The 1,047,996-nt window shown below is 40.4% G+C and overlaps 3 protein-coding genes, 1 long non-coding RNA gene, 4 other non-coding genes and 1 pseudogene across 9 annotated transcripts; 6 read left to right on the plus strand and 3 right to left on the minus strand.

Moving 5' to 3' along the window:
* Window positions 1–46,555: 46,555 nt before the first annotated feature.
* On the plus strand, window positions 46,556–46,627 carry TRNAC-GCA (transfer RNA cysteine (anticodon GCA)). The gene has a single exon. It is a non-coding gene; the product is annotated as a tRNA-Cys (tRNA).
* Window positions 46,628–48,979: 2,352 nt separating this feature from the next.
* TRNAC-GCA (transfer RNA cysteine (anticodon GCA)) lies at window positions 48,980–49,051 on the plus strand. Its single transcript has one exon. It is a non-coding gene; the product is annotated as a tRNA-Cys (tRNA).
* A 253,807-nt stretch (window positions 49,052–302,858) lies between these two features.
* CPNE4 (copine 4) lies at window positions 302,859–879,378 on the plus strand. Its single transcript, XM_060149187.1, has 16 exons — window positions 302,859–302,894; window positions 459,176–459,356; window positions 676,710–676,889; window positions 712,121–712,192; window positions 720,579–720,653; window positions 731,703–731,786; window positions 734,772–734,861; window positions 833,787–833,885; window positions 838,052–838,138; window positions 842,750–842,809; window positions 854,838–854,971; window positions 862,585–862,639; window positions 865,642–865,693; window positions 868,263–868,396; window positions 873,878–874,114; window positions 878,509–879,378. The coding sequence occupies exons 2-16, from the start codon at window positions 459,177–459,179 to the stop codon at window positions 878,641–878,643; spliced, it is 1,674 nt and encodes a 557-aa protein (XP_060005170.1). The 5' UTR covers window positions 302,859–302,894; window position 459,176; the 3' UTR covers window positions 878,644–879,378.
* Window positions 879,379–899,952: 20,574 nt separating this feature from the next.
* On the plus strand, window positions 899,953–944,493 carry MRPL3 (mitochondrial ribosomal protein L3). Of its 2 annotated transcripts, XR_009540661.1 has the most exons (11): window positions 899,953–900,204; window positions 901,217–901,401; window positions 902,440–902,531; window positions 904,410–904,508; window positions 914,671–914,770; window positions 916,318–916,378; window positions 930,060–930,168; window positions 931,566–931,643; window positions 933,183–933,260; window positions 934,743–934,832; window positions 944,009–944,146. XR_009540661.1 is itself a non-coding variant. In XM_060149865.1 (10 exons), exons 1-10 carry the CDS (start codon window positions 900,113–900,115, stop codon window positions 944,159–944,161), a joined length of 1,047 nt encoding a protein of 348 aa, XP_060005848.1. In that variant the 5' UTR covers window positions 899,960–900,112; the 3' UTR covers window positions 944,162–944,493. The 2 variants fall into 2 exon arrangements, 1 of the variants encoding a protein (XP_060005848.1); XM_060149865.1 differs by lacking the exon at window positions 934,743–934,832 and having other exon boundaries at window positions 899,960–900,204; window positions 944,009–944,493.
* Window positions 944,494–949,286: 4,793 nt separating this feature from the next.
* On the minus strand, window positions 949,287–954,920 carry LOC132520202 (elongation factor 1-alpha 1-like; annotated as a pseudogene).
* Window positions 954,921–959,724: 4,804 nt separating this feature from the next.
* Window positions 959,725–966,035, plus strand: LOC132520444 (uncharacterized). Its single transcript, XR_009540550.1, has 4 exons — window positions 959,725–959,879; window positions 960,879–960,967; window positions 962,817–962,863; window positions 965,193–966,035. It is a non-coding gene; the product is annotated as an uncharacterized LOC132520444 (long non-coding RNA).
* A 39,647-nt stretch (window positions 966,036–1,005,682) lies between these two features.
* TRNAA-UGC (transfer RNA alanine (anticodon UGC)) lies at window positions 1,005,683–1,005,754 on the minus strand. Its single transcript has one exon. It is a non-coding gene; the product is annotated as a tRNA-Ala (tRNA).
* A 716-nt stretch (window positions 1,005,755–1,006,470) lies between these two features.
* On the plus strand, window positions 1,006,471–1,006,543 carry TRNAF-GAA (transfer RNA phenylalanine (anticodon GAA)). The gene has a single exon. It is a non-coding gene; the product is annotated as a tRNA-Phe (tRNA).
* Window positions 1,006,544–1,028,970: 22,427 nt separating this feature from the next.
* On the minus strand, window positions 1,028,971–1,031,605 carry NUDT16 (nudix hydrolase 16). Its single transcript, XM_060149188.1, has 3 exons — window positions 1,031,455–1,031,605; window positions 1,031,091–1,031,360; window positions 1,028,971–1,030,348 (listed from the first exon to the last, which is right to left on the minus strand). Exons 1-3 carry the CDS (start codon window positions 1,031,590–1,031,592, stop codon window positions 1,030,169–1,030,171), a joined length of 588 nt encoding a protein of 195 aa, XP_060005171.1. The 5' UTR covers window positions 1,031,593–1,031,605; the 3' UTR covers window positions 1,028,971–1,030,168.
* Between the last annotated feature and the right edge of the window lie 16,391 nt (window positions 1,031,606–1,047,996).

The raw sequence follows: 1,047,996 nt of genomic DNA on the forward strand, positions 1-1,047,996 counted from the left end.
GGACCTTCCCTGATAAAACTTTGGCACACAGGGAGCTGAAAGGCGTGACCGACGGAATTCCTTAGGTGAGGCCAAAAAGTGTCCTTTTATCCTACCAGAGCTCAGGCAGTGTTGCAGGGGCAACAAGTCCGTTTGTCAGGCTGCGCCTAAAGTCGACGGTCTGCTTGGCAAGCGAGGGCAGCTTCGTGTTCCCAGTGCGAACGCTAAGCAGGGGGTGTTTGCATTGCCGTCCTGGTTCAGCAGCGGGGACCGCTTGCGGTCCACCTAAGACCTGCCAGACCCGTGTTCGGGAGGACTTTTGAAAGATGGGCAATCCAACGGTGCAACAAAGAGAGCAGTGTTTTGCCTTGAATTCACTCTTCGTTCCAAGAGACGATGCGAAGGGCCTAGGTGCCTGTACGTCGGTAGGTCGCCTAAGACGTGACAACCGGTACACACGGTGTTGCCGTGAGACGTGGTGAGGGCGCGGGAGTCCCAGGAGTCCTGAAAAGCCCACTAGCGTTTAGCCACTGCTTTGAGTAGGGCTCCCTGGGAAATGCTGCACGCCTGCCTGGCATTTGTGGATGCAATTCCTGGACCTTGCCTTCAGCTTGGCGCTCAGTGTCGTGTTCCTTCTGGGTAAAGGCGGCTCTGGGATGCCCCAGGAATGGAAGCGGAAACCCACCGCCGCGCTCAAGAAAAGTCCACTTTCCTTCCAAAGACGTTCCAGCATGCAAGAATGGACTGACAGAGCACTGTATTTCAGGCAGCTTTCACGCTGAACGATCCTTCTTTCCCGTTGGGAGGTACTACAGTTCTCTAAGGGTCCCGGTCTCAGAGTTGCACACAGCCCACGTGCGTGTAGTTTCTCAGGAACCAAAGGGGACCCAAGGAGGACGGTGGCACCTTCTCTGAATAATTTTGTAGCCAGGGAGTTGGTTGTGCGCTGTGCGAATGGCATGAACTCTTAAAGGTGCTAGGTATCAGATGTAGGTGCTCCCTGAACCTGCCAAAAGCCTAGCAGTGTTCGGGGGGGAAACTGTCCATTTTCCAGACTGCATCAAAGGTCGAGTTACAGCTTGCCAGGAAGAGCCGGTAGGTAAGTACACCCAGAATGAACACTACGCACCATGCCTCCCATGGCTCCTCAGCGTCAGCAGTGGGAGCCCCTGGCATGCCACCTAGGACCTTCTACACCTCTGTTCAGGGGCACTTTTGAATGTCGTGGCTATCTAGCTCTACAGCAAAGAGGAGACTTTGTCGCTTCTCAGTCTGCATTCAAAGAGGTCATCCGGAGGACTTTGACAGCGGAAAGGTGCTCAGGGGGCCAAGAAGAGTTTCGGTACACAGTGTTCTTCCAAGGGACGTGGTGAGGCAGCGGGGACCCTAGGAAAGGCATACTAACTTCAATGCACTACTCGCCTAAGGTTTCCTGGAAAACCTCTGCACGCGTCAATTCGTGGAGGGACTACCTGGACCTCACTTGGGTCGTTGTGGAACAGTAGAGTGTTCCGTTGATGGATAGAGGGTGACCGGAGGCCTCCTGCACGGCGTAGTAAACAGAGTGTTTCTCTAGGCAAACTCCCTTTCCCCGCACATAGCCATTCTACTTGTGAAGACAACACGAGGAACCGCACTGTTTCTCAGGACACTTTGAGGCCGCACTTTCAGCTCTCCCGCCGGGAAAATAATGCTCTTGGCTTTAGGTAACCAATATCAAAGTTGAACCCAGCACATGCACTTGTAGGTTCTGACCAACAAAAAGAGACTCAAGCAGCACCCTGGACCTTCGCTGATAAGACTTTGGCACCAGGGTAGTCCTGCGTGGGCTGAATGGCCTCAACGACGTAATTCCCGGGGATGGGCCAAACTGTCCTTGTGTCTTACAAAACCTGGGGTAGCGTTCAGGGGCACATTGTACGTTTGTCAGGCTGCCTCTGAAGTCGACCTTCTGCTTGGCAGAGACAGAGAGAGAGAGAGAGAGAGAGACAGAGAGACAGAGAGACAGAGAGACAGAGAGGTGGCAGGGAAGTGTTCCCAGCATGAACCGTAAACACAGTGTTTCTTCATAGCAGCAGTGGTTCAGCCGTGGGGATCATTGGCATAACACCGAAGACCTGCTAGGCCTGTGTTCGGGAGGACTTTTGAAAGCTCGGCAGTCTAGACGGGCAGCGAAGGGAGCAGAGTGTCGCCTTTCATTCTTCTTGCAGAGAAACGATCCGAAGGGCCCAGGTACCTGTATTTGGTTGGGTCCCCTGAGAATTGGGTACACGTTGGGTACACAGTGTTTCTCCATGCGAGGTGGTGAGGACCCAGGAGTCCTAGGAGTCCTGACCCAGCACCCTAGCGTCAAGCCACTGCTTTGACTAAGGCTTCTGGGCAAATGCTGCATGCCTGCAGGCCCTGTGGATGCCGTTCCCGGACCTTGTTTGGATCTTCGTGACCAGCGTGGTCTGCCCTTTATGCGAAGGGGGCTCTGGCACGCCTCAGGCAAGGAAGTGGAAAGAGCTTTCTTCTTTCTTGCATAGCACCCTTTCCTTTGAGACACGTTCCAGCATGCAAGGGAAGACTAGCGGAACGCTGTGTTTCGGCACCTTGGAGGCTACGAGGATTCTTCGTTCAACTAGGGACAATCCAACGTTTCTCCTAAGGTCCCGGCATCAAAGTTGAACGCAGCCCCACGTACGTGTAGTTTCTCAAGCACCAGAAGAGACACAAGAAGCACTGTGGTACCTTCTCAGAATAATATCTTGCGCAGGGAGATGAGCACTGTCCGAGTGACATAGGCGTTTTAAGGCGCCAGCTAGATCTGGGTGTCCTTGAACCTGCCAAAAGACTAGCAGGCTTCAGGAGGAAACCGTTCATTTTCCGGACGGCATCTAAAGTCGAGTTTCTGCTGGGCAGGGAGAGACGGCAGGTATGTAAGCGGAGAATGAACAGTCAGCACAGAGCTTGTTACATTGCAGCTCAGGGTCAGCCCTGAGAGCCCCTGGCATCACACCGAAGACTTTGCAGAACTCGGGTCGGGGCACAGTTGACAGACTTGCCAACCTCTCTATCCAACGAAGGCAACAGTTTGCTGCCTTTCACACTGCGTTCCAAGAGATGATCCGGAGGTACCTGGGTCGCCGAACGGTGCTCAGTCGGTCAACAGGAGTCATTGAGTGCACAGTGTTCCTCCAAAGGGACATGGTGGGGCAGAGGGAGTCCTGGGAGAAGCATTCCAGCGTTAATGCGCTGCTTTCCCTAAGGGTTCATGGAAATCGTTTGTACACGTCAAGTCGTGCGTTGGAAACGCTGACATTACGTTGAGCCTGGGGGACAGGTCTGGCTTTCCCGTTATGTGAACAAGGGCTGCTGGAGGCCTCCTGTAACGAGTAGGAAACTGTCTGTTAGCCTAGGAAACCTGCCCTTCAATCACTCGGCATTACCACTGTGAAGAGGGCTCGGGCAACAACGCTGTTTTTCACTTAAATCTGAGGCCGCAAGTGTCCTGCTTTCCCGTTGGGAAAATAATGCTTTTCTCATTAGGCCCCTCGGTCAGACTTGACGCAGCACACGTACGTGTAGCTTCTGACCGGCGAAAAGAGACTCAAGGAGCACCCTGGACCTTCCCTGATAAAACTTTGGCACACAGGGAGCTGAAAGGCGTGACCGACGGAATTCCTTAGGTGAGGCCAAAAAGTGTCCTTTTATCCTACCAGAGCTCAGGCAGTGTTGCAGGGGCAACAAGTCCGTTTGTCAGGCTGCGCCTAAAGTCGACGGTCTGCTTGGCAAGCGAGGGCAGCTTCGTGTTCCCAGTGCGAACGCTAAGCAGGGGGTGTTTGCATTGCCGTCCTGGTTCAGCAGCGGGGACCGCTTGCGGTCCACCTAAGACCTGCCAGACCCGTGTTCGGGAGGACTTTTGAAAGATGGGCAATCCAACGGTGCAACAAAGAGAGCAGTGTTTTGCCTTGAATTCACTCTTCGTTCCAAGAGACGATGCGAAGGGCCTAGGTGCCTGTACGTCGGTAGGTCGCCTAAGACGTGACAACCGGTACACACGGTGTTGCCGTGAGACGTGGTGAGGGCGCGGGAGTCCCAGGAGTCCTGAAAAGCCCACTAGCGTTTAGCCACTGCTTTGAGTAGGGCTCCCTGGGAAATGCTGCACGCCTGCCTGGCATTTGTGGATGCAATTCCTGGACCTTGCCTTCAGCTTGGCGCTCAGTGTCGTGTTCCTTCTGGGTAAAGGCGGCTCTGGGATGCCCCAGGAATGGAAGCGGAAACCCACCGCCGCGCTCAAGAAAAGTCCACTTTCCTTCCAAAGACGTTCCAGCATGCAAGAATGGACTGACAGAGCACTGTATTTCAGGCAGCTTTCACGCTGAACGATCCTTCTTTCCCGTTGGGAGGTACTACAGTTCTCTAAGGGTCCCGGTCTCAGAGTTGCACACAGCCCACGTGCGTGTAGTTTCTCAGGAACCAAAGGGGACCCAAGGAGGACGGTGGCACCTTCTCTGAATAATTTTGTAGCCAGGGAGTTGGTTGTGCGCTGTGCGAATGGCATGAACTCTTAAAGGTGCTAGGTATCAGATGTAGGTGCTCCCTGAACCTGCCAAAAGCCTAGCAGTGTTCGGGGGGGAAACTGTCCATTTTCCAGACTGCATCAAAGGTCGAGTTACAGCTTGCCAGGAAGAGCCGGTAGGTAAGTACACCCAGAATGAACACTACGCACCATGCCTCCCATGGCTCCTCAGCGTCAGCAGTGGGAGCCCCTGGCATGCCACCTAGGACCTTCTACACCTCTGTTCAGGGGCACTTTTGAATGTCGTGGCTATCTAGCTCTACAGCAAAGAGGAGACTTTGTCGCTTCTCAGTCTGCATTCAAAGAGGTCATCCGGAGGACTTTGACAGCGGAAAGGTGCTCAGGGGGCCAAGAAGAGTTTCGGTACACAGTGTTCTTCCAAGGGACGTGGTGAGGCAGCGGGGACCCTAGGAAAGGCATACTAACTTCAATGCACTACTCGCCTAAGGTTTCCTGGAAAACCTCTGCACGCGTCAATTCGTGGAGGGACTACCTGGACCTCACTTGGGTCGTTGTGGAACAGTAGAGTGTTCCGTTGATGGATAGAGGGTGACCGGAGGCCTCCTGCACGGCGTAGTAAACAGAGTGTTTCTCTAGGCAAACTCCCTTTCCCCGCACATAGCCATTCTACTTGTGAAGACAACACGAGGAACCGCACTGTTTCTCAGGACACTTTGAGGCCGCACTTTCAGCTCTCCCGCCGGGAAAATAATGCTCTTGGCTTTAGGTAACCAATATCAAAGTTGAACCCAGCACATGCACTTGTAGGTTCTGACCAACAAAAAGAGACTCAAGCAGCACCCTGGACCTTCGCTGATAAGACTTTGGCACCAGGGTAGTCCTGCGTGGGCTGAATGGCCTCAACGACGTAATTCCCGGGGATGGGCCAAACTGTCCTTGTGTCTTACAAAACCTGGGGTAGCGTTCAGGGGCACATTGTACGTTTGTCAGGCTGCCTCTGAAGTCGACCTTCTGCTTGGCAGAGACAGAGAGAGAGAGAGAGAGAGAGACAGAGAGACAGAGAGACAGAGAGACAGAGAGGCGGCAGGGAAGTGTTCCCAGCATGAACCGTAAACACAGTGTTTCTTCATAGCAGCAGTGGTTCAGCCGTGGGGATCATTGGCATAACACCGAAGACCTGCTAGGCCTGTGTTCGGGAGGACTTTTGAAAGCTCGGCAGTCTAGACGGGCAGCGAAGGGAGCAGAGTGTCGCCTTTCATTCTTCTTGCAGAGAAACGATCCGAAGGGCCCAGGTACCTGTATTTGGTTGGGTCCCCTGAGAATTGGGTACACGTTGGGTACACAGTGTTTCTCCATGCGAGGTGGTGAGGACCCAGGAGTCCTAGGAGTCCTGACCCAGCACCCTAGCGTCAAGCCACTGCTTTGACTAAGGCTTCTGGGCAAATGCTGCATGCCTGCAGGCCCTGTGGATGCCGTTCCCGGACCTTGTTTGGATCTTCGTGACCAGCGTGGTCTGCCCTTTATGCGAAGGGGGCTCTGGCACGCCTCAGGCAAGGAAGTGGAAAGAGCTTTCTTCTTTCTTGCATAGCACCCTTTCCTTTGAGACACGTTCCAGCATGCAAGGGAAGACTAGCGGAACGCTGTGTTTCGGCACCTTTGAGGCTACGAGGATTCTTCGTTCAACTAGGGACAATCCAACGTTTCTCCTAAGGTCCCGGCATGAAAGTTGAACGCAGCCCCACGTACGTGTAGTTTCTCAAGCACCAGAAGAGACACAAGAAGCACTGTGGTACCTTCTCAGAATAATATCTTGCGCAGGGAGATGAGCACTGTCCGAGTGACATAGGCGTTTTAAGGCGCCAGCTAGATCTGGGTGTCCTTGAACCTGCCAAAAGACTAGCAGGCTTCAGGAGGAAACCGTTCATTTTCCGGACGGCATCTAAAGTCGAGTTTCTGCTGGGCAGGGAGAGACGGCAGGTATGTAAGCGGAGAATGAACAGTCAGCACAGAGCTTGTTACATTGCAGCTCAGGGTCAGCCCTGAGAGCCCCTGGCATCACACCGAAGACTTTGCAGAACTCGGGTCGGGGCACAGTTGACAGACTTGCCAACCTCTCTATCCAACGAAGGCAACAGTTTGCTGCCTTTCACACTGCGTTCCAAGAGATGATCCGGAGGTACCTGGGTCGCCGAACGGTGCTCAGTCGGTCAACAGGAGTCATTGAGTGCACAGTGTTCCTCCAAAGGGACATGGTGGGGCAGAGGGAGTCCTGGGAGAAGCATTCCAGCGTTAATGCGCTGCTTTCCCTAAGGGTTCATGGAAATCGTTTGTACACGTCAAGTCGTGCGTTGGAAACGCTGACATTACGTTGAGCCTGGGGGACAGGTCTGGCTTTCCCGTTATGTGAACAAGGGCTGCTGGAGGCCTCCTGTAACGAGTAGGAAACTGTCTGTTAGCCTAGGAAACCTGCCCTTCAATCACTCGGCATTACCACTGTGAAGAGGGCTCGGGCAACAACGCTGTTTTTCACTTAAATCTGAGGCCGCAAGTGTCCTGCTTTCCCGTTGGGAAAATAATGCTTTTCTCATTAGGCCCCTCGGTCAGACTTGACGCAGCACACGTACGTGTAGCTTCTGACCGGCGAAAAGAGACTCAAGGAGCACCCTGGACCTTCCCTGATAAAACTTTGGCACACAGGGAGCTGAAAGGCGTGACCGACGGAATTCCTTAGGTGAGGCCAAAAAGTGTCCTTTTATCCTACCAGAGCTCAGGCAGTGTTGCAGGGGCAACAAGTCCGTTTGTCAGGCTGCGCCTAAAGTCGACGGTCTGCTTGGCAAGCGAGGGCAGCTTCGTGTTCCCAGTGCGAACGCTAAGCAGGGGGTGTTTGCATTGCCGTCCTGGTTCAGCAGCGGGGACCGCTTGCGGTCCACCTAAGACCTGCCAGACCCGTGTTCGGGAGGACTTTTGAAAGATGGGCAATCCAACGGTGCAACAAAGAGAGCAGTGTTTTGCCTTGAATTCACTCTTCGTTCCAAGAGACGATGCGAAGGGCCTAGGTGCCTGTACGTCGGTAGGTCGCCTAAGACGTGACAACCGGTACACACGGTGTTGCCGTGAGACGTGGTGAGGGCACGGGAGTCCCAGGAGTCCTGAAAAGCCCACTAGCGTTTAGCCACTGCTTTGAGTAGGGCTCCCTGGGAAATGCTGCACGCCTGCCTGGCATTTGTGGATGCAATTCCTGGACCTTGCCTTCAGCTTGGCGCTCAGTGTCGTGTTCCTTCTGGGTAAAGGCGGCTCTGGGATGCCCCAGGAATGGAAGCGGAAACCCACCGCCGTGCTCAAGAAAAGTCCACTTTCCTTCCAAAGACGTTCCAGCATGCAAGAATGGACTGACAGAGCACTGTATTTCAGGCAGCTTTCACGCTGAACGATCCTTCTTTCCCGTTGGGAGGTACTACAGTTCTCTAAGGGTCCCGGTCTCAGAGTTGCACACAGCCCACGTGCGTGTAGTTTCTCAGGAACCAAAGGGGACCCAAGGAGGACGGTGGCACCTTCTCTGAATAATTTTGTAGCCAGGGAGTTGGTTGTGCGCTGTGCGAATGGCATGAACTCTTAAAGGTGCTAGGTATCAGATGTAGGTGCTCCCTGAACCTGCCAAAAGCCTAGCAGTGTTCGGGGGGGAAACTGTCCATTTTCCAGACTGCATCAAAGGTCGAGTTACAGCTTGCCAGGAAGAGCCGGTAGGTAAGTACACCCAGAATGAACACTACGCACCATGCCTCCCATGGCTCCTCAGCGTCAGCAGTGGGAGCCCCTGGCATGCCACCTAGGACCTTCTACACCTCTGTTCAGGGGCACTTTTGAATGTCGTGGCTATCTAGCTCTACAGCAAAGAGGAGACTTTGTCGCTTCTCAGTCTGCATTCAAAGAGGTCATCCGGAGGACTTTGACAGCGGAAAGGTGCTCAGGGGGCCAAGAAGAGTTTCGGTACACAGTGTTCTTCCAAGGGACGTGGTGAGGCAGCGGGGACCCTAGGAAAGGCATACTAACTTCAATGCACTACTCGCCTAAGGTTTCCTGGAAAACCTCTGCACGCGTCAATTCGTGGAGGGACTACCTGGACCTCACTTGGGTCGTTGTGGAACAGTAGAGTGTTCCGTTGATGGATAGAGGGTGACCGGAGGCCTCCTGCACGGCGTAGTAAACAGAGTGTTTCTCTAGGCAAACTCCCTTTCCCCGCACATAGCCATTCTACTTGTGAAGACAACACGAGGAACCGCACTGTTTCTCAGGACACTTTGAGGCCGCACTTTCAGCTCTCCCGCCGGGAAAATAATGCTCTTGGCTTTAGGTAACCAATATCAAAGTTGAACCCAGCACATGCACTTGTAGGTTCTGACCAACAAAAAGAGACTCAAGCAGCACCCTGGACCTTCGCTGATAAGACTTTGGCACCAGGGTAGTCCTGCGTGGGCTGAATGGCCTCAACGACGTAATTCCCGGGGATGGGCCAAACTGTCCTTGTGTCTTACAAAACCTGGGGTAGCGTTCAGGGGCACATTGTACGTTTGTCAGGCTGCCTCTGAAGTCGACCTTCTGCTTGGCAGAGACAGAGAGAGAGAGAGAGAGAGAGACAGAGAGACAGAGAGACAGAGAGACAGAGAGGCGGCAGGGAAGTGTTCCCAGCATGAACCGTAAACACAGTGTTTCTTCATAGCAGCAGTGGTTCAGCCGTGGGGATCATTGGCATAACACCGAAGACCTGCTAGGCCTGTGTTCGGGAGGACTTTTGAAAGCTCGGCAGTCTAGACGGGCAGCGAAGGGAGCAGAGTGTCGCCTTTCATTCTTCTTGCAGAGAAACGATCCGAAGGGCCCAGGTACCTGTATTTGGTTGGGTCCCCTGAGAATTGGGTACACGTTGGGTACACAGTGTTTCTCCATGCGAGGTGGTGAGGACCCAGGAGTCCTAGGAGTCCTGACCCAGCACCCTAGCGTCAAGCCACTGCTTTGACTAAGGCTTCTGGGCAAATGCTGCATGCCTGCAGGCCCTGTGGATGCCGTTCCCGGACCTTGTTTGGATCTTCGTGACCAGCGTGGTCTGCCCTTTATGCGAAGGGGGCTCTGGCACGCCTCAGGCAAGGAAGTGGAAAGAGCTTTCTTCTTTCTTGCATAGCACCCTTTCCTTTGAGACACGTTCCAGCATGCAAGGGAAGACTAGCGGAACGCTGTGTTTCGGCACCTTTGAGGCTACGAGGATTCTTCGTTCAACTAGGGACAATCCAACGTTTCTCCTAAGGTCCCGGCATCAAAGTTGAATGCAGCCCCACGTACGTGTAGTTCCTCAAGCACCAGAAGAGACACAAGAAGCACTGTGGTACCTTCTCAGAATAATATCTTGCGCAGGGAGATGAGCACTGTCCGAGTGACATAGGCGTTTTAAGGCGCCAGCTAGATCTGGGTGTCCTTGAACCTGCCAAAAGACTAGCAGGCTTCAGGAGGAAACCGTTCATTTTCCGGACGGCATCTAAAGTCGAGTTTCTGCTGGGCAGGGAGAGACGGCAGGTATGTAAGCGGAGAATGAACAGTCAGCACAGAGCTTGTTACATTGCAGCTCAGGGTCAGCCCTGAGAGCCCCTGGCATCACACCGAAGACTTTGCAGAACTCGGGTCGGGGCACAGTTGACAGACTTGTCAACCTCTCTATCCAACGAAGGCAACAGTTTGCTGCCTTTCACACTGCATTCCAAGAGATGATCCGGAGGTACCTGGGTCGCCGAACGGTGCTCAGTCGGTCAACAGGAGTCATTGAGTGCACAGTGTTCCTCCAAAGGGACATGGTGGGGCAGAGGGAGTCCTGGGAGAAGCATTCCAGCGTTAATGCGCTGCTTTCCCTAAGGGTTCATGGAAATCGTTTGTACACGTCAAGTCGTGCGTTGGAAACGCTGACATTACGTTGAGCCTGGGGGACAGGTCTGGCTTTCCCGTTATGTGAACAAGGGCTGCTGGAGGCCTCCTGTAACGAGTAGGAAACTGTCTGTTAGCCTAGGAAACCTGCCCTTCAATCACTCGGCATTACCACTGTGAAGAGGGCTCGGGCAACAACGCTGTTTTTCACTTAAATCTGAGGCCGCAAGTGTCCTGCTTTCCCGTTGGGAAAATAATGCTTTTCTCATTAGGCCCCTCGGTCAGACTTGACGCAGCACACGTACGTGTAGCTTCTGACCGGCGAAAAGAGACTCAAGGAGCACCCTGGACCTTCCCTGATAAAACTTTGGCACACAGGGAGCTGAAAGGCGTGACCGACGGAATTCCTTAGGTGAGGCCAAAAAGTGTCCTTTTATCCTACCAGAGCTCAGGCAGTGTTGCAGGGGCAACAAGTCCGTTTGTCAGGCTGCGCCTAAAGTCGACGGTCTGCTTGGCAAGCGAGGGCAGCTTCGTGTTCCCAGTGCGAACGCTAAGCAGGGGGTGTTTGCATTGCCGTCCTGGTTCAGCAGCGGGGACCGCTTGCGGTCCACCTAAGACCTGCCAGACCCGTGTTCGGGAGGACTTTTGAAAGATGGGCAATCCAACGGTGCAACAAAGAGAGCAGTGTTTTGCCTTGAATTCACTCTTCGTTCCAAGAGACGATGCGAAGGGCCTAGGTGCCTGTACGTCGGTAGGTCGCCTAAGACGTGACAACCGGTACACACGGTGTTGCCGTGAGACGTGGTGAGGGCGCGGGAGTCCCAGGAGTCCTGAAAAGCCCACTAGCGTTTAGCCACTGCTTTGAGTAGGGCTCCCTGGGAAATGCTGCACGCCTGCCTGGCATTTGTGGATGCAATTCCTGGACCTTGCCTTCAGCTTGGCGCTCAGTGTCGTGTTCCTTCTGGGTAAAGGCGGCTCTGGGATGCCCCAGGAATGGAAGCGGAAACCCACCGCCGCGCTCAAGAAAAGTCCACTTTCCTTCCAAAGACGTTCCAGCATGCAAGAATGGACTGACAGAGCACTGTATTTCAGGCAGCTTTCACGCTGAACGATCCTTCTTTCCCGTTGGGAGGTACTACAGTTCTCTAAGGGTCCCGGTCTCAGAGTTGCACACAGCCCACGTGCGTGTAGTTTCTCAGGAACCAAAGGGGACCCAAGGAGGACGGTGGCACCTTCTCTGAATAATTTTGTAGCCAGGGAGTTGGTTGTGCGCTGTGCGAATGGCATGAACTCTTAAAGGTGCTAGGTATCAGATGTAGGTGCTCCCTGAACCTGCCAAAAGCCTAGCAGTGTTCGGGGGGGAAACTGTCCATTTTCCAGACTGCATCAAAGGTCGACTTACAGCTTGCCAGGAAGAGCCGGTAGGTAAGTACACCCAGAATGAACACTACGCACCATGCCTCCCATGGCTCCTCAGCGTCAGCAGTGGGAGCCCCTGGCATGCCACCTAGGACCTTCTACACCTCTGTTCAGGGGCACTTTTGAATGTCGTGGCTATCTAGCTCTACAGCAAAGAGGAGACTTTGTCGCTTCTCAGTCTGCATTCAAAGAGGTGATCCGGAGGACTTTGACAGCGGAAAGGTGCTCAGGGGGCCAAGAAGAGTTTCGGTACACAGTGTTCTTCCAAGGGACGTGGTGAGGCAGCGGGGACCCTAGGAAAGGCATACTAACTTCAATGCACTACTCGCCTAAGGTTTCCTGGAAAACCTCTGCACGCGTCAATTCGTGGAGGGACTACCTGGACCTCACTTGGGTCGTTGTGGAACAGTAGAGTGTTCCGTTGATGGATAGAGGGTGACCGGAGGCCTCCTGCACGGCGTAGTAAACAGAGTGTTTCTCTAGGCAAACTCCCTTTCCCCGCACATAGCCATTCTACTTGTGAAGACAACACGAGGAACCGCACTGTTTCTCAGGACACTTTGAGGCCGCACTTTCAGCTCTCCCGCCGGGAAAATAATGCTCTTGGCTTTAGGTAACCAATATCAAAGTTGAACCCAGCACATGCACTTGTAGGTTCTGACCAACAAAAAGAGACTCAAGCAGCACCCTGGACCTTCGCTGATAAGACTTTGGCACCAGGGTAGTCCTGCGTGGGCTGAATGGCCTCAACGACGTAATTCCCGGGGATGGGCCAAACTGTCCTTGTGTCTTACAAAACCTGGGGTAGCGTTCAGGGGCACATTGTACGTTTGTCAGGCTGCCTCTGAAGTCGACCTTCTGCTTGGCAGCGACAGAGAGAGAGAGAGAGAGAGAGACAGAGAGACAGAGAGACAGAGAGACAGAGAGGCGGCAGGGAAGTGTTCCCAGCATGAACCGTAAACACAGTGTTTCTTCATAGCAGCAGTGGTTCAGCCGTGGGGATCATTGGCATAACACCGAAGACCTGCTAGGCCTGTGTTCGGGAGGACTTTTGAAAGCTCGGCAGTCTAGACGGGCAGCGAAGGGAGCAGAGTGTCGCCTTTCATTCTTCTTGCAGAGAAACGATCCGAAGGGCCCAGGTACCTGTATTTGGTTGGGTCCCCTGAGAATTGGGTACACGTTGGGTACACAGTGTTTCTCCATGCGAGGTGGTGAGGACCCAGGAGTCCTAGGAGTCCTGACCCAGCACCCTAGCGTCAAGCCACTGCTTTGACTAAGGCTTCTGGGCAAATGCTGCATGCCTGCAGGCCCTGTGGATGCCGTTCCCGGACCTTGTTTGGATCTTCGTGACCAGCGTGGTCTGCCCTTTATGCGAAGGGGGCTCTGGCACGCCTCAGGCAAGGAAGTGGAAAGAGCTTTCTTCTTTCTTGCATAGCACCCTTTCCTTTGAGACACGTTCCAGCATGCAAGGGAAGACTAGCGGAACGCTGTGTTTCGGCACCTTGGAGGCTACGAGGATTCTTCGTTCAACTAGGGACAATCCAACGTTTCTCCTAAGGTCCCGGCATCAAAGTTGAACGCAGCCCCACGTACGTGTAGTTTCTCAAGCACCAGAAGAGACGCAAGAAGTACTGTGGTACCTTCTCAGAATAATATCTTGCGCAGGGAGATGAGCACTGTCCGAGTGACATAGGCGTTTTAAGGCGCCAGCTAGATCTGGTTGTCCTTGAACCTGCCAAAAGACTAGCAGGCTTCAACAAAATTTAACACCCATTTATGATAAATACTCTCCAGTAATTCGGCATAAAGTGAACCTACCTCAACATTATAAAGGCCGTATATTAGAAACCGTCAGCAAACATCATTCTCAATGGTGAACAACTGAATGCATTTCCTCTAAGATCAGGAACAAGATAAGGATGTCCACTCTCACCACTATTATTCAACATAGTTTTGGAAGTCTTAGCCACGGCAATCAGAAAACAAAAAGAAATAAAAGGAATACAAATTGGAAAGGAAGAAAGAAACAAAACTATCACTGTTTGCAGATGACATGATACTATACATAGAGTACCCTAAAGATGCCCCCAGAAAACTACTAGAGCTAATCATTGAATTTGGTAAAGTTGCAGGATACAAAGTTAATGCACAGAAATGCACAGAAATCTCTTGCATTCCTGTATACTAATGATGTAAAATATGAAAGAGAAATTAAGGAAACACTCCCATTTACCATAGCAAGAGAAAGAATAAAATACCTAGGAATAAACCTACCTAGGGAGGCAAAAGACCTATATGCAGAAAAGTATATGACATTGATGAAAGAAATTAAAGATGATACCGACAGATGGAGAGATATACCATGTTCTTGGATTGGAAGAATCAATATTGTGAAAATGAATATACTACCCAGAGCAATCTACAGATTCAATTCAGTCCCAATCAAATTACCAATGGCATTTTTTACAGAACTAGAAGAAAAAATTTTAAAATTTTTATGTAGACACAAAGACCCCAAATACCAAAAGTGTTCTTCAGGGAAAAAATCGGAGCTGTAAGAATCAGACTCCCTGAGTTTAGACTATACTACAAAGCTACAGTAATCAATACAATATGGTACAGGAACAAAAACAGAAATATAGATCAATGGAATACAATAGAAAGCCCAGAGATAAACCCACTCATCTATGGTCAACTAATCTATGACAAAGGAGACAAGGATATACAATGGAGATGACAGTCTCTTTGATATGTGGTGCTGGGAAAACTGGACAGCTACATGTAAAAGAATAAAATTAGAACATTCCCTAACACCATACACAAAAACAAACTCAAAATGTATTAAAAACCTAAATGTAAGACCGGACAGTATAAAACTCTCAGAGGAAAACATAGGCAGAACACTCTTTGACCTAAATCACACAAGATCTTTCTTTTGATCCACTTCCTAGAGTAATGGAAATAAAAACAAAAATAAACAAATGGGACCTAATGAAACTTAAAAGCTTTTGCACAGCAAAGGAAACAAGATGAAAAGACAACAGTCAAAATGGGAGAAAATATTTGCAGATGAATCAACGGACAAAGGATTAATCTCCAAAATATATAAACAGCTCATGCAGCTCAATATTAAAAAAACAAACAACGCAATCCAAAAATGGGCAGAAGACCTAAATAGACTTTTCTCCAAAGAAGATACACAGATTGCCAGCAAACACATGAAAGAATGCTCAACCTCATTAATCATTAGAGAAATACAAATTAAAACTACAGTGAGATATCATCTCACACCAGTTAGATTGGGCATCATCAGAAAATCTATGAACAACAAATGTTTGAGAGAGTGTGGAGAAAAGCGAACCCTCTTGCACTGTTGGTGAGAATGTAAATTGATACAGCCACTATGGAGAAGAGTATGGAGGTTCCTTAAAAAACTAAAAATAGAGGCTTCCCTGGTGGTGCAGTGGTTGAGAGTCCGCCTGCCGATGCAGGGGACATGGGTTTGTGCCCTGGTCCGGGAGGATCCCACATGCCTCTGAGTGGCTGGGCCTATGAGCCATGGCCACTGGGCCTGCGCCTCCAGAGCCTGTGCTCTGCAATGGGAGAGGCCACAACAGTGAGAATCCGTGTACCACACACACAAAAAAAACAACCTAAAAATAGAATTACCATATGACCCAGCAATCCCACTACTAAGCCTATACCCAGAGAAAACCATAATTCAAAAAGACACAAGCACCCCAATGTTCATTGCAGCACTATTTACAATAGCCAGATCACAGAAGCAACCTAAATGCCTATCAACAGATGAATGGATAAAGAAGAAGTGTTACATATATACAATGGAATATTGCTCAGCCATAAAAAGGAACAAAATTGGGTCTTTTGTAGAGACGTGGATGGATCTAGAGACTGCCATACTGAATGAAGTAAGTCAGAAAGAGAAAAACCAATATCATATATTAATGCATATATGTGGAACCTAGAAAAATGGTACAGATGAACTGGTTTGCAGGGCAGAAATTGAGACACAGATGTAGAGAACAAACATATGGACACCAAGGGGGGCAAGTGGTGGTGGATGGTGGTGGTGGTGTGATGAATTGGGAGATTGACCTATATACACTAATATATATAAAATGGATAACTAATGAGAACCTGCTGTATAAAAGAATAAATAAATTAAATTAAAAGACACATATAGATATATCTTTAGAGTCATCAATATTAAGTATAATACCTTTAATGTACCTAGGTTTAATAGAAGTCAAATAAGATCTTTATTAGCTTTGTCATCTGTTCTGTGTTTGCCTTTGAAATCTTTTACTGTATAGTTACCTTCACTAAGTGAATAACTGTTGTTTCACAGTGACTTATGATCCTCTTATAACTGTTGCATATTTGTCAGCAAATAAATGAATAAATAAATACCATGGTATGACAGTTTTTATAAGTAAATTAAATTAAATGTAAATGAGATGAGAGCTTTGGGTGAACACTTTAGGAATAATTCTTTTAGGAATATCTACTTAAAAATAATCTGTCTATATATTTGGCAACTTGAAATTTTAGAGTTTTGTTAAATGAAGTTACATGATGAAAGTTTATTGAATATCTAGGTCATTTCCAAATAAAATAAGATACTGAGACATTAATTACTGACATTGGCTTCCTTTTACAGAGAAAGTAAAGATTTAGAACTATTAGTAAATATGTTTGGTGCCACACTGAGATATTTTCTATAAAAATGCCCATTTTTAAAGAAATTATTACCGGTATTTATGTTCACCAATCTACAGAATGCTAATGTAAAAGACAGTTCATAATTGCTTACTTCTTAGTTTTCACTAGAAATTAAGGTTTTTAAGAAATGAGGATTCTAATTTAAATATGTAATTAAAGCTACTTGAAATAATAAGGGAAATATTTCAGTATACAGTAGGAAAGTAAGATGTATGTTTTCAGTAAAGAATGTATGAGGAATGGAATTGCATCTTATTAAGGGAAAAGAAAGTAAGTTGTCTTAGAGCTGGTTGTTTCTGGATGGAAAAAAAATAAGGGAGAAACTCACATGGATACAGAAAGTGACGGAAGCCTTGAGGGAAGTGGACCCTGAGAAAAGAGATTGTGCATGGTCAGGACTGACTAAGTTTAGAATAAATTTAATTGAGCAAATAACATTTAAAAGTTGGCTGGTGCAAAAATTGAATTGGACTTTTCTCTCTGTTAAAGAGGACAAGTTTTCTTAAAATGTTGAACTGCCTTTGTTAACAGATTTTACGTTTATTTACATTTTAAGTTATCTGTTCTGTATTTGTCTTTGAAATTTTTATTGTCACTTTGGCTAAGTGAATAACTACTGTTTCACAGTGACCTGTGATCCTATCTGACTGTTCTAAATTCTTTTTGATATTTTGTTGACAAAAGATCCCAAATCAAATTAAATTGTAATGATATTTCTTTGATCTCTAGCTAACTTTGGGATGCTTCAAAGGGCCCCTGAAACACCCCAAAGAGAGATATTAGACTAACTAGGTTCATTTGGTATGTTTAATTACATGGGAAGTATTGTCAAATGAGTAATAAATCTTCTTAGTTTATATTTTATGGTAAATGTTATTAATTACATATTCTAGAAATTATACGGAATTCCTAAAATTCTGATATGTCCTGGGAAAATGTTATCAGTCATAATTCTGGTTATTATCTTGAAGTGTTATATTTCACAGCAGTAATGAAGTTTCTTTGTCAATTGTGTTGTAATCAGGTTTTTTAAACCATGCCTTCTTTTTTTTTTTTTTAACATCTTTATTGGGGTATAATTGCTTTACAATGGTGTGGTAGTTTCTGCTTTATAACAAAGTGAATCAGTCATACATAAACATATGTTCCCATATGTCTTCCCTGTTGCGTCTCCCTCCCTCCCACCCTCCCTATCCCACCCCTCCAGGCTGTCACAAAGCACCGAGCCAATATCCCTGTGCCATGCGGCTGCTTCCCACTAGCTATCTACCTTACTACTAAACCATGCCTTCTTAAGTTTTTTTTGTCAAAATAGACAGTTATGGTTTTACTCTGATGCCTTTGCAAAGATCCTTCCTCTTCCAGAAGATTTATAGAAAGAACTTTTGGATAAATATGTTTCTGACTTTCAGATCATAATGCTGAAACTGCGTAAGAAATTAAAGAATTCTAACGGGAAATTTGATGGCTTCATAAACTGTTACCAAAATGGATTAGTTACATAGGACTGAGTGAACTGGTGAATATAATTATAATTTTCTGGTTTCTATCTGAAATATTACTGTCTTTTAATCTGTGTTTTCCAGGTATAAAGAAACCCTTCTTCTCAAGCTAATTATGACTTACAGTAATTTGGTAAATTATAAATACATTTGTAAAGAGAATTGAAACATTTATCTTTTTTCTTTATCTGATCCCTCCAGAGATTGGAAACTCTTAGGTTCCCAGAAAGTTTATCAGATAAATTAAGAAGGCCAACTCTTAATAGGTAGAAGAATCTCAAGGTACTTGGTGGACCTTGAAAAGGGAGGAATTCACCTAAATCTGTTAGGCAAAATCTGTGACAAGCCATCGGTGTGACTTTCATAGCCCTGAGCGGTCTTTTAAAAGTTCAGCCTGAGACTCATAAAAGTTTTAGCAAAACCAAAAAGAAAATCGTATATTATCAATTACACTTGTATGAATCATCAGGTCAAGTTTATTGAGACCAGACTTATTTTGCAAACAAATTAGTCTTAATTTGGCTATATTTGGTAGACATGAGGGTAAATTTAGAGAGAAAATGATTATGTTTAAATGAATATTAAATTTCAGTTTTGTTAGCTGAGTTCTGTATTTACTAAGACTCACTTCCCAGATAGTTCCTTGTTGTTATGTTATATTAATGTAAAGTTTAATTGAATTATTAAAAGAACACTTTAAGTTTGTTTCTTAAGCTTATCTCAGTAAGCTGTCTTTGGATGGAGATCAGCTGCCCCATGACCTGCAACCAGGGAATTATGTATACTGGAAAAGATGTAATTTAAAGGACTATCTCCAACCTAGGTGAAAGGACCCTTGTCATGTACTCTTAACTAGCTCGTGCACAGTGAAACTGAAGGGAATTGACTCTTGGATTAATCTTCACTTACAAAAGGCCCCTTCACCAGACTTGTTTATAGGGAGTACTGCTAACCTCAAACTCACCTTAAAACAACACTCAAACAAAGGAGAAACTACACTCATACCAGTGTCTCTTTGAATCCTGACAGTAATCCCAAGAGATAGGATTTATATCCTCATTTTACAAATGAGGAAAGAAGGCTCCGAGAGGTTAAGTAGTTTGTCCAGGATCACAAGGATAGTAAGCAGCAGAACCAGAACTTGAAACCCAGGTCATTGTTATTCCAAAGCCTATGAATTTCCACTCACAAATTGGCAGGGAGTTTCAGTCATATTAGCCAGGAGGACATTTTCCTCTGAAATTTAAATAAAGTTCTCCCAGAAGAGGTTCCTCAAATCTTCATATTGTGTTGTGGATTGAAGCAGAGGGAATTAAGAATGATAGGCATTGTAACACACCAACTTTTAAAATTTATTATCATTATTATTATTGAAAAATCATTTGTATATTTATTGCCAGAAGAACTTTATTCAGAATAAAGACTCAACTAAAAAGAAACATAAAATTCTGCCTTTAGAAAGGTATTCAGTTAAGTCATTTGGAAGGCACATCAACAGCAAATTACACTTTGAACTAAGGGCATAGGTTTCTCCTTCTCCCCCCTCCCCTCCCCTTCCCTCCTCTCCCCCCTCCCCTTCCCTCTGCTCCCCCCTCCCCTCCCTCCCTTCCTTCCTCAAATATTTATGGAACATTTACATTTTGACAGGTCCTGTTTTAGGCATAGGGGATACAAAGCCACAGCCCCTACACCCAGTGATTTTCTTTCTAGAAGAAATTTTGTAAAAATCATAATGTGTAATTTGTAAAATTCAATTGAGGGGAAGAGTTGGCAGCTGGTGATTAGTTTTGTGCCTGTTGAAAGGAAAGAATTTAGAATGGTGAAAGTTCCCCTCAGGTAGTAAAATTCATTATTTAATTGCCATAAATCCAGATTGTATTAATTCATCCTTACTATATTCATATTGTATCAAATGAATAGACAGTATTGAGATAGGCTGGGACCTGGGACCCTTTACTGTGGTGCTTGCACCTGGACAAATGTCTCCTTGAGCAACAGATACAAAGAAGCTATAAGGGATTAAAAATAACTGTGTGCATGCACAGGTGGGGGCAAAGTATGAACAGTAAGATACAAAAAGGCAAAAACCTAACTGCTACTTCTCAGGTGCCAGAGAAAATAAAAGAGGATACCACGTATGATCCCTGCACACAGCACCACCAAGAGTTGGGCAGATCACCTAAGCCACCTCAGGCCCAACCCACTGACCTGCCCACATTCACCCCATTTAAGGAACCAGCTTGCTCTCCACACTTGGGGAGCAAGCAAGGGCACCTGTTACTTGTTCTTGCTCGTTCATGTTGCAGCACAAGTCTTAATAAAGCTTTGCCTGAATTTCTGTTTGCCTCTTATCAACTTCTAATGATTAAAGAGTCCAAGAACCCAGATAGGTCAAAATTTCATGTGTGTTTCTTATTGCAGACACCTTATTTAATATACATTGTTGATTAACATTGAATTCGTGGACAATAACATTATAATTGTTTCCTGAAGGAAACTTATCTAACACAGCATTTTCTCTTTAAGGCACATCACTGCCTCTGCATTTAGGAGCCCTAGATAACACTTCAGCACTTGGGGCCATTTTAAAGAGTGGAGACACCAACAAAAAGCATTTAAAAATGCAAAAGATGTGCCACTAAATAAACTGTAAAAAGGACAGTTTATAGTATGAGAGCTGAAACAAGAAAAGGTAGAGCATGGTTTTGGTCAACATCAGCAGGTAATCCACATGCCCAGAAGGTTGTATTTCCACCACTCTGCACACATCCACAAATAACTGCTAAAGCACCATGAGTATTGATGTGGGATTAAAAATATATTTTAGCAAGTAAACATATTAACAAATGTAGACTCTTTGAACAGTGAGGTTTTAGTGTATCTAACAACTGGTAAAGTAGGAGCACTAAAAAATCAGAAGAGATTCAAATCACATCATTTAAGGCCCTGGGAGCTCCGGATGTGCCAGGAAGGAATACTTGGATTGTTGGGTGCTGGATCATGGAGTGTAGGGAGAGCCCAAAGGAAAGGCTAGGAGGCCAGGGATGACATGGGGACAACAGCCACTTACTAACCTTTTACAGAAGAATTCCAGTATCTTACTAATGTTTGGCTGTTCTGGCTCTTCCTGATACCAGGGTAATACCAAGCTGAGAAATCCCAAATTTTCCCTATTACTCACTATTTTGTAAGTCAGTTTGACCCACCTACACTGGAAATTTTATTACCCTTGCTTCAGACAAAAAAACTTAATTGTATTGATATTTAAAGAAGGGGGAAATCTCCTGCCAAACAATTTTAATAACAATCTGTTGGCTACTGGAAAAATAATTGTTTAAATTGGCACCACCCTCAATCTTTGTGGCCAGGAGCTGAGCCTGCTTTGTAAGAAATCTTAGTACTGTTCAAGTTTGCAAAATACCAGTTCGTAATAGTATCACACAAGTGCATAGGGCAGTGGAAAGGAGCAGCCCCTCAGGGTGCTTCAGAGATTTGATGTCAGAGGTGAAAGGAGTCATAGCCTGGCCCTGGCTCCAAGCCCTCCAAGGTACAATCTGTCTTGACAGTGCTTCACAAATGTTATTTGCATGCAGATCACCTGGGAATCTTGCTAAATTGCCAATCCAGATTCAGTAGGTCTTAAGTGGATCCCAACACTCTACATGTTGAATAAGTTCCCAAGGGACGCTGATGCTGCTGGTCCATGAAGCACACTGAATATCAAGGGTCTGTGCTGGAGCAGTGATTCTCAATCACACCTGAGCATACATCAGAATCACATAAAGAGTCTGTTAAAACTTGTATTGCTGCCCCACCCTCACCCTCAGAGTTTCAGACTCAGCAGCCTGGGGTGAGGACCTAAAATTTTGCCTTTTTAACAAGCTCCTAAATGACAATAATGTTGCTAATCTGGAGATCACACTTCGAGAATTACTGGTCTAGACTAAGCAAGTCAGACTCTTGAATTTTTTTTCCTCCAGCTTTTTTATAGACATAATATTACTAACCTTTCATCATGCTGGCAAAGAGCTTAAGATTCCCATGAAAGATATCACTCTAATGATAAAGTTCCTGGGGTCAGGGCCCATATTTTTACCAATCTGGGTTCTTGGACTCTTTAATCAATAGAAATTGATGAGGCCAAATTCAGGCAAGGCTTTATTGGGGCTAATGCTGCAGCATGAAGGAGCAAGAACGAGTAACAGGTACCCTGGCTTGCTCCCCAAGGGTGGGGAGAAAGCTGGTTCCTTAAATGGGGTGAAGGTGGGCAGATCAGTGGGTTGGGCCTGAGGTGGCTTAGGTGATCTGCCCAACTCTTGCTGGTGATGTGCAGGGATCATGCATGGTATCCTGCTTTTGCTCTGGCACCTGAGAAGTAGCAGTTAGGTTTTTGTCCTTTTTGTATCATACTTTGCCTTAACTGTGCATGCACACAATTATTTTTCGTCCCTTATAGCTTCTTTGTATCTGTTGCTCAAGAAGACATTTGTCCAGCTGCAATTACTGCAGCAAAGGGTCCCAGGTCCTAGGTCTCAGCCTGTCTCAAAACAAGGTTATGTATTGACCAGGTGATGAAAGTGTTGTGATCATAGGCTCCCAGGAACCTAACCCTATGTTTCTCCTAGAAGCAGTGGTTTAGGTTTCAGTAATTCAGTGTTTGTGGTAAATGTATACAACATAACTGCTGCGAGCATGGGAATCAACTGGATTTAGAATATCACCTCAGGAGTGTGGCTTATGTTTAATCTAACTCTTGACTCTTGCTAGCTTTTCTGAACATGTAAAGAGTGCCATAACTTTACCTTCTCTCTGGATTGTGAGTTTCAAAGTATTATACTAGCTGGGTAGGAATGGAGGATGGAATAGTAAGTGCTGCAGAGGGAAATTTTCTAAAAGGCTGTGTGTATGTCTGCAACTTTGTATATGATCCCTGTACACAGCACCACCAAGTGGTGGGCAGACAACCTAAGCCCTCCTTCTGGCCTGATCTAAGGCAGCATTTACTGTTTCCTTCATATGGTTAATTGATTGTGAGTCTTAAGGGGAAACCCCATGAGCCAGTGATGGAACTGTCAGGAGGGATAGAGAGACAGTTAGACTTTGGGCCAATGGTCCTTGCAAAACTCATAGTTCCTTTAGCAAAAGCATGGATGTGAGAAGCCATGGTCTCTGCCCTTGAGAGCACTAACCCATGAGCAAGACAGACAGGTAAACAATTCCCACCCTGTAATCATGGTAGACAAGGGGGGATAGAATGTTGGGAATCGGGAGGACTGGTGAGTGGACCCCTTGATCAGGGGTTTGGACCTTGCACTGTAGGCCATAGTGTAACAGGGAAGAGCCAATTTTGACTCCATGTTGGAGCTGTTTCTTTGACTTTAACACATTTAGGTTTTGTATGAATGGCAAACGCCCTGGCTGTGGTTCATAATTTCGGCTGCTGTCATGAGAGATGGTGTTTGTATTTATTGGTATAAGTTTGTTTACAAGGAACATTACAGGAAATTTGTAAAGAAAGCCTCCTTCACTCCACTTTTCTTAGAAACTGTGAGCCCAACACACAAGATCTTTTCTGGGGTCTTTATTTGTCACAGTGATGATGTGCATGGTAGTCATGCATCTGTTGCAGGCTTTTCTTTGTTAAGATCCCAATTTGAAGAGCATCAACAGTATAAAATTTTACTCCTGAGTGGGTGGTTGATTTTAAAATGACAGATGAGAGAATAAAATTTGATTGCTATTAATTCCCTTAAGGCTAATGTCACAGGTTTTGTGAGAAACGAGAGCAGACATTCTATAGCATCTGCTCCTTCCTACATTCCTGCCACTTAAGTGTAACGAGATGAATTGCTTGGGGAAACCCCCAGTCAGGCAGCTATAGTCTTCTTGGAGATGGAAGATCAACATTTTGGTGAGTACATTTAGGGAGCAAGGGAATCATTGCATACTGACATCAACTCATCACCACCTGTGACACACGAGAAATACTCACTCCCCTTAAGCAATACCTGGACATGACTGCTTGAGATGATCCATGGGATAAAAAGAAGGCTGAGGAAAAAATGTGAATTCCTGGGCCTTCAGCCTGGGAGCTCAGTTTTCCTTTGTTTTAGGTCCAGAATTACGGTTCTGACCATATATCCCTCTGAGGAGATGAGGCATGGTCTAAAGGACCCTGGGAAAGCCAGGATTCAAGGTGCCAGCTGAGAGGTTTAGGGAATCTCTGGGGTGAATTTGGTCCAGGAAAGAGATGTGAGCTTGTGTGGACACCCCTAAACGGTTCTCTTAGGAAGGATTCTCTGGAGACCACTTGGTTTCTGCAATTCTAGGGTCCTTCAGCTTAGAAATGAAGTGATAAGTGTAGGAAAACTTCCATAGATTGACTGCCTACTATGTGTCAAGCACCCAGCTAAGTGCTTTACACTCACTGCCTTTTAAGCTGTTAAATCACCTTATGATGTGGATTCTGTAATTATCTTTACTTTGTAGATATTGAAACTGAGGATCAGAAAGGTAAAGCCGCCTGCTTAGTCACACATAACTCGGACTCACACCCAGATCTGTCTGACACCAGAACCCCTGCTCTGAACCACTATGCATGCTGCCTAATTGTGCGTGCATACAGTGTTTTGTGAGTGGAAATAATTTTTCCCTTTCATCTCCTAATTGCTGCTTTGATGATGTGGGGCAGGGTATAAGGTCCTATGACTCTCCTGCTGCAGAGGAGGAAACTGAGGCACAGGGAGGCTGAATGACTTGCTCAAGGTCCCAAGGGCAAGTGACAAGATCAAGGCTGGGACCCAATTGTCTCCAAGTCTGGATTCTCTCCACCACTGCTTCTCAGAAATCTGTTTTCCAGCCTCTGCTCCTTCTCTAGGCTGAAGGTGTGGTCAGGGGGAGCATGAAATGGAGTCACAACCCAATTAATTAGGAAGAGTACATAGTAAGTCCCTTAGAATGGAAAACTTCCCATAAAAATAACCTAGAGTTTTAGTCTGAAATACAACTGCTCCTTAGTGCTCCTCCTTGTGTTAACAAAGGATGCGATAAAACTGTAACAAAACCGAAAGTTGCCTAACAGAATCAGTCAGTTTTTACTTTATGGTCAGAGAGTGAACACATATGTAGAAGTGAGAGAAACAAGGGAGATGGGGGGCAGGGGGCAGCGTTCAGTGAGGAAGAGAAAGCAAAGAGCTGCGAGCCTCTGAAATGAAGTAGTAGTCTGAATGACTGCATTAAAAAATAACTCTTTGTGAATTAAACTTTAGAGGTTTAAAAAACAAAAATAAAATCCTGATAGATTGCAGTCAAGGTGCTCATCTCGCCTTTACCTTTTATTGATACATACTAAAACATTTATAGATGAAATTATATGTCTGAGATTTCATTCTGCATCATCCAGAGGGTGGGGTAAATGGATGAGGTAGGTAAACAAGATTGGCCACTTGTTGATAATTGTTGACATTGGGTGATGGGTACATGCGAGTTCATTATATCATCTCTACTTTTGTGTGTGTTTAACAAATTCCATGGTAAAAAGTTTTATATTTTTAAGAAACTGTTTCATCATAGTCAGCTAGTGCCATCTGTGGGTGATCCATGGAAACTGTCTTATAGGGGAGGAAAACCGGAAAGTCTAAAATCTACAGAGTGACTTAAGAAATGAAACACTTGTCCACTCAGTTACTTCAAAGAACTAAGCACTGAGCAGCTGATGGGCCTGCTTTTAATTTTGGAATCACAAAGTTGGGAAGAGAATGATATATAGACTTTCCATGCCTAAATCACAGGTACAGAACTTAACACAAGAACTGGTCAGCTGTTAGTACTCACTGAATGTTCATGGATAAATGAATGTGTGATTCATTTATTGACAACAAAGCAATTTTTGCAGAAATGGAATGGGTCATATTGAAAAATTCATGGATTTGGGGGTCCAGAGTGTTGATTCAGACACACCAGTTAATTTGAAAGTTATGATTGCTTCATCTGCAGGAAAAAAATAACATACTTGCATATTTTCTTATCTTTCTTTCTTCCCTCCCTTCCTCCTTCCCTCCTTCCTTCTTTTCTTTTTTGACAGACCTTAGCAAATCAGCAGATTGGACATTCACACAAATTCTATTATAAATAATTTTGACATTAGAAAATAATTTTTCTGAAATCATCTCCACACTACTTTTTCTTAATCTTTCTTAGGTTATTCAAGACCTGTAACAGCAATATTTTTCCAGAGTTCAGTGGCTCAGGGTCAGTGTGTATACTTTCCTCTCATTGAACTTATTCTCTTCTGCCCAAATAGCCTACTTGCAGGTTATGCATCGTTTCTAATCAGGAAAGGAATGGGAAGACAACCATTTAGATATCTATTTTCTCCTGTCTCTTTACTTTTCTCACTCAGTCCTCACAAACACACTGTCATGTTGGTATTTGTATTAGTTTGCCAGACCAATACCACAGACTGGGTGGCTTAACAATCAGACATTTATTTCCTCACAGGCCTGGAGCCTGGAAGTCCAAGATCAACTTGTCTGCAGAGTTAGTTTCTTCTGCGGCCTCTCTCATTGGGGTGCAGATGGCTGCCTCCTTGCTGTGTCTCACAAAAGTAGTCAGATCAACTATAACTACAATAAGTAGTTAAGAGATACACAAAATTAAAAGTTTTAAAATATGATGTCAAAAAAGTGAAACAGGGAGTGAGGTGGTGTAGCAAAAATGTAGTGTTTTTAGAATGCATTCAAATTTAACTGACCATAAACAAAATAGAATGCTATATGAATAGGTTGTTATAAATGAACCTCATGGTAACCACAAATCAAAAACATATAATAGATACAAAAAAATAAAGAGAAAAGAACCTAAAAATAGCACTAAAGAAAATCATCAAACCACATGGAGAGAAACCAAGAGATGAAGAAAGGAACAGGAACAAAAGCATCCAGAAAATAATTAACAAGATGGCAATAAGTACATACTTATCTTGTAGTTCATACCCTACAAGATGTACCCAATACTTGAAGGCTAGGAATATGCTGACATTTAAAAACAATGATTTTTCTTATTTAGTGTGTGCTTTTTGTGGAAAATTTATTTGCTTTAAGTTCTTATAGAATTGGTGAATAACACTACCTGTGATTTTACATATGGACATAATCACTGCTACTTTCTTTTTTTTTTTTTGCAGTATGCAGGCCTCTCACTGTTGTGGCCTCTCCCATTGTGGAGCACAGGCTCTGGACGCACAGGCTCAGCGGCCATGGCTCACAGGCCCAGCCGCTCTGCGGCATATGGGATCTTCCCAGACCGGGGCACGAATCCGTGTCCCCTGAATCGGCAGGTGGACTCTCAACCACTGCGCCACCAGGGAAGCCCACTGCTACTTTTTAATCACTTTCTATACCATTCTTTTTCTCTTTTTTCAATGTGTATAGACATACACACACATGCATGTAAACACACTGTAGCTAGTGGCTGTGTCATTGAACTCAAGTTCATGTGCCCAAAGCACAGTGAAGTCAAAGAAACCAAAACATTGGAGTTTGGATCAGAGAAAGGTCTATTGAAGGACGAAGCAAAGCAAACAGGAGGCTTATGCTCAAAATACATGATGTCCCTGATGATTTTCAGGGAAGAATTTTTTTCTGAAATTTAGAATTTTATTTTATTTTATTTTTTTTATACAGCAGGTTCTTATTAGCAAAAGCAATCTTGAGAAAGAAAAATGGAGCTGGAGGAATCGGATTCCCTGACTTCAGACTATACTACAAAGCTACAGTAATCAAGACAGTATAGTACTTGTGCAAAAACAGAAATATAGATCAATGGAACAGGATAGAAAGCCCAGAGGTAAACCCACGCACATATGGTCACCTTAATTTTGATAAAGGAGGCAAGAATATACAATGGAAAAAAGTTTCTTCAATAAGTGGTGTTGGGAAAACTGGACAGCTACATGTAAAAGAATGAAATTAGAACACTCCCTAACACCATACACAAAAATAAACTCAAAATGGATTAGAGACCCAAATGTAAGTCTGGACATTATAAAACAGGGGAAAACATAGGAAGAACACTCGACATAAATCACAGCAAAATCTTTTTTGATCCACCTCCTAGAGTAATGGAAATAAAAACAAAAATAAACTAATGGGACCTAATGAAACTTAAAAGCTTTTGCACATCAAAGGAAACCATAAACAAGACGAAAAGACAACCATCAGAATGGGAGAAAATATTTGCAAACGAATCAATGGACAAAGGATTAATCTCCAAAATATATAAATAGCTCATGCAGCTCAATATTAAAAAAACAAACAACCCAGTCCAAAAATGGACAGAAGACCTAAATAGACATTTCACCAAAGAAGACATACAGATGGCCAAGAAGCACATGAAAAGCTGCTCAACATCACTAATTATTAGAGAAATGCAAGTCAAAACTACAATGAGGTATCACCTCACACCAGTTAGAATGGGCATCATCAGAAAATCTACAAACAACAAATGCAGGAGAGGGTGTGGAGAAAAGGGAACCCTCTTGCACTGTTGGTGAGAATGTAAATTGATACAGCCACTATGGAGAACTGTATGGAGGTTCCTTAAAAAACTAAAAATAGAACTACCATATGACCCAGCAATCCCACTACTGGGCATATACCCAGAGAAAACCATAATTCAAAAAGACACATGCATCCCAATGTTCATTGCAGCACTATTTACAATAGACAGGTCATGGAGGCAACCTACATGCTCATCGACAGATGACTGGATGAAGAAGGTGTGGTACAAATATACAATGGATTATTACTCAGCCATAAAAAGGAATGAAACTGGGTTATTTGTAGAGATGTGGATGGATCTAGAGACTGTCATACAGAGTGAAGTAAGTCAGAAAGAGAAAAACAAATATTGTATATTAACGCATATATGTGGAACCTAGAAAAATGGTACAGATGAACAGGTTTGCAGGGCAGAAATTGAGACACAGATGTAGAGAACAAACGTATGGACACCAATGGGGGAAGGTGATGGGGGGTGGGGGTGGGGTGTGGTGCATTGGGAGATTGGGACTCACATGTGTACACTAATCAGGGAAGAATTTTTAAAGGCAACTTTTACAGTGAGGGCTACAGGGTGTGTGACTTTCTTCTGATTGGTTGGTAGTGAGGTAACAGGGTGGTGTTCTAGGAATCTGGAATCCAGGACAATATAGACATAGAATATTTCCATCATTATAGAAACTCCTGTTAGACAGTGTTGCTCTAGACTCCAGCAGCTGTCTGACCAAATGCAAACAGAAATTAACTGCATACTATTCATACATATTATATATATATAATAATATTTCTGAAATGAACTGTGGCGTAACGAATCAGCATTTTATGGGGAAGCATTAAATGAGATACGTCTCTACCTATAAAAGTTTGAGACTAGTTGAGTTCCACGTAAACATTACTGAGTGCCCACTATGTGTCAGAAAGGTGTTAAGCACTAGAGATAGCAAAGTCATGGATCAGATTCCTGCCTAGGAGGAGTTCATCTTCTAAAAGGGGAAACATACAGGTAAACAAATATTATATTGCAGTATGATATGTGTTACCATTGAAGCGTGTTTGACGTATAGAGTCAGCACAAAGAAGGTTTAATAAACTATCTTTACCTTGAAGGTGGGAGAAAATTGGTATTTGAAGTACATGAGGGAACAGGCATTATGTTAGTCTAATTGGAGAAATAAAGATCTAGGATGATTTTCAGTTCATCCCAGGCCATTGTAAAAAGGAATAAACAAACTGGTTTCTGGTCTAAAGGGTAAATGGTGAGCTATGTCCCTAAATATCAATAATTCAAGCTTCGCTATTGCTAAATTGGAAGACGGGTTAGGTTGGTGGGATTAGGAACACCAGCTGAGTTATTGTCACAGACTCTGTGTATTAACTGGGAAGCAGTCGTTTGGAGATGTAAGTTTGGTAACAAGAAAATAGTAACATGACTACTGAATCAAAACATGAAAGAGAATAAGATGTTGAATGAATTGGGGATAATGGCACACTAAACTAGGGAAGTGGGGAAGAGGCAAGACAGGGTAAACTGTATTGGGAAAATACAAAAGGGTCTTCTCTGACCCTTCTTGAATCCAATCTAGATAAAGTTGTGCTTTTCACCATAATTACACCAGCAGAGGAAGTGGAGCCCCAGAGGTCAGGTAGTTTTGTCACACACCCCCTGCCCCCTAACTGCCTTCCAGGTAAATTGGTGCCTATTAAATACCTGCAGGATAAATATAATCTGTACCTATTGTGGTGGATCTCAAAATTCAGCAAGCAGAAGAATCTTCTAAGAAGCTTATTAGAAATAAAGATTCCCTGGGCAAGTCCCTTCCCCACCCCTGTAAGTTTGGCATGAGGTAAAGAGTTTGCATTTTTACTGAAAGTCCCAGTTATTATTTTTTTCATCCCAGTTATTTCTGATGCAGGTGATCCCATTGACCACAGTTTGAGAAATATGTACTAGTTTATCAGAACAGTGAAATAGAGGAAGAAGAGGTCAGCTCACAAAGTATTTCCCTTTCAAAAGGAGAAAAAGGATATGCAAAGATAATATTAGTTTTGATTTTCTATATCCAGAGAAAATTACATCTAAAGAAAATGGCAAAAGGATTCCAGAAATTAGTCACTACATGTGGAAATGGGCTGACCTCATGAAGAATACTGGCTGAGAGGAAAATAACTGCTTGCATTTTAAGATTCTTTTTTATTGCAACACATTTATTAGCAATAATTTTTTTAGTTCTATAATTGGGCACAAGTATAGGGTTTGTCTAGCCACAGCTTTGGGCAAAACACCAAGCAGAGACTGAGTGGAAACCAAGGCCTCTGTGGCAGCCAGTAAGCTCTTCTCCATGGCTCTCAAAGACCCCTTTCAGGTTCCCCTGAGGAATGTTCCCACTTGAGATAAGGAAGCAGCTCACTGTCACTGTAGTTCACCATTATTGGTCTGCCCTAGACTTCCTTTCTGATCAAAATGAAGGGCTCTGCATCAAGTGATTTTCATGGAAGACTGGCTCCTGTAGACAAGGGAAGGGCATGACATGGCTGGTGTGGTTTGATGTTCTGTATCCCTGGGGATTAAAAGATCAGAGAGGGTATCTTTGTTCCTTGGAACAGAATAGAAACAAAGGCTGGGAGAGTGTGGTCAGGTGTTTTGAACCTCTGTGGCTTCTTTTTGTTTGATCTGGAAATCCCTTATAACTCCATTTAATTTAGTTATTAAGTTCTTAAATGAAAAGTGTTTGTTCCTTTTGGGAGGAAGGGCAAGGGGGACCTGGGTAGACAGGACATCTTGGAGAGAGTTCTAAGGGGATGAAGTTGCTGGAGAAGAATGCAGAATAGGCTGGCCTCCCAGAAGCCTGCTGGGTGGATGTGGGTAAGCTGATGGAGAAAAAGGTGTAGCCTCAGGAGAGGTTAGAAAATGGAAATGCCTTTTTTCAGTGCTGAAAAATCTCACCGAGTCTTACTGTTATTGCCCTTATGCAGAGTTCCATCTTCCTCATTTTTCTGGGGCGGATATGAGTGATGCTCTCTCCTTCTGGACAGGAATGTAACTACTAAGCCCAGGGAACATAAGATATCACTACCAAGTGGGTCTCCCCACCACCATGCTCAGGAAAAGAGCATGAAAGGCTTCCTACATCTGAATGTGAATTTTTGGATGCCAAAAATTCCTAGAGGAAGGCTTCCTAGAGGAAGGCTAGGGAAAATACCCCTCTGTGACACAGACTAGGATTGGGTATAAGCTGAGGCAGAGGGACAGACTAGGGAATTTAAGGGCTCATTAGAAGGAAGCACAATGGATGATGGAGAGTGGAAGGGGCAGTATTGAAACAAGAAGTAACAAATGTCTAGCTCGGGATATCTGTTCCCATAGAATGACCTTTGAGACACTTCCTCCTCCAACCTCCAGAGCGCCAAATAAACTATCTGACTCATGATGTGAAAACCCACATCATTCAACTGTACCATTAACAGAGGCCACTGGCTCTGCAGGACCACTGCTGATGCAGTCTATATTCTCTGGGTTTCCAATTTGAGGAAACTGTAACTATAGAACAGAATAAAAAGTCTCAACAGGTGCTGTTTAAATCTCCATGGGAACTCTCTCATTGTCTAAGGCAGTGGTTCTCAAAGTGTGGTCTCTGGACCAGCAGTGTTAGCATCACCTGGGAAATGGTTAAAAATGCAGATTCTCAAGTCCTACCCTGACCTACTGTATCAGACACTCTGGATCTTACCTTTGAGGCTTACAGGTCTTCAACACCTAGCCAACTGAAAACACATCTCCCCAAAAGTTCTGTAATCCCCATGTCCCTTAGCTTTAACCAGGTTACTGCTTTGGAATTGTTAGGAATTTTAAAAACTGGGGGGCATGTTTCATCCTTCTCACTTTGAGCACACAAAGGAATATCTAATAAATTGAAAAAACTCAATGCTTCTCCCTCCTCACCGATTGCGAGTACTCTTAGCACATAAAATAAAAAGATAACTTTATTAGTAAAGGAAATCCATAGCGAATTGGAAAGCTGCAGATGCCACATTAAGATCAAGATCTTGCAAAATGCTTATTCTTATGGGATATACAGAAAGTTTGTAAAATTCATGGAAAGGGAAGAAGAGAAAACAGGGTGGAGAGGAGTGGGCTGCAGAGGCATCAGTGACCCCTGCTGCTCAGCCTGTGCACCTTCCTGCAGGTGCCCTCATTACTCATCCTTGAAAAGGGTGTTTCTCACCCTGAAAGCAATGCTCCCCCAGCAGGCTTGCTCAGACTACCTGGGACATCTTCACCTTCTGCTGCCCCAAGTACCAGCCATATTTTCTCCCTGTGCCTCCATTTCCTCCTTCTTTCTTTCGTGAGATTGCCAGTACCTTCCTGTCTATGCTGGGCCAAGGTAGAACACATCTTGGCCCTTCATACTTCTACTGGCCACCTGATGATATGTCCCCCCCCATTACCTTAATTGTGGCCTTGGTGGGAGAGAGCTATGTTTATTCAACACGTACATACTCCCTTTTAGCTAAAGAAGGACTCAATTCTAATAATGCTTTACAGGTTGCTAGATTTACCAAATTGAAATGCAAATAAGTATGTCCTATGCCCTGCTGTATAGCATGGGGAACTCTACTCTGTGGTACTCTGTGGTGACCTGGAATGGGAGGTCAATGCAAATGGGAGGGGATATGTGTATACATATGGCTGGTTCACTTCACTGTGAAGCAGGAGCTAGTACAACATTGTAAAGCAACTATACCACAATTTAAAAAAACAAGTATGTCGTATGCAATATTTGGGATGCAGTTATACTAAAAAATTAGTTGTTGTTTATCTGAAATTCAAATTTAACTAGGTGTCTTGTATTTTACATGGCAAGCTCACTTCCAGGGAACTTCCACTTTCAGTTCCCGTTTCAGCAGCCTAACCCAGGACAGGCAATTTCTCTTAGAAAGAAACATATTTAGTCATAAAAATAAGGACAAGCTTATCAGCATACCAGCCACGTGTTGCTACATACTGATTACATATTGAAATGATATTTTCATATATCAAATTAAAATGTATTATGAAAATTAATGTCACCTCTTTTTACTTTTTAAATGTGGTTACTAGAAATTAAAAATTTGCTTGCATTTGTGGCCTGCATTACATTTCCAATGGACAACTCTGGCCTAGAGTGGAAGCCAAGTCAGGGAGACCTGATGACCAACAGGTCAGCAGCCAGGTGCCAGCCTGCACAGAAGGAGTTATATACTCCTCATTAGAAGCTTGTGTGGCTGAAATGGTTGGGGGTGTACAGAATCCTTGAGTGTAGTGTGTGTTCACATAGTTTTCATTGTTTTTCTTTTCTATTCTGACCAAACCTCGGTGGTTTTTGAGTGATTACCGAACAAATAGGACTGGGACTGATGTTTCCTATTAAGTATAATTGCAGTTGAATTATGACATTAGCTTGAGACACAGTGGGAGGAGGCAGGATGGGGCTGATGCAAGACTGTCAGTTGGGAAAGGTTCTGGTTCCTGGAAGTTGTGCTGAGTTGTTCTTGTTTACTCCTTCTTTTTCTTTCTTTGGTTTTATGAGTGCACATTGTTGGTGGTAGGACAGCTCTGACTATATTTGCTAGAAGCAGATGTCCACATTAATTTAGAATTTTAGAGATTGAAAACCATAGAGGGTGGCACTATGAAATATGGAAGAGGCAAGTGAAACTTTGTCAGCCAAGTTCAGTCTCGGTGAGTCTCCTGACTTCTGAAAACTATTTACAGAACTGGGTTCTTGGAAGTGGGACATCTTTTTATAACGGACAATATTTTAGGGTTTCAAAGTTTAGATCTAGGACTTAAATTCTCCTTGATCTCCCACTCTCTTCCTCCCCCAACTGCTTAAGCTTCTTTTGAAGTTCTTGGGAAGTAAGGGAACATCAGTGAGGGCAAAGAAACAAAAACCCAAGACCTTGTGGATGCCAAGGGCTCAGACTATGGTCAAATAACCTGGCCTTTACCAAGTTTCATTTAAAATCTCTATGCCAACCATGTCAACCTGAAGAATCACCTCTCGGATGCAGGATCCACTGTCTCGCCATTTCCACTTTTCTTCCCTGGTCTCATTACTCTCTGCTGGGTTGCCACATTGCCCCCCACAGATGCCTTCTAGATTACGATGTCCAAGATGTCAGGACAGTGGGAAGGAGTTGCTGCCACATGCCTTATCAGCTGGCAATCTAGTGAATCTAGTGGTTATTTCATTAATCCACAGCCTTCCCCCAACCCTAGGTCTTCTTTTTTTTTTTTTTAACATCTTTATTGGGGTATAATTGCTTTACAATGGTGTGTTAGTTTCTGCTTTATAACAAAGTGAATCAGTCATACATAAACATATGTTCCCATATGTCTTCCCTGTTGCGTCTCCCTCCCTCCCACCCTCCCTATCCCACTCCTCCAGGCTGTCACAAAGCACCGAGCCAATATCCCTGTGCCATGCGGCTGCTTCCCACTAGCTATCTACCTTACTACGTTTGTTAGTGTGTATATGTCCATGACTCTCTCTCGCCCTGTCACAGCTCACCCTTCCCCCTCCCCATAACCTCAAGTCCGTTCTCTAGGAGGTCTGTGTCTTTATTCCTGCTTTACCCCTAGGTTCTTCATGACATTTTTTTTCTTAAATTCCATATATATGTGTTAGCATATGGTATTTGTCTTTTTCTTTCTGACTTACTTCACTCTGTATGACAGACTCTAGGTCTATCCACCTCATTACAAATAGCTCAATTTCGTTTCTTTTTATGGCTGAGTAATATTCCATTGTATATATGTGCCACATCTTCTTTATCCATTCATCCGATGACGGGCACTTAGGTTGTTTCCATCTCCGGGCTATTGTAAATAGAGCTGCAATGAACATTGTGGTGCATGACTCTTTTTGAATTTTGGTTTTCTCAGGGTATATGCCCAGTAGTGGGATTGCTGGGTCATATGACCCAGCAATCCTAGGTCTTCTTTTTGGCATTGTTATTAATTTGAGGACTACTGTAGTACATGTGTGACACATGGCTTTTCAGTAAAAAGAGCTGATTCAGTAATAGACTGGCATAATGAGACACAGGGCTGTGTGCCAGATCCCATTTTGGGAGGAGAACATCTCACTTTCCTTGAAGCCTTGATATCTCAGACCCAAAGGAGACTGAGACTGAATGTGTAGAAGGGGTGGTGGGTGCTGACCAGGAAATTTGAAAGTGTGAGAAAGTATTGCTCCTAGCTGCACTCTTTCCCTCATGGGAAATCCTGGCTTGTCTAGAGGAGTCTGAGGCAATGGTATCTGGCTTGGAGTTCTGCCAAGTGAAGCTGGAGATTTGCCAGAAGCTCACCATCTACTGGCCACTGGTCCTTGTCCTGGATGAAATGGAAACTGGAGATGTAGTGTAACTTTCTAGATATAGGTACCAGGGCAAGTAAAAACAAAACAAAAAATTCAGAGGTCTCAGGCTCAGCTCATAATACCATATTGCCAAGTGTCAACTATTAGACTCTGTCTCCCTTTGCCTTATTTACTGCCTACTCATAATCATGTTACTCACCACTGTGTTTGTGCTATCTTGGGTTTCATCCATAAGGCAGTGCAGTTTAACATGTCAAATCAGAGCCAGTAAGGGGAGGGACAGGGTCTGGATCTTAGCTTCATATATTGTGATGGTGGTTGGAGATAGCAAGACAGGAAAGGAACAGGACCCAAGGGCACTGCAAATTCCAGTCCTGCTTGAAGCACGAAGTGGTGGAATGCCCCAGCAGCTACAATAATAATGGCAAATATAGATAGGTGGTTCCACTTATGTACTGCAGAAAAATAAACCATCCCAAAGTTAATGGTGTAAAACAAAATTTATTATGCTCATGAATTCTGTGTGAGATGGCTTGTCTCTTATCCACATTGTCTGGGGCCTCAGCTGAGAGGATTTGAAGGCTGAAGATGACTTGACAGCTAGGGCTAGAATGACCTAAATATTTGTTCACTCACCTGTCTTGTTGGACTTTAGCTCGGGCTGCTGGCCTGAATACCTACACATGACCTTTCAGTATGGCAGCTTGGGCTTCCTCCTTGCATGGTGGCTGGGATTCAAGAGCAAGAATCCCAAGAGAAACAGGTGGAAGCTACATATCTCTTTCTGACCTAACCTTGGGTGTAACACAGCATTACTTCCACCATACTCTCCTAGTTGTAGAAGTGCAAGCCCCTTATTAGAATCCAGTGAAGGGGACATAGACACCACTTTTCAATGGGAGAAGTGATAAAGAAATTTGAGGTCATGTTTTGAAACAAAATCTATCCTCTGACCACAATTGTTTGCCTTCCTCCCATATGCAAAAAACATTTAATCCTTGCCAGCCCCTACAAAAGTCTCACTCCATTATGAAATCAGGTTCAGCCTCAATGTCTAGGTGCAAATGAGGCTCCCTGGTTTCCTCAAATCCAGGTCCTTGGGTACCATTTTTCTCAATCTGAAGACCTGTGAACAGAAGAGATTATCTGTCCCACTGTGGTGGGACAGGCATGGGGTAACTGCAACAGACAGTCCCATTAAAAAAGATGGAAAACAGGATGCACACAGCAGCCACTGAGCCTTTGCAATTCTGAAATCCATCAAGGCACATGTGACTAGTTTCTTATTAGAGCTCAGTGCTACTGTCTGGGAATATTAATTCCATGGCTCTTGACTCTGCTCTCCAGGATCTTAGGTTTTTGTTTATTTGTTTTTCAGGATCTTAGTTTTATCCTCAGAGTTACTCTTCTGTGTCCACAAGAAATAGACTCATAGGTAATGCAAGGAGTTTGGGGAAGGGAGGCAGCCAACACCTGGGCTACCTGTCCATAGGGAGCAGAGCTTTGACCCCTGGGTTTGGTTTTGGAGCAGGGATCTGGCCGTTCCTGGGCATAGAGACTGGTGATAAAGTGAGACATACGGCCCTGATCCTTGTTGAGGGGACCAGACAGAAATTAGTGTCCAATATCCCTCACACAAAGTGAGGTAGAGTGGAGGATCCAGATAGATGAGGGAATTTTATTATATACAAAGAGTGAAGCTATTTCACTCCCTGTGAAGTTGGTCAAATCAGCAAAAACTTCATGCTTGTTTTTTTCCCCAAGCTTAATTCACTTCCTAGAAATCAATCAGAGCCATTTGAGAGCTGTATTCTTCACAGCAATATTAAAATAATGTACTAACGTTCTGTTTCCAGGTGGCACAGTAAAGTAATTTAACCTGAATTAGTTTTTATTCAGAGCTACTAGGACATTTTAATTATCTCCTTACAGTTTATATATCACGTACTTCCAAATGGGATTGAGGCAGTATACGTTAAGAAAAAAACAAGACTATCAACATAAAAATAAATGATCAAAAACTGTGTAAATCGTATGCTAAAAATGAGAGTTACTTCAGTAACAGTAATTGGTATTCAATTTGCTCTGAGCTTCATTCCACAAAAAGCTTTCATGCAGCTTTATGTGTTCGATATATCTTTGACAGTGTACAAAAGTCTAAGTATTTGCTTCTGGAAATATTTACTTCCAGCTTCTTTAAAGATGAAGCTTCTCTTAGTGTATTTACAGCATTGTTTAGAAGTTTATTTTGAATGGAATGTTTGAAGTTGGAGGGGTCTTGAGAGGTCATTAATTCTAGTTCTTTTTTTCTGCAGATGAAGGTTGGAGGATTTAAAGAGATTCAGGGGTTTGCTCAAAGGTCAGATGGAATAAGCAGAGCTCTGGCTGACTGCTAGCCCCATATTCTGCTTATACCATAGAGGAGAGATTCTCAGGTCTTAAGTTTTCAGAGTTATTGCTAAATAAAGCTTAGTGAGAAATAAAAGACTATAAATATTTGAAGTAAGGAATTATGATTTGATATACATTGGTCTTATTTCAGATACAAAGGGACTCTAAAGAGATATGAACAAGCATGGCTGGACAGTGGTGAGTACCAGGGGACTGAGGAAGCAGAATAGAGAGAGAGAGATAAGGGTGAGATTGTAGACAGAGATGCCAATGAAGCCAGAAGTCATTCTTCCGGTCGCTGCCTTACAGGGAGGCTCCAGAGAAAATGAGAAATTGAGTCTGGATACCACTACCCTCCATTGAGGTGAAGGGCTTTACAAAGCAGGATTTGAGCAGATCAAAGAATTTCAGCCTCCACATGTTGTTTGCTGGCTTACTTCCTCCAGTAACTAGTTAAGATTCAAGCAGAAAAGTAGGACCATGTAAGCGTTATAAAGGATTTATTACAGGGATGAGACGTCATGCAATTGTGGGAGCTGGTTGAGTAGTGTATGTGAGTTTGCTACCCTGTGTCTGTGCTGGGCCTGAGGACACTTAGGTCAGCAGTCCAGAAGGGAAGATGAATGTGAAGCAGGGGCAAGACAGGACAAAGTAGAACCACAAGACAAACTGGAACCCACAACAGTCTCTCAATGCCTCCAAACTTCCAACCTCAACGATGTGTGTGACCTGCTGGCACACTTCACTCCAACGCTGCTCATGAACCTGGCCCAGGATTCAGAGAGCTAAGGAGGAGGTCCAGTGGGAAGTGGACAGAGCTGTGAGCCTGAGGCTGCCCAAAGCCAAGGTGGGCCATGAGACATGAGTGTGAATGGACTGCAGCCGCACCTTCCCTGAAACACATCACTTCCACACTCATGTCTCCTGCACACTTTCCTGTGGGTGCAGCCTTAACCCAGAACCATGCAGGGAAGGGAATTGTGGGAAATGTTGTTCCATTTTAGCTAAAGACACTTCATACCCACCACCACATCTATGAATTAAATTATCCTCCTTATCCTCCCAATAACCATATATTCAGTGTGCTAGCCAAGGGGTTGGCGGGTTAGCTGTTTTTTTGGAGATTTTTAGGAAAGCTTAGAAAGGAGTTGTGTATGTCAGGAGGGACAATATTTCATGAAGCAAATTAGCAGAGGCATTCATGGAAGGGCACACTGATGAGGGCGTTACACAGTAACTTTTAAGGAACAAACTTTTCCATAAATGAGGCACATCTTTACCTGAAATTATAACTTCTAAACTAGAACAGTGCAGTCAGATTAGCTTGAATGTACTTTGTAAAAGAGCTTTTGTTTCATTTAGAGAATAAATTGAACCCTGGGAGAACTTTGATTAATTTGAGAGACAGAGGAAAGAGAAGAGAGACAAAGAGAAAGAGAAAGTGAGTTTGAGAGTAAAAAACAGCAGTCATCATGACCTCGGGGCAACATAAAGCAGATGGTTTTCCCTTGAAATTTCTTTGTTTTGGAATGCAAGTTCATGTGCCCAATGCACAATGAGGCCAAACAGACCAAAACATTGGCGTTTGGAGCAGAGAAATGTTTATTGCAGGGCCATGCAAGGAGAACAGGTGGCTTGTGCCCCCCAAACCCCAAACTCCCTGAAGGGCTTCAGCAAAACATTTTTTTTATTGATGTATAATTTGTTTACAATGTTGTGTTAATTTCTGCTGTAAAGCAAAGTCATTCAGTTATACATTTTGAAAAATATTCTCTCCCATTTTGGTTTATCATAAGATATTGAATATAGTTCCCTGTGCTATAACATAGGACCTTGTTGTGTATCGATTCTATATATAAAAGCTTACATCTGCTAACACCAACCTCCCACTCCATGCCTCCCGGAATGCCCTCCCTCTTGGCAACCACCATCTATGTCCGTAATTCTTTTTCTGTTTCATAGATATGTTCATTTGTGTCCTAATTCAGATTCAGCATATAAGTGATATCATATGGTATTTGTCTTTCTCTTTCTGACTTCACTTAGTGTGATAATCTCTAGTTGCATTCATGTTGCTGCAAATGGCATTATTTCATTCCTTTTTATGGCTGAGTAGTATCCCATTGTATATTTGTACCACATCTTCTTTATCCATTCATCTGTCAATGGACATTTAGGTTTTTTCCATGTCTTGGCTATTGTGAATACTATTACTGTGAACATAGGGGTACATGTATCTTTTTTTAATTGGAGTATAATTGCTTTACAATGTTGTGTTAGTTTCTGCTGTACAATGAAGTGAATCAGCTATATGTATACCTATATCCCCAACCTCTTGTACCTCTCTCCCACCCTATCCCCCATCCCACCCATCTAGGTCATCACAGAGCACTGAGCTGAGCTTCCTGTGTTTTATAGCATGTTCCCGCTAGCCATCTATTTTATGCAAGTAGTATATATATGTCAATCCTAATCTCCCAATTTGTCCCACCCTCTCCTTCCCCCTCTGTGTCCACATGTTCATTTTCTATAGCTACCTCTCTATTCCTGTCCTGTTAATAGGTTTGTCTGTACCATTTTTCTAGATTCCACATATATGTGTTAATATATGATGTTCTTCTGGCTTACTTCACTGTGTATGACAGACACTAGGTCCATCCACATCTCTACAAATGACCAAATTTCGTTCCTTTTTATGGCTGAGTTACATTCCATTGTATATATGTACCTCATCTTGTTTGTCTATTCATCTGTCATTGGACATTTAGGTTGTTTCCATGTCCTGGCTATTGTAAATAGTGCTGCAATGAACATAGGGGTACATGTGTCCTTTTGAATTATGATTTTCTCTGGTATATGCCCAGTAGTGGGATTACTGGGTCATATGGTAGTTCTATTTTTAGTTTTTAAGGAACCTCCATACTGTTCTCCACAGTGGCTGTATCAATTTACATTCCCACCAACAGTGTAAGAGGGTTCCCTTTTCTCCACATCCACTCCAGCATTTATTGTTTGTAAATTTTTTGATGATGGCTATTCTTACCGGTGTGAGGTGATACCTCATTGTAGTTTTGATTTGCATTTCTCTAATAACTAGTGATGTTGAGCATCCTTTCATGTGCCCCTTGGCCATTTGTATGTCCTCTTTGGAGAAATGTCTATTTAGGTCTTCTGCCCATTTTTGATTGGCTTGTTTGCTTTTTTGTTATTGAGCTCCATGAGCTGTTCGTATATTTTGCAGATTAACCCTCTGTTGCTTCATTTGCAAATATTTTCTCCCATTCTGAGGGTTGTCTTTTACATTTGTTTATGGTTTCCTTTGATGTGCAAAAGCTTGTAAGTTTAATTAGGTCCCATTGGTTTATTTTTATTTTCATTACTCTAGGAGGTGGGCCAAAAAAGATCTTGCTGTGGTTTATGCCAAAGAGCGTTTTTCCTATGTTTTCCTCTAAGAGTTTTATAGTGTCCAGTCTTACATTTAGGTATTTAATCCATTTTGAATTTATTTTGTGTATGGTGTTAGGTAGTGTTATAATTTCATTGCATCTGGATATACGCCCAGGAGTGGGATTGCTGGATCATATGGTAATTCTATTTTTATTTTTTTGAGGAACCTCCATCCTGTTTTCCATAGTGGCTGCACCAACTTACATTCTCACCAACAGAGTAGGAGGATTCCCTTTTCTCCACACCCACCAGCATTTGTTAGTTGTAGACAGCAAAGCATTTTTAAAGGCAAGGTGAGGGAGGGATGTGGTTGGTTGTTGCAAACTTTTTCGTGTAGCAATCCTTTGTTTTTGCAGCTGTCCACGTAGGTCAGATCACCATGTTCCTGTAAATCTCCCATAAGACAAATGTTATTCTCTATTCTGCAACTTTTTACCTCTATATGAGTAGAAAAGTGTTATATCCTGCAATGTCAGCCTTGAGAATGGCCTATCCTGTATATTTCAGGCTATAGGCAACATTCTTAACTTGAAGCAAAAGTAATACCAAGGTTAAAGTAAAAGAAACACATCTAATATCAAGTCAGATTTGTTCTTCCTTATTACATCTTGAGATATAAACGTACCTTTGGGCCCATCTTCCCCTTGACAATTCATTTGGCTGCCCTTTGATTGAGACATTCTTTCTCCCTCCCTTTTAATAGAACTAACATGCACACTCCCCAACTTTCTTATCTGTCTGCAGGCTTAACAGAACTTGCAAGTCTTTCCTGGACCACATGCCAACAGAAGAGAAAACCTGGACACAGGACAGATGTATTTGCAGGTTTGCACATGGGACTCAATCCAGAGGCTGCATCTCCAAGAGCAAAAAAATAGAGGATAATATTAGCTTTACTTTGCTTTGTTGTTAAGTGAGTACAACAAAAAGGGGCTAAAATCAATGACACAGTGACCATCTAGAGAATGAAGAACGTCACGTTGTGCTGTGCCCTGTTGGGAACAGTGAGAGGCATTGGATTTGCTATAAATTTTGAGGAAGAGTTTGTCTTGGTCTGTGAATCGGTCAAAGTCTGTTCACAAACAGACTTTAGGAGCCATCCAGTGAGACAAGTGCTTACGTGTTCCTGCCATTTCTGCAGTGTGCATATGTTTGTTTTTTTGAGGTGGGGTGCTTTATTACTCAAGTTCTTTCTAATATTAGAGCATAGAATTTTTTTGGTAAAAAATACATAACATATTTATCATGGTAATCATTTTTAAGTGTACAGTTCATTAGTGTTAAGTATAATCATATTGTTGTGCAACGGATGTCTAGAACTTTTTTCTTGCAACATAAATCTTTGGAACTCAAGCCAGATTATTTGGCTCCTGTAACTTATAGCTTAAAAACATATGAACTTTTACTTTTGTTTATGTTTTGACAATGAGAGCAAATTCACATGTGTGTGAAAGGAGCAGGGAGTTAGGAATACAACAACAGGTCAGCTTACCCATTGTTACTGGACCCCCATCTTGTGGCAGGTGCTGTTCTGGGCCTCATGAAGTATGTGAAATCTCAACAATATGAACAGGAGCCTCAAGGCCAGTACAGGCCCAGCAATTCTTCCCAGAGCATGTCCTATGTATTAGGGGTCTCCTGAGAAAAAGAAGCAATAAAATGTATATATGTATATAAAAATACCTGTGATAAGTAATTGACTCACATGATTATGGAGGCTGAAAAGTCCCAAGGTCTGTAGTCAGCAAACTGGAGATCCAGATGAGCTGATGTTTCAGTTTGATTCTAAAGGCAGGAAAAGACTGATGTCTCAGCTCAAAGTAGTCAGGCAGGAGGAAGTCCCTCTTGTTCTTTTTTATTTATTATTATTGAAGTATAGTTGATTTACAATGTTACATTTTTTTCTGGTGTACAACATAGTGATTCAAAATTTTTATAGATTATATTCCATTTAAAGTTATTATAAAATATTAGCTATATTGTGCTGTACATTATACCTCTGTAGCTGTACATTATGCTGTACATTATACCTTTGTAGCTTATTTAGTAGTAGTAGTTTGTGCCTCTTTAACCTCTTCCCCTCTCTTGCCCCTCCCCCTTCCCTCTCCCCACTGGTAACCACTAGTTTGTTCTCTGTATCTGAGTCTGTTTCTGTTTTGTTATATTCCTTCATTTGTTTTCCTTTTTAGATTCCACTTATAAGTGATAACATATAGCTTGTGTCTTTATCTGACTTATTTTACCTAGCATAATACCTTCCAGGTCTATCCATGCTATTAAAAATGGCATAATTTCATTCTTTTTTATGGCTGAGTAGTATTCCATTGCGCACATGCACGTGTGTGTGTGTGTGTATATCACATCTTCTTTATCCATTCATCTGTTGATTGACACTTAGGTTGGTTCCATGTCTTGGCTATTGTGAATAGTGCTGCTATGAACATAGGGGTTCATGTATCTTTTTGAATTATAGTTTTGTCCAGATATATGCCCAGGAGTGGGATTGCAGGATCATATGGTAGTTCTATTTTTAGTTTTTTGAGGAACCTCCATACTCTTCCACAAATTTACATCACCACCAACAGTGCATAATGGTTCCCTTTTCTCCACATCATTTCTAACACTTGTTATTTGCAGTCTTTTTCATTTACTTGATCTTTCTATTTAGTTCTTCAGTGGATTGGAAGAGGCCCACTTAAAAAGAGAGGATCCATCTGCTTTACTCCTTTACCAATTCACATGTTGATCTCATCCAGAAACACCCACATAGACACATCCTGAATAATGACGCCAAATGTCTTGGCACCTTGTGGCTCATTCAGATGGACACATAAAATTAACTATCACACTGTGGTTATCACTGTTTCCAAGATGACTTTGGGGACCGTGGGCAAATTTAACAGCTGTGTGACCTTAGACAAGTTATTTAACCTCTCTGTGCCTCAGTTTCCTCATCATAAAGTAAAGATGGTAATTGTTCCTCTCTTATTGAGTTGTCTTAAGGATTAAATGAATCAGTATTTGTAAAACACTTAGAAGGGTGCATGGCAAGTTTTAAGTGTAACATGTGCTAAATGCAATTTTAACAAATACCCAAAGCTCTGTATTTGTTTTGATGTGCAGTACAAAGAAATATAATTGGCATGATTTCAGGGATATTTTTGCTTAGGATGAGGGTAAATAAAAAACATTAAGTTGATTTAAAGACAAATATTAAGTAAATACTAGTATAGGATGTACGCAAAATGGTTAAAAAAAATGAGAAAGTGGAAAGTGAATGATTAGGTTTTGGAAATACAGTGAATGAGAAAAAATAAGGTCATATCTACGGTGACCAAACAACCACAGCCTGCTTTTCTGAGAGATTTCCTGAGACGCAGGGCATTCAGTGCTAAAACCAGAAGAATTCCCAGCAAACCAGGACATTTGGTCTATCTATATAACTACAGTTTGGTATTTATCCCACAAACATTTATTGAGCACCTGCATCATTCCAGGCACTGGGGGCTTCCAAAGAGCCTCTAAGGAGTTGGCAGTGGAATGGACCCTTGGTTCTGCTCTTGCTACTGTTATGTCTGACTTTAAGCAGAGCTCTTCATTTTCACTCCATCTGTTTCTTAGTCTGCAAAGGAAGTGGTTGGAATAAATGATCTCTAAATCCCTTCCAACACTGGGGTTCTTCAATATGAAGCACACAGGACATCTGTTACTGCTAAAATCTCTACTCCCACTAATGTCCAGGGTGAGAAAAGAACAATGAGCAAAGAATGCATGTGATTCTTTTCTTAGCTCTCAATTCCAGCCTGAGGTAGGGGAGAAAATGAATGTAATTGAGACTCTCCCCTCTCCTGGGGTCCCAACCAACCACCACCATGACACACTAGGATCCTTTGAAAAGATCTCAATAATGCTTGTTGTCAGGAAATTGGTAGAAGAGAGCCTTCCTTACAGGTTTAAGCAAGTAAGTTTCCATGAGAAGCACCTGAAGAGTTCATCAGAGGGAGAAGAGATGTTTATGATGCTCAGAGATACAGGGTGCTCCAACAGTGGTTGTGTTTGGAAATGAAAAGGAATCTTTGGTGGTAAGAATAGGATAGGTGATTTAATCAGTTAAGAGGCTCTTGTTTGGAGCCTTATTTATCTTCATCAAATGACCTTTTGGAGTTGGCAGTTTCAGGCAAGTTATGTTTCATAAGAGTGTATCTCCTTGACCATCTGACTTTGTGTAAAATCATCTTACAGTTATGTCTTGGAAAAGCTATCTCACACAAATCATTATTTATACAAAATTTTTCCAGAATCAGTTTAATGTAACAAATGTCTATTGACTGCCAGTTATGAGCTCAGTTCTGTGAAGTCAGAAGAGCAATGAGGATCTCAGTTGCTGGGAGCCGTGGCTAAGGAAACATGACAGGAATCCAATCATCACATTATACTGATGATGCTATTTGTGGAAAACCTGAGGATTTTTATCTGGAACCAAGGTTCACTTTGTATGAGATATGGCAGACAGCAGAGGCTTTGGGTATGGAAAGTCTAAGTTTCTAGGCTCAGAGAACTTAATTCTCAGGAGTCAGGTCTTTTTTCATAATGAAATTCTAAGACTTGATATGCCCAGACTTCTTCCAGGCAGCATTCTCTCTAATTATAGTTTCCCTGAGTTACTGGTGTTTAGAATCATAACGTTGAGAGAGAGAGAGATTATGAAAACAAGTCCATGTCAGTGGGGGTATAGCTCAGGGGTAGAGCATTTGACTGCAGATCAAGAGGTCCCTGGTTCAAATCCAGGTGCCCCCTGCATATTCTTGATGCCTTAGAAAAATACGTATTGATTTTGACTTTTATCTTCTGTGGCTCATGGCTCTTTGAATAATCACTAATTTCCCTTTTGTATATGCCAGGTGGCAGACTATGTTCTTTATGTTAATTACCTCCTTCATTTCTCACCAAAATTTTACAAGACACATTATCTCCATTTTGCATGAGGAGTCTGAGACTTGGAGATGCTACAAAGCTCAGGTCCAGGATTTGAACTCAGAGCATGGTTCTCAATGACTTCATTATACTACTCATTCTGTTTTCCTTCTGTTAAAATCTTTGTCACAAAATTCCACTTAGCAATGCTCCCAAGGTGCTAGAACTGTCCATAGAGTTTTAGAACATTTGACTGCAGGGCAAACCCAGTAACTTAGTGATGGTGCCCACACTTTACAGTGTCCTGGGGGCAGTCAGGGAATAGAGTCCTTGTTCACAGAACACTGGATAAACATGAACTGGCCTAAAGTTTAGGGAACTGCACTCCTTCCCTAATCTAAAGCTTGAGGACTTTCTATTACCTTTCCATCCCCAGTTCATTGCCTGCAGCGAGCACCCCACCTAGGGTGCCTGCATTCCAGACCCAGGCTGGGGCCAGAGGTCAGGCCTTAGTCTAGGTTTAACTCCTGCCTGCAGCTCGGGCACTGATGCATTTTAAAATCAGCTTGAATGACATACACTGAGCCCCTACTACATGCCAGAATTGTGCAAAGTGTGAACCCAGAAGTGAATAAGACACAGCCCCTGGACTCATTGTGCTCTCAGCCAAGGAAGCAGGCCTGTAAAATAAGAAGTCAGACAGCTGTGAGCTGGACCGAGCTGGGCCAGCTTCAGGAATGCAGAGGAGGCAGCTATTACCTCTGTCCAGAGGAGGGAGGTTACAGGAGGCTTCCAAGAGGAGCTGATGGCAAGTCAGGGTCTCATAGAAGAACAGTATCGCACCAGAGGGAGGGTGGAGGAGAGGCAGGGGTGCGGTGAGTGAGGGTTGGGTCCCAGGCAGAGAAAACTGCATGGGCAGAGGCTGGAGCCAGATGGATGCAGTTGGAGGCAGCTGGAGCACAAAATGTGCTATGGGGAGTGTCAGCAGAGGAGGCTGAAGCTGAGGAGGCAGACAGGGATCAAAATGTAAGAACTCTTGTGCTGAGAGTCTTGCAGTTTATCATGAAGGCCTTTAAGAGGAGTGGCCTAGATGCACTTGGTTTTAAAACGACTGCTGTGGGAGCAGTAGGAGATGGATGTCAGGGGTGGAGGCTGGGAGGCCATTTAGGAGGTGGTGGCACTGTGGTGCCAGGATGGGAGTGGGATTAAGTGATGTCAAAGCTAAAATCAGCAGTACCCAGTGATTAACTTGCACTGGGAGGAGAGGTTGGAAGAAGTTGAGTTATGTTACATGCTTTGGCCAAATGACAGTACACAGTGGTGTCACCAACCAAGACAGGGAGGAGGTTGATCAGATGGTTACATAGGCAGGCCTGGCACCCAGCTCTGAGCCCACAATGAAATCCTGGCCCCACCACCTCCCAGCTGCATGGCCACTCTGTGCCTCAGTTTCCTTACTTGCAAAATCAGTATGCTAACAATAATACCTGTCCTGTGGGAGTTTTTGGTGAAGATTCAGCAGAAGTTATGGCTAGAACTTTTAGTACTGAGCCTGGCACATAGCAAATGTTTAGTAAATATAGACTATTATTATTACCACAAAGCAAAATAAGAGTAGATGCAGGTTTGAGCAGGAAGACAGCAAGTGTAGTTTGGGGCACACTGGGTTTGCAACTGAAGTTTCTGTAGAACATCAGAGTGGAGCAGCTGGGAAGGGTCGTCTACAGCCCTCAGAGAGCTGTGAGCTGGAGCTCTGGGGGCTGTGGGCTCCTTAGCTTCACAGCAGCTGCCAGGCTTCATCAGGGAGAACTTACTGCAGTGACAGAGATTTCCTTGACCTTTCTTCTCAATCTTGGAGATACACAGATTGAAAGTTCTCAGACTGGAACTCAAGGAACTAGGAGTCAGTGGTGTTCAAAGGTGAATTTTGGACTTCTTAACTGTTTTTTTTTCCAGCTGTAAATGAGACTGTTCACTTGGATGAGATCCCCTTGAAAATCTGATGAAATCATGTACAATATACAATCCATGCACACATACAATATTTGCCTGTAATTCAGAGTTGTACATATGAATGAACATACATGCTCTGGGAAAAGTAGGAGGTGATATGGCTAGAAGGGAATCAGGCATGAAATTAAATCTAGCAGGAATCTCAGCCACACAGATATTTATGAAGTATGATGAAACTCATACAAGTGGAATAAGGGCTTATAGGGGGCATTAATAGCATCAGGGGGTATAGCTCTGTGGTAGAGCATTTGACTGCAGATCAAGAAGTCCCTGGTTCAAATCCAGGTGCCCCCTGTTTTTTTCTTTTGTTCTTCCTGGCAGCTTCTTTAAAAGACTGGATCTAGGGTGAGTTAAGCAAGGTGCCTAGGGCTCAAAATTTAAGGAGGCACTCACTCTCAGGTTCATGGAGGCGCCTTGGCTTATTAATTCCCTCACAGTAGAACTATGTGCTCATGTAAACCCACCCTGCCTGCACTAGACACACACAAACACAGCCACACACCCAGAGACACCCAAAGACACCCCCACACCAGATGTCCCCCAATCACACACACACACAGTCACACACAGACACACCAATAGACAAAAATACACACACACATGCACTTTCTCATATGTACCTTTATTTCTCCGGTCCTGTATATTCAGGTCTTATCAAGCAGAAATTTCCAGCTTCCTTTGTACAAACTTTTTATCTTTTAGTAATTTTAGAGTTACAGAAGAGTTTTAATGATAGTACAGAGAGGTCCCCTATAACTTTCACTCAGCTTCCCCTAATGTTGACAAGCTTACATAACTGTGGCATATTTCTCAAAACTATGAAACATCAGTGCAGCACTATTAACCAAACCAAAGACTTCATTCAGATTTCACCAGTTTTTCCACCAGTGTCTTTTTCTGTTCCGGGATTCAATACAGGGCACCATGTTGCATTTAGTCGTAATGTCTTCTTAGCGTCCATCAACTTCTAACAGTTGCTCAGCCTTTCCTTGTGGGTTTTTAAAACTTGAAATGCAGTTGATTTACAATGTTGTGTTAATTTTTGATGTATATCAAAGTGATTCAGTTATACATATATGTATAATTCTTTTTCATATTCTTTTCTCTTATGGTTTATCTCAGGATATTGAATATAGTTCCCTGTGCTATACAGTAGGACCTTGTTGTTTATCCATTCTCTCTCTCTCTCTATATATATATATCTATTCTATATAACTATTTTATATAATAGTTTGCATTCTAACCCTAAACTCCCAGTGCATCATTCTCCTAACCCTTTCCCCCTTTGGCAACCACAAGTCTGTTTTCTATGTCTGTAAATCTGTTTCTGTTTTGTAGATAAGTTCATTTGTGTCATATTTTAGATTCCACATATAACTGATATCATACGATATTTGTCTTTGGCTTAGTTCACTTATGTCTAGTTCCAGCCATGTTGCTGCATTATTTTGTTCTTTCTATTCCCTTATATATATGTACTACATCTTCTTTATCCATTCATCTATCGATGGATATTTAGGTTGTTTCCATGTCTTGGCTATTGTGAATAGTGCTGCTGTGAACAGAGGGGTGCATGTACCTTTTTGAATTAGAGTTTTGTCTGAATATACGCCCAGGAGTGAGATTGCTGGATCATAGGTAAGTCTTTTTTTTTTTTTTTTTTTTTTTTTACTGCACATATGTTTTAATGCTCAATTTAAAAATTAAAAACATAAGAGATAAACTTTTGAAAACCTGTTTTTGGTAACTTTTAACAGATTGTACATCAATTAAATTCCCATAAAATTATATCTGAATTACAAATTTGTTCATAATTTGGTTTTTGATCACTTCAGACACATTAAAGAATAGCCACAACATCCAAATACAAATTTTTTTTTACAAAATTCACTGTTACCTGCCTACTTAACATACTCTGAAACTCATCATCATGAATTTAATTCCCTTTCTTGTTCTCTTGACATCTACTTAGATTTAGAGTTACCCCTGCTTTTTATATTCCCTAATGGTTTCCTAATGTTATTTTGATAACTTCCCAGGGTTTCAGTAGACTTACAAGAATGTAGGGCTCTAATTAATGGGTCTGGATTTCTACCTGACTAATTTTCAAAAAATTTTGAAGTATATATAATATGCATACATAGGCACAAACAAAACCTACCCATCTAATCAGTCCCCAGAGCAAGAATGATAACATTACTAATGAGCAGAGGGAGTTGATGAAGCAAATATGTTTTACTCAGTTCTTGTTTAAATCTATAGCCATCGTAATGACCCTTGGTCAACTCTGAGAACTAAACTACTGGAATGTTTACATAGTGGTTGGGTAAAGATATTAGTCTATATGCCCAAAGTAGTGAGTCAAGATGAGCAAGCATGTTAAAGTAAACATCAAGTTTCATGATGTGTACCCAGGGCCTGGTTTGGGGTTCACACCCATGGCTAGGAAGTGACCAATTCCATTTAGGAACTTTGGACCCCAAGATTCAAGCCAGCTTTCCTGAGCATGCTCATCTCACACATATTCTTGTACTTCCCAGCTGGAGAAGAGGATGCATTCCCTGCATAGGGAGGACAAGAAAGCCTGCTTTTGACCTCTCTAACCTTTGCCTGTATATGTCTTTTTTCTGTTATTTCTGCCCTGTATCCTTTGCAGTAATAAATCTTAGCCATGACTAAAACTACATTGGGTCATGTTAGACCTTCCAGTGAATCCCCAATCTAGCGGGTGATCATGGGATGGCTGAGACAACTAGCACCTCAGAAGATCCCTTCTTCCTCCTTTAAAATCAGTATGTCTCCCAAGAATAATTACCGTCTTGACTTCTAACAGCATAGAGTAGTTCTCGTTTTTGAACGATATATATTTGGAATCATACAGTCTGTGCTCTTTTGTACCTAGATTTTTCACTCAAAATTTTTTGTGAGTCATATATGTTATGTGTGTAGTTGTAGTTTATTCATTTTCATAGCTGAATTGAGTATTTTCATTGACTATATTACAATTTATGTTTCCATGCTTCTGTAGATGAACATCAGGATTGTTTCTAAGTTTTGGATGATTATCAGTGTTGTTGCTGTGTATATTTTGATTCATGTCTTTTGGTGAACATGTGTATACTGTTCACAATAATTGTATTTTTAGCTTTTTGAGGAACTTCTGTACTGTTTTCCATAGTGGCTGCACCAGCTTACATTCTCACCAACAATGTAAGAGTGTTCCCTTTTCTCTCTTTGTGGGTTTTTTTTTTTTGTATACTTAACACTTTTTAAAACTCTGGGTCAGATACTTTGTAGAACACTCCTCACTTTGGGTTTGTCTGGTGTTCTTTCATGATTAGCCTGGGGTTATGTACTTTGTGGAAGAAGATCACAAATGTGTTGTGTCCTTTTTAGTCACATCTTATTAGGGGCAGAAGAAAAACACAGTAGCAATTTACTGCTACATTGGTAAAATGTTTAGGTGTCCAGTGTCTGAGGCACATCAGGATATGCCTTCTACAGTGAGAGACACAACACAGAACAAGGCGCATCACTCAGTGAGCCTCTTTGGGTTTTGGTGGCAATGTGTTTCCCTGGTATGTTTACTAGATAACAATAACCCATAAGATTGTCAGTTTTTTTGTGTGTGGATCCCAAGGCAAGAAAAGGGTCTGCACACGGGCTGTGGTGAACAGTAAAGATTGGTATCCTTTTCCTGCAAGGTCTGATGCAGGTATGGTGGCCTTGTCCCTCTTGTAGCTATACCATCTAGCAAAATGTGGCCCTGAGGTCACCGTTCCAGTTCATAGCTGCCTTAGCCCAGGAGTGACATACATCAATTCTGCTTACAGTTTGCAGTACAGAACTAGTCATGTGGCCCCAACTTCATGCACTGGAGGTTAAGAAAGGTAAGAAAGCATTTGGGTACTTGGTGAGTATGAATTTTCTTTGCCATAACCCATATTATCCATTCCAATATGGACATTTAGTTGGTGACAATACTTTCTGATTCTTCTTGTCAAGTGACTGGCAAGGTCCTTGCACACAGTAGGGGCTCAGAAAGTATTTGGTGAATAACAGCTACTTGCTAATTCAGTGAATGAATAAATAAATGAAGCAAGATATACAAAGAAAGTATATTTCTAAATTATTTGGAAACTAATTTTATTATAAGGCAAGTTTATTATAAGGCAATACCTCTCACATTAGAAAACTACTTATTGCTGATTTTCTAAGCAATTTCTTAAAAGAGTCAACTTTTTATTGAAGAAGACAATGCTGTCTGTGCCCATCATGTAAAATACAGAATAATAATTGTTTTTACCAGTTTGTTTTACTCTGAGAAATGTTTCCTACTCTGCCTCCTTTTCCAAAAGTGTCCACATGACCTTCAGCCGTTGTAAAATCAAAGCACCTTTATTATATAAAATTTTAAACATATATCAAAGAATATAGGAGGGAATAAAAATTGGTTGGCTCTTCACCACTGTCTTTAAAACTGTTGTCTTTTTTATATGTGATGGTGTTTGTACATGTGTGTGTTTTTTTGTGTGAATGTATATAAATATTTATTAAGCAAAAATGCATCAGGCATATCTTAGGCAGCATCTCAGATCCTCTTGGCCTTGACCATTTCTGAGGCCCTTAACCACCTTTTCTGCCCTGGCTGCCACGTGGATAACTGACTATGTAAGGACCTGTCAGCTCCACCCAGGCATGCCCTGCAGCCTTCCCTCCTGTCCGATCTGGATGCCCCGGCCTCCCACTCTTGGCTTCCTTCATGCTTTTGAGGTGTGAGAGGTCACAGGCCCAATTGGTGCCCCCACATGCAGAACCTGGAAGTGTTAAGGAGCTCATGCACCATTGGGAAACCTTTCACCAATGAGATGTAGAAGCTGAGGCTAAAATCTTCTCCTCATTTCTTAGGACGGATTGTCTGGGGATGCAGCTGTTCACACATCCTCTCAAGAGACAGTTTTATGAGATCAAGCAACTAGTGCATTTGTTACCACGTGGAGGCCAGCTTGGAAATTCATCTTTGAACTTATTGAAGCTTCTTTCTCTACCTCCTTCCCTTTTCCCTCACTCCTGCTCCCTGGGATGGCACTTTCTGAAAAACTAAGAGCACACAAGCTTGTCTCAAGCTCAAGGTTCTGGGATACACAGGTACAGCAGACACTCTGGATGCTTTGCCAAATTTCCCTTCAGCCCTTCCCACACAGTTCAGCCTGGGCTGACTCCAACTGCCAGCATCTGCTTTTCTTCTCCTGAGGGTTTTTTTTTTTAAACCAAGAGCCTACTTTGCATATGTTCATGGTAAGATAGAAGTGCCAGAGAATTAATGGCCCTTGGGAACAGCCCTCAAACAATGACTGACAGAAGCTGTTGTTTAAATAACCCTGATTTCTTACACCTTCCACGGGATCACTCTGAGCCATGATGCCTTCCACCTGGGCTCCAGAGTTCCCAGTGGAATTGAGTTGGGTTGTCCACGGTGGTAACTTGCATGACGGTACAGTCTTTACTGGCTTTCCCTTTCCTGTCCCACTCCCCCTCTCCTCACCAGTGTGCCCTGCGGTCATCTCTCAAATAAGTTACTAGAACTTGAATTCTTGACTCAAGAGTCTACTGCTGTGGGAACCCAAACCAAAATATCAGCCTAAGATATATTTTTAAATTAATTAATTAATTTGGCTGCATCATCTCTTAGTTGCAGCATGTGAGATCTTTGTTGTGGTATGTGGAATCTTCCTCTTAGTTGTGGCATGCAGGCTTCTCTAGTTGCTGTGTGCAGGCTTCTCTCAAGTTGTGGCACATGGGCTTCAGAGCATATGGGTTCAGTAGTTGCAGCACGGCACACAGGCTTAGTTGTCCTGCAGCATGTGGGATCTTAGTTCCCCAACCAGGGATCGAACCCGCATCCCCTGCATTGGAAGGAGGATTCTTAACCACTGGACCACGAGGGAAGTCCCTAAGACATATTTTGTTAAGTTTATATAACTGATTTTTTCCATTTAATAATATATCCTGTACATGATGTTAGATAGTCTAAAACTTTTCTAAAATATATGAGTTTTAAGTGCCACATGGTGTTTAACATATGGATTACACAAATAATATGTTGGGTATTTCAGTTTTGCCCAAGTTTCCTATACAACTGTAATTAACCAGCACTAAATGGAGCTGGACAGGCTTTGTCTCTAGGGCAGAGTTACAAATACACAAGCCACAGACAGGTCATTTGTGCATGTGATGGGAAAGAAATAATCAATGTAGAGATTTCCCCTGACTTCTATTTGACGTTCTTTGAAGGTTGCCATATAACAGGTGTTCTTTAGAAAAAAATCAAAGGAATTTCAATTATATTCTATAATACTTTAAAAGGAAATGAGTTGCATTCAAGCTTTCATCAAACAAGGTACCATCTCTCATTTCTCTTTGAAAAGAAATGACAGCTAAAAGCTGATCATGTGGTACTTCGCTACCTGATGGATTTTGTTTTTCTGTGGGGAAACTTTGGTCTCCTTCTTCCAAAGGGACATATATCTCTGTCACTGTTTTACAGTTAGGATAACTTCTAATGGTTTATTCTGGTTTCCTGAATGATTTGGGGCCAGTTAACCACCCACTGTAAGCTCTGGGTTCTTTTCCTTTGTACATTGGGGATAATAATAATATTCCCCTTACTAAGTCTGATGTCAGAATTGTATAATATAATGTCAATAAAGTACATAGTAACTGCTCAATAAATGAGAGTAATTATTTTCCAGTTACTTCCTTTTCAATGGTGAAGGGAATAGTGTAGAACAGAGGTTGGGGCTTAAGAAATATGAAGGGGCATAAGGGTGGGACATGCAGATGTCTAATTAGATTCAGGGAACATGAACGGTTCTCTGCTCAAAGCGATCTTCTGTACAGATTCTTCCTGCTGTGACAGACCATGTCCCATAGCCCTGCATAATCCCAGCCTTCTTACCTTGCTCAGTGCTTCTCAAAGTGCCCCAGAAGCATCAGCAACACCTGGGAACTGATTAGAAATGCATATTGCCAGGCTCCCCTTTGAATTTTAGGCTCAGAATCTCTGGGTGAGGGCAGCAATCTCTGTTTAAAAACATCTGCTGATGAACATTAAGGGCTTGGGCCTTTGTATCTGGCCTGCCCTGGGGTTCCTACCTGATTCAGGTCACCCCTCTTACAGCTTTCATCCTGAGATGTTACTATTTGCTCTGTCTCAATTATGTATTCCTTTCCAGCTCTGATTTTGACTCCTCAACTTTTGAGTTGTACTAAGACCTTTGATCTGCCATAGGATGTGATTTCTACTTGTTTGTTGGTCCTGTATCTGGTGCCTCCAGACAATTCATCCTTGGGTCATTTAGCCACTGGAACCTCAGTCTGCCTGGAGCCAGACCAGGAAGACAATATTTCTACCAGGTTTTGGCCCCTGTAGGAGGACTGGCCCATTACTAGCCCAACTTCCAAGTTCAGTCCTGTCCCAGGCTCTGCAGCAATGGACACCACATCAGGGAAATAAAAGAACCTATGGATTCATAGCTCTGTCTCCAGGACTCAGTCCAACATGTGGTTCCTGTTGCTTTGACTGCCCCCAATTTCCACCTGAGTCCCTGTCTTCGTTCCCAGCTCAGTGTCCCCTTTCCTCTTGGGCTGGGGCCCTGCTTCCCTCTCATTAGTCTTAGTGGCTGGAGTCTTATTGTTCTCAGTATATTAGTTACTACTGCTGCATAAAAATTTACCCCATCACTTACTGACTTAAAACAATGACGAACATTTGTTACCTTACACAGTTTCCGAGGGGCAAGAATTCAGAGGCAGCTTTGCTAGGTGATTGTGTCGTTCATGAGGTTGCCACCAAGCTATTCATGAAGGAAGCCTTGGCTTGGCTGCTTTCTAAGGGGCTCACTCTAATGCTGGCTGTTGGCAAGAGGCCTGAGCTCTTTGCCATCCAGACTTCTCCACATGAGTGCCTGAATATCCTGAGGATGTGGCAGCTACCTTCCCCTGCATAAACCAACATTTCTGTCACATTTTATTTGTTAGAATCGAGTCATTAAGGGCACTTCACACTCAGGGGAGGAGAATGAGTCTGTACCTTCTGAAAAGAGAAGTGTCAAAGAATTTGTGGGCTTATTTTAAAACCACTGGAGTCAGTCTTTGGGGAAAAACTTCCTTCCACATACCACCCAATTTTTAAGATGCTCTGCTCTGCTGGCCTATTCTGGCAGATTCTAGATGCTGACTTTTATTTTGGGCCAGGTAACTGCACCTCCCACCAGACAGAGAGCCCCTCTTACCTATTTTCAGTGTTCAACCCAGGTTGGTATTGATATCCAAGGGGTCTTATCTCTTTATAATGATAAGATTCAGTCATAATTGATCACCTGCTGTGTGAACTGATAACTGGTTTATTGTTGCCTTTTTCTAACTTGGTGCATCAGACATGTCCTAACACAATCAGAGCCTTTGTCAATAAGAGATTGAGTTAATAATTATTTTGTATGTTAACCAGGCTCAGGGCTGCCACATAAATATATGCAGTTAGAACATCATGCAAAGCTGCCCATCTGAGCAGGGGAGTAGTAGCTGAAATTCAGGCCATACTCCATTAGCTGAGCTAGTCTGGGCTGCATGTGCCTACAGGGAAGGGAGAATTTGTTTCTATTTATTTATTTTTAAGTGTATTTTATTGAATTATAGTTGATTTACAATGTTGTGTTAATTTCTGCTGTACAGCAAAATGATTCGCTTATACATAAGTATAAATTTTTTTCATATTATTTTCCATTATGTTTTATCACAGGATTTTGAATATATTTCCCTGTGCTATACAGTAAGACTTTGTTGTTTATCCATTCTATATATAAAAGCTTACATCTGCTAACCCCAACCTCCCACTCCATCCCTCTCCCATCCCCCTTCCCCTTGGCAACCACAAGTTTGTTCTCTATGCCTGTGAGTCTGTTTCTGTTTTGTAGATAAGTTCATTCATGTCCTATTTTAGATTCCACATATAAGTGATATCATATGGTATTTGTGTTTTTCTGACTTACTTCACTTAGTGTGATCATATCTAGGTCCATCCATGTTTCTGCAAATAGCATTATTTTTTCTTTTTTATGGCTGAGCAATATTCCATCTATATATATCTATATCACATATTCTTTATCCATTCATCTGTCAATGGACATTTAGCTTGTTTCTATGTCTCGGCTATTGTAAATAGTGCCACTGTGAACATAGAGATGCATGTATTTTTTTGAATTATAGTTTCATCTGAATATATGCCCACAGGGGGATTGCTGGATCATATGGTAATTATATTTTTAGTTTTTTGAGGAACATCCATACTGTTTTCCACAGTAGCTGCACCAATTTACATTCCCACCAACAGTGTAGAACAGTTTGAAGGCAGCCTTTTTCTAATGTGCATGAATGTGCCAGTAATTTCCTGAGCATTAAACCCTCAGGACTGTGCCCATCCAGTGTGGATATCTTTTCTAATTCTCACAAAGGTGTGTATGAACTAGGAGTGGCCCTGGTTGGGTCTCTTTTTGTTGCACACAACAGAAGCCCAACTCAAATTGGTGTTTGCAAAACAGGAATTTAAGTGAAAAATCTAGGTTTCATATTTGGCTTCAAACATGACTGTACCCAAGTCATGTTACCAAGAATCTGTTTCTCTCCCTTTCTTGGATCTGCTTTTCTCTGTGTTTACATTATTCTCAGGAAGATTCTCTAAGTTGTGGCCAGTTGACCAAGTTGACCTCCTTTTCTCTTAGCCATCCAAGGAGAGAAGGAAGTTTGTCTTCTGGATACTTCCAGAACAAGTCCTGTGATTAAGTCTCACTCGCCTGTTTCTGAATCAGTCATGTAGCGATGGCCATGGAATTTTGTGATTTGACTGTGTCTTCATTCTTTGCCTATTTCTAGAGCTGGGGAGTTGGTTCTGCCCATTCAGACCACACTAAGATTGGGAGTGGGTGGTTATCTAAAGAAAAATTTAGATGCCTTTATCAGAAAAGGGAGGGTAGATTGAGAACAAGGCATTGCAGCTGCATCCATTCACCAAAGTGTCATCATGGGGTGCAGCAGCAGAAGGCGGCTGAGAAGGTGATGAAACCAAAGCTTGGGTTTTGCCCATTATCCTGTGGTGGCCACAGGTTCCCTGCAGGCTCCCTCTCACAGCTCAGTGTGGCCTCCTAATGCAAGCATTGTAAATGGCTCTCTCACACAGCTTCTGCAACTTACCTCATTCCATTTCATTTCCCATCCAGTTTTGCTCAGGATTCCTTGATGTCGCCAGGCTTTTCCTTTCTTGCTCTCATGCTGTCTCACTTCAGAGCTTGAATTCTGAGGAGCAGGAGCTGATATTCATAAACCCGCAGCTGCAAAAAGGAGACCCCAAACACAGTAAGTTAAGCAAAATGAGAAGACAGAGAAACTCACAGCAGATAAAGGAGCAGGTAAAAACCCACCAGACCAAACAAATGAAGAGGAAATAGGCAGTCTACCTGAAAAAAATTAAGAGTACTGTTAGTAAAGATGATCCAAGATCTTGGAAATAGAAAGGAGAAAATACAAGAAATATTTAACAAGGACCTAGAAGAAATACAAAGCAATCAAACAATGATGAACAACACAATAAATGAAATTAAAAATTCTCTAGAAGGAATCAATAGCAGAATAATTGAGGCAAAAGAACAGATAAGTGACCTGGAAGATTAAATAGTGGAAATAACTACTGCAGAGCAGAATAACAAAAAAGAATGTAAAAAATTAAGGACAGTCTCAGAGACCTCTGGGACAACATTAAATGCACCAACATTACAGTTATAGGGGTCCCAGAAGAAGAAGAGAAAAAGAAAGGGACTGAGAAAAAATTTGAAGAGATTATAGTTGAAAAATTCCCTCACATGGGAAAGGAAATAATCAAGTCCAGGAAATGCAGAGAGTCCCATACAGGATAAATCCAAGGAGAAACATGCCAAGACACATATTAATCAAACTATCAAAAATTAAATACAAAGAAAAAATATTAAAAGCAGCAAGGGAAAAACAACAAATAACACATAAGGGAATCCCCATAAGGTTAACAGCTGATCTTTCAGCAGAAACTCTGTAAGCCAGAAGGGATAGGCAGGACATATTTAAAGTGATGAAAGGGAAGAACTTACTATCAACATTACCCAGCAAGGATCTCATTCAGATCTGATGGAGAAATTAAAACCTTTACAGACAAGCAAAAGCTAAGAGAATTCAGCACCACCAAATCAGCTTTACAACAAATGCTAAAGGAACTTAGGCAGGAAACACAAGAGAAGGGGAAAAGACCTACAATAACAAACCCAAAACAATTAATAAAATGGTAATAGGAACATACATAAGGATAACTACCTTAAATGTAAATGGATTAAATGCTCCCACCAAAAGACATAGACTGACTGAATGGATAAAAAAACAAGACCCATATATATGCTGTCTACAAGAGACCCACTTCAGACTTAGGGACACATACCGACTGAAAGTGAGGGGATGGAGAAAGATATTCCATGCAAATGGAAATCAAAAGAAAGCTAGAGTAGCAATTATCATATCACACAAAATAAACTTTAAAATAAAGACTATTACAAGAGACAAAGAAGGACGCTACATAATGATCAAGGGATCAATCCAAGAATATATAACAATTGTAAACATTTTTGCACTCAACATAGGAGAACCTCAATACACAAGGCAATGCTAACAGTCATAAAAGGGAAACTCGACAGTAACACAATCATAGTAGGGGACTTTAACATCCCACTTTCACCCATGGACAGAGCATCCAAAATGCAAATAAATAAGGAAGTACAAGCTTTAAATGATACATTAAAAAAGGTGGACTTAATTGATATTTATAGGACATTCCATCCAAAAACAACAGAATACACGTTCTTCTCTAGTACTCATGGAACATTCTCCAGGACATATATCTTGGATAACAAATCAAGACTTGGTAAATTTACGAAAATTGAAATCATATCAACTATGATATGACCACAACGCTATGAGATTAGATATCAATTACAGGAAAAAATCTGTAAAAAATATAAACATATGGAGACTAAATAATACTACTAAATAAACAAAGAATCACTGAAGAAATAAAAAAATTCCTAGAAACAAATGACAATGAAAACATGACGACCCAAAACCTATGGGATGCAGCAAAAGCAGTTCTAAGTGGGAAGGTAATAGCAATACAATCCTACCTGAAGAAACAAGAAACATCTCAAATAAACAACGTAACCTTACACCTAAAGCAATTAGAGAAAGAAGAACAAAAACCCTCCAAAGTTAGCAGAAGGAAAGAAATCATAAAGATCAGATCAGAAAGAAATGAAGGAAATGATAGCAAAGATCAATAAAACTAAAAGCTGGTTCTTTGGGAAGATAAACAAAATTGGTAAACGATTAGACAGACTCATCAAGAAAAAAAGGGAGAAGACTCTAATCAACAGAATAAGAAATGAAAAAGGAAAAGTAACAACTGACACTGAAGAAATACAAAGGATCATGAGAGGTTACTACAAGCAACTATATGCCAATCAAATGGACAACCTGGAAGAAATGGACAAATTCTTAGAAAAGCACAATCTTTTGAGACTGAACCAGGATGAAATAGAAAATATAAACAGACCAATCACAAGCACTGAAATTAAGACTATGATTAAAAATCTTCCAACATACAAAAGCCCAGGACAAGATGGCTTCACAGGAGAATTCTATTAAACATTTAGAGAAGAGCTAACACCTATCCTTCTCAAACTCTTCCAAATCATAGCAGAGAGAGGGACACTCCCAAACTCATTCTATGAGGCCACCATCACCCTGATACCAAAACAGACAAAGATGTCACAAAGAAAGAAAACTACAGGCCAGTATCACTGATGAGAACAGATGCAAAAATCCTCAACAAAATACTAGCAAACAGAATGCAACAGCACATTAAAAGGATCATACACCATGATGAAGTGGGGTTTATCCCAGCAATACAAGCATTCTTCAATATATGCAAATCATTCAATTTGATAAACCATATTAACAAACTGAAGAAGAAAAACCATATGATCATCTCAATAGATGCAGAAAAACTTTCCACAAAGTTCAACACCTGTTTATGATAAAAACTCTCCAGAAATTAGGCATAGAGGGAACTTACCTCAACATAATAAAGGCCATATAATGACAAACCTACAGCCAACATCATTCTCAATGGTGAAAATGTGAATCCATCTCCACTAAGATGAGGAACAAGACAAGTTTTCCACTATTATTCAACATAGTTTTGGAAGTATTAGCCACAGAAATCAGAGAAGAAAAAGAAATAAAAGGAATCCAAATCAGAAAAGAAGTAAAGCTGTCACTGTTTGCAGATGACATGGTACTCTATATAGAGAGTCCTAAAGATGCTACCAGAAAACTACGAGAGCTAATCAGTGAATTTGGTAAAGTTGCAGGATACAAAATTAATACACAGAAATCTCTTTCATTCCTATACACTAATGATGAAAAATCTGAAAGAGAAATTAAGGAAACACTCCCTTTTACCATTGCAACAGAAAGAATAAAATACCTATGAATTAACCTACCCAAGGAGACAAAAGACCTGTATGCACAAAACTATAAGACACTGATGAAATAAATAAAAGATGATACAAACCAATGGAGAGATATACCATGTTCTTGGATTGGAAGAATGAACATTGTGAAAATGACTCTACTACCCAAAGCAATTTACAGATTCAATGCAATCCCTATTAACCTACCAATGTCATTTTTCACAGAACTAGAACAAAAGATTTCACAATTGGTATGGAAACACAAAGGCCCCGAATAACCAAAGTAATCTTGAGAAAGAAAAATGGGGCTGGAGGAATCAGGCTCCCTGATTTCAGACTATACTACAAAACTACAGTAATCAAGACAGCATGGTACTGGCAGAAAAACAGAAATAAAGGTCAATAGAACAGGATAGAAAGCCCAGAGATAAACCCACACACAGATGGACACCTTAGTTTTGACAAAGGAGGCAAGAATATACAATGGAGAAAAGACAGCCTGTTCAATAAGTGGTGCTCAGAGAACTGGACAGCTACGTATAAAAGAATGAAATTAGAACACTCCCTAACACCATACACAAAAATAAACTCAAAATGGATTAAAGACCTAAATGTAAGGCCAGACACTATCAAACTCTTAGAGGAAACATAGGCAGAATGCTCTATGATGTAAATCACAGCAAGATCCTTTTTGACCCATCTCCTAGAGAAATGGAAAAACAAACAAAATGTGACCTAATGAAACTTAAAAGCTTTTGCACAGCAAAGGAAACCATAAACAAGACAAAAAGGCAACCCTCAGAATGGGAGAAAATACTTGCAAACGAAGCAACTGACAAAGATTAATCTCCAAAATATACAAGCAGCTCATGCAGCTCAATATCAAAAAAACAAATAACCCAATCCAAAAATAGGCAGAAGACCTAAATAGACATTTCTCCAAAGAAGATATACAGATTGCCAAAACACATGAAAGCATGCTCAACATCACTAATCATTGGAGAAATGCAAATCAAAACTACAATGAAGTATCACCTCACACTGGTCAGAATGGCCATCATCAGAAATGTCAACATGGTTTCCCTGGTGGTACAGTGGTTAAGAATCTGCCTGCCAATGCAGGTGACACGGGTTTGAGCCCTGGTCCTGGAAGATACCACATGCCGTGGAGAAACAAAACCCATGCACCACAATTACTGAGTCTGCACTCCAGAGCTCACAAGCCACAGCTACTGAAGCCTTCTTGCCTAGAACCCATGCTCGGCACAAGAGAAGCCTCAGCAATGAGAGACCTGTGCATTGTAATGAAGAGTAGTTCCTGCTCGCTGCAACTAGAGAAAACTCGTGCACAGCAATAAATACCAAATGCAGCCAAAAATCAATCAATCAATCTACAAACTGTAAATGCTGCAGAGGGTGTGGAGAAACAGGAAGCCTGTTGCACTGTTGGTGGGAATGTAAATTGGTACAGCCACTATGGAGAACAGTATAGAGGTTCCTTGAAAAACTAAAAATAGAACTATCATATGACCCAGCAATCTCACTACTGGGCATATACTCTGAGAAAACCATAATTCAAAAAGAGTCATGTACCACAATGTTCATTGCAGCTCTACTGACAATAGCCAGGACATGGAAGCCACCTAAATGTCCATTGACAGATGAATGGATAAAGGTGTGGCAAATATATACAATGGAATATTAGCCATAAAAAGAAACAAAAATTGAGTTATTTGTAGTGAGGTGGATGGACCTAGATACTGTCATACAGAGTGAAGTAAGTCAGAAAGAGAAAAACAAATACCTTATGCTAACACAGATATATAGAACCAAAAAAAATAAATAAATAAGGTTCTGAAGAACCTAGGGGCAGGACAGGAATAAAGACTCAGACATAGAGAATGGACTTGAGGACACGGGGAAGGTGAAGGGTAAGCTGGGACGAAGTGAGAGAGGGGCATGGACATATATACACTACTAGATAACTAGATAACTAGTGGGAAGCAACCACATAGCACAGGAAGATCAGCTTCGTGCTTTGTGACCACCTAGAGGGGAGGGATAGAGAGGGTGGGAGGCAGACAAAAGAGGGAGGAGGTATGGGGATATATGTATATGTATAGCTGATTCACTTTGTTATAAAGCAGAAACTCACACACCATTGTAAAGCAATTATACTCCAATAAAGATGTTAAAAAAAAAGGCAGGAAATAGTCACTTGAGGAGGTTATCCTGTTTCAGGTCATATGTTTGGGGTGGCCCATTCTTGGTTTGGGGTCCTAAGCCTATCAGACAATTACATTTCTCTCTCTACAGTAACAGGTTAAGGAATGGAGTCACAACCCAGGCACAGCCAATGAGATTTTAACTTGACTTTGTTTTAAATCTAGGTTTATCATCAACTGGTCTCATTTTGCATTGATTTGTGTTAGTAAAATAGATTTAATAAGGAGGAAATTAACCACATGATACAGACTGGGAAAGAGAAGGCAGCTGAAAACTATTGAGAAGGAGGAGGAAAGACAGGATGAGCAGAAAGCAGAGGAAGGCAACATGGATTGAGGTAGAAAATATACTTGGATCAACCTTTGATCATGGTGTCAAATTTTGGTTAGATATTAGAATATTGGTAGGTTTGCCAGATTTAGCAAATAGAAATATAGGACACTTGGTTGAATTTGAATTTTAGATAAGTAAGATTTTTTAGTATAATTATGTCACATTTAAATATTACATGGCCATCCTTAAATGTAAGAATATGGAGATTTTTCTTTTCTAGGGTGAATGTGTTATCTTGCGGCATCTGGGTCCTACAGGTGACACTGACTCCAGCTCATACCTTGAGATGAAACTATGGAGGAGCTCTACTTTAAGTTCCTGGAACTTCTGGCCTCTTCCTTGTTTCAACAGATGCTTCAGCAGGCTGAAATATTCACATATTCTTTCATACCTCTCCTCTGAGCACTATGACAAAACCTTTTTATTTTGGAAATTCTTCCAATACAAACGTGGAGAGAATCCTCATGAACTTCCATGTCCCTATTTGAAGACTTATTGACGCTTTGTTAATCTTCTTTCATCTATACTCTTACACTCCTTTTATTTTGCCTGAGTAGTTTTTAAGACATCCCAAACTGGGACTTCCCTGGTGGTCCGGTGGCTAAGACTCTGCGCTCCCAATGAAGGGGGCCTGGGTTTGATCCATAGTCAGGGAACTAGATCCCCCATGCTGCAACTAAAGATCCCGCATGCCACAACTAAAAAAGGATCCCACAGCAACAATGGAGACAAATAAATAAATAAATATTAAATGTCATCCTTAAATGCTACGTTTTTAAAAAAATTTTGTTTCCTTTCCTGTCCTTACGTATATCTAATTGGTTTAATATGGCCAAGATCCCACTTTTCACCTGTCTCCCTTCATATAAAATAGTAAATATAAAATAATGTCTCTCCCTTCACAAGATGATATTCCTTTGTTTTCTCCCTCAAAGAACCCCTATAGTTCATGACTTTCCATTAACTCTGTAGCCTGTTCAGGACTCAAGGGATCTGTTCCACTCTGTGCTGAGGGGTCCTTGGACTGTGGGGGCTGGGAGGAGGGGTGGGGCGAGGGTGGGATTGGAATGATCATCTTTCTCTCAAACAACCTTCCTATGAGAAATACTAATCTTTTCTCTCTTTACTCCTAACTTTATGCACCATGCAAGTCTATACTTTTAAGCATAACTGTTGGATCCTCTGATTTAACATTTAAATATTCCTAGCAGTGGGTTTTTTAAAATGTGCCTAGGATAGGTGTGGGTTGGAAGATGCTGAGGGCAGCATGGCAGAGGACAATTGTTCTCAAACTTCCATGTGCACAGACCTACCCCCACCACGAGGGCTTGTTCAAACACAGGTCCTGGGCCCCACCTCAGAGTTTATGCTTCAGTAGGTCTGGGGTGGTGCCTGAGAATGTGCATTTCTTCAAGTTCTCAGAGAATGAGTTGCTGGTAGCCCTGCGAGCATGGTGAGAACCACTTGTATAGTAAAACCTGAAATTATACTATATCTGAAGTGTGGTTATATAAACTTGAAGAAGAATCCTTACCCTGTGACCTTGGGCAAGTTACTTAGCCTCTCAGGTTTACTTTCCTCATCTGTAATCAACAAATGTTCATTTCTTTTCTTTTTCCAATAGTGACTTGCTGCTTTTTAAGAGCAAGAGCTCACTTTTCTTCATGTTGTTTTGTCAGTTGCAAACTGGACGATGCTTGGCCTGTATTCACCTCTCAGAATCCAAGTGCATCTCAAATGGAGAGCTGTGGGTAAACAGGAATGACGCTGAGCTCAGGGGATTGTACCCAGGCTCCTGCAGAGAGACAGTGATGAGGAGATGGCTATAACAATTCATTCATTCAGCAAATATTTATTGAGCACCCACTCTGTGCCAGTCACTGTTCCAGCTGCTAGAGATACAGTTAGATGGGATCATGTCCTTAGGGAATGTGCATTCTAGTGGGATGAGTGAAAGGGAACAATCTTGGTGGGGCCCTAATGAAATAGGAAAAATACAGTGATGAGTCAACCCCAAACTAATTTGTATTATTCTCTCACATTTCTGAAGGCCAGAAGTTCAGATTCGGTTTCACTGGGCTAAAGGTAAGTTGCTGGCAGGGCCGTGCCCTCTCTGAAGGCTCTAGGGGAGAAATCTGCCTCCTTGGAATTTCCAACTTCTAGACCTGCTTTTGTTGGCTCATGGTCCCTTCCCAATTTCAAATCCAGCAGCGTAGTGTTTTCAAACCGCTCTGCTTCGACACATCACCTTCTTCTTTTCCTTGTGTATCAACTGAATATAGTATGATGTTGACAGGAAGACTGCAGGGTGAAGTATGATCCAGGAAGGATGGGAACAAGGTCTGAAAGCTGTGATTACAACCTGCCACAGGTGTTGCATGAAGTTGCCTAGTCCTATGGTGATGATGATAAACATTTCTTGGAAGGTTTCCATGTGCCAGGTGTTAACAGGTATTCCCGCTTTAATTCGTACTAAACCTTTGTCCTGTTTTACACATGAAAAAATTAGACTCCAAGTTCAACTTGCCCAGAGACTCACAGTGAGTGGTAACACCAGGATTACTAGGCAGGCAGCCTGCCTTCAGAAAAGAACCCTAACGAAAGCCTTGCTACTCTGTGTGGGCTGAGGACAAGTAGCATTAGAATAACCCAGGAACTTTTTAAAAATGCAGAATCTCGGGGCTTCCCTGGTGGCACAGTGGTTGAGAGTCCCCCTGCCGATGCCGGGGACACGGGTTCGTCCCCTGGTCCAGGAAGATCCCACATGCCGTGGAGCGGCTGGGCCCGTGAGCCATGGCCGCTGAGCCTGCGCGTCCGGAGCCTGTGCTCCGCAGCGGGACAGGCCACAACAGTGAGAGGCCCATGTACAGCAAAAAAAAAAAAAAAAAAAAAAAAAAAAAAAAAAAATGCAGACTCTCAGCCTCCACCCTAGACCTGCTGCATCAGAATCTGCATTTTAACAAGAGCCCAAGTGATTCCAATGCAGGGTATGGTCAGTGAGAAACTACTACCAAGCATGGAACTTAAAATGCAGTGAAACTACATTTTCAGCTACTGTGGAAGCTGGCAGAGATATCTTTCTCTTTGGTGTTTGTTTTCACAGTATGAGGAAGCCCAGTTAGTCTGATGAGCCTTCATCTGAGTAATCAAATAACAGCAATTTTAAAAAACTCTCTCAAGTTCATGTCTCCAAGCCTAAGGAAGGACACAACAATGCATTCTAAATAGCAGTCACTTGTGTGCTGGAGGCTAAAATATTTGCTGACTTAGTTATTTACCATCTCTGCATGCTCCAGGTCCAGGGTGATAAATTATGGAAGAGAGTTATTAAATTACAACACTTTTTAAAAACATCTTCATTGGAGTATAATTGCTTTACAATGGTGTGTTAGTTTCTGCTTTATAACAAAGTGAATCAGTTATACATATACATATATCCCCATATCTCTTCCCTCTTGCATCTCCCTTCCTCCCACCCTCCCTATCTCACCCCTCTAGGTGGTCATAAAACACCGAACTCTCCCTGTGCTATGCGGTTGCATATAGTATATATATGTCCATGCCACTCTCTCACTTCGTCCCAGCTTACACTTCCTCCTCCCCATATCTTCAAGTCCATTCTCTAGTAAGTCTGCATCTTTATTCCAGTCTTGCCCCTAGGTTCTTCATGACCATTTTTTGTTTGTTTGTTTTTTAGATTCCATGTATATGTGTTAACATACAGTATTTGTTTTGCTCTTTCTGACTTACTTCACTCTGTATGACAGACTCTAGGTCCATCCCCCTCACTACAAATAACTCAGTTTCATTTCTTTTTATGTCTGAGTAGTAGTCCATTGTGTATATTTGCCACATCTTATTTATCCATTCATCTGTTGATGAACACTTAGGTTGCTTTCATGTCCTGGCTATTGTAAATAGAGCTGCAATGAACATTGTGGTACATGATATTTTTTTTTTTTTGATACGTGGGTCTCTCACTGTTGTGGCCTCTCCCGCTGAGGAGCACAGGCTCCGGACGCACAGGCTCAGTGGCCATGGCTCACGGGCCCGGCTGCTCCGCGGCATATGGGATCCTCCCGGACTGGGGCAAGAACCCGTGTCCCCTGCATTGGCAGGCGGACTCTCAACCACTGTGCCACCAGGGAAGCCCCATGACTCTTTTTGAATTATGGTTTTCTCAGGGTATATGCCTAGTAGTGGGATTGCTGGGTTGTATGGTAGTTCTCTTTTTAGTTTTTTAAGGAACCTCCATACTGTTCTCCATAGTGGCTGTATCAATTTAAATTCTCACCAACAGTGCAAGAGGGTCCCTGTTTCTCCACACCTTCTCCAGCATTTATTGTTTGTAGATTTTTTGATGATGGCTTTTCTGACCAGTGTGAGATGATATCTCATTGTAGTTTTGATTTGCATTTCTCTAATGATTAATGATGTTGAGCATTCTTTCATGTGTTTGTTGGCAATCTGTATATCTTCTTTGGAAAAATGTCTGTTTAGGTCTTCTGCCCAATTTTGGATTGGGTTGTTTGTTTTTTTAATATTGAGCTGCATGAGCTGCTTGTATATTTTGGAGATTAATCCTTTGTCAGTTGCTTTATTTGCAAATATTTTCTCCCATCCTGAGGGTTGTCTTTTCATCTTGTTTACGGTTTCCTTTGCTGTGCAAAAGGTTTTAAATTTCATTAGGTCCCATTTGTTTATCTTTGTTTTCATTTCCATTTCTCTAGGAGATGGGTCAAAAAGGATCTTGCTGTGATTTATGTCATAGAGTGTTCTGCCTATGTTTTCCTCTAAGAGTTTGATAGTGTCTGGCCTTACATTTAGGTCTTTAATCGACTTTGAGTTTATTTTTGTGTATGGTGTTAGGGAGTGTTCTAATTTCATTCTTTTACATGTAGCTGTCCAGTTTTCCCAGCACCACTTATTGAAGAGGCTGTCTATTCTCCATTGTATATTCTTGCCTCCTTTATCAAAGATAAGGTAACCATATATGCGTGGGCTTATCTCTGGGCTTTCTATCCTGTTCCATTGATCTATATTTCTGTTTTAGTGCCAGTACCATACTGTGTTGATTACCGTAACTTTGTAGTATATTCTGAAGTCAGGAAGCCTGATTCCTCCAGCTCCATTTTTCTTTCTCAGGATTGCTTTGGCTATTCGGAGTCTTTTATGTTTCCATACAAATTGTGAAATGTTTTGTTCTAGTTCTATGAAAAATGCCAGTGGTAGTTTGATAGGGATTGCATTAAATCTCTAGAATGATTTGGGGAGAAGAGTACTTTTCACAATGTTGATTCTTCCAATCTAAGAACATGGTATATCTCTCCATCTGTTTGTATCATCTTTAATTTCTTTCATCAGTGTCTTATAATTTCCTGCATACAGGTCTTTGTCTCCTTAGGTAGGCTTATTCCTAGATATTTTATTCTTTTTTTTGCAATAGTAAAAGGGAGTGTTTTCTTAATAATGATTTCAGATTTTTTATCATTAGTGTATAACAATGCAAGCGAATTCTGTGCATTAATTGTGTATCCTGCTACTTTACCAAATTCATTGATTAGCTCTAGTAGTTTTCTGGTAGCATCTTTAGGATTCTGTATGTATGGTATCATGTCATCTGCAAACAGTGACAGCTTTACTTCTTCTTTTCCAATTTGGATTCCTTTTATTTATTTTTTTCTTTTCTGATTGCTGTGGCTAAAACTTCCAAATCCATTTTGAATAATAATGGTGAGAGTGGGCAACCTTGTCTTGTTCCTGATTTTAGTGGAAATGGTTTCAGTTTTTCACCATTGAGGATGATGTTGGCTGTGGGTTTGTCATATATGGCCTTAATTAAGTTGAGGTAAGTTCCCTCTATGCCTACTTTCTGGAGGGTTTTTATCATAAATCAGCGTTGAATTTTGTTGAAAGCTTTCTCTGAATCTATTTAGATAATCATATGGTTTTTATCATCCAGTTTGTTAATGTGGTGTATCACATTGATTGATTTGTGTATATTGAAGAAACCTTGCATTGCTGGGATAAACCCCACTGGATCATGGTGTGTGATCGTTTTAATGTGCTGCTGGATTCTGTTTGCTAGTATTTTGTTGAGGATTTTTGCATCTATGTTCATCAGTGGTATTGGCCTGTAGTTTTCTTTCTTTGTGACATCTTTGTCTGGTTTTGGTATCAGGGTGATGGTGGCCTCATAGAATGAGTTTGGGAGTGTCCCTCCCTCTGCTGTATTTTGGAAGAGTTTGAGAAGGATAGGTGTTAGCTCTTCTCTAAATGTTTGTTAGAATTTGCCTGTGAAGCCATCTGGTCCTGGGCTTTTGATTGTTGGAAGATTTGTAATCACTGTTTCAACATCATTGCTTGTGATTTGTCTGTTCATATTTTCTGTTTCTCCCTGCTTCAGTCTCGGAACGTTGTCCATTTCTAAGAATTTGTCCATTTCTTCCAGGTTGTTCAATTTATTGTTGTATAATTGCTTGTAGTAATCTCTCATGATCGTTTGTATTTCTGCTGTGTCAGTTGTTACTTCTTTTTCATTTCTAATTCTATTGATTTGAGTCTTCTCCCATTTTTCCTTGATGAGTCTGGCTAATGGTTTATCAATTTTGTTTATCTTCTCAAAGAACCATCTTTTAGTGTTATTGATCTTTACTATCGTTTCCTTCATTTGTTTTTCATTTATTTCTGATCTGATTTTTATGATTTCTTTCCTTCTGGTAACTTTGGGGATTTTTTGGTCTTCTTTCTCTAATTGCTTTAGGTGTAAGGTTAGGTTGTTTATTTGAGATGTTTCTTGTTTCTTAATGTAGTATTGTATTGCTATAGACTTCCCACTTACAACTGCTTTTGCTGCATCCCATAGGTTTTGGGTTGTCGTGTTTTGATTGTCATTTGTTTCTACGTATTTTTTAATTTCATCTTTAATTTCTTCAGTGAACTCTTGGTTGTTACGTAGTGTATTGTTTAGCCTCCATGTGTATGTATTTTTACAGATTTTTTCCTGTAATTGAAATATAGTCTCATAGTGTTATTGTTGGAAAAGATAATTGATAAGATCTCAATTTTCTTAAATTTACCAAGGCTTGATTTGTGACCCAAGATAGGATCTATCCTGGAGAATGTTCCATGAACAATTGAGAACAAAGTGTATTCTGTTGTTTTTGGAAAGAATGTCCTATAAATATCAATTAAGTCCATCTTGTTTAATGTATCATTTAAAGCTTGTGTTTCCTTATTTATTTTCATTTTGGATGATCTGTCTTTTGGGGAAGGTGGGGTGTTAAAGTCCCCTACTATGATTGTATTATTGTCAATTTCTCCTTTATGGTTGTTAGTATTTGCCTTATGTATTGAGGTGCTCCTATGTTGGATGCATAAATATTTACAGTTGTTATATCTTCTTCATGGATTGATCCCTTGATCATTATGTAATGTCCTTCTTTGTCTCGTCTAATAGTCTTTGTTTCAAAGTTTATTTTGTCTGATATGAGAATTACTACTCCAGATTTCTTTTGATTTACATTTGCATGGACTATCTTTTTCCATCCCCTCACTTTCAGTCTGTATGTGTCCCTAGGTCTGAAGCGGGTCTCTTGTAGACAACATATATACAGGTTTTGTTTTCGTATCCATTCAGCCAGTCTATGTCCTTTGGTTGGAGCATTTAATCCATTTACATTTAAAGTAGTTATCGATATGTATGTTTGTATTACCATTCTCTTAATTGTTTTGGGGTGTTATTGTAGGTCTTTTCTTTCCCTTGTGTTTCCTGCCTAGAGTAGTTCCTTTAGCATTTCTTGTAAAGCTGGTTTGGTGGTGCTGAATTCTCTTAGCTTTTCCTTGTCTCTAAAGGTTTTAATTTCTCCGTCAACTCTGAATGAGATCCATGCTGAGTAAAGTAGTCTTGGTTGTAGATTTTTCCACTTCATCATTTTAAATATGTCCTGCCCCTCCTTCTGGCTTGCAGAGTTTCTGCTGAAAGATCAGCTGTTAACCTTATGGGGATTCCCTTGTGTGTTATTTGTTATTTTTCCCTTGCTGCTTTTAATATTTTTTCTTTGTATTTAATTTTTGAAAGCTTGATTAGTATGTGTCTTGGTGTGTTTCTGCTTGGAGTTATCCTGTATGTGACTCTCTGCACTTCCTGGACTTGATTAATTATTTCCTTTCCCATGTTAGGGAAGTTTTCAACTGTAATCTCTTAAAATATTTTCTCAGTCTTTCTTTTTCTCTTCTTCTTCTGGGACCCTTATAATTCAAATATAGGTGCATTTAATGTTGTCCCAGAGGTCTCTGAGATTGTCCTCAATTCTTTTCATTCTTTTTTCTTTATTCTGCTCTGCAGTAGTTATTTCCACTATTTTATCTTCCAGATCACTTATCCATTCTTCTGCCTCGGTTATTCTGCTATTGATCCCTTGTAGAGAATTTTCAATTTCATTTATTGTGTTGTTCATCACTGTTTTGTTTGCTCTTTAGTTTTTCTAGGTCCCTGTTAAAGGTTTCTTGTATTTTCTCCATTGTATTTCCAAGATTTTGGATTATCCTACTATCATTATTCTGAATTCTTTTTCAGGTAGACTGCCTATTTCCTCTTTATTTTTTAGGCCTGGTGGGTTTTCCCCTTGCTCCTTCATCTTCTGTATGTTTCTCTGTCTTCTCATTTAGCTTAACTTACTGTGTTTGTGGTCTCCTTTTTGCAGGTTACAGGTTCATAGTTCCTGTTGTTTTTGTTGTCTACCCACAGTGACTAAGGTTAGTTTAGTGGGTTGTGTAGGCTTCCTGTTGGAGGGGACTAGTACCTGTGTTCTGGTGGATGAGGCTGGATCTTGTCTTTCTGGTGGGCAGGTCCATGTCTGGTGGTGTGTTTTGGGGTGTCTGTGGCCTTATTATGATTTTAGGCAGCCTCTCTGGTAATGGGTAGGTTTTTGTTCCTGTCTTGCTAGTTGTTGGCCATAGGGTATCCAGCACTGTAGCTTGCTGGTCATTGAGTGGAGCTGGGTATTGGTGTTGAGATGGAGATCTCTGGGAGATTTTCATCATTTGATATTACGTAGAGCTGGGAGGTCTCTTCCGGACCAATGTTCTGAACTTGGCTTTTCCACCTCAGAGGCACAGCCCTGATGCCTGCCTGGAGAACCAAGAGCCTTTCATCCACATGGCTCAGAATAAAAGGGAGAAAAAAGAAAGAAAAAAGAATTATTAAAATAAAAAATAATTATTATAAAATTTTTTAAGTAATAAAAAAGAGAAAGAAAGAAGAGAGCAGCTGAGCCAAAAAACAAATCCACCAAAATAACAAGCACCAAAAATTATACAAAAAAAAAAAAAAAAGAAAAACAACAAAAGAAAAACAGACAGAGAGAACCCTAGGACAAATGGTAAAAGCAAAGCTATACTGACAAAATCACACATAGAAGCATTCACATACACACTCACAAAAAGAGAAAAAAGGAAAAAATATATATATTGTTGCTCCCAAAGTCTACCTCCTCAATTTGGGATGATATGTTGTCTATTCAGGTATTCCACAGATGCAGCGTACATGATGGTGATTGTGGAAATTTGATCCACTGCTCCTGAGGCTGCTGGGAGAAATTTCCCTTTCTCTTCTTTGTTCACACAGCTCCTGGGGTTCAGCTTTGGATTTGACCCCACCTCTGCATGTAGGTCGCCTGAGGGCATCTGTTCTTTGCTCAGACAGGAAGGGGTCAAAGGAGCAGCTCATTCGGGGGTTCTGGCTCCCTCAGGCCCTGGGGAGGGAGGGGTATGGAGTGCGGGGGAAAGCCTGTGGTGGCAGAGGCCGGCGTGACGTTGCACCAGTCTGGAACGCACCATGTGTTCTCCCAGGGAAATTGTCCCTGGATCACAGGACCCTGGCAGTGATGGGCTGCACCAGCTCCTGGGAGGGCAGTGTGGATAGTGACCTGTGCTTGCACACAGGCTTCTTGGTGGCTGTTGCAGTAGCCTTAGCATCTCATGCCCTGCTCTCGGGTCCCTGTTGATAGCTGCGGCTCTCGCCCGTCTCTGGAGCTCCTTTAAGTGACATTCTTAATCCCCTCTCCTCACGCACCAAGAAACAAAGAGGCAAGAAAAATTCTCTTGCTTCTTCAGCAGTTCCAGTCTTTTTCCCGAACTCCCTCCTGGCTAGCTGTTGTGCACTAACCACTTCAGGCTGTGTTCATGCAGCCAACCCCAGTCCTCTCCCTGGGATCCAACCGAAGCCCAAGCCTCAGCTCCCAGCCCCGCCTGCCCCGGCAGGTGAGCAGACAAGCCTCTCGGGCTGGTGAGTGCTGCTCGGCACTGATACTCTGTGGGAATCTCTCTGCTTTGCCCTCCGCACCCCTGTTGCTGTGCTGTCCTCCACGGCTCTGAAGCTTTCCCCCTCCTCCACCCACAGTTTCTGCCCGTGAAGGGGCTTCCTAGTGTGTGGAAACCTCTTCTCCTTCACAGCTCCCTCCCACTGGTGTAGGTCCTCTCCCTATTCTTTTGTCTCAGATTTTTCTTTTGCCCTACCCAGGTACGTGGGGAGTTTCTTGCCTTTTGGGAGGTCTGAGGTCTTCTGCCAGTGTTCAGTAGGTGTTCTGTAGGAGTTGTTCCACATGTAGATATATTTCTGATGTATTTGTGAGGAGGAAGGTGATCTCCACGTTTTACTCTTCCGCCATCTTGAAGCTCCCCCTCCATACTGTCTTGATTACTGTTGCTCTGTAGTATAGTTTGAATCTAGGAACCTGATTCCTCCAGCTCCGTTTTTCTTTCTCAAGATTGCTCTGGCTATTTGGGGTCTTTTTTGTTTCCATACAAATTGTGAAATTTTTTGTTCTAGTTCTGTGAAAAATGCCAGTGATAGTTTGGTAGGGATTGCATTGAATCTGCAGATTGCTTTGGGTAGTATTGTCATTTTCACAATGTTGATTCTTCCAATCCAAGAACATGGTATATCTCTCCATCTGTTTGTGTCATCTTTAATTTCTTTCATCAGTGTCTTATATTTTTCTGAATACAGGTCTTTGGTTCCCTAAGGTAGGTTTATTCCTAGGTACTTTATTCTTTTTGTTGCAATGGTAAATGGGAGTGTTCCTAAGTTTCTCTTTCAGATTTTTCATCATTAGTGTATAGGAATGCAAGAGATTTCTGTGCATTAATTGTGTATCCTGCTACTTTACCAAATTCATTGATTAGCTCTAGTAGTTTTCTGGTAACATCTTTAGGATCCTCTATGTAGTATCATGTCATCTTCAAACAGTGACAGCTTTACTTCTTCTTTTCTGATTTGGATTCCTTTTATTTCCTTTTCTTCTCTGATTGCTATGGCTAAAACTTCCAAAACAATATTGAATAAGCATGGTGAGAGTGGGCAACCTTGTCTTGTTCCTAATCTTAGTGGAAATGGTTTCAGTTTTTCACCATTGAGGATGATGTTGGCTGTGGGTTTGTCGTATATGGTCTTCATTATGTTGAGGTAAGTTCCCTCTATGCCTACTTTCTGGAGGGTTTTTTTATCATAAATCAGTGTTGAATTTTGTCAAAAGCTCTTTCTGCATCTATTGAGATGATCATATGGGTTTTATTCTTCAATTTGTTAATATGGTGTATCACATTGATTGATTTGCATATATTGAAGAATCTTTGCATTCCTGGGATAAACCCCAGTTGATCATGTTGTATGATCCTTTTAGTATACTGTTGGATTCTGTTTGCTAGTATTTTGTTGAGGAGTTTTGCATCTATGTTCATCAGTGATATTGGCCTGTAGTTTTCTTTCTTTGTGACATCTTTGTCTGGTTTTGTTATCAGGGTGATGGTGGCCAAATTACAACACTCTTATATCAGATGCTGGTGTTAGGCATATTCTGGGCACTGCAATTGTCACACAGCAAGTAGAGAGTATCATGATTATTGTGTTTATAAAAATGCTTATCCACAGAAGCCTGTCTTTACCCTAGGTCCTTTTTCGGCTGGTACTCTATCTAAGCCTCAGAATGTGTAGTTTTGCCTAAATAAGGAATAAATAGAAAATAGAAATAGAAAATGACTTGTCAACTAGTGTTTCTCATGGACCACTTGCATTAAAATTATTGGGTGCTAGTTAAAAATATAGGTCTTCGGGCCCCACCTGGAAAATTAGAGTCTCTAGGGGTGATATTCAGATATTTAAATTTCTAATAAGCTTAACAGGCAATTCTTACATAAACTAATAGTTGAGAATTACCATTGTTTACCATCAGACTAACCCTGTTTTTGTATGGATAGGGAGTCAGAAAAAGAGAGCATTATAATAATTTGCCTAAAATTTCACTGTCCCACATAATAACATTTTTCATTTCCATGTATATATATGATTATTTTTATAATGGAAATGAATATATATGAATATATTTAAATATACCATATATATATTTATGAATACATATATATATATTTTTTTCAGAATAAAACCTGATAGCTGGCTTTTTAGGAGATACTTTTAGATCCATAGTATCTAATAAAGGCTGGGCTAGCTGATTTTGAGTAGCTGCATAGGAGGTAGGCAACTAAGTACTAAGGAAACAGTAGTTAAATTAAGAACATCTCTCATGTGATGTGACCGTTTGTCATCAGGCCTGCCCAATCCGTAGGATTTTACTAGAATTTAAAAAGTTAAGCACCTGGCTGAGTTCCTTGAAAGACCTGACATAATGCCACTAACTGCCGGAAGGGGGCAGCAGAGAGCTGCTGGAGGGCCTGTAAAGGCCAGGTGAACCAATGTTAACCACAGGATGTTGTTAGCGCAGCAGTCCAAAGGTGGCTCCTCCAGCAGAGTCTGCCGAGGATGCATCTAGTCTGGACAGGCTGAAGCTTCGCTCCTAACAAAGAGATCCGAGTCCAAGCGGAGCAGTTACCTCTTATGAAAAGAGACAATGCCCAGGCTACTGGGTAGAGGAGAGGAGATGAAGTCAGAAAGGCAAGTGGGCTGAGTCAGGAGTGGGGTGAGTGGTGACTGTGTCACAGTGAGACGGTCAGGAAGCCCCAGATTGTTGTGAGGTAGTTATCCTGATTCCCAGTATTTTAGGGGCCACTGCCCTAGTAAGATCAGGAAAAAAAGGGCTCCCAATGGAAAACATCTCCTAACCAGATCGCTAAAAAAACTTGGAACCTAATCCCTTCTTCAGGAAACTCTTTGGTAGTGAGATCATCAAATTCTATTTTGGAAAATGCCCTATATTTGAAAAGACTTAAGGAATGTAAGACAGTGCATGATTAAATACTGCAAGTATGGTACAATCAATTCTTGCTCAAGAAGCTTCAGTGAAAGGGGAGATCAGTGAAGGTTTGAGTGGCTAAGGAAGCTTCGTTAAGGAAGTAAAAGTTGACCTGAACCTTAATGGATTTAGAAGGTGAGCCAAAGGAGAAAACTTCAGTCTGTTTGCAGACCTGGGGGAGGCCACCCGTCTGTATCAGGGTCCCTGGAGCTCGCAATGTGCTGGGGCATAAAGACTCCTGTTTGATCTTTGTTAAACTTCGTTTTGTTTGATGGTCTCCAGTACGTTCCGAAGGAATAGGGTCCAGCTTCTTTAAGCAATGGGAGTGTATCATTTACCAAGAGGAAATAAACATTGCTGCCACGTGTATCTGAAAGAGGGAGCTCATGATGAGAGTTTGCTGAGGAGGAGCTGCTGCCTGATTTCTACCAGTTGGGGCTCCACGATCATGACTCTGTGAATAGGTAGGATATGCTCAGTACATGTCTGGATATAGAAGATTATGCCCAGAATTTTATAAAGACGATAAAAGGTTTTACTGAGAATTCCATATTCTGTGTTGAGAACCAGGTACAGTTAACTATACGCTTACACAGTAAAGGACACGAGGTCCATCGTTCACCCGCTAACAGGCTGGCAATTACGCCTTACAATCGTAGTCCAGACAGTAATTACAATGTAATTGGGTATGCATCCCACCACTGCCAGGGTCCCGTGATCCAGGGACAACTTCCCCGGGAGAACACATGGTGCGCTTCAGGCTGGTGCAACGTCACGCTGGCCTCTGCCACCGCAGGCTTGCCCCGCACTCCGTACCCCTCCCTCCCCAGGGCCTGAGGGAGCCAGAACCCCCGAATGAGCTGCTCCTTTAACCCCGTCCTGTCTGAGCAAAGAACAGACGCCCTCAGGTGACCTACACGCAGAGGCGGGGCCAAATTCAAAGCTGAACCCCAGGAGCTGTGTGAACAAAGAAGAGAAAGGGAAATTTCTCCCAGCAGCCTCAGGAGCAGCGGATTAAATCTCCACAATCAACTTGATGTACCCTGCATCTGTGGAATACCTGAATAGACAACGTATCATCCCAAATTCAGGAGGTGGACTTTGGGAGCAACGATATATACATATTTTTCCCTTTTTCTCTTTTTGTGAGTGTGTATGTGTATGCTTCTGTGTGTGATTTTGTCTGTATAGCTTTGCTTTTACCATTTGTCCTAGGGTTCTGTCTGTCCGTTTTTGTTTTTAGTATAGTGTTTAGCAGTTATCATTGGTAGATTTATTTTTTGGTTTGGTTGTTCTCTTCTTTCTTTTATTTTATTACTTAAAATTTTTTAATAATTATTTTTTATTTTAATAACTTTATTTTATTTTACTTTATTTTATTCTATCTTTGTTTTTCTTTCTTTCTTTTTTTTCTCCCTTTTATTCTGAGCTGTGTGGATGACAGGCTCTTGGTACTCCAGCCAGGCATCAGGGCTGTGCCTCTGAAATGCGAGAGCCAAGTTCAGGACACTGGTCCACGGGAGACCACCCAGCTCCACGTAATATCAAACAGTGAAAATCTCCCAGAGATCTCCATCTCAACGCCAAGATCCAGCTCCACTCACCGACCAGCAAGCTACAGTGCTGGACACCCTATGCCAAACAACTAGCAAGACAGGAACACAACCCCATCGATTAGCAGAGAGGGTGCCTAAAATCATAATAATGTCACAGACCCCCAAAACACACCACCAGACATGGACCTGCCCACCGGAAAGACAAGATCCAGCCTCCTCCACCAGAACTCAGGCACTAGTCCCCTACCAATGTAATTGGGTAGACTTTCTTTGTATGCCGCCTCTCTCCTGGGATGTTAGTGTCTTGCTTTTTATTACTAATCACTGACAGGTCTTTATGTCTTTGCTTATACACATTTAAAATACTCCCTCCTTTTCAATTAATTTTTCTAGAGGGCCTCTTGTCCCTCCAACACATTCTGGAAAGGACTACTCTGTATTTGGACTGTTGACACAGCAGCTCTTGTTTCTCTGATACAGATTGTTGTTTCTCAACTTCTTATTTATTTATTTATCTGAGCAAGTTGGAAGATAAAACACTTTCCCATCAGTTACAGTAAATCCCTTGGGCAGTGATTGCTATGGGAATGGAGATGGATTAGGAGTGAAATAGAAAACATGTCTTCCATCATCAAAAGGAACATCACAGAGATCCTGAGAAATCCTCTTCTTCACCCCCTGCAGGGCTTTTAACTAAGGGACATTGCTATAGCTTCAGGATCGGGACACTGTGGGTTGTGTGTGTATGTGTGCAGAAATCATTGTTCTCCATCTGCTGTTGGCTTGGGAGAGGCACTTAAGTTTTTTGGGTGAATCCCTTTGGTGGGTCAAATCACTCCCTACTCAGGATCCGAGGGAAAGCACATCCTCATTGGGCAGCACAAAGGATGCTGGGACAGTTCTTGGACAGCACCTCTGCATTTCTTCCTGGCAGTATAAGTTTAGAGGGAGCTCAGAGACAGTACTATTTAATCGTTTACTGCCCAATATCAAGATAAGCATTCTTTCAAGAAGGCATTTCCCTTTAGGACATCCCTCAAGGTGTCAAGCAATTCATAAAAAATTATTTGAGGAAAAGAGATAAAGTTGAGGTCATTTGTTTGAAGTTCCACATAACAAGAAGGATGCTTTATTTTTTTCAGATTCTTTATAGGTTATTACAGAATATTAAGTAGAATTCCCTGTGCTATACAGTAGGTCCTTGTCGGTTATCTATTTTATATATAGTTGTGTATACATGTTAATCCCAAACTCCTAATTTATCCCTCCTCCCCTTTCCCCTTTGGTAACAATAAGTTTGTTTTCTATGTCTGTGGGTCTATTTCTGTTTTGTATATAAGTTCATTTGTATCGTTTTATTTAGATTCTACATATAAGCAATATCATATGATATTTGTCATTTACTGCCTGGCTTACTTCTCTTAGGATGATAATCTCTAGGTCTATCCATGTTGCTGCAAATGGCATTTTTCATTCTTTTTTTATGGCTGAGCAATATTCCATTGTGTATATATGTACCATATCTTCTTTATCTATTCATCTGTCAATAGACACAAGTTGCTTCCATGCCTTGGCTATTGTGAATAGTGCTGCTATGAACAATGGAGTGCATGTGTCTTTTCGAATTATGGTTTTCTCCAGATATATGCCCAGGAGTGGGATTGCAGGATCATATGGTAGTTCTAGTTTTAGTTTCTTAAGGAGCCTCTATACTGTTCTCCATAGTGGCTACACAAATTTACATTCCCACCAACAGTGTAGAAGGGTTCCTTTTTAAGAAAGATGCTTTAGATGAGAAGAAATTAGCCACTTGGAGGTACTTAATACCTCTCAATGATTGAGAGTTTTTAGAAATAACTAACAAATCTGAAATCACAGTTGAACTCAGCTTTAGTGTGTCCAGGCCATATGAAAACAGACTAGAGTTGCCTATGTCTGTAGCTGGGACTATATGTGCAGAGAATGTGTACATTATTTCCTAATTCACTGATCTGATCCACCTTTCTGGATCCTAAAGTTTAGTCCAATGGAATTATTTTAGTCCAGCCCAGTAATGTAAGCCATCTCTATGAGTTTATGCTTATTTTCTTTGCATAAACATTCTCTTCCTATCTCTACTCTTTGTGCCTCTTCAAAGTCATAATGGGGACGTTAGGGTTGTGGCTTACGTGACTGGGTGGTGGGGTTGGCATGGGATTCTTTTTTTTTTCTTTTTTAAATTGAAGTATAGTTGATTTACAATGTTGTGTTAATTGTTGCTGTACAGAAAAGTGATTCAGTTATACATTCTTTTTTGTATTCTTTTCCATTATGGTTTATCTCAGGATATTGAATATTGTTCCCTGTGCTATACAGTAGGACCTTGTTTTTTATCCATTGTATATATAATAGTTTGCATTTGCTAATCCCAAACTCCCAATACATCCCTCCCCTTTGGCAACCACAAGTCTGTTCTCTTGGTCTGTGAGTCTGTTTCTGTTTTGAAGATAAGCTGATTTGTGTCCTATTTTAGATTCCACATGTAAGTGATGTTGTATGGTATTTGTGTTTCCCTTTCTGACTTACTTCACTTAGTATGATAATCTCTAGGTCCATCCATGTTGCTGCAAATGGCATTATTTCATTCTTTTTTATGGCTGAATAATATTCCATTGTGATATATATATATCACATTGTCTTTATCCGTTCTTGTGTGGACATTTAGGCTGTTTCCATGTCCTGCCTATTGTGAACATAGAGATGAATATATCTTTCTGAATTAGAGTTTTGTCCAGATTATAGGGCATGGGATTCTTGACCATATTTTTTTCTGGCTCTGCTCTGATCTCTGTGGTAAAGGCTGAATTGGGCTTCTCCCGGGCTGGGAAAACTCCAAGGTCAACCAGCATCATCAGAGGGGTATTCAGTTGATGTCTGCTGAGGAATCCCAATGGTCTGGCCTCTCTCATTGCACCTGGTTTCCCTGTTAACTTAGCCGTTGACCTGGCTTTTTCTGTGCTGTGGGTACCCCAGAAGTCTGGCTGGGACTCCCTATTGTGATTACCTCTGTGAAACACCCCAGACTAATTCTCAGGGGCTTTGGGGAGTTTAGGGTACCATCCATGGGACCAGAAGGCAGCTTTGAAGAGTTAACTGAGGTCTTTCCTCTGTTTAGTCATTTCTCATTATGAAATTTTGCTTGAGGCAGGGGGCCCACACTTGGGTATTTCATGTCAGAATTGGAAACTACAAGATGGACAGGAATCTTTTCCTTTCGGGAAATTACCTTAACCCCTTTCTAATATACCTCTGTTCTCTGGGCCTTGGGTCCAAATAGGGTAGATTAAGGTACATCTTACCTTCCTCTGCCTTCTGTGTTCCTTCCACCATCCCTCAGGTTGGAAAGGAGACCTTTGGGCTTCCTACTTCCTCTACACCTTGTCTTCTTTCTCCCTGAGGGCAGCAAGCCTCATGGTGGCCATCAGACATGCACAGAGTCTCCTCCCTGTGGTGGAGGGAGTGCTGTGGTCCATGGAACTGCAGCAGCATCAAAAGGAGCTTATTAAAATGCAGAATCTTATGCCCCACTTAGAAGTAATAGCTCAGATTCTGCATTTTTAACAAGATACCCTGGTGACTTATGTGCACATTAAGGTTTCAGAAGCACAGGTGTATACTAATTACTAACCTACTCAAGGGAAATAGATGTTTCTGATATGGGAATTTCAGTATGAGGAGATGCAGAAGAGAAAACTATTTACTTAAATTAAAATATTAGCCCTTATAGATTTTGAAAAAAGAAAAGAAAATCATGAGAGATGAGGTGAGTAAAGCAGTTAAGTTGGTGACAATATAATTTGTTATACTTAAGTTTTTCTCTTATAACCTTACTCTGGTAGTGTGCAGTTTATAAGTAGAACGCAAATTTAATTCATCTGTGTCACTATAGCCATGCTTCCTAAAGTGTGTTTTTGACAAAATGCTCTAAAAACGTGGGTTTCATAATCAATCAGTTTGCCAAATGCTATGAACTGTATATTATTCTTGGAGACTTCCGATAAACATTATAATTATAAAGGTGCTGCAAAGTCCTGCCAAGAAATCCCTCTGACTTTATCTAATGGAGATTTCTAAAACACAGTTGTTCACAGAACTCTGTTTCATGTAATATCCATTAACAAACCACAAAGCTTGTGTTCTCTGCACCACGTTTTAGACTCTTCTAATCTAAAACAAACCCTTTATATTAAATACGCAATGATTGCTAAATCTAATTTTTGGTGTCCCCAAGCTCCACCTGGTGACTCATAATGGGTCCAAACTGAGGCAGATTCTCTTCACTCACCAGCAAGGTCAAGGGTCCCAGAATCTACAGGATTCTCTCAGCAGTGCCCCTGTCCCGTTTTTCCTGGACCCAGCTGCTCTGCTCCAGATGCCTGTTTTTTTTTTCTAGTCCTTGTTTTCTGCCTTTCTAATCAGCCAATTCAGTTGGCACCACGGATTTTCTACTTGCCTCTCAATTCAGTTTTCCCTCAGATGTTATACCCCTTAGATCTTCCTGAAATTGAGAACCAAGCAGATGCTCAAGAAGCTGACATTGACCTCTCACATCCCAGCTCAGACTCCTGGGCCAGATTTCCAAGACTCTTGCTGATGTGGAGGAGAGCTAGACAATTACTGCAGCAATTACTGCAGTAAATCTACTCAAAGAGTCAGCACCGATCACCTGACAACAGCTGCAAGAGGCAAAGACATGGCTTTGCAAACCCAAAGGGAGGACACATAATTTGCAAAGGATTTTTGTGTCATTTCCTCTCATAGTCTTAGAAAATTTTCAAATTCTGTGTGAGGCTAGGCTTGCAGTTTCAGATTCTTTCTGGTAACTTTGTGTAGATACAGCACATGCGTGTTTATAAAGAATGGGGTTTACAAGAGCCTCTCCTGTTTTTCTCTCACTGGTGTGCACTGTGCTTGAAAATCAAGCCACGTTCTGTGGTCATGCATCTAGTCAACTGTGTATAGATTAGCATGAAATGTCTTCCATGGAACTAATTTTGGTAGCTATGAGTCTGAAGAGAGTCTTGTGCTCAAAACAAAGTTGGGAACTTCTGGGGTGGTAGCTGAAATGTTGGTGGGATGAGAACAGGATGGAAGGAACTCCAGAAAGCTAATGGAGTGTAGGAAGTAGTAGAATTACACACCCATGCTCAAGCTGTGGCCTTATAGCTGGCGCCCCTTGACTTGCGTTTAGCCATGTGTCTTGCTTTGGCCAATGGGATGTTTGCAGACCTGATATGAGCAGAAGCTTGAAGTATGCTTGTGCAAGAGTGTCCCCTAGGCAGCTATGGCTCCTTCAGTCTGGGTCTCAGAGGGAGCACTCCAGAGTCTGGCCTGAACCCAACAGTATAGCCCAGAGCCACACCAGCTAATCTTCAGCCTGAAGCAGATGTGCCCAACTGAGCCCAACATAGATCAGCCAAGTTATTGTCAACCTGCCAACTTGTGAGTGTCAGAATAATTGTTTGTTGTAAGCCAGAGTTTTGGGGGTTGTTTGTTATGCAGGACTATTGTGTCAGTATTGTGTCTTTAAGACAGCCATAGAATGAGTGGCATTTTCCACTGGACCTTTATTTTTCAGAACAATTTATGATACCAAGGCAGGTAGAGACCAGAGCTGACCTCTAGGGAGAGGGTAATTAACCTTCCTCTTCTCTACCCTCTGGCGCAACACACACACAGAAGTCCACACCCATAAGAAGTTTTGCTAATATGATGAATTAAAGACACATAGTTATTGGTTCATGGTTTATGAAGAACAGTTTTTGTTGTGCAGAGGGCAAAGGAGAAATTTTTGAGATTGCTCCATACCTTATCTTTAGGCACACAGCTGCTAATATATCTATAACAAATATTCATGCTTTGGGAGATGGATACCAAAGAGAATATGAAAAGGGGAAAATACATGCTCTGTTTGAGGGAGGGAAGATACCCAGCTATGAAGAAATAAGAAGGGAAATATGAGGTGTGACAGTAAAAGAATCCAACTAGTTACCTACACCCGCTAGTTCACTGGGAGTATGTTTCCTCCCCAAGTTTTTCTAGTGCATCCTTTTCTCTTGTGAGGGCTGATTGGAGCTGCGCCTTCATTGAATGGAGCCTTCTGCCTTGAGAAAGCCTAGGCTGGGAAAAAAACAACAGCAAAATAAATTGCAGCAAATTAAATTTTAAAACTTGATTATTTGCAAAAAGGCAAGTGCAATTTACAAGATAGCCATCATGAGACATAAGGCTCTTGTGTATTTCTGTGGGTTAGAAGGGTGGTTGGCACATTTAGCATTGTGGTAAGTCAGTAGAGATAACTGTGAATTCAACTCCACACTAATGAGGACCCGTACTATTTGCATGGTAGCTTTCCTGCATTTCTGTGTACTTGAAACTTTAGTGACACACATGGCCTAGATTTCTTCCCTTTTATGAATTGCCTAAGTTTTGTGCCATCACTATGTCTTACAGAATACCTGCAGGTAGCTCATTTAAGCAAGCTGGAATAGAGTTCCATAAGCAGTGTTTCCTGCTGTTTGTGATCCACTTAATTACTAGATCACCCATCATGTCACCCCAAAACTTTTCCAAAGAAACAGAGCCAAAATCAAGGAGGGAGATTTAATAGTTGCCAGCATGTAGCTGCATTTGGGGGCCAATGAATTCATCTTCAGGCTGCAAAGGCAAGTGGGTCTTACCTTCCCTTAGTTTCATAGAGGGCAGATTCTTTAGACACTCTAGGAGTACAGAGAATGCAAGCAGAGAATTCTAGCTGCTAATTTATAAATCTCTATCTTAAATTCTGTCCTATTGGCTGTCCTGAACTCTGTAAAATCAAATTAGACAATTTTCCATCTGATATTCTCCCCAAACCTTATGTGCCTTTGTATCTTCTTATTTTGATGCCTAATGAGTGGGATTGGGCTCATGCTTATCAGCTGGTATTCTTGAGGTCTACAAAGTCATCACCAGAGTGAAAAATCGCAGGTAACAGTTCCAGTTAGGAGAATGTGAGTAACTTTCTTCTAAAAGAACCAAAAACAGTACCTAAGGGCAGGACAGGAATAAAGATGCAGACGTAGAGAATGGACTTGAGGACACAGGGAGGGGGAAGGGTAAGCGGGGACGAAGTGAGAGAGTGGCATGGACTTATATATACTACCAAATGTAAAATAGATAGCTAGTGGGAAGCAGCCACACAGCACAGGGAGATCAGCTTTATGACCGAGGAAGGGTGAGAGGGAGACACAAGAGGGAGGAGATATGGGGATATATGTATATGTATCCATATACATATGTATATGTATAGCTGATTCAGTTTGTTATAAAGCAGAAACTAACACACCATTGTAAAGCAATTATACTCCAATAAAGATGTTTAAAAAACAAAAACAAAACAAAAAACAGTAGCCTGGGTTACATTTGCTTTGGACTAGTTCTTGCTTTCAGTACCTAAGCCAGGGATGCCTTCTGATAAACAACAACAAAAACAACAGCAATTTTTTTAAAATCTGAAAAACCAAGATGTAGTCTGTCTAGCATGCTAAAAGCTTTGGAAATGACCAAAACACCAGCACAAAGTAGATTATTATAATTACTTCTTTTGCATTTTTATGAGCATGACCTAATGAACCTATTAGAAGGGATGCATTTGAAAAGACAGTTTGAGTAATGCAGATGACATGTAATGAAATCACAAGGTCAGATTACGTTTGCCTTTGTTTTGGCAGCCATTGTCTGTCTATCTCAGTTTTACTACCGACTCCTTGGAGGGGGGCTCCACCTTCCTCGTTTCACTGGTAAAATTCTACTCTCCAACTCCAGTTACCCAACTCCATGTTACCTAAGCCAATCAAATCATTGCATGCCTTCTGGCAATGAAGATGAGTTTTACCTGGGTCAGAGGTTCATTATTAAGCCCATGAGACATCTTTAGATGCTTGCTGAGGCATAAAGGATAGGGGCAAATGTTCTTTCCACTGGATTAGAACAAAAAAACAATGTAGTTTGTGTGCTGTTGTAGCCATGTTGCTCTCATGTGAATGCTAAGCATGGATTCAACATCTAGACAAAGAGCCAAGAAATAAAGAGGAAGAAAGACTTCTGGGAACATCATTGGAGCCCTGATCAATTCACGCCTGATTTCCCTATGGATTTTTCAATTGTATAAGATAATAAATCTTTTCTTGCTTAAACCTTTTTGGGTTATGTTTTCTGTTACTTGTAAGCCAACAAGGCCTAAATATTTAGATTGAGATGACCACCATTTATGCTGAAAGGGACTGAGGGATGATGCTCTCCACACCTTATTTCTAGAACACATAAACCAGGGAGGTGGGGCACTGACTTGGCACCAAGTCCACTGGTGGTAGAAGTATGTCTAGCATCTGGGTCTCTTTCCTTTCCTGCCTTTGAATTAAGAACTATAACCAAGATAAGACATATTCAAGAAACTTGCTTAATCTTTTGAATTTATTCTCATTCAAATATGCCAGTTCTGATGTCAGTTCTTTTGTCTTCTAAAATAAAACCACAACTGGCTTTTCAACTAAAACAAGCAAACAAAGAAAAATGAGTTACTGTAACATGTTCTTGGCTTGTCAATCTGAGCTGAAACTATAACATCCCCTGTGGCTGTGTGGTGGGCCTCGGATAACCCTGGCCTCTGTTACCTGGTAAGTGGGTGTATCCTGCCCATCAGCATGAGATAACTTGAATTTGACCCCAATTCCTGCATGAGTTCTAACCTGCCCAACCTCTGTAATCTGGGGACAGAGCTCCATCCTGTCTCTCCTGGAGTCAGCCTCTGTTCAGGCACGCTTCTTCCCCACATGGCCGAGCCACTGCTCCTCCCCAAGGTTGATGCTAAGTGTATCTCCAGTCGCCCATCCCATCTGCCCCTCACTGAACTCTCTTCCTGGGACTTTTTACATGTGACCTGGACTCTGTGTATCTCGTAACCTCAACTTCTGGTCCCTTCTGCCTCATTAAAGAACATCTGTGGTGTTTTTCTACTCAGACGGTTCTGGGACTCCTCTGACTATGCTCCTTGGGAACATAGGAATATTTCTTTTTCAGAAATAGAGCAAATACCCTATTTGTTACTCTCAGAAGATTTCAGCTAGTACTGAGGTCCTGAGAGCATAACTGAATTTACAGACTTAAGAAAAAGTCATTATGAGCCAGTATTTAAAAACCTGTAGGCTTTATGTCAGCAGTATGCCGTTCTAGACTATTCTTAGAAAAATTAGATGATCTAGCAACAACATTTCCCCATTTTCACATTTCACAACTATTGGAGAGGGTATGCCACAGTCCCTAGCAACCCTATTACATTGCTTCCAGCTCTAACACGGCCTTAGCTTTCCTGCCTGTCCAGTATTCCTATTTGAGTTTGGAACCTCTTCCCAAGTTCAACCCTTCTAACTCTGCTCTCATCTCAATTATATATAATGAGTGTCTCTTATTCTCAAGGAAGATATGCTTTTTTATCAAAGTATAGTTGATTTACAATGTTGTGTTAGTTTCAGGTGTATAGCACAGTGAATCAGTTATACATATACACACACACACATATATATATAAATATATATTCTTTTTCAGATTCTTTTCCCTTATAAGGTTATTATAAAATATTAAGTATAATTCCTTGTACTATACAGTATAGGTCCTTGTTGTTTATCTATTTTATATATAATAGTGTGTATTTGTTAATACTAAACTCCTAATTTATCCCTCCCCCCCTTCCTCTTTGGTAACCATAAGTTTGTTTTCTATGTCTGTGGGTCTATTTCTGTTTTGTAAATAAATTCATTTGTATCTTTTTTGTTTGTTTTTGTTAGATTCCATATATAAGCAATATCATATGATATTTGTCTTTTTCTGTCTGGCTTATAAGGAAGATATGCTTTTGAAATTCTATGTGCAATTCTGATTGTGAATATATTCATTTGGTTGTTCTTAGCCTGTTGTTTGCATATCCTGTACATATGTAACAATATGTCTTGGATTATAACTCTCAGCACAGGAAGTGCTTAGAAATGTGTCTTGAATCAATATTTGTGAAGCAGCTACTATGCACAAGTATAGTGTAGTTTTAGTGAATGGTTCATAAACCACAAAGTTTAGAATCACCTGTGGTGCTTGTTTATGCTTGTTAAGTATATAGATTCCTAAACCCCACCTCAGATCTACTGTAACATTATCCAGGTGTGGGGATCTGGAATTTGCATTTTTACAAGGCACAGTTTGAGACTCACTTGTGAGCAGCTGTCCTGAGTGGGCGGCAGTGGTGGTGGCCTGAGCAGAGGGATCAGATGTGTTCCCAAAGTTCTCTTGGTCAATGGTGTGCACAGGAGCGCAGTCAGCATCATGGGGCCAGTCAGGAGGTAAGTAAGCCCACCAGTGTGGGCTAGGGATGGAGAGTAAGGACAGAAGGAGAGGCCCAGTGCTTGTCTCTAGTTGGGTTTTCTGGGAGGCTGACTCGGCTTTGGAGATTTGAGAGCATAAAGTTTATTGGGTGGTGCTCTCAGGACTGACTCCTGTTGGGAGTGAGGGAAACAAGATTGGGGAGAGACAGAAGCTGAACTGTGATGCATTCACACAAAGGGCCTCAGTCAATGCTACAGGGACTCTGGAGCTGGGAGGGCCTTTCAGAGCTGTGTCCTGGATTGGGCCACGTGGATGCCACCTCTGCATTCCCAATCACCAGCCATGGGATGTGGGCTGCTCCTGAGGAGACAGACTGTACCTTTTGTAAGGTGAGAACAGGTCCCATGCAGGGACTCAGCTGGGAACTTTCAGCTGCTACAATTCCCAGCATCTAGAACTGTGAGTACTTTAGTCCTGGAGGGGGCAATGCAGGCAGCACACGACAGAATCTACTACATCTGGGCTTGGCAATCTGTGGCCCATGGGTCAAATGCAGCCTGCCACGTGTTTTAGTAAATAAGCTTTTATAGGAACACAGCTGTGCTCATTCACCTACATATTGTCTATGGCTTGTTCCCTGCTGCAATGGCAGAGTTGAAGAGTTGTGCCTAAAATATTTTCTATCTGGCCCTTTCAGAAGGAGTTTGCTGCAAATACTGAGGTGGAAGCAGCCCAGTTCAAAGTGTCTTCTTCAACAGAAGGTCTTTGTGACACTTTCCAAGTACTGGGATAGTAGGGGGCAGGGTGGAAGGAGGGGAAGACAGCAGAGGGGGAACCTTCTGGCTTAGGCAGGAGGCCTCATTTAAAAATTTGCCTAAGGCCATTTAGGTACAAGGAGGTAACCTCCCTAGGATCCCAGTGAGCTGACCTGCAGCCTGGTTCAAGGTTTTCTCTTTCCTTTACACGATGGGGTCAAAGAAGGAGGTCCACAATTGTTTTCACCAAGGTGATGATGAAATTCACTAGAGAATTATATATTTTATATTTTAAAACTCATTTGCTACAGGAAAAGAGGGTGGTCAAATCAATCTCTCTTGCGTTTAAGTAGGGTCTGGGATTTAAAAGGATTTGGGGTATTCTGGAGCCCTATGGCCTTTGTTTGAAGGGAGGGGAGAACTCCAGAGGAGCCACGAACACATCTGAATGTCCGGTCAGTCAGCCAAGATGTGCATTTAGAACAAATAAGGCCTCCCAAGCTCTACTAAGAGCTTGTTCATTTCAATGGAGTGTGTTCTTTATCATTCACTTAAAATAGGTAGTTTCTATAACAATGGTCCTAATTTAAATAGATGCATGTTCATCTCTTTGTTATGGAGGAAAACAATGTTTCAAAGACTCTATTCTGCTTTGCTAATCACTTTCAAGACTGAAAAGGATGTTCTGACTCATAACTTCCTAGGGGACTGAGCCTGTCTAAGTAAGTCGTAGCCATGAGCTCTGAATTACTGTTTGGCAGAAGAACCCAGCCACCTGCGGAGGCCAGATACCCATTTCTCTCTGTGTGGCAGAGAGTTAGATGCATTTGAAGTCTTGGGTCTGAGCTGAGAGGGTTAAAAATGCAAGACCCTCAGTGTGTGGATGACGTCCTTCAGCAGGGCAGGTATGAGGGAAGATTCAGGATGAAACGTAAGCTTTTGAAGGGTGAGGGCAGTGTTTCTCAAATTGTGACAAAAGACCATTGGCATCAGGATCACTTGGAGAGCTTGATTTTTTTTTTTTTTTTTTTTTTTTTTTGTGGTACGCGGGCCTCTCACCGCTGTGGCCTCTCCCGTCGCGGAGCACAGGCTCCGCACGCGCAGGCCCAGCGGCCATGGCTCACAGGCCCAGCCTCTCCGCGGCACGCGGGATCCTCCCGGACCGGGGCACGAACCCCCGTCCCCTGCATCGGCAGGCGGACTCTCAACCACCACGCCACCAGGGAAGCCCGGAGAGCTTGATTTTTAAGAAAGTCTCCTAATAAAGAGATAGACATAGAGAATGGACTTGATGACATGAGGTGGGAGGGTAAAGCTGGGGCAAAGTGAGAGTAACATCGACATATACACACTACCGAATATAAAATACTTGGCTGGTGGGAAGCAACAACATAGCACAGGGAGATTGGCTTGGTGCTTTGTGATGACCTAGAGGGGTGAGAGAGAGAGGATGGGAGGGAGGGTCAAGAGGGCGGGGATATGGGGACATGTATATGCATATGGCTCATTCGCTTTGCTGTGCAACAGAAACTAACACGGTATTGTGAAGCAATTATATTCCAATAAAGATCTATCAAAAAAACGTCTCTTGGGCCCAACTAATATTTCCATATCAGATTCTATGAGCGTGGAACCCTGGAATATGGACTTTGAAAAATAAGCTTTTCAGGTGACTCTTACTTTGGTTCATTGTTTGCACCGTTGCTGTCTCCCCCATTCAGGGGGAAGTGTTTATGTGACCATCAAGAACAAATCTGTGAGAGGATAAGAGCACAATGGGGGACTTGTATGCTGGCAGTTTTGGCATTAAAGGATGTGGTGGTGATACCATTAGTGTTTATAATTTTATGTATATAAACTGCAGTTCTTTCATTCTTTCTTTCAAAATTCAGTCAGTAAACATTTAAACATGTATTGACCATCTACTATGTTGCAGGCATTGTGCTAGGCTCTGTGGGCACCAAGAAGTATAAAAAGAATCCTTACCCTCAAGGAGTGCACGATCTGATAATATAGATGCCATTCAAAGATATTAAGCAACTTACAAAGATGGACTTATGCTAAGTGCAGAACTGAGACTCATTTCGGAACCCCTGAATCCTAGTTTAGTGTTCTTTTGATTCTACCTTCTATCCTTTTAGATGTAATCATGCCCTTTAAAAAATTAGACTTGGCTTGAAACATGCTAAGAACATGAAGAATCACACAGCATGTCTTTACCACCCTTTAAATTATTTATTTTTAAAAAAAAATTTATTTTATGAAAGTATAGTTGATTTACAATGTTGCATTAATTTCTGCTGTACAGGAAAGTGATTCAGTTATACATATACATACTTTTTCATATTCTTTTCCATTATAGTTTATCACAGGATATTGACTATAGTTCCCCATGCTATATAATAGGAACTTGTTGTTTATCCATTCTACAAATAAGAGTTTGCATCTGCTAATCCCAAACTCCCAATCCATCCCTCCTCCAGCCCCCTCCCCCTTGGCAACTACAAGTCTGTTATTTATACCTGTACCACCTTTTTAATGTCACAGTCTTCCCTTTGGAGTCAGAAATACTGCTATCATTTGGAAAGGATTCTGACTAGGCAAGTCTCTCACTATAATCATGTTCAAGCCGTAAGCCTTTCTTGAATGAAAGGATTCTTTAACATAATGTTTTTGGAAACTATCCTAAGTCAGCTCTCTTGAAAGGAGGTCGCAGAGAACAAGGTCAAGTACTGCAGTGATGTTGAATAAGAGGGAAATGGAGACAAAGCTATTAGGAGGCCATTAATGACCTTGGGGTGAGTAGTTTCTGTCTAGTGGTGTGGACAGAAGCAAGAAATTGTGAATGAGGGAGGAGCAGAAGAATCATACTGAGCTCAATCAGGTTATCAGAATAAATGGGAGAAGGTGGGTAGTGGGGACTGAGGTAGGGAGAAAAATTTGGTCAAAGAAACAGGGAAATTGAGCACAAGGAGTGGTGGGTCACAGCTGGAGTTGGGCTACTTCGGGACATGCAGAGCAGCACCCAGAGGCTGGTGCTTACACTCACCCAGGTGGGCAGACCAAGCCTTGTGACAGAGGGTGGGGCTCCATAGATGGTTCAGATGTGGAATCTCGTTCTAGAACTGACACTTGACTAACATTTGCACCTGTCCCTCAGAAACCATCTGCTTTTGTTTCTCTGTCATCATCTTTCCCAGAGCGATTGCCACCAGGATGGGCTATGTATGGAATACATTTCACTATGCAGCTTTTGTTGTACAGCAAACTACCCTGAAATTTTGTGGTTTAAAAGAGCCACTATTTATTTAGCTTGCAATTCTATGGGTTGGATGGGTACAGTCAGGCTCATATGTGTGCCTGTGATCAGTTGCTAGTCAACTAGGATGCTCTGCTTCTGGGGTTTGCTGGCTGTTGGCTGGGCCATTGGTCTCTCATTATCCAGAAGGCTGGCCTGAGCTTGTTCACTTGGTGGCTTGGAGGGTTCCACAAAAACGTGTGTAAGGTCAACTGAGACGTAAGCTCGAAACTGGCACAATGTCAATTCTTCTGTGTATCTTTGGCCAAAACAAGTACAAGTCCAGCTCAGACTCAAAAGGTTATGAAATAGATATTTGATGGGAAGAACTGCAAAATCACCTTGCAAACAAATGTGGATGCAGGGAGGGGAATAATTGGGGACACATTTGCAAACAATCTACCCAATATCCTTCTGTGAGCAGGCAGAGCCTACCTTATTTGAATTTAAGTCACACTTTATAGTTTGCACAGAAAACCAGCTCCTCTTCTTGAGAGCAAGGTCTGTCCAGGCACCCACTGACTGAATCAGTGGCAGCACAGTGATGACACCCCCATGGCTTGGTGTTTGGTCTATGGAGCAGGTTTCTTGGTCCTGATTACCTTCAACATACTCTGTATTTCTTTGAATTTGAAATGCTTTTGGCTTCTCCTCAAGGGAACCAGTTCTGTGAGGAATGCATAACACTAGCAGAAATGAACAATACAAAAGTGGTAATCGAGACCCATGACTTCTGGGAATGTCCAACACAAAAATGTCATCTTAACACAATCCCTGATTGTACCACAAAGCTGATATAATTAAGCAGTAAACTCCCTAGGTGATGACCTTGGCCAACCTTACTCTGTAAAGAATCTTTCCTTCCTTCTCCACCCTCACTGTGCCAATGGGAGCTGCCTATAGGAGTTCTTTATAGCTGAACAAAGCTGGTGACAGTTCCAATGTACCCAGTGAACCGCTTCCATGGAATGGCTTTTGAATATCAAATATGCTGCACCATCTCCATACAGCACGCCCCCACCATTAACATTCCTCATGTGCCTTTTGTAAGAATTACAAACTGATTAAAGAATGCATAATTAAATGCTTCATCTTTCAAAGGCTGAAAAAAATTACCAAGCATTCCAGCCCTTTGAGTTTGATTTTACTATTCGTGATTAGTAACATGGTTCATTCTGAAATGGGAGGGGTATGCTTTGAAGCATACTTTTTGTTTTTGTTTTTTGCGGTACACGGGCCGCTCACTGTTGCGGCCTCTCCCGCTGCGGAGCACAGGCTCGGGACGCGCAGGCTCAGCGGCCATGGCTCACGGGCCCAGCCGCTCCGCGGCCTGTGGGATCCTCCTGGTTCGGGGCACGAACCCGTGTACCCTGCATTGGCAGGCGAACTCTCAACCACTGCGCCACCAGGGAAGCCCTGAAACATACTTTTTTAAAAACTTTTTTTGAATTTTATTTAATTAATTTATTTATACCGCAGGTTTTTATTAGCCATCAATTTTATACACATCAGTGTATACATGTCAATCCCAATCTCCCAATTCATCACACGACCATCCACACGCCCCCGGCGCTTTAACCCCTTGTTGTCCATACGTTTGTTCTCTACATCAGTGTCTCAACTTCTGCCCTGCAAACTGGTTCATCTGTACCATTTTTCTAGGTTCCACATACATGCGTTAATATACAATATTTGTTTTTCTCTTTCTGACTTACTTCACTCTGTATGACAGTCTCTAGATCCATCCATGTCTCAATAAATGACCCAATTTCGTTCCTTACTATGGCTGAGCAATATTCCATTGTATATATGTACCACAACTTCTTTATCCATTCGTCTGTCAAAGGGCATTTAGGTTGCTTCCATGACTGGGATATTCTAAATAGTTCTGAAATGAACATTGGGGTGCATGTGTCTTCTTGAATTATGGTTTTCTCTGGGTATGCCCAGTAGTGGGATTGCTGTATCATATGGTAATTCAATTTTTAGTTTTTTAACGAACCTCCATGCTGTTCTCCATAGTGGCTGTATCAATTTACATTCCCACCAATAGTGCAAGTGGGTTCTCTTTTCTCCACACCCTCTCCAACATTTGTTGTTTGTAGATTTTCTGATGATGCCCATTCTAACTGGTGTGAGGTGATACCTCATTGTAGTTTTGATTTGCATTTCTCTAATAATTAGTGATGTTGGGCAGCTTTTCATGTGCTTCTTGGCCATCTGTATGTCTTCTTTGGAGAAATGTCTATTTAGCTGTTCTGCCCATTTTTGGATTGGGTTGTTTGTTTTTTTAATATTGAGCTGCATGAGCTGTTTATATAAATATTATATATTTATATATAATTAAAAGATTAATCCTTTGTCCATTGATTTGTTTGCAAATATTTTCTTCCATTCTGAGGGTTGTCTTTTCATCTTGTTTATGGTTTCCTTTGCTGTGCAAAACCTTTTGAGTTTCATTAGGTCCCATTTGTTTATTTTTGTTTTTATTTCCATTACTCTAGAAGGTGGATCAAAAAGGATTTGCTGTGATTTATATCAAAGAGTGTTCTTCCTATGTTTTCCTCTAAGAGTTTTATAGTGTCTGGTCTTACATTTAGGTCTCTAATCCATTTTGAGTTTATTTTTGTGTATGGTGTTAGGGAGTGTTCTAATTTCATTCTTTTACATATAGCTGTCCAGTTTTCTCAGCACCACTTATTGAAGAGGCTGTCTTTTCTCCATTGTATATCCTTGCCTCCTTTGTCATAGATTAGTTGACCATAAGTGTGTGGGTCTTTTTCTGCGCTTTCTATCTTGTTCCATTTATCTATGTTTCTGTTTTTGTGCCAGTACCATACTGTCTTGATTACTGTAACTTTGTAGTATAGTCTGAAGTCAGGGAGTCTGATTCCTCCAGCTCCATTTTTTTCCCTCAAGACTGCTTTGGCTATTCGGGGTCTTTTGTGTCTCCATACAAATTTTAAGATTTTTTTCTAGTTATGTAAAAAAATGCCATTGGTAATTTGATAGGGATTGCATTGAATTTGTAGATTGCTTTGGGTAGTATAGTCATTTTCACAATATTCATTCTTCCAATCCAAGAACATGGTATATCTCTCCATCTGTTGGTATCATCTTTAATTTCTTTCATCAGTGTCTTATACTTTTCTGCATAGAGGTCTTTTGTCTCCCTAGGTAGGTTTATTCCTAGGTATTTTATTCTTTTTGTTGCAATGGTAAATGGGAGTGTTTCCTTAATTTCTCTTTCAGATTTTTCATCATTAGTGTATAGAAATGCAAGAGATTTCTGTGCATTAATTTTGTATCCTGCAACTTAACCAAATTCATTGATTAGCTCTAGTAGTTTTCTGGTGGCATCTTTAGGATTCTCTATGTATAGTATCATGTCATCTGCAAAGAGTGACAGTTTTACTTCTTCTTTTCCAATTTGTATTCCTCTTGTTTCTTTTTCTTCTCTGATTGCCATGGGTAGGACTTCCAAAACTATGTTGAATGATAGTGGTGAGAGTGGACATATTTGTCTTGTTCCTGATTTTAGAGGAAATGCTTTCAGTTTTTCACCATTGAGAATGATGTTTGCTGTGTGTTTGTGGTAAATGGCTTTTATGTTGTTGAGGTAGGTTCCCTCTATGCCCACTTTCTGGAGCGTTTTTTATCATAAATGGGTGTTGAATTTTGTCAAAAGTGTTTTCTGCATCTATTGAGATGCAATATGTTTTTTCTTCTTCAATTTGTTAATATGGTGTATTACATTGACTGATTTCCATATACTGAAGAATCCTTGCATTGCTGGGATAAATCCCACTTGATCATAGTGTATGATCCTTTTAATGTGTTGTTGGATTCTGTTTGTTAGTATTTTGTTGAGGATTTTTGCATCTATATAAATCAGTGATATTGGTCTGTAATTTTCTTATTTTGTAGTATCTTTGTCTGGTTTCAGTATCAGGGTGATGGTGGCCTCATAGAATGAGTTTGGGATTGTTCCTTCCTCTGCAATTTTTTTGGAAGAGTTTGAGACGGATGGGTGTTAGCTCTACTGTAAATGTTTGATAGAATTCACTTGTGAAGGCATCTGGTCCTGGACTTTTGTTTGTTGGAAGATTTTAAATCACAGTTTCAATTTCATTACTTGTGATTGGTCTGTTCATATTTCTATTTCCTCCAGGTTCAGTCTTGGAAGGTTATACCTTTCTAAGAATTTGTCCGTTTCTTCCAGGTTGTCCATTTTATTGGCATAGAGTTGCCTGTAGTAGTCTCTTAGGATGATTTGTATTTCTGTGTTGTCTGTTGTAACTTCTCGTTTTTCATTTCTGATTTTATTGATATGAGTCCTCTCCCTCTTTTGCTTGATGAGTCTGGCTAATTGTTTGTCAATTTTGTTTATCTTCTCAAAGAACCAACTTTTAGTTTTATTGATCTTTGTTATTGTTTTCTTTGTTTCTATTTCATTTATTTCTGCTCTGATCTTTATGATTTCTTTCCTTCTGCTAACTTTGGGTTTTGTTTGTTTTTATTTCTCTATTCCCTTTAGGTGTAAAGTTATATTGTTTATTTGAGATTTTTCTTGTTTCTTGAGGTAGGCTTGTATAGCTATAAACTTCCCTCTTACAACTGCTTTTGCTGCATCCCATATGTTTTGGATCATTGTGTTTCATTGTCATTTGTCTCTAGGTAATTTTTGATTTCCTCTTTTATTTCTTCCGTTATCTTTGTTTATTTAGTAACGTATTGTTTAGCCTCCATGTGTTTGTGTTTTTTACCCTTTTTCCCCTGTAATTCATTTCTAATCTCATAACATTGTGGTCAGGAAAGTTCCTTGATATGATTTCAATTGTCTTAAATTTAATGAGGCTTGATTTGTGACTCAAGATGTGATCTCTCCTGGAGACTGTTCTGTGCACACTTGAGAAGAAAGTGTAATCTGCTGTTTTGTGATGGAATGTCCTATAAATATCAATTAAATCTATCTGGTCTATTGTGTCATTTAAAGTTTGTTTTTCCTTATTAATTTTCTGTTTGGATTTTCTGTCCATTGGTGTAAGTGAGGTGTTAAAATCCCCCACTATTTTTGTGTTACTGTTGATTTCCTCTTTTGTAGCTGTTAGCAGTTGCCTTATGTATTCAGGTGCTCCTATGTCGGGTGCAGATATATTTATAATTGTTATATCTTCTTGGATTGATCCCTTGATCATTATGTAGTGTTCTTCCTTGTCTCTTGTAACATTCTTTATTTTAAAGTCTATTTTACCTGATATGAGTATTGTTACTCCAGCTTTCTTTTGATTTCCATTTTCATGGAATATCTTTTACCATCCCCTCACTTTCAGTCTGTATTTGTCCCCAGGTCTGAAGTGGGTCTCTTGTAGACAGCATATATATGGGTCTTGTTTTTGTATTCATTCAGCAAGGCTGTGTCTTTTGTTTGGAGCCTTTATTCCATTCACGTTTAAGGTAATTATCGATATGTATGTTCCTAACCATCTTCTTAATTGTTTTGGGGTGTTTTTGTAGGTCCTTTTCTTCCCTTGTGTTTTCCACTTAGAGAAGATCCTTTAGCATTTGTTGTAGAGCTGGTTTGGTAGTGTTGAATTCTCTTAGGTTTTGCTTGTCTGTAAAGCTTTTGATTTCTCCATTGAATCTGAATGAGATCCTTGCCAGGTAGGGTAATCTTGGCTGTAGGTTCTTCCGTTTTATCACTTTAAGTATATCATGCCACTCCCTTCTGGCTTGTAGAATTTCTTCTGAGAAATCAGCTCTTAACCTTATGGGAGTTCCCTTGTACATTATTTGTCATTTTTCCCTTGCTGCTTTAAATAATTTTTCTTTTTGTTTAATTTTGCCAATTTGATTACTTTATGTCTCAGCATGTTTCTCATTGGGTTTATCCTGTATGGGATTTGCTGCACTTCCTGGACTTGGGTGGCTATATCCTGTCCCATGTTAGGGAAGTTTTTACTATAATCTCTTCAAATATTTTCTCTGGTCTTTTCTCTCTCTCTTCTCCTTCTGGGACCACTATAATGTGAATGTTATTGTGTTTAATGTTGTCCCAGTTGTCTCTTAGGCTGTTTTCATTTCTTTTCATTTTTTTTTCTTTATTCTGTTCTGCAGCAGTGAATTCCACCATTCTGTCTTTCAGATCACTTATCTGTTCTTCTGCTTCAGTTATTCTGCTATTGATTCCTTCTAGTGTAGTTTTCATTTCAGTTATTGTATTGTTCATCTCTGTTTGTTTGTTCTTTAATTCTTCTAGGTCTTTGTTAAACATTTCTTGCATCTTCTCGGTCTTTACCTCCATTCTTTCTCCGAGGTCCTGGATCATCTTCACTATCATTATTCTGAATTCTTTTTCTGGAAGGTTACCATCTCCACTTCATTTAGTTGTTTTTCTGGGGTTTTATCTTGTTTTTTCATCTGGTACATAGCCCTCTGCCTTTTCATACTATCTATCTTTCTGTGAATGTGATTTTTGTTCCACAGGTTGCAGGATTGTAGTTCTTCTTGCTTCTGCTGTCTTCCCTCTGGTGGATGAGGCTATCTAAGAGGTTTCTGCAAGTTTCCTAATGGCAGGTACTGGTGGAGGGTAGAGTTGACTGTTGCTCTGGTGGGCAGAGCTCAGTAAAACTTTAATCTGCTTGACTGCTGATGGGTGGGGCTGGGTTCCCTCCCTGTTGGTTCTTTGGCCTGAGGCAACCCAACACTACAGCCTACCTGTGCTCTTTGGTGGAGCTAATGGCAGACTCTGTGAGGGCTCACGCCAAGGAGTACTTCCCAGAAGGTCTGCTGCCAGTGTCCTTGTCCCCACAGTGAGCCACAGCCAACCCCTGCCTCTGCAGGAGACCCTCTAACACTAGCACATACGTCTGGTTAAGTCTCCTTTGGGGTCACTGCTCCTTCCCATGGGTCCCGATGCACACACTACTTTGTGTGTGTCCTCCAAGGGTGGAGTCTCTGGTTCCCCCAGTCCTGTCAAAATCCTGCAATCAAATCTCGCTAGCCTTCATAGTCTGATTCTCTAGGAATTTCTCCTCCCATTGCCTGGTTCCCAGGTTGGGAAGCCTGATGTTAGGCTCAGAACTTTCACTCCAGTTGGTGGACTTCTGTGGTATAAGTGTTCTCCAGTTTGTGAGTCACCCTCCCAGTAGTTATGGGATTTGATTTTATTGTGATGATGCCCCTCCTACAGTCTCATTGTGGCTTCTCCTTTGTCTTTGGTTGTGTGGTATCTTTTTTGGTGAGTTCCAGTGTCTTTCTGTCAATGATTGTCCAGCAGCTAGTTGTGATTCTGGTGTTCTCACAAGGGAGAGTGAGAACATGATCTTCTACTCCGCCATCTTGGTTCGGGGCCTTCTGAAGCATACTTTTTACTTTTCGGGCATAATAAGAAGTTGGAAGCTTGGGACAGTTTTGATTTATTTTTTTCCCCCATAGAAGTAGAGTTGATTGGAAACCCTTTTCTTCTCACTCTTTGTGAATTATTGTTTAGTCTCAAGTAGAGTGTGGCCTCTCCTCACTGGCTGAGATCAAAGTAGGGGATCTGTGAGGCATAAGACAACAACTATTAATATTAACACATCACTCTACAGTTATCAAAGCTTGTTTGTACCCATATCTCATTTGGTGCTCACAACAAGCCTATAATGAAGGCGTTTTTATCTCCATTTTACAGTTGGGTATCATGAAATTCCAGGAGTTAATGTGGTTGAAAGTCATACTATCAATACAATTAAAGGATGATTGGGGTCTTTGGCCAGGGTCAGCAGGATTCTAGAATTCCATGTATTTCCTCCTATGATGTTATGAAAGGAATGGAGGTCAGCTGGATAAGTGCTGTTTAGAGTCTGCCTTGGGGTACCCCATTTCATCCCTAGAACTCCCTTGTGTCTGATATAACCCAGCACTGCTCTTGTGGTATTTGGTGGTGGTCATGTGGGCATGGAGTGGGAATAGTTATGGCAGCATAAAGTAAATAGACAAATTCATCCATTGAAGGATGTAGATGTAACACTATTACTGTAGATGTAACACTCGAGATTTGATTTGGGGGTTGAATCTTGTTATAACATGATTTCCTCTGAATGTATCTTAGAAAGTGTGGACATGAGGATGCTTCCAAGTAATTACATACATGAAGAGGGAAAAACTCTTCTGTTATTTTTCTACCCACACTCAGAACCCTTCTGATACCAGATGTGTGGGGTTTTCCCACACTGACCAATCCTCTGAGTGTCCTATAATTCAATTCAGTTATGACACTCTTCCTGGAGTTAGTATTAGATTTCACAGGTTAAGGGTGAAGTCCCACAAGATTGCCCCCACTTCAGATGCAAATCACAAGTCCCAAGTTGCCACCTGTTCTGACCAAGCAGCATAAATCAGTGTTCCCCCAACCCTTTGCTAGAACAGTTCCCAGGACTCAAGGAAACACTTACTTACATATCTTGGTTTATTATATAGTAAATGATATGATAAGGGATACAGATCAATAACCCAATGAGGAGATACACAGGTCAAGGTCTGGAAGGGTCCTGAGCACAAATATTTCTGTGGCAATAGGGTGAGTCACCCTCCTGGCATGTGAATGTGTTCTCCAAGCCAGAAGTTCTCCAAACCATATAGTCTAGAGATTTTTACAAAGACTTTATCATATGATAATCATGACTGATTATTAACTCAATTTCCAGTTCTTCTCTTCCTGGAAAATGTCAGTAGGACTGAAAGTTCCAAGCTGCTAATTATGGCTTTGTCTTTCTGGTGCCCAGCCCTACTCGGGAACCCATCAAGAGTTGCCTTATTAGAATGCAAGATGTTTCTACCACCCAGGAAAATACAAGGGATTCAGGAGCTCTGTGTCAGGAACTGGGGTCAAAGACTAAATAGCAGGAACCTGTATCTATCTATCTATCTATCTATCTATCTATCTATCTATCTATCATCATCTATCTATCTATCTATCTATCTATCTATCTATCTATATAATTTACAAAGGAAGACCTACATTGACACATCATAATCCCCCCAAATCCATAGATTACCTTAGGATTCACTCTTGGTGTTGTACATTCTGTGGGTTTGGACAAATATATAATGTACATAATGACCTGTATCCATCATTTTAGCATTGTGCAGACTATTTTCACTGTCCTAAAAATCCTCTGAACTTTGCCTATTCATCTGGATTTTGGCCATTCTAATAGGTATGTAGTGGTATCTCATTGTCATTTTAAGTTGCATTTCCCTGATGACATTTGAAGTGGAACATCTTTTCATATGCTTATTTGCCATCTGTATATCTTCTGTAGTGAGTTGTTTGTTATGGTCTTTGACCCCTTTTATAATTGGGTGGTTTGTTTTCTTATTGTTGAATTTTAAGTATTCTTTGTACATTTTGGATAATAGTCCTTTATCAGATATATCTCTTGCAAATATTTTATCCCAGTCTGTGGCTTTGTCTTACAATTCTCTTGATATTGTCTTTCACAGAGCAGAAGTTTTTAATTTTAATGAAGTCCAGATTAACAATCATTTCTTTCAGGGATTGTCTCTTTGGTATTGTATCTAAAAATGGTTTTCCCATACCCAAGAACATCTAGGTTTTCTCCTTATGTTATTTTCTAGGAATTTTATATTTTTGAATTTTACATTCAGGTTTGAGATCTAATTTTAATTGCTTTTAATGAAAGATCTAAGATCTTGTGTAAATTTATTTTTTTGTATGTGGATGTCTGTTTGTTTCAGCACCATTTATAAAGAGACTACCTTTACTCTATTGTATTGCTTTTGCTCCGTTGTCAAAGATCAGTTGACTGTATTTATGGGAGTCTATCTCTGGGCTCTTTATTCTGTTCATTAATCTATTTGTCTATTCTTTTGCCAATACCACCCTGACTTGATTGCTGTATCTTTATCGTAAGTCTTGATGTTGGATAGTGTCAGTCACCCAACTTTGTTCTCTCCTTCAATATTATGTTAGCTATTCTGAGTCTTTCCTCTCTATATAAACTTTGGAATTAGTTTGTTAATGTGCATAAAATAACTTGGTAGGATTTTGATCAAGATTGCATTGAATCTACAGATCAAGTTGGGAAAACTGACATCTTGATAATGTTATCTTTCTACTCATGAACATAGAATACATCCCCATTTATAGCTTTTCTTTGATTCTGTTCATCAGAGTTTTGTAGTTTTCTTCATACAGATCTTGTACATGTTAGATTTATACCTACTTCATTTTGGGGGTGCTAATGATATTGTGTTTTTAATTTCAAATTCCTCTTGTTCATTAATGATATATAGGAAAGCTGTTAACTTTTGTAAAATACAAAATTAAAATTAATTTTGTACAAAGTATGTTCTTGATCACAATGGAATTAAATTAGAAATAATAACAGAAAGAAGTATGGGAAACCCACAAACATGTGGAAATTGAGCAGTGTACCTAAGTAACCAATGAGTCAAAGAATAAGTCACAGGGAAAATTTTTTAAAAGTTTGAGATGAATGAAAATGAAGATGTAAATACCAAAAATTGAGATAGAGCTAAAGTTGTACTTAGAGGGAAATTTATAGCTGTAAAAATGTCTGTATTAGAAAAGAATAAAGATCTAAATTCAACAATTTAACTTTTCATTTTAAGACACTGAGAAAAAAAGAGCAAACTAAACCTAAACAAGCAGAAGAAAGGGAGTAATAATGATTAGAGTGGAAATTAATGAAATGAAAAACTGAAATACAGTAGAGAAAAATCGACAAAACCAAAGTTATTTTTTTGAAAATATCAACATAATTGACAACACATTAACTAGATTGACCAAGAAAAAAAGGGGAAGACTCAAATTAATACTAATATCAGAAATGAAAGAGGGGACATTATTACTGACTTTCTTAGTTTAGGCTGCTATAATAACAAAATACCATGCACTGGGTGGCTTATCAAAAATCAAAATTTATTTTTCACTGTACTAGAGGCTGGGAAATCTGAGGTTAGGGACCAGTGTAACCAGGTTCTGCTGAGAGCTCTCTTCTGGTCTGCAGACAGCTGACTTCTTATATCCTCTCATGATGGAAAGAGAGTGTGCTGGTTCTCTGCCCTTTCTTATAAGGACACTAATCCCATTCATGAGAGTGCTACCCTCCTCACCTAATTACCAAAGACCCTACTTCCAAATACCATCACACTGAGGATTGGATTTCAACATGAATTTTGGTGGGACACAACATTCATCTTTTACCACCAACCTTTCAGAAATTTTTTTAAAAAATGTTAATGGAATACTATGAAGAGTTGTATGCCAATAAGTTAGATAACTTAGATAAAATGCACAAATCTCTAGAAAGACACAAAACTAAGTCAAGAAGTAGAATGTCTGAATAGCCCTATAATAGGTAGAGAGATGGAATTAGTAGTTTAAAAAAATACAAAGAAAAATCTCAGGCCCACATGGCTTTACTGGTGAATTCTACTGAACATTTAAATTAATACTAATTTTTTGCAAACTATTCCTAGAAACAGAAGAGGAGGGAACATGACTAGTACAATCTGCATTTTCTGTTCCCAGCCCCACACTTCAGTCCCTGGTTTACAAGGCATCCCTTTCATCCTGGCTTGCTAACTCACCACTTCAGTTTTGCCTTGGAATCCTTGTGTGTGAACTGCCCCTGGAGAAGCCTAATGAGATGAAGCCCAAAATTCTAGAGCTACTCCTGTCTCTTCTTGGCTTGGGCCTCAGGGGACAGACCTGGTCAAACTTGGATGCTGTCTCTATTTATCACTTCTATGGGTTAAGAAATGATTTAGCCACCCAAGAGACATGGGGGCTAGGCTCTACTCCATCATGCCTCTGGTTATATTTAAGCCAATCAACAGCCATACAGACTCCATTAGAACATGTGACAACTGGTTCTGGGTCAGTTTTCAGGCAGGATCTGTCTAGTCGCACCAGGTCAAGGGATGGGGTACCACAGGTGTGTGTAACACATGGCTAAGTTTAGCCTTTTCCAGGAAAATGACCCATCTTTAAGAGTTTCTCAACCCAATAAGCAGGACATCTCAGTGGCTATGTCTGGCTTTACAGTATATATAGGAAATTTCTTCAAGTATTAACTCATAGAAAAGGCTTATAACAATGTCTGGGATGTAAAAACCCTCAGCAAATGTTAACCATTATTGTTCGTTGCTTTTATGATGCCTGACCCTTAATGGAGACTCAGTCAATGATAATTTACCACTACTACTAATTCATGTTACCCTGCAAAACCCCACAGAATTTGTATGAAATCAAAACAGATAATAATTCTGTCGGCTCTTGGTAATCTGCAAGGCATGAAACAAATGCAAGGGGAAATATTCCTGGCAATAGCTTCATGCATGATTTTCAAAGAAATATGAGAAAAAATAGAAGACATGCATGAAACTATTTTGACTAACTGATTGCTACAAAATGTTATGAAATTCTTAGCAGGGTTAGATAACACAATCCCGTTAGTGGAAGCTGATCTTAGCCCTGCTCTGGAATTAAGGATTTTTAATGACAAGGAAAACTAACATGTCTATATAAGCACCGATTTATCATATGTTGATAGACATTCTAGGATGTACATTTTGAGACAATTCACACTCATTATTCCTTACATTTTCTTTCTCATTATCTTGTTAGAATTTAGAAGACTATGTTTGAACTTGAAAGCCATATAAAAAGAGTGAGGTTCCCATTGTTTTTAATGTACCCTAATTATTCCAGGGAGAATCAGACAGGGGTGAAGAATATTTTATAAAAATAACCCCAAATCAGTTTGTTCTCTCTCACCTCTGCCCCCACCTGTCTGGTGGGATCTTGGTTTCCTCTCAAGTGTTCTTGAAATCTCTGGCTCAGGTCTCACACGTGATCTCAGGGCCCCCACCAAATCTGCCTTTAGCCCTTTCCTCTCATGCTCTGATCTGGTGTGGTGATTGCCTCCAAGCCCTGCCCTCCTCCCCAGGAGCTATTGCTGCCTCAGTGGTACCAATCCCCATCCAAAGCCACTGACACTAACTCAGTGTGTCCTGTCACCACAGAAACTGCTGCTACTCATGTCCTCTTAATGACTCAAGGAGACCACAAACAAAAAACTTTGCACTTACTCACTGTTTATTGCAGCCCTCACTCCCATTATTCAGATATGAGTCTACAGAGGTTCTGGAACAATCCCAGGAATGACTTGCTCTTCTCAGGAGCGGAACACCTCCACTGCTCACAGCCTGAGCCCTGCCCTTGAACAACACTACCCCTCCTTCTGGCCTCTCTCCCCTAGGTCATAGCACACTTCAGACACCCCAGCAGCCCAAATCCCATGGCAAACACATCTTGGGACAATTCTCATACTGGCTACCACTAATGAAATCCAATAATTTAAAAAATCAAGCAGATCTTTTTATTTGAAGTGAGAAGCACCTTACAAAGAAGGCAATGTAGTTCCTATTTCCAGAAGATCCTTACAGTTTGCTAACAGAAAGGCTCCCAAACTACTCCGTGGGTTACACCAGACATGGGTCCTGAAGTCACCTGTGGGTCTGAATCATACCTCTGACATTTGATTAGCTGTATGACCTGGGCAAGATGCTTAAGTTCTATGAAATTTGATTTATTCATCTTTAAAAATAAGTATAAAAATAACTTTCTTTAAGAGTCAATTTCCTTATTTAAAAAAATTGAAGTATAGTTGATCTACAATGTTTTGTTAGTTTCAGGTATAGAGCAAAGTGATTCAGTTACATACACACACACACACACACACACACACACATACACATATATATATATTTGTTTGTTTGTTTGTGTTTCAGATTCTTTCCCTTATAGGTTATTGCAAAATATTGAATATAGTTCCCTTGCTATATATTTTATATATAGTAGTGTGCTATGTTAATCCGAAACTCCTAATTTATCCATACACCCCTTTCCCCCTTGGTAAACATAAGTTTGTTTTCTAGGTCTGTGGGTCCATTTCTGTTTTGTAAATAAGTTCCTTTGTATCTTTTTTTTTTAAGATTCCACATATAAGTGATAGCATAAGACATTTGTCTTTCTTTGTCTGGCTTACTTCACTTACTCACTTACTATGATAATCTCTAGGTGTACCCATGTTGCTGGAAATAGCATTATTTCATTCTTTTTTATGGCTGAGTAATATTCCACCATATATATATATATATATATATATATATATATATATCTCACCTCTTGTTTATCCATTCCTCTGTCGATGGACATTTAGGTTGCTTCCATGTCTTGGCTATTGTAAATTGTGCTGCAATGAACATAGGAGTGCATGTATCTTTTAGAATTATGTTTTTTTCCAGATATATGCCCAGGAGTGGGGTTGCAGGATCATATGGTAGGTCTGCTTTTAGTTTTTTATGGAACCTCCATACCGTTCTCCATAGTGGCTGTACCAATTTACATTCCCACAAACAGTGTAAGAGGGTTCCTTTTTCTTCACATCCTCTCCAACACTTATTATTTTTTATGAGCTGTTTATGAGCATGAATTGGTATTTATAAGGTTTTTAATAGAGAATGTGGCCCATAGTGAACATTATAGTGCCAAGACCAATCTGTAGTCATCACGGCCCTTGGGTCTTGAAATAACTTGAAAGAAGACAAAGATTATTTTCACTTATAGTAACAAGGGAGAGTTTTAATATTTTTGTGAATTCAAAGGAAAGACAAAATGAGATACCTCAGGCCTGCCTCAAAGTGTAAAATTTTGTCCTGTAATTAACATTCAATAATAAGAATATTAATATTTATAACAAGAAATCTTTCTTCCTTGTGCAAAGGATGACTGAAGGGAGACATCACTAGTTGAGGTGGGACAAATTAGCTAATTTCTGCCCCTTTTCTCTGGGAGGTGCTCTTAGGGTTGCCAGATGTAGCAAAGAAGAATACAGGACACCAAGTGAAGTTTACATTTCAATTAAACAAATAATAATTTGTTAATGTAAGTAGTCCCCAAATGTTGCAGGGGAGTCCTGTATTTTGTCTGCCAATCCTAACCCTTCTACCTCTTCTCTTGAGATCCTGGCACCATAGGGCTTTCTGCCCTGGACATTTTATCAGACATCTTGGTAATGTGATTGTCTCCCATGTCTGTGTCAGAAGATCAGCAGTTACCCTGAATTACAGAGTTCATACATCAAGACAAGAAAGCAAAATCTCCTAATACTAAAATCTGGAGTGTGGGTTATAACAAGGCTGCTCTGTTTAATCAGTGAGGAGATGCTGGATGGAGGGTTTCTGCCTGGCTCAGACCTTGAGCATTATCCTAATCCATCGCCCTTAAATAGGCAGCTCAGGATATACCTGCCTTTGTTGCTGAAGCTAACCCCCCCAAATATTTGACAAATAATGGTGGTTATTGATATTTGTCCCCATATCACTGGATTTGCTGATCACCTGGAACCATCTGCTCTAGCTCCACTGTGTGAGGAGTCTTGATGGAAATGCTGTCAATAACAGCTGGGGCTTTGGGGAGTAGGATTGATGGCAATTTGTTGACAATATTTATTTGAGAAGCTGCAGTACTCTGTGATAATTACAGAACCATGAGTAAATCATGCTTCCTCCCCTCCTTTGCATTAGTAATTAGAGCCACAAGGACATGTAGAAATTGAAATGGTAATTTTTAATGATCTCTCTAGGAAGCTTCTTTTCCCAGGCAGCTGGAATGTGTTTGGGGATTCGGCAGGCTTAGCGATGGCAGCTGCTCCTCATTTTTCCAGAATGAACACAATAGTCTGGAGCTTCCTTAGGGCCTTTTAGTGGCCACCTGCCTTCCTTCCCTTAGTAACAGTCTCTCCTGACTTAGTGGGGAAGCTGGAATTATTAATAAAAACTCATTGAAGTTTGCAAAATCAATAATAAAACTTGACATTTGTAGGGATTCTTAAAAGATTCCTTCATGCATTTTATCCCTTTGTTCTTTCATAGCAATCGCTGTAATCCCCATTTCACAGATGAACAAGTACTAGGGCTTCCTTAAGGTAGTTAAATTTCTAGGATTAGAATCCAGGTCACCTGACCATTGACAAGGGCACATTCTATCTGACTTCCTTTTGTGGTCACCTTCTAGGAGAGGAAAGTTTATTTCATTAGCACTTGAAGAAAAAATTCATGGTCCCAGAAGAAGGTATCATTCCCATTTGGCACAAAATTTCATTTAAAGCACCATGGAACTCAGAAAATATTACAAATTGTCCACCTCTCCCTAATCAGTTATTAAACAATTACCAGTATACCATTGCTAACTCTACAAGACACGGCTTCTCTCCTCTGTCAGTTTATATAGTCATTATTTTCTAAAATAACTGTTTTCTCTACTACACCTGCATTGTCTAGCATGGAAGCACTAGGCATGTGTGTTTACTGAGCACTTGAAGTGTGGCTAGTTTTTTTTTTAATATTTTTATTTATTTATTTGGCTGTGCTGGGTCTTAGTTGCCGCACGCAGGATCTTCATTGCCGTGTGCAGGATCTTTAGTTGCAGCGTGCGGGATCTTTAGTTGTGGCATGCGATACTTTTTAGTTGTGGCATGTGAGCCTTTAGCTGTGGCATGCAGGATCTAGTTCCATGACCAGGGATCGAACACAGGCCCCCTGCATTGGGAGCATGGAGTCTTAACCCCTGGACCACGAGGGAAGTCCCGAAGTGTGACTAGTTTGAAGTTAGGTGTCCTGTAAGTGTAAAATATACACTAGACTTTCAAGATTTAATATGAAAAAATATATAAGATATCTCATAAATAATTTTAAAACTATTGACTACATGTTGAAATGATAATATCTTAGATATGTTTGGTTTAATAGAATATATTATCAACATGAAGTTCACCCTTTATTTTTTGCTTCTGCGGCTACTAGAAAATGTAACAGGACATGCATGGCTCAAAATATACATCTGCTGGGCAGCATTGCCAGACTGTAAGCTCCTTGAGGATGGAAGCCATGTTTCCTCATAAATAGTAGTGTCTGCTATACAGCAGGTGCTTAATAAATGTATGTTGATTGAATGTGTGGAAGAAGGTAAGCAAAGAGAATAGCTCTACAGGATGATCGAATGGGATCTTATCATCTATAGACCTGCACAACAGTTAGAGCTGGAAGGGATGAGAAGTCATATACATAGACCCAGTTCTCTTCTAGGGACAGAACACCCTCTTGGGATTCCTGATGGAGGGAGCCCGCATCTTTAGGAAAATGTTTGGTGACAGAGAACCTAGTGCCTCAGGAGGGTGTCTGCCCCTTGTGGGGCCTTTATTTGCTCCCAGGATCCCCACTGCATAGCCATGGACACACACACCCACAAGTTCCAGCAACTGCCTCGTTGGTGAGAGTGACTCCAGGTTCTAATTCTCTCCCTCTTCCTTGTTGGCTCCACTGTTGGCCTCTTTCTGGGGTCCTTCCTCTTTGTCAAGCTCTGGTTGGTTTGGTGATGTATTTGCATGTCTTCTGGGATTTTGAATGAATACTTTCCCAGGCAGCACTGCCTCCTTAGTTTCTCCCTCAGCTTCACACATCCCAGCTCTCAAACAAAGGAAAGGCTCAGCTTCACCCTCAAATGACTTTTGTGGGTAAAGACCACTGACTTAGGGCACCATCCAGATCTTGTGCTGCTTGGACAGGGGAACTAGGACAGTAGCAGTTCCATTGGAGGTGTTTTTCCAGGGGAAAGCGTCCCTCTTAGGGAACTGACTCTGTCTCCTAGAAGTTTCCACCCATAGTCCATCTTTCTCTTCCTCCTCCTCCACCTCTTCATCATTTAATAAAAATAGCTAATATTTATAGAAAAATTCCATAAGCCATTGGCTCTACTAAGTGTTTTACAGCCCTTATCTTTAATTCTCACAATTGCCCTATGAGAGAGGTAGTATTTTTTTTTTTTGCTGATTTACAATGTTGTGTTAATTTCTGCTGTACAGCAAAGTGATTCAGTTATGCATGCATATATATATATATATATATACATACATATATATATATATATATATATATATATATATATATATATATATATACAGTGCTATACAGTAGGACCTTGTTGTTCAGGTAGTATTATTAATTCCATCTATACTGATGAAAGAACTAAACCTTAGAGAAGTTAAATAACCTGTCAAAGGTCATCCATAGAGAATGGCAGGACTGGAATTTGACTCAAGTTTAGTCAAATTCCAAAGCCTAAACTACTAAGCACATTGCTATGGTGTTTTGCAATTAGTTAATTCTGCATTCTGAGCTTCACATTTTCTTCCTGCTTTCCTTCACAAATCTCTTCCTGCTTTCATAGGGTAGTCTTTCAAGAGTTTGAAGAAAGCAGTCGCCTCATCCATGGCCTAATTCAATTTTTTTCAGACTGGTCACTTTTATTTTCTTCTACTTTTCCTCCTCTGTTTTTGGTTGTCGAACTAGTCCTTAGCCAGGTGTTGCTCATGCTTACATTTTAGAATTAGAAGAAGGATATATGATAAAATAACAACATATAGCTCTTAAAAAAAGAATTTTTAATATACTCATCTTGAGTTTCACAACAACCTTGAGAGGTAGCCTTAATGTTTTCAGATGTTGCGACAATTGCAGACAAGAAATTAAGTGACTTATCCAAGGTTGTATGTATGATGGATAAAATAATTAGAAATTTAAACCTAGACCGTCCTGCAAAGTCCATCATTTCCCCACTTTGAGTGCACTAATACATGATGTTGGGGTCTTTATATTTATTGGCACATTAGCCCTGGGGGCTTGGTTTCATGAGTTTCTGTACCAGAGCTCCTTAGAAAGTCTGACACAACTTTGACAGCCAGATTCACTCTTTCAGAAATATTACAAAAGATTGCCATTTATTTATAAAGATGCAAAGTTTTGAGAGAGTAACTTCATCTTTCTAAAAAGCCTTAACTTTGATTGAGAAACTTACTTGGATAGCTGAGAAGAGAGACAAGAGACTGAAGGAAACCATTACAAACACCTTGGAGAACCAAAACTCATAGCCCTGTGGACCCCTGGTAGAGCATTTAGTAAAGTCCCTGGCATGTAGTAGGCCTTCAGTAAGTGTTAATTTCAATGAGTGAGCTCACATAGCCTTACAAAGGTGGAATAGAGCAGACTAACCTTCTTTCTCTGTGTGCAGAGCAATCAGAGCCTGAAAAACTGAGGTCACTTCTCAATATCGAATATCAAAATTTAGGAATATCGAAAATTTCATGACATAGCTGAGGCCAGAGCTCAGATTTATGTATCTGGGCCAGCCCTGGCTTTGGTCACCACCTCATACCCCAGCAGAGTCCTTAGAACTGGGGTCCCCAACCCCCAGGCTTCGGACCAGTACTGGTCCAGGGCCTGTTAGGAACCGGGCAGCACAGCAGGAGGTGAGCAGCAGGCGAGCGAGCGAATCTTCATTTGCCGCTCCCCATCATTCCCCATTGCTCGCATTACTGCCTAAACCATCCCCTCTCCTCCCGTCTGTGGAAAAATTGTCTTCCACGAAACTGGTCCCTGGTGCCAAAAAGGTTGGGGATCACTGCCTTAGAAGGGTCCTTCTGGAGGATGTGTGAACAGTTGCCATGGTAACTAGGTTCCATGGTAACCAGATAGAATTACGATGGTGGTGAAGCTGTAGCCAGTATATTTCATCATTGCTTCCAATAACAATTCTGCCCCGCTGTTCCCGGAGAGAGGACTAGGGCATGCCCAGCAGCAAACAGGTTTCCAATGGAAATGAAATAGCTTCATAAAGTTTCCTATAAGATCACCACTGAATTACATTGATTAGCCCACTAATAAGCGTTCAGTGCTCTAACAGCTCTCAGCCATATCGTCACAGTGCAGTTAAATGAAGTAGCATTGTTCTGGCTCTCAGGTGAGTTCTCACAACTTAAGCTAGTTTACTTCCCCTTTTGCCTCCACTCATTCGCTGGGAAACAGTAGCACCATTTTTTTTCTGGATGGCATATAAATGCAGGTTGCTCTGTGTTTATATCCAGCTTAATAATAATACATGTGTAATGGTAAAAATAATTATGGATGTCAGTGTACTGCTTTGCAGTTCACTGAGTACTTATTATAATCATTATATTCCTTCCACACATGAATCCTGGGATGTAATTTATTATCCCATTTTACAGATAAGGGAGAGAATGAGCCTCTGAATATGGAAACAACTTATTCAAATCAGGAAACTGGTAGTGAAGGGGCTGGGACAAAAGACAGGTCTTTTCAGCCTCAAAACTGTATGCTTGCTACTCCACTCCCAGCCTTTTTTCTTGCTACTCCTCCAGAGTCGTCCTAACCTGCTCTGTTACATTTGTGGGGAACTGTGTGCCTAGTCTCTGAACACCATTCTGCTTCTCCAATCGCTGCCTTTGTTTCTCCTTCAGGAATCTTCTTTAGCTTCTGACCCCCCTGGAAAGTGTCTACTTATCTTTAAAACTCAGATAAAGCATCCCCTCCTCTGTGAGGTACTTCTTGAACATCTCTCTTCTTTGTTGAAAAAGACCTGTTATTCTAAGGAACGGCCTTTATCACTTTTCAATTTGTCTCTCCACTAGGCTGTCAACTGACTGAAGGTAGAGCCTGGTGCTCTTTGTTTCTGTATTGCCAGGACTTACCTCAGTGTCCAAAACTGGATAGAAACGTAATAAATCCCTTTTGAAATGTTAGGCCCACATGTATTCCTTCTTTTTAAATTTTAAATTTTTTATTTTTTTATTTTACTGAAGTATAGTTGATTTATAATGTGTTAACCTCTGCTGTACAAAAAAGTGATTCACTTATACATATATATATATATTCTTTTTCATATCTCTTCGATTACAGTTTATCTTTGTCTTAACAGTTACTGAGGTCCAATTTACAACCCTCAATACTTGGAGAAATTTGAAAAATGACTTGTTCTAAGCTCAGGAAGGCTGGACACTTTGCAGTTTTCTCATCTCTTTAGAGCAGTGCTTAAAACAATTTATTTTCTCAGTAAACACAATTTCTCAGTTGTTGTGAAGCCCATACTTGTCCTTCTCACTGAAGATAATGGTCTGAGATGGCGTTACTTTTCCTAAATGAAAATAAGAGAATTGTAGGCAGGTTCTCATTGGGTTCCGACAGCTTTGTTTTGCCCGGAGCTTTCATAGCTCTATTCCCTCATATACGGTGATAAAAATTTCCTGTGTTTTCAATTAAAGGAGTATATTTTAGAAAATTAGCTGCTAAGAATTAGACTATGGGGTACTTACATATCATCAGACAAGTATCATTATTGGTATATGTGGGAGATACTATGAGTTACTTTCCCTTAGTCCCGGCTAACAGAACCCCAATTTTTAAAATATATACATTCTTTTTCATATTCTTTTCCATTATGGTTTATCACAGGATATTGAATATAGTTCCCTGTGCTATACAGTAGGACCTTGTTGTTTATCCATTCTGTATATAATACTTAGCATCTGCTAATCCCGAACTCACAATCCATACCTTCCCCAATCCCCCTCTCCCTTGGCAACCAGAAGTCTGTCCTCTATGTCTGTGAGTCTGTTTATGTTTTGTAGATAAGTTCATTTGTGTCCTATTTTAGATTCCACATATAAGTGATATCATATGGTATTTGTTTTTCTGACTTACTTCTCTTAGTATGATCATCTCTAGGACCATCCATGTTGCTGCAAATGGCATTATTTCTTTCCTTTTTTATGGCTGAGTAGTATTCCATAGTAGATATATACCACATCTTCTTTACTTATTCATTTGTTGGTGGACATTTAGGTTGTTTCCATGTCTTGGCTATTGTAAATAGTGTTGCCATGAACACAGGGGTGTATCTATCTTTTCCAATTATAGTTTTGCCCAGATATATGCCCAGGAGTGGGATTGCTGGATTATATGGTAGCTCTATTTTTAGTTTTTTGAGGAACTTCCATAATGTTTTCCATAGTGGCTGCACCAATTTACATTCCCACCAACAGTGTAGGAGGGTTAACAGAACGTCAATTTAATTTCTGGCCTTGACAGGACCCTTGTGATTAGTGTAAGTGTATCATGGCTTTCTGGCTCTCCTTTGCCAGATAATTCCTTTCTCTGCCTCCTTGGAATCTAAAGGTAAGATTTTGAGTGTCAGTAAGCTAAAGGGAAGGTTATTTAACGAGGCTGATTTCATTCCCATCACTTCTTGCCTTGAGACCTTGAGGTGACAAGCCTAAGGTTAAGAACAAAATCCCTAGGGGGATGGAGGGAAGCATAGCAGTTGCTGAATCCTTGAGGACACTTTTGAGCTTCTGAACAAGCCATGCGCTCCTCACCGCTGGGTGTGTTAAGTAAACTGCAAATATCTTGAAAGTTTAAGCCACTGTGAGACTTTTCATTACTTGCAATCTAATGCCAATGACAGATGGAGTACAGTGAGTATTGTATTTCCACATCTGTAGCAGTCAGGGACTCTACCCCCTTGCGGGGACCTTGTCTATGCCCAGATTATGAGGTGCTCCTCTTAAACATGTTGCTTTTTTTCCCTCTGGCTAAGTATGTGCCACGCATTTCTTTATAAATTCAGCTTGCATTAATTTGCATTTAATCTGTATTCTTTTCTCTGACATCTAGGATCTTCTCAGCATTTTGTCTTAATATTTCCAGGCAACGGCAGGTAGTAAGTAAACCTATCCCAGCAATATAATGAATACTTTGCTTTGCTTTTCTGATTGTATAACTATCTTTTTCATCTAGGCCAGTACTACCCAATAGAAATATAACAAGAGCCCCATGTGTAATTTAAAATTTTCTGAAAGGAGAAAGCACATGAAGATTACAGTACAATAATATCCTATAAAATGCAATGGTTAGAGTGAAATGTAATCCTACCAAAACAGTACAGTGTATTGAACAGAAAAAAATATTTTGCATTGCTTCAGTTTTAAAATTGAAATTAGTTAAAATTAGTTTATTGCACTGGCCACATTTCAAGTGCTCAAGTAGCCATGTGTGGTTACTCTATTGGATAGCTCAGGACCAGGCTTTAAACTTCTTGAAGGCAGGAACTGTGTTCTATGCAGATCACCTCTTAGTTGTTGCTTTTTCCTGGAACCCTTCTCAGGTCCCCCAAGACTGGGTGAAATGCCTCTCTTATGTGCTCCTACAGCCCTCTGCACTAACTTCTCAGGCAGTGCTTGCCTCCTGCATTGCAATTACTTATTTAACTGTCTGTAGGCTCCTTATAGGCAAGGACTATTTCTTTTTTTCTTTCCTTCCTCCTTTCTTTTTTCCTTTTTCCTTCTTTCTTTCTTTCTATCTTTCTTTTAATATTAAGACACCTTTTTAAAATTCTTTTCCATCATGGTTTACTACAGGATATTGAATACTGTGTTATACAATAGAACCTTGATGTTTATCCATTGTGTATATAATAGTTTGCATCTGCTAGTCCCAAACTCCCAATCTACCCCTCTCCCACCCCCTCTCCCTTTGCAACCACAAGTCTGTTCTCTTTGTCTGTGAGTCTGTTTATGTTTCATAGGTAAGTTCATTTGTGTCATACTTTAGATTCCATATATAGGTGATATCATACGGTATTTTTCTGACTTACTTCTCTTAGGATGATCATCTCTAGGCCCATGCAAGTTGCTGCAAATGGCATTATTTATTTTTTCTTTTAGACTAAGTAATATTCCATTGTATATTTGTACCACATCTTCTTTATCCATTCATCTGTTGGTGGACATTTAGGTTGCTTCCATGACCTGGCTATTGTAAATAGTGCTGCTATGAATATAAGGGTGCATGTATCTATCCGAATTATAGTTTCATCCAGATATATGCCCAGGAGTGGGATTGCTTGATCATATGGTAGCTCTATTTTTAGGTTTTTGAGGGACCTACACACTGTTCTCCATAGTGGCTGCACCAATTTACATTCCCACCAACAGTGTAGGAAGGTTCCCTTTTCTCCACACTCTCTAGGCAAGGACTGTTTCTAGGTTACAGTTATATGTCCTGTGCTTAGTACAGGGCCAGGTATATCATAGACACCCATCATATATTTACTGCTTTTATTGATGAATTGTTAAATTCACCAAAATTGTTGTTTTGGGAGCTTTTTTCAGAATAAGAGTTCCTTGAAGATAGAGATCATGACATTCATCTCTGTAGTTTCTTTACCTAGCATAAAGCTTAGCACATAGTAGGCACTCAATAAATGTTTGTTGAATGACTACTGAACCCTGCCACAACCCCAGGCTTTGCAGCCCTTCTGTCCTTACAGCTGTGGCTGGCTGGTTCTGACTGCAGCCTCAGCTTCTCCCTCAGGCTTTGAGACTTCGAATCACATTATGAAGACTTGTGTCTGACCCTCTGAGTTGGAGTCTGCCCTGCTTCCTCAGTCTGGTTAGTGCTGGGACCTGTCTTGGGCTTGTCAGGCTCCCTCTGCCTCCATCATCCTCTGCATGATTAAAGTTAATGGCCCTCCTGGCTTTCTGAGCCCAGTCTCCCTTTGGAGTGCTTTGTCTTGGATTATGCCTTCCTTTGATTTACATGCTGTGGTGTCTTGGTGTAGACTGATTTCTGGCCCATAACCATGCTTACATGTCTTGAGATTTCCTGTTCCACTACCAGACTAGATTTCCTCCAAAGTCCACCTCATTTTAGTTGTTTGGGTTGTGCAGTGGCAGGGCACACCTCCAGGGGGCAACATTCATTCACCCTAGATATAAACAGTTATTTTGACAACATTCCAGCAGATGGCAGTAAAGCATTTTGAGCAAAGGGGCGCCTTTTTTCTAGTTTGCACAGGCTCTCAAACAAGCCAGGATCTGGGCTGTCAGTGGGGTCTAGCAGGAGCTTCTAGTTGTGGTTTCCTGTCTGTCTCCTCTTCCTCTTATACTGGTAATTAATTGTACTTGGCCAGGTATAAAGAAGATGTAATAAATAGGAAAAGCCTCATGCTTGGAGAATGACACATATTTCCTTAGGATGATTTCCTGTTACCATGTGTCACAGGGTAGCACAGCATGGACCCTGCCTAGCCCTGCCTTCATCCTGGCACACTTGTCTCATTCCCTCACTTCCTATAATTCATCTGTAGACAACAGGTGTTCTATCACAAGTCTGATTAAGAGTCCTTATATGGAACATCAGTATAGGTACCAGTGGAACATGACCCTGGAGATGTTGGAACAGTCTATGCAGAATTGTTTTTAAGAGAAGTCTTTTTAAAACCATCAATAGGAAAGAATGCCATTTGCAGCAACATGGATGGACCTAGAGATTATCATACTAAGAAAGACAAATATTGTATGATATCACTTATATGTGGAAATATAATGATACAAATGAACTTATATATAAAACGGAAATAGACTTACAGACATAGAAAACAGACTTATAATTACCAAAGGGGAAAGGGGGGGTAGGGATAAATTAGGAGTTTGGGATTAACACACACACAAAACTATATATAAAATAGATAACAAAGAAGGACCTACTGTATAGCACAGGGAACTCTACTCAATATTTTGTAATAACCTATAATGGAAAAAAATCTGAAAAAGAATATAGATAGATGATAGATAGATAGATACACACATACATGTAACTGAATCCCTTCACTGTACACCTGAAACTAACATAACATTGTAAATCACCTATACTTCAATTTAAAAAAATAAATAAAACCATCAAAAGGAAAATACAAAGAAATGAAAGGGAACTATTTAATGGTTCCAAGAGAAGGAAGGTGTCCAAATGCTTGTGATGCTAATTTTCCTTTTAGGCCCAATCCTCGGGACTGTGGAGTCACATTTAACTGTGAGAGATCCATAAAGCTGTGAGCATCTCTCTGTGTGAGTCCATCAGGAGGAACTCAGCCCTCTGATTATTGACTCTCATGATGCATTTTAGAGTGCATTCAGGAAGGAGAATCTAGCCCCTGCAAGGGTAGACTCCATGCCTCCACCCAGTGGGCTCCAGGGAGGAGAACACGTCACAAAATGAAGCATGTGGTCAGTTCTGTCCTGTTTCAGGAACCAACTTCATCCCTGTGAATTCCCTTGTCCCCAGTTCTCCTGGGAATGTATTCCTGCTTAGGAGAGTAGAACCAGTCATTATCTGGTTTTGTTCTTCTAGGGTTGGACTATTCCTGATTATTTCTTTGTGGTTTGTAGGCCAATTTGATATTGGTGAAAAAAGGCCAACACCCACTGCTTGGGACAACTGCCCACTGACCTGACATAATGGAGATTTTCTCAGCTTTCTTTCTAGAAGCTATGTAACAGATATGGCTAAGATTAAAGATGTTTCATTGTGAAACATCACTGAGGGTAATAAAGAGAATTGGATGGGCAGAAAAGAAAACTGAGGTCTAACTTTGGTCCTGTCTCAAGTAGATATTTAGCTTCAGGAAATTCATCCTTTCTGAATACTGCTTCTCTCACATTAAATACAAATTTGAAAGAGGAGAAGTTTCCAGAATTCTCTGACTTTGGGTATTGTAAACGTGGCAGGCATTTCCAGTGGAAATACTGAATCATTAAGAGCAAGAATGGCAAGTGCCTGGCATGGCTGCCACATTGCCCCAAATCAATTGCACTATCCTTTCCTCTTGAGCCAGAGTGTGGTCTCAGAATCTCTCACAACACAGTGCCCAGGAGACCACTACCAATTAACTGAAGTTGGCTTTCAAGATAGAATCTTCTTGCCATCCCAGACTGTGAGAGTTCAAGGTTCTGCCTCTCTCATCACGCTGGAATTTCCATTTTCCTAACAGCTCCTAAAGCTGGTTAGTTGCTCATGACAACAAGGGTCTCAGCTGACTCACCAAGATAAACTCACATTCCCAGTCTTTGGCATACATCAAGGAAAGAATGTCTGAATGTGAAAATAAATGAAATGAACAGCAACAGTAAAGACAGAGGCTATATATATCAATATAAGTGAATAACATTTGATTTGTGCTATATTAAGTAGGAGCAATAGAGAATTTTAAAAAAGGATTCTAAATCTGGTTTGGCAAAGTATCCTCACGTCTCCAAATAGGGGGAAAATCCCTTTGGCTGATGATATTTAACAATTCTGTGCTGCTGACTTGAACACTGAAGGCTTTTTCTTTGCCTTAGTAGAGCCTATTGTGTATGTTCTCCAGGGACAAGAACCACAACATACAAGGCCTTACATCCTCTGTTCTTTAATGTTAATCCTTTGCATCTCATTTAGATGCAGTATTGTACAGCTGGAACAGAATTTATTTCATGATATCAGTTTTTACTAGTGGTTCTCAGACTTTATGGTTAACAGAATTTCATAGGGAGTTTGCACACAACGTAATTTCTTGGGCCCCATCTCCAGAGTCTGGCTTAACAGGTCTGAGGAATATGGTTTTTATCAAGTCCCAGATAGTCCTTAGATCACAGTTTGCTAAAAAGTTGTCTATTTTATAGTGAAGGAGTTCTTTCCTGAGTTTAAAACCGCATATTGATGTTTCCCATTTTTCATGTCAATGAGCCACATGGTACCATCATTTAAGTCTATGGTGCCCAGTTTGCATCATATCTTGAAGAATAAATTCCAGAAGCTATATGGAGAACAGAGTAGTTCTTGAATATGAAAACCCTGAATGACAAAAATACTCATATATCCATGTGATAATATCGTACTTTTAGTATCTACTGATGGAAAACATATGCAATAATAAGAAGATGCTATGAGCTCATTAACATTTTTAATGGCATTTATATTTCATCACCTGCATCTATGCACATCCAATGGCATGTTTTATGGACTAGAACAAAAAAATCTTAAAATTTGTATGGAGACACAAAAGACCCCGAATAGCCAAAGTGGTCTTCAGGGAAAAAAAAATGGAGCTGGAGGAATCAGGCTCCCTGACTTCAGACTATACTACAAAGCTACAGTAATCAAAACAATATGGTACTTGCACAGAAATTGAAACATAGATCAATGGAACAAGATAGAAAGCCCAGAGATAAACCCACACACCTATGATCAACTAATCTATGACAAAGGAGCCAAGGATATACAATGAAGGAAAGACAGCCTCTTCAATAAGTGGTGCTGGGAAAACTGGACAGGTACATGTAAAAGAATAAAATTAGAACACTCCCTAATACCATACACAAAAATAAACTCAAAATGGATTAGAGACCTAAATGTAAGACCAGACACTATAAAACTCTTAGAGGAAAACATAGGAAGAACACTCTTTGACACAAATCACAGCAAGATCTTTTTTGATCCACCTCATAGAGTAATGGAAATAAAAACAAAAATAAACAAATGGGACCTAATGAAACTTCAAAGCTTTTGCACAGCAAAGGAAACCATAAACAAGATGAAAAGACAACCATCAGAAGGAGAGAAAATATTTGCAAATGAATCAATGGACAAAGGATTAATCTCTAAAATATATAAACAGCTCATGCAGCTCAATATTAAAAAAACAACCCAATCCACAAATGGGCAGAAGACCTAAATAGACATCTCTCCAAAGAAGACATACAGATGGCCAAGAAGCACATGAAAATCTGCTCAAAATCACTGATTATTAGAGAAATGCAAATCAAAACTACAATGAGGTATCACCTCATACCAGTTAGAATGGGCCTCCTCAGAAAATCTACAAACAACAAATGCTGGAGAGGGTGTGGATAAAAGGGAACCCTCTTGCATTGTTGGTTGGAATGTAAATTGATACAGCCACTATGGAGAACAGTATGGAGGTTCGTTAAAAAACTAAAAATTGAATTACCATATGATCCAGCAATCCCACTACTGGGTATGTACCCAGAGAAAACCATAATTCAAAAAGACACATGCATCCCAATGTTCATTGCAGTACTATTTACAATAGCCAGGTCATGGAAGCAACCTACATGCCCATCAACAGATGAATGGATAAAGAAGTTGTGGTGCATATATACAATGGAATATTACTCAGCCATAAAAAGGAACAAAATTGGGTCATTTATTGAGACGTGGATGGATCTAGAGACTGTCATACAGAGTGAAGTAAGTCAGAAAGAGAAAAATATTGTATATTAATGCATATATGTGGAACCTAGAAAAATGGTACAGATGAACCAGTTTGCAGGGCAGAAATTGAGACACAGATGTAGAGAACAAACGTATTGACACCAAAGGGGAAAAGCCAGGGGTGGTGGTGGTGGTGGTGTGATGAATTGGGCGATTGGGATTGACATGTATACACTGATGTATATGAAATTGATGACTAATAAGAACCTGCTGTATATACATATAAAAAAAGAACCAAAACAGCCAAGACAATTTTGAAGAGGAAGAAGAAGATGTGGTAGTGATAAGGTGTGGAGACTTATTTATGCAATAACAAGACTTTAAAAATAAAACTAGTGTAATGTTGGCATGGGAGTGTGCAAGTACTGTATTTCAATGTAACAGTTCAGAGTGCTCAAGAAATGACCCACATATAATGAGAACTTGATGTTATTATAAATTGGCATTATATTGATTAATCAATATATTGTGCTAGATAATTTTGTACGAAAAAAGTCAACTTAATTCTATATCTGGGACTCTTCTTGGAGTTTCAGACTCATACTCAAACAATGTATCCCAAACTGAACTGATTGTAACTTGTCAAACTATTCCTTTTGTATTCTGTGTATCACTAACAAAGAAATTTGAGAGCCAGTATTTATTCTTCTGCCTCTTTAATTTATTTCACACACCCAAGCAATAAAATATTTTTTAGAGTTTATCTTCTAAAAAAAAAGTATCAGTTGCATATATGTGTGAAAGATATGGTTTATTTATTTTTTATTTTATTGAAGTATAGTTGCTTTATTGTGTTGTGATAATTTCTTCTGTACAGCAACGTGATTCAGTTATACATATATATATATATATATATATATACATATATATACTTTTTCATATTATTTTCCATTATGGTTTATCACAGGATATTGAATATAGTTCCCTGTGCTATACAGTAGGACCCTGTTGTTTATCCATTCTGTATATAGTAGTTTGCATTTGCTAATCCCAAACTCACAGTCCATCTCTCCCCACTCCCCTCCCCCTTGGCAACCACGTGTCTGTTCTCTGTGTCTGTGAATCTGTCTCTTTTGTGGACATGTTCATTTGTGTCATACTTTAGCTTCCACATATAAGTGATATCATATGGTATTTGTCTTTTTCTGTCTGCTTTACTTCACTTAGTATGATCATCTCTAGCTTTGCCCATATTTCTGCAAATGGCATTATTTCATTTTTTATGGCTGAGTAATATTCCACCATATATATATATATATATATATATATATATATATATATATACACACACACACACTAGATCTTCTTTATCCATTTCATCTGTAGATGGTTATTTAGGTTGCTTCCATGTCTTGGCTACTGTGAGTAGTGCTCCTATGAAAATTGGGGTGCATGAAGATACTGTTTATTTAATCTACATACAACAGATTAGGAAACCCTGTGAAAGAATTCCATCAAGCTAACCCATATGTTCCCCATTCTGTGTTCCTTGACATAGAAGCTTGCGTCATTTGGGATATGGAAAAGACCGGGGTACTTGAGTTTGAACTCCACAAAGGACACACACTGCCTTAGTTATGTAGAGACTTTACCCATAAGCCTTAGTTTCCTCATCTGTAAAATAATGATAGTTAACATATTCCTAATGCGTTTAATGTAAAGATTGAACTATGTAATGTATGTACACTTCTTGGCCTGAAATGGACAATTAACATTGGTTTTCTTTCTCTCTTCATAAGAATTAATGAAGTGACTCTTTAGGATACAGCCACAGGAGAATCTGAGGATTTATGCTTTTCCCGTAGATTCAGCTTGAATGACCCAGAAGCTGTCCTTCTCTACAGGAGATAGTTTAAGGGACTTTCCACTTGGTGCTATACTGATGCTGTATTGTCCTGTGCTTATTTTGTGCATGTCAGTTGACCACAAGTCTATAAACCACAGTAATCCTGGGAAAATAAGGAGCAGAATTGAAGTGGGCTCCTGTAAGTTACGCGTATCTCACACTATTGTTCTTCATTAAAAAGATTCTCGCCACTGGAGGAATGATACAGAACAAACAACTACCCCATCTCCTTTCATTTGGAGAGGAACACAGAAGCATCACCCATAATTAGTGTGTTTTTGTCTTAATGTTCCCAAGTCAAGCCTACAGATGGAGCCAAGGTAATTACATCCACTTGGAACCTCCTTTTCTGCCCCTCCTCAGGAGATAACAGGAAGAAGCTTGTGTTTCTCTATCTCTCTGTAACTATTCTACAATTTGACACTAAAAACACTCAGGCTCGAGGTTTAATTTGAATATCTATGGTATAAAATTACCAGTGTTCACATTCCCTTGCATTTTCCTGACAAATTAATTGCCAATACAATTTTCTACAGCGGGGGTGTGTGGAGGGTGATTGGGTTGCCAGTTCAGTTTATGGAGGTAATTATGGGTGCCCTTGGCCAGGAAAGAGCAGAGATGATACTAAGGGTCCAATGTTGAGGGTAACAGCAACTGCTCCTTTGTCTGCTCCATAGATCCATGGGAAACACGTGTAATGTGTAGAATTTAGTACCTTTGGTACATGTAATTCAATCTATTCAACATGTTATGATCTGTAGCTGCCATGAGCTCTCTGAAATTACACCCTGTGTCACCATTACCTGGTTCTTAGGTCTTTGCTCTATTTTCTCAGCATTCAGAGTCCTTAAAACTTCAGGTTAAGGGTGTAAACAGTGAAACCGGCTAAAGCACAGGGTAAATAAGGCTAAAAAGAAATTCTTCATTTTGCCTGGGTCTGAGGGAAGGAGCACTTTTGTTGACATATTTATAAGTAACTGGTCTCTGAAAGACATGGGAAAACATTCTGTTGGGATAAAGCATCTGACCTTTTAAGAAATAATCTCTGGGCTTCCCTGGTGGCACAGTGGTTGAGAGTTCACCAGCCAATGCAGGAGACACGGGTTCGTGCCCCGGTCTGGGAAGATCCCACATGCCGTGGAGCAGCTGGCCCCGTGAGCCATGGCCGCTGAGCCTGCACGTCCGGAGCCTGTGCTCCGCAACGGGAGAGGCCACAACAGTGAGAGCCCCACGTACCACAAAAAAAAGAAAAAAAAATAGAAATAATCTCTGCTCATTTCAAAGCCTGCGTTGAAAAACCATTTCCCTGAAAGATACACCTTTGGAGGAGATGCATACGTTCCTTTTTCAGCCTAAGTCTCTCACAGCAGTTGTAATTCTCTTGTGTCAGAGGGATTTCCTGCTGGAGTTTTAATTTTTATCATGCCTAATTGTAAAAACAAAAAAGAACAAGCAGAGAGATTTTAAAAGCCAATAAAAATATCAAACTCGGGTGAGGAAGTCGTGGAGGTAGTGAATACCACAATAGATAGAAATCTTTAAGCATCTTCCTTACACTTTTTCAAGTGTTTCAAATACTAGTACTTTTATAGATTTCTTTTCATCTCAAAGATATTTTTAGAAATAAAATGTTATAACATTACTGTGTGACAAGAAAAAACAACCCAAAAGCAGAGAAGTGCATACATATGACTTCATTAACTCTAGTTCTAGAGTTTTCCCTGTGATATCAGTTGCTTTCAAAAATACTAAAGATATAATGAAGATGAGATAACACTTCTGGCATTTTAGTTCCTGGAATAATGGGATTGGAGAAAAAGGAGTGAGGTTCTTTGTTGGCCAAGGCTAATGAACAAGGGTTTCACTTGTCTTTTTGATTAATTTGGATCTCATCACCCAAACATCTCAGCTCCAAGGCTTCGGCCAAACATGCCTTGGGAGGCAAGGTCACTCCCTCAGAACTTTCACCAGGGTAATTGGTCAGAATATGACAGAGTAGGGGGAACATCTACTTCAGTCTTTCATTTCAGAGAGGCCCACGGATGGTCAAGGGATTTCCCAAAGATCATCAGGTAAGTTAGTAATAGAATGAACACCTGATTCTCTTCAAAGCAGCAATAAGCAAATGTTATGGGACCATAATCAGTTACTTTACGTGGGTGTGGGCCTTGAGTACTAAATTTGTAAATCAGCTTTGCTCTACAAAATTTTCAGATTATGATGCTTTGATACAAATACCATGGTATTGACTTTCAAGTGGAGTTGGGGAAGGAGAAGAGAGTGAATGTGTATTGAGCATGTACTATCACAAGGCATTTCCAATTTACTATTGCTTGTAAATTTCATGTCTCCCCAGTGAAATGGATATTATTCCTAGTTTACAAATGAGAAAATCTAGGCTTAGAGAAGTTGAGCATTTTTCCCAAGATCTTTCAGCTGTTAGTGTAGGATTTGAACCCATAAATATACAATTCCAAGTCCATTTATAATTTTTCTATTCACTATCATTGTTTCACCCATTCCAACGTTATTTTTGTTACTCTTTCTAGCACCAGGTAAAAAGCCAGGTCAAGATAATCAGCCTTATCATTTAACACAGGCATTTTATAGGACATCTACCAAATACCAGATTTGTGTTGGGTGGGAGGAAAATACCAAGGGATATGAGACCTTTGTGTAACTTAGTGTTTCATCCCCAGCATCTGGAACATTGCCTGGCTCACGTTAGGTATTTGAGAAGTATTTTACAAATTAATAAGTGAAGGAACAATGGAAGGTATTTCATTGCTATTGTAATTTCAACATTTTGATATTAAAAGCTAAGATTACTGGCAAAAGTTTATCTAACCAAACTACCAATCTATATGACAACAGCACTTTTTGTGTATTTGCTGGTTTGAGATAAATTTCTTTGGGGCTGCAATTCATGAATCAAGGAAAGGAATGGTGTGGTAGGACAAAAATGTTTCTTTTAAACTTTTGTCAGTTTCATATAAATTGATTGAGTTATGGGGTCATTTGGGGATTTTTGACTTAACTGCATAGGTGAGTTTTTCTCTAAATAGTTCTTCAGCAATTCCCTAGAGAAATGCAGATATTTACCTTTGACACATGCAAAAATTTGATTAGAAAGCTTCCCTTTTAATTTATGGGCACCTATCATGAAGCAGTTTATTTCTTGGTTAAAAACACCCATTTGGAGAGAGTTCATGCATACTTTATGAGCTGACTCTGCAAGAATCCACTGCAGATCTTCTTGGAATGAAAAGGAAAGGTAGCTGCTCTGAATTCTGATGAGACATCCTGGAAAGAGCTCTCACATCTACAATCTACAAAGGCCCTATAAAAAGGAAAATAAGAAAGAAAAAACATTTGATAATATATGTCAGGTGACTTAGAAATCATGATCTCATTTTAATTCTCATTGCAGTTTTATGAAGCAGTATAGCCCTATTTTATAGCAAAGCCGAGATTGAGGTTGAGATTTAATCCAAGTCATCCAGCTGGTAAACAAGGAATTCAAATCCAAGTTCCTTCTACTGTATTACTGTACCATTATTCTTATTGAAACTCATCCTCCACCATCTACTGTCCTTGCTAGGGTGACTCTATTGCTGCCCTTTTATATGAAAACTTTTTTATTGGCGCCAAATTTTCTACTTACTACAGAAGAACACCTCAGGGATCAATCACATTATAAAGGTTTTATGAGGAAAACAGAAGTGATAGTACAAACCCTTAGGTACCACACAGACAGAAGATGCTCTTGCTCTGGAAACCCAGAGATGGAATTTTGTTTACTTCACAGGACTGTGGCATGTTTAGTCAGCAGATCCAAACAGAATGTCATTGATTAAGAATTTGAGAGTTCAGCCATTTGTGGTTTCCCATACACACGTGTGTATTATTTTATTAGCCAGACAGTGATAGTCATTGGAAAGTGGAGGACCTAATTCAGACTTCATATTCTGATCCTGTATTGTCAACAGAGAAGAAAAGAATTTCAAGGACAGTCTGATATTCAGAGGACTGAATCTTTCTTTCTAGACACCTGAAGGCAGTGAGAGGCAGGGGTGGGCTGCTTGGCCAGTTTCCCCTCCCCGTTAGATTCTAGCCCTAAGCCCTAGCCCTCTTATAGAGATGTTCTGGGGCCTTTATTTCCTAAGGGCTCATTTTGCATCTCCCCCTCTGGAAATTAACCCCTAACTCTATACCACAGCATAGACAAAGGTCCAAGACAAGATTTCCAAGTGAACCCAGAAGGCCGTCTGGGTTCCCAGGAGTTTTCTTTTATATGCCAAGAGGGTCTTGTGCAAAATGAGTCCTGAAAGTGCACTGAAATTTTTTCACAACAGTTTGGGAAATTCCCAGTAGATTTCGTTCATCAGCAACTTTCCAGCAAAGGCACACTGAACTTTTTACAAAGGTACTGCAAAGAGGTTTTATCTAAGTTTAGAATTTTTGCAGTACTAGAGCTTTGTAAAAGTTACATTTTTCCTCATTTCCTGATTCACAGTCCATTCTTTCAGATATCAAAATTCAAAGGGCAGTAGGGAATGTTGCCCTTAGTTTATTAAGTTAATTTCTTTAGTTTATAAAATTTTTGTTAACTTAAATATCTTCCATGGCTCAGAGGAAAAAATAAAAATAAAAACTATTAGAGAATGATACTTCTCCATCTATTCCCATTTTGTCTTCTTTCCCGCTTAGAGGATCTGAAAGTTCCTGCTCCCCTCTCTGAACACACTGTGCCCCAGAGATTGGGTTTTGTGTTTTTAAAATTTATTTTATTGAAGTATAGTTGATTTACAGTGTTGTGTTAATTTAGGCTGTACAGCAAAGCGACTCAATTTTATATATATATATACATATATATATGTATATATATATTCTTTTCCATTACGTTTTATCACAGGATGTTGAATATAGTTCCCTGTGCTACACAATAGGACCTTGTTGTTTATCTATCCTATATATACTAGTTTGCATCTGCTAACCCCAAACTCCCTATCTATCCCACCCCCACCCCTCCCCTCCCCCTTGGCAACCACAAGTTTGTTCTCTATGCCTCTGAATATGTTTCTATTTTGTAGATAAGTTCATTTGTGTCATACTTTAGGTTCCACATATAAGTGGTATCATATGGTATTTGTCTTTCTCTTTCTTAGTATGATAATCTCAAGATCCAGCCCCAGAGCATTTTTTGTTTGTTTTGTTTGTTTTTTGGTACCACCATGCAGTATGTGGGATCTTAGTTCCCCAACCAGGGGTTGAACCCCAGGCCACAGCAATGAAAGCACCAAGTCCTAATCACTGGACTGCCAGGGAACTCACCCCAGAGGTTTTTATTTAGAGATCATTTGCTTACAACTCAAAGTGCCCTTCTTGAAACAGGTATTTTTAGAAAAGGTGGTGAGGTGCTTATAAATGCCTTCTCAACTTTCTTGGGCCTGGAGGTCAGAGTCTCAGTATGATTTCAATAAAATCTAGTCAGTGTGTGCACCATTGTTTTTGAAAATGGATTCTGAAATACTTTCCATTCAGTGGAGCCTCAGGGGCTGAAAGAGTTCTTCTGGCACCAGTAGTTTGCTGATTCTTTATCTGGGATTACAGAGGGGAACCTCAGGAGCTCTTACATTGTTCTGTTAATCTTAAATGGGCAAAGATGGTCAGTTCCCCTTCTAGGGGCAGACCTGATCTTCCTCAGCATCCAGGGCTGTGGGAATCTATTATTCTTCCAACCAGAAGATGCTTTTCCCTCAAAATCAAGTCTCCAATTGTTTTCAGTAACTGAGTAATTCTGTCTTTGGCAGGTACTTCCCCACAATACATTAATCCATTATAAAGGATAGCTGAGGAAAAAATTGAAGTAGAAAATGCTTAAAATGCAGTTCAGGGTGTAGCAGAATCAAAGGAAAATTTTGATGGTGAGTAATTCACTAAAAACCTCCTTTTAGAAACTGTGGTCACTTTATCATTGCTAATGGGACACCACTTCCTTCTATATTCAGGCCCTGTCTGGTCTAAAAAGAGATGGGGTCCATAGGTTGAGTCTTAAGTGTTTCCCAAGATTTTACGGTCCAGCTGATCAGTCTGATCTTAATACAAAGTATATTCTCAGCTCTTTGCTAAGTCTCAGAGGGCCAGAAATATTAAATTTTAGTGTTAAGTACATGAGACAATAAGGCTCTGTTAATAATATGCTATTGTATGCTCAACATTGTTAATTATTAGAGAAATGCAAATCAAAACTACAATGAGGTATCATCTCACTCCGGTCAGAATGGCTGTCATCAAAAAGTCTACAAATAATAAATGCTAGAGAGGGTGTGGAGAAAAGGGAACACTCCTGCACTGTTGGTAGGAATGTAAATTGGTGCAGCCACTATGGAGAACAGTGTGAAGGTTCCTCAAAAAACTAAACATAGAGCCACCATATTATTCAACAATCCCACTCCTGGGACAAAACTATAATTCAAAAAGAGACATGCACCCCAGTGTTCATTGCAGCACTATTTACAATAGCCAAGACATGAAAGCAACCTAACTGTCCATCAACAGATGAATGGATAAGGAAGATATGGTACATATATACAGTGGAATATTAGCCATAAAAAAATGAAATAATGCTATTTGCAGTAACATGGATGGACCTAGAGATTATCATACTAAGTGAAGTAGGCCAGACAAAGACAAATATCACATGGTATGGCTTATAAAGTAAGTCCTCCACATACAAACCTTCAAGTTGCAAACTTTCAAAGATGTGAAGGTGTGTTCCATCAACATCAGGTGTGAGTGAAATTGCACCTTGCCCTCTGTCTCCTATTGCTGATGACCCTTCAGCTCTACCACCTCCCACCTCCTCTCCCTCCTCCAGTCAGTAACTATTCTTGCCTCTTCACTCAATGTCAGCCCCTGTATGCCAGCTGTTGTACTGTACTACTGTACTTTTCAAAGTACTGTACTGTAAGATTTAAAATGTTTTCTTCATTTTTTTGTGTTTTTTAATGTATTATTTGTGTGAAAAGTATTATAAACCTATTACAGTACAGTACTATATAGCCAATTCTGTTAGTTGGGTACCTAAGCTAATTTTCTTGGAGTTATGAACAAATCGGACTTATGAAGGTGCTCTTGGAACTGAACTCATTCGTATGTAGGAGACTTACTGTATGTGGAATCTAAAAGAAAAAAAAAAGTACAAATGAACGTATATACAAAACAGAAATAGACCCATAAGCATAGAAAACAAATTTATGTTTACCAAAGGGGAAGCAGGGGGGAATTAGAAGTTTGGGATTGACATATACACACTACTATATGTAAAAGAGATAATCAATAAGGACCTAATATATAACACAGGGAGATACACTCAATATGTTTATATATATATTTTTGTGGTACGCGGGCCTCCCACTGTTGTGGCCTCTCCCGCTGCAGAGCACAGGCTCAGGACGCGCAGGCCCAGCGGCCATGGCTCACGGGACCATCCGCTCCACGGCATGTGGGATCCTCCCGGACCGGGACACAAACCCATGTCCCCTGCATCGGCAGGCGGACCCTCAACCACTGCGCCACCAGGGAAGCCCCCACTCAATATTTTATAATAACCTATAAGGGAAAAAAAATCTGAAAAAGAACATATATGTATAACTAAATCACTGTGCTGTACACCTGAAACTAACACAACAGTGTAAATCAACTATACTTCAATAAAATTAAAAAAAAAATAGTACCTAATATGCTATTGCCAGATGTATACAGAATCATCCTGCTTAGTGTCATTTTCTCTTTGTTTAGCATTTCCTCCAAGAGAGTGTTCTGTTTAGATCTCTCATTCATTTATGTATCTGATAAATATTGACTGAGCATCATCTACATGCCAAGTGCTCATCTACTTAAGAAGTCGGCACACTATGGTCCTTGGGCGAATCCAGTCCACCACCAGTTTTTGTAAATGAAGTTTTACTGGAACACAGCCATGCTTGTCTGTTAACAGATAATCTCTGGCTGCTTTTACGCGACTGTGGCAGATCTGAGTAGTTGCAACAGAGACTCTTTGACCCGCAAAGCCTTTTGAAGGAAGAGGGCCTGTTCTCAATGATGATACAGGGCTCATGAACTTAAAGAGTTAACATTGTGGGGAGGAGCATGGTGCTGGAAAGAGACCCTAAGCAAGTGAAAAGATAAAAAAATATACTGCTGTTACCAAGCAGATAAAGTAGAGAGATGTGTTGGAGAACAGGCAGGGGAGGCCTTCCTGAGGGGGATCCACATGATCAGATCTGAGTGATGGAGAGGGAATAAGGAGATCTGGGGAAGAGTCCTGAGTGAGGGAAGGGCACAAGCAAAGGCCTCATCCGGAATTAGGTTGGCATGTTCAAGATGCAGTAAAAAGGAGTAATAGGAGATGACGTCAAATAGCAGTCAGGGGCTGGGTTAGTGGGGCCTCCTAGGCTGTGCTTAGTCTTGGATTTGTTCAAAAACCTGGGGTACCTTTGGACGCTTTGAATCAGTGTGGGGACGTGAACTGACATGTGTGTTCAGAGATCATTCTGGGTGTTAGGAAATGGATTGGAGGGGACAAGAGTAGAAGCCAGGAGACTGACTAGGAGAAATCTAAGTGAGAGAGGATGGAGGCAATAGTGATGAGAAGTGGATTGATCTGGGACACCTTCTGGAATTATGGCAAGTGGGACACGCTAATAGATGATTGGATGTGGGTATGAGGAAAAATGAGAATTTGAGGTAAGTTAAGTGTTTGGATAGACTAACTAAGGGAAGGGTGGTATTTTTATCTACCTGGAGAGGACTAAAAAGGTGGAACAAATTTGAGTAGAGATGTGGATGAAAAGTTTTGTTTTGGGAAAATTAAGATGCCTGTTAGGTATCCAAATGGAGATGTCAGATCAGCTATTGGATGTATACTCTTGACGTGCTATCAAAATTTCAGTGATATCAGAATTGGAAATAAGAATTTTAGAGTTGTGTCATATGGATACTTGCCATAGCCAAGGGAATGAAAGAGATCTCCTAGGGGTATAATACTGATAGAAAAGAGATGGCTACCAATTAGGTATAAACATTGCAAAGATATGCTCACAGAATGGGAAACATATGAATTAGATCCAGATTCTAATTCTTCTCAGCCCCTTACCAGCCATGTAGCCTTGGCCCTTTTACATCTTTGGTCCTCAGTTTTCTTGTGTTAAATTTTTAAAATCTATGACTTTTAGTTTCTGATTTAAATGATGATCACTTACCAAATCATGCTTCTTATCAAATCATGAGTCAGTTTTACTCAGAGGAACAAAGTTCCTTGATCTTCATGGGTTCTCACTTGAAATCTTTTCCCCGATTGGTGTATTAAGGAGCAAAAATGTTGGGGATCCAATGTTTGGAAACTCTTGCTTGATCAGATATGATCACAGAGCTCTGTTAGAGGCTCTAACTTCCTCACACCCTCCCCACCTTGTGCTGACCATGTTGAAACAGCAATAAAACTCACTTTGTATAGTCATCTGAGTTGATGTTGTGAGGGCAGCCATATCTCCATGCAGGGGAAAGCTATCTGCAGCCTTGAGTCCGGACTTTCAAGACCCCAGGACTCTGAACTTGGCTGAAGTCTGTCCAGGAGGCTTAGAACTTGGTAGTTCTCCAGTAACTCCTGCCAGTGTTTTTAAAGAGGTTCAGACAATGGACCTCTGTCCCAACACCATTATCCTAAACTGCAGAAATGGAGATTGTTGGTCTCACTGACTATTCCCCAACCGAGCCAGCCAAGGAGGGTTTGATCTCGGAAAGACAGCATTGAGCGGTGGCTTGAAGTGAGATCTTAGTTCCCTGCTCAGGAATTGAACCAGGTTAGCCTGAATAAAAACCAGGAATCCTAGCTGCTAGTCCACCAGGGGCTAGAGGTTAGAAGTGAAATTCCCCTGGCCCTTGCCCCTGTTGAAAAATGAATTTCTCAGGAGGCAAAAACTGTAAAAACAGGTACAAAGTTTATTATTAGAGACACAGCACAACAAGCGGGAGAGCACACAGAGAAACTAAGATAGAAGCAAGGCAGAAATACACACCCGGAGAGAGAAAGGTTGGGGGCATCCTCCCTAATAAGGAGGAGCACAGTAAAGAGGCAGTTGAATCATTTATATAAGGCTATTCTTCCAGGTCTTTGTTTACCTTTGGCCAATTATCTGTTTTCTTTTTCTGCAGGCGACCTGCCTTAGGACCCTACACAACATGCGTGGGCAACTTTTTTCCAAGATGGATTCCAGCCCAGAGGCCTGGGGGTGTTTGGCATCACCTATTCTGGGGTGGTGCCCCCTCCTTTTTGACCGCCATGGAGACTTTCTGCACATGTGCAGTGTCTCCCTATGTGACCTCTTGATCCTTTACTCCAAGAGGGTTTAGCCCCTCTCTGTTCCTGCTGTGACTATTATCTCAAAGTGCCCTCAGGAAACAAAGCCTTGTTATTTACCCTGTTTTGTTGTTATTTCTATTTCAAAGTGCAAACACGAGTTTGTAAATGCCTAACATGGAGCCCATCTATCTCCTGCCTCAGGTTGATCTCAGGCCACCTTAGACTCTGTGACCAAAGGTTCTGTGTTTATAGAGTCACTGAAGCAAGTTACTTACCTTCTTTGAGCTTAGTTTCCACTCTCTGTGAAATGCATGTAATATCAGCTTTACTGGGTAAAATTTAGGTTAATAGAGGTCACCTCTGTGAGAATTCTAGGAGAGTCAGTGTTGATTTTCTTCTCCTGTGGAGTACACTCCTGGGCTGTCCTTAGCATGCTCTGCCCTGATAATTTCATGCAGTGATGGTGAGGTGTGAGAACTAGGGCCAGACTTGGGATGGACATCTCGGAGGATGAAAGGGGACACTAAAGCTGGGAGAAAGGAAGATTCACCTGAACACTGCAGCCCTGCTTCCTGCATGCCACTCAATCTCCTCTGTTTTCTAAATTTTCTACAAGTGTAATGTACTACAGTTGACCTTGAGCAACGCAGGGGTTGGGATGCCAATCCCCGAACAGTTGAAAGTCTGCATATAACTTTACAGTCGGCCCTCAGTAAACATGGTTCCACACCCACAAATTCAACCAGCCAAGGATTGTATACTGTATTTAGTGAAAAGAATCCTTGTATAAGTGAAGCCATGTAGTTCAAACCCGTGCTGTTCAAGGGTCAACTGTGGTTGTATCATTTGTGATATATTGTGATTTATAATAAATATATATTTGGGTTTTGTCCATTCCTTTCACAGAACTCCTAAAACCCTTGCAATTTTTCCTGTGAGGAGGGCAATAAATGTGTCTTTTATTATGTTAATGAAGTTGCATTTGGAAGACATCTGAAGAGGGGGACTTGTTGCCTTGGGAACCAACCCCATATTAGAGGGTTGAAACTTTCAGTCCCTGCCCCTCCCCAACCTCCAGGAGGAGAGAGGCCTGGAGACTGAGTTCAGCCACCAATGGCCAATGATTTGATCAATCATGACTATGTAATGAAGCCCCTGCCTGTAAAAACTCAAGAGGGGGTGTGGAGAGATTCCAGGGAGGTGAACCAGAACTCATCCACGTGCTGCTGTGCTGGGCCCCAAACTCCATGGGTATAAAACTCCTTTGTTCAGGATCTTGCCCCATGTACCTTCATCTGGCTGTTGTTTGGTGTCCTTTAATATCCTTTGTAATTAACTGGCAATCTAGTGAGTAAACTAGTTTCCCAAGTACTATGAGCTGCTCTAGCAATTAACCAAACCCAAGGAGTGGGTCATGGGAACCTCTGATTTGTAACCAGTCAGTCAGAAGCACAGGTAACAACCTGGACTTGAGATTGGCATCTGAAGTGGGGGCAGTCTTGTGGGACTGAGACCTTACCTGTGATATCTGATGCATCTCTGGGTAGCTGCTTCCAGAATTGAGTTGGATTGTAGGACACCCAGCCAGCGTTGGAGAATTGCTTGGTGAGGGGGGAAAAAAATCCACATATTGGAACTGGTGTTAGAATCATATTATTAGGGGGTGGAGTCAAGATGGTTTTGTGGGAAGATACAGAGTTCGTGTCTCCCCACAACTAGGGTGCCTGCTGGACGCTGGTAGGGGACCTCAATGCCCAAGGAGACAAGAGGAACCCCCAAGTGATGGGGTAGGACATGGGGGTACTGAGGGAGGTGGAGAAGTGGAGGCCAGAAAGGACCTGAGGGGTGGCTGGGAGGGGAGAGGGAGAGGGGTTCCCAGGCTTGGAGGGACCCTCAGGGGCTCTGATCAGGGGGAGATCGAGCATGCCTAGTGTTTCCCCTGCCTAATCAGCTTGGAAAGCCTGCCCCACTCTAAGACCAGGTCCTACGCCCTCAGGGTCCCCCTCTGGGCTTTGTGGGTCCTAGGGGCATAGGAGGGAGGTTGGGGGAGAACAGGAGAGGCAGGAAGCAGGGTCCCTCCAGGACCAGAGGAGCAGGAGAGGAGCAGAGGGCATTTTCCCAACCCACTTGGGCCCAGAAAGCCTGCTGAGCTCCCAGGCCAGGTCCCCCACCCTCCGAGACCAGAGGCATGCCTGGGCCCTTTCTGTTATGTTGAACCCAAGTACCGCCCCCCAACCCCCCAGGGGTTTTTCCAGCCCTAAGCATAGGCCCCACTCACAGCCTAAGCCCTGCCTCTGCCTAAGTGCCACCCCCACAGCCAAGGCCTTTACCACCTTTTTTTTTTTCCACCTCTTTTTAGTAATTGTGGTTCTGTTTTACCTTCGGGTTGTAGTTTCATCTATATTTTTATTTTTATATTCTTTCTAACATATCTCTTAGTTTCCTAGTCTAATCTTAATTTTTAATCTTTGTTAATGTTCTCCTTTCTTTTCTTTTCTTTTCTTTTTTTTGCCAACCTGCATGGCTTGTGGGATTTTGGTTCACAAGCTGGGGGTCAGGCTGAAGCACCTGTGGTGGGAGCTCTGAGTCTGAACCACTGGACTAACAGAGAACCTCAGACCCCTGGGAATATTCATCAGAGTGAGGTCTCCCAGAGGTCTTCATCTTTGCACCAAAACACAGCTCTACCCCACAGCCTACAAACTCCAGTGCTGGAAGCCTCAGGCCAAACAACCAGTAAGACAAGAACACAATCCCATTCATCAAAAAAAAAAAAAAAAAAAAGCGATGGCAAAAAAATATGTCACAGACAAAGGAGCAAAGCAAAAAACCTACAAGACCAAATAAATGAAGAGGAAACAGGAAATCTACCTGAAAAGGAATTCAGAGTAATGATAGTAAATATGATCCAGACTCTTGGAAATAGAATGGAGGCATGGATTGAGAAAATACAAGAAATGCTTAACAAAGATCTAGAAGAACTAAAGAACAAACAGAGATAACAACACAACAAGTGAAATGAAAAATACACTAGAAGGAATCAATAACAGAATAACTGACACAGAAGAACAAATAAGTGAGCTGGAAGACAGAATCATGGAAATAACTGCTGAGGAGCAGAATAAAGAAAAAGAATGAAAAGAATTGAAGACAATCTCACAGACCTCTGGGACACTACATGCACCAACATTTGAATTATGGGGTCCCAGAAGAAGAAGAGGTTAAAAAAAAAGGGTCTGAGAAAATATTTGAAGAGATTATAGTGGAAAACTTCCCTAACATGGGAAAGGAAGTAGTCACCGAAGTCTAGGAAGAGCAGAGAGTCCTAAACAGGATAAACCCAAGGAGAAACACACCAAGACATATATTAATCAAACTATGAAAAATTAAATACAAAGAAAAAAAAATAAAAGCAGCAAGGTAAAAGCAAAAATTAACATACAAAGGAATCTCCATAAGGTTTTCAGCTGATTTTTTAGCAGAAACTCTGCAGGCCAGAAGGGAGTGGCAGGATATACTCAGGTGATGAAAGAGAAAAACCTACAACTAAGATTACTCTACCCATCAAGGATCTCATTCAGATTTGATGGAGAAATTAAAAACTTTACAGACAAGCAAAAGTTAAGAGAAATCAGCACCACCAAACCAGCTATACAACAAATGCTAAAGGAACTTCTCTAGGCAGGAAACACAAGAGAAGGAAAAGACCTACAATAACAAACCCAAAACAATTAAGAAAATGGTAATAGGAACATACATATCCATAATAATCTTGAATATAAACGGATTAAATGCTCCAAACAAAAGACACAGCCTTGCTGAATGGATACATAAACAAGACCCATATGTATGCTGTCTACAAGAGACCCACTTCAGACCTAGGGACACATACAGACAGAAAGTGAGGGGATGGAAAATGATATTCCATGCAAATGGAAATCAAAAGAAAGCTGGAGTAGCAATACTCATATCAGATAAAATAGACTTTAAAATAAAGACTGTTAGAAGAGATAAGGGATGACACTACATGATAATCAAAGGATCAATCCAAGAAGAAGATATAACAATTATAAATGTTTATGCACCTAACATAGGAGCACCTCAATACATAAGGCAAATTCTGACAACTGTGAAAGGGGAAATTGAAAATAATACAATAATAGTAGGGGACTTTAACACCCCACTTACACCAATGGACAGATCATCCAAACAGAAAATAAAAAAGGGAACACAAGCTTTAAATGACACAATAGACCAGATAGATTTAATTGATATTTATAGAACATTCCACACAAAAGTGGCAGAATACACTTTCTTCTCAAGTGCACATGGAACATTCTCCAGGATAGATCACATCTTGTGTCACAAATCAAGCCTCGGGAAATTTAAGAAAATTGAAATAGTATCAAGCATCTTTTCTGACCACAATGCTATGAGATTGGAAATCAATTACAGGGGAAAAAAAAACACGGAGGTTAAGCAGTGTGCTACTAAGTAACCAGGAGATCACTGAAGAAATCAAAGAAGAAATTAAAAAATACATAGAAACAAATGGCAATGAAAACACGATGACCCAAAACCTATGGGATATAACAAAAGCAGTTCTAAGAGGGAAGCTTATAGCAATTCAATCTCACCTCAAGAAACAAGAAAAATCTGAAACAATCTAACCTTACACCTAAAGCAACTAGAGAAAGAAGAACAAAGAAAACCCAAAGTCAGTAGAAGGAAAGAGATCATAAAAATCAGAGCAGAAATAAATGAAATAGAAATGAAGAAAACAATAGCAAAGATCAATAAAACTAAAAGTTGGCTCTTTGAGATGATAAACAAAATTTAAAAACTGTTAGCCAGACTCACCAAGAAAAAAAGGTAGAGGACACAAATCAATAAAATTAGAAATGAAAAAGGAGAAATCACAACTGACACTGCAGAAATACAAAGGATTAAAAGAGACTACTAAAAACAACTCTATGCCAATAAAATGGACAACCACGAAAAAATGGACAAGTTCTTGGAAAGGTACAATTTTCCAAGATTGAGCCAAGAAGAAATAGAAAGTATAAACAGACCAATCACAAGTAATGAAATTGAAACTGTAATTAAAAATCTTCCAACAGGGCTTCCCTGGTGGCTCAGTGGTTGAGAGTCTGCCTGCCAATGCAGGGCACACGGGTTCAAGCCCTGGTCTGGGAAGATCCCACATACCGTGGAGGAACTAGGCCCGTGAGCCACAACTACTGAGCCTGTGCGTCTGGAGCCTGTGCTCCACAACAAATCTAAAAAAAAAGATAGTTCTGAAGAACCTAGGGGCAGGACAGGAGTAAAGACACAGACATAGAAAATGGACTTGAGGACACAGGGAGTGGGGGTAGGGGGAAGGGTAAACTGGGACGAAGTGAGAGTAACACTTACATATGTAAAATAGATAGCCAGTGGGAAGCAGCTGCATAGCACAGGGAGATTATCTCAGTGCTTTGCAATGATCTAGAGGAGTGGGATAGGGAGGGAGGAAGGGAGTCTCAAGAGGGAGGGGATATATTTATGCATATGGCTGATTCACTTTGTTGTACAACAGAAACTAACACAGCACTGTGAAGCAATTATACTCCAATAAAGATGTATAAGAAAAAAAGAATCATATTATTAAAGATCACCTTACCTCCGCCAACCCCGCCTAGGCACTAAATGTATTGAATTTAAACAAACTCCGTTTATCGTGCTTTATTTTGAGAAGAGGGTATAGTGTAAAAAGCATCAAATCAGTGAGGTCAGAGGGGTGAGACTGTACTTCCAGCTTGGCTTATGCCTGAGGTATGGGAACCTGCAGAATTTCTCTATCTGAACAACAGAAATGCTTACTCAAGTCCAGTGCATTTGAGTTAACTCAAACTTTGTTTTTTTTTTTTTTTGTTTCAATTTATTTTATTGAAGTAGAGTTGATTGACCATGTTGTGTCAATTTCTGCTGTACAGCAAAATGATTTAGTTATACATATATATACATTGTTTTCCATATTCTTTCCCATTATGGCTTATCCCAGGATATTGAATATAGTTCCCTGTGCTTTACAGTAGGAGCTTGTTGTTTATCCATTCTATATATAATAGTTTGCATCTGCTAACCACAAACTCCCAAGCTTTCCCTCCCCCACCAGTCCTCCCACTTGGCAAGAACAAGTTTGAGTTAACTCAAACTTTAAACTATTTATGATTCATCTTGAGATCTTGTTAAAATGAAAGTTCTATTTCAGTACATCTGGAGTGGGGTCTCAGATTCCTTGTTTCTAACAAGTTCCAAGCATCCTGATGTTCCTGTTTCAGGGACTGCATTTGAGGAACCAGGGTCTAGATTTCTTCCAGGTTGAAAATGCTATGATTTTATGGTAGGGTATATAGAAGGTGTATATTTGTCACCATTCATTCATTCCTTCAATAAATATGTTGTCTGGTGCTCATCATGCATCAAGACCTGTGCCAGACATTGTGATTGTAGAGGTGGATGTGGCCCAATCCCATTTAGAAAGTCACACTCTAGTCAAGGAGATAGATGTGCAAGCAAAGATTTTTCAGAATCACTCTGACCCAGATTCCTGAAACAGCTATTTCTTTCATTTCCTTAAAATCCTTATTTATTCTCTGGCTAAGTTTCTTTATTCATCCATCCTGAGGCCATCTTAAAAGAGATGATGTAGGGCAGATGCTGATTGTCATGTCTCTAATGAAGCTCTGTGAGTTCATCCTTTCACTACAGCCATGAGACCTTGGTCAACCATGAGACCTTGGTCAACATTCTCGAGGCCTCAATTTTCCTCTTGGAAAATGAGGGGCATTGTACCTCACTCTCTTATCATGTGGGGTTTTCATGTAGATTAGACTGAGATAATGGATGTGAAATGTGTTTGAAACTGTAAAGTGATGTTTAAGTGGAAAGGAATTTTCAGCTTATCACATGCACATACAGGATGCTGTTATCTATCCATAATGATAAAAATAATATAAATTCAAATGTCTCAAAAGTGGGACTGCAGTAAGGTTAAGGCCATATGACTACTTCCAGCCAATGGAACTAGTTGTCAGTTCTAGGCCCTGGTGGTTAAGAGCCAATGTGCCTCCCTGCTCCCTCCCTTCCCCTGGTGCAGACACCCTGAAGGCCACATGTACAAGATTATGTAACTACATGATGGAAGCAGCCCTGATTTCCAAGTCACCATTTGGAGAACAACATAGGAGGGCCACCTTAATCTTGGAGTTATTTATTATCACAGAATAGCCTATCTTATCCTGACTAAGAGTACAGTTAACTCCTTCAGGCTTTCTATGCATTTTGATATATAGGCAATTACAAATATATAGTATTTACCTTGTGTGTTTTTGCCATAAATTTTGTCTTACTGAGTATATTGTAGTGCAACTTATTTTCACTCAACAATATTTTGGAGATATGTTTTAAGTTGTTTCATAATGTTCTACCTTATTCTTTCAGCAGATACAAAATATTTGTATTAGACATGTAGCCTTTCCTACATTGATGGATATTCCATTTTTCACTCATTTTTTTTCTCAAACAATATTGAAATAACTATATTTGTTCCTTGGTGTACATGTGGGTGATATTTTAGAATAGATCCTGAGTTATAGTGCCTGTGTTAATAAATACTGCCAAATGGCCCTCCAAATTAACTGTTTTTGTATAAAGTATTTGTGTACTTTTTTTGCTTTTGCATTCAGTATGAACTGAATTCATATTCCCACCAGCAGTTATGTGAGAGTGTCCATTCCCCATATCTTCCTATTACTTCTTAAGTAAGAATATCTAAAAGTCATTGTTTAATTTATCTATTGCTATGTAACAAACCACCCCCAAATTTAGTAGCTTGAAACAACAGCCATTTTATTATTTCTCATAACTCTGTAGCTTTACTGGATTCCTTTGGGCAATTCTGCTGCTGCCTATGTCACAGGCAGGGGTTGCAGTTATCTGGGGACTCAGCTGCCTTAGAATATCTGAGATGGCTCATTCGTATGGCTGCTGTTTTTTGTCTTCTCCATGTGGCTTGGACATCTCATAGAAAAGCAGCTGGATTTCTGGAAAGGAAGCAGAAGCTGCCAGTTCTCTTAAAGCCTGGGCTCTGAAGTCCCGAGCATCATTTCCCTCACATCGGTCAAAGCACTCATGGGCCAGCCCAGGTTCAAGGGCAAAAGAACTCAGAAATTTTTGGTGGCCATCTTTAGAGGCTATTTACATAGTTATTGTACTATCAAAACAATATTTCTTTCTTTGAGCTTGAACAAAGTTGAAGAAATGGTATCTGCAAAACTTCCAATAAACTAGTGGAACTTAAAATGTTGGATTCTTGCTTATGAAATGAATGTGTTTTGTGCTGATCAAGCTGGAGAAATATGTAGTTTTGCTAGGAATTCTCTCAGCTTGAAGGTCAGTCATCTGACCAGTGACTCTGTAAGTCAAAGTGTGAACAAGCCGTAATTTCTTCACCTTCTAACACTGTCTAAATATACCAGTAGAAAATAAAATGAAGACACAGGTTCAGGCTCTTTTCCAGCTATTTATCATGTATTTGGGAGCTTCAAGGTTAGATATGATGGAAAGAATTCAAAATAAATGATTCAGATGTGTGCAAGTCTACATCATTCAGAGTGACAGCTCATTAATTAATCTCCTGCTCCAGAGATGGGTTAGGAGGTGAGGCAGATGAAGGGGTTGTGGCGGTAGGGTGGCACAGAGGCTCAGAGGCAAGTCCACTGATGCCCCAAGTATAACACATGGATCAGGAAGGCTTTCCTGACTTGTGGTCTTGATTTAGCTCCACCATTGCAGTGTGGTCCCTGGAAGGATGGGAAGAAATAGGAACCAGAATCAAGGAATCAGAGTTTGGGCTAAAGGGAGAAGAAGGAGGTATTTATCATCTCCATCTGCTTATGGTTCTGAGAAAAGTCCCTTTCTTTCTGCCTATTATAGAGAAGATGTCTATGAAAATATTCATGTCTTGGTTGTATTACCTTAAATTTGCTGGAGGAAGGCCGTTAAGCACCAAATTGATGGCTTCCTAAAATGTTGGGACACTGAGTTTAGAAATACAGAGTTTATTAAGGAGTAACATCTTTGAAAGGGAAAAGGAGAATGTGGGATTAGGCAAAGAGAGTTTAGATTGTGATGCTGAATTGGCAAAGTGTCTGCTAGCCCAATGGGGAGTTCGGGGTGTGGTGGAAATTGTCCACTAGAGAAGTCCTGCATTGGTTGGAAATGGCTAGTTCTTACACCACGTGTCTTGCTTAGTTATTAGCTGGGGGCTACCCCCAGGATAGCAAGACCTCCACTACCATTGCTTTAGTCAGTCATTGGCTGGGGACTGTCCCCAGAATAGTATGCCCTTGGCTTGAAAGTGTAGGTAGCCCATGAGAGTGCTTACAGCTGGAAGGTGTCAGCCAATCATAATCCTTCCAGATGGGCCGTGAGTTCTATCTTGAAGGAGGATTTGAGTAGTGCTTCTCTGTGTCTGACACAAGTAACTTATCTTTCTCTATTAAAAAAAAAATTCTTCAAAGCGGTGTTGCAAAATCAAGATGTTCTCTGCTGTGGATTTTATCATCAGACTCTTGGTTGCAAGTGTTTAAGAGCAACTTGAACTTGCATAGGTGAAAAGGGGAGTTTATTGCTCATGTCATCAAACCATGGCAAAGCCAGAAACGCCTGAAACCAGAAACTCAGATGCTCCCAAGGTGGTCACTGCCTCTTATCTCAAATTCTCCTAGTATAGTGGATTTTTCTTTGAAAGTGCTAGAAAATATATCTGCCTGGCATTCTCCATTCTCATTCCTGTCAACAGAGAGGAAGGGTCTATTCCTCTTGGTTCTAGTTTTAAAAATCTCAAGAAAGGGGACTTCCCTGTGGTCCAGTGGGTAAGACTCCATGTTCCCAATGCAGGAGGCCCAGGTTTGATCCCTGGTCAGGGAACTAGATCCCGCATGCATGTCGCAGATGAGAGTCTGCATGCCACAACTAAGAGCCCACATGCCGCAACTAAGAAGTTTGCATGCCACAACTGAGAAGTCTGAATGCCGCAACTAAAGATCCCATAGGCCACAACTAAGACCACAACAGCCAAAATAAATAAATAAATAAACAAACAAATAAATAAACAAATAATTTTTAAAAATCTCAAGAAAGTATTCTATGGGGCCTGCTGGGGTTGTGTGCCTATTTCTGGGTCAACCAATGATGCCAAGGAGGCAAGGTAGAAAGCTGGCAACTACCTGATCCAAAGGAGCACATCCTAGAAGTAGGAATGGGGTTGGGAAGGTGATGCAAATTGTTGCCTACATTAACCCCGCCACACACTTTTCCTTAGTCCCAGCTTCATTTTCTAATTATTTCCAACAGACAGTCAGCTTAAAGGTGGATGAATGCTCAATGTTAATCAGGCTCTTTGAACAGCTTTTAGGCCGCTTAAGGCTTCATAACTTGAGATCAGTGCTTCTCAGCCTGTTTTAGTTGGTGTCCCCTTGGAAAGAAAATAGAATGTCAAAACCTCATTCTTCCAGCCAGAAGAGATGCAGACACTCTTACCTCATCCACTGCTTTGAGAAACTCCATATCTTAGATTTGTTCAGTTTTATTTTTCTGTAGTTTTTGTATCAGGGGCATTGTAGCAAAACAAACACCTCAAAACTCAGTGGCTTCAAGTAACAGCATTTATTTTTGCTCACAGGTCTATGCGCTGGTTGGTGTTTCAGCAGGACTGACACATGCATCTGTGTTCACCTATGGGGTGGGTGGCCACTTTGATCAAGACTGGGTTTGCTCACATATCTGGGTGGTGGCTGGTTATGGGCTGGTCTAAGTTGGCCTCATCTGAGACAGCTGAGCCCTGCTCCTCTGGGTGGGCTCTTGTCCTCCAGCAGGGTAGCCCAGGCTCATTCATATGGTGGTGACAGCATTCCAAGAGAATGGAAAGAAGTGTGCCTGGAACTGGAAAAACATCAAAACAGTCCAGATTCAAGGGGTGAGAAAATAAACTCCACCTCTTGATGGAAGGATCTTCAAAGCCACATTGCAAAAGATGCAGATGCAGGGAAACATGAAGAATTATGGCCAATTTTGCAAGAAATGTACCACAGGAATTTAAAAAAAAACAACTAAACACACCTTATATTTTTTTCCAAAATATGGTCTTTTATTATAAAATTTAAAAATTACACTATACCTGCATTCTCCCTTTATTTATAACTGCTTCACCTCCTACTACTCTCCCTCCCTTGACGCATCATCCACCTATACATCCCAGATGAGAAGGGCTCAGAAGTTGGAGAGATTCCAGAGAAGAGAAATTCTCCACTTGACTAAAAAAGCAACACAGATGCTGGATTTACTGTGAGTGGGAGGAGGACTCTCAGATATATCAATGAAATGGAAAAGGAGATGAAGTTATCTTTGCAAAATGAGGGGGTATGGCTGGATGACTCTTCACTCGCTGCTAGAATGGCCCATATTGATTCACTCTACCATTTTCCCTTTTCACAGATTCCCCCCAAATAAGAGAGGGGGGCACTCAGAGGAATGGGGTCTAAAAGGCACTCAAATTGTAAAACAAAATAGATTTGTGAAATAGTAGCATAGAGTTAGAGAGAGCAGAAGAGAAAAACAGCATTTATTAAGTTCTGATATGCTAGACTTTGAACTCTGCATCTGCTGATGTATTTCACCTTTCCCACAACCCGTGTACCATGTAGTATCACCCCTATTTTGCAGATGAAATGGAGACTCAGGATTATTAAGAAATATGCCCAGGTCTCACAGTTAGTTAGTGGCAACTCTGCTGTTGTTTATTTACTGAAGGGTGAGGAATAGCATGGGGTTGGCAACAGAGTTTTGCAGGCACTGGTCAGGGAGGAGTTGCCAAGCGCTGTGGTGATGATTGTGAGCTTCTTGAAGACCTGCCCTGCATCAACTTCACCTTCGTATCCCACTGCTCAACACAGTTCCTAGAGGTATAATCATGTATTGTTCTGCAAATAATAGCATGAGGACTCTGTTGATGTGTAATGGTCAGAGCACAATTGAAGTGCTGGGGAACAGACATGAATGTGAGACATGGTGAGGACCATGGGAAAATAGAAATGAAAGCCAGAGCCAGGAGTCCACGGCTGCAGCAGGGGGTCAGGCCTGAGTGAGGAGGGAATCTACTGGAGTCCAGCTCTCTCCACCCAATGGAATTGGACACTAAAGCCCCCTGGAGTTGTTAGAACCAGTACCGAAGCTTCTTTCATGGCCCAAGAGAAGGAAACATCAGCTTTGCCACAGCTGGGGGGGAACAGTCAGTAATAATGGAAAAGAAAATATTCTAAGAGTGGAATGAAGTACAGGAAATCAAGACTAACTTTGGACTGCTTCTGTGGGTCATGAGGGAATCCTGTCTTATCACAAACCGACAGGCACCTGGCACTAATCAGTTACTGCAGCAGGGGATGGAACAAGTGTCCACAGACTCTAGACACCAAACCTCTCACATTGGAGGGAACCGAGTGCAGAGAGGGGAAGTGACTTGCCCAAGGTTGTGGATTATTATCAGTGGAGGTGGCATGAAAAACCACATCTGATTGTTATTTCAGCACCTGACTTTAAATCAGCCAGAGCTACCTAGGAGAGAGACAGCCTCAGACTGAACAATCAAACACATATTCTGCATCGGTTTTCTCTGCTCCTCTGTTTCCTGGGAGTCAGGCTCTGTAGGGAAATCTTTACTGCTCGAAATGACAGATGTTTCGTTATTACCCTGATGCAGGGGGAGTGAGGGTAGGGAGGAATAAATGAGGCTCATCTAGGGGTCAAACTAAATTTGTGCAAGCCCATCATGTTTCTGAAAACTCTAGCCACATAACTGAGGCCATAACATGCATAAGCATTGAAAGTGCTTGTTGACCTCCCAGTGGGGGAGGGGAATCGATATGCTGTCATTTCAAGGCCACTTCTAGTTCTGTGACTCTCATTATGTTGTACCAAAAAGACAAAGGTGCTTCTTTTAAAATTTTTATTCTGGACTCTTTTAAACATATACAAATAGTGAAATGGATCTCCAGATAACAAAGATCTTTTTAAAAGCTTTATTGATGTAATTAGCATAAAATAACTTGCATATATTTTAGGTGTACAATTTGAAAAGTTTTGATATAATAGAGTTGTGAACCCATCAACACAATCCAAGGTAATGAACATATTTTTTACACTCCCCCCCAAATTTTCTCAAGTCTCTTTGTAATCTCTCCCTGTGGCAACTCTCTACGATTTCTTCCCTATCTCTCTTTTCCCTGTCCACAGGCAGCCACTATCTGCTTTCCATCACTATAAATTTGCTTACGTTTTCTAGAGGTTTATATAAATACATTCATTATGTACTCTTTTTAGCGTCTAATTTCTTTGACTTAGCATAATTATTTTGAGATTAATCTATGCTGTGTGTCTCAATGGTTCATTCCTTTTTTATTGATGAGTAGTACTCCCTGTATGACTATGTTGCTGGTGAATTTAAGGTTCTTTCTTCATCACGAAAGAATTCGGAGATGAAGCAGGGAAGCTAAGAAAGTAAAGTAAGAATTTAAGCAAGAATATGCTCTCAGAGGGAGAGCAGACAGACAGGTGAGGAGCTGCTGCCCTGGGTTTCTTTGGCAAGCCAAATATATGAGGGGCGTATAAATGAGGGGGCAGAATATTCACTGCGTAAGGAGGAGTTTGGGGGTCGTATTCTCTGATTTTCATCCCAGCTCCATCTTCCCAAGGGGAGGAGGTATTTTTGTCCTTATTTAGCTTAAATCAGAAGAGTCATGGCATCAGTGCATGATGGGAACTCTTTATCTGTAAGGCTAATTTTATTGTAATGAGAGCATAATGAGCAATAGGTTACATTTGGACGCAGGAGATTCCCACCTTTCCCCACATTTCTTTGTCTGCTTCCAGGACACATCACCCAAAATGTGTGGTTTCCTGTCAGTCTGGATGTTCCTGCTTTTCTTTGTCTGCCCACGGACCCCCACTGTTTAGAAGACGCATGATTTCTTGCCACCTGGCCCCTGCCCCATTTCTCTGCTTGTACCTAGCTACCTGCCTGCTGTAACAGATACACCAAAGTTGTTTATCTATTCACCTGTTGATGAACATTTGCATTATTTCTACCTTTTGGCTATTACAAATAATGGTGAACATTTGTGTACAAACCTCTGTGGGGACATATGTTTTCTTTTCTTTTGAGTAAATCCTGGAGAAAAATGATTAGATCATATCTTAGGTGCATGTTTAACCTGTTAAGAAATTGCCAAACTATCTTCCAAAATATTTGTAGCATTTTGCATTCCCACCTGCACTACAAAAGTATTCCTCTATGTCCTTTCCAACATTTGCTATGGTCAGTTTTAAAAGTTTCAGCCACTCTAATAGATATTAATGGTATCTGATTGAGATTTTATTTTTTAATTTTCTAATTGAAATTTAATTATGTTGAGCATATTTTTATGTGTTTATTTGACATCTACATATCTTCCTTGATGAGTTGTATATTCAAACCTCACCCTCAAGCTGGGTGGTTTGTCTTCTTGGTATTTAATTTTTGTAGGTCTTTATATACTTGGATTTATGTTCTTTATCACATATATACTTTGCAAATATTTCTCCCAATCTGTGGTTTGTCTTTTCATTCTCTTAACAGTGGTTTTAGAAGAGCAAATATTTTTAATTTTAGTAAAATCTAATTTATCATTGTTTCTTTTATGGATCATGCTTTCAGTATCCTAAGACATTTTTGCCTAATTCAAGATCACAAAGATTTTCTCCTATGTCTTCTTTTAGAATTTTTAGCTTCAAGTTTTATATTTAAGTCTGTGATCCATTTTAATTAATTTTTATGTATGATGCAAGATTGGATCAAAGTTTATTTTCTTTGCATATCCAATAATTCTGGTACCATTTTTTGGCAAGGCTATAATTTCTCCAGTAAATTGCCTTTGCACTTGTTAAAATGATCCTGGAAGAGTCAAGGAGGAGATGGCATTTGATCTGGATTTTAAAGGATAGATAGCTTTGAGGAAGACAGTCCTTTCAACTCCCACTCAGACCCATAAGAATGGGCCTTGGGCCTCTGCAAGAGTTAAAAGAGCCCACACAGCCTGTGCTGGGCTTATCCCCTTATCTTTCCTGGTTTCAGGTGCAATGAGTAGTCTTGTCTCTGCCTAAAATGTGAGTCACATGACACCTGGCCAGACCTACTGTTATATCTGCCCTCCATGAGGAAGGATAGGTTTCCTTCCACTGCAGCACAAGAGGGGCAAACTGTCCTGTACTGGCTGCTAGGAGAGACCCATTGGCCATGAAGGAATGACACCCACTACTGAGGATGATCTTGCTTTGTCTCTTATCTATGTAAGGAAGGTGTTGTTCCACCCAGTGCTTGACTGTGTTGTGTTTTCCTTGGCAACTCTGATACCAAAATGCCATAGCTTAGAGTCTTCCCCTGGGATTGGTAACTAGTGCCTGGCATTCTGCTCTCTTGGGATTGAGAACTGGTACATGGTACTCTGCTTGACAACTAGGACTGTAATATTTGGGTGAAACGAAAGTCAATGCCTGGAGGTTACACAGTGTGAAACTCACAGGGGAACAGCAGCACAGTGCTCTGTGTATCAGACCCTTAGAATCAAACGTGGCCCTAAAGATCTTTCTAAATGAATCTCCTCCTGTAATACTGTTTAAGAACCCTTCATTGGCTTCCCATCACCTACATACCAGCACCCTCATGATCTGGCCTGATTCATCTCTTGCCAGATCCTGCAACCCTACTGTCCCAACTTAAGATGCAGATAAAACAAATGGTTTCCAGTTTTCTGCAGAAGCCAAGCTCTCTCTAAACTATAGGACTTAGTACATCCTGTTCCTTCTGCCTGGAACCTCTTCCTCCTCGACTCTCTTTCCCCAACTATTTCCAATAGTCTTTGAGGATCCAGCTTTTGAGCTTTCCTCAAACCGCAACTCTATGCACCTATAAGTTATGTTGCCAATCAGTGCTGGTTACATGATTTGCAGAGCCTAGTAGAAAACAAAAATGTGGGGTCCCTTGTTAAAAAAGCAGAGGCCATTAAAAGGATGACAATATAAAGCCTTTTCTTTTCTTTCATAGTCTCTTTCTATTTGTTTGCTATTTGCTATTTATGTGCTATTTAATGTCATTCTAAGTAAAGGAAATTTAAATTTTACAGTGTTAATTAACATGAATTTTATCATTCATCTCTATAGTGTGCAATGCCAGTTTTATATAAGAACGTTTACCTCATATGTAGGATCACCAAAATCACAGAATACATGTTTCAGCATGTACATGCATACGTATTTTTTTCCTATCAGACAGTGGAAAATATGCACAAAACTAACTCAACACTTTAAATTTCATTTATTGATAAACACACATTTATCGAAAACACATTTATAAGCACTCTCTACTTTCAGCTACTGATGAATAAGAAAGGACTAGGGATAAATTTTTGGCTGATATACAGAAGTAATATGGATAAAAAAGAATATAATAGTGTTTCTTAGCCATACATGTTTGTTAGAATGCCATTGCCTTCTTTCTGTTGTTTGCTGTGACTTTTGGTTAGAAGTGTAAGTGTGGTCTCTTGGAGCTGTCAGCTGTCCTTCCTCACCTACTCATGTAATCAAAGATGTAATAACCTTATCCTACACTCACTCTGAGTCTCACTGAGCTCCCATGCATTATGAGTCCACTGGGATTAGTGGGTCAGAGTATATGCTGTATATGAATGAATATATATACAGAGTGGATGCTGTATGTGAATGAGGTGGCAAGGAGCAGTAAACATGCATATTACACATGTCTCCTTTTGCTTATACATGCTCTATTGTTCCATAAAATTTCACTTACAAAATACAAATTTGAAGATAAAGCTACCAAGAATTTCAAGATGGTGTTAGTAGAGCTTAGTTCTGAGCGTGAGGCCCTGTGTGGCTGTACAGGTCATCTGCCTGTGAAGACAGCTCTCGTGCTAATGATCATTAATCATTGTGTCATAAATGCCTGATATTGTAGTAGAGTTCCAGGAAGGGTTCTCCAGAGAAACAGAATTTATCTATCTATCTATCTATCTATATTTATCTATCTATATCTATCTATCTATCTATCTATCTATAATCTACCTACCTACCTATCTGTCTATCTATCTGCTAGGGACCCAGGAAGAGTTGATGTTGCAACTCAGTCTTAAGGCAGTCTGGAAGCAGAATTCCTTCTTCCTTGGGAGACGTCAGTCTTAAGGCCTTCAACTGATTAGATGAGGCCAACCCATATTATGGAAGACTCAAAGTCTAAGTAGATTTTTTAAAGCACATCTCAAAAATACCTTCATAGCAACATTTCATCTGTGTTTAAGCAAAAGTTGGTGCCATTAACCTAGTCAAGTTGACACAGACAACCAATTGCCACAGAAGTAGAGCCTGAGAAGGGTATCAATCAGAGTGCAGCAGGTTTTATTAAGGAACTCTCTGGGATCAATACTTGTAGAAAGGAAGGGAAGGAAGCAGGATTGGTCAGAGGAAGGAGGTGAGCTGTAATACAGTCCCAATGTCAGCCAACCCATGGGAAAATCCGAAGAGGAGGGACCCTTCGGAAGTGACATAGTTTGGAGCAAGGGGCCTGTGCCTTTAGATACTTAAGCTGATCATATTTGTTGCGAACTCTCAAGAAGAGGGCATGACATTGGGCGAGGGGATTCTCTTTGGTCTTGGCGTTCCCTCTAAGGGACTGCCCGTACTTCTGGCAGCTGGGGGATAAGTCTTTTGACACCAAAGGGGGATCTGGGTGCCACATCATAACATCTACTATGCTTAACCTCCTTTTCCTGTTGTCTCCTCACCCCCACGCTCCCCACCCCACCCCACAGACTATATAGTCTTTGAGAATCAGGATCTCCTTCTATTTCTTCTGTATTTCCAACACAGAGCCCATTGTCTGGCACATATCAGGCACTCAAAAAATATTTATTAAATGAATCAACAAAGATCTTGAGCAAAAAATAATTTCCTCTAATAAGGAGTATATAGCTAGGAGAGAAGGACTGAACATCTATACTGTGTTTCCCAATTTCCACAGCTCTTTCACATTTGTCTCATTTAAACTTCAGTTCAACTTGGTGAGGTAAGGAGTGATTGTTCTCATTTTCTAGATGAAGAAACTGAAGCTCAGAGAAACAAAATGGTTTGCCTATGATCACAGAGTTAATGAGTGGCTTTTGCAAGATTTCTTTTGCTGCAGCTTGTAGGGATTGTGTTATGTGAACTAAATGCATGCCAACTTTCTTATCTCCTGAGACCTGGCTCTCATAGTCCTGCTCTAAGAACTGAGTGAACAATCAATGCCCTACCTTCTTTTAGCTGCTCAAAAGATGCTACTGACATGTGTTTCCAGAAGCAGCAGGGGTGAAGAGAGCTCTACCTTTCTGGACTTTACTGTGACTACTGGTGTCAACAGTGGTTTAGGTGGCCTCCTCAGGGATGGAACTAGTACCTCGTCCTCTTTACATCACCACACTCTAACTACTAAGGTAACTGGCTACTGATAAGACAAGGTCAGGCTTGAGGCTATTAGGAGGAGAGAGATTTGTGAGAGCTCTTCCAAAACAGTTTCTCCTTTAACTTCCATAGTGCTGACCTTTAAAAATCCTGCACACCATCAGATGAAAATAAAAACAGCCTTTCTTGGCATTGAATAATCTGATTTCCCTTGACAAAGAGGTCATAGATTTCCCTCTTTGGTATCTTCTTTTTTATTGACTAGCCAAATCTGTTGAGGAAAAAGCATTCAACTCTTTGGAGGAAGAAAAATGGAAGTATTTAGGAAAGGACATCTTTTTTTAAAGCTCTTAAAAGGTGACTTCCATTTGATCTTATAGAACTCATAAAGTATAGATCTGTGGGTTGGAGTGATATCAACAGAACTAAACTTTATTTTTTGAAAGCAAATAACTTGTACCAAATATGTCTTCTAGGGCTTGCTAACAAGGAAATTAAAACCAAAAGTCAAGAGCCCATTACTCATGCTCTTAAAGCCATCTGTGATGTAATGGGAAGACAATAGATACAGATACAAGTGGATTTTAGTCCATTTACTAGCTCTGTGACTCAAACCTTAGTTCCTCAACTGTAAAAGATGAATTAAAATATATGCTTTATTGAACTATTGCTCAGGTCAGATAAAATGTAAGTGAAAGTTCTCTTCAAAGAGTAAAGTGATCTTAACTAAAATAATTTATTGGTTTTAGTATAAGGATGAAAACAGACTTCTAAAGGCCTGTACTAATTGGAATTATTGAGTACCAGGTCTTATGTTTAATTGTATACCATGTTTAATCTAATCATGAGTAGCATGACAGGCTCCGGGATTATTATACTAATCATTTGGATTCTAGAAAGTCTTTTCATATTATTTGAGTCTAAAAAATTTGAGTAATAAAGGTGTGATTTTCCAAAATTAACTTACTCATTTTAAATGTACAGTTCCATGAGTTTTTTTTTTTTAACATCTTTATTGGGGTATAATTGCTTTACAATGGTGTGTTAGTTTCTGCTTTATAACAAAGTGAATCAGTTATACATATACATATTTTCCCATATCTCTTCCCTCTTGCGTCTCCCTCCCTCCCACCCGCCCTATCCCACCCCTCCAGACGGTCACAAAGCACTGAGCCTATATCCCTGTGCCATGCGGCTGCTTCCCACTAGCTATCTACCTTACTGCGTTTGTTAGTGTGTATATGCCCATGACTCTCTCTCGCCCTGTCACAGCTCACCCTTCCCCTTCCCAATATCCTCAAGTCCATTCTCCAGTAGGTCTGTGTCTTTATTCCTGTCTTACCCCTAGGTTCTTCATGACAGTTTTAATTTTTTCTTAAATTCCATACATATGTGTTAGCATACGGTATTTATCTTTCTCTTTCTGACTTACTTCACTCTGTATGACAGACTCTAGGTCTATCCACCTCATTACAAATAGTTCAATTTCATTTCTTTTTATGGCTGAGTAATATTCCATTGTATATATGTACCACATCTTCTTTATCCATTCATCCGATGATGGGCACTTAGGTTGTTTCCATCTCTGGGCTATTGTAAATAGAGCTGCAATGAACATTTTGGTACATGACTCTTTTTGAATGTTGGTTTTCTCAGGGTATATGCCCAGTAGTGGGATTGCTGGGTCATATGTTAGTTCTATTTGTAGTTTCTTAAGGAACGTCCATACTGTTCTCCATAGTGGCTGAACCAATTCACATTCCCACCAGCAGTGCAAGAGTGTTCCCTTTTCTCCACACCCTCTCCAGCATTTATTGCTTCTAGATTTTTTGATGATGGCCATTCTGACTGGTGTGAGATGACATCTCATTGTAGTTTTGATTTGCATTTCTCTAATGATTAATGATGTTGAGCATTCTTTCATGTGTTTGTTTGCAGTCTGTATATCTTCTATGGAGAAATGTCTATTTAGGTCTTCTGCCCATTTTTGGATTGGGTTGTTTGTTCTTTTGTTATTGAGCTGCATGAGCTGCTTGTAAATCTTGGAAATTAATCTTTTGTCAGTTGCTTCATTTGTAAATATTTTCTCCCATTCTGAGGGTTGTCTTTTGGTCTTGTTTATGGTTTCCTCTGCTGTGCAAAAGCTTTGAAGTTTCATTAGGTCTCATTTGTTTATTTTTATTTCCATTTCTCTAGAAGGTGGGTCAAAAGGGATCTTGCTGTGATTTATGTCATAGAGTGTTCTTCCTATGTTTTCCTCTAAGACTTTGATAGTTTCTGGCCTTACATTTAGGTCTTTAATCAATTTGGAGCTTATTTCTGTGAATGGTGTTAGGGAGTGATTCAATCTCATACTTTTACATGTACCTGTCCAGTTTTCCCAGCACCACTTATTGAAGAGGCTGTCCTTTCTCCACTGTACATTCCTGCCTCCTTTACCAAAGATAAGGTGTCCATATGTGCATGGGTTTATCTCTGGGCTTTCTATCCTGTTCCATTGATCTATCTTTCTGTTTTTGTGCAAGTACCATACTCTCTTGATTACTGTAGCTTTGTACTATAGTCTGAAGTCAGGGAGCCTGATTCCTCCAGCTCCGTTTTTCGTTCTGAAGATTGCTTTGGCTATTCGGGGGCTATTGTGTTTCCATACAAATTGTGAAATTTTTTATTCTAGTTCTGTGCATAAATGCCAGTGGTAGTTTCATAGGGATTGCATTGAATCTATAGATTGCTTTGGGTAGTAGAGTCATTTTCAAAATGTTGATTCTTTAAATCCAAGAACATGGTATATCTCTCCATCTATTTGTATCATCTTTAATTTCATTCATCAGTGTCTTATAATTTTCTGCATACAGGTTTTTTATCTCCTTAGGTAGGTTTATTCCTAGATATTTTATTCTTTTTGTTGCAATGGTAAATGGGAGTGTTTTCTTGATTTCATTTTCAGATTTTTCATCATTAATGTATAGGAATGCCAGAGATTTCTGTGCATTAATTTTGTATCCTGCCACTTTACCAAATTCATTGATTAGCTCTAGTAGTTTTCTGGTAGCATCTTTAGGATTCTCTATGTATAGTATCATGTCATCTGCAAACAGTGACAGCTTTACTTCTTCTTTTCCGATTTGGATTCCTTTTATTTCCTATTCTTCTCTGATTGCTGTGGCTAAAACTTCCAAAACTATGTTGAATAAGAGTGGTGAAAGTGGGCAACCTTGTCTTGTTCCTGATCTTAGTGGAAATGCTTTCAGTTTTTCACCATTGAGGATGATGTTGGCTGTGGGATTGCCATATATGGCCTTTAATACGTTGAGGAAAGTGCCCTCTATGCCTACTTTCTGCAGGGTTTTTTATCATAAATGGGTGTTGAATTTTGTCAAAAGCTTTCTCTGCATCTATTGACATGATCATATGCTTTTTCTCCTTCAATTTGTTAATATGGTTTATCACATTGATAGATTTGCGTATATTGAAGAATCCTTGCATTCCTGGAATAAACCCCACTTGGCCATGGTGTATGATCCTTTTAATGTGCTGTTGGATTATGTTTGTTAGTATTTGGTTGAGGATTTTTACATCTATGTTCATCAGTGAAATTGGCCTGTAGTTTTCTTTCTTTGTGACATCCTTGTCTGTTTTTGGTATCAAGGTGATGGTGGCCTCCTAGAAGGAATTTGGGAGTGTTCCCCCCTCTGCTATACTTTGGAAGAGTTTCAGAAGGATAGGTGTTAGCTCTTCTCTAAATGTTTGATAGAATTCGCCTGTGAAGCCATCTGGTCCTGGGCTTTTGTTTGTTGGAAGATTTTTAATCACAGTTTCAATTTCAGTGCTTGTGATTGGTCTGTTCATATTTTCTATTTCTTCCTGATTCAGTCTTGGCAGGTTGTGCATTTCTAAGAATTTGTCCATTTCTTCCAGATTGTCCATTTTATTGGCATAGAGTTGCTTGTAGTAATCTCTCATGATCTCTTTTATTTCTGCAGTTTCTGCAGTTGTTACTTCTCCCTTTTCATTTCTAATTCTATTGATTTGAGTCTGCTCCCTTTTCTTCTTGATGAGTCTGGTAATGGTTTATCTATTTTGTTTATCTTCTCAAAGAGCCAGCTTTGAGTTTTACTGATCTTTGTTATTGTTTCCTTCATTTCTTTTTCATTTATCTGTGATCTGATTTTTATGATTTCTTTCCTTCTGCTAGCTTTGGGGTTTTTTTGTTCTTCTTTCTCTAATTGCTTGAGGTGCAAGGTTAGGTTGTTTATTCGAGATGTTTCCTGCTTCTTAAGGTGGGCTTGTATTGCTATAAACTTCCCCCTTAGAACTGCTTTTGCTGCATCCCATAGGTTTTGGGTCGCTGTGTCTCCATTGTCAATTGTTTCTAGTTATTTTTTTATTTCCTCTTTGATTTCTTCAGTGATCACTTCGTTATTAAGTAGTGTATTGTTTAGCCTCCACGTGTTTGTATTTTTTACAGATCTTTTCCTGTAATTGATATCTAATCTTATGGCATTGTGGTTGGAAAAGATACTTGATACAATTTCAAATTTCTTAAATTTCCCAAGGCTTGATTTGTGACCCAAGATATGATCTCTCCTGGAGAATGTTCCATGAGCACTTGAGAAAAATGTGTATTCTCTTGTTTTTGGATGGAGTGTCCTATAAATATCAATTAAGTCCACTTGTTTAATGTATCATTTAAAGCTTGTGTTTCCTTATGTACTTTCATTTTGGATGATCTGTCCATTGTTGAAAGTGGGGTGTTAAAGTCCCCTACTATGATTGTGTTACTGTCGATTTCCCCTTTTCTGGCTGTTAGTATTTGCCTTATGTATTGAGGTGCTCCTATGTAGGGTGCATAAATATTTACAATTGTTATATCTTCTTCTTGGATCGATCCCTTGATCATTATGTAGTGTCCTTCTTTGTCTCTTCTAATAGTCTTTATTTTAAAGTCTATTTTGTCTGATATGAGAATTGCTACTCCAGCTTTCTTTTGGTTTCCAATTGCATGAAATATCTTTTTCCATCCCCTCACTTTCAGTCTGTATGTGTCTCTAGGTCTGAAGTGGGTCTCTTGTAGACAGCATATTGGTCTTGTTTTTGTATCCATTCAGCCAATCTGTGTCTTTTGGTGGGAGCATTTAGTCCATTTACATTTAAGGTAATTATTGATATGTATGTTCCTATTCCCATTTTCTAAATTGTTTTGGGTTTGTTATTGTAGGTCCTTTCTTTCCCTTGTGTTTCCTGCCTAGAGAAGTTCCTTTAGCATTTGTTGTAAAGCCAGTTTGGTGGTACTGAACTCTCTCAGCTTTTGCTTGTCCGTAAATGTTTTAATTTCTCCATCATCTCTGAATGAGATCCTTGCTGGGTAGAGTAATCTTCGTTGCAGGTTTTTCTCCTTCATCACTTTCAGTATGTCCTGCCAATCCCTTCTGGCTTGCAGAGTTTCTGCTGAGAGATCAGCTGTTAACCTTATGGGGATTCCCTTGTGTGTTATTTGTTGTTTTTCCCTTGCTGCTTTTAATATGCTTTCTTTGTATTTAATTTTTGACAGTTTGATTAATATGTGTCTTGGCATATTTCTCCTTGTATTTATCCTGTATGGGACTCTGTGCTTCCTGGACTTGATTAACTATTTCCTTTCCCATATTAGGGAAGTTTTCAATGATAATCTCTTCAAATATTTTCTCAGTCCCTTTCTTTTTCTCTTCTTCTTCTGGAACCCCTATAATTCGAATGTTGGTGCATTTAATGTTGTCCCAGATGTCTCTGAGACAGTCCTCAGTTCTTTTCATTCTTTTTTCTTTATTCTGCTCTGCTGTAGTTATTTCCACTATTTTATCTTCCAGATCACTTATCTGTTCTTCTGCCTCAGTTATTCTGCTATTGATGCCATCTAGAGGCTTTTTCATTTCATTTATTGTGTTGTTCATCATTGTTTGTTTCATTTTTAGTTCTTCTATGTCCTTGTTAAATGTTTCTTGCATTTTTTCCCATTATATTTCCATGACTTTGGATCGCCTTTACTATCATTATTCTGAATTATTTTTCAGGTAGACTGCCTATTTCCTCTTCATTTGTTAGTTCTGGTGGGTTTTTATCTTGCTCCCTCATCTGCGGTGTGTTTTCCTGTCTTCTCATTTTGCTTATCTTACTGTGTTTGGGGTCTCCTTTTTGCAGGCTGCAGGTTCATAGTTCCCGTTGTTTTTGATGTCTGTCCCCAGTGGCTAACGTTGGTTCAGTGGGTTGTGTAGGCTTCCTGGTGGAGGGGACTAGTGCCTGTGTTCTGGTGGATGAGGCTGGATCTTGTCTGTCTAGTGGGCAGGTCCACGTCTGGTGGTGTGTTTTGAGGTGTCTGTGGACTTATTATGATTTTAGGCAGCCTCTCTGCTAACGGGTGGGGTTGTGTTCCTGTTTTGCTAGTTGTTTGGCATAGTTTGTCGAGCACTGTTGCTTGCTAGTCGTTGAGTGAAGCTGGGTGCTGGTGTTGAGATAGGGATCTCTGGGAGATTTTTGCCGTTTGATATTATGTGGAGCTGGAGGTCTCTTGTTGACCAGTGTCCTGAAGTTGGCTCTCCCACCTCAGAGGCACAGCACTGTCGCCTGACTGCAGCACCAACATCCTTTCATCCACAAGGCTCAGAATAAAAGGTAGAAAAAGTAGAGAGAAACAATTAGTAGATGTAGGAAGAAAGAAAGAAAGAAAGAAAGGAGGGAAGGAAGGAAGGAAGGAAGAAAGGAAGAAGAAGAGAAGGAAAGAAGGAAAGAAAGGAGGGAGGGAGGGAAGGAGGGAGGAAGGAAGGAAGGAAGGAGGGAAGGAAGAATAAAGAAAGAAAAAGAAGATACAGTAAAATAAAATAAAGTATAATAAAGTTATTAAATTAAAAAATAATTATTTAGAAAAAAAAATAGGGACGGATAGAACCTTAGGACAAATGGTGGAAGCAAAGCTATACAGACAAAATCTTACACAGAAGCATACACATACACCTTCACCAAAAGGGGTAAAGGGTAAAAAATCATAAATCTTGCTCTCAAAGTCCACCTCCTCAATTTGGGATGATTCGTTGTCTAAAGGAGGGAAGGAAGGAAGGAAGGAAGGAAGGAAGGAAAAGAAAGAAAGAAAGAAAGAAAGAAAGAAAGGGAAAGAAAGAAGGTAAAGTATAATAAAGTTATTAAAATTAAAATTAATTAAGAAAAAAATTTAAAAAACAAACAAAAAAAAAACTCGGACGGATAGAACCCTAGGACAAATGGTGGAAGCAAAGCTATACAGACAAAATCTCACACAGAAGCATACACATACACATTCACAAAAAGAGGAAAAGGGGAAAAAATTATAAATCTTGCTCTCGAAGTCCACCTCCTCAACTTGGGATGATTCGCCATCTATTCATGTATTCTACAGATGCAGGGTACATCAAGTTGATTGTGGAGCTTTAATCCGCTGCTTCTGAGGCTGCTGGGAGAGATTTCCCTTTCTTTTCTTTGTTCTCACAGCTCCCAGGGGCTCAGCTTTGGATTTGGCCCCGCCTCTGCGTGTAGGTCGCTGGAGGGCGTCTGTTTTTTGCTCAGACAGGACGGGGTTAAAGGAGCCGCTGATTCGGGGGCTCTGGCTCACTCAGGCCGGGGGTGTGGTGGGGGAGGGAGGGGCGCTGAGTGCGGGGCGTGCCTGCGGCGGCAGAGGCCAGCGTGACGTTGCAGCAGCCTGAGGCCCGCCGTGCGTTCTCCCGGGGAAGTTGTCCCTGGATCCCGGGAACCTGGCAGTGGCGGGCTGCACAGGCTCCCCGGAAGAGGGGTGTGGATAGTGACCTGTGCTCGCACACAGGCCCCTTGGTGGCGGCAGCAGCAGCCTTAGCGTCTCCCGCCCGTCCCTGGGGTCCGTGCTTTTAGCCGCGGCTCGCGCCCGTCTCTGGAGTTCCTTTAAGCAGCACTCTTAAACCCCTCTCCTCGCGCACCAGGAAACAGAGGGAAGAAAAAGTCTCTTGCCTCTTTGGCAGCTCAGACCTTTTCCCGGACTCCCTCCCGGCTAGCCGTGGTGCACTAACCACTTCAGGCTGTGTTCACGCAGCCAACCCCAGTCCTCTCCCTGCGCTCAGTCCGAAACCGAAACCCGAGGCTCAGCTCGCAGCCCCGCCCTCCCTGGCGGGTGAGCAGACAAGCCTCTCGGGCTGGTGAGTGCCGGTCAGCACCGATCCTCTGTGCGGGAATCTCTCCGCTTTGCCCTCCGCACCCCTGTTGCTGTGCTCTCCTCCGCGGCTCCGAAGCTCCCCCCTCTGCCTCCCGCAGTCTCCGCCTGCGAAGGGGCTTCCTAGTGTTTGGAAACCTTTCCTCCTTCACATTTCCCTCCCACTGGTGCAGGTCCTGTCCCTATTCTTTGGTCTCTGTTTTTTCTTTTGCCCTACCCAGGTACGTGGGGAGTTTCTCGCCTTTTGGGAGGTCTGAGGTCTTCTGCCAGCATTCAGTAGGTGTTCTGTAGGAGTTGTTCCACGTGTAGATGTATTTTTGTTGTATCTGTGGGGATGAAGGTGATCTCCGCATCTTACTCTTCTGCCATCTTCCCCTCCGCCCTGTTGGAAGATTTTTAATCACAGTTTCAATTTCAGTGCTTGTGATTGGTCTGTTCATAGTTTCTATTTCTTCCTGATTCAGTCTTGGCAGGTTGTGCATTTCTAAGAATTTGTCCATTTCTTCCAGGTTGTCCATTTTATTGGCAGTAACTTTGACGTGAGCATAGAGGGGAGCATGGGTTGATAGGATTCTTGTGAATAAGATGTTGTGTGCAGAACAGAGCTCAGTAAATTTTCATAGGTTAATAGATTAACCCTGCAAGAGCCATGTCCACAGTTTGCTGCCTTTAAAATGCCGTTATGTTTTTCTACTTATGTCAAAATGATGATGTATCAGTAAACCCCGGTCCCTGTGAGTCATCTCTCCAGAATTTCCTTATCATTCTTACTTGCCTTCATTATCTTCCCATTAAATGGCTCAGATGAACTGATGTGGCACATAGTCCCAATATCCCTTAGAAAGTTTCTCTTTTTAATTAGGAATATGTTCATCTGAAAATAAATGAAAGACCAGCTGAGAGAAGTTTAAACAAAGGATTTGTTTTTCTCACTTAATAAAAAGCACCAAGGCAGTGGTACAGCTGCCCAGTCCCAGAGATGGCCCTGGGGATTCAGGCTGTGTCTCCACCCTTCCTGGGTCAGCCTTCATCCTCCTGCTTGTCACCTTCTGGTTGAAGGTGGTGAGGCAGCTATGTCTCCAGGCCTTACGACTGAAGGAAGTAAAGTGAATGGTGGAGGGTTGTCTTTTTAGCAAGGCTTAGCTATTTTATCCAGGGATGTTTGCCTATATTTCATTGGTCAGACACATGCCATGGGACTACTATTATCTACAAAGAAAGCTGGAAAGTTACAAATTTTAGATGGCCACATTGCTACCCTGAACAAATCAGGTTAGTGAGGAGGAAGCATGTGTGTTAGTTGAGGGGGAAGATGTAAGGAGTGGGTGATGTGAGGGGGGAATGGCCATTGGATAGATAATTAGCAGTGTCTATGCCAATAATTCACCTGTCACATGGTTTTGGCGATAGGTTCTCTATTCTGGCTTACGCACACCCTGGAGACTGCCCTGCTTTATGCTCATACAGACATGGGTAAGGCAGTGGGTAGGTTCAGCAGAGGGTCCTGGAAGTAAGCTAGTCTCTCTGTTTTAATTTTATATTTTTTAAAGAATAACAGAGCCCCTGAGTATGAGAGAGTCGCTCATTTTGTAGTAAGTTTCAGAGACAGTAATTGGGGTGCACACTACATCTGGCAAGTGAAAAAACCAACCCTCCTGTTGTTGCAGTGGGAAACAATAAAGAGAAGCACTAGTCTAACAGCTGGGGGGTTTTAAAAAATGGGAGTATAAATCCCCACCAGATAAAGGAACTTCCACTGCACTGTTTGCTTGGACTTACCTTCTGTCTTAAGAGTATCATTCTCGAGTTTTTCTCCCTGCAGCCTAACAGCTCACAAACAGACCACCCCTCTCACTGAACCAAGAAGCCAGAGTCACATTAGAGAAATGATGACATAATTTGCATTTAAAGAGCCACTTGCATTTCATAGCCTTTTCTGTATACATCACTTTTAATTAGATTTTCACAATCCCTTGGTAGGAGTTGGGGTATGGTAGTAGGAAAGAAAAAACTCTCAATCATTCTCTTTGTAGATAAGCAGACTGAGGCTGAAAGAGAACTTAGTTAAATCCACCTAACTGGTACTTGCCCAACTTCTGACCCTCACCCCACTGAACCAGGAGCTCACTTATGGAACCAGCTCTTGCTTAATTTAAAAAGCCAAAAATGCTAGCTGACATTTTTGATGATTTGATGCTCACCTTCTGCTTTATTATCTTTTCTCCCTGAATCTCTATTTTTGACTCTGTACATCTTCCTAACTTGATTTCTGTACATCTTCAATTCTCTTCTTGATGTTGAACCTGGGTTCCAACAGAGTTGCTGGTTTGATGTGCCCCCAGTCCTTGTCTTAGTGAGTCAAGGCCTCCTTGGGCCACCACTTATGGGGGAGCAAACCATGCTGGGTCCTTTGTATCAACTTGCGTCCTCATCTTTATACCATCTTACAAGTCACAATGCAGTTGTGTGGAATAAAACCATAACCAGAATAATACTGCTCTTCAAACTTTTAATTATCTATAACAAACACTAGCTTTTCAGACTGGCATTGCATTGTTTTTTTTTATTAAAGTTTCTTTATTATTTACTTATTTATGGCTGCATTGGGTCTTCGTTGCTGTGCGAGGGCTTCTCACTGCAGTGGCTTCTCTTGTTGTGGAGCATGGGCTCTAGGTGTGCGGGCTTCAGTAGTTGTGTCTCACGGGGTCTATAGCACAGGCTCAGTAGTTGTGGTGCATGGGCTTAGTTGCTCCGTGGCATGTGGGATCCTCCTGGACCTGGGCTCGAACCTGTGTCCCCTGCATTGGCAGGCGGATTCTCAACCACTGCGCCACCAGGGAAGCCCCAGACTGGCATTGCATTTTACGTTCTGCTTATCACTGGTCCCCCTGCAGCACCTCTCCCAACCCCAGATCAGGAAGTCTAATCATTCTCTTGTTTTTTCTTGGCAGTGGCCCAAACAGTTTTCTCCCATTTTCACGTCCACCTTGTAGTTCTCAGGATTTGCATGGATTCTATTCCCTGTTCTCCATATCTTTCTTATCTGGAAAACCTGTGTAGCAATTTGAATTCTGTTCTCCCACCCTCCTCTGCCAGGGGCCTACCCAACCAGGGTTTTAGTAAATTCTTTCCTGCTACGTTGAACCTATTTTCTATCCCTGACCTCTATTTTCTTGTCACTGGCAACAATGTTCCTGGTGCTTCATATCTAATTTTCAATTTCCCCATCGTGCATCTTCCAACAAAGTGCACTTACAGTGCAGTGGGAAACCTAGGAAGGAAAAAAGTTCTAGATGACAGCAAGCATTTGCTCTGTCTTCATTCTTGATAACATATCTGCCTGCCAGCTGTCCCCACAATTTCCTTGCCAACTGCAGCTTCCTTAGCAGGGGGCCCTGTGCCCCATTTCTGGATGAAGTTACTGCTGGCATTTCTCCCTCAGTTATTCTCCAGCTGATAAAAATGGATTAAGAACTGGTGGCCAGCTTCCTTGGCCCAGAGCCAGGAAGTAGAAGGGTTGAATAAAAAATTGAAATTCTTTTCAGAATCTGGAAGTTAAAATCATCTCAGATTCCTCATCTTGGCTTGGAAGAGGAAAAGACAGCAGTTCTATATCTAATGGTTCATGTGAAGTGCAGCAAAGGAATTGGAGGCCAATAGAATGAGTACAAGTAGATATTGGTGAACCTGTTTATTGCAGCCCCTGTGCTAACCAACTAGTTGTGTGACTTGGAACAAATAGGTTCACCTTTCTGAGCCTTATAAATTGACTACTTATCAGTATGTTTACAGCTTTAAAATGCTAACAAAGGAAGAGTGAAATGAGCTTATCTCCCTTTATGGCATTAGCTATTTCTGCTTATTCCTCTAAGTTTCATGATCAAAATGTATATATCAATAGAAGTAGGAACCGGGGTCTGAGCTAGAGGCCATCCAGGATCTGCACTCTTTTTATGAAGAGTCTGCCCCACTCAACACCTTTTTCATTTTACACAGTAGGCCTGTGTCTTCCCTTGTTGTGAATCAGTCTGGCACAGGACAGGGGTTCTCAAATTTGAGTATGCATCAGATTTACCCAGAAACCTATTAAAATATAAATTGTATGTCCCACTCCCAGAGTTGCTTTACAGAAGGTCTGGGATGAGGCCTCCAAATTTGCATTTGTGACAAGTTCCCAGGTAATGCTGATACTGATGGTGTGAGGCTCACAATTCCAGAACTTGACAGTGGAGTGAGCCGAGGTTTTGCACACAGATAGGAGTTCAAATGTTGACTCTGTCATTTACTGTTTGTGTGACTTTGGCCAAGTTATTTCATTTGTCTAAGCCTTGGTTTCCTCACCCATAAGTAGGACAAAAAATATTTTCTAGGTTTCTGTAAGAGTTAACTGTTACTGTATACTAGTGTCTGGTATTTTTCCAAAATTCATTTCCTATTCCCGTGTTCTTTTTCCCCTCCATTTGAAATCTTCTAGGGAAATAATCAAATCATGGATTATTTTTGTAGTGACCATAATTTCACAAGCAGAATTAAGGGAAATAAACTTCTATTCTAAAAGCCTTCTGAAAGGACATAATTTTAGTGAGTTTAATAAAAAAACTTTTTGAACTCTCAAAGTATTTCACGGGAATCTTCTCATCTAAAACTCTGTAATATTTTTCAGTTACAGCATATACGACCAATACATTAACCTTTGTTATCCATCCAGAGTCTTAAGAGAACAAGACCAGGATTAAAATCTTGAGGAAATAGGTAATTGTCATTCATTTTCATTTTCTCTTAACCTAAACATGTGGGACTTATGTATCTGAGTGGAAGACTAAGAACGTTTGGTACTTATTAGATAAATTACCTGTTCTCTTACCCCAGTCATACAATGAGTCATAGTAGGGATGAGATAGGGATTTCTGGATTAGGCAAATACAGAAATCACTAGTAAAGAGAGTTGAAAACTATTATAGATATAATAATAAGGGAAAGTGTTCAAATATTCCTTTAATCCAGAGTCACAAACTCAAATATCTGAAGTTGTTCAGATATGAATCCTTGCTATGATTTGTTTCATTAGACCACCTTAACTTACATTTATTTAACTCAGATTCACTTTTATTATTTTTAAAATATTGAACCCAGAGGGAGAGAAATGACTCTAAGACAGAAATAAGTTTTCTCTTAATCTCTTAAAAGGCATGGCCTTCTAGATTTTTTTGTTTTGTTTTGTTTTTTTTCTCTTCCAACTTATTTTAGACATGTGAAGACAAATTTGATCTTACATTTAACTTCTTTAATAAAAGTAGCAGCACAAGTAAGGTGATAAATGGAAACCATTGCTCAGTCTCAAGGTAAAGGAGAAGAAAGGGAAGGGGCGGGATGGTGAGTAACTAAAACTTCATGCCCTGCCTTTAGGGGCAGCTGCTACATGCCCAGAGTAGATCTCTGCCAGGTGAGAAGGTAGGCCCGGTGTTGTCATATTTTGATATTTTTAAAGAGATGTAGGAAATGAAGGTTTTTATGTGAAGATGATTAATTTTTAATGTTAATAACAAATTAAGAGAAAAATACCATGCATGTTCTTACTGTTTATGAAACAGAATCTGCGGGCTGGCTCTGCTGCATGCTGCCAGGTATCACCCTCTGCTTAACCCACCTGACGGTCCTCTGAAAAGGCAAGTGATCCTCCAGAACCACCATAGTTCAGGAGGCTAGAAGCGGGCCTAGGCTGAGAGGATATGCGTTTCAGTCTTGGCTTTAGTAGTTAGACTTCCTGCAGCTACTCCCAGGCTGGGAAGTAATGTTGAAATATTTCCAATGAAAGGAAAACCATGTGGATGAAATGAATTGATGTCACCTTTTAACATCTTGAGTTCACACGATGTAACAAAGAGTCTTTTGTGGCAGGGGATGACGTGACATTCCCCTCCTTCCCTTTAAAAAAGTTAAATAAGAACATTAACATATAATTACAAAACTAAAAATAAAGTGGTACATAAAATTATTAAGGAGAGTTGACCTCCACCTGGTCCCACTCCCTAAACTTAGCTACTCTGAATACTAATAGCTTCAGAGTAATAGATCCTTAATAGATCCCTCCAAACTTCCTCTATGCCTTTCTCTGTTAACTATATAAATGTAAATATTTATTGTATATGTTAAATGTAGGACTATGCTATATGTAATTGTCTGTCCCTTGTTTTGCTTTTGTCAGCTACAAATTGGCACTTTCCATTGGCACTTGCCATCTACCTCTACAAGGATTAAATCATGTGCTGCTGCAGCTGCTGACTTTCAACACCCCCTGAAAGGAGTTCAGGGTGGAGAGCTGAAATGAGGTACTCTGTGCTCTGGGAAAAACTGGCAGAACAAGTCTTCAAATAGCTATATATTTTCAAGAACCAATTTTATGAGCCCAATTCTTAGATCTCCTCATATCTAGAAAAGCACTAAAATCCTTCATGGTGACGTCTGCTCCCCGTGACTAGCAGTAACCTGCACGAGACTAGCAGAAACCTTCTGTAAAATATATGTGCCTGATTGCATGTATTCCCCCATCACCAAAATCACATATATACTGTGATTAGGAAATAGGTAATTGTCATTCATTTTCATTTTCTCTTAACCTAAACATGTGGGACTTATGTATCTGAGTGGAAGACTAAGAACGTTTGGTACTTATTAGATAAATTACCTGTTCTCTTACCCCAGTCATACAATGAGTCCCCCCCTGCCTCTTTGGAGCAGTTTCTCAGAGCTATCTGAAATGCTGGGCTGCAGTCCTCATTTTGCCCCCAAATAAAATTTAACTTGCAACTCTCACATTGTGCATTTTTAAAAAGTCGACAGTTATGGCGACCACGAATAAGGGACCCAGAGTGGACTTCTGTCTTTCTTCCAAACTCCGTGAGGAACTGGGGCTTTGGTACCAGCAGAGGCCCCTTGCACCCATCCATCTCCTTGGAGAGTCCAGACGAATTTGGATAAGTCTCTCCTGGTCCTCAGATCTCCCATATTGGTTGATGATCCTGAGTTTTATTTCGTGGTGTAGCAGGTACCTGCCTCCTTCCAGTTGAAAGATACTGGGGGTGGGGGGGAGCACCTGGTTGAAAGATACCAGGGAAATACCCACCCAGTGGAAAGACACTGGATGGGGCTCGGTTGAAAGATACCAGGGTTTGCTCAGTTGAGGAGACTGAGTGGTCTGCATTGAGTGGTTAGGTAAGAGCCTGATCGGACGCTTTTCCTCAATTCAGCTGCATTAGTAGAATTTGTCAGCATAAAAGTGAAGATATTACATGAGAGCTTTGCCCTGAAGAAAAGGGACAAGACTGCTCCTGGCTGGTTAACAGCTTTCTCAGGCGACTGAGAAGTTTACAGGAGTGGTGGAGGCAGAGTCCTCATACTGTGCAGTGGTCCCATAGGGAAGCCCACTCATTAATTAAAACACTTCCTCATCCAGGGGTTGCGGATAAGAATTGGCCATTCAGAGATCCAAGCACCAGCGGTGGCCTTAGACCGCCGAAGGGAGAAAATGAGACAAGTAAGAGGGCTGAAAGTACTCCAGGGTGATGTCTAGAGGAGTTAAGCTCACAAGCAGCACACTGGCCACCATACAATTTCATTAGTGTTTTATATCCCTGACAAATTCAACTTTAAAATGGGAAATAGAGCCTCTCAAACACAGAAACAAGGGGCGTCAGAAAGCCAACCTCTGACTAATACTCCAGCCAGGTATATGTATGTACAAAAACTCATACTTGCAACTATCTACTTAATTGGGGAACTCATACTAAAGGAGATCTCAACCTAAAATGACCAAATTGGGTCCTTTTGATATTCCAAAATTAATATTTTTGCAAGTACAGTTAGAAAAAAGACAGACTGAATGGAAAGCTTACTTTGATTGGTATTTAGAAGCTTCTAAAAGAAGAAATGATAGAGTAACTTATTTGCAGGAAACCAACAATTAACTACTTGAAACTCTGTCAGACCAACTTTTCAAAACAATTAAAAAGAAAGAAAAGGGGGTATCTATGAAAATTATAAACCTTCAATTGCACCAATTAAGTACACAATGCCAGTGGAAGGTTAACCAACCGCCATGCAATTCCCAACCAGTAGAGAAAGCTAGCTTGAAGGAAAAAAAATTCTCTTCAGAATTCTGACCCTAAAGGAATAAGTCCTACTAGGAGAACCTGATTTTTCTCTCCTTGAGAAAAGAGCTTGAGATCAGAGCTCTCAGTAACACTTATCTTATCTAGACCACATCTAATTCCTGAGATTGAGAATTAAAAAAACTGGAAAAAGACTTTTAAAATTGTTTCTTATTCCAACTGTTATTTATAAACTAGTGAGTTTATATTATGATATCTGATTCATGACAAACTTTAGAAAATGCAGATAGATCTCTTGTTGTGTCTCTGGATATATGTATGTCTCAGTATGTGTCTTTGTCTTTGGATAATATTGCTGTGGTTAATTTATAAATGAGCTCTATGTAATTGGCTTAAAGAAAAGTAAGCACTTACAAATTAAACAATTCTAAATGCAAGAGAAATTAAGCTAAATAAATTTCAAGTTCATGTGAACTGGGAAATATTCAGTATTAAATTAATATCTGGTATTAATGTTTAAGTTTGTTGATCTTATTAATATAGACATGTCTTTAGAGTCATCAACATTAAGTATAATACTTTATTGTTCCTAGGTTTAATATAAGCTACATAAAATCTTTTTATATCTGCTACAAATTTGTCAACAAGGAAAGTAACTTGATGTGAAGAAACTTTTAAGGAGAGAAAATGTAAATGAGATAAGAGCTTTCAGATAAATTCTGTTAAGAAAAATTATGCTCTAGGAATGTCTATCTAAAATAGTCTCTCCAGATTCTGGTAACTTGAGATTCTAGAGCGGTGCTAAATTAAGTTAAGTAATGGAAGCTTGTTGAATAGCTAAGTCATTCCCAAATAAAATAAGATACTGAATCATTAATTACTGAACATCGGCTTCCTTTTACAGAGAAACAAAGGTATTTAGGCTACTAATGAATATGTTTGGTGCCACATACTCTAAACAAGGCAAATGTTTGTTTGTTTGTTTTAACATCTTTATTGGGGTATAATTGCTTTACAATGGTGTGTTAGTTTCTGCTTTATAACAAAGTGAATCAGTCATACATAAACATATGTTCCCATATGTCTTCCCTCTTGCGTCTCCCTCCCTCCCACCCTCCCTATCCCACGCCTCCAGGCTGTCACAAAGCACCAAGCCAATATCCCTGTGCCATGCGGCTGCTTCCCACTAGCTATCTACCTTACTACATTTGTTAGTGTGTATATGTCCATGACTCTCTCTCGCCCTGTCACAGCTCACCCTTCCCCCTCCCCATAACCTCAAGTCTGTTCTCTAGGAGGTCTGCGTCTTTATTCCTGCCTTACCCCTAGGTTCTTCATGACATTTTTTTCTTAAATTTCATACATATGTGTTAGCATACGGTATTTGTCTTTTTTTTTTTAAATTTCATTTATTTATTTATTTTTGGCTGTGCTGGGTCTTCTTTTCTGTGCGTGGGCTTTCTCTAGTTGCGGCGAGCGGGGGGCACTCTTCATCGCGGTGCGCAGGCCTCTCACTGCCACGGCCTCTCTTGTTGCGGAGCACAAGCTCCAGACGCGCAGGCTCAGTAGTTGTGGCTCACGGGCGCAGACGCTCCACAGCATGTGGGATCTTCCCGGACCGGGGCACGAACCCTGTCCCCTGCATTGGCAGGCAGACTCTCAACCACTGCGCCACCAGGGAAGCCCGGTATTTGTCTTTTTCTTTCTGACTTACTTCACTCTGTATGACAGACTCTAGGTCTATCCACCTCATTACAAATAGCTCAATTTCGTTTCTTTTTATGGCTGAGTAATATTCCATTGTATATATGTGCCACATCTTCTTTATCCATTCATCCGATGATGGGCACTTAGGTTGTTTCCATCTCTGGGCTATTGTAAATAGAGCTGCAATGAACATTTTGGTACATGACTCTTTTTGAATGTTGGTTTTCTCAGGGTATATGCCCAGTAGTGGGATTGCTGGGTCATATGGTAGTTCTATTTGTAGTTTTTAAAGGAACCTCCATACTGTTCTCCATAGTGGCTGAACCAATTCACATTCCCACCAGCAGTGCAAGAGTGTTCCCTTTTCTCCACACCCTCTCCAGCATTTATTGCTTCTAGATTTTTTGATGATGGCCATTCTGACTGGTGTGAGATGATATCTCATTGTAGTTTTGATTTGCATTTCTCTAATGATTAATGATGTTGAGCGTTCTTTCATGTGTTTGTTGGCAGTCTGTATATCTTCTTTGGAGAAATGTCTATTTAGGTCTTCTGCCCATTTTTGGATTGGGTTGTTTGTTTTTTTGTTATTGAGCTGCATGAGCTGCTTGTAAATTTTGGAGATTAATCCTTTGTCAGTTGCTTCATTGCAAATATATTCTCCCATTCTGAGGGTTGTCTTTTGGTCTTGTTTATGGTTTCCTTTGCTGTGCAAAAGCTTTGAAGTCTCATTAGGTCCCATTTGTTTATTTTTGTTTTTATTTCCATTACTCTAGGAGGTGGGTCAGAAAGGATCTTGCTGTGATTTATGTCATAGAGTGTTCTTCCTATGTTTTCCTCTAAGACTTTGATAGTTTCTGGCCTTACATTTAGGTCTTTAATCCATTTTGAGCTTATTTTTGTGTATGGTGATAGGGAGTGAGCTAATCTCATACTTTTACATGTACCTGTCCAGTTTTCCCAGCACCACTTATTGAAGAGGCTGTCCTTTCTCCACTGTACATTCCTGCCACCTTTATCAAAGATAAGGTGTCCATATGTGCGTGGGTTTATCTCTGGGCTTTCTATCCTGTTCCATTGATCTATCTTTCTGTTTTTGTGCCAGTACCATACCGTCTTGATAACTGTAGCTTTGTAGTATAGTCTGAAGTCAGGGAGCCTGATTCCTCCAGTTCCTTTTTTTGTTCTCAAGATTGCTTTGGCTATTCGGGGTCTTTTGTGTTTCCATACATATTGCAAAATTTTTTGTTCTAGTTCTGTGAAAAATGCCAGTGGTAGTTTCATAGGGATTGCATTGAATCTATAGATTGCTTTGGGTAGTAGAGTCATTTTCACAATGTTGATTCTTCCAATCCAAGAACATGGTATATCTCTCCATCTATTTGTATCATCTTTAATTTCTTTCATCAGTGTCTTATAATTTTCTGCATACAGGTCTTTTGTCTCCTTAGGTAGGTTTATTCCTAGATATTTTATTCTTTTTGTTGCAATGGTAAATGGGAGTGTTTTCTTGATTTCACTTTCAGATTTTTCATCATTAGTATATAGGAATGCCAGAGATTTCTGTGCATTAATTTTGTATCCTGCCACTTTACCAAATTCATTGATTAGCTCTAGTAGTTTTCTGGTAGCATCTTTAGGATTCTCTATGTATAGTATCATGTCATCTGCAAACAGTGACAGCTTTACTTCTTCTTTTCCGATTTGGATTCCTTTTATTTCCTATTCTTCTCTGATTGCTGTGGCTAAAACTTCCAAAACTATGTTGAATAAGAGTGGTGAAAGTGGGCAACCTTGTCTTTTTCCTGATCTTAGTGGAAATGCTTTCAGTTTTTCACCATTGAGGATGATGTTGGCTGTGGGCTTGCCATATATGGCCTTTATTATGTTGAGGAAAGTTCCCTCTATGCCTACTTTCTGGAGGGTTTTTATCATAAATGGGTGTTGAATTTGTCAAAAGCTTTCTCTGCATCTATTGAGATGATCATATGGTTTTTCTCCTTCAATTTGTTAATATGGTTTATCACATTGATAGATTTGCATATATTGAAGAATCCTTGCATTCCTGGAATAAACCCCCCTTGATCATGAGGTATGATCCTTTTAATGTGCTGTTGGATTCTGTTTGCTAGTATTTTGTTGAGGATTTTTGCATCTATGTTCATCAGTGAAATTGGCCTGTAGTTTTCTTTCTTTGTGACATCCTTGCCTGGTTTTGGTATCAAGGTGATGGTGGCCTCGTAGAAGGAGTTTGGGAGTGTTCCTCCCTCTGTTATATTTTGGAAGAGTTTGAGAAGGATAGGTGTTAGTTCTTCTCTAAATGTTTGATAGAATTCGCGTGTGAAGCCATCTGGTCCTGGGCTTTTGTTTGTTGGAAGATTTTTAATCACAGTTTCAATTTCAGTGCTTGTGATTGGTCTGTTCATATATTCTATTTCTTCCTGATTCAGTCTTGGCAAGTTGTGCATTTTAAGAATTTGTCCATTTCTTCCAGATTGTCCATTTTATTGGCATAGAGTTGCTTGTAGTAATCTCATGATCTTTTTTATTTCTGCAGTGTCAGTTGTTACCTCTCCTTTTTCATTTCTAATTCTATTGATTTGAGTCTTCTCCCTTTTTTTCTTGATGAGTCTGGCTAGTGGTTTATCTATTTTGTTTATCTTCTCAAAGAACCAGCTTTTAGTTTTATTGATCTTTGCTATTGTTTCCTTCATTTCTTTTTCATTTATTTCTGATCTGATTTTTATGATTTCTTTCCTTCAGCTAGCTTTGGGGTTTTTCTGTTCTTCTTTCTCTAATTGCTTGAGGTGCAAGGTTAGGTTGTTTATTCGAGATGTTTCCTGCTTCTTAAGGTGGGCTTGTATTGCTATAAACTTCCCCCTTAGAACTGCTTTTGCTGCATCTCATAGGTTTTGGGTCGTTGTGTCTCCATTGACATTTGTTTCTAGGTATTTTTTGATTTCCTCTTTGTTTTCTTCAGTGATCACTTCATTATTAAATAGTGTATTGTTTAGCCTCCATGTGTTTGTATTTTTTACAGATCTTTTCCTGTAATTGATATCTAGTCTCATGGCGTTGTGGTCAGAAAAGATACTTGATACAATTTCAATTTTCTTAAATTTACCAAGGCTTGATTTGTGACCCAAGATATGATCTCTCTGGAGAATGTTCCATGAGCACTTGAGAAAAGTGTGTATTCTGTTGTTTTTGGATGGAGTGTCCTGTAAATATCAATTAAGTCCATCTTGTTAAATGTATCATTTAAAGCTTGTGTTTCCTTATTTATTTTCATTTTGGATGATCTGTCCATGGGTGAAAGTGGGGTGTTTAATTCCCCTACTATGAATGTGTTACTGTCGATTTCCCCTTTTATGGCTGTTAGTATTTGCCTTATGTATTGAGGTGCTCCTATGTTGGGTGCATAAATATTTACAATTTTTATATCTTCTTCTTAGATCGATCCCTTGATCATTATGTAGTGTCCTTCTTTGTCTCTTTTAATAGTCCTTATTTTAAAGTCTATTTTGTCTGATATGAGAATTGCTACTCCAGCTTTCTTTTGGTTTCCATTTGCATGGAATATCTTTTTCCATCCTCTTACTTTCAGTCTGTATGTGTCTCTAGGTCTGAAGTGGGTCTCTTGTAGACAACATATATAAGGATCTTGTTTTTGTATCCATTCAGCTAATCTGTGTCTTTTGGTGGGAGCATTTAGTCCATTTACATTTAAGGTAATTATCGATATGTATGTTCCTATTCCCATTTTCTAAATTGTTTTGGGTTCGTTATTATAGGTCTTTTCCTTCTCTTGTGTTTCTTGCCTAGAGAAGATCCTTTAGCATTTGTTGTAAAGCTGGTTTGGTGGTGCTGAACTCTCTCAGCTTTTGCTTGTCTGTAAAGGTTTTAATTTCTCCATCAAATCTGAATGAGACCCTTGCTGGGTAGAGTAGTCTTGGCTGCAGGTTTTTCTCCTTCATCACTTTCAGTATGTCCTGCCACTCCCTTCTGGCTTGTAGGGTTTCTGCTGAGAGATCAGCTGTTAACCTTATGGGGATTCCCTTATGTGTTATTTGTTGTTTTTCCCTTGCTGCTTTTAATATGCTTTCTTTGTATTTAATTTATGACAGTTTGATTAATATGTGTCTTGGTGTATTTCTCCTTGTATTTATCCTGTATGGGACTCTCTGTGCTTCCTGGACTGATTAACTATATCTATTTCCTTTCCCATATTAGGGAAGTTTTCAATGATAATCTCTTCAAATATTTTCTCAGTCCCTTTCTTTTTCTCTTCTTCTTATGGAACCCCTATAATTAGAATGTTGGTGCATTTAATGTTGTCCCATAGGTCTCTGAGACTGTCCTCAGTTCTTTTCATTCTTTTTTCTTTATTCTGCTCTGCAGTAGTTATTTCCACTATTTTATCTTCCAGGTCACTCATCCGTTCTTCTGCCTCAGTTATTCTGCTATGGATTCCATCTAGAGTACTTTTAATTTCATTTATTGTGTTGTTCATCATTGCTTGTTTCATCTTTATTTCTTCTAGGTTCTTGTTAACTGTTTCTTGCATTTTGTCCATTCTATTTCCAAGATTTTGGATTATCCTTACTATCATTATTCTGAATTCTTTTTCAGGTAGACTGGCTATTTCCTCTTCATTTGTTAGGTCTGGTGCAGTTTTGTCTTGCTCCTTTATCTGCTGTGTGTTTTTCTGTCTTCTCATTTTGCTTATCTTACTGTGTTTGGAGTCTCCTTTTTGCAGACTGCAGGTTCGTAGTTCCCGCTGTTTTTGATGTCTGTCTCCAGTGGCTAAGGTTGGTTCAGTGGGTTGTGTAGGCTTCCTGGTGGAGGGGAGTAGTGCCTGTGTTCTGGTGGATGAGGCTGGATCTTGTCTCTCTAGTGGGCAGGTTCACGTCTGGTGGTGTGTTTTGGGCTGTCTGTGGCCTTATTATGATTTTAGGCAGCCTCTCTGCTAACGGGTGGGGTTGTGTTCCTGTTTTGCTAGTTGTTTGGCATAGGTTGTCCAGCACTGTGGCTTGCTGGTCGTTGAGTGAAGCTGGGTGCTGGTGTTAAGATGGAGGTCTCTAGGAGATTTTTGCCATTTGATATTATGTGGAGCTGGGAGTTCTCTTGTGGACCAGTGTCCTGAATTTGGCTCTCCTACCTCAGAGGCAGAGCCCTGACTCCTGGCTGGAGCACCAAGAGCCTTTCATCCACATGGCTCAGAATAAAAGGGAGAAAAAGTAGAGGGAATTAGTAGAAGTATGAGGAAAGAAAGAAGGAAAGGAGGGAAGGAAGGAAGGAAGAAAGAAAGAAAGAAAGAAGCAAAGAAGGAAAGAAGGCAAGAGGGAAAGAAAGGAGGGAGGGAGGGAGGAAGGAAGGAAGGAGGGAAAGAAGGAAAAAAGACAGAAAGAAAGAAGATACAGTAAAAATAAAATAAAGTATAATAAAGTTATTGAATTAAAAAATTCTTATTTAGAAAAAAAAAAGGGACAGATAGAACCTTAGGACAAATGTTGGAAGCAAAGTTATACAGACAAAATCTTACACAGAAGCATACACATACACCCTCACTAAAAGAGGTAAAGGGGGAAAAATCATAAATCTTGCTGTCAGAGACCACCTCCTCAATTTGGGATGATTCGTTGTCTAAAGGAGGGAAGGAAGGAAGGAAAGAAAGAAAGAAAGAAAGAACGAAGGTAAAGTATAATAACGTTATTAAAATTAAAATTGATTATTAAGAAAAAATTTTTAAAAAAACCATGGACGGATAGAACCCTAGGACAAATGGTGGAAGCAAGACTATACAGACAAGATCTCATACAGAAGCATACACATACACATTCACAAAAAGAGGAAAAGGGAAAAATCATAGATCTTGCTCCTAAAGTCCACTTCCTTAATTTGGGATGATTGGTTGTCTATTCAGGTATTCCACAGATGCAGGGTATATCAAGTTGACTGTGGAGCTTTAATCCGCTGCTTCTGAGGCTGCTGGGAGAGATTTCCCTTTCTTTTCTTTGTTCTCACAGCTCCCAGGGGCTCAGCTTTGGATTTGGCCCCGCCTCTGCGTGTAGGTCGCTGGAGGGCGTCTGTTTTTTGCTCAGACAGGACGGGGTTAAAGGAGCCGCTGATTCGGGGGCTCTGGCTCACTCAGGCCGGCGGGGAGGGAGGGGCACGGAGTGCGGGGCGGGCCTGCGGCGGCAAAGTCCGGCGTGACTTTGCACCAGCCTGAGGCCCGCCGTGAGTCCTCCCGGGGAAGTTGTCCCTGGATCCCGGGAACCTGGCAGTGGCGGGCTGCACAGGCTCCGCGGAAGAGGGGTGTGGATAGTGACCTGTGCTCGCACACAGGCCCCTTGGTGGCGGCAGCAGCAGCCTTAGCGTCTCCCGCCCGTCCCTGGGGTCCGTGCTTTTAGCCGCGGCTCGCGCCCGTCTCTGGGGTCCGCGCTTTTAGCCGCGGCTCGCGCCCGTCTCTGGGGTTCGTGCTTTTATCCGCGGCTCGCGCCCGTCTCTGGAGTTCCTTTAAGCAGCGTTCTTAAACCCCTCTCCTCACGCACCAGGAAACAAAGAGGGAAGAAAAAGTCTCTTGCCTCTTCGGCAGGTGCAGACTTTTCTCCGGACTCCCTCCCGGCTAGCCTTGGTGCACTAACCCCTTCAGGCTATGTTCATGCCGCCAACCCCAGTCCTCTCCCTGCGCTCCTTCTGAAACCGAAACCCGAGCCTCAGAGCCTCAGCTCGCAGCCCCGCCCGCCCCGGCGGGTGAGCAGACAAGCCTCTCGGGCTGGTGAGTGCTGGTCGGCACCGATCCTCTGCGCGGGAATCTCCCCGCTTTGCCCTCCGCACCCGTTGCTGTGCACTCCTCCGCGGCTTCGAAGCTCCCCCCTCCGCCTCCCGCCAAGGCAAATGTTTTTTAAAAAATATCTCTGGTATTTATGGTCACCAATCTACAGAATGCTAATGTGAAGGACAGTTCATAATTGCTTATTTCTTAGTTTTCACAAAAAAAATTAAGGTTTTAAGAGCTGAAGATTCTAACTTAAACAGGTAACTAAAGCTAATAGAAATAGTAAAGGAAACATTTCAGTATACAGTAGGAAAGTAGGATGTATGTTTTCAGTAAAGAAAGCATGAGGAATGGAATTACATTTTATTAAGAGAAAAGGAAATAGGTCTGACTTACAGCTGGCTGCTTCTGGATGGGAAATAAAGTAATGGATAAAGAAAGTGATAAAAAGCTTTGCGGAAAGTGGACCCTGAGAAAAGAGTTTTGTGCATGGTTAGGATTGACTATGTTTAGAATAAATTTAGTTGAGTAAATGAATTTCAAAAGTAAGCTGGTGCAAAATTTGAATTTGGCTTCTCTCTCTCAAGAGGACAAGATTTCTTAAAATGTTGAATTGCCTTTGATAGCAGATTTCAAGTTTCTTTACCTTTTTTTTTTTTTACGGTACGCGGGTCTCTCACTGCTGTGGCCTCTCCCATTGCGGAGCACAGGCTCCGGACGCGCAGGCTCAGCAGCCATGGCTCACGGGCCCAGCCGCTCCGCGGCATGTGGGAGCTTCCTAGACCGGGGCATGAACCTGTGTCCCCTGCATCGGCAGGCGGACTCTCAACCACTGCGCCACCAGGGAAGCCCCGTCAAGTTTCTTTACCTTTTAAGTGATCTGTTCTGTATTCATCTTTGAAATCTTTTATTGTTACTTTGGCTAAGTGAATAACTGTTGTTTCACAGTAACCTGTGATACTATCTGACTGACTGTTCTAAACTCTTTTGATATTTTTTGACAAAACTTCCTAAATCAAATTCTAATGAAGTCCTTTTGACCTCTAGCTAACTTTGGGATGTTTCATGTTTCAAAGGGCCCCTGAAATATCCCAAAGAGAGATATAAACTAGGTTCATTTGGTACATTAAGTTACATGGGAAGTATTGTCAAATGAGTAATAAATCTTCTTAGGTTTTAGTGTATGGTAAATGTTATTAGTATAAATATTCTAGAAATTATATGGAGTTCCTAAAATTCTGATATGTCCTGGTAAAATGTTATCAGTCATAATTCTAGTTATTATCTTAAAGTGTTGTATGTCACAGCAGTAACCAAACTTCTTTGTTGATTGCCCTGTAATCAGACTTTGAATGTGCCTTCTTAAGTTTTTGTCATTTATAGACACGGTTTCATTCTAATGCCTTTGCAAAAATGCTTCCTCTTCAAGAAGATTTATAAAAAGCATTTTTGGATAAATGCAAGTTTCTGACTTTCAGACCATAATGCTGAATTGGGTAAGAAATTAAAGAATCCTAATGAGAAACCTGATGGCTTCATAAACTGTTAACAAAAAGAGTTAGTTACATAAGACTGAGTGAACTGGTGAATATGGTTATACTTTTTATGGTTTCTACCTGAAAAATTACTGGTTTAAATCTGTGTTTTCCAGGTGTAAGGAAAACCTTCCCCTCAAACTAATTATGACTTACAGTAATTTGGTAAATTATACCTTTGTAAGCAGGATTGAAACATTTATCTTTTCTCTCTATCTGCTCCTCCCAGGTACTGGAAACTCTTTGGTTTGCAAAAGCTTTATCAGATAAATTAGGAAGGCCACTCACTAACAGGTACAGAAATCTCAAGGTATTTTGGGAACCTTGAAAAGGGAAGAATTCACCTAGTTCTGTTAGGTGAAATCTGTGATAAGCCCTTTGTGTGACTTTCCTAGTCCTGAGAGGTCTTTGAAAAGTCCAGTCTGAGGCTCCTTATAAAAGTTTCAGCAAGCAAGAAACTTATATGATCAATTATAGTTATATAAATAATCAGGCCAAGTTTATTGAGGCCAGACTTATTTTGCAAATAAATTAGTCTTAATTTGGTTATATTTGTTAGAAATTAGGGTAAATTTAGAGAGAAAAAGATGCTTCAATGAATGTTTTGTTAATGGAGGTCTGTATTTACTAATTTCCTTGGTAGTTCCTTGCTGTTACATTATATTAATGTAAAGTTAAATTGAATTATTAAAAGGACACTCTAAGTTTGTTCTCGAAGCTTATCTCAGTAATCTATCTTTGGATGAAGATCAGATGCCCCACGACCTGTAACCAGGGAACTATATATATTGGAAAAGACATCATTTAAAGGATTCACTACAATCCAGATGGGAAGGCCTGCAACAGGTTCTCCTAACTAGCAAAACTAAAGTGAATTCACCCTTGGATTCATATTTTCTAATTAAAAAGGGCCCCTGCACCATACTGGTCTATAGAGAGGACTGCTGAGCTCAAACTCACCTTAAAATGACACTCAAACAGAGGAAGCTACACTCACACCAGGATGAGAAGAAGATGACATCACAAGTAGACAGCTGACCCAAGATGCTGGACCTGACTCGCATGATCTTTTATAATGTTTTCTTGACTTCTTGGACCTTTGCATATCAGTCAAATGTTTTCCTATTATGGACAGGATCCTATGCTAGTTTTAGAAATCAATCCAGGAGGAGGGGGAAGATGGCAGAAGAGTAAGATGCAGAGATCACCTTCCTCCTCACAGACACATCAGAAATACATCTACACGTGGAACAACTCCTACAGAACACCTACTGAACGCTGGCAGAGGACCTCAGACCTCCCAAAAGGCAAGAAACTCCCCACGTACCTGGGTAGGGCAAAAGAAAAAAGAATAAACAGAGAAAAAGAATAGGGAAGGGACCTGAACCAGTGAGAGGGAGCCATGAAGGAGGAAAGGTTTCCACACACGAGAAGCCCCTTCGCGGGCGGAGACTGCGAGTGGCGGAGGGGGGGAGCTTCGGGGCTGCGGAGGAGAACGCAGCAACAGGGGTGCAGAGGGCAAAGTGGAGAGATTTCTGCACAGAGGATTGGTGCCGACCAGCACTCATCAGCACGAGAGGCTTGTCGGCTCACCCGCCAGGGCGGGCGGGGCTGGGAGCTAAGGCTCCGGCTTCAATTGGAGCGCAGGGAGAGGACTGGTGGAGTGAACACAGCCTGAAGGGGTTAGTGCACCACGGCTAGCTGGGAGGGAGTCCGGGAAAAAGTTTGGACCTGCCGAAGAGGCAAGAGACTTTTTCTTCCCTCTTTGTTTCCTGGCGCGCAAGGAGAGGGGATTAAGGGCGCTGCTTAAAGGAGCTCCAGAGACGGGCGCGACCGCCGCTAACAGCGTGGACCCCAGAGACGGGCATGAGACGCTAAGGCTGCTGCTGCCGCTACCAAAAAGCCTGTATGTGTGCACAGGTCACTCTCCACACCTCCTTTCTGGGGAGCCTGTGCAGCCTGCCACTGCCAGGTTCCTGGGATCCAGGGACAACTTCCCCGGGAGAACGCATGGCGGGCCTCAGGCTGGTGCAACGTCACGCCGGCCTCTGCTGCCGTATGCTCGCCCCGCACGCCGTACCCCTCCCTCCCCCTGGAATAAGTGAGCCAGAGCCCCCGAATCAGCGGCTCCTTTAACCCCATCCTGTCTGAGCAAAGAACAGACGCCCTCCAGCGACCTACACGCAGAGGCGGGACCAAATCCAAAGCCGAACCACGCAAAGTGTTCGAACAAAGAAGAGAAAGGGAAATCTCTCCCAGCAGCCTCAGGAGCAGCGGATTAAATCTCCACAATCAACTTGATGTACCTGCATCTGTGGAATAGCTGAATAAACAACGAATCACCCCAAATTGAGGAGGTGGACTTTGAGAGCAAGATTTATGATTTTTTCCCCCTTTTCCTCTTTTTGTGAGTGTGTATGTGTATGCTTCTGTGTGAGATTTTGTCTGTAGAGCTTTGCTTTCACCATTTGTCCTAGGGTTCTATTGGTCGGTTTTTTTTTTAACTTAAAATATTTTTTCTTAATAAAAATTTTTAATTTTAATAAATTTATTTTATCTTACCTTACTTTATTTTATTTTCTTTTATAATCTTTCTTTCTTTCCTTCTTTCTTTCTTTCCACTTTTTCTACCTTTTATTCTGAGCTGTGTGGATGAAAGGCTCTTGGTGCTCCAGCCAGGAGTCAGTGCTGTGCCTCTGAGGTGGGAGAGCCAACTTCAGGACACTGGTCCACAAGAGACCTCCCAGCTCCATGTAATATCAAACGGCAAAAATCTCCCAGAGATCTCCATCTCAACACCAACACCCAGCTTAACTCAACGACCAGCAAGCTACAATGATGGACTCCCTATGCCAAACAATTACCAAGACAGGAACACAGCCCCGCCCATTAGAAGAGAGGCTGCCTAAAATAATAATAAGGCCACAGACAACCCAAAACACACCACCAGACGTGGACCTGCCCACCAGAAAGGCAAAATCCAGACTCATCCACCAGAACACAGCCACTAGTCCCCTCCACCAGGAACCCTACACAACAAACGGAACCAACTTTAGCCACTGGGACCAGACACCAAAAACAACGGGAACTATGAACCTTCAGCCTTCAAAAAGGAGACTCCAAACACAGTAAGATAAGCAAAATGAGAAGACAGAAAAACACACAGCAGATGAAGGAGCAAGAAAAAACCCACCAGACCTAACAAATGAAGAGGAAATAGGCAGTCTACCTGAAAAAGAATTCAGAAAAATGATAGTAAAGATGATCCAAAATCTTGGAAATAGAATAGAGAAAATGGAAGAAACATTTAACACGGACCTAGAAGAACTAAAGATGAAACAAACAATGATGAACAACACAATAAATGAAATTAAAAATACTCTAGCAGATCAATAGCAGAATAACTGAGGCAGAAGAATGGATGAGTGACCTGGAAGATATAATAGTGGAAATAACTACAGCAGAGCAGAATAAAGAAAAAAGAATGAAAAGAACTGAGGACAGTCTCAGAGACCTATGGGACAACATTAAATGCACCAACATTCTAATTATAGGGGTTCCATAAGAAGAAGAGAAAAAGAAAGGGACTGAGAAAATATTTGAAGAGATTATAGTTGAAAACTTCCCTAATATGGGAAAGGAAATAGTTAATCAAGTCCAAGAAGCACAGAGAGTCCCATACAGCATAAATCCAAGGAGAAACACGCCAGGACACATATTAATCAAACTGTCAAAATTAAATACAAAGAGCATATTAAAAGCAGTAAGGGAAAACAACAAATAACACACAAGGGAATCCCCATAAGGTTAAAAGCTGATCTTTCAGCAGAAACTCTGCAAGCCAAAACGGACCAGCAGGACATATTTAAAGTGATGAAGGACAAAAACCTACAACAAAGATTACTCTATCCAGCAAGGATCTCATTCAGATTTGATGGAGAAATTAAAACCTTTACGGACAAGCAAAAGCTGATAGAGTTCAGCACCATCAAAGGAGCTTTAAAACAAATGTTAAGGATCTTCTCTAGGCAGGAAACACAAGAGAAGGAAAAGACCTATAATAATAAACCCAAAACAATTAAGAAAATGGGAATAGGTACATACATATTGATAATTACCTTAAATGTTAATGGACTAAATGCTCCCACCAAAAGACACAGACTGGCTGAATGGATGCAAAACAAGACCAATATATATGATGTCTACAAGAGACCCACTTCAGACCTAGAGACACATACAGACTGAAAGTGAGGGGATGGAAAAAGATATTCCATGCAAATGGAAACCAAAAGAAAGCTGGAGTAGCAATTCTCATATCAGACAAAATAGACTTTAAAATAAAGACTATTACAAGAGACAAAGAAGGACACTACATAATGATCAAGGGATTGATCCAAGAAGAAGATATAACAATTGTAAATATTTATGCACCCTACATAGGAGCACCTCAATACATAAGACAAATACTAACAGTCATAAAAGGGGAAATTGACAGTAACACATTCATACAAGGGACTTTAACACCCCACTTTCACCAATGGGCAGATCATCCAAAATGAAAATAAATAAGGAAAGAGAAGCTTTAAATGATACATTTAACACGATGGACTTAATTGATAGTTATAGGATATTCCATCCAAAAACAACAGAATACACATTTTTCTCAAGTGCTCATGGAATATTCTCCAGGATAGATCATATCTTGGGTCACAAATCAAGCCTTGGTAAATTTAAGAAAATTGAAAATTTATCAAGTTTCTTTCCGACCACAATGCTATGAGATTAGATATCAATTACAGGAAAAGATCTGTAAAAAATACAAACACATGGAGGCTAAGCAATACACTACTTAATAACGAAGTGATCAGTGAAGAAAACAAAGAGGAAATCAAAAAATACCTAGATACAAATTACAATGGAGATAAGACGACCCAAAACCTATGGGATGCAGCAAAATCAGTTCTAAGAGGGAAGTTTAGAGCAATACAATCCTACCTTAAGAAACAGGAAACATCTCGAATAAACAACCAAACCTTGCACCTAAAACAATTAGAGAAAGAAGGACCCAAATTTAGCAGAAGGAAAGAAATCATAAAAATCAGATCAGAAATACATGAAAAAGAAATGAAGGAAACGATAGGAAAGATCATTAAAACTCAAAGCTGGTTCTTTGAGAAGATAAACAAAATTGATAAACCATTAGCCAGACTCATCAAGAAAAAAAGTGAGAAGTCTCAATAGAATTAGAAATAAAAAAGGAGAAGTAACAACTGACACCGCAGAAATACAAAAGATCATGAGAGATTACTACAAGCAACTCTATGCCAATAAAGTGGACAACCTGGAAGAAAAGGACAAATTCTTAGAAATGCACAACGTGCCAAGGGTGAATCAGGGAGGTAGAAAATATGAACAGATCAATCACAAGCACTGAGATTGAAACTGTGATTACAAGCCTTCCAACAAAAAAAGCCCAGGACCAGATGGTTTCACAGGCAAATTCTAGCAAACATTTAGGGAAGAGCTAACACCTCTCCTTCTCAAACTCTTCCAAAATATAGCAGAGGGAGGAACACTCCCAAACTCATTCTACCAGGCCCCCATCACCCTGATACCAAAACCAGACAAGGATGTCACAAAGAAAGTAATCTACCGGCTAATATCTCTGATGAGCATAGATGCAAAAATTCTCAACAAAATACTAGCAAACAGAATCCAGCAGCACATCAAAAGGATCATACACCATGATCAAGTGGCATTTATCCCAGGAATGCAAGGATTCTTCAATACACGCAAATCAAACTAAGTGATACACCATATTAACAAATTGAAGAAGAAAACCATATGATCACTCAATAGATGCAGAGAAAGCTTTTGACAAAATTCAACACCCATTTATGATAAAAACCCTCCAGAAAGTAGGCATAGAGGGAACTTACCTCAACATAATGAAGGCCATATATGACAATCAGCCAACATAGTCCTCAATGGTAAAAAACTGAAAGCATTTCCACTAAGATCAGGAATAAGACAAGGTTGCCCACTCTCACCACTCTTATTCAACATAGTTTTGGAATTTTTAGCTGCAGAAATCAGAGAAGAAAAAGTAATAAAAAGAATCCAAATGGGAAAAGAAGAAGTAAAGCTGTCACTGTTTGCAGATGACATGATACTATACATAGAGAATCCTAAAGATGCTACCAGAAAACTACTAGAGCTAATCAATGAATTTGGAAAAGTAGCAGGATACAAAATTAATGCACAGAAATCTCTGGCATTCCTATACACTAACGATGAAAAATCTGAAAGTGAAATTAAGAAAACACTCCCATTTATCATTGCAACAAAAAGAATAAAATATCTAGGAATAACCTACCTAAGAAGACAAAAGACCTTTATGCAGAAAATTATGATACTGGTGAAAGAAATTAAAGATAATACAGATAGATGGAGAGATATACCATGTTCTTGGATTGGAAGAATCAACATTGTGAAAATGACTCTACTACCCAAAGCAATCTACAGATTCAATGCAATCCCTATCAAACGATCACTGGCATTTTTCACAGAAGTAGAACAAAAAATTTCACAATTTGTATGGAAACACAAAAGACCCTGAATAGCCAAAGCAATCTTGAGAACGGAAAATGGAGCTGGAGGAATCAGGCTCCCTAACTTCAGACTATATTACAAAGCTACAGTAATCAAGACAGTATGGTACTGATGCAAAAACAGGAAGATAGATCAATGGAACAGGATAGAAAGCCCAGAGATAAACCCACGCACATATGGACACCTTCCCTTCGATAAAGTTGGCAGGAATGTACAGCGGAGAAAGGACAGCCTATTCATTAAGTGGTGCTGGGAAAACTGGACAGATACATGTAAAAGTATGAGATTATATCACTCCCTAACACCATACACAAAAATAAGCTCAAAATGGATTAAAGACCTAAATGTAAGGCCAGAAACTATCAAACTCTTAGAGGAAAACATAGGCAGAACACTCTATGACATAAATCACAGCAAGATCTTTTCTGACCCACCTCCTAGAGAAATGGAAATAAAAACAAAAATAAACAAATGGGACCTAATGAAACTTTAAAGCTTTTGCACAGCAAAGGAAACCATAAACAAGACCAAAAGACAACCCTCAGAATGGGAGAAAGTATTTGCAAATGAAGCAACTGACAAAGGATTAATCTCTAAAATTTACAAGCAGCTCATGCAGCTCAATAACAAGAAAACAAACAACCCAATCCAAAAATGGGCAGAAGACCTAAATAGACATTTCTCCAAAGAAGATATACAGACTGCCAACAAACACATGAAAGAACGCTCAACATCATTAATCATTAGAGAAATGCAAATCAAAACTACAATGAGATATCATCTCACACTAGTCAGAATGGCCATCATCAAAAAATCTAGAAGCAATAAATGCTGGAGAGGGTGTGGAGAAAAGGGAACACTCTTGCACTGCTGGTGGGAATGTGAATTGGTTCAGCCACTATGGAGAACAGTATGGACGTTCCTTAAGAAACTACAAATAGAACTAACATATGACCCAGCAATCCCACTACTGGGCATATACCCTGAGAAAACCAACATTCAAAAAGAGTCATGTACCAAAATGTTCATTGCAGCTCTATTTACAATAGCCCAGAGATGGAAACAACCTAAGTGCCCATCATCGGATGAATGGATAAAGAAGATGTGGCACATATATACAATGGAATATTACTCAGCCATAAAAAGAAACGAAATTGAACTATTTGTAATGAGGTGGATAGACCTAGAGTCTGTCATACAGAGTGAAGTAAGTCAGAAAGAGAAAGATAAATACCGTATGCTAACACATATATATGGAATTTAAGAAAAACAAATGTCATGAAGAACCTAGGGGTAAGGCAGGAATAAAGATGCAGACCTCCTAGAGAACGGACTTGAGGTTATGGGGAGGGGGAAGGGTGAGCTGTGACATGGCGAGAGAGAGTCATGGACATATATACACTAACAAACGTAATGTAGATAGCTAGTGGGAAGCAGCCGCATGGCACAGGTATATCGGCTCAGTGCTTTGTGACAGCCTGGAGGGGTGGGATAGGGAGGGTGGGAGGGAGGGAGACGCAAGAGGGAAGGGATATGGGAACATATGTATATGTATAACTGATTCACTTTGTTATAAAGCAGAAACTAACACACCATTGTAAAGCAATTATACCCCATTAAAGACGTTAAAAAAAAAAGTGGACAGTTACAGGTTAATGTATGAGATTAGATCACTCCCTAACACCATACTTAAAAATAAGCTCAAAATGGATTAAAGACCTAAATGTAAGGCGAGAAATTATCAAACTCTTAGAGGAAAACAAGCAGAACACTCTATGACATAAATCACAGCAAGATCCTTTTTGACCCACCTCCTAGAGAAATGGAAATAATAGCAAAAATAAACAAATGGGACCTAATGAAATTTCAAAGCTTTTGCACAGCAAAGGAAACTGTAAAAAAGACCAAAAGACAACCCTCAGAATGGGAGAAAATATTTGCAAATGAAGCAAATGACAAAGGATTAATCTCCAAAATTTACAAGCAGATCATGCAGCTCAATAACAAAAAAATGAACAACCCAATCCATAAATGGGCAGAAGACCTAAATAGACACTTCTCCAAAGAAGATATGCAGACTGCCAACAAACACATGAAAGAATGCTCAATATCATTAATCATTAGAGAAATGCAAATCAAAACCACAATAAGATTTCATCTCACACTGGTCAGAATGGCCATCATGAAAAAATCTAGAGCTTCCATGGTGGCGCAGTGGTTGATACTCTGCCTGCTGATGCAGGGGACACGGGTTCATGCCCCAGTCCCTGAAGATCCCACATGCCGTGGAGAGGCTGGGCCCGTGAGTCATGGCTGCTGAGCCTGTGCGTCCCGAGCCTGTGTTCCACAATGGGTGAGGCCACAACAGTGAGTGGCCCGTGTACCACAAAAAAAAAATAATCTAGAAACAATAAATGCTGGAGAGGGTATGGAGAAAAAGGAACACTCTTGCACTGCTGGTGGGAATGTGAATTGGTTCAGCCACCATGGAGAACAGTATGGAGGTTTCTTAAAAAACTACAAATAGAACTACCATATGACCCAGCAATTCCTCTACTCAGCATATACCCTGAGAAAACCATAATTCAAAAAGAGTCATGTACCAAAGTGTTCATTGCAGCTCTATTTACAGTAGCCAGGAGATAGAAACAACCTAAGTGTCCATCATCGGATGAATGGATAAAGAAGATGTGGCACATATATACAATGGAATATTACTCAGCCATAAAAAGAAACAAAATTGAGCTACTTGTAATGAGGTGGATGGACTTAGAGTCTGTCATACAGAGTGAAGTAAGTCAGAAAGAGAAAGACAAATTCTGTATGCTAACATATATATATGGAATTTAAGGGGAAAAAATGTCATGTAGAACCTAGTGGTAAGGCAGGAATAAAGACACAGACCTACTACGGAATGGACTTGAGGATATGGGGATGGGGAAAGGTAAGCTGTGACAAAGTGAGAGAGTGGCATGGACATATATACACTACCAAATGTAAAATAGATATCTAGTGGGAAGCATCCGCATAGCACAAGGAGTTTGGTTCGGTGCTTTGTGACCACCTAGAGGGGTGGGATAGGGACGGTGGGAAGGAGGGAGACGCAAGAGGGAAGAGATATGGGAACATATGTATATGTATAACGGATTCACTTTGTTATAAAGCGGAAACTAACATACCATTGTAAAGCAATTATACTCCAATAAAGATTAAAAAGAAATCAATCCATTTGTTGGGTTTGTGGCCAATTACCTGTGTCTAGTACTTCTGGATTACCTTGGTGGATTTCTCCACTCCAAGGCTTTAGTTAGATGGCCCTTAAGAAATTTAGTTTAGAAGGAAGAAATTATAGTCCTGTTCAGGGTATTCCCTCACCTAGCCAATTATTAATACCTGCTCTGACCCTAGCCATAAAAAATGAATTTTCCTCTAAAGTGGAGCAGGCTCTTGGAAAGTCAGTTGAGGGTACACTGGAACAAACACAGAATCTAGGCAGAAGGTCTGTGTTCCAGTTCTGGTTCCCCCATTTTCTGTCCAAATGACCTTAAGCAAGGTACACAACCTCTCAGTTTCCTCATCTATTCAACGAAATGCTATTGCATAACTGTTACATAATAACTATCTCATGGAATATCTCATATCTCTGGCATAAGAATGAAATGACATATAAACATTAAAAAAGATAATAAAGTTATTCAAGCTTAATCAGAGCAACAAGCAAAATAGCAATAAAACCTCCCACACCAGGCTGTGGTCATTTAAGTTTTAAGGCACCCCTTTATCTTGGGAACAATTAAATTATACTAAGGATATATATATACCCTGAAAAAACCCTGAAAAAACCATAATTCAAAAAGAGTCATGTACCACAATGTTCATTGCAGCTCTATTTACAATAACCAGGACATGGAAGCAACCTAAGTGTCCAATAGATAAAGAAGATGTGGCACATATATACAATAGAATATTATTCAGCCATAAAAAGAAATGAAATTGAGTTATTTGTAGTGAGGTGGATGGACCTAGAGTCTGTCAACAGAGTGAAATAAATCAAAAAGAGAAAAAAACAAATATCATATGGTAACACATATATATGGAATCTAAAAAAAAAAAAAGGTTCTAAAGAATCTATGGGCAGGACAGGAATAAAGATGCAGACATAGAGAATGGACTTGAGGACACAGGGAGGGGGAAGGGTAAGCTGGGACCAAGTGAGAGAGTGGCATGGACTAATATATACTACCAAGTGTAAAATAGGTAGCTAGTGGGAAGCAGCCACATAGCACAGAGAGATCGGCTCGGTGCTTTGTGACCACCTAGGGGGGTGGGATAGGGAGGCTGGGAGGGAGACGCAGGAGGGAGGAGATATGGGGATATTTGTATATGTATAGCTAATTCACTTTGTTATAAAGCATAAACTAAAACACCATTGTAAGGCAATTATACTCTAATAAAGATGTTTTAAAAAAAAAGGGGGCAGAAGACCTAAATAGGCATTTCACAAAAGAAGACATGCAGATGGGTAACAAACAGATGAAAAGATGTTCAACATAGCTAATTATTAGAGAAATGCAAATCAAAACTACAATGAGATATCACCTCACACCAGTCAGAATGGCTATCTTTAAAAAAATCCACCAACAATAAATGCTGGAGGGGCTGTGGAGAAAAGGGAACTCTCTTACACTGTTAGTGGGAAGGTAAAATGGTATAGCCACTATGGAGAACAGTATGGAAGTTCCTTAAAAATACTAAAAATAAAACTACCATATGACCCAGCAATCCCACTCTGAGCATATACCCAGAGAAAACCATAATTCAAAAAGATATATGCATCATTATGTTTATTGCAGCACTATTTATAATATCCAGGATATGGAAGCAACTTAAATGTCCACCAACAGAGGAATGGATAAAGAAGATGTGGTACATATATACAATGGAATATTACTCAACCTTTAAAAAGAATGAAACTGTGTCATTTTCAGAGACGTGGATAAACCTAGAGACTGTCATACAGAGTGAAGTAAGTCAGAAAGAGAAAAACAAATATCATAGAATATCACTTATATGTAGAATCTAGAAAAATGATACAGATGAACTTATTTGCAAACCAGAAAGAGAGACACAGACATAGAGAAGAAATGTATGGATACCAAGGAGGGAAGGGAGAGTGGGATGAATTGGGAGATTGGGATTGACATATATATATATATGTATATATATACACTACTTATAATGGGAACCTACTGTATAGCAGAGGGAACTCTCCTCAATGCTCTGTGGTGACCTAAATGGAAAGGAAATCCAAAAAAAGGGGGATTATATGTACACATATAGTTGATTCACATTGCTATATAGCAGAAACTACCACAACATTGTAAAGCGACTAAACTCCAATAAAAACCAATTTAAAAAAATTTAAAATATTGATTGAACTACCAAAAAATAATGAAAAAATCATGTGACTAGACTAAGCTATAAAATAACTGATCAATTACTTAGAATAATTTATACTGTGCAATACACTGACCTTACTTTAAGCATAAAATTTACAAAATTACTTTGGCAATAAAATCATGAACTACTAAAAGGAAAAAAAAATACCTAGAGACAAATGAAAATGAAAGCACAATGATGAAAAAACCATGGAATGCAGTAAAAGCAGATCTAAGAGGGAAATTTATAGCAATACAATGCCACCTCAGGAAACAAGAAAAGTCCCAAATAAACAACCTAACCTTACACCTAAAGCAACTAGAGAAACAAGAACAAACAAAAGCTAAAGTTAGTAGAAGGAAAGAAATCATAAAGATCAGAGCAGAAATAAATGAAATAGAGCTGAAAAAAAAATAGCAAAGATCAATGACACTAAAAGCTGGTTCTTTGAAAAGATAAACAAAATTGATAAACATTTAGCCAGACTTATCAGGAAAAAAAGGGAGAGGACACAAATCAATAAAATTAGAAGTGAAAAAGGAGAAGTTACAACATACACCACAGAAATACAAAGGATCATAAGAGCAACTACAAGCAACTGTATGCCAATAAAATGGACAACCTGGAAGAAGTGGACAAATTCTTAGAAATGTACAATATCCCAAGACTGAACAAGGAAGAAATAGAAAATATGAACAAACCAATCATAAGTACTGAAATTGAAACTGTGATTATAAAACACCCAAGAAGCAAAAGTCCAGGACCAGAAGGTTTCACAGGAAAATTCTATCAAACATTTAGAGAAGAGCTAACACCTACCCTTCTGAAACTGTTCCAAGATATTGCAGAGGAAGGAAAACTCCTAATCTCATTCCATGAGGCCACAGTCACCCTAATACCAAAAACAGACAAAAATACCACAAAAAAGCAAATTATAGGCCAATATCACTGATAAACATAGACACAAAAATACTCAACAAAATACTAGCAATCCGAATCCAACAATACATCAAAAGGACCATACACGATGATCAAGTGGGATTTATCCCAGGGATGCAACGATATTTCAATATCTGCAAATCAGTCAGTGTGATACACCACATCAACAAACTGAAGAATAAAAACCATATGATCATTTCAATAGATGCAGAAATGCTTTTGACAAAATTCAGCACCCATTTATGATAAAAACTGTCCAGAAAGTGGGCATAGAGGGAACCTACCTCAACATAATAAAAGCCATATATGACAAACCTACAGCTAACACTATACTGAATGGTGAAAAGCTGAAAGCATTTCCCTTAAGATCAGGAAAAAGACAAGGTTGTCCAGTCTCACCACTTTTATTCAACATAGTTTTGGAAGTCCTAGCTACGGCAATCAGAGAAGAAAGAGAAACAAAAGCAATCCAAATTGGAAAAGAAGATAAACTGTCACTCTTTGCAGGTGACATGAGACTATACATAGAAAGCCTTAAAGACACTACCACAAAACTACTACAGCTCATCAATGAATTTGGTAAAGTTGCAGGTTACAAAATTAATACACAGAAATCTGTTTCATTCCTATACACTAACAATGGAAGATCAGAAAAAGAAATTCAAGAAACAATCCCATTTACCATCACATCAAAAAGAATAAAATATCTAGGAGTACACCTATGTAAGGAGAGAAAAACTTTTACTCTGCAAACTATAAGGCCCTGATGAAAAAAATCAAAGATGACACAAACAAATGGAAAGACATACCATGTTCTTGGATTGGAAGAATCAACATCTTCAAAATGACTATAGTGCCCAAGGCAAGCTACAGTTTCAGTGCAATCCCTATCAAATTACCAATAGCATTTTTCACAGAATTAGAAGAAAAAATTTTACAGTTTGAATGGAAACAACAAAAGACCCTGAATAAGCTGTGACAAAGTGAGAGAGTGTTATGGACATGTATACACTACCAAACGTAAAATAGGTAGCTAGTGGGAAGCAGACGCAGAGCACAGGGAGATCAGCTCGGTGCTTTGTGACCACCTAGTGGGGTGGGATAGGGAGGATGGGAGGGAAGGAGATGCAAGAGGGAAGGGATATGGGAACATATGTATATATATAACTGATTCAGTTTGTTATAAAGCAGAAACTAACACACCATTGTAAAGCAATTATACTCCAATAAGGATGTTAAAAAAAAGACCCTGAATAGCCAAAGCAATCTTGAGAAAGAAAAACGGAGCTGGAGGAATCAGGCTTCCTGACTTCAGTCTATAGTGCAAATCTACAGTAATCAAGACAGCATGGTACTGGCACAAAAATATTGATCAATGGAACAAGATAGAAAGCCCAGAAATAAACTCATGCACCATGGTCAATTAATTTATGACAAAGGAGGTAAGACTATACAATGGAGGGAAGACAGTGTCTTCAGTAAATGGTGCTGGGAAAACAGGACAGCTACATTTAAAAGAATGAAATTAGAACACTCCCTAACACCATAAACAAAAATAAACTCAAAATGGATTAAAGACCTGAATGTAAAGCCAGGCACTATAAAACTCTTAGAGGAAAACTTAGGCAGAACACTCTCTGATATAAATCGCAGCAATATCTTTTTCAATCTATCTCCCACAGTAATGGAAATAAAAACAAAAATAAACAATGGGGCCTAACTAAACTCAAAAGTTTTGCACAGCAAAGGAAACCATAAACAAAACGAAAAGACAACCCACAGAATGGGAGAAAATATTTGCAAATGATGTGACCAACAAGGGATTAGTCTCCAAAATTTACAAACAACTCACACAGCTTAATATCATTAAAACAAACAACTGAACCAAAAAATGGGCAGAAGACTAAATAGGCATTTTTCTAAAGAAGACATACGGATGGCCAAGAGACACATGAAAAGATGTTCAACATCACTAATTATTAGAGAAATGCAAATCAAAACTACAATGTGATATCACCTCACACCAGTCAGAATGACTATCTTTAAAAAAATCCACGAAAAATAAATGCTGGAGAGGCTGTGCGGAGAAGGGAACTCTCTTACACTGTTAGTGGGAAGGTAAAATGGTACAGCCACTATGGAGAACAGTTTGGAGGTTCATTAAAAAACTTTAAAAAAGAGCTACCATATGATCCAGCAGCCCCACTGCTATGCATATATCAGGAGAAAAACATGGTCTGAAAGCATACATGCACCCCAATGTTCATTGCAGCACTGTTTACAATAGCCAAGACATAGAAGCATTCCATCAACAGAGGAATGGATGAGGATGGTACATATATACAATGGAATATTACTCGGCCATTAAAAAGAATGAAATAATGTCATTTGCAGCAACATGGATGGACCTAGAAATTATCATACTGAGTGACCTAAGTCAGACAGAGAAAGATAAATATCGTATGTCATTGCTTATATGCAGAATCTTAAGAAAACATACAAATGAACTTATTTACAAAACAGAAACAGACTCACAGACTTACGGAATTAACTCATGGTTCCCAAGACAGGAGGTGGGGGAAGGGATAGTTAAAGAGTCTGGCATTGACTTGTACACACTGCTATATTTAAAATGGATAACCAACAAGGAACTACTGTATAGCACAGGGAACTCTGCTCAGTATTATGTAACAACCTAAATGGGAAAAGAATTTGTAAAAGAACAGATACATGTATATGTATAAGTGAATCACTTTTCTGTACACATGAAATTAACACAACTTTGTTAATCATCTATACTCTAATATAAAATTAAAAGATTTTTTTAAAGACAGATCAACATAAAGGATCAAATATGGACATCAGATAGAAATTGAATTGAAAAAAATTAAACAGAGCCTTGAGGACCTCTGAGACAATAACAGAAGATGCTCCATTTTTGTCATAGGTGTTCCAAAGGGAAAGGTGAAAGAGTTCAGAGCTGAAAAGTTATTTGAAGAAATAATGCTGAAATCTTCCAAAATTTTGCAGAAGATGTAAACCCAGAGATTAAAAAAGGTAAGCAACCTCCAAACAAAATGAACCTAAAGAAATCCATGTCCAGACACATCATAATCAAATTTCTCAAAACTAAATACAAGGAAAAAATTCTTAAAAGCAGTCGGAGAGAAAGACACAACAGTTATAAGGGATCAATGATTTAACTGATAATAGATTTCTCTTCAGAAACTGAGGCCAGTCAAAAGCGAACCAGCATTTTTCAAGAACTGAAAGAAAAGAAATGTAAACCCAGAATACTTTATCCAGTGTTAAGTATCCTCCAGGAATGAAGGTAATTGATGAGATTAAGGGAATCTGTCTGTAGCAGAACTGCTCTGAAAGAATTGCTAAAGGGAGTTCTTCAGGTAGAAAGTAGTGCTAACAGAAGGAAACCTGGAACATCAGGATGAAGTAAGAGCAATGTAAAGGGTGAATATAATGGATTATTCTTCTCTTCCTGACTTATAAAAACAATGTTTGATGGCTGAAAGTAAAATGAAAACATTTTCTGAAGCAGTTTTCAATGTATATAGAAGTAATACTTAAGGCAGCTGCATCATAATGGAAGGAGGATAAAGGGACATAAAGGTGTAAAGTTTCTAGATTCCACAGGGAGTGATAAAATGTTATTAGTAGACTGATAAATTAAGAATAGATATTGTATGGAGAAATGCAAATCTAATCATTCTGACCACCTAACACTGGTCAGAATGGCCATGATTAAAAAGTCTACAAATAATAAATGCTGGAGAGGATGCAGAAAAAAAGGAGCTGTCCTACACTGTTGGTAGGAATGTAAATTGGTGCAGCCACTATGAAGAACAGTATAGAAGTTTCTCAAAAAACTAAAAATAGAGCTGCCATATGATCCAGCAATCCCACTCCTGGGCATATATCTAGACAAAACTTTAATTCAAAAAGGTACATGCACCCTATGTTCATGGCAGCACTATATACAATAGCCAAGACATGGAAACAACCTAAATGTCCATTGACAGATGAATGAAAGAAGATATGGTACATATATACAATGGGATATTATTCAGCCATAAAAAAGAATGAAATAATGCCATTTGCAGCAACATGGATGGACCTAGAGATTATCATACTAAGTCAGAACATGAAAGACAAATACCATATGACATCACATGTATGTGGAATCTAAAGTATGACACAAATGAACTTATCTACCAAACAGAAACAGACTCACAGACATAGAGAACGGACTTGTAGTCGCCAAGAGGGAGGGAAGGACTGGGAGTTTGGGATTAGCAGATGCAAACTATTACATACAGAATGGATAAACAACAAGGTCCTACTATATAGCACAAGGAATTATATTCAATATCCTGTGATAAACCATAATGGTAAAGAATATGAAAAAGTACATATATATATACCCGAATCACTTTGTTGTACAGCAGAAATTAACACAACAATGTAAATCCACTATACTTGAATAAACTAAATTTTTAAAAAATGTAATGCAAATCTACCAGGAAAAAAAAAACGATATTGTAATCCCTATAGAAATCAGTAAATTTAATACACCAGACACACATACATACATCCAAAATTAATAAAATACATTAAAAGTGGAATATTAAAAATGTTCCTCCTGCCACAGGAAGACAGGAAAGGGGAAACATTAATGGTAAACAGAGACAAACAGAAAACAACAAAACGTCAGACAAATCCTAACATAACAATAATTACATTAAATGTAATTATAGCTTATGGGTCAAATCTGGCCCCCGGCCCATTTTTGTATGGCCCAGGAGTAAAAATGTTTTAAAATATATTTTAAAACCTTTTTCTTTTGAGATAACTGTAGATTTATATGCAGTTGTAAACAATAATACAGCAAGATCCCACCACATTCCCTTAGCGACATTCTCCCAATGGTGATCATGCAAAGGTAGAGTATATCACAGCAGGATATTGGCATTAATATAACCCGCTGACCTTAATTGTACGAATTTCACAAGCCCTCGTATGTATGTGTGTGTGTGTGTGTGTGTGTGTGTGTGTGTGTGTTGTGTATGTGTTGTGGGGGGGATATTTAGTTCATGTTACCACCACAATGAAGCTAAGATTCCATCAAAGCTACCCTTTTATGACCATAACTACCTTCCTTCTTGCCTTCCCCTCACCCCACCCCCAGTTACCACTAATCTGTTTCCTAGGTCTATAACTTTGTCATTTCAACAATGTTGTATACAAATGGTTTACAAATATCTTCTCCCAACCTAGAGCTTGTATTTTCATCTTCACAGTATTTCACAAAGCCAAAGTTTTTAATATTGATGAGTTACAGTTTATCAAATTTCCATTTCATGGACCATGCTTGTGATGTCATGTCTAAAACACTTCACTTAGCCCTTGGACCTGAATATTTTCCCCTATTTCTACAAAAGTTATATAGTTTTACATTTCACAGTTCAGTCCATGATCCATTTGAGTTAATTTTTTGTAGGAGGTGTGGTTTAGGTCAAGGTTCATTTTTCGCTTACGCATGTCCAATTGCTCCAGGACCATTAGTTTGAAAGCTATTCTTCCTCCATTGAATTGCTTCCCCACCATTGTTATTGAGATATAATTGACATATAATTGTATTAGTTTAAGGTGTACAGCATCATGATTTAATATTTGTATATATTGTGAAATGATTATCCCAATGTTTAGTTGACACCCATCACCTAAAATGTTTACAGTTTTTTGTGTCATAAGAACTATTAAGTTACTCTTTTAGCAACTTTCATATATATGATAAAATATTGTTAACTATAATCACCATGCTGTATACTACATCCTCACAACTTATAACTGAAAGTTTGTAACTTTTGAACAATTTACCCGTTTTTCCCATTCCCACTTGCTCCATCTCTGGTAATGACCAATTTGTTCTGTTTCTATGAGTTTAATATTTCACATACAATTGAGATCATACAACATTTGTCTTTGTCTGACTTATTTCACTTAGCATAATTCCCTCAAGTTTCATTCATGTTATTGCAGATGGTAGAATTTCCTTCTTTTTTATGGCTGAATAATAATTACATTATATATATATTCTTTATCCATTAATTGATGGACATTAGGTTGTTTCTATATCTTGGCAATAATAAACATGGCAGTGCAGATATCTCTTCAAGATCCTATTTCCGTTTCCTTTGAATAAATATCCAGAAGTGGGATTGCAGGATCATATGGTAACACTATTTTTAATTTTTTGAGGAACCTCCATACTGTTTTCCTTAGTGGCTGTACCAGTTTACATTCTCATCAACAGAGGATTCCTTTTTCTCCTCATCCCCACCAATACTTCTTGCCTCTTGCCTTTTTGACGATAGCCATTCTAATAGGTGTGAGGTGATATCTCATTGTGGTTTTGATTTTCATTTCCCTGATGATTAGTGATGTTGAGCTCCTTTTTATGTACCTGATGGCCATTTGTATGCCTTCTTTGTAAAACTGTCCATTCAGTTCCTCTGCTCATTTTTAAATTGGAATTGGTTTGCTTTTTTGCTGTTGGGTTCTATGTGTTCCTTGTATATTTTTTACATTAACTGTTTATCAATATATGATTTGCAAATACTTTCTCTGATTACATAGGTGGCCTTTTCATTTTGTTGATGATTTCCTTTGCTATGCAGATGCTTTTTAGTTTGGTGTAGTCCCACTTGTTTATTTTTGTCTTTGTTGCCTTTGCTTTTGGTGTTAAATCCAAAATATCATTCCCAAAACCAATTTCAAGTTGCTTACTCCCTGTTTTCTTCTGTGAATTTTACGGTTTCAGTTCTTACATTTAGGTCTTTAGTCATTTTGAGTTGATTTTTGTGTATGGTGTAAGACAGGGGTCCAGTTTCATTCTTTTACATGTGGCTATCCAATTTTCCCAACACCATTTATCAAAGAGACTATCCTTTCCCTACTGTGTATTCTTGTCTCTTTTGTGGTAAATTAATCTATATGCATTGATTTATTTCTAGGTTCTCTATTCTGTTTCTTTGATTTTTTGTGTTTTGCTGCCAATACCATATTGTTTTGATCACTATAGCTTTGATATATAATTTGAAATCAGGAAGTGTGTTGCCTCCAGCTTAGTTCTTCTTTCACAAGATTGATTTGGCTATTCAGGGTCTTTGTGATTCCATACAAATTTTAGGATTGTTTGTTCAGTTTCTGTGAAAGATGTCATTGGAATTTTGAAAGAGATTGCATTAAATCTGCAGATTGCTTTGGATTGTATGGTCATTTTAACTATTAATTCTTCCAATCCATGAGCATGGAATATCTTTCCATTTATCTGTGTCTTCTTCAACTGCTTTCATCAAAGTCTTAAAGTTTACAGTGTACATTCACCTTCTTGGTTAAATTTATTCCTAGATATTTTATTCTTTTTGATGTAATTGTAAATGTGATTATTTTCTTAATTGTTCTTTCTGATAGTTTGTTATTAATGTAGAGAAGTATAACTAATTTTTGTATATAGATTTTGTATCCTGCAACTTTACTGAATTTATTAGTTCTAATAATTTTTAGTGGAGTCTTTAGAGTTTTATATATATATATATATATATATATATATATATATATATATATATGTCATCTGCAAATAGAAGTTTTCTTCTTCTTTTCAGAAAATTTGTTTTTCTTGCTTAATAGCTCTGGCTAGAACTTCCAGTACTATGTTGAATAAAAGTTGTGAGAGTGGACATTCTTGTCTTTCCTGATGTTAGAGGAAAAGCTTTCAGCTTTTCACTGTTAAGTATGATATTACCTGTGGGTTTGTCATATGTGACCTTTATTATGTTGAGGTAAATTTCCTCTAGTTGCAGTTTGTGGAGAGATTTTATAATTAAAAGACATTGAATTCAGTCAAATGCTTTTTCTGCATCTAATGCCATGATTATATAACTTTTATTCTTCATTTTGTTAATGTGGTGTGTCACATTGATTGATTTGCAGATGTTGAACCACTCTTGCACCCCTGGAATAAATACCACTTGATCATGGTTTATGATTATTTCTATGTACTGTTGAATTTTTTGGCTAATATTTCATTGAGGATTTTTGCATCTATGTTCTTCAGTGATACTGGCCTGCAATTTTCTTTTTTGATAGTATCCTTGTTTGGTTTTGGTATCAGGATAGTGCTGGCCTCATAAAATGAATTTGGAAGTGCTCTGTCTGCTTCAGTGTTTTGGAAGGTTTGAGGATTTGTATTAATTCTTCTTTAAATGTTTGGTAGAATTCACCAGTGAAGCCATCTGGTCCCTGACTTTTGTGTTTTGGGAAGTTTTTGATTCAGTCTCCTTACTAGTAATTGGTCTATTGTTTATTTCTTCATGATTCAATCTTGGTATGTTGTGTTACTAGAAATTTATCAGTTTCTTTTAGGTTGTCCAATTTGTCAGTGTATAATTGTTCATAGAAGTCTCTTATGATCCTTTGTATTTGTGTGGTATCAGTTGTAATGTCTCTTCTTTCACTTGTAATTTTATTTGACTCCTCCCTCTCTCTCTCTCTCTCTCAGTAAGTCTAGCTAGAGGTTTGTCTTGTTTGTTTTCAAAAACACAGCTCTTAGTTTCATTGATCTTTACTATTATCTTTTTAGTCTCTATTTCATTTATTTCCCCTGTGATCTTTGTTATTTATTTCCTTCTGTTAACTTGGGCTTAGTTTGTTCTTGCTTTCTAGTTCCTTGAGGTGGAAAATTGGCTGTTTATTTGAGATCTTTCTTGTTTCTTAATGTAGGCATTTATCACATAAACTTCCACTTCAGAATTGCTTTTGTTGCAACCCATCAGTTTTGATATGTTGTATTTCCATTTTCTTTTGTCTCAAAAATGTTTCTTCTTTGACTCATTGGTTTTTCAGTAGCATGTTTGTTAATCTCCACATATTTGTGAATTTTCCATTTTTCTTCTTGTAATTCATTTCTAGTTTCATAGCATTGTGATCAGAAAAGATGCCTGATTTGATTTTAATCCTCTTAAATTTATTAAGGCTTGTTTTATGGCCCAACATATGACCTATCCTGGAGAATGTTCCATGTGTGCTTCAGAAAAATGTGTATTCTGATGCTGTTTGAAAGGGATGGTCTGTAAGTCTGCTAAAGTTCATCTGGTTTATCACGTAAAGTTTGACGTTTCCATATGGCTTTCTGTCTGGATGCTGGGCCAATTTATTTTTGACAAAGGTGTGAGAAAATTTCAATGGAGAAAGTATAGCCTTTTAAATAAATGGTGCATAATGCATTTGGAATCCATCCACACTGTTGTGTACTCACTAGCTCTTTCTTTTTTATTTTTGACTATTATTCCATTGACTGGATGTACCACATTTTGTTTATTCAGTTATCAGCTGAAGGACATCTGGGTTGTTTTTGATGGTAATGAATAGAGCTGTATAAGCAGTTATGTTTTGGTTTTTGTGTAAATGTAAATTTTCATTTCTTTAGGTAAATACATAGGAGTGGGGTTGTTGGATCATGTGGTAAGTGTATGTTTAGCTTTGTAAGAGACTGCTAAACAGTTTCCCAAAATGGTTGTATTGTGTTGAATTCCCATAAGCAATGTCTGATACTTCTAATTGCTCTGCATTATCACCCGCACCTGGTATTGCTAATATTTTTTATTTTATCCATTTTACTGTGTGTAAAGTAGTATTTCATTGTACGTTTGTCTATTTTCTAATGGCTAATAACTTAGACTAATGATTTCTAATGACTATCTATATCTTCTTTGGTGAAGTATGTTCAGGTCTTTTGTCCATTTTGGGGGGAGAAGGTTGTTTTTGTTCTTATTATTGTGTTTTGAGAATTATTTATGTATTTGGAATACAATTCTTACATCAGAAATGTAAATTGCAAATATTTTTTCCAAATGTATGGTTTATCTTTTCATTCTCTTAACAGAGTCTTTCAAAAGATAGAGCAGAAGCTATAAATTTTGATGAAGTCCAATTTGTCATTTTTTTCTCTTATCTTTTGGTGTTGTATTTAAGAAACCTTTGCCTAATTCAATGCCACAAATTTGTTTCTTTTATATTTTTTTCTAGAAGTTTTGTAAGGTTAGGTTTTACCTTTAGGTATTATCCATTTTGAGTTAATTTTTGTATGATATGTGAGATATGGGTCAAGGTTCTTTTTTTTTAATATGAATATCCAATTGTTCTAACATCATCTATTGTTCAGTTCACTAATATCTCTTCAGTTATAGTAAGCAATTTTCTCTTTAACATCTCCATTGAGTTTCCATTTTCAGCTATTATATTTTTCATTCCTAAAACTTCTATTTGCTTATTCTAAATTCCGCTAGGTCTTTTTGATATGCTCTTTTTTAAAAACTCATTTTTAGTTTTAACTTTCTTTTAAACATTTCATTCATGTTTTATATTCTACATCTGATAATGCAGTGTATTTTTCTGTAACTTTTATTCATGGTGATTTGTTTCCCTGTGTATTGATAATTTTGTTTGTGAGATCATATTTAATTGCTCTTATTCTATGAGATTACTAAGAGCCTAAGTTGTAGTTGCTGTCACCAAAGAAGATTTGTTTGTTTCTACTGAGAGCCTGTTGGGCTACTAGTCTGGGACCACTTTAACTTCCTCCAAAGGAATTTAAGCCACATACAGAGGATTTAGCTTAGGTCCCCACTTTGCCCTATGTCTAGTATCCCTTTTCTAATGCCAGTTTTAGTGTTTGCATTCAAGGAAGCTCTGGGTTTTGCATTTCCTCGTTGTTCATGTTTTTTTATTATAATTATTGTCTCTTTTCCCAACCTCCCTCCAGCTAACATGACTTATTTCTTACTTTCTTGCAAGCTCAGCACTACTTTGAAAAGATTGATTTTGTAATTCATGCAGAATCTAGTTATATGTTAATGAGTGTACTTTTCAGAATATTTATTATCCATATTCCAGGAGGCATGGATCTATTTATTCTATTATTTTTTAATACTGTGCCTGAAAATGGTCACATAAACCACTCTGAATATTTTTGTTATGGTTAAGACAAGAAACTCACTATTTCAGGATCACAATCCAAGTAGGTTCTAGAGCAGCCTTTCCCCCCTGCTTTTCAAAGCCATCTTGTTTTGACAACTGAGTGTAGACACACATTTAGCCATTCATCTTCAGAAAACCTGTAAGAGAAACATCTTAGAAAGCAAGACAATTCAGAGTATCACTGGTTCTTTAGACTCCCTTGGGATGGAGAACAATAATTTTTACTCAGTCATCTTGAGAAAAAGAAAAACATGCTGTAAAGCACCAACTTCACTGACACATCCTTTCCCATAGTTAGAAGCACTTATGAAGTCCGTGGTCATAGCTTCACTAAGAGATGAGCATGGGTGTCAGCCTGAAAATGGATGGGATATTTCATATGCCTCCCAGACTTTAATCTCATCCCTCTTATACTAAAATAACTCTGCCTCATCTTAAATAAGCCACAGAAGGCTATCAAGAACTGGATTCAAGTGTGGACTTAATGCAAAATTTCAAGGAAATTGCAATCAGGAGATATAGCTATATTTCCTTCCCTGAGGCTACTTTTCTAATAAGACTTTTTCTTCTCAGTTTACTTGTTCTTTTCCAAAATCCATTTTGTTTAACACAGAGTTGGCCTTTCCCTCCTCTTTCTGTATCTAAAACAAAGTTTCTGTTTCTGAGAAAAGAAATCAGTTAATTACATGCCCACTGCAAGACATGTTCTTATTTTTCCTAAACTGACACCATGAAGAGACAGAAGGTCACATGTTTTCAATAAAGATAATTTCTAGAATGTATTGCAAGTGTATGCTGTGCCAGATTAGACTTGCCAGATAAAATACAGATGGCCTCTATATTTATTTGCTAAATCTAGCAAGCCTAGTCAGAAACCATTTTAAAGACTTTACATAGTTATCTTGAATATTTATCACAATTCTACAAAGTAGGACAAAAAATGGCCAAGCTGGGCTTGAATTCATCTGTGTCTTTTTCCTGTGTCTGGACTTCTGCTTATTCCTGTTCCACATAATAAAGGCTGATGAGAATACACAGTGTGACTGATACCTATGCTTAGCTGATTTTCTCTCCTAGGAAGAAGGTGACTCATCTCACCTGGGAATTAAGTCTCTATTCAGAAGTCAAAGGGGACTTGTGAGTAAATTGTGTCAAAAGGCTTCACTATCAGAAGAGAAGTGAGAAAAATCTTACATTCTTTGCCCTTTTAATTTTTATTCTCTATAGTTTGAGATATATAATGTTCTGAAACACGATTTTCATAGGGGCTAAAAATATAAACAAAAAGCTATTCCTGTATCCCTACCCCATCCCCACAAATCCCTCAGTAGATTACATAATAATCTCTGATTTCCCTTTGAGCAAAGGTTCTTTTATTTAATAAAGTGAATATTTTTTTCTTTTCAAATTACAGAAAAGAATGAATGTCTATTTTTCTTTAACTTTAAAAACATCAAAAATTTATTCCAAAGAAAATTATAGGTATGGTCATATAATAGTTGAAAGACTTTAAGACAAACCATAATTCACTTCTGTGAACAAATCTGTGAGTAGTATTCATTTCCCAGAGGGGAAATCCAGTCCAGAAGTCTGAAGTGGCCTCTTCGGGGCCCTTCCATGGACCGATTATAATAATAATAGTGATCATACAGATGAAGTGAGATCATAGTGTCTCAGTGGGGAGGATGAAAGTGAAGCTTAAAGCAGTGTTTGAAGGCTTTGGCCATTCATAGATCACCTCCAAGATATTTTCAATTTCAATATCCTCCTTTTATTAATGTATTATTTTTTTAATTAACTTTTTTTTTGAGAAGCATAACATTTTAATAGATGAAATAAATCTTCCAGTACATGCAAGGTAAAAACTTTACATTGGAGGGTGGGGCAGAATCACTCTATAGTGTAAATTAAAAAATAAAACACACCCTCACAGTAGCTTTTCCCCCTATTTGCAAATCACATGGCAAAGTCATACTCTTTCCACACCAAGTATATACCTAAACTATCATGACTGCTTAAAAAAATGACAACATACAAAAAAGGTAGCTACATCTGATTTTGGGTGACCTAAGCCTGCAGTGGCTTGAAGCAGAATTTCGGTACCCAGCCAGAGACTGAGGTCAGGCCGCAGCAGTGAGAGTGCTGAATCCTAGCCACTAGACCATCAGGGACCAGTGGCCAGTGACAAGGCCTTGGCCCATCAGCTGTGTAGAAATGAATTTCCACATAGAGACAGAAAGTAGTGAAGCAAGTAAAGTGTTTATTAGGAGGGAAAAAGTACTTGTGGGTAGACACACAGGCCAGCTCAGAGAGAGAGAGAGTCGTGCCCTTTTGGTAGTTTGAATCACTTTTATGGGGCATTTCTTCCAGTTTTCTTTTGACCAATCATCTTGCTTTGCCTGGTTCTGAGTCCGTATTTGGTATATCTGGTATATCTAAGGGTCCTCCCCTGTGTGCGTGCGCATCTCTTAGCCAAGATGGATTCTAGCGAAGAGGCCTAGGGGTAGTTGACATCACTTTCTGTGGGGTGGTGCCCCCTCCATTTTTGACCTCCAAGGAGCCTTTCTATGTAGTCGGGAAGGTCTCCTTGACTTTGAGTGTGAGGAATATGTGGTTTTTTATCTCTTATGTGGGCAGGGCCCAGCCTCCTCTCTCCTGTTGTTATGGAGTTTCTGTCCACAGGGAAGAAACTTCAGCTGTTCAGCCTGGGTCCCATCTACCTTCTGCCTCACATCCATGTCTAAGGAGTGAAAAGTGAGGTAACCTTTCTTTTAATTAGGGAAAAATAAAGACCAAAATAGAAATGAACCCATGACCTCCTTCCTGCCCAAGTAATAATAAAATTCAGTTGAGGAATTCTGAAAAAGGAGCTGGGGTAGGGGGTGGGGGGTAATACCACAACCAGCAGATAACACATCTTCCATCTCCTGTCCCTACTGTGTATGGGCTGGTGGGCCCCGGGGGCCCTCTGAGTGTGTGTGTAAATGGTATGCATTGTCCTGCCTTCTGGAAGATTTCTCTCGAGCATTTAACATGGGTTGGGGGGGGAATTTCACCTTTGATTTCTTTGGTATAAATGGAGAGGGAAAGAGAATAAGTATCTTCCTTTAGCCTGGGAGTGGAAGAAGGAGATGGAGGGGGAGGTGGGGAATGCTAATTCACAGAATTGGAATTCAATGGTAGTAAGGTCCTAGGTGAGGACCTCTCCCTTAAGGTCTGATATAGCAGGGTGCAGGCTTCAGACATGGCACAGCCCGAGTTCCTCAGCCTCTCCCTGTGGTCCCACATCTTGGAGTCCTCAGCAGGGTGCTGAGCCAGATCCCTGAGGCACTGGGTTAGGAGTATGCAGGCCAATACCACACTCATGACACTGCCCAGGATGGCAGTCTGAACCTCCTTGCCCTTGGTGCTCACAGCCGCTGCACGACCCAGGAACTGCGGCTCAGTGACAAAACCCACCAGGATGCTGACCTCTTATACTAGGGGCCCACTGAAGAGTGCTCACTGGGCGCCTGCCACCTTCACCTCGAGCACGCAGGCCAGCAGCACCATGGTGCTTCTGCTTATGCACTTGACGTCCAGCTTGAACTGCTCCCATGAAAAGTGGTCCTGGGACTTGTCACTAATTAACTGGTTTTTTAAACTTAAAAATAAATTTAGCCTTATCCTAAGCAATAATATCCTTGAAATTGAGAGTTTGATAATTATGTATTTGTTTCTAGTAAACCTTAAATCACAAACATAATGTAAAATTTAAAATATCTCTTTGAGAACTACCTAAAATCACTCAGTATACCCATGTTCCACAGTGGTATGTATACAATACTTTGGGAAATACTGGCCTAGAGCAGGGGTCAAAAACCTTTGGCTAGTTGCCTGCTTGTGAAAATAAAGTTTTATTGGAACACAGTTTTGTATTTTCTATGGCAGCTGTTGTGCTACAATGGCAGAGTTGAGTACTTGCTACAGAGAACACATGTCTTGAAAAACTGAAAATATTTAGTATATGGCTCTTGCCAGAAGAGTTTGCTAGCCCTTGGCTGAGAAGAACACTCCCCAGTTGGGTTTTGCCCATTCCCATGGTTGCCCTGGGTCCCAATCATAATCCAATTCTCTTATCTGTAGATGTATCTTTCATGACAGTGTTACCAAAGTTGTGTGTCCAATGCACAATGAGGCCAAATAAATTGTAAGGTCAGAGTTTGGAGCAAAGAAAGATTTACTGAAGGGCCAAGAAAGGAGAATGGGTGGCTCATGCTAAAACACTCTGAACTCCCTGATGGTTTTGGGGAAAGCTTTTCATAGGCAAAATTTGGGGTGAAGGTTGCAGGGTGTCTCACTTTCTTCTGATTGGTTGGTGGTGAGGTAACAGGGTGGTTTTCCAGGGATCTTGTGTTCAGCCTGAAGTTGCCATCCTCCACCTGGGTGGGGATCTTATTTCCTGCAGAAGAATTCAAAGTTATTGTTATGTATATTCCTCGAGGGGAAACCAGGACCCTGACCCAAGGCTGCACTATTGTTTCTTGACTGCTCTTCCCTTGTTTCTGCATCCCTCTCCCTTCCCTGATTAGCAAGTGTTTGAATCTGCCCTTTGGAACTCAGAGAAGGTCAAGGAGGCTGAATGAAGCCTATGTCCTGCAAATGAGAAATGGGGGACACAGAAAGGATTTATACCCAGGAGCCCCAAAGGGTCCTGCTCAGTTTCAAGAGGAGCCTGTTCCACATTCTGTGAGGACCAGGCTAGAGAAAATTCACTTAATCATAGGCTGAACCCATAGTGTCTAATGAAGGTCTACTGATAGATCTCCACAAAATGTCAATTTGCTACAGGAACTAGCTGTCTCATTATCCGCCAACCAGCTGGGATGAATCTTCCTGCACTTTTCTTCTCTCCAGTCTTCAAAATGGCAGCGACATAAGATGGAATTGCAAGCTGGAAAACTGACTTTGAATAAGAATTCACCATTGATGGAACTGTCATCTCTAGCTCTGATATCTACATTCCTAGCAAGTGTGGGCAGCTTCTGTTTGAGGTTAAGCAGGAAAGTAATCATCATCAGGTAAAATAGAAAGAAGATTGTGAGGCTGTGTCACTTTACGTTACACTGGCATTTTTTTCTTGGTTGTTTCTTGTGGAAGGGACCAAAAATTCTTACATGAAAACAAAAGAGAATTGCTAATTTTGAGAATCAAAGAGAAATGGCCATGTGTATGTATATTAGCTATTGCTTGCTCTGAAATATGTTTTTATTACTCTTATTACTATAGTTCATCATTGGATAATAGCATTAAAATATATAATATATATCCAATTAATGAAATGAGAGGGTGTCACAATTAAGCATTTTTGGTATAGACCTATTTCTTCAAGGTGTTTGTGGATTGGCTAACCAAATTATAAACAACATGTTGAGATATTACAGAGAAGACAGTGGTTTATTTTGTGTGTGTGTGTGTGTGTGTGTGTGTGTGTGTGTGTGTGTTTGGGATGGGGAAGAATTGGCAAAGTTTTCAGGAGGACATATCATTTGCATCTGGAAGGATGAGTAGGCGTTTTCTAGGTGGAGAAGCAGGTGGAAGACATTTCAGGGAGAAGGATCAGCCCACCTCTTATAGGAGTTAGTGGTGGTGACTTTATAAGAAGATGCATTATCGCATCTTCATTGTCCACTGCAAGTTTGACCATTGACAAGCCTTTAGGAACAGGCCATTTTCTGGGTTGGCTTCATGGGTCTTTTTTGAATAAGCCACTTGTTCTCAGGAAAAAGATGCTTCCTTGTCTTTGGGTAGAGAATCCCTGAGTTCTTGATGCTCTGGCCTGGCTTGGCAAACCACATGGACTCTGGGGTTTCAGGTTTGAGAAGAGAGCTGAGACCCAACCCCCAGCCTTACTGTTGGTGAAAGATTTCTTTCTCAGGGTGACTCTGGAGTGACACTAAGAAGCCTCCTTAATCCATCCACCCCTCACACCATGACCCAGTATCTTGCTGACTTCTCCTTGGGGTGGGCTCTCCCTGCCAGTTCTCCACTGTCCCCTGCAGTGGGAATAGAATCAGACAGCAGTTGATGATCTTGTCTTTCTGAATCAGCCAGTGTCCCACAGGGTCAGGATCCCACGTTTCCTACAGCTCAGGCTTTACCCTTCTGTTAGGAAACAACATTTATCCTGTGGGTGAAAAGTAAGTGTGGCAGCTTCTATTCCAGGAGCTCTGTGCTCAGGAACAGGAGGATTCATAGGGCCCTTTGCTGATGGAGGCCCTGGAGCAGTCTATGGTCCATGGAGAGGGCAGGGGCTTTGCTCACAGCAACTCTGACGTGTTGCTGCAAACCAAGGGGTAACAGGGACCAGTCAAAGGCAGAAGTGTAGCTTTCACAATCTTGATGTCTAATCTAATATCAACCGATAATTTCTAGTGACTTAAATTTGACAGAGACATGTTGGGATCTCATGAAGAAGGCTTTGGTTGTGTAGCCTGCGGTAGCGTGGGTTAGACATCCCAGCTTCCCCATAATCAGTGTCATCTGGAGGAAGGCTGAAGTGACTCAGCTAGGGAAGCCTCGTGGCAGGCTGGAAATAAGAGGAAAGGAGGCTCAGCTTGTCCTGAGATTCTGCATCATAACAAGGTCTAAATGCTCTTTATATCTTTTGTGAAAACCCTTGGATTCACAGAGTTCCTAGAATTATTGGCTAGTTGGATATAGAAATGGAAGGTGTCTTATAGTTCACCTGCTTCAGCTCCTTTGTTTTATTTCAAGATGAAAACTGAAGCCTATAGAAGGCAGCTGAACTGAATTGTCCAAGAAAGGCCCAAATCCTGCTCTCTCCCTCCCTCCTTCCCTTCCTCCCTTTCTACCTTCCTTTCTTCCTCCCTTCCTTCCTTTCTTAAATACGTATTAAACACACACTATGTTTCCAGGTCCTCTTCTAGGCAGTTTTGACATGTCAGTGAACAAAACAGTAAAGAATCTCCATTTGCATAGGTCCTACTTGCTATTGAGGAGACAGACATTCAATAACATACGTAATAAGTAAGTTACACAATATGAAAAGAACAATGAAAAAAAAAACTATGGCAGGATTACTGGGGGTGGGAAGAGGGGAAATGCGTTTCAAATAGAGTGGTCAGAACAGAATTTGTTGAGAAGGTGACATTTGAGCAAAGGCTTAAAGGCAGTGAGAGTCTGCTGTGTGGATATTGGGGGGCGGGCGAGTATTCTAGAGTATCCCCTAGAATATTCTCTACCTGCAAATCCCCGATGCAGGACTATGTCTGGTGTGCTCAAGGAATGACACAGGGTCCAGAGAGACTGGAGTGGAGTAAATGAAGACTGGATAGTAGGAAATGAGATCAGAAGAGCTGGCAGGTTTATAATTATTTTGTAAATGATTATAAAGGACTTTGGCTTTTAATTCTGAATAGGAGAAGAAATCATTGGAAGAATTTAAAGCAGAGAAGTAACATGATTTGATTTCTATTTACAAAGGATAATTCTGTCTGTTGTTTAGTATAGACTGGAAGAAGGCCAGGGGAGAAGCAGGGAATCCAGTTAGGGCTCTTTGTTCAGACAAAGAGATGATGAGATATTATGGGTATATTTTTCAGGTAGAGCTAGCAGTGTTTGCTGTTGGATTGAATAGTGGTGTGAGAGAAAGAAAGTCATGGTTAACTCCAGAGTTTTGACCTGAATGATAAGAAAGATGCAGAAGCCATCAATTGAGATGATTAAGTCTCAGGTGGAGCAAGTTTGAGAGGGAAAATCAGGAGTTTAATTTTGGACACGTTGAATATGAAATGCCTGTTAGAATCCAAGCGTTGTTGTTAGATGGTGGCTAGACATTAGAATTTAGATGAAAGCTCTGGATTGAAGGTGAGCATTTGGAAGTAGCCATTGTATATGTGGTATTAAAAAATTAGATGAAATTGTCAGGATAGTGTGTATATATAGAGAAGAAGAGATGAACAAGGACTCAACCTCGAGGCACCTCAACATTAAGAAGCACAGAAAAGAGAAACCAGGAGACTAAGAAGGTGCAGCCAGGGAGGTAGAAGGAAAACCATGAGCATGTTGTGTCCTGGGATCCTAGTTAAGAAAATGTAATTAAGAAGGAGGGAGCGAGGAACCATGTTAAATGCTGCTGATAGATCAAGAAAGATGAGGACTGAACACTGCCAGTTGGACTTGGACACAGAGGACACCTCCATGAGAACAGTCCTGGTGGAGCAGCCATAGAAAAAGTGAAGTTGGAGTGGATTTAGGTGAAAATAGAAGAATTTTGGATACTGTGTATGAACAACACTTTCAAAGGGTTTTGGTACAAGGAAAGGCAGCTAGAGAGAAAATGGGAACTAGTGGACAGGATTTTTTTTATTGAAGTATAGTTGATTTACAGTGTTGTGTTAATTTCTTCTTTCTGCTGTACAGCAAAGTGATTCATATATATATATTCTTTTTCATATACTTTTCCATCATGTTTTATCACAGGATATTGAATATAGTTCTCAGTGCTATACAGTAGGATCTTGTTGTCTATCCATTCTATATATAATTGTTTGCACCTGCTAATTCCAAACTTCCAATCCATCCCCTACCCTTTGGCAACCACAAGTCTGTTCTCTGTGTCTGTGAGTCTGTTTCTCTTTTGTAGATAAGTTCATTTGTGTCATATTTTAGATTCCACATATAAGTGATATCATATGGTATTTGTCTTTCTCTTTCTGACTTACTTCACTTATGATAATCTCTAGGTCTATCCAGAGAGCATTTCGTAAGATGGAAGAAATAAAATGTTTGTAAACTGACATAGATGATTTCATAGAAGGTGAAAATTTGCTGATGTAGGAGAGACGATGGAGAATTGCTAGGAAAATATCTTTCAGTATAAGAGGGGTTGTGACCAAGTGCAGAGAGGACGGGTTTTTTTTAATATATAAATAAATAAATAAATAGCTTTATTTATTTATTTTTGGCTGTGTTGGGTCTTCGTCGCTGCTCAAAGGATTTCTCTAGTTGCGGAGAGCAGGAGCTACTCTTTGTTTTGGTGCATGGGCTTCTCATTGCGGTGGCTTCTCTTGTTGCGGAACATGGGCTCTAGGCACACGGGCATCAGTAGCTGTGGCATGCAGGCTCAGTAGTTGTGACATGTGGGCTCTAGAGTGCAGGCTCAGTAGTTGTGGTACACGGGCTTAGTTGTTCCGTGGCATGTGGCATCTTTCCGGACCAAGGATTGAACCTGCGTCCCCTGCACTGGCAGGTGGATTCCCAACCACTGCACCACCAGGGAAGTCCCGAGGAGGGTTTTTAGACAGGAGTGTGGTTAGTTCACATGTTAGCAGATGAGAAGATGGGTAATGTGGCCTTGGAGATGGTAGATGGGTAGAAGTGGTGGCAGAGTTTGCCCAACTTCTATTCTATTTTTTCAAATTTCTCCAGGAAGAAGCAAGTGAGAATTGGCTAAGAGTAAGAATGTGGGAGGGGTCTTGGGGGTTTGAGGAGAGGAGGTGTGAAAAAGTCCTTTCAAAGAGTAGGAAGTGAACGGACTAGAAAAGTAGAACACAATCTCTTTCTCCTTCCCTCCTTTCTCCCCCTTCCTGCTTTCTCTCCTTCCTCCTTCCCTTCCTTCCTTCCTTTAAGTCAGCTTTCTGTTTTGTGTCTATAACACACCAAACACTGGATATTTTGGATATTTGTAAGCGGAGGGACAAACATTTTCCTCAGTGAATTCTAGACGGAGAGGCAGCCCTGTTCCAAGTCAGTATCGTAAATGAAATAGCCAGGTGTCAGGCCCATCCTACAGTCTTCAGAGCTGTTCCTGGCAGGCAATAATGGATGGTTAGAAATGGGCCGTCAAAATGCCAGCTGAGTTTTACAAGAGAGTGGAAATCCAAACTCCAGCAGTGAAACTAAGTTTGCCTCCCTCCCACACACAGGTTTTCAAATTTCATTTTTGAAGGAGGCGGTTCTCATAAGTCAGTTGACTAGAAATTTGATTTGGGTTATTTCTCAGAGCTAGATGAAAAACATTTTGTTATAATGTAGTGTTTTCAGAATATATCCAAACCAAGGAAATCCATCATTTGATTCAGCTAAAGATTATTCGTCAATATTTCTTTTTCAAGGACCATCAGGATTCTCAACATCTGATGGGTGCTTGGAGCCTGTAAGGGATTGGACATTGTCTTTATTCATAAGGACCTATGACAGAACAATATAGTATTTATAGATTGTTTGTATTTCAAGTGAGAATTTAAAGCCTTCATAGGAAAACAGAATGGCTAGGCATTCCATTCTAAATATCTTTTCTCCTTTCTCAAAATTGTGAAAGTTATTTCCGACAATACGAGCTTGGTTGTTTTTAATCTTTCCCACATCATTTTGACTCTTATTTTCATTCTGTTGGCCTCTGCCTTGTATCTTCTGTTAGTGTGTTAACATACTTCCAATGACTGAGTGGCCTGAAGTTGGTCAGGATAGTTAAGTTTGACTGAAGCTACATCCATGGTTCTAACTAGAAATGCATTTTAGAGGTTCTATTAGGAAGTGATTGTATTTCTTTCTTTGTCCCCCCACATTTCAATTAAAATGTATTTTTAAAAATTGAAGTATAGTTGATTTACAATGTTGTGTTAATTTCAGGTGTACAGAAAAGTGATTCAGTTATATATATATATAATATATATATATTCTTATATAAGAATATATATAATTCTTTTTCAGATTATTTTCCCTTATAGGTTATTACAGAATATTGAGTATAGTAGGTCCTTGTTGGTAATCTATTTTATATATAGTAGTGTATATATGTTAATCCCCCAAATCCTAATTTATCTGTCCCTCCCTTTCCCCTTTGATAACCATAAGTTTGTTTACTATGTCTGTGGGTCTATTTCTGTTTTGTGTGTAAGTTCACTTGTATCATTTTTTTTTAGATTTCACTTGTAAGCAATATATGATATTGGTCTTTCTTTGTCTGGCTTACTTCACTTAGTAGGATCATCTCTAGGTCCATCCATTTTGCTGCAAATGGCATTATTTCATTCTTTTTTTATGGCTGAGTACTCTTCCATGTTATAGATTTACCACATCTTCTTTATCCATTCATCTGTCAATGGACATTTAGGTTGCTTCCATGTCTTGGCTATTGTGAATATTGCTGCTATGAACATTGAGGTGCATGTATATTTTGAATTAGAATTTTCTCCAGATGTATACCCAGAAGTGGGATTTTTGGATCATATGGTAGCTCTACTTTTAGTTTTTCAAGGAACCTCCATACTTTTCTCCATATTGTCTGGGAAGTACTTGTATTTCTAGGGGAGATAATTTTTTATTTTAATGAGCTAAGATCATATCTACAATAGAGATGATGCCATGGCATCATCATCCCATTTGACAGCAAATCATAGAGCAGCTTGTGGCTGTGTTCACTGTTAAATCTGTACTGATTTCAAGTCTGGGTTCCTCCACATACTAGCCACCCATCTGACACAGCATCGTGATTAACTGGTGGGTCCTCTCTTGCTTTGCTCTTGGTCACTTGTAGAACTCCCTGGGACAGTCCTCTTGGAGGGACAAGGATTCCTCACTGTGGGTCCATCCAAAGGGTGGATGTGGAACAGGCAACATATCATTCCTGCCCACCCGCAATTATGCTACCCACAACATATTCTACTCCAAGTGGCATGAGGATGCTGCTCTTTACTGAAGAGTTCAGAGAGGGAGATTTTTAAAATTTTATTTTATTGAAGTATAGTTGATTTACAAAGTTGTGTTAATTTCTGCTGTATAGCAAAGTGATTCAGTTATATATATATATATATATATATATATATACATATATATATGTATACTTTCTTTTTCATATTCTTTTCCATTATGGTTTATCATAGGATATTGAATATAGTTCCCTGTGCTATACAGTAGGACCTTGCTGTTTATCCATTCTGTATATAGTAGTTTGCATTTACTAATCCTAAACTTCCAATCCACCCCTCCCTCAGCCCCTCCCACTGGGCAACCACAAGTCTGTCCTCTATGTCTGTGAGTCTGTTTTTATTTTGTAGATAAGCTCATTTGTGTCCTATTTTAGATTCTACATATAAGTGATGTCATATGGTATTTGTCTTTCTCTTTCTGACTTACTTCACTTAGTATGATAATCTCTAGGTCCATCCATGTTGCTGCAAATGGCATTATTTCATTCTTTTTTACAGCTGAGTAATATTCTATTGTGTGTGTGTATGTGTGTGTGTGTATATATATATATATATATATATATATATATATATATATACCACATCTTTTTCATCTGTAGGTGAGCAACTAGAGTTTTGTCCAGATATATGCCCAGGATTAGAATTGCAGGGTCATATGGTAGCTCTTTTTTTGTTTTTTAAAGAAACTTCATACTATTTTCCATAGTGGCTGCACCAATTTACATTCCTACCCACAGTGTAGGAAGGTTCCCTTTTCAAAGAGGGAATGTTAAACTGTAGGTTAAATTTGACTTTTGGCAATGTTCAAGGGAAAAACACAGGAGAATCAGATCTTTCTAGGGGTTCTCTGGCAGAGCCACCTCTTGTTACTGATCCAACTCTGGCAGATGCTTGCCTCTCCCTGGCACAGCTGATCCCTCAAGGCCTTCCCTGAGAATAGTTCTAGTGTCCTGCATTTTGGGGTCTTGACAACCTCCATCCCCTTCTCAGCTGAGACAACCTCTTTCTTTCAGGGCCTTCAAGGGAATTCTCTCTCTTCTTTCTTCCTTCTCCTCTGAGACATATAACTTAACTTCAAGGAGTTTGGGCTTTCACAGTGACAGGAATATGGGTCATAATATGCATCACCAGAAACTTCAGCTTTCTGCCCTATAAACCCCCTTCCCCCCACAATTTATAAGGAATTACAAAGAGCTTGGCTACTTTCTTGAAATAGAAATAGGAGAGGAGGTAAAAATTCAGAGACAAAAGTAAAATAATGTGCCAATCATTGTGCCATGTGTATTTTTGTTAACATCTGTATGTGTAACTTCTCTTTACACTTGAAGAAAATAATGACCACTATTATGGTGTGAAATTTCCTTAAAGTCTTCTTTTGAAAAACCTCCAAAATATCTTAAGATGGAGTGGTATGTGTCTTAAGTAGGCTTTTCCTAGGGTCTTCCAAGAAGGAGATTCTGGGATGAGAATTTATGTGGAAGTATTTTGAGGAAGAGTCATTGGAGTAGTGGGGAAATGGGATTAGGTAAGAAGTGTCCAAGAAAGGTTTGTGTTGAGGAGAGTCCCCCAAAGAGATCTTTGGCTTTACTCATAGAGGAAATCCAGAGACAGTGGAGTTCAAAGTTCCCCCAATTGGGAGGCAAGCAAGGTGGAATATATGTGCCCCTGCACCTGTCAGTAATTGGTTAAGGGCTATGGGGGAATGTCAGTTTCCAGGCAGTGGGAGGTCTCTCCAGGAACATAGGCGAAATTTTTTCCTGCAGCCTGAGGGGAGCTCTCGGACAAGTGGACGAATGTATGAGATCTTGTGAGTGTGCCAGATTGAATTTTCCAGAAATGGCACAACACTCTCTTCCATTCCACACGCTCTCTTCACAATATAACTGTGACACTGTTCCCATTGAGAGATGGGACTACAGTTCTTTCCCTTGAACATGCACACATCTCTGCTACTGCCGCTGCAGGTAAAATGCAGCAAGAATAATGCTGGGAAGGCTAGCTGAGAAGGAAAGACCGTGCATATTCTGCCTTGTTCTCTTGTGAGATTGCCTTTGGAGTCTTGAATAGCCATGTAAAACCTCTGAGCCCAGTGTGCTGTGAGGAAGCCTATTTTCCCCATTAAGAGACCAATGTGGAGAGGAACTGGCAGCCAGTAGCCAACTGACAGCCATGTGAGTGAGCCGGCTTGGAAGTGGATCCTCCAGCCCAGCCTCGCCTCCCCATCTGATGCCATTCCTCTTGGAGTCAAGGTGTGTTGTTCCGTTGAACCCTGTTCACATTGTAGATGCATGTGCAAAATGATTATTTTTGTTTTAAATTAGTGAGGTTTGTGTGTGTGTTTACATATAGAAGGTGTGTCACCTTTACAACCTGGCTTTGGAAGTCATACAGAAACACTTTCACTAAAGTTACAGACCCACCTGAGAAGGGAACACAGACCCAAACTCCTATGGCAGGAATGTCAATGTGTTGTAAGAAGAGCTTGTAGGATGAGAGAGCTTCTTGTGGTCATCTTGGCAAAAATAATCTGCCCCACTTGGAAATTAAAAACCATGGGCAATGTGAGAAAGGGATGCTTCTGAATGCTGGTGTAGGTCATGACTAACCTCCACCAGAGCTGAACCTCTGAACATCATAGATCACGGCTATCTGTTTTTGGATGTTTTGCACAGAGAAGAGTGTTGGATTCATATTAGTTGCTCAATAAATATTTATTGTATAAAAGAATGGTGTCATTTAAATTCCATCTGACCCAACCCTCAAGAACAGTTGTTCCAAGTTCATGAAGAGAGGGGACCAAGAAAATGAAGGAGCATGTGACTTTACAAGAAGCATTATAAAGCTGCTGGTGACTGTGGTTATAGACCCTGACCGCAGCTGGCAGAAATGACATGCATAACCCTGATGGCCTCAGCAAGGTCAGAGTCCATGGAAAAGGAGCCAAAGGAAGCAGCAGCTGCTATGTAAAACCACTGTGCAGTGGATTGGATATAACACCATTGGCAACAGCAGCAGTAATAATAATGTTTATTATTGTTATAATTATAACAGTGACAATAATTATACATTAGCTAAATTTACTAGAGAACCATCTGTGTCAAGGGTTTTAGAAAAATAATCTCTGTGATCTTGAAAACCATCGAGCAAAGTAGGCACTATTATTCTTATATTTTTAGATGTCAAAGCTGTGATTAAGCAAGATGAAGTAATTGTACCAAGAACACACAATTATTAAGAGCAGAACTGGGATTCAAACCAAAGTAGAGCTGATCCAAAAGTCTGTGCTCACTCTGCTGCAACCTGTGTCCTTCTTAGGAAACTTTCAGTGGCCACTGGGGAATCTCAGACCCCTCCTTGAGAAAATAAAGGATTTCTGGGTTTGGAGTGTCAGTGATTCTCAGGGTTGAGCTAAATGAAATAATTACCAAGTTCTTGATGGTTCTCCTTCTGACTGGCCTGACCTAGAAAGCAAGGGTTATATTAAAATACAGAAAGTGAGTGAATATCTCACTGGGAAGAACTTTCTTCTCAAGCACTTTAATTTCCCTGTACTTCGGTGCTCTGGATCTTGAAGACACATCCCTTATAAAATATTTACTTAAATGGAATGACGAGTTGACTGCCATTTCATTTCATCCCTGGAGCATCTCAGAGCACTTATTACTTATTTGCAAGTGGTCATTCAGGAAAATTTGCATTCTATCTGGGTTTATGAACATGCCAATCTATTTCCTATTCATTTTCCTTCAAGCACTGCTTACAGATTCATCTCCATCATAAGTAACTCTTTTTAGATCAGTTTTTAAAGTATTCATTTTCATCAAAGGTTTACATGCACATGATTTAATGAGTCAAACTGGGTTATAAGATTTGGTATGAAAAACAGTAACATTTATCTACCCCCATTTCTCCCTCTTAAGAGGGAGCCATTTCATTTCTTTAGTGAATTCTTTTGATATTTACCGCCATATTTTAAAATAACATTTTTCTATTAGGTATTATCTATTGACTTCTGAACGAGGATTTAACTCTCTCTCAATCTCTGTAAACCCCACCTTTACACTTCCCATTCTCCTGTCATACTATAGTTATACCAAAATATAAATTAGATTAATACTCAGGGTTTACACTATGGCAGTATAAAGTGTTTACATATGAATAATGGTAGTGTACTAGAGTAACTATTTTGCATTGCTTTTTTTTTTCCAATGTGAAATTGTCCTTTGCTTGCTTGCTTTCTATGTACCTTTCCCTAAATTCAGTTCAAAGTTTTGCAGGCTATCCAATTCACCTCTCAATATATATTCATATACATCAGGCATTGTATTGATTTCATTTTCTTGAAGAAATTCATTCTGGAACAGTCTTACTTTCTCCAATATGGACCAATTGCTTTCTAACCTGGGCAGCAGCTGCTTTTCTGAGATTACCCTTCCCCATCACCTTGGGGATCCTGGTGTTGTTTTCCCTGTTTCCTGAACCTAAATCTTTTTCTTTTTGGTTTACTTTTTTTAAAAATAGCACATATCCGGGGCTTCCCTGGTGGCGCAGTGGTTGAGAGTCTGCCTGCCGATGCAGGGGACGCGGGTTCGTGCCCCGGTCCGGGAAGATCCCACATGCCACGGAGCGGCTGGGCCCGTGAGCCATGGCCGCTGGGCCTGCGCGTCCGGAGCCTGTGCTCTGCTGCAGGAGAGGCCACGGCAGTGAGAGGCCCGCGTACCGCAAAAAAAAAAAAAAGAAAAAAATAGCACATATCCACCAGAAAATACTGAGAAATGTTGCATAAAAACTCAACTATAACTTTAGAGATACATGTTTAGGTAGTAAAACTATAAAGTAGCACAAGAAAGTTTAGGATAATTGTTACCTTGGGGGGAAAGCCGTGGTTGAGATTGAGAAGAGGTCCAATGAAAGCTTCTAAATATGGTAATGTTCTTCTTTTTTTCCTAACCTGGCTGGATGTTTACTATTTGTTAAGCTATTAAACTATACATTTTTGTTTTGTGCACTACTATGTGTGGATAATATATTTGACCATAAAAAGTATGAAAATAAGAGTTTAAACCAATACTTAATCTGCAGTACACCTTCAGTAAATGTTAGCCATTAGTATTACTGTTAAATCAGCAGTTTTCAACTAGTGGAAACTTCCCTACTCAGGGGACATTTGGCAATGTCTAGAGACATTTTTGGTTGTTTCAGCTGGGAAAGAGGAATGGTGCTACTGCATCTATTGGGTCGAAGCCAGGGATCCTGTTAACATCCTACAGTGTACAGGACAGCTCCCTATAGCAAAGAATTATCTGGCCCAAAATGTCAATAAATAATGCTAAGATTCCATAAAAAGAAACAAAATTGAGTTATTTGTAATGAGGTGGGTGGACCTAGAGTCTGTCATACAGAGCGAAGTAAGGCAGAAAGAGAAAAACAAATACCGTATGCTAACATATATATATATATATATATATATATATATATATATATATATATGGAATCTAAAAAAAAAAAAAAAGGTTCTGAAGAACCTAGGGGCAGGACAAGAATAAAGATGCAGACATAGAGGATGGACTTGAGGACACCGGGAGGGGGAGGGTAAGCTGGGACCAAGTGAGAGAGTGGAATAGACATATATACACTACCAAATGTAAAATAGATAGCTAGTGGGAAGTAGCCACATAGCAAATGGAGATCAGTTCAGTGCTTTGTGTCCACCTTGAGGGGTGGGATAGGGAGGGTGGGAGGGAGACAGAAGAGGGAGGAGATATGGGGATATATGTATACGTATAGCTGATTCACTTTGTTTTACAGCAGAAACTAACAGACCATTGTAAAGCAATTATACTCCAATAAAGATGTTTTAAAAAAAATAATAATGATGCTGAGGTTGAGAAACTCTGTTGTAAAGCCTCTCATGTGATATGCATTATCCAGAAGGCCTCAATTAATGGTCATCCCCTCCCCCACCACAAATTATTTTCTTTACTTATATCTGTTTACAGCTTTCTTGTCAATTACATCACCGTTTCAATATGATAACAATGCATGGCTTCTGATTCCTTCAAGGTCAAACATTGGATAAACACTAAATAGATGAAAATAATGGAATGGTCAGGATTTCCTCTTACATCACTTAGCTAGGATAATGTCCTGTTTGCTAGCAATAAACTCTGCACTCCTGAGAGTCATCAGATTTACTAGGCATATGCTACATCTGTCTTTTCTTCTGAATGACAAGGGTCATCTTTTGTTTTGTTGAAGCCTTTTTCTTGTAAATTCAGTCTGAATCATTGCAGGCCTGACTTCTGAGGTAGTAGTGGCAGAGGGTCCGTGGATGTACTTACATAATCTTTGCTTAAGCCCCAGAGACTTGGGCCAATGGGTACAACTCAAAGGCCATTGGCACACTGAGCATTTCTTTCTCTGGACACCTTTCTTTCAATAGATCTAAAGATCTATTGGGCCACAGTAGCTGGCTTTTTCTAGCCACAATGATCAGATTATTAGATCAAGATAATCTTAAATTGTAATAATTTTTAAAAACTCACTTACAGAAGATTACAGATAATCCAAAATTAGCATGGCAATGTTCTTCCTGTTATAGGAAAAACCTCAAAAAGGGAAGAAAGAAGCTGAATTGATAATTATCTGTATTGATTTGATGGAACAATTGTAAGGCAATGATTAATTTGATTGTTCTCTAAGGTTTTATCTACCTTCATAATAAGTAAAATAGTACATTTGAGCCTTAGTAAGTCAAATACTTTCTTATAAATTATTTCATCCCTTCTCTAAACCACTCTGCCCCTCAAAAACTAATGCTTTGTAAGCTTAGGAATTCCACAAGCTGCACTAGATATGATTTAACAAGCCTCACCAACAGTTTGGGCCAGTTTCTGATATCACACCCGTGATTTTATATTTTCTCCTTGTGTACTTCAGGATCTGCAGTAATCCTGTCTGAAGCTATCCCTGTATACAAAGTTTAAACACCTATTAACAAGGGATTCTGGTTATTTTGGTTTGGCTCTTTTGTGCCAGGATAAATGAAATTTCTCTCTAATATTAGCCTTTCACCACAGTTCAAGACAATTTTTCATGGTACAATTAAAATAGCAAAGATCTTGGCTTAGTTGGATCCCACTTTTGCCACTTACTGACTGCATGGAAACATTCATCTAACCTCTCTGTGTCTAAATTTCCTCATCTGTAAAAGGAACAGATACTAATATTCTGAACAGCTATGAAAATGGGGAGGGGGATGTCATGGGCTTTTAGATGGGCAGTTTTAAAAAGTGGTGTGGAAGAAATTATACAGGCAATTATAAACATCACTAAATAGCTAGGGACTAGGAATTATGTTCTGAGGAAAATTTAAAGACTTAAAATTTAATTTGGCTGACTATAGAAATAAGAAAAGGGAATATATAGCATCTTTTTGAGTGTCTATATGCCCAACGTCTGTGTGTGTGTGTGTGTGTGTGTGTGTATATATATATATACATATATATATACATACATATATATATATATATGCTAGGTACATTTATTCATTTTCACCTTGTTTAAATCCTTTCAATTATCATATAAAGTAGATATTAGTTTGTTCATTTTTCAACTGAACCATAGGCTTGCCAGAGACCTGTATGTAATATGGCCTTGACTTCAAAGGTGAGCTGGACCCATCCTTGTTCCTAGGAATCAGGAAACAGAGAGGGAGAGGGAAAGTGAAATAGGGAGAGAAAGGGAGGGAGCAGAGAGAGAGGGAGAGAGAGAAAGTGAGAGGGGGAGAGGGAGGGAGGGAGAATACAGCTCATGAGAATTGGAGGGTACGTACCCAGTCTCCATAGCTGCCAAAGTTCTGTCAATCCTGCAGTTTCAAGTCAAATGTATCTTCACCTAAACCTCAACCTTGTGTACACTCATTCAAAGATGAATCATTTGGGCTGTTCTCCGAGTTCCTAGTTAACATCATAATATCATGAAAACACACAAAATCCCCAGCAAGCCTCTCCTGAGTGTTGCCTATGAGCCAGGCATTGTGCACACAGACCAAGGAAGCCATCGTGGCCACAGAGATAAACTTGGGTCTTTCTTCAGAGTTTCCATCTGCATATTTTCTCACTTCTTCACAGCTGGCTCTTCACTTCAGGGCTTTGCCTGGGCAATGAGAATGAGTGAATGAATGGGGTTCCTAATCACATGGAACTATACACTGTATCCAGGACCACAGCAGGGAGTCATTAGGACCTGATCAACTCCTCCCCCATTGTGTATGGTTCTCTCTGCCTCTTGCCTTTTACACCAGGCCAGTTTCCCCAAATATTTAAAAAGCAAAATAAAACAACTGTGTGTGCTTGTAGCCACCACCTGGAACTTCTTCTCACCCCTTCTCCTGACCATTTGCCTATTCCTGTTCTTGTCTAATCTCTGAGCCTCATCCTCTGATCTCCCAGTTCATCTCTAACCATGAACTTGTCCTCATTTCTGGTCTTCAGATCTAGGGCTCCATAGCAGGGCTATCTAGTGTTTAAACCTTAACTTTCCCCTTCAGAATTTGTTGTAATACCCCTACTGTTCATCATGCTGGCTGAAGGTCCCTGGCTAGCATCTGGGCCATTCATTGTCCCTCGCAAGACGAAGTGGGAGCATTCAGGCATCCTCCCAAAGTACATTTTTCAACATCTGCTCTGGTGGGATTTAGTCACCCACTGAGTAGTCTGTATGTTAGTCCATGACTGAAAGGGCTGGGATGGAAGGCAGGGGGCAGAAATGAGATGAAGTCAGGATCCTGAGGTTCTTGATGGCTGATGAATTCCTGTCTGTCACTGGAGACTTCAACAGGATACAGGAGAGGAATCTGGCAAGTGTGAGGTTTATCCTGAATAACTGAAGTATATGGCAATAATCCAGAATTGTTGATAAATTGATTGATAGCTTGGTTTGGCCATTCATTCTCTTGTTTATCACACATTTATTAAGTATCTGCTATGTACCCGGAACCCAGCCTAACAACAAATCTCTTCTGCTTCCATGAAATACTTTGGCCACTGGATTTCCAAAAATAGGCATTGTAAACTTGGCCAGATGTGAGACCAAGGGTGTGAACAGGAGGGCTCCATTTTCAAGCTGTGCTGTGACTAGGAAATTACCAGGACAATTGCATTTGCTTTCTTTTCACAACAGCCAGCTGCATGGTGCAATCTGAGCTCCTATGAAAGGAGCAAAAACCCTTTGCTGTAGAGTCCGTGTGGAAGGAGTGCCCTGCTGAATGGACAAGACAGTTACGGAGCATGGACTCTAATCCTGAACTTGGCCAGTGCATGAGTTGCTCTCTGGATACAGAAAACACAGAAAAGTCTACATAAGAATTTTTATTGTCTATAACCTTAACCTTCCAGACGCAATCTTGTGTACAAATAAGATTACAAGATATATGCTGCTTATATCAGGCTTTTCCCACTAACATTATGTCTTGAAAAATTTCCCACATCATTAAATATTTTTAGGATATAATTTTTAAAATTTATTTTATTGAAGTATTGTTGTATTGTAGTATTGAAGTATCGAACATATACAATGTTGTGTTAATTTCTACTGTACAAAAAAGTGCTTCAATTGCAAATATATATATACATTCTTCTTTATATTCTTTTTCATTATAGTTTATTACAGGATATTGAATATAGTTCCCTGTGCTATACATTAGGACCATGTTGTTTATCCATTCTATATGTAGTAGTTTTCATTTGCTAATCCCAAACTCCCAATTCACCACTCCCTCAGCCCCTCTCCCTGGGCAACCACAAGTCTGTTCTCTATGTCTGTGAGTCTGTTTTTGTTTTGTAGATAAGTTCATTTGTGTCCTATTTTAGATTCCACATATAAGTGATATCATATGGTATTTGTCTTTCTCTTTCTGACTAACTTCCCTTAGTATGATAATTTCTAGGTCCATCCATTTTGCTGCAAATGGCATTATTTCATTCTTTTTTATGGCTGAGTAATACTCACTTCCCTGAGTAATATTCCATTGTCTATATGTACCACATCTTCTTTATCCATTCATCTGTCTATGGACATTTAGGTTGCTTCCATGTCTTGGCTATTAAATAGTGCTGCTGTGAACATTGGAATGCACATATCTTTTTGAATTATGGTTTTGTCCAGGTATGTGCCTATGGGTGGGATTGCAGGATCATATGGTGGTTCTATTTTTAGTTTTTAAAGGAACCTCCATACTGTTCTCCATAGTGGCTGCCATAATTTACATTAGGATATAATGGCTATATACATCCATTATTTGAGTGTTTTAATTTATTTAACCATATTATTGATTTTTCTTTATTATAAATAGTGCTTTTATGAATGTTTTTTGTCTGCATCTCGGATTTTTCTTTTAGATAGATTCTTAGAAGTACTTAGTTTAGGGATTTTAACTTCTAAAGGTTTTTGAGCCATACTACCAAAAGTAAGGCTTTCTTTTCTTCAGACTGAAAGTCCCCATATGCATCCCATCAGCAATGTATGAGTGATTGAAACACTACACTCTCTCAAATATTGTGTATTATTTAAAAAATTCTTCTATGATTGAATTAGTTGTTGAATTATCTGTTGAAGGTTAAAAAGGGTCTGTTGCTATATTCAGTGTTTATTACCCTTTTCTGATTCTTTCCCTGAGAAGGATGAAGAAAGTGAACAGGTGTCCAGAAAGTCATCATTACTTTCTGCGTTCTCTGATGTGCCTTCATCCTGCTGTCAAGAGACATTGTAAATGGTTCATGTTCTTCTTCACTCCCTCCCACTCAGAAAACTTGTCTCAATGATATGATGATGTCTCTCCTCTCATTCTGGCTGATAAAGAAGCCAGAATGTACTTGGGGTATGATATAACTTGGAGCTGCTGATTGGGATCTCGGAAAGGAAAGGTTATTAAGACCTTTTCACCCACTCAGCATTTTGACCCTGACTTAAAATTTTACTTCGAGGACACAGTCCTAGTTTTGGTTTTGTAATACCTCCAGATGTTTTCAGTTTTACCCAGGATTGCCCCAAGATCTCTTTTTCCCAAAGGTAATTAAATATATTAAATTTGAAAATTAATTAAAAAAAAACTTTTTAGGAGGAAAAGAAAATATAGTCAAACCAAACCAATAACGTAGGGTTTCTCAGCTCCCTGAAGATCGGCAAACACTTCCCTAACAGCAAAGGACCTTCTTCTGTGTGATATATTTTTACACAGGAAGGCATGTGGTGTTTTTTGTTTGTTATTGGTTTTTTTTTTTTGTCATTGTTGTTTTTTTCCTGAAAACAGTGAGGTAAGGTTGACTGGGATGTGACCAGAGCTGTGATTACCAGCTTACTGGGATCAACTAACAGTTTAGGGAACAGAGCTAACTGTGGAAGCTGGAAAAAAAATGTAGCCTAGGTATATAAAATACTATCTAAATAATATGGTAACAAACACTAGATAATATGGTAATGGGTGATACAAGAGGTGGGTTTCAACAGGAAATAATGAGAATGTCCCAAGAGGTGGGTGCAGCACAGTGTGAAAATAGATGGCTGTTGATTCAGCCACTTTGGTCAACATTTCCAGGAAGACTTTCAGAAGATTGTCTGGTCTGGACATTATGAATATAGGGCCTGGACACTAGTTCCCATTTACCAGGAAGAGTAAGATGGTTGAAGGGCCTGCAGAGATTGGGACCCCAGGCAGAAGGCCAGGTAACCAGACTAGGGCATAATGTTATCAACTTGATTTAGAAAAAAGGAGTTCTAAACCCTGAACTGAGTTTAAGGCCAGAGCTACTTCACAATCCAGGTGCAAAGCTGGATGGTGGAGTGTTGGGCAAGAGCTTTCGATAACCTCTCAGCCTGAAACTGGCTTGGTCTTAGTACAGGCTGGCAATGGAGGATGATGGGGGCCCTGTTGCCAGGGTGAAGCAGTTGTGCTGGGATTGAGAGCCAGGCAGGCCTGACTCTAGACCAGGAAGACAGCACGGATAATGCATTTCATGCCAAACACCCCTGCTTGGCATCTGCACAGCGTCCTCTCTTTTGAATGTATAGATGGATTATGAAGACAATTTTACATCCATCCCTCTTATCTTCCCTTTTCTCATTTATCTGCCAGAATCCAATCATCAATGTCCTGTTGAAGAGGATGAAAAGAGAGGCCTGAGAAGAAAGTTCATCAAACGCCCCTTGCCAATGTTGCACCTGTCAGAAGGTAGATGAGGGCTGCGGGGATAGCACATCCATCTTCTCTCACTGGAGTGTTCTTAAAATAGTGATTCATGGGACCAGAGCAGTCCTCCATCATAGGACACTTAGTCCTTACCATGACCGTGACAAAGTTAAAAGTTTTGTGTAAGTAGAATTTGGGGGAAAATGCTCTGAATTTAAGGGGAACATGGATACTGTTATTTTTCTCCCCACCTTAGTCAAACCATCTGTCTACTCTTTAAAGCAGCTTCAGTGTCATGCGGTGGATAGAGCATGAACTTAGGGGTCAAATAAACCTTAAAGCACCACTTATTAGCTGAAACTGATCCTCAGTTTCCTCATTTATAAACCATTCTCTTCTTTGTCTGCCTTCTAGGATTATTTTGCATTTCAGTTGGAAGAAATGCTCTGCATAGTGAAAAGTGCTATACAAATAAAAATTACAGTTACTAAGTGAAAGAACAATTGAAATAATGAATCATCTGTCCTCCAAGTTCTCTTCACCTCCCATTCTAACCCTGGCCAGAACCTGGAGACAAGTAGGGCAATGTTTTCAGCTTCCAAATCAGCAGAGTTAAGGTCAGCCTGCAAGACCACACAGGGCCATCCTACACACAGTCCTATCCCAGGAAGGGAAGGGCAAGCAGGAGGAGGCCTGCTGTCCACTCTCTCTTTATTGGGGGTGATATTCTTGGAAAGGAAAGAAAGCAAGAGATGCAGTCAAATTTTCCAATCAACAAGCTAGTGACAGACTTCTTAGAAAATAATCTCAGTCCTTGTCTATAGAATGCTTTTGGAGGGATTCGAGGATCTTATCTTAAACCAACCTGAATCTATGGGTTTATAGGTCATGGCTCATGGGGAAATGGGAGGTAAGCTGTGTTCCTCACTGTTCTAAGTGATGTAAATTGTACACGTCGCTCAGAGACTCATAGGTTAGTCTGTGCCAAGAGTGAGGTGGATGGGAGGTGAGTGTTAGAAGTTCCCAGGCCTCTCCTTGCTTTGTCTGTGCCTTGTGGTTACCTGTATGTTTGAAATTATTAGAAAAGTTTGATTGTTTTCCACTGAAATGCCAAAAAATCCTAGAAGGCAGGAAAAGAAGAGAATGGTTTATAAATGAGGAAACTGAGGATCAGTTTCAGCTAATAACTGGTGATTTAAGGTCTATTTGACCCCTAAGTTCATGTTCTATCCACTGAATGACACTGAAGGTGCTTTTGTTGACAATCTGACCTTTTGTGTTATCCCAAATACCTTTCATAAAAATGAGCTGAAGCCCTCCAACAGGAATTATCTGCTTGTTATTCCATTCAGAGTGTTTGTTTTCATGGAGACAAAGATAGGTGTAACCTGTTCATGACTCAGTGATCCAATAGGGAATTTTGTGTCCAACAAAACTGATATCAATCAATTTGGTCATGCTGATTCCTTTTTCCCTTGGCCTTTCTCTGTCTTTGTCTCCTCCCCAACGTCTTCCTCCCAGAACCACAACTCTCAGGTCCTGATCTGTCACAGTTTATTATTACTTCTACGGGCCTCATTAGCATTGAGATTATTAGGGTCCTCTAGCTATTCCAAGAGAGACTTGAGGCACTGTCTAATCAACCATATTGGAGTTTCCATCTGGGTCTATTGAATATGTGACTCTCATGTAGATTCTTCATTCTCTTCCGGGAATGGCCGCTCAAAGGCCACAGGAATTCTGAGGTTCCTGTCTCTCCCTCCTTTCACTACATGGGTTGAGAACCATACAGTTGAAGTTCATTCACAGACACTATAGACCCAATAATACACTCTGCACATCCACACTGTTTCCCGAACTTCATTGCTCACATGCAAGCCTCAGAATGAAGTTTCAGCCAGCATCCTGCTCTAGCCTCGTGGGCTTCCTCCATGCACAACCTGTGAGCAACAGCACTTCCCTTGCACCTGACTAGGCCTCTAGGGTGAGGAGGTGCTGCACAAAAGTAAATCTGAGGCACAGAAAAGTTAACTACCTGGTCCAAGATCAGAGAACTACTGTGTGGCTGACAGGGTCTTGGTGATCCAGCCGGGTGTCAGACCGGAACATCTCAGATGGAGAGCCAAGTTCAGGACATTGGTCCACCAGAGACCTCCCGGCTCCACATAATATCAAATGGTGAAATGTCTCCCAGAGATCTCCATCTCAATGCTAATACCCAGCTCCACTCAATGACCAACAAGGTACAGTGCTGGACACCCAATGCCAAACAACTAGCAAGACAGGAACACAACCTGACCCATTAGCAGAGAGGCTGCCTAAAATCATATTAAGGCCACAGACACACTAAAACATATCACTGGACGTGGTCCTGCAGCCAGAAAGAAAAGATCCAAGCTCATCCACCATAACACAGGCAACAGTCCCCTCCACCATGAAACCTACACAACACACTGAACCAACCTTACCCAATGGAACTATGGGAAATAGGAACCTGCAGCCTGTGAAAAGGAGACCCCAAACACAGTAAGTTAACCAAAGTGACAAGACAGAGAAATACACAGCAGATGAAGGAGCAAAGTAAAAACCCACCAGACAAAACAAATAAAGAGGAAATAGGCAGTTGACTTGAAAAAGAATTCGACAAATGATAGTAAAGATGATCCAAAATCTCAGAAATAGAAAATACAAGAAATGTTTAACAAGGACATAGAAGAATTAAAGAGCAAACAAACAATGATGAACAAAACAATAAATTAAATTAAAAATTCTCTAGGAGGAATCAATAACAGAATAACTGAGGCAGAAGAACAGATAAGAGACATGGAAGATAAAATAAAGGAAATGACTACTGCAGAGCAGAATAAAGAAAAAAAAGATGAAAAGAATTGAAGACATTCTCAGAGACCTTTGGGACAACATTAAATGCACCAACATTCAAATTATAGGTGTTCCAGAAGAAGAAGAGGAAAAGAAAGGGACTGAGAAAATATTTGAAGAGATTATCATTGAAAACTTCCCTAATATGGGAAAGGAAATACTCAAGCAAGTCCAGGGAGAACAGAGAGTCCCATACAGGATAAATCCAAAGAGAAATGGGCCAGGACTCATATTAATCAAACTATCAAAAAATTAAATACAAAGAAAAAATATTAAAAGCAGCAAGGGAAAAGCAACAAATAACATATAAGGGAATCCCCATAAGGTTAACAGCTGATCTTTCAGCAGAAATTCTGCAAGCCAGAAGGGAGTGGCAAGACATATTTAAAGTGATGAAAAGCAAAAACTTACAACCAAGATTACTCTACCCAGCAAGGATATAATTCAGATTCACCAGAGAACTTAAAACCTTTACAGACAAGCAAAAGCTAAGAGAATCCAGCACCACCAAACCAGCTTTACAACGAATGCTAAAAGAACGCCTCTAGGCAGGAAACACAAGAGAAGGAAAAGACTTACAATAACAAACACAAAGCAATTAAGAAATGGTAATAGGAACATACAGATCGATTACTACCTTAAATGTAAATGTATTAAATGCTCCAACCAAAAACATAGATGACTGAATGGATACAAAAAAAGACCCGTATATATGTTGTCTACAAGAGACCCAATTCACACCTGAAAGTGAGGGGATATAAAAAGATATTCCATGCAAATGGAAATCAAAAGAAAGCTGGAGTAGCAATTCCCATATCAGAGAAAATAGACTTTAAAATAAAGACTATCACAAGAGGCAAAGAATGACACCACATAATGATCAAGGGATCAATCCAAGAAGAAGATATAACAATTGTAAATATTTATGCACCCAACAGATTAGCAACTCAGCCATAAGGCAAATCCTAACAGCTAAAAAAGGGGAATTCAACAGTAATAAAATAATAGTAGGGGACTTTAACATCCCACTTTCACCAATGGACAGATCATGCAAAAAGAAAATAAATAAGGAAATGCAAGCATTAAATGATACATAAAACAAGATGGACTTAATTGATATTTATAGGACATTCCATTCAAAAACAACAGAATACATTTTCTTCTCAAGTGCTAATGGAACATCCTCCAGGATAGATCCGATCATGGGTCACAAATCAAGCCTTGGTAAATTTAAGAAAATTGAAATCATATCAAGTATCTTTTCTGACCACAACACTATTTGACTAGATATCAATTACAGGAAAAAAGCTGTAGAAAACACAAACACATGGAGGCTAAACAACACACTACTAAATAACCAAGAGATCACTGAAGAAATCAAAGAGGAAATCAAAAAATACCTAGAAAAAAATGACAATGAAAACACATGACCCAAAACCTATGGAATGCAGCAAAAGCAGTTCTAAGAGGGAAGTTTATAGCAATATAATACTCCCTCAAACTCTAGAAAAATCTCAAACAAACAACCTAATCTTACACCTAAAGCAATTAGAGAAAGAAGAAAAACCCAAAGTTAGCAGGAGGAAAGAAATCATAAAGATAAGAAATAAATGAAAAAGAAATGAAGAAACAATAACAAGATCAATAAAACTAAAAGCTTTTTCTTTGAGAAGATAAACAAAATTGATAAATCATTAGCCAGACTCATCAAGAAAAAAAGGGAGAAGACTCAAATCAACAGAATTAGAAATGAAAGAGGAGAAGTAAGAACTGACACTGCAGAAATACAAAGGATTATGAGGGATTACTACACACAATTATATGCCAATAAAATGGACAACCTGGAAGAAATGGACAAATTCTTAGAAAAGCACAACCTTACGAGTCTGACCTGGAAAAACAGAAAATATAAACTAACCAATGACAAGCACTGAAATTAAGACTGTGATTAAAAATCTTGCAAAAAACAAAAGCCCAGGACCAGATGGCTTCACAGGTGAATTCTAACAAGTAATTAGAGAAGAGCTAACACCTATCCTTCTCAAGCTCTTCCAAAATATAGCAGAGGGAGGAACACTCCCAAACTCCTTCTACGAGGCCACCATCACCTTGATACCAAAACCAGGCAAGGATGTCACAAAAAAAGAAACTTCAGGCCAATATCACTGATGAACATAGATGCAAAAATCCTCAACATAATGCTAGCAAACAGAATCCAATAGCACATTAAAAGGACCATACACCATGATCAAGTGGGGTTTATCCCAGGAATGCAAAGGTTCTTCATTATACGCAAATCAATCCATGTGATACACCACATCAGCAAACTGAAGGATAAAAACCATATGATCATCTCAATAGTCGCAGAAAAAGCTTTTGACAAATTCAACACTGATTTATGATAAAAACTCTCCAGAAAGTAGGCATAGAGGAACCTACCTCAACATAATAAAGGTCATATATGGCAACCCACAGCCAACATCATTCTCAATGGTGAAAAACTGAAAACATTTCCTCTAAGATCAGGAAAAAGACAAGGTTGCCTACTCTCACCACTATTATTCAACATTGTTTTGGAAGTTTTAGCCAGAGCAATCAGAGAAGAAAAAGAAATAAAAGGAATGCAAATTGGAAAAGAAGTAAAACTGTCACTGTTTGCTGATTACAGGATACTATACATAGAGTTCCTAAAGATGTTGCCAGAAAACTACTAGACCTAATCAATGAATTTGGTAAAGTAGCAGGATACAAAATTAATGCACAGAAATCTTTTGTATACCTATACACTAATGATGAAAAATCTGAAAGAGAAATTAAGGAAACACTCCCATTACCATTGCAAGAAAAAAATTAAAATACCCAGGGATAAACCTACCTAAGTAGACAAAAACCTGTATGCAGAAAACAATAAGACACTGATAAAAGAAACTAAATAATACAAACAGATGGAGAGATATACGATGTTATTGGATTGGAAGAATCAATATTGTGAAAACGATTATACTACCCAAAGCAATCTACAGATTCAATGCAATCCATATCACAACTACCAATGGCATTTTTCACAGAACTAGAACAAAAAATTTTGCAATTTGTATGGAAACACAAAAGACCCCGAATAGCCAAAGCAATTTTGAGAAAGAAAAACGGAGCTGGAGGAATCAGACTCCCTAACTTCAGACTATATTACAAGCTACAGTAATCAAGACAGTATGGTACTGGCACAAAAACAGAAAGGTAGATCAATGGAACAGGATAGAAAACCCAGAGATAAACCCACGCACATATGGACACCTTATATTTGATAAAGGTGGCAGGAATGTACAGTGGAGAAAGGACAGCCTCTTCAATAAGTGGTGCTGGGAAACCTGGACAGGTACATGTAAAAGTATGAGATTAGATCACTCCCTAACACCATACACAAAAATAAGCTCCAAATGGATTAAAGACCTAAATGTAAGGCCAGAAACTATCAAACTCTTAGAGGAAAACATAGGCAGAACACTCTATGGCATAAATCACGGCAAGATCCTTTTTGACCCACCTCCTAGAGAAATGGAAATAAAAACAAAAATAAACAAATGGGACCTAATGAAACTTCAAAGCTTTTGCACAGCAAAGAAAACCATAAACAAGACCAAAAGACAACCCTCAGAATGGGAGAAAGTATTTGCAAATGAAGTAACTGACAAAGGATTAATTTCTAAAATTTATAAGCAGCTCATGCAGCTCAATAACAAAAAAACAAACAACCCAATTGAAAAATGGGCAGAAGACCTAAATAGACATTTCTCCAAAGAAGATATACAAAAAAAAAAAGAAGATATACAGACTGCCAACAAACACATGAAAGAATGCTTAACATCATTAATCATTAGAGAAATGCAAATCAAAACTACAATGAGATATCATCTCACACCAGTCAGAATGGCCATCATCAAAAAATCTAGAAACAATAAATGCTGGAGAGTGTGTGGAGAAAAGGAACACTCTTGCACTGTTGGTGGGAATGTGAATTGGTTCAGCCAGTATGGAGAACAATATGGAGGTTCCTTAAAAATCTACAAATAGAACTACCATATGACCCAGCAATCCCACTACTGGGCATATACCGTGAAAAAAACAAAATTCAAAAAGAGTCATGTACCAAAATGTTCATTGCAGCTCTATTTACAATAGCCCAGAGATGGAAACAACCTAAGTGCCCATCATCAGATGAATGGATAAAGAAGATGTGGGACATATATACAATGGAATATTACTCAGCCATAAAAAGAAACGAAATTGAGCTATTTGTAATGAGGTGGATAGACCTAGAGTCTGTCATACAGAGTGAAGTAAGTCAGAAAGAGAAAGATAAATACCATATGCTAACACATATATATGGAATTTAAGAAGAAAAAAAATGTCATGAAGAACCTAGGGGTAAGACAGGAATAAAGATGCAGACCTATTGGAGAATGGACTTGAGGATATTGGGAGGGGGAAGGGTGAGCTGTGACAGGGCGAGAGAGAGTCATGGACATATACACACTAACAAACGTAAGGTAGATAGCTAGTGGGAAGCAGCCTCGTGGCACAGGTATATCGGCTCGGTGCTTTGTGACCGCCCGGAGGGGTGGGATAGGGAGGGTGGGAGGGAGGGAGACTTAAGGTGGAAGAGATATGGGAACATATGTATATGTATAACTGATTCAATTTGTTATGGGGCAGAAACTAACACACCATTGTAAAGCAATTATACCCCAATAAAGATGTCCAAAAAAAAAAAAACTACATATAGAACTACCATATGACCCAGCAATCCCACTACTGGGCATATACCCTGAGAAAACCAAAATTCAAAGAGTCATGTACCAAAATTTTCATTGCGGCTCTATTTACCATAGCCCGGAGATGGAAACAACCTAAGTGCCCATCATCAGATGAATGGATAAAGAAGATGTGGGACATATATACAATGGAATATTACTCAGCCATAAAAAGAAACGAAATTGAGCTATTTGTAATGAGGTGGATAGACCTAGAGTCTGTCATACAGAGTGAAGTAAGTCAGAAAGAGAAAGACAAATACCGTATGCTAACACATATATATGGAATTTAAGGAAAAAAAAGTCTTGAAGAACCTAGGGGTAAGACAGGAATAAAGACACAGACCTACTGGAGAATGGACTTGAGGATATGGGGAGGGGGAAGGGTGAGCTGTGACAGGGCGAGAGAGAGGCATGGACATATATACACGAAAAAACGTAAGGCAGATAGCTAGTGGGAAGCAGCCGCATGGCACAGGGATATCGGCTCAGTGCTTTGTGACCGCCTGGAGGGGTAGGATAGGGAGGGTGGGAGGGAGGGAGATGCAAGAGGGTAGAGATATGGGAACATATATATATGTATAACTGATTCACTTTGTTATAAAGCAGGAACTAACACACCATTGTAAAGCAATTATACCCCAATAAAGATGTTAAAAAAAAAAAAAGACAGTATGGTATTGGCACAAAAACAGAAATACAGATCAATGGAACAGAATAGAAAGCCCAGAGATAAACCCACACACATATGGTCACCTTATCTTTGACAAAGGAGGCAAGAATATACAGTGGATAGAACACAGCTTCTTCAATAAATGGTGCTGGGAAAACTGGACAGCTACATGTAAAAGAATGAAATTAAAACACTCCCTAACACCATACACAAAAATAAACTCAAAATGGATTAAGGACCTAAATATAAGGCCAGACACTATAAAACTCTTAGAGGAGAACATAGGCAGAACACTCTATGACATAAATCACAGCAAGATCCTTTTTGACCCATTTCCTAAGGAAATGTAAATAAAAACAAAGATAAACAAATGGGGCAAAAAGAAACTTAAAAGCTTTTACACAACAAAGGAAAACAGAAACAAGACAAGAAGACAACCGTCAGAATGGGAGAAAATATTTGCAAATGAAGGAACTGACAAAGGATTAATCTTCAAAATTTATAAGCAGCTCATGCAGCTCAATATCAAAAAAACAAACAACCCAATCCAAAAATGGGCAGAACTAAAGAGACATTTCTCCAAAGAAGATATACAGATAGGCAGCAAAGACATGAAAGAATGCTGAACATCACTATTCATTAGAGAAATGCAAATCAAAACTACAAGGAGGTATCACATCACACCATTCAGAATGGCCATCATCTAAAAATCTACAAACAATAAATGTTGGAGAGAGTGAGGTGAAAAAGGAACCCTCTTGTACTGTTGGTGAGAATGTAAATTGATACAGTCACTATGGAGAACAGTATGGAGGTTCCTTAAGAAACAAAAATAGAATTACCATATGACTCCGCAACCCCACTGCTGGGCATATACCCTGAGAAAACTGTAATTCAAAAAGAGTCATGTATCACAATGTTCATTGCAGCTCTATTTACAATAGCCAGAACATAGAAACAACCTAAGTGTCCATTGACAGATGAATGGATAAAGAAGATGTGGCACATATATACAATGGAATATTACTCAGCCATAAAAAGAAACGAAATTTAATTATTTGTAGTGAGGTGGATGGACTTAGAGACTATCATACAGAGTGAAGTAAGGCAGAAAGAGAAAAATAAATACCGTATGCTAGCACATATATATAGAATCTAAAAAAAAGAAAATATGGTTCTGAAGAACCTAGGGGTAGGACAGGGATAAAGACACAGATGTAGAGAATGGACTTGAGGACACGGGAAGGGGAAAGGTAAGCTGGCACGAAGTGAGAGAGTGGCATGGACATATATACACTACGTAATGTAAAATAGTTAGCTAGTGGGAAGCAGCCACATAGTACAGCAAGAACAGCTTGGTGCTTTGTGTCCACCTAGAGGGGTGGGATAGGGAGGGTGGGAGGGAGAAGCAAGAGGGAAGAGATATGGGGTATATGTATATGTATAGCTGATTCACTTTGTTATACAGTAGAAAGTAACACACCATTGTAAAGCAATTATATTCCAATAAAAATGTTAAAAAATATAAAGTTTCATGCATTGGTAGAAGAACTGCCTTAGAGCTTCTCACCCACAAATAATTAACTTCCTGCTGTACCCTGATTGGGGAGAGATGGCTTTCCTAGAATCTTTGACAAATGTTCTGTACTTTTCTGCCTCTATGGATTCGTCCTATTAGACTAGGAGTCCTTTGTATTTAAAAAACAGTTTGAGAGGGGAAAAAAATGTTGCTACATGGGAAGAACACCATCTGATTCTAATTTTTTAAAGTGTGTATTGAAAGCTTTGGAGGATTAGGAGTCCTATCTGGGATGACTCTGTGTCCTTTTCGTCATTCTCCTTGTGCCTCTTGGAGGATGGGGCTAGTCAGTGTAGTGAGATGGTAAAAGGACAGGAAGCATAAAGCCACCAGGTTGTGAAGCGAACCTGTGAAGTTACTGTGTGGCCTTGGACCCATCCTTTCTCCTTTCTGAGCCTCATTTGCCTTATGTATAAAATTGAAATCAACATATACATCAAAGGGTGGTTGATAAGGTCAAATGTGATGGTGAGTGTGAAGGCATTTTGTAAGCTACAAAGAAATTTTCTGATTTGGTATTTTAAATAAAAGGGCTTGATTGTTTTCTGGGGCTTCCTGAGTTATCTTTATTACCCTTTCTCCCACCCCTGATCGGCAGTTCCATAAACATTTAACGTGGGATGTTAGGCTCTATCAGCCTCTTGGCAGACCATCTGCTAAATGAATCCAGAGATCTGTTCAAAAGGGAGCAGAAATTCAAGGGACTAAAGTACACATACACATAGATGAGCAGGCACACCCACCCACCCACACACACACATACACATACACATATAGCTCTGAGATTCCCCCCGAATCTCAGAGCTATAATTTCTTTAAATCATGTGATGAAAAAAAATCTGATTGTTTCTCCCACAGCTATGGGAATGCCAGCAGGGAAAGCAGCATCGGTGCGTTTTGAGCTGGAGCCTCCATGCCGGGTTGGGAATTCATGGTGACTGTGAGGTCTGAAGTGGGGGAGAAACAGGACACCCCCACAGGAAGGGTCACCTTGGCATCAGAAACCAGGGTTATAACTCAAAATGCCAAGGCTCTCTTGTCATCCTGGCATAGACTTTCTAGGGATTTGGCCCTTAGCTCCATCTGCACCTCTGGGACCTCCTGCTGTTATCTCATGGGGATGGTTGGGAAGAGAGTGAGGCTTGCCCCATCCACTGAGATCTAAGGATGGAACCAGAGAGCAGGACAGGCTCAGCATGACCTCTGGTGATCAAGGACATTGGAGTCAGTTTACTCTGAGTTACAAGGTCATGACTAGGATATTTATTCATTATCCTAGATCTTTGTGGTTTAAACCAGGTATGTGCATCTGGAGCAGCTGTATAATTCTTTCAATTTTCATCAGACAAATCTTCCTTCTTTGTCCAAAATAGGATTTTGAAAAGCTAGTTGTTGAATTATGGTTGCCCTTTGGCTTTTCCTAGTTATTTGGTACAATGGAATTAAACAGACTTGGGTTCAAATCCCACTAACTAGTTTTGAGACCATGGGAAGAAGGTTAAGCTCTCTGCAGGCAGTTTTGTAAAATGTGGATAATAATAAAATCACACAACTGTTGCCAGATTTGGAGTAGATACTCACTAAATGTTAGTCCTCCTCCAGGACCCCCTTCCTACTTCAGGACCCCTTGTTGGGTTTCCCGTGGACAACTCCCTCCAACCACAACAGCTCTTTAGATTTAGATTGTTGAAAACTCATTTGGTTATTTGGCCAATTGTTTTCAAGCTAATAGAGATAATAAAAGGACCTAAGGGTACCTATCTCATAGGTCCGTTTAAAGGATAAATGATATATTACAAATAAAAGCACTGAGCTTGGCAAATAGTAGGTGGATACAGATTAGCAAAATGTATTATCCTTCTGATGAGGGAGGAAGAGGGGAAAAGACAGTCCTTGAGCCCCCAGTCAACCCCATCTTTAATTATTCCCTTAGTGACATCTCCACACGTCAGTAATCCTGAGTTTGAACTGGGAAGTCCTCAAAATATTGTACCTATTCCCAGTGACCTGACAGTAAAGAAAATTCTCAAATTAACTAGAGCCTTGTCTCTGTTCTATTTTTCCTGTACACCTTCATTGTTTGGTTATTGCAATTGGAGTTGTTGATACCATTCCCAAAGAGTGGACAATGAAATGTTCCCAAAAATTCTGTGCAGGGCTTTTTTCTGTTTTGCCAGGCTTGCAGAATGAGGGTGAGATGGCAGGGTCTGGAAATCCTCCATTTTACAATGGAGGAAACACTTCTTAATTTTATCCTTTTCTGGTTCTAGCTTCAGATCACCATTCAAAGACAAATCCACCTCCCACAACATACCTACAACAATCTAGGGATGGCACCTAGTTCCAACTTATAGCTTCTGGATGCCAATTTCTCAAAAACCCTGCTTTCTTTAGATACTGACATTATTGGGACTCAGTTTTTTCTAATCTTAATAGAATACATAATAACACTGATAAAGAAAGGTATAAAAAGATTCCTACCTAGAAATGCATATTTGCAGCTATTTTCAGGTGTGTATAGAACTGGTCCATTGGACTACAGGATTTTAAAAAAATGCTTCTCTGAATCTCAATGTGTAGAGAATGGCAGGTACCCTATTAACCACGAAACAAAAAGAAAAATTACCATTTTAAACAGCAGAAAAATTGAAAGTAGCCACTTCTGCTGAGGAGGGTTTTATTTTACATCAAAAGAGATGGAGAATTAAGATGGAGAATTAAGAATCTACCTTGATTGTTTCTTTGAGGGCGACACTTGAGAGCACTTCCTCTCAAGGCATCAACTTAAGGGAGAGGGGGATAGCAGGATTTCTCTGCACAACAAACCTAATAAATCTGGAGTGGGGGATTTTGGATTTGTAAGGGCCACCCAGGAAGGGATAAGGTATGTGAGAGGCAAAGGAACTAGGGGAGGGGGGCAAGCAAAAGAACGTTCAGGCAGCCAGAGGTCCCTAAGTTGGCAGGAAGCCTAAAGGAAGAAACACAGCCAGGAAGAGATTGTGAGAGGGAAGGATGCATTTTGGAGTAAAATGCCGTACTTTTCAATTTTAAGACAATGTCTTAAATTATTGTAGTCCCCATTCCGTTACTTTAGATCTTGAGTGATGCTTGGTTATACCGACCTGCACTAGGTCTTCAGTGCTTTGTGTGGAATGAAGGACCAGCATGGATTCCCAAGAGGCTTATGATGTACAGGAAGGACAGAGCAGTTGCTGGAGGAGGAATGCAGAAGCAAGACACTGGTTATAAGATGAGATGACCAAGGGACAAGTTAAGCCCTATGGGAATCCACAGAAACTTTGAAGGGGATGGGGGCAGTGAGAAGGGAAGAGTGTGGGTGCTGGACTTTCTAAAGGTAGCAGAGGCACTCTAGCAGTTCTCTTGGAAAATTAAATGGCAGGTGATTCCCTGAAACCTTGAAGATGGGGGTCCCCCAGAGGCAGCTGATTTGTGTGTATGTGGTGGGGGTGGAGAAATTCTTGGGTGAGGCAATTAACAAATGCTGATACCTTTTACAGACATCACTTTGTACCTGAGAAAGCTACTTTGTGTAAATCATGGGGCTAAAAAAAGGGGCCTGAAAGCCTTGATATGTGGTGCTTGTTCTTGGCAGCAAACTATCCCACCTTGGCGCACGGCAGGCGACATAGGGGAGCTACACAGATAGGTCAGGTCAGGGGTAAACTCATTTTATAGATAAACTCAGTATCCTTTTATAAAAGAGGGCAAATTACATCATGCTTTTTCATCCTACAACTGTGCTATAGCTTCCTTGGCAGGGCTGCTGTGTAGACAGATGCTTTTTGTGTATGACAAAAAGGCATCTGGCCTAAGTGGGAGTGGGAAGCTAACACCAGCCTTCACTCAACTTGAGTTGTGTGTCTGTCAGCTAGTGGGGCCCAGAGGCTTGAAGGTAAGAAACATGAGCTCATTGTCATCATTCTTTTTATTTTTTGTGTTTTGTGTCTTTCTGTAATTCTTAGTTCAATAGTTCTTTATACAAAGTGCCTTAAGAATATTCTTATTGATGGGCCAAACTTTTAAACTCAATCATTTTGTCCTCTCTGAGGTGACATGTTTCAATCTTCTCAACTTCTAAAGAAAGAGACCATGAAATATTACACAATGTATCCACTTGGCAAATTCTTGTGTTTTCTTAAGAGAAATAAAACTATTATTTCATGGGAGACATAGAAAATGAAAATTTCCAATAAGGGCTCATCATATCTATGGCTTGTACAGCTTATCATAGTCAGACGTTAGAATTTTATACATTGCAACTTGAACTTTCCAGGTGGGGTATGAGTTTTGGTGGAAAGAAACCATGCTTGCACTCTAAGGTTGGGATAACAAGGAGATTGCATTTTGGTATGATTGGTAGTAACTGCCTTGAGCAGTGTGTTGAAAAGATGATGGGGCTGTATTCAAGATGGTTCAGGATGGGACAGCTACAAGCCATTAGTGGTGATGCTGTGGATATGAAAGAGTGAGGCTCTAGATCCTTTTTATAACATTGAACAGAATAGGTACTCAATAAAACTTTGCTTTGTTTCATAAATTAAAACAAGATGTATTACTATGAAAGGAATGCTGGAATTCTCACACTTCTCTCTGTATAAGACAAGAAGGTGTATACCCACAACCATATTGTTCATTATTCAAATGGGTACACTCATAAAAATTTTCTTTTAACATCTTTATTGAAGTATAATTGCTTTACAATGGAGTGTTAGTTTCTGCTTTATAACAAAGTGAATCAGCTATACATATACATATACATATATTCCCATATCTCCTCCCTCATGCATCTCCCTCCCACCCTCCCTGTCCCACACCTCTAGGTGGTCACAAAGCACCGAACTGATCTCCCTGTGTGGCTGCTTCCCACTAGTTATCTGTTTTACGTTTGGTAGTGTATATATGTCTATGCCACTCTCTCACTTCGACCCAGCTTACCTTTCCCCATCCCTGTGTCCTCAAGTCCATTTCTACATCTGCATTTTTATTCCTGTCCTGACCCTAGGTTCTTCAGAACCATTTTTTATTTTAATTTTATTTTTTTAGATTCCATATATACATGTTAGCATATGGTATTTGTTTTTATCTTTCTGACTTACTTCCCTCTGTAAGACAGACTCTAGGTCCATCCACCTCACTACAAATAACTCAATTTCGTTTCTTTTTATGGCTGAGTAATAGTCCATTGCATATATGTGCCACTTCTTCTTTACCCATTCATCTGTTGATGGACACGTAGGTTGCTTCCATGTCCTGGCTATTGTAAATAGTGCTGCAATTAACATTATGGCACATGACATTTTTTGAATTATAGTTTTCTCAGGGTATATGCCCAGTAGTAGGATTGTTTGGTCATATGGTAGTTCTATTTTTAGTTTTTTAAGGAACCATCATACTGTTCTCCATAATGGCGGTATCAATTTACATTCCCACCAGCAGTGCAAGAGGGTTCCCTTTTCTCCACACCCTCTGCAGCATTTACTGTTTGTAGATTTATTTGTTATTTTACTTTATTTATTAAAAAAATTTTTGGCTGCATTGGATCTTTGTTGCTATGTGCAGGTTTTCTCTAGTTGCAGCAAGCAGGAGCTACTCTTCATTGAAGTGTGTGGGCCTCTCATAGTGGTGGCTTCTCTTGTGCAAAGCATGGGCTCTAGGCAAGAGGGCTTCAGTAGTTGTGGCTCACGAGATCTAGAGCACAGGCTCAGTCGTTGTGGTGCACAGGTTTAGTTGGGATCTCCAGGACCAGGCTTGAACCCATGTCCCTGCATTGGCAGGAGGATTCTTAACCACTGCAGCACCAGGGAAAACTTGTAGATTTTTTGATGATGGCCATTTTCACTGCTGTGAGGTGATACCTCATTGTAGTTTTGTTTTGCATTTCTCTAATGATTAGTGATGTTGAGCATCCTCTCACGCGTTTGTTGGCAATCTGTATACCTTCTTCATAGAAATGTCTATTTAGGTGTTCTGCCCATTTTTGGATTGGGTTGTTTGCATTTTTTGATATTGAGCTGCATGAGCTGCATGTAAATTTTGGAGATTAATCCTTTGTCAGTTGCTCCATTTGCAAATATTTTCTCTCATTCTGAGGGCTGTTTTCTCATCTTGTTTATGGTTTCCTTTGCTGTGCAAAACTTTTTAAGTTTCATTAGGTCCTATTTGTTTATTTTTCTTTTAATTTCCATTTCTCTAGGAGGTGGGTCAAAAAGGATCTTGCTGTGATTTATGTCATAGAGTGTCCTGCCTATATTTTCCTCTAAGAGTTTGATAGTTTCTGGCCGTACATTTAGGTCTTTAATCCATTTTGAGCTTATTTTAGTGTATGGTGTTAGGGAGTGATCTAATCTCATACTTTTATATGTACCTGTCCAGTTTTCCTGGCACCACTTATTGAAGAGGCTGTCCTTTCTCCACTGTACATTCCTGCATCCTTTATCAAAGATAAGGTGACCATATTTGCGTGGGTTTATCTCTGGGCTTTCTATCCTGTTCCATTGATCGATCTTTCTGTTTTTGTGCCAGTACTATACTGTCTTGATTACCGTAGCTTTTTAGTATAGTCTGAAGTCAGGGAGCCTGATTCCTCCAGCTCCGTTTTTAGTTCTCAAGATTGATTTGGCTATTCAGGGTCTTTTGTGTTTCCATACAAATTGTGAAATTTTTTGTTCTAGTTCTGTGAAAAATGCAAGTGATAGTTTGATAGGGATTGCAAGGGATTTGTAGATTGCTTTGGGTAGTAGAGTCATTTTCACAATGTTGATTCTTCCAATCCAAGAACATGGTATATCTCTCCATCTATTTGTATCATCTTTAATTTCTTTCATTAGTGTCTTATAATTTTCTGCACACAGCTCTTTTGTCTCCTTAGGTAGGTTTATTCCTAGATATTTTATTACTTTTGTTGCAGTGGTAAATGGGAGTGTTTTCTTGATTTCACTTTCACATTTTTCATCATTAGTGTATAGGAATGCCAGAGATTTTGGTGCATTAATTTTGTATCCTGATATTTTACCAAATTCATTGATTAGCTCTAGTAGTTTTCTGGTAGCATCTTTAGGATTCTCTATGTATAGTATCATGCCATCTGCAAACAGTGACAGCTTTACTTCTTCTTTTCCGATTTGGATTCCTTTTATTTCCTTTTCTTCTCTGATTGCTGTGGCTAAAACTTCCAAAACTATGTTGAATAAGAGTGGTGAGGGGCTTCCCTGGTGGTGCAGTGGTTGAGAGTCCGCCTGCCGATGCAGGGGATGCGGGTTCGTGCCCCGGTCCGGGAAGATCCCACATGCCGTGGAGCGGCTGGGCCCGTGAGCCATAGCTGCTGAGCCTGTGTGTCCGGAGCCTGTGCTCCGCAACGGGAGAGGCCACAACAGTGAGAGGCCCGCGTACCACAAAAAAAAAAAAAAAAAAAAAATAAGAGTGGTGAGAGTGGGCAACCTTGTCTTGTTCCTGCTCTTAGTGGAAATGCTTTCAGTTTTTCACCATTGAGGATGATGTTGGCTGTGGGTTTGTCATATATAGCCTTTATTATGTTGAGGAAAGTTCCCTGTATGCCTACTTTCTGCAGAGTTTTTAATCATAAATGGGTGTTGAATTTTGTTGAAAGTTTTCTCTGCATCTATTGAGATGATCATATGCTTTTTCTCCTTCAATTTGTTAATATGGTGTATCACGTTGATTGATTTGCGTATATTGAAGAATCCTTGCATTCCTGGAATAAACCCCCCTTGATCATGAGGTATGATCCTTTTAATGTGCTGTTGGATTCTGTTTGCTAATATTTTGTTGAGGATTTTTGCATCTATGTTCATCAGCGATATTGGCCTATAGTTTTCTTTCTTTGTGACATCCTTGTCTGGTTTTGGTATCAGCGTGATGGTGGCCTTGTAGAATGAGTTTGGGAGTGTTCCTCCCTCTGCTATACTTTGGAAGAGTTTGAGAAGGATAGGTGTTAGCTCTTCTCTAAATGTGTGATAGAATTCGCCTGTGAAGCCATCTGGTCCTGGGCTTTTGTTTGTTGGAAGATTTTAAATCACAGTTTCAATTTCAGTGCTTGTGATTGGTCTGTTCATATTTTCTATTTCTTCCTGATTCAGTCTTGGCACGTTGTGCATTTCTAAGAATTTGTCCATTTCTTCCAGGTTGTCCATTTTATTGGCATAAAGTTGTTTGTAGTAATCTCTCATGATCTTTTGTATTTCTACAGTGTCAGTTGTTACTTCTCCTTTTTCATTTTTAATTCTATTGTTTGAGTCTTCTCTCTTTTTTTCTTGATGAGTCTGGCTAATGGTTTATCAATTTTGTTTATCCTCTCAAAGAACCAGCTTTTAGTTTTATTGATCTTTGCTATCGTTTCCTTCATTTCTTTTTCATTTATTTCTTTTTTTTTAACATCTTTATTGGGGTATAATTGCTTTACAATGGTGTGTTAGTTTCTGCTTTATAACAAAGTGAATCAGTCATACATAAACATATGTTCCCATATGTCTTCCCTGTTGCATCTCCCTCCCTCCCACCCTCCCCATCCCACCCCTCCAGGCTGTCACAAAGCACCGAGCCAATATCCCTGTGCCATGCAGCTGCTTCCCACTAGCTATCTACCTTACTGCGTTTGTTAGTGTGTATATGCCCATGACTCTCTCTCGCCCTGTCACAGCTCACCCTTCCCCCTCCCCATAACCTCAAGTCCGTTCTCTAAGAGGTCTGCATCTTTATTCCTGCTTTACCCCTAGGTTCTTCATGACATTTTTTTCTTAAATTCCATATATATGTGTTAGCATACGGTATTTGTCTTTCTCTTTCTGACTTACTTCACTCTGTATGACAGACTCTAGGTCTATCCACCTCATTACAAATAGCTCAATTTCGTTTCTTTTTATGGCTGTGTAATATTCCATTCTATATATGTGCCACATCTTCTTTATCCATTCATCCGATGACGGGCACTTAGGTTGTTTCCATCTCCGGGCTATTGTAAATAGAGCTGCAATGAACATTCTGGTACATGACTCTTTTTGAATTTTGGTTTTCTCAGGGTGTATGCCCAGTAGTGGGATTGCTGGGTCATATGGTAGTTCTATTTGTAGTTTTTTAAGGAACCTCCATACTGTTCTCCATAGTGGCTGAACCAATTCACATTCCCACCAGCAGTGCAAGAGTGTTCCCTTTTCTCCACACCCTCTCCAGCATTTATTGTTTCTAGATTTTTTGATGATGGCCATTCTGACTGGTGTGAGATGATATCTCATTGTAGTTTTGATTTGCATTTCTCTAATGATTAACGATGTTGAGCATTCTTTCATGTGTTTGTTGGCAGTCTGTATATCTTCTTTGGAGAAATGTCTATTTAGGTCTTCTGCCCATTTTTGGATTGGGTTGTTTGTTTTCTTGTTATTGAGCTGCATGAGCTGCTTGTAAATTTTGGAGATTAATCCTTTGTCAGTTGCTTCATTTGCAAATATTTTCTCCCATTCTGAGGGTTGTCTTTTGGTCTTGTTTATGGTTTCCTTTGCTGTGCAAAAGCTTTGAAGTTTCATTAGGTCCCATTTGTTTATTTTTGTTTTTATTTCCATTACTCTAGGAGGTGGGTCAGAAAGGATCTTGCTTTGATTTATGTCATAGAGTGTTCTGCCTATGTTTTCCTCTAAGAGTTTGATAATTTCTGGCCTTACATTTACGTCTTTAATCCATTTTGAGCTTATTTTTGTGTATGGTGTTAGGGAGTGATCTAATCTCATACTTTTACATATACCTGTCCAGTTTTCCCAGCACCACTTATTGAAGAGGCTGTCCTTTCTCCATTGTACATTACTGCCACCTTTATCAAAGATAAGGTGTCCATATGTGCATGGGTTTATCTCTGGGCTTTCTATCCTGTTCCATTGATCTATCTTTCTGTTTTTGTGCCAGTACCATACCGTCTTGATGACTGTAGCTTTGTAGTATAGTCTGAGGTCAGGGAGCCTGATTCCTCCAGTTCCTTCTTTCGTTCTCAAGATTGCTTTGGCTATTCAGGGTCTTTTGTGTTTCCATATAAATTGTGAAATTTTTTGTTCTAGTTCTGTGAAAAATGCCAGTGGTAGTTTGATAGGGATTGCATTGAATCTATAGATTGCTTTGGGTATTAGAGTCATTTTCACAATGTTGATTCTTCCAATCCAAGAACATGGTATATCTCTCCATCTATTTATATCATCTTTAATTTCTTTCATCAGTGTCTTATAATTTTCTGCATACAGGTCTTTTGTCTCCTTAGGTAGGTTTATTCCTAGATATTTTATTCTTTTTGTTGCAATGGTAAATGGGAGTGTTTTCTTGATTTCACTTTCAGATTTTTCATCATTAGTATATAGGAATGCCAGAGATTTCTGTGCATTAATTTTGTATCCTGCCACTTTACCAAATTCATTGATTAGCTCTAGTAGCTTTCTGGTAGCATCTTTAGGGTTCTCTATGTAAAAGATCATGTCATCTGCAAACAGTGACAGCTTTACTTCTTCTTTTCCAATTTGGATTCCTTTTATTTCCTTTTCTTCTCTGATTGCTGTGGCTAAAACTTCCAAAACAATGTTGAATAATAGTGGTGAGAGTGGACAACCTTGTCTTGTTCCTGATCTTAGTGGAAATGCTTTCAGTTTTTCACCATTGAGGATGATGTTTGCTGTGGGCTTGCCATATATGGCCTTTATTATGTTGAGGAAAGTTCCCTCTATGCCTACTTTCTGCAGGGTTTTTATCATAAATGGGTGTTGAATTTTGTCAAAAGCTTTCTCTGCATCTATTGAGATGATCATATGGTTTTTCTCCTTCAATTTGTTAATATGGTTTATCACATTGATAGATTTGCGTATATTGAAGAATCCTTGCATTCCTGGAATAAACCCCACTTGATCATGGTGTATGATCCTTTTAATGTGCTGTTGGATTCTGTTTGCTAGTATTTTGTTGAGGATTTTTGCATCTATGTTCATCAGTGATATTGGCCTGTAGTTTTCTTTCTTTGTGACATCCTTGTCTGGTTTTGGTATCAAGGTGATGGTGGCCTCGTAGAAGGAGTTAGGGAGTGGTCCTCCCTCTGCTATATTTTGGAAGAGTTTGAGAAGGATAGGTGTTAGCTCTTCTCTAAATGTTTGATAGAATTCGCGTGTGAAGCCATCTGGTCCTGGGCTTTTCTTTGTTGGAAGATTTTTAATCACAGTTTCAATTTCAGTGCTTGTGATTGGTCTGTTTATATTTTCTATTTCTTCCTGATTCAGTCTTGGCACGTTGTGCATTTCTAAGAATTTGTCCATTTCTTCCAGATTGTCCATTTTATTGTCATAGAGTTGCTTGTAGTAATCTCTCATGATCTCTTTTATCTCTGCAGTGTCAGTTGTTACCTCTCCTTTTTCATTTCTAATTCTATTGATTTGAGTCTTCTCCCTTTTTTTCTTGATGAGTCTGGCTAGTGGTTTATCTATTTTGTTTATCTTCTCAAAGAACCAGCTTTTAGTTTTATTGATCTTTGCTATTGTTTCCTTCATTTCTTTTTCATTTATTTCTGATCTGATTTTTATGATTTCTTTCCTTCTGCTAACTTTGGGGGTTTTTTGTCCTTCTTTCTCTAATTGCTTTAGGTGCAAGGTTAGGTTGTTTATTCGAGATGTTTCCTGTTTCTTAAGGTAGGATTGTATTTCTATATAATTCCCTCTTAGAACTGCTTTTACTGCATCCAATAGGTTTTGGGTCATTGTGTCTCCATTGTCATTTGTTTCTAGGTATTTTTTGATTTCCTCTTTGATTTCTTCAGTGATCACTTCGTTATTAAGTAGTGTATTGTTTAGCCTCCATGTGTTTGTATTGTTTTACAGATCTTTTCCTGTAATTGATATCTCATCTCACACTGTTGTGGTTGGAAAAGATACTTGATGCAATTTCAATTTTCTTAAATTTCCCAAGGCTTGATTTGTGACCCAAGATATGATCTCTCCTGGAGAATGTTCCCTGAGCACTTGAGAAAAATGTGTATTCTGTTGTTTTTGGATGGAATGTCCTGTAAATATCAATTAAGTCCATCTTGTTTAATGTATCATTTAAAACTTGTGTTTCCTTATTTATTTTCATTTTGGATGATCTGTCCATTGTTGAAAGTAGGGTGTTAAAGTCCCCTACTATGAATGTGTTACTGTCAATTTCCCCTTTTATGGCTGTTAGTATTTGCCTTATGTATTGAGGTGCTCTTATTTTGGGTGCATAAATATTTAAAATTGTTTTATCTTCTTCTTGCATTGATCCCTTGATCATTAAGTAGTGTCCTTCTTTGTCTCTTCTAATAGTCTTTATTTTAAAGTCTATTTTGTCTGATTTGAGAATTGCTACTTCAGCTTTCTTTTGGTTTCCATTTGCATGAAATATCTTTTTCTATCCCCTTACTTTCAGTCTGTATGTGTCTCTAGGTCTGAAGTGGGTCTCTTGTAGACAGCAAATATATGAGTCTTGTTTTTGTATCCATTCAGCCAATCTGTGTCTTTTGGTGGGAGCATTTAGTCCATTTACATTTAAGGTAATTATCGATATGTATGTTCCTATTCCCATTTTCTTAATTGTTTTGGGTTCGTTATTGCAGGTATTTTCCTTCTCTTGTGTTTCTTGCCTAGAGAAGTTCCTTTACCAGTTGTTGTAGAGCTACTTTCGTGGTGCTGAACTCTCTCAGCTTCTGCTTGTCTGTAAAGGTTTTAATTTCTCCATCAAATCTGAAAGATCTCCTTGCGAGGAAGAGTAATCTTGGTTGCAGGTTTTTCTCCTTCAGCACTTTAAATGTGTCCTGCCAGTCCCTTCTGGCTTGCAGAGTTTCTGCTGAAAGGTCAGCTGTTAACCTTGTGGGGATTCTCTTTTGTGTTATTTTTGTTGTTTTTCCCTTGCTGCTTTTAATATGTTTTCTTTGTATTTAATTTTTGACAGTTTGATTAATATATGTCTTGGCATATTTCTCCTTGGATTTATCCAAGGAGATATTTGTTGTTATTTGTTATTTTTCCCTTGCTGCTTTTAATATGTTTTCTTTGTATTTAATTTTTGACAGTTTGATTAATATATGTCTTGGCATATTTCTCCTTGGATTTATCCTTTATGGGACTCTCTGTGCTTCCTGGACTTGATTAACTATTTCCTTTCCCATATTAAGGAAATTTTCAACTATAATCTCTAAAAATATTTTCTCAGTCCCTTTCTTTTTCTCTTCTTCTTCTGGAACCCCTATAATTCGAATGTTGGTGCGTTTAGTGTTGTCCCAGAGGTCTCTGAGACTGTCCTCAGTTCTTTTCATTCTTTTTTCTTTATTCCGCTCTGCAGTAATTATTTCCACTATTTTAATCTTCCAGGTCACTTATCCGTTCTTCTGCCTCAGTTATTCTGCTATTGATCTCATCTAGAGTATTTTTCATTTCATTTACTTTGTTGTTCATTGTTGTTTTTTTCATCTTTAGTTCTTCTAGCTTCTTGTTAAATGTTTCTTGCATTTTGTCTATTCTATTTCCAAGATTTTGGATCATCTTTACTATCATTATTCTGAATTCTTTTTCAGGTAGACTGCCTATTTCCTCTTCATTTGTTAGGTCTGGTGGGTTTTTATCTTGCTCCTTCATCTGCTGTGTGTTTTTCTGTCTTCTCATTTTGCTTATCTTACTGTGTTTGGGGTCTCCTTTTTGCAGGCTGCAGGTTTGTAGTTCCCGTTATTTTTGGTGTCTGTCCCCAGTGGCTCAGGATGTATCAGTGGGTTGTGTAGGCTTCCTAGTGAAGCGAACTATTGCCTGTGTTCTGGTGGATGAGGCTGGATCTTGTCTTTCTGCCTGGTAGGTCCATATCTGGTGGTGTGTTTTGGGGTGTCTGTGGACTTACTATGAGTTTAGGCAGCCTGTCTGCTAATGGGTGGGGTTGTGTTCCTGTCTTGCTAGTTGTTTGGCATAGGATGTCCAGCACTGTAGCTTGCTCATCATTGAGTGAAGCTGGGTGCTGGTGTTGAGATGGAGATCGCTGGGAGATTTTCGCCATTTGATATTATGTGGAGATGGGAGGTCTCTTGTTGACCAGTGTCCTGAAGTTGGCTCTCCCACGTCAGAGGTACAGCACTGACTCCTGGCTGCAACACCAAGAGCCTTTCATCCACATGGCTCAGAATAAAAGGGAGAAAAAGTAGAAAGAAAGAATTAGTAGAAGTAGAAAGAAAGAAAGAAAGAAATGAGGGAGGCATGGAGGGAGGAAGGAAGGAAGGAAGGAGAGAAAGAAGGAAAAAAGAAAGAAAGAATACAAATTAATATAAAATAAAGTAAGATAAAATAAAGTTATTAAAATAAAAAAATAATTATTAAGAGAAAAAACCAAAAAACAAAAAAACGGACAGATAGAACCCTAGGACAAATGGTGGAATTTGCTATACAGACAAAATCTCTCACAGAAACATACACATACACACTCACAAAAAGAGGAAAAGGGGAAAAAATCATAAATCTTGCTCTCAAAGTCCACCTCCTCAATTTGGGATGATATGTTGTCTAAAGGAGGGAAGGAAGGACAGAAAGAATGAAGATAAAGTAAAATAAAATAAAATGTAATTATTAAGAAAAAAATTTTAAAAAAACAAAAGCAGATGGATAGAACCCTAGGACAAATGGTGGAATTCGCTATACAGACAAAATCTCTCACAGAAGCATACTCATACACACTAACAAAAAGAGGAAAAGGGGAAAAAATCATAAATCTTGCTCTCAAAATCCACCTCCTTAATTTGGGATGATTCGTTGTCTATTCATGTATTCCACAGATGCAGGGTATATCAAGTTGATTGTGGAGCTTTAATCCGCTGCTTCTGAGGCTGCTGGGAGAGATTTCCCTTTCTCTTCTTTGTTCTCACAGCTCCCAGGGGCTCAGCTTTGGATTCGGCACCGCCTCTGCGTGTAGGTCGCCTGAGGTCGTCTGTTCTTCGCTCAGACAGGACGGGGTTAAAGCAGCCGCTGATTCGGGGGCTCTGGCTCACTCAGGCCGGCGGGAGGGAGGGGCACGGAGTGCGGGGTGAGCTGCGGCGGCAGAGGCCGGTGTGATGTTGTACCAGCCTGAGGCACGCTGTGCGTTCTCCTGGGGAAGTTGTCCCTGGATCCCGGGACCCTGGCAGTGGCAGGCTAAACAGGTTCCCTGGAAGGGGGGTGTGGATAGTGACTTGTGCTCACACACAGGCTTCTTGGTGGCGGCAGCAGCAGCCTTAGCGTCTCTTGCCTGTCTCTTGGGTCTGTGATTTTAGCCGCGGCTCGCGCCCGTCTCTGGAGCTCCTTTAAGCAGCGTTCTTAATCCCCTCTCCTTGCGCACCAGGAAACAAAGAGGGAAGAAAAAGTCTCTTGCCTCTTCAGCAGGTCCAGAATTTTCCCCGGACTCCCTCCCGGCCAGCTGTGGCGCACTAACCCCCTGCAGGCTGTGTTCACGGCGCCAACCCCAGTCCTCTCCCTGTGCTCCATACGAGCCTCAGCTCCCAGCCCCACCCACCCCGGCGGGGGAGCAGACAAGTCTCTCGGTCTGGTGAGTGCCGGTCGGCACCGATCCTCTGTGCGGGAATCTCTCCGTTTTGCCCCCCATATCCCTGTTGGTGCACTCTCCTCCGCGGCTCCGAAGCTTTCCCCCTCCGCCACCCACAGTCTCTGCCTCCGAAGGGGCTTCCTAGTGCGTGGAAACCTTTCCTCCTTCGCAGCTCCTTCCCACTGTTGCAGGTCCCGTCCCTGTCCTTTTGTCTCTGTTTATTCTTTTTTCTTTTGCCCTACCCAGGTACGTGGGGGGGGTTTTCTAGCCTTTTGGGAGGTCTGAGGTCTTCTGCCAGCATTCAGTAGGTGTTCTGTAGGAGTTGTTCCACGTGTAGATGTATTTCTGGTGTATCTTATGCTTCCAGCCTTTAGCCCACAGCACCTCTGGGGTGTTTTTGTTCTTCTTTCTCTAATTGCTTTAGGTGTAAGATTAGGTTGTTTATTTGAGATTTTTCCTGTTTCTTGAAGTAGTATTCTATTGCTATAAACTTCCCTTTTATTTTTTTTTATTTTTTTATTTTTTATTTTCATGTAATATATTTTAAAATGTTGATTTATCCTTCTCTAGGGAACAGGTACAGTATCAAAAAGCATGAGACAGTTGAATTAATTCATGGTACATAGAAAGTCATTTCTGTAGATACTACCTTTAATTCTGATTACGTTATCACAAAGAGTTTTCTATATTTTAAAATAAATAACTGCAGAAAAGATATTATTCATATTAATGTGTCTTTTTCTTTACCAAAGAATTTAGATTTCTCTAAATTTTGGTTACTTTGCCTGTAAAAGAAAACCAAAACCAAAATCAAAAACGAAAAAAACAAAAATCCAAACCAGACTAGACTCTAGTGCTCAACTGATTATAAATGATAACTGTAAGAAGTGCATCCCATAGGTTTTGGGTCATCGTGTTTCCATTGCCTTTATTTTCTAGCTATTTTTTAATTTCCTCTTTGATGTATTCAGTGATCTCTTGGTTATTTAGTAGTGTATTTTTTAACCTCCATGTGCTTGTATCTTTTACATAATTTTTCCTCTAATTGATATCTAGTCTCATAGTGTTGTGGTCAGAAAAGATACTTGTTACTATTTCAATTTTCTTAAATTTACCAACGTTTGATTTGTGACCCAAGATATGATCCATCCTGGATAATGTTTCATAGCATTTGAGAAGAAATTGTATTCTATTGTTTTTGGATGGAATGACCTATATATATCAGTCCATCTTTTTTGAAGTGTCATTTGAAGCTTGTGGGTCCTCATTTATTTTCATCTTGGATGATTTGTCCATTGGTGAAAGTGGGGTGTTAAAGTCCCTACTATTTTTGTGTTACTGTCAGTTTCCCCTTTTTTTGGCTGTTAACATTTGCCTTATATATTGAGGTGCTCCTATGTTTGGTGCATAAATATTTACAATGATTATATCTTCTTCTTGGATTGATCCCTTGATCATTATGTAGTGTCCTTCTTTATATCTTGTAAGAGTCTTTATTTTAAAGTCTATTTTATCTGATATGATTATTGCTACTCCAGCTTTCTTTTGATTTCCATTTGCATGGAATATCTTTTTCCATCCCCTCACTTTCAGTCTGTATGTGTCCCTAGATCTGAAGTGGGTCTCTTGTATTCAGCATATATACGGGTCTCGTTTTTGTATCCTTTCAGCCAGTCTGTGTCTTTTGGTTGGAGCATTTAATCCATTTACATTTAAGGCAATTATTGATATTTATGTTCCTATTACCATTTTCTTAATTTTGTTTTTTTTTTTTATTGTAGGTTTTTTCGTTCTCTTGTGTTTCCTGCATAGAGAAGTTCCTTTAGCATTTGTTGTAAAGCTGGTTTGGTGGTGCTGAATTCTCTTAACTTTTTCTTTTAAGTTTTTATTTTCTCTGTAGAATCTGAATGAGATTCTTGCTGTGTAGAGTAACTTTGGTTGGTTGTAGGTTTTTCCTTTTCATCACTTTAAATATGTCCTGCCGCTCCCTTCTGGCTTGCAGAGTTCCTGATGAAAGATCAGCTGTTAACCTTATGGGGATTCCCTTGTACATTATTTGTTGCTTTTCCCTTGCTGCTTTTAATAATTTTTCTTTGTATTTAATTTTTATTAGTTTGATTAATATGTGTCTTGGCATATTTCTCCTTGGATTTATCCTGTATGGGACTCTGTGCAGTTCCTGGACTTGATTGACTATTTCCTTTCCCATATAGGGAAGTTTTCAACTATAATCATTTCAAATATTTTCTCAGTCCCTTTCTTTTTCTCTTCTTCTGGGACATCTAGAATTTGCATGTTGGTGCATTTAATGTTGTCCCAGACGTCCCTGAGACTGTCCTCAGTTGTTTTCATTTTTTTTTCTTTATTGTGTTCTGTGGTACTTATTTTCTCTATTTCATCTTCCAGGTCTCTTATCTATTCTTCTGCCTCAGTTATTCTGCTATTGATTCCTTCTAGAGAATTTTAAGGTTCATTTATTGTATTGTTCATCATTGTTTCTTTGCTCTTTAGTCCGTCTAGGCCTTTGTTGTCCCTGGATCATGGGACCTGACAATGGTTCCCAGGGCAGGGGTTTTGTGGATAGTGACCTGCACTTGCTCACAGTATTTTTGGTAGCTGCAGCCACAGCATTAGTGTTTCATGCCTGTCTCTGTGATCTGAGCTGATAGCCGTGCCTCGTTCCCATCTCTGGAGCTTGTTTCAGTAGCCCTCTGCCTTCTGTGGGCAGATAGGGAAGGAATCCTCTCTCCTCGCACACCACAAAACAATGGACTCTTGCCTCCTCGGCAGGTCTAGTTATTTTCCCAGACTCCCTCCTCGCTAGTTGTGGCACACTAGCCCCCTCAGGCTGTGTTCATGCAGCAAACCCCAGTCCTCTCCCTGGGGTCTGACCTCTGAAGCCCAAGCCTCAGGTCCCAGCCCCCACCCACCCCAGCATGTGAGAAGACAAGCCTCTCAGGCTGGTTAATGCTGGTCAGCACCAATCCTCTGTGTCTGAATCTCTCCACTTTGCCCTCTGCACCCCTGTTGTTGTGCTCTCCTCCATGCCTCTGAAACTACCCCCCCCAGCCCCCTGTCCCCGTCTGTGAGGGGCTTCCTAGTGTGTGGAAACTTTTCCTCCTTCACAGCTCCCTCCCAGAGGGACAGATCCCATCCCTATTCTTTTGTCTCTGTTTTTTCTTTTTTCTTTTGCCCTACCCAGGTACATGGGGATTTTCTTGCTTTTTGGGAAGTCTGAGGTCTTCTGCCAGCATTCATAGGTGTTCTGCAGGAGTTGTTCCACATGTAGATGTATTTTTGATGTGTTTGTGGGAAGGAAGTTGATCTCTACATCTTACTCCTCTGTCATCTTGAAAGTTGCCTTTAAAAAATTTTTTTTAAAAAATTCTTTTCCTTCATGGTTTATCACAGGATATTTACTGAATATAGTTCCCCATGCTATACAGTAGGATCTTGTTTATCCATTCTATGTATAATAGTTTGCATCTGCTAATCCCAAACTCCGAATCCATCTCTTCCCAACCCCCACCCCCTTGGCAATCAGAAGTATGTTCTGTATATCTGTGAGTCTGTCAAACTGGTGCACTCTTGACAGTGAAATAATTAGTATTAATAATTATGCTGGGACAGTGGATGTATATTGGGATTGCTGCTGATAAACAAGACATATGGGTCACCCTATATATATCTATAAATAACCCTGTAGGATAGACGAATATTTCCTCTAATCCAAGGATTAGCAACCTATGACCCACAGGCCAAATACAACCAGCCATATGTCTTTGTAAATAAAGTTTTATTGGAACATAGCAGTGCCTATGTCTTTATGTTTTGTGTCTCTGGCTGCTTTTGCTATGACAGAGTTTAGTAGTCATGACATAGACCATATGGCCTACAAAGCCAAAAATATTTACTACATATCTGGCTCTTTACAGGAGAAGTGCTGACCCTTGCTAGTCAATAGAGCCCTTGTTGCCAGAAGGGTCTATGCTCTGGCTTCTTGAAGAAGAAAATGAACGTATCAGGACCTACTATGTGCTGAGCCTCATGCTACACATTTCGTGTATGTGATCTCAGTTAATCTCAGACGGCGTTGCAATACAGGCATAATCTCCAATGAACCTAGAATTTTCCAGGTTGCCAAGGACAGAAGAAATGCTGCTAAGGACAGCAGTGCTCAGAATCTTTTCCTGTAAACCCTCTGACAACCTATGAGGGCTTCATATCATCCCACATCCAATTGGCAGCAAATCCCATGGGTTCCACCTTCAAATTATATCTAAAATTTGACCACTTCTCATCATCTCCACTACTGCCTACCCCCTTACCCCCTAATCTGAAGTCTCATGCAGAGTCCACTGTCACCTCTCACCTGGATTAAGTCAGCTTTCTCCAAGCCTACTCTTGACTCTATGTCTGTTTTCACTGGGTTATCTAGAGCAATCCTTTAAAACCCAAGTCACATCAAGTCACTAATCTGCTCTGACCCAGTTTCTTCCCCTCTTATTCAGAGTAAAAGCCAAAATCTTGACAAAGGCTCACCCTCACTGTCCAATATGGCAGCCACACGTGGCTCTTTAAATTTATGATAATTAAATAAAATTAAGAATTGAGTTTTTCAGTCACACTAGCCCCATTTCAAGTGCTCAGTAGCCACACATGACTGGTAGCTACCATACTGGACAGCACAGATATGGAACACTTTTATCATCACAGAAATTTCTGTTGAATGGCACTGGGATCTGCCCCCTTCTTGTCTCTCACTGCTTTCCCTGCTGCCTGCTCCATCCCAGACACAAGCTCTCCTAGTTGTCTCAAACATCTGTGCCTCAGGGCCCTCAAACACATTTTACCCTCTGCTGGGAATGGTCCAACCCTAGGCTATGACATGTCTGGATTGCATAAAAACTTCAGACATTTGTTCAAATGGCACCTTCTCTGACACCCTGTTTAATCTCCAACTCCCCCCCATCTCCCCTGCATATCATTCACCACCACCTGACATATATATGTGTGAGTATGTGTATATACATTCACCCTGTTTCCAATAACTAGAACATGACTTCCAATGAGGCAATTTTTAAGATTTTTGGTTTTGATTGTCTTTTACTTCATGATTTTCCCCAGTCACAGCAATGCCAGACCCAGTGAGCTGAAAGTATCTGATAAATGAATGAATGTTAATATCAACTTAGAAACTTACCTAACTTTCTCCACACTGTGCCACACTTTTTTTCACCCACTAGTCTATTGCTGTGTCCTGTAGTTAACTGTTGCCCTGTCTCCCTCCCGCCACAGGTGCTTATATTCAGGAGTCCACAGTCCCTGTCTGTAATTCTTCTGCCTCCTCTTCCAGTGCTCAGAGTGACTTCAGCTCTATGTTTGCTGACTCACTAGTGTCCATCAAACCAGGAACCTTTACATTCTCTCCTGACCCAAAGTTGTAGGAATATATTAAGTTGCCAATATTTCTTCTTCATTGCTGCTTCTAAAATTTATTTTCCCATTGCCTTGATAAAACTGATGTGCACTCGTGGCATCATGCAAATGATGGAGTGTTTTTATTATTTTAATTAATCAAATTTCCATATGTACAGAAAAGAAAATATCCAAAAAGAGATTATTTCCATTTCAATATGTAATTATAGTATGCCAGTGGAGGAAGCTTTGCTCATCAGAAGTTATGTCTTCCTGTCCTTCGACAGGAATTTGAGTCAAATGGAGTTGTGTCTCAACTACTGTTACTGTGGAAAATGGTGAGGAGTTTTAACCTGGTTTGATGACATGTTCTAGAGAATAAAGTATGACTGAGACTAGGGTAAAAAATAGCCCATGTAAGTAAATTCAGCATCTGGAAAGGTGTGGGCTGTTTCAAATACTGAGTTGGGCAATTTGGGGCCCTGTGAACTTTTGCATCTTCTAACCTTTGGAGAGACATAAAACAGCAGAGTGCAGCAAAATAAATACAGATATTTGGGGGAAGCGGAACCAATACTGAAATCTCTGACTACTGGCTCTGTGAGTCAAGGTAAATTAATTTCTCTGAGCTATGGATTCTCAGTTAGGATGGGATGACTTGTGGGAATCAGAAATGAGGAGTCTGACACAGACCAGACACTCAATAAAAATGGTGGCTTTATTTGTTGATGGTTCCAACTCTGCTATTAACTAAATGTGAGACTCTGGACAGGTCACTTCATATTTTTTTGTAAATTATTTCATTGAATTATAGTTGATCTCCAATGTTGTGTTAGTTTCTGCTGTACAGCAAAGTGATTCAGTTATACATATATATATTCTTTTTCCGTATTCTTTTCCATTATGGTTTATTACAGGATATTGAATATGGTTCCCTGCGCTATATAATAGGACCTTGTTGTTTATCCATTCTTTCTTTATTAAAATTTTTAATTGAAGTATAGTTGATTTACAATATTGTGTTAATTTCTGCTGTACAGCAAAGTGATTCAGTTATACATAAATATACATTTTTTTACATTCTTTTCCATTAGGGTTTATCATAGGATATATATATATATATATATATATATATATATTTCTTTAAAATTTATTTCTATTTTTTAAAAACATCTTTATTGGAGCATAGTTTCTTTACAATGTTGTGTTAGTTTCTGCTGTATAACAAAGTGAATCAGCTATATGTATACATATATCCCCATATCCCCTCTCTCTTGCATCTCTCTCCCACCCTCCCTATCCCACCCCTCTATGTGGTCACAAAGCACCGAGCAATAATAGGATACTGAATATCCTGTGCTATACAGTAGGACCTTGTTGTTTATTCATTCTATATATAATAGCTTAAACCTGCTAACCCCAAACTCTCATTCCATCCCTCCCCCAACCTCCTCTCCCTTGGCAACCATAAGTCTGTTCTCTATTGGACAGGTCACTTCAGATGTATATTTTGTTTTCTCATCTATAAAATACAGAGTTGGACAACATGAATGCATTTTTTACATCCCTTCTATCCTTAACATTTGATAATTTAACTGTACTTACACTCTATAATGCTGTGTCTTCAACTTAGGCTCCTGTGGGTTTTGTTCATCTTCCTCTGGGTATTCATGTTATCATCCATGCAAACAGACTTTATAAACAAACTTTTTCTTTCTGCTTCCTCAGGATCTGCTTCTTGACATCCCCAAGCATAGCCCTGAGCCATGTGGAGTCAGCCTGACAGTGAATGCTTCATTCTTGCTTCTCTCCCTCCACATCATAACATCCTTCAGACAAGCTTACATCCTTCAGAACCTTCCTTGTCTTTTCATCTTTATGCATTTGGAGTTTATGGCTTGCTCCTGGGCTGCCTACATTTTAGGTGACTCACTGGATGCTAATTTGGATGTCCACTGAGCATTGCTGCTAGTGTTTACCCACTTGGATGATGCTTTGCCAGCCTAGATTTAAGACACAGAGCCTAGTGCTCAGCTCAGGCTGTAACTAGGCTGTACCTGTATTCCTAAGGTTATACAACTAGTTAGAGATGGAAAACAGTACTGAGATCCAGGTCTTCCAGTTACAAACCCAGCGTGTATCTTGCCGCTTTGACTTAGAACATCTGGGTATACCATATAGAAACACTCTTTATACATCCTTTCATTCATCAAGCTTGGCAGATTTTGTAGAAAATGAACTTAGAAAGGAAAACTACAAAATGGTGACATTACCAAGATTTCAAAGAAGAGAGTTGGGAATTACAGGCTGCATTTACTCAGGCCTCCATTTGTAACTTGTCCTAGGATAGCAGACCGGACTTGACCCAGGTATCAGATAAACAGATCAGATAGGAAAAGCCATGGTGAAGCTTCCAGAATCAAACAAGAATAGGAGGAAGAGTCAATGGGTGAGGCTGAGATGCTGGAGGTACATGCAAAGACAGAGTCAACTCTTCCTGCTCAGAGTTGGAAAAGTTAAAGATGATTTTGGAAGATTGGCTGCCTTGTGAAGTTCAGAAAGTCCAGGGCTGGGAGAAAACTGAATATAAGAAACACCATATCACCCTTCAGTAAAACTTACTACAAAAGCATTCTTCATTCTCAGATATAGTTGTCTCCTCTTCCCGTTCCTTGGCTGGAACTTGTGCCCAGGAGAGAGAAGCTTGAAGTGAGGAGGCTGGGTGATGGATGTGGCCAAGCAGACTAGTTGCAGCTCCTGGTACAGAATGTTCTCTGTTTCCAGGGAGAGGGAGGGAGTGTTTGTAGAATCAAGCACTCAGAAAACATCGGAGTTGGGAAGATCCACAAAATATGGATTGGTATCATGGATATTGATGATGGGGTCACAGCCAATTCTGATTCACACCTGAGGGGTCAAACTGGAAACCATCTCATGATCAAAGTATAAGTCATTTTTTTAGCTTCTCTAATGGGGCATTGGCTTTATTAATCCTTACTTAAATACGCCAGTGGCTCATCCATTCACTTACCCATTTCTCTCTCTTTTTTTCCCTCACACATACTCAAAGGAGTTCCATCCAGGTCCTTAGACTCTATTGTAAGCTCTAACCACTGAGGCTGGACTCACTGCAGTAGGTGCTTTCCCTTACTCTCACTTCAGTGGTGGTTATACCACCTGTGTTTCCTTCACTGATGGGAAGTTGTCCTGAAGTTGAGATATAATTTGGCAGCTCATATTTGGTAATATTTTTGTTTCTTTCTCATTTCCAACTCTGGAACTCATCAACCAAGTGGGAAAAGACTTCTCTCAATTTAACAGCTACGTGTGCCTAACAATATAAGTTAGGTGTTTGTAAAACATATCTAGAGAAGGAGAGTTAAAATGGGTCAGGGAGAATTTGTGGTCTCAGGACAAGGAGTGAAAAAAACCATGAAACATCTTTTGTGACACTGGATCAGGATGAGAAGGGAGGTTGTAAAATATCAAAGGTTATGGAAAGTCTTAGTTTGTTCAACAAAATCCCTAAGAAATTGGAAGAGCCAGTTCTAGGATCCCTAAAGAAAGGCATGATTTCATGTCGCAGACATCAGACATATAAGATTTGTAACAAAACGTAGCAGAGCTGAAAATGCTGTTTCTCTGCAAGGATATAGATATATGCATGGGTGAAATCTCCATTCAAAGTAATTAGTGGAAATGAGAGGTGTGTGTTTGAGCTGATTCGCTAACCTCATACGGCTGATACCATTGGAGACCATCATGACCTTCAAAACACATTTCTTGGGGTCACTCTGAGAAACTGAATTCTAGATCAAATGAATTGTACTTCTAAACTGGAGGTTTATTGTCATTATTAATGACCTTACTATGTTGTAAAAATGTTTCATAGGCTTAACTGAAGAGATTGAAAGAATATAAAAAGTACAAATAACTACCATTAACATCAAGTGAACATTATTCTGAACATATCTCTCCCTCTTCTTCCCTCTTTCTCTCCAGATATATACAAAAATAGAAGAGTGAACAGGAATAAAGGCTCAGATGTAGAAAATGGACTTGAGGACACTAGGAGAGGGAAGGGTAAGCTGGGACAAAGTGAGAGAGTGACATGGACATATATACACTACCAAATGTAAAATAGCTAGCTAGTGGGAAGCAGCCGCATAGCACAGGGAGATCAGCTTGGTGATTTGTGACCATCTAGAGGGGTGGGATAGGAAGGATGGGAGGGAGACACAAGAGGGAGGAGATAAGGGAATCTATGTATATGTATAGCTGATTCACTTTTTTATAAAGCAGAAACTAACACATCATTGTAAAGCAATTATCCTCCAATAAAGATGTTAAAAAATAAAAATTAAAAAAAAGAAAAGTGGGTGGTTTAGATGGAAATAATGATTACATTAAGAGATCACACTATATATATGTCAGTTTAAATAAAATTATTAAATACCCTTAAATTTAAACTAAAATAATGACTTCCCAAGAGAATCTAGTTCCTAAAGTCTCCTACTGAAGGCAGTTGTGTCTGGACCAGCAGCATCAGCAATCCCCTGAGAACTTGCTAGAAATGTAGCTTCTTAGGCTTCAGCCGACACCTGCTGAACCGGAAAATCATGTGTGTGGGCCCAGCAAGCTGTATTGTAACAAATCCTCCAGGTGATTTTGTGCATGGTAAGATTTGAGACCCACTGTTCTACTGATGAGAAAACAGTTGGTAGAAACATTGACAGGCACAAGTCCTATATATATATTTAACATCTTTATTGGAGTATAATTGCTTTACAAGGGTGTGTTAGTTTCTGCTTTTTAACAAAGTGAATCAGCTATACATATACATATATCCCCATATCTCTTCCCTCTTGCATCTCCCTCCCTCCCACACTCTCCATCCCATTGCTCTAGGTGGTCACAAAGCACCAAGCTGATCTCCCTGTGCTATGCAGCTTCTTCCCACTAGCTAGCTATTTTACATTTCGTAGTGTATATATGTCCATGGCACTCTCTCACTTCATCCTAACTTACCCTTCCCCGTCCCCATATCCTCAAGTACATTCTCTAGTAGGTCTGCGTCTTTATTCCTGTCCTGCCCCTAGGTTCTTCATAACTTTTTTTTTTTAGATTCTATGTATATATGTGTTAGCATATGTATTTTCTTTCCACTTTCTGACTGATTTCCCTCTGTATGAAAGACTCTAGGTCCATCCACCGCATTACAAATAACTCAAATTCATTCCTTTTTATATTGAGTAATATTCCATTGTATGTGCCACATCTTCTTTATCCATTCATCTGTCGATGGACACTTAGGTTTCTATTGCAAACAGAGCTGCAGTGAACCTTGTGGTACATGACTCTTTTTAAATTATCGTTTTCTTAGGGTATATGCCCAGTAGTGGGATTGCTGGGTCGTATGGTAGTTCTATTTTTAGTTTTTTAAGGAACCTCCATACTGTTCTCCATAGTGGCTTTAGCAATTTACATTCCACCAACAGGCCAAGAGCGTTCTTTTTTCTCTACACCTGTCCAGTATTTACTGTTTGTAGATTTTTTGATGATGCCCATTCTGACCAGTGGGTTGTGATACCTCATTGTAGTTTTGATTTGCACTTCTCTAATGATTAGTGATGTTGAGCATCCTTTCATGTGTTTGTTGGCAATCTGTATATCTTCTTTGGAGAAATGTCTATTTAGGTCTTCTGCTCATTTTTGGATTGGGTTGTTTGATTTTTTAGATATTAAGTTGCATGTAAATTTTGGAGATTAATCCTTTGTCAGTTGCTTCATTTGCAAATATTTTCTCCCATTCTGAGTGTTGTATTTTCGTCTTGTTTATGGTTTCCTTTGCAAAAGCTTTTAAGTTTCATTAAGTCCCATTTGTTCATTTTTGTTTTTATTTCCATTCCTCTAGGAGGTGGGTCAAAAAGGATCTTGTTGTGATTTATGTCATAGTGTGTTCTGCCTATGTTTTCCTCTAAGATTTTTAGAGTGACTAACCTTATATTTAGATCCTTAATCCATTTTGAGTTTATTTTTGTGTGTGGTGTTAGGGAGTGTTCTAATTTCATTGTTTTTACATGTAGCTGTCCAGTTTTCCCAGCATCACTTATTGATGAGGTTGTCATTTCTCTATTGTATATTCTTGCTTCCTTTATCAAAAATAAGTTGACCATACGTGCGTGGGCTTATCTCTGGGCTTTCTAACCTCTTCCATTGATCTATATTTTTGTTTTTGTGCCAGTACTATACTGTCTTGATTACTGTAGCTTTGTAGTATAGTCTGAAGTCAGGGAGTCTGATTCTTCCAGCTCCGTTTTTCTTTCTCAAGATTGCTTTGGCTATTTGGGGTCCTTTGTGTTTCCATACAAATTATGAAATTTTTGTTGTAGTTCTGTAAAAAATGGCATTAGTAATTTCATAGGGATTGCACTGAATCTGTATATTGCTTTGGGTAGCAGAGTCATTTTCACAATGTTGATTCTTCCAATCCAAGAGCATGGTATATCTCTCCATCTGTTTGTATCATCGTTAATTTCTTGCATCAGTGTCTTAGAGTTTTCTGCATATAGGTCTTTGTCTCCTTAGGTAAGTTTATTCCTAGGTAGTTTATTCTTTTTGTTGCAGTGGTAAATGGGACTGTTTCCTTAAATTCTCTTTCAGATTTTTCATCATTAGTGTAGGGGAATGTAAGAGATTTCTGTGCGTTGATTTTGTGTCCTACTACTTTAGCAAATTAATTGATTAGCTCTAGTAGTTTTCTGGTAACATCTTTAGGACTCTCTATGTATAGTATCATGTCATCTGCAAACAGTGACAGCTTTAATTCTCCTTTCCCATTTGGATTCCTTTTATTTCTTTTTCTTTTCTAATTGATGTGGCTAAATTTCCAAAACTATGTTGAATAATAATGGTGAGAGTGGGCAACCTTGTCTTGTTCTTGATTTTAGTGGAAATGGTTTCAGTTTTTTACCATTGAGTATGATATTGGCTGTGGACTTGTCATTTATGGCCTTAATTATGTTGAAGTAAGTTCCCTCTGTGCCTACTTTCTGGAGGGTTTTTATCATAAATGGGTGTTGAATTTTGTTGAAAGATTTTTCTGCATCTTTTGAGATGATCATATGCTTTATCTCCTTCAAATTGTTAATATATGGTGTATCACATTGATTGATTTCCATATATTGAAGAATCCTTGCATTCCTGGGATAAACCCCACTTAATCATGGTGTATGATTCTTTCAATGTGCTGTTGCATTCTGTTTGCAAGTATTTTGTTGAGGATTTTTGAATCTATGTTCATCAGTGATATTGGCCTGTAGTTCTCTTTTTTTGTGACATCTTTGTCTGGTTTTGCTATCAGGGTGATGGGGGTCTCTTAGAATGAGTTTGGGAGTGTTCCTCTCTCTGCTACACTTTGGAAGAGTTTCAGAAGGATAGGTGTTAGCTCTTCTCTAAATGTTTGATAGAATTCACCTGTGAAGCCATCTGGTCCTGGGCTTTTGTTTGTTGGAAGAGTTGTAATCACAGTTTCAATTTCAGTGGTTGTGATCGGTCTGTTTATATTTTCTATTTCACTTGTTCACTCTCACAAGGTTGTGCCTTTCTAAGAATTTGTCCATTTCTTCCAGTTTGTCCATTTTATTGGCATACGGTTTCTTGTAGTAATCTCTCATGATCCTTGTTTTTCTGTAGTGTCAGTTGTTAATTCTCCTTTTTTATTTCTAATTCTATTGTTTGGAATCTTCTCCATTTTTTCTTGACAAGTCTGGCTAATGGTTTATCAGTTTTGTTTATCTGCTCAGAGAACCAGCTTTTAGTTTTATTGATCTTTGCTATTGTTTCCTTCATTTGTTTTTCATTTATTTCTGATCTGATGTATATGATTTCTTTCCTTCAGTGAACTTGGGGTTTTTGGTTCTTTCTCTAATTGCTTTAGGTGTGAGATTATGTTGATGTTTCAGATGTTTGTTGTTTCTTAAGGTAGGATTGTATTGCTATAAACTTCTCTCTTAGAACTGCTTTTGCTGCATGCCATAGGTTTTGGGTCATTGTGCTTTCATTTGTTTCTAGGTATTTTTTGACATCCTTTTTGATTTCTTCAGTGATCTCTTGGTTATTAAGTAGTGTATTGTTTAGCCTCTATGTCTTGTATTTTTTACAGATTTTTTTCCTGTAATTTACATCTAGTCTCACAGCATAGTGGTCAGAAAGGATACTTGATAAGATTTCAATTTTCTTAAATTTACCAAGGCTTGATTTGTGACCCAAGATAAGATCTATCATGGCAAATGCTCCATGAGCATTTTAGAAGAAAGTGTATTCTTTTGTTTTTGGATGGAATGTTCTATAAATGTCAGTTAAGTCCATCTTACTTACTGTATCATTTGAAGCTTGTGTTTCCTTATTTATTTTCATTTTGGATGATCTGTCCATTGGTGAAAGTGGAGTGTTAAAATCCGCTACTCTGTGTTACTGTCGATTTCCCCTTTTATGGCTGTTAGTATTTGTCTTATGTATTGAGGTGCTCCTATGTCGGGTGCATAAATATTTACAATTGCTATATGTTGTTCTTGGATTGATCCCTTGATCATTATGTAGTGTCCTTCTTTATCACTTGTAATAGTTTATTTTAAAGTCTATTTTGTCTGATATGATAATTGCTATTCCAACTTTCTTTTGATTTCCTTTTGCATGGACTATCTTTTTCCATCTCCTCACTTTCAGTCTGTAGGTGTCCCTAGGTCTGAAGTGCGTCTGTTGTAGACAGTGTATACATAGGTCTTGTTTCTGTATCCATTCAGCCTGTCTATGTCTTTTGGTTGAAGCATTTAATCCATTTACATTTAAGGTAATTATCGATATGTATGTTCCTATTACCATTTTCTTAATTGTTCTGAGTTTGTTATGGTAAGTCTGTTCCTTTTCTTGTGTTTTGTGCCTAGAGAAGTTCCTTTAGCTTTTGTTGTAATGCTGGTTTGGTGGTGCTGAATTCTCTTAGCTTTTGCTTTTCTGTAAAGGTTTTAATTTCTCTGTTGAATATGAATGTGATCCTTGGTGGGTAGAGTAATCTTGGTTGCAGGTTTTTCCCTTTCATCACTTTAAATATGTCCTGCCACTCCCTTCTGGCTTGCAGAGTTTCTGCTGAGAGATCAGCTGTTAACCTTATGGGGATTTGCTTGTATGTTATTTGTTGTTTTTTCCCTTTACCTGCTTTTAATATTTTTTCTTTGTATTTAATTTTGATAGTTTGATTATGTGTCTTGGTGTGTGTCTCTTTGGATTTATCCTGTATGGGACTCTCTGCACTTCCTGGACTTGATTGACTATTTTCTTTCCCATAGTAAGGAAGTTTTCAACTATAATCACCTCAAATATTTTCTCAGTCCCTTTCTTTTTCGCTTCCTCTTCTGGGACCCCTATAATTCGAATGTTGGTGCATTTAATGTTGTCCCAGATGTCTCTGAGGCTGTCCTCAATTCTCTTCATTCTTTTTTCCCTATTCTGCTCTGAAGTCATTATTTCCACTATTTTATTTTCCAGGTCACTTCTCCGTTTTTCAGTCTCAGTTATTCTGCTATTGATTCCTTCTACAGAATTTCTTTTTCTGTGCAAATGTTTTATTTGTAATTCTAGTTTCAAAACAGAAATCTACTTTTTTTATTAACGTCTTTATTGGAGTATAATTGCTTTACAATGGTGTGTTAGTTTCTGCTTTACAACAAAATGAATCAGTTATATGTATACAGAATTTTTAACTTCATTTATTCTGTTGCTCATCATTGTTTCTTTGCTCTTTAGTTCTTCTAGGTCCCTGTTAAACTTTTCTTGTATTTGCTCCATTCTATTTCCAAGGTTTTTGATCATCTTTACGATGCATGCCCCCTTGGCTAACGTTGGTTTATTTGGTTGTGTAGGCTTCCTGGTGGAGGGGAGTAGTGTCTGTTTTCTGGTGGATGAGGCTGTATCTTGTCTTTCTGGTGGGCAGGTCCACATCCAGTGGTGTGTTTTGGGGTGTCTGTGAACTTTTTATGATTTCAGGCAGCCCTTCTGCCAGTGGGTGGGCTTGTGTTCCTGTCTTGCTAGCTGTTTGGTTTGGGGTGTCCAGAAATGTAGCTTGCTGGTCGTTGAATGGAGCTACATCTTGGCATTGAGATGGAGATCTCTGGGAGATTTTTGTCATTTGATAATACTTGGAGATGGGAGGTCTCTGGTGGACCAATATCCTGAACTTGGCTCTCCCACATCAGAGGCACAGGCCTGACCCCTGGCCAGAGCACCAAGACCCTTTGGGGAAGTCTGGGGTCTTTAGTCATCATTCAGCAAGTGTTCTGTAGGAGTTGTTCCACATGTAGACATATTTCTGATGTATTTGTGGGGAGGAAGGTGATCTCAACGTCTTTCTCTTCTGTCATCTTGAAGGTCTCCCCTCCCCATGTGGTTTTTAACTTTGTTCCATGTTTGTGAAATACTGATTGTTTCTCTATTATGAAGAATGAAAAATTTGCACGTTTACATTTTATCCCATTTTCCTTTCCCTTATATCCTAATTTCCTTTAGCTATATTTTACTTTTAAGTTGTCAAGATCTATAACATTTATTTCTACTTTGTACAATTCCCATAATTGTTTAATCCTATTTTATTGAAAAAAATTAGTCCCTTTTACACAGTTTCTGTATTCTTGGATTTTGTATTTCAATTTAACTCTTTGTTGGCTTGATTTAACCATCTGGGAGTTTTCTTTTTTTCTCCAAGGTTTCTCAGGCATTTTAATCCCTTAACTCTTTCATGGTGAAAGAAATTTTTGTTTCCTGTATATTAGAAAGACATCTTGATTTTGCAAGATAGTGTTGGGTCATAATTTCTTGAACTCAGAACTTTGTAGCCATTGGTCATTGACTTCTGTCATTAAATTTTGCTGTGGAGATTCTAATGTCAGACTCTACTTTTTCTCCTTGTGACTTGCTTTTTTTTTGTCTACTAAACACCTGAAGAATTTTCTTTTAGACTTACTGTTCAATAACTTAATGATGATTTCAGTAGTCCTCTCACAATCATTAATTTTTCCTGGAACATTTTGTGTCCTTTCAGTCTGTAGATTATTTTAACCTAATTTCAAGGAAAATCTGTTCAATAATTTTTAAATACATTTTTGTCCCATTTATTTGAATTTTCTATTTCTGGAAAAGTAATATGTCTTTTGGGAGGCAAGGTTTTTTTTCTTCTGCTCTTTCTATATTCTGCATCTATTATCTTTTTTCTTATTGTCTTAGGTTCTTGGGTTTTCTGATTTATTTTATTTTATTTATTTTTTTATACAGCAGGTCCTTATTAGTCATCAATTTTATACACATCATTGTATGCATGTCAATCCCAATCGCCCAGTTCATCAACCCCCACACCCCACACTGCTTTCCTGCCTTGGTGTCCATACATTTGTTCTCTATATCTGTGTCTCAATTTCTGTCCTGCAAACAGGTTCATTGTACCATTTCTCTAGGTTCCACATATATGCGTTAATATACGATATTTATTTTTCTCTTTCCAACTTCACTCTGTATGACAGAGCCTGGATCCATCTACATCTCAAGAAATGACCCAATTCCATTCCTTTTTATGGCTGAGTTATATTCCATTGTATATATGTATATATGTATATATGAAGGGCATGTAGGTTGCTTCCATGACCTGGCTATTGTAAATAGTGCTGCAATGAACATTGGGGTACATGTGTCTTTTTGAATTGTGGCTTTCTCTGGGTAGATGCCCAGTAGTGGGATTGCTGGATCATATGGTAATTCAATTTTTAGTTTTTTAAGGAACCTCCATGCTGTTCTCCATAGTGGCTGTATCAGTTTACATTCCCACCAGTAGTGCAGGAGGGTTCCCTTTTCTCTACACCCTCTCCAGCATTTGTTGTTTGTAGATTTTCTGATGATGTTCACTCTAACTTGTGTGAGGTGATACCTCATAGTAGTTTTGATTTGCATTTCCCTAATGGTTAGTGATTTTGAGCATCCTTTCATGTTTTTGTTGGCAATCTGTATATCTTCTTTGGAGAAATGTCTATTTAGGTCTTCTGCCCATTTTTGGATTGGGTTTTATGTTTTTTGAATATTGAGCTGCATGAGCTGTTTCTTTATTTTGGAGATTAATCCTTTGTCAGTTGCTTCATTTGCAAATATTTTCTCCCATTCTGAGGGTTGTTTTTTCAACTTGTTTATGGTTTCCTTTGCTGTGCAAAAGCTTTTAAGTTCCATTAGGTCCCATTTGTTTATTTTCGTTTTTATTTCCATTACTCTAGGAGGTGGATCAAAAAAAAGGTCTTGCTGTGATTCATGTCAAAGAGTGTTCTTCCTATGTTTTCCTGTAAGAGATTCATAGCATTCGGTCTTACATTTAGGTCTCTAATCCATTTTGAGTTTATTTTTGTGTATGGTATTAGGGAGCATTCTAATTTCATTCTTGTACATGTAGCTCTCCATTTTTCCCAGCATCACTTATTGAAGAGACTATCTTTTCTCCATTGCATATCCTTGCCTCGTTTGTCATGGATTAGTTGACCATAGGTACATGGGTTTATATCTGGGCTTTTTATCTTGTTCCATTGATCTATTCTTCTGTTTTTGTGCCAGTACCATATTGTCTTGACTACTGTAGCTTTGTAATATAGTCTGAAGCCAGGGAGTCTGATTCCTCCAGCTCCGATTTTTTTCCCCTCAAGACTGCTTTGGCTATTCGGGGTCTTTTGTGTCTCCATACAAATTTTAAGAATTTTTATTCTAGCTCCTCAAAAAATGCCATGGTAATTTGATAAGGATTGCACTGAATCTGTAGATTGCTTTGGGTAGTATAGTCATTTTCACAATATTGATTCTTCCAATCCAAGAACATGGTATATCTCTCCATCTGTTGGTATCATCTTTAATTTCTTTCCTTAGTGTCTTATACTTTTGTGCATACAGGTCTTTTGTCTCCTTAATTAAGTTTATTCCTAGGTATTTTATTCTTTTTGTTGCAATGGTAAATGGGAGTGTTATCTTGATTTCTCTTTCAGATTTTTCATCATTAGTGTATAGGAACGCAAGAGATTTCTGTGCATTTATTTTGTATCCTGCAACTTTACCAAATTCATTGATTAGCCCTAGTAATTTTCTGGTTGCATCTTTAGGATTCTCTACGTATAGTATCATGTCATCTGCAAACAGTGACAGTTTTACTTCTTCTTTTCCAATTTGGATTCCTTTTATTTCTTTTTCTTCTCTGATTGCCATGGCTAAGACTTCCAAAACTATGTTGAATAATAGTGGTGAGAGTGGACATCCTTGTCTTGTTCCTGATTTAGCAGAAATGCTTTCAGATTTTCACCATTGAGAATGATGTTTGCTGTGGGTTTGTCATATATGACGTTTATTATTTTGCATTAGGTTCCCTCTATGCCCACTTTCTGGAGAGTTTTTATCATAAATCAGTGTTGAATTTTGTCAAAAGCTTTTTCTGCATCTATTGAGATGATCATATGGTTTTTATTCTTCAATTTGTTAATATGGTGTATCACATTGATTGATTTGCATATATTGAAGAATCCTTGCATCCCTAGGATAAATCCAACTTTATCATGGTGTATGATCCTTCTAATGTGTTGTTGGATTCTGTTTGCCAGTATTTTGTTGAGGATTTTTGCATTTATATTCATCAGTGGTATTGGCCTGTAATTTTCTTTTTTTGTAGTATCTTTGTCTGGTTTTGGTATCAGGGTGATGATGGCCTCATAGAATGAGTTTGTGAGTGTTCTTTCTTCTGCAATTGTTTGGAAGAGTTTGAGAAGGATGGGTGTTAGCTCTTCTCTAAATGTTTGATAGAATTCACCTGTGAAGCCATCAGGTCTTGGACTTTTGTTTGTTGGAAGATTTTTAATGACAGTTCCAATTTCATTACTTGTGATTGGTCTGTTCATACTTTTTATTTCTTCATGGTTCAGTCTTAGAAGGTTATACCTTTCTAGGAATTTGTCCATTTCTTCCAGGTAGTCCATTTTATTCGTATAGAGTTGTTTGTAGTAGTCTCTTAGGATGCATTGTTTTTCTGCAGTGTCTGTTGTAACTTATTTTTCATTTCTAATTTTATTGATTTGAGTCTTCTCCCTCATTTTCTTGATGAGTCTGGCTAATGGATTATCACTTTTGTTTATCTTCTCAAAGAACAAGCTTTTAGTTTTATTGATCCTTGCTATTGTTTTCCTTTTCTCTATTTCATTTATTTCTGCTCTGATCTTTATGATTTCTTTCCTTCTGCTAACTTTGGGTTCTGTTTATTCTCCTTTCTCTAGTTCCTTTAGGTGTAAGGTTAGATGGTTTACTTGTGACTTTTTTTGTTTCTTGTCGTAGGCTTGTATAGCTATAAACTTCCCTCTTAGAACTCCTTTTGCTGCATCCCAGAGGTTTTGGATCATCATGTTTTCATTGTCACTTGTCTCTAGGTATTGTTTGATTTCCTCTTTCATTTCTTCAGTGATCTCTTGGTCATTTAGTAGCGTATTGTATAGCCTTCATGGGTTTGTGTTTTTTACATTTTTTCCCTGTAATTCATTTCTAATCTCATAGCATTGTGGTCAGAAAAGACGCTTGATATGATTTCAATTTTCTTAAATTTACCAAGGCTTGATTTGTGACCCAAGGTATGATCTATCCTGGAGAATGTTCTGTGCGCACTTGAGAAAAAAGTGTAATCTGCTGTTTCTATATGGAATGTCCCATAAATGTCAGGTAAATCTGTCTGCTCTATTGTGTTATTTATAGCTTCTTTTTCCTTATTTATTTTCATTTTGGATTATCTGTCCATTGGTGTAAGTGAGGTGTTAATGTCCCCCACAATTTTTGTGTTACTGTCGATTTCCTATTTTATAGCTGTTAGCAGTTGCCTTATTTGTTGAGATGCTCCTATGTTGGGTGCATATATATTTATAATTGTTATATCTTCTTGGATTAATCCCTTGATCATTATGCAGTGTCTTTCCTTGTCTCTTGTAACATTCTTTATTTTAACATCTATTTTATCTTATATGAGTATTGCTTCTCCAGCTTTCTTTTGATTTCCATTGGCATGGAATATCTTTTTCCATCCCCCACTTTCAGTCTGTATGTGTCCCTAGGTCTGATGTGGGTCTCTTATAGACAGCATATAGATGGGTCTAGTTTTTGTATCCATTCAGCAAGCCTGTGTCTTTTGGTTGGAGCATTTAATCTATTCACGTTTAAAGTAATTATCAATACTTATGTTCCTATGACCATTTTCTTAATTGTTTTGGGTTTGTTTTTGTAGGTCCTTTTCTTCTCTTGTTTTTCCCACTTAAAGAAGTTCCTTTAGCATTTGTTGTAGAGCTGGTTTGGTGGTGCTGAATTGTTTTAGCTGTTGCTTGTCTGTAAAGCTTTTGATTTCTCCTTTGAATCTGAATGAGATCCTTGCTGGGTAGAGTAATCCTGGTTGTAGGATCTTCCCTTTCATCACTTTAGGTATATCATGCCACTCCCTTCTGCCTTGTAGAGTTTCTGCTGAGAAATCAGCTGTTTTCCTTATGAGAGTTCCCTTGTATGTTATTTGCCATTTTTCTTTTGCTGCTTTCAATAATTATTCTTTGTCTTTAACTTTTGCTAGTTTGATTACTATGTATCTTGGCTTGTTTCTCCTTGGGTTTATCCTGTATGGGACTCTCTGCACTTCCTGGACTTGGGTGGCTATTTCCTTTCCCATGTTAGGGAAGTTTTCGACTATAATCTCTTTAAATATTTTCTCAGGCCCTTTCTCTCTCTCTTCTCCTTCTGGGACCCCTATAATGCGAATGTTTTTGCGTTTAATGTTGTCCCAGAGTTCTCTTAGGCTATCTTCATTTCTTTTCATTCTTTTTTCTTTATTCTGTTCTGCAGCAGTGAATTCCACCATTCTGTCTTCCATGGCACTTATCCGTTCTTCTGCCTCATTTATTCTGCTATTGATTCATTCTAGTGTAGTTTTCATTTCAGTTATTTTATTGTTCATCTCTGTTTGTTTGTTCTTTAATTCTTCTAGGTCTTTGTTAAACATTTCTTGCATCTTCTTGATCTTTGCCTCCATTCTTTTTCTGAGGTCCTGGATCATGTTCACTATTATTATTCTGAATTCTTTTTCTGGAATGTTGCCTATCTCCATTTCCTTTAGTTGTTTTTCTGGGGTTTTATTTGTTCCTTCATCTGGTACACAGCCCTCTGCCTTTTCATCTTGTCTATCTTTCTGTGAATGTGGTTTTTATTCCACAGACTGCAGGATTGTAGTTCTTCTAGCTTCTGCTGTCTGCCCTCTGGTGGATGGGTCTATCTATGAGGCTTGCCACTTTGTTTTGTTTTCTGTTGTTATTGTTTTTTCCTCTCTATGTTCACTGTGATTAAATTTTCCTTACATGTTAATAATTGTTTTCAGCTGTGTCTATTATATTCCTTGTTCCATAACGTTTTGTTTTGGTTGCCTTGTTTCCTTGTCCTTACAGTCTTAATTTTCATCTCATCCTGTTGTTTTATTATCTTTGGTTTGTGGTCTTATTGTATTGATTTCATTGTCTATAAAACCCATAGAAAGAATGTAGTAGCACGAAGTACTGCTAGAGAATTTCTCCCATGTTAGCTTTGGGAACAGTTTTGGCATATTCTGTCTCCTCTCTCTCTCTCACTCTCTGTCTCCCTCCCCCCCACCCTGCCTTGCTCTCTCATTTGCCTGTAGTGCAGTCTCTTAAGGGCACACCATTTCTTTTCCCCTTCAGTCCTTGATGTTGACAACATTACCTTGACTTTCTATTGGTTCTAATAATGTGGATATATTCTCCTTGACCCTTTTCTCTCTCTATCAGTGACTTGTTTGCCTTCCTCTTCTGAGCTACTTTGAAGTCTGCACCTTGTGAGTGTTCCCCATTTTCAAAAATAACCTGGAGCAGTGAGAGGGATATTGGAGAGAGAAGCTTGTGTGCAGCCTTCAGAGGATTTGGGACTTTTCTTCCTTCCAAAACTTTGTCAATTGTCCTGTTTCAGGACTCTTTGCATCTGGTTGGGGCTAGTGTCTATTTGTGTGGAGGCGAGAGATGACAGGTATGACATTTTTCTTTGGTCTTTCCTCCAAGTCTATTTGGACCACTGCTTACATCAGAGAGATCATCCTGGTTGTTTCATATCCCTATTTCCACTCACCTTCTTTTCTCAATATTTATTTCCATTCCCGCCAATAGAAGAAGAAATATAAAACGTCAAGTCTCTTGATGAATACCAGATGATATCACTTCTATGTGGAATCTGAAATATGATACAAGTGAACTTATGTACAAAGCAGCAAGAGAATAACAGACATAAAGAACAGACCTGTGGTTGCCAAGGGACAGGAGGGGTGGGGAAGGAAAGGATTGGGAGTTTGAGATTGGCAGATGGAAACTAGTATATATAGGATGGATAAACAACAAGGTCCTACTACATATATAGCACAGGGAACTATATTCAATATCTTATGATAAACCATAATGGAAAGAATATGAAAAAGAATGTATGTATATATGTAACTGAATCACTTTGCTGTACAGCAGAAATTAACACAACATTGTAAATCAACTATACATCAATAAAATAAATTTAAAATAAAAAACAAATCTTCTTGAGATTTGGGTCCTCCTTCATAGTTCTGAGCAGAGAATTGAGTCTTCATCAGGGGCTCTCAGAGCACCCTTTCTGCATCCTAACAACACACTTTTTGTCTTGTTCTGCTAAGTCTCTGTTATTGGTGGAGACGGTTACATCTGGGTAGTCCTTACCATTTTCCCTTCCTTCTTATTTCTCTCAGCCAGGAGATGTCCAAATGGATTGCTAGGAATTCCTCCATCCCTGGGAATTCCTGTGGTGACAAGCATAAGGGTTGGGAGAGTTTTTACAACCTCCCCCAACTGCTGACTGTACCAATTTGTTAGTGATTATTCCCAGATCCACTGATTCATTTTCTTTATCCAGCTCTGGTTCTGCCAAGCTGCACCAGAATCTTCTCCCCAATACCCCTGGCTCAGCTGCCATTTTTATAAGTTCATATCATAATGTTTGTTGTGGTGGTTCTTTTTACTTTTTGAATAATGTGTCATTGTTGTTATAATTATTGTTATGTATTGGGGGGAGGGAGATTCTATTACCTGCTGTCTTTATCTGCCAGAACACTTTTTTTTATTCTGGAGTATTAGGTTTTTATTAAACTTAAAGGTGCCCCTAGCTGGCTGTTTACAGAAACAGTGATCATTTATTGATACGTTTCGTAAGTCTGAGGTTGGAGAAAGTCGAGGGGTTAACACTAGTACACTTGAAATAGTCCCATGTGGCATTGCCCAGATGTTAGGAAATACTCTTACTGAAGGTTCCACCAGGAAAACTTTCTCTGCCTTTGGGGAATATCCACATGAAACAGTAAAAATGGCTTGAAGTCAAATGGTGTAGTGAAGAAATATGAGCTCCGAAGCCAAACAGGCTTAGGTTAAACCCAGCCTTTACCACACACACGTATGTGGCACTTAACTACCTTAACTTCAGATTCCTCATTTTTAAATGGGAATAATGTCCCTTGTTGTATAGACTTATGGGGAGGATTCAATGGGACGGCACTTTCACAGCATTGGGTCTGCACCCAACACAACCCTGGTGCTGGGAAATGTGGTTCCTGCTTCTCCCCTGTCCTTGCTGCCCTCCTCTATTCTTTCTGATTTGCAGACATGGCCAACAGGAAATGAGGAAGGAAGACAGGGAGCCTGACAGGGAGATGATTTTCTTGCCTTATATCATGATCTCGTTTAACATAAAGAGTATGAGGTGAGACCAAGTTGTGGGCAGGTGGGAAGGTATTTGCCTTCTGATCTATCCCTAGATAGTGTGTATATTTTCCTTTAAAATTCAATTTGTGTAAAATCCAGAAAGCCATAAAAAAAGTGATTATATACTAAACTACTTGTTCTCCCAGCTCTTGACAAGGCTCCAACGATGTTTAATACATATTAATAAAACATAGGTGCAAAAGGCCGAGGTATTTGATTTTAGATGATTTGCAGTGGGCATAATCCTCTCTGCTTGCCCCTAGTCACTTGTTTAGAAAATGGAATCTCAGGCAGAGAACTGGCTGATAGAGGCCCTGGCAAGGAAGGCAGGAATGTGATTTTATTAGAATCTAATATTCTACTCATCTGCCCTCCAGAGGAATAGTCCTGAGTGGGATCTGGCCATTTTCCTCTGTTGAGTGAGAAGTATGATTTGAAAGGCTCGAAGAAGTATAGATGAGCTTTTTAAAAGTCTCTTTCTGTTAATAAATCTAACAGGAATGTAATGCTTAATTTGAGTTTCTCCAAGAGCTAGTCCTGAGACAAGGATTTTGGTGCAGGTAGTTTATTTGGGAAGTGATCCTAGGAAGCAGAATTGAGGGCAGTAGATTTAGAGGGTCAGAAAGCCAGTAAAGCTGCATTTATGAAGGGTCACCACTGTGGGCCACTGGGGTTCGGTTTCAGTGAGGGCCCCTAAGAGACTATGGAGAAGATACCAAGAATCATCTTACACAAAGACAAGAAAACTGGGATATATTTTTTAAATTTATTTTTTAACATCTTTATTGGGGTATAATTGCTTTACAATGGTGTGTTAGTTTCTGCTTTATAACAAAGTGAATCAGTTATACATATACATATGTTCCCATATGTCTTCCCCCTTGCGTCTCCCTCCCTCCCACCCTCCCTATCCCACCCCTCCAGGCTGTCACAAAGCACCGAGCCAATATGCCTGTGCGATGCGGCTGCTTCCCACTAGCTATCTACCTTACTATGTTTGTTAGTGTGTATATGTCCATGACTCTCTCTCACCGTCACAGCTCACCCTTCCCCCTCCCCGTATCTTCAAGTCTGTTCTCCAATAGGTCTGCATCTTTATTCCTGTCTTACCCCTAGGTTCTTCATGACATTTTTTTTTCTTAAATTCCATATATATGTGTTAGCATACGGTATTTGTCTTTTTCTTTCTGACTTACTTCACTCTGTATGACAGACTCTAGGTCTATCTACCTCATTACAAATAGCTCAATTTCGTTTCTTTTTATGGCTGAGTAATATTCCATTGTATATATGTGCCACATCTTCTTTATCCATTCATCTGATGATGGGCTATTGTAAATAGGTTGTTTCCATCTCCGGGCTATTGTAAATAGAGCTGCAATGAACATTTTGGTACATGACTCTTTTTGAATGTTGGTTTTCTCAGGGTATATGCCCAGTAGTGGGATTGCTGGGTCATATGTTAGTTCTATTTGTAGTTTCTTAAGGAACGTCCATACTGTTCTCCATAGTGGCTGAACCAATTCACATTCCCACCAGCAGTGCAAGAGTGTTCCCTTTGCATTTCTCTGATGATTAATGATGTTGAGCATTCTTTCATGTGTTTGTTGGCAGTCTGTATATCTTCTTTGGAGAAATGTCTATTTAGGTCTTCTGCCCATTTTTGGATTGGGTTGTTTGTTTTTTTGTTATTGAGCTGCATGAGCTGCTTGTAAATTTTGGAGATTAATCCTTTGTCGGTTGCTTCATTGCAAATATTTTCTCCCATTCTGAGGGTTGTCTTTTGGTCTTGTTTATGGTTTCCTTTGCTGTGCAAAAGCTTTGAAGTTTCATTAGGTCCCATTTGTTTATTTTTGTTTTTATTTCCATTACTCTAGGAGGTGGGTCAGAAAGGATCTTGCTGTGATTTATGTCATAGAGTGTTCTGCCTATGTTTTCCTCTAAGAGTTTGATAGTTTCTGGCCTTACATTCAGGTCTTTAATCCATTTTGAGCTTATTTTTGTGTATGGTGTTAGGGAGTGATCTAACCTCATACTTTTACATGTACCTGTCCAGTTTTCCCAGCACCACTTATTGAAGAGGCTGTCCTTTCTCCACTGTACATTCCTGCCACCTTTATCAAAGATAAGGTGTCCATATGTGCGTGGGTTTATCTCTGGGCTTTCTATCCTGTTCCATTGATCGATCTTTCTGTTTTTGTGCCAGTACCATACTGTCTTGATTACCGTAGCCTTGTAGTATTGTCTGAAGTCTGGGAGCCTGATTCCTCCAGCTCCGTTTTTCGTTCTCAAGATTGCTTTGGCTATTCGGGGTCTTTTGTGTTTCCATACAAATTGCAAAATTTTTTGTTCTAGTTCTGTGAAAAATGCCAGTGGTAGTTTCATAGGGATTGCATTGAATCTATAGATTGCTTTGGGTAGTAGAGTCATTTTCACAATGTTGATTCTTCCAATCCAAGAACATGGTATATCTCTCCATCTATTTATATCATCTTTAATTTCTTTCATCAGTGTCTTATAATTTTCTGCATACAGGTCTTTTGTCTCCTTAGGTAGGTTTATTCCTAGATATTTTTTTCTTTTTGTTGCAATGGTAAATGGGAGTGTTTTCTTGATTTCACTTTCAGATTTTTCATCATTAGTATATAGGAATGCCAGAGATTTCTGTGCATTAATTTTGTATCCTGCCACTTTACCAAATTCATTGATTAGCTCTAGTAGTTTTCTGGTAGCATCTTTAGGATTCTCTATGTATAGTATCATGTCATCTGCAAACAGTGACAGCTTTACTTCTTCTTTTCCGATTTGGATTCCTTTTATTTCCTTTTCTTCTCTGATTGCTGTGGCTAAAACTTCCAAGACTATGTTGAATAAGAGTGGTGAGAGTGGGCAACCTTGTCTTGTTCCTGATCTTAGTGGAAATGCTTTCAAAAACTGGGATATTTATCTACAAATTTCTATCTCTCTTTGGTAGAGAGTCACTCTTGAAACATTGACTTACTTATATTCTAGCCACCCCATGCCAGTGGTGGGAGTATCCCAGACACAAATGCAGGCAGCCCTCTGTGTGTATGAACTGTCTGCAGATTATCTCAGATGTGAGCAGAAGTATTGTGGCTCCACACTAAATGGACCCAAGTCACATGAATTTTTGTCTTATGGATATCTCTGGAATCACACAGCCCTTCCATCCTCACTGTCACCACCTGTGTTTAGACCACCATCATCTTTCAGCAAGATCACTGCCACCATCGTAAGTAAATATTCTCCCTACTTCCTGTCTCCTCACCTTTAATCAGTTCTCGACCCAACTCCTAGAAGGAGCTTTCTAAGATAGAAATAAAATCATGCTAGTCCCCTTTTAAAATTTTTTAAATTATTCCCTAAAGTCCACTCTTCAATGGCCTTATAAAATCTTCCATTATCAGCCCCTTCCCCCTCTTGATTCTCATTGAACCCTATGCCATCTTTTTTTTCCATCTCTTGCCCCTCCCTCACCCTGCCCTCTGTCTCTCTCTTCCAACTCTCTCCCCAGTCACTTTTATCTCCTGATACAACAATTTCTCTGCCTTTTCCTCCTCCCTCAATTCCATTTTCCTGGCCAACGTGTACTGACCCTTCAAGTCTGAGCCTAAATATTACCTCTTCAGGAAACTTTTCCATTTCTGTTTCTTTAGACCATGTTAACTCCCCCAGCCTGATGCTTCCATACAACACTGCAAATTCTCTATCATAATCACACCATGCTTTATTAGAGCAATCTGACCATGACCATCACACCCTTACAATATCAAGTCTATTTTCTTCTCCCCTTATCTCTCCAGTGAAAGGAAGAGTACCTGGCATATAGCAAGTGCTCAGCAAATATTGAATGAATGATTGACGATTAACACTTGCCTTTGATTATGTGCTTCTGTATTCCTTGAAGGAAGGATTCAGGAAAAAAAGTGAATCATGAATAGATCGCCATGCTCTTGTGGCGACTCTAATAAGAGGCTGTGAAACATAGTGTCTGTGCCATCCTTGTTCTCATTTCTGATGGATGGAAAAATATTTACAAAATAAAGGTGGGTTTGAAGTCTAGTTGAGTTGATATCTATAAAAAGCAGAGATATTATGATGTGTTGAATCACTTTCTACAAATTTGATGGCCTGAATCACCCCCTTAAATGATCTGACTGACATCTTTCTTTATCCTACTTGCACTGATTTTCATTGTAAAACTGGTTAATATTGGCAGGACAGAGCTGAATAGTAAAATCTCTGACATGCTAAATCCAGAAAGAATGTTTTGTTTCAGTACAGAAAGAATGATGTTTCTGCTTGAGGGTTTCAGTTTGGGCCTCATCTGAAAGCTACACTTTTTGTCCCCAAAGAGCAAAATGTCAAATGCTTTTCCACTGATGCAGAATAAGTGAAATACAGAGGCTTCCAGTGAGAATAATACAGAAATGAAAAACAAGATCAAAGAGAGAGAAGCCATTCCCAAGGCCAGGAGCAACCAGCAGCTGGAACTGGTAGAACACGTTTGAAGAACTGCTCTTTAGAAATAGTTGATGAAGGCTCTGCATTTAAAATGTTAACTTTCAGTGATAATTCATCAAAAGGCTGCAAAGTTTCTGTCAGTCATGTTAAAGTAGCCCTACTCTGAGGGCCGTTCCATCACAGAATGATGTTGAGAAGAGGCTCATCAGAATCTGTATAATGTGAGAAGACTACATATTGAGAGAAGACCACACAGAGAAAGTATGTCCTCCTGTGAATCATCATGAATTCAGTCATGGAAAATGATGTGGTGACAAATGCAGAGTCGTTGCTAGCTGTGGCTGGTACCCATGACTCTCTTTTTTTTAAGACTTGTTCTGAGGAAAGACTTTCTTTTTTAAAGAAATTATTTTATTGAGTATACTTGATTTACAGTTTTGTGTTAATTTCTGCTGTACAGCAAAGTGATTCAGTTATACATGTATATAAATTTATTTTCATATTCTTTTCCATCATGTTATCACAGGATATTGAATACAGTTCCTTGCGCTATACAGTAGGACCTTGTTATTTATCCATTCTATATATAATAGTTTGTATCTGCAGATCTCTGATTCCCAATCCATCTGTCCCCAACACCCCTCCCCCTTTTTACCACAAGTCTGTTCTCTATGTCTGTGAGCAGATGACTCTCTTCTCAATGGTACCCCGATGTTCATTTAATTGGCCACTACTTCCCTACACAACCCACTTATTTGGGGAGTGGGAAGCTTAAGCCATCATCACGTCACATTATCCTGGCCCCAGTATTGACTCTTTGATGGCCATATGGCCTAAGTGATCCAATCAGAACAAACCTTGTAAATTTTGCTTAGGGTTTCTGGACAAAAGTGTTTTCTCTCATCCTCCGGATCTGCGAATGTGTAGTCTGAGCAGTTACAACTACCTTACTCTGTCTTACAGCAGTAAGACATAGCCAGCATTTCTGGATAAAACCCACTTGATTATTATTCTGCTTCTGGAGTCTTCCAAATACATAAGTCAATCAATTCATGATTATTTACCTTAGTTTATGTTTATTTTTCTGTTACTTATTACCAAAAATATTACAACTTTGTTTCCTTGTATACTGAGTCTTAAAAACTATGAAAATTCTTTTGAGGCTAAACCATACATAAGAAAGAATAACAACATATGATTCGTGTATTCAATTAATGTTTACTGAGAGTCTACTACGTAAAAAGCTCCATGACAGTCTTGGGTATACAATGGCAGATGAAATAGACAGTATGTTAAGGGATACAGGTAGTTAAATGAGCAAATACAGTATTGAGTGGTAAATGTTATAGTAGGGTAAGTACAGGCTACTTGTGGGCCCATAATAAGACCATGTTATGTGGTTTAGGATATTCAGGGCAGGATTCTCAGGAGGAGGGAAATTTTTTTTCTAAAACTTGTGTGTGTGTGTGTGTGTGTGTGTGTGTGTGTGTGTGTGCTTGTGCATGCACGCATGCATATGTGCTCATGCGCTTCAAGGGAATTCCCAGCAGAGAAAATAGCATGTGGGTGGGCTCAGAAATAGAAGCAAAAAGTGAAAGAAATTCAGTTTGGCTAAAGCACAGATGTCAGGAGCTGGATAGGGTCATAGTGTGAGACAAGCCAGAAAAGTAGAAAAAACGCCCATGCAGGAACTACTTGTCCATGTTAAGGAGTTCAGACTCTCCTGAGAGCAATAGAAAAGGGCTGCAGGGTGTTAAACAGAGGAATGTCATGATCTAATTCACTGTCTTGTGGATCCAAAGAAAGAAATAATGAACTAGAGGAGGGACAAATTCAAGGCCAGACAAAGAAGTTGTCAAAAATGCAGGAGTTAGGGGAATGGGGCTATTAAGGATTAATTAAACCACTTTTATACAGGTTGTGACAAAGAAAGTTAGAGGATATGCATAGGAGACAAAAGGGGAAAGGTTTGGAGAGAGACATGGCACTGTTGCCAAAGTATTGGCCCTCTGTGCAATGATGTCAAAAAGAAATACGGAGACAGAGTTTTGGAGGAAAGAGAAAGAGTAACTTTATTTCTTTGCCAGACAAAGAGGGAACTCAGCAGGCTAGTAGTGCCTCAGAAACTGTGCCTACCCTTGAGGGGGTAGTGAGGAGTTTTATAGTGCTCAAGGAGCAGGGCATGATCAGCTCGTGGACAATTCTTGGATTGGTTGGCATTAAGGTGAAATTTTAAGCATAATTAACCTTCTGGTTTCAATCAGTCTAGGGTCTATGTTCTTGTGGTCAGCAGTTTTCATCTGGTGGGGGTCTGCTTCTTGAAAAAACAACTTAGAAATGTGTGTCAGGCATTTATCTGTATCTTTCAGGGAAAGTTCAGTGATTCTGTGATGTGGCAGAATTACAGTCTAAATTGTTACTAGTTTCCCAACCAAACAGCTATTCTGTTTCTCCATCTTCACGTTTCCCAATCATTAATTCTTGAGTCAGCATTTTACTTCAAAACACAAGGACAACTCCCCAAAACACACCACCAGACGTGAACCTGCCCACTAGAGAGACAAGATCCAGCCTCATCCACCACAACACAGGCACTAGTCCCCTCCACTAGGAAGCCTACACAACCCACTGAACCAACGTTAGCCACTGGAGACAGACATCAAAAACAGCGGGAACTACGAACCTGCAGTCTGCAAAAAGGAGACCCCAAACACAGTAAGATAAGCAAAATGAGAAGACAGAAAAACACACAGCAGATGAAGGAGTAAGATAAAAATGTGCCAGACCTAACAAATGAAGAGGAAATAGCCAGTCTACCTGAAAAAGAATTCAGAATAATGATGGTAAGGATGATTCGAAATCTTGGAAATAGAATGGACAAAATGCAAGAATCAGTTAACAAGGACCTAGAAGAAATAAAAATGAAACAAGCAACGATGAACAACACAATAAATGAAATTAAAAGTACTCTAGATGGGATCAATAGCAGAATAACTGAGGCAGAAGAACGGATAAGTGACCTGGAAGATAAAATAGTGGAAATAACTACTGCAGAGCAGAATAAAGAAAAAAGAATGAAAAGAACTGAGGACAGTCTCAGAGACCTCTGGGACAACATTAAACACACCAACATTCGAATTATAGGGGTTCCAGAAGAAGAAGAGAAAAAGAAAGGGACTGAGAAAATATTTGAAGAGATTATAGTTGAAAACTTCCCTAATATGGGAAAGGAAATAGTTAATCAAGTCCAGGAAGCACAGAGAGTCCCATACAGGATAAATACCAGGAGAAATATGCCAAGACACATATTAATCAAACTGTCAAAAATTAAATACAAAGAAAGCATATTAAAAGCAGCAAGGGAAAAACAACAAATAACACATAAGGGAATCCCCATAAGGTTAACAGCTGATCTCTCAGCAGAAACCCTACAAGCCAGAAGGGAGTGGCAGGACATACTGAAAGTGATGAAGGAGAAAAACCTGCAGCCAAGACTACTCTACCCAGCAAGGATCTCATACAGATTTGATGGAGAAATTAAAAGCTTTACAGACAAGCAAAAGCTGAGAGAGTTCAGCACCACCAAACCAGCTTTACAACAAATACTAAAGGATCTTCTCTAGGCAAGAAACACAAGAGAAGGAAAAGACCTATAATAACGAACCCAAAACAATTTAGAAAATGGGAATAGGAACATACATATCAATAATTACCTTAAATGTAAATGGACTAAATGCTCCCACCAAAAGACACAGATTAGCTGAATGGATACAAAAACAAGATCCTTATATATGCTGTCTACAAGAGACCCACTTCAGACCTAGAGACACATACAGACTGAAAGTAAGAGGATGGAAAAAGATATTCCATGCAAATGGAAACCAAAAGAAAGCTGGAGTAGCAATTCTCATATCAGACAAAATAGACTTTAAAATAAGGACTATTAAAAGAGACAAAGAAGGACACTACATAATGATCAACGGATCGATCCAAGAAGAAGATATAACAATTGTAAATATTTATGCACCCAACATAGGAGCACCTCAATACATAAGGCAAATACTAACAGCCATAAAAGGGGAAATCGACAGTAACACATTCATAGTAGGGGACTTAAACACCCCACTTTCACCCATGGACAGATCATCCAAAATGAAAATAAATAAGGAAACACAAGCTTTAAATGATACATTAAACAAGATGGACTTAATTGATATTTATAGGACACTCCATCCAAAAACAACAGAATACACATTTTTCTCAAGTGCTCATGGAACATTCTCCAGGATAGACCATATCTTGGGTCACAAATCAAGCCTTGGGAAATTTAAGAAAATTGAAATTGTATCAAGTATCTTTTCTGACCACAACGCCATGAGACTAGATATCAATTACAGGAAAAGATCTGTAAAAAATACAAACACATGGAGGCTAAACAATACACTACTTAATAATGAAGTGATCACTGAAGAAATCAAAGAGGAAATCAAAAAATACCTAGAAACAAATGACAATGGAGACACAATGACCCAAAACCTATTGGATGCAGTAAAAGCAGTTCTAAGGGGGAAGTTTATAGCAATACAAGCCCACCTTAAGAAGCAGGAAACATCTCGAATAAACAACCTAACCTTGCACCTCAAGCAATTAGAGAAAGAAGAACAAAAAAACCCCAAAGCTAGCAGAAGGAAAGAAATCATAAAAATCAGATCAGAAATAAATGAAAAAGAAATGAAGGAAACAATAGCAAAGATCAATAAAACTAAAAGCTGGTTCTTTGAGAAGATAAACAAAATAGGTAAACCACTAGCCAGACTCATCAAGAAAAAAAGGGAGAAGACTCAAATCAATAGAATTAGAAATGAAAAAGGAGAGGTAACAACTGACACTGCAGAAATAAAAGAGATCATGAGAGATTACTACAAGCAACTCTATGCCAATAAAATGGACAATTTGGAAGAAATGGACAAATTCTTAGAAATGCACAACCTGCCAAGACTGAATCAGGAAGAAATAGAAAATATAAACAGACCAATCACAAGCACTGAAATTGAAACTGTGATTAAAAATCTTCCAACAAAGAAAAGCCCAGGACCAGATGGCTTCACAGGCGAATTCTATCAAACATTTAGAGAAGAGCTAACACCTATCCTTCTCAAACTGTTCCAAAATATAGCAGAGGGAGGAACACTCCCAAACTCCTTCTACGAGGCCACCATCACCTTGATACCAAAACCAGACAAGGATGTCACAAAGAAAGAAAACTACAGGCCAATATCACTGATGAACATAGATGCAAAAATCCTCAACAAAATACTAGCAAACAGAATCCAACAGCACATTAAAAGGATCATACACCATGAACAAGTGGGGTTTATTCCAGGAATGCAAAGATTCTTCAATATGCGCAAATCTATCAATGTGATAAACCATATTAACAAATTGAAGGAAAAAAACCATATGATCATCTCAATAGATGCAGAGAAAACTTTTGACAAAATTCAACACCCATTTATGATAAAATCCCTGCAGAAAGTAGGCATAGAGGGAACTTTCCTCAACATAATAAAGGCCATATATGACAAGCCCACAGCCAACATCATCCTCAATGGTGAAAAACTGAAACCATTTCCACTAAGATCAGGAACAAGACAAGGTTGCCCACACTCACCACTCTTATTCAACATAGTCTTGGAAGTTTTAGCCACAGCAATCAGAGAAGAAAAGGAAATAAAAGGAATCCAAATCGGAAAAGAAGAAGTAAAGCTGTCACTGTTTGCAGATGACATGATACTATACATAGAGAATCCTAAAGATGCTACCAGAAAGCTACTAGAGCTAATCAATGAATTTGGTAAAGTGGCAGGATACAAAATTAATGCACAGAAATCTCTGGCATTCCTATATACTAATGATGAAAAATCTGAAAGTGAAATCAGAAAACACTCCCATTTACCATTGCAACAAAAAGAAAAAAAATATCTAGGAATAAACCTACCTAAGGAGACAAAAGACCTGTATGCAGAAAATTATAAGACACTGATGAAAGAAATTAAAGATGATATAAATAGATGGAGAGATATACCATGTTCTTGGATTGGAAGAATCAACATTGTGAAAATGACTCTACTACCCAAAGCAATCTATAGATTCAATGCAATCCCTATCAAACTACCACTGGCATTTTTCACAGAACTAGAACAAAAAATTTTGCAATTTGTATGGAAACACAAAAGACCCCGAATAGCCAAAGCAATCTTGAGAACGAAAGAAGGAACTGGAGGAATCAGGCTCCCAGACTTCAGACTATACTACAAAGCTACAGTTATCAAGACGGTATGGTACTGGCACAGAAACAGAAAGATCGATCAATGGAACAGGATAGAAAGCCCAGAGATAAACCCACGCATATATGGACACCTTATCTTTGGTAAAGGTGGCAGGAATGTACAGTGGAGAAAGGACAGCCTCTTCAATAAGTGGTGCTGGGAAAACTGGACAGGTACATGTAAAAGTATGAGGTTAGATCACTCCCTAACACCATACACAAAAATAAGCTCAAAATGGATTAAAGACCTGAATGTAAGGCCAGAAACTATCAAACTCTTAGAGGAAAACATAGGCAGAACACTCTATGACATAAATCAAAGCAAGATCCTTTCTGACCCACCTCCTAGAGTAATGGAAATAAAAACAAAAATAAACAAATGGGACCTAATGAAACTTCAAAGCTTTTGCACAGCAAAGGAAACCATAAACAAGACCAAAAGACAACCCTCAGAATGGGAGAAAATATTTGCAAATGAAGCAACCGACAAAGGATTAATCTCCAAAATTTGCAAGCAGCTCATGCAGCTCAATAACAAAAACCAAACAACCCAATCCAAAAATGGGCAGAAGACTTAAATAGACATTTCTCCAAAGAAGATATACAGACTGCCAACAAACACATGAAAGAATGCTCAACATCGTTAATCATTAGAGAAATGCAAATCAAAACTACAATGAGATATCATCTCACACCAGTCAGAATGGCCATCATCAAAAAATCTAGAAACAATAAATTCTGGAGAGGGTGTGGAGAAAAGGGAACACTCTTGCACTGCTGGTGGGAATGTGAATTAGTTCAGCCACTATGGAGAACAGTATGGACGTTCCTTAAGAAACTACAAATAGAACTACCATATGACCCAGCAATCCCACTACTGGGCATATACCCTGAGAAAACCAACATTCAAAAAGAGTCATGTACCAAAATGTTCATTGCAGCTCTATTTACAATAGCCCAGAGATGGAAACAACCTAAGTGCCCATCATCGGATGAATGGATAAAGAAGATGTGGCACATATATACAATGGAATATTACTCAGCCATAAAAAGAAACGAAATTGAGCTATTTGTAATGAGGTAGATAGACCTAGAGTCTGTCATACAGAGTGAAGTAAGTCAGAAAGAAAAAGACAAATACCGTATGCTAACACATATATATGGAATTTAAGAAAAAAAATGTCATGAAGAACCTAGGGGTAAGGCAGGAATAAAGATGCAGACCTCCTAGAGAACGGACTTGAGGTTATGGGGAGGGGGAAGGGTGAGCTGTGACAGGGCGAGAGAGAGTCATGGGCATATACACACTAACAAACGTAGTAAGGTAGATAGCTAGTAGGAAGCAGCCGCATGGCCCAGCTATATTGGCTCGGTGCTTTGTGACTGCCTGGAGGGGTGGGATAGGGAAGGTGGGAGGGAGGAAGATGCAAGAGGGAAGACATATGGGAACATATGTTTATGTATGACTGATTCACTTTGTTATAAAGCAGAAACTAACACACCATTGTAAAGCAAATATACCCCAATAAAGATGTTAAAAAAAAAAAAACACAAGGACACAGGGGCTTGTACATGGTTTCAGCACAAGGAGGGATGGAAGAGTGGGCAGAGCCCCACAGGGAGGGAGAAAAGGAGTGCTGATTGGTTATGCCAGAGTGGCCTTGCTTTTAAGGGAGAAACAAGTCAGTTTGTCAAAAGCAAGTCATTTGTCAACCTGAGGTGATTACACATTTACACCAAGGTGAATGCATTTGTTTTAGATTGTTATTGAAGTTAAAAAATAGCTGTCTCTCACCATTCTCTCCATTGAATAGATCATTTTCTACAAAGGTACATACGTGCACCCACACTGCTCACTACCTGGGAGACAGCTAGGAAAGGAACTCTAGTTTTACCACATTTAAGTAACTGTGACACTCAGTTGTGTTGGTTTTGTTCTTGTTTTCATTCTATGGGCAGGGGTTCAGTGGAAGCAGTAGAGGCCTTGGATTTATTTAATTTTTGGGTTGACTCCTGACTCTCTCCACTTACTGTGTGATCTTGGGACCTTATTCAATCTCTCTATGCCTCAGTTTTCTTATATCTTAAAAAGAAATATGACCATCTACTTGTATCAATTCACTTTTGATATATAACAAACCACCTCCAAAACTCAGTGGCTTAAAGTGTGAAGTATTTATGAGCTCATACTTTTGTGCAGGCTTGGCTGTTTTGGGCATAGCTCATTCACGTGTCTATGACCAATCGAGGGCTGGCTGGAGGCTGGTATGCTAATCTTGCCCAGGTTGTCTCACATATCTGGGTTTCAACTGTAGCAGCTCATCTCCTCTCATCTCTAACTCACCTTCCAACAGGATGGCCTGGACTTCTCCTGGTGACAGGGTGAAAATGTGCCAGTCCTCTTAGAAGTCTAGACTCAGAGCTGACACCAAACTTTTTCTGCTTTCTATTGGCCAAAGCAAGCCACAAGGCTGGCCTAGATTTAAGAGAGTGGACAAACAGATTCCTCTACTCCATGGGAGGAGTTGTAGAGGCACACGGCAAGGGATACATCCACATATATCCATATATATATATTTTCATATATATATGAAGGAGAAGAATAGCATCAATTTTTGGGAATCTCCCACACTCTTACCCTGCATTGTTGGGAAAAATCAATGACAACACACCTGAAGAGGCCTAGTACAGCGCCTGGTACACAGATGCTCAGTACCTGTTAATGTCTCCCTTCCTATAAATACCAACAGCAAGATCAGACACAATGGAGATCACCCCCTGCACAGTGCTGCAGGAGGAGGTGACAGAAGCAAAACAGATAAACTTTTTATACATGCCTCAGCATTACTTATGCCTTTGCCAATAGGCAAGTGTTTTTAAAAAAGATTTTCAAAAGAGCAAAATTACAGGGCTTACTTTTAGAAAAAGGAGGCAATGTGGTCTTTCTCTGGCTCATCTTTCCTTTTCTCCCCAAGAATACCCTCAGAATGATAGGACTTTACATTCTCTTCTCTGGAGGAACAATGTGTTATTTTGGTCTGCCTTTGATCACCGGTGATTCACTTTAAATGCGGTGCTGCTGGAAAAATGCAGAAAGCAGACTTGCAATCAGAAAAATGACTAAGTACAAACGGCATCCTCTGAATTTCTGTCCTTGTTTCCCAGGAGTTTTTTGGTTTTTTCTTAATTCCTTTGACCTATGAGAACCAACCAGTCTGGGAAATGTGGGCTGCGTCCTAATTCTTTGGCTGTTCACATCAATATTGTCTCTGAGTTCTGTGGAGTTAACTGGGGAATGTCTTCCTGTGGAATTTGCCCAGGAGACATTTGACTTAAAGATGTCAAGCACATAAAATGAGGCTTTTGCTGACAAAGTAGGCAAAAATGATGCGTTAAGTTAAATTACCATTAATTTCACAAAATGTACCCAGAGCCTGAAAATTTTGCAGAGGCTTCACTTCAACTAGTATAACTTTATCCTAAGGAAACAAGTGGAAAAGTTGTGTGTTATTTATTTATTTTATTATTTTTTTAAACATCTTTATTGGAGTATAATTGCTTTACAATGGTGTGTTAGTTTCTGCTTTACAACAAAGTGAATCAGTTATACATATACATATATCCCCATATCTCTTCCCTCTTGCATCTCCCTCCCTCCCACACTCTCCATCCCATTGCTCTAGGTGGTCACAAAGCACCGAGCTGATCTCCCTGTGCTATGCGGCTGCTTCCCACTAGCTCTTTTGCATTTGGTAGTGTATGTCCATGCCACTCTCTCACTTTGTGCCACCTTACCCTTCCCCCTCATATCCTCAAGTCCATTCTCTTGTAGGTCTGTGTCTTTATTCCCGTCTTGCCCCTAGGTTCTTAAAGATTTTTTGTTTTGTTTTGTTTTAGATTCCATATATATGTGTCAGCATACAGTATTTGTTTTACTCTTTCTGACTTACTTCACTCTGTATGACAGTCTCTAGGTCCATCTACCTCACTACAAATAACTCAATTTTGTTTCTTTATGGCTGAGTAATATTCCTTTGTATATATGTGCCACATCTTCTTTATCCATTCATCCGATGATGGACACTTAGGTTGCTTCCAGTCATGGCTATTATAAATAGAGCTGCAATGAACATTGTGGTGTATGACTCTTAAAATTATGGTTTTCACAGGGTATACGCCCAGTAGTGGGATTGCTGGGTCGTATGGTAGTTCTATTTTAGTTTTTAAAGGAAACTCCATACTGTTCTCCATAGTGGCTGTATCAACTTGCAACCCTGCCAACAGTACAAGAGGGTTCCATTTTCTCCACACCCCCTCCAGCATTTATTGTTTGTAGATTTTTTGATGATGGCCATTCTGACTGCTGTGAGATGATATCTCATTGTAGTTTTGATATGCATTTCTTTAATGATTAATGATGTTGAGCATTCTTTCATGTGTTTCTTGGCAATCTGTATATCTGCTTTGGAGAAATGTCTATTTAGGTCTTCTGCCCATTTTTGGATTGGGTTGTTTGTTTTTATGATATTGAGTTGCATGAGCTCCTTGTAAATTTTGGAGATTTATCCTTTGTCAGTTGCTTCATTTGCAAATATTTTCTCCCATTCTGAGGGTTGTCTTTTGGTCTTGTTTATGGTTTCCTTTGCTGTGCAAAAGCTGTGAAGTTTCATTAGGTCCCATTTGTTCATTTTTGTTTTTATTTCCATTTCTCTAGGAGGTGGGTCAAAAAGGATCTTGCTGTGATTTATGTCATAGAGTGTTCTTCCTATGTTTTCCTCTAAGAGTTTTATAGTGCCTGGCCTTACATTTAGGTCTTTAATCCATTTTGAGCTTATTTTTGTGTATGGTGTTAGGGAGTGTTCTAATTTCATTCTTATACAAGTAGCTGTCCAGTTTTCCTAGTACCACTTATTGATGAGGCTGTCATTTCTCTATTGTATATTCTTGCCTCCTTTATCAAAACTAAGTTGACCATATGTGCATGGGTTTATCTCTGGGCTTTCAATTCTGTTCCATTGATCTATATTTTTGTTTTTGTGCCAGTACCATACTGTCTTGATTTCTGTAGCTTTGTACTACAATCTGAAGTCTGGGAACCTGGTTCTTCCAGCTCCGTTTTTCTTTCTAAGATTGCTTTGGCTATTCGGGGTCTTTTGTGTTTCCATACAAATTGTGAAATATATTTTCTAGTTCTGTGAAAAATGCCAGTGGTAGTTTGATAGCGATTTCATTGAATCTGTAAATTGCTTTGGGTAGTAGAGCCATTTTCACAATGTTGATTCTTCCAATCCAAGAACATGGTATATCTCTCCATCTGTTTGTATCATCTTTAATTTCTTTCATCAGTATCTTATAATTTTCTGCATACAGGTCTGTTGTCTCCTTAGGTAGGTTTATTCCTAGATATTTTATTCTTTTTGTTGCAGTGGCAAATGGGAGTGTTTTCTTAATTTCACTTTCAGATTATTCATCATTAGTGTATAGGAATGCCAGAGACTTCTGTGCATTAATTTTGTATCCTACTACTTTACCAAATTCACTGATTAGCTCTAGTAGTTTTCTGGTAGCATCTTTAGGATACTGTATGTATAGCATCATGTCATCTGCAAACAGTGACAGCTTTATTTCTTCTTTTCCGATTTGGATTCCTTTTATTTCTTTTTCTTCTCTGATTGCTGTGGTTAAAACTTCCAAAACTTTGTTGAATAATACTGGTGAGAGTGGGTAACCTTGTCTTGTTCCTGGTCTTAGTGGAAATGGTTTCAATTTTTCACCATTGAGGATGATGTTGGCTGTGTGTTTGTCATATATGGCCTTTATTATGTTGAGGTAAGTTCCCTCTATGCCTACTCTGTGGAGGGTTTTTATCATGAATGGGTGTTGAATCTTGTGAAAAGCTTTCTCTGCATCTATTGAGATGATCATATGGTTTTTCTCCTTCAGTTGTTAATATGGTGCATCACACTGATTGATTTACGTATATTGAAGAATCCTTGTATTCCTGGGATAAACCCCACTTGATCATTGTGTATGGTCCTTTTAATGTGCTGTTGGATTCTGAGTTGTATGTTTTTTAAAAATAGACTTTAATGGGGTTTAATTTTAGATTTATGGAAAATTTATAAAGAGATTTCAGAGAATTTCCATATACTTCTCATCCGTTTTCCCCTAATGTTAAGAGATTATGTATATTCCCATGGGACTTTTGTCATAACTAAGCAATCAACATTGATGTATTACTATTAAGTAGACTCCAGGTTTATTTGGATTTCACCAGCTTTTCCATTAGTGTCATCTTTCTGTCCCAGGATCCAGTCTAGGAGGCCACATTGCACTTATTGTTGTCTCAATATCTTCTGGTCTGTGACAGTTTCTCAGTCTTTCCTTCTTTTTTCCTTTTTTAATGATATTGATAGTTTTGAGCTGTACTGGTGAAATATTTTATAGAACTTCCCTCCATTGTTTTGGTTTAATGTTTTTCTCATGATTAGACTGGGGTTATGAATTTTTGGAAAGAATACCACAGAGGTGACCATCTTGGTATTCCTGTCACATCATCTCAGGGGTACATGATATAAAAGCATGCTGTGGAAGCATAGTGTACAAGAGTGAGGAACTGGAAAAAAAATGCTCAAAACAGGGAATTCATTTATTATCTTTTGTCATGTCCATATATAAGGATATCTCATAGTCCTTATACATTATGATGTAGGTTAATATTTTTAGACATAAAAAGCAGGTTGCAAACCAGGAGATACAGTAAGATTTCATTTAGTAATTAAAAAATATCTTTATGTATATGTGTTTTAAAAACTCTGCACACTGCCTCACAACAACCCTACAGGGAAGACACTGTCAAACCAGAATATGCCCTTGAGGGCCCTGAGGTCTGCCCATGACTATAATAGCAGTGTACTTTCCTCCCCAGGAGCCAGTGTCCATGGCCACACAGCAGTTGATCCTGTGACCTGGGAAGCAGAAAGACACCTTCCACCAGAAGGAATAGGTGTTTTTCAAAGGTATGAACTACATGATGGGGCTAATGATGTCTCCTAGATTTATTGCAAAGAGTAAACAAGGTAACATGTATGAAAGTATTTGACCCAAAAGGTAATTATGGATGTTGGCCATGGGAAGAGTAGGTCATATGGGGGAGGGAATTCTGCCAAGGCAATTCCTGTTCTTCCTTTAAATGTGGACACATGGACTCATTTTTTCAGAAATAACCCTCTGCATGTTGGTTGCCTGAGCCCACAGCCCTGAGGCCTTCCTTTCCACGGTTGTCAATGGGGGCTGATGGTGTCATTAGTCTAGGAAGTGGAAGTAAACTCCCGACCAGGGGGTCCTGTGGATGACCCTTCTGGGGTTCCTTTTCTGTTCTATGCTTTGCACTTTACTATACAGTTCTGAAGAACAAGGGCAATGTTTTGTCAACCCCAGTGTCTAAGATGGTGTTTGGTACAGACTAGATGCTCAAAATGTGTTTAATTAGTAAAACTAGCAAGACAAGTCTTCTGTAATATTGAAGCCTCCTCACATCTTTTTCACCTTCTTTCTTCTTTTCCCCTTTAGGAACTTTAGTGTGATCTAACTGCCTCATCCTCTCTTGTTGAAACTCTTAAAACTGACCATTAGGAACTCAAAGAACTTTTCCCACCTCTGGGCCTTCATACTTGCTGTTCCCCATGCCTGGAATGTTCTTCCCCCTGGTCACTGCATGCCAGCTCCTTCTGACCTTCAGTCCTCAGCTCATAAGCTTCTTCCCTAGAGAGGCCTTGTTGGCCATGCCTGCTCTCGACTTGGAGCCTTTGTTCATGTTGTTTTCTTGTTTGGAAAGCTTTTTGCTCTAAACTGCCTGGTCAATTTCTACAGCTTATGAAGATGAAGATACATGTTATCGGTCTTTTCTATGGTAGAAAAGAATCAAGGCCATCAAAAAAGTGGTCCAGAGGATGGAATGAGAGTCTTGAAGTAAGCATGTATGGAGAAGAATCTGATGGCACTCACTCACTAGGGGAATTTCATTATGCAGTTGTGTCAAGCCAAGCAGACCTGGATTCAAAACTCATCTCTATAATTAACTGGCTATGTAGATTTTGACAAGATACTTAGTATCTCTCAGGCTCAATTTGTTATCTACGAAAAATGGAGAGCTGGGCTTCCCTGGTGGCGCAGTGGTTGAGAGTCTGCCTGCCGATGCAGGGGACATGGGTTTGTGCCCCGGTCCGGGAAGATCCCACATGCCGTGGAGCAGCTGGGCCCGTGAGCCATGGCCACTGGGCCTGTGTGTCCAGAGCCTGTGCTCTGCAACGGGAGAGGCCACAACAGTGAGAGGCCCGTGTACCGCAAAAAAAAAAAAAAAAAAAAAAAGGAGAGCCATACATATTACCTTATTGGATTGTCATGAGACTTAATTACGATTATGTTGTAAAATCATTCAGCCAAGTTTCTAGCAGATAGAATAGGCTCAAATATTATTTTCCTTTTCTCTCGCTACACACCAACGTTTCCTCTAGGATAGTGCAAAGGTACTCTTCAGCCAAATTATAAAATAAGGGATAATTATTTGGGGCACCATTAATGCCCCATCTCCCCCATTTTGGCCCATTTGGCATATTGAAAGGAATGATTAATAATTATCTCTTTGTGGGTATATACATTGTTTTGTTTCTTTTAGCCAGGATCTTGTTCTCAACTCTGACTGAAGTAAAGAAAACTGGAAAGAAGCTTACTTATCCAAAGCTATTAATAGAAAATTGTCCAGATAACTTTCTGAGGGTATATCAGTTAGAAATACTATTTGGTTGTTAGTAATAAAAAGCTGAAAATAGTGACTTGTATCAACTAGTGGTTTTATTTTTCTCATAATAAAATTGGTGACAATGTGGTTGTCTTCATGATATCAAAGACCCAGGTTCCTTTTATCTTTCTGCTGAGCCTGCCTTGGCAAATGCTTGCTTCTTTCTAGTCACATGATGGCTGATCCACCTTCAACTTCAGGTAGAAAAAAGGGATGGCTATAGGGGTTAGAAGATAAAGGTACAGGCCAGTACCCAAAGGTATCTCCCTCCTTTTTAAGACTATCTCAGAAACTGCTCTGTAACTTCCACTGACATCTCAACAGTTAGACCAGTGTTGCAAAGCAGAACTATCTGCAATGATGGAAATGTTCTGTATCTGAACTGCCCAAGATGGTAGCTACTAGCTACTTGTGACCTATTAGCATTTAAAATGTGGTTCCTGTAACTGAGGAAATGAATTTTTTTTTTTTTTTTTTTTTGCGGTAAGCAGGCCTCTCACTATTGCGGCCTCTCCCGTTGCGGAGCACAGGCTCTGGACGCGCAGGCTCAGCGGCCATGGCTTACCGGCCCAGCCGCTCCGCGGCATGTGGGATCTTCCCGGACCGGGGCACGAACCCGTGTCCCCTGCATCGGCAGGCGGACTCTCAACCACTGTGCCACCAGGGAAGCCCCTGAATTTTTAATTTTACTTAATTTTAATAAATTTGAATTTAAGCAGCTACATGTGCTACTGGCTATCATATTTGACAGTGCAGGGCTAGACCTTTGACACATGACTATTCCGTCTGTAAGAAAGGCTGGGAAATGTGAGTTTGGGGCTGACACATGGCCACCTCCATCAAATTGTGCTTTTCTTAATAAGGAAAAACAAACAAATAAAAACAATTACAGGCTAGGCAAATAGCTGTCTCTACAACAGAGTGATAGTTGCATGCTGACACTCCTTAAACCCAAAGGAATGGAATCTTGATTCGTTCATCACAAACATGAGGAATGTTGTAGCAGAGCAGACATGATGTACCTGAAAAGCAGAATCCCAGAGCTGAAGTTCAATTCAAATATCTTCTTTTCACAATGAGGAAACTGAGGGGTGACTGAGAGGCCTAATTAAGAGGTAAATGGCAAATGCAAAGTATCACATATAGAATGGATAAACAACAAGGTCCTACTGTATAGCACAGGGAACTAAAGTCAATATCCTGTGATAAACCATAATGGAAAATAATATGAAAAAGAACATATATATATATGAATCACTTTGCTGTACAGCAGAAACTAACACAACATTGTAAATCAACTAAATTTCAATAAAGTAATTTTTTAAAAAAGAGGTAAATGGGATAATCTGCTCTGAAATAATAGAGAGATGATCTAGTGTTTTTTAAAGCATCACCCATGGTAAAATACAAAATCTCAGAAAGAAAATGCTCTCTGCCAATGGTTTTTAAAATGCGATGAAGAGCTAAAGAGATTTTGATGCCACCTATTGGTAGACAAAAGAATAGGGCACTCCTTCATGGCTGGCTTGTGATGTTAGAGGTGCCAGAGGTCACACAGGGTCTTCACATAGAATGACAGACAGTAGAAGATGACATCCCTACATCAGGTTGGAATGTGTGTATCTGTTCTCTCTTGACTCTTAGCATCTTAGAAGGGCTTTCTCAGAGCATTCCTCTCTGCTTTCCAGTAATACAACTCATCTCAGGCATATATGGAAACAGCAGAGGAGACGTATCAGTCAATTCTCAAAATCACATGAAACAGAAAAAAAAAGAACACATTTTAATCTATAAATAAATGTGTTGGGGGGGAGGGAAATGCAAGGTTCTTTTTACATCCGAAGCCTCAAAAATAAGTTCTGTTATTTACAGCATTCCCCTTGAATAGTTGAGGATGTAACCATCCTGCAGCCCAAAAGGAAAAAAAAAAAACCCAAAGGAAAAAAAATAAGGTAAACAGAAATTGAATTTCAAAACAAAATGCTCACCCTGACTCATTCAGGGAAGGATCCAAGGTTTTCAATGCAGGGCACTGATTCTCTGCCTGTTTTTCCCCTTCATCATCTGTCACCCTTAAAAAATGGTATCAACTGCATTGGTAAGAATCCACATTTCTTCCCTTTCATTCCCTGGCTCCATTCCAGTATTGCACTTGTCACACTGATGGGAGGGGTGCCTTTCATATTGGCATAGGACAGTGAGCGGATGCCTCCCCTTATGTTATCAAACAGACACCCGGCAAGTGGATCTGCCCAGAGCTGGAGGCTCCTTTGTGGCTTGGGAATGCCAGTGGCGCTGTGACCCTGTAGCTTGACTTTAGATCATTTTGACCATGGCTGTAGAGCCCAGCGGCTCAGAATCCATGAAGAGGAGAGTTGGAAGGAGGTAAGTGATACAGATCAGGGGGTTCTGAGGTCACAGTTGTTAAAGGGACTCTGGCTGGTGAGCAACTTGCTGTGGGGGCAGCGTCTGCTACCCGAGTTCATGAGCTGGTTATAGATCTTCATTTGTAGAGGTGGGCTGTTGGTTCCATGGGAGAGGTGGGAGGAAATTCTTTCTGTGCCTGGCAGAGAGCATCTTTGAATTTACCTTCAGTGTCATACCTTGAGGAAAAAATTCCAAGTTTCTGGCATAAGGCTGCATGTGTGTTCTGCACACTGGCTTGCAGGCGACTGTTTGTTTCTAATTAGGGAGCGGAAGCCTGCTGGCAGAGGAAACCATATTTGTCACAAGTTGTGGTGCTGTCTTCAGTTTGTGTGTTTGTGTCTTTAACACAGGGAGCTAACGATGGTTGTATTGGACTCTCCCTGTGGTTCTGACTCCATTATCTGCTCTGTGGTTCCTGGTTATGTCATTTTAATTGTGCTTTCAGAGCCTGCTTCCATCAACATTCCTGTCCTCCCATTAACTATGTTCCCTGGTCTGGGTATTCTGACGACCCAAACCCTGGGCTTTTTGTAGAGATAATAAAACCTATGTTGGCAGTTGGTGGTGGTCAATAGAATAGCTTACAGATTGTCTGGAAATAGTACATGATCAGCACACCTTAATTCTTTTTCTCTTACCCATAAAATAAGAGGCTTGCGTTCAATAAGCTCTAAGGTATTTTTAAAAATTTAATAAATGTTTATTGACTACCTGCTAAGTGACACTGCAATGGCATAAGGGTTAAAATCACAAGAGAACAAAACAGACTACCACCTGCCTTCATGGGACCTACATTTCAGAAGACACAATCAACATGCAAAGAAATTCACGATCATTTTCCTTTTTTTTCCCTTCATCTTTGCAAGTTTAATCCAGCTCAAACTTCAGGTTCATCTCCAAGGCTACTTCTTAATTAAACTGGAAAGGAACATTTTCTGACTTAATATGTCCATATTCAGTAAACATATGCTGACTTTGCCTGCCCAGAATCTATCTCCTCTTTTCTTGTAGGAAGACACTGAATTTCCTTTGGGGGAACATCCTGTGTCTCATGCTCAGTTGCACTGGATCAGATGGGGCTCCACTTGGGCTCCAGAAGTGCTGCAGAGCACAGTGAACGCTCCCAAACTCTGTGGAAGGCCTGGAGCATTAGGGGAATCCTGTATCCTAAGGCCACAATGACTGGCTTGTGCTTAACCACGTGACCCAAATTTCTCCAATCAAAATGAATCAAAGGAGCTTCACGGCCTAAGCTGCCTAAGATTCTTTCTAGGGTCCACATTTCATGTTATCCTACTTCAGGTCTTGAGAGGAAAGCTGGGGGAAGAAAAGTGTTAGTAAGTATTTGTTTCTTTCTGAAGTCTCTTCCTCTGTCTCTCAAAGATCTTCCTAATTGCCTCTACAGAACCATTAGTGGTGTACCTGTTCGTCATCCTATTACTTCTTCTCTGGCCTTTGAAATTGAGAACTCTGGTTGGAGAAAAGCCCTTGGCTGATAACCTCTTTACATGAAGGAGGTCTTGTTAGATGTGCCTTAAGAAGATGGGGAGGAAGACCCGCCTATGTCCCTGTCTCCCTGTCCACACTGTAGGTAATATCCTCCATGTCATTCCAATGTCAGAGACTGCCTTTTTTGAACCTTATGGATTCTGAAGTCCAATTTGTGGTTCTGACAGATGTGTGGTTCTATGCTGAGAGAATGCAGCTGTCTAGTTTACTGCTGGAGAAACAATCAGGAGCAATTCACAGTATACACCTACAGCGCTCATTTGTTTGAATTCAACTTTTAATAAGTTTGGAAGAGTAAAGCCACACTTCCTTTCTAAAGTGCTTCATAACATGGGGCCGTGGTTACCCCTTACATAGGACAGTGTGTTTGTATTTATTTTTAAACATTGGTGCTCCCCAAGCATTTCTTTATCTTATATCTATTTGTGAAGTGGATGTATTCGGGAAGACATTATGGGATGAAAAAAGCCACAATGTCCATTCATTTATTCATGCACTTATTTACTAAAAAATAATTACCAGGCTCCTTATGACAGGCTCTTTTGTAGACACAGAAGATGCAAAGATGAGCAATCTCGTCACCGTTTTTGGTGGCAGTTGAGCATAGATCCAATAAGTTTTCTGGAATGTGTGCAAAAAGTAGCATCACTCCCACTCCTTTCCAGATATTCTCGCTTTCCCCTGAAGAGGAGGTCCCCAGGTGACGTATCCCCAGGAACCCGGGGTGAGCGACCGGGCCGGGCGGGGAGCCTGGGCTGCGGCCGCCGCCAGCGGGACCCCTCATCCGGGACTCACCCCTGTCCAGGACGCCCTCCCGGCGGGGCGGGGCGGCGCGCTCCGCTCCCCGCTGCCTCCTCCGCCGGGGTCCCCAGGGGGCGCTCGCGCCCAGGCCTCGGAGCCGGCAGCGCGCGGGCGGCGGGGCGCGCGGGTTTCGTCAGACGGTGGAGGCTCTCGGCGGAGCCGCGGTCCCCAGCTGCCCGGTCGCGCCCCGTTTCCTCCCTCCCGCTCCGCCCCTCTCTCCGGCGCCCCCACTCCTCTCCCTGAGTGACTGAGGGACGAACGGCCCCGTCCTCACCACCCGGCATGGAGTTTGGGTCCCCGCGCAGCCCTCACTTCCCGCTCGGCATCTCTTCCCTCCACGGTCGCTGAGCTGCCCCGGCGCCCGAGCGGAGGGCGGCACGACCCCCTAGGCCGACCGCGGCCCCGCCCACGGCCGCACCGCAGCTGCGCTCTGGTTGGACCCCGACAGCCGAAGCCCAGTCCGCCCTCGGGTCCCCGCGCCAGGTAAGTTGGTCGGGACCCTGCACCGCGTACCGAGGCTGCGGCCGAAGACCAACTTTTGAGGTGCAGGGTCTCGCTCCGACCCGGCGCTGCTGTTTAGGAAGAGCTGCGCGCAGCGTCTTAGTCCAGGGGAACTTTGGTCCCTCCTCTCGCCCCTGCCCTCCGCCCGGCTAGCTCGGCCTGGCGGGGGTGGAGAGGGGGCCGACCTGCCAGTCCTGAGCTGAATGAGGAGGGGAGAGGCAGAGTCCCGGCTGGGGTCGCAGCATCCCTCCTCCTGACGGGGAAGCGAGGAGGGAGCGGGGGCTGTGCGGGGTCCCGGGGCTGGACCGGCGCGGTGAGACTTAATCTCTCAGCTTCCTAACCTCCCTATCTCCCTCCCCACCCCATAGGTTCCAATACTATTGAACCGCATCTCGGGCTGTCTAGCTTAAAACTCATCCATAGGTTCGCAGGTTCCTTGATTCAGCCAACTCCCTCTGCGCTCCTTCCTCTATTTGATAAAGTACCACGGGGAGGGGACAGGGATGGGACTGGAGGGACCCCTGAAGCGCTGGCCACAGCCGACTAAAGTGGTCAGGACCGCGCTATCACAGATGCCCAAGGACCCTTAGGGTGGAATTGAGGGGGACAGTTAGGAGGTGGTCCTTGCGGCGTCAAGTGAGTATTGACCATCGTCGGGTGGGGAGCAAGCTGACCCCTGAGAGGTACTGTTAGGAAGATCCGTTTATCCTTCGCCTTGAAGGCCGTGGGTGGGCCTTAAGGCTCCGGTCCCTCCTGCCCCCCCTGCCCCCCCCCGCAGGTCCCACCGCGCCTCAGGCGGCCTTGCAATCCTGGCTTCCATTCCCAGAACTTGCCAGGCTCTGGGAAGAATCCTGGCTGCAGAGATGGTCCCTGGGGGCTCGAGCTTAAGAAGTGCTGCCCCTGGGGCTCCGGAGGTGGACGGAGGAAGGGTGAACGGAGTAGTGGGGTGGGGTAGGGAGATTTTGAGAGACAAACACCCTCCATCCCCACCCCCTGCCCCCTGCAACTGACCCACTGATGCCATAGGATTTCAATGCCTTTGGGAGGAGCTGCCTCTGCTTCTTTACTCCTGTGTTCAAAACTGTGCAAAACCAACTCTTCATCCTCTGGCTGCTTTGCCAGGATTTTAACAGCACTACTGTGGTTGTTCTTGGCTCACTTGGTTTTAGGTTCCCTCAACAGCAGTTTTGAGCTGTCCAAGTATTTTAAAGTGCTCTCCTTAAACTGATACTGAACGCTACTCTTTTGGAAAAGCTGCTTTCACTTAGAGGAGATATTCTTTTCTCCCCATTCCTTCCTTCTACTGCCCGCCTAACAATCCATGTTCTCAAAGACGTTTGTGTTTTATTTTTTACTTTATGTCAAAACGCATTCCCCTCCCCCAAAAAACTGCCCTAGTACACAGGTGTTTCAAATCCATGCCAATGTTTTGTAGTTAGTATACACTGGTTAAGCTGCATAGCAATCCCCCCAAAAGCCAGAGACAAGCAACAACTTCACTTACTTCATTTGATGCCCTTCAAGTTTAGGAAGGTCCCATTTTTATTACCCAGCAGATAAGACAGAGCTCTGGATGGCTGTGGCTGTGATTAGATAACTTCTGATGTTTTCATTTCCCTTACTGAGCTCCTGCTTCTAGGTTAAATTCATTTTATTGCCGGTCCATTTTTAAAGAAAGACTGACAAAGTCACTCTAATAGATCAGGGGTCTGAGCTCAGAGTAGGTCAAAAGTACTCACATGTAGGGAGGTGGATAAAAATAGAAGGGTTGGCGAGTACAGCCAGGACACCTGTGTTAATCCTGCATACTAATAAAGGCCAGAATCTTCTCATTTATCTCTGGTGGGAAGTTCTGATGGTTTCACAGGATCAAACTCAAACCACATCAAAACTAGGTGATTTCCCCTGAGTGTTACATAAAAGGAAGTATCCCTCCATAGTAGGAGTGGCTGTTGAATCCTGGGCTGTTTTTAATGGTTCAGTGAGAAGAGCTTGCCTATGATAGAACCAAAGGTCTCCTAACGTATTACCGTGTGAAAATGCTCATGGACATCAAACCTATACCATTCCTGTGAGTGCTCATCCCAGCATAATTTATTGGGAGCAGTGACCTTCCCAGCATGAGACAAGCACTTTGTTACAGCTTCTGAATATTTCTTTAAAAATAGTTGCTCTGAGATTTGTACGTTGTTTTTTTAATTGTACTTAAAAGACTTCTGTTTATCTTCAGGTCTCTGGTAGAAACATGGCGTTTTGCTTGAATCCATGGTTTGTCTTAAGGAGACCCTGCTTTTGGAGGTTTTGATTAAAAAGTGCCTTGTACTACAGGGTTTCTTGATCTGCACGTGGACTTCTGATTTTAAAATACTGCATTTCAGTTAGTAGGAAGCAAAGATGTTATCTGTTTCCAGAGAAGTTTTATGTAGTATTCCAAAAAATAGAGGCTTTGATTCTTCCCACCATCAGATGATTTGAGTCTACCATCATGACTGAAAACCTTTAGATTATACCAATCAGAAGGAATAATCACAGAGGGAAAAAATGGGTTAATGGTGGAATCTTTATTCTCATCTGCATTTGAATCTTTTGGAACCCAGCTGAATGTATTTATATGGTTTGTACCATGCATTTATCTGTCTTCTCTTTACAAATTTTCTGAAATATAATAAAGGCCTGGACCTTTATGGCCACCTTTATTCATGTAAAGAAAGGATTTTTCCATGGAGGTAAACATGTTGGAGATGAGTAGTTAGTATTGTGTATAATCAACGGCCCCCACTGTCAGAGAGGTCTCAACCCAGAACAAAGAAGGAGAAAAGGACTCTGATGGTACCAGACCCACTGATTGGGAGAAAGTCTCTATACCAGTTGGGAAAGTCACTTCATGAATCTTTGTATTTTTTCATCAGAGATGTGACCAGAGGATCTGTCTTTCATGCATTTTGAAGAAGAAAGGGGCTGAATTTATTCTCTGTATTTACTTTTTTTGGTCATGTTAATATTTTAAAAAACAAACAAAAGCCCCTTTGGATCCCTGCAGTAACTGAAAGTCATATTTCCTTGGCAACAGGAGCTAGTACCCTGGAATCACAAAATATCAAGCCAGAAAATTTTAAATGCACTTAAAATAAAATGTCAAATGGTTCAAGACCATCCTATAGTGTATTAGAAGTGACCTGCCAGCATATGATAATAAAGTTCCCTTTAACTTTGCCTTTCTCTTGATTGAATGTAGATGGTAAAGACAGATTACAGAACTTTAGTTTTAGGATGTCCTAAAAATTCTAGAATGGTTTTTCTTTTGAGGGAAGCATGTTATTAAAATTACGGGGGTTGGAGTGACACATCCTTTCTTTGAGTGAGGTGTTCTTGTGGAGGTTGGGATAAGTCCAAAATCAAGCTCAATCAATGCGTCAGGCAAGATGTGCTGGTTTTCTACGCTATTTGAAATGGACAATATAGAGTAGAACCTCAATCAGCATTAAATTCAGCCAATCTGCTAAAACTTGTGACTGCAGAGTAAAAACATAGCAATGCCTATGTATACTTTCAGTCTTTTCTGTACTAGAAATCTCATTTATGTGGGAGCTTTCTGTTTAGTCTATGAACTACTAAATATTCAATATATATGACATATAGTATATGTTTTCCCTAAGTTAGGAAATGCTGGGAAGTCCTTTCTTTGGCTGCTGTATTCTTGGGAAAGCATCTTGAGAACCAGTAGCTTTTAACTCAGTAAACATTGAAGGCCTGAAGGCAAGTCTTGGAAAGTGGAAGGTGATAAGGATGACTTATTTGGGAAAGTTTATCCTTGTCCTATGATTTTGGTGCACTCCTAGGTGTCGGGGGACCCATCTAAGCTAGCCTGTGGTGGGCTCATCTCTAAACTGTGAACAACAATTTTATCACTTTGACTCTTAGATGCTCAGAACCATAGCCCTCTTGATTACTCCTCTCACTAAGAAACTCAGGTTCCCTGGAGATAATTACTGTGGTGGCACCATGGGCACTGATGACCTTGACTGAGTTGGGGATGATGGTGGGGAGGGGGGCTCCCACCTTCACTGGGAGGAGCAGGCTTGAGTCTTATTATTTTGCTCTCTCGGAGCCAGTGCAATATTTACCCGATAGATGTGATTAAATTTGTACAGAGTCACTGTCTGCAGCCATCCCTGTTAATGTGAATGTTTTGTGAAGAACTTCTCATGCACAGTCCTAGCTTTCTATTTTAAATGTCACAATTGAGTCAATAAAGTAAACAGATTTTATGTGTATCCAGTTAAGGAATCCACAGGGGAATTCCTTTATTCTGTCTTAAATTAAAGGTCCATTCAAAAAGCACAAACTTTCTAAAATGTTTCTTTTCCATCTGGCTCAGAATATCATATTGATAACTTTCTTCTGACTTTGAAAACTAGAACTGCTTCCCCTTGGAAGCATCAGGAGAGAAATACAGTATTTCAGGTTAACTCTAGAAGCAACCTTATCAGGTTTAAGGTGTATTGACTAAAAGACGTTCCTTATGCCAGAGAACCTAAACCTCTGCAGGGCACTTAAAGGAGGAACGAAATCAGGCTGGCGGGTGCCCAAGGCAAGTGCAGCCCCCCGCCCCCCCCCAACTGGGTAGGGAGGCAGGCAGGAAAGGCTGAGAGTTGGCGTTAGAGAGGACAGCCGCTAGAGGGCGCCGGAGCACCAGCGGAGCCCTCGTGCAGCTCCCAGGCCAGACCTCCAGGCTTGGAGATGGGGTTGGCAGAACCCCAAGGAGGGTGCCCAGAGAGGAGGGGTTGGTTGCCGAGCGCCTCTGACTCAAATTGCCATGCTTCAGAGAGGGGACAGAGATCCGCCTTCAGCATCGGATGGGGCACTTCCAACCTGGTCGGGTGGCCCCGTGGCTGGACACCTGACATGCTGTCTGCAGTCTCACAGCCCTTTGTTTCTCCGGAGGCAGGACTCTGGACCCAGAAATACCTGGCTTGAATCTTGGGCTTTCAGTTTGAAAGGTGCAGGCCTGTGTGAGTGTTGGCCTCTGGAAGACGAGGCTTGTGGTGGTGAATGGGTGAAGTGTAAAAGTGGTATTTTGGTGGGCAGGCTGTGCTCATCCCTGTGCCCTTTCTCTCAAGAGTTCTACCTAAACTTCCTTCTTCCCTTTCCATTTGAGCCTCTTCCTCCTGGCCCCACACCCCTCCCCTCAGCAGAGGGGCCTCACTTATCCATTTGTTGAACAATCACTGATCACAGCCTTTATGCCCAAAGCTGAGTTAGGCACTGGGATCAATTAATGTGGAGTTCCCATGTTTTGAAGCTGCAGCTTGAGGGGCAGATGGAGAATATGAGAGAGAGATGAACAAACCATGTGGGCTGAGAGATACCGAGATACTGGCTTTGTCTCAGAGACCCTGGGAAATGGTCTCTCAAGTTCTTTACACTCATGTTTTTTCATCTCCCTGTATTTCAAGGAATCGGGTCTATGGAGGGAGGAAAAAGGGGAGGGGTCTCACTCAGCATGTACTTTGGTTTATATGTATATTTAACTGTGCTATTAGAGGTTCTCAAGTCCAATCAACTTGTACTACTGCCCTCTATGTGTTAATTTCATCAATATAATAAGATAAATGCCTATATAGGTGACTTAATTCCATTTTAATAGGAAAATGATTTTTAAAGGAAACATAATAGAAATATAACAACAAAACCCTTACCTCTAAAGGTTGGGTCTGGAAGAACCTAAATCAAGAGTCTGTTTTTAAAATATTGAAAGATGTAGTCAATACAAATATCAACAAAAATTAAAAATAATAAGGACAGCAGAATGGTTAAAAGAAATGCATTATCTTTATCATTAAAGTGGCAGAAAAGTGCTTAATTTATTAATAGGCACTGGGGGCAGAGGATGCCTAATTTGATGTCTTTGTTATATTTGTGCAGTTATTTCAACAAGTAACTTAAAGACAAAGTGGAAAAACGCGGTTTGTGCCTGAGATGGCCACCCTGGGCCAGGTGAGTTAAGTTTACCTGGCCAGGTAGACCGCAGAGCTCCTGAGAAGCCAGTGTTGTTATTCTTCTGCTGGGTACCCCCTTAGGTTCTGTGACTTGATTGATTGTGAATCATGTTGGGGAAAGGCCTGAACAGAGGAAAAGGGTGGAAACAGTTGATTTGGGGAGGAGCTAACAACATTCATCACAGCTCATGGCCTGATTGAATTTTAAAGAGACTGGAAAACAAATACTTCCTATGGAATCAGAGAATGTGAGGGCTGAACAATCTCATAGAATTAGGAACACCCCTTCCCATTTTCCAGATGAGGAAACAGAGGCCCAGCAAGCTGAAATCCCTCACCCAAGCTGCACCCATCTCCACTCCCCACTACGTGCTTTACAAGAGCAGGACTCTTCCTGTCTTTTTCACTGCTGAATCCCAAACAGGGCCAGGCATCTGGCATCTGCTCTAGAAATTTTGGTTGACTCCATGAACAAAGCTATTTCTTTCTTTCTCACTCTTATTTAGGATTGTGCCAATAAACCACTAGGCTGTAATATAATTTGATAAAGGTAAGTATTTATTGAGTTTTGTTATGATAAGGGCTTAGCCTTTGAAGGTAAACAGACTAGGATTACATCCTGATTCTGCCACTCAATAGCTGTTTGGGTTTGGGAAAATTACTGAAACTCTCTGAGTTTTATTTCCTCGTTTGTAAAAATGGGGATAAAACTGTATAAGGCAGAGACCTTCAAGAGGGTGGAGGAGTAAGACGTGGAGATTACCTTCCTCCCCTCAAATACATCAGAAATATATCTACATGTGGAACAACTCCTACAGAACACCTACTGAGCAGTGGCAGAAGACGACCTCAGACTTCCCAAAAGGAAAGAAACTCCCCATGTACCTGGGTAGGGAAAAAGAAAAAAGAAAAAACAGAGACTAAAGAATAGGGACAGGACCTGCACCTCTGGGAGGGAGCTGTGAAGGAGGAAAAGTTGCCACACTAGGAAGCCTCTTCACTAGCAGAGACTGGGGGTGGATGGGGTGAAAGCTTCGGAGCCACGGAGGAAAGTGCAGCAACAGGGGTGCAGAGGGAAAAGTGGAGAGATTCCCGCACAGAGGATCGGTGCTGACCAGCACTCACCAGCCCGAGAGGCTTGTCTGCCCACCCACTGGGGTTGGTGGGGGCTGTGAGCTGGGCTCTGGCTTCAGAGGTCAGATCCCAGGGAGAGGACTGGGGTTGGCTGCATGAACACAGCCTGAAGGGGGCTAGTGCACCACAGCTAACCAGGAGGGAGTCTGGGAAAAAGTTTGGAACTGCCTAAGAGGCAAGAGACCATTGTTTCGGGGTGCAGGAGGAGAATGGATTCAGAGCACCACCTAAACGAGCTCCAGAGATGGGTGTGAGCCGTGGCTATCAGCACAGACACCAGAGACATGCATGAAATGCTAAGGCTGCTGCTGAAGCCACCAAGAAGCCTGTTGTTAAGCACAGGTCACTATCCCCTCCAAGGAGCCTATGCAGCCCACCACTGCCAGGGTCCCGTGTTCCAGGGACAACTTCCCTGGGAGAACACACGGCATGCCTCAGGCTGTTGCAACATCACGCTGGCCTCTGCCGCCGAGGACTAACCTTGCATTCCGCACCCCTCCATACCCACTGCCTGAGTGAGCCAGAGCCCCCTAATCAGCTGCTTCTTTAACCCCGTCCTGTCTGAACAAAGGAGATGACCTCAGGTGACCTACACGCAGAGGCAAGGCCAAATCCAAAGCTGAACCCTAGGAGCTGTGCGAACAAAGAAGAGAAAGGGAAATTTCTTCCAGCAGCCTCAGGAGCAGTGGATTAAATCTCCACAACCAACTTGATGTACCCTGCATCTGTGGAATACCTGAATAGACAATGAATCATTGCAAAATTGAGGCGGTGGACTTTGGGAGCAAGTGCAGACTTGGGGTTTGCTTTCTGCATCTAATTTGTTTCTGGTTCTGTGTTTATCTTAGTTTAGTATTTAGAGTTTATTATCATTGGTAGATTTGTTTATTGATTTGATTACTCTCTTCCTTTTTTATATATATATAGATATATTATTTTTTCCTTTTTCACTTTTTGTGAGTGTGTATGTGTATGTTTCTTTGTGTGATTTTGTCTGTATAGCTTTGCTTTCACCATTTGTCCTGTGGTTCAGTCTGTCCTTTATTTTGTTTGTTTTTAGTATAGCTTTTAGCGTTTGTTATCATTGGTGGATTTGTTTTTTGGTTTGGTTGCTCTCTTCTTTCTTTCTTTTTAATTCTTTTTTATTTCTAATAATTATTTTTTATTTTAATAATTTTATCTTATTCTTTCTTTTTTTCCCTCTCGTTTCTTCTGAGCTGTGTGGCTGACAGGGTTTTGGTGCTCTGGCCGGGTGTCAGGCCTGTGCCTCTGAGGTGGGAGAGCCGAGTTCAGGACATTGGTCCACCAGAGACCTCCCAACTCCATGTAATATCAAACAGGGAAAGCTCTCACAGAGATCTCCATCTCAACGTGAATACCCAGCTCCACTCACTGACCAGCAAGGCGGAGTGCTGGACACCCTATGCCAAACAACTAGCAAGACAGGAACACAACCCCAGCCATTACCAGAGAGGCTGCCTAAAATCATACTGAGTTAAAAGACACTCCAAAACACACCACTGGACACAGTCCTGCCCACCAGAAAGACAAGATCCAGCCTCATCCACCAGGACACAGGCACCAGTCTCCTCCACCAGGAAGCCTTCACAACCTTAGCCTGTGGGCAGACACCAAAAACAACTGGTACTACAAACCTGCAGCTTGCAAAAAAGGAGGCCCAAACACAGTAAATTAAGCAAACTCAGAAGACAGAGAAACACACAGCAGGTGATGGAGCAAGGCAAAAACCCACAAGACCAAACAAATGAAGAGGAAATAGGCAGTCTACCTGAAAAACAATTCAGAGTAATGATTGTAAACATGATCCAAAATCTTGGAAATAGAATGGAGAAAATACAAGAAACACTTAACAAGGACCTAGAAGAACTAAAGAGTAAACAAACAATGATGAACAACACAATAAATGAAGTTAAAAATTCTCTAGAAGGAGTCAATAGCAGAATAACTGAGGCAGAAGAACGGATAAGTGACATGGAAGATAAAATAGTAGAAATAACTACTGCAGAGCAGAATAAAGAGAAAAGAATGAAAAGGATTGAGGACAGTCTCAGAGACCTCTGGGGCAACACCAAATGCAGCAATATTCCAATATAGGGGTCCCAGAAGAAGAAGAGTAAAAGAAAGAGACTGAGAAAATATTTGAAGAGATTATAGTTGAAAACTATAGTGGAAAATTTCCTTAATATGGGAAAGGAAAAAGTCAGTCAAGTCCAGGAAGTGCAGACAGTCCCATACAGGATAAATCAAAGGAGAAACACGCCAAGACACATATTAATCAAACTATCAAAAATTAAATACAAAGAAAATTATTAAAAGCAGCAAGGGCAAAACAACAAATAACATATAAGGGAATCCCATAAGGTTAACATCTGATCTTTTAGCAGAAACTCTGCAAGCCAGAAGGGAGTAGCAGGTTATATTTAAAGATATTTAAATATTAAAAGGGAAAAACCTACAACCAAGATTACTCTACCCAGCAAGGATCTCATTCAGATTTGATGGAGAAATTAAAATCTTTACAGACAGGCAGAAGCCAAAAGAATTCAGCACCACCAAACCAGCTTTACAACAAATGCTAAAGGAACTTCTCTAGGCAGGAAACACAAGAGAAGGAAAAGACCTACAATAACAAACCCCCCCAAATTAAGAAAATGGTAATAGGAACATGCATATCAATAACTACCTTGAGTGTAAATGGATTAAATGCTCCAACCAAAAGACATAGACTGGCTGAATGGATACAAAAACAAGCCCTGTATATACTGTCTACAAGAGATCCACTTCAGACCTAGGGACACATACAGACTGAAAGCGAGGGGATGGAAAAAGATATTCCATGCAAATGGAAATCAAAAGAAAGCTGAAGTAGCAATTCTCATATCATACAAAATAGACTTTAAAATGAAGACTATTACAAGAGACAAGGACAGTACATAATGATCATGGGATCAATCCAAGAAGATATAACAATTGTAAATATTTATGCACCCAACATAGGAACACCTCAATACATAAGGCAAATGCTAACAGCCATAAAAGGGGAAATCGACAGTAACACAATCATAGTAGGGGACTTTAACACCTAGCTTTCACCAATGGACAGATCATCCAAAATGAAAATAAATAAGGAAACACAGGCTTTAAATAATACATTAAACAAGATAGACTTAATTGATATTTATAGGACATTCCATCCAGAAACAACAGAATACACTTTCTTCTCAAGTGCTCATGGAACATTCTCCAGGATAGATCCTATCTTGGGCCACAAATCAAGCCTTGGTAAATTTAAGAAAATTGAAATCATATCAAGCATCTTTTCTGAACACAGTGCTATGAGACTAGATATCAATTACAGAAAAAAATCTGTAAAAAGTACAAACACATGGAGGCTAAACAATACACTACTAAATAACCAAGAGATCACTGAAGAAATCAAAGAGGAAATCACAAATACCTAAAAACAAATGACAATGAAAACATGACAACCCAAATCCCATGGGATGCAGCAAAAGCAGTTCTAAGAGGAAAGTTATAGCAATGCAATTCTACCTCAAGAAACAAGAAACATCTCAAATAAACAACCTAACCTTACACTTAAAACAGTTAGAGAAAGAAAAAAAAAACCCCAAAGTTAGCAGAAGGAAAGTAATCATAAAGATCAGACAAGAAATGAATGAAAAAGAAATGAAGGAAATGATAGCAAAGATCAATAAAACTAAAAACTGGTTCTTTAAGAAGATAAACAAAATTGATAAACCATTAGCCAGACTCATCAACAAAAAAAGAGAGAAGACTCAAATCAGTAGAATTAGAAATGAAAAACGAGAAGTAACAGCTGACACTGCAGAAATACAAAAGATCATGAGAGATTACTGCAAGCAACTCTATGCCAATAAAATGGACAACCTGGAAGAAATGGACAAATTCTTAGAAAAGCACAACTTTCTGAGACTGAACAAGGAAGAAATAGAAAATATAAGCAGACCAATCACAGGCACTGAAATTGAAACTGTGATTAAAACTCTTCCAACAAACAAAAGCCCAGGACCCGATGGCTTCACAGGTGAATTCTATCAAACATTTAGAGAAGAGCTAACATCTGTCCTTCTCAAACTCTTCCAAAATATAGCAGAGGGAGGCACACTCCCAAACTCATTCTATGAGGTCACAATCACCCTGATACCAAAACCAGACAAAAATGTCACAAAGAAAGAAAACTACCGGCCAATATCACTGATGAACATAAATGCAAAAATCCTCAACAAAATACTAGCAAACAGAATCCAACAGCACATTAAAAGGATCATACACCATGATCAAGTGGGGTTTATTCCAGGAATGCAAGGATTCTTCAATATATGCAAATCAATTAATGTGAGAAACCATATTAACAAATTGAAGGAGAAAAACCATATGATCATCTCAGTAGATAAATAGATGCAGAAAAAGCTTTCAACAAAATTCAACACAGATTTTTGATAAAAATCCTCCAGAAAGTAGGTATAGAGGAAACTTACCTCAACATAATAAAGGCCATATATGACAAGCCCACGGCCAACATCATTCTCAATGGTGAAAAACTGAAATCATTTCCTGTACAATCAGGAAGAAGGGAAGTTTGCCCAATCTCACCACTGTTATTCAACATAGTTTTGGAAGCTTTAGCCACAGCAATCAGAGAAGAAAAGGAAATAAAAGGAATCCAAATCGGAAAAGAAGAAGTAAAACTGTCACTGTTTGCAGATGACATGATACTATGCATAGAGAATCCTAAAGATGCTACCAGAAAGCTACTAGAGCTAATCAATGAATTTGGTAAAGTAGCAGGATAAAAATTTAATGCACAGATATCTCTTGCATTCTTATACACTAATTATGAAAAATCTGAAAGAGAAATTATGGAAACATTCCTATTTACCACTGCAACAAAAGGAATAAAACACCTAGATATAAACTACCTAAGTAGACAAAAGACCTGTATGCAGAAAACTATAAGACACTGATGAAAGAAATTGAAGATTATGCAAACAGATGGAGAGATAGACCATGTTCTTGGATTGGAAGAATCAACATTGTGAAAATGACTATACTACCCAAAGCAATCTACAGATTCAGTGCAGTCCCTATCAAACTACCACTGGCATTTTTCACAGAACTAGAACAAAAAATTTTTATTGAAACACAAAGGACCCCATATAGCCAAGCAATATTGAGAAAGAAAAACTGTGCTGGAGAAATCAGCCTCCCAGACTTCAGACTATACTACAAAGCTACAGTAAACAAGATGGTATGGTACTGGTACAAAAACAGAAATATAGGTCAATGGAACAGGATAGAAAGCCCAGAGAGAGATAAACCCATGCACCTATGGTCACCTTATTTTTGATAAAAGAGGCAAGAATATACAATGGAGAAAGGACAGCCTCTTCAATAAGTGGTGCTGGGAAAACTGGACAGCTACTTGTAAAAGAATGAAATTAGAACACTCCCTAGTGCCATACACAAAAATAAACTCAAAATGGATTAAAGACCTAAATGTAAGGCCAGGTACTATAAAATTCTTAGAGGAAAACATAGGCAGAACACTCTGTGACATAAATCACAGCAAGATCCTTTTTGACCCACTTCCTAGGGAAATGGAAATAAAAAGAAAAATAAACAAATGGGACTTAAGGAAACTTAGAAGTTTGCACAGCAAAGGAAAACATAAGAAGAAAAGACAACCCTCAGAATGGGATAAGGTATTTGCAAATGAAGCAACTGACAAAGGATTAATCTCCAAAATTTATAAGCAGCTCAATATCAAAAAAAAAAAAAAACCCAATCCCAAAATGGGCTGAAGAACTAAAGAGACACTTCTCCAAAAAAGATATACAGGTAGACAACAAACACATGAAAGAATGCTCAACATCACTAATCATTAGAGAAATGCAAATCAAATCTACAATGATGTATCACCTCACACCAGTCAGAATGGCTGTCATCAAAAAATCTACAAACAATAGATGGTGGAATGGGTGTGGAGAAAAGGGAACCCTCTTGCACTGTTAGTGGGAATGTAAATTGATACAGCCACTATGGAGAACAATATGGAGGTTCCTTAAAAAACTAAAAATAGAACTACCATACAACCCCGCAACCGCACTGCTCGGCATACCTGGAGAAAGCCGTAATTCAAAAAGAGTCATGTACCACAATGTCATTGCAGCTCTATTTACAACAGCCAGGACATGGAATCAACCTAAGTGCCCATTGACAGATGAATGAATAAAGAAGATGTGGCACATATATATGATGGAATATTACTCAGCTATAAAAAGAAACTAAATTGAATTATTTGTAGTGAGGTTGATGGACCTAGAATCTGTCATACAGAGTGAAGTAATTCAGAAAGAGAAAAACAAATACCATATGCTAACACATATATATGGAATCTAAAAAAAAAAAGTTCTGAAAAACCTAGGGGCAGGACAGGAATAAAGATGCAGACGTAGAGAATGGACTTGAGGACCCAAGGAGGAGGAAGGGTAAGCTGGGACGAAGTGAGAGAGTGGCATCTACATATATACACTACCAAATTTAAAATAGATAGCTATTGGGCAGCAGCCACATAGCACAGGGAGATCATCTCTGTGCTTTGTGACCACCTAGAAGGATGGGATAGGGAGGGTGGGAGGGAGATGCAAGAGGGAGGAGATATTGGGATATATGTGTATGTATAGCTGATTTGTTTTGTTTAAAGCAGAAACCAACACACCATTGTAAAGCAATTATACTCCAGTAAAGATGTTGGGGAAAAAAAAACTGTATAAGACCGCAGAGGACCTGTATTAAGTGTTGGTCTTTCTCACTCTTCCCCTTCTGCTCTCCATTCTTCCTAGAGAAGATGTTAAAGGGGGTATAGTACTTTTTAAATAGGGGGTTTAATTTATTTCGGATAATACACATCCTTCAGAAAAGATTATTCCACTATAGAAATGTAAGCACATGAAATCACTACAAATACGTATTTTATGGGTTAGATATTATTAGTTCTACTTTATAAATAATTGAGCATGCCAAAGTACTGGCAACTGGATAGGAAGAGGACTCAAACCTAGGGTGCCCCACCCCCCAGTTTCAAGACCACAGAATTTTTTTCTTTTGTTTATATTCTTTTTCATTATGGTTTAGGATATTCATAGGATATTGAATATATTACCCTGTGCTATACAGTAGGACCTTGTTTTCTATCCATCCTACATATAATCGTTTCCATCTGCTAATCCCAAACTCTCAATCTATCCCTCCACACCCCCTCACCCTTGGCAACCACAAGTCTGTTCTCTATGTTTGTGAGTCTGTTTCTGTCTCATAGATAAGTTCACTTGTATCGTATTTCAGATTCCACATATAAGTGATATCATATGATATTTGTCTTTCTTTGTCTTACTTCACTTCATGTGATAATCCCTAGGTCCATTCATGTTGCTGCAAATGGCATTATTTCCATCCTTTTCACATCTTCTTTATCCATTCATCTGTCGATGGACATTTAGGTTGTTTCCATGTCTTGACTATTGTGAATAGTGCTGCTATGAACATTGGGGTGCATGTATCTTTTCGAATTGGAGTTTTCTCTGGATATATACCCAGGAGTGGGATTGCTGGATCATATGTCAACTCTATTTTTAGTTTTTTCAGGAACCTCTATACTGCTCTCCGTAGAGGCTGCACCAATTTACATTCCCACCAACAGTGTAGGAGGGTTCAGCCTGGGCGTTTTTTTCAAATCCGTGTTTCATATGGTCTTTATTTCTCATCCATCCTTCCGTGTCTGCCTCTCTCAAGAAGGCTCAGATCCTCCATTTTCACACCCTCCTGGCTGACTGTGCTTTAGCTCCTGCTGTGTAACATTGGTGTGCATGGGTGTTCCTGATTCCCCAGTGGATCACAAGTTTTGCCAGGTAGTGGCTGTATCATACGCTGCTTGCTGTAACCCCAGAGTGATTAGAACTTTCTGGTACATAAGGTGCTCTCTCTGTCCCCCGTGTGTGTACCCGTCCCCTTATCTTACATCCTGCATCTGAGTCAGGTTTGTGGGTGACTACAGTGTACATTTAACTTCCTCAAAATCAACTCTACACCCTCGATCACTTGTTAAAAATACTCATATTACATTTGGATGGTTTGCTTTCTATAATATAATCTAAATGAATGTGTGACGTTATACAGATATATTACTGTATGATGTTGTATATGTAATGTAATATGTATTGTACTTGGCGAACAATTTATGGGATGTTTTTCAAAGATCATTTTGACTATGTGTGAGTTTTACTCTATGCATTAACTTTGAATCATAGCCCTTACCTACAATGTGTTACATTATAATTGTAAGGCCATGCTTTGTGTTCTGTGTGGTTAGGTAGCATTATCAGTGAGAGGCATACATTTTGAGTCAGGCGTCCCTGGGTCTGAATTTCAGCTCTGCTTAATCTCTTGAAGCTCAATTTCCACAGATGTAAAATGAAAATAACTTGAGAGCCTGTGCCCGGGGATGGCTGTGAGCCTCAGAATATACATGCACCCTAAGTACCCATCGTATTGTGGGCATATGGAAAGTCCTCAGGTTGTCACTGTTGTTGGCTGGTGGCATCCCTCAAAGGTTAGCACTTAGGAGTAATTACCCTAATGGTAGCAGTTTGCTGTGTTGCAAGCGAGTTGTGAAAACTAGAAGGAGTGTGTTTATGAAGGTATGATAAAGACTAGCAATAAATCATTTACCGTCCTTCCCTGTCTCCCCTGTTCCCACCCACAAATTTTATTCCTGGTTGTAAAGATAACTCAAGGGTTATGCTGGGGTTTCTCTAAGATAAAATTTCCTCTGTTCCTGCTGATTCCAGATTTATTTCAGATGCAAAGTATGTTTAGCACTGGCCCCCAGATACACAGCCAGAATACAAAATCAATCACTCTGCTCTGCAAGTGGAGCAACAGACATTTATTGTATTTATATATCTCCTATCTTTGTCCAAAAAAGATTCTGGTAGCCAGCAATAGACAACATATTGGATACATTCTACTGTCAAAGTCCAAAATGCTACTAGCACAAAATATTCTTATTTATTTATTTGTGGTACACGGGCCTCTCACTGCTGTGGCCTCTCCCGTTGCGGAGCACAGGCTCTGGACGCGCAGGCTCTGCGGCCATGGCTCACGGACCCAGCCATTCCGCGGCATGTGGGCTCTTCCCGGACCGGGGCACAAACCCATGTCCCCTGCATCGGCAGGTGGACTCTCAACCACTGTGCCACCAGGGAAGCCCCAAAATATTCTTTTTTTTTTCAGGGAGGCCCCCATTCGTATTGTAAAGCCATGGTTCTCACACTGGAACACGAATCAGAAATCTCCTGGAGGTTTTTTGTTACAACACAGTTCAATGGGCCTCACAACCAGAGTTTCTGATTCGGTGGGTCTAGTGTTAGAGTCAAATAATTTGTATCTCTGACAGCTTCCCAGGTGATGTTGATGCTGCTGGTTTGGGAACCACACTTTGAGAACTAATGCCTTAGATACTCACTTTATTTAGACAAATTGCACTTTCTCTACTGTGGGGTATGACTGAGAACAGCATTGGTGGTGAGGAAAGGGACCTGACATTTACTGAGCACCTGTGACATTTGCCGTGTGCCAGGTACCTCAGCAGCACTTTACACATATTATCCTATTTAATCCTCACAACTACCCCACCAATCAATTCATAATTATTTATGGAGACCCTGTCGTGTATCATGCCATGTGCTGCGCTAGGTTCTGGGGATGTGGGACCAACACCACAGACATAATCAGGGAAACATGCTTGAGAAGATAATTATAAGGGCGATTAGTGTGATCCATAGAAGATAGAAGACCAAAGAGGTTAAGTAACTGGGCTAAGGTTACACAGCTAGTGGGAGACAAAGGGGACAAAACAAACTTAAAAACCATTCTACTCCAAAATGTACCGTCTTCCACTAAAGCAGAGGTTCTTAGATTTTTGGGCTCAGGGTGTCTTTACACTCTCAAAAATTATTAAAGACCTCAAAGATCTTTTGTTTATTTGGGTTAAATCTATCAACATTTACTGTATTAGAAAATAAAACAAAGTGGTTCACAGTTTGAGAACCACTGCACTAAACCAGGCTGCAAATAGTACCATCTTTCTTAGGTTCTGAACCCTGACTTGTTTTTTTTTAATTAATTAATTTTTTATTTATTTCATTTTTGGCTGTGTTGGGTCTTCGTTGCTGCGAGCAGGCTTTCTCTAGTTGCAGCGAGCATGGCCTACTCTTAGTTGCGGTGCTTGGGCTTCTCATTGCGGTGGCTTCTCTTCTTGCAGAGCACAGGCTTTAGGCGCATGGGCTTCAGTAGTTGCGGCACGGAGGCTCAGTTGTTGTGGCATGTGGGCTCAGTAGTTGTGGCACGTAGGCTCAGTAGTTGTGGCATGCAAGCTTTAGAGCACAGGCAGTAGTTGTGGCACACGGGCTTGGTTGCTCCACAGCATATGGGATCTTTCCGGACCAGGGCTTGAACCTGTGTCCCCTGCATTGGCAAGCAGATTCTTAACCACTGCACCACCAGGGAAGCCCCCCTGACTTGTTTTAATGACTTCTGTAAGCCATCAAAGATGAGAAACTTCTCCTAAACTATATATTTTTTTAAACTTGAGGGCCTCTTTTGATCCTCAGCCTATATTTCTAGTGCTGATGGCTTCCTAAAGACAAGGCTGACCTGCTTTGGAATCACCCTTTTAAATATGTGTGTGTGTGTGTTTATGATAAGGAAAAGCCAATTAAACGGCCAATTGCAGAACAAAGTAAGATGTGGTAACTTCACTGAAGGGTCTCTATCCCAGCCGAAGGCATTTAAAAAGATACAGTTCACAAAAGTTAGTGATGTGCATTGTCTTCAGGGCTCCTCAGGGCAAACGCCATGGCTAGGGAAGCCGAGGTATCCCTCTTGCTGTCTCATTAACAGTAGGGAAGTAGATGGATGACAGGACTCAAGTCAGGCGGTTTTTATGTAATGTTGGCAGCTGAATCATGCTTAATCATGGGCTAACGACCGAAATACTGCCCTTTCCTATCATGTGTATTCATTACCTAATGAACATGAGACAGCCCAGTAGATACTTTCCTGGTGTGTAATGGTCCATTGTTGTTCAGACATGGACGCTCTGGCTGACTCTGAATGCTTTATGGCCTCGTTAAGTTTTACTGAGTAAAGTCACCAAATGGGAGTTGCCATAACTTAATGTGATTCTCAGTGGATGATCAATAGATCAGATCTCCTTTTATTTTTATAGAGACCAGTGAACTGGGGAGAGGGGGGGTGTGCTGCAGTAAGGTTTGAGCAGTTATTTAGATGTAGCAGACCTTTGGATGAGAAGTAGGAAAGAGAGAAGCCTCCAGTCATCTGACTGTGTGGTCTTCTTGACACCAAACATCTGGGTCACTGGTTCATGGGGAAACTTTTTTTTTAACATCTTTATTGGAGTATAATTGCTTTACAGTGTTGTGTTAGTTTCTGCTCTATAACAAAGTGAATCAGCTATACGTATACTTATATCCCATATCCCCTCCCTCGTGCGTCTCCCTCCCACCCTCCTTATCCCACTCCTCTAGGTGGTCACAAAGCACCGAGCTGATCTCCATGGGGAAACTTTTAAAATGTTTATCCAGATGTTTCATTCACATATGCATATCCCGTAGCCAAAACAAACAAATCAGAAATGTGTGATGAGAGATGATCATTTGTCATCTTCCTTAAAAGCTGAATTTTGAAACCAAGCTCTGTTGGTTGACCTGAGGCAGCATGGAGTCCTTCACACAGCATCTCTGCACAGGGCACATTTTGCCAGGTGATTATAACATTTTAGAGGAAATTTTTTTTCTGGAAATAAGCACTTGTATGAAGGTCTAAGGCATAAGGAATTATATTGGCAAGTTGAATCTCCTTATCACTGTCACATCAAACGGGAAACTGTGATACATGCCTTGAGGGGCCATCTCCTGGGAATCCTTTTAGCCAAGTTTCTTGTGCTGTTTGTACGTCATGTCGTGAGCTTCTTGCCCAGAATTCTCATTTTCTGATTCCATGGGCTCATATGAGCAACTCTTAGTGATGAATCCTGTTGGTTTTGTAGATTGCTACGGCTGCTTTCAAGAACCTGTTTTTCTAAAGCAGGCACAGGGAATGCCCTGGCAGTCCAGTGGTTAGGACTCCCCACTTTCACTGCTGAGGGCACGGGTTCGATCCCTGGTTGGGGAACTAAGATCCTGCAAGACATGCGACCAAAAAAAATATAAAAAATAAAAATAAAGCAGGTACAAACATGGAAGGTAGCTAGGCCCCTGCTCCTCACTCACCTTCCCTGCCCAGGGATGGGGCTCGGGGAAGACCAGACCTGCTCACTGACCCTTCGTGTCTGCCCTGTGTCTGCCTTGCCAACAGTCAACCTCAGCTTTAGCCCAGCTTAGACTTGCCTCTGGAAGAAAGGGATGGGAATTATTTTCCACAGGGATGGGATGATAGGAATCTGCATGACATCATGGGGACATCGTCTTCCTTAAGCTGGGGAGAAAAGACAACATTCAATTAGGGAGGTACAATGTGGTTACTTAGGTGGAAACCCTGTCCCTCTTTGCTTGGGTGGGCAGGAAATGTTCTATTTAAGATTCCCATTCCTTCCCTGTGTTTTATGAGTGCTTATATAAGTTTACTCTCTAAGCATCTTGTTCTGTGATTTTCCTTTTATAGGTATGTATTTTAACATTTAAGGGAGGTTTGAGGTGAAATAAGACATGATTAAGGCCAACTTGAGATCTGCAGGTTAAAAAGGTCCTGGTGAAATTGAGATACGCTAAGGCAGGGGTCAGCCAAATAGAGCCCATGGGCCAAATCCAGCATGCATATTTTTTGTAAATGAAGCTTAGTTGGAACCCAGTCACACCTGTTGTTATCTATGCTGTTCTCACATAACAATGGCAGGGATGGGTAGCTGTGGCCCTCAAAGTCTGCTGTCTTGCTCTTTGTGGAAGAAGTTTGCCGACTCCTACACTTGGGGACATATTTCTCTTTGGCCATCTCCTGATAGGAAACATACATAGATTTCAGAAAAATCCAAGGGAATATTATTCTGATATATGGACTCTGAGCCATAAATGATAGAATTTTGTTGCTATGCATTGTGAGGATCTTGTACATAGTAGGTGCTTGTGGGATGAATCATTGTGTATTTCTAGATGAGTGATTTATGGCCTGGGTTACATTCCCCCATGTATAAAATCAAAGTATCTGGTGTGATCTCTGAGAATCCTTCTTGCACGACTGAACGTTCATGCCTTATACCCCAGTCTGCCAAGCCTCTTGAGTTCCCATATTCATATTCATTTAGCATCAGCTGGAGTTATTAGGCAGGGTCAAAAAGCATGACTATCCACTGCTACTATGTATTGAGTGTCTTACATGGAGAGAAACAAGGAGGGTTAAGAGTTGAGAGCATCTAAATTATGCTTAATGCCTGTTCTTAGTTGCTTTGTGGGACGTTTGTTGTTCGTGGTGTTATCTTGGACACACCAAGGCTAGATGTGCCTGAGGTCCCAAATCACAGTCCATGGATGATGTGGTGGGGGACTGAGGGAAGGAGAGGTGATTGCATTACTGTCTTCCACCCAGGAAGAAATATGAACTGTGCCATTGTGAAGGAAGACTCGTGCTCTGTGGTGTGATTTGGTAGCCGACTACTGATTCATAGCTTATGCTGTACCTCCCTTTAGGACCTGGAGTTCCCATGGTCACTTTTCCCGAGGAGATAGCCAGGGTTTCCATCTGCTCAGCTCCACAGATTTGACATGGGGTTATCAGTTGTTCATTCATTTGGGAGGGTGATACACTGCCTCTGCTGAGATGTAAGCAGAGCCTCAGCCTCTGCATTTGCATCCCAGGCTGCACCCAGGCTTCCTTTCAGGAATTCCAGCCCCCAGAGTGCTGGGGTTCAGTTGAGCAGCCCTGCCTCCTCACATCCTGGTAAATGACTGACCGTGGCAGGTCGGAAGGCTAAGGCCAAGCAGGATGTGAGCAGCCCGGGACTAAGGAAGGGGAGGCCTGCTCACTAACTCTTGGCTTCTATGTGCAGGATTCAGACCACCCTCTCCCCTTTGGGAAGAGAAGGGTAGAAAGGACAGGACCAGGATGGGGCCGAGTGGCATGATGCAGTTTGTGCCACGTTCTGACTCTTGTACCTTTAAGCTCCATGGCTAGAAGGCATGTTGCGGGGACAGACTGCCTGTCCTGCTGGAGAAGCAGAATTTGTTCCTTTCTAGACATGTTGTTTCTGAGAGCTCCTAGTTCTTAGAACTTCTGAAGGCCTTAGTCTTAAGACTGGAGGTAGAGGGATGCTTTTTGATCTGCTGAAGCGTGGCTAATGTTGCAGTTCAGTAAAGTGCATCATTATGTCAAGTGAGGGCATTAAAGCACATTTTCCTGGACATCTTGTATTGGTTGCCTCTATCGTTCGTTTTTTAAAATAAGTGGGTAAATCATATGCATCTGATCACAAACTTTCCTGATTCCTTTATATGTGTATCTTCATATGTCCCGTTGAATGTATATTTACCTTTATTCATCAAACTTATTTTTTAGATGTATTGTATTACAGACTGATGCAATGCCATGCCTATTACTTTAAATCAAGTATTTATTTAAGTCCTTCATCTAAAACAGCAGCTATCTGAGTATTTCTGCTACTCACTACCTAGGGCTTAGAAGATTTCATGTGCAATCAAGGCAAAGTCTTACAGTAGAAGTTCCTTTCAGTAAGAGAGGGCACCCTTTCTGCAATCTTAGAAATGAAGATGCTAATACTTGGCTTCACAGAATTGGACATAATTTAAAACTGTAACACACTTTTCTGCTTGCTTTATTTGTAAATGTTGATCCTGACACTGAGAATCTCAGAGCTTTTCCTATTTTCTTATTTCACAACTCCTAAGGCATGTGCAAAAGGAAAGGTAATAAAGGACAATATTTTCAAGATAAAACATGATTCATAAAGGTGAAAGCTATGCCATATGTGAGCAGTGATTAAGAGCTGCAGAGTCTGCTAACGGCTTTTTAAAAACAACGTGATAAAGCAGATTTTCCTATTATTGATATTTTGTGTTTTGGTGCTTGCTCAAGTGCATGCCCTGATTTTTCTAGGCTTCATTTTATTCTGTAGAAATTGAATCACTGTTCATGCCCCAGCAGTGCTGTGTTAGGGCTTACTTAACTATTTCACATAGCTCCCTGGTTATTCTTCCAGTGACATTTTAAGTTTCAAGACAATGATATGGTGTATTAAAACCGTAACCTACACTTCTTATTTCTGGAGAGTGCAGTTGGATGGACAGAGGGCAGAGTATTTCCGAGGCTTGCTCATTTGGAATTGGTTTAATTTAGAGCAATGATGAGAGTGGGCATGCGCTTAATGAAGTATCACACGTTTCGATGGTCTTCCCCCGCCATCCCCAGCAGATCCCTGCAGGCCTGGTGGGGATGGACAGACAGACAGGCCCAAAGACCGATTGCCTCTGAGATGAGGGGATGGAAGGGGAAGAAAGCTCCTGTTTCAAAATTGAGTTGTCATCTTAGCAAGATCAGTTAATTCTAGGAAGTGCATGTTCATGAAATTCAGCTGTCTTTGACAAGTAACCAAGCCCATTTTCTCTGATTGAGAAGCCCCTGATCACTTGCCTTTTATACGTGGTAGTTTTCCTCTTGTTTGGATCACAGTTTCCTTGGAGAATGTACTGAAAGCTATGGATTCTCTCACCTGAAAATTGAACACACCAATTTGTACACAGAAGTCTGCAACCAGCTTCAGGGGTTTATGGACCTCCCTGAAGCAGAGACCTTTTCCTTTTCCCGTCAAGAACCCCTTCATTGTTTCTTCAATGGATGTGTTCTCGATGGTAAATTTCTTTTAAAAAATATGTACATTAAACTCATGACATGGTAGCATTTCTATTAGAGGGAAAGGGAGCAGTAGAGCTGGGGATATTTTGTTACCATAAGGAGCTGTGCATTGTGCTGTCTGGGGGATGCTCTGAATTGAGTGTCTGGCTCCTCGGGGGTGCTTGGAGGAAGGGAGTGCAGGAGGGGCGAGGGCAGTGCCTGGGGGTTGGCAGTGAGGGAGGCATGGCTGCATGCCAGTGATTGTCCTCAGGGGCACTTCCCACCCCCACCCTGTGGAGCCCAGGAGCCCCGAATCCCTGATGAGCTTCCTAGGAAGCTGCTGGGCGGGGTGTGTCATGTGATGCCTTGGCACAAATAAGAGGAGAAGGCCTCCTGTCGCACTCCTGGTGGAGGGCCAGTAGTGCCCAGGTTTTTGCCCAGAAGTCCTCCAGAGCTCCAAGCTCTGGGCCATGAGACACAGCCTTTCTGGGGTTGGCTTCTCTGAACTAGGGGTGCTGTGCTCACAGGAGATGGTGGGTGCTGACCAGTAAAGCAAATTGGCCTTGGAAGTGGTTCACACACACCTTTATGCAGGTGCATCAGGCAGCCTGGAACTCGGTGCTTGATGCTCTCTAAGGTCCCAAGAGATATTTTGGAAATAGAGAGGTAACAAGAATAAACATGGAAGACCGGAAGGTCAGGGGTTAGACTTGTCCTCTATCCCTTTCTTTCCCCCTTTTTTCACCCTCCCTCCCCTTCCTCCTGCTCCTTCCTCCATCCTTCCATCCATCTTTCTTTCCTTCCTTTCTTCCATTCTTCTCTCCTCCTTCCCTCCTTTTTTCCTTCATCCTTCCCTGTTTTTCTCTCCACTCCTCACTTTCTTCCCGTTATCATTTCCTTTAATCTTTTCTTCCTTTCCTTACCTCCTTCCTTCCATTCAACAGACGTATTCAAGTGTCTGCCGGGTGCTGTTGGTTCTTAGCTGGTGTGGGATTTTGGTGCCCTTTCTGTCATGACGGGTCCACCCTCGTGCTACCAGGGAACATTTTTGTACTTTGTTAACTTCCCCTGCTCCTTCCTTCCTTCATCAGCTAGCATATATCAAACAGCTGCCTTAGAGAAAAAGCTAAAATGATATGGACTTCACTTTCAGGAAGGAAGGTTAAAATCAAATTTAGGAATCAAGGTACAAGTATGTGAAAAGCCAAATAATAGTGGAATAATTACATGATGTCTTGAAACAAGAAAGTGAGATGCCAGAAGACAGCCTGAACATTACTGTTAGATGAGTGAACTGAGACATGTTTGAGTTTAGAGAATGGAGCAGTTTTTGTGGGGTGGATGGGTTTGGGAGAGTCTTACAGAGAAGGAGCATAAACTGGGGTTCCAAATAGGATTTTCATATTTGGAAAAGAGAGAACATTTCGGTACAGGAAAGGGGAATGATGTGGGTAAAAGCTCAGTAGTGTTGGTCTTTTTCTTTTGTCGCCTACATTTTCCAGGGGAAAGTTTCAGTCCAGGGAACCTCTCTTCCTCTCCTGGTCATGGCCATCTCGTCTCCAGTTCTTTATCTTTCCCCACATTTTAAATTCAGCTGTTGATGGGCTCAAGGGAAACACCCAGTTTCTCTCAGCCCCTGCCACGATCAGCAGACTGGTCACTTTCTGTTGCACATAAAGAACTCCTCAGAGGGGACGTTTAAACTGAAGAGAGGGCTTTGAAATGTCATTTCCAGCTTCGTGGCTGAAATTCCAACAGTAATTTTTGTCAGCCCTTGGGTGAGCCAGAGCATTGCTTTTAGGGCTCATGGTCTGAGATGCTGGAGGTCTCAGAGTGCCTGAAGTCAAGGTTTTGGGCTGGAATTCCTGGTGTGGCTGGTTCAGTGTGACTGAGTCCAATTCAGGAAACACTCCCATTTTTCTTGCACATTATATGTACATTTAGCTATTGTTCTTGGATGTTTTCATAGTAGATGGGTGTTATAAGCTGAAGCCAATCCATATTATTTGGTTCCAGTATCCTCAGTCCATGAAGAAATAGTTGATTTTCAGATACCTGATGAGCCTTGATCCTAGCCAGGTGTCTGGGTCTTTCCTGGCAGTGACTTGAGTCAAATATGACCAATATACTGTGGTGACAGCTGGGCTATGGAAGTTGAAGATTCTAACTTTTGTCCCTCTGAGGCTGGCATTTCTCTGCGATTGTTACATAGGATCCTTTCCAAGGCTTAGCCTCTTCGGCAACATTGCTAGGGAGATACAGGGTTGCTGGGGTCCCCCTAGGCTTGTGGACTTTTGATATTTGCCCTTAAGTAAAAGAAGTAATCTCTTTACTGAATACTTGCTGGTTGCTCAGAATAGAAATTTTCTCACTGGTACATTACACTTGATTATTGAAAAGTTCACATTCAGGCATTGTATATGTTGTGTGTGTGGTGTGTATGTATGTAAAAATAATTCCTTTTCCTTCCAAGGACATTGTGATGATTCTCAGGATCTAGTTGATCTTCCCTTCTTTCATCAGATGAAATCGGGTTAAAAAGGTTACCTTGGAGCAGAAAGGAAGGGGGATGATGGCCCTGGTGGTAAGTGTAAGCCTCACTGAAAGCTGTCCTAAAATGATATTGTCAAAGGACAATTTTGAAAGTTTTAATTCAGCTTCCCATGTTATAAAAAAGGGAAACCTAGGTCCAGAGATGTGAAGTGATTTGGGCTAAAGTGATGCAATAGATTAAAGATATACCAGGGGGCTTCCCTGGTGGCGCAGTGGTTGAGAGTCCGCCTGCCGATGCAGGGGACACGGGTTTGTGCCCCGGTCCGGGAAGATCCCACATGCCGTGGAGCGGCTGGGCCCGTGAGCCGTGGCCACTGGGCCTGTGCGTCCGGAGCCTGTGCTTCGCAATGGGAGAGGCCACAACGGTGAGAGGCCTGTGTACCGCAAAAAAAAAATACAAAAAATACCCAGGATCTGAGTACAGGTTCTCCGACTCTGGGAAATAATTACATGTATGGAATCTTTGCACCCTGTTATCAAAATATGTTAGACAAAGAAAGCAATGAAAAATAAATATTTGATCAACAGAATAAAGGAAACGGCTTTGTTCCACATTTCATTAGGAGTGGTTTGACAGAATTTTTAAGAAAAAATTTTAAATGGAGGATAAAATATATTTCAGGAATACAGAGATCTTTTACAAAGATATATAGGGCCTGTTCGAAAAATATTCTCAGTATCAAAAGCAGTCAGACTTATTGGCCACGACATTCTCATAACACAGTATAATGACTTTGGAGGTGTAGAATACTAAGCTAATTAAAAGCTACTCTGTTGCTTGAAAACCATTAAATAACTGTTTTGTGAAAGACAGAAGCCAAGTACACAATATATTAAAAGACAATGGAAGGGCAGTCTTCTCCATATACCATGGGATGCAATCAAAACTGTAATTAGACTACATTTCCTACTCCCAAATGCCAGTGTTAGACAAGAATAAAAAAGATTAAAATAGTTTCTGAATCAAAAACATTTTAAGAAAAATAAGAAAGGAAAAGGAAAGAAAAATCAAAATAATCTGGGTGTCATCGAGGAAGGAAAAACCAAGTGGTCTAATGAACAAAGTTAACATTTCTAGCCCCAGCTTTATAGTGCCTCCTCTTCCTCCTTCTTCTCAGGAGGATGCCGCTCGTCCTTACCCCAGTCACTGAGAAATTTGGAATGCCTGGCCCCTGCACTCCCCAGAGTCAGGATCTTGGGGAGATGTGGAGAGGGGTCAGGGGCTGCCCTGGGGCCACTTTCTCTACCCTGTCCCCTCAGGGAAGGCTCTGGGAGGATCAGAGAGAACATTGTTCCCAGCTGTAGGCACATTTCCAGAGCAGGGAGGCGGTTGGAGAAGGACCTTCTTTATGAGCTGCAGATGTGCCTTCTTGCAGCTCCTCCAGTAGCAGCCACCCTCTTACAGCTGAGCTCCAGTGCAGAGCCCTCAAGAAGGTCCTGTGTTCCCCACTCAGGAGAATGTGCAGAGTGAGCTCGCTGGCAGTCATACACAGTTTGGCTTAGCTTCAACCCAAATCTCCACCTTTGCCCTCCACCTCTCAGAGTCACTACTGTCATCCACCCCAAACATTTACTGATCACCTGTATTGGTTGCATTATTAGAAGGTATGGTATAAATAGAAGTGAAGAGAACTGGCTCTGGAGCTGGGATACCTGGGTCCAAATCAGGACTCCACACTTGTAGCTGCATGATTTTGGGCAAGTTATTCGATCTCTTTGTGCCCCAATTCCATTGTCTGTCAATGGAATAATAATGATAATGGGTCCCAAGGCATGGGTTGTGAGGTTGTTACATGAGAAGGGCCTTAAAACACTTTGATAGTTCCTGGCACAGAATAATGACTCCTCAAATGTTAGCAATGATTGTTACTTTAACCTGTAGGGACACTGGGTAAGGGTGTAAAATTACCGTACCTGTCCCAGAGGGATTATGCTGTAATCTGGGAAGCTGAACGTTTTTCAGTCATGAAGAAGGAAGTTGGTTTTGTAAAGCTGGTTTGGTGGTTCTGAATTCTCTGAGCTTTTGCTTGACTGTAAAACTTTTGATTTCTCCATCGAATCTGAATGAGACCCTTGCTAGGTAGAGTATTCTTGGTTGTAGGTTTTTCCCTTTCACCACTTTAAATATATCTTGACACTCCCTTCTGGCCTGCAGAGTTTCTGCTGAAAAATCAGCTGATAACCTTATGGGGATTCCCTTGTAGGGTATTTGTTGATTTTCTCTTGCTGCTTTTAATATTTTTTCTTTGTATTTAATTTCTGTTAGTCTGGTTAGTATGTGTCTCAGTGTGTTTCTCCTTGGGTTTTTCCTGTATGGAACTCTTTGTGCTTCCTGGATGTGGGTGATTATTTCCTTTCCCATGTTAGGGAATTTTTGGACTATAATCTCTTCAAATATTTTCTCAGTTGCTTTCTCTTTCTCTTCTTATTCTGGGACCCCTATAATTTGAATATTGGTGCGTTGGAAGTTGGTCTTGTGATCTTGTGCATCTAGCAAAGGATCAGTTGTTATGTCTGAAAATGGATCGCCATCCCTCCCCCTGCCATCTAGCGTGGATGGAGCAGAGCCTCCTTGTTTACCAAGAAGAGCTAAGCCCTCTAGTAATGTTAGTTTTTCCAGATCTTAGGCTTCTGAGAAGTCCTGTCTGGGTTTCATTCACTCTTTAAAAAAAAAAAAAGCTTCTGTTTACATAGGCATAACTACATGTAATTGTATAAAGAAATAGAATACACATGAATTCTTAAATATGCAACTACTCTTGAGGCTAACTTTTTGGTTGTGTCCATTTGGTATCCTGGGAAAATGCAGAGGAGAGACCAGTCTGATTTTCGGAATCTTATATGAATTTATCAATCTCATCATGCCCAGAAAGATGCATCTCTTAGAATGAAGCCTCCATGCTCTGAGTAAGTCCCTCCTCTTACTGTGTGATGCCAGTCTTCTCAGTTTAACCCTCTCCCCAACCTGATGACAATCAAGGGTAGGATGGAAGGAAGGATTTTGCACCATTGCCATCTTGGCTACTAACTTCTATTTGTCTAAAAGCGTCAACTCTTGTTGGCTTTCATGGCTCATGTCAATGAGCTGGGGCTCAGGTTCTGCCCACTTCATGCCCAGCACCACCTCAAGCAGAGGTCAGCAAACTGTAGACAAGGAGCCCAATCTAGCCTGCCACCAGTCTTTATAAATAAAACTTTATTGGGACACATCCACACCCATGAATTGACATATTGCCTATGGCTGCTTTTGTGCTGCAGATGCAGAGTTTAGTATTTGTGAGAGACCATATGGCCCACAAAACCTAGAAAATGCCCTGTCCAGCCCATAATAGAAAAAGTCTGCTGATCCTTGACCTAAAGATTAAACGTAGAGAGAGGGAGTCCTCCCAAGGCCACATAGGGAGCCAGAGATCACAACTGTTCTACAGGTAGGGAAATTCAGGACAAGAAAGGATAAGATGAGAGTAAGAAAGTTGCCTGTAGAACCAAGGGGATGAAGTAGTAGCTGAACTGTTTGGATACAGGCTCCTGCTGTTGCCTAGGCTGTAGTGTATAACAACTTGTCTAATTCCAATGGAAGTTGCCCCTAATCATATGCCATGTTTTCCTCATCACAGGAGTTATGTGAAATCCTCCAGTGATGGAAAATGTCATGGATTCTGTGAAATGATACACTGTCCTCCCACAGCTCTGCCGTGATGGCTTGTTATAGCTTCCAAACAAAACAATAAGTTTGATTGCTTTTTATACTTTGAGGTTTGACCTTACATTTCTGTGTTGACCCTGAGCTGGGTAACGAGGTTCCCATTTTTCAGCCACCATAGCCCCCTCACTCCTTTGAAATTATTGAGTTTTTCTGGGCCACTAGCTATGTGTGAAGTATCCCCGAGGTACCCACACCACTCCAGGTGTCTGCCTTTCCCCTTTCTGTCATTAAAGGGGACACAAGGAAGACAGAGTGTGAAATCCAACATATCTTGCTTTGCAAGGATAGCAAAGAGCTCAGGAGCCAGTATTTTCCATGTATAAATGACTCCGTCTCTAAGAGGTCGTCAGTCTGATCTCTGCTCTGTGACAACCCCTTCCCAGAGCTTCCGCACAGGGCTGTCTGCTGGCCTGAGATCTGGCTGCTTACTGGCTGTTCACCCTGGCCCAGCACTGCCTCCATCCAGAAGGACACCATTTCTAACTTGCACAAAGGTGCCCTGTGGGCTGGCAGCAGTCCCGTCCCTTCCTCTCTCTGAGCTTCAGTCTTGCCTGCTCGAGGAAACTGAGCTAGATGGTTTCCAAGGCATCTTTTAGCTCTTTGATTTGAAGGCCTTTTGAGGCAATCTGCGTGGCTGGCTAAGTCCCCTTCGTGCTCTGTGCTGCTTCCCTGCCTGGAGTGCCTTTGAAGCCAGCGGGGAAAGCTGTGTGCCAGGAAATCCAAGAGCTTGAGAAGAGAAGGGCTCCTGGGTTGCTCTGAGGACAGGGCTCTGAAGACTGGACTTGACAGTGTCGAGGCAAGTATCGATTCTGAGAGACCATGGTGGGGGAGCGGGGGTGTCAGACCAAAGGCAGGTGTCGCCAAGTCTGGCCTGATTTTCTCAGCATCAGAGCAGTGGAGAGAAGCCAGAGTCCCTCTGGCTCCATGCAAAGGGAGAACAGCGACATGCACCCATGTATCTTCTCTCCCTGACCAGACTATCGCTGGGGTCATGCTTGGCCTCTTACAGTAGGGACCTGGACACCATAGTGACCAGATGCCTGGGCTGAGCCAAGGGATAGTAATAGGGAGGACAATGAACACTGTGGGTGTGAGTACACAGAGGTGAGGCTTGCTGGGGCCATGGACCCTCTAGGGAAGAGACACCTTATGAGCTTCCTTGAGATCTTGTCAAACCCACACTCCAGTTCCCTCAGGTTACTAAAGTTCTTGGTGTATTTCTCTTAAAAACCCTGTTTTGTTCTGTTTTGCTCCCACTTTGTTGGGCATTGATAATGCTTGGTGTGGACATGGTGCTAAATGCTTTCGTATCACCTCATGTAATTTAAACGTCACAAGGCTAGCTGTGGTCAGTTCTCTCTACATTTGGCAGAAGAGAAAACCGAGGCTCGCTGGAGTTAGATCACCTGCTCAAAGACACAGAGCCAGAAAGTTCTTCAGCTAAAATTCTAACCCAGACCCTACACCCAGATGATACTGCCTTTACATGTTATGTCCCAGGGCCTGTCTACGATGCCTCAAACGTGGCTAATAGTGTTGCTAGTGCAATGAGGTTGCAGGGGCAGGGGGAGCTTTCTTACCTGTGCAGACAACACAACTCAGGGTTTCTCAGCCTTGGCACTACTGACATTGGAGCCAGAGTATTCTTTGTTGGGGGGAACTTCCTGTGCATTGTAGGATGTTTAGCAGCATCCCTGGTCTCTACCCACTCGGTGCCAGTAAGTTCTTTATCTGCCCAGTTGTGACAATCAAAATATCTCCAGACTTTGCTAAATATCCCCTGGGAGACAAAATTGACTTTGGTTGAGTGAGAATCACTGACATGAACTAGTGTTAATTTGCCAATAAAGAAAAAAAATCTATGCACATGTAATTTCTTTATTGTCTACTTTTCTTTCTTTTGCACCAAAATTCTGCTATTAAAGGCTTGAGCCCTTCTTTCTGCCTGGCTGACATCCTGAACTGTGTCACTGGGAACGCTTTACCTTGCTGGCATCTTCCCACACGTCCCAGACACTCTCTCTTTGAGCCTGGAGCCTCCTGGGGGAAGTATTAAGAACCAACCAGCTATGAAAACAATGTGTTCTTCCTTGTGCTAAGTGCCTCTGCTCTGGCAGTAAAATGCTTCAGTGGTGTGAGCATATGGCATCAACAGGGCCTCTAAAAACCACGCAGGGCATCCAGCAAGCATGGAGGGAAGGGGACAGGCTGTATGAGCTCCAGAAGTTTTTGGACGGGACCTCCCCTCCCCTGGGAGCAGCTGGGCTGGGGTTCCTCGGGGATCTTGAAACTCCACACAGGCCAAGGCTTTGCAGGCCTTGAAGCCATTGCATTTTTCTCCTTTAATTAAACACCCTGCAGACCTTGACATCTGCCACAGAGAAAGGCCTAGAGCAGCCCAGTGGCCCAGCGCCAGCCCTCACTTCTGGTTCCAGGGAGGCGTCTATTAGGTCTGGGCATCTCAGCAGGGACCCACTGCTTTCTGCCCACAGCCTCCCGAGGGCAGGACATCACTTGGAGACTTCTAGGCCAATAAACAGCCTGGAGTATTGGTCTCAGAGCAGGGGGTCTGAGCTACTCAGTCACCCAGTTTAATATCGCCAGGTGTAAAAGCTTAACGAGGTCAGGGGCTTAGTATGCTGGAAAATGATGCCTGTGAGTTTTCATCATCCTGCCTCCTGGGTGATGTCATTATGGGATCTGACAGTGGGTTTTAAAATAGTCTCCTTTTTTCAGAATGTACATTTTTGGAGCTAAATAAAATCATCAGGAAAAATCTTTAGAAGTTTAGTCCACAGGGTATATGGGTATATCCTGAACCATGGCTGACAGTGTAGGGTGTAGACATGCCTATACCATTATGCCCATGTGCACACATGCAGGCATACTCTTGTCTCCACGTGAAGGATGAGGGGCTTAAAGCCAGATGAGCCTGTTTCAAATTCCAGGTCAAGTCACTTCCTGCATGTACAGCATGGATGACTGTACAGCATGGATCTCTGAGCCTGTTTCCTTATCCTTAAAATAGGAATAATCATACTGACATCCATGGCATTGTTGTGAAGGTCAGAGATAATGTGTTTGAAGTTACAAAGAATAGAATACACTTGATAAGTGATGTTGTTGTTATTATCACAATGTTCTCTTGTGAATAGTTACAAAAAAGATACCAAATCTGAGATAGAGCTGATTTTCTTAGATTACTCTTCAATAATTATGTTGTTATACCTTATACTTCCTCCAGTTTACTCTTGGGACTGGATGTGGATGTTTTCCATTTTGAAATACTCTCTCTTAATCCTCATTCAATAAGGAATAATATGTGATCTTTCAGGAATCTAATTATTTTCACATAAGGGCTCCTGTTTTCCATTCACTCCTGTAAACATTTAGGAAGTATGTACTGTGTGCCAGACACAGATCCAAGGGCTGGGGATCCAGCAATGAAAACAGACGAAGCTGCTTGCTGATTGTCTACATGCCAAGTCTGCTGCAGCCTTGCCTCCGGGAAAGATGTTCCATCCTGTGGCAGAGATACCCACTGTGAACTGACTTCGTGTCACGCTCTGTGTTGGGTGATTAGGGGAGCAGCATGTAGTGATGAAAAGAAACAGTGAAATATGGCAACATGATGGGTTTGTTGGGTAACTGACACATGAGCAATTGACTGAGACAGAAAATACAAAACCATGACAAGTGTCATGGAAATCCAAGAATTGATTTAGAATAAATTTATGGATGAATAATTCATTAAGGCTTATTAAGGGAAGTTGAGAGCATAGTGCCTGGAACATACATAGTATATGAATGTTTGAATGGATGAATTGTTGCATGAATGGAGGGTCTGCCATGTACAGTTGTGCAGGTTTCATACTGCACTCCAAGGTATGCCATTCAAACTGTGGCACAGCCTCTGTGCTCATGTGCCAAGAATTTCACATGTAACCTCATTCAATCCTCCCAACACTCCACTATTTAAGTGGTGTTTTCTCCATTATGCAGACATGGACTTGGGGATTCAGTGAGGTTGTTACCTGCCCAGGTTCACAGGGAGTCAGTAGAAGTGGAGGGGACTCGCAATTGGAATGCAGAGCCCTCTGACTCCAGAGTTCCTGCTTGGAGAATAGAAGAAAACAGTAGCTAGAAATGAAACTTGATGGTTTAGGTCTTGTCTTTTCTTTGAACCAAATGCTTGAGTCTCTGGGGTCAAAAGGAGAAGTGGAGACGCTGAAATGATTGCTTTTCCAGATTTTGAGCTTCAAGTCACATGCTCGGTGAGACCCTTGCCCCGTCTCACATCTCACATCTTAGCTCTCCATTCTCCTCTCCTCAAGAGAAGCTTGGATCCAAGATACCAGAAAAACCCATCTGGTAGAGGTGGTGAATACACCATATGTATTATTTACAAAATTAATAACAAGAAAAGATAACGGCACTGGAGTGAGGAACTGTTATTGTAGCAGTCAGCCTCTTGGCCAGGAGATGACATCCAGCTCAGATGTGCTCTTTCTTAGTTATTAAATAACTAAGTTTAATCTCTCTCCATTCCTGACCCAGCAATTAGCTGGATAATGCAATGCCATGTTGGTGTCATGTCATGACTGTGAACTAACAGGGCCTTCCCCACACTGCCCCCTGAAGTCTTGGCACTTCACACTCCTGTGTGATCCAGGAAATCAGCAGGAGAGGGGGTCGACTGACTGCTCCTGATTGCTGGTTGCTCTTAAAGGCAGTTTATTTCTCAATCAAGTTTTTAATATAACAGTTCAATCTAGAGAACTACAAAAGGTGAAAGAAAACTTTATGTCAGGTTAAAAAGAATTGTGGCTAACAGTGAATACAATTTTAAAGTTTCAGGAAACGGAGCATTACGAATTGTATGCTTTGGAAGGATTACGAGTTGTATGGCTTTGGAAGGGGAATGCAGTCTTCCTGCTTTGGAAACATCCCGCTTCTTATGCTGTACTTCTCTCTGAATTCCAGAGCCTGTAGGAGTCTTAGAGATTATCTACTTACAGTTGTAAACAGGCTTTACATCTTTTGTTCTGGTTATCTTAAAGAAAGAAGGGGAGGGGTGAGGAAGAGAATTATATTTCTGAGTTATGTGCTTGTTTTCCTTAATTCCTTCCAAAGGTCCTGAAAATGAGATATTATTATCTTAATTTTATTGTTGATGAAACTGAGGTCTTCAGAAGTCCCAGGACCCAGGGTATTTGTTCAATCTTTTCATCTCTGGACTGTCTGCTGTGTAGCCCATACTCTTTGTTTAATAACATATATTTTGACACTCAGGGAGGGACTACTTTTCTTAAATAGAAGGAGGAACAATTCTGTGTTGAATAATATCCCCTACAGGTAAATAAAAACAACAATAAGTATTTAATGAGTGATTACTGTGTTGGGTGCTGTGCTAGGTGTTCTGTTCTCTTAGCGCTCTGGTGAGGAAGGCACTGTCTTCTGCCCATTTGACAGATGATGGAGCTGAGGCTTAGAGGCAAATGACTCTCCAGAGTCACACAGCTGTTAGAAGTGCTCTATCTTTGTACTCATGGCTTTCTTCTCTGTTAGGCTTTAAACTTCTAGAAGGCAAAGACTGTCCCTAATCAATTTCTTTCTTCCTAGAAGCCCCTGCAAAGTGGTTTCCCTTAGCAAGTGCCTACTAGATATTCGAATATCAGAGAATGTAACTGATCCTGGAGTCTGTCCTCTCTGATCTCATCACACATTCTGACTGTTTTATCAAGTGGGCAGATGGGGGAAAGGGTGTGTTAGCAGAGTGTTTCCTTCCTTCTGTGAAGCATAGAGGCCTAAAGCTCTTATGTACATATGATAGGAATGGAACATTCATTCATTTTATTGTTTTGTTTTGTTTTGGTGACTGTATTAGTCAGGATAATACAGGTTGTGCTAACTTGACAAATAACCCAATGGCTTTGAACATCCAAGCATCTGCCCCCCATCACCAGTGGTGCAAGAAATGCCTTGACCTTTGGCTCTGCCATTTCAATGCAAGATCCTTTAATAGTCACCACAGTGGGGGCATCTGGGTGCTGGGACTGTCCTGCCCTGGTCATTGAAGAGACACACATCGTACTGGTCACACCCTACCAGCTGGAATTAGTCATATGCTCCCAGACAGCAAAGAAGGTGGAGAAGAGGAATTCTGCCCTGTGCACAGAAGAGGAAATTTAGATGTAATTGATCTTGAAGACTCTAGTCCACTGGTGGTCCTTTGTTTTATTTCATCTACTGAGTTACAGAAAAGGTTAAAGGTAACAGTTATAATACTATGATATTTCTTCAGAACACTTTCATGGACTTGCAGTTCCATTTGGCAAATTATACTAACTTCAATTCCATATGTTTAACCACAGTGACTCATGTCCAACTCTGGCTATTTTAAGTTTCTATATGTTGGCTATACCAGTAACTGCAATTTTTTTTAAAGGATAAAGTATTTCTTCTAAACCATCAAGGATGTTTTAGCTCAGGAAATTGTTCTATTTTCTTGATACTGTCTCAAAGGATGCCTTAACTGGAGTTCTCAATTTTTTTAAACGTCAGTGTAAAAATATTTTCCAACAGATTGTTAAAATCCTTCACAAAACAATGCTAAGTGAACCTAACAAAATATAAAACTATATATATTATGATTCCAAATTTCTCTGTCTCTCTGATAATTGCTGTCTGTGTCACCCTGTCTCTGTTCTACACACATACACAGACACACACTCCATACTGCAAATCAAAATCTTGACAGCCATAGTCTCTGAGCCTAATGATTATTTTGTTTTCTTCTCTATACTTTTTTGAATTTTACAAACATTTTTTTACCAACATATCTTTTTAAAGATTAACATAATTTTTTGCTCAGATATATTATAATCAGAAAAAATACATTTTAGATATAGATATAAATATAGGATGGATATTTAAAAGTGCTTATGTGTTTCTTGTAATTCTGTCTCACAGCACAGAATTAAATGGTGCTTATTATAGATTATTCCCTGTTTCCTTTTTCAAGTCATTTAGAACTTGGAGGCAATGTTGAGAAAAGGGTATAGAGAGCAGGAAGGGAGAGAGATGCCATCCAGAGATGAGGGAACCATCATTTCCACCGTGAAATCCAGTTAAATTAGGGTCAGCTAGTCCCTGTATCACTGTCCCCGTCTGCTCTTCCTGGATAGTTAATTTGGTATCTTCTGATGAATGTCATCTTGCAGTTAAAATGCTGGTGCTGGCGAGTTTCAGCATCTCAGCTGCCATGGCCCCTAGCTGTCAGCAGGCTTGTCTTTTTAATCAGGACCTCTATGACTCTTTTTATTCAAGTAACTTTTTACTTTCCCAGATCCCAATGAATTTGGATAGAAAAGAGAGATATTAGTTGAATTTTAATTTAATCACTTGCCTCTTGGGAAATGTGCTAAAAAGGATGGTTCAAACAAGGACAGGATAACGCACCTGCTGGGGTCTGATTCCTACTGACGCATCACCTGGGTACAGAGTGCTGGGGGTGAGCAGAAGGTCTGCCACCTGGGAGCAGGAGGTGAGGATGGCTTCCCTTGGAAGCAGGAGAGAAAGGGAGCCCATGTCTGTCAAGGTCATCATAATCCCAGCTGTCTGAGTCATGAGAGGAAGGAGATCTGGGCTGCACTTGCTTGATCCCTAGGAACAAATGACCTAGGCAAGGTGCAGGGTCAGCAGAAGATGAGCTGACTGATGAGGGCTTACTGAAGAGGCTGATCAGACTGACAGCTCAAAGCCTTCCGACCAGAGACAGTCATCACAAGTAGACTGAGGAGTTGCTCTCTGTGACAGATGCCCCCACTCCCCTGTCCTCCTTTACTTATCTCCTTAACTGCATGGAGTCCCTCAAAGGGCACCTGTGATGTCATCTGCACAGCCTGTGTGGCTGTGTGGCTTACAGCGAGGTGTGCGTGTTTACCAGTGCTGGGCAGACCAGCAGGGCGAGTTCGTGATGATGAGTTCCATTCAAAATCCAAGAACTCTCTCATTGAACTCAGAGTTTCTTGAGCCCCAAAGTGCATACAGATCACCTGGGAATCTTGAAAAAATGCAGATTCTGTCTTGGTAGGTCTGGAGTGAGGCCTGAGAGTCTGCATTTCAGCAAGTTTTCAGTAGATGCTGAGACTGCTAATTGTAGGACCTCACTTTTGAGTTGTCTTCACTGGGGTCATCAGGCTATCGAAAGGATATTGAAAAAAAAAAAGAAGGATATTGACAAAGCTTGGCTTCTTGATACATTCTTCTATTGATATTTAAATTTTTATCTATTGCAAAGGATGATTTTTTTAATATAGCCTTTGATGTACAAATAACAAAGAGATTGATTCATGGTTGAGTTTCTTTCTGTTTCTTTGTTTAAGTCAGGGACAGAAGTGCCCAAATGGGCACTGTGGGCTCATTTTCTGCAGGCTTATCAGAAACACACATCCTCACCTAAATGCTACAGCCCTAATTTCCTAAGTTGTAAGCTTCTGCAGGACAAAGGCCAATACTTCATGTAGACTGGTGCTTAATAATGATTTTCTTGTCATAGTCTACATACAGTTTATGATGTGATCTAACTTGGCAAAAAATAAAAAGAATAAAAAAGGCTTAGGCATTTGAGTTAAATGTGGCAAGAAAAATTGAAGCAGTTTCTCTGGAATGTCATGCCTTATCTTCCTGCTTAAATCAGAGTCCAACTCCTTGCAAGACTCCCCCATGAAAGTGACAAGTCAGCTACCTATTAATGAGAGCTTTGGTCCCTGTCACTAACCTCTTCTTCCTGCAGCCCTCTGAGGTTTTCTGCTGAGGTATGGGTTTAATTTAATATCCCCATCTCTACAGCAATTGGTCTTTGGCCCGTTCAGATTCTGTTCTGAACGCCATGGTGTGTTATTGAGATGACGAATGGGGCAAATAAAGGAAGTTGAGAAAGCAGCTCTGGGAGGCTGTTGCCACGTGGGCGTGGCAGAGGTGATGATGAGATTGGCAGCCTAATGGGTTTTATTAGCTGGTGCTGCCATGTCTGCAGTGATATCATTCCTTTGGAAAGGAGCCCAGGACTCACTGGGAAAAACATAACCTGTTTAAGGAAAATAAAAGTGTTTGGAATGGATCACACATGGGAAAAACTATTCAGCAGAGGCTGACCTAGGGAAGTTAGAAAAATGAATTCAGTTGCACATGGGTTACCAGAGTTAACATACAATAATTTCTTGCACTGGGCAAGCCTTAAACAATGTCTGTGACTTGGAGGGCAGTGGTGTGACTGATGGATATGGGTTTTAGCCTTGATGTAGTCCCCAAGTCTCTGGATGTCTGCCTCATTTGTGGAGTGCATGGAAGGAGGAAGGTGTGAACTGGCCTTCCATCCACTTCATCCAGGTGTGGAACTGTTTTTAGGAATTGTTGCTTTGTGTCCATACTCAGTATGGATGGAATTTTTTCTAAATGCTGAGAACTACAGGGCACCAGGTATTTCATATGGTCCAGGCCAGCAGGCTTGGAATTTCTGTTTGTTAACAGTTGCTCCATTGTATTTGTGATGTATTTATAGTTTTTATTTGCAGACAGGTTCCCTTTATCATGTCATCTGTGGTCTGTTGATTAAAGCAACCAACCGCATTGCTGACATTATCTACTCACAGTACTTTGGTGCGATTCCCCCACTGCCCCTTCATGGAAGTGTCTTATGCTGCATTTTCTGAATCAAGATCAATCAAGATCTTCATCTGGTCAAATTGAGTCATCTTTTGGTCGACTTAGTTAACTGTCTTGTTCTCTAGCCAGAAAAACAAATCATTTGGTATCAGTATTTAGTTGAATTTGCTTTGCTTTCTTGATCAGGTTTTAATATTTGGAAGCTTAGACTTTTTTCTCCCTGTAACACTTGCATCTACAAAGTGAAGAACAGATACTATAATTGTACATGAAAGCAACTTTGTTCTTTTTTTCTTTAAACTTTTTATTTTATATTGGAGTATAGCTGATTAACAATGTTGTGCTAGTTTCAGGTGCACGGCAAAGGGACTCAGCCCTACATATACATATATCAATTCTCCCCCAAACTCCCATCCCATCCAGCCTGCCACATAACATTGAGCAGAGTTTTCTGTGCTTTATAGTAGGTCCTTTTTGGTTATCCATTTAACATATACCAGTGTGTACATGTCGATCCCAAACTCTCCCTTCCCCCCATCCTTCCCCCCCTGGTAACCATAGTTCCTTCTCTAAGTCTGTTTCTGTTTTGTAAATAAGATCATTTGTATCATTTCTTTTTAGAGTCGGCATATAAGGGATATCATATGAAATTTCTCTTTCTCTGCCTGACTGACTTCACTCAGTATGACAATCTCTAGGTCCATCCATGTTGCTGCAAATGACATTATTTCATTCTTTTAAATGGCTAATATTCCATTGTATATATGTACCACATCTTCTTTATCCATTTTTCTGTCAATGGACCTTTAGGTTGCTTCTATGTCTTGACTATTGTAAACAGTGCTGCAGTGAACATTGGGGTGCATGTATCCTTTCGGATCATGTTTTTCTCCAGATATATGCCCAGGAGTGAGACTGCAGGGTCCTAGTGTAGCTCTATTTTTAGTTTTTTAAAGGGACCTCCATACTGTTCTTCATAGTGGCTGCACTAATTTACATTCCCATCAACAGTGTTGGAGGGTTCCCTTCTCTCCACACCCACTCCAGCATTTATTGCTTGTGGATTTTTTGATGATGGCCATTCTGACTGGAGGTAATATCTCATTGTACTTTTGATTTGCATTTATCTAATAATTAGCGATGTTAAACATCTTTTCACGTGCCTCTTGGTCATCTGTATGTCTTCTTTGAGAAATGTCTACTTTGGTCTTCTGCCCTTTTTTGATTGGGTTGTTTGTTTTGATGATATTAAACCTCATGAGCTGTTTGTAAATTTTGGAGACTAATCCCTTGTTGATCACATCATTTGCAAATATTTTCTCCCAATCTGTGGGTTGTCTTTTTGTTTTGTTTATGGTTTCCTTTGCTGCACAAAAGCTTTTGAGTTTAATTAGGTCCCACTTGTTTATTTTTGTTTTTATTTCCATTTATTCTCGGAGATGCATTGAAAAAGATATTGCTGCAATTTATATCAGAGAGCGTTCTGCCTATGTTTTCCTCTAGGAGTTTTATAGTGTCCAGTCTTACATTTAGGTCTCTAATCCATTTTGAGCTTATTTTTGTGTATGGTGCTAAAGAATGATCTAATTTCATTTTCTCACATGTAGCTGTCCAGTTTTCCCAGCACTATTTGTTGAAGAGACTACCTCCACCATTATGTAGTCTTGCCTCTTTTGTTGTAGATTAATTGACCATAGGTGCCTGGTTTTATTTCTGGGCTTTCTATCCTGTTGCATTGATCTATATTTATTTTTTGTGCCAGTACCATACTGTTTTGATAACTGTAGCTTTGTAGTATAGTCTGAAGTCAGGGAGTCTGATTCCTCCAGCACCATTTTTCTTTCTCAAGATTGCTTTGGCTATTTGGGGTCTTTTGTGTCTCCATACAAATTTTAAGATTTTTTTGTTCCAGTTCTGTGAAAAATGCCATTGGTAATTTGATGGGGATTGCATTCAATCTGTAGATTGCCTTAGGTAGTATAGTCATTTTGAAAATATTCATTCTTCCAATCCATGAACATGGTATATCTTTCCTTCTGTTAATGTCTTCTTTGATTTCTTTCATCAGCATCTTATAGTTTTCAGAGTATAGGTCTTTTGTCTCCTTAGGTAGGTTTATTCCTAGGTATTTTATTCTTTTTGATGCAATGGTAAATGGAATTTTTCCTCAAATTTCTCTTTCTGATCTTTCATCATTAGTGTATAGAAATGCAACAGATTTCTGTGTATTAATTTTGTAACATGCGACATTACCAAATTCATTGATGAGCTCTAGTAGTTTTCTGGTAACATCTTTAGGATCTTCTATGTATAGTATCATGTCATCTACAAAGAGTGACAGTTTAACTTCTTCATTTCCAATTTGTATTCCTTTTATTTCTTTTTCTTCTCTGATTGCCATAGCTAGGACTTCCAAAACTATGTTGAATAAAACTGGTGAGAGTGGACATCCCTGTCTTGTTCCTGATCTTAGAAGAAATGCTTGCAGCTTTTCATCATTGAGTATGATGTTAGCCGTAGGTTTGTTGTATATGGCATTTATTATGTTGAGGTATGTTCCCTCAATGCCACTTTCTGGAGAGTTTTTACCATAAATGGATGCTGAATTTTGTCAAAAAAATTTTTGGCATCTATTGGATGATCATATTAGTTTTATCCTTCAATTTGTTGATGTGGTGTATCACACTGATTGATTTGCAGATACTGAAAAATCCTTGCATCCCTGGAATAAATCCCACTTGATCATGGTGTATGATCCTTTTAATGTATTGTTGGATTCGGATTCCTAGTATTTTGTTGAGGATTTTTGCATCTATGTTCGTCAGTGATATTGACCTATAATTTTCCTTTTTTGTGTGGTATCTTTGTCTGGTTTTTGTATCAGGGTGATAGTGACCTCATAAAATGAGTTTGGGAGTTTTCCTTCCTCTGCAATTTTTAGGAACAGTTTCAGAAGGACAGGTGTTAGCTCTTCTTTAAATGCTTGATGTGAATCAATCAACTGTGTGAATCACAATCAATGTGTGAATCCATCAGGTCCTGGACTTTTGTTTGTTGAGAGTTTTTTAATCACACTTTCAATTTCAGTGCTTGTGATTGGTCTGTTCATATTTTCTATTTCTTCCTGGTTCAGTCTTGGGAGACTGTACCTTTCTAAGGTACAGTACCTGTACCTTTGTCCATTTCTTCCAGTTTGTCCATTTTATTGGCATAGGGTTGCTTGTAGTAGTCTCTTATGATCCTTTGTATTTCTGTAGTGTCAGTTGTAACTTCTCCTTTTTCATTTCTAATTTTAGTGATATGAGACCTTCCCTCTTTTTCTTGATGATTCTGGATAAAGGTTTATCAATTTTGTTTACCTCTTCAAAGAACCAGCTTTTAGTTTCATTGACCTTTGCTATTGTTTTCTTTGCCTCTATTTAATTTATTTCTGCTCCAATCTTTATGATTTCTTTCCTTCTACTAACTTTAGGTTTTGTTTGTTCTTCTTTCTCTAGTTGATTTAGGTGTAAGGTTAGGTTGTTTATTTGAGATTTTTCTTTTGTCCTGAGGTAAGATTGTATTGCTATAAACTTCTCTCTTAGAACTGGTTTTACTGCTTCCCACAGGTTTGGGGTCATTTTGCTTTCATTTTCATTTGTCTCTAGGTATTTTTTGATTTCCTCTTTAATTTCTTCAGCGATCCATTGGATGTTTAGTAGCCTATCATTTAACCTCCACATGTTTGTGTTTTTTTCTTCTAGTTTATTTCCAGTATCATAGCATTATGATTGGAAAGTTCCTTGATATGATTTTAGTTTTCTTAAATTTACTGAGGCTTGCCTTGTGTCCCAGCATGTATCAATCCTGGAGAATATTCCGTGTGCCCCTGAGAAGAACGTGTATTCTCCTGCTTTTGGATGGAATGTTCTATAAATATCAATTAATTCTATCTGATCTAATGTGTTATTTAAGGCCTGTGTTTCCTTATTGATTTTCTGTCTGGATGATCTGTCCATTGATGAAAGTGAGGTGTTAAAATTCGCCGGTATTATTGCATTACTGTCAATTTCTCCCTTTATGGCTGATAGTACTTGCCTTATATATTGAGGTGATCCTGTGTTGGTGCATATATATTTACAATTGTTATATCTTCTTCTTGGATTGATCCCTTGCTCATTGTGTAGTGCCTTTCTTTGTATCTTGCAACAGTCTTTATTTTAAAGTCTATTTTCTCTGATGTGTGTATTGCTACTCCAGCTTTCTTTTGATTCCCATTTCCATGGAATACCTTCTTCCTTCCCCTCACTTTCAGTGTGTATGTGTCCCTAGGTCTGAGATGGGTATCTTGCAGATAGCATATATACCAGTCTCGTTTTTGTATCCACTCAGCCAGTCTGTGTATTTTGGTTGGCACATTTATTCCATTTACATTTAAGGTAATTATCAATATGTGTATTCCTATTGCCATTTTCTTAATTGTTTTGGGTTTGTTTTGTAGGTCTTTTTTCTTCCCTTCCTCTTTTGTTTTCTTCTCTTGTGGTTTGATGAACATCTTTAGTTTTGTGTTTGGGTTGCTTTTTCTTTTTGTGTGTGTATCTATTGTAGTTTTTGGGTTTGCTGTTCCCATGAGGTTTTTTTTTTTTTTTTTTAATTTTATTTATTTATTTATTTTTTTACATCTTTATTGGGGTATAATTGCTTTACCCCATGAGGTTTTGATATAACAGTCTATATATGTGCAAGTTCTGTTTGTGTGTGTGTGTGTGTGTGTGTGTGTGTGTGTGTGTGTGTTTAAGTTGCTAGTCTCTTTCCTGCCTAGAGGAGTTCCTTTATCATTTGGTGCAAAGCTGCACTGGTGGTGCTGAATTCTCCTAGCTTTTGCTTGTCTATAAAGCTTTTGATTTCTCCATCAAATCTGAATGAGATCTTTGCTGGTTAGAGTATTCTTGTTTGTAGGTTCTTCCCTTTCATCACTTTAAGTATATCGTGCCACTTCCTTCTGACTTGCAGAGTTACTGCTGAGAAATCAGCTGATAACCTTATTGGAGTTCCCTTGTGTGTTGTCATTTTTCTCTTGTTGCTTTTAATATTTTTTCTTTGTCTTTAATTTTTGTCAGCTTGATTACTATGTGTCTTGGTGTGTTCCTCCTTGGGTTTATCCTGCCTGGGACTCTCTGCATTTCCTGGACTCAGCTGACTGTTTCCTTTCCCATGTTAGGGAATTTTTCATCTATTGTCTCTTCAAATATTTTCCCAGGTCCTTTCACTTTCTCCTCTCTTTCTGGGACCCCTATAATGCAAATGTTGGTGCATTTAATGTTGTCCCAAAGGTCTCTTAGGCTGTCTTCATTTCTCTTCATTCTTTTTTCTTTATTCTGTTCCATGGCAGTGATTTCCACCATTCTGTCTTCCAGGTCACTTTTCCATTCTTCTGCCTCATTATTCTGTTATTGATTCCTTCTAGTGTATTTTTCATTTCAGTTATTGTATCATTCATCTCTGTTTGCTTGTTCTTTAGTTCTTCTGGGTCTTTGGTAACATTTCTTACATCTTCTCAATCTTTGCCTCTATTCTTTTTCTGAGGTCCTAGATCATCTTCATTATCATTATTCTGAATTCTTTTTCCAGAAGGTTGACTATCTCCACTTCATTTAGTTGTTTTACTGGGGTTTTATCTTGTTCCTTCATCTGGGACATAATCCTTTACCTTTTCATTTTATCTAACTTTATGTGATTGTGGTTTTCTTTCTGCAGGCTGTAGGATTTTAGTTCTTCTTGCTTCTGCTGTCCGCCCTCTGGTGGATGAGACTGTCCAAGAGGCTTGTGCAAGCTTCCTGATGGGAGGGACTGGTGGTGGGTAGAACTAGATATTGCTCTGATTGCAGGACTGTGCTCAGTAAAACTTTAATATGCCTGTCTGCTGATGGGTGGGGTTGTGTTCCCTCCCTGTTAGTTGTTTGGCCTGAGGTGACCCAGCACTGGAGTCTACAGTCTATATGGGTGGGGCTTAGTGGTGGCCTCCAGGAGGGCTCACTCCAATGGGTACTGCCCAGAACTGCTGCTGCCAGTGCCCTTGTCCCTGCAGTGAGCCACAGCCACTACCCCCCCACCTCTGCAGGAGACTCACTACACTAACAAGTAGGTTTGGTTCAGTCTTCTATGAGGTCACTGCTCCTTTCCTCCAGTCCTGGTGCAGACAATACTTTGTGTGTGCCCTCCAAGAATGGAATCTCTGTGTCCCCCAGTCCTGTGGAAGTCCTGCAATCAAACCCCACTGGCCTTCAAATTCAGATTCCCTGGGGATTCCTAGTCCTGTTGCCAGACCCCCAGGCTGGGAAGCCTGACGTGGGGCTCACAGCCTTTACTACAGTGAGAAAACTTCTGTGGTATAATTGTTCTCCAGTTTGTGGGTCACCCACCCAGTGGGTATGGGATTTGATTTTATTGTGATTGCATCCCTGTTACCATCTCATTGTGCCTTCTCCTTTGTCTTTGGATGTGGAGTATTTTTTTGGTGGGTTCCAGCACCTTCCTATCAATGGTTGTTCCTCAGTTAGTTGTGTAAAGCAACTTTGTTCTGACATGGTCATGACTAATTCTACTGAGGGTTTGTTTTGAGTGGATTGAGGCTATTTTAACATTTCTGTGCCTTAGTTTTCTCATCTATCAAATGTGGATGATTATAGAACACAACTAGCTCATAGGGTTAATGGCTGTGGGACTAAGTGAGATAATAATGTCTTCTCCTTTTTCTGACATTTGTATAAGATATTTGAAATGCTCCTACCTTAGGACTTTTGCCCTTGTGTGTTCTGTCTGCCTGGACTTGTTTTCCTCCCCAAACCCTAATCATCAGCTCTCTATTTCTTTTATGTTTTTACTTAAGAATTCCCTCCTCAATGAGTTTACCATATCTAAAATGTTACTGCTTCCCTTAACACTTTGCATCCTTTCTTCCCTGTTTATTCTTTGTCTTAGCTCTTATCACTGCCATTAAGCTGGACATTTATTTATCTTGTTTATTGACTGTCACTCCCTCTTTCCCAACCCATTAGAATGTAAGATCTATTAAGTAAAGAAAAAATTGTGCCCTGTTTTACTTCTGTCACTTGAGGATAAAGTAAATATTTGTTAAATTAATGTAATGTACTATGCTTACAGCATAGTGGGTACCTAATAAACATCACATTGTGACCGGGACACCTCATACTGCCTTCTCTCCACTGATTATCTAGATTCTACAGCTGAACCAAATTTCATCATCTTTCTTTCTGGGTCTACTCAGTTACCCACTCTTGTCAGCTGCCTTCTTCTTTAAATCCCATTTTTTTTATGGTAGCATTATCTTTTTATCTGCCCTATCTTGTTCTCTGATTATTTCATATGAGTTGGTCCAACCATCCCAACTACCTCTACAGATTTCTTGTTGGGAATAAGTAACTCATACTTCTGCCCTATTTCCTTCAGCATAGTGCCTAAGATGTAGTGAGTGTTCACTGTATATTGTTTCTGTATCAATCTGCAAATGATATATGACTACAGAATTTATTGTTTACTAACTAGAAACCATGAAACCAGTTGAATGGAGGGAGAGAAGTATCATTTTCAAGCAAAAATCACATTAGTGAAATACATTTATTTGTGTGAATTATTTGATCAATACTTGTCTCCATCACATTAGGGTACTCTAGCTGCACTGGCCTTCTTTTCTTTCCCAAGCTTTTATTATGAAAAATTTTAAATATCAGCAAAGTTGAAAGAATTTTACAGTAAATACCTGTGTACCCACCAATTTGGTTCTACTGTTAAAAATTTTAGTTTAATTGCATTATCACATAATCTATTCATTTGTTCACTCTTCTATTAATCCATCTTATATTTTGGTGCATTTAAAAGTAAAATGAAGGGACTTCCCTGGTGGTCCAGTGGTTAAGACTCCGTGCTTCCACTGCAGGGGCATGGGTTTGATCCCTGGTTGGGGAACTAAGATTCTGCATGTCACGCAGCATGGCTAAATAAATAAGTAAATAAATAAAACAGTGATAGGGAACTCCGTGGTTGTCCAATGGTTAGAACTCCATGCTTTCGCTGCCAAGGGCCCAGGGAACTAAGATCCCACAAGCTGTGCAGCAGCCAAAAAAAAAAAAAAAAAGTAAAATGAAGTCATCAGTACATTTCTACCTAATTATTCAAAATATATTGAACTAGAGTTCATCATATAAATGGAATGCTGCATGTACTGTCTTTTGCATAAGGCTTGCTCACTAAACACAGTGTTCCTAAGGTTTATCCATGTTCTTACAAACTCATTCCTTTTCATTGCTGAGTAGAATTCCACACTTTGTCTTGCCTTAGCTGCTGGATGTTGTGACATACGTTGCTGCTATCCACGTATGTTTGTGTACAAAGCTATCTTCTTCACCTTGGACAGACACCTCAGATGAGATTTCTGGGTCATAGAAATCCTTTTTCGTCCTCAGACATACCAAGCTTTTCCCTGCCTTATAGCCTGGCACCAGCTCTTTCCTGTGTTTGGAATGCTGTTCTCTGTGTATGAAATACTTTTGCCCCTTATTATATGTAACTGCTTCTTTTGTATCACTCAAATCATAGCCTTCCCTGACTGCCTGTTCTAAAGTAATCACCTAGTCCCTCTTCAGCACATGACTCTTTCGTAATAATCTGCATAGAATTTCTCGTCCTGATAATTTTGTTTTCGCCTAGTGTAAGCTAGAGATAGGGTCTCTCTGCTTTACTTTTCTCATTCTATAAAGTGCTTAATGACAGTTTAAGCTTTAATAGTTTTAGATAATTCTGCAGTCAAAAATGGCATTGTATGTAGTAGATAGTCAATAAACATTTGATGAAGAAGTGAATACAGGAATTAATACATTAAATTCCTAATTTCTAGGCCCATCCACCTTACTCATTGTTTTATCCTCAGTACTCAACATATAACAAGTGCACACTATCTATTTGAGGAATGAGCAGATGATAACAGTTCCTTGGTAGATCATCAACTCTTAAGAAAATGCCACTCTGGAAAATGTCTTCTTTTCTGCCTTGTCATATGAAGGCAGTTAATTCAATTCCTTAAACATGTTCAAAACCTGGGTAAAAATGTGTCACAGCTGCAGATGTGAGACATCTGCCCTCTGCCTTGATATCCAGGGGGAAGTTGCTGGTGGCAAAATGGAAAACACACTTGTAAGCTGTTGTGAAAAGATTGGCTCATTAACCTGGTGTTTAATGGTGCTAAAATGTATTTCTCCAAATTTAGTTACTAGCAGTTATCCTGATTCAGGGGGTAAGGGTGAAAGAGGAAGCACTTACTTTACAGGGCAGTTAGTCGGGTGGGGTTGGCAACTGGACATGGATTTCTTGTCTTGTTCAGGAATTGTCATCTTGGATACCTGCAGCCACAGAAATAGGAGATCTTTGAAGTTCAAGGGAAGGAAAAGTCAGCGTTTTATGCTCTTAGAGTCCTGGAGTGGTAGAGAGGGACAAGAAAGGAAGAATTCCTGGTGACATCTACCTCCAGGTTCTTCCTTTCTCAGGCCAGCTGACCTTGTACTATCTGGGAGCAAAGAACTGGACCTGCCCATCCTGTGAATTGAGAAGGGGTCCTCGTATCTTCCAATAGTCTACAAAAGAAATGGACAACCAGTGCGGACATTGGAGGAGAATCCTCCCAGGATCGGCTTCTCTCTGCCTTGGCCACTGGTGTGCTTGTGTCCTGAGTAGTATAGGCAGAGGTATGAAAAGAGGCGAGGCAGAAGTTATGGTTGAAGTTGTGCATAGTCCACACAACAATGCTACCCCCTCAGCCTTGGGCCTATCACAGTGCTCAGCAAAGAATCTGCTTATTTGGAGACCAAACTCAAGCAACCAGCTTCCACTGTGCCTTTCACTGTTTACTCGTCTCCGAAAGAACTGGATCCATGTATTAAGGCCTTGCTCAGTGCCCAAGTTGAACCTAACCATGTCTGGTAAATTCCTTGGTTTGAGGGAAAGGAAAATGATAGCATCAAGACAATCTAGAGCAGCTTGATGAAGGATGAGGGGAATCATATGTGGGCTTCTCTTTCTGCACTAGGCATAAGCACGAAAGACCAAGCATTCATCAGGTTATTTTTTTTAAAACATCAGGCTATTGTAATTCTAAGGAGGTGCTAGCTACTCTGTAATGTAACATTTTGCAAAACAGAGTTTTTCTGTAATATGAATAATCACCCTATGTTATATGCTTTAGAAACTTGGACTTTGATCTTTTTAGTTACACTTAAACAGCATTTGAGTTCAAGGGACACTTTGAGGTAAGGGATTCTGGGAAGATGCTGCCTGAAGGTGTATCCTTCATGTCAATCCCTCTTGAGTCCAAATTATCTACTTCTGCTGCACCAAGTTGCAGATGGGATTGACACTGGAGGTATTATTGAGGCCACTTTTCCTGGGATTTCTGGATAAGAGAGAAAGATCTGGACCTTATTCCCCTTTGGGCCAGATAGGTTCTAGGAAATACAGAGGCTGAGAGGCCAGGGGAAAAGAGTGGTTAGGGATGGACATAGGAGAGATGCAAGGATCTACTTAAGGAAGGAGTCCAAGTGTGGTCTTTGATGATGGGCCTGATGGATCTTCCTGGACCCTGAGTAACTGCTAGGGAGTTAATTGGTTGGGATGAAATCCTCAAATCCTCAAGTCGAGGAGACAACCAAGTCTTGCAACTCAGGAGGTCTGTATGCAGAGGCTTCCTCAGGGAGAAGGAATAGAAAATGGACCAGTGTTTCACTGGCCCCCAGTGACTGCTGCACTTCCCACTAGTTGCAAGTTTCTTACCACCTAGGGTGATGCTTACTTGATTGCTGGAAGGTGTGGAAAGATTGTAAGTCATGATTTGCCAGAGTAGTGCAACCATAGGGAGGAGGACAGCAGATGTTGCCTAGTGAAACTGAGCCACTAGAGATACAGGCTGACCAATGACAATGATAATAATAAGAGTAGTTAGGAAGATTTTCTTACTGCATAAAAAAGTTACTGGGTTTAAAATTATGTTTTTTAATTAAAAATGTAGTAGTTCAACTGAAAGAGTGAATAATTGCTGTTAAGAACTAAAAGAGTGGCTTGGAAGATGATTGAGAAGAAATATTTCAAAGTAGAGGGTAAGGATATACAATATGAAAAAAAGGAGGGATGCCAAAAGACCCAGAGGACAGTCTGAAATCCTCACTAGGTATTCCAGAAGGTCCACAAAAGAACAGGTGGTAGAGAGGCAGCTATTTTAAAAAATGATTAAAGAAAATTTCCTTACTTTGAAAAAAAACTTGAGTCTATAAATTGAAGGCCTTCACTGAGTTCTGAGCAGGATTAATTAAAAAAGAGACATATCTGGATTTCTAAAATCAAAACGTTCCAAACAGCAAGACTAGCGTCAGACTTGTCATCTGCAACTCTAGAATCTAGAACATGGTAGAAATAACATCTATGGAAAAATCTGGATTTTTATATCTGATGTTGAACTCTCTGAAAAGAGATTATTCCTAGCTTGAGACTACATGATATAGAAATGCTAACTGATCTATTGAGTCAGAACTTAGAAGACTAGTGGGCACCCCCACTGATATTCTCACTATAGAAAAAGTCTTTTGATTGCATTTTCTCCCAAACCTTACCATTCCTTCCTGGGAAATTCTTTCCCAGTATCACTGAAGACAATTCTTGAAAATAGAAATATTTGAGAATTCCATACTGAAAATGGCTCGTCTGTATCATCCGGTCCTACCTACTACTTTACAGAGACCAGGAAACTAAGGAGTATCAAGAAAGTTGACCAAGGCTTCATAGGGAATGAGTGCAAAAGTCAGGACAAGAACACAGGTCTTGTTTCCAGTCTAATCATCCTTCCAGTTTAGTTGAGGAGAGGAAGTCCTTTACTTCTGTGATCTATTTCATATCCTTCTAATACATTTCTTTCTTAAATAGCCTTGAATGGGTTCCTGTTGCTTGCAGCTGAAGTTCCCGAACTGATGAAAAGTCTAGCTATTCTCTCATTTTCAATAATGACATATACTCATGTGATTACTAAATTGATATTTCTAGGCATGACCTTTTCCTCTATTTTCAATATCTCAAATTTCTGAAAAGAAGTTTCCCTCTGTAGGACTTACTCATTTTTTAGATTCAAAAGGCAACAAATGAAACTCAAAATGTCATTTCAAAAATGGCTGTTTTCTTAATGTTCCTACTTCTGTCACTGATATCACCGTTACTCTAGAAATTTAAATTGCTTTTCATGAAACACATTCTCATTAAGTCACTCTCTTCCTCAGAAACTTCTGCCCTTCTCTGCTGCTTGCAAGATCATGTATGTTAACACCCTGGCTTAGCATTCAATTTCCTGTCAAATCTCACCACTTTATTGTCATTAACCTAATTTTTTAATATTCATACCTGTGACCATACTGGACATTCCACCTAGAAAGGACTTCCATACCTGTAGAAATGTTCTCCATACTGCATGTAATAAAAGAATCTCTGGCTAATATTGTACAGCAACTATACTTCAATTAAAAAACTAAGCTCTGGCTCTGTGCTTAAAATCAAAGATATTGGGCTGTATGTTAGTTCTACTAATCCTGGCTATGGGTCCTTCAAGCTTTGGTTATTTTTATCTATAAATATGCACATTTTCTCTCTTCTAGGCCAGATCTTTCATTTGTATTCATATAAATAAAGAAAAATACGGCCCAGAGAATTTTAGGGACTTTATCAAGGTCACATCGCTTCCAGATAAAGGAAAACTAAATGAATGTGAGACGCTACATCCTCAAGTGGACTGTTTCTCATGAGTCCCCTGCTGGCTTAACATTGCTTGTAGCCTTAAACATATTCAGATGTGAAGACCCCTCTGTGCATTGGGGACTGGGTCGGGGAGGGGAAATGTTTGGGCAGAATCTGATCTGTAAAATTTGTTTCAGTCTTTAGGCTAACAGTAGCTGTTAGAATGTCTGAAAATTTTATTCCTGAGTGTCCTGCCCTTTCCACTGTTGGTTAAAAACAGACTTAGTATCCAGGGAAATTTTTTTCAGGCAGGCAAATTAGATAGTTGGAGGCATGCTAGAATCCAGAGACCTTGATGTGAAAATAGGTTACATTGGAACCACAGTGGAGAGAGGGACTCTTAACCATACTTGAGTTGTAGGTGTTACCGGTCATAATGCCAGTGTCTACACTGATGATGACACTCCTTACCCCAGAGTTCTCCCTGTATTATTTCCATTTAAGAGTTCTTGGTGTAACCCAGTCAATCTCATCACCAACATGTAGGTCTCCATCATTCTTGAAGCAGGTGCTTTGTACATTTTAGAATAGTTCAAGAATGCTAGTGCACACTCTCCAGGTCTCCTGAAATTCAGGTTGTTCCATTTCTGGACAGGAAGATGCTTTTCCGAAGAGATGTGGCCTTGGCTTCATTATCCCACCTCCTAACTCAGAAACCAGATCATGCCTTGTACAGCTGTGAGAGTGCACTCCCAGGAGGCTGGGGATGCCCCAGTCATTATGAACTGATGAGATTTTCTTTCATACATAACCCACCTGACAGATCTGATCAGATCACACCTGGGCTCTGCAGGCAGATGCTGGCTGAGCTGAGAGGTGATGACTGAAGTGCAGGGGGCATTAAACACTCCCCTTGCTGGTATGAGGTCTGCTTGTGTGCCTTTTGTGGGGCTTGCTCCCCTCCTCTCCTTATTACCCTCCCCATTTCACAATGATGTCATTGGGCTTCTCCTTCTAGTTCATCTTCTTCTGCCTTCACCTCGTGCACCAATTCCTTTCCCTCCTGCTTGTTGACTTTCTCGTCTCGAGCTCTCCTGCCTTCCTGCCTGAGTTCACTTTATTTTTAATGGAATTTCTCCTCTGGTTCTCTTCTCTCTCCTCCTACTCTGTGTTCTTCCACAGTCGCCCAGCTATAAATAACCTGAGGCGTCCAACCTTTTGCTCTCATGGAGAAATGAATAATTAAAACTCCAGAGGAAGACATGTGGATTAAATCAGGCACTTAATTCCTTCAAAACACAGAGAGCATTTTGTGGTGTCCTGTACAAATGGATGAGTCACAGTCAATTTCTTTCAGAGGGGAGAAAGCTGTTTGATTTGGTCAACACTGTATTAAAAAATGGAGCATGCTAATGAATGTCAGATGTTGGACAGGAGCGACACTTCTCCCACATTCAGTGGCATGAGCCCTGGAGTCCCAACTATAACACATGTGGAAGTGACAGAGTTTACTGACCAGTGGTTCGTAGAATGTTTCTCTGTAATATTTCCTTTACATTATCAAATATCACAAATTTTGAGTCCTTGCTTATTAAATATGGTGAAGTGGGGAATTGCGATTCTCTTAGAGATATTGCTGAGGTGATGGCTTTTGGGACTATTTAATAGTAAGTGCTCAGAAAGCTCAGGTGATGTCTCAGGAATGGGTCCACAAAGGAGGTTGGCAGTCGCTGAGCTGAATGGTTCTCACTGACTCCCCTCACTGTACAAGTTCTTCTTCAGCTTTCCAGAGACTGGGTTCCTTCCAGAATGGTCTAATTTTATGGTACCTTCTCTTACCCTGAAACATCTTGCTGATGTCGTCAAGAAAGTGTGGGCATCAGGATCCATTATGCCACACCCTGCTCTGCTGCTTTGTAAATAGACTTTATGAAGGAAAGTCAAGGAGCATTTTCAACCTGGATGAAGTCTACAGAGCCTTTTATGGGAGGCCAAGGGCCTCTGCAGAACCTTGAAGGGAGAGGTATCGTTAAGAGACCCGTGAGGAGAAAAGGCCTGGGTACTGGATTTACAAATAAAACACACACACAAACCTAAGGAAGCTATTGGTAATTTTACAGAAATATCTCAGACCTGGCTCAACCCAGGAAATAGTCATGTGTTGGAACTCCCTCAAAAGAACAGCTGTGTGTGTGTGTGTGTGTGTGTGTGTGTGTGTGTGTGTGTGTGTAAATTCTGCTTTGAGAACAGATAAAATAAATTAAAAACTACCTTAGAGGAAATTACTCAGTGAGGTAGGAGGGAAGGGTGAGTGGCATCTTAAAAGCTTAACAGTAAGGAGGGCAGTAGACTTACATTTTTATTAAAAAAATCATTTGGCAGCATGTGTTTTGGTTAAATCCCTTCTTCTCTTTTAACATTGATTAGCTGCTTTTCTCTAAAATGAGTTTCATTATAGAAAAAATGTTTTCATCTGTTTATCTCCCCGCTCCCATATGCTACGCTCTCAAAGTTTAGGTCCTTTGGGAGGAGTAGGTGTTAATTAAGCTAATTACTTACTTTAGCTTATTCAGACCTTAGAGATGGCTTTAGGGCCCATTACACAGGGCTCTCCCAGAGAAATAAACACATCTTTGAAATAATTTAATTGTTTCCTTTGCATGCACTTTGCTGCTAAATAAGGGGAAAGACTTTGGATAAGGGTGATTTGTTTGGGGAAGCGCTGAAGGTGAAAGTCACACGAACGCAGTGCTTCTTAAACTTTAGTGTGTACATGGATTGAATTGCCAGCGCATGTTGTTAATGCAGGTTCTGGTTGGACAGGGCTACCGGATAGTGCCATTGCTGCTGGTCTGAAACCACACTTTGAGAAGCAAGGAGTTAGATTTAAATGTCATGTTTTTGGTGCCACTGTAAATAGTACTTTTAAAAAAATGTTAATTTTCCATTCCATGGCTAGTATATAGACATGCTATTGTTTTTTGTATATTGTCTTTGTATCGGCAATTTGCTAAGCTCACTATTAGTACCAATAGCTTTTTTGTAGAAATTTGGGATTTCCTGCGTAGATAGTCATTTTTTCCAAGGATAGAGACAGCATTATTTCTTTCTTTCTAATCTGTATGCCTTTTATTTCTCCTTTCTGGAATTTTTGCACTAGCAAGTATCGCTAGTATGATTGTTGAATAAGAGTGCCTTACTGGTTCTTTTAAAGCTAGGAATGTTATTTCAAGCAATAATTAAAGCAGATCTAAGAGTGGTGTCTTAAATTGAGGGCCCATTGCCTATTAACATATCTTCAGGTGATTTTTTTTCAGTTACTGCAAAAAGAGACTCTCCTCTGTGGATTAGAAACTTTCTAGGGCTCATCCTCTACCCAAGGGTTTTGTTTCTGCTTCTGAGGTACTTGAGATGTCAGCATTTACCCAGGCACCCCCACTTCAGACAAAGTCATGCCAGTGATGGCCAGACCTCTGGCTCACCACTCTCTGAACTATGCTGTCTCTTACCATTCCTGCCACAAAACAGGGGTGTCTTCTGCCCAGGCAACCCACGCTTGAATAGCTCTAATTAACAGCATTTCTTGTGACTGTCTTTTGCCTTTTCAAAAGGTTGCTGAACATGAAATAAAAATCACAGGTTTCCTGGGCCCTAATTTTAAAAAGGTGCTGAACCTGGGTGTCTTGTGTCAATCTACTTAGCTTCACATAACAAAGGAAACAGCAAATGTATCCCCCCTTCAGAACTGTAGCACCACCTGTGATACTTTCACATCACTGAGGTGGAAGAGAGCAGACATTTTTGTGTGGACCCACCACCTCTTAATACACGGCCATGCAGTCCCTTACAGCTCTGCAGAGCCATTGTCGGGAAATTCTTCCAGCCCTGCCATGTGCTTTATCCTCCATCAGGTTTTCAGCCTCCCATATACTCCTTTTCTATCTTTTATCAATGAATATCCCAGACAAATAAATTACACTGGGAGCAAAAGAGAAAGGGTCATTAATGATTTTTTGAATCCATTTTTGAAATATAAGTTTCCAAATCAGATATTTATTATAAGAGATCAAAGAAAATAAGAAGCTCAACTCTTTGCATATTTCATTCTGTGTTGGCATCATGTTATAAAGTCAAGTAACATTTCTGTTACATATTTCATTGGATATGTCCTTGAAAAGCTTTGAATAATTGTTATTGTAATTGCTGGGGGATTTTAAATGGAAAAAGAACTTAAAACAACATTTGCTGCACATGTATAACATTTATTCTCCCTCTGTTCAATAATGGCTATTTGGACTTAGTCACTAAAAAATTGGGTAAAACTCAAAACTCACCTCAGCCCTCAAACTGAGAAGTATTTAGGGAAAAAAAACAAAAACAAAAAAAAAGCCCTTTCTATGGCATGTACAATCACAATTTAGATATTGAAATTCTTCTTTTACAAAATAAAACCTATGGATGCTTGTCTTTTCTTTAAGAAACCTGAATATAGATAAAAATTTTCTCTTGGAGATGTAGTCATCTGTCTCTAGAGGCTTGTATGATAAGCAGAAAATGATAAATGAAGATGTGTGATTTTTAAATGTCTCTTTCGTATACAAAGTTATCAGTGAAACCATAAGCATCACAGTTCAACTGGAGAGAATATGGACTTTGGCTAAAAATTCACAATAACTCAATATTTATGTTGTTCCCATTATCCAACAGCCCTTGTACTCCAGAACCTTCAATGTCTTCCTAGAGCCCCATGCATTATATGTCAGCCTCTTTTGCCCAGGATTCTGCAACTTCCATGCTTAGTCTAATCCTACCCACTCCAGAGCAACCGAACTTCGCAACAGACTACCACCTGTTTCCCAAAATCTAAGTGCAGTTTTGCTTCCCGATGCTTTTGACATGGTATTATCTTAGGCTGGACAGACTTTCTCTGCCTGTTGAAGTTTTATTTCTCAGCCACCACTACATCAAATTTCATTGTCTTTTTTTTCTTTTTAAACATCTTTATTGGGGTATAATAGCTTTACAATGGTGTGTTAGTTTCTGCTTTATAACAAAGTGAATCAGTTATACATATACATATGTTCCCATATGTCTTCCCTCTTGCATCTCCCTCCCTCCCACCCTCCCTATCCCGCCCCTCCAGGCGGTCATCATTGTCTTTATAATACTTTTTCTATAAGAGAAAATGTATCATTCCTCTGCCTTTCACAAAAATTGCCTCCCTCTCTTCTTAGCACTAATTTCATTCTGTTTGGATTATCTGTTCTTCTTACCATGTCTGTCTACCTGGCAAATTGCATTTCCAATGAGGATAGGACTCTTGGTTTATGGGTCCCCAAATTTGCACTGTGTTTTGGTCATTGTTGGTGCTCAAGAAGTATTTTTAAGATAGGTGTATTTGTAGCCAAAGCCTCTGATGCTGCACCCACAATGATTGATGGAAACAACATTTTATATTCCAGAGCAGTGTTTTGTGCCTTAAACAAGCCTGTGTGCTTTTAGGGCCATTTAGTTGACCTGTAGAGACCCCAGTCAACTCTAAACTCCCATGTTTTTGTGTTGAATCTGATCTCAATAGCCACCAAAAGTGGATGCACAGTAATGTTCTCAGGTCTGTAGCTTGTCTCCTAGAAGTCATGGTCATTATCACCTTTGCAAGGTACCTGCTGTCATCCAGGAAGTGGGCTCCGAATGTACTTTAAAAATGCATGCTGGGGCTTCCCTGGTGGCGCAGTGGTTGAGAGTTCGCCTGCTGATGCAGGGGACACGGGTTTGTGCCCTGGTCCGGGAAGATCCCACATGCCGCGGAGCAGCTAGGCCTGTGAGCCATGGCTGCTGAGCCTGCACGTCCGGAGCCTGTGCTCCACAACGGGAGAGGACACAACAGTGAGAGGCCCGTGTACTGCAAAAAAAAAAAAAAAAAAAAAAAAGAAAGCATGTTGTATGCTTTAAATGTGTACAATTTTTATTTGTCAAGTGTACCTCAATGAAGCTGGAGAAAAACTGCACTGTTTTACATGTAAGAAAATACATTACTCTGGGAAGTAAATTCAACACATTGCAAGCCAGCAGAGCACACAATTATAAACAATTTCCTAAGCGTGTGTCTCCATATACAGTAGTCAGCTATTGGTTTATGAGTGCTAACGAGAAGAAGGAAGGGAGACACAAAGAGAAGGATCATTTTGATCCAGTTTTTGAGTTTGGGGGGCTTTATATTCACAATGAAACATAAGTGGACCTGACATTACAGTGATCCATGATTGTGTGAGGCCAGTCACATAGGGAAAGATCTATGCTGACCAATGGAAAAGAGATGCCATTGTTTTCAAGCTCTTTTTTAATTTTGTGGACTTATTTCTAGGAAAAGTCTTATATTGGTAAACTATGTTTACTGGAAAAGAATAAATTTGCATGAAATTGGGATTATCCTGGAAAGCCTTGAAAATATGAAAATAATAGGGACAGTTTTCCCCACCTTTTCAAATGACACCCCAATTTTTAGAGTTGTGCAAATGAGAAGACTCAGACTCATCTTTGACACCCTTGTAGCAATCTATCATGAAGACCTACTCATGTTCCAACATAAATATCTGTGAACCATCTCTGTTTCAACAGCTGTCACCCTTGTCCAAGTTAGAATCACCTCTCCTTTGGTCTACTAGACTAGCCTTCTCTCTGGCTCCCCTCTAATGGTTCTCCACACTGGAGTTAGAGTGATCTTTTTAAAAATGCAAATCTGATTATGCCATCCCCCAGCTTAAAACCTTTCAAAGGCTTGCCATTGCTCTTTAGATAAAGACCAGAATCCTTGTGGCTCACAAGCCCTTTTTTCTCTGGCCTCTGCTTGTGTCAGCAAACCCATTGCTTACTGCTGACCATCACTCCTCACTCTACAACCACACTGGCCTTCTTTCTGCAACTCAGTTTCACCCTGGTCTTATAACACTTTTGCCAGTTAGGATGAGTAAATATTTAGGATGAGCATTTTCTGGTCTAATATCTATAAACTCTGGGGAGGGGGAACAGGTACCTGCTTATAGCACATGGCAGAGACTCACTGAGATATTTTTTTCAGTGAGTGATTTTTTTGTATGAATTGTTGGACCTCAGTAGACTGTGACGTCTTCAAGGACAGCATATGCCGGAGACACATCCATGGGCCTGTCGTTCATACCAACTGGGCCCAGCCCTGTGCCTGGCACACATGGGCACTGGGTAAACATTTGTAGCACATTGACTTTAAATCACTCTGACTCTAGCTGAGAGCCTTGAGAGTCAGACAAGTAGCATCAACATTGCTTGGGAGCTTATTAGATCCAGAATCTCAAGACTCACCCAGACTTACTAAATCAGGTTCTGCATTTCCCCCCCCCCCGCCAGGCCCACTGTTTAATTGTTGAGGTATAGCATATATACAGTAAAATACATAAAGTGTACTAAACTTAACTGCACATCCTAATGTATTAACTGTGTTACCACTTCTGATCAGAGGTAGAACATTCCCAGCACCCAAGAGCGTTTCTTTCTTCCTGTTTTCAGTCAGTACTCTCAGAAGTAACCACTAGTCTTACTTCTTTCTATTAATTAGCTTATTAGCGTTTCACATTCTTGGACTTATAAAGTACCACTCTTTTTCACTGAACATTTTCAAATCTGCATTTTCACAAAACACCCACCCACAAAACTTGCATGTTCAAGTTTGAGAAGCATTTCTAGGGAGACTTTGTTCTCACCCCTGATGGCACATTGATGTCCACTGGTGCCTGGGTACCACCCCCACGGATGCTGATTTAATTGGCTTTGGGTGAGGCCTAGGCAGCAGAATTTTTTAAAAACCCTCAAGGGATTCTAACTTGCAGCCAAAATTGAACACCGCTCTGTATGTCCTTAAATCCTATATCAACCAGAGCTCCCTGCCTCTTTAATCCATGCTGGGAGAGAACAGTCATTACCTCTCAGAATGAAGCAGATCTCACCCAGAGCATATTTTGTCTGCTTTCTCAGTTAACTGCTTTTCTCATCTCCCACCTTCTCTAGAACCTAGAGAAGACACACTTAAGCCTTTGGCTTGTGTTTTCATCATCCCATGGGAGCAGTGGTATGCTGGAGCTGGCTCATACTGGCTTGTGAAGGCAGACTTTGTGCTTCTCTTTCCAATTATGCACTCAAGGACGACATGTTGGTAATTTGAAATTGGCCATGATGGGAGTCTTTACACCACAGAAATGGGCAAACACTACCAGTCAGGTTCTGTTTCCTCCCCAGTCTCCTCCTGGAGAGTTGGTTTGTAGAAAGCGGTTCCCATCATCCACTCAAGCTTTCACTTCTGCCAACACCTAACTTACCATTTGGCAATTAATCATATGTTTAAGTAATATTGGCAGCGCATCCACTGCTTTGGGAGTATAAGAAGATGGGCATGATTATCGTGTTTCTTCCATCCAGCTTAGTTTGAAATCCTTAGACGAATGCTTCCAGGGTCACTACTGTCTGGTCTTATTTAGGCCATCAGTACATGAATAACAGAGCAGAGGTCAGTGAGAACATTCACTACTGTACCTCACTTAAGGTTTTTCGTTGCATCTAGTATTCTCTTGGGGTTGTCCAGCATTTGACTTATCTGATTTCTATTGATCATTGAATGCCACTGATTACAAAGTGATTCAAGATATTTTGCAGACATTTTCTAAGTAAACATATGGGGTAACACTGATAAAGGATTTATGATTCTTAGTGGTTAAAAACAAGACTTTTTAAGTCAGATAGATATGTGCTTTAATCATGGCTCTTCTACTCCTAACTGGGTGACTATGGGCCAGTTATAACATCTCTAAGTTTCGTGTTCCTCATCTGTAAAATGAATGAAAAATCCTTTGTGGAATTGTTGTGAGGATTAATTAAGGAAAAACAGGCAATGCACTAGGCTTCAAACCTGACACATAGTCAAACTTTACTCATTGTCATAGGCTGGGTCCCCAGGAACAGACCCTGAGACAAGGATTTGGGTGGAAGTAGTTTGAGAGGTGATCTTAGGAAATATTGGTGGGTGAGGAGTGGGAAAGGGAGACAGGGAAGAGCTGGAAACCAATAAAGGGTGCAATTGTCAAGCAAATTTACATGTTAGCAATTGGAACTTAATTTTACTGGGGAATCTGAGAAACAATGTAGAAGATATAACTCAGGTTTGTCCCATTAGAAGGTAGGAAGCTGTGGTATTAATCCATCAACCCAATAGTAGTAGCCATGTATGGGAAAGCTTTCTATACCAGAAGGTTGTTTTTCTGATCCATTACTCTGAGAAAGGCAGGATAGTATAGTCAGAGAAGCATTATTTCATCTCCTAAGGTTTGTTTTAGCTGTATTAGTCACAAATAGTCTCATGGCTTAATTTCTTTTTGTAGGCACAAACACTACTGCTGGTGTGAATTAAAATCACACTCACATACACACACACACAGAAAAGTTTTACTTTTCATCCTGTAGTGATGGGAAACAGTACTATATAGCCGTTCAGCTCTAATATGCTGAAGCATAGATTTGTCTAGGGGCAGCGTGGCTCAGTAGAAAGACCATAGGATGAGGAGTTAGGAGACTTTTGTGGAGTCTTGACTCAGTCACTTAAACTATTTTTGTAGCCTTGAAAGGAGCAAAATTTCCCTGAATCCCTGCTGATGGGGAAGAATTACCTGCATAGTTAATTCTTTGTGGTGAGGAGCACAGGGAATAATGCTTTGAAAAGGGGTTGTCTCGGATGCTGAGGTCTGTATCGGAGGGGCCATGTTTCCATCAACCACCAGAGCAAGATGCTTCTGGTTTCTTTTGGCAGGATTCCTGAATTCCCTGTAGGGCTGTGGAGTTACCTTGTATTTTTCATGTATCCACAGCATTGTAGTAGTTTGTGACCTGAAGACATAGTGACTCTCTGGAGGCACGTTAGACACATTGATGTAAATCAGCTGGTTCCAAGGATTCTGTGCAGCTCTTGTCTTCAGTGAAAAATGTGGCTGCAACTGCTTTGTTCAGTTTCTCCTAGAAAACAGTGTTGATATCAGTTTCTTTGACATCCTGGAATATTTCCTTGGCTCCTCAAACATGAAGGAGAAGAAACCAGGGCAAATGCTTATATAAATTTATTCCCCCTTGTTCTCAAATCCAAGGAATGATCATTTTGGATTTGGATGGAATCTTCTTTGCCCTCAACATGTCCATCACTTTATGAATTAAGTTCTACAGGTATATAAGGTATTGGTTTTCAATTACAAATTTTAACCAGGTAAATATTTAGATGGAAGACTTTGGAATTACAAGAATTTACTACATGCTTTGAACTTTAAAGAGCTCCTTTTCTATAAATTGGGTTGTCCAATGTAAATTTTTTCTTGCAGCTCCACATGGGAGCAAGGAACTTATAAGTATATATAATAAGATGCAGTGTGGCATTCTAGCAATTAAACAATCTCAGTATGATACAAATGTACTCACATCAGATTCTGGGTTTTGAATTGCAGTGCAAAACTATATACATTTTAAGGATGGACTTACTTTTAGAGAAAAAAATACTATATCTCTTTATTTTTTAAAAAATAAATTTAGACAAATATGGAGTAAGCTAGAGTTAACTTGAGTTAATTCCCAAGACTCTAAACTTAAGTACCTGAAAATTTAGATATTTATAGGTTAGTGTTTTTTAATTAGAAAATCTAATGCTCACCAAAAATATTATTCAATATTAATGTGGTTACAATATTTTTAGTTTCAATTTAAAAAAAATTTGGTGAGATTCTTTAGAAAGCAAAAATGATGACACAAATTAAAGATACTAGGAAATAATTATATCATCTTTTTCTTTTTTAAGACAGTTTGCTCAAATCAGCATAATCTGTAACTTCAGCATAAGCATAAATTTCAGAGTATCCATAAAGATAATGTATGCAGAATATTTCTAGATAGTTTCATATATAGTACATATATAATAGTTTTATTATAAGCCAATTTGAAGCTTATTGAACATTGCATATATATATGAAAATAAATCTGGGTCTTTCCTCTTTTTTCTATCAATAGAATTTTTTATACATAAACAAAACAGACAACTCACATGAGCAAATACTAATAATAGACCACCAATGATCCTAGCAACAAAGTACACAAAGTGGAAGTTACAATCTTCCTTTAACCATAAAGTCTAATCATGGCAAAGGGGATAAAAAGTTATTTATAATAATTGTTTTTAATAATTATATTTGATAAACTAATTACTCCTTTTATGTGACTTCACTTTCTAAACCTGACACTTCATTTTTGTGAGTAGAAGGACCTGCGTATGTTTGCATCCAGTACATAGAATATGTGCAATGAATAACTGCAGATTGATTGGACTCCTTTGACTTTTTTAGCATTTTTAAAATATTGAAGTATAGCTGATTTACACTGTTGTGTTAGGTTTTGGTGTACAGCACGGTGATTTAGACATATATATTCTTTTTTTTTAACGTCTTTATTGGAGTATAATTGCTTTACATATATATATTCTTTTTCAGATAATTTTCCATTATGTTATTATAAGATATTAAATATAGTTCCCTGTGCTATACAGTAGGACCTTGTTGTTTATCTGTTTTATGTATAGTAGTTTGTATTTGCTAATCCCCAACTCCTAATTTATCCCTACCCCCGCTTTCCCCTTTGGTAACTATAAATTTGTTTTCTGTGTCTGTCAGTCTGTTTCTGTTTTGTATATAAGTTCATTTGTATCATTTTTTTCAGATTCCAGTTACAAGTGATATCATATGATATTTGTCTTACTCTGTCTGACTTCACTTAGTGTGATAATCTCTAGGTCCATCCATGTTGCTGCAAATGACATTATTTCATTCTTTTTTATGGCTGAGTAATATTCCAGGGTGTGTGTGTGTGTATGTATGTGTGTGTGTGTGTGTGTGTGTATGAAAATATATACCACATCTTCTTTATATATGGACGTTTAGGTTGCTTCCGTGTCTTGGCTATTGTAAATAGTGCTGCTATGAATATGAAGTGCATGTATCTTTTTGAATTAGAGTTTTCTCTGGGTACATGCCCAGGAGTGGGATTGTTGGACCATATGGCAATGGTATTTTTAGTTTTTTAAGGAACCTCCATAATATTTTCCATTGTGGCTGCACCAATTTACATTCCCACCAACAATGTAGGAAGGTTCCCTTTTCTGATTGGACCCTTTTGAATTCTGGTATTTTCACTCACTTATCTCTGTGACACTTTATTTATATCTTTGCAAGTGTTTTTATTAAATCACATTATATATGTAAGACTTTTCACTCATTTAAAATGGCTAATTGTTAAGAGATCTGAATGGATAAGTCTTAGTGATAAGAGAATTTATCTCATAGGTTCCATTGGTAAATGAAGCATAAGGATGTTTACGTAGAAAGTTTCTAGAGCTTTCAGTGATCAAACGATGGAAATTTTAAAGAACCACCTAGAGGAGATACCTGAAACTAAATGGCATCGCTGTGGTTTCTGTGTGGCAGATCAGGGAGGAGGTGTTTTCTTCCTTGGGTGATTTATTGTCAGATATGGATTGACTGGCTATTCAGCACAGGATGTCACCTTAATTGCAGGTCCTCACTGAGGTGTGAGCTTCTCTTGTGCTACTTTTCGCAGCCCTGAAAGGGGAAGGTGTTTTGGTAGCTAATTATTACCTCTGTCTAGTTATTGCTGTTACAACAAAATGGTATCTTGCTTGAATTAATCATCAGCCCATGTGGTGAAGATTACTTCCCAGGACTTATCAACTTATTAAACAATTAAACTGAAATTCTGGGGACAGTGGAGCTTATCAGTGGAGTCTCTGCTGCTGTCATGCTCTTGTAAGTAACAGAAGGCTGTTGTCTCTATACTCCTCTCACTGTGGTTCCTTCGCTTGAAGTCCAGGATCCTTGAATACTGGATAGAATTAGTTCATAGCTGATTTTTTTTTAACATCTTTATTGGTGTATAATTGCTTTACAATGGTATGTTAGTTTCTGCTTTATAACAAAGTGAATCAGTCATACATAAACATATGTTCTCATATGTCTTCCCTCTTGCATCTCCCTCCCTCCCACCCTCCCTATCCCACCCCTCCAGGCTGTCACAAAGCACCGAGCCAATATCCCTGTGCCATGCAGCTGCTTCCCACTAGCTATCTACCTTACTACATTTGTTAGTGTGTATATGTCCATGACTCTCTCTCGCCCTGTCACAGCTCACCCTTCCTCCTCCCCATCATAGCTGATTTTTAACTTTACAAACACTTTTGTGGAAAAGAACGAAGTAAGTTTCACCTAAAGTAGGTTTATCAGAAATTATAATGTTTTTCCTTTATTACCTATTAATTTTTTAGTGTTGGATGTTTATTCCTTTCAGACATTTGAAGCCAATTGCCAAATCCTTCACCAGCCATTACACAACCAGGTCATTTCCTTTGGCTCTAACTCAGAAGTAATTTCCTTGATCATTTATATGACCTTTTCCCCCCTTAAGCTTCCCTTAATTAATCTTCCTCTTGGATATTGTGCAGCCTGGGATGCTGGATACAACTGTGACATTCATTTCAGGAGACTACTTCAGGGGGACAGATTTCTTTTTTCTGTTTTCTTCTCCTACTCTCCTCCTGCACTTTCTTTAAAACAAAACAAAACAAAACAAAATAACAACCAAAAAAATTCTTTTTCTTAGAGTGTCTCAGACCCCAATGGCCACACATAGGCTGATCTCTAAAAGCGAAAATAGCTTAGGTGAACTTTATCAAAGTTTTTGTTGTCAATGTTGGGTTTTCATTTGTTTGATTGTTTTTATATGAACCATTTTTTAATTGGAAAAGTAAACCATAGTCATAGTATAAAAAAATTAAAACCCTATAACAGTAAATCTCCCTTCCAACCCAGACTCCTGACCCCAGATGCTTCTGTTAAAGTGATAGATATGCTGATTTCAACAAACAAGGACAGAAAGATGAGACAGTTATTTTGTAATACCTTTAACTGCCTCATTGGTTTTATCTTCCAAATCAGTGATTTTCCAAATTCAGTGATTTGTGTCCTGAATACATGGTTACTCTCAGGTGACACGTAAGACACGTTGATGTAAATCAGTTGGTTCCGATGATTCTGTGCAGCTCTTGGCTTCAGTGGAGAGTGTGGCTGCAACTACTTTGTTCAGTTTCCTCCTGGAAGACAGTGTTGATATCAGTCTCTCGGACGTACTGGAATATTTCCTTGGCCCATCAGACATGAAGGAGAAGAATCCAGGGCAAATACTTAAATAACTTTTTTCTTCCTTGTTTTCAAATCCGAGGAATGATCATGTTGGATTTGGATGGAAGCTTCTTTGCCCTCAACATGTCCACCACTTTATGAATTAAATTCTACACATATACAAGGTATTGTTTTTCACTTACTGAACAAATTGTAACTAGGTAAATATTTAGGTGGTAGACTTAGCAAGAATTTACTGCATATTTCGAACTTTTAAGAGCTTCCCCGCCCCCCCCATTAGGATTACTTGTGATCCTTCTACCAATACTTCAAAGATTGAATGTTACATAGTAAAGGGAAAGGGAAGAGTGAAAGGAAGAGAGAGAATTCTCTTTTTAAAAAAGACTAATAGTGACAGCTTATTAAGTTTTTTTTCACCCAACAATATATTTTAGAGGTCTTTCTATATCAACATCCATAAGTCTACTTTATCCTTTGTCACAGATGCATAGTATGGATAAGTTATAATCTATTTTTTATTTTTTTAATTAATTAATTAATTAATTAGTCTGCGTCGGGTCTTAGTTTTGGCATGCAGTATCTTTGTTGTCACCTGCGGGATCTTTTGGTTGTGGCCTGTAGGATCTAGTTCCCTGACCAGGGATCGAACCTGGGCCCCCTGCATTGGGAGCACAGAGTCTTAGCCACTGGACCACTAGGGAAGTCCCCGTAATTTATTTTGCCTGTCCTTTGTCAGTGGCCATTTCAGTTATTTCATTCATTCATTCATTTTGACTGTTAAAGTCATGCTGTAGTGATTGTCCCTATTTGTATGCCTCATAACCATGTATATACTTGTCAGATAAAATTCTATGCATGCTAGACATAAATGTCTTTGCATGCAGATATGTGTATTTGTATACTCAAACAGAATCATTAAGAAATACAGTTCTCTACCACCCTGATTTCCTCACTTTACAAAGTACTTTGGGATGGCGACAGGTACAGAGCCATCTCATTCTTCAGGTTTCCTTGCCTTTCCCTTCATAGATGTAAATGTCAGGGTGTTATTTCTACAGTGAAGACATTCAGGGCCCGGAGAAATAGTGTGAGTAGATGCCCCTGGATGTGAGACAAATGGGCTGAAGAGGTTGGAGCCAGTGGCAGGCAGCCTTGTTATAGTTCAGAAGCCTGGGCTCTTGGCCGTGGGAGAGACGATGGGGCAATGGAGCCCAAGCCCTCATTCTCTGTGTGGAGGGACTGGACATCCAGGCAAAGTCAGTCTCATGCCTGAGTCACTTAACCAGTGAGGGGCAGAACCTCCCAGCTCACCACCCAGGGCTTTTTCTACTACCCCATGGAAACACCCATGTTTGTCTCTCTGTTTCTTGTAGGCTGACTCTCCTACTGTTTATTATTTCTCTTCATGACCTTGACTGGGTTCTCTTGACCCAGTTGAAAGGGGCATTTAAACACCATCCCACTCAACCTCTGGAACCTAGTTAAAATTTGACAGGCAGTTCTGTCTTGCAGGAGAGATTTTTGCCAATTTCTCTGAGGCCCCCATCTCAGTTTGATGATGATTTCAAAATCATTGCTAAAAAATAATGATATAACTTTGGGGGAAAAACGATGGTTCTCTGTCTTTCTCTCTCTCCTGTATTGCTTTTGAAGATGCTTAGGTGATAGGGGAATAGTGGGCAGCCAGGCCTTGTCCTATTGACATAGTGTGGGGGAGGGGAAAAGCCAGTGGTGACCTTAATGAATCAGATCACATCCATGTGGTCCTTCTCTCATGGTGGTCAGGGAAGAGAAAATGCTGCTTGGTGTCCTTTCTCAGCTGAGTATGCCTCCAGGTGGACAGGCATCTGTCAGAATCATGAGCTGAGAGTGCTGTGGTGAAAGGAAGGTGGGAAGTCATGATATATGTGAATGTGCATGTTATGAATGTATATACATATGCATTTACTATATATGTATATGTACACCATGTACATATATGTATATGTGTGTACAAATGGGGGCATATACACACCTATATATGCACACGCATAGATTTTACAATGTATGGCTGTGAAGGGAAGCAGAAGATAAGGACTCTCTCAAACCTCTTCCATGCAGGAAAAAAAGAAACAACTATATTAAGAAGATTTGAGAACAGAAAGTTCTGACAAAAGCAAGGATGTTTTTCTTCCTAAAGTGAAGATCTCCCACAGGACAAATTATCTCCAACTACCCACTTTCTATCACAAGCAGTATTTATCCTTCTTCTGTCTGTTTACATGGGGGCATCTCCACTGACACTGGTTGCCATGGTAATTCAAAGCAACTGGTCTGGCCCTGTAGTTTAGGATAATATATTTCAAATAGGCAGGGTAAAGGGCCCAGAGAATGCACATTTGTGGCCTGGCACCTTGCTAATCTGTGCTGAATTCTTAGGGTAAAAAGAAAAAAATCAATGCTGTGCTCTGTGAACCAATTTCTTTTGACAAGATAAGTACTTGTGACATGTCTGCTCTTCCCAGGTAATTGTTAAATAGATCTGCAGATTAAATTGACCTTAGAAATAAACAGTCACACTCATTCCTCCACGGTGATAACTGTTCAAAACACACCTTCCAGATTTCTCTAGACTAGTTCCCATGTGGGGAGAAGTAGTTCGTTGGGTTGCAAGCATTGACTCTGGTGTCCAATTACTTGGGTTTGAATCCTAGCTCTGCCACTTACTGGCTGGGAGACCTTGAGAAAACTGCTTAAACTTTTTGATCCTCAGCTTTCTTATCTGCCATTCAGGATGATAATAGTCTCTACCATTTAGTGTTGTACTGAAGAAGAGATTTATTGATATATGTACAGCACTTAGAATTGTGCCTGGTCCATACTAAGGGCTACATAAATGTCAGATATCATCGCCACCACATCACCACCACCACCACCACCATCATCATCATCATCATCATATTTCTGTTATTACATTTAATTCTTATTGGGAAGAATTGACATTTTTTTCCATCCTACATTTATATGGGCTCTGGGGAGAAGAAAAAAGATAATAAAGTCCATAAAACAGAGTCTGAGTGGAAGCTTGAAGTCACAGGAATTCTTTGAGATAACCTGAAAATCTTTCTGAACACATTTGAGAACTTCCAGCCTTTCTTCCTTCTCCTAAATTCAGGTTTTGGTAGCTTTTGAAGTGGCCATCATACCACTAATCAGTTACATGAAGTGGCTTTTCTCCAAGCCACTGGATGTGCTGAGAGTTTGTGCTCAGCCACACTCTGCTACTACAACCAGCTGGAGTTTTGGAGCCAGGAGATGAGTCAGGGAGGGTATGTACATGTAAGAGAGAGAAGATGGGACCAAACATGAGTTGAGTTGTGGACATTTGTTATTTTCTAATTCCCTTTTTTTAAAAAGTATATGAGAAAAAAATAAAGTATATTAGAAAGCTGAGTTCAGGGAAAGATTAAGAGTACAATTCATTGTATTAGTACTTTTTGCCAGGCTTTCTTTGGAACCTGTGATCTAGTAATGGCAAAGCTGGAACGAGTCCATTGGGAATATTTGCTTCCACACTCCCCTTTATGGAGGAGGAAGTGGAACCCTAGAAATGATGGCCTGGGCAGGGAGGGACAAAGACAGGGCGAGAACCCAGAGCACCACTGGATGAATCCAGAGCTACCTTCAGAAGTAGGACTATTTATGGTTTGAGTCCTCAGTACCATCTGGACTCCTCCCCACTGTCGTCTCTTCTACGTCCTGGTCCTTTGACACTGTTAGAGGATTCTTCTCAGAGGCCTGGGACATCCTTTGTTCCATGACAGCAGCAGCCTCCTGTGGGGTGCAGTGCTTGTCTTGTGGAATTCCCACAGGGAAGGCTAGTCTTCTTTGTCCCCAGTAATGCCATCTATTTATTTAAAAGGGAATCAGATGTCACTGGGGACTGGTGTCTATTCTAGCTCTGTGCACTTACTTGACCTCAGACAAAGAAACTGTTGTTCTGAATGCCAGGTTCTGAGTGGACTAGCTGAACTTGGGGGATTCACCAGGCAGAGAGCTGTAGACTTTTCTGTCCTACTAGAGTGTGTACTTGTTAGTGGCAGCAAGACATTTGTTTGCCAAGGGAGCATTGATGTATGGCCCTTAGTCTTTTTATTGACTTCAGAGTCTCTGAGAACAGTGTTTACTGTCCTCTGATAGGATAGGCATTTCTTTTTGTACTTTCATTTTTTATTTCCCTAGGATAAAAAAATAAGAAATTTCATTACTCCCAATTCTGACTTTGGTTGTCATGTGCATTTTCTTCTCTTAAGTAAATGTGCTTTGCTGGCCTCTCATCCCTTTCACTCTACAAACGTCTGTCCATTCACTCCACAATATTCATTAAACATCTACAGAGTGGCAGGAATGGAGCTGAATGAAGGGGCAAACAAGAGCCCATCCTGGGCCATTAGGAGTCCACAGGCTAGTGGGAGACAGGCAAGTAAGTGATTCCATTGTGTGCTCAGCAAATACTGCTTCATAAATATTTGGTAAGTTAAATTGATTCCAACAGTCAAAACTGAAATTTGGGATTACTTGGCAAGATATTTCAGGTCTGTCATCTAAGGGAATATTTCATATCATCTAGTCCAAGTGAGAAAATATTTCCAATCTTCTAGTCTATTGTTCAACTTTCTGTTGCTGTTGCTTTGGGACATAGGGTCAATTCAAGAAGCAAATTCAACAGTAATTTTCTCATTGATATTTCATTAGAAATATTTTAACGTTCAATTAAAAAGATTAACCTAAGAATATACTTTTTACTCATACTACCCCAAAGAGACCTCAAATAGACTTAGTTTTGAGTTGCATTTATTTTTATTGATCTTGAAGCTGTTGTCACTCTGAGGCCTGAAGGAATGAGGAATTGGGGGGGGGTATAGGTATTGGGACTAGAGAAACCACCTGTCATTCTAGAGGGGACGCTTCTAGGAGCTATGACTTTAGCTCAGCTAGAGAACAGGACCAACCACAATGCTCCAGAAGGGAGGAAGCTGGGAATAACACCCTTGCTTCCTCTCCCCTGTCAGTCTCACCTGTTGACTGCATCTGATGTGAAACCAGAGGGCCAGGGAGCTGCTCATGTAGCCCACACAGGTCAGACTCCCAGGAAAAATGGCAGCGTGTAAAGTGTGGAGATACATCTTCAGGGGCAAGGACAAATCTAGCATAGTAGGACTTTTGTAAGTGAATCCAGATGACCCTCTGGGGCCAAAAGGAAAGCATTTAAACTCATATAAGGAAATTACTATTTGCTCATCAAAGCTTAATGTCGTTACTGGGGGTTTTGAATATAATGATATCTTAGGAAATCAGAGAAACAGTCAAGAGGTTGCTGTTTCATGGTATAATAAGTATAATTACAAATGCTTTGTCCTTCCACTGAGTCACAGAATCTAATTCCATATCAGCTGGGCATGGTCTTTTTTCACCAGTAAATCTCAGCAGAAGTGAAGTTCTGGGACTTCTAAGCCTAGGTCCTAAGAAGCCTTGCAGATTCTGCCTTGGAATGCTCTGAGAACTTTGATTCACCGCCTAAGAAGTCCAGCTACCTTGATATGACCATATTGAACTACGCCCTGCATTTAACATATCCAGATGAGCCTCCCTCTTCCAGCCATCCCCACCAAGGTGCCAGATATGTAAGGGAAGTCACCTTGGACTCTCTAGACCAGCCTCTTCACCAGATAAACACCAGTGAGTGGCCTCATCTATGCCACGTGGAACAGAAGAATCACCAAGCAGAGCTCTTCCCAAATTTCCAGCTCACAAAACCAGTGGTATACAATGAAATGGTTATTGTTTTAACCCACTGAGTTCTGAGGCAGTTTGTTAAGCTGGAATAGATATTTAGGAAATGGCCTTACCCTCTGTGTCCACATTAATAACGGAAGGTAGCAACAACCCTCCATCAAACCCCATACACACATATACTAACACATACCACTTTAACTTTACAGTTCTGTTCTCAGTGATCTAGCCAGATAATTGAGTCTAATGTGAAACTGTTGATTCTGGATGAATTTTGAATTCTGGAAATGGAGAAAGCAGTAAAGAGCAGCATCACCAGTTAACCTGTGCAGCCTGGGGAAAGATGCAGTCTGGGGAAAGGTGCAGCCTGGGGACAGTGTAGCCTGGGGAAAGATGCAGCCTAGAGAAGGTACAGCCTGAGGACTGTACAGCCTGGAAAGGTACAGCCTGGGGAAAGATGCAGCCTGGGGAAAGGTGCAGCCTGGGGAAGGTTCAGCCTGGGGAAACATGATCATCTTCATCACCTCAAGTTGTTTTTAAATAAAAGTTTAATTTTAAGAAACTATAATAAATTATATGCTCCTTGCCCAGATGTTCCATTAGGAAAACAAACATAAACATTTTATTCATGTCAGAGTGATTACACTAATTTCTAATGAAAAAAATGCAGCAAGGAAATGTGCAGGTAATGAGACAATCAAAAGGAACAAATATTAGTAAACATAGTACTGGTCAGAATACACTGGATTATGCTGCTGTAGCAAACCCCAAATCTCAGTGACTTCACATAGCAAAAGCTTTTTTTCCTGCTATTCTATGTGTGTGTGGGGTGTCTCCACTCACTGAAGTTACTCAGAGACACACAGTAGCTGGCGTTTTACACAGCTTGTGCTCCCACCATCTCCAGAGCTTCAGGAAAGAGAAATGGCAGCTCACATCTGGTTCTTAAAGCTTCATTCAGTGTGAAAGAGAGGCTTTCCATTCCCACTTCACTAGCCAAAGCAAGTTATATGGCCACACCCAGTTTGAAGAGGGCAGGGAGTTCTCCTGGGAGAAGGAAGAATCTAACAAAAATCCATTTTATAGGTTGAAAACAGGCATATGGAGGTGAAGCAAGTTGCCCATGGTCACAGCTGATACTTGTAGAGGAGGGCCTGGGACCCAGGTCCTTGGGTCAGATTCCAAAGGGCAGACTCTTTTTGACACAGTGCTTACCAAGCATATTCATATCATTGAGGAACAAGAACAGACAAAAGGGAGTGAGGAGAATTTGATAACTATTTGTATTTTGCAGCAACTTTCATCTTAATAAGGTACTTTGCTTCTCTTTTGACCTGTGCTCTGAAGTGCATTGATATGAATGGTAAGTTACGGAGGGCTCACCGTGTTCAGGGCACTGTTCTTGGTCTGTGGGAGAAAGAAAAAAATCAGAACACAGTATCTTTGTAGAGTTTATTATACACTAGTAAAAGGAAACATCTTTAAAAGAATAAGGTTCTTTTTACATACAAATAGCAAAGTCTTGGAATTTGTTCAGATATAAATATATATTGTTCCAAGCAGATTTTAGAACAGTGGTTCTTAAATTTTTTGAATCTACTGAAAGCTATTCTCTCTCCTAGGAAAATGTATTTACACACTAGAACTATACCTTCCCCATATTACATGCTCAATAAATATTGTTTTTTTAAATTGAAGTATAATTGATTTACAGTGTTTCAGGTATACAGCAAAGTGAATGAATGGAAAGAGAAGGAGGGACTATTTGGGATGTAGTGCTAATATATGTTCATCCTTATGTGGCTGTCATTCAGAAGAATGGTATTTTGCTCTGGGGCATCTTAGCACATTTTTGTTGTTGTTGTTCATAGCATGAGAATTGGGCCCCGAAGAACTGAGCGAAGATCAAATACTGAATGGAAAATAAAGCAATGGATTGATTGTAACCCTCACAGAGTTAGTTGGCTGTTAGAGTAGTTGTTGAAACATGTAACAAATTCTGAGGGAAAGGGAAATATATATCATCATCTACCCTTGACTGAGCATCTGTTAAGCACCAAGCACTTGTTGGGTGGGCACTGGGGAAATAAAATTAAAGGTCAGATTCTGATCTTGAGAGGCCCTTAGTCTAATGGATGAAACAGAAGGAAACAACTACCCACAATGCATTGTGAGAACAGTCATAGTGGAAGCGTGAACAACTTGCTATGGGAGCTAAGACTAAGGCAGGGCCTTGAGGAGTGACTTGAAGTAAATGGTGTTCCTGGGTCCAGTTCCCATGTGTGTGTGTGGAGGTGGGGGTGTGTGTGGTGGGGCAGGGGCCTTCCCCATACCCACAAGGACACCTGGCTGGTATCTGATAATTCAACTCAATTTTGACACTGTCTGCCTGGAGATGGCATCAAATCCCAGAGGTTGAGGGTTCAATTCCACAAGACTGCCCCCTCTCCCCACTTCAGATACCACTCGCAAGCCCAGGTTATCACCTGTGCTTCTCACCAACTAACTATAGACTGTAGGTTCCAACAACCCCCTCCTAGGACTTCAGATGCCAGGTACAAGTCCAGGTTGTTTACCTGTGCTTTTAATTGCCTGGCTGTAAATTAGAGGTTTCCATGACCCCCTCCTTCCTTGAGTTTCATTAATTTGCTAGAGCAGCTCACAGAACTCAGAGAAAAATGTTACTTACTGGATCGCCAGTTTATTATGAAAGGATATAACTTGGGAACAGCCACATGTAAGAGATGCATTGGGCAAGGTATAGCGAAAGTGCTCGAGGCCACTCTCCCATAGATATCCCCATGTTCGCCAGCCCAGAAACTCTCCAAACCCTGTCCTTTTGGGGTTTTATGGAGACTTCATTACATAGGCATGATTGATTAAACCATTGACCATTGGTGACTAAACTCCACTCCAGCCCCTCTCCCCTCCAGCCCCTCTCCCCTCCCTGGAAATCCCAGGTGGAACTGAGAATTCCAAACCTCTAATCACAGGGTTGACTCTACTAGCAACCAGCCCCCACCCTTAGGTGCTTTCCAAAATTCACCTCATTAACATAAAAAAACGATACCTTTATCACTCTTAACACTGAGGGTGTTCCAAGGGTTTGGGGAGCTGTGACACAGAAAACTTGGAGGAAGACCAAACATATATGAGAAATATACTTTGGTCATCTGAATGACCAAATCTATCTATCTATCTATTTTTTTAAATCTCAAGTTTTCCAGGTTAGAAGGGGAGTCTAATCAAGGGAGAACAGCAAAGGCATGGATATTTGCATATGCATGGATTCTGAGAACTTCAAGAAGTCCAGTGCTTTTTTGCATTATTATTTGAGTAGGAAGATAATAATCTTTCATAGAAGATGGTTTACAGTGGTGAGAAGGGAAGCCAGGAGACCTGTTAGGTGGTGGTGATCAAAGTGAGGTTGTCCCCAGGGGTTGAGGACATTCTTTAATGAACTATCTCCCCCCAGGTTAATACTCCCTACCATGCTTAGCATGTAAGAGGTGTATTTGCTGGGCAAATGAATGAATAACTAATGAATGAGAATCTAGATTTGGCCAGTTGGATGAGATAGGTTAATGGAGTAAGAAATATTTTGGAAGTAAAATGTGTAGCAGGACTTGGTGAGGTGTGTGCTTGGAGAGGTGTGTGCTATGGCAGACCTGGGTTTGGGAAGGGAAAAGGGAGAAGGGAGAGAGAGAAATGGAAAATTGTTTTGAGATATTTAGTTTGTGTGACTCTTGGTGATGCTACTCCTTCACCTCCTGGTTTTTCTTTCTTTCTTTTTTTTTTTAATTGAAGTATAGTTGATTTACAATGCTGTGTTAGTTTTGCTACTTAATGCAAGTTCGTATGCCGGAAGCACAGTGAGGCCAAACGCTACCAAAACGTCGGAGTTTGGAGCAGAGAAAGGTTTATTGCAGGGGCTAGCAAGTAGATAGAAGGCTCATGTCCCCCAAACTGAGCTCCCCAAATGGTTTCTGCAAAACATTTTTAAGGGCCAGGTGAGGGAGGGGTGCCCAGGGATATGGGATCAGCTCGTGCAAAATTCTCAGATTGGCTGATGGTGATCAATCCTTAAGACACCAGAAGTTCTGGGGGCTATGTGCTCATGATCATCTAGTAGTTAATTTCTTCCATTTGTTGGTAGTTTTCAGCATCTGAAAAACTCAGGAAATATGCATCAGATACCATTATCTAGGTACTTAAGAGAGGAGTTAAAGCAGAGGATATGAGGGAGAGGCCAATCCCAGGAAGACTCCATAGGGTCCTGCTCAGTTACAGTTTCTGGTGTACAGCAAAGTGATTCAGTTATACACACATACATATTCTTTTTCTTTTCTTTTTTTTTTGGTCTTTCTTTAAGGCCATGTTTTGTGGATTGTGATTAGGGACCATAAGCTCCCTTCATTATCTTCCTTCAGTCTACTAGGTTTGGATCTTGAGAGTCAGGAATAGACAACAGAGAAGGGAGAGGAGGATACTTTTGGAGAAGCATGACGTGCTTGCTTGTAATGGGGTAATGCAGTGAATGCATATTCTAATGACTGTTTCCTTTCAGCCAGAGGTCCTAGCTGACCACTCAGGTCATTGGAAAGGCTATAACTTAGCCCACTCAGTGTGTAAGTGGCCCAACTCCATTTCTTTTGGCCTTATGATAATGCATATTGACTGAGTGCTACTTTGGATGGATTCCTGGGTCAGGCAATATCACACATGTTTGTTCCTCACAGCAACGCTGGGAGTTAACCAGAATTACAGATTTTTCACCAGTGTTGAAACTAAGGCTCAGAGTGATGAAGTTACCTGCCTAGAGTCACAGAGGAGCTACTGAAACTCAATCCTTTAGGATATAAGTATGTTCAGATTATAATACAGTACTGTGAAATGATTCCTTAAGGAAAAAAAATCATTCTATGAGTCATAATTACTCTAAAGAGGGTTTTTTGTAGTTCTCTCTCTTTGCAAAATCATGTTCACATGGAACAAAGTGTCCCTGATGAAGATCCAGGTGATCAAGATATTAGTCCTAGCTCTGCTTCTAACCACCCACCCCTGTGGCCTTAGAGCAGCCATTGAACATTTCTGGGCCTCTGTGTCTTGTGAGATCCTGAGTTTGCCTTGTTCATCTCTAAAGTTTTGACCAGCTATAATCAACATTTCTTGTTCTGATAAAAGTTATGGTAATGGATATTTCCAATACACAGAGTTGATTTCAAGGTAAACCCAATATCACATGAAAACATTGTCAGAAGATATTATCAGCAGTTTTTTCTAAAAATTAAAATTATAATTTTAATTATAATTAAAAATTATCAGCATAGTTTTCTAAACGAATATGATTATATATTGTGGTATTCAGCATTGACAGTGAGTGTTGCAGTAAGGGGGACCCCTTCCAGGACCCGAGAGTAGGCTCTTGTCTAACACTCGGAAATGAATTGTCTGAGGAGACAAACGTGCAAACAAAGCAAGAGACATTATTGGGAAGGGGCACGTGGGTGGAGAGCAGCAGGGTAAGGGAACCCAGGAGAACTGCTCTGCCATGTGGCTCACAGTCTTGGGTTTTACGGTAGTGGGGTTAGTTTCCAGGTTGTCTCTGGCCAATCATTCTGACTCAGGGTCATTCCTGATGGCGCGAGCATCACTCAGCCGAGATGGATTCCAGCAAAAAAGATTCTGGGAGGCCGGTAGGACATATGGACTGGAGTCTCCTCTCTCCGTTTGACCTTTCCAGAATTCTCCCAGTTGGTGGTAGCTTATTAGTTCTGAGTTCTTTACCAGGACCTCCTGTTGTAAGATAACCCGTGCAAGTGGCTACTATCTTGCCTGGCCAGGGTGGGCGGTTTCAGTCAGTGTTTCCCCTAACAATAGTGTGTTCTCTCTCTCCATCTCTCTCTTTCTCTTCTCACATAGTATATTGTCAGACTCACAATTATTTTCTTTTCAAGGCTGAATCATATGAATGACCTGAATCTTTAGAAGCACCACATAGTTTGACATATTACTTGAATTTGCCATTGGGTTTTAGTATTCAGAAGATATATTTCTTAAAATAATGGGGTTAGTCGTTCAAAAGAAGAAGTTTCTTTTAGGCATTTGTATTCATAGCTCACTGTCACTGTAATTCAGGGCACTGTATGACATTTTAATTTAGGTGGTGTTATACGAGAGTAGGTGGGGCGATGAAGGGGTGCAAAAGGCTTTTGCCCTAAATTGCATCTGAGAGTGGAAAACATTCTTTGTGTCTTCTACTGTTTTTGAGAGGCGCCATCACACTTCGATGTTACACAAGCAAGTTAGACTGGGTGGAAGAGAGACTTTTTTTAATTGGGAATTTCACTTCCCCCTTTTATAGTGGTCCTTGGATGAGAATGTTGTCGACCGAAAAAAAAAGGCACAACATGAGAATTGTGAGTTAAGTTTTATCTGGGGCAAAATGAGGACTATAGCGTGGGAGACAGCATTTCAGATATCTCTGAGAAACTGCTCCAGAGAGATGGGGGGAAGATCAGTGTTATATATGATTTTAGTGAAGGGGGGACGTGCAGTGGAGCACACATTTTGGCAGAGCCTTGCTGCTAGTCACGAGGAGCAGGTGTCACTGTTAATTATTTCAGTGCTTTTCTAGATATGAGGAGATGCAAGAATTGGGCTCATAAAATCTTCTCCTGAAAATATCTAACTATCTGAAGACCAGTTCTGCCAGTTTTTCCTAGAGCACAGAGTGCCTCATTTCTGATCTCCACCTTGAACTCCTTTCAGGGGGTGTTGAAATAATGAGCTGCAGATGAGGTAGATGGCAAGTGCCAGTTTGTAGTTGGAAATGTTTAGGAAGCTGGTGGCTATGACTGGTAGTCTGTTCTGAAAGGGCAGTGTTTGAGTTTGTGATTTTTCTTTCATGGGTTTTGATTAGAAACAGCCTGCCTTTTCTCTCTCACCCTTCTGGTACCCCTGCTGCCTAGATGTTGAAATATTGCACTGAGTCATTTCCCTATTGTTTGATGTTTTTGATCTTTGGTGCCCAGGGATGACTGGCTCCTATGGACCTCTGGATGTGTTAACCCCAGTCTCTCCAGTCTTCTTTGCTAACTCATTGGTTTTGGTCAGAGAACTGTTGCCTGATTAACAGCTTATGGCCAGTTTGCATCCAGGTATCATTTATGGAGCCTCACTGCTCTAGATACTTGCATTTATTTCATTTCATTCATTATAAAACCCACCAGATTGGGGAATGCAGGAATACTTATTATTAACTCTATTTTTTATACAGAAGAATTGAAGCTTAGGAAGGTACGTCGATTGTCAAAGGTCACATAGCTGGCACATAGGAGAGCTAGAATTTCATTCCAAATATCTAACTTCAAAGAGTTTAGGATAGAGCAGTGGTTCTTAAGCATCACATGTGTCAGAACCCCTGAAGGGCTTGCTAAAAATAGCATTCTGGACTGTAGCCCCAGTTCTTAATCAGCGGGTCTGGGGAGGGGACACAGAATACGCAGTAGAATCACTTGATTTCAGAACTCTTCTGCTAGAATAAGCTCCTGGAGAACAGGGGTTGTGTGCAACAAATCTTTGATCCTCTGCAATGTCTCCCACCATTAGCAGGACCCTAACAAATATCTGGTGAGTGAATAACTAAGTGACGGAGTTGGAAGGCACGAAGTCAAAAAGAGCTTTGCTACCTGGGCTGGATTATTTTCCCATTATAGGTTTTGCTTTCCTCAATGAAAGTCTTTTTTTTTTTTTTAACATCTTTATTGGAGTATAATTGCTTTACATTGGTGTGTTAGTTTCTGCTTTATAACAAAGTGAATAAGCTATACATATACAAATATGCCCATATCTCCTCCCTCTTGCGTCTCCCTCCAACCTCCCTATCCTACCCCTCTAGGTGGTCACAAAGCACTGAGCTGATCTTCCTATGCTATGCAGCTGCTTCCCAGTAGCTATTTTTTTTTAACATCTTTATTGGGGTATAATTGCTTTACAATGGTGTGTTAGTTTCTGCTTTATAACAAAGTGAATCAGTCATACATAAACATATGTTCCCATATGTCTTCCCTCTTGCGTCTCCCTCCCTCCCACCCTCCCTATCCCACCCCTCCAGGCTGTCACAAAGCACCGAGCCAATATCCCTGTGCCATGCGGCTGCTTCCCACTAGCTATCTACCTTACTACGTTTGTTAGTGTGTATATGCCCATGACTCTCTCTCGCCCTATCACAGCTCACCCTTCCCCCCCCCCATAACCTCAAGTCCGTTCTCTAGGAGGTCTGCGACTTTATTCCTGCTTTACCCCTAGGTTCTTCATGACATTTTTTTTCTTAAATTCCATATATATGTGTTAGCATACAGTATTTGTCTTTTTCTTTCTGACTTACTTCACTCTGTATGACAGACTCTAGGTCTATCCACCTCATTACAAATAGCTCAATTTCGTTACTTTTTATGGCTGGGTAATATTCCATTGTATATATGTGCCACATCTTCTTTATCCATTCATCCGATGATGGGCACTTAGGTTGCTTCCATCTCCGGGCTATTGTAAATAGAGCTGCAATGAACATTTTGGTACATGACTCTTTTTGAATTTTGGTTTTCTCAGGGTATATGCCCAGTAGTGGGATTGCTGGGTCGTATGTTAGTTCTATTTGTAGTTTTTTAAGGAACCTCCATACTGTTCTCCATAGTGGCTGAACCAATTCACATTCCCACCAGCAGTGCAAGAGTGTTCCCTTTTCTCCACACCCTCTCTAGCATTTATTGTTTCTAGATTTTTTGATGATGGCCATTCTGACTGGTGTGAGATGATATCTCATTGTAGTTTTGATTTGCATTTCTCTAATGATTAATGATGTTGAGCATTCTTTCATGTGTTTGTTGGCAGTCTGTATATCTTCTTTGGAGAAATGTCTATTTAGATCTTCTGCCCATTTTTGGATTGGGTTGTTTGTTTTCTTGTTATTGAGCTGCATGAGCTGCTTGTAAATTTTGGAGATTAATCCTTTGTCGGTTGCTTCATTTGCAAATATTTTCTCCCATTCTGAGGGTTGTCTTTTGGTCTTGTTTATGGTTTCCTTTGCTGTGCAAAAGCTTTGAAGTTTCATTAGATCCATTTTTGTTTATTTTTGTTTTTATTTCCATTACTCTAGGAGGTGGGTCAAAAAGGATCTTGCTGTGATTTATGTCATAGAGTGTTCTGCCTATGTTTTCCTCTAAGAATTTGATAGTTTCTGGCATTACATTTAGGTCTTCAATCCATTTTGAGTTTATTTTTGTGTATGGTGTTAAGGAGTGATCTAATCTCATACTTTTACATGTACCTGTCCAGTTTTCCCAGCACCACTTATTGAAGAGGCTGTCCTTTCTCCACTGTACATACCTGCCTCCTTTATCAAAGATAAGGTGACCATATGTGCATGTGTTTATCTCTGGGCTTTTTACCCTGTTCCATTGATCTATATTTCTGTTTTTGTGCTGGTACCATACTGTCTTGATTACTGTAGCTTTGTAGTATAGTCTGAGGTCAGGGAGCCTGATTCCTCCAGCTCTGTTTTTCGTTCTCAAGATTGCTTTGGCTATTTGGGGTCTTTTGTGTTTCCATACAAATTGTGAAATTTTTTGTTCTAGTTCTGTGAAAAATACCAATGGTAGTTTGATAGAGATTGCATTGAATCTGTAGATTGCTTTGGGTAGTAGAGTCATTTCACAATGTTGATTCTTCCAATCCAAGAACATGGTATAGCTCTCCATCTATTTGTATCATCTTTAATTTCTTTCATCAGTGTCTTATAATTTTCTGCATACAGGTCTTTTTTCTCCTTAGGTAGGTTTATTCCTAGATATTTTATTATTTTTGTTGCAATGGTAAATGGGAGTGTTTTCTTGATTTCACTTTCAGATTTTTCATCATTAGTGTATAGGAATGCCAGAGATTTCTGTGCAGTAATTTTGTATCCTGCTACTTTACCAAATTCATTGATTAGCTCTAGTAGTTTTCTGGTAGCATCTTTAGGATTCTCTATGTATAGTATCATGTCATCTGCAAACAGTGACAGCTTTACTTCTTTTCCGATTTGGATTCCTTTTCTTCTCTGATTTCTGTGGCTAAAACTTCCAAAACTATTTTGAATAAGAGTGATGAGAGTGGGCAACCTTGTCTTGTTCCTGATCTTAGTGGAAATGCTTTCAGTTTTTCACCATTCAAGACGATGTTGGCTGCGGGCTTGTCATATATGGCCTTTATTATGTGGAGAAAAGTTCCCTCTATGCCTACTTTCTGCAGGGTTTTAATCATAAATGGGTGTTGAATTTTGTCGAAAGATTTCTCTGCATCTATTGAGATGATCATATGCTTTTTCTCCTTCAATTTGTTAATATGGTGTATCACGTTGATTGATTTGCGTGTATTAAAGAATCCTTACATTCCTGGAATAAACCCCACTTGATCATGTTGTATGATCCTTTTAATGTGCTGTTGGATTCTGTTTGCTAGTATTTGGTTGAGGATTTTTGCATCTATGTTCATCAGTGATATTGGCCTGTAGTTTTCTTTCTGTGTGACATCCTTGTCTGGTGTTGGTATCAAGGTGATGGTGGCCTTGTAGAAGGAGTTTGGGAGTGTTCCTCCCTCTGCTATATTTTGGAAGAGTTTGAGAAGGATAGGTGTTAGCCCTTCTCTAAATGTTTGAAAGAATTTGCCTGTGAAGCCATCTGGTCCTGAGCTTTTGTTTGTTGGAAGATTTTTAATCACAGTTTCAATTTCAGTGTTTGTGATTGGTCTCTTCAATTTTCTATTTCTTCCTGATTCAGTCTTGGCAGGTTGTGCATTTCTAAGAATTTGTCCATTTCTTCCAGGTTGTCCATTTTATTGGCATAGAGTTGCTTGTAGTAATCTCTCATGATGTTTTGTATTTCTACAGTGTCAGTTGTTATTTCTCCTTTTTCATTTCTGATTCTATTGATTTGAGTCTTCTCCCTTTTTTTCTTGATGAGTCTGGCTAATCGTTTATCAATTTTGTTTATCTTCTCAAAGAACGAGCTTTTAGTTTTATTGATCTTTGCTATTGTTTCCTTCACTTCTTTTTCATTTATTTCTTATCTGATTTCTATGATTTCTTTCCTTTTGCTAACTTCGGGTTTTTTTTGTTCTTCTTTCTCTAATTGCTTGAGGTGCAAGGTTAGGTTGTTTATTCGAGATGTTACCTTAATGTATGATTGTATTGCTCTAAACTTCCCTCTTAGAACTGCTTTTGCTGCATCCCACAGATTTTGGGTCGTTTTGTCTCCATTGTCATTTGTTTCTAGCTATTTTTTAATTTCCTCTATGATTTCTTCAGTGATCACTTCGTTATTAAGTAGTGTATTGTTTACCCTCCATGTGTTTGTATTATTTTTTACAGATCTTTTCATGTAATTGATATCTAGTCTCATAGCGTTGTGGTCGGAAAAGATACTTGATGCAATTTCAATTTTCTTAAATTTACCAAGGTTTGATTTGTGACCCAAGATATGATCTATCCTGGAGAATGTTCCATGAGCACTTGAGAAAAATGTGTATTCTGTTGTTTTTGGATGGAATGTCCTATAAATATCAATTAAGTCCATCTTGTTAGTGTAATATTTAAAGCTTGTGTTTCCTTATTTCTTTTCATTTTGGATGATCTGTCCATTGGTGAAAGTGGGGTGTTATAGTCCCCTACTATGAATGTGTTACTGTCGATTTCCCCTTTTCTGGCTGTTAGTATTTGCCTTATGTATTGAGGTGCTCCTATGTTGGGTGCATAAATATTTACAATTGTTATATCTTCTAGGATCGATCCCTTGATCATTATGTGGTGTCCTTCTTTGTCTCTTCTAATAGTCTTTATTTTAAAGTCTATTTTGTCTTATATGAGAATTACTACTCCAGCTTTCTTTTGGTTTCCATTTGCATGAAATATCTTTTTCGATCCCCTTACTTTCAGTCTGTATGTGTCTCTGGGTCTGAAGTGGGTCTCTTCTAGACCGCAAATTTATGGGTCTTGTTTTTGTATCCATTCAGCTAATCTGTGTCTTTTGGTGGGAGCATTTCGTCCATTTACATTTAAGGTAGTTATCAACATGTATGTTCCTATTTCCATTTTCTTAATTGTTTTTGCTTTGTTATTGTAGGTCTTTTCCTTCTCTTGTGTTTCTTGCCTAGAGAAGTTCCTTTACCAGTTGTTGTAAGGATGGTTTGGTGGTGCTGAACTCTCTCAGCTTTTGCTTGTCTGTAAAGATTTTAATTTCTCCATCAACTCTGAATGAGATCCTTGCTTGGTAGAGTAATCTTGGTTTCAGGTTTTTCTCCTTCATCACTTTAAATATGTCCTGCCAGTCCCTTTTGGCTTGCAGAGTTTCTGTTGAGAGATCAGCTGTTAACCTTATGGGGATTCCCTTGTGTGTTATTTGTTGTTTTTCCCTTGCTGCTTTTACTATGTTTTCTTTGTATTTAATTTTTAACAGTTTGATTAATATGTGTCTTGGCGTATTTCTCCTGTATGGGGCTCTCTGTGCTTCCTGGACTTGATTAACTGTTTCCTTTCCCATATTAGGGAAGTTTTCAACTATAATCTCTCCAAATATTTTCTCGGTCCCTTTCTTTTTCACTTCTTCTTCTGGAACACCTATAATTCGAATGTTGGTGTGTTTAATGTTGTCCCAGAAGTCTCTGAGACTGTCCCCAGTTCTTTCATTCTTTTTTCTTTATTCTGCTCTGCCGTAGTTATTTCCACTATTTTATCTTCCAGGTCACTTATCCGTTTTTCTGCCTCAGTCATTCTGCTATTGATCCCATCTAGAGTATTTTTAATTTCTTTTATTGTGTTTTACATCATGGTTTGTTTCATCTTTAGTTCTTCTAGGTCCTTGTTAAATGTTTCTTGCATTTTGTCTATTCTATATCCAAGATTTTGGATCATTTTTACCATCATTATTCTGAATTATTTTTCAGGTAGACTGCCTATTTCCTCTTCATTTGTTAGGTCTGGTGGGTTTTTATCTTGCTCCTTCATCTGCTGTGTGTTTTTCTGTCTTCTCATTTTGCTTATCTTACTGTGTTTGGGGTCTCCTATTTGCAGGCTGCACGTTCATAGTTCCCATTGTTTTTGGTGTCTGTCCCCAGTGCCTAAGGTTGGTTCAGTGGGTTGTGTAGGCTTCCTGGTGGAGGGGACTTGTGTCTGTGTTCTGGTGGATGAGGATGGACCTTGTCTTTCTGGTGGGCAGGTCCACATTTGGTGGTGTGTTTTGTGGTGTCTGTGGACTTATTATGATTTTAGGCAGCCTCTCTGCTAATGGGTGGGGTTGTGTTCCTGTCTTGCTAGTTGTTATGGCATAGGATGTCCAGCATTGTAGGTTGCTGGTCGTTGAGTGAAGCTGGGTGCTGTTGTTGAGATGGAGATCTCTGGGACATTTTCGCCATTTGATATTATGTGGAGCTGGGAGGTCTCTCGTGGACCAGTGTCCTGTGAGTTGGCTCTCCCACCTCAGAGGCACAGCACTAACTCCTGGATGCAGCACCAAGAGCCTTTCATCCACACGGCTCAGAATAAAAGGGAGAAAAAGTAGATAGAAATAATTAGTAGAAGAAGAGAGAAAGAAAGAAGGAAAGAAATAAAGAAGGGATGGAGGGAGGGAGGAAGGAAGGAGGGAAGGAAGGAAAAAAGAAGGAAAGAAGATAAAGTAAAATAAAATATAATAAATTTATTAAAATAAAAAAATTATTAAGAAAAAAAGTTAGAAAAACAAAAAAGTGGACGGATACAACCCTAGGACAAGTGGTGGAAGCAGAGATATACAGACAAAATGTCACACAGAAGCATACACATACACACTCACAAAAAGAGGAAAAGCGGAAAAAATCATAAATCTTGCTCTCAAAGTCCACCTCCTCAATTTGGGATGATTCGTTGTCTAAAGGAGGGAAGGAAGGAAGGAAGGAAGGCAGGAAGGAAGGAAGGAAGGAAAGAAGATAAAGTAAAATAAAATTATTAAAATAAAAATAATTATTAAGAAAAAAGAATTAAAAAAAACGGCCGGATAGAATCCTAGGAAAAATGGTGGAAGCAAAGCTATACAGACAAAATCTCACACAGAAGCATACACATACACACTCACAAAAAGAGGAAAAAGGGAAAATATCATAAATCTTGCTCTGAACGTTCACCTCCTCAATTTGGGATGATTCGTCGTCTATTCATGTATTCCACAGATAAAGAGTACATCAAGTTGATTGTGGAGCTTTAATCCGCTGCTTCTGAGGCTGCTGGGAGAGATTTCCCTTTCTCTTCTTTGTTCTCATAGCTCCCAGGGGCTCAGCTTTGGATTTGGCCCCGCCTCTGTGTGTAGGTCGCCAGAGGGCGTCTGTTCTTCGCTTAGACAGGACGGGGTTAAAGGAGCAACTGCTTGGGGGACTCTGGCTCACTCAGGCCGGGGGGAGGGAGGGGCACGGCAGAGGCCGGTGTGACGTTGCACCAGCCTGAGGCCCGCCGTGCGTTCTCCCGGGGGAGTTGTCCCTGGATCCCGGGACCCTGGCAGTGGCTGGCTGCACAGGCTCCCCGGAAGGAGGGTGTGGATAGTGACCTGTGCTCGCACACAGGCTTCTTGGTGGCGGCGGCAGCAGCATTAGCGTCTCATGCCCGTCTGTGTGGTCTGCGCTGTTAGCCGCAGCGCGCGCCCGTCTCTGGAGCTCCTTTAAGCAGCGCTCTTAATCCCTTCTCCTCGCGCACCAGGAAGCAAGGAGGGAAGAAAATGTCTCTTGCCTCTTAGGCAGGTCCAGACTTTTTCCCCGGACTCCCTCCTGGCTGGCCGTGGGGCACTAACCCCCCACAGGCTGTGTTCACATCGCCAACCCCAGTCCTCTCGACCGAAGCCCGAGCCTCAACTCCCAACCCCACCCGCCCCGGCGGGTGAGCAGACAAGCCTCTCGGGCTGGTGAGTGCTGGTCGGCACCGATCCTCTGTGTGGGAATCTCTCCCCGCTTTGCCCCCCGTACCCCTGTTGCTGCGCTCTCCTCCGCGCCTCCGAAGCTTTCCCCATCTGCCACCTGCAGTCTCTGCCTGCGAAGGGGCTTCCTAGTGTGTGGAAACCTTTCCTCCTTCACAGCTCCCTCCCACTGGTGCTGGTCCCATCCCTATCCTTTTGTCTCTGTTTATTCTTTTTTCTTTTGCCCTACCCAGGTATGTGGGGGTGTTCTTGCCTTTTGGGAGGTCTGAGGTCTTATGCCAGCATTCAGTAGGTGTTCTGTAGGAGTTGTCCCACGTGTAAGATGTATTTCTGGTGTATCTGTCGGGAGGAAGTTGATCTCCGGGTCTTACTCTTCCGCCATCATCCTGGAAGCCTCCCAGGAATGAACTTTTTTTTTTTTTTACATCTTTATTGGAGTATAATTGCTTTACAATAGTGTGTTAGTTTTTGCTTTATAACAAAGTGAGTCAGTTATACATATACATATGTTCCCATACCTCTTCCCTTTAGGGTCTCCCTCCTTCCCACCGTCCCTATCCCACCCCTCCAGGTGGTCACAAAGCACTGAGCTGATCTCCCTCTGCTATGCGGCTGCTTTTAAAAATATTTTATAATATGTTTTCTCCTGATGACAAAAGTATCATCATGTTCATGATAAAATATATGTGTAAAATTTTAATGAAAAATATAGCAAGGTTAAAACTTTGGTATACATACTATGAGTCTTTTATTCTCTCTCTCTCCCCCTTCCTTCCTCCCTCCCTCTGTCTTACCATTTGCAAACAAAATTAAGTGATAGAATATATAATCTTTTCTCACCTTCCAACCCACAGTTTTCTTACACTCTCTAAATATTCTTCAAGAATATACCTTTTCTTGGCTATATGGTGTTCAACTGAGTGGATATAATACCTTGCTAAAAACAATCTGTTTTTTAATCTTTATATTGTTTCCAAAATTATTGGTATTATAATAAATGCTCTATTGAACTTCCATCACTATGTATAAATTTTATGTATATTTATGATAATTTCAGTCAAAAGACTACATTGAAGTGGAATTTTACTGGATCATAGGGCATGAATCTGTTTTGCTGTTCCATAGATTTCAAACTGCATTTTTTATGTAAGCCATTTTAATACTTAAGATTTTATTGGCTGAACATGACATAGTAAACCACAGTGAGCCAATATCCATTAAAGAAATAGACTTGGTAGTTAAAAATATGCCTCCATCAATTCTGTAATTCTCAAGTATAAGAAATTCATCAGGCCAATAAAATTTGAACACAAGTTTCATCAAACATCAATGAACTGGTAATCCCTGTCTTATGCATATTTCAGAGAACACAAAAAGAAAGAAAAGCTATAGACTGTTTTTAGCTATATTACCTTGATACCACAACCAATACTCAGAGTTTAAAGAAAAGGCTACTATAGACTAATCTCACCTAGAATCATAAATGAATAATCCCTAAATGAAATACTAACATATGAAATGCAGTATTTTAGAAATATATCATGTCCAAGAAGAATTTATCCTGAGGGTGAAGGATGGGTCAACATCAGTCTGTATATCCGTATATATCACTATATTAATACCAGAGATTAAAAGAGAAAAATGTTACCATTGTCTTAGTAAATGTGATAGCTTTTAGCCTGAGTACCCTAGGCTGGATCTGCTAGAAAGCAGAGCCTGGGGTGCTTATTACAAAGGTGACACTTTGAGGGGTACAGATATCAGCAGGGAGAGTGAGGAAAATAGGTAATATCAGGCAAGGAAAGATGTGAAGCAGTTGTGTTGTCATATTAGCCACAACTTCCAAATACATTGCAAAGACATTCAAGCATGTTACCTTAGCTTATGGGGATTTACACAAAAAGTTTACAAGAGGAAAGTGCCCCGTTGAGCAGTTCTATAGAGGGGCAAAAGGAGGGTAAGTTTATCTGCCTGTTTCCCTCTTCACTTTTGTTTCGTATTGGTCATGGTCTATCCCACAGAGACCTGATACTTTTGTACACCTGGTAAGATGGTGACTGCTAAAGAAGCCAATTCTAAGCCCTGTCATGTGGCATTTCATCCAAGTCCAGAAGCAGAGAGGAGATTCAGTTGTTTGGAGCACCAACCAGGAGAGAAAAGAAGGAGGTAGCTGAGGGAAACAGGAGGCACACAAAAAATTTAGATGTAATACAATTCAGAAAAGGCACTGGATGTGATGTAACACTTATGATAAAAATAAATAAAACAAAAGGAAAATCTCATAATCAAGATGGTCAATATATCTATCCAAAAGCTCTGGTAAATTTCATATTTTTAAAGTTCAGAGATAGTTCCATTAAGTCAGATACAAAACAAGGATGCCCACTTTTCTGCTACTATTCCACTTTTTACTGGATATTCTAGGCTTACCACTTAAAAAACCAAAATCAAAAACAAAAACAGAAAACCCAGAACTTAATCACATACTTGCAAGGGAGACTAAAATATTTAATTTCTAGCTGCTGGGCATGTGCTTAGCTAAAACAGGTGTGTGTACTGGGGAAAGGTCTTTTACCATAATGAAAATATGGTGAATGGGTGCTGGGACCATAATTAGTCATTTCTGCCACATCTATGTGGGAAAAAACCCAACAGTATCTACAGACAATAATCAAAAATAAAAAAGAGAGCTCAGTGTTTCCAGATAAAACATTAACATAAAAACTTTAGTAGTATGGGAATGTAAATTGGTGCAGTCATGAAAAAATGTATGGAGGTTCCTCAATAAATTAAAGTTAAAGCTACTATATAGTCCAGCAGTTCCACTTCTGGGTACATTACATATCCAAAGGAAACAAAATCATTATCTTGAGATATCTGCACCCCCATGTTCATTGTAGAATTATTTACAGTAGCTAAGACATGGAAAACAAACCATGGTCTGTGTCCATCAGCAGATGATTGGATAAAGAAAATGTGAGATATATATAATATATATATATAATATATATATTATATATATATATATATATATAATGGACTATTATTCAGCCACAAAAAAAAGAAGGAGATCCTGCATGTATGATAATATGGATGTACCCTGAAGGCATTACGCCAAGTGAACAGAGAAAGATACTGTATAATCTCAGTTATATGTGGAGTCTTAAAAAAACAAACTCCTAGAAACAGAGAACAGATTTCCAGAGGTGGGGGTTGGGGGTGGAGTGGGGGAATCAGTGAAAGTGGTCAAAAGTTACAGACTTCCAGTTATAAGATAAATAAGTTCTGGGATGTAATGTACAGTATGGTAACTATAGTTAACAATACTAATAGTATATTTGAAAGTTGCTAAGAGAGTAGATCTAAAAGTTTTCATCACAAGAAAAAATTATAACTATGTGAAGTGATGAATATTAACTAAACTTATTGTGGTAATCATTTGGCAGTATATACATATATCAAATCATTATGTTGTACACTTTAAATGAATATAATATGTCAATTATATCTCAATAAAACTGGAATGTTTTTCAGTAATGAGCCCTATAGCAACAGTAATCAATTAGAAAATGGTATGGATAGATATATAAATTATAATAACAAAAACTACATAATGGGTAGAAATAAATTTAATCCCCAAATGTACAATATTCTAACAGAGAAAAATCACAAAACATCCCTGAAACACATAAAAGAAGATAGTAATAAATCTTTCAACCATGCTAATTCTTCTCAAATTGACCTAAAAAAATCGATGCAATTCTAATAAATTTTCCAACAGAATTTTTTATAAAACTGGGCAAACTTATTCTAAAATTTATATGTTGAGATTGGTACCCAAGGATAGCCAAAACCGACCAATTGGCAAACAATAGGAAAATGGGAAAAGAGCATCTGGGCAGTTCATAAAGGACAAAACATATAAAGGGGTTCTCAGTCTCACTAGTAATCTGATAAATCCAAATTGAAGTAACCAACCACAAATTGCCCTTTTATGTGCCTTGGATTGACAGAAGTTAAAAATAGTAACAATACCAAGGGTTGGAAATGATGTGGGGACATTTGATGGAGTGAAATTTAGGAATGAAGTGAAATAGGTACAACCATTTTGAGCAATAATATGCCAACACCTAATAAATCTGAAGATGGCTATAAGTTAATATCGAGGATTACTACTTTTAAGTGTAGTTGATCCTCATTACTCACAGATCCCATATTTTCAAATTTGCCTACTTGCTAAAATTTATTTGTAATCCTCAAATCAGTATCCACAGTGCTTTCACAGTCACTTGTAGACAGAGAGTGGCAAAAGTTTGCATCCCTTGATGTACACAGTCCCAGCTGAGGTCAAACAAGGCGGCACTCTGCCTTCTTGTTTTGTTTGCAAACAAGCATCCTTTTCATGGTCGATTTAGTGCCATTTGTTTCAATTTGCATTTTGTGCTTTTTGTTGCTGATTTAATTGTTTAAAATGGCCCCCAAGTATATGCTGAAGTGCTGTCTTCTGTTCCTAAATTCAAGAAGGCTGTGATGTGCCTTATGGAAAAAGCGTATGTTAGATACACTTTGTTCAGGCATGAGTCATAGTACTGTTGACTGTGAGTTCAATGTTAGTGAATCAACAACATGTATATTAAATAAGGTGTCTTTAAGCAGAAACACACATAAAACAAGGTTATTAATTGATTGGTTGACAAAAATATTGTGACCAGAGGCTTGCAGGGACCTAACCCTGTGTTTCCTCTAGGAACAATGGTACACTATCTGCTAATTCAGTGCTCACAGTGACTTTATAAAACACAACTACTGCAAATAACAAAAATCAACTATAAACCATAGAGAAACTTGCACATGTTCACAAAAAGACATAAAGAGTGTTCATTTTTTGTAATGGTGAAAATGTAGATACAACCCTAATGTATTTCATGCAGAGAATGGATGAATACATTGTGTTCTATCCATACAAGGGAACACTTTCATAGTGCTAGCATTTTGGTTGAGACTCATACAATAAGCAAAATAACTACATAAAGTATATAATATGTAAAAAGGTAGTGAGTGCTGTGGAGGAAAATTAAGTAGAGAAGGGTAATATCAAGTCCTGGGGTGGGGGGTGTTTTTGTATTATTGGAGTACAGCTGCTTTACAATGTTGTGTTATTTTCTGCTGCACAACGAAGTGAATCAGCTATATGTATGCATATATCCCCTTCCTCCTGGGCCTCCCTTCCACTCCCACCCACCATCCCACCCATCTAGGTCATCACAGAGCACCAAGGTGAGCTCCCTGTGCTATACAGCAGATTTCCACTAGATATCTCTTTTACACATGGTAGTGTATATATGTCAATCCTAATCTCCCATTTCATCCCACCCTCCCCTTCCCCACCCCGTGTCCACATATCCATTCTCTATGCCTGTGTCTCTATTCCTGCCCTGCAAATAGGTTCATCTGTACCATTTTTCTAGATACCACATATATGCATTAATATATTTGTTTTTCTCTTTCTGACTTACTTCACTCTGTATGACAGACTCTGGGTCCATCCAAATCTCTACAAATTACCCAATTTCATTCCTTTTTATAGCTGAGTAATATTCCATTGTATATATGTACCACATTGTCTTTATCCATTCATCTGTTGATGGACATTTAGGTTGTTTCCATGTCCTAGCTATTGTAAATAGTGTGGCAATGAATATTTGGGTGCAGGTGTCTTTTAGAATTATGGTTTTCTCTGGGTATATGCCTAGTAGTGGGATTGCTGGGTCGTATGGTAGTTTTGCTTTTAGTTTTTTAATGAACGTCCATAATGTTTTCCATAGTGGCTGTATCAATTTACATACCCACCAACAATGCAAGAGTGTTTCCTTTTCTCTACACCCTCTCCAACATTTATTGTTTCTAGTTTTTTTGATGATGGCCATGCTGACTAGTGTGAGGTGATATCTTTGTAGTTTTGATTTGCATTTCTCTAATAATTAGTGCTGTTGAGCAGATTTCATATGCCTCTTGGCCAACCATATGTCTTCTTTGGAGAAATGTCTATTTAGGTTTTCTGCCCATTTTTTAATTTTTTTTTGATATTGAATGGCATGAGCTCATATATTTTGGAGATTAATCATTTGTCCATTGCTTCATTTGCAAATATTTTCTCCCATTCTGAGGGTTGTCTTTTCATCTTGTTTATGGTTTCCTTTGCTATGCAAAACCTTTTAAGTTTCATTAAGTCCCATTTGTTTATTATTGTTCTTATTTTCATTACTCTAGGAGGTGGGTCAGAGAAGACCTTTCTGTGGTTTATGTCAAACATGTTTTTCCTAATCTTTCCTCTAAGAGTTTTATAGTGTCCAGTCTTGCATTTAGGTCTTTGATCCATTTTGAGTTTATTTTTGTGTATGGTGTTAGGGAGTGTTCTAATTTCGTTCTTTTACATATAGCTGTCCAGTTTTCCCAGCACCACTTATTGAAGAGGCTGTCTTTTCTCCATGGTATATTCTTGCTTCCTTCATCATAGACTAAATGACCATAGTTGTGTGGGTTTATCTCTAGGCTTTCTATGCTGTACCATTGATCTATATTTCAGTTTTTATGCCAGTACCATACTGTCTTGATTGCTGTAGCTTTGTAGTGCAGTCTGAAGTTAGGGAGCCTGTTTCCTGCAGCTCTGTTTTTCTTTCTCAACATTGCTTTGGCTATTCAGGGTCTTTTGTGTTTCCATACAAATTGTAAAATAGTTTGCTCTAATTCTGTGAAGAATGCCACTGGTAATTTGATAGAGATTGCATTGAATCTGTAAATTGCTTTGGGGAGTATGGTCATTTTCAGAATATTGATTCTTCCAGTCCAAGAACATGGTATATCTCTCCATCTGTTTGTATCACCTTTGATTTCTTTCATCAGTGTTTTGTAGTTTTCTGAGTACAGGGTTTTGCCTCCTCAGGTAGGTTTATTCCTAGGTATTTTATTCTTTATGTGGCAATGGTAAATGGGATTGTTTCCTTAATTTGTCTTTCTGAGCTTTTGTTGTTAGCGTATGTAAATGCAAATGATTTCTGTTCATTAATTTTGTATCCTGCAACTTTACAAAATTCATTGATTAGATCTAGTAGTTTTCTGGTGGCATCTTTAGGATTCTCTATGTATAGTATCAAGTCATCTAAACAGTGACAATTTTACTTCTTCTTTTCTAATTTGGATGACTTTTATTTCTTTTCTTCCCTGATTACCATGGCTAGGACTTCCAAAACTATGTTGAATAATAGTGGCAAGAGTGGACATCCTTGTTTTGTTCCTGATCTTAGAGGAAATACTTTCAGTTTTTCACCATTGAGAATGATGTTTGCTGTGGGTTTGTCATATATGGCCTTTATTATATTGAGGTCAGTTCCCTTTGTGCTCACTTTCTGGAGAGTTTTTATAATAAATGGTGTTGAATTTTGTCAAAAGCTTTTTCTGCATCTATTGAGATGATCATATGGTCTTTACTCTTTAATTTGTTGATATGGTGTATCACATTGATTTTGTTTTTTTTTAATATTTTAATTTAATGTATTTTTTTAAACAACAGTTTCTTATTTGTCATCAGTTTTATACACGTCAGTGTATACATGTCAACCCCAATCGCCCAATTCATCACACCCCCACCCCCACCCCCCACAGCTTTCCCCGCTTGGTGTCCATACGTTTGTTCTCTACAACTGTGTCTCAATTTCTACCCTGCAAACCGGTTCATCTGTACCATTTTTCTAAGTTCCACGTATATGTGTTAATATACGATATTTGTTTTTCTCTTTCTGACTTACTTCACTTTGTATGACAGTCTCTAGATCCTTCCACATCTCAACAAATGACCCAGTTTCGTTCCTTTTAATGGCTGAGTAATATTCCATTGCATACATGTACCACATCTTCTTTATCCATTCATCTGTCGATGGGCATTTAGGTTGCTTCCATGACCTGGCTATGGTAAACAGTGCTGTAATGAACATTGGGGTGCATGTGTCTTTTTGACTTATGGTTTTCTCTGGGTATGCCCAGTAGTGGGATTGCTGGATCATATGGTAATTCTATTTTTAGTTTTTTAAGGAACCTGCATACTGTTCTCCATAGTGGCTCTATCAATTTACATTCCCACCAACAGTGCAAGAGGGTTCCCTTTTCTCAACACCCTCTCCAGCATTTGTTATTTGTAGATTTTCTGATGATGCCCATTCTAACTGGTGTGAGGTGATACCTCATTGTAGTTTTGATTTGCATTTCTCTAATAATTAGTGATATTGAGCAGCTTTTCATGTGCTTCTTGGCCATCTATATGTCTTCTTTGGAGAAATGTTTATTTAGGTGTTCTGCCCATTTTTGGATTGGGTTTTTTTTTTTAAATATTGAGCTGCATGAGCTGTTTGTATATTTGGAGATTAATCCTTTGTCCATTGATTCATTTGCAAATATTTTCTCCCATTAGGAGGGTTGTCTTTTCATTTTGTTTATGGTTTCCTTTGCTGTGCAAAAGCTTTTAAGTTTCATTAAGTCCCATTTGTTTATTTTCGTTTTTATTTCCATTACTCTAGGAGGTGGATCAAAAAAGATCTTGCTGTGATTTATGTAAAAGAGTGTTCTTCCTATGTTTTCCACTATGAGTCTTATAGTGTCTGGTCTTACATTTAGGTCTCTAATCCATTTTGAGTTTACTTTTGTGTATGGTGTTAGGGAGTGTTCTAATTTCATTCTTTTACATGTAGCTGTCCAGTTTTCCCAGCACCACTTATTGAAGAGGCTGTCTTTCCTTCATTGTATATCCTTGTCTCCATTGTCCTAGACTAGTTGACCAGAGGTGTGTGGGTTTATCTCTGGGCTTTCTATCTTGTTCCATTGATCTATGTTTCTGTTTTTGTGCCAGTACCATATTGTCTTGATTTCTGTAGCTTTGTAGTATAGTTTGAAGTCAGGGAGTCTGATTACTGCAGCTCCGTTTTTTTCCATCAAGACTGATTTGGCTATTCAGGTTCTTTTGTGTCTCCATATAAATTTTAAGATTTTTTGTTGTAGTTCCATAAAAAAATTCCATTGGTAATTTGATAGGGATTCCATTCAATCAGTAGATTGCTTTGGGTAGTATAGTCATTTTCACAATATTGATTCTTCCAATCCAAGAACATGGTATATATCTCCATCTGTTAGTATCATATCTAATTTCTTTCATCAGTCTTATAGTTTTCTGCATACAGGTCTTTTGTCTCCCTTAGTAGGTTTATTCCTAGGTATTTTTTTCTTTTTGTTGTAATCATAAATGGGAGTGTTTCCTTAATTTCTCTCTCAGATTTTTCATCATTAGTATATGGGAATGCAAGAGATGTCTGTGCATTAATTTTGTATCCTGCAACTTTACCAAATTCATTGATTAGCTCTAGTAGTTTTCTGGTGGCATCTTTAGAATTCTGTATGTATAGTATCACGTCATCTGCAAACAGTGACAGTTTTACTTCTTTTCCAATTTATATTCCTTTTATTTCTTTTTCTTCTCTGATTGCCATGGCTAGGACTTCCAAAACTATGTTGAATAATAGTGTTGAGAGTGGACATCCTTGTCGTGTTCCTAATCTTAGAGGAAATGCTTTCAGGTTTTCACCATTGAGAATGATGTTTGCAGTGGGCTTGTCGTATATGGCCTTTATTATGTTGAGGTAGGTTCCCTCTATGACCACTTTCTGTACTGCTTTTATCATAAATCGGTGTTGAATTTTGTGAAAAGTTTTTTCTGCATCTATTGAGATGATCATATGGTCTTTATTCTTCAGTTTGTTTATATGATGTATCACATTCATTGATTTATGTATATTGAAGAATCCTTGCATCCCGCGGATAGATCCCACTTGATCATGGTGTATGATCCTTTTAATGTGTTTTTTGTATTCTGTTTGCTAGTATTTTGTTGAGGATTTTTGCATCTATATTCATCAATGATATTTGGTCTGTAATTTTCTTTTTTTGTAGTGTCTTTGTCTGGTTTTGGTATCAGGGTGATGGTGGCCTCATAGAATGAGTTTGGGAGTGTTCCTTCCTCTGGAATTTTTTGGAAGATTTTGTGAAGGATGGGTGTTAGCTCTTCTCTAAATGTTTGAGAGAATTCACCTGTGAAGCCATCTGGTCCTGGACTTGTTTGTTGGAAGATTTTTAATCACAGTTTCAATTTCATTACTTGTGATTGGTCTGTTCATATTTTCTATTTCTTCCTGGTTCAGTCTTGGAAGTTTATACCTTTCTACGAATTTGTCCATTTCTTCCAGGTTGTCCATTTTATTGGCATAGACTTGCTTGTAGTAGTCTCCTAGTATACTTGGTGTTTCTGCGGTGTCTGTTGTAACTTCTCCTTTTTCATTTCTAAGTTTATTGATTTGAGTCCTCTCCCTCTTTTGGTTGATGAATCTGCCTGATGGTTTATCAATTTTGTTTATCTTCTCAAAGAACCAGCTTTTAGTTTTATTGACCTTTGCTATTGTTTTCTTTGTTTCTATTTCATTTATTTCTGCTCTGATCGTTATGATTTCTTTCCTTCTGCTAACTTTGGGTTTTGTTTGTTCTTCTTTCTCTAGTTCCTTTAGGTGTAAAGTTAGATTGTTTATTTGAGATTTTTCTCGTTTCTTGACGTAGGCTTGTATAGCTGTAAAGTTCCCTCTTAGAACTCCTTTTGCTGCGTCCCATAGGTTTTGGATCATTGTGTTTTCATTGTCATTTGTCTGTAGGTGTTTTTTGATTTCTTCTTTGATTTCTTCAGTGATCTCTTGTTTATTTAGTAACGTATTGTTTAACCTCCATTTGTTTGTGTTTTTTACTTTTTTTCCCCTATAATTCATTTCTAATCTCATGGCACTGTGGTCAGAAAAGATGCTTGATATGATTTCAATTTTCTTAAATTTACTGAGGCTTGATTTGTGACCCAAGATGTGATCTATCCTGCCAAACGTTCCATTCACACTTGAGGAGAAAGTGTAATCTGCTGTTTGTGGATGGAATGTCCGATAAAAATCAATTAAATATATCTGGTCTATTGTGTCATTTAAAGCTTCTGTTTCCTTATTTATTTTCATTTTGGATGATCTGTCCATTGGTGTATGTGAGGTGTTAAAGTCCCCCACTATCATTGTGTTACTGTCGATTTCCTCTTTTATAGCTGTTAGCAGTGTTCTTATGTATTGTGGTGTTCCTATGTTGGGTGCATATATATTTATAATTGTTATATCTTCTTGCATTGATCCCTTGATCATTATGTAGTGTCCTTCCTTGTCTCTTGTAACATTCTTTATTTTAAAGTCTATTTTATCTGATATGAGTATTGCCACTCCAGCTTTCTTTTGATATCCATTTGTATGGAATATCTTTTTCCATCCCCTCACTTTCAGTCTGTTTGTTTCCATAGGTCTGAAGTGGGTCTCTTGTAGACAGCATATATATGGGTCTTGTGTTTGTATCCATGCAGCAACCTGTGTCTCTTGGTTGGAGCATTTAATCCATTCACGTTTAAGGTAATTATTGATATATATATTCCTATGACCATTTTCTTAAGGGTTTTGGATTTGTTTTTGTAGGACCTTTTCTTCTCTTGTGTTTCCCACTTAGAGAAGTTCCTTTAGCATTTGTTGTAGAGCTGGTTTGGTGGTGCTGAATTTTCTTAGCTTTTGCTTGTCCATAAAGCTTTTGATTTCTCCATCGAATCTGAATGAGATCCTTGCCAGCTAGAGGAATCTTGGTTGTTGGTTCTTATGTTTCATCACTTTAAATGTATCATGCTACTCCCTTCTGGCTTGTAGAGTTTCTGCTAAGAAATCAGCTGTTATGGGAGTTCCCTTGTATGTTATTTGTCATTTTTCCCTTGCTACATTCAATAATTTTTCTTTGTCTTTAATTTTTGCCAATTTGATTACTATGTGTCTCAGTTTGTTTCTCCTTGGGTTTATCCTGCATGGGACTCTCTTCACTTCCTGGACTTGGGTGGCTATTTCCTTTCCCATATTAGGGGTGTTTTCAACTATAATCTCTTCAAATATTTTCTCCTGTCATTTCTGTCTCTCTCCTCCTTCTTGGACCCCTATAATGTGAATGTTGTTGCATTTAATGTTGTCCCAGAGGTCCCTTAGGCTGTTTTCATTTGTTTTCATTCTTTTTTCTTTATTCTGTTCTGTAGCAGTGAATTCCACCATTCTGTCTTCCAGGTCACTTATCCGGTTTTCTGCCTCAGTTATTCTGCTATTGATTTCTTCTAGGGTATTTTTCATTTCAGTTACTTTATTGTTCATCTCTGTTTTATTGTCCTTTAATTCTTTTAGGTCTTTGTTAAACATTTCTTGCATCTTCTCGATCTTTGCCTCCATTCATTTTCCGAGGTCCTGTATCATCTTCACTATCATTATTCTCAATTCCTTTTCTGGAAGGTTGTCTATCCACTTCATTTAGTTGTTTTTCTATGGTTTTATCTTGTTCCTTCATCTGATACATAGTGCTCTGTCTTTTCATATTGTCTATCTTTCTGTGGATGTGGTTTTTGTTCCACAGGTTGCAGGATTGTAGTTCTTCTTGCTTCTGCTGTCTGTCCTCTGGTGGATGAGGCTATCTAAGAGGCCTGTGCAAGTTTCCTGATGGGGGGGACTGTTGGAGGGTAGAGCTGACTGTTGCTCTGGTGGGCAGAGCTCAGTGAAACTTTAATCCACTTGACTGCTGATGGGTGAGGCTGGGTTCCCTCCATGTTGGTTGTTTGGCCTGAGGCAACCCAACACTGAAGCCTACCTGGGCTCTTTGATGGAGCTAATGGCAGACTCTGGGAGGACTCATCCCAAGGAGTACTTCCCAGAACTTCTGCTGCCAGTGTCCTTGTCCCCACGGTGAGCCACAACCACCCCCCACCTCTGCAGGAGACCCTACTACACTAGCAGGTAGGTGTGGCTCAGTCTCCCCTGGGGTCACTGCCCCTTCCCCTGGATCCTGATACGCACTCTACTTTGTGTGGGCCCTCCAAGAGTGGAGTCTCTGTTTCCCCCAATCCTGTCGAAGTCCTGCCATCAAATCCCACTAGAGTTCAAAATCTGATTATCTGTGAATTCCTTCTCCCATTGCCGGACCCCCAGGTTGGGAAGCCTGACGTGGGGCTCAGAACCTTCACTCCAGTGGGTGGACTTCTGTGGTATAAGTGTTCTCCAGTCTGTGAGTCACCCACCCATCAGTTATGGGATTTGAGTTTACTGTCATTGCGTCCCTCCTACTGTCTCATTGTGGCTTCTCCTCTGTCTTTGGATGTGGAGTATCTTAATTGGTGAGTTCCAGTGTCTTCCTGTCGATGATTATCCAGCAGCTAGTTGTGATTTTGGTGTTCTCACAAGAGGGAGTGAGAGCATGTCCTTCTATTCTGCCATCTTGGTTCAGGGCGTATCACATTGATTGATTTGCATATGTTGAAGAATCCTTGCATCCCTGGGATAAATCCTACTTGATTATGGTGTATGATCCTTTTAATGTGTTGTTGGATTCTGTTTGCTAGAATTTTGTTGAGGATTTTTGCATCTATATTCATAAGTGATATTGGCCTGTAATTTTTTTCTTGTGATATCTTTGTCTGATTTTGGTATCAGGGTAATGGTGACCCCATAGAACATGTTCAGGAGTGTTCCTCCATCTGCAATGTTTTGACAGAGTTTGAGAAGGTTAGGTGTTAGCTGTTTTCTAAATGTTTGATAGAATTCGCCTGTGAAGCCATCTGATTATGGACCTTTACTTGCTGGTAGAGTTTTAATTACAGTTTCAATTTCATTACTTCTGATTGATCTGTTTATATTTTCTAATTCTTCCTGTTTCAGTCTTGAGAAGCTGTACCTTTCCAAGAATTTGTCCATTTCTTCCAGATTGTCCATTTTATTGGCATATAGTTTCTTTTAGTAGTTATAGTAACCATAGTAACTATAGTAGTAGTTAAGCAGTTCTTATGATCCTTTGTATTTGTGTGGTGTCACTTGTAACTTCATCTTTTTCATTTCTAATTTTATTGATTTTAATCTTCTTCCTTGAGTCTGGCTAAAGGATTATCAATTTTGTTTGTCTTCACGAAGAACCAACTTTTAGTTTTATTGATCTTTGATATTGTTTTCTTCATTTCTGTTTCATTTATTTCTGCTCTGATCTTTATGATTTCTTTCTAGTAACTCTTGGGTTTTTGTTGTTGTTGTTCTTCTCCTTCTTTCTCTAGTTGCTTGAGGTGTAAGGTTACATTGTTTATTTGAGATTTTTTTCTTGTTTCCTGAGGTGAGATTGAATTGCTATAAACTTCCCTCTTGGAACTGCTTTTGCTGCATCCCATAGGTTTTGGGTTGTCATGTTTTCATTGTCATTTTTTTCTATGTATTTTTTTATTTCCTCTTTGATTTCTTCAGTGATTTCTTGGTTATTTAGTAGCATATGTTTAGCTTCCATGTGTTTGTGTTTTTTACACTTTTTTTCTTGTAATTGATTTCTAATCTCATAGCATTGTTGTTGGAAAAGATGCTTGAAGCGATTTCAATTTTCTTAAATTTTTCAAGGCTTGATTTGTGACCCAAGATGTGATCTATCTTGGAGAATGTTCTATGTGCACTTGAGAAGAAAGTGTATTCCACTGCTTTTGGATGGAATGTCCTATAAATATGAATTAAACCTATCTGTTCTGTTGTGTCATTTAAAGCTTGTGTTTCATTTTTTATTTTCTGTCTGGATGATCTGTCCATTGGTGTAAGTGGGGTGTTAAAGTCCCCCACTATTATTGTGTGATATCGATTTCCCCTTTTGTGGCTGTTAGCATTTGTCTTATGTATTGAGGTCCTCCTATGTTGGGTGCATAAATATTTATAAATTGTTATATCTTCTTCTTGGATTGATCACTTGATCATTCCTTATCTCTTATAACAGTCTTTATTTTAAAGTCTACTTTATCTGATATGAGTATTGCTACCCTAGCTTTCTTTCGATTTCCATTTGCATGGAATATCTTTTTCCATTCCTTCACTTTCAATCTGTATGTGTCCCTAGGTCTCAAGTGGGTCTCTTGTAGACAGCATATATATGGGTCTTGTTTTTTTTTCCATTCAGCTAGTCTGTGTCTTTTGGTTGGAGCGTTTAATCCATTTACATTCAAGGTAATGATTGATATGTATGTACCTATTACCATTTTCTTAATTGTTTTGGGTTTGTTTTTGTGGGACTTTGTCTTCTCCTGTGTTTCCCTCCTAGAGAAGTTGTTTTACAATTTGCTGTAAAGCTGGTCTCCTGGTGCTGAATTCTCTTAGCTTTTGCTTGTCTGTAAAGCTTTTGATTTCTCCATCGAATCTGAATGAGATCCTTGCTGGGTAGAGTAACGTTGGTTGTAGGTTTTTCCCTTTTATCACTTTAAATATATCCTGTCACTCCCTTCTAGCCTGCAGAGTTTCTGAAAAATCAGTTGATAACCTTTTGGGGATTCATTTGTATGTTACTTGTTGCTTTTCCCTTGCTGCTTTTCATATTTTCTCCTTGAATTTAATTGTTTTTAGTTTGATTAATATGTGTCTTGGCGTGTTTCTCCTTGAGTTTATCCTGTATGGGACTCTCTGCATTTCTTGGACTTAGGTGACTATTTCCTTTCCCACGTTTTCAACTATGATCTCTTCAAATATATTCCCAGACACTTTCTCTTTCTCTTCTTTTTCTGGGACCTCTATAATGTGAATGTTGGTGCATTTAATGTTGTCCCAGAGGTCTCTGAGGCTGTCCTCATTTCTTTTCCTTCATTTTTCTTTATTCTGCCCCTTGGCAGTTATTTCCACCGTTTTGTCTTCCAGTTCAATTATTTGTTCTTTTGGTTCAATTATTCTGCTATTGATGATTCCTCCTAGTGTATTTTTCATTTCATTTATTGTGTTATCCATCACTGTTTGTTTGTTCTTTAGTTCTTCTAGTTCCTTGTTAAACATTTCTTTAATTTTTTGATCCCAGCCTCCATTCTATTTCTGCAATTTTGGGTCATCTTTACTATCATTATTCTGAATTCTTTTTCAAGTTTGTTGCCTATTTCCTCTCCATTTTTTTGGTCTTGTATGTTTTTAACTTGCTCCTTCATTTGTACCATACTTTTTTGTCATCTCGTTTTTATTTTTGATGGATGGAGCTGTTGTCCTGTCTTACTGGTCGTTTGGCCTGAGGTGTCAAGTACTGGAGTTTGCAGGCAGTTGGGCAGAGCCATCTTGGTGCCGAGAAGAGGACCTCCAGTAGACCTCACACCAATTAATATTTCCTGGGGTCTAAGGTTCTCTGTTAGTCCAGTGGTTTGCACTTAGTACTCCCACCATGGGAGCTCAGACCCAGCTCGTGACCTGGGAATCAAGATCCTGCAAGCTGAGCAGTGTGGTTAAAAAAAAAAAAGCAGAACAATAACAAAGAATAAAAAATAAAATAAAATTAGAAAAATAAAAAGTATTTTAGAAAAAATAAAAATATAAATGAAACAACAACAACAAGGTAAAACAGAAACACAACAGAAAAATAAAGGGTGGAAAAGGCCTTGGGAGTGTGGGCTTAGGCGGGGTGGGGATTAGTTGGGTGCTGGGCCTTGTATTAGGACCCTCTTGGCCAGAAAAGGCCCTGGGGGAGGCATGGTAGGGCTATGGGGGGTGGGGCTTAGACTCAGCACAGATGCTGGGGGCCCTGGAGGCCCAGGACCCCAGCAGACTCACTGGAGCTTGAGTGGGCAGGGAAGACACTAGCCTTGTTTCCCTCCAATCCCATGATACCTGGAAGCCTCTCCCCATTGCTGCTGATCCCTGCTCTGTGGGTGGGCCCCTCCAAGTGTGGGAACCTCTTTCCTACGCCCCCTGCCCCAGACAGGTGACAGTGCCCTCCCACCTCCCCTTTTCCTTCCCCCTCCCTCTTTCCCATGCTCCCAGTTCCTGCTCAGCCAAAGGGGTCCCTGAAGGGCTGAGCTTTAGGCCCAGGACCCCAGCAGGCTCCCTGGGGCCTGAGTTGTTGGGGGAGATCCTAGCCACATTCCCCTCTGATCCCCCTGATCCCTCCAAGGTCTCTCCCCATCCTTGCTCAGTGGATGAGCCCCTCTGATCATGCAAACCCCCTCCCTCCCCCAGCCACACATCAGGGGTGCCAGTCCCATCCCACCTCCTCTTTTCCTCCCCTCATCCTTCCCCCCCCAGTGTCCTTCCCACCCTCGTCCTACACAGTCATTTGGGGATTCCTCCCATCCCTTTAGGTGTCTGAGGTCCCCCATCAGCCCCTGGTAGGTGCCCTAGTTGTGAGGAGATGTGAACTCTACGTCTTCCTACTCCGTCATCTTGACTCTGCCCTGTAGGGTGCTTTGAAATTTTAAATAATGTGGCCAAGGAATGCCTCCCTGCAAAGGTGTAAATAATTAAAATTTGATATTCTCTTCTTATTTCATAAGGTAGAACTTCTGGAATTTATTAAATAATAATTGTAATAGGAGATTTTTTAAAATTCCTGACTCAGAATCTAGCAAATAGTGGGGGATGAATAAATGTTTACATAATGAATGCCTCTGATGTTTCACCTTTAAATATGATTTTGGCTAATGTCCAATACATCCACATTTCAGTGCTCTAGGAACTTTGCATATTTTTTGTGTTTTATTATTTCATTTGGAAGATTGGAAGAAGTGTTTTAGATTTTCCTGGCCTTCCTCCATTGTGAGCTGGAGTTCCATGATTGACATTTTAATATAGGTGAAGCACTGACCCTGGCATGAATTATCACTCAATCAATGTTTTTTAAGTGAATTAATGAAGAAACTGAGAGGGGGAAGGAAATACAATGTTTACCTTGATTTGTAATTTTCAAATAATCATATATTTGGTAAGGAGTCCTCTTTTACTTCTTTTGCCATTTGCCGTGCAAATGGTAGGGGTGGACTTAGCCAAGGGAACTAGTGTTTGTTCAGCAATGATTATGTTCTAGGTACAGAGTGAAGAGTTCAGTCCTTTGCATGTAATCATTACCAAACCCAGCAAGGCTAATATTATTTCTACTTTACAGAAAAGAAAATAGTTTCAAAGAGGTTATGCAAATTTCTCAACGTCCTACAACCTGAATCATAGCACAACTGGCATTCCAACCTAGTTGGTCTGACACCAAAACCTGTGCTCTTTTCTTCACATACTGGTGCTAGTTCCCAGAATCATAATCAGTGTGTTCTGTCTATGTATTTTTGTTTCCATTGCATTTTATACTCAACATAATCATGCCAAAGCATATCAGCACATAGGGAAAAATCACTTCTGGTTTTCAATTTAATAAACACTTATTGGGTTCCTACATTGGTTATTTTCAATACTTTACAGAAAATATGACCTTCTCAACATGATAAAAGGCATTTATGAAAAACCCACAGCTAGAAAATTTTCCCCTTAAGGTCAAGAAAAGACAAGTAGGTCTACTTTTTCCACTGATATCTAACATTGTACTGGAAGTTCTAGCCAGGAAAATTAGGCAAGAAAAATAAAAATAAAAGGCATTGAAATTGGAAAGGAAGAAGTAAAATTATCTCCATTTGTAGATGCCATGATCCTGTATATGGAAAATCTCAAAGAATCTATAAAAAAGCTATTATAGCTAATAAACAAATTCAGCAAAGTTGCAGTATATAAGATCAACACACAAGAATCAGTGGCATTTTTAAATACTAACAACGAACAATCTGAAAAGGAAATTAAGAAAACAACTTCATTTAAATTTCACCCAAAAGAGTAAAATACCCAGGAATAAATTTAACCAAAAATGTTAAGGACTTGTGCACTACAAAACATTGCTGAATGTAATTAAAGAAAATCTATATAAATGGAAAGACATCCTATGTTTATGGATTGGAAGACTTATTAAGATGTCAATACTATTCACAGTAATCTACAGATTCAGTGTAGTCCCTATCAAAACTCCAATGGTCATTTTTTGCAGAAATGGAAAAGCTGATCCTCAAATTCACATGGAATTGTAATGTCCCTCAAATAGCCCCCAAAACCTTGAAAAAGATGAACAACTTCTTAATTTCAAAATTTACTACAAAGCTTCAGTAATTAAAATGGTGTGGTACTGGCACAAAGATAAACTTGTAGACCAGTGGAATAGAATTGAGAGTTCAGATATATACATATATACACCTATGGCCAGTTGATTTTTGATAAGGATGCCAAGACCTTTCAACAGGGGAAAGAATAGTCTTTTCAACAAATGGTACTGAGACAACTGGATATCTATATGCAAAACAGTGAAGTTGGACCCCTACCTCACATCATATACAAACATTAACTCAAAATGGATCAAAGACCTAATTATAAGAGCTAAAGCCTTAACACTCTTAGGAGAGAACATAAGGGTAAGTCTTCATGACTTTGGCCATTGATTCTTAGACATGATACCAAAAGCTGACCAACTTAAAAAAAATTAGGCTTTATCAAAATTAAAAACTTTTGTTTATCATAGGACATTATCAAGAAAGTGAAAAAGAACCTACAGAATGGAAGAAAATATTTGTAAATCATTTATCTGGTAAAGGTCAGAATATGTAAAGAACACTTACAACTCAACAACAAAAAGATAAATCACCAAATTTTAAAATGTACAAAGGACTTGAATATGTATTTCTCCAAAGATTATATACAAAGAGTCAACAAGCACACAAAAAGGTGCTCAACATCATTAGTCATTAAGAAAATGCAAATCAAAGCCACAATGAGGTACCACTTCACACCCAGTAGGATGGCTATAATTAAAAAAATGGAAAATAGGTTTTGATGAGACTATGGAGAAATTAGAGAGTTTGTACATTGCTGGTGGGAATGTAAAATGGTTCAGCCACCATGGAAGAAGTTTGGCAGTTCCTCAAAAAGTTAAACATTGAATTACCATATGACCCTTCAATTCTATTTCTAGGTATATATCCAGAATAATTGAAAACAGTCACTCAAACAAGTATGTGTACACACATTTTCACAGCTGCACTATTTACAATAGCCAAAAGGTGGAAAGAGCTCAAATGTCTATCAACAGATGAATGGATAACCAAATTATGGTATATTCATGCAGTGGAATATATTCAGTCAAAAAAAGGAATGAAGTACTGAAACATGCTACAAAATGGATGACCCTCCCAAAACATCAAGCTGAGTGCAAGAAAGCAGACACAAAATGACAAATATTGTATGATTCCATTAATATGAAATATTTAGAATTGAGAAATCCATAGAGATAGAATGCAGATTCGTGGTTGCCAGGGGCTGGGGAGAGTTGGGGGTAGGGAGAAACCATTTAATGGGTAAGAGGTTTTACTTATAAGTGATGGAAATATTTTGGAACTAGACAGAGAAGGTGATTTCAACAACACTCTGAAGATACTAAATGACACTGAATTATTCTCTTTAAAATGGTTAATTTCATTGAATGTGAATTTCACCCCAATAAATTACTTTAAAAATATTATGACCAATCTTGGAGACCCCAGTAGGTCTTAGATGAGTACCAACTCTGTCTGTTTTGAAAAGATAACACTAGTGGTTCAGATGTGTACCAAGGGTTGTGAACTGTTGGCCTTCATGCCATCAGTGTCCTGGGAACTTTCACAACATTATCTCATTATCCCATTCCTGTCCTCATTTAACCATCCTAGGTCCTGACTCTGTGGGTCATATTCACTATATGTGTGTCAGTTTTGGTCCTCTAATAAGAAGATGCCAAGATGGATTAGGTATGGAAGAGACTTATTTGTGGAAAATAACTGCAAAGAATAAAGGGGGAATAAAACATTTGGTGGGAAAGGTTTTCAGAGTGTGATGCAAGTCTGATACCTGTGAAAGGGGAACGAGAAGGAAGGATGCTTGGGGAGGAAAAGCCTCAGACTTCAGTGCAGCCCTGAGAAAAGTTTATCCAGGCAATGAGATCCCCAGAGCAGATTGCCCATCAGAGGAGTCCTCCTTTGGGCTGGAATGGCCCATCTCTTATACCTGAATCATTCCCTCTCATTGGTCAGGAACAGCCCTGGAAGGGTGTGGCCTCAGGGATGGATGCTGCTGAGGATTTGAGTATATGGCACGTGGAGGATGTCCACCAACCAGCCTTCTTGCAGCAGGTTCTCTTGAAAGATCTGAGCACAACATCTCAACCGCCACCAACAGTGTGATACTGGGCAAGTCCTGTAATCTGTCTGAACATTATTTGCAAAATGGAGTTCATGTCATCTCCATCAAGTGGTTATAGGAAGACAAAATTAGATAAGTAAAAGTACCAGGCATGGTATCTGGAATGAATTTAAGTGATTGACCATTATTCTTTTTCCCAGCATACATGTGAGCAAACTGTGGCTTAGAGTGAGAAAACGACCTTCCTGAAGGCCATATAGCTAGTAAGTAGCAGATGCAAGATTAAAACCCAGCCTAACTTCATGTCCTACACGTATTCCATTTAATTACATACTTATCTGAGATTTTCTTGCCAGTATCTGGAACTGGGGGCTTCATGAACACTCTGCGTGTTCTGTAAATTTGTCTGTGGAGACACATCTGCCAGCTCTGCGTGTGCAATATGTACTTTTACTTAATTTCCTTGTGCCTTATTTTCCATTGTCACATCACAGAGAAGTGCCAAGCATCTTCTTCTCTTATCATTAGTTGTGTATTGACATTTGGAGCTTTTGGAAAGATGATAACATTTCCAGCACTGAAATATTCATCTTTGATAAATGCTATCTTAGGAGAAAAATATTAAGATGTAAATTGGTTTCATTTAAATCTCACCACTTCTACCACACAACACCAAGTTGGCACAGTCAGACTGGCCTGGCTGTGCCTTCTCCTGTCATCTGTTGAGAAGTGGATGATAGCAGAGGCTCCTCCTCTGGGGCTCTGGAGTCATGGGAGGTGGCCAGCTGAGGGCCTGAGGTGAGCCCCGTTGCATTTCCCCTGCTGCTACTGCTGCTGTGAAAAGTGGAATATTGACAACACTAACAGCCAGAAGCAGCCTGTGGGCAGGGCAGACACACGCAGCCCTGCCGTCTCTCACTTCACATACTTTTATGGATATTATTCAAGAGCATAGCAGCCCCTCCCCACCTCAAATTGCCCCCATCGTAAAGTCATTTGTCAGCTTTCATTGCAGAAGGGATGACACCAAATGGTCTCTTCTGGGCTTTCCCTGCACAGATTATTTGCAGGCAAAAAGAGAGAGAGAGGTTTGGCTTTGCTGTTTAAGAGATAAATATTTGATGCCCGGTTAACCTTATAATACAGTGTCAGATCCAGGATTCAGTTCTGTGGACATTTTTAGTGCTCACCATGGCTAGGTACTAGAAATTTGGAGCTGAAAAAGATAGTCAAAGCAGAAACCGGGGGTGTGGTGAGAGGTGAAGCAGGAACCAGGGGTGTGTGTCAGAACAAGACTAGGTCTTACAGATCCTACTAAACAATTAGACCTAACGGAGTCAGTGACAGGAAGCCAGCGAGGAGAGTAAATCGGGGAGATACGAGGTCACATTGGTGTGTACAGGGGACGATGGATGTACTGGGAGAGACTGGAGTCTGGGAGATCAGTTAGGAGGCTGATAGAGGAGTCCAGGTGAGAAAGGTTGAAGATCAGAATTTATGCAAATGGCAGAGGCAGTGGAGAGAAGGGGGTGGACGTGAGAGAATATTCTTATTCTGAATAAGAAATAATAAAGGTAAAAGCAGTAACAATAGTAGTAATAACAATTAGTTGTTGCTGTAATAACACATTAAATATTCATCTCTGCACCAGGCCCTATGATAGATAAGCACTCTCTTCATTTACAACAACCGTATGAGATATTAAAAGGCTATCATCCCTTATCCAGGGTTCTAAAATTCTAAAATCCTTCAATCAAAAAGTTTTTCCAGATTCATTTGCAGTAAAACTTCAGTAGACTTTTGAACTCACTTGGTGGAAAAATTTGACTGGAAATGATGGAAGGCTACTTACAGGTTTTATTTATTTAGTGTGGACACCCACACGTTTTGCTGTGGAATATAAATGTGTTTGATTATGGAGCATGGGCCCCAGACCCTTCTGGGGACATTACCAAATAGACTATAGATGATGTAATGCCCTCTGCCTGTGTTACAAATTATATTTCACATCCACTTTATACCTTTTAACCTTTCCTCAAGGGTTTCAGATAAGGCACTGTGGGCCTACCTATATTTTAGCTGTGGAAACAGAGGCACAGGGAGGTTAAGTAATTTGCCCAGAAGTATGCAACTAGGTGGTGGCAGAGCTGGGATGGGAATCCAGTTTCCCTGGACTCCAGAGTCTGCACTCTGAAACCTGTTGCTGCACTGTCTGTTTAGGTTGGCAGGAAAAGATCATTTTACAGATGAGGCAACCTATGTTTCTTTTCAACTAGCTTCTGTGAATGGTAATATCTTGCTTTCCAGGTCTTAGAAGAATGGAAGCATTTCCTTACCAAGGCTACTCAAATGAATCTTTTGGACAGAAAAAAGGACTCCAGGGTGATGAAGGAGGTTTCTGGGGATGGGGACTGGTTGCCAGTTTGGGAAGATTCATCAGGTGGAGGTGAAAGATAATAGCTGCTTAATGTCATGGGCTCCAGATTGAAGGAAAACAGTGGTGAATCTTTGGCAAGATTATAGATGATTTTGGTTTCGATTCTTAAAGCTTTCCAAGTTTTTCACAACTGTCACAATTTACTTTTATAGTTAGAAAATTGGCTTTTAATTTGTTTGTGACAAATGACTTATTTTGGGGAGAGTTAAAGCAATAAGTGCCTTATAAACAAGAGGCATTCATTAACTATTTGCTGATATGTTCACTCAACAGATTACTTTCTTATCCCACTTGCTAACTGACCACGAATACTGAAAAGTTTAAAGTAGAAATTTTATTATTATTCATGTTTTACAAAATGTTTTTCTTTCTCAAATTGAACTAATGTATTGCTGTACAATATTATATGTTACAGGTGTACGATATAGTGATTTACAATTTTTCAAGGTTATTCTCCATTTATAGTTGTTATAAAATATTAGCTATATTCCCCGTGTTGTACAGTATAACCTTGTAGCTTATTTTATACCTAATATTTTGTACCTCTTTATCCCCTGCCCCTATATTGCCTCTCCCCCCTCCCCTCTCCCCACTGGTAACCATTAGTTTGTTCTCTGTATCTATGAATCTACTTCTTTTTTGTTATATTCACTAGCTTGTTGTATTTTTTAGTGTCCACATATAAGTGATGTTTCTCAATTTTTTAAAAAAAAGCTATCCAAGTTCACTTAATTACAGTAACAAATTTTTAAAGGAATAAAAAGATTTTGAGGTCATAATGAATAGTTTGGTAAAAAAATAAAGCAATACCTAATGTGATAAACATTCCAGTAACATTAGAGAATTTAGGCAGTCTTTTGAAGCTTAATAAAACTTAATTTTACTAATATTAAGTTGTAATAAGAGGACAGTCTTTCCTTGTCAAACAAGGTATTACGACATTTTATACATATTAGGAATAAACAATAAAATGTTGGTAAACCACAGGAGGCCGTTTTTTATTGAGCACCTGATTTATGCCAAGATGATCAGGAGAGTCTAAGAAAGGTAGTCCCCATCTTGTGTTTTAAAATGTGTATCTTCTGAAGCAGGAGTTTTTTTTTGTTTTTTTTTTTGTGGTACAGGGGCCTCTCACTGTTGTGGCCTCTCCCGTCGCGGAGCACAGGCTCCGGACACGCAGGCTCAGCGGCCATGGCTCACGGGCCCAGCCTCTCCGCGGCATGTGGGATCTTCCCGGACCGGGGCACGAACCTGCGTCCCCTGCATCGGCAGGCGGACTCTCAACCACTGTGCCACCAGGGAAGCCCTGAACCAGGAGTTTTAACTTTCTTTAACCTTTTGTCAAATTGCCTTTATAATATTTTGCCATAAAGGAACAGTAAATAGCATCAGATATATTGCATGATTCTTTTCAAAAATAGCCTCTCTTTGGGCCTTAGTTTTCTCATCTGTCACTGGGGATAAACAAGATCTGTTTCATAGAGGTGTGGTTAGTGGTGTGCTAATAAATGTTTAACAAACAGCCTTCAAAAAGAAGAAAGAAAAGGGGTATAAATCTCTGATTTGTCATGTTTCCTAATTTCTGTGGTGTAAATATTCCCATCACATCTGATTTCAGGCCACCATGGTAACATCAAAGCACCATTATACAGTATTTCCTTCCTTACTACTACATAGATGATAGGTGTAAACCACCTTAAGAGCATAGAAAATGTGGTAAAAATAATTAGGAAGTGATGAGTTTTGAGTATTTATTACCTTTGTTTTAAATATAATTTAAAGTTTATATAATTTAATGTCTAAAATGGCTATGTTTGACAGCCAGCTTGCAAAAATTCCTGAAAATTTAACAGTTGACTCTTTTTTTTTTTTTTTTTTTTTTTTGCGGTACGCGGGCCTCTCACTGTTTTGGCCTCTCCTGTTGCGGAGCACAGGCTCCGGTTGCGCAGGCTCAGCGGGCATGGCTCACGGGCCCAGCCGCTCCGCAGCATGTGGGATCTCCCCGGACCGGGGCGTGAACCTGCGTCCCCTGCATCAGCAGGCAGACTCTCAACCACTACGCCACCAGGGAAACCCCAACAGTTGACTCTTGAAGCCAGTGCAAGCCAGCTCCAGCATACCACTCACTAGGTGTTATGAAGATTAAAAGGAAATCATAAATTTTAAAACTGCCTAATAGTTCCTCTATAAATCTCCATTTTCTTCTCTGTTCTCTTGTGTTTTATTAAGCCCCATCCTCCTCCTCAGAGTCCATGACAACATCTCTAGTTTTAATACCATCTCCAAAGACAAATTAGCTTGATGAATTATTCAGAATATTCAGGAAAACTTGACGAGCACGATTCACTTTCTCTCAGTCTTGTGAGAAGGGTCAGCTTGAATATGAGGAAAAAGGGCCTTGGTGTCTTCATCCCTCCTTGCAAACACTTGTTCTGCACGTCTGGAATTCACTGCCCCTTTTCCCTGGATCAGTAGTTCCTCATGCTTTCTTATCCTAGAGCTGACCAAGAAGAGAGCATGTTCTCATTAGAGAATCAAATCTGTGGCTTTATTCAGCTTCAAATGAGAGTTCTGGGAGATGTTTCCACTGTATATTGGAAAAATATACACCCCACTGATTCTGATATAGTCATTTTTTGTCTTATTTATTATCAACTAAGTCACATGATTAGAAATCCATGTGTATCTGAGCCCGTATATTTTCCTTATAAAGGAAATATAAATTTTATTGTGCTTTCAAAATATAAAGATTAACAATGCTCAGTGTAAAAACCATGAAATAATACTGAGAAATATAAAAAGATGAAAACAAAATTACTCATAATTCTACAACTCAGAGAGAGCCGCTATTATCTTTTAGTGGATTTCTTATTTTGTCCTTATTTTTTTGTTTGTGTAAGTTACATAATTGGGATCATACAGTATATGAAGTTTAGTATTTAGCATGGATACTTTTTGATGTATGAATCTAGAAGATTCATACATTATGTATGAGCATTGTTGGAAACAGTTTCATTAAAAACATAAACATACCTGTTTTCCTTTTATCTGTAAACCATCATAATGCCTTAATTTCATGATTCAGTTATGAGGAATTAAGCTTGCCAATCAAAACAATATGATTACTTATGTTAAACTTCAAGGATGGGGTTGAACACATACCCTCAAACACACACACACAGGCACACAAATATAACACACACATACATGTCTTAGGGAACAGGCAAACCTGGGTGCAAACTCCAGCCGTGTTACTGTCTTGCTGTGTGACTTTGGGTAGATTACTCAGTTTCTTCCCATGAAAAATGGGAGCAATGTTAATACCTACCTAGAAGGGCTGTTAACCAGATTTGATGATGAGGTGGTTCATATAAAGTGCTTACTTAGGATTCATAAGTCTATGAAAGACAGCTACTGTTACTGTCATTACTGAGTGGCCCAGCCCTGCCAGCTTGAGACTAGTATAGAATGAGCCACTGAGTATGGTAGCAGTGGGCAGAGGATAGGCTGTGGGATTAAGTATATAAAGTGCTTAGACCTGTGCCTGACACAGGAAGTGCCACATGAATGTTTACTGCCAGTGTGCATTAATGATTAACCTATAACTTACCATATAGGTTGAGACAGTTTTGAGAGTGAAAGGGTGCATTAGTAATAATTAGACTGGAACAATAGGTGTAAACCAGGGCTGTCTGAGGCAAATTGGGACAATCCTAGGCAAACAAAGTCATATCCACCCAGCTCTCCCAAATCCCAAACTTATACACTGTTAATAGTTTCTCTAAAATTCTTCCAGAGTTTCTTTATAATATAAGCAAATGTACGTATATAATTTTTCTTGTTTTCCTCCTTTTTACACAAAAGACAGCATTTTCTACATGCTGTTTGCAGCTTCATTTTTCACCTAACAATAATATATCCTGAGATCACTCTGTATCCACAAAAACAGCCATTCCTATTTTTTTTAACAGCTATATGGTATTCCATTGTTTGGATATACCAACAACTTATTTAACCAATTCTCTGTTGTTGAACTTTTAGATTGTTTACAATATTTAGCTATTTCAAATAATGCTGCAATAAATAACTTTGTATATAATTATGGAAAAGTGGAGTGGCTGGGTCAAAGGGCGTATGACTTTATAATTTTTTTTTTTTTGCTGTACGCGGGCCTCTCACTGTTGTGGCCTCTCCCATTGCGGAGCACAGGCTCCGGACGCACAGGCTCAGCGGCCATGGCTCACGGGCCCAGCCGCTCCACGGCACGTGGGATCTTCCCAGACCAGGGCACGAACCCGTGTCCCCTGCCTCGGCATGCGGACTCTCAACCACTGCGCCACCAGGGAAGCCCCGTGATTTTATAATTTTGAACAGTATTGTTAAGTCTCCCAGGATAAGCTGTGTACCAGTTTGCATTACTGGTGTATGAAAGCACCCATACCACCCAGTGGTAACCTTTTATTTTTGCCTTTGGCAATTTGAAAGGTATTTTAGTGTAGGTTGAATTTAGTAATATGCTGAGCAGTAGTCATGATAATGAATATCCCTATCTTATTCCAGACTTTAGTGAGATGCTTTTTGAGCTTGCCCATTAAACCTAATTCTGTCTTTTGAGTTGAATTTTTTTAATGTTAAGTATCCACATACTTGTATCATGCTTTATCAAGTTTTAAAAATCTTTTACAATGTCACATTTTCCTTTCTTTTCTTATAGTTTTGTATTTAGGAAGATCTGTGTTTCTATTCTAATATTACCTTGGTAATTATAAATATATGTAGTATGCTCAGTCCTTCATTTCTTCTTTTCCTTTCCTTTCCTTTTTTTTGGGGGGGCTTCCACATATAAGTGAAATCATGCAGTATTTACCTTTTTCTATACGGCTTACTCCACTTAGCATAACGCCTTCCAAGTTTATTCATGCTGTTGCAAATGGCAGGATTTCCATCTTTTTAAAAGTTGAATAATGATCCATTTTATATATATATATATATATATATGATATGGTGATATAAATATATCATTCCATCAACACTCATCTGTCAACACACTCTTAGGTTGTTTCTATACCTTGGCTCTTGTGAATTATTCTGCAATGAACATGGGAGTACAGATATCTCTTCAAGATAGTTATTTTATTTCCCTTGGATATATACCAAGAAGTAGGATTGCTGGATCATATATTAGTTCTATTTTCAATTTTTAGTGTGGAGGAACCTCCAAATCGTTTTCCATAGTGGTTTCCCAGCTTCCATTCCCACCAACAGTGTAAAAGTGTTCCCTTTTCTTCACATCCTTGCCAGCATTTGTTATCTCTTGTCTTTTTGATAATAGATATCCTAGCAGGTATGAGGTGATATCTCCCTGTGGTTTTGATTTGCATTTCCCTGATGTTGAACACACTTTCATGTAACTGTAGGCCATTTGTATGTCTTCTTTGGAAAACTGTCTATCCAGGTCCTTTGCCCATTTTAAAACTGGATTATTATTTTTTCTATTGTATGAGTTTCTTATATACATTTTTAATATTAACCCCTCATCAGATGTGTGGCTTGCAAATATTTTCTCCTGACCCATAGGGCCTTTTAATTTTGTTGATGGTTTCCTTGCTGTGCAGAAGTTTTTCAGTTTGATGTAGTTCCACATGTTTATTTTTGCTTTCATTGCCTGTACTTCTGGTGTTAATTCTGAAAAAACATTGCAAAGACCAATGTCAAGGAGCTTACCTCCTATGTTTTCTTTTAGGAGTTTATGCTGTTCAAGTGTTTAATCCATTTTGAGTTGATTTTTGTGTATGGTATAAGATAGTCCAGTTTTAATCTTCACATGTGGAAATCCAGTGTTCTCAACATAATTTATTGAAGAGACTATCCTTGTATTCTTGACATCTTTGTCGAAAATTAATTGACTGTAAATGCATGGGTTTATAGCTGGGATCTCTATTTTTGTCCATTGATTTATGTGTGTCTTTATGACAATACCATACTGTTTTGATTACCATAGCTTTGTAAAATAGTTCAAAATCAGTAAGTGTGATGCTTCTAGCTTTGCTCTTCGTTCTCAAGATTGCTTTTTCTCTCTGGGGTCTTTTGCAGTTCCATGCTAATTTCAGGATTGTTTTTTCTACTTCTGTGAAAAAATGTCATTGGAATATTGATAGGGATTGCATTGAATCTGTAGAGTGTGTTGGGTAGTGTGGTCATGTAAACAATAATGATTTTTCCATTCAATGAACACTGAATATCTTTCCTTTTATTTCTGTCTTCTTCAATTTCTTTCATCGGTGTCTTACAGTTTTTCAGTATACAGGTCTTTCGCCTCCTTGGTTAAATTTATTCCTAAAATTTATTTATTTATAAATTCCTAACAATTTATTTTATTTCTTTTTTGATCCTATTGTAGATGGATTATTTTCTTAATTTCTTTCTGACAGTTCATTGTTAGTGTCTAGAAACACAACTGAGTTTTGTATATTGATTTTTCATTTTGCAACTTTACTGAATTTGTTTATTAGTTCTAACAGTTTTTTTGTGTGGAGTCTCTAGGGACTTTTATATATAAGATTATGTCGTCTGCAAATAGACAGTTTTCCTTATTCCTTTCTGTCTTAGATGGCTTTTATTTGTTTTTCTGGACTAATTGCTCTGGCTAGGAATTCTAGTAGTATGTGGAATAAAAGTTCTGAGAGTAGACAGCCTTGTCTTATTCCTGGTCCTAGAGGAAAAGCTTTTAGCTTTTCATTGTTGAGTATGATGCTAGCTGTGGGCTTTTCATATATGGCCTTTATTATGTTGTGGTACATTCCTCCTATTTCTATTGTTGAGAGGTGTTTTTTTTTTTTAATAAAAGGATGTCAGATTTCATCAAATTTGAGATGATCATATGATTCTATCCTTCACTTTGTTAATGCGGTGTATCACATTTATTTGCTGTTGTTGAACCATCCTTACATCCCAGGAATAGATCCTGCTTGATCATGACGTATGATTCTTTTAATGTACTGTTGAACTCACTTTACTAATATTTTGTTGAGGATTTTTGCCTCTATGTTCCTCAGGGATATTGGCCTTTAATTTTTTTTTTTTTTTTCTTGTAGTGCCCTGGTTTGGCTTTGGTAGTAGGATAATGGCCTTGTAAAATGAGTTTGGAAGTGTTTCCTCTTCACTTTTGGGGAAAATTTGGAGAAGGGTTTGTATTAATTCTTCTTTAAATGTTTGGTAGAATTCAACAATGAAGCCATCTGGTCCTAGACTTTTGTTTATTGGGAAGTTTGTTACTACTGATGATATCTCCTTACTAGTAATTAATATATTGAGATTTTCTGTTTCATGATTCAGTCTTGGTAAGTTGTATGTTTCTGGAAATCCATTTCTTCTAGGTTATCTAATTTATTGGTGTTTAGTTTTTCATAGTAGTTTCTTGTGTTCCTTAGTATTTCTGTGTTATCAATGGTAATGTCTTCTCTTTCATTTCTGATTATATTTATTTGAATCTTTGAGTCTTCTACTTTTCTTAGTCAGTCTAGCTAAAGGTTTGTCAATTTTGTTTATCTTTTAAAAAACCAGTTCTTAGTTTTATTGACCTTTTCTTCTGTCTTTCTAACCTGTTTCATTTATTTTCATTCTGATTTCTGTTATTTTCTTTATTTTAGTAACTTTAAGTTTAGTTTTTTCTTCTTTCTCTAGTTTCTTGAGTGTAAAATTAGGTTGTTTATTTGAGATCTTTCTTTTTTCATAATGTAGGCATTTATCATTGTAAACTTCTGTCTTAGTACTGCTTTTGTTGCATCACATAAGTTTTGGTATATTGTGTTTCCATTTTCATTGTCTCAAGAGTTTTTCATTTTGTTTTTGATTTCTTCTTTGATCCATTGCTTGTTCACAAGCATGTTATTTAAATACCACATATTTTTGAATTTTTTGAGTTTTCTTCTTGTAATTGATTTCTAGTTTCATATCACTGTGGTCTGAAAAGATACTTGTCATGATTTTATCCTTCTAAATTTAGTTAAGACTTGTGGTCTGACATATGATCTATCCTTGAGAATCTGTGCTTTTGAGAAAAATGTGTATTCTTCTGCTGTTGGATGGAATGGTCTATAAATATCTGTTAGCTCCATTTGTTATAACATGTAGTTAAACCCAATGGTTCTTTACTGGTTTCTGTCTGGATAATCTACCTGTTGTTCAAAGTAGGGTATTAAAGTCCCTTACTGTTATTGTATTGCTGTCTATTTCTCTCTTCAGATCTGTTAGTATCTGCTTTATATACTTAAGTACTCCACTGTTGGGTGCATACGTATTTAGAGTTAGATTCTCTTGATGAGTTGACCTCTTTATCATTATATAATAGCCATCTTTGTCTCTTATTAGAGTTTTTGGCTTAAAGTCTATTTTGTCTGAAATAAGTATATCTATCCCAGCTTTCTTTTGGTTTCCACTTGCATGGAATATCTTTTTCCATCTCTTTACATTCAGTCTATATGTATCATTAAAGCTGAAGGAAGTCTCTTGTAGGCAACATAGAGTTTGGTTTTTTCTTCATCCATTCAGCCACTCTGTGTCCTTTGATTGGAGAACTTAGTCCATTTACATTTAAAGTAATTATTGATAGGTATGGCCCTACTATTGCCATTTTGTTCATTGTTTTCTGGCTGTTTTGTAGTTCCTTTCTTCCTCTTTTGGTTTCTTGATGATTTTCTGTAGTTGTATACTTTGATTCCTTTCTCTTTATCTTTTGTGTATACTATAGGTTTTTGTTTTTTAGTTACCATGAAACTTACATTAACATCTTTTAGTAATAACAGTCTATTTTAAGCTGATAACAACTTCAGATACATACAAAAGCTCTACATTTTTACACTCCCTCCTTTTATATATATATATATATATTTTTTTTCTTTTGCGGTATGCGGGCCTCTCACTGTTGTGGCCTCTCCCGTTGCGGAGCACAGGCTCCGGACGTACAGGCTCAGTGGCCATGGCTCATGAACTCAGCCGCTCCGCGGCATGTGGGACCTTCCTGGACCAGGGCATGAACCCGTGTCCCCTGCATCGACAGGCAGACTCTCAACCACTGCACCACCAGGGAAGCCCCCTCCTTTTATATTTTTGATGTCACAGTTTACATCTTTTTATATTGTGTAGCCATTGACAAATTATTGTAGTTACCATTATTTTTTATTATGTTTACCTTTTAACCTTAATACTAGAGTTATAAGTGATTTACCCATGACTATTACAATATTGAGTATTTTGCCAGCAACTTTATACTTTCATATGTTTTTCTATTACTGATTATGTACTTTTATTTCAGCTTGAAGAACTCCCATTTTATTTCTTGTAAGGCCAGTCTAGTAGTAATGATTAACTTTTTTGGCTTTTGTTTGTCTTGGAAACTCTATCTCTCCTTCAATTCTGAAGGACAGCTTTGCTGCGTACAGTATTCTTTGTTGATAGTAGTTTTTTTCCTTTCAGCCCTTTGAATGTATCACCCCAATCCCTTCTGTCATGCAAGATTTCTGCTGAAAAATCTGCTTACAGGTTTACAGGGGTTCCCTTGTATGTAACAAGTTGCTTTTCTCTTGTTGCTTTTAAGAGTCACTCTTTGTCCTTAACTTTTGATAATTTGATTATGATGTGTCTCCCTGGGGGTCTTTCTGGATTCATATTATTTGATATTTTCTTTACACTTCCTGGATCTGTATGTCTGTTTCTTTCCCCAGGTTAGGGAATTTCCAGCTAGGATTTCAAATAAGCTTCCTGCCCCTTTCTCTCTCTTTCTCTCTTCTTCTTCTGGGACTACTATAATGCATGTACTGGTTCTTCTGATGATGTCCCATAAATCCCTTAAGCTATTTTCACTCTTTTTCATTCCTTTTTGCTCCTCTGATTGGGTGATTTCCACTGCCCTGTTTTCGAGTTCACTGATCCTTTCTTCTTGATTTCATCTGATGTTGAAACCCTCCATTGGATTTTCAGTTCAGTTATTGTATTCTTCAGCTCTGTGATTTCTGTTTGGTACTTTTAAATATTTTCTACCTCTTTGTTGATGTTTTTACTTTGTTCATGAATTGCTCTCCTAAACTTGGTGAGCATCTTTATGACAGTTAATTTGACCTCTCTATCAGGTAAATCACTTATTTCCACTTCATTAAGATTGGTTTCTGGAGATTTATCTTGTTCTTTTGTTTGGGACATATTCCCTGTTTCTTCCTTTTTCTTAACACTCTGAATTGGTTTCTGTTCATTAGATAAAACAGCCACCTTTTCCAATCTCAACAACCTGCCCTTGTGCAGGAGATGAACTTTGTCAATCAGCCCAGTCTGAGCTCCTGGCTTCCTCTTAAACCTTGTGATTGTTTAAGCTGTGGACTTTTTTTTTTTCTTACTTAGTGGCTCCGAATAAATGATGGTGTGGCAAGACCTATCAGTGTCCTAAAGGTGTAGGAAATGTCCATACCCCCCTTTAGGCTCCTGGAGAACTATTAATTACCTGCCTCTTGAGCCCCTGATTCAGGTTAATCGAAAGCCTGACCTTCAGGCAGCAGCTGGGAAAGCCAGGATGTTATATATGCAGTCTAGCCCCTTTCAGGGAGAAACTGAAAGCTGAGTGTTTTGCCTACGCTCTCTGTGTTGAGCCAGGGAAAACAGTCACTGAGAGTGCTTGTGTACCCCAACAGAATTCCCTCCTTGTTTTATGTGGTGGGTAGCTCATGAATTCTGAGGCCTATCAGCTCCCAGAGCTAGGTGATTTGGGAGCCAGTCCCTCAGAGGCAACCATAACAGTTGGGGTGCTAGAAGAAGTATGGACAGGCTCCTTCCAGGGAGAAGCTCAAGATGATTTTAGTTGCCATGAACCAGGTGAGTTAGTGGGGGATGTGCCCAGGAGCTCTTTCAGGCTCCTGGGAGGATCCAGTCTGTTCCCACATTCAGACTTATTAGAAGCCAGAACCTCTGGCAGCAGCTGGAAAAGCATGCAGTAAATCCATTGCAGGGAGAGACTGGGAGATGGGTATTTTTGCTTTCTCCCTCTGCAGTGAACCTGGAGGGGATAGCTTCAGGAAGTGCTCGTGTAGCTGTTTGAAAACTAGGTGGCTGATTTCTCTGTTTAATATGTTTCTATGGGACTCATGAATGCTGAGCTCATTGGTTATCAGAGCCAGGTGATTTGAAGGTCCATCTCTTGTGTGGCAGCTGCAAAAGTATAGACAAGCTCCTTGGACATTTGGCTTTGCTGTTGAAACTAGGTGGAGGTAGAAGGTGGAGGAAGTGCTCACTAACTCAGGCTCCCAGGAGAATCCAAGTCAGCCCTAAAATTCAGGCTGATTAGAAGCTGAACCTTCAGAGAGTAGCTGAGAGAGTATTGCAATCAAATCCCTTCCAAGAAAAAAACTGGGAGATGGGTGTTTTTGTTTGCTCCTTCTGCACTGAGTCTGGAGGCGATTTCCACAGGGAGTGCTTGTGAACCCATTTAAGAGCTGCTTCTTTGTTCACTATAGTCCTGTGAGACTTTTGAATTCAAACCTCACTGGCTTTCAGAACTAGGTGATTTGGTGGTCCATCCCTCAAGTGACAGCTTTAAAAGTTAGGACACTACATGTATGGCCCAAACCCTTTGCTCCTCAGGGAGAAGCTGGCAGCTAGGGGTTCCCTCTGAAGTGTAAGGTGCTGTGCTTAGGGCAGGGATCATGGTGAGAATGTGTCTCAGCCTTTCCTATTCATTTTGATATGGGCATTTTCTTAGTAGCCTGATGCACAGGAGTCACTCAACTAATTTCTGGATTTTTCTCAGAGGGAATTGATCCATGCATAGCTGTATGTTTAGTGCATCTGTGGGAGGAGGGTAAGTCAGGAGGCTCCTAGGTCACCATCTTGGTCAGTCCTTCATTTCCTTCCTAGTAGTGATGAGTAAACATATTGACTCTTTTCCCTCTTTCTGGCTTCTCTATTTTATCCCTTAATTTTAATCAGTAATATTATCTTTCTTATTGATTAACTTTTTACTATTAAATCTGCACTTATTTTTATTATTTGTTATATTGGTTTTAAACAATATGTTTATTTCTGTCAGATGCTCCATAGAGTCAACACCACTTTTTCTTTATCTCCCAATTTCTTTCCTCTTTTCTCCCCCATATTTCTGTTATTTGCCTACATCTATATGGTCAAGATGTTAATATATACATTTTGTGTTGGCATCTTAATTTTCACATTGCTTTTGTCTTAGTTGTAGAGTTAAATACATTCAATGCACTATTTCTTTGTCATAGTTTCCTTAGTCATTTTGTAATTGCTTTAAGTTTGTCTTCTAGTATTTTCTCAAGAAAGTCTCATAAGTACAGCATACCCTTAAAACCTATAAGTTCAAAAATGCTACTTAGTGACCTTTATATCTGAAGTATAGTTTGTCTGTATTTGAAATCCTTGGCTTAACATTTCATTCTTTGAAAATCTTGTAAGTGCTACTGCATTGTGTTTGGTGTAGAATTTCTTCGTAGAGAAATCTTATGCCAGTTTGATTTATCCTCCATGGTTTTGCATAGTTGTCCAAATAGTTATTCAAAGTGTGATAAATTTACTGGGATATGTCTTAGTATTATCTATTTTTGTATAAATTTCCTGGTGCATGTAATACCCTTTTAATAATATATTCAAACCTTTTACTTCAGATAAGTTTTCTTGATCATATTTTAATTAGTTTTTCTGTTTCATTGTTTTGTTTAGTTTTCATTTATTTTTATAAATGGGGAACTGAATATTCACAGTTGCTTCTTCTTTGCTTTTCACATAACTTTCATTGTCTGTCTAATCCCTAATTCATTTCTCTGACTTTTTCTTTTTTCCTTTTTTGATCCTTGTTTTCTTGTTTCTGGTATCTGTTCCCTTAATGTGCTATCTGCGATGTCTGCTTTGCTCATGTCCTTTCAGATTTCATCTTTATGTCTGTGACTATTTTTTCTTCTGCTTATTTCCTAGGTTCTGCCAACTCATTCCTTCTCTTCTTGTTTTTCCATCTCTTTTCTGAGTTCTTATATCTCTATTCTGTGCTATTCCTTCATAGAGGGGATTATTTCATTAAATTTTTATAATTTGTTGTAAAATATTTTTATCACAATTTTCATGTGCTCTTGACATTTTCTAATGTCTGTTCTCTAAGAGCAAGTCTTTTCTACTCTTCTCCACACTTTCTTATATTTTCTTTGCATCATGTCTGTGTCAATTCACTTTTAAAAAATTGACGTATAGTTGATTTACAATATTTTGTTAGTTTCAGATGTACAACATAGTGATTCAGTATTTTTATAGATTATACTCCATTTAAAGTTATTGCAGAATGATGACTATATTTCCCTGTGCTCTACAATATATCCTCGTTTTTCATTTATTTTATACATAGTAGTTTGTGTCTCTTAATCCTCTACCCATATCTTGCCCCTCCCTCCTTACTTTCCCCCTCTGGTAATCACTAGTTTATTCTCTATATCTTTGGAGTCTGTTTCTGTTTTGCTATATACATTCTTTTGTTTTATTTTTTAGATTCCACATATAAGTAATAATATACAGTATTTGTTTCTCTGTGTGACTTATTTCATTAAGCTCTAGGTTCATCCATGTTGTTGCAAATGGCAAAATTTCATTCTTTTTATGGCTGAGTAGTATTCCATTGTATATTTAGGCAATCTTTATCCATTCATCTGTTGATGGACACTTAGGTCGCTTCCCTTTCTTGGCTATTGTAAATAATGCTCCTATGAACATTGGAGTACATGTAATCTTTTCACATTTGTGTTTTCATTTTCTCTGGATATACCCAGCAATGGAATTACTGGATCATCTGGTAGTTGTATTTTTAATTTTTTTGAGGAACCTCCATACCGTTCTCCATGGTGGCTGCACCTATTTACATTCCCACCAACAGTGTACTAGGGTTTCCTTTTCTCCACATCTTTACCAACATTTGTTTGTTGTGGTCTTTTTGACGATAGCCATTTTGGGAGATGTGAGGTGATATCTCATTGTGTTTTTGATTTGTTTTTCTCTGATAATTAGTGATAAGCATTTTTTTTCATATGCCTGTTGGCCATCTGTATATCTTCTTTGGAAAAATATGTATTTAGCTCTTCTGCCCATTTTTTAAATGTGTTTGTTTATTGATATTGAATTGTATGAACTATTTATATATTTTGGATATTAACCCCTTGTTAGTCACATTTGCAAATATTTTCTCCCATTCTGTAGGTTTTCTTTTCATTTTGTTTATGGTTTCTTTTCCTGTCTAAAACCTTTTAAATTTAATTAGGTCCCATTTGTCTATTTTTGCTTTTACTTCTTTTGTCTTAGGAGACAGATCCAAAAAAAATATTGCTGTGATTTATGTCAAAGAGTGTTCTGCCTGTGTCCTCTTCTAGGAGTTTTATGGCTTCTAGTCTTACATTAAGTCTTTAATTCATTTTGAGTTTATTTTTGTATATGGTGTTGGGAACTGTTCTAATTTCATTCTTTACATGTAACTGTCCAGTTTTCCCAGCACTACTTACTGAAGGGACTGTCATTTCTCCATTTGTATATTCTTGCCTCCTTTGTCATAGATTATTTGACCATAAATGAGTGAATTTATTTCTGGGCTCTCTACTCTGTTACATTGATCTATGTGTCTGTTTTTGTGCCAGTACCATGCTGTTTTGATTACTGTAGGTTTGTAGTATAATCTGAAGTCAGAGAGCATGATACCTCCAGCTCTGTTCTTTTTTCTCAAGAGTGCTTTGGCCCAGTTAACCTTTCATTGCTCTTCAGTGAGCAGGTTGGATTTTTATGAACCATTTATATGTAGGAAGTTTCTCTTTGAGGTAGTAAGGGTCCAGGGTAAATTTATAAGCATCCCAGCCCAAAGATTCTCTCCTTTTCTGCTGCTACACAGACTCATCCTAGTGTTTCTTGTGTAATACCCTCTTATTTTCTCTGAACCAGACTTAGTACAGCAGGGCTTCTACTACCAGCCCTACTCACCCAACCCACATTGATTATTGCAGAACCGAGACACACCTTGTACACTCTAGGTGAAGCCCTCACCTTCAAGTGAATGTTGCTTATCCTTTCAAAGCCGAGTTCTCTCTTCTGTTTATTCATTTTTCACCTCCCAGAATGTTTCTGCTTCTTCTCAGATGCTTCTCGCAGCCCTTTAATGTGTTTTAAGTCTCTGTGGATTAAGTCTATCTTTTGATCTCACTAAAAATGGAGTTTGAAAGTTTTATTTTTATTCTGTTTATCACTTTTATATGATTTTCGTGAGGAAAAGAGTAAGTGTTGACTTAATAGCTATTATCATACCAGAAGTCCTGAATAATGTTTCTGCCAAAACAAAACAAATATAAAACACAGTAGGAGGCTCATAATCCTGGACTGTATGTTGGCTGTCCCAGCCTTTAATTTATCCTGGGTTTTCTTAATGTATAAAAGGAAATTCATAACCCTCCACCAATCCATACAGACCCCAAACACTACCCCTCCTCTCCGAAACCTGCTTCTAGTTGGTGTTTCCTAGAGTTCTCCAAATAATGAAGTTCTCTAAATTTTATACTTTTAATGCAGACCCTCCATCCTCTACTTTGCCTAGGTTCATGTATGTTTGAACCCTAGGACACCACTTTTTCTGTGGTCTTTTCAAGCAAAGTCTATTCTTCAAAGCCATGCTGTCATCTCCTCTTACCTTGTCATGCCCGTTCTATCACTGAAGGCTTAGCTCAATCTTCCTGAGCTGCCTGCCTTCTGCTATCATCCTAGAAAATTGACATCTGCCTGAACATCCCCCAAAGGACTCAGACCTCTCATTTCCTTGATTTCTTTCTATCTCCAATGATCCTTTGCTCTCCTCTACTCCATTTATCCCATCTGTCCTTTATGCTGTTGACTTTGGACATTAATTCACAGTGCCCCACCTCCAATATTGCTAATTCAACCATCCCACTTTCCAGCTTATTTATTCAATTATCTCTGCACAATGATTTTATGACCTCATCAAGATGTCCAGTCTATTGATGTCTCCAATTTTTCTGTTGACTTCTTCCTGTTTCATTTCCATCCTATCCAGATTATATTTTATTGGCTTTCATTTTAATGTCTCTTTTGCAAATACTCTCAACTTCCTTGACCTCTCCATCATTATAACTGCTTGATCTCAGCCCAGGTAAACCAAACTATGTGCCAACACCCAAAGAGCTAGCTCAAGTCCTCTTGAGAATATCACACATTAGGAAAGGCTGGTATCATTGGAAATCCATGACCATCAACCTCCAACTGGGCCCTCAGTAATGCCAACATAGCTTATTTACATTTCCTTATTGAGTTTTTTCTTCATCATTAAACTCATTTTATATCTCTTCCATACCTCTTGTAGCTCTAAAGTCCTTTCCCCCAATCTTAATCAAATGACATATTTCTGTTCATAGAAAAAATATAGAAGCCATGAAATGGGAACTCTTTCTTGTCCCCCCACCATCCCTACAGACTTACCTGCATTTCCTTCCTTTCTGTTCAATAGAAGAAGCACAGATATTCCAGACCGCATCCCTTCTCACTTTCTCACAGGACTTACATTACTGGGTATCCCCTCTAGTGGCTACAACCTTACTCTCTGCTCTCTAACTGGATTTTCCCCAGCAGCCTGCATCTATGTCATGGTACATAGTTCATCTTTAAAACACTTTCCCTAGATATTGCATCTCTCTCTATGACATTTTACAACAAACTTCTTGAAAAACCTTTGTACACATGCTGCTTTCTCTTCCTTTTCTTTCATTCATTTTTTGACTCATCCCAATCTGGATTCTCTACCTGCTAAAGCCAAAAATGGTCTTCCTAAATCCAAAGGATCACTTTAAGTTCTTATCTTCAGTGACTTTACATTTAAAACAGCATTTAACATAGTGCTATGAAAACATGACTCAATTTCCATCTCTGGCCCCTATATTTCTTCCTTTCTGGTGTCTCTCTTCTCAGGAAATGGTATGACCTCTATATATCAGTTGGTCACACCATGAATATGGGCAGCTGTCATTTTGTCATTCCCTTCATCTTCCATTTACATATTCACTTTGCATAGGGCCTGTTACTTTTTCTCCCAAGATGCTCCTCAAATCTACCTGTTTCTTTCCGTCTCCTCTATTACTGCTTCAGTCCGAGCCTCCATCCTTTCCTGACTTCATGGCCATAATGACCATCTCACTACTCTACTCCCTTTTGTTCTTGGTCTCCCCCAATCCATTCTTCACATTGATCCAGAGTGGTCCTTAAGGAACTTACAAGTGTCAGGTCACTCGCCACTGCATTTAAAATCTGAAATCTTCAGTGTCATCTACAAAGCATAAGCTAACCCTTAACTGCATCTCAACCCTCAGTTTCCTCCTGCCCTCAATGTCTCAGCCACAGGACTGACTAAATTTGGGCAAACTCGGAGACTTTGCATATGCTGGAATGTTCTTTCATCAACTCTTTACTTGGCCGAGTCTTACTCATCCACCAGGCACAAATTAAATGTCCCTTCCTCAGAAAATCCTTCTCTGACCCCAAAAGGTACCACTTTCATATCTCATTTTCATCACACTGTTTTCTCTTTCTTCATGGCCTTTATCCAATTGTGTATGTATATATTTGTACACTTATTTGTTTAATGTCTGTCTCTTCCATGAGGGTGGGGTCCACATCAATATCATTCTCCATTTAATCACTAGCACCCAGCACCGACCATGAAACAAAGAAGGAGCTCAATAGATATTTATTTACCCAATGATTGAACGGGAATCTAGGCTAGGCTTTGCTTTGAGACAGAGGTATTTGACGGTCTGATCTGTCATATATCAGATAGCCAGGTTTCTGTCAGGGTTCTATACAGTGACCTGGTAACTGAACCAGCAATTTTATGGTAATAAGGCCTTTCAAAATGCCAGCACATGTATACTTCTGTTTAAACTGTTGACCTTTGGTTACAAGGGTTTCTGTTCTCCTGTCCAAATCCATTAGCTGACATGTGAGATCTCTCTGATATCCATAGCCACATTCTTCAGGAAGTTTCTTGAACCTTCCAGTCCTCTGACTGCTGTGGGCATTGGGAACATTGCCTTTTCACTGTGGTAGCTGTAGCCTTACCTGATTAGTACTCACTTGTATCATGATGTCAAACTAGAGGCAGAGAAGAGAAGTAGTATTTTGAAAGACAATTAACTATGACACATAAGAACAGAAGGGATTGTTTCCTCTCTCCTAGTTTTATAGAATACCAGAATTGGGAAGTACCTTACAACTCTAACCTAACCCCCAATTGTACAGATAAGAAATTTGAAGCCCAGAGAAGTAAAGTGATTTCACCAAGGTCACACAGTTATGTGACCCCTTTGTCCACTATACCCTTCATTTATCTTAGTAACCAAAAATGTGCATGCCAGCTTTAGATCAATTTTTCATGGGTATTTTTCTTTTTGAGTTGTAAAAAGCTTAGAGCAAAATGAAGATGGAGATGAAATGGGGACGGGGTCATAAACAATCTTTGTTATTAGAGGGAAAGACTCAAGTTCTTCATCTTTCAGTGTTGAAGGGGACCTCAGAAGTCATATAAACCAAAGTAGTGAGGCAGGTCCTACAAACCCATAGGTATGAAGCTCAATATTGGGACAATTAGGGATAGCTTACTCTCTGATGAATGATAGTTCCCTTTGCAAAAGACTGTTGTTGGTCAAGGTAAGGTTCTCTTCTCCTACTTAAGGAGACTTCAGTTTCTCCCTAACCTTTTTATTAAACGGGTTCACCAATTTCTTCTTCACTGAAATTCTCTTCGTTTGCTTTCCTGAAGCATTTTTCACTGTTCTTATGCTGAAGGTTGGATTTTGTTCAGTGGTAGTTACATTTCAGGAGCATATTGCAAAAGCTGTCACCAGTCCAACTGGTAGAGTGTTTTCATTGGCTGTACTTCCTACCATGATTGAAACTGCCCTGAAATTTATGGGAAATGAGTAAGGGTAAGTTGCCTTTGTTAAAGTATCAGGTAGTGATGGTTCCTATATGAAGTATTGGCATGTGCATTCATTGGAAATATTTCTAATCAACACTTTCAGTTTCCTGTGTGTGAGCTCATTCTTTCTCACCTCCCAACCGTTCATCTGCCTCACCTAACCTTGTGAGAGAGGCAGAGACACAAGATGGGAAGCAGGAATTTTGAAAACATCTGTTTCTGAACATTCTGTGATTACAGGAGTCAGGTTTGAGAGCTTCTCACCATTCAGTGAGTTCTTCACTACCTGAGGGAAAGAAATCATTGGAAGAGTGGCAGCTTTGTTCCTTAGGTTTCTATATGTGAGGACCCAAAGAGACCTACATACAATGGGAAACTTTTAACTTGCTCTGTCCCAACTGAAGGAGGTAAGGGAGTTAATATTCACTAAGCTCCTATTATCTGCCAGGCACTGTACCAGGGGCTTAGTAGGGCTGCCACATTGCATGACTCAGGGAGCAGCATTCACATTGTAGTCCATGTGAAATGGACCACCGAAAGTTGTGCAATGAGGTATCTTTACATCTATTATCAGTTACTACAACTGCCCATATATAACCACACCAAAAAAAAGTCCTTTGGCTTCCATTTTGTTTTTTTATTGGGACCCCTAGTATGAGATCAGAAGAAAGGATGAGGTCAGGGCATGTATTCCCCTGGCTCCTTCCTTGCAAGGTCACTATGTGCTGGCTGTGTCCCTGATCTTCTCAAGACAGTTTTTTCCTACCTAACTCTCTCCCCCCTGGGTTTTAGATCCTATTGTTGTCTCCTTATTGCATTATCCCTTGAATTTCCCCTGCATCACACTTACCCTAATTTGAGTGTGCCCTTTTTTTCCCTGTAAGGACCCTGACTAATACAGGCTAGATCTATAATATTCTATAATATTCTCTCAGAATGAGACCACTAAGGCTCTCTGTGTTCTCTAACTTCTCTAAATTATGTCACAACTAGGAAATGTCAGAGCCAGGACACAAATTCAAGTCCTTGTGTCTCCAACACACTTTTGACTCTGTCATGCACCACCTGGGTGATACTCTCATCCATCCAAGCATCTCATGACCTCCAGAAACAGAATGCTGCCTCTGTGTTTTTGCCTTTTTTTGATGATGGGACATACAGATTGGCATATCTTTTCTTCTTTTCCTAGTCTCTTCCATTCAGACCAGTGTTGTGAGCTTAGCTTAAAACCTTTCTCTTCCATTTTACAAAAAACAGAGTAATGGTTCATTTTAAAGCACCTAATACCAATTCTAGCATAAAGAAGTCTTTGTAACAAATATTGCCTTTCTTCTGTTTTCACTACACTTCAGTTTTTTTCTCCAAAAATTATGATTGCTTTCATTTTTAAAATTCATGATACTAAATTTGAAATTTCTTTTAAAAAATTAGTTATTTTATATTGAAGTATAGTTGACACACAATATTATATTAGTTTCAGTTGTACAACATAGTGGTTTGAAAGTTATATAATATTACAAAATGATCACCATGATAAGTCTAGTATTCCCTATGCTGTACATTACATCCCCATGAACCACTTATTTTACGACTGGAAGTTTGTATCTCTTAATCCCCTTCACCTATTTCATCCATTTCCCCACTCCCCTCCCCTCTGGCAGCCACCAGTTTGTTCTCTGTATCTATGAGTCTGTTTCTGTCTTGTTTGTTCATTTGTTTTTTTTCTTAAATTACACATATAAATGAAATCATATAGTATTTGTCTTTCTCTGTCTGACTTACTTCACTTAGCATAATTTGCTCTAGATTCATCCATGCTGTCACAACTGGGAAGATTGTATTCTTTTTATGGCTAATATTCTAATATGTGTATATATATATATATATATATATATTCCATTAATCTATTAATGGACACTTAGCTTGCTTCCACATCTTAGCTATTGTAAATAGTGCTGCAATGAACATAGGGGTGCACACTTTCTTTGAATTAGTGTTTTAGTTTTCTTCAGATAGATATCCAAAAGTGGAATTGCTGGAGCATATGGTAGTTTTATTATTAATTTTATGTTTTCCATAGTGACTGCACCGATTTACACTCCCAAGAACAGTGCACAAGTGTTCCTTTTCCTCCACAACCTCACCAACATTTGTTATTGGTTACCTTTTTGTTTTTTTTTGCGGTACATGGGCCTCTCACTGTTGTGGCCTCTCCCGCTGCGGAGCACAGGCTCCGGACGCGCAAGCTCAGTGTCCATGGCTCACGGGCCTAGCCGCTCCGTGGCATGTGGGTTCCTCCCGGACCGGGGCACGAACCCACGTCCCCTGCATTGGCAGGTGGACTCTCAACCACTGCGCCACCAGGGAAGCCCAGTTACCTTTTTGATAGCAGCCATTCTGATGTGTGTGAGATGGTATCTCTATGTGCTTTTGATTTGCATTTCCTTAATAATTAGTGATGTTGAGCATCTTTTCATATGTATGTTGTCATCTGTATGTCTTCTTTGGAAAAATGTCTCTGCCCATTTTTAAATTGGATTGCTTATTTTTTGAATATGGGGTTGTAGGAATTCTTTGTATATGTTGGATATCAACCTCTTATCAGACATATAATTTGCAAGTATATTTTCCCCTACAATAGGTTGACTTTTCATTTTGGGATTTTTTTTTCCACTGTGAAAAAGCTTTTTAATTTGATGTAGTTCCATTTGTTTATTTTTGCTTTAGTTGCCCTTGCCTGAGGAGACATACCCAAAATGATATTGCTAAGACTGATGTTAAAGAATGTACTACTGGGCTTCCCTGGTGGCGCAGTGGTTGAGAGTCCGCCTGCCAGTGCGGGGGACGCGGGTTCGTGCCCTGGCCTGGGAGGATCCCACATGCCGCGGAGCGGCTGGGCCCGTAAGCCATGGCCGCTGAGCCTGAGCGTCTGGAGCCTGTGCTCTGCAGGGGGTGAGGCCACAGCAGTGAGAGGCCCGCGTACCGCAAAAAAAAAAAAAAGAATGTACTGCCTATGTTCTCTCCTAGAACTTTTATTGTTTCAGGTTTTACATTTAAGTCCTGAATCCACTTGGAGTTTATTTTTGTATATGGTATGAGAAAGTTGTTCAGTTTGATTCTTTTCATGTATCTGTCCAGTTTTTCCAACACCATTTATTGAAGAGGCTGTCTTTTCCCCATTGTTTATTCTTTACTCCTTTGTCATAGATTAGTTGATCTTAGAGTGTGGGTTTATTTCTTGGCTCTCTATTCTGTTCCATTGATCTCTTTGTTTTTGTAGCATACTGTTTTTATTACCGTAGCTTTGTAGTATAGTTTGAAATCAGGCTGCATGATCCCTCCAGATTTGTTCTTTTTATCAAGATTGCTTTTGCTATGTGGGGTCTTTTGTGTTTCCATACAAATTTTAGCATTGTTTTTCTAGTCTGTGAAGAACGTCACTAGTATTTTGAAAGAGATTGCATTGAATCTGCTTTGGGGAGTATGTACATTTTAACAATGTTAATGCTTCCAATTCATCTTTTCCCTTCACTTTGGACCAAAGTATCTTTATCTTTTCTGGGCTTTATCATTACTTAGCTTGTCTTTGCTAATTACTTTAGCAATTCATCGTGTACCTTCCCGCAGAAATCTTTTTCATATGAGCACTGGTTAACATAATGATTGTTTAGCACTTACTCTATGCTCTATATCTGCCTTGTTACTCCCTGAATCCTCACAACAATGCTAAGTTAGATCCTACTGTTAGTTCCCTTTTGCAGGTGAGGAAACCAAAGTACATCTTGCCTACAGTTATAACAGTAAATTATGGATCCAGGGTGTGAACCTGGCTATCTGACTCAAAAGCTTATACATTTAACTATAATGCTATATTGCCTTCTATGAATAAAATATTTCATCTACTTCATCCCACTGAAAGTCCTTGAAAGGCAGTGACCACAACTTAATATTTTGGTGCCCCTCCTAGCATGTGATAGAGTATTAGGTGCTGGGTAGTTGCTCAATAATCATTTGTCAAGTTGAATTTTAGGGATCTTAGGCGTGAAAGGAAAGTATCCTTGATCATGAGCATCTCTTGCCAGTGGTCTGTGATTATGAGAATTAGCCATGTTTGCTTCCTAGAATTTTAGCCTCCAGTGAAATAGACAAACACAGAGTCAGAGGGACTTGAGGGTTAAGGAATATGTCCAAATGTTCTAGACCAGCTGGTGGCAGAGATAGGAATGAATTGGTGCTCTATACCCATAAGTGACATCATTTCTTCTGGGAGAATTGGATTTCTGAGACACAGAGGCAAATCATTGCCCTTTGTTGCAGCCAGTCAGTGCCAAGTGGGTGGGAGCAGTGCTGTCAGCCCAACAGGAGTGAGCAGGAAGCCTGTGTTCTGACTGCTGTGTTAACTCCTGGTTACCCATCCCCACAGTGAGAATTCCAGACTCTGTTCTTTTCCTTTAGCCATTTACCATGGAAATAATCTGTGTTTGAGGCAGTATCAGTGAGAAGCTTAATGTAGGGAGAGGGAAGGAAGAAGACTGGAGAGAAATGATCTCTGGGATAGAATGCTTGGAGTCTCACAGTGATGTAATGTTTGGTTCTAAGGTGATGGCATAGATCATAATTGTCATATTTCTAGGTCACCTGGCATTTTGAGGGTCTGGCTGTCCACCCCAGTCCCTGTTTCCGGTTCGGGAGATCTATTTTGTATCAGCAGCTAGAGCCACAGATTTTTCCAGGACCCCACACCATGGGGTTCTGACCTGTCATCCTGCAGTTTAGGAGGCTCCATGCCCAGTCTGTCCTGCTTTGAACCTTTGTTGAACAGTCCCTGGTCCCTACCCACCAGGATTTTGTAGACATAGAAGCTGATAGTTATAACATGTGTGTGATCATTGACGTCAGGGGACCATAGGAACACAAACTAAGGAGTGACTAATGGGTATGGGGTGGTCGTGGAAACTTGTTCAGTGTATTAAAATGGAGCCATGAAGGAGGCATAAATGAGGAGGAATTTTTCATGTGAAAAAAAAAATAATTCCATGGGAATTCCAGTGGAGGGACAAGAAAGACTTGAAAGTGAGAAAAGGAGTAATACAAATGAAGCAGTTTAAAGTGGCTGGACCTACCATAAAGCAGAGAGAAATATGCTCAATATTTTGTAATAACTAATGAGGGAAAAGAATCTGAAAAAAAAGATAGATATGTATGTATAATTGAATCACATTGCTGTACACCTAAAACTAACACAACATTGTGAATCAATTATACTTCAGTTTAACTAAGTAACTACTAGCTAAATAAATAAATAAATAAAGTAAATGACTGGTATGCCCAGTGGACAAGGTCAGAAAAGTCAGCTAGTGATTCTAGCCTGGGAAGTGTGGACTTTGGCCTGTAGAATTTAGGTACCACAGAAGGACGTGGGGCAGGAGTGACCTGATAAAATTTGAGTTGAAAAATTTGGCAAACTCCCCTTGAGCACCTTGTACCTACTGATTGCAATGAGGAATAATTTATAATGGATCCAAGTTGGGGGAAACAAGAGAAATGATTCTCTTTGTCTCATTTAAGGTTTGTTTCCTGAGATTCTACTTTGCCTCATATTACTGTTATCATCTCTACTTTCTTTTAATTGGAGTCTCTTTTTATTTATCCAGATATTCACTCATTCATTGGCTCATCCATTTATTTACTTATTACAGTTTGCTTTGTAAGTATCCCATAGTTAGATTTTAAAGACCTAAGGTTCTTGGTCCTTTGGGGAATTTTAACATTTTTATGATTACTAATAAATTAGATATGTTGGTGTTATTTATGCCCTCTATTATTTATTTTTTAAGTAAAATTTTATCCAAGTACAACAAACATACAGAAACATACATCATAAGTGTATAGCTTCACAAATTTTTATGAAACAAACACTCCAAGTCAAGATATAGAATATTCCTGCACTCCAAAACCTCTTTTGTATCCTTCCCATCATTGCCTCCACAAAAGGTTATCATTATTCTGACTTCCATCATTATAATTAATTTTGGCTTGTTTTTGAACTTGATATAATTGGGATCACATGGAAAATACTCTTTTATATCTGGCATGGTTCAGATATAAAAGAACCTCCATGTCTAGGAGGTTCATTCATGCTTGTGTGTGTATCAGGAGGCCCTTTATGCTCATTGCTGTATGGCATCTATCATGTGACTAGACAACACTGTCGTTATCCCCATCCATTTCTTAGGTCACGTGTTACAGCTCCTGTTGTTATTTTCTATTTACTCATTCGAGGATGGGAAGACTCTGTTCAGCCTGGCATTTACCAGTGTACAGGCTAAGTGGAGTGTCATTCATCTTCCCCACTATCCGCTGGATGCTAGCTTCTCCTGCCTCTCAGCTGAGTGTTTGAGGGTCACCAAGGCATCTAGTACCTGGCCCAAACTGGTAAGGCCCACAGGTGTTCATCTAGAGTAGTTTGGCCAAACTGTGACTGGAGCTCCGACTCAGTCAGAAGCTCTGAACACATTCCTCTATGCCGTGTGATACCTGAGAGACAGTTCTTCCCACACTGCACTGCTGCCTGGTGTAGTTATGTCTCAGCCCCCAATTACAATATTTTCAATGGAAAACAAAATATTCCCAACTGTAGTATGCTTCTCCTTGGTGCCCAAACTCTGCCATTTTTCCAGAGTTTGTTTTTGCTTTTCCTTTTTCCTAATCATTTATCTTCTGTTGTGTCCCATGACATTTTTTTTTATTGAAGTATAGTCGATTTACGATATTGTGATAATTTCAAGTGTACAGCAAAGTGATTCAATTATATATACATATATATTTCTTCAGATTCTTTTCCAGTATAGGTTATTGTAAGGTATTGAATATAGTTTTTTGTGCTATATAGTAAATCCTTGTTGTTTATTTATTTTATGTATAGTAGTTTGTATCTGTTAATCCCATATGCCTGTCCCCCCCCCCCCACACACACACACTTTCTTCTTTGGTAACCACAAGTTTGTTTTCTATGTCTATAAATCTGTTTCTGTTTTACATATAGATTCATTTGTATTATTTTTTAGATTCCACATATAATTGATATCATATAATATTTATCTTACTTTGTCTGACTTTTTTCACATCTTCTTAAACCAAATGTCTGTTCATGGGCACTTGGGTTGTTTCCATGTCTTGGCTATTATAAATAGTGCTGCATTGAACATAGGAGTGCATGTATTTTTTCAAATTAGAGTTTTCATCTTTTCCAGATATATGCCCAGGAGTGGATTCCTGGGTCATATGGTACCATATTTTTAGTTTTTTAAGGAATAACAATACTGTTTTCCATAGTGGCTACACCAACATACAGATGGCCAACATGCATATGGAAAGATATTCAACATCGCTAACTGTTAGAGAAATGCAAATCAAAACTACAATGAGGTATCACCTCACATAGTCAGATATGGCTATCATCAAAAAATCTCACATAGTCAGAATGGCTACCATCAAAAAATCTACAAATAATAAATTCTGGAGAGGGTGTGAAGAAAAGGGAACCCTCCTACTCTGTTGGTGGGAATGTAAGTTGGTGCAGCCATGAAATTTTTCTGTGAGTAAATAAGTTTAGAAAACATTATACACCATACCTCCTTTTTGGTTTACTGAGAATATTCACATACAGCAGAAACTCTCTACTGTAAAGGAACCTGCTTTATGTTATAAAATCTACCATTTTCTACTTTTGAGAGTATCTGTTAGTACTCACAAAATAGAACAATGGTTCCATAGCACAGTGCTATGTAGAAAACAGTGGGATTTCCACTTGGATGTTTTTTCCTTTTAGTGCTATTGCTAGTTTCTGAGGTTCTCCATGGCTATTTTAATGGAAATGTGGCAGAAGGAATAACAGGCAAAATTAATCTATTATAAATACTTATCTGTGAGAGTCAAGGTGGTGGAGGAGTAGAAGGATGTGGAGTTCATCTCTCCCCACAAATCTACAAATGGAACGATTCTCACAGAGCACATGCTGAACACTAGCAGAGGACCTTGGACACCTAAAATGACAAGAAATATCCTTGCCTAACCAAGCAGGATGAAAGAAAGAAGGGAAAAGGAAGAGGAAAGGAAGTGGGAGAGATCTGTGCCCCTCGAGGGGAGCTGAAGGAGAGGAGGGGTTCCTGCATCCAGGGAAGCCCCCTCACCAGTGGGAAGATCAGTTGGTAGAGAAAGGGGGCTTTAGGGTTTATCGGAGGAGAGTGCAGCTTATCGGAGGAGATTGCAGCAACTGGTGTGGCAGGCAGGACAGAGTGAGACTTACACAGATGGTCCATACCACAAAGCTGTATGCCCCAGCCTGAGATGTGTGTCTGCCAGTGTGGACAGGGGCTGGGTGCTGGAACGTGGGGTTTAGAGAGCAGATCTGGGGAGAGGACTGCTATTGCTGTGAGGAGACAGCCTGAGGTGATGTAAATGAGGAAATCCACAACCATAATGCTTGTGGCAGAAAACTGGACTGCCATTGAAGCGAAGTGGCATTGTTGAGTGATGCACAAGGGGTGGGGCCACCACTGTGGCCTCTCTCCTCACATGCTGGCTCCTGCCTCCCTGGAAAGTAAGAAGGGCTCACACTAGGGCCAGGACTCCTGCAACCCCAGTGGCTGCCACCTCTTCCTCTGCACCCCATCCCTACTGCGACGGGCACTCTTGTGACCCTGGCCACTGCTACCTCTATGCCCCCTCTTTGCTGGGGCACTCTTGTGTGCTCCAGAGCAATCTCAGGAGCAGACAACTGTGGGTGGCCCACACTCAGGAGTGGGGCTGAAACCACAGCTGAACCCCAGGGGCTATGCAACTAAGGAAGAAAAGCTGAAATCTCTCCTTCCAGCTGTGCAGACTGTGGATTGACACCGCTATGACCAGCTTTGTAAACTCAGCTCCTGCAGAACATCTAAACAGACAGCAAGTCCTCCTGCAGCCAAGATGGGTCTATCTTTAGCAGCTGTAGACTCTGTGGGCACACACGTGTGGGCGTTGGACCAGGCCAGTGTCTGACCTGCCCCCAAAGTGCCCACAGTGAGTCCAGATCCATAATTACTGCAATCTTGGGACCTGACTTCAGTGGATCTATGCTGGTGGCCTGGTGAAAACAATTTCAGAGAGCCACCAGGGCCAATTGCCAGCATACCTACAGTTAAGATGGGGCCAAGAGCAGTGCCAACAATGTTGTAATCTGAGAGCTCGCACAACAGATGAAAGGTGACACAACAGAACACACCCACAGGTGAACAGCTCCAGAGGAGTAATACTCAGTGGCTTCTCTCCCAGTGGGAGTGCTCCAATCCAACCTACCTTTCACCACAAATCAGAAACACAACTAAGAAACAGCTCTGGGGACCTCTACTCCAACAACTAGGGAGCAGACCCCAACTCTGACAGGGCAGTGACAACCACAGAGCAAAGGGGAAGCCACATTCAGTATCCAGTGAAGACTCTGGTCACCACAACGTCAGTCACACCTCTTATGAAGGGGATAATGAGCAGCATACACTGAAGAAAGAGGTGGCAGACATCTATATTAAAAACAACGCTCACACCAAAAATTATTAAACCCATGCAGGTTACACAGGGATGTTCCCATGTAAAAATAGCCCTTCAAGACAGTCTGAGGGTCTGGTATCTGGAGGAAGAACCCCCAGAGCATTTAGCCTTGAAGGTCAGTGGGGCTTGAGTGCAGGAGCTCCACAGAGCTGGGGGAAACAGAGACTCCACTCTTGGAGGGTGCACACAAGGTCTCACATGCAGGAACTACTGTCCTGCAGGCTGCAGAAAGGAGACCACAAAACCAGAACAAAATGAGACAACAGAGAAATATGTTAGAGATGAAGCAATGAGATAAAAACCTACAAGAACAACTAAATGAAGAAGAGATAGGTAATCTTTTGAAAAAATAATTCAGAGTAATGATAGTAAAGATGATCCAAAATCTTGAAAAAGAATGGAGGCACAGATTGAGAAGATACAAGAAGTGTTTAACAAGGAACTAGATGATTTAAAGAAGAAACAGAGGTGAACAATGCAATAACTGAAATAAAACACTAAGAGGACTCAAGAGCAGAATAACTGAGGAAGAAGAACGAATAAGTGAGCTAGAAGACAGAGTGGTGGATATTGCTGCCACAGAACAGCATAAAGAAAAAAGAATGAAAAGAAATTAGGACAGTCTCAGGGACCTCTTGGACAATATTAAACGTACCAACATTCACATTATATTGGTCCCAGAAGGAGAAGAGAAATAGAAAGGGCCTGAGAAAATATTTGAAGATATTATAGCAAAAAACTTGCTAACATAAGAAAGGAAACACTTACTCAAGTCCAGGAAGTGCAGAGTCCCATGTACCAAGGAGGAACATACCAAGACACATATTAATCAAACTGACAAAAATTGAAGACAAAGAAAAATCATTAAAAGCAACAATGGTAAAGCAACAAATAACATACAAGAGAATCCCCATGAGGTTATCAGCCGATTTTTCAGCAGAAACTCTGCAGGTCAGAAGGGAGTGGCATGACATGTTTAAAGTGATGAAAGGGAAAAACCTACAACCAAGAATACTCTACCCAGCAAAGCTCTCATTCAGATTCAACAGAGAAATCAAAAGCTTTACAGACAAGCAAAAGCTAAGAGAATTCATCACAACCAAACCAGCTTTACAACAAATGGAGCTTCTGTAGGTGGGAAACAGACCAGCAACTTAAAGCAACCTTGTACATATAAAGCCTGCTATATTGAAACCTAATGGTAACCACAAGCCAAAAATCTACAATAGATACACATACAAAAAAAGAAAAAGCAACCAAAAACAACACTAAAGATGGTCATCAAACCACAAGAGAAGAGAAGAAAAGAGTAAGGGAAGAAAAAATACCTACAAAAACAAACCCAAAACAATTGAGAAAATGGCAATAGGAACATACATATTGTAAATTACCTTAAATGCAAATGTATTAAATGCTGCAACCAAAAGACATAGAGTGGCTGAATGGATACAAAAACAAGACCTGTATACATGCTGTCTACAAGAAACCCACTTCGGACCTAGGGAAACATAGAGATGGAAAGTGAGGGGATGGAAAAAGATATTCCATGCAAATGGAAATCAAAAGAAAGCTGAAGTAGCAATACTCATATCAGACAAAATAGACTTTAAAATAAAGACTGTTACAAGGTACAAAGAAGGACACCACATAATGATCAAGGGATCAATCCAAGAAAAAGATATAACAATTGTAAATATATGTGCACCCAACATAGGAGCACCTCAATATATAAGGCGAATACTCATAGCCATAAAAGGGGAAAGTGACAGTAACACAATAATAGTGGGAGACTTTAACACCCCAATTACAATGGACAGATCATCCAGACAGAAAATTAATAAATGAAATATTAGACCAGATAGACTTAAATGATATCTATAGGACATTCTATCCAAAAGCAGCAGAATACACTTTCTTCTCAAGTGCACATGGAACATTCTCCAGGACAGATCACATCTTGGGCCACAAATCAAGCCTCAGTAAATCTAGGAAAATTGAAATCATATCAAGCATCTTTTCCAACCACAATGCTATAAGATTATAAATCAATTACAGGAAAAAAAACTGTAAAAAATACAAACACATGGAGGCTAAACAATATGTTACTAAACAACCAATGGATCACTGAAGAAATCAAAAAATACCCAGAGACAAATGACAACGAAAACACGACAATCGAAAACCTGTGGGATGCAGCAAAAACAGTTCTAAGAGGGAAGTTTATAGCAATTCAATCTTAACTCAGGAAACAAGAAAAATCTCAAACAGTCTAACCTTACACCTAAAGCAACTAGAGAAAGAAGAACCAAAAAAACCCAAAGTTAGTAGAAGGAAAGAAATCATAAAAATCAGAGCAGAGGTAAATGAAATAGAAATGAATAGCAAGGATCAATTAAACTAAGAGCTGGTTCTTTGAGAACATAACAAAATTGATAAACCTTTAGCCAGACTCATCAAGAAAAAGAGGGTGATTACTCAAATCAATAAAATTAGAAATGAGAAAGAAGTTACAGCTGACACCACAGATCATAAGAGACTACTAAAAGCAACTGTATGCCAATAAAATGGACAATCTAAAAGAAATGGACAAATTCTTCTAAAGCTACAACCTTCCAAGACTGAACCAGAAAGAAATAGAAAATATGAACAGATGAATCATAAGTACTAAAATTGAAACTGTGATTTTAAAACTTCCAAAACAAACAAAAGTCTGACCAGATAGCTTCATGAGTGAATTCTATCAAACATTTAGGGAAGAGTTAACACTTATGCTTCTCAAACTATTCCAAAAAATTGCAGAGGAAGGAATACTGCCAAGCTCATTCTATAATGCTACCATCACATTGATTCCAAAACCAGACAAAGATACCACAATAAATGAAAATTACAGGCCAATATCACTGATGGCCATAGACGCAAAAGTCAACAAGTTACTAGCAAGGAAAATCCAACATCACATTAAAAGGATCATACACCGTGATCAAGTGGGCTTTATTCCAGTGATGATAAGAAAGAATGAAAGATCAGAAAGAGAAATTAAGGAAACAATTCCATTTACCATCACATCAAAAAGAGTAAAATACTTAGGAATTAACCTACCTAAGAAGGCAAAAGACCTCTACTTAGAAAACTATAAGATACTGATGAAACAAATCAAAGGTGACACAAACAGATGGAGAGATATACCATGTTTCTTGGTTTGGAAGAATAAATATTGTCAAAATGACTATACTACCCAAAGCAATCTACAGATTCAATGCAATCCCCTATCAAATTACCAATAGCATTTTTCACAGAATTAGAGCAAAACATTTTACAATTTGTATGGAAACACAGAAGACCCCAAATAGCCAAAGCAATCTTGAGAAAGACAAATGGTCTGGAGGAATCAGGTTCCCTGGCTTCAGATTATACTACAAAGCTACAGTAATCAAAACAGTATGGTACTGGCACAAAAACAGAAATAGATCAATGGAACAGTATAGGAACTCCATAGTGCCATACACCTATGGTCACCTAATCTATGACAAGAGAGGTAAGAATATACAATGGAGAAAAGGCAGCCTCTTCAATAAGTGGTGCTGGGAAAACTGGACAGCTACATGTAAAAAAATGAAATTAGAACACTCCCTAACACCATACACAAAAATAAACTCAAAATGGATTAAAGACCTAAATGTAAGACTGGATACTTTAAAACTCTTAGAGGAAAACATTGGCAGAATACTCTGTCATAAATCACAGCAAGATCTTTTTTGGCCCTCAACTCCTAGAGTAATGAAAATAAAAACAAGAAGAAAGAACCTAATTAAACTTTAAAGCATTTGCATAGCAAAGGAAACCATAAACAAAACAAAAAGACTACCCACGGTATGGAGAAAATATTTGCAAATGAAGTGACAGACAAGGGATTAATCTCCAAAATATATGAACAGCTCATGCAGCTCAATATCAAAAAACCAAAGAACCCAATCGAAAAATGGGCAGAAGACCTAAATAGACATTTCTCCAAAGAATACACACAGATGGCTAAAAAGTACATGGAAATATGCTCAACATCACTAATTATTAGATAAATGCAAATCAAAACTACAATGCAGTATCCACCTCAACACCAGTCAGAATGGCCATCATCAAAAAATCTAGAAACAATAAATGCTAGAGCAGGTGTGGAGAAAAGGAAACCCTCCTATACTGTTGGTGGGAATGTAAATTGGTACAGCCACTCTGGAAAGAGTATGGAGGTTCCTTAAAAAACTAAAAGTAGAACTACCATATGATCCAGCAATCCCACTCCTGGGCTTATATCTGGAGAAAACCTTAATTCGAAAAGATACGTGCACCCCAGTGTTCATTGCAGCACTGTTTACAATAGCCAGGACATGGAAGTAACCTAAATGACCATGACAGAGGAATGGATAAAGAAGATGTGGTGAATATATATATATATATATATATATATATATATATATATATATATATATATATATATATATATACACATACATACATACATACAATGGAATATTACTCAGCCATAAAAAAGAATAAAAATAATGAATGCTCTTTGCAGCAACATGGATGGACCTAGAGATTGTCATACTGAGTTAAGTAAGAGATAGACAAATATCATTTGCTTACATGTGGAATCTTAAAAAAATGGTACAAATGAACTTATTTACAAAATAGAAATAGAGTCACAGATGTAGAAAATAAACTTATGGTTACCAAGGGGGAAAGCGGGGGAGGGATAAAATGGGAGATTGGGATTGACATATATACACTACTATATATAAATTAAATAACTAATAAAGACCTAACATGTAGCACAGGGAACTCTACTCAATACTTTGTAATGACTTATATGAGAAAAGAACTTAGAAAAGAGTGGATTTATATGTATAACTGATTCATCTTTCTGTAACTCAAGAAACTAACACAACATTGTAAATCAACTATACTCCAGTAAAAATTAAAAAAAAAACAACACCTTAATCTGTTTATTTCCCATTTGCCTGCAAGCTCCTTGGAGTTAGTGACCCTTTTCCTCTTTGTATTTCCCAGTACCCAGCATGGTTCCCAGCACACATCTGAAGTGTTAAATAAATATTTTATGTATGAATGAATGAAAGAGGTATAACCCTCTGGGACTGTTAGCGTGAAGGAACTCAAATAGAACTAGAAACTGAACTGAGATGTTAAGGTATACAGAGGAGGCTGAATAATATTACAGACAGAATCCTGTAACTTTGGAGTTAAAAAGAATACAATTGAATCCTGCCCCCTTCGGGTTTTTTGGTTATGTGATCTAGGAATTTACTTAGATTTTCTGAATCTCAGTTTTCTCATCTGTAGAACTGAAATAATACTGAGTTACCCTTAATAACTATTGAAAGGATTGAATGTGATGGTGTAGCTGGCAGCACTGAGCACAGTGCTGGTCACCCAAGTATGCAAAAACAGTTGTTGTGGTTGGTTTTATTGTTGCTGTTATGGTTTTCCTGTGGCACTTATTTCTCTGGTCTCTGCCTGCACTGGAACCTGCAGGTTTTCCTGTGTTCATATTCTCTTCACAGGCAGTGAGGATGGACATCTACAGAACTCCCAGCCCCCACACACATGGCATCTGTCAGGTTTCCTCCTCATCTAATCATGTCTTATACATACCTTGCCCAGGTGCCTAAACATGAGCCATTCAGTCAGTATGTCTTTATGCTGTCAGAGGACCCCTGAAGTTTCTCAGTGTTCATGGGGAGACTCTTTCTTTCCTTTCCAGACTCCTCCACTGAATATAAATTTCTCACATTGTTACACAACAGCAGTCCCACCTTGTACTCTGGTACTATGGAAATTCAACAGGAGAGGGAGGAAGAGAGAGAGGGAGAGAATGAATGTGTGTTTGTGTCCATGTGTGAATACTGACATGCAGATACCATAACTTCCACATAGACTGTGGCTTTCCTCTTCACTGAAGCATCATGATGACTGATATCTGAGATGGATATGTTGTTATCCTCTAGAACAGCCTCCCTTTCCAGCAGTCCTCTCTCCACTCCCCAAATCACACCCACTTTACATAGTACTTCTACCTCAATTCTCATCTCTCATTTGTTTTCATTCATTGCTACCTCAGCAAGGCCATTTGCCACAAAGCTTATGTTTTGCCATTTTGAAACTTTCTGTTGAAACATTATTACACATCAGACATAAAGGCAATGTCACATTAGAAAGAAGTTCTAGTTTCTTAAGGAACCTCCATACTGTTCTCCATAGTGACTGCACCAATTTACATTCCCACCAACACTGTAGGAGGGTTCCCTTCTCTCCACACTCCAGCATTTGTTTGTGGATTTTTTTGATGATGGCCATTCTGACTGGTGTGAGGTGATATCTCATTGTAGTTTTGACTTGCATTTCTCTAATAAATAGCGATTTTGAGCATCTTTTCATGTGCCTCTTTGCCATCTGTATGTCTTCTTTGGAGAAATGTCTATTTAGGTCTCCTGCCCATTTTTTGATTGGGTTGTTTGTTTTGATGATATTAAGCCACATGAGCTATTTGTAAATTTTGGAGACTAATCCATGTGATCCTGCAATCCCACTCCTGTGCATATACCCCCAGAGAAAAACAAGGTCCAAAAGGATATATGCACCTCACTATTCATTGCAGTGCTGTTTACAGTAGCCAAGACATGGACGCAACCTAAATGTCCATCAACAGAAGAATGGGTAAAGGAGATGTGGTACATAAATACAATGGAATATTACTAAGCCATTAAAAAGAATGAAATAATGCCATTTGCAGCAACATGGATGGACCTAGATATTGTCATACTGAGTGAAGTAAATCAGACAGAGAAAGAGAAATATGGTATGATATCGCTTATATGTGGGATCTAAAAAAAATGATAGAAATGAACTTATTTACAAAACAGAAACAGACTCACAGACTTAGAGAATGAAGTTATGGTTATGGGGGGAAGGGTGGGGGGAGGGATCATTAGGGAGTTTAGGATTGACATGTACACACTGCTATATTTAAAATAACCAACGAGGACCTACTGTATAGCACAGGGAACTCTGCTTAACATTATGTGACAACCTAACTAGGAAAAGGATTTGAAAAAGAATAAATACATGTATATGTATAACTGAATCACTTTGTTGTACACCTGAAGCTAACACAACATTGTTAATCAACTGTACTCCAATACAAAATAAAAAGTTAAAAAAAATGTTCTAAGGAGAGCCTCACTCCATTATCTTCCTTAGGCTGCCACGTTCCCCCACCCCAATGTGTGGATGGCAGACATTGTTAATTAATCACACTCTTTCTTGTGCAGTCTGTCTCTGTGCAGTACTGCAAGAATTCACCCCTGAGCAACTGGCCCTGGCAAACGAGGAAAAGACTATGGGCCAAACCTGGGCTTGCTAAGTCCTTTTAGCACCTCTGTGTTCAGTCTCCACTAAAGAGTGGGAAATAGATTTCTCTTATAAAAGAGTCCTGGGCTTCCCTGGTGGTGCAGTGGTTAGGAATCTGCCTGCCAATGCAGGGGACACAGGATCGAGCCCTGGCCGGGGAAGATCCCGCATGCCGTGGAGCAACTAAGCTCGTGCTCCACAACTACTCAGCCTGAGCTCTACAGCCCGCAAGCCACAACTACTGAGCCCACGTGCCACAGCTACTGAGGCCCGCACGCCTAGAGCCTGTGCTCCACAACAAGAGAAGCCACGACAATGAGAAGCCCGCTCACTTCGCTCAACAAAGAGTAGCCCCCGCTCACCGCAACTAGAGAAAGCCTGCACACAGCAACGAAGACCTAACAGAGCCAAAAATAAATAAATAAGTAAATTTATTTTAAAAAGTGAATAAATAAAAATAAAAGAGTCCTGTTTCCATGACTTGCTTTGAGGTGAGGTCCTTGACATCACATTCATGTTGGAAGGTTCTTTTGAGCAATAGCATTCAGTTTTAGTCTTCAGGAGAAACAAAGGAAAATAAAAGAACGCTATGAACAGTAGTTTAATACAATATGTCCAGCACATGTCAGTTATGGTAACCACCAGCCACAGGTGGCTATTTAAGTTTAAGTTAAAACTAAATAAAGTTAAACATTCATTTCCTCAATTGCACTAGCCCCAGCTCAAGTGCTTTTGGCCACTGTACTGGACAGCGTAGGTAAAGAAAATGTCCATCAACACACATATTTCTACTTGGCAGCACTGAACTAAAGTTGTGTTCTGTATCCCCAAAACACACGATTCTGTCCTATGCCAACTAAACAAAAGCCTGTTAATGCTAGGATGTTGTTCAAAGCAGAAGCAAGTCTTAAACGAGGTGCAGGAGCAGAACAAGACCCATCAGTATATCCATTACCATGCTTTTTCAAGGAAATTGGCTTCTGGCTTCATATACTGTCTATAGTTTCTCCTGTTGAACATAAAAATAATGTTGCTCCTTTTTGCTTTTAAATTTAGCCACATATATGAGACCAGAAGCACAAAATCCACTTTGTGAGCCCCCAGCTTCCTGTTAGCATGACATTAATGGAAGAATCCACCCTGTGATTATATTAAAAAGGGAAAATAACTGAACAAAAGAAGACTGGGATTTGATCTTTTTACTGGGTAAATTTAGTTGCCTGAGAAACAGGAGGAAATTATTTCAGTGCCAAAATAATAAAACATCATCTGAATTTGCTTTTTCTCTCTCATTCGGGATCTTTAGTTGCCTTTGGTGTGGTAGGAAAAGGAGTGGCTGTAACAGGGAGGAGACAGTTATTCATACAATTTCCTTTGACATTTTGTTCATGTTTCACTTTTAAAATTTTGTCAGCCTTTGTAGTCGTCCAGTTAAATTTGTATATCCAGTTCTTCTCCTAAAAATGGGTGACATTTGAGTGCTATAAAATTAATAGGAATGTGATGCAATGGACATAATTGCTTTCTAGAAAAATCTCATGTTTATGACTCATTGTCAGAGATACAAATGTGAGACCGGAAGTTCCTAGAACATCGATACATCTGATTCCTTATGTACATTTTCCCAAGAAAGCTCTTTTTCAGTAAATAGGATCTCTGCTGGATTTTTTTCTTTTGGCCTCTTGGTTGTCTCAAATTAGAAAGTCAGGAAATGACTGAAATAATAATTTACTGCACTTGAATGATTTGGCATAGTATATTTCAAGAAAAACATTCAAGTCCACATATTGTCAATTTTGAATCTTATTCATTAGCACCATGGCCTTTTGTGGTTCATGTGGTTTTATTTCTGGGTTTTCTGGTGGTGTAGCCCCACCAATGATAACTCATCAATGCTCTCTGATGAAATCATCCAGGTAGGGGCACTGAGTTCCCAGACCCCTCAACTTGTTGGTGAGGCTACCGTTACAAAGAGTTCCAAAAGTGACTTGGGCTGCTTTGAGAGTAAGGGGAAGAAAGAAAAGTGAATTTTTAAAGGCTGCTAGAGCACAATCTCATTAATGTACATAGTACACCTTAGAGATTTTATTAAGATTGGAACGGGTTTTAAGTTTGCCTTTGCATGATCTAGAAGGAAAATAATTTTTAATCTAATTGAGTGTAAATCATTTTATAAGAAATGGTCAAAAACACAGATTGTGGAGTCCATTAGACCCAGGCTTGATTCCTGACTCTGTCACTTGGCAGCTGTGATTTAACCACCATGAGTCTTACTTTTACATCTATGAAGTGGGGCTGGCAATACTTATCTCAAGAGACTGTCTCAAGAATTCAGTGAAACACTGTCTGTGTAGTTTGTTATTGGTGTCGTTAGTATTAGTGGCTCAGAAAACAAGCTATTTTTAAAAGAGATTTATAGAGCATCATAGGCTTTTCTCCCTTTTTGGCCCTCGTGGGAAGATTCAGTGTTTGTGCTGCCAAACTGGGAGCCGAGGGGGCCTGAGCAGGATGCATCATGATTAAAGCTGTGAGAGGAAGGGAACCAGAGAGCAGGTTAATTTATAAAATAAAGGGTTCTCTATGAAGGAAAAAATAATAAGGAATCTAAAAGTTTCAAGGACTGAGAGAGAAGGGTGCTGGAATTTTGGGGGGATAGACAGAAAGAGGGAGAGGCAGTACAGTGTGACACTCAGGGGAACCAGAGAAGTCAGGAACATTTGGGCAAGTGTTGTGTGGTGTAAGTCCCCAGTTGCCCCTTTTATTGAGAGTCTTCTTTTTTAAAAAAAGTTTTAAAATTGAAGTATAGTTGATTTACAATGTTGTCTTAATTTCTACTATACAGCAGAGTGATTCAGTTATACATGTATACTTTTTTATATCCTTTTCCATAATGGTTTATCACAGGATATTTAATACAGTTCCTTGTGCTATATATAGTAGGACCTTGTTGTCTAACCATCCTATATATAAGAGTTTGCATCTGCTAATCCCAAACTCCCAATCCATCCCTCCCCCATCCCCTCCCCCTTGGCAACCACAAGTCGGTTCTCTGTGTCTGTGAGTCTGTTTCTCTTTTGTAGGTAAGTTCATTTGTGTTATACTTTAGATTCTACATATAAGTGATATCATATGGTATTTGTCTTTCACATTCTGACTTACTTCACTTAGTATGATAATCTCTAGGTCCATCCATTTTGCTACAAATGGCATTATTTCATTCTTTTTTATGGCTGAGTAGTATTCCATTGTGTGTGTGTGAACACACACACACACACACACACACACATCACATCTTCTTTATCCATTCATCTACTGATGGATTTCCACATCTTGGCTACTGTGAATAGTGCTGCTATGAACATTGGACCTCCATACTGTTCTCCATAGTGGCTGCACCAATTTACATTCCCAACAACAATGTAGAAGGGTTCCTTTTTCTATTGAGAGTCTTCTTAAGTAGCTATCCCACAGGGAGGAGAGTGGAGCAGAGTGGTTAAGAGCCTAAATTCTGGACCTGGAGTTCTAGGTTCAAATCCTTATTCATCACACTTGGCTGAATAGTTGTTTTACTTCTCTAAGCTGCAGTTTCCTTCCTGTGAAACGATTCTCCTGGGATCTCATGACTTCATATTGAGTGCTTGGCAGATATATAAGAGCTTGATAAATGTTACATGAACTCAGTGGTATCCTTTTTAAAAAGGACAATAATCGTTTTCATTATTCTTCTGAAGACATTATGAGGCTTAATTCATTTAATTCTCAGGAAAACTCTACAAGTCAGGAGCTATTATTATTCCCATTTCACATGTGATAAAACTGAGGCACAGAGGAGTCAAGTAACTTGCCCAAACTCATACACAGGGAGTAGCAGAGTTTGGGTTAGCCTCAAATATTCTGATGCTGGATCCATACTCTTGTCTTCTATACCATCTACATCCCATATGTGAGCATCTGGTCTTCAGATGAACAACTTCTAGGGCAGTTTGCCTTGTTTTATAAATGCTTGGTTTGTACTCAACAACCTTGCCTCTCAAAGTGTGGTCCATAGGCAGCAGGATCAGTGACACGTGGGAGCAGAGTCTCAGGCTCCACTCCAGGCTCTTGTAACAGGAACTATGTCTTAACAAGCTCCCCGCGTGATCCATGATCGTGCACAGCCTGAGAAGCTGCTCCAGGATGTGAACATGTAGGAGATGGGCTGTCTCATTAGTGTCCAGCGCCATGCTTGCCGCCTAAGAATAAATTTACTTTTGATCTAACAGTAGATCAGGAAACGTTGAATAGGAAATAAATTCAGAAGTTGAGGGAACAATACCTGGTTTCTCCTCAGCTGAGTGAATGATGCTTGGGGCCTCTGGATCCACTGCAGCACCAGGCACATAGCAGACGCCCTGTCATATTTCTTGCATTGATATGGAAATGTGTGATAGAGACATCCAGCATAGCAGCCTTCCTGGATGTGCAGTGACGTTTAAAAAGGCCAAATAATGCCGGAGCAAGCAGAACAGAGATTGTGCAGTTATTCTTTTTTTACATCTTTATTGAAGTACAATTGCTTCACACTGCCATGCCAGCTTCCGCTGCACAACAAAGCGAATCAGCCTTATGCACACACATATCCCCACATCCCCTCCCTCTCCCACCCTCCTAGGTGGTCACAAGGTACCGAGCTGATCTCCCTGTATGCGCTTATTCTTAACATAGCTTTAAGGCAAGCTGGTCCCCTGTGAACCCGAGCTGATTCTCTTTCCTCTTGAGCTCTCTATTGTCTTGGCGTTGTTTTCAGCTCATTCAGAAACTAATTAAGTTTCAGGATCAATTTGTCCTGTTAGAGAGTGTTGATATGCTAAAGGAGTGGTTTTTTATAACTTAAATTATCCAAGTGAAAGGACAATTATAATTTGCTTCTAAAATTGGCCAAAAGTCAGCTTTCATCAAAATAATTCTCAGCAGACTTCAGTCTCTGTAAAACCAGGCTATTGTATGAAAGGCAACAAAAGGATTTAAATAGGCCATGGAAAATGTATTGATAATCTGGCCATATTAATCCTGTCTTTTAACAGAGTGTGAAATTACTTGTTTACTCCACTTATCTGGAGCCGGATGTAGCTGATCACTGGTTGACAGAAACGTAGTTTGTGATCACCTTTCAGCAGTGAGCTTCAGCTGGGCCAAGGCCAAACAGTCTGAATTCACTGGCCTATATACCATCTCCAAAATCAAGGTCAGGACTGCTGCTACCTCTGGACAGCCAGAGGAACTCCTGATCTCCAATATGTCCATCTAGGTGTGCCTTTCATTTGTGCATGGACATAGCCTATATCCTGTCCCCCCAAAAGTCAGGATTTGTAGTGGTTTCATCACCAATCTACAAATATTATCAAGGCGAACACTATTGGGGTAAAGTATAAGAAGTAGTCCCTGATCTAAAGGAGACTAACCACTGTGGTGAAATAGACCCTGTTGATGCTCTGCCCAATTCCACTTTATCAAGTTAGTGTATCCATCCCCCAGTGCCCAGTGGATATGAGTGTTGGCTGTGAATGTTTCACAGCTGTGCTTTTTCTGGAGACTTGACTGATTGTTCTCAGCCAGTGGGTGACAGGGACCAAACCTAAGGACTTATGCCAGCCCAACCCTAGAATGAGTGTAAGCCTGAAGGAGCCAAAGGAAGAAACAGTACTCCCAAAGTGAAGTGAGAACCTTGGAGATGGAGTTGCCTTTCAGGACCTGGGTCATATAGGGGTTTGGCTCACAGTTCTGGAGGCTGGACATCCCAATCAGAGTTACAGCGTGGTTGGGTGAGGGCTCTCTTCTTACTGTGTTCTCACATGGCAGAAGGGCCCGGGGAGCTCTGTGGTCTCTCTTGTAAGAACACTAATGCCATTCATGAGGGTTCCACCCTCAGACCTAATCGCTTCTCTAAGTCTCCACCTCCTAATCTCACCACCTTCAGGGGTTAGGATTTCAGCATATGAATTTTGTGGGGGGACACAGACATTCAGACCATAGCACAGGAGGCTAGCCAACAGTGAGCTGTCATTCAGTGGAGGTCAGCCTCTTAGGTCCTTGAGCAGAAGAAGAAGGGGGGGGTGAAATCGATGAAAAAAGGAGGAATAAATAATGACCACCCTTTGACAATCATAAACTTTCTTCTCTCTTCTAGTCCAACCATTGATTAATTTTTATCAAATGATTATTTCATCATGTCTATTTTCCCAGCTCTAAATCCTCCAAGTGTTTGCCTAAAAGAATGGTTCATAAAAAATTTTAGATCATATACCCCACTGGTTTTAAAAAAGTCTCTGAACATGTGCCCCAATTTCTTTTGTTAATTCATTTATAAACGATTTAAATTTACTACCAGCTAATATCTCAGAGTACTATGTACACTTACAGTTTAGGATATATCATTCATGGTTATGGCATAAATCCATATTTTGAGAAGCTTTCCTAATAGTTTTAAATTATTTTAGACAGCTTTTGGCCTATGTGATCAGATTGTCACTTATATTTTACTATCTGCCTTCTGATCGGCTAATGTGTATGAATCCTCAGACAAACTACTGATTTGAGAGGTGGTTTTGTGCTCTTAGGTGGAGAGTGTTATGCCCAGACTGTGTGGGCTGCAAAGAGAATGTATTTAAGGGGTCAAGTAGAATCTTAATCCTGGAGTAATAGCAAGAAAATCGAAGAGAGTTCCAGTTGGCAGTGGGAGAATGAGTGATTTAATCTTGAGAGCAGTCAGATTACAATAATAATAGCTCTACTTTTGAAGCATCTACTGTATACCTGGCATTGTGCTAAGCACTTTACATGTATTATTTCATCTGCCCTTCATAGCAACTCTTCAAGGTAGGTATTACTACAAGAGAGGTTAAGAACCCTGTTCAAGGTTACATAGTGAGTGAAGGAGCCAGGATTTGACCCTGGAAGGAACTGTATGTCTCCTTGACAGTCTTTTTTCCATTACATACCACAATTAATACTTGGCATTAGAGCAGGTGTTCCATTCTATAGGCAAGCTTGTGTTATACAGAAAGGAGTCAGTGGGTCCTGGATGAAAGGAGCCAGCCTGAAAAGCCTCCCATCTCTGTGACATTCTGGAAAAGGCTATGCAGACAGTAAAAAGATCAGTGGTTGCCAGGAGTTAGGGAGAGATGAATAAGTGGAGCATAGAGGATTGTTAGGATGGTGAAACTACTCTGTATGGTACTGTAATGGGGGGGTACACGTTATTATACATTTGTCCAAACTCATGGAATGTGCAACCCCAAGAGTGGACCCTGATGTGAACTATGGACTTTGGGTGATTATGATGAGTCAGTGGAGGTTCACCGATTGTAACAAAGGTAATGGAGGAGGAAGGTGGCATATGGGATATCTCTGAACATTCCTCTGAATTTTGCTATGAACTTAAAATAGAAAATAGTCCTTAAGAAAAAGAGAGAGAGAGAAAGGGGATGGACATGACCATGAGCCTGTAAGGATAGGGCCAGTTAGAAGGGGTAGCAATGCCTCCCAGAGATAGGAAAGGCCACTCAGAACTCAGAAGAGCAGTGTGGAACCAAGGAGCCAACTAATGCTTTGGGAAAGCAGAACTCAGGAAGGATAAGCTGTTCTTATCAAAAAGTTGATAGAGAGTTCACAACATTTTTTCCAACACTGCCTGATACAAAACCATCCTCCTACTAGTCTATTCCTTCTCTGTGCACTTTTTTATAACCTGAAGTTCACATATGCTCTGCCTTCTATTTTGCTCTAATGATTGGTCTGCTCACAATATGTAAAAATAGAGGAACCATCATTTATTAAGCTGTACACTTATGATTTGTGCATTTTCTATATATGAATAAAATTTGTTTAAAAATAGAAAGAATGATTCTGCATGGAGGTTGAAATAAATCAACGATATTGTTATATCCGCTGTTACTTTGTAGATTCAAACAATTCTCCAGCCAGCGTTTTACATATGGTAAAAAATAGCATGGGCTAAAAGATAGAAAACTGGCATTTCAGTATTAGCTCTTCCATTAGAATAACTGTGTGACACGGGCAAGGTTCCAATCCCCTCTCAGCTTGGATTTTCTTGTATGTAAAAAAACAAATGTCCCCAAATCCCTATTAATATTCAGTATGATAGAGGATAGAGCAACTCTCACCCTCAGACTAATCCCACAGCACATATTGAAAGAGAATCCCAACTCCTTCCAACTGCAAACTCCCCTTACCTGATATTTTAGAGCAGAGACTGGGAAACATTTTCTGAAGAGGTCAGAGAGTAGGTATTTCAGGCTTTGCAGGCCATGCAGCCTCTGTTGCAAATACTCTGGGCTGCAGTCTATTAAGGCAACCACACACAATATGTAAATGCATGACCAGGCCTGTGTTCCAACAAAACTTTATGTATCAAAGCAGGTGGCAAGCCAGATTGGGCACACAGGCCATAGTTTGTCCACTTCTGTTCTAGGAGATAAATTTCTGGTATTCAGTGCAACTTCCCTTCAGCATATATAGGGAAAAACATGTGTTCATAATAACTAGATAAATAGGGAACTAGAGAGTTGGAATGTGGAAGGGAGGGAGGGCAGAGAGCCTTGTGATGGAGCATTGGGAGAGAAAATTCCAGTGACATCTGCCATGAGGGAGGGGCATTGTCAGGTTGGAAAAGGTTGCCTTTGGCATGGAGCTAGCTGCTAAGTTTGGAGAGACCAGCTGGTGTGTGTGTGTGTGTGTGTGTGTGTGTGTGTGTGTGTGTGTGTGTGTGTGTGTGTGTGTGTGTGTGTGTGTGTGTTTAAGAGGTTATGGTGTACGCAAACCTAGCATGGTGCCAGATACCAAGGGGACTCACTGAATATTTGTGGAAGAAGGGAAGGGAGAAGGATGGATTATCCTCATTTTATAGATGAAGAAATTCCACTGTGGGACACCAATGCCGTTTCTCATAGGGAATCTACAGGGAAACGGAATTTCATGAGAAGGATATTGATTTCACCCCTGAGAGGCTCTGTCGATGTCCTTACAGGCCCAGCCCTCCTCTGAGAAGGAGAGTGTTGGAGGGTTCTGGGGGTTCCCTGTAGCCCTGGGCCTTGGTGATGCAAAGTGTCATTGAAAGGTGACCATGTGAGGACAGGAAGGAGGCCTGCAGTACTTACTTGTGGCTGCTGTTTCCATGGTTTAGGCTTTGTGCTGTCCTTCAAATGGTCACAGTCACATTTCTGACGTGGTAGCAGGAGCAGGGAAGGGAAAGGAGAGAATGGACTAATGCACTTGAGGCAGGAGATCAGATGCTGGGTCTCTCTTGGACTTGGTTTGCTGAAGGCATCTTGAGAAATGGAGCCAGGGTTTGGGGAAGGGAAATTTGGACTGTTTCTTCAGGTCAGACAATGTCCTTCTCTGTGCCATCACACAGAAGGAAAAGAAGAGCTGGATTTGGGAGGAATCTGAACAACTTGGAATGTGACTAAACTGATTAACCAACAACTCTGTAAAATTTCACACAAGCCATGCACTTAATATAGAACTGGATTACAGTTTGCAGTCTGTTGCACTAATTCGTTAATATTATTTCACAGACTAAAAATTTTACTATGCAAATGTATGCAAATCATATAAGAAAATAGTGCTCTTAGCCAAGTGCATTAGCACCTATTGGGTATTTTGGTTGTTTTTTCTTTTGGTTTTGTTTGTTTGTTTGTTTCACTGGAACCCTGACCCTGCTGTGGAAAGCCAGATAATTAATATATTCAGTACTCGATAGTGTGTGTTGAACATTTTCCTGAAGGGTGCCTGGGAAGCTTTTTCCTTTGAAAAATACTGTGGTGATTGGCATGTGTTTTTTCCTCTTTTTCTTGCCTAAAACAGAATGAAGAAGATGAGCAACATTTATGAGTCAGCTGCCAATACACTGGGAATCTTTAACAGCCCCTGCCTGACCAAAGTTGAGCTGCGTGTGGCATGCAAAGGCATTTCCGACAGAGATGCCCTTTCCAAACCAGACCCCTGTGTCATCCTCAAGATGCAGTCCCACGGGCAGTGGTTCGAGGTAGGCATGTCCAGTGAAATGGACAGAAGCATGGCGGGAGGAGTGATTTGAAAATATTTTGGCATTTCCTGTCTTCAGGTCGTTTATTTCGGTGAGATGGAAAATTCTAGAAATGAATATGATCACATTTCTGTTTATATCATGATTTTTATTTATTTAAAAAATTTTTATATTATATTGGAGTATAATTGATTAACAATGTTGTGATAGTTTCAGATGCACAGCAAAGTGATTCAGTTATACATATACATGTATCTACTCTTTTCCAAATTCTTTTCCCACTTATGTTATTACAGAATATTGAGCAGAGGTCCCTGTGCTATACAGTAGGTCCTTGTTGGTTATCTGTTTTAAATATAGCAGTGTGTACATATCAATCTCAAACTACCAGTCTATCCTGCCCCCATACCCTTTTCCGTGCTAATCATAAGTTTATTCTCTAAGTCTGTGAGTCTGTTTCTGTTTGTAAATAAGTTCATTTATATAATTTTTTTTGATTCCACATATGAGTGATATCACGTGATATTTCTCTTTCTCTGTCTGACTTACTTCACTTAGTATAATAATCTCCAGGTCCATCCATATTGCTGCAAATGGCATTAATTAATTATTTTTAATGGCTGAGTAATATTCCATTGTATATATGTACCACATCTTCTTTATCTATTCATCTGTCGATGGACATCAACATCCATATCATGATGTTTTAATACTGTGGATATTTTGACATTTACCCTTAATTTGTGTGCTCACTTTAGACGTAGTAGCCCCTGGGGATGGGCAACAGGGACTGCCTTACAGGGGCCACATCACACATTTATTTTTTGGAGTGAAAACTTAATATTAGCTAAACTTTATTGTTCTAAGTGCTTTATGTAAAATAGCTAATTTTGTCCATACAACAATCCTATGGGGAAACAGACAGGTGAGGAAACAAAGATTAGGTAAGTGGAAAATCTAATATTTCCCAGTCAAGCTCCAGGGCCTGAGCTCTTTATTGCTATTTTATACTTATGGTGGCCATTGGTGTGGTCTTTGGTGGTTTGTGTGGCAATATTGCATGTTGAATTCTGAAGTTGGGTTCTGTTTGTTTATTTAAAAGTTGAAACAAATTGGATGAGGACTGTTTTTAAGTTTTGGGTTGTTTTGTTGTTGTTGTTTTTAATTTTTGTTCTTGGTACGTGGTCTAAGTTAGCAATGTTTTTAAATATCTGGTCTCAGGTGGAAGGCAGGAGAGGGAGGGACAGGGGGTGCAGCCAAGGAAGCAGTTGTTATTGTCTCTAAGGGAACCAGATGCCCAGTGGAATTTGGGTGAGGGGTTTGAATCCATACTGAGTAGATCAAGTGTAGACAAATACCTTGTTTGGATCCCTGAGGATACACTTGAGTCCTTCTTCCATCTGTTTGCAAGGAGCTGACAGGTGCTCCTCTAGGGGCCAATGTCTTCACTCCACAGCAGGAAGAAGGCTCAGAAGACCTCACAGGTAGCATGTTTACTTACTTGTACATATGTGATAAAAGCCACTTCTCTGAAAGGGTGGTTTGATAGAAGTTGGTAAGCAGATGAAATTCAGGTGAGAAGGCAACATAACACGTATGAGGGGACGAGTGACAGATGGCAGATAGGGGATCTTCATTTAACTTCCAGCTCATCCAGGTCTTATATTATAAATATAAAACAGCATTCACAGACATCTTAATGTGTAATGTCTTTTTTTTCCCTTCTAAATATTCTCCATGACTTTGTTGGTGGGCTTTACTGTCTTTTATTTTTTGTTTAACAAAACTAAATGGAATATCTACATTAGGATAATAGGACCGTCTTGGATAATTAGAGGAAAAGACTTCATCTCCTGAGACCCCCCCCTTACATAATTTATTTATTATTTGTATATATTTCTTTTCAGTCTTTTCCTTCTGGCATTCATATTCTTACATGATACTTATCATGCACATAAAATTTTCTTTCCTGATTTTATTACTTAGTAGTATATTTTTTTCCATATTGTTATAATATTCATAATTATAATTTTTAAGACTGCATAATATCCCATCAAGCAGATTTATTTGATCATTTTCCTATTTTTTTCACATTGAAGTTGCTTTCAAAACTACCCTATTTTGGGCTTCCCTGGTGGTGCAGTGGTTGAGAGTCTGCCTGCTGATGCAGGGGACACGGGTTCGTGTCCCGGTCCAGAAAGATCTCACATGCCATGGAGCGGCTGGGCCCGTGAGCCATGGACACTAAGCCTACGTGTCCGGAGCCCGTGCTCCGCAACAGGAGAGGCCACAACAGTGAGAGGCCCGTGTACCGCAAAAAAAAAACACAAAAAAAAACCCACAAAAAACTACCCTATTTTAAATAATGCTGCAGTAAACATCTTTGAGCATAAGACTTTTCCCTTCTTTTTGGATGAGTTCCTAGGAGATAGTCTGTCAAAGTGGAACTAGTGGAACAAAGGATAGGACACTTTGGGGGCTTTTGATACATTTGCCAAATTGCTTTTCCAAAGTGCTTTTCTACAGAGTTACTTAAAGTGTGTTTGCCCACAGCTACCAGCCTGCAAACATTTTGTTACCAGTGCACAATGAGATAAGAAGCTTGTGCCACATTGTAAACTGATTCACTGCTTCCTTCATCTAGAAAGTCTTACTCTTTAAAAGTAGTGTCAGCTGAACTTCCAGCATCCTTAGTGATATGAGTGATTTATACTGTGGAACTTTGAGAAGCACTTCTCTAATAAATTTTAACCTTAAGACTATACATTTAGGATATAGTTTGGAAAACAGAGCCCACACCAGGTAGCTAATAGAAAAGATTTTATTCAATAACTAATAACAAAGGAGTTGGGAATCTTGAGAAACTAAGTAGGAACTGTGAGGAAACCCAGAGATTAACAACAGGAAGCTGCTACTTGACTTAGGGTAGAGCAGTGATATACTGAAGCTAGCTTGTAGAGGCCTGAGAGAGTCAATTGTTAAATCTTCAGGAATTTTGCTAGCCTGGGTATAAGTATTTACACTGCAGACATTGGCAAACATTTCAAATCAGAACTTTCTCCCCACCAAGAGAACCGGTTGCTAAGCATTTACCAGCACACCACTGGGAGAGAGGGACAAAAGAAGGTGTTAGTACCAGCTGGGCCATCGAGCAGAAGCTGGATCTGTGGAAGGAGGGCCTATCTAATGGTAGCCAGCAAGGTAGAGGAGATGCAGGTAATGCTGGAAACGTTGCCTGAAAGGGAGATGAGGAAGGGGTTGTCATCTCAGGTCTCCCATCCATGCCTTCCAGTGACCACACCCCTGGTGGAAGCCAGTTGGCAAGGTTCCAGGGAAGAGTCCAGAACACACTTGAAAGCACAGAGGTAACTGACAAGCACATAGACCTTCTGACAACTCACAGTAACTGGGAGAATCATGTACTCAGTTGTGAAGTAGTGCATATTTATTTAGTGCTAACACCTACTTTTTGGTGCAAGTTCAGTGCGTGGTCCTGTGCTCAAAGTGAGAAGCACCTGACAGTCTATTTAAACCACACACCTACTACCTTCTATGTTTAGTGAAAGCTGGCAAACATGGCCATTGCCCTGGGACATAACTGATGCACATTTTCCTGTATCTGTCCCTTAGAACATGTCTGCAATTACGGAGAGATTTCTATGTGCAGAATTACAGAATTCAGAGAAAGCAATGCAGAAGAGGATTCATGCCAGCTGTGTCAGTTCCTGAGTGTCTTTGTTATGTGAAATCTGGTAAATGACTAAGTGAAGAAAAAACAAAAACCTGAGAGGCTAAACTGATTTGCATAATAAAGAGATTGTTGGGGGTGTAAGGATGAGAGAGAGAAAAACAAGGTGAGCTTCTTTTTCAGAGTTTTGAAGTTTGGCAAAAGAGCCTCTCTGGAGATCAGCACTGTCCACTAGAACTCCCTACAGTGATGGGCATGTTCTCTGCCTGTGCTGGCCAGTAGGTAATCGACAACCAGAGGTGGCCACTGAGCAGTTGAAAGGTGGACTGTATAACTAAGGAATGGAAAAGTTTAATTATTGAATTTTAATTAATTAGAGGGTAAATAAGTAGCTGGTGTGATTTCGGAGTCTCCATGGGTGGTACAGAATTTGGCTGGGTGGGGAAAAGAGGAAAGGGAGTTTGTTAACACATTACTACCATAGGCTGTTGCTTTTATAGCTGAACCTCTTTTGGGGAAGACATACCTAGAGATTGATATTTCTTTGTTATTACTCGTGATTTCTGGCCTGTGCATTTTGTTTTTGTTCTTGTTGTTTGTTTGTTTTTATCTGTTTCATCTTTTTTTTAACATCTTTATTGGCATATAATAACTTTACAGTGGTGTGTTACCTTCTGCTGTATAACAAAGTGAATCAGCTATATGTATACCTGTGTCCCCATATCCCCTCCCTCTTGCGTCTCCCTCCCACCTTCCCTATCCCAGCCCTGTAAGTGGTCACAAAGCATTGAGCTAATCTCCCTGTGCTATGCAGCTGCTTCCCACTAGCTAGCTATACATTTAGTAGTGTATATATGTCAATGCTACTCTCTCACTTCGTCCCAGCTTACCCTTCCTCCACCCCATGTCCTCAAGTCCATTCTCTACGTCGGAGTCTTTATTCCTGTCCTGGCCCTAGGTTCTTCAGAAAGTTGTTTTTTTTTTTTTTTTTTAGATTCCATATACATGTGTTAGCATACGGTATTTGTTTTACTCTTTCTGATTATCTTCACTCTGTATGACAGTCTCTAGGTCCATCCACCTCACTTCAAATAACTCAATTTCATTTTCTTTTATGGCTGAGTAATATTCCATTGTATATATAAGCCACCTCTCCTTTATCCATTCATCTGTCGATGGACACTTAGGTTGCTTCCATGTCCTGGCTATTGTAAATAGAGCTGCAATGAACATTGTGGTACATGACACTTTTTGAATTATGGTTTTCTCAGGGTATATGCCCAGTAGTGGGATTACTGGGTCATATGTAGTTCTATTTTTAGTTTTCTAAAGAACCTCCATACTGTTATCCATAGGTGCTGTATCAATTTACATTCCCACCAACAGTGCAAGAGGGTTCCCTTTTCTCCACACCGTCTCCAGCATTTATTGTTTGTAGATTTTTTCATGATGGCCAATCTGACTGGTGTGAAGTGATACCTCATTGTAGTTTTGATTTGCATTTCTCTAATGATTAGTGATACCAAGCATCCTTTCATGTGTTTGTTGGCAATCTGTATATCTTCTTTGGAGAAATGTCTATTTAGGTCTTCTGCCCATTTTTGGATTGGGTTGTTTGTTTTTTTGATATTGAGCTTCATGAGCTGCTTGTATATTTTGGAGATTAATCCTCTGTCAGTTGCTTCATTTGCAAATATTTTCTCCTATTCTGAGGGTTGTCTTTTCGTCTTGTTTATAGTTTCCTTTGCTGTGCAAAAGCTTTTAAGTTTCATTAGGTCCCATTTGTTTATTTTTGTTTTTATTCCCATTCCTCTAGGAGGTGGGTCAAAAAGGATCTTGCTGTGATTTATGTCCTAGAGTGTTCTGCCTGTGTTTTCCTCCATGAGTTTTATAGTGTGTGGCCTTACATTTAGGTCTTTAATCCATTTTGAGTTTATTTTTGTGTATGGTGTTAGGGAGTGTTCTAATTTCATTCTTTTAAATGTAGCTGTCAGTTTTCCCAGCACCACTTATTGAAGAGGCTGTCATTTTCTCCATTGTCTATTTTTCCCTCCTTCATCAAAGATAAGGTGACCATATGTGCATGGGTTTATTTCTGGGCTTTCTATCCTCTTGCATTGATCTATATTTCTGTTTTTGTGCCATTACCATACTGTCTTCATTACTGTAGCTTTGTAGTATACTCTGAAGTCAGGGAGCCTGATTCCTCCAGCTCTGTTTTTCTTTCTTAAGATTGCTTTGGCTATTTGGGGTCTTTTGTGTTTCCATACAAATTGTGAACATTTTTGTTCTAGGTCTGTAGAAAATGCTATTGGTAGTTTGATAGGGATTGCATTGAATCTGTAGATTGCTCTGGATAGTATAGTCATTTGCACATTGTTGATTCTTCTAACGCATGAACATGGTATATCTCTCCGTCTGTTTGTATCTTCTTTAATTTCTTTCATCAATGTCTTATACTTTTCTGCATACAGGTCTTTTGTCTCCTTAGGTAGGTTTATTCGTAGGTATTTTATTCTTTTTGTTGCAGTGGTAAATGGGAGTGTTCCCTTAATTTCTCCTTTAGATTTTTCATCATTAGTGTATAGGAATGCAAGAGATTTCTGTGCATTAATTTTGTATCCTGCTACTTTACCAAATTCATTGGTTAGCTCTAGTAGTTTTCTGGTAGCATCTTTAGGATTCTCTATGCATTGTATCATGTTGTCTGCAAGCAGTGATGCAGTTTTACATCTTCTTTTTCAATTTAGATTCCTTTTATTTCTTTTCCTTCTCTGATTGCTGTGGCTAAAACTTCCAAAACTATGTTGAATAATAGTGGTGAGAGTAGGTAAGCTTGTCTTGTTCCTGATCTTAGTGGAAATGGTTTCAGTTTTTCACCATTGAGAATGATGCTGGCTGTGGGTTTGTCATATCTGACCTTTATTATGTGGGATAAGTTCCCTCTGTGTCTACTTTCTGGAGGCTTTTTATCATAAATGGGTGTTGAATTTTGTCAAATCTTTTTCTGCATCTGTTGAGGTAATCATATGGTTTTTATCCTTCAGGTTGTTAATATGGTGTAGTACATTGATTGATTTGCATATATTGAAGAATCCTTGCATTCCTGGGGTAAGCCCCACTTGATACTAGTGTATGATCCCTTTAATGTGCTGTTGGATTCTGTTTGCTAGTATTTAGTTGAGGATTTTTGCATCCATGTTCATCAGTGATATTGGCCTGTAGTTTGCTTTCCTTGTGACATTTTGGTCTGGTTTTGGTATCAGGGTGATGGTGGCCTCATAGAATGAGTTTGGGTATGTTCCTCCCTCTTCTATATTTTGGAAGAGTTTGGGAAAGATAGGTGTTAGCTCTTCTCTAAATGTTTGATAGAATTCGCCTGTGAAGCCATCTGGTCCTGGGCTTTTGTCTGTTGGAAGATTTTTAATCACAGTTTCAATTTCATTGCTTGTAATTTGTCTGTTTATATTTTTTATTTCTCCCTGGTGCAGTCTTGGAAGGTTGTGCTTTTCTAAGAATTTGTCCATTTCTTCCAGGTTGTCCATTTTATTGACATATAGTTGCTTGTAGTAATCTCTCATAGTCCTTTGTATTTCTGCAGTGTCAGTTGTTACTTCTCCTTTTTCGTTTCTAATTCTTTTGGTTTGAGTCTTCTCCCATTTTTTCTTGATGGATTGTTTTATCCATTTTGCTTATCTTCTCAAAGAACCAGGTTTTAGTTTTATTGATCTTTGTTATCATTTCCTTCATTGCTTTTTCATTTATTTCTGATCTGATCTTTATGATTTCTTTGCTTCTGCTAACGTTGGGGTGTTTTTTGGTTCTATTTTCTCTAATTGCCTTAGGTTTAAAGTTAGGCTGTTTATTCAAGATATTTGTTGTTTCTTGAGGTAGGATTTCATTGCTATAAACTTCCCTTGTAGAACTGCTTTGCTGCATCCCATAGGTTTTGGGTCATCGTGTTTTCATTATCATTTGTTTCTAGGTAATTTTTGGTTTCCTCTTTGATTTCTTCAGTGATCTCTTGGTTGGCTATTAAATAGTGTATTTTATAGCCTCCATGTGTTTGTATTTTTTACAGATTTTTTCCCATAATTGATATCTAGTCTGATAGCATTGTGATCAGAAAAGATACTTGATATGATTTCAATTTTCTTAAATTTACCAAGGCTTGATTTGTGACCGAAGATATGATCTCTCCTGGAGAATGTTCCATGAGCACTTGAGAAGAATCTGTATTCTGTTGTTTTTGGATGGAATGTCCCATAAATACCAATTAAGTCCATCATGTTTAATGTATCATTTAAAGCTTGTGTTTCCTTGTTTATTTTCATCTTGGATGATCTGTTCATTGGTGAAAGCTAGGTCTTAAAGTCCCCTACTATTATTGTGTTACTGTCGATTTCCCCTATTATGGTCGTTAGCTTTTGCCTTATGTATTGAGGTAGTCCTATGTTGGGTGCATAAATATTTACAATTATTATATTTTCTTCTTGGATTTATCCATTGATCATTAAGTAGTGTCCTTCTTTGTCTGTTGTAATGGTCTTTATTTTAAAGTCTATTTTGTCTGATGAGAATTGCTACTCCAGCTTTCTTTTGGTTTCCATTTGCATGGAATATCTTTTTCCATCCCCTCACTTTCAGTCTCTATGTGTCCCTAGGTCTGAAGTGGGTCTCTTGTACACAGCATATATATGGGTCTTGTTTTAGTATCCATTCAACCAGTCTATGTCTTTTGGTTGGACCATTTAATCCCTTTACATTTAAGGTAGTTATTGATATGTATGTTCCTATTACCATTTTCTTAATTGTTTTGGGTTTGTTATTGTATGTCTTTTCCTTCTCTTGAGTTTCCTGCCTAGAGAAGTTCCTTTAGCATTTGTTATAGAGCTGGTTTGTTGGTGCTGAATTCTCTTAACTTTTGCTTGTCTGTAAAGGTTTTAATTTCTCCATCGAATCTGAATGAGATCCTTGCTGGGTAGAGTAATCTTGGTTGTAGGTTTTTCCTTTTCATCACTTTAAATATGTCCTGCGACTCCCTTCTGGTTTGCAGAGTTTCTGCTGAAAGATCAGCTATTAACCTTATAGGTATTCCCTTGTATGTTATTTGTTGCTTTTCCCTTGCTGCTTTTAATATTTTTCCTTTGTATTTAATTTTTGATAGTTTTTTAACATGTGTGTTAGAGTGTTTCTTTGGATTTATCCTGTATGGGACTCTGTACTTCCTGGACTTGGGTGGCTATTTCCTTTCCCATGTTAGGGAAGTTTTCAACTATAATCCCTTCAAATATTTTCTCAGTCCCTTTTTTTATCTCTTCTTCTTCTGAGACCCTTATAATTCGAATGTTGGTATGTTTAATGTTGTCCCAGAGGTCTCTGAGACTGTCCTCAATTCTTTTCATTCTTTTTTCTTTATTCTGCTCTGTGGTAGTCATTTCTACTATTTTGTCTTCCAGGTCACTTATCCGTTCTTCTGCCTCAGTTATTCTGCTATTGACTCCTTCTAGGGAATTTTTAATTTTATTTATTGTATTGTTCATCATTGCTTGTTTTCTCTTTAGTTCTTCTAGGTCCTTGTTAAACATATCTTGTATTTTCTCCATTCTGTTTCCAAGATTTTGGATCATCTTTACTATGATTACTCTGAATTTCCTCTTCATTTGTTTGGTCTGGTGTGTTTTTACCTTGCTCCTTCATCTGCTGTGTATTTCTCTGTCTCCTCATTTTGTTTAATCTCCTTTTCGCAGGCTGCAGGTTCATAATTCCCATTGTTTTTGGTCTGCCCTGAGTGGCTAAGGTTGGTTTAGTGTGTTTGTAGGCTTCCTGGTGGAGGGGACTGGTGCCTGTGTTCTGGTGGCTGAAACTGGATCTTGTCTTTCTGGTGGGCAGGATCGCATTCGGTGGTGTGTTTTGGGGTGTCTGTGAACTTATTATGATTTTAGGCAGCCTCTCTGCTAATGGGTGGGCTTGTGTTCCTGTCTTGGTAGTTGTTGGCAAAGGGTGTCCAGCACTGTACTTGCTGGTTGTTGAGTGGAGCTAGGTCTTAGTGTTGAAATGGAGATCTCTGTGAGAGCTCTCGCTGTTTGATATTACGTGGGGCCAGGGGGTCTCTCATGGACCAATGTCCTGAACTCAACTCTCCCATCTCAGAGGCTCAGGCCTGACACCCGGCCGGAGCACCAAGCCTCTTTTGGGAAGTCTGAGGCCTTCTGGTAGCGTTCAGTAGGTGTTCTGTAGGAGTTATTCCACCTTTAGATGTATTTTTGATGTATTTGTGGGAAGGAAGGTGATCTCCGCATCTTACTCCTCCACCATCTTGAAGGTCCCTGCCAAAGCAATCTTTGTGGAAGTCCAGGAGTCCAGCAGAGAAGTTCCAGCACAGCCCTTTTGGGAAGTCTGAGGTCTTCTGCCAGCATTCACTATGTGTTCTGTAGGAGTTGTTCCATATGTAGATGTATTTCTGATGTATTTTTGAGGGGGGAGGGGATCTCCACGTCTTACTTCTGCCATGTTGAAGGTCCCCCTGTGCTTTTTGTAATAGCATTATGCCCCTGTTATGCCCTAGTTTACAGCTCAGGTTACTACTGCAATAATTATAACTACCTTCTGATGCCCAGCTCATATGCAGGGGCACTGCTTGCTTTTTAAATGGGCTGTAGCCTGTTTGCAGTGGAAGAGAACAGTTGATTCCTAAAGTGTATCATAAAAATGTAAGGCTGATAGTTAGACTCAAAAGGAACTACAATCCGACCTTCTGTGCTGTTAATGATATTAAGAGTCAGTAAGAATACATAGTAGTTTGTGTCTCTTAATCCCTTTCCCTGATGTTTCCCCTCCCCGCTTCCATCTCCCCACTGGTAACCACTAGCTTTTTCTCTGTATCTGTGAGTCTGTTTTTGTTTTGCTATATACATTCCTTTGCTTTATTTTTTAGACTCCACATGTAAGTGATAACATACAGTATTTGTCTTTCTCTGACTTATTTCACTAAGCATAATTCTCTCTAGGTCCATCCATGTTATTGTAAATGGCAGAATTTCATTGTTTTTTTATGGTAGGGTAGTATTTCTTTGTATATATATACACCACATCCTTTTTATCCATTAAGGATATATGTACAGCACAGGGAGTTGTAGTTATTATTTTTTAGTAACTTTAAATGGAGTATAACCTATCAAAGTACTCAATCCCTTTGCTATAACCCTGAAACTAATCTAATATTGTAAATCAACTGTACTTCAAAAAAGGAGTTGATGAGGATAAATCTGTGTCTCTGAAATACTGGGAATCAATTGTTCTGAAATGTAAAACAGATTGTTGCTCTTTGCAGACCAGCAGGGTTTGGAGTGTATGTTTGAGGGCTGAGGAGATGGAGAGGATGCTTTTTGTTTCCTCTCAGAGTATAAAGATGAGATGGTAAACCTTCTGGTAAATCTTTAATGACCATGATTGTAACTGTCAAAAAGGAAGGAAAGGAAAACTTGTAGCTTGGAAATGCATTCCCAGTGGAGAGTTTCAGACCTATCATTTAATTTCCCTAATTTAATTCATACCCATTTTTAAAATCCCCCTGTACCTGCTCCTGGCCATTTAATGGTGACAGTATGTGGTACAGTTCAGTGTGCTGATAATTTAAAACACATTTTGTCTTCCAGTGAAGGATGGAAATATTTCCCCCTGGCTTCTAGTGAGTGCTGATATTCACTAACTCCCAGGCACTAAACTTCATATGCAAGTGGAATAAATTAACACTTCTCAGGGATTCACAAGGCAAGAGCCCTTATGAACTGGAGCCTTTTATTCAGTTCCCTGGGCACCTGGATGCTCTCCATGAAGCAGAGCTACACTCCTGATACTGTGGCCATTGGCAGAGATCTTGTAGACGGCAGAGTAATTGTTCTCATTGGAAAAAGCCAAATGATTGCCCACACTACTAGAATGTTGCCAATCACCTTTAATTCCAGTTTTCCATTTAATCTTAATACATAGTTATTGAGTTCCTCCATAGGAAGCTCTAAGTAATTCTCAGGATGAATTACCTTTGGATCAATTCCAGATGAAAACATGTTATGATGAATCACATGCTTTGGTGTATTGTTGGTAATAATAATTGTTAGTAATAATTAGTGTGGTTATATCTAACACATTAATTATCAGTGGATGTTAATGCAAGATTATTATTGTTTATAATAATAATGTATCCATATAATACTTTACATTCACAAAGCCCATCTACTTAAATTATTTCATTTACTTCTCATAATAGCCCTGTAAAAAGGTGGTACAGACATTGAAATTAACCCTAGCACGTACTGAGTACTATGTAAAAGACATCTTTTGTGTCCTCAAAGACCTCAGAGTTTAGTAGAATGCAGCCCATCTCAGAGCCAGAGGCCTGGAGCCGTAGATGGTCATGTGAACTTGAGAAAGGGGGCTCAAAACAACGTTCTAACTTAAACCTTTTCCTTTCCTTCAATGTGTGGTGGATAGACCATTTCAAGTGTGCCTTGGCTACCTATATATGGGGTGGAACTAAAAATCAATCATTCCTCCATCCCTCCACTATTCCCCATCTTCTCTCCCCACTCCCCATCTACACAGATGTAGTGTCTGGATACCATCTGATCCAGCATCCCTACTGGCAGTACACAGGAGAAATATGGGTCCATGGTGGTGGCCTTGCCCACTCCCAAATAAGTGGGCTATGAACTTTTTTCAGCAATTCTTTGTTGGCTAGAGGGCTCATGGAGGAGTTCTGTGGAACACGTTTCTTTCATGCTTGGGTAAATAGTGAGGCAGCATCCTTTTGTGTATGGAGCCAGGAGGATAGAGTCCAAAATAGCAGTTTCACCTATACCTGAGATTTTCAATTTCCTATTGCTCCAAAATGCTAGAATTTTATGAAAATGAGTCAGACAATATGAACATTTAGGTGATAACAAAATAAAGTAGCCATCTCTAATCGTTGATACCAGCTATGTATTTGTCATTTTACATATTTTCCTTCTAATCCTCACAACTACCCTGCAATGCAGACTTTATTAACCAGGTAAGGAAACTGAGGCTTGCGCAGAATTAATAAATCACCAGGTCATACAACTAGTCAATAGTAAAGCTGGAATCTGGTTGATTCTAAAACCCATATTATCTCTATTTTACCAGAGGTCACGAATTTAAAGCTAAAGGTCTCTATCTAATTTCCAGACATAGTTTATCTGGCCTTCATGTGTTTAAACAAGTTTTGTACTGGTTGACAAAACTTAAAGATCAGGGGATTTTTCATAAAACTCCAGATTTTTTCTTTTGCCAGGAAATCTGGCAACATGGAGCCTTTAGTTCTTGTACAGTGATGGTCAGCAGCTGCCCCTACCCAGAATCCAAGGGTGTCCTTGTGCTCACTCCTAGGCAGCCTCCTTCACTCACTGGGATGGCTCCAATGGCCCCTGGAGGTGTTTGAGTTCAGACCACGCTCCTGCAGTCCCTGGGCTGGGCCTCTGAAACACAGCTAACCTCTCAGTTGTGGACTCAGACAAGAGCTGAAAAATTAAGTCAATTAAAGCATTCCCTCTGGATATCACAAACAAGCTCCTTTCTCAAAAGATTTTCTGTTCACACTTTGTTGATTGGCAGTGTTTGAGTGGCTAACACCAAGCATGATGGATGATAAAAAACAACAGTTTTCTTCAGTTGTTCACAAAGTTTCCACTGTGGTTTCACATCAAACTCCCATTTGGGAAAACTTTGATGTTGCTTTCCACCTCCCCCTTAACATGTCCTAATGAGAATAATTTCTATTCTAAAAAAAAAAGGAAGTTGATTTTGGTGATATTAGAAATCTTATCCTGAGCACTGAATAGAAAGGAAAACAAAATGAAATATTAGAACCAGAAAATGTTTCCTTCCTGCTGCTGGAAGTTACTTCCCTGTGACCAGAGACTGTGGTGCTATGATGCTCACTCCAAAAATGATGCACGTGGATGAAAGGGAAGATTACTGGATTGTGTAATATGTGACTAAGTAGCTTTCTTATCATTGAAATCTCCAAGTTGTCAATGTTATAATGTCTGAGAGCAGAATCACACAAGATAGGAAATTTGGGGCTACAAATGAGAAAAAGAAACAATTTGAACTGAAATCCTGTTTTCACTGCTTATTCTCTTGGGGGCCTGGAAGATGATTTATCAGCTGGAAGGATAATGTCAGGCCTCCTACAAAGAGGAGCTTCACTGTGATGTGGGCTTCACTGCCTCCTTAGCTTGAAGAACTGGCAAGGCACACTCTGGACACTCAGACTCAACAGTGGTTGCCATGGGTTTTTGTAATGTGTCTTGAGTCCCATGTTGAGTGTTTGGAAGATGGAATACAGGCCAGAGAAAGAACGTGAGGAGGCATCTATGATTTAGAGCCCTCTGCCTCTAGCTCAATCCACCTGCAACATTTCAAAGGAGATATTTTCAACACCTTTTCTGGGCCCCGCTTTTTAATGTTTTTCTAGTCACTATTGATAATAATCATCTTAAAATTACCTTTCCTTTGTAATTTCAATCAATTTTATCTTTTTTTATTAAGTGTAGTTGTGGTTTATTAATAATGATACCTTAAATATATTGAGAGTAGGCATGCAGTGTATCAGGCACTCCTTAAGCACTTTACGTGTGTCATCATATGTAATTATCAAAACAGCCCTAAAAATTGTCCTATGTAGATATTTTATAAAGAGGTACAGAAGAATTAAGCAACTTGCTCAAGGATCACACAAGTCAGTCGTAAGTGAAGGAGCTGTGACAAATTGAACCCAGTCTGTCTGACTCCATCACTGCCCGTCTCTGAGAATAATGCATCCCAGTCCCTGAGTGCTGTGTGCCGTGTGCTGAGTTTTTACATGCATATTCATAGAATTCTCATGACAGTGTTAGCAGATAGGAACTGTGATTACCCATTTTATAGGTGAGAAAACTGACACTCACATAGGAAATGTACATGCCAAAGCTCACAAGACTAGTAAGAAGTGGTATTGGGACTTGAACTCAGATCTTCATGTCTCCAGTGCCCATGGAGGTAAAGTAACACCCACAACGCCACTAGTCTTTAAAATGAACGTTTTTCCTCCTTAGAAAAGGCAAGAATTCATTTAAAACTGATTGCATTTATTTTTAATAGAAATTAAATTTGTTTGGGGGGTAATACTTAAAACATCCACCTCAACCCCAGTTTATATGGTTTCAGCCTGACCTCCTAGTGGTTCATGATGGTGCATGGCAGAGTGGTTCAGATCTCAGACTGTGGAGCCAGACTGCCCAGATTTAAGTCCTAACCCAGTCATTATTAGCTGTGCTAATAGGCAAATTACCCAGCCCTTTCTGTGCCTCAGTTTCCTCATCTATAAGATGGGTATCATATTGGTACCTTTCATATGGGGATGATTATGAGATTAAATGATTCAGCTCAGGTAGAGTGGTTAGGACAGTCATGAGGTGCACCACACGTCAATGGTGTGACCTTGGAAAGCCTCCTAACCCCTCCAAGCCTCTCACACCACCTCCTTTCTAAACGGTTGTTGTTAGGATTGAATGATTGGCTGGCAGGATAGTGAGCATGCTGTTTCTATAGACTCTGGAATTGGACCACTTGGGTCATCTATGACCTTACACAGAAGCCTCACCTTCCCTGGCCCTGCGTTCTCTCCATCTGCTACATGGAGGTATCAATGAAACCTGCTCCATGGATTTACTATAAGGATAAAATGAGACGATACCTAAGAATTCCTTAACAGAGTACCTGGGGCATAGTGAGTGCTTAATAGACATTAAATGTTATTATGCTTAAAAGATATAATGTGTGCAAAACTCATGTGGTTAGCACATTATCCAAGACCCCGTATGCAGAAGATGTTATCAGGTAATACCTTCATGAGGTGTGTTTAATGCCAGCAACAAGCTTTTGGTCTGCTGCCCAACCCAAGTATTCTTGGTCCCATTTGCTGTGTTAAAATAAGAGAACTTTCAGTCAAAAATTTTGGCAGGTCTCTAAGTTTCCCCCAAGCCTCTGACTAGCTACTTTGATTGATCTGTTTTGGCTCTCCTGGTAGGGAATTATCCAAGCCTCTTCCTCCCCTGCACTCCCTGCATTTTGAAGAAGATGAATAGGCTTGGAGCAATTTCACTTCACTTGTCCATGTTCTCTAATCTGTGGATGGGAATTAGAGAGGCCGTGCTGATAACCTTGCTTTTCCATCTTTGCTTCTGTACCAACATCAGCCAGCACTGTTTGGCAGTCTTAAGAGAAGTGACAAGAAAATTCTTCCTTCTGGAAACTCCAGATGTTCTTGGGGTCAGTTTACAGGCTAATTAAATAGTTTATCTTGATTCAAGCTCAGGAAAGTTCAACTGCCTATCTTGGCTAGTCTGTTTTCAAATACTTGATATTTCAAGAACCTCTTCCCATCTCAGAATTCAGTCTTAGATATTTTCTTTTGAGTGTGAAGACTAGTTCTTCTTGTTAAAAGATTACAGTTTGGGAACTGTGTGTGGAAGCAAGAAAATTTGTTACCTTTTAAACACCCCCTTTGAATTCCAACCTTTTCAGAACAACTTCTGAGGAACTGGGATTTTTGGTAGGATAGCCTATGTAAGCCTGTCCATCTTGAAGATTTGCTTTTCCAGCTCCAGTTACTACCATTGCATAACAATCACCCTAAAATTTAGCAGCTTAAAACAACCATTTTATTAATCTCATGTACTCTGTGACCTCAGACAGGGCACAGTGGGTCTGGATAACCCCTGATTCACAGGGTCCAGGGCCTCAGCTGGGAAGACTAGAGGGCTGGCAGGATTTGAGGCTGGGGTTCAAATCATCTGAAGGTCCTTCACTCTCATGTCAGGCTGGGACTTCCGACTAGAGCATCTTCATGTGGCCTTCCATGCATGGTGGTCTCAGGACAATAAGAAGAGTGTCGAATCTTTGCCATCCAGTTAAGCCATGGACGATAAAAGTTGAAGTCTCTCTTCTGGTTCTAGACACCGTTTTAAGAATAATGCATAAATGCTACCACGACTAGATAAGAAGAAGAAAAGGAGTAAATAAGAGCAACTTGTATCTGCATAGCTCTTCCACAATTCTTTTCATAGCTTCCTCACAACTTATGAAAGTCAGTACTATTATTTTTACTGCCAATCTGCAGATGAGAACCTGAGATTCAGAGATGTCATAATAACATTCCCAAGGTCATATAGTCAATATATGTGGTACCTGCGCTCTAAAATCCTCAGACTTCCAAGTTTGGGATCCTTTGGTTGCATCATGAATCCTCTCCCACTGATGTTCATGATTCTAACCCTGCCCCTTTCTGAGAAACCAGTACACCCATGGCTGTGGGAACCACTTGAGCCCACACACAACTCTCTCCATCCCTTTGCTTACTTGATCCCTTTCTTGCCCACTCCCTACCTCCTGCCTTGAAATTTGCCCAACCACATTTTCCAATCCTCATAAGTATTTTCCACAGTAATTTGCTGGCAAGAGACCCATAGGTGAGTTTATTCCATGGGTGAGCCATGATTCACCTACCAGCCCACTAATGGTGCACATGTAAGTGGTTCATTTAGCAAACACTTACTGAGTTCCTACTATGTGCAAGGCACTGTGCCTTCCATGGGCTGAGAGAATGGCAGGGAGTAACACATGGTTACTTTTGTGCTTTTGTGCAAGTGAACAGAATAGAAAATAAACAATGAACGTATAATCTATTGTCAGGGAGTGGTGAGTGATTTGAAGAAGAATTAAGCAGGGAAGAGGGTGGAGAATGCTGAGGGCACCAGTTTAAAAATTATGGTTAGGGAAGGCTTCTCTGAGGTATCAACATTTGCACAGGAAATTGAGCCAGTAACGGAGTGAGCCATCTGGTTACAGGGAAAGAGTGTTCTAAAGAAGGATGAGCAGAGGCCATGACACAATGACACAGGTTTGCTGGCCTATTTAAGGAATAGCAGGGAAGCAGGATGGATAGAAAACAGTGGGGTTGAAAGGTATGTGTGAGAGGAAATGATGTGGGGAGGCAGCTAGGGGCCAGGTTGTGTGGGGACTTACAGGCCACAGTAGAGATCCTGGGGGCTTCTAGATTTTATTCCAAACATGGAGGGCAATGGAATTCTTGGAGTAGGGAAGTGATTGGCATTTTAAGAGATAACACTGTTTGTTGTTGTGCCAGACAGTGTACAGAGACTACGTTTGTCCAAGGGAGAGATACGATAGTTTGGAGCAGGTGTTAACCATGGAGAAGAGGAGAAGTGGTTGGAAATGAGCTGTATTTTAAAAATAGCCTATTAAATTTGCTGATGGACAGGATGTAGGGTATGAGATAAAGGGAGGAATCAAGACTGATTCCAGAGGTCTAAACATCTAAGTCAATGATGACAATACTCGGGGAAGAGCGGGTGTGATAATAATTCTATAGTGAACATGCTTCTAGCAGTGAGAGGCAGGGACAGTGTGGCTAAGGACCATCTATGTTCGAATCCCAGCTCTATTATTTATCAGCTGTAAGGTCTTACCCAAGTCAGTTACTTCCATTTTCTTACCTGTATAATGGAGATGATAAAATTACCTACATTGTAAGGTTGTTTGGAGGATTTAATACACAGCAGTACCTAGCACTTAACTGCCAGCCATCAGTGTCATTATAAACATAATTCTGTTAACACTTAGATTGTTTTCTTAGGGGAAGTGTTGGATCAAATGATATACACACGTGTTAAGCTTTTTAAATTACCTAATTCTCTATCAGGAATGATCATACCCATATGTTCCTACCAGCAAACTGTGAAATGAAAAGGAGGCAATTTTTTAACAAAGATGTTTTAGATATTTAGTATTTAATATATAGATTCCCCAGACCTTTGTTGTCGCCTCCTGCCCCAGTCACAGAGGGAGGCTTTCTTTGGTTTGACGTGACTCGAAGTCACTTAAGGGATTCTATTCACGCTTCTGTCCTTCTTCTCCCAAAATTATCTTTATATTAATATGTGTATTATTAATATAATATGCCTGATATAATAATAAAATACTAATAAATTAAAACATAACTGTTAACACATTTTTACTAGTATACAGTGTGTGTGGGGGGGGTTTGTGAGAGTAAGAGCTTGAACAAGGGAGATGTGGGTTGTGTGTGTGTGTTAGGACTGGAGACTGAATCCAAACATCTCTAGGTTGTCATCTCTAATTCTGAACGATCACTGTGCTTGATGCTGTGCTTTATTTAAAGAGAGAGAGAGAAATTGATTTAATAACCTGTCACATTATACAACACAAGAAGAAAACTAGGGAAGAAAAAGCACTCTGGTATTCTTAGTGGGAAGAAAAATATTGTGACAGCTCCATGGAGGAATCTTTGTACAGAGAAAACTGGTAGAAATTATGGTGGTGAATTGAGGATCTTAGGAAAATATACTGCTTCCATGGAATAAATGTGACCAGTACACCACAGAGCTTTACATTATAGAAGACTATTCCCCTCTCTTATGTAAGGAGAATAAGAAAATAGAAACTTCGATTGTTCCTTCTCTTTTTCTAATTCCTTAAAATAATTTGTTCCATCATCATTTCCTCTGGGGTTTCTAAAATATTCTGTTTAACTGAGGTGGGACAGAATAACAACAAATTATGATAACAATAGGATAAAATTGTAAAATTTAATTAAGGGAATTTAATATCTTAGTGTAAACGCTGGCATTTGGGAGAAGTCAGTTTGTATGTTAGTGAACAGATATATGTGAGGGAATAATAGCTTCCAGCTACCAGGAAGACACCTATAGTTGAATAAGTTGGGTTTGTTGCTCTTTGTCACAAGGTAGAACACTCTCCTTGGGGAACTCAGAGGCCTCTTAGTAAGAGAGTTTAAGAAAGGACTTATTGAATTTGGGCTATCATTAGGTGATTTGGGGAGAATTTAAGGAAGGACAAATTTACTCTGGATTGGATGGAAGCCAGGACAATTCTGTAATTGAGTACCCTAATAGATCTTATCTAGGAGGGAAGACTAGACCAAGGCTGAAGCTATAATTGATAAAGAAGCATCAGTCGATCATTTAACCAGGATGGGAGATGTTTGGTCATTTTTGTGGTTTGGACATTGTTTATGTTTTTGTCTTGCTCCAGTATGATTATGGAGCAGTCTAGTTTTTGTCTTGCTCCATCATGGCCTTGTGTTATATTGGTGTTCTGTGAAAGTGTTTCGTTCCACAGGATACTAAAATCTATCTGTACGTGCCAGGCCAGCTCCTAGCAACACCAAGGTCAAGCTGATAGCACCAAGTCTGCTCACCAAGCCAGCTCCCAGATGTCAGGGGATGCTTTCCTCTGGCTCAGAGTGAAACCCAGGAGTTAAGCTGTTCTATTTAAAAAAATATATTCTTAACAATGGACCAACTTGTTGACTAAGCAAAGTATCAATCATAAGATGTCTTGAATCCAAACAAAACGACCTTTTATTTCTCAGCTGTCCTTATTATTCAAAGAATGATAATTAGGATATTTATAATTCTTAAATGATACTTAAGAATGATAATGATTATTATCCAAAGAATGATGTCCAATGTATGTAGATTCTATGTTAATTTTACTTCTTCAATTTAACCCCAAATCTCCCTTATATATATATTTTCTCTATTTCCCTGATTAGAGGTAAAATTCCCAGGAGCTCTTTTGAAAACATTGAAGTTTCTGCTCATCCTTTCTATAGAAATCTCTGTAAGAAATATCCTAAGTCCATCACGCAAGGCATGCATTTTCACAAGAGATCTGGGCAGGATAATTCTTTTTTTTTGAACATGAGATAGTTGGCTTAATTTCTATCCCATTTATTAAGCCAGCTCTAGGGGGAAAGTTATTTTCCAAAAGCTCCATTTTATAAACATCACCTGGTCACTGACATTCATTCAACAAATGGCTAATGAATATCTGTCATGTGCCATGCACCCTCCTTGCCACTGGATAGCAGAATTGACAATTATGGTCCCTGTCTTCATAAAACTCATATTTCTCAAAGGACAGGAAAATGTGTGAGCCAAAATATTCTTGCAAAGCTTAGAAGAGTCAGAGGAAAGTATATTAGACTCTAGATTGGGAAAAGGAGCCAGGGAGGGCTTTATAAAGGAGATATGACTTAACTAGATGTTAGGTGATGAGTCTGCCAGGAAGATAAAATAAGGAATAACATTACTTAAAAAGGGAAAAAATATGCTATGTGCAAAAGACTGACTTCAAGAGGGTCAGGCAACCCCTACCAATCACAAAGCCTGGATAATTCTGATAAATCGGTCTTGATAGGACTTTATGAAAGGACCATCATCTTCTTGGCTAGAGCTCTTTCTAATCCATACTCCAAGAAGAGAATATCTCTTCTATTTTTAAACACCTTTTGAGAAGGGAGTCCACAGTCATCCTGGGATGTCCATGGCTTTGAGTCACAGAACCTTATTAGCACAGATGGTGTTCAACAGCTCTCAGTAGGGGGAGGAAGGGATGTTCCAGGAGGGGTCAGGGGCTAGTTTTGAGGGTTTAATACTTGGAACAGAGAATAACCCTGATGCAGCCGTGAGCTGGAGTTTAGATTGCTTATGTGCCAGGATTTTCCCGTGATTATAACACAGGAAACTGGATATGGTAATGTCAGATGAAACAGCTAACTTCTTTTACATCATGAGATCCTGGGGAATGATGAGAGAGCTTAAGAAAAAAACTCATTAATGGAAGTAGATTTCTGTTAGTCACAAGATTTCAGCCTGAGTTACACGCACTCTTACCCATGTATTCTATAGTGTTCCACACTCCCTTCCTTCACTTCACTTAATCATATTTTTGTCTCTTAGACAATCTCACATACTTTGTGTGGTTTGCACTCACTGACAAACTCAAACTCTCTGAGTCTGTCTGTGTTTTTTACAAACACACACACATACCCTTACACACTTTTAGACCCAATTCATAGTTAACTCTTATTAGTGAGCTTATTACCAAATGAAACTGAGCCAAAAAGTCAAACAGTAGGAGACAGTCTCGGTCATACTTTTCATGGAATCTTCCAGAATAAACAAATGAATTTTCTAGGTGTTCTTTATTCTGGAACCTAGAATGAGGCAAGGTAAGATCCATAAGGGCGAGACTTTGATCTATCTTATTCATCACTGAATTTCCAACTCCTAAAATAATGTCTGGTACTTAGTAGGCACTAAATGGATGTTTGAATGTATAGTTGAATGAGGTTTCCTCTTGTTTGTAGAGACTGTTGGTGTTTCATCACTGCTGAATTTGATCATTTAGAAGTTCTTCTGTAGAGATCAGTGTACCCTATCTAGTTGTGGCATGTTTGTTCTTAATGGGAATATCTTATTTCTTGATAGCATATGGGTTGAGTTGTTTGAATCATCTAGCGGGTGTGAAAATTTGTTTCAGTCTGTCTTTGGGGAAACAGCCTCTGATAATTTTTTTAGGTAAACTTTTAATTTTACAAGTCATAAGTGTACAGATCAAGATATTTTCAGAAAATGAATCCAACTGTAGAACCAGCACTTAGATTAATAAACAGAACGTCAGCAGAACCCCTCTTGTGCCTTCTTCTATTTACTATACCTCCACCTGTGTCAGGAGTAACCACTATGCTAACTTCTAACAGCACTGATAGCTTTTGCCAATCTTCAAGTTTTATACAAATAGAGCGTGCAGTGTATATTTTTTAGTGTCAAGCTTCTTCCATTGAGCATTATATTGGTGAGATTCTTGATACTGCATGTAGTCTGGTTCATTCTCATTGCTGTATACCATTCTGTTGTATGGATATACCCCAATCGATTTATCCATTCAGCTGCTGATAGACATTTGGGTTATTTCCAGTTTAGGGCTCTTATGAATAATGCTGCTGTGAACATTCTTAGGGATGATTTTTGATGAGTATATTGATGTGTTGCTTTTGGATAAATACCTAGGAGTATGATTACTGGGTCATAAGGTGAGTAAAGGATTAGCTTTAGTAGATATTTCCAAACAGTTTTGCAAAATGATTGTACAAAAGTACACTCCCATCATTAGTGCATGAGAGTTCTAATTGCTCCACATCTTCTTCAGCATTTGATATTATTTCCTATCTTTTTCCTCTTAGCTATTCAGGTAGTGTGTAGTCCTACATCACTGGGATTTTAATTGAATAAGATTAAATGAATAAGAAGATGAGCACTTTCATATATTTGTTGGGCATACACATTTTATTTAAAGGTTTGGTTTTTTTAGTTGTATCTCTATTGTGCAAATACATTCCCAGACCCAAGAGTCACTCTCTTTTCAACCTATTTTTAGTTCACTCCTACAGTAGTTGTTGCAATAATAAACAGAGTAATTCTTAGCTATCACAGTCATTTTTGCCATCACTCTTATTGTGGAACTTCACACTCTTAATATTATTGCTTATATATTATTGATTACTATTTGTATTATTGATATATCTTTCTATTCAAAATGCTATTCCTGACTCATAATTGTTGTAATCGTCATCCATATTACATCATTAGGCTTTATAGTAAACCACATTACATCTCTGTACCAGCTAAGAATGCTTTCAGCTGTGAGAATGGGAGGCTAGAGGGTTTTGAACAGATAGGGGTTCATTTTTCTCATATAATAAGAAGTTTTTGGTGTTGGGTCAGCTACTCCACATCACTGTCAGGGGTTGAGATTTTTCTGCATTTTCTTTGTGCCACTCTTAGTAAGTTTATTGGGTTTTCTTTCCTGTAGTTGTTGCCTCCTGCACACAAGACAGTTGTTGAATTGCCAAATATGATGCCTACATTCTAGACAGGAAAAATGGGGGTGGACAGAAGGCTATGCCATCCATGTCTAAAACCCTTTTCTAGTGGGCAGAGTTTTGTCCCCAGAATCCTGATCTGCATACATTTTAGGGATCACTTGATGGTAACGATGTCATTGGTTATTACTAGATGCAAGGGAAGCTGGGAGATTAGTGGTTGGCTTTGTAGCCCGTAAAGCAGAAGGCAAGAGAGAAGGGTGTTGGTTTGGTGTCAAGGAAACAAAATACAGTGTCTGATGTAGACTGTTAGAAAAAAGAAGGCACGAACAGAGGCTAAAAAGGAGTTGATACAATCAACTCCTCTTTAGCCTTGAAGAAAATATCACTAGAATGTCTTTTAACAAGGTAGATAATGTCCTTTGCTGATGCTCGTGCACTTTATACCTGGTGCTCAGAGCTTGATTTAGGGAGCAGTTGCCCTGTTGTACCTAGCTGTTCCTTCTGATTAGTGATGTCCCACACATGGTTCATTAGACTCTGCCACCTTCTGTTAGTTACCACACAGATTAACCATTAATAAAATTGATGATAGAACACAGACACACACTTTCTATGAAAAGGGGGAAAAGAACACCTCATAGCAATAAACAGCTCTCACAAGAAAATGAAAGTCTTGCCTTCCACTTGGTTGTAGTTGGAATTTTGTATAAATTAGATAAATATTATTTGCTTTTGCCTTTTACTGGTAAATATGGGACCTTGTTTGTCTCTGGAAAAGTAGATCATTTTTTTTAAACTGTACTAGTGAGAAAATAAAATGAAAATACCAACCAACAAAAATCCAACAAGCTGTTTAAAGTTTTTAAAAGCACAGTGAAATTTCTCATGATGAGGCAAAATGGTTACTATTTTAAAATTATTTTCTACCTTTATTGAGGTATGATTGAAAAATAAAAGTTATATATATTTATATTGTACAATGTAATTTTTTAAGGTGTACGATGTGATGATTTAATACATGTATACATTGTGAAACGATGCCACAATCAAGTCAATTAACACATCCATCACCTCATGTAGTTACTTTAATGCGTGTGTTTGGTGAGAACACTTAAGATATATTCTTTTAGCAAATTTCAAGTATACAATAAAGTATTATTAACTATGATCACCATGCTGTACATTAGATCCCCAGAAATTATTCATCTTATAACTGTAAGTTTGCACCCATTGACCAATATGTCCACTGTTGGTCTACTCTCTGGTTCTATGAGTTTGACTCTTTTAGATTCCACATATAAGTGAGATCACACAGTATTTATTTTTCTGTGTCTGGCTTATTTCACTTAGCATAATGTCCTCTGAGTTTATCCCTGTTTTCATAATAGCAAGATTTCCTTCTTTTCTATGACTCGTGTGTGTGAGTCCACATATATATGTGTATATAAATGTTCATATATATGTATATATACACATACATACATACACACAGTGACATATATATCAATCTTCTTTATTCATTCATTCATTTATAGAGACTTAGGTTGCTTCCATATCTTGGATACTGTGAATAATGCTGCAGTAAACATAGAAGTGCAGATATCTCTTCAAGATACTGATTTCATTTCTTCTGGATGTATACCCAGAAGTGGGCTCGCATGATCGTATATAGTAGTTCTATTTTTAATTTTTTGAGAAACCTCCATACTGTTTTCCATAGTGGCTGTACCAATTTACATTCCTACCAATATGCATCAGGGTTCCTTTTTCTCCACTTCCTTGCCAACACTTACTATTTCCTGTCTTTTTGATAATAGGCATTCTAACAGGTGTGAGGTGATATCTCACTGTGGTTTTTGATTTGAATTTTTCTGATGATTAATTATGTTGAGAACTTTTTTATAAACCTGTTGGACATTTGTATGTCTTCTTTGAAAAAATGTCTGTTCAGGTCCTTTTCTCATTTTTAAAATTAGGTTATTTGTTTTGTTTGCTATTGAGTTGTATGAATTACATGTATTTTGGATACTAACCTCTTATCAGATATATGGTTTGCAAATATTTTATCCCATTCCATAGGCTGACTTTTCATTTTGTGTATTACTTTCTTTGCTGTACAGAGCTTTTGAGTTTGATATAGTCTCACTTGTTTAGTTTTTACTTTTGTTGCCTTTACTTTTGATGTCAAATCCAAAAAAATCATTGTCAAGACCAGGGTCAAGGAGCTCACCCCCTATGTTCTCTTCTAGAAGCTTTATGGTTTCAGGTCTTATATTTAAGTCTTTAATCCATTCAAAATTAATTTTTGTGTATGGTGGGAGACAAAGGTCCAATATCATTTTCTTGCATGTGGGTGTGCAGTTTTCTCATCATCACTTATTGAAGAGACTATCCTTTTTCCATTGTGTATTCTTGGCACCCTTGTCAAAAAATAGTTAACCTTTTACATGTGTTTTTTTAAAATCTGGGATCTCTATTCTGTTCCATTGAGTTATGTGTCCGTTTTGATGGCAGTACCATACTGTTTTCACTATTATAGCTTTGTATCAATTTGAAATCAGGAAGTATGTCTCCAGCTTTGTTCTTCCTCCTCAAGATTGCTTTAGCTACTTGGTGTCTTCTGTGGTTACACGCAAAATTTAGAATTGTTTTATGTTTTTGTAAAAAATGCCATTGGAATTTTGTTAGGCATTACATTGAATCTGTAGATTGCTTTGGATAGTATGGGCATTTTAACAATATTAATTCTTCCAATCCATTAACATGAGATCTTTTTCTGTTTATTTGTGTCTTCCTCAATTTCTTTCTTAAATGTCTTATAGTTTTTAGTTTACTGGTCTTTCACCTCCTGGGTTAAATTTTTCCTAAGTATTTTTTTCATTTTGATGCTATTGTAAATGGGATTTTTTTTTCTTAATTTCCTTTTTGGATAGTTTGTTGTTAGCATATAGAAATACAAGATCTTATATTCTGTAGAGAGTTTGCGTCTGACAGTAGAGATAGGTATGTGGGAAATATTCATCAATAGTATATATGTAATTTCCCTGTTTTGCTTGATTTGGTTTAAGCCAGAATCTTTCCAACTTTTCCCATTTTTACAAGGAACTACAGATGTGAATTTTTAAGTTTAATTCTTTACCATAAAGTTGTAGTTAACTGTTTTCAATGAAACATCTTTGCAAATGAAATGAACATATTAAATATAACAAGAAAAGGAAGTAGTATCATTTTCTTTTAGATTAAATCCAATATGTATAGTACTTTCATATATATCAGTACATTTAATTTCTACAGCAACTCTGTCAAATCAGTGGTGTTATGTTAATTTGTAACTGAAGAAATTAGAGCTCAGAGACCTTGTGATTTTGCCAAGGTCACACAGCCAACAAAAGGGGTCTTCTTACGTCCAACTCTGCAGCAGCCTCTGAGCACTTTAAGAATTTAGGAGAGGAAAGGAAGTGGAATTTCTCAAAATAATCCATTTATAAATGTACCATAATATCTTGAGGCCTGGGACTCTGTCCACTCCCATTCCTCAGTGTTTGGGCCAGTGCCTGGAATGCTGTAGGTGCTCAACAAACATTCATCAAATGAACAATGGAATGAATAAATGGTTTTAAAACTAAAGTAGTTTTAAAATTAAGGTGAAGTGGTCAAATGGTGTATTCTACACTGGACAGCTACTGTCCTATGGAGGTCAAGGCCTAGCCAGACAGAGATTGTGGTGATGGGCATCATCCCCCACTCTTTCCATAGTCTTATGGGCCAGCTATTTCCTCAAGGTGGCCTTGGTGGGGGAGAGGAGGGGGAAGCAAGAGACAAGCAGCAAACAAGGAAGCTGAGGAGTCAGAGAGAAGGTACAGAGCTCTCCCCCTATCTTCCACCTGCCCCCAGTGTCCAACACATACCTTACCCATAGCTCTCACTTGCTGAATTGAGAGGTCCATTTAGGGGTAGTCCCCCTTCTAGAGTGTGAGCTCCTCAGGGACAGAGATTAGGCATTTGCCATTACTGAATTCCCAGCACTGCTGCAAAAGTCAGTGTTGCTTTTCGCCCCCAGCTTTATTAAGGTCTGATTAACAAATAAGAACTGTATATATTTAGGTTTTACAACATGATGTTTTAAAAATCAGTGTTTCATAGATATTTGTGAACACAAATGAGGCACACCAGTGTACTAAAAGAAACGTTTCTCATGCAAAAAAAATTTATCCTGTGTAAGTGAAGTTCCATGACTACCAGGTGCCTCAGAGTGGTCTAAAGGTCTAGTTACATAGTCAGGGAAGTAGAGCTTGATCTAAAAGATCAGGATATCAAGAAGAGGGGTAGAAGTATTAGCATGTTGTAAAGGCAGGTTTCTCTGGCCGAATCTCAGAACTCAGCTTTGCCAGAGTCATTATTTTCATCCCCCATTGTGTCAATCAGGGTCCAGTCAGAATAAAGAAACTACATGTTATTTTAAGAGATAGAATTTAATATAAGGAATGGTTTAGTAGGAATTGAAGATATGAAAGGGCAAATAGGAGACACTATGGCATCAAAATGATAGCAACTGAAGGAAGCAGACTTTGCCCTTAGGGTTGGGATAATGGAGAGGAAAAATTGACTAAAACCCAGATCTCTGAGGAGATGGTGTCATGTCCCTGAAGGGTGTGACAAGCTCGTTCTGTGTGTGTTGGAAAAACTGCAAAGCAGATTCAGCAGCTCCCAGGAAGAAGTGCCTTTGTTGGAGTGAGAAGTGTTGATGGGGGAAGATTGCTGATGCTCCTGGGTTGTGGGAGACAGTCCCTTCCTCTTCCTCCTCCAGACTCCTTGTTACCTCTAGGGACCCCGTTTGGCAGAGATTAACAGGGATCCAGCTGCCAAAGCAAACAGTGGTTTTCAGAGTTCCCAGCTTTGACATCACAAAGTCATGTAGAAGGGTGGGTTTGAAACTGGGAGGCAAGAGTTTAATAATCGGCAAACCCGCCTACCTTCCCCAAGCTGTCAGTCACAGAGTATGAGTGTCTGCAATTATTCCACAAGACAGCTAAGTTCCTACACTGGCCACTGCTAATACTTAATCAAGTTTCATCCTAGTGGTCCTAGGTAGTTTTCAGGGATGGATAGAGCAAAATGAGATGGGTCTTCTGAAAATTCATCTGCCCAACAAATATTTATTTATTGCCCTGCTCTAGGTATTAGAGACATACAAGTGAAAAGACGTGTTTCCAGACATCTGAGAGTTCCCAATCTTGTGAAAGATAAAGTAAACGGATTATACCATAGTGTGATAAGAGCAATGATTTCATTAAAATGAGTACTGTAGAGTCATGAAAGATGGCATCTCTATTAATTTTTTATTACTGTGCAAGACTTTACCCTAAGCCTTAGTGGCTTAAAGCAACAAAAATCATTTATTATCTCTCACATTTTCTGTGGGTAAAGGATTAAGGCAGGGCACCTCAGGGGTAGTTTGTCCCTACTCCACAATGTTTGGAGTCTTTGCTAGAAAATTTGAAGGCTAAGGGCTGAAATCATTTGAAACCTCTTTCACTCACATGTGTTGGTTGGGGACCTATCTAGGGCTGTTGCTCAGAACATCTACATATGGACTCTTCATATGGTCTGAGCTTCCTCAAAACATGGTGTCTGGGTTCCCAAGGTAATTATCCCAAGAGAGAGCCGGCAGACACTACATTGCCTTTTATGACCTAGTCTCACATACCATGCACTTCCATCACAATGTTTTTTCTGAGGTATTAAAAAGGTCTACCCAGGTCAAGGTAAGGGAACCAATTTCTCCCCTCTCTATAGAGAAATGTCAATGTCATGATATAACGAAGGGCATGTGGGGCAGGATATATATCAGTGCAGTCATCTTTGGAAAATGTCATCTCCCACAAGATCTAACTCAGCCCATGGTTAGGGTACAAGGTAGTCAGAAAACATTCTTAGAGGTGATGGCATTCCTGCTGGATTCTGAAGGCCCAGAAGGATTTGGCCAATGAAGAAGAGAGGATGGTTATTTCAGATAAAAGGAAAAGTCAAGTCCCAGAGGTATGAGGTAGATTTATGGCTAGAAAATTGCCTGTAGTTCATTATGTTTAGTTTTCTTTGAATGGTAGGGCCTGAGCTTACCAAGTCTTTCTCTCTCAGAAGAAAGATGTGGTTTCAACTGTGAGGCTGATGATGTTACTCCTGAGGGGAATGGAGTCTGGCATTGTGAGGCTAGTCTCTCAATTCTCCTCCTCACTTTTTCCCTGTCTGGACCCACAGAAATTTTTAAGATGCTCTGGGTAGTCAGTTTCCTATTGCCACAGGACCGCACATGTTTCCAGGGTCTGAGAGTGAAATGGTAGGGAAGGAAATGTCAGTACATCAGCAGCCCTGCTCCAGACCTGCTCACCTGGCGCTTTGCAGCATTCTGAAGAATGTTCTTGATGCTGACAACCAAGAATACAGTCCTCTTCTGAAGATCTCTTCAGTCCTTATTAGTATATCTTATTGCAATCCCCTCAACTCTTCTGATTAGGAAATATCCCAACTTATCCTTATTTTCTAACCAAGATCACCTCCTGGGAGCACACCCTCCTGTTCTATCCTAACTCGGCAAAGTTGTACAGCAGTTAGCCACCATCAGCTTGAAAGTGCCCCTTACAAATATCTTTATGTTGCTGGTTCTTTTCCCCTTATCCTCCCTACTTTATCCAGGGACCAGTTTCAATCTCTGCAATATTTCTTTCTCCTTTCGTTCCTTTGCATCTCCTTTGCCCTCACTCTAGACATTTAGAATTTTCTTCCTGGACTATTAAAGTGGTTTAATAATTGGTCTCCCAACTTCTTGTCTTTTCCCACTCCCAACCACACTTAGCATCACAGAGGTCGTTAAGCTTGGTTGGTTTTTCCTAGGTGGCATTTATTGAATTGCCCCTCCACCTTCTCTCCTCCAGGCTGGATGACTCCATGTACCCAGAGATGCCCCACTGTGCATCTCTAACATGGCTCAGTGTGATGTCGGCTGCTGAGTCAAATGATTTCTAAATAGAAACCTTCTGGTTTCTGGCACCATCATTAATTAGCATCCATTCTCAGAACATTTAAAAGAAATTAGTTGGGAGAACAATGTGCTCCCAACAAAATGAATGAAACTTGGAAATTGGCTACGTTAAAAAATAAATAAGGAAGTGCAGCCCTTGCTGGTTAACTGCTTATGCAGAGTTTATCAAACGTCCCTCTTCTTGCTTTCCCTTTTTTGTCCCTTGATCCTCTCACACACTGCCTTCTTGTCCTCTCCCCTCAGAATTATGACTACTTGTCTTTTAAAGATCACACTGTGTCCTGTTCATGTCTGATTGATTATTAGCAGCTGCAGCCCTCATACCATCAATTTAAGCCCAGACTGCCTCTGTTGACAAAGTTGGTTTCTCCCCAAGGGTAGTGACCATGTCTTATGTGTCCCTCTAAACTCTGTAATTATAGCACAGTGTGTGACACATAGTTGAATATTTAATGACTAAATGAACAAATTACTAGTAAGAAGTGTTATTTTGCCCACTTTGGGTAAGACAGCCAAATGGGACCTAGGATAGTATCTTGTCCTGATCCCACTGAGATGCTCCTGGACAGTTGCCCATGCTGTTCATTCTGCTGAGGACACTCTTCTCGTCGTACAGGTCATCTCCTACTCATCGTGGGTAGTTCTTAGCTTAGCTGTCATTTCCTTGCGAAACCTTCCCTAACACCCTCCTGCCAAACTTCACTCTCCCTTCCTTCCTTACCAAGTGAGGGATTCCTATATGTTCTTCCTTATACTTTTCATGTTATAGGAAGTGCATATTTTACTGTTTGCCTATTAATTATCTACATTCACCTTCAAACTGTGTGCCCCACAAGACAAAGGTCCACATGTATTTTTTATTCATCATATTCCTGACACCAAAGAGAGTGTCAGGCATACTGCAGGCTCTTGATGAATAAGAATACAAGTATGTAGGAATGATTAATAGAATCAGGACCCTTTTGGGGGTCTTGGAATAATGTTCTCTCCCCTTTCCTTCTCCCAACATAGAACTGTACCATCTATATAGCTAAAATTGTGCTATGGAAAAAATAAAACCACAATAAGATATATACAATGCCTTGTACAAAGAAACAGCAACGTCTTTTATTTATGCTTTTGTCTAAACATATTCCATTACTGTAAAATATGCAGAAGTGGAGGATACATGGCCCACAAGTTTTCCTTAAATTGAAAAGCTGAGCTCACAGTGAGCTTTGGCATCTCTTCTGCTCCTTGTGAACAGGATGCTCCAGCTGATGTGAGCATCAGAGGTGTCATCCATCTACTTCTTAGAGGAAAATATGATTACTGCAAGAAACATTGTGGATTTTATCTAAAAAATGACAAAAATTAATAGTCATAATCTGCTCTGGAATGATATCCTATTCCTCACTATGATACTTTGACAAGAGTAAGAGTCCTTCATAGAGGGGGTATCCAACATCTCCTCAATTTTAGAGAGGTGAGTGTCCCCATTAACTTCTCATGGGAAAGTTTTCCACGTCAAGGGCAACATGAGTTTCTTCTAAGATGTTCTGGTCTTGGATGAATTCCATTTTAAAGAGTGTATTTCAGCTTACATCTACTAATGGTTGCTTGTATCTATTAAGAGAGAAGTAGGAAGTTCACTGGGCTTAGGTGTCAAAATTGTCCTGTATTCAAATGTTAGCCCTATTGAAATTTTCAGTAACTTATTAAATCTGTAAAATAAAACTAATAATTCCTGTACTTGTATCAGTTAGGAATTATTTGGGCTGCAAGTGAAGTAAATAGAGGTATAGTTATTTACATAAAACACAAGTTTATTTTGCTCATGCATTAAAGACATACAGAGCCTGCTAAAGCAAATTCATGGGGTCATTAAGAATCATGGCATTTTATCCTGTCGCTTTGCCATCCTCCACCTGGAGCTTCTACCTTGTGGTCCAAGATGTTGCTTGAATTCTACCCATCAGTCTGCATCTCAGCCGACTAGAAGGAGACAGGGGGAAAGAAGAACATGGGCACCTCTTTTTGAGGATGTTTTCTGGAAATTATAATGCTGCTTCTGCCAGAACTTAGAAGGGTATCATGCCTAGCTTTGTGGGGAGGCTGGGAAAGGAATTCTTTGTTCCATGTGGTCATGGTTTACAACAGAAATGAGGAGCTGATTCCTCTGAAGACAAGAAGAACGGATATGAGGGGACAATTACAAGCCTTTGCCACCTCCTCCTCACCTGAATATTGTGAAGATCAAGTGATACAAATGCATTTCATAAACTGTTAAATACTGTATCCTTGACAGATTTTATTTTTAAGATATTATTAGTACTATTCTTATGTGTAGGAATTCAGAAAACTAAAGAGAAGTTAAAGGAAGTTCTTAAATGGGCAATTGCTAGGTAAAATTTTATTCTGGACAGTGATTATTGAGATCTGTTTTTGAAGGATTATTATAAGGAAAACACTTATCATTCATTACCCAGCTACATAGATGATAGAGGGAACTGGAAGCTAGATGGTGTATCTCTTTCATTTTACAGATGAAGAAACGACGTCCAGAGAGGAGATGTTATTTTTCCAAGGTTACAAAGCTAGAAGTTAGTGGTAGAGCCAGAATTAAAACCCAAGATCCCTGGAAGAATATTTAATATCTTATACACTAAACGTTCCTACCTTCCCAAATTGACAATCAACTGTAAAATGAGGGTTGATTAAGCTGTCAAGGGAAGTTGTGAGTAGTTGCTAGAATTTTCTGAGACTGGCAGGGACCTGCATTTGCACAGAGGCTGGCTGAGGGGACCTCATCAGGTGACCTCAGCCCCAGGCTTTCCTTGTAATTGGAGTTAAAATTCAGAGTAGCTCATTCAACATTGTCTCTGTGTCCTTTTGTTTCTTAGTTGCAGAGTTGATTTTGGCCCCCCTATGGCTACACTATGGGGTCCATTCTTTTCTCCTTCTTGAAATTCGTTTAATGTTTTGCTGGTCCTTTAGTTCCTACATTCTGAATTCAAGGATTCTCAGTTTATGAGCTCCTGATGCTTTTTGTCCTTACAGCTTTTCTTACCCAGTCCTCCAGCAGCCATTCCCCAAGGGCTGTGGGGGGCGGAGGGTGTCAGTTCCTCCTGAGCGTCACAGCCCTTTTTCCATCTCTTCCCTCGCGTCGGGGAAACCTATTTCTATCTCAAAGGGTGACCTTTAGCTTCTTGTATGAACACTGGCAACAAACTCTTACCACTCCCCCAGCAGCACCAGCTGCCTCTCTGGATTATCACCTGACTTTCTAAGGAGTGTTGCTGACTAGTTGCTGAGATGTCTGTGCTTTGTGTTTTATGCTTGCTGTTTTGTTTTAATGCTTGGTGGTGTCTTTTTCCTGTTTTGCCCTTTTGTTTGCATTCTCTTCTTTGCCCTCTCTCATTGAAGATGACTTTGATTCTCTGTCCCAGCAATCTGTTTTCTGCTGTGTCGGGAGCTGGATGCCACTCTTCCCCTAATCTCCTCTGGCAGGCTTAATTAATTCATATAATTTTGTATGCTAAGTGGGAAACAATCACTTTACAAACCAACAATTACCTTATGAATCTACCCTCTCTCCATGTTGTTCAATCTTATTACATGTCACTTGTTTCTCCTTTGAACCTGGGTTTTTAAACCCGAGTCTATATGGCAGAAATTCTTATTTGCCTAATATCCATGATTCCTTTTTCACTCAAAGAACTCTGCTTTGGGGGTGTGTGAGAAAGGGACAATTGCTCCCAAGTATAAAAATTATGATTTCCGTGTTACACATTTTTTACCTCAGTAAAAGATACAACTTACATTAGCTCACATTTCTTTTGTTCTGAAATTATATTTATGTGTCTGTGTTTTGCTTCCTCACCAAGACTAAACCCAGGAAGTATGTCCCTTACTTATAAATCTCATTATACTCTTAAGTGTAATGTCTTACATGCAGTGTTCATTGTGTAGTGACCAATATGGTAGTAAAAATTGGAAAAGATTAATAAATATAAGTATGATGAAAAAATACAATTTCCAGCCTCCCTTTCGTCCAAGAGGGGTCATATGATAGTGTTCCCACAAATAAAATATTAATAGAAGTCTAGCTGGAGATTCTGAGAAAGCTTGGCCACCTCTTTCTTCTTTGTCTGTTTTCATTCCTACTTCCTGTATGTACATGGCTGCCACAGCCATTCCCTCGACTGTGAGAGACAGGCCCAGAGGGTTGAGGCGACCTCAGCTCTAGTACTCTGCACCACTAAACAAAAGTCAGTAGTTCCTACCTCCAGAGTTCTTGTTAAAAGAAAAATAAAGCCTCTGGTGGGTTGATATCACTGTTGTGGGGGACTCTTTTACTCTCCGCTAAATGCAGTTTCTAAGTGATCCATTTATAATCAATAGATTGAGTCTCTGGTGAACACTGTGATGTGCCACCCAGATCCCATGCAAGGAAGAACTTGTCGCCTGGTCACTGTCAGTGCTGTCAGCCCTTTTGGGCAATTATTCAGTTTCAGGCAACCTCTACATCCAAGGTTACTCCCTTTCTGGAGTGGCTCACATTCAATAAATGATCAGTTGGGCACATAAAGTCCTGGTCATTTGATCCAACTTGGGACAATTCCACAGGGCCATTTAGAGCTCCTGTAGGGGTGTCAGTAGCTGTCATTGAGTCCACATGAGTTTGACTTCTCCCTCTGTTCACCCCTGTTTTCCTTCCCTTCCTTTCACGGGTACTGGTCCCAAGAGTGCTCCTAATGCAGACCCCGGTGCTAGGCTCTGTCTCCGGGTCTGTTGTTTAGAGCGAGGGTCCCCAACTCCCAGCCCGTGGACCAGTAGCAGTCTGTTAGGAACCGGGCTGCACAGCAGAAGGTGAGTGGTGGGCGAGAAAGTGAAGCTCCATCTGCCACTCCCCATCACTCGCATTACCACCTGAACCATCCGCCACACCCCACCGTCTGTGGAAAAACTGTCTTCCACGAAACCGGTCCCTGGTGCCAAAAATGTTGGGGACCACTGGGAGGACCCAACCTGTGATACCTACAATTGATTTTCAGTCTACAGATGTGTACTGACATCCTACCCAGTACCACGCTCTGTGCTATGCCTTACTTGGTGGTGAGGGGTGGGGGTGGTGGGTCAGGAACACAAAGATGAGTAAGATACAGTCCTTATTCAGAAATAGCCCTAGTCTAGTAAAGGAGTCAGATAGGTAAACGAATGGTTTTCATTTGGGGCAATGAGTCCAATTATAGGATGATTATATGGGAATATATGGGACAGATTGAACAACTGCCTGAAAGCCAGAGAAGGCCTCACAGAGAATGTGAGGTTTGAGAGGAGACTTGAAGGATATGGAGGTGTTACCACATAAAGTGGAGGTAAAGGGCATCAAAAAGCGAAGAGTATCCATTAAAAATGCAAGAGCTTGAAAGGGCATGATGTGATTGAAAAAGACAAATGATTTTCTGGTAGGTGGGGAGACAGATGAATTGAAGCCAGGTAGTGGAAGACATTATATAAGTCTTTGGGAATTTATTGGTAGTTGTTTGTATCAGAGTCAAAGTTATATGAAAATCTGAGGGTTAACGAAAGACCATGTTGGCCATGTGAAAGGCAGATTAAGTAGGAAGAGATGAGAGGTAAGCAAACCAGTAAGTGCTCTTTGGTAGGGTATCCAGGCAACAGATGATGGGAGACTGAACTAAGACAGGGACTGTGGGTACAGAGAGGGTGCGATAGATTTAGGAAATTTTGGTGGAGGAATTAAGAGGCTTGGAGTCTAAATTGATGGAGGTAGTAAGCAAGTCAAAGATGACTGAGAATTTTGGCTAATGAGATGTAGTCATGGTACTCTCAAGAGCCAGAAGAGAAATTATAAGAGACTTGAGCTCTCGAAGATATCTAGAAAAACAACCTGAAATAGATTTCTAGCACAAAGAACCTTCCCTGGGCAGCAAATATAGGTTTCTAATACACCAAAATATTTGTGTTACTTGAAGCCATACATTTGAGTGATATTGTTCAAAAAGAGGATGTAGAAAAAAAGAAAAAATGGCAAAGAACAGAGCCCCTGGGAAACAGCTGTTTTGTCTAGTAGGACCTGAATAAGTACTGCTGAATCCTGAGCAGAGTGATGATGACTAAACATTTGTGTCCCCACTTCCCCTCATTAATGTTCAGTATAACTCCTTTCACTGTTCTAGAAAACTCTAGGCTACTGCTAAGGCTTTTTATCCCTTTGTGTACTCATTGGCCAAATCTTGCCCATTTTCAATGCCCTTGAACTCTCTTTATCATTCTGTTGACATACTATTTTTTAAAAAAAATTTTTGGCCACACCATGTGGCATGTAGGATCTTAGTTCCCTGACGAGGGATCGAACCCACGCCCCCTGCATTGGAAGCGGAGAGTCTTAACCACTGGACCACCAGGGAAGTCCCTCTTTATCATTCTGAAGGGAAAGTATCATTCTTCTCGGTTCTAACATCTTCTTACATCCCTTTTAACAAGATGGGATATCCCAAACTCAGAATTATAAGATGACTGGCTTTCACAGAAAGCAGGGAGAATCTTGCAGTGTGAAATATTGCATCATTCAATCAGGAGAGTGTTCTGCAGTGAAATCAAACTCAGTCCTGAGCACTTATTCTAAAGTCTTCGAAAACAAGAACAGTCTTGTTTGTCTTTGAAAGGCTTGGTGGGGAATAAACATTAACTCTGTGTTGAACTGAGTCAAATGGAACTGAGCCACGCCTTTCAGAATCGTTCCAATAAGTGATATTTTACAGTCATTACCTGACTCCAAATGAAAATTTTCTGCAAAGATGGAAATACATGTCTGGTTTCAGAAAGACTAAAATAGAGGTAAATGTACAAAGTGATCACCATGATGAGTCTAGTTCCCATCTAACATATAAAATTATTGATATTACATTATTATAGACTATGTTCCCTATGCTATACATTACATCCTCATGGCTTGTTTTATAACTGGAAGTTTATACCATTTAATCTCCCTCAGCTTTTTACACTTATACCCCTCCCTACCCTTCCTCTGGCAACCACCAGTTTTTTTCCTTGTATCTATGAGCCTTTCTGTTTTGTTCTGTTTGTTCATTTGTTTTGCACTTTAAAGATCACATTTAAGTGAAATCATAGGGTATATGTCTTTCTATGACTTATTTCACTTAGCATAATACCTCGAGGATCATCTATGTTGTCACAAATGGCAAGATTTCACTCTTTTTTAAAGCTGAGTAATATCTTGGCTACTGTGAATAATGCTACAGTGAATGTAGGGGTGCTTATATCTTTCCAAATTAGTGTTTTTGTTTTCTTTGGAAAAATACCCAGAAGTGAAATTTCTGGATCGTATGGTAGTTCTGTCTAATTTTGGGGAGAACCTTCATACTATTTCCCATAGTGGCTGCACCAATTTATATTCCCACCAATAGTGCATAAGGGTTCTTTTCTCCACACCCTCATCAACACTTGTTATTTGGTGTCTTTTTGATAATAGCCATTCTGACAGATCTGAGGTAATGTCTCATTGTGGTTTTGACTTGCATTTCCTTGATGCTTAGTGATGTTAAGCACCTTTTCATGTGTCTGTTGGCCATCTGTATGTCTTCTTTGAAAAATGTCTATTCATGTCCCCTGCCTATCTTTTAATTGGGTTGTTTTTTTGATGTTGAGTTGTATGAGTTCTTTGTATATTTTATCTAGTAACCCCTTATCAGATATATCATTTGCAAATATCTTCTCCCATTCAATAGGCTGCCTTTTCATTTTGTTGATAGTTTCCTTTGTTGTGCAAACACTTTTAAGTTTGATGTAGTACTACCAGTTTGTCTTTGCTATTGTTTCTCCTCCCTAAGGAGACATATCCAAAAAAAATTTGCTAAGACTGATGTGAAAGAGCATACTGTGTATGTTTTCTTCTAGAAGTTTTATAGTTTCAGGTTGTATATTTAAGTCTTTAATACATTTGGAGCTTATTTTCATATACAGTGTGAGAAAGTAGTCCAGTTTGATTCCTTTATGTGTAGCTGTCCAGTTTTCCCAGCACTACTTATTGAAGAGGCTCTCTTTGTGTATTCTTGTATCCTTGTTGTAGATTAATTGACCATATAAACATGGGTTTATTCCTGGGCTCTCTATTCCATTCCATAGATTTATGTGTTGGTTTTTGTGTTAGAACCAATCTGGTTTGATTACTATAGTTTTGTAGTATAGTTTGAAATCAGGGAACATGATACTTCACTCTTTGTTATTCTTTCTCAAGACTGTTTTGGCTATGTGGGATCTTTTGTGTTTCCATACAAATTTTGATTTATTTGTTCTAGTTCTGTTTAAAATGCTACTGGTAATTTCATAGGGATTGCACTGAATTTCTATAGATTGCCTTGAGGAATACAGTCATTTTAAGAATATTAATTCTTGCAATCCATGAGCATCATATGTCTTTCCATTTGTTTCTGTTGTCTTCACTTTCTTTTATCAGTGTCTTATAGTTTTCCTAGAACAGAGCTTTTATCTCCTTACTTAGATTTATTCTTAGGTATTTTATTCTTTTTGATACAGTTGTAAATGGGTTGTTTTCTTAATTTCTTTTCTGGTAGTTTATTGTTAGTGTATAGAAACACAACAGATTTCTGTATGTTAATTTTGTATCCTGCAACATACTGAATTCATTTATTAGTTCTAACAATTTTATCATAGTGTCCTTAAGATTTTCTATATGTAGTATTATGTCATCTGCAAACAATGACACTTTTATGTTTTCCTTTACAGTTTGAATTCCTTGTATTTATTTATTTTTTTCTTGTCTGATTGCTATGGCTAGGACTTCCAATACTATAATGAATAAAAAGTGGTGAGACTGGGCATCCGTGTCTTTTTTTTTTGACATCTTTATTGGGAGAATAATTGCTTTACATTGTTATGTTAGTTGCTGCTGTATAACAAAATGAATCAGCTATACGTATACATATATCCCCATATCCACTCCCTCTTGTGTCTCCCTCCTACCCTCCCTATCCCACCCCTCTAGCTGGTCACAAAGCACCAAGCTGATTTCCCTATGCTATGTGGCTGATTCCCACTAGCTATCTATTTTACATTTGGTAGCGTATATATGTCAATGCCACTCTCTCACTTCGTCCCAGCTTACAATTTCTCCTCCCCTTGTCCTCAAGTCCATTCTCTATGTCTCTATTCCTGTCCTGCCCCTACGTTCTTCAGAACGTTTTTTTTTGTTTTGTTTTGTTTTTTTTTTTTTTAGATTCCATATATATGTGTTAGCATATGGTATTTGTTTTTCTCTTTCTCACTTAATTCACTCTGTAAGACAGACTCTATTTCCATCCTCCTCACTACAAATAACTCAATTTCGTTTCTTTTTTATGGCTGAGTAATATTCCATTGTGTATATGTGCCACATCTTCTTTATCCATTCATCTTTTAATGGGCACTTAGGTTGCTTCCATGTCCTGGCTATTGTAAATAGAGCTGCAATGAACATTTTGGTACATGACTCTTTTTGAATTATGGTTTCCTCAGGGTATATGCCCAGTAGTGAGATTGCTGGGAAGTATGGTAGTTCTATTTTTAGTTTTTTAAAGAACCTCCATACTATTTTCCATAGGGGTTGTATCAATTTACATTGCCGACAACAGTTCAAGAGTGTTCCCTTTTCTCCACACCTTCTCCAGCATTTACTGTTTGTAGATTTTTTCATGATGGCCAGTCTCACTGGTGTGAGGTAATACCTCATTGTAGTTTTGATTTTCATTTCTCTAATGATTAGTGATGTTGAGCATCCTTTCATGTGTTTGTAGGCAATCTGTATATCTTCTTTGGAGAAATGTCTATTTAGGTCTTCTGCCCATTTTTGGATTGGGTTGTTTGTTTTTTTGATATTGAGCTGCATGAGTTGCTTGTAAATTTTGGAGATTAATCCTCTGTGAATTGCTTCATTTGCAAGTATTTTCTCCCATTCTGAGGGTTGTCTTTTCATCTTGTTTATGTTTTCCTTTGCTGTACAAAAGCTTTTAAGTTTCCTTAAGTCCCATTTATTTATTTTTGTTTTTATTTCCATTTCCCTAGGAAGTGGGTCGAAAAGGATCTTGCTGTGACTCATGTCATAGAGTTTTCTGCCTATGTTTTCCTCTAAGAGTTTGATAGTGTCTGGCCTTATATTTAGGTATTTAATCCACTTTGAGTTTATTTTTGTGTATGGTGTTAGGGAGTGTTCTAATTTCATTCTTTTACATGTAGCTGTCCAATTTTCCCAACACCACTTATTGAAGAGGCTGTCTTTGCTCCATTGTATACTCTTGCCTCCTTTATCAAAGATAAGGTGACCATATGTGCATGCATTTATCTCTGGGCTTTCTATCCTGTTCCATTGATCTATATCTCTGTTTTTCTGCCAGAACCATACTGTCTTGATTACTGTAGCTTTGTACTATAGTCTGAAGTCAGGGAGCCTGATTCCTCCAGCTCCATTTTTCTTTCTCAAGATTGCTTTGGCTATTCGGGGTCTTTTGGGTTTCCATACAAATTGTGAAATTTTTTGTTCTAGTTCTGTGAAAAATGCCATTGGTAGTTTGACTGGGATTGCATTGAATCTGTAGATTGCTTTCAGTAGTATATTCATTTTCACAATGTTGATTCTTCCAATCCAAGAACATGGTATATCTCTCTATCTGTTTGTATCATCTTTAATTTTAGTTCCTCTAGGTCTTTGTTAAGCATTTCTTGTATTTTCTCCATTCTGTTTCCAAGATTTTGGATCATCTTTACTATCATTGAATTCTTTTTCAGGTAGGCTGCCTATTTCCTCTTCATTTGTTTGGTCTGGTGGGTTTTTACCTTGCTCCTTCAACTGCTGAGTATTGCTCTGTCTTCTCATTTTGCTTAACTTACTGTGTTTGGGGTCTCCTTTTCGCAGGCTGCAAGTTCATAGTTCCCATTGATTTTGGTGTCTGCCCCCAGTGGGTAAGGTTGGTTCAGTGGGTTTTATAGGCTTCCCAGTGAAGGGGACTGGTGCCTGTGTTCTGGTGGATGAGGCTGGATCTTTTCTTCCTAGTGAGCAGGACCGTGTCCAGTCATGTGTTTTGGGGTATCTGTGAACTTATTGTGATTTTGGGCAGCCCCTCTGCTAATGGGTGGGGTATGTTCCTGTCTTGCTAGTTGTTTGGGATGGGGTGTCCAGCACTGTAGCTTTCTGGTCCTTGTGTGGAGCTGGGTCTTAGCATTGAGATGGAGATCTCTGGGAGAGCTCTTGCCGATAGATATTACGTGGGGCCAGGAGGTCTCTTGTAGTCCAATGTCCTGAACTCGGCTCTCCCACCTCAGAGGCTCAGACCTGACATCCGGCCGGAGCACCAAGAGCCTTGTCAGCCACATGGCTGAGAAGAAAGGGCAGGGGGAAAAAGAAAGAAAGAAAGAAAATAATATAAAGTTATTTAAATAAAAAAAAATTAAAGTAATAAAAAAAAGAAAAGAGCAACAAAACCAATAACCAAATCCACCAATAATAGCAAGTGCTAAAAACTAAACTAAGACAAACATATAAATCTGAATCTAGTCAGTCAATTACAGCAAACCCCAAGTCTGCAGTTGCTCCCAAAATCCACCACCTCAATTTTGGGATGATTCATTGTCTATTCAGGCATTCCATGGATGCCAGGTGCATCAAGTTGATTATGGAGATTTAATCCGTGGCTTCTGAGGCTGTATGGAGAAGTTTCCCTTTTCCTTCTTTGTCTGCACAGCTCCTGGGGTTCAGCTTTGGTTTTGGCCCCGCCTCTACATGTAGATCGCCCTCTGGCGTTGTTCTTCGCCCAGACAGGAAGGGATTAAAGAAGCGGCTGATTAGGTGGCTCTGGTTCACTCAGGCTGTGGGGAGGAAGGGGTACGGAATGTGGTATGAGCCTGCGGCGGCAAAGACTGGCGTGACATTGCAACAGCCTGAGGTATGCCATGTGTTCTCCTGGGGAAGTTGTCCCTGGATCACGGGACCCTTGCAGTGGCAGGCTGCACAGGATCCCGGTAGAGAAGGTGTGAATAGTGACCTGTGCTTGCACAGAGGATTCTTGTTGGCTGCAGCAGCAGCCTTAACATTTCATGCCCGTCTCTGGGGTCCGCTCTAATAGCTGCGGCTCGTACCCATCTCTGGAGCTTGTTTAGGCAGTGCTCTGAATCTCCTCTGTTCGTGCACCCCCAAACAATGGTCTCTTAACTCTTAGGCATGTCCAGACTTTCCCGGGTTCCCTCCCAGCCAGCTGGGGAAAACTAGCCCCCTTCAGGCTGTCTTCACGCAGCCAACCCCAATCCTCTCCTTGGGGTCTGACCTCCAAAACCTGAGCTCCCAGCCCCCACCCGCCACAGGAGGTGAGCAGACAAGCCTCTCAGGCTGGTGAGTGCTGGTTAGCAGCGATCTTCTGTGCAGGAATTTCTCCTCTTTGCCCTCTGCACCCCTGTTGCTGCACTGTCCTCCATGACTCTGAAGCTTCCCCCACCCCAACCCCCGTCTCCGCCAGTGAAGGGGTTTCCTAGTGTGTGGAAACTTTTCCTCCTTCACAGCTCCTTCTCAGAGGTGCAGGTCCCGTCCCTATTCTTTTGTCTCTGTTTTTTCTTTTTTCCTTTGCCCTACCCAGGTACATGGGGAGTTTCTTGCCTTTTGGGAAGTTTGAGGTCTTCTGCCAGCATTAAGTAAATGTTCTGTAGGAGTTGTTCCACATGTAGATGTAATTTTGATGTATTTGTGGGGAGGAAGGTGATCTCCACATCTTACTCCTCCGCCACCTTGAAGGTCCTCTCCTGTGCATCCATATCTTGTTCCTGATCTTAGAAGAAATGCTTTCAGCTTTTCACTGTTGACTATGATGTTGGCTCCAGATTTGTCATATGTGGCCTTTACTTTGTTGAGTTATGTTTCTTCTATACCCACTTTCTGAAGAGGTTTTTATCATAAATGGATGCTGAATTTTGTCAAAAGCTTTTTCTGCATCTGTTGAGATGATTATATAATTTTGATTCTTCAGTTGTTAATGTGGCCCATCACATTGATTAATTTGCTGATATTGAACCGTTCTTTCATCCCTGGGATAAATCATGGTGTATTATCCTTTTAGTGTATTGTTGAATTCAGTTTGCTAATATTTTGTTGAGGATTTTTTTTATCTATGTTCATCAGTAATATTGGCTTGTAACTTTCCTTTTTTATGGTGTCTGGTTTTGTGGTGTCAGGGTGATGCTGGCCTTGTAGAATGAGTTCAGAAGTACCCCTTCCTCTTAAATTTTTTGGCATAGTTTGAGAAGGATAGGTATTAACTCTACCTTAATTGTTTGGTAGAATTCACCTGTGAATCTGTCTGGTCCTGGACTTTTTTTTGGTGGAATTTTTTGTTGTTGTTGTTTTGTTTTGTTTAATTACTGATTCAATTTCATACTGGTAATCAGTCTGTTCATACTTTCTCTTTCTTTCTGATTCAGTCTTGGCAGATTGTATATTTCTAGGGATTTATCCATTTCTTCTAGGTTATACATTTTATTGGTGTAAAATTGTTCATAGTAATCTCTTATGATCCTTTGTATTTCTTTGGTGTCAGATGTAACTTCTCTTTCATTTCTGATTCTATTTATTTGGTCCCTTTCCCCTTTTTCCTGATGAGTCTGGCTAAAGGTTTAACAATTTTGTTTATGTTTTCAAAGAGCCAGCTTAGTTTCATTGATCTTTTTTATTTATTTATATTTTAGTCTCTATTTCATTTATTTCTGGTCTGATATTTATGATTTCTTTCTTTCTACTAACTTTGGGTTTTCTTTGTTTTTCTTTTTTCTAGTTCCTCTAGGTGTAAGGTTAGATTGAGATTTTACTTATTTCCTGGTGTAGGCTTGTGTCACTGCACACTTTCCTCTTAGAACTTGTTTTACTGCATCTCAGAGATTTTGGATCATTGTATTTCCATTTTCATTTGTTTCAAGGTATTTTTTGATTTGCTCTTTGATATCTTCAGTGGCCATTTGTTATTTAGTAATATATTGTTTAGCCTTCATATATTTGTATTTTTTGCTTTTATTTCTTATACTTTACTTCTAGTACCATAACATCGCAGTCAGAAAAGATGCTTGATATGATTTCAGTCTTCTTAATTTTATTGAGACTTGTTTTGTGGCCCAGCATCCTGGAGAATGTTCTATATGCATTTGAAAAGAATGTGTATTCTGCTGTTTTTAGATGGCTGTTTCTCTATATATTTATTAAGTACATCTTAATAAATGTACTTAATAAAAACTGTCTTTTAAGGCAAGTGTTTTCTTTTTTATTTTATGTTTGGATATCTGTCCATTGATATAAGTGGGGTATTAAAGTTGTCTAGTATTATTGTGTTACTGTCAATTTCTTCCTTTATGTTTGTTAATATTTGCTTTATGTATTTATACACCCAATCATATTTAGGCTGCATATATATTTACAATTGCTATATTTTCTTATTGGATTGATCTCATTATGTAATGTCCTTCTTTGTCTTTCTTTTAAAGTCTATTTTGTCTGATATAAGTATTGCTGCCCCAGCTTTCTGTCTGATATAAGTATTATTACCCCAGCTTTCTTTTCATTTCAATTTGAATTGAATACCTTTTTCCAGCCCCTCATTTTCAGTCTTTATGTGTCTCTAGATCTGAAGTGGGTCTCTTGTTGACAGCATATATATGGATTTTAGTTAATGCATTCACCATTCTGTTTTTTGATTGGAGCATTTAGTCCATTTACATTTAAAGTAATTATTGATGCATATATACTTATTTCCATTTTTGTTGTTTTCTGGTTGTTTTTGTGGTTCTTTTTTGTTTCTTTCTCCTTGTTTTCCTCTCTTCCCTTGTGATTTGATGCCTGTCTTTAGTGCTGTGTTTGGATTTCTTTCTCTTTTTTTGTGTGTATCTATTATGGGTTTTTGGTTTGTAGTTACCATGGGGTTTATATATAACACTGTTTATTTGCATGTATATATGATTATTTAAAATTGATAATCTCTTTAGTTCAAATGCATTCTAACAACCCTATATGTTTACTCCCCTCACCCACGTTTAATGTTTTTGATTTTGTATTATATACCTTTTTGTTTTGTGTATCCCTTAACTACTTACTGTGGATATAGATGATTTTACTACTGTTATCTTTTAGTCTTTCTTACTAGCTTTATAAGTAATTGATCCACCACTTATAAAGTGTTTGCCTTTACCAGTGAGATTTTTTCTTTCATAATTTTCATATTTCTACTTGTGACCTTTCTGCTTAGAGAAATTCCTTTAACATTTCTTGCAAGACCTATTTAATGGTACTGAATTCTTTTATGTTTTACTTGTTTGTAAAACTCTTGATCTCTCCTTCAGATTTGAATAATAACCTTGCTAGGTAGAGCATTCTCAGTTGTAGGCTTTTTTCCTTTCATCACTTTGAATATATCATGCCATTCTCTTCTGGCCTGCAAAATTTCTGCTGAAAATTCAGGTGATAATCTTATGGGAGTTTCCTTGTATGTAACTGCTTGCTTTTTTCTCGCTGCTTTTAAGATCTTCTATCTTTAATTTTTGCTATTTTAATTGCAATATGTCTTGGTGTGGACCTCTTTGGGTTCATCTCTTTTGGGACTGTCTGTGATTCCTGGACCTAGATTTCTGTTTTCTTCCCCAGTTTAGGGAACTTTTCAGCTATTATTTCTTCAAATAAATTCTCTTCCCCTTTCTTTATTCTTCTTCTTGGATCCCTCTAATGCAGATGCTAGTATGCTTGGCATTGTCCCAGAGGTCAATAGTTTAAGAAAACTATCCTCATTCTTAAAAATTCCTTTTTCTTTTCAACTGGGGTGATTTCCACTCCTTTGTCTTCTACTTCACTGAGTCATTCATCTGTATCATCTAACCTAGTATTGATTCCTTGTAGTGTATTTTTAATTTCCATTATTGTATTATTTTGCTGTTTCTTCTTTATATTTTCTTAACTCTTTTTTAAGCTCCTCACTGTGTTTATCCATTCTTTTCCTGAGTTTGTTGAGCATCTTTATGACCATTTCCTTGAACTCTTTATTGAGTAGATTGCTTATCTCCCCTTCACTAAGTTCTTCTCCTGGGGTTTTGCTTGTTTCTTCATTTGGAACATATTCCTCTGTCTCCTCATTTTACCTAATTTCTCTGTGTGTGTGTGTGTGTTTTTTTTCTCCTATGTATTAGATAGGTCTGTTATGTTTCCCAATCTGGAGAAGTGGTCTTATGTAGGAGACATCCTCTGGGGCCCAGCAACACACTCACCTCTGGTCACGTGAGCTATATGCTCTAGTGGTGCCCCCTATGTAGGCTGCCCAGGCCCTTCTCTTGTGATGGGACTGATTACTGTGGGTGTGTTGGTAAGCAGGGCTGGCCCCTAGCCTGGTTGGTTGCCAGGCCCTGCCTCATGTGGTAGCTGTCAGCCTGCTTTTGGGTATGGCTGGGTCTTCACATGGCTGGCTGCTTAGCTCTGGAGTCCCAGGTTGCTGCCAGCCCACTGTTGGGTGGGGCTGGGTCACTGAACTGCTGGCTGTGCAGCCCTGGGGCCTGGTGCTGATACTTGCCAACTGGTGGGCAGATAAGACCCTGGCTATAATAGGCTGGGGGAAGGACTCCAAAATGGTACATGCCAGCATAGTGTCCTCATGGTAGAATGAACTCCCCCAAATGTCCACCACCAGTATGTATGTCCCCGGGGGAGTCCCAGTTGCCTCTTGCCTTTCTGTGAGGCTTTCCAAGATCAGCAGGTGATCTGACCCAGGGTCCTTTCAAACTACTGCCTCTGTGTTGAGACTGGGAGTGTGTAAGATTTTTTGTGTGTCCTTTAAGAGCAGAGTCTCTGTTTCCTTCAGCCCTCTGGCTCTCCCATAGGGGTGTCCTGCTGCCCTTCAAAGCTAAATGTTCTGGGGACTCATCTTCCTGGTGAAGGACCTTTGGGCTGCAGAGTCTGATGTGGGGCTCGGACCCCTCACTGCTTGGGAAGAACCTCTCTGATTATCTTTCTGTTTGTATGATGCCCACCCAGAATTGTGAGTTCTGACTGTACTGTGTCTCTGCCCCTCCTAATCATCTCACTGCAGCTCCTTCCTTATATCTTTAGTTGTAGAAAATCTTTTCTGCTGGTCTCCAGGTCATTCCCATAGATAGTTGCTCTGTAAATAGTTGTAGTTTTGGTGTGTCTGTGGGAGGAAGTAAGCTCAGTGTTCTCCTACTCTACCATCTTGACCACACCAGTGTCAATATATTTATGATTGTACTCAACAATGACACCCAAACACACTTTTATAGAGATGGTGTCTGAGTCTCTTTGGGCTGCCATAACAATATCATAGACTGGATGCATTACAAACAACATAAATGTGTTTCTCACAGTCCTGGAGGCTGGGAAGTCCAAGGTTAAGGCACCAGCCGATTTGGTGTCTGGTGAGGGTTCGCTTCCCAGTTCATAGACAGCTGTCTTCTCTCTGTGTCCTTACACAGCAGAAGGGACACAGTAGTTCTTTGGGGTCTCCTTGATAAAGGCACTAATCCCATTCATGAGGCCTCTACCCTCATGACCTAATCACGTCTGAAAGCCCTCACGTCCTAGTACCATCACACTGGGGATTAGGTTTCAATATAAGGAGTTGGCGGGGGCAGGGTGTGTGGGGGGCGGACACAAACATTCAGTTAATAGCAGATAAGTAGAAATTCTAAGTCAGTGATGACAGAGGCAGCCGGACATACTGGACATGGGATTCATATACTGAAACTAACTGCTTAGGAAAGTAACATTTGCACTGATGTCCAGAAATCATACAGGGTTCTTTTTCCTCAGTTATTAAAGACATACTCATGAAACAGGTGTTATTCATTCAAAGACAGACTCACCTGTCACTTGTGAGTATATTCTGTGTGCTAAGCACTGTGGTTACCTTATTTTATCCTTTCAACATCTTCTGTGACATAAGCAATATAACCTCCATTTACAAATGAGGGAACCAAGACTGAGTTTGACTGAATTAGTCATTACAATCTAGATCTCAGATTCACACTTAGGTCTAACTGACTCAAATTCCTATACTCTTTAAAACATGTCCACACTGTTTCCATTAAATCCTTCATTAAAAATGTATGCAGAGCCTCAATAAAGGGAAGTAAACACGATTTTCAGATGTCTTTATTACCTTAGTGTATCATCCATCCCAGGGACAGGAACTGCTGGGGAATGTGCAGACTTTGTCTCGACTGTTTCCCATTATATATTCTGCCATTTATTATAGTGTTTTATAGCAGTCATTTAAATGAACTCAGTCCATTTTTGACTTTTTTATATCTTAGCCCTCCTCTCCTTATGTTCTGTACAACCAGTAATCCTCAGTTAATATCTAATCTGCTTTCAAATGTTATCATTGTAACTTCATAACATTTTTACTTTTGTAAGTCTTTAATCTTAGAAACATCTAACTCTGGTGGACTGGGTCTTTATTATGGCTATCTTTATCTCCCAAATATAACTTCTGAGGCATTTGTTGTCATGCTTTTTTGTATGATGTGACAACATAACTATATAGACAAAGGGATGACTGATAACAAACAGTTAAAGACCCAAGTACCTTAGCTTGTCTAAATAATAACTTTGGGGTTGTTATAATTTTGTGTATGTGAGAGTTGGAACCCAGGAAAAGGTGATTTGTTTGAGATAAAGGAAAGGAATGAGGAAATAATTGCTGAGTGAGAAAGTATGAAATGGTGGGTCATTCTGTGGATGGATTTGCATTGATGTTTTCTATTTCAGTTAGTTTATAGCCTAGATTCTGTTGGATCAGAATCATTATAATTTCTTTTAGCAGTACCAGTGCTTCTCTGTGCATCTTTTCCCATCTGACACAAGTTTTGTCATTCTATACAAGGCTCTTTAGAAACAAAAGAAGTTTGGGCATCAGCAGAATCACAGAGAGTAATCTGAATTGCACAGAGTTCACTAGTTGGCAACACCACCTCCTTATTGTAATCACTTAGACAGTACTGGATCTCAATCTTGGCTACACATTCAAATCACCTTTAAAAAATACTGATATCTGAGTTTAACCCTCAGAGATTCTACTTTTATATGCCTGGGTTATAGCCTGGGTGTTTGAAAATTTAATCTTGACTACACATTCAAATCACCTTTTAAAAATACTGATGCCTGAGTTTAACCCTCAGAGATTCTACTTTTATATGCCTGGGATATGGCCTGGGTGTTTGAAAATTTAATCTAAATGCAGCTTGAGACCCACTCAGATAGAGGTTGAGAACCACTAAGATCAATGCTAAATTTTGGGGAAAATAGTATGGAAGAGGGTCAAAAGCAAAGATTGGCTTGAGTTGCAAAATTAGCCAAAAAGAGGTCAACTGCAACTGGTTTCCAGTTATGGGTGTTAGGTAGAGAAGAGTGTCTTGAAGACCACTGAGATGCCATCCAGTGAGGGGCAGGCAAGGTAAGGAGCCAAGCTGAGATTTGTGACTGGTTTTCTTGGGGTTCTTCAGGGATACGTTAACAGATAAATTATCATCCAAACCACACATTTTTGAAAATGAAAAGGAGTGACATTAATTATTATACTGAAACAACAGGCATAAACCAACAAGGTTATCTTGGGCAAATTGGGATGTATGGTCACACCTAGCGTGCATCTCATTCGTGACTTCTGATGCTAAGATCATGTGAGCAGTATAAACTTCTCCTTTATAAGTACAATTGAAAGTGGTTAATGCTTTTGATCTTTGATGATATCATCCTCACAGCTCCACCAGCTTCTTTAAACAGTGGTTTTCAACCTGAGCTGCACATTAGAGTCACCTATGACTTCAGAAAACAAATGCTAATACCTGTTCCCCATCCTTAAGGAATTCATATTTTGGTGGGTAGAGTCCAGAAATTACTATTATTCTTTTAAAGCTTTCTAAGTGATTCTAATTTGTTGCCGTGGTTGAGAAGCACTGCTTAAAAAGAACGGGCTTCTCAACCTCGAAGCGTTTGCATTCCTTTGTGGAGGGCTGGCTGATGACAACTGGCACTGTTATAAAGCTTGATTGTGGTGGTTTGTGTAATGAGTCTTGTTGCTCTATAGCTACCCCTCCTAGATGTGCTTTGTCTCATTTGCTTTTGAAATTATGAGACCATTATGTGGTGGTTTTGGGACTCGTGGTCTTCAAGTTGCTGTGGGCTTGTGAAGACTTTGGCAGTGATTTTTTTCCAAATGTTTCACTGTTGTGATGGCATTCAAAGGAGAATATGTCTAAAATTCCTTTCATAAAACTTTTAGAATATCATATTACCCTAGGATGCCCACTTGTAAAAAGGTCTCCGTGGATGACAAGTAAAGGGAATAAAACCATCTCTCATTGTGTTTTCAGCAAATATCAAATACTGCCTCTTTGTGAACATAGCCAACTCTTCTATCTAAGGCTCTGTGTAGAAAATCAGTGCTTTTCTCTTCTCTTATCTCTTACCCTTGGGCTGCTCATTTTTTGATCAGTAGCTCATTAGAGTCAATCAAAGGTGAGAACATCATAAAGAAGGAGAAACCAGACTCACCTGTTATTGTCATTAATGGATCTGGTGGTAGGATTGAATGAGAAGAATCTGAAGCTGGGGTTGAAATGTTGCTCTTACACTGTCTGTGTGATGAAATTAATTCATGCTTTTTCACTCCTTTTGTTCTTGGAGGAAAAATCATGGTTAAACGTTTAATTCTCTTGGCTTTAAGAAATTAAATTTGAAGATATATCAATAATTGTGTGAATTAACTCACAAATCTGAACAATTGATATTTTAAAATTAATTTAAAAATCCCTGAAGAAATGTGTATAGCTGTTTTAAAAAGAGTTGTCAAGAAAAGGGACTTATTTACATAATTTGGAGAACTTATTCCCCTCCAAACACCTGCGTGGTAGTATTTATATGGACTACATCTGGTGTGAGTTTTTTCACCCTTCCTTTTATTTAACCACCTAGAACCTGCTTGAAATTGCTGTGTTGTTAGGAGAAATGAAGGCTGTATTAGATTCCTCAGTGGATTCTGCAACGTAATTAGTGCAGGAGTGTAACTGATTGAGCAGCAGAGAGGTTGGGAGATGGAGAGGCAGCGAGGGCTGCAACAGGGTTTCCCTCTTCCAGCCCAGAGAGGATTTTTTCCACTTACCCTTTCCCCAGAAAGTAGGGACCAGAAAGAACATTCTGCCCCAAAGCCAAACAGCCCCAAATCTATACAACTGTAGAATGTTGTATCTAAAGGCCTTAGAGAATTTCTACTCACTCAACTCTTTTATGAAAAATAAAGAAAGTAAGGTTCAGGGAAACAGAAATGTTCCAAAAGTCAAGCTAATTTACTTTTCTAGTTCCTAGTTCACTGTTCTTTTCACTGCATCCATTGAAAAGTCCAGCCAACTGTTCACCAACTCTAGAGCTTCCCTACTTGTTTTGGGAACTCTGCAAACAAGGGAACATTTCCTGTCAAACAGGGAGTGATTGACTGCAGCTGGAAGACCCGCTCCTCACTTTAACCTGATTTGTGTTGCAAGTTTTATGTCAGATTTTTAGGGGAGGAAAAGAAACCAGTCAGTTTTGCTACTATAGATATAAAATACCCATGGGCTTAAAGGGTAGGTTCTTTGAATACAATTTTGAAACACTGTAATCTGGCACTGAGATTGAAACAAAATATTTCTTAGTAACTTCTTGTTGAAAGAGTATGGAAGGAAGAAGATATACAGATGACCAACAGACACATGAAAAGATGTTCAACATCACCAATTATTAGAGAAATGCAAATCGGAACTACAATACAATGAGGTATCATCTCACACAGGTCAGAATGGCCATCATAAAAAGGTCTACAAATGATAAATGCTGAGAAGGTGTGGTGAAAAGGGAACTCTCCTACACTATCGGTGGGAATGTAAATTGATGCAGCCGCTATGGATTAACAGTATGGAGTTTCCTTTAAAAAACTAAAAAAGAATTACCATATGATGCAGCGATTCCATTCCAGGGCATATATACGGAGAATACTGTAACTTGAAAAGATACATGCACTCTAGTGTTCATAGCAGCACTATTTACAATAGCCAGGACATGGAAGCAACCTAAATGTCCATCAACAGAATGGACAAAGAATATATCTATCTATCTATCTATCTGTATACAATGGAATATTACTAATCCAAAAAAAGAATGAAATAATGCCATTTGCAGCAACATGAATGGACCTAGAGATGATCATATTAAGTGAAGTAAGTCAGACAGAGAAAGACAAATACCATATGATATCACTTATGTGTGGAATCTAAAATATGATACAAATGAATTTATTTACAAAGCAGAAATAGACTCAGAGACATAGAAAAAAATTTTATGGTTACCAAAGGGGAAAGTGTGGTGAGCGATAACTCAGAAGTTTGGGATTAGCAGATTCAAACTACTATATATAAAATAGATAAACAGCAAGGGCTGATTGTATAGCACAGGGAACTATATTCAACATCTTGTAATAACCTATAATGGAAAAGAATTTGAAAAAGAATATTTTATATACATATGTATAAGTGAATCACTTTTCAGTATACTTGAAACTATCACAACATTGTAAATCAGCTATACTTCATTTTTTTTAAAAAGTAAAAACAAACGAAAAAACAAAATAAAGAGTATGTAAGGAACACAAAAATGAGGGAAAATGACTGTGAACTTTGTTTCTTTCATTACATAATCCTTGAGGCAAAGGATTGACATATGCTTCCAGGTAGAATGTACACATGACCTAAGTCAGGGGAAGCCACCATGTCTTGAAATAATTGACAAAAAGCATACCCTCTTATTCCACTGAGTGAATGAAATCAGGTACCATCGTGAGGGAGAGCATGGGCTCTGGAACCTGACTGTTTAAATCCCAACTTTACCATTTATTAGCTGTGTGAAATTGTGGAAGTTTTCTGTGCTTTATTTTGCTCATCACTAAAATGGGGACAATAACATCTACCTCATGGGAAGGTGAAATATTTTAAGGCATGTAAAGCTTTAGAACAGTACCTGGCACATATAAGCATTGTTGTTATGAATTATTAACAATTAATATTAAAAATGTTGTTATTATCCAAGAAAAATAATGCCAGGAAATTCTTTTGTGGACAACTTCTCCAAGGTTCCATCATTTCTCAGTAGGTTTTCATTTCCACCCCCCCCATGTTTCTCATTCACATCTGTGTTATTTTCCTCTTCCAATACCTTAGTGCAGAAACTACATATGAACATCCCATCTTGCTATCGCCTGGATTTGTCATATTCTCTACAACTATAGAGTGATAGAGCTGTTAAAACTCTGTAAAATGTTTAGAATGTATAAAGCCTTTGATTTCCTGGCTCATTTTAATAGCATTTTGGAATAGTTTGCCTTTCGTAAAACATCTTAACCTGGTTAGAGTGAGTTCATGATCATAATGAGAGAGAAAATTATATGGAAACAGTGTAAAGGGTACTATTTATGTCTTCCAAGATTCTGCATATAGTGAGTGCCCCAGAGATATTTACTGACTTGAATACACTTTATAGATAGAACCACATGGTTGGTCATTTTCCTTTTCTCTATGTCAGATTATGTTATCCAAGTTCCCTGGCCTATGTTGGAGGAAAGCACACTGTGTTGGCAAATAGAAGGACTAGTCTCAACAAATTATCTCTTGGCTTGAATCTCAAACATATTTCTGGTTTCAGTGGCTTTTCAACCAGAGGAAAACTCAGAGAAGGGCGGATATATGAGATCAACGGCAGGAAGAAACATACGATAAATTATATTTTATTTTATATATTTTTTAAACCTTATTGGAGTATAATTGCTTTACAACCGTGTCTTAGTTTCTGCTTTATAACAAAGTGAATCAGTTATACATATACATATGTTCCCATATCTCTTCCCTCTTGTGTCTCCCTCCCTCCCTCCCACCCTCCCCATCTCACCCCTCTAGGTGGTCACAAAGCACCGAGCTGATCTCCCTATGCTAGGCGGCTGCTTACAAGTAGCTATCTATTTTACGTGTCGTAGTGTATATATGTCCATGCCACTCTCTCGCTTTGTCACAGCTTACCCTTCCCCCTCCCCATATCCTCAAGTCAATTCTCTAGTAGGTCTGTATCTTTATACCTGTCTTACCTCTAAGTTCTTCATGACATTTTTTTTCTTAAATTCCATATATATGTGTTAGTATACGGTATTTGTCTTTCTCTTTCTGACTTACTTCACTCTGTATGACAGACTCTAGGTCCATGCACCTCATTACAAATGGCTCAAATTCGTTTCTTTGTATGGCTGAGTAATATTCCATTGTATATATGTGCCACATCTTCTTTATCCATTCATCTGATGATGGACACTTAGGTTGTTTCCATCTCCAGACTATTGTAAATAGAGCTGCAATGAACATTTTTGTACATGACTCTTTTTGAATTATGGTTTTCTCAGGGCATAAGCCCAGTCGTGGGATTGCTGGGTCATATGGTAGTTCTATTTGTAGTTTTTTAAGGAACCTCCATACTGTTCTCCATACTGGCTGAACCAATTCACATTCCCACCAGCAGTGCAGGAGTGTTCCCTTTTCTCCACACCCTCTCCACCATTTATTGTTTCTATATTTTTTGATGATGCCATTCTGAGTGGTGTGAGATGATATCTCATTGTAGTTTTGATTTGCATTACTTTAATGATTAATGATGTTGAGCATTCTTTCATGTGTTTGCTGGCAGTCTGTATATCTTCTTTGGAGAAATGTCTATGTAGGTCTTCTGCCCATTTCTTTTTCTTTTTTTTTTTTTTGCGGTACTCAGGCCTCTCACTGCTCGGCCCCTCCAGCTGCGGAGCACAGGTTCTGGACGCGCAGGCCCAGTGGCCATGGCTCACGGGCCCAGCCACTCCGCAGCATGTGGGATCTTCCCGGACTGGGGCACAAACCCGTGTCCCCCGCATTGGCAGGCAGACTCCCAACCACTGCGCCACCAGGGAAGCCCTTCTGCCCATTTTTGGATTAGGTTGTTTGTTTTTTTGTTATTGAGCTGCATGAGCTGCTTATAAATTTTGGAGATTAATCCTTTGTCAGTTGCTTCATTTGCAAATATTTTCTCCCATTCTGAGGGTTGTCTTTTGGTCTTGTTTGTGGTTTCCTTTGCTGTGCAGAAGCTTTGAAGTTTCATTAGGTCCCATTTGTTTATTTTTGTTTTTATTTGCATTTCTCTAGGAGGTGGGTCAAAAAGGATCTTGCTGTGATTTATGTCATAGAGTGTTCTGCCTATGTTTTCCTCTAAGAGTTTGATAGTTTCTGGCCTTACATTTAGGTCTTTAATCCAGTTTGAGCTTACTTTTGTGTATGTGTTAAGGAGTGATCTAATCTCATACTTTTACTGTCCAGTTTTCCCAGCACCACTTATTGAAGAGGCTGTCCTTTCTCCACTGTATATTCCTGCCTCCTTTATCAAAGATAAGGTGACCATATGTGCGTGGGTATATCTCTGGGCTTTCTATCCTGTTCCATTGATCTATCTTTCTGTTTTTGTAACAGTACCATACTGTCTTGAATACTGTAGCTTTGTACTATAGTCTGAAGTCAGGGAGCCTGATTCCTCCAGCTTCGTTTTGCATTTTAAAGATTGCTTTTGCTATTCGGGGTCTTTTGTGTTTCCATACAAATTGTGAAACTTTTGGTTCTAGTTCTGTGAAAAATGCCAGTGGCAGTCTGATAGGGATTGCATTGAATCTGTAGATTGCTTTGGGTAGTAGAGTCATTTTCACAATGTTGATTCTTCCAATCCAGGAACATGGTATAGCTCTCCATCTATTTGTATCATCTTTAATTTCTTTCATCAGTGTCTTATAATTTTCTGCATACAGGTCTTTTGTCTCCTTCGGTAGGTTTATTCTTAGATATTTTATTCCTTTTTTTGCAATGGTAAATGGGTGTGTTTTCATGATTTCATTTTCAGATTTTTCATCATTAGTGTATAGGAATGCCAGAGATTTCTGTGCAGTAATTTTGTATCCTCCTACTTTACCAAATTCATTGATTAGCTCTAGTAGTTTTCTGGTAGCATCTTTAGGATTCTCTATGTATAGTATCATGTCATCTGCAAACAGTGACAGCTTTACTTCTTTTCCGATTTGGATTCTTTTATTTCGATTTCTTCTCTGATTGCTGTGGGTAAAACTTCCAAACTATGTTGAATAAGAGTGGTGAGAGTAGGCAACCTTGTCTTGTTCCTGATCTTAGTGGAAATGCTTTCAGTTTTTCACCATTCAAGACAATGTTGGCTGTGGGCTTGTCATATATGGCCTTTATTATGTGGAGGAAAGTTCCCTCTATGCCTACTTCCTGCAGGGTTTTAATCATAAATGGGTGTTGAATTTTGTCGAAAGATTTCTCTGCATCTATTGAGATGATCATATGGTTTTTCTCCTTCAATTTGTTAATATGGTGTATCACGTTGATTGATTTGCGTATATTGAAAAATCCTTGCATTCCTAGAATAAACCCCACTCGATCATGGTGTATGATCCTTTTAATGTGCTGTTGGATTCTGTTTGCTAGTATTTTGTTGAGGATTTTTGCATCTATGTTCATTAGTGATATTGGCCTGTAGTTTTCTTTCTTCGTGACATCTTTGTGTGGTTTTGGAACCAGAGTGATAGTGGCCTACTAGAATGAGTTTGGGAGTGTTCCTCCCTCTGCTCTATTTTGGAAGACTTTGAGAAGGACAGGTATAAGGTCTTCTCTAAATGTTTGATAGAATTTGCCTGTGAAGCCATCTGGTCCTGGGCTTTTGTCTGTTGGAAGATTTTTAATCACAGTTTCAATTTCACTGCTTGTGATTGGTCTCTTCATATTTTCTAATTCTTCCTTATTCAGGCTTGGCAGGTTGTGCATTTCTAAGAATTTGTCAGTTTCTTCCGGGTTGTCCATGTTATTGGCATAGAGTTGCTTTTAGTAATCTCTCATGATCTTTTGTATTTCTGCGGTGTCAGTTATTATTTCTCCTTTTTCATTTCTAATTCTATTGATTTGAGTCTTCTCCCTTTTCTTCTTGATGAGTCTGGCTAATGGTTTATCAACATATTTTATCTTCTTAAAGAAGCAGCTTTTAGTTTTATTTATCTTTGCTATCATTTTCTTCATCTCTTTTCATTTATTTCTGATCTGATTTTTATGATTTCTTTCCTTCTGCTAACTTTGGGTTTTTTTTGTTTTTCTTTCTCTAATTGCTTTAGGAGCAAGGTTAGGTTGTTTTTTCGAGATGTTTCCTGTTTCTTAAGGTAGGATTGTATTACTCTAACGTTCCCTCTTAGAACTGATTTTGCTGCATCCCATAGGTTTTGGGTCGTCGTGTCTCCATTGTCACTTCTTTCTAGGTATTTTTAAATTTCCTCTTTGATTTCTTCAGTGATCACTTCGTTATTAAGTAGTGTATTTTTTAGCCTCCATATGTTTGTATTTTTTACAGATCTTTTCCTGTAATTGATATCTAGTCTCATAGCATTATGGTCGGAAAAGATACTTGATACAATTTCAATTTTCTTAAATTTACCAAGGCTTGATTTGTGACCCAAGATATGATCTATCCTGGAGAATGTTCCATGAGCACTTGAGAAAAATTTGGATTCTGTTGTTTTTGGATGGAGTGTCCTATAAATATCAATTAAGTCCATCTTGTTTAACGTATCATTTAAAGCTTGTGTTTCTTTATTTATTTTAAATTTGGATGATCTGTCCATTGGTGAAAGTGGGGTGTTAAAGTCCCCTACTATTAATGTGTTACTGTAGATTTCCCCTTTTATGGCTCTTAATATTTGCCTTATGTATTTAGATGCTCCTATGTTGGGTGCATAAATATTTACAATTGTTATATCTTTTTCTTGGATCGATACTTTGATCATTATGTAGTGTCCTTCTTTGTCTCTTCTAATAGTCTTTATTTTAAAGTCTATTTTGTCTGATATGAGAATTGCTACTCCAGCTTTCTTTTGGCTTCCATTTGCATGGAATATCTTTTTCCATCCCCTTACTTTTAGTCTGTATGTGTCTCTAGGTCTGAAGTGGGTCTTTTCTAGACAGTATATATATGGGTCTTCATTTTGTGTCTGTTCAGCCAGTCTGTGTCTTTTGGTGGGAGCATTTAATCCATATACATTCAAGGTAATTATCAATATGTATGTACCTATTCCCATTTTCTTAATTGTTTTGAGTTTGTTATTATATGTCTTTTCCTTCTCTTGTGTTTCTTTCCTAGAGAAGATCCTTTAGCACTTGTTGTAAAGCTGGTTTGGTGGTGCTGAAGTCTCTCACCTTTTGCTTGTCTGTAAGGCTTTTAATTTTTCCATCAAATCTGAATGAGATCCTTGCTGTGTAGAGTAATCTTGGTTGTAGGTTTTTCTCCTTCATCACTTTAAATATGTCCTGCCAGTCCCTTTTGGCTTGCAGAGTTTCTTCTGAAAGATCAGCTGTTAACCTTATGGGGATTCCCTTGTGTGTTATTTGTTGTTTTTCCCTTGCTGTTTTTAATATATTTTCTTTGTATTTAATTTTTGACAGTTTGATTAATATGTGTTTTGGCGTGTTTCTCCTTAGGTTTATCCTGTATGGGACTCTCTGTGCTTCCTGGACTTGATTAACTTTCCTTTCCCATATTAGGGAAGTTCTCAACTATAATCTCTTCAAATATTTTCTCTGTCTCTTTTTTTTCTCTTCTTCTTCTATAACCCCTACAATTTGAATGTTGGTGTGTTTAATGTTGTCCCAGAGGTCTCTGAGCCTGTCCTCAGTTGTTTTAATTCTTTTTTCTTTATTCTGCTCTGCAGTAGTTATTTCCACTATTTTGTCTTCCAGGTCACTTATCCGTTCTTCTGCCTCAGTTATTCTGCTCTTGATCCCTTCTAGAGTATTTTTAATATCACTTATTGTGTTGTTCATCGTTGATTGTTTCACATTTAGTTCTTCTAGGTCCTTGTTAAATGTTTCTTGCATTTTGTCTATTCTTTTTCCAAGGTTTTGGATCATCTTTACTATCATTATTCTGAATTCTTTTTCAGGTAGACTGCCTATTTCCTCTTCATTTGTTAGGTCTGGTGGGTTTTTATCTTGCTCCTTCATCTGCTGTGTGCTTTTCTGTCTTCTCATTTTGCTTATCTTACTGTTTTTGGGGTCCCCTTTTTGCGGGCTGCAGGTTCATAGTTCCCATTGTTTTTGGTGTCTCTCCCCACTGGCCTAATTTGGTTCAGTGGGTTGTGTAGGCTTCCTGGTTGAGGGGACTAGTGCCTGTGTTCTGGTGGATGAGGCTGGGTCTTGTCTTTCTGGTGGGCAGCTTCACGTCTGGTGGTGTGTTTTGGGGTGCCTGTGGACTTATTATGATTTTAGGCAGCCTCTCTGCTAATGAGTGTGTTTGTGTTCCTGTCTTGCTAGTTGTTTTGCATAGGATGTCCAGCACTGTAGCTTGCTGGTCGTTGGGTGAAGCTGGGAGTTGGTGTTGAGGTGGAGATCTCTGGGAGATTTTCGCCATTTGATATTACATGGAGCTGGGAGGTCTCTTGTGGACTAGTGTCCTGAAGTTGACTCTCCCACCTCAGAGGCACAGCACTGACTTCTGGCTGCAGCACCAAGAGCCTTTCATCAACGCGGCTCAGAATAAAAGGAAGAAAAAGTAGAAAGGAAGAAATAGGATAAAAGAAAATAAAATAAATAAGGTAAAATAAAATAAAGTTATTAAAATAAAAAAATAATTATTAAGAAGAAAAATTTTAAGTATAAAAAATGAAACAGATGGATAGAGCCCTAGGACAAATGGTGAAAGCAAAGCTATACAGACAAAATCTCACACTGAAGCATACACATGCACACAAAAAGAGGAAAAGGGGAAAAAATAATAAATCTTGCTCTCAATGTCCACCTCCTCAATTTGGTATGATTCGTTTTCTATTCAGGTATTCCACAGATGCAGGGTACATCAAGTTGATTGTGGAGATTTAATTAGCTGCTCCTGAGGCTGTTGGGAGAGATTTCCCTTTCTCTTCTTTGTTCGCACAGCTCCCGGGGTTCAGCTTTGGATTTGGCCCCGCCTCTGCGTGTAGGTCGCCAGAGGGCATCTGTTCTTTGCTCAGACAGGACGGGGTTAACGGAGCTGCTGATTTACGGGCTCTCACTCACTCATTCTGGGGGGAAGGAGGGGTAAGGAGTGCAGGGTGAGCCTTCGGTGGCAGAGACCAGCGTTACGTTGCACTAGCCTGAGGTGTGCCCTGCATTCTCCCGGGGAAGTTGTTCCTGGATCCCGGGATCCTGGCAGTGGCGGCCTTCACAGGCTCCCTGGAAGGGAGGTGTGGAGAGTGACCTGTGCTCGCACACAGGCTTCTTGGTGGCAGTAGCAGCAGCGTTAGCATCTCATGCCCGTCTCTGGGTTCCGCGTTGATCGCCGTGGTTCCCCCACTTCTCTGGAGCTCCTTTAAGCAGTGCTCTTAATCCCCTCTCCTTGTGCACCAGGGAACAAAGAGGGAAGAAAAAGTCTCTTGCCTCTTCGGCAGGTCCAGACTTTTTCCCGGACTCCCTCCCGGCCTGCTGTGGTGCACTATCCCCTTCAGGCTGTGTTCACGTTGCCAGTCCTCTCCCTGCACTCTGAACGAAACCCGAGCCTCAGCTCCCAGCCCCGCCCACCCTGGCGGGTGAGCAGACAAGCTTCTTGGGCTCGTTAGTTCTGGTTTGCACCAATCCTCTGTGCGGGAATCTCTCTGCTTTGCCCTCCGCACCTCCGTTGCCGCGCTCTCCTCCACGGCCCCGAAGCTCCCCTGCCTCCACCACCCGCAGTCTCTGCCCGTGAAGGGGCTTCTAGTGTGTGGAAACCTTTCTTCCTTCACGGCTCCCTCCTACTGGTGCAGGTCCCATCCCTATCCTTTTTTCTCTGTTTATTGTTTTTTCTTTTGCCCTACCCAGGTACGTGTGGAGTTTCTTGCCTTTTGGGAGGTCTGAGGTCTTCTGCCATCATTCAGTAGGTGTTCTGTAGGAGTTGTTCTACGTGTAGATGTATTTCTGGTGTATCTGTGGGGAGGAAGGTGATCTCTGCGTCTTACTCTTCAGCCATCTTCCCCCTCTCTCCAATTTTATTTTATATGAACTCAATATCTGTGTACTCGAAAGGATCAGGCTTGGCTGCAGGAATAATGATGACAAATATTGCTAGATATATGATGATAGATTCAACTAAGCAGAGTCTGGAGGTGGAGGGCTTTATAAACAGAATCCCAAAGAAATTCTTCAAAACTAAATGGGTGCAATATTTGTCACACACATTCGCTCCCTTTTTCTCTCTCTCGGCACAAATGGGAAAACAAATGACTACTGAGATCAAAACAGATACTCAGGAACTAATGCTTTACCTAATTGTGCTACTAACAAGTGTAAGATGGACAGTGAAACTGATGATTTTGAAACCAATCTAAGTCTTGAAAAAGGATATAGAGCTGCAGGAGGGAGAAGATACTTTTCACAGACCTGAAAAACCTTCCAGAAATGGAGGCAGAGTCAACTTTACAATCAGAGAGCTATGAAAGATGATGCAATTACTGGCAAGTCAAGAGCCAAAAATATCTGCTTGTGCCTAGAAGCTGCAGATGGGGATTCTTTGGTGTTTGTCCTCTTTATGTCAGCTCATTGGGTCCAGCCTCAGGGAACACAAACCCATTACTCCTGTGGAGGTAAAGGACCGGTTCCAGGACCATGCATCCTTGTCTTCACAGAGACCAATCTCTGCCCAGCTAGGAAACCGTGAGACCTTGTCCAAAAACACAGGAGTTTGTATCTTAGGGACCAGGGACGAAAAAGGCACCATTGCAAAAAAATCAAGGTGAGGTCAGGCCCACAAAAGACCCCTCTAGAACATTGGAAATTCAACTCCGAAAGAGGTTCATAAGAAATACACTGACCTAAAACAAAATCTCTTGAACCTGCCCTTTCCTTGGATTCCTGATCTAAGGGAACTGTAGGAATACCTGGCCCTTGTAGTTGGCTTGTCCAGACCTGTGAAGAAAGATTGAGAGACATCATTTTTGTATGTTGGTCAGGCTTTGGGCTCACATAATTTAAATTTTTGGGTTGAGTAAAATTATATTCTGTGTATAAATCTTTTCCCAGTTTTCTAGGGACCCTCAAAAGAAGAAGAAGAAAACCAAGAGCAGGAGGAGGAGAGCCAGAAGGAGCAAGAGAGGGAGGGAGGGTAGGAGGGAGAGAGGAATAGAGAGAGAAGAATAAAAGAGAGAAACACACAGAGTCTCTCTTTAATGGTGTTGAATATTTCTTATTTTGGTATTGGAATGGAAAATATTGATGTTTTAGCTTGGGTTGGAGTGTAGAGGTTAGTTCTTCATCCTGAAATGGAATACACAAATATCTTTCCCCAGTGGGATTTGGGGAACCATTTTTTTGCCCTTTATCTTAAAATTGAAGTATAAAATTACATATAAAATTCCCAGGTCTATTTGGTTCCATTTAAGTGCATATCATTTTGACGATCAAACACACTTATGTAACAACCAACCATATTCCACACAATGTGTGGAATGTAGAAAGTCATCTCATGCCCCTCCCCTCCCAAGCTCTTGCCTCCCAAGAAGACAGCCACTATTCAGATTTCTATTCCCATAGATTTGTTTTAGTCTGTATAAATGTACTCTTTTGTGTCTGGCTTTTCTGTTTCAACATAATGTTTTGGAGATTCATCTGTGTTGTTTTATGTATCAGTAGTTTATCCATTATTTAAATATATCAAAATATTTTTTTATTCATTCCCCTTTTTATGGACATTTGGACTAGTTTCAGTTTTCAGCTATTATGAATAAAACTTCTATGAAGATTATTATACAGTGTTTTAGTGGGCATATATTTTTGTTTAACTTTATACGGTACTCTGAACTGTCCTTCAAAGTGGTCACACCATTTTACACTCCTAGAGGGGACTGATGAAAGTTCCAATCACTCCACATCCATGGCAACATTTGATATTGTAGGTCTTTGTTATTTTAGCCATTCCAGTGATCATGAAATATTATCTTACTGTGGTTTAAGTTGTATTCCGTAATGACTAAATTATGTGGGGCCTCTTTTCATGTGCATATTGGCCATTGTGTATTTTATTTTGTGAAGTGTCTGTACATATCTTTACCCATATTTTTTTTTTTTTTTTTTTTTTGCGGTACGCGGGCCTCTCACTGCTGCGGCCTCTCCCGCCGTGGAGCACAGGCTCCGGACGCGCAGGCCCAGCGGCCATGGCCTACGGGCCCAGCCACTCCGCGGCACGTGGGATCCTTCCGGACTGGGACACAAACCCGCGTCCCCTGCATCGGCAGGCGGACTCCCAACCACTGCGCCACCAGGGAAGCCCCACCCATATTTTTATAAGTTTCTATTTTTATTGTTGATTTGTAGGACTTCTTTGTATACTCTGAATAGTCATATTGCAAATATCATCCTCAATGACCAGACTTTTCATTTTCTACTAGTGTATTTTTAAAAAATTTAATAAAATCCAGTCCTTTTTTTCTTTTATACTTATTGCATTTTGTGTCTTAACTAAGTAATATTTGGCTTTTTCAAGGCCACAGAAATATCGCGCTGTATTTTCTTCTAGAAGCTTTAGTCATGGCTTTTGACATCCCCTTTACAGACAAGCAAAAGTTAAGAGAATTCAGCACCACCAAACGAGCTTTACAACAAATGCTAAAGGAAGTTCTCTAGGCAGGAAACACAAGAGAAGGAAACGACCTACAAAAGCAAACCCAAAACAATTAAGAATATGGTAATAGGAACATACATATCGGTAACTACCTTAAATGTAATGGATTAAATGCTCCAACCAAAAGACACAGACTGGCTGAATGAATACAAAAACAAGACCTGTATATATGCTGTCTACAAGAGACCCACCTCAGACCTAGGGGCATATACAGACTGAAAGTGAGGGGATGGAAAAAGATATTCCATGCAAATGGGAATCAAAAGAAAGCTGGAGTAGCAATTCTTATATCAGACAAGATAGACTTTAAAATAAAGACTATTACAAGAGAAAGGAAGGACACTACATAATGATCAAGGGATCAATCCAAGAAGAAGATATAACAATTGTAAATATTTATGCACCCATCTCAGGTTAAGTTTTGTTTATAGACTGTCAGAGGATTTGAAACTTTTTTATACAGATATCCAGTTGTTTCTGTGCCACTTGTTAAGAGTTTTTAAAATTTTTTGTTCCACACTGAATTACCTTTGTTGAAAAAAAGAAAGAAAATCAGTTGAAAGTGTTTGTGTAGGTTCATTTCTAGACTCTGTTCTGTTTACCACTTTTCTATCCTTACAACAGTATCAAACTTTCTTGGTTAGCATATCTTTATAGTATATCTTGAATTCAGATACTGAGAGTCCTCTAACATTCTTAGTTTTCAAGATTGTTTTGGCTATTCTAGATCATGTGCATTTTCAGAAAAATTTAAGATCAGCTTGACAATTTATTCAAAAGATTTTGCTTATATTTGGTTGAGATTGCTTTGAATTTTACATCAATTTGGGGATAATTGACATCTCAACATGTATATCTTAACATGATATGTCTCTTTAAATTTTTTAAAAAATTTCTCAAAAAACTAATAATTTTTACTGTATAGGTCTGTACATTTTTTGTTCATTTTATTTCTATGTACTTTATTTTCATGCTATTTTAAATTATATTATCTTATTTTCTAATTACTTATTATTAGTAAATGGAACTACAGTTGATTTTTGTACATGACTTTGTATCCTGTGACTTTCCTAATTTGTTTATTAGTTTTATTAGTTTATTTTTTAGATTCCATACTTTCTGAGTACACAATAATATTGTCTGTGAGTAATGATCATTCTCCTTTTTAATCTTTTTTCTTCTTGTCTGAACTATCTAGAACTTCTAGTACACTGTTGAATACATGTAGGGAAAGTGGAAATCTTTACCTTATTCCTAATCTTGGGTAAAAATGTTTAGTATTTCACCATTAACTATGTTAGCCGTAGGTTTTTTGTAGGTTCCCTTTATCACACTCAGGAAAACGCCGTTCTATTTCTAGTTTTCTGAGAGGTTTTAACATCAATAGGCTTTTGAATTTTGTCAAATATTTTTTCTGCATCTCTTGTTATGATATGTTTTTTTCTCTTTTATTCTGTTAGTGTGGTGAATTATAATGATTCACTTTCAAATGTTAAACCAACCTTATATTCCTGGGATGAATACCACATGATCTATTACCCTTCTTATACATTGCTGGATTTTATATATTGTTTATATATTGCTAATATTGCAGGGAACACACAGTCATCATAATCTCCTACTAGATTTAATTATTGAGAAGGGAATTTATTTCTAATCTATGAACGTGTCCCTTACTGTATCATACTCATAATGCCCAATAAGTGCATAGAAAATATTTTATTTTAGAAATAAATGAATTCATGAATAAACAAATAAATGTATATGCCTTGGTTCTCCCATGTCTCTTTCAAGAGTAGGCTTTACTTAATAAAAAACTTGAGACATGTAACATCCCTGTAGTGTGCAACATGATAAATATAATTAACACTCTTGTATATGAGAGTAAATGCTAAGAGTTCTCATCAAAAGGAAAAATTTTTTTCTATTTCTTTCATATTATACCTATGTAAGTTGTTCACTAAATGCACTGTGGTCATCATTTGTTGATATATGTTAGTCAAATCATTATGCTGTACACCTTAAACTTACACAGTGCTGTACATCAATTATATCTCAATAAAATGCTAAGGAAAAAAGAAATCTCATGCTTAACACCTTCCCCTTTGCACAGGTCCGAGTGCCTCATACATAATTGAACGCTGTAGCTGTCCACGGTGCAGACAGGTATCACAGTGGCTCTGTTCTCACCTGTGAATGGAGGCTCAACCATGAGTGTGTGGTGTTAGGGGAGGGTTCTGCTGGGTTTCCAGCCTGGGCTCCACTGCTACCAGGAGAGTTTGAGCAACCCACCTCCTGCCTTTGTTTTCAGTTCCTCATCTGTAAAGTGAGGAGGATCTAAGGTCTCTAAGACCTCCTCTGGGTGTAAAATGTCCTGTGTCTGGAGATGGCAAGTGAATTACAAGAAGACCAGGAATAGGATCCAGGTCTTCTCAGGCCGAGCCAGCTGTCTTCTCCACTGGAATGTTCTATCTTCCTCTTCTAATACTTACTGTTTCATGCTGTTTGTTTGAAGGCTTATACTAAAAATTTTCAGCGCAGGGAATGGTTACTCTTCTCTCTTCCATCACCGATTCCCAGGAAATGACTGTGTAAAATTTTTTTATGCCCACTCTCTATTAATATGAGGGCAGTAGTCAAACCCTTATTTTTTTCAGCTTTATTGAGATATAACTGGCAAATAAAATTATAAGATATTTAAAGAGTCCTCAAACCCTTACTTACTGCCATGTTAATCCCTCAGTACCTTGGAGCCTTTCTGTATGTGTGATTCATCTGGGAAGTAATGGTCCTATCTACGTTTTATGATTTTCTAGTTCTAATTTTTTCAGCTTGTTATATTTCCTCCATCCAACTGTTACACAGCTGGTGCTAAGCTCATAGAATACTCTTCCAGTCAGCCTTTGTAGTTTCACAATGAGTTTTTTGTTAAGGAGGGATTAAAAATATTAATTTTTAATTGAATCAGTAATATACAGATACAGTCTCATTTTAAAACCACCCACTTTCTTTCCTGGTCACTTCCCAAGAGGTTATCCATGTGGTGACTTTTCTCATATATTTACATGCATACGTACATATACCTAAAAAAATCTAAAATTGTAACATAAATGGCATCATGCAATGCCCATTTTCCAGTACCTTCCCTCATTGTGTTGTTTCAGTTTATCAATATTGTAAATGGTTCGGCAGTGAAGGTTCTTATATACGTTGTCTTGCACACAGGTGCAGGGAGAGCTGGCAGGGAGAGCTGGCAGGAAGAAGGACTTCTGTGTCATGGAGCTTGTGCATATTTAACTTTAATTGATACCATCATAGCAGAGGGGTTAAGAGCATGGGCAGGGACCCAGACTACCCAGGTTTGAATCCCTGCTCTGCTGCTTCCTAGCTGTATGATTTGAGGCTGCTCTGCAAAATGGGGATAAGATCTCACAGGATTGTTAAGGCAATTAAATGAGATAATAGAGAAAATAGTACCCACCCCAGAGTGTCGTCAGCTACACTCTAGTTCACTAAAGCTGGGGACCCTGTCTTACTCATGTGGTATCCTCAGTAAAGCACTGTATTTGGCACATATTAGGAACTCAGGAAATCCTATTGAACAATCGTAGTTCAACACCAAAATAGCTGTTTTTTTCATGTAGCCATAGTAGCTCCTTGCATAAGATGAGAGGGGAGTCAGAGTGAGAAAGAAGTGAATACTTATTCTGCTACTGGCATATGTCAGGTGTCAGGCTGGGTGTTCTACATTTCTTACCTAATTTAATGCCCCATGAGATTTCATTTTATAGATCAAATAATTGAGGCTCAGAGAGATTAAGTAACTTGTTCAAGGCCACACAGCCAACAATTTTGAATTCAAATTCACTATTGTCTGCTTCCTTATCTAATGAGTATCCTTCCAGGACAAACAGTGGGGTGCCTTCAGTTCCTACAGGCACAGTCCCATTGGGGTAAGGTACACTTTTCCTGGAGGTGTTATAACCCTATACCAAGAACCCTTAGAAAGCAGTTTTTTCAAAAGATATGTTTTAAGATATAGTTAACATTAAGCTCCAGAGGAGTTCTGGACCTTAGCCAAAACCTAAAAAGTGTTTTAAAATTCAGAAAAATGGAAGTGATGAATTGTGCATACTGTTGCAACCAAAAGAGATACTCTCAATATTAAGGAGATGCCAGTCATGAATATTGTGCTCATACTGAAAGATAGATTTACAGCACCAGACCAAGAATAGGGTACTCCTAGCTCTCAATGCTACCTGATAGTACTATAGTAGTCTGCTATTGCTATGATCATACCGTGGAACAAATAACCACAGAAACTCAGTGGCACAGAAATGACTTAGGTGTGTCTGTGGGTTGGCTGAGAGCCAGATGATTTGGGCTTGGCTCCTTCACATTCTTTTTGGTTGGAACATCTCTGTTCCATGACTTTTTAATCCTCCTCCTGGGACCAGAGGGCTAGACAGGGAATGTTCTATTGTGGTGACGGCAAAAGTCCCAAAGAGCAAGAAGCATCACACAAGGCCTCTTAAGTCCTGGGCTCAGAGCTAACACACTGTTCCTGCTGCTTCATTCTATGGCCAGAGAAAGTAACATGGACAAACCAAAGTCGAGGTGTGGAGAAACATACTCTGTACCTTTAAGGGGAGGAACTTCAAAATCATTTGGCAAAGGGCATGGATTCAGGCAGAGTGAAAAATTGAGACCGGTGATGCAATTTACCATGAGGATTAGTCAAAAAGTCCACTTGAGGCTATATATTTGCCCCTGCTTTTGTTGGGCAGCTAAGACAGAAAGAAGAGGTTTGTTTCTTTTCTTTTCTTTCTTCTTCTTCTTCTTTTTTTTTTTTTTTTGAATCACCGCTGTCATTCCACTAGTGATGGAAAATGCCTTCTTCAATCCTCCCTCCCCTGTGGGCACATGGAGTGAAGAGTAATTTAAAATGAACAGACTGCTTTAGATTTTTCAGAACACCTGTATCTTATTTTAGAAGCAATTGACGCTCTTGGCCTGGTTCATGCTTGGGTAATTTAGAGCGATTAAAGATTTTACATTTCTCAAATGCTTCTGTGTTCAGATGAGCCAAATACATGTTGGATGCAAATCTTCTTCAGTGCCATTTTTTTGAGACACTTTTAATTACTTATCACCTAATAAAGTAGTGAAGATATGAAGTTCCCAGTGTTCCAGTTTGAATTCACAACAGAACAAATTTAGAAGCCTTCCTGGCAAACTCTACCTCATTGGCTTGGTATTTTCTCCCCTTTCCTTTTTTATTTTTATCAACAAGAAGTCCTTGCCTCTCTCTGTGTTTATCAGTTTTGCCCACATGGTGCAGGCTTGAAGGAAGTCAGCTTCAAAGTATTGCTCTCTTAAATGAGATTATTCTGGGATAGGGACTAGTGGGGTGAGATGAAGTAGGCAGAGAAGAAGAGTGGGAGTGTGAATGAGGTGGGAGCCACAAAAAAGATTAGCCACTGGTGATATCTGCTTAATGATAGACAGATAACCTAGAGATTATGGCTATGATGCAGAGGAAACAACAACATCTGAGTTTTTAAAATGAAGCTGTCTTCCAAAGAGGGTGGGCTGTACCAAATACTAGTTCCATTTGTTGTGCAAAACATTGGGTTTGGAAAGGCAAAATGGTGGGTGTGGAAATGTAGCATGGCAATGGGAGCCTGGAAGAGTAGAACTGATTTGTATAAAGAAAAATGTGGAATTCCCCAAAGCCTTCTACTCAAAGTGTAGTCCTGGGACCATGATGGACCACACCCAGGAGCTTGTTAGAAATGGAGAATCTTGGGCCCAACCAACCTATTGGATCAGAATCTACATTGCACTAAGATCCCCAGGTGTTTTGTATTGGAGCTGGAGAAGAACTGCCTTAGAACAGCAAGGGTGGAACAGGTTAAGAGGAAAGACAGAAGGAGAAAAGGGAGGTAGGAAGGAGATGGTTTGGGCTAAGGAGTAAGAAGCTGCCAGTGAAAAATCACCAGTGCTGGACAGGCCAATGGACTTTTAAGAACAAAATTGTCCAATTTTAGTAGTTTGCTTTTCTGAAATATAAATCCTTCATCTGTATCCTTCCTATCCTTTAATAATTCTGTTCTGTGTATCCTAACAGCTTGTGGCAGTGTCTGCTTTCTGCTTCTGCGTGTATATAAATCCCAGGACTATCTGAGTTTCTACCTGAGTCTAGGTGGGAAGGACTAGAGCCAGCAGGTGCAATGAGGCAGAGTGACTCAGGACCTGAGCGGATCTATTGGAATTGGGAGTCTGGAATAAGAGACCACGAAGGTGATGTTGATATGATAAGAATGTTTTAGAATTTTCCCCTTTTGCATTTGCTTGTGGCCTCCACATTCAACTAAAGGAAACCTTTGCCTCAAGGAATGTTGAGATTATTAAAGCTGCAGGGCAATCAGAGAGTGTCAGTGTGCGACTTCTGGGTGTCTTAAAGGCTCCAAGAATTTCCTAAATTACAGATACTCCCCATTATATATCAAGACTCAGACTTATCTGACTCTAATCATAGCATTTTATTCTAAACTCTGGTGTAGAGAAGATCCAGACTATGATCCTGAAGGGACCATGTGACAAGAAGTGGACATGGAAAGTCTTCTGTAGGATGAGGAAAGAAAGGGTTTAGGAAATGCATCTCAGGTCAGGACTCTGGCCTCTGCAGGAATACAGTTTCTCCATTGCATTGGCCTTGCTCAAGGGAGCTGAGATGTAAGAAACTCTAGTTAGGTTGAAGAAAAAGCCAAAAGTGAGAGGGCTTCTACCTTCTTCCTCTTTATGACTCTGGGAAGAGATGTGGCTGCAATGCCTCATGGTGACATATGGTAACCACAGCAGGATTGACATGGCACTGTAAAACATAGAGTGAGGACTCGACACTATTTCTCCCTAACACCCACCACACTGTTCTCATACACTGTGGATAACAAGGAAAGGACCAGACTGTACCTCCATGCCCAGTGAAAATATGGTATATATTTGAAGGGCACTCTGGCAAGCTCTGGACAAAGTGACACTGTGGCCAAGGGCTTCAAGGAGGGCTGGCCAAGCTGGCAATTAAATTGGAGTCATGGTCAGAGCTTAGAAGATTTGCTGAGCCTGCAAGAGCTGCTGAGGGTGGGAGGAGAACCCAGCTATAGAGAGCAGCGGTTACACTGAGGACAGAGGCCGCTGCCTAAATGCTGGGTGGAGGTGAGTTGTCCTCAGCCTTGAGTTTATCAGGGGCTACAAGGAAGGACAACACAGGACCAGACACTCCCTCCCCTGCTGCCAGGAAGATATGAGCTTCCCCCCTGCTCCCAGATAGACATATAAAGGTGGGAGGGGTGGGGAGATCCTTTAAGAAAAGAGAGGAACACCGTTGATGATGGGGAATTTGACACTTAAATTGACAGAGTATTTACCCAAAGAAGTGGAAATAACTAGAAATATATTTTAATGTGAAGAGTGTTACTTTTAATTCGTATGTGCATGTTTTCTTCCAAAATTGAGAAAAAGATGAGATAAATTAATAGAAAATAGAGGAAGCTACATTTTTGTAATCTGACATGTTGAGTTAAATCTCCTCCCTGCCCATTTACCCCAAAACACAGACACAAACACACATACAAAAACACACACACAAGTGTAGCATGCACATTCCTGAGAGTTTTTTTTTAAAAGGTATGGAGGGGTCTTTAATTGTTCCACAGTATATGAAGTTGGAGCCTTCAGTCTTCATGGGCACTGAGACCCCCAGCTGATATCCGAGTGACAGCAAGCGTCAAGTATATGAGCATCTTTTATGTGCCAGGCATTGTCTTGATACTTAATATGCTATTTAAAATAACTTTTACAGAAAAGCCTGTGATTTAGGTGGTGGTATTCCAGTTTACAGACGGGAAACCAGAGGCTCAGAAAGGCTGGCTTATAGGTAACTTGCCCAGTGTAACATGGCCAATAAGTGACCACATTGGGACCCCACCCCAGACTTACATCCAGAGTTTATGTGATCTCACATTCTATATTTGATACTCTCCCAAATGTCTGCTTGCATCATAAGACTCTTCCCTATTCCACCCTCCTTCTAGGTTCTGCATTTGTATTTTCCCTCCCTTTGCTTGCTCCTTTTGTAGTCGCATGGTGACTATTTCTCTCTGGGCCTTAGCACGAGCACTAGCATTTGCTGTCACATGTACTCCCCTGGACTGAGTCCTGTGGTCTGCCTGGACCTTTCTTAGTGGTCCTCAGCCATGAAGAGGAGAGACGCATGTATCCCAGTGTCCATGCAGATCACCCTGGACACACACAGTGTGGCCCAACATCTGTCATGGTTCCTGCACCATGGCCTCCCGTTTACATTCTGGAAAATGGCCATGGTGCCTCAGCCGGGGAGCCACCCTCGTGTTAGCTGATATTAACTTTGGTAAGGCGTGTTCTCTCTAAGCGCCAGGAGATCCAAATCCCTGCTGGACTGTTGTTGCTGTTCTTTATGACAGCAGTGGTCTGGCAGGTTCTGCTATTACATGAAAGCTGTAGAACTTCCCCTCTCACTGGGTCACTTAATCCCTGAACATACCTTCCCCTGCCCCACTTCTTTCCCAGAATCTCACACAGAATTAAAATTAAATTAAAATCTAAAGATTCAGGGATTCAGTAAAATATTGTGTACAGTTATTATGAAGCCCTCCTAGAGTGATGAGACCTGGGATAATTTGAAAATGCTGCTTACTCCGGCTGTAAAATCAGAAGTTTTAAAGAAGAACAGACAAATCAAGAGGCAGCTTTGTTGTTGTTTCTCTCAAAATCTCTTTATTTTAGGAAGCTGGTCTACAAAGCAGTCCTGTACCACTGTTTTGTAAGGTCATACTGCTACCTGCATTCTGATTCTTCATGAGTTATCCTTTTTTACTGTCCACTTTCCACTTTTCTCTCAGATTAGCAATGGATGTCACAACAGATGTCAAAATATATGTGATTGTCTTGCTTTGCAAAAGGACATTGAGAGGGGATGGCATGGCACTGCCTGTGAACCAAGAGGCTATGTAAGACATAAAAACAGATTGGCCACAGGACAGGGATGAGCTGTGCAAATGAAAATACAGTGCTAGTTATCCTCACTATAAATCAGTCAAGAGAGCCAAGATGCATAAACATTTTCATACTTTTTGAACTAGTCATTCCATTTTTGGGAATCTTTCCTAAAGAAGTAATGAGGGGCTTCCCTGGTGGAGCAGTGGTTGAGAGTCTGCCTGCCGATGCGGGGGACACGGGTTCGTGCCCCGGTCCGGGAAGATCCCACATGCCGTGGAGCGGCTGGGCCTGTGAGCCATGGCTGCTGAGCCTGCGCATCCGGAGCCTGTGCTCCGCAATGGGAGAGGCCACAGCAGTGAGAGGCCCGCGTACCACCAAAAAGAAAAGAAATAATGAAAAATGCAGACAAAAACTGCACTGATTAGATAGTATGGGATTTATTAATTTCTTGAATACTTTATAGAACTTACCTGTAAGACCATAATGACCTAGCATGCTTTAGGTGGAAATACTTCAAGAACTTTTCCAATTTCTTTTATAGTTATTAGACAATTCCAATTGTTTTTTCTTGTGTCGATCTTGGTAGTTTAGATTTTCTCACCAATAGTCCATTTCATCAAACTTATCACGTTCCTTTATAGCTTCTTGTCTTCTCCATGTGTGTGGTGATAGGATTTCCCTCAACATTTTATTGTAAAACTTTTCAAATATTCAGAAATGTTGGAAAGAGTATGCAATGAGCACTCATACACTGACCACCAAGATTCTACCACTAACATTTTACTATATTTGCTTTATCACATTTCTGTCCATCACTGCATCTTTTTTTAATGAACTCCAAAGTACATTGCAGACATAGTGATAGGATTTTAAAATGAAAAAAAAAATGTTTTAATCTCTTTGAGCTGTGTAATAGTCTTAGTATTATTAGTTGACACATCTGAGGTTCATGGCAGGAAAGAGATGGCATGTCAAATTGGGCAATTTGAGGACTGTTCACAAAGATGGGAATGGTGCCATCCTGGGGCAGTGGGGCACCAATGCCCCCCTGGGGCCTGGAGGGGCAGGTAAAGAGGGCACTCACTAGAACTAGGGACAGAGCTGTGTGGAGGGGGCTGCCTAACAGGAGAAATGCAGGGGGTGGAGGCCTGGGAGAATAGCCACCCTCCTCTCTCCCTTTAGTCTCCTGCTGGTGCTCCCATTACCCAAACCCAGCCAGAAGCCAGAGGGCAAGGTTAGCCTTCGGAGCAGAGAGCAAGGTGGAGAAAGGTAGAGAGTGTATCAGGAGAGGACTATCTAAGTGACATAAATTCTAGGTAGAACATAGCACGTTCAGCAATAACCTGGATTTTGAAATCCTTGGTGTAGCTCAAGTGGATACATACATGGTAGGTGTCCAGGAAATGTCAGTTAAATTAATATCAGAGTTGAGAAAAGCTTAATTTAAGGTGATGAGATCCTGGAAAACCCATCAGTATAGTAGCAGAAAGACTTTTGGGTGGTAGAGGCAACTGTGAGGGAAGGAAGGGGCAAGAAAACCATGTGGTTGATTGATCACGCTATAGTCTTTTGTTTCCAGTGGGTCTCCTGCCTCACTAGACGCTCCCAGCCTTGCACATCTGCCCTCCTGCTGACTCACTTAGCCAGGCCTGCTGGCTGCACGGCCAAAAAAGTTAATACCCTTTCTAAAGGAAATGTTCAGATGTCGTGTCTTCCTTTGGACTTGGGAGTCTTCACACATGGCACCATCCTAGGCACTGTGGGGAATACAGGCAGGGAGGGCTGCCCACAAAGAGCTTCTCATCAGTTAATGAGCTATAAGGAGGCATAACTGACATCCTCCTTGCAGATGTCATTGAGAAGTGATTTTATCTTAGGGTGATCCCTGGGTGTGCTCATGTCATCACTGTTTTCTGCTTCGTCTTAACACTGCAGGTCAGGCCAAGGACAAAGAGAGAAGAGACCCCCACTATAAAGTATAACAAATGCTTCACATTTCTTTCAGCTGCCCACCTACCACCTCTTTCTACATTTGGGAAATCTCCATCTCAGGAGTGTGGGTAGGGCATGCAAACCTTCTCCCTCCTGTGGAGTCTCAGGCTCAGTAAATTGGCCATGCCTTTTGCCACACTTCGACTCAAAAGCTAGTGAAATGAGACACAAGGGACAAGGAGTTCTCTCTCTCTGGTGGCCTTTGCATAGGGGCAGTAGTTTCTTCTCCAGAATCTGTTGAAAAGGGAGGTGTTAGTCATATTTCCTGGCTGCTTAGCCGTAAGGTTAGTTTTCAAGCTTTCCTAAAGACACTATGAACTACCTCAAACCCTTTTAACATAGCCTTTTTTCTTCTTTCCTTCCTACCTGCCTGCCTTCGTTCTTTCTTTCCTTCCTCTCCTTCTTCTATCTCTCTCTCTCCCAATAGACATGCGCATAGACTATGGGCAGAATTCCTAAAGCAGACTCTTAAATGGCTAATGAACACATAAAAATATTCTACTCTGTTAATAATCAAATAAGTGTGAATATAAAATAAGATACAATTTTTCAATTATTATAATTCCTTAGGTTTTTAAAAATGATAATATCCAACATTGTTGAGGGTACAGGGGGAGGTATTCTAAACCCCCTATGATTGCCGGTGGAAATAGAATCTAATAAATATGTAAACCTTATGTATAGAGAAGGTTTCTCCTCACAGTGGTGGTTATAATAGTGGAAACATGAAAACAGCTTATATGTGCAACAATAGGAAAGTGATTACATATATTATGTTAATACAAGTCAATAGTGTTCCGCTATTAACAATGAGATTTTGAAGCAATATCTAATGATGTAGGTAATGAAATAACACTGTTTAAAAAGAAGGATAATTATATGTATGGGTAATATGATCCCATATCTGTTAAAATTATGAAAGAATATGTGTTATCATATACACAAAATAACCAGGAAAAAATTCACCAAAATGTACATACTTTTATCTCTGAGTTATGAACAAATAGGAGGTTTTAATTTTTTTTCTCTATTCTCTATTCCAAATAGTCTTCAATAATCAAGTAAAAACATTTAAAATCATAGTTATCATTTTCTCCCTTACCACTTATCTAATAGGCCATCTGCTGCAGTTAACTTCTGTTTTCTCCATTTGAATTTTTGGTACACAATTGAAATAGTGGATTTTTTAAACAATTGGGTCCTGAAAGTGGATGTGTAATCTCCATATTTGTGTGCTGGCTCTTAACACTCATTGTACTCCCCTGGACAAACCCCAGTATGTGGGATTTGAGTGAAATCCTATTGCTTTGGCATTTTAACACAATTAACAGTGGACTTGAATTCAATCTCTGCTCATCTATGATTCTATTCCAGTTCTGCCCCAAGTCAGAAAATAGCCAGATTTTCTCTCTGAATATACAAGGTCAGCAATGCATTCAGTTGTACTTAATCCTATATACTCAGGATTGTGCGAAAATTAATCTTTAAGAACATTGGTTTCTGGAACTAGTAATACTAGTTATGACTAATGATGAAATAAATGGAATTTGCTTCTTTGTTAGAAGAGAGACATAGAGGTGAAGGGCATATACATAAAGTTTACATCAGACAAAACTGACCCTGAGTGGATATAGTGGTGATGAGCAAAACCAAGCCCAGGTGGGCACCTGGACCTAGGCCACAGCCATGAGGGGAAGTACCAGTGTCCAGAAGAGGAGTGGCAGGAACACACCTGTGAGAGGCCAGTAATGAGATGACATCATGCCTGAGAGAGAACATTATACCAAATTGGCTAGAGTCTTGGCGGGCGGGGAGGGAGGGCTGGTTAGCAGATTGTGTCTTCCAAAGGTGGCCACAAAAATAGGACCCTTCCTCATGCTCTTCCTAATAAGACTTTGGCATCCTCCCTTCGAAGTGTGAGATCTGGGTAGACTTGTGACTACTGCGAATTTGGTGTAACTCTGAGGCTGGATCATAGGAGGAAATACAACTTCTGCCTGGTTTGGGGCAACACTTGCTCTTGGAACCTAGCTGCCATGCTGTGAGGAACTCACACAATCCATGAGCATGTTGAAATGGTTGCTCTACACCACTGGGTTTGGGATGTTTGTTACACAGCATAGTAACTAGAATAGGGGAGATGTGAACATAAATGGGTCACAATCTTGGGATTTGGTACAGAGGTAAGACTGGACCCCAAAGCCTAGAAGCAAGTTGCTAAAGAAGGGTAAAAGCAAAGTAAGTCATCTAAAATAAAAAGACATTTAGCTTATAGTAACTCTATGCTGCAGTGTCACTAAAAACACAGAAGAAAATCTACAGCATCTCCAAATATGGAGAAGGAATATTGCTGCTGGAGTTTTCACACACTTCAAATCTCTGGGAGCCGAACTGAGAATCTCAATAGGCAGCCCACCATCTGAAGCCATTCCCCTGTGTGAAAGAAGCAAGGAAACATAATACTTTCTCACTTCCTTACCAGAGTCTGAACCAGGCAGAAAACTGAACAACTTTTTACTGTGTGGGTAAGTTCAGGAAGCAGCTAGTTTATTCTATCCTTGCCACACCTTCTATAGATGTACCTAGTAAATTCCAATCTGATTCATTACTTTTACACACCTCCTGAATAAGGCCAAGCCCTTAGACCTCTTTTACTACATCTATTCTTAGGTTTTCCCTGTCAACAAAGAATGCAGGTAAGGGAAAGTGGGCTGTGCTGGGGAAACTGGAGAGTGACACAAAGGACTTTTAGAGGTAGAGTTCTGACCATAAAACATAGTAACTAGAAGGTGAAAGAAGAACTCAGGTAGCTGGACATGAGGAGTGGATTTTTGTTATTTTATTCTATCAAGAGAGTTGGAAGTCTAGGCAGTAAGGAGGGAAGACATCAGCTCATTCCAGAGGATCTGTGCTAAACAAATGCCCCTTGGATCCTGGAAATTATACTACATGTTCTTGAAGAATATATACTTGCTTAATTGCAAACACTTCTAAGTGATTTACATGTGTTAACTCATAATAACTCTATTAGTTAAGTATATTTTTTACCCCATTTTACATGTAGGAAATGGGCACAAAAAGGTTAAGTGCCTTGTCCAAAATTGCATGGCTTGTGAAAATGAAAATTTAGGCAGTCTGGCTCTAATCCCTGTGCTGTTGATCTCTGTGCTATCAGGCTTCAAATGCTTGATTTAATCCCAGTTAACTTTCCAGAACTGAGAATAGAATCAAGGATGCAAACTGAAAAGGTTTATCCCATTTCAATAAAAAATAATGGAGGAAGACTCAGTCATGTGCTCAATATTCTGTAATAACCTAAATGGGAAAATAATTTGAAAAAGAATATATATATATGTATAACTGAATCACTTTGCTGTACACCTGAAACTAATACAACATTGTAAATCAACTATAGCCCAATATAAAATAAAAATTAAAAAAAAAGACTCAGCCCTCAACTCACTGTGGCTAAATTTTTCTCACAAAGCAAAAATACAAAGCCTATAAACATCCAGGAATTTTTAAAATATCCCAAAGGGAACCCAAATCAATCTAGTTTCCAATTTCTGCTGTATTAAATACCAGAAGAAAACCCCAATAATATCTACATAGTCATTGAGCAGGAAAGATATGGACCAACAATTTCATGCCTAGTTACTATTTCATCAATCATTCTTCATTCATTTATTCATTCAATCAACATACTTATTCAGCATCTATTATATTAAAGGGATTACATGAAAGTAGCAGAAAAATATTCTTAGACATATTTTAACTACACATGACCTATGTTCCATCTTTGTACCTCTTGTGGCATGGATTCTTAAAGGTATAGCATGTTTCTTGTGACAAAGTTAGGTAGATTAATGGAATTGTGTTACAGTTAACTTTAGCTTTCAGAAGACTTAACTACAGTTAAGTGAGTAGGCAGTATAACCTTGGAAGGCAGATTGCATGGTAAACAGCAAAAACATTGATGTCAGAGAATGCTGGGTTTGAGTGCTGTGTCTGCTACTTGGATGTGACCTCAAGTAAGATAATTATCTCTTTTAAACCTCAGTTTCCTCATTGTGAAATGGAGTTAATATGTCATAGGGTTGTTGTGAAAATTAAGTGGGGTAATATATTTAAATGGTTGAGCCTGGTACCTGGCGTAGAATTAATATTCAATATAAGTTAATGATGCTGGTGATGGTTATGAGGATGTCATATTTGTATACAGTGAGGAGTCAGTATTTAAGTCAATCTGCTAAAGCTTTTCAACAAGTCTTTTTTCGAGATTTTTTTTTATTGAAATATAGTTGAGTTACAATGTTGTATTAGTTTCAGGTGTACAGCAAAGTGATGCATATATATATGCATACATATATGCATATATATATACACATGATGCATATATATATATATATATGCGTCATATACACACACACACACACACATACATACCACATCTTCTTTATCCATTTATCTGTCAATGGACACTTAGGTTGCTTCCATGCCTTAGCTATTGTAAACAGGCAGCATTTTCCCCCAATTTTATTTATTTATTTATTTATTTTTGTCTGCATTGGGTCTTCGTTGCTGCATGTGGGCTTTCTCTAGTTACATCAAGCAGGGGCTACTCTTCGTTGCATTGTGCAGGCTTCCCATTGAGGTGTCTTCTCTTGTTGCAGAGCATGGGCTCTAGGCACATAGGCTTCAGTAGTTGTGGCACACGGGCTCAGTAGTTGTTCTTCATGGACTCTAGAGTGTAGGCTCAGTAGTTGTGGCGCATGGGCTTAGTTGCTTCGCGGCATGTGGGATCTTCCCAGACCAGGGATCCAACCCGTGTCCCCTGCATTGGCAGGCGGATTCTTTTTTTTTTTTTTGCAGTACACGGGCCTCTCACTGTTGTGGCCTCTCCCGTTGTGGAGCACAGGCTTCGGACGCACAGGCTCAGCAGCCATGGCCCACGGGTGCAGCAGCTGCACGGCATGTGGGATCTTCCCGGACCGGAGCACGAACCCTCGTCCCCTGCATTGGCAGGCGGACTCTCAACCACTGTGCCACCAGGGAAGCCCTGGCAGGCGGATTCTTAACCACTGTGCCACCAGGAAAGTCCCAGCAGCAAGTCTCAAATCCAGTAAAAATACATAAATGGAATCAAAACATTGAATGGGTCTCTTTTTCTGTTAGCTGTTACCCCAAATCATCTTTTTATCTCACTTTATGTGGAAATGTAGTATGAAAGAACTAATAAGGAAAGTGATTTTTCCTAAATAATGAAGGTATAAACTGGGAGTAGCAGATGCAATAAAACTTATAGCTCATAGTAATTTCACTTTGCCAAGTGTGGTGGCTTGTATAGTGTACAGAATATGTATTAGTGTCATGTGGGAGCCATTCTGAAGAACTTTAAAAGAGAAAGAGCAGGTTTGTGGCTAGAGAAAATGCAACATTGTTATTTATATAAGTTCTTCAATCAAAAACTTAAAAATGGGAGAGGAAGTGATGTATTTTCCACATTCTATCTTGTTCCACAATCCCAAGGTTGAAATCAGACCACAAACATGAATTGAGTATCTCCTCTATGCCAGGCATCATGAGGGATTCTGGTGTAGAAGAGTTGTGAGGTGTGGACATCACAGCTTAGTTCCCAAGAGCTTGCCTCCTAAGCTGACAGCCTGGATGCAAATACCCATTATGTTGTTTCATGGATCTCTGACCTTCAATCCACTATCCTCCTTGAGCCTCTACTGAGTTATTGGTAAAAAGAGGATAATAATTGTTAGTACCTAAACCAATGACTGTTGTGAATATTTCATGAGATCATATCTATTAAAATTATTTGCCTGGCATAGAATAAACAATACTAGCATGTTAATAATTACTTTTGTTAGAATAACAACTTCAAGGAGTAACAATTTTGTGGCTACAATGGATTTAAAATAAGTAATGAAATCATAGCATATACGGAACATACAGAAATTCTTGGGATCATTTATTGATGAAAGGGCTGCTTTTATCTAAGAGACTCAAGTTAAAAACAGAGATCTTAGGGTGTGAGCAGACATTTGTATATGTTGTAACTAGAACACAGCCTGGAGCCAAGATAGGGGGTGAAGATTGGTGTATGTGTGCAGAGATGGTAACCAAAGATAAACTTAATTTTAATTAATTTTCTGCCTACATTTCTATATTGCATCCTTGCTGCTCCCTTCTCCTTACTTTGCATGTCTTCCCCCTACTCTGTTCAAGGGACATTTATCTGTGTGTGTGTTAAGGCCATACTCAGACCAGGTCAGGGAAAGAGAGCCCATGCTATTGTAAAGGCTCCATGGCAAAACTTCCTCCCAGTCTTACTGAACAGTACAGGGCTGGGGAAACCAGGACAGAGGGTCACCATTGGTGACCCAAGACCATCTAGGGTTTCATCCTATCTATTCCTAAAGGGAGGGGCAGGGAGCAGGCTCCTCTATCTCTCTTCCCCCATACCCTCTCAATCTCCATTGCTTACTACCCACAACTCTATCTCTTTCTCTATTTCTACCTCTAGGTTTCTCTAACACAGGGAGAGTTTTTATTTCCTCCCAGTGTAGCAGGAAACCACCTTCAAGTTTATATCATGATGTCCTGTACTCCATGATAGCTGGCTGCGCAGCTGAGGTGATCCCCAAGGAAACTGGTACTGAGTCTGGGGCAGCAACTCCTCCCATGGAGGAGGATCTGGGTGGTGCATCTCCACGTCCATCACACTGATGGTGACTTCTCTGCTTACTAAGTGATGTAATGTCGCCTTTCTTTCTGTGCTTATCTGAATACCTTAAGTTCTTTTCTCATGTAGGAATATCTTTGCCTCATGGCAGTGAAAGGAAAAGCAGTTTATGCTCCTTTGGGAGGCCTAGTCACTTTCTAATGGGAATATGAACCAAAAATTGATTTCCTGTACTCTCTTCTCCCCTTGTACTTCCTTATGTAACACCATTTAATTTCTCCTCTGGCTGCAGAAGCTCAACGGTTCCTTTTCAGCCATTCCAGGCTTAATGTGTTGGAGGTGCTGCACTCGTTTCAGGAACTGGAAGGATGGCATTTCTCCTTGTTTGGAAGTGGTAATGGGTTGGGAAAGAACTCTGTTCAGAAGCAGAGTGTGAGTGCAGGCAGGAGGGAGACAGCAGAAAGGTTGAAAGGAAGCTACCTCACTCCTGGAGAAGTTCCCCCAAGGGGATAACACCGTAGGTGGCCTCACTCAGATGAATGGTCATACCCAGGCTCTCACCCCCTATGGTGTGAATGCCTGTTTGTATCCTTACTACTGGAAAAACTACTCCAAGAGCATTTCCTACCAAGGTCAGGTCATTGACAAGCCAGAATCTGTGTTCTACAAGCCCACTCTGGTGATGCGGGGACATTCAGCTGGCATGACGTAAAAAGCCAGATAATGAACACCCTAAAGGACTTCTTAAAATGTTGCCTAGGACTCAGAGTGGTGTCTGAATGTGTTAAAAGCCATGCCATCTGAGGTTGGCAACGAAATGCTTACACAAATATTTGTCTTGCTGCTTTGAAAGTCCTTTGATTAGAATTCTAGAGTGAACCAGCTAGATATACCACACACTCAGCTGAGCAGAAATTTAAATCAAAGTCTAGAATTAAAATCCTGTTGATAAGTATTTTGGCTGACTGTTTCCCAGTGAGCCCGGCATTTGGCCAACGTATTTGTTAACTGAGCTTTGATTTGTTGTTTTGGAATCCAATTCACTAGTTTTGTGTCACTCCTTGGCTCTTTGGTGTTCACTGCAGAGGAAATTGAAATAAAAACTAATGGAATAAAATTGGAAGCCAAATGAGAAAATTATAGAGGCGAACATCAGCTGATTTGGGAGAGGAAGAGATAAGGCTGATTTTGAGAACTCCTTCATGAAAATATTTCTGCTCACCCTGCCAGATGTGGCTTCTCCTCTGCTAACCCCTCATGGCTCCCAGCAAATTCTCCCTCGTGATGGATGGATTTATACGTGTACATGATCGTTTCCCCTAACTAGATATTAAGGTCTTTGAGGTTCCATTCACCTTTTCCATCTTGCATTGCCTTGTGTAGTGCCTCATATATTCTAGGTAATTGAGCTGTAAAATAATAGAGCTACCAGGAACTCTGAGATGACATACTCACTCCTCCTTTAACAGGACTGGGATGTTTTAACAACCTGCCTATGGTTACCTGGTTAGTGGCAACACAGCAACTCGACACCAGGTCTCCTCACCCTCAAGGCATGTATTTTTCTGATTATAATATTATTACATGTTTACATATGAGACACATAAGCATGCTTCCATTTCCATATGTGAGAAAAATATAAAGTACAAAATAAACACCACCACTCACAATAATCACTATCAATATCATATTAAATATATGTATAAATAAATATATAAATGTATAAAATAGACAATATATTGACAAAATAAAATGTATAAGATAATATATAATCTATATGTAAATTGAGTAAATGTATGTTTATCAACATTTTTTAAATATATATTAAATAGCAAATTAAAATATGAATATATCTATGCATTTATATATATATAATTTTATACCTTGATTTCTATTTTATTTTATTAAAAAAATTTTTTTAACATCTTTATTGGAGTATAATTGCTTGACAATGGTGTGTTAGTTTCTGCTTTATAACAAAGTGAATCCATTATACATATACATATGTCCCCATATCTCTTCCCTCTTGTGTCTCCCTCCCTCCAACCCTCCCTATCCCACCCCGCTAGGTGGTCACAAAGCACCGAGCTGATCTCCCTGTGCTACGCGGCTGCTTCCCACTAGCTATCTACTTTACATTTGGTAGTGTATATATGTCCATGCCACTCTCTCACTTCGTCCCAGCTTCCCCTTCCCCTTCCCCATGTCCTCAAGTCCATTCTCTAGGAGGTCTGTGTCTTTATTCCCGTCTTGCCCCTAGGTTCTTCATGATTTTTTTTTTTTAGATTCCATATATATGTGATAGCATACGGTAGTTATTTTTCTCTTTCTGACGTACTTCACTCTGTATGTCAGACTCTAGGTCCATCCACCTCACTACAATTAACTCAATTTCGTTTCTTTTCATGGCTGAGTAATATTCCATTGTATATATGTACACGTCTTCTTTATCCATTCATCTGTTGATGGACACTTAGGTTGCTTCCATGTCCTGGCTATTGTAAACAGAGGTGCAATGAATATTTCCGTACGTGACTCTTTGAATTATGGTTTTCTCAGTGTATATGCCCAGTAGTGGGATTGCTGGGTCATATGGTAGTTCTATTTGTAGTTTTTTAAAGAACCTCCATACTGTTCTCCATAGTGGCTGTACCAATTCACATTCCCACCAGCAGTGCAAAAGTGTTCCCTTTTCTCCACACCCTCTCCAGCATTTATTGTTTCTAGATTTTTTGATGATGGCCATTCTGACTGGTGTGAGATGATATCTCGTTGTAGTTTTGATTTGCATTTCTGTAATGATTAATGATGTTGAGCATTCTTTCATGTGTTTGTTGGCAATCTGTATATCTTCTTTGGAGAAATGTCTATTTAGGTCTTCTCCCCATTTTTGGATTGGGTTGTTTGCCTTTTGATATTGAGCTGCATGAGTTGCTTGTATGTTTTGGAGATAAATCCTTTGTCAGTTGCTTCATTTGCAAATATTTTCTCCCATTCTGAGGGTTGTCTTTTGGTCTTGTTTATGATTTCCTTAGCTGTGCAAAAGCTGTTAAGTTTCATTAGGTCCCATTTGTTTATTTTTGTTTTTATTTCCATTTCTCTAGGAGGTGGGTCAAAAGGATCTTGCTGTGATTTATGTCAGAGTGTTCTGCCTATGTTTTCCTCTAAGAGTTTGATAGTGTCTGGCCTTACATTTAGGTCTTTAATCCACTTTGAGTTTATTTTTGTGCATGGTGTTAGGGAGTGTTCTAATTTCATTCTTTTACATGTAGCTGTTCAGTTTTCCCAGCACCACTTATTGAAGAGGCTGTCCTTTCTCCACTGTACATTCCTGCCACCTTTATCAAAGATAAGGTGTCCATATATGCGTGGGTTTATCTCTGGGCTTTCTATCCTGTTCCAGTGATCTATCTTTCTGTTTCTGTGCCAGTACCATACTGTCTTGATTACTGTAGCTTTGTAGTATAGTCTGATGTCAGGGAGCCTGATTCTTCCAGCTCCGTTTTTCATTCTCAAGATTGCTTTGGCTATTCGGGGTCTTTTGTGTTTCCATACAAATTGTGAAATTTTTTGTTCTAATTCTGTGAAAAATGCCATTGGTAGTTTGATAGGAATTGCACTTTGAGTAGTATAGTCATTTTCACAATGTTGATTTTTCCAATCCAAGAACATGGTATATCTCTCCATCTATTTGTATTATCTTTATTTTCTTTCATCAGTGTCTTATGATTTTCTGCATACAGGTTTTTTGTCTCCTTTGGTAGATTTATTCCTAGATATTTTATTCTTTTTGTTGCATTGGTAAATGAGAGTGTTTTCTTAATTTCACTTTCAGATTTTTCATCATTAATGCATACAAATGAAAGAGATTTCTGTGCATTAATTTTGTATCCTGCTACTTTACCAAATTCATTGATTAGCTCTAGCAGTTTTCTGGTAGCCTTTTTAGGATTCTCTATGTACAATATCATGTCATCTGCAGACAGTGACAGCTTTACTTCTTTTCCGATCTGGATTCCTTTTATTCCTTTTTCTTCTCTGATTGCTGTGACTAATACTTCCAAAACTATGTTGAATAATAGTGGTGAGAGTGGGCAACCTTGTCTTGTTTCTGAAATTAGTGGAAATGCCTTCAGTTTTTCACCATTGAGAATGATGTTGGCTGTGGGTTTGTCATATATGGCCTTTATTATGTTACCCTGATTTTTAAATCAATTTTACATTATATTATAAGCATCTTCCCATGGTATTATATTGTCTCCATAAATATGTTCTTTAAAGACTACCTTTAAAATCCCATTATTATTTAACTCATCTTCTATAATGTAGATTTAGAAATTTTTCAAAATGTTCACCATTACAATGCAAATATTTTCTTTCAAAAGCTCTTTGGCCTTTAAAATGCAAAGATATGGAGGTCATGTCTGCACATTATTCCTGTCCACACCTCACATTTCTTCACAAGGGTAATTTCTGAAACTAAGTAATGAACTATTTTAAGGCTTATGATAAATATTACAAGACTGTTTTCTAAAAAAAATTGTACCAATGCATAGTGGTGTATCATTATTTGACTTTCTTGATTAAGGTATTAAGTTAAAATTGCTTTATTTTAAAAGGCATTATTTTTATTACCTGAAAACTAAGAATATATTGTGCTTATTTGGTCTGAGTAAAATAATAACTCAGAATTTTGATATTTTGAATCACATTCATTGTCACTGCAAATCATATATATTTACTAAATATGTACAAAGACATATGTGTATGTATATTATACTTATATGTACACATATGCATGCATTTAAACATATATAATTTTAGAATTTACAGAAAATTTTGAAATATACTTTCATAGTAATATCCTGTCACTTGAGTTTATTTTTTCTGTTCTATGAAATTCTTATATTGTTTTTTTCTCTGATGAAAATGTTATTTTGGTAAAAGACTTTAAGAAATACTTTAATGTTCATCAACATGCTTATTCTCATAATTTTAATCTAAAATTGTAATGTTTCTTTAATTCACCATTGACTTTTCAAAACTCATAGGAGGTATTTTTAAATATCATATTATATCACCTACAGAAATAAGTTTGTTAAATGCCTTACAAGCCTTGTTTACTTTTTACTGGTCCCTGTGGAATGAGTTTGTCACCAATAATAGCTGAATTTTCCCTGTCCTATGTGGAATTATCTTGGGTATGCTAATGAGACTACTGCTTCTAAACATGGGTAACAGAACTACACCATAATGTTGTCATTTGTATTTTTTCTGACTTACATTATACTACAGTAAGTCCCCTACATATGAACCTTCGAGTTGCGAACTTTTAAAGCTGCGAACGTGCATTCTCATGTCCAATCATGTAAGTTCATGTGTCTGGCGTGCATTGTCACGTGTGTGCATCCTTTACAAGTGGTTGTGCTTTTGTGTACTTTACTGTACAGTACTGTATAGAGGTACAGTAGTACAGTATCTTTATTTCAAGACCAGATGTCTGGAAGCAAACGTAAAAGCAGCAAATATATAGCTGGTACTGCTTAAGATGTAACAGTGCTGATGTAGCTGGTATCTCCTATTGCTGACGATCCTTCAGCTCTACCATCTCCCACTTCCTCTCCCTCCTCTAGCCAGTAACTCTTCTTGCCTGTTCACTTGATGCCAGTCCCTGTATGCCAGCTGTTGTACTGTACTATGGTACTTTTCAAGGTACTGTACTGTAAGATTAAAAATGTTTTCTTTATTTTTTGTGTTTGTTTTTAATGTATTATTTGTGTGAAAAGTATTATAAACCTATTGCAATACAATACTATATGGCCGATTATGTTAGTTGGATACCTAGGCTCACTTTGTTGGACTTATGAACAAATTGGACTTATGAACGCACTCTCAGAACAGAACTCGTTCGTATGTAAGGGACTTAGTGTATATGAAATCATTAAAAATCCATGTGCCTAGAGAGATTTAATATGAAAATCTGATAATTTTGCCAGAATTTTAGGAAAACAAATCTGAAGGTCATAGAGTTTTCAAATTATTTTTAACATTTTATTTTGAAATAATTTTAGGCTAACACATGTGTTACAAAACTAGCATGTAGACCAGAAAAGTCATGTCCATGGAGATAGAAAGTAGCCTGGAGCCGGGGTAGGGAGTGAGTGGAGATAAGCGTGAGGTTTAATTTAGGGTGATGAAAATGTTCTAAAAATAGTTAGTGGTGATGGTTTTACAACTCCACAGATTTACTAAAAACCATTCAACTGTATACTTAAAATGAGTGAATTTTATGGTGTGTATATGATACCTCAAAAAACTCTTAAATATCAAATCATCACATTATACACCTGAAACTAATATAATGTTATATATCAATTATAACTCAATAAAAAAAATATATAATTACATTTCTTTAAAAAGACCCTCTTAAAAATATAGTACAGTGTTCCCATGTACCCTTTACCCAACTTCCTTCAAAGATAACATAATGTATAAATAACCTTAGTGCAATTGTCAAGACCAGAGGTTTTACATTGATACAACAGTATTACCTAAATGACAGGTATTATATGGGTTTCATCAGTTTTTTTATGCACTTTTGCTTTATTATTTTTTTGGGGGGTGCAGAGAGTTCTATTAATTTTATTACACGTGTAGATTTGTGTCACCACTGCTGCAGTTAGAATACAGAGCTGTTCCATCACCTCCCACAAACACTGCATTGTGCTGTCCCTTCAAGTCACTCCCTCCTCATCCATAACCCCAATGGCAATTACTAATCTGTTTGCCATCACTATGATCTTGTCATTTGGCAATTTTATATAAAGTAAAATCACACGCTATATAATCACTTAAGATTTACCTTTTTCCCTCAGGATAATGCTCTTGAAAGCCATCCAAGTTGTTGTGTGTACCTATAGTGTGTCCTTCTTTAGTTCTGTGTAGTATTTCATGGTATGAATAACCAACAGTTTGTTTATCCATTCACCTCATGCAGGACATTTGGGTTGTTTCCAATTTTAGGCTATGAACATTTTGTACAAGTGTTGTGTAAATTTAAGTTTTCGTTCTGTAGGGTAAACACTCAGGAAACTACCAAACTGTTTCCTAGAATGGTGGCACGATTTTACATTCCCACCAGCAATGTATGAATGATCCAGTTGCTCTGTCCTCCAGTGAACACCTGTTACTTCCAGCATTTTGTTATTTTAGCCATTCTAGTAGGTGTGTAGTGGTATCTCATTATGGCTTTAATTTGCGTATTCCTAATACCTAGTGATGCTGAACAACTTTTCATTTACTTGCTTGCCATCATTATATCTGTGGTGAAGTTGTATATTCAAAAATATTATCCATTTTTAAACTGGATTGTTTAATTTCTTACTGTTGAGTTTAGAGAGTTCTTTATATATTCCAGATACCAGTCCTTTGTTAGACAAGTGATATATAAATTTGTCTTCCAGTTTATAGCATGTCTTTTCATTCTCTTAACAGTGCCTTTAGCCTAGCAAGAGTGGTTTTGTTTTGTTTTGTTTTTTATGGTTTGTTTTTATAAAGTCTAATTGGTCAGCTCTATAATGGATTATGCTTTTGAAGTCATATCTAAGAACTCTTTGCCTAACCCCTGGCTATGAAGGGAAATTATGTATTTTCTTTTCCAAACTCTATTTCTTTTGCTTGCCCAATTGTACAAACTGGAACACCTTGTGTTGTATAAGACTGGTGAAAGTAGACACACTTGCCTTAATCTTATGGAAAAGCATTCAGTCTGCTACACTGAATATGAGCTGTTGAATGTGAGCTATTGGTTGTTTTGTAGATGCTTTTTATCATGTTAAAGTTTCCTTCTATTCCTACTTGACTGAGAGTTTTTAGCATGAGTGGTTGTTAAATTTTATCAAAAGACTTTTATGCTCCAATCAATATGATCATGTGGGTTTTCTCCTTTAGACTGTAAACATGGAAGGTTGCATTAATTCATTTTTGAGTTTTGAACCAACTTTGCATCCACTTGGCCATGATGTATTATTCCTTTTATATATTTACTAATATTTTGTTAAAATTTTTTGTATCTATGAACAGGAGAGCTGTGGTTCAAATGCCATTTATATTTTAAAGACTTTGAAGTGCTATTCTGGTCTGCCCCACTTGTTGTGTACTACCCAGAAGCCAACCTGAAACCTGGGTGATATTTTATATCGTAATTCAGTTCTCAAAGCATTTGCTGTGTTCATTCTTGGTTAATTTTATGCATGGGCCTCTTCAGGGTGAGCCTGGGACTGCAGACACAGATGTAAAGGGTCCCTTTCTCTGGCTTGTCTTCTCAGTGATCCCCACTCTCTAGTTAGGGGGAATGCTGCCTCTCCTGCATTTGCTTAGTGAAAGGTGTGGGTAGCCCTTTAGAGCTCCACTCCACTGTATATGCAGCAGTAATTCCAGGCGGGGGCGGGGGACGGGGAAAGGGTGCATGTCACCACCTCTTTGCTGTCATTTGCTCAGTGTAGGAAGGAGTGAGTTGATGGGGCTCCACTACAAGACTTTTTCTCCACTCCAAGGAGAGGCCAAGAAAGGGACTCTGCCCAGAGCTGCCACTTCTGTGGTGTTAGTAGGGCAGGGTGGGGTAACAGGGATGCAGTCTAAAGGGCTTCCTCCTTTCAGTCCTCTGGATAGAAGGAGCAGGCTTTTCCTGGGAATAATTTATTTTTATTGTGCCCTGTGGTGGTTCTGAGTTGCAGGCAGCTCTGGCACCCAGACTAAGATATATATGAAAAATAAATAAATAAAGCCCAGGGAACTCACTGCCAAGTCTTCCTTCTTTCTTAGCCTGACCATCCTCTTAATTTCACCCTTTGAAATCTTCTGATACTTGCTTTGTGCAGGCCCAGGGTTTTACTTATAATTAACAGAAGTAGGGTGAAATGTATTTATTCCATCTTGACCAGAACCAGAAGCTATCATTTTATTTTCATTAGTAGTGAGATTGAATTTGTTTTCTAAATTTATTATTAATTTTTATTTATCCTTCTTTGAATTACTTGTTCATTTCTTGGCCAATTTCAAATGAGATTTAAATGTTTTTCTAATTAATATGAACACTTTATATGTATTACTTTATAATAATTTTATTTGCTATAAAATTTCTCCAATTTTTTGTCTTTTTATATGTATTATTTTTGACAAATCTATAGTTTTTTTCCATTGTGATTTCTTCTTTTTACATTCTAAGATCAGATAAACAGCAGTAATATTTTCTTGTTTCATTTATTTTCACATTTAAATAGTCCCTCTTTATTTTTTTGTCTTTTAAGCCTTTTTATTTAAAATTTTTAAGTATAGTTGATTTACAATGTTGTGTTAATTTCTGCTGTACAGAAAAGTGATTCAGTTATACATATATACATTCTTTTTTAATATTCTTTTCCATCATAGTTTATTATACAATATTGAATATAGTTCTCTGTGCTATATAGTAGGACCTTGTTGTTTATCCATTCTATATAATAGCTTACATCTGCTAACCCCAACCTCCCACTCCATCCCTTCTCCAACCCCCTCCCCTTTGGCAACCATAAGTCTATTCTCTATGTCCCTGTGTTTCTGTTTCATAAATAGATTCATTTGTGAACCTATATTTTAAATTCTACATATGTGATATCATATGATATTTGTCTTTTTCTTTCTGATTTCACTTAGTATGATAATCTCTAGTTGCATCCATGTTGCTGCAAATAACCTTATTCCATTCTTTCATGGCTGAGTAGTATGGGTTATTTGTTTTTTTGTTGTTGAGTTGTATGAACTGTTTGTATATTTTGGAAGTTAAGCCTTTGTTCATCACATCATTTTGCAAATATTTTCTCCCAGTCTTTAGGTTGTCTTTTTGTTTTGTTTATGGCTTCTTTTGCTGTGCAAAAGCTTGTAAGTTTGATTAGATCACATTTGCTTATTTTTGTTTTTATTTCTCTTGCCTTGGGAGACAGATCCAAGAAAATATTGCTATGATTTATGTCAAAGAATGTTTTTCCTGTGACCTCTTCTAGGAGTTTTATGGTGTCATGTCTTATGTTTAAGTCTTTAAGCCAGTTTGAGGTTTTTATGTGTGTGTATGGTGAGAGGGTGTGTTCTAACTTCATTGATTTATATGAGGCTGTCCAACTTTCCCAACACCACTTGCTAAAAAAACTGTCTTTTCCCCATTGTATATGCTTGCCTCCTTTGTTGAAAATAAACAGACAGTAGGTGTATGGGTTTATTTCTGGGCTCTCTGTTCTGTTCCATTGATCCGTATGTCAGTTTTTGTGCCAATCAAACCACACTGTTTTAATTACTGTTGCTTTGTAGTATTGACTGAAGTCTGAGAGGGTTATGCCTTCTACTTTGTTCTTTTTCTTCAGGATTGCTTTGGCAATTCTGGGTCTTTTATGGTTTCATATAAATTTTAGGACTGTTTGTTCTAGTTCTGTGAAAAATGCCATTGGTAATTTGATAGGGATCGCAATCTGTAGATTGCTTTGGGTAGTATGGACATTTTAACAATATTAATTCTTCCAACCCAAGACCATGGGATATCTTTCCATTTCTTTGAATCATCTTTAATTTCCTTTATTAATGTTTTATAGTTCTCAGTGTAAAAGCCTTTCACCTCTTTGGTCAGGTTTATTCCTAAGTGTTTTATTTTGGGGGATGTGATTTTAAAAGGCATTTTTTTTTTACATTCCCTTATGATATTTCATTGTTAGTGTAAAGAAATGCAACTTATTTCCGTATGTTAGTCTTATATCCTGCTACCTTGCTGAATTTGTTTATCAGTTCTAGTAGATTTTGTGTGGAGTCTTTAGGATTTTCTATATATAGCATTATGTCATCTGCATATAATGACAATTTTACCTCTTCCTTTCCAATTTGGTCTGATTGCTGTGGCTGGGACTTCCAGTACTATGTTGAGTAGAAGAGTTGAGAGTGGTCATCCTTTTCTTGTTCCAGATTTTAGCAGGAAGTCTTCCAACTCTTCACCGTTGAGTATTATATTGGCTGTGGGTTTGTCATAAATAGCTTTTATCATGTTGAGATATGTTCCCTCTATACCCATTTTGGTAAGAGTTTTTATCATGAATGGATGTCGAACTTTGTCAAATGCTTTTTCTGCATGTAGTTTTGTCTCTTCTTTTGTTTATGTGGTATATCGCATTGATCGATTTGCATATGTTGAACCATCCCTGTGAACTTGAGATGAATCTCACTTGGTCGTGGTGTATGATCTTTTTTATGGGTTGTTGGATTTGGTTTGATAATACTTGGTTGATAATTTTTGCATCTGTATTCATCAAAGATATTGGCCTATAATTTTCTTTTCTGGGGGTGTCTTTGTCTGATTTTGGCATCAGGGTGATGTTGGCTTCATAGAATCTCTTTAGGACTGTACCCTTTTCTTCAATTTTTTGGAAGAGTTTGAGAAGGATCAGTTTAAGTTCCTCTTTGTATATTTGGTAGAATTCACCTGTGAAGCCAGCTGGTCCTGGACTTTTTTTTGTAGGGAGTTATTAAATCACAGATTCTATTTCACTTCAAGTGATTGATCTGTTCAAATTATCTATATCTTCTTGATTGAATTTTGCTGGGCTGTATGTTTCTAGAATCTTGTCCATTTCTTCTAGATATTTGAATTTGTTGGCATACAGTTGTTCATAGTATTCCCTTATGATTTTTTTTGTATTTCTGTGGTATCGGTTGTTATGTCTCCTTTTTCATTTCTTATTTTGTTTATTTGGGTTCTCTCTTTTCTTCTTGGGGAACCTGGCCAGAGGTTTGTCAAAGAACCAGCTCTTGGTTTTATTGATTTTTTCTATTGTTTCTTAAATCTCTATTTTATTTATTTCCTCTCTGATCTTTATTATTTCCTTCCTTATGCTGATTTTAAGTTTTGTTTGTTATTCTTTTTCTAATTTTTTAAGTGGTAGGTTAGGTTGTTTATTTGAGATTTTTCTTGTTTTTTGAGAAAGGCCTGTATCGCTATGAACTTCCCTCTAAGAACTGCTTTTGCTGCAACCCATAGCTTTTATATGGTTGTGTTTTCATTGTCATTTGCCTCCAGGTATTTTTAAAATTTTCTCTTTGATTTCATGGTTGACCAGTTTGTTTCTTAGTAGCATGTTGTTTAGTCTCCATGTAATTGTTTTTTCCTCATTTCCTTTTCTGTGGTTGATTTCTAGTTTCATGCCATTGTGGTCAGAAAAGATGCTTGAGATAATTTCTATACTTTTAAATTTGTTGAGGCTTGTTTTGTGCCCTAGTATGTGGTCAAGCCTAGAGAATGTTCCATGATGTGCACTTGAAAAGAATGTGTATTCTGGGGGTTTTGTTTTGGATGTACAGTAAGTCCCTAACATACAAATGAGTTGTGTTCCAAGAGTGCATTTGTAAGTCCAGTTTGTTCATAAGTCCAACAAAGTTAGCCTAGGTACACAACTAACACAATCAACTATATAGTACTGTACTGTAATAGGTTTATAATACTTTTCACACAAATAATACATATAAACAAACACAAAAAATAAAGAAAACATTTTTAATCTTACAGTGCAGTACCTTGAAAAGTACAGCAGTACAGTACAACAGCTGGCATACAGGGGCTGGCATCGAGTGAACAGGCAAGAAGAGTTACTGACTGGAGGAGGGAGAGGAGGTGGGAGATGGTAGAGCTGAAGGATCGTCAGCAATAGGAGATGGATGGCAAGCTGTAATTTCACTCACACCTGTTGTTGATGGTACAGGTTCTGGTTCCTTGCTGGATTCAATTCTATCTACCCTCTTGAAAAAACAATCCAGTGATGTCGGGGTAGTAGCTCTTTTTTCTCATCATAGATGACACGGTAGCACTGTATTGCATTCTGAATGGCTGCTGCAACCTTCAAGTACCATTCTACATTCGAGTCCTGTGCCTCAAAAACTAATAGTGCCTCCTCAAATAAAGAAAATCCCCTTGCCATTTCCTGCATCATGAATCTCTTTGGTTCTTCAGTTTCTTCTTCAACCTCTTGTCTCTCTTTGTCCTTTCTCTTATTTCCGGGAATCCTGGGCTTGAAATAAAGATACTGTACTACTGTACTGTATACAGTACTGTACAATAAAGTACACAAAAGCACAACCACTTGTAGAGAATGCATGCACGTGACAATGTACACCAGACACGTGAACTAACTTACATAATTGGACATGCGAATGCACATTCGCATCTTTGAAAGTTCACAACTTGAAGGTTTGTGTGTAGGGGACTGAAAATATGAATTAGGTCTAACTGCTCAATTGTATCATTTAGGATCTCTGTTGCTTATTGATTTTCTGTCTCAAAGATCTGTCCATTGATGTGAGTGGGGTGTTTTTAAATGTCCTACTATTATTGTATTTCTGTGAATTCCTCCCTTTATGTCTGTTAGTATTTGTTTTATGTATTTGGGTGCTCCTATATTAGGTGCATATATGTTGATGAGTATAAAATCCTCTTCTTGTATTGATCCCATTATCATTATATAGTGTCCTTTTTTATCTTTCTTTATGGCCTCTGTTTTGAAGTCATACTGTGATATGAGTATTTTGACCCCTCTTTCGTGTCATTTCTGTTTGAATGAGATATCTTTTTCCATCCCCTCATTTTCAATCTATGTGTATCCTTTGCCCCCAATCTATGTGTATCCTTTGTCTCTTGGAGGCAGCATATTGTAGGTTCTTGTTTTTTTTTTTAATCCAATCTGCCACTCTGTGTCTTTTGATTGGAGCATTTACCCCATTGACATGTAAGGTAATTATTAATAGATATGTATTTGTTGGCTTTTTTTTTTTTTTTTGCGGTACGTGCGGGCCTCTCACTGTTGTGGCCTCTCCCGTTGCGGAGCACAGGCTCTGGATGCGCAGGCTCAGTGGCCATGACTCACGGGCCCAGCCGCTCCGTGGCATGTGGGATCTTCCCAGACCGGGGCACGAACCCGTGTCCCCTGCATTGAAAGGCGGACTCTCAACCACTGCGCCACCAGGGAAGCCCAACATTTGTTGGCATTTTAAACCTTGTTTTCCCATTGATTTTATATTTCTTCTTTGTCCCTTTCTTTTTCTTTTTCCTTTTGTGGTTTGATGATTTTCTTTTGTATTATACTTATGTTCTCTTCTTTTTTGGCTTTTGTGGTTCTATTGTATGTTTTTGATTTGCACTTACCCTGTTTTTCCAGTATGTTAACCCCTACTTATATCTAATTGCCTTAGACAGGTAATCATATAGGCCCAAACACGTTCTAGGGAAAAAAATCTACATTTTCTTACTACTCTCCTCCCCCACATTTCATGATTTTTATGTCCTCTTTAATGTCTTCATGTTCATCCTTTTGCTGTTCATTCTGGTTATCATCACTTTCACAGATATTCTTTATTATTATTATTTTTTTAATCTGTGTACTGGCTTATTTAAGTGATTAACTTTCAACTGTGATTTTCTCTTTCCTACAGATTCTTACTTCTTTTCTATTTAGAGAAGACCTTTCAAGATTTCCTTTAGGATAGGTTTAGTTTTTGCTTGTCTGAGAAATTCTTTCTTCTTCTATTTTAAAGGATAATCTTTTGTTTGTTTGTTTTACACATTACCGCAACATTAACATCTTAAAACATCACTCATTTTTTTTTCTAACATCTTTATTGGAGTATAATTGCTTTACAATGGTGTATGACTTTCTGTTTTATAACAAAGTGAAGCAGCTACATATATACATATATCTCCATATCTCCTCCCTCTTGTATCTCCCTCCCACCCTCCCTATCCCACCCCACTAGGTGGTCACAAAGCACCAAGCTGATCTCCCTGTGCTATGCGGCTGCTTCCCACTAGCTATCTATTTTACATTTGGTAGTATTTATAAGTACATGTCACTCTCTTACTTCGTCCCAGCTTACCCTTCCACCTCCCCGTGTCCTCAAGTCTATTCTCTATGTCTGCATCTTTATTCCTATTCTGCCCATAGGTTCTTCAGAACCATTTTTTTTTTTAGATTCCATGTATATGTGTTAGCATACTGTATTTGTTTTTCTCTTTCTGACTTACTTCACTCTGTATGACAGACTCTAGGTCCATCCACATCACTACAAATAACTCGATTTTGTTTCTTTTTGTGGCTAAGTAATATTCCATTGTATATATGTGCCACATCTTGTTTATCCATTTATCTGTCGATGGACACTTAGGTTGCTTCCATGTCCTTGCTATCGTAAATAGAGCTGCAATGAACATTGTGGTACATGACTCTTTTTGAATTATGGTTTTTCTCAGGATATATGCCCAGTAGTGAGATTTCTGGGTCATATGGTATCTAAAGGATACTCTTGCTGTATAGAGTATCCTAGGTTGCAGATTTTTCCCTTTCAGGACTTTGAATTTATTTTGCCACTCCCTTCTGGCCTACAGTGCTTAGGTAGAGAAATCAGCTGATAGCCTTATGGGGGGGTCCCTTGTAATTAACTCCTTGTTTTTCTCTTGCTGCCTTTAGTATCCTCTGTTTATCTTTAACTTTTTCTATTTTTACTATAATTTGTCTTGGTGTAGGTCTGTTTGTGTTTATCTTGGTGTAGGTCTGTTTGTGTTTATCTTGTTTGGAACCCTCCATGCTTCCTGTACCTGGATATCTGTTTTTTTCTTTAGGTTTGGGAAGTTTTCTGCATAATTTCTTCAAATACATTTTGAATCCCCTTTTCTCTTTCTTCCCCTTCTAGAATCCCCATTATGTGTAGATTGGCACACTTTATATTATCCCATAGGTCTCTTATATTGCTTTCATTTTTTAATTTGGCTTTCTGTCTGCTGTTCTGATTGGGTGATTACATTATTCTATCTACCAGGTCACTTATTCATTCTTCTGCATTATTCATTCTGCTATTCATTGCCTTTAGCTCAGCTTTTGTCTCAGCAACTGAGTTTTCTCATTTTTCTTGGTTCCCCTTTATAGTTTCTAGTTCCTTTTTACAATATTCTGCATTTCTGTCAATAGCCTTTCTTAATTCCTTCAGTATTTTCATTATCTCCTTTTTCAAATTGGTGTCATTAGACTGAAGAGATCTGTTTCATTGTTTATCCTTTCAGGGGAATTCTTTTGGTCTTTTAACTGGGAGTAGTTCCTCTGCTTCTCCATTTTACTTATATTTTCCTTACTCTGAGAGTTTAGGAGAAACAATTATCTACTGTGGTCTTGGAGGGCTATTTATATGTGAGAATATCCCTGTGTAGCTTCTTTGGTTTTAATATTTTTGGTGGAAGGGCCGTTTTTAGTATGGTTGTCTGTTTCGTCTTTCCTCAGCGTGTGCTGGCCATTATCCCCTTGATAGGGGATGTGCAGATGTGGTGTCTTGTACCTGGTCCTGGAGTTCTCAGTGGTGGTGGCAGCTCAGATGCACCCCTGAAGCACACAATGGGAGCAGAAGCAGATCTTGACCACTTCTGAATTCCAGGAGGATGGCGGCAGCAGCTTGTGACCACTCCTGGAGCTTCTATAGGTGGTGTCCTGCCACCTGAGAGCACACATCAGGAAAAAGGCTGCAGTGGCAGGTCCCAGATCTCCCCTGACACACCTGCCAGACAATGGCGCCTGGTCTCTAAGTAGGCCCAGGCTTCCTCCACGTATACCCTCAGTTGCTATCACACCACACTCCAGCCCCTTCAGTCTCTTTCTGCACAGCCAATCCCAGTCCTCTCTCCCAGGTCTGATCTCCGAAGCCTGAGTGCCCCCAGCCCCTACCTGCCCCAGTGGATGCACATCTCAGGCTGGAGAGTGTGGGGTGGTGGCACTAACCATCTGTGCAGGTCACTTTCCATTCTGGCTGCCACAAACCAGTTGCCGTTTTCTCCTCTGAGGTTCTGAAGCTCCTCTCTGTCCCGGCTGATCTCCCCACTGGTGAGGGGACTTCCCAGGGTTTGGGAACCTTTCCTCCTTCACAGCTCCTTCCCAGGGGCACAGGTCTAGTCCTGATTAGCTTCTCACTTCCTTTTTTTTTTTTCTTTTGTCCTACCAGTTACATGGAAATTTTGTTGCCTTTTCAGAAGTCTGAGGTCTTCTGCCAGTGTTCAGTAGATATTCTCTGAGAATCGTTCCACATGTAGATGTATTTTTGATGTATTTGTGGGTGGAGGTGAGCTTCACGTTTTGCTACTCCACCATCTTGATCACCAAGGAATTTATTTTTATTCTTTTGTGAGAAGTGATGTAACTTGATCTTTTTTCTTCCAAATAGTTAATTGTCTCAGCATCTTTGTTTATGTAGTGATCCTTTCTTTCTCTACTAACAGATATAATTATTGAATGAATAAGCCCTTTTTCCTTCAGAGAAGAATTTCTTTGCCACCCACACCTTCAAGCCCAACAAACACTCTCTTTGAATCAAAATAAGAAAAAACAACCTAACTTCTATCATAAAAGGTGACAAAAAATCTCCTTGTCTTCACTTTTCTACTCCCCACTTGTCAATCCACATCTAAAGGGATAAACAAGTAAATGAGCCAAACAAAGAAATAAGAAATTTAAAAGGAGATAATTAAATTTGGCTGTCCTATGAAACTAATAAAGGGAGAAAATGCAGAAGATAAAGGTTATTATAAAATCTAAAAAGGGAATTTAAGCCACAGGCTTTCACTGTAGTCTGCATTTTTCTCCCTAGCTTTTGTCTTTTTAAAAATGAAAAACATATGAATATTTATTGTCATCTTATCTTTTCAAAATGTGAAATTAAAATTAGTGTTTCATAGAGAAGTAAAATAATTGTATCTTAGTTCGCAGACATTTATGCTTTTCCTGCTTAATTCTTTGAATTAGTCAAATAATTTTAATTGGCCATTTTAATAGCTATATGAATTTAAAGATATACCACAGACCTCAATTGCCTCCACTTTCATACAGATGGGGAAAATATACCCTAAATGCCAGTTTCCTCTTGCTGGTATGTACGTGACTCAGTAGAGGGAGGAATCATGATGAAATGTAGGGTAAAGGAGAGGAAATGGTGGATGTTCTTGATGAGTCAGTGGTAACCTTTGCAAATTTTCCCAATTTCAATGAATTATTCTTGAGCAAGTCAGCCCAGCCAAGTTTTATATCTTGATACCCTTCTGGCACAGATAGAATTTTTAACTGTAGGAACTGAGAGGTCATCTTTGTTCCCAAAGCAGCCGCACTTGACCTAGAATTTACTGTCACTCTCCACTCAAACCACCAACATATTGATATAAATGTCAATTATACAATATAAAATATACCGATAAAATAGAACCTTGAGCCCTTGGCAGTGAGGACTCAGGGTGGCCTGAACAGAAAGGATTTTAGTCACTGAAATTAAAGGCCCAGAATCTTTTTTTGACCAGAAGAGAACTAATATTTAAAAGCACCTGCTCATATTTTGGGTATAGTCTGGTTTCCCTGTAACTCTCTTCACACTTGATACTGAGGCAGCAAATCCAGTGGTTAAGAGAGTATAGGTTTGAAAACAGGCTTGAGTTCAAGTCCTGATCTATTACTTCCTAACTAATTTAAATAGTTTAATTTCAGTAAGCCTCAGTTTCCTCATTTATAAATGGGGTTAATAATACCTCCCCCTCAGGATTGTTGGTGGATTAAGGGAGATATATGTGAAGTGCTGTGCCTGAAACAGTGACTGAAAATAAATAGTAACTGATAAGAATGGGAAAAAAAAGTAAAAGCACCTGCTCGGTGGTTTCACATATTCTCCCATCTAATTGTCACATCAGTCTGCAAAACAGGCACTATTGGCCCCATTTCACAGATGAGCAAAAATGAAACTTGGAGAGATTATGTCTGTAGCTCAAGGTTTCAGACTTGGTAAGTGATGGAGTTGGCATTTAAATCTGGATTTTGGACTCCAGAGTCCATGCTAATCACTCTAAGTCTCTAGGGACACAGAGATGATTTTAGGGGAAATCTGGACACAGAGTTAAGTAATCCTGAATCACACAGTGAGGCAGTTAGACCTTCTAAATTCTCTTTCTATTCTTCTGATGATGGCAAAAAGAAAGTTTTGTTTTGGTGTTTTATACTTTCATATTTTTTTTAACATTTTATGCCCTCTATTTTCAATAAAGAGGACAAAGATCTCAGACTCAAAGTATTGGGCCAGCAGAAGTATCTACCTAGAATTTATTTATTTATTTGTTTTCATTATGTATATTTTTATGTCTCTTATTTATGGCAAGTTATACTAATTTTCCATTTATGGTAGTGATGTAAAGCTTCAGTTGTTTAGCTAGATATAGTTAACTTTTTAATGTGTCGATTTAAAGAAAACTTAGTATCTAAATGCAGGTATTAGTAGTATATGAAAGACATGTGTGAGAAGCACATATTTTGTTTTAGATATGATGCTATAAATTCTTAGAACAATTTCAATGCTTGAACAATATGATGTATGCTCCCTTCCCCTAGGGGCCACAATTATCCCATGTGCCATGGACCACTGGATATGAGATATATCAGTATCAGAACATGACAGCATTTTTCTTGCAGGGTAAATAAGAACTTATTCTCAACTTTGAGAAATTTCTAAGAATGTTATATACTAGATGAATTGCATAGAAAACTATAGATTTTTCTTCCTATAGATTCTACCCTGTAGTTCTGGTTAGAATAACTTTTACCTGAGATTCTACATATAATGTAAAATTTGACCTACAACAGGTCTTCCTTGGTGGCGCAGTGATTAAGAATCCGCCTGCCAATGCAAGGGACACGGGTTCAAGCCCTGGTCTGGGAAGATCCCACATGCCGCAGAGTAACTAAGCCCGTGTGCCACAACTACTGAGCCTGAGCTCTAGAGCCTGCAAGCCACAACTACTGAGCCCATGTGCCACAACTACTGAAGCCTGTGTGCCTAGAGCCCGTGCTCTGCAACAAGAGAAACCACGACAATGAGAAGCCCACATGCAGCAATGAAGACCCAACGCAGCCAAAAATAAATAAATTTATAAAAAAAATTTTTTTTGACCTACAACAACGATTCTAACAGTATCTTTCAATATATTTTCTAAATTTTCCATAGTGAAGTCAACTTCAAGGGAGACCTTCATTACCAGAGGCATCTAATGCAAAGTTTTTCATTTGTTCAACAAATGTTTATTGAATACCTACTGTACACTAAGCATATACCTGGGATATATCAGTGAACAAAATAGGTAAGAATTTGTGGATCCTGCCTTTGTGAAGATAGGGAAGAGAGACAATAGATAACATATAGAAGTGAGTATATAAAAAGAATGTGGTAAGTGCTATGGTGTAAGGATTGGGAAGGCAGCAGAGTGTTGGAATTTGTTTAGAGGGATCTGAGCAGGCTTTATTGAACATTTGAGCAAAGACTTGAAGGTGGTAAATAAGAGTAAGGAGGAGGAAATACCATCACAGTTATACAGAACAAGTACATCCCAGGAATGTTTAAGGAATATTAAGGATGCCTGAGTAACAATAGTGGGGGATGTAAAGAAGTGGAATGGAAGGAGGTGAACAGTATGGAGGGAAACAGAGTAACAATCACCTAGTTTATCTTTTAGAAGAGTCATGCTGTCAGCTGGGTTGAGAATAATCTGTTGAAGAACAAGAATGAAATCAGGGACCCAGACAGAAGAGTATTGTAGTCATGCACGTGAGAGATTATGGTAACTTGGACCAGGGCAGAGGTGGAGAAAACTAGTCATATTCTGGATATATGTTGAAGGTAGATGGAGTCAAATGTAGAGTGTGAAAGAACTTGTCAACAACAGGGCAGCACGGGATGGAATATCTGGGAAGGAATCTCTGTAGAAAAGGGATATATTTGGAGGAGAATATGGTCTTTGAGCAGCCAGATTGTAATGGAATTTTATAAGCTCTAAACCTTTAGTTAATTTAAGAGAAGAGATCCATAAAATACTTGGTTTTTGCCTGTATAGCTATGTAACTCTAAATGATGACCACCATTTCTTGCCAGAATCTTCCAGTGTTGACTTTTAGAGATGTGTTTGCATGCACATAAGATCTTGCTAATTTCCACCTAAAAACTATCACCTAGTGGCTTGACTGAAATGCAACATCACGTTCTACTGGTGAACAGTCCTGGTGGCAGTAATGTGTATATTTATTTCAGCAACAGATGACATATAAATCCAACCAATTTCTCCCTATCCTCTTGTGAAGGGGTGTCACTTCTGATTTAGTCAAGCTTAGCATCTTCAACATTTGTCAAGCAATGTTTTATTTGGGCTCTTTACTCCTTAATTTGTTATTTTTTATAGTGTAGTTACAGTATTGTTTTGTAGGATCATTTGGTTAATGTTCTGGGCACCCTTTTTGAATATACTGCATCATCAGCTCCATCTGGGATTTGAATGTTAATTTCTTGCTCTTGTAACTTTTCACCTTGTGCTGATGAGGTTGGGTTGTGGAGAAGAGGGCATAACTAAACTGCACCAGTGAAATTAAGTTTGAGTGACTCAAAAGAAGCATGCATTTCATTTGAAAAATACTAACTTCTGGCCATGTGCCAGGCACTGGGACAATAATGATGAAAAGTACTGTCCCTACCTCAGGTGGATGATGATAAGGCCTGGTTTAGAGCAATGACATTGATAGTAGATGAGAGAGGAGATGGATTTCAAAAGTGTGTCATCTATGTACATAAAAAACAAAGATATTTTATATAAGTTCTCAAGAAATACACCGTTTCTTAAGAAACATAATGCTTACCAAACTTTTAAGCAAAAAGCATTCAAATATGTGATCCAGATTACAAAGAGATTAATCAAAACAAAAGTTCAAGAATAAAATGTGTGAATTCAGTGATCCCCACTACCACCTTCGTATTCACCCAAGAAGAAAGGTATATACATGCAAAGACTTATATAAGAGTGTTCAGGGGCTTCCCTGGTGGCGCAGTGGTTGAAAGTCCGCCTGCCGATGCAGTGGACACGGGTTCGTGCCCCGGTCTGGGAAGATCCCACATACCGCGGAGCGGCTGGGCCCGTGAGCCATGGCCGCTGAGCCTGCGCGTCCAGAACCTGTGCTCCGCAACGGGAGAGGCCACAATAGTGAGAGGCCCGCGTACCGCAAAAAAAAAAAAAAAAAAAAAGAATGTTCATAGCAGCTTTATTTGTAATAGTCAAATTTCCTTCAATCTGAGAATGAATAAATAAATTGTGATATAGCCATACAATGGAACACTACTCAACAATAAAAAGAAAAAACTGCAATGCCTATGATAACATGGATAAATCTCACAGACTTTTTTTTATACTGAAGGCAACCAAATGTAAAAGAGTACATACTGTATGATTCCACATATATGAACTGAAAATAAGCAAATATTAGCTAGGATGATAGAAATGAGTATAGGAAGAAACTTGCTTGGATTATGGAAATATCTTGATTGTGGTACTGCTTACATTAGTATACACAGTTGCCAAAACTCATTGAGCTGTGCTCTTAAAATCTGTGCGTTTTAATGCTGGCAAATTATACCTCAATAAAAAAAAAAAGACTGGGGGGGATAAAATTTGAGCATGAAACAATTAAAAAATTATATCAAGCAAATTTATAATCTGAGCAATATAGTGTTATATTGGCTTGTCCTAGACTTACAGGGATACTGTCACCATACGTATGACTTACTATACTGGGCTATTTTTAACTGTGGCTTCTACTTCTTTCTCCATCATTGAAATATGAGGTCATTAGTCTCTAATTTATTGTGATAGACATCATGATGCATGTGACAAAGTATTTTCTTGGAATCTTTCATGTCCTCAGCCAAGGAAAACCATGCAAGATACCAGGGTTTGTTCTGGTAAAACTACTATGTACTTGTGCTTTGCCTCATCCAGATCAGCTCATGTTTAATCCTCTCATTTTATCTCATTAACTTCCTGTTTGTTTCTACTACAAATACAACCTAAAGAGCTACCATTTTCCTACACTTCAGTCCCAACTCACCACTCTTCCTTATGATATAATGAAATAAGGGTAAAAACTGAAATTAAATACTCTAAAACATGACATTTATTGTGGCAAAAATGTGGAATACACTAGTAGATTTGAATCACTCTTCTTTATTTTGCATTTTTAAATTTATGGCTATTTTGTTTAAACCATAAAATGTTTTATGTCTTGCTATGCTATCAGTTGTATCCTATTTGTCCATTGCTGCTGTTTCCTACAAATATAATAAGGCTAGAGGCTGCTGCTGTGATAAGCCCATAAGACTGTCACAGCAGTCACAAATTACTGTGTCTTGCTTCACCCTTGAGTATATGCACATTAAAGTCATGTGTGTAGTAAAGCAGGTTTCCATTACTGGCAAAGCTAAGAAACCTTGGAATAAATAGATCATTTTCACAACGCAAAGTTTGATTTCTTCCTAGAACACATTTTAAGTAATTCAGTATCTGTGGTTGGGCATAGAAGCAATTGGGAACTGGGTTGACCAGGCTTGATGGTATTTTCTTCTTAAGTGGTCATCCTGAGACATTTTCCTTTTCCTCCCAAATATATATCTTTGATGCTAAAGTTTTAGATGCATCTTTTTTGAATCCCATAAGAATTCCTCAAGATAATTCAAATTCTTCCCTTTGAAAGTGAGATATAATGTACTTTGTAACTTCAAATGTCTCTATGGAGACACAGAACTCATTGGATTTTGGTGACTAAGAAAAAGACACCTGATGTGTGTTTACATTCACAGGGTAGGGTGGCTGTGAAGGCCTCAGCGGATGACGCTGTTGAATAAAAGCACTGTTTAGGATGAGGTTTAGGGAAGAATGTTAGCTTAAAGACTGAGTGATGTAAATTTGTTCATTTACTTTGTCTCCCTCAGTCTGAGTGACCGGGTACAAGGGAGCCCATCCCACAGGTGAGCTAGAAGAACCAAGATACATTGAACCCAAAACCTGGATGGGAATTTTCCCTGAGAAATTATTTTTCTCCTCCCAGGTCCATCTTGCTGTTTTCCTTTTGTTCTGACCTTTATGGTGTAAGAGATTCAATGAAGAGTGGCCTTTGTAAAGCTCTTCAGTGGGGAGGCCACTTAAGGTGAGAAAAGTCACAGAACAGAGTCAGAAGAATTGGACTCAGTCTCACAGGGTCTTAGGCAAGTACGTCTTAGTCCCCAAGCCCTTATCTGTAACAGAAAAAAATAAGGATTCTCTAAATTTCCTTTTAGTCCACTCTGACTTTCTGTGACTCTGGCTCAAACCTTTCTCAGATATGAAATGATCCTTAAACCTTCTCTTTTCCAATCCACCCAACTGTCCTCATGTGGTTTAGTTTGCATTCTTTAACCATTTGTGTTACTCTTAACCAGAAGATCCCCAGATCCACAAGAATACCCTTAGACCGTGAAGAGCCTGAATATACTTTTTGACTGTGTACTTACTCTGGGCCACTCTACCAGGCACATGTGTGTGCACACACATGTACACACACATGCACACACACACACACAATTTTACCTTTTCCTCACACACAACTCTGTTAAATAGGCATTATTTACCCCATTTTTGGGTGGGTGAGGAAATGGAAATGTACAGCAATTAAACAATTTACCCAAGATTTAGCTTATGTAAATCAGGACTGAACTCCAGGATGCATAATCTCCCCTCTATCTTGCTCCAACTCCTGAAAATACTCACTAATTTCACTAACTTATTCATGCAAATCCAGAACTTTATTGAATGCTTACTATATGTTTGTCTCTATACTGGGATTTGAGATGCCCCTAGTATCTACAAATATATTAATTCAGGCATTTTTTTTCCTTCAGGAGTGAAAACATTCCAACATAGATTCCACCAAAACTTTTCTAGAGTTCTCTGTTTTTATCACAAGCTTTTCTGTGCCCTTTTCTCTTTTATTTTATTTCTGGCTTCACACAATGACCATCTAAGACCAGGGCATAGACTCTGGGTCATGCTTTGGTTATCAACTGCCATGCTAGGAACAGATGGCCTGTGCCATTGGGTCTGCCATTGGAGACAGCAATGCTGAATGAGATGACCGAGAGTTCATCATGTGTTCTAGGCTTTATGAAGCCTAGGAACCTTGGTTGGACCTCTTTCTAGTGACCTCAATCACAGTCATCAGCCTGGGGAAGGATTTTTATGACCACTCTCAATGTAAACCTACACAGAGTAGATATATTCTTGCCTACCTGAACTTTGTGCAAATACCCAATTTACTATATTCAGGGTTCATCAGGACATGACCAAGAAGCAGCTGACACTGGTAGGAAAAGAATGACTTCTTGTATGTTTCTTCATTCTGACATCCTTCTTAGGACACAGCACTATCTTAGAAATGACTACTCAGAAAAATTACCACATTTTTATTTGTTGATTGGGCCTCAAACAGTGAAAATGGTTTTGCCAAATCTTAACTGCCATTTCTGAGGATTACTTTTAAGTGTATGCTACAAGAACCACACACATGGTTCCTATTTCTCAGTAGAAATTACATTTGAAATAAATCATTACTATGACACCAAAAGCTGCCACGGAGTCTCATGACAGATCCCTGTGGTTCCTGAAACTCTTGGGTCCCTCACAGGGTACTGCTTCAACTATTCCATTGACAGTGGAAGTTCAGGTCACATCCCATGACAAGAAGACTAAGGGTCCACTTGTGTGGTCCCTCTAAGACTTCAAGGTTCTGTGCTGCTATGAAGAATTTTCAGGAATATCAGCCTGTTCTACTTCCTGCTCCCTAATGTACTGTCCTCTCCAGGCCCCTCACCAAAGATGTTCTTCAAATCCAAGGTGCCCTAGAAATGAGAGCAAGGACATGTTGTCTCCATCTCTAGTTATCTCTTCTCTTGTTCTGCTCCAGAGGAGAAGGAGGCAGACACACCAAAAAACTGGGGAATGTTTTCCTTCTGAGGAGGTCCCTATGCTTAATCTGCTTTCACTCAAACAAGCTGTTGTTTTTTCCAGTGGAAGAAGTTTACACAGGCTTACCTATTTAAGTACTGATAAAACTGGGACCCAGGGACATTGAAAGACCTGAGCAGACCCCTGACTGGTATTATAAACTTCAGCAGTTCTGCCCTCTTCCCCACCATCCCAACTAAAGGATAAGGCTGGGCACTAGGTCACATTGCATTTACAAAAGTCGCTGGCATCCAATATCTTTTGACAGCATACTCAGGAACCCTCAAAGTAAGCTGCCTCCTGAGAGATGGGTAGGTCTTTTTCTAAACTCTGAGTTCTACATTTCTTTCTAAGCCACATTTATGTCAAATTCCTATGTTACTGAATAACGAGAAAGATATCAGAGTACGTATGATCTGAATAACTGGGTTTTGATTTATAGAATCATAGAGTCACAGTGTTAGCTGTGGCCTTTCAAGTGTCTCATTTGACAAAGTACTAAAGAAAGTTTAAATGACTTATCCAAGTAGTTAGCTGTAGAAGTCAGGTTTTCTGTCTTCCAGACTAGTGTTTTTAATTCTCTGAGAGTTCAGCATATTAAAGATTCTTAGTCTTAAGAATAAGGAACCAGACTCTCATTCATTTATTCATTCATTCATTCAAAGACTTTGTTGTAGATCCTCTCTGTGCTAGGTAATAAAAGGGTTCCTAAGAATCATGAAACACTTCCTATATATCTTACAATCTCGTTCTAAGTTCCAGTATGTACACCAGTGCCTCTATTTCTTTTGTCATTTAAATTATTGAAGAGAAGAAATATCTGGCTTGCTACCTTTGATATCAGACTGGAAACAAAATATAGATTTGATGTATAGTTTTATTTAAATCCCACAACATGTGCTTATCTTTACATAATATGCAACGTGGCTGATGAAAGTAACTTGGCCTTCATGCCTAACCTTTAAGGAGGGTGTGATTGCAACATGATTTTGCAACTCTGGTTATTTTTGCATTCACTAGAAAGTGCTTCAGTGGTGCTTCAAAGCTCACCCTCCATTTGCTTTCAGGAAGGTATTTAATTGCCATGTGCTCAGTGAAAATGAAAGTCTAGACCCTATATTCAGAGCACGTGGTACCTTTCAATTCCAACAACTCACCGTGGTGGTGTCTGTACCGATGTGACAGTCTCCAAGAGGATGGTTTCTGAACTGTGGCACCATCACACTTATGTCTTGCTGGCAGTGCCATAGTGGAAAGCTCACAAGCGCTGGTATTAGAGTCAAATGCAGACCTGCCAGTTACGGGCTTGTGGGACCTCGAACAAGTTGCTAACATTTCCAAATGTCCATTTGGTGAATGTAACCCAGCATCCTGCAGGGTTCTGGTGAGGATGGAGTGATATGAGAGGCATCTAACAATACCTGGCATGTAGAAAGTTTTCAATAAATGTTAGTTTCCTTTCCTTTTTTTCCTGTGCACAGGTGTGCACACACACACACGCACACACAAACACACAAGACTCGCGATGATGTGTGAGTTGCCACTTATTTCTGCCTCCTTGCTGAGAAGTGGGGAAATTATTTTAGAGATCCAATACTGGATAAAAATAACAAGTTGAAGCATATGAAACAGGAATACTTCGCAAATGGTCGTTTAGGTGGATAGATTGTTCTGAGGCTGCAGGAGTGAGGCAATGACCTGGATATGTGTTATATTTATATGAACAAGGTACTTCCTGACTCTGTAAGACTATGTCTGGGCAGGCGTTTTGTTCCCGGTGCAGATAGAAAAGCCAGTTCACTCCCCAAGGCAGACAAGGGCATCAACTTTGATGGCTGAACAACAAACTCATGGCCAAATTCTCGCCACATGTTAAATTAGTGAATCCTGAATTACATGGGGATATAGGAGTACGGTGGGTATTTAAGGAGAAAAAGAATACATTGATTATTTTCTAACCCTTGTTAGTTCATTCTTTTGGCAAATGGTCCATTTGTGCTAAGGCTGGAATTACAGTCATTGGTCTGTGCTGGTCTAAGGATCAGGGCAGCCAGTATATGGAACACATAAAAATCCCTCTTCGAGATTTCATGACAAAGAACCGAATTCCACATCTTCCTACAGAGGTATGACCAAATATGTTTTGTTGTAGGCTGACTGGAGGTTAAAATTTTAAGTAGTTCCCTTACAACCTGGAAAAAGAAAAAAGTTCTATTCATGTAATCAGCTGGTTTGTGAGCTCCATTGGCTTTTACTTTTTTTTGTAAATCCAGTTTCACTGAATTTACAGAATTTGGGAATTAAATGGCTTCATTCTACCTCAGTTATCAGGAGTATATATAAAATAGCAATTTCCCCAGATAATTGGTATGTTTACCAAGTCCTTCTTACTTCTGGAAATGTTATTTAACATTACATTTATCTTGGTAATGAGAGAATAAGCAATCCCTTGAAGAACTACTCAGGGTTGATTTGTCAAGTTTTCTTATTTTCCAAAAGAGTCTATCAGATATAAATGGAAGGCATAAGAACCCCTGGAGAGACCTAGGGGCCTGGGGGGCAGGATCCTGAAAGGATTTGGACAGCATCAGAATACAAAGAGAAAGTTGATTTGCTTCCTGGACATAAGGCTGGGTGAGCAAACTTGCACTAAGTGTGGGGATTTGTATTGCAGTGCACAGCTACATTCCACCTTCCAAATATACCCCGGTTTCCTTTTGTGAAGTGAAATCCCCCCCAGTTCATAAAGCCTTGGTGGGAGAAAAATTCCATGTGTCCTCACCTACAATGGAAACCAAAGGGCTTGCGCCCTCTCTGTCCTCTCCTGATATAGCCATGGGGCAGCCAAGCAGATGGTTCTCTCCAGACCTTCCATCTTGGGTGAGTGATAAAGGGTAGAAGGAGTGCTTGGGAGTCATTCATCACAGTGGCTACATCAGCACCACGGACAGCATCTGTCCAGTCTTCTTGCAATGAGGAGACAGCTGGCTTCCTAGTTGTTATCCCCCCAGGGGCTGTGTAGTCCTGCCAGTTCCACTGACTCCCTAAACTCCTAGTATTCTCCAAACAATGTTCTTCTGGGTAAATTAGCCAAATCTAGTTTTTATAGCGTGCAACCAAGGAACCATAACTGATCTAGACCTGTATTCTAAGCTTGTCTCAAAGTACATTACACTCCACCAATTAATATGCTGGATTATCAGTGGAGAATTCTCAAGCTGAAAGGGGCTCTAGAGGTCCTATAATCCAACCACCGTCTTCTGCAGTTCTCAGGGGCGGTGGGGAGCTGAGACATAGGCTGATTACCCTTTACAATATGGGAACATTATGGCATAAAGATTAAGTGAGTTCGCAAGGTACGTGAGTCACATTTCTCAACAAATGGGAAGAAAGGGAACACAGCTCCTTGACATCTCTGTTGTTCAGTTGTTGATGGGTTGAGTTGATGTTGGGCAGGCACGTCAGTGGTGTAGCAAGAAGTGCCATTAAAAACCTGTCCAATATCATGTCATTTCACTCTGAGCCACTCGTCAGAATTATTTCTACTCACTGTCTGCACTTGTTTCTTCAACTGTACGATGGAGATAAACATTTATCTCATAGAGTTATTGAGAAGTTTAAATGAGATGAGTGTGGGCTTCAGAGCGCCAAATCCCAGGACCTAACAAAGTACTAAAAGCTATTTTTAGAACAGAAAACAGAAATTGATAGGATGTTAATCATAATAGGGTCTTTCTGGACACCAGAATTTCTATTCGTAAGAGATGTTTATAAGGATTACGTAAGCAAAGGAAGTGAAGCAAACATGACTTGCATAGTATGTGTTGGATGCAGAGATGTAGCACCCAGATCCCCCATTAAAGGATTTGTTGCCAGCTGCTGAAAATGCTGTCTGCCCCTTCAGGGACTGACTCAGCTGCAAAGAACCCCCTCACCCAAGGTCATGTCCTTCCCTGAGCTGCCCAGCTCTATTGACTGACTGATGGGTGTGGGAAAAATGTCTGGCCATTTCAGCCGACTGTCAGACAGCTCTGTCAGGCCATGTAAGCTCCAGAGCTCTCATGAGCCAAGTCTGTTATTGGGGTTCATTGCAGCATCTCCTTCTGCCCATTCTGCTCCCTTCCCTTTCCTTCCACAGACGTTATGGCCCCAAGGGCATTCCCTAACACACAGACTGGAAGCTAAACTCAGAACCTGATTCTGAAGGAACTCAATGTACAACATCTTGTGTTGGGCATTTTACACTGAATTCTTGCAAGAAACCTTATGAAACATCTCTAATTTTCCCACTGTAACAGATGAAGGAATTGAAGCTCAGTGAACTCAGCAGCTTGTCTCAGGAAACACGTTACGTGACAAAGCTGGTATTCAAATCTAGTTCAGTTTGATTCCAAGAACTGTGTTTCGAGAAATTATTAACATATCTTTTCTTGGACTGAAAGAACAACATTCTCTCCCGGAGTGAGCAGCTGGGCTCAGTGCTTGGTCACAATCATTCTGTCCACATAACTGTCTAGGTTGGTTCTGATGAGATTCCCTTTCCTTTTGCCTTTATCCACTTGCATCCTTCTTTATTCCCTGAGTTGATGGTTATTGTTTTAGCCTAAAACTAGCAAGTGTCAGCTTCTACACATTTTCAAAAATTTCAATGTCATCATTTAAAAATAGGCTCTGAAATTTTGTTTTCTTTCTGTTGGCAACCACAGTTGCTATGGAGTTCAAGTAATAGATTGTGATGTTTAACACTGAATTAATTACTACTTCTCACTCGCAGGGAACATCTAATTATACATATTCATGCCAACCAAGATTTGGTTTTCTTAAGGAAACTGTGGTATGGTGTGGGGTGTGTGTGTGTGTGTTTGTGTGTCCTTTTACCCTACAAGGTACATGGGGGAAGGGTCTTGGTTTGTGGTCTTCTAGAAGACTTCTCTTTCCTTCTTAATTACAGTTTTTCCTACTAAATCTGACCTATATTGAGATCATACTTCTCTCTTACACACCTGAATGGATTTTCCTACATGCAAATGGTGGGCTTTTTCTTTTATTTTAAACATCATGGTGAGGGAAAGCATGAAGATTTCCTCTCATTTCCTCCCCCAGTTTTGTTCTCTTGGACACATGTATCATGAGGTGGTGAAGTATCACTGGAGACAGCATGCTATCTGTTAGGATCAGATATACATGAGTCTGAATCCTGGTTTTGTAACTTAATTAACTTGGAGCCAAGTCATGTCAGGAGTAAACTTCAACTCCTTAATTGATAAAATGGAAATGATTTTATCTACCACTTGGAGCTGTTGCAAAAATTAAATTAAGTTTTAAACAAACAGCACCATACTTCTCAAACTTTAATGTGCAAGATGGAGCTCTTCTTAAAATGCAGATTCTGATTCAGCTGGTTAGGCTTGGGGCCCGAGCTTCTGCGTTTCTAACTAGCTCCCATTTGATGCCGATGCTGCTGGTCCATGGACCACGCTGTGAGTAGTAAGAACGTACATGAAGTCAGTGCATTTGTAGCTATTAGTACAAACCCTTAATTTGTTACCCTACACATTTTGGATAGAAAAGCACAAAATTCACACCCACTGGCCAGATGGAGAAACAGAGGCACGGGCAAGAAGATCATGCACTGTCACCAAGAGGACGCCATGGGGTGTCTCTGCCATGTTGCCTTCCCCTGCAAAGCTTCTATTTTTCCCTTGTGCTGGCTGTTGCAACTCCTACTGCTACTAATGGGAGTTACCCAGGCATGTGTGGAGGAAAGAACATAAATCCTGTGGCGTTCTTATGTACTCAGCTAATAAAGCAATTTTGTATTTTGCTGAAAAGAAACCAGTTTCTTGACACTGACAGTAAGATGTTTAGAAATTTACTCCTTTCAATTGGCTCATCAGATAAGTAGTTTTTTAAATTGGATTTGGGGTGTTCATTTGAAAATGGGATTGTGGCTCAAAGGCTTAGGGGACCTAAGTGGTTGAGATTGTGCAACACAGCACCAAGCCTATTAAGATTTGAAGGCAGCCCCTTGCTGAAAAGATCCTTGGATTCTTACAAAACAGGAGTTGGCAACCTTTCATATGTGGGTAGGCGGTATTTCTTTTATTTATACTCTTCATTTAGGGGAGGTGGTAAAATGCTTCTTCTTTGAGAAGATTGGGAAAGGACTTTTCTGTGTGCTTTCTGACTTACTTCCTAGAATTTCTGTGTCTTTCTGGCCTGCCCTTTTGAATCACGCATACCTTGCTGGACTTTGTTGCTCCATCCTTTTGGATCTTGGACCAAAATATATGTACCACTATTCCCTTGGCTGATGACCCTGCTGGCCCCAGGCTGCCCTTCCACACCACCATACCACATGCTAAAATGACAGTAATAATTAGAGTCCTCCAGTGGCCACCTGGAGCCAATGTGTTTTGATTCCTCCACAACATCTCTGACAGTCTATCCTCCTAATCACTCCTCATTTCTCACACTCCAGCCACGTCGGCCTCCTTGGTGTTCTCTGACTGTACGAGGTATATTCCAACATTAGGCCCTGTGCCATAGCTGCCCCCTTTGCCCAGAACTCTTTTCCCCCTGAGAGTAGCCCAGTTAACTCTCTCCCCTCCTTCAAGGCTTACCTTCTCAATGAAGCCTTGCCCCACTACTCCTTTAAATTACAAACTGCAAATCCAGGCCACCCCCACTCCACCATTCCTGATCCCCCTCACCCTGCCCTACTTTTTTTCTTTTTCCATAGGCCTTATAACCTTCTGATCCTATGCAGTGAACTACAGTTCCAGTAGAAAGCATTCCTCACTGCCTCTCCTCCTCCCAATATTACTGATTTGGATTGAAAATTACTTTCCTCCCACAGAAGGCAAATTTAAGTCTTCAGAAACAGCAGAAATAATTGTTCCTAAGGAAAAGTTCAGGCTGTTATGTATCTTGATTTTTGTGGTGGCTACACAGGTGTACACATTTGTCAAAGCTCATCCAACTGTACAGTTTAAATGGATATAGCTTACTGAAACTGAATCATACCTCAATAAAATTGATTTAAATAAAAGAGGATGTAACTGTTCCTCTGGGTGCATGGGGTGGGTGTGAGGTGGGCTGATATTATAGGGTGAGGTAGTAGTTGACATTTAGGAAGGTAAATTTCTTCCTCGGAAATAATGTGGATAAAGAAATCAGTACAAATTGGTATCCTGGGAGTCACTCCCTCTGGCTTTGAATGATGAGAGTAAATATTCGGTGTTAATGATTTACATTGTCCCGGCTGGCTCTTCTTTCATTTGCAGAGTGACTCTCAGAAACCCAAAGATTAGAAAATTTCAGGTTGGTTTAGTTTTATGGTTTCCTAAAGTGAGTTGATCTCTATTTCAATCCTATAAAGGTGTGTGGATTAGAATCTCTTCACTCTGAAAACATAGTTTTCATTTGGATAAACAAAACCAGAAGCAAACAAACCCCCTCATCTTTCCTTGAACTCTTCTCATGTTAATACAGGAAACAACTTACAGGAAAACAGCTAGCAAACTCCTAGAATGTACACACTCAGATATCTAGAAGTGTCCACTCCTCCTCAGCCCAATTTCAGTTTTCAACTTTTCAAAATGAATCAGACAGTTCTCTGATGTGAGGATGCGAGGAAGTAAAGGGAAGATATAAATCTAAATTCTGCCACTTCTGAAACACCTGCCATTACAGCATGGAAGGTTTGAAAAAAACTATCAGAACCTGAGTATTGATGTTAGTCCTGGGCATATTAAAAACTATGCTTCTAGACTTGGAAAAGTATTAAAATACTTATAGATTCATCTTAAGTAACTATAATTAAAGTTGATATTAGGACTTTTTTCCAAACATGCTCCAAGTATTATATATAGGCAGGTTCTGGAATCTTCACATACCAGAGTAGAGGGAGGGCTCTTTGTGCATCGTAGTTTACTTAAACCTCAGTTGAACTCTCAGAAGTGTTACCAAGAGGATATATCTGCTTCCCTCCCGCCCCCTCAAGCTGGAATCTGGCTAGCAGTCAGGAGCCTCTCACATGAATTGGGGAGGTCAGCTTACCCCAGGGGCCCTCCATCTTCATCCTGGATGGCTCTAACCCTCTTCAGTTCTTATCCATTGGATTTTCTTTTTCCTGTCTTCTCAAGGAAAAAGTATTCAAGATGCTTCTGTCTCTTTCACTTTATTTATACTGTTAGCATTGTCCACTTTCATGATCCCAGAGCCTATTTCCTTATATCTCTCTCTGGAATGTCTAGTGATACTTTCTGATTTCCATGCTCAGTAATTCTCCCTCTGGTCCTTTACATCTGGTGGATATTTTTAGATTGTTACCCGTCCACCTCCACCACCCACTGTTGCTCCCCACTGAGGCTGTTCAGCCAAACTATACATATTTAATTCTTCTAATATTCCTTTATCCACCAGACCCACCAGTCTCTTAAATTGTTTTGTTCGTTTTGAGACCACTTCCTGATTGTAGCTGCCCTGTGACCCCACAGACTTTCTCTCAGACACGGCATGTGATGGCATATCTCAGCGTCTCCCACCTCTGTGAAAAATAAACAGTGAAGACACTGCTTTGGGAAAGCAAGTGTTCTCCTTACTTGCTGCAAGTAATAAATACTTATTTCTCTAAAAAAAATAAATAATAATAATAATAAATAAACAGTGGAGAAAGGAGGATTCTTGTTGCAGTCATTATCAACGTTTGTCCAGTTCTCTGCCTTCTGAACGCAAAGTAGGATTGCACTTCCTGGGCCCTTGTCATTGGTAGAAACTTGTGACCAATTCTGCAAGTGAATTATGAGTAATGAAACACTTCCAGACCAGTGAGACCCTTGAGTGCTTTTTTTCTCTCAGGAACAGTGGCTGCCAATGTTCAGGATAGTGGCTGTTCAATGCAAACCATTATATATAGACTGGATAAACAATAAGGTCCTACTGTGTAGCACAGCAAACTATATTCAATATCCTGTGATAAACCATAATGGAAACGAATATGAAAAAGCATGTATATTGTGTATAAATGAATCAATTTACTGTACAGCAGCAATTAACACAACATTGTAAATCAACTATGCTTCGATTAAAAAAAAAATAGTGGCTGCTCTGTTAGCCTGATCCCTTGAGTTACTACAATGAGCTGAGACCCACCCACCCACCCCCCGCCCCCCGCCAAGCTACGCTGTCCATGCAACGAGAACAAAGAGTACACTTTTGTTGTTTTAAGTCTCTGAGGTGGGAGGGCTATTTGTCACTGTAGAATAACCCAGCCTCTGCTGACTAATACAACTCTAATAGATGCGCTGAGATGCTCCACGTATACAGGGGTCTGTGTCACACCAAGCAGCATGTTACAGTCTGGGACGCTCAGCAGACTAAGAACTTTTATATAAGGGTTAATTTGAATAACATTCTCAGATAAAGAATTAGAGGCAAGGTTGAGGCAGAAAAGAAACATGGAGGGGTGGACTCTAATGAGGGAGCTTTGAATGTACAGCAGAGACTCCACTTCGTACCAAGCAACTGTCCTCCTGGATCTAAAAGCCAGTCACTGAACTGTCTTTCCATCATTTCTCTCTCCAGGCCCCAGTTCCAACACATCATATTTAGGTTATTTCCAGGATTAACGTCTTTATACTTTTATGTCTCTTCTACTTCTTTCTTCTCCTCCTTGCCCTTTTCCTCCTCTTCCTTTGACTCTTTTTCAATTTTTTCCTCTCACTTATCCCCATGCAGGGATGTTACCTGCTTACTTGAACCAGCCAAAGATATTCGATGACTCTTAAGAAGCACTGTTTACATTTTATAGTCTACTTGAAGATATTTACTCCCTCTTTGTATTAAATTTGCAAATTTCCACAAAAATCTATCAGATAATTATGACCTATTCATGCTCTTATAAGTGAACGTTGTAGCTTATGATGTGTTTGTCCACATTTGGTTACTTGTTTGCACACGTTCCACTGGTTTCTCATTAACCTTGGCATATTTATTGTCAATCTTATCTGACTTTTATTACCACACAGTTGTGGGCTGACCCTGCACATTTTCCTAGGTATTTATTGAAGCTTTGTGGATGAGGGGAGTGTGAATATTCATTTGCTAGTGTAACAAATTACCACAAACTTTGTGGCTTGAAACAACACAAATTTATTATCTTACAGTCTATATAAGTCTGACATGAATCTTAATGATTAAAACCAAGATGAGGGAAGAGCTGTGTTCCCTTCTGGAGGCCTTAAAGGAGATTCCATTTCCTTTCTTCTTCGGCTTCTAGAGGCCACCTACATTTCATGACTTGTGGCCCCTTCCTCCATCTTCAAACCGGTAATGACAGGTTGAATCATTCTCATATTGCATCACTCTGACCTGCTGTTTGGCCTCCCTCTTCTGCTTTTAAAGACCCTTGTGATTACATTGGGCCCACCAGAATACTCCAGGGTAATCTGTCTATTTTTTTGTCTCCACATACTCACCAACACTTGTTATTTTTTGTTTTTATTTTGTTAACAGCCTTTCTAACATGTATGACGTGATATCTCATTGTTTTAATTTGAATTTTCCTGATGATTAATGATTTTGAGCAACTTTTCATGTACCTGTTGGCCATGTATGTGTCTTCTTTTGGAAAAATGGCTGTTCAGATTGTCTGCCCATTTCTTAATTGGCCTGTTTGGTTTTTTGCTATCCATTGCATGGGTTCTTTATATATTTTGGATATTAGCCCCTTTTCAGATATATGATTTGAAAATATTTTCTTCCGTTCGGTAGCTTGCCTTTTCATTTTGTTGCTGATTTCCTTAGCTGTGCAGAAACTTTTTAGTTTGATTTAGTTCCATTTGTTTATTTTTGCTTTTGCTGCCTTTGCTTTTGGAGTCAGATCCAAAAAATTATTGCCAAGACTGATGTCAAGGAGCTTATCACTTATGTTTTCTTCTAAGAATTTTATGGTTTCAGGTCTTACATTTAAGTCCTTAATTCATTTTCAGTTAATTTTTGTGTATAGTGTAAGATAGTGGTCTAATCTTATTCTTTTGCATGTGACTGTCCAATTTTCCAGAACCATTTATTGATGAGATGGTCCTTTCCCCATTGTACGTTCTTGGCTTCTTTGTTGTAAATCAATTAGCCACATATGTGTCAATTTATTTCTGTGCTCTTGATTCTGTTCCATTGATCTGTTTTTTACACCCATACCATGCTAGCTGAATTCTTCTTACCCACATTTATGGTGGCCTTGTCTTCCTCCCATGCTCTGTACACCATTTCCCCTCACAGACACTTTCCTTAGATTTCAGGCTGGCTTGTACCCTGTGACCTGAATTCTCTGATTGGTTTAAGAAAAGTTGTGAATATTCAGATTATTTGGCTTTTTCTGATTGTTAGAATAGAAGTAATGCTCTTTCCAGCTTTCAACATTGTAGGCAGAAATCCCCATGTCTTCTATCATGTTCTAATTTCTACATATATAAAATTAAAGACAGGCAGTGTTCCTGCTTTCATGGAGGATACATTTGGACATTTTCTACTATTTCTTTTGCTGTTAAAATTCATCATAAATTTAAAAATATTTGTAAAATAATATATATAAGTGAAAATGTGGGGAAACAAGTCATTTCATGTTTTGCAGATTAAGATATAAATTACCATATCCACTTTAGAAGATAAGTAGTCAAGACTTAAATTATATACCTTAAAAAAAATGCATCCCCTATGACCCAAGGATTTCTTTTTATCTACCCTAGGGAGATACATGAACTTGTTCACAAAGACATTGTCATAAGGGCATTCACTGCCACATTGTTTTAGAGAAAAATTGGGGAAGAAAATAAATATCTGTCAATAGGAGAATGTATTCTCTTTTGTGTCCATACCATGAAATAATATGGAAACAGATACAATAGGGTAGATCTATAGGTAGTGACCTAAGTATCTCCCAGACAAAATATTTTTTTAAAGGTATGAAATGATATATGTAATATACCTTTTAAGGAACAATTTTTAAAAACCCAAGCTTGTTAAATGATGTTGAGTGATGAATAGTTGAAATAACTACTTAGAGACATAACAGATAAATTTTAATAATGCTGGGAGGAGGAGGAGTTCCTCATAAACCCACTATTCAGATATTCACTAAGAAACTGGATATCCACGTGAATTCCTAAATTGAGCAGATAGATAATTATACCACATAACTTGAAGTTCTTTTCCAGATCTGGAGTTATACAAGCCTATTAAAAGACAAAAGTGAAAGCAAACTTGAACTTGTATTTCTAACCTTAATACTCAAGTAAGCAAATGTGCCACGGAGCCCCGATACATGAGTACAACTTAAGCTCTAGCAGGAAATGTTACGGCTGAAGGGAAATGACTGAGAAAAATATAATATGGGCTGTGAGGTGGACAAATTGTTTCATGGAGCTTTATTTTAGCAGCTTATCCCGAAACTTAGTGGCATAAAACAATAAGGGTTTTTGGTCTCGTACTGTTTCAGTAGGTCAGGAATTTGAGAGTGGTGTTGCTAGGTGGTTCTGGCTCAAGGTCCCTCATGGGATTACAGTCAGATATTGGCCAGAGCTGCAGCCTTCTGGAAGCTTGACCAGGTTTGAAGCAATTGCTTCTAAGATGGTCCATTTATGTGGATGATGAGTCGGTGCTTGTTGTAGGCAGGAGACCTCAGTTTCTCACCACAGGGACCTTCCCATAGGAATATCTGGTTACCTCATGCTTAGCAGGTGGTTTCCTCTAGAGCAAGGAGAGGAAGGTGGAATCTGCAACATCCTTTATGACCTAGCCTCAGAAGCCACACTTCCTATTGATTGTGCAGGTTGGCCCTCTTCAGTGTGGGAGGGAGCTCTACAGGAGCTGGGAATCACTGGAAACTATCTTGGATGTCGACTGTCACAGGGTTATGTTCCAACCCAGTGCTTTTTAACCACATTTCTAAAGCAAGTGATGGGCAGACTAGTCCAGACAATGAAAATGATTTCTAATTCCATCACTTTTTAATGACATGTTCAGTAAATAAGAATGGGATTTTTTCCATTATTTTTACTTCAAGTTAATTATATTCAAATCATCAACTATTTCATGATTGCCTATAATATGCAGAGATAGGAGGTGAAGACTAACAAATCTGGAATCATGTCCGCTACTTCACAGCAGGCTTTGCACATGTTTGTCATATTTAAGCTATTCAAGAATCCTGTACATAAGTATAATTGTTTCATATCGTGGATGACAAAATTGAGGGTAAATGAAATGCTCATAATTACACACCCAGTCAGTAGTATCATCAGGATTTAAACCTCAGACTACCTGTCTCCAGGTATTCTTTCCACTAAACTGGGCTGAAAAGTATTTCCTCCTTATTTCTCTAATTTTCGATCCACTAATGTGAAATTAATTTTCTTGAACTTAAGAAAATAATGACTCAAAAATATTTATTTCTCTGAAAGCAATGCAATGGTTATGAAGCTAAGTCTACAAATTGCTGAGTAAGAAATATAACTTACTTTATTTTCTGTAATACAAGTTAATATTTATGACCATAGGAAGCTAATAGGAAGCATTAACATCTATCTTTTCTGTGGCTCCTGAACCCTCCTTATTCCCTTTCCATATGGTGTCAGAGTTGGGCAAGGAACAGGGACCATATGACCCACAAAGGTCCCTGAGATGTCCTTTGCCTCATGTCCTTGAGGTCTTGTGATTGTATGAGTCTTCCATGTCTGTTGTGGGGAAAGGGGACTTTTGTTCAAATGGCACCTCCCCCTACCTATGCCTACCATAGCCATTTCTCCTCTATGTATTTGTGTGCCCCTCTCCCTCCAGCACCCCAAAAGCTCTGTCAGCTTAGATGACATATTCCTGATCTCTAAGCTTCCCCACACCTCTCTGAATTTGCTGACAGTCCATGGCCCTGCCAGGATTCATGTCCATATGCTCTCCTCTTATGCATAACTTTCTTTTTCTCTTCTCTCTTCCTCCTAACCTTGGGAAATCTGTGATTGTAAGGAGAGCCCCTTCACCTCCTGCTTCATTTAAGAATTTTTGTGAAAACTGCAAACTTCCTCCCTCCTTATCCATTCCCCTGGATGGACATTAGATTTTGAAAACAAATCCAGGAAGACTTGAAAAATCATTCACGCTCCTTTACCCTGACCGCATCCTCCTTCAGAGGTAGGGGGCCTGGAGTAGACCACCTACAAAAAACCAGAGCAAGAAAATGCAGGAATAACTGTTGTAGTTTGTAGCTTCATAAAGTGTCTAAGAGATTTTTTTTGAATTTTCACCTTTTCCCAGCACCTGGGACTTAACATCACCTGACAAAGTTGGCTGTGGTTTGGTTTCTAGGGTTTTTTGTTTTTGTGTTTGTTTTTGTTTTGCTCCAGACAGAGGCTGACAACTGTAAAATTACTGTGTTCTGAAATTAATACTTTAAAGCGAAGTTCATATTTTAAATTAAATATTGTTTAGTTGTACGTGGAAGGATAGTACCCAGCCAACAGAAAGGTTCTCATTAACTTTCAAGATACTTTTAGGAAGACTCAGATAGGGAAAGTTTCAAGTTCTAATCAAGACCTGGCTGAATATGGCCACATAGTATTTAATATCTAAGTCATTAGTACGATTCTAACTGCCTGTTAATAAAATGTCTGGCTTGGGGCAAAGAAAAGTGACTCAGGAATTTCCTGATTTCCTATTATTTATCCACATATCTGGGAAGTTTTATTTTCCATCAAAGGCTGTAATAATATCTTCCACCCTACATGCTTTTCTTTAAATGTGACCTTTCCAAATCCGTGGGTATTAGAGGTAGAATATATGTCACTTTTTCTTGCATCTAAGCATACCATTTTTCAGGGTATATATCCAGTAGTGGGATTGCTGGGTCATATGGTAGTACTATTTTTAGTTTTTTAAGGAACTTCCATACTGTTTTCCGTAATGGCTGTATCAATTTGCATTCCCACCAACAGTGCAAGAGGGTTCCCTTTTCTCCACACCCTCTCCAGCATTTATTGTTTGTAGATTTTTTGATGATGGCCAGTCTGACTGGTGTGAGGTGATACCTCATTGTAGTTTTGATTGGCATTTCTCTAATGATTAGTGATGTTGAGCATTCTTTCATATGTTTGTTAGCAATCTGTATATCTTCTTTGGAGAAATGTCTATTTAGGTCTTCTGCCCATTTTTGGATTGGGTTGTTTGGTTTTTTGATATGGAGCTGCATGAGCTGCTTGCAAATTTTGGACATTAATCCCTTGTCAGTTGCTTCATTTGCAAATATTTTCCCCCATTCTGATGGTTGTCTTTTTGTCTTGTTTATGGTTTCCTTTGCTGTGCAAAAGCTTTGAAGTTTCATTAGGTCCCATTTGTTTATTTTTGTTTTTACTTCCATTACTCTAGGAGGTGAGTCTAAAGGATCTTGCTGTAATTTATACCATAGAGTGTTCTGCCTATGTTTTCCTGTAAGAGTTTTATAGTGTCTGGCCTTACATTTAGGTCTTTAATCCACTTTGAGTTTATTTTTGTGCATGGTGTTAGGGAGTGTTCTAATTTCATTCTTTTACATGTAGCTGTCCAGGTTTCCCAGCGTCACTTACTGAAGAGGCTGTCTTTCCCCATTGTATATTCTTCCTTCCTTTATCAAAAATAAGGTGACCATAAGTGTGTGGGTTTATCTCTGGGCTTTCTATTCTGTTCCATTGATCTATATTTCTGTTTTTGTGCCAGTACCATACTGTCTTGATTACTGTAGCTTTGTAGTATAGTTTGAAGTCAGGTAGCCTGATTCCTCCAGCTCCATTTTTCTTTCTCAAGATTGCTTTGGCTATTTGGGGTCTTTCGTGTTTCCATATAAATTGTGAAAGTTTTTGTTTTAATTCTGTTAAAAATGCCATTGGTAGTTTGATAGGGCTTGCGTTAAATCTGTAGATTGCATTGGGTAGAATAGTCATTTGCACAATGTTGATTCTTTCAATCCAAGAACACGGTATATCTCTCCATCTGTTTGTATCCCCTTTAATTACTTTCATCAGTGTCTTATACTTTTCTGCATACAGGTATTTTGTCTTGTTAGGTAGGTTTATTCCTAGGCATTTTATTCTTTTTGTTGCAGTAGTAAATGGGAGTGTTTCCTTAATTTCTCTTTCAGATTTTTCATCATTAGTGTATAGGAATGCAAGAGATTTCTGTGCATTAATTTTGTATCTTGCTACTTTACCAAATTCATTGATTAGCTCTAGTAGTTTTCTGGTAGAGTCTTTTGGATTCTCTATGTATAGTATCATGTCATCTGCAAACAGTGGCAGCTTTACTACTTTTCCAATTTGGATTCCTTTTATTTCTTTTTCTTCTCTGATTGCTGTGGCTAAAACTTCCAAAACTATGTTGAATAATAGTGTTGAGAGTGAACAACCTTGGCTTGTTCCTAATCTTAGGGGAAATGTTTTCAGTTTTTCACCATTGAGAACAATGTTGGCTGTGGGTTTCTCATATATGGCCTTTATTATGTTGAGGTAAATTCCTTCTATGCATACTTTCTGGAGGGTTTTTATCATAAATTGCTGTTGATTTTTGTTGAATATTTTTTCTGCATCTATTGAGATGATCATTTTTTTTTTTTTTGCGGTATGTGGGCCTCTCATCACTGCGACCCCTCCCGCCATGGAGCACAGGCTCCAGATGCGCAGACCCAGTGGCCACGTCCCATGGGCCCAGCCGCTCCACGGTACACAGGTTCCTCCTGGACTGGGGCATGAACCCGTGCCCCCTGCATCGGCAGGTGGACTCCCAACCACTGTGCCACCAGGGAAGCTCGAGATGATCATATTGTTTTTATCCTTCAATTTGCTAATATGATGTATCACATTTATTGATTTCTGTATATTGAAGAATCCTTGCATTCCTGGGGTAAATCCCACTTGATCATGGTGTATGATCCATTTTAGGTGTGTTGGAATCTGCTTGCTAGTATTTTGTTGAGGATTTTTGCATCAGTGTTCATCAGTGATATTGTCTGATAGTTTTCTTTCTTTGTGACATCTTTGTCTGGTTTTGGTATCAGGGTGATGGTGGTCTCGAAGAATGAATTTGGGAGTGTTCCTCCCTCTGCTATATTTTGGAAGAGTTTGAGAAGGATAGGTGTCAGCTCTTCTCTAAATGTTTGATAGAATTCGCCTGAGAAGCCATCTAGTCCTGGGCTTTTGTTTGTTGGAAGATTTTTAACCACAGTCTCAATTTCAGTGCTTGTGATTCGTCTGTTTATATTTTCTATTTCTTCCTGTTTCCGTCTTGGAAGGTTGTACTTTTCTAATAATTTGACCGTTTCTTCCAGGTTTTCCATTTTATTGGCATATAGTTTCTTGTAGTAATCTCTCATGATCCTTTGTATTTCTGTGGTGTCAGTTGTTACTTCTCCTTTTTCATTTCTAATTTATTGATTTGAGTATTCTCCCTTTTTTACTTGATGAGTCTGGCTAATGGTTTATCAATTTTGTTTATCTCCTCAAAGAACCAGCTTTTAGTTTTACTGATCTTTGCTATTGTTTCCTTCATTTCTTTTTCATTTATTTCTGATCTGATCTTTATGATTTTTTTCAGGTTAGGTTGTTTATTTGAGATGTTTCTTGTTTCTTGTGGTAGGATTGTATTGCTATAAACTTCCCTCTTAGAACTGCTTTTGCTGCATCCCATGGGTTTTGGGTCATCATGTTTTCATTGTTATTTGTTATTGTATTTTTTGATTTCCTCTTTCATTTCTTCAGTGATCTCTTGGTTATTAAGTTGTGTATTGTTTAGCCTCAATGTGTTTTATTTTTTACAGATTTTTTCCTGTAATTGATATCTAGTCTCATAGCATTGTGGTCAGAAAAGATACTTGATATGATTTCAATTTTCTTAAATTAACCAAGGCTTGATTTGTGACCCAAGATATGATCTATCCTGAAGGATGTTGCATGAGCACTTGAGAAGAAAGTGTATTCTGTTGTTTTTGGATGCAGTGTCCTATAAATATCAGTTAAGTCCATCTTGATTAATGTATCATTTAAAGCTTGTGTTTCCTTATGTACTTTCATTTTGGATGATCTGTCCATTGGTGAAAGTAGGGTGTTAAAGTCCCCACTATGATTGTGTTACTGTCAATTTCCCCTTTTATGGCTGTTAGCATTTGACTTATGTATTGAAGTGCTCCTCTGTTTGGTGCATAAATATTTACAATTGTTGTATCTCCTTCTTGGATTGATCCCTTGATCATTACGTAGTGTCCCTCTTTGTCTCTTCTAAAAGTCTTTATTTTAAAGTGTATTTTGTCTGATATGTGAATTGCTACTTCAGCTTTTTTTGATTCCCATTTGCATGGAATATCTTTTTCCAACCCCTCACTTTCTGTCTGTATGTGTCCCTAGGTCTGAAGTGGGTCTCTTGTAGACAGCATATATACAGGTCTTGTTTTTGTATCCATTCAGCCAGTCTTTGTCTTCTGGTTGGAGCATTTAATCCATTTACAGTTATGGTAATTATCAATACATATATTCCTATTACAATTTTCTTAATTGTTTTGTGTTTGTTATTGTAGGTTTTTTCCTTCTCTTGTGTTTCCTGCCTAGAGAAGTTCCTTTAGCATTTGTTGTAGAGCTGGTTTGGTGGTGCTGAATTCTTAGTTTTTGCTTGTCTGTAAAGGTTTTAATTTCTCTGTCAGATCTGATTGAGGTCCTTGCTGGAAAGAGTAATCTTGGTTGTAGCTTTTTCCCTTTCATCACTTTTAATAAGTCCTGCCTCTCCCTTCTCGCTTGCAGAGTTTCTGCTGAAAGATCAGCTGTTAACCTTATGGGGATTCCCTTGTTTGTTATTTGTTGTTTTCCCCCTGCTGCTTTTAATATTTTTTCTTTGTATTGAATTTTTGGTGGTTTAATTAATACATGTTTTTGCGTGTTTCTCCTTGGATTTATCCTCTATGGGACTCTCTGCATGCTTCCTGGCCTTAACTATTTCACTTCCCATATTAGGAATTTTTCAACTATAATCTCTTAAAATATTTTCTCAGTCCCTTTCTATTTGTCTTCTTCATCTGGGATATCTATAATTGAAGTGTTGGTTCGTTTAATGTTGTCCCAGAGGTCTCTGAGACTGTCCTCAATTCTTTACATTCTTTTTTTTTTAATTCTGCTCTGCAGTAGTTATTTCCACTATTTTATCTTCCTGGTCACTTATCCATTCTTCTGCCTCAGTTATTCAGCTATTGATCCCTTCTAGAGAATTTTTAATTTCATATATTGTGTTTTCCATCACTGCTTCTTTCCTCTTTAGTTCTTCTGGGTTCTTGTTAAATGTTTCCTGTATTTTCTCCGTTTTATTTCCAAGATTTTGGATCATCTTTACTATCATTACTCTGAATTCTTTATCAGGTAGACTGCCTATTTCCTCTTCATTCGTTTGGTCTGATGGGTTTTTATTTTGCTCCTTAATCTGCTGTGTGATTCTCTGTCTTCTCATTTTGCTTGACTTACTGTGTTTGGGGTCTCCTTTTCAGGGCTGTATGTTCATAGTTCCCATTGTTTTTGGTGTCTGTCCCCAGTGGCTAAGGTTGGTTCAGTAGGTTGTGTAGGCTTCCTGGTGGAGGAGACTCGTGCCTGTGTTCTGGTGGATGAGACTGGATCTGGTCTTTCTGGTGGGCAGGACCACGTCTGGTGGTGTGTTTAGTATGATTTTAGGCAGCCTCTCTGCTAATAGGTGTGGTTGTGTTCCTGTCTTGCTAGTTGTTTTACATAGGCTGTCCAGCACTGTAGCTTGCTGGTCATTGAGTGGAGCTGAGAATTAGCATTGAGATGGAGATCTCTGACAGAGCTTTCGCTGTTTGATATTACATGGAGCTGGGAGGTCTCTGGTGGACCAATGTCCTGCACTCAGCTCTCCCACCTCAGAGGCACAGGCCTGACACCTGTTCAGAGTGCCAAGACCCTGTTAGCCACACAGCTCAGAAAAAAATGGAGAAAAAAAGAAATAAATAAATAAAATAAAGTTATTAAAATAAAAAATAATTAATTTAATAAAATTAAAAAGTAATAAATAAAGAAAGAAAGAAGAGAGCAACCAAACCAAAAAACAAATCTACCAATGATAACAAGTGCTAAAAACTATACTTAAAAAAAAAAAGAAAGGACAGACAGAACCCTAGGACAAATGTTAAAAGCAAAGCTATACAGACAAAAATCACACAGAGAAGCATACACATACACACTCACAAAAAGAGAAGAAAGGAAAAAAATATATATATCATTGCTCCCAAAATCCACTGCCGCAGTGTGTGATGATTCGTTGTCTATTCAGGTTTTCCACAGATTCAGGGTACATCAAGTTGATTGTGGAGATTTAATCCGCTGCTCCTGAGGCTGGTGGGAGAGATTTCCCTTTCTCTTCTTTGTTCTCACAGCTCCCAGGGGCTCAGCTTTGGATTTGGCCTCGCCTTTGTGTGTAGGTCTCCTGTGGGTGTCTGTTCTTTGCTCAGACAGGGCGGGGTTAAAGTAGCATCTTATTAGGGGTCTCTGGCTCCCTCAGACTAGGGGGAGGGAGGGGTACGGAATGTGGGGTAAACCTGCAGCGGCAGAAACCAGCGTGATGTTGCACCAGCCTGAGGTGTGCTGTGTGTTCTTCCGGGGAAGTTGTCCCTGGATCACGGGACCCTGGCAGTGGAGGGCTGCACAGCCTCCCGGGAGGGGAGGTGTGGATAGTGACCTGTGCTTGCTCACAGGCTTCTTGGTGGCTGCAGCAGCAGCCTTAAAGTTTCATGTCCGTCTCTGGGGTCTGCCCTGATAGCCGCGGCTCACGTCCGTCTCTGGAGCTCATTTAGGTGGTGCTCTGAAGCCCCTGTCCTCGTGCACCTGAAACAATGGTCTCTTGACTCTTAGGCATGTCCAGACTATTTCCTGGACTCCCTCCTGGCTAGTTGTGGTACACTAGCCCCCTTCAGGCTGTGTTCATGCAGACAACCCCCATCCTCTCCCTGGGATCTGACCTCCAAAGCCCAAGCCTCAGCTCCCAGTGCCCACCTACCCCAGCAGGTGAGCAGACAAGCCTCTCTGGCTGGTGAGTGCTGGTCAGCACCGATCCTCTGTGTGGGAATCTCTCCACTTTGCCCTCGGCACCCCTGTTGCTGTGCTCTCCTCCATGGCTCTGAAGCTTCCCCCCCACCCACCCTCCATCTCCGCCAGTGAAGGGGCTTTGTACTGTTTCGAAACTTTTCCTCTGTCACGGTCCCTCCCCAAGGAGCAGGTCCCATCCTTGTTCTTTTGTCTCTGTTTTTTTTTCTGTTTTCTGTTGCCCTACCCAGGTACGTGGGGAGTTTCTTGCCTTTTGGGAAGGAAGTCTGAGGTCTTCTGCCAGCGTTCAGTAGGTGTTCTGTAGGAGTTGTTCCACATATAGATGTATTTCTGATGTATTTGTGAGGAGGAAGGTGATCTACACTTCTTACTCCTCCGCCAGCTTGAAGGTCTCCTCCAGCATACATTTTTTGACTGAGTACAGTGGAACAGATCATAGAGTCAATTTTACAGTGGAAGTGACTCTCTGTGACTCCTTAGGCATTAAAGGAGCTGCAACTCCTGCCTAACTCTCTTTCAGGACACTTGTTCTTGGTACCCAGTCATCCTGCTGTGAAGAATTTCAAGCCATGTAAAGAGAACAGTTGTAAGTGGTCCAGCTGACAGCTGGCACCAACCACCAGCCAGGTGAATAAAGAATCTTCAAGGTGACTTCATCTCCACTCATAATTGGGCTGCAGCTTCATGAGAGATCCTGAGTTAGAATCACATAGTTGAACCCAGAACTGTGAGAGATAACAATAATACATGATGATTTTTTCCCCTATACTATTAAATTTAGGTTGGTTTTTTTTTCATATAGTCACAGGGAACTAGAACAGCACACTGGCCCAGGGACAAAGACAGCCTGAATGAAAGGTGTCAAAGTTGCTGGAATCACCTGCTTGTGGTTTCACTGTAGTTCTAGATGCTAATTTTCCATTCAGCTCTTTATCTTACCATAAATACTTGGAAAGCATGAGCGTGCCCTGTCATATACATCTCTGAAAAATTATTCTTCAGGTCATGTATCCAGAATAATGTATCTCCCCAAGGCACAAGGATAGTAAGAGAATGCATATCTCTCAGTTTTGCAGCAGGTACTGTGTGATTCATTCATGGGCTGATGAGATGGGAACGAGGAGAGAGTTGCCCACAAATGGGCAACTAGAATTCTGGCTGGACTCAAGGCACATGAATATGGGAAGTGCTCAGAATTCTGCTCATTTTGGAATCTAGTTTGCTTCTATTTTCCTTAAGTAATAAACCATCCAAAATATAGTGGTTTAAAACAACCACCATTTATTTAACTCAGTTTGTGGGCAGCAGTTTGTGCTGTGCTTAGCTGAGCATTCTTCTGGTCTCAGATGAACTTTCTCATATGTCTGTCTTCAACCGCAGTAAGATCTGGCTAATGGCAAGGGTAATGGGGGTGGTTGGGCCACTTGTTCCCTTGTTCTTCTGCAGCATAGCCTGGGATCAGTCACATGGCAGTGGTATAGCCCCAAGAGAAAGAGCAGAAGCATGCAAGCTTCTTACAGCCTTGGCTTAGAATTGGCACACAGCCACTTCTGCCACATGTCTAAAGCAAGTGCAAGTCACAAGCCCAGGCCAGATGCAGCAGGTGGGGAAATACACTGTATATTTTGAGAGATGAGTTGAAAAGTCACATTGTAAAGGATGAGTTGAAAAGTCACATTGTAAAAAAAAAATCCATTTCACGATCACCTAGTCCTGGCCTTGGTTGACCAGTAGTACAAACCTTTGCGCTAGTTCTATGGATCAGGGTATGGAGGGAAGTCTAAAGATTAAAAAGGGCCAGTTGCTAGCCACTTATTTCCAAGGCTGCAGTCATACTCAGGAAAGATATACCTCCCTGTTTGAAAGGAGTTTTCAAATCACATATTCAACAGATATTTACAATTTGTGTTTTGGTAATACTTGCCCACTCCCTGACATTAACATTTGCTTGATTGCATTTGGCTAAATCATGTGGATTCTTCTTAGGGCTAACAACTGGGTTCTACAGAGGTGTAAATACTGATGATGTAAAATGTGAATGGATAGGGAAAGCAGAAGTAATAACAACTCTCAGAATTTCTACCCAATGGTTGAATCACAAGAGTCTCAAACCGTCAGAGCTAGGAGGAAATTTCAACCAACCTCTTCAACCCTGTTTGGGTAGCTTAATTAATAATGGTGTGTGTGTGTGTGTGAGAGAGAGAGAGAGAGACAGAGAGACAGACAGAGACAGACAGAGAGACAGAGATAGACATTGACTCTAGGTACTGCAAAAGATAAAACAAGGTAAGAAAAAAGAACTAAGGTGTATTGTGTCAGGAAGTCTATCTTACAAACTCAGATGCTCAGAGATGGAGTCCAACCTTAATCAGAACCTGAATTTCTTTTTTTTTTATTTTTTTTGAGTTTTTGAATTTTAATTAATTTATTTTTTTATACAGCAGGTTCTTATTAGTTATCCGTTTTATACATATTAGTGTATACATGTCAATCCCAATCTCCCAGTTCATCCCACCACCACCCCTGCCGCCACTTTCCCCCCTTGGTGTCCATACATTTGAAGAACCTGAATTTCTTATTCAGTAAGAAGCTGGTTCTTATTCATAGTTGTCCATTCTTTTCACAACTATCATTTAATCACTGCATAATGCTCCAGCAATTAGAAGTACATAATTTACTTAGCCATTTCCCTGTTGTTAAACATTTATATTGCGTCTAGTTTCTTATCATTACAAACAGTGCTGCAATAAACATTTCTGAGCAAAGTATGTTCTCCCCAACTTGTGTATGTGTCAGGAGGTCTGAGAGGTGTTCATCTTTGTGTCTCCAGTGGCTAGAATAGTGCCTGGCACAAAGTAGGTACCTAACAATATATTTTTAAAATATCTTTCCTCACATTTTAAATTCTTTATTTGGGAAAGATAATCAGATGCCTGTGCTTTCAAAGTGTTCTTATCCAAATATTTCCTTTAAGGAGAAGAACAAATCACATGCACAGTTTTTCTTTCGCTGAAAATCTTTATAGAAGCAATTATCAGCCAAACCTCCTTGTACTTTTGTTTTCTGGAAAAAGGGGGCTAAATTTGAGTGGGGCTGAGTGGACAGAGACAGGGGGAGAGAATTTATGTTTCCTGTCACCTGCCACATGCCAGGCACTGTGCTAAGCATGGTGCTGCATCATCTCATGTTATCTTCACGACACCCAAGACATGGGTAAAGTCATACCCATATCCAAACCAATAGGAGATTATGCAACTTGCCAAATTCCAAGGCCACCCAGTTGGCTAACAGCAGAACCAGGATTTGAATTCAAATTTGTCTGACTTAAAAGTACTGTCAAATTTTACCTTTCACTACCCCTCTGGAAACCAAGTTTGACATATAAGGTAGAAAATGCTCCAAGTCAATCTCGGAAACTTCTAATTCCAGTCTTGTGTTCATTGAAGTTTTCAGGCTGAGGCCAGGATGCTAAGACCCAAGGCTTGAAGTACTCTTTCAGGGATGGTTTTCTCTGTGGTCTGCTGCCCTGTTCTGCTGTGGGTCTGTGTTATCATAACCTGGTCTCTTTGCAGATCATCAGGGGCAAAGCAGGAACATCTTTTGCAGTGTCTATAAAGCTGAATATTCTCTCTTGACTGTTGGTTTAGTTCTGACATTTCAGATACGTTAGCAGGTTTGGGGGAGATTTCAGGGTTTCCCTCTGTGAACACTGATCTTTGGAGACCCTGCTATGAGGCTCTGCTGAAATGTCTGTCCTTTGACATCATTTGCAGGCTTGCTGTGAGATCAGTGCAGTGTGACTTAGGTGTCTCTGTTTACTAGTGCTGCCAGCACTGTCCTGGACACATCCCAGCTACATTCAGTGCATCTACTCACTGCCTCGCCCGACTTCAATTCTGGAACCCAGAAGGAGCAGCTGGGCAATTTGTCAGCATTTTTTGCTGTGCACACCAGAAGAGTTTGTAATAGTCTCCTGTTCTACATCTGAGACTAGAGGTCTGAGGCACTTGAATAATATTACTTAATATTCTTGGTTGTTTTCTGCCCTGGGACTTGATATTTCCATGGCCCTGAGTCTCCGTTACCTGTTGGAAAGGAAGACTTGCACTCTACTTAGACTGGGTGGGTGGAATCTGATTCTCACCCAAGTCCTTCTGGGACATTTTCTATATTACTCTTTTCCTTTCTCACTTTGGATGCATAGTCTGATTTGGCATGAAAGTGATCCTACTTCTATGTTTTCCTGGAACTTCCCCTCCCTATTCCTTGACCTGGCGGGTAGGCCCATCTGACTATTGCTGTCTCATCTGGGGATCCTAGCAATGGGGCTCTTTCACTTTCTCTGCAGTCCTGTTGGCTTTTGGCTTGGTTTCTTTTAAATCCTAGCATGGCTTGAGCTTGGGGCCACTAGTCAATGTACCCAGACTAGGTCCTGACACTGAACATTTACTAAGCACCTATCAGCCCTCCCAAGCCTGAGAAAACACTCATGAAGTATACTACGTTTTATATCCCAGAATTTTTTTGCACAGTGATGCCCTCTATTTGAAAACAGAGCCCATGGTTGAGTCCTGTCTTTGGTAAGAAGTAATAGCCCAGTCTCCCTCGTTTGTCCTCTGTTGACATATAACTTTGGCAGGCACCTGAGCAGATGGAGCATCTGGGTTTTATTCCACTTCTGTCTCTGTTTAGGGTCACAAGGCAACTTTTTTTGCCTGAATTGTATAGATTTATCTCTTTTGCAGTGGTATACATGGTTTGGAGTGATTGGACAGGAAGTTATTGTGAAATGCAGTAAAGTACAAAAATAAACCTGACCCCATTTCAATCAGGAAAGCAGCATGAGCTCTTTAGAAAACTCCAGGCACCACCTGCATACTGACTGGCCTGCTGTGGGCATTGCTGATAGAAGCAGGTCACTCTTCTCAGGCCCCCAGGACAAATGATGGAGGCTGCCTGCAAGTGCCACTGGGGAAACATATGTCCATGCACCACACTGTGATGTTTAGATACTGACTCCACTTGATATATAAGCCTCTCTGTCCTTTTTCTTATCTCTACTTCCTTCTTTATAATCAGTGTGAGCCCCTTGGAAATCTTTCTAGATGATCCCTTTCTGTAGTGATATTGTGAGTTCACCCCTAAAGTAGCTCTCAATCCCACACTCCTTTTCTTCCACCCTCACGGAGGCCTTCCTCACTTCTCTCATAGAAGATGGACCAGCTGCCTGTTAGGTATGTCAATCTTTGTGCTTGGCCTTCTGTTGCCAGAGTGGTTTCCCTAATATATATCAATTGTGTCACTTATTCCAAACATACATCCAATCATGCCTCTCATTTCTTCAGAACCTTTATCATGAAATTAAGGCCACGCCCTTAGGCTAACATCCAAAGTCTCACCAACTGTAACGCCAGTATTTCTTTTTTGGATTATCTTCACCCAGGCCTTCCCAACTCACACATGGGCCACACTAGTGAGAGGTATATGGTGGGAGGGCCTCAACAGAATTGAAAGAAGCCCTCCTTTTCTTACCCATCAAATATTTCAGCAAATAACGTCTCATCCATTCTAACCCTGACATTTTAAGTGTCCATAAAATTAAAATATTGGTACATTTAGGATCAAAATCCTAAATATTTTTTCCTTTTTTGCCAGGAATGGATTGATGGAATGTGACAAAACTAGCAAGATTTGTGCAAAACCATTTCTTCTGTCATTTTTATCATGAGCCTACAACCCCAAAGCCATTCCACCATTTATCTACCCATATAGTAACCACTAGGTGCTCGGCATTTGCCAGGAGATGAGAATATATAAATTGTATTTTATTTTTTTGCGGTACGCGGGCCTCTCACTGTTGTGGCCTCTCCTGTTGCGGAGCACAGGCTCCGGATGCGCAGGCTCGGTGGCCATGGCTCATGGGCCTAGCCGCTCTGCGACATGCGGGATCTTCCTGGAATGGGGCACGAACCCGTGTCCCCTGCAATGGCAGGCGGACTCTCAACCACTGCACCAACAGGGAAGCCCAAGAGAATATACAAATTTTTAAGATAAATGGACCCTGTCTTCAAGCAGTTTGCCATGTAATAGTGGTAGAGACCTATAAGCAGAGCTGTATTATTAGGTGTTATGAGAGCTGCAAAAGCACTCTTAATGGTTACAGAGGGAGCACAAATTCCTGGGAAGGTTAGGAAAGGCTTCTGGAAGGAGATGTTTGAAATACACACACTCACAAACACACACACACAAAATGAACAATCCATATGAAGACTGAGACCTGATGTCTAAGGCTCCTGGAGACCAAAGCCTGCTCCGTTCCTAGACTTTACATTTGTTCTTCAAGAATAGAGAGAAGGCAGTAACCCCAGCTGCTAGCACTGACCACTTTTTCACTAACCCTAGGATGATCTGCAGGCCACTGAATTATTATTCTGGTGTGTTTCACCAGTGGTAACATTAGGGAAAGGGGGTTTAGGCTGCCACTGAAAATGGTGATTTTATGTGGCCCTTGTGTCAGTGCTGGAGCATCATTCGTGGGAGCTGAGAGATGGGAAAAAGGGAGGGGATCGTGGAAGAAGATTATTCCAGTATTTTTTTCGTAACTCAATTTGGAGACTGAGGAGTCACAGCAAAATATCAGAAAATAAAGACAAAACCAAAACAAAACCCTAGAGCAGGTAGAAAATAATGATCTATTTTCAGGATACATAACAATTCTGTGACTCACTCTTGCCTGTAGAGTGGATTCAGTGAGATGGGGGGTCTGAATATACCCCTGAAGGGTCTTGTGGGAGAGTTCTGAGCCCAGCTCTGCACCTCAGATGAGATTATTATGATGGTCCCATTCGGTATTGCAGCTCCGCTTCATGCCTTGGTCATAAACACACTGCACAGAGTTTAACCTTTAATGAGTTTATGTTTACCTCAGGAGCAAGTCCTGGCCCAGCTGTCTGGGTCTTTTCTAACTCAGTTATGCCCAGTCTCTGTCTCTCATAGGATAGCTCTAAAAGTTAGAAACATATCCACAGTAGCGTTCATAATATTTTTTCTCTTTCAGAGCCAGTTTTCAAAACTCCACAAAGTGAATAAATACATCTTAAGCTCTTTGGAAATGTCTTATCAGGAGAGTTTGGAGAAAAGTGTTTTTAACTGACTATGGGGCATAAAAGTTCAATTTAAATTCCAAAATGTGGGCTTCCCTGGTGGCGCAATGGTTAAGAATCTGCCTGCCAATGCAGGGGACATGGGTTTGAACCCTGGTCTGGAAAGATCCCACATGCTGTGGAGAAACTAAGTCCGTGTGCCACAACTACTGAGCCTGCACTCTAGAACCTGTGAGCCACAAATACTGAGCCTGTGTGCCACAACTACTGAAGCCATCATGCCTAGAGGCCGTGCTCCACAACAAGAGAAGCCACTGCAATGAGGAGCCTGTGCACCTCAATGAAGAGTAGCCTCTGCTCGCCGCAACTAGAGAAAGCCCACACGCAGCAATGAAGACCCAACACAGCCATAAATAAATAAATAAATTAATTAATTAATAAGTTTATAAAAATAAAGATAAATATAAATAAATTCCAAAGTGACGGAGTTAAACTTTGCACAATTTTATCTTATTGATTTTCTTCTGGGTTTTTGGTTAAAAAAGAAGAAGAAGAAATAAAAACTTCCAAGCAATCACTTTTCTTTTGTGAAAGTCAAGCTATGATGTCAGTAGTATTAATGCCATATTAACAAAGTATTACCAATTTTCTACCACCTAATGCATATTTACATGTCCCAATTCTGGGACTTCCCTGGTGGTCCAGTGGGTAGGACTACGTGCTCCCAATGCAGGGGACCCAGGTTTGATCTCTGCTCAGGGAACTAGATCCCACATGCACACTGCAACTATGAGTTTGCATGCCACAACCAGGAAGCCTGCATGCAACAACTAAGAAGTCCACAGGCCACAACTAAAAGATCCTGCAAGCTGCAACGAAGATCCCACATGCCACAACTAAGACCCAGCACAGCATGCATAAATAAATAAATCTTTAAAAAAATAAAAAGTAAATAAATATCCCAATTCAGCTAATTATTTGATCAGGCTGAGAAGAGAGTAAGAGGTAACTGCTTTCTTTCTTCTAAACTCTTGCCTAGTTGAAAGAAAATTGGAAGGTTGAAAAACTTCTTCCTTGGACTCCCAACTACCTCACAAAACTCCCACCTCACACTCAGCTCAAGGGTCATCTCTTCTAGGAGGGATCTTCCTACCACCCTTCATGAGTCAGGTTAGATGATGCTATTAGGTGTGAATTTTTATATCACTCTGTGGATATCCTTAACTTCATACTTAGACTATTTAATCTGTATTTGTTTACTGTATTTATTAAGTATCTGTTTATGTGTCTAACTCCCTTACATTGTGATGTTCCTGAGAGTGGAAACTGTACCCTAGTTATCGTTCCATTATATTACACAATTCATGAAACAGAGTAGGTCTTTGGTGGTGATTCAGTGAATTATTGTGTACATGTCCATAGATCCATCTTAGTTGTCAGAAGCCTGTGACTGAGGCCTTTGAGGAGCGCTCTTCTCATAATTATGTCATTGGTTCAATGGCAGAACATCTGCGGTCTCATGTCCATTCACTGGACAGTTTTGCTCAACCAGTGCACTTCTGGGTAAGCCTTGACATGGCTCATTCAGGGAGTTTTGATGTAAGAGGCATTGATGTGCTGTATCTGAACAGGGCAGTCAATCTATCTCAGAACATCACTGACACAAATATTACCATTCCTAATGCAAGTAAAATACTTACCCCACTTTCTATAGTCATTGACTCTGAGGTATTAATAAGGTTTGTAATAGAGCCCACTCATTTCCATGTTCCTGGTTCCTACAGAATAGAACAAAAACATATAATAGTTGTCCTGAGAGTTGGACCCTTCTAGGGTGATCGTTTGCCAAGTTTGTAATACAGTCTAACCTTTGGCTGCACTTTGGGAGGAATCTCTGTGACGGAATAAACCAGTAGTCTTGATTAGCCACTGGCATGAAGCCAGCCACATCATGATTCATTCATGCTCGCGAAATCATGGGCAGATAGATCCCCAGTGAGTTGGATGTGTTCTGCACTGTCTTCCTCAGAACCCTCCCCTTGCCAGTTTGGGGATACTTGCTCAGGAAATACTAAATCCAAGAAAACAGGTCATTGCACATGATAAGGGCTACAAAGTATCCTACTTTCAGCCCAACTCTCCTTGACAAATGAGAATGACGAGAAGATGGCATTGATGTGGCCAGCGTTTCAATCCAGAATTCAGATTTCTGTAGCTTAAGAAAACCAGAGCCACTGTGACCTGCAGAGTGTAGTCATACAGTGTGGAGTGAATGAAGCTTAAGTAAATACCTGTCAGAGGCTAGAGCTGACCAGTGCCATCTGGAGTGAATAGGAACCATTCGGCCCCGTTCCAAAGAAAGACTGGTCAGTCTTCTGGTTGGAAGAACAGAGCTGTTACGTTCACAAAGAAAGTAAAACTTGCCCAACACCATTAGAGGAAAAGAATATATGTGTATTATTCTAACAACAAAGCAGTGGCATGGAGAAGAAGGCTCCTGTGGTCTGCTTCTGTGAACTGCAGTGGCACTGATGCTCTTTGAGTGGGAGGTTTCTGTTCATTTGCAAATGCGATGACATTTTCAGCTTTTTGTGCCAGGAAGCACCTTGAGAAGCTTGTGGGTGAATGCATTCTCCCTAGAGAGCAGCAAATGAGGTTAAATCCATGTACTGATGGAGTGTCTGGAGAGAAGGGTGGGGGAGCGGGGGAGGAAGAGGAGGATAGATGTGTGGCAATGAGTTACTCTAGTTTGAACTGACTTAGAGAAAATGTATTTTGCATCCTTCCTTCAAAGACTGCAGGGACGAAGCTTGGGAAACATGTGTCTCAGCAGAAAGCTATAGGGTGGTTTGTGCTCTTGACCTGAGGGAGCAGATCCAGAATAGATGAATGTGTCTGAATAGTCAGGGATGGGACACCTGACTTCATCCGAGTTAGGGATTCAATTAAACAAGTTTGATAAACAGGGAGATTGGTGGTGACCAAACTAACCCCCTTAAATAGTTAATGAGGCTGAAGATGATTCCAAAATGGCTTAATGTGGCAGAAATTTTCTCACAAAATAGCTTTGATTCAAGTAACCTTGGACAGCTGTGGTGCAAGAATAAAGAAAGTTCTCTAGATAGAAAAAGCTCTGCTGCTTCCTCAAGCCAAAGTTGTGAGAGCCCAAAGGAACTTAATTTGGTAGAGTTCACCCCCTCAATCTCCTAGGGAGGAGGAGGAGCCCTGAGAATTTAAATGATTCCCGTGGAATTGGAGGCTATCATCAGTGTACTGCTCTGAGCTTTGATGATTATGCCTCTCACTCTGGAATCTTGGACCATGCTGCTTCCCTTTAGGCATTGGCTACAAACCAGGGACCATCCCAAAGTAATAGTAAACATATTTCCAAGTGATCCTGGAAAGAGCTCTAGACTTTTTGGCAACTCACTAGCAGATTTTTGATTCACTGAATTTCCGCTGGGACAGGGTACTTCACCGCTGAATAATAGAGTTGCCATATGCAAAATTAAACAATAAGCAGCAAGCAAAAATAATAGCACTGCCAGGTCTAATTCTGCCACATATGGTACCTTTGCAGATATGAGAAAGATGCCCCCTGCCCCCAGTGGTTGAATTTGAGAAAAACACCCTTTCCCCTGCACTGACTTTCCAGGATGGGCTTGGAGAGGGGCTGGATTTCATTCCCTATTCACCCCCTTGACCAGGCATACCTTAGCAGAGTGCAGACTACACATTTGGATGCAGGAACTCTGGTACCAGACTTACTCTCAGGTTTTTGTGATACCATAAGGAAGAACATCCGTACAAGTTCTTTGAAAGATGTCGTGCTCTTTGTCAGTGTAAGTCCTATTAAGATACTGAAATTGGTGGACTACAGGGAGATCCCTTTATGGCCAAATTGTGCTTGGGCATCTAAGTTGAAACTCATTCTACTCCTGAGAGTTTTACACCCAAGTCAGCTGCATCTCTGAAAAAGTAGTTTCCGAAATTGAACTGGATTTTCCATAAGTATTTTCTTGGGAAAGGTCACTAAAGGATGATTGTAAGTGTCTGTGTGTCAGGATACATCCCCAGTGAGAAGTGTCATTCCTCAGAGGCAATCAGAGGTGGCCCCTGCTTGCTTGGCATGTTGAGAGCCTGATAATCCTTGGCATGTTGACAGCCATCTCAGGGTGGCTGTGCACCACAGGCAAGGAAACAGGAGGGCAGCCAGTGGCAATGAGCTCATAGAAACAGGGCACACGGTATGGGAGTGATGGGGGAATGCACGGTGGTAACTCCTGATATGAAGACTTTGATCTCAGGTACACAGACACGGAGGTTTACAATCTGTTGCCCAGTTCTCTGTGACTCTCTCCTTTTGAAGGGGTGATATTTGAGCAGATTTCTGAATGGTGAGAGGGAGCCAGCCAATGTGAAAATCTTGGAGTAAAGCCTTCCAGAGAGAGGAAACAGCAAGTGCAAAGATCCTGGGGCAGGCACAAATTTGGTGTGTTCAAAAAGAGAACTAGATCAGTATGTTCGGATTTTAGTGAGTGAGGGAGATCACAATGGAAGAAATGGTCAGAGCAGTAGACAGAAGTCATATCATGTTGGGCAATTGTTGTCAACTCCCACCACGTATCAAAAATTCAGGCGCTCTACCTGCAGCAATTCGTATTCAGTTAGTTTAGGGTGGGGCATTGGCGTTTGATTTTTGTTGTTGTTGTTGTGGCTGTTGCTGCTCCTGTGGTTATTTTAGGTCTCCGGATGGTTCCAGTCAGAGGTGAAAAGTCTCTAATGTGGAGCCTTACAGGGTCTTCTAGAAATTTGGATTTTATTTTAAGAACAGTAAAAAAACCACAGAGGATTTTAAGCAGGGAAATGACATGATATGATTTCCATGTTTAAATGTCATTCTTGCTCCTGTGTAGAGAATGAATTAAAAGGGATAAGTATGAGGGAAACTCTTGGAAGTCCATGGCCAATATCCGTGGAGCCTTGGTCTACTGGAGGGAAAAGTGGATGGAGAGGGGAAGCATGGAGCTGTAGTCCTTCACATTTCCTAAAGTATTTATTTTCTGATGGATTGGATTTGGGGGTATGGGAAAAGATGAATGACCGACAGATTTTTTATTTGAGGAATTCAGTGTATTGTGGTGTCATTTATAGAAATAGGGCACCCTGAGGAGAAGCTTTTTTTTTTGTTTTTGAGATTGAGGGAATGGAATGAAAACTTCCATCCTGGCGAGTTGTGTTGAGGCTACATGTTGATTTCCAAATGTAGATGTCTGGTTAGCAGCCGTTTATTCACAACAGGAATTTAGGGGTGAGATACAGACTATGCATAGAAAATTATGAGTTTGTATGGTATATCAATGGTGTTTCCCATCTCATATGAGATGGTATGCGGGTGTGGGCAGGGATAAACTTTTCAGTGACAACAAACTTGGTCCAGAGGCAACTCTGAAGATGAATCACTGTGTCCTGTTCCTATCCTGCCCCTCATCCCAGGCTGGTTCTCCTGCCAAGAGAGAGGGGGATACTTTCAGTTCCTAGTTCCCTTTAATTCTGATTCAAGGAGAAAGCTGCCAGTTTTGTGACTATAGTGCAATATCTTAAATAACTTAATGATGCCTTCTGACAACTTTAACACCAGTGAAGTTGTTCACTTAATGGTGACAATCAGTCCTTTTGTTAGAGAAAACAACGAAATCACTGGGGAAACTTGGCTTGGTGATGGCAGGCAGCCCTGGAGGGGTGAAACCTGCCTCCATCATGGTTCCAGAGCACCCAGTGGCCATGGGGAATGGGGCATGGTACCTTCCCAGACACTCTTGATGAATTTCTCCATTCCACAAGCACATCAGTAACTCGCCTCCTTTCCCGATCTTGTATGGTCTGTTGATTGGTTGACTTAGAGCAGCATTCTTCATACCTGGAGAGGCACACCCCCTTAGGTAAACATGAAAATTTTCCAAAGAGTATAAGGGCTTAATTACAGATCTTCCAGTTCCATCTGTACTGTTTCTTAAGAATTGAACTGCCTAGAAACTCACCCTTCTCCTACTCTATCATATAAAGAAACTTGCTGCTGGGCTCTTTCTATGGTACATTGCCCTGTGGTTTACAAAAGCCTCCTAAGTTCTAAACAAGGGGTCATTTGAATATTAGTGTAGGTATTGAGAAAACGGATGACCGTCCTGACTGGGTAATCAACAAATCTTTCTGCAAGTCAGGTTTTCCGATTCTTTGCTTTCTACAAAATTGAAGGTGGACTAATTGACATATCAGTTGCTAGATAATTAAAAATAACTTTGATGATAAATCACTACGATTTTGACATACAACTTGGAAGGGGTACAAAAATTGAATGGCACCTCTATTACAAAACTTCCATTCATGTCCATTTATTTACAAGAAAAAGTTTCTCAGTTCTAAGCATTTATAAAAATGAAAAATAGGAATGCAATGGAAGATGAATCTGATTTATTCTAGAGATTGGTTATATTAATTCATTAATACATGAAGTAATTATAGGAGAAATAGCCATTCATCTCATTAGAGATGCATTTTGAATTATAATTTTAACTCTAATAATTATCAAAATTTAGAGAATATTTCATTGTTTTGATCAATCCTATACTCATAACTATAATGATAACTCAATCCAAATTAAAATCTTTAACAGCATTACAGAAAACTTTTTAAAAAGATTTACATTTATAGACATATTTTTGTCACAAAGAGGTATGAGAGACCAATGAATAAAACATTTTAAAGTATAAAATTATATTTCTTTGGGATAAAATTCTATGAGGAAAATAAAATAGAAATCCAGTTTGAAGGGAGAAAAGGAAGTTTATAAAATTTATTAATGAAGAGTTTGTCTAAGTATTTTTTTGATAGATAATAGCATTAAATCACTATGGCATCAAATTTCCACTCTTTAGAGTTCAAGCAGTTTTAAGATGGCAGAATTAAAATATGCTGAATGTTATATGCTATTAAAGCCAGGAATGAAATATTTCAGATGCCAGCTTAGAAGTGTTTAAATGGATTCACAGCTTTTCAAAATTCTTTCAGGGAGCATCTAAGCACAAAGCTAGAAGATGACTTTTAGAGCGTGTGATGGATCTTCTTATGGGCTGTTTAGGTTCCTCTTAGGCCAAGGACACAAATCCTCATTCTAAATGGCCACTCTCTGGCCATTGAGCCCTGGTGTTGCAGTCTTAGCTCAGGATAATTTCAAAGTGACCATTGGGAGGATATAGATAGATAGGTAGGTAGGTAGATAGATAGATAGATAGATAGATGATAGATAAATAGATAGATAGATAGATTAGATAGATAGATAGATGTACATAACATAAAATTTACCATTTCAACTGTCTTCAAGTGTACGATTCTGTGACATTAAGTACATTCACACTTGTGTGTCCATCACTACCATGAAAATATATATTTTAAAAAACCTCTAGCACCTCAAATATTTACCACCAGTGAGTTGTATTTTATTGGTGTTTGCTGAGAGAGAACTAGGCATGTGAACCATTGTACCTTATTTTCTGTATAATTCTGATTGAGAATTTTGTTTCCTCTGTGCTGCCATATAAGTCCCACGAGAAATACCTCCTAGCATTCTGGTCTTGAAAAGAATTTCATTTTAAAAATATTGTCAGTGGCTGGGCTCTTTATTTATCTGCATTTAAAAACCTGTGACAATTATGTATTCCTTATGTGGTAGAAATATGAAACAAGAAGAGAGTTTGGAGGTCTTTTACTGAGGGCAGTGAGCTGTATGCTCAGCTCTACATGACTAAGGTGGTCCTCTGTGAAGCCCTGGGAGACACAGTCCAAGAGGGGGTCTGAAAGGATGTATTTCTGCCCAGGATTTGCTCTATTATCTTTACATTAAGTTATATACCTGATTTGTCTGGGAAGTTCATTTTTTCATTCACTCATTCATTATTCACTCATCAAACATTGATTGGACACCTATTAAATGCCAGTCACCACCATGCTGGCACTGGGCTATAGGTAAAATGTATAGTAACCACCCTCAGAACAATACATGGTTTAAAGTGGGAAAGAGAATTATTCTAAATATTACCAGTGGGGTTGGTGCTGTTGCTGACGGCACCTAACTGAGCCAGGAAGCAGAGTCAGAGAGTAGGGTTCAGAAGGGGTGATGCCATAGCTGAGCCCCAGAAGACAAGCAGGAATCAGCAAGGTGGAGAGAAGAAGGACAGAATTTCTAGCCAGATATAGCAGCTGGTCTTTCCAACTAGCTCTCCCCAGACATGGCCCATTCTTGACCTGCATTGGAGAGATTTGAACTTCTAAATTAGATTCCTAAGGAAGGTGCCAATTAGAAGAAATCATGGAGTGACTGGCAAACAAAATCGGCTGTGTTGGGGTAGGGGGTATCCAGACAGGTACCATTTGGCCTGCAGAACAAAGAAGTACCCCTGGGGAGGCTGGGTGTTGGCTAAGGGGCTTAGTTAATTTTCAGATGTCCTGTGTTCTTAAAACTCTGTGACAGTAAGACATGGGTATTTACTGTTTTGTGAGCAGAAGGGTTAGCATAGCCTTTCATTGAAGGTCAAACCAACCTGTGGAGGGGAAATACAGAACTCCCACATCTGGTAAGAGTAGGAGAAAGGACCTGGAAATGGCAAAAGCATGTCAGACATGAGTGCAAGTTCATAGTGTACTGCTGGCTGCCTGCAGTGGGCGTGGGCATAGGAATCTAAGCTGGAAGAAAAGTAAGCATGGCCCTCCCTTATCCCCTCTCCTGTTTCTTGTCACCCAGTCTCCCCTTAAGGATTTGACAAGGGGAGGTGATTAGAAGGAGAATGGAATAGAGGAAGAAATGGACATGGGTTGGGTGTCTACTGTGTGCATCAAGCTTCAGCTCAGTATCACCTCCTTCTCTGAACTCCTGGACTAGAGAGATGAAAGATCTCTTTTTGTGCTCCTAGGGTGCCCTATTCAGAACTCCAACCTGATTTACTTTGGTTTTTTTTTACATTTTTGTTGGATTATAATTGTTTTACAATGTGTTAGTTTCTGCGGTACAACAAAGTGAATCAGCTATATGTATACATATATCCCCATATCCCCTCCCTCTTGAACGTCCCTCCCACCCTCCCCAGCCCAGGTCATCACAAAGCACCGAGCTGTTCTCCCTGTGCTATACAGCAGCTTCCCACTAGCTATCTATTGTACACATGGTAGTGTATATATGTCAGTGCTACTCCCTCAGTTTATCCCAGCCTCCCCTTCCCCCCATGTCCACAAGTCCATTCTCTACATCTGCGTCTCTATTCCTGCCCTGCCACTAGGTTCATCAGTACCATTTTTCTAGATTCCATATATATGTGTTAATATACAGTATTTGTTTTTCTCTTTCTGACTTAACTTCACTCTGTATGACAGACCAATTTACTTTATTCTATTGGGGAATTTTTTTTTCTTTCTGTACATGCCTCCTTCTCAAAATCATGATTTTCCCAAAAGCAAAGGTTATATATTCTGATATCATAGATTCCTTAGAAGGACTTGGCACATAGTAAATACTCAGTTTCTGAATTAAGTGAATTGCATCTCTTTAATGGCGTTTTATGTTCGATGCCTCATTGAATAATTGTGGAAAGCACTGGCTTAGTGTGTGCTGTGTACAAGGAAGGCTCTAACCCATATTCTTCTCCTAAAACCCTGTAAAGTGGACACTCATTATCTCCCATTAAATAGGCAGCCACCACATCTCATAAAGGTTAAATAACTTGGCCTGGTCCCACAGCTCGCAGGTAACAGAGCTGGGATTTGAAGCAAGGCAGTCTGACTCCTGAGTTTGCACTTTGAACCATTATTCCCATCCTGTTCTTGCCACATTAATATTGGGTGGATATTTATAACCATGTAACCCAGTTTTGCAAAGAAGGTAAGTAAGTCTCAGAGAGTATAAGGGAGTTGCCCAAGACACACAGCTAGTAATTGGCTGGCCTGAGATTCAGATTCAAACATGTGCAACTCCAAAGCTCATGTCTATTACACTCCACAGCAATTTGCACACTCTCAGAACTGGACAATCATCTCAAGTGTTTTGATTGAGGATGCTGAGAGAATTAAGGTATCATTTCTTTAAGAATGTAGGGTGAGTAGCTGAAGATGGGTGGCTGGTGAAAGGGAAGAAGCAGACCGAACTTCCTCTATTATTAGCTTCTTATTTAAAAGTATATGTGTACAAACAACCCAATCCAAAAATGGGCAGAAGACCTAAATAGACATTTCTCCAAAGACTGCCAACAAACACATGAAAGAATGCTCAACATCATTAATCATTAGAGAAATACAAATCAAAACTACAATGAGATATCATCTCACACCAGTCAGAATGGCCATCATCAAAAAATCTAGAAACAACAAATGCTGGAGAGGGTGTGGAGAAAAGGGAACACTCTTGCACTGCTGGTGGGAATGTGAATTGGTTCAGCCACTATGGAGAACAGTATGGAGGTTCCTTAAAAAACTACAAATAGAACTACCATATGACCCAGCAATCCCACTACTGGGCATATACCCTAAGAAAACCAACATTCAAAAAGAGTCATGTACCAAAATGTTCATTGCAGCTCTATTTACCCAGAGATGGAAACAACCTAAGTGACCATCATCGGATGAATGGATAAAGAAGATGTGGCACATATATACAATGGAATATTACTCAGCCATAAAAAGAAACGAAATTGAGCTATTCGTAATGAGGTGGATAGACCTAGAGTCTGTCATACAGAGTGAAGTAAGTCAGAAAGAAAAAGACAAATACCGTATGCTAACACATATATATATGGAATTTAAGAAAAAAAATGTCATGAAGAACCTAGGGGTAAGGCAGGAATAAAGACGCAGACCTCCTAGAGAACGGACTTGAGGTTATGGGGAGGGGGAAGGGTGAGCTGTGACAGGGCGAGAGAGAGTCATGGGCATATACACACTAACAAACGTAGTAAGGTAGATAGCTAGTGGGAAGCAGCCGCATGGCACAGGGATATTGGCTCGGTGCTTTGTGACAGCCTGGAGGGGTGGGATAGGGACGGTGGGAGGGAGGGAGACGCAAGAGGGAAGACATATGGGAACATATGTTTATGTATGACTGATTCACTTTGTTATAAAGCAGAAACTAACACACCATTGTAAAGCAATTATACCCCAATAAAGATGTAAAAAAAAAAAAAGTATATGTGTGTGCGTGTGTGCATTTGGTTGAGTTCTTTGAAATATGCAGTGTAAAAAATTTAAAAACAGGAAAAAATGAATAAGAAATCATCATCATTCTACCTTCCTGACATAATCAGTGCTAATTTCTGTGAATCTAGTATGTATGTGTATGTGTATAAATAAATATATTTATAAGTGAATTTAGACTCACATTGTTGTCTGTGGCTTTTTTCAGCTTAACATTAAGCACTTTCTAATTTCATTAAATATTATTCAATTATGTGCTTTTTAATAACTTCACAATAAGTGGATAAACCATAATTTATTTAATCCTGATTCCTCTATTGTTGGATATTTATCAGTGTTTACATCTTAGATAATTTTACAGAAAATTCTTAAAAATAGAATGGTTGGATCACAGATTTTTATGCACATGGAGAAAATGTCCTCAACAAAGGTGGTATAAATTTATTCTTCCCCCAAATCTATATGTAAATCTCATCTCCCCAATCTTTGTCTACAGTATTATCTTTTCAAAATTTGTCAGTTGGATAGATGAAAAACTTTCTCTTCAGTTTTAAAATTGCAATCATTTGATTATTAAAGTGGCTAGATGTTTTCTATATATTTCTTTGTCATTTGTTTTTCTTCTTTTTGGAAAAGTACTTTCATATCATTTGCTTTTTCCATTAGGGTATATTTAATATTCTAATCAACCTGTCTGAACTATTTACTTATTAAAAAGAAGACTTAATCTGTTACAGATATTTTCCAAATTGTTAACTTGTGGTTTTTTAAATTAATTAATTAATTTTTGGCTGTGTTGGGTCTTTGTTGCTGTGTGCGGGCTTTCTCTAATTGCAGAGAGCAGGGGTTACTCTTCGTTGTGGTGTGCGGGCTTCTCATTGCGGTGGCTTCTCTTGTTACCAAGCACAGGCTCTAGGTGTGCGGGCTTCAGTAGTTGTGGCACACGGGCTTAGTTGCTCTGTGGCATGTGGGATCTTCCCGGACCAGTGCTCGAACCCGTGTCCCCTGCATTGGCAGATGGATTCTTAACCACTGCACCACCAGGGAAGTCCTGTTAATTTGTCTTTAAAATGTTTTTCTTCTTTTTACATATGGAAGTTTAAAATTATATAAGCAAACTCTGAATTTACTTTGTGGTTTCTTTGGTTCTAAAATTTGAATACCTCAAAATCAGAATCATATTTACCTATGTTTTCTTACACTTATGGTTTCAGTTTTTATAGTTAAAACTTTAATACATTTGCCATTAATTTGGGTACATGGTATGATGTAGGTATTAATCTTTTTTTTTTCTCAATTAAACAATTGTTCAAAAGTGATCTACTGAGCAGTCCTTTTCTGGTGGTCCTTGGTACAATCCTCCCCTAGTTTTTTATTTAACAACATCTGCTCCCCCCTCATTATATAAAAGGGGGAGGCTATGTGCTGTGGGGTCTTCAAATGCATAATTCCCAGCTTCTGCTCTCCAGGAACTTGTAACTAAGTGGGGAAGTTCAAGCTGTTGAATTAACTCCTGCACAAGACAGAAGGAAGAATATGGGTGACCATTTTGGTCAAGGCCTCAAGGTTTTCTTTAGGATATTGGTGAAATCTTAGGTCTACTTTCAATATCCCCTGCGGAAGATGCAGAGATTCACCACCCACACCCCCTTCAAGGAAGATTCATGCCCAGTGCTGGGGACGGTTGGTCATCAGAGAACCTCCAACTGTCAAAGCCTTCAGGGTCGCCTGGGTGCAGAAGAACACCTCATCCAAGGACATGCCCTTTCCAAGGCATCTGGTGCCCAAGTCAGGCCGGGTGTAAATGCCTCACCATGTGGGCCTAACGCAGGGAGATGCTGACAAGGAGTATTTGCTCCAAGGCTCCCCACGAGTTGGTCAAGACTTTATCAGCCCTGCATTGCCATTCATCTTCTCCCTCTGCCAAATCCTGCTTTCTCCCTTTCCTCTCACAGGTATTAATCCCTAATAAACCTCTTGTACCCCCAAATCCACTTCAACATCTGCTTCTGGAGAACCTAACCTGAGATGCCCCCTCCTTCCCTCGAGTATTGTCCTGGACCAAGGGGTCTAATCAACCCTTCCAAGGCACCCACAGAAACTTAGTTCTGGAGATGCAGGAGAAACCTTACAAATGAATTCAGTGTGCCAGGAAATGAGTGCATCAGTTAGCAAGTAATATAAATTTAAAATGTGTGAAGATACAAAGAGACAGTTAAAAGTTCGAGCTGGTAATAACTGATGTGTTCACAGAAGGTATACAGGGAACCACCTGGCAATCAGAAGCGTGTGCTGGTGCTAACTTCTTAGGATCTGATGAAAGAAGCATAGCATCATCACCTCATGTCCACAGAGAGGATATTCACTTTCCCTGCACAATGGGCACTGTGTGATAGCACTAACATTTACAGAGTATCCCATGTGCCAGGCAGTGCAATAGGCAATTTCTAAGGATAGCCTCACTTAATCTTCACATCAAACATTATTATCACCCTCAATTTCCTTAGAAAGTGTAAGTACCTGCCCAAAGTCATGCACATTTTAAGCGGTGGACTCAGTGCAGGAACCTGAGCAGCCTAAGCACTACTTTGTTGCAGGCATGTCAGCCACTAATGAGCTGTGTGATATTCTTGGAAAGTTACTCTAACCTCAGTTTCTCCTTCTCTAAAATGGGCATAATGGTGTTTATCTCATAGAGTTGTTTGGATGACTCAATGAGGTAATGCACTATAAAGTCCCAGGCATTGTATGTCACAAAGTAAAAACTTTACACATGTCAGTTGTTACTATCAGCGTTCTTATCTTCTAGGTTTCTGACATGAATTTCCACATTGTCTGAAGGATGTTTTATTTTTGATAAGGGACTACATATGGGAAGACTTCTGGTCATCCTGGCAAACTGACCTGACATAGAAACACAAAGAAATACTAGGTGAAATTACAGAAGTTTAAAATAAACACATCTAAGCTTGAAAGTAAGACAAGGCAATCCCAGGTGGCAGAAAGGAAAGGGAACAAAACCAGAGCATTTGGCACAATTGCTGATGACCTGCTCATAAAGCTGTAAGACCTGACCATCAGCCCTAAGTCCTGGAGAGCTGGTGTTTAATCTCCCATATGTGTCCTGGGGCCTTGCACCTAAGCCCCTGTATAGACATGGGAATTACTCAGATTGGAGAATGGATAAAAGAAACCTGGAGAAGCATCAAGAAAGATGGTCTTTTACCTTAAGTCACAGATAGAAATAGAATCATCTGGGAGTATTACCACAGTTCTGAATATGTAAAATTCCATCAGTGCACAAGGAGTCTATACCTTGTGGCTCTCTTAGGGTCTTGCCAGATGCAAGCATAAAATCCAACCCTTAAGGACAATTCTAAACACAGAGAACCCAGACTCTCAAGGAACACAACTCCTGGGAAGATGAGCTCACAATAAAAATTACAAATCACATGCAAGGAAATAAACCACCATGAGAGAGAGTTGGCAGATGTAACAAACTGTCAATTCTGTACTCAAAGAACTGTAGATGATAGCGCAGTCTGAAATAAACTTTAAAAGTAGTTTTAAAATATGCAGGGAGCTAAAAGGGAGAAGCAATAAGGCAAAAATAAGAGTGGAAACAAAAGCCCTGGAGACTGAAGGAGCTATGGGCAGGAGGACTGTGATAAATAGAGTAACTAGGGAGACCTGGGGATGGGGATGGTGAAAAGTAATCAGAGACATGAAGGAGGTGAGGGAGTTAGCCAAGCAGTATCAGAGAGAAGAAGTTCTAGGTTGTGAGAACAAAGAAAGCCTTGGAGACAGAACTGCAGCTGGTATGTCTAAGACCAGCAAAGAGGTGGGTAGACCTGGAAGGGAGTGTCTGAGGGGGAGAGTTAAGTTAGTTAATCTACCTGAGCCTCAGTTTACTCTACTGTAAAATGAGGAATATCTACTTCCCAGAGTTAGAAAGTTTAAATAACTTAAGCAAAGGAGCCGGGTTTATGGAACAAGGCCACTTTAGATCCTTTATATCCACTATTTAATCCTCAAAGAAGCCTCTTATTATCTCCATTTTACACATGCAAGCACTAAGACTGCAAGAAAGTGCAAAGATGTGAGAGATACAACCAGGATTTACACACAGGTCATTTTGTCTCCAAAGCCCAAGCTCTTTACGTAATCTTCATGTGGAATGGCCAAATGCAGTGATGGGTATAGAGTAGGTGATTAGTAACTATAGTTTCATGTTTTTATTACCCTGGACCAGATACATCAGTAATTAATTCCGTCTTAGTTTGGGTTCCCCCACAAAATAAAGCCTAAGACAGAGATTCGAACATAGGTATTTTATTTGGAAAGAGATGCCAGGAAGCAGGCATGAAGGAATGGGGAGAAGGAGACAGGGAAGAAAGAAAAGACAATAAAGGTGCTTCTAGGATGGGCAGCTGGGGCCCACTCATACTAAGGATTTTACGAGGAATTGTGTAGCATGCACCTCAGAATTGTCCCTCCAAAGGGGGGGAGGCTGGTTAAGGTCACCCTGGTGAGTGATAACTCACCACATCTCCAGACTTCCTTCAGGTGGGCCCACACGGCTTCAGATAAATTCTAGAGACTATACTCTTTCTTTCTAGAGAAAATGCCAGCAATGCATGAAATACTAAGAGATCTACATTTCTACTCATCATTCCCTACCAAGGAGACCTAGAATCTCTGGTTCCCCAGCTGCCAGCTCTTTCACAATCTAATTGCCTAATTTCAAAAAACATGTAGGGCCTTTTTGGAGTAAAATTAATCTTTTCAAAATAACTAGGAACCATGAACTGTGTGTGTGCGTATATGTGTGTATTTTAACTAAATGAGATAAATGAAACTGAAATTATTCAGATGTGTTCAAAGTGCATCAAATATTGGGAGGGTGTAGACTAAATTATTAAATATTTCAATATAATTATAAAGTATTTGCAAGATATGACATGTTAGGGAACATTAAATCTGTTTGAAAAGAGATGAGACAGTAATAGTGTATGAAACTCTTTTGTGTTGGATGTCTCTTTTCACTAAGATATTATATATTTATTATGAATTTTAGAAACTGTTATCTTCAGAATTGACCAAATTGATACTTCCCTTTACGTACTACAAAGTTTGATCTCCTTGGTTTGATGTACTCATCTATTAACGATTTTGAAGATGCTTAAGAGCATAATAAATAGAGTAATCAGAGGAGGCCTGATTACTGAAGGGGAGAAATGAAGAACTGCAGAAACAGTGTCTTTTTTTAAACATCTTTATTGGAGTATAATTGCTTTAAAATAGTGTGTTAGTTTCTGCTGTATAACAAAGTGAATCAGCTATATGCATACTTATATCCCCATATCCCCTCCCTCTTGCATCTCCCTCCCACTGTCCCTATCCTGGAGAGAAACAGGGTATTTTTAAGTCATTTAACTATTTCAAAGTATTTCCATATCAATTATCTCATACCCTCATTTATTCATTTACTCAGTCATTTAACAGACAGTAACTACTGACACCCTCTCTGTGCCAGGATCAGTGGCAGGCACTTGGAGGTAAAGATTCGAAAAAACTTCTCTGAAATTGCTTGTGGGAGGAGTCAAGATGGCGGAATAGGAGGACACAGAATTCGTCACTCCTCACAAGTACTTCAAGAATACATCTACAAATGGAATAGTTCTCCTAGAGCACCTGCTGAACATTAGCAGAAGACTTCGGACACCTAAAAGGACAAGAAAAATCCCCTCACAACCGGGTAGGACAAAAGAAAGGAGAAAAAAAGAAAAGAGGAGTCAAAAAAGAGACCAGCAAAGCTGGCAGGAAGCTGAAGGTGAGGGGAGGTCCCTGCACACAGAAAAACTCCCTCGCAAGGGGGAAATCAACTGGGACAGAAAAGGACCTTTGGAGAATCAAAGGAGAATGCAACATGTGGTCTGTGGAAGGCAAGACAATGTAAGAACTGGTCTACATCACAGCCCTGTGCATTCCAGCCTGAGTTGTGAGTCGCCTGTTGCAAAGGGGGTTTGGGTGCTGGAAAGTGGGGTTTGGAACATGGACCCAGGGGAGGGACAACTGTTGGCTGTGAAAAGACAACCTGAAGGGACAGGACCCAGGGGAGGGACAACTGTTGGCTGTGAAAAGACAACCTGAAGGGACAGGAGTAAGGAGCTCCACAACCAGGAAGGTCTACAGAAAAAGCCCAGGACACCATAAGAAACAAGGTGTCGTTGAGTGGTGTGCAAGGGGTGGAGCTGCCATTAGAACCCCTTTCCCCAACCTCCAGCTTCTTCAGCTTCTGCAGGCACTGGGAGGGGCTCCCATCTGAGTGGGCCCACCCACCCCTTGGGCTGGGGTCTCCTCTGCCCACATGGGCTCCAGGGCACCGCCCATCCCAAAGCCTCCTTGAGAATCACCCCTGGGTGCCCCTGACTGGGACAAGAGCTCACCAATGCTGGCAGGGTCTGAGTGCTAAAACGTGGCGTTCGGAGAACAGATCAGGGGAGACAAGTACTGTTGGCTGTGCGGATACAGCAGAGGGGATGGGAGGGAGGGGATGCATGGCCGGGAATGCCCCTAGAGGAATTGTGGTCTGCCTAGAAAGCAAGGCACCATTGTTGAGAGGCACACAGGGGGTGGGGCCGCCACTGCCCCCACATGCCAGCTCCTGCCTCTGTGGGCACTTGGAGGGATGCCCTCCAGAGCAAGTGCATCACAGTCCATTCCAACTACCCGCCGGTCCCGCCACCACAGGCAACTTGCACACACCCCAGTTGTGGCCGCCCTACCACCCCCCAGCCCGTATGAGTAAGTGTGCCCCAAGCAGCTGCTGCTTTCACTCCCTCTTGCCTGGGCAAGGAACAGACGCCTGAGGGCGATGCACACACACAGATGGGGTCGAAACCAAAGCTGAGCCCCAGGGAGAGTGCGACTATGGAAGAGGAATGGAAATCTTTCCTTGCAGCTGCATAAGCTGTGGATTAAATCCCCAAGATCAGCCTGGTAAACCCTGCGTCTGTGGAATACCTAAATAGGTAATAAATGTTCCCACAATTGAGACTAGTCTAGACTTTGCAGCAGTGGATTTTGGGGGCAAGAGTGTACAGGAGTTGGGCCAGGTCAGAGTCTGAGCTTCTCCCACAGTGCCCACAGCAGGTCCAGAGGCCTAACTAGAGGTATTGGAGGGCTTTCTGGGGAGTCAGGGATTGGCTCTGGCTCACTGTGGGGGCAAGGAAACTGTGACAGAGGAGACCACAGGAAAATATTCTTATTACTGTTGTTCTTTCTTTGTTTCATTTTGTTCAGTTGTTTGTGTTGTTGCTTTTATTTTTTTATCTTTTAATTTTAATTTTTTAAATATATATTTTAATCTTTTTACTTTATGTTTTTGTTGTGTTTTTTTCTTGTTTTTGTTCTTTATTTTCTTTTTTGTGACTGTTTTTGTGTATATTTTATGTTTTCTTTGCATTTTTGTTGTTTGTTTTCTGTTTTTGTTTTATTTTTCATATTTTTGTTTCTGTTAGTTTAGTCCTTATTGACTGTTCTTATTTTTAAAATTATTTTATTTATTTGTTCTCTTGTTTTATTTTTTTTTCTTTGTGTGTGTGTGTGTGTTGTGTTGTTGTTGCTGCTGTTTATTTGTTATGGCTTTTACTATTTGTCTTGGGTTTTGTTTGTCTGTTTCTTTTCTTTATTCTCTGGTACACTGTGTGTCTTGCGGGCACTTGGTTCCCTGGCCAGGGGTCAGGCCTGGGCCTCTGGGGTGGGTGTGCCAAGTCCAGGATGCTGGACCACCAGAGAATTCCCTGGCCCAGGGAATATTAATTGGCATGCATGTTCCCGGAAGTATCCATATCACCAAGACCAGGCCCCACACAACTGCCTACAGGCCCCGGTGCTGGACACCTCATGGCAAACTAGCAGCAAGACAGGAACACAGCCCCACCCATCAGCAGACAGGCTGCCTAGAGTCATACTAAGTTCAAAGACACCCCAAAACACACCACCTGACGTGGCCCTGCCCTTCAGAGGGAAAAGACTCAACTTCACCCACCAGAGTGCAGGCACCAGTCCCTCCCACTAGGAAGCCTGCACAAGCCCCTGGACCAACCTCATTCACCGGGGGCAGACAACAGAAGCAAGAGGAACTACGACCCTGCAGCCTGTGGAAAGGAGGCCATAAACACAGTAGAATAGACAAAATGAGACAACAGAGAAATATGTTGCAGAAAAAAGTAAAATGCCACAAGACCAAATACATGAAGAGGAAATAAACAAGCTACCTCACAAAGAATTCAGAATAATGATAATAAAGATGATCCAAGATCTCAGAAATAGAATGGAGGCAGGGATTGAGAAGATACAAGAAATATTTAACAAAGACCTAGAAGAATGAAAGAACAAATAATCAATACAATAACCAAAATGAAAAATACACTAGAAGGAATCAATAGCAGAAAAACTGAGGCAGAAGAATGGATAAGTGACCTGGAAGATAGACTGTTGGACATACGGAAAAAAGAATGAAAAGAAATGAGGACAGTCTCAGAGACCTCTGGGACAACATTAAATGCACCAACTTTCAAATTATAGGGGTCCCAGAAGAAGAAGAGAAAGGGAAAGGGCCTGAGAAAATATTTGAAGAGATTATAGTTAAAAGCTTCCCTAACATGGGAAAGGAAATAGTCAATCAATCAAGTCCAGGAAGCACAGAGAGTCCCATACAGGATAAACCCCAGGAGAAACACACCAAGACACATATTAATCAAACTAACAAAAAGTAAATACATAGAAAAAATATTAAAAGCAACAAGGGAAAAGCAACAAATAACGTACAAGGGAACTCTCATAAGGTTATCAGCTGATTCTTCAGCAGAAACTCTGAGGCCAGAAGGGAGTGGCAGGACATATTTGAAGTGATGAAAGGAAAAACCGTACAACCAAGATTACTGTACCCAGCAAGGATCTCATTCAGATTCGATGGAGAAATTGAAAGCTTTACAGACAAGCAAAAGCTAAGAGAATTCAGCACCACCAAAACAGCTTTACAACAAATAAAGCTACTTCTCTATGCAGGAAACACAAGAGGAGGAAAAGACCTACAAGAACAAACCCAAAACAATTAAGAAAATGGGAATAGGAACATACATATTGATAATTACCTTAAATATAAATGGATTAAATGCTCCAATCAAAAGACACAGACTAGCTGAATGGATACAAAATGAAGACCCATATATATGCTGTCTACAAGAGACCCACTTCAGACCTAGGGACATATACAGACTGAAATTGAGGGGATGGAAAAAGATATTCCATGCAAATGGAAATCAAAGCTGGAGTAGCAATACTCATATCAGACAAGATAGACTTTAAAATAAAGACTATTACAAGAGAAAGGAAGGACACTACATAATGATCAAGGGATCAATCCAAGAAGAAGATATAACAATTATAAATATTTATGCACCCAACATAGGAGCACCTCAATACATAAGGCAAATGCTAACAGCCATAAAAGGGGAAATCGACAGTAAAATTATAATAGTGGGGGACTTTTTTTTTTTAAGAAGATGTTGGGGGTAGGAGTTTATTAATTAATTTATTTATTTTTGCTGTGTTGGGTCTTCGTTTCTGTGTGTGGGCTTTCTCTAGTTGTGGCAAGTGGGGGCCACTCTTCATCGTGGTGCAGGGGCCTCTCACTATCATGGCCTCTCTTGTTGCTGAGTAGTGGGGGACTTTTAACAACCCACTTTCACCAATGAACAGATCATCCAGACAGAAAATAAATAAGGAAACACAAGCTTAAAATGACACCATAGACCAAATAGACTTATTTGACATTTATAGGACATTCCACCCAAAAGTGGCAGAATACATTTTTTTCTCCAGTGCTCACAGAACATTCTCCAGGAAGGATCACATCTTGTATCACAAATCAAGCCTGGGTAAATTTAAGAAAATTAAAATCGTATCAAGCATTTTTTCCAACCACAGCACTATGAGATTAGAAATCAATTACAGGAAAAAAACTGTAAAAAATACAAATACATGAAGGCTAAACAATATGCTACTAAATAGCCATGAGATCACTGAAGAAATTAAAGAGGAAATCAAAAAATACGTAGAAACAAATGACAACAAAAACACGATGACACAAACCTTTAGGATTCAGCAAAAGCAGTTCTAAGAGGGAGTTTTACAGCAATACAATCCTACCGCAAGAAACAAGAAAAATCTCAAATAAACCACCTAACCTAATACCTAAAGTAACTAGAGAAAGAAGAATAAACAAAACTCAAATTTAGTAGAAGGAAAGAAATCATAAAGATCAGAGCAGGAATAAATGAAATAGAAATGAAGAGAACAATAGCAAAGATCAATGAAAGTAAAATCTGGTTCTCTGAGAAGGTAAATAAAATTGATAAACCTTTAGCCAGACTCATCAAGAAAAAAAAGGAAGAGGACTCAATAAAATTAGAAATGAAAGAGGAGAAGTTACAACTGACACCACAGAAATACAAAGGATCATAGGAGACTACTACAAGCAACTGTATGCCAATAAAATGGACAACCACGAAAAAATGGACAATATCTTAGAAAAGTACATCTTTCCAAGACTGAACCAGGAAGAAATGGAAAATATGAACAGGCCAATCACAAATAATGAAATTGAAACTGTGATTAAATATCTTACAACCAGCAAAAGTCCAGGACCAGATGGCTTCACAGGCTAATTCTATCAAACATTTAGAGAAGCACTAACACCTATCCTTCTCAAACTCTTCCAAAATATTGCAGAGGGTGGAACACTTCCAAACTCATTCTATGAGGCCACCATCACCCTGACACCAAAACCAGACAAAGACATCACAAAAAAGAAAATTACAGGCCAATATCACTGATGAACATAGATGCAAAAATCCTCAACAAAATACTAACAAACTGAATCCAACAACACATTAAAAGGATCCATACACCATGATTAAGTGGGATTTATCCCAGGGATGCAAGCATTCTTCAATATCCACAAATCAATATGATATACCATATTAAAAAATTGAAGAATAAAAATCATACGATCATCTCAATAGGTGCAGAAAAAGCTTTCGACAAAATAGATGCAGAAAAAGCTTTCAACAAAATTCAACACCCATTTATTCAACACTCTTCAGAAAGTGGGCATAGAGGGAACCTACTTCAACATAATAAAGACCATATATGACAAATCCACAGCAAACATTATTCTCAATGGTGAAAAACTGAAAGCATTTCCTCTAAGATCAGGAATAAGACAAGGTTGCCCACTCTCACCACTACTATTAAACATAGTTTTGGAAGTCCTAGCCACGGCAGTCAGAGAAGAAAAAGAAATAAAAGGAATCCAAATCGGAAAAGAAGAAGTAAAACTGTCACTGTTTGCAGATGACATGATACTATACATAGAAAGCCCTAACGATGCTACCAGAAAACTACTAGAGTGAATCAATGAATTTAGTATAGTTGCAGGATACAAAATTAATACACAGAAATCTCTTACATTCCTATACGCTAACAACTAAAGTTCAGAAAGAGAAATTAAGGATACAATCCTATTTATCATTGCAAGAGAAAACATAAAATGCCTAGGAATAAACCTGCCTAAGGAGGCAAAAGACCTGTATGCAGAAACGTATAAGATACTGATGAAAGACATCAAAGACAATACAAACAGATGGAAAGATGTACCATGTTCTTGGATTGGAAGAATCAACATTGTGAAAATGACTATACTACCCAAAGCAATCTACAGATTCAGTGCAATCCCTATCAAATTACCAATGGCATTTTTTCACAGAATTAGAACAAAAAAATTTACAATTTGTATGGAAATACAAAAGACCCTGAATAGCCAAAGCAATCTTGAGAAAGAAAAATGGAGCTGGAGGAATCAGACTCCCTGACTTCACACTATACTATAAAGCTACAGTAATTGACAGTATGGCCCTGGCTCAAAAATACAAATATAGATCAATGGAATAGGATGAAAAGCCCAGAGATAAACCCATATGCCTATGGTCACCTAATCTTTGACATAGGAGGCAAGAATATATCAATACAATGGAGGAAAAACAGTCTCTTCAATAAGTGGTGTTGGGAAAACTGGACAGCTACCTGAAAAGAATGAAACTAAGAACACTCCCTAGAACTACACACAAAAATAAACTGAAAATGGATTAAAGACCTGAATGTCAGGCCAGATACTATAACACTCTTAGAGGAAAACATAGGCAGAACACTCTTTGACATAAATTGCAGCAAGACCTTCTTTGACACACCTCCTAATCAAAATAAAAACAAAAATAAACAAATGGGACTTAAAATCTTTTTCACAGCCAAGGAAACCATAAAGAAGACAAAAAGACAACCCTCAGAATGGGAGAAAATATTTGCAAATGAAGCAACTGACAAAGGATTAATCTCCAAAATATACAAGCAGCTCATGCAGCTCAATATCAAAAGAGAAACCAATCAAAAAATGGACGGAAGACCTAAATAGACATTTCTCCAAAGAAGACATACATATGGCCAACAGGCACATGAACAGATGCTCAACATCACTAATTATTAGAGAACTGCAAATCAAAAGTACGATGAGTAGAGCTCACGAGCCATAACTACTGAGCCCACGTGCCACAACTACTGAAGCCTACACACCTAGAGCCCATGCTCTGCAATAAGAGAAGCCACCGCACCACAATGAAGAGTAGCCCCTGCTTGCTGCAACTAGAGAAAGGCCGCACTCAGCAATGAAAACCCAATGCAGCCAAAAATAAAATAAATTAATTAATTAAATGGCCTGGCACTTAGTAAGCTTTAGCTGTTTTTATTCATGCTGCTGTTGTTGTTACTTGGCTTGAAATAAACATAGTTAAGAGCCAAAAAAAAAAAAAATACGATGAGGTACTACCTCACACTGGTCAGAATGGCCATTGTCAAAAAATCTAGAAACAATAAATGCTGGAGAGGGTGTGGTGAAAAAGGAACCCTCCTGCACTGTTGGTGGGAATGTAAATTGATAGAGCCACTACGGAGAACAGTATGGAGGGTCCTTAAAAATTTTAAAATAGAACAACCCTATGACCCTGCAATCCCACTACTGGGCATATACCCTGAGAAAACCATAATTCCAAAGGACACATGTTCCCCAATGTTCATTGCAGCACTATTTACAATAGCCAGGTCATGGAAGCAACCTAAATGTCCATTGACAGATGAATGGATAAAGAAGATGTGGCACATATATACAATGGAATATTACTCAGCCATAGAAAGAAATGAAATTGAGTTAGTTTTAGTGAGGTGGATGAACCTAGAGTTTGTCATACAGAATTAAGTAAGTCAGAAAGAGAAAAACAAATACCGTATATTAACGCATATATGTGGAATCTAGAAAATGGTATAGATGATCTTCTTTGCAAAGCAGAAATAGAGACACAGATGTAGAGAACAAACATATGGATACTAAGCTGGGGGAGGGGGGAATTGGGATATTGGGATTGACACATACACTATTGACACTATGTATAAAATAGAAAACAAATTAGAACATACTGTATAGCACAGGGAACTCTACTCAATGCTCTGTGGTAACCTAAATGGGAAGGAAATACAAAAATGTTGGAATATATGTATAGCTGATTCATTTTGCTGTACAGTAGAAACTAACACAATGTTGTAAAGCAACTATACTCCAATAAAAATTAATTAAAAAAAAAGAAAAACCTATCTCTGCTTCACAAAACTCTGGGAACTGTGTTCTGGCATGCATGGTCAGGTCCTTCTGTGTGATGAGGGAATGAGACTAAAAAGATGAAGCCTTTACCCAATGGAACAGGTTGTTAATGTTTGAAAGGGCTAAATTTTTAACCAGGTCTCCTGGCTTAAGTAGGAAGCCTGGACATTTTTTTTAAGATGGTGCATTTACTAACAGTTTCATTTGGCATATAGACCTAGAAAGTTGATTTTTGAGCCAGTTGTGACCCAGTAGGGAAATATTAGAAGAGAACATGCATGAATTTCTACTTGTGTATCCTCACTTCAGGAAGTGTTCTTCTTTGACTTCAACTTGACTTTGGACTCCTCTGCATATCTTAGCTATATACATTTTAAATTTAATTTTTCAGTCTTTTATTTAGAAGGACACTGTACTTTGCTCTGCCATTAAGATTCTGAATGGCCCCTGCATATTTATTATGCATTGCTTTCTTCATTTTAGATATTCAAATGACTAGAATATAGCTGGAAGCTTTAACTCCAATAAACAAAAGATGGGGTCCAGATTTATGATGTCCTCATCTTTATGGAAGGTAGGACAGAAATGTCTCTTCCAACAGGTTTTCTGCTCTTTTAGCCTATTTGTTCCTGAAAATTGTCTGCTTCCAGCTTTATCCAGGCAATTGATGTAACAACTGGGGGAAATGTTCCTTGTCTTTGCTGCTTACTCAGGAACTTTGTTTGACTTCTTGGTAGGAGTGGGGCCAAAGTTAGACCCAATTTCATTTTATCTCCACCTGAGTTTACCGACAGGCAGGGACAGATTGATTCAGAGGGAAATTTGTTCCCTCCTGTCCCCTACCTCAGAGAAACATTCAGTTGGTCTCACTCATGCAACTGTTAGGGGGTCCCTGAGCAAACTGGTTCTCACCATGGCAAAAGCCATGGCCTCTCCTCTCCCGCTCTCCCAACCTCCGTTCATCTGTTTGACCTCAGGTTGTGCCTTTCAATCCTGGTTCACACACACGCCCTTGGACCTGATGGCAGGCTTATCTTCTCTCCTTGGTGCTCATCCCTGGGCCCTGGTTTTGTATGCCCCTCCAGGTCAATAAGCTGCCAGCCCATCCTCCCCAACTCCCAAGAGGGGAGATAAGACAGGTAGGGAAACTATCTGTAGTTGCTATCCATAGGGTCTGGCCATGCTGAGGATTTTCCCAGCATGCTGTGTCACAGGTGCCTTCTGATCCATCACACTTGGAATTGGAAAAGGGAGGCTGACTGTGGAGGGAGAAGGTATATCTGCCATTTATGTATCCTCTATTCTGTATTCTCTATTACGCCCACAAACTGCACTTTACATGTACTTCCTGGTGGCAGTGATTATAATCCCCACTTTCCAGGTAAGGAAACTGAGTTTCAAGGAGGTTATATGACTTGCCCAATATCACATTGTTGTAAGTGACAGGATTTGAGCCTTACTCCAAACCCACACTCTGTATAGAACAGGCTGCATCTCACAAGATCTGAACTAGACATACACCTCTGGGAGAGGTGTGTTGGGGAGTGGGGCAGTGGGTGTTCAGGCAGTGCATCAGGCAAGCTGCTGTCCCCAGGGAGCTCTAGCACAAAGCAGTGCATATTCCCTAAAGGAAGGATGTAGGAGTAGAGGGAGCCTTGTGAGATCTGTCTTTGGTCCCCAGGATAAGCCTGATGTTGGAGGTCAGCCACACTCTAATCCGGAGGGCAAGGCAGGACCCTGTGCATGAAGGAACGCAGTCACTGGAAAGCAAAACCCAGTCCTGCTGGGAGACTTGGTTTTGACACTGGGCCAGAGTCATACAGAACCAGTGTGAATCCCCTTCCTGAAGGCAGAGCTATGAAATTCCCCCAACACATCCTCATTACATAGCAGCCTTAATAAAGGGGTGCATTTTGCCTCCAGGCCTGCTCAGGATAAGGTCTCTGCATGGTTCCTTCAATCTTGCCCAAGGATGGATGCCAGATGCTTTCCATTCTATACCCTCACCTCCTCTCTACATGCCCATCCACCACTCTTGGTCTTGGGGGAGCTTAAGATTCTCTCGGAATGTGGAAGAGTATTGCCCATAAAGGGTGGGACCAATGGGATTGCATAAAGTCCTGGGGTGCATATTGAGTCTCGATGGCTGCTATAAATAAGACAGCCAGGTAGGGCAGTCCCCGTGCCTCCTGATGAGCAGTGAGCCCAGAAGTCTGCTCCTGCGTCCCTCTCGACCTCTGTCTCCAGTGTGATCCATCCTCCCATGAAATAGTCCTCATCTACCCTCTGGGGAGGTCTTCCTGCTCTTCAGCTCTTTCTTCCAATTCTACTATTTATAATGAGATTTGCTTTTGTTATTTGAAATTATTGGGCTCTTGAAACTAAAAACAAAAAAAAATCTTGAAGTGCTGTCATCTCTGGTCCAAACTGTGGTTAAAAACTCAAAGGTAAACACACCTCATATTTTTTTCTGTCTTCGTTTCTACAGTTCTGGGTGTTCCCCTAGAGCAGGGTATGCTGAAACCTCCTCCTGCTTTGTGAGTACTGAGAGAGGTCAGGCTCAATTTCTTGCAAGGGAAAGCACCTAACCACACAACCTCCCAGGGAATAAAAAGAAGCACTTCCTCATTAAAGAGACACGTTTATTGTAAGATGAGTCCTTCTTTCAGGAAGATTAATGTATATATTTTAGAACGCATGTTGGACGAGGCAAGTCTGCTGGCAAGGTGTGGTCCAATGGCTGTGCTCTGAGGATGGGGGAACATGACCTTTCCAGCTAGAAAGTATAAAAACTCAGCAGCCTCTGACCAACATGCCAGGTGTATAAGTAACTGATATAAAACTCAAAGAATTACCCTGTCACTCTTTAATTCAATCTATGCACTTACTTCAATGTACTTCTATATATTAAGTACAATGTACTTCTCCTTAAATCTGTGTGTAGCAGGTGGAGGATGAGGAGAGAAGTTCCTTTCTCCCTAAAGATAGTCCTTTAATCGGCTGTCAGCTCCTGATAAATGAAAGGCCATTGTCCGGCAAGATGCGATAAAGCTGTGTGTTAGGCGAGGTGGCCCCATTTTCAGTGTTTTGTGTAAACTGAGTTGGCTTTTGGAGATGCTGATTGCTTCCAGTCTGAGTGCTTTTGTGCAGCGCTTTCCCTAAATTGGCATCTGCTTTATCTCTGGGGCTATCTCCCTTGCTTGGCTTTAGTGCCTCAATTTGAAGCTGACTGGAATGGTTTCGTCTGAAAGTTCCCAGCATTACATTCTCTCCTCATCTCTGGTGGGAGGCAGCAGGATGCTAAGTTGAAAAATGTTCGGCCATGAGCTATCAGCCTCCTCCCTCTCCTTTTGCAGGCTCTGCTTTCTGGAATCCTCTGACCAGGGCTTTGGAAGGTCCTGAGGCAGTGAAAAGAATCGAGTCCCCCAGTTGGAATACTGGCCTGCCACTTGCTATAAGTGAAAATAGGAAAATGTCTTAAAATCTCTGAGCCTTGCGTTCCTGACTTATGAGAAGGGAAACAGTTTTATTGGAGGAGGTGGAATCACCTATATTGGTATCAGGCCATGACAAATACATGAAGAGGCTGACATCTGATCACCTAAGATGCTTGGTTGGTTTGGGAAGCTTATTGCAAAGCTAGTGAGAAGTTGGGTTGGAACTGAGGCAGTGACCAGGTCAGAAAGATGCTCCGGAGTAAGCTAAGGAGGAGAGAAAAGTCAAGCAGGAAGAAGGATACTCCACCCTGTAGGAGGCTGCTGGGACCAGAGCCGAGAAGTGTGGCCGGCATTTGTCTGCTGCCTCACAGTTATCTACTCCTGGGTCACGTTGTGCGTGGAGGCCGAGGGAGCCCCGCAGCCGGTCCAGGCTTCTGCATTTATTACACACTTACTTTCATGATGCAGGTTGCCCACAAAGACCCCTCATCAGCACAGTCTGACCTTCTCCCAAGCACAGTGAAGCCATAACATTTGCACTGTTTCCCTTACATTGTAGTTCTGAAATCTGAGATTATGGATTGAGACAAATAAAGAAGAAAAAGAAAATGGAGAGCCCTGAACTCTCATCGTTTTCCACCTCGAACATTTTTAGATATTTTTCCAAATTGCTCTCTGGCCCTGTGCAAGTTGCCATCAGGAGCCCTGATCCAGAGAAAACAGAACCTGGAGAGTCAGGGCTTTAGGCATCATGCCCATCTCTCACTTATACCTGCATCTAGGCCCGAACCTAGAGAATTCAGTTTCGAGCCTTCCAAAGGTGTGTATCCAGTGGTATTTAAACTGATGGAAGAGGTGATTGGAACACTGCCTCTCTTTGCCCCTCCCCCCCACCCATCTCTTTCTCTAGCATTCTTTAGATATTTATTGTGTATGAACTAAAATTCTCCCCCACTAAAGATGGTTAACCTTCTGGAACAAAAGAAAATGATCACTAAAATCTGTCTCGGGAGCAATCAGAGGTTTTAAAGAACTTGTGTTCTGAGCTGTTTCCATAGTACAGAAAGAATTTACCGCCTCACAACCCTGAGTATCTTCCCCTCTCTCTTCTCTCTCCTGTAGGACCCATGGCCTTTTCACTCCTCATCAGGGCATTCCCTAACAGGTGAAAAATAAAAATGGGAAAAGAAAAAGGGGGGACAGCTAGAACAGAAAACAAGCTAACTTTAGCTATTAAATAGCCCAGCAGAAGAGAGATCTAGATAAGAAAGAAGAAGTTAGACCAATGCAGTTAAGGGATGATTTCTGAATTGCCTTTGGATTTCATCTTTCCTTCCTTTCTGCCCCATCCCTTCTCAGCCAAAATCACTGAAGCAAACTTTAGACTGTGATTTTAAGAGTAGTCCTCTTAAGCAAAAGAAAACCACCAGGTTAGAGTTGGCTTGAAGAAAAAATCCGTCTTCAGAGAGGCAGCATAGGGTGGTGCCATGGTTTTCCATTATTTTTAATCAGGGGAAACTTCTAAGAATAATGTCTAACTCTGAACCTCTAGGTGTTAAAGGGTGAGGTGGAAGGAGGGGTAGTGGGGGGTCTCTCTAGTGTAGCCCCCCTCGTTCTTGCCAGCAGCCCCTGAGGCACAAGGAGAAGCCTTCCCAGGGGCCTCCAGATCCCACTCCTCAGTGATTTTGAGCTTTGTGCTCAGTCCGGCCTGAGTTTAAATCTCATCTCTGTCACTCTTCCAGCTAGAATACTCTTTGACTACAACAGAATACTCAGCTATTTATTAATTATTATTAATAATTAATGTCCTACAAACCCAGGATCTTTCCTTCTTTTTCTGCTCCATGCAGAACATGTTGGCTTCACATTCAGGCTGGTTCTGCATGATGGTAAGATGGTGGCCATAGCTCAGACATTATGCCCTCACTCTTCTGTGTCCACAAGAAGAAAAGAGGTTAATTCTCTCTGCTTCTTTCTCTTTTTTTAAGGGTAAAAGCATAGAGCAGAGGCTACTCAGCAGACTTCTCTTGCTGTATTTTTGGCTGAAACTAGATAGAGACTCACCTCTAGATTAATCACTGATAAAAGAAAATGAAGTTACCATTTGGGGTTTTGACCAATCATGTTCCACCTCAGGGTGGCCTTCTGTCTCCCAGGTGTGTCTGTTAGTGGTGTATAAGATAGCACAGGCGAGGGGCGGCCGGCCTTCAATAGACAGAGCTCACTGGTGCCCCCAAATATATTCACAATGAGCCTACAAATCACATGTTCTCAAAAGGAACAAAATTCCACAGGAATACAGTGGAAGAACTGTGCTGATATTGAATCACACGTAGTAAGGTCTAGGGTTGTTCAGCATCCCTTCCCACTGAGCTCATTCCTTTCCACTGACAGGGCGTTACCAAGCCATCTGTTTCACAAATCTGAATAGAAAGACTAGGTGACTTCACATCAATAATTTGTTTCAAGGGAAAACGTATGGCTTCTTGCATCTGCGACTGTCTGATAAGCCTGCTAGGGGAGGAGATGCATGTAGTGATTCTGATGCTGTCAGGGAATTCCCTTGCACGTGACTAGCATGGTGATGCCACCTCATAGCTCACACACCCCGTGGACACTCCCCAACAGAGCTTCTGTAACCACACTTAGTGGCAAGACTCTTTTTTTTTTTTAAGAAATTTTGTTTTTTTTTTTTTTCTATTCTGCTTTATATTTAATAGAATATAGGATATAATTGCAACAAAGAGTAAATCATGTGTTATTTTTTTTTCTACAAAACGTAACTTATGACAACATTCACTTAAGAAATTTTGTTTTAATTGAAGTGTAGTTGATTTACAATGTTAAGTTAGTTTCTGCAAGTTAGTTTCTGCTGTACAGCAAAGTGATTCAGTTATACATATATATATATTATTTTTCAGATTCTTTTCCATCACTACAAGATGTTGAATATAGTTCTCTGTGCTATACAATAGGACTTTGTTGTTTATCCATTCTATATATAATAGTTTATATCTGCTAATCCCAAACTCCTAATTTATTCCTCCTCCCCTTTCCCCATTGGTAACCATAAGTCTGTTTTCTATGTCTGTGAATCTGTTTCTGTTTTGTAAATAAGTTCATTTGTGTCATATTTTAGATTCTACATATAAGTGATATCATATGATATTTGTCTTTCTCTTTCTGACTTACTCCACTTAGTATGATCATCTCTAGGTCCATCCATGTTCCTGCAAATGGCATTATGCCAATCTTTTTATGGCTGAGTAGTATTCCATTGTATATATGTGCCACATCTTCTTTATCCATGCATCTATCGATGGACATTTAGGTTGCTTCCATGTCTTGGCTATTGTGAATAGTGCTTCTATGAACATAGGGGTGCATGTAGAGTTTTGTCAGGATATACACCTAGCAGTGGGAGTGTGGCAAAACTCTTGAGGTCTCATTCTGTAGTTCCTTGCAAATGCCAATTAGCACTTATCCCATCTGTTCATGTAACATACCTTTGTTGGGGACCTGCTCTGCACCGAGCACTGTTCTTAGTGTGATGTAGGTACAGGCCACTCAGCCTTGTTTGCTCCATCAATCCCTTCCTCTACATTACAGTGAAGATGGTTTCACCAGTCCTGTAATGTTGCCACCCCTCGTGGCCCAACTGCTATGGTAGAATGAGGAGCCTGCTCTGGGACAAGAAATGTGCTAAACTCCTGGGACACCTCCTTTCAGGAGCTTCCTTGTGGTCTCACTCCATCTGTTTTTTGGTCATTTGCTTACTGATTGTGAAGGATGCTGGTGACAGTTCAGGAAAGGATCATAACACTCTTAAAACTAGTTGAACTAGAGCTTCCCTGGTGGCGCAGTGGTTGAGAGTCCGTCTGCCGATGCAGGGGACGCGGGTTTGTGCCCCTGATCGGGAGGATCCCACGTGCCGCGGAGCCGCTGGGCCCGTGAGCCATGGCCGCTGAGCCTGCGCATCTGGATCCTGTGCTCCGCGGCGGGAGAGGCCACATCGGTGAGAGGCCCGCGTACCACAAACAACAACAACAGCAACAAAACTAGTTGAACTAAATGTAGACTCAGGGGCAGGAATGATTGTATCTGGAAATGTGTGAGCTGGAAAGAAAGTTAAACCTGACGCTAACCCCGAACTGTGCAGCAGGCATCTGAGATGGATTCAGGAGCACATGAAACCATCTTCAGATAGCATCAACCTCTTCAGAATGGGAATTTTGAAAAATCAGTATGAATTCCAAACCCAGATGTCTTTATGGTATAAATAAATAAATAAATGCCTTATAACTTGGATATGTTCATTTGTGACATTTTAAAAGTCTATTGTTTCTTCAACAAATATTTATTGAACATCTATTATGTGGCAGATTCTGCACTAGACACTGAGGACGTAGCATTAAAGGATCAGAAATGCTTCTTGTTTTCATGGGGCTTACAACTTGGTAGGGGCAAAACTTTAACAAATAAACATATAGAAATAAGGAATTGTAGTCAAGATGAAGACTATGATGGTCACCAGACATTACATTTAGGCATTATTTTCACCTTTTTTTTTTTGAATTGATTTACAATGTTGTGCCAATCCCTGCTGTATAGCAAAGTGACTCAGTTATACACAGACAGACATTATTTTTTATATTCTTTTCTGTTATGGTTTATCACAGGATATTGAGTATAGTTCCCTGTGCTCTACATTAGGACCTTGTTGTTTATCCATTTTAAATGTAATAGTTTGCATCTACCAACACCAAACTCCCAGTCCATCACTCTCCTGTGATGACCACAAGTCTGTTCTCTATGTCTATTTCTGTTTTGTAGATAGTTCATTTGTGCCGTATTTTAGATTCCACATGTAAGTGATATCATATGGTATTTGTCTTTCTCTTTCGGACTTACTTCACTTAGTATGATAATCTCTAGTTGCATCCATGTTGCTGCAAATAGCATCATTTCATTCTTTATTATGGCTGAGGAGTATTCCATTGTATATATATACTATATCTTCTTTATCCATTCATCTATCATTGGACATTTCAGTTGTTTCCAAGTTTTGGCTATTTTGAACACTGCTGCTCTGAACATAGGGGTGCATGTATCTTTTTGAATTATAGTTTTGTCTGCGTATATGCTCAGGAATGGGATTGCTGGATCATATGGTAATTCTATTTTTAGTTTTCTGAGGAACCTGCATACTGTTTTTCACAGTGGCTCTACTAACTTACATTCCTACCAACAGTGTAGGAGGGCTCCCTTTTCTCCACACCCTCTCCAGGATTTTTATTTGTAGACTTTTTAATGATGGCCATTCTGACCAGTATGAGGTGATACCTCATTTTAGTTTTGATTTGCATTTCTCTAATAATTAGTGATGTTGAACATCTTTTCATGTGCCTACTGGCCATCTGTATGTCTTCTTTGGAGAAATGTCTATTAAGGTCTTCTGTCCGTTTATTTGATTGGGTTGTTTGTTTTTTTGTTGTTGAGTTGAATGAGCTGTTTGTATATTTCAGAGACTAAGCCTTTGTCTGTCACATCATTTGCAAATATTTTCTCCCATTCTGTAGGTTTTTTCATTTTTTTTATGGTTTCCTTTGCTGTGCAAAAGCTTGTAAGTTTGATTAGGTCCCATTTGTTTATTTTTGTTTTTATTTCTATTGCCTTAGGAGACTTACCTAAGAAAACATTGGTACGATTTATGTCAGAGAATGTTTTGCCTATGCTATCTTCTAGGAGTTTCATGGTGTCATGTCTGATGTTTAAGTCTTTAAGCCATTTTGAGTTTATTTTTGTGCATGGTGTGAGGGTGTGTTCTAACTTCACTGATTTACATGAAGCTGTCCAACTTTCCCAGCAGCACTTGCTGAAGAGACTGTCTTTTTCCCATTCTTGCCTCTTTTGTTGAAGATTAATTGACCATAGGTGTGTGGGTTAGCCATTACCTTCATAAATAGATTTTCATGTGTTCCGATTTGGTGAATAAAATGAAATATCCAATTTCTGAAAAAATATGTGATTTCTCCATATTTTGCGGGCATACAACTCCAGTAAATGGCCTGTGAGTGTTGTGAAGTCTTCAGCAGTTTAGATTCAGGGGTCCAATCATGACATATAACTCAGATAAGTAGGTCAGGGAGGTTTTCCAAAGTGAGAACTTTGGTAAAAGGGACACAGCCTAAGCTGGTTCCAAGGTGGCAGAAATCTCAGGATATCAGCTTCATAAATTGCTCTTCTAGGCCTAAATACCAGCAGGTGATCACAGCACTGGGCAGAGGACCCCATCTCTCTTCACTCTTGTATCTAGAGTGTTATCCCATAGTTTCCTGGGACTCCTGGAGCCTCTTCCAAGTGTTGGCCCTCAAGAGTGGGATACATGCAAGACAGCTCAATGCAGCCTGCCTTCCAGGACGGTCACTTGACCAACAGAAAGATCACCCATCTTTGCCACACCAAGTGGTAGATTCATTAATGCTCTTGCCTTCCTCGCCAACTCTCTTCTTTTACTGCTCAGGTAGACACCAAGGAAATATTAGCAAGCCCACTGCATAAGCAGGTGCCCAACCAAGGATCCCCTTCTTGCCAGCCCTACCAGTCTCTGAGGAGAGTTCTCCTGCAAGGACTCCCCTGAATTTGCAGAATGAAGCTTTACCTCCTCTTGAGGGGGAAGAGGGCAGTCATCACACACACCATCAGCCAATCAGAACAAATCCAGCCCTTCTTGGCTCTCCCTCCCTTCCTCTCTAATCATAAGCTTCGATTGGAGGCACTGATGGTTATAGGTTTGGTCATCTCAGATGGGTGTTTGGCTTTCAATTTATTCCTCACTTTAAAATATGAGGTATTTGACATTTGTGTCCTTAGATGGAAGTAATTCCAGGGTAACAGGAGAAGCCCCATTTAAAATCCCTTCACATGTGTAATACACTAACACAAACCTAAAACCCAACAACAGCTTGTGAATCCACATGGTAGCTAGGTCAGTGCTCAGAACATGTTTTATGCTATGAAAATAAATAAACAAAAAAACCCACATACATTTAGAAATGGAGTATCTTTTTTTTTTTAAACATCTTTAGAAATGAGTATCTTGAAATCATTCAAAGGCTTGAGGTTCATGCTTTGTTGTTAAGAGTAAATGCATCATGAACTATGCAAACTGATTGTTTTGGGGCCCAGACCAAGAATAATTAACCTCTGAGAATAAATTGAAGGTTATCTTTGGCCCTATTTGGAAAAAAAAATGTGGATAAGGGGAAATAAGCAAAGCTCACATCATAATTCAGTTTTAATTATTCAACTTTTACAGAGGTCTGTTTAAAAGATAAGGAACAAAAATCATTATTCATAGTTCAGTTACTAGAGAAGGGGGAGAACTCCCTTCCTCCCATTATTTGTGGCCAATCGATGGCCCCTGCTGACTCTAAATCCTAGACCAGCCAAACTGGTCATTCAGGAAGGAACAGCAGGAGGAAGGGAGCAGATAAGAATGAAGAAACAGGCTTCTTAAGCAGACTTGTCTGCCCTGTGTTTCCTGACAGCTGTCTCATAACCACTTGTTGACAGCAGGCTATTATCCCCCACTCCCAAACAGGTGTCATCATCATTGTGGCTTGGAGAGGGGGGAGGGTGTCTCAGGTAACCATTCCTTTCTGGACATAATTCACATCTAAGCTTCTTACTAATTTATTGTAAGAAAAACTTGAATGTTTCTTTTTCAGCACAGACCAATCAACTGTCAGCTATATCATCTACAAAAGTAAATGTTAGATTTAATATGTATATATTCTTCATACAAGTGTGCATCCTCATTTACAGACACCCACGTCTTGTGGTTCGTCAGACAAAGAGAACCTGGCACTTGAGTTTTCTTCACATCTTCCCACAACCCTGAGGGAGACACCCACCAGTCATGTTTCTCTGTTTTCACTGTGTAGCAAATTGATTGTAGAGCACCCCGAAACCTATCCCTCAGTTTGCCACCTTCCAGAAGAGGGTCACTGAGCCAAACTTCACCTCATCTAACTCTAGGGATTCCATGGGCACTGGAAAATTCCATGGGCAACAGAATGTGGGAATCTCTACCAACACCAATGGGTGAACACAGATTGGGTGAGGTCAAGATTTGTTGGTATTTGATGAAAATCCACACACTCACACCAGCATATACCTAAATATAATAACAATTTGCTGTGCCAGTCCTCTGGACTATGAAATATTCAGAATGTCTTTTGGTAGCATATTCAAGCTATAGGGAACTTAGAATTTCCCTCGAATAAGCAAATTGCTTTGAGAGGGGTACAGGTAGCCTTTTTTTCTTACTGGTCTAGTTTGGGGCTCTAGTTTCTTTCCAGGAGATTCATTCAGTATTCATGTCCAATATGGCTACACTACAGGGAAGTGTGACATTGAATTCATGATGCAGAGGATAAAAAGCAAGGCAAAATCATCCTCGACAGCAGAAGGAAAGCAATTCTGTTTTTCCCAGGCCTTTCAACAGCTGATCAGAGAGAGCTATTCCCCACTCTACATAAGACGAAGTTGTTCTGCTAACTTCCCTCTGGACCCTTCTGATTAAAGTGGGTTTTGCACATAATGTTAGCTGAGTCTCAGCCAGTTCAAGGTCCTAAAAGTGCTTCAATTTCTTAAAATTGAGAGATTCTATTGAGAGATTCCACAACAATGAGTGGAAAGTACAGATCACCACGAAGGGCATTTACACAAAGGAAGATTTCTGATTCAATTTCTATCCCGATGGATGGACTCATTCTGGGCTCAGGATATTACATTTGTGGTAGTTTTTTTTTTCCAAGTCTCTCCTGAATCCAGCTTAGCCTATCTAGTGGTCTGTTTTCATTTCCATCTCTCCTTGCAAAACTAGGAATTGAAACTCCTGGGTTCTTATGGAATCTCTCTTTCTGGGCATCCTTAGTGACCTGTACAAGCCACCAGAAGTCAGGATTGGGTTCTAGAATAAGTGGGTACAAACATCCTCAAAGCCAGCCTTTGGTTTTCTACAGAAACACTGAAATTTCCAATACATGCAAACTGGCTTAAGCTTGATGACAATCACAAGTCATAGTCTCCTCTTCCACCGAGCTTTGGAATTCCAGGTATCCTGGCCAATAGCTGCAGTGAACTACCTTTCTTTCCCTGTCTTTCCCTTAACCAGACCTGGTAGGACAAATAAAGCAAGAGAACAGAAAAGCCTAAGACCCAAAACATCCACAAACTGGAGACTTGGTTTCCAAATAAAATAATAGGGTATAGGCTCGGTTTGATAAGGGTACATGACTTTCTGGATACAAACACTCAAAACATGTTTCTCCTAAAACCTGTGAAATCTGAGTGTGGGTGTTTGGGAGAGGGGATTTGGGGAATTGAAAAAAAATCCTTCTAGCTCAAAGTTATCCTTTTCATAGGCAGATTAGATCTGAAGCTCTTGTTCTGAAGAAATATTCACTGAAGTAGCAGAGGGAAAAATTGTAGCTGTGATTTTTTTTTTCTCTCAAGTCCGGCAGAGTATGAACAGTAGTCTCTTCTTGCCTAAAGGAGAAAGGGGTCACGACTACTCCCCAGCCCCCATTAGAGCCCCAGCCAAGCTGAAGAGAGCCAACTGGGCTCTTTGTAAAAAAAAAATTGCCACTCACTGGACTCAGATGGGTCCAGCCCTTCATTACTGAGTCCTTTTTTTTTTTTTGAACAATCTGAACCGGTTTTCTTCAACTTTCTTTAAAGAGCCAGCTCTAAATATATGTCTCAATGTGGTTTATCACTCCTGGGTAGAGGGTAAACCATGCTGAGAAGTGATGGAGGTTTTTTAATAAATATCTAAATACAATACACATGCATACCACACACACACACACACACACACACACACACACACACACACACCTAGCACTTTCCACACTTTGTGCCTTTATTATCCCATAATCAGATGTCTTAGATAAGCTACAGACCAAAGATGGAAGGAAGGAAGGAAGGAAAGAAGGGAGGGAGGGAGGGAGGATGGGCTTTTCCCCTTTCCTGCACACATGTGTTTATGCCCAGGTTCACACTCTATTTTAAAATTTTGTTATGATTTATTATGTATACAATATTAACACTCATCCAAATGAAAGGAAAAATTCCCTTACAGCATTGCTTCAACAACAAATCAAACCGTGTTCACTTTGCTTTACTCTTTTCCTGTCCCCATCCCAATGTTGGCATCAATTTATCTGCCACTTACTGTTGATTCTAGAGCAACATAGCTTATGAAGTGCATCATTGATGTATTAACTGCATTTCAGCACAACACCAAATAAATGAAACAACATTAAATGGGGATTGTAAGCTGTGTCATGAGTACAGAAAATCAGCAAAACTCTGAAAACTGTGCATCTTAGAATCAAGGAAGCCTGTGAGGTACCATTTCATTACGGATATGATTTTGAATCTAGACTTTTTATTATAATAAGCATTTTGTAGGGCTGTATCTAGGCATCATAATTCTAATTTTTACAGCATTATATTATGTTATCAAGGGACATCCTTCTGACCATTCTTCTTTGGCAGATATTTAAGCCTCTCTCCAGTGGTGAGGTGTGCTTGAGCCAGCCCTTGGGGGCCCATCCTGCATATCTCATCTCTACCCTGGGTTCAGAGACTTCAAATTGGTGGCTTGGAATTGGCCATGGTGGGAATCTTAACACCATGAAAATTGGCATATATAGCCAATTTACAAGCACCCCACTACTTATTTCGAAAATTGTTCCTATTATATATAATACCTTAACGATTCACTAAGTGTCCCAATTTTTTCTTATTCCGAATTTGGAAGAATTCCACTAAGGGGATAATGATAATGAAGTACTAATAAGTAAATGCTAACACTTCTCCAGTGCTTACCAAATAAGATACTGTGTCAGCCCCCTTACTTATCCTCAAAGCAACCCCATCAAGTTAGGTATTATTTGTCATTTCACTTTACAGATGAGAAGATTGAGGCTTAGAACAATTGGATGACATCAAGCAACTAACCCAACATCACACAACTAGCAAGTGGCAGGGCCAGGGTCCGGATGCAGGCAGTCTGGAGCCAGAGTTCACCCCCAAACCACAGTGAGATCAGTAGCATTCCTGGGAGTCTAATTCTGATCCCCAACAAACCAACTCTGAAGCCCAAGCCTGCCAGGTCCCTCCCTCCCCTTGTGTCACAAGCCCACACAAGGGTTCACACTGTCTGTGGCTGCCCCGAAGCTGCTGGTGCCAGGTCTGCTCCATTCTCTTCTCTCTTCCTTGCATCACTTGGTTCCAGCAGTCTGTGAGATGATGCAGTCTCTCCATCCTAGGGTCTTCAATGCTTTTCCTTGTAGTTCCTCTTCTTTTTCTGACTTCCTGGTGCTGTAGTTCATCCTTCTCAGGGCTCCAGGGTTTGCCCCCATCTCATACATCCCTCTTGCTTCCAGTTTCTCCTCCTGTTCCTTGACCTGAGTGGACCTGAGAGGAGTCTGCAAAAGACCCTGAAAACCTGCTGGTCAGGAAAGCGGAGTTTGTTAGACTTCCTGCAGTGAAGAACAAGGCCACCTGGGTAGTCTTAGGAGTTTCTTAGGTGGGGGGAGGGGAGGATGTTTAAAAGGTTTTAGGGTCTCAGCTCCCTGATTCAAGGCAGGTCCTGAAAGACAGGGAACTGGTCATGGTTGGAGAGACTTTATGGGCTTCTGGTTGGTGGGCACAGTCAGGGGATCACCTAAAACAACCCCGAATAAGCCAGCTGCTAATCTTCATCAACAAGCTCTCGTATTGTTCATGTTGTCATCTTCCCAATGCAAGTACTTCCCAGAGCAATTAATCAAGTCACTTGTGTGGGTTCCCAGTACTGTGTTTAGCACAGAAAAAGGAAAAAACACTTGCTCTCAGTATTATTTATCAGACAGAGAAAAGTGTGATATCTTAGTTCTCAAGCAGAAGAGGTCCTTTATGCATCAGTGCTTTTGGGATCCCAAATGGGCCCTCCTGGCAGAAGCCTGACCATGTCCCTGAAATCCAGACTGGTGATAGCACAGGGCACCATACTCCAAAGGCCATCTCTCCCACAACCCAGTGGCATTCCTGGATTTAAGTCTAGTCTGTGCTTTTTCCAGGTGGGTTTCCTGGCTTTAGTGACACCAGGAATTTTTTTTTTTTTTTTTTGCTGTACGCGGGGCTCTCACTGTTGGGACCTCTCCCGTTGCAGAGCACAGGCTCCGGACGCGCAGGCTCAGCGGCCATGGCTCATGGGCCCAGCCGCTCCGCGGCACGTGGGATCCTCCCGTACTGGGGCACGAACCCGTGTCCCCTGCATCGGCAGGCGGACTCTCAACCACTGCGCCACCAGGGAAGCCCCACCAGGACTTTTTTTTTTTTTTTTTTAATAAATTCGTTTTATTTATTTATTTATTTGGCTGCGTTGGGTCTTCGTTTCTGTGCGAGGGCTTTCTCTGGTTGCGGCGAGCAGGGGCCACTCTTCATCAGTGTGTGTGGGCCTCTCACTGTCGCAGCCTCTCCTGTTGTGGAGCACAGGCTCCAGATGTGCAGGCTCAGTAGTTGTGGCTCATGGGCCCAGTTGCTCCGCGGCATGTGGGATCCTCCCAGACCAGGGCTCGAACCCGTGTTCCCTGCATTGGCAGGCAGATTCTCAACCACTGCGCCACCAGGGAAGCCCCCGCACCGGGACTTTTTGACAGGAGATTTTGTTCAACCACATAGAGCCCTTCAATATGTCTGGTCAACGTCCTCCCTCATAAGCCCACTGGGAAGATGTGCAAATAGGAACCCCGGTAACCTGCCAGCCTCACAGGGTTCTATCAGTGGACTTATAAATCAAATATTTCAGTTTTGTATTTCTTACTATGTGCATATGGCAGTTTTCTTCTTCCGAATTGTGATCATAATTTCCACAAGTGGGACCACGGGGTTAACAGGAAATGAACATTTTCATGCTCTTGATTTTCATTGCCAGCTTACTTTCTATAGAGGGTTGTGACGATTTATATTGCGAGTAGCAATATGACTCTACTGTTTTCACCACAATATGGCTAACATTGTTTTATGATTCAAAATTTATATACTATAATTTAATTATACTATTATTTCTTGTACTTAAATTTCAATTTCTAAGGAGGCTTAACATTTAAATACATGGTCTGTGTAACAATGATTAGAACTAAGAGATAGGCAAAAAGAAAATTTCAGAAGCATCTAAAGATGCTACCCCAAAGTAACCACTGTCAATAAAAGACCTTTAGGTTTCTTTCTTTCTATAAATATACTCTTCTTTTTTTCTGTGAAAACTGGGTCACACTGTTCAACATATTTTGTAACCTGTTTTTTTTTTTCACTCACTCACATATTCTAACACTTTTCCATGAAATAACGTCTCCCTAACACCAGTTGTGATGATGGAATATTATCTCATTGTTGTGAGGCAGTGTAAATGGAGATTAAGGATGTAGACCATGGTGCCCAAATGCTGGGTTCAAGTGCCAAGTTAGCCATTTAGGATCCATGTAACCTTGAGTAGGTTATTTACATCCTTGTGAGTCCATTTACTCAGTTGTGAAAAAGATATCATAATACTACTGCCTTATAGTGTTGTTTTAGAAATTAAATAAATTAAAACTTGTAATACTTAAAGAGTCTGGCACACTATGTGTTTGTTTGCTGGAAACAATGTTGGGTGTGCCATAATTAATTCACCAAACTATATCATTGGACATTTCAGTTGTTTTCTTTTTTCTTCTGATACAGAAAATGCTGTGATGAACATTTCTTAAGATAAACTCCTGAATATTACATTGCTTGATCGAAGAACACATACCTAGTTAAGGCTTTTGTTATGTATTGCTAACTTTTCCTCCAAAAAGTATATCCCATGAGCAGTATAGGAGAGTGTGATTTCTTCCCTGATGCTAGCAACCAATGTCCTTTAGATTCTTTGCCTGCCTGAGACAGGTGAAATCTGAAAGGTACACATGAACTGACCAGAGAGCCAGGGGCACAGTCTCCTGTGGCCTCTCTGTTCTGCTCATCATAATCTCCTCATTAGCTGGCCTAGGACTCTATCTAAAGCAGAGAACATTCACCATTTACGTGCTATTTTAAAGTGAGAAATGATAACTGGTAATATTGCATTTAGGGTTATCATTAACTTGAGCTAAATTACAAAGAGACAGCTCCAGAAATAAGTGGAAGAATTGGAGGAATAACAACCCAATTTATTACATCTTCATATGCCCACAGTGAGCACTGGGCAGGCTTATCACAATGGGGACTTCAGAGGGTGGGCTTCAGATCAGCCGAGTCTGACAAAGCCTGCTTGATGTGATAGCTGTGGTTTGTGTTATCTCAGGTATTAAGTCAGTTGTTAAATCAAGTTTACCATGATACTTTATTACTTGTCCAGATTAAAGAGGAAAAACTCATTGTGCAAGAGAATCAAACACTGGCTGCTTTATCATAATTAAGGACACATGCACAACTGAGAATTTCTTTAGGGAACATACATTATTGAATTTAAGGAGATTCTAGATGCTCATGTCCTGGGTAGAAAAGGTAGTTTTATTTTCTGAAAAGAAAAAAAACATTTTGTGGTATATTCATTCTTTCCTGCCTTACCTCCTTCTCCATTGGAATTTCAGTGAGACTTGTTCAGTCACTTCTGTGTGTGACTTCTTTTCCTGCCTTGACATGTACAAGTTGAATTGTAATATCAAAAAGACCATAAGCTTTTTCCCACTGTAACTTGATCAAGGAAAATAATAATGTATACCTAAAATAGGGGGAAAACAGTTGATATTTTTTTTGTTATTACCTGAGTTTTCCCACCAAAAGGAATTAAACTATGTTTATCACTTTTTGTATTCCAAGGAGTGGTTACCTAGTTCTTGTTTAAGATTGTTTGGATGTCAGCTCTCTTCATTTCTGCTTACCCGTTTCAGGTCACATGCCTGACTATTAACTTAATCCATGGGATAAAAAGTTAGAGCATGCATGTCATCATACTGTCCTTCTTAAGTTGCTCTGGAAAGAAGTTTGAAGAGGGGGGTTGAAGCTCTTGGGCATATGAGGTGATTGACTAATCTCCATACCTGACACACCACACAGATAGAGTGACTGTTAATGAGTGCCTGTCATTTACAATGTTCAGAGCGTATATTATTCACTCTTGTTTGTTATTCAAGAAGCGAAGACCTAGAAAATTGTGTGTTTTAAATAAGATTAGAAAGAGAAGAGATGAGACAAGACTGTAACTGACATACATCGAACGTCAATTACAGACTAGACATGCTAATTCATGACAAATGATTTAACCTCAGCCCACAGCAGTGAGATAAGGTAGGTACATATCCTAGCCTGGCAGATGTGAAATGCATCATCCAGGTCCATAAAGGCCACAGGTGATTTAGTTAATTGCAGTCAGTCCCCAGCTATACTGCAGAACTTATTAGGGTCTTCAATTTGCTGGTTAGTATTATGGATCTTCAAGAAGGGGATATAATATACAGAATTTTCCAGGTGACTTGGCACGCCCTCCTACCCACACACACATACACACAGATAACACACAAACAGACATAATTTCTTTTAAAAAGTATCTTTTCAGCTAATGTTTCATAAAGCACATTTGGAAAATACTCCTCATTGTACTGGTGAGATATGAGAGACCCAGAGTAGCTAAGCAACTCTCTCAAGCTCACACAGAGATTTTGAGATAGAATTGGCACTCAGATCCAGCCATTACAAATCTTAACCTTGAGCAGTCGTAGCTTTAACAATGATGCCTCACATGGTGGTAAAAACTGGTTGAACTCTAGCTGATAAATAGTTTCTCCTCTGGTTTCTTTTTTTCCTACATATTAATATTATTCAGTATTAATTCTCAACTTGAGTAACAAAAGTAAGTCATTCCTTGTTTGTCCTAAGCAAAAAAATCTTAAGGTACTGAACCTTAGCTGAGAATGAAATGTGGTGGAGAAGCTTATCAGTCTTTGATTTGACCAGACATGGTGCAGTGATGAAAGACACAGCCTTTGGTTGAGACGTGCAGCCCTGATCATATCTGGCTCTGTCACTTGACTGCTGGGATTTTTAAGTCAACGAGGGCAGTGTCTATGTTGGTTTTGCTCAATAGTGTATACCCACTTTTGGCTTACAAACTATTAAGGAATAATAATTAAGCATATATATATATATATATATATATATATATATATATATATATATATCTTTCCCCCATTCCAGCACTCCAATGTCTCTGCCCATCTCACTCAGAGTCAAAGTGTTTACAGTGACTGGCCTGCAGAGTCATACATCTCTCTAACTTGATGTAATTTTACCCTCCCCTTCACTCAGTCTGCTGCAGCCACAGTGGCCTCCTTGCCATTTGTTGAGCCCTCCAGGTCCATTCAGGTCCTTTGAAAGTCTGTTCCCTCTGCCTAGAATGCTCTTTCTAAAAGAGCTTGCTCCCTAACCCTCTTTGTGTCATTGCCCAAAAGTCACCTTTGTTCTGGTTATCAATTACTATGTAAGAAACAGCCCCCCCAAATTAGTGGTTTAAATAACAATGATTAATTACTGTTACATATTACGATTCTGTGGGTCAGGAAACAAGACAGAACACAGAGAGGAAACTTGTTTCTGAACCCCAGAGTCTGAGGCCTCAGGTGGGATGACTTGTACAGGAGAAGATAGGAACAGCTTGGGCATGGTTGGCTCTCCCTCTCTCTCACTGTCTCTCTCCCACGACATGTTGCTTGCTGTGCATAGCTTGGGCTTCCTCACAGCATGGCACCCTTAAAGTAGTAGCAGATCTTGCATAGCAGCTCAGAGCAAAAAAGGGACCAAAGTGGAGGCTGCCAGTCCTCTGGAAGCTGATCCAGCAACTAGGCACAGCATAACTTCTACCAAATGCTGAACAGCCCAGATTCTAGAGAAAGGTTGTAAATAGCATAGCTTCCTTCTTTTAATAAGAGGAGCAGCAAAGAATCCATACCCTCTTTAACCACCACATCTCAGTAAGTTCTTCTCAGTCTATCTTATTTAAAACTGCAATCCCCCAATGCTTTCTACACCCATTCTTGCTTTATTTTTCTCTATGACAGCATAATCACTTAATATATTTTATATCTTATGTATTTAGCTTGTTGTCTGTAACCCTCACTTGGGTATAAATTCCATGTGTCCAAGGACTTTTTCTGTTGTGCTTCCTGTTGTATCTTCATCAACTAGAATAGTGTGTGACATATAGTAGGGACTCTATAAATAGTTATAGAAAGGAAGGAAGGGAGGGAGGGAGGGAAGGAGGAAGGAAGGAAGGAAGAAAGGAATGAGGGAAGGAAGAAGGAAAGAGGTGGGGGAAGGGAAGGGGATAAACCTGAGGTAGATTAACTACTGTGATCCTAAGTTTCCTCATCTACAGAATGGGAATAACACTACCTTCATTCTGGAGCTCTTTTAAGGATTAAATGAGTTCAGGTATATAAAGTATTTAGTAGAGAGCCTGGTGAATAATTAGTAGATATTAGTTTGAGTGACCACTGGGTACACTTAAATGGATTTCAGAAAGACCATAAAATAGATTTAGACACTGTCTTCTTGGGCACCACTTAATCTTCTGACATATGGAAGAAACAGGCAACTTCAAGCCAACTAAAAGCTTCGCTCTGATAATTGAACTTAACCACAGAGGGAAAGTGAGGATTTAATGGAAGGGACAGGAGTCATTTATTTTTAAAATGGGGTCCCTTTTGAAGCGAACATCAAAGTTGCTAGAAAGACCCTTAACAAAATTGGCATCAGTATGGGTCACTATGTGTATTTCACTGAGGAGAGAAACCTCATTTGAGTGCTATCATTTTCTCCTTAATTGATTGTCTATAAATAGTAATTCAGTCATTTATTTCCACTCAAAAAAGGTCTCCTAATTTGTTCATTTGAGCATTAAAGCAATGCTAATGCAGAGTTTCATCTCCTCTCAGCTGGAGAATCATGGTTTGGTGGGCTTTGTTTTTGTTTCTGTTTTTGTTTTTTTTTGCTTTGTTTTGTTTTTTGAGAAATGTCCAGACATCCTACCTGCTTCCATTTCTGCATCTCTTTTTGCTTCCTCTTCTTCAGAGTGATGAAATTTAACTCAAGACATCATTGTGGGGTGGTGAGAGTCCCAGGGTCCTCAGAGAGGCAAATGGAATGAGAAAGCAAGAACACAGAGTTGTACAGGTGCTAATGCACCTGTTAGCTACCTTGGGCATCTGGTTGAACTTGACCCGAGATTTTCATGGCCTGTGGAAGCCACCTGCTGACCCCACCAGTAGATAATCCTCTCAGAACCCTACTTCTTTGTGGACTCTGCTTCCATGACCACCAGGTTTTTCCTGTAGCACCAATCTGTCACTAGAGACAATATGCCCAGGCATTTCATGATTTTTTGTTCCTTTTTTCAAGTGTTTTGTGACTTTGGTAACCTGATTAGAAATGAGGCTGGGAAATGTGGAAAATGAGCCCTTGCCTCATTTTCTTGGCCCTACACCCTTTTCCCTGTCTCCCTCTCCTTTACTGGCTCCTCCCTCTTTGGAGGAAAAAGCAAATCCTACCCCAAGTCTCAGGCTAAACAGTTTTATCCTCATTCTGGTCCTGAAGGCTCAGATTCTACCCCAAAATGGACTTACCTGGGCATCTACTCAACAAGGAAAGTGTGTCTCTTCCCACAGGGAGTCTTGGCTAACTTCCAAGAAAATGAAGTAGTCACCCTGAATCTCCTTCTTTTGTTTTGACCAAGCTTGTACCCCCATATGATCTGCTGTCCCTTTGGCCCAGTCACCACCCAAAAACATGAGAATGGACAGGACTGGTAGCCTCATTTGATGAAGAAGGCTGTTGTTAACCACATTTCCAAATTGCCCTTTTTAAAATAAAAATTCTCACAGAGTTAAAGTTCCCTGGGAATGAAGTATCTCATGGAGTATAAATGTGAGCTTCCAAAGCTTTGGTTGGTAAATCATCCTCAAGGGTAAAAGGATTTGTCCCATCCCATGAAATATGCAAATGGACATGCACCCTGCACCTCGAGGGTGACTCTGATTTGGGGGATGGAAATGGGGAAAAGTGCGGGCTTTCTGCTACATTTTGGGCGAGATTTAGGCCACCTGAAGTGAAATTTAGACACATATCACATGGGAACCTGGGTTTGATTAGTGAAAACGAACAGACAACAGTTTTTTGGTTTTTCTTTGTGTTTGTTAACAAACAATTCACTTTAAGAAAAGGGTTAGATTCAAATCTGCAACTTAACAGCTAGGCATCCTTGAGCCAGTTATAAACCCTCTCTGAGCCTCTTTTCCCTCATCTGTACAATAATGGAGAGGATTCCCACTTTACAGGGAAGTTATGAGGATTAAGTTCTATAAACACACAAAAAGGTCTGAAAAAATGTCAGGCTCATAATTTCCTCCCTTAAGTCAGACAAAATCCTATAGTCATAACTTAGATGGGCTTCATTGTCATACATTTCATTCATGGGTATTGTAGCAGGTCACAGTGACCAGGGCGTGTTCTTTGTAATGAAGGAAGTACTATTTCAGAAGTGGCAAAGCTGCTTGAGGTCGTTCCTGTAAAATGGGCACCTGACAAAGCCATAATATTGACAACTATCTGCAAGCCACAGCACCTAATGTACTAGAGTGCAGCCTTCAGAATACCTAGCAAGGTGCCTTATAGATTTATTCCCATTTGTAGGAGGGATGGTGCTGAAGTTTTCTCATTAATGCTAATCATTCCTTAAAGAAAAGCCCTGCAGATGTCTTTAGAAACCTATAAACATTCCTTAAGCCCTTATGCAATCTTCTATCCATTATTTTAGCAATGATGAAGCAGCTAACATAGCTTGTCAGTACCTGATCGTAGCTCTGTATTTTTCTCCCCCACCTCTCTTATTTTTGTCTTGTAAGATGACTTCTTTGCATTCGAATCCAGTTTCTTTCTCGCTTGGGCCAGTAGCCCTCTGTCCAATCACTAGTTTGAATGGCAGGTTGGTGCTACCATTAGATAAATATTAGGACCCTCACTTTATAAATTAGAGGTTGAGCTTTGGGGACAGAGAAGGAATTGGTAAACCTTGGCTTGGCCACAGTAAATAAGATAATGGAAGAAGTTTTCAAGAACTCAGATCTCTTGGCTTTTGGTGACTAGCTCCCTTAAGTCAGCTGTCTTTCTAGTGAGGATTCTGGTGAGAGCCCACCCTGACAGAGGAACATGGGATGTCACACCTTCCCTGATCTAGAAATGGGAGCCTCAGCCTATGGCTCCAAAGCCAACTTGTTGCTCCATGCCCTGCCAAGCTCAGCAGTTTTTAGCATCCATCTGAGCTGTTGCTTACTGCCCAGTGACCTGCGCTGACTCTGTTTCCTGACTTGTTCCTTCCTTCTTGTTTGCCTCCGTCCACTTTCTGCTGTTCCTGTCATCTGACTACAATCCCACTGGTGTCCCAACCTGCTTGGTTCTCTCTCTGAGTTAGACACACTTCAGCCCTCAATTCTGGGTCTCCAACTTAAGCCCTTTGCTAAATCCCAAAGAACTATAACTGATGGCCCAGTCCCACAAGGGGTCCCTTAAGGATCTGCCTTTTCCCTAAGATGACCCACTCCTGCCATCTCCTGGTCAAAGGTGAGCCGGCCAGCTGCCGTCCTCCACTCATCATTTCCACCCCAAGGCACAGCATGGATGGATGATAATGGAATTTAACCTTCTATGTGAAGGCACTTTGGGATAACAGGGTAGCAGCACAGTAGCATAAGCTCTACCCTATAATGGTACTCCCAGTGTTTGGCTCTGGATAGTGAAATCTTCCTCCTGGGTTCCTGTGTGGGTCTGGTGGACGTGAAGGTTTAGAATTTATGAGGTGAAAATTGAAGCCCTAGCTAAGAAGAAATACCCTTGAGAAAAACCTAGCTTTTTGTCAGCATCTGATGAGGGAAGACCGAGCAGGGGAAATATACAGCTGTTAATTTTATGAGGTCATTTTTACTTTAGCACTAATGAATATTTGCAGGTCTAATTACCAATATGTGTCAACACTTCTTGTGTTTGGCCAAAGAGATATCAAAATGTTTCGGACACCAAAGCTTTTTGGAATTTTTTGCCCCCTGTCCCTATAAAGAGAGAAAGCCTTATCATGACAGAAAACCCTAGCATGACACTTGGCACATACTTGGTCCTTGGATGTGTTCTTGGTGGTAGGATGATTATTGGATCAGGAGGACTTAGATGAGTTTACTCACCTTCTCTCAGGAGGGAATAGAGAATTTATGGAAGCACACTGTCAAGATTCCTTTGGGCCGTACCAGGGAAGTTTTGCTTTTCAAAATTGGTTTGCGGAGTCTCCCAGAAAACGCTTCACAATACTAACAAGTTGACAATCTCCAGAATAAGAATGCCTAATGTAAGGGGACAGATGATCCCAATATGATTTATTTAATAATGATATATAATAAGGTAGACATGCAGCCTTTGTATTTAACAAATCCCATTACAAAACACACAAAGGAAGTAATCAAACACTAGAATGTGCAAACTCAGAAGAGATCTGACACCTGGTTTCTGAATATTAAGAAACTTGTCAAACTTACTGTGTCTCCTGGAAAGGCAGTGCTCAGATTTATGGCTGTGAAAACCCAATGTAACAGTAATCAATTTGTAATTGTTTTGTATTCTTTCCTCCCTGCAGGTTGTAATGGAGGCAGTGGATGGAATAGCAATTAACTCTTTGGGGTAAATATGAGTAAAGTCAGTGGCAGCACATTTAGCATTAAAAATTTTTTTTTGCAAACTTACAAAAGGAGGAAGGGCTTTATTGCATTCATGTAATGGTCATCCATCCCAGGCCCATAGAGTGATTTCCATAGTAGTTGCAACCATTATCCCCTCCCTGTAGAGGTTTGAGTTGCCGTAGCTTTATCTGTATCATCCTGTAGCAGGTGATGCTCTCAACAGCTCTTTTAGTGGCTCAGTAATTTTCTTACAGAGTATCTAGGCTGAAAGAAATACTTACCAGTTCCATTTATTAAGTAATTAAGTCCAAACAACAGAACAAGGCATTTGAAAAATAATACACATGAATCGAAAGAAAAAATATTCAAAATTGTACCCTTTAGTAATCACAGTTACTCGATAACGGAATATGTGTGCCTGTTGCGCACTGCACATATTTTCAGAACTTGAAATGCTATTGGACCACGCCACTCTCATTTCCTCTTCCACATTTTGGCAACTGCCAAAAACCTGGTTTCACAAGGACATCACGATCTAATGTTGAAAATGTAAACTACTTCAAGTGTGCAAGATATCAAATATCCCTGTCCTTCTCTTGAAAATATCCAGTGTTGCCCATGAGCTCACTGTAATGCCCTGGGTGACATGGTGTACACAGTTTATAGCCAGAGCTCATAGCTTCATGTCACAGGAGTGCCTAGCTTATACAAATTCAACGATAGTAGCCCCCTCTTATCCATGGGGCCTATGTTCCAGGACCCCCAGTAGATGCCTGAAACTACAGATAGTACTGAACCCAATACATACTATGTTTTTTCCTATACATACATACCTATGGTAAAATTTAACTTATAAATTAGAGGTTTATAGAGATTTAAAAGATTAACAACAGTAACTGATAATAAAATAGAAGTTATAACAATATAGTATAATCAGTTATGTGAATGTGGTCTTTCTCTTTCTCAAAATATCTTACTGTACTGTACTCACCCCTCCTCTTGTGATGATGTGCGATGATAAAATGCCTACTTCATGAGCTGAAGTAAGGTGAATGGCATAGGCATTGTGACATAGCTTTAGACTACTACTGAAATTCTGCCAGTATGTCACAAAGAGGATCACAAGCTTAGGGTGATCCTACATTATGGAGCCATGAGTTGATGGCTGGATGTCAGGAGCAGATGATGTCAATGTTTGGGGATCCCAAGTGAGATGGAGCAGGATGGCATGAGATTTCATCACCCTGCTCAGAATGGCATAAAGCATGCAACTTAAAACTGATGAATTGTTTATTTCTGGAATTTTCCATTTAATATTTTTGGACCACAGTTGACAGTGGGTAACTGAAATTGTGGAAAGCAAAGCCACATGTAAGAGGGGACTACTGTACAGTCTCTTGCTGCTAAAAGCTATTCTTGTGTTCAAAGTTCCATATTTTTAAAATTTTATTTATTTTATTATTTATTTGGTTGTGCCGGGTCTTAGATGTGGCCGGCAGGCTCCTCAGTTGCATCTCGCCAGCTCCTTAGTTGTGGCATGCAAACTCTCAGTTGCGGCATGCATGCGGGATCCAGTACCCTGACCAGGGATCGAACCCGGGCCCCCTGCACTGGGAGCACGGAGTCCCAACCAGTGCACCACCAGGGAAGTCCCAAAGTTCCATATTTTTAACGCAACACGGCCTGCAAATGTAAGTCAACTAATACGACTTACCCTCATACAAAGAATCAGAATCTATTCCAACATAGGCAGAAAAGTTAATTGTTTTGGACATACTGAAAGATATTACATCTGTATTTTGCAGGTGATTTAGGTATTTTTAAAATTTATAAACTTTTTTCAAATACAGAATACTAATACACAAAAATGTATATATAATTTTATATAAATACATGAGCCTATCTTCACCTTTTAAGAGCAGTCTCTCTTTTTCTTGTACTTTTTTGCTTGATTTCACCATCATCTTCCTCAGTCTTTCAATGTATATTCTCACGCTAATATAAACAACTTAGAATATAACCTTTTAGATTTTTCTCTTTGTTCATGTAATCTTAAACGCCATATTGATAAACACACTGATATGGATACTAGTCATCGATTTACATGATGGAGACACATTATATATTGTTTCTTGTGTCTTGCATTTTTAAATAAAAAGTACCAAGTCAGTTGACAATTCATTCTTTCAAATGACTGCATGATATCCCATGGTGTGGATGAACCACAGTTTATCCACCCATGCTCTTGTTAATGGGCATTCATCATGTTTCCAGTTTATCTGGCCCCAAAACAGCTCTACAATCCACAATTTTGTTCATATTTTCTCACATACTCAGTGGTTTTATTTCTAAGGGTTACATTCTCAGGTATAGAATTGCTGTGCTGAAGGGCATATTCATATTATTTTTTTTTAAATAGATGTTGCTAAATAGCTCTTATTATTTATTTATTCTATCTAGATTTGATTTGCTTCTGGTTTTTTAAGTAGTTTCCAGCCATTCCTGTTTCACTTAGTAGCATTGTTTTCAGCGTCTATAGATCTGATAACATGGTTTCCCCCTTTGATGTATTAATATAATTAATTATATTGATAAAATTCTCGACACTTCATTTGCATCACAGGAATAAACTATATGGTCATAATGTATTTTTGTATACACTGCTGGAGTCTTTTGCCAATGTTTTATTTAGAATTTTCATATCTATATTCCAAATGAGGTTGGTATATACTTTTCTATTTTCCTGCTATTCCTTACCAGATTTTGGTATGAAATTAATGCTTGTTCCACGAAATTAATTGGGGAGCTGTCTATCTTTTTCTATGGCCTGGAAAAATTGAAGTAACATAGTAATTATTTTGTAAAATTAGCTAAATCTCAGCTGTGAACCCATCTGGTCCCAGCGCCCTTTTCAATGTCAGATCTCTAATCACCCTCATGAGCTTGTCTACAGTTGTTGGTCTATTCAAGTTTTCCATATCTTCTTGGATAGGTTTGGGTAATTTATATTTTGCTGTAAAATAATTTCCCCTTGGAAATATTTAATATTCTTTTAGTCCTTCCTGAATCTGTGATTGTTCTTGCTTTTTTATCTATAATCAGACTGCTAGGTGTTGGTCTGCTTTATTTTACATTATTTTTCAAAGAACCACCTCCCAAATTTGTTTATCCTTTCTAATATCTGTATTTCCTTATCTTTTATTTTGTTGTTATAAGCTCCTATCTTTATTAATTCCTTTTCCTAGTTTCTTCTGATTTATTTTATTGTTCTTCTAGTTTCTTAAGATGAGTACCAAGTGTCTATTTTTTTGTACCAGCCAATACCTCTATGGCCTTTTTTATTGTTTATCTAATAAGTCAGTCCTTTCTGAGATATGTGTATTGAAATGTCCAATGGTAATTGCATCTCTGCAGCATTCTCTTGCATAGGTTTTGTTTCATATATAGATGATCTTTATGTGTGTGTGTGCATTCAGGTTTATGACACATACATTTTTCACAAATTGTGCAACTTATAATTATACGGCACCTGTTTACCCTGTCCATCTTATTTGCTATTAATAGCACCAATCCTGCTTTCTTTAGATTTTTATTTTACTGAATTCATTCCTTGTGTTTAATCTTTATTATTTTCTCTAGCTGTGCTTCTTGTAAACTGCATTCAACTGGGTTTCTATTTAAGCCAGTAAGATGGTCTTTGTATTTTAATGGGAGAAATCAGTCTATTTACATTTATTCATTGACTATTGTGCTGTATTTTGTTTCTTCCATCTTATTTTGTTTATTATTTGTTTTACATTTTTATTTCCTTTTGTTCACGTTCCTTATTTTTGCTCACATTTTATAATAAGGTTGCCATTCTTTTCCCCTCATCAATTTGGTAAAATTGTTTTCTTATTTTTCTTAGAAAAATCAGGAGTAGTTATCAGGAACTCAGTTTTGACACGCAAAGTTTGAGAAGCCTGCAAAATGTTAAGTGGGGCTTAGAGACTGTCCATAGAGTTCAAGAAGCTTCAGTTTTGCCTCCTATTCAACCACAGGGCAGTTGCTCTGAGGCCATCTCTCCAGTGTGTCCTGAGAGTGCTCAGCCTTGGGTATGCACAGTTTCTCAGACCATCAGGGGTAAATGTGATTTTATTTTGAAAGCCTGGCTTCCTCAGAGTCATCCTGGGTCAGAGGAGCTTAACATTCAGCTAGCTTTGTCTAAATTTGTGCTTAATCCCCTGGAGCTACTAAGGCCCCTGTGTTTTGCTGATGGATTAGGTGTGGCTAGGAAGATGCTTTAGAGTTTGCCCCGTGTTCTGCTCTGACTGTTCCTGAGTAGGTGCAACCTAGGGAATGCCCATAGCCTTCCTGACCCCCAGAAGGATTTTTCTTGTCTGTCCTTTTCCCTGGTTCTCGCTGTTAAATTTATGGCTGTTCTGCCAGGTAGCTTGTTGCTACTATTGTGACTACTAGCCCTCTCGTAATTGCTCTCTACCAAGATCTCCATGGTTTTTGACATCAAGGCATTTAGACAGAACTTCTCCAGGCTTTGTTTCCAATAAAGTCAGCCCCCTCAGGCGGAGCTCTCTTCCTTAAGGCTTGCCTCCTCACTTGGGCAGAACCTCTGTGCCACTGTGCTGAGGCGGACTGGGGACAACGCAATTCGATGTGTGATGGTCAGGGAAGAAGGACATCTAGGCTTGAGATACCAATTTGGGAGTCATCAGTTTACCAATTTTATTTAAAACGATGAGGTTAGATTAGATGATCTAGAGACCTATGTAGAGGGAAAATAAAAGCAATCAAAGACTTAAGCCACTTGTAGGGCTGAGCTAAGGCATTTAGCTATGAATAGATGAGGAGTTTCTGCCTGAGACCAGGGCCCGGAAACACTTGGTCCATCAGTCACAGGCCAGCTCCATCTCAAGCCACAGGGGACAGACTGAGTTTCATACCTTGTATGTCTCATCCTGTACCCATATCACTTGGTTATAAACATGATTTTCCATCCACCAAGTCTAGCATATGTTGTTGTCTCAAGAATCCAACTGGCTCTACAGATAGACCTAAGTCATATAATGTAAGTACAGTAACATGCAGTAGGTGCTCAATAAATGTCAGCTTGTTTCCTTTATTGACCACAGAGGCTAGAGCAAAGCTACTTAAATCCATGAAGTCATCTCTAAATTTCCATTTTAGTTGTTCCTTCTTTATCAAACTGTCTACCTTCCTATAGCTACATTGTTTTAAGGGTACCTGAAGGATACTTTAAGAATTATTTCAATCATGCATGGTAAGACATGCAGATACAAAATGATTGCTATAAAGGAGAGAGTCTGTACTCACATTTTTCTAGAAATGGGAGATACCTTGTGACACACAGGGCACACGGGGCAGCATAGGGGTCAGTCAGGAGGCAGAGGGAGCAAAGGAAACACAGGCAGCAGCCTTTATTGTGGTTTTCATGGGAAATAATGGGCTAGGCAGGGTAAGCAGGTTTAGGATTGGCTGGTTTGAATAATTTCAGTGAGCTCCAGTGAATAAGGGATGTCCCTAGTTGTCTGATACCTGGCTCTGGGATGATCAGGGCAGGAGAGTCATGGTAGAGAGTGAAAGAGCTGGATAAAGGAGGTGATGGGGGTAGGGGTTAGGCTCTGGCTTGGTTGGTTTGCATATGAAAGGGCGCCCTACAGGTTTCTTACTCTCTCAGAATTGGCCAGCCCTGACAAGGATGGTCCCTTCAGGGTCAGCAAGGACCAAGATGTCAAAGCATAAAATATATAGAAAACAAAATGTCATGATTAATACACACATTCTGTTTTATGTTTGTGCATATTTGCTAGACCAAGAAAAAGAGGGCTCACATTGGATCAAGCAAAATCAGGAAGCTGGAAATGAGCCATAGAGAACCCATAACCACTAAATTATCCACTAGGTAATTAAAACTATCCAATCTCTGGCTATCAAAGCCAGTTTTTAAAAAATCCATATTTGGATTCAGGGATAGACTTAGAATTCCAGAGCTGGGGGCTTCCATGGTGGCACAGTAGTTGAGAATCCATCTGCCAAGGCAGAGGACACGGGTTCAAGCCCTGGTCCGGGAAGATCCCACGTGCCGCGGAGCAACTAAGCCCATGCGCCACAGCTACTGAGCCTGCGCTCCAGAGCCCACGAGCCACAATTACTGAGCCTGCGTGCCACAAATACGGAAGCCCACACACCTAGAGCCCGTGCTCTGCAACAAGAAAAACCACAGCAATGAGTAGCCCACGCACTGCAACGAAGAGTAGCCCCCGCTCACCACAACTAGAGAAAGCCCATGCACAGTGACAAAGTCCCAATGCAGCCATAAATAAATTTATTTAAAAAAATAAAAGGATTCCAGAGCTGGAAGAAACCTTCAGAATTAGTCTATTCCTCCCCCCGCAACCCCTCACATCTGTTGCTTAAATCTCTTCCTTATTCCTGCTAAGGTGGCATCTTACTCCTCCTTCAGGTTTTTCTGATTGTAAGTAAAGGTCCTCTCTTTATGGAGCCAAGATCTGCTTCATTTTGTCCTTGGCCTGTTAATTCCTGAAAGCCTGCTATCTTAATGTACAAATACAAAAAACACTCAGCCAAGCTCCCAGAATAACTGCCAGATCAGATAAACTATGTAAAATGGGCCTACAGAGCTGACAAAGAGACACTTGTATTTGTCACACCTATTGCACATTTAAAGATGTCACTTATGAGAATTTGTTTTCTGTCTCTTTCTCTGAGCTGGGTTAGGAAAGCCTCCACTTCAGGGCACCCCAGAGTGTTGCCAATAGCCACTGCCACACAAAATGACCTTTCCACAGAATGGATGGGGCTATGAGTAGGACATCTGTATTATAAATTTAAGTCTTGACTTTGGGAGTTATGGTATGTAACTCGTTTAATGCTGAATCCCTAGGGCCTAGCTCCGTGCTGAAAAAATCACAGGCACTCATTAAATCTTCACTGAGTGAATGAGAGGATGCATGGAAATGAATACAAAGTGCTAATTGGAAGGGTCTGCAAATAAGACATAAGAAAAGAAGGTTTGGGTTGCTAGCAGAAGAAAAAAGCAGTCCTCCAGGGACCAAAGTTAGGCACTGAAATCACTGATGCTATTACAAGAAAGCAATATATTCTGAATTAGGTTTTCTCACCTGTTGAGCAAGGGGCCAACATAGAAGGGTGTTGTGTAGGTTTAAAGAGAGAATGAGCATTAGGAACTTAGCACAGAACCCATGATGAGCAGTCAAAGCACTCCAGCTATTGTTGATTTGCTGCTTCTTTATACAGTTGACCCTTGAACAACTTGGGGGTTAGGTGTGCCGACCCCCTCATGCAGTCAAAAATTCACATATAACTTTTGACCAAAACTTAACTGCTAATAGCCTACTGTTGACCAAAAGCCTTACCAATAGCATGAACAGTCAATTAACACTGTTTATATTGTATTATATACTGTATTGTTATAATAAAGCAAGCTAGAGAAAAGAAAATGTTATTAAGAAAATTATAAAGGAGAGAAAATACATTTAAAGTACTGTATTTATCAATACTGTAAGCTTATGTCATCTGTTTACAAGATGAATCATCTGTCAGTACTTATATCTATATAGTCATACAATATAAAAGACTGTAGCTGTTGTATGTATTACTAACACTAGACATCAAAAATGAAAAGATAATGTGAAAAAGAAATTCATATTTTTTTACAGGTATAACGAATCATTCATTGATAACAGAGAAGCAGCAGTATGATTGCTTCATGGTAACCTAGCCTATACACTAAGGAATGAATTGTTGTAAAATGTCTGTGGCATAAAGTATTGCAGTCATATTCATAATACAGTACTGGAAACATTATTACTTTTTAAAAAATTGCCTACCTGTGATGATAGGCTGATATGCAGTTTCTCCAACTATGAGAGAGGAAGAGAGAGAGAGACAGGCATACTGCACAGTAATGTAATTCTTTGAAAGCAAAGTTATAAAACAGTAAGAAAACTAATACATTATTAACTTTATATTCCATATCACTCACCTTATGCCTACGTAAGGATAGGCTATCCACTTCAATACAAGTCTTGCACACAATGTTCTACACAGTAAACACTTAGGCAATGATGATGATATAAAAATGTTTACACAGTTCTTGCTGTACAGTTATTAGATTTTCACACGAAGACACATACATACTCCCAGAAGATAAGTTTATTAACCGTATGGCATGATGATTATTTAGTATTCATTAAGTGCAAGTGGATCATCATAAAGCTCTTCAACTCATGTCTCCACACTGAGTGAACTGAGGAAGAGGAGGAGGATTGGTCTTTCTGTCTTGGGTGGCAGAGATGGAGGAGGTGGAGGGGAGGCAGGAGAAGCAGTCACACTGAGTGTAAACTTATGGAAATATATCATAGTTTCTGACTTTTCTACTTTTTCATTTCTCTGAAAATGTTTGTATACCATAATCCTTCCATCATTTGCTTTACTTTCAGCACCCATATTATAGAAGGATCCATGTTGTAAAAGTAATCAAAAGCAGTCTTGAATGATTGGAACCCTTCTGCTGGATAGTCTGATGTCAACTTGTTTCCTGGCACTGTTTCTTCTATGTCTTCCTCATCCTCTGGCCCTGGCTTGGAAGCACTCATCTCCAACAAGTTGTCTTCTGTTGATCCCTCCGGTGTGGTGTCCATCAGCCCTTGAAGATCTGTAACTTGAAACCCTTCACCCCCCCCCCTCTTTTTTTGCCATATCCACATTCTCTTTCATGATTTCCTTTGATTGGCTCTGTCATAAATCTTTTGAAGTCATGCACAACATCTGGACACGGTTTTCTCCAGAAGGAATTTACTGTTTCGGGCCTGATGGCTTTTTAATAACAATGATGACATCTTCAGATATCTTTCTCCTCAGTGATTTTCTTAATGGTGTCTGGGAACTTATCTGCTGCTTCTTGGTCGGCAGAATCTCCTCCTGTCATGTTGACATATTTTAAGCCAAGGCTCTTTCTAAAATTATCAAACCATCGTTTGCTGGCTTTAAATTCTCCAGCTGTAGATCCTTCACCTTCCTTTTGCTTTAAGTTGTCATATAATGATTTTGCTTTATCTCGAATCATATTAGAGTGTATAGATATGCCTTTCTTAAAGCAGTCCTGCACCAACACAAAAGCTTCTTTTCCAAGTCAAAATAAAAGGCATTTCACAAAAAGTGCAGCTGCTGGTATAGCTGAAGCGATGGCTTCACAAATTTCCTTTTCTTTTTTTACAATGGTCCTTACGCTGGATTCTTTCACCTTGAAGTGGTGGTAACCACAGCTGCAGACCTCAATCTAGGGTACATATCAAGCAACTGAACTTTTTCTTGTAATGTCATGACTTTCTCTGCTTCTTGGGAGCACTGCAAGCCTCACCAGTAGCACTTCATGTGGGTCCCATAGGTGCCAAGGTTTATGGCATTGAACTTAAACATGATGAAAAATACTCAAGAACTGCAAGAGATCACTTTTTACTGCCATATCCTATTTACTTGAAAAAAACTGCTCACTTAGAGATGATTAGCATAACATGGCATCTTAAGTGGATACTCACAACACTTGAGCTCATCACAATAGCAACAGGAGACGACTACAAATTATTACAGTAGAACAGTATGTACTACAGTTAATTTTCTGCAGGTGTGATTTAATACTGCATCTTTACAGTTATTTACATTTCTCTCAACTGCAAATGGCACCATGTATGGTCTGTAAGTGTTTGTGTGCTTGTTTTGAAAAATTTTAACTTTTTAGACTAGATTTGTGTATGTTTTATGGTGATAAATGATAAAATAGACTAGAATCTACATATATTTTATGCATTAATGACATACCTAACTTTTACTTATATTTGTCGATATTTCTAGGCTATACAGTTTGCAAGTTTTTCAAATTGTCACAGATCTCCAAGACATTTTCCAATATACTTGTTGAAAAAATCCACATATAAGTGGACCCATTCAGTTCAAACCTGTGTTGTTCAAGGGCCAACTGTAATCATGAGAGTATCTAACCCTATGCTTATAAGTAGGCCTTCAAATTGTAATCACTGATGATCATTTGAATGATGCTGATGATGATGAGAGTGTGGTGGGAAATTTCACCACTTAGAAATATGGCCCCAGTCCTAATAATGCTTGTACCTAATGAAGGACCCAGCAATGTAAGCTCTTCAGTGTCAACAGAATTACTGACAAATGAGTAAGAGGAGCGTCACAGCATCAGTGGGAGATGCCTCTAAAAGAGACATATGCTTCGTAAAGAAGCCTTGTGTGCTGTATGTACATGCTTATTTAAAGACAGAGGAAGTGAGGATACGGGGAGGGGGAAGGGTAACCTGGGACAAAGGGAGAGAGTGGCATGGACATATATATACTACCAAATGTAAAATAGATAGCTAGTGGGAAGCAGCTGCATAACACAGGGAGATCACCTTGGTGCTTTGTGACCACCTAGAGGGGTGGGATAGGGAGGGTGGGAGTGAGGGAGATGCAAGAGGGAAGAGATATGGGGACATATGTATATGTATAGCTGATTCACTGTGTTATAAAGCAGAAACTAACACACCTTTGTAAAGCAATTATACTCCAATAAAGATGTAAAAAAAATCCCTATTAAAAAAATGTAAAAGACAGAGGAAGTAGAAGTTTGAGAACGGGAAAGATAAAAAGAAAGACAGAGAAGGATTTTTACCTCTTCTAATAAAAACGTTATCTTGTGACAGTCTTCGGGTAATTGCCATAAAGAATCCGTCTTCCCAAGTGGTTGGAAGTAAATTGAAAAATCCGTTGAGATTACTTTTCTGATTACCAGTCCTTCTCACAAGAAAATAAAGAGGAATAGGAGGAAAAATATATATACATTTGGAGAGCTTTTTGGTATGTGGAGTAACTGGAAACTTTTGGGGTGATGCCAGAGTTGCCATCATCTACAGTAGCCTAGAACATTCCAGAGCTCAGCCTGCCACCCCAGCCTGCTAGACTTGGGCCCAGACAATCAGGGCCCGGTGAGGAGAATGGGCCTCCTACACTCGGAGTGTCCATCTACCGTGTTCTCTCTCAGCCCTGTGTAAGCAGCTTCAACTTTTTAATTAGCAAATATAGTGAAAAGTTTTCAATTCCTTGGTTTCTAAAGGAAGTCTTTCAGGGAGTGGTAAAATGAAAAGTGAAATATGTGGACATGAGGCAAAAGTAAGGGGTGCTGGTTGTTGGCCCCCAGTGGAAGGAGAACCCAGGTGTGTGGCTGGACTGACAGACGGACATTCCCCAGACTTGTCACCAGGCGAGGACTGTGGTCTGTGGCTAAACAAAGCTGTTTGGTCTAAATTGACTATGGTGAGAAGGCAGGGGGCCTGTGGCACATGTCTGGATCCACCCCAGGCTGAGAAGAAACTCAGCTCTCTCTCTCTCTCTCCCACTGTCTTCTATCTTCTGAGCTAGAGTTTCATGGTGATAAGAATTTATGGTAACTTGGGTTTGGCTTCAGGTAGAAGCTCAACATTTTAATGAGGAGATCAGGGAGAAAAGATGGTCAAGAGAAAAGTCAGGGAAGATGAGAGGGAGGGCCCATGGAAATTGTGCAAAACATTGAACACACTCAGAGGCTTATCATGTGTCATTAATTTAGTAAATAAACACTGAACGAGCAGTTTGTGTTTGGCACTGTGCCAGGTGTGGAGTACGTAAATCAACGCATCCCACTTGTGTTTTAACTTCTTTGCTCTTAGAGAAAATAAAAGATATCTATTTTCTTAACACTTTAGTGCAAACTCCTTCAAGTGTGTTTTGATGGATATTAATATATGTATTTTGTGAGGGGGAAAAGGAGACTTAAATACATTTGGAAAATTTTAGACAAGCTAACACACTTATTGCTGCAGAACCCCTCAGGGGTCTGTAATGTACTATACTATGCATGACAGCTTTCTAAGAAAAAGGTACAGTGGGCAGGGCTTCCAAAACTCCTTTGACTGCATATGCTTTATTTCCAGGAGCTGCTTGTTGAGCTAGAATGTTGCAGAGCATACTTCAGGGATGCTGCTGTAAAGCACTGATCATCCCTTTCGGGGGACAGGCAGGATGTCTGACTGTGCACTGCTCTGTTAGCCGAGCATCCTGATCTGCCTGGCTGTGAGGTCCCCTCTGACTGATGCTTGTGTTGGGAGGCACATAGACTAGCCCATTTCCTAAGATCCCATTTCCTGGCATGGCCTGATTCCACAGTATTGCCCCCTTTAGGGAACTTTGTTTTTAGAATTTTGTTTCCAGTGTTGTGGGGGATTAGCTCTCGTTAACAAAACCACAAAAAGAAAGGCTGAATATGTGGATGTTTGATTTGAACTTTGAAGCTGAAACGCTGGGCCCTGGGTCCTGTAAGCACCTGTGTAGCTGTGTAGGCGATTGTGGAATAAGCAGTTTGGTGTGGGGAGTCCGTGCACTAAGCCAGAAGGCAGAGAACCTAGCTTATCCACATCTCTACTGTCAGTCTGTAGCTTCAGGAGTTTGAGAATGTTATCTTAATACCTGTGGGTCTCAGTTTCCTCTGTTACAAGTTGAGTCACCAGAGTAGAAGAAGAAAGACACACAAGTGACACCTGAGCCAATCCTGCCCTTCCTACACCCGGGGCAGACATTGCTAAGTGATCATTTTCCCCATAAATACAGAGGTGGCGTCAGGCACCTTTGCAATACCCTGTTCCCACCAACCACTCTTAACCGAGAGGCAGCATGGAGGCTGCCGTCATTCCCAGACTGGATGAACGCTAAGATCTGAGCTTATCACCACAAACAACATCTACTTTCTGGGAAAAGCCAAGTGTCAAGGAGAGGTGAGCACCCCCACTGAATGAGGGAGCACTGTGGGGAAGAGCCCCAGGCATAGGCTGCTGTGCTCCTCCCTGTCCAATGATATTTGGAGAAGATCCACTTGGATCATGTGACTAATTCACAATCTGGGCAGTTGTGAATTGACTTGTAAGCAGACTGGATGTTGGTTATTCTAAAGGAGTCAGGGGAAGGGGAACTGGAAGCTGGGAGGTTGACCCCAAGCTACGGGACCATCCCCATGGCTTCATCCATGCACGTGGGCACCTGTTGTGAGGAGGGTGAGGCAGCCTTGCGAGCCCACCTTCACACTCAGCTGGCTGGTGTGCTGGGTTGGACTTGGGATGTGTATGGAGCATCCTGCAGATGAGTTTCTTTTCACTATTTCAAACATCAACTAATAAGAAAACTAAGATTTTCCAGTCTTTTTTTTTAAATTTTATTTTACTTATTTTTTTCTATACAGCAGGTTCTTATTAGTTATCTCTTTTAAACATATTAATATATATATGTCAATCCCAATCTCTGAATTCATCCCACCACCCCCCAACCACCACTTTCCCCCCTTGGTGTCCATACTTTTGTTCTCTACATCTGTGTCTCTATTTCTGCCTTGCAAACCAGTTCGTCTGTACCATTTTTCTAGATTCCACATATATGCATTAATGTAAAATATTTGTTTTTCTCTTTCTGGCTTACTTCACTCTGTATGACAGTCTCTGGGTCCATCCACATCTCTACAAATGACCCAATTTCGTTCCTTTTTATGGCTGAGTAATATTCCATTGTATATATGTACCACATCTTTATCCATTCGTCTGTCGATGGGCATTTAAGTTGCTTCCATGACATAGCTATTGTAAATAGTGTTGCAATGGATATTGGGGTACATGTGTCTTTTTAATTATGTTTTTCTCTCAGTATATGCCCAGTAGTGGGATTGCTGGGTCATATGGTAGTTGTATTTTTAGTCTTCTAAGTAATATCCATACTGTTCTCCATAGTAGCTGTATCAATTTACATTCCCACCAACAGTGCAAGAGGGTTCCCTTTTCTCCACACCCTCTCCAGCATTTATTGTTTGTAGATTTTCTGATGATGCTCATTCTAACCAGTGTGAGGTGATACCTCATTGTAGTTTTGATTTGCATTTCTCTAATTATTAGTGATGTTGAGCAGCTTTTCATGTGCCTGATGGCCACCTGTATGTCTTCTTTGGAGAATGTCTATTTAGATCTTCTGCCTATTTTTTGATTTTTTTTTTAATATTGAGCTGCATGAGCTGTTTATGTATTGTGGAGATTAATCCTTTGTCCATTGATTCATTTGCAAATATTTTCTCCCATTCTGAGGGTTGTCTTTTCGTCTTTATAGTTTCCTTTGTTGTGTAAAAGCTTTTAAGTTTCATTAGGTCCCGTTTGTTCATTTTTGTTTTTATACCCATTACTCTAGGAGGTGGGTCAAAGAAGGTCTTGCTGTGATTTATGTCAAAGAGTTTTCTTCCTATGCTTTCCTCTAATACTTTTATACTCTCTGGTCTTACATTTAGGTCTTTAATCCATTTTGAGTTTATTTTTGTGTATGGTGCTACGGAGTATTCTAATTTCATTCTTTTACATGGAGCTGTCCAGTTTTCCCAGCACCACTTATTGAAGAGACTGGCTTTTCTCCATTGTATATCCTTGCCTCCTTTGTCATAAATTAGTTGACAATAGGTGCTTGGGTTTACCTCTGGGCTTTCTATCCCGCTCCATTGATCTATATTTCTGTTTTTGTACCAGTACCATATTGTCTTGATGACTGTAGCTTTGTAGTATAGTCTGAAGTCAGGGAGTATGATTCCTCTATCTCCATTTTTTTCCCCTCAAGATTGCTTTTGCTGTTTGGGGTCTCTTGTGCTTCCATACAAATTGTGAAATTTTTTGTTCTAGTACTGTAAAAAATGCCATTGGTAATTTGATAGGGATTACATTGAATCTGTAGACTGCTTTGGGTAGAATAGTCATTTTACAATATTGATTCTTCCAATCCAAGAACATGCTATATCTCTCCATCTGTTTGTGTCATCTCTGATTTCTTTCATCATTGTCATAGTTTTCTGAGTACAGATCTTTTACGTCCTTAGGTAGGTTTATTCCTAGGTGTTTTATTCTTTTTGTTTCAATGGTGAATGGGATTGTTTCCTTAATTTCTCTTTCTGATCTTTTGTTGTTAGTGTATGGGAATGCAAGAAATTTCTGTGCATTAATTTTGTATCCTGCAACTTTACCAAATTCATTATTTAGCTCTAGTAGTTTTCTGGTGGCATCTTTAGCATTATCTATGTCATCTGCCAACAGTGACAGTTTTACTTCTTCTTTTCCAATTTGGATTCTTTTTATTTCTTTTTCTTCTCTGATTACCGTGGCTAGGACTTCCAAAACTATGTTGAGTAATAGTGGTGAGAGTGGGCAACCTTGTCTTGTTCCTGATCTTAGAGGAAATGTTTTCAGTTTTTCACTATTGAGAATGATATTTGCTGTGGGTTTGTCGTATATGGCCTTTATTATGTTGAAGTAGATTCCCTCTATGCCCAGTTTCTGGAGAGTTTTTATCATCAATGAGTGTTGAATTTTGTCAAAAGCTTTTTCTGCATCTATTGAGTTGATCATATGTTTTTTATTCTTCAATTTGTTAATAGGGTGTATCACATTGATTGATTTGTGTATATTGAAGAATCCTTGCATCCCTGGAATAAATCCCACTTGATCATGGTGCATGATCCTTTTAATGTATTGTTGGATTCGGATTGCTAGTATTTTGTTGTGGATTTTTGCATCTATATTCATCAGTGATATTGGTCTGTAATTTTCTTTTTTTGTAGTATCTTTGTCTGGTTTTGGTATCAGGGTGATGGTGGCCTCGTAGAATTACTTTGGGAGTGTTCTTTCCTCTGAAAATTTTTGGAAGAGTTTGAGAAGGATGAGCGTCAGCTCTTCTCTAAATATTTGATAGAATTCACCTGTAAACCCATCTGATCCTGGACTTTTATTTGTTGGAAGATTTTTATCACAGTTTCAATTTCATTACTTGTGATTGGTCTGTTCATAATTTCTACTTCTTCGTAGTTCAGTCTTGGAAGGTTATACCTTTCTAAGGATTTGTCCATTTCTTCCACGTTGTCCATTTTACTGGCATAGAGTTGCTTGTAGTCGTCTCTTTATATTTCTGTGGTGTCCGTTGTAACTTCTCCTTTTTCACTTCTAATTTTATTGATTTCAGTCCTCTCCCTCTTTTTCTTGGTGAGTCTGGCTATCGGCTTATCAATTTTGTTTATCTTCTCAAAGAACCAGCTTTTAGTTTTATTGATCTCTGCTATTATTTTCTTTGTTTCTATTTGATTTATTTCTGCTCTGATCTTTATGATGTCTTCCATTCTACTAACTTTGGGTTTTGTTTGTTCTTCTTTCTCTATTTATTTTAGATGTAAGGTTAAATTGTTTATTTGAGATTGAGATTTTTCTTGTTTCTTGAGGTACGATTGTATTGCTATAAACTTTCCTCTTAGAACTGCTTTTGCTGAATCCCATAGCTTTTGGATTGTGGTGTTTTTGTTGTCAATTTTCTCTATGTATTTTTTGATTTCCTCTTTGGTTTCTTCAGTGATCTCTTGGTTATTTAGTAATGTATTGTTTAGCCTCCATGTGTTTGTGTTTTTTACGTTTTTTCCCCTGTAATTGATTTCTAATCTCATAGCATTGTGGTCAGATAAGATGATTGATATGATTTCAATTTTCTTAAATGTACCATGGCTTGATTTGTGACCCAAGATGTGATCTACCCTGCAGAATGTTCCATGTACCCTTAGAAGAAAGTATAATCTGCTGTTTTTGGATGGAATATAAATATCAATTAAATATATCTGGTCTATTGTGTCATTTAAAGCTTGTGTTTCCTTATTAATTTTCTGTCTGGATGATCTGTCCATTGGTATAAGTTAGGTGTTAAAGTCCCCCACTATTATTGTGTTACTCTCATCTTTCTCTTTTATAGCTGTTAGCATTTGCCTTATGTATTGAGGTGCTCCTATGTTGGGTACATATATATTTATAATTGTTATATCTTCTTCTTGGATTGATCCCTTGATCATTATGTAGTGTCTTTTCTCTTGTAACATTCTTTATTTTAAAGTCTATTTTATCTTATATGTGTATTGCTGCTCCAGCTTTGATTTCCATTTGCATGAAATATCTTTTTCCATCCCATCACTCTCAGTCTGTATGTGTCCGTAGGTCTGAAGTGGGTCTCTTGTAGACAGCATATATATTGTTCTTGTTTCTGTATCCATTCAGCGAGCCTGTGTCTTTTGGTTGGAGCATTTAATCCACTCACGTTTAAGGTAATTATTGATATGTATGTTCCTATTACTATTTTCTTTCTTTCTTTTTTTTTTTTTTTGCGGTACACGGGCCTCTCACTGTTGTAGCCTCTCCCGTTGCGGAGCACAGGCTCCAGATGTGCAGGCTCAGCGGCCATGGCTCATGGGCCCAGCTGCTCCATGGCATGTGGGATCTTCCTGGACCAGGGCATGAATCCGTGTCCCCTGCATTGGCAGGCAGACTCTCAACCACTGCACCACCAGGGAAGCCCTACCATTCTTTTAATTGTTTTGGGTTTGTTTTTATAGGTCATCTTGTATTTCCCACTTAGTGAAGTGCCTTTAGCATTTGTTGTAGAGCTGCTTTGATGGTGCTGAATTCTCTTAGCTTTTGCTTGTCTGTAAAGCTTTTGACTTCTCAGTCGAGTCTGAATGAGATCCTTGCTGGGTAGAGTAATCTTGGTTGTAGGTTCTTCCCTTTCATCACTTTAGATATATTGTGCCACTCCCTTCTGGCTTGTAGAGTTTCTGCTGAGAAATCAGCTGTTAACCTTATGGGAATTCTCTTGTATGTTATTTGTCATTATACCCTTGTTGCTTTTAATAAATTTTCTTTGTCTTTAATTTTTTTCAATTTGATTATTCCATGTCTTGGCGTGTTTCTCCTTGGGTTTATCCTGCCTGGAACTCTCTGTGCTTCCTAGACTTGGGTGGCTATTTCCTTTCCCATATTAGGGAAGTTTCCAACTATAATCTCTTCAAATATTTTCTGGGGTCCTTTCTCTCTCTCTTCTCCTCTGGAAGCCCTATAATGCGAATGTTGGTGTGTTTAATGTCCCAGAGGTCTCTTAGACTGTCTTCATTTCTTTTCATTCTTTTCTCTTTATTCTGTTCTGCGGCAGTGAATTCCGCCATTCTGTCTTCCAGGTCACTTATCCATTCTTCTGCCTCAGTTTTCTGGTATTGATTCCTTCTAGTGTATTTTTCATTTCCATTTTTGTATTCATCTCTGTTTGTTTGTTCTTTAATTCGTCTAGGTGTTTGTTCTTTAATTCTTCTATGTCTTTGTTAAACATTTATTGCATCTTCTTGATCCATTCTTTCTCCATGGTTCTGGATCATCTTCACTATTATTATTCCAAATTATTTTTCTGAATGATTGCCTATCTCCACTTCATTTAATTGTTTTTCTGGGGTTTTATCCTGTTCCTTCATCTGGTACATAATCCGCTGCCTTTTCATTTTGTCTATCTTTCTGTGAATGTGTTTTTTGTTCCACAGGCTGCAGGACTGTAGTTCTTCTTGCTTCTCTTTTCTGTCCTCTGGTGGATGAGGCTATCTAAGAGGCTTGTGCAAGCTTCCTGATGGGAGGGACTGGTGGTGGGTAGAACGGGGTGTTCCTCTGGTGGGCAGAGCCCAATTAAACTTTAATCTGCTTGTCTGCTGATGGGTGGGGCTGTGTTCCCTCCCTGTTGGTTGTTTGGCCTGAGGCAACCCAACACTGGAGGTTACAGGCTCTTTGGTGGGGCTAATGGTGGACTTCTGGAGGGCTCATGCGAAGGAGTACTTCCCAGAACTTCTGTTGCCAGTGTCCTTGCCCCTGCCATGAGCCACAGCCACCCTTGCCTTTGCGGGACACCCTCCAACACTAGCTGGTAGGTCTGGTTCAGTCTCCTATGGGGTTACTGCTCCTTCCCCCTGAATCCTATGCACACACTGCTTTGTGTGTGCCCTCCAAGAGTGGAGTCTCTGTTTCCCCCAGTCCTGTCAAATTCCTGCAATCAAATCCTGATAGCCTGCAAAGTCTGATTCTTTAGGATTTCGTCCTCCTGTTGTCAGACCCCCTGGTTGGGAAGACTGACGTGGGGCTCAGAACCTTCACTCCAGTGGGTGGTCTTCTGTGGTATAAGTGTTCTCCAATTTGTGAGTCACTCACCCAGGCTTTATGGGATTTGATTTTATTGTGTTTGTGCCCATCCTACTGTCTCATTGCAGCTTCTCCTTTGTCTTTGAATGTGTGGTATCTTTTTTGGTGAGTTCCAGTGTCTTCCTGTCGATGATTATTCAGCAATTAGTTGTGATTCCAGTGCTCTCACCAGAGGGAGTGAAATTGTCAAGGCTCTCAAGTCTTGGATGACCTTTCCCGAGCACTCTACAGCTGTGACAGAGAGATGAGGTGGTGGGACCATCCTGTTAATAACCAGCATCTGAGTGAAGTGCAAACTGCTTTACAGTTGTGTGGGATTAGCCTCCAAGCTCCCTCATGAGGAGGATCTGACAGGAGCTACAACTCAGAGTGACCTGTCATGCAGTCCCTTCCCACCCCCACGTTGGCAGGCTCTGACTTCCTTCAGCAGATGGGCATGAGTTTTTTCAGGCAGTTTCTGATCATTTGATGTTCATGTGCCAGCTTACAGCTGGAGTCTGGTAGAAGGAAGTTGATTTAGGATTGAAAACACCATTTATGTTTTAGACTCTTCTTATGTCCTCTCTGCTTAGAGCATCCATATTTCTCCTGATCTATCCCAAAAGGGAACAAGCTAACTGGAAGAAACTTGAAGAGAAAAATATAAAGAAGGGGGGAAAGAAGGTGTGAAGACAGAAAGAGGCATGCTGGACCCTCACAGTCACATCAAAAAGCCTTTTCAGGGTGTGTCACCCAGCTGAAGACATAAAGATTGTTTTCCTGTCAAAGAACATTTGGAGTCTTGAGTGTTGAGAAGGGCTCTGCTTGAAACCATTATATGCAGAAGGTACCTGAAGAGATGTGTCCTCTTCAAGAGAGATGGTCATGTCTCAGGCAAGAGCTTTAATGGGAATCCCAAGTGGCCCCATCACTAGAGCTGAGTGACCTTGGGCACATTAACCCCTTTGACCCTATGTTTTCTCATGTATAAAATAGTGATAATGGGATGGTTTATTGGGATGATTGAGTGGGACAGTACATGTGAAGTGGTTAGAATAATGCCTGGGGCATTTTAAGTGTTCAGTAAATGTTCCTTATGATCTATTACTGAACACAGTTGATGAATAGATGTTGAGGCTAAGACGAAGTTACCACATGAAGATGGTAACCAGTTTTCAGACTCTTAAAAGACCATATAATTCATTCATCATGAGCCACCAGACTGGACACAATTTTGCCTGCCCTTGGGATTCTGAAGTCTCTTCCAGAAGAAATGTTAATGACACAGGTAGAGTTGTGTGGGCAAAGTTCAAGGGATCAGCAAGGGATGATGAGATGCTCTGGGAGTAGCAACAGTGGGAAGGTACCACTGGACTTAATGGGCAGGTGGAAATGGCAGTGTTACTGGAATCCAGTGAGAGCTGGAGGCTTGCAGGAAGTGTTACTAGGAGAGGACTGTGGGGGTGAGGGGACATAGTCACTGCCTAAAACTGCAGCATGGAGCAGGAAGGGGGCAAGCAAAACACACTGAGTTCTCTTTCTTCCCACTTTCTGATCTCCTACTGATGCCTCCTATTGGTTGAAGAGGCAAGTTGGCAAAGAAACCCTAATAAAGCAATTCATGCAGCCAGTCTCCTGGGGAACAGAGCAGAACAGAAAGATCTACAGATGCAAAGGAGACTAATCACCACATTCACTAACTCTCATTTCACATTTTGAGAATGTGGCAGTTAATGGAGTGCTCAGTTGGATAATCCATCTAGTAAATCAGCTCACAACTTTGTTATTTCCTTTAGTCTTCCTATCCTGTAACAAGATGAGCAGCAGTCAAAATGGCAGCTCCCAAGGAAGAAGAAACTTTCCAACACACAGTCTGACCAGGAGGTGGGGGTGCTCAGAGTAGATCACATGGTCCTTCTGGTCGCCATGCACCTTGGGGCTGAGCCATAGCAGCTGGTAATATAATATTACTGGTCCTCAAACTGAACTGTGCATTCGTTAAGATTTCTAAACCACGTAGTTTAAAAATCTTAGTCTGTTAAGGCTGCTATAACAAAATACTATAGACTGGGTGGTTTATAAACAGAAGAAATGTATTCCTCACAGTTCCGGAGGCTGGAAGTCCAAGATCAAGGCATTGGCAGATTCAGTGTCTGGTGAGAGCCTGCTTTCTGGTTAATAAACACTTAGCCGTCTTCTTGCTGTGTCCTCACATGGCAGAAGGGGCAAGAGGGCTCTCTGGGGTCTCTTTTATAAGGGCACTAATCCCATTCGTAAGCACTCCACCCTCATGACTTAATCACCTTCCCAAAGCCCCACCTCCTAATACCATTACACTGGGGCTTAGGTTTCAGCATAGGAATTTTGGACCATGGGAATTAAGCCACACATAGACACTCATGTTGGGGAAGAGGAACACCTAAGGAGGATGCAGAGGTTCATACTTGAGACCCCTGCCAACAGGGGCTGAGGAGGGCAACAAAGGAAGAAGAAGACCCAGGACCCATCCCTGTGGCCCTTGAGAACTCTGAAGGTACTTCTAGGTGATGCTCATTTAATTCGCTTCTGAGCCCCACTCTTGGGCGAGGTGATGTGGCTCTGCTGTTTACTCTGAACAGCACAAGCCAGGGCTGAGTCCAGTGGTTAAAGGACTGTCTCACTCCAGGTCCTCCAGTAGGTTAATCCCCAGGGCTCCGTAAACAGAGCCCAGCTCACACAAGAGGCCCTGTTCCTTGACAGCCAAGTGAAGTGCATAGCAGAAAGATAAGGCAGGGGTGTTGGGGGCTGGTCAATGGATTGACTTTTGTAACCCTGGATCACTCGTTCAATTTAATCTATAGAGCATTTGAAGATTTTGCCATGGGGTGGGTGAGGAGTGCCTTTTCAGAGGTGAAACTGGATGCTTCTTGAGAGAGGTAGAATGATGTGTAGTTTACTAGGACTGCCGTAAGAAACTACCACAGACTGGTGGCTTAGATGACAGAAATTTATTGTCTCACAGTTCTGGAGGCTAGAAGTCCAAGATCAAGGTGTTGCCAGGTTTTGCTCCTTCTGAGGGCACTAGGGAGAATCTGTTCCACACCTCTCTTCTGGCTTCTGTTGGTTTTCTGGTCATCTTTGGTGTCTCATGGGTTGTAAGTGCATCACTCCAATCTCTTCCTTCATGTCCAAATGGCAACTCCCTGTGTACATGTCTGTGTCCAATATCCCCTATTCATAGGACACTGGTCATATCAGATCAGGGATCCACCTCACTCTAGTATGACTTCATCCTTACTTCTAACTTCTGTAACAGCTGTATCTCCAAATAATATCACATTCTTATATACTCAACATATGAACTTTGAGGGACATAATTCAACCCATAATAAATCATAAAGTAGAAAGAGCATATATTTTGAAATTGGGAGACTGAGTTTGATCCTTTCTTTTGCCACTGCTTTTCTGATGAAGTTTTATTTTATCATTTACAAAATAAGGATGATATATTTAATAGACTTATTGGTAAAATGATAAGTCATTGGTAAACTGAAGTACTATTTTATGTATCACCAGTTAACAAAAATATACTTTCAGTTAAACAATGGCATGTCATTGATTATAACATGCATCCCAATTTTTAAAATGTTACATTGTGAAAGAAAGTTTGTTTTAAAGTTAATGAAGATAAGGACTGAAAATAACACGTAAAATACCTTCTACAGGAACGTAAGAAGGTGAATGATAAAGGTACATCATTTTTCCTCTCACCCCTTTCCAGGAGAAATTTAAATAATTTACTAGGCAAGGGTAAAAATTCCTAAGGAGGTGACTTCTGTGAAGTGTGTTATTCATAATACAACTATTATGATTGCTTCAAGTAGGGATGTCTTCTGGAGCTTCTCTCTTAAGGATCCCACTCTTTATTCATATCTTGGCTAGTAAGTCCACTAGCACGGTCTAAGACCCAAAGACCCTTGGAGAAGTTTCTCTATTTGTTTAGCTGGGATTGAATGTGGATTAGACAAATAGGGGACACCACTAGCTTTGAAGAGTGTTCAGTTCTGTGTTGATTAGGACTAACCTCCACATTGTAGGGTATTTAGCATCAAGGGATGTCACCCCATCGTTGTGACAACCCAGACGCCCCTACACATTTCCACATGTCCCCTGTGAAAGTGAGTATTGCCCCCATTGAGGATCACATGTGTCCAGGTGAGAGATCAGCTTCAGCCCAGGATGTTATAATAAGAGAAGGAGAAGCAAAGGTTGCTGAATACTCAGGCATATTTTCACTCTTAGGACCTGGTGAGCAGGAACCGACTGTGAGGCACACCAGTCAGGCAGCCAGAAATGATGCAAGCATGAAGACATAGCACAAAAATGGCATCAGGAATCTCAGGTTCCCACAGGTGACTTCTTTTTACATAACCAGCAAAATGTTACAGTGTTAGTCCTATTCAAGTAGAGAATCCACTTACAATGAAAATAAAAGCCATATTTCACTAGCACCAACCTCTCTCCCCCTGTTGAGTGATTTTAAGGCCAGCGACTTGTTTGTTGCAGCTGTAGGGCAAACCTGCCAACCCCATGGCCAGGCACTTGAAATCAGCAGCCACAAGCAGCTGAAATTGAATAATGCTAATTCTGGTGACTCAGTGACTTATTATGTAAATTTTATGTGGTTTAATATGTCCCTTTGGAAGTTACATGGTTTGAAAAATTGTCTGTAATCAATCCTTTATTTTTGATCATAACGTTATCCATTATTTATTCAGAGAAAATTAGTTTCTCCTCACCCTCACTAAATAAATATTGAGCAAATATTTAAAGAATATCAGTTTGAAATAATATCTAATTATACGCCTGCCCTGGGGGCCTTTACGTCTCTCTCTGACACATGATGTCACTCTTCTCCAGCCCTGTTATCCTCGGGATAGGGGCCTGTACTTCTCTAGGAAACCTTAGACCATTCAGTGACTGACATCAGTTTTGGCTCCTGACTTTACCTTCTCCCCACTTCTCCATCACATTGTTTAACACTCACCTCCCAATCACCTCACCTCCTTTGCCTATGTCAATCCCAGCCCTTGGGAGCCTCTGGGAACAGATGGCCATTCTGTGCATAGTCTTGAACTCTTTTTGATGACACAGTGACCTTGTCCCCTACACAGTTCAATCTCCATGGGCAGTGTTCAAGGCCCCCATTGTATCTCCAGTATGCCCAGTGGACAAACCAGATCTCTAGAGACACAACTACAGCCTCATTCACTGACTTTCCCCAACAGTTCCATATCTTATGCCTGTTGTCTGGTTTGTGCATTACTTTGAGCAAGAGGATTTAGGTGAAAAAGCTTCAAATTTGCATGACTATATAGCATAAAGATGAAAAATCCTACCTCTTGCAAGCTGTATGATATTGGGAAAGTTATAGGGTCTCTCTACCTCCCAGTAAAGGGAGTAATAATAGTACCTACCTCACAGTGTTGTCATAAGGATGAAAAGAGAGTGCCTGTCAGAAGATTTGACCATACACTTCACCAAAGAAGATAGATGGCAAATAAGCACGTGAAAAGATGCTCCACATCATTAGTTATTAGGAAAACACAAATTAAAACCACAATGAGATACCACTACACACCTATTAGAATTTTAAAAGTTAAGCATATACCTATTTCACTCCTGGAGAGAAGAAATATATGTCCATACAATTGCTTGTACACGAATATTCATGGAAGCTTTATGTGTAACAGCCAAACTGGAAACAGTCCATCAATGAAATATTACTCAGAAATAAAAAAGATGAACTGTTAATGCACAAACAATGAATAAATCTCAAAATAATTACACTGAATGAAAGAATAAAGACAAAAAGACTACATAGTGTGTACAATTAATTATATGTCATTATAGAGGATACAAACTGATTACGGTGACAGAGAACAGGCTGGTAGTTGCTTGGGAACAAGGGCAGGAAGGGGTGAGAGGAAGAATTACAAGGGGGCATAAACAAACCGTAGGGGGTAATGGGTGCCTTTACTTGATTGTGGGGATGGTTTCACAAGTCTATACACATACCAAAACTTACTGAATGGTACACTTTAAATAGATGTGGTTTATTTTATGTAAATTATACTTCAATAATGCATTTTTAAAAGTGAGTGCCTGTGACACACCAGGCCTTCCATAAGCATTAACTATTATAAACTTTACTGTTCTACTGAAAAATGTTTTAGATGAAATTCTTTAAAAGAGCATCTCATCCAAAGCAATATTCAATGATTGATTCTATCATCATATCATAACCCAGCTAAATTTTTTTCTTTCTGTCTAGGGATGCTCATGAAGAAACATGAATTAAGAAAAATAGTCCTTGAGGATATGAGGAGGGGGAAGGGTGAGCTGTGACAGGGTGAGAGAGAGTCATGGACATATATACACTAACAAACGTAAGGTAGATAGCTAGTGGGAAGCAGCCGCATGGCACAGGGATATCGGCTCGGTGCTTTGTGACCGCCTGGAGGGGTGGGATAGGGAGGGTGGGTGGCAGGGAGACGCAAGAGGGAAAAGATATGGGAACATATGTATATGTATAACTGATTCACTTTGTTATAAAGCAGAAACTAACACACCATTGTAAAGCAATTATACCCCAATAAAGATGTTAAAATAAATAAATAAAAATGTGTTCCTGGGAATGTAAAAAAAAAAAAGAAAAGAAAGAAAAATAGTCCAGACTTTGAGGTCAAAAAGCCTGAGCTCACTGCCTACTCTGTCATCCAGTACTTTGTACTGGCATCTGACCTTGATTTTACTCATATATAAAATAGTATAAAGCTGCATCACATGATTGCTATAAGAACCAAATAAAAAAATGTGTGTGAGTATGTTCTGCAAACCATAAGCAACACTGGCGTATCAGTCATTACAACTGCAGAGGAGAGAAGTGTTGACAGTTTTGCAGACTGGGTAACAGAAAGAAAGCAAGATTTTTTAAAACCTTGACCAAAAAAAAACCTCACACAAGAGCAAGAGCTAGACCCTCCATCTCTTCAGTTCCTTTACTCTGATATTCCCATATTCGAATTGCCTAGAACACCCTTAAAAATACAGATTTTGGGGATTCCCTTACTCCTATTGAATCAGAACCTGGAGTATAGGGATCAGGAATCTCAGTGTTAAGGAAAGCTGCCCCATTGATTCTTTTTTATTATTATTAATTTTTATTGGAGTATGGTTGCTTTACAATGTTGTGTTAGCCTCCACTGCACAACAAAATGAATCAGCCATACACATACAGATAATCCCCTCCCTTTTAGACTTCCCTCCCATTTAAGTTACCACAGTGCATTAAATAGAGTTCCCTGTGCTATGCAGTATGTTCCCATCAGTTGTCTATTTTATACATAGTATCAATAATGTATACGTGTCAATGGAATATTACTGAGCCATAAAAAGAAATGAAATTGAGTTATTTGTAGTGAGGTGGATGGACCTACAGTCTGTCATACAGAGTGAAGTCAGTCAGAAAGAGAAAAACAAATACCGTATGCTAACACATGTATATATATAGAATTTTCAAAAAAAAAGGTTCTGAAGAACCTAGGGGCAGGACAGGAATAAAGACGCAGACATAGAGAATGGGCTTGAGGACATGGGGAGAGGGAAGGGTAAGCTGGGATGAAGTGAGAGAGTGGCATGGACTTATATATACTACCAAATGTAAAATAGATAGCTAGTGAGAAGCAGCCGCATAGCACAGGGAGATCAGCTTGGTGCTTTGTGACCACCTAGAGGGGTGGAATAGGGAGGGTGGGAGGGAGGGACATGCAAGAGGGAAGAGATATGGGAACATATGTATATGTATAACTGATTCACTTTGCTATAAAGCAGCAACTAACACACCATTGTAAAGCAATTATACTCCAATAAAGATTTTTTTTAAAATGCAAAAGAAAAAAAAATTTTAAATAGCTACACAAATAAATAAAGAAAGAAAGAATGTACATGTGTCAATCCTAGTCTCCCAGTTCTTCACACCCCACCCCTTTCCGCCTTGGTATCCATACATTTGCTGTCTACATCTGTGTCTCTATTTCTGCTTTGCAAATAAGATCACCTATACCATTTTCTAGATTCCACATATATGCGTTATTATACGATATTTGCTTTTCTCTTTCTGACTTACTTCACTCTGTATGACACTCTCTAGGTCCATCCACGTCTCTACAAATGACCCAATTTCATTCCTTTTTATGGCTGTGAGCCAGCAATCCCACTACTGGACCTATACCCAGAGAAAACCATAATTTAAAAATCACATGCACCCCAATCTTCATAGCAGCACTATTTACAGTAGCCAAGTCATGGAAGCAACCTAAATGTCCATCAACAGATGAATGGATAAAGAAGATGTGGTACATATATACAGTGGAATATTACTGTTGCCCCATGATTCTGATGCAACCAGCAGCACCAGTCAATGGCTGGTCCTTTGGAAACAACTACCTTGACCTTGACACCTTTCAGTGAGAAACACCAGCCATCCTAGGCTCTATTGCTCAGGTTAAACCTGTCTTCAGTCTCCAGAAAAGGAGGCATCTCCCATACTGACTGGGAATGCAGAACGTTTTGAAACATCTGCGAGTGTTACGAGCATTTCCCCATCACCATTCTCCTCCTAGTCCTGAGCATCCATACTCAAGGGTCTCAATGGCCCTGAGATTATCCTTGGAATTATCTATCTTGGTAATGCAAATGTTTGTTACTTAACTTCTTTCCAAGCCAATCCTCTCCCTCACAAAACAAAGTCATTCAGTGTTGCCTTGGATGGTCCACCTGAGGTGTGGTGTGATGTCTATGTGGGATGAGCATTTGAAAATCAAGAAGTGAGAAGAAAGTCAGCAGGATTGATGCACATCAGCCATTTGCGCCCTTTGGGGTGGTTAAAGCAGAGAAACAAAGACTAGAGTTTCCATCTTCTGTCTCTTATCATCTAAACCTGGCTAGGACTCTGTTCTTCTAGACCTGAGGAAAGAACCTTTTCTGTTTCTTGAGAATCCACCTATAAGTTACTTCTTGGGGATTATTTCAAAATCTTCTACCAAAAGGCACCACATGAATATAATTAAATCTCTTATCATATGGCTCATGATGCTATGAATTTGGACCAAGTGTTGCAAAAATGCCTCTAGAAGTCAGGCGGGGGAATTCATTGAGGGTGAAGAGCTTGGAGAATGGAGAATGAATGCCCATCTGAATGGGGCAGCCCCCAATGGTTGCCATGTATGAATGTAGTCCCAGGTTGCCAGATAATCTGATTTTTTTCCAAAGGGAGGGCAATAGAAATAGCATCTCTTTTCTGTTGGCAAATTAAGAGAAAACTACATTTAAGTAGGATGAATAAAACACCTCTAGGTCAGTATGAACTGCAGACTACCAGTTTGTGACCTCTGATTTTTACTATTACTCAAAAGCATAATCTCTTAATAAACTGAAAAAAAACTATGCCAATACAGTAAATCCTTGTACCCACACAGTTAACCAATAACATATGCAATCCTTCCCCACCAGAATGAACATTTTAAAGGATATAAAACTCAGCTCAAATAGAAGCTGAGTCTTCACTGGAACAGTCAAATAACCATTGGTCTGTACAGTAGCTTGTTGTCAACTGCTAATCAGCAGTGGGTTGGGGTTTGGTTTTTCTGTCTCTTGCACAGGGACATAAAAGGACCATATTCTCCTCCTCACAACCTGGATCATTCATCCCGCCAGGAATAGCAGATGGTGTTCCTTACAGGGTAACCCTCTCTCACACAGGGCCCTGCATAGGAAGGGACAGGGACATGGACCAAGCCCTGAACTCAAGAGTGTATCCAATTTTCTTTGCTGGATAACATGTACACACATGATATGGTCAAAAATGGTTTCCCTCATTTTACTGAGAAATTTTCCTTGTACTCTAATGAAAGTGGGGAGATGTTTTTCACAGTTTGTGCTAATGAATGACTTTTGGGAAGTATCCAATAAACTGTCGACTGAAAAAAATTGCACAGCCTAAAAGTTGAGAATTATGTTTTATTCAGAGGACATTCTGAGCACTTCAAGCCTGGGAGACAGCATCTCAAATAACCCTGAGAGACTGCTCCCAAGAAGCAAGGTGGGGAGCCAGGATATATAGGAGTTTTTGCAACAAAGACCAGGTAGTGGAACATCAAAAGATTATTCTTAATTAAAGAAAACCATATATCTCAAGTTAATGAAATTTAGTGCTTTTCTATGTATGGGAAGATGCAAGAGTCTGGGCTCACTGAAATCATTACTTTGATATGCACCTCAGCTACCTGGGGCCAGTATCCTGCTTCTCTCCATCCTGAGTCCCCTCAGGGTGCCCCGTCGGGGTGGCTGCAGTGGCTGAGGGCTTGACAGCCGGCAGCACATTTGTCTCCATCCTGAGTTCCCTCAGAGCTCACCATCAGGGTGGCTATAATGTGATGGCTTGGTGGCTGCAGCATCCTTTGTTTACTGATATGGCAGGCAATACTTTTCATTCACAAAATGATGTATCTATTTGAAAGCTGACAGTTCATGTAGGCTCCAATTGACCTATAAAATATGAGTGATGGATATCTCCCATTGAGAGATACTGTAGGATCTTGGGTTATCTGTAACTTGGTCCTCTAAGACTTCACAGAATATAAATGGTGTTGAGTATTCTTACTTGGGACAGACGTGGAAGAGAAGAACTTTAGTGGTGGGAGTACGAGCAGAAAGCAGATGGCATACCCAGAGTTTCACTCAAAGAGCTAAACTCTTCACACAAGGACTCTTTGCATGTGCCTGGGCAGGCGTAAGGGAGCTGACAAAGGATGGCGAGGCAGCAGCAGAAAGCCATTACCACCCCTCTGTCTGAGGGTCAGGACTGTGTCACCAGATCCTGGCGGCAGCTCCCTCTTGGATGGGAGTCCCTAGCAGAGTTGTGTGTGTAGAGGGGCGGAGACACTGCCCATGTCCTTCTGATCTCCTGCCAAGTCTCCCCTCTGGCTGCCTCCACCCAGAGCCCAGAGGTCAAGGGAGCCCAGGAAAGTCAGTCCATAAAAGTCAGCCTCCAGGGGCACAGAGTGTGGGAGAAAGTGAGAGAGAAATGGAGAGTTACTACCATAGAAGGCCTGGGAAATCTTCGCTCCTGGAACATTAGAGCACAAAGGGACTTTTCATCCTCTAACCCTCACTGGTTGATGAGGAAACTGAGGCCCGGGGGACTGAAATGACTGAGTCAACATGTGTAAACCCAACAAAAGGCACACTTGAGACCACAGGCAGTTATCTTCATATCCCTTCTCATGCCTTTCCCCTTCAATATGCTGGGATTCATGAACTATGACACTCATACTAGAGTAGTGTTGGCTAAAATGGGGCTTCTACATGGTCATTTGCCCTGACTGTGCCCCTCAGACTTCAGGAATTGAACACAGATTTCTTTTCTCCTGAACCCAAACGTGCCCTCAGACTCTTTCTTATCCTGAGGCTCCAGGCAGCCCCTAATAATCAATCCATCTTGTTGCCCTGTTACTTAACAATACAAGGTGCTCTAAACCCTTAAATACAAAGCTCAGATTATTCTATGATTTGCCTCCTTGAAACATGGCTTATTCTCTGAAGATGCATCCTTGAAGACATCCAAACTGCTCACCCTGTTGACTTGGTGGAGGGCATTGACGGTTTGGAAGGAGACAGAGCACCGTAAGATGAATCCTCATGAAGGATAATGATACGAAGCCCTGATCCCTGATGGGTTTTCTCTTTCTGTCTTCTGCAGGTTGACAGAACAGAGGTGATTCGCACCTGCATCAACCCAGTGTATTCAAAACTGTTTACCGTGGACTTTTATTTTGAGGAGGTGCAGCGCCTGCGGTTTGAGGTCCACGACATCAGCAGCAACCACGATGAGCTGAAGGAGGCTGACTTCTTGGGTGGCATGGAGTGCACACTTGGCCAGGTGAGTCCATGGTGTCCTTCCTCCCTTTTTGCCTTCTGAGGGCCTTTCTCCCTCCTTTTGTCCTCTCTCCTCTCATTCAACCCTTGCTTTCTTTCTGCTGTTGATTTTATTTTCTTTAAACATGCAGCATTTCGTGATGTTCCATGCACTGCCATGTCCATTATATTCAACATTATACTTACATCTGGATGATGCTGCAAATATATTGTGTTACTTATCTTGCAAAGTTAATCATTTTTGCTTTCTGAATTCATTCATTCTGTCAGTCATTTATTTAACAACTATTTATGGAACACCTGCTTTGCTCCGGTTGAGTGTCTGCTATAGCCTTATCCTGATACATCATAACCTTCCATCTCCCAACTCAACTATGGGAACAGCCACACAGGGAGTATCCCTGAGTCATGTGTATTCCAAGCCTCTGGTGCCAAAAATAGCCCAAGAGAGGGCTAAATAGGTATTTGGTAAATGAGTAAATGCTTTACTTAATCCTCACAACAACCATGGGAAATAAACATCATTATTATATCCATTTGTCAGTGAGAAATGAAGACTTAGAGAGGTAAGTGACTTGCCTGAGGTCCTGCACTAATGAGGGCAGAGTTACAACCAGGTGAGCCTCACTCCACACCCCATCATCTTGCCTTTATTACACCTTTCCTTTTTCCCTTCCCTTACTGCTGTACCCAGAACTTGAGTAGGTGCTGAGGAGAAATCTAAATGAAGAAATAGTCCCTGTGCCCAAGACTAATTGGAGAAGGCACAGTATATGCCCCTCAGATAGAGCCATTCATGATGCCCTCTAAGCCACCATGAGACAGCATATCCTGGGCTCTGTACATAGGGTTGTGGGCCTGCAGGGAAGGGAGAGCTTTCTGCTGGGGAGAATCAGAGAAAGCATTGTGGGGCCAAACTTTGAAAAAATATGGTCCGGGGATTGAAGAGAAGGAGGAGGGAAGTCTTTCAGGCAAAAAAACAACAAAAAGCATAGAGGTCAGAGTAACCATGCAGGGCTAAGGGGCGGGAGGACCAGCCAGTCTTAATCATGGTCAGATGCTGATTTACTAGGAAACCAGTGCAGCTTAAAATTCAGAGCCCCTCACTTGTCTGGACCCTTCCAAAGCTCTGTGTCACGTTTTTATTTGTAGTTTTGTACTTTTTTAACGAAGAAGGATTCCAAATTATATAAACCTCACAAAACCTGAATTAATCCCATGCAGAGGTAAGGGTCTTGTTTAGGGATTAGTAAGAAAGAGTCTGCCTGGCAGAGAGATGGCAAGCATGCATGTTTGTTTGCTATTTTCACCCTGCCTCATGCCACTTGTCACTAAAGGAAATTCCTCCCATGTGAGCACTGACAAAATAGACAAGCCCTCAGGTACCCTTTTCCAGCAAATATAGTGATTGATTTCATAAGATTGTTTCTTGCTCCTTCAGTAAAAGCCAAAAGCCTACTGCGGAAGTAGAGCTGAGGGGAGGCAGACAGAAAACCTGGAATGTTCTTCCTCACATATTATATGATGGTTATTGTATGTCTCTCTCATGGCTTTTGGAAAGAGTCGAGAGCAGATAGTTCTAGAGTCTTGCCAGGTACAGTGTCCTATAAGTAGGCATTGAATGAATGAATGAACGAAAGAATAGTGGATTTGAGATGGAATTCAGCAATGTATAAATAAAATTAAAAGGTGACTAAAATGGCAGTTTTATAGATATAAAGGAACCATTCTAAGATTCTCCCTTAGACAATGGGCATCCCTTCTATGTATAAAAGTTATATTCTGTCCCAAGAAATAAATGTAGATCCATTAAGAGTCATGTAAATAAAATATCTTTTATCTAAAGCTTTCATAATTTTTTCTCTGTGAATGACTCTCAAACTTACATCTTTCATAAGGTTCATCTTCCCATATCCAGCCAGTCCTTGACCCTCTACTTTGTGCCAGGCAGTGTGCCAGGAGCCAACGATAGAGTGGGAGGCCAGAAGCATTGTCTTTGCCCTCAAGCAGCTCACAATCTAGTTGGGGATAAAGCTGTAAAAAAAAATAATTAAACAAACAACTAATTAAATCACAACCATTCTTAAGGAGAAATACAGAAGAGGAGAGCAAACAATGAGAGGATGGCCTCAGGTGGACAAGGGCTCAAACAAGGCTTCCAGAGGGAAGTGATATTTCCACTGTAACTGGAAGGGAGCGTGAGCATGAGCAGGGAGAGGAAACACATTCTGAGCAGATGGGAACGCTGTGTACAGAGTCTCTGAATTCAGGAAGGAATTTGGCATATGGTATCTTCATTTGGACTTCCCAAGAAGCCAACTCTGAGATAGGAAGTCAAAGAAGGTGTAGGAAGCACCACGGTGGAGTGGAGAGGTGAGGCAGGAAGAGGAGGGCAGCCTGGGAGGGTGTGTTGTCCAGCCAGCTACTGGACATGGGTAGCTGGAATGTAACTGGGCTACGACATTCTGGAGACCAGTGCAGAGCAAACACCACAGAGTGATCCCACCCTCGGGATGAGGGAACTGGAGCTTTTATACATGTGGGAGTGTATATACTCTCAACAGTCATTGAGGGCTGTTCCCAGCATGGAAATAGTAATCCCCTAGTATTTTTGGCTTATTGCATGGGTGGGAAAGACCAGAAGAAGTTTTCAAGCAAAGAAACACAAGTGCTAGTGGTCAGAAGTCAGTGCTGTGCACTCAGGTCATAGGGCCTGGGGATAAAAGCAGGTCACTGAGAGCATCTGCTATATAGACTCTGGTTGTCTCCCACCCAGTAGCCAATCTCCTCCCTCTCCTCATTCTTTCAGCTGTCAGACCCTGATCATTTTCAGACCATTTTCCACCATTCGGCCATGTAGAAAATAGCTCTATCCTTAGCTCAAAAAGTGAATCCTGAGGAATCTCCACCAGTCATATGAATCCCATCCCCCTCTGCCAGACATTGGTTTAGGGGTGGGCTTGTGATCAGTTCTAACCAATAAGACATAAGAAATTTTCTTGGAAAGGTTTCCTAGCCTTAGAAAAAGAGACACACATGAAGATTCCTGGAACCACTGCAGTTGTCTTGCAGGAGACTGTGGATGAGAGCAGCCCTTGGGGAGTTCAGAGCCAAGAGATATGGCAGGACAGTCCTGATACCCCGTACCTGGAGCCCACCTACCTGTGGACTCCTCATTAGGAGGGAGTAAGGTGTCCTGCCGTCAAAGCCCTTTGGGGTGAGGTTTCCCATTACTCAAGTATAAAGCATCAGGGTTGATATGGAGTAATGAGGAACTGAGAGATGGCCAGATGGCCTGGAGTGGAGGGAACAGAGAAACTGAGGGGTGCATTGGCATAATCGTCTTAATCTCTCAAGATGAGGAATATGTAGACGTGAGCACTGAGGGTGAATTACCAATAGTCCTCCTTAGTATATTTTGATGCTTTTGAAAGGACTTTCAAACTGATCATTTCACCTGGCTTTTTTTTTTATTTATTTTTTTGAAGTATAGTTGATTTATAATGTTGTGTTAATTTCTGCTGTACAGCAAAGTGACTCAGTTATACATATATACATTTTTTTCATATTCTTTTCCATTATAGTTTATCACAGGATATTGAATATAGTTCCCTGTGATATACAGTAGGACCTTGTTGTTTATCCATCTCACATATGCTAGTTTGCATCTGTTAATTTCAAACTCCCATTTCACTTGACTTTCCTGATGACACTGGGAGGACAGGTGTCATTATCCACATTTCATAGTAAAAAAACTGAGAAACAGAAAGATTCAGTGCCTTGACAGAGCCAAGACAGAAGTCAAGAGTTCTTGATCTTTAATTCAGAGCTCTTTCTTCTGCCATTATTTAGGAAAAGATAATGTGGGGAGGCCCCCTGTTGTGAGAAATTTTTTTGACATTGTGGCTTAGGGAGGGAAAAAGACATGAGAAGCAAGTCAGCAATGCTTCCTGAGCCACACTACTTCACCCCCAGGTGACTTGCTGGCCTTACTGGGTATCCTGCGTATACTTAGACAACCACCCTCTCATAGTATAGGCCATGTGACTGGTGCCGTTGACCTTTCCCACACTTTGGAGAGCCACTCATTGGCTTAAATCAATCAGGATGTCTTAATTTTGTGGCAACAGTGATTGATTCAAGGAAGGTATGTAACTAATTGGGTATAATGAGATGTAAACATATATTTGCTGGAGGCTTCTGGGAAAGAAAGGGTAGGGTTGTGAGGTGGAAACGGATCCTGCAAGAGAAGAATGTGGAGCTACTGGGGAAAAAGAGAGAAATTGAGTGATGTTCTTTACACTCTAGATAGAGTCTTGTCTGAAGCCAGCCTGTCCTGGGAATTTCAGCCAATAGCTTCTCTTTGGACTTCCCTGGTGGTCCAGTGGTTAAGAATCTGTCTTGCAATACAGAGGATGCCAGTTTGATCCCTGGTCAGGGAACTAAGATCCCACATGCCTTGGGGCAACTAAGCCTGTGTGCCGCAACTACTGAGCCTGCATGCCGCAACTAAGACATGACACAGCCAAAAATTAATTAATTAATTAATTTAAAAAAATAGCTTCCCTTTGCTGTTTAAACCGCTATAGGCTAATTCTTTTTTTTTTTTTTTTTTTTTTGCGTTACGTGGGCCTCTCACTGCTGTGGCCTCTCCCGTTGTGGAGCACAGGCTCCGGACGCCCAGGCTCAGTGGCCATGGCTTACGGGACCAGCCACTCCGCGGCATGTGGGATCTTCCCAGACCGGGGCACAAACCCGTGTCCCCTGCATCGGCAGGCGGACTCTCAACCACTGCGCCACCAGGGAAGCCCTAGGCTAATTCTTTTTGGTACTTGTAACGTGAAGTCTAACTGATTGAATCATACTCCATAGAACCCCTTTCCCAGACCATAGAGACTTCTTTAAATTCCAAGCTCCTGTAACCCATCTCCATTTCATTCATGCAGCTTATTCTACATTGCCTTGAGAAGTTCCTTTTTATCAGTTCATTAAAATAAATTCTCTCTATAATTAGCACCTATTTTTATATTTATCTGGTTCCCAGATTACAAGTTTCTGAAACCAGAGGCCACATTCAGCACTTCTTTGTGTCTAAGGCAACGTCATGCTTTATATATCACATGTGCTCAACTCAAATTTATTGATTAGTTAATTTTGAAAATTTCAGATCAGTATGAACTTTTATTTTGACATGATAAGTTTCATTCTTTCATTTATTCGTTTTTTCAACAAGCATTTAGCGAGTGCCCCGGGTACACCAAATACTGTGCTAGGTGCTAGAGGCACAAAGATGAAAAAGAAAGGGGCCCTGCACCAGAAGAGCTTATAATTAGCTGAGAGACACAGACCAGTAAATAAATCATCAAAATGCATATTACTAAGTGCTATAATGAGTTGTGTTCCAAGGGCTACGGTGGAAAGACTTGCCTCTGCCTGAAGTTAAGCATTGAGGAGGTCTCATAAGAAAAGTGTCTCACTCTGGACCTGAATCTCAAAGAGTGGGTAGGGATTCACAAGCAGAGAAAAGAAATGACTCTCCAAGCAAAATGACTGGTACACACCAAGGCACAGCAGCATGAGAACGTTAGAGAACTCTAAGTAACCCAGCATGGAGGGATGGGCAAGTGAGTTGGGAAAGGGATAAAAGAGACTAGGCAGGAGAGGGGGAGCTGACCATGTGCTTTTATGAGCCTTTCACTAAAGTTTGGAGAGCTTGGACTTGATGCACTGAAGGCCCTGAGGGGCTTTAACAAAGGCAGGGCCAAGACTGGATGTGTGTATTAGAAAGATCACTTGGGCATTCCTGTAAATGGTGGATGGGTGAGGACGGATGTGGAGGCAGGGAAACCAGTTAGGAGGCTGTTAAAATAATAGAAAACAGCTGAGGAGGGCAGTGGTGATGAAAGTTGAGAAGAGGAGATGCAGAGGGGAGTTTGTTCAAGAGCACAACCAGCAAGTCTTAGAGACTGGGTGTGGGATGAGAGGTCCACTGGCATCTGGCTTAGGTTACTGGAGGAGTGACTTGGCTGTCTTGAGGGTAATTGGACTGAGGTGTGGGATGGAGAGTAGGATGTAATGCTGATGCCTTAAGCTCAGGATGTCTGGGAAGAGCCCAGAGGAGATTGCCACTTGGTGGCTTGACCACGTGGATCTGAAGATGACACAGATTCGGGAGCTGACTCCCTATAGATGGTAGTTGGTAGCAGGAAAGTGATTAGATCTTTCAAAGAGGCTGTTTTATTTTTACTTTTGGAAGAAAATTCATTGAACACACCATGTATGAACAACTCATAAAGGGTTTTTAAAAAAATCGTTGAGTATGTAAAAACATTTCATTTTCTTAGGTGAAAGTGTGAACTTGATGTATTGAAATCAAAATCCTTTACTATGTGTAGAGTAACACACAGACAAATGCAGTTGTCATGAGAGCTCTGTGAAGGGGAGCAGACTTCTTCACTCCATAGTTTGACAAGTTGTGACCCTTTGGCGATGATGGAAGTTTTTCTTGTTTTTTTCAAATTTATCTCTCTACTATGATCAAGCAAAAAAAAAATCATTTTTCTTCTTCAGCATTTTCTAACTTCAGAAATGAAAGAAGATTCCTTTTCCTTGCACTGTTCAGTTGGGCAGGGGATGGTGGACTTGGGAGCTGTAGGAATGGCATGATCGGGTCCGAGGTGCTGTTTCATGATGCTACACCATGAAGCTGGGTGGACTAGGGTCATATCCCAGCTCAGCTGTGCTCAGGTGTATGTCCGGAGGCAAATTCCTGCAGCTACTTAAACCTCAGTCTCTTCATTTGAAAAATGGATATAATAATGCTGCCCTCAAGAAATAGTGTGACAGGGGAGGAGCTTCAAGATGGCGGAAGAGTAAGACGCGGAGCTCACCTTCTTCCCCACAAATACATCAGAAATACATCTACACCTGGAACAACCCCTACAGAACACCTACTGAACACTGACAGAAGACCTCAGACCTCCTAAAAGGCAAGAAACTCCCCACATACCTGGGTAGGGCAAATGAAAAAAGAATAAACATTGACAAAAGGATAGGGACGGGACCTGCACCAGTGGGAGGGAGCTGTGAAGGAAAGCTTTCCACACACTAGGAAGGGCTTTCGCGGGCAGAGACTGCGGGTGGCGGAGGCGGGGAGCTCCGGAGCCATGGAGGAGAGCAAACCAACAGGGGTGCGGAGGACAAAGCAAAGAGATTCCCACACAGAGGATCGGTGCCGACCGGCACTCACCAGCTCGACAGGCTGGTCTGCTCACCCGCCAGGGCGGGCGGGGCTGGGAGCTGAGGCTCCGGCTTTGGTCGGATCGCAGGGAGAGGACTGGTGTTGGCGGCGTGAACACAGCCTGAAGGGGTTAGTGCACCACAGCTAGCCGGGAGGGAGTCCGGGAAAATGTCTGGAGCTGCCGAAGAGACAAGAGACTTTTTCTTGCCTCTTTGTTTCCTGGTGCGCGAGGAGAGGGGATTAAGAGCGCCACTTAAAGGAGCTCCAGAGATGGGCGTGAGCCGCGGCGATCAGTGTGGACCCCAGAGATGGGCATGAGAAGCTAAGGCTGCTGCTGCCGCCACCAAGAAGCCTGTGAGCAAGCACAGGTCACTGTTCACACCTCCTCTCTTGGGAGCCTGTGCAGCCCACCACTGCCAGGGTCCCAAGATCCAGGGACAACTTCCCCAGGAGAATGAACGGCATGCCTCAGGCTGGTGCACGGTCATGCCGGCCTCTGCCACCACAGGCTCGCCCCGCATCCGTAACCCTCCCTCCGCCCCAGCCTGAGTGAGCCAGAGCCACCGAATCAGCTGCTCCTTTAACCCCGTCCTGTCTGAGCGAAGAACAGACGCCCTCCGGCGACCTATACGCAGAGTGAGTCCAAATCCAAAGCTGAACCCTGGGAGCTGTACGAAGAAAAAAGAGAAAGGGAAATTTCTCCCAGCAGCCTCCAGAGCAGCAGATTAAATCTCCACAATCAACTTGATGTACCCTGCATCTGTGGAATACATGAATAGACAACGAATCATCCCAAATTGAGGAGGTGGACTTTGAGAGCAACATTTATGATTTTTTCCCCTTTTTCTCTTTTTGTGAGTGTGTATGCATATGCTTCTGTGTGTGATTTTGTCTGTATAGCTTTGCTTTTACCATTTGTCCTAGGGTTCTGCCTCTCCATTTTTTTTTATTACTTAAAAAAATATTTTTTCTTAATAATTATCTTTTATTTTAATAACTTTATTTTATTTTACTTTATTTTATTTTATCTTCTCTCTTTCTTTCTTTATTTTCTCCCTTTTATTATGAGCCATGTGGAGGACAGGCTCTTGGTGCTCCAGCCAGGTGTCAGGATGGTGCCACTGAGGTGGGAGAGCCAAGTTCAGGACACTGGTCCACAAGAGACCTCCCAGCTCCATATAATATCAAACAGAGAAAATCTCCCAGAGATCTCCATCTCAACGCCAAGACCCAGCTCCACTAAATGACCAGGTAGCTACAGTGTAGGACACCTTATGCCAAACAACTAGCAAGACAGGAACACAACCCCATCCATTAGCACAGAGGCTGCCTAAAATCATAATAAGGCCACAGACACCTCAAAACACACCACCAGACGTGGACCTGCCCACCAGAAAGACAAGATCCAGCCTCATCCACCAGAACACTGGGAATAGTCCCCTCCACCAGGAAGCCTACACAACCCACTGAACCAACCTTAGCCATTCGGGAGAGACACCAAAAACAATGGAAACTATGAAGCTGCAGCCTGTGTAAAGGAGACCCAAAACAGGAGACGCTTAACAGTAAGTTAAGCAAAATGAGAAGACAGAGAAACACACAGCAGATGAAGGAGCAAGATAAAAACTCACCAGACCTAAAAAATGAGGAGGAAATAGGCAGTCTACTAGAAAAAGAATTCAGAATAATGATAGTAAAGATGATCCAAAAACTTGGAAATAGAATGGAGAAAATACAAGAAACGTTTAACAAGGACCTAGAAGAACTAAAGAGCAAACAAACAGTGATGAACAACACAATAAATGAAATTTAAAATTCTCTCGAAGTGATCAATAGCAGAATAACTGAAGCAGAAGAACGGAAAGTAACCTGGAAGATACAATAGTGGAAATAACTACTGCAGAGCAGAATAAAGAAAAAAGAATGTAAAGAATTGAGGACAGTCTCAGAGACCCCTGGGACAACATTAAACACACCAACATTCGAATTATAGGGGTCCCAGAAGAAGAAGAGAAAAACAAAGGGACTGAGAATATTTGAAAAGATTGTAGTTGAAAACTTCCCTAATATGGGAAAGGAAATGGTAAATCAAGTCCAGGAAGCATAGAGAGTCCCATACAGGATAAATCCAAGGAGAAACACATGGAGACACATATTAATCAACCTATAAAAAGTTAAATACAAAGAACAAATATTAAAAGCAGCAAGGGAAAAACAACAAGTAACACATAAGGGAATCCCCATAAGGTTAACAGCTGATCTTTCAGCAGAAACTCTGCAAGCAGAAGAGAGTGGCAGGACATATTTAAAGTGATGAAGGATAAAAACCTACAACCAAGATTACTCTACCCAGCAAGGATCTCATTCAGATTTCACAGAGAAATTAAAAGCTTTAGAGACAAGCAAAAGCTAAGAGAATTCAGCACCATCAAACCAGCTTTGCAACAAATTCTAAAGGAACTTCTCTAGGCAGGAAACAAAAGAGAAGGAAAAGACCTACAATAATAAACCCCAAACAATTAAGAAAATGGTAATAGGAACATACATATCGATAATTACCTTAAATATAAATGGATTAAATGCTCCAAGCAAAAGACATAGACTGGCTGAATGGGTACAAAAACAAGACCCATATATATGCTGTCTACAAGAGACCCACTTCAGACCTAGCAACACATACAGACTGAAAGTGAGGGGATAGAAAAAGATATTCCATGCAAATGGAAATCAAAAGAAAACTGGAGTAGCAATTCTCATATCAGACAAAATAGACATTAGAACAAAGACTATTACAAGAGACAAAGAAGGACACTACATAATGATCAAGGGATCAATCCAAGAAGAAGATATAACAATTGTAAATATTTATGCACCCAACAGCGGAGCACCTCAATACATAAGGGAAATACTAACAGCCATAAAAGGGGAAATCGACAGTAACACAATCACAGTAGGTGACTAAACACCCCACTTTCACCAATGGACAGATGATCCAAAATGAAAATAAATAAGGAAACACAAGCTTTAAATGATACATTAAACTAGATGGACTTAATTGCTATGTATAGAACATTCCACCTGAAAACAACAGAATACACATTCTTCTCAAGTGCTCATGGAACATTCTCCAGGATAGATCATATCTCGGGTCACAAATCAAGCCTTGGTAAATTTAAGAAAATTGAAATTGTATCAAGTATCTTTTCTGACCACAACTCTATGAGACTACATATCAATTACAGGAAAAAATCTCTAGGAAATACAAACACATTGAGGCTAAACAACACAGTACTTAATAACCAAGAGATGACTGAAGAAATCAAAGAGGAAGTCAAAAAATACCTAGAAACAAATGACAATGAAAACACAATGACCCAAAACCTATGGGATGCAGCAAAAGCAGTTCTAAGAGGAAAGTTTATAGCAGTACAATCCTACCTCAAGAAACAAGAGGGGCTTCCCTGGTGGTGCAGTGGTTAAGAATCTGCCTGCCAATGCAAGGGACCCGGTTCTGGCCCTGGTCCAGGAAGATCCCACATGCCGCGGAGCGGCTAGGCCCATGAGCCGCAACTACTGAGCCTGCGCATCTAGAGCCTGTTATCCACAACGGGAGAGGCTGTGATAGTGAGAGGCCCGTGCACTGCAATGAAGACTGGACTCCCATTCGCACAACTGGAGAAAGCCCTCACACAGAATCAAAGACCCAACACAGCCAAAAATAAATGTATTAAAAAAAAAAGAAGCAAGAAACATCTCAAATAAACAACCTAATCTTACACCTAGAGCAACTAGAGAAAGAAGAACAAAGAAAAACCCAAAGTTAGCAGAAGGAAAGAAATCATAAAGATCAGATCAGAAATAAATGGAAAAGAAATGAAGGAAACAATAGCAAAGATCAATAAAACTTAAAGCTGGTTCTTGAGAAGATAAACAAAATTGATAAACCATTAGCCAGACTTATCAAGAAATAAAAGTAGAAGACTCAAATAAATAGAATTAGAAATGAAAAAGGAAAAGTAACAAGTGATACTGCAGATATACAAAGGATCATGAGAGATTACTACAAGCAATTCTATGCCAATAAAATGGACAACCTGGAAGAAATGGACAAAACCTTAGAAATGCACAACCTTCCGAGACAGATCCAGGAAGAAACAGAAAAAGTAAACAGACCAATCACAAGCACTGAAATTGGAACTGTGATTAAAAATCTTCCAACAAACAAAAGCCCAGGATCAGAGGACTTCACAGGCGAATTCTATCAAACATTTAGAGAAGAGCTAACACCTGTCTTTTCTCAAACTCTTCCAAAACAGAGCAGAGGGAGGAACACTCCCTAACTCATTCTACAGGGCCACCATCACTCAGACAAAGATGTCACAAAGAAAGAAAACTACAGGCCAATATCACTCATGAACATAGATGCAAAAACCCTCAACAAAACAGTAGCAAACAGAATGCAACAGCACATTAAAAGGATCATACACTATAATCAAGTGGGGTTTATCCCAGGAATGCAAGGATTCTTCAGCATACGCAAATCAATCAACATGATACACCATATTAACAAATTGAAGGAGAAAAACCATATGATCATCTCAGTAGATGCAGAGAAAGCTTTTGACAAAATTCAACTCCCACTTATGATAAAAACCCTCCAGAACGTAGGCATAGGTGGAACTTTCCTCAACATAATAAAGGCCATATATGACAAACCCACAGCCAACATCATCCTCAATGGTGCAAAACTGAAAGCATTTTCACTAAGATCAGGAACAATACACGATTGCCCATTCTAACCACTATTGTTCAACATAGTTTTGCAAGTTTTGGCCATAGCAATCAGAGAAGAAAAAGAAAGAAAAGGAATCTTTTCTCTGTTTGCAGATGACTGTTTGCAGATGACATGATACTATACATAGAGAATCCTGAACATGCTACCAGAAAACTACTAGAGCTAATCAATGAATTTGATACAGCACCAGGATAGAAAATTAATGCACAGAAATCTCTTGCATTGCTATACACTAATGATGTAAAATCTGAAAGTCAAATTAAGAAAACACTCCCATTTACCATTGCAACTAAAAGAATAAAATACCTAGGAATAAAGCTACCTAAAGAGACAAAGGACCTGTATGCAGAAAATTATAAGACACTGATGAAAGAAATTAAAGATGATACAAATAGATGGAGAGATATACCATGTTCTGGATTCGAAGAATAAACATTGTAAAAATGACTCTGCTACCCAAAGGAATCTACAGAATCAATGCAATCCCTATCAAACTACCAGTGGCAGTTTTCACAGAACTAGAAAAAAATTTTCACAATTTGTATGGAAACACAAAAGATCCCGAATAGCCAAAGCAATCTTGAGGATGAAAAACGGAGCTGGAGGAATCAGGCTCTCTGACTTCAGACTATACTACAAAGCTACAGTAATCAAGACAGTGTGGTACTAGCACAAACACAGAAATATAGATCAATGGAACAGGATAGAAAGCCCAGAGATAAACCCATGCACATATGGTCACCTTATCTTTGATAAAGGAGGCAAGAATATACAGTGGAGAAAAGACAGCCTCCTCAATAAGTGGTGCTGAGAAAACTGGAAAGCTACATGTAGAAGAATGAATTTAGGTCACTCCCTAAGACCATACATGAAAGTAAACTCAAAATGGATTAACGACCTAAATGTAAGGCCAGACACCATCAAACTGTTAGAGGAAAACCTAGGCAGAGCACTCTATGACATAAATCACAGCAAGATCCTTTTTGACCCACCTCGTAGAGAAACTGAAATAAAAACAAAAATAAACAAATGGGACCTAATGAAACTTTGAAGCTTTTGCACAGCAAAGGAAACCATAAACAAGACCAAAAGACAACCCTCAGAATGGGAGAAAATATTTGCAAATGAAGCAACTGACAAAGGATTCATCTCCAAATCATACAAGCCACACATGCAGCTCAATATCATAAAAACAAACAACCCAATCCAAAAATGGGCAGAACAACTAAATAGACATTCCTCCAAAGAAGGTATACAGATTGCCAACAAACACATGAAAGAATGCTCAACATCATTAATCATTAGAGAATGCAAATCAAAACTACAATGAGATATCATCTCACACTGGTCAGAATGGCCCTCATCAAAAAATCTACAAACAATAAATGCTGGAGTAGGTGTGGAGAAAAGGCAACCCTCTTGCACTGTTGGTGGGAATGTAAGTTGATACAGCCACTATGGAGAACAGTATGGATGTTCCTTAAAAAACTAAAAATAGAACTACCATATGATCCAGCAATCCCACTATTTGGCATATACCCTGAGAAAACCATAATTCAAAAAGATTCATGTACCAAAATGTTCACTGCAGCTCTATTTACCATAGCCAGGACATGGAAGCCACCTAAGTGTCCATCAACAGATGAATAGATAAAGAAGATGTGGCACATATATTCAGTGGAATATTAGCCATAAAAAGGAACAAAATTGAGTTATTTGTAGTGAGGTGGATGGACCTGGAGACTGTCATACAGAGTGAAGTAAGTCAGAAAGTGAAAATCAAATACCGTATGCTAACGCAAATATATGGAATCTAAAAAAAAAGAAAAAGAAAAAAAATTGGTCAGAAGAACCCAGGGGCAAGACGGGAATAAAGATGCAGACCTACTAGGGAATGGGCTTGAGGATACTGGGAGGGGGAGGGGTAAGCTGTGACAAAGTGAGAGAGTGGTATGGACATATATACACTACTAAATGTAAAATAGAAAGCTAGTGGGAAGCAGCCGCATAGCACAGGGAGATTAGCTTGGTACTTTTTGGCCAACTAGAGGGGTAGAATAGGGACGGTGGGAGGGAGGGAGATGCAAGAGGGAAGAGATATGGCGACATGTGTATAACTGATTCACTTTGTTATAAAGCATAAACTAACACACCATTGTAAAGCAATTATACTCCAATAAAGTTGTTTGTTAAAAAAAAAAAGAAAGAAATAGTGTGACGATCAAGTGAGAAAATACTTACAAGGTGCTTAGCAGGTCCCTGGCACAGAAAGAGCACTCAGGGTCTAGAACCTGTTATTAAGGAGATACCACTACAGACACCTGTAGGGACCAACATTGTTTCAGAAGTGAATGTGGAAGGAAAATGGGTGAAAACCTTATGATAGAACCCATGTCCCGGGCAATTAGTATAACTGAACTTATAATTTTGCCTTAGGTTTGTTGCATGCTTAAACAGTCAAAGATTCAGTTTGTGTATAATATTTACTCTTATGGGGCAATTTTTAGTAAAAATAGTTTCAAGTAAGATGTCTGAAATAATTTGGGACAGATGTTCCGATTCTTATCTTCCACAACTGAAGCCCAAAGGGAAATATAAAATGACTTCCCAAAACCCATCCAGAAAGTCACACATTCAGAGCCTCTCTCCTCAAGGCTGTCTACAGGTACTTGCTCTACCTGTCTGAGTTTGTCACAGTCTCATTCTGCCATGTGAACCAGCAGGACTCATGGGCTTTTGCAAGGGAAAATAGCAGCCCTCAGCATGCTAGAAACTGGCATTGCCCATGACGTTGGGTACCAGCACAGCAAGTGACTTACCACTGAGCGGTGATGCCAGATGAAGGTTCACATCCTCCAAGAGCACTCAAGGCAAAACTGTGCGTTCTCAGCAGATGGATGAGGGGGGCGAATCACAGAGATGCAGGGTGCTCGGAAAGCTGTGTAAGCCTTTTCGGTGACTGTGGAGACCATCCTTGGGTTTCTGTTGGCTGAAAGAAGGCCAGGAACTAAACCCCATTCCTGCTGCACCCAACAGAGGGTATGCCAGGGAGAAATGCGACCCCTTACTATCTCGAACAGCAAGCAGACCTTCTTTAATGTGATGCCTTCATTTTCTGTCACTGCTTATTAACTCATTCATTCATCCCCATATTTTTCTACTCCATCATGCACCAATCCAGTGGACAGTGAGTCCGAAATAATAAAAATAATAAATATAGCAGCTACTTTTCTCTAGGCACTTTTATTTACCAGCCACTGGGCTGGGCACTCACTAGACCTCAACTCATTTAATCAGCACAGCATCCCTGGAGGCTAAGCACTACCATTATCTCTACTTCCTTTTGAGAATACTGAGACTGAATAAGGCTAGGTAGCTTCCTCAAGGTCACATAGCTGGTGAGGGGTTGAGCTGGATCTTGAGTACAGAGCTCTTTGGCTCCTAAGCCTCTCATGCTCTTTTCCTTTTGCTCTAATAGTTTATCACTAACTAGTGTAAATTATGATGTAGCAGCTATTAATGCAAATCTGGGTTGGAGTTTACCTTGCTAGTTTGTGTTTTTTTAAATTTGTCTTGTACAAAGCTGATAGAGGCAACATAGGAATTCTCTTGGGGAAAAAATAGCTTTGGTTATCTCTCCTCAAGGTTTGCACACTGAATTCACTTTAAATATAACACAGCTTCTTAAATAGTGTGTTAACCTCCCAAAACAAGAACCTTACAAATTCACCATCCAGAAGGTGTTCCCTCCTGGTCTTTTCACCCTAAACCATGCTGCATAAACCCATTATCCAAATTCATGGTTGCCCTGGGTTTCATCATTGCTTTTCTTGCAGGCATTTTCTCTCCTCCGTGGCTTGGAGGACTGTTACACTGTGTGAAGTCCTCTCCTCTCTGTCATGTGGCTGCTCTTCAGTGTATTTCTTCCCCCAAAGGTCAGAAGATACCTGTTATAACCAAGAACTCCTGCTTCCTGTCATCATAAGTGATCAGGGAAATCTTTAACACCTCAAAGGATTTCAAGGCTCTCTGGGGGGCTCTGACTCTCATTCATGAGAGAAGAATCATGTGCCATCTTCCCACAGAGCAGATGTTCTCAAACTTGAACTTAACAAAGCCAGGTGGAGGCTTATTAAAACATGTAGTACAGACCCCACCCCCAGAGTTTCTGATTCAGAAGATTTAGTAAGAACACAGATAATTTGCCTCTCTGAGTTCCCAGGTGATGGAGATGCTGCTGGCCACACTTTGAGAACCACTGTCAGACCACTGTCACAGAGTCTTGGGGGAGGAATGCCAATGAATCTTGGACAGTGTATCACTAGTTTTAATAACAAAAGAACAAATGTTTGGGGTAATTATCTAGAGAAACTAAGGAGGACAACAAAAACATCTGGAGAGCAGGAAAAAAAAATTGCCTCATAAAGTTTACAGTCCCACAAAGGACCATGCACATGGCTTTGAGTTTATATTCTTGGTGAGCATCTTGACTTCCAAAGTTTGTTTCTCCTATCCACTCAATATAGTTGAATGGACCTATTACCTAGACTGTTGGTTCTTCTCCTGACACAGGTGAATGTTAGCATTAGATAAGCCACAGTGAGCCCTGAAAGGATGGCTGACCACAAGCTTTCAGTGACCTACGTGCATTTGGTCTCAGGCTGGGATGGACCCAATCAGTGGGGACTGGGGCTTTGATGGTGCAAAGGGTGCTATCCAAACTCAATATAAAGCCCACAGTGAGATTCCCAAGGTTGGTTTTTTGTTGCATAACATCAGTATCCTCATGGCATAAAATTGATGGCCCAGGGGAGTCAAATTTACACATTACAGCAGGCAACTCATTTTCCTTCTGCTGCTCACATGAAAAGCTTTCCCTAACTTTGCAGAATTACTGCAGGCAGAAGCCACATTAGTAATGAATGATGTCATCAATAAATGTCATTATCTCAGCTGCCATGGACAGGCTGAGAAATCCTGGGAAGCAGTGCTGTTTCCATGTTGACTGTTCTGCTCATAGGCAGGTGGGATTCACACAGGGCAATTGTGGGTGAGCACACCTCAACTCTCCAAGGAGAAGAAAATTAGTTATTGCCTTTTTCTTTGCTATCTTTGTCCAGCAAATAATCTTCTTGCATTTGGGTACTAGGAAAACCCCTCTACTTCCTCTAGAGTCTCCTTTTGTACCTTTAAATCTCCTCTATGGTGTCCTAGACTGGCATCAAGAGCCCTGGGGCCTGGATCAGCCACCAAGTCCCTGTGGGATCTTGGTGATGTAGTGACCTCATCTGTAGAGGGAAGGTTTTGTATTGATTAACCTCCAAGTTCCTTCCAATTCTAATAGTTAATGATTCTCACTCATCTCTTTCCTTCCCCTTTTCTCTGAAAGTAAAGCATCCCTCCCTGCATCCTCATCCCTTTGCAGGATGTTCTCTGCCCACCTCCCCTCAACTCCCCCACCCCACCCCTTCTCTTCTCATCCAGGACTGAGCCTGCCAGTCATAGATGTCATTCAGCCACAGATTGTACCTCCCGACTGAGGTGCCCCCTGGGAAAGCAGCTCCTCGTGTCTACTTAATTTCAAAGATAGTTTTCAAACGATCTATTTAGTGGCAATTAAAATGGGCCTGTGTTTACAGGCCCTGTTCCACATACATTCACAGGAATATGGTACCTCTCCTAGCTCCATATGTGTACAAGGGAGGAGGGCAAGTGACCTGAAACTGGGTGAGAATTTGCAAGGACTGACATGTTACTACTGAAAAGCAGCTCTAGGTGTTTGACCTGGTCAACTCTTTAAGGCAGGCTGGTGCAGGCACTCAGCCTTCAGCCTACCTGGCCAGGGCACCCTGGACCTGTCTACCCATATGGAGAGACATGTTTTTCTATATTTTGCCAGCTGGGTTTGAAGGCAGCTACTGGTACCTCTACCAGATCTACCACTTTTGCTTGTTGTCAGCCAGCCTTCATTCCAATCACTCTTCCACCCAACAAAGAACTACTCGCTGTAAAAACCCACTCTAATCCTGTCTTCTTGGGGTTAACACAGGCTCTCTCCACCATCTGGTCCTGGCCTATTCCCAGCCTCATCTGGTTATACCTTCTCAATTATCAGCATTCTGAGTGCCTTAAACAAAAATGTCCTAGGCTTGTCTCAGCCCTTAAGCATGAGACACTACAACACTGTGAACCAAATCCTCAATATGTCAAATGACCAATTTGCTGAAGTCAAATGATCAGAAAGTCAATTCACCAAATAATATAGTAGCCCCAAATTAATTCTCTACCAAATATTTTTATTTACCAAAAATATTTTTTAAACATATTTATGTTTTACTGCCATTATTTTAAAACCTGAGAAGATTACTGCATTTTTTTAGCTTGGCAACTTATGAAATTTAGTTACCAATTACCATACAATTTTCTGAACATCACATGTAGCCATCAGAAACTAACCTCTTCTTGGTCTTCTCTCTCAAAGGTGGGGAAAAAATATTACTAACGCTTCAAGTACTCATTTCTTAGTAGACCAAAGGACTAGGAGGAAATATTTTTAAATGACAAGAATGAAGACATGTAGAGTGTGGGGTTATGGGTGATTTTTCGTGTCGCCTCCATGTTTTTCTATATTTTCTAAAAGGAATATATATCACCTCTATAATCAGGAAAAAGTTACTATGAATGTTAGTTTTACATTTTAACATCATAATTTTTTAAAAAAATCAGGCCTGTATCCTGACTTAGAAGAACTCATATTCACATAGAAGTATATGATACCTAGTATTGTACAGATCTTAAACTTTTGAAGAACTTTAAAACATGTAAAGATGTCTAATTTGGGGAATTAGTGAAAAATGATTTTGAGTGAGGTATCTGCTGTGGCTGTGCTTTCTTTATATATATATCTATATATAGATATGTAGATATATACAGATATATATTTTTTATTGAAGTATAGTTGGTTTACAATGTTGTGTTAACTTCAGGTATATAGCACGATTCAGTGTATACACACACACACACACATATATATATAATCTTTTTCAGATTCTTTTCCCTTATAAGTTATTATAAAATATTGAGTATAGTGCCCTGTGCTATGCATAGGTCCTTGTTGGTTATCTATTTTATATATAGTAGTGTGTATATGTTAATCCCAATCTCCTAATTTATCCTTCCCTCACCCCTTTCCCCTATGGTAACCATACGTTTGTTTTCTATGTCTGAGGGTCTATTTCTGTTTTTATATATATATATATTTTGTTTGTTTGTTTGTTTATTTTTGGCTGTGTTGGGTCTTCATTGCTGCCCGCGGGCTTTCTCTAGTTACAGTGAGCGGGAGCTACTCTTTGTTGTGGTGCATGGGCTTCTCATCGTGGTGGCTTCTCTTCTTGTGGAGCACAGGCTCTAGGTGCGCAGGCTTCACTAGTTGTGGCTCGCGGGCTCTAGAGTGCAGGCTCAATAGTTGTGGCACACGAGCTTAGTTGCTTCACGGCATGTGGGATCTTCCCAGACCAGGGCTCGAACCTGTGTCCCCTGCATTGGCAGGTGGATTCTTAACCACTGCACCACCAGGGAAGCCCTCTATTTCTGTTTTGCAAATAAGTTCATTTGTACCTTTTTTTATTTAGATTCCACATATAAGCAATATCATATGATATTTGTCTTTCTCTGGTTTACTTCACTTAGTATGATAATCTTTAGGTCCATCCATGTTGCTGCAAATGGCATTATTTCATTCTTTCTTACAGCTGAGTAGTATTCCATTTGTATATATGTACCACATCTTCTTTATCCATCCATCTCTCAATGGACATTTAGGTTGCTTCCATGTCTTGGCTATTGTAAATAGTGCTGCTATGAACATTTAGGTGCATGTATCTTTTCAAATTAGAGTTTTCTCCAGATATATACCCAGGAGTGTGATTGCAGAATCATATGGTAATTCTATTTTTAGGGGACCTCCATACAGTTCTCCATAGTGACTGCACCAATTTACATTCCCACCAACAGTGTAAGAGGGTTCCTTTTTCTCCACACCCTCTCCAGCATTTATTATTTGTGAACTTTTTGATGATGAGGCTGTGCTTTCTGTTAGGTTTTTGAGAAAGAACTTTGCAGATGCTGCAGGTAAAGCCTTGATTCCCACCTCACTGCCCACAGGGAGGAAGTTTTCCTTGGGTAATCTGATTCTGATCCTTTGTTATACTGATTTGATTACAGAAGATACCCTGGAGAGCTTGGAGCACTAATAACGAATAAGTTAAGGAAACTTCACTGGAACTGCAAAGAGGTTCTGACATTCCTCCAAAGTCCAGAATCTCCAGTTCAAGCCTAATTTGAGAAAGAGAATATTTTTATTTTGAATTAAACTAATGAAGTTTAAAAGGAGAAAAAACAATAACTGCTTGGGTTACAAAATCATTCCCAAAAGTCTTGGTTTCAGATTCAAGGGCAAAATGAGGCCGAGTGTGAATTCATTAACTTTGTTTTGGATGGAAGGTGAGCCTTTGAGGCTCCTCTGTCCACCTGGGCAGATCGGGCAAGGCCCAGAGTGAGCTGATTATAGTGCTTACCCACTCTTCCCTGGTGTCTGCCCACCAGGGGGCTGAGGTCAGCACACACTCCCAATGCAGTTATCAGCAACAAAGGAATGGAAATCCTCCAGACCTCTCTCCCCACAATGAGACTCGAACCAGGAAAACTAATATTACAGTGAACTTGCAGACAGGGTTCCAGTGGAATATGAAACGCTTGAAATGGGGAGAAAGACAAAAGTCCAGCTGAGTTCAGCCAGCACAGTGCAGGAGTCAGCTTTCGGTGCTCCCGGCCTCTGCTTAAATACTTCCAAGGAGGGGGAATTCATCTTTGCATGTGAGGTACCCTCATAAAGATACCATAACCTAGACTCCATTTGCCCCAGTTCACACGTGTTGTCATGGTTTAATTATTAACACTGTTCCCTTTCATTTTCAAGTGTCCCAATTAGGACAATATATTTTACAGTCCCTTCATGATAATAAATCATTTTCATAGCTGACATTTACCAAGTGCTGATCATATGCCAGACATTTGTGAGCTTGGTGCTATCAATATCATCATCACAATTATCATCATCATCAACACCAGACCAAGATCCACACCTCCTAAGTGGCAGAGCCAAGATGCAACAACAGGCATTTGGATTCAGAGTCAGAGCACTAAGCTCTTCCTCCCTCACCCCCAGGCTGCACTATCTCTGGGATTCTGTTTCATATACCTAATAAGAAAAAGATCCATATCCCTTTACAAATCTCCCCCTACTGACTTTCTTATAAGTGCTCAGTTGAAGGGAGGAGACTGATATTTGGGGACCTTGTTGTATCCCAGGTACTGAGTTACCTGAGGCCAGTATCACCCCCACTTCTACAACCCTTTGCAGATTGGAAAAATTGGAGAGTAATTCTCCCTAAGTGCTATCACTGTAAACTGCTCAACAAGGTCAAGAAGGAAGTGACCTTTTCCACACGTTGATAAATTGACTCCTGTATCTTTCTCCCAGCTCAGGAAGACCTGTGACAGCCATCTGCAAATAGACACCTCATTTGTGAGTGTTTATCTGCAATACTCCTGGACCACAGAGTCTGAACAGCTTACAGTATTCAGGCCTCACCCTTCCATGGGCACGGACCTATTGCTTATGTACCAGTTAAGGATAACAATCAGATAAAAATAACTGACATGTACTCATTCATTTATTCATTCATTCAGTGAATAAACACATCAATGCCAACAATGATAATAAAAAGCTAATATACATTTATTCACTCATTCAAATAAATATGTATGTACTCATTCATTTATTGAGCACTTACTGTAAGCCAGACACTCTTCTAGACCCTGGGGCGTCAGCTGTGAAAAAAGGGGACAAAGCCCTGTTATCATGGAGCTTACCTGTTCCTACATAAAATAATGACAGTGATAGTCCTGTGAAGGAAAATCCCAATGGGGTAAGGGATAGAGAGTGATGGGAAGGGGGTAGGTGCTCATTTAGATAGGAATGTCTGGGAGGCCCTTTATGAGCAGAGACCAGAAAAAAGTGTGGGCATGAGCCATGCAGAGAAATCCAGGAAAGCAGTCTAGGCAGAGGGCAGAGTGACTGCTCTTATATACTGCCAGACCTTATGCTGAAAACTGCACCAAACATCTCATTTCATTCTCACAGAACCCCTGAGGGGAAAGTACCATATTTCCACATTTCCTGCTAAGCACCTGAACCTTGAAGTGACTTGCTTAAGTGCAAGCCATTTTCAAGTCGGGGAGTTAAACCCAGGCCTCCCGACTCCCAGATGATGTCCCCACTGCAGCTCCTGGGCACTTCTGTGCCTTGGCCTGTGGGTAACAAGCACCAGCACTTTCAACACAAGATTTAGAGGACAACTAGGAAATGACCTCTATAAAGCCTGCCTCACCCATCCTATTCTGCATGTGGTTCTGACATTTTGTAACATTATTTTTGATTACAGAAGAGACCTGAGAGGGCTTGGAGTGCTAGTAATCAATAAGTTAAGAACCCTCATGGGCCCATGAGGATGAGAAGTTTAAATCTCTGTGTCCCAGAGTTCACTAATCAAGCCACAGGCAAGCAGGGATCCTTGATCTGGGCCCAGGCCTGGAGTAAGTGGGATAGGAAGGAGCACACCACAATCGGGTGAGTGGGTTCTAAGACAGTACAGGTGCAGAACAAGACAACAGCCCCAGTGGAAATGGGACCACTCAGCGGATATTGGGCTCTGACAACTGCTGGAGGTCTTTGACCCCCAGACCCTCCCTCTGCTCTGCTGGAGGACCATGAGGCCCACATCCCAACATTGACAGATAGCTTTTAAATATTCTGGTGCATGTTATTCTAGATTTTTTTTTTATGTATGCATATACATACAGTTCTTTTTTAAAAAACAACCATCTGGTGACTTATACATGCTTTTTGTAACTTGCTTTTTTCACATAAAAAATATATCTTCCCATGTTAATGCAACCCTCTCCAACATGTATTTGTAGACTTTTTAATGATTGCCATTCTGACTGGTGTGAGTGATACCTCATTGTAGTTTTGATTTGCATATCTCTAGTAATTAGCGATGTTGAGCATCTTTTCATGTACCTGTTAGCCATCTATATGTCTTCTTTGGAGAAATATCTATTTGTTTAGATCTTCTGCCCATTTATTCTATTGGGTTGTTTAGAGTTTTGTTTTGTTTTTTGATATTGAGCAGTATGAGCTGTTTGTATATTTTGGAAATTAATCCCTTGTTGCTTGCATCATTTGTAAATATTCTCTTCCATTCCATAGGTTGTCTTTTTGTTTTGTTTATGGTTTCTTTTTATTTTTAAACTTCTTTATATTGGAGCATAATTGCTTTACAATGGTGTGTTAGTTTCTGCTTTATAACAAGGTGAATCAGCTATACGTATACATATATCCCCATATCCCCTCCCTCTTGCATCTCCCTCCCGTCCTACCTATCCCACCCCTCTAGGTGGTCACAAAGCACCAAGCTGATCTCCCTGTGCTATGCAGCTGCTTCCCACTAGCTATCTATTTTACATTTGGTAGTGTATATATGTCCATGTCACTCTCTCACTTCATCCCAGCTTACCCTTTCCCCTCCCCGTGTCCTCAAGTCCATTCTCTACATCTGCGTCTTTATTCCTGTCCTGCCCCTAGGTTCTTCAGAACCTTTTTTTTTCTTTTTTTAAGATTCCATATATATGTGTTAGCATACAGTATTTCTTTTTCTGACTTACTTCACTTGTTTATGGTTTATTTTGCTGTGCAAAAGTTTTAAAGTTTAATTAGGTCCCATTTGTTTATTTTTACTTTTGTTTCCATTACTCTGGGAGATGGATTCAAAAAGTATTGCTGCGAGCTATGTCAACAAGTGTCCTGCCTATGTTTTCCTCCAGGAGTTGTGTTGTATCCTGTCTTACATTTAGATCTTTAGTCCACTTTGAGCTTATTTTTGTATATGGTGTTAGAGAATGTCCTAATTTCATTCTTTTACACGAAGCTGTCCAGTTTTTCCAGCACCACTTATTGAAGAAACTATCTTTTCTCCACTGTATATTTTCACCTCCCTTATTGTAGATTAATTGACCATAAGTGCATGGGTTTACCTCTGGGATTTCTATCCTGTTCTATTGATCTATGTGTCTGTTTCCATGCCAGTACCATAGTGTTTTGATTACTGTAACTTTGTAGTATAGTCTGAAGTCAAGGAGAGTGATTTCTCAAGCTCCATTCTTTTTTCTCAAGATTGTTTTGGCTATTCAGTGTTTTTTGTGTTTCCATAAATATTTAAATTTTTTTCCAGTTCTGGGAAAAAATGTGATTGGTAATTTGATAGGAAATGCATGAAATACATTGAATGTAGATTACCTTGGGTAGTATAGTCATTTTAACAATATTGATTCTTCCAATCCAAGAACATGGTATATCTTTCCAACTGTGTCATGTTCAATTTCTTTCATCAGTGTCTTATAATTTCCAGAGTACAGGTCTTTTGCCCCCTTAGACAAGTTTATTCCTAGATATTTTCTTCTTTTTATGCAATGGTAAATGGGATTGTTTCCTTAATTTCTCTTCAGAGGCTGCAGGTAGTGAGAAGACATTGCTGTGGTTCTCAGCCGGGGAAGGTTGCCTCACTCTCAGACCACTCCTTTCTTTCCTTCATATATTTCCTCCTCAGCTCCTGCCCTTCCATTTACCATCCACATGTTGGAGACTCCCAGCTCAGGCCTCTCTTCCATGCCCCAGATTCATGTATCCAACAGTATCTAGATACTGACTCCACTCGGATGACCACAGGCACCTCAGACTCAACAACCCCACATCAAACTCACCATGTCTTCTTGCTCTCCCTGCCCACAGCCTCCATCTGCCCCATTCAGAGAATGACAGCTCTGTCCTCCCAGATGCAGAGACCCAAAACCGAGGAGCCTTCCCTTGCACCACTCACTCACTCCCTCTGCTCCACAGCCCACCCATCAGCCTTTCCCAAAGCCCCATCAACTCAGTGTCTTAAATATCTTTACTCTCTACCTCTCTTTCCACTCCACTGCCAGAACCCCAGTCCAAGCCAATCAATGACTATAATCATCTCTCTTTGGGAATTGATTAGATAGGAGAGAAGAGAAGAGGAAGGAGCATTTCATAAGCATCTCTGTGGGCCTGATGCTGGGATTTTGTTCCTACTCATTATGCACATGATAAACCAGTGGGGTGGATAGTATCATCACCATTTCAGAGAAGACAAAACTGAGGCTTGGAGAGGTTACCCTGCCTGGTCCTACACCATGCTCAGCATTTGGACCCTCATGTGTGACCTTTTTCTTTTTATTAATTTATTTATTTTAATTTTTTAATTGAAACATAGTTGATTAAGACTGTTGTATTAGCTTCAGTTATACAGCAAAGTGATTCATTATGTATCTATTCTTTTTCAGATTATTTTCCCTTATAGATTATTGCAAGATATTGAATATAGTTCCCTGTGCTATACAGTAGGACCTTGTTGGTTAACTATTTTATATATAGTAGTGTGTATATGTTAATCTCAAACTCCTAATTTATCCCTCCCCTCCCTTTCCCCTTCGGTAACCATAAGTTTTTTAAAAAATTTATTTGGCTGTGTCAGGTCTTAGTTGTGGCACACGGGATCTTTATTGCGGCATGTGGGATCTTTCATTGAGGCGAGCGGGCTCTTCGTTGCAGTGCGTGGGCTTCTCTCTAGTTGTGGCATGCAGGTTCCAGAGCACATGGGCTTAGTTGCCCTGTGGCACGTGGGATCTTAGTTCCCAAACCAGGGGTCAAATCTGCATCCCCTACATTGGAAGGCAGATTCTTAACCACTGGACCACCAGGGAAGTCTCCCATAAGTTTGTTTTTTATGTCTGTAAGTCTATTTCTGTTTTGTAAATAAGTTCATTTGTATCATTTTTTTAGATTCCACATATAAGTGATGTCATATGGTATTTGTCTTTCTCTGTCTGACTTGCTTCAGTTAGTATGATAATCTCTAGGTCCCTCCATGTTGCTGCAAATTACATTATTTCATTTTTTTTCATGGCTGAGTGATATTCCGTTATACACACACACACACACACACCACATCTTCTTTATCATCATGTGTGGCTCTTACTTTATATTATGTAGCAAGAGTGAATCTAGGGGACCAGTTAAGTGGCCCCTGCAGTGGTCTGAGGGAGAGGGAATGACCCTCTGAGGTCAGCTCCCCCAGGGCGAGGAGTGAGTGTGAATCACTGCATACATCTGGCAGGGTTTAGCACAGGATCAAGTCCAGCCTCTGTCATTTATGGGAGGCAGCAGAGAGGGGATGGATTCTGGGCTGGACTGACTGGGTTCAAATCTCAGCTCTGCTACTTCCTGGCTGTGGAACCTTGAGAAAGTCACCTAGCTTCTCTGTAGTGGACCTAATGGTGGCCCCCCAAAATATGTCTACATCCTCAGCCCCACAATCTGTGAATGTGACCTTATTTGGACAAAAAGTCTCTGCAGGTCTAATGAAGGATCTCAAGATGAAGAGCTCATCCTGGATTATCCAGGTGGGGTAAATCCAGCGACAACTGTCCTTATAAAGGAACCACAGAGGAGGGACACAGACAGGAGAGGGTCTCGTGAAGGAGGTGGAGTGATGCGGCCACAGGCCAGGGGACAGTGGCAGGCACCAGACACTGAGGAGACTAGATATGGAAATCACCCTTAGAGCCTCCAGAGGGAGCACGACCCCCACAGATGCCTTGATTTCAAACTCTGCCCTCTGCAGCCATGAAAGAATATGGTTCTGTTGTTTTATGTAAATTTGTGGTAATTTGTTATGGCAGCCCTAGCAAACCAATACACTCTCTATACTTCATTTTCTTATCTGTAAATGGGCATAATACTTACTCCATAGGGCTGTCATGAGAATTAAATTAATTAGTACACACAAGGCACTTCAGAGCAGTAGCTGGCCCACAGTAAGTGCTCTTCCTGCAGTAGTATCATGACTCTTCAGTAGCTTTATTACCTTAGTTATCTTTGAGCTTCTGGTCTCTTCACCTGTTAACAACCTAGTTAACCTAATCTAACAACCTGAAAGCTGGAATTTGCATACTTCGCTTAAAAATGGTCAGGGGCTTTCTCCCATCCTCCTCTATCCTGTGGACTATTAGTGTTTGGTTGCCAGCCTCACTGAAGACAAGTCACAGCCTGCCAAGGCAATGGTTGAAAAGCTGCCTTGTGCCCTTGACCTGACACAGTGCCCTACCCTAGGCAGCAGCCGCTTGGAGACGCAGCTCTTTCTCTTTCTCCTGATCACCATGTGGTACAGCTTAACTGAGTGTGGGGAGGTGGCCTCTGGACCAGGTCATTTGTGATGAGGAGGCAAAGGTGCATAATTAATACACAGGCAGTCCGTAAATCTCTCTCCGAAACTCTTTCCGTCCCTTACTAATGAAGTCAGAGAAAGGGTAAAAGCCTGTAATTACACTTGAAGTAATTAGAACCCTGCTTAATAGAAATCTCAAGACAGGAAGCCCAAGGAAGCAGATTACCCATCACTCCTGTCACTTGGAATCATTCGCTCTAGGCTGGTCCTTGTGTAGGTCTCCACTGGGGAGCTGAGGACCAGACTGAGTTTACATAAAACATACGTACACATGTGTGTCACCATTCTCTCCCCCGAATGGCTGAGAAAGCTTCTTAGCTCCTACAGCTTTACCTTTAATGAAAGTCTAAATCAGCAGAACAGATTCATCTTAAAGCCCTTTTCTAGAAATCCTTTAAATCTGATCATACTGTACTGAAATTGTCAATGTGCAATTCTTACTTTTTAGCTCAGTGCTTCTCACTTTTAATGTACATGCAGGTCACCTGGGGACCTCATCAAAATGCAGATTCTGATTCAGCAGGTCTGCGGTGGGCCCTGAAAGCCTGCATTTCTAGCAACCCAGGCCATGCTGCTGCTGCTGCTGCTGCTGCTGCTGCAGGGAACCAGCTAGGATGAGGAGGGGAGGACACGCGTGAGGGCAGAAGGAATAGTTCTCCATCCCACAGGTGACTTCACATCCCTCCTAGCACAGCAACCATTCCAAACTTCTAATGAAGATCTTAAAAATGAATAAATTTGCCAGTTGAGGGGAGAAGGTATGAGTCATCCTAGGCAAAGGGAACAGCATAAGAAAAAGCATAGCTCTTAAAGGCTATTTTTTTAATGATGTTTAAAACCATTTTAAGGCTTCCCTTTATTGGTAGTGCACACAAGATGCTGAGGTTCTCAGCGGTTATTCTGTGCTCAGATAGGATTGTGGCTCCTTTCGGTCAGTGGTGGAAGCAAGATATGACCAGGAGAAAGAGGAAGAGTGTCAAGGCCAGGGTCTTCAGGTATATTTATCCTGAGAGGGTCTGACTTCTATCAGGTGAAGTAATATTGCCCAGCAGTCTTGGGAGGGAAATGGGAAGGTAGGGATTTCCCTAAAATCAGTCATCACTGAAGCCATCATGGCATCTTTTCCTGGAACTTTGAACCTGGTCAAGGGCTAAGTCAGTCTATTAGTTTCCTGTGTTTACTGTTACAAATTATCACAAACTTGGTGGCTTGAAACAACACAGATTTATTCTCTCATAGTTCTGGGGGCAGAAGTCTGAAATCAAGGTGTCAGCAGGGCCGTGCTCCCTCTGGAGGCTCTAGGGGAGAATCCATTCCTTGTCATGTCAAACATCTTCAAGTGTTTCTCTGCTCTGTCTTCATATTTTCATCCTTTCTGAGTGTATGTCATAAATTATATCTCCCTCTGATTCCCTCTTATAAGGACACTTGAGATTACATTTAGGGTCTACCCAAATAATCCAGGATAAATTACCTATTTTAAGATCCTTAACTTAATTATACTGTGAAGACTGTTTTTTTTCGCCATATAAGGTAATACACACAGATTTCAGCGATTTAGGGTATGGATATATTTAGGGAGTCATTTTTTACCTACCATAGCCAACGTTGCTAAAGTACCTAGTGTGAATCAGAGGACAACATGGCCAAGAACCTGGTCTCCAGGGATAAATTAAAAGTCTTCTTTTCTGTCCCTCATATTCAGCCTGCTCCTCATACTCATATATACCCTTGTACCTACTATTCCTTCTCCTCTTTGACTACTCAGTTATCATCCATGAGCCTTCAGGTCAGGGGCAGTTTCTTCAGAAATGCCTTACCTGACCTCCTGGATCTGGTGAGCCCCCCTCTCACGGCATGACGTTACTTCTCCTTGCAGAGTCGGAATTTGACATGGGTTTTGTGTGACTACATCTGGAAGGGCAATTGTGTGCCTGTCTTTGTGCCATCATTTTATTCTCAATACCCAGCACATAATAGATGCTCAATAAATATGATACTCAGTGAAGGAATGAATCCTGGCTTCAACTCTTACAAGCTATGTGTATTAACCTGTTAGGGCTGCCATAACAAAATATCACACACTAGTGTCTTAAACAATGGCAATTTTATCATAGTTCTGGAAGCTGGAATTCCAAGATCAAGGTGACAGCGGGGTTAGTTTGTGGTGAGACCTCTCCTGCTGGCCTGTAGACAGCTACCTTCTCATGGTGTCCTCACATACCCTTTCCTTGGTGTACATATTGCAGAGAGAGAGCGAGAGAGAGAGAGAGAGAGAGAGAGACTGACTTCTGATGGATCTTCATTTTTTTATAAGAATACTAGTCCTGTTGGATTAGGGTCCCACCCTTATGACTTCATTTAACCTCAGTTATCTCCATTATAGACCCTGTCTCCAAATACAGTCACATTGTGGGTCAGAGCTTCAAGATATAAAGGGGAGGAGGGGTGGGAAGGTTCACAATTCAGTCCATAATGCTATGTGACCTTAGATAAACTCAGTTTCTCAAAGCCTTGCTTCCCTCATCCCAGTTGCTTGGGGCAAGAGAGAGTTTTGCTCATTAAATGACAGTAAATGAGATAATATATGTGAAATGCTCAATACATTATCTGACACAGAGTTGAATTTTGGTAGTGTCGCCCAGAAGCAGACAAGGATTGGAAAGTAGATTATTTGGAAAGTGAAGGAAACACTAGAAAGGGAGTGGAGAAGTGGCAGGAAAGGGGGAGTGGCCAATAAAGCAAAGGCTCTGATGTCTAAGGAATCACCACTGGGAGTAACTGGAGCTCCATCCACTGGGAAAACTCAGCTTCTGTGCAGAACAAACACCGCAGAGTTACCCCATCCCTGGGCTAAAGGAGCTGGGAGATTTCTGTGCCAAAGCCCATCGGTTGGTTGACTCCACTCCCAAGGGTGTTAATCCCCCCCACTTTCAGCTTACTGTTCCTGTGGACAGTGGGCACAGACTCCAGAAGAACCTGTAGGCAAAGAGATGCCAATGCTGGCTGTTGGGAGCCCACAAGAGTCAGGCCTGAGAGGACCTGGACCTGTCCCCCTCTGTTGCTACAGGAGTCATCAGGAGCCCTTGGTTGTACCCTGTAGTGATGGGAGTAGTAATTGCTAGTTTTCAGAACACCAGGGATGCTCCTTGACAAAAGGTTCTGGGGTCAAAAAAGTATAAAGAATGCTCCTTCCATGGCTGTGCTCAGGGTGATTCACAACTAAAGCTCTGTTAATATCCTGCAGTTAAAGATGTCAAACTTTTTCTAATCGTGTGATTTCCAGACTTATCTACACAAAGACTTTTTCATACAATATTTACTTACCTTTTAATAAACGAAAGTTCTCTGACACATGCTTTGGGCATTATCAATTCTGGCTAACAGAGGTATGAATGTCAAGTATTGTAATTATGTTTTCATCTGTCCACCACTGTTATCTCAGAACAGTGCCTGGCACAGAAAAGATGTTCAATAAATGTTTGTTTTTGCAATAGAGTCTTAAAGCAATTTCCAGAAATAATCTGAAGATATTTTCAGTAAAAGAGATCTCATGAAGGACGAATGTCTAGTTCCCAAAATGACTGTTTTGAAAGTCTTTGTAAGCAAGTCCAGATGAACAAACATTTGTTGAAATATTGACCAAAATGTTTTTTATTCTCCTGGTTTTGTTCCCATTTATCTAAATGAAACAGTGGACTTCCCTGAAAATGAGGATCCCTACTGTTAGAATACCGCCCACTTCACAGGGAGAGAAGCACTTCCTCCCCAGATCCACGTGTGAATGCAGATCAGGGACTTGATGGTGCTAATGTCCCTCTGATTGGACTTTGCTAATAAGAGTGTTTCCTCCCCCTATATTTCATCCTTCCATTGAAGTCTAAGGGTTGCAACTGTGACCCCACTATAGGGTGAGAAGAATCAAATTAGAGGACTTCTGACAAGTGCATCCCCTTTAGCCCAGTGTTAAATGCTCCCTATTTGTTGGCCTCAGTATCAGCTGGGACAAGTGTAAGTCCTTGTCACTCTAAACCCCTCATCCTCTGACATGACCTAAGGCTGTTTTTGAGTATGATGCAGTTGCTTCAGCTGCAACAAAGCCTGTGTGAGAAGGGAATTGGCAACAAATAGACTTTTCTCTATAGATCGCTGCTTCAGCTGGGCATCCTACTATTTTTGCTCGAAGTCCTAAGAATGGCAATGCCAATGGCAACTCATTATCAATCATTATTACAATGAAAGGTTTGAAACCTTGATTATTACTCATTCTTTGGAGCTGAGTTGGAGGCCTGGGGCTGTAGAATGTTTGTTTGAATGCCTGCTTGATTAGCCACTTATTTACCCATATGACCATTTCTTAAGAAGGAATATTTCCTGGGAAATTGCTTGTCTTCCTAGCATTTGTAAAAGGCAGGAGGTGGTACGTGGTAGCATTCTCTTCAGACCCTACAAATGGAAACATTGGCATTTCTAAAAAAGAATGAGAAAGGCCTGGTACCATCCTTGGTCTTCCTTGAAGAAAGAGAATGTGGATCTTGGAAGACACAGTCTGTAATGACAGTCTACCAATACCTGGTAACCCAATGCATGGATCATCTCAGGGCTGACAAGGTTGTTGGGGTCACTTGGAGTTATTGGGGTAGGTAACCAATGTGGATGAAACGCAGCAACAGTGGACCAAAGTATTTCTGAGACCAGATTTATTTGGGAACAGGGTATAATGTTCCCAAATAAATCTGTTACCTTTCTTTAGAGAGATACTGACCTGGCTACTGCTTATCAGTGACCCTTGTTTTGTCATCTATTCATGTGTCTTCCCTTCCACTCCCCACTGAAAAACCCCTGGAGAGAAACCACAAAGTCTTCTAATGTCCTTTTGCTGTTTGTCTTCTGTGTTTCCTGTGTTTTGGTTTATCTCAAGTTAAAAAATAATATCTACATTATTCTAGGAAATGGTAGCTTTTCTAGAACAAGTGACAATCTGAGAATTGGGGGGGGGTGGGATAATGATTTTGCCAATAGGACTAAAAGCACTGGAACATTCTTAATGAGTAGGGTGGGAAAGGTGAGTTCAGAATTCAGAATTAACTATGGAAAGGAAAGCCAATTCCTTTATCATCTGAATTTTTTCATGTCATTTTATTGATAGTCAACTATAAATAAAAAACCTATGTTCTTAATCATTATGCTACACTGCACTTAATCAAAGCCAGTGTCTCCAGATTAGTTCATTCTTAAGCTTTAACTTGATTATTTCTTTACCATCTTCTCCATGATCACACATTGAGGCTTAAGCACTAACATGAGATCTAGGGCTTAAAAGCAAACACATGTAGTACAAATCCAGCTGTGCACATTTTCTGAACCTGTTTTAGGAGTTCGCTTACCAGTCATAATGTAACTGGAGATCAGTTTCTGGAGTCAGACCTATGTTCAAATCCCAGCCACACTCCCTCCTAGCTCTATGGCCTTAGGAAAGTTACTTAAACTCCCTGTGTCTAACTTTGCTTCTCTATGAAAGGAAATTAATAATACCAAATTTGTGGGGCTGTAAAGTTAGCAACAAAATAACCACTAAGACAAAAAACTTACTGAATTTCTCCTTCCCCTCAGGGTCTATTCTCTCTCCCCCACTATATAGCCAAACTCATTGAAAGAATTTTCTTCTTGTCCATTTTCTTCCTCTTTCTCTCCTCTTCAACCTACTCCAGTCTGTTTTCTGCCCCAGACTTTGTTCTTTGCCTTCCAATTTAATGTCCCCTTCTTGTGACTCTTAACTCACTGAAGGGCATAACTCTCTGATCCAGTGATGCTTTAGGATGCCTCCCACTCTCTCTGTATTCAATCCATTTCCAAATTCTGACTATTTTACACCTAACTATATCATAAATCCAGTCTTTTCTCTCCATCTCCATAGCCACTATTACCTCTCACCTGTACTGCTGCCAGAGATTCATAAGTGGTCCACTCTCAGTCACCCCATTCATCGTCCCCACCATGGCCAGTGCATGTCACCTTTGTGACAAGTTATATTTGTTTGACCATTTGGTTTATTACTATCTCCTCCACTAAAATGTAAGCTCCATGCGGTCAGCTATTGCATCTGACTATGCTTACCACTCTATTCTTAGTGCCTAACACCAAGTTTGTTATATTTTGGGGACTAGATAATTATTTTTGGAATGAATAAGGCATCTCCCACATGACCTGTATACTTACATGGGAGTTCCCATTGCTCTCATTGATGTCATCAACATCATCATCATCACCTGGTGATTCTTTATAGAAGCACTCCTTCTTCAGATGACAGCCGACTGAACATTAGGATCTTTATCTGCTTGGCCTAGGGAAGGTCTCTGAACTTTTTGCATTTGATGTTAGCACACTCCTAATATTTTTATTGCTCTAACACAGAGACAAAATATATAAGGATTTCAGAGAATGGGTTTATGTCCCCACTCTTCACAGTGATCTCCTTCCCTTTCTTATGTGTACTTTTACCGATTGCTGCATTAAAAATTACTGCAAAAGTTGAAAGCTTAAAAACAAACACTTATTATCTCACAACTTCTGTGTGTCAGGGGTTGGGGCGGCGTGGCTGGGTCCTCTGGACCAGGGTCTCTCACAAGGCTGCTGTCGAGGTGCAGTTATCTCAAGACTCACCTTGTGGGAGAACCTGCTCCAGGCTGTTGTGTGGCTGCTGGCTAGCCTCTGGTTCTCACTGGCTGTTGAGTGGCGACATCAATTCCTGGCCACGTGGGCTGCTCCTACAGGGCTGTTCACAACCTAGCAGCCTGCTTCCCCCAGAGCAAAGGCTCTAAGAGAGAGAATGAGAGATGATGAGCAAGAAGGAAGTCAGTGATTTTGGAACCTAATCCCTGAAGTGATATCCCATCACTTTTGTAGTATTCTGTTCATTGAAAGCAAATCACTGGATCCACCCAACACTCAAGGGGAGGGAATTACACAATGGCAAGAACACCAGGAAGCGGGGATCACTGGGGCCATCCAGATAGAAGCTGCCGCCCACAGCAGAGGACTATGCTCTCCCTCTGCTGAGAGCAGAGCATGGCTTTCACTTTAGTCTTTTAAGCCTTGTCTCCTTTGGGAATCATGGGGAATCATGGGGTGCAGGCCCATCAGAGCCTCACTGCCTTGCCACCTTTCCCTCTCAGAAAAGAAAACAAGAAGGGATGGGGCAGGTTCTGCTGAGAATAGCTCCCAGTGGAGAGGACCCCAGTTACTCTTTTTGGCTTGTCTGAGCATCAGTCTCCTCATGACTTACTTTATTGCTTCCTATTGAATATAGTAAAAATAGAACTCTAGACGTTATCGATACAGGAAGTGTATATTTAGACCTTGAGTTTCCTTCCTCCCTTCACTCCATCCTCCACTCTGCACATTTTAGTGTAGAGGTTTTAGTGCTAATTTGAGATCATTCTGAAACTTCATCTCCTTTATGTTAATGTACATATCCAACATGTTTTGTCTAATTTTAATATAAATGTCTCAGCAATGATTAAGCCACCTCCATTAGTACTGAATTATCTGTAATCCCTTACACACTCACACTTACAGCACAAGCCATAAGAGGAAAGAAGGGAATGACCTGTATTTAGGAGAGGTTTGTCGAAGAACCTTGGAAAATAAATGAACATTGATGTCATAATTTCAAGGAGAGCTGTAAGTGCAAAATTTTGTAAGGGAAATACTAAAGAGTATACCTGCAAGTATATGACTAGTATCTCCACCTTGTGTTTCCTTTTGTACAGATTGTTTCCCAGAGAAAGCTGTCCAAATCCTTGTTGAAGCACGGGAACACGGCAGGGAAATCCTCCATCACGGTGAGCCCTCCCTAAGCAGCCACCTGCCCAGGTGCCCAAAATGGAACTGGCTGGTCCGACCCAGCCATGTGGGAAGCTGACCCTCTGGATGTTGGGAGTTGAACCCACAACTGCTCAACTGTCCCAGTTGCCCTTTCTTTTTTCCATCTTTCTCCTTCCTGACAATACAATTTTGACCTTTCCATTGTACGAAAAAAGATTTGAAAGTGAGGCCATTCACTTCAACTAAGCACTTCTGTAATTAAATGTAGGTTTTAGCAGGGGACAAAGATGGAGTTATTGAGCACAGTAAGAATACAGAATTGCCTGGAGTTTTCAAATCATCAGAGCTACCTATCCCCCCCAGCCCCCTGCCAAAAAAAGCTACCTGTCCCTGTTTCTCAGTTTCTTGAGAAAAAAAAAATGCTCTAATATCATTTAGTCCAAGGTTTGGTCTGTTGCCTAAGGATGAGAGAGCCCAGCATTTAACTCTCCTCTCTAATATAATAGTTTGGAACTGCACTGTTCTATTTGGTAGCAATGTGATTATTTGAACTTAAAATTAAATAAAAGCAAATAGTCATTCCTTCCACTATCCATGTATCAAGTGCTCAGTAGTTCCATGTGGCTGGCCACTGCTATATTGAACAGTGCAGATTACAGAACATTTCTGTCATTGCAGAATGTTCTATAAGGTAATACTGGAAGTATTTATAAATAAAATATTAAATGTTCAAGTAGAACTCCAGTATTTGAAACTTTGGCATCTTGTTTTAGCGCCCTTAAGAAAGATAGTCTAACCATTTAGCTGTGTGGACAAAAAATAATAGTAATAGGTAGAAAAAAGTACCAGGAGAATCTGAATTGATTGCAAGGCAGATTGTCTCGGGAGGAAAACCTCCTAAGTTCCTCTGAACATTCCTTTTTAACTAGAAAGTGACTGATTCATTTTTTAAAAATTTAAGCCATTTTTTAAAGGAAAAATTCAAAAATATTTTATTTCCACTGGTGAAAGTTTAGGACCATTCTCACAAGCACTTAGCTGAGTTTGTTGGCTTGAATATTAAATTTTAAAATGACACAGTCATGTCAGAGCTTATTCTTGACTGCCATGTTCAATCATGAACAAATGGTTCAAACGGTCTTTAAAGATGCCATTGGTGCTCTAAAAATCCATGGACCCACGGGCTCACTACCAAAGCCCACAATCCTAGATAAGACTTGGGATGGTGAACCCAGGTGTGAGATCTGCCACGGTTCTTTCGCAGGTGAACAAAAGCTCATTTTGTCACTTTTCTCTAAGACTTCTTGGGAATTTCCTTTCTCTACAAAGCCCAGAAAAACTTAATCTCCTTCCTAATTTTAAATATTTAAATACTCCTCTGTATCCTGTGTCCTTGGATCAGAACAATGGCTTCCATAACTTCTGGAAAACACTTAAAAGTATGTGCAAAATTTTCTAGGCTTTGCAAATGGAGGTCATAACTTTCATCATCTTTCCAAAGGTGTCTGTAACCACAAAATAGTTAAAGACCTCAGCTCAAGTGGAGTGTAAGAGGCATTAAGATGATATGGGACAAAAGAGAATTGAATGAAAAATGTAAATGTGATGATTTCTGGTTTATCAAGTAGTTCTTCAGTTTTCACTATGTATCTGGACCCATGTTCCCTACTCTTCAGGTGCTCACACGTTTGGAAGGATCCTTCCCTCTTTAGACAACTCTTTTAGCTTTAATATTATGCATAAAATAAAAATTTCCAGAGGCTACCAATGTATACTCAGAACAGATGAACCCAACTCATAATGGAAAAGTTGATCTCAGATAGAATGGAGATAAAATTGAATTAAAGCTCAGTGTCCCCACATAACAAATTTGATAAGGGTGTCCACACATTACGGCCTCCGAATGCATGGTGAAGTCCTAACATGATTTAGCAGTGGTTTAACCTATATGCAGCTACATTGGGCCTTATATTTTTGTTGTTGTTGTTGTTTTTCTACTGACTTCTTTTTTTTTAACATCTTTATTGGAGTATAATTGCTTTACAATGGTGTGCCAGTTTCTGCTCTATAACAAAGTGAATCGGCTATACATACACATACGTCCCCATATATACTCCCCCTTGCATATCTCTCCTCCCACCCTCCCTATCCTACCCCTCTAGGTGGTCACAAAGCACCGAGCTGATCTCCCTGTGCTATGCGGCTGCCTCCCACCAGCCATCGATCTTCGCTTGGTAATGCACATATGTCCATGCCACTCTCCCACTCCTTCCCAACTTCCCCCTCCCCCTCCCCATATCCTCAAGTCCATCCTCTAGTAGGTCTGCATCTTTATTCCCGTCTGGCCCCTAGGTTCTTCTGACCGTTTTTCTTCATTTTCTTTTTAGATTCCATATATATGTGTTAGCATACGGTATTTGCTTTTCTCTTTCTGACTTACTTCGCTCTGTATGACAGTCTCCAGGTCCATCCACCTCACTACAAATAACTCAGTTTTGTTCCATTTTAAGGATGAGTAATACTCCATTGTATATATGTGCCACATCTTCTTTATCCATTCATCTGTTGATGGACACTTAGGTGGCTTCCGTGTCCTGGCTATTGTAAATAGAGCTGCAGTGAACATTTTCGTACATGAATCTTTTTGAGTTATAGTTTTCTCAGGGTATATGCCCAGTAGTGGGATTGCTGGGTCATATGGTAGTTCTATTTTTAGTTTTTTAAGGAATATCCATACTGTTCTCCATAGTGGCTGTATCAATTTTCTTTCCCACCAACAGTACAAGAGGGTTGCCTTTTCTCCACACCCACTCCAGCATTTATTTTGTAGAGTTTTTGAAGATGGCCATTCTGACTGGTGTGAGATGATATCTCATTGTAGTTTTGATTTTCATTTCTCTAATGATTAATGATGTTTAGCATTCTTTCATGTGTTTTTTGGCAGTCTGTATACCTTCTTTGGAGAAATGTCTATTTAGGTGTTCTGCCCATTTTTGGATTGGGTTGTTTGTTTTTTTGATATTGAGCTGCATGGGTTGCTTGTATGTTTTGGTGATTAATCCTTTGTCAGTTGCTTCATTTGCAAATATTTTCTCCCATTCTGAGGGTTGTCTTTTGGTCTTGTTTATGGTTTCCTTTGCTGTGCAAAAGCTTTTAAGTTTCATTAGGTCCCATTTGTTTATTTTTGTTTTTATTTCAGTTTCTCTAGGAGGTGGGTCAAAAAGGGTCTTGCTGTGATTTATGTCATAGAGTGTTCTGCCTATATTTTCCTCTATGAGTTTGATAGTGTCTGTCCTTACATTTAGGTTTTTAATCCATTTTGAGTTTATATTTGTGTATGGTGTTAGGGAGTGTTCTAATTTCATTCTTTTACATGTAGCTGTCCAGTTTTCCCAGCACCACTTATTGAAGAGACTGTCTTTTCTCCACTGTATATTCTTTCCTCCTTTATCAAAGATAAGTTGACCATATGTGCATGGGTTTATCTGTGGGCTTTCTATCCTGTTCCATTGATCTATGTTTCTGTTTTTGTGCCAGTATCATACTGTCTTGATTACTGTGGCTTTGTAGTATAATCTGAAGTCAGGGAGATTGATTCCTCCAGCCCTGTTTTTCTTTCTCAGGATTGCTTTGGCTATTTGGGGTCTTTTGTGTTTCCATACAAATTGTGAAATTTTTGGTTCTAGTTCTGTGAAAAATGCCAGTGGTAGTTTGATAGGGATTGAATTGAATCTGTAGATTGCTTTGGGTAATAGAGTCATTTCACAAGGCTGATTCTTCCAATCCAAGAACATGGTCTATCTCTCCATCTCTTTGTATCATCTTTAATTTCTTTCATCAGTGTCTTATAATTTTCTGCATACAGGTCTTTTGTCTTCTTAGATAGGTTTATTCCTAGATATTTTATTTTTTTTGTTGCAATGGTAAATGGGAGTGTTTTCTGATTTCACTTTCAGATTTTTCATCATTAGTGTATATGAATGCAACAGACTTCTGTGCATTAATTTTGCATCTTGCTACTTTACCAAGTTCATTGATTAGCTCTAGTAGTTTTCTGGTAACATCTTTAGGATTCTTTATGTATAGTATCATGTCCTCTGCAAATAGTGACAGCTTTACTTCTTCTTTTCCAATTTGGATTCCTTTTCTTTCTTTTTCTTCTCTGATTGCTGTGGCTAAAACTTCCAAAACAATGTTGAATAATAGTGGTGAGAGTGGGCTACCTTGTCTTGTTCCTGATCTTAGTGGAAATAATTTCGGTTTTTCACCATTGAGGACAATGTTGGCTGTGGGTTTGTCATATATGGCCTTTATTATGTTGAGGAAAGTTTCCTCTATGCCTATTTTCTGGAGGGTTTTTATCATAAGTGGGAGTTGAATTTTGTCAAAAGCTTTCTCTGCATCTATTGAGATGATCATATGGTTTTTCTCCTTCAATTTGTTAATATGGTGTATCACATTGATTGATTTGCGTATATTGAAGAATGCTTGCATTCCTAGGATAAACCCCACTTGATCATAGTGTATGATCCTTTTAATGTGCTGTTGGATTCTGTTTGCTACTATTTTGTTGAGGATTTTTGCATCTAAGTTCATGAGTGACATTAGCCTGTAGTTTTCTTTCTTTGTGATATCTTTGTCTGGTATTGGTATCAGAGTGATGGTGGCCTCGTAGAATGAGTTTGGGAATGTCCCTCTCTCTGCTCTATTTTGGAAGAGTTTGAGAAAAGATAGGTGTTAGCTCTTCTCTAAATGTTTGATAGAATTCGCCTGTGAAGCCATCTGGTCCTGGGCTTTTGTTTGTTGGAAGATTTTAAATCACAGTTTCAATTTCACAGCTTGTGTTTGGTCTGTTTATATTTTCTATTTCTCCCTGGTTCCATCTCAGAAGGTTGTGCATTTCTAAGAATTTTTCCATTTCTTCCAGGTTGTCCATTTTATTGGCCTAGAGTTGCTTGTAGTAATCTCTCATGATCCTTTGTATTTCTGCAGTGTCAGTTGTTACTTCTCCTTTTTCATTTCTAATTCTATTGATTTGAGTCTTCTTCCTTTTTTTCTTGATAAGTCTGGCTAATGGTTTATCAATTTTGTTTATCTTCTTAAAGAACCAGCTTTTCGTTTTATTGATCTTTGCTATCATTTCCATCATTTCCTTTTCATTTACTTCTGATCTGATCTATATGATTTCTTCTGCTAACTTTGGAGTATTTTTGTTCTTCTTTCTCTAATGGCTTTAGGTATAAAGTTAGGTTGTTTATTTCAGTTGTTTCTTGTTTCTTAAGGTAGGATTGTATTGCTCTAAACTTCCCTGTTAGAACTGCTTTTGCTGCATCGCATAGGTTTTGGGTCATCGTGTTTTCATTGTCATTTGTTTCTAGGTATTTTTTGATTTCCTTTTTGATTTCTTCAGTTATCACTTGGTTATTTAAGCATATTGTTTAGCCTCCATGTTTTTGAATTTTTGACAGATTTTTTCCTATAATTGATATCTAGTCTCATCACATTGCGGTCATAAAAGATACTTGATATGATTTCAGTTTTCTTAAATTTACCAAGGTTTGATTTTTTACCCAAGATATGATCTATCCTGGAGAATGTTCCATGGGCACTTGTGAAGAATGTGTATTCTTTTGTTTTAGGATCAGTGCCCTACAAATATCAATTAAGTCCATCTTGTTTAACGTATCATTTAAAGCTTGTGTTTTCTTATTTATTTTCATTTTGGATCATCTGTCCCTTGGTGAAAGTGGGGTGTTAATGTCCCCTACAATGAGTGTGTTACTGTCGATTTCCCCTTTTATGGCTGTTAGTATTTGCCTTATATATTGAGGTGCTCCTATGTTGGGTGCATAAATATTTACATTTGCTATATCTTCTTGGATTGATCCCTTGATCATTATGTAGTGTCCTTCTTTGTCTCTTGTACTAGTCTTTGTTTTACAGTCTATTTTGTCTGATATGAGAATTGCTACTCCAGCTTTCTTTTGATTTCGATTTGCATGGAATATCTTTTTCCATCCCCTCACTTGCAGTCTGTATGTGTCCCTAGGTCTCATGTAGACAGCATATATATGGGTCTTGTTTTTGTATTCATTCAGCCAGTCTGTGTCTTTTTGTTGGAGTATTTAATCCATTTACATTTAAGGTAATTATCGATATGTATGTTCCTATTACCGTTTTCTTAACTGTTTTGGGTTTATTATTGTAGGTCTTTTCCTTCTCTTGTGTTTCCTGCCTATAGAAGTTCCTTTAGCATTTCTTGTAAAGCTGGTTTGGTGGTGCTGAGTTCTCTTAGCTTTTGCTTGTCTGTAAATGTTTTAGTTTCTCCATCAAATCTGAATGAGATCCTTGCTGGGTAGAATAATCTTGGTTGTAGGTTTTTCTCCTTCATCACTTTAAATATGTCCTGCCAGTCCCTTCTGGATTGCAGAGTTTCTGCTGAAATATCAGCTGTTAACCTTATGGGGATTCCCTTATGTGTTACTTGTTGTTTTTTCCTTGCTGCTTTTAATATTTGTTCTTTGTATTTAATTTTTGATAGTTTGATTAATATGTGTCTTGGTGTGTTTCTCCTTGGATTTATCCTGTATGGGACTTTTTGTGCTTCCTGGACTTGATTAACTATTTCCTTTCCCATATTAGGGAAGTTTTCAACTATAATCTTTTCAAATATTTTCTCAGTCCCTTTGTTTTTCTCTTCTTCTTCTGGGACCCCTATAATTCAAATGTTGGTTTGTTTAATGTTGTCCTAGTGGTCTCTGAGGCTGTCCTAATTCCTTTCATTCTTTTTTCTTTTTTCTGTTCTGCAGTAATTATTTCCACTATTCTATCTTCCAGGTCACTTTTCTGTTCTTCTGCCTCAGTTATTCTGCTATTGATCCCTTCGAGAGAATTTTAAATTTCATTTATTGTGTTGTTCATCACTGTTTGTTTACTCTTTAGTTCTTCTAGGTCCTTGTTAAAGGTTTCTTGTATATTCTCTATTCTATTTCCAAGATTTTGGATCATCTTTGCTATCATTATTCTGAATTCTTTTTCAGGTAGACTGCCTATTTCCTCTTCATTTGTTAGGTCTGGTGGGTTTTTGCCTTGCTTCTTCATCTGCTGTGTGTTTCTCTGTCTTCTCATTTTGCTTAACCTTCTGTTTTTTGGATCTCCTTTTCGCAGGCTGCAGGTTCGTAGTTTCCATTGTTTTTGGTGTCTGTCCCCAGTGGCTAAGGTTGGTTCATTGGGTTGTGTAGGCTTCCTGGTGGAGGGGACTAGTGTCTATGTTCTGGTGGATGAGGCTGGTTCTTGTCTTTCTGGTGGTCAAGTCCACGTGTGGTAGTGTGTTTTGGGGTGTCTGTGGCCTTATTATGATTTTAAGCAGCCTCTGTGCTAATGGATGGGGTTGTGTTCCTGTCTTGCTAGTTGTTTGGCATAGGGTGTCCTGCACTGCAGCTTACTGTTCATTGAGTGGAGCTGGGTCTTGGCATTGAGATGGAGATCTCTGGGAGATTTTTGCCATTTGATATTACGTGGAGCTGGTAGGTCTCTTGTGGGCCAGTGTCCTGAACTTGGCTCTTCCACCTCAGTGGCATAGCCCTGACACCTGGCTAGAGCCCCAAGATCCTGTCCTCCACATGGCTCTCACACCACCTTAGTCTCGAACCTCCTGCCCCTGCTCCTCAGGCCTGTCTCCTCACTTCTTTTCCACCAGTTTCTGTTCCAAGGTTTTGAGAGTCACTATTCAATATTGGGAAGTGATATTTTATGAAAAAAGATGATAGGTTATTATCTCTTCACTTATGTCAAAGTCTTTGTCAGAAATTCTCTGTTCTTGAGAGTTAAGGGTATAGTTCCTTATTCTCTCTCTCTCTCCCTCTCTCTCTCTCTCTCACTCAAAGCCCAAGGACAGTCTTTTTGAAACAGTGGAATTAGAATATTTCTTTGGTGACCTTATGATCGTTGGTCTGGAAAGGATGTAGAGACCAGTTTATTCCCCATCCCTTGTTGGTGTGATTCAAAACAGTGAAGAAATATTGCTGCCTACTCCTCCTTTTTTGTCACTTCCCAAAGAAGAAAATGTATATAATTATATGGACGTGCCATTCAGTGCTGTGTGACCTTTGAAGGAAGAAGCTCTTCCTAATTGCTCCTCCAAAACCTCTTCCCTTAGCTTACACCCCATATCTCATGTTCTCATGCTCAGCACAGATGAGATCTAGTTATCTTCTGTGGTCTGTTCTAGGGAGTTCCCTGTACACCTGTTGATGCTGTACCATCTTTACTGTGTTGTGGGAAACTCCATGCCAAATGTCAGTCTTTGTTGATTTTTGGATCAAACATGAGCTAAATTGTTCATGAATTCCTGGGCTTAGTTGTCCAACTGCCACTGCACCTGATGTGTCCTTTTTCCTTTAGGTGATTGCTGAGGAATTATCTGGCAATGATGACTACGTTGAACTTGCCTTCAACGCACGGAAACTGGATGACAAGGTAAAGTGTTTGGCATCAGCTTTATCGAAGGTAGTAATAAAACTAGCACACAAAGTTAATAAGGTTCTCCCTCACAGCTATTTTTTCCCTTTCAACTCCCATTATTAAACACATCAAACATTTCAGAGAGGTCTGCAAAGTTAAGCTTCCCCCAAATTGAGAAGCAGTTAATGAAAAGTGGGAAGGACTATAATTAAAACAGGACCACTTTATTACACTAAGACTTCATTTCTTTCCAAATGCCACAGGTCATATGTGCATAAGTAAATGCAATTTAACCCCAGTGCCAGGAACTTTTCAAAGGAAAAGAGGAGATGTGAAAGGGAAGAAAAGTGACATTTATTAAGCATCTATATTTGCCAGGTACCTGGTTAAGAGCCTTTCAAGTATGATCACAGTTAGTCATTCTTATAGCACCCATGTAACAGGTATTATTAACCCTGTTTAGACATTAATGAAGAAACAGATTCAAAGATGAAGTAATTGTCTAAGGTCACACCATGTGTTATCCAGATAGTCCAAGAAAGAGACAACAAGACAGGGTTAACAATGCAAGGATTTTATTAGAAGAAATGCGTGTGTAGGGAACATTGGGAGGAAATCTGGGAGAGCTGACAGACCACAATGTAAGTCTGAATATAAGTAAAGGAGAGCAGGAGAGAAGTGGCAGCTCCTGCAATGCCATGTAGTCTAAGGAAGGTTCCACAAGGCCATCAAGGAGTCCTAGAGCAAAAATTAGACAGCAAGAGAGCCTTTTGTCTCCCATGAGTGCCTTTATATCCCCTACACACACAGCACTGGCTGGGAGCAGCCCACAGGCAGCCTGGCCTCGGACTGAGGGCAGGGCTGGATTTCGGAGCACAGCAGCTGGGGTCCATGGTAGGTTACACTCCCTGGAGTAGGAGGTCTGCAAAGCACGTGGTCATGGCCACCATACCCTGCTAGTTGGTGGTAAAACTGAGGACTGAGTCCCATGTCAGTCTGACTCCCATCTGTACTCTTTCTGTTGTATCTCACAACTTCCACCCTATCACAGGCCGTATTAATCTTGTATATACAGAAAAAGTTCTACAGTCTCCACCCCTTTAAAAAAAAGTTTCCTCTCCAACCTCACCATATATTTATTATTTCCTTCCAACCATATCCTTGAGTCAAAAAGCACATCATATCCATAAATGTATTCACAAAGGACTCCATTTTCCAAGCATACAACTAAGGAAGAGGCAATACGGGGATGTGGGACTGCTTTTTCAAACAATTGCTTACAGGCATTAGGCTGAAAAAAGGTAAAGCACTCAAGCAAATTCCCCATAGCCTTAAGCAGCAGTTTATATCCTGGCATAGTTCATTTTCACCTACAAAAAGTACTCAGTCCATTTATGCATTCATTAATTCACTCTCTTATTTGTTCATTTATCCACTCGTTCATCATTCATTTACCAAACCTTTGTTGTATGCTTGTTATGCATCAGTTGGCGGGAAAAGGGCACACTTTGAACTACTCTTACACTCACAACCTGGAATTCACCATCTAAGTGACACATCAATTTAAACAACAAGTGATATAATGATACTAGAGCCATAAGAGGATGATACACAATCAGAGAATCCTGAAAAGGTTAATCCATTTTGCCTGGGGACATTAAGAAAGACTTTGTTCTTAAGAAAGAATTATATTTGGATTTTTTTTTGTCCTGAGGGGATTGTGTGACACTTTCACAAACTGCTACCTTTTGACATTAGTTGAGCGAGGTGCTGGGAACTGTAGAGTGCGTTGATGTCTGTGGGGTGTAAGCTCTTATCCCTCACTTCCTGTGATCACCGTGCTCTTTCTCTCCCGTCATCTTCAAGTTTCAGAATAACTCACCAGACTGCTTTGTAGCATCTTTCCTGGTGACAATTATAAGCCATTGGGTCAGTGTGTTGCAGTTTTAAGCTACTCACTTAATGGCTTATAAAGGCTTCTTTCCACTTAGTCATGTCCTCTAGCTGACTTATGTTATAATGCAAGGGGCTATGGGGGTTTGTTAGTGGGTACATTGGCTCTAAGGTGTTTGAGCAGTTTCCCTTCATTCAAATGAGTGCTTGCTTGCTCACAGAACTGAAAGAGCCCCATGCAGCACTTACCGTGGTTCTCGATGGCCGTTCCCACCCTCAGCTGTGCTGATTGTCCAGGGCCCTCAATTGCTCATTGCTGAGACCCCAATATCATGGAGCTGGAGACGCCAGGTCTTCCATAATATGGTGGTATCTCTCCCAGACTCAGTCACCCAGAGGGGAGCGGACCCTGTTCAGACCAAAACAGAGGCCACTGCTCCAGTAGACTGGGGGGTGAATGGTCTCAAGTGGAGAGAGGGCAAAGTTGTAGAGTTGAGGAGCAAGATGGTACCATGAAGATCATCTCACACAACCTCTTCAGGAAACAGAGGCTCAGCAAGGCCAGATTACTTACACAAAGACACTGCTGCCTGGTTATGTATTGCTGCATCACAAACCACCTCAAAACCGGGCAAAATATACCAACAACTACTTTATTATATGTCATAATTTTGAGGTTAGAAATTCAGGCAGGTTTCAACTGGGCAATTCTTCAGTTATACTCAGCTGGTGGAGGAGCTTTACTCACATGCCTGGCACATGGGATGGCTGGAAGTCTTGGCTCCACCAGCTCGGTCAGCTAGATTGTCTTCACGGTGGTCTTAGGTTTGTCACACTTTCTACATTGTGGCTGACTTTTCCCAAAGAGAACATCCCAAGAGAAGCAAGGAAAAGCTGTGTGGCCTTTTCTGACCTAGGCTTCAAAGTCATGCAAGTGAGTCATAAGGCAGCCCAGAGTTGAGGGGAGGAGAGCGACTCCATGCCTTGATGGGGGAGTCATAATGTAGAAAAGCGTGTGGACAGTGGACGTTGTAGTAGAAAATCAACCTGCCACAGTATTTTTGTGATAGAATCAGAATATATATGAGAGATATGAGAATACAAAGATATGAGATATGAGAATACAACAGATATGAGAATCCGGCTGCTTTCAATTATTTCATGTCACAGCTGGTAAAAGCGTTCCCAGAGGTTCCCAAGGAGGACCTCCTTCTAGCCTTTAGCACTAAATGAGGGTGTAGCTACCTGCATGTTAACAGTTAATCTTATATTAATTGAGAAAATAGACCATGACTAAAAGCCACTGAAATAAACAAATCTCTTAATTTAAAACATTTTCCAATTAGTATTATGAGAGCAACTAATTTCTATATACATTTGAAAAATTGCAGTATGAATATGTGGGAAAAATACACTATATCCAATTCAGACAATAGTTATGGAGATCTGGAACCCCACTCCCCTTGCAGTAACTCTGGTAACCTCCAGGTATCCACATGCCTCTGGTAGAAAGCTCTGCCTAATACAATTGCTCTCTTTTATGTATGAGAACATCGAGGTTCAGAGATGTGAAATGACTTACCAAAGGCCACACACACACACACACACACACTCACAGATAATCAGTAACAGAGAGGGACTCAATCAGGTTGCCTAACTACAATCTAAATCTTCTTCAGGGAAGAGGGTTAATGAATACAAGTTGGACTGGTCTTGGGCTGTGGAGAACTTGGTTATGTTCCCGTGTATTTTGGGGAAGTGGGGAGCCAGAGAAGAGGAAGGTGAGGGTACATATACTACAAGGCAGCACTCCTCAAGGTGTGGTCCCAGGTCCCAAGACCCTTTCAGAAGAATGCATGAGGTCAAAACCATTTTCATAGTAATACTAGGACATTATTTTCTTTCTTCACTCTCATTCTGTCACATGTGTACAGTGGTTTTCCAGAAGCTACATGATGCCTAGTATCACAACAGATTGAATGCAACAACAGATATGAGAATCCGGCTGCTTTCTATTGATTCAGTCATTAAATTGATTTACAAAGATGTAAAATGATATCATTCTCCTGACAGTTTTATACATTTTGAAAATATAATTATTTTCCATTAAAATGTTATTTTTTATTATGATGTCATAGGTTTATCTTTACTACTTTTAAAATGATATAACAAATGAATATTTTTTAAACTTCTCAGTTTTAATTTATAATATGGTAAAATATTGACAGATATAATCCACATAACAAAAGCTCCTTGGTGTCCTCAGTAATTTTTAAGTGTAAAAGGGTCCTGAGACCAAAAAGTTTGAGAACTGCTATTGTGGAGTATAATAGTAATTTTGCAAACCACAATGACAGATAATGTCCCTTTTTTGTCATTTTCTGTCATTTTAAACTCCTCTTTCCAATGCTGTCCAGGAAACCAGCAGCTATCTATTCAGGACGGAAACCCAGAGTCCTTGAAATCTGAGAAGTAGGCTTCATGAGAGCCACATATAAAATAGACGAGGCTTGCAAGAAATAACTTATTTGTCTACTGTTAATGCAATTCACTTTGTGGAGAGATAGGCTTTTTAACTCCTAAATCACATTTATTACATTAGCAGCTAGTTGGTGATTAATCTAACAAGTAGAGATATGAATGTAATCCCTTTGGAACATTCAAGCTGACAAAGTGTTCTTTCTCCTCCCTTTCCTAAGAAAGTATTCACGACAGCGTGTTGGAACTGATTCTCACGTGGTGCTCTTCATATATGTAATCATGATCATTATAAGCTGTATTTTTTAATATTGCCATAATGCTAGTTCGATGGGGTGCTGTATAAGCAGTTGAATCTGTCTCTGAAGGAGAGGTTGGGAAACATTTCCTATAAAGGTCAGATGGTGAATAGTTTAGACTTGCAGGTTGTATGGTCTCTGTCCCAACTATGCATCTTTGCCTTTGCAGCATGAAAACAGCCATAGACAATACGTAAATGAATGAGCATGGCGATGTTCTAATAAAACTTTATTCACAAAAGCAGGCAGTATGGGACTTCCCTGCTGGCACAGTGGTTAAGAATCTGCCTGCTAATGCAGGGGACACGGGTTCAAGTCTTGGTCCAGGAAGATCCCACATGCCACAGAGCAACTAAGCCCGTGCACTACAACTACCAAGTCTGTGCTCTAGAGCCTGCAAGCCACAACTACTGAGCCCACACACCACAACTACTGAACTCTGTGTGCTCTAGGGCCCATGCTTTGCAACAAGAGAAGCCACCACAATGAGAAGCCCATGCACTGCAATAAAGAGTAACCCCCACTCCCTGCAACTAGAGAAAGCCCACATACAGCAACAAAGACTCAACACAGCCAAAAAGTAAATAAATAAATTTTTAAAAACTAAAAAAAACCTCAAACGAACAGGCAGTGGGCTGAATTTGGGCCACCTACCATACTTTGCTGACCCCTGTTCTATAGCAACATTAACTCTCTCGTGCTGCGCTGTGATTTTACTATGTTCAGGTATGCCTGCCTTAAAACTAATCCAGCCTGCATTAATGAAAGCAAATTATCATTCATGAGCATCTACAATGTACCAGGTGTCAGGTATCTAACTACATTACCTCCCAAACTCACCATATTCTTAAAAATGGGTCTTATTATTTCCAGTCTACAGATGATGCATAGTGAGGTCAAAGAATTTGCCCAAAGTTGCAAGGCAAGGAAGCTATAGAATCTGGATATGACCCCATATCATTCAAACAGTCTTTTCTAGTTCCAATATTCTGTTTTCATGATCACTGTCATGGCTATGCACTGCTTCCTTTTCTCTTTCAAACCTCTGCTGATTGCTTACTGACCTCTCACCTGACTAAATTTCTTTCATATTGGACTAAAAGAGCAGGGACATAGCCTCCAAGTTATTAAAACATTTTACCATAGCAAAACTTCAGTAAAATGCCTATATCATTAATTTTCATTGTACTGAACTGTCCCAAGGGCCATCTTAATGCTGATGATCAAGCAAAGGAAGCTGAAAATTCCAGATTGTGGTCAAGTAACCAAACAATTAGACACAGATTTGTTTTTTTTGTTTTTTTTTTGCGGTATGCGGGCCTCTCACTGTTGTGGCCTCTCCCGTTGTGGAGCACAGGTGCCGGACACGCAGGCTCAGCGGCCATGGCTCACGGGCTTAACCACCTCGCGGCATGTGGGATCTTCCCGAACTGGGGCACGAACCCGTTTCCCCTGCATTGGCAGGCGGACTCTCAACCACTGCGCCACCAGGGAAGCCCAGATTTGTTGTTTTTAACTATGAATCTCTGAGTGTACATTTTAGATGTATTTGAGCTGCTTATGAGTTGTTTTATTTTCAGAACTCAGACGCCTTCTTAATATTAATCATCCCTGGGGCTTCCCTGATGGCACAGGGGTTAAAAATCCACTTGCCAATGCAGGGGACACAGGTTCAAGCCCTGGTCCAGGAGGATCCCACATGCCGTGGACCAAATAAGCCTGTGTACAACAACTCCTGAGCTTGTGCTCTAGAGCCCATGAGCCACAACTACTGAGCCAGCATGCCACAACTACTGAAACCCATGTGCCTAGAGCCTGTGCTCCACAACAAGAGAAGCCACCGCAATGAGAAGCCTGTGCACCACAATGAAGAGTAACCCCTGCTTTCTCTGAGTAGCCCCAGAGAAAGCCCATGTGCAGCAACGAAGACGCAATGCAGCCAAAAATAAATAAATTTATATTAAAAAAAGAGCTCTTACTAACATTTTAAAAAAATAGTAATCATCCCTGATATTTGTATAGTGCTTTACTAAGTGTCCTCAAGCATTCTCTCTTTTATTGGTAATAATTAATAGCAGTAGTGCTTTCTGAGTGCTGACCATGTGCCAGGCACTGGACTCAACACTTAGATGTATCAGCAACTATAATCCTTCTGCATTGCTATGAGGAAAAGGTGATACCCTCTCCATTTATGGATAAAGAAACTGAGACATGGAAAAATTAAACATCCTGTCGAGCTCACCCAGACTGTACATGGTGGAATCAGGATTTGAAAGCCAATGTGCTACATGTTAGATTTTTTATTTACTTGAAGACAAAGATTATATCCTGATCTTTCTTTTCTTGATTTATAGTACTGTTACCAAGTCCAAGCTCACTCTGCTCGCCACACAACAGACCAATAAATCGGGAGATGAGATGTTGAGGCAAGGAATAGCGACTTTATTCGGAAAGCTGGAAGACCAAGAAGATGGCAGACTAGTGTCCCCCAAACCATCTTACCGGGCTCTGGATGCCAGCTTCTTTTATAGAATAGAGATGGGGAGGAGGTGAGGAAGTAAAGTAAAAGGGCCGTTAGTTTTCCCTGGCTTGGCCAGCATTGGGGAGGGTATGTGAGAATTTCTTCCTTTCTACAGCCATTCATAGGTGGGCAGGGTCAGATTGTCTCCCTGTGAGCTGAACAAAGGCCCATTAGTTTAACGTTTAGGCAGGGGGGCAGGGTTCCCTGACACAGACCATTATGTATGATTATACTAACAAAAGCAATGAAAAGCAAAGGTTAAAGTCAAAGAAACAGATCCAACATGGAGTCAGATTTTGCTCTTCCCTGTTACAGTACATCCTCCCGACAACTCCATGCCAATCCTAAACATCATGTGAAATAAAGCAGAAAAAACATTGCAATATACTTCCAAGAGGAAAAAATAGGGTACCAAAGTGTATATAGTGTACAATTACAAATATTTTTAATTTATTTAATTTATTTTATTTTTTTGCGGTACACGGGCCTCTCACTGTTGTGGCCTCTCCCATTGCAGAGCACAGGCTCCGGATGCACAGGCTCAGTGACCATGGCTCACGGGCCTAGCTACTCCATGGCATGTGGGATCTTCCTGGACCGGGGCACGAACCTGTGTCCCCTGCATCGGCAGGCAGACTCTCAACCACTGAGCCACCAGGGAAGACCCACAAATATTTTTTAAAAGAAAGAAAGAAAATTATGTCTAGATTCTAGAAAAAATTTATCAAAATGTTATTGATAGTTGTGGTATTATGGGTGGGATTATGGGCTACATTTTTCTTCTTTCTATATTTTCTATTTTTTGAAAAAACGATAGCAAACATTTAAAATTATCAATAAAAGGAAGAAGAAAAATAACTGATAGCATTCCTCAAGTGTGTTGAGCAATTCTTAAGTACAATTGATATATACATTTCCTGAGGGACCAACAATCTATCTCAGGGGTCAAAGCCTGCGGATCCTGGAGAAGGGCCCCAAGGGCACGCAGAACAAGCTAAAGTGCCCACACTAGGAATTGGGGAGGGAGGCTCTTCTTCTCTAACATGAGTATTGAAACAGAAATAGGTTCCAGGGGCAAATGTCTTGAGCAGATATGTACGTTAGTGCAAGTACGTGTGCCCGATGAACAGTGAGTCCAAACAAACTGAAACATCGGAGTTTGGAGCAGAGAAAGATTTATTGCAGCGTCATGCAAGGAGACGGGTGGCTTATGCTCTAAAATTCAGCAAAGCTTTTTTTTTTGGCCACATCATTTGACTTTCAGGATCTTAGTTTCCTGACCAGGGATTGAACCCGCACCCTCTCCAGTGAAAGGTGGTGAAAGTTCAGAACCCTAACCACTGCAACACCAGGGAATTCCCTCCACAAAGCATTTTTTAAATGCCTGGGGAGAGAAGGGGTTGCAGGGTATGTAATCAGCTCATGCACAATTCTCTGACTGGCTGATGGAGAGGTAACAGGGTGGTGTCACAGGGGTTAACATTATGAATCCTTAGGCTCCAGGAGGCTCCAGGTCATCAAGTAGTTAACATCTTCCATTTAGTGGGAGGTTTTCACATCTGTAAAACAACTCAGGAAATGTGCCTCAAATACTGTTATCTGGGTACTTCAGAGAGAAGCTAAAGCAGAGGATATGGGTGAAGTGCCTGTCCTGGGGAGGCCCCATAAAATTCCGCTCAGCTACACATAGTGGTAACAATCAGATAGAAGTGTGTCTGGGAGGAAAGCAGGGGCCATTTTTGTGGAGAGACAAGTTTTGCAGGGCAGACTTACTGACAAACTCTGTGTTGTCAATCAGGCACCTTCAGAAATAGGGCAGAGGGGTATTTTTCAGACTCTGGGTGTTTGATCCTGGTTGGGTAGGGAGGACAGCCAAAGGGAAGACAGATATCCCCATCTCCCTCCTCCTTCTAAGGTATTCTACAAAGTTTTCACTACAGAGCCAACCATGTTATTTTTTCCTGGTCAAAATCCTTCAGTGGCTCCCAACTGCCTCTCAGGTAAGTGCAAACACCAGATGTGCATTTAAGGCCCTTCACCTCATGGAGCCACCTCCACCAGTACTGCCTCAGATTCCTCCCCTACACATCCTGAGGCTGCAGGGTAATTCAGCTACTTGGTGTGTCCTTTCCATGTTTACTCTTTTACACCTTCACTCACACCATTCCCTACCTAGAAACATCCTCCTCACAACCATATTATGCAGTCAAAATCCATTGATTTCCCTCTTCTCTGTTATTCATTCATTCATTCATTCATTAATACTTAACCCTTTGTTATGTTTATGGCCCTTTGGAGGGATGAGAAAAGGTTTTCTCCTTCCTTGTATCTTAATATCAAGCATAAGGGCTCCATGATCAGCATATCCCCTGAGAGTATTTTGTCGAGCTAAAGACTAGGATGGCTATAGACTTTATTCTGCTTTGCTGCTGCCTAGATTTCTGGGGCAGGGAATTACCTAGTGAAATACATAGTAAGAATGTGATGACCAAAGCTGTTGCTGAGATAGCCTCCTATTCTGTACCTGGTTTTCTTGTCATTCGCTCATCCATTTATGTGTTTATTCATACATTCAGTAAACACTGTGTGCCACTAAAAGCTAGATGCTATGGAAGATGTGCTATGGTAGAAATATAAAGGAAAATAAGATATAATTACTCCTGTCTGAGAGTTTATAATCTATCAGTGTAAAAAGCCAAGTTTAAAAGAAGGATATGGACAGGTCTGCTTCCAGTATTAAAGTGCCTGTTTGTTTTACATTACTCTACCACTGAAAACAACTATAAACACTGGACAAGATACAAGAGACATCTGTTTGAGGGTCTTAAGGCAGTCAAGATTCAGGGTCAGAGAAATTGGAGAGAAGAGAAATCCACTGAGGTGATTCAGACATTCTATGCAGATTTTCCACTTAAGGCAATTCCATAAGGCTGATTCATAAAACCCAGGGATAGAGAAGCTGGGAAGCCTAGCAGAAAATAGCTACTAAGAAACAGAGAAACTGAGCAGTGCTTTTAATAGTATCATGGAGTTGGGGAAGTAAAACTGGAGTTCAGGACTTCAGGGAGAGCTTGGGTTAGTTGTAGAGAAGGGAAGCAGCCCAACCCTTGGAGTGACTTATCCCCTCAAGGCATTCACTAATTAGCAAGTAGCAGCATAGACAGAAACTGAACCAATAACTATAGAACCAAGAGATTATGGAAGTAAACAGAGTCTTTCAGAGTCTCACAAACAGAAATGAGCCTTGAGGGCTTGTCAAGAAGAAACAGTCCTCATAAACAGTGAGTTTTTGAGTGAGAGCCATTTAAGGATTATACCCAAGGAATAAAGGAATCAGAAATAGGTCGGGCCTTTAAAGACTTTTGAAGAAACCAGGCTCTAAAGAGCTCAATCCTAATTGGATTCAGGTGACTGCTCCCATTCTAATTGCTTGCCAGAAGCTGAAGACTCATCTATAGCCTTTATAATTTTTTTTACACAGTGTCTAGTATTTAATCAACAATTAACAAGCATAACAAGAGGCAGAGTGGAGAAACATAATAAAAACAGACCCACAGTGATCCAGATACTGTAGTCATCAGACATAGACTTTACAATAACTAGAATTAACATGTTTAAGACAGCAGATACACTGCTTCTTAGAGAACCAGCATTTGGGTGGATCTTTGAAGACTACTTGGGATTTCAGTCAACCAATCCTTACTTCTCAAAGGACTCGGCGTTAAGATACAGCTCATTCTAGCCAAAGGTGGGTCTCAGGGAGGAAGAATAAAGCAAGGAAGGGTCAAATTCAGGGGTATTTTATCCAGGGCTGGATCAAATGTGTTTGTGCAGGGGGTAGGGAAGCAACTCATTTCTGCTTATTTATTGTAGGATTTCTTCAGTAAGTCTGACCCATTTCTGGAAATTTTTCGAATGAATGATGATGCAACTCAGCAGCTTGTGCACCGAACTGAGGTGAGAAGAGCCGTCTTCAGCTGTGCCATCTCGTCTCTTTAAGATGAAACACTGACCTGTTTTGAGAAACCCCTTCCCTTTCTTAATGTCTGTAGCTAAACCTCAAGACCTGAAGTCTTCCCAGTCCTTAACAGGGCTCTTTATTCTCAATGTGGGTGTTATAAAAGGAGACCCTTTCTCACCCAGATTTTCCATTATTGACCTTTAATGCAGAAAGCCAGCAACTTATTAATAATAAAAAGATGAATACTAGCTAATATTTAATAAACATGACTAGGTACCAAGCATTTGACTGACTGATCTCATATGCATCATTTTATTTACTTCTCACAACTATGCATTGACATGATTATTATTACCCCATTTTACAGCTGAAGAAACTGAACTTTGAGGAGGTCAAGTCACCTTCCCAGTGAGCAAGGGGTAGAGCTGAGGTTTGAATTGAGTTTGACCCTGAGCTTTGCTGCAATTTGAGAAGCCAATGTGCCTCCCCAGGGAAAGTCCATACACGGGACTGATGTCAGATCTGTCGTACGAATGGCTGTCCTGTATCAGCAGGCATTTGGTCTGGCTGCATCTCCCTCTCACCCTCCTACATTCTCTCCACGTGACTCTGAATCTTATCCTTCACTATCCCACCCCCACTACCCACCACCACACACCCACTTAACAACCAACCCTAGTCTCCACTTTTTATTTTATTTTATATACAAGCCAGTTCAAGAGAGACTGTGTGGGGGTGAGAAGTGCATTGATAAGGAGGAATGGCTTGGAGCTGAGAGAAAAATGTGCTTCCAGTGTGGGGTAAAGGAAGAAGGAACTCTTATGACTCTCTCAGGATGATAGTGGGGTGCTGTGTTCCCATACCCTACACTGGAAATCCACTTCCTTTTTCCTGAAGTAGCAGAGTTGCAGGTAGCATTAGGGGAACTTTTCATGTCATATTTAAGGTAAACAAGAATCAAATAGTCTTGGACGGGCTAGTTCTGTGGATGTCATCTGGTACATGGTTAGCATTTAATAAAGTGTGTCTACTAAAGAATGAATACATGAATGGAGTTGAATATTGATAGTTATGTCCACTCCCTGTGATAGTATAATGTGATTCTTTGGACAGTCACAAACTATTCCCTGGGGAATAGTTTCACATGCAACTGGGATGGTTTCCCTGAGTGGCACCCCATCACCATCACCAAATAGAACTTTTTCCCACATAAAGATTCCTTTGGTGGGACAAAGTTCTCTCAGGAGAAGTAACTAAATGTTGGGGAGAATCAGAAGTCGTACCCATTCATGACTTTTCTCGAGCCAGTGCACGGGGACTTGAATGTGCAGGGAGAAAGAAGAGGGATGGCATATTGTTAGACTTCTTCTTCACTCCTGACGGCATCCCTCCAAGAAGAGGTAAATTCCCCTGTTCCTCTCTAACTCTTCCCCATACCCCATTGTGAGGGGCTCCTGGAATCTCATAAGAATTGTGATTGTGAAGTTTTCCAATGAGTCAATCAACATAACATTGATTTTTCCTCTTTCTTACTCAATAGATACAAAAAAAATACCAGGCAATACCTTTCTTTCTGGGTAAGCACATGTGTGTGTGTGCATACACACACACACAGAGATTTTAATTTCAGCGGAAATTTCTAGTTGAAATTTTGATCTGCTATTGAGTTTTATGAAACTGTTGTAATGAAACATCTTCACTTTTTAGTATTTCTATACAAGGGTGAGAAATTTAAATTAACCAAAACAATTTTATCTAACTTTTCTTCTCTCTATCACTTTGCTCATTCAGCGAATGAGAGCAAAAAGCAGTCACATAGGAACATTATTTTTCTACTTTTTAATGCATTAAAGGAAATGTAATAATGAGCCTACAGTATAATCAATAATTCATCATTATATTAAGGAATTCAGGAGAAGAGGGAATCACTTATAAAATAATTGTTATGTAGATAGAGAATTAATTTTTTTACAATTCTAAGGCTCTGCTAACTAAAAACTTCATAGGAAGAAAAGTCAATATGACAGAACTCCATTTAACTTCGTTTGTATGTCCCCTAGAGCAGTGGTTCTCAAATATCATGCATCAGAATCACCTAACGGCCCACCTCGAGAGTTTCTGTCAGTAGGTCTCGGTGGAATCTAGACATTTGCATTTTTAACAAGTTCCTGCTGGTCCAGGAACCACACTTTGGTAGCCCCTGCCCTAGAGTACACAGTACAATCTTAGGCACAGAGCAAATACTCATACGCTAAACCAAATTGAATTACTGAATCATCTGATGGCAGAATAAGACTTGACTCGAATAGACTCTCAGGCAGGATTTAGCCAAGTTCATGATTAGTAAACTGCTTTTAAAAGGGTTTCACAATATTGCAGTCTTAGTTTGTGATCCTGAAGATCTGCCCTGTTATGCCTTCCGAGCATACCTAGTATAAATGTATTCCTGGGATTTATCTTCTAGAAACTTTTCTTCTGACTTGCAATCTGATCTAACCAAGGTCACAGGTCACCAAAGACTGCTCAGTTCTTCAGCAGCAGAATTGTCCTGCCACACACCCCACACACACACCAATAGGCTTTACGTATGCTGACCTCATTAGAAGAGAATTTATGCCATAGGACTGACAGTCCTACAGAACTGGCGATACTTTATCAGAGGCAGAGGCAGCCCATCTCCTTAATCCCAACCCCTTTTGATATAGAAGGGGTCTTCTCCAGCATCCACATACTGGACAATATTATTGTCATTATTCATGAAATAACAGCCAGGCCAGTGACCGCAAGAGTTCTGCCCATAACGATCCACCTAGTGGGCACCCTTGAAAGGTTTACTACTCCAAGTTTTCATTAAGGCACCTTTTCCAGACAATTGTCCTTATCATAAGCACCACAGTGTCTCTCAAGCAGTTTTTATGTTGAAATGTGAAAATGTCAAGCACTTACTCTCCCACCCACCACTCCTCTCTTTTTTTCCTCAGGTTGTGATGAATAACTTAAGCCCAGCCTGGAAATCATTCAAAGTATCAGTAAATTCTCTATGCAGTGGAGATCCCGACCGCCGGCTGAAGGTCAGAAATCTGTCTGTCTGAGAAATGTAATTTTACATATTTACCCCTCCTCTTTCTCTTCAAGTGAATGTTGGCAAACCCAAAATCTTCTGTATCATTTACCCAAATCTCTTAGCATCTTGATGGAAGAAACAAGGGCTCTCCTTTCTGCTGGAGCCATTGAAGCTCCTGAGATAACATGAGATAAATCTCAATCATGTTACGTTAAGTGGCAAATCCCATGGCCTCTAGGAGAGAAACTGTGGCAATAAGTTCAGGGTATATTTGGGAGTTATTAAAAACACAAATACTGTTGTTATCAGTTATCTACCGCTGCATGACAGACTACTCCAAAATTTAATGCTTAAAACAATAGCCATTTATTTAGCTTATGATTCTGTACATTGTCAAGTTGAGTTCATCTAGGAGGCTCTTTTCTTGGTCTTGCATGGACTTCCTCATGTATTTGCAGTCAGCTGTACCTGAGCAGGACACCTCTGCTTCTGGAGTTTGTCTGGCTGTCATCTGGAATGATCAGGGTGGCGGGGCCATTTGTCTCTCATCGATCAGCAGACTAGCTTGACTTACACACTCAGCAACCTTAGGGTCCAAAAGAGCCAGGACAAAACATGCACGTCTCGAGGCCCAGTCTCAGACTCACATGAGGTCACTTCCTCTGCGTTCTATTGGCCAGTCACACAGCCATCCCAGATTCAGGGATGAGGAAATAGAACATGGACTCTACCTCTTGGCGGGAGGAGCTGCAGAGTATGGTGGCCACTTTTTTCAGTCTACCACACAGGCTTTTTGAGTATCATGGGAATGTAGAAGTTGGAAGAAAAGACTCATTATAAAAGTCAGGACGATCAAAGGAGGACAATAGGCTAAGTGCCTGAAGCAGACTCCCAGAGTCATTCCTTATGGTCCCTTGTCTGGCCCTCTCTCTACCTTTGGAAGTCCAGAAGCTCCATGTTGTCAGTGTCCCAGAGGTGACTCTACCAACTCAGGACGACTGAGTAAATTCAATAGAGGCCAGAGCTATAAATCAAAAGGCCAACAGGTTCATGTTCAGTGAGAAACATGACCCTCAAGCAGACTCAACATTCATATCAGCTTTACCAGAGCATTTTCTCCATGTGGGCAAACCATGGGGAAGACAGTTTTCAGAAGGTTGTGTGACAGCCTAAAAGCAGAGCCAGGGAATCTGGATAATGGAGGTGGTTAATGGCTTGAGACCTTAAAAGCCTGGGACACCTACCACCCAAATGGGATTATATGTCTGTTAGGCAGACTAAACATTCATGTTGGGGGCACCGACTCCCCTGGAAAGTGTTAGATGGGCACTGCCAATGTTTGTCTTTGTAACTTTACACTTTCCTCACTCTTTTTGCCCTGTAAACCTTCTTCTAATGGATATAATTATTTGCATTTGTCAATGTCATCCATCAGTTTAGAATCCTATCCATTGGTTAGTCCCAAACTCTTAATGTGACTTTACATCTTTGTTTAAAACCATTTTGTTTGGACTTTGTACTATCTGTGGACATGCTTACTTCTGTGGTCTGGAGGAGCTGCTCAGAGTTGTCCCTAATATCTCCTGTGGGAGCCTCCACTCCCACTGGAATTGTCTTTCATGCCAAAATCAGGACTCCTGGCTGTTTGGGCCTCATGTATAAGCTCATATTCACAGTTGCCAAGACCTACGGCTTCAGTCCTGGGTTGGGGATTGTCACCTATACTCTGAGCCACCCCATCCCAGTCCCGGGGAGATAAATGGACCCTTTGGGGCAGAAATAAGATAATGCCTACATTAGCCATAGGTCAACTTAGTCATGGTGAGTTATCAGATAAAAGGGGAGGGTTATCTGTAACTGAATAAATTAAAATGCAGAAAAGGAGCATTTTGTGGCCTTTTGAGTGCTCTGCTGTCTGTAGAGGACAAGTGGGAATAAAGGAGAGAGAGAGAAAGAGAGAGAGGGAGAGAGGGAGGAAGGAAAAGGAAAGGAATGAAGGAAGGAAGGAGAGAGAGACAGAGAAAGGGAGGATCAGGATTTCTCAACAGCTGTACCATTGACATTTGGACTTTGTTGTGGGGACCTGTCCTGTGCATTGTAGGATGTTTAGCAGCATCCCAGGCTACTAAACACTTGTAGTAATACTTCACCCCCATCAGTCTTACAGCCAAAAGTGTATTCAGACATTATGAAATGTCCCCTGGAGGGTAAAATCATTTAGACCAATGCATCAGAATCACCTAGAAGGCTTGTTAAAATGCAGATTGTTAGGTGTTATCCCCAGGGTTTCTGATTAGGTGGGTCTGGAGTGAGCCTGAGAATTTGCATTCTACAATTCCTGAGTGACGCTAATGCTGCTGGTCCCAGTCCACACTGAGAACTCCTGGTACAGATATTTGCTCCTTCATTACAGTCCTTCCGCGGCTCAGTGCCCCCCACCACTTTCCACCACCCAGCCTCCCCTCCACCACCTTTTCTCTGCCCAGCACTCATACCCACCCTGCCCTCTCCAAGCCTTCAGGGCTTGGCACATGCCTCTCTCTGCCTGATGCCTTCTTCATTCTTCTGCTTTTCTTGGATTATCATCATTTGCTACTTTCCTTCAGGTCTCTCCAATATCCCTCCACTTCCAGAAACCTTCCCTGATCTCTTTAGCTTCTATGGGTGCCCTCTAGCCCTCTGTACCCACCTCATAGAGATACTTCACTTGTTTGGAACATTTCCGTTTCCATCTCTTTCCCCAGCAGGTGACTCTTTCTTCCCAGTTTGCCCCTTCAGGGTGAGAACCATGTTTTTTCCCCTGTGTATCCAGGCATCCAGCCCAGCACTCGGCACAGAGCAGATACTCAGTAACTGTTTCTGGAGTGAATGGACAGAGGAGCAGGGAGGTGCTAAGAGGTCAGCAGCGCGTCACTGGCGGGTGCAGTGTGGGGGAAGGGGGAATCCCCCCACACAGGTGTGCTGAGCTCACTAGGTGACAAACCCAATATCATCACTCACCTGCTCACAATCACCAAAAGCAGCTTTTCTGAAAAGCTGGAGAGACTTCCTGTATTGCCCTTTATTTGTATTGATTATTTCATCACAAAGGCCACTGAGAAATGCTCATAATGTTGTTCCCATTCAGCTTTCTTTGAAATAAAATGGTACCATATTGGCAGGCAGCAACTCCTCACCACCAAAAAAACCCAGAAAGTGAACTTTTAAATTAAAAAATTTGGGGACTTCCCAGGTGGTCCAGTGGTTAAGGATCTGCCTTCCAATGCAGGGGGTGTGGGTTTTATCCCTGGTCAGGGAGCTAAGATCCCACATGGCTCACGGCCAAAAAAACAAAACATAAAACAAAAGCAATATTGTAACAAATTCAATAAAGACTTTAAAAATGGTCCACATCAAAAAAAAAAAAAAAAAAAGACCAGAAAAGAAGACATTTTAAAACCCTCTGTCCATTTAGATTCTCAGTCTTGGCAAAACTCTAATAATGAGGTCTTTGTCCCAAATGAGACTTGATATATATATATATTTTTTTTAAGAAGATGTTGAGGGTAGGAGTTTATTAATTAATTAATTCATTTTTGCTGTGTGTTGGGTCTTCGTTTCTGTACGAGGGCTATCTCTAGTTGTGGCAAGCGGGGGCCACTCTTCATCGTGGTGTGCAGGCCTCTCACTGTCGCGGCCTCTATTGTTGCGGAGCACAGGCTCCAGACGTGCAGGCTCAGTAGTTGTGGCTCACGGGCCTAGTTACTCCGCGGCATGTGGGATCCTCCCAGACCAGGGCTCGAACCCGTGTCCCCTGCATTAGCAGGCAGAGTCTCAACCACTGCGCCACCAGGGAAGCCCCGAGACTTGATATCTTTAAATCTCTTTTATTCAAGGGTCCACACTAGCACCAAGTTTAAATAAAACCAGGTTTTTCTTTTGGTTTTATTTATTTTTTTCCTCCTTTATGGGAAAAATTTTTTAAAAGCATTCAAATAAGTACTTTTCAGAAATTGATGCTTTAATTTATTTATTATGAAAAATTTTAAACATCCATAAAAGTAGTGGGTTATGATAACCCACCCCCCTCCCCACACCCATCACACAGCCTCAACCATTATTAACTTGTGGCCAATTTTATTTCATCTATACTCCCAATACCCATTTTCTGTCACCCCGCCCCCCCCAACTACCACTAGATCGTTTTGAAGCCAATCTCAGACCAGGGCTCACTCATTCATTAGGTAAAGCAAGCGTAGTGCCAGAACACATGAAACTTTTAAGAACCTACAAGAACGTTTTAATTTCTTTTAAAGTCAGAAGGAAAAATGAAATCGTAAGGTTGAATAAAATGTTTCCATTTTTTTCTCACATCAGAAAACAATAACATTTTTAGGATCCCCAAAATCTGTTATGGTGAGAGGGGGTCCATGAAGGCAAAAGGGCCTGGGGCCAATGTAAGTCCCTATGGGGTCCTCTCCCAAACACCATACCATTTCATCTGAAAATACTGCAATATGTATCTCTAAAGGACAAGGAATCTTTCTATAAACATAACCACAAACCTATTTCTATACCTAGAATATTATCTAAGCTTCCTTAATGCCAGCAAATGTTCTGCCACTATTCATATGTGACCATCTAATTTACTTAATAGTTTTTTTTTCAAATTGGAATCTAAACAAGGTCCAAGCATTGCATTTGACTGAAATGTCTCTGAAGTCTCTTTCAATCTGTTAGTTCTCTCTCCCTCTTTTTTTTTTCTTTTTCCTTGCAATTTAATTAAAGAAACTTGAAGAAACTTCTTTTACTTGAAGAAATCAGGCTGGTTTGTTCTGTCACATTTCCCCCACTCTGTGTTCCCTGTAAACAGCTAGTTGGGACTTGATCAGATTCAGTGGCTGTTTTGTAGCAAGAACGTTTTACAAGGGATGGTGCTCTTTTATGGTCTTAAAAGTTATTGAGGAGCATTGCCTAGATTCATTATTTCATTAGAATTTCCAAAATGGTAATTTTCTAATTCTATTATTCCTTCTTTATCTGTTATTTAGAGTTCTTCTATAAAGAAGAGCTCCCTTTAACAGCTGTTTGGTTCCCTGAGGTGTGATTTGTGCAAGAAAGGCTGGAAAATGCTTTATTCTTTCTTTTTTTCAAACAATTTTCAGAATAACAAGTTACTTCTCTAGCATCCTTCATAGGTGACTAATGGGGTCCCTCACTATTATTAAGAATTCATGGATTTTTAAATATATCCCAGTGTTTCAATCTATTTCAGTTATAATTATTCCTTTGAAATCTTGTATCGTCCCTTGTTTAACCAGTTAAAACCACTTCAAGTTGGCTCTTGAGTTCTTAATAGTTTCTTTGCTTTCTGGTATGAATTTTTTTAATTCATGAATTCTGAAATTTTGAAATTCTTTTTTTCTGTAAGATATGTATCTCTCTATAGATGCTAACTCATACTTTAAAGTCTAGAGACAATTCCTCTCTATAGTTGAAGCTCTAACCCATAGAACGGTTGGGTTCCTTTGTTTCATTTTGCTTTCAGCATTTAGAATTTATTTTTTCAAGTTTAATTTTGTCTTATAATTATATAAAATGTTTACATGATTCTAAAGGCAAAACTACAAAACAAAGTATATTCAGAAAAGTTTAGCTCCCATTCCTGTTTCTCTAGTTTTTACTCTCTTCCCTTACAGGTAATCATTTTGTAGCACATTTTAATACCTGATAGAACCAGCCTCTCTCACTTCTGTATTCTTTGTATTTTTAAGGGTCTTCAGGTCTGCTTGGATATTTTGCTTGTTGTTCTTTCCATTAAGCTTTATAAGCAACTAGTACCAGAATAAAAAAAACACTGATAGTATTTTTATTGAGATTGCAAAGGAAATCTCTTCTTTTTTATTTTTTACATCTTTATTGGAGTATAATTGCTTTACAATGGTGTGTTAGTTTCTGCTTTATAACAAAGTGAATCAGTTATACATATACATATGTTCCTATATCTCTTCCCTCTTGCAGAAATCTCTTCTAATATTGTCTTTCCAGCCCAGAACATGGCTCGTCTTTCAGTTCATTCAAGTCTCCTTTTGTGTTTGCAGGAGCACTTACTGTTCCTCTTAGAGGTTTGGAATGTTTGTTTTTAAGTTTATGCCTAGTTTGTTTGTTTCTTTCTTTCTCTTCCATTACACCTTCTAACAACTATTGTTTGTATACATAAAAGCTATTGAATTGTTTTCTTAAATAACTATTTGATTAAATTTTATTATTGTTTATACTAATTTTCTGTTAATTTTTTGGAGTTTTTAAAATATAGATCATATGGAAATAGAGATAGTTTTGCCCCTACTTACTTAACTAGTCGTTCTCCTTATTTCTTTTCTTTATTTGTGTGTACCAGTGCTCCCAACACAATGTTAAATAGTAGTAGAGATGGAGGGCATCCTCTGGTCTTATTCACCAGTATGATGGAAAATGCTCTGGTGTTTCTCCATTAATTCTGACAGAGGTTAATTTTTTAAAGTAATTGTGAAGGTGTCAGAGGCTTAGAGTTTTCTCAGCCACATCTACTGAGCCTTAAGTACCTATGGTAGGATTCAGAGAGGATTCTTTCTCGGTAACTCAAGAGACAACCCTGCAACAAGCTGAAATGTCTTCTGAACTATGTAAAAGACATTGCATTACTTCCTAAGTAGATTTAGGGTTACATTTAATATTAACTATTTAAAGAAATATATGTATTTAATATTTAATATTTAATACTAGCTGTTTAATGACATATATTTAATATTTAATGTTAGCTATTTAATGGAATATATATTTAATATTTAATAGTAGCTACTTAATGAAATGTATTTAATATTTAGCTATTGAATGAAATTATCCATGATTTCTATGGCATATTAGAGTCCTTATCAAAATCACAACTTCATTTACTTCTAACCATACTGTGAGGTAGATTCCATTGTGTTCATTTTACAGATGAAGAAACTGAGGCTCAAAACCCCATGCAGTCAAATGTCAAATTTCATGCTTTTTGTTGAATCGTACTGCCTCTATTTTGTTGTATTCTTAGAAAATAAATCATCCTGATAAAGGATGATTTATCCCATTACTCTCACTCAACCAAAATGCTTATCATCATTCAAACATTTAACAGAAAGAAGACTTGTCTCTATGTAACATATTTCATAAAGTCTGAGAAACTATCAACTCTTCACCATACCACTAAAGGGGAAAAAACACTCTCAATGAAATTATAACACAGTGTTTTCTATCAATTTGTGGTTGTTAAGAAAATAAATATGTGCGTCTTTGATTCTATGAAATATGGTATTAATAATTTCCTTTGATTTTTATCAACACATTATTAATACCCAGTACATATTTGTTAGGAGACAGTGCTGGTATTCAGAATAGATTCTTCCAGATGGGGATCTTAGAAAGAAAGAGGAGAAGGGACCACCAGCAAGTATTATTAACACCCTAATTGTGCCTAGTACTGGGGGAAAGGTCATGCCAGAACAATCAAGACAAATACCATGTAAGCACCTTGAGGTCATTTCCTGTCCCTTTCTCTGGTGCTCAAACTGCACAGGTAACTTGGAGACTTTCCCCTAGAGTTTATCGGACATCCTCTGAGGATAATTGATAGAAGCCACTTGCCTTGAAGAGGGATCTAGGGTGAGGAGGACCAGTTGCTTCTGTATCAACTTGCCCCCAGGCCTTATTCTGGAGAGAGGCCCAGGTTATTAGCTGAGGTCTTAGTGGGGTGGACACAAGCAAGACAGAACCAGGAGAAGGAAATAGCAGAAAAGAAGGAGAAGCAAGTCCCCAAAATCAAAGCAGAGGTGATGAAACTCAGGAGGCCATGAGGATTGAGAGGAGGCCCGGACACAAGTCTAAAGCAACCATAAATGGCATTTTTACCCACCTAATATCTTGCTCATTCTTCATGCCCTCCCTTCTTCTGTAGTGCTTCCTGGGTGATTTAAAACAGCATGTTCACAAGCTCCCTCCTGACACCCCAAAGTTGGATTCCCGGCAGGTCAGAAAAGTGCTCTGTTGAATAAGAATCCCAGTGGTCCCGGAATCTTCAGTTTAATGGTTTTCCTAAACAATTCTTGTGCAGGCCATTTGCCAAGAGCACATGGAGAAACAGTGTCTTCCCACTGATTATGCAAACCTAGCTGACTTCTTGGCACCTCTCTTAGGTAGCTCAGTGTTTTTCCTGCCACCTCACTGCAAAGCTAATGTGTGTATATATTTGCTCTTCCTCCTGTATGAAATCCTAACATTCGTTCATCCTTGGCTTCTATCCAGCTATTCCCATCCTCCCTTCTCAGGTGTGACCAAGCCATCTTCTCCACAAATTCACTGTCTTTGCTTACTCTCTGAGCCAGACTGGCTCACAACTGCCAAACAGATTGGACTCCTGGAGTGTGTTCTTGGAGTTTGCCCTGGACATTCCCCCTTTATTCCTAACCCCTTATGACTCCTAAATCCTGGACCCCTAAGTACCTCTTATTTGGCCTCAGATCCTTTGGACTTAGTTCCATACTTGTTTCATCCTGATTTTCTCTAACAAACCTCTGGCTCTTACTGCTTAGAAAGGAAGAAACCCCACCCCAGTTCCAACCCCCAGATCTCAATCCTTGACAGTGGCCTCAGTTCAGCCCCATAGTTCCCCCAAATTCATGGAAAGGGCTTCAATCATTAGAGAGCCCACGGCTTACACCAGCATTTCCTGATTCTTGCTACAAAACATGGAAATTTGGAATTTAGGGGTTCATTGCTATGTTCAGTGTGGCTGGAAACACCTGTAGTAAAGAATCTGACATTCCCAGGTGGGTGGAAGCAAGTTTACTTCCTTCTCTACCTACCTTATAATGGAAAGGGAAAAATTTGGGTGTGGCTTATGGTCCGATGAAGCTTTGTTGAGATCTGTTAAAATGTAAGTGCTTTCTTGATGTCCTCTGGACTCGAGGGTTGCTGGTTTTATGACTCTCGATATCCCACTCAGCCTAGATGCCCTGCAATTACCAGAGGACTGCAAACTCACCAAGGTGTCTCTGTGTTGGATCAGCTCTGACACAGGAATTCTCAATGCCACTTAAGTAAATGGCACCTGAGCCCAGCAGCCTGCCTCTACTGAGATCTGTAATCTATACAGTACTGCAGCAAGGAAAAGCAACAGCCAGCTTAAATACTGTTAAATCGTGCAGGAATAGAGAAACTTCTGAATAAGAGAAAAACTACATATTCTCTTAAGTTTAATATTTTTCCTTTTCATTAATATTATCCCCCTTTTTACAGATGAGGAATTCAAAACTCTTTGTTTAAGGAAATTGTTGAAGATTAAACAGTGAAGTAGTGCAGGCTTAGTTTAAACCCAGCTCTCTCATGCTCCATCGTTCTTGTCCTTAACTATTGAAGGACAGCTAACATTCACCGAGCATTCACCCACCAGCTCCCAGTTGCTTCGCTGGACACTGCTTAAGTGACTTCATTTAACCCTATAATTATCCTAGGTTATACAATACTGTGGTAACAAAGTGCCCCCATGAAATATTAGTTTCTCACTCACATAACAATCAGAACTAAAGATTTCTAATCAGTGTCTGCCTCTCCTGTGTGCAGTGATTCAGAACCCAAGTTGCTTCTATCTTGTGGCTCCTCCATACCTTAGAGCCTCACTGTTATTTGTATCCACAGGTAAAAGGGTAAAAAATGTGGAGAGGGATGCGCGGCCCATGAAGAAGCCGGTAGCTTAGTTGTGCCTGTATAGAACTAGGAGTGCCTCAGCTTTTTCTTATCTCCAATCACTTTTCCCTACTTTCCCCACAACCAAGCTTTATCCCAAAAACATCTCGAGCTCGTCAACTTTGCCAACAGGGATTTGAGATTTGTTCACCCGTCTCCTCACTTGGCTGCCTCATGAATAAAGCCTTTCTCTGATGCAAACTTTGGCATCGCAGGTTCTGGCTTGCTGCACCCTGGCCAATCACGGCTTGTCCTTCAAGATTCCACCTGGTTCTTACCTCCCTAAGAAGGCTCGTTTGATGCCTCGACCTAGGGTACATAGGAGGTGTATTTGCTGAAGCCCTGTATAATCAAAGAAAATCTACTGAAGGCTCTACAGGTAAAAGGCAATGGATTTAACAGTAGACTTTTCTTCAATGTTGTCTGACATCCAATATTACATAGAAGTTTGAGTGAGGCTAATGGCAGACTCTGGGAAGGCTCATGCCAAGGAGTACTTCCCAGACTTCCACTGCCAGTGTCCTTATCCCTGCGGTGAGTCACAGCCACCCCCCACTTTTGCAGGAGACCCTCCAACACTAGCAGCCATATGGCTAACAGGGTCTTACTGCTCCAGCCGGGTGTCAGACCTGAGTCTCTAAGGTGGGAGAGCCGAGCTCGGGACATTGGATCACCAGAGACCTCCTGTCCCCACATGGTATCAGTTGGCGAGAGCTTTCCCAGATATCTCCATCTCAACACTAAGACCCAGCTCCACTCAACGACCAGGAAGCTCCAGTGCTAGAAACCCCATGCCAAATAACTAGCAAGACAGGAAAACAACCCCATCCATTAGCAGAGAGGCTGCCTAAAATCATACTAAATTCACAGAAACCCCAAAACACACCACCAGATGTGGTCCTGCCCCCCACAAAGACAAGATGCAGCCTCAGCCACCAGAACACAGGCACCAGTCCCCTCCACCAGGAAGCCTACACAACCCACTAAACTAACCTTACCCACTGGGGGTAGACACAAAAACAATGGGAACTATGAACCTGCAGCCTGCAAAAAGGAGACATCAAACACAGTAAGTTAAGCAAAATGAGAAGACAGAAATATGCAGCAGATGAAGGAGCACAGTAAAAACCCACCAGACCAAACAAATGAAGAGGAAATAGGCAGTCTACCTGGAAAATAATTCAGAGTAATGATAGTAAAGATGATCAAAAATCTTGAAAATAGAATGGAAAAAATACAAGAAAAGTTTAGCAAGGACCTAGAAGAACTAAAGAGCAAACAAAAAATGATGAAAAAAATAAATGAAATTAAAAATTCTCTAGAAGGAATCAGTAGCAGAATAACTGAGATAGAAGAAAGGATAAGAGACCTGGAAGATAAAACACTGAAAATAACTACCACAGAGCAGAATAAAGAAAAAAGAATGAAAATAAGTGAGGACAGTCTCAGAGACATCTGGGACAACATTAAACTCACCAACATTTGAATTATAGGGGTCCCAGAAGAAGAAGAGAAAAACAAAGGGACTGAGAAAATATTTGAAGAGATTATAGTTGAAAACATCCCTAATATGGGAAAGGAAATAGTCGATCAACTCCAAGAAGTGCAGAGAGTCTCATACAGGATAAATCCAAGGAGAAACATGCCAAAACACATATTAGTCAAACTATCAAAAATTAAATACAGAGATACCCTCATCCACCAGAGGGCAGACAGCAGAAGCAAGAAGAACTACAATCCTGCATCCTGTGGAACAAAAACCATATTCACAGAAAGATAGACAAGATGAAAAGGCAGAGGGCTATATACCAGATGAAGGAATAAGATAAAACCCCAGAAAAACAACTAAATGAAGTGGAGATAGGCAACCTCCCAGAAAAAGAATTCAGAATAATGATAGTGAAGATGATCCAGGACCTCGGAAAAAGAATGGAGGCAAAGATTGAGAAGATGCAAGAAATGTTTAACAAAGACCTAGAAGAATTAAAGAACAAATGAAAAGAGGTGAACAATACAATAACTGAAATGAAAACTACACTAGAAGGAATTAATAGCAGAATAACTGAGGCAGAAGAATGGATAAGTGACCTGGAAGACAGAATGGTGGAATTCACTGCTGTGGAACAGACTAAAGAAAAAAGAATGAAAAGAAATGAAGACAGCCAAACAGACCTACGGGACAACATTAAATGCAACAACATTCGCATTATAGGGGTCCCAGAAGGAGTACAGAGAGAGAAAGGACCATAGAAAATATTTGAAGAGATTATAGTCGAAAACTTCCCTAACATGGGAAAGGAAATAGCCACCCAAGTCCAGGAAGTGCAGCGAGTCTCATATAAGGTAAACCCAAGGAGAAACACACCGAGACACATAGTAATCAAATTGGCAAAAATTAAAGACAAAGAAAAATTATTGAAAGCAGGAAGGGAAAAATGACAGACAACATACAAGGGAACTCCCATAAGGTTAACAGCCGATTTCTCAGCAGAAACTGAGAAACAGGCCAGAAGGGAGTGGCATGATAAAGTGATGAAAGGGAACAACCTACAACGAAGATTATTCTACCCAGCAAGGATCTCATTCAGATTCGATGGAAAACTCAAAAGCTTTACAGACAAGCAAAAGCTAAGAGAATTCAGCACCACCAACCAGCTCTACAATGCTAAAGGAACTTCTCTAAGTAGGAAACACTTAGAGAAAGAAAAGAATCTACAAAAACAAACGCAAAACAATTAAGAAAATGGTCATAGGAACATACATATCGATAATTACATTAAACGTGAATGGATTAAATGCTCCAACTAAAAGACACAGGGTTGCTGAATGGATACAAAAACAAGACCCATGTATATGCTGTCTACAAGAGACCCACTTCAGACGTAGGGACACGTACAGACTGAAAGTGAGGAGATGGAAAAAGATATTCCATGCAAATAGAAATCAAAAGAAAGCTGGAGTAGCTATACTCATATCAGATAAAATAGACTTTAAAGTAAAGAATATTACAAGAGACAAGGAAGTAAATTACATAATGACCAAGGGATCAATCCAAGAAGAAGATATAACAATTATATATACACCCAACATAGGAGCACCTCAATACATAAGGCAAGTGCTAACAGCTATAAAAGTGGAAATTGACAGTAACACTATAATAGTGGGGGATTTTAACAACTCACTTACACCAATGGACAGATCATCCAAAATGAAAATAAAGAAGGAAACAGAAGCTTTAAATGACACAATAGACCAGATAGATTTAATTGATATTTATAGGACATTCCATCCAAAAACAGCAGATTACACTTTCTTCTTAAGTGCACATGGAACATTCTCCATAATAGATCACATCTTGGGTCACAAATCAAGCCTCAGTAAATTTAAGAAAATTGAAATCATATCAAGCATCTTCTCTGACCACACCGCTATGAGATTAGAAATGAATTACAGGGAAAAAAATGTAAAAAACATAGACACATGGAAGCTAAACAATACGTTACTAAATAAGCAAGAGATCACTGAAGAAATCAAAGAAGAAATCAAAAAACACCTAGAGACAAATGACAATGAAAACACGGTGATCCAAAAACTATGGGATATGGCAAAAGCAGTTCTAAGAGGGAAGTTTATAGCTATACAAGCCTACCTCAAGAAACAAGAAAAATCTCAAGTAAACAATCTAACCTTACACCTAAAGGAACTAGAGAAAGAAGAACAAACAAAACCCAAAGTTAGCAGAAGGAAAGAAATCATAAAGATCAGAGCAGAAATAAATGAAATAGAAACAAAGAAAACAATAGCAAAGATCAATAAAACTAAAAGCTGGTTCTTTGAGAAGATAAACAAAATTGATAAACCATTAGCCAGACTCATCTAGAAAAAGAGGGAGAGGACTCAAATCAATAAAATTAGAAATGAAAAAGGAGAAGTTACAGCAGACACCGCAGAAATACAAAGCATCCTAAGAGGCTACTACAAGCAACTCTAGGCCAATAAAATGGACAACCTGGAAGAAATGGACAAATTCTTAGAAAGGTATAACCTTGCAAGACTGAACAAAGAAGAAACAGAAAATATGAATAGACCAATCACAAGTAATGAAATAGAAACTGTGATTTAAAATCTTCCAACAAATGAAAGTCCAGGACCAGATGGTTTCACAGGTGAATTCTATCAAACATTTAGAGAAGAGCTAACCCCCATCGTACTCAAACTCTACCAAAATTGCAGAGGAAGGAACACTCCCAAACTCATTCTATGAGGCCACAATCTCCCTGATACCAAAACCAGACAACGATACAACAAAAATAGAAAATTACAAACCAATATCACTGATGAATATGGGTGCAAAAATCCTTAACAAAATACTAGCAAACAGAATCCAACAACACATTAAAAGGATCATACGCCACGATCATGTGGGAATTTTCCCAGAGATGCAAGGATTCTTCAATATACACAAATCAATCAATGTGATACACTGTATTAACAAATTGAAGAATAAAACAGTATGATCATATCAATAGATGCAGAAAAAAGCTTTTGACAAAATTCAACACCCATTTATGATAAAAACACTCCAGAAAGTGGGCATAGAGGGAACCTACCTCAACATAATAAGGCCATATAAGAAAAAGACACAGCAAACATCATTCTCAAAGGTGAAAAACTGAAAGCATTTCCTCTAAGATCAGGAATGAGACAAGGATGTCCACTCTCACTATTATTCAACATAGTTTTGGAAGTCATAGCCACAGCAGTCAGAGAAGAAAAAGAAATAAAAGGAATAGAATTTGGAAAAGAAGCAGTAAAACTGTCACTGTTTGCAGATGACATGATACTATACATAGAGATCCTAAAAATGCCACCAGACAACTATGAGAGCTAATCAATGAATCTTGTAAAGTTGGAGGATACAAAATTAATGCACAGAAATCTCTTGCATTCCTATACACTAATGATGAAAAATCTGAAAGAGAAATTATGGAAACACTCCCATTTACCATTGCAACAAAAAGAATAAAATACCTAGGAATAAACCTACCTAGGGAGACAAAATACTTCTATGCAGAAAACTATAAGACATTAATGAAAGAAATTAAAGATGATACCAACAGATGGGGAGATGTACCATGTTCTTGGACTGGAAGAAACAATATTGTGAAAATGACTATACTACCCAAAGCAATCTACAGATTCAATGCAATCCCTATCAAAATACCAATGGCATTTTTCACAGAACTAGAACAAAAAATTTCACAATTTGTATGGAAACACCAAAGACTCTGAATAGCCGAAACAATCTTGACAAAGAAAAACGGAGCTGGAGGAATCAGGTTCCTGGACTTCAGACTATACTACAAAGCTACAGTGATCAAGACAGTATGGTACTGGCACAAAAACACAAATATTGATCAATGGAGCAGGATAGAAAGCCCAGAGATAAACCCACACACATATGGTCACCTTATCTTTGATAAAGGAGGCATGAATATACAATGGAGAAAAGACAGCCTCTTCAATAAGTGGTGCTGGGAAAACTGGACAGCTATATGTAAAAGAATGAAATTAGAACACTCCCTAACACCATACACAAAAATAAACTCAAAATGCATTAAAGACTTAAATGTAAGGTCAGACACTATAAAACTCTTAGAGGAAAACATAGGCAGAACACACTCTATGACATAAATCAGAGCAAGATCCTTTTTGACCCACCTCCTAGAGGAATGGAAATAAAAACAAAAATAAACAACTGGGACCTAATGAAACTTAAAAGCTTTTGCACAGCAAAGGAAACCATAAACAAGACGAAAAGACAACCCTCAGAATGGGATAAAATATTTGCAAATGAATCAACGGACGAAGGATTAATCTCCAAAATATACAAGGAGCTCAAGCATCTCCATATCAAAAAAACAAACAACCCAATCCAAAAATGGGCAGAAGATCTAAATAGACATTTCTCCAAAGAAGATATACAGATTGCCAACAAACACAAAGGATGCTCAACATCATTAATCATTAGAGAAATGCAAATCAAAACTACAATATGGTATCACCTCACACTGGTCAGAATGTCCATCATCCAAAAATCTACAAACAATAAATGCTGGAGAAGGTGTGGAGAAAAGGGAACCTTCTTGCACTGTTGTTGGGATTATAAATTGATACACCCACTATGGAGAGTAGTATGGACGTTCCTAAAAAACTAAAAATAGAACTACTATACAACCCAGTAATCCCACCACTGGGCATATACACTGAGAAAACCATAATTCAAAAAGAGTCATGTACCACAATGTTCTTTGAAGCACTATTTACAATAGCTAGAACATGGAACAACCTAAATGTCCATCAACAGATGAATGGATAAAGGAGATGTGGCACATATATACGATGGATTATTACTCAGCCATAAAAGGAAACAAAATTGAGGTTTTTGTAGTGAGGTGGATGGACTTAGAGTCTGTCATACAGAGTGAAGTAAGTCAGAAAGAGAAAAACAAATACCATATGCTAACACATGTATATGTGATCTAAAAGAAAATGGTTCTGAAGAATCTTGGGGCAGGGGAAGAATAAAGACACAGATGTAGAGAATAGACTTGAGGACACAGTGAGGGGAAAGAGTAAGCTGAGACGAAGTGAGAGAGTGGCATTGACCTATATACACTACCAAATATAAAATAGATAGCTAGTGGGAAGCAGCTGCATAGCACATGTAGGTCAGCTCGGTGCTTTGTGACCACCGAGAGGAATGAGATAGGGAGAGTGGGAGGGAGACACAAGAGGGAGGGGATATGGGGATATATGTATACGAATAGCTAGCTGATTCACTTTGTTATACAACGGCAAGCAACACAACAATGTAAAATAATTATACTCCAATAAAGACGTTAAAAAAAATGTGAAGAGAGCTTCCCTGGTGGCGCAGTGGTTGAGAGTCCGCCTGCCGATGCAGGAGACGCGGGTTTGTGCCCTGGTCCTGGAGGATCCCACATGCCGCGAGGCGGCTAGGCCCATGAGCCATGGCCATTGAGCCTGTGCGTCCAGAGCCTGTGCTCCGCAGCAGAAGAGGTCACAAGAGTGAGAGGCCCACCTACCGCAAAAAAAAAAAAAAATGTGAAGAATGTTCTCTCTAGAAGTTTCAGCTGAAAACAGCACTTGACATTGCTCCCTATATTTCAATGACTAGAACTCAGTCATACAGCCACACTGAATTGCAAGAGCGGCTGAGAAATGTGGTCTAGTTGGATTTTAAGTCGTTTTTGGTGGAGACACTGTTAATATTCCATTTTGCAGATGAGAAAACTGAAATCACTTGACTAAATCCATGGAACTTGCAAGTGACATAACCAGAGTCATGTCTGTCTGACTCTATCCAGTAAAACTCTCTGTGATGGTGGAATATTCTGTATCTGTGATGTTCAAGAGAGTAACCCACTGCCCATATGTGGCCAAAGTCATCCTTGCCCACACTCTCCTCTCTTTCTCTTCAGGAAGCCTTCCTATTTTCATTCATCCCATGCTGGGAACACATTCCTTCTTCTCCAATAAACACCATCCCAGGAGAAAATTTCACCCCTTCATGTGTCAAGCCTCCACTGCTCATGGGAGTCCTCCTCTGCCAAGTTCCAAAGGGGGAGGAATGGGTGTCCTGAAAATGAGGTCAAAAGTAGGTACTGCCATGAAGAGATAATCTTTTCATCAGTGAGAATCAAGTCTAATTTCCTCAATATCTAAGAAGAGAGAACACCTTGTCAAAGCAAGTGCTATGTTTTTTCTCCCCAGGAAACTATATAATCTGGTCTTACATAAAAAAAGAACTTTGCAAGTTAGTGCTTGATGGGTATACATTTTCAGTGGGGAAGATGGGAAAGTTCCAGATGTGGATGGTGGTGATGGGTGCACAGCAATGTGAATGTACTTAATACCACAGAGCTGTGCACTTAAAATGGTTAAAAGTAGACTTTATGTTATGTATCTTTTTCCACAAAAAAAAAAAAAGTGTGTGAAAAAAGAATCTCCTTCCTGTTTGATGTGACTTTGAACTTGCCCCTCATGGAACACCTGCTTGGCGTTACTGTACTAACGAGCGTTTGAGTGCTGCCCATACCTGGCAAACCTCACCTAGGATGGCTCTTGCTCTCACTGCAGCCTGGGATGAGGGTGTGGCAGCTCTGCAGATGCCCAGACTCCTCCCGTTCCCTCTCAGAAACCCTTGTGGGGTACAGGGGAGGTCCTTCATTGCACCGTTATGAGTGAAAAGCATAGAAGAGTTGGCATGATCTGGTACAACTGTTTTTTGGGGAAAATGGTCAATCTCTGTCTGGTCAAGCTCTGTCTGATTAACTCAAAAAAGATTTTTGAGGAAATTACCTTTGGAAAATACTTTGAAATTCTGAACTAAAAGAACCAAATAAACACTAATCAGTGCCCTGGTGAGATCTCTCGTGTAAAGTGAAGAGGGAGCCGTGTTGTCTTCCAAGGTGGACATTTTCCTGCTAGAGAGAACATCTATTCCAATAAATCGTGATTTATTGTTGTGAGGAGAAGCAATTTCCTCGCATTATTTAACCCTTCTATGCCTGCATCTGCACTGAAAATTAAGATAGCTAACCAGCTCCTGGGAAGATGCTTGGGGAGAACTAGGCAGCTGGACCAAGTTGCTGAATGATGATGGGGAGGGAATGTTCTAAGGAAAGTATGAGGATGCTCTGTGCATCATTGAGGCATAATTCAACCCGATGGGGCTCCCTGTCCCATCTGAATAATGCTGTGTGTGGGCAACATGGACATTCTCTTATGCCGGTTGCTCTTATTTGCTTGTGTGTTTGGGTTTATTTATGCCACTTTTCATCGTTCATTGCACCACTTTGTTAACGTTGAAGCTGAAAATGTTGCCTCAAGATCTCAATTTTCATTTTTGCACTTTTGGAAATGTTTTGAAATGTAGCCTTGTCAATAGGAAGGTTTTCACAAATTGGGTTGACATCCCGAGAGGCCATTGTACTGAGTCCGTTTCTGTAGGGAATTCAGCTACTCTCCCACATTTTAAACATTAAAGAGGAATGTAGGTTTTTTGGAAAAAGTATTGCAATCTGCAGCCATCCTGGACATTTCTTGTGGAAAGTCTTTTCAATAGAATTTTCAAATAAAACGTTAAGAGAGCTCTCTCTTAGGAAGAAGGACAGCTTTTATAGAGTTCTTGAGGCCAAGAGAAATGACCCTTTCTTAGGTGCTGGGCAGAACAGTCCCACAGGCCCTCCTCCTCAGGAGCTGGGGGAGGTGTCAGCATATTTTCATGACCACGGTGCTCATGAAACCCCAGCTGCTATAAGGTGCTCAGACTTCCAAAAAGTGTTCGGAAAGGCCAAGATTTTGTCTCTGGGGACCACATGAAACCACTGTCAGGGGAGAACAGACTGACTGACATTATAAGAAATAAAGTATTTGTCCCCTGGGAGCATGTGAGGACCTTCCTTCCTGTGACCTTAAACTCACGGCAGAGGATGCAGATGCCTTTGAGCCATCCCAATAAGGAGAAGAAAGCTAGAATGATCATTACCCTGGTCTCTACCCAATGAGTTAGAAACAAGTGAGATGCCTCCTTGTGTTACCTAGCGTGGCCACTCAGCTAGACAGCTCCAGCCCAGGTCCTGTCCACCAGCTGTGGTCTCCAGCTTCTTTGATTAGACAGCCACTCACACTTGATGGGTCCTGGAAAAAGTGACTCATGTAAGAGTCAGATGTATACATCAGGAGGCCAATATATGAATTTATAAAAATTTTAATATAATTTATTATTTATTTAATAAAAACTATAAGCATGCTCCACCATACTCCTTCCCTGATGTCTAAACTTTTGTGAAGCAGAGTTAGCCATCAGAACATTGCTTGGTGAGCATGGAAAAATCAAGGCCAGGGCATATGAGGAGTCTTCAGAGATTGTACTGTGGTCAGCAGTTGGACACAAAGACCCTTTGGAGAGTTTGATTAAGTTAATAGGATATTTACCTTTTAAAAGGCAGAATACATGAACTCATTAAGGCTGATCTCTGGACTTCAGAGCCCTGGGATCAGCCATGGTGAGTCTTGTCAAAATATAATTTCCAAAAAGTTAAAAGCATAACCCATCCAACTATCAATGATCATGTGTCAAAGATTTTAATCAACTCATTCATGAATGAGGAAACCAATACGATGATAAGCTATTTTCTAAGACGGATAGGTTTTACACAGTCTTTTTCTTTAAACATGACTAAGATTTCTAAACACAAAATTGATCAGTGTCCTTCACAGCAATAAATCATAAACTTCAGGGTTATCTTTGCTACTAGATAGAAATCATTGCATCATATGTAAGTTTAACATATATAACTTCACAGAGTCTGAGCTCTTAATTAATAAATAATAAAGAGCAAAATCATGCAATGGTACATTCTTGTAGGAAAAGCAATCATCCTTGGGCCTGTTAAGCAAAGCTTCAGTATGCCATTGAAAGGACTTGCAGTCACACGCTTGACTTGTTTCCAGGTTATGGATATTTTTTCTTAAACTCATTGGCCCCCTAGTTCATATTTCTAGAAAGTGATACATGCCTGAAATTCCTGTCTGTCCTCCTTTGCTCCCTCTCCATCTCTGAATGGCTGGCACATTGTTAAATTTCAGATGTCAGCTCAGAACCCAACTGCTCAGAGATGGCTTCCCAGAGCTCATGGTTCATACATACCTTCCTCCAAGTACTCTCCATCTCATCACCCCATTAATCTCTCTGATGGCACTTATCATCATCTGTCATCATCATGTTTATTTCTTTACATGTTTATTGTCTGTCTGCTATACTGAAATGCAAGTACCAAAGTCCAAGGGAAAAGAATTGGCCTATCTAATTCACCTCTATATCCTCAGCTCCTAAAACAGTGCTGGGCATATAGTGGATGCCTAATGGATGGATGCATGCATGGGTACATGGATGGATGCATGCATGCATGGATGGTTGGATGAATACATGCATGGATGCATGGGTGGATGGTGTGTATGCATGCCTAGTTACATTAGCGACATCTTTTGGAAGACTTCCTGCCAAGTTTTTGCTATTTGGTCTGCCCTTTTAAAGTCTCCAAGAAAAACACTCCTCTCATCTACTTATTCTTACCCTCACATATATTGACACTGCTGATTAACTTATTATTGCCACCTCATCACTTTTGAACTAGGGTTCAAAAGTAAGGCAAAGATAAATGCATTATAGAAATGTCCCTTCCTCATTGTCAGTGTCTTGGAGAACACCCCACTACAGCACATTTACAATCATACTCTCTCCTAATAGTTTTCTCCCTCAAATTAAAGCACATCTTTCCTTGCACCAGCCCTGTAGGGTTGCAAGAAGGAAAGAAAGGAAGGGAGGAGTCTGGATGAGGGAGAAACCAATAGGGAAAGACACTTCTTCAGAATGAGGGCCTGGAATGAAAGCCACAAAGATGATAAACAAGATCTTGGCCTCACCTGGATCTCACAGCATACCTTTTGGAGGCCAAAGGGACCTAAATTCCTCTCAGAAAAGGAAAGGGAAGGAAAGCAGCCTTAAGGATTTTCCAAATGTCAAGGATCTCATTTCACAGCATATTTCCTGCTCAGGTATTTACCTCCTTTAGACAATCTCTGAAATAGCTAGAACCAAGTCTAGGACTAAGAATGATAAATTCTAGCTCATCTGTAAGCTGTGAGATTTTCAATGGAAAAAATCAGGAGACGGAGGTAGGGTGAGTAAGACAAGCAGGATTCAATTAAGTCCCAGAGTAGGTGAAAAAAGGAAGGACTATCTTCTATATTCTGATCCTCAGAACGTTTTCTATAATTTCCTTGTCTTTTTGTTCTTGTCTTTCCCTTGGCAATTAAACATCTACCCAAATTTTATTGTTGTTGACCATCCAGCATGGCTGGTTGCACTCTCATTTAAAATATGTTATGACAGCTATCTCACGAAAGAGTAAAATCACTAAATGGACTTGCCAGGAAGTGTTACCTCCAGCTCATCTCCCCTGGAAACCAGCTGGCCCTCTTCATACACTCTCTTAAAATTCACTCATCCCTGCTGCTCCCAATAATGAAACCAACTCTTGGAGGTGTACAACGTACCAAACCTCAACAGACCTTTTCACAGGTCAACATATCTAGAACAATGTTGTCAAACTTGAGCATGCATCAGAATCTCCTGGAGGGCTTGTTAAAACACACATATATGGGCTCTAACCCCAGAGTTTCTGATTCAGTCCGTACAGGGTAGAGCTGGAGAATTTCCATTTCTCACAGTTCCCACGGGATGCTGATGCTGCTGGTCCAGAGTTCACATGCAGAGAATCACTGATACTGAAGAAGCAGTCAAGAGACAACCTCAACAACATCTTTCCTTCAATTCACCCATCTCCACCTTAAAATTTCTCAGTATCTGCATCTATTGTTTCCCTCTTGCCAAAACTAAGTTATTTATTCATTCACTCCAGTTCCTCATAATACTCAGACTCTTCCATGGCTAGTCACTGACACAATTACTTTTTTTTTTAACATCTTTATTGGAGTATAATTGCTTTACAATTGTGTGTTAGTTTCTGCTTTATAACAAAGTGAATCAGCTATACATATACATATATCCCCATACCTCTTCCCTCCTGTGTCTCCCTCCCTCCCACCCTCCGTATCCCACCCCTCTAGTTGGTCACAAAGCACCGAGCTGATCTCCCTATGCTATGCGGCTGCTTCTCACTAGCTATTTTACGTTTGGTAGTGTATATATGTCCATACCACTCTCTCACTTCGTCCCAGCTTACCCTTCTCCCTTCCTGTGTCCTCAAGTCGATTCTATGGCAGGTCTGTGTCTTTATTCCCATCTTGCTCATAGGTTCTTCATGACCTTTTTTTTTTTTTTAGATTCCACATATGTGTTAGCATACAGTATTTGTTTTTCTCTTTCTGACTTACATCACTCTGTATGACAGACTCTAGGTCCATCCACCTCAATAAAAATAACTCAATTTCATTTTTTTATGGCTAAGTAATATTCCACTGTATATATGTGCCACATCTTCTTCCTCCATTCATCTGTCAATGGACACTTAGGTTGCTTCCACGTCCTGGCTATTGAAAATAGAGCTGCACTGAACATTGTGGTACATGATTCTTTTTGAATTATGGTTTTCTCAGGGTATATGCCCAGTGGTGGGATTGCAGGGTAGTATGGTAGTTCTATTTTTAGTTTTTTAAGGAACGTCCATACTGTTCTCCATAGTGGCTGTATCAATTTATATTCCCACCAACAGTGCAAGAGAGTTCCCTTTTCTCCACACCCTCTCCAGCATTTATTGTTTGTAGATTTTTTGATGAGGACCATTCTGACCAGTGTGAGATGATATCTCATTGTAGTTTTGATTTGCATTTCTCTAATGATTAGTGATGTTGAGCATTTTTTCATGTCTTTGTTGGCAATCTGTATATCTTCTTGGAGAAATGTCTGTTTAGGGTTTCTTCCCATTTTTAGATTGGGTTCCTTGTTTTTTTGATATTGAGCTGCATTAGTTGCTTTTATGTTTTGGTGATTAATCCTTTGTCAGTTGCTTCATTTGCAAATAATTTCTCCCATTCTTAGGGTAATCTTTTCGTCTTGTTTATGGTTTCCTTTGCAGTGCAAAAGCTTCGAAGTTTCATTAGGTCACATTTTTTTATTTTTGTTTTTATTTACATTACTCTAGGAGGTGGACCAAAAAAGACCTTGCTGTGATTTATGTCATAGAGTGTTCTGCCTATGTTTTCCTCTAAGAGTTTTATATTGTCTGGCCTTACATTTAGGTCTTAAATCCATTTTGAGTTTATTTATGTGTAGGATGTGAGGGAGTGTTCTAATTTCATTCTTTTACAGGTAGCTGTCCAGTTTTCCCAGCACCACTTATTGAAGAGGCTGCTTTTCTCCATTGTATATTCATGTCTCCTTTATCAAATATAAGGTGACCATATGTGCGTGGGTTTATCTCTGAGCTTTCCATCCTGTTCCATTGATCTATATTTCTGTGTTTGTAACAGTACCATACTGTCTTGATTACTGTAGCTTTGTAGTATAATCTGAAGGCAGGGAGCCTGATTCATCCAGCTCCATTTTTCTTTCTCAAGATTGCTTTGGGGCTTCCCTGGTGGTGCAGTGGTTGAGAGTCCACCTGCTGATTCAGGGGACATGGGTTCATTCCCCGGTCCAGGAAGATCCCACATGCCGCAGAGCAGCTGGGCCCATGAGCCATGGCCGCTGAGCCTGCGCATCCGGAGCCTGTGCTCTGCAATGGGAGAGGCCACAACAGTGAGAGGCCCGCGTACAGCAAAAAAATAAAAAAGATTGATTTGGCTATTTGGGGTCTTTTGTGTTTCTAACAAATTGTGAAATATTTTATTCTAGTTCTGTGAAAAATGCCATTGGTAATTTGATAGGGATTGCATTGAATCTGTAGATGGCTTTGGGTAGTAGAGTCATTTTCAAAATGTTGATTCTTCCAATCCAAAAACATGGTATATCTCTCCATCTATTTGTATCACCTTTAATTTCTTTCATCAGTGTCTTTCATCAGTGTCTTATAGTTTTCTGCATACAGGTCTTTTGTCTCCTTAGGTAGCTTTATTCCTAGGTATTTTATTCTTTTTGTTGCAATGGTAAATAGGAGTGTTTCCTTAATTTCACTTTCATATTTTTTTACATGAGTGTATAGGAATGCAAGAGATTTCTGTGCATTAATTTTGTATCCTGCTACTTTACCAAATGCATTGAATAGCTCTAGTAGTATTCTGGTAGCATCTTTAGGATTCTCTATGTATAATATCATGTCATCTGCAAACAGTGACAGCTTTACTTCTTTTTTTCTGATTTGTATTCCTTTCGTTTCCTTTTCTTCTCTGATTGCTGTGGCTAAAACTTCCAAGACAATGTTGAATAATAGTGGTGAGAGTGGGCAACCTTGTCTTCTTCCTGATCTTAGTGGAAATGGTTTCAGTTTTTCACCATTGAGGACAATGTTGGCTGTGGGTTTGTCGTATATGGCCTTTATTATGCTGAGGTAAGTTCCCTCTATACCTAGTTTCTGGAGGGTTTTTATCATAAATAGCTGTTGAATTTTCTCGAAAGCTTTTTTGCATCTATTGAAATGATCATATGGTTTTTATTCTTCAATTTGCTAGTATGGTGTATCACATTGATTGATTTGTGTATATTGAAGAATCCTTGCATTCCTGGGATAAATGTCACTTGATCATAATGTAAGATCCTTTCAATGTGTTGCTGGATTCTGTTTACTAATATTTTGTTGAGGATTTTTGCATCTATGTTCATCAGTGATATTGACCTGTAGTTTTCTTTCTTTGAGATATCTTTGTCTGATTTTGGTATCAGGGTGATGGTGACCTCGTAGAATGAGTTTGGAATTTTCCTCCCTCTGCTATATTTTGGAATAGTTTGAGAAGGATAGGTGTTAGCTCTTCTCTAAATGTTTGATATAATTCGCCTATGAAGATATCTGGTCCTGAGCTTTTGTTTGTTGGAAGATTTTTAATCACAGTTTCAATTTCAGTACTTATGATTCGTCTGTTTATATTTTCTATTTCTTCCTGGTTCAGTCCCAGAAGGTTGCACTTTTCTAAGAATGTGTTGATTTCTTCCAGGTTGTCCATCTTATTGGCATATAGTTACATGTAGTAATCTTTCATGATCCTTTGTATTTCTGCAGTGTCAGTTGTTACTTCCCCTTTTTCATTTCTAATTTTATTGATTTGAGTCTTCTCCCTTTTTTTCATGGTAAGTCTGCCTAATGGTTTATCAATTTTGTTTATCTTCTCAAAGAATCAGCTTTTAGTTTTATTGATCTTTGCTCTTGCTTCCTTCATTTCTTTTTCATTTGTTTCTGATATGATCTTTATGATTTCTTTCTGTCTGCTAAATTTGAGGAGTTTTTTGTTTTTCTTTCTGTAATTGCTTTAGGTGTAAGGATAGGCTGTTTATTTGAGATGTTTCTTGTTTCTTAAGGTAGGATTGTATTGCTATAAAGTTCCCTCTTAGAACTGCTTTTGCTGCATCCCATAGGTTTCGGTTCATTGTCTTTTCATTGTCATTTGTTTCTAGGTATTTTTTGATCTCCTCTTTGATTTCCTCAGTTATCTCTTGGTTATTAAGTAGTGTATTGTTTAGCCTCCATGTGTTTGTATTTCTTGCAGATTTTTTCCTGTAATTGATATCTAGTCTCATAACGTTGTGGTCAGAAAAGATACTTGATACGATTTCAATTTTCTTAAATTTACCAAGGCTTGATATGTGACCCAAGATATGATCTATCCTGGAGAATGTTCCATGAGCACTTGAGAAGAAATTGTATTCTGTTATTTTTGGATGGAATGTCCTATAAATATCAATTAAGTCTATCTTGTTTAATGTATCATTTAAAGCTCATGTTTTCTTATTTATTTTTAGTTTGGATCATCTGTCCATTGGTGAATGTGGGGTATTAAAGTCCCCTACTATGGTTGTGTTACTGTCAACTTCCCCTTTTATGGCTGTTAGTATTTCCCTTATGTATTGAGGTGCTCCCATGTTGGGTGCATAAATATTTACAATTGTTGTATCTTCTTCTTGGATTGATACCTTAATCATTATGTAGTGTCCTTCTTTGTCTCTTGTAATAGTCTTTGTTTTACAGTCTATTTTGTGTGATATGAGAATTGCTACTTCAGCTTTCTTTTGATTTCCATTTGCATGGAATATCTTTTTCTATCCCCTCACTTTCAGTCTGTATGTGTCCCTAAGTCTGAAGTGGGTCTCTTGTAGCCAGCATATATACGGGTCTTATTTTTGTATCCATCCAGCCAGTCTGTGTCTTTTGGTGGGAGCATTTAATCCATTTACATTTAACATAATTATCGATATGTATGTTCCTATTACCATTTTCTTAATTGTTTTGGGTTTGTTATTGTAGGTCTTTTCCTTCTCTTGTATTTCCTGCCAGAGTAGTTCCTTTAGGTTTTGCTGTAAAGCTGGTTCGGCGGTGCTGAATTCTTTTAGCTTTTGCTTGTCTGTAAAGGTTTTAATTTCTTCATGAAATCTGAACGAGTTCTTTGCTGGGTAGAGTAATCTTGGTTGTAGGTTTTTTCCTTTCATCACTTTAGATATGTCCTGCCACACCCTTCTGGTTTGCAGTGTTTCTTCTGAAAAATCAGGTCTTAACCCTATGGGGATTTTCCTGTATGTTTTTTTTTCCCTTGCTGCTTTTTACATTTTTTCTTTGTATTTAATTTTTGACAATTTGATTAATATGTGGCTTGGCATATTTCTTCTTGGATTTATCCTGTATGGGACTGTCTGCACTTCCTGGACTTGATTAACTACGTAGGGAAGTTTTCAACTATAATCTCTGCACGTATTTTCTCAGTCCCTTTCTTTTTCTCTTCTTCTTCTTGGGACCCCAATAATTTGAATGTTGGTGTGTTTAATGTTCTCCCAGAGGTCTCTGAGACTGTCCTCATTTGTTTTTTTGTTTGTTTGTTTGTTTGTTTTTGGTATGCGGGCCTCTCACCGCTGCAACCTCTCCCGTTGCGGAGCACAGGCTCCGGATGCGCAGGCTCAGCGGCCATGGCTCACGGGCTCAGCCGCTCTGCGGCATGTGGGATCTTCCTGGACCGGGGCACGAACCCGCGTCCCCTGCATCAGCAGGCGGACTCTCAACCACTGCGCCACCAGGGAAGCCCCCTCATTTGTTTTTATTCTTGTTTCTTTATTCTGCTCTGCAGTAGTTATTTCCACTGTTGTGTCTTCCAGGTCATTTATCCGTTCTTCTGCCTCAGTTATTCTGCTATTGATTCCTTCTAGAGAATTTTTAATTTCATTTATTGTGTTTTCCATCACTGTTTGTTTCCTCTTTAGTTCTTCTAGGTCTTTGTTAAACGTTTCTTGTATATTCTCTATTCTAGTTCCAAGATTTTGGATCATCTTTACTATCATTATCCTGAATTCTTTTTAGGTAGACTGCCTATTTCCTCTTCATTAGTTAGGTCTGGTGGGTTTTTACCTTGCTCCTTCATCTGTTGAATGTTTCTCTGTCTTCTCATTTTGCTTAACTTACTGTGTTTGGGGTCTCCTTTTCATAGGCTGCATGTTCATAGTTCCCATTGTTTTTGGTGTCTGCCCCCAGTGACTAAGGTTGGTTCAGTGGGTTGTGTAGGCTTCCTGGTGGAGGGGAGTAGTGCTTGTGTTCTGGTGGATGAGGCTGGATCTAGTCTTTCTGGTGGGCAGATATACATCTGGTGTTGTGTTTTGGGGTTTCTGTGACCTTATTATGATTTGAGGCAGCCTCTCTGGTAATGGATGTGGTTGTGTTCCTGTCTTTCTATTTCTTTGGCATAGGGTGTCCAGCACTGTACCTTGCTGGTCGTTGAGTGGAGCTGGGTCTTGGCATTGACATGGAGATATCTGGGAGATTTTCGCCACTTGATATTACATGGAGCTGGGAGGTCTCCAGTGGACCAATATCCTGAACTTGGCTCTCCCACATCAGCAGCACAGCCCTGATGCCCAGCTGGAGCACCAAGACCCTGTCATCTGCACAGCTCAGAATAAAAGGGAGATAAAAAGAAAGAAAGAAAGACAATAAATAAATAAATAAAACATAATAAACTTATTAAAATAAAAAATAATTATTAAAAGTAAAATAAAACATTTAAAAAGTAATAAAAAAAAAGAAAGAAGGAAAGAAAGAAAGAAGAGAGCAACCAAACCAAAAAACAAATCCACCAATTATAACAACCACTAAACACTATCCTAAAAAAAAAAATACGGACAGACAGAACCCTAGAACAAATGGTAAAAGCAAAGCTATACAGACAAAATCACACACTGAATCTTACACATACACACTCACAAAAAGATAAAAAGGGAAAAATATATGTGTATTGTTGATCCCAAAGTCCACTGCCTCAATTTGGGATGATTCATTGTCTATTCAGGTATTCCACAGATGCAGGATACATCAAGTTGATTGTGGAGATTTAGTCCACTGCCCCTGAGGCTGCTGGGAGAGATTTCTCTTTCTCTACTTTGTTTGCGCAGCTCCCAGCATTCAGCTTTGGATTTGGCCCCACCTCTGAGTGTAGGTCTCCTGAAGGCATCCATGTAGGTGGGGAGTTTCTTGCCTTTTGGGAGGTCTGACATCTTCTGCCAGCCTTCAGTAGGTGTTCTGTAGGGGTTGTTCCACATATAGATGTATTTCTGATGTATTTGTGGGGAGGAAGGTGATCTCCACTTCTCAGTTTCCCACCAACTTGAAGCTCCTCCACAAATACTTTTTAAATTTATTTTATTGAAGTACAGTTGATTTACAATGTTCTGTTAATTTCTGCTGTACAGCAAAGTGATTCAGTTGTACAAATATATACATTCTTTTTCATATTCTTTTCCATTATGGTTTATCACAGGATATTGAATATAATTCCCTGTGATCTACAGTAGGACCTTGTTGTTTATCCATTCTATATACAGTAGTTTGCATATGCTAACCCCAAGCCCCCAATCCACCCCTCTGCCACCCCCCTCCCCTTTGGCAACCACAAGTCTGTTCTCTATGTCTGTGAGTCTGTTTCTGTTTCATAGATCAGTCCATTTGTATCATATTTTAGATTCACATATAAGTGATATCATATGGTCTTTCTCTGTCTGACTTCACTTAGAATGATAATCTCTAGGTCCATTCATGTTGCTGCAAATGGCATTATTTCATTCTTTTTTATGGCTGAGTAATATTCTAATATATATATATATATATATAAAACATCTTTTTCATCCATTCATCTGTTGATGGACATTTAGGTTGATTCCATGTCTTGGCTATATTAAATAGTTCTGCTATGAACATAGGGATGCATGTATTTTTTTTAACATCTTTATTGGAGTATAATTGCTTTACAATGGTGTGTTAGTTTCTACTTTATAAGAAAGTGATTCAGCTATACATATACATAAATCCCAATATCTCCTCCCTCTTGTGTCTCCTTTCCACCCTCCCCATCCCACTCCTCTATGTTGTCACAAAGCACAGAGCTGATCTTTTTGAATTATAGTTTTGTCTAGATATATGCCCAGTAATGAGATTACTGGATCATATGGAAACTCTATTTTCAGTTTTTTGAGGGACCTGCATATGGTTTTATATAGTGGCTTCACCAATTTGATACAAGTATTTGAAAGCTAGAAAGAAGCTTTGTAGTCATCTCATCTATCAATCAGGGATTCTCAACTTTAACACTACTGACATTTGGAGCCAAATAAATCTTCACTGTAGGGGGCTGACCTGTGCATTGTATATTTAGCAGCATCCCTAGCCTGTATCAACTAGATGCCAGTAATATACTCCCCATTGTGACAACCAAAACCATCTCCAAACATTGCCAAATGTACCCTGAGGGACAAAATTATCCCGGTTGAGAACCACTCCTCTAGTCAATTGTATCTTTACTATCTTCCTCACTGTTGGGGTTTAAGGGTGAAAATGCATTGCATCGCTTCCTGAGTTTGTTCCAATTGAGAAATCAGGACAGATTTCAGAAGCATGGAGATCAAAATATCACTTCATTGCTGCTAAAACTGACTCCTGCTAGAGAGGTTTGTAAGTAACAATAGGCAAGGAAGCCCATAGTTAAACTCAGGATGAGCAGAAAATAATTGTGTAGCAACACCAGGGGACACTGCAGTGGCATGACTAAGGCAGTGGTTCTCAACCTTGGATACATACTGGAATCACCTGGAGACCTTTAAAAAGTATTGATCCCACTTCAGACCAATTAAATAATTTCTGGGTATGAGCCCAAAACATCAGAAATTTTGAAAAGTTGCCGAAGTGATTCTAATGTGCACCCAAGGTGGAGAACCTCTACTTTAACCAAATAGTCAAAGGAAATAGTCCCTGGTTGGATATTTCTTAAGGGTACTGAGGAGACAACATTCTGATACAAGATCTCTCAGGAAGTTTTGTAAGTCTTTTTCAGTCAACTAGTCTTCAAAATTATGCTGACATGTAACTTAAATTTATTATAAAGAACATAAAATATTTACAGCCTTCAGAGCAGGCTTCCTGTGAAAATAGAGCATCTAAGTCAGGACCTTGGAGATACGTAAAAAGACCCAGAAGTTCATGATTAATAGGCCCAGTGCTGCAGGCTTTTAATGTGTTGGGGAAGAGGCCCCAGGGATGGATTAGAGGTGGGTAAACAGAACCCTGTGGGCCACTTTAAGGAATTTGGATTTTTATCCTGAGAACAATGGGAGGCACTGGAGTTTCTATGCAGGAGAGTGACATGGTCATACTTGAATTCTTGGGATCAATACTCTGCCTCTTTGTGGAAGTTGGATTGAAGGAGAGCAAGGCTTGAAGTGGGAGATCTGATTAGAAGTCAGGGCAGTCATCCAGGTAAGGGTTACTTACCAGACAGGGATGATGAGACTTGTTACCAGATTGGCTGTTGGATGGAGAGACAGGAAGAGGAATGCCTCAAGCATCAGTCCCTAACTCCTGACTTGGTCCCATGGGTGGAAAATGGTACCATTCCTTAAGACCAGACCATCAAAGGGGCAGGAGTTTTGGGGCGAGAATGATGAGTTCAGTTTTTTACCTGCTAAGTTGAAGGTGTATGGGTCATCCAGTGGCAGTTGGCCCAGGGTTGTCTCAGTTTTAGCACAGAAAGTCCTGCATCCCAGGAAACCATCAGTCTTGGGCAAACCAGGACAATAGTCTGACCCTCAGAAGAGAGAGCTTTGCTGGAGCATGAATGTAAGTGTTGTCAATGAATATATGGCGTGTGTGTGTGTGTGTTTGAACATGTGTGCAAGTGCATATGTGCATGAGATTAGAAGAAAACACACCAAAATGATGTTAACAGTACACATTTCTCAGTGGCTAAGCAATAAAACTATTTTTAAAGAATTTTAAAAAAATTTCTACCTTAAGAATGTGTTACTTTTGCAACAAGGAAAAAGAAAAGACCAGTTTAAAATACACATACAATTTTTAGTATCCATGCCAACGTTCTCTATTTGCTTAGTCCTTTTTAGTTCCTATTGAAAAAGTAAAAATTGAAGTAATTATTTTTAAAAGTCCCGGTGTGTTTTCCTGGTGATAGGCAAACATACCTTATTTTTGTATCCAAAAAATGTTTTGTCTACAGAAATTATTTTTGGATACATACCTTATTTTGGTAAAATTTGGAATACCTTATACAAAATTAGGAAATAGACTATAGATCAATTTGGCTTACCTCCTCTTAAATTCCAGTGTCTTAAAGGCTTAAAGTAATTTTATGCTTAAAGTAACCTGGCAATAGAGTGATTGGTGATAACAAACTTACACAAGTAGAAATACTGTCCTTCTATACTTGTGTTAGTTTTCTGAAATGGGTTTGTCTTTTACCCCATTTCTGCATTGTTCATTCTTTTTTTTTCTTATTTATTTTTTTTAACATCTTTATTGGGGTATAATTGCTTTACAATGGTGTGTTAGTTTCTGCTTACAACAAAGTGAATCAGCCATACATATACACATGTTGCCACATCTCCTCCCTCTTGCGTCTCCCTCCCTCCCACCCTCCCCATTCCACCCCTCAGGCGGTCACAAAGCACCTAGCTGATATCCCTGTGCTATGCGGCTGCTTCCCACCAGCTATCCACCTCATGCTTGGTAGTGTATACATGTCCATGCCTCTACCCCGCTCCGTCACAGCTCCCCCTTCCCCCTCCCCACATCCTCAAGTCCGTTCTCCAGTAGGTCTGTGTCTTTATTCCTGTCTTACCCCTAGGTTCTTCATGACATTTTTTTCTTAAATTCCATTTATATGTGTTAGCATACGGTATTTTTCTTTCTCTTTCTGACTTACTTCACTCTGTATGACAGACTCTAGGTCTATCCACCTCATTACAAATAGCTCAATTTCATTTATTTTTATGGCTGAGTAATATTCCATTGTATATATGTGCCACATCTTTATCCATTCATCCAATGATGGGCGCTTACATTGTTTCCATTTCTGGGCTATTGTAAATAGAGCTGCAGTGGACATTTTGGTACATGACTCTTTTTGAATTTTGGTTTTCTCAGGGTATATGCCAAATAGTGGGATTGCTGGGTCATATGGTAGTTCTATTTGTAGTCTTTTAAGGAACCTCCATACTGTTCTCCATAGTGGCTGAACCAATTCACATTCCCACCAGCAGTGCAAGAGTGTTCCCTTTTCTCCACATCCTCGCCAGCATTTATTGTTTCTAGATTTTTTGATGATGGCCATTCTGACTGGTGTGAGATGATATCTCATTGTAGTTTTGATTTGCATTTCCCTAATGATTAATGATGTTGAGCATTCTTTCATGTGTTTGTTGGCAGTCTGTATATCTTCTTTTGAGAAATGTCTATTTAGGTCATCTGCCCATTTATGGATTGGGTTTTTTTTTTTTTTGTTATTGAGCTACATGAGATGCTTGTAAATTTTGGAAATTAATCCTTTGTCAGTTGCTTCATTTGCAAATATTTTCTCCCATTCTGAGGGTTGTCTTCTGGTCTTGTTTATGGTTTCCTTTGCTGTGCAAAAGCTGTTAAGTTTCATTAGGTCCCATTTGTTTATTTTTGTTTTTATTTCCATTTCTCTAGGAGGTGGGTCAGAAAGGATCTTGCTGTGATTTATGTCATAGAGTGTTCTGCCTATGTTTTCCTCTAAGAGTTTGATAGTTTCTGGCCTTACATTTAGGTCTTTAATCCATTTTGAGCTTTTTTTTTTTGTATGGTGTCAGGGAGTGATCTAATCTCATACTTTTACATGTATCTGTCCAGTTTTCCCAGCACCACTTATTGAAGAGGCTGTCCTTTCTCCACTGTACATTCCTGCCTCCTTTATCAAAGATAAGGTGACCATACGTGCGTGGGTTTATCTCTGGGCTTTCTATCCTGTTCCATTGATCCATCTTTCTGTTTTTGTGCCAGTACCACCCCTCTTGATTACTGTAGCTTTGTATTATAGTCTGAAGTCAGGGAGCCTGATTCCTCCAGCTCCGTTTTTCACTCTCAAGATTGCTTTGAATATTCGGGGTCTTTTGTGTTTCCATACAAATTATGAAGCTTTTTGTTCTAATTCTGTGAAAAATGCCAGTGGTAGTTTGATAGGGATTGCATTGAATCTGTAGATTGCTCTGGGTAGTAGAGTCATTTTCACAATATTGATTCTTCCAATCTAAGAACATGGTATATCTCTCCATCTATTTGTATCATCTTTAATTTCTTTCATCAGTGTCTTATAATTTTCTGCATACAGGTCTTTTGTCTCCTTAGGTAGGTTTATTCCTAGATATTTTATTCTTTTTGTTCCAATGGTAAATGGGAGTGTTATCTTGATTTCACTTTCAGATTTTTCATCATTAGTGTATAGGAATGCAAGAGATTTCTGTGCATTAATTTTGTATCCTGCAACTTTACCAAATTCATTGATTAGCTCTAATAGTTTTCTGGTAGCATCTTTAGGATTCTTTATGTATAGTATCATGTCCTCTGCAAATAGTGACAGCTTTACTTCTTCTTTTCCAATTTGGATTCCTTTTATTTCCTTTTCTTCTCTGATTGCTGTGGCTAAAGCTTCCAAAACTGTATTGAATAATAGTGGTGAGAGTGGGCAACCTTGTCTTGTTCCTGATCTTAGTGGAAATGCTTTCAGTTTTTCACCATTGAGGATGATGTTGGCTGTGGGTTTGTCATTTATGGCCTTCATTATGTTGAGGAAAGTTCCCTCTATGCCTACTTTCTGCAGGGTTTTTATCATAAATGGGTGTTGAATTTTGTCAAAAGCTTTCTCTGCATCTATTGAAATGATCATATGGTTTTTCTCCTTCAATTTTTTAATATGGTTTATCACACTGATAGATTTGTGTATATTGCAGAATCCTTGCATTTCTGGAATAATCCCCACTTGATCATGGTGTATGAACCTTTTAATGTGCTGTTGGATCCTGTTTGCTAGTATTTTGTTGAGGAATTTTACATCTATGTTCATCAGTGATATTGGCCTGTAGTTTTCTTTCTATGTGACATCCTTGTCTGGTTTTGGTATCAAGGTGATGGTGGCCTCGTAGAATGAATTTGGGAGTGTTCCTCCCTCTGCTATATTTTGGTAGAGTTTGAGAAGGATAGGTGTTAGCTCTTCTCTAAATATTTGATAGAATTCACCTGTGAAGCCATCTGGTCCTGGGCTTTTGTTTGTTGGAAGATTTTAAATCACAGTTTCAATTTCAGTGCTTGTGATTGGTCTCTTCATATTTTCTATTTCTTCCTGTTTCAGTCTTGGCAAGTTGTACATTTCTAAGAATTTGTCCATTTCTTCCAGGTTGTCCATTTTATTGGCATAGAGTTGCTTGTAGTAATCTCTCATGATCTTTTGTATTTCTGCAGTGTCAGTTGTTACTTCTCCTTTTTCATTTCTAATTCTATTGATTTGAGTCTTCTCCCTTTTTTTCTTGATGAGTCTGGCTAATGGTTTATCAGTTTTGTTTATCTTCTCAAAGAACCAGTTTTTAGTTTTATTGATCTTTGCTATTGTTTCCTTCATTTCTTTTTCATTTATTTCTTGTCTGATCTTTATGATTACTTTCCTTCTGCTAACTTTGGGGGGTTTTTTGTTCTTCTTTCTCTAATTGCTTTAGGTGCAAGGTTAGGTTGTTTTTTCGAGATGTTTCCTGTTTCTTAAGGTGGGCTTGTATTGCTATAAACTTCCCTGTTAGAACTTGTTTTCCTGCATCCCATAGGTTTTGGGTCGTCGTGTCTCCATTGTGATTTGTTTCTAAGTATTTTTTTATTTCCTGTTTGATTTCTTCAGTGATCACTTCATTATTAAGTAGTGTATTGTTTAGCCTCCATGTGTTTGTATTTTTTACAGATCTTTTCCTGTAATTGATATCTAGTTTCATGGCATTGTGGTCGGAAAAGATACTTGATACAATTTCAATTTTCTTAAATTTACCAAAGCTTGATTTATGACCCAAGATATAATCTATCCTGGAGAATGTTCCATGAGCACTTGAGAAGAATGTGTATTCTGTTGTTTTTGGATGGAGTGTCCTATAAATATCAATTAAGTCTATCTTGTTTAATGTATCATTTAAAGCTTGTGTTTCCTTATTTATTTTCATTTTGGATGATCTGTCCATTGGTGAAAGTGGGGTGTTAAAGTCCCCTACTATGATTGTGTTACTGTTGATTTCCCCTTTTATGGCTGTTAGTATTTGCCTTATGTATTGAGGTGCTCCCATGTTGGGTGCATAAATATTTACAATTGTTATATCTTCTTCTTTGTTCGATCCCTTGATCATTATGTAGTGTCCTTCTTTGTCTCTTGTAATAGTCTTTGTTTTACAGTCTATTTTGTGTGATATGAGAATTGCTACTCCAGCTTTCTTTTGATTTCCATTTGCATGGAATATCTTTCTCCATCCCCTTACTTTCAGTCTGTATGTGTCTCTAGGTCTGAAATGGGTCTCTTGTAGATGCATTGTTCATTCTTTATCACAACCTATTATACACAGAGCTGAGTGTATTATTTGAGACTGTAGCTGCAGCATCTAACTTCTTTACAAAATGTGTGAGCACAGAAATAATCAACTGTTCTTTAAAATCAATGGACTGAGATTGATGACACTGGAATGAGGAGTACAACATGGAGGACACTTCTATGACTTGTCCCAGGTCCCATGGGATCTTGTGCAGCAGTGCTGGGGTTTGAACCTAGGGGTCCTTAGAATCATGGAATAGAGGCCCAGAGAGGAGAAAGGACTCATGGACCTGGACCACATGGCTCATTAGAAACCAAATCATGACTTGAACCTGGACTTACAGAAGGGAAAAAAGCATTAAGCCCCTACTGTTCACCTACTGTATGCCAGGTACTTTCCCACCTTCTGTCCCCTCTAATCCACGCAACAAAATTGCAGGGCTAACAAAGAAGGAAACTGAAGCTTAGAGAATTGAATAAACCCCTAAAATTTCAAGACCTCTTAAGGACAGAACCTGAGCCGAGGTCTGGTTGACTCCAAAGTCCATTGATACCTCCTGAAGGTTTCCTTCTCATAGAAGGGTCTCATAGAGACCCTTCTCTGTGTCTCGAATTCTGTTGCCTGGGGGAAATGGGAAAATGGGTTCAATTGCTGTCTCCAAGGTAGGAGGAAAAAACAAAATAGCAGGTTTGTTTATCCATCATTGTCAATGATTTAAGGATGAGGGAAGAGGAGAAATACCAAGGACTCTCCTGAAACTTAATATCACCCATCACATTTCAGGTGAAGTGCCCTTGCAGTGAACAGCCAGGAAACAAGAACCTCAAGGGTTATTTTAAGCTTGTAAAATCCCAGAGAGCCCTATAGTATTTTAAATCTCTTGGGAGGATCTTGCATATATGTTGGAGAAATCAAGTATAGGCAGAAAGGAGATGGCGTCTTGAACAATTCTTTCTCACTTTTCTTAGTGTAAAATCAGAGATGATAAACTCTCCTTTGATTTTCTGCCTACTTTGTATGTATTGTGTCTATTTCCAAATGCTCCCCAACATTTTCTCTTTAGAACCTCATCTAGGAGGTAGACAGGGCAGGAATTATTATTCCCATTTTTGCAGATAAAAAAGCTGAGTCATAGAATAAATCATTTGCACAGGATATCACAGATAATTAGCAAAAGTGAGAAGAGAAAGTAGGGGAAAGAGCTGTTGCTTGAAATCACAGTTTTTTATGATGCATTTCTATCAATAAAAGCACTTTGAACATATACATATTTTATTAATTATACACCTTTAATCTTATACTAATACAGTATGTATATTTTAAATTTTATACAACAATAAAATTGTAAGGGCTGTGATAAAAATGAATATAAATGCAAGTGCTAATATTCCCCTTTCACTCCAGTTGTTCACGCACCCATGGTGTTGTGATTCCCACCCCCTAGTATCCATGTCTTTGTATATTTTCCTCCCCTTTAGTGTGGGCAGGACCTGTGACCTTTTAACCAGTAGATACATGAAACGTGGTGGCACATATTCTTGTGGTTATGTTACATTATATGGCAAAGGTGAAGATGTCATTAAGAGCCCTAATCAGTTGACATTTAATTGCTCAAAGGGAGATTATCCTGGTGGACCTGACCTAACTATAGGCCCTTTAAGAGAGTACCTATGCCTTCCCTGAAGTCAGAGACTTCAAGGAGCAGAGACCCTGTCTCTGTTTCTGGCTTTCAAGAAAAAGCTGCCATGAATTCTACAGCCACAAATTCTGCCAACGACCTGAGGGAGGTTGGAAGCAGATCCTTCCTTAATCCAGCATCCAGATGATAATGCAGCCCAGCCCACACTTAGATCTCAGCCTGTGAGAGCCTGAGCAAGGATGCAGTTAAGGTGTGTCTGGATTCCTGACCCATGGAAATCGTGAGATAACAAGTGTGTGTTCTTCTAAGCCACTGTGTTGTAGTAACTTGTTACACAACAACATAAAATGAATATAGCAGGGATTTCCCTGGTGGCACAGTGGTTAAGAACCCACCTGCCAAATGCAGGGGACATGGGTTTAAACCCTGGTCCTGGAAGATCCCACAGGCTGTGGAGCAACTAAGCCCATGCACCACAACTACTGAACCTGTGCTCTAGAGCTCACGAGCCACAACTACTGAGCCCACGTGCCACAACTATTGAAGCCTGCATGCCTAGAACCCATGCTCTGCAACAAGAGAAGCCATCACAGTAAGCCTGTACACCACAATGAAGAGTAGCCCCCACTCACCGCAACTAGAGAAAGCCCTCATGCAGCAAAGAAGACCCAATGCAGCCAAAAATAAATAAATAAATTTATAAATAAATAAAATAAAATAAAATGAATACACCAGAGGGTGGTCTCTGCACCCCTTTGGTTTTGCAGACCTTATTTTCTAGTCAAAAATCTGAGCACCAAGCACTAGGCACTCTGCTCAGCACTTTACCTGTAAGATGTCATTTAGTCATCCCTACCTTATGGTGTTGGTATTTTTCTACCTATTTGGAGGTAATAAAACTGAGATCATCAAGATTAAGCAACTTTCCACAGGCCCCACAGTCAGAAATGAAAGGCAAGGGTCTTGACCCTCAGCTTGGAGCTGAGAATAAAGCCAGTTACTCTCTTCACTTCCTCTGTTGGATCCAGATGACCTTACAGAAGACAACAGGAAACATTCCCCATGCCTTTTTCTACTCGTGAAATGCTTACTGACTGTGTACAAGGTACTCTGATAAGTCTTAAAAAGTAACACATATCAGGATGCCCTACTCTTGCAAACAATTTGGCTAAGAGAATGACAACAAATATCCTCTACTTAAGGGAATCTAGTCCACACAGTGTGTTTTCTTCCCACATTTTTCTAGGACAGCTAACAACCTGCTGTCTTAAGGAGAAAGTTGAGAAATTATTTTCTCCTCTATACCAATCAGGATCCTGACAGGGCATTTAATGAAGGACTGTTTTACAGATGTAAAATGAGAAATGGTTAAGTGCCCAGGAATAACAATAGCAGGAAGCTTTTACCACCCAGGTCGAAAGGGAAAAGACAAGGAATTATGTTACCAGAGAGTAAAGCTGTAGAACCCATCTCTTTCCCCCAGGAGCTGTGTTGACAAAGGAACACAGGTACTGCCAGAACCTCAGCATGGCAGGGAGGGAGCAGAGGTAGATAACCTGATGCTCCCCTCTCCTGCTGGTGCTTCCTATAATAGGAAGGAAGTCAGCCCTTAACTAGCCTTTCTACTGGGTTTCCATTTATGCTATTCACACTGTCCTGAATGCATTTACTTTAGCGATGATGCATCTTATGGCCTATATCTCTTAAGTGACAACAGTGGGTTCTGTAGTTATACATGAGAAGTAGTCTATGTGAGAACCATCTATCAGGGCCAAAAAATATATTGTGTATTAGGCTGGACAGTTCAAACTGTTGAATGATTCGGTATCAGTGGAGCTTGGAGCTCTTGGAAGCAATTTGATATGACCTCCCTTTCATTCTACTGTGATGTGCTAATAAAGTAGAACAATGTGCCCCCAACTGCTGCTTTTTGCAAATCAGTTTTTCACCTGGCAACAGCTATTCTAGCAGCTGCTCTTCCTGCATTTCCATGTTCCCGGCCCTGCAAATCCATCACTAATCAACCCTAAGAAAATAGAGCAAAGTAGGAAAAATTCTTGGTTTCCACACTTGGTTTCCCAGCTGGTTGCATTGTGTTCTGGTGAGGAAGGACTTTTGCAGAACTGATATGGCAGGCAAACCACCAGCACTTACTTCTGGCCCTGCCACCTACTTCCAGGTGATTGACCTCCTTTGGCATGTCCCAGAGCTTAGTAGCAACTTCTCTAAGCCTTATTTTCTTCCTTAGTCAAATGGAGATAATAGTACCTGCCCTTATTCTATAGGAGTCATTCATTCATCCATTCATTCATTCGGTCAACAAATCTTGGATCACCTACTATATACCAAGACAGCCTTAACAATCCACACCAAGAAATGTCATCAAGGAGCAAAACCAGAATTTTCAGAACCGTCTCAATTTCAAATATTTAAACCATTTATTCCTTGAAACTGATAATCATTTGCTGAATATCTTTTAAGTGCCAGCTTCCTTATTACATTAAACATGTAATCTTTCACTCAATTATATATAAATCTCCATTCAAGACCTATAAAGAAGATGTGGTGTATATATACACCACATACACACACACACACACACACACACACTGGAATATTACTCAGCCATAAAAAGAGTGAAATATTGCCATTTTCAGCAACATGGATGGACCTAGAGATTATCATAAGTGAAATAAACCAAATAAAGACAAATATCATGTGATATTACTCATATGTGGAATCTTAAAAAAAATGATACCAATGAACTTATATACAAAACAGAAATAGACCCAGAGACACAGAAAACAAACTTATGGTTACCAAAGGGAAAGGGTGGAGGGAGGGATAAATTAGGGATTTGGGATTAACATATACACGCTACTATATATAAAATAGATAACCAAAAAGGACTAACTGTATAGCACAGGGAAATATACTCAATATTTTATAATAACCTATAAAGGAAAATAATCTGAAAAAGAATATATATATGTACTATAACTGAATCACTTTGCTGTAAACCTGAAACTAACACAACATTGCAAATTAATTATACTTCAATTAAAAAAACAAGGCCTACTCTCTGTGAAGCACCATGATAGTTTCTGGAGGTACAGAGATGAATGTCTCCACCATCAGGACATTCAAAGTGTGATGAGGAAACCTGATCTCAATGTATAAGCAGACAGATATTTTTTAAAGTGCAGGAATACCAGGGAAAGAAAAATCTATAGGACACCCATCCTGGGCTATGTGACATGAAAGCTATGGTCAGACTTGCATTTCTGACAGTTAATCTGACTCCCTGAACTTGAACAAGAAAAAAGGCAGTTAAGGTGCTTCTGTGGTCCAGACAAGAGATAATGACGTCCTGAAGTGCAGGGACGTTGAGTGTAAGAGAGCAAAGGAGTCGTTTGGAGACTATTTAGGCAGTACATTTTACAGGAAATAGTGATGGCCTAGATATCAGGTGGAGAAGAGGAGAAAGGAACGGGGGATTAATATTCCTCTCCAATTTCTCGCTTAAGTAATCTTAATTCCTCTAGTCAGCCCTGCAGGGTAGGTATTATTATTGACATTTTACTCAGAGCCTCAAGATCAAGTAGCTAGTAAGGTCAAGGCCAAGATTCACACCCACAGCCTGATTCCAAAGCCCATGCTTTTCTACTACAAACCCAGCCCCCTCCAGGATCTTCATATTAGTCTTTCTATGGATCCCTCTTCTTTTTTTTTTCTTTTTTTTCTTCTTGGTTGCATTAGGTCTTTGTTGCTGCACGCGGGCTTTCTCTAGTTGCCGTGAGCGGGGGCTACTCTTCGTTGCAGTGCACGGGCTTCTCACTGTGGTGGCTTCTCTTGTTGCAGAGCATGGGCTCTAGGTGCACGGGCTTCAGTAGTTGCAGCCTGCGAGCTCAGTAGTTACATAACACGGGACCTAGACCACGCAGGCTTCAATAGTTGTGGCCCATGGGCTTAGTAGTTGTGGTGCACGGGCTCTAGGGAACACGGGCTTCACTGGTTGTGGCACACGGGCTCAGTAGTTGTGGCACATGGCCTGTACAGTGCAGGCTCAGTAGTTGTGGTGCAGGGACTTAGTTGCTCCGTAACATGTGTGATCTTTGTGGACCAGGGATTGAACCCGTGTCCCCTGCATTGGCAGGCGGATTCTTAACCACTGTGCCACCAGAAAGTCCTAAACCCCTCTTCTTAGATTCAAAAATCTGCTTCCTGGACCATTACATGGGACAAGGGAAAAGAAAAGGTACGACAGGATTGGAGATGATGGAGGGCAGGAAAAGGGTGAGTCTGCTAACTAGTCTTCTCTCTCTTCCATCATCTGCATCCCTTCCCCACCTCTCTTCTCCACCAGCAGGTGCATGGTTCTAGGGGCTCAGGGCCCTCCTCATAACCTGGTCCTCTCTATAGGAATTAGCACAGGCAGTCTCTGCTGTGGCTCCTGGCAGTCAGATTTGCTGGGATTTCTCACAGCATCTCCAGGTTTGGGGACATATCTAATGTGCTCCAAAGAGAATCGTTTAAGAGATGAGAATCAGGAAACTCTAATTTGCTGTTTGCTTACCAGCATTCTCAGGCTGCATCCTCACTCCAGCTGTCATTTGCAAGGCAGAACTTTCTTTCTGGCCAAAGCAGTATCTTGACAGTAGGTGGGAGCTATTTTGCCATTCAGAGTTTCCTCTGGATCTGCACAGCAGTCTTAAGACAGCTGGGGGTAGAGTAGAAAGCCCCTCTTCCCCCATCTTTTCCTTGAGGCTCTGCTCCCAAAGACTGGAGGTTAGTGGTTCCGATGACAGAATGGTGCCATCTGTGGACCAAAGTTCTGTATCATCAATGATCTCCAAGGTAGCAAAGATGTTACCTAGCAGCAGCGGAGCCCAGAGATGATAACTGTCATCACTGGCTGCCCAGCCCTTTTCCTCATCCTGACGTGCTTGCATTTCTCTTCTTCTTCAACTTGACTATTTACTGCTGCTCCAGATTGCCAAAGAAAATGTCAAAGAATGCTAATAGCCCAGAGTTGAGATGGTTTCCTAATACTACACACTGTAGCTATCCTCAGCAGGACTCACTCTCCGAATTTACCCTGTGACATTCGTTGGGCCTTGGAGACCTGGGAGAGGTTTTATGAGATTTCCTGAACACAGAATTCTGCCTCGTGAGTTCTGCTATCATAATATGTAGGGGAAGAATTTTCCTTGTTTCACAGAATAGGTGGTTTCAGTGAAAGTTATCAATAAAATTATCTAAAGCATTTAGATAATTTCATTCCATTTTATAATAAGAAATATGTTGCTGTGGATGGGGGAAAAACACTTTGACCTGACTCAATTCTTGGGGCATCGTATGTTTTAAGAGAAATATAACCTGAACTCTTCAGTATCTTAGCCTGATATACAATGAACGATTTTCTGTTATTTTCCTTCTATCTGTGTATACTTTGTCACCTTTTTGCAGCAGAGTTTGTGTTCTTAAGCAATCACAAAGAGTGAGATTCTGATTGCTTTCTGCACAAAGTAACCTCCTACGTTAGAAATTGGATATTCTGCAGCTGTTGAAAAGAGAGGTCTTTTATGGGCTGGTTCTTCAGCTTCCTGAGTCCTCTCCAAGGTCAAGGTCTGAGTTCCTCTCATGATTCTGAAACTCTCCTTACTGACTTCAGATAAATAACCTTCTTGTTCTTAAATTGCATCACCTACAAAATAAAGATTGTAATGTCTGCCCCCACCCACTTCCCAGTGACATTTTTTTAGTCAATGAGAATGTCTGAAAAGCACTTGGATTGCTCTACAGGACCTGTTATTTTAGAAATGCCTTCTTAGCAGAGTAGCCAGACAGATGCCACAAAGGCTTTGAATGCTGAGACTTCAAAGAATGAAAACCCAGCTCATAGTTCACTTTATCCAGACTCTATACTTGAAACTTTGGACTTGTTTTAATTTATGATTAAGTGAGATACTTCGCTCGACCTCCATCATGGGCATAAATAGTACTTACTTTATAGAGCTGTTGTCAGGATTAAAGAAAGAAGTGCAAACAACTCGTTCAGCATATAATAAGTGCTCAGAAAGCATGGGCTATGTTACCTGTATTAGAGGTTATAATAGATCATTCATTAAGATGTTTTATTGGCCAGGGACCAAATGAAATCAAATGTACATGTGTTCCCTGAGGCACCAGCCATCACGATATACAGTGTCAGGATTTCCAGGAAAAAATGGCTAAATCGGAAAGATGTGGAGATACTATCTGTAATTGGTAACCAAGAGGGTGTCTGCATAGATAACTCCAGCTCTTAGTGGTGAAGGCCTCGTTTCATCTCAAGGTATGTGCAGTATTAGTTTGGACATCACAGATGGACAGTGGCTGGATAGCAACACAGCAGTGTGATTTAAGACATCTGTGTCCTTTCGGTTTGGAGAACTTTTCCCCAAGGTGATTTCAGCCTTCCAGCTTTTACCTGTTTCCTCTTCCGGGCAGTGATTATGGTTTGGTATCTCGAGCATCTCTCTTGGCAATAGATTCCCAGGCCTGGTTCATCAGAGGCGAATTGTTAGTGCAATATCACTTTCCATCTCTTCCCTCCTTATCTGAAACCTGTTTTTTTATTGAGCTGCTGTTGGATTATCTAAAGCTAGAATAAATTGTTTGCTGTTTTTTTGCTTCTGTCCACTACTAGAAAGCCATTTAAACTTTAAATTGTGCCCAACTTTTCTTGACTTTCCTTGATTATGCCCCTCTTATATTCCTGCTAATTTTATCTGGAGTCCATATCATGCTTAGACCTTTCCCATTCTCCTAAGGCCCAGAGGGTTGTATGACTTGCTTGAAGTTGTAGATTCAATCCACAGGCTGAGACAAGAAGCAAAGTCTCCTAACTCTTCATTCTAGAATCGTTTTACTTTCTATATGGATGAGCTCTTCTCCCATAAACATAAATGTGACTCAGAGCTACAAACTGGATGTGGAAAATGGCCTAAGCTGAAAAGAATGATTGGCAAATACTTAAACTAGTATTTCTCAAAGTGTGATCCTCTAACCAGTAGCACCAGCATCACTGGGGGAACTTGTTAGAAATTCAGAATCCCAGGCTCCACCCAAGACCTACAGAAGCAGAAATTCAGGCCCTGCAGGTGATTCTGATGCATGCTAAAGTTTGAGAACCTATGGTACAGGCTGTGTTAAAATCGTATACTTTGATCACATAAGGCCATTAAATGGCCACTGATGCATGAAATTGTGTTTGGATTTCAGAGGTATGTTTGAATTTCAAGTCTGTTATTTTACCTGAAAGACAAGATAAACTAATACATTTCAAGGTCCAAAGTTTTACTGAAATTAGCGGAAGTGTTTTCAGGGCCCTGTGGGATCACAAACATGGCTGAAAAAAATCAGGATCCAGGGTAGACACTGCTAGATGCAAGCAGTTATTTCTCTGAATAGAACATGTCCTCTGCACTGTCCAATTCAACAGAGATATTAAATCGCTCTCTAGTGTTACACTGTGTTGCTCTACCCACCTATTTTACCTTCCTGGTCTCTGAAGACATTTGAGTTTACTACTCAGCCTAAGTGCTATTTACTCTTTTTTTTTAAAATTGAAGTATAGTTGATTTAAAATATCTTGTTAGTTTCAGATGTACAACACAGCGATTCAGTTTTACATACACACATGTATATATTCTTCAGATTCCTTTCCCTTATAGGTTATTACAAAATATCGAGTATAGTTCCCTGTGCTACACTGTAGGTCCTTGTTGGTTGTCTATTTTATATATAGTAGTGTGTATATGTTAATCCCAATCTCCTAATTTTTCCCTCTCACCACCCCCTTTTCCCCTTGGTAACTGATAAGTTTGTTTTCATGTCTGTGCATCTTTTTCTGTTTTGGAAATAAGTTCATTGTATCATTTTTTTTAGATTCCACATATAAGCAATATCATGTGATATTTATCTTTCTCTGTCTGGCTTACTTCACTTATTATGATAATCTCTAGGTCCATCCATGTTGCTGCAAATGGCACTGTTTCATTCTTTTTATGGCTGAGTAATATTCCATTATATTATATCTTCTTTATCCATTCATCTGTCAATGGACATTTAGGTTGCTTCCATGTCTTGGCTGTTGTAAATAGTGCTGCAATGAACATTGGAATACATGTATCTTTTCGAATTATGGTTTTCCTATTTACTCTTTATGCAGGATATCAGATAAATGTGTCTCAGCTAGCACTGTCCAGTAGGACTTTCTGGGCTGTTCTATTCTGTGTTCAGTGTCAGTGTTGTCCAGTAGGGTAGTGAGTAGACATGTATAATTAGATTATTTAGAAAATTGACAAATTGATAATCTAAGACAGTCTTTTCTTAAGTAAGTGGACAGCTTTTAGGGTCAATCCAAAAGTGATTATGTCTAATCGTTTATTAATATAGTTAGACAAAGTTAGGAGCCTTCCATTCATGATGGGGTTGAATAATTCTAGGACCAATGGGTTTCTGAGACTTTTTATAACTTCACTTCTTTGATGTCTATTTTAAATGGCAAAAGGTTGCTGGATCCAACTTTGAAAGAAATCATAGAATGTGCAATAACAGTTCTTCAACAGAAACCATACAAAAATTGTTCCAAAAATTTGAATTCACTTTTGATCCTGAGTGATGTCACCCATTAAAAAGTTGTGATTATCAGGTTTTGCAAAAGAATAAACTCTCAATAAAAGAATTTGAAGTTTAGAAGTTCATATGTGACTGAATCTGAGTAATATTTGATGTATTGTCAAGTTGATGGTGCCAGATGTTTTTAAGTGTCCAGTAATTTTCTTGGCCAAGAGGAACAATGCCCGCTCCCTTCATTTTACACTTAGGACGATTTCAGTTTACAAAATAATGATTAAAAAAACAAGGAATAGTCTCTCTTAAAACATAGCTAGAGATTCTTTAAACTTAAGTTTCTCACATCTGTTCAGAAAGGACGTTGCATCCACATAATCTTCCTATCCTCTCATCTCCCTTCCAGTTATAAGATATTGTCAGGCTCAAGAACAACAATCCTGGAGGTCAGAGTAGGTTTCAGGTAGAAGTAATCATATTTACCCAACCTGAAACATTCACCTCAAGAATGGAGATGAGCAGAAAAAGACTGACTGTGAAATAATTGACTATAATTATTGACCTGGCCCCTTCATTGGAGACCCAGGTTTAATTGTCCCTAGAATTGCTTTGCTGGCTGAAGTTCAGACAAATTGGATTGTGATAATAGGTGAGTTTGATTATTTACTTTCTTCATTGATTCTGACAGCTCTACCTGGGGAAATTATCCAAAGTGAATCACTCTTTCTAATCTACATTTCCTATGGATAAGGCTTTGGCAAAACATTTGCTAACCTTGGCATTCGTGTCTTCTAAACTTATTGAGTTAGTGGATGTTCGGAGTATGGAAAGTTCAGGAGACTATTGGATGTGTTTCCAGTAACTGAGGGATAAACATACCTGTTGGTAGGGAGGATGCATTGTTGTTTTTTTGTTGTTTTTTTCCTTTTTTGTTACCACTCCCAACCCCCGCCACTTTCCCCCCTTGGTTTCCATACGTTTGTTCTCTACATCTGTGTCTCAATTTCTGCCCTGCAAACAGATTCATCTGTACCATTTTTGTAGGTTCCACATTTATGCATTAATATACGATATTTCTTTTTCTCTTTCTGACTTACTTCACTCTGTATGACAGTCTCTAGAGCCATCCACGTCTCTACAAATGACCCAATTTCGTTCTTTTTTTTTTTTTGTGGTACGCGGGCCTCTTCACTGTTGTGGCCTCTCCCGTTGTGGAGCACAGGCTCTGGACGCGCAGGCTCAGCGGCCATGGCTCACGGGCCCAGCCAATCCGCGGCATGCGGGATCTTCCCGGACCGGGGCACGAACCCATGTCCCCCACATCGGCAGGCGGACTCACAACCACTGCGCCACCAGGGAAGCCCCTCGTTCCTTTTTATGGCTGAGTAATATTCCATTGTATATATGTAACACAACTTCTTTATCCAATCATCTGTCGATAAGCATTTAGGTTGTTTCCATGACCTGGCTATTGTAAATAGTGCTGCAATGAACATTGGGGTGCATGTGTCTTTTTGAATTATGGTTTTCTCTGGGTATATGTCCAGTAGTGGGACTGCTGGGTCATATGGTAATTCTATTTTTAGTTTTTGAAGGAACCTCCATACTGTTCTCCATAGGGACTGTATCAATTTACATTCCCACCAAAAGTGCAAGAGGATTCCCTTTTCTCCACACCCCCTCCAGCACTTGTTGTTTGTAGATTTTGATGATGCCAATTCTAACTGGTGTGAGGTGATACCTCATTGTAGTTTTGATTTGAATTTCTCTAATAATTAGTGATGTTGAGCAGCTTTTCATGTGTTTCATGGACATCTGTATGTCTTCTTTGGAGAAATGTCTATTTAGTTCTTCTTCCCATTTTTGGATTGGGTTGTTTGTTCTTTTAATATTGAGTTGCATGAGCTGTTTATATATTTTGGAGTTTAATCCTTTGTCCGTTGATTTGTTTGCAAATATTTTCTCCCATTTTGAAGGTTGTCTTTTCCTCTTGTTTATGGTTTCCTTTGCTGTGCAAAAGCTTTTAAGTTTCATTAGGTGCCATTTGTTTATTTTTATTTCCATTACTCTAGGAGGTGGATCAAAAAAGATGTTGCTGTAATTTATGTCAAAGTGTGTTCTTCCTATGTTTTCCTCTAAGAGCTTTATAGTGTCTGGTCTTATATTTCGGTCTTTATTCCATTTTGAGTTTATTTTTGTGTATGGTGTTAGGGAGTGTTCTAATTTCATTCTTTTACATGTAGCTGTCCAGTTTTCCCAGCACTTCTTGTTGAAGAGACTGTCTTTTCTCCATTGAATATCCTTGCCTCCTTTGTCATAGATTAGTTGATTATAGGTGCATGGGTTTATCTCTGGGCTTTCTATCTTGCTCCATTGATCTATATTTCTGTTTTTGTTCCAGTACCATATTGTCTTGATTACTGTGGCTTTGTAGTATAGTCTGAAATCAGGGAGTCTGATTTCTCCAACTCTGCTTTTTCCCCTCAAGACAGCTTTGGATATTCGGTGTGTTTGGTGTTTCTATACAAATTTTAATATTTTTTGTTCTAGTTCCGTAAAAAATGCCATTGGTAATTTGATAGGGATTGTATTGAATCTGTAGATTGCTTTGGGTAGTACAGTCATTTTCACAATATTGATTCTTCCAATCCAAGAACATGGTACATCTCTCCATCTGTTGGTATCATATTTAATTTCTTTCATCAGTGTCTTATTATAGTTTTCTGCATACAGGTCTTTTGTCTCCTTAGGTAATTTTATTCCTAGGAATTTTATTCTTTTTGTTGCAGTCATAAATGGGAGTATTTCCTTAATTTCTCTTTCAGATTTTTCATGATTAGTGTATAGGAATGCAAGAGATTTCTGTGCATTAATTTAGTATCCTGCAACTTTACCAAATTCATTGATTAGCTCTAGTAGTTTTCTGACAGCATCTTCAGGATTCTTTGTGTAGAGTATCATGTCATCTGCAAACAGTGACAGTTTTACTTCTTTTCCAATTTGTATTCCTTTTATTTCTTTTTCTTCTCTGATTGCCATGGCTAGGATTTCCAAAACTACATTGAATAATAGTGGTGAGAGTGGATATCCTTGTCTTGTTTCTGATCTTAGGGGAAATGCTTTCAGTTTTTCACCATCGAGAATGACGTTTGCTGTGGTTTTGTCATATATGACCTTTATTGTGCTGAGGTAGTTTCCCTCTAGGCCCACTTTCTGGAGAGCTTTTATCATAAATGCTGTTGAATTTTGTGAAAAGCTTTTTCTGCATCTATTGAGATAATCATATGGTTTTTATTCTTCAGTTTGTTAAAATGGTGTATCACATTGATTGATTTGCATATATTGAAGAATCCTTGCATCCCAAGGATAAATCCCACTTGATCATGGTGTATGATCCTTTTAATGTGTTGTTGGATTCTGTTTGCTAGTATTTTGTTGAGAATTTTTGCATCTATATTCATCAGTGATATTGGTTTGTAATTTTCTTTTTTTGTAGTATCTTTGTCTGGTTTTGGCATCAGGGTGATGGTAACCTCATAGAATGAGTTTGGGAGTATTCCTTCCTCTGCAGTTTTCTGGAAGATTTTGAGAAGGATGGGTGTTAGCTCTTCTCTAAATGTTTGATAGAATTCACCTGTGAAGCCATCTGGTCCTGGACTTTTGTTTGTTGGAAGATATTTAAACACAGTTTCAATTTCATTACTTGTGATTAGTCTGTTCATTTTTTCTATTTCTTCCTGGTTCAGTCTTGCAAGGTTATACCTTTCTAAGAATTTGTCCATTTCTTCCAGTTTGACCATTTTTTTGGCATACAATTGCTTGTAGTAGTCTCTTAGGATGCTTTGTATTTCTGAGATGTCCTTTGTAACTTCTCCTTTTTCATTTCTAATTTTATTGATTTGAGTCCTCTCCCTCTTTTTGTTGATGAGTCTGCCTGATGGTTTATCAATTTTGTTTATCTTCTCAAAGAACCAGCTTTTAGTTTTATTGACCTTTGCTATTGTTTTCTTTGTTTCTATTTCATTTATTTCTGCTCTGATCTTTATGATTGATTTCCTTCTGCTAACTTTGGGTTTTGTTTGTCCTTCTTTCTCTAGTTCCATTAAGTATAAGGTTAAATTGTTTATTTGAGATTTTTCTTGTTTCTTGACGTAGGCTTGTATAGCTATAAACTTTCCTCTTAGAACTCCTTTTGCTGCATCCCATAGGTTTTGGATCATCGTGTTTTCATTGTCATTTGTCTCTAGGTAGTTTTTAATTTCTTCTTTGATTTCTTCAGTGATCTCTTGCTTAGTTAGTAACGTATTGTTTAACCTCCATGTGTTTTTTTTTTTTTTACTTTTTTTCCCCTGTAATTCATTTCTAATCTCATAGTGTTGTGGTCATAAAAGATGCTTGATATGATTTCAATTTTCTTAAATTTCCTGAGGCTTGATTTGTTAACCAAGATGTGATGTATCCTGGAGAATGTTCTGTGTGCCCTTGAGAAGAAAGTGTAATCTGCTATTTTTGGATGGAATGTCCTATAAATATCAATTAAATCTATCTGGTCTATTGTGTCATTTGAAGCTTGTGTTTCCTTATTAAGTGTCTGTTTCAATGAGCTGTCCATTGGCATAAGTGAGGTGTTAATGTCCCCCACTATTATTGTGTTGTTGTCAATTTCCCCTTTTATAGCTGTTAGCAGTTGCCTTATCTATTGAGGTGCTCCTATGTTGGGTGCATATATATTTATAATTGTTAAATCTTCTTCTTGGATTGATCCCTTGATCATTATGTAGTGTCCTTCCTTGTCTCTTGTAACATTCTTTATTTTAACATCCATTTTATCTGATATCAGTATTGCTACTCCAGCTTTCTTTTGATTTCCATTTGCATGGAATATCTTTTTCCATCCCCTCACTTTCAGTCTGTATGTGTCCCTACGTCTGACGTGGGTCTCTTGTAGGGAGAGTATATATGGGTCTTGTTTTTGTATCCATTCAGCAAGCCTGTGTCTTTTGGTTAGAGCATTTAATCCATTCACATTTAAGGTAATTATCAATATGAATGTTCCTATTACCATTTTCTTAAGTGTTTTGGGTTTGTTTTGTAGGTCCTTTTCTTCTCTTGTGTTTCCCACTTAGGGACGTTCCTTTAGCGTTTGTTGTAGAGCTGGTTTGATGGTGCTGAATTCTCTTAGCTTTTGCTTGTCTGTAAAGCTTTTGATTTCTCCATCGAATCTGAATGAGATCCTTGCCAAATAGAGTAATCTTGGCTCTTCCCTTTCATCACTTTAAGTATATCATGCCACTCCCTTCTGGCTTGTAGAGTTTCTGCTAAGAAATCAGCAGTTAACCTTATTGGAGTTCCCTTGTATTTATTTGTTGTTTTTACCTTGCTGCTTTCAATAATTTTTCTTTGTCTTCAATTTTTGCCCATTTGATTACTGTGTGTCTCAGCATGTTTCTCCTTGGGTTTATCCTGTGTGGGACTCTTTGCACTTCCTATACTTGGGTGGCTATTTCCTTTCCCATGTTAGGGATGTTTTCAACTATAATCTCTTCAAATATTTTCTTGAGTCCTTTCTCTCTCTCTACTCCTTCTGGGACCCATATAATGCAAATGTTGTTGCCTTTAATATTGTCCCAGAGGTCTCTTAGGCTGTCTTGATTTCTTTTCATTCTTTTCTCTTTATTCTGTTCTACAGCAGTGTATCCCACCATTCTGTCTTCCAGGTCACTTATCCATTTTTCTGCCTCAGTTATTCTGCTATTGATTCCTTCTAGTGTACTTTTCATTTCAGTTATTTTATTGTTCATCTCTGTTTGTTTGTTCTTTAATTCTTCTAGATCTTTGTTAAACATTTCTTGCATCTTCCTGATCTTTGCCTCCATCCTTTTTCTTTCTTTTTTTTTTTTTTTTTTTTTTTGCAGTACACGGGCCTCTCACTCTTGTGGCCTCTCCTGTTGCAGAGCACAGGCTCCAGATGAGCAGGCTCAGCAGCCATGGCTCATGGGCCCAGCCACTCCGTGGCATGTGGGATCTTCCCGGACTGGGACACGAACCCATGTCCCCCCCATTGACAGGCGGACTCTCAACCACTGTGCCACCAGGGAAGCCCTGCCTCCATTCTTTATCCAAGGTCTTGGATCGTCTTCACTACCATTATTCTGAATTCTTTTTCCTGAAGGTTGCCTATCTCCACTTCATTTAGTTGTTTTTCTGGGGTTTTATCTTTTTCCTTCATTTGGTCATAGCCATCTGCCTTTTCATCTTGTCTATCTTTCTATGAATGTGGTTTTTGTTCCACAGGCTGCAAGATTGTAGTCCTTCTTGCTTCTGCTGTCTGCCCTCTGGGGATGCATTGTTACATCACACAATGTGCAAGATTAATAACAGGGGAAGTAGGTTGTTATTCAATGTACCAAGATTGTGGTATAATCTCCAACATTAATTGAGATGAATATGGCTAACCATAACAATCTCCAAATATATCTAGGATGTTAAGCATGTACACATTTTTTAACCTCACAGTTCTATTTTTAAAAGATTATTCTATGGAAATCATTATGGGTTTTATATTTTAAAATGAAATGCTCATCATAAGATGAAAGGTAATATTTACAATAGAACAATCTGCATAACAGAATTTTCTGCATCTTTTAAAAATAATGTTACCAAAGAAATATGACATGTGGTGGGGTAGAGTTTGAGCTAAAATCATCTGCAAATTTTTGTCCTTCTTTCTACTTTCTTTCGGTTTATTCTGTTATTTTTAAAATTTATTTAAGTTGAACATTTGTCTTATCAATATTTAACCTTTCTTCATCACTAATATAAATATATATAAGGCTTTAAATTTTAATTGAAGGTTCACTTTAAGCACATTATACAAATCCTGATATTTAGTATCTTCACTGTTACCTAGTTTCAAGTTATTTTCAGTTTCCATTATTATTTCTTTTTTCATGCATTATTTTTTTATTGGAGTATAGCTGCTTTACAATATTGTGTTTGTTTATACTGTACAGCAAAGTGAATCAGCTATACATATACATATATCCCCTCTTTTTTTGATTTCCTTCTCATTTAGGGCACCACAGAGCACTGAGTAGAGTTCCCTGTGCTATACAGTGGGTTCTCGTTAGTTATCTATTTTATACATAGTATCAATAGTGTATATATGTCAATCCCAATCTCCCAATTCATCCCACCCACCCCTTTCTCCCTTAGTATCCATACATTTGTTCTCTACATCTGTGTCTCTGTTTCTGCTTTGTAAATGAGATCGTCTATACCAATTTTTTCAGATTCCACATATATACGTTAATATACAATATTTGTTTTTCTCTTTCTGACTTACTTCACTCTTTTTGACAGTCTGTAGTTCCCTCCATGTCTCTACAAATGACCCAATTTCACCCCTTTTATGGCTGAGTAATATTCCATTGTGTTTTTTTTAAAATTAGATATATGGAGATGTAGTTGTGTTTTAAAATCGATTTTTAACTTAGTAGTAATCACAGAACATGGTCTGTCTTATACTGATTCTTTGACTTTTTTGAGCCAGAGGTCAATTTCATAAAGGTTTCATGTATGCTTGAGAAGAGTATGTTTCCTCTACATGGAAGGGACTCCTATGGCATGGTGGGAATGAGGGTGGGGAGGTGAATGGAATTAGAAAGGGGAAGCGTGGGAGCAAACGACCCATTAGGAAGCTATTGTGACCATTTAGGCAAGAGATGATGCCTGGGATCAGGAAGGTATTAGTGAAAGTGATGAGATACAATTGGATTATGGATGTATTTTCAAAGTAAAGCCAACAGGATTTCCTAAAGGATTGAATGTAGGAGAGAGAGAAGTCTTGCCTAAGCAGCTGAGATGGGTGGGACTATAGGTGGAGCAGACTTGGGGGCAAAGACTCAAATGGAGAGTTTGTGTTAGACACCCAAATGGAGAGGTCAAGGAGGCAGAGGAAAAGTCTGAACTGAAGATACAAACTTGGGATATAAACTTGGGTATTTTTGGCTTGCTGGTGGTTTTTAAAACCATAAAAGTAGATGAGAATAACTAGGGTGATGGTTCTCAACTGGGAGTGACTGGGGTGGTTGCTACTGGCATGTAATTATTAGAGGTCAGGGATGCTGCTAAACATCCCGTAATGCAGAGGATTGTCCCATCATAACAAGGAATTATCTGGCCCAGATGTCAACAGTGCCAAGGTTGATAAAACCTGACCCTGGGGCATGAGGGCATAAGAGTAGCTGGAGAAGAGAAGCTACTCAGAGACTCAGCTCTGGGCACTCCTTCCTAGGAGTTCAAGGAGATAATAAACAATCAAAGGAACTGGAGGGTGTAAGGAATTGGAGGATGTATGTCCAGTGACACTGGAAGGAAACCAAGAGAGTATCATACACTAGAAGCCATGTCTAGAAAGTCTATTAAGGAGCAGAAGTGATCAGCTATGTCAAATACTGATCAAGAAAAGTGAGGACTGAAAATTGACCATTGGATTTTTCATCGTGGGGTCATTGAAAAGACCCCCACTTTGACAAGAGCAGTTTTAGCAGAGTGGTGTTGGCAAAAGGTCATTGAGTGACCTTGAGCAAGCTATTTAGCCTCTCTGGGTTTTAGTTTCCTCACTCATAAGATGAAGATGATAACCTATATCACAGAGTTGCATGAGATAATGTAAACAAGGTATGTAGAGCACCAGCTCAGAACTGGCACGTAGTAGGCACTCAATAAATGTAAGATCTCCTTCCACAACTATTCCATCATTTCAAACTTCTCTCCTCCTGCACACCATACACTCACATACAAACCTGCTGCTTCAGTGCCTTATCACACTCCAGGTACTATTTAGTATCAGATGAGGCAGTTCTTTCATTTAAACACACTTTAAGATGGGAACCATATTTCAATTATCCCTTATTATGAACTGAAGAAAAAGAAATGTGTTAATAACTTGAGTTTTTCTGTATGAGGTGATAAAGTGTACTGGGAGAGAACCAGGTAGCAATTTAAAAATATACAGAATCACAAAGAAATTTCTCATTAATTTAAGTATTCTCTTGTTAAGCTGCATTATGTATGAAGTCTTTCTACAGTTTTGGAATTGTGCAAGCCTGAAACAGTGGTCCCATGTACTAGATCTACTGTAGCTCCACATATTTTCTTCACATAAAACTCCTCTATTTCAACCTCTCAGTCAAAATCAAAAATCCTCAAAGAGATGTCAAAGGATGGAGATTGGGAAAAATCTAGAGAGGTGGACATTCACTCCTTAAAACCTTTTACTCTGGAGTCTCCCACTGATGTCTTCTCTTGGGACTCATAAAATGATTATATTACTATAATGATTGCACAGTAACTTTATAAAATTAATTGAGTTTCAAAAGGTCAAAAGTAGCTATATTGTGGGGGAAAAGCTACCTGAAAATATGTCATTTGGCATTCAATTCTAATTTTCACAGAACTAAGAGCCCTGGAAGGTCATCCAAGTAATGAGATTTTGTGCTAATTCCCATCAGTCACACACTATGAGCTCTCAGCCCAAGTGGCTCCTGACTGCTCTAGAAACTCAGAAGGCTGAAGAGGAATTCTCCATGATTTGGAACTTCATGTCATGACTCAGTTCCAAGTGATTCTGAGGCAACCTGATTTTCACATCTGCCAATTCCTCAAAGCAAAGCTTTCATTCATCTCTCTACTTCTGCATCTACTGTATTTCACTGGGTCTTAAGACACACATTTTTCTCAAATTCTTGTCTCAGGAATCAGACCACATCATACAATCAATGGCTTGTTACTGTTTCTGCTGGTCAGTGCCGTTCAAAAGAACACTTTGTTATGTTGGAAATGTTGAAATGCTGTTGGTCTGTTCTGTCCAATATGGTCTCCACTAGCCAACTATGGCTTTTGAACACTTGAAATGCAGCTCATGCAATAGAATAACTGAATTTTTAATTTTATTTAATTTTCATTGTTTTAAATTTAAATAGCCACATGTGACTAGTGACCACCATATTGGACAACACAAGTACCAGTTGAATTCTTTTAGAAAGTATTTTCATTTGTTCCTTCCACACATTTGAGGAATGATCAACTTGAGGCTCCTTTAAATTAAATTCTCTGTTTGAGGCTTTTTTGCACTGCTCCGGTAGTGTGATTTCAGATCATGGCCCTGAATGAATACCAGCTTTGGCTCAAATTCTCAGAAGAGATTTTTCTTTTCCTCCTTTTAACCAGTGTCAATATTGAGATATGTAAATTTTCCTGCCATCTCTTCCTGCAGGGTAGACTTTTTTTTTTTTCCTCACCTGCTCTTACTCTCAGAGGGTGGCCTTTGAGTTCCAACATGCAGAAATAATTTCCTATTAAACTCCTCTTCGTGGATGTTTTTTAGTTTCATATTGAAACCAAAAATAATGATGCTTCCTTCAACCAGTAAAAACTAAGATGGAGGGCTTCCCTGGTGGCGCAGTGGGTAAGAGTGTGCCTGCCAATGCAGGGGACACGGGTTCGAGCCCTGGTCTGGGAAGATCCCACATGCTGCGGAGCAACTAGCCCCGTGAGCCACAATTACTGAGCCTGCGCGTCTGGAGCCTGTGCTCCGCAACAAGAGAGGCCGCGATAGTGAGAGGCCCGCGCACCGTGATGAGGAGTGGCCCCCACTTGCCGCAATTAGAGAAAGCCCACGCACATAAAAGAAGACCCAACACAGCAAAAATAAATAAATAAATTAAAAAAAAAACTAAGATGGATGGGACAGCATCACCCTGGTCTGGCTGCTTCTTTTTTTTTTTTTTTTTAACATCTTTATTGGAGTATAATTGCTTTACAATGGTGTGTTAGTTTCTGCTTTATAACAAAGTGAATCAGATATACATATACATATATCCCCATATCTCCTCCCTCTTGCTGATCTCCCTATGCTATGTGGCTGCTTCCCACTAGCTATCTATTTTACATTTGGTAGTATATATAAGGCCATGCCACTCTCTCACTTCGTCCCAGCTTACCCTTCCCCCTCCCTGTGTCCTCAAGTCCATTCTCTACGTCTGTGTCTTTATTCCTGTCTTGCCCCTAGGTTCTTCAGAACCTTTTTTTTTTTTTTAGATTCCATATATATGTGTTAGCATATGGTATTTGCTTTTCTCTTTCTGACTTACTTCACTCTGTATGACAGACTCTAGATCCATCCACCTCACTACAAATAACTCAATTTCATTTCTTTTTATGGCTAGGATGTAGCCCTGTTTGCACAGGGGGAGACTGAAAGCTAAAGACACTGTTTCATGAGCATCTTTATGAGCTTCCGTGTACAAGAAGTGCAGGTTTAGGGTCCAGGTAATGATGCAGGGTGCAAGCAGAGGGTCTCTCTCTTCACTTCTGTAAAACCCAGCCCTCTGGGTGCTGGGCCTCCCACATCTTGGAGCTTTGAGAACTTTGAGGGCCACTTTCCTTGATGGAGGCATCATTCTGGATGCCAATGGCAGCTGCAGTCGTAAAGCAACCATAAGAGGCTAAGGAAGAGACTGAGCAGGAAAAGAAGAAACATGACCATGCCCCATGGGGATGCAGCTAGACAGGTTGGTTTCTGGGTTTAACTGGAGATTGCTTAAGATACTTGGGGTAAGAGGGTGACTATGAAACTCTGCAAATGACCATCATTTCTGCTTGAACACGTGTGGCTCATTGCTAGAAAGATTTTAATTAATAACATTTCTGGGACCTTACTTCAGTTGAGGACAGGGTGAGAATTGGGATAGTCAGATCATGAGAGAAGAAGAAAAATAAAGGAAGAAGTGTAGTTAGTTATTCCTGAGGCTGAAACTGAAATTGCAGAGGGAATATTTTTTATATTCCTTTCTGTCTGATCCATTCAGATTTTATCCATAAGATGCAAAAACTGGGAAACCCGTTTGAGGATTTCTGGAAGGTCGTAAGCCTATTGGGCCCCAGACATAAGGCTGGGATTTGTGCAGAGTCCACTTTTGGCCTCTGGGTTGTTGGGCATCAAAATGGCCATCCTCTGTCCCCACTAGGGGAGCATCAGGCACTGTAGACAGAGAGCACCAGCCTTGGGTCGACTTGTGTTTGAGTCAATTCTGCCAAAGGTACAGTGAATTCACTTAACCTGCTAACTATGAGATTCTTATCTGAAAATAGGATATGATACACCCCCATGAGACCGCACAGAGTTTTTGTATCATCAAATGAGATAATAGAAACCCAGTAAAGTGCTATATGAATGTAGGGGGAAAGAGCATGTTTAAATAGGGCCAATCTACAGTGAAATGTCATTCCATTGAAGAGCGTAAAAAGCACAAATGATGCTCACCTAAAACAATTACTCCAAATTAAGATCTGTAGGTACCAGTCCAGCTCTCTCAACTTAATTGAATCTACTTGTATTTGGGGTTGAATTGAATGTATAGTAAGTTCTGTCAGCAATAATAGGGAATGAAAAGAATACGGAAAGTTAACAGGCTGTCTAAAAACTAGACCCATTTGCTATTCCAACTGTGGCTCATTACTCTGATATTGAAAAGAAACACTTAAATTGGGGAAGGGACAAAAAGAAGCTTCTAGAGGAAGGATCTACCTTGTGTAGTTGGAAAATAAGGCCTTTTGTTTTCCTGTCAAGGGCAGGTTACTTCTCCCTATGGTATGTTGCTGGAAGTCTCTAGGGACAGCCAAAATTCCTAGAACCTGTACACAGATCTCAGCAGCAGCTAGGATAGTATGCGTTCCATAGTTAAAATGAGAAAGCTATGTTCCAAAGGCATATGTAACAAGGGGACATGGCCACAGGGAAAAGAGTCTCAGGAAACTTGGTAAATAAGCCAGAAATTGATGGTCAGAAAGATGTCTCAAATTATAATCAGAAAATCCGGATGGATTCATGGCAGCACAAAAGAAAACAGCCAAATTATCAGGAAAAGTTTAGAAAAACACATGTAACAGAGAATAGAGCCAAGTCAGGCATTCAAAATTAAGAAGAATGGTGAGAAAGGGGAAGACCTGTCAGAGCTAAATGGCATGGCAACGTGGTGAACAAATGCCATGACAAATAGAAAGAAAAGGAACTGTATCCTCTTTACCTTTTATCCACAGAACCTAGGGACATGCCTAATATAGAGTAACTATTGAATGAATACATAAACCCAGCAAACAGATTTACGATATTGAAAACTGACTCTTCTAATTCAGCCAACTGATACCCTAAACCAGTGCTTCTCAAACTTTAATGTGCATACAAATCACTCGGGAATCTTTTTTAAATGCAGGTTTTAGTTCAGTAGGTCTGGGATGGGACCTGAGAGTATGCATTTCTAATGTGCCTGTGACTACCACAGATACACTGATTCACCCCATAATTTGAGTAATAAGGGCCTTGACTCAACTCAGCATCTTGTATTAGCTTTTTGTTAAGGCAGAAATCTATTACAAGAAGAAGGACTGTGAGTGGAAATAAGGAAAGTATCTTCCAGGAGTAAGGAAGTCAAGCTTGGGCAAGAATGACAGTTCTTGAGAAGAATGATTTGGGGAACTTTCCTGGGACAGTGGCTGCCAACAGCCCTGTGCCCAGAAAGAAGAGACCACAGTGGCCCAGAATTATACATGCAGAACTGGGGGAGAGCAACATTTGTAAAATGGTTTATCCACCGGAGCCATTACAATTTTTCATAACCTGAAAAAAACTCATCCAATGATGGACTTCATTTCAGCATGCCCCATCTATCTTATTGAATAAAAATAAAACTTTAGGTTTATTTTTTTAGTTTGAGTATATCACTACAATGGAGCTTAGTGACATAGAAAGCTGATATAAAAATAGAATTGTGTGTCACAAAAGGGTAGAAATAGGAAACTGTAGACATTGCAGACAGAGAATTATCACATGAACCCTTTGTAGTCTCCCATTAACTGACCCCTCCTTTACCTTGTACCTGTTGTCCTCTTTGAACTATAGCATGTGGTCCAGGTTTAAAGAGAACTTGGAAAATACCTTCATCTCTTATAGATGACCCTAGATATGGCTACCAAGCAACAGTCCCAAGCAGTGGTGCAGAATCAACTCCACCTTTACTGTAATGACATTGTGTTCTGAGATCAGCACCTTCAGCACTGGGGACAGAGGTAAATCCCTGTGGACACACAACTCTGGTTTCAGTATGAACCTTGCAGGGCATCTCCTCCCCCCCCACCACCACTGTGCAGAGGACAGTCATTTGTGACGTGCCCTATCAAGTGCCCACCTTTCCTGCCAATTATGCCCCCATCCTTTATATTACAGGACTGTTTCATGCTGTGCTTATGCATACAGGATGACATACTCCTTTTCCCATGGGCAGACTTTGCCATTTTAATTACTGGAACTAGGCACCCATATATCAAACAAGTTCTCCAGGATGCATTGTTAGCTCCTAGACTGTTTCATACTGATTTTCTACTCTGCTTTGGTGTGTCTCTCTCAGCTATGGGTTGTCAGATGACATCTCCTCATGCACATTGGAGTAGGAGGTGATCTTCAAAACTTTTACATGAGGCACACTTTATGACAAGAATTAATGATACATGTCATAGCACAACAATCTTAAAGTCATGTGTGGGGTGTTCAGATATTCTAAGTTATTGACAAACTGAACAAAATCAAGCTGCCACTCTTCCTAGTATAGTATAGCATGTGACATCCCCTTTGCATTAGGGGATTAACTGCACACCTAAGACCAAAATTGTAGTAAGGAAGTGAAGTTAAAGAAAGTTCCTGAGAGGGGTGAAACCAGGCTGAAGACAAAATCAGGGCTGATGACTACATATAAGAAACTTTCTCTGAGTTACAGAGTCATGAAACATAGGTCTCAGCCAAGGGAGCCAGTTGATTATAATTAGGAAAGGACACATTGGAATGAGATACCCAGACACAAATGGCCTCGTTTCTAGCAAACATTTATTTTAATTTCCTCAGAATGAGATTTGCAGGCTGAAGTGGTCAAAGGGGAAGATTCTCTGAAGCTGGCCATGAGCACTGCAATTCTAAGAGAGAATGGCCTAGGGGACACCTGAAGTGGCATCATCAGGAGATGTAAGAGCAGATGGCCATAGGAAAAACATTGAGATGGGGCACTGTTACTAGTATTCATAATGAATAAATACTCCATGGATCTTGTAGTCAAGGGAGGAAATTAGGGCTTTTTGCCCAATGGTGGTTCCAAGTCAGAGTCAACACCATAGACTTTGAACTTAGGTCTTAATTTGACCCCTATGCTGGCTTTTCCTAAGGGTCCCTCTTGGCTTCAAGAGCCTTCCTAAGCAACATGGAAATAACAGACAAAAGTCACTCAGTGATGGTGTATTAATTTCCTATTTCTTCTGTAACAAATTACTACAAACTTGGTGGCTTAACACAACACAAATTTATTATCTTACAGTTCTGGGGATCTGAAATCCAAAATGAGTCTCTCTATAGGCTAAAATAAGTGTCAGGAGAGCTGCATTCCTTACGGATGCTCAAGGGGAGAATCAACTTCCTTGCATTTTCAAGCTTCTGGAGGCTGCCTGCATTCCTTGGCTCATGACCTCTTTCCAGCAATCAATCACTCTGACCTCTGCTTCCATCACCACTTCTTCTTTGGTTCTGACCTTGCCTCCCTTTTATAAGGACCCTTTAGGTTACATTGGTCCCACCTGAATAATCCAGGGTGATCTTCCTATCTCAAGATTCTTAATTTAATCACATCTGCAAAGTCCCTATTGCCTTATAAAGTAACATATTCACAGGTTCTAGAGATTAGGATGTGGACATCTTTGAAGAACCATTATTTTGCCTATCATAGGTGGTATCTTCACTGAAGGCCAAAAAATTAGCAAATGTTAATCTGACCTTCAGGTAGCCGGTAACTCTGGACCCAGGGGCTCAGGGAAAATGGCCTGCTGTGCTAAAAGGAAAAGGATTTATCCTGGTACAATTTGGTCAATTTAAAAACCTTTTAAAACTAACATAACTTCTTGCTCCAAGAAACTCTCTCTTTAAGTCATCTCATTACAATACATCATCATCATTATTTTTTAAATCAACCAATTACAGTAATTTTTGTGTTCTGAAAACAGAGACATGATAGTTGGCTGCTCTCCCAGAAACCTTTTACATTTCTTTCCACATATGAGTATTATGAAAATCATCTCCAGATGAGTAGAGCTGCATGCTGATATGCTCTGGCTGAAGCTCTCTTTGGGGGCTCACACCCAAGGGAATGTGGCCGCAGGGCCAATTGCTGCTTTTGTCGTGGTTAGAGGAGGATGTGATTGTGAGGCAGGGGTTTAAAGCCCACAGAACTCTGGACAGAAAGTGCTGATCAGGGACTGGAGACTTTATTTTCCTGTAGTCACTGTCAAGTGACTTAATTCTACCTCCTTAATCTCTCTCTACGCCACCCCCTTCCTCTCCAATCTCATGCTACTCGTCAAGACAGTGTGATATTTACATTGCAAGATTCCCCAAAATGACCTGATCCTACGAACCGCCTAGGATGTGTATAAAACATCCCAGGCACCCCACTTAGAAATTCTGATTCTAAGTCTTGCAGGGGCCTTGGAATTTGAAGGGGCCAAGCAATTCTATTATCTGGCAAGGATGGGCAAGACACATTTCTAAGCCGGGCTGAGAAATCATGCACACTTTTTCACACTTCTTTAATATTTTTCAAGCTGGTGAACTTGGACAAGTTACTTGGATTCCCGGAACCTGTACAATGAAGAGTTTATAGGTTGTTTGGAGAATTTAATAGGATTGTCTGCACTTTTCACTGTACACAGATTGTGAATTATCTTCTCTCCCTGCCCTTCATGCCTCTCCCCATAGTACCTGCCATATTGTGGTTTTCATACCTGGCGGGTGTTGACACATGCCATAAAATACCAACCAGCAACACTTGGTTAATCTTTCTGCCAGGACCTTCCCTACCTACCCACTCATCAACTTTATTGTGTAATTACATGGGCTTTCAGAGGCCTCCCTGCCACACAGCTTCCTCTCGTCCACAAGGAAATGTCCACAAAGGTCCTCCTTTCTTCACAGCACCCAAAGAAAGCTAATCTTCCCCCACAGTTGTGTCAACCAACTTCACAATTCTAGGAAGTGCCTCCAGGAAGTGCTTGACTTTTATTATACAAGAGAAAGAATCATGACAGTTTTACTACCCTAGACAGGGGCCCCTGCTGGCTAGAGAGTTTCTTCACCAGTCTCAAAGTCTCATGTCTCCCTGCAGCAGGAATATGTGTCACATGCCACAGGCTACATGCTATTGTGATATATACGTTTAGCACATGCTGTGGAATCAGCTCGATTTTAATTACCATCCCCATTTTATTTTTGGCAATTTTAGGGTTGATATTTTAGTCTTCCAAAGAATCTTGGGAGTATATTATGACTGATACCCTATTTTATTCTCTCTCTTTACCACTTGTCTCAAGTCTCAATCCTCTTTTTCTTCTTAAGATGATGGCAGTGGGTGCAGAGTGATGATCATGCTCTTATAGTAGTTTATACCTATTAATCCCCTACCCCTATGTTGCCCCTCCATTCTCCCCACTGGTAACCACTAGTTTGTTCTCCGTAATTGTGAGTCTGCTTCTTTTTTGTTATATTCACTAGTTTGTTGTATTTTTTACATTCCACATATAAGTGATATCATACAGTATTTGTCTTTCTCTGTCTGACTTATTTCATTTAACATAATACACTCCAAGTCCATCCATGTTGTTGCAAATGGCAAAATTTAATTCTTTTTTATGGTTGAGTAGGATTCCATTGTGTGTATATATATATATATATATATATATATATATATATATATATATACCATATCTTCTTTATCCATTCATCTGTTGATGGACACTTAGGTTGCTTCCGTACCTTGGCTATTGTACATTGAGGTGCATGTATGTTTTTGAATTAGTGTTTTTGTTTTTTCTCAATATATACCCAGGAGTGGAATTGCTGGGTCATATGGTAGTTCTGTTTTTAGTTTTTTGAGGAATTTTTGTCCAAACCATTTACATCTCTTTCTCTCTATACTTCCCACTCCTGACACTGTAGCAAAGTGTCAAAGTGTGGCCTCTAGACCAGCAGCATCACCTGAGCACTTGTAAGAAATGGAAATTCTTGGACTCCACCCCAGATCTGCTGAGTGAGAAATTCTGAGAATGAGGTCCAGAGATCTGTGCTTTAAAAGCCTTAGGTGATTCAGATGTACTCTATTTTGAGGTTCATCGCGCTGTAGCAACTTCCTGTCTATCAGCCATCTCCTGAAGGCACACTCACAATACATTTAATTGTTAGTAGCTTGGAATACAACCAAGCTGTCCATAGAATGCTTAGGAATCCTCCCCACCATCCCAACTGACCTCATTTTAATTCTTTTTTCCCTCAGATTTTCTTACCCCACTCCATGAACATGGAGCCACTATCTCATTCTCCACACCCCCGTTTCCAAAATTTAAAGCATAATAAGCTAAACTGGAAATCACCTGAGAGATAGTCTAAGCCAAATGTGGTAGTGGTGTTATTTCAGTTGTGAGACCGGACTGTCATGTTGAGTGGTATTCTGAGGTCATGTTCAAGTTCAATGAGTAAAAGCTGACAGGCGCTGAAATGCAAAGTAGCAGCAAAGTGCCCTGCACAAGTTTTACCATGAGGCCTGGGGAAAGGAAATGACTTGTGTAAAGTCACACAGCTAGAGAGTGGTGGAGATGCCTCTTGAAACCATGAATTATATTCAATACTCTTCTCACAAGATTCATGTTCTTTCCCTTTGCTCTCCCTCCTTTTCTACATTTCTCCTCTTGGCTCTCCATCACCCTTGTAGACTTTCTGCTCATCATTAACATGACTACCACAAATGAGTAAAGGAAATGGGAGATGGGGGAAAAATCAACAAACTGAGCTCCTTTTTACTGAGGAGTCTTGGAGAGAGGGCAGGTGGAAACCAATTGCTCCATAAAATGTGCTGCAAGTCTCCCTCATCAAACTCTCTTACCACATGAAAGTGAACATGCCTTTCTTCCTTTTTCTTTCCTTCTTTCTCTCCTTCTTGCTTCCTTCCATCAACATATTTTTGTTGGGCACATACTAAATCCAGGCATTTTTATAAGCTCTGAGGATACAGCAGTTAACAGACCCAAAAAATCCTGCCCTCATGGTCTTTGAATTCTAGTAAGGAAGATAGACAGAAAACAAATAATATATGGCAGAATATATGGCATGTCAGACGGTGATAAGTCTTATGGAGAAAAATTAAATAGGCAAGAGAAATATGAGGAGCAGAGAAGAAAACAGTTGTCATTAGGATGGTCAGAGAAGGCCTCAAAAGAGGTGACAGGTTAGCACAAACCAGGAGGGAAGGGAGCACACCATGTCACAATCTGTGAGACATGTGTGTTAGGGCGAGCAAACATGAGCACAAAGTCCATGAGACAAGCACATTCCAGACAAATTTGAGGAGGGATAGGAGGACACCATATATGGGGCAGAATGAGCAAGGGGGAAGGTGCTGGGAGATTTAACTAAGGAATTGATGGTGGGACACGTTGTGTAGGGTCCTGTATGCCATTGCGGGGACTTGAGACTATACCCAACTCCAAAGTGATGTCTCAGTTCCCTTACAGTTTTGCTGGTGACAAAGCTGCTCATAGTTGATAAAGTAATGAACTCTAAGGTTGCAATGATAGACTGTGCTTTCTTCCCAGAAGTCTCTGACATCCAGCTTTGCCCCACTTATGATGGACACTCTGGCCCCTGAGAGATAAATATTTTAGGGGCAGAGGGATCTTTGGGGCATGGTCCTTCAAATCCTATTAGACAGGCCTTCTCTATATTTATGTAAGACAATAAATATCCTTATCCTCTCAAATTACTGTGAAACTAAACAGCTCCTGACTGTACAAAGCCCAGCCTTATTCCTTTTGGCCTCTCAGTGCACACAGAAAACAAATACAAAAGAGCCTATTTCTAATTTAAAGGGAAACATATTGAGGGAGGGGGCAGCTGTGCTCAGGAGACTTGGGTTTCAGTTATCCCAAGCAATGACTGCCTGTCTTTGGAATACTCACTTAATTTCACTGAGTCTCTGCTTATTTGTAAAGTGGATCCTTGGATAAGACACTTTTTAGAAAGTCTGTGCCCTAGCTTAATATAACTTGAGGCTTAGATGTTAGCAAGGTTTCATTATTCCTTCTTGATATTTCCATTTTGCCATAGAAGTTCCACTGATTTGGGATAGCAGAATATAGAAAGAGAAAGAAGCATTCTCTGCAATCTGTAGCCATCTGTTTTTTTTTTTAATTTTAGAATTTTATTTTATTTATTTTTTATACTGCAGGTTCTTATTAGTTATCCATTTTATACGTTAGTGTATATATGTCAATCCCAACCTCCCCGTTCATCACACCACCACCACCACCATGCCACTTTCCCCCCTTGGTGTCCATACATTTGTTCTCTACATCTGTGTCTAATTCTGCCCTGCAAACCAGTTCATCTGTACTATTTCTCTAGGTTTCACATATATGTGTTAATATACGATATTTGTTTTTCTCTTTCTGACTTAACTCACTCTGTATGACAGTCTCTAGATCCATCCACGTTTCACCAAATAACCCAATTTCATTCCTTTTTATGGCTGAGTAATATTCCATTATATATATGTACCACACCTTCTTTATCCATTGGTATGTTGATGGGCATTTAAGTTGCTTGTATGACCTGCCTATTGTAAATAGTGCTGCAATGAACATTGGGGGGCATGTGTCTTATTTTGTTTTTAACATATTTATTAGAGTATAATGCTTTACAATGGTGTGTTAGTTTCTGCTTTATAAAAAAGTGAATCAGTTATACATATACATATGTCCCCATATCTCTTCCCTCTTGCATCTCCCTCCCTCCCACCCTCCCTATCCACCCCTCTGGGTGGTCACAAAGCACCAAGCTAATCTCCCTGTGCTATGCAGCTGATTCCAACTACCTATCTATTTTACATTTGGTACTGCATATATGTCCATGCCACTCTCTCACTTTGTCGCAGCTTACCCTTCCCCCTCCCTGTATCCTCAAGTCCAGTCTCTAGAAGGTCTCAATCTTTATTCCCGTCTTGCCCCAGGTTCCTCTGACCTTTTTTTTTCCTTTTTTTGGATTCCATATATATGTGTTAGCATACGGTATTTGTTTTTCTCTTTCTGACTTACTTCACTCTATATGACAGTATCTAGGTCCATCCACCTAACTACAAATAACTCAGTTTCGTTCCTTTTTCTGACCCAGTAATATTCCATTGTATATACGTGCCACATCTTCTTAAGCCATTCATCTGTTGATGGACACTTAGGTTGCTTCCATGTCCTGGCTATTGAAAATAGAAATGCAATGAACATTTTGGTACATAATTCTTTTTGAATTATGGTTTTCTCAGGGTATAAGCCAAGTAGTGGGATTGCTGGGTCGTATGGTAGTTATATTTTTAGTTTTTTTAAGGAAACTTCATGCTGTTCTCCATAGTGGCTGTATCAATTTACATTCCCACAAACAGTGCAACAGGGTTCCCTTTTCTCCACACCCTCTCCAGCATTTAATGTTTGTAGACTTTTTGATGATGGGCATTCTGACCGGTGTTAGATGATATCTCATTGTAGTTTTGATTTGCATTTCTCTAATGATTAATGAAGTTGGGCATTATTTCATGTGTTTGTTGGCAATCAGTATATCTTATTTGGACAACTGTCTATTTAGGTCTTCTGCCCATTTTTGCATTGGGTTGTTGCCTTTTGGATATTGATCAGCATGAGTTGCTTGTATGGTTTGGAGATTAATCCTTTGTCAGTTGCTTCATTTGCAAATATTTTCTCCCATTCTGAGGGTTGTCTTTTCATCTTGTTTATGGTTTCCTTTGCTGTGCAAAAGCTTTTAAGTTTCATTAAGTCCCATTTGTTTATTTTTGTTTTTATGTCCATTTCTCTAGGAGGTGGGTCAAAAAGGATCTTGGTGTGATATATGTCATACAGTGTTCGGCCTATGTTTTACTCTAAGAGTTTGATGGTGTCTGGCCTTACATTTAGGTCTTTAATTCGTTTTGAGTTTATTTTTGTGTATGGTGTTAGGGAGTGTTCTAATTTCATTCTTTTACATTTAGCTGTCAAGTTTTCCCAGCACCACGTATTAAAGAGGCTGTCTTTTCTCCACTGTATATTCTTTATCCTTTATCCTTTATCAAAGATAAGCTGACCGTATGTGCATGGGTTTACCTCTGGGCTTTCTATCCTGTTCCATTGATCAATATTTCTGTTTTTGTGCCAGTACCATACTGTCTTGATTACTGTAGCTTTGTAGTATAGTCTGAAGTCAGGGATCCTGATTCCTCCAGCTCCGTTTGTCTTTCTCAAGATTGCTTTGGCTATTTGGGATCTTTTGTGTTTCCATACAAATTCTTAAATTTTTTGTTCTAGTTCTGTGGAAAATGCCAGTGATAGTTTGATAGAGATTGCATTGAATCTGTAGATTGCTTTGGGTAATAGAGTCATTTTCACAATGTTGTTACTTCCAATCCAAGAATATGGTCTATCTCTCCATCTATCTGTATCACCTTTAATTTCTTTCATCAGTGTCTTATAATTTTCTGCATACAGGTCTTTTGTCTCCTTAGGTAGGTTTATTCCTAGATATTTTATTCTTTTTGTTGCAGTGGTAAATGGGAGTGTTTTCTTAATTTCACTTTCAGATTTATCATAATTAGTGTATAGGAACACAAGAGATTTCTGTGCATTAATTTTGTATCCTGCCACTTTACCAAATTCATTGATTAGCTCTAGTAGTTTTCTGGTAGCATCTTTAGGATTCTCTATGTATAGTATCATGTCATCTGCAAACAGTGACAGCTTTACTTCTTTTCCAATTTGTATTCCTTTTATTTATTTTTCTTCTCTGATTGCTATGGCTAAAACTTCCAAAACTTTGTTGAATAATAGTGGTGAGAGTGGGCAACCTTGTCTTGTTCCTGATCTTACTGGAAATATTTTCAGTTTTTCACCATGGAGGACAATGTTGGCTGTGGGTTTGTCATATATGGCCTTCATTATGTTGAGGAAAGTTCCCTCTATGCCTACTTTCTGGAGTATTTTTATCGTAAGTGAGTGTTGAATTTTGTCAAAAGCTTTCTCTGCATCTATTGAGATGATCATATGGTTTTTCTCCTTCAGTTTGTTAATATGGTGTATCACATTGATTGATTTGCGTATATTGAAGAATCCTTGCATTCCTGGATAAACCCCACTTGATCATAGTGTATGAACCTTTTAATGTGTTGTTGGATTCTGTTTGCTAGTATTTTGTTGAGGATTTTTCCATCTATGTTTGTCAGTGATATTGGCCTGTAGTTTTCTTTCTTTGTGACATCTTTGTCTGGTTTTGGTGTCAGAGTGATGGGGGCCTTGTAGAATGAGTTTGGGAGTGTTCCTTCCTCTGCTATATTTTGGAATAGTTTGAGAAGGATAGGTGTTAGCTCTTCTCTAAATGTTTGATAGAATTCTCCTGTGAAGCCATCTGGTCCTGGGCTTTTGTTTGTTGGAAGATTTTAAATCACACTTTCAATTTCAGGGCTTGTGATTGGTCTGTTCATATATTCTATCTCTTCCTGGTTCAGTTTCAGAAAGTTGTGCATTCTAAGAATTTGTCCATTTTTTCCAGTTTGACCATTTTATTGCCATACAGTTGCTTGTAGTAATCTCTCATGATCCTTTGTATTTCTGCAGTGTCCGTTGTTACTTCTCCTTTTTCATTTCTAATTCTATTGATTTGAGTCTTCTTCCTTTTTTTCTTGATAAGTCTGGCTAATGGTTTATCAGTTTTGTTTATCTTCTCAAAGAACCAGCTTTTCGTTTTATTGATCTTGGCTATTGTTGCCTTCATTTCTTTTTCATTTATTTTGGATCTGATCTTTATGATTTCTTTCCTTCTGCTAATTTTAGGTTGGTTTTTTTTTTGTTCTTCTTTACTTGCTTTTGGTGTAAGGTTAGGTGGTTTATTTGAGATGTTTCTTGTTTCTTAAGGTAGGCTTGTATAGCTATAAACTTCCCTTTTAGAACTGCTTTTCCTGCATCCCATAGGTTTTGCGTCGTGTTTTCATTGTCATTTGTTTCTAGGTATTTTTTGATTTCCTCTTTGATTACTTCAGTGATCTCCTTGTTATTAAGTACTGTGTTGTTTAGCCTCCATGTGTTTGTATTTCCTACAGATTTTTTCCTGTAATTGATATCTAGTCTCATAACATTGTGGTTGGAAAAGATACTTGATATGATTTCAATTTTCTTAAATTTACCAAGGCTTGATTTGTGACCCAAGATATGATCTATCCTGGAGACTGTTCCATGAGCACTTGAGAAGAATGTGTATTCTGTTGTTTTCAGGTGGAATGTCCTATACATAGCAATTAAGTCCATCTTGTTTAATGTATCATTTAAAGCTTGTGTTTCCTTATTTATTTTCATTTTGGATGATCTGTCCATTGGTAAAAGTGGGGTGTTTAGTCACCTACTATGATTGTGTTACTGTCGATTTCCCCTTTTATGGCTGTTAGTATTTGCCTTATGTATTGAGGTGCTCCTATGTTGGGTGCATAAATATTTACAATTGTTATATCTTATTCTTGGATTGATCCCTTGATCATTATGTAGTGTCCTTCTTTGTCTCTTGTAATAGTCTTTGTTTTAAAGTCTGTTTTGTCTGATATGAGAATTGCTACTCCAGCTTTCTTTTGATTTCCATTTGCATGGAATATCTTTTTCTATCCCCTCACTTTCAGTCTGTATGTGTCGCTAGGTCTGAAGTGGGTCTCTTGTAGACAGCCTATATACTGGTCTTGTTTTTGTATATATTCAGTCAGTCTATGTTTCTGGTTGGAGCATTTAATCCATTCACGTTTAAGGTAATTATAGATATGTATGCTCCTATTCGCATTTTCTTAATTGTTTTGGGTTTATTATTGTAGGTCTTTTCCTTCTCTTGTGTTTCCTGCCTATAGAAGTTCCTTTAGCATTTGTTGTAAAGCTGGTTTGCTCGTGCTGAATTCTCTTAGCTTTTGCTTGTCTCTAAAGCTTTTAATTTCTCCATCAAATCCGAATGAAATCCTTGCTGGGTAGAGTAATTTCGGCTGTAGGTTTTTCTCCTTCATCACTTTAAATATGTCCTGCCACTCCCTTCTGGCTTGCAGAGTTTCTGCTGAAACATCAGCTGTTAACCTTATGGGTATTTGCTTATGTATTATTTGTTGTTTTTCCCTTGCTGCTTTTAATATTTGTTCTTTGTATTTAATTTTTGATAGTTTGATTAATATGTGTCTTGGCATGTCTCTCCTTGGATTTATCCTGTATGGGACTCTCTGTGCTTCCTGGACTTGATTAACTATTTCCTTTCCCATATTAAGGAAACTTTCTATTATAATCTCTTCAAATATTTTCTCAGTCCTTTTATTTTTCTCTTCTTCTGGGACCCCTATATTTCGAATGTTGAGACTGTCCTCAATTCTTTTCATTCTTTTTTCTTTATTCTGCTCTGCAGTAATTATTCCACTATTTTATCTTCCAGGTCACTTATCTGTTCTTCTGCCTCAGTTATTCTGCTATTGATCCCTTCGAGAGAATTTTTAATTTCATTTATTGTGTTGTTCATCATAGTTTGTTTGCTCTTTAGTTCTTCTAGGTCCTTGTTAAACATTTCTTATATTTTTTCCATTCTATTTCCAAGATTTTGAATCATCTTTACTATCATTATTCTGAATTCTTTTTCTGGTAGACTGCCTATTTCCTCCTCATTTTTTAGGTCTGGTGAGTTTTTATTTTTCTCCTTCATCTGCTATGTGTTTCTCTGTCTTCTCATTTTGCTTAACTTACTGTGTTTGGGGTCTCATTTTTGCAGGCTGCAAGTTCATAGTTTCCATTGTTTTTGGTGTCTGTCCAAAAACAGTGGCTAAGGTTGGTTCAGTGGGTTGTGCAGGCTTCCTGGTGGAGGGGACTAGTGCCTGTGTCCTGGTGGATGAGGCTGCTTGTTTTTCTGTTGGGAAGGTCCACGTCTGGTGGTGTGTTTTGAGGTGTCTGTGGCCTTATTATGGTTTTAGGCAGCCTCTGTGCTAATGGATGGGGTTTTGTCTCTGTCTGCTAGTTGTTTGGCATAGGGTGTCCTGCACTGTAGCTTGCAGGTCATTGAGTGGAGCTGAGTTTTGGCATTGAGATGCAGATCTCTGGGAGATTTTCGCCATTTGATATTACATGGAGTTGGGAGGTCTCTTGTGGACAAGTGTCCTAAACTTGGCTCTCCCACCTCAGTGGCACAGCCCTGATGCCTCACTGGAGCACCAAGAGCCTGTCCTCCACATGGCTCAGAAAAAAAGGAGGAAAAAAAAGAAAGAATGAAAGAAGATAAAATAAAATATAATAAAGTAAAATAAAATAATATAAAATAAAGTTATAAAAACAAAAATAAAAAGTAATTATGAAAGAAACAAATTTTTAAGTAAAAAAAAAAAAAACAACAACAGACAGAACCCTAGGACAAATGGTAAAAGCAAAGTTATACAGACAAAATCACACACAGAAGCATACACATACACTCACAAAAAAAGAAAAAGTGGAAAAAATATATATATATTGTTGCTACCAAAATCTACCTCCTCAGTTTGCGATGATTCGCTGTCTATTCAGGTATTCCACAGATGCAGGGTACATCAAGTTGATCGTGGAGAGTTAATCCGCTGCCCCTGAGGCTGCTTGGAGAAATTTCCTTTTCCTTTCTTTGTTTGCACAGCTCTCGGGGTTCAGCTTTGGATTTGGACCCACCTCTGCGTGTAGGTCGCCTGAGGCCGTCTGTTCTTCGCTCAGACAAGATAGTGTTAAAGGAGCAACTGATTCAGGTGCTCTGGCTCTTTCAGGCCGGGGGAAGGAAGGGATACTGATGCGGGTCGAACCTGCGGCCGCAGAGGCCGGCGTGCGTTCTCTCGGGGAAGTTGTCCCTGGAAACCGGACCCTGGCAGTAGTGGGCTGCACAGGCTCCCAGGAGGGGTGGTGTGGATAGTCACCTGTGCTTGCACACAGGCTACTTGGTGGCTGCAGCAGCAGCCTTAGCATCTCATGCCCGTCTCTGGGGTCCACGCTGATAGCCCCGGCTCGCACCCATCTCTGGAGCTCCTTTAAGTGGCGCTCTTAATCACCTCTTCTCGCGCACCAGGAAACAAAGAGGGAAGAAAACATCTCTTGCCTCTTCGGCAGCTCCAGACTTTCCCGGACTCCCTCCCGGCTAGCTGTAGCGCACTATTACCTTCAGGCTGTGTTCACACAACCAACCGCAGTCCTCTCCCTGGAATCCGACCGAAGCCCGGGCCTCACTCCCAGCCCCCACCCGTCACGGCGGGTGAGCAGAGAAGCCTCTCGGGTTGGTGAGTGCTGGTAGGCACCAATCCTCTTTGCGGGAATCTCTCCACTTTGCCCTCCGTACCCCTGTTGCTGCGCTCTCCTCCATGGCTCTGAAGCTTACCCCCTCCGCCACCCACAGTCTCCACCCATGAAGGGCCTTCCTAGTGTGTGGAAACCTTTCCTCCTTCAAAGCTCCCTCCCACTGGTGCAGGTCCCGTCCCTATTCTTCTCTGTTTTTTCTTTTGCCCTACCCGGGTACGTGGGGTGTTTCTTGCCTTTTGAGAGGTCTGAGGTCTTCTGCCAGTGTTCAGTAGGTGTTCTGTAGGGGTTATTCCACATGTAGATGTATTTCTGATGTATTTGTGGGGAGGAAGGTGATCTCCACATCTTACTCCTCCGACATCTTGAAGCTCGTCCCTGCATGTGTCTTTTTGAATTATGGTTTTCTCTGGGTATATGCCCAGTAGTGGGATTGCTAGATGATCTGGTAATTCTATTTTTAGTTTTTTAAGGAACCTCCGTACTGTTCTCCATAGTGGCTGTATCAATTTACATTCCCACCAAAAGTGCAAGAGGGTTCCCTTTTCTCCACACTCCCTCCAGCATTTGTTGTTTGTAGATTTTCTGATGATGCCCATTCTCACTGGTGTGAGGTGATACCTCATTGTAGTTTTGATTTGCATTTCTCTAATAATTAGTGATGTTGAGCAGCTTTTCATGTCTTAGCCATCTCTATGTCTTCTTTGGAGAAATGTCTATTTAGGTCTTCTGCCCATTTTTGGATTGGGTTTTTTTTTTTAATATTGAGCTGCATGAGCTGTTTATATATTTTGGAGATTAATCCTTTGTCCATTGATTCATTTGCAAATATTTTCTCCCATTCTGAGGGTGGTCTTCTCATCTTGTTTGTAGTTTTCTTTGCTTCGCAAAAGCTTTTAAGTTTCATTATGTCTTATTTGTTTATTTTTGTTTTTATTTCCATTTCTCTAGGAGGTGGATCAGTAAAAATCATGCTGTGATTTATGTCAAAGAGTGTTCTTCCTATGTTTTCCTCTAAGAGTTTTATATTGCCTGGTCTTACATTTAGGTCTTTAATCCATTTTGAGTTTATTTTTGTGTATGGTGTAAGGGAGTGTTCTAATTTCATTCTTTTACATGTAGCTATCCAGTTTTCCCAGCACCACTTATTGAAGAGACTGTCTTTTCTCCATTGTATATCCTTGCCTCCTTTGTCATAGATTAGTTGACCACAGGTGCATGGCTTTATCTCTGGGCTTTCTATCCTGATCCATTGATGTATATATCTGTTTTTGTGCCACTATCATACTGTCTTAATTACTGTAGCTTTGTAGTATAGTCTGAAGTCAGGGAGCCTGATTCCTCCATCTCTGTTTTTTTCCCTCAAGTCTGCTTTGGCTATTCGGGGTCTTTAGTGTCTCCATACAAATTTTAAGATTTTTTGTTCTAGTTCCATAAAAAATGCCATTGGTAATTTGATAGGGATTGCATTGAATCTGTAGATTGCTTTGGGTAGTATAGTCATTTTCACAATATTGTTTCTTCCAGTCCAAGAACATGGTACATCTCTCCATCTGTTGGTATCATATTTAATTCTTTTCATCAGTGTCTTATAGTTTTTTGCATACATGTCTTTTGTCTCCCTAGGTAGGTTTATTCCTAGGTATTTTATTCTTTTTGTTGCAGTGGTAAATGGGAGTGTTTCCTTAATTTCTCTTTCAGATTTTTCATGATTAGTGTATAGGAATGCAAGAGACTTCTGTGCATTAATTTTGTATCCTGCAACTTTACCAAATTCATTGATTAGCTCTAGTAGTTTTCTGGCAGCATCTTCAGGATTCTCTATGTAGAGTATCATGTCATCTGCAAACAGTGACAGTTTTACTTCTTCTTTTCCGATTTGGATTCCTTTTATTTCTTTTTCTTCTCTGACTGCCGTGGCTAGGACTTCCAAAACTACATAGAAAAATAGTGATGAGGGTGGATATCCTTGTCTTGTTCCTGATCTTAGAGGAAATGCTTTCAGTTTTTCACCATCGAGAATGATGTTTGCTGTGGGTTTGGCATATATGGCCTTTATTATGTTCAGGTAGGTTCCCTCTGTGCCCACTTTCTGGAGAGTTTTTATCATAAATGGGTGTTGAATTTTGTCAAAGGCTTTTTCTGCATCTATTGAGATGATCATATGGTTTTTATTCTTCAATTTGTGAATATGGTGTATCACATTGATTGATTTGCATATATTGACGAATCCTTGCATCCCTGGGATAAATCCCACTTGATCATGGTGTATGATCCTTTTAATTTGTTGTTGGATTCCGTTTGCTAGTATTTTGTTGAGGATTTATGCATCTGTGTTCATCAGTGATATTTGTCTGTAATTTTCTTTTTTTGTAGTATCTTTGTCTGGTTTTAGCATCAGGGTGATGGTGGCCTCATAGAATGTGTTTGGGAGTGTTCCTTCTTCTGCAAGTTTTTGGAAGAATTTCAGAAGGATGGGTGTTAGCTCTTCTCTAAAAGTTTGATAGAATTCACCTGGAAACCATCTGGTCCTGGGATTTTGTCTGTTGGAAGATTTTTAATCACAGTTTCAAATTCATTACCTGTGATTGGTCTGTTCATATTTTCTATTTCTTCCTGGTTCAGTCTTGGAAGGTTATACCTTTCTAAGAATTTGTCCATTTCTTCCAGTTTGACCATTTTTTTGGCATACAGTTGCTTGTAGTAGTCTCTTAGGATGCTTTGTATTTCTGAGGTATCCTTTGTAACTTCTCCTTTTTCATTTCTAATTTTATTGATTTGAGTCCTCGCCTCCTTTTTCTTGATTAGGCTGGCTAATTGTTTATCAATTTCATTTGTCTTCTCAAAGAACCAGCTTTTAATTTTATTGATTTTTGCTATTGTTTTCTTTGTTTCTATTTCATTTATTTCTGCTCCGATCTTTATGATTTCTTTCCTTCTACCAACTTTGGGTTTTGTTTGTCCTTCTGTCTCTAGTTCCTTTAGGTGTAAGGTTAGATTGTTTATTTGAGATTTTTCTTGTTTCTTGAGGTAGGCTTGTATTGCAATAAACTTCCCTCTTAGAACTGCTTTTGATGCATGCCATAGCTTTTGTGTCATGGTGTTTTCATTGTCATTTGTCTCTAGGTTTTTTTTTTTTTTTTTTTTTGCGGTTATGCGAGCCTCTCACTGTTGTGGCCTCTCCTGTTGCAGAGCACAGGCTCCAGACGCACAGGCTCAGTGGCCATGGCTCACGGGCCTAGCCGCTCCGTGGCATGTGGGATCTTCCCGGACTGGGGCATGAACCCGTGTCCCCTGCATTGGCAGGCAGACTCTCAACCACTGCGCCACCTGGGAAGCCCTAGGTATTTTTTTATTTTGTCTTTGATTTCTTAAGTGATCACTTGGTTATTTAGTAATGTATTGTTTAGCTTTCATGTGTTTGTGTTTTTTACGTTTTGTTTTCCCCTGTAATTGATTTCTAATCTTATAGTGTTGTCTTCAGAAAACATGTTTGATATGATTTCAATTTTCTTAAATTTCCTGAGGCTTGTTTTGTGACCCAAAATGTGATCTATCCTGGAGAATGTTCCATGCACACTTGAGAAGTATAATCTGCTGTTTTTGGATGGAACGTCCCATAAATATCAATTAAATCTATCTGGTCTATTGTGTCGTTTAAAGCTTCTGTTTCCTTATTAAGTTTCTGTTTCAGTGATCAGTCCATTGGTGCAAGTGAAGTGTTAAATTCCCCCACTATTATTGTGTTTTTGTCTATTTCCTGTTTTATAGCTGTTAGCAGTTGCCTTATGTATTGAGGTGTTCCTATGTTAGGTGCATATATATTTATAATTGTTAAATCTTCTTCTTGGATTGATCCTTTCATCATTATTTAGTTTCCTTCCTTGTCTCTTGTAACATTCTTTATTTTAACATCTATTTTATCTGTTATGAGTATTGCTACTCCAGCTTTCTTTTGATTTCCATTTGCATGGAATATCTTTTTCCATCCCCTCACTTCCAGTCTGTATGTGTCCCTAGGTCTGAAGTGGGTCTCTTGTAGAAAGCATATATATGTGTTTTGTTTTTGTATCCATTCAGCAAGCCTGTGTCTTTTGGTTAGAGCATTTAATCCATTCACATTTAAGGTAATTATCAATATGAATGTTCCTATTACCATTTTCTTAATTGTTTTGGGTTTGTTTTGTATGTCTTTTTCTTCTCTTGTTTCCCACTTAGGGAAGTTCCTTTAGCATTTGTTGTAGAACTGGTTTGGTGGTGCTGAATTCTCTTAGCTTTTGCTTGTCTGTAAAGCTTTTGATTTCTCCATTGAATCTGAAAGAGATCCTTGTTTGGTAGAGTAATCTTGGTTGTAGGTTCTTCTCTTTTATCACTTTAAATACATCATGCCACTCCCTTCTGGCTTGTAGAATTTCCACTGAGAAATCAGCTGTTAACCTTATGGGAGTTCCCTTTTATGTTATTTGCCATTTTTCCCTTGTTGCTTTCAATAATTTTTCTTTGTCTTTAATTTTTATCAATTTGATTACTATGTGTCTTGGCATGTTTCTCCTTGGGTTTATCCTGCCTGGGACTCTCTGCGCTTCCTGGACTTGGATGGCTATTTCCGTTCCCATTTAGGGAAGTTTTTGACTATAATCTCTTCAAATAGTTTTGGGTCTTTTCTCTCTCTCTTCTCCTTCTGGGACCCCTATAATGAGAATGTTGTTGCATTTAATGTTGTCCCAGAAGTCTCTTAGGCTGTCTTCATTTCTTTTCATTCTTTTCTCTTTATTTGTTCCATGGCAGTGAATTCCACCATTCTGTCTTTCAGGTCAGTTATCCATTCTTCTGCCTCAGAATACACTTATCCATATTTTGCTATTGATTCCTTCTAGTGTCTTTTTCATTTCAGTTATTGTATTGTTCATCTCTGTTTGTTTGGTTTTTAATACTTTTAGGTGTTTTTTCTTTAATTCTTCTAGGTCTTTGTTAAACATTTCTTACATCTTCTCCATTTTTGCCTTCATTCTTTTTCTGAGGTCCTTGATCATCTTCACTATCATTATTCTGAATTCTTTTCTGGAAGGTTGCCTATCTACACTTCATTTAGTTGTTTTTCTGGGGTTTTATCTTGTTCTTTCATCTGGTACTTAGCCCTCTGCCTTTTCATTTTGTCTTACTTTCTGTGAATGTGGTTTTTGTTCCACAGGCTGCAGGACTGTAGTTCTTCTTGCTTCTCTTTTCTGTCCTCTGGTGGATGAGGCTATCTAAGAGACTTGTGCAAGTTTCCTGATGGGAGGGACTGGTGGTGTGTAGAGCTGACTGTTGCTCTGGTGGGCAGAGCTCAGTGAAACTTTAATCTGCTTGACTGCTGATGGGTGGAGCTGGATTCCCTCCTTGTTGTTTGTTTGGCCTGAGGCGACCCAGCACTGGAGCCTACCTGGCTCTTTGTTGCGGCTAATGGTGGACTCTGGGAGGCCTCACACCAAGGAGTACTTCTCAGAACTTCTGCTGCCAGTGTTTCTGTCCTCACGATGAGACACAGCCACCTCCTGTCTCTGCAGGAGACCCTCCAACACTAGCAGGTACGTCTGCTTCAGTCTCCTATGGGGTCACTGCTCCTTCCCGAGGATCCCAATGCACACACTACTTTGTGTGTGCCCTCCAAGAGTGGAATCTCTGTTTCCCCCAGTCGTGTTGAAGTCCTGCAATCAAATCCCACTAGCCTTCAAAGTCTGATTCTCTAGGAATTCTTCCTCCCATTGCCGGGTCCCCATTTTGGGAAGCCTGATGTTGGGCTCAGAACCTTCACTCCAGTGGGTGGACTTCTGTGGTATAAGTGTTCTCCAGTTTGTGAGTCATCCACCCAGCAGTTATGCGACTTGATTTTATTGTGATGATGCCCCTCCTACCGTCTCATTGTGGCTTCTCCTTTGTCTTTGGATGTGGGGTATCTTTTTTGGTGAATTCCAGTGTCTTCCTGCCAATGATTGTTCAGCAGTTAGTTGTGATTCTGGTGTTCTTGCAAGAGGGAGTGAGATCACGTCCTTCCACTCTACTATCTTGAACCAATCTCCATCTGCAGCCATTTTGACTGGCACCAAGAGCTCTCCTGTAGATTCAGAAGGGCAGGTGGTCATTACAGAGGGAAAGTTCCTGAGATGCATATCATCTCCTCCAAAATGCCTTCCCTGACCCCTCCTTCTGACTTAGAACCTTCTTCTGTGGTTTTACAATATCCTGTCCTCATCTCTAATATAGTAAAGATATGTCATTTGTTGGTGTGTTTGCCTGTCTTTCCTATTTCCCCCTTCTCTGCCTAGTACCTCACCTCCCTACACACACTAAATTATATGCTCATGGGAAAACAGGTACCCACCTTTTCATCTGTATATCTTTAGCCTTTAACACAATGTCTTGCACATAGTAGTTGCCCAAGAAATGGTGAATGAATGAATTAATGGTTTGGGTGGTGGTAGGTTAATGTTGGTGTCAAACAGAAGCCTCTGAAGAAAATGGTCAGAATGTTTTGGGGGTGGGAATTTTTTAAAGTTACCAGCATTCTAAAGGATTCTGTTTATAATCCAGTGGAGATTCTGAGTTAATTTGTGGAAAATTGTTGTAATTGCAAAGTGTTCAGAGAACCAAAGGTACGAATAAGACACTGTCCTTAAGGATGGACCTTTGCTATATTCCAGGGAATATGGCATGGAAATTAAGGTGAGGGTTATGATGAAGACTAGTGCTTCTATTTCAAATTTTAGTTTACAAATTGTTTTCAAACATGTTATTCATTGGAAAGACATCTGGATTAGACATCAGAGAATCTGGGTTTCCAAAAAGTGGTCTAGCCTTTCTGAGCTTTAGCCTCTTGACCTGTAAAATGGAAATGATACATATATGCCCATCTCAAAGGGCTGTTGAGAGGATCAAATGAGACAAGATATGTGATGGCTATTCTAAAACTTACAGGCATAGCTGCTGGTGTGGGAAAGTGAGTCTGGGGAGCTATTATAAATGGCTCCACAAAATAAGTGACTGAATAGGTCAGTAAGATGAAGTTTTTACTGCCTCTGAGCTAAGAGCAAGACTTTAAAATCAATAGTATCATGAATAAATTTTGTGAAGTTCGCCCTCAGTTTTCTTATCCTTAAAATTAGAGAGTCCTACTGAAATGATCCCCAAATTACTATTGAACTAAGATACTAAGATGTTAGTGACATGCTTGAGACAAGGCATGGTGAATAAGTTCCCATTTAATGAATCTAAGAATACCAACACTCCTCAGAACAGTGCTTAGACCCTATAAATCTACATCACATGAGTGCAGCGTGAGTATCTGAAGCACATTGTCCTCTGGCTCGTGTTATAGCTGAGCTTGTTGGCAGCATTTCTAGCCCTTATTATCCCTAGTGGGCCTGTACCAATTGGCCAAAGCCTCACAGAGACTGGAAGAGCTAATTATTTATAGATGCAGCTCATCAGAGACTTTGAACCTTCGTTTGTCAACACAAATGAAGGGCTGATCTGCTGACTCCCATTCTTCCTTTCTCTTTTATGTACTGTCTGTTCCTTAATTCCTTGCATTTTGATGTGCCTTCAGTTCTGATGAATTCAAAGGTATGAGGATTTTAACTTCCTAATCCATCAGTTGGGAGTGATCAGGAGGCAGAGGAGAGAAATACTATCCCAATTCTTCAACTAATCTGTCACTAGGGGATTTCCATAGGAGTTTATGTTGGTTAGGCTATTTTTGTTAAAAGGAATTTTGATGGCCTTTAGTTTGGGTGAGTTATGTAAGAAATCACCTGAAAAAAAGGAAGAAGATATGGGGGTTTTGCTACGGCCTCAGGATTCTGGGAACTGCTAAACCACCAGGTCTCACAGAGCTTACTAAGTAGTTCGACTCAATAAATCATTCAGAATTCAGAGCAGCACAAGTGGCTGGGTCATTTGGTCAACCTCCTAAGCAACAGGGGTTCACAAATATCTATTCTCATGCTCTACCATTGTGGCAACTTGGCTAGTCTCCCTGTGTCCTTCAGCTACTATTCCCAAAACCAGCTGCTTCATTCTTTCTCTCTGTCTCAAGTTCTGATTGGTCTAATTAGTTCCTGTTGTCCATGATGAACAAAACTTCCACACCAGGTCATCTCATAGACTCCTGGCCAACCTACAGGTGGGCTGTCCTTAGACAAAGTGCCCACTTTAGGGGAGCACAGGCAAGAGTCACCATTGTGGCAGCTTGTGTGGACAGAAACCCTCAGAAGAGGGATGTGCGAAGAGCAGATGTTCTGAAGCCCAGCCTCCAGTAACACATTCAAAGTCAGTGCCGTAATGGGCTGAGATGCCTATCTGAACCAAATCTTCTTTCCTACAAGTAACTGTGATATATTAAAAGAAAATCCAACTTAAAAAGCACAAAGGCTTTAAGAACTCCTTTATGCACCATTTCATTATTTTTATTCCATGCTCCTCTTTGGTTAAAGATCATCCAATTAGTGAAGTTCCTAATGTACTAAAATAAACTTATCAAAATATAGTTGCCATATAACTTCTAAGTATCATCTGTTGGACAGAGTGAAGCACACATGTTCAAGGTTGTGTTTGATTTAACTAGTGGTATGGCCGTGGTGTTATTTTCTGTGATTATCTATTGCACAACTGAGTGCATTAGATATATTTAAGGTGACCTGGGCTTTTGTGGTGAGCTGGAGACCTAAACACTATTTACAACTTTGTCGTTCTGAGCTCTCAACATCCAGTTAACAGTAAGAACTTCCAGAGTTACAGTCATTTATAAATTAGAAATTAATGCAGAAATCTTATATCACCTGAAACCAAGCATCTTTGAAACAGCCACCTTCAGCAGACATTTTTAAAATCTCTGATCATCACAGCCATCTTATGGCATTTGATTCTCTCCATGTCTTGGGAAATGGTGTAAATATGAGGGAAGGTAACTGTATATTTATCTAAGACAGTGTCTCAAACTGTGGTCACAGAACTAGCATCACCAGAGGACTTGTTAGAAGTACAAATCCTCACGCCTTACCCCAAATCTCCTGAATCAGAAAGTTTGCTGATGGGGCCCAGAAATCTGTATTTTAACAAGCCTTCCAAAATATTCTTGTGTATACTAAAGTTTAAGAAGGCTGAACTAAGACTTTTGTGAGCTTCAGAAGACCCCAGGAAGACTCTATTTCCATAAGAACAATGCAGGATCCCCATCACTTGGTTAGAAACAAGAGCGTGTATTATTTCTCTAAGTACTTCTGACTGGGGTCAGATCTGGGAGGAAGCCCAGACTAAGGATGAATGTCATCAATGTACGTTTGTTCTCTTTCTCTATTCTCTGTCCTTCCCTTCTGCTCCAGCAGGCTGCCCCTCACCATGTCTAAGCTCCTTCAGTTTCCTACATAGTATTTCCTCCTCCTTCCTCTTTGTTAACCTAAACTCCATGTTTCCTTCCAGTTCTGCTTCAAAAAGGACTTCCTCCAAGAATTTTCCATGTTTTCTCTCAGCTGCATTCATCAAACATTTATTGAACACCTACTTTTTCCCTGGCACAAGTTACAAAGACAAATAAGACTCTGTCCCTGTTCTCCCATGCAATGAGGACACACAACAGATGATGCTCCTTTTTTGCTTTCACTCAAACCTTTCTCTACAGTTCCTAATAAATTGCCAGACAACTTTGCTCTGGTTTTAGGTTACTTCCAATATATGTTTATCTTCTCTACTAGATGGCAAGCTCCTTGAGGGCAGTGACCACATTTTTAAACTCATTTTGTATATTGCATGTTTCCTGGCAGCCTGCAGAGAATGTGTTGGGAGAATGTTGTTGGGTTGAATGAATGAGGTAATGGTTGAAACAGTAGTATAGATGTGCACAGAATGGATTCAGTACCTTCACGGTAAGCCTCTCTGTCTTTTCTTCCTCTGCCCTTTGAGTTACTCTTACCCACTTACCTGGGTTATGAAACCAATAAAATCCCAAAGACAACTTGCTTGAACAAAAGTGGATTCATGTTTCTCCATGCTGGGCTGGAGTGAATCCCAACAAATGCCAGGCCAGCCACCAGGTCAAATGCCAATTAAAAGTTTAAAAATAAATATTAAATCTGTACCTTAATTCTACCCCCTGCTTTTGGTTGGGATGATGTTTGGGTTTTGAAGAAAAATTTTGTAGAATCCTGACTTAGGGCCAAAAAGACCAATAGTTTTCCCTTAATTAGTGGAATTACAAAGAACCTGCCAAATGAATGATTTGTACGTGACCAGAGAGACACAGAGGAGAATGATGGTCTGTGTAGTAGTTATTATATGTCCACATCTTTCAGCTGAATTAGATTACATGCCAAGCTGAATCCTCCAAGAGCAGCTGCCTGCAGGTTGCTAACAAACTCTCTTTTGATCCATATGTCAAGTCAGTACTTAGGTTTATAGAGCACATACCTGCTTGCCAAGGTAACTGTTGGAAATATGAAAAATAAGATATTACAAACTCCATGTTTGCCAATTTGTTCAGCTCTTCATAGATCAAAGCTCCAGAGAGCATCTTAAAGGTTAAGCTTCTCAGCTGCATAGCACAGAGAGATCAGCTAGGTGCTTTGTGGCCACCTAGAGAGGTGGGATACGGAGGGTGGAAGGGAGACACAAGAGGGAGGGGATATGGGGATATATATGTATATGTATAGCTGATCCACTTTGTTATACAGCAGAAACTAACACAACATTGTAAAGCAATTATACTCCAATAAAGATGTTAAAAAAATTGAAGCTTCTAAGTAAGGACAGAAGGATAAGAAGACAAGTTTCCTGCGGCTCTCTTAGAAACTCATACCAGGGAAATCATCATCATCAATATTATATCCATGGGATGTTGGGGCTTGAGTCATCAGGAAACTTTGAGATTTGCTACCTGAATATGTGGCTTTAGTGACATAAAATTAGAAGGACTCGTCATGGAAAACACATGACTTTGTGACTAGGAGAGGTGGGAAGAAAATGGATGGGATGGTAATTTCTGTTAATGAAATAATTTTTTGCCACCTCATTATGATTCTTGACAGTCTTGGCAAGGTGGCAAAAATGAAAGCTACCTTTTAAAATAAAATAGAGCACTCAGGATCACTAAAGTTGTCAGTAGGAGGAAGAATCTCAGAGTAAGAAAAAGCAGCTGAACTATGGGACCTAGGCTTCCTAGGAGTGTTTATTAATTAGCAGTCTCAAGGTAACCTGCTTCCCACTTAACTCTGACCCAACCATGGACATATGGTTCTCCTCTGAGTGCTGTGAGGTCTAGCTATGACAAAGCCAAATTACTCAAACCAAATGTTGCTAACAGACAGGTAAGAACAAATAGAAAGTAAACCCAGGGAGTACTCTTAAGTGAAAATGATGTGGTTTATAAGATAATGCTCACTCTTCAGGGCTTATATCCCTTCCCTGCCCCAATGGGTAAGGCAGTGACATTCACGTAGTTCTTTTCCTCCTAGCACTCACCCTACAAACATGCATCCTGACTCATCAGATTGAGACTGACAGTAGGAAACAGGTTTGAATCTTATATTACAACTCTGAACAATAAATAATGACTGCCTGGGATGTTGGATTGAGAAGGAGTCTAAGTGACGAAAGTATGATTGACTGGTGATGTCTGCAATGGGCAAAGATAAGAGGATGGACAGGAAGTAGTGGGGGAATGACTATGCCTGTGCCAGGTATCTGGCATCCTGGTCTAGACCTAAGAAAGAGATACCAAGACAGAGGTACAGAATTCTCTCTTTCTCCACCCTAAGGACCTTACTCTTCCTCTATGTTGATACTTGAAATAATGCCTCCCCATTTCAGGGAAGACCCCACCTAAGAACAGGGTCCAATTTCTATAGGCAGCTGTGTTAGACTCTTGCATATTAGCCTCAGTATTCACACAGAAGAAACTCATGCTGATGGGGGAGGCATATCTTTCCATCAGCAATTTTTCTGTCTGGAATGAATCTCCATAACAGTCTCAGTCTTCCACTTGGCCACACGGGACCTGGAGTTTCTGAAGTTACAAGTAGCTGTCACAGGTAGAAGGCTAACCCTGTGGGTTGACAGTAAACTTTACAAAACAGTCCCTGCATGAGAGGGAAAATCTGACCATGCCTCGTCTCACCTTGCTTGTGGTGAAGTCATTCCTGATCAGCTCAAAGAGGAGGACAAGTTACAAAATAGCTGTAGTGAGGGGAAACCTGAAGAAGAGGGGAAATTGATTGCTTTAAAGGCAAGTGGCAGTAGGAAAACTTAGTGAAAGTAGGGACTAGGCAAAGGAAAAAATCATGAGTCTGGGGGGACCTAAAAAGAGGAAGCCATTCTAGATAAAGAGGAACTGACAGATTCTTCATATTGGTCACCCTCCCAAAGATCAAGCTAGATGGCAAGATGAGACTGAATATCAAGGTATAGCCACCAACTTTAAATCTGGATCTGAGAATAAAGTCCCCATCAGTGGTGGGCCTCACACCAGCCCAGAGCAACAGTCTAGACAGGGTAGCACTGAAACATCACAAGTCAACCTTCTCATCCCGCATGTAGCCTGGTGACAAGTGTTTATACAATATGATTGATCACCCTGCAGTTTGCTTTGTCAGTCAGTCATGTAGTTAATTACATGTTACTCTTGGGCACTATTATAAATAATGGTATGGCAAACAGTGCTAGGTTTAATGGTCCTGAGTGTTCAGCTATTAAATTGATGACACAGCTACATCAGTATTGATGAACAGGAATCTTCTCCAGCAAAGATAATTTATATCCCTTAGCATAATGGGCTATTCTGCTCCCATTTTTGCCAAGGCATCATTCATACTGATACAGGCAATGAATCCATCAATAAAGGAGGAACAAACATATTTTGTTTTGTAGTTTTTTTTAAAAATCCCCTGATAAATGCTGATCATAAGGAAACAGGGATTTTTGTATCGCTGACACAGAGCTTAAGGAAAATGTGAGCTCACCATAAAACTTGCCAAAACAGAAAAATAAGATGGATTCAGGAGAAAGAATTTGCATCCAAGCACAACTTCTCCAGAATGTACTGTCCACCTGCCTAGGGCATCCTTCTTTTCCACTCACTCTACAAATACACAGCCAAGTTCCTTGACCAAGTAAGCTGTGTATTATATACTGTGTATTATGCCCTAATCTTGGAAATTATTCACAATACACATTAGCAGGACCTGGAGTAGGGGAAGGCAAAAGGAGTATTGGCACAAAATTTAAGGAAGCTGTCACTCTTAGCTTTACACAAGTGGCAACCCTGTGCTTGTGGTGCCCTAAGAACAAATGCCTCATTAAATTTTGTGCCCTTGATGGCTGGTTGGCCTCAGGTTGGCATTTCAAAGTCTGCAATAGAGAAAACTGTTTAACTTCTATTATCTCAGGGTAACCCAAGCTTATTTGAGAATTCAGCCCTTTTTTATTTTTTATTAATACCCTATTAACCTCCCATAAACCTGGTGCTCTATGAAATTAACTTTTAAAATGCTTTGCTACCATATTGATTTTGATTTCTGCCCTTTAAAATGATAACCTTGATGTGGAGAATGCAATTTAGATGGAAACTCGGGTCCATTGGTCATAAACCACCATTGAAAATACATTGACTATTATGAAAGCCAGAAAAAAATTCTAATTATTTTCCACTACTTTTGCTGCCTTTTAAAATAGTTATTGATGAGCCTGTTACTAGGAGGGCCTTCCTATCAGTGAATGGATGGGTTTACACCCATCCATGGGTAAAGAAGGTCTGTGTCATCTCCCCAGAGACAAATAAAGCTATTGCTCTGTATAGTGATAGAAATGGAATGAGAAGAAAGGTTCAATTACTTGGGTAATAAGTCTGATAAGCTAGGTCAGTGCCCCTGCTTTATACTGTCAAAATCTCAGCTCTCTGCTTGTCCATCTTGAAAATGTGTGTCTGACTCCATCCAGATGAAAAGAATAGGGTATCTTTCTGGATGACTCAGAACCAAGCCCTCCTATCTCGCAGGAAAGTGTTCGACTCAAAAGTCTGTCTATAATAATTATTGTTTAGAAGAGGAGAAATTATTCTCTCTGACAAGGAGAGTTTCACCAGTAGCAATTTTAGGCTAACAACTTAGTACAGTTGTTTGGTTTTCTTGTTTCATGTAGGAACTGTAGACTCTTCCTCACACTCGCTAAGTAGGCAGCATAGCTCAGGGAGGTATAGATTGACCAGGAAGGGCTGGTTGTATGTAGAAAGGCTGAGTGACAGAGGGAACCCATCACAAGGAACTAAATGAAATTAATAAAAAGTATTGGACTACCGGAAGCTTGGTTTTAAGGGTGGCTGGGGTAAATCTACACAAGACTTCAATCAGAAGCCAGTTCCTGGATGAAGACTCAGGATCCAGACCAGGGTCAGAAGTGATGTCTACCCACAAGAGACATGATTGAGAGGGTAGCCAGGCCCTGAAGAGCATGAGCATGCAAGGTCCCCTGGTGCCCAAAGGATAACCTGGATGCCCCAGCAAGCCAAAGAAACATTGTAGACACGGGAACGGAGCAGGGACCAGTCAGTGGTGGTGATGAGGCAGGAGGATCCAGAACAATGTTTGTGACTCTGACTGGAATGCCTCAGTTATTTTATACTGTCTGTGGATAGAGGATTAGTCCAGTTTAAACTCCCAGAATTGGCTTGGGCGTAGCAGCAACAAATCTGTTTTCCATAAATTATTTCATGCGATTGGTTAGGAATGGCTCATTTCTCTATGCTTTTAGGATCTGTTTTGTTCCCTTGTTTTAAAACCTCCAAGTCTTGAACACCTATGATGGTTCCATGGGCAATAATTAAACAAGAGAAGCAAGTAAATGAGCTTATGTCGGAAACACACTGTAATCAAGCTGCCTGGCTGCACCGGGGCTCCCTCCTGGCTGCTGCGAGACCCACGTTGCCATTTTGTGGTTTTCAGACTGATTAAGCCATACGAATCGAGTCATCTGTTCTTTTCCGGTCTTCAAGCACCTTTTCCTCCTCAGGGACCAATGGAGTTTGCCTCCAGGCATCAAATTACAGCAATCAATAAACCACGAGCAGCATGGCTCATTTAGGAATAAAGACACAAGAATTTTTCTAGAAGAAACAATGATTACCTGTCATGAGTCAGGAGATTCACGGTGTTTATTAGAGGTCAAGAATGTGGGATTCAACAATTGACATGACCAAATACTAAACTATCCCTTGGGCCTCAAGCCTATGCTTCCTGTGATTCCTACCCAGGCAAATGGTACACTGCATCACCCAAGCCAGAAGCTTGTGGGTAATATCATGAAATTTTATTGTGTATATGATTTATACTTCAACAAAGTTGATTAAATGAAAAAAAACCATATTGTTAGGCATATAGGAACAAACGTTCAATAAACTTCAGTTTGCCTTTTACAATAAAAAGTCCTCATCATTTAGGAAAAAAAAGATGTAAGGAGCAGAGTGAGGTAAATGGCGCTGACCCAAGTCTGCAAGGGGAACTCGCGCTTTGGGATGCTTCTCCCACTGAGCACCTGGTCTGAGTTTCAGGATTAGAAGGAGCCCTGCCAGTCTGGACATAGGGCACTGATGATGAAGGTGGTACACCCCCAGGATGAGCACAGAGCACCCACCCCTTCTGCCCTCAGCCCCGAGCAACACCTCCCCTGCATGGAGAAACACTGAGCCCTCGGGATGCTTAAATCTGGGCCTCTTAGTGCATCTAACCCCTCTGTTCTCCTGACCTACATAAGACCCTGCTATTTTGTGAAAACTTTTCTTTCAAGCTACTTTTCTACTTATAGCTCCCTCCCCAGAACTCAGACATGAATCCATAGGGGTTAGACCTGTGGAAAATTCTGAGCATTTGTCACCAGACTCTACTCAGCCTTGCCCGACTCCTCTAAGATGTGGTTCTTTGTTCTTGGGCCCATCTTGTTGCCCCACTCTCTCCTCACCTTGAGTTGAGTCCCCAGGAGATACTCAGGCTCTCACACAGACAGATGTCTGCTAGTCCTGCCCACCAGCACAGCAAAGATGACTGCCAGAGATGCACATGGCTGAGGCCCCAGCCCTGCCCACCATTTCTGGAGCTGTACCTACATTTTGTTTATTTGAGAAACTCTCCCCTCCATCTGGATGCTGCATATGCCCATCTCTCAGGGTCCAGCTTCGTCCCTGCTCTACTGTGAAGATTTCTGTCTTCACTCCCTGTGGCATCCTGCCCTGCCAAACCTCAGAGGTCCAAATCAGAGTGTTCATGTTACAGATAGGGGAGCTACTTTTAATTCCCATCCAACTAGCTGCGGTGATGTCTGAAGGTTATTGCCAAGTCTGCAGTGAGTAAAAGCAATCAAGTGATGAGAAAATAATCAAAGGGGCGTGGACCCTCTTCCCATGGACACACTCTACCAAGGTCTGCCTGTGCTCAAGTCACAACCACCAGATAAGCAAATATACATTTAATACTCTTTTTTAGATGTTTACAGTCCTGTGTAAACCATTAAACCAATTTTGTGTTAAGGGTTGTCATTAAATTTTAACAAAAAAGAAGCCATTCCGAGTACTAAATTATGAATGAAATTGTCCCAAATCCCTAATCATAGCTATCCTGAAATATAATTTTATGTATTTGCCTAAAACTCCTTAAAATGATAGAAATCAAATTGCCTGATTTCCCAAAAGCTGCAGTTAGGAGACTGGTCTAGACTAAGTGATGTTAGAACACAGTTTGGTTCCTATGTTACTTATTCTGTTAGCATTTAATTTTGATGGTTTCAATTTAAAATTCTACCTTTAAATGAGCTCAGTAAGGCCCCACCTAGATTAATCATTCTGGATAATCTTAGAGTGCTTATTATCAAAAAGAACGTTAAAGATGTATATAAGTATATTCTTCCCTGGGAGAGGTCAGATATCCATGATTTAGTTGGTTAGTTAAAAAAAAAGAAAAAGAAAAATGGCCTGCCATTGAAAAGGCACATGGCATGAGTATGTTATGAAGCTATGTGGTATAATGAAAAGGGTCCTGAGTATAGAGAAATAAATCCAGGTCCACAGCCTAATTCAACTCTTGCTAGCTCTGTGCTTGGGAATAAGCCACCTTCAGTTGCTCTATTGAATTTTAGGATCACCATCTGTGAAAATGGACCTGCCATCTCATGGTGCTCTTGTGAGAATCACCATGAGAAGATGAACAACTGACTTTCAGTTGTCCAAGGGATATAAATTTACCTAGTGAAAGAAAAAATTGTCTTTTTGTCTTGTTTATGGTTTCCTTTGCTGTGCAAAAAGCCTTTAAGCTTAATTATGTCCCATTTGTTTATTTTTGCTTTTATTTTTGTTACTCTAGGAGGTGGGTCAAAAAAGATCTCACGTTTTATGTCAAAGAGTGTTCTGCCTATATTTCTTCTAAGAGTTTTATAGTGTCTGGCCTGACATTCAGGTCTTTAATCCATTTTGAGTTTATTTTTTGTGTATAGTGTTAGGGAGTGTTCTAATTTCATTCTTTTACATGTAGCTGAACAGGTTTCCCAGCACCACTTATTTAAGAGGCTCTTTTCTTCATTGTATAGTCTTGCCTCCTTTGTCATAGATTAGGTGACCATAGAAAAGACAACGCTCAGAATGGGAGAAAATATTTGCAAATGAAGCAACTGACAAAGGATTAATCTCCAAAATATACAAACAGCTCATGCAGCTCCATATCAAAAAAAAAAACAACCCAATCAAAAAATGGGTAGAAGGCCTAAATAGACATTTCTCCAAAGAAGACATACAGATGGCCAACAAACACATGAAAAGATTAAACAACATCACTAATTGTTAGAGAAATGCAAATCACTATTATTATCTCCTTTAACAGGGAGAGTAGTGAATAGAAATGCAACATCATTAATTATTAGAGAAATGCAAATCAAAACTACAATGAGGTATCACCTCACACCAGTCAAAATGGCCATCGTTAAAAAATCTACAAACAATAAATGCTGGAGAGGGTGTAGAGAAAAGGGAACCCTCTTGCACTGTTGGTGGGAATGTAAATTGATACACCCACTATGGAGAACAGTATGGAGGTTACTTAAAAAACTAAAAATACAACTACCATATGACCCAACAATTGCACTACTGGGCATATACCCAGAGAGAACCATAATTCAAAAAGACACAGGCATCCCAATGTTCATTGCAGCACTATTTACAATAGCCAGGACATAGAAGCAACCTAAATGTCCATCAACAGAGGAATGGATAAAGAGGATATGGTACATATACACAATGGAATATTACTCAGCTGTAAAAAGGAATGAAATTGGGTCATTTGTAGAGACATGGATGGACATAGAGACTGTCATACAGGGTGAAATAAGTCAGAAAGAGAAAAACAAATATCATATATTAACACATATATGTGGAATCTAGAAAAATGGTATAGGTGATCTTATTGGCAAAGCAGAAATAGAGACACAGACATAGTGTATGGACACCAAGGAGGGAGGGGTGGGTGGGATGAATTGGGATATTAGGATTGACATATATACATTATTGATACTATGTATAAAATAAATAACTAATTAGAGCCTATGTATACTTAGGGAACTCTACTCAATGCTCTGTGATGACCTAAATGGGAAGGAAATCCAAAAAAAGAGGAGATACATGTATATGTATAGCTGATTCACTTTGCTGTACAGTAGAAACTAACACATTGTAAAACAACTATGCTCCAATAAAAATTAATTTAAAAAAAAGAAAAGAAAGGAAGTAGTGTTACATTATCAGGTATTGATAAATAATTAAGAATTTTATGACTTTAATATAATTATCTCAGACTTTGGAACATAAAGTTGAAAAAGGAATAAAGATGCAATGCCATGTAACTAGGGAATTCTGGATCTGAAAGGACCTCAGAGAGCACTCACTCCAGCTCCCATTCCCCAGACACCCATTTCATAGAGAAGGAAACTGAAGCACAGAGATACTGAGAAGACACCCTAAGGTCTCACAGTGCTATCTGCAGAGCAAGGACAGAACTCGGCCTGCTGCTTCCCAGCCCCTGGCCCCTGTGTCTACAACAATTAAACCGTGTCCATAATCCCATGCAGACAATCCTTTGCCTGTGCCTATATCTACCACCAATAAAACATATTACCGAGTTTGATCATCTCCTTTAATAAAAATTAACCAGTTGATTGCAGTACCCTCCCTTTGCAGTGTGGAAACAGGGCCAATCTGAGGACTGCCATCCACTCAACTTAAGAAGAAAGACCTTTTTCATGAACTCATCACAGATTTATCTGAGTTCTTACTTGTGCCCAAGAACTGTGCTCAACCCTGATAGAAAGCTGAGTACTCAAGTTTCCTTCAAGTATTGGATAGAGACCAGTGGTGACCACATAGCTGGAGACACGTTAAAGCAGATGTAAACAGATTGCAATGGAAGCTTTGGGGGTGGTGTAACCAAGGAGCCAAGAGAAAGTGGACAGTGAACCCTACTTCACCTGGACAAATGACAGGTTACAGTGTTAAAACATATATAAAAATTTAAAAGGCAAGGGAAGAGTAGATTTCCTTTAAACATGAGAATTCTGCAGTGATGAGCCGCAGTTATGTAATTTTATAACCACAGTTTGGGTAGCTCACCCTGGCCTTCCAGGACCTGGATCACATTCAGATCCCGAGAACTCTGATGTTAAAGCCAATTGTACTTTAAAACCCAAAATATTCCATAATAGCAGGAGATCATTCACCTCTCTGTGTCTCAGTTTCCTCATCTGTAACGTGGAGATAACAATAATAGTGTCCCACTGATGGGGTTGCTGTGAAGATTAACTATCAGAGCATGTCAAGGGCTTAGAACAATGCCCGGGACAAAGTAAGTGCTCAATAAACTTTGGCATATCAGTATGAGAAGACCGATGGTCACTGAAAACTCACTTCTTAATATGAAGGTATGAATGCCAAGGGAGAAGATTAGGGAAGGTGCATCAGCCAGGGTTAACCGGAGAAACAGAACCAGTGGAAGATAGACATTAAGAGATTTATTGCAAGGAATTAGCTTATGCTGTTTTGCGGGCTGGCTGGACAAGTCTGAAATCCCTAGAGCATACCCTCAGGAAAGGCAGGCTGGAACTCTCAGGCTAACTGAAGTTAAGTTATGGCCCAAAGGCAAAATTTCTCCTTCTTCAGGGAAGCCTCATTCTGCTCTTAAGGCTTTCAATGGATTGTGTCAGACCTACCCAGATTATTAAGGAAATCTCCTTTACTTTTAGATTTCTTAACAGCTTTATTTAATTGATACATAAAGAACTGTACATATTTAATGCATATAATTTGATGAGTTTGGACATATGCAAACATATGCAAACTCATATGCATATGAGTTTGAACCTGTGAAACCATCACCAGAATCAAGGTAACAGATCCCACACGTTCCAACATTTCCTTATGTCCTTTTGACTTGTTTTGTGATAAAAACACATAACATGAGATCTACACTATTAACAGGTTTTGAAGTGCACAACACCATATTACAAACTATAGGCACAATGTTGTACAGCAGGTCTCTAGAACTTACTCATCTTGCATGACTGAAACCTTACACTCATTGAACAACAAGACCCCAATGCCTCCACCCCTCAGCAACCTCTATTGTATTCTCTGCCTCTATGAGTTTGACTGTTATAGATGCCTCATAAAAGTGGAATCAGGCACTAGTTGTCCATCAGTGACTGGCTTATTTCAGTTAGCATAATGTCCATCCAAGTCACAAATGGCAAGATTTTCTTCTTTAAGGCTGAATAATATTCTATTGTATGTATATACCACATTTTCTTTAGTCATACACTTGGGTTATTTTCATATCTTGGCTATTGTGAATAATGCTGCTGAAGTTAACATGGGAATGAAGATATCTCTTCAATATCCTGACTTCAGTTCTTTGGATGTATACCCAAAAATGAGATTGCTGGATCATATAGTAGTTCTATTTTTAATTTTTTGAGAAACCACTATACTGTTTTCCATAGCTGCTGCACTGTTTTATATTCCCACCAACGGTTACAAGGGCTCCAATTTCTCCATATCTTTGCCAACAATTGTTATCTTTTGTGTTTTTTTAATAATTGTCATCCTAATAGATATGAGGTGATATCTCATTGTCATTTTGATTTTTCATTTCCTGATAATTAATGATGTTGAGCATCTTTTCATATACCTGTTAGCCATTTGTATATCTTTTTTGGAGAAACGTCTGTTCAAGTCCTTTGACCATTTTTTAATCAGGTTATTGGGGTTTTTTTTGCTATTGAGTTGTAAGAGTTCCTTATACATTTTGGAAATTAATCCCTTATCAGATATACAGTTTGCAAATATTTTCTCCCATTCTGTAGGATGCCTTTTCATTTTATTGATGGTTTCCTCTGCTGTGCAGTAGATTTTTATAGCTCCTGTAGGAGTTTGATATAGTCCCACTTGTCTATTTTTGTGTTTGTTGCTTGTGCTTTTAGTATCATATCCAAGAAATCATCGCCAAGATGAATGTCAAGAATATTTTCCCCTGTGTTTTTTTTCTAACTGTTTTACAGTTTCAAGTCTTATGTTTAAGTCTTCTATCCATTTTGAGTTGATTTTTGTGTATGGTGTAAGGTAGGGATCCAATTTCATTTTTTTGCGTGTGGATATTCAGTTTTCCCAACATCATTTGTTGAAGAGACTCCCTTTTCCCCATTGTATATTCTTGGCACCCTTGTCAAATATCAATTGACCATATATGTATGGTTATTTCTGGGCTATGTATTCTGTTCCATTGGCCTATAGATCTGTCTTTATGGGAGTACCATGATGTTTTAATTCCTGTGGCTTTGTAATATATTTTGAAGTGATGTCTTCAGCTTTGTTCTTTTTCTCAAGATTGCTTTAGCAATTCTGTGTTGACAAAATTCAACACTTTTTCATGATAAAAATGCTCAACAAACTAGGAATGACCTCAACATAATAAAGGCCATACATGACAAGTCCACAGCTAATATATTACTCAATGGTGAAAATGTTAAAGCTTTTTCTCTAAGATTAGGAATAAGAAAAGAATGCCCTCTCTTGCCACTTCTTTTCAACATAGTGCTGAAAGTCCTAGTCAGAGCAATTAGACAAGAAAAAGAAATAAAATCCATTTTTGTCACTTTCTAGATGTCTAGTCAAGTCACTTGACCTCTCTAAGCCTGTGACTGATACCTGTGAATGGCAATAATAATATTGTCATTTCAGGGTTATCATACAGGATTAGAGACCATAAACACAAATGGCCTGGGTTCATAAGAGATGATCATTTAGGAAAAGCTCCAAAGTTTAACTTCTTTTAGTTCAAAGATTACCTATTGTTAACTGTGTGGTGTTGGAAAACTTACTTCACCTCTCTGTGTCTCAGTTTCCTCATCTGTAAAATGAGCATAATGAAAAATTATTCTGGGTATTAAGTGAATTTACATATGTAAAGTGTTCAGAACAGTTTCTGGTACATAGTAAGCACTATATATGTTGTAATTATTATAATTTGCTGTTTTGTGGTTGGCGGGGGGAATTAGGTAGGCAGGAAACCTGGACTTTCGTCTGCACTGGGTGAACTTGCAGGAGTCGCTTCCTTTCTCTTCCATTAATTTCCTTCTCTGTAAAATGAGGGAGTTGACAAGACCATCTGTCGAGCTCAGACATTTTAAGATGATATACCTAAACTATACTGTGAGCTGTGGGAATGTGGAAGGCCTCCTGACTTGTAGACAGTTTTGAGCTGCCACTCTGTCACCAATCTGTCAAAGTTTCCTTATTGATTCACACCAAGAACCTGCCTCTGTCTCAGCTTTTCTGCAGGGCAGTTGATCTGTTTACTTTTCACCATGACATGTTCCTCTGTCAACTGTATCAGAGCTGTCATAAGCCAGCTTCATGGCAGGGAGAGAAAGACCGTGGTTTTATTTTTCTGCCTCACTGTGTCTTCTTTCCTCTGGGACCTTTCTGAGAAAGGTCGAAACAGGATTCTGCAACTGGCATGATGAGGAATGCCACCAATTGAAGAAGCAGGGCCCATGTAAACAGCGGTGCCTGCCCCCCAGGAGGCCAGGCCTGGAACCCTCTTGGGCCTGACTCATCATCCAGCCCAGGGGAATTCTGCCCCAGAGAGAGCAAACGTCCTGAGTGTTATGGTGGCAGGTGGAAGGAGGGCAGTAACTAACCAAAGCATGACGGGAAATCTAAGAGAAGGCAGATAGGTGGTTTTGCTTGAGATCTGGTCACAAACCAAAGTACTACGTACATTCCCTCTTGCTTTTCCTATATTCTAATGGAGAGATTAAAAGAAACACAGTAAAACACAAGGGAGTGTTGAAAAGACTCTTTTGGCCCCTTTGCCTTTTTATCTGCTTCCCCCCAAGATAGAAGACTGAGTAAGTGTCAGACTCAGATGTCCCAGGGCTGTGTTCACTACTGCGCACAGTTAGGAGCCTGAGAGGCAAGGTCCCAGAAACACACTTCCTTCTCTTTCTGTGCCCAGGCCAGTCAAGCTTTCTTTTGCTTCTGGCTCCAGGTAATGACTGTGTGAGTGTCAGGGTCAGTAAGGAGGGGCTGGCAAATAGAGAGAAAAAACCCTGTTGTGAGTAACTGAGATCAGTAGACAAGTCTTTGACAGTGTGATGTTCACAGTGCACATCCTGAGTGATGTTTCCCACTGGGTGGATGTTGATACAATCCACTGTGACAGAAAATAAATGAGTAGGAATAAGTTTGGGGGGGATTATGTTTCATTCGGGGCATATTTCATTTTAGGTCTGTGTGGTATCCCACAGGTCAGAAAATAGATTTACAAACCAGGTTTTCCAGGCAGCACTGGCCACTGAGGTCTTCATCCCAAGAAAGAACTAGGCTGCCCCTTGAACACCAATATTCCAGGGAAAACCTCTGAGTAAATGTCTCCTTGCTGCCTCGATCTTATCTGACTTCTGGGGTTCCTGGCTGCAGTCCCTGGTTTAAGATGTAGAAGCGATATCTGAAGTGCTTGAAACCCTAATCCAACCTCCACCCCAGAAAAAATGGGGACTCCCTCTTCATCTAAAGATGTGTGACCAAGCAGAGGGATGGCTACTGATTTAATCTGCATCACACTGCAAAGTGTTACTTGCAAGCCCAGAAGTTAGCCTTAGTGGTGTTAGATGGAGCCCTCTTGTTGGAAGGTTGCATCTTAGGTGTGATGGACGCCTGCTTTTTACCAGTGTAACTCACCTCTCACTGTTTTTCACCTATTTTTCATGTGGGTACAATTAAAGCTCTCACTTTTTGCCCTCTGACTTGTTTTTCTTAGCATCGCTCTTTTGCCTTCAGAAAAAAAATAATAAAATGTGATTCATATGATCAAATCATTAAACATAAGCTGCCACTGTGGAAGCTACAGGCATGGACTCAGGCACCTGATTCCAGCTATAAACCACAGAGGCTCTCTTCTGTGGGAAAAACAACACTGGAATTAGAGTCAGGATACCTGCCTTCAAATCCCAGGTTTCTCATTCACTGGATAGTCCCTTTGGCAAGTGACTTATCTCCTTTTGGTCTTACTGGCCTTACCTGAAAAATCGGCAAATTATTAGTCACTGCTGCATCACAGGGCTGCTTGAAAGTCATGACAAAAAGGCTAAGTAAAACGAATGGAAACCAAAGGGATACCTCTTCCCACATGCTGTCATCCTAGACTTTTGATCCAGACCAACTGTCCTTCATCAGGTCTTCCTCATAAAGTTTGCATTGCCTTTAGCTGCTGTGGATGAATTCTTAAGTTAAAAAAAATACTTATTTTCTCTTGCAGTGCATAGTATGGGACTGGGACTCCAATGGCAAACATGACTTCATTGGAGAATTCACCTCAACATTCAAGGAGATGAGAGGAGTAATGGAAGGAAAACAGGTACGTGGTAAGCCCCTCATGGCATTTCCCCCAGACTCGCCTCTTGCAATGCCTCCTTAGCACCCAGCTATACACCGAGCAGCTAGAGGTGAGACATTAATACATGATTAAACATGGCCAGGAGGGAGCATGGTGGGAACTGAAATCTGGGTTCTAGTGCCAACCCAGCTCATAGCAATTGGTTGTGACCTTGGACAGGACCCTGCTCCAAGGTGGTACAGTTTCTCCACTGGCAAAATGGAGAAGTCAGATGAGAAAGTTTCTAATTTCCTTTGGCTGTGTAGCCTTGGACAAGTGACTTAATCTCTGTGCGCCTCAGCTTTCTCACCTAAAATAAATGAAGGTGATAATGGTACTTACCCGGTAGCATTCAGTGAAGATTAAATGAGATAAATCATGATACGCATTTGGCAGGGTGTCTGGAAATTCCAAAATATGTGCTGGTGTTATTATCATGTTGCAGTATTCTTTCTAGATCTACATTTCCATGACCTGGTGGCATTAATTACACATTTAATGCTTTGGGCAAATTATTTGATTACTCCAAATTTTTATTTTGGGCACCAGATTTTCATTTAGTCTCACCATTTCACTCTTACACTCTTGATACCAAGACATAAACCCAAACACTACCACATACCACAGGGGCACATAGGGATTTCATTGCATCACACAGAAGCCTACACCTCCTCTTTGTATCTCTCAGACACCCATACTCTGATGGATACATATATACATCTGTTGGTCAGTTGCTGTCGTCTGGACCCTGACCATGTAACTTCTTCTCTGATCTGTTCAGGATTCACCTGCCCAGTGTCAGCTGCAGAACCTGAATCTCTTTGCCTGAGGGCTTTCTGTGGCTGCTGGAGCCTGCTCTGCCCATGCCTACTGCAGGCTGGACATGTCGGGGGAGTTGTACACATTTCAGGGAGCAGCCCTCAACAAATTGCTAGTGGGAGATGGGATATAAATACCCCAGCTCTCTTGCCCTTCAGGCGGCAAAACTCTGAGGCATGCTCTGTGAAGTTGCCCAGAGTTCCCCAGCAGGAAGCAGCCCTGGTTGCCCATAGGGTTACCTGAATGGATCACGTACCCCTTTTTGGCTGCTTCCCTATTTCAATTCCCCACTCTTTTATTGTTCCTTCCTGGTATTACCTCCCAGATGAATTACTTGTACTTAAATACTTGCCTCGGCGTTAGCTTCTGGAGGAAGTCAAACCAAGCTACCTGCCATCCTTACTCTGGGAGCTACTGTCCCCATAGAACAAAAAGGAGTGACAGCAGAGAAAGACTTTTTCCCCTAAAGACCCTGTGCCTGGCCTGCTCAGAAGTGCTGCTTGGGGAAGATTGTCCCAACTCACTGTTCAAGTTTCTCCTTTCAGATGTAAGTCAAGATGTAACCAGACTGGATGGAAATAAACTAACATTCTTTAGAATCAGAGGCTTAATCTGAATCAGACCATTTGTTGAATACCTCCCTTTGGCCTGAAAAGTCAAGAGCAGCTTTCTGCATAGCTCCCACAAACTGCTAAACACGCTGTTACATACCCAGCATTGCAGGAAACTTGTCAGACACACAGAGACCTTCACCCACGAGTAGGCTTGCAGTTTCAGGGGTACAGTGAAAACCAACACTAAACTATAAATAAAGTCACTACCCAAATAACTAGGAATTTATCCAGAGACGTTGTTGCTTCTTTGAATGTACAAGACCAGGCTCTGTTGAGCTAATAAATCAATGACAGTTATCAATACCACCCGCTAGAGTTCTAAAGAGTTTTATGAAGTTTTGCCTTGTTCTGCTTTACAAATAGAAATAGCCAAACCAATAAACATGGGAAACACTTCATCTTTAGAATCCTAGGAGGATATTATAGCATACATCACAATTGAAGCACGCTGAAGTCTGATGCTTTCAAACAAACAGAAGTGAATCTTGAAGTCTCTCTGAGGAAATGGATGATATGCTACTGTACTTTTCTGTATCACTGAGACACCAGAAAGGTTTTGGTGCAACCACTCAGTCCCTATTCTGACATGTCTGCACCCAGGGAACTGTTCTATTATTTATTGACCCCACTAATATTTACTGAGGAGCACCTGCTAAGTGTCAGGCTCTAGGTGTGACATGAGTGTGCATCATAGTAAAATATAAATATGAATCAAGTAAACAAAATATGTAATTATACATTGTGCCAAATGCTATAAAAAACTGAGCCAGTTTAGTTATAAAGGTATAACATAGAAGAGATCAGCTGAAAAGGTGACATTTAACTTGAAGGCCCTTAAAGATGAAGTGAAGCCAACCATGTAACAAGCAAGGGAACAGTATTTCAGGCCGAGGGAAGAACATTGCAAAGTACTGAGTCAGGAAAGAGCTCGGTGTGATTAAGGATCTGGAAAGAGACCAGTGTATCTGGATCAGAGAAGGTGAGGGAGCCATGCATGCGATGTGGTCAAGAACAGAGGCCAAGGCCAGGAAAAGCAGATTCTGATAGCTCAGAGAAAAGAGTTTCAATTTTCCTATAAATGTGTTGAGAGCACACTGAAGCCACAGTCTCCCATTTAGTAGCTACTGGCTACATACACCTATTTCAATTTCAATTTTAGTAAGTTTAAGTTAAATTAAGTTAAAATTTCAATTCCTCCATCTTTCTCTCTCTCTCTCTCTCTCTCTCTCACACACACACACACACACACACACACACACACACACACACTCCAAGTGCTCGTGTGGCTAGTGTCTTCCACATTGATCAGTGCAGACATGGAATATTCCCATCATTGTAGAAAGTTCTATTGGGCAGTGCTGCAAAGGGGTCTAGGCTGGAGAATTACATTAATTTTTTTAAAGATTACTCTGGCTACTGTGTAGATAATCAGTTACAGAGAGAGACAAGCGAGTGAGACAGGGAGATCTGTTAGGAGGCTACTACCATAGGCAGGACAGGAGGTCGGCAATCTGGTCTGAGTTCCCCTGGGAAACTTCTCTCTGTTCCAAATGGGACTCACTCTTGCACTTGTGCCTACACATCTGAGGTAGCTGTAATGTTTCTCCACGTGCTCTTTCATCTTCCAGGACACCAGCTTAAGCTAATACATGGTGAAAATGTCCCAGCAGCAAGAGGAGGGCAAGCGCCAGTGCACGGGGCTTGTCAAGCCTCTGCTCATATCACTTGCTAATGTCCCATCGGTCAAAACAAGTCACCTGACTAAGCTCAGAGTCATTGTGCACTGGGAGGAATGGGTCATTGGCGCCAATGCTGTATCAATCTACCCACTCACATCTGCCTCAGAAATTCCTTCATTTTCAGATACTTCCAACTGTCAGAGTGTGAAAATTTGTCTTCTGAGTAGAAATCCAAGGATCTACTCCCATAGGATAGTAGGCAGGAGCATTCCATGACTCTTGGATGTTTGACTTTGTTAGTAGTCAAGGTGCAGTTGGCTTTGTCCCCTGAAGCCTTCTGTAGGCTGAAAGGGTTGAGATCTGTTCACCCTTTACCTCCCAGCTACCTCCTCAGTTCTGATTCTACCTCTCACAGAAGCCTCTCTGGCAATCTAATGCACCACCATTGTGACTGTGTCAATCCATTATTTTAGTCCTCTGTGAAGTTAAGCAAACTTATCATCATCCCCACCAGCTTCCTGTAGCCAGTATTCAATGTCCCTCAGTTTTCCTACCTCTTAAGTCAATTCCCAGACACTAAGACTTAGCATTTGGGTTACTCAGCTGTGTGTCCCCAGATCTCTCCTTCCCTCTGCTGCTTAATTTGGTCCCATTAATAGCAAGCATTTATAAGTGTCAGGCACTGTTCTAAATGTATTACAAGGGTTAATCATTCAATCCTCACAGTAACCCTATGAGATACCTATAATTACAAGCTCCATTTTACAGAGGAGACATGCAAGACATAGAGGAATCAAGTAATTTGCCAAAGATCACACAGCTGGAAAATGGAGGAGCTGGGATTCAAACCAGGCAGAGTAGTGTCGGAGTCTCCCTCTGCACCACTCCTCCTTACTGCCCCTCCAGATGTGAAGGGATCAGCTAGAGACCATGGGTCAGCCCTCAGGTCCATCTGCAACAGTGCCCAGGGGCCTCGTCATGAATGACTCCACTTCTTCCTGAGCTGGCAATCATGCTATAACCTTTCTTGTTTCAGGTGCAGTGGGAGTGCATCAATCCCAAGTACAAAGCCAAGAAGAAGAATTATAAGAACTCGGGCATTGTGATTTTGAATCAGTGCAAGGTATATACATAGCCCCTGTCTTCCAGGGGTATGAAGCTAGGGCTGTCTGGGAGGAAGGTTGTGTGGACAGAAGGAGAGAGTGTCAAAGAGATACGATCTTTTTTAAACAAAAATCAGAAAGTCAAGGTATTAATGGACATACATTGTAAGCATGGATGGTCTTGGAGCTGTGGTAGGCCAATGCCACCATACCCTCCACAAGGACAGTCCTGCCCCCAAAGATAGGAGTCCTGGTCTTCCCAGGACAGCACCAGAGGGAGGTCCCCAGAGGGGGTCACCAACATTTCTAAAGCACCTATTCTGTGCCTATCCCAGCGTTCGTTGCTTTATATGTGACACCTCCGCCATGCCGAGAAGGTACCATGAAAATAAGACAGTGGGGGAAGATTAAAGGGCCTAAAAATTCCTCCCAGAAGGGCTCTAACTTAGCAGAAAATCCCATCTGGGAATAATTTTGCTACTGGTTGAGTACTTACTATGTGAAAATAACTATAATACGTTCTGTTTACTCTTATCACAACCCTGAGATTTCTACTTTCAAATGAGATTGTGTAACCAGTTTGTCACACACATGGTAAGTTTAAGAGCTGAGATTTTAGTCTCCGTCTGTCTGACTCCATGACATAAGACTTACGTGCCATCCAGTTTCTCTCTATATATATCAGGTTCCTTCACTCAGAGTTGGCCTTTCCTAGCTGCCAGGAGCTGCAGGAACTCATCCTTACATAACAAGAGAGTAAAGGAAAAGACCGATGGGTCTGGCTTAGGTCACATGCCCACCCCTTGAACCAATCACTGGAACTAGGAGATAATGCTTGTGATTGGCCATCTGGGGGTCACTGTTTTTTTTTTTTTGTTTGTTTTTGTTTTTGTTTTTTTTTTAACATCTTTATTGGAGTATAATTGCTTTACAATGGTATGTTAGTTTCAGCTTCACAACAAAATGAATCAGTTATACACATACATATATTCCCATATCTCTTCCCGCCTGCGTCTCCCTCCCTCCCACCCTATCCCACCCCTCCAGGCGGTCACAAAGCACTGAGCTGATCTCCCTGTGCTATGCGGCTGCTTCCCACTAGCTAACTACCTTACTTTTGGTAGTGTATGTATGTCCATGCCTCTTTATCGCTTTGTCACCGTTTACCCTTCCCCCTCCCCATAGCCTCAAGTCCATTCTCTAGTAAGTCTGTGTCTTTATTCCTGTTTCACCCCTAGGTTTTTCATGACATTTTTTTTTAAATTCCATATATATGTGTTAGCATACGGTATTTGTCTCTCTCTTTCTGACTTACTTCACTCTGTATGACAGACTCTAGGTCTATCCACCTCATTACAAATAGCTCAATTTCGTCTCTTTTTATGGCTGAGTAATATTCCATTGTATATATGTGCCACATCTTCTTTATCCATTCATCCGATGATGGACACTTAGGTTGTTTCCAGCTCTGGGCTATTGTAAATAGAGCTGCAATGAACATTTTGGTACATGACTCTTTTTGAATTATGAAAGAAATTAAAGATGATACAAATAGATGGAGAGATATACCATGTTCTTGGATTGGAAGAATCAACATTGTGAAAATGACTCTACTACCCAAAGCAATCTATAGATTCAATGCAATCCCTATCAAACTACCACTGGCATTTTCCACAGAACTAGAACAAAAAATTTTGCAATTTGTATGGAAACACAAAAGACCCCGAATAGCCAAAGCAATCTTGAGAACGAAAGAAGGAACTGGAGGAATCAGGCTCCCAGACTTCAGACTATACTACAAAGCTACAGTTATCAAGACGGTATGGTACTGGCACAAAAACAGAAAGATAGATCAATGGAACAGGATAGAAATCCCAGAGATAAACCCACGCACATATGGTCACCTTATCTTTGACAAAGGAGGCAGAAATGTACAGTGGAGAAAGGACAGCCTATTCAATAAGTGGTGCTGGGAAAACTGGACAGGTACATGTAAAAGTATGAGATTAGAACAAACCCTAACACCATACACAAAAATAAGCTCAAAATGGATTAAAGACCTAAATGTAAGGCCAGAAACTATCAAACTCTTAGAGGAAAACATAGGCAGAACACTCTATGACATAAATCACAGCAAGGTCCTTTTTGACCCACCTCCTACAGAAATGGAAATAAAAACAAAAGTAAACAAATGGGACCTAATGAAACTTAAAAGCTTTTGCACAGCAAAGGAAACCATAAAGAAGACCAAAAGACAACCCTCAGAATGGGAGAAAATATTTGCAAATGAAGCAACTGACAAAGGATTAATCTCCAAAATTTATAAGCAGCTCATGCAGCTTAATAACAAAAAAACAAACAACCCAATCCAAAAATGGGCAGAAGACCTAAATAGACATTTCTCCAAAGAAGATACACAGACTGCCAACAAACACATGAAAGAATGCTCAACATCACTAATCATTAGAGAAATGCAAATCAAAACTACAATGAGATATCATCTCACACCAGTCAGAATGGCCATCATCAAAAAATCTAGAAACAATAAATGCTGGAGAGGGTGTGGAGAAAAGGGAAGCCTCTTACACTGTTGGTGGGAATGTAAATTGATACAGCCACTGTGGAGAACAGTATGGAGGTTCCTTAAAAAGCTACAAATAGAACTACCATATGACCCAGCAATCCCACTACTGGGCATATACCCTGAGAAAACCACTGTTTTAATAATGGCTTTTTTTCTGTATTTTATGATGCTTTGACATCTTGGGGCCTTGCATACTGAGGAGGAACTGCCCCTCCCAGAGTTACCTAATTCCTAAAGGTAGCAATCAACTTGCCTGTGAGCCTGTCTTTGACATGCAGACCAATCCATCCAGAGCCTATACCCCCAGCCACCCCCTTTCCTGAACACTCACACACCAAGACAATATTCCGCCTGCCCTGTATCACCCCAGAGCCAGGTTTCAGATAATTAGAGACCATCCCTATCACCCAGAGCCTCGTAAGTTACTCAAACTATTGAATCCTAAACCTGCTTAACTTCTTACCTTGCTTCATGCATTCCTTCCCACAAAAACCATGATAAAGATTTTTGCCTGTGCTTTCCCCTCATTCCTCTTGCCTCCTGACTGACCCTAGTGCTTCCCCGTGTGGCCCCCTTGTGTGGCAGGACAGTCCTCCTGTCCCTTGGGGAGCTGTGAGTAATAAACTCTTCTTTCAAAGGCAGTTGTCTCTGGTCATCTTACCTACCTGTACAGACCAAATCCTGGTACATTCAGAATAGACCTGTGACCATCCCTGTGCCCATAGCAGCAGGAGAAAAGAAGATCCAGATGAGCCAGTTCAACTATCCATCTCTGTAAGGTGATTGTGCACATATCTGTTTTGATCTAAGAGTTCGGCACTCAAAGGCCATGGTGATCGAACTCATTTTTTTGGTGTACAGACAGTAGTAGGGTATCCCAACTATCAGGCAAAGCATCGCCATAAGGAAGCCAGGAGCAGGCACTATTCAGGGAGCCCAGTAAATATCAGCCCTGAGACAAGTCTGCCAATAGATGTGTGCCACCTGGAGGTGGTGCCTGGAAACACTACCATGGGGTTCTATGGGTCAGTCTCTGAGAAGCTGCCCTGAGCGTCAGATGGAGTCTGAGAAGTGAGGGTCAAAAATCAGCTAGTAGTTGTCCTGGTAAAAGGATCCAGATTGTGAGCTCAGTGGCTGCAGGTACCATGCCTGTTTCTCACATCCCTGTATCCCTAGCATCCAGTGCATGGTGGGGGCTTAATAAATCCTTGTTAAATAAATAAGTAGATGAATGTCACCAAGACTCAAGCATCAGAATCATAATGAAGCAGAAATTAAGACTAGAAATCAGTAAGGTGTGTGAGAACACAGATGCCAGGGGTTGGGAAAAAAGCAGGGACCCTGCTGACTTCCAGCCTAGAGGTTGAAAGGGTGAACTGTGCTGTCAAGACCACCATCATTTGAGTTCCACCTCCATCATCTTAGCCTCAGTTTCCTCTTCTATAAAATGGGCACAATAATAACAATAGCATCACCTTCACAGGCTTGTTCTAAGAATTAAATGAGGTAATGTATGTCAAGTGCTTGGCGTACAGTAAGTTCTCAATAAATGTTAATACTTGTTGCTCATGGCATGGGAGGAATCTCACTAGCTGGCAGCTGGCAGTAAAGACCTTCTCAGGTAATTGTGATCTTGAAGCTGCCCATCTTGATTACTGTGGTGTTAGGAATGTTACCAGAACTGGGACTTAGACACGGGCAGCGAGACTGAAGCCAAGTGTGAGACTTCATTCATTTCAAACCAGTGGTGACCCTTGAAAACACAGTATTAGTCTCACCCCAGAGGCAGAGGCTGATTAAAATCATGTGTAAACCAAAAGAGGGGGTAGCAGGGGATGGATGGCTGCAGCCCTCACAGGCCCATCTAAATTCAGCATTGCTTTCTTTCTTTCCTTTCATGGAACAAAATCAGCTGACCCATCTTTTTCCCACAGATCTTTCTCTGCTTTTTCCTCTACGTCAGCATAACCCCAAAGTGTAGGCCTCTAATCTATAGGTATACAGATCATACTGTTCTAATACAGTTTCCTCTCCTCCTCCTGTGCAGATCCACAAGATGCATTCTTTCTTGGACTACATCATGGGTGGCTGCCAAATCCAGTTTACAGTGAGTTGTTTCCATATTTGTCCTTATTCAGGAGTAAGGTTGGGGAGTGGTGCTGGGTGTGGAGCACGAGGAGACAAAAGTCTGTTAAGACCCTGGGTCAGCTTTGCTCACGTCTCACCGCTGAAATATCATACAGTAACATGTTTTTACAAGGAGGTCATAATTCTATTTTCCTCAGTGAGTATGGTTTTCAGCGTCATGTCAGGAAATTCCTGCCATTGAACCTCAAGTGGTTCGGGCAACCAGCCTAATGCTTTCCGTTCTTTCCATGACTACATGAGGCAGGAGGCAGTGGGTGGGTTGCCAGGTCCCATCACTGCGTGAAAAGGGTGGGAAGGAAGTGAGCCGCGCTTGCGCATCCCACTGGACAACTGCAGATGTCTTGGTTGTGTTTGTGTGGCCAGACCACGAGCATCCATGTCATGTCCAATGGTCGGTGCCAAGAGTAAGCCATCCAAATGGTTCATCAGTCAATGAGAAAGAGAATTCCAAAAGATTGGGGAACCAGTCTCGCAAGGTTGAAAAATAGAATGAGTGAGTGGATTGAGGATCACCTCCTACATGGAATATGTGAGCCCATGGGATTTGCACACTCCTAATACAGATTGGAGGGTCGGGGTGGACTGGGTCTTTTTTAAGTGCCTGGGTGGGCCAAGATTGTGAGTCCATCTGCCCTGGAACAATTTGCTTTCAGTGGCTTCATATTCAAAATCCTACTAAGTTTAGGCAGACATGACCTGCAGAAAGAGAATACCCAGATGACAAGGAATAGATCTGCTAAAACCTATGGGAAATCAACGTGGATGTAAACAAGAGGAATCCAATTTGTGCAGCATTTGTTCCTCATCTTACAAAAGTGTACTCTTGAAACTCAGCCCTGTTTAGCTCCCTAGACAGGCTCAGTCATGTGAGGAAGGCAAGGAAATTGGTTTGAGCCCAAGAAAGTAGACAGGAGCAATGTATTCCTGAGACTAGGGATAGTGGTGCCCAAAGGACTAGAAGGGGGTTCCCCGAGGGGTTGAGATAAGGCATCTCCCTAGATAGAGGCTTGTCCTCTGCTATAACCTCAGAGGGGTCTACCTATGTCCTGCCTAAGCTCAGGCCATTGTTCATTTGCCCCGGAATGCTTACAGGAGTTAATTATAGATTTTGGTCATTTCTTTGAAGTCTAAGTTTCTCTAAAGACACACCCACACAGCACCCACCCCTTCCCCCCCCCCCGCCATATACACACTGGCATGTTTAGAAGGTAGCAAACATGTGCATTGTGGGCACACACCCCTGCCTCCAGCTGTCCTGGGCAAATGGAGGTGGAGGAGTCAGCAGTGTCACAGAGGAGATAGTGTCCCATGATCTTAGGCAAAGGAATGATGCAGAAAACTATTTATAGATTCTTCAAGGGAAAGCTCTATCAATTTGGGTCTGTTTTAGATTCTATAGATCCCATGCTTTTGAACAGCTCTTTATTCAACCTTCAGGGGCTTGCTTTGCCCTTGGAGTTGGGCTACAAAGAATTGGCCCCAGGGAAAACTGAAGTTTGACCCCAGAATGTTTCCAGCTCTACACCCTGACTCATGAAGGGGAGGGGAGGGGAGATCGTGTGGCCCACCTGACAGGAGGATTGCTCTCCTGGCTTTGTTTTCCCCTCCTTCTCACTTTTGCTGATGCTCCCAGCCGGAAGGGACCACCTCAGTGGTTCTCACTACCACCTTCCCAGCCCCAGCTTCTCAGCCATCCAGGGTCCACGGATCGACCTGCGGGAGATCTGGAGTGAGTCTGGAGCAAGGCATGTGAACAGGGGGAGCATGTGCAGATAAATGCCGAGGAGACCAGACCATCAAGCAGTGCCTCCAACAAAGCCCTTCCTCCTGGAGGGCTCCAGGCGGAGGACGCAGGAGAAGGTTGCTAGGTGTTCTATTTTGAGCTTTCTATTAAAGAAAACATAGCAGCCACCTCATTGTCATTTTCCTCTAAAATTAAGTCAGCTTTCCCATTATTAATTTCTTATTACTCAAGCAGTGCAATCTAATGTAAATGGCAAGCTGTAATACAAACTATTAATAACAAATAACATGTCTTAATAAATTTGGTATTTATTATATACCCAATCATTTTATTGAGGCCATCTAGAAAAATGAAGGGAATGTGGCAGAGGGATGAGAAATGAGAAGAGGGCTTCCTGGCGTAGAGACAGGCAGAGCAGAGGGAGGGAGGAACGAGGTTCTGTTGCAGTCACCCCACCCCTGAGCTCTCCAGAGTTGAAATCTCCCACTGGCGCAGAGGATGGCCCGAGATTCCTAAGCAGGCCCGGAGCTTCAGCCAGGATGAGCCTCCGTCTCCCTGGAGACAGACCTTCAGGAGCCAGCAGTGGAATACAGTTCTGCATGTTTCCTCCCCTCCTCACCCTTCTCGGCCCTGCCCCTGTGCCCAGGAGGCCTTCCCCTTCTGGTGCATCAGCCGGGCTCTCCTGCTCATGGATTTTGGTTGGATTTGACCAATGGTAGGCAGCAGCCAGAGGTCAAACAATAGGAGGAGAATGAAGTTGGGGCACTTCTTCCCCACTCTCTACCCCCCAGGTTGCTGTTTGGCAGTGACCACATTCCTCTACAGAAGGACACAGTTCCCTTCAGGTGTCCTGCCCTGCAAACACTACTCTTACTCGGTTCTACTAACTGCCCCTCTTGACCCTTTCTACTCAGCCTCCCTTAACATTTTAGAATTGTCCTTTTATTAAATTCTTCTCAATCATCCCTTTTGAGTGGACCATTTGCTTCCTGTCAAGACTCAGCCCAATACACACTACAAACAGTGGTGAGAAGAAAGCTTTTGCACCTTCCACTGATGCCTGGAGCTCCTGGTTTCACCTTAAGAATATCAAGAGCAGAGCACCTTTCCCTTCAGGTAGTAGGCTGATATAAGTTGCTCAGAATACTTCTGTTGAATGGTGGTGGATCAAAGCCTAAATCTTCAAGAAGAGATAAGGTTTAGGGAAAAGAAGAAATTGGATAAATAAATGTGATACTATGTTTTTGCTTTAAAAAGCACCCCTGTGAACTTAAATATTTATGCATCCATATATTCTAATGATAAATACTGAAACCTTACTTGGGTTAATGTGAATATGCAGGATATATTTAGGGATTGTTGGGGAAATGGTTTAGATTGAGAATTTGAAGGGCCTTGAATTTTGAGGTAATTAGGTGGATGTGGGAATGTTCAGAAGACTCTTGGGCAGGACTCAGGAGCAATCAGGCACATGCTCTAGGGAAGTAAATCTGAGAGGTCTTCATGAAAGGGACTCTGAAAGAAGACATTAAAACCCACTGTAGCCGTCCTGGTGATGGGTAGTAAGAGGTAACTAGAGGGGCAGCAGTAGGAAGGGGCACTGTGGAAAGAGAGTCTACTAGCCCTGACTTATGATACAGGAGGAGACAAAAGGCACAGGAGAATGATGAGTCCAGGATGACTCAAATCTTTTGTGCCTGAAGACAAAGCATGGCAGTCCCATTCACAGAAATATGGAAATCAACAGGAGCGGCCAGACAACAAGGTGAACTTCCTCATGGATGCGGTGGAAGTATTTTCAGGTATCCCAGTGGAGACAGCATTTATAAGTATGGACCTCAGTTTCAGGAGAGAGGTGGAAACTGCGCATACATGCGTCTGGAGGAGATGGCTAAAGAGAAAAATACAGAAAGACTGGGGGCCTGGTGACAGAATATTGTGGAAGATCTGCATTTGTCAGCAGGGGAGAGAGGGGCAAACAGTAAAGAGATGCCAGAGGGGGAGGTCCCAGAGGAGGCAGTTACTCAGATGATCAGGAGGAAGTGTTACAGGATCAGGGACAATAATCTCATATGCTAAAGAGAAGATAGAAGGTGAAGAATGAAAAATGGTGACTGGGCCATGTGATGAGTAGGCACAAATCATCTTCAGAAGAGCAACTTCAGCAGAATGAGACAGGAGACCCAGGAGGTGGGGTGTAACATACGATGAGGAGGTGAACACAGTGGGTGTGACTACTCGTTCAAGAAGGCAGACGGTGAAGGGAAGGCAAGAGGTGGAAAGGAGAGTGGCAACCTGAGGATGAGAAGAGGGGAGTTTTAGGCTATGAAATAAGCAGAGAAGGCCCCAGGGAGGGAAGGACATAAAGGATGCTAAAAAAAGCCCCAGTCGATGATTCTTCCTCTTTTTTTGTCACATGGACCATTTGAAATCTGTTACAAGATCTATATCCTCTCACTGGAAAGTGCACACACCCAATTCTGCACACCATTTCAGGATGTCAAGGGCACCCCCGAGGACAACCTTTGTTCCTTGTGTGAATCTTTGAGTCGTAAGGACTCCGGAGCAACAGTCGTGTTGTGGTCTTGGAGGACCTGAGCAGAGGTGAAGCAGAGACTCGAGGGAGAGAGATTGGGTTCTATGTGTTTGGCACATGGCAGCTAAAAGGAAAACCAGATACCAGAATTTCATATACAAAATACACAACTACAGACAACATAGATGAGGCCGACTCCATAAGATATTTGAAGAGAAAATGATAGAAGAATTCAATGTTTCTTTTGAAAGTTATTGCCTTTCCAGATGCAAAAAAATGTTCATTGTAAAATGAATTTTCACAGAAACAGGTTGTAAGCAACACAAATGTCCAACAATAAGTTAATAGCTATATAAATCGCAGTTTCTCATTTAGGTGGACTATGATAAAGCCATTTTAAGTGGCAATTATAATGATTGGTAATAACATGAGAATATGTTTATGTCATAGTGTTAAGTGAAGAAAAAAGAACATAAAGCAAAGCTACCCTATGATTACAACTATGTTAAATGTTTATATATAATTATATTGTATGTTTTATATATAAATTTTAAAAATATTTTGGATATATATATATTGTATATAACTAAAAAGAAAAAATATGACTTACCAGACTAGTAGAATCCTGAGTGGTCATTTTTTTCTTATTATATTCAGTTGGCCCTTTTTATTATTTGTAATTTTTTTAAAATTAAAGAGGGTATTGGGCTTCCCTGATGGCGCAGTGGTTGGGAATCCGCCTGCCAATGCAGGGGACACGGGTTCGAGCCCTGGTCTGGGAAAATCCCACATGCCACGGAGCAACTGGGCCCGTGCGCCACAACTACTGAGTCTACACTCTAGAGCCCGCAAGTCACAGCTGCTGAGCCTGGGTGCCACAACTGCTGAAGCCCGCGTGCCTGGAGCCCGTGCTCTGCAGCAAGAGAGGCCACCACAATGAGAAGCCCGCGCACCACAAGGAAGAGTAGCCCCTGCTCACGGCAACTAGAGAAAGCCCACGTGCAGCAACAAAGACTAAACACAGCCAAAAATAAATAAATAACTTAAAAAAAATTAAAGAGGGTATTGCTTTCCTTTATCTCTGATTATATAGTCTACATTTTAATAATATAATATGATATAATATAATAAGCTGAATGTGGCTTCTCCCAGATTAACCTTGAAGCCTAAGAAAAGAGCACCTCTTAAAGGTCCTCTCATGTCATCTTTTCTGACCCTAACACACTTGAGACATCCTATGCCCAAGCTGTGTCTCAGTTTAAGTTTTAAATCCTGATTTTATATCCCAGACTAAACACTGACGGATTCTGGTGTAGAACCCTGAGAAATGAGGATGAGTCCTGGGATGAAGAGGAGAGTGCTTTGCACTTTCCAGGAAATGAACCAAGCGACCTCTGGGGTTTTTCCCATCTGGCCTAGGTTCTTATTTCTTTACCTGCTATAGGGTTTTGAGGAAACAGAAAAGCATAATAATTAAACCTATTATTTAAGAAATAGTCCAGACTAAAGAGTATCTCCACCTATAAGTCTTGTTTTATAGGTCCAAATTGTATACAAATCTAAAAAACAAACAAAAAAAGCTGCCCTATAGCAGGTGATATCACAAAGGTTGCAGAGAGATTGGGCAGCTAACCAGAGATGGGTTCACAGCAGCTTTCCCCAGAAAACATCTGGGAGGTTCTCAAAGGGCGCATTTTTTCACCGTCAGGGAAGGGATATGAGGCCTGGGCTCGTTTCAGGTAAGAAGCTAAAAATGTCCAAGGAAGGATACTCATCTTTAGCATCCAGCCTTTTCTGGAAGCAGTTCCCCACACTAGGGACTTGGCAGCATGGAGGAAGCAAGCATTTTGCTTTCTTACTTTACAAAGTTTTGCAAAACTGCTCATGGCTCTGCTTAATGAAGAGCTAGACCTCCTGGGCAGAAGGGGAAACAAAGGAGGCCTGTTCCTGGGCTGCCCGCTGGGAAGATGGGAGTGCACATCAGAACTGCAGGCTTTCCTGAATGCTTCATAGCAGAAGATGAAAACGGCAGCTCTGCAAACCCGCCACATTAAGGAAGCCAGGAGCCGGGAGCCTCCTCCGCAAACTGGCATTTTTCGGTCATTTTCTTGCTTTTATTTCTCAACTTAATCCCATCTTTCACAGCCTCCCTGTTGCTTTTTAAAATAAACCTAACCTTTCTCTCTGTTCTCTTTGCACTCATGCTAACTTAAAGAGCGCAGAGAATTCTTGGTAGAAAGCCACCTCCTGAAGACAGAGATTTTATCTCCAGCCTCATCAAGGAGACCAGAAACCATCAGTTGCCAGGAAAGAAAAAAAATCTTTTAGCTGCCTTGTACCTGAGACTGTCCATTTACTGTCTAGTCAAATGATAAAATATTTTTATGAGCAGTGGGAATTACAGAAAGTAGTAGGTGATAAAGGTCATTGGTTTATTTCCTTTTTCATCAGGTAATTTTTAAGTTCACACCCTTCCCCAAAGTTACATCAGCATCTTCTGAGCTGGAATAGCCTCTGGGGTTGTCACAAACATGGGGGCCATCCCCATGGGAAGAGTGGAAACCCTAGAGGCCTGCCTGCAGAAAAAAAGCAGTTTCCATTGGGCATGTTTGTATGTCCCTACAGGACCACCAGGAACAGGCAGCACAATACCGCCTTCTAACCTTGAGCTTCAGGTTGTCCCACTACATAATCTCCTCCATCCCCAAGGAGATCTGGCTGCTCCCTTTCCCTACCTGGCATCTAACTTCACAATCAGTCACCGAATCCTATTTGTTTTCTATGCTTAATATCTTCAATCACAATCTTCTTCTCACCACCATCTCTGCCCCACCCTAGTTTGTTAAGCGTAAGGGAATTATTCCAAGCCTGAGGATGAAGAGTTGATAGAAATGAAAAGATATACCAGCACTGGGACCAGAGTGAAGAAAGAGAGGCACCTAGGATGCAAAATTTAAGGAGGCATCACTCTCAGATCAGGCAAGTGTAGGGTCAGCTCAGATGAGTGCCTTCCTGAGCTTACGCCCTAGTCACCTCTCTTACTTTACCCTAATCCCAGCCCTATGATTTTTTTAAAATTTTAGTATAGATTGTTGCCAAAATCTGTTAAGCTCATCCAGATGTTACATCCACTTCTCCCCATACCACAGGTACTCATCCAGGTGATACACCTGGGCTCAGATGCTGCCACTTGGTGCCTGCATGCTTGGAGTATCTTGCCTATGCCTGGGAAGATAAGATGTTCAATTATGTTGCTTGAGTTGCCATTTTTCTTTATGGAGGTTTTTCCCTCTGTTCTTCATATTATCTGATTTCATTCTCTGGTTTTACATCAAGACACCAGCATATTTTTTGTCATCACAGGATACCCTTGACAATCAGGTAATCAACACATGGTACAGGTTGCCAGTTGCAGTGTTAAGAAACACTGGTAGATTGGGATGCTCCATGAAGAGGGGAATCATAAACACAAGTGAGGGGAGCCACAGGTACTCATTATTAATAATAAAATATTAAACCTGCCAGTGATTTGCAATACTTGCAATGATATTAATAAATCAGAGCAGAAGCAAGGTTGTCTCCATAATAACATCCTTGCATCCTCTAGAATTTTCTACAGCTCTAAAGTGCTTTCCTCAGTGAAAGAGAAAGAGGTGGCTTTACTTCTAGCCTTCCCAGCACTATTTTTACCTTCTAAACACTATGTACACATGTGAGGTGCCATGATCTCTTAAGTGTGTCTCATCAGAACAAAAAGGCAGAGAATGGTGGGTGTGTGTTGGAGCTTAGTACATCCAAGAGTTCCTGAGATGTTTGATTTCTCCAAACACTGTCTCTCAGGTACCTCTCGAGTGTGCTCCTTGGAGAAGTTTTCCAGGGATTGTCTGCATGTATCTGGACCTCTGTCTGGTTGGGGCCCCATGGGTGAGACCTGGAATGCTTTACACCTCCTTCTCGTTCACAAAATGCATGTAGGCTCCCCAACACTACTCCTGCCGCCTCAACTAGCTTTTCACCACAGTTCATGTTGTCTTCCTCTCTTTTCTTCAGTGGCTTGGCTTTCACCTTCAGGATGAAATCTATCTCAGAAGATACTGGATTCCACTGGTCCTTTTAGGTCACCCCCAGTCGTCCTCAGTAACCCATTCTCCCACTGTTTCAGTTTTTTTTTCTTTTTAAATGTTTTTTTTTCTTTTAATGTTTTTAGTGAAGTGTAGTTGATTTGCAATGTTGTATTAATTTTTGCTGCATAACAAAGTGATTCAATTATACATATACATACTTTCTTTTTCACATTTTTTTCCATTATGGTTTATCATAGGATATTGAATATAGTTCCCTGTGCTCTACAGTAGGACTTTGTTGTTTATCCATTCTGTTTTTTTTTTATTTTATTGAAGTATACTTGATTATACTATATGATATCACTTATATGTGGAATCTAAAATACAATACAAATCAACATATCTGCAAAACAAAAACACACACAGACATAGGTGGGGGGATAAGGGAGGGGAGGAATGGGAGTCTGGGATTAGCAGAGGCAAACTATTATTATATATAGAATGGATAAATAACAAGGTCCTACTGTATAACACAGAGAACTATATTTTCAATATCCTGTGACAAACCATAATGGAAAATATATGAAAAAATATATATATGTATAACTGAGTCACTTTGCTGTACAGAAGAAATTAACTCCCACTGTTCTTCATACACACACACGCGCACACACACACATATACACACACTTTAGTTGCTGTTTTCCTACCTTTTGCAGTTGCTTTGGTCATAAAGTGTTGTTCATTCAAGGTATTTCTTCTCTCCTAAATTACTGTAGTTGCCTCCTGGTTAATATCCCTACCTCCAGGCCAAATCTCCTCATCCTTCATAAGAATAAAACATGCCCACGAGATGTCTGGACATCCCAGTCACAGACTTACTCATTCTCTTGGGTATATAATGATATGATGAAGGAGCAGAGTCTTTGGAACCATATAGACTTGGGTTTAAACCCAGCTCCATCCCTTATGACTTTGTGACCTTCATCACCTTTGAGCATCAGATTCATCAATAAAAAGGAATAATAATCTCTACCTCCCAGAGTTTTTATGAGAATGAAATAACACAATGCCTGTAAAGCTGCCAGTGCAGGTGTCTGACACATAGCAGGGTTTCAACAGAGGTTACCCCTCCCTTCTTCCCTTTTTGTCCAAAGTAGGGGCATCTAAGCATTGGGGGAATACTCATATGACCTTTTTTGAAACACTTAGTATTATATTAGCGTTTTATCAGTTTGTACTCCCGTATTGAAAACATCTGGAGGTTCTGAAAATAGAATTTGAATCCTGCTTAAATTTATTTTCAACATAGTCCTGTGGAGGGGTGAGGAAGAAAAGGGGAAAATTCAGTGATGAAAGAATAACTTTACAAAGGAACAAAAGAAAGGTTGTTAGTGAATTACTGTTAGTCAATGCTTTTTCTCTTCCAGTTACTTTGATCTGATTGCAGGCTTACAATATAAGATGAGGTGACATTTTTTTCCATCAATGTTACTGAGTCTGGTCTTTCAGAAGCAGACACAGAGCACATAGCCCCTTTCCTCTGTCCTTCCAGAACTAGCATCCCACCTTAAATCCAATGAGATATTCCAGTGGTTTGTTATAATGGAATTTTGTCAAATGTTATGCAAATAGCATTTGTCATTCACAAGATCATAAGAGAAAATAGAGCCTTTCTATCATCAGTCAGCCAGTGAATGGATTCTGTTGAGCTGGGTGCACCATGAACATTCCTTTCTTTCCCTACAACTCCTTTCATTTTAATCCCTCTCTCCCCACTCTCCACCTCCAAGATTAAGCATTTCTTTGGAGAGGTGTTTGCTAGGTTAACTTTCATTGAATTGGTGATGATATTAGAAATCAGAAGAAATACACCTTCCCGTTTTAGCACCACCCCCAGGTTAAAGAATTTTGTTGTTGTTGTTGTTAAGAAGTGTCCTGTGTGGGACTTCCCTGGTTGTCCAGTGGTTAAGAATCCACCTTCCAATGCAGGGGATACAGGTTCCATCCCTGATGGGGAACTAAGATCCCACATGCCTCAGGGCAACCAAGCCTGCACACCACAACTACTAGCTCATGCGCTCTGGAGCCCACACGCCACAACTAGAGAGAAGCCTGCGCACTGCAACGAAGACCCAACACAGCCAAAATTTAAAAAAAAATTGTCCTGTGAGTCAACTTTTATTTAGATAATGATGATGTAGGGGGTCAGAAAAAACTTAAGTTCAAAGATAATGCCCACTAGGTGGCCAGACAGAGGTTTCTTTTCTCTACTTGCCACTGACAATGCTGTAGATTTCAGGCGTCTTCTCTGTTGTGGGTGGTTTTTACATGAATGAGCCTTACACAGAGCTGCTTCTGGCAGAAATTTTATTATAACCACTTCAGCATCTCTCTCTGCAACTGGTCACTCATGAAAATAGTGGCTTTGTTATACAGACCACATCTTTAACACAGAATTTAGTTTTGAGGGAGTTTAGCTAGGTCTCAGAGATGGAATCGTCCTCCCCGGAGAGCACTAAGGACTCTTCTTAGTGAATTACAATATTCCACCCTTACCCTTGCTGCCTGGTGATGTCGTGGATCAGATGCTGGGTTTTCTAACCTGGACGTCAATCTCAAGTTCTGTTTTGGACAAGGAGAAAAGAGGGCATAGGGGAGAGGGAGGTTGAAGACTATAGAAATGGCCTCAACCAAATTAATAACTAGTTTTTTTTTACTGAAGTATAGTTGATTCACAATGTTTGTAATTTCTGCTGTACAGCAAAGTGACTCAGTTATACATATATATATACATTATTTTTATATATCCTTTTCATTATGATTTATCACAAGATATTGAATATAGTTCCCTGTGCTATACAGTAGGACCTTGTTGTTGATCTATCCTATATATAATAGTTTACATCTGCTAAACCCAAACTCCCACTCCATCCCTCCCCAACACCCCTTCACCCTTGGCAACCACAGGTCTGTTCTCTATGTCTGTGAGTCTGTTTCATAGATAAGTTCATTTGTGTCATATTTTAGATTCCACATGTAAGTGATATCCTATAGTATTTGTTTTTCTCTTTCTGACTTACTTCACTTAGTATGATCATCTCTAGTTGCATCCATGTTGCTGCAAATGGCATTATTTCATTTGTTTTTATGGCTGAATAGTATTCCATTGTATATATGTACCAGATCTTCTTTATCCATTCATCTGCGGATGGACATTTAGGTTGTTTCCATGTCTTGGCTATGGTGAATAGTGCTGCTATGAACATAGGGGTGCAGGTATCTTTTTAGAATAGAGTTTGTCTGGATATATGTCCAGAAGTGGGACTGCTAGGTCATATGGTAATTCAATTTTGAGTTTTTTGAGAAGCCTCCATACTGTTTTCCATACTGGCTGCACCAATTTACATTCCCACCAACAGTGCAGGAGAGTTCTCTTTTCTCCACATCCTCTCCATTATTTGAATAACTAGTTTTTAAAGCTGATGAATTTCTTCTCTAACTCTGCTTATTGGCAGGTGTGTAACATACTGCTTCCCCACACACATACACACCGCTGTGTCTCTCTCAGGGCTAATCACAATTCCTATGAAATATGTTCATTTAAAATCAAATCCACCCATTTTCCTATCTTCTCTTCCAGGTAGCTATAGATTTCACGGCTTCGAATGGGGACCCCAGGAACAGCTGTTCCCTGCACTACATCCACCCCTACCAGCCCAATGAGTACCTGAAGGCCTTGGTAGCTGTGGGGGAGATTTGCCAAGACTATGACAGGTATGAGACTCCCCATCTCTGTGGGTTCCTGTGGCCCTTGCCTGACCCTGGGCCAAAGAATGGAAATGAAGTTATGCTGAGGCTCATGAGAGGACAGAATAAAGCTTTGTCCCAAATGTGTTATCCTCTCCACACCTAGAGAAACTGAGTTCATGCCAAGCCTACACTGACCACCAAAACAATCCTTTCTTAGCTTTCTTCTCTTACTTGGCTGGCAGGACCACTGGATAGCGATTTTGGTTTCCCTTTTGTAGTTTCAGTATGTGCCTTGCTACTCAAAGTTTGGTGCATGGACCAGCAGCATAACGTCACCTAGGAACTTCATCAAGTCCCACTTGAGAATTTGAATCAGCATCTGCATTGTGACAAGATTTCCAGATGATTCATGTGCACTTTGGAGTTTGAGAAGCACTGGTTTATTAGACACTATTCTATCTGATCCTCACATTAAACATTCTGTCATGGGTGTTGTTTAACAGAAGAGGAAAACTGTGCAGGGAGGTGAAGTGATCTGTGCTCTGCTCCACACCCAGGGGCAGGATTTAAACCCAGATCCAGCTCATTCCACAGTGTAAGCTCATAATAGTGGGGTTTCTTGGACCTCAAAAGCTGTTGGTAACTTTAACAGAAGGTGTGTGTGTGCCCATGACAGTGTGTGTATGTGTTTGTAAGTCTGTATAGAAAACACGATTTTGAGATCAGATCAGTATTACATTTATTTTTACTTGATAATGAATATTGACCTTGCCCACCAAGAGAATTCCCTATAAGAAGTGATTTACATAAATTACATTGAACTGAATTTATTCTGCCTTTCCAGTATTTCCAGATTGAGGTGAAGCTGTTCACATGTTTGATCAAGAAGGCTCTTTGAAGTAGAACCAGTGTAAATATAAATATGGGTATAAATCTCAGTTGACAGCCTGGTATGATTGTAATATAGGGCTAGTTAGTAATGAGCAGCAACTAATTGACCTATTAAACCAGAAAAATAAAGAAAGTGACTCTGTCCTCCGGTTTCAGGGAGATTTCATGGAATAGCCTGATTTCTGTTCTTTCTAGTCTCATAATTGGTTGTAAACCATGATAACCTGATACCCAGGCACCACAGGGAGTGACACAACCTAGTGACCAGAAAGTGCAGAGAAACCAAAAGGACAGGTAATAGGAAAGCTTCCAGCAGTGGACTTCCCACTGGCGAGTCTCTGGATTCATACTGTTCATCACCAATAACTCAGATGGGTGTGTGGCCAGTTGGGGATGAATGAACAGGTACAGTCAAATCAGACAGCTCTAAACACAAGGCCCCTGCTAACACTTCCTCTTTTCCACGTTTGGAACAGAGGGCAATAATAACATTTTTAATTACCTTGTTGAAATGATACTTGTACTTAACCTTGAAATATTGTCTGTGAAGACAACTTGAATCTCAGCTCTGATTTCTTTAGTCCCCAATTCGGGGAGGTTCTTAGAGAGGCTCGTGTCATATGGAGACTTCTACCAAGGAGGGAAAAGATGGACATATTGCATCCTCACTGTCAGAAACTTCTCCAAACATCCCCAAAACAACAAAACAGTAATTCTCTCCTTTCTCTCTCTCTCACTCTCACATACACTCACACACACACATACACACACACACATACACACACACACATACACACACAAGTGTGTCCATATGAGAGAAGAAGGAAGAGAGGGAACATCTTCTGGATTCTTAATAACTTTTAAATGTTGAAATTCTCATAAAAGAGGTAAAGTAGGTAAAAGCACTTAATACAACACAATAGCTGCTTAGTAATAAAGTTGACTCTGCAAGGCACAAGGCAGTGTAATAATGAATTCCAAAGAGGAGATTTGGTGAGCTGGCCAGAAATTAAGATGCTGACACCCAGAGCCCTTGCTGCGGTTCTGCAGCAGATTTACTGGACAAGCTGCAGAACTTGTTTCCTGATTACCTTGCATGAAAGATGCAGATACAACAGTCAGAGGGACCTGCACATCTTTTAGAGCTGTTATCCCTTTATAACGTGAGCCAGACAAAGCCTGGGGAGGATTTTTGTATTCCCTCAAAAATACAGATTCATTCTAAAAGTAAGAGATGACACTTCTGGGGTTACATGAAGAATCATCGCAAATGATTCTTTTAAAAATTTAAAAATAAAATACCAAAGTTGTCAGCCCCAACTGGCCAAGAAAAACAGGTTTCTTCAGCTCAGTGGAGCTTTTATATTTTTCATATAAAAAAGGCACCTCAGCATTGAAATGGGCACACTAATGGCTTCTTGAAAACTGACAAGGTTCCACCGCTTCTCCTCTGTGTGTGTGGGAAGACAATAGACAGGAAGTCAGGACGTTTCAAGTTGGGGTTTTGGAATTAATTTATTCTTGCATCAAAGTCAGTGAGGTTGTTGCTCAAAAAGAAACACTTCAATAAAAACTGACAGAAGGCGCCGTTCCCCCTCCTGCAGCAACACGGAGATTTTTAATCCCCAAGAGGCTTGGAAATTCCTCCCAGCCTCTGACAGCCAAGGGTTTTCTTCCTGCCTTGTACAGTCACTGTTCACGGGTCATGATGAGCTGATCCGTGAAGCTGAACAGCTTGAGAGACGCGTGAAGCTCGGAGTTCTCAGGGTGGCCTTGAGGGGAGACCAGACTCAGGTCCTGAGCCTGGGAGGTAGCCCTGCCAGCCCATTTTCTATGCACCTCTGAGAGAGAGACCCCTGCCCTCTCTCCCCTCCAGCTCCCCAAGAGCGTGCGCTCACAAACGAACTCATCTGTTCCCGGTTGGTTGTAGCCCTTCCCCAGCTCCTACGAACAATCTGGTCTCTTTAGGCTGCTCAAGTCCAAGATGGTATCCACTCCTTGGGCTCAGCAGAGATGTGAGTCTCTGACCACGTGCCATGTCCCTCATAGAAAGGCTGGTCTAGCTGCTACCAAGAGAGTATAAATACGGTACATTGCTCGCTAATACAGACTGACGTTTAATAGGTTTGGCCACCCCAGAATAAGGCAGGGGTACTGGAAACCACTGAGGCAGGCGTCTCCTCTGAGGTGTGCTCAGAGCAGTGCAGAGGCAAGGTTAGAACTGACACAGGCATGTTTGAGTGCAGAAGGTTGGGTTAGAAGTCGGAAGGCAGGTCACATTACAGCGCTACCTTTTCCACTCTGCCAACACTAATCCATTGTTCTCAACCTTGGCTCCACATTGGAACCACTCAGGAAGCCTTAAAACAAGCTGGTACCTGGGCCCTACCCCCAGACACCCTGATTTAATTAGTCTGGTGCACATCCTGAGGATCAGGATTTTTAATTCCAATGGGCATCCAGGATTGAGACCCAGAGTTAAATTGGGAGAGATAGGTGAGATGGAGCAGCTGAGGACCTACTGGGTGCCAGGCCCCTCACGCAGTGCTGTAAAGGCACAGAGAGATTAATAAGCATGGTTTCCCCTCACGTCGGTCACAGTCTCATGGGAGAGAAAGGCACATAAATGAATCACAGCCCTACATGGCCTATGTAAGGATGGGGACGCATGAGGAAGGAAGGATTAACTCTATCCTTTGTGAGAAGAGAGATTGACAGTCAAGGAGGGCCTCCTGGGGGTGGTGAGTTCTGCTAATTCTGTTATTTGTTGATATTAGCACATTATTCTGAATCATTAGACCAGACCAACCTCCTATGAAGGGCAGAGTCAACAGGGTCCTGGTGACAGGGGGGCCTGGGTTCAGATCCCAGCTCGGCTCTCTTTATTCTCCTGATGTTATACTGGGCCTTGTTTCCTTGACTGCAAATGAAAGATTAATCTAACTTCCCCTGCAGAGTGGTTGTAAGGATTAGATACAAAAGTTTTGCCTTTTGTACATACTTGATAAGTGATAGAGGCTATTTTCTTTAATACTCTTACACAAAAGGGAAAAGGACTATAGTGTCAGACTTAAAAGTCATTTTGGACTAATGACCTTTAAAATTTTTTGGCTCACATACTCGTAAAAAGAGTGTTAAAACATATAGCCCTCACACACTTTTGCATTGAAATCTAACATTTTCCATCAAAAGTTTAGATAGTGACAAAGAATGAAAATTCTAGTGTAATGTAAATATGGACATTTAAAAATAAAACTCTTACCTAACTCTTGCAAATGCATCCAGCAGAATCTAAATGCCATAGCTATTTGATACCTACCATCGTCCATTTAAAAAATGCGCGAACAATTTCATCAGTTTGAGCTGAGAATTTTGTTTCTTCTTTTTCATGAGCTCATATTTACATTCCCTTCCCCCATAGAACTTCATGCCAATGTATCTTTAAAAATTTGGTTTGAAATTCCTTTATTGATCACTGTATCACACATGTCTTTAACTAAAATATGAATATAAATGTTTAAGTTTCCAATCTCTAAAATTTACTGTAATGAAAAGATTCAAAGTATTTAAAAATATCTTCTGGTTTAGTTCTTATTATAATCCTTATTAGTGTGTAATTGATCATAAATATTTGTGAAAGTTCAACACCTGATTATTGCCTATAAAAAATAGAAATGAAAAAATCTTAGTGAAACAGATAGTAGGTTATTTTCCCAATTAGTTTACATATCTGTGGATGACTGCTACCTATGCCCAGAATGGGAAAATCTAGCATCAATACTAATCCAATTTTTTGTTTTTATCAATGTAAATACTAAGAAAGCTTGTTTTTATAAGTCCGTGGTAATGGAAAGAGTTTGCCTACGAGTATTATGTAATTCTTTCAATTCTAAATTTTATATCAAAAAATTACATATCTAACATCAAAAGGTATTTTTAATGATCTACCACCTGACATCAGCACTTCCTACAATTTTTCTAAAGCAAAAATGAGCAAAACTATCTGACTTACAAAAGGATTTGTTTGCTAGTGAGTCGTTCACATCAGGAAGTGTCTCTTTATTTTCTGCTGTGGAGCTTTTACACTCGGGAGCAACTCACCATGGTGGCTGAGATTCCTAGTGGGTGAGCAGAGGTTAATTGGGAGAGGGGAGGTGTGAATCAGGAGCAGGTATTTCCATCAGAGATGTTCCCAGAAGATGAATTTCAGTAAAGAATACATGGGGAGGTAGAGGAACTGAATACTGATTTCCCTTAAAAACAAAGAAGCCACGCTCTCATATCCCTCGAAGGGCTTTGCATGTCCATGTACCCTAGCTTTAAGACCACTGCTTTAGAGAACAGCCTTCATTAAATGTCTAGTTGTTCTGAAATGCTATTTTGCTCTGAGTTCATCTCCATTTCCGAAGGGCTTTGCATGTCCATGTACCCTAGCTTTAAGACCACTGCTTTAGAGAACAGCCTTCATTAAATGTCTAGTTGTTCTGAAATGCTATTTTGCTCTGAGTTCATCTCCATTTCCGAAGGGCTTTGCATGTCCATGTACCCTAGCTTTAAGACCACTGCTTTAGAGAACAGCCTTCATTAAATGTCTAGTTGTTCTGAAATGCTATTTTGCTCTGAGTTCATCTCCATTTCCTTATGGACACAGTCATTTGTCTTTTCTTTTATTAATCTCTTGCTTTAGCTCACTTTTCCTTACCAGGGAGGGTAAAAATGCATCTTCCATCTGCAGGTCATCTGATCAAGTTCTTTCCCTAAGAAGTTCAAGACGTCAAGCTCACTGCCACTGAAGACCCTGGGCTCTTAGATAGTATTTTATACTATTTTATTCCAATAGTAAGAAATACTGCCTTCAGCAATGTGGTGATCTGCCCTGAATTTTCCAGGTTGGAAGTTTCTACCAATCAAGTCCTCAATAATTGCTAAATGACCCCTTTACTCAGTGCTGCTGAATCCTATCTTAAGTTCCCTGATGTGTTGGCATGCTGATGCTTGCTTGTGTGCTCAGCTTGCCTTCCCTTGCCTCTTGCATAATAAGACTCCTCTCTTCCTAGTTCTATTTCTAATCAGGGAAAATGAATGCTTAAATCTATTGTGCTTAGGCTTGAATTTTTTTCTTTAGTATGTTTATTAGAGTCTTTGTGACTTCAGAGAACTGAGACCATCCTGATTCATTAATTATTCCCCTTGTAGGTGAGGCATTTTCCCTACCTCCGTACTCTTGAAACTCGGTTATATAACAGTGCATCATGCTCAGCAAGCTTAAATCCACAAGGGTGGCTTGAAGGGTTAAAAGGAATATCATTACATCTGGAACACTGGTTTTGTGATTAGAAATGGGTGGAATATTAAATCTCACCCCTCCTAAACTTATCAAAGAAATTAAAAAATGTGAAGCTTTCTAGGTTTCTCTGTTTTGACTTCTGAGCCATCCGAGTTGGAAGAAGCAGGACCCATCCTCCACCCAGAACAGTTTTCTTCCAGACTTAACTAGAAAGTACCTCTAAAATCTCCCTTGCTGATTCCTCCTCACATCTGCTCACCCTTGTCTTGGCTAAGAAGGAATTTCTGAAACAAAGTATTTCAATATTTCCAAGGACCAGAAGTATTTTTTTCTCAGAGCTGTGGTTGATCCTTTATAAGATTTTATGATTTTCTATTTATCATAATTAATACCTTTTCTAATACCTGATAGGTGCAATGCCCCACGAAGCCCATATCTACACAATAGAAAGGGAAAGAAGGAACTGGTGATTTTCTGGCAAATTTAGAGGTTGATTTCAGAGAATTCTGGTTTCCCTGTATCTCCCAACCCCTGTCCCAAATTTGGTCAAATGGGCTGTATTTTGGTGAAGTTCTATCAAAGCCATCATTGGCTACTGATGACCTCTAAATCAGTTAGATAGTGATGGGTGACGGTCTGGCTTTGATCCTTTGACTTCTCAGCTTGGGACTCCCCTTTTGCATCCAGAGACATTCTGGGACAGTGAGCCCTTATCTGAATTTCCTTTTCTCCTTGGCTGGCTCTGCAAGAACTGCGAAATGGAGGAACTGTTCCAAGAACAAATCTCAGTTGTGTTTTTAATGGGAGAGAAAGTAAAAGGTAGATAGCCTGAGGGGGACATGCCTTCTTCCAAGAGCAATACTCCAGAACCCCACTGCAACAATCAATCCCCTGACAGCACAAATTTTGCTTAAGAAGAGTCTTATTTGTGATCTGGTCAGGAGGCCCAGTTATGGGAAGTGCAAGAGGAAATCGCATTTAATGCTGTACATAATCAGTAAGTCATGATGGTATAATAGAAAAGGCATGGGCTTTGGAATCACACAGTGCTCACTGGTAAACACCTTAGGTCATTTTCTTAGCCTTTCTGAGACTCAGTTTATTCATCAGTAAAACAAGAATAATAAGTAGGTGGACCTTCAAACATTGTGTGAAAATTAACTAAGTATGTACATGGCCTAGCATCATATCTGGCATATTGTAGTGCCAATCAATGTTTATTCTTCTCCTGCCCATCGTCTCACCTATAGTAAAGGAAAGCAGTAAAGTGATGAACTTTGGGGATTATTTCTTGATTTTAGTTGCTCACACTATTGCTATGCCCTGTTACCACAGGTAATCAAGAAGCATGAATAGCCAGTATTTGGCATAGTGACCTATTCTCGCAAAGTAATGCAAGTTCGTGTTTTTCTTCCTCATTAAATGGACAAATGTAGCAACTTCTTTTTTTAAATTTCAGTGACAAAATGTTCCCAGCCTTTGGGTTCGGTGCCAGGATACCCCCAGAGTACACGGTGAGTGAGTGTTTTGCTATAAACAAAGGATGAGTTGGGTTTCCCTCACAGGAGTCTCACTCTTTTGACCTTTGATATAATTATGTAAGGGCCCAAAGAAGCAGAAGTGGTCTTCAGAACCAGTGAGATTAGCTCCTCGGAGCCTCTGTTTTGATGACAGCCAATCTCCTGGTATTCTGGATTGGCCTTCTCAGAGTCATTTCCAAATGAAGTGTTCCATTGTTTAGCTTCTTACAGACATAGTCAGAGACTGTGAAAACACTCGGAAGTTGATCTCCAGTGGCTCAGAACCCATGTATTCAGATCTCCCCTGGAGAAAGACCCTATTGACCATGTTGACAGTGAAAGTCCATGACAGTGAGGTCTACAGACTCCCTCATCCCAAGTCCCTAAGCACCAGTCTTTTGTGGGAGACACAGAAAAATCCTGAAGAAAGTGCTGCTCGGGCTCAGAGACTCTGGAGTTGAAAGGCTCATGTAAAGACACTGGAATCCTATTTGGTCTTGATGCCAATTTCTCACAAAGAAGGCAGAGACTGTACGTGGAGAGATTTGTGCTGCAGTGGAACTGAGGCATTCTCCTGTGGTATACCAGATGACCCTGTGGGATACTCTCCACAGGGGACTCAGCCTCCCAGGTGGGAGAACCTTGGAGAGGAACAAGGCTCCTACTGCAGCCTCAGGAAACCTCTGAGGTCCCAGCTAAGTGCAAGCAATACCGCCCAGTCATCAATTTCTCTTTTACTGACCTTGTCTGAGCTGAACAGCAGGAGGCAGATGCCAACTTTTGCTTCCACCCCAGAGCCGTCAGACCAAGGGCCTTCAGTGAAAGAGGGAGTTCACTTCCCTTTTCCTGCTGGAGTGAGAGATGATGGAGTAGCCTGTCTCCCTGACCTGTCCTCCTCCTTGTTTGCTTTGTAGCCCACACTGGCCTTCCTGCTGACCATGCTACAGAATTTTAGAAGCATTTGTTGGAAATCAGTACATGGTGGGGGAAGAATATAGAACAAGAGCTGTTGACTGGTGGCCTGTAGATATTAGGCCATATTCTATTTGACACACAGTTTTTTTTAAGAATTAGACAATTTCATACAAAATGTCAGATTTCTGGCTTCTCTGGAAAAACTGAAAGGCCTGATAACACTAAAATTAAAAGATTACACATAAAAGTATTAGCCAGAGCTCAGGAGATGCAGTCCCCTTCAGATGGGGTATCAGTTCCAGAATGTGGGCAGGTGGGTGCCCACCTTCCTCACAGAGGTGCTGAGCCTCGAGCCTGGAATGCACCTGGACAACCACCAGTCCAGCTGCCCTGAGATGCTTGAGTGTCCTCCTCACATCCCCCCAGACAGCCTTCCGGTCTCATCTTGACCCAGTGGGGCTGAGGACAAAGGTGTGCAGCATACCTGGCTCCAGGCCTTTCTGTCCTCATCCCTGACATCTGCCTGGTCGCCCTCCTGAAGCAACTTCTTCTTCGTGCTGTTTGCTAAAGTCCTGATCCCCTGGCTCCACTCTGACTGGCAGCTAACTTATTCCTGCTGCCCTAACAGGCACCCCTTACATATTCTCACTCTGCTCCCCCAAAGCCATTCAGATACCCTTTTCCATGCGTCATCTCCCCTCTGCCCCAGACAGGCCCTGATGGTCTCAGCAACTCAGGTGCCCCCCAGAGTGTTTACAAAGTTACCATGACTTACTTCTTGAGGATAAAATCTCAGTTTGCATTGAAACTGAGCCACAAGTACCTCCGCCTTAGTTTGTGCTCTCCTGGGACCTTGTGACAGGGATTTGGAGGCAAGTAGTTTATTTGAGAGGTGGAGGAAACCTCAGTAGAGAGTGGGGAAATGGGGAGAAATCAACATAGGGTTTACTAACAAGCCATTACCAGCATGGACAACCAGAGCTGAATCCCGGGAGACAATGCAGAGTGCACACAGACCCCAAGGGGTAAGAGACCTGGGATATTGACACACCACCTCCCATCAGCCCATGATGAAGAGCTACTCCCCGGGGACATTACTCCCAGGGGACATTAATTCCCCACCATTTTTAGCCTGTCACTTGGGCAGGCAAAGTAGGCTCTGGAAGCCCAAGAAAAACTTAAAGTAAATAAAGCAGGCGGGATGATTGGCAGTCGGCTGAGTTGCCTGGAAAAGTCAAGGGCAAGGGAGTATGAGCGAGGCACCAACAGCATCAGCTCTGACCCCCGCTGAGAAAAGAGGGGTCTTTTAACACGATGACCTATTTTCTAGGCCCCAGAGAGTCAGTCCTGTGGGAAATAGCCTTTGAAATAGAAGTCTCAGTAAAATTCCAAGTGACCCAATAAAAATGTATAGATGCCAGGACACCCCTCTTATTTTATCAGGTTTTAGAAAGAAAAAAAGTAAACCACATATTATTTGACCTTGTACATATGTCCTGCCAGGTAGAGGAATTTGTGTTGGAATTATTACTTTATTACTTTTCCAAAAGCAAGAGTCTATTTTTACCTGTATGTATGTGAAAATCCTCCTGCCTGGCAGCTCTGTATATTATGTTAGAATGAGTCTTAAATGTCAACAGCTTTACTGGAGCCTTTGTAACCATGGCCATGTCAAGCAGACAGCTTAGGTTATTGAGTTATCATTTTTTAATCACTGGCTCCAAATAGAACTCAACCAAATCTAAGCCTCTGGTCTGTGGACACTTCTATCCAGAAGCTATTTGGAGTTACATTTTTATGAAATATTTTCTTGGATTTTTTTTTCGTATGCCTTATTCTCCCCCTCCTGCCAGCATTTATCTGATTCTAGAAAATCTCCCTGTCACCTCAACTCCACAGGGAGCTTAGAATCCACCCTCCATCTCAGAGTGATTGTGTAAAGGCTTAAAATGGTTCCCGCTGCTTGACACATAATGAATGTAATGAGCATCTGTTGGCAAACTCTAAGCCCCAGTGCCTCCTTACTGGATTAATGTTGTCATTCTCCTTTCTTCCTTTTGTAAATTTTAATTGGTGTCCAGGTATCTCACGACTTCGCAATCAACTTTAATGAAGACAACCCAGAATGTGCAGGTAAATCACAACGTGAAAGGAAGTCAGTGTTTCACAGCCCTTCCCTTCGTACTTTTCCCATTTTAGTTTCTCTCTCCTGATGCAGTATGTCAGTGATGATTGTCCACAGAGGAGAAGTAGGCTCCCTGGACCCAAATAAACACGCTACTCTGAAGGCCATAACAGAGCAGAGACGTAAGAGCTGGAAAAGACAGAATGCAGAAGAGGTCTTGAGCTTAGAGCAAGAATATTGATTCCAATTCTGGATTCTTCTGGCCAAAAACACCCAAAAAACAAAAAAAAAAATTGAGGGAAGGGTCACGTGATGGGCAGTGATGAGGTACCCCTCCTTCTGCTTTCCAAACTGTCATCAAGTATTTATTTTGCACAACTTCCTCTCTGTGAAGTAATAAGGAAAGGGGGAAGCGTGGAGATCATGTGACACGTTCATGTTGGCAAAGGATATGCCCTCAGCAACTTCAAACAAGTCACTTCATGGTTTTGTGCAGAAAGAGCCTTCTCAAAGGCTTTGGTCTGTATTATGTTATTTCCAGCTAGAAATTTCCCAAGACATTCCACAAAATAATGATGATGACTATGATGATAAATTGTATCCTAGAATCATTTTTCCTGATTTCTAAATAATGAATAGAGCCAAGTACACCTGTTGCTATGAAAATGGTAAGACATTTTTGCAGTGGGCTGGTGGAAATGTCTGTGTCTCTCCTCCTTCCTATAGAGGAGGAAGGGGCTGAACAGGATTAATTCAGATCCTGTGGGGGTGTAGAACATCCCGTAGTTTCTTTCACATATTTGGCACTAACTGTCCAAGAACATGATATCAATATCCCCGGGTCTGCACGCAACAACCTATGAGACCAGATCTCCATTCTGCCCTTATTCCCTCTCATCATCCCTCACGCCAAGTTTATTACAGTTTAGGCTTCCCTCATCTCAAACCATTCCCTCTCTTCAACTGTAAGAATGGTTTTCCATCAAAGCAGAATGAAGGACATATCCAGTGTTAACCCATTTCACATCTTAGAATTCACCTGCCTGGTATTTTTGGAAGAGAACTCAGACTTGCTTATCTTAGGCAAAACCTCAAAAACCAAAACAGATAAAGAGCTTCTGTTCAGCATCACTTAACTTCAAAACCAGGCTATGTAATGATTTGGCACCTGTCTTTAGAATGGCAGACTTTGGGGCAGGACAAAGAGAATGAAGCATTTTCAGTCATTTTCATACACATTTTGTTACATGCATGTGTATAAAGGCAGAACAGAGCACAACTTGCTCATCCAAGATGCCCAAAATCTGGTTGGCAGGATGTGGAGGGAAAAAAATCACAGGAGGGGCTTTGTGGGTCTCTCTGGCTTAAAACAGGACCAGTGTGCTGTTTCAGGGTAGAAAGGGGTGCAGGAGGATGAGATGAAACAGGGGAAGAGAGAGGTAACACAGGCACAGACACAGAGAGGACCATTTGAACAAAAATCATAGATAATGGGACTGTCTCTGTGGGATCGTGGTTAGAACATTCAGTGTGCAGCCAAGACTTACGCTGGGAGGAGCTACACTAGCAGGGCTGCCTCTTCCAGCAGAGCCCACCCATCATGATCTCTTGGATGGAAGCCCCCCTTAAATGAGGGGTGCCCATGGTGATGGACGTCACTCACCTGTACTACAGTGCCCAGCAGATGACTGTGACTGTCATCTTGCTCATTCATCACACATTTGGGGAGCAGCTGCCATGTGCCCGACCTGCCTCGAGCTCATGAGAAAGAAAGTCACAATTCCTACCCACAAGGACTTTAACATTTGGAGAGATGGTTGTGGGTACACATCCTCACATAGGTGGCCCGGGGTGGTTATACTAGAGTCAACAGGATGGTGTGAAAATGAGAGGGATGTTAAAGCTGTGAGCATGGCCCTTAGAGCCAGACACACCTGGGTGTGAATCCTGAGTCTGCAGCAAACCTCTCTGAGCCTCAGTTTCTTACCTGTAAAATGGGTACAATGTTGGCTTCATTACAATAGGAGGATCTAATGAAATCTATTGTGTAAGGTGAGACATAAGGGAGACATTGGTGGAAATGATCGCTTTTGACTTGAACCTTTAAAGAGAATGATTTCAGACCAAAATGATTTCTCTCTGAATTTTAAGTTGTAGGGTTGCAAAATATTCCCAATATGAATTACTTATTTTTGAAAGTGTAGAAAAAGATTTGGGAATACATAGGTTTGTAACTGAGATTTTTTTAATGGGTATAGAATATTCTCTTTGTCATAAAAAGCTTGTTTGTATTCTGTAGCAAACACAATCATTCATTAATAAATTCTTCCCAAGTCAATTTCAAAAAAAAAATAAGTAAAATGAATAAAGAAAATTATTTTAGTGGGAGTGGAGGCAGAGATACCAGCCCAGATGTGGTATTTTCCTTTTTATCTTAAGAACATAGATGTGCTATTGATAAGGACTATTTGGGGGAAGTTAATGCTTCATTTGTGTGTGTGTGTGTGTGTGTGTGTTTGATTATAAATATATTCAGGGGGACTATTTAGCTATTGATCTTTGCCAATTCCACCTCAGGGATTCAAGGAGTTGTGGAAGCCTACCAGAGCTGCCTTCCCAAACTCCAGCTCTATGGCCCCACCAACATCGCTCCCATCATCCAGAAGGTCGCCAAGTCAGCATCAGAGGAGACCAACACTAAGGAGGCATCGGTAAGGAGAGAGGTGGTCTACCTGCTAATGGGCACTTACCCATCCTCACTTGGATACTGGCCATAGCACCCATCCCAATCTGACAATAAATTTGCATTTCTACCTGTGTGAGTTTGAAGAAGTGACTTAACCTTCCCCCTGTCCTCAGTCTCCTCACCTGAAAAATAGGGATAATCATGCCTATCTCTGCTGGATTAACATGAGGCTTAGAGATGACATAACTCAAATGTCTGCAATGTTACCTGAACACAGAAGGCCTTCAACAGGGAAAGCCACTATATTCACTGGAGTGTAGGTCATCCTCATAAAACTCATACTCACCTTCAGTTCCTAGGAAGGAAAAAAACTGTCCAAAATTAAGCTTGCTTTCCAGTGTACCCAGACTACAGATGGAAGTGAAGTAAAACAATGGGTTATTCTTCCGCCTGGTAGTCAAGTGAAGTAACACACAACATCACAGTGAAGGTTTATTTCAGGTCCTATTAGTGGTTTTCTAAGAAAAATGCAAACCAAGGTTACAAGGCCAAATAGAGTTTGTTTTTTTCCCCTAATATATTAGACTTAAAATATATTGCTGTAATAGCTTTTCTATGCATCATTTTTCAATACCGTCATTATGTCCTATGTCCTTTTTTAGCTGTATGGCATTTTCTCAGATTTAGCAGAATATTGCTAATGTCTGAAATTTTCTCTGTGATTTTATCCTGGGTTCGAAGACACTGAATTTGCATGAAGAATATGATATGCTGCTCCCTTACCTTCTTGTGTGAGCTCATCTGACCCCCTTGCCCTGTGCCTGTGTTCTCAGCTTCTCTTGTGTTAGGATGGGCTGGACCACACTCCCGTCTCATGGCGACCTCTGCTCTGTGCACTGCAGCACACACCTCCCAACTATTAGGGACACTGACCTCATACTTATATTCCCTTTCTCACCTCATCACCTATTTTTCCCTTTCTACTGAAGACTCATTCCTATTAGCAAATAAAGCATGTTACAATATCTCTTGTTTAGGTTCAAAACTCTCTCTCGACACTTTACCCTTTAGGTACTGTCCCTCATTTTACTCTCTTTTACAGCAAAATTCATTGAAAGAACTGCCCATATTCACTGCCTCCATCTCTCCTCCCATTGACCCTTCCACCTGTACCACCCAAACTTTGCTCCCCAACACCCCTGTGAAGACCATGTTTGTCAAAGTCAATAGCATCTCCATCTTGCCAAACCCACAGAGGACTTGAAGCAAATCTGAATCCTCTCAGATGCAAGATTTAGGCATAAGGTTGGACAGGATCAGTATTTAATTTTATTTTTAACCTTTTTTTTAATCACCAAGACTTCAAATTCAAATACTTCAAATAATACCTTGCTCAGAAACCAAACACATAAAACAGATTTTAAGAAAACAGACTATTTTTTCTAAATATGGGCTGAAGGATGGGGTCCAAACTTGTCTATTCTCCTTGACCCCCTTTATCCCCAAGAGCATCCAAGGCATCCCTAGGGCTCCCCGGAACCCTGTTTGAACCATCTCAGCCTCCCTGGGGTACCAGGACTCACAGGAGTAAAGAGAATCTGACATAGGTCTGAGTTCTGGACTAATAAAAACCAGCATGAGGTTTTGGCTATTACTCAGTCCTCCAGGGACAGATGTGTCTGCTCTGAAAGGACAGGTCAGGAAACAGTACTGGAAGCGTCTAATCCACATCTCCCCAAATAACTCACTCCTATAGGCCAGGAACACTGATGCTTTCCCCCAGAGGTTTCCATTATCTTTTGAACAGTGTGTGGTCTAGGGCCCCTTGTTATCACTGATTGCTAAGGGTCCTAACCTTGAACCTTGTAGGCAAGTGGTGCCAGGAAGTCTGTGGCTGTAGTATTTTCTCCTCAGTTTTGTGGAACTCTTCTAGAAAGAAAAAAATGTCCTCTCCTTATGTAAGCAGGACCTCAAGTACATTCAAAGACTATAATATTTCACCCATGAGCACTTTCCTAGCCTGACTTTGGAAGCAAATGTTACTGCGACCTTTATTGGAAATTTCCATCAGAGTTTTGATCCAACAGTCTGCAGCCTATTACCTTTAGCTAGATTAAACCTGGAAGGATCAGGGTCTAGAATCTTGACAGTCTCTTCAGACCAGAGCTTCTTAACCATTTTTGTTCCATGGACACCATTAGCAGCTGGTGAAGCCCATGGACCCCTCCTCAGAAGGGCCTTTAAATGCACAAAATAAAACATATGTTATAAAATAAACCAATTACATTGAAATGCAGTTAGCAAAATATCTTTAAATGTTACATAGAAGCATCATAAATATAGTAATAAAATTAAATTATGAGAATTTGTGGCTGGCCTAATAATTCTGTAATTTCTAAGTAGTGTTGAATGTAAATGACACGTTGAGATATTTGCAAACACTGTAAGATAACAGGAACGTATTCTGTGATTTCTATTAGTGACTCAGTCACAAGTACAGTTAAAACTAATTTTATTTGTTAATTATATTTAGAATTGAAAAAAATGATAAGTTTTAGTTAGAGGTTAGTGAAAATAAAACTTTAATTTACCCCAGCTGCACAGACTGCCTGAATTCTTTTAACTCAACAGTCCGCAAGTCTAGGTTAAGAACCCCTGCTCTAAATGAAAAGCCAGCCACATTCTGCAACCTGTTTTTCAGTGGCTTGCTAGGTAAGAATGGCTTTTACATTTTTAAATGGTTGAAAAAAATCAAAAGGAGAATAATATTTCATGGCACACAAAAGTTATATGACATTCAAACTTGTGTCCATCAGTAAAGTTTTAATGGAACACAGCCATGAACATTCCTATCAAGCACTGTCTATGGCTGTTTTCATTCTAAGAGGCAGAGTTATGTCATTGCCACAGACATCATTATGGCCCGCAGAGCCTAAAGTATGTATTAGAGCCCCTTTACAGAAAATATTTTGCCAACGTCCGCTCTAGACCACAACAACTCTAAACTTTCTTGATGTGGTCGTGTGACTGTCAGGTTGTTTGCTCCTGTGGGTATTGTAGGGGGCAGGTAGGGGAGATCCGTGCCCTGGACCATGAAGGTCGAATCAGACAGGAGTTAGGGGAGGGTGGGGAGTGGACGATGAGGGCACAGAAGTGTGATTCACTCACGAGCCCACCTGATCAGGAATCAGGATGAGTCTCCATCCAGGTGTGGCACCTTCCATGGCCTCTAAGGCACACCCTGGGAAGAGTCATTTCTGGTTTCCTACACTGCTTCCCTCCAGCCCCAGGCCACCAAGCTGCCTCCTTCTGTGCCTTCTCCTTGCAACTCCCTAGCTCCTCAATCACTTCACCCAACTGAAACCTTCCTCCAAATTCCCAGGCCACCTTCTCTGTGAATGTATAAGACTTAAAAAGCATAGGTATGGATGAAAATTGACAATTTGAATGAATTTGAAAATTGATCAACTAGAACTAGGGGTGGGTAGTTAGTGGACATGGAACAGAATTAGTCATATATATATATATATATATATATATATTTGTTTGTTTGTTTTTGTCTGCATTGGGTCTTCATTGCTGTGCACGGGCTTTCTCTAGTTGCGGTGAGCGGGGGCTACTCTTCGTTGAGGTGCTCAAGCTTCTCATTGTCGTGGCTTCTCGTTGCAGAGCACAGGCTCTAGGCTTCAGTAGTTGTGGCATGTGGGCTCAGTAGTTGTGGCTTGCAGGCTCTAGAGCTCAGGCTCAGTAGTTGTGGTGCACGGGCTTAGTTGCTCTGCAGCATGTGGGATCTTCCCAGGCCAGGGCTCGAATCTGTGTCCCCTGCAATGGCAGGCAAATTCTTAACCACTGCGCCACCAGGGAAGCCCCAGAATTAGTCTTTATATTAAACTGAATGGAAAGCATTCAGGACATGTGACTGTCTTCATCATAGTGTGAATTTCTCGTCTCTCTAATTGCATTTTTGACTGAGTTGTTTTGTTTAAAAACATTTTTTTCAGACTCACAGAGAAAAATGGGAACTCTTTAGCACTGCCAGCCTATATGCATCTTTCTAAGTGTGAATCTCAAAAACAGATGTTTTCAACATGTGATTATTCTACCTAGCCTTTCACCTTTGAAACGTGGCAACTTGGAATGGTTTCATCATCCCACATTTATTCCCTGTAGATGTAGAACATATTGCAAAGATTACATTAGAAATTCTTTTGGGTTTGGCATGAGCAGCATCTCAGTGACCTCCTTCCCTCCCCTCTCACCTGAGAGGCTGTCATGATGCCTTTAACGACTAAGGACAGTGATGTCCTCCACTGGGCCTTCCCCCTCCAGACCCCGTAACCCTTCCCAAGCCCTTCCTGTGCTGATGAGCATGGAGCCTTCTCACCAATCTCCATCTCAGATGAGTCACCCACCAGCCTGTCCAACCAGGACTTAGAGCAGGAAGAGTCTTCTGCCCACATCCTTGGAGAAGGGCAGCCACCTGCAGGCCACTCATTAGCCCAGGGCACACAGCCTTCAGAGGGAGAGACTGTGACCCTTGCCTTTTCTAGCAGGGCTTTAGCACAGCGCCATCCACTAGAAATACAGTGAGAGGCATGCAGAGATTTTAAATTCTCCAGTAGCCACATTTTAAAAAGTGAATAGAAGCAGGGAAATTAATTTTAATAATGTATTTTATTTAACCCAGTATAACTAAAACATTATCATCTTAAGAGGTATTCCATATAAAAATTATTAATAAAATATTATACATTCTTTTTTTTTGTACTAAGTCTTCAAAATCCAGTGTGTATTTTATACTCACGTCATCTCAATTTGGATGCTAAATTACCATGGAAAATACTTGATCCTTATATAGATTTTATAAGTTGATAATTGAGAAAGTGGATTCACTTATTTATAGTTGTTACAAACGTACTTAAAAGATTTCCAATAACTCAATCGGGTATCCACTTTTTAAAGTTAAATTTAAATTCATTCAAATGAAATAAAATGAAAATTTCTGTTTCTCCATTGCTTTCACCACATTTCAAGGGCACCATAGTTACATGGAGCTGGTGGCTATTGTAAATATTAGGCAGCTCGGCTTTAGACTCTTGCAAATCTCCAAGCTGAAGAGGACCGTATGAATGATCTAGCCCCACCCCTCATTTGAGAGATGAAGAGGCTGAGACCCAGAGGAGTTAAGGGAAAATTCCCAGCATCTCAGAGCAAGAGGCTTTGAAGCCAGCCCCCTGACTCTTCTGCTGCTCTGTCTACACCCTGTGCTTTGTAACCATCACTAAGGTGATTATTAGAATTAACCTGCAATTACTGTGCCTGCCTTTAAGCTCCATTCATCCCAAGTCTTCAGTGTTTAGGGTTGTCAACACGGGCACTCAGGAAAAGTCAGTTGTCATTTGCTGTGGTCAGTATGCACCGGAGCCGCCGGAGTGTGTAACTGGCTTTGTCCTTGTCTCTCCCACCCCTCCATCCCCATCGTCTCCTGGTGTCCCACCGATGGCAGCAATACTTCATCCTGCTGATCCTGACTGACGGGGTCATCACAGACATGGCCGACACGAGGGAGGCCATCGTCCATGCCTCCCACCTCCCCATGTCGGTCATCATCGTGGGAGTGGGCAACGCAGACTTCAGTGACATGCAGATGCTGGACGGTGACGACGGGATTCTGAGGTCGCCTAAGGGAGAGCCCGTCCTTCGCGACATCGTCCAGTTCGTGCCCTTCAGGAACTTCAAACACGTACGTATATCTCAGGGGCTTCCCCTGGGAGAGCAGAAGCCCCCCCCCCTTTTTCCACCAGTGTTCGTAGTGAAGCAATGCCAGCTGTCCTTGCCTGGGCCAGGCCGATTCCCACCCAGGACATGTAGAGCTTGGCTTGCTGGAGAAAGAAGTATAACCTGAGTCAGTCATGCTAACTATGTGGCCAACATTTCATTGGAGCTTGGCCTCATCCACAGAATTTAGGGTCTCCAGTGTACCCAGGACTGCCATGTACAGTTGGGCAGGTTGTTCCCTGCTCAAGGTTGCCTGGCTGAAGTAGCAAAGAGCTGAAATTCGGCCTTGGTTCTCCTTGTCAAGCCATGTGCCCTGGCAGAGGTCTGTGTTTGCCTTGGCAAAGTATATTTTCAAAATGATAGAAACTTAAATCCTGTATAAATGTACAGTAAGCAGCATCAAAGATTTATTCAATTCATTAATGAGGGAAACAGCAAGATAATAAAGTTAGTTTAAAGCATGATATTAAACAGTTGTTTGTGGTCAATAGGGGAAAATGCTGGAATAAGTTTACTAAGGCAGAATCAAAACTGGTTCATGACCCACAGGGTTTAAAAAAAAAAAAACTGATTCATACAGTTTTCCTCTGGGATGGCCGTGGCCCTGAAGAGCCCTGCAGAGCCTCCCCCACTGTGTCACAGACAGCCCCCTGTGTTCTTTTGTTCCATGCCCCAGTGAAAGCTCCCACAAGTGTGTGGGCAGTGAGCCTGGGTGACTCACAGAGGGCAACTCTGCTACCATAGCCCATCTTCAACTTACCCAAGGGGAGGTTTCCAAGCCCCCAAGTTGTCTGCACAGGACAGCAAGGTGGGGCATCCTCTTCAAGTTGGGGTGTGCTGGAGCTGAATCGCCCACAGTTGTGTTCATCATTGAAACCACTTGCTCACATGGTGCCCAAGATGGGGGGAGGGTGTTCTTCCAGACTGTGATGTCCCACCCCTTCTTGTCAGCTTGACAGAAGTACCACAGGACTGACCACCACCCACAGCGTTGCCTGAGTGAATAGGGCTCCAAGAGCTTCTCCAAACCACCCTCTCCTCGCCCCCTACAGACACACACACACACACACACACACACACATGCCACGGGGCCATGCACTGTTGCAGCCTCCACCCCGCCCCTGCTCTCCCTCACACACCTGCAGAGTGCCTGCTGTGTGCTAGCACTGGCACCACAGTGAGAGGAGGAACCATGGGGCCCAGCCTCCAGGAATTTACTGGAGAACTGCCCGGTTGGGACACAGGTATCCGCAGAAAACTCACACCAAGCGATCTGTGGGCGATTGAGGTGGGCCACCCTGTGGCTACAAAACTTCAGAGAAGCAGCTGGAGCTGGGACATAAGGAGGACAGACCTTGTGGAGTGGGCAGGGAGGTGAGGGGCACCCGCAACAAGGAAGTGCCTGATCAGGGCGAGGAAGGGGGCTCACTCACTGCCCCGCTGCTCCAGGCTCCCAGCTCCCTGTGGTCCACTAGAGCAGAGTACCAGGAGTTTAGCACCCGCCTTAGCTTCCTGAATTTCAAATTAGATTCTGAGAACCATTTCATTATCCAAACTAATCTATTCTGAATTCAATAAACCATAAATAAAACTCAAGGTGAGGCACTGATATCATTTCATATAGCCAGGAACCCATGAATCGCCTCTCTTTTTCTGCTCTGCATGGTAACTCAGAGCTTCGGACAGGGCAGAGGCTCTGAGCTGTGTGGCTTGGGGCAAGTTACTTAACCTCTCTGTGTCACAGACTTTCATCTGTAAAATGGGGCAAATAACACACACATTGGAAAATTAGAGGTGGGGCTTATATAACGCTCAGCACAGTGCCTGGTGCCTGTAGGTAGTTAATAAATGTGACTTTTATTACTGTTCTTGCCAGCTACTTTCATATTTTTTCTGCCTTATCCCAAGTTAATGGACCTCCAGGCCCTCTCTGCTCCCCAGAACCACCAGCACAGATATGCAAAGGGCGGGAGTATCATTGGGAACTGTGCTGTCCAACACAGTAGCAAAGAGCCACATGTTGTTATTTAAATTTAAATTCATTAAAATTAAATTTAAAAATGAGTTTTTAGTCACACTAACTACATTGCAAGGGCTCAGTGACAGCACGTGTCTGGTGACTACCACATTGGGCAGTGTAACTACAGGATACTTTTATCATCTGAGCAAGTTCTGCTTGACATACTTTTCAGGAATATTTTTGTCTTCAAGTAACAGCAAATCCATCTCACAGTGGATTACATGAGTGGTTCTTAACCAAGGATGATTTTTCTCCCCAGGGGACATTTGACAGTGTCTGGAGACTTTTTTGATGGCTACTTGCATCCAGTGGGTAAAGGCCAGGGATGCTAGTAAGCATCCTATGATGCAGAGGGCAGTCCCCACACAAAGAATTATCAAATATATCCAATATATCAAAATTGCAATAGTGCCAAAATTGAGAAACCCTGGATTATATAAGTACAGATATACTTTTCTCGTGTAGCTAGATGTTAGGGGCTGGTGGCTGCTGACATTAGTTTTTTTCAATGATTCAATAGTGTTAGGACCAGCACTTAAGAGATTCTTTTTGTTATTCCCTCACAATGATAAAATGGTTGCCATAGCTCTAGGAATCATATTCTAGTTCAAGGAAAAAAGGAAGAAGAAAGAGAAACAGAGCCAGTGATGTCTGTTAAAGAGCTCCAAGAAACACCCCCCAGGAAACTCCCACTTGGGTCTCAAACAATGAAATTGGATCACATGGCCATCCCTAGATGCCAGGGAGACTGGGAAGTCAAGTCTTTATCTTTCTAAACTTTGTGTGAGCAATGACCAGAGAGAAAAGGGAAGAAATGACTATTGTGTCTTCCCCAGTGTAAAAGTGGGCCATGATCTAACACATGACCCTGAGCAGTTATTTATAAAATAAAAGAGCATTCATGGATACCAACGTCCAACATACTATGGCACCTTCAAAATGTGAGCAGTCGCTTTAGAAACACTCCTCACTGTGTTTTCAGATTGTTTTTAAGGTACGTGTCTCTTACATTTTGAGCCTCCTAAAAACTCTGAGATAGAATGAATTCCTGTTCTTTCCTTTCTTGTCTCAGAATATCAGGGCTTAGCAAAGTTGAATGGCTGAGTGACAAGCCACATAAGAAGGAAAGAGCTAGAAACCTGGTCATCTGGCATTTTGTCCAGCCCCCTTTCCTTCAGGACTTTTCCAGAGGGACCTCAAACATTTCTCTCTGCTTCAAATTTTCAACCTCTTCAGTAATTGCTAACAATGAGGTTCAGGCAATCTTATTTGCCCAGTGGCTGGGGAGTTAGTAGTGAGTGCCAGGGTCAGAGGTCAGGCCCAGCTCTGCATGAGTCCAGAGTCCATGCAGAATATCAACCTCTACCTTTCTCTGCCCCAAGGCCTGCAGTGAGTCCATAATGCTGATATAAGAAAGGTTACATAAATTAGCACAGTATTCAAGACTCTCCATCACCTGGCCACAAGCTCATTTTCCAACTGAATGCCCCACCAATCCTGCATCCCCAGCACACACACACACACACACACACACACACACACACACACACATGCACTTCATTTAGAGCTCCATCAGATGACTCACAGTCCCTAGAATGATCAAATGCCAATCCTTTCCTTCTCCCTGTTTCAAAATATACCCAATGTAAATGCCATCTCTTCTTGGAAGCCTGCTGTGATTTCCTCCAAGATGCCTTAGTCTTGGTTTTTTGTGCTCTGGTCACACAGTGTCTGTGACTCCCTAGAGCAGTGCTTCTCAAATTTCAATATGCACAGGAATCACCTAGGCATCAAGAAATGCAGATTCTGATTCATTAGCTCTGGGATGGGTCTAAGATTTTACATTTCTAACAAGCTCCCATTGATGTGATCTGCTGGTCTGTGGGATGTATCATGTTCTGCCTCATAGGAGGGTTAATTTCGGCCCCACCACGCTCCCCTCACATGACTGTAACTTCCTAATGGCAAGAATCATAGACCCTATAAACGCTCGCATAGTGCCTGGAACATAAATAGGTGTATGGATTTGAATGTAAATCAGACACAAAACTGCAAGGCAATTCTTTCTGCCATCCAGTGTTCACCCATCCTCAGATATGAATAGTTTTATATTTTGAAACAGACATGAAAAAATGTAATTATGAAATTAAAGTTTCATTTTCCAACAATCTGACAACTCTTGCTTGGAGTAGACACTGACAAGTACAGAATGAATGATGAATGAATGAATGAATGAATGGGACCAGCTGCTTAGAGCAGGACTCAAGTCTTTTAGGCTGATTTGGGTCAGATTTCCTTGGCCAGGCGCCAAAGTCACTGTGATTTCTTCTTCCCTGCAGGCATCTCCAGCTGCCCTAGCAAAGAGCGTGTTGGCTGAAGTCCCAAACCAAGTCGTGGACTATTACAATGGCAAAGGGATTAAGCCAAAATGTTCATCAGAAATGTATGACTCTTCCCGGACACTGGCTCCATGAAGTCTACACACTTTTACAGAGTCCTTGAATACTATTCCTGCTGATACTTAATACTTCTATTATCCTGTACTTAAAAATACACAAAGGTACACATTTAAAAATAGCACGTTTTGGTGATTTTTAACTAACAATTTTTTTTGCATGTGTAGCCCTGAGGCCTGGATCTGCTAAGCCCTTGTATTGTTAAAGACTTTTTACAAAGAAACACAGATAATTATAACTTACTCTTTACATTACAGCATGTCGCCTTGATATAAAATGTTATCTGTATCTGTTTTTTATACAGGTTTGTTGAAATTTTGCTAAATTTCTTATTATCTTTACACTGTAAAGCATTTTGAAACATTTCTTGAATGTTGATAGCCAAAACATATTTGGTTTTATCTGCTACAGGATGAGAGACTTTTTAAAATGGCAGATGCATGGACTGTATTTTGCATGTTTAAAATAAAAAAAAAAAAACCATGCTGTTTTTGCAGTTGTCGGCCATAATTCTTCCCTGCTGAGAATGGTCCCTCCACTGAAAAAGGGGCTTATCCACCTAGAGGTGGTCTTCCTGAAGTGGGTCTGGGGCACCCAATCCAGCACCTCTCAGACTTCCCTGTGTATACAAATCACCAGAGAATCTTGTTTAAATTTTGACCGTGATGCAATAGGTGTGCATGGGCCCAAGATCCTAGAGCTCTGAGTCCTAGATGGTGCCAGTTCAGGCCCCATGTTTATGTCACTCCCTAAGAATGACCTCAAAGTGTCTTCAATAGACCCATGACAGTGGAAACTTGTCAACAGCAAATAGCCATGTATTTTATGAATAAATTTGGTACCTAACGGAATTTTTTCTAAGACTTATAGTCTTGTTTCTCTTTTCAAGGCAATTTCTGAACAGTGTTCATGTAAGTGACTTGGCCTCAGGTTAGGAATAGCTCTTTCACAGTCCCATAGAAACATGTGGATCATGGTTTTTAACAGACAAGGAATTAAAATACTTAGACCCTGTTCGCCAGAAATAGCTGGTGGTTGTTTCTAACCCAAAACAAGGACATGAGCTTCAATGTCTATGTGCCAGGAACATAGTAAGCAATATGTGTAATGAATAGATAACTATTCAATAGATAGATGCTTAATGAATAAATGGAATACTACTCAAATAAGTGAATGCGTGAAAGAACGAATGAATAGACTTGTTAATGTGCTTCATGATCAACATCAAATCCACTGTAGATTTTTAAAATTTTTTTAACATTTTTATTGAAGTATAGTTGATTTACAATGTTGTGGTAGTTTTAGGTGTACAGCAAAGTGTTTGAGTTTTATATATATATATATATATATATATATATATATACATATCATTTTTCATGTTCTTTTCCATTATGGTTTATTACAGGAAATTGAATATAGTCCCCTGTGCTGTACAGTAGGTACTTGTTGGTTATCTATTTTATTTTATTTTTTTTACATATTTATTGGAGTATAATTGCTTTACAATGGTGTGTTAAGTTTCTGCTTTATAACAAAGTGAATCCATTATACATATACATATGTTCCCATATCTCTTCCCTCTTGCGTCTCCCTCCCTCCCACCCTCCCTATCCCACCTCTCTAGGTGGTCACAAAGCACTGAGCTGATATCCCTGTGCTATGCGGCTGCTTCCCACTAGCTATCTATTTTACGTTTGGTAGTGTATATATGTCCATGCAACTCTCTCACTTTGTCACAGCTTACCCTTCCCTCTCCCCATATCCTCAAGTCCATTCTCTAGTAGGTCTGTGTCTTTATTCCCGTCTTACCCATAGGTTCTTCATGACATTTTTTTCCCTTAGATTCCATATATATGTGTTAGTATATGGTATTTGTCTTTCTCTTTCTGACTTACTGCACTCTGTATGACAGACTCTAGGTCCATCCACCTCACTACAATTACTCAATTTCGTTTCTTTTTATGGCTGAGTAATATTCCACTGTATATATGTGCCACATCTTCTTTATCCATTCATCCGATGATGGACACTTAGGTTGCTTCCATCTCCTAGCTATTGTAAATAGAGCTGCAATGAACATTTTGGTACATGACTCTTTCTGAATTTTGGTTTTCTCAGGGTATATGCCAGTAGTGGGATTGCTGGGTCATATGTTAGTTCTATTTTTCGTTTTTTAAGGAATATCCATATTGTTCTCCATAGTGGCTGTACCAATTCACATTCCCACCAGCAATGCAAGAGTGTTCCCTTTTCTCCACCCCCTCTCCAGCATTTATTTTTTCTAGATTTTTTGATGATGGCCATTCTGACCAGTGTGAGATGACATATCATTGTAGTTTTGATTAGCATTTCTCTAATGATTAATGATGTTGAGCATTCTTTCATGTGTTTGTTGGCAATCTGTTTATCTTCTTCGGAGAAATGTCTATTTAGGTGTTCTGCCCATTTTTGGATTGGGTTGTTTGATTTTTTGTTATTGAGCTGCATGAGCTGCTTGTAGATTTTGGAGATTAATCCTTTGTCAGTTGCTTCATTTGCAAATATTTTCTCCCATTCTGAGGGTTGTCTTTTGGTCTTGTTTATGATTTCCTTTGCTGTGCAAAAGCTGTTAAGTTTCATTAGGTCCCATTTGTTTATTTTTGTTTTTATTTCCATTTCTCTAGGAGTTGGGTTGAAAAGGATATTGCTGTGATTTATGTCGTAGAGTGTTCTGCCTATGTTTTTCTCTAAGAGTTTGATAGTTTCTGGTCTTACATTTAGGTCTTTAATCCATTTTGAGCTTATTTTTGTGTATGGTGTTAGGGAGTGTTCTAATCTCATACTTTTACATGTACCTGTCCAGTTTTCCCAGCACCACTTATTGAAGAGGCTGTCCTTTCTCCACTGTATATTCCTGCCTCCTTTATCAAAGATAAGGTGACCATATGTGCATGGGTTTATCTCTTGGTTTTCTATCTTATTCCATTTATCTATATTTTTGTTTTTGTGCCAGTACCATACTGTCTTGATTACTGTAGCTTTGTAGTATAGTCTGAAGTCAGGGAGCCTGATTCCTCCAGCTCCATTTTTTGTTCTCAAGATTGCTTTGGCTATTCGGGGTATTTTGTGTTTCCATACAAATTGTGAATTTTTTTGTTCTAGTTCTGTAAAAAATGCCATTGGTAGTTTGATAAGGATTGCATTGAATCTGTAGATTGCTTTGGGTAGTAGAGTCATTTTCACAATGTTGATTCTTCCAATCCAAGAACATGGTTATTTTATATATAATAGTGTGTATCTGTTAATCCCAACCTCCTAATTTATCCCTCCATGCCCCCCTTTCCCCTTTGGTGACCAGAAGTTTGTTTTCTATGTCTGTGAGTCTATTTGCGTTTTGTAAATAAGTTCATTTGTATCATATTTTAGATTCCACATATAAGCGATATCATATGATATTTCTCTTTGTCTGGCTTACTTTACTTAGTAAGATAATCTCTAGGTCCATCCGTGTTGCTGAAAATGGCATTATTTCATTCCTTTCTATGGCTGAGTAATATTCCATTGTGTATATGTGTACCACATCTTCTTTATCCATTCGTCTGTTGATGGACACTTAGGTTGCTTCCATGATTTGGCTATCGTAAATAGTGCTGCAATGAAATTGGTGTGTATGTATCTTTTAACGGTTTTAATGGTTTTCTCTGGATATATGCCCAGGAGTGGGATTGTTGGATCATATGGTAATTCTATTTGTAGTTTACTGAGGAACCTCCACACTGTTCTCCATAGTGGCTGCACCAATTTCCATTCTCACCAACAGTGTAGGAGGGTTCATCTTTTCTCCACATCCTCTCCAGCATTTATTGTTTGTAGACTTTTTGATGATGGCCATTCTGACCAGAATGAGGTGATACCTCATTGTAGTTTTGATTTGCATTTCTCTAATGATTAGTGATGTTGTGCATTTTTTCATGTGCCTGTTGGCGATCTTCGTGTCTTCCTTGGAGAAATGTCTATTTAGGTCTCCTGCCAAATCCACTGTAGATTTAACAGGTATGGATTGAGTGGCTGTGGCTGTCAATCAAAATGAGACACCATGTCATTCTCAAATATCTGTTGGGATCCACTACATTCATGCCAGGATGCCTGGGGTCTGGGAGATAGGGTGCTAAGGACAGAGTCCAGGTTTTCCGTCAGAACCTTAAGGCAGCCAACTTCCATTTTCATGGCCAGACTCAAGCCCAGCTCAAAAGACTAATAAAAATAATAACTAACAGTCGCTGTACCAGCCACTGTTCTAAGTGCTTGTCACAGGCTACCTCATTTAATTCTCCCAACAGCCCCAGAAAGTAGACAGTATTATGTCTCATTTTGCAGATAAGGAACTTAAACACACAGAGTTTGGGTGACTAACCCAAGGTCATACAGCTATCAAAAGACATAGCCAGGATTTAAACCAGATACTCTAGCTCTTGAGCACAAACTCATTTTATAATTCCCATTTCAGCTACCCTCCTGGCACCTTACCCATCTACTTGCCATATTCAGCAGCAGATTATTAAGATATTTGAGGGAATGAGCCTTAAAATATGGTCTTTGCCTCCGTTTCAGAAATCTCTGTCTCATCTGGTGATCTCATCTTCTTTTCGTGGGCTTTTGGCATCTTGTGATGTATAACATCCCACTGGGAGCAGTGGAAGAGTCTCGAGACACACCTAGGTCTTCCCAGCTTCTTGCTACCAAGGAGACCACGTAGATGAGACATTTCAAACACAGATGCTTCCAGGAGCCGAGACACCATATGAACAACTGAGGAGGAACAGGTTTAAAGGGAGGGATATAAAGGAAGGGGTGTGGTGAGGATGGAGGAAAACTGGAAGGCAAGTGTGCAGAGGAGGGCTGTTCCACCCAGCTCCAGCGGCCAGGCAGGACCATGGCCCTAGTGCAGCCAGACCGTTCAGTTTTTCAAGACCATTGAAAAATGTGATATTTCACATAAAACCTGCCAATTTGTAAATAGAAAAAACTCATTCAAAACGATTCAACAATCGTTTTAAACACTAAAAGGGCTAAAGTGTCTGCATCAAATGAAAAATACCTCTGGGTTCCCATTGGCGCTGGAGTGCAAATTCGGAACCACTGAGTTATATGCATGTGTGGCCTGCCCTCCAACAGGCCTCAGTAGATAATTCCTGAGGACCCCAAAGAGATTTTATTTCTGTGGTTTACATCTATTGATATTTGCTGTATTTTAAATTGAAACTGAAACTATAATATATTTATTAATTCATTTATGTCAAATTATATATTAACATAAGAATATTTTTAGAAAAAACCTATATTTTCAAAACCAAAAAAAAATCAGTGAGACAAGCTGCATTGTGCCTTGCTTAACAAAAGCCAGCTGAATTCTTATATCTGCTTCTGCATTCAACCTGTTGTGAAATGATGTCTTGGTTGAAGTACAGTGAAGAAAATCTAGTCTTACGTGGTTATGTAGTTGGTAAGGGGAGGAATATTTTTAAGATAATTGTGCTAATTCTTTTTACCATGACAAAATTCAACCAATGGTAGTTTCTTGAAGGTTAGTTGCAATTTGGAATATGGAAGCATATCAGTAAATGCTTCCTGGCATTTTCCATAGTTCCTTTACCCATGCATGATTCTGCAACATCATGCATTGGTCATTCAGAAAATGATGACCCACTCAGTTATTCACATGTGCCAAATACTTCCACAGTTTACAGCGTAAATAAAATCACATTCTTCTGCTGTATAATATCACAGCTGATCTCATCAGACAGTCTAAGTATTGAGAATCTGTCAAATTCCAGTGGCAGACTCAGGTTTTCCAAAATTCTATTCTTTGCTAGAAAGCTCAAATGCTATCATTGGAAACATGTACTGTCAGTTGTTTTTCTTGAAGTGGCAGGCTCACTTCATTCATTTTTGAGAAAATATCTCCCGAATACCCATGTGTGAATAACTCCAATTTCTGTATCAGCCTTTTGTTGAGTAAAAATGGTGTTCCATGTGGGGAAAGGGCACATGTGCTTTTCTTCGAGGTAGAGGGGCTTTCTGGTGCTTTGATTTGATCACCCAGCATATGAAAAAGACATGGGCTCAAGGGTCGAGATTTAATAAAACTAATAATTTTTCTGCTTCTTAAGACCATCCTTAAGAGAAACTGCATGTTCTTTCCTGCAAGGTTGTGCTGGTGAAAATAGAATGACCACTGGTAAAGTGATGCCACCTTGATGTGAGCCAAGACACGAGCAGTTTTCCCCACTGATGCTTTTGCACTATTGGTGCAAATGTCGACAACGTGAAAAAGGCAAATAACATCTTAGTGTTATTGTAAAAAAATGTTTTCACCTCACAGGCTTCCTGAAAGGGTCTCAGGGACCTTCGGGAACCACACTTTGAGAACTGCTTGCTCTAGACCTCCTGACAAGAGGTCTATTGTTTGTTTCGCTATTTCTCCGTAATAAATTACCACAAGCTCCGTGGCTTAAAACAGCACACATTTATTACTGAACACATTAAGTCAGAAGTCTAGGGAGACTCAGCTGGGTCCTCTCAGCCTCATAAGGCTGAAATCAAGTTCCCTGAAGTCAGGAGTCTAGGGAGACTCAGCTGGGTCCTCTCAGCCTCATAAGGCTGAAATCAAGATGTCATCGGGACTGCATTCCTTGCAGAATGCCCTGGGAAAGAATCTGCTTCCCAGCTCCCTCAGGCTGAGGTCCTGTTTCCTCATTGGCTGTCAGCTGGGAGGTTGGGTGGGAGTGGTCTTTACTCCTAGAGGCCTCCATATGGCTTTCCATACGGCCCCTCCAGCACTGATGGGTCAAGCACCTCTCAGACATTGACTCTCCCTTACTTCTTCTGCAGCATCTCTCTGACTCTAGCAAGAGAAAGTTCTCTGCCTTCAAGGTTCATGTGATCACATTGAACCACCCAGGTGATCCAGGACTTACTATCCAAAGATCTGTAACCTTAATGACATCTGCAACATCCCTAATGTCATGGAATATAACATGTTTATATCTTCCAGGGATTAGGGCTTGGACATGTTTGAGTGGCCATTCTGCCTACCCAGAGGGAATGCAGGATATTGCCAGATGATTCTAAAAGGAAACATGGAGTGTTCAAGAAATGTAAAAAGGGCTTCCCTGGTGGCGCAGTGGTTGAGAGTCCGCCTGCCGATGCAGGGAACATGGGTTCATGCCCCAGTCCGGGAGGATCCCACATGCCGCGGAGCGGCTGGGCCCGTGAGCCATGGCCGCTGAGGCTGTGCGTCCGGAGCCTGTGCTCTGCAACGGGAGAGACCACAACAATGAGAGGCCCATGTACCGCAAAAAAAAAAAATATATATATATATATATATATATATATATATATATATACACACACAAAGGTTGCCCACGGAGACAGAAGGAGAATACAGACAAGGCCAAGGAGTGACGGTAAAAATACCTGCTGATTCCAAATCGCTGCCCAGGAGAGTATCCTCTAAATCTGTGTGAATACCTTGTTTCTTCAGTCTTTCCAGAACTTGCTAAATACCAACCTGCACTAAGCTTGGGGGTGGGGATGAGGATGTAGGGGGGAGTTAGGAGTGAAGGAAGCAGAGGATACATGGTCTCTGCGTCCAGAGGAGCTCCCAGTCCAGAGCTGCTCTCTGATTCTAGGACTTTGGAATCCTGTTAGACATACCGTGCATGCCTTAACATTAAGACACACAAGATTTAAGGACTTTCTCATGAAGATGCTCTTAAATATTGAAAGAAGAGTGGTGCAGGGAAAGAGGTGGGGACACGTGAGAAGAAACAGCAAGCCTGCCAACTATTCTCATCCTCCTCCTCCTCCCTGCCCCCTACATGAGACTGACCTTCAAATCAGTCCAGAAAAAATTCTACTTTCTCAATACATCTAGACACTCTGCCCTCCTACTGAGCACAGTTCAGTGGAAATACCTAGTATTTTCCAGCCAGAACAACCTGGATACAAATCCAATCTTTGCTACTTCAGAGTTGTATGATATCCCTGATCCTCAACTTTCCCATCTGTGGAATGGGGAGAATAATTTCTACTTTGACAGGTTTCCTTGAGGATGTGAGATAATGTAACCTGTCTAGTGTAACCCTGTCTAGGGTTGCAGGTTGGGTTTCCCAAGAAGCAAACTCTAAGAATGAGATTATTGTGCAGGTAGATTATTAAGAGAACATTATTAAGGGAATATTCTTGGGATTATGAGCTGTGGAAAGAGAGGGAAGGAGGTATTACTGGGCAGAGGAGATGTTGGATTGCAACATAGTCCTTCCAAGTTACCCCGAGTTGGGACAAGGTGGCCACGCCTTTATACCCCCTCATAGACCAGCCAGTGATGTAAGCTGCCTCAAGAAGAGGGGTGACTACTGGGCATATACCCTGAGAAAACCATAATTCAAAAAGAGTCATGTACCAAAATGTTCATTGCAGCTCTATTTACAATAGCCAGGACATGGAAGCAACCTAAGTGTCCATCATCGGATGAATGGATAAAGAAGATGTGGCACACATATACAATGGAATATTACTCAGCTATAAAAAGAAATGAAATTGAGTTATTTGTAGTGAGGTGGATGGACCTAGAGTCTGTCATACAGAGTGAAGTAAGTCAGAAAGAGAAAAATAAATACTGTATGCTAACACATATATATGGAATCTAAGAAAAAAATAAAAGGTCATGAATAACCTAGGGGTAAGATGGGAATAAAGACACAGACCTACTAGAGAATGGACTTGAGGATATGGGGAGGGGGAAGGGTAAGCTGTGACAAAGTGAGAGAGTGGCATGGACATATATACACTACCAAATGCAAAATAGCTAGTGGGAAGCAGCTGCATAGCACAGGGAGATCAGCTTGGTGCTTCGTGACCACCTAGCGGGGTGGGATAGGGAGGGTGGGAGGGAGGGAGACGCAAGAGGAAAGAGATTTGGGAACATATGTATATGTATAACTGATTCACTTTGTTATAAAGCAGAAACTTAACACACCATTGTAAAGCAATTATACTCCAATGAAGATGTTAAAAAAAAAAAAAAAGAAGAGGGGTGGTTTGGAGTGAATAAGTCCTTCAGTCCTGAAGGGGAGATCTGGGTTTCACAGCACAACAGCCATGACACCTGGCATATGACAAGTACTTAACACATTGTAAGTACACATTGTATTATAATTGTCAGCATCATTTTTATCCTTCTTTTTATAGCCACTGCCCTGGCTTAGTTTAAGTCTTCATCATCTCTTGTCTGGGATATGAAAGAGCCTCCTAACTGGTTTTCCTAATCTACATTGTCTTCCTCAGATCTGTTCTCCATACCATTGCCAGAGTGATGGTTATAATCTAAGCCTCTCACTGCCCTGCCTAAAATCCACCAGTGGCTCCCCACAAACTTCAGAATAAAAAAAGGTCACTTTAAAGTGACCTTGAACATAACATATACCTGACTTTCCCATCTGATTCTTGCCCACTTTCACCGCCCCCCTTGGCCACCCCGCTGCTATTTGACAACCTCTTCACACTGCATTTGTTGAAGCTTCCCCCAACCCACCTCTTCACTCTGTTGGTTTCTGCTTATCTTTGAGGTCTCAGCTCAGGCGACAACTGCTCTCAGAAGCACCCCCCCCCAAACCAAGACGTGGCCAAGTATTGGTATTCCTCTTATCATTTCCCTTTTCATCTGTGCATACTTATGTCAGAAGTCCCTCCAACTAGGACCTGAGTTTCTCCCAGAAAGCTGAGTCCTTCGGTCTTATTGTACAGATACAATATCAGAGCATGCAGGGTTAAACCAGTAAGAGGAGGTGCCCTTCTGGTCAATGACAGACCTCCCCACAGTCTTCTGAGAAATGCAGCTGCCATACACAAATCAGATTCTGGTGCATTAACTTCCATTCCACCACAAGTCACTGTTTAACACAAAGATTCCCAGACCAACAGGATGAAGTACAACAAACTTATAAGAGAATGTGACCAGTATCTTAAGGTTGATGTGATACAATTACATAATCCAGATGTTTCCAAAACTTCTCCTGCCTTTCATTAAAAACACCAACAGAATAGAGGGATGAAAATGTTTGGGAACTAGAAATAGAGGTTCACAACACTGTTAATGTATGAACTGTCATTGAATTGCTCACTTCAAAATGACTAATTTTATCTTATGTATGTTATCTTACATGAATTTCACCTCAATTTTAGAAAAAAAAAAAAACAATACATACCCCAGCTTATTTGATGAGCAGACAGTCCAGTCATTCACCAGGTTTCCTCCTGGACCCACCCTCACTTCTCACCTTGGATGTGGCTCCAGGTTCTTCTGCTAATCACCCTCCTTCCACATTAGCACATTTCTGGACTGCTGCATCTTCTCTCAATCATACTCCACCCCACCTCCCCCCACCCATCACCACCACCACCACCATGGACACAGTCCCCATGCTTAATTCCCCAAAGTACAGCCAAGAACACACAGTAGCGCTCAACAAAGCTTTCCTGAATGTTTGAACTGAACAAAGAACATTTTTAATGTGATGGAGATGCATTTAAAAGGGGATGCCGTATTTGCTCTAAGAACTTGTGGATTATAAGATGCACCATTCATCTCATAACTCCTAAGAGAAAAAAAACACCATAAAATATTTACAAGAATTTCACATTTGCCAATACAGCACACATTTATTCCCCAAATCCCATTCTTCTTTCTTCTTTAGAGTCAAAATGCATCTAAGCCTTCTTCATGTTGTGACTTTAAATGTGTTTCTACCATTTACACATAAGCAGAGCATCACAAATAAATGTTGGGATTTGTAACTGCTTGGGACCTTGACCTTTTGGGATTTTTAGGGCAGATAATACAATTCTGACGTTTACCCAAGAACACTGAGGTTTTGTATGTGTTTCCAATTTGATGAAACTTACAGTGGTTTCTAATTTTAAAAGCCCATTGTGGATTCACAAAGGAACACCAGTCAGCCATTCCATTCCTGCCTGTTTCTGTGGCTCCTGAGAACATAAAAGGGCCCTAAAACTGCAGCCTTGCTAATGGAACAAAGAATACTTTTCTCCAGAACGTAAACACAGCTTCAAGTTCAGGCATTATGAATCATTTCTCTAGTCTTGCCCAGAAACTTCTGAAAGAAAAATAAAATAGATTCAAACATACATTGGTTTCTTATAGTATGGAGTGCCCTGTTCTTTTATACATCTATGTACATATATGCACATATATTCATTAGCTTTCACTTTGTAAAATTGAAAACAGAGCTGAAGGTTGGCAGGGTTCCCTCTAAGGTGAACAGACAGGATTTCCCTCATTATTGCCCCATCCTGATGGCCAGGTGAGATTTCTAAGAAAGGAATTTCTTTCACAGGTGATTAAAAGGCATGGTGTATTTCAAAAGAAAGATCTTTTCTTCCCTCTTGCATATTGAATGATTTTTCTAAATGACATAAAATGCTAAGGAGTACCTCCTGCATTCATTAACAATCCACAGGTAAATCGTTGGCAACCAGCTGGGATCCACTGGGACCACAATCCCTGCATTATGGAAAGCAATCAGAGCACCAAATGTCAAACCCAGGTGGACTGGAGTGTGGGATATGAAAAATATGTACACCCACAGGGACTGGATTAGGCTAAGAAAATAATTTCATAATCAAATTCATTTAGAGTTAAATATGAATCAAATGAATTGAAAGTGATTAAAAATATCATTAAATATAGCCACAGTCAAGAAATTACCATCATGTTCTGTTTATGTCTCTTTATTTAATAGCCTCAGGATCAGAATGAACTTAGCTGAGCTGCCATCCTGCAGGTCTCAGTTCATTCTAGAATGTGCATTTATCCATTCTAGCAAGAGTAGTTAACAAGCTGGTCCTACGCTCTTGAAGAAGGCTGACTCAACATGGTTATGAGCAAGAGTTTTGGTGTCAGGCACAAATATGTTTCCTAGAGAACATAAATTTAGTTACCTTCTCTGACCCTCAGATTTCTCATCTGAAAAATGGAAATGATACTATCTGCCTCTTGGGGTCCTTGTGAGGACTTCAGGAGATAATATCTTTAAAATGTTGAGCTCAATTGTGTGGCATATAATAAGCAGTCTCTAAGTCATTATTTGTAGCATAATGGGCAAGGTGTATAGCCTGGAAGACAAAAAGATGGCTAAAAAAATAATAAGTACGATGAAAAATGCGCAAAACTGTAGCATTTGATGACCATTGTCACAGTGGCTAGATCACGGATAAACATGTGACCTCAGCCAGGCCAGAAAATCCAAACTCAGGACTTTTGCTGGAGCTCCCAGGAGAGAGTAACTGTGCCCTGACGTTGCTGCCCTGTGAGGACATGAACCTGCAGGTGGGGGAAGACTTCGCTGGTGCCTCATGGGAATGAGGCCAGTGCAGAATGAAGAGGTAAAAAGGGAAAAGGGAAGGCAGCATCCTGATAACCTTAGCCAGGCTCTGGATCCAGCCTCGCCCCTGGAATTCGCCACCACCAAAGCCTGTAGTTATCCTTTTGCTTAATCTAGTTGAAGCTGGACTTCTGTTGCTCACAGCCAGAGATTTTTGACTAATGTAGCTTGACCTTGGGCAGAGAGGAAACATGGCAGGGCAGGGGTGGAGAGAGGTGGTGCTGCATGGCTGTTCCTTCTCTCACCAGCTATGAAGGGAACCCGTTCCCCTCACTTCTTTCTGGTCACTGAACCCTTGTGGGGCTGTGAACTATCTAAATTAATACAAATTACTCATCTACTAATATTTGGTTGTAAGTCTTCCACCTTAGGACTTTGGAGAACAAGCTCATCTTTGATTTCCCTGTAGGATTTAGGGTAGAGATAGCAGGTGGGATTTGGAACGTAGAAAGTCCTTGCATATTCACTGAATGAAACAAACATGTTGCCCATTCACCAATTTTTCCTTGTGTGAGATGGAAAAGAGACAGAGGAGATACAGGCAATTTGTTTCTGGAATGGATCAAATCATCTGAGTTGCCATTGCAGGTAAAGGGCAAAAGGAAAGTCCTCCTCTCTTCTGCCTGAGGGAAACCCACCCTGTTCCTTCTTAAAATTCTATATCTACCACTTCTTATTATTTCCCATATGATGACCCATTACATTTTTCATTTCAGGATTTGGAATAATTCAGAAACAAAGGAGAGATTAAAATCAAATCTTTCTCACATTCTTGGAAGCAGGAAGGACATTCTAATTAAGGTGTTCTCTAAACTTGCTAGAAGTTTAAGGGGAAAAACTGAGAAAGTTTCAGGGATAATGGCTCCTTGTCCATGGGCTAGTGTCTTTTTCCTCCTGAAGAAAAGTCACTCTGCTTTAGAGTCCAAGAAAGCATCCATCAGGACCAGCATCTTTCTGCTGCCTGAGACCTCCAATTTCCAGTCCTGGGATGCTTCCCTGTGCTCATGGGAGGAAGAGCCAGATTTCAGTGGCAAAGTCAATTTCCCCAAGAATCAATTTCTGATATATTTTATTTTGTTGTCTGACCAAGTCCCAAACTCCCTTTCGCAGAAGGCCTTGCCTCAGAATGACATTTTACATTTAGACAGTTCCAATCTAGCTGATATTTCACTTTAAAGATCATTTCCCCCCTTTTCTACTGGTCATAACTTAAGCAAGGAGATGTTTTATAAATAACTTCTGCTTTCAGTCACCCAAAACAGCAAACCCAAGGGCTCAGCATCATGTAAAGTGGAAAAATAGAATGGGAATTAGGAGACCTGGGTTCTAAAGCAGGCTGGACTAGGTACATGCCTTTCCTATGGATGTTTACTAAGTATCCATCTTGCAAAATTTATCTAACCTCTCCAGCCACAATACTTTCCTAATAAACTGTTGTGGGGATTAAATAATAATATTTGCAAAACATTTACCATTACACCCAACACTATATAAGTGGCTCAAAAAATTATTATGAGTCTTTTCATTACTACCATTACTACTGGTGTGATATAGCAGTGGTTCTTTTTCCAGAAAACTCATATTCTCTCAGACAAATTACTGTTCCCATAATGACTATTCACTTGAAGGAAACTTTAAGGCAAAGTTTGCCTACCCACACCTGGCATTCTCTGCACTGCTCCTTGACTGAAGAGTGTGGATTCCAAGGGTAAAGAAAGAAACAGAAGGAAGAGAGAAGAGTAGGCTTAGCATATTATACCTTGTCCAGAAAGGAGCCCAGTCTCCTTGATGGTAGTGTGATGATGAGGATGATAAAGATGATGATGGTGATGGTGATGATAAAGCTGATGAAGAAGGTGGTGGTGATGGTGATAAAGCTGATGATGATGGTGGTGGTGCTGGTGATGATAAAATGATGGTGACAATGATGATGATGGTGGTGATAATGGTGATGTTTTTAAACAATGAAAACACTATTCTTTCATATGCTATATTTCTGTGGTATTGGAAGGAGATCAGAAAACATGGAGATAAAGGACACTAGAGGCAAAACAATGACAAAGAGATGTCCTAACACCTGTTAGGAAACTTGCATGACTGCATCAAGATGAACTTGTTCATGTACAAAATACCAATGAGAAAGTTAGGAAAGGATAAGTCAAGATTTTTCACAATTATTACAATATCTAACAGAAAGTGAATGTAAATATTATTAGTAGTGATAGTAGTCGACACTTTTTTTAGTTCTTACTATGTGCCAACTACTGTGTTAAGCACTTTGCATGCATCATTTCATTTCCTCTGTACTGTTTCCTTAAGAGGGTTTTTTTTTTTTTTATAGATGAGGACGCTCAGAGAAACTAAGTGATTCCCCCCAGGTGCATGGAAATAGTAGCAGACACAGGATCTGAACCCCGACATTCCCACTTCTAAAAAAAGTCTGCTCCTAGCTATTATATGAGGCTATCAAGTCCTTTGCTCCTGATGTTGGTGGATGAGGCAAAAGGAGCATGTTGGTGAGCAAAACAGAGTCTTTTGCTCTTGTTAGTCATTTGGTAACCCAAGTTCAGGCCCTTTCACCCAAGCTATGGTTCTGGGTTTGCCTCGACTTCTGTTGGTGAGATAATTCTGACTACTCTTGATATTTCACATCAGATTCATATATTTTTTACTGACGTATAATTCACATACCTCAAATTCTCCCTTTCAAAGTGTACATCTCGGTGGTTTTTAGTATATTCACAAAGTTGTGCCACCATCACCACTAAAATTTTCAAGTGTTTCCAGGGCTTCCCTGGTGGCGCAGTTGTTGAGAGTCCGCCTGCCGATGCAGGGGACACAGGTTTGTGCCCTGGTCCGGGAGGATACCGCGTACTGTGGAGCGGCTCGGCCCGTGAGCCATGGCCGCTGGGCCTGCGCGTCCGGAGCCTGTGCTCCGCGGCGGGAGAGGCTACAGCAGTGAGAGGCCCGTGTACCGCAAAAAACAAAAACAAACAAACAAAAAATTTTCAAGTGTTTCTGGAGCTCTTATTATATATATATATATATATATATATATAAAACATATATATTATACATATATATATAATATTTCTTTTTCGTGGGGGTGGGTAACACATGGCTTGCAGGATCCTTAGTTCCCTGACCAAGGATTGAACCCACGCCCTTGGCAGTGAAAATGTGGAGTTCTAACCACTGGACCACCAGGGAATTCCCCTGGAGCTCTTATCATAAATGTAGGATTTCTGGGAGAACTGAGGAAATACATTAATATTACCCTGCCTTGAAACAGTTTGCAGTCTTGTCAAGAACGCATGGCTCATAAACTTAAGCCTCCTCACTACTTATAATAAAAGAGAATAATACCGTACAAGAATGTAATATATGCAGTAAGTGCTAAGAGAGAGGAATTAACAGGCAGGTCTAGTGATGATGAGGGAGTCCTCAGTGGGGAGGTAGGCCTTGGAGATGAGGAAAAATTGGAGAGGTGGTGTGAGTGGGGAGGGCATCAGACGCAAGAAACTGTCAGGCTAAACGGCCCAAGTGTTAAACTCTTGCCAAGCATAACTATTTGCCCTACTGAGAGACTTGCTGGGACTTCAATAGGAAATACAAAAGAGATTAGATGAAGCCCAGTGATTTCAGCCAGAGATGGCCTGCCCTCTTTGAAGGTAATTTATATAATAGTGACCAGTGTTTCCTCTCAGTAACTTGGGTGTGATGCTCATTGGTTTCAGTGGGATGCATACTTTGTGGAGCAAAGACAGCGTTTGGCCCATGGTGGAAATTCCTGCTTTTAAAAGACATTTTGTTCCATTTTGAAATAAAGTGGAAGTGAAAGTCATGCCCCATGATGTTTCATGGTTAAAACTGCAAAGGCATTTCTGCCTGGGCATAAAAGATTATTTTAAGCATCATCTTATGGGCTCCTCAGTTACTAAGGGAATCCTGTCTCAGCTCAGCGGTGCAGACAGGCGAGTTGCCATGACAATCCTGCTAGGCCTGGTTGGAGTCTAAATACCACAGAGGGAGGAACCGCTGTCACTACCTGACCCCTGAGCAGCTTGGCAGTGCCCTCCCTGCCCCTGCAGCCGGCCACGCCTCCTGGACCCACCTCAGCTACCCAGTCCTTGCAACTAAGGGGCACAGGCACCAATTGAAGGGCATTTAGGGTCAGTGGCTCAGCCTGTTTGATGGTCAATCTCCTCTTCTGTCCCAGAATGTGCTGTTCATGCTGGGTCATATTCAAGTCTTCCTGGACACCCACAGTCCTTCAAGCCTGGCCTTTGTCTCTCCAAATGGAGGAAATACTAGATATTTACCAAAAAGTTGCACTAGGAAGCAGGATAAAATCTGGAATAAATCTTATTTTCTTTCCAGCCAGACATAATCTGAAACATTTTCACAAGGGAGACCTGTCACAGTATTGGTCAATCAGCAATTGATCAATCCCTGCAACTGCATAGATGCAATTCTATCCTTTCACATGGACACACTCATGGTGTTTGTGGCAGACTATACTTTCTAAAGATGGTGGTAACCCTGTCTCCCATCCCATGTGACAATGTGACTCAGTGCTCACATTGAGGCATGGGTCTCTATTCCTTGAACCTGGGCTGGCTGTGTCTGAAGCGAAGTAATGACATGTGATTTCTGAGGTTAGGTCATAAAAGGTAACACAGCTTATATCTGGTTCTCTTGGGATGCTTGCTCTTGGGATCCAACCCTCATGTTGTGAGGAACCCCAAGCAGCCACATGGAGGGACCACATAGGTGTTCCAGAGAACAGCCTAGTTGAAGTCCTGACTGACAGGCAGCATCGAACACCAGACATGAAGTGAAGGCGCCTTCAAATGATTTCAGCCCCACAGCTGACATCACCCCTGGTCTTTGAGTCATCTCAGTGGAACATGAAGCAGAAACAAGCTGTCCCCACAGTGCCCTTTCTGAATTCTCAACCAACAGGAGGCATACAAAAAATTAAATAGTGGTTGTTCTATGCCAAAAAGTTTGCAGTGATTTATTACCCAGCAATAGTAACTGGAACTACATTTTCTTCCTAGGCTGTCCTCTCTCTATTCTGCTCCTGGGGACTCTTACTCTCCCCTCAAGGAATAATTCAACTGTTACCCTTCAGATGCACATTTTTCTTCTCTTGGGTGAGAGGCAGTGCAACAGAGCAGTAAAGCACTGGACTCTGGAGTCAGCCTGCCTGGGTTCAACTCCTGGCTCCATGGCTTACTTGATAAACTTATGGTTTGTGACCTTGGATGAGCTGCTTATCTTCCCTGTGCCTCAATTTCCATATCTGTAAATGAGGATGAGAATAATAGTACATACTTCATAGGTGAGGAGTGAGTTGGAAAGCACTTAGAACAGTGCTTGCCACTTAGCACAATTTAAGTGTTGGTTATGTCTCATCCTTCTGGGACCCTTTCCAACTATAATCAAAATCCCAAATGAACTCATTCTCTAGAATTTCTCAAGACTCTGTATATTCTGGGCTCAGACAGGACCATGACCATGGCTCCAGATAACAAGAGTATTCTCTGGTCTAGAGCTACACTTCAGCCATCAAAACTACACAGCACCTGGAGAAGACCAGGGGGAAGGAGCTGCCCTTGACTGAAAGCATCTTGTCCTTGGGTGTGTGATGCTCCACTGTCTGCTGCCAACATTTTTGTTCAGCCATCAGAGAACTGTAAAGAAATGTATATGGGTTTAATTACATTAAGTTTCAGAACCATTCTGAGTATAAGGACGGACTGCTGGGAAACTGTAACCCACATCACCACATGGTCACACTGCTGCTGCTGCTGCTGCTTCTTCCCCCTCCTCCTCCTCCTCTTTTTCTTCTTCCTTTTTAGGCTTCAAGACAAATGTGCTTTCATGCTGAGCTCTTGGAACCCTAAAATCTGTGGGAGAATTAGGATTTATAAATAAAAAACTATGTTTTTAAAAGCTTTATACTGAAATTGAACATTGTAATTTAGTCTTACTGGAGGACATTGAGGCAGAATTCGTCTTCTTACTGATTCTGCAATATGGCCATTTAAGTTTTCTATTCTAATTAGCAATGGGATCTCAAAGTTCAAAATTTCCTAAAGTTCATTTTATCTATTCCCCATCTAATGCTCAACAAACTTTCATAAAGTCTCTACCAATTTTAAAATATGCTAAATTCTCACAACTTTAGAAAAATGGAAGAAAGCCAAGGGTATTAATTACAAGTCTAAACTTAAATCAATTTTTAATTTCAAATATAAGGCATGTTATGAGCTAAGAGATAGCATAAAGGAATGTAAAATATAAACTAATCAGCAATGAAAAATGTATCATTCTGCAAGCAGCCAACCAAACAGGACATATCACAAACAGTGTAAGAACTAATTGAAGGGCCTAAAGGCGGGAACACATGAAAAAGATACTTTCCAATAAATCCTTGGTTTGAAACTTACTCCTTCTAAGATGGTTCTCTTTTGTTGGCCATGGCATTGGAAATTCAGAAGTGAACATTTAGTACAACAGCTTTGGTCTGAATTAGAGGAACAAGGATTACAGAATGGTAGCACTAAAGGGAGATAATGGGGGCTATCTTTGTTCCAGTGAGAAACGGAAGTCCCAGAGAGGCTGATATCAGTGTCCCAGGGTCCAGGGAGGTCTCTGAAGGATGACATTAGAAATGCTGGGAAGCTTGAGCTCAGCTCCCTAAAGGAGACCTGGTTGAGTCGCTTGAGAACTGGACTGGTCCTTGTGAATTAGCAGCACTCCATAGTGACTAAATCAAGTAAGATGATACCTCCCAGACCCAGCTGGCAATCAGGAGATGTGTGCTGTGTGACAGCAGACAAAGTATGTTTTGCTTTGATTCGGTTCAGCAGTAGCATCTGCTAAGGATTTCATTGACTCAAGGTTGCCATTATGGACCAGGAGAGTTTTGGCACTAGGGGAAAAGTTAGACTGAATGGCTGAGTCCTCAGGCCTCACAGACCACAGTGTGTGATAGGATCACTTACCAATTTTCCTCTTAGTGACAGGAATTCCAACAGAAGAGTAATAACACATTTGTCTTACAGAATCAAAGAAACAGAATGGCTGAGAGCACAGGCTCTGTGGGCACACTGCTGAGATTTAAATCTTGGCCCTTACTAGTTGAGTGAACTTGTGTAATCTCTCTGTGTTTATTTTCTCAATTGTAAAATGGAGATAATTATAGTATTATCACATGGGGTTATCATAAAGATCAAGTGAGGAAATACACTGAAAAAGTCAACATGAATCCTGTTAGGAATCAGACTGCGGTGTTTAATTTATAATGGAATGTCAACACAACACTTCTAACAGAACACAACCAAGGTCACACCTCAGCTACAAAATGACTAACAGTTCCTTCATCTGAGTGATTTCTGCTCCCTCACCATCATCATCCCCAGTCTCACTTTTTCCTTCGTTCCTCCAGAACAAAAGTATTGAGACACCCAAATGCTGAATTGTCCTTGATAGCATCCATTCCAAAATAAGTCCCTGTTTTCCTGATGCCACCCAGCATAAGTCTAAATCTTATAACTCGTTTGTATAGAGACATCCTCAGGTGTATGCTCTCTCTTGCTGCAGCAAGCTAATTAAACTTAACCTTGTTTGAGTTTGGGCGTGCCCCTGGTGGTCTCTGACGAATGGGCTTCCACAATACTCAGCACATATAATAGCATACTATATGCACAAGAAATGCTAGCCACTGGCAGTAATAGGCAAGTCTTTTTATTTCCAGCTTCTTGCATACAGCACACCTCAAGACATGCTTGTTCAATAAAGGGCTATTCTCAAATAACTGGGAAGCCAGGCTAAGATGAGAAAACAAAGCAAACATTTAGAGACTGTGCTTTGTTTTCTAATTTTTATTTTTAGCGAACAGTCCAAGTAGTTACCAGGAATTGACCATTGCCTGGACTTTTTAAGCTAGGGTAGCCAGATCTTGAATAAAAGAGGGTCTTGAAATAGCTAAACTTTTAAGTTTTTATTTCTGAATTTCTAAAAACACACATTTGACCAAGAAGGAAACAAACTTTTGGAGTAATAGAATGAATGCCCAAGATACATCCATGGTGATTAGGTTTATTTGCACTTAAGGTGTATTAGGTATCTATTTAGTGACTCAAAATGAGAGTAATCATTTATTCTCTGTGGCAGTTTCTTCTGGTCAGGAGCCCATGAGTTCCTTGGCTGGGTGGTTCAGGCTCAAAGTTTTTCATGAATTGCAATCATCTGAAAGGTTGCCTGGGACTGGAGGATCCCCTTCCTAGGTGGTTCACTCCTAGCTGGAAAATTGGTTCCTCTTCACATGGGCCTCTCCACAGGGCTGTTTGAGTGTCTGCAGTACATGACCGCTGGCTTTCCCCATAGGGAGCCGTCCAAGAGCCCAAGACACAGTAGCAATACCTTTTATGATTCACCCCTGGAAGTCACACATCATCAACTTGGCCATATTCTACTAGTACATTCCAACACTGTTTCAGTGCTGACTCTGCCCACCTGCTGGATGTGCTATTTTGGACCAGCACCAAAACTCTAAGTCTGTGTGCCTCCCTTCGGGGCTGTTTTGAACGTAAGCCAATGTAAGATTATCAAGCGCTGCTTAGTACAATGAGCTGCCCCACAACAGACATTACTTAGAAGTGATTTCGTTTCCTTAGGAAGCCTGTCCCTAGTTCGCCTCATTCTCCTAAAGTTTAAACTCCGAGCATCCTTTTTTTTCCACCCCTGGAGAGCCGAGTCAGTTAGACCCCACCCTCCCCAGCCGACTCGATCCCGACGTAGCACTATTCAGGAAGCGGAACTCTAGTTCCCGGGGCTCACCTCGGCCCCGGCGCGCTTTGCGAACGGACCGGAAGTGGCTCCTCCAGCTCTTCGTCCGAAAGGGCAGTGGGGGGCGGCCGGTTGGACGGTTCGGGAGGGCTCTGCGGACTGGGTCGCCGGCGCTGGGACGCCCTGAAAGCGGAGCGGCGGGGCGCCCGGAGGTGAAGGGGTTGCGCCTTTCCGGCCTAGTCATGCCCGGTTGGAGGCTGCTGGCTCGGACCGGCGCCCGGGTGCTGGACCGCGGCGCGGGCGGCCTGGGCACTGCCCGGGGCTCGGAGAACAGGTAGGTGCGGAGGACAGACGAGGGTGCGGCGTGGTGCCTGCACCTGTGGCCTCGGGCTGTGACCTGGCCCGGCGTGGGGTAGGAGGGGATTCCGTCCAGGCCTGAAGAGTAAGAATCATTGCTCTAAGGACGTGCCCTTTGAAGGATTGGAGGCGTGGGGTTTTTTGCTTTTTAATGCTGATGAGCATTAAAACAAGCATTACCAACAGCAATAATATTATCTGCCAATTAGTGAGCGTTTACTGTGTAATAAATGTTCTTTTAGGAACATTAGGCTCCTTACGTCATGTAGCCTCACCTTAGAGCTGCTATCGTCCGTTTTACAGATACCATCATTTTCCTGTCCTATCATTATTCCGCTTTGCAGGTAAAAAGGAAGCTTAGAGAAAAGTGATTTGCCCAAGGTCACTTAACTAATAAGTGAAAAATTGGGACTCTAGCCTGGATGTATCTACATGCCTACAAAAGAGATAGATCGCAGGAAGATTTACTTCTTTTCCGACCCTCCTGGCAAGAATTACACATCTCTTTCCTGACCTCCGTCCCGTAAGGTCTCTCTTGGTGTGTTCAGCTAGTCACAGGTCATGTCTTTTATGGATTTTAGAATTTGCACACCCAATTTCTTCACCACTCTGAGCCAAGGCCATGTCATTACAGGGGTTTATCAGAGAAGGATCAGTAACCCCACATTTTGTCACCTCTACTGGATGTAAACTGTTAACGTACATGTTCTAGTGGACCTGTGGCTTCTCTTGTCTACATAGGACTACTCTGTTAGAAATCTGTTTATCCCAGAGGAGAAGAGGAAGAACTTTTCCTCCAGGGTAACTATTAACAGTTGAAATATGAGCCCCATTATTATCATGAGGAATGTCAGGGAAGAAACTAGAACAGAATCCAAACCCTTTCCAAAGGCCCTGACTACACTTTCCAACTCATGTGACCTCCCTTCTGTACATTAAGTGGGGAACCTTTTGAATTGTGCTTTGTTTTCTAATTTTTATTTTTACAGAACAGACATCTGGCTTTTGGTTAGAAGTCTCCATGGCAAGAGTGGTACTTGGTGGGATGAGCATCTTTCTGAAGAAAATATTCCCTTTGTTAAGCAGTTGGTCTCTGATGAAAATAAAGCCCAATTAGCAAGTAAACTCTGTCCTCTGAAAGATGAGCCGTGGCCTATACATCCTTGGGAACCAGGTGGTTATTTTGTATATGTTGTGTTCTCATCGCCTAATTACTGTCTGACTGGCACGTTTAAAATCGTAGTGACTTCTGAATCAATTTATCATCTCTTTAATTTATTTTTCATGTCTTAAGTGTGTCTATTTCATTATGGTTTGCTTTGCAAGTATATTTCCAGCATCCTAGTCTACTGTTAGTGACTGTCTGATGATCATCAAGACTTCCTCAAGAAACTGCTTTGTAGGTGAAAAGAGAATTGTTCTGCAAACGTTTTCTTGTTTTCTTCAGATGAAAAATAATATAAAATAAATCAGGGAAGAAAAGCTGGAAGAGTGTGATCTAAACTGTAAGGTATCACACAGACGTTTGTAGCTGGGGTATTCTGCCACTCCACGCCTGCCAAGCATAACCCCAGAATCAGCTCTGTGTGCCTGGTAGAGTGCTAAATCCATGTGTGGCCAGACCAAAAAGCATAAGGCCTTTCCTGTTCATGGAGTTGTCGTTGGTTGGGGGTTATTGTGGCTGTTGAATTGTTTAATGGCTAGAATTCTTAGTGGAGCAACTTTATCAATTTATGCAACAAATCTAAGTGTCATGGTGGATGCTGACATATTTTAGCAACATGACCACTTGTGTCATCTCAGTAACTCCAGCTAACTTCTTAGAATTTGAGAAGTAGATGTTCCCTAATTAATGAGGTTGGATATGAATTGATATTAGGAAAGCAAAGCATAATGATGGATTTATCATGCCCTCTATTAATACCACTATTTTAAATACCAGAATATATCAGTTTAACTATTTTCTTTATTTTGTACGGTTTTCTTATATTTTTTATTTTACAGAGATTTATTGAGTACCAGTATATTATGTCAGGTATGGCTGAAGGCATTTATATCTGTAAGGAACAGTTGTATTTTACTGTATGAATATATCAGCATGTTTCTTATCTGCTTCCTCCTTATATGAAAGCAAAATTTAGGAAATACCATTGTATCGTGTTGACAAATGTTGAAAAGTCTGTGTGAGTATTGATTTGTTTTTAATTGCCAGGTTCCTCTAGAGTAGGCCTTATTGCAATGAAGTTAGGCATGATGCCCTTGTGGACCAAAGATGGTCAGAAGCATGTGGTCACATTACTTCAGGTAAGAAACAGAAGATGTAACAAATCTATGTGTGTGCTGAGATCTATTTGTGCAAACCTAAATGGCCAATATTTGTATCCTGAAACATTTGACTGTGTGGTGAAGAAGAGGTAAAGTCGAGCATAGATACTGTAAAAGAGCTTTACTTCTGATGGTGTCAGTGAATGTTCTCACTCATGCCTGAGTGGTGGCTTTCTTTATACTGGCATTGGGATAACTGGGGCAATTAATTAAAAAAAAATTGTAACCTAGCTTCTTACAGATCTACTAGTTTAATTCATAATCAGAAAAAATCTCAGTCCCATCTTATTTTCATTTATGGAGTTCTTTCAATTCAAAATTGTAATTTTGATCTCTTTACTAACTCAGAATGTAACACTTTTGTCTGGGGAAGTAACATTTTGTTCTCTGAGATAAGGTTAAGCTCTAATGCTTAAGAATATAGGCCCTGGAACCAGAATACCTCAGATGTTGGTTCTGCCATTTTCTAGCTGTGTTCCTTGGAGCACTGTGTCTTATCTGTAAAAGAATAATTTTATTCTGTAGAAGAAATCACTATGATCTCCCTCAAAGGGTTATTGTGAGGCTTGCACAAGATTCTAAATGTCAAGCACTTAAAATTTAAAACAATATTAAATGTCCAATAAATGTTAGCTGTTATTGTCTTTATCATTATTATAAAAAGATCACTGATAAAGTTGAGACCTTCATTGCCCAGATCACTTTGAACAGCTCAGTTCATATTGGAGTCAGGCCTTAGACAAGCGTTTAGGGAGGAGATGGGGAGTAAAATGAGACCTCATGCATGTAAGTGCTTCCAGTGCTGACAGACACAGGTGGCCTGTAAGCCCTTAGTAAGTTTTTACTGACTCTGAATGATCAAGGAAAGGATTATAGTTTCTGGAACTCTACAGAACTTTGGGAGCTTTTAGGGATGATGGGTGGGATTGTAAATTGGTACAGCTGCTTCAGGAAATAGTTTAGCATTATGGAAAAGTTGAGGTACGTGAACCAGTGGTCTCCCAGTTCCACTCCTGAGTGTTACTAGAAAATGTGAACAGATGATTTATAGCAGCATTACTCTTAATACTCCAAAAGTAGAAATAACTCCCATGTCCATCATGGTAGAATGGGTAAATAAATCATGGTGTATTTACATGATGGAGTGCTGGGTGACAATGAAAATGGACAGAATAGAGCCGCACACAACAGTATGGGAGAACCTTACCTATAGAATCTTGAGTGAAAGCAGGAAAATATGGAGGAGTATTTGTGGTCTGACTCCATTTACATAAAGGTTCAACAGGCAGCACTGAACTATAGGATTAAACAATACTTTCAAAGGTAGTAATTATAATGAAAAGTTAAATGATTACCATAAATGTCAAGAGAGGTGGTTATTTCTAGGACAGTTCTTCTCAGACTTTACCTCAGAATCACCTGGAGGGCTTATAAAACACAGGTTCTGATTTAGTAGGTCTTGGCTGAGGCCTGAGAACCTGCATTTTCACAGAGTTCCCAGGTGACTGATGCTGCTTGCCTGGGGACCACACTTCGAGAGCCACTGCTCTAGGGGTAAAAAGGGTGGGGAGGAGGAATGGGTATGAGGGGGGAATTGGGAAGAGACACAGAGGTTTGGGGGATTTTTGACATGCGTAGTGGTTACATGCATATTTTCTTTATAAATACTCATTTTGTTGTATATTTATGTTTTATGCACTTTTCTGTTTGCCTTATATTCAGTATTTGACAGTGTTTTTTTAAGAGTGTGGTTGGTATGGTGAGATAAGATGGATTGGATGGGCCTCAGTGTGGCTGGTATGTAATGTTAGCATGTGTCCTGGCACATACTTAGTTTTTTTATGTTTGTTTTTTTAGGTACGAGACTGTCACGTCCTAAAATATACTCCAAAGGAAAATCATAATGGAAAAATGGCAGCCCTGACTGTAGGAGGAAAAACTGTATCACGTTTCCATGTAAGGATGCACTTTCATTCCTAGAATAGTGCCTTTCATTAGTTTTAGACCTGAATTCTTTGAGATTCTGAATTCTTTTAAGTTTTGAGGATATCCCATAGCCACAGACTTGTCCAGGAGGTGAACTGTGGATTTGGGGGGAGGCAGTCTGATAGAGCTACTGACCCCAGGAGTCTGGGAGACTTTGCGTTTGCTCCAGTACCTCCCTTCACTGTCTGGAACAAGTAACTTCACCTTCTAAGCTTCAGTATTTGCCCAGATGTAAAATGTGGATAAAAATACTACTTACCTAATAAGAGGTTTGGTACCAGGATTACGTGAGACTTTTCACATGTGCCTGGCATGTAACAGACACTCAAAAGATGGTAGCTATTTGATTATTTTGTGGTTGTTTTATGTTTATTTTCATTTTTTTTCTAAATTGTCTCAACTCTTGACTCCAACAGCATGTGAGGATTAATTTTTCATATATTAGAAGTTTTCAGTATTGGGAAGAAAGCTGTGTATGAAGTCACATCAGATTTTTCTGAATAAAGTGTATTTCCCAAGTAGAATACTAATAGAATGCTGAGTTTGTAGTTTAAATGTGAAAAAAATCTGCACAATTAGTATTTTGGGGGGTTTGGGGATGACTAAAAGCAGAGAATGCCTTTCTAGAAATGGTGATGGTTTTCACTAATGGCTGCTAAAACATCTTTAGGTTTACTAAAATGTTGCTTGTCTCTAGATTAACATTTTTCCATTATAAATTATTTATGAAATGAATATGAATGAAAGTTAGGAGACAACCTGTTCTGTGCAGCTGTCAAAACTAACAAGTGTTTATCGATTGCCTCCTATTCCTTGTCATAGTTAACTTTTGAGCACTTATTACATGCTGGGTATGTAGGCATTAAGTCTTTTACGTTTATTAACTTACTTTTTCAGACTCTAAAGATAACGAAGTTAAGTAACTCCCTCAGGGACACCCACCAATAAGAGGTAGAGTGACAGTTAGACTCTGAAAGCCTTACTTTGTTAATTGTGTCTTGACATGCACCCTTTGGGAATACATAGGGAAGGTGGACTAATAAATTGACTATCTCAACACAGTACTATAAATGCAACAAGCACATTAGCGAATTCTGCTTGTGGGAATTCTAGGAGGTTTCACAGGGAGAAGACCAGAAAGGAGGGTGGGTGCTAAAGGCATGCCAGGCAGAGTGGGCTCTGCAGAAGCAGATGCATGGAAGAGCATTGGTGCTTGGTAAGAGAAGGGCCATATGTCTGGATCTTAGTGTGCAGTCGGGGAGAATGTGATAAAGGTGTGACAGGCGGGGTTGTCAGGATGGAGGGCTAACAAGTTTAGACCTCATCTTGTAAACTTTGAGGAACTTTCTGAATTCTTTAACCAGGGCAGTGGTCAAATTGTTATCATGGTTAACTAAATTAGAAGATGCCAAGTGCAGGGAGGACATTTAGGAGGTTGTTTTAAGCCCTCAGGGAGAGTTGATAAAAGTCTTTTGCCCCAGAGCAGTTGCATTGGGCTTGGAAGAGGCAGGGATTATAAAAGACCAGGTGAGTGTGGGCGTGTGGGAAGAGAACCCAGCAGGTCAGTGCTCATGCCATGACTTGGGACAGGGACAAGGAAAGGGTTGCTTTGGAGGAAAGACGTGTTTAAAGTGTTTTAGAAAATCCAGGTGGAATTGTCCTATAAGTATATACTGATCAGCAAATTGGCGCTGATTGGAGTCCTATGGTTTAATAGGCCTATCTCGTAAGTATTAGAGGACTTAGCTATTTTTGCATATTATGGTAGTATAGTTAGTTTATTTTTCATTAAGCCTTCATAGTAATATCTGCTATTCCTGACAGATTATTGCCTACAGGGTTCAGATAATACTACAGTAATTAAAAGCACAATGTGATATTTTGGGAAACATTTTTTAAAAATGCCAAATGTTTAAATTTTTAAGTGTGTAAATATCTGCCCAACTTCCTGTGAATCATGTGAACAGTTCTTCAGTTTGATAGACACCTCTGTTTTCTAATTGATTGTATTTCTGTGTTTTGTTAGGACTGTCATCTTTATTTCATTACCAATTTTGTAAATTTATGACTCTACAGCCTTGGTATTTGTAAGTCAGGTGTCCTGTTGGGATAATCCATTCTGCTCCAGCGGATTTGTGAACATTACTTCCTTGGGACTGTGCGATAGTGGGAAATGAGTGGACCTGGGGTCAAAAGAGCTGAGTTCTTCCATGGCTGCCAGTAGCTCCTTCACTCCACCTTTTTGAACAGCCATTTTCTTACCCATGAAGACAAGGAATTGGACTTGATGGTCTGTGAATTCTCTCCCAGTTCTAAGTCTCACATTGGTTCTCAAATATTTTAGTTTTTAAGAAAAAACAAAAGTTCCCCTCCAAAAATGAACTTGTCAGCTCAATTTATTCTATTTTACTTAGTGATAAAGATAATCTTATTGATGAAGTCTTATTAACATAATAACTAGGGCTTCCCTTGCGGCGCAGTGGTTGAGAGTCCACCTGCCGATGCAGGGGATACGGGTTCGTGCCCCGGTCCGGGAAGATCCCACATGCCGCGGAGTGGCTGGGCCCGTGACCCATGGCCGCTGAGCCTGCACGTCTGGAGCCTGTGTTCCACAATGGGAGAGGCCACAACAATGAGAGGCCCACGTACCGCAAAAAAATAAATAAATAACATAATAACTAAACTATTACAGAAACGATAGTACTTTTATTTCTACTTTGATATTTGAGACTCTGGTTTTCATACCTTAAGCTTTATCTCACCAATGAATATATAGCACAGCAGGGTGATTTGGATGCTGTATTCTTATACTGTGGTGAATTTTAACCACTTATCTGACATAAACTTTTAAGACTGTTCACTACTCTGGTATAGAAGTGCTACAGAGGCCCTTTTATTCTTCAAGATACTATTTTTCTAGGACCAGAGGTCATGTATTATAATATTAAGAAAAAAGTTTTGTCTTTGAATGACTTTTCATCAGAATAGGATGTGAAAATGAAGTTCTAGAATTCTTTAAAAGTAAAGCATTTTGGTTCAGAAAGGAAAAAGATTTTTGAAATTAAAAGTATACAAACTTTCTCTTGCACATTGTAACCCTCAGGGAAACTGCAGGTAGATTGATTATAGAGGGTTTGAGAGAGAGAAGAGACACCTATGAATAGGTAATATTAAATAGTTAAGCATTCTAAAATGAGTTGATTGAATCAGTTTTATTTTTAATAGGGCTAGAATGTTATTTTTTTTAATCTGTAAAGAATTTATGCCTCCAAGAAACTAGACTGCTTTGCTTTTGCTATTTGTGTACCTTATAATAAATAAAAACTGATGTGGTACATAGTGTTTTTGAATAAGGAAGCTAAGTGGCCTTAAAGTTGGTTAAATCAATTCATCTTAGGAGCAGAGAAGCATTTTGATTGTGAGGAGGATAATTGCAGAGAACTCTGAAGAGGGAGGAAAAAAATGCAACCTCATAGATAGGATTATCCAAGTGTGACTCTGCTGTCAGTCTTTTAAATTGCCTTTTGAAATCATTTATTTGGAAGTTAGAGGAAAAAAAGCCCTTTGTTACACTGCTGTTGACTCAACTCATCTTGAACATCTGGTTTTTCTCAGGGCAGATACCCAATTAGTTTTATGATATTTTGATTTTAAAAGAAAAAAATTATTCACTTTTAGTGAAATTGGAAGATAATCAGGAAGTATGTATTACCTTTGTCCTTTTTATGTCTCAGTCTATAGTTACTTAGTCAAGATGTTTATCTTGTCCATTTTGTATTACTAAAAAAAGTACAGGATTTTTCTCATAAGCCTCCTGGAATACTTAAAAACCAATATTAATAAAATAATGTTTTTAAGTTACCAGGTGGAATATGTGAAGGTCAAAAATAAAATTGAAGTCTGTTCTAAAATTTAATAAATCTGAATCCAGTACATCAGGAAAATAATTTTAAGGATCCACATTTTTGAAATTTTTATTGAAGTTTAATTGACCTAAAACACTGTTAGTTCCAGATACACAACATAGTGATTCAGTATTTCTGTACGTTACAAAATGATCCTCACAGTTACCTTCTGTCACCATACAAAGTTATTGCAATATTATTGACTATATTCCCCATGCTGTACATTTCATCCTCCTGACTCATTTATTTTGTAACTGGAAGTTTACCTCTTAACCTCCCTCACTTATTTCACTCATCCCGTCCACCCCATCCTCCTCTGACAACCACCTGTTTGTTCGCTGTATCTATGAGTCTGTTTCTGTTTTGTTACCTTTGTTCATTTGTTTTTTAGATTCCACATATAAGTGAAATCACATGGTGTTTGTCTTTCTCCATCTGACTTATTTCACTTTGCATAATATCCTCTAGACCCATCCATGTTGTTGCAGGCAAGATTTCTATTTTTCATGGCTGAGTAATATTCCATTTTGTGTGTGTGTGTGTGTGTGTGTGTGTGTGTGTGTGTGTGTACACGTATATACACATCTTTATCCATTCATCTAGCATTGGATACTTAGGTCACTTTCATATCTTAGCTATTGTAAATAACACTGTGATGAACATAGATGTGCATATATGTTTTCGTATTAGTGTTTTTGTTTTCTTTGGAAGAATACCCAGAAATAGAGTAACTAAATTATATGGTATTTCTATTTTTAATTTTTGAGCAACCTCCATACTGTTTTCCGTAGTGGCTGCACCAATTTACATATCTAACAACCGTGTGCAAGGGTTCCCTTTTCTCCGCATCCTCTCCAAAACTTGTTGTTTCTTGTCTTTTTGATAATAGCCATTCTGACAGGTGGGAGGCAATATCTCATTGTGGTTTTATTTGCATTTCCCTGATGATTAGTGATGTTGAGCATGTTTTTTCAAGTGTCTTGGTCATTTGTATGTCTTTGGAAAAATGTCTGTTCTTGTCTTCTGCTTACTTGTTAATTGGGTTGTTGGGTTTCTTTTGCTGTCAAATTGTATGAATTCCTTGTATATTTTGGATTTTGACCCCTTATCAGATATATCTTTTGTGGATATCTTCTTCCATTCAGTAGGTGGTCTTTTTGTCTTAATAGTTTCCTTCACTTTTTAGTTTGATGTAATTTCATTTATTTATTTTTGCTTTTGTTTCCCTTGCATGAGGAGACAGATCCAAAAAAATTTTGCCAAGATCTAGGTCAAAGATTGTACTACCTATGTTTTCTTCTAGGAGTTTTATGGTTTCAGGTCTTACATTTAAGTCTAATCCATTTTGAGTTTATTTTTGTATATGATATGAGAAAGTGGTCCAGTTTGATTCTTCTGCATGTAGCTTTCCAGTTTTCCCAACAACATTTATTGAAGAGGCTGTCTTTTCCCCATTGTATTTTCTTGCCTCTTTTGTCATAGATTAATTGACCATTTAAGTGTGGGTTTATTTCTGGGCTCTCTCTTCTGTTCTATTGATCTGTGTGTCTCTTTTTGTGCCAGTACCATACTGCTTTGATTACTGTAGCATTGTGGTATAGTTTGAAATCAGGGAGCATGATACCTCCAGCTTTGTTCTTCTTTCTCAAAATTGTTTTGTCTATTCTGGGTCTTTTGTGTTTCCATACAAATTTTAGGATTTTTTGTTTTGGTTCTGTGAGCAATGTCATTGGTATTTTGATAGGGATTGCATTGAATCTTTACATTGCCTTGAGTAGTATGACTATTTTAACAGTATTAATTCTTCCAGTCCATTAGCATGGTATATCTTTCCATTTCTCTGTGTCATCTTCACTTTCTTTCGTCAGTGTCTTTTAGTTGTCCAAGTGTCTTTTACCTCCTTGGTTAGATTTATTCCTAGGTATTTTATTTTTTTGATAATTTGCAATTGCAAGTGGGATTGTTTTCTGAATTTCTCTTTCTGATAGTTCATTGTTAGTGCATAGAAAAACAACAGGTTTCTATATATTAATTTTGTATCCTGGCTCTTTACTGAATTCATTTATTCTAATAGTTTTTTTGATGGCATCTTTTAAGATTTTCCATATATAGTATCATGTCATCTGCAAACAGTGATAGTTTTATTTCTTCCCTTTCAGTCTGGATTTCTTTTTATTTCTTTTTCAAGGAGCCACATTTTTAAATGAACTTTTGTGTTTGCTTTTGTGGAAGAAGTGAGTATGCCTGAGGATGAAAAGCAGGGGCCTTGGTAAAAGCGATGTTGAATATCAGTCTTAGATTTCAGCATATGGGAAGTGAAACCATAAAGAATGACTGGAGTGAATGTATGTTATCACTGTTGGAAGAAAGGATAGCTTCCCGAGGGGACTCTGTGAGGTAGAGAACAATCTTCTGTGGACATCCGGAGCAGAGCTGTTCAGTATTTGTTGCACAGTCCCACTGGGGGGCTCCAGGGAGATTCTTGGGGGGCTGCGGACTGATCCAGAAACTAAAGTTCTCTGCTTATAGGCCAATGCCACCCAATTTCATGTCAGCTGAGGACAGCCTACTCAGTAAGTTATAAAGGGGCACAGTTCTTATTTCAAACTGAAATTAGCAAGTACCTGAAGTTTGCTGCATATTCAAATACATGTTCTTCAGATAAGTGTGGCTTATCACTGGACCTGGGACTAGACATGTATTTAACAGACTTTTAGTGAGCTTTGGAAGTACATAGCGGGGGGAGATTATAGGCCAACAGACTGGCATGGGCAGGCACAGGTAAGCATACGTAGAGTACTGTGGCTCATTGGGGTCCTGCAGGTGCTTCGTTTAGGAGCAGAGGGGAAGCAGAGGGAGAGGGAACAGCAGGAAGATAAATATTATTGCTTATATTCTCATGAAAGAGGCTCTTCACATCAGGAAGTGGTACAGCTTTTTTGGTAAGTCTTACAGTATCTATATCAAGAGTTAAGAATTAAAACAGAAAAAAAAGACAACAGGACATTATGGTAAGGAAATAAGTTGTCCATAAAGTTTTCTATTCAAGGATATTTTCTATTCAAGGATATTTACAATAGCAGAACGAAAAAGCAGGGGTGGAGGGAAGAGCAGACAGTAGGACCTGCGAGGAGCTGGGGATGGAGCAGCCACTACAGTCTCTGCTCTCTAGAAGCTTACATTTTGGTGGGCTTGGGGGTGAGACAGGGAAGCTATTGCACAGAAGATAAACAATTAAAAAATGTGTATTGTGACAGATGGAGGGAAGTGCTTTGAAGATTAATAAAGTGTGCTAAGGGCATTGCAAGAGACAGAAAGTGGTGCTATTTTAGGTAGAAAATCAGGAAAGGTAAGTTGATATTTGGGTGAAGACCTGAATGAAGTGAGAGAGCATATTATACAGAAATCTGGCAGAGGCGTGAGGAGAGACATAAGTGAGGGAGGTTAAGAGGTACAGACTTCCAGTTGCAAAATAAATGAGTCATGGATATGAAATATACAGTGTGGGGAATATAGTCAGTAACTACGTAATATCTTTGTATGTGACAGGTGGTGACTAGACTTATAATAGTGATCATTGTGTAATAGAAATATTGCATCACTTTGTTTTGCACCAGGAGCTCACAGTGTTATAGGTCAATTATACTTCAACAAACAAATTCATAGAAAAAGATTTCAGTTTTGTGGTTACCAGAGGCAGGTGATGGAGGAGGGGGAATTGGATGAAGGCAGTCAAAAGGTACAAACTTCCAGTTATAAGGTAAATAAATACTAGGGATATATGTACAACATGATAAATATAATTAACACTGTACACTGTACATTATATGTGAAAGTTAAGAGTAAATCCTAAGAGTTTTCATCACAAAGAAAAAATTTGTTTTCATTTCCTTTAATTTTTTATCTATATGAGATGATGGATGCTCACTAAACTTATTGTGATGATCTTTCCATGATGTGTGTAAGTCAGGTCATTATTCTGTGTACCTATAATAGTGAGGCAGACATTTTCTGCAGTTGTAAATAGCATAGGCAGTTTAAGACTATGGAGAGGAAAAGGTAAAGGGAAAAAAATCTGGCAGAATGGCATTCCAGGCAGGGGGACCAGTATGTGCAAAGGACCTGAGGCTGTTGTTTAGTGAGTTCTTAGACTGGTAAGGAGCACATTGTCCCCGAGGCAGGGCAAGCTGGGAGGAGAGTAGGTGGTGTAGAACCTTGGAAACCATGGTGAGGACTTAGGACTCGATTCTTCTGCACAAGATGCAGGCCATTGTGGAGACTAACGTAACTTGAGTTTAGAAGGATCATGCCAGCCTGTGAATGGAGAACATACCAGGGGGTCAGGAGTATAGAAGTTGGAGACGTGATAGGAGGCTACTGAAATAATCCAGACGATATACGGCTGGCTGGGGTCGGAGTGAGAAGTGGCTGATGTGGGCTATATGTTTAAATAGAGGCTACAGGAATGGCTGATGGATGGACATGGGATGTGAGAAAGAGAAGAGTTGTAGGTGACCATAGAATTTTTGGTCTAAACAGAAGTATGGAGCTGCTGTTTATTGAGATTGGGAAGACGAGGAGAGCAGGCCTGGCGGGGCAGGAGCGTGTTGAGTTCAAGTTTAGACGTGTTAAACTTGAGTTGTTGTGTGACATCAAAGTGAAATGTTGACTTGGCAATTGGGCAGAAAAATTTGTAGTTCAGAGTAGAATTTGGGGTGGATGTTAGAAAAGTGGGTCATTAGCCTGTGAAAGAACCAGGGAGTAGTAGCTGGAAGTGGAGTGGAGGCCTTCCAAGGAGAGAGCAGCTGCCTGTGCCAAGCAGTGCTCATGGTGACCAGGGCATTTGGTGATTTTGACCAGCACGTCCCATTGAGTACGAGGGGCTGGAAGCCCCTGATGAAAGCCTTGTCGTGGGCAGGCACAGAAAGATTAGCTGGAGGAGATAATGTGGCCAAGGAAAGGTTTGTGTTTTAATGTGAGTTATTGTGATTCTTTTATGCTGCTAGGAAAGTTCGAGTGGAAAGGGGGAAATTGTTGATTAAGAAGATGGTGGGGACAGTTTCAGGAGTAAAGCCATTGAGTAGGTGAGAGGAGGTAGGAGTCAGCACACAGTGAAGGATTTGGCTTTAATAAGAACATGGACAGTTCATCTGTTATTGTGGTTCCCAGCCCCAGATTCACATCAGAACCATATGGAGTGCTGAAAATATGCTGACACCTGGATGCCCCCTTAGACTGGTGAAGTTACAGCCTCCAAGCTGAGGCCTTGGCCTTGGTGTTCTCTGAAAGCTTCCCATGTGCCTCTTGTGCACCTGGAGTGGGGTGGGAGGGTGATGATTGCTTTGGTGGTAAAACCTTGGGGAAGAGCTCTCGATTCTTCTGTTTTTTTCAGTGCAATAAGAAGCAACATTATCAGCTCAAAGCAGGGAGAAGGAAGGGAGAATGCTGGAGGTGTTAAGAGGTTGTGGCGGAGCTGCCTTGGGGAGTGAGAGGGATTTAACAGGTGAATGTGGGTGTGAGAGGGATTTAACAGGGGAATGTGGGTTGGCCAGGCCACACTGGCACTCACTGTGAAATCTGATTGTACATTTGAATGTGACTTGTCATGTTTCCTCCCAACTGCTTGGACACAGCAGGGAAATTAGAGTCAAATTTCCCAAGATTGGGGTTCTTGATACAGACGGTCTCCAGTCAAAATCCAAATATGAGGGCTTCCCTGGTGGCGCAGTGGTTGGGAGCCCACCTGCCGATGCAATGGACACGGGTTCGTGCCCCGGTCCGGGAAGATCCCACATACCGCGGAGCAGCTGGGCCCGTGGGCCATGGCTGCTGAGCCTGCGCGTCTGGAGCCTGCGTGTCCGGAGCCTGTGCTTCGCAGCAGGAGAGGCCACGGCAGTGAGAGGCCCGCGTACCGCAAAAGAAAAAAAAAAATCCAAATATGAGCGTGACTATTTCTTTTCCTGTGGAACAAAAGTCTTTCCCCGTATACTTTGAGCTACACTATGCCAGTTCTTTATATGAGCTACGCTATGCCAATTCTGAGTGTGATGGATAAAAATCTCACCTCCCTTAATTAAGGGCTATAGAGTACTCTTTTGTTCATTGGGGAAGCAGAGTGCTCTTTAATTTGTTTTCCTGGAGTGTTAGTAACTTAGTTTAGATCTCTAGGCATTAAATTCCACTTTTTGTAATTAATGTGTTACTTATATGTGCTGCTTTTCCTCTAGAAATCTACATCTATATTGGAATTTTACCGAGAACTTGGATTGCCACCAAAAGAGAAAGTTAAAATCTTTAATGTAACAGATAATGCTGTAATTAAACCAGGTAATCTGAGGTTGGGGAGAAGAGGGAGGTAAAAATACCCAAATATGTGATTTGTTTAATGTAAGCCCTTTCAATAAAGCTGAATTCACAGTACAAAGTCCCAAACATTTATTTTTAAATATAGAACTGTAACTGATTTAACCACTAGGGACAAACAAGTCTTTTTCTTTTTTAAGTGGAAAGAACTGTAGAGAATTCTTTGTTTTCCATGAAAGAGGGAGGAACACTTTTGTTTTTAATGTACAGAGAGTTTCACATTTGGAAAAGCCACTCCAAATAAATAAACGAACTTTTAAAATGTGAAGTTCACTGTTTGTAGGCTGGCATTTTATTAAGTGAAGAATAGACCCTCACTGAGATAGGATAATTTGAGAAAATGTAGCCTGAAACAGGAAAGTGACTGACCATAGCACCTTGAAAAAGTAAGATTTGGCACTATGATTATATTGGTTCATATAGTTAATGGCATTTTGATGTCTTTGAACTTCAGAAAAGCTCCCTATCTCTTGAACTTGAGTTCTCTAACAAGTAGACTGTAGAAGGATGTTTTAAGATTTGATATTTTAATACCTGAACTGAATTTCTTGAAGTAGAATACAATTGCAATAGGCCTGATTAATAGGGGCAGTAGAGTCAGCCTTGATATAACTTAGAATTGAAGGTATTTTTTGAAGTGCAAGTTTTTCATCTTTGAGGTAAAGTACATGGAATTAAACTAACAAGTATAAAAATTAAGTCCACATTAACTTTTGCTGTAGCACAAACCATATGATATTTTTTGTGTGGGGGGGTGAAAAATGGTCAAATATCAGCAGTTCAGGTCATTCAACCTTGTAGAAATTCGGTCACTTTTTAATCTCCCCTATTTTTTCTTAAATGAAGGTTTTTCTCTGCCCATATAAATCCACGTTGGGTCCTACCTTAAGGACACTAAACCTACAGCACTTTACTCCCTGTTTTAAACAAACAAAAATAGCTTTTGATTACATTCTCTACTACATTGGTTCCAGCTTTAAAAAAAAAGTCTTTTACTGGATGATGTTAATGTTGATTCCTATTTTTGGATAACTTGTCTCCAATAGGAAAAAAAAAAAAGACTTGATCCAGCCCCAGTGTTTTTTGAGTCATTCTCTTATTTTTATTTTCCTTATTTGAAATAGGAAATACATCTTAACATATTGTTATTCACAGAAACAACCAAGAATCTCATGTATTTACCAGCAGGAACAGTGTTGTCACAGGAGTTGCCTGTTTCAGCCAGTATCACGTTGGCCTCTGTGAAGGCACAAGCGCACCAGTGGCCGTGGGCTGTTGGCCACTCCAGCACCATGTGCCCCATACTTCAGCCTACATACAGTCCATTAAAATACATTTGTTGAGCAGTTTTATTATTTTATTGTTGACATTTCTAATAATTAAAATTGCAGAAGAGACTCTCCTGACATTTTGAAATCTGATAGCTAGAAGGCTTCCTGTATGTAGTTTATGTTTAATGAAGTTGTTTTTGGGCTGATTTCATACTGATTTTTTGTTTTCTTTTCATAAAGGCACTCCTCTTTATGCTGCTCACTTTCGCCCAGGACAGTATGTGGATGTCACGGCCAAAACGTAGGTCCACGTAACAGGTTTTTTCCTTTTGTTTTCTTTGTATATTAAAACACAGCAGAGTGAGTGAAAGAAGTGCAGCCTTTCAAAGTCAGTGAATAAAGGATAAGTAACCATTATTCTCATTCATAACTCTAATCCTTAATGTTACTGATGGTACTGGTTTTTAAATTGCACCGAATTAGCTGTATGTGAAGAGTTCACTTTGGGTTACATCTTTTAACTGAGATGTGTGCTTCTTGAGATGGGATTAAGAGAAAGGTCCATTACTGAGTTCCCACAAGGAACTCATGTTCCTTGTGAGCTGCACCCACATCTGTTTGAAGACCAAAGGCGGCATTTGGTTTGTTGGTGAAAGATAAGGGAAGCAGTTAAATTACAAACATCTTGCACTATTTGCGATAGTTGTGCTTAAGGTTCCCTTAAGGTAACTAACTGTATAAAGCGTTTGTGGAACTGTGTTAAAATCCTATCATGAGCTGAAAGAAGAAATAGGATTACACCTTAGGCGTCTTCAACAGCATGGCATCATCTCTTAGCACTAGAAGAGACCTCTTCCATAAAAGCAAAATATTTTGTCATGTGTAAACAAGGGTTCAAATTTGGTAGAAATTAACACTTAATTTTCACTCTAACAGAAATGCTGACTTTGAATCATACTTATGTTGGGTGGTGGTATTTGGGGTACTGTAGTTTTTTTTTAATATCTTACCATCTGTTAAGATAAGCCCAGTACTGGCTAGATAATCTCCAGGAAACTTTAAATCTTACAGAAGTATTTTTTCAAAAATCAGTTGAGGTTATCTCACTATGGAATGAAGTCACCAAGCCTTTAAATGTGTTTATATAGAAATTGTTCAGGCCATGCACATATGGTCACCTTATCTTTGATAAAAGGAAGCAGGAATGTACAGTGGAGAAAGGACAGCCTCTTCAATAAGTGGTGCTGGGAAAACTGGACAGGTACATGTAAAAGTATGAGATTAGATCACTCCCTAACACCATACACAAAAATAAGCTCAAAATGGATTAAAGACCTAAATGTAAGGCCAGAAACTATCAAACTCTTAGAGGAAAACATAGGCAGAACACTCTATGACATAAATCACAGCAAGATCCTTTTTGACCCACCTCCTAGAGAAATGCAAATAAAAACAAAAATAAACAAAAGGGACCTAATGAAACTTCAAAGCTTCTGCACAGCAAAGGAAATCATAAACAAGACCGAAAGACAACCCTCAGAATGGGAGAAAATATTTGCAAATGAAGCAACTGACAAAGGATTAATCTCCAAAATTTATAAGCAACTCATGCAGCTCAATAACAAAAAAACAAACAACCCAATCCAAAAATGGGCAGAAGACCTAAATAGACATTTCTCCAAAGAAGATACACAGACTGCCAACAAACACATGAAAGAATGCTCAACATCACTAATCACTAGAGAAATGCAAATCAAAAGTACAATGAGATATCATCTCACACCAGTCAGAATGGCCATCATCAAAAAATCTAGAAACAATAAATGCTGGAGAGGGTGTGGAGAAAAGGGAACCCTCTTGCACTGTTGGTGGGAATGTAAATTGATACAGCCACTGTGGAGAACAGTATGGAGGTTCCTTAAAAAAACTACAAATAGAACTACCCTATGACCCAGGAACCCCACTACTGGGCATATACCCTGAGAAAACCATAATTCAAAAAGAGTCATGTACCAAAATGTTCATTGCAGCTCTATTTACAATAGCCCAGAGATGGAAACAACCTAAGTGTCCATCATTGGATAAATGGATAAAGAAGATGTGGCACATATATACAGTGGAATATTACTCAGCCATAAAAAGAAACGAAATTGAGCTATTTGTAATGAGGTGGATAGACCTGGAGTCTGTCATACAGAGTGAAGTAAGTCAGAAAGAGAAAGGCAAATACTGTATGCTAACACATATATATGGAATTTAAGAAAAAAAATGTCATGAAGAACCTAGGGGTAAGATAGGAATAAAGACACAGACCTACTAGAGAAAGGACTTGAGGATATGGGGAGGGGGAAGGGTAAGCTGTGGCAAAGCAAGAGAGAGGCATGGACATATATACACTACCAAATGTAAGGTAGATAGCTAGTGGGAAGCAGCCGCATAGCACAGGGAGATCAGCTCAGTGGTTTGTGACCGCCTGGAGGGGTGGGATAGGGAGGGAGACACAAGAGGGAAGAGATATGGGAACATATGTATATGTATAACTGATTCACTTTGTTATAAAGCAGAAACTAACACGCCATTGTAAAGCAATTATACTCTAATAAAGAAGTTAAAAAAAAAAAAAAGAAGAAATTGTTCAGGGACTTCCCTCGTGGCTCAATGGTTAAGAATCCGCCTGCCAATTCAGGGGATACGGGTTCGAGCCCTGGTCTAGGAAGATCCCACATGCTGTGGAGCAACTAAGCCCGTGCGCCGCAACTACGGCGCCTGTGCTTTAGAGCCCGCGAGCCACAACTACTAAGCCTGTGTGCCACAACTACTGAAGCCCGCACACCTAGAGCCCATGCTCTGCCACAACAGAAGGCACTGCAATGAGAAGCCCACGCACCGCGATGAAGAGTAGCCCCCACTAGCTGCAACTAGAGAAAGCTGGCACGCAGCAATGAAGACCCAACTCAGCCAAAAATAAAAAAATTAAAATTAAAAAAAATAGAAATAAATTGTTCGGTATCAGTTGTTAGAATCCACATGATCTAAGCTAAGCTTAACTCCAGATATCAGCTCTTGTCTATGTGGCTGGCAGGATCTTAGTTCCCCAACCAGAGATCAAACCCCGGCCCACGGCAGTGAAAGTGCCCATTCCTAACCACTGGACCACCAGGCAATTTCCCAGCTCTTGTCCATTCTTGTTTCGTGTTCTATCAGCATAGATGGTAGTTTCACTGATTTATGTGCCTGTTTTGTTTTTGGAATATTCTGACTGAGAACTCTTTGAAAATGAACAGTGGCCCACTGGTGCTCTGGGTTAACCTTAGAGTCACAGTGACTGAGACAGAGCAGCTTCTTATATCCAAGGAAACCAGATAAATCCAGCATCGGTTTCTTAAATGCGGTCAGATATTTCTTCACTTCCACATTATTACTGCCTACTTTTAAATACGGGCCATTGCACACAGGTCCTAGGGGCCTTAACTTTTTAATATTTATTTATTTTTGGCTGTGTTGGGTCTTCGTTTCTGTGCGAGGGCTTTCTCTAGTTGCGGCAAGCGGGGGCCACTCTTCATCGCCTTGTGCGGGCCTCTCACTATCGCGGCCTCTCTTGTTGTGGAGCACAGGCTCCAGGGGCGCAGGCTCAGTAGTTGTGGCTCACAGGCCTAGTTGCTCCACGGCATGTGGGATCTTCCCAGACCAGGGCTTGAACCCATGTCCCCTGCATTGGCAGGCAGATTCTCAACCACTGCGCCACCAGGGAAGCCCAGGGGCCTTAACTTTTGATTAGCTCTTTCGAAGTGGAGTGGGCTAGGTTGGCGGTGGAGTAGAGGAAAGTGGGGCCTCTTTAAAGAGACTGTGAACCTTCCTCTTTTTCTCCCTGCTTCCTGATTGTTGCGAACTCATTCCTACTTGCTGGGGCGTCTGAAATTACTGGTCTTTTGGAAACGTTTGTCCTGCCTACCCTTGTGAAGAAGTCAAAATATTGGAGCTGTAAAGCTTTGGTTTGAGTAAGTGGGGAGACGTGTGTGTTGTGAATCAGATGGTTTTACTTTTTAAATGCCTGAATTATTACGTATGATAAAATGCCTCATGGTAATTTGTTAATTTACACACAGTTAATAAGGTGTGCATTCGGTTACATATTTTACAGGGTAAATGAGATATTCAGGAAGCCCTGCAAAGTCGGATTCCTTTGTTAGCAGATGCTCTGTGGCAGTGTTTGTGACTAGCTTGGGTTGGAGCCTAACCCTTTCAGTGCCTGTGTTCACTAGATGCTTTCATTTCATATGCTACTGTTGGGTTTCCTTGGCTTCCTAAAAGCTATTTTTAAAACTTCAGGCTTCTCCTTGTGAGTGTAAAGTGGAAGGAGAGTGTGTTGGTTTTGTTTTGTGTTTTAAGATCGTGTACCTAGAACACAAGAGTGTGTACAGCCATGTGCCAGCCTCAGGACTAGATGGCTGATGAGAGCTGGGAGAGTAACTAACCCTGGGATTTAGAGTAGTTGACATTCAACTCTGGAAAAGGGGCGCCTGCATTTGAGAAAACCCTCATTGTTGTGTGGGTTGCAGTACCGTTTTCTGTTTGACTTTGTGTAGCATGTGCACTGTACTCTGGTGTGCGTACCTTTTCGGGGTATTACTTGAGATCAAAATGAAACAGACTTTGACCTTTCACTAAATGTTGCCAATGGCTGCAGCTCTTGGAGCTGGCATGTTATTACGGCCTCAGGATGCTTGTAAGTGCTTCCGAATTTACAGAGCTCTGTCCTCATGTGGAAATGTTTTGGATTCCTCCTGGGTGCAGGCTTATTAGGTCTCAGCTACACCCAGTCCTGGTGGAAGCTGTCTCTTTGCTGTTGACTTTCCTGTGCATGTGTACGTGCACGCACACATGAATTTGCTTGCTTTTCTTTTTCCTTTTTAAATTCTTTTACATCCTTTCCCTGATGCTTCTCATTTTTTGGACAGTTCCCCCGGCTTGGTGTTTTAGCCCTCACAGCCAATGAGAATGTTTTTTTTCCTTGTTAACTGTAAATGGAACCATTATCTTTTGGACATAGGCTCTGAGTTCTTGCAGTCTCTTGGTATGGCTCACTTACAGCCAGAGATTTTCTACCTTGTCCTCCATTTTCAGCCCCTGTTTTAAAATTTTGAAACTGCTGGGCTCCATTGTCTTTATTATTAATCCTGTTACAGGTGCAAACACTAGAGAAAAAATGGTGCAGTGACATGGTTAGGTCAGATGAGGGACATGGGTTCACAGCCTGGAGCATCATTTCCCACACTTCAGTGGGCTTCACAATCTCCCCTACCTCCACTCCCCCACCAATCTTCAGATTCATTAGATCTGGGATAGTACCTGAGAATTTGCATTTCTAACAAGTTCCCAGGTTGTGTGGATGTTGCTAGTCCAGGGACCACACTCTGAGAATCACTGGACTGGAGAATAGTCAGGAACTCACCAGTGGACCTTCTTTTCCTGCTGCTCCTTTACCCAGCACAGAGTCCCAGTGCCTGCCTTTTCTCAACTCTACTCAAATTATAACATGAACTTCTGTTTTAAAGCAGGCAAGTCTAATTAATCCAGTTTCAAATAACATTGCCAGTAAAAGCAGGCCTTTGTATTACCCACATTTTAGTTAGCATGAAACTGAAAACTGGTCTCCTTAGTAACTGGCTTCATCATCTCCTTTCCATTAGAGATGAATTTGTTTGAGACATTTTTCTTAATTGAAATTGTTCATTTTTCTCATGTTGTAATAGTGATATTTAATGGTTAAATCTATACTTATATTTCAAGTTTTTTACCTTATACCTTCAATTTTAATTGCTGGATTAAATATACTTTAGAAATAACTAACTAAATAAGAAAAATTAAAATGGAAAAGTACTAATTTAAGAAAATACAATGTTAATAGAATCTTTCTACTTCAAGAATGAAATTGTCTGCAGACATTTTCTTTTTAGTGACCAGTAACCAACAGTAGCACCCTCTTGAAGGCTTCCTTAAATTTTTAAAATGTTCCTCTTTCAATGATTGCATTGGGAAATCTGCTTACACTGAAAGATACATTGTATTTACCTGTGCTGAATTTGGATATAATTTTCTATATAAATAAGTAAATTTACCATTGTTGCATTAGAGTGTGAGGTGAATATATATTTACTAGAGTTCTTTTTAATTTTTACTTTTAAACCAGAAATAGTTTTTTATCTAAAAGGTCTGAGTATACAAATTTAGATTATATGGGAAAGATCTTTACATCTAATATATAAAACCATTCTAGCAGAATAATTTTTCACAGTTTTCATTATGCTATAAATAGGTAATAAGGCCCAATCTTTGAAATATGTCAGTTTTATGTAATTTATTCTAAATAAAATTTAAAGTGTAGCACATATATTGATACGTTCCCCACACCACCACCACTACCCACTTCCTATACTAGGACCCTTTTAAAGATTATATTCTTATTCTGTAATTATATTCCACCATAACTTCTAATAGATGATGGGTTTGGGGGCCTAACATTTTCCCTTTCTTTCTCAGTTTTGAGGAGGAAACCTCTCTAGATAATATATAAAGAGTGGGTGAGATAAAGTATGACTGTTGATTCTACCCTCAACATAGGATGTTTAGTCCATTGTTTTCTGTTGAATCCTAGCAGTGCTTATTTTAACTTGTAGAATTTTTCCTTTTTTAGGGAACGAAATCAGAAAAAAATTAAAGTAAGATAAAAATAAAACTGTAAAAATGCATTCTGCAGTGTTTAGGAGAAAATGTTAGGTCCCTGTCTCAAAGGACTTGAAGGACACAGGTGGTGATGCATCCATAACGGTGGGCATGGGGGCACTTTCCTGCCAGGTGTCTTACTGAACTTTGAATTCATGACAGTGGCAAGCCTAAAGTAATTTCTTGAATCCCAGATTGAAATCAGAAAACAGCTCATTCAGCTACTTCTTTCTGAGTGAAAGATAATCTAAAACTCTATGAGTCTGGGCTAATGAAAACAACCCATATATTTTCAGGCACAGTCATATTACTTTAATAGCAATTTCTGGCGTAATCTTACTTTTTTTGAAGTTAACAGTGTGCTTTAAATCCTCATTACCCTTTGGCCTCAAAATAGAAAAATAGGTGCTTACTTTGATAATGTTATCCATGGTAGTAAAACTGAAAGGAGTTGGGGAGAGTTAATTTGGGTTCTTTCATTAAAATATCAAAATGTGTACAGAAATATTGTCCATCAGAGCCTTAAGGTGATTAAAAAGCCAGGTAGGTTCTTAACAAAGCAAAGACTCTGGGCTGTGTGAGCAGTCCTGCACACTGTTCAGAGAAGGTTGCCTGCACATGGTCGGAAGCCTTCCCCACTAGCTTGTTATTCTGACTGGTGGGTGTTTGCTGGGAACTCGGAGGGAAAGCAGGTGGATGCTGCCTTCAGGGAACAATTGCTCTCCAGCCCTGCACATTTGCAATTTTATTCATTTTTAATAAGTTACTTTATTTACTATTCAAAGCAGTAAATTTTTAAGCATACAGTTTTCAAAATGAGTAAACTGTAGAGGGAAGTAGTCTCTAAAAAATAATCCCTCTTCAGTCAAGTCAAAATGAGTGTCTCATCAGCGGTGGTCTAGGGAAAGCATGGATCTACTTCTCAGCAGCTCTGTGACCTAAACAGCTTTCTTAACCTCTCAGTCGCCTCATGTTTAACACAAGACTAATTACAGCACCTACCTCATAGCCATGTTTTAAAGACTGAATGAGATAATGCACAGAAGGCTCTTAGCTCAAGATCTGGGACATAGTGAATGCTCAGGACTATTGGCTGCTATTGCTATTGGTGATATTACTGTTTTTTCATTTGTTTCAAAATTTTAAAGGAAAAATCTGTTTTCCTCAATAGGAAATATCTTTTTAAATGAATTAACAACATTAAGTCATTAGGAATTAGATTGTGGTATTTTCTAATACATCAAATTGTTGCCTCTTACTTTAGACTGTTTTGTATAGCAAAGTAGTAGCTTTACAAAACACTCTAGGTGGGCTTCCCTGGTGGCGCAGTGGTTGAGAGTCCGCCTGCCGGTGCAGGGGACATGGGTTCGTGCCCCGGTCTAGGAAGATCCCACGTGCCACGGAGCAGCTGGGCCCGTGAGCCATAGCCGCTGAGCCTGCGCGTCTGGAGACTGTGCTCCCCAACGGGAGAGGCCACAACAGTGAGAGAGAGGCCCGCGTACCACAAAAAAAAACAAAAAAAACAAAAAAAAAACACTCTAGGTAATTTTAAGAATACATAATACCTGCTACATCAGGAATTTACAGTGTAATGAGGATGCCCTTGAAATAACTCCATGCGTCTCTGATATGCTACTTTATTTTTGCTTTACTCTATTTCTCAAGAGGCAGTATGACCTGGGTTAAAAGCATGACCAGATACTTTCATTTACCAGGCATTTGACCTTGGGCAAGTGGCTTAACCTCTCTGGATGTGGATTTCATTATCTTTAACATAAGGGTTTGGGAGTAAATGGTTTCTAAGGTTCCTTTTTTTTTTTTTTAATGTAGGTTTTTGTTTTCTTAAGTATAGTTGATTTACAATATCGTGTTAGTTTCAGGTGTACAGCAAAGTGATTGAGTTATACATTACATATCCTTTATCATGTTCTTTTCCATTATGGTTTATTACAGGATATTGAATATAGTTCCCCGAGCTATACAGTAGGTCCTTGTTGGTTATTTATTTTATATTTTGTAGTTTGTATCTGCTAATCCCAAATGGCTAATTTATCCCTCCCCAACCTTTTCCTCTCTGGTAACCATAAATTTGTGTTCTAGGTCTGTGAGTCTGTTTCTGTTTTGTAAATGTTCACTTGTATCATTTCTTTTTTAGATTCCACATATTCTAAGTTTCCTTTCAATTCTAAAAATCTGTTTCCAAAAAATAATCCCTCAGTTTTCCAAGTGGCATAACTCAGTGTTTTCTATATTAATGAAGAAGTAATACTCATAAAACTGTTGTGTCTTTCCATGATATTGCAGAATTATTTGAGTTTTTGAGTTTTCTTCTTTGAGAAGAGCAGACTGAACTCAGGACAGCAAACGTGGTGTTCTGGGTTTACTTAGAACAGCTGGAAAATGCTCCCTCTGTAAGAGGACTCAAAGAAATCACTGCACATTTGGCTCTTCGTACTATTGAATGAGCTAGATTTGATGTCAGAAAGCTGTGAGCGGTCCACTCTTAGCAGTCAGTTGTTGGTAAAAATGTTCCCAGATATTGATGGGAGCTTTATAGTTTTTAGACATAAACAGAATACCTGCAGTTCAGGTCATGCTGTCACAAATTCATCCTGGAGAGTAACAGCCATACAGATCTTCCATGCCAGCCTTTAACTGTATGTGAGGGGACACAAAGCAACTGGAAGATTCCACCATGACTTACCTGTGTGCTCAGGAGCTGTTTTATATCACTGATGGAATAGGTTTAGACAACAACATTGAGTTGAGTAGAAATTGACTCCCAGCATTTACAGGGATCTTCAGTGGCAAGGGCAAAACTCAGTGATGAGAATTTTGAAGGAATTTCCTTGAGGACTCAGAATGGATGGACTCGAGAGCACTCCTCACCTCATGGACATTTTGTTTTATCTGCATATAAAAGTGTATCCAGAACCATGCAGTCAAAGGCAGTTTCCCACAAAGTGGGGAAATACATGATGGGTTTGTATTAAAACCTTTGTGTCTGCTGGTAGACATTTAGGCATTTGTCAATGTGACAGGGAAATGAAATTCATAGTATTCTCTAGAGATTTATAGAATGCAGTTGGAAACACTAAATTATGCATTCTATTCTGCAAGATTCTTACAGTCAAACCTTTAAGCCCCTCCTTGCCTTTTCTTAATATAATCTTCATAAACTTTTATAAAAAACAAGCCCATTATACAGCATTTGGAAACTACAGGACAAAATAAAGGAAATAATCATCTCTCTTCCTAAGACACAGTTATAGCCAGTAACAAAATTAGTCTGAGTTCTCTAGGTAGGGCACTAGGGTTAGATGCTGCACAATCCCTGCACTTCATGAACTTAAAGTATAGTGAGGAAATATACCCAGAAACAAGGGCAATAAAGCCTAAATTTAAATCGCATCTCTGAGATTTTTTGAGGAAGTTTTGGTTTTAGCAAGTATGAATGCTCTAAATAAAATAATTTTTTTATGTTTTCCTAATTTTCAGATATGTTTCACTAAATTTGGAACTTCTAACATTGTGTTCTTAGCTGATATGAATTTTCCTTTATTTGTTTTTTTTCTGCTGTCATTAAAAACTGCAGCAGAAAAGGGGTGGGAGAGATGAAGTACGTTATGTGTTTTATATCCTGTTTAGTAAAGTGAAGGTATTATTTTATGTGACTTGTGAAAACCTTATGTTTGAACTCTGCGTGGGTTTGCTAAGTGTAGATTCATTCATATCTTGCTTTTTGTTTTGTTTTTGTTCTCCAGTTGGGCGACAACTGAGAGAAACAACAGAATAGACACCTGTGCCCCCTCCGTGGAGCAACAGGTGCCCTCTGTTCTCCGTAGTCTCAATTCAGCCAGTGATTTGTCACATCATGTGTGTCTTACCCTTTTGTTTAAATGTTATTTATTGAAGAGGCTCCTGTAGTACACAGTATAACAACATGATGTGTTCTAGAACTAGATTGAAAAACAGTCTGTAATTGGCTGACAGTAATTAGCAGTTTCAGGATACCACTTTGATTTTGTAATCGTTTGCTGGTAAAATGAGCTGAATTATCTTCCTGTAATTTACCTGGAGTGTTTTTTACTGGTGCACACATGCATGCTCTCTCTTTAAGCAGGAGATGAATCAGTTTGAGAACTCAAGTTACCAACAAACTTTCTACCAAGAATGACCAGTGTTAGAATGCCGTATTTTGAAAACATGCTCATTTTAGATTTGGCATTGCCAGTCCGTTCCCTTGTTTTCTTTAAAGTGTTATTTGCCAGGGCTTCCCTGGTGGTGCATTGGGTAAGAATCCACCTGCCAATGAAGGGGGCATGGGTTCGAGCCCTGATCTGGGAAGATCCCACATGCTGTGGAGCAACTAAGCCCATGCACCACAACTGTTGAGCCTGCGCTGTAAAACAACTGAAGCCCGCACACCTAGAGACCCTGCTCTGCAACAAGAGAAGCCACCACAATGAGAAGCCTATGCACCACTACGAAGAGTAGCCCCCACTCGCCACAACTGGAGAAAGCCCACGTGCAGCAACGAAGACCCAGTGCAGCCAAAAATAAAATAAATAAATTTATAAAACATTTTTTAAAATGTTATTTGCCAAACAATATCATAAGTTCAAATGACTCTTTAGGTACTTCTTTTTTATTTTTAAATTGCAAAGCATTTATTTTTCAAATATCAATATATTCTAAAATTCAGCGTTAAGTATAAATATTTGTTAAGTTTCTGAAGCAAAATTTCAGTAAAATATTTGATTATCATAGTTTGCCTTCTTAGATGTTAACCTTGCAAAGTTTATAGTGACTTTTCAATGAATATATGTTAAATTTCTGTTTTAGCTCTTTGATCAAGCATAAGCATTATTTTGAATTTTGGAGGCAAAAAATCAATTATGTACAGGCACGCCTCGGAGATACTGCAGTTTGGTTCCAGACAACGGCAGTAAAGCGAGTCAAGCTTTTGGTTTCCTAGTGCATATAGAAGTTATGTTTAACACTGTACTGTAGCCTGTACAATAGCATTATATCTAAAAAAACAATGTATGTGCCTTAATTTAAAAATACTTCATGGCTTAAAAATGAACGAAATATAATGCCATTTTCAGCGACATGGATGGACCTAGAGATTGTCATACAGAGTGAAGTAAGTCAGAAAGAGAAAGACATATATCATATAATATCACTTATATGTGGAATCTAGAAAAATGGTACAGATGAACTTGTTTGCAAAGCAGAAATAGAGTCACAGATGTAGAAAACAAACTTGCGGTTACCAAGGGGGGAAGGGTAGGGTGGGATGAATTGGGAGTTTAGGACTGACATATATGCACTACTATATATATAATAGGTAACTAATAAGAACCTACTGTATAGCACAGGGAACTCTACTCAATGCTCTTGAGTAGGTGGTGACCTAAATGGGAAGGAAATTTTAAAGAGTGGATATATGTATATGTATATCTGATTTACTTTGCTGTACAGCAGAAACTAACACAACATTGTAAAGCAACTATACTCCAATAAAAATTTAAAAAAAAAAACAACTTCATGGCCAAAAAGTGCTAATCATTATCTGATCACACAAGGTTACCACAAACCTTTCAAACTGTAAAAGCCACTGTATCTGCGGAGCATAATAAAACAAGGTGTGCTGGTCAGTGTACTCCATGTGATGTGTTCAGTTGATTAATGTGAAAAAAGCTACATTTAAATTATTCATATACAAATAACTTTTGACATGTGATATGATATTATTCGACTTGTATTCTATACATATTCGTATTATTTTTATGCTGGTTTCTTGAGTTATCTAAAACAAACCGTCTTAGTCATGTGGGCTTACTTCAATGCATTACTCTCTGATAATTCTTTGTTAAATGCATAGCAAAGTCCTTGTGGAAATTACATAGTTTTCAAAATCTTTTGTTATTGGTCCTTTTTGTAAATGTCCTGAACTGGGCACTATTTATTTAATAATAGCTAGCTTTATTAAATTAAGGGAACACAGCATGAAAAATATGTTGACATATTATCTAATGAAAGGTGGAAAAAGTGTTCATCTTAAGAGTCTATAAAACTAAGGCTGGTAGAGTCTTACAATTCATTCTAGCCCTTTCCTTGTATCATTTGTCCTGATATATTTGACAGAGATAAACTCTAATGCTGCTTGAACCTTAGTGTCGTTTCTACCTACACTGCATAATGTTTCTCTAGTTAGCAGAATTTGAAAATAGAATGGTTTTGTTTAAAAATTGAAATATTAGATTTTTTCTCTGATTTTATTTCTCCATTGGCTTCTGATTCAAACCTTGAAACCAAGATCCATCTTCTAAACTTGTTCAGCATTTAGAGCATTATTACTGTTTTATTTTGTGTTGTATTGTATATTGCTGCCTAGCACATTACCCTAAAATACAACAGCCTAAAACAACAAACATTTATTACCTCACAGTTTCTGTGGTCGTAACTCCCAGTACAGCTTAGCTGGGTGCCTCTGGCTCAGGGTCTCTCACGAAGCTGCAGCCGAGGCAACAGTCAAGGCCGTGGTCATCTCAGGGTTCAACTTGGGAAGAAGTGCCTACAAACTCATTAACATGGCCACTGGTGAGCGTCAGGTCCACAGTTGCTGGCTAGAGAGGTCTTTGCTGCATAACTCTCCATAGGATAGCAGCTGGCTTCCTTCAGAACCGAGAGTGCAGAGATGGAAGCCAGTGTCTTTGTAACCAAGAGTCAGAGGTGACATCTCATCTCTTCTGCCATAGTTTATTCCTTAAGAGGTGAGTTGCTAGGTCCACACAGACTCAAGGGGAGGTGATTGATCACACAGGGGCATGTGTACCAGGAGGTGGGTTTTTTCAGGGGTTTTTTTTGTTTTTAATTTTTATTGGAGTATAGTTGCTTTACAGAAGGTGGGGGTCTTAATGGTGGCCTGCTGCATTGCTTACAAGTACTTTGAGCTTATAAAATGTCCCACTTTTACTGTGTTGTGTCATAGGATTAGGATGATAGAACTGCTTAGCTTGCTGTTGTCTCACAATCTTGAACTAATCATTTTACGTAGAATGAGACTCCAGGAAGGGGTGCAAACCAGGACAGAGATAAAGGCATGTTCATTTGTAGTTTTGCTTGTATGGCCTTTTCTAGTTATTTGGATAAGGAACTTAGCTAAAAACTCTAAGGTACTATCAAAGTATACAGTTGGGGGTATTTTATCCTCTGTTCATTATGTAAATTCTAATGTTTATCTTGTTCAGTATTGGTAAAGGTTTCCAAGGTGTCATGAAAAGATGGGGATTTAAAGGCCAGCCAGCTACTCACGGTCAAACAAAAACCCACAGAAGGCCTGGAGCTATTTCAACTGGTGTAAGTATAACTTAGTGATCCTCTTTTTAGTACTAAAGATTCAGCTTTTGTGTATATGGTGCTTTAGTCTGTCCTTGGGATCAAGTCACATTATTTGAATCTTACTCCAGGTGGGTCCTAATAAAAGTCACACATTTATGGGTCCTGGCCTTACTTTCCAGAGCCAGACTTGAATCATTTGGTTATATCCTACGTACTTACGGCCAGTGTTCTCAGTACTTGTCTGCCTACTTTCTTTCCCATCTCTGTCTCCCATCCTACACTCTGAAGTCAGCTGTAAGTGATCAGGGATCAGAATGCCCTGCCATCTTCCCACACTGCTTCCTTCACAGATTTGTTTTTGCCTTAGAAGAGACCATTGGGAAAAGTTGTCAAGGACAATATAATGATGAAGGGGAAAGTAATAGAGAAAAAATGGAGAAATAGACAATAAGAGCATAGGAAGGAGAGAAGGAGATTTGTACTGCTAATTTAGTCCTACTGAATATCTCTCCCAGAGGTGTATCATAAAGAGCCTGGGGGATTCTTACTCTTGGGTGGGAAGAGTATGGAAGGGCTCAGGAGTGGCACTTAACTAGATATACTTTTTTGTTAATACTTTTTACTTTGGAACCATGTTAATGTTTTACAAATTCAAAGTAAAATAAAAATGGGGGGGAATCCATAATGGAATATAATTAGAAAATGAACATAACTATTTCAAATGAGTAACAGAACCTCACTGAAGTGGGGGACTAGAGTAGACTAATAACTCAAGTAACTTGTGAACACATAGTTGTTGGCTGTATACCCAGAGTCTAAATTTAAAATGTACCATGTGCATGTGTTGAGTGTTAGTTAGCCATTCTGAGATAATTTTCTGTGAATTATAGGATTGACCAGATAAGTGAATATATTGATAATGGAAGCTAAGTTTCTCACTATTGGTGGTAACTAACTCTCTCCTTCAGTCACTTTGCAGAAGGATAGTAACATCAAAAGCCAGGGTGGGAGAGTAGGACCATTCCAGCAGCTGTGGACTGGATGGAGTCCAAGTCAGTTAATACAGAAGATTTGTGAAAACAGGCCAGGCAGTCCATTTTTTCTTTGAATGGTGGTGTGACATGTTTTTATGTCCTTCTCAGCCATTATTGGCTCAGTTGCTGCTCTCTTGTTACTGAATTTTTCTCCTAAATATGTTCTTAGTCTATATTTTTTTGTTCTAATCTAATTTAGAAAGGGAATTCTCTAGGGGTAAATGTGACTAAATCCATGTTTAGTTCTTTACTGGGGGCTAGCAAAATGGAGGAAAAAATAAAACATTTTAATGACATATCTTATTTGCATTTTGGTTTGATTGGTACTGTTCGAAATTGAGAATACTGCTTAAAAGTGCTACTTTTGTTTCTCTCCTTTAGGATGTTGCCAGAGTCTGGCCTGGAACCAAAATGCCTGGGCAATTGGGGAACATAGATAGGACAGCATTTGGACTGAAAGTAAGTTTCTGGAGTGGCTTTTTATAGGAGTGGTTAAATTAGTGCCTAAAGGCAAACGCACCAGCATACATATTTAACGTGTGTCTGCGTATGGTGGTTCTAATAGGTTTTACAATTATTGAGGGGTGGGGGAAACGTGTACTCTGTGTGTGTGTGTGTGTGTGTGTGTGTGTGTGTGTGTGTGTGTGTGTTGGAGTTGTCATATATGTTCATTTAACATGCAAGCCATGGAAAATGCACTCATTAAAAAGAAAAAGTTAATTGTCTACTATTTGACCTGGAAGATTTCCACAGTGTTGTTGCATGAAAAAATAGAGATTCAGAGCATTACGTATAATACTCTTATAAAAGAGTAAACAGAAACTCCCTACATGTATATGTCACCATGCCATGTAAGCACAGAGAAGAGTAGATGGTTATATATCATATTGCTTTCGATTAAATGTCAAATGTGTGGGTGGATGTGGGTGAGGAATAGGAGAGAGGAAGACAAAATAGGAGACAATCAAAATAGGAAAATAGAGTACTAAAAAAGCATGTGGTATATATCCATTTTTGTAAAATAATTATATATTTAAAAGGGGCGGGGAGTTAAATTCACTGTCTGCTAACTTGAGGAACATATGTAATATCTAAGTGAAAATGAGTTGTACATAATAGGTGCCATGTAATTATATTTTTATTAAAACAACTAATCTGTCTATATGTGTGAAAAGTATAGAAAGTACAAAAAAGAAAATAGGTCATTCAAAAGAACAACCCCCAAAGACAACCACTGGTAACATTTTGGTACATATTCTTTCATTCTGTATTCTAGATGTATTTTATTTATAAATTTTAACCAGCAGAAGTTTTTAAAATTTTATATAATTAAATCTAAGTGTTTTTTTTTCCCCTCTTCTGTTACATTTATACTTGCCATAGACAACCATTTGTATCTGTCTTTGTGCATTTTCTTTTCATGTATGCGTATGTGTGACAGGAGAGAGATTTCAGTTGCCCTAGTATTTAACGTTTAGCCGTGAGCTATGGGTCAAACTTGATTTTACCCCCAAATACTTTTTCAATACCATTTCTTGACTGTTCTCTCATTTGTGTAAATGTTTTTCCCACATGAAGATCTGTTTGAAGGCCATCTGCTCAGCACACTTTTTAAAAAAATTAGACCCAGAGAGGTTGCGGCTTCCCAGTTTCTAGTTGCAGCAAGCTCATGTTAACTAAGAATAAAATAAAATTGAATTTTCATGTGTTATTCTTAATGGTGCCAGGAGAATATTGAAATATCGAAGTAGTCTTGATCGTTCAGTCACATTTATACTTAAAATGAGAGTTTTCTACCACTTACATGAGACATATCTGTTGTAGTATTACAGTACAAGTCATCCATAGGATTTGAAATTTTTATTCTCATTCAATATTTTGAGGTGCTAACATGATTATTTCTTTACAGGCTACTTATAGCCTCAGCTTTTGTTTGTATTGATATAAGTATATTCTAATATTTTTAACTCTTAATGTTTGATTTTATTTCCACTTCAGGTGTGGAGAATAAACACAAAGCACAATATAATCTATGTAAATGGCTCTGTACCTGGACACAAAAATTGCTTAGTAAAGGTATGTATAACTCTCTTTTATTTTCCCTTGTTCAGAGATGTGGATGTGTGCCATAAGTTCTCCTCTCACCCATAAATGTGTCTTGAAAATAAGTAGCTGTTTCTCGACATGTTCTTTGCTATTTTTTCTGCTTTTTAGTAGCACCTGAGTGAGAAAATTGCACAAAATAACCTATAGCCTATGTCTCTAAAACCATAAACCTGCACAAAGGGTAGGTCCAGTAAGAGGTTCTTTAGAAATACAAAAGGATATTAGCAAAACTACTTGCAAAAATATCAATATATCTCTATCCTTCCAAAAAATAACTTTTTCATTTTTTAAGAGTACTTTGACATGGGAACCAGAAGTATATGTGGTGGAAATAAAATGAGAAATGAGAATCAACAAGAAAGGTGGTTTGAGGTGGACATTTTAAGGAAAGATTTATTATTATTATTATTATTACTAGCATTGCTCTGTTTTCCTTAAAAATACATTTTTATGTTCAAAACATGAAGAGAAGAAAACATGTTATACAAGATAGACTTGAAAAAACATTCTTAAGCTCTCAGAGATTTATTTCCATCAAATAAAATACAAAATAAATATTCAGCGTGGGATTTAAGTCAACATAATACAAAATGAGACATCACTTTTGAATTTTCCATTCTGAAAATAAATTTGTAGTTGAAGTGATACCAGCAGTTCCCCAAAATAGATTCTTCATTACTCTTCCAACAATAACAACAAAATTAGGCTGAAACTTAACCCTCAGATTTTTCAAAAAACCTGTCTTTATGTATTCTCTTTTTTTTTTTTTTTTGTTTGTGGTACGCGGGCTTCTCACTGCTGTGGCCTCTCCCACTGCGGAGCACAGGCTCTGGACGCGCAGGCTCAGCATCCATGGCCCACGGGCCCAGCCACCCCACGGCATGTGGGATCCTCCCGGACCGGGGCACGAACCTGTGTCCCCTGCATCGGCAGGCGGACTCTCAACCATTGCGCCACCAGGGAAGCCCCTTCTTTTCATTTCTTAAAGTAGGTTCCGTTACTAGCATAAGGTACAATATTTGTTTCAGTCTTACAGTAATTAAAATTCCCTTTCTGGAACTCCTCACTTTTTTGACTAGAGTATTCTCATTTTTTTTTTTAAAGAAAAAATGCATTTGATTAATTCTTGCAGGATTTTTTGGTCTTTTTTTTTTTTTTTTTAAGTTTGCAGTTTTTTAGGTTTAAGTAAGTTTTCAGGCCCCTGGTGACCCAAGTCATGTACATAGTAACAGGTACTTGAAGCCAGCACATTGTCATTGTGCTTTTCCTAACATTTTGGCCTCATAAGTCAGTGTATTCCTACCTCCAGATTTATTACATTGTTATAAATATAACAACCTAATAAAAAAGAAAAAAGGAAAATGATCATTTTTCATAATAAATTATACTGGATAGCAGATGAAGTTTTAAACATTGTCAAATCCTCCTTTTCTCCCCATTTGCTGTATACAGTTCTAGGCTGGCTTCCAGCTGAGCCTCACTGTTGCTGTGACTCCTCAGGTTCACCTCAGCATCTTCCTTGACTCCAGCAGGGATGAACAGGTGAACTGCCTTGAAAAACCATATGTGCAGGGTTCTGATCTGGCTGTTATAAATAGTTTATAATCAACAACACTTATTAGTCAGATTTTTCCACGCACTTCAATAAAGATTGCCTCCAGAAACTCAATCCATTTAATGGATGGTGGCTTGCTATCACTGAAGATATTCAGAAGGTACACTGAAGGCAATTCCAAAAGAGGAGTCCAAATACATTTTGAGAAACTATACCATCAGAGAAATGTCTAGACACTTTGAACTGTTAACACACTAGGTGAATATATTTCCAACAAACAGATTTTGATAAAAGAACTCATCTTGAAATATAGTGCCTTTTAAAGGTCTTTTATAACCTTAAATGTCTGTCCCAAACATTAAGGTGTGGGTTTGGGGGAGTTTTTTGTGGGCTTATGTTTTAAATGCCAAAAGTTTGATAAATCTTCTGAAAACAGTCACCCCACTTTGTCCATTCTTCCCAGTGATCCCATAGCAGGTGAATAATCCCCTTGCCATTGGAGGTTGAGGCTCGTCCTGCTGGACAGGCAGCCTTACTGGCACCCACTCACTGCACAGGAGCTTTTGGTTCCATCAGAGTACAGAGTACAGGGCTGCCTGTCATTCATTCTAAAGTTAGTAAGATAGTCTTAGGGATAACCAACCTGTTTAATTAATGTAAGCTTTTTGTTCTTTGGATTCACTAATGTACTAAGAGAGCCTAAAGAACTGTTATTTACAGCATAGTGTACTGTAATATTTGTGTGTGCTTGTCCCTATATCCTAATTTATAATTTAAGTTTATTTTCAGATTTGCCTGTTTTTTGTGTGTGTGTGTCCTACCTCCAGCTTCCCTAAAAAGTGTTTGAACTGGTTTGCCGATATACATAAATATAAAAAGAATGAGAGGGAGTCCTGAAGGCAGGGAAATAATAAAGCCAGGGATAAGATTCAGTGCACAAAAACATGTACCAGCAAATTCGGGACAAGATGGTGGAGAAGAGGGACCTTGAGCCCACCTTCTCTTATGAGCACACCAAAATCACAACTAACTGCTGAACAATCATCAATTAAAGAAAAAGCTGGAACCTACCAAAAAAGATATTCTACATGATATAAAAAAGAAACCACAATGAGATTATAGGAGGGGTGCACTTGTGATGTAATCAAATCCTTTACTACCTGGCGACACAAAAACTGGAGAATGATTATATCACAGAACTTCTCCCACAGGAGTGAGAGTTCTGAGCCTGACGTCAGCCTCCCCAGCTGGCGGCCTGGCATCAGGAAGAGGAGCTCCCAGAGCATTTGGCTTTGAAGGCCAGTGGGACTTAATAGCAGGAGCTCCACAGGACTGGGGGAAGCAGAGACCTCACTCATAAAGGGCACATGCAGAATCTCATGCACCTGGAACCCGGGCAAAAGCAGTAATTTCATAGGAGCCTGTGCCAGACCTACCTGCTGGTCTTGGAGGGTCTCCTGGGAAGGTAGGGGGCAGCTGTGGCTCACCCTTAGGACATAAAAACCAGTGGCAGATGTATTAGGGAGTATTCATCTTCATGAACTCTTGCTGGAGGCTGACATCTTGCTTGGGTCATTAGCACCAAAACCTGGCCCCACCCAACAGCCTGTAGGCTCCAGTGCTGGGACACCTCAAGCAAACAACCAAGTGGGCAGGAACACAGCTGCATCTGTCAGCAGACAGGCTGCCTAAAGACTTCCTGAGCCCACAGCTGTCTTTGGACACACCCTTTGACACGGCCCTGCCCACCAGAGGGTGAGGAATCAGCTCCACCAACCAGTGGGCTGGCACCAGCCCCTCCTGTCAGGAAGCCTGCACAAGCCTCTAGAGCAGCCCCATCCAGCCAGGGGCAGACACCAGAAGCAAGAAAACTACGATCACACAGCCTGTGGAACTGGGTCTGCAAACAGAGTGGTCCCTGATCCTTCAGGGATGAGAGGGAAGTGTACTGCTGGGACATACAGGACATCCCACTTCTCCAAGGTTGAGAAATGTAATTAACCTACCACACACATAAAAATACAAGTAGAAATTTAGACAGACTGAGGCGGCAGAGGAATATGTTTCAGATGAAGGAACAAGATAAAATCCCTGAAGAACAGTGAAGTGAAGTGGAGGTAGGCAGTGTACTCGAGGAGTTCAGAGTAATGATTGTAAAGATGATCCAGGAATTTGGGAAAAGAATGGATGCACAGAGCAAGAAATAAGAAGTCTTTAACAAAGTCAGAAAATATAAAGAGCAACCAAACAGAGATGAATATAATAACTGAAATGAAAAATACACTAGAAAGAACCAGTAGCAGAATAAATGAGGCAGAAGAATAGAGCAGTGAACTGGAAGGCATAGTAGTAGAAATCACTGCCGTGTAACAGAATAAAAAAGAATGAGAAGAAATTAGGACAGTTTAAGAGAACTTTGGGACATCAGGCGCACTAACATTCCCATTGCAGGGATTCTAGAAAAAGGAGAGAGAAAGGGCCTGAGAAAATGCTTGAAGAGATAATAACTGAAAACTTCCCTAACCTGGGGAAGGAAACAATCACCCAAGTCCAGGAAGCGCAGAGTCCCATAGAGGATTAACCCAAAGAGAAACACACCAAGACACATAGTAATCAAATTGACAATACTTAAAGATAGAGAAAATATGAAAAGCAGCAAGGGAAAAGGTATAAATAATGTACAAGGGAACTCCCATAAGATGGTCAGCTGATTTTTGAGCAGAAACTCTGTAGGCCAGAAGGGAATGGCATGATGTATTTAAAGTGATGAAAAAATCTACAGCCATGAATACCCAGCAAGGTCCTCATTCAGATTTGATGGAGAAAGCAAAAACTTTACAGACAAGCAAAAGATAAAAGAATTCAGCACCACCAAACCAGTTTTACAACAAATGCTAAAGGAACTTTTCTAAGGGGAAAAGAAAAGGCCGCAACTAGAAACAAGAAAATTATGAAATGGAAAAGCTCACTGGTAAAGGCAAACATGATAAAGGTAAATTGTCCACACACAAACTAGTAGGGAGGTTAAAAGACAAAAGTAGTAAAATCATCTGTATCCACAATACACAGTTAAGGGATACATAAAACAATTAGATGTGAAATATGATATCAGGGACCTCCCTGGTGGTACAGTGGTTAAGAATCTGCCTGTCAGTACAAGGGACACAGGTTCAAGCCCTGGTCTGGGAAGATCCCACATGCCGTGGAGCAACTAAGTCCGTGCACCACAACTACTGAGCCTGCGCTCTAGAGCCCATGTGCCTAGAACCCGTGCTCCACAACAAGAGAAGCCACCACAATGAGAAGCCCATGCACTGCAACCAAGAGTAGCCCTTACTCGCTGCAACTGGAGAAAGGCTGTGCACAGCAACAAAGACCCAACGCAGCCCCCCAAAATAATTAAAGGAAAAAAAGAAATAGATCAAAAACAGTAATCGTGAAGGGAGGAGAGTACAAATGTGGGGTATTTAAAATGCAGTTGAAATGAGATCAGCAACTTAAAACAATCATATATATTTATATATATAAACACACACACTGCTATACTAAAACATAGTAACCACAAACCAAAAATCTATAATACGTATACACACAATAAAGAAAAAGGAATCCAAACGTAACACAGATAGTCATCAAATCACAAGAGCAGAGAACTAAGAAGAAAGGGACAAAAGACCTACAGAAATCCAATAACAAAATGGCAGTAAGAACATGTATATTGATAATTACCTTAAATGTAAGCGGATCAAATACTCCAATCAGAAGGCATAGACTGGCTAAATAGATACAAAAACTAGACCCGTATACGTGCTGTCTACAAGAGACCCACTTCAGATCTAGAGACACACAAAGTAGGGATGGAAAAAGATATTCCATTGCAAATGCAAATCAAAAGAAAGCTGGAGTAGGAATACTCATATCAGACAAAATAGACTTTAAAATAAAGACGGTTACAAGAGAGAAAGACACCACATAATGATCAAGGGATCAATCCAAGAAGAGATATAACAATTGTAAATATATATGCACCCAACATAGGAATACCTCAACATATAAGGCAGATGTTAATAGACATAAAAGTAGAAATTGACAGTAATAATAATGGGGGACTTTAACGCCCCACTTAAATCAATGGACAGATCGTCCAGACAGAAAATCACTAAGGGAAACACAAGCCTTAAATGACACATTAGACCAGATGGGCTCAACTGATATGTATAGAACCTTCCATCTGAAAGCAGAATACACATTTCAAGTGCACATGGAACATTCTCCAGGATTGATCATATGTTGGGCCACAAAGCAAGCTGTAGTAAATTTAAGAAAATTGAAATTGAATCAAGCATCTTTTCAGACCACAACTCTGTGAGTTTAGAAGACAACCAGGGAATTCCCTGGTGGTCCAGTGGTTAGGACTCCGTGCTTTCACTGCCAAGGGTGCATGTTTAATCCCTTGTCAGGGAACTAATATCCCACAAGCCACCCGATGCAGCCCAAGAAAAAGAAAGAAAGAAAAGAAAACAGCCACAAGAAAACAACTGCAAAAAACACAAACACGTGGAAGTTAAACAGTATGCCACTAAACAACCAATGGATCACTGAAAAAATCAAAGAGTAAATCAAAAAATACTTAGAAAATCATGAAAACGAAAACACAATGATCCAAAACCTATTGAACACAGCAAAAGCAGTTCTAAGAGGGAAGTCTATAGCAGTACAATCTTACCTCAGGAAACAAGAAAAACATCAAATAAACAACATAACCTTACACCTAAAGCAACTAGAGAAAGAACAGTTGAAACCTAAAGTTAGCAGAAAGAAAGAAATCATGAAGATCAGAGCAGAAATAAATGAAATAGACACTTTAAAAAAATCAATAGAAAAGATCAATGAAATAAAAGCTGATTCTTTGAAAAGATAAAATTGGTAAACCTTTAGCCAGGCTCATTATGAAAAAAAAGGAGGGCCCAAATCAGTAAAATCAGAAACGAAAAAGCAGAAGTTACAGCCAATACCACAGAAGTACAAAGGATCATAAGAGGCTGCTATGAGCAACTATATAGCCATAAAATGGACAACCCTGAAGAAATGGACAAATTCTTAAAAACGTGCGATCTCTCAAGACTGAACCAGGAAGAAATAGAAAATATGAACAGACGAGTTACCAGTACTGGAATTGAATCAGTAATTTTAAAACTCCCAACAAACAAAAGTCCACGACCAGACGGCTTCAGGCAAATTCTACCAAACATTTAGAGAAGAGTTAACACCTGTCCTTCTGAAATGATTTCAAAAAATTGCAGAGGAAGGAACACTTCTGAACTCATTCTATGAGACCACCATCACCTTGATACCAAAACCAAAGATATCACAAAAAAAGAAAAGTACAGGCCAATATCACTGATGATCATAGATGCAAAAATCCTCAACAAAATCAAACCAAATAAAAAAGAAAATCTAGCCAACCGAATCCAACAATACATTAAAAGGATCATACACCATGATCAAGTGGGATTTATCACAGGGGTATAATGAATTTTCAGTATCTGCAAATCAATTTGTGTGATACACCACATTAACAAGTTGAAGAATAAAATTATATGGTCATCTCAATAGATGCAGAAAAAGCTTTTGATAAAATTCAACATCCATTTATGATTAAAAAAACTCCAGAAAGTGGGCATAGAGGCAACCTACCTCAGTATAATAAAGGCCATATGTGATGAGCCCACAGCTAACATCATAATCAACAGCAAAAAGTTGAAAGCATTTCCTCTAAGATCAGGCACAAGACAGTTGCCCACTTTTGCCACTTTTATTCAACATAGTTTTGTAATTCCTAGCCACAGCAATCAGAGAAGAAAAAGAAATAAAAGGAATCCAGATTGGAAAAGAAGTAATTAAATTGTCACTTTTGCAGATGACGTGATACTATACATAGAAAATCATGAAGATGCTATCAGAAAACTACTAGAGCTCATCAATGAATTCTGTAAAGTTGCAGGGTACAAATTAATACATAGAAGTCTGTTGCACTTCTATACACTAACAACAAAAATCAGAAAGTAAAGGAAACAATCCCATTTACAATCACATCAAAAACAATAAAATACTTAGGAACAAACCTACCTAAGGAGGCAAAAAAACCTGTACTCTGAACATTATGAGACGCTGATGAAGGAAATTAAAGAAGACACAAACAGATGGAAAGATATATGATGTTCTTGGATTGGAAGAATCTATATTGTTAAAATGACCATACTATCCAAGGCAATCTATAGATTCAATGCATTTCCTATCAAATTTCCAATGGCATTTTTCACAGAAGTAGAACAAGAAATTTTAAAATTTGTATGGAAACACAAAGGACCCCAAACAGCCAAAGCAATCGTAAGAAGGAAGAATGGAGCTAGAGGAATCAGGCTCCCTGACTACAGAGCTACAGTAAGCAAAACAGTATGGTACTGGCACAAAAACAGACATGTAGATCAATGGAACTAGATAGAAATCCCAAAAACAAAGCTGTGCACACATATGGTCAGTCTACATCAAAGGAGGCAAGAATATACAATAGAGAAAAGGCAGTCTTTTCAATATGTAATGCTGGTAAAACTGGACAGCTCTGTGTACAAGATTAAAACATTCTCTAGCACCAAATACAAAAATAAATTCAAACTGGATTAAAGACCTAAATATAAGACCAGATACTATAAAACTCCTAGAGGAATAAACAGGCAGAACACTCTTTGACATAAATTGCAGCAATATCTTTTTTGATCCATCTCCTAGAGTAATGGAAATAAAAACAAAAATAAACAAATGGGATCTAATTAAACTTAAATGCGTTTGCACAGAAAAGGAAACCATAAAATGGAAAGACAACCTGCAGGATGGGAGAAAATATTTGCAAAACGATGCTACCAACAAGAGATTAATTTCCAAATGTACAAACAGCTCATACAGCTCAATATCAAAAAAAACCAAACAACCAAATCAAAAAACGGGCAAAAGACATTTAATGTCTAAGTAGACATTTCTTGGAAGAAGACATACATGTGGCCAAAAGGCATATGAAAAATAATGCCCAACGTCGCTAATTAGTAGGGAAATGCAAATCAGAAAAAACTATAATGAGGTATCACCTCACACCAGTCAGAATGGCCATCATCAAAATGTCTACCAATACTAAGTGCTGGAGTAGGTGTGGAGAAAAGGGAACCCTCCTACACTGTTGGTGGGAATGTGAATTGGTGCAGCTACTATGGAAAACAGTATGGAGACTTTTTAAAACTAAAAGCAGAGTTACCATATGGTCCAGCGATCCCACTGCTGGGTATATATCTAGAGGAAACGATAATTTAAAAAGATACATGCACCCCAATGTTCATCGCAGCACTATTTACAGTAGCCAAGAGATGGAAACAACCTAAATGTCCATCGACAGAGGAATGGATAAAGAAGCCATGGTACATTTATACAATGAAATACTACTCAGCCATAAAAAAAGGAAATAATGCCATTTGCAGCAACATGGATGGACTAGAGATTATCATATTAAGTGAAGAAAGCCAGATAAAAGATATTATACGATATCGCTTATATGTGGAATCTAAAAAATGATACAAATGAACTTATTTACAAAACAGAAATAGACTCACAAACATAGAAAACAAACTTATGGTTACCAAAGGGGAAGGGGGTGACGGAGGGATAAATTAGGAGTTTGGGACTAGCAGATACAAAGTACTATATATAAAACAGATAACCAACAAAGACCTACTGTATAGCAAAGGGAACTATACTCAATATCTTCTGATAACCTATAATGGGAAAGAATATGTAAAAGAATATGTATATATGTATAACTGAATCACCTTGCTGTTTCTTGGGTATAATAGATCTATAAAAATTTGAAAGTACCTGAGAATTCACCATTTAGGCAATTTATAACTAAATTTTCACAGTTATCAAATTTGCACAGAAAGTTTTGTTGTTCGTTTTGTTGTTTATCTGCTTGGGTTTTATTTTCAGTTACAAATTCTGAGACAATTGAATTGGTAAGAATTTGACTTTTTTTCCCCAAGTTAAAGTTCCCCTCAAGATTAATGGATTGGAAAAAAAGGTTAAACAAGTATATTTTCTTCTGGGCAACTTACTGATAATTTCTTGGAACAATTTTAATGAGAAAAATTAATATAGGTGTTTTTCTGTACTTAGCTATTCCTAGCAGCTGTGTACTTACTTCAACCATATTATTCATTTCTTATTGCCAAAATGAGTATGCCTTATCTTAATCTGTTTGTGTAATTACGTGTAATTGTTTTTTTACTTCTCTCTGAATGAAGGCTGTAGAGTGAGTCAGAAGCTTTAAAGAACCCAGTGTTTTCCAAAAATATAACCCAACATTTTAGATCATATCAATATCTGTACTTATTCCTCAGTTAATGAATTTACAAATGTAATTAGAATATTTTTAGAATATAAAGAGCTAATACAGCTGTTTTCAAGACTTCTGGGTTTATTATTGTTTCTGTTAAATACTATTCTGTCCTTAGCTTCTCAAAGAGAACTACTTGTTAAATACAAGCTAATTTCCTTAATAAAACTTGATATTTTGGGTTATGTGCTCTTAGAATTAAGGCTAACAAAAGTACTAGGTAAATTTTATATTTTTTAACCCAAGCTCAAAAATTTATGGTAGAATATAGAATAATAAAAATGTAAGTAGATAATAAAATTAATAATTGAGATGTAGATAGTAATACCTTTTAGGTATATAGTTTATATCAGTTATTTATATTTGAAAAATCAATTTGGGTATAATTGATATTTATGTAGTAATTGTAGAATATAATTTATTCTGTTGGGCAGTTCTGTTTATGGATAAAATATAACCAGAGTAATTTTAATCTCATGAGATAGCTGATTAACTTGAGGAAGGTTATATTTCTGTCATTGAATTAGTTTATTGGAATAAAAATACATATATAAAGTAAAAGGAACTCAGTGTATAACAGCTGTTTTATTCACATTAGAAAATTAAAGAACAAAAAACAAAGAAAAAGGAAGAGCTGTTCTTTGATTATGAATAAGTAAACCAGAATATCTTTAAATAACTTAATTGGTATCACTTATTAATAAGACCTTTGCTTCCTCCCCCCAGATCAAAGATTCTAAATTGCCTGCATATAAGGATTTCTGTAAAAATCTACCATTCCCAACATACTTCCCTGATGGAGATGAAGAGGAGCTACCAGAAGATTTGTTTGATGAAGACTTGTGTCATCCTGGGGCACCTTCTATTACGTTTGCCTGACCTGGACGTGACAGACTCCCACATGTCCTGTGAATTCTGATGAGCCAGAACAATAATATAACCAGGAATTATGTTTTCTTTTCTTAGTAACAACATACCACACTGGTTATCTTTGTCAAGGGCATAAATTTATCATTCATCCTCCAACTGAATTTCATTTAAAAAATTACCACATTAAGCAAACCCGTTAAGTAGATTGAATATGCCAAATTTAGATGGACCGGCAGTTTGCATATTAGTAAAATCTTTGTAATTTGTGGGCTTTGTCCTTTTTTTACTATGTATTTCTCAAGTTATTTTAAATGTTTATAAATTTAGCTTCTTTTACTAAAGACTTGTCTGTCTTTGTGAAAGGGTGGTTGTGGAACAGTGTCAAATCATATGGGGACTATGGTGTTACCTATTTAGGTAAAAGAAACTATTTCCTGAGTCCTAAAAAGAAAAAGGAATTGAGATTTTTATCTAGATTATAGAAATGTTTATGTCATAGTTAAAGGCCTGACACAATAAGATCATAAATTATGGGTCTTATTTACACTTCTGTTGGGAGGTATAGTTATTTTTTAGTTAGATCACTCAACTATAAGACAGGTGTAATTATTTTTCCTTTTTTTTCAGCCATGCCCTGCAGCATGCGGGATCTTAGTTCCCTGACCAGGGATCCAGTCTGCCCCCTGCAGTGGAAGCTCAGAGTCTTAACCACTGGAGCGCTGGGGAAGTCCTGTAATTATTTTTCCTTGATGCCTTCCAAAAGGGATTTGAAATGGCCTGGGTGTACATTCAACAAACTTTTTTTTTTTTTTTTTTTTTTTTTTTGGTCTGAGTTGAGTCTCCATTGTGGCACACGGGCTTTCTCTGGTTGCAGCAAGCGGGGGCTACTCTTTGTTGTGGTGAGCAGGCTTCTCATTGCTGTGGCTTCTCTTGTTGCGGAGAATGGGCTCTAGGCGCGCAGGCTTCAGTAGTTTGGCATGCGGGCTCTAGAGTGCAGGCTCAGTAATTGTGGTACACGGGCTTAGTTGCTCTGTGGCATGTGGGATCTTCCCAGACCAGGGCTTGAACCCGTGTCTCCCGCATTGGCCGGCAGATTCTTTTTTTTTTTTTTAACATCTTTATTGGAGTATAATTGCTTTACAATGGTGTGTTAGTTTCTGCTTTACAACAAATAGAATCAGTTATATATATATACACATATGTTCCCATATCTCTTCCCTCTTGCGTCTCCCTCCCTCCCACCCTCCCTGTCCCACCCCTCCAGGCGGTCACAAAGCACCGAGCTGATCTCCCTGTACTATGGGGCTGCTTCCCACTAGCTATCTACCTTATGTTTGGTAGTGTATATATGTCCATGCCTCTCTCTCACTTTGTCACAGCTTACCCTTCCCCCTCCCCATATCCTCAAGTCCATTCTCTAGTAGGTCTGTGTCTTTATTCCTGTTTTACCCCTAGGTTCTTCATGACATTTTTTTTTCTTAAATTCCATATGTGTTCCATATGTGTTAGCATACAGTATTTGTCTCTCTCTTTCTGACTTAACTTCACTCTGTATGACGGACTCTAGGTCTATCCACCTCATTACAAATAGCTCAATTTCGTTTCTTTTTATGGCTGAGTAATATTCCATTGTATATATGTGCCACATCTTCTTTATCCATTCATCCGATGATGGACACTTAGGTTGTTTCCATCTCGGGGCTATTGTAAATAGAGCTTCAATGAACATTGTGGTGCATGACTCTTTTTGAATTATGGTTTTCTCAGGATATATGCCCAGTAGTGGGATTGCTGGGTCATATGGTAGTTCTATTTGTAGTTTTTTAAGGAACCTCCATATTGTTCTCCACAGTGGCTGTATCAATTTACATTCCCACCAACAGTGCAAGAGGGTTCCCTTTTCTCCACACCCTCTCCAGCATTTATTGTTTCTAGATTTTTTGATGATGGCCATTCTGACTGGTGTGAGATGATATCTCATTGTACTTTTGATTTGCATTTCTCTAATGATTAGTGATGTTGAGCATTCTTTCATGTGTTTGTTGGCAGTCTGTATATCTTCTTTGGAGAAATGTCTATTTAGGTCTTCTGCCCATTTTTGGATTGGGTTGTTTGTTTTTTTATTATTGAGCTGCATGAGCTGCTTATAAATTTTGGAGATTAATCCTTTGTCAGTTGCTTCATTTGCAAATATTTTCTCCCATTCTGAGGGTTGTCTTTTGGTCTTGTTTATGGTTTCCTTTGCTTGGCAGGCAGATTCTTAACCACTGTGCCACCAGGGAAGTCCCTCAGCAAACTTATTAATCACTTATTACTCAAAATGTTAATAGCTCCTGGGTTTCTCTTCATTGTATGGAATGAAAATGTTTACTAATGGCTACTTATAACAGATAATTAAGCTTAAAAATGTTAAGTATAAGCAGGCCTCATTTAACTACTGGATTTCCTCTGGACCAGATTCCTGAGGGTTCACAGAGTCTAACTTTTTAAACTCCAGGTATCTTCTGAGACTTGATTCACATGGCCACCCAAGAGACTTAATAACCACAGTGTTAGACCTTTTAATAACAAATCCATTAGTTATCAGGAAATCACACAAAAACGTAACAGTATTTTCCGGCCAACATTGCATTTCTTATTCTTAATTTTAAATCCAACTGTAGCCACATCTCGTTTAAAGTTTTCATTTATACTTCATCTCTTTTAATTAAAGACTTGTGACTTTAATGGTTCTGGTGACTGAATACAGCATCAATATACAAACATATAATAGCAATATTGGGAAATTCTATGGGAGGAAAGTGGATACCATCCACAACAGCAATTTTTTAAAAGGTTACCGAGGAAAAAAAGCCTGACAAATATTCTAAGGTCTTATTGGAGAAGATAAGATGTTATTGAAGGACATAAAAGATAACCAAGATAGTCTTCTCCATTTTTTAAGTTGTGAATGAAAAGATTCAATATTGTAAAGAATTCAGCAATCATATTTTTAAAATCTCAACAGGACTTACCATAGAACTGTTGAAACTGATTCTAAAATTGATATGAATGTGTAAATTCAAGAATAACCAAAACTTAAAATGGTACCCATTAGTTAGGTTTGCCCCATACTATGATTAGGGACTATTTATGTGTATTTAACTTTGAAATTCTGAATACCGTATGCATCAATTCTGCTTTAATTAGCTGCATTTGACCAAAAGATTTTAGTGAACTTATAGGTATGTCAAGGTTGCTGAAGTTATGGGAAGCAGCTATTACCTTGCAAAACAAATGAACAGTTATTGCTGGGAGAACATAAACTCTTGTTTCTGAATAAGGTATTTGCAGAGGTTTGTATCAGGAGTCCCCAACCTCTTCTGCATGAAAAACTGTGTTTAATTGCCCAGAAGCCATTGATGGGGGGAATCATTACTCAGCAAGGATGCTTTACACAGTGCAGGAAAGGAATCATATCTGAAAGTAGCCAGATGACAGAAGCGGAGCCAGGACATATGGTGTTTTGAAGAAGGCAGGGAGTCCTCTCCACTAGAGAGCCTGCCCCAGACCCATCACCATCTTCCTCTAGAGTTTGTGTTACCAAGTCCAAGCTTGTGCTGCTCACCCCACGACAGGCCAGTAAATCAAGAGACAAGCTGTTGGGGCAAGGAAAGCCAGCAGACCAAGAAGATGGTGGACTCATATCCCAAAGAACCATCTTGTCTGAGTTAGAATTCAAGTTTCTTATATAATAAAATCAGAGGGAGTAAAGTCAAACATTTCCTGGTTCCAGCCAGCCTCCAGAGGGGATGTGTTAATTCACAGGTGGGCCTGGTCCAGATGTTTCCTGTGAGCTAAACAAAGGTATATTAGCTTAATGCTCATTACCTGGGAGGCAGGGTTCCCAGAGTTGGGAAGTGCATATACTTTAAGCTTGTAGGCAACATCCCTTTAGTGATTAACTTGTAATAGAATACAAAGGTTCTTCCCTATTACAATTCCCCATTGCCAATGTCCATTCCACAGTCTTGTGGGGAAAGGGACAAAGACTGCTCTGGCTACTTCCTGCTGAACAGGGGCAATGAATATTCTTTAGAATCTTTAGCAGTAAAATCCTCTTTCCTTTTTTATCTACAACCATTTGAACCTGATGAAACTCCTTAGCACTTTGTTGTCTAATTTGTAATTGAACTTGGGGTTGGGGTTCAGTTCCAGTTCCCAATACATATACTAAGTTCCTGTGCTGTTTATTTGGAAAAAATTAAATAGGTTGACCCGTCTCCGGCCATAATGAAATTACCATTTACTTAAGTTCAATAGGCAGACCTGTTGGAGTCAAACTCAAGAACAGGGTTTAGTATAATGCCCAAAGTTTTAGCATAACTGGCAACTGCTAGGTCTTTCAGAGCATTTATAGATTCTCCTGCCTGGGCAGACACCTAGATGAACTACAATACAGTATTTCAAAGGGGCTTAATTTAAGCCTGCTTCTGGGAGCCACTAATCCATAGCAGGGCAACTGACAAAGCCTTATCCCAAGTTAAGTTAGTATTCATTTTCTCAGTTTTTCCTGTTGATTGTGGTCTCCGGGATTAATGTAGTTCCAATGCCTTAAACCAAATCAGGGGATAATTTCCTTGAGGGCTTTAACTGATTAAAAAGTACTGATTTTAATGAACTCATTTACAAAACAGAAACACAGACTTAAAAAACCAAAGGGGAAAAAAAAAAAAAAAAAAAAACAAAGGGGAAAGGTTGGGGGGGGAGGGATAATTAGGAGTTTGGGATTATCATATACACACTAGTATATATAAAATAGATAATCAACAAGGACCTACTGTATAGCACAGGGAACTCAGTATTCTATAATAACCTATATGGGAAAAGAATCTGAAAAAGAATATATGTAACTGAATCACTTTGCTGTACACCTGAAACTAACACAACATTGTAAATCAACTATACTCCAATACAAAATAAAATAATTTTTAAAGTACTGATTTTAAAAACCAGTAATTTTAAACTGCCACACACAAAACCAGTGGTGGACAAAACAGTCTCCTTTCCTTCTGAAGTTTATACAATTCATTGTTATCATTAATCAGTCTTTTTACGAAGAGTTCTGAGACCATTATTCCACCACTGATTAAGACTAGAGTGGCAGGTATTGGAGATAATATTCATTTAGCCTCTGAGTTTTCTGGACAGACTTGGTGACCTTGCCAGCTCCAGCTGCCTTCTTTTCCACCACTTTAATGACACAGCAACTGTCTGTCTCATGCCATGAACAGTAAAACAACCCAGAGGAGGATAGAGAAACTCTCAACACATGAGGGCTTGCTAGGAACCGTATCAACAATAGCAGCATCACCAGATCAAAAATTTGGTGCCAGGACTTCCCTGGTGGCACAGTGGTTAAGAATCCACCTGCCAGTGCAGGGGTCATGGGTTCAATCCCTGGTCTGGGAAGATCCCACATGCCACAGAGCAACTAAGCCTGTACGCCACAACTTGAGCCCATACACTGCAACTACTGAAGCCTGCACACCTAGAGCCCGTGCTCTGCAACAAGAGGAGCCACCCCAATGAGAAGCCTGTGCACTGCAGTGAAGAGTAGCCCCCACTCGCTGCAACTAGAGAAAGCCTGCACGCAGCAACGAAGCCCCAGTGCAGCCAAAAATTTTAAAAATAACAAATATAAAATAAAAACGAACTTGGGCCCATCTTCCAGCTTTTTCCCAGAATAATGATCAGTCTTCAGCTCAGCAAACTTGCAAGCAATGTGAGCTGTGTGACAGTCCAGGACAGGTTCATATCTAGCACTGATTTGGCCTGGATGGTTCAAGATAATCACTTGAGGTATGAAGCCAGCTGCTTCCATCGGTGGGTCAATTTTTCTGTCACCAGCCACATGGCCACAACGAACATCTTTGACAGACATGTTCTTGACATTGAAGCCCACACTGTCCCCAGAAAGGCCTTCACAAAAGCTTCATGGTACATTTCAACAGACTTTACTTCAGTTGTAACATTGACTGGAGCAAAGGTGACCACCACGATAGGTTTGAAAACAGTCTCCACTCAACCCACAGGGACAGTACCAATACCACCAATATTGTAGATGTCCTGGAGGGGCAGACTCAAAGACTAGTCAGTTGGATGAGTTGGTGGCAGGATGCAATCCAGAGCAGCATGGTTCCACTGGCATTGCCATCTTTTGGGTGAATTTCCATCCCTTGAACCAAGGCATGTTAGCACTTGGCTCCAGCATGTTGTCACCATTCCAGCCAGAAATTGGCACCAATGCTCCTGTGTTGGGGTTGTAGCCAATTTTCTTAATGTAAGTGCTGACTTCCTTAACAATTTACTCATACCTCTTCTGGCTGTAGGGTGGCTCAGTGGAATCCATTTAATAGCAACACTTAGTTGTTTCACACCAAGAGTGTAAGCCAGAAGGGCATGCTCATGGGTCTGCCCATTCTTGGAGATACCTGCTTCAAATCCACCAGCATCAGCAGCAACAATGAGGACATCATGGTCAGACTGGGATGTACCTGGAAGCATGTTTTTGATAAAGTCTCTGTGTCCTGAGGCATCAGTAATAGTCATGTAGTACTTATGGTCTCGGATTCCCACAGGGAGATATCGATGGTGGTACCACACTCATATTCAGCTTTCAGTTTGTCCAAGACCCAGGCAATCCTCTTCAGAGACTTTTTCTGTCCAGGTGGGATTGCTTCCACCCATCCTGAAAAAAAGTGTCCACAAACACTAGCAGGTATCTGAAATTTCCTGTAGCTCAAGGCATTTGTGTCCAGTCGTTGGTGGCACAGATTCCTTTGTGTTGGGCCCCAATCTGGGAAGGTCCAACAGCAGTCTTTGGGTTGTTTTTAGCACGAATCATGCAATTCTGAGTGACTCACTGTATGGTCTTCTATAGGTTATGCCCCATTATATATATTTGAATCCATTGTAAGGTGGCATCGCTCCTGTAATGGGTACTAATATGAATGTGCTGCAGCACAGGGTCCAAGCTCACCTTAGGAATTAAAACAATTGTGCACTACATTTCCAGCCAGGCAAGGTGCGATCCAAGTGAAACCCTACTCCTCGACCCTCTCTTTGTCCTTTTCTGAATATACTGGATGGTATTTTGACAAGTCAGTCTGTGGGAGAAGTGATCCTCTTACCTCAGAGGGTATTGCTTTAGGTTACGTGTCCCAGCGTCCCTTTTTAAGGGGATGTCTATTGGCCATGTGTTTTTGGCCTTCCCTGGGGTGCTGTTAGCACACACTCTGGTCTTACCTTTTCATAGACCTGGGATGGGGGGCAGGGGAAGAGAGCTCTGTCTCCTGGGGTTTTCATGAGCACCATCTGTAGGGTTAAAGATGTTCTCGTGGAACTCTGATGTCAAGCTGTTCTGAAGAAAAACTTAAGGGTGAAAGCTCATTGTTTCTCCCCCAGTAGGGGCTTACCTCTCTTCCATTTACTCCCCTTTCAGGAATCCAGTGCCAAAAAAGTGGCATTTTGTTTTACATCTTCATTCTTCTGTTGCTGTTCCCTGTTGAACACTTTAAAAACAACATCTACCCATTGAGAAGGATTCATTCCAAATGCACCATCTAATCTTCACAACTTCCTCCCAATATCTGAGACACTTTGCCCAAAATAGATCAAATTTATCCTTCTAATATTTTCAGGGGCCTCAGGATCTACATTAGTATAATGTCTGTAGGCTTGATACATCTTTTCCAAAAATTCAGAGGGATTTGTTTTTTTGCTGAATTTCTTGAATTTGGTTTGAACTATTTTGCTTTGGTTCCCCTTTTCAAAGCCCTGCCCAGATGCACTAATAAGTAGTATTATAAATAAGGGCATTCCTCCCTCATCAGGGTCCCATTTTAGTTCAGCTGTGGGTGATACCAAGTGGGCTTCAGTTATAGAGGACCCTCCTTATGAAGGAGGGTTGCAATCTTTCCAGTTAAAGAAGTCTGAGAAACACAGCTGACTGATCATTTGCATTTAGTCCCCACATGAGATAAAGGTGTAAGGGAAATTGCCCTGCCCTGGGAGGGGCCCAAACTGGGTGCCCTGTCAGGTCTTAGATGGCGGTACTAGACCAAATGCCTGTGCCCCAGGAACTAACACAGGATTTTCTAATTGATCCCTATAAGGAGGGGCAGTTCTGAGCCCCAGTGTCAGGAATTGGGGTTGGATAGGAAGGGAAAGTAGTGGAAGGGGTGGATATATTGGCATAACAGCTGGAGGAGTTAAGGTTTTTTATCTTCCCCCCAGAATTAGACTTTTAAATTGAAGTATAATAGATTTTTTTAAATTGTATTTATTTATTTATTTGGCCGCTTTGGGTCTTCGTTGCTGCACACAGGCTTTTCTCTAGTTGCGGAGAGCAGGGGCAAATCTTCATGGTGGTGTGTGGGCTTCTCATTGCGGTGGCTTCTCTTGTTGCAGAGCACAGGGTCTAGTCGCACAGGCTTCAGTAGTTGTGGCACACGGGCTCAGTAGTTGTGGCTCGCGGGCTCTAGAGTGCAGGCTCAGTAGTTGTGGCGCACAGGCTTAGTTGCTCCGTGGCATGTGGGATCTTCCCAGACCAGGGCTTGAACCCATGTTCCCTGCATTGGCAGGTGAATTCTTAACCACTGCATCACCAGGGAAGTCTGAAATATAGTTGATTTACAGTGTTTTGTTACTTTCAGGTGTATAGCAAAGTGATTCAGTTATACTGTATATACATATATATATATATATTCTTTTTCAGATTCTTTTCTCTTATAGGTTATCAGAAAATATTGAGTATACTTCCCTGTGCTATACAGTAGAACCTTGTTGTTTATCTATTTTGTATATAGTAGTGTGTATATGTTAATCCCAAACTCCTAATTTATCCCTCCCCCTCCTTTCCCTTTTGGTGACCATAAGTTTGTTTTCTATGTCTTTGGGTCTATTTCTGTTTTGAATATAAGTTCATTTGTATCATTTCTTCTTGGATTCCACATATAAGTGATATCATATGATATTTGTCTTTCCCTGACTTACTTCACTTAGTATGATAATCTCTAGGTCCATCCATGGTGCTGCAAATGGTGCTGCAATCCCACTCCTTGGCATATATCTGGACAAAACTCTAATTCGAAAAGATACATGCACCCCAATGTTCACTGCAGCACTATTTACAATAGCCAAGACATGGAAGCAACCTAAGCGTCCATTGACAGGTGAATGGATAAAGATGTGTTTTATATATATATATATATATATATATATATATATATATATATATAAACACACACACAGTAGAATATTACTCAGCCATTAAAAAAGAATGGAGGAGTTAAGATTTGAAGCAACATATTCTCACTCTCATTCTCTTCCTTTTCTTATTTTCCTTGATATAATAGCGCAAATGCTTGCTCATAAAGGATTTCATCATTCTTCCCTGCTTCTTCACAGAATAGCCATAAATAGTAATTGATCATCTCTAACCTTTAAAGGATGACTTTTTGCCTTGGCATCAACCAAACAGGGAGAATTCTGGACTGAGGGTTTTGGCGATTTTAGGAACCAAGTGGAATCTTTTTCTCTTCTCCCTAGGAATGTCCCACAGACACGCCATTCCCCCCCCCATTCCTTTTCTCCATTTGACATCAGTAAAAGTTTTAAATATCACAAAATTTGACTGTAAATGAAGAAACAATACCAAACAAAATGAAGTGAAAAACTCAGAGGACAAACAGTAAATCCTAAATAAACCCTCAAGTTTGGTCTTGGAATTTTACATATACAATGACACAGGAGACCATAAATGATGTAATTAACACAGCAAGGGTAGCAGTGCATGGTGCACAGGGTCCCAAGATAACCCTGACTAAACCCCCTGTGGAGATCCGGACAGGTACAGTGGCCACACATTTTTACAGTAAAATATTATCTTCTTCTCACTCGTGCGTTCATGGCTGTAATCAGATCACTTATCTACAACCTACCTCAGAGGACTTTCTTTAAGGGATATTTAAAACATTCCCCATTTTTAAAGACAGAAATTCAAGACAAAACACAAATGGCACATATAAATGCTAGCATCCAAAGAAGCAAACAAACCAGTTCACAAATTGAGTAAAAGTCCAACAAGTCTTTCCTCTCTCCAACAGGGTACCCTAAGCAAAGGTATTTTAGCTTAATGCTCATTACCTGGGAGGCAGGGTTCCCAAAGATGGGCCATTATGTATAATTTAAGCTTATAGGCAACATCCCTTTAGTGATTAACTTACAATACAATACAAAGGTTCTTTCCCATTACATCTGCAGATGGACTGTGTGTCTGCATTTGAGTTTGAAGGAGAAATTTTCTGATCACCTTTTAGGATCACAAGTGTGAGCCCTGTCACTTAGAGCCAGACAGGGAGCAGACAATCCACTTCACCCCCGCTCCCCACCACCAGCACCTTGTACAGCTTCCTATTTTTGAAGAGGATCAGGACCCTGTTCCCACAAACTTTTTCAGTGGCCCAGAAGAAGTGACCTGACTTCTACTGAGCCAGGTGGGAAAGGAGGATGCCTTCTCTATGCTTACAGGGTACAAAAGCCAAAGTCTGCCTGGTCCAACAGGCACTAAGCAAAACACCTGTGATTTGCTAAGAATCTTAGGTCACTTTCTGGCTCCAGCTCTTGTCATCAAATATTTAACTCGAGGAAAATGGAACTCTGCCTACAATGGATAAGCAGTACATGGTCTGGACATGGGTCACTCACCTTTCTGTTTGGAGCCCATGCAATACTAGTGGCTGACTCCTGAGCTGTGTTGGCAGATGGAAAGGCATGGAGTTCAAATGGGCTTGAACTTGATCCACTGTTTTAGATTTTGTCTTGAAATGAGGAAATTTTTGTAAACAACCTTCATTCAGTTTAGACATTTCTTCCAGTCTTAGTTGGTATTAGCTATTAGTTATAAAATAGGTAAATATTGGGCCTCATATAAATTCTGTAGGCCTCAGTAAGGCCAACTGGTCAAGACATACCTGCTTTAGCACTATTCACAATAGCCAAGATATGGAAACAACCTAAATATCCATCAACAGATGAATGGATAAAGAATATGTTTTACACACACACACACACACACACACACACACAATGGAATATTACTCAGCCATAAAAAAGAATGAAATAATGCCATTTGCAGCAACATGGATGGACCTAGAGATTATCATACTAAGTGAAGTAAGTCAGGCAGAAAAACAAATATCACATGATATCACTTATATGTGGAATTTAAAATGTAACACAAACGAACTTATCTACGAAACAGAAACAGACTCACAGACATAGAGAACAGACTGTGGTTGCCAAGGGAGAGGAGCTGCATGGGAGGGCTGGATTGGGAGTTTGGGATTAGCAGATGCAAACTAGTATATACAGAATGGTTAAACAACAAGGTCCTACAGTATAGCACAAGGAACTACATTCATTACCCTGTGATAAACCATAATGGAAAAGAGTATATATATATATATATATATATATATATATATATATATATATATATATATCTGAATCATGTTTTTGTACAGCAGAAATTAACACAACATTGTAAATCAACTATACAATAAAATACACTTTAAAAAAAAATGCCCATTAGTGCCCACATTGGCTGAAGGTCACTGCTTTGGAAGTTCCCCCTACTCTTGCAGGAAGTATGGCAGGAGAATGGGCTGGTGGTGCTTATCTTGCTTCTATAAATTGTTTCATAATGGAGTGTTCTTGTGATGATGTGGGGCACATTGCTGATAGCAGTGTTACTGAAATGTTGTCCCCAGAGCATGTAAACACGGACAGACAGAAGTAGGTCTCGTGCTATGAGGCCCCCTTGGGCAAACGTCTTTAGGAGCTTCCTTGTCACATGTCACTTGGTGGCTACCTGTCTTCTGTACAGGAACTGGTTCTTCACAAAAGAGTTACTTGACTAATGATGGAAGAAGTTTCCCCTGCTTTCAGAAATTTTCTATCAAGTTGACTTCATTGTAACCAGAGACATTTCTCCTTCAGTTTCCAGTGTTATTGCTGTATCTGCTATAAAGTCACATCTGCCAGCTTCCAGTCGTAATTCCTGAGGACTAGTGGGAACTGAGCCCCAGAAACAACAAAGCATGCAGTACAAGACAGCTGCCATCAACATCCTGCCTCTAGCGACTGCCCAGGATTCCCTGAAGTGAGAGGACCCAATTGAAGTGTAATCGTCCCCTCCGGAAAACAGCCAGAGTCCTGCGTGTGCATGGTTGCCAGCCTCCATCCCATTATTTGCTTTTCTGCTTTTAAATGTTGTTTCCAAAGAACTTACAGCAGTCCCTGCCATGCATTGTTTTTCATTCTTTTTAGATTAATGAGGTGACCTGCTCAAGTTAGATGAGCCAAATTAATCTCAATGAATGCAACCCATAACACCATAAAAGCAAATAAGTGACTTTAACTCTGCTTGCCAAAGAATCTTTTTGGCATGGAGACGCCTAATTTTTCCTTCCTGACATTTGACAGGAAGAGTGAAAGTGACAGTTGTGATCTTGATTCTCTTAAAGCAGACTTTTTATGAGCATCGAGTATGTGTCAGGGCATTTAGAAAATTTGTTGTTGTTTTTAAAGAGAAAAGATAAGATATCCATCAAGTTCGGCACTGCATTGAATTTGCTTTATTTGAGAAGGAAGTAACTGCATCACAAAAGTCCTAACAAAGATATTAATGGGACTCTGTCAGAATGAATAATAATATTCATTGGGCATCCAACATAAATGTCCTTATCTAAAATGGTATGTTGAAATGATGAAGCAAAGATGACAAAAGAACTGTTGGCTGACTGTCCTTTTTTTTCTGCTAACTGTAGAAACAATGAACGTGATGCTTTACCTCACAAAGGAGTACTGGTGATTGTAAGGAGGGGGCCCCTTCCCTCCTCCAACAGAGAGTTTTACCAGCTGCCAATAACAGCCAGCCTGCTGCTAAAATGTCACCGTAAGGGACACAATTGAGGTTACAGTATCCACAGAGGACATGGATAATTAGGAAAACATGAGTCAAAGCAGAGGAAGTAGGCAAAGAATAAAGAACTGATGAAAAGAAAGTAAATAAGGAAAAGATCTATTCTATAAAAACTCTAGACTTTTTTCAACCTGGAAAATTAGAACCGGCAGCATCTCTTGCTTACATCACCTTGCTTACATGGTTCCTTTCTCTAGTCAGTAACCACGAGGATGCCTTTGCCATGGGAAGAATATTGTGATTTAATGACCCAAAGCCCTTTGTTAAATACCATTTCCCATAAAGAGAGAGGCTCAAGGTTCTGTGGCCCAGGAGCCATTGAGATGTGCATTTATGAGGAGGTCCATCCAAACTACGTCAAACACAGGAAATTCTCACCGTGGTTTACAAAGGCAAGTTTTACCCTCACCTGACACAGTGCTTGTTAACCTTGGCTGCAACTTAGAACCATGCAGGTTGCTTTTAAAACCTAAGTCCAGTATCCTCAGAATCTCTGGAGCTGGTTCCCAGATGTCAGTGTTTCTTAAAGCTCAGTGAAGGTTCAGAACCACTGGCCTGAAACAGCATGGTGTACAGATGGGCAAGTCATGTAGGGCACCTGGGTCAGTTATTTGGGAACCTCCCTAGAGCAATTCACATGGGAGAAAATTTTATTAAATTGTAATAATAATGTGTATATGTGCATAGTACTACTTTATATTATAAAGTGTTTTTATGTCCTTGTGAGAGTGCCCCCTGGGAAAATGCTTCACATCTTGTAAAACTACACAAATGTTAGATGTAATCAGCCTGGGACTTCCCTGGCAGTCCAGTGCGTAAGGCTCTGTGATTCCACTGCAGGGGGCAAGGGTTTGATCCCTGATTGGGGAATTAAGGTCCCTCATGCCGCATGGTCAAAAAAAAAAAAAAGGAAGAAGTAATCAGCCTGTGTGATCACTGAGGAAATGGGCAGAATAAGAGGCCTGGGACTCGGTCAGTTCTCACCAAACAAGTGGCTGGCAGACCTTTTACCAAAATTGGGTCCCTGACTTTCCTGTGTCCTCTCTACAACAACTTGGGAGTCAGAATTATCTTTGAAGATCTCCCTAAAAGATTGATATATTTGGTTTCCTCTATTATGAACTGTGATTTAGCCTCATGTACAAACATGTATTAAAAATTGCTCTAAGTTGCCTTAGAAATATGTTGCTTTAGTATCTCCATGATAAGATCACAAGTGAAACAAACTCAATTTTAGCTCCTCTGAAGTTTTCAAAGTTTGTTATTGTTGTTGTAATATTTGCAATTGTATTTTTTTTCACTTGTCCTGCACGTGCAGCAAGTATCAGAGGTTTAGGGGAAACTACTGAGAGGAAAAATGGAAAGTGGAGAAAACTTTATCTATTAACTTAGTTTCTTTGGATGCAAATTGGGATAGATGAAGACTGTTCTTCTCCTGGCTGAATGCTTTAGAAGAACCTAGAGAAGCTGCTGTGGAGCTGTAGGGTCTCTAGTGGGGGTGAAGCTGACTTACTGATCATTGAGTCTCCCTCTCAGGCCTCATCAGGGCCCCTCTCCCTCAGGACTTGAAGGTAATAACCGCATGACAGTTATTGAAACCCCCCCAACTGTCAGATGTTTTACCCAGTCTCTCATTTAATCCTCAACCACCCTGTGAGTCAGTTGGTTATCATCTCTACAGATGAGGAAATTGCAACTCAGAGATTATGTGACATCTCCAAGTCAAATATCCAGTGAATGGCCAAGCTGGGTGAGAACTGAAGGTCGTGCCCCTCTAGACTCCTGGTCACACATTCTGGGCAGGGCCCCAGCTTCCTAACTGTTCTGGTAGAGAGCCCTCTCTTCAGCTGTGGGGAAACAGGAGCCCCCTTCCCCAGGGCACATCTGTAGATGTGGTTTAGACAATTTTCTGGGAGGCAGTTTCTCCCAAGTCTGCAGAAGAAAAGGTAGGTGTCATGTCCCTTAAATTCACCACTTCTCACCTCTTCTCCCATCACCTGAGATGGGAAGGGAGTGGAAAGAAGACTGGTTTGCCAGAGCCAGGCCTGATGAGAACTGGATGGGAGTAAGTGTGAGAGGAAGGGCTGGCCTTGGGTGTGGGATCACCTACCACCAGACTGGGGAACTCTGGTTGATGTCACTTGTATTTACAACCAAGTGAAACTGCTCTATTGGCAGGGCTAACTCAGCTTCCCATCCAGAGCAAGAGGACCAAGTATGTATTTGAGGGGTCAGGTGCTAATAGTGGTGAATAGAAAGTAAGGATGAAAACATCTGCCCTTCACTCCACGTTACAAGTCTAAATAGTTATATTACCCTGTTGGACAACTCCATAGTTATTGTTTTAACCTGAGCAAGGGTCTTAAGCATGACTAGTAGATATTGATTAGACTTGCAAATAGATTTAGGCAGTAAAACAGTAGGAGACTTAAAAAAATCCTCAGTTTCCAGAATATCAAAGAAGTCATACCAGCTAAAACTGCTGAACCAACTTCTTTAAAAATAAGCATTGATTCAAAATGTAATAGAATAGTGAACTCTTGCATCTTTTTAAGGACGTCGTCTCAATTTTCTCTCCATCTAATGAGGTGGGAAGGAGCATTGGACAAGACAGGTAGTCACTCTTGGACTCTGTGCCTCTTCATGGATGGGAGGCCTATGAAGAATGTCTGTGGATTAGTCATTTCTTCTATTTATGTGGTAAGTTAGGCTGACCTAATTATCAAACACAGAAGGTCAACGATCATGCCAACTTTGAGACATTGTCTAGTGACCCTTCTATTTCACCATCAGTCAGAAAAGTGCCTGAGCTTTTTAGGACCTTGGTGCTCCCAGGCATGGAGATCCCACCATTTCTTATTTGCTCATCTCTGTGTTTAATTATTGGTCTGGCCACAGTGAGGGGGCGTGATTCCTCTTTGTTACCTCCTGAACTGTTTGTTTGTTGATTCTACATTGAGCCAGGGATGTTTCCTAGTCTCACTGAAATTAGAGAGACATTCAGAGAACCCACTGACTGAATAAATAAAAATTAGGGAAAAATCATTATGGGTCAATCATCCAGTTGGATTTTAAGAGAACATGAAAGAAAAGGAGTAACTGATTTTTAAAACTTAAAAATAAACTGTATTATAAAAGTAATATTTGTTTATTATATAAGTTTAGAAAAAAAAGAAAAACACTTCATGATCCCACCTTGTAGAGTTACTAAGACTGTTAACATCTTCTAGAACTTCTGTGCCTATGCATGTGTATGTTTCTATAGGATTATACTGTACATGCTGTTTCATAGTCTTTTTCCGTTGGTAATATATCCTTCAGTGTCTTAAAGTTTAGGGGGGTTGGTTTTTCAGTTGGAAACAGGCTATGACGGGCATCTTTATAGCTAAACCTTTGTGGACATCATTAATTATTCTTAAGTAAATTACTGAAAAGGAAATGACTGGATCAAAGGATATGGAATACCTAATTGCCCCTCAGAAAGACTGTACCAAGTTACATGTGTTCAAAATCTCCTCTATTTAAGACAAGAGTAGCTGGGCTCTCCCTGAGAGGTGTGCACAGGCTTCCTCCTCCACTTACCAGTAATTCCTCCCCTGCTTCCAACTGAGGATATCGCTGTTTTTCTTTCCTTTAACAAGTTCCTGAGGGGTCAATGCTCACCCTTCCCTTATTTCCCTTTTCTGTCTCCACTCCTAGGACTGGATTTGTCACCCCAGTGAGCCAAGCAAGGACCCTTAATACCATCTTGGAATTCCCAGGATCTCAGAGAAGAGCTAATGCCCTGGGTAAAATTATTAGGCCATTATGTGGAAAGCAGGAAGGAATGCAAAAGCACATATGACTCTAGCTTGTGGGTATTGGATGGGTCCAAGTATCTTCATCAGGACCAGTCCACAGCCCTGGGAAGAGTGGGCTGTAACATGGCAAGGGAGGAAGGAGGCTGACTCCACATGGCCTGCCTGGTAGGAGGTGGTGATTCAGCTGGCAGGAGGGGAATGGTATTAACATTGACACCATAGCTGTGTCTGTCTCCAGTAAACCATTTCTGTGAGGGCAAGAGAGGGCTGGTGTTGTCACAGCCCTTACTGCTGAGGACACTGTCCATGTTCCTTATACCAGGGGCTGCACAACTCAATCCTCTCAGGGAGCAATGTCAGGAAGAGCTGTCTTTCCTCTGAAAAAGAGTATGATTCATTGACTCAGATAAAGAAAGGTATTTAATCCTACCTGCCTCCTTGAAAGCAAAGTAAAAGTGAACCAACTATTCTTAGTCTCATTTCTGGTGTAATCATCTCTCCTCACTCCATCTTTCCTATCTGTGTTGCCTGCAAAGAATATTTAGGTCTGTATTTCCAGGTATATATGGTCCTACAGTGTATGTGCTTTTATAATAAGTCACACCACCTCTCACAGGGAAGGAAGGAAAGCGGGGAGGTAGGAAGGGAAGGAGGTCCCCTGGAGGATTTTCTGAGTGGCAGATTTGAAACTTAACTGTGAGTCTTGAGTTCCACTTTAATTTACTTAAATACTGGAAGGAATTTATTCCCTTCCATTTATCCAGAACAAGAGGGACATAATAAATAATTGTTAAATTCTTGTTTACTAAAGACTTAAATTCGGGAGTTAGGAGAACACTTGAAGGAGTGTTTCCCAGATACCTATGGAGGGGATGGAGGGAGGGGATGGAAGGAAGGACGAAGGGAGAAGAGGAGGGAGAAATGAGCTATGGCCTGAAAGCATCTCCTACACCACAGGGAGGGCTCAAGCCTGGAATCACTGCAGGGTGGTGACACTGGCTGCTCTCCCAGCAGGGGCACGATGCTTGCTCTGGGGGGCTCAGGCATGGCCTGACAGCATGGCAAGTGATTTGGGCCACGTCCCAGGAGCTGACAGTCTCCTAAACGGTGCTGAGAAGCTGATAAAAGCTAAAGAGACTTGATGAGCACTTCTTAGACCCATTCACTGTCATTGACAGTGGAGCCTATGATCTTAATTGTGGAGCCCAGAAAACTGGGATCTAAATGCTGCCAAGTGACACCACTGGAAGTGTCTGCCATTCTAGGCAGCTCTGTCCCCTGGTGCAGGAGGTAAAGAGTGAAGCTCTCAGGAAAAGTTTCCAGATTTTAAGTTATATTTTTCTCAATGAAATGTAAAAAAGCAAAGGTCCTATATACATATAAACTCTCCTTTCTTCTTTCTGCCCCATGTGTGTGCAGTCCCCTAGGCTGTAAGTTAACACATGATGAATTAATCATATTACATTTAATCAAAACTCATTATCAAACTACTAGTAATTGTCCATCCAGCACTTTACTACCTGCTGTGTTAAGCAGGACTTCCTATTATCTATCCTAAAAACCTCTTTCTTCAAGCTCTAAGAGGCTGCATGGTGGTCAAAAGTTTTGAAATTTGATAGGGAGATTCTCGATCATTCCTTGCCTACTTCATTAGACATCAGCTTTAGTCTTCTGTGAACTCCCAGGGGCAGGTTTCACAGGTGGCATGGGAAGGCCTCCAAGAGGCACACATGAGAAGAGAATGGAATGAGCATATTGATGATTTTGTTTTTCCTTCTATTCATTTGACCTTATTCTTTCCTCTGGTCTGACTTCCCCTCTGCGTCCTGCTGACCAGCATAGTGCTCGGCAGGTGACAGGCAGAACCTCCAGAAGGCTTATTTGGTAAGTGAATTAAATGAACATACTGGAGCATCTTCTTTTTTTTTTTTTTTTTCTGTCTTTCAATTTCCTTGGTTATTCTATTTGCCCTTCTCTTGGTTGACTCCAAGTACCATAGTGACATTCTTGTAAAGGTCTGAAACCATTTGAGAGGCCCACAGGGCAAATCACACATTTATGTACCCTATGCTTCTAGATGTTAATGGTCAGATTAAAACTTGAATAAATGGAGGGCAGACTTGTTCCTGGTGAAAAGACTACATTTCATAAAATTGCCTGTTATTTCTAAATTGTACCTAAAAGTCCAGGGCCGTTCCATCATACTCCCTCCAGAGTTGAGGGAAGGCAGTGAACAGAAAATGCATGAGGGTATAATTCTGTAAAAATGGTTCTCAAATTCATCCAGAGTAATAAGATAGAGGAAACCTCAAAAGAAATTCTAAAGATAATAAGTAAATGGGGAAAGATTTATCTTTCCAAACTCTAAACCATAAACACTGCTTAAAGAATGAACAAAGCCCATGTGGTACTGGCACACGAATAAGTAGATCTAAAAAAACAATAGAACAAGTACAGAAAGATGCTTTTACAAGTAGTCAGTTTTTAAATTTCAAGATATTTGAAACACAGGAATCCATAACTCCATACAATAATACATATAAATAAGTGGGAGAGAAGGGAGGACAATGGCTTTCAATGGAATGTTGGCTGCCCAGCTGACAAATGTGGAAGGGGTGCTAGAGTTGGAAAATCATTGTTCTGCAGCCATCATGGTACAGACAAGAATCATCAGTGGATACTAAATCAAGGGGGAGGGAGGGACAGATTTTGATGGTAAGCAGGATATTTGCATGGTATTAAAGTATCTCTCCACACATGGAAGCAACCTAAATGTCCATCAACAGATGAATGGATAAAGATGTGGTATATACACACACACACACACACACACACACACACACACACACTGGAATATTAGCCATATAAAGAATCAAATAATGCCATTTGCAGCAACATGGAATGGACCTGGAGATTATCATACTAAGCGAAGTGAGTCAGAGAAAGACAAACATCATATCACTTATATGTGGAATCTAAAGTATGACCCAAATGAACTTACCTATGAAACAGAAACAGACTCATAGACATAGAGAACAGACTTGTGGTTGCTGGGAGGGCAGGGAGACGAATTGGGAGTTAGGGGTTAGCAGATGCAAACTATTATATATAGAATGGATAACAACAAGGTCCTACCGTATAGCACAGGAACTGTATTCCATATCCTGTGACAAATCATAATGGAAAAAAAATAAAGTGTCTTCCCATGGATTTCTTACTAGTTAAAAGGGGAAAACACTAACTATACAGTAATTACCAGGTGATCAAAATTAATAGCACCAATATGGGACAGATGAATATCATGAAACCAGATATAATACTTTGAGACAAAATATCACTTCTATCATATCCCAGCTGGAATGTATAATCTGAATTTAGTCATTAAGGAATGTCAGGCAATTCCCCCCAAAGAAAAAGGGAATGAACGCTTTCAAAAAATGTCAAATGCATAAAAAAAGAAAAGACTGGGTATAGATACCAGATTAAAAGAGATTAAAGAGACATGACAACCAAATGTAATACTGATCCTAAACTAGATCCTGTATTGGAGGTGGGGAGGGATGCTAGGAAGTACATTATTGCTAAAATTGGAACATGGACTTTATATATTTTTTTATTGAAGTATTGTTGATTTACAATGTTGTTAGTTTCAGGTGTACAGCAAAGTGATTCAATTATACATATCTATATATCTATATATATGTATATTCTTTTCCAGATTCTTCTCCCCATAGGTTATTACAAAATATTGAGTATAGTTCCCTATGCTATACAGTAGGTCCTTGTTGGTTGTCTATTTTATATACAGTAGTATGTATATGTTAATCCCAAACTCCTAATTTATCCCTCCCCTGGGACATGAACTTTAGATTAAAGTATTGTATCAATGTTAAATTTACTTAAATTGACAACCCTACTGTGGTTATGTAAGAGAAATTCTTATTTCTAGAACATGCACACTGAAGTATCCAGAGGAAAAGAGTCACAGGGAGTGCAACTTACTCTCAAAAGTTCAGGAAAAGACTCAGGAAAAAATATTTATATAAAATAGGTAGATAGATAATAAAGCAAATGGGTGCAAAATGTTAGCAATAGGTGAATCTAGGTAAAAGGTACATGGATGTTCTTTGAACTATTATTGCAACTTCTCTGTAACTTTGAAATTATTTCCAAATAAAAAGTGGTTTTTTGTTGTTTTTGTTTTTGTTTTAAGAATACACACAGTTGGGACTTCCCTGGTGGCACAGTGGTTAAGAATCTGCCTGCCAATGCAGGGGACATGGTTTCGATCCCTGGTCAAGGAAGATCCCACATGCCACAGAGCAACTGAGCCTGTGCGCCACAACTGCTGAGCCTGTGCTCTAGAGCCCACGAGCCACAACTACTGAGCCTGCACACCACAACTACTGAAGCCCATGTGCCTAGAGCCCATGCTCCACAACAAGAGAAGCCACCACAGTGAGAAGCCTGGGCACTGCAGTGAAGAGTAGCCCCCACTCAGTGCAACTAGAGAAAGCCCATGTGAAGCAATGAAGTCCCAATGCAGCCAAAAATAAAAATAAAATAAAATAAATTTATAAAAATATATATATATGTCCACAATTTAAAAATACTAAAAGAAAAGAAAAACGAATACACACAGTTATGGTCCCATTTATATAAAGTTCAAGAATAGGCAAAACTGGGACTTCTCTGGTGGTCCAGTGGTTAAGAATCTGCCTTCCAATGCAGGGGATGTGGGTTTGATCCCTGGTCGGGGAATTAAGATCCCACATTCTGCGGGGCAACTAAGCCTGCGCGCCGCAACTACTGAGCCTGCAAGTTCTAGAGCCTGCGTGCCACAACTAGAGAGCCCATGTGCTGCAACTACTGAGCCTGTGCGCTTTGGCATGGAACGAAAGATCCCTCATGCCGCAACAAAGATCCTGCGTGCCACAACCAACACCTGACACAGCCAAATAAATAATTAAGAAAATAAAATAAAATTAAAAAGGTAGACAAAACTACTATAGAGGTACTGAGTGGGTGGGGCTCACAGGAGTCAGGTGTGGTATTGGAGACATTTTTATACCTGGATCTCAGTAATGGCTACATGACTGTATGTTTATATGTAAACATTTATTGAGTTGTTTGCTTAAAATTTGTGTACATATACATACTATGCCTCAATTATAAATTTAATTAAAAATTTTTTTATTAATTGTGGTTGAGAGAAAGTCATGTATGAAAGTGTAGGAATAGAAAATGAGGAATGCAATGAAATTGCATTTGTAATGAAATGGGACCAAGAAAAACTACTTCAAAACTGGCCTCAGAACTTTCACAAATGAAACAAGCTATTCTAAATCACCATAGGACTACACACAACAGAATGATACAGTCGCTGTGCAAGAAATGCTAAGTCGGAGAAGGATTGGCAGAGAGGTTGATTAGGAAAGATCTCCAGGAAACTTGAGGTGAGGCTTGAAAGGAAATATAGGAGTTGGAGAGGAAGAGGATTACACAGCCTACTTACTAATTTCCCTTCTTCAACCATTTATGTAAGCTTTTAGGTTGGTGAGGCTTTCATTTGAGACTGGCTTGGTCTTTTTTTTTAATGCACAAGTATAGAACTGAAGAAAGTCATATCTGTAGGATAAGAAATAAACGAGCATATATTATCTCTCTGAGGAGAAGTATTAAAAAAAAAACTATGATGATAGATTCTCGAGACATGGGGCTGCAAGAGAAGGCTGGCACTTAGCAAGTCTACATACTTACTTAAGCCCACATTTATAGAGGAGCCTCTCCCATGTCCTGGACAAAAATGTTATTCTTGGGAGACCAAGATGTGTCCCTCAAAGCCCCAAAGAGCTTACACACTCATAGGAATACATAACAAAGAGTCATAAAAATGGCAAGTTGGGACCTCTCGTCTGCAAAGTAAAATGAGATCACAATTTTTTGCACCCCCTCTGCTCCAAAACCTAACAGTGATGGACAAGATATGTAAATAGACATAGCCAGGCTCCACAACAAGTAAACCAGAAAAGGAAAACTATGTAAAGCAGAGAACAAACTGAAGCACAAGCCTCTTAAGACATGGGTGAGAAAAAAAATTGTGGCAGTGGAGTTAAAGGGGCCAAAATGCTTGATTAAAGAGGGGAGACCAAAGCCAGAGGAAGGGCTACACCATCCCAATATCCTCACCAAATGAAGACAAGGGGAAAAAAAAAAAACTTTTGTCTATGTCACTTACTGGCCAGCACACACACACACACACACACACACACACACACACACACACACACACAATGGAATATTACTCAGCCATAAAAAATTATATTTTCAGCAATGTGGTTGGACATAGAAAATATTATGCTTAGTGAAATAAGTCAGAGAAAGACAAATACTGTATGATATTTATATGGTCGAATCTAAAAAATAATACAAATGAATGTATATGCAAAACAGAAACAGACTTACAGTTATAGAAAACAAACTAGTGGTTACCAGAGGGGAGAGGGTAGTGTGGAGGGGCAATTTAGGGGTATGGGATTAAGAGATAAAAACTACTAGGTATAAAATAGATAAGCTATTTTATTTATTTTTAATATATAAATAGATATAGCCATTATCTTATAATAATGTTTAATGGATTATAATCTGTAAAAATACTGAAACACTAGGCTATACACCTGAAATTATTATGACATTATATATCAACTATATTTCTATTTTAAAATATATATATATATATATATATATATTGCCCTTCCTGTTTATAACCCTGCAATGATTTCTGTTGTTTTTAGATTAAAATCCAAACTGAGCCAATCAATCAATTAATAAATGTTATTACCCAGAGATAAACCAAGTTCCTGCTGGCTCAGTAACTGGATTTGCAAAGTCTTCGTTATTACCAGAGATCAGGATCTTTTGAAATCCTTCTGGACTAAGGGTCCAGGAGCCAGGTAGAAGCAACTAAAAAACCATCAGATGAAGACAGATGAGCAATGAGGCAAAAAGAGAAAAAGAAAATACATTTTAATGGGTAAATAAACAAAATATCTCCCATTCAAAAACAAAATTCTTTTTCAAAATGTTGTTTTTATCATAAAAAGAAATCAAACGCTAAGAAAGAGCCAAAACAACCAACAATCAGAATGAATTCTCTCCACTTGAAAGTTATAAACAGTTCAACAAAGATCTTAAAATTAATGTCTTTAGGATGCTCAAAGAGATGACTAAAATTATAAATTTCATTCAACATGGTAGGAAATGACAAAATAAAAACAGGCCAAAAGGAAATAAGAATGGATTGCTATATCATGAAATGGTATGCTCCTAACAATTTAACTTCAAAATATATAAAGCATATAAAAATAAAATTTCAAGGGAAAAAATCACAAATCAATGATTAGAGTAGAAAATGTTAACGTATCTTTATCGGGTATGTTAAAATAAACTGATAAAAGAAGCAGACCAAAATCAACAAGGACATAGAAGATTTGAGCAACACAATTAACAAGTTTAATCTAATGGGTATTTATGGAACCATTACACCCTGGTAGCACAAAGGTCTCTCCAGACTCTTCTAGGCTTTAATTAATACTTTGCTGTTTCTGGAAGATTCATTCCAGCCTTATTCTAGATAAGGTGCCTATCATTTCTGCCATTATTGCATCAGTGATGACAATAATTGCTGAGATTTATTGAGCCAGGTCTAGGGCTAATTACTCAGTTACCTAATTTAATCTTAAAAACAGTTCTCTAAGGTTGTACTTTCCAAAGTACTGGCTACATGTGACTCTTGAAAACTTGAAATGTGTCTAAATTGAGATATAATGTAAACATAAAACACACACTAGAATTTTAAGACACAGTACCAAAAAAAAAAGAATAACACATTTCATTAATAATTTTTATAGGGGCTTCCCTGGTGGCCCAGTGGTTAAGAATCTGCCTGCCACAGGTTCGCACCCTGTGTTTGCACCCTGGGAAGATCTCACATGCCGCAGAACAACTAAGCCCACGCACCACAACTACTGAGCCTGAGCTCTAGAGCCCACAAGCCACAACTACTGAGCCCATGTGCCAGAGCTACTGAAGCCTGCACGCCTAAAGGTCATGGTCCACAACAAGAGAAGCCATGACAATGAGAAGCCCACGCACCCCATTCACCACAGCTAGAGAAAGTCGTGCACAGCAATGAAGACCCAACACAGCCAAAAATTTTTAAATAAATAAATAATTTTTATATCTATTACATGTTGGACACAGACAATCTCATACATGCCAACAGCCAACAAATCTACTCTGTGATGGTGCAGGACAAAAACATGATCACTGAAATTGTGTCTGAGCACAAACAGAGCAAGAACACAGTCCAGACCATAAAAATGACCAAACACCCCAACTCCCATCTAATACAAGTGACTTCTTCACCAATTACAGCTTTTATTCTGTTTTGTTTCTCTCACCTCTGAGGGATAAAAATTATTAAGGTTTAGCAGAATTGTTCCTGCTCACAGCACCCAGTCAGAGCAAAACCACCTGCCTTTGAATTCTCTCCCAAATCACCTAACACAAGTTCAAATCCTGCAACAGCCCCCTCCTAACTGCCCCTTTCTGAAAAGCCTCGAGGCTCCATTGGATGGCTATTTCCAGCATTGCCGCAGGTCATTAAGTCCACTTTCAACTACAATGTACTCCTGATGGTCTTTGGCTGGAGGGCGTTGACATTTACCAGATAAGAAAATTGGGCCTGGAAAAGCTAAGTAACTGACTTGAGGTCACACAGGATACTGGGCTACCATCAGTGATCTTCAACCTTGACCACACATCAGATTCTCTGGAAATGGGACTGAAATATCCATATGTATTAAGAGCTCCCCCCAGCAGTAGCCAGCCAGCTGAGGTTGAGAAACGCTGGCCGGGTGATGTCTAGGGCAGCACATCTCAAACTTCAACATGCCTGTCAGTCATCCAGGGATCTTGTTAAAAATGCAGATTCTGATTCAGTGGGTCTGGGTGGAGCCTGAGATTCTGCACTTCTAACAAAATCCCAGGTGACACTGACACTGCTGGTCCACAGACCATATTTTGAATAACAGAATCTGGTGTCTCCTACACCTCCATAGCACTGACTTTCCAGAAATGTGTTTTATGTCTCTATTTATCCAAAAAAGTAACTTATTCATTTATTGAGCACCTACGATTCATTAAGTACCATGCTGGACCCTGGGGAATCCAGCAGAAAACCAGATAGAAAATGTCTCTGACCACCCAGAGCTGACTTTCTCAGGACTGAGGGGGAATTGTCTCATTGTCCGGTTGACCCAGGGTCAGCGATCATGCTTCCCCTCTAGCTGGGGCCCTTGTGTTGGTTGGGACCCTGGTAGCTTCCTTCCAGCATCAACATTTTATTATTTGATTTTCTCCTGAATAGTATGAATTTGGGAACCATACATTTATTCCAGAGACGTTTGTCTACTAAAACAACTATAACATGGGGAAGAGAAAACACAGTATATTCAAGGTCATGAAAATAGAAACTGTGTTGTCATTTTTTAAAAATCACAGCAAATGTAATGGAATTTCATAGTAAATTATTTAGCATCCACGAAAGAATCCCCCCAAAGATTATCGCATGCTTAAACTAGGTCAGATTCTGGGACTATGTGTCTTTAGACTGTACCTAACTGAAGTTCAAATGTTTTCATTGCTCTTGAATTTAAATGGTTTTGACATGAAATTTTAATTAGTCTTCAAAAGGCATTGTATGTCTGCTGCTGGGAGATGGGGAATTTGGTAACCCTGCCTTTTTTGTTTCTCCTGGATGTTATACCTACATGGCCAATTTACTGAAAGCTGGAGTTTTCTTGCTCTTCATGCCTGGTCAGTTGTGTAGGGTGAAAAAAAGAAAAGCTGTCCTTGACACCTGGGAGCTGGCTTGGTGCTCTCTGCTGGGCTGTGGTCCTTTTGTGGAATATAACACTTGCACAGACCATCAGCATCAGAGGTGGCCATTCTGTGATGCTAATGGATGGAGACCAAAAAAGACCACCCTACAATCATGTATGAACACAGACAAATTGTGATCATCGTCCAAGCCACAAAGTGACCAAGTCCCCTATCCTGGCTGAGTGACCGCTGCTGCTTTCCCAGCACCAGCCTTGGTCTATTCCTTCCTCCTTCTAGGTGAGATTACTAGGGTAATTACTTGGGTAATCACAGAATTCTCCTGGCACACAGTGGTCACTCCAGATATAATTGTGGAATGGATCTCATAATTTCTGATTCCGTACACCCTCTTCTCGGACCACCATTTCCTATTCTTCTAGCTCACAAGCCTTACCTCAGATGCATGGATCTCACGGATGCAAAGCCAAGCTTTTCACCTCCCCCAGGCCTGGCCTCAGCCACTGGACGAGGCTGAAGAGACTCACAGCATCAGCTGAGCTGCCTCATGTTAGGCTCAGGAGCAGGGCCACTGCAGATGCTCACACATGCTCTCAGGCTGCGGGACACACCGGGCAGGCGATTCCCCCGGGGGCGATTTAAGCCGGGCAACATATAGGGAAAGGAAGAGGAGTTTGAGACAGAACTGAGATGTCCTGGGGGAGAAAACATGGAGGAAAGGGGATCAGAAGTGAGGGGTCATCTTCAGAAGCACTGGCTTCCAGTGGAAGAAAGTGGCATTTCACATCTCTGGGGTAGAAAGAAACAAATTCCTTTTGGGAGCATGACCTCTTACTCCTCATCCCCCAAGTTCTGGACCATTGCATTCATAAGCCCTTTTACAATATTTTAGAAAGAGGTTCATTTAATTGAAAAGCACTACCAAGTAGCCTAGTGCTGCCGTTGCATGCAGGGCAGAGAACCCCATAGCGGTCGGGTCTCTGGATATCCCCCAGTTGTTGTCACGCCCACAACGCTAGACAGGTGTGGACTCGCCCCACCTCCTGACGCACAAGCCCTCTGCCTCGTCCGGCTTTCCGCCCCTACTCCCAGCTCTCCTGTGATGTGGAACAGCTCTTCTCTTATTTTGGGCCATTCTTCTCCTTTCGAGCTCCGCAATCTCCTGCCTCTTTCCCAAAACACATCTCCAGTATTAATAAAGGAAACATTTCTGCTCAAGCCACAGTCTCAGAGCATCTAGTGTCAATGCCCCCACATGGCAGTAGGAAAGCATTCTTTCTTGGGGAGTGTGGTAGACTGAAAACGGCCCCCCAAAAGATACACATGTTCTAATCCCTGGAACCTGTGAAAGTTACCTTATGTGGCAAAACAGAACTCTGCAGAAGTGATGAAGTTCAGGATTTTGAGATGGGGAGATTGTCCTGGATTATGGGAGTGAACCCTAAATGCAAGCTCATGCATCCTCCCTGGAGGGAGGCAAAGAGAAGACAGGCAAAGAGGAGAAGCAGAGTGACGATGAAGGATGCAGCCACATGGCCAGAACACCGACAGCCACAGGAGCTTGGAAGAGATCAGGAATGGATTCTCTCCTGGAGCCTCCAGAGGAAGCCCAACCTGCCAGCACCTTGATTCAGACCTCTGCCCGCCCCCACCTCCGAGAACTGGAGGACTACATTTATCTCTAAGCCATTGAGATTGTGATAGTTTGTCACAGCCTCCCCGGAAAACTAGTATAAGGAGGTCCCACCTCTCCCTCTCCTGCCAGCGAGCTGGTGAGCAGCCTGCCAGGAGCACAGAGTGGGCACCAGACTCAGAAAGACAAAGAAATATGTGTGGAGCAGCAAGGGGATTCCAGCCAAGGTGTCTGCCCGTGTTTCTGCTCTTGAGCTGTCCACTTGGGCAATGAGGGTCACTACCCAAAGAGAGGCAGAAAGTTCATGACTTCAGATGAACCCTGAAGCCCTCAGCTACAAACCAGCATTTCTTGGGGGCGGGGGGAAACCATTTTTGGAATAGAAAAATTTACAGGGAAAGCCTTCAGGGAGGTGACCTTTCTTGAAATGTCATGGCCTGTGCAAACTTCCAGTGTTCAGTTTGGCAAACAGAGGAGCCTGGGGCTGGCAGGAGAGGAAGGCCCAGGGTAAGCTGATGCTACTGAAGGCTGTTGGTTTAGAAGGGGCTGGAAGCACCAGGGGCTGAAACCATTTGCAGAAAGCCCCTTCCTTTCCTGAGTTCACCTAACCCCAGTGTTGTCCAACAGGGGCTGAAGAACCAAAATGTTCAATGAATAAAAATGTTTCTAGCCTCTCAGACCTACCCCTTCCCCAGACTAGTGTGAATGGCAAAAAAACAAATCCCTTTTGGTGAGTGTGAGTTATGCTGTGCCCAAGGGGAGTCTGGGATCTCTTAAACAAATACTTCTTTCTCATAATATTTACTTTTCATAATTAAAATATATAAGCATTTTACAGAAAATTTGTAAAACAGAATAGAAGGGGAAAAAAATCATAACCCATCTCTCTAAATGCACCCACCCACTGTTGGGATTTCAAAGTATTTCCTTCTTCCACATTGTTTTTCTTTGGTTTTAGAAAACTACAATCAGAGGACTAGATTCTCAAGTTCTGAGAGCTTGCACCTGACCACCCACTTTGAGAAGGTTACCAATCACCTCTCCCTGTTTTTATGTTCCTCATAACCCTCATCATCTGCAATACTCACCTGCAGTCAAGGCCCAGACATTGTAGGGAAAAGGGATGAGTAGGAGGGGAATGAAAATTGGTAGCAGCCACCGAAGCAAAATTAAGCTCATTTGGATAAATAGTGTTCATTAGTGATGTTAAATCCAAGTGGCAAAAGTGAAAACTCTGACTTTATACAGTTGATTCTCATTATTCATGGATTTATGAATTCACCTACATACTAAACTTCCTCTGTAAATGGAAAATCAATAACTTGTGGGCCTGGGGTCATTTGCAGACACAGAGGAGGAAAAACCTTGAGACCCTGCCACCATGTTCCAAGCCGAGGTCTGGGAGGCTGAAGCCTCCTTGCTTCAGCTCTTCCTGTAAACAACGGTCCTTTCTGAGTTTTATTTAGTGCTATGTTTATACATTTTTGCGCTTTGTGTTGGTGATTTTGCTCTTTTCCGAGCCTAGTACAGAAGTGCTGTCTAGGGTCCTAAGTGCAGAAGGCTGTGATGAGTCTTACGGAGAAAATACACGTGTTAAATAAGCTTCATTCAGGCGTAAGTTCTAGTGCTATTGGCCATGAATTCAATATCAATGAATCAACCAAATATATTAAAAGGTGTCTTTAAACAGAAACACACATTAAACAAGGTATGTATCCATCGGTTGACAAAAACACCATGACCAGAAGACCAGGACCCTAACCCTGTATTTCCCTTGGGAGCAGTGGTTCCATGTTCACAAATCTAGTGTCCATGGCAGCTTTATAGAATATCATGACTGCAAATAACAAGATTCGATTAGACACATTTAAAAAAATATTTTCCTTAAAAAACTTAAAATAGAGTTACCGTATGATCCTGCAAGCCCACTCCTGGGCATATATCCAGAGAAAACTCTAATTTGAAAAGATACATGCACCACAATGTTCATTGCATCACTATTTACAATAGCCAAAACATGGAAAAAACCTAAATGTCCATTAACAGATGAATGGATAAAGAAGATATGGTACATATATACAATGATATACTACTCAGCCATAAAAAAAGAATGAAATAATGCCATTTGCAGCAACATGGATGGACCTAGAGATAATTATCATACTAAGTGAAGTAGGTCAGACCAAGACAAATACCATGATATCGCTTATATGTGGAATCTAAAATATGACACAAATGAACTTATCTGTGAAACAGAAACAGAATCACAGACATAGAGAACAGACATGTGGTTGACCAGAGGTGGGGGAAGGAAGAATTGGGAGCCTGGGGTTAGCAGATGCAACCTGCTATACATACGATGGATAAATAGCAAGATCCTACTGTATAGCACAGGGAGCTATATTCAATACCCTGTGATAAACCATAATGGAAGAAATATGAAGAAGAATGTATGTATATGGATAACTGAGTCACTTTGCTGTACACCAGAAACTAACAAAGTATTGTAAATCAACAATACTCAATAAAATAAATTTTTTAAAAAATTATACCTTTAGAGGATTTTGACGTGTGTATAATGAAAACAGATGGACCAAGTTCATGGGCACATCTGTGTACAAGTCAGTGAGGACAGCAAAGGTGCTTCTAACTTTTGTTCTACATGTCAGAGACCACTGGAACCCTCTTCAACACCCCTTTTTTCTCACAGCACCCTAATTTTATTTGGGGTACAAAAACATACAATCCAAAAGTCTACATTTCCCAGCTTCACTTGCAACTGACAGTGATCACAAGAGTGTAAGCAGCAGTCATTGATGGTGAGGTGCTTTTTAAAATTGCAATAAAGGATACATGAACATAAAAGTTACCATTTTCGCCATTTTAAGTGTACAATTCAGTGGCATTAAGTATATTCATATTGTAGTGTTACCATCACCACTATTCATCCCAGAACTTTTTCGTCATCTCAAACTGAAACTCTGTCCCCATTAAACACCTTCCCCACCCTCCCCTGCCCCCTGGTAACCACTATTCTACTCTCTGTCTCCAGTCATGTGACATACCTATCATACCATATGACATACCATTCCAGTCATACCATATGACATACCAGTCATGTGGTAAATGTATGTCTAACTTTTTAAGAAACTGCCAACTTGATTTCCAAAGCGTTTGTGTATTCCCACCAACTAGTCTGAGGTTCAAGTTCCTCCATGCCCTCACCAGTACTTGGTGTGGCCAGTCTTTCTATGTTGAACCATTCTAATAAGTGAATAGTGGTATCTCATTGTGGGTTTTTGGATTTTTTTATTTGTCTCAAAAATCTTTTCTTAATACGGTGAAATTCACATGACAAAATTAAACATTTTAAAGTGAACACATCAATGGCATTAAGTACATTCATGATACTGTGCAACAACCACCTCGATCTAGTTCCAAAACCTGTGCATCCCTTCCAAATAAGACCCCATTAAGCAGTCACTGCTGGTCCCCTCTCTCCACAAGACACTGGCCACCATCAACCTACTCTCTGAATTTGATGACTCTAGGGACCTCATATAACTGGAATTACATAGTATTTGTCCTTTTGTGTCTGGCTTATTTTACTGAGCATGTTTTCAAGTTTTATCTATGTTGTAGCATGTATCAGAATTCCATTCCTTTAAAGCTGAACAGTATTCCACTTTACTTTGTCTTAGTCCATTCAGGTGGCTATAACAAAATACCATAAACCATGGGGCTTATAAACCAAAATTTGTTTCTCACAATTCTGGAGGCTGGGAAGTCCAAGACCCAGGCAGAGCAGATTGCGTCTGGTGAGGACCCTCTTTCTGGTTCATAGACAGTGTCTCTGTGCTGTGCCCTCACGTGGTGGGAAAGAAGCAATCTAGCTCTCTGGGGTCTCTTTTATAAGGGCACTAAACACCTCCCAAAGTCCCAACCTCCTAATACTATTAGGTTGGGCATTAGGTTCTACATATGAATTTGGCTTGGGTGGGGGGAGGTTTCAGTGGGGGACACACAGTTTTTTACCCCTCCCTGGTTCCTTTACTTCCTCTCTGAATGTGGATGTAATAGCTGGAACTTCAGCAACCATCTTAGAACTTGAGGGCACTTTGAAGATGGGGCACTAAAAAAGATGAAAGTCTCCCTGATCATATCATGAAGTGTAGTATAGAGATGGAGATGGCCAGGTTTCCTTCCTGTGAGAGAAAAATCCAGTTCCTCATTTGTCTTGTGGGGTCAGAGTGGTCTCTGATACTTAGCAAATACAGGCCCTAACTGACACATCTCCCTTAGTACTGACCTCCATCCTGGGGCAACATTGGTTGGATCAGAAATAATTCTGCTAGGAATAAACCTACCTAAGGAGGTAAAAGACCTGTACTCAGAAAACTATAAGACACTGATGAAAGAAATCAAAGATGACACAAACAGATAGAGAGATATACCATGTTCTTAGATTGGAAGAATCTATATTGTAAAAATGACTATACTACCCAAAGCAATCTACAAATTCAATGCAATCCCTATCAAATTACCAGTGGCATGTTTTACAGAACTAGAACAAGAAATCTTAAAATTTGTATGGAGACAAAAAAGACCCTGAATAGCCAAAGCAGTCTTGAGGGAAAAAAACGGAGCGGAAGGAATCAGACTCCCAGACTTCAGACTATACTACAAAACTACAGTAATCAAAACAATATGGTACTGGCACAAAAACAGAACAGGATAGAAAGCCAGAGGTAAACCAACACACCTATGGTCAACTAATCTATGACAAAGGAGGCAAGGCTATACAATGGAGAAAAGACAGTCTCTTCAATAAGTGGTCCTGGGAAAACTGGACAACTACATGTACAAGAATGAAATTAGAACACTCCCTAACACCATACAAAAAATAAACTCAAAATGGATTAAAGACCTAAATGTAAGACCAGACACTATAAAATTCTTAGAGGAAAACATAGGATGAACACTCTTTGACATAAATTACAGCAAGATTTTTTTTTGATCCACCTCCTAGAGTGATGGAAATAAAAACCAAAGTAAACAAATGGAACCTAATGAAACTTAAAAGCTTCTGCAAAGCAAAGAAAACTACAAACAAGATGAGAAGACAACCCTCAGAATGGGAGAAAATATTTGCAAACGAATTAATGGATGAAGGATTAATCTCCAAAATATATAAACAGCTCATGCAGCTCAATATTAAAAAAACAAACAAACCCAATCCAAAAAATGGGCAGAAGACCTAAATAGACATTTCTCCAAAGAAGACATACAGATGGCCAAGAAGCACATGAAAAGCTGCTCAACATCATTAATTATTAGAGAAATGCAAATCAAAACTACAATGAGGTATCACCTCATACCAGTTAGAATGGGCATCATCAGAATATCTACAAACAACAAATGCTGGAGGGAGTGTGGAGAAAAGGGAACCCTCTTGCACTGTTGGTGGGAATGTAAATTGGTACAGCCAATATGGAGAACAGTATGGAGGTTCCTTAAAAAACTAAAAATAGATTTACCATGTGACCCAGCAATCCCACTACTGGGCATATACCCAGAGAAAACCATAATTCAAAATGACACATGCACCCCAATGTTCATTGCAGCACTATTTACAATAGCCAGGTCATGGAAGCAACCTAAATGCCCATCAACAGACCGATGGATAAAGAAGATGTGGTACATATATATAATGGAATATTACTCAGCCATAAAAAGGAACGAAATTGGGTCATTTGTAGAGATGTGGATGGATCTAGAGACTGTCATACAGAGTGAAGTCAGAAAGAGAAAAACAAATATCATATATTAACACATATATGTGGAACCTAGAAAAATGGTACAGATGAACCAGTTTGCAGGGCAGAAATAGAGACACATGTAGAGAACAAACATATAGACACCAAGGGGGGAAAGTGGCAGGGGGTGGTGGTGGTGGTGGGACGAATTGGGAGATTTTGATTGACATGTATACACTAATATGTATAAAATAGATAGCTATTAAGAACCTGCTGTACAAAAAATTAAATTAAATTTTTAAAAAAATGAAATGCCAAATTTTTCATGCAACTTTTGGCCAGTGAACTCATACTTTTTACTTCCTAGAGGATGAGTTGGTTTTAATTCAATAAAGTGAATGGAAACACACACACACAAAAGAAACACTCTGATGTTCTGATGTCAGAATGCCCCAGGGGTTTCAGGGGCCAGGCTGGCCATGACTCTGTCAGACATGCACCCCAACTCATCTGCCTCCTCCCGCACCTTCTACAGGTGTTGATCTGTAGTAAACATCCTGTGCCCCAAACTGCATCTCAGTCTCTGCTTCTGGAGAACCCAATCTGCAGTACACTCCACAGTCTCTCAAAGTCCTTCCTGGCTCTAAGCATCTATGTGGAAAGACCAGTGGAGAAAATACAGCAGAGTAAGGGCATGGGCTTCAGAGTCAACCCTATTTGAATCTTCATGCTTCCCAGCTATGTGGCCTTCAGGAAAGGACTTAAATTTTCACATCTATGAAAGACAGACAACAGTTTCTCCTTCGTGTAATAGGGAAGAACAAACCTGACTCCATATTAGATCTGTTCATTTTTTTCTTTAATTTTATTGAAATACAGTTGATTTACAATGTTGTGTTTAATTTCTGCTATACAGCAAAGTACTTCAGTTATATCAATATATAACTGAATATATTCTTTTTCGTATTCTTTTCCATTATGGATTATCACAGGATATTGAATATAGTTCCCTGTGCTGTACAGTAGGACCTTGTTGTTTACCCATCCTATATATGCTAGTATGCATCTACTAACCCCAAACTCCCAGTCCATCCCTCCCCCCCACCCCTCCCCCTTGGCAACCACAGGTCTGTTTTCTATATTTGTGACTTTTTTGTTTCATAGATATGTTCATTTGTGTCATATTTTAGATTTCACATATAAGTGATATCATATGGTATTTGTCTTTCTCTTTCTGACCTACTTCACTTAGCATGATCATCTCTAGCTTCATCCATGTTGCTGCAAATGACATTATTTCGTTCTTTTTTATGGCTGAGTAGTATTCCACTGTATATATCTATACCACATCTTCTTTATCCGTTCACTTGTTGATGGATATTTAGGTTGTTTTCATGTCTTGGCTATTGTGAATAGTGTCGCTATGAACATACAGGTGCGTGTATCTTTTTGAATTATAGTTTTCTCTGGGTATATGACCAGGAGTGGGATTTAGATCTGTTCCTTTTACTTTAAACTTTGTGCTCTGTTGCCTGTGCTTAATCATGCTGGCTCTTTACCTTTTGTAAAAGAATATTGCCTATAGCCTGAAATATATAGGATAGCACATTCTCAAGGCTCTGACATTTAAGAGTCCATTCATATAGAGGTAAAAAGTTGCAGAACAGAGAATAACATTTGTCCTGTTGGAGGTTTACAGGAACCTTATGACCTGACCTATGTGGTGCAAGAACGAAGGATTCCAACACCAAGAAGTTTGTAACAACCAACCATGTTTCTCCCTTTCCTTGCCTTTAAAAATGTTTGTTGAAACCTTTCAGGGAGTTCAGGGTTTGGGGGGCATGAGCCACCTATCTCCTTGCATGGCCCTGTAATAAACTTTCTCTGTTCCAAACTCTGACATTTCAGTATTGTTTGGCCTCACTGTGTGTTAGTGTGCACACGAACTTTTGTTTGGTAGCATTTAGACAGTTATTGTGTGGATTAATTGAGCCAATTGCATGTAGAAGGCCTGGCAGAGGGAATGGCATATGCTAATAACATTATTATAATTCTCCCTTTGGCAAGAACCTCCTTGTCCATTCAACTTCACACAGTGATTCACATAAAAAAAATTCCCTAATGAGGGTGCATGAAGCAGCAAACACTAAGATTTATATGTATTTTCCCATTTAATGTTCCTGGGAACCCGACAGAGTGGTTGTCATTAACATCTCCATTTTACAGATGAGAAAGTTGAGGTTCAGAGAGATTGAATAACTTGCCCAAGGTCACAAAACCAGTAAGTCGTGGAGCTAAGATTCAAATCTGGGTCTCTCTGTGTCCAGAGTGTGAGATAATAAGAAATACATGTATTGGTCTCTGCCCCAAGATTCTAACACAGAGCTCCTAAAATCCTTGTAAAAAGGGATGCTGGGAGAATCTTTAGTTCTAATATTGTCTTTGATCCTGGTTCCTAATACTGGTTCCTAAATCCCTTGGAATTTCCTGGGGGACAAGAACATCTTCTGTTCAAATGAGATGACTCAGTGTGCTCTTTGATGAAGGCTGGTGACAGGAAAGACCAAGCCATGATTAGAAGCTTGGAACTTTCAGCCCCTCCCCTCATTCTACAAAGAGGGGAGGGGGCTGGAAACAGAGTTCCTAATCGATCATGGCTATGTGACAAGGTTCCATAAAAATCCCAATAGGGGATTTCTAGGTTAGCAAACACATCCAGGTACCAGGGGGTTGGCACACCTGTGGTGGAGGGGGTAATTTTCCCTCTACCTCTCGTGGGTTCTTGTGGCTGGACTAATAATGAAATTAACACAAGACAGATTAACAGGCAGAAAAGAAACAGTTTAAATAGTGAGCACAGAGGTCACATAGAAATGGCACCTACGAAGTGGCCAAAGCAGGCAGCTTTTATACTTTTTAGACAAAGAAACAGTAAATTTGAAAGGACAAAAAAACTTAGGTTTGGGTGCTTAATTAGTAAAGCAGGTTTGTTTATGTGAGCTTCTGGGCCCTGGGTTCCCTGCCTCTGGATGTCTCTCTACCTCCTGGAATGGGGAGGATGCCTCTCATGTGGGAGATTTGTTTCCTGCTCTCAGCAGACAGAGAGGAGGGTAAAAGTCGCTCTCATATCAGCTGTTTCTTAAATAACTTTAATTCAAAACAATCAATACACTATTGAGACATATTTGGGCCCCAACACACCTTAGCTCCACGGGGACTGAATTTCCTGCACCTGGGGCTCTTCCAGACCTTGTCTTATGTATCTCTCTACCTGGCCATTCCTCTGCATCCTTTATCATATCCTTCATTATATAAGAAACTAGTAAACATGAGCATTTTCCCTGAGTTCTGTGAGCTGTTCTAGCAAATGATGGAATCCAGGGAAGGGGTTGTGGGAACCTCTGATTTGTAGGCAGCTTGGACAGAAGTTGTGGGTCACCTGGGAACCTACTGCTTGTGATCGGCATCTAACATTCAGGGGACAGTCTTATGGAACTGAGCCCCTAACCTGCGGGGTCTGTGCTAACTCCAAGTCAAACTTGAACTGAATTGTGGGATACCCAGCTGGTCACAGAGAATCTCTTGGTGAAAGGAAATGCCCAGACATTTGGGGACCAGAAGTGTCAGAGCAAAGTGCTCTGTGTGAGGAGTAACAGGAGACACAGGCATGTGCCGTCCTGAGTGAGACGCAGAGGCTGAGCGCTTTGCTGCACAGCCATGATGCCCGTGGCTCTGTCCCCACCATGCAGCCCTTCCCAAATTAGCAGGGGCTGAAGAGATGATTGCTAGTTCAATATTAGGCAGGGGAAGCCTCAGGGAGAATACAGATACAGATCAGTATTTGGTTCTATACATTTATGTTTGTTGATTCTAGGGAAAGATAATTCTCCATACACTCCCTGGATCAAACTAGGGCACAACTGAAGAATGCAATGCTGTGCATGTAAAGCTCCTCTGGGAGCTCCAGAGGGAGGGAGTGAAGGGGATGGAACCATGGAGAAGTGGGAGGAGGAGACAAGTGGAGGACAGTAGGACAGTGAGGGGCAAAGCACAGGCGGCAGCTGTGGCTGGGGGGCTTCTAAGAACAGGGATCCCTGATGTCTGGTGTTTACAGACCAGCCGGACTGGCCCAGATACCCCAACCCCACGGTGATCTGCAAATCATCGGTAGCGGAGACTTCACAGGAGTGTGAGTGGCTTGGGGGCAGCAGGGAAAGGAGGCAGGGGCTGGTGTTTGCAGGGGGGATGGTTCACATCCAAAAGAAGGGAATGGCCACAAGAGACAGAATGGAATACAGAAATCAGCAGAAACAGGAAATCAGAGCGACGATAACTGGGAGAAACATGTGCCTTCAAGAGTCTCCCCAAATACTAAGGAGGCCAGGATTTTGGAGGACTTGACACATCCAGGTGGTGCTGGGTCAGATTGATTGGAAAATGGCCAGGTACCTCCACCTCGGTGTCCACTGCTTCTGCAATGGCTGAGCCTGGATGTCCTCTGACCAGGTCCCTTAAAGAATACTAATCAGATAGAGACACTGCCCCACCGCAAGTCACCTGGGAAAGAGAGTGCATGTGTGTATATACATGTGTGCACGTGTGTGTGTAGGGGCATGGAGCATTCTTTGGGCCTGGAGCTGCCTTCCCCTGCCTTCCCCTCCCCTTGGGCTCAGCCTTTGAGAGCTGAGGAGGGGAACGCAGAGAGAGGACTGCTGAGGGCTGAAGGAAATCATGCCTATGAATGGGTCCTTCCGGGACCTAACTTTTTCCCTCTTCCAACCACAGTACACATAAATGCTCCTGCATTACCGGACTAGGTCTTACCTGTCCGCAGAGGAGCCCACCTGTGGGGAGAAAAGCACGGAGACTTATCAGCTGTCCACCCGCGAGACCATTTCCCCTAAGGGCCTTACCGGCAGCCCTCACACCCACCTGGAAGAGAGCCTGTTTAGTTCTTCTGGGTGGCAGGAGGTAGGCAGGTAAGGGGACAGAGGCCTGACCCTCTTGGCCACGCCCCCATCAAAACAGACACCCCTTCCTCACCTGCCTCTTTCCTACCCACCATAACAGGGAGCAGGCAGGGAGGAAAAGCAGCTGTAACGGGGCCCTTTCCACTTCTCACAGCAAACAGGAAGCTCATCCCACCCTGGAATGCTGTCTTCCCTGGAGTAGAAGGCAGCAGCCTGGAGCGGGAAGACTAGGCAACCTGGGGTTCAAACTTACCCCCAGCACCTACAAGATGAGAGTCCTTGCAAAAGTAGCAACCTCTTGATGCCTGTTTCCTTGCCAGTAGAATTGAGATAGTAGTTGTGGGGATTCAGAATATGTCACCCCAAAACATGCCATTTGGGCATATTGATTATTTTGAATTAAAGGTACTTGAGAAGCAGCCAGTACAAGACACTCTGAATCTTCTGAAAGCAGGAGGTGAATCTTCCATGTGAAAAGTACCCCCCCCAGTGCTAGGAGGGTAGAAGGCACCCTCATCACCAGAAATAGGGAATTCATGGCCCAGAAGCCTGTATAAACAAACCTGTTACTCCTTCACCAGTTCACTACCCCAAGCCCAAACCCCAATTCTTGTCAATTCTTCACAAATGTATTATTTCTTTGTCTAAAATGTACAAAAGCTTCTTGCTTTCGTTACTTCTTTGAGTCTCATATTTTTATAGGGCTCCTGTACATAGGAAATTAAATTTGTTTTTCCCCTCTTAATCTGTTTTATGTCAATTTAACTGGTAGACCAGCCAAAGGATCTAGAAAAAAAGAAGGGAAGTTTTCCTCCCCACTCAGTCTTGTGCTCACAGCAGGGCTCTAAGAAGGAGATTGCAAACACAACACACTTGGAGCAGAGCTAGTGCTCAGCAGATGGCAGTTTACTTTTATTCTGGAAAACCCAAAGCCCTCCCTACCATTTACTCTTTTCCCCAAGTCAACTTGAAAAAGCAACAGGGGGCTCATCATGTGACCTGAAGGAAGGTCAGTATCTGCAAGCACCTGCCGTCAATCAGGCACAGGCTGTGGGCCCTCTTAAAACAAAACAGATGTGTGGGGATGAGACCAAGGAGCCCATCCTCCCAACCCCAACCTGTGGCCCCTGATTTTCTCAGAGTAAAGAGCTGAAAATGACAAAGGGTTTGATCAGTGTGGTGTATGGAGCCTGGAACAGAGCCCATCTCCACGCCCTCCCCCCCCCCAACTGCTGTTGCCTTCTGGCTCTGATGAGCCTGGAGGGAAATTGGGAGAGAATGGAATGGGGTGCAAACCTCTGTGAGCTGGTCTTATTGTATTACTGAGTCCAAGCTCACTCTGCTTGCCACACCACAGGCCAATAAATCAGAGACAAGGTGTTGTGGCAGAGAATAGCAACTTTATTCAGAAAGCCGGGCATCTGAGAATATGGCAGACTAATGTCCTAGAGTCCCATCTTGTTGGGGTCTGGGTGCCAGTTTCTTTCATAAAACGGGGTGGGGGGGAGGGTGGGTGAGGAAGTAAAATAAAAAGGCCATAAGTCTTCCAAAGTATGTCCTGGCTTGGCCAGCCTGAGGGAGGGGATGTGTTAATTTCTTCTTTTCTGCAGCCATTCACAGGTGGGCAGGGTCAAGGTGTTTCCCTGTGAGCTGAACAAAGGCACTTTAGTTTAACATGCAAGCAGAGGGGCAGGATTCCCCGAGGCAGGCCATTATGTATGCTTACAGCTATAGAGAGCATCCTTTTAGTGATTATAGTAACAAAAGCAACAAAAAGCAAAGATAAAGTAAAAGAAACAGATCTAACATGGAGTCAGATCCTGTTCTTCCCTTCTACAACTGTCTACAAAAACTGGGAGTGGGGGCAGGCACAAGGCCCTTCTCTCTTCCTTGAACCAGAGTCTCCTACAAAACAAAAGCCTTACACAGCTGCAGAAGCGGCAGTAAAGCTTGCTGTCTCCAGGGCACAAAGACTCATGTATCTGAAGGAAGGATGGAAGAAAAACTCTACCGCAGCTTAGGGCAGAAACCTGTCTTGTGGGAAGGGAGCTGCTGTACTGTGAAAACACTCAAGCAGCCCTGTGGAGAGGCTCCCATGAAGAATAACTGAGCCCTCTCCACCTTCCCCCCCCCCAAGAACCAGAATCACCTTTCCAGATGCATGAGTAATCCACCTTAGAAGTGCCGCCCCAGTCAAGTCTTCAGCTGACAACTGACTTCAACCTCATTATAAACACCAAGCTAGAACCATTCAGCCAATTTGCTCCCAAATTCTTCACACACACAAACTGTTAAAGCCAAGCAGGACCCTGCAATTCCTTTCTGTGTCCCCCATTTCTCATGTGCAGGAAATAGGCTTCATTTAGCCTCCTTGACCTTCCCTGACTTCCAAAGGACAGATTTAAACAGTTGTTAATCAGGGAAGGGAGGGAATGCAGAGACAAGGGAGGAGCAGTCAAGAAACAATAGTACAGACTTGGGGCAGGTCCTGGTTCCTCCTCAAGTAATATACATAAGGATACCTTTGAGTTCTTCTGCAGGAACTAAAGCCTCCACCCAGGTGGAGGATGTTAACTTCAGGCTGAGCACAAGATTTCTGGAGCACCATCCTGTTACCTCACCACTGACCAATCAGAGGAAAGTCACACACCCTGTGGCCCTCACCCCAAATTTTGCCTATAAAATTTTTTCCCAAAAAACCATCAGGGAGTTCAGGGTTTTTGAGCACAAGCCACCCATCCCCATGGCCCTGTAATAAAACTTACACTGCTCCAAACTCTGATGTTTCAGTTTGTTTGGCCTCACGGTGTATCAGGCACATGAACCTGTGTTAGGTAACACTGTGAGACATAATAAATTATTACTTGTTTAAGCCACTAAGTTTTGGGGAGATTTGTTTAACAGTAATAGGAAACCAATACACGATTTTATACATCAGAATAACAAGTAAAATTTCATTTGAAGAACTCTGTTGTGTAAAAGAAAACAACAGCAAACAAAAAACTTTAGTATCCATGTAATCCAACCTTCTTAATTCATTAATTAGAAATAGAGCCAAGGAAGATAAAGATATGGTGACATAACTGAGTCAAGGCAAAACCAAACCAGCACACAACTTTGATGGCTACTTCATTCCATAGCATTCAACAAGATCAGATATTGAGAGAACAAGGTATTCAGAACTTGGTTTAGAGAAAAGACTGGTTTATCCAACCTGGTTGTTAAGGCAAGTACCAAGATGTTCTTGAGGGAAGCTTAGATGCCTGGCCTTCAGGTTTAATCTGATAACAAGGTGAGACAGGAAGGGGTCAGGGAACAACCTTTTAAAGAATGATATGGCCCAAGGACATGACATAAACTGGTTAGAACCAATAGGTCCAAGATGGCGGATGAGTCAACTTCCGCTAGACCTTGAGCCTCAGTATACCCTCATTGTAACACATCAGCACGCTAACTGACACACCCACAGGTGCCATGACAGTTCAAAAGTCAATCATAAAAGGTCAAAAAGTGGGTGGTGGTCCAATTCCTGGAAATCCCCACCCCTTCCCCAAAATAGCTGGAATACTCCTCCCACTCATTAGCCTATGAAATTACCCACCCCTATAAAAATTGACAACCCCATACCCTGGGTTCTCTCTCACCTTCTGAAATGACCCACACCCTGTCTATGGAGTGTGTATCTCCCTGAATAAATCTTCTTTCACTTTACTTTGGCTCGCTCTTGAATTCTTTCCTATGTGAAGCCAAGAACCCACACTTGGCGGCTGTCCCAAGGATTCACCTGAGACCTGGGACATGACAATCCTCTCGTGCCCCACTCTTTTTCATGCAAGAAAGGGTTGAGGTAACTGGCAAGACGGCACTGTTTATCGCTATCCTGAACATAAGGCATGATGAGTTGGAACTTTAAGTCTTTATTTAAAAAAAAAATTTTATAAGCAAGTTTAAAACTCATCAATCCATTAACTAAAAACTTTGCTGCCCCAAACATGGCAATTTCCAAACACCAAATCAGTGATTTGCAACATAATAAAGCAATCAGAATGATGAAAATAGAAGCCTTCCAGAAAAATCCACTTCTGAGAGCTGCTGCCAAAGGGAGAAGAAAAAACATTTTCAAGTTAAAATTTGGACTGAAATTGAGCTGAGAATAAGCTGAAAATTATCACCTCTCTCTGAAACCCAGTGGTTAATTACACTGTTTCACAGCAAGGTGCATACAGATGTAGCTGGGATAAAAGAAATAAATGTACGTTCAGAGAGAATTCAAACCACAATTCTCTTGATGGTATGTTAGTCACTTCTTTTTCCTGAGCACAGGCCAGGCTGAAAATATTATGCTGACTTCCTTCCGTAGAGGTTGTGAAATTGCTAGAAAATGGCTGAGGACCTTTGTCCTGTCTCTTCAAATGACAAGTTCCCAGATCTCTCCTTTCAACACTCCCTGGTCACTGTTATTTATGTTCCCACCTGGAAGCATATGCAGTGTGTGGGACCGGTCCCAAAACTTGCTGGGGTTCTTGCTGTTTCCCTAGTCTGTGTGAGTAGCAAAGATGTGGAAGGTCTCACACGTGCAGGGGCTGGGGCTGCTGCACAGGTCTACATGGAAGCGCTTTCCTCTCTACTCAAAATATGATTTATATTATGATTTAATTTTTATATAAATGCATCTACTCACAGTCAAAGGCAGGTAGAATAGGGCTATTTAAATAATTAGAATGAGCAGAGTAGCTCATGTTGAAACGAAGCAGGACCCTGTGGGGTTCTCCCAGGTACAAATCCTTTCCATGTCCCCCACTTCTTGTTCATAGGAAACAGGTTTCATTCAGCCTCCTTGACCTTCCCTGAGTTCCAGACAGAGAAGGGAGGGGCTGCAGAAGCAAAGGAGGAGCAGTCAAAAGAAACAAAACTAAACAAAACAAAAAACAGTGCAGAGTAAAGCAGGGTCCTTGTTCCTCCTCAAGGGATATACATAACAATGTGTTTGACTTCTGCTACAAGAACTAAAGCCCCCACCCAGGTGGAGGATGGTAACACCAGGCTGAGCACAAGATTCCTGGAGCACCACCCTGTTACCTCACCACCAACCAATCAGAAGGAAGTCACACACCCTATAGCCCTCAAGCCAAATATTGCCCTTTAAAAACTCTTCCCCCACAAACCATCAAGGAGTTTGGGGTTTTTTGAGGACTAGCTGCCCACTGTCCTTGCTTGGCCCTGAAATAAACCTTTCTCTGCTCCAAACTCCAGCGTTTCAGTTGGTTTGGCCTCACTGTGCGTCAGGCACTCGAACTGAGCTTGGGTTCGACAACAATATACAATGTGCCAAGGTGACGTATTTTGCAGTAGTGTGTCCTGACCCCACCATTAGTTTATTCTCTTCTTTATCATGGTTGATTGAAATGTATTATTATTATCATTGTTATTAATAGTTTTTAAATTTTCTTTTATCTTTACTGCTCATTGTTAATAAAGTTATGTAAATTTTTAGAACTATTGTCAAAATAGAAAATTATCCAGTTTCTTTCACAGATGTAGAAACTGGAAGATTTCAAGGCATGTCAGGTTTTCCTGTGCACTGAGCAATATTAAAGAATTATCACATCAGTATACTAAAAGCCATTCCTAGACCCAGTCACATACAATGAACATTCTATTAAGGGTGACTTTGTATGTGAGCCAAGGCCCACAAAGCTCTCCTAGGAAAACTGGCCTGCTGCCTGGCCCCAGCCTCACAGACAGAAAGGAAGGTCACTTCCTGGAAGGCCACGAAGCTGAGAAAGTTGAAAATTGAGAGGACCTCAAGAAGAGAGGAATTTACCAAATTGATAGGTTCTCTATGTTAAATCTGGTGGACATAGTGTCTTGGGTTTTGTTCCTCAAGCCTAGGAAAGAAAATAATAGAGACTTTATAAAGTCCAATTTGAGATTCCTAATCCATATAGTTGCCCAATACTATATGGCTCTAGATTTGAAAAGCAAACTTGAGGAAGCCTTTAGGGTTACTTAACGCTCTCCCTGCACCTCTTAAACTTTGCAGATTACTTACGATCCCAGTAGAGGAGACTGTCAAGAAAAATTATCCTAAACTTGAAAATAGGCCAAGATTATTGGGCATTCTTTCAGAGTAATGTTGGGAGTGTTCCTCTGACTGGCTTTCTATGGACCAGGCTATTTTATAGCTCTGTAGGGGTAGAGGCAAACTTACAGAAAATTGACGGCAGTGCAAATAATTTTTGCCCGAAAGCAATACAGTGGCTCCCTGACAAATGCTGATTTTGTCTGGTAGTAAGACAATTGATTTCCATCTGTAAAAATGATAACCTTCAAAGTTACTCTTTATTGTCTGTAGGATATTAACCAATTCTGCATCTCTGAACAAACTCATTTCAACATTTTCTTTGGTCTGACTCTTGTAAAGCTCTGTTCTTCAAATTCTCATTTGAATTAGTTTTAACATTTTACTGGTTCCCTAATGAGTGGAATAAAATCTTTGACATGTTCATTTTATATTTTTATGAAGTCATGTATGCAACTTTTTGAGAAGTATTTTTCAGCACATGAAACCAAGCAGGATCCTGTGGGGCTCCTGGGCACAAAAGTCTTTCCATGTCCCCTGTTTCTTATTTGTAGGAAATAGGCTTCATTCAGCTTCCTTGACCTTCTCTAAGTTCCAGAGAATAGATTCAAACAGTTGCTAATTAGGGAAGGGAGGGGATGCAGAGACAAGGGAGGAGCAGTCAAGAAACAATAGTTCAACCTTGTGGCAGGGTCCTGGTTCCTCCTCAAGGGACACACATCACACTATCTTTGAGCAGAACTAAAACCCCCACCAAATGGAAGATGATAAGTACTCAATGGAGCACTCTTTATTCCAGAGAGAAGGTCACAGTTCAATAGCCTTGAGAACCACAGAAGCCCATCATGAGACCACCTGATGCCAGATGATCTCTAGATTGAAGGAATGCAGACCCTGCACGCACCCTGATCCCTATCAGCAACTCTGCCCATTGACTATAAGACTCCTCACAACCCCCCACCCCCACCCCAGGTTGAGACACACAGTTTTGAGGGCATTAGCCTGCTGTGGCCCCCTTTGCCTATCAAAGCAATAAAGCTATTCTTTTCTGCCTCACCCAGAACTCTGTCTCCGAGATTCAGTTCAGTGCTGGTGCATAGAGGCCGGGTTTCCTCATCAAACATGCACTAGAAATATTCCAGCAGTTATAATATGCCTCCTTAGCCCAGTCTTAAGCTCCAGTTCACACTATGGAGCCAGATTAAGCTTCCCATTGTCCAGCTCTGACTCTATCACCCTCTTGTTCAAAACTCTTCAATAGCTCCCTCCTCTTGATACAAGAAGGTTCAAATACATTAGGTTGGTATCCCAGGCCTCTTACAATCATGCCCCAACCTCTCTAGATCTACCCTTGGCTTCAGGTAGACAGTAGGTACCTAATTAATGTGTGGTAACAAATGGATGACTGAACTCATTAATATCATGTACCTGAACGTAATGGCTTGCTTTCTGCTGTTAAGAATGAAAGCTGTCCCTTTCCCTTATTGGGCATCCCACCTAAAGTATTTTTCATCTGGCTTCCCCCAGGAGCAGAGGCCAAGACAAGGTTTTAAGGATCAGTAGTTTGAGAGCTGATTTGAGAAAACTCCAGCAAATATGTAAAAAAGGTGGCCTGGGAAGAGAACAATGTGACAGAGGGTGTGTGATGAAGCCAGCTCCCATGGTATGTGACTGTGAAACAGAGCAGAACCCGTGCCCACACTCACAAGTGAAAAGGCCCCTCCATGTTTATAGAAGAGCTGAAGTCTCCCAGACCACTCTGAGTCACAAAGAGCAGGCTAAAGCAGCTAATGATTAGGACAATGGAGTCACAGACTCAGTGACTGATGAATATTCCTGAGTTGTCTTACAGATACTGTAACTGCCACCAGAGGGAAAAAGCTAACTGCATGATGAACAGACTGCAGCCATGACGTAAGCTGCTCCATCTTGAGCAGTATTGAATGTATGGCTAGCACAATTCTAAGAACTGGCTTTAGGAGAGTGGGATTAACACTATTGCTCATCATAATCTATATCTTTGTGGGCATCCAACTAATTGTAGTTTGTTCTGCCCATGTATGAAAATGGGCAACTACAACTGTCAGCAAAGAGATGCTACAGACCCATGTCAACATCTTCCACTCTAAGAACATGGTACCTTGTGTCATCATGAAGAAGTTACAGAAGATGGACATTAACCCATGATCCCATAGAAATGAAATGATGTTCTGAGAAGTGGGGATTTGTAAGCAGCTTTTGGCAGGAAAGACCACTTTGCAGGAAAGAGTTCTCTGCAGGAGGCCCCTTTTCTCTTGACACTAACCTTAAGCCAGGCACCCCCATGATCTACTCATCTCTGGCTGAAGCACACCTTTCAAATCTTTTGACCACACAGTACTTTGCCTAACGTGTTGGTTCTTTCTGTAGAACAAAGAAGTCGAAATGAAGAATAAGTAACTAACAGATGACCTGATCTCTTCCCCAGCTTCCCCTTCAGTAAACTCATGAACAAACTGTGTGAAGAAGATAGTATCTATCTATAGTATCCTGCACACAGTGGGGGTTAGTGATGACTCTGATCCTCTATCTCAATGAGTAACTGAGATTACATCCCTGTTTACCTTTAGAAGCTTTCATGGCTGAGCAGAATCTTCAGAGGTGGTTTTGGGGGACCCTGTGTCCACCATCTCCCCAGATTACTGGCTTTCTGATTAAAGGCAACTTTCCTCTCTACCATCATCTGTGAGTATTGATTTTGTAAGGGGCAAGCAGTGGGACCCGATTCCATAACAAATGGAGCTTGCTTCTACTGAGGTGTCCTGGGGGGTAAGCAGGACCCTCCTCAGAGCTGTCCCAACCAAGCAGTGAGGACAGTGTGTATTTATCTACTGATTCCCCATCTGTCATTGGTTGAGTGTTACTTCTGGGGACATTGTCTCCTGACAATTGCAGCTGCTCTGCACACGGGCCAAGCTGGCTCCCTCCTCCAGACAGAAATGCTCAGGGAGAGTCAAATTTCTTCCCAGTAAGCAGCCTTCAGAGCACCAACAGCCCAGGATGCAATCCTGCAGAGATTCCCAGCCAAGTAATTCAACTTGTTTCCTACAGATTAAGACAGGCTCCTCTCTCCTAACAACTCTCTATGTCAGAAGCTGAATTTTTTTCTGATTATATTCTACCACTACTGAGTTATATTACAGTCCTAGATTTAGGCATTATGGCTTTGGAATATATTGAAGGGTCTCAGGGGTCTGGACTCATCGTGTTTGGCCATAAAGGCAATTAGATGTCTGCAATTTTTTTATTAAGATTGTATAATGTGTCAATTACACGCAAGATGAGATTGTTTGGCACTCCTGCTTGCCTTTATGGCATCTCTTTTCCATACTTTTAATGTGCTCCCTTTGGACTCTGTTTAGCATGCAGGTTACAGTGTGGGGAAGCAGAGGTGAGGGGAGGAGGCCAAATGCTGGGAATCTGAATCATCCTTGTTAAAAGATAATCTGCATGCACATGAGGAAGGAAAAAGGGGAGGCTCATATCTCTCTGCAGGAAGTTCTTGAAAACCAATCACAGACAGCTATCTGTTCACTTCTGGAAAGGAGGAGGGCCAGATGGAATGTGGGTAGCTTTGGGAACCAACTGAGTCATGAGAAATTTCAAATTGTGATAAAATTTAACCATAAACGTGCTCCAGTACAGGTGGAACAAGGCTTGTAACCAAGCAGGACACTGTGGGGCTTTCCTTGGACAGACCCCTCCCCGCATATCCTCTGTTGTAGCTCTTCTCTGAAGTACCCAGATAATAGTATTTGCTATATTTCCTGAGTTTTTCAGATCCTAAAAACCACCACCAAGAGGAAGAAATGAACTGCTTGATGATCATGAGCACAGAGCCCCCCGACCTACTGGCACCTAAGGATTGATAATGTTAACCCCTGTGACACTGCCCTGTTACCTCAAAATCAGCCAATCAGAGAATTATGCAGGAGTTGATCACACACCCTATGATCCCCCCTCCGTCACCTGGCCCTCAAAATGCTTTGCTGAAACGCTTCGGGGAGTTCAGGGTTTTGGGGGGCATGAGCCACACATTCTCTTCGCATGGCCCTGCAATAAACCTTTTTCTGCTCCAAACTCTGACGTTTTGGTTTGTTTGGCCTCACTGTGCATTGGGCACATGGACTTGTATTTGGTAACAGGCTGACTCCCAGTTCAGACTGCATAATTATACTTGAAGAAATGCTATAATCTGTGGATTTCTTACCCAAAAACTGGGTTTGTCTCTTGGTGGGTGTTGAGCCAAAAGACACAACCAGGCCAAAGATCAGGAGAAGGAAGGATTTATTACCTGCAGCAAATAAGGAGAACACCTGGGATCTTTCCCAAAGCAGTTTCTCCCCCAAACAGCAAACTTGGGGAAGTTTTAAGGTAAGGGTACAGGCATATTCATGAGGGGCTTGGGTGGTGTTTGCATATCCATGAAGGGCTTGAGCAGAGGAGAATTCAGCATAGAATTGGTGCAAAGGTCAACAGAGTCTAAGCTTTAGCTGATTGAAGTCAGAAAATGTCAGCATCATCATCCCTTAGGTTCCAGTAGATCTGGTGGTTGAGCTTCAGACTAATCTTTACCATTGAAGTAGAACTGGGAGCCTTTTTACATGATTTGTTATCTTTGCTATTGTTACTCTCTTGCCTGATAACAGTCCTTCGTTTCTTTGTTCTTTTGTTCCCTTAAGATCATTAATTATTGAGACCTGTTCAAGGGCAAGCACTGTGGCCAGGCTTAGATCCCAAAATGGCTTCTCTTATGTCAAGAAAGTCATGCCTGGTTCTCCTTTCCCGGGGACCCCCTACAGTACCTACTTACAGATTTACACACCAAGCTGCCAGTCCTTCACCTCTTCCCTCTGCCTCTCACCCCGTTTCCAGCACACTCCTTACCGCCCTGGGTTCCAGTGTTCTTAGAGGCTTATTCAGATTTGCAGTTAGTTATACTCAAGAACAGTAGTTCTCAAATTGAGCTGCATCAAAATCACCTGGAAGTTTTGTTAAAACGCAGATTGCTGGGTCTGAACTCCAGAGTTGCTGATTCAATAGTTCTGGGGTAAATTTGCCTCTCAGGAAGTTCCCAGGTGATGCTGATATTGCTGGTCCAAAGGCCATACTTTGAAAACCACTGCTCTAGAAATAGTAGGTAATTGGACATGGGTCTTCAGCCCCAGAAGTCTACCCAGTCTTTACAGAATGATTGAAATCATCACATCCTTCAACAGGCCCACAAATACCTCCCAGATCAGCTCTATGTTGAAACAAGCAGATCATCCCATTTTTGGGCTTCTGAATTTTAGGATTTACATCAGAAAGTCCTCAACAATGATCCCACCCACAATCATCTACATTCTTGCTTCTCCACAAAGTTTGTGGATTGTTCCTAAAACCCCATATGCAATCTTTTCATTAAAGCTTTCACTCCTAAAAGGCCAAGTATCTACTCAGTGTGAATATGACTGTTCTACAGATGGGAAAAGAGGAAAGATCCCATGAACATAGGAATCTGCTAAATGTAATGGAATTTGGGTCGTCCGTCTCCTGGCTGAATGCAAGTTTCACTCTGGTTCCCTCAGCGTTTGGTGACTTCAAGGACAGCCTTTGGCCCACAATCCAAAGAAAGTAGCACCTGTGAGAACTAGAGCCCTACCTCCCAATTTTGGCATTTGGTATGAAAATCAGCATCTTTTGGGTTTTTTTTTTTTTTGTATGAAAATCAACAGCTACCAGTGGATTCTTGCCCCTAAAGGTGGGGACTAGAGCTCTTTAATCCAGCACCACAGCACAGACAGAGAGCCCACCAGCAAGTCCCCTGAAGCTGCTTTGACAAGGACTTGGGGACAGGTCCTGGAATCCCAGTGCCCAAACTGAGCTATAGACATTGAGCTGGGATCCACAGGGACAGGGCTGCTGTGAGAAGGGGTAAGCCCATCCTCTGAGCCGAGGATTTCCCATCTATTCACTGGATGACTTAGAATAAGCCACCGATTTCTCTGAATTAGTGTCCTCATCTGTAGTGATAACACAGCCTGTGTTTACTGAGAGCTGGACTATGGGCCAGGTGCTATGCTAGTCCTTGTTGACCAAAAAAGAACCCACAGAAGGCTGCAAACAAGAGTTTTTTTAGGGTTGTAAGAATTGCAGTTTGGGGGCCTCCCTGGTGGCACAGTGGTTAAGAATCTGCCTGCCAATGCAGGGGACACGGGTTCGAGCCCTGGTATGGGCAGATCCCACATGCCATGGACCAACTAAGCCTGAGTGTCACAACTACTGATCCTGCACTCTAGAGCCCGCGAGCCACAGCTACTGAGCCCAAATGCCACAACTACTGAAGCCTGCGTGCCTAGAGCCCATGATCCGCAACAAGAGAAGCCACCGCAACGAGAAGCCCACGCACCGCAATGAAGAGTAGCCCCCGTTCGCTGCAACTATAGAAAGCCCGCGTGCAGCAACGAAGACCCAACGCAGCCAAAAATAAACAAACAAATAAATAAAATTAAAAAAAAAAGAATTGCAATTTGGGAGGTGTACCAATTCCAATAGCAACTCAAATGTGCTCCAAGGGAAATAGTGTAAGGAACGAACGGCACCAAGAAACGGAGGAAGGCTTAAACAAACTTTATTTGGGAACGCTCCCGGGAGAGGATCCCTGGTCCGAGAGAAAGGGGCCAAAGAAGTCGCGCCTGGGCGAGGGTTTGGGCAGAATTTATAGGGGAAGAAGGGAAAGGGGTGTGGCGAATCCGGGAAGGCGCAGGGTATTCCTTATTTGGTGGTCTTTTCGGGTATCGTGGCAATATCTGGTGCCGGTCGCATCAGTCTTGGGACCGTTAGTCCCGCCCCTCGAAAGGCGGGAAGGCTGGGCGGGGTGGAAAGTCCCCAGGTCAGTTCCTGGAATTGGGTGCTCCGGAAAGTCTCCAGGTCAGTTTCTGGAACTGGGTGCTTCGGAAAGTTTCGGTCTGATGCAACCTGTGAGTCTGATTGCGTTCCCCTGCCTCGGGCCAGTTGGCCTTACAAATAGAGAATAGCAGGTGTTTGTAAAGACAACAGACTGAGACATTCAGAGAAGTTACATAGGTTGTTTTACAGAACTACAACGCGTGCCAGCAGACATTCAGATACTTAACTTGGCAGCAGATTGCTTGCTGAGCTGCAGTTTCTAGGGCGTAAAGAAAATGAGTTCTAGGTGGCCTGTGGATGCCTGGGTCAAAAGTTTATATTATATCTGGGTGGAGGTATGTTAAGTTCCCTCTCCCTACTGCCTTCCTGGCTCCAGGGTAGATCCCTTTGACATAAGTGACTGCATTTTATTATTTATAGTCCACATCCTTTATCACATTAATTCTTCCTGAGAACTCTATGCAATGGGTATTATTATTACCCCATTTTACAGATGAGGACACTGAGGCATGAACTGGCTACATAATTGGCCCAAGTACCTAAGTGGTGAAAGATTCAAGATCAGTTCTATGTGGCTCTAAACCATCCTTTCCCTAGTGTGGTCTCATCTAATCTCATGATTTTGAGCCCCATCTACTAGCTAATGACTCTCAAATTTATACCTTCAACTCCAATAAGTATCTCCAAAACTGAACTCTTGATCCAACCTTGACCATCTCAAAAGTGGTGATGGATAGAAACAGACTGAATACGAAATAGTTTGGAGGCAAAAGCAACACAATTCTACCATTAGTCCCTGGCCAAGAGTGCAAAAAAGTTCTCACATAATTACTGGGATTTTTCGTGGTCAGGGAGTGATAGGATTAGGACAGTCTTTCCCTTAAATCCCATTAGAATGCAAATCTCCCAAACAAAGATAGCATTACCTCAATCAGTATCAAACCTTATCACCTTTATGTGACTAATTTGACTGAGACCTGACCGGAGGCATGTGCAGAGGAATAGCAAATGCCCAGGGCAGGACTCCCCAGCCCAAGGGCCCACCTGGCCTGGCAGGTAAAGTGAGTGAGTGAGGCCGCCCCGCTTTCAGAGGATAACCTGCAGCCCCTGCTGTTGCCTTGTTAACCAAGGCATGCTGCTTCTCCAGTCCAGCCCCTCCCTAGCACGGGACAGTATTGCTGGAGCTTCCAGTTTTCTGAGATGGAGCATGGACTGCAGGTTATTAAAGTGTGAGAATGCTCAATTTTTAAACATTGGAACTAATTTATACTGGGGAGGGGGGGGCTCTGAGGGGGAAAAAAGAAAAATAAGGTCAACCCTTGCAGTAATTTTGGAATTTCTAAACTAGTATGTTTAGATGTTAACTCATTCGATTCTTACATTAATCCTGTGAGGTTAAGTGGGAGTGTTCCCATTCTGCAGATGAGAAAACCGAGCCTCACAGGGCATGGAACTTGCTGCAAATTAGTCTGAGGTCTTGGGCCTGAATTTCTATATCTGTAAAATGAGGAAGAGGAGGTTTCTGAGCGCCCTGAAGTTGGGTGCGGAGGTCTGCACAAGTTAACATGTGTGTATTTTTCTCAGAAAAGGATGCATAATAAGCTTCATCATATTCTCAAAGGGGTCCCAGACGCAAACAGCTTGAGTATCACCATCCCAGAGAGGATACAGATGAGGAATTTATAGAAGAAGCCTGTCAGTTGTCCAATAAACATGAAAAACTGCTCAGCTTCTCTGCAGTCAGGGAAATGCATGTGAAAGAAAGGGGCTTATTTCAAAGATAAGCCGTGAGGATCCAAGGACCCAAGGTGGTGCAGTGAAGCTGCAAATGGCTCATTCAATCAGTTATGGCTCCTTTTGTGGTCGTGCCTGTCCTGCTTGATGTCTGTGGTCATTCTTCCGCTAATCATGCCAAGTGCCCAATGGCTTCACAATTTCTGTGCACCAACCTTCAAGGAACAACTATAAAGCTCAGTGTATCAGGATATTATTCAAGGCCAATTCTGGCTGTTTGAAAATATTTTGTATCTTTTGAATCATTTTATAACATCCTACCCTCCTCTCTACTGCAAAAGGATTTTCAGTAATAACTACAAAATGAAACTGATGATAACAATGATCAGAAGGGAAATGAAGACAGTAAATTTTTCTATTATTGAATTGCATGTGCATAATTATGTCAGTAAATAAATTTTTAAATAAGTATTACATTACAACGGATAAAAGATGATTAACATTTTAAAATTATATAAATGCAATTTTTGAAAAAGAAAAACTTACCTATGCCATCTCAGTGATGAAATAACATTATAGTTCTTGTGTTTGAGCCTTAACTTTTGCAAATGTCAATGATTTGGTCCAAATTTGCATATTCATGTTAAATAGAATAGCCAGATTTGCCTACCTATCTCTTCACTAACAGTTCATGGAAGACAGGTTTTTTTTGTTGTTTGTTGTTTTTTTTTTAAGAAGATGTTGCGGGTAGGAGTTTATTACTTAATTTATTTATTTTTGCTGTGTTGGGTCTTCGTTTCTGTGCTAGAGCTTTCTCTAGTTGTGGCATGCGGGGGCCACTATTCATCGCGGTGCGCGGGCCTCTCACTATCGCGGCCTCTTGTTGCGGAGCACAGGCTCCAGATGCGCAGCCTCAGTAGTTGTGGCTCACGGGACTAGTTGCTCCGCGGCATGTGGGATCCTCCCACACCAGGGCTCGAACCCGTGTCCCCTGCATTAGCAAGCAGATTCTCAACCACTGCGCCACCAGGGAAGCCCGAAGACAGTTTTTATTAATTTTAATTCTGAAAGTTTTCTTTCACTCGAAGTAAGTTATTCAAATCATTAAGAAAAGTCTTAAACGGACTTTTACCCACTTCCCTGGTTGCACAGTGGGTAAGACTCTGCGCTCCCAATGCAGGGGGCCCGGGTTCGATCCCGGCTCACAGAAGTAGATCCCACATGCAAGCCGCAACTAAGAGTTTGTATGCCACAACTAAGGAGCCCACCTCCAGCACCTAAGGAGCCTGCCTGCCGCAACTAAGAGACCCAGTGCAACCAAATAAGTAAATAAATAAAAAGAGAGGCACCTAGTTCTCAAAAAAAAAAAGTCTTAAACATAAAGATAAATTTAACCGATTCATAAAAACCTCAATTTATAATGAATGTCAGAAATGCATCATTTTCCACATCTTTGTTTCTTCAGGATTGTTCTCAGCAGTCTTCATATGTCTCTGTAGCTCAAACATTTCCACTGAAATGTTTTCACCAGAAGATTCATCATAAATTTCTATTACATTTAGTAAAATCCCTGAAGATTTTCCTCTTACACTGAATTTAGAGAAAATGACTAAATAGTGAACACTGAAATTATTTGATCCATTGCTTTAGAATGAGTGTCTTCTTCCTGGTGAAAACTATCCAGGTGTTCAAAGACTGTCCTTTTGATTTCTTCTGGCAATAGAAGACCAGCACCTTTTGTCATGTTTCCTGGAGTTCTTCTTCAAAATTTGACTCTGTTTTCCACGGAATTGCCTATTTCCTTACTTTTTTGCAGTTGTTGTATTATTCCTGGCTTTCTCCACAGTTTCTGTGCACTGACCTTCAAGGAACAATGATAAAGCTTGGCGCTTCAGAATACGTGATTCAAGCCTGATTCTATTTGAAAAAGTTGTTGTGTACTTTAATCTCCAAACAGAAAAATTACATCCAACTCTCCAGGTTTATTATGAATCTCCAGTGTAAACACGAGTGTGTGGTACCATAGGGACTGGAGACACAAGCCACACCTGAAGTGAGCTAGAATTATTGAAAAACATTATAATTCACTTTTAAACAAATATGTATGGCTGAGTTTGTGTGCATTGGAGGCCAGTTGTATAGCTGGGACTCGAAGCTTACACATATTATTAAAACTCAACAGTACCCACAGCAATAGCTTAGAATGTAGGCCAAAAAAAGATTTTTAAAAAATTTATTTTACTGAAGTATAGTTGATTTACAATGTTGTGTTAATTTCTGTTGTACAGCAAAGTGACTCAGTTATACATATATATATTCTTTTTCATATTCTTTTCCATTATGGTTTATCACAGGATATTGAATATAGTTTCCTGTACTATACAGTAGGACCTTGTTAGTTATCCATTCCATATATAATAGTTTGCATCTGCTAATCCCAAGCTCCCAATCCACCCTCCCTCACCCCCTCCCCTTTGGCAACCACAAGTCTGTTCTCTATGTCTGTGAGTCTGTTTCTGTTTCTGTTTCATAGATATGGTCATTTGTGTCATACTTTACATTCCACAAATAAGTGATATCATATGGTATTTGTCTTTCTCCTTCTGACTTACTTCACTTAGTATGATAATCTCTAGTTCCATTCATGTTGCTGCAAATGGCATTATTTCATTCTTTTTTATGGCTGAGTAGTATTCCATTGTATATATGTACCACATCTTTATCCATTCATCTGTCAATAGACATTCAGGTTGCTTCCAAGTGTTGGCTATTGTAAATAGTGCTGCTATGAACATAGGGTTGCATGTATATTTTCGAATTAGAGTTTTCTCCAGATATATGTCCAGGAGTGGGATTGCTGGATCATATGGCAACTCTACTTTTAGTTTTTTTGAGGAACCTCCATACTGTTCTCCATAGTGACTGTATCAATTTACATTCCCACAAACAGCAACAAAAGATTTTTGAGGGGTGGAGTACGTTATCACTGACATTGTTAGAATGGCCTACATGTGGTGATGGATAAAAGCAAACTGACATTGTTTGCAATCTTTTATTGGTTTTACCTTGGGCACCTGCTCTCACCAGGGTCGGTTTGCCACTGTAGAGAGACACCACTTTTCAATCATAATTCTGGAAAAATCTAGACGTGTGACAGCACCTAATGGTGGACCAAGATGTGGAGTGTCTGGGGGCAGTGAGTTAGAAGGGGAAGGGAGAAGGCAGAATATACTCACTCATTGCAGGAGAAAATGGGGATCAGTCTCACCTTTGGGCTAGAAGCTGGTAATATCTATGAAAATTAAATATAAACATGCCTTTCAATCTAATCATCCTACTCCTGGGAAAGAGGCTGAAGGTACCTCAAAATATTGTTATATCTGAACCGTGGAATTCCACAAGGCCACTAACAAGAATAAGTAAGAACTGGATTGGCTGACTCAGAAGTATTTCCACGATGTTTTATTAATGGAAAAAAGCAAATGTTTACCAACTACAAGCCCTTCTACGTGTGATATGAAATTTTCCATGAGGGTAAGAGCCCAGGGGAAGGCCCGGAAGGTCTCCTACCCACCTGGCTTATCCCGACAAGACAGGGGAGGGGTCAAAGCAAGAAAAAATAAGCTGTAGATAAGAGAAAATAACTAGAGTCCCACAATAAAAACAGCATGCAAAATACTCCAGTTATATAAAATTACATGTATTTGTTCACTGTCCCAGAGAACTATGAAAAAAAGGCCAAATTACTCAGGGCTGCCGGTCAGAACTTTCTATGATGATGGAAACGTGTTCTATTCATGCTGTGCTATCCAAACCAGTAGCCAAGAGACGCATGTGGCTACTGAGCGCGTGAAATGTGGTTAGTGTGACCGAGGAACCAAATCTTTAATTTATTTAATTTTAATTAAACTTAAGTAGCTAGTACAGCTATAGACAATGGTTTACTATAAGCAGTACTGTTGCTTTATTTTCTTTTTTCTACTCTTTATAGTGTTTGAATGGTTCTATGATGAGCAGTTATTATGTAATCAGTAAAATAAATAAATAAATAAAATTTAAAACCTGTAGAGAAGCAGTATGTGTGGTGATTAAGAGCTCAGATTTAGATCCAGAGAGCCTGGTTCAAATCCTAGCCTTGTTACTTCATTGCTTATAATTTGGAGCAAATGCCAAATAAATAATTTTTTTTTTTTTAAAGGGACTTCCCTGGTGGTCCAGTGGTTAAGACTCCATGCTCCCAATGCAGGTGCGGGGGGGGTCTGGCTTTGATCCCTGGTTGGGGAACTAGATCCCACATGCTGCAACAAAGATCCCACATGTCCCAACTAAGACCTGGCGCAGCCAAATAAATACATACATACATATATACATAAATATTTTAAAAAATAATAATTTGGGAAAAATTACTTAGCCTCAAATTGCTTTCTTTACTATGCTTCAGTCTCCTCACCAGTAAAAGGGGCATAATCATAGTACCCGTGTCATGGGGTTACTGTGAGGATGAAGTGAGTCTGTACATGAGAAACTCTTAGACCAGTTCGTGGCATGTGGTGTTTGATAAGTATTTGCAAATACAAATATTACCAAGGGTTTACTTGCAAGTGATAGGAGACTCTGGCTAAAGAATTTACTCATTGGATACCTGTGGGCTCCCAGAAATGTTGAGATGTCTAGAGGACCAGGTTTCAAGCCCAGAGGGCAGACCCCCAAGTGATGCCTCACTGCTGTTCCAATGCCAACATATGTTGTCAGGGGCCACTGCTTCCCTTCAATTCCCGAGTGCAAGTCCTGTCAAGTGTATCAGGTTGGCACAGCCTAGATCACCAGTTCAGGCTGAAGCCCTGGCTGGAGGGAGTCTGGGCAAGCGAGTACTTTACCTGCTAACTCAGCCTCTGTCGGGGGAGGGGGAGGCTCCACGATGGGAGGGCTCCCCTCAGATTCAAAACACTTCCTGTGCTGGGAAGACCAAAATAAAGATAAAAAGATACTACAAATGTTATTTTAGTTAGGGAAAGGCTGGGGAGAGGGGGAAACAAAAGAAAAAAAGTTTTTTCCTCAATGTTCTGTTAATTTTATTCAAAGAATTATTTTTAGAAAAACAGTTCATTAATAGAGAAACATTGAAGGTTTAGAATGGGGGAGGAATAAATTAGGAGTTTGGGATTAACATATACACACCACAATATATAAAATAGATAACCGACAAGGACCTACTGTATAGCACAGGGAACAGTACTTAATATTTTGTAATAACCTATAAGGGAAAAGAATCTGAAAAAGCATATATATATATATATATATATATATATATATATATATATATATATATAACTGAATCACTTTGCTGTACACCTGAAACTAACACAACACTGTAAATCAACTATACTTCAATTTTAAAAAAAGGATAGGAAAATTAAAAAAAATATTTCATGAATTTTTAAGCTAGAATTTGAGTCTTTTTTTCTCTTTTCATTTTTTTTGAATTTTATTTTATTTATTTTTTATACAGCAGGTTCTTATTAGTTATCTATTTTATACATATTAGTGTATACATGTCAAGCCCAATCTCCCAGTTCATGCCACCACCACCACCCCTATCCCCTGGCATAGAATTTGAGTCTTGAAAGATGTTTTCTTGCTTGAGGCAGAAGATCCAAGCAAAACATTTGGACCCCCAGGCTAGCTCAGCTACTTTGCTTTGCCCCAGGGTTAGAAATTTGGGTAACCTTGATAATCAGGTTAATCATTAAGATCTGTCCCAGCTCTTAGATTCTAAAAGTACCTCCTCCTTTCTCTCCTGGGGCCCTTATTCTTTTCAGAGGTGAGACAAAGATATTCCAGTAGGTGAAAACTACTTCTCCCCATGTTTGTGCTGTACCATCTATACAAAAAGCCACCCTGATGGGACATTCTGAGAATTGTGGGTTTGAGGATACATAAAGCCCTGGGTGGTGAGTGCCCAAGGTCACTGGAACCAGGGGTTCTGCTGTCCACGATCATCTGATACCACTTCATTAGGAGCCACCACTTCTAGCTGTGTGACCTTTGGGCTCATCCCTTCACCTTGGTCCTGTCTCAGTTTCCTGGTCTATAGAATGAGGGCCATGATAATAGAATGTACTTCATGAGGTGGTTAGCAGATTGCATGACTATGTATGAAGTGCTTAGAGCAGTGCCTGGCATATATCACGTGCTATAAAAGTGTTTTGGTGGGTAAATAAAATTTATTTTGGACCTGCTCCTTTCTCAAGATATTTAAAAATTTTTAGTTCCAATAAAAAAGACTGACCTTCAAAAAAGGGGAAATGTTGAGTTTGGATTTGGATATGACATATTTTAAATGTCTACAAGATAGCCTCTTGAGGATGTCTGCCTACATACATTGTAAGCTGAATCTGGAATTCTGTTGATATCTCTGAATCTCAAGTTTGGACATTTATGCAACTAGAAGTAGAAGGCCTCTGAAGAATAGATAGAGTGAGAGCTGTTATGCATTAAGATGTGTAGATACTGGGACTTCCCTGGTGGTCCACTGGTTAAGACTCTGTGCTTCCACTGCAGGGGGCATGGCTTAGATCCCTGGCCAGGGAACTAAGATGCCATGTGGCACAGCCAAAAAAAAAAAAGACGAGTAGATAAGGAGTTTATTATTAGTATTTGTGAAAAAACAAAGAAATGAGATTGCTCCTAGGCTGATCTCATTCTTTTTTGATTTATACTGGTTACTGTTATGATCCTAAAATTTCCTTAGAAGAAGACCAATAAAAGTCTCATTTTCTGCCATCAGCTTCCAGGTAAAGTGTTTATCTCTTCAGAAATTGCAGATCCCTTAAGCCATCTGTAAAAGGAAACAGCGTCAATTCCACCAGTCCCCAAAGGACAACCTTTGAGCAGAAATACTGCCCACGGGGTCTGGTTTATTGAAAGGGAACGTCTCCTGACTCCACGGCACCCACTTGCTGCTGAGCATCTGCTTCTCAACTTTTTGAGAATTCAGTGGAAGGGATGGGAAGGAAACAAAGAGATGGTTGACTATTTAGGAGCCAAGACCTCTCCATTACTTGAATTTATCTGAAAGCCAAGTGTTCTCTATGGCAGGGGATGAACAACACTTTGTCTCCAAAATTAAAGTAGGTCGGTGGTGGAGCTTTCCTTATTTTGTCTTTTTCCAGGCTCTTACCAGAGAAACAGAAGCCCTTGTTCAAATTCATGTGTTCTAGTCCACGTATGTAATAAAGGTTCATGAATGTGTCTAAGGCATTCAGTTTGCATTCCAAAGTGTTTTTCCAGAGGTGCTTGGAATCCCGCTCACAGCACCCTAATTTTTCCCATGGCTAGTATCTTTAGGATTAGTTATTCTGGCTAAAGAAAGTGCACACAGGTTTCTTTCTTTTTATTTTTTTCCCTGGCTTACTTTGGATCTTCCTTCTCTTAAGTAGTATCATAAAATGGTAGTCTAGGTGAAAAAGCTGGTTAAATTGGTGACATTAGTGGATGTGGAATAAGCCTTTTTTTTTTTCCTTCTTCTTCTCTTGTTTATTCCTTCTGCAGTTGCACCAATCATGTTTGCTTTCCATGTAAGCAAGGGAAAAAAAAGTAGTGAAAAGTGGAAAAGTAGGAGAGCATATTCCACAGGACTGAAGGAAGGTATGGGTATAAAATACCTTGGAGATGAGAAAAAAGATAAAATCCTCATGGAGGTGCCGGGGATTGAACCCGGGGCCTCATACATGCAAAGCATGGGCTCTACCACTGAGCTACACCCCCAAGTGACAATTGCCTCTTTTTTCGGTATGTTAGGAAATATACCTATTTTCTGTATTCTTTGGCAAAGCTACTTCCTTTTGTCAGAAAATTTATTCTGTTAACTCCATTATTTCTACAATTTTTAAATTAGACTATTTTTGGTGGATGGCTATGCTCAAGGATAGTAAATTCTAAACCCAAATTGTTACCATTCCTGCTCTTAGTTTCTTCTCAGCCAGGTCAGTCCTCTCCAAGACCTTCTCACCTGGACCAAAAGACTATGACAGAGTAGATGGAAGCGTACAAAACAAAGAAACCAGCTCACTTGAAATTATCACCAGGAAACAGAAAACTGATTCCACATTAACAAAAATTAATCCGTTTCTCAGAATCTTTGAATATTATTCAAGAACGAATGAAAAGAAGAGAAAAAAATAAGGGACTCTAAGAAATTAAAAAGAAAATTTTTTCTGTAATTTTCTGAGCTGTGTCAGAGGAGCAGAGAGACTTTCCAATGAATCCCCATCATTTCTCTTCAGTCTCTCTCCTCCTACCATCCCACACCACCAGGAATTGGATGCAAGCACCATACATGGAAGACATTCCTAACTTTTTGGGTGGATAAATATATTGGACAATGAGAGAGCAACATTTTTGAAGTCTGAAATGTTCTAAAAATGGATTGAAAACAATCTCAGTTTTGAAAAATGAGTGTCAGGGCAGCTTACCCCTAAGGTGCTGAAATAGCTCAGTTGGGAGAGCATTAGACTGAAGATCTAAAGGTCCCTGGTTCAATCCCGGGTTTCAGCAGGTTAAGTGTTTTAGTCAGCATCCATGAGGAGGAGCAATTCTGGTAACCCCTACCAGAAAGGTCTACCTTTGCATCCTTGAAACTTCAATCATTTTTTTGTTTTGTTTTTTCGGCCATGCCACACGGCAGTGGAAGCTGCCAGTGGAATCTTAACCACTGGACCACCAGGGAAGTCCTGAAACTCTCATCTTTGAATTTGGGTCTTGTGATTGATGTCCGATGAGCTTGGCACATGAACAAAGGAAATGTCTGGCATTCACTGCTTCTCCCATGTGTGTGCAGCGATTGCAATGTCCAATGAATTTTGATGTGCAAGATAAAGGTGAATAGTAAAATTCATTCTTATAATTAAAAAAAAAAAAAGACTGCCCTTACTGATCTCACCAGAATTCCCACATCAATTATTATATGGATGAGTAGTAGGACAGGGTTCTTACTTCTCACCATTGGCATTTTTTCCTCTCCTTACACATGGTGGGGTGAAGAATTTGCATAATAGATCCTGCAAGTTATTCTAAACAAGGTTGCCCATTTTAGCAAAGGAAAGATGTGTTTGGCTTGGAGATGCTTGTGATAGGCCTGAATAATGGCATCCAAAAGATGTCTACACATTAATTCCCAGAACTGTGAATATGTTACCTTATATGGCAGGTGTGATTAAGTTAAGGACATTGAGATATGGAGATTATCCTGGATTATCCTGGTGGGCCCTGTATAATCATCAGGATCTTTATAAGAGGCCGGTGGGAGGTCAGAGAGGAAAGATGCTACATATGGCTGGCTTTGAAGATGAAGGGAAGGACCATGAGTCAAAGAATGGAGGCAGGCTTTAGAAACTGTTAAATGCAAGGAAACAGATTCTCCTCTGAAGCCTCCAGAAGAAATGCAGCCTTGCTTTTAGACTTCTGATTTCCAGAACTACAAAATAGTAATTTTGTTTTGCTTAAAGCCACTAACTTTGCACTAATTTGCTACAGTAGCAAAAGGAAAAGAATACAATGCTCTATACCAAAGACTTTCTCCAGGTGGAACATGGAAAGTTTAGAGGACTTGACCTTGCAGAAGACGCCTGGAATGAACCATAGCATAAGTAGACGGCACTTTTTTTTAAAGAAAGATTTGGCATCATCCTCTGGACTCTGTTTCATGATCAACTAAGAACGAGATCATTTGCCATCTGGTCATGAGTTGTACCTTGCAGGTGTTTCCAAACATAGCAGCGAATTTTTTCCTTAGAACATACTTGAAAAGTTCCCATTTTTCTCTTGTGTCATTCCTTCCATTGTTTTTGTTGTCTGTTCCCTAAATCTTTTATTTACATTTTTACATATTTATATAATAGTACTTAAAACTACCATGTATCACAAGCCTTCTGTGATCAGGCATGGCCAAAGCATTCACATGCATTCATTCATTTAATCTCCACAATAACCTTTGGAAGTATTTACTGCAACTATACCCATTTTACACATGAGGAAACCGAGGCATGGAGAGAATAAGAAACTTTCCCAAAGTGACACAGCTTTACAGTGAGCCATGGTTCAAAACCAGGTCATGAGCCTAACTGCTCATAACAATGAACTTCCTCAGGGCCAAGACCCAGTGTTATTCTTGTTTTTACCTCCCTGACTCCCACCCTGCCATGCCTAGCCCATTTATTGAGCTCCTGTTATTGCTAGCACTGTGGTAAACACTTCCACATATATGACTTCACATCATCTCTACTAGAACCTCAAGCGTCTTGTCCAAGGCCCTACAAATACTAAAGTGGAAGAACTTTCCAAACGACTATGCTGAGTTACAGACCTGAGAGCACTGGAGTTGGGACCAAAAGCCTGATTGGAGCCTTAGCTCTTCCACTTACTACCAGCGGTGCAACTTGTGCCACTCTCTTCATCATTTGGGTATCTGTTACTTCACCTCTAAAATGGGGGTGATGAAACCTACCCTGCAGGCATTTTAAGCTCCTCCTGGGTGGGGCTGATGGCACATCATAGCTGGGAGACAGAGCTGGCTCCCCAAAAGGCAGCAGCAGGTGCCTGAGGCTGGCTGATGGAGCAGAGCGCTGGAGGGCACTCAACCCTTTCCCCAGTGAAGCTCAGCTCTGGTCCTCCTTCCTTGCCTTCTCCAAAAGGAGCCACCATCCAGCTGGAGATGTTAGAGATTACTTCCTCCCTGGGAGCAGTGCCGCGTCACCTGCCCCAACTCTCATACCATTCATTCACTAGGTGCAAATGCTGTTTCTCCCCCCCCCGCCCCCAACCCCTCAGTCAGGGTCTTGTGGCCACAGGCATTGGCAGCAGCTTACAGAGCCTCACTGTCACATGGGGATGGGAGGAAGAGGCTAATGCCCTACCTGACCCTTTCCTTCACCATGGTTCCAAACACCTTTCCAGGCACTGAAGAAAATTTGAAGACAAAAGGGCTACGGGAACTTTATGCTTGAGATGAGAGAGAGGGTCCCAGTGCCTGGGAAATAGACATACCACCAGTTTCTACTACTTCTGCAACCCAAGGATAAGGAAGAAAGGAAGCAGCCCAGAGCAAATTCCAACCTCAACTCCAAGAACTAGGAAAGATTTTCAGCCACCTCACAAATTATTTAAAACATAATTCAGGAGAGACTGGCCAAGATGACAGAGTGGAAACAACTTGAGCTCACCTCCTCTCATGGGCACACCAAAATCACAATTATCTGCAGAACAACCATGAAATGATGAAAACAAACAGAACTTACCAGAAAAGATCTTCTACAGCAAAACACAAGGAAGGAACCACAAGGATGTGGGTAGCAGGCACAGACTCACAGTACAGTCAAGTCCCGTACCCCCAGGCACCAAATTAGCACCAGCACCTGGCCCCGCCCAGCAGCCTGTGGGCACAGGTGCTGGGACCCCTCAGGCTGAGCAACCCCCAGTCACCAGCAGACAGCCTGCCTACAGACTTCCTCAGCCTACAGCCACCTCTAAGCACGGCGCTGCCCACCCTGGGAAATCTTCAAGTACACTTGGATTTGGACTCATGAGCTCAAAGTAGCTCTGCAGTTTTCAGAGGCAACTGTAGCTCTCTGGACCCTGGTTTTCACATCTGTGAAATAAAAGTGTTGGATGAGGTGATCTGTCTGGACATCGGCAGCTGTGAAATGCCACGTTCCCTGATGATCTCTGTGACCAGTATGCTCTGACAGCAAAGGACATCAAGAAGATCCCATTATTATGCTGAAAAAAAAAAAAGATTATTTTGTCTGAAGTTGTCTCTAAATTCTGTTTTGGAAATAGGCAGGGTGTGCATTTTTATAGGAATTGGTATAAAAAGCACTTGCCAAAGTCACACTCTTGGTTATTGGAAGAATTGAGGGGAGGCCCTCAGTCTCCAGACCCCAAAGCCGGAATGCGGGCCATTTCTACAAGGACGGAAAGAGGTGGCGAAAGGGCAGGCTCTGCTTCTGTAAAAGTCCTTTGGAGCTTGCTGACTGTTTCAGTTTCAGCCACACTCAGAGGTGCGCTCTTGCTGCTGCTCCCATTTTCCGCATGAAAGTTGCTAGGGCTCTTTCAGACTTTCCTTCTGAATTATTACAACACGGTTTTAGGATTATTCCTATTTCACCTGGAGGCTTTCCTTTGAATGTACAGTGTGTGTGCACACATCTGTTTACAGTTTGCTGAAATCTCAAGTGTGATTCCATAACATCTCAGTTACTTTTTCCATGGGGGATGGATGTCTCCCTCATTTTAAGCCTAAGTCAGGGCTGCCCAAGGCTTTTTGCATCAGGGCACTCATAAAAATAGTATTTGCACAGTGGATGGGGCTACTTCAGATCCTGAGGTGCCTGTCTGGAGACTCCAGCCTTTACGTACCCCGTCCCAGCCCAGCATCCCTGAGGACTGAGGGCATGACAAGGCCCACATGTTTTCTCTAACATTTTGTTATAAAAAGTTTCAGACATAAATAAAAGTTAAGAGAATTATATAGAGGATACCCATGTACCCACCACCTAAATTCTACCACTAAGATTTTACTTTACTTGCCCTATTACATTTGTATTCATCTATCCACCATTTATCCAGCCATCATATTTTGTGATGTAATGCAATGTAAGTTGCAGATGCCAGCATCCTTCACCCTAAACTTTTCAGCACACATAGTACTAGTAACTAGAGCTTCAATATTTATTTTTTTAAGATGAAGCTTATGTACTGTGAGATGCACTAATCATTTTTTAACCATTTTTTAAAAATTGAATTATACTTAATATACAATGTTGTGTTAGTTTCAGGTATACAGAAAAGAGATTCAGTTATACATATATGTGTGTATACATATTCTTTTTCAGATTCTTTTCCATTATTACAAGATATTGAGTATATTCCCTGTGCTATGTAGTAGGTCCTTGTTGTTTATCTATTTTATATATAGTAGTGTGTATATGCAAACCCCAAACTTCTAATTTATCCTTCCCCCTGGTCCCCATTTTCCCCTGGGTAACCATAAATTTGTTTTCTGTGTCTGTGATGAAATGCACTAATCTTAAGTGGCAAACCCATACACTCGTGTAACCCAAACCTCTATCAAGATAAAAAGCATTGCATCACCCAGGAAGTTCCCTACTGCACTTTCCAGTCCATTCCCATGCCCACCACCCCACCTCACCCCTACAGGTCAGTTTTGGATGTTCTAGAGCTTCATGTAAATGGAACAATACAATATGTTCTCTCTCAGCCCAGCTTTCACTCAGTGTGTTTTTGACATTCATACATGTGGTTGCATGGAATCTGTAATCCCCTTTTACTAACAAGTAAACCACACTACATAAATGCACCATTGTTTGTTTAACTGTTCCTCTGTTGATGGACCCTGGACTGCTCCACTTTTCCATTCTCTCTCATGATATCTACCTCTCTGATACATTTCATGCTCCAGCACATCCATTCCTGGAAGACTGTCTGACAAGAGTGCTCTGGTATATCAAGCCCAGTTTGCCCACTGGCTTGGGCTGGGGTTTAGTTTCTCCAGGAGCAGTTTGCACACTGGTGAGCCATGCATGGGACACGATGGTGGCCTTGTCATGCCCTCAGTCCTCAGGGATGCTGGGCTGGGACGGGGTACGTAAAGGCTGGAGTCTCCAGACAGGCACCTCAGGATCTGAAGTAGCCCCATCCACTGTGCAAATACTATTTTTATGAGTGCCCTGATGCAAAAAGCCTTGGGCAGCCCTGACTTAGGCTTAAAATGAGGGAGACATCCATCCCCCATGGAAAAAGTAACTGAGATGTTATGGAATCACACTTGAGATTTCAGCAAACTGTAAACAGATGTGTGCACACACACTGTACATTCAAAGGAAAGCCTCCAGGTGAAATAGGAATAATCCTAAAACCGTGTTGTAATAATTCAGAAGGAAAGTCTGAAAGAGCCCTAGCAACTTTCATGCGGAAAATGGGAGCAGCAGCAAGAGCGCACCTCTGAGTGTGGCTGAAACTGAAACAGTCAGCAAGCTCCAAAGGACTTTTACAGAAGCAGAGCCTGCCCTTTCGCCACCTCTTTCCGTCCTTGTAGAAATGGCCCGCATTCCGGCTTTGGGGTCTGGAGACTGAGGGCCTCCCCTCAATTCTTCCAATAACCAAGAGTGTGACTTTGGCAAGTGCTTTTTATACCAATTCCTATAAAAATGCACACCCTGCCTATTTCCAAAACAGAATTTAGAGACAACTTCAGACAAAATAATCTTTTTTTTTTTTCAGCATAATAATGGGATCTTCTTGATGTCCTTTGCTGTCAGAGCATACTGGTCACAGAGATCATCAGGGAACGTGGCATTTCACAGCTGCCGATGTCCAGACAGATCACCTCATCCAACACTTTTATTTCACAGATGTGAAAACCAGGGTCCAGAGAGCTACAGTTGCCTCTGAAAACTGCAGAGCTACTTTGAGCTCATGAGTCCAAATCCAAGTGTACTTGAAGATTTCCCAGGGTGGGCAGCGCCGTGCTTAGAGGTGGCTGTAGGCTGAGGAAGTCTGTAGGCAGGCTGTCTGCTGGTGACTGGGGGTTGCTCAGCCTGAGGGGTCCCAGCACCTGTGCCCACAGGCTGCTGGGCGGGGCCAGGTGCTGGTGCTAATTTGGTGCCTGGGGGTACGGGACTTGACTGTACTGTGAGTCTGTGCCTGCTACCCACATCCTTGTGGTTCCTTCCTTGTGTTTTGCTGTAGAAGATCTTTTCTGGTAAGTTCTGTTTGTTTTCATCATTTCATGGTTGTTCTGCAGATAATTGTGATTTTGGTGTGCCCATGAGAGGAGGTGAGCTCAAGTTGTTTCCACTCTGTCATCTTGGCCAGTCTCTCCTGAATTATGTTTTAAATAATTTGTGAGGTGGCTGAAAATCTTTCCTAGTTCTTGGAGTTGAGGTTGGAATTTGCTCTGGGCTGCTTCCTTTCTTCCTTATCCTTGGGTTGCAGAAGTAGTAGAAACTGGTGGTATGTCTATTTCCCAGGCACTGGGACCCTCTCTCTCATCTCAAGCATAAAGGTCCCATAGCCCTTTCATGTAAGAGATTTATTCCAGTGACCTCATTTAACAGATGAGGAAACTGAGGCCCAGTGAGTAAGAGACTTGCCCTGGGTCACACAACTAGCTAGTGGCAGGTGAGGCCTAAAACTATCAGGCTGAGAACCCTCTTGGTTCCATCATTAGGAAAGGTTTTTGCCTCAAATCGAAGCATTGCTATCGAATGCATTTTAGAATCTTGGACTTTTAGTTCTAATAATGTATTTCTACAAATGGTAATCTTTGGTATCTCCTGAAGCAATTAGGTCAAACATTATTTTTTAAAGTTTGTAGACGCTTTAAAAAAAAAAAGAATGAAACGGTAATTTAATTACCATTTAATTAATTTAATTAAGCAATTTAATTAAAGTTTTTAGCTACTTATCTATTTATAGTTTTATAATAAAGTGTTTCTGCAATGCCCAACTGCTTTGGCAGAGCATAGAGAAATATAATTATTAATTACTACTATCATAACCACTTCACAAAGCAGTGCGTACTTAGATCTTCACCCATACTTCCTGGGAGCAAAAGTTTCACACCAACATTCCTCAAAGACAAGCAACTTCAGAGTAAAATATTCATATGAATCATCAAGAGCTATTATTAAACCCTTTTCAGAGTTTCTGAGTCATTGCCTAAAAGAATATCTAACTTGGGTTTAATTTGAGGAGAAAATAGGGGGTTCAAATTTGACATTTTTCTTTTGCTTTAAAAAGTACTGGTCCTTGACCCTGTTTCCTGGTCCTGCCCTCCCCATCACTCCTTCTAGGAGAGGAGTGGTACTCACAGGCACACTGACTGCTCTGTAAAATGAGATGTGTGCGCAGGTCTTTTCCTAACTCTGACAAAGTAGCGTACTGACCACCTTGCCAACTCCCTCCACCCAGAGCCTCCCTAGAAAAGCTGTAGAAGCAGGTGCAGTCTCGCATCTGAAAAACTATCAACAATACCTCCAAAGTGTGAGATGCCCCTGGGGAGAAGGCAGGCTGTCTAGGCAGGTGTGATGGGGGAGACAGCAGGAGGGCAGAGCAGACGGAGGGTATGGGCAGAGAAAGAACTCTAAATTCTCTTCCCTCTCCATGGCCTTGCCTTGGATGGATCAGAGCAGCCTCTTGGCCACAGAAACCTGCAGCATCAGTGCAGGCGGCCAGTGCTGTTAGGGTACGTAAAAGTACCACAGAAGCCCTGCTGGTGTGAGGAGCTGATGAAAACAGGACAGCAGCTGATACTTAGCATCCGCTCACTCACCTCTCCCCGCTCAAGCTCCCCAGGATGATGGATTCTAACCTAGGAAACCCCTGCTCACAGGAGGTGCCTGGCAGCGCGGTACCAAAGGTTGTAGTCTTTGGGGTTCTGTGGGGTCCAAAGTGGTCTGCCCAGGGGCTCATCCCTTCCCTTCTCCTTAAACTCCTGTGGAGGGATCTGGCTCTTCCTGAAAACCAGAGAGGATCGTTTCAAACAGGAACATGAGTTGCCAGGGTGAAATGACCTTGCACCTAAAGAGGACAAACAGAACAGCAGATGTTGATTGGAACTCACCAGGCAAGAACTTAAATAAACACAATAAATATTCTCTAAAGGGCTGGAGGGTGGGGAAGAGGCGAGATGGTGGCCAAAGGGCACGAACTTCCAATTACAAGATGAATAAGTTCCAGGGAGCTAGTGTGCAGCCTGGTGACTATAGTTAACAACACTGGGGGTTGTATACAATGAAAGTTGCTCTGAGATCTTAATGTCCTCACAACAACAGCAACAGAAACGGTGGTTACAGGAGGTGAAAGAGGTGAGAACTAAGTGATCAAGAAAAACCAAGTCCTATCAAGTCGTTTGAGCAGAAATGCCTAAAGGCAACCACTGCTGGGCTTTTCCACGGCAGAGCCAATAAAATCCTGTGTACGTGTGCGTGCGCACACACTCCAGATAGCTTGAATTAGGTTTCTGTCTCCCGGAAACAAGGACCTAACAGGGGACAGGAGAGGGGGTAGCTTTGCCACTTTGTGATGCAATGAACAGAGTGACTTCAGAAAGAGCCCCTTTCCGAAGGTGTTAGTTACTTTAGCTAATAATTCACTGGCTAAAGCCCCTAGTCTTCTTATCCATTCTTGACTTGGCAGTCCCCATAATCTTACTGAAATAATACAAAAATGTGCACTCTTTAGAATACATATAAATTTTGATTCCATCTATCCAAAGCTCTGGAAAATAAAAACTAATCTCTACTGACAGAACACAGATCAGCAGTCGTCTGGGGCTAGGAGTGAGGCAGGGAGGGAGGATTTAAAGAGGGGCAGGAGAAAATGCTTGGGGTGATGGACATGTTCACTCTCCTGATGGTGTTTATGGTTTCAGCAGGATATATGTGTGTGGACACTCACCCAAACGTATACTTTTTTTTTTGTATTAGGTTCTTCTTGTCTCAAAGTATATATATATATAAACATCTTTATTGGAGTATAATTGCTTTACAATGGTGTGTTAGTTTCTGCTTTATAACAAAGTGAATCAGCTATACATATACCAAATGTATACTTTAAATACGTGTAGTTTATTGTATGGCAATTATATCGCAATAAAGCTTTAAAAAAGAAAACAGAATAAAAACATATTGGCAAAACAAAAAGCAAATTGGATAATGTCGCCCTATTTAACACACTGCAGTGGTTTCCCAATTCTCTCAGGGCAAAACCCAGTCTGTAACAGGGTTTGGAAGGCTTTCCTGATCTGCCCCTGCCCGGTCGCAGCTCTTACCATGTCCAACCTCTCAAGTGGGGCTCCGGACATCCTGGATTTCTCCCAATTTCTGGGTCCACTCCAAGCATGTTCAACCTTCTGCTTCTTAGAACATCTCCCCATGCCCACTCCTGCGCGCGCACACACACGTTTACCTGGATACTTGCTTTAGGCTCCTGCTCATACGTCCCCTCCTTGACACTTTCCCTACCCCCATGACTGTTAAGAGCCTTCCTATGTACTCCATTGTACACAAGGCTTTCCACAGCTTAGCACGTATTACTCTGTCTCCTAAGTGCCTTTTTACTTCTCTGAAGCCCCTCACCATCCTGTGAGATATTCTGAGGGTCTGTCTTATAAATCATAGCTCTGGTGCCCTGAACACTGTCCAGAATATGGTATGCTTGTTGAATGATTTGATAAATGATTTCAATAGGTCATAGACAGTCCAAGAGTATATCTTAACTACTAAACTTAGAGGAGACTGAGGCCAACCTTGAGAAAGGGGGAGAGTCAGTGTAGCACAGTGGTAAGAGCTCGGGCTCCAGTGTTAGGTAGTCTTGGGTTCAGATATCAGCTCTGCCACGTAGTAGTGTAACCACATGGATGTTCCCAAACCTCTCTGTGCCTCAGTCTCCTCCTCTGTTAAATGGGATGGTGATATCTATTTCATTGGGGTGTTTTGAGGATTAAAGGAGATAATCTGTATAACTTGAGGTCCAAATGTACCTACAACTAAAGAAAATAATATCATAGTCCTTAAGAGAAAAAGGAACTAAATAATAATAGAAGCCAGTCAAATACATGTTCCTGTTATTATCAAACTGAGGAAGCCAGTTTAAGGTCAAGTAGCTGCACAGCAGTTCATTTCCCTCTGATCAGTTTGTGCCTGAGAGCCCGTCCCAACAAACTTCTTGCCTGAAAATCTCTATCTCAGGACCTGCTCCGCTGGAAACTGGGCCTGCGACACTAAGTCCAAACACCCATCCCTCGACACACTGGTCACCCCCGTGCACATATGCCCATGCACCACTGGGCAAGCAGTCAATTTAGGGCTCCGATGCCTCCCCTGAAGCCAAAACAATGGGGCAGCTGAGTATCTTGGATCAGAAGAATAAAAGCAAATTCCCACTGCCCTTATGAATCTGAAATGTTGAATCATATTTCAGGGCAAGGAGCCTTTGGGAAAGAGGCTCTGAGTTTATTGAAGGACTGGAAGGAAAAGGATATTTAGGGGAAAATCTGGGAGAGCAGAACACAGACAACTGAGCTTATTCTTGATAAAATGTAAGCTCCTGAAGGGAGAGATTTCTGTCTGCTTTGTTCTCTGCTGTGTCTCCTGAAACAGTGTCTGGCATATGGCAGGTGCTCAATCGGTAGCAAGTCAATGAATATAGAGTTTGACAGGGCAGGGAAGGAGGCAAAGCTAACAGCAAAATGAAAACTTTAATGCAACTCCCAGACAAAGAGTGAGGCGGTGAAGCTTGGTGGGTCGGATCCTGAGTTGTGACCGCAGGCAGACCTGAGTTCAAGTCAGGCTTTGCAACTTACAGCTCTAGGACAGCTGGCAAATCATTAGCCTCTGCAAACCTGTTTCCTTATCTGTGAAATTGGACTCGTATTTAATATGATGACTCTGAAGATTAAATAAAATGATTTAGATTAAGTGCTTGTACAGAGTAGACACACAGTTCTCTGCTCATAAGTGAGCACATTTGGTACACATGTACACACACACATACACACTCACACAACCTCCAGGGACTTGAGGGGTGACAGTGTTTTACTTCTGGATTCTCCAGAGGAAGGAGTGTGGTGCTTTGTCTGCTTTAAGGATGACAAGAATCAATGCAAAATGTTCTGGCCAAGTAGAGCCTGTGAAATAAACCTGAAAGGCTATACCAGCCCATTAATTTGAGTCTTAACCATATTACTGATTTTATAGTCACTTAAGCAAATCAATGTTTCAAAACACACTTTGGAGAACAGCCTAATTTGTGAGTAATTTTTTTAAATCGGCCATTTGAGATAATGCTGCTGAGGCCTATTTCACTTTGATTTAGAGCAGAACGCTTGTGCCAGACAGAGGAGAGGCCATTTGACTCTTTCTGCCCACACATTCTAAACAACAAAAGCTAGGACACAAGATTAGCTATGGCCTCCCGTTACCATGGTGTATAAGCTACAAAATCCATTTCTGACTCCAGTCTCTAATTGAATGTGGGATGGAACTGGGAAAGCTGCCAAGGAGAGCCAATGGTTTCACATAAATTCTTCAACTATAGGGGGACAATACATACAATACAGGCAGAACAATACAAGTTTCCTTTGTGCTCCCTTTACACTTTGATTGGCAAAAGTAATTATGTACTTATTCAGAGGTAATGTTCTGTCTTCTATGGTACAATTAGGGGTGGTTTGGACACTGTGGTTTTCTTTCCTCCCTCATTGAATAGCAGCCATGAGATCTGAACCGACCCTCACTTAATCCTGTTCCCTTGGGCACAGTCGCTGCTTTAGGCCTCCCAGGCCAAACTTCACGGTTGCCCTTTGACCATAGGGGTTGGTCAGGGCTGGTCAATCATAGCAAAGCTAAGGACTCTTGCTTTGGATACAAATAAGGGGAACCAGCCTTGAGATGGAGCCCTCAATATAGTAGTATAGTGTAGAGAGAGAATAAAACTAAGTCATTGAGCCTTTGGGTCAACTATTCCTGAAATCTACATGCTTCTCAGATTTCCAGGTATATGAGATAAAAAGGTTTAAATTGGATCTTCTGTTACTTACAACCCAAACCTTCATAAATAATATATGCCCATCAGAAAATGAAATTTCCAAAATTATATTTGACTTCCTGAATTTCATCCCAGACCCAAATTCCTTGCAGTGGCATGCATAATCAAGGTGGACAGTCTTACATAGGCAGAATGATTTTCCTTCACATCAGAAAAATCTATTATTCATCCAATGGACTTGGTTTATCTGTTAAAATGTATGAAAATAACACTTGCTATAAATAACTTATATCTTAGCGTAATTACAATTAGCTATAATGAATGCACTTGGAGGCCTATCTTGCGGTCTGATAAACTGCTACCAGCTGTCATGCTAGCAGACCCGAAACGATGATTTGTGAGTTTAATTCCCTTAAAATAATATCATGAAACTGAAGCAACATGACCTCTCAATTCACCAGTGTTATTTTTAAAATTTCCATGCAGCCAATACACAAAGATATTTGTTCTGATACTGGACACTGTTTAAAAAAAGTGGATGTTCTATGTTTTTTGAAGGACATAAAGCCCTTCACACTAAGGAGATGAACCATAGTATTTCAGTTATCAGCCAATAGGTGGAAGAGAATTTGAGGAGTGTCTGTTCCATAGGAACCACAAAAACCTTATTACATAACAATCAGCCGGGCTGGTCTTGAGTTCCAAACCTCAATGTAAATACTAGGTCAGCTCATTTCGACTGTACCCATATTTGAAGACTAGGTAATGCGATGTTGCCATGGTAATAAGTTGCTAGGATACCTCCAAGCAGCCAGTGTAAGCTGACTTTGTTAAACGATATCACAAGGATTAAGAACTAATACGTGTTTTGATTGGATAGAATGACGAGAAGTGTTTCTTTGCATTATTTAGGAAGCCAAATAGGGACCTTTGAGATAATTTATCCTAACCTTTTGTTCATTTCACAGATTAATTTATCCAAATATTTATTGAGCACATACTATGTGCCAGGCAGTGGAATAAATAATGGAAGACACAGGGCACCCTTGAGATGTGCACAGGAGATGCGGAGACCAAGACCCAGAGAGATTAGGAAGTTGCCTAATGGACACAAGGCCCCTGGACTTGTACAAGAGTCTTGAATCCCAGTCCAGTGATATTTGCCACAACGCGAAGAAACTTGTTGGAGGGACTTCCCTGGTGGTCCAGTGGTTAAGAATCTGTCTTCCAAGGTAGGGAACGCAGGTTCAATCCCTGATCAGGGAACCAAGATCCCACATGCCACAGGGCAACTAAGCCCATATGCCACAACTACTGAGCCTGCACACCACAACTAGAGAGGTCAGGTGCTGCAATGAAGAGCCCGCATGCTGCAATGAAGTTCCCGTGTGCTGCAGCTAAGACCTGACACAGCCAAATAAATAAATTAAATTTTTTTTTAATCAAAACAAAAAGAAAAAACTTGGACAAAAATTAATATGAATTAATATTCAAAATGAGCTTCTATTGGCTTGCTCATCTTTCATAAGAGAAAAGGCTTTTCAAGAAGCATGCATTCAATAAGTATTTTACTGAGTGCTTACTGGGTCTACTCTATTGTAACATGCCAGATGCTGGGGAAACACAGTCATGTTCTAGTAGGGCCAAAAGAAATTTTAAGGAAGAATTCTGGCCAGTGGGATGGTTCTCTTGTGGAGGCATGCTCAAGTTGCCATGGCAGCCCAAATGAGGGGAATGAAAGCTGCCCTAAAGGAGTGATGAGCTTTGAAGGACAAGTAGGCATTAAGAAGTCTTGGGGCAAGCAGGCCTTTCCAGGAACGGACTCCATGTGATGTAATTAAAATGTTACTACAGCGAGGACTGACATTTTCTCAGCAGTGCCTGAGGGAAGGTGCCTGATACCTATGGGGACCACGTGTTCGGTTTAAACAGTCAACAATTTTGTCCCCCAAAGTTGGAGCCATTTCAACCAATCATATTCTAGTTTGAGAAATGGGATATTGAAGCCAATATTTGAACAGATCTTAAAGTACATGGTGCTGGAGTCACTATGAATGGTTCCAGTGGCTGAGTTATTCTGCCTGAAACATTTGTCCCAATCACAGACCCAGCAGTTTTAACTCCTTCCTTAACACCAGATCCATAAAGGCCTTGCTTCCCCTTGTGCCCGCCTCCTCCAGGCTACCTGTCCTACACCGTTAGCCCTTGTCTCTGGAGACAGTTTCGTGTCCACTGTGATCTCCTCCCTGCTTGGCTGGGCCCTCTCTTTCACAGGAGACTTGGTCATTGATGGCACGGACAGGCAGAGGCACTCACCCTCCCAAGCCTTGCACGCTGAACTTCCATTCTGTTCCACACTGGGGAGGCCTCCACCAGCACCCTGCCCCACCCGCCCCAGCGCCACTTCCGACCACATTGTCTGGTCTCCAGCACCTCACCTCTTGCTTGCACGCTCAGCGCTGCCCGTCCTGGTCTCTGCCTGGTGCTTTGGGCAGTGGCGGATGAGCCAGACCAGCCAGTCATTGGCCTTTCTGACCCCTGTCTCTCAGCCCCCACTGCATGCTGTGCCCTATTTCTTAGAAGTCACTTAGGACTCCAGATGCCTCCAGGATGAGAAATGAGCTTCTCCCCTCCTGCATTTCACCCACTGTAAGACATCATTGACTGCTACATGCATTATTATTTTATGTACTTCTAAGAAAGAAAAATTCTTCCATTAAGCCATATACGATGTTTTCTTATCACTTCATTTTCTAAAAATTTCTATATATTGAAGATTTTTTTACTTCATTAGACATGGTTTTTATCATAGATCACTCTTGTGCATACACGGGAAATATACCCTAAGTAAAGTGATTTAAATATTCCTAAAACTTCTGCAGAGTGTTCAATTCTTTTGGATCATTTTTCAACCTGAGGCATTAGGTGTTCGTGTTTTTCTACAAAACATCGACCTCTGTGCCATCAAGAGCAACATTTCTTAAGAGTTCTCCACCTGAGTCTCTGGGATTTCCTCCCAAGCTGCTGACATTCATCCCACAGGTTTTCAGGCCATGTGCAGCAGGTGATGACCATGTCAGGACCACCACCTAGCATGAGTTGTAAGACCTATCCTGACTTCAGAGAGTTTAATGTCTCTCTTAGAATAATGGAAACAAGGGGCGTCAGACCTGCTGTTCCCCACACACGACCACCGCTGCAAAACTCACCAGGGAAAAGCCCAGGACCTGAACTTGTCTACCTCAGTCTTTTGACATGGCACCACCCTGCGTGCATATCCAGAGATGTCTAAGCTGTGACTGGCTCTTCCTGGCGGCCTCGTTCCTGGTAGCCCCACCCCAGCGGGAGAAGGATGAGCTTCAAAGCCAGCACCAGAGCAGGACCTGCAGTCAAGGACTCTGAATTCAAACCTGTCAAATTCATGCCTGGATCCCTCTGAAGAGTTCCTGGAGCGGTGTGCTGAGGTAGCGTAGGCCTGCAAGGAGGGTTCTCATACCCAATACCCTCTTTTATAATCAATACTTCTAGACACCAAAGATGGCTGCAAAGATATCTGTCCCACCTGATCTTCTAGAACTTGGTTACTCCTTTAACCAGAGATGGAGCCCAGCTTCCCCACCCCTCAAATCTATGTGAGTTTTGTTGTTTGTGACCAATGGAACATGGCAGAAATGAAGTTGACTTCTGAGGCTGATTCAGACAAGGCTGTGCAACTTCCATCTTGCTTTCTGGAGCCCTGACGGCCAGGTAAGCAGTCTGAACACCCTGAGGTGACCACTCTGAGGCGCCCAAGCCAGTCACCATGAAAAAGCCTGAGACTGCGTGGCAGGAGACAGGCCTGGCCAGCCTGCAGCTGCTCAAGTCCAGCCTGGATCTGACCCCAGCCATGAAGGATAAAGGAACTGCTGTTACTCTAAGCCACTACATTTGGGGATGATTTGTTACATGACCATAGCAGATGGAACCCACCCTTTGTGGATGGGGTGTCATTCCCATGGGGAATGACCGGCCTAGAGTCATTAAATCCTCCATATGACCACCAAGAACAGCGTCGCCAGGTAAAGGCTTGGAGCTCCGAGACCACTGTTTTGGCCACTTCCTGCTCACAGAGCTTCAATTACCTTCTCCATGCCCTCTTCTCCTCTTCATCACCCTGAAGTCTTAGGATGGAAAATTTAGATAACTTACCATCTATCACATAAACAAGGAACAAATTGAGCTAGCTCTAGAAGCTGGAAAAAAGGTCAAAGGGATGACAGATAATTCCCTATTTAGTTACACCCTGGCCTTGGCTTTGGGGCTCCATCCTGGCATCGGGGGCTTCAGGGGGTGTGAGGTGGTGACAGGCCTTGCCTGCCTTGCTCCACACCGATAGCAAGGGCGTCCAGGCCTCCACATGCAGCCGGACTAGTCTTCGTGAGACATGAATCTCATACAACTTGGAGAATGTTCTTTAGGAAAGAAAGAAACCAAATTTAGAGAAAGGAAACCAAAGGGAATATCAATATAGGATGTAAAAGCACAACCAATTACAACTTTCAAAAGCTGAAAAATACCACAAACATGACAAAATCTAGGGGGAAAAAACCCATAAAATTATGATGAGTTAATTACCTGACATGATTTTATGGTATTCTTTCCTACTTTGGGGGGTTGCATACTCTTTTATTCCGTTTTACACTATCATTTTCTATATAGTATGAGGTAGATTAACCTAGTCCAGAAGGTCAGGACCAGAAACTGCTTCCCTTAGGAAGTGACATTAAAAATAAGAAAGAATGGGAGTTAGTGAGGCAAAAGGTGCATGTGGGAGGGGAAGCTGGGGTGGGGGTCAAGGGTCAGTGGCCTGGGGAAGGGGATGAGGTTTGCCCTGCAATGAGCCTGAGGTCAAAGTGGCTTCCTCAGCTCTGGTGGGTCAGAGGGTGAGAAACTAAAGGGGAGGTGATCAAAATGCAGGGGAAATGCCTGTGTGGAGCATTATGCAGCCATTAAAAGGGATCCTGTGGGGGGCTATGTAGCAGCATGGAGCAACACTTTGGCTGCAAATTGCAGGCATGAGTTTCTACACTTTGTGAAGTACAGCCACGTGAAGAATTATGGAATCTCATGAACAAGACCCCTATTGGAACAAAGAGGAAGTGTGAGTCTCTAGCCTTTTTTTCCACCTGTGGTAGGCATGGGTTGTTTGTGCTACAAGCGTTCCTGCCCCCTCCCTCGGGGGTCTGCTACATCCCCAGATCTCCTCTCTGCTCTCCCAGCCACCACGAGGGCGGAGGAGCCTGGCCTGGTCAGTCAACTGCATAGTCCTAGTGTCGGCAGGGAGGGCCCAGGTGAGCACATGACCACACCTGGCCACTCAAGCTCCACCGTGACTTTCTCATTTGGGGCTGAAGAACTTCAGTCCTCCTTCAACTCAACAAACTACCCAACATTCTTCCTGGGACGGGTCACATGTCCACCCTGAATCCTTTCCTTGTTTCTTTAGATTCATTTGGGTTGGGTTTCTGTAAATTCACAAGAAAAAAGCAATTTCCTTTTTATTGTTTTAACTGGTCATTTCAAAAACAAAATACGTACACATTGTAGAAGGTTCAGGCAATATGAAAGAGCATAAAGAAGAAAGTTTATGAGTGTCTCTCCCTGTCATTTATTTCCAGTTTTATCACGTTATGCTCAGAGAGTGTTATGTGTACTCTGTCATTTCAGAGGTGGTACAAGACTAGAGAGGATTTACTGAGGTTTTCTAAGGCCCAACAGATGAGTAATTTGGTAGATGTTTCCTGGGTCCTTAAACGTAGATTCTCTGCTTCAATCAACAGAGTTCAGGATTTATCTTTTATTTTGCTGGCGTTTGTGCCTAAGTTTTTTGTTTGGAGTCTGGAGATAATATAATAGTATCTCTGTCTGATATAGCTGGGTTGTTACATATGTTAACACATGAGAAGAGCTTACTTAGAATAGTGCCCACAGCACAGTAAGCACTGCCAGAATATTTGTTGCCATCATCATATTATATATCCTAGATTCTGTACTTAAACGTTGACATTTTATCTGCCAAGGACTGAGTTTGTGGTCTCCCAATACTGTTGTGTTGACTTCTCCTTGCATTTTCCGTAGATATCCTGTATATAATCTGAAATTCATGCAGTCATTGTGGATAAACGCTTGATCAATTAAAGAAAGCTAATAGAGATCTAGCCCCTTAAACCCTTTCCTCGGGGCTGCCAGCTGTTTGTGTCTTATTCCATCTTTCCTCTTATTCTCCAGTCCATGTATTCCTTAAATTCCCTGAGCAAAGCCTGCTTCTGTTGGGGAATCACTCTTCTAGAGAATGCTCTTTATCATTTACAGCCAGCGTTCACGTCCCTTTCATGAACAGACCCCATGTTGTTATTTCCTGTTTACTTCAGTGAATTGGAGGCAATCCTTCCACTCCTTTGCCCTCAACAAGCACATGGCTCACTCACCTGCTCGCCCCCCCCCGTTACCTGGCCTCTGCCTACATCCCCACCTGGAACCAGTCCTGGACCGCAGGAAGGTGGGAATGGATCAGTCTGTTCTTCAGCGGCCAGGAGAGGCTGGGGGGCCGGGGCTGTGGGTAACACTGCCCTCTCGGGGCTTTTCCAAGGGCTGTTCATGATTACTGAAAACCCCACCAGGGTCATCTGAGTGGAAGGAGAGAGGTCCTTGCCAACTGCATTCCCTGGGAATGCCTGTGGAGGGTAACAGGCACCGGGGGTGGGGGGGGCGGGGGTAGGAGAGCGCTGCGCTCATATGCGAGCAGAGCGCTTGGCAGGGGTGGGGCGGGGATGGGGGAGGAGGCCCCGGAAGGCAGCTTCATCTCTCTGCCTCTGGCCTCTACTAGGCTGCCTTTACCTGGAGGGAACATGAACTTCCACGTTCCTGCCTCTTGCGGAGTTAGGGGGCGAGGCCATGTGGTTTCTTTTCCTGGGAGTTTTCTGTGGCCTTAAGTCCACGGTGGGTGTTTCTCTTTCCTCTGCCCTGCCCATGCCCTGTCCTTCCTCCTCAGAAGTGACCCTGTTTTAAATATAGCCCCCCACCTCCTGCTCACTGCCTGTCCCCGAGGAGGGCCAAGGTACAGCGTTTGTTAGCTAGGCTCAGATTCTGTCGCCATTCACTAATTTCATCAGATAAAATTTCTCTGTTTTTTTTTTCTAATGTTCATTTGTCTGTGTGGAGGGGAGGGTTTGGAGAAAAAAAGTTTTCTGTGCAATAAACCAAAGTCATAGGACCCTCGCCTTCCCTCATCTGCACGTCTGCCCTGGTCTGGTTTACTCAGCAGCCTTTGGCCTGAGTAACTGTGAAGGTGGCAGCCACTCTCCTCAAATGTTTCTGCTCAAAGCAGCAGCTTTGCCAGAAATTAGATAACCAAGGAGACTCTGGCTCCGGACAGCATGGGGCCCAAAAGTGTGAATTCAGCACCAGCCGCTGCAGCCGCGAGGAAAAAGCAGCGAAATGAGAAGTGCGAGCATCTTGCTGACTCTGCTGAGAAAGGCAGAAATATGTGTTTGGAGGGGGATGCAGCCAGGGCCACTCACCTCCCAAGAAACAAAATGCGAGAGGGGCCAGCATGAGGTGGAGACCCAGCACGGTCTGCCTGCTTTACCCTCCCCACAGGAACCACAAACCCAGTGGCTCAGATGAGGAAGAGGTCAGGTGCTGGCTGAGTCCCCACCGCAGTTGATGGGGTCAAGGATTCCACGGAGCTGCCTGACTTCTCTCTCCCCTTGATGACTGGTTTCTCCAGGCCAGGGGGTTTCTTCATACTGCAGCAGGAAGGTACTGGATAAGAGGGGAGAGACCAGAGGCGGGTGTGCCATCACCTCCCTGCCTGCCTGCAGATGGGAAGATGAGGCAGGTGAAACGAACTCAAGCCACAGAAAGACGAACACTCTAGGGGGGCTGGCTGAGACAGCACCCTCTCACTGGGAGAGTGCGTGTGGGGATGATACAGGGAAGCCACAGGCTGTCCCCCTCAACAATCCCCAGAGCCAAAAAATAAAAAGATTTAGTATAAACAAAAAAGCAAGCTGACGACTGCACTGCCAGGAGGCTCTGACGTGCCGGGACAGCCCAGCATTAAGATGCAGTCTGTAAGGGCTGTGAAGCAGTGTGTGTGGCTGGGCCCCGGGCCAGGTCTGCGCAGGCCCAGCTCCAGGCAAAGTAAGCGATGCCAGCACTCCGATCCCGCTCGGCCGCAGGGACCTTGCCTCCACACAGGGATGAGCGAGGGCTGCGGACACACAGCACAGATGGAGCAGGTGCAGGCTGTGCCCTGGGAGGCTCTGAGGCATCCCTTCTCCCGGCCTGCCTACCTGAGGAGCTGACGGTGGCGGTCAGGGCCATGTTAGGAGACAAAGGACAGAGTCGTCCACCTCTCCAGGCACCTACCTGATCTCTGCAGCTGTTCCCACCCCCACCCCTTCAAAGGCCAAGAGCTGCCACTCGTCCCCACCCACCCCTTCTTCACAGCCCTCTCGCCCAGGGCTCCTGCCCTGTCAATGCCCTCCTTCCCCTCCTGGAGCCTCGCGGAGGACTTGGCTAGTAGCTCACACTACCTTCTCCAGAAGCCGTCAGTTTCTGGCTTCATCACATGGACCTTGACTTTCCCATGATGGCTCCACCTCAGCTTCAGAAACACCCTCTCTGGCTCAAGTACCCCTCCCCACCCACCACAGCCCATGCTGGAGTCCTACCTCATCAAGACCTCCAGTTCACTAACCCCTCCGGGGTCACCTCCTGCCTTCAATTCCTGTCTTATTCAGATTAAACCTTACACCCCACAGTCCAGCATTACGTCTCCTGTAATCTCAGCCGCCTTGCCCCTCCTCCCCTGTGCTCCTCTGGGAAAGGCCCAGCTCTGCCTCAGTGACCTTGTCCCACCTGAACACAGCTGTGGGGGAAACACATGCGTGTGTGTACACCCACCCCCCCAGATGTGGTACATCTAAGCGCCTAGATCCTCGTCTCATAGCTCAGCCCCGCCTGCCCTTCTGCGCTTCTGTAATCGACTTGCTTTCCCAGGTGCAGATGAAGGACTGCCTCACGCCCTCTGAGAACATCCTCCACCCACGTCCAGCTGATGGTCTCACTTCATTTCACCAGGAAGAGATTACAGCTCCTTCAGCCCACCATTAATTGAGCCCCTCCTCCTCTATACTTTCCCCTCCTCTTCTTGAGCCCATTGTGTTGCAGGACTGGCTGTCCTCCTCTCAGAGGGCTCAGCCCGCCTCCTTCTGCACGGACTGTGCCCCTTCAGGAACCCTCTCTCCACTCTCCACCTTGACTGTTCCCATCGACACCCAGGCTCTCCCACTGCAAACCCTCCCTGACCTGACAGCCCTCTCCAGTTCTCACCCCATTTCTCACACCCTCTGGACCTGCTTCTCACTGTCCACCCCACCACCACCTACTCACTCAACCAACTCCCACCCCTTCCTGAAACGGCTCCCCTCCAGGTCATCCATGACTCCATGCTAAGACATCCAAGAGATAGTTCTGCCCTCCTTTCACCGAAACGCTCCTGAGAGCCTGGCATGTCCACCCTCTTCAAGCAGCTTCCTCTCAATTCCTTGTCCTCCTGAACATGTCCTGCTTCTCCCCACAGACTTTCAGGGCTGGGTTCCCTTAGGGCCCCGTCCTGAGTCTTCTTCTCTTTTCTCTCTCCTTGGATGACCCCATCCAGTCTGAAGTATTGCCACACCATTTTTATGTGGATGACTCACAAATTTAGGTCGCAACACATCCAAAATGACCTTGATTCCATCCCCTCCAAAAGCCTGTGTGGTCCCCTTCCAGCTTCGCCAGGCTTTCCCTTCATCCATAAGTTGAACACCTTAAGGCACCAGCTGAAAAGTCACCCTTGAGTCTTCTCTCTCCTCACCCCACCCTCTAGCCAGCCCATGAGAGGGCCTGTCAGTGCTGCCACCACCATCTCTCAAGGGCCCCCACTTCTCTCCACCTCCTCTGCCATCCAGGCCCAGATCAGCAACACCTTCCACTTCCCCTCCTACCCGCTTCCAGTGCATGCTCCACACAGCTCGCCCCGACCATGGCCTGTAAGGCTCTGTACCATCTGGTTCCTGCTTCACCTCCCCTTGCTTACTTTAGTCTAATTACACTGGCCTTTTGCTGCAAATTCTCTGCTTCCCCCTACCACCGCCCCCTTACCCCCGCTGCCACCCCCAACTGAGAAATGGAGTCTCACTCCCTACCTTTGTTCTGGAATAATTTGCCAAGATTCGTTCCCAGAGCCTTAGCACGTGCTCCTCCCTGGAACACCCAGAATCCTCTCCCCACACTCCTCCCTGGCTCTGTCCTTTCCATCCTTCAGCCTAAATGCTCTTCACAGAGGCCCTTCTGGACCACCTCAACTAAAGTGAAAGATACCAAGGTGGGACCCGTAGCAATCCTTTATTTCCTTCTTAACACAGACATAAATAAAACAAGTAAATAAGCATCATAATTTAATTAATCTTATCTTCATTTCTAGAGCAGTGGTTGGCAAACTGTGGCCCACAGGCTGGCCACATCCCTTTTTAAATGGTTTTATTGGAACACAGCCACACCCACTGATTTATGTATTGTCCACTACTACTTCTGACTTGGCAGAGTTATGCAATTGCTACAAACACCATGTGCCCCACCAAGCCTAAAATATTTACCATTTGGCCCTTTAAGAAGAAGTTTCCTGGCTGCACGGAGAGCGGTCTATGGCTCTCTCATCCCTAGATCACCAATACCTCATACAGCTAATTTGTTGAAGGAACTGAAGGGCTTTGAGGCCCGGCTATAAGCCCTTCTTTACTGGGAGGCTCTTTTTTATTGGGGCAGGTCTAGATCAGGGCTGGGCCAGCTCCCTTCACTGTCTCCAGAGTCTAAGGGATCCCAAGTGAAAGCCCTGGAGGAAATGCACCAGAACCCAGGGGTCTCGAGTCCAAGGTCAGTCCAAGGAGGCCAAACCTTTTCCTCACCCCTTCTGCTCAGTTTCAGAAGAGGGCAGGGGGTAGGTTAGGGCCCTCTACCACCCTTTCGGGGGGATACTGCTCTGGCCAACCCCCAGGCAAGGATGCAACTACTTTCAGGGGGAAAACGGGTCCTCTGCTTCTCTGTCCTCCCCAACAAGCATGGGCTGGGCTAGACCCTGGGAACAGCCATGTAGGAGTGTGGGGAGAAAGCCCACACTGGTTCAGAAGCTCCTCCCCAGCAAGGAGATGGGTATGGCGACAAACTATGCCCCACACGTGCCACTTCCTGCTTAAAATGGACACGGCAAGGGATGGGGGAGGCATCAGCTTGTGTGTGAGTGTGTGTCTGGGGGCCACTAAGCTGTATGTGCGCACATGTACAGGGAAGATGCAGGCTCTGTGAATCTGCCAGGGCGCCCAGGATGAGCTGCGGACTTTTGCCACTGACGCCATGAGTCGCCACGTGGCCCTCTGCTCAGAACACACTACACACCTTTTCCTTTTAATCTGTTATCATCTATCAGGCCCAGGCCCAGAAGAGAAAACATTCCCTTTTTCCTCCCTCCCTCCCCAGGACAAAGGCCCTGATCTCAGGCAGGTTCCATGGGTTTGTGGAGGACAGCCTCTAGGGACGAGCTGAGAACTTTAAGCGTGCGAAAGAGCCAGGTTCCAGCAGTCCGAGGTTCTGGAGGGCTTCCAGCAGCTGTTCCCGTGCATTTCCAATAAACGTATTCTCCAGGAAGGCAGGCAGGCCTCCCACACCATCCCGCAGGGTGTACAGGGGCACCCGTACCAGGCCCAGAACCTGGGAAAGGAAGGAGACATGAGACTCTGGGAACGCAGGGAGCTCGTCCCAGCCAGATCTTTCTAGATCAGAGGTCTCACCCCTTTATCAGTCCAGCAGGACCAGGCCTGAGGACGCACACCTCTGTGGCCGTAGAGGGCCCAGGTCTTTGCAGACAAATGACCCAGGTCATGCTCTCCAGCTCCGCAAAAGCTAACCCTTCCCACATCACAGAAGTGGCTCCTGCCTCCGGGATGCACCCTGGGCCCTACGGCAGTAGTCCTCAAAATGCCGCATCAGCACCATTTAGGAACTTTTGAAACACGCAATTCTCAGGTCCTTCTACCCCTCCCCCACTGAGCCGGCAATTCTGGGAGTGGGGTCAGTAATCAGTTTTAATAAGCCTCCCAGATGATTCCTATACCCGCCAAAATTTGAGAACCATCGCCATACACAATGTCCCCCTCTACCCTCGCCTAAGTGCCAGGGTTTTCCCTCAAAACATCAGGTCACTTCTACGCAAGAAAAACAGGGGCCTAAGGTGCAACGCCTGCCACTATCAAGGGGGACTAGAAGAGTGACTTGGATGGGTGTGTTCTACAAAGACAACTGTAGAGGCTTGTGAAGTGGGGAGGGGGTTCGATCTTTGCAAGGAGACCAGGTTGGCTGCAACTAGTCACCCAGACCCCAACTACACGAGGAAACTGTGGGACAGGCCTTCGGGAGCTGGAGGACACGGGGTGGGGACCTGGGCTGGCCCCACCTCCAGCCCGTGGTCCCGGGCGCGCGGCGCGCCCATCTCCACCGCAGTCAGCTGCTCCAGGGTCAGACACTTGGCGTAGAAGTGCGCCACGACGCGCGGCCGGGACCCGGCGTGCGAGCTGCGGTAATCGGCACGCTCCACGCGGAAGGCGGCCGCGGCCTCGCCCAGTTCCTCGCCTAGCTCGCGGTTCAGCCCGTCCTCCAGGCTGCAGTCCCGCAAGTCCACGAAGCCGCCGGGGAAGCCCAGGCGCCCATCAAAGCGCATCTGCATCTGCGGGAGAGGGAAGCGGTGATGGCCGGGGGCGCCCAAGGCGGCGTGGCCGCGGGGCGGGGGCGGGCGGTGGCCGGGAGCGCCCCTTCCTCACCAGCACTGCGTAGCGCAGCGGGATGCGGCCGAAGAGCAACCCCGGGTCCGGCGCGTAGAGCAGCGCGTGGCACGCGTGCCGCCAGCCCGGCCCCAGCTGCAAGGCCTCCGCCAGCTCCAGCCTGCGCATCCCGGCCATGACCGGACCTCCCCGCTCGGCTGTCCAGGGGGTCGACGTGGGTAGCGGGCGGGACGGCCAGGACCAATCCCTGCAGGGCCCGGCGGCCAGGACCAATCCCTGCAGGGCTTGGGGCGGGGCGCGGCCGTGGTCCCGGGCGTCAGCCAATCAGCGGGGCGCGGTGGCGGGTAATCGGCCCCGGGAAGCCTAGGGCCAAGTGGGACTCGGGGGAAGTGGGCCTTGGCACGGGCAAGGCTGCAGGCGTGGCCAGGTCCTGGACGCGGCGGGAGACCGTTAATAGTGCTGACGTCACAGTCTAGCTCCAGGGGACTTCCCCAGCCGGTTGGGAGAGCTGGGTCGTGCGAAGAGGTTTGCAGGCTGAGTAGAGTTTAATTATCTAATTAGGGACGCATCCTGGGAGCCACACCTAGTTGGTCTGGATGGTACACAAAGCCCGGGGCCTGGGGTGGGGTAAGGGTTAGCAGAGTTGGCTTCCGAGCCGCAGCCTTCCCTGGGTGGTGGGGACAGAGGAGCGATGGGTGTTAGAGCCATCCTGAGGGTGACACTGCGGGGACTCAGTAGCTGATTGAGTGTCGGGGGGACTTTGCCAGGATGACATCAGGGTGGATGGCGCTGTCACTTTCTGGGATGGGGATTATAGGAGGGGGGTGAGCAACAATAGTGTAGTTCTGAAATTGGGGGTGGCAATAGGTGGTGGATAGGATGGACAGACCCACGAGATTTTCCAGGAAAGAGTAAGGGAGGAAAGGGCTGTGGGTGAAACCCTGTAGACACAGGAAGGAGAGCAAGGGTCAGAGGTAGAAGAAGTGCCCAAGGCTTTCTAGACTTTACTCTCACATACGCTCAGACCACTGAGCTGTGAAGGAAGGTGGGGAACCGCGCACCCCCAGGGCAGGGGGCTCCTCAGGACCTGATGCTGAATGAGGAACAGGGGTTCAGAATCCCTCGCCCCAGGCCTCCCCACCTTTTCTCAGGCCCTGCACTCTGTGCAGGACATCTCTCCTCAAGAGTCAGTATTTATTACACAGAAGAAGGGAGGAGGCAGCTTCTCGAGAGGGGCTGGGCTTGGAGTCACAGCCTGTTAGTAACAGCACGTGATGCGAAAGAGCCCAAGTACCCACCCAGACACAGGCTGGTGACCTTAGCAAGGCAGTCAGTTCTCTCAGATCCCAGTCTCTCATCTGTTAAGTGCAGAGTATTCCAACCTATTAAGGATGTTAGAGATTTAAAGCACTTAGAACAGTGCCAGGCACAGCAAATGTAGCTATCTGTGGAGCCAAGGGTGGGGTAGAGTCTTATGTTAAAGGAGCCAAGGGTGGGGTAGAGTCTTATGTTAAAGGCCCCCTGGCTGGAACTGAGCCACACTCACCAGGCCTCAGAATGGGGCAGGGAGGGGAGGTGGGTGGAGTGAGACGTTCCTGGCATCATCTTTCCTAGCTTAGTCTTCTGAGTAATGTGGCAGAGATGGTATCTACTGACATCAGGCAACTGGATCGAGGTGATGAGCCTGTAGGTGCGACACACTCATTCCCCTTTTAGAGTTCTAGGAGGCCTCGAAATGGCCCTGGTTAAACGATTAAACCTTGCAAAAAGCTCATAAAAACTGCCAATTCCAGAATGTAAATTGGTGCAGCCACTGTGGAAAACAGTATGGAGGTTTCTCAAAAAACTAAAAATAGAGCTGCCATATGACCCAGCAATTCCACTCCTGGGTATATATCCGAAAAACAAACAAAAAATAAAACAACAAAAAACAGAAACACTAATTCAAAAAGGTACATGCACCCTAATGTTTGTGGCAGCATTACAATTGCCAAGACATGGAAGCAACCTGAATGTCCATTGACAAATGGGTGTGGTATACAATGCGATACTATTCAGCCATAAAAAAGAATGAAATTTAGCCATTTGCAGCAACCTGGATGGACTTCGAGGATACTGTGTTAAGTGAAATAAGTCAGACAGCAAAAGACAAATACTGTATGATATCACTTACATGTGGAATCTAAAAGATACAACAAACTAGTGAATATAACAAAAAAGAAGCAGGTATAGAGAACAAACTTGTGGTTACCAGTGGAGAGAGGGAACGGGGGAGGGGCAGTATAGGGGCAGGGGATTAAGAGGTACAAAATATTAGGTACAAAATACCTACAAGGATAACATTGAACAACACGGGGGATATAGCAAATATTTTATAATAACTATAAATGGAGTACAACCTTTAAAAATTATGAATCACTACATTGTACACCTGTAATTTATATAATATTATATATCAACTATACCTCAATAAAAAAATAATAAAAGAAAAAAGACCTGCCACTTTCCAGGGTTCCACCCCAGACCAATCGAATCAGAATCTCTGGCAGTGGTGCTTAACTGTAAGTGGTTTTTATATGTGTTTCAGGTGACTCTAATAAGGAACCAGGGCTGAGAACAGTGCCCTAACCCTTACCCCTAATACTCCAAAGGGTTTCTTGGTTTCTCTCCTAGAAGGGTTTCCTTGAAGGATTTAGAGTCAAACATGCACTTTCCAGAGCTTCTGGCTGTTGTATTTTTCTTTTATGGTTGCTTGAGGAGACTTTTAAAGATGGATTCAGTTAAGGCAATGTGAAAAACTATGAAAGCAAGGCAACAGCTCTACAAGAAAATGACTGGAGACCAGAGCTTTTTCAGGATGAATGAATATGGAAGCCCTCAAGACCCTCCAATCTTGCCTCCCCTTCCAAACTGCTCTCTGCCTCTGCCGGGGGAGCCCAGCCTCTTACCCTCTGCTATTCCACCTCCTGAGACAGACTACCTAGCAGTCGGGGCTGAAGGTAGAGAGCTGAGCCATGTGCCTCCAGAGATGCTGCAAGTTCAAAACCAAAAATAGCTCAGTGTTCAGCCTCAGAGGATGCTAGGGAACATATTCATTATTTATAAGCTAATGAGGCAAGGATATAAGCATTTATCCTTTTTATATGGGCTCTACCTCAGGGTAACCAAATAGTTGATGAGGGGAGGTTTTTCTTTCTACAGAGAATTCCAGTTATTCAGAGAAGAAAGATGGAGCCAATCAAAACTTGGCTTTTTTAAAAAACTTTAAAGAATTAAGAGATCCTAGGAAATGATCATCAATGGCTGCTAACATCACTAAAATGATGGAAGAATGCACCACCTATGAAATATTCTTGCCAAAAAATTGAATTTGAATCTAACCACCATATTATAAGAAATACAAAAGAACATCTTTTTCAAATAGCAGGAAGAAGCTAGAATATTCCAGGTGGTAGTGGATTAGAGTTGGAGACAACAGTAAGAATTTGTTTAGTTTAGATACAGATGGTTACAAACAGAAAGATTTTTGGATAAGTGTATATTCAAGGTTTATTTCGTACACATATAAATTTCATTGCTCTGTCATCTGGGAGGGCCTAGAAGCAGCGATTCCCCAGGAGCAACAAGCACACCCAGTGCCCAGATCTTGGTTTCTGTTACCATTTCCAAATAAAAGGAACCAAGACTCCTTGGAGAAGTGCTGATTCAGGCACTGGGGCAGGAAATATACACAGTAGGTACATGATGAGCCTGGAGCATCTTGTGATGCCAGAAAATAAGGAAGTGCACCGAAAATCCAAAAATCAATAATGAAAAAAACCCACCCATATCGATGGGAGTTTGTCAAAGGGATAAGGACACAGGAACCAACTCAAGAGCTAAAGAGCTCCCTACAGCTAAAACTGAAACAGTCTGGGCAAGAAAATAAAGCAGTATTAGATTATAACCTAAAGGATGAAATAAATCTCTATGGGTCTATACTGATCTAAATCATGAATAAGTACATAAATGGGGGAAAAGAAGATCTCCCATGCGGAAGTAGTTGAAATAATTGATATAGGAGAGCTGTCCCCTGAAGATGGTGAAGTGTAACTGTTGACTCCTTCAGCGTGGGCTGCTGGGAACAGCCACTTCTTTCCAAAGGGGGCACAATGGAAGGGGGTAGGGGTGGGGCCTCTGCCGGGTGATCCAGGGCAGCATCAACAGTGGTAAGTCCTGTGGGTGGTATGCACTCGTGCTATGATGGTAATTATAGGGGTGACTGCGTGAACTGTCTGGGGTCTCTGTACTGTCTTCACAATTTTTCTGTAAATCTAATACTTCTAAAAAATAAAGTTTATTTTTTAAAAAAAATCAGGACGATGCCATCTAGACTGAAGGAAACTTTACGAAAGAAGTGAACTGGTTTCTTCAATAAATGAATTACATGGGGAAAAGAGATGGGGGTAGAATCTATACATTAAAAGAGATTGAGGAGACATCTAGTGAAGGGATTACTTGTATCCTAATCTGAAGAAACAAAGAAAGTGGGGGAGATGTGAATACTGAGCGGATATTTGATATATAGGAATTATTGATCATGCTTAAAATGTGAGAGTAGTATTGTGGCTTTTTACAAAAAAGAGTCTTTATGTTTTATAGATACATGCTGAAATATTTATGAATGATAAAAAATTAGCCAGTGAGGGGGTAATGGGTGATACTATAAATAAGATTGGCTACGAACTGATCATTTCTGAAGCTGAGTGACAGTTCCCTAACAAGGGCTTATTATATTATTCTCTTTAATATAATTTGATGTTTTTCATAGTAAAAAGTTAAAAATAAAAAGCACTTTGACTTCTCATGAAGTTAAAGGTAAAGGTTATAATTTACAGTTGAATAAAGCTTTGCATTTCACAAAACCCTTTCATAGATAGGATCCCTTTTGGTCCAGGAGAGGGAGAGAGAGGTGAGGGTCTGGTCTCACTCTTTAGTCAAAAGAGGACTGCAACCAGCATCTCCCATCTGTCAGGAAATTTTACATCATCCCACTTAATGCTCATAAAATTTCCCAGGTGTTTCAAATGCAGAGCCAAGATTAAGAACCACTGATTTTGAAGAGTATAGGAATGGGGGAGGGAGGGAGGGAGAGGAGGTGCTACCCTCAGAGAGCTGCCAGCTAGAGCCTGTTGGTGTTTATCCAAAAGGACCTACTGAAAGTGTTAGATGCTGCTGTTATTATTATTTTTCAGGCATTCACATACCTGCAGTCACATCCAGCAGCCTTCAAGGAGGTGGCATTCTACAGAAGTCAGCCCTCTTCTTGGTTATTCACAGGTGCAGCATCAAAAATATCCATGGCTGTGTTGTCTGGAGCTCATCAGGTGGGTCCATTTCACTAGGAAGACAGAACTTTTCAGACACCTCCAGTCCATACCTGGACCTCTCCCCCTGAATACCCCACAAATGCCTCAAGTCCAGCACACCCAGGAATGAGCTCAGTATTTCTCCCCCACCTGCGTCTCCTGTAACCCCACCTCTGTGTATGCCCACCGCCTGCCCAGCGGCCCCTGGCTGGAAACCTAGGAGCCTCACCAACACCCTCCTCCTTTACCCACCCCAGGCAGCCCTTGCCCCTCAGTTCCCTCTCATTGTCTCCACGCTCCATGCCCTGACTCATCAGATGAAGGTCAGGCTTCATCTTTGCTCACCTGGACTAACCTCCTAACTGCCTTGCTGTCCTGCCTGTCTCACCCTTTTCAAACCTGCCCTTCACAAGGTCTCAAGTTACGGCTTAAAGTTACGCCCTCTTCAGGTGCTTCGCATTTCTAAGGGATTCTTGCAGAGCAAACTCAACAGCTCACATGTGAACTTCACCTTCCGTATTAGTGATCTGTTGCTGAAACATACTGTAAAATGTAGTGACTTAATAAACACTTCATATCTCACAGTGGCTGAGGGTCAGGGACAGGGATCAGCAAGGGCTGCAGTCAAATGAAGGCCTGACTAGGGCTGGAGAATTTGCTTCCCGGGTGGCTCACTGTCATGACAGGAAGTTAGTGCTGGTGGCAGAAGCCTCAGTTTCATGCCATATAGATCTCTCCATGGGGTTGCTTGAGTGTCCTCATGACACAGTGGCCGGCTTCTTTCAGAGTGAGGGGCCCAAGGGAAAGCAAGATGGGATCCATGTCTTTTATGACCTAGTTTTCAAAAGTCATACATGACTGCTACAGGATTCTCCTGGCCATAAGGCCACCCCTGATGCCATGTGAGAGGGAGTTGCACAGAGCAGGATACCTACCAGAGGTGAGGACCACTGGGGCCATCTCAGAAGCCGGCCACACACCTTCCTCTCAAACCTGCCGTGGTCACCCTTACACTTGAACCACCAGCACAAAAAGATGGCACATTCCTGGAACCCACAAGGCTTTGCGTTCTTCATGTCTGTAAGATCTTTGTCTCCTTCTTTCTTGCCTGAAGTATTTTCCCCAGCATTATTGAGGTATAATTGACAAATAAAAACTGTATATATTTAATTGATATACATATACATTGTGAAATTACCACAATCAAGCTAATTAACATATCTATCGCCACACATTTTATGTGTGGTGAGAACACTTAAGCTTTACTTTCTTAGCAAATTTCGAGTATACAATAATACAGTATTATTAACTATAGTCACTATGTACATAAAATCTCCAGAACGTATTCATTCCATATAACTGAAACACTGTACCCTTTAACCAACTGTCCCTGTAAGTTTCCTGCTCCTGAGTGATCGCTCAGCCAGAACAAGTTCAATGGCCAAACTCAGAGTCTGAGGGTAAGGAAATACTCTCTTCCCATGATAGTGGGAAGAGCTACGAAGTTAAAAGGGAGCAGTCAGTGTCCAGGGAGGGGTGAATTGGAACCAAAAATTCAATCTTTCAGAGAAGGAAAAAGCATAATATTTTGGAAAAAAATGTTCTAGCTGTTGAAAGTTTGTCTCCCAACTAAACTTACAAATCTACTTTGCAAATACTCTGTAGGAGTCAAGCTCTCCATTCTGCATAAATGTTAACAATTCTGGTACTCCTAATGAGTATTTATGAATATATTATTTCATAATGTATATTTGTTGGACTGAATTTCCTTCTGGAGTTAGGGGAGAACTGAGCGTCCTGAGGGCACTGGGGATGCTGCTTACTCCGGGATCACACAGGTGGGTTCATGAATGTGAAGTGGGTTGAGGCCTGGTTGGGGGACGCAGCTGGTCCTCAGCACAGCTCGGTTGCCTTTTCAGAGCTGCTTTCTTCATGGCCTCTCAGCCGAATGTGAGCAAATTTTTAATCAGATGCTGGCTGAAAATGGCTAAAAGTGTTTACTTTTGGGGTGTGTTTGCATGTTACTACTGGAATCTTAGCCGCCTAAGGAAGTCTTCAGGGATGAATCTCCAATGATGGGAGATCAGGCAGCCTGACAATAAATAATTCCTCCTCCAAAGTTGAGAGCATCTTAACAGCGTTTAAAGCATACCCACACATTACGCTGAACCCCATGAGCAATTTCCTGAGATTCAACATATGAGATAATTTGCTTATTTTTTATGGCTATCTTCAGACAAAGGCAGGTAACTGAGACTCAGAGGAAATGACTTGCCCTAGATCACACAGTAAATGGCAACAGTGGGGCCAGAATCCAAGTCATCTGGGAGCAAGTTCAGTTTGTTTTCCTTATACGAAGGAAGATCATTTTATTTATTTATTTATTTATTTATTTTTACATCTTTATTGGAGTATAATTGCTTTACAATGATGTGTTAGTTTCTGCTTTATAACAAAGTGAATTAGTTATACATATACATATGTTCCCATATCTCTTCCCTCTTGCATCTCCCTCCCTCCCACCCTCCCTATCCCACCCCTCCAGGCGGCCACAAAGCACCGAGCTGATCTCCCTGTGCTATGCAGCTGCTACCCACTAGCTATCTACCTTACGTTTGGTAGTGTATATATGTCCATGCCTCTCTCTCTCGCTTTGTCACAGCTTGCCCTTCCCCCTCCCCATATCCTCAAGTCCATTCTCTAGTAGGTCTGCGTCTTTATTCCTGTCTTACCCCTAGAATCTTCATGACATTTTTTTTCTTAAATTCCATATATATGTGTTAGCATACGGGATTTGTCTTTCTTTTTCTGACTTACTTCACTCTGTAGGACAGATGCTAGGTCTATCCACCTCATTACAAATAGCTCAATTTCATTTCTTTTTATGGCTGAGTAATATTCCATTGTACATATGTGCCACATCTTCTTTATCCATTCATCCAATGATGGACACTTAGGGTGTTTCCATCTCGGGGCTATTGTAAATAGAGCTGCAATGAACATTTTGGTACATGACTCTTTTTGAATTATGGTTTTCTCAGGGCATATGCCCAGTAGTGGGATTGCTGGGTCGTATGGTAGTTCTATTTGTAGTTTTTTAAGGAACCTCCATACTGTTCTCCATAGTGGCTGTACCAATTCACATTCCCACCAGCAGTGCAAGAGTGTTCCCTATTCTCCATACCCTCTCCAGTATTTATTGTTTCTAGATTTTTTGATGATGGCCATTCTGACTGGTGTGAGATGATATCTCATTGTAGTTTTGATTTGCATTTCTCTAATTATTAATGATGTTGAGCATTCTTTCATGTGTTTGTTAGCAGTCTGTATATCTTCTTTGGAGAAATGTCTATTTAGGTCTTCTGCCCATTTTTGGATTGGGTTGTTTGTTCTTTTGTTATTGAGCTGCATGAGCTGCTTATAAATTTTGGAGATTAATCCTTGTCAGTTGCTTCATTTGCAAATATTTTCTCCCATTTGCAAATATTTTCTCCCATTCTCCCATTTGTCTTCTGGTCTTGTTTATGGTTTCCTTTGCTGTGCAAAAGCTGTTAAGTTTCATTAGGTCCCATTTGTTTATTTTTGTTTTTATTTCCATTTCTCTAGGAGGTGGGTCAGAAAGGATCTTGCTGTGATTTATGTCATAGAGTGTTCTGCCTATGTTTTCCTCTAAGAGTTTGATAGTTTCTGGCCTTACATTTGGGTCTTTAATCCATTTTGAGCTTATTTTTGTGTATGGTGTTAGGGAGTGATCTAATCTCATACTTTTACATGTACCTGTCTAGTTTTCCCAGCACCACTTATTGAAGAGGCTGTCCTTTCTCCACTGTACATTCCTGCCTCCTTTATCAAAAATAAGGTGACCATATGTGCGTGGGTTTATCTCTGGGCTTTCTATCCTGTTCCATTGATCTATCTGTTTTTGTGCCAGTACCATACTGTCTTGATTACTGTAGCTTTGTAGTATAGTCTGAAGTCAGGGAGCCTGATTCCTCCAGCTCGTTTTTCGTTCTCAAGATTGCTTTGGCCATTCGGGGTCTTTTGAGTTTCCAAACAAATTGTGAAATTTTTTGTTCTAGTTCTGTGAAAAATGCCAGTGGTAGTTTGATAGGGATTGCATTGAATCTGTAGATTGCTTTGGGTAGTAGAGTCATTTTCACAATGTTGATTCTTCCAATCCAAGAACATGGTATATCTCTCCATCTATTTGTATCATCTTTAATTTCTTTCATCAGTGTCTTATAATTTTCTGCATACAGGTCTTTTGTCTCCTTAGGTAGGTTTATTCCTAGATATTTTATTCTTTTTGTTGCAATGGTAAATGGGAGTGTTTTCTTGATTTCACTTTCAGATTTTTCTTCATTAGTGTATAGGAATGCCAGAGATTTCTGTGCATTAATTCTGTATCCTGCTACTTTACCAAATTCATTGATTAGCTCTAGCAGTTTTCTGGTAGCATCTTTAGGATTCTCTATGTATAGTATCATGTCCTCTGCAAACAGTGACAGCTTTACTTCTTCTTTTCCAATTTGGATTCCTTTTATTTCCTTTTCTTCTCTGATTACTGTGGCTAAAACTTCCAAAACTATGTTGAATAAGAGTGGTGAGAGTGGGCTACCTTGTCTTGTTCCTGATCTTAGTGGAAATGCTTTCAGTTTTTCACTATTGAGGATGATGTTGGCTGTGGGTTTGTCATATATGGCCTTTATTATGTTGAGGAAAATTCCCTCTATGCCTACTTTCTGGAAGGTTTTTATCATAAATGGGCATTGAATTTTGTTGAAAGCTTTCTCTGCATCTATTGAGATGAGCATATGGTTTATCTCCTTCAGTTTGTTGATATGGTGTATCACGTTGATTGATTTGTATATATTGAAGAATCCTTGCATTCCTGGAATAAACCCCACTTGATCATGGTGTATGATCCTTTTAATGTGCTGTTGGATTCTGTTTGCTAGTATTTTGTTGAGGATTTTTGCATCTATGTTCATCAGTGATATTAGCCTGTAGTGTTCTTTGTGACATCTTTGTCTGGTTTTGGTATCAGGGTGATGGTGGCCTCGTAGAATGAGTTTTGTTCCTCCCTCTGCTATATTTTGGTAGAGTTTGAGAAGGAAAGGTGGTAGCTCTTCTCTAAATGTTTGATAGAATTCATCTGTGAAGCCATCTGGTCCTTGGCATTTGTTTGTTGGAAGATTTTTAATCACAGTTTCAATTTCAGTGCTTGTGATTGGTCTGTTCATATTTTCTATTTCTTCCTGATTCAGTCTTGGCAGGTTGTGCATTTCTAAGAATTTGTCCATTTCTTCCAGGTTGTCCATTTTATTGGCATAGAGCTGCTTGTAGTAATCTCTCATGATGTTTTGTATTTCTGCAGTGTCAATTGGTCTCCTTTTTCTTTTCTAATTCTATTGATTTGAGTCTTCTCCCTTTTTTCTTGATGAGTCTGGCTAATGGTTTATCAATTTTGTTTATCTTCTCAAAGAACCACTGTTTATTTTTATTGATCTTTGCTATTGTTTCCTTTATTTCTTTTTCATTTATTTCTGATCTGATTTTTATGATTTCTTTCCTTCTGCTAACTTTGGGGTTTTTTTGTTCTTCCTTCTCTAATTGCTTTAAGTGCAAGGTTAGGTTGTTTCTTCATGGTGTTTCCTGATTCTTAAGGTAGGATTGTATTGCTATAAACTTCCCTCTTAGAACTGCTGTTGCTGCATCCCATAGGTTTTGGGTTCTCGTGTCTCCATTGTCATTTGTTTCCAGGTATTTTTTGATTTCCTCTTTGATTTCTTCAGTGATCACTTTGTTATTAAGTAGTGTATTGTTTAGCCTCCATGTGTTTGTATTTTTTACAAATCTTTTCCTGTAATTGATATCTAGTTTCATGGCACTGTGGTCGGAAAAGATACTTGATACAATTTCAATTTTCTTAAATTTACCAAGGCTTGATTTGTGACCCAAGATATATGATCTATCTTGGAGAATGTTCCATGAACACTTGAGAAAAATATGTATTCTGTTGTTTTTGGATGGAATGTCCTATGGAAGGTCATTTTAAAACACTCTTTGCTGTGTATCCACCCCTGCCCCTCCCCCAGTCCCCTCTCTCTGTCTCTGTCTCACCCCTTTTCCTTCTCTTCCTCATTTTTCATTGTTTCTCCTTTATCATCTTGGTGGCCTGGCCCCCTTCCCTTCTGACACAGTAGTTAACACACATGAGTTACCCATCATCTTGAAAGAGGAGCGGGGTATATCCACCCCCCTCCCCTTGAGTCACTGTCTGATTTGTCTGCCCCCTTTATCCTGATCCCATATAATGGACCTAGAGCTTTCACTCTGGCCTCAGCCCCAAATACATTAAATAATTAACTCCATCACTCTCCTTTGTGTGCCTTATCTCTGCATCACCCAAAATAGCTCGTGGCATTTCCTCTGCATAAATAGAAAGCAGAAAGGTCAGTTGGCATTTGTGAAATATATGTATATTTTTTACAAAGCCGAAAGCTAGCAGCGCTTCTTTATTCCCTCATTCCTGTGCCGGATTCATAACAAGCAACTTCCTAGCTCTCCAATTCCTCAGCCAGTTTCCACTCACCATCTAGCAATTTGGTCAGTGATTAATACCCACACTGAGTATGGCTGTGGGATAAAGCATTTTCCCAATGGTAAAATCAAAAAGGAATTTTCTAGTCATCTTAAATCCTGTTCTGCCGCTCCCATTAACCAACTAGAAGGTAAACACAGTGAGTTTCTTTTATAAGACATGGAGCTCTGATCCAAGATGGTGTTTCTTCCTAGCTTTCCTTTCTTTGATGCCTGATACAGTGCACAGCACAAATCCTGGAGGATAAGGTGTTTTCCTTCTGCACCTGTCTTCCTAGCCATTGTAGGGGACCAGAATAGGCCACCTCCAAATATGCCACTTTGGCATGAGGATTATTTTGAGCTGAAAGTAGTTAAACAGTAGTTGCAGGAAGAGCCCTCTGCCTTCCCACATTCTGCCTAAATCATACATTTCCCATGAGAAAAGCGCTCTCCCTAGACCAGGGAGAGGAGAACGTTTTGACCGCTGGAGATGGGGCACCAATGCTGAGATGAATCTGTACAAACAGACCTACTAACTCAACCCTTATCTTCCATTAGCTTCCCCGTGTGTCTCCTAGTCACTGCCCCACAATTTACCCCTCCTCAGAGCTCAAATCTCTTTTCCTTTGTTTTGTCACATCTCCACAAATTGATTACTGCTCTTTCATCAAAACAGTACATAAGCTGTCTGGCTTGTTTCTCTGGTGTTTTCACTTCTTTCTAGAAAGCATCCCCCTCACCTCCCCAACCCCGTCACATGCCATGTAAAAACATTAAGATCAAATAAAATGTGTATCCTTTTTCTCCTGCTGTCTGTTGTCTGTTTATTTTGTAGGCCCCAGCTACAGCACCTAAGAGGGTAGAGGAAGTCTTTTCTTCCCTCCAACATGTTCTTAAACCAAGGGTGTTGTTCCCTGGACATGTTTATTTGTTCGTGAAATATTTGAGAATCTAGCTATTTCCCCTTTTGACCCAGAAACTCACCCAAGTGTCAGGGAGGAAGAAATTTCCCCTCCGCCCTCTTGAGTTTTCGTGGCTAGACTAGTAATAAAATTAACACCAGACAGATTAACAGGAGAAAAAGAAACACATTTTAATTCATGTGCCTGAAGGTCCCATAGAAATGGGACTTAAGGAGTGGGGCAGCTTTTATACTTTTTAGACAAAGAAACAATACATTTGTGAGGAACTGACAGGACAAAGAAACTTCATTTTGGGTGCCCAATTAGTGAAGAATCTAAACAGAGCTTGGGCTTGGGTAGTAAACTAAAAGAAGTGGTAAGGTTTGTTTATACAGGCTTCTCTACCATGTTCCCTACCTCTGGTGATAAAGGTGTCCTTCTTCCAGATGCAGGGAGGGAACCTTTCATATGAGATTTATTTCCTGCTTTTCAGGGAGACGCAGGAGGGTCAGAGTTTCCTTCTTGCATCAGCTGCTTCTCAAGCAACTTTAATTCAAATTCATCAATCTGTCGTGGTGGCATAATTTGGGGCTGCCCACCCTGAGCCCCGACACAAATATTCTGTTCTAACATGAAAACCATCAGCAAGGAGATTCAGAAACTTTTATTAACTTGGGTGCTACCCCTCTTCCAGATGTAGTTGAATCTGTTTGGTCATAAAAGGGCATGGGAGCTACAGGGAGCTCCTCCTGGTGGTGAGGGCTCTTCCTTGTTCACACGAGGGGCATGTCCGCATCTGTTCCCCTCAGCAGAGTGGTCACGTGCTCCATCCAGCCCGGGCTTCCCAGGGCAGACCTGGCTTTCAGTGTTCCCCCCTGGCAACAGCCACAGTTTCTGGATTTTGAGGTGAGCAATGTGCTCAATTTCAGAATTCTGTTAAGTCTCAGATCCCACCTGCATGGAAAGAGGGCAGAACGGGCATCTTTGGCTTTGGGAAGAGGCAGCATGAAGATCTATGGTGGCCCTTGTCCTGGGGTACAGAGGTTGAATCTCAGAGATGGAGTTTTGGGTGGCATAGAAAAAAATAGCTTTATTGCTTTGCCAGGCAAAGGGGGCCACAGCAGGCTAATGCCCTCAAAATTCTGTGTCCTGACCTGGAGGGGGTAGTGAAGAGTTTTACAGTAATGGTTCAAAGAGGGCGTGATCATCTCATGGACATTTTTCTGATTGGTTGGTGGGGAGGTAAGTGGGAGTCAGCATCATCAGCCTTCTGGTTCCAACCAGTCTGGGGTCTGTGTGCTTATGGGCAGCATACAGTTAACTTCTGCTACCTGGTGGGGGCTTCAGTGTCTGCAAAACAGCTCAAAGATATTGTTACTTGTATCTCTTGAGGGGGAACCAGGACCCTGCCCCAAGGTTGCACTGTTGTTTCTTGGCTGCCCCTCCCTTGTCTCTGTACCCCCTCCCTTCCCTGATTAGCAACTGTTTGAACCTGCCCTTTGGAACCCAGGGAAGGTCAGGGAGGCTGAATGAAGCCTATTTCCTGTAATCAAGAAATGAGGACACAGAAAGGCTTTCATGCCCAGGAGTCCCACAGGGTCCTACTCGGTTTCAGCCCCAACACCTCTTCATAGGGCACTGGAGTTGGAGGGAACACAGAACGGTGGTGTTCACAAGCCCTTGATCATTGAAGTCATGGCTCACTTGGGTCCCCGTGATTCCTTGGGTTGCTGGGCAGAGGTGGGAATGAGGCTCAGAGCACAGCCACTAAGCACCCTTGTCCTTAAACTGACCCCACCAAGTTCCCTCAAGTTAGTCACACTCACCTTTTTCCTCTCGATCAGTACATTTTGAGAGTATTCACAGTGAGAAATCTGGAGTCTTTGGGTTCTTCCTCCCAATCCTCAAACCACCTTCAGAGATGTAAGCAGATGAATTAAGCCCCAACTAAGAGAAGGCAAAGTTACTGCTCCAGTGAAGGGAGGTGGGGAAGAGGGCAACAGAAGGAAGGGTCTGGAACAATGGTTCTGATTGTTGTCCTCACGCAGGCAGCGTCAACATCACCAGGCACTTGTTAGAATCGCAAATTCTCGGGCTTTGACCAGATCTTTTGAATCAGAATTGCTGGGGATGGGCTGGTAATCTTTTTTAATAAGTCTTCCAGGTGATTCTGATGCTCAAATTTGAGAAACACTTGCCTAAAAGACCATGCATTGAACTGTGGGCACAGCCCCATCCATAATGGGCCAATAAGGCAACCAGCCCTTCTGTCTCAGTGTCCTCAATCTGAGGCAGGAGCAGAATAGTGAATCTCAGTGCTTCCTTGCACCAGATTCACCCAGGCAGCTTGGTAACGAAAGACAGGCTTTGGTCCCTTATCTCCCCAGAGAAAGGGAGGAGATTGGGACTGGGTATTGATAAAGATTCTCTCTTTGACCAATCCTGGAAGCCCTGTTTTTTTTTTTTAAATATTTATTTATTTGGTTGTGCTGGGTCTTAGCTGTGGCATGTAGGCTCCTTAGTTGCAACACGTGGTTGCAACAGGCGGGCTCCTTAGTTGTGGCATGCGAACTCTTAGTTGCGGCATGCATGTGGGATCTAGTTCCCTGACCAGAGATCGAACCCAGGCCCCCTGAATTGGGAGCGCAGAGTCTTACCCCGTGCGCCACCAGGGAGGTCCCTAGGAGCCCTCTTTTGACTACTTCTCAACCTTGGGCCCTGTCTTCAGCCTGGTAAGTCAGTTTAGGGAGAACCCCCCATCCCTGATGTCTGATTACCTGGTCTGCCTCCAGCAGGAACCCTGTTCGGTCAGTTTAGCAACAATCCCCCCTGCCTTGGATGTCTTCTCTTAGTAAACTTCTACCCTGGATCCCCACCAGTGCCCCCACCCCTCCTTGGCTGTAAATGCCCTGCTGTCTTTGCCGCATGAGGAGGTGAGTCTCACCTGTCTCCCTACTGCAATAGTCTTGGCACCTGGTCCTAAATAATGTCTTCCCTATGGGTGTAACAAGTGTCAGAGTAAATTTTCCTCTAACACATTTTCTTAAACGTGTGCATGTGTAAGAAGCTGCTCAAGCAGGTCTGATATAGCTCCCTGGTCAGAAACCCACATGCACTGTGGTTACAAGCATGGGCACTGGAGTCAGACAGACCTGGGTGAAACCTAAGCTCAGCTTCTTGGGACTGCATGACCTGACTGGTTACCTAACCCAAGCATCGTCAGCTGCAGAGTGGGCAATTTCTCTCTCCCTCTCTCTCTCTGGTGAAAAGATCAAATGAAGTAAGGTCTTTACAGTAGTAAGCACAGCACTGGTCCATAATAGGCAACAAACAAACCAAGTCTTAGCTGCTTTAAGTAATAATTATCCTTAGATGGATGTGCTACATTCGATAGGATACTTCTGGATAAGGACAGGGTAAAATAGGTGATTTGTTTTGTAACCACGGAAAGTATATTTATTATGAATAAAAGTCTTCAATACTCCATGGATGAGTCTGGGGGATAATTCACAGAAAGGAATCACTTTATCCTTACACATATGCCCTTCTTGCTTTTTGAGCATTCAAGGGCAAAAGTGGGTCAAAAGCAGGTCACCTGAGACAGGTACATCTGACCCATGGGCAGCAGCCCAGCATGGCCGAGGCTGGGATCCAACACCCTTCAGGGGCAGGTGCCCACAGACCGTGGAGACCAAGAGCAGTCGGGCGCTGAGCCTGTCCTCCAAGTGGAAACAGTGAAGAGCAGA

This window comes from Lagenorhynchus albirostris, chromosome 5 (genome assembly GCF_949774975.1).
Source record: "Lagenorhynchus albirostris chromosome 5, mLagAlb1.1, whole genome shotgun sequence".
NCBI classification, from domain to species: domain Eukaryota; kingdom Metazoa; phylum Chordata; class Mammalia; order Artiodactyla; family Delphinidae; genus Lagenorhynchus; species Lagenorhynchus albirostris.

Coding starts and splice junctions, on each gene's coding strand:
- CPNE4 (XM_060149187.1), top strand. CDS start 459,177: ATGAAGAAGATGAGCAACATTTATGAGTCAGCTGCCAATACACTGGGA. Junction 712,193..720,578: donor CAGGGAAATCCTCCATCACG/GTGAGCCCTCCC, acceptor TTTTTCCTTTAG/GTGATTGCTGAGGAATTATC. Junction 838,139..842,749: donor TGATTTTGAATCAGTGCAAG/GTATATACATAG, acceptor CCTCCTGTGCAG/ATCCACAAGATGCATTCTTT.
- MRPL3 (XM_060149865.1), top strand. CDS start 900,113: ATGCCCGGTTGGAGGCTGCTGGCTCGGACCGGCGCCCGGGTGCTGGAC. Junction 902,532..904,409: donor ATGTGGTCACATTACTTCAG/GTAAGAAACAGA, acceptor TTGTTTTTTTAG/GTACGAGACTGTCACGTCCT. Junction 933,261..944,008: donor ACAAAAATTGCTTAGTAAAG/GTATGTATAACT, acceptor TCCTCCCCCCAG/ATCAAAGATTCTAAATTGCC.
- NUDT16 (XM_060149188.1), bottom strand. CDS start 1,031,592: ATGGCCGGGATGCGCAGGCTGGAGCTGGCGGAGGCCTTGCAGCTGGGG. Junction 1,031,361..1,031,454: donor CGCTGCGCTACGCAGTGCTG/GTGAGGAAGGGG, acceptor CCTCTCCCGCAG/ATGCAGATGCGCTTTGATGG. Junction 1,030,349..1,031,090: donor CCCGGGACCACGGGCTGGAG/GTGGGGCCAGCC, acceptor TTCCTTTCCCAG/GTTCTGGGCCTGGTACGGGT.